Source organism: Petromyzon marinus, chromosome 2 (genome assembly GCF_048934315.1).
Source record: "Petromyzon marinus isolate PM22_M1 ecotype Great Lakes invasive population chromosome 2, UKy_Petmar_22M1.pri1.0, whole genome shotgun sequence".
NCBI classification, from domain to species: Eukaryota; Metazoa; Chordata; class Hyperoartia; order Petromyzontiformes; family Petromyzontidae; genus Petromyzon; species Petromyzon marinus.
The window spans coordinates 17,486,180-18,470,161 of NC_133668.1; the positions used below are offsets into that span (position 1 = coordinate 17,486,180).

Sequence of the window (983,982 nt, forward strand, 5' to 3'; positions counted from 1 at the left end):
CAATCGATTACTGGGCTCTATCGCCATTTCAATAAAATTAATTTAACTGCACTACATTCATGAGGTGGATATATCCAAAAAACAAAATGAGGCACATATATGCATAACAAAAATAAATAAATAGAAATAAACGAAAAAGGAATAAGGTTTGTTAAGTATGCACTAATCAAGATACGTTTTCAGTGAATGTGAGGCATTTATTCAGTCCTGGCAGCTGTAACGGTATTCAGTTTGAATATGAGGTCGCCTTCAGTTAATTTTGTGGTCTCATTCCCACCAGAGATCAAGACCGACATGTCCCCGCGGTTGATATATTGTTATGTTGATCAAATGCCTTAGAAGAGCTAAAATTGTCATCAGCCTCATAGACGAGATGCCTACAGAGGATACACCCACTGGGAGAAAGGGCAAGATATAGTATTAAGGGGCAAAGAGAGGATAAGAGAGGTGAATGGCTTGATGACTAGCGGAGTGCTGGGCTTCAGAGAGATCGAGGCAGGGTGAAGGCCGATGGGGATGGAATGGGAGAGGTCGTATGGAAAATGCGGGACAAAATGGCATTGGTGAGTTTGTGCATTACATTCCGGAATATGTATTGTTCATGGAGATTGCTTTCGTTATTTATTTAGTTTCACGTGTAAATAAAGTCCTTCCTCATTCGGAACCACCTTGCGTTATTAACCTGCCCATTATTACATAACAGCCAAATTATGCAACATAATAGCTAATATATTAGCAAAGTTTTGTGGGATGTGCGATCCAAGTGATAATTATTCTAAAGCTGAGTACAATGCACTCCATGTAGTGCATTGTCAATATTTATGAGTGTTGTTTTACATGATCTCTCCTGAGTGCAAATCTGATTTTCTCATCATCAGGCCTTACACCCTATGGTCATTCTTTTACATCCCATCAGACTTCTCTATGCAAGTAAACATTTCAAGTTGTTGCACATTGCCGACATCCAATTATTCACTAACATGAAAATCTGTGGTCAGTTGCATGTAACTTTATTTTGAAATATATTTAGATATTTAGGGACATTGCCAGAAATGTTACCTTTCTTATTTTAAGGCAGTGTTATTTACAAATGTGTTCGGTTGTTTTTATTGTTTGTGCGCTACTGCTAAAGCAGCATCACTAAATAATTGGTGGCTAAAAAGGTTGAGGACATTTATGAAATGTACTCAGCACCTCTGAAATTCTGGGTGCATGTTCCAGTTTACACTCTAGTTAAAACGTTTCTCATGTGTGAGAGTTCAATTGTCTCAGACCTCCTTCCATAATTTAAAGGAATTAGTAAATTACACGTGATTCAGTCTGGCTAAGGTAAAACAGTGACAGAGTAGCCTGGTGGTCAAATAGAAGAGGCCAACTTACTGAGACACTGGGACGATTGTGATATCTCGTGTGAGGCTGCATGGAGCCAGAGTGCAGACCAGTGATGTGCGGTGGGGTCAATGGTTGGGGAGGCACTGGCTAGTATCAGAGCCAGATTTACACACATAGGAATCCGATAGAGGTAGCTTAAATTCACCATTCAATTGGCAGGTTGCACAATGACTATTGGTTAGGCGACCGTATGTTTCATATTTCATATCAGCATTCTTTACAACACAAGTGTAGGGGTGTTGTGGGAAGGTAACACACAGTGTGGGAAGGTAACACACAGCCACACCTTGGTGGCTACAACCACGTCCGCTATAGCCCCACCCTCAGTGGTGTATGGATATAAAGGGCGGGGAGCCAGAGAGCTCGGGGCAGTGTGTTGGGGCCAAGAATGAAGAACCAGTGAAGAAGGAAGGCCGGCTAGATAGACCCTGGGACTTCCCTGACCGCTGTCCTTTTAAGGGCCGGCAGGGTAAGCCAGTGGTGCGGCCCCAGAGCCTCAGAGCCGGAGCCCTTTTAAGGGTCGGTCTGGTTGGTGAGGTGCCGTGATCTGTGCTTGACCAGGGCCAGATCAGATAGCCTCTTCTAGCGCCTGTAGCTGGAGGAACTGGGAGCACTGGAATTAGGCTAGATAGCCCAGGGGGTGTCCAAGCGTGAATACGGGTGAAGGGGCCATTACCCCTTCCAGTGTAACCCTTGTTGTAGGAATAAACAGTGCTGCCTCTACTCCACCGTCTCCGTGTCCCGTGAACCCACTACACAAGCATACAGGTAAGTTACGTCAGTTTAACACATAGGCTTTCGCGACCAATATTATTCATAATAAAGGTTTTTGGGTTAGATCGCGTTATTTATAAATGTGTCATAACCCTCCACCATCCGACACGGCCAATCATCAAAAAGGTGTCACGTTGACAAAAGACAATTAGTTCACTACTTTAGCCCACCGGTGTGTTGAAGAGTGAATCAACAACATTTACAGTTTGAATATGACGTTTCGCTAGTAATTACATCCATCATCATCGGGCAATTCGCCAGAATGGTAAAGCCCTCACTTGCTCTCGGTCTTAAATAGAGCAGCAGGGTGGGAATGGAGGTGAATAACACACTCCCGTTCCTAGATATTTTGCTTGGACATGACATAAACGGTAAAATAACACGGCGTTTACAGAAAGCAAACGCACACTGATGCCTATCTGAATGCAGATTCGCATCATCATCCAGCTCAGAAATCCTCTCTTATCAAGATGCTCATACATCGGGATAAAACAGTGTCAGATGGTGAAAGTCTAGTGAGAGAGATCAAACACGATAAAGAAGCATTACGACAGAATGGCTACAATAATACTCAAATTAACAGAGCACTGAATGCCAAATCACGATCGCAAATCAACACTGCTGAAAGCGATCAGATTCTTAAAACAATTAAAATTCCATATATCTCAGGAGTAACTGACAAATTAGCCCGTGTTTTGCAAAAGCAAAACATTACAGTAAGATTTGGTACTGTACACAAAATTAAAAAACTAGTATCTTGCACTAAAGACGAATTACCTAAATTATCAACAGAAGGTGTACATCGGATTAATTGTTTATGTGGCAGATGCTATATTGGACAGACGGGACGTAACATCAGCATAAGCCTAAAAGAACACCAAAGAAATATTAAATTATCTCAAACACAACTGTCGGCAGTGGCAGAACATGCTTGTCAACAAGGACACTCAATTGATTTTGATAACGTTGAAGCGTTGTGTAAAACTAATTATTACTGGCAAAGACTAATTAGAGAATTTATTGAAAATGAGAGAAACAGAAATAACTTTAATCGTTCTGATAGTTATAGGCTTAGTGCGGCTCGGAAGCGTATTATTAAATAATACATATTACAATTCCTTATAGGGGAAACATATTCATTAACGGATTACTAATGTAGCATATAATCACAATAACACATTACAACTAATTACTAATCTACAACTCATTACTAATCATAACCATTGACTGATTACCAATCGATTATATAATTACAATACCCCCCCCCCCCCACACCTCAATCACTGCACCTGAAATGAGTTAAATGTTGACGTGACCCTGCTGCTCTATTTAAGACCGAGAGCAAGTGAGGGCTTTACCATTCTGGCGAATTGCCCGATGATGCTGGATGTAATTACCAGCGAAACGTCGTATTCGAACTGTAAATGTTATGGATTCACTCGTCAACACACCGGTGGGCTAAAGTAGTGAACTAATTGTCTTTTGTCAACGTGACACTTTTTTGCTGATTGGCCATGTCGGGTGGTGGAGGGTTACGACACATTTATAAATAATGCGATCTAACCCAAAAACCTTTATTATGAATAGGTAAGTTACATATTATATTCACGTTTTATAGGCGAATGCAGTTCCACTATTCATACTCATTCAACACAAATGAAAATATATATTGCATCGTCTTACCTTTACTTGTAAATGAAGTCCATTCGCCTATCCTTCTGGACAAATATGTCAGTGACTTTGTTGTAGAAGTCCTCTTTATTCTATTTTAGTTTTAAAAGTCTCTCCGTCTCAATAGAGATGATTGCCAGGGATGAAAGTCGTCCTTAGTCAGTCCGATTCCGACTGTATGTTTTGAGTCGTTTCAAAGCAGAGAACGACCTTTCAACGGACGCTGTTGTAGCTGGTATAGTGAGCACCAGCTGGAGTAACTTTGTCGCCTCAGGAACCGTCTGCATCAGATCATTCTGGGCCAAAAAGCTGAGGAGCTGTCCGGGTGATTTACATTCGCTCCTCACCATTTGTGAACTATACAATCCGATAAGGTCAGCCTTTAGTCTAACAAAGTCAAAGTACCTTGTATGTTTTGATAGGCTCTGCAGTTTGGTGTCATCGAAATGTTGTGACATTTAATACGATTTCGTGCAATCAACCAATCCAAGGAAAGTTAGCTCACCGAAATGATCAAACCTCGTCGAGGAGGCCGCTCTCCTATCTTACAGTTACATGCTAATTTTATCACATTAACATCACTAGCCCCAGCCACTTCTTTATGACCCTTAGGCTACACCCATTTCAAACCTTTTTAAACAGTCGGCCTCAGCAGCAGACCATGCTTTCCCACCTGATGACGGACGCTTGTGTTGCACCCGAAACGTCCTGATTTATTTTATTTTATACCTAAGTGACTTTACCGAAAGAACCAATGAGTATGATCTTCCATTGTTTATCAGTCCCTGTTTTGATTGAAAGTCCAATTTTGAGAAATTTTAAGGTTAAATATAACGTTTTCCATTTTTGCAGCTGCTGGAAGTTTTTTGCTAGAGCTGGCTAACGTGGAGGGAGAGCGATTAGAAGAGCTTGCACTCTCGTTACCATGAAATGCCAATTCCTGTTTGGCTAGGAAGCAGATCACATTAATAAGGTCTTTTAAAACCTCACGGGTTTCCTTTACCTTCGCATTGTGGATGCTGATATTTAATATCCACTGTTCATTCAAAGCCAGATCTATCTTTGAAGCTCCAAAAGTTTTTAAGCAATTTGGCTTTGAATGTGAGTTGTCGATTTTTCATGTTTGTTGAGGCTTCTTGGTAGATTTTGCAAGTCACAAAATCCCGTGATTGTCAAAATGTTGTCGGTCATGGAGAACAAAGGGCAGGGAAAGCAGCAAAGGCGATTCTTCGTAGCACAGCCACACAGCCAGTCTTTTCGTTGGTACCACTCCATTTGAAACGACAGTGTTATTTTGTCCCTTCGTTTGAAGTAGGTCCTTAAGCTCAAGCATTGGTTTTCCATTGTTTATCACTCCTTGTTTTGATTGAAAGTCCAATTTTGAGAATTTTTTAAGGTTAGATATAACGTTTTCCATTTTTGCAGCCATTGGAAATGTTTTGCAAGAGCTGGCTAACGTGGAGGGAGAGCGAGCGTCAATTACGTGGGCTCAAGACACGCCCCCCTCAGTGAGGCAGATGTGATAGCTCCACAAATGCCCGGGCGACCACAAGGACCGTCTCATCGGGGATGGCCACTGCCACTGAATAGCATGTGAAATACTGTACTGGTTGCCTCGGTGGAATCGCGGGAATGGCCCCTGTAGGTCGACCCCAACTTATTGGTTCGCCCGGCTGACACGGAATGGTCTCAGGGGCACCTGATACCGCGCCGGTTTCTGCCCACACTGTTGACAAGCGCGGCAGCCCTGTACCCAGGCGGCCATGTCTTGCGTCAGTTTGGGTCAGAGATACTGGCGGCGCAGGGTCTCCCGAGTGCGCCATTCCCCATCATGGCCCCCGAGCGGGTGGTCGTGCACCAGCCGTAGCAGCTGGGGCCGCACCTGGGCGGGAAGACAGATGCACCCCGGTTGCCCGGGTTCGGTTAGTTCCCGTACCACCCCATTCTTTACACACAACCGTGCGTACAAACCACTCCAGGGTCCCTGTACGGCGACCTTCGCCTCTGGCAGGGCCACCTCCACCGGCGCCAGATCCGGGTCCCGCTGCTGGGCCTGTTGCAGCTATTCATTGTCCAGGCCAGGGAATGCACAGCCGACATCCTTTTGGATCCGATCGGGCAGGGCAGAGCATCCCGTCGGGCCCCTGGATGTGGGCTCCATGCCCGCTGGGTGGCCCCCTGGGCCCCCGGCTCCTTCCACAGGGACCTCTGTGGCACACACGGCACTCTCTCTCAATGGAGGGGGGTAAGTCTCAGGGCGTTCCAGGGGGGCCATTGCCTGTCGGCAGCGTCCCCCCATGAAGCACGGGCAGGCCTCCTCAGCCCGTGTCTCGGTGCACACTGCTGGTCGCCTCGACGATGCGTCCGCATTTGCGTGCGTCCGTGCAGCCCTGTACTCGATCTGCAGGTTATACTCCTGCAGCTGCTTCAGCCACTGGGCCATCTGCCCCCGCGGTTCCTTGAATGTGAGGAGGAACTGCAGAGCATAATGGTCAGTGCGCCTCTGTCCAATGGTAAGGGCTTTTAGGGGAAATGAGTTTAGTGAGGGGCGTGCAATCTCGCTGAATACCTTCACAAATCGATGATAATAAGTGACTAGCCCCAAAAAATACCTGATCTCTGTCAGGTTCCTCGGCCGTGGCCATATGAAGACGAGAGACCTAAAATCGTCCTGGGCTCCTCTTTTTATTCACTAAACTTCAAAGGCCCAGGGTGACGTCGTACCGCGCAGCCAATCGTGCGCTTACCTGCGCCGTCATCCCTCTCGACCGTCTCTACCATGACCTAATCCCCTCACTTCAAAGGCCCAGGGTGGCATTGTACTGCGCGGCCAATCGTGCGCCTACCTGTGGTTACCACCACCCATTGTTTCTCGTTGCCCATTGTCTGGAAGGGCGCTTTTCTTGCTTAATATTCTGCCCTCCGTCCTCCCCCCAATGTTGTAACTCATTGCGGTTGGCCCAGGGAACCTTTTCTTTCTGCGCCCATACAATTTTAAACCAATTTTAGGGGCATCGCAATGTGACCTGTCCTGTGAGGGTCGGCCAATCTCCTGTCACCGGGAAACCATGCGACTTTCCCTCTCGGGGCCCTTCGGATTAAAACCCGATGTGCCAGGCAATCCCCCGCCAGGACACTATGTGGGTGCAAGTGCTGCGTGTGTGTGCGTGTGCTCAGGGTGGGGGGTAGTGGACAATCGCGGCGCTTGCGGAGTTGCTCTGCGGTCGTGGCACCACACAGGCTGGACTGAGCTTCGGTGATAATGCTGCTCGAGTAAAATACTGAACCGCGTCCTGACCTGCCACATTAGGTCGGGACTTAATTACATTTCGTGCTGTTCAGTAGTCATCGTTTTTAAGTGTTATCGTAAATACTAGCAAGGTCTTAGGTTGACATGAGACAATCCCTAATTTATACTTAATTGCATGAGCCCGGCAGTAGACTTTAAAATGTATGAATTGGGTAATGTAAGCTGAGTAAAAATAACGGCTGTAAATACAGTCATTATCTGAGCTTAAATATTTAACATTGTCTCATGTAGTATTTAATAATACGCATTTAGGGGAGGCCCAGCACCGGTTCAGATATGCGTCACTTATATGCAGTTTGGAGAGCGGTGGCGCAGCGGTTAGTGCGCTGGGATACAAACCCGATGACCCGAGTTCGATTCCAGCTCATGGCCAACATCAGTGATGCATATCTGAACCGGTGCTGGTCCTCCCCTAGGTCGACTCAGCCTTAAATTAGTACGTACAGTACCTAGTGCAGTGTGTATAAAGTGTGTTGGAGATAAAGGTGGCTGGACGTTATGCTAGCCACTCACCCGTGTATGCCGTATTGGTCTCAATAGGTGCTCGGAAACAGCACTTGCCCCAAAAGTCTGTAAAGGCTATGTATGTTGAACTTGCTGATCGGAGGTGCTATTCGGGGGATTTTTGGCTTCGTGTGTATCAACAGCTCCAGTGCCCTTGATGCTCATTGGCGTTGGGTTCTGGTGGCTTTGTCACCCCTAGACTTGACTTAATTGGAGCTGACCCATTCCATGGCATCGCCCTCACGCTCCCCCGCTAGGATGGCTTCAATCTCCCCTTGTGTTCTATATCTTCCCGTGTGTTTTTTTGTGCCCCTGTAAATCATCTTAATATGTAATTGCATTTACACGTGATATACAGGGTGATCGAAGTTTTCGATACCACACTGATTTATAATGGCCCTCTTCTCCGAGTATGTTCAAGATGTAATGAGAGGCTTTGAGAAAAAGACACACATAGAGAGAGACACACAGACAGAGAGAGACACACACAAAGACACACACACAAACACAACACAGAGAGACAGAGAGAGACACACACACACATAGGGAGACATTTAACCTGGTGATGTACTCAGAGAGTCGGAAATAACAGCTGACATAGGCAGGTAGGATGGAAACATAACAGTTGCCAATGAGAAGATTAGCATGTCAATGTCAGAGAGCCGGGCAACAGGAAACCCGCAAGAGCAAGAGGAGATACACATTGACATGCTAATCTTCTCATTGGCAACTGTGATGTTTCCATCCTACCTGCCGATGTCAGCTGTTATTTCCGACTCTCTGAGTACATCACCAGGTTAAATGTCTCCCTATGAGTGTGTCTCTCTCTCTGTGTCTCTCTGTGTTGTGTCCCTGTGTGTGGTCTCTGTGTGTGTGTCTCTCTCTCTGTGTTTCTATCTCTCTTTGTGTGTCTTTCTCTCTATGTATCTCTCTGGGTGTATGTCTCTCTCTTTCTCTGTGCGTCTCTCTGTGTGTCTCTCTCTATGTGCTTGTGTCTGTCAATGTGTGTCTCTCTCTCTCTGTGGTTGTCTCTCTGTGTGTCTCTTTCTGTGTGTCTCTCTGTTTGTGTGTCTCTCAATGTGCGTGCCTCTCTCTCTGTATGTGTCTCTATGTGTGTTTTTCTCTCTCTCTCTTTGTGTCTCTGTGTGTGTGTCTCTGTCTCGCTCTGTGTCTCTCTGTGTTAGGTGTATCTCTCGCTGTGTGGGGATTGTCTCTGTGTGTGTGTCTCTCTCTGTGTGTGTCTCTCTGTGTTGTGTCTCTGTGTGTGTCTCCGCATGTCTCACTTTCTCTCTCTCTGTGGGTCTCTCTCTCTCTACGTGTTCTCTCTCTCTCTCTGCGTCTCTCTAGGTTGTGTCTCTCTCTCTCTGTGTGTCTGTCTCTCTCTCCATGTGTATCTCTTGCTCTTGCGGGTTTCCTGTTTTGCCCGGCTCTCTGACATTGACACGCTAATCTTCTCATTGGCACAACCCCCGGTTGCTGGAGCCGTCTCACATTGACATGCTAATCTCTTACATTTAAATTTACGTACAAATTCGTTCTCTAGCTCTGCCCACTTACCCTGTGGTTGGACCCACCTAAAGCCTATATAAACTCTTGTTGCAGCAGCTCTTTCTCCTACGTCAGCAGATCTCCTGCTGTGTTTGTTTCACCTGATGACGGTTGCTTGTGTTGCGATCGAAACGTCGTGATCTATTAATTTTCTATCTACGTGACTTTACCGAAAGAACCAAAGAGTATGGATTTCTGAAGCCACGAAAGCTTCAAATCAAGATTATACAAGTGTTTTCTCTGTAGATAATCGGTGTACATTGCAATAGTTGTAGTTGCTGTTGTTTTCACATGTACTGACCACGCCTCCGATTCCCGTCACCTCTCATTATCAACGGTTGGCTCCATACGCCACAGAAGAAGTTCAACATACATGCATACATACTCAAGTATCTGATAGTGAGCAGGTTATCGGTGTTCGTCTCACACTTTTTAAATAGGTGCCTGAGTCATCAAATATATCGTTTTTAATTTAGCACTAATAAAAACATAATAGCAGAGGTTCAAATATTAGACATTTGGTAGTCATACTTTCTAGTTTTAAGCATAGATTCAACGACATGTACACCAACTTTCAGCAACTCTAGCCCTTCTAGAACAAAATAAGAATTCCATTTAGTTACAACTGGCTATGCAGTAACACATCCTTGGAAGCCGGATGTTTATTATTGTTGTAAAAATAGCGGTATTAAAGTGTAAAGGTCAAGTATGTCCATCTACGTCCAAGGACATGCAGATAAATGGAGTGTATTCTTCATTAAATGCAGTCATTCAATCATATAATGTGACTATGTACATTTTAAGGATGCTTACAAGAGCAGAGGCACAGGGCAATGTTGGAATGTGAGAACAGACCTAAAAAATTACGGTGAGTTCCACACAGTGTGTGGGTGGAGTGATGGAACGTATTTAGGCGATATACAATGAAGATATCCTGTCTGAATTTGAAAATAACTTGTGACAAGTGGGCCACACACTTAATGGTAGAGTGCGCAATTCCTATATTGTTTTCATATTGCAGGAAATCTGCAAACGAAATTCCTTTGATAACCGCGTGCACCCTAACCTGCGAGCAGCAGCACCACTGACACCTTTTGTGTAGGATACAGAAGTGGATATGTGCAGCCGGAGCTACATTTGAGTAAAATCACATGACTGACACATGAGAAATACTTCAAATGTTCAATCTGGGTTGAAGTGGTTTGGATCGTAATTGACAAGCAGTGAATGCCAAATGTGCTGTTGTGTTTCAATACAGAAATGTATTAAAATGTATATATTTTTTTATTTTGGCAGTTCCATTTGAATTTACATTATGCAATACAGTTATGTCGTGCAAAATTATGGTCAATATAAAATTGTAATTCGGTATTTGACTGAAATTTCCGTTTAATATTGTGCATTTCTCTATATAATGTAGTGTATCAAATTTTTATATTTTAGTCCAACCTCAACTTGTTATAATCCGATCAATAAATATAAAACTGCTGCATTACAAGGGACAACTTGAAACAAAAAGCAACGTGACTGAACATTTGGCAATCGTGAAGGTAAATTTTTTACTAAATTAATAAGTCAGATAACCAATACGGCTACAAATTGACTTTAATTATTCCAATGTTTTTATATATGGTTCATATTTATATTTTATTCCTTGGAACTATTATTCAATGTATTCTTTTCGATGTGCTTAGTTTTTTTAATTCATGCAGTAAATATTATTCTATATATACTCTCCAAAACGACACGAAGGATTGTTTTGTGTTATTGCTGATGTTTACCTCATCACAGTACAATCGTTCTCATTTTCTTAGGCTGAGTCGAGTTAGAGGAGGCCCAGACTAGATTCAGATAGCAATTGCAATTGCTGTATGTGACTAGAAAGGTTATCTGGATCATTGAGATCATAGCGGAGTGCTCACACCACACTATACCACCACAAGCATACATGGTTATGCAGACATACATACACAGTGCATAAGCATGCACACATGCACAAATGTGTAGTATATAAACAATGGATATGCAGTCATGTATACACCAAATTCTCGTATATTTGTACACAAATTATACCAAATCATTGCCAGAAAAAGCACAGTTGCGAAACAGAAAATGGAAAATGTTTAAGGTACAGGCTTCAAACTCGTACTGTAGCGTAAAACAGAATAATGGTAGGGATATGGCAGTCTGACGAGTGGATACATACCATAAATCAATTATTTGTAATCATCAACTGCTATCTATTTATTGCTGAATGAAGTCTTCCCCACATCTTTGTCATCTCTCATTGGTTCTGTGATCTCACTCCTGTGCATGAGCTGACTTCATCGCTCCATCTCCACTAAAGTCATTAAAATACATATTAACTCCAGCTCACCGCCGCCAGGTGTGGTGACACTGACTCCAACTACCAACTCGGACTCTGCCAGTAAACACCACATATATTATCAGGAATGTCTCCTCCCATGGCTGCCATTCTGTCACCAGTGGCATCTAATTGCCGCTCATCCCTTCGAGCAATTATATATATGTGACCAAAATACCACCATTGCTCACCAACACACTGTCACACGTTTCTCCATGGTGATATTCTTCATGAGAAGATAGGCACAAATATAGGGCATTCATAAAGAAATACATATAATAATCAGGTTTCCTCTTAAAACCCGCACTTTCATTTATATTGTAGCCAAGTACCCTTGAGATGAGATTGGTGGATCACGCACATATTACATATATCACACACACATATGCGGGTGGCCAGTAAGAAGGCAGTAGATTAACTAGGTTATTGCACTTCTGATTTAAGTTTTGAATGTTACTCTCTTGTATGCTGGATTTTTTTCAGGTAGGCTACAATATTCAATCTGGAATTAGCCAAATATAGGGCCATCTTGGGCAAGTGTTCACAATTGGTTTAGGCTTTTATTGAAAAGTAAACAACTATCATTACCACTGGATTATTGCACCGTTTTCATTCAACTCGTTAACATTTGGAGAGGGTACAGATGTGTTTAGATTGAATATGGCAAATAACAAAGCACCACTCTTTTAAAGTATTTTGCCCTTTTCACAACAAACATTTGTAGTTTTTTTTCCCATCTTATAAATGTACATGTCATAAAAAATGTGTAAGAGTAACCCAAGCTGTTTATAAACAGCTTGCCCTCAGAGGCTAACCTCCCTGTTCCTGATGACGACGGCTTGTGTTGCGATCGAAACGTCGTGATATTTTTATTATTTTTATTAACTTTATTTTCATTTTTATTTTTTTATTGTTATTATTTTTTCTATCTACTGACTTTACTGAAATAACCATAGAATATGAATTCCTGCAGTCACGAAAGTTTTAAGTCAAAATTTAACCTAACTGCTGTTTCATATTGCACAGTTACGGATGAAGTTGGACATTTTTTCACTGTTAAATAAAACTCAAAGGACTTGGTTGGCAGTGATGTAAAAGCAAAACAAATGCTTACAACCGTGGGTTATTAACACTGCCTCGCCTTTTGCCCGAGACACTTGTGATTCAGATGTTGATCATCCTGATATTATATTAAGTTGTATAATTTATTTACTGGTAATAAACTCACAACCAATGGGTCAATGTCTGAAGCATTAGCCTTTCGTATGCTTTTGAATTGAAGGGAAGGTTTGTTTTGCTTGCTGTTTTGCCAATGGTAGTTTTCAGTGGCAAAATGAGAACCGATTATGTCCATCGGGATGATCAGTTGTTCATGACAAGCACTGTGGCAAAATATGCTTTCTCATTTCCAATCTAACTGGTCTACATTTCACAACAACCAGAAAAACAAAGGTTAACTCACCATCTCAAACCACGTCTGAGCAAAATATATTCTTCATTTTCAGCTTTTGATTATTGCCTTTCACTTAAAACATGACTTTTGAAATGGTATCTTTATCTCAGCTGGAAATAATGTCAGTATGAATTAGCTTATGTAATGGTCATCAATACTGAAAACAAATTACTTTCGCAAGAATTAAACTTACATATGTGTCAGACCACTGAAAATGGTTAATAAAGATTGGTAGTGTTAGTAGAAACAGTATAGATTGCTAAATGTGTAATAAGAGAGCGCCATCTCCTGGATTATTGTGGAGGTTACATTTACATTGATACAGTTAACGTATTATCTATAGTAGGTATTCTATCTGGGGGAAAGGTGAATAGGCGGATCTAACAGGGAAGCCTCCGGAACGTTCTCGAAGGTTACAGGAGGGGCGTGGCCAGAGGCGGGGCTTAGCCTCCGAGAAGGGAATATAAGCAGGGGATACAGCAACGTGTGGGGTCGGTGTTTGAAGATCGAAGAGTAGCTCCTCGTCGCTGCTGCCCCGCTATTCCACCTGCCACGTGGCAACTCGACCTCCAGCCGCTCAGCCGCTCCATAGCGCGCCACCAGCTAGGCGGTGCGTTAGCGAGCGGGGTGAGCGCCACGTGGCGCAGGGCAGCGCAGCCAAAAGAACGGGTCGACATCCGCGGGAAGAGAGGGTGGCTGTACTGAAGATTTAATAAATACCTTGAAGTTACTTACCGTGTCGGAGCCACTTATTACAGTGGTGTCAGATAGTGGACTTTTTATGGCAGTGTTCTACTTAAGACACAATGTCCAAACACCAGAAAAAGAAGAATTCACCTGCAGTGTCCTCCGACGACAATGAGACGGCGACTCAGCTCCTGCCGACCCCGGGTTCCGGGGTCCCGGTTATGGAGCCCACGACGGGTGCCGATGTCGCACCTGCGGTGGACGGTGCGTTGGAGTCTTCACATCAGCTTCGCCCTGGCGATCCGTGGCGGAGGGTGGAGATGCAACTGGGTGCATTGACAGCAGCGCTCCTCCACCTCGTCGCTCTTGTCACACCGATCGCCGCTGGAGGATGTCCGGTGGCGGACCGTCCGGGTGTGGACGTGCAGAGGACCAGTGACGATGCCGCCCTTGGGAAACACGGCCACCATCTCGGGCGGGGTGGAAACGGCCACCATTTCACAGTCAACGCCAGCCACGCGTGTCATGGCCGCCATTTTGAACACCACAGAGGAGAACGGTGCGTCGGCCACCAGTTCACCGCTGCCGCGCGGGAATTCACCGAGCAACGTGACACCTGCTGTGAAGGAGAGCGCCAATCGTGCCCACTCTGCTGGACAACGATGCGTTGGTTGTTTTCCGTTCCATTCCCCCGGAGAAGAAGAAGACGCTCAAAAAAGCTTTTGAGGAGATGGCGGAAGTCTACGAGCCCCCAGATGAGAGAACAAGAAAATTTCAGCACCGTAGGCGTGGGAGCTCAGAGTCGCCCCTCGCCTACATAAGTGCTTTGATGGCCTTGGCAGTTGATGCCTACCCCGACGTACAACAGGAAATCTTGGATCCGCTGGTGATGGAACGCATGTTGGAGTTGGCTAGGGAGATGGGTGTTGTCCTTCCCACGTGCGGCCACAAATCGAAAACATCCTTGTGGGCCGCGCGTTGCCTTATTGCACGTGAAAATTTGAAGCGGTGGGCGCAGATGGCGGCATGGACAGGGGACCCAGCTCGTGATGGCCAACCGATCGGTTGGTGTCCATCCAAGGTGGTTGTCATCCCCAACGAGGCGCCGTCAGAAGGTGACGTCGCAGCGGCAGTCCCTCCGTGGAATCAGCGACGTAAGGATGGTCGACGTCATCAGAATGCGCTGGGACGACGATTTGCAGCACCAGCGGCCTCCCGTCACATGTTGCAGGTGTGGCCGTGTGAGCCACTACTCCAGGCCGTGCCGTGCTCGTCCTGCATCGCCGTCCACATCGCCGACCGCGTCTCCTGCAGCCGACCGTCCGCCTTCACTTCCCTCCACACGTTGGGCACCCGGGTACGTTCGCCATCTCACTCATCTCATTTCATCGGGATGGGTCCATCACATCAGGTCATTTCGTGGGATGGTTCGTACTCAGGTACCGTTGCTAAGGGTTGGACGGCTTCGCAGACACAATGGAAGAAATTGGCTCAAAGTGTGGTTGCCGCGGCGGCAGGATTTTCGACGGTCGCCGCCACTATTCAGGGTATCGATGTCTGTGTTTTGGTTGATACGGGGGCATCTGCTACGATAATTTCAGATGTTATTTTTCAATTGCTGTCCATCCCTGCGTCGTGTGTTCGCCCTGTGTACAATGTGTGTGTTGCAGCTAACGGGGGTAGTATGGGTATCATTGGCCAGGTTGATGCGTGTATCGCCATTGGTGACCTTCAGGCGTCGGGTCCCGTGTTAATCTCGCGCACGTTGGATGTGCCGTGCTTGTTGGGCACGGGTTTTTTGGCGAGAATGCCGGTTAAGATTCTCGTCGACCAGGGCTGTCTTGAGCTGCCGTCGGGTCGCAGATTGCGCTTCCTGTCATCACCGCTCCTTCGGCCGGCGTCCACCGAAACGGTTCAGGCTTTGGTTGATACCACCGTTACGGTTCCGGCAGGTTCTCAAATGTTGGTTCCGCTCCGTTATCGCAAGAAAATCTGTTGCGATGACACGGCAAATGGTGTCTTGTTGACGCCTTCTAATGCTGCTACGCGGGGGTTGATGCTGGTTTGCTCTCAGACCATCCTCAGAATGGGTCAGACTCCGTTTTTGCAGGTTTTGAATGGGGGACCTGGTAATGTTGCTGTGCCCGCGGGCACTGTCCATGCTCATACCACCACCGCTTTTACCAACCGTGAGGAGTGCACGTCGGGGCAGACTGTATGCGCTGTCGGTAAAATTTGTCCATCGGATGATCGATGGATCGCCAAATTGTGTGACGAGAACGCGTCGCTGTCTCCGGGTCAGCGTGAAAATGTACGTGGGTTGTTGTCGGAATTTTCCGATGTTTTCAGCAAGGACGATTTCGACTTGAGTTGAACGTCCTGTTGTCCCATCACATAGATACGGGTGATGCTAGCCCCATTCGCCGAAACCTAGCTCCATTCGCCGAAACCCACATCGCATGAGCCCGTCCGAGAAAGAGAGGTGCGGCGTGTTGTCAATGATATGTGGGCCGCGGACATTATTTCGCCCTCCACTAGTCCATAGGGTGCTCCTGTTGTTTTGGTAAAGAAAAAAGATGGCAACCTCTGATTTTGTGTTGATTTTCGGAGGTTGAATAAGGTCTCCGTGGCAGACGCGTATCCCCTCCCACGGATGGACGACTCCTTGGATGCTTTGTCCGGAGCGCGCTTTTTTTTGACCCTTGATTTATCTTCGGGTTTTGGCAACTGCCCTCGACGAGTTTTCGAGGCAGAAAACCGCATTCCGGATTCTGCAGAGCCTCTTTCAATTTAATTGTTTACCAATGGGATTGAACCCCGCTCCTGCCACATTCCAACGACTGATGGAGCTTGTCCTGGACGGTCTCCAATGGGACACGTGCTTGATTTATTTGGCCGATGTTATTGTGTTCAGTCGATCGTTCGATGACCACCTCCTTCGGCTGCGTGCTGTTTTCGAGCGGATGCGTTCGGCGAATCTCAAGTTTAAGCCTAAAAAGTGTCACCTTTTGCAGACTTTGGTCCCATATTTGGGCCACATTGTGAGTGCGGATGGCATTTCCACCGATCCAACAAAAACGGCGTGTGTTCGTGACTGGCCGGTTCCCGAGAGTGTGGGGGATGTATGGAGTTTTGTTGGCTTTGCCTCCTGTTATCGCCGTTTCATCCCTCGGGTTCGCTTCCATTGCGAAACTGTTGCATGTGCTCACGGCTAAAAATCAGCATTTTCACTGGGGACTGGAGGAGGAGGCTGTGTTTAATACCCTGCGGGATCGGTTGTCTGACGCGTCTACTCTCGACTACCCCGATTTTTTCGTCCCCCTTCATTCTTGACACCGACGCCAGCGACATGGGTATTGGGGCTGTCCTGTCACAGATGAAGGGGGGCGTCGAACGCGTCATTGCGTATGGTAGTTGGGTGCTCTCGCCGGCGGAAACACGCTATTACTTTACACGTCGGGAGTTGCTGGCAACTTTTTAGACACTACTTATATGGCAGGAGGTTTATTATCCGCACTGAGCATGCGGCTTTCCAATTTTCGTTGAAGATCGAGCAGCCGGGCGGTCAGTTGGCACGCTGGTTGAAGTGCTTGCAGGGATTTACATTTGATGTTGCCTACCAGAAGGGGGCTTGTCACGCTAATGCTGACGCGCTGTGCTTGCCGCTCCGGTACGAACCGCTGTACGTCTCATGACGAGTGTCGCCCGTTGGTCATGTCCGCAGTTGAGATGCTTCCGGACGAATAGGGGATTCCTCCTGCCGATTGTGTGTTGCACCTCCCATGTTCGGTGTGGTTGCGCGAACAATTTTCTGATGATTCCTTGACCTCTTTGCGGCAATGGCCCGAGCCGTCCGCGGGTGATTCGGATTCTGTCAAGGAGGGTCGATTTCTGGTTCATGAGGGCTTGCTGATGTGGCAGGATGACATGTTGTGCAGGCTTCAATTGGTTGTGCCGGATTCTCTCCGTGCGGGGGTTGATCCGCACATTGCATAATGAGCACCTTTTCCATCTTGGCGTTCAGAAAACGTTGCTCACCCTGCAAAGGGATTATTATTGGCCTGGTATGACGTGTGATGTCACTAGTGCACTTCGATTGTGCACTGATTGTGCCCAGCGAAAATTGCCCCGGCAACGTTATATTCTGCCATTACAAACCATTTCGGTCACAAGCATGAATGAAATGGTTGCCCTTGATGTGTTGGGTCCGTTCCCTGTTTAATACTTTTCTCGTTGTCCTGTGGCTTGGCCCCTGCCAGATTAATCGGCTTCATCCATCGTCGACGCTTTTGTGAATGGCTACATGATGGATAAAGGGGCGCCGGAAAAATTGCTCACCGATCAGGGTAGACATTTTTCTTCCAAATTGTTGCGTGACGTTTGCAGTGCCTTGGGGACCAGGAAGATTAGTACGTCTCCCTACGATTCTCAGACGGACGGTATGGTTAAGCGGTTGAATCGTACTTTGTTTGCCATGCTGTGCCAAACGGTCAATGAGAGGCCGGTGGACTGGGATTTGCAGATACCCAGTGTCCTCTCTGCTTACCGGATGGCGCCACATGCTTCCTCGGGATACTCACCGTTCTTCCTCATGTACGGGAGGGAGAACGTGCCGCCCGTTGATGTTCAATTGGGTTCCCCGGTTATACCTCCTAAGACGACTCTTCCTGACCATGTCCAAGAGTCCCTTAGATGGGTTTCTGAGGCTCGGGAGGTTGCCAGGTTGAATACCTCCAGGACCCAGGCATGAAATGAACAATGTGCGCGGAGGTCCAAAGGTGACATGCCATGGTCTGTTGGGGATGAGGCATGGCTTCACTGCCCGCAGGTGCCCGTTGGCACCTCTCCCAAGCTCCACAAACCATGGCAGGGCCCGGTGACAATTATTGAGGTTTTGCGTCCGCAGTGTGTTCGCGTTCGTCACGGCCGCCGGCGTTGGTTTGTTCACCCGTCACGATTAAAACCGTTTCTTGCTCCTGTTGGGCCATCATCTCCAGAAATAGGCTTCCTGCACGGGCGGATGGTTTTCTTGATGGACTTTCACCTCTAACTTGCGTGTTTTTTTCTTATTCAGCATTGTTGTTGTTACGTGTTGATTGTTGGGGCATTCCTTGTTCTTCTTATTCCAACCTTATTGTGTGCTATGCTCATTGCTGATGGCGCTCCGTATTACATGTTCTTTCCTTAGTCGGGACGGCTAAGGAAGGGGGGGGAGGGTGATGTAACAAGAGAGCGCCATCTCCCTGATTATTGTGGGGGTTACATTTATATTGATACAGTCCCCGTATTATCTATAGTAGGGATTCTATCTGGGTGAAAGGTGAATGGGCGAATCTAACAGGGAAGCCTCCGGAACGTTCTCAAAGGTTCCAGGAGGGGCGTGGCCAGAGGCGGGGCTTAGCCTCCGAGAAGGCAATATAAGCAGGGGGTACAGCAACGTGCGGGGTCGGTGTTTGAAGATCGAAGAAGAGCTCCCAGTCGCTGCTGCCCCACCATTCCACCTGCCACGTGGCAGTTCGACCTCCAGCCGCTCAGCCGCTCCATAGTGCGTTGCCAGTTAGGCGGTGCGTTAGCGAGCGGGGTGAGCGCCACGTGGCGCGGGGCAGTGCAGCCACAAGAGCGGGTCAACATCCGCGGGAAGAGATGGTGGCTGTACTGAAGATTTAATAAATACTTTGAAGTTACTTACCGTGTCGGAGCCACTTATTACAAATGTATGGAATGCCTCCATTATAACAATGTATGGCTGACATTTGATAAATCAACAGCGGAATTGTAAAACGAAATGGTGCTAGCAAACATCTGTAATTCAGCACCTTGGAGGCAGTGTTAAATGATTATAAAAAAAAACATCATGTAGAGCAGGTGAGTGCCTATTAGAGGCAGTACAGCAAGTATGTTGCTGATCTGCCTGTGTGGAGTTTATTATCCATAATAATGGGTCTTCTCTGGGCACTATTGTGTCATCCACGTACATGAATGTATAAAGTAAAACATGTAATTGGCTTTACATCCCAAACAGAAACTACTGAAAAGAGATCATATGACACGGTGAGCCTTTCCTGGATGAAAGATAAAAATTTTTGTTAACTTATTAACATCTTTAATGGAAACATATGTCCAATAAACCATATATATGCATTTATAAGAGTGCAAAAATCATTGTGGGATTTGTATGTGTGGTACATCACAACACACGATTTCATACAGCGCAAAAAACATGCAGCCTCTACACAGCTGAAAATTTTACAAAAATGATCGCAGAGAAAATGTTTCTATTTCGATCAGGACCTTCCTGAAAAATAGTCTTGAAGCTCAGGGAGGTATTTTTGCACAACTAAACACATTAAGTATTTCTGGGATTAAACATGCATTACAAGCAGCATTGCTGTGTCTCTGCTCGTCTGCTGAGCATGCAAGATTGCGGTGATGTGTATTGAAGTAGGGCTCGACGGGAGAGGGGCTGCCGCTGCGCATGACTTGTTTGAAAGGTATGAGGCTGTGCGCTGATGCACTGTGACAACTCCCAAAGTAAATAGATGAATGATGGGGATGCTACAGTTACTTGTATAAGTTGCAGTCAACACATTTAGCCCAATTTGTAAAGAAAATTTACTTCTATCTGTGTTGGAATGCAATTGGTGTCATATGTATTTCCAATAAGTATAGTTTTTAGTTCAGTTGATGATGGAACATTGCTAAGAAATCCCTTTACTGGACGATGGAATAAAAGCACCGATATTGTAGCACTCAGCAGCTTTTCTATAAGATACACGACTAAAACAGAAACCTGGCAGAAGAGCAAAGTACAGCACAGTGAACAATTGCATGTAATCTGTCAGTACAACTCATCAAATTGAAACATTTATGTGCTTATGACCAAAATCACCATCACTGTTCCCAATCTCGTTGGATCTCGGAATCTAAGCTTGGTTCATATTTTTGGTTATTTCGGTAAAGTCACGTAGAAGGGAAACAATTAAATAATAAAAATATAAACTATAAAATTCTCACGACGTTTCGACTGCAACACAAGCAATCATCATCAGGTGTGAAAACCACAACAAGAAAATTTGAAAAAAATGGCTATTTTGGTTATTTTTAGCGTTTGCACCACGGAGAGAGATTTGACAGTTTGTTCAGATGGACGAGTCCATCTATGTTCGGAAAAGAGGAGGGGGGAGACGAAAAACAATGGATGCGGTCTGAAAGCCACCTTAAGCTTGATCAATCAATTAAGACCCAAAATGTTTATCAAATCCTTCCTGCCAGATCATTCGCTTTATCCATCGTCGACGCTTTTGTGAATGGCTACATGATGGATAAAGGGGTACCGGAAAAATTGCTCACCGATCAGGGTAGACATTTTTCTTCCAAATTGTTGCGTGACGTTTGCAGTGCCTTGGGGACCAGGAAGATTAGTACGTCTCCCTACCATTCTCAGACGGACGGTATGGTTGAGCGGTTGAATCGTACATTGTTTGCCATGCTGTGCCAAATGGTCAATGAGAGGCCGGTGGACTGGGATTTGCAGATACCCAGTGTCCTCTCTGCTTACCGGATTGCGCCATATGCTTTCTTGGGATACATCTTCTTGGTTGAAATTGTCTCTGTGTTTCTATATGTGGTTAGCCTCATGAACGAATCTCTCATGGTAGCCGGATGGCTTGCAAAGAATCTCAGTCTTGGAGAAGTTAATGTCATGTGAACCTACTGAATTATAACAGTGATCTGCCACGGCCGAGGTGTTGGTCCTACTGTGTTTCAGGTCTGCTTTGTGTTCACGAATGCGGTCCGAGACGTGTCGTTTGGTTTCTCCAATGTAACTGCTACCACAGAAGCAACAGTTTGTAGATGCCAGGGTAATGTATGTCCGGAATCACATCTTTTACAGACGAACCAGATCACGGATTTTATGTACTGTGTTGAATCGGACCTGGATCTTGTGATTATTCAAGATTTTTGAGATCTTTTTTGTGATCCCCGCAATGTAGGGTAAAGTGATTGTTTTGAAAGGCTCCTCAAGAGGGTCTTTCTTCATGGTTAGTGTGATAGCTTTGCGGATTGTGTAGTCGGAATAACCATTAGCCTTAAGAGCTGCGTGTACGTGCTTGAGTTCACTGGCTATATGTTCCTGGTCGGATATGCATTGGGCTCTATGGTGCAGAGTCTTGATGAGGGAATTCTTATGGGATGGATGGTGGTGGGAATCCGGTTTCAGGTAAGCATTCGTGTGGGTAGCTTTCCTGTAGACAGAGTGGCTCGAACCATCAGGTCTCTTTTTTATTAGGACATCCAAAAAATGTAGCTTGCCATCTTTTTCGACTTCCATGGTAAATCTTGATGGCTGGGTGTATGGAATTGATGTGGTCGAAGAATTGGTCTAGAGCAGGCCAGCCATGTGGCCAGATGACAAAAGTGTCATCCACGTACCTCTTCCATAAGGTTGGTGCAGAGTGGCAGTCTGAATGGCGTCAGTCTCAAATTTCTCCATGAAAATGTTGGCTACAACCGGAGATAGGGGGGGCCCATTGGGGTGCCCTCAGTTTGTTTGTAGAAAGTTCCATTCCAAGTGAAGTATGCATTGGTTAAGCAGTGTCTTACCAGGGGGGTACCGCAGTGTTTAGTCCTTGATGAACCAAGTCTTCAATGATTGTGATGGTGTCAGGTACAGGAACTTTGGTGAATAAGGAAACTACATCAAAACTGACAAGCAGGTCATCTGGGGACAGGGAAATGCCCTTGATTGTCGATACCAGGTGAGTAGAATTTTGTACCGCAGAGGTGGTTTTTCCAGTGAAAGAGCCAGTTTGTAGGTGGGCGAGTTGATAGAAGAGACGATGGGACGAAGGGGTGTATCTACTTTATGTATTTTTTGTAAGCCGTATAATCTTGGTGGCCTGGCAGCAGAAGGTTTCAACGATAACTGTTTGGTTTGATCAATTAATGCGGTTGAATCAGAAATGATTTTGTTGGTTTTTATGACGAGGCTGTTGGTGGGATCTATTTTTATTTTTGTATAGCTGCCATCATTGAGTAATTCTTGAATTTTGTTGTTATATTCTATTTATCCATGATGACAGTGGCATTGCCCTTGTCGGCTGAGAGGCTTACAATGTCATCTCTATTTTTAATTTATATAATTCAAAACGGGATAAGAAGGCTCATCTGATCGAGTCTCTCACCTTTATGAAGAGATGCCGCGACTCTGGGGTAATACCAATCGCATTTACACTGACCTCTGCTGCTGTAACTTCTTCTAATGCGACACGAATTATTTCCAGAACTAGCTTAGCTCTTATCTCAGAGAAAATTAGACTTATTCGCACCGAACTAGATCAGGTAGACAAGACACTCTACAAAGCACACTTATCATTGACGGCAACATCGGATTGGGAACATGTAGACAATATGACTGCCTCTTCAGCTGCCACTATGTCGACCAAATGTAAGGATAACCTGATTTCCAAATTTTACCTCCTCTCAAACAAAAGACCGGACCCGCACACCAAAAAGCTAGACGTCAACAAAGTCGTAATTAATCGCAGTAACAGTTCTATTCCCGATGGTCTCAAATCCGTTTTAGCTAAAGGGCTAAACTTTGCAGTCACACCTAAACAAATACCAGTTAATGATATCATTGCCCAAGTAGACGTGGCTCTCAAGGGCCTGGGTCACATCGCTGCAGACGTAGCAAAATCTGAAATCGCTGCAACCCTCAAAAACGCTAAGATGCCAGCTAACAACCTCAACAAAGATGAGTGTTTTGAATTATTTAAATTAAAAAAGAGAGATGACATTGTAATCCTCTCAGCCGACAAGGGCAATGCCACTGTCATCATGGATAAAAAGAATATAACAACAAAATTCAAGAATTACTCAACGATGGCAGCTATACAAAAGTTAAAAGAGATCCCACCTACAGCCTCATCATAAAAACCAACAAAATCATTTCTGATTTAACCGAATTAATTGATCAAACCAAACAGTTCTCGTTGAAACCTTCTGCTACCAGGCCACCAAGATTATACGGCTTACCAAAAATACATAAAGTAGATACACCCCTTCGTCCCATCGTCTCTACTATCAACTCGCCCACCTACAAACTGGCTCTTTCACTGGAAAAAACCACCTCTGCAGTACAAAATTCTACTCACCTGGTATCGACAATCAAGGGTATTTCCCTGTCCCCAGACGACCTGCTTGTCAGTTTTGATATAGTTTCCTTATTCACCAAAGTTCCTGTAGCTGAGACAATCGCAATCATTGAAGATTTCGTTCATCAAGGACTAAACACTGAGGTACCCCCCCTGGTAAGACACTGCTTAACCAATACATACTTCACTTGGAATGGAACTTTCTACAAACAAACTGAGGGCACCCCAATGGGCTTCCCCCTATCTCCGGTTGTAGCCAACATTTTAATGGAGAAATTTGAGACTGGCGCCATCCAGACTGCCACTTTGCACCCAACCTTATGGAAGAGGTACGTGGATGACACTTTTGTCATCTGGCCACATGGCCGGCCTGCTCTAGACCAATTCTTCGACCACATCCATTCCATACACCCAGCCATCAGATTTACCATGGAAGTCGAAAAAGATGGCAAGCTACCTTTTTTGGATGTCCTAATAAAAAAGAGACCTGATGGTTCAATGAGCCACTCTGTCTACAGGAAAGTTAGCCATACGGATGCTTACCTGAAACCGGATTCCCATCACCATCCATCCCAGAAGAATTCCCTCATCAAGACTCTGCACCATAGAGCCCAATGCATATCTGACCAGGAACATATGGCCAGTGAACTCAAGCACGTACACGCAGCTCTTAAGGCAAAGCTATCACTCCAACCATGAAGAAGGACCCTCTTGAGGAGCCTTTCAAAACCATCACTTTACCCTACATTGCGGGGATCACAAAAAAGATCTCCAAAATCTTGAATGAACACAAGATCCAGGTCCGATTCAACACATTACATGAAATCCGTGATCTGGTTCCGTCTGTAAAAGATGTGATTCCGGACATACAGTACCCTGGCATCTACAAACTAAGTTGCCTCTGTGGTAGTAGTTACATTGGAGAAACCAAACGACATGTTTCAGACCGCATTCGTGAACACAAAGCAGACCTGAAACACGGTAGGACCAACATCTCGGCCGTGGCAGATCACTGTTATAATTCAGTAGGTTCACATGACATTGACTTCTCCAAGACAGCGGTTCTTTGCAAGCCATCTGGCTACCATGAGAGATTCGTTCATGAGGCTATCCACATATATAAACACAGAGACAATTTCAACCGAGAAGATGGATTCTGGCTTAGCAATCATTGGAAGGATTTGATAAACCAATTCGGGTCTTAATTGATTGATCACGCTTAAGGTGCCTTTCAGACCGCATCCATTATTTTTCGTCTCCCCCCTCCTCTTTTCCGAACATAGATGGACTCGTCCATCTGAGCAAACTGTCAAATCACTCTCCGTGGCGCTAACGTCAAAAATAACCGCTACTTTTTTCAAATTTTCTTGTTGTGGTTTTCACACCTGATGATGATTGCTTGTGTTGCAGTCGAAACGTCGTTATAATTTTGTTTTATATCTTTTTATTATTATTATTTTATCGTTTCCCTTCTACATGACTTTACTGAAAGAACCAAGTATATGAATCCCTGCAGTCACGAAAGCTTTAAATCAAATCTAAGCTTGGTTATTACTTGGATAGGAGACTGCCTGTGAACACCCGATATTGTAGGCTTGGCCTGTGAGGTGGACAGGCAGTAAAGCAATGGATTGTGGAATCTAATCACTGCAGAGCTCACGTATGTATAAATACAATAAAATTATATTAAAACAAAAAACAATCACGACGTTTCGATCACAACGCAAGCGATCTTCATCAGGTGTCAAGAACAAATCACGGAGGTAAATACAACAAAAAGATGAGAGACGAGAATTCAACAAACCTGAAAAAACATTACGTGAAGCACATCCAGTCAGGCCAACAACACAGTTAGACACTTCCTGGCAGACCACGAATTTCAGAAGAGTGTTAAATTTCGTGTTCAACCTTTGTATTGCACATACCAGCATAGATACAATGAAAAATGGGAGGTACACGGTCGGTAGAAATACATATACAAGTCCACCAAGAGGTAAGGAGGGAGGAAAGACGGACAGGGAGGCAGAGAGAGGGGGCGGGGCGGAGGGATGAACAGAAGCTTAAATAGGAAATACGGTTGGAGGGGGGGAGGGGCCAGAGCGAGAGCGGCAGCTCAAACACGCACATCTTACACATACAAAACGGCAGTCACGAAAGCTTTAATACTCTATCACTTCAGAGCTGTCAGTGCAACCCCTTTTACACGTTTAAATTTTCTCCGGGTGCTCTACATGGCGAACACTTATGAGTCAAATCGGCCAAACATCCCAATGCAGAACCTCCTTTAAAAGAGTGTTGAGACTCTGTAAGGAGTTCCAGCAAAAATGGGTCATTCTTTTTATATTTAAATAAATAAATTTGGCGATGTAACGGGGTGGGCCACCTGTTTCATGGTGCCGGCTGGTCAACATAGTTAGGTTATATTCTTGGAAGAGCAAAAATGTGTCGACTCGTGGAGAGCCCACAACCTTTTGCTGGCTCTTGAAAATCCCACAGGCTTTTGTGGATACATATCTGCATCTGAGATGGCATCAAGAGGCTGCAAGCATCTGGCAGACGCCTTTTGATAGTTCTGTGGCCAATTTATAAAGCCAAGAGCAAAAAAGTACTCTGGAAGCATCTCCTAAGATGTGTGAGGCTTACAAGTCATATTTTGGCATGCCTGTCGGGGATCAAGACAAACCCTGGGCACCTCATGTCACCTGCGTGCAATGCAAAAAAACTCTGGAAGGTAAGATGGACAATTTGTTAAAAAAGGTAAAATTGGAAGTTTTTAATTTTAAAATGTTTTACAATTTTCAATATTATTGAAAATATATATCATATATGAAAAATGTTTGTGAGAATCTCTTACACATCAGTCATGGGTGAAATAAATGTATTTTTGTAGGATGGTACAGAGGGGAAAAGAGAGCCATGACGTTCGCTACCCCAAGAATTCGGCGGGTCCCCACTCACCACTCAAGCAACTACTACTTCTGCATGGTGGACCCTCCCAAACGTCGGACTGGCAAGGTGCCACACTGCCATGAGCTCCCTGTACCCACTCCTCCGGAGAGAGAGCAGCCGTCTTTAGAAGAGAGCAGCAAGTCAGAGAGTAAGGAAGACGTTGTAGATCCAGATGACAATTTTAGAGGTGGAGCTGAGGAGAGAAACCCATACTACTTCAACCAAAAAGACCTCAACGACTTGATCAGAGATCTTGGTCTCACCAAGTCCAATGCCGAGCTTTTGACGTCTAGGCTCAAGCAGTGGAACTTGTTGGATTAAAGTGTGCAAGTCTCAGATCAAAGGAAGCGTCACCAACCTTTTTGAAGCTTCTTCACCCGTCAAGATGGGCTCTGCTTCTGCCACAATGTGACCAGTTTGTTTGAGGCAATTGGAATCGCCTGTAACCAGAATGAGTGGCGCCTCTTCATTGACAGCTCATCCAGGAGCCTCAAAGCCATACTGCTCCATAATGGTAACAAGTACCCATCTCTTCCCCTGGCTCACTCAGTGCACCTCAAAGAGGATTACAACAGCATCAAGACCTTGCTGGATGCCTTGAAGTATGATGAGCACGGCTGGGAGGTCATCGGAGACTTCATAATGGTGGCATTCTTGGTGGGTCTCCAAGGCGGTTTTACCAAGTTTCCCTGCTATCTTTGCCTTTGGGACAGCAGGTACACCAAGGCGCACTACCACAGGCGGGACTGGCCACAGCGGACCGAGTTCTCTGTGGGGAGGAACAACGTCAAGTGGGAGCCACTGGTGGACCCTCGGAAGGTGCTGATGCCACCACTGCACATCAAATTGGGCCTTATGAAACAATTTGTCAGAGCTGTAGATAAGGAGTCGGCAGTGCTCAAGTACCTTCAAGCCTTCTTCCCGAAGCTGTCTGAGGCAAACGTCAAAGCCGGTGTCTTCATCGTACCACAGATAAACAAGATCCTGGAGTGCAATGAATTCCCCAATAAGCTCACTTGTAAGAAGAAAGCGGCTTGGAACAGCTTTGTCGCAGTGGTTCGTGGCTTCCTGGGCAATAACAAGGTCTAAAACTATGTGGAGCTGGTTGAGACTGGTGAAGAACTACAGCACAATGGGCTGTAGGATGTCCCTCAAAGTCCATATCCTTGTTGCTCATCTTGATAATTCATGGGAGCGTACTAGGAGGAGCAAGGCGAGCGCTTCCATCAGGATATACTGGACTTTGAACGCTGCTACCAAGGACAGTATGATGAGAACATGATGGGAGACTACATTTGGGGGCTGATTTGTGAAAGAGATTTACCGTATAATCTTAAATCTCGAAAAACTACTCACTTCGAAATCTTTTGTAGTAATTTTTGTATTACTTTAGTATAAATAGATGTTAATTTTGATTAATATTTTTTTCTGACTTTATGTGAAGGTAAAGGCACAAATTCGCCCATTTTCTCATTGAAAATAGGTACATTTAAAAATATCACTGTCCTGGTCACAAAAGCAAAGTTTGTGGGGAATAATAGCCATTTTCTATACTTTTTAGGCATAAGCAATTACGAAATAACACTTACTACCTAGGAACAAAAATTATGTTACATAGTGTAATCTATATATAAGGGAAATTTGTAAATGTGTGTCTGTTCAAACTGTTCAGCGTACTTCCCGACATGCAACAAACTTAAAATTTGCCATGTGGGTACTTTCTAGACTATACACAATGCAAAAGTTATAAAATAGACTTTTGTATTTTGGGGGGGGTGGGGGGCGCAATAATGCATATATTTTGCACGGCAAGTGAGCTGTGACGTCACATTTGTCATGTGACCCGTGTGCGGAAGCGTAACGCAGCGTGTCTGCTGATGTAACCCCCCGCCCAACCATCCGCGGGTAAAGTGAAATACAAATGTGTTGCATGTCTAAGGAGTTCTTCGCGCAGCATTGCTTTTTACTGCCGTACGCACCCTGAAAGTTGTCTGCAGCAAGCGCGTGTATGTGTACCTATGGACGCACGCGCGTGTGTGGGGGGGGAGCGGTAGTGTAGTGCTTAGTGAGCTGCGCAACGAACCCGGCGACCCGAGTTCGATTCCCGCTCACGGCCACCACCGGTGTGACGATTATTTGAACCGGTCCTGGGCCACCCATAGGTCGACTTAGCCTCAAACGAGTAACTGGTGTGGTGTATGAACATCGCCACTGGGGAGACAAAGGCGGCCGGGCGTGGTGAATCCAAGCCCCGGGCGAAGCCGGGTAGTAAAGCTAGTCTAATATATATTCAACACGCACAATGGCACATCGCAAATGTTCACATTGCCTCATGGATTTAGCCGTCTACGCGTTGAGGACGTTAGACGGACGCCGAGGTGGCAAATCATCAACGCTGCTCAAGAACGGCACCTTCACAATTGTTCACACAGGGTATTGCCGCATGCAACTAGCCTCTGTGAATGTGTATGCTTTGACTTTAACATAGCCATTTCTGTGACCAGTCACAAGCTAATCACTCAGCTATTTCAATGCTAAATTCTATGCTAATTCCTTTGTCAAGGCGCTCTGTTTCTTCTCACACAGCTTAAAGGTCGCGATCTGAGCGTGACTTTGTTCGCTCCAGCGCTGTCCTCCAGACAGTCTCGTCCCTTCACCTGATGAAGGCCGCTTGTGTTGTGGCGAAACGTCGTGATAATTTTATTGTGTTATTTTATTTTTATCAATTTATTATTTTATTCTCATTCTACGTGACTTTACCGAAATAACCAAATACGACTTCTGTGTTAAGCAATTTTAATTTCTAAACAAAACCCTAACACTCTAATATGCGATTCCCATGCTTGAAATTGTCAACACAGTACTCCAGGAGATGTTCTCCTCATTGATCCATACGTTTAACCCTCAATGGTCGTTTGTTAACTGGGTAACAGTACAATCGATTATTCCTCAGAGTACACGAGCATGCATGGTGAGAGGAAAAGTCATTAAAAATCATGCAACGAAGGGCAATAAAGAAACATGTCCCGAAGGCAAGAGTAGTTATCATTTAATTCGTTTGTAAGATTATGCAATTAAAAAGAAAAAAAACGAACAACTAAAATACTTCTAAATGATCGTATCCACGTAACTCGACGGGCAGCAATGTTCTTCACGATCAGTTGATATTTAATGCACCACCTTGGAATGGCAACCCTTCTTGAAACACAAAGATACTTTTTGGAACAATCTTATTTGTCCCGATATGCATGTTGTATGTCTTCTTTGCCACTTGTTCAATTCTTTGCGTAAAGCAGACGCCGGGCGATGCGTCGTGAGGGTGAGGGTGTGGGGGAAGGGTCATACAAACGGCTTCGCTGCTTTTCTTGCTCGGGGCGTCGGCTTAGCAGCCCGTCCGCTGGCAGATACAGGTTCTTTCCACTGCTGGAGGAGCTGCATCGGCACGTTGCTGGTCCTTGAAGACGCTCGATCACGCTTGCCGCTGGTCCGCTGGCAGCAGCATTCTCCTTCCACTGCTGTAGGAGCTGCGCCGCACGCGCTTGTCCGCTGGCAGCCGGCACCCTTGCTTGGTGGAGCTGGTTGTGCTGGTTGTGCTGGTTGCGCGCTCTCTCCTGCTGCGTGCTCTCCCGCGGTGGACGATTGCTTTCGTCGCTCGTCACTCTTTCTCTCGGGCTGCAGCTGCTGCTGGGAGCTGGCACTCGATGTAGAATAAAACTATTTTAGCGATACTTCGTCTTTCAGCTCTGAACTCACACTCGGTGACACATCGCTACTCTGCAGGCCTCGCCATCCTCGATTGATTGCGGGGCCCACCTCGGAGCCTGCCGCTTTCCGCCCACTTCTGTTGCTCGCTGAGCTGTCCCTTGTCGAGATGGATTGTTGAGCTCAGCACCTAACATCACCTCGCCCCTCTTCTCTGCGAGACACGGCACCCATTGCTAATGTCTCGAGGCCATGGCCCAAAGCTGGCTTGCTGTCCTCTTCCGAGCTTAAATGTCGAGATACATTGACGAGCTACATTGACGAGCTGAATTGTGTGTGTCATGCTGCTGATTATAACTGAAAAATCTCCCCTCTGCGCGTCTCTTGCGAGAGGAAAAAAAACAGATGCTTACTCCGTCCGCTCTCTCACCGCGGCCACGTCTGATCGCCCCCCTCCCCTCTTGGTGACCCCGGGCGGCTGCGTTACATCAAATAAATGTTTGTTTGTGAATTGTCCTTTGGCAATCTGGAGATTTTGCAGATAGTCGCTAACCTCCCTTTGCCCCAGAGTTTATTAATTAATGGCCTGTTACGACCTGCAGCTGCTTGTGGGAGCTAGCAGGTTTGAGGGTGTTTTATTTATTTATTTGATCGATTTTTATTTAAAAAATTGGCAGAATTATTTTTTATATAAATTTTTGGAAAAAGGCCTATATATACAACAGTGCCCTGGGGTCAGAGAGCACCAATGTTAAGCACGGAACATGCAGTGCCACAAAACGTCTCGGTGTTAGAATGAAGTGGGCGGGGCACATATGCCCGGGGGCAAGACAACAAGAAAACGGCACAAATCAAGTCATGACTTGACCTGTGCTCCCCCGACAAGAAAACACAAATCAAGTCACGACCCAAAGTGGTTGATAACATCTTTCCAATGATTGCTGAGTTTATAACCATCCTCTTGGTTGAGAGAGATTAAACATGTTAAAGAAGCACTACAACTAAATGGCGACAATAATGCTCAAATTAACAGAGCATTGAATGCCAAACCAAGACCGAACAATACTGCGCAAGTGACGTCACTTGCGCATGATTATGAGTGAGGGGGGGAGTACTCCATATTGAGTGACGTCACCCGCTCATGATTATTACTGAGTGGGGGGCTGTCCATTTGGAGGACGTCACCTGCTCATGAATATTAATGAGTGGGGCTGGTCGATGTGGAGTGACGTCACGAGCGTTAAGGACAGACATTCCTGGGTGATTATCGTAGCTATGCATGATGGTTGCCGAACAAAAATAATACTCAATTATTGACCAGACATCTCAAGCTGGACTCTCCAGTATGAACCTCAAAGTTGAGGTGAGCCTTTTCCAGAGAAGACCCCTTAAGAAATGTTTCAAAAGATCAAACATTTGTATCTCGATGGACAGCCCTTAGGCTGGTGGTGAAAATTACACATTCCTATATCCATAGAAAAAGACCACCGGTGAGACTTGGGTGAGGCTTCTCTGGACAGAGCATAGGGAGGGCGCCACGGTGGCGAGATGTTAACTACCTCACCTGGTATAAAGGTCGTGGGTTCGATTCCCATCCCAACCCTGATGCATGCTCTCCCCGTCACCGCGTAGATTTTTCTCTGAATCCTCCGGTTTTTTCCTTCCACATTTAGAAACATGTGTTTGGAGTACTTGGCTGCTATTAATGTCCACATGATAAGCCACTTTGTTGAGCTATCATTTGTGGGCAAATCACTTCTGAAAAAAAGCTATGTAGCTCAGTGGGCCTTACCTGGTATAATAAAAAAAAGAGTTGAGCTTAGGATAAGTCCCAGTAACTCATTGTGAGCCAGGGGTATGGGGACTTCCTGCCCACCCCTTGTACACGTTACTCAAACGGAGGCACCTTTTGGTGTCTTATGTTGCACACATTACGTTGCACACATTACGTTGCACACATAATTGTGGCTCAGTACTTGGGTGACTCAAGCGGACCGACTGTACCGTACCAAAGCTGTGTAACCCACACACGTGGAAGATCTCCTGCGCGGTTTCCATCGCCATCCGTGTCACGCTGTCAACCAGCGGCGTGGCCGAGTGAGGGGGGGGGGGTCCATTTGGAGGACGTCACCTGCTCATGATTATTAATGAGGGGGGCTGTTCGATGTGGAGTGACATCACTTGCTCATGATTATTAATGAGGGGGGCTGTTCGATGTGGAGTGACGTCACTTGCGCATGATTATGAGTGAGGGGGGGAGTACTCTATTGAGTGAAATCACCCACTCATGATTATTAATGAGGGGTGGGGGGGGTGTCCATTTTGAGGACGTCACCTGCTCATTAATATTAATGAGGGGGGCTGGTCGATGTGGAGTGACGTCACGAGCGTTAAAGACAGACATTCCTGGGTGATTATAGTAGGTATACACAATACATTGCAATTCCTTTTAGAGGAGTCACATGCTAAGTGGCTGATTACTGATCTAATACATCATTGCAATACCCTCCCACCTCCGCCTCTGATCTCGAAACCTGATGGGGTTCAACAATGATGACGTCATCCTGGTCTATTTAAGACCGGAAGCAAGTGGATGGCTTCACTATCACTGGTAGGAAACGTAGTGGACTGGAAGCCCAACCGGGATTAATTCACAGGAGGCAGGGGATTAATTGTGTATGTCTGTCCACGTCGGAGGGTTGGGGCTGGGTGGAGAGGGGAGGGTAGGGAGGGGCTGGGTGGGGAGGGGCTGGGTGGGGTGGGGAGGGGCTGGGTGGGGCTGGGTGGGGTGGGGCTGGGTGGGGAGGGGCTGGTCACCTCGTGGTGCCCTTATATGGACTGGAAGCCCAACCAGGATTAATTCACAGGAGGCAGGGGATTATACACTGCACTTTCTGGTGCGACCTCTTTTACACTGCACTTTCTGGCGTCGTTTTATAATTCTGCTCACTTTTCATTTTGCTTGCTTCTGCGCACGACCCTAACAAGTTTGGCTTAAATATCCGTACATAATTACTTCAAAATTTCCTATCAGCCCCCTCCGCAGGAATATGTTCTGGAACAGCAGTACAGCATTCACACTGCAAGCTAGACGCTCCAGAGAGAGCTCGGCAGCCAGATTCTCTGTCTCTGCCTCTCTTGCTTCTGACCTTTCACTGATCCTCCGCTGGGACTGCAGCAACCTTGTTCGCATTAATACTCTTAACTAAACCTTTATGGTCGCCACTAAGCCAAAACACAAATTTAATGTTAAATCTATTTACAATCCGTTCCTCGTTCTAATAACCCTAACCTAATGTTCTTTGTTGTTATTTTATTCAACTCCAGTATAGCTTATATTGGATCTTGCACATCACCTGCATTGCAAAGGGAGCCTGCAGCACACCGATCTGCCGGACATGTTCCAGCCAGGAGAGGGTTTTAGTGGTGTTACTGTTTCTCCCAAGATACCTTCTTGCCTGCTGGAGTAACACAGTAGGCAGGGCTTAATTCCTCACTGACTATTTTCCCAGTTCACAGCGGGTAGACTTGAGTAGCCACAGCCAATAGATTTATACTGGATGTGGAGTGCCAGGTGGAGAAATATGTTCAGGGTCACTGACCCCCCCCCCCCCCCCCCAGACAACCGCAGCTGAAAGAAGCCCTGTTCATATAATGGGTAATTTAACTATCGGCCTATGTTGTTCCAGTCTGCACACATTTTGATGGGAAATGTGACTGTCTGCAGCGAGCCTTGCTTAGAGGTTTCCGCGTAGGGTTAATGCCCATGACAGAGCGCTGAGCTGAAGCTGCTGAGATGTGGGGTTTGAATCTGGGCAGCCATGCATGATTAAATTATTGTGTTCTCAAGTTTAGTGAGTTTTGTTGACTCGGGCTCGTCACCAATGACTGCACAGAAATCCCATTATTTAAGGTTTTATTTGGGGGTTATATAATTGTTCAGTTTGGCATGCAAGAAAACAAAAACCTCTGCAGTGAATAAAGGCGAGTGTTGTCCCGCTGGGTGTAAGAAGCCTATTGAGATAACCCAAACGAGAGCTCTGTGGCGTAACCTCGAGGGGACTGTTCCTTGATGTGACGCAATGCTTCACTGGCTGTGAGAAATCGGAGGAAGAATTGTCTTTTTGTGGCACGAAATCGATAGCAATAGCACAATTGGGTCTTCACATGAAGATGTTTTTGTATGTCCGGCTGTTTATGTGGCAATGATAGATTAAATAAATTAAAGATAAGGCCTAGGATACTTCCACATAATCGTTCCAATGTATTGGATCAATGCCCTCAATTGGCATTGGTGATTTTTTTGCCGAGTTGCTTCCTCAAAAAAGTGAAAAACGCTGAGGTGGTTTGTGTTTTTCAGATCATAACTACAGACTGTAATAGCGGCCATGCATGAGTTTAAATAACTGCAGCTGCTTCACGTAAAACACTCCTCAGTATGTGTCTCTGTCATTGTCTTTTTTCAACTTGCCGATTAGCATGGTTGGCTCCATAGGGTGCAAAAGAAATTCAACACATGGTATCATTTGTAATGTGTAGAAGACAGATAGATGAAGGCTGCGAATAATATGAACCTGGAACAAATTTGAAATAATTTTTTTTTAATTCTACATGCAGCTCATTAATTTCAAAATGTTTAGTTCCCACCGCATCCGCGTCCTGACGTATATGCCATGGTGCGATAGAAAGAGTATAGGTTCCATAAGACATCGAGATGGATTACTTACTGATGCAAGCATTGCTTGGTGTTCACATCCGTTGTTGGTCCTGAACCCGTAGTAGAAATTCAACACTTATCGGATGGGGACAGCAAAGTGGTACTCATTTTATTTCTACCTTGCCTGGTGACTCAGTGGCAGGGTAAGTGGCCCGCAAACAATAGGTCGTGAGTTCAAATCCTGGTTGAGGGTTGACTCAGCCCATCATCCCTCTTGAGTTGATGACATATGTTCCACTTTATGGGAAAGTAAACAGTGTGTGGAGCCATACGCTGAACCCAGCATGTTGCTTCCCGATGTGGGCGGGGCAGGCGCCCCAGAAAGATGCAGCTATAGAATATTAACATAATCGCATAATCACTTATTGACATAGGCACGTAGGCGCACGCTCACAGTTCCTATCGCAGCCACACAAATGTCAAGAGATGTACGGTACGGCCGGGGACAAAGAAACATTGGGCGACGGAGGGACATGTTGTTTGTGGGTTTCTCTCTCACTCTCTCTGTTTATGCTAGAACCGCCATCCCCCCCACGCCTCGGACAAAGGTGACTCCAAGTTGGAGGCCTGACTATGCGTTTTCCTAATGTACGAGGTTCAATGTGTTCAAATACGTGGCGGCCCCCAGCAGAATTAAGGCAATGGGCCGCGCTCATTCAAACGTTGATTGACAGTTAACGGGCGTGTGAGGGAGGTGGGGGAGGGGTGAAACGGCAGGGGCGGGGTTACGTGATTGGCGCTGGCGAATCCCGTGTGACTGCTCCCCCTACTGGTAGGAAAGGGGAGGCGCAGGGTCAGGGGCGGGGCAGTCTGACGTCGAGCCAACTGAAGGGTGGTCGCGTGTTGGATGAACGTGAAGGCGCCAGGGTTCCGCGGGAACTGCCAGAGCGCGGTAAAGGTGTAGATTAGCAGTGAGCGCGAAGGGACGACCTTAGGTTGGTGTTCACACCACCCCTGTGGAGAGATACACATATATGCATACCCACCCACGGGTTAGGCCACCTGCAGGTACATTACACGCATAGAGGCACACACCTTAAGCGACGGTTGCACGGGTGCCTCCGACTCAACAAAGTTGGGTGTCGGATATTAAGGGGCCGTCCATAAATGACGTCACGCGATTTGGACGATTTTTGACCCCCCCCCCTTCGTCACACGGCGTCACAGAAAGTCAGACCCCCCCTGAAATATGACGTCACAAAGCTCTGCCCCCCCCCCCCCACAAAACCATATTTCCATTTTGGAAAACACATTCCTGCGGAGGGGGCTGGTAGGAAATTTTGAAGTAATTATGTACGGATATTTAAGTCAAACTTGTTAGGGTCGTGCGCAGAAGAAAGCAAAATGAAAAGTGAGCAGAATTATAAAACGACGCCAGAAAGTGCAGTGTAAAAGAGGTCGCACCAGAAAGTGCAGTGTATAATCCCCTGCCTCCTGTGAATTAATCCTGGTTGGGCTTCTAGTCCATATAAGGGCACCACGGGGTGACCAGCCCCTCCCCACCCAGCCCCACCCCTCCCACCCCCCACCCAGCCCCACCCAGCCCCTCCCCTCCCCACCCTCCCCTCCCCACCCAGCCCCTCCCCACCCAGCCGCTCCCCTCCCTACCCTCCCCTCTCCACCCAGCCCCACCCCTCCGACGTGGACAGATATACACAATTAATCCCCTGCCTCCAGTCCATATAAGGGCACCACGGGGTGACCAGCCCCTCCCCACCCAGCCCCACCCCACCCAGCCCCACCCCTCCCACCCCCCACCCAGCCCCACCCAGCCCCTCCCCACCCAGCCCCTCTCTACCCTCCCCTCTCCACCCAGCCCCACCCCTCCGACGTGGACAGACATCCACAGACATACACAATTAATCCCCTGCCTTCTGTGAATTAATCCCGGTTGGGCTTCCAGTCCACTACGTTTCCTACCAGTATAAAACATGCTTCAAATCACTTTCAACTATTGTCATTGTAGTGCGTATTTAATGTGGCGCTGCACTCTGATGTTGTAGGAGAAAACACGTATTAAAAAGGAGGCGTTGGAAAGATGAAATCTATATATAAAAGGGAAATTTGTGAATATGTGTGTCTGTTCGAAATGTTTAGCATACTTCCCGACATGCAACAAACTTGAAATTTGGCATGTGGGTAGTTTCCAGACTGTACACCATGCAAAAAGTATAAAAATAGACTTTTGTATATATTTTTTTTTTGGGGGGGGGGCGCAATAATGGATATATTTTGCACGGCAAGTGAGCTGTGACGTCACATCTGTGATGTCACCCTACACTTTCGACCGAGACCGAAACAGAAAGGTATATAACCGAAGTTACCGAACACAAGATTCAGAGCCTGCAGCAAGAGTCGCTAAATATCAAATCTTTAGGCATTATATTCTAAAAATAGATCTTCGGTCGACGACCGAAAGTCAATATCAGTTTCGGCCGAAACCGAAACCAGACCGAAAGTAAAACATTGACTTTCCGCCGAAACCGAAACTATGCCGAAAGAGGCCATTTGCCAACTTTCGGCGCCTAAACCGAAACCGAATTTTGGTCGGCCTCTAAGTGCCATACAAATGTGTTTCAGGTCTAAGGCATTCTTCGCACAGCATTGGTTTATTATTTGAGTCGTTTACTGTTGTACGCACCCTGAGAGTTGTGTGTCTGCAGCAAGCGCGTGTATGTTTACCTATGGACGCGCGCGCGTGTGTGTGTGTGGGGGGAGCGGTAGTGTAGTGGTTAGCGCGCTGCGCTATGAACCCGGCGACCCGAGTGCGATTCCCGCTCACGGCCACCACCGGTGACAATTATTTGAACCGGTCCTGGGCCTCCCCTAGGTTAACTCAGCCTCAAACGAGTAACCGGTGTGGTGTGTGAACATCGCCACTCGGGAGACAAAGGCAGCCGGGCGTGGTGAATCCAAGTCCCGGGCGAAGCCGGGTAGTAAAGCTAGTTTAGCATAAAATTCACATGAAAATATTCAATGTCTAACTAAAACTGCAGATGCTCAGAATATTATATTGAAATTATCTTATAATTATAAAATATTAAAAGTTATTATAACTATTTAAAAAAATACTTTACACTTTGTAGTAGAACGAAGCAAAATGGAGAGTACAATTATAACAATCACATTCATTTCACAGAATGAAATGCCCTGGTAGAATCATTAGAATCAATGTTTAATAACAATAATTCAAAAAATGTACAAAATGTATGCTTCTCCATTCTCCCATGGAGAAGCAAAATGCTCCTTCATGGAATAAATAAAAAGTGACCTTAGTAAATTTAACTAATCAAAAAGTTAATCATGAAATTTAATCAATTAATGTTGTTATAACAATTCTATTTAATTCATATTTATTTAAAGTTGCGCATTTTGATGTGACGTCACATTTTCTCAAACCCCCCCTCCCCCCTCGTCACACATCGTCACAAATGTCTGAACCCTCCTCCCCCCCCTTAGATGCGTGACGTCATTTATGGACGGCCCCTAACCCCGGGGTGAGGTCGGGGGGTGCTCCTCCAGGCCCCCCCACCCCGCCACACTTCGGAGTCAGCCGAGCCGCCTGGGGCTGAGAACCAGGTGGACGAGAGTCCGAGGGGTGGGCCACTCCGGGCCGGCCCTCACTGCCCCGGCAAGGCCTCAGGTGGCGCCGCCCCCTCGGTTCCCCCACCCTGCTCGCGTCGACCTCGCGTTGCGTGACAAGTGATTGTCCTACGGATAGATCCTTGCCATGGGAATATGGAATCTTCTCCACTGGCTCAGGGCTGTAAACGGTAGATGAGCACCGCCTTAGTGCTCATCAGAGTAGGAAATAAACGTGACTTTTTGACGCATTATTTACCCCAGGGGGATGAAAGGCTGAGTCAACCCACCAATGGGGATTTGATCTCTCACCCTTGCAATTATAAATCAGCCACTCTACCCCAGCACCACGTGGGCAGGCAGTGTGCATCTTACATATTTACAAAGTAATTTTCCGTCATAATATTTACTTGAATAATTATTGTCGTACAGGGACCAATAAAGACTCATAATGACCGAAACAAACCTGGAAACTTACGGTATTAAATATGGGCTATCCCATGACCCGTGACCTAGGGTAAAAAAAAATGTATATACAGGGTTGCCCAAAAGTCAGGATACAGGATCATTTAATTCCTTTTAACAATGGCATTAAAACATTTTAACTGTTAATCTTGTAAAGTTTTTATTTATTGTCATTATTAATATCCATGTTTCTTTTCAGATTCCATTTAAAAACGTTTATTTGACAAGACAAAGAGTTCAATTCGTTAGGTATGCTTAAGAAGGCAGCTGCGATCTAAAAATAAGTCCTAAATTCATTTTCAAAACTAAATTCATGCATGCATTAATGTTAATGGCAGTAAGTTTGAACATTTGTTAAAATCAATTAAGTAAGTGTGTGATATTTTAAAATAAATGTATTAACTCTGGTGTCCTGACGTTTGGGCTGCCCTGCATTTGACTAAATGCCTATATAAATTATAGTGCACCATCTGGTGGACAAAGCACTCTATTACAATGTGTGTTGTGACTGTTGATAAATTATTTATATGCAGTACCATTGTAAGAATGTAGCTGTGGGGTGAGTGTCTCGTGTGTCTGTCGAGTGCGAGTGGTGTCAAGTGAGTGGTTAGGAACAGGAGAATTCAGGTGTGTGGTGTTTGGTGATTTGCGTCTGATGAGTGTCTGGTATGGGTGAGGTGATATATGGTGTGTGATGAGTGAAGAATGGTGTTAGCTGAGTGGTTGTCTGGTGTGTGGTGGGCGGTGAGGGTCTGGTTAGAGTCGAGTGAGTGATGAATGCTGTCAGGTGAGTTATGTTGGGTGAGTTTGAGCTCTTTTAAAATTGACAAAGAAAACCCAACGCATTCGTCAATAACACTGGCTTTAATAAGGAAAAATATATAATAGACAGCACAAATAGGCTACAGAGGTAGAGTGCATAATAAAAATTGGCACTTTATACCATGGGGCCTGGTGAGAAATATATATCTACATATTTTTTATTTTCTGATGACCAGTTTTTAAATTAACATATACATAGTTATATGATAGTAGTTATTGAGTAACAGACAAACCCGTGCTATGAAGGTCCATTGCCCGAAACATCACCCATATATATGTTTAAATCTTGACTTAAAGCTTTCGTGACTGCAGGAATTCATATTCTTTGGGTCTTTCGGTAGAGTCACGTAAATATTTTTTTTGTTATTTTCTTTGAACCTATCTATGTGACGTTACTGAAAGACCCAAATAATATATGTTTACTTATTAAGCCCACAGTGTAATTGACGAATGGGTTGATTTTTGCTAATTGTGATTGTGCACCACTGCCAATGCAGCAGCATCACCTAATACATTAATGTATTTACAAAAATATAATCAAATTAATTCAAAAAGTAAAACTCCTTCGTCCCCTCCCATCCCTCAGTGTCGTGTGGAGTTAGTGGGAGTTAAGCTCATCAGAAGCGGTAATACCATGGACAATAATACCGTATGTGCATGTGACTGGAGGAGGATGGTAGGTCAGAGGGTTGAGAGCTTAAATTAATCGGTTGACCTCCCGGGATTACGAGTACATTTCGCGGGTTTATCTCAGAAGGTACTTGCCCTCAAACATGAGAAGAGTTGGCAGGCAGTCTCGCAATCGGTGCACTCACAAACGGACTGGTTTGCATGGGGCCAGCAGGAAAAGGCGAAAATGGTCATGAGCTGTGGAGTTGCATTGCCGTGGAAAGGCAACACTTCTCTGACGTTGATTCTCTCCAGTCACTCACTGATGATGCCAGTCACCTCCTTATCGCTCTTCCATCGCTACTACCATGACAATTTTTGTCGAATGAACTTCACTCGATTCCTTCAACCCATCTTGACGATTCAGTCAACCAGACCGACTGTTCTCTCATTCACGCCGTGTCCAACCAAATAAGTGTTTTGCAGGTGCTTCCTTCTTCATACTGCTCGGCTTTGGAATTCCCTCCCATTGTCACTTTTGCGAGCCCCGACCTTGTTGCAATTCAAGAAACGTGTTTACTATTATCTATTACACTTTCAGTTGTGTTGTTTGTTGCTGGTCACAATGTTATTCCCGCATCTTTGGGCTTGTGCTCAGCAACTGTGATTTAAATACAATTATCTTGCCCATTCCAATGTTAAACCTCGACGTAATTTATCAAAATTGTGTGATCACATGCCAATCCAAAGCACAAGTTATATATAGCATGTACTTAAAAAATACGATTGCACAGCAAAATGCAACCTTATTTTTGCATCGTTCCAGCCTATATTAAATGACAGACCGCAATTTTAAACGCCGACACCCGTGACATCGTTATCATAGCAGCGTTTGCACCGTTTTGACTTCACCTCAATGAGAGAGAATTATTCACTCTCAGTGGTGGCTCAGAAACCAGCCCATTGCACTGCCATATCCCACCATCCTTGACGCCACAGTGCTCCCATGAAAATGTCCAGAAAAGTCACCCTAACCGTTCACTCAAGGATCTTGCTATGATGTGTAACATTCAAGACTCGTCGGCTCCTTCCTTGGCAGGTAATGTGTTGCAAAGTTTGGCTAAAGCTGGGGGACAAAATACAAAGTTAGACAAGAGCCTTTTCTTCTGTCTGCGGTTTGAACCGTTTTTACAGACACATTCGCTGAAAGTCTGATGGTTTTTGTCCTTGCTGTCAGTTACAGCTATCATTTAGATGGTTTCTACCTTTCTATTTGACATAGAACATACATTTCGGCTTCAGATCTGTACACTGCAATGCATGTTTCCATTCAGCTTTGTGTCAGAACTGATATAGTAATGTTGTTTTGTTTCGATACCTTTCAAAATACAGAGGTTTGCAACCTGACCACTAATTCGTAGCCATTGGTTTATGGTCTGTTAAAGATTATAACCACCCATTTGTTTGTAAGGCTATACTTATCAAGGAAAATGTTCACACTGGAAAATGTAGAAATTGGCAAAAGTGTGGATTTTTGCATCGTGCAATTACATTAATACTGGTGGTTTTACGTAATATTTAATAAATAATAATAACTGAATAATAAAGTATTATGATCATCATTGCAGAAGATATACGCTACAGAACCCTCAATATTAGATATGGGATCTAGTTCGATGCAAAACGAGAGTAACATTATTCTCTCTTATATAGATTTGCGTCAAACTAAGACCCATATCAAACAGATGATTGCCTATAAACGTCTGACAGTTCACCAGACTTGGTTCATAGCAAGTCTAACTGCTGATGAGACACTCTCGAAACGAGCTCAGAGTTTGGCTATGTCGAACGAATGCTGCTGAAATTATGCATTCCAAAAACTCATGTAGCCGATGACATGTGCAACAGGTACTTGTAAATTTTTATGTGGAGCGAAAGATATTGTGAAGGGAGGCGAATTATCTGCTTATTTATTTTATTCACAACAATAAGGGCGAAGTGCCAAGGCAATCTGTGTGATATTTACATGTGGCATGTAAATATCAACAGTGGGGAGGCAGTGGCAGCTGGCTTTGGTGGTGACGCCACCCCATTGTGCACAGGCGCCAACCTTGCTCACAACGGCACTGTCCCCCATAATTCGGTTTCAGATTAATTTATTAGGTATAGCCCTGTGAGCCATTCGGCTCTTGAATCGGGTGCAACCGCAACAAACAAAAAACAAAAACATGACCAAGAAAACATCTTAAAGTGACTATGTGACTGTGCAAACAGAAAATCCAGGAAAAACAGCAAAATATTCCTGAAAAAGCACAGTACATAAACGTTGTGTGCAAAAATCCCAGTGGGATGCAAGTCAAACAACAACAACAACCACAAGACAACTTAGATTAAGGCCATCAGTTTAACTCCGTACTACAACAAACAAACATGGCCAAACCAAAAAACTTTTCGAAATCACCAAAATAAAGCCATACATAAATGCAATGTAACAGTGCTCATAGGGACTGTGACCGAATTTTTAACAATAAACTACATAAATAACATGTAACACCAAACCCTAGAGCCATGGCTGGCTGCATGAGTTACTCCACAACAACAGGAGCATCAGTCGGAGTATCAAAGTTTTCAATGCACCTTTAAGATAATCTACATGCCTAGCGACTGGATCATCATGTCGTTTGTGTATCTGTGAAAGTAGCTTTGTAAAAACACGCAAAAAATGATGACCTCCTTTGTCTGAAATTCTTACATCTCTGTCCAAAATGCCCTCTGACCCCGTCTATTTTACGTACTCTACCCGTTATACAGGGTGTATAAAAATAATAGACCCGATTTGAAATCGCTATATCTCTGCAACCACGAACCGCCCATGAATAAAACTCTTACCGCTTGAAAGGGCGTGTTTCAACGGCGTTTTGGCATTGATCCGCCAATGTCAAAGAGCATTCGTCGTTGGTACCGACAATTTGAGGAAACGGGCTGTTGTTTATGTAAGGGGAAGAGCACAGCGCGACCACGCACCTCAGAGGAAAACGTGAGAAGAGAGGCGTTTGGGATGAATTTAACTATCGCCTCGATGTTGTCCGTACAGCAGGTGGAGGGCACATAGAGGATTTATACAATGGTTAGTAAAACTTGATAACTTATTAAACCGTTTGTAACTTTTTCTGAAGTTGTAACATGTTGCCATCGTGAAATATATTGCTTTAAAATTGGGTCCATCTCTTTCAAACACCCTGTATATGGCTACTTATACCTTCTCTCCAAGAATATACTGTCGTCCAGTTATTACTGTCAAAGACACACGTCTGTTTTAATACAATTTCAGGGAGGAAAATGGAAATTAATATTTTTTTTCACTACAGCTCACAATTGCTTCCTCCGTAACATATGGACCGGACTTGCATCCTAAAAAAACGACCTAACAACATCGCCTTGGAGACTTGGGCCATAGTCGGTAACAGAGCCCATATCAGCATATCTTACGGACAATCATGGGAAAAGTAACATTTACCAAAACGTGAAATGGGCCCTACATACAGCTGCATCATTCACATAATACATAACTATGTTGAATATTTTTCAAATCACAGTAATCTCAAAACCTACAACGTTTAGAGCACACTCTTATGCCTTCGCCATGTTCCCCGACAAATGTTAATATTTTATTATTTTCAGAGCTGCTAAGCGGATGCTCTATGGCCCTTAAAGTAAAGTGGCAGCAATAAAAATATTTTCCTCAGAAATATCTGCACAATGATTCAGAAATGCTGCACATGGATTGAAAACATAATGCTCATTGGGAAAAAAACAAATAAATACACCAACAGATTATATATCTAGAGCACCGACTGGCAAATGCAAGCAGATGCTAGACAGGGCGAGACATTTATGGTATGATGTGGTGGTCATACCCGGGGCGGTATTGAAGCACATACCGAGAGTACAGGGGGCAGCAATTTGTTCACGCTCCAATGGCTCGCCCAACTTTTACCCATATACCCCCTGCATGCCTTCTGCCACTACTCCTGATCCACCCCACCCCACCGCCTGTCACTCATAACAAATTCACTTCCATCACCATCTTCATAAAATAGTTATTTTCCATTTTTGAGCCCATTCTGACAACATCTATCCTGTGTTGCCTCCCTACTCCTGACCTTTTACATCAGTTGCTTTACCACGTAAGTATAGTTCCTTGTGTCAATATGCAACTAGAAAAATGCCACACCAGAATGAATTTAAATTGCTACAACGCAGCGATTAGTGGTCCGAAGCCCAATTTAACTTACAGGCCAGGGATGACAACACATCGTTGTTATTTATTTAGCATTGACAGGGGGGAATTAGAAGCTCTGTGAATGCCCTGTCATCCCTAGCCTACCAATTCACCACCCCCTTCCTCTAACTTTTATCCTCACATTCCAATGTACCCATCATTCTAACAGTCACAGAGACTCATTCATAAACGGTATTCAATTTCGATATGAATATCAATCCACTCCTGGTTGAAAGCTTCCCCACACCATGTGTGGTCATGGTGATTATTTTGACCGTACTTCACCACTATGGTCAATGCGGGGTTGGAGAAGGGGACCAGGAAGGGTTCAGATATCACTCGCCACTGATTTTAACCGAGACCAGGAATCAAACTCAGGCCGCTGGTTAAATACATTTGTTATTTTATATTTATAAACTATTTTTTATTTTACCTGGTAAGGCCCACTGAGGTATATAGCTTTTTGAGAAGTGAAGTGGTTACAAATGATAACCTAACGAAGTGGTTTATCACGTGGAAATGTATAGCAGCCAAGTACTATATTCTATGGTTCTTTCTGTAAAGTCACGTGGATAGAAAAAATAATAACAATAAAATAATAAAAGTGAATGTTATTATTTTTTCGATCTACGTGACTTTACCGAAAGAACCATAGAATATGAATTCCTGCAGTCACGAAAGTTTTATGTCAAAATTCAGCCCAGTACTCTAAACACATGATTCTAAATGTGGAGGAGTCAGGAGAAAAATCGTGGAGAACTTGCAAACTCCAAATATACATGCGTCATAGTCGGGATCAAACCCACTACCTCCTGTATACTAGCCGAGGCAGTTAACATCCCGCCACTACATAGATGTGTAATGGCTCTCGGACGACACAAACTGTCGAGGGTTTCTTTATTATTTATTTAGAGCGCTTCATGCAGATAACTTGGCCAGGGATGACACGCAAGTAGCAACGACGCGAAGACAGGGACGATGCCAAGACAGCGACGGTGCGAAGACAGCGACAGTGCGAAGACAGCGATGACCCTGATCCCACGGCAGCCTCGAACCTCGTCTCTCGCCTCCTTTTATCCCCGGCGTGGCTCTCACCCTGCCCCTGGCCACGCCCCCTTTCTCGAACTCTCTTGATGGTTCCCCCCTGTCACAACTCGCTCTCCATTCATCTCAATCCCCCGTAATTATTACTTGTGACCGCCAGTCTACGCACTGTCCCTGCACCCGCACTGTCTCCACACACGCACTGTCTCTAAAAATGTAAATCAATTCCAACCCCGAGAATGGAAAAATGTGAGCTTGAACGTGATACGATGAACCATGCAGACTGGGAAAATGTGTGCCACCTCGTGGATGGACAAGACAGGTCACTCGAAGGGATGTTCAGCACCTACTTTCCATCGGGATTGCACTGCTCTGCGAGAATGCTGAATTTTACACTTCATCTCATAACGTGGCACCACCAGCACAATTGAAATCAAATTAGGAATTAGAAAAAAATTAAATAGATTTCCTACTCGATTCGGCATATTCCAGCTCTGGCAACTAAAACACTTGGTTTGTTTTGAATACAAACCCTCCCTGTGGTGCATATAGAGTGTGCACCAGTGAATCATATATAAATGTGAAGCTATTTTAAATAGGGTTGGTGCCTAACACAATGCAGTTCAGTGATGGCTGTGAGTTCCCCACTTATTACACGATTGTATATTGAACTTCTTTCGCACTGTACGTAGCCAACCGTGTTAATCGGATATGCAAACCAGCCGTGATAATTGGAGGTACGTGCATGATTGCCAGTAGCACAGCTTGAATAGAATTCAAACATGCATTTGTACAAAGACATCACCCTTTTGTGCAACAAAAAATGCTCACGTTTTATTTACAAAACAGTCCACCCTCCATTTTTACAAGCCCCCCCGGCCCCTCCTCAGCATTTTCCCCATTTATAGAATTTAATCATCATTGCGCAGATATGCCATGTACATACAAATTATAATGAAATATGTTGCATGCAAAGAACATATCAAATGTCATCCTCAATATTTGGTACAGTGTGGCCCATATGTGCTTTGTGTGTTGTGTAAAATGAGCATGATGCAAATGATGGGAAAAGAGAAAAACATTTACATGAACATTTAAAGAAAACCAGCAGTCAGATTATTACAGTGTAATAAAACACCCCCCCGCCCACTGCAGGAGATATATGTGGGCCCAATGCCATCCCAGCCATCCCAAATATAGTCAAGAGTCACAGCAGAAATACAACTGAAATGCAACCCTAATTTACAGTAATTGCTAACATAAAAAAAATCGCCTACTGTAACAGTGCTGACCTCGTTACAAAAGCACTCAATTTTCCCTCCCCATAAATTAATATTCTCACAAAAATGCACCGGCGGTCATCAGGGGTGTAGCATAGCACTGCGTCTCTGCTTTAGCGATGAAGCCTAAGGTTGCTGCAATGAACAAACTTCAATGCAAATAGAACGAGGTCTTCTCCCATCAAGAGGGCCAACAAAGCCTAAACAGGTTGTGAACAATCTAACGTTCTATCAAAAGAAAAGGTGCAAGTCAAGGAGGTACAGTATGTGTCGGCGTAAACGTGCATGGAGAAACAATGCAATTGCTCTAAGTTTTCCCTGTTATTAAGTCGTAGACTCTTAAATCAAATACAATGACCGTATATGGTCTTTCCACTCAATTTTTCCTCGCTCCATTTCCTCTCCTTACAGATAAAAATAAAACGATCCATAGTCGTACGAATGGCTCGAGTCATTGATCACAACAAACATTTTTTTTTCTTTGCAAATGTATTATTGCTTTATTGACTTGAGTGGATACAATGTTATCGTTACTTAAAATAAACTTGCTTCGAGGCGACACGGCAGCTCCTTTCTACACATGGCTGATATGCCAGCCAGGCACGAGACTTAACGAGGCCAGCACCAAGTGTGAAGTAGGCGGATAAAGCGCCAGGAGGGCTGCAGGAAATAATATTATGCTTAACCTGCTGCAGGTGCACGCGGTTTCCATGCAATGCGTGTAAATGTGCATGTGGAAACAAAAGTATAGCACGCGTGTTCTCCTGATATCCTCATCCTATACGTGTATATTAAGCAACGCACATTATATTCACACGTACTGCATATTACCATTGCAAATTTCAGTGACTTTAATACTTCATACATTTTAAATATGAAGTGTACATTTAAATTTATGAAATTACTTAGCGCTGCATGTAAATGGTAGACCAACGACATTTGCTGCCGCAATAGGATTTTACCGAGGTCAATCAAGGCTAGTGTACTGTACATCTTCATTTTGCACGTTTTAAAAACTTACGACTGGGTGGTGCTGTTAATCGACCCTAAATGTTTATTCAAATCTGTTTTACGGGCACCTCAGCCTCTCGTCCCTCAGTTGATCCAAAAAAAATGAGCACCATTTTGTGGGAAGTCAACAATGGACAATATTGAATGATCGACTGGGTCCGACTACAGTCATGATGGATTTCCACCACTGGCCCAGGGTTACCAATGGACATGAGCATAGCCCCTATTGGCAAATTGCACTGGCCACCAACGCTCTGTGATACGGTTCATACAATTGGCAGAGGGCCCAACCGTTTCACCATCTGGGAAAATGCACATTTTGGGCTGTTCCAAGTCTTGGGCCAGAGGATGGATGGGGCCTCCTTGGGCTTTGCCTGAGCCTGGCACGGGGCAGCTTGCAAGGTGGCAGGAAGGCGTCGAGAGGGTTGAGAGAAATAATGACAGAGGTCACCTGCGCTTATGAGGGCTATTAGTATTTGTCGGGGAGGCTGATCCCCGTCTCCCCGCTCATCTGCGACCCACTGCCCTCCGACTCCCCCCCCTTCGCAGCGGCCCCTCAAGGCATGATTTTAAAGGGGCTGTACGAACCGCCCCGCGAGATCGCCGCTGTGCACCTTTCGCACACGCTAACCACGAGCTGCGCGGTGGCGAGCGCACCCACGCGGGTAGAATACCCGCCGGCGCATGAACACAGGGCACTCCAACGAGTAGGCTCATGGGTTTAACGTGCGCGGCGAGCGTGCACACGTGGGTGAAATTACACACCCGTGCGCAAACACAGGAAATCACAGCGAGCAGGTTCACGGGTTAACGTGCGCGGCAAGCATGCACACGTGGGTGAAATTACACACCCGTGCGCAAACACAGGAAACCACAGCGAGCAGGCTCACAACACCGTGCACCCCTCTCCGTACTCGCAGAGACAACACGACAAGGTTTAATGTCTACTGGCGATTTATTCTCCGATTAATTGAAGTTAATCTACCCGTGTCAGTGTGGGCCAGCAGGGCAGGTCTAACCTATCTCCCGGCGGTCTAGGACTCAATTTGCCTGGTCTCTCCCTACTCACTTTCCCTAAGGAATATTCCCATTTGTCTTACCTCACTCCTCAGTACTTACGATCCGATCTCGAGGTGTAGGAAGTCGCGGAAAGGCGAGGCTGCACGTGGCTTTTGCTGGGACCTGGCTGCTCTGCGACCCGTCTCACGGACGTTCGAGTAGCAGGGGACGATGACTCCTCCGTCCCTCACTCCAGAAGACCCCGTACAAAAGAGGCCTTGCTCCCTGATCTCCATCCCTTTTTATCCCCCTACATCAAAGCCAACGCGCCGCTAACCCGCTGGCCTCTCGTCCAATCCGGAGTCTCGGATTTCCCGCTCTTGGCCAATCGGATTAGTCCCATCTCCGACGCCCGTCCTCCATTGTTTAACCAAGTGCATGGCCGAGGGATCCTCCACCACTACCGCCCCAACACACGTGGTGCCAGGGCGAGGTCCCTGCACACGTGGTGCGGAGACGAGGGTCCCCCCTTGCCTTCCTGTCACTGGCTACTCTGCCCGACCCCCCTACCCACCTGCTGACCAGTGTCGAGTGTGGATGCTTTCTACCCGCGGTGGCTTCAGCAGCCCCCATCGTGACCATGTAATTACTACTCAGGTCACGGCGCCGCAGTGCACGCCAGCCTCGGGGGAGGTCGCTCAATTCCCTGGTCGCAGGAAACCGTGAAGTTTTCGTCCCATAAGGGGGCTTCTGGGTGAAAACCTGCTGGCCAGGTGACCTTCCCTCAGGGCTCTATGTGGGGGTGTGTGTGTGTGCATGTGTTCATGTGGGGGGTGGTGGGGGAAGCGCTGTGACGGAAGCTGGGTGGCTTCGTTGCTGCAGCCCCCCCCCCCCGCCGCAGGTACGGCTCCCACGGAGTGGTTTCGCTGCCGTGGCACCACATATTCGCATATGCCTGTGGTTTAGTAAAAAAAAAGGCAATGTAATAACATTTACTTTTTATCTTCTTTGGTTCTTTCGGTAAAGTCACGTAGAATGAGAATAAAATAATAAATTGATAAAATGAAATAACACAATAATATTCTCACGACGTTTCGGCCACAACACAAGCGGCCTTCATCAGGTGAAGGGGGCGAGACTGTCTGGTAGGACAGCGCTGGAGTGAGAGAGCCACGTTCAGATCACGGCTTTTAAGCTGTGTGAGAGGAACAAAAAGAGCCTTGACAAAGGAATTAGCATAAAATTTAGCATTGAAATGGCTGAATGATTAGCTTGTGACTGGTCACAGAAATAGCTATGTTAAAAGTTAAGGCATACACATCCGCAGAGGCACCCCTTGACAATGGGATTAGCATAGAATTTAGCATTGAAATGGCTGAGTGATTCGCTTGTAACTGCTACAGAAATAGCTACGTTGAAGTCAGAGCATACACATTCACCGAGGCACTTAGTACAAATCAAACAGGAGAATTTAGCGTTGAAATAACTAGGCGAATTTAGCATTGAAATAACTGGGTGATTTGCTAGTGACTGGTCACAGAAATGACTACACATCTGAGCTATTCACAGTACTATATAGTGAACCAATAAAAACTAAAATATAAATTACCTTCATGTTATCAATAAACTCTATATTCTCCAATCAGCTAAGCTACCAACCATAAGTCGTTATATATCACAATGCTATATGGCGAAAAAATGGGTGGATTCTTACCCTCAAATTTCCGTAACCACGGATAGCTACGGGCCCCGTTCAGACGGACGAGTTCGTCCATGGTCGTGGCTCTCTCACTCCAGCGCTGTCCTACCAGACAGTCTCGCCCCCTTCACCTGATGAAGGCCGCTTGTGTTGTGGCCGAAACGTCGTGAGAATATTATTGTGTTATTTCATTTTATCAATTTATTATTTTATTCTCATTCTACGTTACTTTACCGAAAGAACCAAAGAAGATGAATCATTGCAGTCACGAAAGCTTTAAATCGAAATTTACTTTTTATTTCCATCGCACTTGATGTTGTTTCAGCACAAATTTCTAGTATTTTAAAAAATCCATTTCACACCTCATATTTGGCAGACACCTATGGAAACAATATTCTACATGCATGTGCTTTTGGGTCACATTTTACTTGTAAGCACGGAAGCTCAGGAAATAGCTGTTATGTAAACTGTAATTTTTTACTTGCCCAATAAAATTGCCAGAATGTGTTTATTTCACCAACTGTATTTATTTGCATTTTACGTCACACACACCGAGTATAAAATGTCAATGAAAAAATACGGTGGTACAATATATGTGTACTGTACTGTAGGATACACCGAGTATAAAATGTCAATGAAAAAATACGGTGGTACAATATATGTGTACTGTACTGTAGGATACAATTATGGAACTTACATAATACCTTCCAAGCCCCACCAATGCAAACAAATAGCAGACCTTACAAGCTTCTAGCTTAAAACAATCAGTGTCCCCATGTTACATTAATGAACCACGAAGAAGCACGGTAACTACATCTCAGTTTCATCCTTAAAAGGGATCATCTTTACGGTATAACACTTCAGCTGGGTTCATACTAAGCAGTATTCAGGATCAACTGCCACTTGTGTAGAACATTAGGGAGGCCGGTGTAGTCTATACAATCGCAGATAGATGTCAGAAGAAGCAGAGGGGGACAGAACGGATGTTCAGGATAAAAGGTGAAGTCTGAGAGGCAAAACTTTGGTGGAGCTTTCTTTAGTTTGCATGATCAATATCAATTTACCTGAAATCAACTGATGGCCTGGTGTAAATGCAGATTACCACTGCAGCCATTATGCCTAGGGCTGTACAGTAATCCAGAATGACCACCCCCAAAAACTGACACCTGTTTACATAAACAACTTGGCAAAGCCTCAAGGAGTGACTAGCTACCGGTCCTTAATCGTTAAATGGAAACCCATTGAAATGTATTAAAATGGGTTTGTTTGAAATAATTAACCTAAAAACTAGCCAGGGCAACATATGTTAATTGAAATGGACCATTCTTTGTCAGTTGGTGATGTGAAGGCGGGTGACTTAAAGCCAGAGACAGCCGATACAGCCCACTTCGTTTTCCGAGTATCCCACCCGATAATTGCTCCAAACAGTTTGAGCAAAATGTCGTTGTATCTTGATGTTAAGTTCGGTCATGAAACATCTTACGTCACCGGTGAGCAGCTTTATTGGTCAGAATTTGATAATTGGTGTGTGTATAAATAGTATCTTTGTCAATAACACATTTTTTGGCATAAAACTATTGTGGTCTATGCCATAACAAATATGGATTATGTTCAAGTTTGTCAGTAAATCAGGACAAACAATAGCAACCTTAAGTAAACGTAATAAATAACGTCAGAATTGCAGCTATAACATTGTTTGGCTTAACAGTTGTAATTAACTGGCAAAGACTGAGTAAAAACTATGAAGTTACCGTATTTTCCCGCATATAGCCCACATACGCATATAACCCGCAGACGCATATACCCCGCAAAAATAGCGTTTTGTGTAAAACAAATTTCAGATAGCCCGCACCTCCATATACCCCGCATGAATTCATATCTTTAACGTCGTTACTGCAGATTAATTCCATCATTTTAATACAAAGTTTACATTTGTAATATATTCCACTATCAATTGTTAACATTAAAATAATAACGTGCACAAAGAAAACAAACTAACTGGAAATGAGTGAACTTAAAACAGTAAATAAGTAACAAAAGTAAATATCCAATAAATAAGAAGAGTAAAACCTTGGATTGTGAGCATAGTTCGTTCTGGAAACGTGTTTGTAATCCAAAGCACTCATATATCAAAGCACTCGTATATCAGTTGTGATCACGTGACGCTCGGCAGACAAAGTGTATATGTACTACTCGTATTGCAAGACCTCGCTCCTTTATAAAATTAATATTTATTTTAAAATTTTGCTCGTCTTGCAAAACACTCGCAGACCAAGTTACTCACAATCCAAGGTTTTACTGTAACACATAACTGGTAGATAAGTAAGCGTACTGTTAGGCTTACCAGCATTCGACCTCATCATATTACAGCTACTGGACCGGTAGTTACCCCTGTACAGTTTAAGCACTGGTAGATTGTGCACTGTGTAGACAATAGCGGCACTACGGTAACGCCATTGCCTCCTGGAAACAAAGCCATTGGAAGTTTGAAACAAAGCTCATGGTTGCGACTGTATAGTACTCAGCCAATAGCAGCGGCCTAAGAGACTCAGCAATTATGATTCCGCGTCTGGTAGACGCTTGTTAAGGCCCTTCCCATTGTGCAATCCATAGCCTCAGCTGAATCTTTCGCACCCCCCTACAGCCACTTAAAGTATTACGGTAAACAAAGTGCATCCACTTCAAACATTGTTTTTTCATTGTACAAACAATTCGCATAATTTTAAACGTGATAACATGTGCAATTTTAGTGTTCGTGGTTTATTCAGCAGTGCTTTAGTCAAAGGTAAGTGTTGCATAGTGGAAAGTCCTACCATGAAAGAATTAAACGAGTTATGACATTTCACACGTGTAAAATATTTTTGGGATAGCCCGCCCCTCCATATACCCCGCAGGGTCTTATTTTGTTTGTAAAAAGAGGTATACCCCGCGGGTTATATGCGGGAAAATACAGTACATGCGTTTTGTCTAAACTGTCTTTACATTCAGAAATGTACAAGTGTTTTTAAGTTACTGTATCAAGACACGAAAGAATGTACATAGAAACAATATTCTGGTGTGTTGATCCTGCCACATTTTCACTCTATAAAATTACATAGTGTCACAAAGGGCATACGAGGACAAGTGCTTTGACTCAGAGAGGGCTTGTGTAGGTCACCATGAGAAGCCCATTGATGGTCGAGTTCAATTTCCACATCTTTCTAATTGATGACTTAGCACCAGGGCAATGTATTTTTAGCCTCTATCGACATAGATTAAAAACGAAAACATCTACAAATGGTCCATAATCGAGGTTTTTTGGGTTAGGCCGCGTAAATATATAAATGTGTCGTTAAAACCCGCCACCAGCCGACAGCCAACTAGTAAGGGTTGTCACGTAAACAAAACAATCCAATTCGTCACTCGTACAGCACACGGGTGTGTTGGAGAGCCAAGCCGCAACATTCACAATCTGAGTACAACGTTTCACCAGTAATTACAACTAGCTTCATCAGGCGACAGCCAGATTTATGGAGAAGTCTAACTGTTTGAGCGTCTTGATAAGAGCAGAAATCTGCACTTATCAAGCTAAGTGTCAGATGGTGACAGTATTAGAAGTTAAATTCAACATGTTGAAGAAGCACTGCAAATGAATGGTTACAATGATGCACAAATCAACAAATAACACGAGGATTGAAACTGCCCAAGTAATTAAAAGGATAAAAATACCATACATTGCGGAAGTACCGTAACTGATAAACTAGCCAGATGTTTGGAAAAACAACATCCGAGTCCGATTTGGGATGGTACATAAAATACATAAATTAATATCTGGTACAAAAGATGTATTACCGAAGCTATCGACAGAAGGTGTGTACAAGATTAACTGCACGTCTGGTAATTGTTATGTTGGGCAAACAGGACGAATGATCAGCACGAGACTAAAAGAACATCAGAGAAATATTAAATTCTCCCAAATACAACTGTCAGCAGGAGCAGAACACACGCGCCAAAAAGGACACTCAATTGATTTGGATAATGTTGAAGTTCTGTGCAAAACTAGCTACGACTGGCCAAGATTAATTAGAGAATCTATCGAAATTGAAAAAAATTCAAATATTGACGTTTCGATCGCAACACAAGCAATCGTCATCAGGTAGAAAGATTTAGCTGTAGAACTGCAGTTCTGCAGCCGTCATCAGGTAGAAAGATACAGCCGTAGAACTGCAGTTCTACGGCTGTATCTTTTTACCTGATGACGATTGCTTGTGTTGCGATCGAAAAGTCGTTATTTTTTTATTTATTTTGTTTACCTACGTTACTTTACCGAAAGAACCAAAGAGTATGGATTCCTGCAGTTATGAAAGATTCAAATCAAGATTGAAATAAAAATAACTTTAACTGGTCGGATAGCTACCGCCTTAGTGCTGCATGGAAGCTAATAATCAATTAATACATTATTTAAATGCATACCTATAAAGGGACGCATACTTCAATACGGATTACCATTGGTACGGCTATTTTAATACACATGTAGTGGTCGACTTGACTTGTTTTCTCCGACACCACTTTTATTACAACTCTTCACATTACGTCCGTGACTCCGTCATTCCGCTTAGCCGCAGCTCGCTCGCTGCGCTCTGCCCGTCTCGCTGACTCCGCTTTCTCCCCTATCTCTCACTGTCCCTCTGCGTCGTCTCTGTCTCTCTCCTTCACTCGATGTCTCTGTCTCTCCCTGTATCTCTGTCTCTCTCCCGCTGTCTCTGTCTCTCTCTGTCTCACGCTGTATCTGTCTCTCTCCCGCTGTCTCTGTCTCCCTGTCTGTCTCACGCTGTATCTGTCTCTCTCTGTCTCACGCTGTATCTCTGTCTCTCTCCCGCTGTCTCTGTCTCTCTCTGTCTCTGTCTCACGCTGTATCTCTGTCTCTCCCCCGCTGTTTCTGTCTCTCTCTGTCTCTGTCTCACGCTGTACCTCTGTCTCTCCCGCTGTCTCTGTCTCTCTGTCTCACGCTGTATCTCTGTCTCTCTCCCGCTGTCTCTGTCTCTCTCTGTCTCTGCTTGTCTCGGCTTGTCTCGGCTTGTCTCCGCTTCTCTCTGCTTCTGTCTCGCTCTGCTTGTCTCTGCTTCTCTCTGCTTGTCTCTGCTTGTCTGTCTCTCTCTGCCTGTCTCTGCTCTACTGCTAGCCTGTTCTGTCTCCTATGTCTTCGCTTCGGTTCTCCCCAACCTGCTTCGTTCCAGTCCCAGCGACAACTCAACTCGTTCTTCCCGTCTCCCGAATATATCCCCGTTCTCATTACCAACCAATGAATTAGGTCGCTTGCCACCGACGCCCCGCGTCCCCCCACACCTGTTACTTGCCCCCTCTATTCTCAGACATTCCGGCGTCACTCCGCCCTTGACAACAACCCCAGCCAATCACAGCCGTACATCGCTGTCCAGCTTAATTGGCCCATCATTACTGCAGTTTCCCGCCGCCACACCTGGCTGGCCCAACGTAATCCCACTCTCCATAACTTGCGCATCTTTACCATTCCCCCCTGTATGCGTGTGGTAATCCACTACACGCATGTAGTGAGTCCAACTGAGTCGCAGACGTTGTTCTTTGGAGGCAACACTTTTATTATAACATCAACACCTAACACAAAGGGGTAACTGCCCCTTCACCAGATACAGTCTAGGGTGGTGACCACCCAACTAACTACGCTATACTGAGGAGTTACAGCTACGAAGGGTCGGGCCCTCTCACTCAGGTCCTCGACCACGTGTTGATGTCTTGCAGGACGTAGAGCTTCAGCTTGTGGACGTGGAGCTTCAGCTTGTAGGATGCAGCGACCCCAGTCCCTCTCAGGGACCCATCTTATATCCCCCCATGAGTTGGGGCTGCTCCGCCCTCGGTCCCGCCCGCCTTCTGGAGCCTTCTAGCTCCCTCTCGATCCCTCTCGAGAGCTCTCCCCGGACAAGTGATTACCCCCTAGTCCCCCCACCTGGGGGCCTCTCTGTGGACACTCCAAATCATGTGTCTGCGGGGTCAACCAGAGTGCCATGGCCCGGGGAAACCCTGCCCCTGGGCTGACACTCTCCTACTCCCCCCTCAGGAAGCCCGCACTACACACTATGCGTGGTGCCCGCGCTATCCCAGCGCATGCCAAGCCCCGCTTGGGCTGGTACTACACCTGCCTACGGGGTGTACGCAATGACAGTGCATTGTGTGCCGTGGCCCTCTCAATCCGGCACCATGCAGTGACATCCCCGATGTCACTACACACACAATAGGCAGGAAGGACAAGTTCAAAGGGCTCGCATAATGCATAATGTATGTTGTCTCAGTGATCCCGCCCACCGTGGGGGGGGGGGGCAGGATCACGCCTCTATATAAGGAAGGAAACAGGTGGACTTCTCCACAAATCTGGCTGTTGCCTGATGAAGCTAGCTGTAATCACTGGCGAAACGTCGTACTCAGATTGTAAATGTTGTGACTTGGCTCTCCAACACACCGGTGTGCTGTACTAGTGACGAATTGGCATGTTCTGTTTCCATGACAACCCTTACTAGTTGGCTGTGTTTGGTGGTGGCAGGTTTTAACGACACATTTATATATTCACGCGATCTAACCCAAAAAACTCTATTATGGATGATATTGGTCGCGAAAGCCTACGTGTTAAATCTACAAATGGCTTTAACACTAAAAGCTCAGTCTGCCAATTTTAAGCACAGCAGTTGACCTTGACCCCTTCAGGAGTGATGAAATCATGTTAACTCTGCATGGGCTAGCTGTTGAGTGTGGCAAAGTGGTCATCATAATCGGAGAGGCTCGTGTTGCTTTTAATAGGGAATGCCCAGTAATGCTTCAAATGAGCATGAAGTCGTGATCATCTCCATTTGCTAGTGGTGGAAATTACAAATCCCCTGCTGAGGCAAGTCTCTCAACAGGGGAAACACTGCGAACACATGACTGGGATTGATCGTTTTTTTCACAACGCAGGTTTTACCCTTGTATGAGTTACGTTTTGTGTCATGTAACACAACTACGTTAACATCGGAAATGTACTTGTGGATAGTTTATAACAGCATAAGCCCTATAGTAATGACATTTGACCTTTAGCATTGCTGAGGCTTAATAGGAGTCTAAAGGCCCCATAAAATTAGGATGCCACCCATCAGCATGTCTACAGTAGTAATACACTACATGTGTTTCCATTTTTCAGCCAATTTTTTTTATTTGTAGAGACGGTCATAGGGTCACTATAGCATATGCGCCATCTAGGGTCACAAGCCGGAATTGGGTGTCTCTCAGCACCGGCGTAGGGAGGGCAGGGAAGTGGGCCCTCGAGGACGTGTTTCGTTGACGGGTAGAGAGAGGACACATGAGGACGTGACCATGGGGTGACGCCGAGAGGGCACGTGACTGGCACAGGATAGCAAAGGTGGCCCAAAAGGGGGCTTGAAGAACATGTGACACTGACCCCAGACCCTTCGGGAAAGATCCCGAGGGGGGCGTGGCTGGAAGCTGAGCGAGGCCACGCTCAGCAGGATAAGAGGGCTGGTCGGAGAACAATCGCGGCTCTATTGTGGCATCAACTTGAAAGCCCCCGCTCTTCGGTCTTTGATCGTCGCTTCGGTCTTCGGTGGTTGTCACGCTTGGCGGTTATCTAGTTACCCCGTTAAATGGATAAAGTGTGCGTTATGTAGTGGCCCTGTTGGGGTCTAGTTATCTATGTTCTATATTAGGGAGTTACCCTGATAGGGTCGTTAAATACACGTTGTGCTTCAGAATTCCCGTGTGTGCCTCCATAGATCACACTACATATTTACAAGGTCCATCCTATATCTTGAAACAAGGTCATCAGGAAGCTGGCTGTTTTGAATGGAATTTAGCCGAGCGTATAAGCGGCATGACTCCCAGTCTTGAAATCGTGAGCTCAAATCACAGCAGGGTCAACTCAGGTAATCAGGCACTGCTCATTTCATTGACCTCCAGGGTCATTAAAACATCTACTACCTGCTGAGCAGCACTGCGTGGGGAGTCAACAGTGGTTGTCCACTAAAGGGTGTTTGGTGCTCACCATAAGAACTTGATATTTCTACCAAAATGTCTTCAGATAAGTGATGGCTGCAGATGTCAAGCCCAGTGATCGCTCCACAAAGCCTCTCCCACAGATGCATGGGCACCATGGTGGTATGTTAACTACCTCACCTGGTATACAGGTCGTGGGTTTGATCCTGACCCCGACACTTGCATGTCCTCCGTTTTTTCCACATTTAGAATCATGCGTTTAGAATATTTGCCCGCTATAAATTTCCACATGATTGGCCACTTCATTGGGCTATCATTTGTGGCCAGGTCGCTTTTGAAAAAGAGCTATAGAGATCAGTCAGCCTTAACTGGTAAAATAAACATTTAAATAGTTTAAATGAAACATGACCCCTCCACAAGACCCCTCCATAACAACTTTCACCAACATCGAGTTCTAACAATTTATATTTATTTCAAAAAAAGTAAAATGCTTTTTATTTCACCAGGTAAAAGCTAATAAAGGTTTACTGTGTATTTTACTGAGTAAACTGTAGTTTAGTTGTAATTACATTTAAGAATTTGGGATACAATAATGGCACATAATGGCTTGTACTTGCACATAATGCGCCTGGGTTCTCAATGTTTACTTCACAGCACAGAGTGGCTCATGCTTCCTCACAAAATTATTGGGCAGCGACAGGAATCCAACTGCCGAGTTTATGCAAATGTTGCCGCTTACCACCAGGGAATGGAAATCACAGATAATATTCCATGTGAAATCAACACGTGTCTCGTATTGAATTGATAAAAAAAAATTCAGTTTACAGCATAAACACATTTATATATTTAAAAAAAATAGTTTTGAGTCCTATCATTTGACAAAATTTGATTTAGAAAATAGCAAAAAAAATGTGTGGCCATTAACTCACACTTACACATTTGTAACTTTTAACCTGTTGTATCTAGACAACCAAAGAGTAAGTTGAAAGCACGTGAAAAGTTTTTTTTATGTTATATATCTGAGTTAATTTTATGTGCAAATGTTGTTGTAATTTTGGTACAAAAAAGTTAGCTATTATATACACCCACATCTTTTCAAAAGATTACTATGCAACCGAAGGTGTTGCCATGGTCTAATGTCCACAATTAAATAATTATGAGCAGTTTTAGCGTGGCTAATACAGTAAAACTATACACACACTTGGTAGTATAAAGATTTGACTGTACAAGTTTCGTCCATCTAGACCTACACAGGTCCATAATGACCGACGAAAGCATTTAATCAAGATTCGAGAGAGTCCCAGATGTTCAATAACAACTTGGGTAAAGACTGTTTAACATATTTCCATTACGTCCTGGTAAACAACACCGGGCGAAAATTATTATCCTGAGTAGAGAAATAACCATGAGTAGGTCATTAATACAATTTAATTAATAGTTTTGAGCATCAGTCATGGAAGACTGAAGTAATGTGGTTCAAGTGTTGAAGTAAAAGTAATATGTACAAAAACCAAAACCAATGGCAGCTTCGTGATTTCAAGATCACCAAGATTTCCATCTGATTTTACTCTTCAGGGATCAACCTCGATGTCTGGGCAATGTCTTCTGGTGATCTGGCGGTATATTAATTGAAAACGTATTAAATACATTGTTCTTAAGTTTCTAACATAATCAAAATATGATAAAGTCTACTTTCTCAAAAGTAGGGATTACCCTGAATCCAGCTTCTTGGAACACCCTCCCTCTGGATATTGTCACTGCTGGCTGTCTCCCCCTATCCAAGTCCAATTCAATGCTTTCCTTATATCCTCCAGCTCAGAATGGTTTCCTTTCTACCGTGACTTTAATCCTATTTTACACCTTTGTACTTTATGGTTCCAACTTTAACTCTGCGAATAATATTCCCAAGTAAAAAAAACCCCTGCCACTGATTTATTACAAAACCTGATCACTATCCCCATCGTGTTGTATAAATACAAAAATGATATTTGAGATGGGTAAGAAATTCGAGTGGATTGGTGATGCAATCCAATGTCTGTATAATCTGATTGTCTTATCTAATTATGAAGAATTATCTGATCAAAGACAAGGCTAAGATATTATCATGGCAAATGCTAAGATTTTGACAGAGGTCACAGAAATCTTGAAATGTAATAACATCAGTGACATCTTGGAAATGGTTATAGGAAGACGAGATTACACACTTAGTTTTTTCATTAAAAATATCCCATAAGGCATGCACTAAAAACTTTAATTTATTTTCAGCACATGACGTGGGGCGGTGCCAGCGCTGTGGCAGCATGGGAAGGGGGAAGAGGCATGGGGCTGCCCCGATGCAAACCGGTTGCCCCATATCTGGATAAAAAAAAAAGTATATTTAATCTGAAATTGATTCAAATTTCATTTTTTTTTACTTTCTTAATAAAAACAATATTTGAATACAAAATTAAAATAAATATATTTATTTATACACTTTGGCTTTCTTGGCCAAAGTGTATAGGGACTGTTATAAGATATGATAACTGTATTACCATCTGTGAGAGACATTGTGTTGAGATTTTGTATGAAAATGTTTGTTTTTAATGTATCCTCTATCAATTTAGTGAGTATCTATAAATGGATCAGGCTACATATCTAACATAGACCACACTATACACAGGTGTGATGTTGAACGTATTGGCTGTCCCTTTGCCCACGTCCGCGTGATCCACCTGCCATGCGGATATGCTCACCTGCGGCGCTGTCTGCGTGGACAGAGCAGCGCCGCTCCCTTCATCGCCAGGGCACCGACAGGGTCCCAGTCGCTGTAGTGGGTGAGGAGAGCAGTCCCAGAAAACGACAGGAAAATCGGCATGGCGCCCAGAAAAAAGAGCCAGGAGAAACTCGCCTGAAATCACATTTAAAGACAGCAGCACATCAGGCTGAGAGCGTGCATGGCCACCAACACGCAACCATAAAGTTTCCCGTTGAACCCATACACACACTGTATGTGTACATGATCTTTATAACCAGGCAATAATCCATCAAGACCTGGGCTTGCAGTTAGCAAGAAAATATAATCACTGATATGACGAGTACCAATGTACATCCATATGCCTTCTTATACCCAGTGCTGATGCACCAAATTTGGCACTCATTTCTGGATAAACTGATCTATGAGAGGGCCAGACTGGGTTTAGATACAACTTGCTGATGGTGTGCATGGTCTGACACTCAATCTAGTTCCCCTGGATCGTTGCTTTGACCAATACTCCCATTATCTGTCTTGCATACACACACAGTACTTAACATTGTGTAAAAACCTTTTATTTTCTGGATGTGATTAAACATAACTTTTACGATTCAAGGTTACAATTCGCAAATAAATTATTGTTAGCCTTTGGATGCAAGGGAAAAAAGTTAAGGAATCAATTCTTACGTGTGATTCACCCAGCCAGATGATTATCAGGTGTCACAGTCGTAAGATGTTAACTCCCTCGCCTAGGATGCAGGAGTTTATGGGTTCGATCCTGACCCCGACGCCTGTATATTTGGAGTTTGCATGTTCTCCCCGTGGTCATGTGGATTTGTCATCGGGTCCTCCGTTTTTACCCTCCACGTTTAAAAACGTGCGTATAAGGTTGCTAAAAAATTCAATAAAAGCCACTTAATTGAGCTATTGTGGCTAGGTCGCTTCTGAAAAAAATGTTATATAGCTCAGTGGTCCTTACCTGGTACAATAAAAAAAAAGTTTATAGTTTATCTGAATGTAAAGATTGACTTTAATCTATTAACCGTACCTTCTGAGTGAAGATGTCTGCGACGATGGAGAGTGGGATGGTGAGGCTCAGGGCAAGGGTGCCCATGAGGGATGTGGTCAGAAAGCAGCCCCTGCCAGAGCAGCCACCACCACGCAGTGTCAGTCAGAGGGTTTCACAGGCTAATACCAACACACATTCTCATGCATTTGCAAGTTAAAGCGTGAAAGTTAAAGGTGCAGCCATGAAACTACTTTCCCATGCCATTGCTCCCCAGAAGGGGGACGGTAATTGGCCTACTTTTTCACGATGGCCAGATGTCTTTGAAGAGGTGGAGGAATTCACACTGCATCTCACCACTTACAACCAGCTGAATGACTGATGTACCAATTTATACTGCTGCGTGGGCAGCGGCAATGGGATTTAAGACAATTGCCCCAGTGTTTCAATAGCTATGTCAGGAGAAATGGCGACCTCTGGATTGCAAGTCCAGAGTGCTATTACATCATGGGAGCATCTTGCAGGCTAAACAGAACCATACATCCAAATATTGAAAATGTAATATTAGATGTTCCTTAAAATAATTTCCTGTTTTGACTTAAACCAGACTGCATGCAACCTGAAAAGCAGCTAACCCACTCGTATGATATTGAATGTATTCATAAAACTAATTTCTTTCAAATAGCTTTTTGTGTTTAGTTTGTTGACCTGTGCCTGCACCTCCCGATTAGCATGGTTGGGTATATATGGTGCAAAAGAAGTTAAACTTCCGTACATACATAATTCATGTATCAATGACATTCCATACGATTGAATTTACAGGAACATCAAGGCTGACCAAAACTTTTAAATTTTCAAAAAATATTCAAGCTAGGTACTAAAAATTCACCAACGTTAAAAAGTAATACCAACATACGGCAACTGAGATTAACTTGTCACCATATTTTTACATTTAATGAAGTTTGCACCAGTGAAAGCTTACTAATTATATTTTTTCCAGTAAAGCATGAGTGTGGGAAGGTGGTAATAAGGCATGAATTGGGAGGCAAGTACAGTGAGGGAAAAAAGTATTTGATCCCCTGCTGATTTTGTACGTTTGCCCACTGACAAAGAAATGATCAGTCTATAATTTTAATGGTAGGTTTATTTGAACAGTGAGAGACAGAATAACAACAACAAAATCCGGAAAAACGCATGTCAAAAATTTTATAAATTGATTTGCATTTTAATGAGCGAAATAAGTATTTGACCCCTCTGCAAAACATGACTTAGTACTTGGTGGCAAAACCCTTGTTGGCAATCACAGAGGTCAGACGTTTCTTGTAGTTGGCCACCAGGTTTGCACACATCTCAGGAGAGATTTTGTCCCACTCGTCTTTGCAGATCTTCTCCAAGTCATTTTGGTTTCGAGGCTGACGTTTAGCAACTCGAACCTTCAGCTCCCTCCACAGATTTTCTATGGGATTAAGGTCTGGAGACTGGCTAGGCCACTCCAGGACCGTAATGTGCTTCTTCTTGAGCTACTCCTTTGTTGCCTTGGCCGTGTGTTTTGGGTCATTGTCATGCTGGAATACCCATCCACGACCCATTTTCAATGCCCTGGCTGAGGGAAGGAGGTTCTCACCCAAGATTTGACGGTACATGGCCCCGTCCATCGATCCTTTGATGCGGTGAAGTTGTCCTATCCCCTTAGCAGAAAAACACCCCCAAAGCATGTTTCCACCTCCATGTTTGACGGTGGGGATGGTGTTCTTGGGGTCATAGGCAGCATTCCTCCTCCTCCAAACACGGCGAGTTGAGTTGATGCCAAAGAGTTCCATTTTGGTCTCATCTGACCACAACACTTTCACCCACTTGTCCTCTGAATCATTCAGATGTTCATTGGCAAACTTAAGACGGGCATGTATATGTGCTTTCTTGAGCAGGAGGACCTTGCGGGCGCTGCAGGATTTCAGTTCTTCACGGCGTAGTGTGTTACCAATTGTTTTCTTGGTGACTATGGTCCCAGCTGCCTTGAGATCATTAACACGATCCTCCCGTGTAGTTCTGAGCTGATTCCTCACCGTTCTCATGATCATTGCAACTCCACGAGGTGAGATCTTGCATGGAGCCCCAGGCCGAGGGAGATTGACAGTTCTTTTGTGTTTCTTCCATTTGCGAATAATCGCACCAACTGTTGTCACCTTCTCACCAAGCTGCTTGGCAATGGTCTTGTAGCCCATTCCAGCCTTGTGTAGGTCTACAATCTTGTCCCTGACATCCTTGGAGAGCTCTTTGGTCTTGGCCATGGTGGAGAGTTTGAAATCTGATTGATGGATTGCTTCTGTGGACAGGTGTCTTTTATACAGGTAACAAGCTGAGATTAGGAGCACTCCCTTTAAGAGTGTGCTCCTAATCTCAGCTCGTTACCTGTATAAAAGACACCTGGGAGCCAGAAATCTTTCTGATTGAGAGGGTGTCAAATATTTATTTCCCTCATTAAAATGCAAATCAATTTATAACATTTTTGACATGCGTTTTTCTGGATGTTTTTGTTGTTATTCTGTCTCTCACTGTTCAAATAAACCTACCATTGAAAATTATAGACTGATCATTTCTTTGTCAGTGGGCAAACGTACAAAATCAGCAGGGGATCAAATACTTTTTTCACTCACTGTATGGCCATTAAATGAAAGGTCTGACTGCAGAAAAATCTAATGATTCTAAAGTAAACGCATAAGAGTGGAAGTCTCTCAGCAAGGAAACCAATGTTGATACCCCTATAAATGATACTCATTTCACAAAATCATAAGGAAAGGTGAACTGAATCAAACTTGGTCCTGACTTTACACAATAACTGATACATTATTGACTGAGCAATCCTGAACATTTTCATAACTTGTGTACCTCACACCAAGGGCATAAGGGTCATGGGCGATTATGGGATTTCAAACGTGTGTAGGGGACTGTACAAGAGGTTCTGGAAGGGTGAGTTGAGATGGTTGAAAACAGGTGGCTGGAAGGCGCTGTAAGCACACGTGTTATAATTAAGTGGGGGGGGCACTGTCTGATAGGGCGTGGCCAAGGGAGTATATATGGGGGAGTGAGGGCCGCGGTCAGGGCGCTTGCTCGGGGAATAATCGACTACCAGAGGTGGATGACATCAGGGCCGACTGTTCGGGATCGACAAGGTGGAAACCATCGGAGTTGACTGTTCCAGACTCAACTTAGTAGAAACCACCGGGGCTGAAGATAGCCATAGCAATTACGAGTGTGGCAGTCGTTACACTGCAGACTGTTCATAATTAAGGTTTTTGGGTTAGATTGTGTAAGTATAAATGTGTCGTAACCCTCCACCACCCGACACAGCCAATTAGTAAGGAATTTGTCACGTAAACAAAATGCCAATTAGTTACTACTTCAGCTCACCGGTGTGTTGAAGAGTAAATCCACAATATTTACAATGTGAGTACAACGCTTTGTTGGTAAATCATCGGGCGATATTCTGGAAAATCATTGGGTGATTTGCCAAAACACTATTCTGGCAAATTGACGGATGATGCTGGATGTAATTACCAGCGAATCAGCATTTGGTTTTGGCATCGTTTCAGTATGATAGCAATTCCAGCTGTTAGAAAGCAGTAGTCTTCTAATAAAAAAAAACATAATACAGATGGACATGGTGGTACATGCCTATCCTACAAAGCTTGGGAGGTGGTTTGGTGTGCAAAACAGCCGTGATGGACTAGCAGTGTGGAGAATAATGATCATTTTGTGGTCCCATAAAAACGATATTTCCTGAATCCACACCTGCTATGTATGCTATCCTCAAGAGGTTGTAACTATAAACATAATTTACTTTAAATGAAATGCATCACAGTATGATAAACGATTGGTTCAATAACTGGAAACGACCACAAAGATAATCTATACGTTTTGCATATTGGCAACTGTGTGAAATGTATTTGAATGGTGTCATCTGCTTCACACTTTATGATGATGCACAGTTTTTAAGTTGGTATTGATTGTGATAATCACATTTTTTCAAATTAGTAAAAAATTTCACGAATCTATATCACTGATTCAATTTTGATGTAAACACCCTGATGTGGTCATTTTGAAACGATCCCACTGTGTGGTGCAGTGGCCAGAGCAAGTGGTTTGCAATAGGAAGGTTACAAGTGTAGTGACATTGGGGATGTCACTCTGTGGTGCCGGCCCGGGAGGGCCGTGGCGTGCGATGTACTTTCGTCGCGGACAGCACCGTGTGTGTTGCTGAGTGAGACCGGCTCTAGCAGAGCACGGCGTGCGATGCACCGTCATCGCGTACACCCCGTAGGTGGGTGTAGTACCAGCCCTAGCGGGGCTTGGTGAGCGCTGGGATAGTGCGGGCACCACGCATGGCGTGCAGTCCGGGCTCCCACAAGGGGGAGCGGGAGAGTGTCAGCCCAGGGACAGGGTTGTTCTGGGCCATGGCACTCTGGTTGACCCTGTAGGCACGTGATCCAGAGTGTCCACAGAGAGACCCCCAGGTGGGGGGGGCTAGGGGGTGATCACGTGTCCGGGGAGAGCTCTCGAGAGGGATCGAGAGGGAGCTAGAACGCTCGCGAAGGTGGGCGGGGCCGAGGGCGGAGCCGGCCCCGACACGGGAGGATATAAGGTGGGTCCCTGAGAGGGACTGGGGTCGCTTCGTTCTACTAGCTGGAAGCTCCACATCCTACATATGAAGAGGCACCAATACGTGGTCGGGACCCGAGTGAGGGTCCGGTTCATCGTAGCTGTAACTCCTGTGTGTATTGCAGTTAGCCGGGTGGTCACCACCCGAGGCTGTATCTGGTAAAGGGGCAGTAACCCCATTGCTATATACGTGTTGTGAATAAATGTGTTGCCTCTGAAGAACAACGTCTGTAGTTCAGTTGGTGTCGGAAGAGGCCAACACGCTTGTTTATATAGCTAGCGGTAGATTATGTCTACACGTCGCAGACCACGTACCAGGACGTCGGACAGCGAGGAAGAGGACCTCATGCCGCCTACACTCCGGAGGATGTGAGGGAGACGCTGCCAGTGGAGCAGAGCGCCGTCCGGGTGCACGACGCCTCGCCATCGGCGGAGGCGATCCTCTGGGAGGCGCACGGTCGCCTCCCGGAGCTCCTCCACGCTGCGGCTTCGATCCTCGCGGAGATCAGTCCCACGGTCTCACCGGTGAAGGGGGGAGAGGCGCTGCGGGTGTTGCCTGCCGCCCTCGACGACGACGCCCTTGCGGCATTCTCGCCATCCCGCTGCTGGAGAGGTCCACCCTCACTCAGGCTTTAGACCAGATGGCGTCAATCTACGAGCCAACGGCGAATACGCGCCACAAGTTCGTCACGCGAAGGAAGGGTGAAACCGAGTCAGTCCTCGCCTTCCGTAGCGCGCTTTTGGCGCTGGCTAAGGCCGCCTTCCCGAAAATAGACCACGATGGTATCGACACGTTGGTCCTCGAGAGACTGCTGGCCTTGGCGACAGTCCTCCACACCATTCTTCCAGCCGAAGATGATGACATTTCATACCTCAAGATTGCTAAGTGCATCCAGGCCCAGCAACTTCTACAACGGGACAGGGTGCAGGTGACGTGTGCTGCGTCCTGCACGGCGCTGGGGGCACCTGACTCGGGATGGAGGTGACCGGCGTGACGGTGTGGCGCGATGGACGGATGAGCAGCGTCGTCGGGTCATCTGCTTCAATTGCGGCCTGCCGGGGCACGTGTCATCGGGCTGCCGCGTACCACGACAGCGCCTCCCTGCACCACCGCCATCGTACTCCTCCCTACATCCTAAGGCAAGTCGCGACGCGCTCCACACTCGACCCCTGGCTTCACCTCACCCATCTAGGTGGCTCGGTTCACATCCTGGTCGCGCGTCGGTACGGGGGGGGCTCCTATAATTGATCGTGATGTTCGTCCGCTCCGACCGGATCAGTGGTCGGAGCTGGCCCATTGTGTGGTGGTGGCGACTGCGGGTTTGTCTGCTGTGCTTGGGTTTAACATGGTGTAGAAATAAGGATGCTAGTCGACATGGGTGCGTCGCTGACCATCATCTCAGAATTAATTTACAATATTTTGCCCACTAAGTGTCGGGCACTAGACCCTGTGGATGCACTGTGTTTCGCCGCTAACGGCGGCATGTTGGGTATGATTGGTCGGATAAGGGCCAAGGTGCGCATCGCTGATGTTAAATTGTCAGGACATATTCTTGTTTCTACGTCCCTGGCTGTTCCATGTTTACTTGGAACCGATTTCCTGGGTAGGATGCCCTTGAAAATCAGTATTGACCGTGGCGGCTTGGAATTGCCATCCGGCCGTCGTATGGCATTTTTGCCTTCCCCCACCCGGTTGTGCACGGCCAACACTACGGTGCAAGCACTTGCGCACCGGACGGTGAGAATCCCTCCCGGCGCCCAGCTGTTAGTTCTCCTCCGCTTGCGGAAGCCATTCGACCTGGAGGCTATGAAGGATGGAACTGTTTTGGGACCTTCTAATAAGGTCAGTCGCGGACTGACTTTGGTAGCGGCTCAGATGTTAGTGTCCAACGACCAGGAACCTTTTATTCAGGTTCTTAACGCTGGGTTGGACACGACGGTCATCAAGGAGGGTACTGTGTTGGCTCATGCATCGCCGGCGCGTCCAGAAGGGGGCGTCCTCGGGAATGTGGGTGCTGTGTCTTGCACACGACAACCCCGGGACATGGATGACGGTTGGATAGACAAACTATGTGCTGAGAGTGGCGCTTTGTCTGCGGACCAGATGGGGAAGCTACGGGAGCTCTTGCGTGAGTTGTAGGATATTCTTAGCAAGGGGAAATTTGATATTGGACACGTCGCTCCTGAGTCACCATATTGATACGGGTGACACGGCCCCTATTCGGCAGAACCCCTACCGGCTGAGCTCGGCAGAAAAGGAACATGTTCAGCTGGCGGTTGGTGAGATGTTGGCCGCAGACATCATCTCACCATCCACCAGTCCCTGGGGAGCTCCGATTGTGCTTGTAAAAAAGCAGGATTGTAGCTTACGATTTTGTGTTGACTTTCGCAAGCTTAATAAGGTTTCTGTTGCGGACGCGTACCCCTTGCCTCGCACGGATTACTCGCTTGACGTGTTGGTGGGGGCGCGGTTCTTTTCCACCCTCGATCTCCTATAGGGGTTCTGGCAGTTGCCGCTTGACGATGCTTCGAAACCTAAGACGGCCTTTCGTACGCCGCACGGATTGCTTCCTATGGGGTTCCATTCCGCGCCAGCCACGTTCCAATGTTTGATGGAACTGGTCCTTGCGGGTCTCCAGTGGGACTCGTGTTTAATATATCTCGACAATGTAATCATCTTCAGCCGCACTTTCGATGACCATTTGGTCCGACTGCGTGCTGTCTTCCTCAAGTTGCGTGTGGCTAACCTGAAATGTAAGCCACAGAAATGTCACCTCCAGAAATCGGTTCGGTATCTTGGCCACATAGTTAACGAATCGGGTATTGCAACCGACCCGGAGAAAACTGCGTGCATCCGAACTTGGCCGACCCCCACCTCGGTGAGTGAGGTACAGAGTTTAATCGGCTTTGCTTCCTACTATCGCCATTTCATCACCGGGTTCGCGTCAATTGCAAAACCTCTCCACGCATTGACAGCTAAGGGTCATACGTTTCATTGGGGGGAGGAGGAGGAGGCTGAATTTCGTGCCATCCGCAATGGATTGGTGAACACCCCCTCCTGTGTTATCCTGATTTTTCATTGCCGTTCATCCTTGATACGGATGCTAGCAATACCGGGATTGGACCCATCTTGTCACAGGTTGTCAACGGGGTGGAGAGTGTTGTTGCGTACAGCAGTAGGGTACTTTCTCCAGATGAACAGCGATATTGTGTTACGCAACGTGAATTGCTGCACATTGTGGTTTTTTTGCAGCAATATCGCCCCTACTTGTAAGGTAGACGATTTGAGGTACGCTCCGATCATGCAGTGCTCCAATATGCGGTGCGTGTAGACCAGCCGTCAGGCCAATTATCACGCTGGCTGGAGATCCTGCAGGACTTCTCGTTCTTTGTTATGTACCGCAAGGGTTCTCGCCATACGAACGCCGATGCCCTGTCGCGATTGCCAACGACTGGAGAGTGTGTATGTTTTTCGGGTTCCGGGTGCTGTAAACCGGCCGATGTGACCTCGCTTCCTCCTCTCGCAGCGTCTGCCGAGGCGGCAAAGGGCGGGGCGGCCGCCGGTGCGGTCGCACGGGATGCGGTCATTGGGTTGGATTACAAAGAATGTGGACGCCTTCAGGCGGAGGATGCATCACCGCTCAAATTGCGGCGTCGCAATATGGGGACGCGGATCGACGCGGCACTGCCTCGGTCGTTCGGCGGGGCGGCTTGCTCATGCATTGGGACGGAGGGCTGCGCCAGTATACCATTGTCGTCCCCACTGCCCTGCGAGGCGAGGTTGTTTGGGCAGTGCATGAGCATCTCTTGCACCTGGGGCGTGCAGAAGACACTGGCCACTGTCAAACTGGAATTCTATTGGCCAGCCATGTCTGCGGATGTCGATAATTTACTCAAGGGTGCTCCTGAACGCCTGTTGACCGATCAGTGCAAGAATTTCTCTTCTAAATTGTTGCGTGACGTCTGCAATTTGTTGGAGACAAAGAAGGTGCGCACGTCACCGTACCACCCGCAGATGGATGGCATGGTCGAACGGCTACATAGGACTCTGACCTCCATGTTAAGCCACCAGGTCATTGAGTCACAACTCGGTCCTCGCCGCTTACAGGATGGCTCCGCACGCATCCACCGGCTACTCACCGTTTTTTTTAATGTATTGAAGGGAATTCGATCCCCCCATCGATGTGCAGTTACAAGCCACGCCCTAAATTTCTAAATCCAAGATTTCGGACTCCGTTTGCTTCACTCTTCAAAAGCTTTCCAAGGCACGGGAAGCTTCCAGAGTTAATTCTGAGGCGCGACAATTGGCAAACGAACGGCTTAAGGGAGTGTATGCTTCTCTTTATGAATGGGCGCCTGGGGACAAGGCCTGGTTCCACTGTCCACAGGTGCCGGTGGATACATCGCCTAAGTTACTCCAGCCCTGGAGAGGGCCGGTCGATGTTGTTCGGGTTGTTCGGCCACAGTGTGTCCAGATCCGCTTGGGTTGGCGGAGTTGGTTCGTGCATCCCTCTCGCCTGAAACCGTTTATCGCGCCGCGCGAATTCTCTTCATCTCCATATCGCAGGGGCCGAGTGTCGAATGTGTCCGATGAGCCGGGGTGTTTGTCCGCTGAGGTTGGTCCTCAGCGGAGCGATTCTGTTCCGCCCCCAGGTGCCGCGCGACTGACGTCTCCCGAACGGCTACTCATGCCAGCTTCGCAGGCTTCGGACACGGAGGACCTGTCGACCCGGCTTACTGCTCTCCATGTGCCAGGTTCGGCGGAACATTTAAACATTCCCCTCGGGACCTCCAGGGTAAGCAAGCCCCCCTCCCCTGGGGGCCCGGCATCACGGACTCGATCAAAGACTCGTTTTTCGTGATCCCCGCACACACACGCTCCGACACTGTCAGTTGCTTGTCGCGCTCGTTGAGTCGTGACGGTTATTGGCTGATCCTGGCCGCTTTTGAGTTCACGAGCGTCGTTACACGGTGAATGTGGGAGGTGTGGTGGTAGAGGGGATCCCGCGGGTTCACGCGTTTTTTTTCTTTTTGGTGTGTTGTTGTTATGAGTTCGTTGGTTTACACCCTTCTCCCTGTGGGTTTTGTACATTTGTGGATAGTGTAATTTTTGTACAGGTGGGTTGGGGTATTTATTTGTTCTTGTTGTTGTTGAGGCATACATTTTTTTCCTCTTGCCTTTCGCTAATTTGTTCGTTTGGAGGAGGAATTGACAGCCGGGACGGCTAATTGCTACGAAGGGGGGGGGGGTAATGTAGTGACATCGGGGATGTCACTGTGTGGTGCCGGCCTGGGAGGGCCGTGGCGTGCGATGTACTTATGTCGCGGACAGTACCGTGTGCGTTGCTGAGTGAGGCCGGCTCTAGCAGAGCACGGCTTGCGATGCATCGTCATCGCGTGGGTGTAGTACCAGCCCTAGCGGGGCTTGGCGAGTGCTGGGATAGCGTGGGCACCACGCATGGCATAGAGTGCGGGCTGCCACAACGGGGAGCGGGAGAGTGTCAGCCCAGGGACAGGGTTGCCCCGGGCCATGGCACTCTGGTTGACCCCGTAGGCACGTGATGCGGAGTGTCCACAGAGAGGCCCCCAGGTGGGAGGGCTAGGGGGTGATCACGTGTCCGGGGAGAGCTCTCGAGAGGGATCGAGAGGGAGCTAGAATGCTCGCGAAGGTGGGCGGGGCCGAGGGTGGAGCCGGCCCCGACACGGGAGGATATAAGGTGGGTCCCTGAGAGCTCCACATCCTACATCTGAAGAGGCACCAACACGTGGCCGGGACCCGAGTGAGGGTCCGGTTCATCGTAGCTGTAACTCCTGTGTGTAGTGTAGTTAGCTGGGTGGTCACCACTCTAGGCTGTATATGGTAAAGGGGCAGTAACCCCTTTTGTATATAGGTGTTGTGAATGTGTTACCTCTGAAGAACAATGTCTGCGACTCAGTTGGACTCACTACACAAATTCTGGTTGTTGGTCAACTCAGCACTTCATTTCTCTGGGGGATGATAAAATTAATATCACTATGTGGAATTTAAAATTTTGATTTAAAGCTTTCGTGACTGCAGGGATTCATATTCTTGGTTCTTTCGGTATTGTTTCCCTTCTACGTGACCTTACCGAAAGAATGAAGAATACTATGTGGGATGTCTACAGAAGTTTTCCTATTGATATACTTACGTTTGTCATAGAAACGTGCACTTTTCAATCCCATCACTGACTCTGTTTTAACAAAATGAGCAACTCCCCAAGTACATTTGAGTGGGAAAATACTTAAAATTTTAAGGAGATTGCAGAAGTTTATAATGCAATTTGCCACAGTTGATAATGCAACTTGCAGTTTCTGTAGAAGTCTGTACCAAATATTCACATGACCACACTGGTAAGCAGGTGTGCAGTAAATGCTTCAAAATGCCCTTTTCATGGACATTGTGAAAACAGCAGGAAAATGGAAACCAAGTCACGATTTATGCAGTTTTGTGATATTGCATCTAGTGAATGTATATAAATATGTGCACCAAAGCCATTCATGGACAATGGGATACATTCACAACATCAATGAATTTGAAACATCATGTACATGCCACATTAAATTATCATGGACTTTTATATAGCACATTAATTACTTGTTGCATGGCACTCAGTGGCAGTGAACTATGTTTGCTAAACAGTGAGCAGACAGTTCCTTGTGGCTGGGTAGCATTCTCACAATCATATCAAGTCGTTATACTTTCGTAGTGACCAGGAGACCACCATACCTACCAGAGCCACAAGAACTCGGAGAGTACAGTGCCCACCAGGCCATTGATGAGGATGTAGGCCCACACAGTGTTGCTGGGAAACACAAATGTCTCAAATCCTGCGTAGTGAAGCAGCGGGAAGCCAGGCCACAGGCAAAGCAGGTTGAAGAGCCCCACAAAGCCTGCGACAGGACAACCCAGCCAATGTCAGCGTATCTCCCACACAAGCACTATCAGAATCAAATATGTATTTATAGTTGAGGAATCCAATGAGCTGTGAAGCTCTTTTTCACAGATGTCCAGCAGGGGTAGGTCAGAACGTTACAACAACAATAAAAAAACCATGATAGCAGTGCAAAGTATAGGAAAGGTAAACAAATCACTTACAAATATACAAATAAAAATAAACTATGACCTAACAATAGCTAAATAAAAATATAACTGAACATTTCATAGTTATTCTTGAGGGCTCAAACAAAAGGATGTCAAATGGAGGCCTTTTGTATTACCTCAATGTACTGAAAATAAAATTTGTGTATGTTATTTAAGATACATTTAACAAAGCTACTGTACTCCATTTGGACCCTGTAAAAAAAAGACTCTACATTAATTAACTTTCAGAATTGTTATCATTCAAATATAAACGTTGGTTAGTGTATACTGAACAAAAATCTATGAATAGGAATCCATGTATATTACATCAAAGGACGATATTTTCTGAATAAGTCTTAAAGAAGTGAATACCAATAATTCAATTAACTAAATGCCAAATTTAGGAGTGTCTGCATAAAACGGTACTGCAAACGTTTCATCCACTACCTATCCTGTTTGCGGCGTACATACTGAGGCAATGGTATAAAGAAGCTTTGCAAAATCTCACTGTACAGCGTGATGTGCCAAGGGCCAATTATGGGGGCAGTGGAGCCTCACAGCGGTAATAGAGCCACTTTATACAGCAGGAATGTAACCATTCATGAATTGCACTGTGTGCACTAATAAATTACCTTTAACTAATGCATTTTAAACCTTTATGCTAATGCCATGAGCAAGTGGTGAATATTCCATTTCACTACCATGGAGGCCAATCGATCAACAGCACAACCACTGTTGACTTCTAGGAGAGTGGTACCAATTGAGCCCAAAGGGATGATAAGCTTCATCACTTTCTAATGCCTGCTATGAGGTGAATATATGCTCTCTTTTATATATATACCACATATAAAATGGTAAATGACAAGCATGTATTGACCCCAAATTGTGATTCGAGAATGAATTAATGTTGCCTTGTTTTGCCCCATTTCATTTCTATTGTCCTAATCTTGTGTTGTCTTGATTATTCCCACAAGTAACATTTGCATGTAACTTGTAGAAAACGCAAATAATCGATTCTTACATGCACGGTTCAATGCATTTATAGTGAGCGCAAGAATTGATTTTCATGATGGAATCGATTATTAATGACTGCGTGTTAGATACAATTTGGCCAGACAAATGCCTGTGCAAAGCACTTAATAAACGGAGCACAAGTATGTACAGTGAGGGAAAAAAGTATTTGATCCCCTGCTGCTTTGTACGTTTGCTCACTGACAAAGAAATGATCAGTATATAATTTTAATGGTAGGTTTATTTGAACAGTGAGAGGCAGAATAACAACAAAAAATCCAGAAAAACGCACGTCGAAAATGTTATAAATTGATTTGCATTTTAATGAGGGAAATAAGTATTTGACCTCCTCGCAATCAGAAAGATTTCTGGCTCCCAGGTGTCTTTTATACAGGTAACGAGCTGAGATTAGGAGCACACTCTTAAAGGGAGTGCTCCTAATCTCAGCTTGTCACCTGATAAAAAGACACCTATCCAAAGAAGCAATCAATCAATCAGATTCCAAACTCTCCACCATGGCCAAGACCAAAGAGCTCTCCTAGGATGTCAGGGACAAGATTGTACCTACACAAGGCTGGAATGTGCTACAAGACCATTGCCAAGCAGCTTGGTGAGAAGGTGACAACAGTTGGTGCGATTATTCGCAAATGAAAGAAACACAAAATAACTGTCAATCTCCCTCGGCCTGGGGCTCCATGCAAGATCTCACCTCGTGGAATTGCAATGATCATGAGAACGGTGAGGAATCAGCCCAGAACTACACGGGAGGATCTTGTCAATGATCTCAAGGCAGCTGGGACCATAGTCACCAAGAAAACAATTGGTAACACACTACGCCGTGAAGGACTGAAATCCTGCAGCGCCCGCAAGGTCCCCCTGCTCAAGAAAGCACATATACATGCCCGTCTGAAGTTTGCGGTCAGATGAGACCAAAATGGAGCTCTTTGGTATCAACTCAACTCGCCGTGTTTGGAGGAGGAGGAATGCTGCCTATGACCCCAAGAACACCATCCCCACCGTCAAACATGGAGGTGGAAACATTATGCTTTGGGGGTGTTTTTCTGCTAAGGGGACAGGACAACTTCACCGCATCAAAGGGACGATGGACGGGGCCATGTGCCGTCAAATCTTGGGTGAGAACCTCCTTCCCTCAGCCAGGGCATTGAAAATGGGTCGTGGATGGGTATTCCAGCATGACAATGACCCAAAACACACGGCCAAGGCAACAAAGGAGTGGCTCAAGAAGAAGCACATTACGGTCCTGGAGTGGCCTAGCCAGTCTCCAGACCTTGATCACATAGAAAATCTGTGGAGGAAGCTGAAGGTTCGAGCTGCCAAACGTCAGCCTCGAAACCTTAACGACTTGGAGAAGATCTGCAAAGAGGAGTGGGACAAAATCCCTCCTGAGATGTGTGCAAACCTGGTGGCCAACTACAAGAAACGTCTGACCTCTGTGATTGCCAACAAGGGTTTTGCCACCAAGTACTAAGTCATGTTTTGCAGAGGGGTCAAATACTTATTTCCCTCATTAAAATGCAAATCAATTTATAACATTTTTGACATGCGTTTTTCTGGATTTTTTTGTTGTTATTCCGTCTCTCAGGGTTCAAATAAACCTACCATTAAAATTATAGACTGATCATTTCTTTGTCAGTGGGCAAACGTACAAAATCAGCAGGGGATCAAATACTTTTTTCCCTCACTGTATGTATACCTTCTTTCGCACCATACATAGCCAACCGTGCTAATCGGAGGTGCGGGGGGAGGACAACAAACTTAACACAAACAGCAGTTCTCAAGAAATGAGCTTTCAAAAGTAAAGGCCCCTCGCTGTGTACCGAAGAACATGGGTATGTCCAGCTGACGGTCGCCTCCTGCACTCCGCTGCAGCAGCACCAGGTATGTGGCGTACAGCAGAGCTCCAAGCAAGGACCAGATGCAGCCTGAAGACAGCAGCAGCAGGGCCAGAGGATAGTATGGGTTAATGGATTGAAAGGAATTACCCTTCTACAGCCTCAGTTACAATGAAGCTTCAATGAGGGGGTCATCCGTAAGGAGTTCCCAGAAACACTTAAGGGATGACTGCAAATGGGGCTGCCACTATTATGGGGATTTTATCGTATTAATAGTGTTATATTGAATACCCTCAGCATTACTTACTTGAAGATGTTCAAAGACCAATAGTGACTTAATGGTTGCAATGAAATTGTAAAAAAAAAATCAATAGGTGTCCCCTTGTATCTGTGATTGCTCAGGTGGCTCTTGCAGGACAATGGATCTTAGATGAGCTCTAATCTGGTTAAATAAAGGCCACTAAGTTGATTTCAATATAATTTAAGGAATTTGTGTAATATTGTAAAGATCACACGGAACTTTTGAATAACATGGAACTGTAATGGTCTTGGACTTATTGATTAGATCTGCTGAGGCACTTACAGAGCTTTGTCAAATTCGTTTTAAAGGGGCTCAAATTGTTTCCAGCTGGCTCCATGTGTACACGAAAGATGGATATTTAAGATTATGAAGTAATATGATACCCGCCCTAAATTAGATCCATATTCCAGTGTCAATGTTATATTTGTGTTATTTTGCAGGGATAACAGACAATAGTTCTTGGAAGCTAATCAAGTTTTTGCCGAGGCAAGTGCTTTAATTGGGTGACTAGCTATTGTATTGTATAAACGCATCCCCCATAATAAATGCATTCAAAGTTAGTGGGTTATTTGTTTGAACATTTTACATTTTTACTTTATGTGGGGGATTAGTCCATTATCAAATCCACTTTACTACTGTCGTAAACTAAAGAAACTTATTTCATTCTTAATCACATTCCGTGCAGATATGCTTCTCGTGTCCATTCCTGGGTATTCCATGTGTGTGTTCAAGAACATGCCGAAGTGTACTGTATATTGTGTTTGAGTGTGGTGGTAAAATCGTTATCGCAATGAGTTATAATCCTAGTGACTCTTCACCTTGTGTAACACCAGTGGCAATCATTGTCTGATCATGACCTGGATCTGCACTTGGTAAACTGAACCTAATATGGATAAAATTACTTGGCATGTTGACAACAAAAGTGGGGAAAATTACGATGTGGTGTGCTGCTGTCGTGCTGTCCTGAATAGGTGCTCACTGCACTTTCCCCATCATTCTACCCCACTAAAGAAGGGATATTTGCCGTCGGTGGGGTAGTGGACAGAGACAAAGGCACACACTTGTGAATTTATGGTCAATGCCATGAGAGAAATTAAATGTTTAAATCATATTGCTGTTAGTGAGCACCTATTAAGGTTAACGTGCCACAGAATGAAATAGTATGGCAAACACCATCCCCAAGCCATCACAATTGCTGACGTCGACACACTACAAAATGGATTGTTAGGCTGAGCTGACCTGATGGATCCCAGAACTAGGTCCAGGTAGCAATATGCACTGGATTAGTGTTTCGTCATAATTTACCCTGCATTGCCAGGAACATAACAGCGTTTTAACCTTCATGATGAACGTGAATTTCGTTCACACCATACGTCGCCAACCATACTAATCGGAGGTGAAAATATGTATCTGTATATTATATCACTTATAAATATGTATCTCTTTACTCTATATAAACACTCACAAGCACACATACTTGTGACGTGCTCCCAATTTTATGATGAAAAAAAATCAAGGCTAGATACAAAATCCAGGATGTACCATCACAGGGTATTACATCCCTTCCATGGCATTACATTTGAGCTTTTCTTACCAAAAGTGCCATCACATGATGATATTTTAACAACCAACACGTGTTGTCACCATTGCTCAAGTTATTAACATCTAAATATATATTTTATGTTGACTCGTGTTTTCATTCTGAATCTTAATACAATTTGTCCTAAAAATCTGATTAACAGAATTTAAAATCCAAAACTCATTCATAATTCACACGCAGAAGTATTATGTACTAGCAGGAAGTACCCGGCTTTGCCCAGGTTAAATATATATTTCAAAACTTGTCTTCTCTTAAAAAACATAACATATACATACACAAATACTAAGCTATTGTGAGAGCCTGTTTGTCTGTCTATTTGTCCATCAACAAAAATGTAACAGCCTTTCAGAAGTCCTGAATCAAAAAGTTAAAGTGGGGGGTAAATAATTGATCAAAAAAGTTTCCCAAAATTATCGACCCCCCCACCATTTTTTTGTAGGCATTAATATATATACCTACACACCCTACATACAATAGAGTTAGTAGGACCTACTGATTATATAGTAGTACCTACTGACTGTAATAGTATCTACTGACTGTAGTAGTATCTACTGACCATAGTAGTATCTACTGACAGTAGTATCTACTGACTCTATAGTAGTATCTACTGACTGTAATAATATCTACTGACTCTATAGTAGTATCTACTGACTATAGTAGTAACTAATGACTCTATACTCTTTGGTTCTTTCGGTAAAGTCACGTAGGTATAAAATAAAATAGATCACGACGTTTCGGGAGCAACACAAGCGTCCATCATCAGGTGGGAAAGCATGGTCTGCTGCTGCATGGTCTGCAGCACCTGATGATGGACGCTTGTGTTGCGCCCGAAACGTCGTGATTTATGTTATTGTATACCTACGTGACTTTACTGAAAGAACCAAAGAGTATGGATTCCTGCAGTCATGAAAGCTTCACATCAATACTGACTCTATAGTAGTATCTACTGACTATAGCAGTAACTACTGACTATAATAGTATCTACTGACTCTACAGTAGTATCTGCTGACTACAGTAGTATCTATTGACTCCAGTAGTATCTACTGACTCTATAGTAGTATCTACTGACTATAGTAGTGACTACTGACTCTATAGTAGTATCTACTGACTCTATAGCAGTGTCTGCTGACTCTATATTAGTATCTAGTGACTCTATAGTATCTGGCTCTACAGTAGCATCTACTCACTGTATAGTAGTATCCACTGACTCTGCAGTAGCATCTACAGACTTTACAGTGACATCTATTGACTATAGTAGTAACTACTGACTCTACGGGAGTATCTACTGCCTCTACAGCAGTATCTACCGACTCAATGGTAGTAACGAGACTATGGTAGTATCTACTGTAGTATCTACTGACTCTATAGTAGTGTCTACTCACTATAGTAGTAACTACTAACTCAATAGCAGGCTCTGCTTACTCTATAGCAATATCTATGGACTATATAGTCGTATCTACTGACTCTACAGAAGTATCTACTCACTCAATAGTAGTATCTACTGACTAAAGTAGTATATACAGCAGTATCTACTAACTCAATAGTAGTATCTACTGACTAAAGTAGTATATACAGGAGTATCTACTAACTCAATGGTAATACAGTGAGGGAAAAAAGTATTTGATCCCCTGCTGATTTTGTACGTTTGCCCACTGACAAAGAAATGATCAGTCTATAATTTTAATGGTAGGTTAATTTGAACAGTGAGAGACGGAATAACAACGAAAAAATCCAGAAAAACGCATGTCAAAAATGTTATAAATTGATTTGCATTTTAATGAGGGAAATAAGTATTTGACCCCTCTGCAAAACATGACTTAGTACTTGGTGGCAAAACCCTTGTTGGCAATCACAGAGGTCAGACGTTTCTTGTAGTTGGCCACCAGGTTTGCACACATCTCAGGAGGGATTTTGTCCCACTCCTCTTTGCAGATCTTCTCCAAGTTGTTAAGGTTTCGAGGCTGACGTTTGGCAACTCGAACCTTCAGCTCCCTCCACAGATTTTCTATGGGATCAAGGTCTGGAGACTGGCTAGGCCACTCCAGGACCTTAATGTGCTTCTTCTTGAGCCACTCCTTTGTTGCCTTGGCCGTGTGTTTTGGGTCATTGTCATGCTGGAATACCCATCCATGACCCATTTTCAATGCCCTGGCTGAGGGAAGGAGGTTCTCACCCAAGATTTGACGGTACATGGCCCCGTCCATCATCCCTTTGATGCGGTGAAGTTGTCCTGTCCCCTTAGCATAAAAACACCCCCAAAGCATAATGTTTCCACCTCCATGTTTGACGGTGGGGATGGTGTTCTTGGGGTCATAGGCAGCATTCCTCCTCCTCCAAACACGGCGAGTTGAGTTGATGCCAAAGAGCTCCATTTTGGTCTCATCTGACCACAACACTTTCACCCAGTTGTCCTCTGAATCATTCAGATGTTCATTGGCAAACTTCAGACGGGCATGTACATGTGCTTTGTTGAGCAGGGGGACCTTGCGAGCGCTGCAGGATTTCAGTCCTGCACGGCGTAGTGTGTTACCAATTGTTTTCTTGGTGACTATGGTCCCAGCTGCCTTGAGATCATTGACAAGATCCTTCCGTGTAGTTCTGGGCTTATTCCTCATCGTTCTCATGATCATTGCAACTCCACGAGGTAAGATCTTGCATGGAGCCCCAGGCCGAGGGAGAATGACAGTTCTTTTGTGTTTCTTCCATTTGCGAATAATCCCACCAACTGTTGTCACCTTCTCACCAAGCTGCTTGGCAATGGTCTTGTAGCCCATTCCAGCCTTGTGTAGGTCTACAATCTTGTCCCTGACATCCTTGGAGAGCTCTTTGGTCTTGGCCATGGTGGAGAGTTTGGAATTTGATTGATGGATTGCTTCTGTGGACAGGTGTCTTTTATACAGGTAACAAGCTGAGATTAGGAGCACTCCCTTTAAGAGTGTGCTCCTAATCTCAGCTCATTACCTCTATAAAAGACACCTGGGAGCCAGAAATCTTTCTGATTGAGAGGGGGTCAAATACTTATTTCCCTCATTAAAATGCAAATCAATTTATAACATTTTTGACATGCGTTTTTCTGGATTTTTTTGTTGCTATTCTGTCTCTCACTGTTCAAATAAACCTACCATTAAAATTATAGACTGATAATTTCTTTGTCAGTGGGCAAACGTACAAAATCAGCAGAGGATCAAATACTTTTTTCCCTCACTGTATCTACTGATTAAATAAATATCTCTTGACTCTACAGTAGTACATACTGACTCTAAAGTTGTATCTACTAATTCTATAGCATTTACTGACTCTACAGTAGTATCCACCGACTCTATCGTAGTATCTAATTACTATAGTAGTATCAACGGAATCTATAGTAGTATCGATTGACTCTATAATAGTATCTACTGAGTTTACAGTAGTATCTACTGACGATAGTCATATCTACTGACTCTATAGTAGTAACTGCGCACGTTAGGGTGGGGGGGGGAAGAGGACATCACACTGTTCAGGATTTACATTTGACTAAGGGCAAAAACAAATAGCGAGTTTTCGTTCTGGGGCTTAGTTTGTTGTAACTGTGTACTTTGTTGAAACACAAACCCAACAGTTTGTCAGTTAAAAGCGTTACACGTCCACACACACAGAAAAAATATACTTTTATAGGAAAGATACTGCTTTTCCAAACATAATTATCGTGGCACTTGTGGCTTATATGCTACAGTGGATGAGTGATGCATATAAAAAAAACCTTCTCAAGAGCCGCCTCACCTGCCATCACAGCCTCAGCAGAAGAGCTCGCCACAGTCGAGAGACTAACAAGCAGCACACCACCAATGCTGTGTGACAAACAAGCGACACTTAGCGGTCCTTCCAATTGAACATTATCAGCATGACAAAGTGCAAGTTAAAGGTCTCCTTGTCCAAATGAGAATCATGCAGTGCTTATATTTATTGGCAGTCTTGCATCAGTGTACAACACCTCTTATAGGAAAGTGTATGTGCTCTCAGCAATGGGTTGTTCCTTGTGTGGAATGCACTATGTATATGTTCATAACAGTATATTTCTACAGGAATTAGCAATTATTGACATATGTGATCCCACTGGAAGTAAACTGACCACTGGAATATTCTAGAACAATGACACCAGTTGAATGGACTTAGACCTCTGAAGAAATGCATTTTATAGAATCCAGAGTTCAAGAGCATCAAAGATAACAACAAAGCCCTTTGTCCTCCTTTGTGGCTTTTTCTCCGGGTTCTTGGATTTTTCCCTCCAAATTTAGAATCAACATGTGTTTACAGTATTTGGCTGATGTAAATTTCAACATGATAAGCCATTTTGTTGACCTATCATTTGTGGTCAGGTCGCTTCTGAAAATGGCCTTTATAGCTCAGTGGGCCTTACCTGGTAAAATTAAAATAGCAGTACCAAATTTTACAATTTTAAGTCCGGCGCTTTCGTCTTTCTTCATTTTAAGTCAATGAAGAAATAGGAACATTATTTAATGAACTAGATAGTTTCCATGAAAGCTGACCGACTATCCCAGGATGAACATCATGCTGGCATTTTTTTAAACAAAAGTTTTTGTGTTGTCTCTCTAAACCAGGCTCATGCACAATCAGATATGGCTCAGATTATGAATATTCGGCCACAGTACAGAACGACTTACGCAATTCTAATAATTGTGTAGTGACATCGCGGACTGTGTAATGCCGGCTCGAGAGAGGCATGACGTGCGATGTATTGCCATCGCGGGCACCACGTATATGTGGGTGCAGTACTGGCCCTAGAGGAGCTCGGTGAGCGCTGTCCGACAGTGCTGAGTGGCACCACCACGCTCTGTGTGCAGTGCCGGCCGCTACAGGATAGGGTGTGAGAGTGCCGGCCATGGGAATAGGGTTACTAAGGGCCATGGCACTCTGGTTGACCCCGAAGGACACGTGACCGGTAAAGTCTACACAGGGCCCCCAAGTGGGGGCTAGGAGTGGTCACGTGTCAGGGTCGAGATCCTGCTAGAGGTTTATAGAAGGTGGTCGTGACTAAGGGCGGAGCCAGCCCCGCCACAGAGGTCCCCGAGATGGACCGACTGCTGTTGTTCATCCTGAAGAATCCTACGTCCTACAAGTCACCAACACATGGACCGGGACCCAGGCCAGGGTCCGGTCCGTCGTAGCTAACCCCAGTGTAATTAGAGTAGTTAGCCTGGTGGTCCACCACCATAGGTTGTTAATGTGTTAAGGGGTAGTAACCCGTGTGTTGGTTATAATAAATGTTGCCTCCAAGAAGTGTGTCCGTGACTCAGTTGAACTCACTACAATTGCATAAACTACTACTTGTCATCTTCTTTGGTTCTTTCGGTAAAGTCACGTAGAATGAGAATAAAATAATAAAATAACACAATAAAATTCTCACGACGTCTCGGCCACAACACAAGCAGCCTTCTTCAGGTGAAAGAACAGAACTGTTGGGACGACAGTTCTGTTCTTGTTGGGACGACAGTCGGGACGAAAGTTCTGTTCTTGTCGAGACGACAGTTCTGTTCTTTCACCTGAAGAAGGCTGCTTGTGTTGTGGCCGAAACGTCGTGAGAATTTATTGTGTTATTTTATTGTATTATTTTATTCTCATTCTACGTGACTTTACCGAAAGAACCAAAGAAGATGAATCCTTGCAGTCACGAAAGCTTTAAATCGAAATCTACTACTTGTCATCAATATGATTCCATATGAAATTAGTACAAATAAATCTCCTAAAGGACATATTTTAGAGGTGGTTGGGACTATTCTTCTGGAAGTCAGTTCAATATATTTGCATAGGTTATTAACCTTGGAAATGACATACCCTGATGTGAGACCTGTTGATGCTACATCTGCATTTCTTGAAGAGAGCACAAAAAACTGTTAATTAACATAACCCATTGCAAGCTACAAAGTAAATAGCTATATGATCAGATAAGGTCAGGTAGCACTTTGGCAGATGATTTAATTAGAGCGTTGTTAATTTAATTCCCCATCAGAGGTCAATACAACACATCCTTTTCCACAGTTGATTAACATTTCAGAAGAACTTCACAGTGGTTGTCCTATGGAGAGCCCAACCTCCACAGTAGGAATGTTGGAAGTTTCAGCATGGCTCAGGGCTGCCTTTCGAGGTGAGCATTGCCCAGTGTTTGTTTGGGCGTGTAGATTTTTTGATATTAAATATTGTAAAATAAACATGTGCACAAAATATATGTGGAAACAAAACCTCTCTTTTTCAGGTCGCTTCTTGCTAATGTCCTTCAATATTGTATGAATATGTAGTGCAGCTGAGATGAGCAGCCATAACAACACTTTACAGTCTACACTAGGAAATTATTTATATTACTCGAGAGAGTTTGGTGTCCGTGACAGATATGGCTGTGGTGAACTCTACCTCATGTCTGGGTTTTCTCTGGGCAGTCCAGTGTCACGCAATGTAAAACATACAAATTATCCAAAACGTTTTTTTTGTAAAAATACCTGAGTCTTGAGACTCAGATAGGATTTCAAGCCTAAGTATGAGGACATAGTATATCAATGCTAATACAATTTTGAATTACTAAAATTCCACTTTCCTATGAAGGGACACGTCTGTCCATTGGACAACTTCTGCAGACTTCCTACAGTATGGTATGAACTTTATTTCATTATTGCCCACAGACAGATGATGGGCTGACCAGGATTTTAACTGAATTTAAATTATCAGACAGTGCTCTGCAATGTTGTCACCCAGCCGTGGGCTCGTGAGGTAGCAAAACTTTAAGAACATATGCACATTAGGGGGTAAATAAAAATTGATGAGTGAGAAAAGCCCATGGGCTACGATACCTCAGTAAGACTGCCAAGAGCTTGGAGAGAGAGAACCGGTCATTGCTGCTGCTGGGAAGCAATGCTGCCAACACCAGTGTGAAGAGACCTGCAACACATTTCAGGTAAAGCTGACTCCTAATTTCAGGCCAACTTAGAACGTAACACAGCGCTAGTTCCCAAACCGGCAACAACACAATTCAGCCCTCTACAGTACGGGGATGTGTAATGGTCATGCAAGGTTGCAAGTGAAGTGATATGATTTCAGACAATGTAAAAAAGGCATCCACACAAGCCAGCTTGAGATATATATTACTATACTCTTACAACAATTTATCAGATTAGTTTGGCCCGTCGAGTCTTGGCCATTTTAAGTGGCTCTCAAAAATGAAAAATAAGTCTTAGTTTGACATATGGCTTGTGGAGATCTTTGCCAATAACGGCACATGGTATGTTTTTATATTCATTCTTAAATAATGACTAACATGATTATATTTTTACTTTCAATCTGGGGTATTAATATCTAAGCATACATGCTAAAATACAAGTGCTGCATATTAATATTTTATATCTGTCTTGGCATCATCTCAGTGTTGGGAAATAATGTTACAATTGTTATGTTACAGAAATTATTATGCTTTTAAATGTATTTTTACTATCCCTATTTTACCCAGGGAAACCTCACTGAGTCTCAAGACTTTTTCAGGACGGTCCAATTTAAAACATTAAATTAAAAATATATTTCCCGCATCAATTATATCTCAATTGTGTTATCAGATTATTTCATCAAATGAGGAAATGTCTTTTTGAAACTCTCATAGCGAGGTGAACATCAATCGATGTCAGAGAACATCAAATGGAAGGCAACGCCACAAAACGATTTGTGGAAGCACTTCAACAGACTTGTCATCTCGTACAACGCTTACTGGTTCTTTCATAATCTGAAAAGACTGTTGCATGTTAATACATTTAAATATTTGTCGCTACAACTGAAATATTCATAATAAAGTTAAATTATTCTGGTCACTGGTCATCAGGCTGAGACCATTGGTTCTCTACATTTTACTACATGTTAGAATGTGGTTACAGCCTGGGTGATTGCACAGATGTTTAAGATCCAAGCAGTCTCGGTTCAATACTCTGACATGGGTATTGGAACCCTAAATCACCTTGCCTCCTCTGAAACGCAATAACTTTTTTTAATGACAAACATAATAATGAAGCACTCTGAGTTAATCGTTATCATCAGCCATTGGTTATTCACTGCTGGATGAAGGCCTCCTCATGCCATCGCCATCCTTCCCAGTCCAGTGCTGATACAATTAATCTCAATGCTGCACATGAACTCAGTTCTTAAGTGCTGCATAATTGTTCATTGGAGGTCATATGCAGCAATACCCGAGGTTGAAGAAATGATGTTCACTATGGCCACGTGTGTGAAGGCCAGGGCTTGCTGATAGGAGAAGTTTGCCAAGAACCACTGGAAGGGTAGTATACATCAGTGCATTAAAACCATGGACAATAGAATAACAACAAAAACCCCGTAAGTTTCCGCACAAAAAAATCACAAATTGCCCCCAACCATGTTGGAAATGTGTTTCACATCTTTGTGATTAAATTGTATATACATTTATGTTACCAACTAGATTTTTGTAATACTGTATATTCTGTCCAAGTGTTGTACATTGTGTATTATGGACCCTGATAGATAACTTAATAGTTGAAATGTCAACCTTCAACCCTACCCTGTGACACTGCAGGCACTCAAAATCTGAACTTTTTAAAAAACTTCAAAATCTAGAATCAATATTCTGTTGTTTCTTGGCGACGTGGAGTCCAATGAGGTGGACGGTAGGGGGAGTGCTATGCATAAATATTCACACTACTAATTTGCTAAGTATAGTAAAGCTATACGGAAGAGTAGCTACACTTCAGGTGCCTGGCATCTGAAAGGGTAGATGTTTATCTACCCTTTGTAGATAAACATACATCCCTACAAATAGCTGAACAGGCCTCATGGATTTTTAAAAACCTTATTTAAAGTATCTGCAGTGTATATGAAATGAGAGGCAATGTGGTGTCCATTAACCCTCCATCTGTATGGAGGGTTAATGTTCTCGATTAGAAGAAGTGGGTTTGTTTATAGCCACTTTGGAGTTCTGCCAAAAACAAAATACAATTTCGGTTCTTAATTAATTGTATTTTACGGTGACCGTCAGACCGCAGCTCTTTCGCTTGCATTGCCTCTTAATACCTCTCACACCACGGTTAATGGTATGGTTTATAACATGGAGTATAACAGCGCATTCGAGTTGTTTCCCTCTCCCCCCTCCTCCGTTCCGAGCATGGATTGACTCGTCTGTCTGAACGTCGCTGTTCGTGGTGCTAGCGGTGAGGGGAAGGAAAAAAACACCATTTTTCGTCATATGGCATTGATATATAATGACTTATTGTTGGTGGCTCAGCTGGTTGGAGAGTATATAGAGTTTATTGATAACATTGAGGGAGCTTATATTTTGTTTTTTTATTGGTTTACTATATGGTATTCATTATATAGTGTAGTGTATACCCAGTTGCTTTGTGATTAATAGCTTAGCTTATTGAAGAATATATTAAGTACATTTATTATATTGATGTAATATAGATTTAGTTTTTTTTCACACCGTTTACTTTATGATAGTTGGTAGTTGGAGGCCTTTAACGTCCATATACTAAATGCCTCTGTTGATATGTAAACTTTGACTTTAACACAGCTATTTCTGTCACAAGCTAATCCCTCAGCTATTTCAATGCTAAATCCTCCTGCTTTGATAGGTGAACTCCTTTGTCAAGGCTCTCCACGCCTCTCACTATCTACGTGACTTTACCGAAAGACCCAAAGAATATAGATCTAAACGCTTTTACGGTTTGTGGAAACAACATTCAAAATGTATGGTCCAAAAAACATCAATGATTGACCAGAGCTTAAGCAGTTCAACATTAATGACACCTTTAAATGCACTAACCCCAAACTTAGATCAATGCATTACTCTGTTTCATAAATGTCTAAATACACGTTTAAAAGCAAGTAACAATTGTAACAATTTAATGATTAAGTCATGAATGAAGCACATCTTCGTTGTCATATCTTTTTTTTGCAATCAATAATTTAAAAAGTTTTACTGACTTCTGCTTGCACATGGCTTGACTTGGTTTCCTTATTCTCTATTTTGCACTCTTATCGTTTTTTGTATTGTTTTCTGTTGTAACTTGCTGACCTGTCCTTACTGGAGATCTGTGAAAAAGAGCTTAATTGCTCATCAGATTCCTTCAGTCTAAATAAAGATGATCATTCTCATCCATTCATTTACAGTAGGATCCTACTGTACAGCAGTATTGATCTTTGCAGATATTGTACTAAATAAAATAATTATACAAGACACCTGTTTAATGGTGAAAAAATATCCAACCATTTGATTTTAAATAGCATTTTATCCATCAGAGGGCCTTCTGGACCAAAGCTTTACGATTGAATTTGTTAATATTGTTTAACCTGGTAAAAAATTAAGAGACAAGTATAGTCTAATTTTCAAGAGTGACCTGGGGTATTGGGTCTGCCATTTGGTGGCTATGATTGCTACGAATAAATCCCAAACTAGTGATGTGGTGTGACATTTTTTAACTTTGCAAATTTGGAAAATACGCAAGGAAAACCATAGTTTGAATTCAACTTCATTGAGTCTCATCGGTCGGGAGTGGTTTGTTATGCAAATCCTTTTGGGCAGCTTGAAACCGATAGCATATACATTTTCTGTTTAAATTATTCACAACCTTGTACTGCATAGCTTGCAATGAGAAAGACATTGGATTGCTGGTAATTTATACGAAGCACAAACTGCATGAATGAAAGAGAAAAACAAAGCTCACCACGAAGCAGAAAGAGAAGCTGAGCTTGGCTACTTGTGCAACCGAGAGCTTCCTGTTGCATGGGGGGGAACCTTCTGCAGACACGGAGTCCTGCAGCAAGGGCGTTCGGCACTCCACAGGGGTGGCCGCGCACTCTGCAGGACCCGCTGCGCACCCCGATGGCCTTTCACCTGCACCACAGCGCACATAAACTACTGAGGCACATATAACAGATATATTCTCAGGGAGGCCTCCATGTGTCTTCAAGGCCATTTATTCAGGAAGCAATTTGGAAGACAAAAAACCCGACCCGCACAGAGGAAAACACTCAAATAATGTATAGATAGGCAGATAAGTCAGCCAACTACTTGCTCTACTGCCTCATACAGGTGCCTGGCCACCCAAATTCAGAAGTGACTACAATCTGCATGGAATCACGTTAACCACAACAATGTCAAGATGTATGTGAATTGCAGGGCAAGGTGATACATAATAAATAAATAATGCTTCTGAAGGCACCTGCAATGCACTTTTCCACATTTTTCAGGCAAAGTATGGGGTGACACACAACAAATAAACTAAACAAATCAAGATATAATTTATCATCACTACGATCACTACAATCGCTATACACACAAAAGACAAAGATCACCCATATAGCCTTCAACAGACTGTTAAGAGCAAGGACTGTTAGCGAGCAACTATTAAGGCTGGCATAGTACACAAGGGGATGGGTGGCCAACACCACGACTGGCCACCTTTGTCTCCCCAGTGCTGATATTGACACACTGCATCAGGTACTCATTTAAGGCTGAGTCGACCTAGGGGAGGCCTAGGGCAGGTACCGATATTCGTCACTAATGTTGAGAGCGGGAATCAAACTCATGTGGCTGGGTTCCCTTCTACATACACACACCAGTCACACACACATATCACTTACACACTGCATATGTATGTGTATCAGCAATTCTCAGCAATATACACGTGCTGTACTCTGTTATATGGAATCCGTGCTGTAGGATGACGTGTTCATCCACGTGTTTTTCTAGGGTGTTGTGGGGAGGCAGGTTTGTGTGTGATTTCACTAGCAACTGGACGTTTCTGAGTGATATTACTTTTAATTAAAGACCTACAGAAAAATCCAGCTGCACTGCCCACCTGTGGTATCGTCTTCTTCATTGTCCTCCACGGGTACATAGAGTGGCTCCCTCTGATAAGGAAGAACATTTGTACAATGTTATACTTTCACAACGCCTGCCTTATAATAGTACCAGTAATGAGACACAAGATGTGTCATTACAAATACATTTTGGTACAAGTGTAGCGAGTGACTTCCGAGACACGACGTGTCGAGGGCTCCTTGTTTATTTCTCACACTTTACAGGCACAATCACTGAGCAACATGTATATTGGGCTACGCATTGCTGACTCACTCATACAGCCCCATCGCCTACAATTAACTCTATAGCTGGCTGACTAATACAGCGACGACGACGATGAGAGTCGTACAGTGGATCGGCGATGCGGCCGGGCAATGGAGAAGAGATGACGGCGAAGACAGTGACAACAGCCAAGACCCGGGCCCCTACGACAGCCCCGAACCTCCGGTTACATCGCTTTTATATACTCCTCGGCGTGACCAAGCCCTGCCTCAGGCCACGCCCCCTTCTAGCAATAATTGGTTTTATACTTTTGATTTAAAGCTTTCGTAACTGCAGGGATTCATATTCTTGGTTCTTTCGGTAAAGTCACGTAGAAGGGAAACAATAAAATAATAAAAATATAAAACAATAATAAAAATATTGTTTTATATTTTTATTATTTTATTGTTTCCCTTCTACGTGACTTTACCTAAAGAACCAAGAATATAGTTTTATACTGTTTTGTTTACCTTTGTAATTTCTTCCTGAGCTACTGACATTTGCAAAATAGTGAAGACACTTTGACAAACCAACAAAATAACTTACAAATCAGACTCGTGCGATGTTTAAATATGACCATTTCCCAAAGTACATCTACAGAGATTGAGGCACTTTAAAAGAATCCTGCCATGCCACCATTTAGAAAGCATATTTTTGTACAACATGCATTGAATATGAATATGCAATTGGGTAATGGGATTTTAAAAATAAAAATTATACTGTGAGATGAATACTTGTAGAAGGATGTTGCATTGAGGTCATGAAGGAATGTGATTTCAGTCTGTTTCTGCTCCACAAAGGGCACATTTTGGTATGCAACTGTGACATATTAGGTACTACTGTGTCAAGAAAATGATCTCATTGCTACATTAGGCAAAGTACAGAATACATCTGTAGTGTCGTAGTTCTGTTCTTCCTTCTTGCTCAAGGCTTGTGTGTGTGTGCGGGTGGCGTGCGTCACACACACTCAGTCGGAGACGAGGTAGTCGCAGGAGGCACCGTCCTCCCCTTTTATTGTTGTTGAGTTCACGTCACCAACTCAGGCTCCCTCTCTCTCAAGACTATGCTGCCGCACGACCTGGCCCAGACACGACCCTGTCCGCATTGCACCGACAGCGTCGACTGAGACAGCCAACTACTGTCCGGCCGTGCAATGATCGGGCGAAGGCGGCAGCGACGAAGGCGGTGACGACAACAGTGACGACAAGACGAGTTCACTCCCAGAACCGGCAGCCTGGAGCTCTTGCTCTCTGCTACTTACATTCCCCTCAGCATGGCTTGGCTCCGCCCTACCCACGCCTCCCTCATCGAACCCACAAGAGGGTTCCAGGGGCTTCCGCACGAGGTCTACCGTGACCCTTGCCCCAGTTCCTCTGCCCTACCAGCACACCCGCGTATATGCTCAACGGCGTGTGCGCTAAGTGCCCACCTACAGTTGCAGCTGCTGTACAACAGTCAGTACTATGTCACTACATCACCCCCCCTCCGTAAAAAAAACAGCCGTCCCGGCTATCAATACAGCAGAAACAACTGGTAGGCAGGCAGGGCAACTCCCTTAACTCGTGGAACATCAACAAGAAAAAAATAAAACTTCCCCACAATCCCGTTACACTCACCCCAACGTGACGCCCCCGATCTCGCGAATGGGAAAACTCCGCTACATGGCACCCCCGCCCATGAATCGGCAACTCTCCCACATACAAAGCAGCAACCCCCATCCGCAAATCGGCGACACCCCACACACAACACGGCGCCCCCCATCCGCGAATCGGCGACACCACACACAACGCGGTGCCTCCCCGCAACCGACACACCACCTCAATTTCCCTTTAACCCAGGCCCTTAGCCCCAACACCCCCTCACTCTCAGATCCCCTCGCAGTGCAAGGGAGAGTCCCCCCATCCCGGGACATAGCTCTCGTGATCCGGTCCATGGCGCCGGTCACCCCCGTCTCAGTGGGGTCCTGTACCTCCAGAACCCAGAGGGCCAAGAGACGATGGAGGCAGAGTCCTCGGCTCAAAGGGCGCTCGGCAGGGCCCACTCGGATCCGGTCCCCGGACCTCGCACTTGGCGGTCTCGGTAGGCCTAAGAGACCCGGTCTGGCGGGGCTTGAGTTGACTATGCTGACGATCCAGCGAGCACGGGTGACCTGTAGGCGGTTACTCGTCACCCCGACACTCTGCAGCAATGTGGCCCGACCGAACACACATGAAACACTTGGGCATGGGTCCCTAGGGCAGACAGAGCTGTCCCCACCGCGGGTCCTCCCACGGGGATATTGTTGCTTGAGCCCCCCGGTAGGCTCCATGTCACGGCCTCCCACCTTGTCTGCTGCTGTTTCTCCTCGAAGACTTGTATCTTCCTGGCCACCGTTGAGGATGACATTTCTGTGCCAATGGCGGAGGGCAGGGCAACCCTCAATTTTCTTGCCAGCTCCCGTAGCCTCTCCGCCACTCGAAGGTTGAGCGCCCGCTGACCCAAAAGTGGATATGCCTCACGTCCCAGCGCCAGCAGCGCTGACCAGAAGGCGTAGGGCGTCTCGTTCTCCATCCACTTTCTCTGCAGGAATCTTGTGCGAGCCTCCCGTGCCAGATCAAGAGCAGCTTCTTGCAGCTACGTCACTCTTCGCACCTCCTCCACGCGTTCCCGCGCTCAGCTCAAAATGGCGCACGCCAGCCACGGGAGGTCCTCCGACGGAAGTTCCCGCTTGGTTTTCCCAACTCTACTCCGCACCGTCCCCTGGGGTACGCGCCTTGTGCTGGCCTGCGCCCCTCTCCACATGGCGGTCCTCTGCCATGCTGCTTGGTCGGCGCTTGACCACGGGAAAAACTCAGCAGCTCTCCCCATCGACGTGCAGGTCCCGCTCTCTCCGTCGACGTGCAGCCCCCGTTCTCTCTCTCAGTCGACGTTTAGTTGCTCTCTCTCCGTCGGCGTGCATCCGCTATCTCTCCGTCGACATACAGCCTCTCTCTCCTTCGACGCTCAGCCGCTTCCGCCACCTGGCGTAGCCACTCTCGCCATCGACGCTCGGCCGCTCTCTCCTTGTCGACGTACAGCCGTTCTCGCCGTTGACGCGCAGCCGCAACTGCCATCTTGCAAGCCACTCACGCCGTCGACGCCCAGCAGCTCTCTCTCCGTCGATGCGTAGCCGCTCCCGCCTCCTTGCATAACCGCTCCCGCCTCCTTGCGTAGCCGCTCCCGCCATCGATGTCCAGCCGCTCTCCCCTCACGGATGCGTAGCCGCTCACCCCGCAAATTTTGCGTAACAACTGTCCCACCAATCCGCAGCGGTTCCAGGGGCTTCCCCACGAGGTCAACGGTGACCCTTGCCCCAGTTCCTCCGCCCTGCTGGCATACCCGCGTATATGCTCAACGGCGTGTGCGCTAAGTGCTCACCTACAGTTGCTGCTGTACAAGTTAGCGCTATGTCACTACACATCTATAAGCTACAACAATACATTTCACACAAGGGAAATATTGGTGGCATGTTTAATTTTCACAGTTGTGAAGCAGCATAACCAGAGTATTTTCATACTCTTGGTTCTTTCGGTAAAGTAACGTAGAATGGAAATAAAATAATAAAAATATAACATAATAAAATAAAATTTTCACGACGTTTCGGCCACAACACAAGTAGCCTTCTTCAGGTGAAGAAACAGGTCTGTCCAGAAGACAGCGCTTGAGTAAACACTGCCAAGCATGGACCGCGTTTTTTAAGCTGTGTGGGCGGAATTAACATATGAATTAGCATGTTACCCAGCCCCACCTCCGGAGCGGAGGAGGGTGGCGACTGGGCACACAGAAAAATACCAAAGCAGAACAGCTAAGGTGCGCCGCTCTGTCCTGTGTTGCATTATAACTATGCTATAAACTGGACTATCATACAATACAATATTATACCTTCTAATCTAAACTACATGGTATATCATATCCATAGACAAATTCCACCTTTGAATTATACAATGTGTTACTTTACACTACCCTATACTTTAGACTATAAAATATTAGACTTGTAACATTACACTATGTCTTATTCTATGAACCCAACTATATACCACACTGCTGTATATTACTATGAAATTACGATACTATATATTGCCTTATGAATTATGTTAAACATTACAATATTCTACTATTTATTATACCACATGCTATAAACCATACCATTAACCGTGGTGTGAGAGGTATTAAGAGGCAGTGCCAGCGAATGGACTGCGGTCTGAAGGTCACCGTAAAATACAATCAATTAAGAACCGAAATGGTTTATAACATCTTTCCAAAGGTTACTAGGCCAGAATCCATCTTCTCGGTTGAAATTGTCTCTGTGTTTGTATATGTGGATGCCCTCATGAACCAATCTCTCAAGGTAGCCGGATGGCTTGCAGAGAACCTCCGTCTTAAAGAAGTCTATGTCATGTGAGCCCACTGAATTATAACATATAGTTGGGTTCATAGAATAAGACAGTGTAATGTTACAAGTCTAAAATTTATCGTCTAAAGTATAGGGTAGTGTAAATTAACACATTGTATAATTCAAAGGTGGAATTTGTCTATAGATATGATATTATACTATGTAGTTTAGATTGAAAGGTATAATATTGTATTGTATAGTAGTCAAGTTTATAGCATAGTTATAATGCAACACAGGACAGAGCAGCGCACCTTAGCTGTTCTGCTTTGGTATTTTTCTGTGTGCCCAGCCGCCACCCTCCTCCGCTCCGGAGGTGGGGCTGGGTAACATGCGAATTCATATGTTAATTCCGCCCACACAGCTTAAAATACGCGGTCCATGCTTGGCAGTATTCACTCAAGCGCTGTCTTCTGGACAGATCTGTTTCTTCACCTGAAGAAGGCTACTTGTGTTGTGGCCGAAACGTCATGAAAATTTTATTTTATTATGTTATATTTTTATTATTTTATTTCCATTCTACGCGACTTTACCGAAAGAACCAAGAAGATGAATTCCTGCAGTCATGAAAGCTTTAAATCGAAATATTTTCATACTCGTCGAGAATAGTTATTACAGAACATCCCTGCTGCCTTAGTGACATCATCAGATAACATTATACAAAACATCCTTACCCACAATGAGGCCACAACATTAAGGAACACTGAGGCAGACTGAAGGCGTCTTAAAAAAGCTTTCTTTGCTTGCTTAAAAATTGTATTTTCATCTTGGCTTTGCAATATTTTTTTCTATATGATTAAGAGATAGATTTTAATATTTAATACTGTACTAATAAAACAAAAAAACACCTAACAATTGGAAAACAACTACAATGTAAATCAACTTAATAAATAAAAAAATGTAATCGCTACATATATTTCAATGCTATGGGGAGCAAAGGGATTTTTAGTAATCTTTGAAATTGGTTAACTTCACACATTCTGAAGCTAACCTTTTTGCAGACAGTACATCTCCTTCATATATCCGTCCTTCCACAAAATATTTTTTTACATTTTACATCAAACACAGGTCTTCTAGGAATGCACACTTACTCGACCACAAGGCCTTCTGGGAGTGCACAATTTCAGCAGCGATGATTCAGTACAAACTCTGGAATGTTTTCGACAGTGTCTCATCAGCACAGTCATGCTTGCTTGAGCCAGTGAGGGTAAATAGCCAGATGCTGTAAATGACGACCCTCTCTTTAACATGTCTCCTTTATATATGTATTCCTCCACTTACTCTATCGACTACACTCTTCCCTGTGAAAGTCACTCTTCCATAGGAGCTTGTCCAATTTACATTTATGATGGAATAGCTATGGCATCCAAGATGTAAAAGCTGGGTGTTGTGCGTGCCCTCACCGACTGGGCAGGGCATCCCTGTGCACAAGCTCGTCTCCATGGTGGCCACAGCACAAAGCCCAGTAGGTAGAGAGAAAACAGAGATGTCTTCACAAAGGTGCTGAAGAACGGTTTGTTGAACTCTGTGTAGATGTACTAGAGAGGTGGCAGATTCAGCAGGAAAACAGAAATTGCATTACATTGAGGCACACAAACCCAGAAAACCATCACCTGTTCTCTCCTGATTATACACCTAGGCTGTATCAGGTTGTATGTCGTGAGTTTGAGACTTTGTTAGTGGGCCACTAAGACTGAAGACATTGCCTAAATTGAAATAAGCTGACTACATTGAATATGACCCAACAATGAACACGACGGCATGACTGCCAGCTAGCATGTTGCTGGCTCACAATGTGTGCTGTACCGAGGTGAGCTCTGAAGATGCCACCCAGATAAAGTCCACCAGAAGCAGCACCCCTATGCCCAGCAGCATGCGCCGCCGGGTCTGCCTTGGGCCCGCCTGCCCACTGTCCATCCTGTGACACCTAGCACTTGCATTCAGATCTTGAACACTGTGGACAGAAAGTATGAATGTTAAAGCAAAGCCCCAGAAGGCTACACGTCGATGGACCCATTTTGAACAGTTTTGTGTTGTCAAATATTGCATAAAAAAGCAAACCTTTCAATACTCTAGTACATATGGTGCTTGAAATAAAAAAAAACATAGACCAATATAATAATGCAAAATGTCACTATGTAAGGTCCTGAGGGACCACTAGTTATATGGATGGTGCAGTTTGGATACCATTGTTTTGCTAAGTAGGTAATCTATTGTTATGCATGCATATTCATGTATTATCACACACAAGGTCCAGTTCTGTAGAGTACATCATAGTGTTATGAGCCTATGAGCCAGATAGTCATGTTTAAGCCATTGTCTTGAGAACATCTTCCCCTACCATATACTGCACTTTTCTTGGCTTGCAATTAAGAGGTCATGTTAAGAAAGCAGACATTTTGGATACACGATTGGAACTAACAATTAATTTGAGAGGGAGCACCCTCTACTGCTTCTGGACACCTGATTACATTTCTCACATTCCTGAACATATGCTGTAGTTTTGCTGAATACATTACCTCTTCCAAAGACTGAACCTTTATTGTTTCTACAGCAAAATGGCCATTCTACTATAGTCAATGTGTTCTGAACTTTGCTATGCTTTTCTCCAATGCGCAACATGTGTGCATGCACTGCTCTGGACATTCCGTTAATAATGCGGTGGATTTTCCACTGGCTCGGAAAGAAGCATTTTAGGTGAGTGATGGTGCAATGGTTATCAGACCACACTATGAAACTGGTGACCTTAGTTTGATTTCCAACCACGGTTTTCATTAGTGGGAAAGAGCATGAACCAGCCCTGGGCCTGGCACCCACCCCTCCACCAACCTGCACTGAACAGGTTGAATAAAAAAGTACTGTATGCAGTCAACCCCTGTAACTTAGACTGCATGGAGTGGCATGCATCAAGCAGTGGATTAAGAGTACCATAATTATTATTAAGGCCTGAAACTTATTCTTGATATAACCATTCTCCAGAAATATGCTTCATTATTCAGGAAAACATTATCTGTAAATATTTCTTGGGGAATATTTATGTCCTGAAGACCAGCGGAAACGTTTAATTTCTTCTTCTCTCGGTACAGTAAACAAACCCTTGAATTTGTTTTTTTACCTTACATATGTTCACTAAAGCAGAAACGTAACACCTTATATACTATTTGAAGCATTTAAATATCAAAATAGTTGGGCAGCTGTACAGTGAGGGAAAAAAGTATTTGATCCCCTGCTGATTTTGTACGTTTTCCCACTGACAAAGAAATGATCAGTCTATAATTTTAATGGTAGGTTTATTTGAACAGTGAGAGGCAGAATAACAACAAAAAATCCAGAAAAACGCATGTCAAAAATGTTATAAATTGATTTGCATTTTAATGACGGAAATAAGTATTTGACCCCCTCTTAATCAGAAAGATTTCTGGCTCCCAGGTGTATTTTATACAGGTAACAAGCTGAGATTAGGAGCACTCCCTGTAAGAGTGTAACAAGCTGAGATTAAGAGCACTCCCTGTAAGAGTGTGCTCCTAATCTCAGCTCTTTACCTGTATAAAAGACACCTGTCCACAGAAGCAATCAATCAATCAGATTCCAAACTCTCCACCATGGCCAAAACCAAAGAGCTCTCCAAGGATGTCAGGAACAAGATTGTAGACCTACACAAGGCTGGAATGGGCTACAAGACCATTGCCAAGCAGCTTGGTGAGAAGGTGACAACAGTTGGTGCGATTATTCGCAAATGGGGGAAACACAAAAGAACTGTCAATCTCCCTCAGCCTGGGGCTCCACGCAAGATCTCACCTCGTGGAGTTGCAATGATCATGAGAACGGTGAGGGATCAGCCAGAACTACACGGGAGGATCTTGTCAATGATCTCAAGGCAGCTGGGACCATAGTCACCAAGAAAACAATTGGTAACACACTACGCCGTGAAGGACTGAAATCCTGCAGCGCCCGCAAGGTCCCCCTGCTCAAGAAAGCACATATACATGCCCGTTTGAAGTTTGCCAATGAACATCTGAATGATTCAGAGGACAACTGGGTGAAAGTGTTGTGGTCAGATGAGACCAAAATGGAGCTCTTTGGCATCAACTCAACTCGCCGTGTTTGGAGGAGGAGGAATGCTGCCTATGACCCCAAGAACACCATCCCCACCGTCAAACATGGAGGTGGAAACATGATGCTTTGGTGGTGTTTTTCTGCTATTGGGGACAGGACAACTTCACCGCATCAAAGGGACGATGGACGGGGCCATGTGCCGTCAAATCTTGGGTGAGAACCTCCTTCCCTCAGCCAGGGCATTGAAAATGGGTCATGGATGGGTATTCCAGCGTGACAATGACCCAAAACACACGGCCAAGGCAACAAAGGTGTGGCTCAAGAAGAAGCACATTAAGGTCCTGGAGTGGCCTAGCCAGTCTCCAGACCTTAATCCCATAGAAAATCTGTGGAGGGAGCTGAAGGTTCGAGTTGCCAAACATCAGCCTCGAAACCTTAATGACTTGGAGAAGATCTGCAAAGAGGAGTGGGACAAAATCCCTCCTGAGATGTGTGCAAACCTGGTGGCCAACTACAAGAAACGTCTGACCTCTGTGATTGCCAACAAGGGTTTTGCCACCAAGTACTAAGTCATGTTTTGCAGAGGGGTCAAATACTTATTTCCCTCATTAAAATGCAAATCAATTTATAACATTTTTGACATGCGTTTTTCTGGATTTTGTTGTTATTCTGTATCTCACTCTTCAAATAAACCTATCATTAAAATTATAGACTGATCATTTCTTTGTCAGTGGGCAAACGTACAAAATCAGCAGGGGATCAAATACTTTTTTCCCTCACTGTATATGTTATTCGAAGATTGTTCAAGTGCCATATGCTACTTTTTCTAAACTGCATTCCACATCTTGGAATCTGGTTTTTAAAGGTGTCTTGGACTATTCAAAACCAGTTATTTGTGACAAGGAAGTAACCTTGTTGAGTGCTTGTTGTTAGCCTATCAGATACACTACAATACTGTACTCATTATCTTGGAAGGGACTACAGTTATATTTGCATACTTTAATGTACTGCTTGCTAATGTGTATACTCTGTCGTCTACGGCCCAATCTATTACAACCACGTGTTTAACTTTTTTTCCCAACAGCACACAACACAACATGCTTCTGTCCAAACATACACCACATACATCTGAAGCCTTGGTCGGGTGGATCGATACCGTACTGTCGTGTAAGCAATATTTTAGGTTTAAAATGTTTGTTGGGTGTAGTAGTGATCTAGGTGGACTTTATTTTACAGTGAGCATGAAAGTATGCACACCCATTTAAATGAACAAGCTTGGAGTCAGGTTGGTTGATCAAGGATGGCGACATCTTGTGTAAGACATGCCCATTAAGGGCAGGAAGATGCCTTTAGAAAGAAGTACAGAAAGTAATATCGTGTGGTTGGCTGCATAAAACATTTCAAGTGATCCCCCCCCCCAACCCCTAAATTTGTACTTCTTTAAATGACAGAAAGTGGGCATTGTTTCGCTGCAGATGTTTGAATTCCTCATCTCTGTTATTCACACATATTGTAATCCAGTTTCCTTCCAAGTATGAAAATACCCCAACAGGAAATTGCTACAAAATCTCAAGCATAACTATCCTGATAATACTGCAATGAAGAAACTCAGAGGCGTTCCTGGGTAAGGAAGTGTTGTAACCAATAAAGGTTGACCATTCCATGATGATGGATCAATGTAATGTGCAGATTTGCACCATTCTCTTAAACTAGCCTTTTGCCCGTCCAAGGACGGGTGTATTGTAGCGAATCTGAAACTTGCGAGCGAAAAGCAGACCACGACGTGATATTATTAATGCGTGTGCAATTTCACTTTAAGGTTATAATCCCTTGTTCATCATGACGTCTCAATAACGTTACGGAGATCACGTAACGTGAGGGTTCTGTCTTTGTAGTGAGGGTTGTAAGTTGACGCCGAGGAGGGGGGAGGAGGCGTCTCGCCCCCCCCATGTGGAGTGACGTCACCCGCTATTATGAATGGGGGGGGGGGTCCATTTGGAGGACGTCACCTTATGATTATTAATAAGGGGGCTGTTCGATGTGGAGTGACGTCACCTGCTCATGATTATTAATGAGGGGGAGAGGGTGCTCCATGTGGAGGGGAGTTCACGTGGAGGGCGTAACCTGCTCATGATTATTAGCGAGGGGGGCTGGTCGACGTGGAGTGACGTCACGAGCGTTGCACACAGACATTCTTGGCTCATTATAGTAGGTAATAATAATGGGGGGGTGTCCATTTGGAGAACGTCACCTTGCTCATGATTATGAATGAGGGGGGCTGTTCGATGTGGAGTGACGTCACTTGCGCATGATTATGAGGGGGGGAGTACTCCATATTGAGTGACGTCACCCGCTCATGATTATTAATGAGTGGGGGGCTGTCTATTTGGAGGACGCCACCTGCTCATGAATATTAATGAGTGGGGCTGGTCGATGTGGAGTGACGTCACGAGCATTAAGGACAGACATTCCTGGGTGATTATCGTAGCCATGCATGATGGTTGCCGAACAAAAATAATACTCAATTATTAACCAAACATCTCAAGCAGGACTCTCCAGTATGAACCTCAAAGTTGACGTGAGCCTTTTCCAGAGAAGACCCCTTAAGAAATGTCTCAAAAGGTCAAACATTTGTATCTCGACGGACAGCCCTTAGGCTGGTGGTGAAGATGACACATTCCTATATCCATAGAAAAAGACCACCGGTGAGATTTGGGTGAGGCTTCTCTGGGCAGAGCATAGGGAGGGCGCCACGGTGGCGAGATGTTAACTACCTCACCTGGTATAAAGGTCGTGGCTTCGATCCCCATCCCAACCCTGATGCATGCTCTCCCCGTCACCGCGTGGATTTTTCTCTGAATCCTCCGGTTTTTTTCCTTCCACATTTAGAAGCATGTGTTTGGAGTACTTGGCTGCTATTAATGTCCACATGATAAGCCATTTTGTTGAGCTATCATTTGCGGGCAAGTCACTTCTGAAAAAAGAGCTATGTAGCTCAGTGGGCCTTACCTGGTATAATAAAAAAAAGAGTTGAGCTTAGGATAAGTCCCAGTAACTCATTGTGAGCCAGGGGTATGGGGACTTCCCGCCCACCCCTTGTACACGTTACTCAAACCGGAGGGACCTTTTGGTGTCTTATGTTGCACACATTACGTTGCACACATAATTGTGGCTCAGTACTTGGGGTGACTCAAGCGGACCGACTGTACCGTACCAAAGCTTTTTCTGTGACCAGTCACAAGCTAATCACTCAGTTATTTCAATGCTAAATTCGCCTAGTTATTTCAATGCTAAATTCTCCTGTTTGATTTGTACTAGGTGCCTCGGTGAATGTATATGCTCTGACTTTAACATAGCCATTTCTGTGACCAGTCACAAGCTAATCACTCAGCCATTTCAATGCTAAATTATATGCTAATTCCTTTGTCAAGGCGCTTTATTTCTTCTCACACAGCTTAAAGGTCGTGATCTGAGCGTGGCTTTTTCACTCCAGCGCTGTCCTCCAGACAGTCTCGTCCCTTCACCTGATGAAGGCCGCTTGTGTTGTGGCCGAAACGTCGTGAGAATATTATTGCGTTATTTTATTTTAGCAATTTATTATTTTATTCTCATTCTACGTGACTTTACCGAAAGAACCAAAGAAGACGTACCAAAGCTGTGTAACCCACACGCGTGGAAGATCTCCTGCGCGGTTTCCATCGCCGTCCGTGTCACGCCGTCAACCAGCGGCGTGGCCGAGTGAGGGCGAGTGATCGGCTACGTGTAGCCAGTAGAGACGTTAACGTCTCAGTGTTGTACTCAAGAGTAAGACAAAAAATAAGGTTGGCCTTCGTTATACCCGTGTGTAGAATACATTAAGTACCCGCTGCACGACGTGTCACGGAAGTCGCTAAGAATTACATAGGCACGTTAAAAGCAATGGTGCAGCGCGGCAATTAGCTTGTTCTCTCACACCACTGCTGGCAGAAAGGGCATTTGGCCGACTTTTTCACGACGGCCAGATGTCTCGGAAGAGGTGGAGAAACCCGCACTCTACCTCACCACTTGCAACCAGACGATTAACTGTGATGTCAATCGGCATTGGGCTACTGCAACTTTTTAACGTTGACCGGACCTGTTCGCAAAGGTGGGAGAGTACCCGAAGCTTTACAGCGCCACACGCGACCTGCCGATCAAAACTGTCTCAAATCAGCTGCCGCGCCAGGAGATCGAATCGAACCGGCGATCTCTGGATTTTAAGTCAGAAGTGTGCTAAACCATGACCACGGCAGTTTTCCCTACGCTTCTGTTTTAAATCTGTTTATCGTCCGCCATGTGTACATAATGTATATATGTGCAGCAAACCGGTAACCGGTTTTTCGTGCGGTTACCGGTAATGGAAATTAATCAAACCTCGTTCACCAATCGATTTTGTAGGATGTGGATGGTTTTGTTTTATCCGTGTTTGTGGCGATTTGTTTACCTTTCTTGTACTTTGCACTACTCTGTTTTTTTGCACGTTGTTGTTACGTTCTCAATCCGCCCCCTGTTGGACGTCTGTGTAAAAGAGCTTTATAGATAATCGGATTCCTTCTGCAGTATAATCATTCTGATTAAGCGGCTACTCACCCGTCACGCTGCTACCCGGTTCGCTTCCGCGTCACGTGCCCACAGGGTGTGATGCCCCCCCCTCCCCCGCGCCCCCCCCCTCCCTACTGCCCCCTGCGCCCCCCTCACTTTGCAAAAGGCCTTGGGGCCATAGACGAGCACAAGCCAAGTCACTGTGCCCTGGTGGTTGTTGCTGTACTCGTTGCAGGCGCCCAGTGGCGGCAGTGTGGGCAGGAAAGTCTATAAATGCTGTGCAGTACCCGCTTACCGCCGTGTATAAAGACAAAGTATAATCCACGCAGAGCCTTTAAGCAGACTGCAGGAGCAAGTGCCTATATAAGCGAGCGCCTATGAAGGCCGTGTAAAATACGGCTACTGCACATGCCTCTGAAGACTGGGACACTGTTCAGGGATGTTCTGCCCACCGCCTCTCCGATCAGCTGAGCGTGTATTAGTAATAGAATACTGTACAGTATATGAACAAATTATGGTAAATTTTTTTATTGTATAATCTTCAATCTTGACTTAAAGCTTTCGTGACTGCAGGAATTCATATTCTTTGGGTCTTTAGGTAAAGTCACGTGGAACAAAAAAAATATAACACGAAACTGCCGATTGCTTGTGTTGCGATCGAAACGTCGTAGTTTCTTGTTATTTTTTGTTGTTCTACGTGACTTTACCGAAAGATCCACATAATGTATAATCTTGATTTAAGATTTTACTTGGTATTTCTAATTAGACCTATTTCTGACATTAAACAGTAAGTGCAAGTTGAAACCAGATGTGGGAAAGGGAATATACAACGTTCCAGGGACACATTTTGTGTACCTATTATCAAACATGAAAGGAAGTTAATGTGGAAGACGCGACGCACGTGTATGGCCGTTCCTGGGGCCAGTGAGTTATCACTGGCTCCAGGAACGGCATGCGTAGCTCCGATTAGCACGGTTGGCTACGTACGGTGTGAAAGAAGTTCAACACAGGACATACCCATGGACAGTATATTGCACGTCGGTGCTCAGCAATGTTGCACGCGCGTCCCCTAACGGGGTCCTCCTCTTCCGGGTCACGTGCGCCACAAGCGCGCGACATTTCAACGCCGACCCGGAAGCGGATGGACCCCCCCCCTGTAACGCCCCCCCCGTATCCCCACCACTCACCCACGAACGCGTCGCGATTCCCGAGCCGCGATTTCATCAAAGAATCGATTTTTTACTTTATTTCGACGTGCACGTAGTAGCGGCCGCTAGCCGCCGGACGGCGAATTTCCCGCGAAAGCCAATACATACAACGCATATGAATCGACGCACATGCACGACTTTTACACAAGCTTGTCAATGCGTGTATCGTGAGAGAGCGGAGTCGACGAACGCGAGGGGTGAATCGTCGATTCGTCATTTCGCCCTGGACCCCCCCTCCCTCCCCACGCACCGGGAGGTGAGGGGGTGGTGAGCCCCCCCGCCCCACCAGCGCGTGCCCATCCTGTCACGTGTCCGCGCGGCGATCGCGTGATGGGCACGCGCGGTTGTGGTGGTGGGGGGGGGGGTCTGGAGCTCTCCAGGGGTCTGAGGGGCGGGGCTGTTTGATGGTGGTGGTGGGGGGGTCAAACTGAGGGGGGCGTGGCGAGCATTAAGAAGGCGGGGCTGACAAGAAGGAGGGCGGGGTCAGACGGAAAGGGGCGGTGTCTCCCGTGAAGGCGTGGCTCCACCGTCGTTCCGGCTCCTCAGCCCCGCCGACATGGCCGGACGCCTGCCAGCCTGCGTGGTGGACTGTGGCACCGGGTAAGACGCCGCTTTGACACGCACCCCGGCGACCGCGAAGTTCGATCCCGCGCCCGGGGCAGTCAGGGTACGGGGAAATCACGGAGCCCCCTCGCCGTCTCCTGCGTTTTGCAGCCGCGGGGGCTGTCTGCCAACCCCGTCCTTGCGTGAGGAAATCCCGCCCGGGCAGCGCGGGAGTGAAGAGTGAGCCGGGGACTCACTCGGGGGTGGGGGTGGGGTTGGGACACCGGGACCAATTGACTTCGCTTCCTCAGACCCAGAACCTGACTCCCGTCCCCTGATCGCTCGGTCCAACTCTGCTTCCAGACCCGGTCGCCAACGCTGACGGGTTTCCACTTCCCTGAGAAAAACCCTCGCCGCCTGCAACGCTGCGCCCATCCCCGATTCCAATCCCTACCTCTAACTCTTGACTGATGACCCCAGGGCGCAAACCCACACCCCATCGCTAACTCGACGCGTGACATGGACCCCAACCTAACCCTGTCTTAACCCGCTACCCAGAACTGTGATCCCACACCCCGATCCCCCTATAATCATTGGACCTGAGCCCCCACCCTGACCTCGGCCTTCACCCTGACTCCGTCTCTGACCTCGGGGTCACCCACAAACCTCTCTCGGGGCCCCCTCGTCCAGAGACAACGCGACGTGGCCGCAACTCGCGTGTTAACAAAAAATCGTCTTTGCATGTTTGTAATGCATTTGCGTTTCTTCCCGTCCGCAACTTTTAACTACGCGGAAGTATTAGTCTCCGGCTCTCCTTCAAGGGTCCGTCTTTCTCACCACAGGCATTCTACCACCGTTGCGTTTTAACCTTTCAAGTGACATTTTTCTGGGATCTCTCGTGTCAAAACCGCTAGGCTGTGTGCGGTTTCTATCTTTCCCTAAACAATGTTAAGGCTCTGTTTCCACAGCCTATATTCTTGCATTCCATACTGGTTATAACCAAGACACCCTTCAGGAGTCTGTCATACGGTAGTCTCCCGTCACTATCCTGTACTGAACTATTTTAGTCTTTTCTAGACATTCTTCGAGGGTCTATTTCCTCACGGTGTCTAGACTGCTCGGATAATGAGTGTGCCTGGAATCCTTAAGGCTTTATCTTATCTTACCAACACATCTTGCTCGTTCTGTGTATCCATTCGCATTACACCCTCAAAATTGTGTCTTTGTAAAGAATCTGTTATATTTGGAATTTTGCCCGATAGCTCTTTCAATGGATCATCTTGACTCAATCTCTAACTTGCCCTCGCTTTATCCCATCCACATACATTGTTTCAGGGTCTATTTTAACATAGCTTATAGGTATCATTGGCTGTGTAGTCTCATTGGCTGTGTAGATGAGAATATTTTATGTTTTATTTTTATTTCCCTTCTACGTGACTTTACCGAAAGAACCAAGAATATGAATCCCTGCAGTCACGAAAGCTTTAAATCGAAATTTAGATGAGAATAGTTTGATGTGAGCCTCTTGCTTCGACCTGGGGAAGCTCAATTTTATTTTACACAAAATATGATTTTATTTTTGTTAGTAATTGTGTTTTGGCTGAACCCCCAGCCAAACTCATCGGCCTTTTGAACGTGTGTGGTGTAATCAGGATTGGCAGCGTCTCAAAACTTTGGCAGTTTTCTCATTGCTCTGATAAGGGCTTTGTGCGCCCCCTTGAGCCACGCCGCTTCCTTGCCTCCTCTCACCCTATGGTATTATTATCACATGAATTGCGAGGGAGCTGTAATGACGGTGCCGTCGCTCAGGATTTGCTTGAGCCCCCAGCACGTGTAAGTGTAACTCATTGGCACAGCCGTAAAATGTATACTGTCCAGTTGTCTGTAAGAATATCGTTTTACAGCAGTATGGTTATCCAACAAACTTGGCCGTGCCATTGGCTTTGTGAGCTCCACAGTTGAGGTCTATTTTTTGCATGTCAGGGAAACCTTAAGCAGATGATTGATTGAGCTTAATGTAGGGAAGGTATGCATTTGGGAACATGGCTCTGTTCCTTGGAATGGTTGCTGTGAAACTTTCTGCAAGATGCATACCACAATTTAAGACGATTTGGTGTTGTGTGTTATCTTATTTTACATTTGTCATGCACCTTTGATCAACATCCAAAGCACCTTGTTATAAAGATTGACATTGTGATGAGGCAGAATAACAGCAATCTGACAGTACTAGGACACTGTTGGACCAAAAGTGGAGCTGTATTTTTTTAGATTTAGTGCACATGATGGTGTCAATTCGGGTGGCTTTCTCACTTTTGAATTGCATATGGCTCAGCTAAAACTTGAAAGGTTATACATTTACATCACATTGGTTGGTTGCTTTTCATGCCTGCACACTTGACAAAAATGAGTTCCAGTTTGGCAGATGTCAATGGTCTCTGGATAAACTGGTTGTCACTGTAGACATTTAATATTTCCATTTCTGGTCCACTGGTTGAGCAATGAACCACTTTGATTTGAGTGTTCCAAAGTTTTTTTCGTGTTGAGCCATTGTTGAAATTATGCACTCCCTGAGGACCCTGTGACTGTTAGGAAAACAGGTGTATTGTCTAATACTTATTTTCTCACTTCAGGCACCACTGGAATCTGCTGCCATTGAATACTTTACTCTTTTCTCAGGTACACGAAGATTGGCTATGCGGGCAACACAGAGCCTCAGTTTATCATTCCATCATGTGAGTTTTTCAAGTGATAATATTTAAATGTGTTCGTAATTTAATTTAGCTGTTCTGAAACTACACAAGTGCAAATTGATGTTATTTAGAAATGCATTTTTGAACTGGCAGTGAATTGTAATTTGTTGATGGATATTGACATACGTCCCTGTAAAAAATTGTATACAATAATTGATTTTGAATTAAGTTAGCTATATTATATGCCAAACAGTAGTTTGTGAATTGTAAAGAAAACATTTTATCTCTGTAAAGTATGCCCTCTAATGGTGACAGCGAAAATTACATGAAATTCAGCATGTCCCACTCTGCTACAAGTTTGCTGCAAATGTATAGTATCCATTACCACTAAGAACTGCACATGCACCTTCTAATGTAGTGCAGTCAACTCGTTATTCATAAGGAAAGAAAGCATGTCTTTTTAGAACGTAAAATTCAAATAGATTTTTTTTTCTGGAACAACAAGGGTGATCTTTATTATGGAGTGATGGTTCAAATGACTGGTGCATGTGAATGTGTTTTTGTGGTATCATTGATTATGGTAATGATAAAACCGTATGACTGAGACTGGTGAATATTTGCCTTTTGTCTCTTGTTATAGGCATTTCCATCAAAGAATCCGCCAAGGTGGGCGACCAGTCCCAGAGGAGGGTCATGAAGGGTGTCGATGACTTGGATTTCTTCATTGGTGATGAAGCCATTGAGAAGCCCAACTACTCCACGAAGGTATGGATATCTACATCCATCCACATTTTGAATTGAAACTGAGGGTTGTGCTGAGAAACCTCAGCCCTTGCATGCCTGCAGTGTTTTTTTCTTCCAAATGAGCTGTGATGTTTATTTCGTATTCTCACCTGCATGGATAAAATAATAATTTTGGTCATGTCTATAATACTCTCACAAACTCCTTTGTAACTGTAAATATCAGATGTTGGGCAGAGGTATCATAGAACAAATTCTAAAGTATCTTCAAGTGATCTCTTATTCACAGGTGTCCAGCCACCTGGCTACAGAGATAAGTGTTTGTCACATAATAGTTAAAATTATATTTGTATTTCTGGAAATTAGCCATATTAACTTTAAAACCAACGTTAATTTGATGGGTTTTTTCATCAGTTGTCGGTGACTGGACCGAGGCCTTTAACTCACTGCACTTGATAACCCAGTTTAATCATGGGGAGCTACCTGGATTCGAACCCAGTATCAGAGGTGCCAACTCAGCTTAATGACGTCTGAGCAAACTGGTCACCTTATTCTATCAAGTATTTTAACATTTTAAAGTGGGATGATGCCTGTTATTGATGGCCCTTGTCCTTGGTATAGAGTTGTGTTGTGGAGAATTATACTATAAGCTTTATTTTTCCTACAAAACCAAGTAATTACATTACTCATTGGTTTTTTCGGTAAAGTCACGTATGTAGAAATACCATAAAATTATATTAAAATAAATCAATCACGACGTTTCGACCCCAACACAAGCGATCTTCATCAGGTGTAAAAAACAAAAATAGCGAGGGAGCATATAGGGTAACATCAACGCAACAAATAGAGAGCGTTAAACGGCACGGAGGTAAATACAACAAGAAGATGAGAGACGAGAATTCAACAAACCTAAGAAAAACTTATGTGATGCAAAACCAGTCAGGCCAACAACACAGTTAGACACTTGCCTGGCGGACCACGAATTTCAGAAGAATGCTAAATTTCGTGTTCATCCTCTGAGTTGAACATACCAGCATAGACAGAGTGAACAAATACGAGGTACAAGTCAGCAGAAATACATATACAGGGACACCAAGAGGCAAGAAGAGGAACGACGGACAGAGAAGCAAGAAAAAGGGTCGGAGGGATGAACAGACCGAGGCTTAAATTAAGCAGTAGAGGTGGGGGGAGGGGCCGAAGAGTAGATGTGGTGGGAGGGGGAGGGGCCGAAGAGAGCAAGGGGGCACGGTAGCAGAGGAGGGGAGAGGGGTAGGAGAAAGCAAGGGCGCAATAAGTTTAGGACAGAACTGCAAAGGTAACTTCCCCGTAGAAGTGTGTTAATAAAGAATTAAAGCTTTCGTGACTGCATAAATTACTCATTGGTTTTTTCGGTAAAGTCACGTATGTAGAAATACCATAAAATTATATTAAAATAAATCAATCACGACGTTTCGACCGCAACACAAGCGATCTTCATCAGGTGTATAAAACAAATAGCGAGGGAGCATATAGGGTGATGAACACGAAATTTAGCACTCTTCTGAAATTCGTGGTCCACCAGGCAAGTGTCTAACTGTGTTGTTGGCCTGACTGGTTTTGCATCACATAATTTTTTCTTAGATTTTTTGAATTCTCGTCTCTCATCTTCTTGTTGTATTTACCTCCATGCAGTTTAACGCTCTCTATGTGTTGCGTTGATGTCACCCTATATGCTCCCTCGCTATTTGTTTTTTACACCTGATGAAGATCGCTTGTGTTGCGGTCGAAACGTCCTGATTGATTTATTTTAATATAATTTTATGGTATTTCAACATACGTGACTTTACCGAAAAAACCAATGAGTAATTTATGCAGTCACGAAAGCTTTAATTCTTTATCAAGTAATTACATCTTTCGGATTCATTTTAAATATCGAAGACAAAGAATACTTATATTTTTTATTGTAAATAAATGGTTCTAATTGCTAAATGTTAGAACATGGAATGAATAGATGGGTAGCAGGCTGAAAAGGCTGTCTTGTTACAACTAATTAATGAGTGCATTTCATTGATGTTAGGCAGCCTAGACTTAAAAATCTGTACAATAAACCAATTGTAATTGTTTATCATCAATGGCATAATGTGCATAGTGTTTTTTTTACCACAATTCTAATGTGTTTTCTCTTTGTCAGAATACACTGATTATAATAAAAAAATAACAAAAAAAACTTTAAAAGACAAAAGTTAAAATCATGAACTCGGTGACACAATGGTTGCTTACTTGTACTGCACTATCTAAAGATATTGTCAAATATGTTTGCCAATAAATTACTATTATATCCTTAGCTCTTTCGGTAAAGTCACGTTGAAGGGAAACAATAAAATAATAATATATATATAAAACAATAAAAATTCTCACGACGTTTCGACCATAACACAAACGGTCGTCATCAGCAAACGTCGTGAGAATTTTTATTGTTTTATATATATTTTATTATTTAATTGTTTCCCTTCAACGTAACTTTACCGAAAGAGCTAAGAATATGAATTACTGCAGTCACGAAAGCTTTAAATCAAAAAATAAATTACTAATTAATGAATCAACATTAGACTTGACAGAATATCCATGGGGGGAAGATGCATTCTAATTAAATGTAGTTAGTTGGGCATTTGAACATGCAGTCTTTATGTCCACAAGTTATACAAAAACCCTGCTATTAAAAGCAAGCATGCACTCTTAAGTACTCTTTCACAGGCCTTGAATAAGCCTGTTTATATGTTTGTAATGTTTTTCTTGTTGCCGTTATAGTGGCCGATCCGTCATGGCATAGTGGAGGACTGGGATCTGATGGAGAGGTTCATGGAGCAAGTGATCTTTAAGTATCTTCGTGCTGAACCCGAGGACCACTACTTCCTCCTGGTAAGTGCTTATCAGTCTTCCGCAGGCATGAGCCTGGCTTTACCGCACCCACACTGCGTTAGTGTTTTACGAGGATGTTACTTACAAGAAAAACACATTTGCATGGAATTTTTTTTTTAAGTCAACGTCTGTGATCAACTTAACGGGACCAGTGCTGATCCCATTGGTAATCCTGAGCCAGGGTTGGAAAACCTCATTCCTCTGGTGGAGGCTAGTCTATTCATAGGACAACCGTTTTTGAATAGACACAAAGTGCTACAAATTTTATAACCTTGGATTGATAATGAGCCCAGTCAACCTTCATTTAGATTTTAATCTCCCAGCTGTCTGATTGTAAGTGGAGTGTTTTCACCACATCGCCACACGGCCGGTGCATATTATGCATGTGTAGTCACTCGATATGTATTTACAGCACTAGATAACACACACAAACCCAACATTACATCATCCAGTCTTCCTATTTTGCCTCTACCCACAGGCCACACATTTTCATTGATTACCACATCCTATGACTCATTTTTCTAACTCGTCAGTAATGAGGAAGATGTGCAGGTTTTGTGTAAAAATGCAGAAGCACAGTGATAACTGACTTTTAGTTGTCCATCAGATAATTATTATTTAAATGAAGGTGCAACCTGAAAACGAAATTTCCCTTATGTTCAAATATTATCTTAATCCACATTTTTTATGATGTCCACAGTTATACTATCTGGTTCAGGAGCTTACATTTTTTTTTCGTATCGTGTGGGGTGTTGTTTACTGTTTTAGCTATGACATCGGGAGCCTCCATTTGTCATAGGTCATTGGTCCATGTTTCTCCCTAAGGCCAGGATCCACTGGGGCAATTTGAGGCCAATTGTTTCTGGCATCCATCACCAGTGGTTGCTGCAGGATTTATTATTGTAAACGTTTTGTTTGGCAATATCTGAATAAATTTGATCACAAATCCCCCTGGTGGTCAACTGGGACAGCAGCATTAAATCGCATCACCGAGGTCACGTGACGTTTCTCAAATGAAACGCGCTTTATTTGAGAAATAGCAGCTTCAAGCCTATGCATGGTTTGCTTGGTCTTGTGATGGTGTGATGTATTGGTGTGATTTGACGATGTGGAGAGGGGGTGGGGCGTGATAGTGTGGTGAGATGGTATGACAATGTTGTGACGGTATAACCTGATGGTTTGGATTACTGGTGTGCCATTAGATTAATTTCAACAACAGATTAATTTCCAATCTGTAAATACACAATTGTGAATCAAACGCATTGCTTTGATTGACTAGAGGAAGGCCTGTCACTCCATACTGGTGCCTGGCAAATTGTCAAAGTTACTGATGGTTCATGTGTTGCTAGCGACGATTATCGGTAATGGGTTGCCCTTAAAAATGTTTTTCATGCTCGCATTGCATCATACGATGTCTTCATTCATTTTTTATCTTGCGCTCAATGAGTTTTTCTCATTTGTTTTTCTGAATATGAGAATTTTCTGTGTCTAGTTACATTATTTTAAGGCATGTCCACAATGATCCGACAATTTCTAGTTTAAACCCAGAATCAGTTGTGGATACAGGAACATAACATAATCTCTTAAGAAGACAAAGCAGTTTTAAGTGACTGTGGTCAGTGGCAGAGCCGGGTTTCCTGGAGTAATAATGTTTTCATGTTGTCTACATTTACAGGATTGGTGGGGTTTCACAGCTTTCTAATAATTTGAAGGACATGATTTCACATTTCAGTTAAGGGTTAACTCATATTTATTACGGTTGTATTGCAGTTGTTGCACTCTTGATGACGATGACTGATTGCTTTGTGCTGATATCGGTTGGCTTGCATTGTGCTATTTCCTGTTTTCTATGAACCTATAATCAACAATTCCTGATGATTTCCTGGTCAATTGTAGATGCACTCTATGATAAACAGCCCACAAGTCAAGCTGTGGTGTGAGTGCGATGTAAGTGTTATATACAATGTAGGACAGAAACATCTCTGGTCAATCTCGTACTGTGGCATTATATATATTCTGCTTAAGAGAGTATTGTAAACAAAATTGTATGACTCAAATGTTAAAAATGCCAAGTTGTACACTAGAAATGCACGTGCTTAATACGTTTGTGAATGGATGTTTTTCTTTGACCGCAGACCGAACCTCCACTCAACACACCTGAGAACAGGGAATATACAGCCGAGATAATGTTCGAGTCCTTCAATATCCCTGGCCTCTACATAGCTGTGCAGGTGAACCTTCAGCTGTGAATGTTAACATGTATTTATATTCTATACTCTTGTACACCCATAATAGAGGTTTTTTTGGGTTAGATCGCGTAAATATATACATGTGTCGTTAAAACCCGCCACCACCCGACACAGCCAACTAGTAAGGGTTGTCACATATACAGAACATGCCAATTCGTCACTAGTACAGCACACCGGTGTGTTGGAGAGCCAAGCCACAACATTTACAATCTGAGTACGAAGTTTTGCCAGTCATTACAACTAGCTTCATCAGGCGACAGCCAGATTTGTGGAGACTTCTTACTGCTTCATTCCTTGTATAGAGGCGTAGATGTGTTTACCACGCAGCTGCGCTCTTGCACAATGTGGGGGTGGGCGGGAGATTACTGAGGCAACGTACATTATGCATGTGCATTATGCAAGCCCTTTGAACTTGTCCTTCCTGTCTCTTGTGTTTATTATTAAAATAGCCCTACCAACGGTAAACCCTATTGAAGTACGCTGCCCTTTGTAGGCATGCATTTAAATAATGTATTATTTGATTAATCGCTTCCACGCAGCACTAAGGCGGTAGCTATCCGAACGGTTCAAGTTATTTTGATTTCTTTCAATTTCGATAGATTATCTAAGTAGTCTTGGCCAGTAGTAGCTAGTTTTGCACAAAACCTCAACATTATCAAAATCAATTGAGTATCCTTGTTGGCACGCGTGATCTGCTACTGCTGACAGGCGTATTTGGGAGAATTTAATATTTCTCTGATGTTCTTTGAGTCTCGTGCTGATCATTTGTCCTGTTTGCCCAACATAGCATTTACCGCACGTGCAGTTAATCCTGTACACATCCTCTGTTGATAGCTTCGGTAATACATATTTTGTACCAGATATTAAATTCCGTATTTTATGTACCATGCCAAATCTTACTCAGATGTTTTGTTTTTCCAAACATCTGGCTAGTTTATCAATTTCTCCTGCAATGTACGGTATTTTGATCGTTTTAATTACTTGGGAAGTTTCAATGCTCTTGTTATTTAATTTGGTTTTGGTATTCAGAACACGCGTGCCAACAAGGACACTCAATTGATTTTGATAATGTTGAAGTTTTGTGCAAAACTAGCTACGACTGGCCAAGACTAATTAGAGAATCTATCGAAATTGAAAGAAATCAAAATAACTTTAACCGTTCGGATAGCTACCGTCTTAGTGCTGCGTGGAAGCAAATCATCAAATAATACATTATTTAAATGCATGCCTACAAAGGGGAACGTACTTCAATAGGGATTACCCTTGGTAGGGCTATTTTAATAAACATGATAGACAGGAAGGACAAATTCAAAGGGCTCGCATAATGCACATGCATAATGTACGTTGCCTCAGTAATCCCGCCCCCCCCCCCCCATCATTGTGCAAGAGCGCAGAAGGGTGGTCAACACATCTACGCCTCTATATAAGGAACGAAACAGTAAGACTTCTCCGCAAATATGGCTGTCGCCTGATGAAGCTAGTTGTAATTACTGGTGAAACATCGTACTCATTTTAGAAATGTTGTGGCTCGGCTCTCCAACACACCTGTGCGTTGTACTCGTGACGAATTGGCATGTTCTTTTTGCGTGACAACCCTTACTAGTTGGCTGTGTCGGGTGGTGGCGGGTTTTAACGACACATTTACGCGATTTAACCCTAAAACCTCTAATATGGATGATATTGGTCGCAAACGACTACGTGTTAAACTGACTCTTGTACACGTGCATTCTTCACAGCAAGCATTTTTTCCCACTGACGGTTGTGAAGCATACTGACTTTTCAGTAACTGTGAAACCAGTTGCCACAGAACTATGCAATATTAATTTGGGTCAATGATCTTTCATAAAACTTATGGTAATATATGACACGATATCAGTTTTGTACAGCAAATGAGCATGGAATGTATGCATGCTCTGAACTTATTTTTTATTCATTACCAAGCATATGCATATGAATTGTGAATACGACTTAAAGTTTACAAAAGCATAACTATATTTTGATTATAATAGAAAGTCCATTGTTTCATTCAGTTTATTGCGTTTGCCTTGGAGTGACTGAGCATACCTCCTTTGCAATTGTTTCATATGACGGTAGTAAAATGCTTCAATTTGTAGTGTAATAGCGCCGTCTGCTGTCCAGCAACGACAACTGTGGTGGACGAGCAGTACACACGCCGGTGAGCCTATACGCGGGTGTGTTGTTAGGGCGGAGAAACTGGGGCAAGGGTCATTGAAGACTCCATCTGGAAGCCCCTGGAACCCGCTAGTGGGTTCAAGAAGGGAGGTGCGGCCAGGACATAGCCAGGCGGCGCCAGGTAGCATAAAAGCAGCTGAGAGCGGGAGCCCAAACGAGTTTTTGTAAAGTGACCAGCTGGGGAGGGAGGTAAGGGTACCACCAATGCTTGACCACTTGGCTTTTAGGGGTGCCGGAACCCATGATATGCATCGTAAATCCAGTTACGTTTTACCCAGCTGATGACCGTGCGTGTGCGCACACCTACAGGCAGTCCTGGCGTTGGCCGCCTCTTGGACGTCACGTCAGGTTGGGGAGAGAACTCTCACAGGCACGGTCATCGACAGCGGCGACGGCGTCACCCACGTCATTCCTGTGGTGAGCTGCGTGTCTCCAGTGGGGCTGAGATTGTGGTGGGGAAGGCTTTCGTTGGCTTTACAGTGTGGTTTAGTGAGGTGTGATGTCAAGGATTCATCACAGCCAGTGCTGTTGGATGGCCACCTAGGTTGCAGGTTGATAATTCACAATGCCTTATGATTTGTGGTCATAATGTTGAATGACAGGAGAAGTATGATTACAATACAATTTGGGAGGGGGGTTGTAATTTATTCTAAGGCCATAGATGATCTGAAAATTGGATCAAGTTTATACAGTTATTTAAATATGTATGAATCGTTCAAAAAGGTATTTGAGAAATAAAAACTAGAATTTAGCAGCGTATTAAATTAAATCAGGAATAAATTCGGTTATAGCAGCACAAAAAATGGGAGGTAGTCAACAAGACATACAGCAGTAGCTGTTCAGGTATGAAGAACAACTAGGCATATGATAAAAAGCTCTTTTGATGTCTCCTTTTTGAATGTGTTTAGTATTGCTAATGGTTACAGGTTGCTAATTGGAGATAACTGACATTCTGAAAGACATTTAAGCCGCAAAAAAGGGCATTATTCTTGATATTCTCTGAGCAGCTTTAGATGCTTCCACTTGTATAACATTATCTTCATAACTTAAATAAATATATAACAGTAATAAGTTTACAACACACTGTAACCTCAACTATTGAGCGGAGACGGTTCAATTAAAATCGGAAAAATCTGTATATTTGTAAGATGGATGTGCAGTTCTGAGGGGTCATGCTGTAACCCCAGGGTTTGTCTAGCACAGTGGTTCTTAACCTGGGTTCGATCGAACCCCAGGGGTTCGGTGAGTCGATCTCAGGGGTTCGGCAGAGCCCCCGCCACGGAGGTCCGGACACACTTGAATTATTGTGTAAATTTGTGATGACACACACGGCCCGCTTGGCCATCACTGGCTGCAGATGATCATGCTACACTGCTTGGCCAATCAGCGCTGCGGGGAATTTAGTGCGTACTCAGTAGTCAACGTGTGACTGTTGTTGTCGTACGTCGTGTGATTTCTTTAATATTTTATCCATACTAACTATGTCGGGCAAAAGAAGAAAGTGGTCGGACGAATATGTACAACATGGATTCTCATGTATCACGGAACGTGATGGGAGTGAGCGTCCTATCTGCATGATTTGCAACGCCAAGTTGAGCAACTCTAGTCTTGCACCGGCAAAACTAAAGGAACACTTCTTGAAGCTGCATGGAGACGGGGAATACAAGAACACAACACTTGCTGAATTCAGGGTGAAGAGAGCCAGATTCGATGAAAGGGCCACTCTGCCTGCTCTTGGATTTGTACCTGTTAACAAACCGATCCTGACAGCATCGTACGAAGTTGCTTACCTGATCGCAAAGCAGGGCAAGCCACACACCATTGGTGAAACACTTGTGAAACCAGCTGCATTAAAGATGGCGAATCTGATACTCGGAACAGCGGCCGAAGGTAAATTATCCCAAATTCCCCTTTCAAATGACACCGTCAGTGACAGAATAGAAGACATGAGTAAAGACATCTTGGCTCAAGTAGTCGCGGATCTGATTTCAAGCCCGGCAAAATTCAGCCTTCAACTCGACGAAACCACAGACGTTTCTTATCTAAGCCAGCTTGCTGTTTTTGTACGCTATGTGAAAGACGACATGATAAAAGAAGAGTTTTTATTTTGTAAGCCTCTTACAACAACAACAAAGGCAGCCGATGTGAAGAAGCTTGTGGATGACTTCTTCAGAGACAACAATCTTTCATGGGATATGGTTTCTGCAGTTTGTACGGACGGAGCTCCAGTCATGCTGGGAAGAAAGTCTGGTTTTGGTGCGCTAGTAAAGGCCGATGCACCACACATCATTGTGACGCATTGTATTCTGCACAGGCATGCGTTGGCAACAAAAACCTTACCTCCAAAAATGGCAGAAGTATTAAAAACTGTGGTGGAATGTGTGAACTATGTGCGAAAAAGTGCTCTGAGGCACCGCATCTTCAGTGAGCTGTGTAAAGAAATGGGCTCTGAATTTGAGGTACTTCTGCTCCATTCTAATATTCGGTGGTTATCCCGGGGACAGGTGCTGAATCGTGTTTTTGCCATGCGTGTGGAATTAGCCCTGTTTTTGCAAGAGCACCAACACTGCCATGCAGATTGCTTCAAAAATCCTGAGTTCATTCTCATTTTAGCGTACATGGCTGATATATTCGCAGCTCTCAATCATCTCAATCAGCAGATGCAGGGTGGTGGAGTCAATATCATGGAAGCGGAAGAACACCTGAAGGCTTTTCAAAAAAAGCTACCGTTATGGAAACGACGAACAGAGAACAATAACTTCGCAAACTTCCCGCTTCTGGACGACTGTGCAAGTAAGATCGAAGATGTGTCTGGAATCGAAGATATTTCTGTATCCACGGAACTGAAGCAAACAATTGCCACGCACTTAGATGAGCTTGCAAAGTCTCTCGACGGATATTTCCCTACAAGAGAGTCATATCCAGCATGGGTGAGACAGCCGTTCACGTTTGCTGTTGAAACAGCAGATGTCAATGATGAATTCCTCGACGAAATCATTGAAATTCAGCAGAGCCAGGTTCAACAGCAACTCTTCAGAACAACAACGCTCTCAACGTTTTGGTGTCGACAAATGAAGAAGTATCCAGTTATTGCTAAGAAAGCCCTGGATTTTTTTATACCATTTGTTACAACATATCTTTGTGAGCAATCCTTTTCGAGGATGCTGGACATAAAAACGAAGAAAAGGAACAGACTTTGCTGTGAAAATGACATGAGAGTGGCACTTGCCAAGGTGAAGCCACGCATATCTGAACTGATCTCTCAAAGGCAACAGGCAACAGCAGAAGTCACATTGATTTTCAGGTATGTAATTTGTTGTGAGTTTATGCATTGTGTTGGTTTTATTCTTTGAACAAGGTAATGTTCATGCACGGCTCATTTTGTGTACCAGTAAAAAACATATCTATGTCTTGAATTTGAAAAAAAATCACATTTTATTTTTCACTAAAGAGGGGTTCGGTGAATGCACATATGAAACTGGTGGGGTTCGGTACCTCCAACAAGGTTAAGAACCACTGGTCTAGCAAAACAGACAATGTTTCATGCCTCGGTGGGTTTATTTCAGCTGCTGGTTACAATAAGGATACAAAAACAACTTGGTATATGCATATCTTTGTACTGAGAGTGAACCTAAGTCTGAATAAAAAAAATGAGTATAGAGATTTTGAAAACGAATCTTCCAAATAAACTTTGTATAAGCCCAGATCTGGGGGCACTTTTTCATGCATTTTTCTATGCAGCTGAAGAGGCAATCAAATGTGTTCCCTTTTGGGATGTCAAGCAAAAAGGCTGTTTCTTTTTTACTGCATGGGTTTTAGAACCTGTTTTGTCTTTTTGTCAATGGCACAATGGGGATATAATTCTCCCAGATAATTGGGTTTCCTTTGTGTGATCATCACCATTGTTTATTTAGTGTGGAATACACAATGATTTATTGCATAACATACAAAATTAAATCTGAATAATGCCTCTGTGGGTAGAGGATAAACTCATCATGTCGGCATTGCCTAGAGCTCAACCATGAATTGGATACATGCCAGCAATGTCGAGCCCTTATAGACAGCACACTGAAGTGAACAGCTAGCTCCACATGATGTAAAAACTGACGAGGATTGACGTAGCTTATTTGTCCTTTTTGTGATAATTTTCTACCATGCTTAACTGCACCATAAACATTGCATGAATGTAAGTCATATGTGTATGCAGTTTACAAAAGTGTGCCTTGTATTTCACAAGGTGATTTCTCACAATAGCATTATTATTGCTCCGTCATAGGGTGTCTCACCAAGACTCGCCGATTAACACCTCGCCACTGTCATTACCACTGCCTTTTGATCGAAAAATATACCCTCGGATAATGTTGCTCTCCATTATCTATGAAGACTAGCTATTGAGCTTAACATTATCCTTGCCATATATTTTATTTTATGATAATAGTGGTGAGGTTTATTAGGTCTGTCCTCCTACAGCACTGATAATGTTCACAACTCCTTGATATGGTGATCCACAATATTCCATCCTCATCCTCCTGTTTTTCTCATCTCCCTATTTGCAACATAATCTCCATTTTTAATGTTAACCATCAGTTTTATGCTGATGACACCTAGCTCTACCGTGAACCCATTCGGGCAGTGATCTTCTCCATGGGTGACCAAGAGTAATTGGTAGGAATTTCACATTCCCATGGTGTGGCTATTTTCTCTCTTAGAAGCCAATGTTGATTTCTAATGGAGTGGGGTATAGTTTATGAACAAGAGCTATAAAGCTCAGTGGGCCTCACCTGGTAAAAAAAATCGTTCAATTTACTTTATTGATCCAGATGGGATGATAGGCTGACGTCCACTCGGGATTTGAACTCACAATCTTTTTTGTGCGTAATACTTTACTCCAGAGGGGAATTTCAATTCGGATTGTGAATTGAGATTTCTGTTACAGCAAGATGTGTTAGGAAGAGGTTGGGTTAAACCTGATAAGTATGCTAACACACGATTAGGCCTTCTGTTACCAAAACCAGTATTGTAATGTTGAGCTGGTTCATCTGTGCATGTCATGTAACAGTCAAACATGTTGAAAGGTGTTCTTAACATTTTAAGTATAATTTTAATTGTATTTAAACTGCTATCCATCTCTATTCAGATCTCTTGTAAATTAAGTGAAGCTGTCTAAAACATACATGAACCTGCCATTGCTATGATGTATTATTGTTATTCTGTGAAAGAGATATTGTTTTCATTCATTAATAGTGTTTTCATACAAAGATCATTTCCAATGCATTTAAATTACGTCAACGGCTGCACAAAAATCGTCTGCTGTGGCCTATGCAGGCAGAAGGATACGTCATTGGAAGCTGCATCAAACACATCCCCATAGCTGGCCGCGACATCACCTACTTCATCCAGCAGCTGTTGAGGGAGCGGGAGGTGGGAATTCCACCAGAGCAGTCACTCGAGACAGCCAAAGTGATCAAGGTAAGAGAGATTTCACACCCGTTGCCTGCTTTAACTCATAGTTAAGCACGCTTTGTGTCGTCGGTCTTGCCACAGCTTTCATGGAGCACAAGTAAAGATATTTGTGTAAACGGCTATACAAAGCGTATTATTAAATAATACACATTACGTATTGTTAAACACAAGCGTATTATTAAATAATACACATTACATTTTGATTAAAGAATTACTAATCTACAACTCATTACTAATCATAACTAATGACTGATTACTAATCGATTATATAATTACAATACCCCCCCCAAAGCCTCTAATCACTGCACCTGATATGAGTTAAGTGATGACGTCACCCTGCTGCTCTATATAAAACCGGGAGAAAGCGAGGGCTTTACCATTCTGGCGAATTGCCCGATGATGCTGGATGTATTTACCAGCGAAACGTCGTACTCAAACTGTAAATGTGGATTCACTCTTCAACACACCGGTGGGCTAAAGTAGTGAATTATTTGTCTTTTGTCAACGTGACACTTTTTTTTGCTGATTGGCCGTGTCGGGTGGTGGAGGGTTACAACACATTTATAAATAAACGCGATCTAACCCAAAAACCTTTATTATGAATAATATTGGTCGCGAAAGCCTACGTGTTAAACTGGCTATACAAAGTTTACACTGACCAATAGCTTGTAGCAGATACTGTACATCGGTAATTATCAAAATATGTTTTTGATGAACACTGAACCACTTACGGACGTGTCAGGTTTCAAACTAAATGGGCACAATAATATTAGGAGTGTTCTTGAAAGCCACAACTATGTAAATATAGGTTGTAGATGTGCACCCAGGACTATCAAATACAACTTCATCATTAGAAGCGACTCTGATGACATCACTGTGCAGTTACTCCTGTACACTTTAATGCCTAACTGGCAAAGGATCGTAGAGGCCTCCACTCTCACAAGAGTCTGTGCCTCCTGAGCCGAGAGGCCTGTGCCCATCTTGATCTACTGCCAGATGTGAAAAGTCCGGTATGCTGGACACTTTATATTTCGATTTGGTCGCATGTCACACTTTTGACTTGACACATGGGTGCCATGGGCCAAGGCGATTGTACGGTACCTTCCATAGGTCACATGGTTGCAGTTTCTGAGGCCGGAAGGTGCTCTGATTGCATTGTTAGTCAAAAAGTGAAAACAGCGTGCTCAAAGAATGCACTGCTGACATTACATGTGAAACGCCGGCAACCTCGACGCGTGGGACCTCCAGTAGTGAACATATCTTGGCCCTGTGCAGCGTGACGACGGGCACGACACAGGTATTGTGTATTCATAGTTTCACTGTGAGACTCTACCACTTTGGCTTCCGTACATTATTAAGCCATCCCATTATAGGCTATACAATACCAATGCGTCGCTGGATTCAGGGGGCTGAGGAACCTGAGGGGAGGAAGGCTATGTCACTGCGGACATACGTGCATGGGGTGAACAGTGCTGCGTTATTTTAAAAGGCTGCGTTCCTTTAAAATGCGACTACCAGTAGAGGGCACTCATCATTCATAGAACCCTCCATAGGCTCCAACTGCACCATTGTTAATTTGGCCCTGCTTGTTTTCCTTCCATCACTTTTAGACACGTGACTGCACTCTTCCACCACTCAGTACTTTCGTACGGCTTATATTTAGTTGACACCCTTTCATACAATAACACTCATTTAACACTTGATACTGGGACCCAACTGCTTTTTTTGATGTTGTGAGCTATAGTGTAAATGTGTTGGCATATGTGGTGACATGTTGTGTTGTCTTTGTTTTTAAGGAGCGGTTCTCATACATATGTCCCGATATCGTCAAGGAATTTAGCAAGTTTGACGCGGACCCTAGCAAATGGATGAAGCAGTACACAGGCATCAATGCCATCACTAAAAAAGAGTTCACCATTGACGTGGGTTATGAGCGCTTCTTGGGACCGGAGATCTTCTTCCATCCTGAGGTATTATATGAGCGCACAACATTCTACACAGCAGCATGAGTTACAGGCGTGGGTGCATGTGCAGAGATTCACACCAAGCTGACACTAATTAAACGTATAAACATGTAAATACATGATATTCTGCACACGGTCTATATTTGGCACATGCTATGGTATTGTTTATTAAGCAATGGTAAAGATGCTGGTTTTCTCATTCAGGAATTGCCCAACCATCCCAATATAGGATAATGGGGCTTCGTGAGGATTTTCTGTATTATTGTAATATCTTAAACAGCCTTGCTGTCAGAAATCAATCGGTTCATACTTGTACACTTTGGTCACATGAGGCCTGGATTAACCTGGATAATCCTATCAATCAAGGAATAGAGGAAAGTTACCGTAGAATGCGATAACCAGTAATGAGATGGATAGATGGTGTGCCGTAGGTCATTTGGAGGTCAAGTGCTGGGTATCAAAAGCTAGCGATGTATTAAGAAGGCTTCCGAAGGCATAATGATGCACTATAGGGTACAGTGAGGGAAAAAAGTAATTGATCCCCTGTTGATTTTGTATGTTTGCCCACTGACAAAGAAATGATCAATCTATAATTTTAATGGTAGGTTTATTTGAACAGTGAGAGACAGAATAACAACAAAAAAATCCAGAAAAACGCATGTCAAAAATGTTATGAATTGATTTGCATTTTAATGAGGGAAATAAGTATTTGACCCTTCTGCAAAACATTGCTTAGTACTTGGTGGCAAAACCCTTGTTGGCAATCACAGAGGTCAGACATTTCTTGTAGTCGGCCACCAGGTTTGCACACATCTCAGGAGGGATTTTGTCCCACTCCTCTTTGCAGATCTTCTCCAAGTCATTAAGGTTTCGAGGCTGACGTTTGGCAACTCGAACCTTCAGCTCCCTCCACAGATTTTCTATGGGATCAAGGTCTGGAGACTGGCTAGGCCACTCCAGGACCTTAATGTGCTTCTTCTTGAGCCACACCTTTGTTGCCTTGGCCGTGTGTTTTGGGTCATTGTCATGCTGGAATACCCATCCACGACCCATTTTCAATGCCCTGGCTGAGGGAAGGAGGTTCTCACCCAAGATTTGACGGTACATGGCCCCGTCCATCGTCCCTTTGATGCGGTGAAGTTGTCCTGTCCCCTTAGCAGAAAAACACCCCCAAAGCTTAATGTTTCCTCCTCCATGTTTGACGGTGGGGATGGTGTTCTTGCAGCATTCCTCCTCCTCCAAACACGGCGAGTTGAGTTGATGCCAAAGAGCTCTATTTTGGTCTCATCTGACCACAACACTTTCACCCAGTTGTCCTCTGAATCATTCAGATGTTCATTGGCAAACTTCAGACGGGCATGTATATGTGCTTTCTTGAGCAGGGGGACCTTGTGGGCGCTGCAGGATTTCAGTTCTTCACGGCGTAGTGTGTTACCAATTGTTTTCTTGGTGACTATGGTCCCAGCTGCCTTGAGATCATTGACAAGATCCTCCCGTGTAGTTCTGGGCTGATTCCTCACCGTTCTCATGATCATTGCAACTCCACGAGGTGAGATTTTGCATGGAGCCCCAGGCAGAGGGAGATTGACAGTTCTTTTGTGTTTCTTCCATTTGCGAATAATCGCACCAACTGTTGTCACCTTCTCACCAAGCTGGTTGGCAATGGTCTTGTAGCCCATTCCAGCCTTTTGTAGGTCTACAATACATCCTTGGAGAACTCTTTGGTCTTGGCCATGGTGGAGAGTTTGGAATCTGATTGATTGATTGCTTGCTTCCGTGGACTGGTGCCTTTTATACAGGTAACACGCTGAGATTAGGAGCGCTCCCTTTAAGAGTGTGCTCCTAATCTCACCTCGTTACCTGTATAAAAGACACCTGGGAGCCAGAAATCTTTCTGATTGAGAGGGGGTCAAATACTTATTTCCCTCATTAAAATGCAAATCAATTTATAACATTTTTGACATGCGTTTTTCTGGATTTTGTTGTTATTCTGTCTCTCACTGTTCAAATAAACCTACTATTAAAATTATAGACTGATCATTTCTTTGTCAGTGGGCAAACGTACAAAATCAGCAGGGGATCAAATACTTTTTTCCCTCACTGTACATCCTTGGTCAGTACCGTAGCTACATATTAGTGTGGTGCGAGGTGCCATCCTTCTCCCTCTCCCCCCACTCCTCCACTGCACTGCCCCACCAAAAGTTGTAGCTACCATTCGTCACTCTAGCTTCGTTTCTAATTGTTCAGCTATACATTCGGGTGGTGCTGTAATACAATAAAGCTGGACACTCCAGAATCACCGATCAGCCCATATATGGAAGAAAGTTGGTGTGGTGTTGCCCGTAGGTGCATGTCTTTTCCCATACATGGTTTTGTGAAACCTGAATCGAGGTATATTGTATCGATTCTGCTCAAAGTCGATCGGACAACCATGTTAAGAGTAACGATTCATTGAGGGTTAATCAATGCTTAAGTTAATTGAGTGATTCCATTGGTTCATATAGGGTCATGTGAAACGCCCTCTTTTTGTTGATTTGCATGATTGGTGATTCACTCGCAGTCCGTTTTTTTCGCATAACAACGCCCCTATTAGGAGGTGCAACCGTGGTGGCTGCCTTGCCCTTGTTACAGCACTGTCATCAATCTTCGTTTCAAGGCAGTGTTAAACCTAAAAACTCAGTGCCTCTTTCACAACCTTAGGTGTGAGATATAACGAAATGCTAAGTAAATTATACGGTCCCAATTCATCTTATAATGAGGGAATATCACTACATCACAACGATGCAGAAAGGCAGTTGCAAGGAGGGGCATGCATATTTTCCTGCACTGCATTCCGAACATTGCTACACAGTTCACTGCTTGTGTATCTATTTTATAACTGCTATACAGTACTGCCCATTCTTATAACATGAACCACTTGTGCCTCCTGATTGTGGAGGCACTATAAATAGTTGTTTTGCTATGATGCAAACAAGTGTTTAGAGTAGATCAGTACAATAAAATAATTGTGTAAAGGGAGTTCCAGCCCAGGTTAGTCTTGAACTTCGACCTTTATTACGTCTTTAGCATAGCACATAACACTTAAGGCAATTAACTCCATTCAAATACCACGAATCCATTCTATCCGCTCCTTTTATAACGCCCTCTGTCCTTTCTGGAACTTTCCCTTATTCCACCAATCACCTTGATTTCTCTCAACGGTCTTCTAACCAACCCCTCATTTGGATTTGGATTTTCGTAGGCTCTTTCTTATTACCCTGGTAACCAATCCGATTTTTAATGGTTCTCCATATTCAAATCAGATTGCGTGCCCTACATTGTCTCCCCCAGTGATACCTCACCAATGAGTCGAACATGGTGTTTGAACTCACAAGCTGTTAGTGTATATTGCTTCATAAATAGGATTCACCTCTCAGTGTCCCTTACAATGATATAATGATGAAGTGCTAACATAATTATTTGATTGGAACAGAAAATAAAATTCAAGCTGAAAATTAGATTTAACAACACACAAAGGTGTGCTTTACATGATCAAAATATCTCAATTCAAACCACCGACTCAAATAACTAAATATGTGGCCTTTTTTTTCATTGAGACTACCAACTCAAAGAGTTGAGAAAATGACCATTCCAACAGGCAGCAGTGAAACAAAGACAATCGTCGCTGCCGCCATATACCTCCCAGAGGCTTATAGCGGCAGCGAGCATTGACTGCTGCACTAATGAGACCTAATGAGTTTTAATGAGGTGTATTGCAGCATCAAACATTGATTACTGTCCTGATGAGTCCTAATTAGAATGACAATGGTGCCTTTGTTCTAATGTTGTCTGTGAGGATGGTCACATTTTTTCAACTCTAGGAGTTGATGGTATAAATTACAAAATGGACACACATTTAGTTCCTTTTTTGAGCTTGTGGTCTGGATAAGCCTGAGAGCTTTTGTTTCAAGATGATTGAATGAAATTACTTCATAAATTTCACATTTTATTTGACAGCAGCAGATATCTATGGTCACACACACGTGTCCTCATGTTATTCTTTCAATTATACATGTGTGTTACACATGTTGTGGAGTCAACGGCTTTGGCCATGTTGACTGATCGTGAAACATCACTGTCTGTTAGCATTATTAACAATTATTTATGCATGAGTATAATGTGTAATGGTTGTCTTCTCCAGCAGAGGGGGTATCATTGGTATTTTTTTTATGGGTATGGTGGCTCACATCGTTTTAATTAAAAACATGCAGTAATTTCAGGGTTGCACCCTTTCCTGCATACAAATTCCATGCAGTTTACAAATATGTCAATCAATGCAATTTAGTGGTTTGAGTTGCAACTATTTTCGCATCACTTGGGTCCATATTTTTATTATTGAATCTGTAACCTCCCCACATATTTAACACTCCTTTCTTCATTGAGGCGTTGGTTGGGTTTAACAGCACTATCATAGATGCTGGCCCCTCATTACTGTCAAACCCAGCCTATGACAGTGATGTGTGTTCATCATGAAACCATTTCTAGCTGGTTGTGTACAGACAATACTGCTTGTTACAAGCGAAAATGCATTTTTCCAGTGTTAGATATAATGTTAATGTGCTTGTGAAGTGTGAAAATTTCACGTACTTATGTTGAAGACCAACTTCGACAGCTTACAAACACATTCAAATTCACACCATAGCTAGCAAAATATTAACTACTTTTTAATGCACTGAATTATTTGCCTAATTTTAACAAGAAAGCCAGCTTGTTGGATTTCATATATCACCGCACCAGGCAGGCTAATTAAAGAAATAAAAATGTAAATGAAATTGAACAAAATGTATATATATAGTAGAAACATTTACCTACTATAGGATTTTGAAGATGTTATTTAATGTGCAATGTATAACAATGCAGTCAAACATGCCTCATTGTTATAATGTATACAATATGTAATTAAAGTATAATACATTTAAATCTTGATTTGAAGCTTTCGTGACTGCAGGAGTCCATACTCTTTGGTTCTTTCGGTAAAGTCACGTAGGTAGAAATAAAACAAAATAAATCACGACGTTTCGAATGCAACACAAGCGCCCGTCTTCAGGTGAAAATCGCAATAGCCGCGATGTCTGCTGGGAGCAGCACGATGTCTGCTGCCTTGTGAAGAGAAGCTTGTGGTCGCGGCATCTCTTCAGAAAGGTGAAAGAGTATGGTCTCCTGCAGTCACGAAAGCTTCAAATCAAGATTGAACTGCCTCTACGGGGAGGGTTTCCACTCGTCTGTTAGAGCTTTTAACAGACATGCGAGACAAGAAGGCTCACATGATCGAGTCTCTCACCTTTCTGAAGAGATGCCGCGACTACAAGCTTCTCTTCACAAAGCAGCAGACATCGTGCTGCTCCCAGCAGACATCGCGGCTATCGCGATTTTCACCTGAAGACGGGCGCTTGTGTTGCGTTCGAAACGTAGTGATTTATTTTGTTTTATATCTACCTACGTGACTTTACTGAAAGAACCAAAGAGTATAATACATTTACTTAAGTCAATATGTAAGTGGCTGTTGATGGTGGGTAGGGGGTGACAGGGGAGAGGGTGGTGGTCTGTACAACAACGCATGCACTGCACACACTCGTACATTTACAGTAATACATTTACTTCATATAGTAACACAGGGTTGTTGTTTTATTTGATTAGTTTTGCAGCAAGTTCGACTTTTTAGTTAGCCGGACAAGAACTGCCTGCTCCTCATCCGTCTTGGATTGTTTGGCAAATTCCAGATTTTGAAAGTGGCAAGAAACCAGAGTAGAAAAATAAATGTATAAATACCAGAGGATGACACATAAAGATCCGTAGATATAGGTCAGTGACCTACTTTGTACCTATAGCTACTGTCTACCTTACAGGCCAGCAGATTTGTATACAATAAAATATGCATGGTATATTTTTACCTTTCCTGTAGAGCGTTTGAATGCAGGTGTGACACCACACCCGAAATGACATCATATGCTTCATGAAGCATGTGAACTGTGTGTCCATTGTAAAATATACCTTATGCTGTGTTTGTTTCAAATATAGTCTTGACAAATGAGTAATCGTATTTCTTGCAGTTCTGCAACCCAGACTTCACCCAGCCCATTTCAGAGGTGGTGGACAATGTCATTCAGAACTGCCCCATTGATGTGCGGCGTCCACTGTACAAGGTGAGTGCTCCTGTCTGTCAGATGGGCTTTGCTCTTATTTGGTCAAAACATTCCACCAAATCTCAGGGCTTAAACTGCCAGAACTTATGCTTCAGACTCTTGCCTAGCAGAAAAAAGGGAAACATGCTTTTATGTGCCCTTTAAAAATATACACACATGTACGTGCATGCCGGTATATGTTGTCAAGTATAATTGTTTTTTTTAGGGCAGGTTGTATTTCCCTTAGGCCTGGTGTTAAATTATTAATTGTGGAATTAAAATGCTTTGGTTAATAAAGACTTCACATCATGTCAACTGCTTATGTTCTGAGAAGGGAGTTGTCTTTGCAGCCTATATTATTCCTCACGCATTATTTGTCTGGTTCGACATACGAAAGCACCACTTATTGACAGCTGATAATTAAATATCTGGCCTGAATATTTGACCAGCATTTTGCAGAGCCAGCTCACAAACGACTGTGCACTCCCACAGGTGGCCTTTTTACATTTACTGTACAAAAATCTGGCCAATTGACCAAATTTTTGCATACATCTCCATTTGCATGCTGCAGCCAGTGGTGGAAATCTCACATTCAAATCCTGATCAAAAGTTGACTGAACCTATAATTACTCAGAATGAGCACCGCTCTGCGAGATGTAAAACAAACCCGTAGTCATTTTTTGTAGAGACTGGCCCTTCCTTGCCTTGGAAATATTAAATGTTCACGTTTTAAGCAGAGCCACCAACAGAGCTGAGCACTACTGAAGGCTAATTTTAGCACTGACATACAACTCGTGACTATACAAACAGTGCAAATCGTGTTTATTATAGTGAAACAGTGATTCCATAACTGTAAGCCTATCAATTACAGTGAAATCACCTGTTGAAAAAAAGCTGAACATTGTAAAGGCTGGTATCCTTGTTATTTTGTTTTATCAAGTTCTTTTAAACATCTGTGCAATATAATTTCTTCCAGTTTAAACATCTGTGCAATATAATTTCTTCCAGTATCTACGTTAGACAACTTAATAACAGCATATCAGCTTTTAACTTTTTTTCTATCAGCTTTTAACTTAAGCTTTTAACTGTCCAACAGTTGCAGCAACTGGCAGAAGAAAACAAGCCATGGTGAAGTGTGGTGGCATTTTATACTGTTGGCCCAGCTTTGACCTCTTTTATTGTTACAATACATTATGAATGTGTGCCAAGCACAAAGGGCAGCTAACTCTGGATTACATAATTAGACAAATAGCAGTCATTTGAGTTGCCACTGGATGACTGCTTCACTCCTCTCAATAGAAGCAAATCTATAAACTTCCCAAGGTGGGGGGGGGGGGTCCATAATAAAATTAACTTTTTTTCCCCCTCCTAAAACACAATATTGGGAAAAATTTAAATACACGTCAACAAAATACCAATTTTAAGGGTCACATTTAGGGAGCGATGCTTCCATCGGATCCGCCACCGACTTCCCCACCCCCCACACCCTTCCAATCTTGCGCTACGTTATTTCTCCACCAATAATTGCATTTGATCATCAGCTTTGACCAAACCAATTAGTTTGAAACAAGTATAATCATTGATGGAATATTCAGCGTATCCCTAATTTGTGCAAACTCAAAATGCACTTATTCTACCATGGTGGTCTTCATTTGGGAAGGGTGAGGCAAAGAATTTTGCAGACTGCATGCATGTTGGAAAGGCACACGGAGTGGATCGCCAATTTCACTTCACATTCACGTCGGTGGCTATGCCCTCCCCGCCCAGGTACAGAGCAGTGCGGTTTCACACTGGAATTGTGCCTTTTGAGTTGTGGCTACATTTCCAACACTTCTGTAGCCCCCACCCAAACTCTCGCTGAACCATTCCACCATGCAGAATGAAGGCACCAAAAAATTTGTAATTCCTAAACTTTCTGCACAGAGCAATTTTTCTATCAAAAAACGTGTGGAATGACCAATAAACACCACAAACCAGGCCTCAGACTTTTTATCAGAAACTTGTTTGGCAATACACTCTGCAATAATCAAGCTCCTATATCAGTATCAGCATTTATTTAAGGTACTTCATTAATTCCAAATAGATCTCATGTGAGACTTAGAATGTGTTAAGTTCCCCCATTTTTGGCATTGTATCGGATATTTTATGAGGACGGGTGGCTCCGTGGTAAGGGCACTCCACTTGCGACTAGAATGTGATCAGTTCAAATCCTGACCAGGGCTGGATGTAGCCTGTTATTTTGCTGCAGTAGTGTTTTGGAAATCAATAGTGGATTAACTGAATTTTCACCACTGACTCAGGACTGCTAACAGAGATGAGCACTACTTCCCATGCAATTAACCGCTTTGATTTTATTTTGGTTTTTGAGATAAAATCAGTCAAACATCAATGTAATAGGCTATTGGTATCATGACAATGCATTCACATTTTTCATTGTTATTCAAAACCAGCAAAGCATGAAACGTTTTCAAAATGCATTTTCCATGATTAATTAGCTTAATATAAAGACCGTTGAAAATAGGATTTTCTCCTTTTTCTGGCAACAAAACAGGTGTTAAGATGTTAAAACACCAAACTGAAACCTTTTACAAGGAATCATGTCTGCATCAACCAAAATGCTTGTGGTTAGAATGCAAACAAGGAGGTCCCATGATTAAGACCGTTATTTAATGGTACAGCAAGACATGTATACACATGTCAAGTCATTTTTTTTCACCATTGGATGTAGCTTTATTTTCCTCAGGAATTTCGAGGTTCTGCATATTTAGCTTTGGATACTATATGATAGAATGCAGCAGAGCTTACTTTTTTTTTACCTCACCACTACTGAGTACTGTGGAATGACATGTGGTGGAATAATTTTCTGAAGGTAAACATCTTCCTGCAGCATTGCAGAAATTATTAGATGTGGTGTTCAATGAAAACTGCCCATGAAATGGAAGTGAGCAACGTAAATGCTTGAGAGGTTACGCATGATACGCACGCGTATTCCTCAAGTGTTTCCATTGCTTGATATGAATGCTTCGGAGGGCTACGCAAGATGCATATGTCCGTCAGCGAGTGGCTGTTGTGGTTCCAACAAGCAACAATTTCCGATTGATATGTTTATGTAATTTTCTGAAATTGCCTAATTTTTGCCAATTGTTTCAATGTACGGGAAATGCAGTTGAAATTCAGGTGGGTGGTGAAGCGTAAACATTGATTCACACTTTGCGAAATTGCGCGCAATCACTTGCGGAAGTAGGTTTTCGGTGCAATAGAAAGAGCTGGCTGTTTCATCCGCTACATATACACACATTCGTACGGTTCATGTAACCTAAATACCTCTGCTTAAGGACCTCATGAAAATTGGTCGTTGAATTTTAACCTGCTTGGTCGTGACTACATTTTAATGTTGGATTTATTTCAACTTCTAAGTATGTTTTAATGCGTTGTAAAGAATATGTAAACTCACAGCCAACACCAGTGACGATTATCCAAACCAGTCCTGGGTCTCCCCCAGGTCGACTCGGCCTCAAATGAGTACCTGTGGCAGTGTGTAAACATTGCCACTGGGGAGACAAAGGCGTCCGGGCATGATGCTGGCCACCCATCCCCTTGTGTGCTGTGCCAGCCTTCATAGGTGCTGGCTTGCAACACTTGCCCCAACAGTCTGTTAAGGCTATACGGGGGACATCTGTGTGTGCATGCGTGCATTCATGTGTATCTGTACCCAGAATGTTGTGCTGTCTGGTGGCTCCACCATGTTCCGCGACTTTGGGCGTCGTCTCCAACGGGACCTCAAGCGCACTGTGGACAGCCGGCTGAAGTTCAGTGAAGAGCTAAGTGGAGGTCGGATAAAGGTGACTATACTGCCTCCAGCGGTACACAATCGTACCTCATTGTTCCAGTTGCAGCTCAGACATTGGGCAGATTAACCATACTGTGGTAGCTGTATGTCATAAATTCACAAAATTCCACAACCATGCACGTATTTTGCAAAACGAGCTGCGAAACCTCCTTTGGAGCATGTGTGTGTGGACCCAGGAGCCAGGCCTTGGACTATGCGTACTATTTTGGCTGCAGGTGCTACTTTGTGCTGAGTATCAGGTTGTGGGGCATGCACAGACCCACGTGCATCAAATGAGGCACACCTCAGAATTACGGAGTAAAGTATGTGGAATCCGGAGGTGGCTAAGAATCCGTGGTCCTGGCTAAGTGCTCTGATTAAGCAAACTCTAACAATGTTTTGTTTTGTTTTTCCAGTGGATACTTTTCACACTTATTTGGCAGGGGTCTGTGTCCCCATTATAATAACCACTGTTGGCTTCTCACGATTGGTAGCTATTATTTTAATCCTGTAGGGAAGATGATATGAACTCAAAACGTGCCAATTGTGGGTTGTGTACTCTACATCGTTGTTACTCAGTTGGGTGTAATGATCACTTATGTTGAATAAGAATGTTGTCTTTTCTCTTGCAGCCTAAACCCATCGATGTGCAAGTGATTACCCATCACATGCAACGCTATGCAGTGTGGTTTGGGGGCTCCATGTTGGCTTCCACAGTAAGTATCCTTTCCAAAATGCCCCAAACTAGATGGCAGCGACATGAATTAATAACCACGTGCACATTTTTGGGTGAGCTTTCAGGAGTGTTTCATGTTACATATTAGTGAATACGATAAACATTACAGTTATAATTGCTGAAGCTGTTGGAGACAATATTGAACTAATACCACATTTTCAGTAGTTTTATTTCATCATTTCCATAAGCCTCAGTGATGAGACAAGAATCATCCAGCCTACATGTCAATGTGGAATTATTGTCAGTGGAAGCTATTCTTAATCCTATAATTGAAATCAGTTTACTTGAAAAGCACAAAGTGAAGCATTATATTGACAAAATATGGATAGACCATGTTGAAATGTTTAATTTAACTGCCATATCACATTGGCTGCAGATCACCAGCAAAAATGTATCCATTTAAGAGATCAAAACTACAAATCCATAGGGGGAGACTGGCCAGTTCCCTGCTTTACTGTCAGCTATTTGCCACCACCTAGTACTGCAGGTTGGTGTGCTTCTTGCACAAAATGTTACAGATCCTACAATTTCACCAGCCCAATGTCTTATCATTGCTGGTTTTAGGTTTTCCTCTTGCTGACTAGAATTAAATAACTGAAGCACATCTGGTGCTTAGTTGAACAATCACGAATAATGACCTATAATTTATAGGTTGGCATTAACATTTAATTCATTCTGTAGATTTTCACTTTTCCTTAGCCAGAAAAGATAAATGTTTTTTTATCTTAATCCTTGGGAACATTACAAAATATCAATGTATTGAACATATCAATTAGCTATGTAGTATACATAATCGTGAATTTTCAAGCATGTTACAGTCAGATAAAATATGCCACATCCATTCGTTTTTATAAAGCATCCCTACCTCTGCTGGTCACGGCAGAAGCAGTAGCCTCCTACAACGGACACAAAAGCTGTCTTTGTGCGTATTTATGGCTGAATTAGCAATTTTATATTTTCTGTGCTCCTGCAAGGCACACTTGATTGCAGAGTGACAGGTATATTGTTGGAGGAAAATTGTGTTGCTTATTTTAGATATTACGAGGCCATGTCAAATGTTATTATAGTATAGTCTTGCTAAAATGCTACTTAAGCAGTATAGTCTTGTACAAAAAGGTCCAGACGCATTGGCAAGTTGTTATCCAGGCTAACTATAATTTTGTTGAATCATGTGTGAAAGAATCTGTTTTTGATATGTATATGCTATATGTAATGGGGTCATGTTACCCATGCAGCAACAAGAGGTGCTGCAATTCAATGCAATGCAATGTTTAAAAAAAAAGTATAAAATCGTGACCTTTAGTCGTAACAATTTATCAATGGGAAGTGGGGGGCAAAAAGATGATTCGTGCAGCTTCCTTAGAACCACTACAGTGCGGACACCATCAAGCAAAGTATTGGTTTTACATTTTAGTTCACACATTGCAGAGATTTGTGAAGCCTTGTATTGTTGTTGATAATGAGGAACAGGCTTTTTAAAATTATAGCATACCTGAATCCGCACAGTTTTACCCCTATTTCATTTGCACATCCGAGTCGTGCCGAGGCCAGGCAATCATGGGTCAGAAGGCGCAGGCTGTTTTTATACTGCAGATATTTATGTTAACTTATATCGCACCGTACGTAGCCAACTGCGCCAATCAGAGGTGTGGGGGAAGGGACAAAAAATCAAACACGAAAAGCATTGATTTGAAGCTTTCGTAACTGCAGGAATCCATACGCTTGGCCTTGCAACAGTGGTTCACTGCACAACCTAGCCCTTAATCTGAAAAAGTCAGTGGCCATCATGTTAGGTACCAAGCAACGTCTCAACTCATCAGCACCTCCAACACACATACACATCTTTGGTCACAGCATCAGGTTCACCGATCACCTCAGCTACCTCGGTGTCATCCTAGATTCAACTTTATCCTTCGACCGTGAAACCAATCACATCATCAGTTCATGTAACTTTCGTCTGAAGGCTCTCAGCCACCTACGTCCTCTCATCTCCACTGAAATTGCCAACAGTGGCATGTTGCATAGTTGGATCTCGCCTTGACTATTGCAACTCCGTCCTAGTCCGGACCTCCACTAGCAACCTAAAAAAAAACTTCAAAGACTACAAAACAACCTAGCACGCGTCGCCATTGGCCACACTCATCCTCGACTCGACTCACTTGCCTGTCTCTGTGCCCTCAACTGGCTACCCATCGCCAGCAGGGTCATATACAAGATTGCCTGCCTCTGCCACCATGCCTTCACATCTGCCTGCCCGCCGTACTTTTCTTCATTACTGACGACTTGCAGCGCAGCACACGGCAGATGCCTGCACAGCGCGACTCACGACCTCCTCTTGATACCAAGATCCAGGATGGTCATGTCTATGCGCCGCTTCTCGGTGGCAGCCCCAACAGTCTGGAACGCTATCCCTCTGCACATTTGCAGCATCACCTCAATCGCCTCCTTCAAAAGACACTTAAAAACTCTCCTCTATAACCATGCTTTCGAGCGACTCTGAGCTTGGCTCTGCGCCTCTGAGTTGCGGCCGTTACTTCCGCAAATTTGTGCGCGTTATAAATTGCATTATTATTAAATTCACGTAGGTAGAAAAAATAATAGATCATGACGTTTCGGTCGCAACACAAGCGATTGTCTTCAGACCGTCTGAGGACCGTCTGAAGACCGTCTGAGGACCGTCTGAGGACGGACGCTGGTGTTGCCACTGAAACGTTGTGATCTATTATTTTTTCTACCTACGTGACTTTACCAAAAGAACCAAAGAGAAGAAAAGCATTTCCTAAGAAATTCGTTTTCAATGTAGACGTAACACAATGTGTGTTATCGAGACGCACATATATGATGCAGTATACAATAACACACACGGCTACAAACACTCTTTCACAATTGTTCAGCACCCCAAGACTGTTTTCTCTCTTCAACTCGCTAAAACCCGTTGAACACCATTTTGTAAATTTTCATGTGTGATGACGTCACATTGAACACGTAATTAGACTTACCCCTGGCCCTGGCTGGCCCCTCGCCAGATTCGGATGCCTTATGAGGCCAGGGTATCAAAGTTTGGTTCTCGCTCGGCACTGCAAATAGCCAGTGGAAAACCACCTGTACCGTGAGGGTTCCATGTTGGCGCACCTTAGATGTACCATTGAAAAGGGGGTATTTGTCATTGAACATGTTACTCAACACATTCGTCAATAACATTGCCTGAAAGAGACAATTATTGGTGTTATTGTACAAATGGGAGTTGTTTTTGTGCTTGTGCAGCACTGCCAATGCATTATCACTAATGAAAAAAACTCAACATGTTACAGGTCTGCCGAATGCTGTATGCACTGCTGTTTCTTTTGAAAAAACTTGCAATGTCAAAATGAATTAAACCAAAATTCGCTCATAATATGAGCTTTGTTTCAGACCCAACTTTGAGTAGGTTGGACAATTTTCTAACACCATGCTTTGTCACCCCATTGACCCCCAGCCTGAGTTCTTCCAGGTTTGCCATACCAAGAAGGATTACGAGGAATATGGCCCCAGCATCTGCCGTCACAACCCAGTGTTCGGCGTGATGTCCTAACACTTGCACATTATTTTTGAGTTCTGCCAAACAGGATGTTTCCAAGCCTTCCCAGCCCTTTCTCCTTCAGTGTGGAGAGCTCAGACACAACACACTGAAAACACATACCACCTACGAAATACCTTTCCGCTCGGTTTGATTTTTCTTTTATTTTGTGACAAATGTTATTTGTATGCAAATGCTTGCCTTGCATTACTCAAGTATTTCAGTGCAGATGTCATGGGCTGCCCCTTGATCATCAGATGGTTCTTTGCTGTCTGGGATATTATGAAAAGCCTTAAGTACCAACATATTTTATCTAAAAGGTGGCTGTCACAAATTGTGACTTTAGTGGTGGGCAATAATCTGCATAGCACATTACCGAAGTGTCAGCTTTGCTCTGAATTTGCCAAAACACTGAATATTTTTTTCCCATTCTGCCTCATTTAAACGGTTCATAAATGTGTTGCCAGTCTTTTTTAAAACGCCAATTTCAAAATAATGTTTTGAGGATTGCTTAAAAACAAAAAGAAGTGCTTCATTGAAATTGCCACAAAGGTTACCACTATTTGTGTGGGCTTTTGAGATGGATTGGGCAACAGGATTTGAATACAAAAAATAGATGTCTGCTATCCTCTGAATCATTGGCTTCCTCAAGAGAATCAGGACCCGCTTCTCAGCTTTGCTTGAAAGAAAACGTGTTATGTACTCTCCGTGATTGATGCTCTGCAAAAATGTTTGTTGGTTATCGGTTGTGATTGATAATGGTAAAGCAAACTTTTTATTACACTGTGTCTTGGCAAATGCACACAGAGTGGTTTATCAGGACAGGCTGGCCAGTGGTTGATTGTGAAACAATCGGCCTGCCATTACTTTTTCTACTTGTACATCATGCATTATATAGGGTTCCAAGGTGGGTAATTTAGTTTTTTCTGAAGATTTTTTTCCAATAAAAATATTAATTGGCGCCATTTTGACACAAATGTAATTGGCGCCATTTTGACACAATTTAATTGCCGCCATTTTGAGACAAATTTGCAGTAATGAATGACTAAACATGTATATAAGTACATTTAAGAAAAATTAAACAATTAACCTTGTCACTGAAAATATACTTTTTAATCAAAATCAAGTTGGCATTGTAATTTGGGACTGCAGAAAACATTTTGTTGTGTTTGTAAGATAAGATTTCCTCCAAAGATCCAAGTTTTGATGTTAAATTGATTGTGGACTGACCAAACAATATACCTTTTTTGTAATGACTTTAAACTGGGTTTTGGCAAAAAAAGTGCAGTATTGAGGTAGTCTGCTTAAATACCTATCATTGGATTGATATTTTTGAAAATGCATTCATCGAATGTGATGTCACATGGGTGTGCGATAATTCAACATCCTCTTCCGAAAATATGATGCATTCCCTTGGTTTAAGCAAAACATGCCAATATCTATCCTTAGCCCTGAGAGTGGCTGTATTTGTGACAATTCTATTTTTAAATGACAGCGTGGACCAAACACTCTTCTATATCAACTGTAATTGGTGACACTTTCAGCTGAATGCCAGCAAAGGTGTTTTAAGTGACTAGAAATATAAACATGTAGAGTTTGTCACTGGATACTCGGAAATGAATACCATACAATGACTTTGCATGTTGTTGGATCTGCAGTATCGCCTTTTGTTATTTTTCACGTGATCTAAATACTGATTGTATGAAAGGTACAGCATTCCAATAAAAGGCACTTCTTTGCAGCTGAATGATTTTTGAATGTTATATACTAAAACATGTGGTAGCAGTTGTAACGATAATTTTCAGCTCAATATCAACCCATTGCTGGACAAATGCCTCCCTATGCCGTGCTGGTCATGTTTTTTTTATATCATACTTCACTGTGCTGGCTGATGTTGGTTGATGTGAATACTCTACTGCAAATAGCCACCCTACTTTTCTGATGTATCCAAAAGGAGGCTTTTCAAAGTACATCACCACGAGACTCAGAACCCTGGCCGCAATAGGAAATTGGAAGACGGTACCAAAAAGTTAACTGCTGTCCAATCTGCAGAGTTTAAATGGTCTCTCAATTGTCACATTTCTCAAGCTATGCCGTTTTCCTCCAACACCCAAAAAGTTATAAAATGTATTTGCCTAGTAGCTTACTGAAAATTGTTACGACGCATTTGAGACAGCTGGAGGACTGTTACATGCGGTACTTAGTCTGAGAACATAGAGGTCATATCATATACTAGATAACCAGCTCATGGTGGTGCACATCATACATTGTTAAGCTGTTTGGAGCGTGACCATATACTGACTTTTGACGTCGGCATTGGCTCTTGGGCCAACAGAAGAATGCGTTGCTATGGTAGAGCCATCATCTCGGCATAATTTCTCATAGTGGACATACAGCTCCATGTTGCACAGCATGTCTGCATGCTGCTGTGGTGAGTCAAGCTGCAGACCATCAACACATTCAGAGCCATCAAATACTCAGGCAAAGGGTATTTAGGATGGCAACATCTCCAGACTATCTTTGTGGTCCCACGAGCATATACATGCACAAAATGTACTTGTGCCGAGTGATTTTTGTTTAATGGACAATTGAACATTATGGCGGGACCCCAGGGTCCCGAATAAACGGAAGTCAAAATCGTAATTATATTTTATTTTTGGCGACTCCGTCCTACCGCACACATAAACGCCGCGACCCACCTGGCGCGGATCATTCTGTTATGTCGTCCAAGCGCAGCGAGGACGAATGCGCAGAAGAGCTGAACAAGAGAATGCACTCAATGCTCGGGTATGGGCAGGATCATAAGTCTTATCCAAAGCTGCTCAAACTGCCTACACGACTTAAGTACTTTATTTGTCATAACAGTATGCATAATACAGTGAAACTGCTCTCTTATCTTCATTATTACTTGTGACCTACCAATGTCTGCAGCCACGATCAATCGATGGCAAAATACTTCTCTTGTCCGTATGCATCTGTGCAAATAGTTTTTTTTTGCGGTTAAGCCATAGTCCCCACATACCGCCCATATCAATGCAGATAGGAGCGGCGACCCACTATGTAGAGTAAAATTGGTATAAACGCTTGTTGCAATATGAACCGTGCATTGAAAACGCGTACTATTTTATCTACAATTTACAAAGTGTATTCACAAATCCATACTGAGAAACAATGATTGACAGAGGGGTGTAAATCATTTTTTCGATAGTGTATTTAAATAGAGGTACTGCAGGTAAGTAGTTTTCAGTTTTAAAGGCATATTTTAACAAGACAACACTTGCCACCATTCTTCAAACTAATTGGTGAAAAAGAGCAAAGTTTTTGTTTACATTATAAAATAATGTTTATGCGAGAGCCGGGGGCTTATGGGACCCCGGGGTACCGCCATAAGGTAAAATTAGAGCCGTACAATAAAGATGATTAAAATATTGGGCCCTGGCATTATGGATGGTTCTTACCCATAACATTAAGCAACCCAGTAACACTCGTTTCATAGGACACCCTGCTGGTCAAATTTAATAAGTGAAAACTGGCCCCACGTTTTTACTTTGGAATAAAGTAATACTCCGATTTACGTATCCCCCTTTAACGTCGTTTCTCAAATATGTCGTTACTTTATTAATAACACGACCTGATTTGCGTCACCTCAACCTATATGTCACTGACAGCATCATCCTTCCTTTCTCGTATCCATCGGCTCAGCCTTCGCCTCTACCTACCCTGTAAATTGATTTGATTTACGTCGTTTTGATATTCGTTGCACTTTTCAGGAACGCATCTCCGATGTATACCGGGGTATTACTGTACATATCCAGAAGGCCAATTGGTCACTTGAATAATCTAATTGGTATGTTGATTAAACAATCTCCCTATATCATTACTGTACAGTAGTTAGTTTCATATAAAGGCTTAACAATTCGATCTGGTTACCAGCTCAGAATATCATAAGGGAAAATTATAATATTCTGAAGATATTTCTGTTATCCAATCGCTTGCAGGGAAAGTGCATCTGAAATCCCATTTTCTGTGCGTCCCAAGTAAATCCCATCTCAATTGTGGCTGCTAGTGAATAATTAGGCCCGTGCTCTTTGGGGTATTCAGGAAATGCTCGATAAGGGAGCTGCTTGGAAATTTGTTGCTGGCCCAAAGTGCACTTTGCCTAATCTGTGCCAAAGCCAGGAACCAAATCTATAATATTATTGGTGGGGTGAAGAGTAGAGGTAGAGGGCACCTGACTGCACCAAACACGTGTCTTTATCCTAAAAGCATCACTTTGTCTAATACATTTTCAAAATGGGTCTTTATGTATGTTGAACTTTTTCGCATCGCATGGAGCCGACCATGCTAATCATAGGTGTGTTTGTGTTGAGGCAACCAGCTTAATAATTTGCACAATGCAATGAGTGTCCTCGGACCGCCCACTAACCTTGGTTAGCGGTCAGTCTTCAACAATGTACGTAATTTTCTCTCCTGCACTACAGCTACAGATTGGGTTGTCGCGTAAGCCCCACCTGTACAGGCTTGCTGCACACAGGCCTTGGTAATTTCTTGAGCACGGTGAGCAGGGCTCATTCATCCCACTGGATCATAGGATCATCCCCGAGGAATTGGTTCCTTGTTGAGTATGAGAGCTACCCGTGCTCCAGTGACTTTGCTGATGCGTCCTGGCATGGCATATAGGCCCGCACTGCGTGCTGTGATGATAGTAGCAGGTGAGCCAATGAGATTGACCGCAGACTTTGGCTTTGTGTGAATAAGAATAAAATAATAAATTGATAAAATAAAATAACAATAAAATTCTCACGACGTTTTGGCCACAACACAAGCGGCCTTCATCACAGTCTCGTCCCTTCACCTGATGAAGGCCGCTTGCGTTGTGGCCGAAACGTCGTGAGAATTTTATTGTGTTATTTTATTTTATCAATTTATTATTTTATTCTCATTCTACGTGACTTTACCGAAAGAACCAAAGAAGATTAATCCTTGCAGTCACGAAAGCTTTAAATCGAAATTTGTGTGAATATTCTGCAAAAGCGTGCCAGCCTTAGCCTCCCGATGGATGTGAGGAGGGGTGATGTCGCTCATAAGTGGCAGCCAAACGGAGGGTATGAGTCGAATACTTCTGCAGATTATGCCAATTTTTGACCTATCGATATAAATAGGTTAGAAACCTACAAGTCACACTGCCATCCAAATGGAGAGAGGATCGCAACGACTTCGAACAACAGCACCGAAGTGTATGTTTAATGTCGATAATGTTTACATGACCCATCAAGCCCGTTTTCACACTGGATTACATAGGGTTACAAATCTCTGTGTAGAGGAATGAAGACTGCATAGTGGCTATGGAGACATGTTGGGCTATGGGGTGCAGACCCGCCTTAACAACGGTGCAGTTGTTTGCCCGTGCTGGAAGCCCATGGCAAAACGGGCCCTCTACAATGTAACCCACACAACCGGTGTTTCATCCGACCGACCTCCCACCTTTGGAACCTCTCTCTGGGTGCTGTTAACTGGCCGCTAACAATTTAGGCTTATTCGTGATTTGATGAACTACTACGATGTCGGAATAACAAAGAACCATTTTGTTTTCATTGTGTTGCATTGAAGCACCTCTAGTGGCTGCAGGAGTCACGAATGAACGAATTACATACGAATCAAAACCATGTTGATTCTCACATGCACAATTATAAGCGCGCATCGTGAGCATTAGAACCAAATAGTAATCGAATCAATTCATCATTACATCCCTACTGATAGTTCTCCTGCTGCTGTCGAGCCTACTTGAGTAACCCCAGTAAATGTAGCATTATTTTTGGAGCCACCTCAGGGGGTGTTATTTGCCGACCACATGCACCGAAAGTACTCTCAGATGAGGACTTTACTTGTGACAGTGCTGTGGTGAGCAATGTCCCAACCCGTGCACGGTCTCAGCTCGAGCACTGTGGTTGGTGGGAGCAGTGTCCTCACTAGCAGTTGCCCAGAGAAACAATTCACATTGTCCCCTTCACATGGAGCTGCATGTTCTGATAGGTTTAATTTTATCAGCTAAAAGGCGCCAATACAAACTAATGAATCTACAGTATTGTGCATCACTACTATCCTCATAAACACTACCACCACCACCACCATATTACAGTACCACCATAATTACTACTCTCCTGACCACCATCACAATTATCCTTACCAGAACTAATATCCTTCACCACCACCATAATCTACGTAAGCCAATGCTATCCTCACCACTAGTCAGCCATTATACGTCATCATCAGCCAATGTGTATTATGATCATTATCATCAGGCAATGCCTTAATTATTATTACCATTACCAAAATACGATCGTCATCATAATTATTTTCTCGATTGAAACCGCGAACAACGAACGCTGAGCAGAGGGACCTCATTTGCATAAGGGCTGTCCTTATGGGAATAAAGCATCCTAATATGTGATTAAGGCCCCCTCCATCTCGATGCTATATATTTTTTTCACGCAGGGGTTAAACCATTATAGTTCATGCGAATTTCCTGTAGGCATTTTCCTGCCTTGCACTGAATAATTTTGGAATGATTCCTGCAATCAGTTATACATAAAAACAAATCTGAATTGCCGTGTAATTTCGGTCATTAGGAATATTGTAGATCATCTAAGTAACGGAATGTCTTTTGCAATTGACAACAATTACATTACCGTATTAGGAGTTTTGAATTATTATTACAATAGCATGAAATTCTGTAAATATCATAAAAAATAAAGTCAAGGAATAATAGTAAATTGCATTTCGAGACAGGACTGCAAGTATAAACGTTCGTGTTAAGTGGTGATTTGTATTTTAATCATTACTGAATAAACTCAGAGCCATGCAATAAAAAAGTAATTTAGATAATTATAGGGAATTCTGCAATAATAAGTTTAAGTTCATACATTTGGCATTGGCGTATTAACAGTGTTGGATAATAAAAAATGTAAATGTGGATAAAAGTATACTCTGATATAGGATGGCAGCATTGGAAACATCCCGAAACTGGGTCACAGTGAAATATATTCTTTTATATATATAAATAAATCATTTTTGGATTTTCCTAGGGAATGTTCGAGGTGCTGATTCAGTATCAGCTCGACATTTAGAACTCTATCGTGTTGGCTAATGTTCTCTCGTGATATTTTCGTGCAAAAAAGTATCAATGTCTCCAAGGTGATGTTTCAGCTTCAGTATATTAATTTGGCCCAATATCTACTGCATGGGTTTGTTATATATGATGCTGTTTTTAAATTGTGCCATTTCGGTGCGTCTACGTTGCCTTATTTGCAGTTGTTTGAGTGACATAGTTATACTCAATCGGTTATACATAGTTTGAAATGGGTCTAGAAATCCTTAATGTCAATGTGTCAAAAGGTTTTTTTGTCATTGTCTTGCCTCTGACAAGACAGATTTCACTTTTGTTGGAAAGTTCTCTCTTTATTTCATGCGCCATTGTGCGTATAGACGTAAGGCCATCTTGGTAAATAATCTTATGATGGCGACTCATATCTAATACATGTTTTGGTTGTGGAATGCAGTGTTACTCTAGAAGCTCTGCAGTGTAAAATGTGGAAATCTTGTTGGTTTGCTGATACCTAGAGTGATGTAGGCTGAGCTGCACGTCAAAAGTAAGTGTCCTCATACTCAAATGAGCATTGGGAATGCTCATTTCCATGTTGATTCAGAGACAGTGGTGAAATTCAACGTTTTGCATAGGACCATTGTTGACTTGCTACCAAGTCATATACTTGTTTTACCATTTTTAAATAACATGTAAGCTTTTTTACTGTTGAAGTCTGCTGGCAATAATGCTGTCATTTTTATTTTCTTAGCCACAGCAAAGCACCAAATGTTGCCCACTATTAATGCCACAGAATTAATCCTAGCTTAAAAAGTAACAATCACAATTCCTTTTTCGCAGTAGGAATGTGTACATCGCATTATTGTTTTGTAAATGCAGAGAAACAAAGCTATGTTTCTCAACAACCTATTATCTGCATGGCTATGAAGAGTCGTTCTGCTCTGGGGACATCTTGCAGATCAAGACAAAATCATAATTTGAGAAAGCTGTGTGTTGTCATGCGGTGTGAGCAATTGCATCCAATTGCCTTTAGAGTGAAAGAGACACAATGAACACTGCAGGGGAGAGCTTCCCGTGTGGTTTTTAAATTGCTGAAAATGGGTCACAAGACTTGAACAAGTCACTGAGTTTATAACACTACATTAGGGGCATGGCAGGTGGTCCAAGAAGTGGTGATTTCCTCCGCAAGCCTAGCAACAGCTGTGAAGACTCTTTATTTTTTTTCCCAGATGGCTGAGTGCACATCAACATGGTCATTGTATATATTATCCCTTTATTGATTGATTTTCTTAATAGCCGTGTGGTCAAGCATCTTACTGCAAGAACTGTTTTATTTATTTCCGGCCTTCATATTGACACGGTGCAACTGAGGCCTTGAACAGGACAGGATCGCACCCCACCAACCTCATTTACACTTTGTGCTGGAACAGTGCACTGTAAACTACAGTGCTGTCAATGACCTTTCTTATGAACATTAGACATGCACCACATTGTAAAATGTGATCTTTTATCTATAAGTACTGTGTCGAGCTGGCACCACCGATATCCTGGGGTTGAATCCAAGTAGCTGCATGTGATTAAACTGAGTTCTCAATTAAGTTCATTTTAAAGTCTCAGTCTAGACATTAATGACTGCACAAAATTATCACATTCAATTTGGTTCTGTTTATAATTGGAATAAATTCCAGCTCCGAGAATAAAAAAGAATTTCGACTGCCCTGCTGCAAACATTACTCTCTATGGTAGGGTGAATGGGAAAGTGCCACCCTCTACTATACGAACCAGGTCACTTGAAGGGATCTTAGCAGTAGCTCTAAATATCTGCATCTATGGAGTGGTCTTTAACATGAAGACTTGCACTGCACTGCAAGAAATCCGAATGGCTATTTCCTTACATGATTTGGCACTGAAGCAACATCGGGAAATATTATGGAAAAAATAAAATACTCTCACGAGAATACTGTTAAAACGTCTTATCTGTATTATAAGGAATATACACATACAAGGAGAATTTTATTGTCTCCACATATAAGTACAATTTTTTTAAAAAAGGTTTTAGTCCATCAGCCGATTAGCCTTATCGACCAATACTATTAAGCAGAATTTATAAAAGTGTAACCCATGCCAACTATGCCAGTTTCAACAATTTTGGACCAGTTTCAACATTTTGGTCCCATCAACATTCAGGCTTGTTAAACAAATGCTGTTGGATTTTTTTTTTTATGAAAAATGGTCAATTGCCTGGAACATTAGCCCAACGCACAGTATATTATTGTCAAATGCAAAAAATACCCCCATATTAAAAAAAAAACATTGGGTGGTGCCATCGCCATTGATGCTGTTGAGAAAGTGAAAATTACACATTCATGTGGCATGGACGAGTTCCTTCACTGGACGAACGCTGTTGACAGCCCACAAAGTGGTATTCAGCTTATGAACTCCAAATCTATTATAAGGCATTACTTACAATGGCATCGCTGAGTAAAAAAGAAGTGCTTATATACCAGTTCCATGAGTTTACATTTATGGCCAACTTTTTAGATCCTTGTGTAAAGAAGAATTTACACACTTTTCTTGGGATGGTTTCTTTATTGAAGACACGTTCACTAGAACAGGCAGAGACCCCACTGCAACAGCCCCGAGTCTCCCTTATGTACGGACCGAGGTCACGCCCCCCTTCCCAAACCTTCCCGCAACTAGACTCTACTGTCATTACATCACCCCTACTCTGGTTCTTTCGGTAAAGTCACACAGGTAGAAAAAATAATAGATCATGACGTTTCGATCGCAAAATGTAGATATCCCGGCTAATACCAAGACTTAAAAAAGACAAAAATTCAACAATTAGGACAGAATGACAAACATCTGCATCGAAGAAGCCGCAACTCGAATATAGAAACCAACAATAACAATACAATATGAGTGAGTGGTGCAAGCCACCTAACATGGACAGCACAACCACACCGGGGTACACACGAAAAAATGTTTTGGCATTGGGAATAGAAAGTTCACTTTGTGGTTTGGAGAACCGCTATCGCAGCCGTAATATTATCGACCAGGTCTTTGATGCCGGTCCATTGCACATGGCGGAGTCTTGTGGGCTTCTGAGACTAAGAGAGTCGCATTCTGTCGGCGGCACAATGCATTCCCAGTGTTTCACAATTACTTTGGATGACTGCCCTGGCACGTCGGACACACCAAACCCCGGCCGCACAGGATATGGAGATGAGATGTCTGGGCGAGGATGGACGTATGGTTTGAGGCGCGATGGGTGGACAAACTAACGGCGATGCCCTGCCTGTACTTGCACGCACTGCAGCCGATTCACTTCCACAATCTCGACCGGTCCCCGCCATAGGCAGTGCAACTTAGGTGATGTACGCAGCGGCACCTGCAGACAATGCAGCCACGCTGTCACCCTGCGCTCTTCCCATTAGTTGCTTGTGCCCTGGCAGTATTTTCCTTCACCGCAGCACGTGCCTCGAACACCCACCTGAGCGTAACCTGCAGCGACATGGGTGCGTCCAATATTTGTTTCTTTAAAGCCATACGCAGTTGAGCCTCTATGGGGGGCTCGTGCTCCCGCCCATACATTAGAAAAAAGGGGAAAGTCCCATAGAGGCATGTGGAGCTATCCTGTATGCTGCCAGAAACTCAGGGACATTCAAGTCCCAGTCCGTTTCCATTTGTGCCTCATTCACTGTCTGACAGAGCATGGATATTATCGTCATATTCAAAAACAACATCAATCCTCTCACTCTGTGCCCCCGCGTGGAGGACCTGGGTCAAGGCTGACTCTGCCACCTGTGCAAAGGTGATGATATTGTCGTCCTCTCAGCCGACAAGGGCAATGCCACTGTCATCATGGACAAAACAGAATATAACAACAAAATTCAAGAACTACTCAACGATGGCAGCTATACAAAAATAAAAAGAGATCCCACCAACAGCCTGGTTACCAAAACGAACAAAATCATCTCTGATTCAACAGCATTAATTTATGAGACCAAACAGTTCTCGTTGAAACCCTCTGCTGCCAGACCATCAAGATTATATGGCCTTCCAAAGATACACAAAGAAGATACACCCCTTCGTCCCATCGTCTCTACTATCAACTCCCCCACCTATAAACTGGCACGTTTTCTTGCTGATATACTGCGACCTTTCACTGGAAAAAACACCTCTGCGGTACTAAATTCTACTCACCTGGTATCGACAATGAAAGGCATTTCCCTGTCCCCAGACGACCTGCTTGTCAGTTTTGATGTGGTGTCCTTGTTCACCAAAGTCCCGGTACCTGACACCATCGCTATCATTGAAGACCTGGTTCATCAAGGACTGCATACTGATGTACCCCCCCTGGTGAGACATTGCTTAACCAACACATACTTCACCTGGAATGGAACTTTCTACAAACAAACTGAGGGCACCCCAATGGGCTCCCCCCTATCTCCGGTTGTAGCCAACGTATTCATGGAAAAAATTGAAACTGACGCCATCCAGACTGCCACTCTACGCCCGACCTTATGGAAGAGGTACGTGGATGACACCTTTGTCATCTGGCCACATGGCCAGCCTGCTCTAGACCAATTCCGCGACCACATCAATTCCATACACCCAGCCATTAGATTTACCATGGAGGTCGAAAAAGATGGCAAACTACCCTTTATGGATGTCTTAATTAAAAGGAGACATGATGGTTCAACGAGCCACTCTGTCTACAGGAAAGCTACCCATACAGATGCTTACTTGAAACCGGATTCCCACCACCATCCATCCCAGAAGAACTCCCTCATCAAGACTCTATACCATAGAGCCCAATGCATTTCCGACCAGGAACACATTACCAGTGAACTCAAGCACGTACACCAGGCTCTCAGGGCTAATGGTTACTCCGACTACACAATCCGCAAAGTCATCACTCCAGTCATGAAGAAGGATCCTCTTGTGGAGCCACTCAAAACCATCACCTTACCCTACATTGCAGGGGTCATTAAAAAGATCTCCAAAATCCTGAATAAACACAAGATCCAGGTCCGATTCAACACAGTACATAAAATCCGTGATCTAGTTCCATCTGTAAAAGATGCTGTTCAAGACATACAGTACCGGGCCGTTTACAAACTAAAGTGCCTCTGTGGTAGTAGCTACATTGGAGAAACCAAACGACATATCTCGGACCGCATCCGCGAACATAAAGCAGACTTGAAACACGGTAGAACGAACTCCTCTGCCGTGGCAGATCACTGTTATAATTCAGTGGGCTCAAATGACATTGACTTCTCCAAGACGGAGGTTCTTTGCAAACCAACCGGCTACCATGAGAGATTCGTTCATGAGGCCATTCACATATACAAGCACAGAGACAATTGCAACCGAGAAGATGGATTCTGGCTTAGTAACCATTGGAAATATGTTTTAAACCATTTCCGTTCTTAATTAATTGTATTTTACGATGACCTTCAGACCGCAGCTCTTTCGCTGGCATTGACTCTTAATACCTCTCACACCACGGTTAATGGTATGGTTTACAACATGGAGTATAACAGCGCCTCGCAGCTGTCTCTCTCCCCCTCCTCTGTTCCGACCATGGATGAACTCGTCCGTCTGAACGGGGCCCGTAGCTATCCGTGTTGCTAAAGTTGAGGGTAAGAATCTACCAATTTTTTCACCATATAGCATTGTGATATATAACGACTTATTGTTGGTAGCTTAGCTGATTGGAGAATATATAGAGTTTATTGATAACATTAAGGTAATTTATATTTTAGTTTTTTATGGGTTCACTATATAGTATTCATTATATATTGTAGTGTATACCCAGTTACTGTGAATAGCTCAGATGTGTAGGCCTTGACTTCAACATAGCCATTTCTGTGATCAGTCACAAGCTAATCACTCAGTTATTTCAATTCTAAATTCTCCTGTTTTATTGTTAACATAGCTATTTCTGTGACCAGTTACAAGCTAATCACTCAGCTATTTCAATGCTAAATTCTATGCTAATTCCTTTGTCAAGGGGTGCCTCTGCGGATGTGTATGCTTTAACTTAGCTATTTCAATGCTAAATTCTATGCTAATTCCTTTTTCAAGGGGTGCCTCTGCGGATGTGTATGTTTTAACTTTAACATATCCATTTCTGTGACCAGTCACAAGCTAATCACTCAGCCATTTCAATGCTAAATTCTATGCTAATTCCTTTGTCAAGGCGCTTTGTTTCTTCTCACACAGCTTAAAGGTCGCGATCTGAGCGTGGCTTTTTCACTCCAGCGCTGTCCTCCAGACAGTCTCGTCCCTTCACCTGATGGAGGCCGCTTGTGTTGTGGCTGAAACGTCGTGAGAATATTTTTGTGTTATTTTATTTTATCAATTTATTATTTTATTCTCATTCTACTTGACTTTACCGAAAGAACCAAAGAAGAAGAGAAAAAGGTTTTGTTGTTGCCAATCATTTTATGGACGAGGCTCATCCCATCAATGATGGAAGTAGATGGGGTTGGGATGTCTTCTGCAGGAGGCACATTCTTTTCAAGCTCTCTGGCAAGTGCAGCCTTGTTTGTTTTTCGTAGGGACTCATCGGCATTTGCCAGTGCCCATGGTAGTTGGCCCAGTGGGTGGGCAAGGACATCCTTCATATTCACCTTCCTGCTTTCAGCCACCAGGATCATGTGGCTGAACAGGGTTCTATCTGCCTTCAGAACCACATCCTGTGCTTTCTTTCCGTGTGCTGTTTTTGTGTTGATATTGGAGAATGTCTTCAGACTTTGCTTGGTCACCTTGTCTTGGAATTTCACAGAAGGTGGGTCCTCAGCTAACCTTGTTTGCTTGAATACCTGGTAGGCCTCTTCTCCTATCTCAAGAGCTCTCAAGAGATCCCTGGTCACATCAGGTGGAGCCATGGTACCAGTGGAGAGGCTAACCAGATATGTTTAATCAGGGAACATATGATTGATCCAGTTATTCTCCATGAGGTCAATTAGAGACTGGACATCTGCTTCATCTCTGTTGATCCTTGGACCCTGTAGATTGGGATGGGACCGTTTGGACCTGCCTTGACCTATCAGGTCTCTCAGCTGTCTGAGGTACATGCTTCTGTACTCAGCTGTTAGGTAATATTTGGTCACGGCTTCTGGCTTCAAGCTGAATCCCTTTGTCCCTCCAGCTGTTTGGGTGTCTTTGTTCACCGTTTCTTCTATAGCTTTGTCAACAGGGATTCGGCCAAAGGGATTGGTGGAGCTCAGTTGAACTGAGAAGCCTCTTTCCATGAATTCTGTGTACACATCTGGGTGTGTGATGGGCAGCTGAGACATATTGGCGTAGTAGTAGGGGAGGTAGCGTGCATAATTAATCCTATCATAAGTGAAGCACCATGGGATCATTGCTCGAATGCTTGCCAAGTTTAGCATCCAGTCTCCTTCTCTGGATGCTCGGATGAGCCCCAACAAGATTTCAACCGTGTCCAAATAGGACATTCAGAAGGTCAAGAGGCTGCCGTTTCCACCTCTGAGGAACTCGCGGTAGACTTCAAACAGTTCCATGATGCATGCACATGAGAATTATGAAACATGAGTTGTCAAACTCGGCATGCAAAACGTCATTTTGAGAAAACCGCAATGCCACTTATGGCATTGTGATGCTAGTAGCAATTATATTTGAGAGTTATACTTGTGTTCACCCTCTTATTGCCATTACATCAAAGCAAAAAGCAATTTATGACTAAGCTAGACATCTGCTCCAGAGAATAAGCTTTTCAATGATATGCAATTCAACTAGGTTATTTCTTGAAATGAGTGGTCTCTGACACGGTAAGAAATCAGTACAGCCACACGTCTCCATCTCTTCTCCTTGCGGCATCGACTCTTCGCGTAGCTACGCTGCCCCGCGCCACGTGGCGCTCACTCGCTCTCCAGCGCACCGCTGGCTGACGGTGTGCTAAGGAGCGGCTGGGCGGCTGGAGGACGAGCTGCCACATGACTGATGGAGATGGCGGGGCAGCAGCGGCGGGGCAGCAGCGGCGGGCTTCTCTTCAGTCTTCAACACCGACCCCTTCGCATTGCTCCGTGTCCCCTTATATCCCCCTACCTGGGTCTAAGCCCCGCCTCTGGCCATGCCCCTTCTGGAACCTTCCCGAACGTTCCTGAAGCCTCCCTGGTGGAACCGCCTCTCCACTTTCACCCAGATATAAACCCAACTATGGATAAGTATGGCTGTAGAATGAAATACATTCCCCATGAATAATCCAGGCGATTGCGCTCTCATTACATTCATAAAATGCGGAGACAAATTGCGATGAAAGATGCTAAAGAACGCTAATTTAAGGCTTTGTTTACTTGGCGAAGTTTGTATAAAATCGTAAAAACTAACTATTTATAAAATATAAATAGTTCCTTTTTTATTATTTTAATAATCAATTATTACCAATAGCAAGAATATCTGCAGTTTTGTAAATACTGTACCGTGTGTATTAAATTAACATTAAAAGTGACCAGTTCATCGTAGTGATTTATTTTTATGTATTTTTCAGTACATTCTCATTATTGAGCACTGTACTTTGTGTATCTATAAATGTCATGCTGCTTCATGATTATTTTTTATATGAAAACCTATTGTATTTGGTTTAAAATAATCATGTTAAATTACAGTCACACATTTTTATTATTTTTGTACAATATAACCATAAAAAACATAATGTAGAAATAGATTAGGTTAATTCTATAGTCATGATTGATATGTAGATACTCAATAAATGACAGATATAAAAATAAGTGATATTACGGCTGTGGTGAAGTTTTTCCTTTCAGATTTCATTTGCTTTCAATGCAGATCAGGTGGAGCAGCAGTTCTTTGAGAGCTGCGCAAGTCAAAGCACATTTGGTTGTTCACGGTGAGTAGGCAGACGTTTCTAAAGGAACGGTCCTTATTGGAACTGCGTTTATATTTTTGGGTCTAAAATACTTATCAGAGCAAGCATTCTCATTTAATCTCTGACTCATACACAACTTCTTGTCCCCTGTTTCACCAACTGAAAATAAACATTAAAAATCAGTTTTTCTGCCTAACGAGGACGGGTTTGAGCAGTGCATAGTTGTTCATCTCATTCTAGTTGTTGTACCCGGCCTGATGGCTCAGCAGTAGAGTGAGTGGCTTGCAATTAGGAGTTTAAATCCTCATTATGGGTTGACTTGATTGAATGAGTGACACTCTTTAGCATGCTCCCATCATAGGGATGTGGCATTTCCACCACTGGCTTGGGGATGTGAACAGCAGATGGGTACCAAGCTCAATGCTCATTGAGCCGGACATAGCTCTGAATTGGCTCGTGTATGGTAAACCTATCTAGCAATATTACCGGGTGTTTTTTAAGTATCATCTATTATATTATTAAATAATTATAGGGGGCAGTTTGAGCTGCGTGGTTAAAGGTTGTGGTTATCCAACAGCTCGTGTTTGCCACAAAACCAAAATATTCCAGTGATTTTTCGACAGCACGTATTGTACTCGAACGATTTGAAACAATCGCACCCAAAATGTTGGTGAACATATGACACTCACTAAAACCTCGAAACGTTGTGTCTCCAATGCCATTGTGGACACGTGGAGGCTTAGAAGGATAAAACTACAACAGTTAAATCTTCACACGTCAAAGGGTGTATGTATAAATTGTGTGCTTTATTGACCCAGCTCAAACTGTTGGCGAATTATGATTCCTTAATGATGGATGATACGTTTATCAACACCCAGTTGTTGTACCCGGCCTGATGGCTCAGCAGTAGAGATCTAGAATACCCAGTAATTTGTCTAAATTGATAATTATAATCTTTAATAATGCGTTAGACCTTTATTGACACCCAGTATTTGTCTCAATTGCCTCATGAAATTTATATCAATGTGAATGATGACAATATGGTAATATTTTAGATTGAAAACCCATGTATTTAATACTTCCCCTTGTGTTTACTTTGTTGTCCTTCCGCCGGACCTCCGATTAGCACGGTTGGCTACATACGCTGCGAAAGAAGAAAATACATACATTGTGATAATGATGAAGGTGATTATGATGCAATCACAATCAAGTGACTTTATTTTCATGCGTATTTATTACCAAATCATTATTAATCTTCAACCATAATATTTAGCTTTTTCTATTATGAGAAAAAATGCAGTATTTGCATTTATATACAACCAGAATGCTTACCTCTTTTCAACAAATTACAAGATTGTGATTTGCTTCTTACCTTCAGAATAATACAGGTGATATTTGTATTCTGTAAACCAACAAGGCCACTCAATAGATTTTGATAATGTTGAAGTTCTGTGCAAAACTAGCTATTACTAAGAAAGACTAATTAGATAATCTATAGAATTTCGAGATAAATAAAACATATTTTAACCGTGCGGATAACTACAGTTTTAGTGCTGCTTGGAAGCGAATAATCAAACAATACATTGTTTAAATGGATGCATATACAGGTCAGTGGGGATTACCTGTCGGCAGACAATAACAGGTACTGCTATTTTAGTGCTCATAACGACAGGAGGTACAAGAACAATGTGCATGCATAATGTCCATGCATACTGTGCGTTGATTACCATGTGAATTAATCCCACCCCCTTCGCACGTGAAGGGCTCACAAGTGACGTGAACACATCTATCCCTCTAAGGAACGAAACAGGAGGAATGTCCTACAAATCTGGCTGTACCACTGATGATGCCAGTTGTAATTACTGGATTTCTCTCTAACACACCGGTGTGCTGTACTTGTAACAAATTGGCATGTCCTGTGTACGTGACAAACCTTACTAATTGGCTGTGTCGGGTGGTGGCGGGTTTAACGACACATTTGTAGTGAGTCCAACTGAGTTGCAGACGTTCTTCAGAGGCAACACATTTATTCACAACACGTATATACAAAAGGGGTTAATGCCTCTTTACCAGATACAGCCTAGGGTGGTGACCACCCAGCTAACAGGAGTTACAGCTACGATGAACCAGACCCTCACCCGGGTCCCGGCCATGTGTTGGTGCCTCTTCAGACATAGGACGTGGAGCTTCCAGCTTGTAGAACGAAGTTATATCCTCCCGGGTCGGAGCCGGCCCCGCCCTCGGCCCCGCCCACCTTCGCGAGCGTTCTAGCTTCCTCTCGATCCCTCTCGAGAGCTCTCCCCGGACACGTGATCACTCCCTAGCCCCCCCCACATGGGGCCCTCTCTGTGGACACTCCGGATCACGTGCCTACGGGGTCAACCAGAGTGCCATGGCCCGGTGCAACCCTGTCCCTGGTCTGACATTCTCCCGCTCCCCCCTGTGGGAGCCCGGACTGCACGCCATGCGTGGTGCCCATGCTATCCCAGCGCTCACCAAGCCCCGCTAGGGCTGGTACTACACCCACCTACGGGGTGTACACGATGACGGTGCATCGCACGCCGTGCTCTGCTAGAACCGGCCTCACTCAGCAACACCCATGGTGCTGTCCGCGATGTAAGTACATCGCACACCACGGCCCTCCTGGGCCGGCACCATACAGTGACATCCCCGATGTCACTACATATGTATACACAAACAAAACTAGGCCAATTCATACAGTCATCAATTGCTTGTCAGTATTTTTCAATCTTTTTAATACCACCAGTTAATTGTATTCAATATTATTAATAACTCTTTCTCTAAATCCATAGTGACAATCGCAATTAAATAGCAAATGTTGTCCTCTCATGTTGCTCAAATTTCTTGGGTCTAAATTTTGGTACTTAACGATACTGGCTGTCCCTACTCTGGTACTTAACGATACCACCAGTCCCTACTCTGGTACTTAACAATACCGCCTGTCCCTACTCTGGTACTAATGATACCGCCTGTCCCTACTCTGCCGTCAAGGCTGAGTAGGGACAGGCAATTTAAGCAAAAAAAAATGCACCGCATTTCCCCATTTGACACTCATTTTTCAAACACCTTGAGACCACAAAATAGACATTGCATAAATTTGGCTGTTTCAGAACATCTTGGGAGGTCTCATGATGCCCCTGGTCATTCTCACCGCTTGCCAATCTCTAACATGTAATAGTTCTAAATGATTTGCACTTTAACACAATGCATGCTTGTGTTGAGATGTAGAACCACTCGGAGACGGAACTTCATGTAAGGGCTTACGCCGTTTATTAAACACTGTTAATAATCACACTTTAAACTCACACCAGAGGTAGATGTACTCTACACGTGGTACTTCTCATAGACCCCCGAGCTCTACTCGTCCTAACCCCAGCTATCTCGATGGCTTCTCTCACTCTGACCGGGACGGGGGCTCATCCAACACCGTCCGGCCGAGGAGAGAAGAACCTCACTCACTATCAGCCGGTTCTTACAGACTTCTTCGAGCTCTACTCTCGGCTATCTCTTCGAGACCTTTTCCAGCTGAACCACACTCCCGGGCTCCCACAACGACTCCGCTCACGTCACGGGGTCCCCCTTAAGTACCCCCTTACAATACCCATGACATGACAACATCCCACTACCCCATGACATTATCACGTTACTGCTCAACACTTGTGTAGTGACTGACTTGGAGACATAACTTCTTGGAGGCAATTCTTTAATTAAACACCGAGCACACTTTGTACACTTTATACAATACACACCCTACACTGTTGCACACTCTCTGTCTCTCGCTTATACGCAACTCTACACTGGTTGCTAGCCTACATACTATGCTAGCCGTCTAACACTGACGGCGCTGAACCGAGACAGCCAACTATGTCGAGCAGCGCAATTATCAAGTGGAGACGACAGCGATGAAGGCACGAGATGACAGCGGCGATCTTCAGCAGCAACGACGATCTTCAGCAGCAACGACGGGATCCCACTTCAAACGACAGCCCCGAAGTTCCCTCCCGGGGCCCTTCTTATACTGTCAGCGTGGCCTCGCTCCGCCCCGGCCACGCCCCCCTTCTGGAACCTACTTGCAGGCTCTCGACGTGTCCCTTCCATAACCTTTCCCCGAGAACCCTCTCGGGTCTATCACATGGCCTGTTGTCAGTCAGGGTTGCTACGAGCCGCAGATCCCCTTCCCTGCCAGCAGCCAGCTGCGACGCTACTAAGTGACCAATTCTATGTCACTACACTTGCAAAGAAACAATTCAGCGTTGTCAAGAGTCACTTATTGCACGTGTGACACATGCAATTATGCCTCAAAGACAAAGATCCCCCAGATAGCCTTAACAGACAGTTGGTGTAAGTGATGTTAGTGAGCACACATGGGGGTGGGTGGCCAGTACCACACCCGATCACCTTTGTTTCCCCAGTGACGATGTTTACACACCACACCTGGTACTCATTTGAGGCTGAGTCGACCTCGAGAAGGCCCAGGACCGGTTCAGATATTCGTCACCAATGTTGGTTTTGAGAGACAATCGAACTCGGGTCGTGTGGTTCGTAGCTCAGCGTGCTCACCGCTACGCCACCGCTCCCCTCACTCAAAAAACAAAGACAAATGCCAGTTTCACCCTTGCACACAACCACATGCCAAGTGTCATGGATCTATGGTCCGAAAAACTCCACCCCCCCACTCCACCACCACTGCAATTTGTGTTCCTCAGCAGCCACCGCCGCAAGGGGGGTAAATGGCTTTCTCTAACCCTGACAGCAGAAGGTCAAATGATTCACCTGGCGATTGAATGGTCACAATTCAACGTCATGATTTTATTCAACGATATTATTTTGTTTACAATTTGGTGTAGAGGCCCTTTAGTAGCTGGGTCAATGGAGCCCATCTCATACAATATATGAAGAGGTTTAAAATGTGTGCAAAGTGTGGAGAGTAAAATTCTGAATTACAAGGATGTTTGCAATTGACCTGAAAGTGTTTGCTGAGTGGTTTACATGTGCATTTTCTAGCTACCATTGAGTTACATTTTCGGATCACTTTCTTCATGGTGTAGTTGTGGCACACATTCAGCTCTTTCAACTCCCTTGCGTCATATTCACTTAAATAACTCAAACTTGAGAGAATTTCACTCTTCTGTGCAGCACGTTTATTTCAATATGACAATAACACAAAGGGGTACGGCCCCTTACACCCGATACCTAGGGAGGTATTCCCTCCAGCTAGCCTGCCATAACACTGGGTTACGCTTTAACCTCTTCGCTGGTTAAGCTTCGACCCGACCCTAGCCAGGGGTTCAGATTCTGCCCTTTGGGCTCTTCGCTTCGGGTCTTCAAGGTAGCAGCTCCAGGGTGGCTCTTGAGTTTTCAGGTAACGACGAATCCCGGTCCCGTTCAAGGGACCGTCTTTTATACTGGCCCCTAGCCATTCCTCCCTTCTGGAACCCTTCCTGGGAGTCTGGGGGTTTGTACCTCTGGTCCCGAGCTACCTTGGGGTTTACATTGGCCCAACGGCCTGACTCATCACCATTAGACTCCCTTCTGCCCCCTGTTGGCTCGAGGCCGTTATTGCAGGCTACAAGTAGTGGCATCAACAATGCAACGAAAGGTAATAAACCCGACATAAATACCCCAGCCCACCTGTAGAAATGTACAATATACATAATAATGTCAATAAGCAATGCGCGAAGCCCACGACCCCGCCCGCCCTTCCTCGCATCATGTACCGTAACGAACAATCAATAAAGGCAACAAGAAAAGTGGCCAACTGTGGTACTCAGTGTGAGCGGTGTGCGGGTAGTGTATGCAATTGAGGGGGCCTCAAGAGAATTGAGGGGCTTTGGACCGAGTCCTAGACGCCGAACCCCCAGTAGAGGTGGCCTCCTCTGTCTCAGAGGAGCTGGGAGCGGCAGGCGAGTGTGGTGGAGCAGCAGGCCCAGCACACGGGGTGTTCAGCAGAGGAGAAGAGCTCCTCGCGGCCGGAGCCAGGGAAGCAGAGGTCGGCGGCGCTGGGAGCGGCGTCACTTGTGCGGCATCTGGGGGAGAAGGCACAGGCTTCTGCTGAGGATTATCATCCGCAGACACATCACCCGGCTTGCCGGACACGTCACACACTCGGCCCTGGGATTGTGGAGGTGAGACAGATTCGCGCGTGGCAATGAATGGCTTGAGGCGCAATGGATGCATGAACCAGCAGCGGCGACCCCAGCAAATTTGTATGCATTGCAGACGTACAACGTGGACCACAACAACCGGCCCTCTCCATGGCCTAAACAACTTTGGCGACGTCCCCACTGGAACCTGCGGGCAGTGGAGCCATGCTTTGTCGTCGGTGCACCACATGTGTTGCAAAATACGCTGTCTCTGCAGACACTCATTGGCCAACTGACGCGAATCAGAGTTTACCCTTGAGGCCTCTCGCGCCTCGATTAGCTTTTGGGTATTGAAGCGGACATAATCGTAAATTTTGGATGTGGCTTTCGGTGGCGTTACGTGCAGCTGAATGTCAATAGGGGGGGGGGGGTCGTGGTCGCTGCAATACATGAGGAAGAAAGGCGAATAATCGGTGGACGCGTGAGGGGCCATACGATACGCAGCTAAGACGCCCGGAATGTGTAAATCCCAATCCTGCTGAGACTCACCTACCTAGTCGCTGAGCATAGCTGTGAGTGTCTGGTTCAGATGCTCAACCATACCATCCGTTTGGGGATTGTATGGTGATGTCTGGACTTTCTGAGTGCCCAGCAGGCTGCACACTTCCCTCAGCAAATTGGATGAAAAATTCCTCCCTTGATCTGTCAGCAATCGCTCAGGGGCTCCCTTATCCATAACGTAACCGTTAAGGAAAGCCTCCGTGATAGCGGCTGCTGATTGGTTGGGGAGAGGCCATGCCACGGGCCATCGAGTAAAATATTCGACCCCAACCAGTAAAAATGTATTACCCCACCAGGTGGCGGAAAGGGACCAATGGAGCCAGACATCCTCGGCCATCATCCCCGTCAGAATGCATGACGCGGCGGCGCATCCTGACCAAGGAAGTATCTTTCATTTGGAGATGTCTCCATTCAGCCAGGTCGAGATTAAGCATGGTGTCACGTGCCACCGGATCTCCAGTCACATCCGGGGGGGCCACCTCAGCCGAAGCTGCAAGGGGCGGGGCCGAATCACATGAAGGCTGCTTGCAGCGGCCAGAGCCTGAAAGGCAAGCGCAATCGGCGCGTGGCGTCAAGCGTGACAGAGCATCAGCATTTGAGTGCTGGGTGCTCTTCCTGTATGAAATAGTGAATGAGAAATCCTGGAGGATCTCTAGCCATCTTGACAGCTGGCCAGATGGCTGGTCGACCCGTAGCACGTATTGCAGCGCAGCATGGTCGGATCGCACTGTGAAGTGTCTTCCGTACAGATATGGGCGGTACAGGTGTACAAAAAACACAATCGGCAGGAGTTCGCGGCGCGTTACGCAATAGCGCTGTTTGGTGGGGAGAGAACCCTGCTACCATACACAATTACACACTCCACTCCATTGACGATTTGCGACAAGACCACACCAATGCCGGTGTTACTTGCGTCAGTGTCGAGAATAAACGGCAAAGAGAAATCGGGGTAACGGAGGAGAGGGGCATTAACCAAAGCATCCTGGAGCACTCAAAACGAAGCTTCCTCCTCGTCCCCCCAATGGAATTTCATACCTTTGGCCGTCAATGCGTGGAGTGGTTTTGCAATGGTGGAAAATCCCGCAAAGAAGCGGCGGTAGTATGATGCGAAGCCGATGAAGCTTCGCACCTCACCTACCGACGTAGGGGTAGGATACGTCCCGACGCACTGATTTTTTTCGGGGTCCTTCGCAATGCCGGACTTGCTAACAATATGGCCGAGATAACGTACCGATTTCTGCAGCAGGTGGCATTTCTGCGGTTTGAACTTTAAATTTGCGGCACGCATTTTTGTATATACAGTACGGAACCATTTGAGATGCTCGTCGAAGGTGCGGCTGAAGATGATGACGTTATCTAGGTAAATTAGGCAGGAATCCCACTGAAGTCCCACCAGGACGAGTTTCATCAGTTGTTGGAACATCCCTGGCGCTGAGTGGAGTCCCATTGGGAGCCTATTAAACTCAAAAGGACCTTGCGACGTGCGGAAAGCCGTTTTGGTTTGGGACGTATCGTCTAAGGGCAATTGCTAGAACCCAGACAGCAGGTCGAGTGTGGAAAAGTACCGAGCGCCGGCCAGGGCGTCTAAGGAGTCGTCCATCCAGGGTAGCGGGTACGCATCAGCAACAGTAATTTTGTTTAACTTACGAAAATCTACGCAGAAGCATAAGCTTCCGTCATGTTTTTGACGAGTATGATAGGCGCACCGCAGGGGCTAGTGGATGGCGAGATAATGTCAGCGGCCAACATGTCATCAACGGCCAACTTAACGTGTTCCTTTTCTGCAGGACTGAGCCTGTAAGGTTTTTGGCGGATGGGAGCAGCGTCCCCCGTATCAATGCGATGGGTCAGCAGGGTGGTGCGGCCAATATCGAATTTGCCCTTGCTGAAGACGTCGAAAAAGTAAATCAAAAGAGCCATCAATTTGTGGTGCTGGGGCTCGGATAGCTCAGCCGATTCTGAGCATAGGGAGTCTATCCAGTGGACATCTGGTTCAGAATGCAGCATCGGATGAGACCCAGCTTGAACGCTACCCACGATGCTCGTATCACAAAGTGCGGACGATGCATGGGCAAGAACTATGCCCTGCGGCACGACAGATGTCGTCAACCCAGCATTAAGAACTTGAATAAATGGTTCCCTCTCGGCGGATACTAGGGTCTGCGCACCCACGAGCTCCAACCCCCGTACGGCTGTGTTGGAAGGGCCCAGCAGAATCCCTCCAGCCGTAGTATCTGGCTCAAGCGGCTTACGCAGGCGCAGGGGAACAAGCATTTGCGCGCCTGGGGGGATTCGAACGGTTTCGGCCGCAAGCACCAGCACTGTGGCATTTGCCGCGCACAAATGGGTGGAAGACGGCGGCGGTTCAACACATCCGTGGTCAATAAGAATTTTTACCGTTATTTTGCTCAGGAAATCCGTGCCCAACAAATACGGAACGGCCAGGGATGACGAGACCAGAATCGGCCCGGACAATTGAATATCGCCAATACAGATTTGCGCGTTAATTTGGCCGATGATCCCCAACGAACCTCCATTAGCGGCAAAACACAGAACCTTGAAAGGGTGCAGAGAGCGACATTTATCAGGAAAGATGTTGAAAATGAGCTCTGAAATAATGGTGGCCGACGCACCCGTGTCAACGAGCATATGGAACTCGACGCTTTCTATGGAGCCCATAACAACGGACGACTCCGCTGTCGCTGCGACCACCCTGTGGGCCAACTCGGACCATTTACCGGGTTGGAGTGACCATTCCCCCCGAACACATTCTGTAGTTCCGCGCACAAACGCACGACCCGACCCGAACCGGCGCAGTGAGCTGTATGAGGTGCAACCAAGGGCCGGGTGTGTGAGGTGTCGCGACTTGCCTCAGGTCAATGTGAAGAGGATGGAGGTCGGTCGGTTGGATGAGGGTGGAGGCCCGGGGAAGTGCCGTCATGGTGCTCGACAGCCCGATGCGACGTGGCCCTGCAGGCCACACAACTCTCTCATTGTCCTCTACCCCAATCCCACCCCCCTCTATCTTTCTGCCCCAACCCCTCCCCCCTTTCTCTATTTAAGGCTCCGACACAGTGGCGCTCCTCCGGCCACTATGGTCTGGAATTCCACACAACTCTCTCATTGTCCTCTACCCAAATCCCCCCCTCTCTCTCTACCCCAACCCCTCCCCCCTCTCTCTATTTAAGGCTCCAACAGTGGCGCTGTCTTGCTGTTTGTCATTCTTTGGAAGAACGTAATCAACCAGGTGGAGTGTTGACTGTTGTGTTAGCCGACTCTCTGTGTGGTGATTGTTGCTTGTGTTGCAATCGAAATGTCGTATTCTATTATTATTTGATTTTATTTTCTACGTGACTTTACCGAAAGAACCAAAGAGTAATTCCCGCAGTCATGAAAGCTTCGAATCTAGTTTGAACCACCTCTACGGGGAGGGTTTCCTCACAACTCACACTTAATCTAGCAATCTTTGGGAAAACGTAATCAACCAGGCTATGCGTTAACTGTGTGTTAGCCGACTCTGTGTTGCATTGCATTACACTCTCTAATTTGACTAAATTTGTTGTCAAACTTCCCATTTCTCTCTACATTTGTCCTTGCTTGTCTGTTTCACACTTAACTTCTAATTTAGCAATCTTTGGAAGAACGTAATCAACCAGGCTATGCGTTAATTGTGTGTTAACCGACTCTCTGTGTTGCACTGGATTACACTTCCTAATTTGACTAAATTTGCTTTCTCAAACTTGTGATTTTCTTGCTCTAAATATTGCCGTGCTGGTTTTTTTATAGTCCATTGTCTCTCCTCTGGCCACTATGGTTCAAAATTCCACACAACTCTCTCATTGTCCTCTAACCCAATCCCCCCCCCCCCCTCTCTCCCCCAACCCCTCCCCCCTCTCTATTTAAGGCTCCGGCATAGTGGCACTCCTCCGGCCACTATGGTCCAGAATTCCACACAACTCTCTCATAGTCCTCTACCCCAATCCCCCACCCTCTCTCTCTGCCCCAACCCCTCCCCCCTCTCTCTATTTAAAGTTACAACACAGTGTGGCTGTCTTTCTGTTTGTTATTCTTTGGAAGAACGTAATCAACAAGCTGGGGTGTTGACTGTTGTGTTAGCCAACTCTCTGTGTTGTATTGCATTATATTTCTAAATTTACTATGTTTGTTTTTCTCATTCATTCTTACCTGATGATGGTTGCTTATGTTGCAATCGAAACGTCGTTTTCTATTATTATTTGATTTTATTTTCTACGTGACTTTACCGAAAGAACCAAAGAGTATCTTGGATATTATAATTGGTCAATTGGTTCTAGAATTTCACACTTTCCACAATGTTGCCTTCAAACGCCAATTGCAGGAGAAGGGCATTTGGGCCAAGTTAGAATGAGCTATCATCTGCTTTTTTTCCTTGTTGATAAGCATGTTATTTCTAATGTACGTTTCACAAACACTCAATAAAAAATCGAATAAAAAGAAGATACTTAAATATAATATATTTTTAATGTTTTAATTTAGAATTAATATTGTATTATTACTGTATCAGTATATAAGGAATGTTTTAATAGTTGAGATGGACTGATGCGATGAGATTGTGTGCATGAGCTACAAGATATAGAAATATAATCTAAGGAGGTGATGTAGATTATGTGTTACCGAGCTCAAATGACAGTGATCGTTTCATTTATTGATTTAATTAGATACGTGTTAACGTTGCAGGTTTGGATGGTCACGTAAACGAACTCAGCAAATAAAATAATTAATACAGTTGTGTATTGGAACTTCGTTTGCAATTAATTGTTCCATTGCAAGAGCATGGGGGTTGGTGATGACTCGGGGGTCCTTCATCCAACAGTTTATAGATCAAGGATGACGATGATATTTAAATAAAGCATTATATGCATTTCATAGACGCAACAGTATTACGTGCTATGTTGTAGTGCTGTACAGTATCAACAAATGCCCTGATGTAATTGTTAAAATTTGAGAAAAAAAAGCCAATGCAGGAGCATATGAAAAATAAATGTTGCTTTAAACGTCCATTAACATCTTGCTAGTGTGAGGACAAATTTATACCAACCTTAAAAAAATGTTGAGCGCATTGCCAAAGATTTGCCTCACAACAAACTGCTCATGCAAATGCAAGGGAATGAGAAGGGAAATAATTTGGCCCTTGGGGTTATCCAAGGAAAATGCTTATCCCAATATAATTGTTTTATTGTCAAAACAAGAATATTAATGTTGAGTGTTCAGATGCGGCATTGTGTTAAGGGTTCAGAAACCGTTATCATGAATGTATTTGCCTAACTCTAACCCATGGGAATATCCGTCCTGTGGTCACATTGCGTGATACTGTATAGTCGTTCTCATGGCACCGTCACTTACGGCAATTTGTCATTAATGGGCCCATAATTACGTCGTGGTATGTGCAGAGGAGGTGATGTAGGTCACGTGTTACAGAGTAAAAATGACCGTGATCGTTGCATTTGTAGTGACTGGAAATGTCACTTTGTGGTGCTGGGCTTGCGAGGCCACGGCGGGATGTATACTATTGTGTGTACACCCCGGACACCGGGTGTAGTACCAGCCCTAGTGGGGGCTTGGGTGAGCACTGGTTAAGTGCGATGGCACCACGCACAGCATGCGGTGCGGGCTCCCGTTGAGAGAGCAAGAGCGTGTCAGCCAGCTAGGGTTAAGTTGGGGGGATGATACTCTGGCTGACCTGGGACACGTGACCGGATGATACTGGAGTGGAGGCACCGGTGGTGGGGGCCAATGGGTGGTCACATGGTCCGGAAATAACTCTCGAGAGCCTTCGGGCAAAGGCGAGAGTTCGAGGTGGGGAAGGGGGCCCCGAGAGGGGCTCGGGGTTCTTACTGTTGGAGAGGCAGGAGATCCACGTTAGGCTTGAAGAAGCCTCCAGCCACGCGGTCCAGGACCCAGCTTGTGGTCCGGACTGGGATAGTGGAACCGTGTCTAGTTCCGCCGTAGCATGGTTAGTTGGGTGGCCACCACCCGAGAGTATGTTGTGTTAATAGCCTGGAGTATGTTGTGCAAATAGTTAATAAACGTGTTGCTCCTAAGATAACGTCTGCGACTCAGTTGGACTCACTACACATTTATTGACTTAATTAGACACGGGTCTTAACTTTTACAGGTTTGTCCGTGAATGTAATGGAGCCAGGAATATAAAACAAATGTATATATAGAAACTGTGCTTAAAATAAAAACCTTGCTGTTTTGGTTGGGAATCAATACCTCTTGTACAGCCTTCTGAATTGGTGCAATGGGTTACTATAGTCATTCCTCGACCAGGAGGGTGACACAAATATGAGTCAAGTTTTCCACTTCATGAAATGGCCCTGTTTTCAAAAAGATGTTGCCATAAGTTTTTAAAATGAATATTTTTAAGGATTCAGTCAATACGTACATTGTCAGCGGAAGCGATTCTTGCCAAACTATGAAATGTGCTTATTCCGATGAATCCTGTGGACGTATGGTAGCTCACATCCTCGTGTCATGTGTATTGATAATGGTTTGAAGAAAATTGCCATTTTCCATTTGTTGGATTTATAAAAGATTTGCCATCTTTGGTACAATATTTCGACTTCAGATGCAAATATGGCAACATTTTTTTTACGACCTGCTAATGAGAGAAAATCTGATATAACCTTGTTACAATGACAATTTACAATCTGCATTTATATGGTGCCTAAATGCAACTGCATCTTAAGACATTGCAGAGAACAATAGCACATAGATGCAAGGGAGGGAGGCATCTGTACTTATTGTATAACGAAATATAAACAACCAGAGTTAGAGGAAAAGAGAATAATGTATTAAGCCTGAATTTAAACAGGGGCAGGGAGTTGATAGCACAGATTGCTGGGGACCAAGATTAATGTGGCTGGCTGCCTGGATTTAAATCCAGAATCTCAGGGATGCCAGCTCATTGCTCTATGGGAATTGCTCCTGACATGGGCAAAAACGAGGCATAGACAAGCTTCTGGCTGTATACACAACACATTTTTTGTACATTTAATCAAATAAGTTAAACATGACATTCTCGAACATGATCTAGGGTAGTTTCACCAGTAAATTCATCAACTAGGTCACGTGGGAAGTGGCCATAATTGTTGGTAAATACAGATATGCTGTGACAGGTTGCTGTGCAAGAGCTGTGGACAATGTCACCTGCATGCAAGTGGCCAACGGTTATAAATCTGAATATGCGGATCATAAACCATGTCTGCCTCCATAATACCAGCTGGACGAGTCTTCAGGCAGTGCGCAATTCTTCTGGTGCACCATTCTTCTGGCGCACCCTGCTAGCAACGCAGCGTAATGCTACAGAGCAGAGCATACAGTAGGAACCGGGGAGCAATTAGACGTACATATGGCATTTGAGCACTGTATTCCGTGTGTAGTGAGCGACTTCCGACACACGTCGAGTAGAAGGCTTCTTATTTATTAAGAGCACACAGGGTGATACACTTCATAATACGGCTACACCTAGGATGTCCAAACACGCAGTCTATCTCTGTCCTGCGCTAAACTGGCTGGTCGACGAGTGTAGCAGCGGTGACGGAGCTGATCTTGCAGAAGAATAGCCACGTGGTCGAAGACGAATAGATGCCAACGAGTAGCGACACAATCAGGACCCAGACCCCACTCTAACAGCCCCGAAGCTCTGGTTCGGTGCTCCTTATATCTGCCTGACATGGCCAAGCTCCACCTCTGGCCACACCCCCTTTCCAGAACCTTCAGGTTGGTTCGCAGAGCTTCTCAACTGACTCCGCCCTTGACCTTTACCCCAGGCATTACGTAATGCAGCTACAACCGTAATTACCCCTACATGCCGGCAGGTGTCACCCTGTCATAACACTTGTATACAATTAGAAGTGAATTTGGATATATGTAGCATGTAAGGACAACTGCATCTTGAGATGCTGCACTAAAAGTGAGACGAGCGCATTTCGATGCCCAAAGGGAGTTATTCAAATTTTCAGCGTAGGGTTTAAGATGAGTCACTTTGTAGATGGGAAAGGATATTGTAGCATGTAAGGGCAACTGCATCTTGAGATGCTGCACTAAAAGTGAGACGAGCGCATCTCGATGCCCAAAGGGAGTTATTCAAATTTTCAGCGTAAGGTGCAAGATGAGTCACTTTGTAGATGGGAAAGGATATTGTCGAGCCTGGCCTTTGAATTATGACAGGGAGTGCACAGTATGGGTGACTGAGTGCAGGGTGGCAACCTTCAGTCAAATAGCTGCCCTCGGCGTGCATAATTTTCATTGCATGTGGCGTGCTGCACATCACAAAGAGAAAGACGAGCACATTCCGTTGACTTCAAAGACGGATATCAGGGCAGTTAAATGGAAACATGCTGCAATGAATGGATGTTTTTATTTATTTAACCAAATAACACACGTTGAGTCCAAAAATAAGTATTAAGCAAATTATACTTTTGACTTAAAACTTTCGTGACTGCAGGAATTCATATTCTTGGTTCTTTCGGTAAAGTCACATAAATAGAAAAAGAATAATACATTTCAAGTAATAAAAGGAAAAAACCCACGACGTTTCGATGAAGACCGCTTGTGTTGTGATCGAAACGTCGTGGGTTTTTTGCTTTGATTACTTTAAATTTATTATTCTTTTTCTATTTTTTCTATTTACGCGACTTTACCGAAAGAACCAAAAATATACTTGAGCTGTTTGTCCGGTGCATTATTAAGTATTTGTGTATGTAGAAGAGAACCAGCACACCAAGGAAAAACACACACAATGAGGGGATGAGTCTCAAAAACTTTACGCGTATACCCGTTGGTTAGTAACCTACATAAAATCCACCCCACCTCCCACCACTGCACGTGGGTGTTTTGACTGCATGATGACATTCGAGTGCTCCAACAAAAAAAAATAGCCCTGACAACCTCTGGATGGGAGATGTGCGCCATTGGCACCTGGAGAATTAAAGCCGCTAGTCACCACCCACACATCTGGCATGAGATATCATCACCGTGTGCAAGACCCAGGTCTGCCCGTCTCACCACGCGCAATCAGGTGTGGATGCACAAATAAGGCTCACACCAAAGCAGATGGAAGCTTCCTCCACGTCTTGTGCACACTCAAATGAAATACATATTTATCAGCATATATACCAATACAGTACACCAACAAAATGCAATGGGGAAAAATGGTGTTTGTTTCTGTGTGTGCACGCACCTGTGGCGATTGCTTTTATATGGTTTATATGTGTGGTGTACCAATTCACAGATACGAGTAGGAGATACTATTTTATTTCCGGCCTTCACAGCCTTTAGGAGATAACTACCCACCGGGTCGGGACAGCCAACATGCTGCCAGACCCACAGCGTGAAGAGGGTGAAGATCACAACGACGACGGCATGACGCGTTCCATTCCCAATTGCAGCCGCCCCAACTATTTACGGGCCTTTACCGCCTTATATCCTAAACAGCGTGGCCAGGCTCCGCCCTCACCCCCCGCGCACCCCTCTGGATCCCCCAGATGGCTCTGTGCTTTGCCCACAGGTGCAACTGGTAGAACGGGCTGTTACTCCTTATTCTATTGTTTACCAATCTCCCAGCGGAACGCGCTCCATTGACTCATTCACGTCACTACACATGTTAATACAAATTTGCAGCCAACCCGCAAATTTGTCCATTAATAACCCGCCAACCCCCGAGTAATTGGGAGGCGGAATCTGCCGCGTGACTCCTCTTAACCATGAAAATGTAGTGTGCAATTGGAAGCTAATCCGCCATGAACTTTGGGAAGATTCACGGATGAAGACGGAAAGTTGAAAGAATAGGGCCGTGGGGTAACTGGAGTTTCCACGGACCCTACTGCTCAAGCAGATAACAAGGGGTCGCGGTAATATCGTCACGCATGAGAGAAGTCCTCCTTTAGTACAATTGCTGCACTGTTTATAGTTAATCGAGAGGCCAGTGGACAGCGCTGGAGGATGCTGATGACAAGTGGTACCTGCACCTCAGCTGGTCATTGGTAGCACACTTAATTTTTTTCTCCCCATTTGTGTCCAACATTGCTGCTCTTTATTTTACCAGTTGATGACACATCCCTCGATCACCAGCTTCACTTTTGAGCCATAAATTACTCACCCATTGCTCACACGTGGCAATGCCTCGGCACTCCGATGCAAGGCTATCATATCGATTTATGAACTTTGATGTAGCTCTATCAAAAAAGGTGCCATACGATAGCTATGATAAAGAATCAATTGTAGAATAACAACTTGCACGTGAACTGATAGGTATTTGCAGCAACGAGTGATGTTCGTCACACCATGAATGCAACGGCTGTACTTACTGCGTGAATGCAGTACCAAACAAGAACGTGTAATGCTGAAAACGTATGGTCATCCCATCGTGAATTATGAATATGTAGTGGCATGATTATTTATTCTGCACGCGTAGTGGCCTGCTTATTTATTCTGCAGGATTTCTGTAGCTCAACGCTATTTCAAACGAAACATGGACACAAGCAGTAGCTCAATAACTCATGTTTTACATATTAAATAACTCCCTCACAATATATACTAACAGTGTGTATTAAACATAATATGTTCAGTGTTAAACTTGGTGGATATTTTTCACATGTTACTCACCTGGGTCATTTTGAGTACAGTGTGTAGTAGACCTGGTGCCATCAGATTTACAGAATAGGCCGTAATGTGCCTTGGTAGACATTGATTATAGCCTAAGGGGAGGATTTATGTAAAGAGTTTATTGATGTAGATATAATAAGTCATAAAATCTATAGGCCGTACGTTATATTGTTGGACAGAACAATTTACATTATTCTGGTGTCGTGTTGGCGAGATGTAAACTACGTCAGCGGACGCTTGGTCGTCTGGATTTTTTACAGGTCGTCCAGTTTTTCTCTCATTTAGAAACATTTGGTTGCTATAAATTTCCACGTGATAAGCCACTTCGTTGAGCTATCATTTGTGGGCAGGTCGCTTCTGAAAAAGAGCTATATAGCTGAGTGGGCCTTACCTGGTAAAATTAAATATTTTTTAGAGTTTATAAGTTGGTTTTGTTTGCATGTTTGTGGATATCGACATTTTTTACAGTCCTGTTCTCAATTCCACTGCTGGATGAGGGCCTGCATACACCAACCATGTAGGTCCTGGGCTTTATTAGACCATATCTCTTCATGCTGATTAATGTATATTGGTGAAGGTGGGGAGTATAGGCATTGGAGCATAGAAAGTAAAACGTAGAGCAAAGTATAAAAAAGTAGAGTACAGTCTGGGATAGCATGATTTGTTATTCTTGCAATTTTATTTCCACTGGGCTCCCTGGTAAAATGTGCACTGAAACAGCAGATTAGATACTCTAATAATGCCCCCTACCCCACCACTGCTTGCTGGGTCTGGCAGTAATGTCTATTTCACTGCAAAGCTGATTTGACAATGCCAACTTTAGAAATAAGACTTAAACTGAAGTAGGATTTCATACAGGCTATAGGAAGACATCGTTCTATGTCTGGAGAACAATAATTGAAGCTAGTGCTCACTGCAGGTGTATTTTTCAGGCTCCATCTCTGTGTGACCTACCAACTTGAACTCAAAGTCATTCCATCGTATCCTGCTCATCGCACCTAACAGGTATTGTGAAGCTTACTCTGTAATTGGGAGCATGTTCTCCGACACTGACATTTCTCTTAATCTGAAAATTCACAGATATTAGAAAAATCCGATCCAAGTGTAGAGGGCTTCTTAATAATTTTCACACTTCAGGCACAATCACTGGGCGACTAATATACATACACGGCTACGCATAGCTGACCCACCTACAAAGCCCCATCATCTGCATCTAACTATATAGTTGGCTTACTAATATAGCGACGACAATGATAGGAGCCATGCAGAGGATCGGCCACGCGGCCGGACGATGAAGAGAGATGACAGCGAAGACAGCGACGGCAGCCAAGACCCGGGACCCCACCACAGCCGCGAACCCTCGGTCACGTCCCTCTTTTATACTTCCTGGCATGGCCAGGCCCCGCCTACAGCCACTCCCTCTTCTAGAACCTTCGAGCAGGTTCCCCGGAGCTTTCTGATTGACCCCGCTTTTTACCTTTAACCCAGTTACGCCCCTCTTTTAATTGAATATCATTTAACGCACCCATACTCGTGATTACCTGGTCAACAGATGGCACCCTGTCTCATACGCACGCCGTTTTCTCAGGGTCCGTGACTATTCCGTTCGAACTAACGATGTGACCCAAGTAATGCACGGAAGTTTGCAGCAAATGATATATAGCGGGCTTCAATTTCAGATTAGCCGATTGCATCCTAATGAACACAGATCGCAACCGCTGGAGGTGTTCTTCAAAAGTGCGGCTGAACACGATAAAACCATCCAAATAGATGAGGCAAGAGTCCCACTTCAGGCCAGCTAAAACGAGTTCCATAAGCCACTGAAAGGTGGCCAAGGCTGAATACAATCCCATCGGGAGACAGTTCAATTGGAAGAGTCCCTGGGCCGTGCGGACACGGTTTTAGGCTTCGACGACTCCTCAAGGGGAAGTGGCCAAAACCCTGATAACAAGTCAAGCATAGAAAAAAAACGCGCACCGGACAATGCATCCAGGGAGTCATCCATGCGTGGAAGTGGGTACATGTCGGTCATCGAGATCTTGTTTAATTTACAAAAAATCCACACAGAACCTAAGACTGCTATCGGTGGCCAACATCTCGTCCACCGCCTGTTGCACATGCTCTTTCTCCAGTGGACTCAACCGATACGAGTTCTGACGAATCAGGCCGGCCTCCCCCATATCAATGCGGTGTTGCAACAGGGAGGTATGGCCGATATCAAACTTACTTTTACTAAACACATCCGACAACTCATGCAGCAGCAACCGTAATTCTTCTTGGTGCACCGGGGACAACGGCGAGTTTTCTTGACACTACCTCTGCCCACGACTCATCCGATCCAACACTCTGTTCCACTGTGCCAACAATCCTGTCGTGCGCAATCCAGGCACCCTCGCAACATGCGGCCATCGCATGGGCCAGCACCGTCCCTGCCTGAACCCCAGCCGTTCCCAGGCCCACATTGAGCACCTGTAAGAACGGCTCCTGGTTCAGGCGAGGATTGTCTGTGCGCCGACCAGTGATAGGCCATGGATCGCTTGTGGTAGCGCAACGGTATCAACATCTGCGAGCCTGGCGGGATTTCTACAGAGTCCCTGCCAAGGGCCTGGGCCGTAACACTTGCCACCGTAGTTTTGTGTGGAGACTGCAATCTACGGCCCGACGGTATCTCCACACAGCCCCGCGGGCCTCTATCTGCCCTATGATACTCATACGCCCTCCATTTGCCGCAACGCATGCATTTACCACCGGCTTAACATGCCGGTTCCTTGACGGCAACAAATTAAAAATCACGTCCGATATAATGGTGGCGGAAGCACCTGTGTCCACCAGGACACGTACCTTGATCCCCTGGATGGAGCCCAATACTGCCGAGGAACCCGATGCGGCCGCGATCACCCGATGTGCCAATTTACTCCACTATGTACCTAAGCTAGGCCATCCTTGATCAGCTAGACCCTGTTGTTCGGCGGTACCAACAGCGTGATGTGGTGTGGAGATGACCCGTGGAACTCTAGATGCCTGAGATGGTGAAATGGGCCGGGTGTCTGGTGTGTCGTGACTCGCCTGTTGGGGTTGAGATGCGGCCGTCGGTGGAGCTGAGTGCGTCGGAGCCGTCGTCAGGTGCCGAGGTTGGTTCTGACACCCCCGCGCTAAATGCCCCAGCTGGCCGCAGCGGAAGCACGTAACCATGGGCCTCTGCTGCAGGTGATCCTCCTCCTCACATGGTCTCCAGCTCCTTGGTCATCACGTGGCCTCTCCGCGACTCCGAGTCCACGCCGGGAACGCGGCCGTGACGTCTCCGTCCAGCGGCAGATCCACGGCCAGCTGTCCCCTGACGCATCACCGCGACCAACCATCCGGCTCACCATCTCGGCCAGGTCCCCCCGTCCACGCCGCCATCTGGGACCACCACTGCAAATTCTTGTGGGCCTGCAGATATCTGGCGGCCCAATGGGACATCTGTTCCTTTTCGTCAATCACCGGCAGGACGACCCCCATCTCCCATGCCAGCTCCAATATCCTCTTCATAACGAGCAAGTCGAGGGCCTTCGGATCCACTGCGGGGTATGCCACCTCTCCCAGCACCAACAACGCACTGCGGTAGGCGAGAGGCGTCTCAGCCTCCCCTCGCCTCCGCTGCAGAAACTTCTTGTGCGTGTCGGAAAGCGGCTCGTACACCTCCGTCATCCCGGCATATGCCCCTTGAAGAGTGGCCTTCTTATCAGCGGGGATGGCCCGGAACGTCACGAGGGCATCATCGTCCAACGCTGTTGGCAGAGCTTTCAATGCCTCCTCCTCGGTCCAATTCACCGACTGGAAAGCCACTTCGAAACGCCAGGTAAATGCACTCCAGTCACCCCCTGCAGCGACGAATTTCCGATCGGACCCTTTTTCACACTTTTCTTCATCGGGTGTCGCTTCCGGGGATTCACGCCCATGTCATAAAATGGCGGCCTCCGGAAGTTTTTCTTCCGCGCGCTGCATAATGGCGGCCATCGGCCGCGTGTCCTCCACGCCACGTTCAATGGCGGCTGCCGCTCCCGTATACGTTCCCGCCAGAATGCCTATTGACGGCGCCTGCTCCCTTCTCTCTGGCAAGGTCCGTGCAGTCCAACCTGCCACAACAGTCACCATCATTAGCGCTACCAGCTGCGAAACCGTCTTCCGCAAAAGCTCAAGCTGCTCCGTGACCATGCGCCATCCGTCTTCGAGCCGCAGCTGCGGTTGCGGGGAGATCGCTCCCATCTCCTCCGCCTCTGGCGCAGCCAATCCTCCCACGGTGGCGTCGGTGACCGGGACCGCAGTTTCCGGGGCTGCCGGGGGGCTCTGCTTGTCGTTTTCCTCCTCGTCGGAAGCCGCCACAGGTGGGTTCCATTTCTTTGGATATTTAGACAAGTGGACTTCTCCACAAATCTGGCTGTCGCCTGATGAAGCTAGTTGTAATTACTGGCGAAACGTCGTACTCAGATTGTAAATGTTCTGGCTTGGCTCTCCAACACACCTGTGTGCTGTACTAGTGATGAATTGGCATGTTCTGTTTACATGACAACCCTTAATATTTGGCTGTGTCGGGTGGTGGCGTGTTTTAATGACACATTTATATATTTATGTAATCTAACCCAAAAGACCTCTATTATGGATATACAACTCAATTGACTTAATTTTGGTTAAATTCAACGTCTGAGAAATGGGATTTTGGATTTGTCATGTGACAATAATTTCCTGTGTAACAGGCTAGGGCATAAAATACAGGATCTCACAGTGAAGAGATTTCAGAAACAAGTATGTGATATTGTCTTATGCAGAGCATTCTTTAATATCGGATTATTGATGCGAGAGAGTTCCAAATGGATTATTTTGCTAGTGGCGTGACACCAATAGCACAATCGAGATAAAATTGTGGATAAACACAAGAAAAATGGCAAGGCAGTGGTTTGGTATCTCTAGTCAATTGTATTTTTGAGTTAATTGTAAAATTTTTACACGAGAAGACTTGTGATGAGGTAGCTTGTCAAATATTTGAATCTTTCCTTGAGTCATTGCCACAAGGGGTAATGAACAGAGTTGAAACTTTTGCTCAAATACCCATATTTTGTATTGAATTTAGCGGTTAAAGATGATTGACAAGGGTGTTTGATATTAAACCAGCAGCGTGCTGTTAATGTAGTTACTTTATGTACTCAAAATCATGTCCGCTCTATCGGATTAGGTTTGTATAGCATATACAGACTGATGGACTATCTATCTGGAAGCACTATTCAGTGCTACATGTGCACCTTATCGGACAGACAAATGTACTGCTGCCTGGGTGGCAATGTGCACATGCAGCACTTATAACGCAATATGGAATAAAATAGGAATCTGCAGGAATTCTGATAATAATGTTTATTCGATGTGCACGCTGCTCCGACAGCCCATGAGTCACGCTGGCTACCTGTGCGCTAATAACTTCTTGCCATTCTGCTGACTCGGCATGCTATGCGCACCCGCTCTGCCTATTGACTGTGCACCCTCACCTCGCGATGGCATTCGTGTGCACACATGGCGCCACACGTGTTCTCTCCGCACTCTAACTATGATGTAGCCGCACTGGGGTCGTCGATAGGGAGAACAAAATGTGGCTTCACTGCCTCAATGGACAAAACGCATCTCAACGCTTCCCTCACCTCGATTTCAGTGACGACATAGCTGAGCGGTAGCGCATTTCCCGTTCGTTCCAAAGGTTTGTGGTTCAAATCTGGCAGGCTGCCCTGGTTATGACTGCGGGTGTATTAACTGTATAAATGTACGCCATCTGCTTCACAGTAGATGATGTCATTCGCAAGAGTAGGCCATTTTGTGCCGGTGTGATGGTCCAATATGGCTTTGCATTGCTGATGTGCAGCACATCACATTAACTATTCATGTTGTTTTGTAGGGACACGTCGAGAGCCCTCTAGTAGGTTCCAGAAGGGGGGCGAGGCCACGCTAACAGGATAAAAGGGGACCCCGAGCGAGAGCTCGGGGCTGTCGAGTGGGATCCCCGTCGTCGCCATCGCCGCTGTCGTCTCGTACCTTCGTCGCTGTCATCTCCATTGGATAATTGCGCTGCTAGACATAGTTGGCTGTCTTAGTTCAGCCCCGTCAGTGTCAGACGGCTTGCATTGTGTGTAGGCTATGTTATATATATATGCCTTTTCCAAAAACGTATATTAAGAATGATTCTGCCTGTTTTTTTTAAAATAAGTTTGATCTGGATGTAGCGCTGGGGCACGGAAAGGGTGAGTCACCCCCCCCCCCCCCGCTGCCTTCTGCCTCGCCACACAAAAGGCTGCTTGGGAGGTCATGAAATGTAATTTTAAAAACCCCGGTGCAAGGGGGGGCTAATGAGATTCTGCAGGAAATCCCAACCAGACTTCATGAGAAGGCCGCCATATGATAAACAACACCTCTCCGGACAGCGAGAACCAGCCAGGGGCGGTTGTTCATTGCGGACGGGCTGGGATTTTAAAATACAACAGTAAAGTTCGAAGCTTAGCTATATCTCAACCTCAGGATATCAAAATATAACTTGAGAATAAGAAGCACAGATCCCTGGCGGTACAGACGGGGAACAAAGGTTAATAAAACCCTCGGAATACCCTTGGTAACAACTATGGTATACCACAAATCTTGGTTAAGCATAAACCAAATAATAATTATGAAAGTATTAGACCTAGGGTCATTCAGAAGAGCTGCGAAATATGTCAATCACACACGACCAAGATAATATATATTCCACGGGATCAGAGCCTCACCGACCACCTTTGTCTTTCAACAGCTGACACAGCACATGGTAGCAGTAAATTATGTATGTAAATTATTAACATATCAAATACCACGCAAGGATTCAAAACTGTGACCTGAGTACTGTGTCAAAACGTACTTTGAGTCGCTTGCAGAGTCAAAACTGCGGAAAGTGGTACAGTACCAGGCTATAAGAGGTGTAAAATAAAACAATTCATCTTGACTTATTTAATGACATGGTGACACCTGCTGGCCGGGAAAGGGAATCTCGGGCAAGGTTAAAGTAACAACCAATCAGAGAAGGAGTGGTATCTGGGGCAAAGGTAATGGGTGGGGTTAGCCGAGATACTCCAGGAACCTGCTCAAAGGTTCCATGAGTGGGCGTGGCCGGAGGCGGGGCCTAGCCACGCCTGGGGGGATATAACGGGGAGCGGACCCGGGGCTCGGGGTTCGTGTGTGGGTTCTTGTGTCCTGGCTGCGTCACTGCTCGCCGACATCTCTCTCCGTCGTCCGGCCACGTGGAAGATCTCCTGCCATCATCGACACGCCGTCAGCCAGCAGTGTAGCCGAGTGAGGGCAGTGGGACCACGCCGAGTGATCGCCTGTGTTTAGCCAGTAGAGACGTTAATATCTAATTGTTGTACTCAGAATGAAGAGAAGAATAAGTGTTGGCCTGTGTTGTGCCCAGTGTGAGAAATAAAAGAAGTACCCTCTACCGGCTATTATGAGAGATTTGTTCATGAAGTCATCCAGATATATAAACACAGACACAACTTCAACCGAGAAGATGGGTATAAACTGAGCAATCATTGGAAGGACGTTATTAACCAAGTAAAGTCTTAACTGGCTGTGATGTTTCCATCCTACCTGCCTATGTCAGCTGTTATTTCCGACTCCCTGTATCTCTCTCTCTGTGCCTCTCAGCAGATCTCTCCCCCAATGACTCAGGTGCTGCTGTGGGGTCTCTCAAGATGGCGGCGGCGGCGTGTGTAGCAGCGTGTGAGTTGTTTTTGTGAATTTTTGCGTGAGTGTAAACTGTGCGTGAGTGTGTGAAAATGTGAGTGAGAATGAGCTGTGTGTGAGCTGCGTGTGAGTGTGTGTGAGCGAGCCGTGTGGGTGAGTGAGCCGTGTGAGAGTGGCCGTGACGAGAGGGACTTCTGCGTTCGTATGTGTGTGTGATGGTGTGGTGATGTGCACTCTGTGTGTGTGTGATGGTGTGATGGTGTACACTCGTGTGTGTGTGTGTGATGGTGTGGTGATGTGCGCTCGTGTGTGTGATGGTGTGGTGATGTGCGCTCGTGTGTGTGTGATAGTGTGGTGATGTGATGGTGTACACTTGTGTGTGTGTGATGGTGTGGTGATGTGCGCTTGTGTGTGTACCTGGCGCAGCCTGAGTGAGGCCTGGTTGGTCGCGCACGCGGCGCAGCCTGAGTGAGGCCTGGTTGGTCGTGCACCTGGTGCGGCCTGGGTGGGGCCTGGTTGGTCGTGCACATGACACTGCCTGAGTGAGGCCTAGCTGATCATGCACCTGGCGCGGCCTGAGTGAGGCCTAGCTAGATTGTGCGCCTGACGCAGCCTGAGTGAGACCTAGCTAATAGTGCACCTGGAGCAGCGTGAGGCCTAGTTAATCATGCACCTGGCGCAGCCTGAGTGAGGCCTAGGTAATACTGCACATGCTACAGCCTGAGTGAGGCCGAGTAAATCGTGCACCTGGCGCAGCCTGAGTGAAGCCTAGCTGATCGTGCACCTGGTGCAGCCTGAGTGAGGCCTAGTTAATAGTGCACGTGGCACAGCCTGAGTAAGGCCTAGCTGATCGTGCACATGGCGCAGCCTGAGTGAGGCCTAGTTAATAGTGCACGTCGCACAGCCTGAGTAAGGCCTAGCTGATCGTGCACATGGCGCAGCCTGAGTGAGGCCTGGTTAATAGTGCACGTGGCACAGCCTGAGTAAGGCCTAGCTGATCGTGCACCTGGCGCAGCCTGAGTGAGGCCTAGTTAATCGCGCACATGGCGTAGCCTGAGTGAGGCTTAGGTAGTACTGCACATGACACAGCCTAAGGCCTAGTAAATTGTGCACATGACACAGCCTGAGTGAGGCCGAGTAAATCGTGCACCTGGCGCAGCCTGAGTGAGGCCTAGTTAATAGTGCACGTGGCACAGCCTGAGTAAGGCCTAGCTGATCGTGCACCTGGCGCAGCCTGAGTGAGGCCTAGTAAATCATGCACAAGGCGCAGCCTGAGTGAGGTTTAGTTGGTCATACACGTGGCGCAGCCTGAGTGAGGCCTGGTTGTGCACATGACACTGCCTGGGTGAGGCTTGGCAGATCGTGCACCTGGCGCAGCCTGAGAGAGGCCTGGTTAATCATGCACAAGGCGCAGCCTGAGTGAGGCCTGGTTGACAGTGCACTTGGCACAGCCTGAGTGAGGCCTAGTAAATCGTGCACCTGGCGTAGCCTGAGTGAGGCCTGGTTGATCGTGCCCATGCCGCAGCCTGAGTGAGGCCTAGTTAATAGTGCGACGGACTACAAGCTGTGTTCCTGCCAAGGCAACATTGCCACGGACTCCAAGCTGTGTTCCTGCTAAGGCAACATTGCTGTGGACCCCAACCTGTGTTCCTGCCAAGGCAACATTGCCACGGACTCCAAGCTGTGTTCCTGCCAAGGAAACATTGCCACGGACCCCAAGCTGTGTTCCTGCCAAGGCAACATTGCCACGGACCTCAAGCTGTGTTCTTGCCAAGGCAACATTGCAACGGACCCCAAGCTGTGTTCCTGGAAAACTTCACTGAGATCGTCAAGACGGCCAAGGGTCGTGAATGAAGAGTCCCCTGTGTGGGCTTCAGTGGGGCCATCTGGTCAGGCAGCAGAGACACGAGTTTCAAGTTTCATTGATTAGGTATAGCCCTGTGAGCCATGAGGCTTTTGAGTCGGGTGCAACCGCAACAAACAATATGAACAGAGACCATCTTAAAGCGACGACGCGCAACAGAAACATCCTGGATAAACCAGCAAATCTTCCAGAAAAAACACCCACCGTATTACAATGCTGTGTGCAAGAAACAACATTCCAGTCTTGGGCTGAGCTCAAGGAGGGCTAGCTCGAGCACCATCCAGCGGCGGGGAAAGGAGGTGGTGCAAGCGGTTCAGCCGAGCCCACAACAGCCAACAAAAATGCTGTCCCTGTCTGGGGGGGGGGGGGGGCAGGCGCTGTTCTACCCTAGCAGATGGGCGAGAAGCCGTGCATGTGTGACGAGTGCCGCAAGACGTTTTCTCGCGCTCGGCCTACAAGTATATATATTTTTTATTTTCCACTTGTGTGTTAATCTGTATTTATCCCGGATACTTTAGAGATGGCAATTCTTCTGCTGTGTATTCTACTGCTGTCCCTCCCAGCCATATCTAGTGCCACAATCAACTCTACAAACAGCTACCCTCGTTACTTTGCGTCCATACTTGTTGCTCGATTTGACACTACACCTGCTAATGAAACAGCTCATAGACACTTCTACACTCCATCATTGTATCCTTTTAAACCCTATCTTTGTCCCATTAATTCACCAGCACTCCTTCCAAACTTCATTCTGCTCTTAAAACTAACACCATCTGCGAGCTACTGCTATTCGTCCAAGGTTCGCCGCTCTTCATCCTTTCACAGAAAATACTTGTGCAAACGATTAATTCTACTTTTCTTATTTCTGGGTGGTATTGAGCTTCATCCTGGCCCAAATGAAAAGAACTCGTATAATTCTGTAGATTTTTCTGGCAGGAAAGGTGTTGGTGTTCTACATGTCAACATCAGAGGGCTTCAACTTAAACTAGAAGTGGCAAATCTTGACCTGGACATTTTTTGCCTAACAGAAACATTTCTCACTCCTGCCGTCAATGACTTGCAGATTGCAATTGACAACTACAACCTTTTTCGGCTTGACCGAGGATCTAAAGGAGGTGGAATTGCCATTTGTTCGTAATACTATTGCATGTTCACTAGCTCACTCCTTGTTTAAAAAATGCTGCTTTGAAGGTCTGGCTCTCAAAATAACTCTCCCAAATAATCAACAGATATTGGTAGTGTGCTGCTATCGACCGCCTAGTGGGAAGGATGTTGAAGCTGTATCTGCACTGAGAGAGCTTTTGGGGGCCTCCCTAAAGGTGAAATAGTTTTAGTGGGTGATCTAAATTGGAATTGGCTAAACCCGCCGGCCGTGGCCACACATTTTGCAGATGAATTTAATCTGTTTCAATTAATAAATGTCCCCACAAGACCAAACCTAAAAAATCTGGGACAGTCATCTCTGCTTGATGTCCTATTGACAAATGCCCCTCACAATTTCACACTGACTGGTGTTCTGGGTAATAACCTTAGTGATCACTCCTTCATTTTTTTGGTGAGATCATCAGCCAGATCCAAAGCCCCCCTAAATTGGTTGAGAAGCACTCTATGAGACACTGCAGCACTCAGGCATATTTACTAATGGTGTGCTTCACTCGGATATTGACAAGGTCGCTGATATCCCCAACCTGACTATGGCTTGGGAGACCTTCAGGTACACGTTTCTCCAAATTCTTAACAAACATGCTCTGTTGGTTAGATTTAAAACTAAAGGCAACCGCCCACCATGGTTTGAGCCTTTGATTGCAAAGCTCATGAAAACTAGGGACAAGGCTTGGGCATGTGCTCAGAAAAGTAATTTTGTCAATGACTGGCTAGAATACAGGATTTTAAGGAATAGATGTGTCAAAAAAATACGGCATGCAAAAAATGCCTACTTTTCCTCCACCCTCCTGGAATCGCATGGAAATTCCAGGATTTTCTGGAAAACAATCAAATGTATCGAAAAGGCATCCAAAACAGACAATCTGCCCGTTGAACTTAACCGAGATGGGGAATATTTTTCAGATCCACAAAAAATAGTTGACAATTTTAACCTTGATTTTTCTGAAGCTGGTAATCTTTTTGATAATGTATTGGGAGTCACCCCTGCTCATGCAAATTCCTGCACCCCTGTCCAAACCTTAAACATATTTTGTTTCCAGCCAATCCACGAAAGTAATGTTCTGAAACAACTGTCCTACCTCAAAGGGTCCTCCTCTACCGGAGCAGATAGTATTCCCGTCTTTGTTCTACTAACTGTTGGTCACCTAATATACAAACCTATAGTCCATATTTTCAACCTGTCCATCAAAGAAGCATTAGTTCCTCTAGAATGGAAACATTCCTATGTCCGTCCACTTCACAAAGAGGGCCCTAAAGATGATCCAAATAACTACCGACCTATCTCAATTTTGTCCCTGTTGATTAAAATTTTTGAAAAATTATTGACCTACCAAATTAGCAGTTTCCTGTCCACCAACAATCTACTACATCTAAAACAATCTGGGTTCCAAAAAAAATACAGCACCACATCTGCTGCATTAGACTCTCTGAATCACATTTACAGTAGCCTTGATAATAAGCAGTACTGTGCCTGTCTTTTTCTTGACCTGTCCAAAGCTTTTGATACAGTAGACCACAACACCCTGCTTAGTAAACTAAGTTGCCTCGGTTTTTCCAAAAACGCAGTAAAATGGTTACAAAATTACCTCTTTTATCGCACCCAAACTGTATTCACAGATGGTTGGAGGTCAAACAGTGTTAAGATAACAAAAGGGGTTCCACAGGGTTCCATCCTCAGCTCCCTTTTGTTCTCTCTTTCTCTCTTTATGTAAATGACTTGGGCACTGACCTGGATCATTCCAGGGTAAATCTTTTTGCAGATGACACGATACTGATTACCGCTGGCCGCTCTCTGGATGACGTGATTGCTAAGCTACAGGGTGATTTCAACAAACTACAATATCAGCTAGTTGCTCTTAAACTAGTCCTGAATACCTCCAAAACCAAGGTGCTATGCTTCTCACCAGAACTAAAGCAGGAAGTTATTTTTCCCCAATTATATTCCTTAATAATGATCAAATAGAGCAAGCTCTTTCGGTAAAGTCACGTTGAAGGGAAACAATAAAATAATAAAATATATAAAACAATAAAAAATTCTCACGACGTTTCGACCATAACACAAACGGTCGTCATCAGGGGTGTCGGTTTGCATACATTTATGTATTTTTAAACAGAGATTATATTTATATATTTATATATTTATTTATTTGAAACCCGTCAGCGCCACGCGCAGCGATTTGGCAGTTTATTTAGAAGGACTAGTCCATCTATGTTCTGAAAAGAGGAGGGGGGAGACGAAAAATTAATGTATGCTGTCTGAAAGCCACTGTAAGCGTGAACAATCAATTAAGACCTGAAATGGTTTATCAAATCTTTCCAATGATTGCTAAGCCAGAATCTATAAGTATCTTGGGGTCATCCTGGATTCAAAACTGATTTTGAAGATCACATTGATAATATTGGTAAAAAGACAAATATAAAAATTGGTTTTCTGTATCGACACAAGCACTGCTTCCCCCCAATGTTCCGTTTGGAATTGATAAAAGCTACCATACTGCCTCTACTTGACTACTGTGACATCGTGTATAAATCAGCCCCAAGTACTGTACTGAAGAAGCTTGATTCCATCTATCACTCGGCCTTAACATTTACATTGAACTGCCCATATAGGACTCACCACTGTGATCTCTACATTGGGTAAAACTTAGCATCTCTTAATGTTCGATGGCTTGTGCACCAGATCTTATTTATTCAAGATGTACTTACAAAAAATCCACAGACTACCTGCTGGATCTCTGTTTCAAAGAACAAATTTGACCTCAGGTCTTCGCTCATTTATCAGCTTCACATTCCCTATTGCCGTACAAAAACTGGAGGAAGGGCCTTTGCTATTGATGCCCCCAGGGTCTGGAATGCTATTGCCAATAAACTGCAACTTGAATCGCTACCAATGAGATCTTCTCTCAAAACTGCTCTAGAGGAGTTGTACACCCCTAGCTGCCACTGCTATTCATTGGCGTAAAATAAAATGAAATGTTTCGCTCCGGATGATGCTGCAAAGTATTATCTGTATTTTGATTTAGCGTGCTGATCTTAAAGGTGCATTGAAAAATTTGATACTCCGACTGATGCTTCTGTTGTTGTGGAGTAACTCATGCAGCCAGCTATGGCTCTAGGAATTGGTGTTACATGTTATTTATTTAGTTTATTGTAAAAATTCGGTCACAGTCCCTGTGATCACTGTAACGTTGCAATTATGGCTTTTTTTTGGTGATTTCGAAAACGTTTTTGGTTTGGACATGTTTGTTTTGTTGTAATACGGAGTTGTTGTTTGACTTGTATCCCACTGGGATTTTTTGCACACAGGGTTGGTGTACGGTGCTTTTTTCAGGAATATTTTGTTATTTTTTTTCATGGATTTTCTGTTTGCACAGTCACATAGTCACTTTAAGTTTTTCTTGTTCGTGTTTTTTTGTTTGTTGTGGTTGCACCCGATTCAAGAGCCAAATGGCTCACAGGGCTATTGTTGTATATGTAGGTTATGAAAATTTGATGAAAATAATAAAAATTAATTGAAAGTTTAAAAAATGCGTAATAATTATGCATATAAATTATGCTAATTCGGGAGATAATTGTATTAATTTATGCAAGTGTGTGATTATGCGAATGCGAGCCGTTATGATAATTAGGTTCCGCCTCGCTGACAAGGGTCGGTTATCAATCGGGATAATGCAATTAATCGTATGCAGTTATGCAGGTACTGTAAGCATGTCAGATTAAACTCGGCTTCGTTGTTTAACTTCGTATTATCAATCGGTATAATACAATTATTATCGCTTTAACATTTACTGAGGTTGTGTTAGTGTGTTCAGCCAGGTCTCCAAGTTCAGATCTCAGCGCAGAATACAGTTTTTATGCATACATTTCAGGAAAGAAGACACAACACTTCTGCGTTAATCAATTTTATTTCTAAATAAACTTTAACTCTAGAAGATGCAACTCTCAATCTTGGAATTTAAACACAGTATCAATACAGAATCATCAACGACTGTGTGGTTTCACTTTGACAATGTCGCATTGATTCATTCCCCCGCGTAACGCGAGCTCAGTTGGTGAGAGAGAGAGAGAGATGTTAAAACATGCATATGCTATTCTAAACAAAAACTTTAACTTCATAATATGCAAATTCGTATATTTGAAAATTGCCCACACAGTACTGCATCCATTCATAGACCTTCAAGGCAATTCTTATCACGTTTCACTTTGGGTCACGGAGCAGTTGGTTATTATGCAGTCTAACACGAGCATAGAAAATATGGAAGTGCCATACATGTACAATATATTGTCACTTGTTTGCAGTGGGGTTACACATGAATATATCATTATTACAGACTATGAAATATATTTCCATTTTAAATATGTTTCAAGGTGGTAGATATTCAATGAGATCCTGAGTTCAAAGTTGTGCAACCACCCGATGTTAAACCACGTTCTTCAAAAAAGCAACCTTGATGGGCTCAGCCTAGTGACAATGTACTAAAATACATATTTGATTTTAAATCAAATTCGAATATTCCAAATAAAACGTTTATGTTTGTAATACAAACAGATGGCACTAATTATGCATTGTCACGTAAACTCATATTAAATCGCAAATTCTGTATAGCACAAACCAAACCTCGTGCAAAAGAAATCCAAATGTGGCTGGCTCTCAGTTTATACAGGACAATGAATGTTGCATCACTTCTTTCTTTAATGGAGCTGTCCTGACAGTTGATGGATGGCTTTCATTAGCACACTCGACTCTTATGACTCAACGAGTCAACATTCACTCAATGTCATAAACTAAATAGCACGATACTGGATTGAAGTGGTATACCAGTGATGGTAGAACAAAACAAAACAGGAGATTAAATATGTCCCATATAGTTTCAAATCGTTATATATACATGACAATTTTAGTCATATTTGAAGTTACCATTATTATATTGGGCCTCTGACAATCATGTCTGGCTGGGTGTTGCTTTTAGAGCACGCTAATTTCAGCTATCATCCCATGGCAGTTGATAAAATTAGAAAAAAATGGGAATTCCTCATTTCGAGAGACTGGACTCTGCCATTGAAATGTGGAATTACATCATTGGCCCAGGGCTTCCAGAGGACATGAGTACCATCCTCTTGCTGGTTTGAGCAGGAAGGCACTTTGGCTCCGATTTAAATTGACAACCAATTTGGTAATTGTGTGATTTAATCTGTATTGAATATTTCAGTTATTGGTAAAAATAATATCTATGCTTACTGGTTTTTAATTATCTGAGAAGTGGTAGAACATCATTGCATTAGTGATGTGGGAATTGTCCCTGAATAGACTACATTGTGATTCGGTTTGTGAATTGCTGATACTAGGTGTTGGAAAAAAAACCAGCACGTGACTACATCCAACATCAGGATTGCATTGAAATAAGTGCGAATATCGCCAGCTTTGTGTATGAGCTCTGCAAGTAAATGGAGAAACTCACCAGGTATCACTTCCTTGCAAAGGCTCTGGGATGTTTTCCTCTTTTCTGGCAAGGTCAGTCTTACAGGTGACACAGCCTTGGTGCTTCTTGGATTTTGCAGACTAGTAAGTCATTCTCCAAGATACAATCCAGTGGCATCACGACCGGAACAACAGCCAGGCAATCACTCATTTGCAATCTAATTTCTCAAGGAGGGCTACGTTCATTGCATAGACATCTCTGTTGTCAGTGACTGCTTGCAGCACGATTCCATCATTGTTCATGTTGTAACAAGTCTTTACCATGTGAGAACCATTATCTCGTTAGGTGTGCTTCAGTTTTGACAACATTTATCTGGAAAAAGTTGGATTCAAGCCAAGATGAACTGTGTTAAGATTGAGAGGTGGCTGTTATCAACATAGAAGTGATGGTCGACTTGAATCTGGAGATAATTTTGCTAAGCGGATGGAGTTATATTGAGAAGAGTAGGTACATTCTGGGTCTCCATGGCCAAAAGCTTTCCAAGAGGAAGATAATCCTTGTTTGGAGCAGTTTGAGATGTAAGAATGGAACCAGGAGAGAGGCATGCTGGAAAGGCGTACATAGTTACAGAGTCACTCCAGGAGGATGGAGACTATTTTATTGAAATCAGCAGAAAGGTGAAGGAGAACTTGGTGCGAGAGGGATTCATAGTCTGAAGAGACTTGCATTTACCACGTTTAGTGAAGTACCTTTGCGTATTCTGAGCTATAGACAGAGAGTGCACGATTCACGACCAGCTGACACCACTGTCTGGCTTGCCAGGGGTGAAAGGAGTGGTGGAAACACCAGAATCCATCATTTGCTCTTCATGAACAGGTCTTACTGCCACTGAATAGCCATGTCCCACCATGTAATTGTTATATTTATTTGTTTTCATAATCAGAACCTTTATCCTGGAGAAATCCGATGAGCTATGAAGCTCTTTTTCACATGTCCAGCAGGGGCATTCCAAGTTTATTAAAAGAGAAATGTGAATATGTTCAGAGCTGAATACAATCGATGAATATACTCCACATCAGCGGTACCCAATACAGCAAGCACTGTGATCTATTTTGGTGGATCTCAACGGACTCCGCCATCCACCAGAAAGCTGACCAACAATTAACACTGCAGGGTATATATGTAAAGTACTCCCGCCATCTATTGGTAGAAGTTATTATGTTTTTAGTGTATTCATTCTTAGTCTGGGATTTTTATTTGCCATTAGCGGCAAAGAATCCTAATCTTATGCTTCTGTTTGTTCTGATTTGTCCTGCGATCCCAACACTCTTTTGGCACGTATTGGCCACCACTGCTCACATACTTATTTGAACCAAATATACCTTCACTTTTATCTGCCAGATCTGTAGCAATGCAACCAGCTGTGTGTGGATAGTAGAACACCCGTCTTTCCTTATGCAGAATTGGCCAAATAATCATGACAGCATCCTCCTAAATGAGTCTAAAATCTCAAGTGAGACAATCCTAGGTAAATAATGCAAATCAAAGCGATCTTTGGGGCAGTGCTCAGTGCTATTGGTGGCCCTTAAGCCAGTCCTGGCTATTCCACATTCCTATGTGAGTCAGCCTCTCCAACAACATCCACTATTGACTGTGACAGGCTGTCAACCCCACAAATGGGTGATTTGATTGCATCAACCCTAACCTTGATCCTGGGTAAATAATGAACAATTTAGTAAATAAAGGAACACTATGACAGTATTATGTGAATAAAGGAAATTTACTAAAGTGTGATATAAACATATTCTTGGTTCTTTCGGTAAAATCACGTAAAGGGAACCAATAATATGAATCCCTGCAGTCACGAAAGCTTAAAATCAAAATGTGATATAAACGTTTAGGCTAAATTGAGTAAATTAATCAGTACCAAGGAAAATAATATTAGAGCCAAGGAGAGCTGTGTGGAGAAGGTGAAATTGTAACGATTGATCAGACACAGACATACAGCAGGCTGCAGTCAGTGGACGTTACAAAGTTTATATGTGGTTATGGAACTAATTATTGGGAAATGTATTCAACAGAAATGATGGTCGTAAAATACCATGGGATTATACGATTTTCCCTAGACATTAATTTTGCAACATTTATTGTCCGTGTGTAATGATATGATGACATCTGCTGGTGGGTAAAAGGAAGCATGGGTACAGGCACCACTATAAACATCATCCAATCCCAAAGGGAGAGGTAGCTGGGCCAAAGGTAAAGGGCGGGGCTGGCCGAGATACTCCGGGAACCAGCGAGAAGGTTCCACCAGAGGGCGTGGCCAGAGGCGGAGCCTAGCCACGCCTGCGGCAATATTAGCGGAGGCGGAGGACTCGTGGTCGGTGTGTGGAGCCTTGGGTCCGGACTGCATAGCTGCTCGCCATCATCTCTCTCCGTCGTTCGGTCACATGGCGGATCTCCTGCGGAGTTCCACCACCCTTACCAGCACGCCGTCAGCCAGCGGCGAGGCCGGGAATGGACGGGTGGAACCCCGCCGGATGATCAACCGTGTGTGTAGTCTGTAAGGACGTTAACATCTAAAGTGTGTACTCGGAAGAGGAAGAAGATAACGTTGGCCTGTGCTGTGCCCGTATGTGAAATAAAGAAGAGTACCCTCTACACGACGTGTCGCAGAAGTCGCTCATTACACGTGAAATAATGTTTGTTTATGTTAGTTATCAAACTACACCACATACAGGCCTCTTGCAATACTAACCGAAAATAAGGAAGAATAATCATGTACATGCATGGATTCTGTAACACTTTCCAAAATGCATTTTGTTCTCAGAAGTGTTTTTTTTTATGAATGTCACACTACTATAGTATACATTCATAAACAAAAATAGTAATTGCTCTATCCATACCGATAAATTTAATTGCATATGCTGGATAGAACTGGAAAACTAAACAGAGTATGTATACCTATGGCTATTATTGCAGTTGGACAAGAAAGAGAAGTAAACTATTGAGTTGGATAAGAGTGGGTTGGTGTGTTTTTGTAAAGCTGAAGTTGATACATAAAAGGAACATACAAATCTGCCTCGAGAAGGAATAGTTTAATCAAAGTTGGAGGCCCACACATTGCGTGGGTTATATGTCGGTCAGCCAAGACAGCTGAGTTTCATAAAAGGGGGCGGGGGGGGGGGGTGTGATGTAGTGACATAAATAGCGTCTCCACGGCGTATAAGCCGATTACAATCACAACTGGTAAATGAGTGTGCACGTACCTCTTTATGGGGCCGACGGAGATGACGAGGTCGCATTTCTGGTGCTGCTCCACAGGCCCGAACCTCTTGCTGTCCATCTCCGGGGGATCACCCCCTTTTCATCCTCTTCCTCAGAAGAAGCCCTGGTAGGTTGTCTTCTTCTCGTGTACATTTTAATCCTACGCTATCACCTAGCTATGAAGTATTTTCACTTCTGGCACCAGATGTAGTGTGTGTCTCACGAGGCATACACAGAAGTCTGGAGGAACCACGATTCATTAACAACTTACAAGGGCTACGGGTTAACAATACTCGGGGTTATTCTAGACCCCCAAAGGAGTCTCTATGTAACTTGAGTCTTTGACGACCGACGCTCCCAGACCCCCGAAGCAACGCCGCACGGTTAGGTCTCTCCGCCAGATAACCACGATTGCTCCGCCTTCATCCCTCTTATTCTCTCGAGCATGGCCTTGCTCCCCTCCCCGGCCACACCCCTCCTTGGTCTCTCGTGACGGAACCGGAGCCAGCGTCACATGTCCTCCGGGCCCACGTTTCCGGGCCGTCTTCACTACTCCGTGTCAGCACGTCTCCTCTCTCTCTCTCTGCGACGGGACCCTGGTCTTTAGGGCCTGCTTCTCCACCACATCTCCGTCGGCCCCATCGAGAGGTACGTGCACACTCATTTTCAGTTGTGGTTGTAGTCGGCTTATACACCGTAGAGACGCTATTTACGTCTCTACAAATGTGTACTCTCCAATATGAAATTTGCCCAAAATGGTCACGAATTACAAAAATATAAAAGCGATTAAATAAACAATATGTTTTAGGGGCTAATGCCATGCTGTAATGGTCAGTAGGCTGGACTTGAAATCCAGAGGTAGCTGGTTCGATTGCATCTCCTGGCACTGCAGTTGATACAATGGAGCAATTTTGTTACAGTGAGGGAAAAAAGTATTTGATCCATTGCTGATTTTGTACGTTTGCCCACTGACAAAGAAATGATCAGTCTATAATTTTAATGGTAGGTTTATTTGAACAGTGAGAGACAGAATAACAACAAAAACATCCAGAAAAAACGCATGTCAAAAATGTTATAAATTGATTTGCATTTTAATGAGGGAAATAAGTATTTGACCCCTCTGCAAAACATGACTTAGTACTTGGTGGCAAAACCCTTGTTGGCAATCACAGAGGTCAGACGTTTCTTGTAGTTGGCCACCAGGTTTGCACACATCTCAGGAGGGATTTTGTCCCACTCCTCTTTGAAGATCTTCTCCAAGCCATTAAGGTTTCGAGGCTGACATTTGTCAACTCGAACCTTCAGCTCCCTCAGATTTTCTATGGGATTAAGGTCTGGAGAATGGCTAGGCCACTCCAGGACCTTAATGTGCTTCTTCTTGAGCCACTCCTTTGTTGCCTTGGCCGTGTGTTTTGGGTCATTGTCATGCTGGAATACACATGCACGACCCATTTTCAATGCCCTGGCTGAGGGAAGGAGGTTCTCACCCAAGATTTGACGGTACATGGCCCCGTCCATCGTCCCTTTGATGCGGTGAAGTTGTCCTGTCCCCTTAGCAGAAAAACACCCCCAAAGCATAATGTGTCCACCTCCATGTTTGACGGTGGGGATGGTGTTCTTGGGGTCATAGGCAGCATTCCTCCTCCAAACACGGCGAGTTGAGTTGATGCCAAAGAGCTCCATTTTGGTCTCATCTGACCACAACACTTTCACCCAGTTGTCCTCTGAATCATTCAGATGTTCATTAGCAAACTTCAGACGGGCATGTATATGTGCTTTCTTGAGCAGGGGGACCTTGCGGGCGCTGCAGGATTTCAGTCCTTCACGGCGTAGTGTGTTACCAATTGTTTTCTTGGTGACTATGGTCCCAGCTGCCTTGAGATCATTGACAAGATCCTCCCGTGTAGTTCTGGGCTGATTCCTCACCGTTCTCATGATCATTGCAACTCCACGAGGTGAGATCTTGCATGGAGCCCCAGGCCAAGGGAGATTGACAGTTCTTTTGTGTTTCTTCCATTTGCAAATAATCGCACCAACTGTTGTTACCTTCTCACCAAGCTGCTTGGCAATGGTCTTGAAGCCCATTCCAGCCTTGTGTACGTCTACAATCCTGTCCCTCACATGCTTGGAGAGCTCTTTGGTCTTGGCCATGGTGGAGAGTTTGGAATCTGATTGATTGATTGCTTCTGTGGACAGTTGTCTTTTATACAGGTAACAAGCTTAGATTAGGAGCACTCCCTTTAAGAGTGTGCTCCTAATCTCAGCTAGTTACCTGTATAAAAGACACCTGGGAGCCAGAAATCTTTCTGATTGAGAGGGGGTCAAATACTTATTTCCCTAAAAAAAATGCAAATCAATTTATAACATTTTTGACATGCGTTTTTCTGGATTTTTTGTTGTTATTCCGTCTCCCACTGTTCAAATAAACCTACAATTAAAATTATAGACTGATCATTTCTTTGTCAGTGGGCAAACGTACAAAATCAGCAGGGGATCAAATACTTTTTTCCCTCACTGTAAATCCTCCCTCCGCCCACCTCTGTCCAACCAGCAGGATAATTGGGTACAGCACGGTTAGTCTGTGTGTGGTAGGATAAAATCTGGGTACCTACATTTTTTTAATATTTTCTCACCAGCGTGGAAGAGTAGGCCAACATATCATCTAAAGGGTCCTGTCTAGAGCTCCCGCGAGTGGATGTTCTTCCACCAGCAATGGCACGAGCGATACGTTGAAGATATGCACCTTTCCCTGGAAAGTAGCACATAAACTCCGCGTATCTTAGTCTCGAACACTGTGCACCTGAGTTTCAAGATGGGGGGGAACCTCTACTCTGTTTAGTTCGTAGCATGACCTGCATGAATGGGTGAGAAATGAAAAGGTACTTTTTATATTACTTACAGGAACGTAGCAAGTGAATACTGGACTGCGCACGTATTGTAATCGATCTTTGGGTTCACATTACAGGTAAAAAGATGCATTGAGAACTTAAGACCGCTTGCTCGACAGCAAACAAAAAGGTTCCTTAAATGGGGTGTCAATTTTCTCATGCATAAGTCAGATTGTATTTTAAAGTAATGGCAAACCATAAATACACCAACACATTGTGACAGATGGTGCATTGCATTATTAACTAGGGTGGTGAAGGCTAAACTATGACGAGGAAAATCAATAGCGTTGCACAGTCAGCACTGGAGTGTATTTATTTTCATGAGAACAGGAATTGGAGGTTGACCTCAGGGTAAATAAAGGTCGATATGTTTAGTCTCCTGTGATGTTAATTGTTGCGTCGCGTTCTTTAAACCACCACTGACCATCCAAAGTTTGTGTATACAGTACAATTAAACATACGAAGACGTAAGTTCTGCATACAGATGCATTCATACGACAGCTGCTGATTTTGAAGTGGATTTTTTTAAAATAAATCGAATACTCTTAGTGGCACTGTGGAAGGTCAGGGATCGATTTGGGCCATTAACCCACTGGGGTGAATAAGTTAAACACCATATTGTAGGAAGGCAACAGTAGCGCACGTGTGGAGAGGCTGGTCCCGACTGCTATAGGAATTGTGGAATTGTCCACCACCATCTCACTACCACAGGCCGAGACGAGCACTTCCCCCACTAGGAATCTGTGAATAAAGAGATTCGTAGCGCATTGGATTCCTCCAGTCTAAAGAAATATATAATTATTGTAGCATATGGGCACACTGTCACTTGGACTGGACACTCGTCGTTCTTTAAATGCTACACATCGCTTTAAGCTTTGCATCGTTAAAGTACTGAAACGATAAAAAAATTGTTGAATTTTACAAAATACATTATTTTAATCATGTATAATACATTTTAAGAACAGCACCAAATCACAGGTGTTGCACTACCACTGCTCTCAACTGCCTCGGCAACAAAAGTAAATTTTATATTTTTACAGCCCTTTCACTGTATTTATTAAAATAGGCATCTTGCATTATAATAAATTTCACCACCACAGTTTTCAGGGTACATTTTTATCTCCAGCAGTGCAGCTAGACCAGGGTCTATCACAAGGTGCTAATGTTGGTCTGTCCCAGCACCACCACCAGCAGCAGCAGTGGCCCCTTTTCCTGCAGTCAGACAGAGGCTGCCCCAAGATCTCAGCTCTTGCCACAAATGAACCACAATACCTTGCTGATCTCGTGAAGGACCATAAATTCCACTGTGTAACATTTTTTTTGGTTCCTGGGTAGTAAGTGTTATGTCCAAATTGCTTATGCCTCAAAAGTACAGAAAATAGCTATTATTCCCCACATACTTTGCTTTTGTGACCAGGACATTGATATTTTGAAAGTTAGCTATTTTCAATGAGAAAACGGGCGAATTTGTGTCTTTTCGTTCACATAAAGTCAGAAAAAAACAACATATGAATCAAAATTAACATGTATTTATACTAAAGTAATAAAAAAATTACTATAAAAGATTTAAACACCAAGGCGCACTACGATAGGCGGGACTGGCCACATGCGGACCGAGTTTTCTGTGGGGGGGAACAATGTCATGTGGGAGCCACTGGTGGACCCCCGGAAGGTGCTGATGCCACCACTGCACATCAAATTGGGCCTTATGAAACAATTTGTCAGAGCTATAGATAAGGAGTCGGCAGCCTTCAAGTACCTTCAAGACTTCTTCCCTAAGCTGTCTGAGGCAAAGGTCAAAGCTGGTGTCTTCATCGGACCAAAGATAAAGAAGATCTTGGAGTGCAAAGAAATTCCTCAAAAATGTCACTAGTAAGGAGAAAGCGGCTTGGAACAGCTTTGTCGCAGTGGTTCGTAGCTTCCTGGGCAATCACAAGGTCGAAAACTATGAGGAGCTGGTTGAGACTCTGGTGAAGAACTATGGCACAATGGGCTGTAGGATGCCCCTCAAAGTCCATATCCTTGATGCTCATCTTGATAAATTCAAGGAGAACATGGGAGCCTACTTGGAGGAGCTAGGCGAGTGCTTCCACCAGGATATACTGGACTTTTAACGCCGCTACCAAGGACAGTATAACAAGAACATGTTCGGAGACTACATTTGGGGGCTGATTCGTGAAAGTGATTTACAGTATAATAATAAATCTCGAAAAACTACTCACTTCTAAATCTTTTGCCTACATTTTTGTATTACTTTCGTATAAATACATGTTAATTTTGATTAATATGTTTTTTTTCCTGACTTATGTGAACGAAAAGACACAAATTCGCCCGTTTTCTCTTTGAAAATAGGTACATTTCAAACTATCACTGTCCTGGTCACAAAAGCAAAGTTTGTGGGGAAAAATAGCTATTTTCTATACTTTTTAGACATAAGCAATTACGAAATAACACTTACTGCCGAGGAACAAAAATTGTGTTACATAGTGTTATGATGCAAACTCTGGTCATCCTCACAGCAATAGCTTTCGGTTGGTCATCGAACAAATACACTCACTGCATCGCGCGCTTTCAGATGCGCTCCTGCGGCCGTTTGGAACGCTCTTCCTTACAATATTAGGAAGCATTGGAGATATGCACTTTTAAATCTAGTTTGAAAACTCATTTCTTTAGAACTGCATTTTGTATTTAGTTTGTTGTCCTTTCCCCGCACCTCCGATTAGCACGGTTGGCTACGTACGGTGCCAAAGAAGTTCAACAACCATACATACAAAGCGAGGTAGGGAAGATGGCTTACAAGACGTGTCGTTGGCTCCAAACCTTCTTCACCTCCTTTCCCACGCTGTGCTATCTCTATCTGGCTGCGCCCCCTGGTCGTCACCTCTTCACTTGGCAAACATACAGAGCCCCCTTACTCTGCTTCACACGCTTCATTCAGTTCGTGTGCATTATACCAACCTAGGCCAATGACTACCATTTGTTTGACACAGCCTTGCACATGGTCAGTAATGGTGCTTAAATCACCAGCTGTGCACGGTTCCTGCGTAGCAGGCGACGCTACAGCAGATGAGCGAGGAGGTCATCGTCCACTCTTCAGCAGGGACGCAGTTCATGCTCTGGCCCTTTTCTAGATAGTTCCACTTGCTGAGGTTTGCTGTGCACGCCTTGCATCACTGATATGTTTATACGGCCCCTTGTTCAGTCTGTTGGGATGCCCCTGTTTCTAGATGCTTTATAAACTGATCATACACTTTCCTGTAGCAAACTACTGACCGCTTTTTGCATCCTCATTGGCTGCCAGAGTTATACAGCGTAGGCACTTCTCTTTATGAGGAGTAAACTGGTCACCACAAAAACACAATTTTACTGAAATACAGCACCCTCAGTGTGCAAATTTGTCTGCAATCTGTACACTTCCTTGCACATAGAGTGACAGCCATAAGTGAGGCTTGCTCTGACCTACACACATCTGCTGTGCCATGACCTGGACATCTCTCAGCTCTACACATTTCGTCTCTCATCACGTATGCATTTGAGGGAAAGATGCCATGGGATATTCCGTTTCATCATACATCAAAGGGTGCCTGCAGAGATTTTGAGCTGGTTAAAGCTGACCTTATAGACTCGGCACAATCATAATATTTTCAGTCTGGTCTCTAGTGGCTTCATGTTTGTTGTTATGCATTTAAAATATGTAAGGCGTATTTTCCCCACGTGGTATTTTGGCACTCGTATTGACCTATACGGATAACAATCTCCAGCATATTTATGAATATACATTACTTAAAATGTCAATGCAACAAATACTATTTTATATATAAAAAATGTAATGCACAGGTATTGAATTTCATTAATATATATGCAGCACGTGTTTGTGCCACACAGTGTTGGTAGGTGGCTCTTGCCCCGAACATAGTTACTTGGTGGTAACATGAAGGAGTGTATCTAGCTCACCGCAGGGTGAGATTATGATATGTTGTACCGAGAAGAAGTGCTGCCAGATGTTGACTGTCGACCTCTGAACCCAAAGCTGACACCGATGAATTTGATGGATGTTAATACAAGATAATGCACGTGTTGCACACTTGCAATGAAGGACGTGGGCAGATGCTCCAAATCTAGGGAAAACACATTTATTGTGATCATCTGTAAAATGCAACAGCACGTGTGTTAACAACAGAAATTATCAACCGAGTCGCCATTAACCACGTGACTGGTGTACCGGTCAGGTTACTCAATAACAGTTTCCCTTAAACCCAAGGCCCTAGCCATGGAGTCAACATTGGGGGGGGGACCAAATCTTCCAGGGGGTCTGGGGTCCCCCCCCTCCAGAAAAACAATCTAAATTTGAATAAAATGTCCTGCCTAAAATATTAAAAAATTCACTAACTCATGGGATGGACTTTTTATTTATGTTTTACAATAATGTCTAATAGTGTATTGTAATACATTGCTCCGTTTATTTCTTTTTTACGTTTTCTTGTTTCATTGTATGTAATGGCAGAGATTAGGGATTAATAAAGTACAACCATAACCACAATCATATAAACAGAAATCTATGCATTGTTATATGAAGACAAGTCCAGATATTGTGGCCAAGGTTTAGCAAATTGTTGTTTTTATTTACATATTTACAAGTAAACTTGGGTGGGCAGCAGGGGTGTTTGCTCTGCTCTCCTCTCCTATCGTCTCCTCTCCAGCCCTCTCTCCTCCTCTGGTCCTATATTCTCCTCTCTTCTCCAGTCATCTTTTTTTCTCTCCCCTGATCTGCAGTCATTTCTGCTCCTTTCCTCTGCTCTCCTCTCCTATCCTCTCATCTCCTCTCCAGGCAATGACAAGTGTTTTGACTTGCCATTCTTCAAGAAAAGGACCAAAGGCCTGTTTGCGCTTATCGTTGACACTGATAAAAGACTGCCATATTCCTTCATGATCCAGTTTTTCCTGGTGCACGTGACACATGGCCACATTATTCAGCCTTGTTTGACTAATTGAAGATCTAAGCCATGTCTTAAGCCTCCTCCAGGCACTAAAACTCCTCCACAGAGGATGCAGGGATGACCAGCAGAAGCCTTACTAAAGCTTCCACCTGACTGAAGAGACCTCTCACCTCTGGCACCATTTCCCTAATAATGCTAGCATCTGAGCTCGTTTTATATGTGTAATTATCCCCAAACATGGCCAGCTGTACCTACAGTAGTCTTGAATTCAATTCAGGATACTCGTCTACCACCTTGTCCATGTCTCCGTGTTTCAGCACATTTTCAAGCTGCTGTAGCTTGTGGAATTCAGCATGATCACACCTCTCTATGAATTGAGTATTCACTGTGACCAAAGCGATGTAGAATTGCGCTCTGTACAAAGACTGGGCATCCGGATGGATATGGGCTGCAGGCTGACCGGTGTAACGCTTTGTAGGTATGCGGATATGAGGCATCTGAATAGGTTGTAGGTCCAACTTTGTTGCCATAGCAGTTGCTTTGTGAACAAGACATCAAAGTCCTCCTCCGTTCGCTTGTCCTGCATGATTGTTTTGACATGGTCCACAGCCTCCAACATGCCTGAAACAGTCTGCTTCCTTAGCTGCAGGGAGGTGTTCAGGCACTCCAAATCCCCCATCAGATCTTCAGCAATTAAAAGGCCGAGCACAGTGTTCCCTTTTAGAAATGTTCCATGAAGACCATTGGCCTTAGTTGAAGTGTCAGATGAGCTGCATGATGCCATTTCTTCAAGGGCTGTCAGCACTCACTCATACTGGCTGAGAACTGAGCAGATAGCAGAGGTGCGAATAGTCTACCTGGTGGGACAGAGGTTTCAACTAGGTGAAACCATGCTCTGATTTCGCGATTTCCTGGAAAATCACCTTGAACTTGCCAGATTGATTAAAGAAGCCCCCAAATTCATGCACCAGACCCATTGATTATCTTACTAGTGGAGAGGCTACACAGGCAGTCTGGGTAACTAAGTTCACGCAGTGTGGACCACATTGACAATACATAGCCAGCGCTTGTTCTTTCCTTAAAATGGATTGCACTCCCTGCAATCGTCCAGCCATATTTGCGGCACCGTCATAGGTTTGTCCTCGAAGTTGGGGCAGAGGAAGGCCTAGAGCATCATCACATCACATGCCATCTTCGCTATATTTTGCCCTGTCGCTGATGACACTTCGTAGAGTCCCAGGAATTCTTCCTTTGGTTGTAGATCTGCATCTACAAGGCGCAAACATATTGACTCCTGCTCAACTCCTGATATATCCTGGGTGCCATCAATGAGAAGTACGAACTGGACCACTGGCATTGATGTTATTTCCGACACAATTTCGTCGATGATTGTATTGCCCATCAGCTTAAAATTTTTGTTTTGCATTTGGGGACTGGTGAAATCAAAGTGACCTTTCAGCCAGGTGGTCAGCTCTGCTTCACCCTGTGCCTTGTACTTTAGAAGCTGGCTGAAATTCCCACTCTCCTTATCAACTCCTCGAAAAGCCAGACCTTGCTGTGCCAAGTACTTGACACCCCCAACTATCTTCATACGATTTCTCTTCGCTTGTTGCTGCTGTCTTTCAAGCTCACGTGAAAATTGCACATTAACAGGTTTTGGCTCCTGAATCCGAGTCATCACAGCTAATTTATGACACTGGCTGTCTTTATGCGCACTATATTTCACCAGTGGCTTCTTCCAATTTTGAAAGCCATTCTTGACAAAAGCTGAATCTGCTTTTGACGCAAGCTTAGACTTTTGTGTTGCAAAGTATTTTGCACAATAGAAACAGAGGACTCCCTTTAAGGAGGGGCTGTAATGGAGCCAACCATTTCTCCTGAAAGTAGAGTGTCCTATTTGATAGGGTTTGACTAGGTATGACATGAATATTTGGCTGATTTGGACGAGGTCCAAGCTCCTCCCCTCCTGCTCCTGCACCTTCATCTACGCTTGCCTGTCTGCTCTCTCTCTGTCATTGTCTCAAACTTACTCTCCCTGCTTGATTGTATTATCTGAAATACACATGAGTAGCCATACTTAGAGGAATATCTCAGCTTAAATTAACATTAGTATTAGACTGTTGTGATGTCATTATTCGGTCTTAACCATCAATATTTGCTGCTTTTCTCACTCACCTCCATATCACCTGCTCTCCCTACCCTGTCGGCAACCTCATGCTCTCTTTCTCCCTCTCTCTCTTTACTCTGAATGCACCAGAGTGAACAATATATAAATATTATCAGTAAACAAGTGGTGTTTCTGGCCATGATGTTCAGGAATGGATTAATAACCATTTCTGATCTGAATGGCAATTATTATATCAAGAAACATTGACTCATCTCTTGTACTACTGTATACCTTTATCATCTGCCTGGTACTCATTTTCTCACTGCTCTCAACTTACTTTTCTTATTTTCTGAGGCTACCCAAAAAAACCTGACGAATGTCAGTTTGACTGACACTCACTGTGAATGAAAGCTGACTGTAATAAAACTGCTTGCACTTTAACCAAAGAAACACTAATAATGCTATTTATCATAAGCAAGTACAGCTATACACTATACTATACGAATATGCAATAAATGAAACCTACTACTGTCTACAAATATTACACATGCAGCGCAACATAAATGATTGACACTTTACTCAGACTTCACGTGGGCTTTCTGACAAATATAACGTAATAAAGACATTAACGTTATTCTTTGGGTCTTTCGGTAAAGTCATGTAGATAGGTTCAAAGGAAATTAACAAAATAACACAAAATTATGACGTTTCGATGGCAACACAAGCGATCGTCATCCATCATCACAACCCACCTTTACCATCCATCGTGGGTGATGATGTGTTGCGATCGAAACGTCGTAGTTTTTTGTTATTTTCTTTGAACCTATCTACGTGACTTTACCGAAAGACCCAAAGAATATGAATTCCTGCAGTCACGAAAGCTTCAAGTCAAGATTTAACCGCCTCTATGGGGAGGGTTTCCACATAAATTTCAGATCTTTTAACAAACTTCGAGACAGGAAGTCCCATCTGATCGAGTCACCCACATTTCTGAAAAGATGCAGCGACAATAAGGTACAGTGAGGGAAAAAAAGTATTTGATCCCCTGCTGATTTTGTACGTTTGCCCACTGACAAAGAAATAATCAGTCAGGTGTATTTGAACAGTGAGAGACAGAATAACAACAACAACATCCAGAAAAACGCATGTCAAAAATGTTATAAATTGATTTGCATTTTAATGAGGAAAATAAGTATTTGACCCCTTTGCAAAACATGACTTAGTACTTGGTGGCAAAACCCTTGTTGGCAATCACAGAGGTCAGACGTTTCTTGTAGTTGGCCACCAGGTTTGCACACATCTCAGGAGGGATTTTGTCCCACTCCTCTTTGCAGATCTTCTCCAAGTTGTTAAGGTTTCGAGGCTGACGTTTGGCAACTCGAACCTTCAGCTCCCTCCACAGATTTTCTATGGGATTAAGGTCTGGAGACTGGCTAGGCCACTCCAGGACCTTAATGTGCTTCTTCTTGAGCCACTCCTTTGTTGCATTGGCCGTGTGTTTTGGGTCATTGTCATGCTGGAATACCCATCCACGACCCATTTTCAATGCCCTGGTCGAGGGAAGGAGGTTCTCACCCAAGATTTGACGGTACATGGCCCCGTCCATCGTCCCTTTGATGCGGTGAAGTTGTCCTGTCCCCTTAGCAGAAAAATACCCCCAAAGCATAATGTTTCCACCTCCATGTTTGACGGTGGGGATGGTGTTCTTGGGGTCATAGGCAGCATTCCTCCTCCAAACACGGCGAGTTGAGTTGATGCCAAAGATCTACATTTGACCACAACACTTTCACCCAGGTGTCCTCTGAATCATTCAGATGTTCATTGGCAAACTTCAGACGGGCATGTATATGTGCTTTCTTGAGCAGGGGGACCTTGCGGGCGCTGCAGGATATCAGTCCTTCACGGCGTAGTGTGTTACCAATTGTTTTCTTGGTGACTATGGTCCCAACTGCCTTGAGATCATTGACAAGATCCTCCCATGTAGTTCTGGGCTGATTCCTCACCGTTCTCATGATCATTGCAACGCCACGAGGTGAGATCTTGCATGGAGCCCCAGGCCGAGGGAGATTGACAGTTCTTTTTTGTTTCTTCCATTTGTGAATAATCGCACCAACTGTTGTCACCTTCTCACCAAGCTGCTTGGCAATGGTCTTGTAGCCCATTCCAGCCTTGTCTAGGTCTACAATCTTGTCCCTGACATCCTTGGAGCGCTCTTTGTTCTTGGCCATGGTGGAGAGTTTGGAATCTGATTGATTGATTGCTTCTGTGGACAGGTGTCTTTTATACAGGTAACGAGCTGAGATTAGGAGCACACTTTTAAAGGGAGTGCTCATAATCTCAGCTCGTTACCTGTATAAAAGACACCTGGGAGCCAGAAATCTTTCTGATTGAGAGGGGGTCAAATACTTATTTCCCTCATTAAAATGCAAATAAATTCATAACATTTTTGACATGCGTTTTTCTGGATTTTGTTGTTGTTATTCTGTCTCTCACTGTTCAAATAAACCTACCATTAAAATTATAGACTGATCATTTCTTTGTCAGTGGGCAAACGTACAAAATCAGCAGGGGATCAAATACTTTTTTCCCTCACTGTAATACCGATCTCATTTAGACTGCAATCTGCTGCTGTCACATCTTCTAATGCTAAACGAATCTTGTTCAGGGCAGGCTTGGCACTGATCTCAGAAAGAATTAGATTGCTCCGAATTGAACTAGATCATGTGGACAAGACAATCTTGAAATCATACTTAACATTGACAGAAAAAATGTCGACATCTTATTAGGAACATGTAGATAACATGATAGCCTCGTCAGCCGCTACAATGTCAGCTAAATGTAAAGATAGCCTGATTTCCAAGTTCAACCTCCTTTCCAAGAAGAAGCCAGATCCACACGTTAAAAAGTTAAACTTTGACAAGGTTGTTATTAATCTGAGTAATAGTCCAATCTCTGACGGCCTAAAATCGGTTCTGGCTAAAGGGTTGAACTTCGCAGTCACCCCTAAACATATCCCAGTGGATGATATCATTGCCCAGGTTGATGTAGCCATTAAGCGGCCAGGCCATAGGCCATCGTGAAAATTCTCAACACCCACTAAGATAAACTTATTCCCCCTCTGTGTGGCCGGAAAGGGCCCAGGTATATCGAGCGCGATCAACTTGTTAATCCGCGAAACCGAAATGGATTGCAATGGAGGCTGGGACTTCCTCAGCAGCGGTTTTCTACACGCACACTCCATGCAACCTTGAACCTAGTGGTACACGTCGCTCGACATCCCCGGCTAATAATAATCGCATTGCAACGTTAGTAACGTCTTCCATGCCCCGAGATGCAACAATTTGTCCTCGTTCACCACCGGAGTCAATTTTCCTCGAAGGGCGGTGGGGACCACAACATGACAACGATGCAACACATCCTCCCTTAACATCAACAGGCCCTCCTGAAGGACCAGTCGCGACCCGTCAGTGAGAGCAGACACTTTGTGGCTCAACTCCGCTCGACCCCGCAAGGCCATAAGGGACACATCTTCCATTTGCAACCGCCCCCACTCAGCTCGTGTAAGGTGCAGAACACTGTCACCCGGCGTTACTACCTCGGCGAGCTCTACCTCCTCGAACACTGCCATGATGGCCGCAGACCCCGCCGCCGGAGGTTTACAATGGCCCGCACCAGACAAACATGCACAGCTCGCCCCTTGAGGCAAGCGGGACAACGTGTCAGCGTTGCAATGCCACACTCCCTTACGGTATATCACGCGGAACGAGTAGTCATGGAGAATTTCAAGCCAACACGAAAGTTGGCCAGAAGGTTGGTCAACTCTCAGGGAGTACTGAAGGGCTGAATGACCTGTGCAGACAACAAATTATCTGCCATCGAGATAAGGCCTATACTGTTGTACGGAGTATACCATGGCCAACAGTTCGCTGTGAGTGACACAGTAATGCCGTTTTGCGGTGGACAAGATACGACTGTCATACGCGACTACCCTGTCTGCTCTGTTTTTAACCTGGGACAGGACAGCTCCTATGCCCGTATCACTAGCGTCTGTGTCAAGAATAAACAGCAGAGAGAAATCAGGGTAATCGAGTGGGGGCGCATTGGACAGACGCTCTCGAAGGGCTATAACTGCAGCCTTTTTTTCCACCCCCCACTTGAATCTCTGGTTTTTAGCTGTCAAAGCGTGTAAGGACTTAGCCACTGTGGCAAAATGCAGCATGAACCTGTGATAGTACGACGCAAACCTAACAAAGCTGCATACTTCCCCCACGGACTTGGGGTTGGCCAATCCCGCACACACGCCGTTTTCTCAGGGTCTGTGGCTATGCCGTTTGCACTCACAATGTGACCCAAATAACGTACAGAATTCTACAGCAAATGACATTTAACTGGTTTCAATTTCAGATTAGCCGATCGCATCTTAACAAAAACAGATCGCAGCCGCTGGAGATGTTCTTCAAAAGTGCGGCTGAACACAATAATATCATTTAAATAGATGAGGCAGGAGTCCCATTGAAGGCCAGCCCAAACGTGTTCCATAAGCCGCTGAAAGGTGGCCGGGGCCGAATTCAATCCCATTGGGAGAAGTTAAACTGGAAGAGTCCCTGGGACATGTGGAATGCGGTTTTAGGCTTCGACGACTCATTGAGGGGAAGTTGCCAAAACCCCAATAATAAGTGGAGAGTGAAAAAAAATGCGCACCGGACAATGCATACAGGGAGTCGTCCATGTGTGGGAGCGGATATGCGTCGGCCACCGAAACCTTATTCAATTTACGGACGTCTACACAAAACCTAAGACTGCCATCCTGTTTCATAAAAGCACAACGGGCGCTCCCCAAATGCTGGTTGACGGATAAAATAATATCGGCGGCTAACATCTCGTCAACCGCTTGTTGCACATGTTCCTTCTCTAGTTGACTCAACCGATACGAGTTCTGACAAATAGGGCCGTACTCCCCTGTATCAATACAATGTTGCAACAAGGAGGTACGGCCAATGTCAAATTTACTTTTACTAAACACATACGAAAATTCACGCAGCAGTGAACGTAACGCTCCTCGCTGCACCGAAGACAACTGCGGATTTTCCTGACACAGCGCTTCTGCCCACATTTCGTTCTCCACAGTAATCTGCTCCACCCCACCAACAATACCGTCGCGTGCATTTCCCACAGCCTCACAAAACGCGGCCGTCACATGAGCCAACACCATACCCGCCTGGACCACAGTCTTCCCCGGCCCCACATTGAGCACTTGCAAGAACGGCTCCTGGTTGAGGTGAAGGACCTTCTGTGCGCCTACAAGCGCTAACCCACGGGTTGCCATGTTTGACAGAATCAAAACATTATCCGGATAAACATTATGCAACTGCTTGCGATAGCGCAATGGTACAAACATCTGCGAGCCTGGTGGAATCTTCACCGAGTCCCTGGGAAGGGCCTGGACTGTAACACTCGCTACAGTACTTTTGTGCGGAGATGCAAAAAGAACAATTTACAGCCCGATGGCATCTCCACACAGCCCTGATCGGCCAGAATCTTAACGGGCATTTTACTCAAAAAGTCAGTACCCAAAAGGCAGGGCACCGCCAGCATGCTTGAGATCAGCATGGGCCGAACAACAGCGATCTCGCCAATTTCAACGCAGGCCTCCACCTGCCCAATGATACCCATATTCCCCCCATTTGCCGCGACGCACGCATTAACAACTGGTTTCACATGCCGGTTATTCATCGGCAACAATTGAAAAATTACATCGGATATAATGGTGGCAGAAGCACTCGTGTCCACTAGGACATGAACCTAAATTCCCTGAATAGAACCCGACACTGCCGTGGAACCCTCAGCAGCCACGATCACTTGACGCGCCAGTTTCCTCCACTGTGTACTTGAGCTAGGCCAACCCTGTCTAACAAAATTCTGCTGCCCGGCATCAATATGTGTGTGATGCTGGGTGGAGATGACCCTCGAACCCCTAGATGTCTGAGATTGCAATATGGGCCGGGTGTCTGATGTGTCGCGATTCGACTGTTGGGGTTGAGATGCAGCCATTGGCGGAGCCGGCGGAGCCGGGGGCGCCGGAGTCATCGTCAGGGCTGGAGGAAGGTTCTAGAAACGTGCATTTAGAGCATTTGGCCAAGGTGCTTCTGAAAAAGAGCTATATAGCTCAGTGGGCCTTACCTGGAAAAATATAAATAAAATTAGTTTTAGTTCAGATCTTGATAGAGTGAGCGTGTTGCCCTGAATGTTATTTTATAATTCCTTAAACGTTCTCTTGTTTCAGCATTTTTGTTCGAAACGAAAACAAATGCAGTGAATCCACAGCAGCCAGCTCACTCGGGCCCGTAGGTTAGTGTCATGACGCAGCTCATGACTGCTGAGAGAAACTGGGCCAGTTCTGTGGAACATGCAGGCACTGCATGAAAGGGTTTCAAATGGAAAGTGCACGAGAGGAGTGAATTTCTGTTCTGAAATTGCCTATTGACTTGAAGTCTGTTCCAATACTGGCTCCAGCCAATACTTCGTGCTTGCGTTGACCTCTTTTGTTTTTGTTTTGCTGTGAATCCTGACTGTGAACATATTTCTATATATTTATGTATACATTTTTTCTAATTCTAATCACAAACTTATTATCAGTGGCCGAAATGGAAATGTAGAAGTCTCGGTATGGAATCTATTTATCCTGCAGCCCAAATTCACTGCCATTCACCCTCTGCAGAAACATTGGAGTACAATACAGTATAGGATTAGAAACCAATCTGAAAGCGTCGGTATACATAGATGGTATTCTGAGCAGGGCCAGTATGGTGTACCGTCATATACCAGCCCATTTTGACCACTGATTATTATACCGGTTAAAAGTTTACCAGCCCAGACCCTTAGTGGTAATCAAGATCTGGTGCCTGAGATGCTTATACATATGTCACAGCATTCAGAGCCTAATAAACTAAAATCATCCTGAAAACGATCGCTTGTGTTGTGATCGAAACGTCGTGGTTTTTATTTTTATTAACTTTATTTTTTTTTCTATCTATGTGACTTTACCGAAATAACCAAAGAATATAAAATCTACCAGACACGGTCTCAGAACCGTCAGAAAAAATGCAATAAAGTGTTGAAATTCACAGTAAAATCTCTAACAGCTGTACTACGGAGTGCATGGAAATATAAAGTTTCACTTAAATTGACTCCACCTTGCTGTAAGAGCTAGAATTAAGGCATTAATGTATTGCACAACTGATATTTGATGAGCCAACTACCCTTCCGGGACAAAGAGAATGCCGATCAGCTCATAGGCATTACATGTGTGTCATTTTGAACTATTGCCTGTGGAAAATATTGTTCTTTATGTGTTGTCAACTAAAGATTAAATATTTTTTGTTCCTCTGTGAATGACCTATTTTTCCTTAATATATATTCTTACAATATGCAGAGTATACAATGTATACAGTGCAGACATAAGTAAAGATCTAATACTTATTTTTTCACTCGATTTTTCCTGGAACATTTCCAGAAGAAAATTCTGTAGTTGTATTAACCCGTGTTCACTTGATATTTTTTTACGATTTTATTTTTTATTTCCTTCCACTTTTCAATAAGTGGCACAAAATGCTGATCATTCATAATGTGGCATTAACTACAGTTGCCTATGACCATGCAGATACACGTTTTCTCAGCGAACATACCATTGCTTTAATTGAAATTGAGTGTTATTTTGGAAACCATCCTCTCTCGAATTATTGCCAATGCACTGTTTTTTTTTGGAAAAAAAAACTGCCTCTCTCGAATTATTGCTGATGCACTGTTGTTTTGGATAGAAGCAAAGTTAACTCCAATTACGAACCGAATCAATGGGACAGCCCTGGCCATACCGAACCACAAAGGGCGAGGCACATTTGCAGGATGAAGGGGGCCAGGTTACGGTGATGAGCTTTGAGGTGGCGTCGAGAGCTCGGCGACTGAGGGGAAACTGAACCAGAAAGTGAGATAGCGCAAGAAAAGAGCTTTGCGATTATTTGCTGACTTCAGCAGCTAAGGAATCTAACAGAAGGAAACAATAGTAAAGTGCAGTTCCATTACTGGCCATGATGACCTTCGGACATTAATTTTGGACACTGAAAAGTACATTCTGTAATTCCAAAAGCTTTGTCTCTTTTGTTGGAGTTTGTAAATCTGCTTGAGAACATTTATTTAGCATTGACTTAGTCATTTGCATTATTAGTCATGCGTGACTGTACAATATCAATGCATTTCCAAAGCACAGGAATTGAATAGGTTACCAAAAAAACATGGCATCAACAATAAGCAATAAGTGATTCCATAGTGCAGTATAAAACTACGTGAATACAAGGCACCACTGAATGCTGAGGTGTTATCTCATGAAGAATTCATTTGTCTAAGGAATAGCATCCCGAATTTGTGCTTTTATCTATATCACGTGAGAAGCATACATAATCAGTGGGGAAAACAATTACCAAATGCGTGTAAAGTTAAGAGAATTAAGTATATTTCCTGCACTAGTACCATTGCTTACTGTTCCTTTCATTATGAGCCAAAAAAGAAGAGGCTAACATTAAAGTAAAAAAATAACGGTGCTCTCCCATCTCATCGTGGAATTTGACATGCAATGCATGCAACTTAGCTGTGTTCAGAATACTGCCGATGGTATGAACGAGGGATATTACAAATATAAATAGGGGTGCTGTGTTTTATGCTTTGGTTCTCCAAAAGAAAATGCTTATTATTTCAATCACTTGTAATGACAATAAATAATTGGTCAAATTACCATCAGGACATGCTTTAATGGGAGTCTTGATAAGCCAAATTACCTCTGCTCATGGAGTATGATAGAGATATTCAAATGAAAATAATTAGGCCCAGATTTGTGTATTGATGGAAAGTTTGATTCTGATTATATTTAATTCCTGCCAATATATAAATCAGACCCTCTAGTCGGAATTTCAATCGTGCCACAAAACTTCTGCCCTGTATTTTGTCTTAAAATTTCACATCTTGGTAAAATGGACGTAATTTTTTACTTTTCTGGCAAGGTATCGTTGCTCTTGGTTGTCACTGGTTTGTTCGTATTCGGGCAGTGCATTGTTATTTGTTTCGGCTTCATGAACGTGCATTTGCTGTCGTCGATTCCAGAAATCAGAAGCACTTGCAGTGCACAGCATCGTTGTATGCACAGCACGGCAGGGATTCTGAACTAAAACCAACATTATGCTGTTCTGTGGCGCGCCACGGTGCTGCAATGCATTATAAAGTGCTGTATTGCGCATGTATTTCTTTATTGACTGCGTATGTGCAAGATATTTACTTGAAGCTTGCTTTTTCTGTAGTTTGTATAAAAGATGTGCTGGGTTGCGCATGTATGTACGAACATGTGACTCCTATGTAGCATAAAAAGAGAGAGAGAGACAATTAATGAATCAAAACCCAAACAGGCAACATAAAGAATCATTTTTATTCTTAGTTTTTTCGGTAAAGTCATGACCGTTTGAGTTATGGTCGAAACGTCGTGAGAATTTTTTCTTGTTTTATATATATATTTTATTATTTTGTTGTTTCCCTTCAACGTGACTTTACCGAAAAAACTAAGAATATGAATTACTGCAGTCACGAAAGCTTTAAATTTCAATATATAAAGAATCATTGTTGACCGTTTTGACGGATAGAAGTCACTACATGGCCATGTTCTTCCTGTTATCCAAAATGTATTGTACAGATTACTAGCCGTGGCTAAGGATTGAATTTTGCAGTAGGCACGGTATTTTAATCAATTCCCAGAAGCACAGGAAATGTTTCCTTGTTGTCTTCTGTTTTCTGCTCTTTTAACGTGTTAACCAAGATGAAAAGCCAAGAATACCCATATTCACGTCTGTAATATCCATGTATGTAACTACAATCTTCTACAATTGGTATTTTATTAAAGGTCATAAATCCTACCAAGTAAGGTATATAAAAAAAAACTGCACTTTCCAGGTTTAAAATTCAAAATGAGTTTCACGATGTTTTGCTCGTACAGTATAGGCAAATAAGTGATGATGGGATACAGTAACTGTTGTGAAATATTGTCTCTGCTGTCAAGCAAGTTGTTTTTATACGTGCTTTTCAACAGTAAACAGATGTTCAGTTCCATGCCATGTGTGTATAAAAAAATCATATTATGTTATAAAGTAATAATAGTTCTACAAATATCAAGAAAATGTATCAACTGCGTTGCAAGTCACATGCTCTGGTGGGCTCGGCTTGAGATCTTTGACAAGTGCTGCAGTAACAGTTTTTTTTTTAAACAACGTGCTTACTATTTTTCCTTCTGCAGAGCGCGTTATAGCCGTGCAAGTAGTTTTCCATAAACGTTCTCTTCAAATCACACCAACCATTCATTCCAAACGTTGGGTCATAACCGTGTCTGCGTGGAAACTTTCTAAATCTTGAGCGAGTGCATTTACAGAACGAGCATGCTATCGGGGAGTACGGATACCGTATCTGTCTTCCGTCCGATTTGCCCCATTGCCTATCGCCACCGCTGCGCTAATACATCTCCCCGTGTTAATGTATAGCCCACAGAGGTCTTCGTTGCGATGCGGGGTCATGACCTGACAGCGAAGTGCCCTGGAGGGAGATGTTGCAGATCCTCGGTGGCTCCAGTACTGCAATCACAGCGCTGGGTCCCGCGGCACCGAGCATCAACTCCCCTCCCTCTGCTACCTACCGCGCGCTGCAGTCACCGGTTGAACACGCCAACAAAGGTTTTTTGCCTATCTTGACATAGGAGAGTACTGCGTGTTCACACAGTGAGGCGGCCTGCCTTGTTCAGACGGGCAGTGCGGTGGAGCTCAGCAAGGTGTATGTGACCCCGAGCCACTGGCGGAAGTTCCACATTCTTATGGCCAGGGGGAAGTCCATAAGATGGCAACTGTTGTCTTTTTCAATGTGGTATATACCTTTGATCGACCCTACAGTTTAACGATTGTGAGCTTCGCACTCTGAAAGAACAACGGTACCAGGTAACATAGACACTTAATAAGATTACTTAATAAGGAAATCAACCGTGCCTGTCCCACGGCAAGACTGCCTCCCACCATATGACTGAAATTTACACCAATGGTTTAGGGCGACACAAAATTCGTCGTGACAGACTCTGGAAATAATCCCAGGCCATGGTCGCCTGTTACTGTTGCAGAGCTCGCTGACACATTGGGCGTCCGTGTGGGATCAGTGAAAATAACCTTGCATCGTCATGGAGGAATTAACACGTTGTGTGCACGTTGGGTTGCCAGAACATGAAGGAAAATTTCCCCTATAATTTTTGACGATAATTTTTATTTGACTTTGGCAGACTGGGAAAAGTCTACGAGGTGATTTATCACGAGCGATGAGACCTTGACTTGGCGTTATGACCTTGAATCTAGACCCCAGTCCATTCGGTGGAAACATCCAACTTCTCCGACACCCCAAGCAATTCAAGTCGAAGCTCTCTCAGGCAAGATCATGTGCACCATTTCCAAATGCTAAAGGTGATCGTGTATATTGACTTCATGTCACACAGGCAGATAGATCTCAGGTCAATATTATGCAGACTTGCTCCATCGACTGAGCCAGAGAAAAGCATTGTGGAAATATATGTACCATACAATTCCTTCTGTTTAACACGTAGGCTTTCGCGGGTTGCGACACATTTTTAAATAACGCGATAAAACCCAAAAACCTTTATTATGAACAATTGCTTCTGTACGACACTACCCTAGAGCATGCTCTGCAACAGCAACACAGACTGATGCTGTTATGGATTGCCACTTGCAGGAACGCCTGTATCCTCCCTATTCTGCAGATCCAGAACCCACTGTCTTTCAGCTGTTTCCCAAACTGAAGGAGCATCTGTGTGGAATGCATTTTGAGGGTGAAAAAGATGAGGATGATGATCAGCTGAAAGAGGCTGCATACGCTACAGGAAAGCATTTTCCCAGAGAGAATAAAAATCGAAAACAGCGATATTAAACACTAATTGTTATGTTGGAAAACAATTCGTGTTTTGGCTTATGTAGAGTATTTTGTGTATGTGTTAGTCTCATATCTTGTTGTGCCATAATTGTACGTTATAGTAACATACCAGGTGTAAAACGGTTTCCATATTACAACGGCTCTATTAAAATAATAAAACTTACAGCCCATTGAAAATCCTCTGCTGAGTGAAGGCCTACCCACACTGTTTCAGTGATGGGGCTGTTCGACCACATACTTCGCCACACTGGTCAGTGCACGTTGGTGAAGGGTAGGGGGATCAGGGATAGTTCAGGTATCAATCGCCACTCATTGTTAGCCATGGCCGGGAATCGAACTAATGTGCCCGGGTTAGTGGCGCAGTGCGCGAGCCACTAATACCGCCTGTTGCTTCCCACACCTATTAGCTTCCGTGTAATTACACGCGCGCATTGACAAAGTACAAGCAGCACACGCGTTTCTTGTACAATGTAGATGTTTTATCGAGATGGGGGTTGGGTGCAGAATAACACAGGACCTCCCTCCACACACGCTCGTAGCAGCATCGCTCGTGTAGCTTCTAGCGCAGCAGTTCTTGGCAACGACGCTGGTGCTGTAGCAGCAGCAAACAGCAGGCGAAAGCTCAGGCAGGGCAAGCAAACACGCCACCATGAACCAAACCGCGTCTGTTTCCAACCAGGTCAAGTGCCAGTCCAGCAAAGGCGTGAAGGTGGGTAGAGTGTGGACGACTGGGCGTCTGCGCCGTGTGTGTTGTTGGTGCTTGTCCACGCGTCGCACCATGTTCGCTTTTACGAATAAACACGCGTGTGCATTGGGACTTTTACGCGGACGCGCGCGTTGTGTATGGGGCTGCTCCCAAAGTGGACGTTGGGGATTGGGATGGTTGCCGTGCAAAGTGGTGGGGTTAACTGGCGCGCGTGTGGAACTTTTTTGAACGGGGCGAAAACCGTAAAAAGCGACAATACACGGGTGCAATGAATCACATTTATATGCAGATATTTTCACGGTGTTTCACTTCGGCGATCGCCGCCTGAAGAGCGAGGCGCGGATGTCTCTCGCCGCGTGTTTACGCGTGGGTGCTCTGCGTACGCTAAAGCGCGATAACCCTTGCGCGTTTGTTCATTAAACCACGTGGCATTGGAGCGAGTTTCCACACACCTCCCCCCCCCATTTGTTACGCGATTGGTTTATTGACTCGTCGAATAAGAATACGTTGAAGTGGTTTATTTCGCCGACCCACAGCCAAGTCTTGGTTTGCATGGCAATGCGATTGCGGCTGAATGTGCACGCGACTCTGTACGCGATTGAACACGAATCCACGAAGCAGGTCGAGGCTCTCAGCGCCATGCGTGGTCCGGGGGAGAAGCCAATGTGGCAACTGTAAACGAGACCCCCACCATCGTGGGACCTCCTTTGCCAGTACAGTGAAACCTTGGATTGCGAGTAACTTGGTCTGCGAGTGTTTTGCAAGACGAGCAAAATTTTTAAATAAATAATAATTTGATAAACGAGCGATGTCTTGCAATACGAGCATGACGTAACAGTATACGCTTTGTCTGCCGAGCGTCACGTGATCACAACTGAGCCAATGGTTATTCTCTCTCTCTCGCTGCGAGATTCTGGGTAATCGTCTCCCATTGCTCGGTCTCAGTCGGCGTACCTCACTCTTATAGTCAACATCCGTGCAAGCATATACTGTTTACTACAGTACTGTAGTGTTGTGACCACGTGTATACTGTTTACTACAGTACTGTAGTGTTGTGACCACGTGTGTACTGTTTACTACAGTACTATAGTGTTGTGACCACGTGTATACTGTTTACTACAGTACTGTAGTGTTGTGACCACGTGTGTACTGTTTACTACAGTACTATAGTGTTGTGACCACGTGTATACTGTTTACGACAGTACTATAGTGTTGTGACCACATGTATACTGTTTACTACAGTACTGCAGTGTTGTGACCACGTGTATACTGTTTACTACAGTACTATAGTGTTGTGACCACGTGTATACTGTTTACTACAGTACTATAGTGTTGTGACCACGTGTATACTGTTTACGACAGTACTATAGTGTTGTGACCACGTGTATACTGTTTACTACAGTACTATAGTGTTGTGACCACGTGTATACTGTTTACTACAGTACTATAGTGTTGTGACCACGTGTATACTGTTTACGACAGTACTATAGTGTTGTGACCACGTGTATATTGTTTACTACAGTACTATAGTGTTGTGACCACGTGTATACTGTTTACTACAGTACTATAGTGTTGTGACCACGTGTATACTGTTTACTACAGTACTACAGTGTTGTGACCACGTGTATACTGTTTACTACAGTACTATAGTGTTGTGACCACGTGTATACTGTTTACTACAGTACTATAGTGTTGTGACCACGTGTATACTGTTTACTACAGTACTATAGTGTTGTGACCACGTGTATACTGTTTACTACAGTACTATAGTGTTGTGACCACGTGTATACTGTTTACTACAGTACTATAGTGTTGTGACCACGTGTATACTGTTTACTACAGTACTATAGTGTTGTGACCACGTGTATACTATTTACTATAGTGCTGTGACCACGTGTGTGTGCGTAAAGCATTTTATTTATTTTGTGTCTAAGTGTAGTGCCTGGTCTTTAGTAACTGTACTGCAAGTGAAAGTCGTCCTACTCAATAATCCTTCTCCTCTCTCTCGTCTCCCTCACACCAGCCACGATTAAATGTAATTAATACATTTGATTACTTTATATAAAATTTAAATAATAAAAATATAAAAGGTATTTTGTATTAATCATTTTTATATGAATACAGTATTTTTGGGTTGTGGAACGAATAATCTGAGTTTCCATTATTTCGCTTTGATATACGAGTGCTTTGGATTACGAGCAGGAATTATGCTCACAATCCAAGGTTTCACTGTACCAAGACATGAGAATAGGTTTTCCCCTTTTTTCTGGCAACAAAACAGGTGTTGAGATGTTAAAACACCAAACTGAATTTTTTTTACAAGGAATCATTAACCACGTATACTTGTGGTCAGAATGCAAAAAAAAACATACTCTGATAATATATGCATTGTCTTTGAAAATGATTTAGTCCGCGCCGGAGACAGCTTCTTTCGAGCCTCGTCTTCCCACCAACTTGTCATGAAAAGGCTTGTGCGTGCCTGTGTAGTTAGCTGCGCCCCGGTGCGTCGTTGGCATACTAAGTGCTGCACTCTGAATATTTGTGGAAGGAAACGTGCGTTTGCATTCGTAATTATGCGGGACTTTCCCGTGCACGATGTCGCCATTGCCAGAGAGAATAGCTCACAATATTTGGAGAAAAGCCCTTCTTCGCGGAGCGCACTGCCGTGTCACGGAAACGACGTGGGTTAACGGGGTGCTGCGAGTGACTTTTCTCCGCGAACCCGGGGGTCACGCAAACGTTAATTGGCATCACCTTGTCAGGCGTAAGCCGAGAGATTGTTCGGCGTGTTCAGGCGGCACAGCGCGCTGTAAGCGCTTTCCTAACTTGGGTAATGTGCTTCATTTAGTAGATTAGTTCTCTGGCACGGTCTCCGGCCAGCAGGCAAGCTGAATTGACTCCCCGTGTAATTAGTGACAAGGATTATACCAAGTTTAACACAATGGGGTGGGGAACTTGTCCGCAATGCGAACCAGCCCCGTCTCGTTTGCCAATTAGACGGCGTGTTCTTTTAGTTAACATTCCGAGTCAGCGAGTGTTACTTAATTAGACGGGTTCGTTTCTGCGGGAGTCCGAAGATTATTCCTACCCGAGGTGGCAGAGTTGATTTGCAGAAGCTTTGCAAATGAGTGGTGAAGATGGAATTTTTTTTATCTTAAGACAAGTGCGCCCAGGTGCTTAATAAACTCGACGATGCGGACTGCAACATTTTGAATCTGGTAACACATCTGATTCAACTAAAACTAAACTTGCCCATGGCACTTTAAGCACTGTACCCGTACTCAATATCTGATATGAATCCCCCGGAGGGATGTGACAAACGAATTGTTTGCTATTTTTATATGTAAAAAAGTTTATACACACCTGCGTACGTAATGTTTCTAACTGTAATGTGTAATAAACTCCACGTCTTTCTGTACTGTGTTTATTTTCAGTAGGGCCTACCAGCTAATAAACCAAATGAGCATATTTTGAATATGATTAATTAAATGTTGATAATTATATTCGATCAGTTATTGAAAATAACGTACACGAGAATATATTCATAGGTTATTTGGAGAAGCTGCTGAGCGTAAAATAATGTTATTCAAATATATATTTAAGATATGACCTGCATTTTCATAGATATTCGTCTGCATACATGAACTGCAATATAATAGAAACGGATAACTAGCCCACTTTAAGTGTAACATTTTTACTTTTATGAAAGTAATCTTAGCTGGAATACGTGCTTGATTAGGGTAAAATTTACAGCTGGCAAAACGTCACGTGTAGAACCACAGGCTGATAGTACATTGTCAATGAGAACACTCCCTACAGTTACGATGTAGTGTTCATGAACAATGGTAGTGGTAAAGTATTTAGTTTGAAATGATAAAATTATCTCAGTTAAATTGAACACTTATTTGTGCACTCTGCATATCCCAAATAAATAGTTGACAATTTTAACCTTCATTTTTCTGGAGCTGGTAATCTTTTTGATAATGTATTGGGAGTCACCCCTGCTGATGCAAATTCCTACACCCCTGTCCAAACATTAAACGAATTTAGTTTCCAGCCAATCCACGAAAGTAATGTTCTGAAACAACTGTCCTACCTCAAAGGGTCCTCCTCTACCGGAGCAGATAGTATTCCCGTCTTTGCTCTACTAACTGTCGGTCACCTAATATACAAACCTATAGCCCATATTTTCAACCTGTCCATCAAAGAAGCATCAGTTCCTCTAGAATGGAAACATTCCTATGTCCGTCCACTTCACAAAGGGGGCCCTAAAGATGATCCAAATAACTATCGACCTATCTCAATTTTGTCCCCGTTGATGAACATTTTAGAAAAATTATTGAACTATCAAATTAGCAGTTTCCTGTCCACCAACAATCTACTACATCTAAAACAATCTGGGTTCCGAAAAAATTACAGCACCACATCTGCTGCATTAGACTCTCTGAATCACATTTACAGTAGCCTTCATAATAAGCAGTACTGTGCCTGTCCTTTTCCTGACCTGTCCAAAGCTGTTGATACAGTAGACCACAACACCCTGCTTAGTAAACTAAGTTGCCTCGGTTTTTCCGAAAACGCAGTAAAATGGTTACAAAATTACCTCTTTTCCCGCACCCAAACTGTAATCATAAATGGTTGGAGGTCAAACAGTGTTAAGATAACAAAAGGGGTTCCACAGGGTTCCATCCTCAGCCCCCTTTTGTTCTCTCTTTATGTCAATGACTTGGGCACTGACCTGGATCATTCCAGGGTAAATCTTTTTGCAGATGACACGATACTGATTACTGCTGGCCGCTCTCCGGATGACGTGATTTCTAAGCTCCAGGGTGATTTAAAAAAAACTACAACATCAGCTAGTTGCTCTTAAACTAGTCCTGAATACCTCCAAAACCAAGGTGCTATGCTTCTCACCAGGACTAAAGCATGAAGTTATTTTTCCCCAATTACATTCCTTAAATAATTATCAAATAGAGCAAGTCAAGATCTATAAGTATCTTGGGGTCATCCTGCATTCAAAACTGAATTTTGAAGATCACATTGATTATATTGGTAAAAAGACAAAAATAAAAATTGGTTTTCTGTATCGACACAAGCACTGCTTCCCCCATATGTTCCGTTTGGAATTGATACAAGCTACCATACTGCCTCTACTTGACTACTGTGACATCGTGTATAAATCAGCCCCAAGTACTGTACTGAAGAAGCTTGATTCCATCTATCACTCGGCCTTAAGATTTACATTGAACTGCCCATATAGGACTCACCACTGTGATCTCTACATTAGGTCAAACTTAACATCTCTTAATGTTCGACGGCTTGTGCACCAGAGAGGAAATACGCAGACTACCTGCTGGATCTCCTCTCTGTTTCAAAGAACAAATTTGACCTCAGGTCTTCGCTCATTTACCAGCTTCACATTCTCTATTGCCGTACAAAAACTGGAGGAAGGGCCTTTGCTATTGATGCCCCCAGGGTCTGGAGTGCTATTGCCAATAAACTGCAACTTGAATCGCTACCAATGAGATCTTCTCTCAAAACTGCTCTAGAGGAGTTGTACATCCCTAGCTGCCACTGCTATTCATTGGCGTAAAATAAAATTAAATGTTTAGCTCCGGATGACGCTGCAAAGTATTGTCTGTATTTTGATTTAGCGTGGTGATCTTAAAGGTGCATTGAAAAATTTGATACTCCGACTGATGCTTCTGTTGTTGTGGAGTAACTCATGCAGCCAGCTATGGCTTTAGGGTTTGGTGTTGCATGTTATTTATGTAGTTTATTGTAAAAAATTCGGTCACAGTCCCTATGGTCACTGTTACATTGCATTTATGGCTTTATTTTTTGGTGATTTCGAAAAGTTTTTGGTTTGGACATGTTTGTTTTGTTGTAGTACGGAGTTAGACTGATGGCCTTAATCTAAGTTTTCTTGTGGTTGTTGTTTGACTTGCATCCCACTGGGATTTTTGCACAGTTTTGGTGTACGGTGCTTTTTCAGGAATATTTAGCTGTTTTTTTCATGGATTTTCTGTTTGCACAGTCACAAAGTCACTTTAAGATGTTTTCTTATTCGTGTTTTTGTTTTTTTGTTTGTTGTGGTTGCACCCGATTCAAGAGCCGAATGGCTCACAGGGCTATACCAAATAAATAAACTGAAAAAACTGAAACTGGTCCGTACTCTTATGCCCCAGTCCAGAGTGGCCTCTGCTGGGCACTTTTTGGAATAGGACAAACTTCGACTGTTGTATGGCTCATGTGTGGGAACATATAAGTGATTAAAAAAGTCTGTATGCCAACACCATATTTACCATATTAAACATAATGCACATTTTGTCCGTAACAATGTCACTGACCATTATGTACCCAATAAAATTATGATGCAGGCGTGTCTGGAATTTGTGAAAACTCTCACTGCCTGAACTGTTGCCAAAAGACCTGTGTCAAAAATCGTACAATAAGAGAAAAATTTCATGGCCTATACGTGCCTACAAGGAGTGATTTTCGGATGAAATTTCCGACGTCGAATTTTCAGTGTTTTTGGCCCATTTTAAGATTATATATCGTATCTTTGGATATAGATAAATTAGATTTGAAAATCTCTAGTTTATGCATTAAATGCACCCATTTTTATATTTGTATTATTATGGTAACCATTGCACTTTGATTTTTAATAAAGTTTAAAAAGTGAAGTGATTATATAAATACATATTTTTATTTTAGTCACATGAACGGTGATTTCACTGACATGACGTCGCTTCCTGAGATGCCACCCACATTCTCTGCTGAATTCACAACATAAATTCGGATTATCCAAAATGTCATAGCTATGACAATTTTTTTCAAACTTTTTTTTGGATGAATGCAAAAACTGGGAACACATCCCTAGCTTGTATAATACACACAGTCATTTTAAATTACGTTCTGGTTGCTGGCTAAGTACTTGAAATATTTTCATGCCGACACCACCGACCTGTTATTTGCAGCTGTGATCCATCATTCTGTCTCTGCTTTGGTAGTCCCTTGGTGCGTGTTTCATCTGGCTGTAACTCCATCTTTGGGTTAATCCACACATCTTTCCTTTCAGCAAAGTGCCCTGATACATTATATTAGGGCACTGAAATTGTAAATACAGTAGCGATTGTGATGTTTCCGATTAGTAATCACGCGTTGTCAAATCGGTGTAATCTTTTTTTGCTGCTCAGCGCTGCGGTTATTCCAGAAATATTTTCAAGATTTTGTGTGCGAGAATAAAAAAATATTACATATTCTAAGCACAGGGAGCCATGCTTTTGATTGTGTTATAGGTGGTAGTATACAGACCATTGTATGGCTTCTTCTGTAAGGAAAGTGGTAACTTGTCTGAAGGAGAGATATTTGGTTATACAAATCGATCCTGCTTTACTTTAATTCGAACTGGGTGGTCATGATCCATCTTAAGCATAGTAGAAGACCTTGACTTACAAAGGCGTATCGAATATTTGGCCCATTGTTTTGATTGATGGCCATGCACATCAGGAGAAAGTCCTGTGTGAACCCAATCTGGACCCTCCCAGTGTGAGAGAATGTAATGCACTGTGTCAGTGGTGATACGAAGACAAAGGTCGCAATTAAAGTCTCCAAATGTCAATACAACTCATAATAAAAAAAATCATGCAGGCCAGAAACAAAACAGACATTTGTACAAAAATCACTTGGCCTTTGTGCATTAGGCAAAAGCTCATCAGCAGTCCCTGAAAAAAATGCATTGTATTCTTTGTGTCTTTCGGTAAAGTCACGTAGATAGGTTCAAAGAAAATATATACGTGACTTTACTGGAAGAGCCAAAGAATTCCTGCAGTCACGAAAGCTTTAAGTCAAGATTTAAATGCATTGTAGTCCACGATTAAATATATTTTAGTGAATGTGACCGACTGACAGCAGCGGCAGTGAGACAGAGATGGACTGGTGGCTATGCTTGGTGCTGCCTTCACAGGTGCTTGGGAATCCGTATTTATCACTGCAGGTGGTGCAGCTGTATGGGGTCTCTTTTTCTTTGTACACAACGTAAATACTCTATTTAACTATAGCCCATTTCATTAATTGTATGCTCACATGATCACTTTAACAAAGTTACAAATATAAATAACATATTCTTTGGGTCTTTCGGTAAAGCCACATAGATAAAAAATAATAATAAATAAACATCACGACGTTTCGATCGCAACACAAGCAATCGTCATAAGGTGAAAAAATATAGCGGGAGAGCTGCTGAGGCAGGAAAAAATATAGCGGGAAAGCTGCTGAGGCAGGATGTTATAGAGGTTTGAGATGGGTGGAGCCCAAGGGTCATAAGCAAAGTGGGCGGGGCTAGAGATGAAATTTGCATGTAAATGTAAGATCGGAGAGCTGGGATATCTCCACGACGACGAAGCTGTGGAGGTTGCCATTGTATTGTGAGAGATTAGCATGTCAATGTAAGAAAAACAAACAACACGAAAACTACCGCCACATCGAGGAAAATGAGCAACGGTGGCTGTGTTTGTGAGACATTTAGCCTGTTAATATAAAGAAATTTAACCTGGTAGAATAGCATGTCAATGTAAGAAAAAACGAGAGCCACCGCCACATCGAGGAAAATGAGTAACGGTGGCTGTTAGTGAGACATTTAGCCTGTTAATGTAAAGCCATTTAACCTGGTAATGTAACTCGGAGAGTCGAAATTAACTGCTAACATCGGCATGTAGAATGGAAACATCACAGCCAGTTATGACTTAAACTGGTTAATAACGTCCTTCCAATGATTGCTCAGTTTGTACCCATAGCATTAAAACAATGATCAGCCACGGCCGAGGTATTGGTCCTACCGTGTTTCAGATCTGCCTTATGTTCACGAACACGGTCCGAGACATGCCACTTAGTTTCCCCAATGCAACCACTGCCACAGACACAGCTTAGTTTGTAAACACCGGGGTATTGCATGTCAGGGATCACATCCTTCACAGATGGGATCAGATCACGAATTTTATGTACTGTGTTAAATCGAACCTGGATCTTGTGTTTGCTCATGATTTTGGAAATCTTTTTGGTAACCCCTGCTATGTACTGTATGGCAAGGTAATGGTTTTGATTGGGTCCTCAGATGTTTTTTCCCCAACAGTTGGTGTGATAGCTTTATGGATTGTGTAATCTGAATATCCATTCATCTTGAGGGCTTGGTGTACGTGCTCCAGTTCACTGGCTAGGTGGTGATGGTCGGAAATACAGCGAGCTCTATGGTGTAGAGTTTTCATGAGGGAATTCTTCTGGGATGGATGGTGGTGGGGGTCAGGTTTTAGGTAGGCATCCATATGGGTGGCTTTCCTGTAGACAGTGTCCCATTGTGTGCTTTTTTCTACGTTTCACTTGAACGAAATTACGCTTTTCAGCAAATTTTAATTATTGCTGTGACATTTGGTAATACCGTTTGTTTACACTCAACTGCGGTACTGTGCTTCGATATGGACATGCATCTTTACAGAAGCAGTAGCTCGAGAAATTAACTTTTAATATTGGCCCAAGTTACACAATACATTCGTACAAACCAATACTGTACTTTTGTTCTTTAGTTGCCAATTGTTGACAGAAGCTGTAATAATTTGTATTACTTATAAAAATGTCTTCTGGCAAAACAGTTCACTTTCGTCACCCAACCATATAAAAATCACCAATTAAAATCATAATAAGAATTTAATTTATCCTTGAGGAATCCAAATTACAACAGTGGCAGCAGAGTAACATCAATAGGTAAATTCATGGTCTTTTCATACGTTCACATACAAAATAGTGTTACATAACTTAAATATTCCTCTCTTACCGAACACCGAATGGTGTTCAGCGAACACTTTGCAGTAGCAAACTTTTCAGTAGCAAAGTGTTCGCCGAATGTTTGTTCTTATAATTATTAGATTCAGCGTGTCATCTGAGCCAGAACAAGCCAAATTTAGTTTAAACCCCCGTATTAGTCATGACTGTAAAGCCATTGATAACCAGACTGACACCATTAACTTTCTATCTTTTAAGACGGTTTAGCCTCAAGTGGCTGTGGAGCTGGCTCAGCGCTGTGAAACATACATCCTCTTGCGCCACACGACCACCCTCTTATATTACTCCCTGCCAAGACGTGTAACCTTTTCCATATCGACTAGCCTGAAATAACTACAATCTCCCTTTGTTCTTGTCAACATTTTGGTGTAATTAAATAATTACAAATGCAGGGATGTTGTTAGCTTTATTTACGAATGCCAAATCACAATTGAGAAAATGTTTAACTTGTAATTTGAATATAATTATAAAATCTTCATTCCGTTCAGTAGTCCAGTCAGCCAGTACATGACGAATACAATGAGCAGCACTTTTGAGGAAATCAACAGGAGTATTGTTGAGTTTCGTTAGATCCATGATGTACTAACAAAAAAATCTCAAGATTTGATAGACTTGTCATTTATTATCCACAATACTTTGTGCCATGAACCTGTGTTCCATTCCCAGACATGGCCAATATCAGTGCTGCGTGATATGTAAAGTGTTCTTGGCTCCCCCCTTTACCAACCACTACTGACCAGTGCAGTGACATATGGTCAAATAACCCCATGACCGACACAGCATATTGGGGACCTTCAACCAGCAGTAGATTGGCAAAGGGTTAAACAATATATTATGAACATTGATGGTTTTATACAGTCTTATGTTTTGCACTGATGGGCCCCACAGTTTAGATGGATGATACCTGTCTATTACACCGGGCAACATGGCCACATTTGTTTTTACAGACTTGACTGTGGATGGAACTCAGAAGGTCAAGACCAATCCAGAGTTTCCCTGCTTCAACTCATGCTGTTCTGAAGCATTTGTCTGGAAGACTCATAAGATGTGAAAGTTAAACATTATATGTAGAGACTAACTTCCTTTCTAACATTGTTCTGATTTAAAAAGAGGTGAAGTTGCTTCTGGATCCTGTTGCAGTGAAAAAAATATATGGACAAATTTTGCCTTAAGCCTCTTGTTTAAAGTTGCCCCTTTTCTATGGCATCCAGACAGAGGCTAGTTGTTTTATGTAAAAGTGTCTCTTGCCATAGACATCACAACTTTGGTTTAGCTGTTTTTTTATTTGTTGCCACTTTCTATCATATTCACGGAGTTAGGGGCCATCCATTTAGTACGTACGCAAAAAAATCTGTCAAAACTTGACCCCTCCCTCCCTCCCTGTACGCACGCATTCTTTCTACATCCCCCCCCCCCCCACCTGCGTACGTACGCTTGATGCACCCCCCCCCCCCGAATCCTATAGAACGGCCGAAATCCACGCAGAAACGATCAAGGATGAATAATATTAACGTGTTTTAAGTAAACAGATAGTCCACCGCCGCACTATCTCATTTGAAGGCCAATGTAGACAAATTATTGAGGCTTCACTCCCCCCCATGCGTACGTACATTGTCAGTAGACCCCCCATACACAAACGTACGCATTTGGGTTAACCCCCCCCCCCCCTCCATGCGTACGTACGAAATGGATGGCCCCTTTCCACGAGTTTAGCTTACAATTTTAACCTCTTATATTACCTCTCTTGTTCTTGAGCCATTCTTCGTTCCATCAAATTCATGAAAATTTCATTGTTCAAACTTCAAATTTTCCCAACAAATTTCCAAAACTGATTGTTCTACAATTTTGTCATTGTAATAGTGCTTGGATTTTTTTATTAGCATTCAAAATTTGTTGAAGTAGAATTGAAATATGAATGTGAAATTGATTGATGCATTTCCAAATTTTCGTAATATGGAATTTAGACGATTACATTGGTATGAGCTATGCTGGCTGTTCACACACAGCTGCTGAGTGCAGAATAGTGGGCAGAATAAATCATTTATCAGTGAAAATTCTGACCTACTTTCCCTTTGGGTTGTATTATACCTTTACTTGCATGATCATTTCTGGATTCCAGGAAAGAAAAGTATAAATGTGTCCACACTCCGACTCTCTGAACAGAAGTTATGACTTTTTTTCCCTGGTTGCATGTGTTGAATCCCATACGGAAACATTCTACCACACTCACAAATCTCAGTGACAGAATAAAACATGGGCAGTGAAGGCAGGTCTACCTATACACAGCTAGCATTCGTCAAAGCCAAAGATAATTTACATCAGCTGGGGGAAATGTGTGCAGCCTAAGACAAAACACAAAATAAATCACGTGAAGGGAAAATAATTTAAAGCCACATCGCATCTTGGGAAAACACAAAAATCTGCAATACCACGAAAACCGACTAGAGTGCACATACGGTGTGCATTATCATTATGCATATATGGCAATTTGATAAATATTCAGGATTTGCCTGTGTTTATGTTGAGTTTAAGGTTTATTGATCTGTCTGCAATGGATAATTGGCTGTGGAATCGATGGTTGGTGGATCACAGAAATGTTGTGTAACTCCCATGGGATTTGAGGTGCCATACCCTGGCTGTTATATCCGTAGGATAGCGCGTTGCCCCTTGCACACGTGGGTATTTTCCAGGTGCCCTGTTTGCATCCCCCACCTCTAAAGACGAATTAATTGGCCGATAACACATTAATATACAGGACTGCAGAGCTTGGGAAATTGTTGGTACTGGCTCACTGCCTAGCTGCTGCTGCCTTCCTGCTTGCTTATGGTTCCTGCTCGCATTTCTGGGTTGTTCTCGCTCTTTAAGAGTGACTGAATACTGTGCAAATTATAAGTTGACATTATAAAAAAAAAATTAAAGTTATCACTGGTGAAGTCTATTCTAAATCACATTATTTTTTTCAAATATTGTTGCTAGTTGAAACATCCTCAATTGTGTGATGTACGATACATGTGTAATGACTCTTGGACAACTTATTTTCTTCGTTATCTCTTTATTAAGGCACGTCGCGCAGATAACGTGGTCTCGTATCCTACAGATACTTGTGCTAGGATTAATATACAGATACTTGGGCTAGGATAACAGATACTTGGGCTAGGAAACACAATCTTGATTTGAAGCTTTCATGAATCCATACTCTTTGGTTCTTTTGGTAAAGTCACGTAGGTAGAAAAATAATAGATCACGACGTTTCGATCGCAACACAAGCAATTGTCATCAGGTGGGACAACCACAGCAAGAAAAAAACTGCTGAAGTAAGCGAGAGATCTGCCATGGCACGAGGTTATATAGGCCTCGGCAGTAGGGGGGGAGACTGAGAAGTGGAGGGGGGGGGAAGGAGGCGGGGCAGAAAGTGGACCCTGCAGTAGCACCCGGGTCACTGGATTAAAGTGGACCACCGTAGCAGCACTGGAGAGATCAGCTGCAGGGGGGGAAAGAGAAGGGGGGGGGGGGCAGACAGTGGACCCCGCCACAGCACCCGGGTCACTGGAGTAAAGTGGACCACTGTGCCAGCACTGGAGAGATCAGCTGCAGGGGGGGAGAGAGGGGGGGGGGGCAGAAAGTAGGATAACACACTCGGCTAGGACAGCACCCAAGTAGCGACGACGCGAAGAGAGCAATGACGTAGAGACAACGACAGCCCGAAGACAACGACGGCGTGGAGATAGTCCATCCCGACCCCATGGCAGCCCCAAGCTCCCTTGCCTACCGCCTTATATACCCCCCCGGTGTGGCCTCGCTCCGCCCCCAGCCACGCCCCCCTTCTCGAACTGCCTCAGCAAATCCCGAACTTCCCCGATGGTTCCCTTCCTTTAATTATCCCTCGTGACCACTTGGTCACGCACTGTCCCTGCACCCGCACTGTCTCCACACATGCACTGTCTCTCCGCACTGTCCCAACACATGCAACAATATTTTTGCTCTGTAACATTGTACATGTTTTTCAGATATATATTTTTGGCATGGCCTATGCTACTGATGTTAGATGGCTGTTGAATGTACCTATAGTGCGGTATTAGTTCAGTCCAAGCTCTCTCTTTGATGTATATTCTATACGTAGTTACGTACACAATCAGCTTTGGGATTCTTTGCACCTACCAGACAGTTCTTCTCGCTTACATTTACAGTACTTTGCGTCATACTAATACGAGCTTTCCATGAGGGTATTCACATTATGCATGCATGGTTTAATGTTTTATTAATGTGTCCACACATACAATATTATAGTCAAGTCAAAGTTTATTCTCAGGACGGAGCAGTGCTTACGTGACCTTAGCAGCCTTCAGCCAGCGGTGAGAAATCCACATTACGATGGCAGGAACAATAAAGTCAATTACTTAAGTTCTACAAAGTTCTACTTTTTACTTTCAATCCTGACTGAATATGGGGCTGAAGATGTTTAACGTGTGCATGAAAGTTGTCAAACGTGCGTGGAAACATCGAATTATTTAATTGCACGAACACATTACTTAACACGTAATGCAAGGATTTTTTGTTTGTTGATTTTCAAACTATTTGCAAGCTTTTTCTTGGTTCTTTCGGTAAAGTCACGTAGAAGGGAAACAAAAAAATAATAAAAATATAAAACAATAAAATTCTCACGACGTTTCGACTGCAACACAAGCAATTATCATCATCAGGTGTAAAAGCCACGAGAAAATTTGCATGCAGGATTTAATACAATTTTCTTGCTGTGGTTTTCACACCTGATGATGATTGCTTGTGTTGCAGTCGAAACGTCGTGAGAATTTTATTGTTTTATATTTTTATTATTTTATTGTTTCCCTTCTACGTGACTTTACCGAAAGAACAAAGAATATGAATCCCTGCAGTCACGAAAGCTTTAAATCAAAATTTATTTGCAAGCTTGTTCACACCCCCCAAACCCCAGAATTGCAAGGTAACGCTCCGTTCTTAAACCGTCGGTCGAGTTTTAACACAAACTCAGACTTCAAACTCGCCTCATCGAACTTAACGAAGATTTCCATTTTTGTGCGTAGACCTCTGAGTGAGATGCAATGTTATTATTAAAGGAAGGAATGTATTTGTTGCGTAATAATGTCTTGATGCGGTTTCAATCGTCTTACAAGGGAGGTTTTTTTATCAACTTGTATCATGCAAACAAATTATTGACTCACCCAGCAGGTATTAAAGTTTTCACGTTGCCTACTCTTGCTTTCATTGGTATGCAGCATGAATAGCAACTTTAACATTTGGATTTCCTCACGGGGTTCCCGGGTATCAAATGCATCTTGCAGGAAGACACAGCACTCACCAGCCGTGTTATTATGTAGATGTAAAGGATGGCTCATATTCCATTTTCAATGAGCTCGGTGCATCGATTTCTCCAGTACATTACCATGCCGGTGCAGTACGCATTAACATGTAATAGGTTGAATTTGACTGGGATTGCTGATGGTGCCTTCATTGCTGGCGTTGTCATCGTGGGCTTGGTGTGATTGCATGACCACCTTCCGCTACAGTGACTAAATTATGGAATTAGTAAATGCTAGAGCACTGAACAGCGCATGTGTTCATGGTGAACGGTAGTTGGGTTGCTCAGACACGCAACATAGTGAACAGGACAGCGCCGAGTGCAAGGCCGCGTGTGTCCATGGTGAACAACATGATAGCGGATGCTGGAGGCTCCCATCTTGAAAATGTATTTACCAATTTTTTTTTACTCCCAAACTTCTTCTTGTTTTCAAACTATAATATCAAGTTATATGTGTATTCTTTTCGAAATTACACGTGACGAAAAGTACAGCTTATTCTGCAGACCCTGTAATTAATACAGTTCAAGTGCAGGTTCAGATAAATATATTTCAGGCAATTGTTGATTTGATTTCTCCTGGGGTTCCACAAGGCTGCCAACTTGATGTCTGTCCTCCGATTGTGTCGTGATTCAGAAGCATAATACAGTACACCATCACCTTTCAGTGGTGTCGATTACATACATGTCCCTCAAAGACCTAAGTGAACAACCATTCCGTTTTTTTATCCCAGATGCCTTCACAACAAGCAACATGAACAGGAAACCCGTCTCATATTCAGCTCATAGTGTCTCCTTGCTTAATTCAGCATTGATTGCTGCTCATATCTGTTAACAGCTGTGATAGTCCTGGAAATAGCACATTCCTGTGGGGAGATGCACAGATTGACCACTTTTGATAAGACATTTATTTACCTGACAGAAATTTTGTGAAATGATAGAGGAATGACTTTAGGTACAACTCACATTTGAACAGAAACTTCTGGTCATGATAATTCACGTGTAGAATGGCCAAGCTGCACGTTCTCTTCTTGCATTGTACCAGACACAGCAAGCAATGCTACATGGCTTAACGAGAGGAAAATTAAGCCATTTTTCAGTATATCGTTTTCAGACTTCAATGCAAGGGGCATGTTTCACATATGTAGAGCTACGTTTGGGAAATAACCCTGCTCAAAAGCAGATTGGTGGTGCTTATTTTTTATGGTAAGGAGTCAGTTTCTCCACAGGACATCTGCTGCAGACTTCCCACCAAAACGATATTTACTTTATTGATGCCAGAATGATGATTGGCTGAGTTGACCTGCAACTGTGATTCAGATTAAATATACTGTATTCCTCTTCTGCTAGTGTCACCAGGTTGAATTATTTGATATTAAATTAGTTGACTTGATTGTATGTTTGAAACTTCTTCAGAGAGTTCATTGACATCTGAAGTCCAAAATGAGTAAACGTGGGCAAATCAAGAATACAAGAAATGTCAGAAAACAGTACAGGACACTATGCAACAGTGTGTACCAATAATTTCATAGAACTGTTGTCAAAACATGTTATTTGCGCTAAATTCTGAGGGTGCTGACTAGCAGTTGCCCAGACAATTTTCTATGCCTGTAAATCAATTCCAGATAAACAATGCATCTGAAAAGTTATTTAAGCTTATATAACATTCTCATAGTCTTCAAGAGAGTAGTTATGAAACAATGTGACCTTAGGTGTAGGTGTTGTGATATCTCTTTTAGGGCCTGCATTTATGTTATGGGTTTTCTCATCATTTATAGATTTTATTTGCCAAACGTCTAAAACAGAATCTATAGTCTACATCTGCCAAACATAAAAGTTTACTGATAACGATTAGGAACAACTGGAAATATGTACTTTACTGAATGAGTCTACATGCAATTATAGTAACGATGGACATACAAATTGTGTTGAGTAGGATCAAGAGGTTAGGCCCCTTTGGATAACTGAGTCGTTATCTTGAAATCATTATCCACATTTCTTAGGTTGTTTTGGATGTCCTGTAATCAACTTAGCAATATTTGTTTTGACTCTCCTTCAATGTAGGTCTGCTTGTGTGAGAGTAAATGTGTTTTTCTAATTACATTGGATTGATTCCCATTACATGTTAATGCCACCTTAATCTAGCTTGCATGCAATTTATTCTGTAGATTTTATCGTGAATAATGGAAGCTAGCTTCATGATTGGTTTAAACATGTCATACACCAAATACTTAATATAAAAGATTATACTCTATATATAATGCAATTATTTCAAAACATTTATTATTGTGATTCATATGCTGTTAAAAAGGCAATCTGTGCTAATATTTGACGAAAAATTCTACATTTTACCGTTTTCAGCAGATGTGGATATTTTACTGCCAAGTATCTGTCAATACAACAATAAACCCATTATATAAAACAGGCCAAATACATTTTGGAATGGTGTATTCATCTCTGACTTTTTCCATGTCATTTAAATATTTTGTGAAAACAATTACGTATTTGTAAGCTGCAGACATCTTATTGTAAGAGCCTTCTAGCCCTGCCCACTTCCCCCCCCCCCAGCCTTACGTCTTCTTCCCCTAGCGCTCACGTAGCCACCCTTCCCCTACCCCCCCCTCTCTCCCCCCCCCCCCCTTTCTTACCTATATAACCTCTTGCCACGGCAGCTCTCTCGCCTACTTCAGTATTTTCTTGCTGTGGTTGTTCCACCTGGTGAAGATTGCTTGTGTTGCGATCGAAACGTCGTGATTTGTTTTATTTTATTTCTACCTACGTGACTTTACCGAAAGACCCAAAGAGTATGGAATCCTGAAGTCACGAAAGCTTCAAATCACGATAGAGCCTCCAATTTTTATTTATTTAGTAGATAAATGTATGTTGCAGTTATAATTGCAATCATTAAACTCAGTCATTGTCTCTCCACTGCTGGATGAAAGCATCCCAATGCCATCACCATCCCTCATTGTTCCACGATGCCACAATCCACCTCACTCCTGCACATTGACTTATCTAATTGCCATCCTCCTTAGGGAGGTCTCTCATTTGGCGAGGTCTCTCATTTGGCGAGGTCTCTCATTTGGCGATGTCTCTAATTTGACTGCAAAGAAGGTCCCATGATGTAGCTGCTCACCACGAGCTCTCATTACTCTGATAGTGGCATTGTCTTTGCGTTGTACGCCTTTTGGCGTCCTCTGGTCTAACACCGTTTTGACACTAGGCTCAAAAGAAAGCTGTCTCTTGTGTGGACCAATCAGTTTCATAGACAATGCATACATTATCAGAGTATGTTTTTTGTTTGCATTCTGACCACAAGTATTTTGGTTAATGCAGACATGATTTCATGTAAAAGGTTCAGTTTGGTGTTTTAACATCTTAACACCTGTTTTGTTGCCAGAAAAAAGGGGAAAACCTATTCTCATATGTTGGTACTGGCAAAGGAGGTCCCATGATGTTGACTGCTATTCATTCAGCAGTTTTGTCCAACATCAAACCTACCTTCGAGCGATGTGTCTTGTGTAAGCCCACTTTTTAACCTTAACAAAACACGAAACTTGAATGTCTCGTATTTGCATACATCTCTTAGGTTTCATTTGGTACTTTTCGGGACTTGGTTCCAGTTTCTTTATCTAAATGTCCAGGTCTTTGATATTACTCATAGCTGTAAATATGCCCTGACCGAAAACTTGCTCCTTCATGCTGCTTTTTTGTGATGAATTTCAGATTAAAAAAATAATTCCATCCTTTTTTGTTTAAAAAAATGTATCCTGATTTTTGCTATGTTCTAGTTGTATTACTCAAACAATTCCTTAAGACATGAGCAAGCTTCTATGTAACTTTTGCTGTGCAGATATTTATTGGTTCTTACAATTATGAATAATGTATATACTGTACTTGTGATGGGAGGCTATTGGGTCTGTAATTTTTCAAATCAGGTTTGTCTGCGTTTTTAACAGAACGACTACATCATTCAGATATTATTTCTACGTTTCTTTTTCATTTGTAGCCAACCTCTAAGTATTCATGATCTATTATACTACTCATAATTAATATCGGTGGTACCCTGTTCATAATTCTATTTCTCAGGCATCCTTGACATTCTGGGTTTTTTTGTATTACGGTGTTAACATTTGCATGGTGGATCACGACACCAGCACATCACAACGTAGAGCTAACAATGTGTCCGGGTGAAAAGATCTTTATAACACTTCAATTTTTAAATGTACAAAACTATCGACAGTACAATCCAACAACAACCGCCATTCACCACGAAGTGGCGGTGACGTCACCACGGCGTTTGTGCCAGGCTATGTGCACTTTAAGTTCACTTGAAGTGTTGATCGCCCGCTAGCAGGTCAAGGGACAGACCCAGGTGTCATGGGTTGACTGAGATAACTGGCTGATGCACTGTGCCCCCTACTGTGCTAACTTGCTGTGTTTTAGTCGCTTGGCACTCCGCTCGTTGTTGTGAGCGTCGCTCCTCCATTCCGTTTCCATAGTAGCTCGTGATTATGATTGTCAGCAACGACTGCCATAAAATTGCGCAAGAGGATAGTGGCCTTTCACAATACTAACCTCGACAATGGGATTCTGAGCTCAATCACACCAAATCACTAATCCCTAAAGCGTGCACACCCCCTGCTGGTTCCCTGATTAATCAATAATGATAACCATTACCCAGGGGTGCCCGTGCCTTTCCAGCGGTCCAATGAAAGGTGTTGCAGTCCTGGCTGGTGATCTACATCAATAAACAGCCTACACACCGCAGATTTTAATGTTGAGTATTTCCCTAGCTGTCCCCTATTAAAAGCTCCCAGACCCCTTTTGAAGCCGAAAATACAAGATGGTGTTTGAAAAGAGTAGAAATAAACACAATTTAAATGTAACCACTGTAAACACTCATACAATAGCATTCCCGAAGCGTCACCTATATCTTTTTCCTTTTAAGGCAGCGCCATTATAGATAAATTGACCTCAACTATGAATCTAATATATTGTTTTTAAAGTGACACTTTAAATGTTCATTTGACGTTTGTAGCGGAACATAAATTCTGTCTAAAACGAATGATTGTTTATGTTGGTTTCCCTTGCCTGTTTGTGTAATACGATTAAGACAAAAATACTCTATGTAGTGTTGCACACACGAAATTAAGGACGTGGGCAGGTGCTCCAAATCGAGGGCAAACACATTTATTGTGGCAAATCTGTAAAATGCAACAGTACGTGTGTCACACACAGCAATCCTCAACCGAGTCGCAATTAACCACATGACTGGTGTACAAGTCCGGTTAATCAATAACAGTTTATCTTAAACCCAATTCTACTACTGATGAACCATCTTTGTCTTTGACAATAACCTTTGCACTTCACTATTCAAATATTACTTAATCCTAAGCTGTATGTATATCTATACCATCCACTTATATCGGTATCTTACACCCATTATCCGTACTGTATGTGTACGCTATACTGTACTTGTCACCATTGTACAACTTACTACTGTACATGTGTTCTATACTCAATAGCATTGCAAGTAGTCATACTCTGCGTGCATGGGCTTGGTTATAGAATAAACATTATCAGGGTTTGAGAATTACAAGTATTAACTACAGTACATCATCCTTTACAGTGCACAGTGCTAAAACCCCTCCTATTGAATATATCACAAACTAACAATTCAAGGCCAAGTTTGAAGTCTAGAGCAAGTCTAGAACATTTCTATAACGATCAAAAACAACCTTTGGGTCCTTTACTTGTAAAATGTAACAGCAAGTGTCACACAGCAATCCTCAACCGTGCCGCCATTAACCACGTGACTAGTGTACAAATCCGGTTAATCAATAACCCTGCCAGCCACCCACAGGCCCAACTCGGTTATCGCATGCTGGTGTACACACGTGCATTGATGTACTGCACAGCACATAAGGACTTTCACAAAACCACACTTACTCCCTTGCTGCACGAGGAAATAATTAAAAGGGTGGTCCATTCCTAATGTGCCACACTAGGAACAGTGGGAGGTGAGAATATTCACAAGCAACGTTCAGTATATTTCGGCATACATGGTATGGGTAAATTTTTTTTATTAAATGATCATATATGGATTCTATACAATGTGTGCTTTGATGTATGTTGGAGGTGGACATTAAAGCAATGTCGTCTTTGAGCTGTCTTTTCAAAGGGATCTTAGTTACTAAAGTGGGTTGTGTGTGGTATGACAGTTGACTTTTGGTTTAATACCTAGGCTTTCGTGACCAATATCCAAAATAAAGGTTTTTTGTTAGATCGTGTAAATGTGTCGTTAAACCCGCCACCACCCGACACAGCCAATTTGTAAGGTTTGGCATGTAAAACAAATGCGCCAATTAGTTACTAAACCCACATGTAGAATTTGAGTATGACGTTTTGCTGATAATTACAACCAGCTTAATCAGCGATAGCCAGAATTGTGAAGAAGTCCTCCTGTTTCAGTCTTAAATAGGGGGGTGAATGTGATGTCACTGAGTATATCAGGTGTGAAGACCAGTGGGGGATTAATATAGTCATATAAGTTACAATGGATCATGTTAATCATGTTTATCTGACAAATAGGTACAGCATAATACTGTAGTAACTAAATTGGATGTTTTGTTTACGTGACAAACCTTACTAATTGGCTGTGTCAGTGGTGGCGGGTTTAACGACACATTTATATTTACACGATCTAAGCTAAATACACCAGTTGACTCTTGGCCTGGGGGTGTATGGAAGTGAAAACTGTAATGGAGGATGTTCACCAGCAGTGTGAAAAAACTGTTTCGTTTGCAGATCCTGGAAGGATTGTTACGTTCCAGAACTATGAGAGATGGCGACAGCTTGGGGAAGCCTTCATCCCGCAGTGGATTGATCATGGCTGATAATGATGGATATGCTGTGTATCCTCTAGCTTCTCTTAAACAATCAACTCATCTATTGTTGAAATCTATTTGATTGGCCTATAATTGATTTCTTGGTACATAACCCTTAAGGCCACCTTATATAATTCAGGATAAAAAATACATCAAAACAACAAGAATCCAGACAGCATGACATTGAAACAAAAAAAAAACTCAATAACGAATTAGACAATACTGTATTTCTAAGCTGCGTATTCGTAAATGTAAAAAATAGAGGTTATTTAAAGAGTATTAATGAACAATTCGAATTAATTCACATAAACACTCATTTCAAGTTTAATTGACACTTTATACAGTTATATCTGCGAGTTCAAATTTCAGCCAACGTCCTTCAAATTTGATAAAAATGGGTACCGCTTTTTGAGAAGTTGACATTCCTATGCCTGTGGACTTTCCACCACTGACTCAGGACTGCGAAGAGATGCAGACGATATACAATAAACCCTCACTTGATTCACGAGCGTTTTCAAGAATGTAACCTCCACGGATAGAGAGGGTTTGCTATACTTTAACATCTCAACTTGGTTTCCAAGATGCTAGTCTGTGTCGTGTAGGTCTATGAGACCTTTGATATTGTACTTGACATAATTTACAAAACAAAAACAAATCTCACAATTTAACGTGAAGATCCTGGATATATATTTGTTTGGTTTAAATCGCAGTACGGTACATGTGTTTGGCAAGAGCTTGACTATGTTGCAATGAAAGGAATTGCACCATTTCTTTTGTTCACTTTCATAAGGCTTTTTAGTCCACCATGACAATAGGAGACAGACGCCATATGCTTGTTTGAAAATGGCAGCCCCCTGCTGGAAGTGGTGAGTGCTGTTGTAAAATGCTCGGTTGACCTTTACCTTTTATCACACCACATTTGGTTTTGTTAAGTTTGACAGTGAGTAAATGGCCAATTTGAGAAGTTCATATGAAAAGGTGAAGGTCAGTCCTGCAGACAGTACTCTCGCTAATGATTTCCATGTGTACAATTGCAAAGGTTAATGTAGAATACAGACAACATTGATGGCTGGTTTCATAAGCTGGACTGCTTTGCATTTTTCTTTGTCAAGACACGGGAATAAAAAAAACAATTGTATGTAGATAAGTAGGGGGTGATATTTTAATAACATTAGTATACAACTCATATGGAAAAAAATGGCACAGTGTGATTAAACGAAAAATGCTCATCTGGAGGGTGAAGGTGATTGAAGCGAAGAGGATAAGGGAAAAAGAGTTTAGGTTTTGGAGGAGATGACTTAGTGCTCTGGTACAGGGTGTGTCGGAAGCCCCTCTACCCCTGCCTTGAACACTGATATAGTCATAACACGGTAGGGTTTCGCAACCAAATATTATGATTCATAATAGGTGTTTGCGTCAAATCGCATAAGTTAAATGTGTGAACAAACATGCTAACTTCTTACTGATTCGTAGTGTTGGTGAGCAATCCACAACATTTTACAATTTGTGTACAGATGTTTAGCTGCTAGTTGTAACCAGCATCATCAGGTAGTTGCCAGAATGGACAAAAATGTTCTCCATTCTTGTGCCTCCATATCATCTTTATTGTCTCGGCCTCGCTGTGTGTTGCGTTGCACCACTGTCCAAGTAGTTAACCTTGCATTCAATAAACCTTCAGAGTCAGGGTGAACATCTGACTCCAACGTATTTAATGAATGAGCATGAATGAATATCAATGAGGTCTCAATGAGTATCAATGAGTTTCAACGAGTTTCAATGATTTTCAACGGGTGTCTCGGCCTCACTGTGCGCTGCATTGCACCACTATCCGAGTAGTCAACCTCGCCTTCAATAAACTTTCAGAGCCAGGGTGAACATCCGACTCCGACGTATTTAATTAATTGAACGAGGTAAAACTGATGGAAAAACACAGCACAAAATACAGCATCTGTTAATACTTGCAATATCGATGCAATGAATGAACACAAGGAGCATCATAACATGGAACTCAACAATAGGTCCTGGATGGACCAGGCACCTACATTAGCACTGAATAGCTATACAAGAGAATAAGCTTTGTTAAATAATGTCACATCGTGTAATCACCATACTGCAGCCTAAATGTACAGCGCTCCACATAACACTGAACTGTGGATGAGATACTTCTTCATCCTTGGTCTCAAGATCGCATTAAAGTTACATGGGTACAAATCTAACTCGATTTTTTCAATTCCAAGTAACATTCACAATAATGCAAGTGGCAGGCTTCGTTGTTAACTAGGCCTCATATTTATCATAACAATTTAACAACATTCTAAAGGCATTTACAGCATTATAACGACAATCCTAACATAACAGCATTCCCAGTATTAGAACATAAACAAACTTACCGACAATGCTTCTTAAAGTCCCACAATGAAGAGATGCACCTGTCTTCACTGAGACGCTATTTGCGCCTCCATTTTGTACTCTGTGTAATGGCTGATACCCTGCCTCATGGCTTAGAGAATCTTAAATCGTCACTTCCTGGTCACGTGACCAAACTCAACATTATATCAGGAAATTCCTGTGTACGCACACCCCCATACTTGCCGCAAGGCAGAATGAGTTTCATGGTTCTCAATGAGGTAAAACTGATGGAAAAACAGAAAACAAAATATAGCAACCATTAATACTTGCAATATCAATACAATGAATGAACACTGCAGCATCATAACATTGTCTTAGATAACATGAATCTCAACAATAGGTCCTGGATGGACCAGGCACCTGTATTAGCACTGAATAGCTATACAACAAGAGAATAAGCTACTGTGTTAAATAAGGTCACTTTATGTAATAACCATACTGCAGCCTAAATGAATAGTGCTGCATAGAACATTGAACTGTGGATAAAATACGTTTTCATCCTTGCTCTCAATAATGCGTTAAAGTTACATGGGCACAAGTCTGGCTCGACTTATCCAACTACAAATAACATTCACAATAATACAAGTGGCAGGCTTCATTGCTAACTAGCCCCCATATTCAAGCTCGGGTGAGCAGCTACATCATGGGACCTCCTTTGCCAGTACCAAAATATGAGAAGAGGTTTTCCCCTTTTTTTGGCAACAAACAGGTGTTAAAATGTTAAAACACCAAACTAAAACCTTATACAAGAAATCATGTCTGCATTAACCACAATACTTGTAGTGAGAATACAAACAAAAAACATACTCTAATAATATATGCATTGTCTCTGAAACTGATTAGTCCATACCAGAGGCATTGTCTTTGTGCTGTACGCATTTTGACGTCCTCTGGTCTAACACCGTTTTGAGACAAGGCTCAAAAGAAAACTGTCTTTGGTGTGGACCAATCAGTTTCAAAGACAATGCATATATCACCAGAGTATATTTTTGTTTGCATTCTGACTACAAGTAGTGTGGTTAATGCAGACATGATTCCTTGTAAAAGGTTTCAGTTTGGTGTTTTAACATCTTAACACCTGTTTGTTGCCAGAAAAAAGGGGAAAACCTATTCTCATATTTTGGTACAGGCAAAGGATGTCCCATGATATATCTTAAACCAAACAAAAGGGAAGTACTAACCTGGAAAAGTTTATAACATGACATGAATAAAATCTGACTTTCGCTATCTGAAAAAACTAAAATTTGAATATAAAATGCTAACTTTGAAATATAAACAGGAGCATAAAAATGGTGCGTACATGCTACAGCCAACTATGTCCAGCGCTGCAAGCGCAAACATTTCCTTGGAATCGACTAGGACCTGACTGTGGTGGTGCCTGCTATCACTGCAGCAGTGCATACCAAATGTGGTGGTACCTGCTAAGATTACAGCAGTGCATACTGTGGTGGTACCTGCTATCACTACAGCAATGCATACCGACTGTGGTGGTACCTGCTATTACAGCAGTGCATACTGACTGTGGTGGTACCTGCTATGATTACAGCAGTGCATACTGTGGTGGTACCTGCTTTCACTACAGCAGTGCATACTGACTGTGGTGGTACCTGCTATGATTACAGCAGTGCATACCGACTTTGGTGGTAACCTGCTATCACTACAGCAGTGCATACTCACTGTGGTGGTACCTGCTAAGATTACAGAAGTGCATACTGTGGTACCTGCTATGACCACAGTAGTACATGCTGACTCTATAACAGTATATATCGACTCTATAGCACAAACTACTAACTTGACAGAGTGCCGTGGTGAGGCCGAGTCCCGTGCAGAGCCCCCGGCCTTGCCTAGATTGCCCAGTCGGCTAAGGCTGTCGGCTGGGTCACTACCCCACCCCTACTATCTAAGCGCTATAATATTAGTATCTACCGACCCTATAGTAGTAAGTGCACACATTGGGGTGGGGGGGAGAGAAGAGGACATGACACTTTGATTAATTTACCTCAGCGTTGTGTGTATTTTTTTTGCATTTCGAACGCGAAGGAGAAACCCCCCCACCCTCCACCGATGACGCGCATGCGTTGCCAGGGGCAACCCCGGGCAGTTGCAGCAGCTCGAGGAAATAATTAAATATTACGGGATAGCTTTTTATTATTAATTTAACTACTTTAAAGTTGACAGATGGGAAAACGGAATAGCGCTGGCTCACAACGGGACTTACGGCGTAGTACCCGGCTACTTTTCAAAAACGTAAACCTCATGGTTCGTGAGCCAAATCCTTCGCAAGCACGCGTCCACAGACAGACGGACAGACAGAGAGACGGACGGATAGACAAAAAATGCCTTTTATAGGTAAGAATATTAACTCAAAGGCCAATATACATGAGGCGAGTTATTTTTTCATAGATAACGATCAATAGATTTAAAATAAAGTGTTGGGTTCTTTGTGCACATATGTTGTTATTATGAAATTATTTTGAAGCATACACGCCAGTTTGCAGAGTTAATGTAATCTAAAGTGGCTACAGCATTGTTTTGGTTCCATTTTAAATCGTGAAGCCACTCTAATTTAGTTTCAAGAAATGTGAAGTGACTTAACAATATTTTGGTGTGCTATAAATGATATGCAATCCTTTGACAGTTTGTTTAATACGTCAAGAGTTCTAACCGCTGCCTTACTGTTACCTGAATGTTCAATGTTTCGACAGTCGATTCACTGTTTTGTTCTCAATAAAACTGCTGCCTTTAATTGAGTTTTGAGACTAATGTTTAAGGTATGAGATTATGCAGCTGATATTTAATTACATATTGCAGTATATTGCAATCATGCTGGTTTGATGAAACATCAGTCATTAAACTAGAAGATGGTTTACACATCACCTGTTGGCTTCATGACACTGCATTTTCTTTGGTTACATATGAAGTTATATATATATTTTTTTAAAGTATTCAACATGTTTTTTGTGCGTTGATCAAAAAACTCTCAGGACAAGGTTCTCATACAGAATGGATGAAATGGTGGAAACGCATTGCACTGGGGATTTGGTCCATTAATTTTGTCGTTCAAAGAAAGACAAGAATCACAAACCCATAAGTATGACCCACATTATTTTTTTTTAAATTACAATATTTGATCCCACTTTCTCTTATTCTTGATTGACGTTGACCTTTGTTGGGATTATTTGCATAGATTTAAGAACCTATTTTATAACTTCAGCAATCAGTCTTTAAGAGAAGTAACCTATGTACAGATCATTATCATTACTTGAGTATTTTTTTGTTAACTATTGCATGGGTTGGCTCCATGTTGTGAGCAAATATTAGAGAACTGGAAAGTTTATAGTCCAACAAGAACACTTAGAGACTATATAATTTTGACTGTGCCAGAGTACTTACAGTCAATAGTAATGAGTGCAGGTACTTTGTAAAGTAAATGATTATATCATGCTCACCATGACAAAAAGAGGTTGAAAGAGGTGGAGGGAAGATATCTGTAAGACTCATAAAAATAGGCTAGCGTGTAGTTGAGAGGTCTGATTGCCTTGAAGACAAAATATAATCTACTCCCTTTAATGGCCGTTGAGAATAAGAGCTGCCATAGAAAAAACAAGGATAACTTATGAATCCAAAGTTAATACAAGACAATTTCAAGGCCTTCGATCTCATTACACAGTTTGCATGACGAGCCAGCGTATTAGAATGACATGATGAGTATTCATGAGTTTTGCAGTTGAAGTCTGAATGCTAAATGCCTGGTCTAATGTTGCACCCACTTTGCTCTCTAACATGTTTTTCACTTGCTACAACATTGTAACGTATGTAGACATATATACTTCAACATAAAACACGGTTAGATGCAATGCGTTGAATATAGGCTACATTAATTTCATAAACTATAGTGTATCAATACAGTAGAATCTTCAGTTTGAAAAAAATGCAGGCAATTAATACTTTTTTTCTGGAAGACAAAAAGACAATGAACGGTATTGGTTAGGCTTACCTTGTAGCAGTGGTACTGGTAGGAACCTCCTGGTTACACCAGCCCACAGGGGATTATTGTGTCCGTCCGTCGGTCGTGCATCCAAAAATAGGAGGGGTGGGGCTGGGTGGAGAGGGGAGGGTGGGATGGGGCTGGGTGGGGCGGGAGGGGCTGGGTGGGGAGGGGATGGTGGGGAGGGGCTGGGTGGGGAGGGTGGGGCTGGGTGGGGGGTGGGAGGGGTAGGGCCAGGTGGGGAGGGGCTGGTCACCCCGTGGTGCCCTTATAAAACTCAACGTTTAACCTACTCACGCCGGCTTGTGCCCGCCCTCACAGTCGGGAATATTTGCGGAATACACCACGCCGCCGTTGACCCTGGCCATTGACCGAGCAACCCAACGTTCCTACCAGCTCCCTCCGCAGGAATGTGTTTTAAGTCACTGATGATGATCCAGGGGTTCGTTATTTATTTACATTTTTTTATTAAACCGTATGACAGGAGGCCATTGAGTGCTATTACTTTATTTACTTTATCTAAACGTGTGAGGACCCATTGCGAGAGATTAACCATTTGATATAACTCAAACGGTTAAGAAAAGTAATTAGGCTTGGGCAGGAGCCTTCGCAAGAAGGGATCGTGGTCGATGGTCAAAGATAGTAATAGAGTGGCAGCCAAGAAATGGAACACTTTCGAGAATGTGCACCAAGCAGATGGAGTTTACGGTAGCCGCTTCGTGGATTATAATCGCAGGACTATGAGAGGTGGGTGCGGCTTGGTGAAGCCTTTATCCAGCAGTGTTTTAAACATAGCTGATGATACAAGTTCGATAACGAAATTTTAAGTGCATTAAATATTAATTATATATTAATAACATAACTGTGTTTTATTGGAATATATACGGATATATTTAGTTCTTAATTTAAGCTGGGTGTGGACGGGTCAGAGGCCCGATAAACATTTCTGCACCCGGCACAGCACCCCCAGTATACCTCTCGCGACGGATGTGGCTAATAGTCACGTATCCTTTTCAGTCTACCAACGGAACATATTCAGTGAAAAATTAAGACCTGATTATATACTGCCCAGGAGTATATTCTTACGAAGGTAATATGAATTGCATATCCTAGTCCATGAACGTAGGGGTGGGTACATTTCGTTATAATCTTGTGTACATGTTCAGGAGCTATATGCCGATGTCGAGATATGCTCGCCACAAGAGGGCTTCAGGAAAGAGAGAGTTCGTGTAGTTTCGCGATTACCGTATTTTCCCGCATATAACTCGCAGACGCATATGCCCCGCAAAAATGGCATTTTGTGTAAAACAAATTTCAGATAGCCCGCACCTCCATATACAGTGAGGGAAAAAAGTATTTGATCCCCTGCTGATTTTGTACGTTTGTCTACTGATAATTTTAATTTTAATGGTAGATTTATTTGAACAGTGAGAGACAGAATAACAACAAAAAAATCCAGAAAAACGCATGTCAAAAATGTTATAAATTGATTTGCATTTTAATGAGGGAAATAAGTATTTGACCCCTCTGCAAAACATGACTTAGTACTTGGTGGCAAAACCCTTGTTGGCAATCACAGAGGTCAGACGTTTCTTTTAGTTGGCCACCAGGTTTGCACACATCTCAGGAGGGATTTTGTCCCACTCTTCTTTGCAGATCTTCTCCAAGCCATTAAGGTTTCGAGGCTGACTTTTGGCAACTCGAACCTTCAGCTCCCTCCACATATTTTCTATAGGATTAAGGTCTGGAGACTGGTTAGGCCACTCCAGGACCTTAATGTGCTTCTTCTTGAGCCACTCCTTTGTTGCCTTGGCCGTGTGTTTTGAGTCATTGTCATGCTGGAATACACATCCACGACCCATTTTCAATGCCCTGGCTGAGGGAAGGAGGTTCTCACCCAAGATTTGACGGTACATGGCCCCGTCCATCGTCCCTTTGATGCAGTCAAGTTGTGCTGTCCCCTTAGCAGAAAAATACCCCCAAAGCATAATGTGTCCACCTCCATGTTTGACGGTGGGGATGGTGTTCTTGGTCTCATCTGACCACAACACTTTCACCCAGTTGTCCTCTGAATCATTCATATGTTCACTGGCAAACTTCAGACGGGCATGTATATGTGCTTTCTTGAGCAGGGGGACCTTGCGGGCGCTGCAGGATTTCAGTCCTTCACGGTGTAGTGTGTTACCAATTGTTTTCTTGGTGACTATGGTCCCAGCTGCCTTGAGATCATTGACAAGATCCTCCCGTGTAGTTCTGGGCTGATTCATCACCGTTCTCATTATCATTGCAACTCCACGAGGTGAGATCTTGCATGGAGCCCCAGGCCGAGGGAGATTGACAGTTATTTTGTGTTTCGTCCATTTGCGAATAATCGCACCAACTGTTGTCACCTTCTCACCAAGCTGCTTGGCAATTGTCTTGTAGCCCATTCCAGCCTTGTGTAGGTCTACAATCATGTGCCTGACATCCTTGGAGAGCTCTTTGGTCTTGGCCATGGTGGAGAGTTTGGAATCTGATTGATTGATTGCTTCTGTGGACAGGTGTCTTTTATACAGGTAACAAGCTGAGATTAGGAGCACTCCCTTTAAGAGTGTGCTCCTAATCTCAGCTCGTTACCTATATAAAAGACACCTGGGAGCCAGAAATCTTTCTGATTGAGAGGGGGTCAAATACTTATTTTCCTCATTAGAATGCAAATCAATTTATAACATTTTTGACATGCGTTTTTCTGGATTTTGTTGTTGTTATTCTGTCTCTCACTGTTAAAATAAACCTACCATTAAAATTATAGACTGATTATTTCTTTGTCAGTGGGCAAACGTACAAAGTCAGCAGGGGATGAAATACTTTTTTCCCTCACTGTACCCCGCATGCATTCATATCTTTAACGTCGTTACCGCAACTTAATTCCATCATATTAATACGAAGTTTACATTTGTAATACATTCCACTATCAATTGTTAACATTAAAATCATAACGTGCACAAAGAAAACAAACTAACCAGAAACGAGTGAACTTAAAAGAGTAAATAAGTAACAAAAGTCAATATCCAATAAATAACACATAACTGGTAGATAAGTAAGTACAGTTTTAGTACTGGTAGATTGCGCACTTCGTAGATAATAGTGGCACTACGGTAAGCGCCGTTGCTTCGCTCCCAACCCCCCACCTCTCTCTCCCCCCAGCTGCCCCAACCCCCACCTCTCTCTCCCCCCCAGCTCTCCCGTCGCCGGTAAACAGTACGCGCACTTCAAACAATTCGAATAATTTAGAACGTGATAACATGTGCAATTTTAGTGTGAGTGGTTTATTCAGCAGTGCTTTAGTCAAAGGTAAGTGTTGCATAGTGGATAGTCCTACCATGAAAAAATTAAACGTGTTAAGACGTCGCGTGTGTAAAATATTTTTGGGATAGCCCGCACCTCCATATACCCCGCAGGGTCTTGTTTTATTTTGTAAAAAGTGGTATACCTCGCGGGTTATATGCGGGAAAATGCGGTACTCAATTGAATTAGCGCAGACTACAGTTTACTGAAGAGTCCATACACGACCGAATAGAACTGTTGTCCAATTCACATTGCAGGTTATGTATGCAGTAGAATACGTAGCGCTCTCCTCGCTCATTTCCAGTTGTTACACACAGCCGCCTCGACGTGGCTGTATAATGTTGTTGTTTGGGAGTGCGTACCCCGTGTGTGCAGCATGCCTCCTCGTGCTGCACATGGACAGCTCGCACTGGCTGATGCGTGTTTTGGTATCCGTCCAGCTATGTATGTTCGAATTTGGTTAATGCTAGAAAGGTCCCGAAAACGAATCTTAAGCTTTCGTAAAATTGGGTGCAATTGCTTTGGGTGGGGGAGAGGGGGCGGGGCGGGGCTGGAAAACCCCTTGTGGACCGACGGCCCCTGTGCATGGGATGGGATGAAAGGACAGGATGGGATGCATCACGTTGATGGCGGCTGAGAGGAGATGTGTTGCGGGAAGCGTGGGTGGCAAGTGTGAGTACAATGATCGGAGGAATGGATAGAGACGTGGAGGAGCACAGCGATTGGATGGCCTGGGTGTGGGGAGAGTGATTTGTAAGAATCAAAATATTGTATTTAACGTAGTCTGTAGGAGTCCGTTGAAATGGCACAGCGTCGTGGAAACTTGTGACTGCCTTTCTACTACATAAAATCTGATCAAAGGTGCTTTGTGCTCTTTAGATAATTGTGCGGCACGCGTTGTGTTACGAGCACTGCACATTTCTAGAAGCGGGACCAGTCTGCTTTTATTACAATCACCAATGGCGCAGTGAGTGGTGTTATCAAGTGACAGCGGAGGGAGTAGACTCAGATACGTAGATTATTTAAAGTGTTGCTGCTTAACTGATCATAGACAGGTTAGGAATAAAACAGACCGAAGGAAAACCTTCCCAATATATATGATGTAATGTGTAAGCTCTCCGATTCAGTAGAAATGTAATACTATCCGTATAAATGTATATACGGGGTGCAACACGTCTGCAACATAGCCCTTTGGGGGTGGAGTTATTGGACCGTGCAGACATCATCCTGGGTGTGAGAATCTTAATCTACAGACACACGATGGTCAATTGATATAAGCACAGGAAATGTGCTTCTGACCGGTCAATGTGGGTTTTGAGTCGTATACTTCCTTCACCATTTGTTTTGGTTTTCGGTTTGGGTTTTGTTGAACAATAAAATGTCCAATAAATATTGGCCAGATATCCCAATCAGGACCCACATATAAAACGTATTCCTTTATTTAACTCTGGGTTCTCATGGCACAGAGACGGTCAATTTATAATAGCCCCGGGATACACATTATGGCGATAACCAGAAGCTCGCCAAATGAAATGCATAAAAAATAAAATTAAACCAAATAATGCACCGTAAATCAAAAGCATTTTAAATAACAGCACTCTCTTGATACTCATTTAGGCTATTATGTGCAAGGGACATTATTACTAAAGTGCAAATATTTGTGAACATTTGCTCTTGTCAGCCAGTTTAAATTGACAACGAAACACATCCAGCTGAGCAATGCTCTACATCAGTTCTTCATTGCAAGGCCCGCGGGCCTCTGGTGGCCCCTGGTGGCATTTAGTACGGCCCCTAACGTGCGGCCCCCGACAATACATAGCGATAACACCCCATCGTGCTGTCAAACCCAATGGTTTCAAATGTGTGGCGGCCCTCAAACTGATGTCTAATCGGCAAAAGTGTCCCGCCCCCTCTGAAAATTAGTGAATAACACTGCTCTATATTCTTGGTTCTTTCGGTAAAGTCACGTAGAAGGGAAACATAAAAATAAAACAATAAAATTATCACGACGTTTCGATTGCAACGCAAGCAATCATCATCAGGTGTGAAAAACCACAAGAAATTTTGAAAAAAGTGGCGGTTTTTTCTTAACGTTAGCACCACGGACAGCAACTAGCGATTGTTCAGAGGGACGAGTCCATCTATGCTCGGAACGGAGGAGGGAGAGAAGGAGAATGGTGTGCGGTCTGAAAGTCACCGTAAGCGTGAACACAAACAATTCAGACCCGAAATGGTTTATCGCATCCTTCCAATGATTGTTAAGCCAGAATCTATGATCTCGGTTGAAATTGTATCTGTGTTTGTATATGTGGATAGCCTCATGAACGAATCTCTCATGGTAGCCAGATGGCTTGCAGAGAACCTCTCACATATACAGAGACAATTTCAACCGAGAAGATGGATTTTGGCTTAGCAATCATTGGAAGGATGTGATGAACAATTTCGAGTCTTAATTATGTTCACGCTTACGGTGACTTTCAGACCGCATTCCATTCTCCTTCTCTCCCCCCTCCTCCATTCCGAGCATAGATGGACTCGTCCGTCTGAACAACCGCGAGTTGCTGTCCGTGGTGCTAACGTAAATAAAAAAGCAGCCACTTTTTTCAAAATTTCTTGCTGTAGTTTTTCACACCTGACGATGATTGCTTGTGTTGCAATCGAAACGTCGTGAGAATTGCATCGTTGTCTTTTTATTATTTAATTATTTCCCTTCTACGTGACTTTACCGAAAGAACCAAGAATATGAATGCCTGCAATCACGAAAGCTTTAAATCGAAACACTGCTCTACATCGAACTCATGACTCGCCATATCATATATACATTGCGGGAAATCAGTAGTGGCCGTCCCGAGGACGGACTGACTTCCACCAAGGCAAACGTGGACTTTCCAGACGCTTCCCTCCACACGGCAGGCATGTGCACGTGTGGAACTCATGAGCGGGCGGCATCTCGGTTGTCGAGAGCTCGCTCCATCGGAGCACGCACTTGCTCGGCGAAACTCGCACGATGCACAGGGCCCCGTGTCCACCTCCTCCCACCCGTGGCTGCACCCCACATGGGCCACGCGTGTGAATGTTGAGAGGGCGGTGCCACCTCGTGGCTGCTGCTCGCATCCCAGTAGCCATCAGTTTATCCCATCTCCCGGAGCAACCCGCGGGGTGGTCCTCGCAGGCTCGGGGCAATGTGGTGGTGGGGGGTTGGTGGGGGGGGGGTCCCGTATTGGCCACGGCAGCAGCAGCAGCAAGAACAGCGACACGTGGTGTAGGAGCGCCGGGGCCCATAGACCGTGGTGGTGGAGGTTGCTATATCTGCGACGCAGCTGCTGCTGCAACGAGGATTGAATCGAGAAGTGGGAATGGGGCGGGGAAATAAAGAAATAAATGCATGCGCGTACTGCACATGACTTAGTGTAATGTAGCCTAGCGCTGTGGTGTTATTGGTGATATCAACATTCTTCAATAGCGCGTTGATAGTCGTGTTCATCAATGCGTCAGCCTATGAAAATAAATGAAACAATGTAAATGGTGTTACAGTTTACGTAGGAATAGCAAGCGATGGAATTACTAACAGTCGAATGCTAATAATACAGAGGTGTATAATAATTGCTTACAATTATAATAAGACAATTCATACAGCAATACAGTACTTTATGGTATATACTCGCAATCATAAACCACCACGCTAATATTATTCGTACAATCAAACATTATTGATGGTACTGTCAAGACGTGCATAGGAAGAGCGAGAAGAAGAGAGCACTTTACGCCGCACTCTCCTCAACACACCAACACGTGAGCGCCGCTCGCTGTGCGCGGCCCTGGAGGGAGGGGATCCTCCGTGGTGGTGATGCTGCTGCTGCTGCCGCCGCCACTGATGCTCCTCATGCCGGTGCTGCTGCTCACGCTGGAGGCTTCGCCACAGAACCCGGCCCGCGGACACGACTGCTGCCACTGCTGCTGAGGCCAACCGTCCGCGTCCCCATCCCGTCCATTCCGCCGGTCCCGTCAGTTCGTCCACACCCAGTGAGCCGCCATGGGGGAAGAGCCCATGATCAAAACGGCCCGAATGGAGGGACACATGATGGTGAGCCGATTTGCCACCCTCCCACACCAAACCCCCCTCGGTTTTTTTTGTGTGGCCGTTGGCCGTTTGCTCTTCGCGACCGCGTGTGCGAACGTCGAGAGCCCCGTCGGCGGGATGCGCTTGTCTGCCGTGTGTTGTGTGTGGTGGTGCGTCTTGTGTGTGGGGACGTGAGACACCTAATGATCACTGCGCGCGGTCCGCGAACGCGACCGCGCGGCGAGTACTGGCCGTGTTGCGTATTTACGCACGAGTTTTGTCGTCGCTTTGAAAGATACTTTGGCAGTAAATATTGACGGCTGGTCGCGTGCGGTGTCGTTGCCCGTGATAAAGACACGAAGTCGTTCTTGAGAATTTGCTGATAGGGTTTCACGCTATGCCTGTATCTCCTATTGATTTGGCTGTCGCTGGAGGCTCCTATAGAGAGCGTCAGGGAAGCGATGCAAACGTGAGCTATCCGATACACGTCCCGGGTGCTATGGCGAAGCTCAAACGATCTTCTCCCCACACGTTCACCCTCGCAACACCTAAACCAAGATTTCATTTGGCGATGCGACGCGTGTGGCCGTACACGGAATACAGGTTATTACTCTTATTTAGTCGTGGAAATATCTCGTCTCCCAAACAGCCGTGGCCACGGTGGCTCTGTAAACATGTATACGATATACATGTCACAGCTATGTGATGTTGATATGTAGTGTTTGGCGCTTGATATGGAATCAGTTATTGCTTGTTGGTGGTATGCTGCATTTTTTCCCCCACGACGATGTGTTATAGCTACTGAATAAAGTACGTATACCACCCGTATGTTAGAAAATGACACGAGATCTGAGTGTCTGTGGCACGATATGATATCGCGTCTCAAAAGCAGCATTTGTACACAGTAATTGATATACGAGACGTGCTCAATAGTGCACGCTTCATTTAACATGACATTTATATACTCCAGCCGTATAGGTAAGGGTTTCCAAGGAAGATAGACGACACTGTTGCGTATGTCCTCTTAAGATATAAGTATGCAGCCTTCATCACGCCTAGACTCGTGGTTGTTGTTCAATAGGCCGATTGTGAATGCTGCAACATTTGCAAACCAACTTTGTTGATTAATCTATACTACAGGTTATTTTGGGTTAGATCGCGTAAATATATAAATGTGTCGTTAAACCCGCCACCACCCGACACAGCCCATTAGTAAGGTTTGTCACGTAAACAGAACATGCCAATTCGTTACTGGTACAGCAACACCGTTGTGCTGTACTAGTGCTGTTGATTAAGTCAATCTCTTGTAGCGTAAATGCTCTGGTAACATCCAGCTGCACGCTTTGCCCTGTGTGTTCAAATCTGTCTTCCTGGGAGTTAAAAGAGGCATGAAACCACTCCAAATTGCACACCTGCCAATTGATTAGAATGATTGGCCACATTAATCAAAAGGACGAATGTTTTACAATCATAAAACATTGTTTTATGTGTATGTGCTACATATAATTGTTGTGCTATTTTACATGTAATACTTTGTCTATACTGTAGATAGTGATTTCCCTATCGTTTACTTACGTAATATATATTATACATTATGTTAGGACATTTAAAATTGCACAACACATTAATACACACATTCATATAATTATTATACTGTATTTCAAACGCAAATAGTTTGTCCTGTTACATTCTTTGCAATGTTATCGGCCTGAAGCAATATAATACATAGCTATTTGGCCTCCTGAAATTGCATCAAGGGACGGTTCAGGCCTGCTTTCTATGTAGATGACTGACCTCCAAGGAAATACCATCCTTTTGAGGGTAGTAGCTCTGATAAGAGCTAAGCAGTTAACGCCACTGTCCCTGGTAAAAGCTTAATGCATGTCAATACGATCCCTGGCCTTGGCAAACCTTTCCCAATTTACTAATCCATACCATAATTTATTCCCCTGTGGTGACCAGACAACCCTGTTAAACAAGTTTATGTCAATAAATCCACCCATCATAAAACAAATAAAAACATTTTCCAATTCTATTTAAACTGTGCAATTATGTGTATGGGAATAATTGGTTGTCTTTGCCTGAAATTCGCCTCTTTATGAAGGAAATATTATTGACAGGTATGTTTAGTTCTGCCCATTGTTATTGAAGTTTTAGATTTTTTTGTAAATCAGCTCAAGCCTTCTGTAATTCAAATGACTCTCTGTGGCCACCCCCACTCTGGATTTCCTGCCCTTTCCCCACCCCTCTGAAAACAGATGTTACTCTGCAGCATCGGGGCCCTTCTTTAGCTTCTTCCTCCCCATCCTCATTTGTTTTGACCCTTTGGCCCCACTTTTCCATTCCTTTTCTATCCCTTTCCTCTAATTTCCCATTATTTCACTTCTCACTTCCCTTTCCGTTCCTCCTCCACACATTATTATATCCTCGACTATTCCCCTTCTCGTGATGTGCCACAGGTACAACGTTGCTTGCTTTATTACGTTTCAAAGTGTATTTTATGTTAAACTTATTTTTAAATGTTGTTTCATATCCTGAAGTTATACTTAATCAACGATAATAATTATACAATCGCACGAAACATTCTTGAATAATCATTTTAAAAATACTAATTGTATCGACGTATAACTCGGCTGTGTGTTCCGAGTTGGTCAACCTGCATGTTCACCTTTTTTACTGATTAAACCAAATATTTAAAAGTTACTTTCATGTGCACTCTAGTGATGTCACTCCAGTGATCTAATACACGAGCTAGCGCTGAATAATATGCTTCATTTACTTTTTAAGTCTCATTTTATTACCGATGCTTAATATTTGTGCAGGATGGCCCAGGCACACAGCCTATGCATGTCTCTGCAATACTTAATTATCAGGTTACTATTCACAGGGTAGGACATTGAGCGATAAAGGAAACTAAGTAGTTAATACATAATAAATGCTAATTCCCTGGATCATGCAGACTGTTGACTCGTAATGGGTTGCTAATGGCTTTGTTGTAATCTGCCGATGGTTACCACAGGCATTCCAAAGTATTACTATTTCTCAAAGGTCTATGATCAACAAAACAACGTCATTGTCATGGAAGCTTTTAATGGTTCTGGACCCATTTAGGCCACTGTCATTACAGCATTGGGTCATTCCTGAGGAGTAAAAGATTACATATGGAGGACACACTTTTTAAACTTCAATATGAGGTGTCGGGAGTGTTTACCGTCGTACAATTTACACGTAACACTTGACCATAACACGGCGGCCAGGTTCTTATTCAGATATTGGCAGAGCATGCTATGGTGTCCATTCAACTTATAAATCTACTTCACTTTGTATCGGTTGTCCAAATGTTCAATTTCAAGTAATGTACTGTAATTCAATTGTTACGTTTTCGTAACTGTGGTTACTGTTCCATTTCAGTTAACATTGCCTTTCTGCCCTTCAGTCAGCAGTGTGTATGCTTTAAATTGTTTAAAGTTACATATCTTACAATGATTAAATGCTCTTCTAAACAAGATATAATTCTCTAAAGAGCACGTGCAAGTGGGGATGGTGTGGAGTTTTTAAACGATGGCTTTGCTCCGAATGCATTGCATCAAAAAAAGTGGTGTAATTAAGAGTTTTAGGGGTCGATTATCACCCTACATTATGTTCATCCAACAGCACTACAGATGTAAATTTTAAATCGTACGACCGTCTGGATATTTATTTATGAAAAATGCGAGTTCTTAGTGAGACAAACCTTATTCTCTTGCAAAGGGCGACCTTCACAAAGTATCAAGCACTGCAGTCGTCTAAATAATACTGGGTTATATTTTTTATTTATAAAATACATTTTAATCATTAGAAATGTATTGCTCAAGTTTAAGATGTTCATTAGTGTAACCATGAATACCTAAGTGCCTGTAATAAAGGATAATTTCAATATGTAAATAAGCTTACAGTAAAATAAAATTTCACTATTAAAACAATCCATGTGCTCAAATATTTGTGTTGCGTTAAGAAATCATCCCAAAAAATAAATGAGGTTAAACGAACATTTTTATAAAATTGGATTTACTGGCCAATAGGATTTTCAGATTACATTAATTGATTTGTATTAGCATGTTTAAAGAAGGCAACCATTTACTGGTTATTATTTCAACTGACCTCATCTATATCTATATATATAAAAGGGAAATTTGTGAATACAGTATGTGTGTCTGTTCAAAATGTTTAGCGTACTTTCCGACATGCAACACACTTGAAATTTGCCATGTGGGTACTTTCCAGACTGTACACCATGCAAAAATTATAAAAATTAGACTTTTGTATTTTTTGGGGGGGGGGGTGGGGGCGCAATAATGTATATTCTTGCACGCCCAGTGAGCTGTGACGTCACATCTGTGATGTCACCCGCATGCGGAAGCGTCATGCAGTGTGCCTGCTGATGTCACGCATCCCCCCCAACCCTCCGTGAGTAAAGTACCATACAAATGTGTTGTAGGTATAAGGCGTTCTTCGCGCAGCATTGCTTTATTATGTGAGTCGTTTATTGCCGTACGCACCCTCAAAGTTGTGTCTGTCTGCTGCAAGCGCCTGTATGTGTACCTATGGGCGCGCGTGTGTGTATGGGGGGAGCGGTAGTGTAGTGGTTAGCGCGCTGCGTTACGAACCCGGCAACCTGAGTTCGATTCCCGCTCAGGGCCACCACCGGTGACGATTTGAACCAGTCCTGGGCCTCCCCTAGGTCGACTCAGCCTCGAACGAGTAACTGGTGTGGTGTGAACATCGCCACTGGGGAGACAAAGGCGGCCGGGCGTGGCAAATCCAACTCCCGGGCGAAGCCGGGTAGTAAAGCTAGTCTATATATAAGGGAAATTTGTGAATGTGTGTCTGTTCAAAATGTTTAGCATACTTCCCGACATGCAACAAACTTGAAATTTGGCATGTGGGTAGTTTCCAGACTGTACACAATGCAAAAATTATGAAAATAGACTTTTGTATATTTTTTGGGGGGGGGGGGGGGGGAGGGGCGCAATAATGGATTTATTTTGCATGGCAAGTGAGCTGTGACGTCACACATGTGTCATGTCACCCGCATGCGGCAGCGTTACGCAGTGTGCCTTCTGACGTCACGCATCCCCCCACCCCAAAACCCTCCGCTTAGGCCCTGTATTCCGCACAAATGCGTGGCTGGGGGGAGGAAAATAATGGATATCATATACTAGGCTACAAACTTTAAATTTGCCATGTGGGTAGCTTCCAGACTGCACACAATGTAAAACGTTTAAAAATATACTTTTGTATTTTGGGGGGGGGGGGAATGACCATGAAGTGTGTGGCGTCAACCCGCATAGAGGACTGGCGAGAATCGATATCTGGTGAATGTTTGTGGTATCCATTAAACGGGAATAGGCCGATTCTAAAGAAATCTACAACCTTCGATTCCTTTGCGCGATTTAAAGAATAGAATCTTGGCGCACGAGCGTAAGTTTATTTTTTACACCGCGCGTTGGGTTTTATTTTCATTTTAATGAGTGAGGTAATGATCAAAGTTTTATTTTCATTTGTATATGTTATGTTTTTAAGTTTTGAGAAGTTTTAAATATATTTTTTTCCCCCGGGCAACGCCGGGTACTTCCCGCTAGTGGATATATATTGCACGGCAAGTGAGCGGTGACGTCACATATGTGATGTCACAGCGTTACGTAGTGTGCCAGCTGATGTCACGCACCCCCACCCTCCGCGTAGGTCGTGTATTAATCCAAGACAATCCAAGTCTCGGGCAAAGCCGGGTAGTTAAAGCTTGTCAGAAATAAGGTTAAGATAGTATTTTGTACTTCTGTTATCCACACAATAAAACTAGCTACCGGGTTGCCGTATATTTGGAAATATGTAGCCATGAATGTAACATATTTAACTCTTTAACATTATTAACTCTATGCTTTTTAAACTGTATTTATGAGAAACGAATGGGGGCTGTCGTGGTGTAATTATTGGCACACTTGCCTTGCAATCCAGAGGTTGCCGGTTAGATGCGATTTCCCAGCGCGGTAAAGTGTGGGTATACCCACTTCTCATAACACATCTGGTCAACAAGAAAGAGACCAAATACGCTTTTAGGCCTCCATCTAGTGGAGGTCGTTTGGTTAGCAGTGAAATGAGCAAGTGTCAATTACAGGGCTGCAACATTGCCCTTTAAAGAAATTAGGGCCTATATACCACGTGGTGACTTAGGCCGCCATGCAGTTTGTACATTGGCTCATGCAAATCAGCGAGCTCAACGATGAAACTTCTCCTGGAAACGATTAGCATTTCATGGCTAGGAATTGTTTTACCGATTCTCGTTTAACAACCGTATCAGCAGCATGTGATTTGTTTTACCTGGCAGGAACCATTTCTAAACAATGTGAAATTAAGAAATGCAGAGGAAATATCCAGTTTTTTGTGCTTTAGTTTATCTTATTTCCTTTCAGCAGTTTACTCTCCTTAATTGAGTAGTTCATTTCAGCAGCAATGATATACTTTTTATATCATTATTTGTTTTAAAATTATCCAGAGATTTGTGGAAAACATTAAATGTTATCCATAGTACATTATTTTAAACAATTTTTTCACGAAGATAAAACAAACTGACCCCTAGGGGTATCTGTTAATGAGCAGCTTTACTTAAAGCATATGAGGCAATGTACAACGTTTTAGAAATTCATTTCAGATGCTACAGCGATTTTAAAATTATTCTACAAGGACCAATCTTTGTTTCATTCATTTTTTCTTTGTATATACATAAGTAATATTGACTTAGGTATAATGTATTTTATTATACATGACAATTGCATGCAGACTATATAATTTAACACTTACCTACAAAACTTGTTAACTGCTGCAAAAACAATAAGAGATTGAGTTTAACATTGCTCAACAGCAACTTATATCTAAACCTGGTACTATTCTACCATAATGTCAAATAGGAAAAAACCCGTCATACATTTAAACCATTTTAAACTCCTGAACTAGCACTCATCTGCATATACAACTTTTAAATGTTCTGCATTAACTTGTACAACATTTGTAATGTTGGTTGTACATTTGTAATGTTGTTAGCTATGTAATATGTCTGTCTGTCATGTGTTACAGATTTTTTAATACCAATTTTATCATTGTACCTACATTTTCTTACATTTTTGCCAAGTCCCCTTTGTACCTGATTTAAATAAGGACGATCAATTAGTCTTGAGTAGATCATAAGGGGAATGGAGAGATGACCTGGCTTTGTGCATTGTGTGCTATTTTACAAGGTAATCCACACAACATCCGGGCTTTGTTGCCAAGTTCATGGGCTCATAACGCATCGTGTAATTATCTTGTTTGGCTTTATGTGAAGCTTCAGTAAGGTCAATGAAAATTACCAAGCTTGCTTATTTGCTATTCAGCGAATTATGCAGGGCAGCAGTAGATGCAACTAGTGGCAAATTAAAATCTCCAATAAATTAGCATTGGAAAATGTCTGCTAGCATTTAATACAGGGTGTTTCAAACAGATGGACCTGATTTGAAATCGCTATATCTCTGCAACCATGAACCGCCCATGAATAAAACTCTTACCAATTTTGATTTAAAGCTTTCGTGACTGCAGTAATTCATATTCTTAGCTCTTTCGGTAAAGTCACGTTGAAAGGAAACAATAAAATAATAAAATATATAAAACAATAAAAATGCTCACGACGTTTCGACCATAATACAAACGGTCGTCATCAGGTGTGTCGGTTTGCATTAATTTATTTATTTGTAAACAGTGAATTTATTTATTTATAAAAAAAACGTCAGCGCCACGCGCAGCAATTTCGCATTTTATTTAGAAGGACTAGTCCATCTATGTTCTGAAAAGAGGAGGGGGGAGACGAAAATTTTATGTATGCTGTCTGAAAGCCACTGTAAGCGTAAGCCATCTGGCTACCATGAGAGATTCGTAGATGAGGCTATCCACATATACAAGCACAGAGACAATTTCAACCGAGAAGATGGATTCTGGCTTAGCAATCATTGGAAAGATTTGATAAACCATTTCAGGTCTTAATTGATTGTTCATGCTTACAGTGGCTTTCAGACAGCATACATTAATTTTTCGTCTCCCCCCTCCTCTTTTCAGAACATAGATAGACTAGTCCTTCTAAATAAACTGCCAAAATGCTGTGCGTGGCGCTGACGTTTTTAATAAATAAATAAAAACACCGTTTAAAAATAAATTAATGTGAACCGACACACCTGATGACGACCGTTTGTGTTATGGTCGAAGCGTCGTGAGAATTTTTATTGTTTTATATATATTTTATTATTTTATTGTTTCCCTTCAACGTGACTTTACCGAAAGAGCTAAGAATATAAAAAAACTCTTACCACTTGAAAGGGCGGGGCATAGAGTTTCAAATTATTACCGCTAGATGCCTCTCCCAGCGCACAAAAAGCCCCTAGCCTCAGTCATTCGCAAGACACACTGCCTCAACGTTGGATAGGTCGCACTCTTGACCCCCAAGATCCCCAGACATCACACCCTGCGACTTTTTATTGTGGGGCTATGTCAAAGACCGTGTTTTTGTGCCACCATTAGCGACTAATCTAGATGACCTCAAAAACAGAATCACGGCAGTGGTGACTTCAGTGGAAGAAGACACTTTCAGAGGCGTTTGGGGCGAATTCAACTATCGTCTCGATATTGTCCGTACAGCAGGCGGAGGGCACATAGAGCATTTATAAAATGGTTAGTAAAACTTGATAACTCATTAAACCGTTTGTAACTTTTCGTGTAATTGTAACATGTTGCCATCGTGAAATATGCTGCTTTGAATTTGGGTCCATCTTTTTCAAACACCCTGTAGACTCAGGCATCTTTTCAGTTGCATAAGTTTATTAACATAAGCAAACTTAGGACCGGTTTTGACATTGTGGCTCATCAGCAGAGTCAGGCTTGCTTAAACCAATGCTGGTGAACCATCTGGTGTTTAAATTGGTCCTATGAATGTTAACTCTTTGCAAACATCGATTCATAACTGAGCTCATAGTCGGGGAATGCTTAGGGACAGGGTCAAAATAAGGCATATCTATTTGAAAATTCCAACAATTCAATATTCAATATCAATCCAGTATTGTATTGATAAGTGGTTGCTAATGTAACCTCTTATTTTGATTATTTTAACGATTATGACTATTGCCCACCTATGCTAATTGCATCAGAATATACCATCGTATATCTTTTCCAGATTTGGCCAATCTGGTTTGATGCGACCGTGTCCTGCATCACTTTTGTATACATCGATATCCATCCATGAAGTATTCACTTAATATAATACCGTGCCACTACACTCTCTCGTGTGTACTGGGGCAATCACTCCATTCCCGCTTTGGTTGACTATATGTTCTCTCGGAAACTATTGTTGACTAGTGATACTTATAATTTCATCTGCAGAGTCCACTAATGTTTCTTAGTCGTGACTGTGAAATCTCATGGTGCTTAATCCCTCAGAGATCTGATTGTCTTGAGTTTTTCCAAGCATTCCCCATTGTGTTTAAAAAAAATACATTTCTTTGTGCATGACACTACCAGAATGGCAAGAATTTGAGGTGCATGTGCCATTTCTGACAGCATGCAATGATTGAAGACTTGATTTATCACAGGGTGGTTTATTGTTTGTGACGGAATTCATCCTTCCAAAAGCAGACCCCACCACACTTGGTTTCTGTGTCACCAGTGTGGTCATGATCCGTCTTGATTATTTTCGCTTACACACACTTGGGTGTGTCACTATAGTTGTGCAGTCCTACTGGACGAATATTGATTTGCTTGAATAATATATTGCACATTATATTTTGTGTTGATTATGTTTTCAGCTAAAGTTGAATTGAGTACATTTTCGTGTATTTTTGGCTCGCGCACATCTTATTGTGCTTGATTTGTAGACTATTCAATCCGTTTAAAAGGCACTTCCGTATGGCAGGAGGGAAATGCAACAGTTGTGACACGTGTCATAGTTGAATGCTAAGGTTTCTTCAACCAATCCGTGGAGGCAGCGGTAGACGCTGTGTGGATTGTAACACCGCCAGGATGTGTATTGATGGCACATTCATTGGTGATGTGGTTGATGGTTTGGACTTCACCACTGGATTATATTTAAGGCCACGACAAAGAGGCCTTGGGTCTCTGTGTGTCTATGTTGTCTGTCTCTCTCTGATTGTTTGTCGGTTTGTGTGTCTCCGTGTCTGTGTTTTGTCTCTCTCTCAAATTTAGTTCTACCTGATGACGACTGCTTGTGTTGCAATCAAAACGTCGTATTTAATTTAATTTCTTTCTACGTGACTTTACCGAAAGAACCAAAGAGTAATTCCTGCAGGCACGAAAGCTTCAAATCAAGTTTTGATTATATATGGTTTATGGGGTGGTGTCATAGTGGTTCCCACACTACCTGGCCACAGCTAACATCAGTGACGAATTTGTATTTTAACTGGTCTTGGCCCCTCAACTTCACCGACCCATATTGAATATTGTGGTGAAGTATGTTCAAGCAACCTCCACAACTGAAAGCATGGTGGGAAGGCCTTAATTCGGCAGTGGATTGACAAAGATCCGAAAATTAATATACTTTTATAACTTTACGATCATATATTACTAATATATCGATACTATTTACATTCCCCAGTGTTTTTAAAGCTTCATACTTTTTAAAGGTTTAGGTCATTGACATTTAAAGATAGGCTAAAAGTTATGTTGTTAAAAAGTACAAATTCAGGGACTAACAAAATGGTTGAGTCATTGATTTCACTATGTAACACGATTTTTGTTCCTGGGTAGTAAGTGTTATTTTCTAATTGCTTATGCCTCAAAAGTATAGAAAATGGCTATTTTTCCTCACAAACTTTGCTTTTGTGACCAGGACTTTACGTGAAGGAATGACACATGCATACATTTTCTCATTGAAAATAGGTAAATTTCAAAATATCAATGTCCTGGTCACAAAAGCAAAGTTTGTGGGGAATAATAGCCATTTTCTGTACTTTTGACGCATACGCAATTAGGAAATAACACTTACTACCCAGGAACAATAAATAAATAAATTTGTTACACAGTGTTATCAATGGAGTGGATTATTAACTTAGCTTTTGTGTCCTGGTCACAAAAGCAAAGTTTGTGGGGAATTATTGCCATTTTCTGTACTTTTTAGGCATAAGCAATTAGAAAATAACACTACCCAGGAACAAAAAACATGTTTTTGTTACACTGTTTTCATATAATGAAAAGGAGCAATATCACTTACATTTGTGTGCATTGACCAGTGGTGACTTGAGGTTCCAGTTCAGGGAAGCGATAAATTTGGTCTCAAGTTTTCCAGTTTTGGGTGACATATACAAATGCTTTAATTGAATCACTAGAATGTGGAGGAAATGTGTAGAATAAGTCACCAGCATTGAGATATTTTACAGAGTTGTTCCTCGGTGAAGATGCGAAGAGTTTTGTGTGCCCACCTGCTGGAAGTGGCTATGGACAAACACTGGCCCAACATTCTTATGATTGAATCACGTACATATTTACCTGAAACATGGGATCTCATGCAAGGGTGTTGTGTCACTTCTCTGAATTGGAGCATGACCCACCATTTGAATAAAAAAAACCCCATACCCAATTGAGGGTTGGGCTGTCATCAGCCAATGGTGGAAATTCTACATTGTTATAGTAGGTATGACGCTCTCTATAATGATTACCACCATTATCTACCTAGTGGAATCCTCATAACTGAGGGTTGATGCCCATGACAGATGCTCTCCATTGTTTGCAATCCTTTGCGTCTGTCATGGAGAGTTCCATCCAACTGCTGAGTTCAAAATGAAAAGTAGAAGATATAGCTCAGCGTCTTAACAGAATTTTTTTTAAACAAGTTGAGTAACTTACTATTTTCCAATATAGATGATAGTACTTCTGTTGAACGACTTCCGCTGGTGCCATGTGATTGTGATTTTATTTACAGTATGGTAATGATTCTAACGGTCTGTCAAAGGATATAATCCACCACATGGATTGATCAGTCTCCTTCCTCTTCCCGTCCCTTTTACCCTTCAGAATTGTCTTCATAATTATTCCAACGGACTCTCTTATGACATGCCCTGCAGATGCCACATTTCTTCTCATCAGACTTGTCAGCAGTTCCTGCTTGTGTTATCTTTCAACACCTTTTCATTCATATTCCTATTTCACGAGTTAATTATTTGCATTCCATGTAAAACATTTTTTTGTCTTTTCATGTCATTTTTTCCGCATTGTCCATGTTTCTCTCGCATGTCCACTGCAATCCGCACCAAAGCTTTGTCCACTGGTAACTTCCCACAACAACGCAGAGTACATACGTATTTGATTGACCCTTGATGGATAATTGGCAATCCTTCCTGGGATTTAAGCTCTTCCAATTCAAGCTCTTCCAGTTGAATGGTCTGGTATATCATCACTGCTGGATTGAGTCTCCATTGACTATACTTTACTATAGTTCTATTCGATCCGTGCTCAATATGAAGAATGGTTATGTTTACAAGATAGTTTTATGGTACAAACATTTTGGGAGTGATCATATTAACCTAATGTACAAGTACTGCAGGTTAAAACATCTTTTAAAAGTTGTCATTTTGAAAATAAAAATTTATGGAAATGTTAAATATACTGCCAAATATTGAGTGCTACAGACATGTTTATCATATAGAATGGGCAGTGTTTGCATTGCAATTATACATTATATCCAGTACATGAATACTTGAGAGACAAACGATTCACTCCCCATTGGTTTGATGAATTGTGATTCAGTGTGAAGATTCGATTCAACAATTGATCATTTGCCTTATTTACCGACATTCTTGTTTTGTTAATCTCTTTTGTGTCTTGTTTTTAATGTATTAGCATCGTCATGTAATTTACATACAGTTTGCATAAACGAAGGAATATGGATGTTTTATTGTATTTTATGCATATCGTTAGCTTTGAGTCTTAATGGGTGAAATGATGCATCGACACATCCTGGTAAGTACACACATTGCACAAATTACACAATATTCTTGGTTCCCTGCAGTCACGAAAGCTTTATGAATCCATGCAGTCACGAAAGCTTTAAATAAAAAATTTAATTACACAATATTGTAGACAATACATATGTTACATGTAATACACAAATGCATGTATAAGATGAATCCAAATGTTCACAAAAAGTACAGAAAAATGGCCTGCATCTTGTATTTTTTTAGCATGACTAATATTAAAATCACGTCTTTATGCTCATACAATATAGTCATTGCTAAGTATGCATAACCTTTGGTTGTATATAGCATCAAGACAATACATAGCAGATGTGTAATTAGGTTGTTAGTGGTGCATCAATAATGGCACTGGGTAACATAGCACGAATAGAGGCACTCTCCAGTCGGATGTCTTCGATTATGGAACTCCTTATTCAATAACTTACCATTACATTGGGCACTTGCTCCCATAATCAACGTAATATAGTGCACAGCTCAAGGGAACCCATGGACGACTGAACACACGAGCAGTGGTAACGGAAGGACGATGTGCTTCTTCCCGAGCTCTTCAGGTGCCGCCTTAGGCGGAGTGAGAAACCTCAGGAATGTAGACGAACTCCCCGGACACGCTAAAAGCAGGGTGCTTCAGCTGAAATATCCCTGCGGCCAATCAGCTCCACCTGGCTTCCCCCCAGACTTACTGGTACCAAGGTACTCCTCCGCATCATCACCCTACTACCAGATTGGCTCGTACCCAATTACATCATCCCTGTTGTTGTTGACGCAAGCCACTTGACCGAGATCATGTCCAATTTGCCAGATATTTGGAACGTTATCAAAGACTCCTCCCCTGTCTGTGCCACCTGACACCCAGTCTTCCACCACCCTTCACCCAGTTATCAGTGCAGCACACTGAACCCCCACCAATACCACTCTCGGCCACGTTTGGTGTAAGGGATTCGTGATCCACTCCAGATGCTAATTTAAAGCATTGGTTTACTAGCTTTAAATTTTTTTAAAATTAATTTTGAGGACGTCTAGTCAAGGAATGGCCAGGTTGCAAAGTTGTTGGAGTGCACAGCTCGCAATCCTGAAGGTTTACTTAAACAGTATTTTCAAATATTTGTTGAATAGTTCCAGACGACTCGGAAACGTAGGTAAGGTTTAATGGCTTGCGCCGGTAATTTATTGAGGCTAATGCCACTTAACACAAGGGTGTCGCAACTTCCCAGGGGTTAGGGGTCCCAGTCTAATTCCCACGGGTTCCCTCCACAGCGGGCTGCCCTGTGCTGCCTCCTCTGCGCCGGCCGTGGGTTTAGCCAACACGGCCGACCGAGGAGCGCAGCCACCTCCAGCCCTTGCGCTGCGCGGTTCCCCGACTCCTATCCCCTTGCCCCTGGCCCTCCGCTCCACCCTGCTCTGACCCTTGACTCCAGCTACGACCCCGCTTACGTCACGAGCTCTCCCTTATGTATCCCTGTGGGACATGATGTCATCCCGCCTCCAGGCGCGTATGACGTCACTTACCGTGATGTCATCGCCCCTGGAGGCGAGCGTGACATGTTCCCGACTACGCCTCTACATTACCCCCCCCCCCCCGTGAAAAGAAACAACCATGACGTAAGTGGGGCCGGGGGGCTGGAGCCCGATGAACGGCCATCAAGGCCATCACCGGAGCCGCATTCCCCTCGAGCGAGTATGCGCTGCCGGCCCGCTCCCTCGTGTGGCATCAGCCGCCAGTGCAGGCAGGTCGTCAGCGGGCGACAGTCCCACCGCCGTGGCCTCCGGTGGCCGAGGGGCCTTTGCAGGTGTCACTTTGGAGGGCCCTGGGGGCACACACACAGGGCGGACGTCGCCTCCGTCAACAAGGCACGACGGACGCATCATCCGCCGGCTGCTCCGGAAGTGGGGGTGGATCCCCCAGGGTAGATGGAACATAATACTTGAGCCGGGACAGGTCCACTATCCACCGCCGGCGACAGAACCGAATCCGGACGCACTGCGCCCGTCGGACCTCCACAACCTCAACGGGGCCCTGCCAAGGGTGATGTAATTTGGGAGATGTGCCAACGGGAACCTGGGGGCAATGCAGCCCCACTTCTGGCCCGCTACCCACGGGAGGCCAGCTGCCTGGTGTTTGGGCAGGCGTTTATTTGCTGCCTGCCGGCTGGCGGAATTCTCGGCATCGGCCTGCCATGCCTCGCGCAACCGTGACCCTCAAAGGGACCGACACCGCCGACCCCTTCCTGGAGGACCCGACGTCCATCTGGACGTGCGTCGGGGGCTCGGTTTCCCTACCGTACATCAAATAAAATGGCTAAAATCCCGTTGAGGCATGAGGAGCCAACCGATACGCTGCCAAGACCCCCAGGACGAACAGATCGCAGTCTGACTGGGACGTGTTCACGTGGTGGCACAGCATTGACGCGAGGGTGCGGTTCAACCGCTCTACCATCCCGTCCGATTGGGGGTGGTAGGGCGAAGTGCGGATTTTCCTGGTGCCGCGGAGATGACACGCCTCCTTGAGCAACCTAGACGAAAAATTCCGCTCCTGGTTAGTTAACAATTGTTCCGGCGCGCCCTTGTCCAACACATACCCCTAGACGAACGCCTCGGTGATAGAAGAGGCCGACTGATCGACCAAAGGCCACACCACAGGCCAATGTGTGAGGTACTCGATGCCCACCAAGAGGTATTTATGGCCCCGTTGGGATGCAGGGAATGGGCCCAAAATGTCGAGCGCCACGAGCTCATTAATGCGAGAAACCTGGATGGACTGCAGCGGGACCCAGTCCTGGACAACTGGGGCCTTTCTCCGTGCACAGTCATGGCAACCCTTTAAAATCAGTGCCACGTCACCCTCTACCCCCGGCCGGTAATAGTCCATGCATAAGCTTCTTGTGAATGGCTCGGGTTAATTTACCATGCAGGCTAGTGGGCACAGCCACGCAATAGTGTTCCAATTGGGCATCCCAACGCATGAGGAGTCCGTCATGCACTGCGATCGCCGCGGCATTCCCTGGAGCCCAGGGCGCAAGCACACCTGCCGCCTGCCGACAATCGGGATAAACCGTCCGCATTTCCATGCTGTGCCCCCTTCCTGTGGATTACGTCAAAGGGGTAATCCTGGAGCACCTTGAGCCAGCGGGACAGCTGATCCGAGGGCTGACTAATCCTCAGTGAATATTGCAGGGCCGCATGGTCGGTTCGGACCGTAAACCGTCTGCCGTATAAGTAGGGCCGATACAATTGAACAAAAAAAACTATGGCCAACAGCTCCCTCTGGGTCACACAATATCGCTGTTCCGTCGGGGACAGAATGCGACTTCCATAGGCCACCACCCTCTCAACCCCGTCAACCACCTGGGCCAGGACTGCCCCAATGCCCATGTCACTGGCATCAGTGACGAGAAGGAAGGGTTTAGAAAAATCCGGGCACCCCAAGGGCGGCGCATCCGCCAAGGTCGTGTGAAGCACCACAAAAGCAGTCTCCTCCTCCGTGCTCCAGTGGAACCTTTGGCCTTTGGCAGAGAGCGCGTGCAGTGGCTTCGCAATTGTCGCAAAATCGCAGACAAACCGACGATAGTACGATGCGAAGCCAACGAAGCTACCCACCTCCGCGACAGATGTGGGAGTCGGCCACGTCCAGACACAAGCCGTTTTCTCCGGGTCCGTGGCGACACCTGATGCACTAACAATGTGTCCTAAATACTTCACCGATGGTTGTAGCAAATGGCATTTCTGGGGTTTAAATTTTAAGCCCGCAGCACGCACTTTGACGAACACAGCCTCAAGGCGTTGCAAGTGCTCGCCAAACGTACGGCTAAAAACTAACGTCGTCCAAGTAGATTAAATAAGACTCCCACTGCAGCCCCGCCAAGACCATGTCCATGAGACGCTGAAAGGTGGCTGGGGCCGAATGAACACCACCCATGGGAAGCCGATTGAAATCGAACGACCCCTGGGGCGTGTGGAACGCTGTCTTGTCCAGTGGCAATTGCCAGAAGCCAGAGAGAAAATCTAGAGTCGAAAAAAACCACGCACCCGAGAGGGCGTCCAGGGAATCATCCATGCGAGGCAATGGATATGCATCAGCCACCGAGAAATCAACGCAGAACCGGAGACTCCCGTCCCATTTCTTGACTAGCACAATGGGGGCACCTCAAGGGCTAGTAGATAGGGAGATGTCCGCCGCGAACATTTCGTTGACAGCCGAGCGGACATGCTCTTTTTCCGCCGGACTAAAGCGGTAGGAATTAAGTCGAATAGGGGCCGAGTCGCCCGTATCTATGTGGTGTACCAAAAGAGTAGTGCGACCCAGGTCAAACTTACTTTGGCTAAACACATCGGTGAACCTCTCGATGAGTTCACGGAGTTGCTGACATTCCTTGGGGGACAACGAGGCATTCTCGTTGCACAACGTGGCCATCCACGATGCCTCGGAGTCCCCCGCGTGCATCACGCTCGCCATGACCCCTCCATCCGGGGCAGCGCTCTCGGGTAGAGGAGCCAGGGTCGCGTGCGCCAGGATGGCGTCGGCCGGGACTGCGACCGGCGCGGACTCCGAATTGAGGACCTGCAAAAAAAGGTCCTGGCCCCCCGACACGGCTGTCAAGGCGCCCACTAATCCCTTCGTTTTTGAAAAGTAACTCGACGGGGACAGGAGAATACCCATCTCCGTGGAGCCCATTTTGAGCGGTCTGCGCAACCTAAGGGGTAGCAGGATTTGTGACGCCGGCGGTATGATCACCGCCGCATTATTCAAGGCCCATGCACTGGCGACCAAGGGAGACAGGATGGTAGGCGATTGCAGGAAATGCAACCGCCTCCCTGATGGCATTTCTACACAGCCCTGGTCAACGAGAATTCGAATGGGCATTCTAGACAAAAAGTCGGTCCCCAAGAGGCATGGAACTGCCAAGCTCTTGGAGACCAAAATAGGCCCTGCCAACTCAATCTCGTCAACATGAACCGAAGCTATAACGTGACCCAACATGCACAAACTGCCGCCGTTCGCGGCGACACAAGCCCCACGAACCGGCCTTAACGGACCAATGCTGCGGGGTAGCAGCTCGAAAATGGCCTCCGAAATAATGGTGGTAGATGCCCCCGTATCCACCAGGAGGCGAACTTGCACCCCTTGCACACATCCCGCCACCGCTGAGGAGCCGGCAGCTGCCAGCATCATCCGATGCGCAAGCGTGTCCCAATGGTGGGTCTGTCTGGGCCACCCAGCGGGTGACAACGATAGTGCACCCAACCCCTCAAGGACAACCCCATGACGATGGGCCCTAGCCCCGCTAGATGCATGAGGTGAGGGGAGCGGTTGTGCGGGTGATGCGTCGTGACTCACCTGGGGCCCGGGGCCCGATGCTGACGAGGGTCCGTGATGAGTTGCAGCCACTTTGCTGAAGGCCTCCGGAGCATTCCGGCAGCCCCGCTCAATGTGGCACTGCTAACCACAGCGGAAACAGGCCACTGTGGCAGCGTCCTGCTGATGGGAAGGTCCCGGCCGCCCCCGCTGCTCCGGACGGCAACCACCCGCCCCCCTTCCGTGACGATCGGGCATTGCCAGGGCCGCAAGGGTGTCCACACCCTGAGAGGCGGCCCCCCTCTCGGCCACCTCCAAGGACATGATTTGTCGATCATTGGTAATCGACAGCGATTCCCAGCTCCCGTGCCAGGTCAAGTAGCCTCTCCAGGGCCAACGAGTCCAGCGCCCTGCCCTGCAGTACGCCGCCGGAAGCGTAGCCTTATCGGCCGGTCGGATGGACTTGAAAGCCTGCAGCGCCCTCTCGTCCAAGCAGGTCGGAAGGGCCCGCAAGGCCTCCTCCATGGGCCAGCTGACCGACATGTACGCCGCATCGAACCGGTCCTGGAAAGCCAACCAATCGCCCCCCTTCGCGACGAATGGCGCGACGTGGGGCAACCAGCGCAGCCCTTGGCCGTGTGGCGTGGCAAGTTGTGGAAGCTCTGCAGCACCTGCGGGCCACCCTGCAGACGCGGCGTGGTGCGGCGGCGTTGCGGCCCCCATGGGCCACACCGAAGACGTGGTGAGGGGCTGCTGTGTTGCGGCACCCGTGGGCCACACCGGGGACGCGGCGAGGGGCGGCTGCGTTGCGGCACTCGTGGGCCACACCGGAGATGCGGCGAGGTGCGGTGGTGTTGCAGCACCCGTAGGCCACACCGAAGACGCGGCGAGGTGCGGCGTTGTTGCGGCACTCATAGGCCACGCCGTAGACGCGGCGAGGGGCGGCTGCATTGCGGCACTCGTGGGCCACGCCATAGACGTGGCGAGATGCGGAGCCATGGCATCGCCAACGGCCAGCCCCGCGGCTACGTCCGTGTGTGGAGCCGCGGCGGCCTCCGTGGCCACCCCTGCAGGCGCGGCGAGGTGCGGAGCCGCGGCAGCAGCAACCTCCGATGACGCGGAGAGGAGCGGCGGCGTTGCGGCCCCCCGTGGGCCACGCCATAGACATGGCGAGGTGCGGAGGTGCAGAAACGCCCCCGACCCACCTTGCAGATGCGGCGGTGTATGGAGCCGCGGTGGCGGCTGTGGCCCACCCCGCAGGCACGGCGAGGTACGAGGCGACGGCATTGCCGGCGGCAAGCCCAGCGCCCGCGGCGATGGGCAGAGCTGCGGCGGCACCAGCAGGTTATCCCGGCGATGAGGCGAGGTGCGGAGCCGCGGCGGCGGTGTATGGAGCCGCGGCGTCGCCCGCGGCCCACCCCGCATGCGCGGCGAGGTACGGAGCTGCGGCGGCATCCGCGGCAAAGCCCGTAGGCACGGCGAAATGTGGAACCGCGGCGGCACTTGCGGCCACACCCGCGAGCGCGGCGAGGTGCGGAGGCGCGGCGGTCCCCGCGGCAGCAGCAGCAGCAGCAGCAACAGCTACCTCCGGCGACGTGGCTCGGTGCAGAGCCACGGCGGCGGTGTACTGAGCCGTGGCAGCGTCCGCGGCCCACCCCGCATGCGCGGCGAGGTGCGGAGCCGCGGTGGCATCCGCGACTAAGCCCGTAGGCACGGCGAGGTGCGAGGCCTCGACGGCACCCGCCGCCAAGCTCGCCGGCACGGCGAGGTGCGGAGCCGCGGCTGCACTTGCGACCACTCCCGCGAGCGCGGCGAGGTGCGGAGGCGTGGCATCGCTGGCGGCCAGCCCCGCGTCCACGGTGACGGACGGAGCCGCGGCGTCACCAGTGGCCCAACCCGGCGGCGCGGCGAGGTGAACATATGTGAACATATGCGGCCATACCTGGGGCTCCCCCGGCGGGCGCAGTGTATTGTGGAGCTGCGGCGTCGCCGGCGGCCCACCCCGCAGGCGCGGTGTGAAGAGGAACCGCGGCTGTGGCCGCGGTGGCGAGCTGTGTCACGGTGTCCATGGCGCTGACTTGCGGCGTCGCAGCAACCATGGTCGCCGCTTGCGGCGTCGCAGTAGAAATGGCGGCTGCTCGCGGCGCCTCGGCCAACATGGCCGCCGCTGGCGGCGTCGCAGCCAAAATGGCGGACGTCTCCTGCGGCGCACCCGTTGGGAAAATTGCACCAATTTCAAAAGTGCCGGGAGGCGAAATGGCGGGAATCCGCCGCTCCCATTCAGAGTGTGGGCTGGGTGGTGGGAACGCGCTCCCACCTCAGTTAGCATGGCGGAGAGCTGTGTCATTGCTTGCAGGAGCAGCTGCAGCTGCTCCTGCAAGGGTGCTCCCCGCCTCTGGCGGCGGCACGCTTGCACCCTCGTCCGCCGTCTCCTCCTGCTCCGTCCCAATCCTCTCCTCGGGGACCGAGCAATCAAGAAGGTGGGAGTAAACACTCCACGCTCTTATTGGTTAGGGCACGGAGGGCAAGAGGATTGGCCAGATCATTCAAAAGGGAAAACAGCTAGAGGGTTTGGTGAGCGTCAGGAGGGATGGTTATGCCAGGTCTGGTTAAGAGAAGTTGATTGATGGAGTGTGACGAGAGGCAGAGCCATGAAGAGGTTAAAAGAGGGAGCGGGAGGCGGAGTTTGAGACGTTGCGGGAGAGAGCGATAATGAAGGTGTGGACCCATGCCATAAAATAAAGACCCTACCTTGGTGACAAAGAAAAGGGCCAGAGTCACTTTCAGTGATGACAGTAGTGGGATCGACTAAGCAATGTCTCGCCTGGTTCGCAAGAAAGTACCCACTGGGACTCTGGATGATGTTGAGGAGGGATCCACATCTCTTCCAAATCCCCTGGGACTGCACAGCCCAGAGATGGCCCGACGAGGGGGAGGCTGGGCTGACCGGCCCGAGCCACGAGGGTGCAGAGCCGGAAGAAAAAGCCTCAACCCTGCAGATCCACATGGGGTCGAGAGATGTAAACAATTGGAGGGTCACGTGGACCAGCTGACCAACAGTTTCCATGCTACTGCAACAAGTTACAACATTGCTCCAATGGGGAGCAGAGGGATTGCCGGCCCTGCAACCCACCCCAGCAGCAAGAGGGACCCAGCATTGCGCGGGAACGGGGGAAGAGGCCACCTGCTGTGAGGCATCCGACGACGGACTATTTTCCCACTACGGGCTCTCAATCAGCAGAGGCCAACCCCTAGCCGCCCGCCGAGCAACAGCGGAGGGAGGTGGAGAGCGGCGGAGGTGGGAGAGAGCAGGCCACCCATGAGCGAGGCAGCGTCAGCCAGAGTGGGTCTCCAGGCTTAAGAGAACCAGGAGACCATAGGGGAGCCAGTCGAATAACAAATTAACTGGGCCCAGTCCGCGAGTTCATAGCGGCTGGTGGGGAATGGAGCCCGTTTGTACGAAGATTTGAGGCATCATATAATTGGTCAGAGGAGGAAGCCCTCCAAGCGCTACCTACCGTGTTCAACAACGATGCATTAAAAGTTTATGATGCCATCCCTGAGGAGAGGAAGAGCACACTTGCAGCTGCACACCGGGAGATGACTGAGATCTACGATCCCCCCTCAATCACAAGTTTCAAAGGCAAAATGTCTCCGGGTGCAAGAGGTCAGACGGCTGCCGTGGGTCACCGCGCACGCCAGAGACCGGAAGGAAGCAGAAGACGACCGGCCCTCGGAGCGATGGAGTCTGCCATCGCTGCGGTCGTACTGGCCATATAGGGTGGAGATGCCGGAGCCAACCACTGCCGTCAGCTGGGACGTTGGGACGACCACCAGCATCGGCACTCGCTGGTCCCCCATAGGCAAGGCGCGACCCCTCGGGCACCCCGGCATTTCACACCTCCATCTCACACTCGATCTATCACTCACTTCTGCCGTCGCCTTCTGAATCACACTCACCCCATAGTCCATCACTGGGAGATACAGGCGGCATCTCAGGAACTGGCCGAATTCAGGGACGCATTGGCGCAAATTGGCTAGGTGGGTGGTGGCTGCAGCAGCGGGAACGTCGGTGCTGCTTGGGAGGAGTTAGCGTGCGTATGCTTGTGGATACTGGGGCATCCGCTTCCATCATGTCCGTGCACATTTTCGATTTGTTGCCCCATCAGTTCCAACGGTTACTACTGGTGTACAACTAGTACATAGCCACTAACGGAGGGAACATGGGTATCATTGGACAGGTGTGCACAGATCTGTGTATTGGGGAGGTGCAGTAGCTGGTCCTGTGTTAGTTTCCACAGCCTTGGCAGTTCCGTGTATGTTGGAGACTGATTTGATAAATTTCCTGCCCCTGAAGATACTCACAGATCAAGGCCGTGTGGAAATGTCTTCGGGGGGTCGGTTACACTTTCTGCGGCCCAGGAACGAGTCCAAGGGATGGTACATGCTGTGGTCTGAGACTGTTATCATTCCACAGGCAGCACAGATATTAGTGCCATTACGGTACAGAACGCCCCTTGTTACAACCCGGCCTGACTCGCCTGTCCTTGTTACACCAATAACGGCGTCCATCGGTCATTTCGAATTAGTGAGAGCTGAAACAGTGCTGCGCAACAACCAAACTTTGTTTCGCCAGTTGTTAAACACCTCGGAGATAGCGACGACGGTACAGGCAGGGACATTGTTGGCACATGTCATGCCTCTGGCCACATTGCAGAAGAGCCACCCACCAGATCCGCTAGGAGCAGTCACAGTGAGGAACAGAACGTCGGATGACTTGTGGATGTGTCCATCTCTATGCAGAATCCGGATCTGTCCGATAAGCAACGGCAGCAGTTGGTGCAGCTACTTAGAAAATATGAGGACACCTTTAGCTAGGGACCCTACGACTTGGGACACACTACAATAATGCAGGATCATATTGAGACAGGTAATTCACCTCCGATTCGCCAATACTTGTATAAGATGGCACCGATGGAAAAGGCTCACGTACAGCGAGCAGTCAAGCAAATGTTACAGGTGCATATCACCACTCCCTCCTTGAGCACGGTTAAAGCTCAAACCCTCTAAATGCCACTTGATACAGTCTTCTGTGTAACGTACCTGGGCCACGTCAGTGCTGCAGGAGTTGCTACCGACCCAGAGAAGACGGCTTTCATCAGAAATTGACCAGTACCTGACTAAAGTGTCTGAGGCTCGTCATTTCATCGGATTTGTCTCCCAAGCTCCTCCCTTGGCATACCCAGACTTCAAGCGACATTTCATCCTGGACACTGACGCGAGTGATGTTGGCATCGAAGCAGTGCTGTGACAAGTGCTTACGGCAGCCGAGTGTTAACGCCCACAGAATAGAGATATTGCGTCACTCGCCGGGAGCTACTAGTGGTTCATTTTGTTAAGTTCTTTCGGCCCTACTTGTACGGTCGACGATTCACGGTACGTACAGACAACACTGCCTTGCAATACTCATTGCGAATGAACCATATATCCGGCCTTGCAGGAGTTCACCTACGATGTAGTGCACCGCAAGGGCACTCGGCAAAGTAACGTGGACCCACTCTCGCACTTTCCACCGGTCACATCATGTCCTTGCACAGATGGCACCGCACGTTGCAAGACATCGTCTCAGCCATCTCCGCAACTGCTGGCACCTGTCACATCATGGGACCATAGCCGACAGGATCCTCTAACAGATCATGACCTGGGACGCTAGCCGACTGGCTCAAGGCCCAGTCCGAGGTTGTATCGCTGCAGCCAATTAAGAATATTGCACGAGACAGATCCGCTGCTACTTCACCACCACAGAAGAGTCAGTTTGTGTTGTGGCAAGGCTTGCTGATGCGCTGGGATGTGGGTCATCAAAAGCGTTGCCTCATAGTTCCTACCTCACTGAGGCACAAGCTTTTCACCACCTTGCATGCCAAGTGACTCCAGAATCTGGCCGAACAGAAAACACTGTTAACACTACAAAACGTGTATTTCTAGCCACACATGGTGGTAGATATTTGTGAGTGGGTAGCCGCCTGCATACAGTGTGCATTCCGCAAGCCTCCAGCGTGGCCAATTCAGCCCCCCTTGCAATCCATTGTAGTCAGCAGGGTGAACGAGCTGGTTGTGCTGGACATCTTGGGGCACTTTCCACGGTCGGCTCAAGGGAACAAGTTCCTATGGGTGGGGGTTGAATATTATACCCACTGGCCCATGGTGTGGCTGTTGGCCAACAAAACAGCTCGGTCCATAGCAGATGCTTTTATTCGGAGATATGTATTATACAAGGGGCCCCGGAGAGACTCCTAACTGATCAAGGGAAAAAAATACATCACGCCCTACTCCACGACGTATGTGACGTTATGGGGACCAAGAAGGTTTGGACTTCTCCCTATCACCCGCAGATGGACGGGATGGTGGAGAGGCTTAACTGTACGTTGATCGCAATGGTCTTGCAGGCGGTAGAGGGTGACCAAACGAATTGGGACGCTCACATCCTGGCAGTACTTGACGCATACTGAAGGGCCCCACACGCATCCACAGGATTTTCACATTTCTGTTGTATGCCCGTGACCCCAAACCGCCTATTGAGCGTCAGCTCGTTGACATGCCACCTAGGTCGGCCGCAGATTGCCGTTGCAGTGTCAGCGGCGGTGCAAAAGGCCAACGAGCGCTTAAGGTTAAGAGCTGCTACACCTGTGCCCTTTACGGTTGGGGATGAGGCCTGGCTACATTGCCCACAGGTCCCAGTGGGAACCTCTACGAAATTACGACCATGGCAGTGTCCGGTGAAAATTGTGGAAACATTGCGCCCCCAGCACGTACGCATGGAACTCGGCCACCGCCGATGGTTTGTCCATCCCAGCAAGCTCAAACCCCATGTCACCTCCCATCACGTGCCTTACTCACCTTCATCACCGTTGCCGGGGTCCGAGGGATTGCTTTGCCTGCTGGGGTCAAGGACTCGCTCTCCCTCACTTGCTTGTACCCCCTCGCAGGAGCACCGCTGACAGAACGGACAGCCGGGCCACCGCCATTCAAAGATGGAACGATTACCCGGTCGCGAGCGCGTGCGAGGTCCTTACGGTCAAATCTATGGGGCCACGCCGTGGATGACTGTTTTTAGCGAACAACTTTGACGTGTCACCAAGAATCGTCCGCCATACACTACCCTGGGGACATTTCACCTCCAGTCACAGCAGACACACACATGCAAGCATTTCAGACCGAAGCGGTTTGTTCGTTTCATTCATTTTATGGTTATACAAGTTCGGTTGCATGTTGTGTCATCCCCTGCGGTTGGGCCAAGTCTTCATCCTTTACAGGGAAGGGTGGACCTAGCCGAGGACGGCTAGTTTTTTTTCCACAAGGGGGGTAATGTAGTGATTGTCCCACATGATCCCTGGGACAGAACAATCAAGAAGGTGGGAGCAAACACTCCGCACTCTGATTGATTAGGGCACGGGGAGAAAGAGGATTGGCCAGATTATTCAAAAGGGAACATAGAGGGTTGGGTGAACGTCAGCTGGGACGGTTACGCCAGGTCAGGTTAAGAGAAGATGATTGGTGGAGATGGCGTGCGACGGAGCCAGGAAGAGGTTAAAAGAGGGAGTGGGAGGCGGAGTTCGAGGCGTTGCGGGAGAGAGCAAGGTTGAAGGTGTGGATCTGTCGTAAAATAAAGACCCTACCTTGGTGACAAAGAAAAGGGCCAGTCTTCTTTCACATATAAAAGTGGTGCTGCCCTGCCATTGCTTCCTCATGCCACTGCTGGTAGAAGGGCATCCACTCGTGAACTTGAGAGTATTTGCAATACTATTCCCCATTGACTAGATGCGATTGAACAGGTGGGTGTACCCAGACTTTACCCCACTGCACACAACCTCCCAATTAACAAAACTGCGATGTACCCGTTTACACTGCTGGATGGTGGTGGGAATTTAAGAAACTTGCCTATTATTTCAACTGCTGCTCTGGTAGATTGAATCAAACCGGCAACCTCAAGATTGTAACTCAATTGTGACAGCCCTTACATCACGGCAGCTTCCTTTTGTACGTATACCATACATTGTGGGTCTGTACGTATACCGTACAGACCCACAATTTTGTATTCTCAAAACACTATCCGAGTGATTATAAATGTATAATCCAGTATATACAAAGATGTCATGATTGTTGATTATTTATATCAGGCCTTTTCACTTATTATTTTGATAATCAACATGCATTCGTATTAATTACATTAAAAGCACAGACATTTCAACAATGTAAGCCATGTAAACCGACAGAGCTGGTAATAACAAAACAATCCTCAAAAACACTACACAATCAGTACGTGATATCTGCACGGTGCATATAGAATATACAATCGGTTGTATGTATATGCCTTTATATATGCCTTTTGAGTTGGGATTTCGACATGGAAGAGTTGTCAATCACCCAAACAGGTTGTTGGAAGGAATTCCACGTTTTTGGAGCTACATATGCAAAGCAGGGCTGCCCAGCACACTGCCTGCACTTGGCAGAATAGTTGATTTGTTGACCTCAAGGTCACGCTTCAGAACATGGTGAGCCAGCAGCTCAATAAGTCAGCCCAGAAAAATATCAAAGGCCATAATCAAATATTTAAATTAAATCAATGCATTAGCTGATTAATGCCGCCTTTTCAATACAATTGTAAAGTTCAGGAAATAATATTTTTGCATCCAAATATAGCATCACAAGAGTAGATTATGAAAATGGCTTAGTTAGACTCTTGGCATTCACACATTTTGTTACTAAGAGTAATTACGAGAGGATTATATTAAAAATAAATGTATTATCAAGGGAAGCATACTCTGCCAGTCTGCATGGTGAGCGTATCATCCAATTGCACTCCAAATACATGAAATTTGGTTTCAGAGAACAGATGGTACTTTACATTTATTCAAACTATAATTGTGGAGTTTAATTACAAACTGCACGTGGACATGTCCAAATTTAACATCAAAACGTTGCAATAAAACTATCCCAGTATCTTAAACATTTGATCACAGTCGTTTCCAAGTGAAATGAAGTGTACCTAAACGGTTTACACACACGTATAACTTATGAAAATAGCCAAGAAAGGTCAAGGATGCTTTTAATGGCTATAGAAAAAGGGTGAAAGTGAAGGTCCTAACCACAAATTCTCAAGTACTCATATTCTTGGTTCTTTCAGTAAAGTCACGTAAATAGAAAATAAAAATGTATAAATTGAAAATAAAACAAAAACCCACGATGTTTCGATCGCAACACAAGTGGTCTTCATCAGGCGGAGAGAAAAGAGGGGGCAAGCCTCCAAATGCAACTGCTTTTAAGGGTTTCCATAATGAGTGGGTGATGGACGATATTTGGGAGGAGGGCTGCGTGGCGTAAGTCAGCCAGTGCCAATGTAGGAGTAGGCAATTTTGGGAGGAAGGGGGTAGAGATAGGGGGAGAGAGGGGGGGGGGTTAGAGATAGAGGGATAGGGGGGGTTAGAGATAGGGGGAAAGAGGGGGGTAGAGATGGGGGGGGGGGGGCATTGCACCTCGCTATACACATCCACACTGCTGACGATAGTGGTTGACAAGAAAACACAAATCAAGTCTGACCCAAAGTGGTTGATGACATCTTTCCAATTATTTCTAAGTTTAAAACTGTCGTCTCGGTTGAAAGTGTGTCTCTGTATATATGGATGGCTTCGTGAACGAATCTTTGTTGATAGCCAGTACTCAAGTACTCTTGAAGCAATGTTTTTCTTGGAAATGGTTGACTCACCAGAAATGTCTTTTACCATTTTCCAGCCAGACCTGAGTGAAACCACCTCAAGGCTAGATTTATATGTCAAAAGAAATGCTGGCATCTGCATGAAAAGGCAACAAAGTATACAACTGAATAAAGATAGAAAGGATTTACAAGTCTGCTGTACATATGAGTATTCTGGAAAGTTCTAATTAAATTGGGAAATGTTATTTTACAATTTAGTTGATAAGTAATCAGTTTTGCTTGTTGTAGTCGCAAACGAAATGAATGCAGCTATTTGAAAAGTGGTTAGTTGATATAACTGGGTGTGATCGCGGAGCACTCACACATATCACACATTTTATAAATATGCAGGAACAAAACAATTGACGAACAATGCTTGTACAGAAGCATAAGTAGCAAAAAAAGAAAAATAATTAAACAGCTAAAATCATTATTCTTACCACAGGAATAACATTCCACGAATTAAAAAAAAAGATAGCCAACAGAGAATATTGTTATTTTCAGTTATTGTTTATCACCCTTTACACATCCCAGTGTATATTTATCCAGTGATAGACTGTCGCCTTACCACCCCATAAGTTCTACACACGTTATACGATACGCTAGAGACTGTATGTTGAACTTCTTTCGCATTATATGTAGACAACCGTGCTAATCGGGGGTGCGGGGGAATGACAACAAACTAAAAACACGAAAAGCAGTTATAAAGACATGAACTGTAAAAACAACCAGATCAGACTTCCCGTGAGTGCCCTTGCTCTTCAGACTGCTCACTCATGCTCCGGTCTCTTAACCCCGGAGGTCTGCTTGGGCTATGCCTTGATAGGTCCTCCTGTCGTTCAATCGACCCAGACCCTTAATGGGGACCTCCTGCCAAATATGAAATATTGATACGTATTCATTATTCTACACGTAGTTATATTGACTCACTGCATCCTCAAATGTGAGTATAACGCGGTTAGATTTACGGTCCATCTAACTTGTGCTTATTCAGCTTGCTTGATATGATGCCCACGAACTGTGGTCCAGTTGTCACATTATCCAGAAAAACCAAAGCCGCCTCTTGCCCTTTCAGGGTGGCTGACTGTTGGGGCACGTGTCGGGCGAGCTCGTGTTAGATAACAGACCCAACTGTTAGGGAAGTCAGCTTTACATTTGCAATTAGAGCTGACGTCAACCGCTTCAGTGCAGAGGAGTAATAGCCAGTCAGATGGCTACTGCAAAGGTTCAAAGGTACTGCAAAGGTGTACAAATAGACCCCTCCCCCCACACACCAAATCACATATACAACTAATGCCCCCCCCCCCCCCTCCGAGACCCACACCAATTTAAGAGGATTGCGTCAACCTCTCCCTTGGTCTCGGTCTCACCCTGTTCTAAATACCCACACGCCGAGTTCAGGCTCGTCTCCCTCCCCACAAAAACACTCCCGAGAGACAATTAAAAATTGTGGCCCCGTCTGTAACGGCTGCAGTTCAGTCAAGCCACACCCCCCCCCCCCCCCCCATCAGGTGAGCAGTTTTCCAGTCAGCCAACCAGCACTTCACAATCCATTGAACAGTAACTACACACGCGCACGCTCAAAGACAGCCATGGGGCCACAAGGGAAGGCTGAAGACCACCAGCCTTTGCCAAACCAAAGCCAAGCGCGATCGCTATCTTGCTCCCCATTGCTGCTGCTCTCGGTTACGCCAGTGCTCGGGATCGCCTGTCCCTGGCTTGCGTCCCAAGTCGGCCACTGAGAACAGATAATAAAAAAAGATAATTTTCACCATTTATTCATCATGAAACCTCTATTCTATCCATGGGAAGAGAGTCCAGAGCCTCAGAGGCTACTTCCCAGTGAAGATTGCCAGGCCTCCACTTGCTTGGTGCTTGACGGTGGTGACTGCATGCCCTGCTGATTCCACGGCGTTTCGGCTGCAATGACAATTCAAAGTTGAGCTCAACCTCTTCCAGTCCAGGAGATCTCCGGATTGGACCACCTAACCAATCAAATAACTAATAATCCCTCTTGGCTATTTGGGTCAACATCCTTTATGGCCCACAATTTATCCACTCTGGGGTTAAAAACAAGTCATGAAACCTATCAAATGTTTCATATTACAGTATGTAGAAAAAAGTGTTGCTGGCTGGTTTCATGGCCTGCTGGCTGGCTACCTGGCGCATTGGGGGGTGTAACTGCATGCATTTGCGTGATGACGTCACCCGCACCTCACAGCGTTGAGCCTGGTTCGTGCGTGCTTACGTCACGCCCCCCCCATCTACCCTCCACCCCGTATGTGTATCCCACGCAAATACGTGGGCAACGCTCGTTTTAGTATGAAACTAGCTTTACTAACCGGCTTCACCCGGCACTTAGATTATTGTTTTGGATTAATACACGGCCTACGCGGAGGGTGGGGGGGGATGCGTGACGTCAGCAGTCACACTGCGTAACGCTGCCGCATGTGGGTGACATCACAGATGTGACGTCACAGCTCACTTGCCGTGCAAAAAATATATGCATTCTTGAGCCCCCCCCCCCAAAAAAAGTACAAAAGTCTATTTTTATACTTTTTGCATGGTGTACAGTCTGCAAACTACCCACATTGCAAATTAAAAAGTTGTTGCATGTCGGGCAGTACGTTAAACATTTTGAACAGACATAATCACAAATTTCCCTTTTATATATAGAGATAATAATTAGCCATGTTCTATCCACTGCTGCATAAAGGCCTGCTCATGTCTCTACCATCCATCTTGGTGCTGCAATGCCACAATTCATCTTTCTCCAGGACATGAGCTACCTCTAGGTGTGCTTTATCATTTGGCTGCCTTTCCAATTTCACCCATGGCTACCATTCCTTTTAGCAATGTGCTCTGCCAAATCCCATGTTATTTTCTTCAAATTAAATACGTCTCTCATGTGCTTTCCTTGCTCGTTTGGGCACTTTCAGGCGTTTGTTAAATTTTCGTTATGGATGGCTTCGGCTTGCAGATTATGCTTTACAAAATCGTTAAACACCTACTTTATTGAAGAGGAGTTTCCCTTGAGCCTACCCACCTCCCTGTTATCCATAACTTGCTTCTGCGTAATTTGTGATTGATGCATGAGCAAAAGTATTTGTGACACTACATTTCGGTGGGTGTCAAAATTGTAGCTTGGCTGCAATTTTTTTATGCAAAGTATATAATTATCGTAATTTTTAAGATTTCATTTATTGTTGCTATAAGGCAAGCAAACAGGGCCCAGTAGTGTAAAGGCATGCCCTCTACATATATGAGGCTCCCAAAGGCCGATGGCAATTGTGAGTATTGAATGTTCATTGCTGATGAGTCATACTAAGGATGAAACCAGTATACATTTATGCCTTTGCTTCACTTCTGCCCTTAATTTGTCTAAAAATTTTCAATGTATTGATGGTAGGCTCAGACAAAATGACCACAATGCCATTATTATGAACTCTTGGTTTCACGTAATGAAAATGTATTTGGCTGACAGCTTTTGTACGTGCGAGTGTAATCACAAAAACATACGTAACTTTTTAAGCATGCACTTTCCCCATTAACTTGGTGCTAAAAGCATTATCTCATAGGACACTGATTAAATGGCCTTGAATGTGCCATGTCAGTTTTCAGTTTGTTAATTGTCCAGTTGCCAATAAGGTAATTTGCATATTGATAGGTTCTAAATATGCATATAATCTAATGTATGTATTCATACATTTTTTTCTGCTATCATAGGGTCCAGTTCTCTTCTCATTATATTTAAACAACATTGGACTACAATTAAATCACTCAGAATTAAATCTCTTTGCTGATGACACTGTCATGCTAGGGTAGTGTCAGCGTGTCCTTTGATGTGATCTGTGAAGGATGTCATTCCTGACTTACAGTACCCCGGGGTTTACAAATTGAGTTGTACCTGCGGTGATTGCTGTATCGGGGAGATGAAGCGACATGTCTCTGACCGAATTCGCGAGCACAAATCAGATTTGAAACACGGCAGAACGAATTCTTCTGCCGTAGCTGATCACTGTTACAACGCTGTGGGTGATCACGATATAATTTTCTCCGATATCAAGGTTCTTTGCAAACCCACGGGTTTTTATCAGAGATTTGTTCACGAGGCAATTCAGATTTACAAACACGGACACAATTTCAACCGAGAAGATGGTTTCAAATTAAGAAACCATTGTAAAGATGTTCTAAATCGAACCAAACATTAAACTAATTTTCAATGGTACAGTATATTTTTTTCAAGTAGTGGTACCCCAAACTTTCGCAGCTTCTTAAAATTCCCTTTTCACACCATCAATATGTAAACTCCCCCTCCCCCCCTCGCCGGCCTGCACATGTTCACCCCCTCTACACCGTTTATCATGCTAAGTCCGCCAATTAAATGCAATTTTTTATGCTAATTCCTTTGTCAAGGCATCTTAATTCCTCTCTGAGCTTAGCTGTGTTCACTCCAGCGCTGTCCTCGAGACAGTCTGGTCCCTTCACCTGATGAAGGCCACTTGTGTTGTGGCCGAAACGTCATGATTTTTGTTGTTTTATTTTTTTACCTATGTGACTTTACCGAATAGAACCAAAGAGTATAGTGTCAGCGATTCGGAGACAATGGTTTCCAGGAGGCACCTTCTTTATTCAACACCTTCACACTTCACAGGTTCGCCCTCGCGCTCTCCCTAGTCATCTAGCCTAGCCTAAACAAACCCTGACCGTGGAACACTGATGGCGCTGACCGAGACAGCCAACACCTATCCGGCCGCGCAATATCTAGTGAAGACGGCAGCGTAGAAGGCGGCGAAGACGAAGACGACGAGACGAGTCCATTCCCAGAACCGGAAGCCCTGAGTTCCCACTCTCAGCTGCTTTTACGCTACCCAGCGCGGCCTGGCTCCACCCTGGCCGTGCATCCCTTCTTGAACTCACTAGCATGTTCCAGGGGCTTCCAGATGGGGTCTTCCATGAACCTTGCCCCAGTTTCTCCGTCCTGCCGACACACCCGTGTATATACTCACCGGCATGTGTACTGTTTGTCCACCGCAGTTGCTGCTGCTGGACAGCAGTCGGCGCTATTACACTACACGAGTATCAGGTAGATCTAACGAAGTCAAACATAATCTCCAACACGATTTTGATTTTCATTCAAAATCCATTGTCATCACTGAAATTGCTCCTAAATCCTAAAAAAACGAAGATCATGGAATTTTCTTCAAACAAAAATTCAGTTTAATTTACTTCACCGATTACTAATATCAGAAACAACATCATTGAACAAACGGAGTGCTTCAAATACTTGGGTTTACTAATGTATTCAAAACTTGCATTCCAACCCCATATTGATTACATCTCGAAGAAAGTCAATTCAAAATAAGGATCTTTATATAGAAACAAACATTGTTTTCCCATTTGATTACGCCTGCAAATTGTAGAAGCAATCATTTTACCACTGTTTTGACTATGGTGAAATGGAATCACTAAACAGACTAAACCAAGTTCATCATTCTGATCTTTGATTTGCACTGGATGTACCATATATGACCCACCATTGTGACCTATACTTAAATTCCAACCTATCATCATTTGATGCAGGAGGAATCTACATTGGGCCCTGTTCATCTGTAACATCCTTATTGGCAAATTTGTGATATACTTAACTAATTCATTAACCCAATTGTCTTAAGACCTAAGGCATCCATCTAATTGCCTCTTAACTATCCCAATATTTGGAATAGGTGACAAAGCCTTTGCCATTCCAGCACCAACGTTTTGGAACAACGTTTCTTCCCTGAACATACATTTTCAAAACATATTTTGAAGCAGAAGATTCGTGGTGGATACAGCCACATTTGCAAATGTGATTTGTAAATGTAATCCATAATGTATTGAGAGTTCAATTTTAATGTACAATGTTTTTTTATTGAAGGACTGAGTTGTCTTGGTGTGGTCTGGGGCTGTTTTTGCTGTTGTTTTACTGCCTTTCCAAAGCTTGGGAATTGATGACGCAATGTGAACATAGTTATTTATTTATTAAAGGGCGCTACGGTGGTGAGATGTTATCTTCCTCGCCTGGTATGCGGGAGGTCGGGGGTTCGATCCCAACCCTGACGCCTGCATAATTGGAGTTTGCATGTCACCTAAACACATACACATTTTTAATTGTATGTGTTTGGGTGATTTGTTTGCACTACTAGCTTGTTTCTGTACTGTTGTTGTAACGTTCTTACCTGCCCCGGATGGACATCTGTGAAAAAGAACTTCATAGCTCATCGAATTCCTCCAGTATAAATAAATATAATGTTTCTGTTTAATTACAAAAAAATTCAACTGTGCCATTGGTATGCATTTATGTCACTTTTTTCATAAAATATTGTATAGTTTTTTTGGGATTGGGCTTTCCTTTAAGTAGCTTACCTGTGAGTAATTCAACTTAATTCACAACAACCTGATCCATACCCTTGTAACAAAACGCATATAACTTGAAGATTCTTCCATTGTTGAACATTTGTCTTTGCAAAAACACAAAAAATGCTCTGAAAATGTGCGAAATAGGGAATATTGCATCACAGACACAAATAATAATTCGAAATTCTAGATTTGAAGCTTTCGTGACTGCAAGGATCCATACTCTTTGGTTCTATTCGGTAAAGTCACATAGGTAAAAAAATAAAACAACAAAAATCACGACGTTTCGGCCACAACACAAGCGGCCTTCATCAGGTGAAGGCCGTCTTCGAGACAGTCTGGTCCCTTCACCTGATGAAGGCCGCTTGTGTTGTGGCCGAAACGTCGTGATTTTTGTTTTATTTTTTTACCTACGTGACTTTACCGAATAGAACCAAAGAGTAATAATTCGAAGCTTTCGTGACTGCAGGAATTCCACGCAACTCCCCCTCTGCCCCCCCCCTCTCTATTTAAGGCCTTGACACAGAGACGTTGTCTTTCTGTGTGCCTATGTGTGTGTCTCTCTGTGTCTGTGTGAGTCTCTCTTTGCTTGTGTGTCTGTGTGTCTCTGTTTTGTATCTCTCAAATTTAGCAATCTTTGGAGGAACGTAATTAACCAGGTAGGGTGTTGACTTGTGTTCGCCGACTCTCTGTGTTGTATTGCATTATATTTCCAAGTTTACTATGTTTGTTTTCTCATTCATTTGTACCTGATGATGGTTGCTTGTGTTGCAATCAAAACGTCGTATTCTATTATTATTTAATTAAATTTCTTTCTACGTGACTTTACCGAAAGTACCAAAGAACAAATAATGTTTTGTGAGTTTAAACGATGATTAATGTATGTTTCATCTGTACGATTCAGTTAGTGTTTCACAAGCAATCGTGCTCAGCAGTCAACAACCACAACAACAACAGCACTTAGTTGCATACATATCAGTGCGAACTGAACCTTGTCATAAATGGCACTGTAGGATTTTTGTTGTGGAAATTCCTACTCTATTTTTTACATCCTTTCAAGTACAGTTTTTACAGCCCATTGTCAATCCACTGCTGCACGTAGGTTTTCTACTCTGGGTTGTTCATTTGGGTTGTTTGGCCATATGTCACCATTCTAAGTCAGTGTGGGTTCGTGAAGGGGGAGGGCCGAACTGGTTCCGATATCGCCCACTGCTGGTATTCATTCACAGGTTTACTCATCCTTGAATCTTCAATCGATGGTGACAATAATGTGATGTCTTATAAGTCACATAATTTCCATAAAAAGTGTATGCGAGTTATTACAAGAGAGCACAAGCATCTTAAATATACAATTAACATTCTTTGGGTCTTTCTGTAAAGCCACGTAGATAGAAAAATAATAAAATATCACAACGTTTCGATCGCAACACAAGCAATCGTCATCAGGTGAAAAAATAGCGGGAAAGCTGCTGAGGCAGGATGTTATAAAGGTTTGAGATGGGTGTAGCCCAAGGGTCATAATCGAGGTGCATCACTAGCCCTGCTCACCTCGCTTATGACCCTTGGGCTACACCCATCTCAAACCTTTATAACATCCTGCCTCAGCAGCTTTCCCGTTAATTTTTCACCTGATGACGATTGCTCGTGTTGTGATCGAAACATCGTGATATTTTATAATTTTTCTATCTACGTGGCTTTACCGAAAGATCCAAAGAATATTAATTCCTGCAGTCAGGAAAGCTTTAAGTCAAGATTTATACAATTCACACTTCTGCAATTGTTAAGCACATAGGCTTATACAAGTATGTATCCTTACCGCATTTTCACTGCCAGTGGTGAATTAGCGTTTTGCGGTGCCCATCTTCATTCTAAACCCAAACTAATTGCAGAAATTCCACATATCTCAGGCAGGGACCAGTATATCCTTAAAACGACTACTCGTGACATGCACACACGCATACATATGTGGTTCTGGATATGTGTATCATTACAAGGTTATCTATATTCAGTGCACCATGCAAAGGCTTCTACTGCTGTGCAAGTCTGCTAAACGCACAGCCCTGCATTACAGTGCCTTGTATTACATATCCTCTATATTGGTTGGTTATGAATGCCAGGGAGGATTGTTAAAGCTGTTGTTATTCTCCCTTTCAGCACATTGACGGTCACATGGAGATGTTTTCTATGGATAAATGTCAGCTGCGATTTAGGGCACTTTTACAGAAGGCTCCCAAAAAAAATATTCCACGAAAAGTTTTTCTTGCTGTCTCAAATTAATTCCACAAAATAGCGGGCACTGATGAAACAATACACAATAGGCTCGTTAGTTTCTGGTCATTGCACTTGTATGTACAGTGAGGGAAAAAAGTATTTGATCCCCTCCTGATTTTGTACGTTTGCCCACTGACAAAGAAATGATCAGTATATAATTTTAATGGTAGGTTTATTTGAACAGTGAGAGACAGAATAACAAGAAAATCCAGAAAAACGCATGTCAAAAATGTTATAAATTGATTTGCATTTTAATGAGGGAAATAAGTATTTGACCCCCTCTCAATCAGAAAGATTTCTGGTTCCCAGGTGTCTTTTATACAGGTAACGAGCTGAGATTAGGAACACACTCTTAAAGGGAGTGCTCCTAATCTCAGCTTGTTACCTGTATAAAAGACACCTGTCCACAGAAGCAATCATTCAATCAGATTCCAAACTCTCCACCATGGCCAAGACCAAAGAGCTCTCCAAGGATGTCAGGGACAAGATTGTAGACCTACACAAGGCTGGAATGGGCTACAAGACCATTGCCAAGCAGCTTGGTGAGAAGTTGACAACAGTTGTTACGATTATTCACAAATGGAAGAAACACAAAAGAACTGTCAATCTCCCTCGGCCTGGGGCTCCATGCAAGATCTCACCTCGTGGAGTTGCAATGATCATGAGAACGGTGAGGAATCAGCTCAGAACTACACGGGAGGATCTTGTCAATGATCTCAAGGCAGCTGGGACCATAGTCACCAAGAAAACAATTGGTAACACACTATGCGGGATTCTGGCTTAGCAATCATTGGAAGGATTTGATAAACCATTTCGGGTCTTAATTGATTGTTCACGCTTACAGTGGCTTTCAGACCGCATCCATTATTTTCGTCTCCCCCCTCCTCTTTTCCGAACATAGATGGACTCGTCCATCTGAATAACTGCCAAATCGCTCTCCGTGGTGCTCACGTTTAAAAAAAAACACCACTTTTTTCAAATTTTCTTGCTGTGGTTTTCACATCTGATGATAATTGCTTGTGTTGCAGTCGAAACGTCGTGAGCATTTTATTGTTTTATATTTTTATTATTTTATTGTTTCCCTTCTACTTGACTTTACCGAAAGAACCAAGAATATGATTACATTTTTGTTAAAAATATTGCAATGGGAAAATTCACTACTGCAGCAACCGTATCGATTTGGTAGCCAACTTCCAGGTTGGAGATGGCACCTACAAGACACTGTTTTACTCCGGATTCTTCATTCCTTCAACCCAGACACCATATGCCATCTGGTCCAATACTGGGCAGCCGGTGACCCTTCTTGTACATCTGCTTATATTCTTAACCCTGTTTACAAGCAAAGTCAGGTGTGGTGAAGCTCATAAACTGGATGCTTGTCGTGTCGTGTGAGAAACAATTACCTGTTTCATTGGTGGCTTCTGCACACATGAATAGGGAATCACCACACATATAGTTGTGCTGAAACTGACTTTTGTTGGGCAATAAAGGCTGGTTGGTACCTTATTCTCCTTTCCTATCTTCTATGTCCCCTTGTACTCACTGTCCACATTGATCAGTTAGGTCTGCTTGGAGTACTACGTTCATGCAGGATCAATATCTTGGATGGCTGTTAGGCACATGGGTTCACTCACATTTATTCCATGGAATGCTGGCTCAGTGTGTGTACTCTTCCATGGGAGTTGCCATGAAATTTAACTCATCGTTGGGTCATCTCCCATTTTTTGGCAATATATTTATCAAGTCCAGCAAACTGCGGGGTCATTTTGTGTATGCATAATTGTCCACTTGTTAAAAAACAAACATGTTCAGTGTGCTATTTGAGGTGGAAACTAAATTTTAAACAATACAATAAAGCATTTAAAGTATGATAATGCTGTAATTATAATTATTATCAGTCCAGTGGGGATTTGTAGTAATACAATGCTTTGGAGGTATAGTTGGTGAACCTTACACGTACATGATGCTCTCAATATACACGGCTATGAGAGCCAGTGGATGGCAGTACAGCAAGTAGTATGTAAACCTATACATATTGGTTTTATTTGGTATCTCCTCATGTGTGGGTTTTCTTTGGGGACTGTTTTCCTTCTCAAATGTCGAAATACACAGCCGAACATTGCTAACAGGACCCTTCTGACAACAAAGGAACACATAAAATAATTATTGGTGTCTACAATAAATCAGGCAAACGAAGGAAATTACTGGGCCTGATTCATGTAGCCACTTTCGACATCATTCTGCTAGTGTTTGACAGATTGAACCCATTTTTAAAAATAAAACAATAACAACAACTTACATATGTAATGCTTCTCCTATCTTTCAGTCAAACGGTTTTGGAGTTTCATGAATCTCCAAGTAATCCACCAACCCACGCATCTAAAGTGATGGATCGCAAGCGCCGTGCATACACCGCACTAGTCACCATTCTCGTTTGAGTCGACCGAGAAGAAGCTGGGAAGAGATTCTGATCCCGCTTGCCACTGATGTGTATTTACTTTTTGCTAAGTAACGGTTTGTTTGCGGACCCAATATTTGATTATACAGTTCTGTATTCTCAACATATATGGAGGGGAGCGGGGGTTACAGTGACTAGCGCACTGCGCTATGTATGTATAGAAATGTTGAACTTCTTTCGCACTTTACGTAGCCAACTGTGCTAATTGTAGGTGTGGGGTAAGGACAAGACCCGGCCACAGTGAGCATTTGTGGCGAGATAGATATGTGAACTCGTAATGGCCCCTCCACTTCACCAACCCAGACTACCAGATTGGGAAAGTATGGTTAAAAAAGCCCCCATGGCCATTATGCTTGGTCTACCGGTGGGACGAGCGCGTTGACTTCAGTGTGCGTTGCACCGACTCCTAAACTGCCTGTGGGGGTATTTTTAGTTGTTGCGTGGAATAGGGCTCCACCCATAATTTCACGAAGGTGTTTTATATAAGATGTCCACTTTATGGCAACTGGATTTTGCATGGGCAATTTCTCCAGGAAAGTACCCGGAAGTTTCTGGAATAAAACTGTCAATTCTGTTTACATAGGCAATGCTGCTGACCAACGGGATGCCTGTTACATTTAGCAAGAAATACGCAACACAGCAAGGCATGGCTGATTGGGGGCAGTACTGTATTTATCGTGAAAATACAGTACACACGTAATAATGTGCATTGCTTGTGCCTGCGCACGCAGTACGTGTAGAGCACTTGGTGTGTATAGCAGCTTATCGCTTGTTTTCATGCTGTTTGTCTCCGACTCAAATGAACACAGCTCGGTGCTCAACTTCATGAGAGGCCCAGAGCCAGTGGTGCAAATTCCTCTTTGGTACGAGTCAATCTCTCCAGATGATCACTGTCCGTAGTCCGCAAATTGGTACCCCTTTTACAGGCTGGTAGGCTGTGCTTAACCCCAACTGGGATTTGAAGTTGCAATCTTCTGATTGTAAGTTAAGAGTTCCAACCGTAATACTGCAATTCACCTGCATTTGTGAGTTGGACTTTTATCTCTGACGTGAATGTCGACCCAACTTACATTTGACAGACGGACATGGCCAAGAGGTATGACCTTGTTAAGAGCACTTCACATCTCCCAAATTAAGGCTGGCAGACCTTTTAATACAAAAAGAGCCTACACCAAAAAACAGACGTTCACTGTGTAGAGAAAAGCACGCAATTCAGTTAAAGTTTTAGTCAGTTAATTAATATGTAGTCAAAATTCGCTTGATGGCCATCTTCTAGCTCTGTAGAGTGATCTGCCAGCTTTGATGGTGGATCAGCAGGATCCTGAGAACCTGGCAGAAATTGTGGCCTAAATAGTATTTAGGCAAACTGCGGCTCTTTAAGGACTGATAATATAAGGACCGTCTCGTATTCACATGCATTGGGGCTCTTGAAATATTGAGGGTTTTTTTACAGAATTCCAAAAAAATACTCTTGTTATTTTGGCTTCAGGCCCCTGTGCTATTAAGAAACCACTGGAACTATGCACTTTTAAATATAGATTGAAAACTAATTGATTTCGAACTGCCTTTTGTGTTTAGTTTGTTGTCCTTTCCCTACACCTCCGATTAGCATGGTTGGCTACGTATGGTGCAAAAGAAGTTCAACATAAATACATTCGATAACAGGGTGGCAGAGTTATCGGCGCGTGATAATTGAGATAAGATGTACCTCCCCCCCACCCTCTCCCAATGGGTCTTATCATTTGTGCGTCTGTGTGCAGCGAATTTCTTGCCTCATGTAACTCAAAATCCCTTCATAAAATGCAACAAAACACGACACGGCTGATGATACTAATGTCCAGGTAATCATTTGTGCACAATAGGGTATAGGTTACATTATGAAAATACATTACATTAAAATGCTCCTGCTGTACCACGGCATGTGTTCAATATATGAATGTTACCACATCTGGAGCAGGAATCCTGGCATGACGCACGAGTTGTCAGATTACTCATTGTTTTTTTCGGTAAAGTCACGTATGTAGAAATACAATAAAATTATATTAAAACAAAAAACAATCACGACGTTTCGATCACAACGCAAGCGATCTTCATGAGGTGTCAAGAACAAATCACGGAGGTAAATGCAACAAAAAGATGAGAGACGAGAATTCAACAAACCTGAAAAAACATTACGTGAAGCACATCCAGTCAGGCCAACAACACAGTTAGACACTTCCTGGCGGACCACCAATTTCAGAAGAGTGTTAAATTTCGTGTTCAACCTTTGGATTGCACATACCAGCATAGATAGAATGAAAAATACGAGGTACACGGTCAGTAGAAATACATATACAAGTCCACCAAGAGGTAAGGAGGGAGGAAAGACGGACAGGGAGGCAGAGAGAGGGGGGGCGAGGGATGAACTGAAGCTTAAATAGGAAATACGGTTGGAGGGGGGGAGGGGCCAGAGCGAGAGTGGCAGCTCAAACACGCACATCTTACACATACAAAACGGCAACTCAAAATTAATGTTAAATTAAGTGAGCTCATTTGATAGCAATGCATGAACATGCGTAAACCCTTAAGGCTTGCAAAAATGTGTATCTGTATATATTATCAAACGTAATTTATTCTGTATCGAAATGTTTGGCCAGTTTGTTTGCATGAGTTTTTGCATCAGAGAGGAAACCAGAGCACAAGGGAAAAAACCCACTTGTATGGGAAGGGAGGTGGGGTAACACTCAAAGGTCTGTACAGACAGGCCAAAAACAGTTTTCAGAATTGCCATCTCCTGACCATCTGGCATCCCAGCAGATTTTTAAAAGTCTCGCAACACATGCAAATCTCTCCATGATCCACCAACCATGCCTCTGAAGTAAATAATTTCAGGTATAGTCCCACCAGACCTAGGCAAAAGCGGTCCCACTGCCTCACACGGCAGCCACTCACACATGGCCGCATTGGACCAACACAGAGTGGGAGCAGCCCATTAACGAGGAAGTGTATTGAATCTCGCTTAATGTAAGTGGTTTCTTCAGGAATTTGTGGTATATCATTAAAACCAATGTGAGTGTTTTACCACAAATAAAGCCCGAGTTCTAGATTGTTAGTTCTGCGACATGTAATTCCCAGATCATCATAAGTCATGATCAATCCACTGCTGGATGAAAGTTTCCCAAAATCATTGCCATCTGTTACAGTGCTGTGATGCAACACTCTGCCTAGCTCCTGCGCACGAGCTGATTTCACCCATCCGCATCATCTCCACGGTGGATGTGCTCTCAGGCGTGATGCAAATGCCAAATGACCAAAAAAGCCATGGTATCCCACATGGAAACAATCTGCTGGCTTCGCATGCAGTCATAAGCTCCAGGGGATTATATCCCCTTATTATATTAAGGGATAATCTTTAAGCTCAATGTTCAGAGGCACTGAATACAATACATTATGAATCAGGTTGGTTTTTATATACTATAATCTAAATATACAATGTGGATCCTGACCTAAGGGCTAGTGTATTGTCTTGTAATTTACGACCCTGTCATTTGCTTGCATGTGTTTAGTGTTATGGTTGGAAACTGGAATTACGTATTGGCCAGCCTGCAGTAAGCAGCATAATTTATTCCTGTAATTAAGTCATGCGGAGGAAGACAGTGCGTTTTGGCAGACGATATACAATGTAAACGCCTCACTTTAGTTATTATTTGTCCACATGTTGCTGTCATCACATTGCGGTAAAGTCATGTTTGACTTGCTAAAGTATACACATTTTATTTGTCATTGGCGAACGCCCAAGAGACAACACCACAGAGATGCGATTTTCGCCAGGAAACAAAACACTCTTTCTCATTGAAATAGCATGGGTATTAGCACTTAAAGTGACAGAAAACCTACCCCACTGATACAGAGCACTCCACCAGAACGGTACACTTGCCACCACGCTCCACATAGCAAATTATTTGTGGTCCATTAGCCATGTGAGCTAACCTACGGGGATTTGTTCCTGTTGGTGCAAAATTTCATTTCATTTCATTTTCATGTATTAGGTATAGCCCTGTGAGCCATACGCTCTTAAGTCGGGTGCAACCGCAACAAACACAATTTGAACACGGAACATCCCAATGCGACGACGCGCAACAGAAACATCCTGGAATTCAACCAGCAAATATTCCACACAAAAAAATTATTAAAACGCTGTGTGCAAAAATCACAATGTGGTGCAAGCCAACAACAACAATCATAAGACAATTTAGATTAACCATGTTTTCGAAAATAATTTGCGTAAGGAAATGTGCAAATGTGAAATACACGAATAAACAAATAGCTTAAAATAAGCACTAGTACTTGGGCCTTGGAGATTCCCAGTGGGAACCGACGATAGAGCCAGAACCCTGTTAACGTTGTACATGCTACATATTCCTGTAGTGGTTACACAATTAACATGCACAGGTAGGCGAGACTATGTATATATGTGTTTTAAGTGCCTTACTATTTTACAATTATATCGACAATGTCACGATGAACAGTTTTTTACTCGGAACTCTCGCGGTGAGCAGTGTATAGTTATGGAGCACAAATCTTGGAAGATTACTTCAATAGGACTCTTACCCACATTAGATGGAGTACTTATATATATGCAAATAGTGTTCATCATATCACAATGAAATCCATATGTTTAATACTCTGGGCCAAATTAGAGGAAAATCCACATACCATAGAGGGTTCTTGTGCAGTCATTGATGAAATAGTTGAAAGCAGGACATCGCAGAGCCATTTAATTGATAGGTGGCCGTTGCAGGGTTTGCTGACATACAGGAGGGTGGTGTGGTCTCCTCTTGTTGACTCATTACTGATTTGATCTTTGACCCTTGTGTAATTGCCACTGTCACTCTTTGTACTTTATTTTTCTTCTGCTTCTCTTTACTTTCCTAGATCATATATATTTCCAACCAATTATTGTGGTTGCATTGAGCCTGCGTACTCTGGTCTTGTTTTTCTCTGTTTGCGTCGTTAAAAATATGAAAAAAATGACAGATCGCTGGATTGGCTTATTCAAGTAAAATGTATTGGTTTAACCAGGTGAGAATTCACGTGCTTTGACACCAGCATTAACATATATCCAATTGCCTTTGACATCATATTTTTGAATTATTTACTCTTATTCTTAAAAAAGAGACAGTGATGGAGATGTCTGACCTTTTCAGTACCTGTGTAATGTACGACTCCGGAGACAATAATCTGTAAAGGCACCTTATTTATTACTCATAACTTGCACTGTTACACCCGCTAGCCCGTAACACAACACTGACCACCTAGCAACGATGGTGTGACCTGACTAGATAGCTAGCAAGCTGACCCTTGCCCCAGATTTTCCCCTTGGGTGGGTACACCTGTAATTGCTACTCCTGGTCGCCAGTCGGCGCTGCAACACTACATCACCCCCCCCCCCCCCCCCCCCCTCTTTAAAAAGATAGCTGTCCCGGCTAATATTGAGCAAAAATAAGATTTAGGGCAGAGCAACATCCCGCAGAGCAACGCATAATCATGAGTAGTGCGGAACAACGACCTGCGGTTTTATGATAACACTAATAACATGACGCAAGGGCGAGGGAAGTAAAAAAACACACAACCCGTCACTCAACGAACATGATTCCGATGCACATTCCCTTTTACAACCGCTCACAACTTGAATAATATCCAACATGGGATGGGACATTCGATTAACAGAACTTTACACATTTGGACCGGGTTCTCGACGCCGGTCCCCCGCCTTGGGCGGGGTCTTGTGTTCCTTGGGGCTCTTGGGATTCGCACAAAGGGCCTGAAGGGCTTGGCCCCTCCCTGGACTCATCAGAAGGACTCGACCGGACTCCCACCTGGGGTCCTTCGCCTGAGGTGGCCTTGGGAGGATTCCCAGACGTCAGTGGCTCGGATCCTGCGGGCAGCACAATGAAACTTTTCTGAGGCACAGTTTCCGGGGCCGACTGCCCTGGCTCGTTGAAAACATCAGACACTGGCCATACAGGATTTGGGGATGAACTGTCTATCTGGTGATGAACATAGGGCTTCAGGCACGACGGGTGAATAAACCTACGGCGATGCCCCACCTGTATCCACACACACTGTGGTCTTCGAACCTCCACCACCTTAATGGGCCCTCGCCATGGCCAGTGTAATTTGGGAGACGTACCCGGCGGTACCTGCGGGCAGTGCAGCCAAGCCCTGTCCCCAATTTTCCATGGAAGCACGTACTCCTGCCGCCCTGCGCTCTTTTTGTTAGCCACCTGCACTTTGGTGGAGTTCCCTCTAGCCGCTTCGTGTGCCTCAGACAACCGCCCGAACGTGACCTGCATAGGCGTGGGCATGGCGGCCTTCTTTGCTTTCAAGGCCATGCGCAATTGAGCTTCCATGGGGGGTTTGTTCTCTCGCCCATACATAAGGTAGAATGGGGAAAATCCCGTTGAGGCGTGTGGGGCCATCCTGTAAGCTGCTAGAACTCCCGGGATGTGCAAATCCTAATCCGTCTGTGCCTCATTAACAGCCTGACAGAGCATCGATGTTAAGGTCCTGTGCAGACGTTCAACCATGCCATATGTTTGAGGATGGTATGGTGAAGTTCTAATATTTTTGGTGCCCAGAGCATCACACACTTCGCGCAGCAGCTTTGACGAAAAATTGCGCCCGTGATCCGTGAGAAGCTGCTCGGGCGCTTCCTTGTCCATCACGTAACCAGGCAAAAAAGCGTCGGAAATGGATGTAGCCGATTGGTCTGGTAGTGGTAAGCCATTGGCCACCGGGAAAAATATTCCACACTGACCAGGAGAAATGTATTCCCCTTTTGGGTAGCCGGAAACGGCCCCAGAATGTCAAGCGCAACCAATAAATTAATTTGGGACATTGTGATGGATTGCAATGGTGTCTGAGCCCTTCTCAACAGTGGTTTCTGACGTGCACATTCAGCGCAGCCCTTCACCAGGTGGTACACATCGTTTGACATACCCGGCCAATAAAAATCTCGCTGCAGCATCAACAATGTCTTCCGAACTCCGAGGTGCAACAATTTATATTCGTGCAACACCCGCGTCACTCTACCCCGCAGGGCAGTGGGAACCACTATGCAATGGCGCTGCAGCCCCTCATCCCACCTCATCAAAAGTCCTTCTCGAAGGACTATTTGGGACACTCCCGATGGAGCGAGATTTTCGCGATCCGACTTAGCGCGGCGCCATAAGCTCAGCAATGACACGTTTTTCACCTGCAGCCGTTCCCACTCGGCGTGCGTGAGGCCCAACGTGCTGTCCCCTAGGGCAACCCCCCTCGGTTGGTACTGCGTCTCTCGATGCCGCCATGACCTGTGGTGACCCAGCCGCCGGTGGTTTACACCGGGGAGCATCCGCTGAGCATGCACATCGCTCACTCGGCGGCAGGCGGGACAGTGCATCTGCATTGCAGTGCTGCAGACCTTTTTGGTAAACCACCCTGAATGAGTACTCCTATAGTATTTCCAGTACTGGAGGGCCACGTGGTCCGTGCGAACTACAAAGTCCCTGCCATAAAGATATGGCCTATACTGCTGTATGAAATATACCATGGTCAAAAGCTCCCTGCGGGTTACACAATAGCGCTGCTTCGTGGTGGACAGGACACGACTACCATACGTGACCACCCTGTCCATGCCATTCTTTATCTGGGACAAGACAGCGCCTATGCCCATATCACTGACATCCATATCTAATACGAATGGCAAGGAGAAATACGGATAGCCAAGTGGAGGGGCGTTAGCAAGGTGATCACGCAGTGCGGCGAATGCAGCCTCTTCCTCCTCCCTCCATTGAAACTTTGGGTTTTCAGCGGTCAAAGCATGAAGCAGTTTGGCAATCATCGCGAATTGAGGAAGGAATCGTCGGTAATAGGACGCAAACCCAACAAAACTTCAGACTTCACCCACCGACTTGGGGGTTGGCCAATCGTGTACGCACGCTGTTTTGTCTGGATCCGTGGCTATTCCGGAAGCACTGACAATGTGACCCAAATACCGCACAAACGTTTGTAACAAATGGCATTTCTCTTGTTTCAACTTGAGATTAGCTGCCCATATTCTGACGAACACAAAGCACCCACTGCAAATGCTCATAAAAAGTGTGCGTCTGCTACTGAGACCTTATTTAGTTTGCCAAAATCGACGCAAAACCGCAGGCTCCCATCCTGTTTTTCAACTAGCACTATGGGGGTGCCCCAAGGGCTGGTAGAGGGATAAATAATGTCAGCGGCCAACATCTCCTCCACCGCCTACTGAACATGTTCTTTCTCCCTTGGGCTCTATATGAGTTTTGCTGACTTGGAGCTGCATCGCCAGTGTCAATATGATATTGCAGCAAAGAGGTGCGGCCGATATCGAATCTTCCTTGGCTGAAAATATCAGTGAATTCCCGCTCCAAGGTACGGAACTTGTCTCATTGCTCTTGAGACAAGTCCGGATTCTCCGCGCACAACTTGTCTGCCCATGTGCTATCCAACTCGCCTCCTTGGTCCAATGCGCCCACGACCCTTTCTGCAGCTGGGTCGACAGCTTCGCAGTCCGCAGCTCTCGCGTGAGCGAAGACCGTGCCGGCCTGTACAATAGCTGTGCCCAACCCTACGTTTAACACCTGCAGGAATGGCTCCTCTCCGTCCTCAGGACTGTCTGAGCACCCACGAGTGTGAGGCCCTGGGTCGCTGTGTTCGAGGGGTTTAAAAGAACTCCCGCTTCAGAATCGGCGAACTGCAACCACTTACGGTAGCGCAGCGGAACCAACATCTGCGCGCCCGGCGGGATCTCAACAGATTCCCTCGGCAGTGCTTGGACTGTGGCGTTGGCCACAGTCAACCTACCTGGAGAACGCAGAAAGGGCAACCACCTGCCCGACGGCATCTCGACACAGCCCTGGTCAGTCAAAATTTTCAGGGGCATCTTGCCCAAAAAGTCGGTACCTAGGAGGCAAGGCACCACCAACATCCTCGAACCAGCACAGGACCGGACATCTCGATCTCACCGATCCTGATGCGCGCCTCTATATTCTCAACAATCCCCATGCTCCCCCCGTCGGCAGCAACACACACGTTCACGACCGGCCTAATACAACAGTTCTTTGGGGGCAGCAAATCATAAATCACATCTGAAATGATGGTAGCCGAGGCACCCGTATCAACCAAGACCCGTAATCCTACCCTTTGGATAAATCCCGCTACCGCTGACGAGCCCGCCATGGCCGCGACCACTCGGCGCGCCAACTTCTTCCATTTCGTACCGGAATCCAGCCGACCATCTACCATCGAACCCGTCGTTCGCACACCACGATATGGATGATATTGGTCAGAAAAGCCTACGTGTTAAATTCTCGTCTATATTGGCCATCTATGGAGACAATGTAAATTACTAATTTGGTCTGAACCAATCCGTGAAATCATTCCTGTCCAGTAGTATTATCATGAGTATTACACCATGGGTGTTAGGCATCTGAAAGTACCGGTGTGATAGATGTTCTATAACACCAGTGTCTTAAATCACCGCCTGGGCAAGTTGGTATAGGTTTTTTAAACACCACCCTGTTTTAATAACTGGGTGTATGTATTCAATGGGCAAAGCGTTCTGCCATGGCGCTCCGAGGTGGAGGTTCACTCATATTGGAACAATGTTAACAACGTGCGCTTCACACACCGGTTCAGCCAATGAGCCGTGTGCATTGTGTCTACGGTGTCTCCGATTGCCTGGATTTTGACAGCTCGCCTCGCGCCCAGCGGGGCTGCTCTTCAGACCATGAGCTCTTCTTACGATGCGCCTCCGGGCTAATGGGTCATTCATTTGAAGAGTACTCTGGAGTTGCTGTATCCGTTGAAGGCATGCCGAGTTGAGATTGCTGATCAGTACTTGATCCAGTATTACCTGCTCTAGCTGTAGTCAGCATGTGTGTTCTTCATGGTAGTCGCTCCAAAATCAACGTGAGGGAAACACACTGTATGTGCCCGAGTGTGGTTTTGGTGACGCCGAGGACATACGTGGGACATTTTTTTAAGGAAAATTAAACACAGTCATACAGTCAGGAGCGCATAAATGAATCCTGCATTGTTACAACTGAATGATATCTGAGGGTATATATTATGATTTTCTCTAGCTGTGCTATTAGTATTATACAAGTCATATCGTATATTTAATCCATGGTAACGTTTATTGTTCAGTGTGCAATTGGGCTTGTCCGCTCTATCTTTTATGCCAGTCTAGTGCATAAATGTGAGACCCATTTCGAAATCATATGACACATAGGCGTGTATGCTAGGGTGGGGTGGCATGATGAGATTCCCGTGAGTGCGAGCTTCTCTAAAAGTAATTCATTACTGTTGGATTTCAACAGGATTCCCGCTAGGTTTTGTAGAGCTCTTTTTTGTTGTTAAAAAATTGTGTTATTGCACTGAACTGGCACAACTGAGATATTCAGTCAAAAAATCTTGGCCACCAGCTGGAATAAAGGCTCAACTGACTTCCAATTACGTTTTCTGTTTTTATATAAGACGCACCATTTTTGATTTAAAGCTTTCGTGACTGCAGTAATTCATATTCTTAGTTTTTTCGGTAAAGTCACGTTGAAGAGAAACAACAAAATAACAAAATATATATAAAACAATAAAAAATAAAAAATTCTCACGACGTTTCGACCATAACTCAAACGGTCATCATCAGGTGTGTCGGTTTGCATAAATTTATTTTGAAAACGGCATATTTATTTATATATATAAAAATAACGTTTGCGTCACGCGCAACGATGGCAGTTTGCCAGGACTAGTCCATCTATTTTTTGAAAAGAGGAGGGGGGAGACGAAATTTGTTTTTATGTATGCTGTCTGAAAGGCACTGTAAGCGTGAACAATCAATCAAGAACTGAAATGATTTATCAAATCTTTCCAATGATTGCTAAGATAGAATCCATCTTCTCGGTTGAAATTGTCTCTGTGTTTGTATATGTGGATAGCCTCATGAACGAATCTCTCATGGAAGCCAGATGGCTTACAAAGAACCTCCGTCTTGGAAAAGTCAATGGCATGTGAGCCTACTGAATTAGAACAATGATCTGCTACGGCCGAGGTGTTGGTCCTACCGTGTTTAAGGTCTGCTTTATGTTCACGAATGCGGTCCGAGATATGGCGTTTGGTTTCTCCAATGTAACTACTACCACAGAGGCAACTTAGTTTGTAGACACCAGGGTATTGTATGTCCGGAATCACATCTTTTACAGACGGAACCAGATCACGGATTTTATGTAATGTGTTGAAACGGACCTGGATCTTGTGTTTATTCAAGATTTTGGAGATCTTTTTTGTGATCCCAGCAATGTAGGGTAAAGTGATGGTTTTGAAAGGCTCCTCAAGAGGGTTCTTCTTCATGGTTTGAGTGATAGCTTTGCGGATTGTATAGTCGGAGTAACCATTAGCCCTAAGAGCTTGGTGTACGTGCTTGAGTTCACTGCTTATGTGTTCCTGGTCGGATATGCATTGGGCTCTATGATACAGAGTCTTGATGAGAGAATTCTTCTGTGATGGATGGTGGTGGGAATCCGGTTTCAGATAAGCATCCGTATGGGTAGCTTTCCTGTAGACAGAGTGGCTCATTGAACCATCAGGTCTCTTTTTAATTAGGACATCCAAAAAAGGTATCTTGCCATCTATTTCGACTTCCATGGTAAATCTGATGGCTGGGTGTATGGAATTGATGTGGTCGAAGAATTTGTCTAGAGCAGGCCGGCCATGTGGCCAGATGACAAAAGTGTCATCCACGTACCTCTTCCATAAGGTTGGGCGCAGAGTGGCAGTCTGGATGGCGTCAGTCTCAAATTTCTCCATGAAAATGTTAGCTATAACTGGAGAAAGGGGGGAGCCCATTGGGGTGCCCTCAGTTTGTTTGTAGAAAGTTCCATTCCAAGTGAAGTATGTATTGGTTAAACAGTGTCTCACCAGGGGGGGTACCTCAGTGTTTAGTCCTTGATGAACCAAGTCTTCAATGATTGCAATGGTGTCAGGTACAGGAACCTTGGTGAATAAGGAAACTACATCAAAACTGACAAGCAGGTCGTCTGGGGACAGGGAAATACCCTTGATTGTTGATACCAGGTGAGTAGAATTTTGTACCGCAGAGGTGGTCTTTCCAGTGAAAGGACGCAGGATTTCAGACAAAAAACGAGCTAGTTTGTAGGTGGGGGAGCTGATAGTAGAGACTATGGGACGAAGAGGTGTATCAACTTTATGTATTTTTGGTAAGCCGTATAATCTTGGTGGCCTGGCAGCAGAAGGTTTCAACGAAAACTGTTTAGATTGATCAATTAATGCGGTTGAATCAGAAATTATTTTGTTGGTTTGTGTGACGAGGCTGTTGGTGGGATCTCTTTTTATTTTTGTATAACTACCATCGTCGAGTAATTCTTTAATTTTGTTGTTGTATTCTATTTTATCCATGATAACAGTAGCATTGCCTTTGTCAGCTGAGAGAACTACAATATCATTCCTCTTTTTTAATTTATATAATTCAAAACGCTCATCTTTGCTGAGGTTGCTAGCTGGCATCTTAGCGTTTTTGAGGGTTATACAAAAATAAAAAGAGATCCCACCAACAGCCTCGTCACACAAACCAACAAAATAATTTCTGATTCAACCGCATTAATTGATCAATCTAAACAGTTTTCGTTGAAACCTTCTGCTGCCAGGCCACCAAGATTATACGGCTTACCAAAAATACATAAAGTTGATACACCTCTTCGTCCCATAGTCTCTACTATCAGCTCCCCCACCTACAAACTAGCTCGTTTTTTGTCTGAAATCCTGCGTCCTTTCACTGGAAAGACCACCTCTGCGGTACAAAATTCTACTCACCTGATATCAACAATCAAGGGTATTTCCCTGTCCCCAGACGACCTGCTTGTCAGTTTTGATGTAGTTTCCTTATTCACCAAGGTTCCTGTACCTGACACCATTGCAATCATTGAAGACTTGGTTCATCAAGGACTAAACACTGAGGTACCCCCCCTGGTGAGACACTGTTTAACCAATACATACTTCACTTGGAATGGAACTTTCTACAAACAAACTGAGGGCACCCCAATGGGCTCCCCCCTTTCTCCAGTTATAGCTAACATTTTCATGGAGAAATTTGAGACTGACGCCATCCAGACTGCCACTCTGCGCCCAACCTTATGGAAGAGGTACGTGGATGACACTTTTGTCATCTGGCCACATGGCCGGCCTGCTCTAGACAAATTCTTCGACCACATCAATTCCATACACCCAGCCATCAGATTTACCATGGAAGTCGAAATAGATGGCAAGATACCTTTTTTGGATGTCCTAATTAAAAAGAGACCTGATGGTTCAATGAGCCACTCTGTCTACAGGAAAGCTACCCATACGGATGCTTATCTGAAACCGGATTCCCACCACCATCCATCACAGAAGAATTCTCTCATCAAGACTCTGTATCATAGAGCCCAATGCATATCCGACCAGGAACACATAAGCAGTGAACTCAAGCACGTACACCAAGCTCTTAGGGCTAATGGTTACTCCGACTATACAATCCGCAAAGCTATCACTCAAACCATGAAGAAGAACCCTCTTGAGGAGCCTTTCAAAACCATCACTTTACCCTACATTGCTGGGATCACAAAAAAGATCTCCAAAATCTTGAATAAACACAAGATCCAGGTCCGTTTCAACACATTACATAAAATCCGTGATCTGGTTCCGTCTGTAAAAGATGTGATTCCGGACATACAATACCCTGGTGTCTACAAACTAAGTTGCCTCTGTGGTAGTAGTTACATTGGAGAAACCAAACGCCATATCTCGGACCGCATTCGTGAACATAAAGCAGACCTTAAACACGGTAGGACCAACACCTCGGCCGTAGCAGATCATTGTTCTAATTCAGTAGGCTCACATGCCATTGACTTTTCCAAGACGGAGGTTCTTTGTAAGCCATCTGGCTTCCATGAGAGATTCGTTCATGAGGCTATCCACATATACAAACACAGAGACAATTTCAACCGAGAAGATGGATTCTATCTTAGCAATCATTGGAAAGATTTGATAAATCATTTCAGTTCTTGATTGATTGTTCACGCTTACAGTGCCTTTCAGACAGCATACATAAAAACAAATTTCGTCTCCCCCCTCCTCTTTTCAAAAAATAGATGGACTAGTCCTGGCAAACTGCCATCGTTGCGCGTGACGCAAACGTTATTTTTATATATATAAATAAATATGCCGTTTTCAAAATAAATTTATGCAAACCGACACACCTGATGATGACCGTTTGAGTTATGGTCGAAACGTCGTGAGAATTTTTTATTTTTTATTGTTTTATATATATTTTGTTATTTTGTTGTTTCTCTTCAACGTGACTTTACCGAAAAAACTAAGAATACGCACCATTTTGTTGAAAGGAAAAAAAAACCCACTACAATTAAACGTTAAGTATTTCCATTTGCAATATCTGTTGGCAAAATTCCAGTTTGGATTTGGGCACTCATACAAGACTCAGCCAGTTTATCAGTGTTTTTTGGTTTTGCCTAATGATGACCGCTTGTGTTGCGATCGAAACGTCGTAGTTTTTGGTTATTTTCTTTGAACCTATCTACGTGACTTTAACGAAAGACCCAAAGAATATTTATTGGGTTTGATGGCATCACTCTGACCACTGATTATAGGATTTGTTTTTGCCCTTTGGTGTTTTCCTCCCTAGCAGTTTATTCAGCAGACAGGCACAGAGCGAACCTTCCATTTCGAGTTCAGTCTCGAAGAAGCAGTAATATTGGTTAAAACCTCTTCATGTCTTTTTAGACTCATTCTCCAACTTTATGTATCCGCTTTTGGAGAATGTCAGAAAGTAAATCTCTTCACACTTTGTCAAGGTGTGAATAACACCATAAATATATATAAACACCCATGTCTGTCATTCTGTCATTCTGTGACTCTGACTCTGTCATTGTGTGATTAATGCGGCACGGATTGGTTGAAGTGCGTCAAGTGACCGCGAGCAAGCAGCCAACCAGGTGATGTTGCGCCGTAATAAGGCGCTGTGGGCTGAGGGGGACCCCCTCCCCTCCATAAGACCCCTTAAGACAAGAGCCTTCTACCCCCCCCCCCCTCCCCGTGACCGGAGGTTGACACCCCAGAGCCCCCAGGGGTGGGGGCTGAGGGGGAGGGGGACCCCCACCCCCCCAACACTTCCTAAGACCGCTTAAGATAAGACCTTGCAAATACAGTAAAACCTTGGATTGCGAGCATAATTCATCCCGGAAACGTGTTTGTAATCCCAAGCACTCGTATATCAAAGCACTCGTATATCAGTTGTGATCACGTGACACTCGGCAGACAAAGCGTATACGTACTACTCGTATTGCAAGACCTCGCTCGTTTATCAAATTAATATTTACTTAAAATCTTTGCTCATCTTGCAAAACACTCGCAGACCAAGTTACTCGCAATCCAAGGTTTTACTGTAATCCTAACAGTTCTTTCAGTGATTAATAAGTCATAGCTCTCAGAAGTGAATGTAAATATCACAACTAAAGTTTAAATACATTTTCATTCATTCACATTAAAGTTACATCGCGGGATCGTCAAAAAAGGTATGTTAAATGAAAGTTTTAAGTGAAAGCCACGTGAGGCCGCTCTTATTCGACTTATTGAAAGTCGTCAAGTACAGCAAAGCCGTTCGCGTAAAACACATGCACTACACACACATCTATTACGTACGGACATATACACACGGTTCTAATTACATTAGTACTGTAGTTTTTTTGGTGCTTAAATCCACTGCTGGATGAAGGCCCACCGCACGCTGTGCGAGTGGATCGTAAGGATTTACTTGACCAGTCTGTTGGGGGCCGCTGCAGGCTGTGGTTGTTGGGGGCGCCATACAGTAGGCGCCCCCGAACAACCACATACTATGTTGTTGGGGGGCGCCATAGGCGTTATAGTTGAAAAAATGCAAAAATAAAATCATGTTTGTACCATGACAATAAAGACAATAACCTATCACTCTGAACAATGTCACAGGATGTTTAATGTTTACGTGGGCGGCATGCTTTGAGCATGCCTTGCAGGATTGCTTGGTGGCTGTGCGAATTGAATCGTTGATCCTGGGCAAACCGCCTCAGCGACAGGCATGCTAACCACTTGGCTATTCAGCTGTTCTTTAACAGAGTTCTTATATGATATCACAGGCAACTCGCCAGTTAACTTTATTAAACACATGTCCATAAGGAGCCAGACAAAAATCACTTGTGCCATTGGATTGGACTTAGTCGTAAAAAGACTCCAAACCAAATAATGTCACCTAATTTAATTGAGCAATGTGGCTGAGATCTTCACCTCTATGAACAGCCCTGACCCATGGGTCGAAATTGTACATTATGAAGAGGGCCACGTCTTCCAAAAGTCAATTATTAACTTCCCACAATGTTACTGATTGTATTCATCCCAGAGAAATTTGACTGCAAATCTTCCTGATAATTAAGCACTAATACCAATGCATCTTACAATTACAGTATCCTGAGAATAACAAAATAAATGTATCAAAGATAAAATGACACAATCACCTGCACGGTTAGTTAATGTATTTCACAAGCTTTATAAATAATTCACTAAACATGCTCTGTGAGCTCTTCCTGGAGCTGTTCTCTGCCAGGATTTGTCACAATGCTGTCAGTACTATGCTTACAGTGACGAAATACACTCAATAGACATCACCCTATAACTGATGTTGCAAGTACAATTGGCGATAGATTGAGAAAAAAAGGCTCACCACCTATTGATAGCTGCTTTAAAGTCAATTTGTTCCTGCTGTCTGAAGCATTTTGTGATTGCTAAGTGTCTAAGAAGGGCTAATGCTTTTGTCGGAGCACTTAGTTGGTACCACGAAGATCCTCAGTTTTGATCTAAAACAATCGCCACAGATAACAGCTATTTGAATGTATATAGCACCAAAAATCTAAGCATATCAAGCCGTACACACTAAGCATATAAATATAAAAAGCACATTCAGAATACAAGTGTACTGCAATGTGTTATGATCAAAGCAACATCAACATCTGTAATTTTACAGCCAGTAATAGAACAGGAGGACCGGTGATTAGGATGGAGATGGAAGGGCAAAGGGGAGAAACAAGGTTTTATAGTCCAGTTAATTGACGGTCTTTACCTGGAAAAACAATTACAGCACTAACACTCTGATTATACCAACGCCCAGACTAATATCTGTATACGTATACATAAAACAAGCATACAGCGAACTACTCTTTGCGCAACATGAAGAAGCCCCTTCTAGGGGTTCTATAAAAACTAGCTTAAGCTCTCCTCTCGCCTACCTTCCCGACCACATCTCCACTCCCCTTGCTTCAGTAACCAGAACCTTTTCTCAATAACACAAAGCAGCGACGCCTTCTGAATGGCAGGTCATTCTCTCTCTACTGCCTATGCTTGTTCAGAATTCCCTTCCCCCTGGCTGTGCACATTATAGACTCCTTTTCATTGTTTATCTCCAGACCTTAGAGTTGTCTCTCTTCCTCTGCATGAGCATCACTCCATTCTTATTAAACTGTATATTTTATCTATTCTCAAATGCCAAACTCATTCCCCAAAAAAACTCTCCACTATACCTTATTGCCCCCAGAATTACCTTGCAATCTGTAAAACATATTGAGAGACAGCCCTTTTTGTACATATTTATACAATGCATAAATACACATTGTATTGCTTTATACTGTTGCATATTACATCTGAATGGGTGTCGCTGTAGTTTGCTTTACTTATAATCAGAAGGCAGTGCATTTAAATATTCTTTACAGTAGATCAACAGTGGCCTCTACCATAGACATATGGCACTTTCATATTTGGCTCATGACTGCTATTGCAGGTGAAGGCGACCCCATTGCTTGTTTAAGACAAGACTATGCTTAAACTTTATTTCGACTTTAGTGAGTGCATTGCTGATTGTAGGGAAAACAGAAAAACACGTGTATTGCATTGTTCTAGAGTGGTAATACCCTGAACACAACAGACATTCAATGCAGACAGAGCGCATGAAGAACTCTCATCGTCCACTATGAAGGACAAACATTTATCCGTCTAGAGTGATGAGCATAATTAGTAGAATAAACATGTGCACAGTAATACGTTCTGGTGGCAGCGTTATATTGCCAAAGTTGTAGAATTCAAACATTGTTTAATCTATTATTATGGTACCTACATTTTATTGCAGGTTCTGCATGGTTTCTATGCATTCTATATTCCTGGATGCATAATAAGGTGTTTTGTTGTACTGGGTGGCTTTCAGAGGAAGCTATGAATAACGAATTACTGTTTGTTCATGCAGCCAACAAAAATCAAACAGCACGTATGAATACTGTAGTCAAGTTAAGAAAAAATCTACCGTATTGTATTGAGACTCCAAGTTTGAAGGACGGTTTGAGGTGTCTCGCAGATGAAAGGACAGTAAATAAGGCTATATCATCTTCTTGGTTCTTTCGGTAAAGTCACGTAGAATAGAAATAAAATAATAAAAAATAAAACATAATAAAATAAAATTCTCACGACGTTTCGGCCACAACACAAGTAGCCTTCTTCAGGTGAAGGAACAGAACTGTTGGGACGACAGCGCTTCAATCAACACTGCTAAGCTTCGCAGCGTCTTTTAAGCTGGGTGGGAGGAGCAGAGCGCCTTGATAAAGGAGTTTACATATCAACAGAAGAATTTAGCATTTAAATAGCTGTGTTAAAGTGTTGGATTAGCAGGGTGTTAATGTCAGAAATTAGCATGTAACTGGGATATTAGCATGATGTTAATATGAGGGATTAGCATGTAATTGGTCACGGAAGTAGCTATGTTAAAGTCAGAGTTTACATATCAACAGAGGCATTTAGTATATTGATGCTAAAGAACTGCAACTACCCAACTATCATACAATAAGCCGATGTGAAAGAACTAAGTGTAAACTACATCAATATAATAAATGTACTCAGTATATTCTTCAATAAGTTGAGCTATTAACATAAAGTAACTGGGTATACACTACACTATATAATGAATACCATATAGTAAACTGATAAAAAACTAAAATATAAACTACATTAATGTTTCGATTTAAAGCTTTCGTGACTGCAAGGATTAATCTTCTTTGGTTCTTTCGGTAAAGTCACGTAGAATGAGAATAAAATTCTAAATTGATAAAATAAAACACAATAATATTCTCACGACGTTTCGGCCACAACACAAGTGGCCTCCAGACAGTCTCGTCCCTTCACCTGATGAAGGCCGCTTGTGTTGTGGCCGGAACGTCGTGAGAATATTATTGTGTTATTTTATTTTATCAATTTATTATTTTATTCTCAGTCTACGTGACTTTACCGAAAGAACCAAAGAAGATACATTAATGTTATCAATAAACTCAATATTCTCTCCAATCAGCTGAGCTGCTAACAATGTCATTATACATTACAATTCTATGTCGAAAAAAAAGGTGGCGGTTTTTTCTTTTCAACGTTGCACCACGGAAAGCGACGAGCTTTGTTCAGACGGACGAGTCCATCTATGCTCGAAATGGAGGAGGGGGGAGAAACAGCCATGATGGGCTGCTCTGTCCTGTGTTGCGTTACAACTATGTTATAAACTAGACTACTATACATCCAATCTAAACACATTGTATAATATCGTATACACAGCCCAATTTTCTACATTACACGACTATACACCTTAATATACACTGCCATCGACAAACCCCACACTTAAATTATACAATGCGTTACTATACACTACCCTATACTTTAGACTATAAAATATTAGACTTGTAATATTACACTGTATTATTCTACCAACCCTACTGTATACCACACTGCTGTATATTCACTATACAATTACGATACTATATATTGCCTTATAAATTATGTTAAACATTACACTGTTATACTGTTTATTATTATACAACATGCTATAAACCATACCATTGGTGTATTTCAGCAGCATGTTTGCGAATGGCTTGTGTCTAAATTATGGCTGCTAGTTATGATGTTGTAAAACAGATTTAAGGAATGAGTACCATCCCATGCACTTTACAGTACAGGTGTTTTGATAAGTACTGTATGTGTAAAATGCGAGTTATGTAGAGACGGCACACACACCAGCGTTAGTTGCATACAGAACGCATCTCGTTCTGAGAGCATCGGATGTGCATACAAAGTACTCTCAATGCAAATTAAATGCTTGGTGGTTTCTGGGGTGAGGCCACGGAGTATCCAGCTAATACGACAACGACTGCACTCTTATTGCACCCTCGTACATTTTACGATTTCAAAATGGCACAATTTAAATTGCCAACACGGGACAGTAATACATTATTGCTTCAGTGCAAGTGCTATTGTGTGTGTGTATAACAGCGTAGCCATTGCAATTTAGTATAGTCCTTATTAAAGCTATGACTTTGTCGTGTGGAAGTCATAATATAGTGCTGTATTGAATTTTTTTTATTGTGCAATTGTTGTTAGTCGAGTATTAAATGTATTACAGTGTGCATTGAGTGGATTGTAATTGTATTCGCTGCAATACGTAGTCTATACCATGTGGTGGCACTATATATGCATGTTTCAACATTGGTACTTGTTAAGTACAATGTAATGATTTAGTCCCATACATAACAGCAATACTGCATTATTGATACGATGGTAAACATATTTGTGCTAAATAAATGCTTATTTATATTTTTGGGTTGAGATAACATTGATTATATTGGATTGAAATTTTCAAAGTGTATGATACAAAAATCCTATCTTCTGTTTATATCGCAACCCAAATCCCAAGAGTACAAAGTTGGCCCAAATCACAAATAATGCATATAAGCATATATTCTATATTAATATCCAACATGTGTAGCGTATAAGTCATTGCAACTATTTAATTCGTAATAATGAGGACACGTTTCCAGGGGTACACGATTCCATTACTGTGCATGATCTGTGACGTCGTGACATGGCATTGTGACTTCATCACAAACAAATCCTATTTGCGCTGGTTTTATACTGCACCGTTTTGGGACACCCTTGGATAATTTTCCCGGGTCTCTATCGGATAAGTCCATCATAGCATCCCAACTTTATACGAAAACTTTTTGTTGTTTATATTACATTATGTTTACGAGAGTTATCATGCCCCCTGCCCGCGTTATAGACAGACAGAGCTGATGCGTTAATGGTTTCTATTCCCTGATTGTCAGTATGGGGAGGCCTTCTTCCAACAATGGACTCACAAAAAGGATAGATTTTGATTGACGTGGCATAGGTTTTCAGAGGAAGAAGGAGATGCGTCTAATGATCGGCGAGAGGACATTATTGAAGAGAGACCACTGAAATAACTGTTTTTTGCGTAATTTTTAAAGGGTCAATCCCAGACATGATGCTCTGGTGACTGAAGAAATTGTGGCAAAACATTTAATGGCAGTAACACAAATGGAACACAATTACTGATGAAATTTTACAAAATGAGAAGGGCTGTAAAGGTATTTGAGGAAATACAAATGTCAAATTTCTGTGTTTTATTGAGTACTGAGGAGTCAATATATGATTCAATTTATTCAATAATTAACATACATTTTAATCCAAATACCATGCATCTCGTATTTGCTGTACAGTCTAGTAAGAATTTCATTTCATTGGGGTCAGAACCTGGGTCCTGAGGTCAATGGGTCAACTTATGCTGGCACAATCTCCTGTGATGTCCCCCGTGCTGGGTCCACTCTTTAATGGCATCCCACCACCACCACATTCATCTTTGTCTTCCCGATGACCTTCTGCATTCCATTTTCCCAAGGTGGTGATGTGGCGGTATGGCCCCCTGCGAGCCTTGTACCACATGTATGCACTCTCTCATCTTTCATTTTTACCACTAATTTGTTCATGAAATTTTTTTGTTCATTCCATTATCAAAATCCTCAGAAATACCACATCCCAAATGCTTGTATCCTTTAGGTATCATCTCCTTTTTCAGTGCCAAAGTTTCTCATCTGTACAGTCCCATCGACTACATAGACCATTCGAGGAATCGAAGGCGAGTGTTAATTTTCAGTTCCCGGTCGGCCAATAGTTTAATGGATGTTGAACGATTCAATATTTTTTCTTGAACTCCTCTTTACACAAGTAAACGATTAACAATTATTGCCGATGTTGTTGTCGTTGTACACAGTAATGCACTACAGCACAATTGGATGAAATAGTGTTGCAATGTTTAGTGCAGTGAGTCTGATTCCTGTTCACAACTAATGTCAGTGGTAATTAATATCTGAACAAGTCTTGGGGCCCTCTAACCTGCGTTGACAACTGTGGTGAAATATAGTCAAACAACCCCATACCTTCAGAAAAGCAATGGATTGACAAAGGGCTTAAAATTATTACTTTTTTAATATAAAATGGTAGTATGGGCAATGGAAATGCAACAGATTCAAATCATAACTCTTTATATTCTTGGTTCTTTTGGTAAAGTCACGTAGAAGGGAAACAATAAAATAAATAAATATATAAACAATTAAATTCTCACGACGTTTCGACTGCAACACAAGCAATCATCATCAGGTGTGAAAACCACAAGAACATTTGAAAAAAGTGGCGGTTTTTTAACGTTAGCACCACGGATAGCGATTTGACAGTTTGTTCAGATGGACGAGTCCATCTATGTTCGGAAAAGAGGAGGGGGAGACGAAAAATAATTTCAACCGAGAATATTGATTCTGGCTTAGCAATCATTAGAAGGATTTTGATAAAACATTTCAGGTCTTAATTGGTTGTTCACGCTTATGGTGGCTTTCAGACCGCATCCATTATTTTCGTCTCCCCCCTCCTCTTTTCCGAACATAGATGGACTCGTCCATCTGAACAAACTGTCAAATCGCTCTCCGTGGTGCTAACGTTAAAAAACTGCCACTTTTTTCAAATTTTATTCTTGTGGTTTTCACACCTGATGATGATTGCTTGTGTTGCAGTCGAAACTTCGTGAGAATTTTATTGTTTGTATTTTTATTATTTTATTATTTCCCTTCTACGTGACTTTAGCGAAAGAACCAAGAATATGAATCCCTGCAGTCACGAAAGCTTTAAATCAAAATCATAACTCTTTGTGTATATATTAAAAAGAATACCAGTTGTTTGGTGGTTATGTCTGCGTGTTTATAATGCATGTTTATATTTTGAGTGGCCACATAGTGAAGTCTGTATTAGGAGCCTTCAAGCGTTATCTGTACATTTCACACCACAATAAACTCAACTTTATCCATAATAGAGTTTTTTTTGGTTAGATCGCGTAAATTTTTAAATGTCGTTAAAACCCGCCACCACCCGACACAGCCAACTAGTAAGGGTTGTCACGTCAACAGAACATGCCAATTCATCACTAGTACAGCACACCGGTGTTTTGGAGAGCCAAGTCACAACATTTACAATCTGGAATGTTCTAATTAGGTGACAACCCTTACTAGTTGGCTGTGTCGGGTAGTGACGGGTTTTAACGACACATTTTTATATTTGTAATAAGTGGCTCCGACACGGTAAGTAATTTCGGTATATTTATTCAAGTCTCGGTAAAGCCACTCTTCCCGTTCCGCGGATGCTGACCCGCTCTCGTGGCTGTGCTGCCCCGCGCCATGTGGCGCTTACCCCGCTCTCTACCGCACCGCCTGCTGGCAGCGCACTGGGGAGCGGCTTGAGCGGCTGGAGGTCGAGCCGCCACGTGGCAGGTGGAGATGGCGGGGCAGCAGCGATGGGGGAGCTCCTCTTCGATCTTCAAACACCGACCCCTAACGTTGCTGTACCCCCTGCTTATATTATCTTCTCTGAGCCTAAGCCCCGCCTCTGGTCACGCCCCTCTAGGAACCTTTGAGAATGTTCCAGAGACTTCCATATTAGATCCGCCAATTCACCTTTCCCCCAGATAGAATCCCTACTACTCATAATGCGTGGACTGCCTGACAGTATGTAAATGTAACTCCACAATAATGCAGGAGATGGCGCTCGCTTATTACATATTTACACGATCTCGCCCAAAACACCTCTTATAGATGATATTGGCCGCAAAAGCCGACGTTTTAAACACAACTTTATGTTTGTTAATGTCACATGCACAAGGTGGCTCACAAGCCCAATCCTGGCCTTGTATATATGTACCATACATAGCAAACTATGCTAATCGCAGGTGTGGGGGAAGGACAACAAACTAAACACAAAAAGCAGTTCTAAACAAATTAGTTTTTAATCTAAATTTAAAAGTGCAATGCTCCAGTGGCTTCCTAATATCAGGAGGAAGAGCGTTTCAGACTGCCGCAGAAGTGCATCTGAAAGTGCGCGATGGCCAGCCAAAAGCCGCTGCCTTGCACACATGCCCACGGGTGTCGCAGTGGTGTTGAGTGTCCTGAGCAGGTGCAGCAAAGACGTTGCTTCAAACATAAATGTGTGTAATACAGTAAGATGACATTTCATCTGACTTGTGCTTATTCAGCCTTTCTTTGACAAGATGCCCATGAAATTTGGTCACCCTGTTTTGGAATGTTCCTTCTCTGCAAGATGGCTCCAGGTTTCTCACCCAGGAATAATGCAAGACAATGATTTCAAACTCTTACCTTAACTTGGAAAGTCACCCTCTCTCTCTCATCCTTGGTTGGATTATTTTTTCTTGCTTTCAAAACCCATAATCATTTTTTGAGTTTATGGAATACTATTATGACCAATTATTAATCCACTTGAGGGTTATTTCCAACTTTGATCCCTCGATAATAAGTATTTGAAGAAAAACTAACCATAGAAGAAGACAGTGTAAGTCCCTGGGTTGCGGAACACCCGACTTACGGAAATCCGACCTTATGGAAATGCTCCTATAGATCATGTTAAGAAAAAACTCAATATACAGAAGTGTTTTCATTAGTTACATAGCCAGAAGTAGTGTATCGCAGTGTGGTTGCTCTTACCACGGAGTGAGACCTTACGCCTCGCTCTACGGTATTGCATAATTGTTTGTTTTCTATGCTTATAACTATATTTCCCGCCATGTTTTTATTGCTAGTTTTCTTAATTTTAAGTTGATTCAATGAGTTATTTACTATATGTACTTTATTTAACACAATTACACTTCGATTTCTTATGGTCTCAGCCAACAGCGATCAGAGAAGTCTAGGCCTAGCCAAATGCACGGTAAACGATTATTCGGAAGCGACCACTTTTGATTAACAATTAATATTAAAATGTTTAGTGGTATTCATGAACAATTGGATATAGTTTATGTTTTATTAGTTTAATAATGGGAGTGTTAGGGTAAATATTTGATGAATTGAAGGGAATCATAGGAAGTGCAGAGCGTATGTACAGCGACGATACAGGTAGCGATAGAAAATGGACGACAGTGCAATATGGTACTGAGAGAAAACTAACTAGTAATCGGGTAAGGGAGGCACAACTATTTCCGGCGATGGGATTTTATCGTGGATTTTGGGGGAAAATTGTTCAGTTTCCGTAACCCGGGGACTGCTTGTAATGCTTAAATATCCAAGTAGACAACTCGGCGACATACTTTATGGACTGGTCTCTACTGGCTACCTGTTATCCCTGAATATTTAATGTCGATTGCATAATCTACCAACTCCATATCAAAAGCAATAATTGTCATATGACAAGTACCTAGAACAGATTATTTTCATATTATAAAATTCAAAATTGTTTTTCAATACAAAATGTTGTATGTAGGAGAACCACCATTTGCTAATTATGTTGAAACTAACCTTAACATACAATAAAATAAATCTACAGTATTTCTGTACTATGCTTGTGAACTATGGTTATGTGTGTTTCATGTCATAGTCAATGTCACATTGAATGTTAAATATTATGACAAGCCAACACGTGGGCTTGAATAACCATTAATTGCGTGGAATGCTTGAATGCTAAGTAAATGATCATTAATCATGGTGTCTGTACAGTGCAGATGATTGGCAACTCTGCCTTTTAAATTTCTATGAGTTTTAATATGCCAATCATAACCTGGCTGGGCTAATGCTATTTGGTAATAAGTAATGGTTGCACTTTTTGGTGGTGGTGTTTTTTGTTGTTGTTGTCCTTGACTTTACATTTTCTAGATCCATGGGCGAAAGCTGTAAACATTGACTTTAAATAACAATGGATAGGACCCAACACATCTGTCAATGTAGGTGTGTGTTTTAAGGGTAATTGCACCCCTGACTTGACAGGTGGAAACCTTGTGTCTGTGCTCAGGAGGCAGTCAGGCCGTAAACTGTGTGTACGTTTTTAATTTAATTAGGAGTACTGCTGCAGCGGTGCAGCATACACTGAACATCCCAGGTGACAGATAGTTGGCAGCACCCGAGAGAGAAAAAGCTGCCCAATGAGGCTTGCAAGGAATGGTAAACTGTTTTAAAAGCAATTGATGTGCTCGACAATCTTAAGCACGGTGGAGCGGTTGCTTTCCATAACACGTGTAATATACTCATTTGTTTGCAGCTCTTCATATCAGGAAAACATGTTTAATAAATAACCTCTGACAAAAATCCAGGTGAATATTACATTTGCCATTTGGAAACTTTTAATGGTGAGGGGATTTCCACATGTCAATGGTGAGTTACAGTATCTCCAGAGGACAACGGCTAGTGAAAAGTTTCAATCTAGATTTGAAGTGATTTAATTTATTTTATTTTATACTTACGTGACTTTTCCGAAAGAACCAAAGAGTAGTAACAAGCTTGTGAATTTGTAATGGTCACTGTGCCGCAGCATCAACTGGTTGGATTTAATATGCAGGTGCATTTAGATGCTTTACAAAATAAAATCCAAATTGATTGTGTTGTCATTATAATGATGATCTGAAAGGTGTGATATAAATATCTAAAATATTTAGAAATGCGTTATATAAGAATCATATGGATTGCCAAAGATGTCACATGGTCCCTTAATATCAAATGTATTAAACGCAGATGTGTATAAAGTGCTTGTATCAGGAGCATGCAGCATTCATTTCCGTGCTTACACTACATTGGATTATTGTATCCTTTGTGGTGTGCTATTTCAGTGGGATTACTCTACAGTAAAACTCCATTAATACATATGTAGTGACGTACTCAGAGACCTCACAAGAGGTAAATACAACTCTTAGTCAGGACAGCTGGCAGACTGCCTGACTGACGACGCCGAGAAGATGAAGACGCAGAAGACGAAGACTCCAGCTTCACGACGGGATCCCACTCCAAGCTACAGCCTTCGATTGGGGTTCCCTTTTATCCTCCCAGCATGGCCTCGCTCCGCCCTGGCCACGCCCTCCTTCTAGAATCTACTCGCAGGTTCCCGGGCTTACCTCATGTGCGTGCTCCTCTATTACCTTTCCCCTGCATCGCTCTCTCTGGATTATCACGTGACTTGCTGACAAACAGGGCTGCTGCAACTGGAGATCCCCTTCTCTGCCAGCAAACCCGCGCTATGCTACGTAGTGACCCATTCCATGTCACTACACATACTTGAATGAACCTCATATTACCTACAGCCCAATATCATTCATTGCATCATGCCACTGAAGGCATGATGCAATGAAATAATTGATGACTAGGTCCAACATGGACTGAACCCTGATGTACCTGTGCTGGTTAGGCACTGCCTCACCAACACTTACTTTACCTGGAATGGTACCTTCTACAAACAAAATGAGGGTACTCCTATGGGTTCCCCCTTGTCACCAGTTATAGCCAATGTTTTCATGGAGAAGTTTGAATCAGACGCCATCCAGACATCCACCCTTCGTCCTTCCCTGTGGAAGAGATATGTGGATGACACTTTCGTCATTTGGCAACATGGCCTCCCAGCATTGAACCATTTCTTATACCACATCAATTCCAGACACCCATCCATCAAATTCACCATGGAAGTGGAGAAAGATGGCAAGCTGCCATTCTTAGATGTTCTGTTTGAGAGGAGGCCTGGTGGCTCTTTGGGACATTCTGTTTACAGGAAGGCCACCCACACATATTCCTACGTGAAGCCTGATTCCCACCACCACCCGGCTAAAAATGATTCTCTCATCAAAACACTATACCATAGGGCTCATTGCATTTCTGACCAACACTACCTGGCCAGTGAATTAAAACATGTACATCTGGCCCTCAAGATGAACGGATACTCTCACCATACTATCCGCTAAGCTGTTTCCCCCACTATACAAAAACAACCACCTGATACTCCGATCAAAATCGTCACGTTGCCATACATAGCAGGCGTTACCACAAAAGATTTCCAAAATTCTAAACAAACACAAGATTCAGGTCCGGTCCAATACAGTACACAAAATCCGTGATCTGATCCCATCCGTAAAGGATGTCATTCCTGACTTACAGTACCCCGGTGTTTACAAATTGAGTTGTACCTGCAGTGACTGCTATATCGGGGAGATGAAACGACATATTTCTGACCGAATTCGCGAGCACAAATCAGATTTGAAACACGGCAGAACGAATACTTCGGCCGTAGCTGATCATTGTTTCAACACAGCAGGTTCTCATGATATTGTTTTCTCTGATACCAAAGTACTCTGCAAACCTCCCGGATACTACCAAAGATTTGTCCATGAAGCCATCCAGATATACAAACATAGACACAACTTCAACTGAGAGGATGGTTTGAAATTAAGCAATCATTGGAAAGATGTCATCAACCAAGTCAAACTTTTGCTGCCTAATAATTGTATAGCCATTTCCGTTTCTTCCAGTTGGTTTCTCTCATTTTCGACAACCGCTCGCCATCCCCTTCTCCGTCCCCCTAACCCCCTGCAGAATAACAAAAGGCGGCTTAACTTAGCCCCCCCCCACGGCCCTTCCTGGCTCCTCCCCTCCCCCCCCCCTTAACCTGTATATAATATTGGGTCTCTAAAAGCTCTCTTCACTTGATACAGCAATTTTGCTGTGACGGTTTCCACCTGAAGACGGAAGCTTGTGTTGCCTCCGAAACGTCGTGATTTCATTTAGTTTTAATAGATTTTATTTATTTATTTTTTAGCTACGTGACTTTACCGAAAAAACCAAAGAGTATGAATCCTTGCAGTCACGAAAGCTTCAAATATACACTTAAAGCATATAAATTCAGTAAACAGAGTGGTCAGTCAGTATGACATTTTTAAACCTTCTTTATTTGGAATACTGTCAGTAATACGCGTTTATATGGTCTTCTTTTTCTCCTCATATGACCTCTTTAAAGACAGAGTTAAGACAGACAAACAGACGAATGGAGATAATGCAGCTTTTGATTATAGTAATAAAGTGTTCAAAAGTCAATCTTGATTTGAAGCTTTCATGACTGCAGGAATCCATACTCTCTGGTTCTTTCAGTAAAGTCACGTAGGTAGAAAAATAAAATAAAAAATAATATTATTACGTTTCGATCGCAACACAAGCGGTCGTCCTCAGGCGGAAAAAATAATCCAGCAGTGGAACTGCTGAACCAGGAAGAACACAGCGAGAGAGCTGTTACAACAAGAGGTTATATATGTGGTGAAAGGCAAGCAGGCGGGGTCTGAGCTGGAAAGGAATTCCATCCCTGCACGCAAGCAAGTCAGTTATGTTAATGGGAGAGATTAGGCAGAGAGATTAGGGGGATTAGCAAGTTAATGTCATGTCTATGTGTAACACAAGCTGCGGCACTGCCAACTGCACTGTGAGAGGCAAGCACGTCAACGCAAGAGAACCACCACAATGGTGGTCGCGCCAGTGAGACACACAGCCCATCACACAGCCAGAACCATCGATACATCGAGGCTAAGGGAGCAAAGGTGGCCATGTTAGTGAGACCCAAGCCCGTTAATGCAGAGGCACCCAATAGGGCAATGCAACTCAGAGAGTCGGAGATAACAGCCAAACGGCAGGGAAGAATTGAAGCACCACAGCAAGTTACGACTTTGCTTGGTTAATAACGTCCTTCCAATGATTGCTCAGCTTATGCCCATCTTCTCGGGTGAAATTGTCTCTGTGTTTATATATCTGGATGGCCTCATGGATACATCTTTGATGGTAGTCCGAAGGTTTGCAGAGTATCTTGGTCTCAGAAAAAACAATATCGTGCGAGCCCACTGCATTATAACAATGATCAGCCATTAACACAACTGACGTGCTTGCGTGCGGGGATGGAATTCTTTTCCAGCTCAGACCCCGCCTGCTTGCCTTTGACCATATATATATAACCTCTTGTTCTAACAGCTCTCTCGCTGTGTTTCCTCCTGGTTCAGCAGTTCCACTGCTGGATTATTTTTTCCGCCTGAAGCCGACCACTTGTGTTGCGATCGAAACGTCGTGATATATAATTTATTTAATTTATTTTTTCTACCTAAGTGACTTTAACGCAAGAACCAAAGAGTGTTCAAAAGTCAACATTGTTTCTTTGTATTCTTGGTTCTTTCGGTAAAGTCAAGAATATGAATTACTGCAGTCACGAAAGCTTTAAATCAAAATAGTTTCTTTGCTCATAAGTTAACACTGGGTCAGTGGGGGGAAATTCAATTTTCTTATGGTTCGACCACTCTGTAGGACAACTGCGACACTACAGTAATACCTCGATATATGTTTATATTTTTACATAAAAACTTCGTAAATTGAATAACTTATAACATTAGTACTATGAGGATGCGTTCCCAGTCTTCGTAACTTTCCATTGCATACTATAAACACTTCATAACTTTCGATTTAAAGCTATCGTGACTGCAAGGATTAATCTTCTTTGGATCTTTTGGTAAAGTCACGTAGAATGAGAATAAAATAATAAAATAAAACAATAAAATTCTCACGTCGTTTCGGCCACAACACAAGTAGCCTTCTTCAGGGGAACTGTCGGGACGACAGAGCTTTAATTAAAGCTCTGTCGGGACGGGACGACAGAGCTCTGTCGTCCCGACAGTTTTTGTTCCTTCACCTGAAGAAGGCTACTTGTGTTGTGGCCGAAACGTCGTGAGAATTTTATTGTTTTATTTTATTATTTTATTCTCATTCTACGTGACTTTACCGAAAGAACCAAAGATTACTTCATAACTTACCGTTCATATTGGAAACATACAATTTATGTTGACAATAATATATTTTATACTGTATAGTATTAAAATGAAAATAAACTGACGTAAATAAAATGACATTGTACTCTTCTATAAAAGATATTCACACTCACCAGTGTAGTCTTTGGTGCAGTCATAAGGTTGCATTGCCCATCAAACACCATAGCTCCATAACATAGTGTGTTGCTGCATGCTGATTAGCCGAGACGAATGTAATTAAACATTCTATACCAGTTAAGGCCCACTGAGCTATGATGCTCTTTTTCAGAAGCGATGTGGCCAAAACTGGTAGCTCAACGAAGTGGCTTATCGTGTGGAAATTTATAGCAGCCAAATACTCTTAACGAATGTTTCGAAATGTGGAGGGAAAAACCGGAGTACCTGGAGAAAAATCCATGATACCTGGAGAAATATCCATGAGACCTTAGGGAGAACATTCAAACTCGAAATATACAGGTGTCAGGTTCGGGAATGAACCTCGGTGCTCCTGCATACAGGCGAGGGAGTTAACATCTCGCCACCCAGGTGCCCCAAAACAACATATTTGCGTAGCTTATGTGAAAACGTATTATATTGTTACCATTATGGCCTATGTCGAAAGCTCAAATTTACCACATGGAGACCAATACAGCTTTTATGAAACCAAAATACTTAAATAAAAAAACATTAAGCACAGCATCAGTGGAAATATATATGCAGGAGTTATAGTCCAAAGATAGATAAAAAATACAATATATAGATGCACTGTGCTTTACATGTATTCTTCAACATTACTATTACGTGACGACGATGTCTTTTACTGAGAGATGAGGCTTGCATTTCTGTAACAATTAAATTCATTCTAAATACGGAATTTTATTTTTTATAGCGTATGAAGAAGTAAATCACGAAGAGCAACACCAACAGAGACCAATGAATATTGTCTGCGGTTGAGAATCTCTGCAAGATACATTTGGTCGTATGGATGAAATGTATTCCAATCACATGTGGGTGTTTTGTCTGGTGACAACTAAGCCAGATGAGTGGCCCCTCGGGATCCCAGCGCTAATGAGTTGTATGGGAGTTTGTGCTGGGAGAGAGAGTTGTAAGCGCTTATGCCAGATGCTTGTGTTGGGCCGAACATTGTCTGTGTATGTGCCTGCATTTATAATTTTCTTCACAAGGACATACTTTTGACAGGCTCGCAGCACCTGCACCATTTTCCCTGTGGTTCATCTGGCATTGTGTAGTGGCAATCATGTCAAGAATGCATACTGCCTGAAAAAGGAATTGACGGGTGGTTTTAGAAAATATAATAGGCCTTGTCCATAGAGAAATAAACTAAAATAAATAGAGTGTTATAAAATGCTGAATATATGATGTCTATTCTGTATTGAGGAATGAGGGAAATGAAAATGACAGGAACTTACCTATAAAAGTAATTTTTGTCTCTCTCTCTCTCTGTCTGTTTGTGGACGCAATTTGCGATGGTTTTAACTCGCAAACTGTGGGGTTGACGTTGAAAAAAGTACCCAGATACCACGAGATAAGCCCCGGGGTGAGCCAGTGCTATTCGTATTTTACATCCGTCAGCTTTAAAGTAGTTAAATTAACAATTTATTACTATTATTATATTACTTCACTGAGCGAGTGCCAAAGCACGCATCTGCGCATGCGCGAGAAAGCTGACCCGTGGTTGCCCTAGCAACGCACACACGCGATCGGTGGGGGTAGGGAAAAATTATCATTCGTGTTAAAAATGCAAAAGAAATACACAACGCTGAGGTAAATTCTTCAAAGTGTGATGTCCTCTTCTCCCCCCCACCCCAATGTGTGCACTTACTACTATAGGGTCGGTAGATACTACTATAGTCCGTAGATACTACTACTGTAGTGTGGGCGGGGGGATGGTGGGGGGGGGTGTAGCGGTCCAGCCCCAGCCGGCCAAGGCGCCACTTCGGCCGGATGTGCAAGCTAGGCGAGGCCAGGGTCTCTGCACGGGACTAGGCATCACCACGGCACTCTATTAAGTGCGTAGTTAACTGCTATAGAGTCGATAGATACTATTATAGAGCCGGTATATACGACTATAGAGTAGGTAGATACTACTGTAGAGTAGGTAGATACTACTGTAGAGTCGGGAGATACTACTGTAGAGTCGGTAGATGCTACTGTAGAGTCAGGAGATACTGCTGTAGAGTAAGCAGATACTGCTATAGTCAGTAGACACTACTATAGAATAAGTTGATACTACTATAGATTCAGTAGATACTACTGAAGAGTCAGTAGTTACTACTATTGTCGGTAGATACTACCATTGAGTCAGTATATCACACTACAGTATGTAGATACCACTTTAGTCAGTATATACTGCTGCAGAGTCAATAGATACGACTATAGAGAGAGTAGATACTGCTATAATCAGCAGATACTGCTAAAAAGTTAATAGTTACGACTATAGTCAGTTGATACTACAAAAGAGTCAGTAGATACCACTACTGCAGTAAGTACTGTTACAGTCAGTATATACTACTATAGTCGGTAGATGCTACCTTTGAGTCGGTATATAATACTACAGTATGTAGATACCACTTTAGTCAGTATATACTGCTGCAGAGTCAATAGATACGACTATAGAGAGAGTAGATACTGCTATAATCAGCAGATACTGCTAAAAAGTTAATAGTTACGACTATAGTCAGTTGATACTACAAAAGAGTCAGTAGATACCACTACTGTCAGTAAGTACTGTTACAGTCAGTATATACTACTATAGTCGGTAGATGCTACCTTTGAGTCGGTATATAATACTACAGTATGTAGATACCACTTTAGTCAGTATATACTGCTGCAGAGTCAGTAGATACGACTATAGAGAGAGTAGATACTGCTTAAATTAGCAGATACTGCTAAAAAGTGAATAGTTACTACTATAGTCAGTTGATACTACAAAAGAGTCAGTAGATACCACTACTTTCAGTAAATATTTTACAGTCAGTATATACTACTATACAGCCCGTAGATACTACTATCGAGTTAGTAGACACTACTGTATATTTAGTAGAAACTACTACTGTCAGTAGATTCTACGATTAGTAAATACTACAGTCAGTAGATACTACTGTAGAGTTAGTAGTTACTACTATAGTCAGTGGATACTACTATAGTGAGTAGTTACTACTATAGAGTCAGTAGATACTGCTATAGTCATCAGATACTGCTATAGAGTCAGCAGATACTGCTATAGTCAGCAGATACTACTATAAAGTTAATAGTTACTACTATAGTCAGTTGATACTACTTTAGGGTCGGTATTTACTACAAAAGAGTTGGTTGATACTACTATAGAGTCGGCAGATACTACTTTTTAGTGAGTAGATACAACTGCAATCAGTGGATACCACTACGGTCAGTAAATACTGCTACAGTCAATAGATACTACTATGGTCAGTAGATACTACTATGGTCAGTAGATACTACTATAGAGTCAGTAGATACTACTGTTGAGTCAGTAGATACTACTGTTGAGTCAGTAGATACTACTGTAGAGTCAGTAGATACTACTGTAGAGTTAGTAGATACTACTACTACGGTCAGTAAATACTTCTACAGTCAGTAGATGCTACTATAGAGTCAGTATATACTACTGTAGAGTTAGTAGTTACTACTATCATTAATGGATACTACTATAGAGTCATTAGTTACTACTATAGAGTTGGTAGATACTGCTATAGTCAGTATATACTGCTGCAGAGTCAGTAGATACGGCTATAGAGTCAGTAGATACTGCTATAGAGTCTGCAGATACTACTATAGAGTTAGTAGTTACTGCTATAGTCTGTGGATACTACTATAGAGTGAATAGATACGATTATAGATTCTGTAGGTGTTACTATAGTCATTAAATACTACTGTAGAGTTAGCAGTTTCTATTATAGTTAGTGGCTACTACTATAGTCAGTAGTTACTCCTTTAGAGTCGGTATTTACTACAAAAGAGTTGGTTGATACTACTATAGAGTCGGCAGATACTACTTTTGAGTCAGTAGATACTACTGCATTCAGTGGATCCCACTACGGTCAGTAAATACTGCTACAGTCAGTAGATACTACTACGGTCAGTAGATACTACTATAGAGTCAGTAGATACTACTGTAGAGTTAGTAGATACTACTATGGTCAGTAAATACTTCTACAGTCAGTAGATGCTACTATAGAGTCAGTATATACTACTGTAGAGTTAGGAGTTACTACTATAGTCAGTGGGTGCTACTTCAGTCAGTAGTTACTACTATAGAGTCGGTAGATACTGCTATATAGCCAGTAGATACTACTGCAGTCAGTAGATACTGCTATGGTCATTAAATACTGCTAGAGTCAGTAGATACTACTATACAGTCAGTAGATACAGCGAGGGAAAAAAAGTATTTGATTCCCTGCTGATTTTGTACGTTTGCCCACTGACAAATAAATGAGCAGTCTATAATATTAATGGTACGTTTATTTGAACATTGAGAGACTGAATAACAACAAAAACATCCAGAAAAACGTATGTAAAATATGTTATGAATTGATTTGCATTTTAATGAGGGAAATAAGTATCTGACCCCTCTGTAAAACATGATTTAGTACTTGGTGGCAAAACCCTTGTTGGCAATCACAGAGGTCAGACGTTCCTTGTAGTTGGCCGCCAGGTTTGCACACATCTCAGGAGGGATTTTGTCCCACTCCTCTTTGCAGATCTTCTCCAAGTCATTAAGGTTTCGAGGCTGACGTTTGGCAACTCGAACCTTCAGCTCCCTCCACAGATTTTCTATGGGATTAAGGTCTGGAGACTGGCTAGGCCACTCCAGGACCTTAATGTGCTTCTTCTTGAGCCACTCCTTTGTTGCCTTGGCCGTGTGTTTTGGGTCATTGTCATGCTGGAATACCCATCCACGACCCATTTTCAATGCCCTGGCTGAGGGAAGGAGGTTCTCACCCAAGATTTGATGGTACATGGCCCCGTCCATCATCCCTTTGATGCGGTGAAGTTGTCCTGTCCCCTTCGCAGAAAAACACCTCCAAAGCATAATGTTTTCACCTCCATGTTTGACGGTGGGGATGGTGTTCTTGGGGTCATAGGCAGCATTCCTCCTCCTCCAAACACGGCGAGTTGAGTTGATGCCAAAGAGCTCCATTTTGGTCTTATCTGACCACAACACTTTCACCCAGTTGTCCTCTGAATCATTCAGATGTTCATTGGGAAACTTCAGACGGGCGCAGTAGGATTTCAGTCCTTCACGGCGTAGTGTGTTACCAATTGTTTTCTTGGTGACTATGGTCCCAGCTGCCTTGAGATCATTGACAAGTTCCTTCCGTGTAGTTCTGGGCTGATTCCTCACCGTTCTCATGATCATTGCAACTCCACGAGGTGAGATCTTGCATGGAGCCCCAGGCCGAGGGAGATTGACAGTTCTTTTGTGTTTCTTCCATTTGTGAATAATCGCACCAACTGTTGTCACCTCACCAAGCTGCTTGGCAATGGTTTTGTAGCCCATTCCAGCCTTGTGTAGGTCTTCAATCTTGTCCCTGAAATCCTTGGATAGCTGTTTCGTCTTGGCCATGGTGGAGAGTTTGGAATCTGATTGATTGATTGCTTCTGTGGACAGTGCTCCTAATCTCAGCTCGTTACCTGTATAAAAGACACATGGGAGCCAGAAATCTTTCAGATTGAGAGGGGGTCAAATACTTATTTCCCTCATTAAAATGCAAATCAATTTATAACATTTTTGACATGCGTTTTTCTGGATTTTCTTGTTATTCTGTCTCTCACTGTTCAAATAAACCTACCATTAAAATTATAGACTGATTATTTATTTGTCAGTGGGCAAACGTACAAAATCAGCAGGGGATCAAATACTTTTTCCCTCGCTGTACTACTACTACGGTTATTAGATACTGCTATAGAGTCAGTAGATACTACTGTAGAGTTAGTAGATACTACTACGGTCAGTAGATACTACTATAGAGTAAGTATATACTATTGTCGCGTTAGTAGTTACTACTATCATCAATGGATACTACTTTAGAGTCATTAGTTACTACTATAGAGTCGGTAGATACTACTGAATTCAGTGGATACCACTACGGTCAGCAAATACTGCTACAATCGGCAGATACTATTATGGTGAGTAGATACTACTATAGAGTCAGCAGATACTACTGTTGAGTCAGTAGATACTACTGTAGAGTTAGTAGATACTACTGTAGAGTCAGTAGATACTACTGTAGAGTTAGTAGATACTACTATGGTCAGTAAATACTTATACAGTCAGTAGATACTACTATAGAGTCAGTATATACTACTGTAGAGTTAGTAGTTACTACTATATTCAGTGGATACTACTATAGTCAGTGGATACTACTATAGTCAGTAGTTACCCCTTTAGAGTTGGTAGATTCAACTATAGATACTACCATAGAGTTGGTATATACTGCTATAGACAGCAGATACTGCTATGGTCAGCAGATACCGCTATAGAGTCTGCAGATACTACTATGGAGTCAGCAGATACTACTATGGAGTTAGTAGGAACTGCTATAGTCAGTAGATACTACTATAAAGTCATTAGATACTACTGAAAGTCAGTAGTTACTGCTATAGAGTTGGTAGATACTACTGTAGAGTCGGTACATACTACTGTAGAGTGGATACATACAACTATAGTCAGATAATACTACAGTCAGTAGATTCCACTACAGTCAGTATATACTGCTGCAGAGTCAGTAGTTTCAGATCTGCCTTGTGTTCACGAATGCGATCTGAAACACGGTAGGCCATGCTGAAGCAGATCATTGTTTTAACGCTGTGGGCTCACATGAAATATATTTTTCCAAGACGGAGGTACTCTGCAAACCTACCGGCTACCTTCAGAGATTTGTTCATGAAGCCATCCAAATATATAAACAGACACAACTTCAACCGAGAAGATGGATACAAGCTGAGCAATCATTGGAATGACGTTATTAACCAGGTAAAGTCTTAACTGACTGTGATGTTTCCATCCTACCTGCCTATGTCAGCTGTTATTTCCTCTCTCTCTGCCACTCTCTTAGATCTCTCATGCTCACATGTCCTTTGCATCACACTCACATGCCTTTGGATTACACTCTCATGCTCACATGTCCTTTGGATTGCACTCTCATGCTCACATGTCCTTTGGATTGCACTCTCTCTTGCCTCGTGGAGGACATTCTTCGATCTTGCATTAACATGCTAATCTCTCACATTAACATAGCCACTTCTGTGCCCTCGTCGAGGAGGCCACTCTCCGATCTTACAGTTACATGCCAATTTCTCACATTAACATCACTAGCCCCACCCACTTCCTTATGACCCTTGGGCTACAACCATTTCAAACCTTTTAAAACAGTCTGGCTCAGCAGCAGATCATGCTTTCACACCTGATGACGGACGCTTGTGTTGCGCCCGAAACGTCGTGATTTATTTTATTTTATACCGACGTGACTTTACCGAAAGAACCAAAGAGTATTGATTCCTGCAGTCATGAAAGCTTCAAATCAAGATTCCCCTATGGCCTTGACAGACTGTTGGGGCAAGTGCTGTTTGCGAGCACCTATGTCGGCCAGCACGGCACAACATACACACATAAGCAGACATACACATATACACGTAAATACATACATACAACCGCCATTCAACACTCAGTGGTTGTGATAGTTGTATGGCGCTTTTTACCAGGCAAGGTCCGTTTTGTGGCACACATAAAGAGTAGAAGGCTCGGACATAAATAATTGGCAGATGCACCACCTGTACTCCCCACTGTGCCACCAGCTGTGTTTTAGCTGCCTGGCACACTGATCATTGTTGTAAGCATCACGTCACCTGCTGTTGCTGTAGAGATACTGTCACTAACTGCCCAGTAAATTATTCACCAACCCCTCCCTCTACAGAGATCCATATTTACACTTCATACCAATCATTGCCAAGTCCACTCAGTTCTATGTCCTTCTGAAACACGTCAGCAGATCTCTTCTCTAGCCAATTTTTCTCAACCAATTCAGACCACTGCAGCAAAACCAGAACAGATATGGGAACTTCTCCATCGTCTTCACAGCCACCTCCTTTCTCATGGAGAGATGGTGAGGGGCAAGGCCGTCCATCTGGGGGTTGCGGGCCCAGGGCAAATCCCACTGTGTGAGCCCCCCGACGCCTTCAAACTAAGCCGGAAGTATTACATTATGATACCATGGCGACGAAGCGCGGGGCTCGGGGCGGTTTCCCCAATTGGTCTTACCTTAGGGACTGCTCTGGTGAGGGATGGAGTGTTTAATTACACATACAGTAGCACTGAGGCAGGTGTTTTGATTGGTGAGGCTGAAGGTAAACTCCAGGTTCAGCAACCGGAGTATTCAACTCATCATCAGAATGGCTGGCTGATGAACACACACGTAAATACATTTGAACATGCACACGTATACACACATTTACATATACACACTGGGACGAGAAAGAAACATCGATACAGATTATATGAGCGAGAGATAACTACGAGGATAAAGGCACAAGAGGAGACACATGGTTGGGGTGAGGGGGGGGGGAGACAATAAGAGAGACTGGGGAAGCGTGACATGTGGAGAGAAATAAAGGAGATAGAAACTTGAGAGATGTGAGTGAAGAAAAAGCAATGTGAGAGAAAGCCAAGGTTTAAATTTACGAGAAGAGAGACATAAAGGGACAGCGAGCTGGGGAAATACGTGCAAGGAGAAAGAGGGAGAGCGACATGAAAGGAGTGAGAGATACACAGAGTGAGAGTCAGACATTCCGCCACCCCTGATTATCTTCCACTGGGACTGCGACCCGTCACTTGAGAACCATTGTCCTACACGAAGTGTAAGCCTGATTATTACACATATATGAATAATAAACTGCTCCTGTTGAGTAGTTGTTTGTATTGTAAAATTCTATAATGAGAATGTAATATTGGAACCCATTGTTATTTTATACATTTTCATGGTACAATTTTAACAGTTGCCACTCCAGAAGGTCTGTTGTTTAAAGTATGTGCATTAATTGTCAGTAAGTAAAATGTACCATTTTTTTGAAGGCCATGCTGAAGCAGAAAGTAACGAATAGAAATCACATGCTAATAATACAACATGTATACCATGGCAGACGGGACAATGGCGGAGTGCACATATCAAAATCAGGTTTAAATTTCAACCCCATTAAAGCGTTGATTGGGTCCATCATCACTCTTGGGAAGACAATTGAGTATACTCAGTATATGGAAAGTCAGCCATTGCTGTTAAGTAGAAAGACTGGCTCCTACAAAAAGAAAATATTTTTTTGGAGGTTAGCACCATTCAATGATTGTTAGAAGTAAGCTCATCCTTTTAAAATTTAGTTTAGTGTCATTACTTTTTCTGGTGTCCTGCAATTTATCATTGAGTATATTCCAGGGAGCCAGAGCAAATGAAAACCTATTGAAATGACACATCAAATATGTGCAGTGGTTAGAAAACTACTTGCTTTGCTGCTTTCTGTATTGTTGCCAGATTGATCAGTGTATGCTCATAACGATCTCTGTATGGTCTACCAATCCTGCCTCCACAGTGCTAGATTACAGGTGTGCATCGCAACACAAAGAATGGACAATATTGTGATCAGATTTACAGTGTTAATTAAAAGTAGTTTCCTGTGCTTGCACAAGAAAAACTATGGATGAGATAACAGTTTATATTCTGTGGGTCTTTCGGTAAAGCCACGTAGATAGAAAAATAATACAAATTATACAAAATAAAAACAGTTCACCAAGCTGTGCAGCTGGTCTTCATCCACATAGTTTTAAGAAAGTAAAATGAGCCGATGGATGTATTTTTTTACAGACAGCATGTAATGCATGGCATATTTTAACCGAATAAGAATTAACTTGTTAATCTTCTTTCAAGCTTCAGGTCATAGGAATATCTTGCAAAGTTGCATTTTGGTTGTGATGAATGATGCCAAATACATTTTGATGCAAAAATATTCAAATGTATTTTTACAAAAGTATATTATGCTCAAAATAGCGTGCTGCATTAATATATCTGTAACCAAAATATAATGCCACACTTTGTGAGGTTCTCCATAAGCTGCGGTGTTCCATGAAAGGCATTGAAGCACCTGCGTTATTTAACAATTTGCAATAATGTTGTAATGCCACAATGTGCCATGGTGTACTGTTGTTTGATAACTTCAATGATTGTATTTTATGTGTGGGCATAGCTTTTTTTCATCAGTGGAAATTTTAATCCTGTTGTCTGATTGCCAACTTCGTCTCATTGCAAGCCACCGATAGTAGAATTGGGATAACATTTGGGGAAACTTACAATTTATATGTACATATATTTTCCAAAGTCTACAATATTTAGCTTACATGGAATGACACGTGTTGCATCTGGACTTATTTTATGATCACACACATGTCTCAGATCAAATCACTCCCAGACTTTTGCTGTTCAGAAAAAAAAAGTTTTAGTTACAGGATCATGGCAGCCCACTTATTCCTCAAACTGGTCTCCATCATGCAGAGCACTTCTCCCAAAGACAAAGATCCTTCGTATAGCCTTAACATACTGTTGAGGCAAGTGCTGTTAGCGAGTACCTGTGAAGGCCAACACGGCACATAACGGGGTGGGTGGCCAGCACCACGCTTTTGTCTCCCCAGCACTAATGTTTACACACCGCACTAGGTGGTCAGTTTGAGCCTGAGTCGACCTACAAAGATTATGCTTTCACCACCTTCAAAGCATACACATCAATGTGCCAACAAAACATCTTGGTAATATGCCAATCAACCAATGCCAATTTTTGTTTAATAATACTGCCACCCGTATGCCAGTGTTATATGCATAATTTGAATATAGTTACAATAATGCAAATACAAGAAAATATTCCAATTAAACAGGATGCACACTTGATCATTTTTAAACTTAACTTTACCTATACTCTAGATATGATACTGCTGCAAGGTAATACAATGTCCAATGTTTTTGTCCATGGGCAATTTTTTTAAAGCCAATTTGTTTTCCCATTTGTGACAACAGAAATTCAGGAAAATGTATAGGAAAATAACAATGTATAGGTTTTACCTATTTTAGTCCATTTCTCTGGGACCTACAATTCACATCAATTATAGAATGCAATTATGTATTTTTCTGCAACGGTAGTTTTTAAGGCATTGCAGCATCTTGTGGTGCTTATCCAAATCTCAAAGTAATTTATATATGTGCCATTGTTTTATTGTGTGTATATAATGTTGCAATTGAGAAATATTTTGACAGCATACAGTCTAGAACGATACATGAAAAACACTTTTTTTCATGAATGGCTCGGTAGCTAAGTGATCTGTGTATTTGCCTCTGATGCAACAGATTGAAATGGCTTACCGGTTAATGTCCTATCTTCGCTTGTTAGGGCTGTGAGACATCAAATCTCACCATCTGCTGTAAAGTGGATGTTAAAGACCTCATGGCATAAATCGAAAGATCAGGGAATTGTATGGCTGAATTATAGCTGAAATAAGGCAGCATTTCACATTCTCTTTCAACTGGCAAATTTAGAAAATACTGTAATTAAACGAATAAATAATTAATATTTAACAGATAATGGCTTTAACCTAACCATCACCTTCATACTGAACTTGTGTATTTTACATTTGGTGACACTGCCAAAAGGCCTTGGTAGATATCATGATTAAATTATTAAAGGGACAATAAACAGGTACCTGCAGGGTGGGCTGGTAGGACAAGTCTCTGCGCTGTCTATTGCTGATTTTACACCCAACAGCACGAGATTTCACTTCGTGAAAGGGGACGGACGGACGGACACATTAATCTATTGCAGGCTGGTACACTCAGTTTACAACTTCGTTCCTACCAGTAAAAGAGCTGTTACTATGAAGTACTGCTATCACTATGACGTTTGTGAAGAAACAACCATCAGATATTCTCACACACAATGAACATTTTTAAATAAAGAATTAGTTTTTGTGCAAATACCTTTTTTCATGCAAATATCTTACTCATTTTAAATATAGATAGTATGTCTAGTGATTATTTTTTTATTAATAAGACTGCACAGACATCTTTCAATGGTGTGTTTGTAAAAAAATATTTGAAGGCAATTTCAAAAGTTGACTTGTAATGTAATATTTTTTTAGCATTTTGCTCTTGCAATACAATTTGTCATGATGCTATTTCCTTTGATGGTGTAGGTATCTTATTTTTGCCAGGAAAAGCACATCCTTTCACCAGTTAATACAGACAGTCCCCGAGATACGAACATCTGGCTTACAAACATCTGCAGTTATGAACATCCGCACTTATGAACGAACTGCCATAAAATATATTTTTTTATTAACGATCCAACTTGCGAACGTTCGCGTGTACTTGCGAACTGAACCGCGGAACTATTTTATTTGGCAGAGCGATCCTCCGCAAGATGTAATGAGTTCCAGCATCCCATGTAATGCACAACGACAGTGAGCTGCTTGGCCACATTTTACATACTTTACATCATGTGCTGATTGTGCTATTATTGCATACCTCTTTAAATCGTTTGTGACCTTCATCATGTCTGAGAGACTGATGCCAGTGATGTTGGTACATCGAATACATTCCGCACCATTGCTATGGAGATGAAACTAGACATAATAAAGCGGTCTGAGAAAGGCGAAACTCCGTCGAACATCATGCGTGCATTAGGTCTTAACTGGTCAATGATAGGAACAATACTAAATACAAAGCTTGAATTATCGAACATGTGAAGGGATCAGCGCCTATGAAGTTGGCCATAATTACAAAGCATAAGAGTGGTTTGATCAGTGAAATGGAAAAACTTTTAATAATATGAATTAAGGACCAAAATCTGCGTTATGTGCTACTTAACCTTGCGCTGGTCCAGGATAAATCTAAAAGTCTACAAAGACTTAAAGGCTAAGCTAGGTGAAAGTGTAGTGAGTCCAACTGAGTCACAGACGTTATCTTATGAGCAACATTATTTATTCCGTAACTTAACACAACATCACACAATCTACACTCGGGTCTCGAATGTCCATCTAACCACGCTATGGCAGAACTAGACACGGTTCACTATTCTGGCCCAGACCACAAGCTGGGTCCCGGACCGCGTGGCTAGAGGCTTCTTCTCCCTGATGTGGATCTGCGTAGCACCAGCACACGAAGAACCTCGAGCTCCTCACGGGGCCCCCGTTATATGCCCCTGGGCTCGGCTGGCACCGCGCTTCGCCCTGCCCACCTTCCAGATCTCTCGAGCTCTTTCTCAAAGGTTCCTGAGAGCTCTTTTAGACCACGTGACCGCCCAGCGGCCCCCGTCCACCGGTGGCCCCCCTCCAATATCATCTGGTCACGTGTCAGCAGGTCAATCAGTAGATCATGCCCCAACGTAACCCTGGCTGGCTGACGCTCCCTCTCGCTCCCTCACCGGGAGCCCGCACCGCACACTGCTCGCGGTGCCTCCGCGCTGACCAGCGCTCACCCAAGCCCGGCTAGGGCTGGTACTACACCCCGTAAGCGGGCTACACATAATGTCAGCACATTATCCGCCGTGGCATTGTAAGCCCGGCACCACACAGTGACAATCACAGTCACTACAAAAGTGTGAGTAAAAGTGGTTGGTTTAATAGATTTAAAGTGAAGGTAAATGCGTGTAACGTTATCTTATTCCAATTAATCATCCATCCTAGACAAAAAAAAACAGCATTAGGACGCAAAGTAAGGGAAATAAAAAAGTTTTTTTTCCATTTTACTTCATCTTGTGTTTTTTTTACTAAATAGTACAGTATCTATTACAGTATTACGTGCAAATGTACAATAATTCTTATTTATAAGTTTAACAATGCTTCCTTTGTTATATAGCCGTAACACATTTTAAAACACTGACCGTGTGTATAATACAACCAAATACGGTTCATTAGTGAGTTCCAGGACATGAACAACTCGACTTATGGACGAGTCTCAGGAACGTAACAAGGTGGGGGCCCGCCGGTATCCCTTTTTTTCCCTTTTTGTGCAAAGCATGCAAATTACGGCTGCAGTTTTGACAGTATTGACTACAAGATAGCATCCAATATTTTCCTGTGTCAATTGCCATTATTATTTCATTGGTCAGATCTATCTGGGCAAGAACCCAGATTTAGAACCTGTTTGGAATGTGGGGAGTTTTATTGGCTATCCATGAGTGGGATAAAATTGGCATTAATATGATGAGAATACGTACAGAAATATGTCCATTACCAGGACATTAATTCCTGCATGGTATATTAACCCATACATGCACAATATTGTAGTTTTAGTGAATGTATAGTGACTATAATTGTAGAGGAGTGAAATACGCAGTGCGCAGAGTTAACCGAGGGCAACTGAGGGCAAACAGGTGCACCTGTGCAACATGAGGTTTGCACGGAAAAACCGCCAGTTGTTAAGAGGTGAAGCAGGTGCAAACAGGGTCGACCGGTTGTGCACGTTGAGACCGGAGGTGTTGCCAGGGAGATGGGAAATAAGGGTTGATTGATGGGCCAACAGGCGCCAGCCTGGTGAGAGCTTAAAAATATGCACGAGATGTCTCATATAATTAGTAGAGGGATATAAGGGTGTCTGCGTGAGCGGAGGGGAGTTATTACCGGGGACGAAGAGTAAAGACATCTCGCCGCTGCCGCCCCAGCCGTCAATGGGACCTCAACCCTCACACCATCACCGGGCAGGTGTTGGCTGATCCCCCCACCCGGGACAGACGGGTGAGCGGCATAGGTGAGGGCAGCGGTGGAGATGTAGAGTTGCTGTGTGCGAAGACGCTGTTTGCGGAGACGCTGTGTGCGGAGACGCTGTTTGCGGAGACACTGTTTTGCCGAGACGCTGTGTGCGGAGACGCTGTGTGCATAGTCGCTGTGTGCGAGGACGCTGTGTGCGGAGTCGCTGAGAGCAGAGCTGCTGAGTGCAGGATAAGTGAGGTGAAAGGTAGATGAGAGTGGGGAGAAGTTAAGCATAAGTGACCGTATAGATAGTTATAGGAGTGCCTACAACTGGTGCAAGAAAAGGTGAATAAAGTGTAAGCAGGTGACTTGTTACGTGTCGGTGTTAGGAATTTTTGAAGACACAACATTTGGTGCTAGAAGTGCCAACGAACCTTCACCGTCATGTCCAAATCGGTGACAAAACATAAGAACCCACCTGTTGCGTCGTCTGACGACGATGCCGAGCAAGACGTCGTCCCTCCAACAGCTCCGGTTGCCGGAGCTCCGAGCGCCCGCTCCGACGACGTGCTTCAGTCGGCTCAGGAGTGTATGGCGAGTCCAGCCCAGCCACCTCCTCCGCAGAGCTGGTTGGACATTGCTGATCACCTGGGGAGATTGCTGTCGGTCACCGCTCATCTTTTTGAGCGGATGACTGCTGTGACTTCCACTGGACGCCAAGACGCGCTTCCCGCCGCTGCCATGGCCATGGCGACTGGAGCGCTGGACCTTCCCGCCATTTTGGGGGCTGCAGCCATGCTCCACTCGTCCGCCATTTTGGGCGATCGGCAGCAGCAGTCGCCGGCTTACAAGGTGGAAGTCATTCCCAAGTTCCGACGGCTGCCGCCAGTGCGTCAGTTCACTGCTGCAGGAGGAGATTGGAAGGCTTTTCGTTGTCGATTCGAGGCCGCCTACATCTCGGTAGGATGGACATCCCAGGAGGTGTTTCAAGCTCTTCTCATGGCATTCAACGACGACTCGTTAGCCGCTTTTTTCGCCATCCCTGAGTCAGATAGAACGACCCTCGTGCGCCTACACCGAGATGGCCACTATTTTTGATCCTCCGTCTAATGTTCGGAGAAGATTCAGGCTGCAGCGACGGGGCAAGAATGAGACGCTGCTGGCATATCACAGTGCTCTCCTTGCTTTGGGGCACGTGGCTTTCCCTCGCATGGACAGAGTCACCTTGGATTCCCTCGCCTTGGAATGGCTTCTTTCCTTGGCTCGGGAGTTGGGGGTCATCCTCACGGTGAGGAAGATGACCTGACTTCTCTGCAGGTAGCCCGCGGCATCCAAGCACGCCTCAACCTTAAAGACTGGCCGGCTGTGACAGTGCAACGGAGCCGGCCATGGAAGAGCAGGCGTGTGCCTCCTTTGCCCGGGGAATGGAGGGAAGGAGCGCTGGTCTGCGTGCATCAGCACGGGAATGGTGCCACAGGCTGTGCCAGCTGCCTGGGCGTCCTTACCATACCTGCTACAGGTGCGGCTGCTCGGGCCGCATTGCCGTCGACTGCCGCCGTGGGACCGGAGGGTTCCCGCCGCATCTATCTTCCGGCTTCAATGCCTCCTCCTCCTCCTGCAATATACAGGCGAGTCCGTACGCATCAGACACACGGCCGTTTTTGTCCCATCATCCATCTAGCATAGGTCACGCGCGGACTCATCCTGTGGAATCTCATCCCATTGCAACTTGGAAACAAGGTGCGGGGTCGTTAGTGTGTTGGCCACGCTGCGTCAAGCAGTAGAACGCACTGGCTCATCGCGTAGTGGGCACCGCGGCGGGTTTCTCAACAGTTGTGGGACTAATTCAGGGGATCCAGGTTCGTCTCTTGATCGATACAGGGGCCGTTGCGACTATAGTCTCCGAGGCTGTGTTTCTCACGTTGCCTTCATCGTCCGATCCTCTTACCCCCGTGGAAAGCGCTTGTGTGGTGGCTAATGGGGGGAGTCAGGGCATTATGGGTCAGATGTTGTGCACATTGGGGAAATCTGTTTGGAAGGACAGATATTGGTTTCACGAACATTGGCCTTGCACTGTTTGCTGGGCACCGATTTTCTAGGCAGGATGCCCTTGAAAATTTTCATCAAGTGATGTATTGAACTACCATCGGGACAGCGGTTGCTGTTTCTGAACTCCCCTGGTCGACAGCCATTGCAGAACGCTGTTATTCATGCGATGGCTAGCCAAACCATTAAACGTGCCTCAGGGTTCTCAAATGCTCATGCCACTGCAATTGCACAAAGAGTTGCCTTCACCGGACCCGGAGGAGGGGATCCTGCTAACCCCTTATAACGCCGTGTCGCGATCTCCTTCCCTAGCGGGGGCTATGACTATTATATCCGCCAAGCAGATGCTGTTCCTACAAGTACTTAATGCGAGGCATGCGCCGGTTGTGATTCAGGCAGGCACTGTCCTAGCGCACGCCTTGGCGGCCCAGTGTTTTTATAATGCGGAGCCAGCCCCTGGGTTCGCAGGGAGCGTTGGTAGGCCTGATGAGCCCGATTCGCATGGTTGGAATCTCTGTGCTCCAAGAACCCTGCACTGACAGAAGTTCAGCGAGCTCAGCTGCGCCGGCTTTTATACGATTTTTCCTATGTCTTTAGCACTAGCAAATTGGATATTGGACGCACGCTTCTCCTCCATTATCATATCAATATGGGCGATTCGCCCCCAATTCGGATTAATTCGCACAGACTTAGCCCTGCGGAGAAGGAACAGGTACGCCAGGCTGTTGATGAGATGCTGGCAGCTGATATTATTTCCCTGTCCAATAGCCTGTGGGGGGCCCCCATAGTCTTAGTGAAAAAACGTGGTGGAAACTTGTGTTGATTTCCCCAAGTTAAATAAGATATCGTTGGCGGATGCATATCCCCTCCCTCGTATGGACGACTCGCTAGATGCGTTATCGGGCGCACAGTTTTTTTCGACACTCGATTTACTGTCCGGGTTTTGGCAATTGCCCCGCGATGACGAATCCAAACCAAAATATGCTTTACGCATGCCACAAGGGCTCTACCACTTCAATTGTCTTCCGATGGGATTGAATTCGACGCCAGCCACCTTCCAGTGATTAATGGAATTGGACCTCGCAGGGTTGCAATGGGATTCTTGCCTACTTTATTTGTACGACGTCAACGTTTATGGCAGCATTAACAGCGAATGCATTAGGTCTTTGAGAAAGTACGTGCGGCTAAGTTGAAATTCAAGCCTCACAAATGTAATTTGCTTCAGACATTGGTTAAATACTTGGGCCATATAGTTAGCGCAGCCAGTCTTGCCACAGATCCGGAGAAGACCGTGTGCGTGCGCACGTGGCAGGCGTAAAAATCGGTGGCGGAAGTCCGCAGTTTCATCGAATTCATTTCTCACTACTGGCGTTTTGTTAGGGATTTTGCCACCATTGTTAAACCACTACACGCCCTCACGGCCAAGGGCCAGAGATTTCGGTGGGAAAAGGCTGAGGATGATTCCTTTCTTGCTCTTTGCGCCACCCTTGCCGATGCCCCCCCGCTCGCATATCCCGATTTTACAAGGCCCTTAGTATCGGACATGGACGCAAGCAATACGGGCATCGGGGTAGTCCTTTCACAGCTTGTCGAGGGCACAGAGAGGGTAGTGGCTTACGGGAGTCAAGTCCTGTCTTCTGCTGAACAATGCTATTGCGTTACGTGTGAGGAGTTACTGGCCATGGTCCATTTTATTCAGCTCTATTGTCCATATTTGTATGGATGGGGCTTTGTTGTCCACACGGACCCTGCGGCCCTCCAGTACTCCCTGCACATCGACCATCCATCCGGGCAGTTGTCCCAATAGTTCGAAATCCTTCAGTGATTTTCATTCACAGTGGTGCACAGAAAAGGCACTCGGCACGTCAACGCTGACGCCTTGTCCTGCTAGCCGCTCCATGTCGCATGCACATGTGCCTCGGGGGCATCGAGATGTAAGCCCTCGCAAGAGGGTGCGCCCGCAGGGCTTGCGGCAGCTGGGACAATGTGGGATGAAGGCGCTCAGTCGCTACGCGATTCTGTCCTGAATCTTGACCATGATGCGTGGGCTAAGCTACAGGTTGATGATGCCTCACTCTTGACGTTGCGCTGTCATGCTTCTCGTGAGCCGGGCCCTGCCGGTCACCCATCCATTGTGCTGCGTAAGGAACTCCTCATGCGGTGGGAAGGGGATTTCCAGTGTTATTCTTTGGTCGTACCTACAGTCCTTAGGGGTAAACTTACTAAAGCCATACACGAGAAATGTATGCATCTGGGTGTTCATAAAACGTTGGCGATGCTGAAAAAGGACTTTTACTGGCCTGGCATGGAAACCGATGTACTCCTCCTGATTTAAGGTTGTGCCGATTGTGCGCATTGGAAATCTCCTGCCCTGCGACCGCAGATCCTGTTACAGTCCATCGTTGTGTCACGGGTGAATGAATTGGTGGCCCTTGACATTTTGGGGCCCTTTCTGGTCTCCCAGAGAGGAACACGTACCTCCTCGTTGGGGTTGATTATCTAACCCGTTGGCCTATTGCCTGGCCTCTGGTTGACCAATTGGCTGCGTCTATAGCCGACGCCTTTTTCTATGGCTATGTTCTTGATAAGGGGCCCCTGAGCAACTCCTCACGGATCAGAGCAGAAATTTCTCCTCCAAGTTGCTCCAGGAGGTGTGTGATTCTCTGGGCACGCGGAAGATACGCACTTAACTGTATCATCCACGAACGGATGGGATGGTCGAGCAGTTGCACAGGACCCTCACTTCCATGCTCTGCCAGCAAGTGACCATGGGCCAGTCGGACTGGGATCTTCACATTCCAGGGGTCCTCGCTGCTTACAGACTAACACCTTATGCCTTGACGGGATTCTTGCTGTTTTATTTGAAGTATGGGAGGGAGCTCGAACCCCCGGTGCTGGTTCAGTTGGGATTGTGCCCTCCTCGGAAGGGGTCGATGGTGCCGAACCCTATGTCACAAACGCTTGAGTAGCTGCGGTTGGCTCGAGGGCTGCTAGGAGCAACTCGGCCCGCAGGCAGGCCGGGAACGAGCGGCTGCGGGGACAGGGAGGGCCGGGGGTGCCTTGGAAAAAGGGGGACATGGCGTGGTTGCATTGCCGTCAAGTGCCCATAGGCACGTCCCCAAAACTGTATCGTCCTTGGCAAGGACCAGTCGAGGTTATTGAGCTCCGGCGGGCGCAGTGTGTGCGCATTCGTTTGGGCCAGCAGCGCTGGTTTGTGCATCCATCGTGGTTAAAAAGATATGTCTTGCCCGGTCCTGTTGATTCATCCCCACGTCCCTTGCGGCCAATGTCTGATGTGTCTGGCGCGCCGATCGCCATGCCTGAGGAAACGGGACGTGAGGAGAATTGTTCTGTACCGCCTACAGGACCGGAGAGCCTAATACCCACGGACGGGGCGATGAAGACTCCTGCAGCAGACCATTCTTCACGCCCATGCAAAACCGTCTCTACCCGCGGAGACGGTCCTGCCGCACACACTCGCTCGCGATGCGTCACTTTTCGTTAATAGGACGGTTTGTTCACGCCGTCACATTTCCTTTGTTACTGTTTATTGTTGTTGTTCGTTGCTCTTCCACGGTCACTGCTTACGATTACGTTAGTTCATGGGTCGGTCACAACACATACGCGCACACTTGCATAGATTTGACAGGCAGGACGGCTGCATTATTATTCGTTGGGGTGGGGGGGGTGATGTAGAGGAGTGAAATACGCGGTGAACACAGTTAACCGAGGGCAACTGAGGGAAAACAGGTGCGCATGTGCAACATGAGGTTTGCACGGACAAACTGCCAGTTGTTAAGGCGTGAAGCAGGTGCAAATGGGGTCGACTGGTTGTGCACGTTGAGACCGGAGCTTAAAGAGACACACGAGAGGTCTTGGATAATTATCAGAGGGATATAAGGGTGGGTGCATGAGCGGAGGGAGAGTTGTTGCAAGGGATGAAGAGTGAAGACATCTCGCCGCTGCCGCTCCAGCCGGCAATGGGACCTCAACCCTCACGCCGTCGCCGGGCGGGTGTTGCCTGATCCCCTACCCGGGACAGATGGGTGAGCAGGTCTGAGGGAGCGTTGGTGAGGGCAGCGTAAGTGAGGGCAGCGGAGACGCTGTGTGCGGAGACGCTATGTGCGGAGACGCTGTGTGCGGAGACGCTGTTTGCGGAGAGGCTGTGTGCGAGGACGCTGTGTGCGGAGTCGCTGAGAGCAGAGCTGCTGAGTGCAGGATAAGTAAGGTGAAGGTAGATAAGAGTGGGGTGAAGTTAAACTTAAGTGACCGGAAAGAAAGTTATAGTGGTGCCTACAACTGGTGCAAGAATAGGTGAATAAAGTGTAAGCAGGTGACTTGTTGCAACGTGTCGGTGTGAATATTTTTTGAAGACACTACATAATGGTTGTATTAAGCGTCAACCATAATTATAGATAGCTCAAGTTCTGAAACAAAAAATGCACTGCAAGACATTCTTAAATTATATTCTGTACATTTTTAATAGATATTTTTTGTGGGAATATGCAGTGTTGAATTTTAATACGTGAATACAATGCAAGAACAATGTTTGCATACAACAGAGTATGTTTGGACTGCAAGCTGTTCATCTCGAGCCATGGTGGTCATTACCACTGCCATTCTGCTAGAGGTATCAATCATGCAGGCCTCAAGAGGTGGTGACTGCTAACTGTTGCCATGCCCTGCAGCTCAGGCCATTTGTTTTCAGTTTGTGGTGACAGATTCCTTAGACCTGCCTCCAGATAACTAACAATGAATCCAGTCTTTGGAATTGCGAGAGAGCCCTGTTTGCAGGTGACACACACACATCAACGTCGAATTCCCACCTTTTTGAAAAGCCACGTACAACAAACAATGCATCTGGCATTATTTTTTAAAATTGAATCTCATTTACCATTCATGGGAATGTGATAGCAAGTGCACTTCACACATAGCTTGGTTTCCATTTGGACACAAGCTCCCTATGCTGTGCCAATAAAGGAATACTGCCTAGTCATGCCATTCAGCTGAAGACCATTTGTTTACTATTTTCTGTGACAGATTCTAGATTCCAGGCTGCACGTTCACACCATCAGCGTTATTGCCTTGGGGACACTAGCTTGAGCCTCATTCTAGTTGCTTATTCCTCGTGGAATTCAAATGATACATGTGGGCCAATTACTATTTTATGGTCCACGCAGTATATTTAACATATATCTGTAGTATTGGATAATTTATTATTTATAATACATAATTAGGTAGAAAATGTTTCCTGTTGTAAAATGAATAAGACACCTGAGATGTATTAATTGGTTTGTTAGGCATGTCTGTTTGAACCTTTAACATTTTGCTGTTTTAGTTATGAACTTTCCAAGCTTGTATGACAGGACTGTACAGTGAATAGTATTTAATGTAAACATGGTATATACTGAAATATAAATTGCATTTGTTCTGAAGAAGAAGGATGAAGTCAAATGCGTATTTAGCGTGTCGCCAGCTCGCCACGAGAGCCCATGTCGCATGGTAGCAGTGGAGGGCTATGCAGGCTGGATTTGGCTCCCACACCTTCCGGCTTGGTGGGAGCAGTGGCGGCGTCGGCAGCCTCTCCGTGCTGGAGGGAGCCGGTAGCAATGAGCAGGTCTCCCTCCCAGCTTGCTGGGGAGAGCCAGTGGCAATGCACAGGTCTCCCTCGCAGCTCGCTGGGGGCCCATTGACACACCTGTCAACCCCTTATCAGTGCCTACCTTTTTACAGACCAATTCACACCTTATTGGTCACCCCGTGGCCTTATACATTTCAACGTTCATCCTAAAAATTCCGATCACAAGGGAGAAATACAAACAAATAGACAAAACATTTCTTTACTCAATTTCCCTGCACAAGTATATGGGTAAACCGTATGGGTTGACAGGTATGCGTTGGCTAAACTCCCCTCAGTGGCGTTATGTGACTCACCGCCCTGCTGTGGCCCATAGGAGCGGGCGCTGCGGGCACTGCAGGGTGTGTGGTGGACTAAGCTGGGTATTGGTTGCTCCCATCAGATTCACAGTCTTTACGTGTTTATTAATCCACAAGAGCCACTGTGTGTTTTGTATCAAGTATTCTTTGTCTTCATTCCTGCACCAGTCGAGGAAATTCCACATTACTATGACTCTCAAATATATATATTCCTCAGGACAGCCCCAAATACATATGAAGAGGGAGGGAGAAGATGGGAGAGAGTGCAGCCAGTTCCCCAACAGTGGCATTTGGCTTAATGCCTTTATATTCTTTGGGTCTTTCGGTAAAGTCACATAGATTGGTTCAAAGAAATGAACAAAAAAATAACAAAAACCACGACGTTTCGATCACAACACAAGCGATTGTCATCAGTAAGATAAAAGAGGGGGAAAGCTGCTGAGGCAAACTGTTTTAAAGGTTTAAATTGGGTGTAGCCCAAGGGTCATAAACGAAGTGGGCGGGGCTAGTGATGTTGAGAAATTAGCATGTTAATGTAAGATCGGAGAGCGGCATCCACGAGGGCGCAGAGGTGGCTATGTTACTGTGAGAGATTAATATGTTAATGGCAGATCGCAGAGCAGCAACGTCGAGCTCGGCGAGCGAGGTGGCTGTGTTCCAAATCACCATTACATGAAATGCACTGGATATCAAAGTACTGTACATACATTTCATGTAGATATCTCTCTATATAATTGTCTAATTGAAACATTCTGTCAGATATAAGTAATCTGTTCATCCTTTGTTGTAAGTGCTGCCAGCGGTATTGTGCAGATACTTGAACGTACATGTGTAGTGAGTTCAACTGAGTCGCAGACATATACTTGGAGTCAACACATTTATTTAACTCCAACACAAAGGGGTAACTTCCCCTAACAGAATAACAACCTATGGTGGTGACCACCAGGCTAACTACACTAGTTACAACGTAACTGCTACTACGGACTGGGACCACAGCTTGGGTCCAGGTCCACGTGTTGGAGACTCGTTGATCTGAGAAAGTAGACAGAAGTCTAATGAAGACGAAGGTTTCTTCAGGATGAACAACAACGCTGGTCCCTCTGCGGGACCCGGCTTATTTTCTCTGCGGTGTGACTGGCTCCGCCCTTGGCCACGACCACCTTCCAGAATCCTCGAGCAGGATCTGGACCCCGACCGTGTGACAACCAGAGTCCCATGGCCTTTAGTAACCTCATTCCTACGGCCGGCACTCCCACACCCTATCCTTTCGGGCTGCCACACCAAGCGTGGTGCCATCCAGCGCTATCAATCAGCATTCACCGAGCCCCTCTAGGGCCGGTACTACACCCACACCACAGTAGTATCTGCGATGTCGTTACACCGCACGCCGTGCCTTTCGAGGGCCGGTACTACACAGTGACATCCCACGATGTCACTACACATGCATAAACACAATTTCTGTACTTAGAGGTTCTTCATCATGAGACTTGACCTATCCACTGTTGGATGAGGTCTCCCCAAACTCATTATCCCTCACCAGTTTGGAATGCAAAAATCCATCGAGCTACTGCACACGAGCTGATCTTATCATTCCCTGTCTCCATTGGACGCCATTTTGGATGTGTTCACTCTCTTCACTGTTGTTCCGACATTAGTCTTGACCACTTGCCGTCATCTCTTCAAGAGACATGTCTTGCCCAAGCTTATTTTTTTTATAGTCCATGAAGATAACTTGAGCACGTGCTCTGTGCAATGTTTTCCTGTTCCTCTTACTTAGTGTAATTCCAAGCATACACTTTTGCATGCTTCTTTACACCTGTTTAAGCTTTTGTTAAATTTTCTTTATCAATGTAGATGTTTATGATCCATATGCCATAGTAGGTAATATGCACTGGTGACAATAGTAAACAGTGTATTATAAGTACATGTACAGTATATGCTCATTAAATGTCGTTAACATCATTCATTGAGTCTCAATTACCTTCCTTCACCTACGTTTCCCATTTATATATTTTGGGGGAAATGTTTTATTTTACAGATGGCCATATTGTCATTGATGATTATTATTTGTATTGTCATCATTCAGTTTTTTTTGTTAAATAGTGTTATATTTAATTACACATAGGGTAATGCAATGCAAGCTAAAATAGCTAAGTGATGATTTTGTCGTAACTATTGGAATGCAATTCAGTCATCAGCTTACAATGCACGCGAGCATGTTTTGACAATTCGTTTTTTAAAGATTTTCATACATCAGAGGAAACTTGGGTATCAGAGAGAAAACACCCATAATTACAAGGGATGGCACTGAAATATACAGAAAAAACTATGCAGACAGCCCACTGGATTTCAGGCATGTGTCACCACACTTCGACAAAGTACTCATTTTGTGCAACTACTGCAGTACCATTCTGTGAAAACTAATTGCTGGTTTTCCCTTGAACAAGATAGTTGTATTACTTGCAAGTGTCAGTAAATTGTAATTACTAAATTTTACACGACGGACCCCAAAACAAATATTTTATGAATCGCTAATTTGTAAATGTAGTTAATTGTTGTTGACTATTAATTATGTTGTTTAGTGTTAATTACGTGTAACTTTAGTAATTATGCAATCATTATTATGTTCAGTATTCTGGACATCCCCATTTACCAGAAAGACTGACCCTGTAATTAATCCAACTTCTAGAAATTTTACTGTTTCATGTGTTATATACATGTATATAGCTGCATGTTATGATGTATTCATTTGACGCCATTTAAGTAAATTAATGTATATTCAGTATTTATGTGAAATCACTGCAGTCAAAAATAAATGCTTAAAATGTACAATTTCACAAATTGTGCTTGGGCCATCTTCCTCATCAGCTTCAAGATTAACCTCAATATGAACTGAATATTGGTTTAAGATTATGTCTTTGAAATACGTTTTTTCAGAATATATAATGCATTGCGTTTTAGATTACAACGTTACGTCGAGTATCTTTGTGAAGTGGCACACGTTGAGCACTTTTATCTGGCCAGTTGGCAGAGCGATTTGCTCGCGATTGGCTTCATAACAAATGAGTACCACTTTGTGGCTTTGGAAGACTGGCCTCCACCATAGAAATGTGGAATGTAAAATTACTGGTTCAGGGCCACACATGTAATATTTGCACAGCTTATGCTTATGTGAGTGGATGTAAGCTTTGACTTTGACGTTCCACTGGAAACAAATGATAAATAATGATGCTATTTGCTGTATGTTTCTTTGCTGCCTTTACAACACTGATTTGTGCATGACAGAATGGCTTTACAGCTCTATCATTACGTTTGTCACTTTGAAGTGAGTGTGTATCTCATTGCCAATGCTTATTAATCTTGTCAATACTTGTGCATTCATAAGTATTAACCGTGGGAAATGGGGTTTGTTTACCAATACTCATCACGTTTTAATAGCTTAGCAATGCGGTGTGGTAAGACAATTGCTAAATGAGAATGATTGGTCTCTGAAGGGTTTTCATTTTGTGGGAAATGAGATACAAACCCGAGAGCTTATTTTGCATTTGGCTTTGCATCAATTATCATGCACAGCAAAAGCTTTCCTCTTAAAGATGAAATGGTGATAATTTCCTTGTATGTGCTCTTTGCTGATACATGGTACTTCAGTTGAAACTGATTTCTGATAATTGCTGCATTTTCTTGACCTTTCCTTTCATACTATTCGTGTTTAATGGACATATGCTGTTTACTCTTCGAAGTTGTGTTTGCAAATCATAATTGGAGCATGCAATTTTAAATCTTTGTTTTATATTCAATGCAAATTAATACACTTTACATTAGTTTGAGGTCAGTATTAAGGAAAGGTATGAGAGGATTGTGAGAGAGGGGTTATGGATAGATGGTTGAGGAGTGGTATTGAGACTTGTTTCATCATGAATGAGGACTTTGCTGAATGCTATCTGTGCACTGTCTTGTTCTATGAAGCAAGGCATTACTTTCTACGTGTTCAAGGCCCCAGTCTGTAAAGGTAAACACGGAGGAGAAGATTCCACAGGGATCTTGAAAGAGAGAAAGAGAGTTGAGTGTTCGTGTTGCTTTGTTGATATATGCTTCGTATTATAAAAAATCCACCGCGAAAAGAGCACTTTACACAATCAGAAGGTCGACATTTCAAATCTGGGTCAGGGATCAACTTGGTCTGTTATTTCTCCAAGATGGAGGTTTGATGAAACTAAGGGTAATCGACATGTTGTCCTGAGTTTCCATTGCTTGAACACATGCCACAAGGAAACATCGCTCTTGAAGATCCATCAGTCAAATTTAGATTTAAAGCTTTCGTGACTGCAGTGATTCATATTCTTGGTTCTTTTGTTAGCACCACGGATAGCGATTTGACAGTTTGTTTAGATGGACGAGTCCATCTATGTTCAGAAAAGAGGAGGGGGGAAACGAAAAATTAATTTATGCTGTCTGAAAGCCACCGTAAGCGTGAACAATCAATTAAGACCCGAAATGGTTAATCAAATCCTTCCAATGCTTGCTAAGCCAGAATCCATGTTCTCGGTTGAAATTGTCTCTGTGTTTGTATATGTGGATAGCCTCATGAACGAATCTATCATGGTAGCCAGATGGTTTGCAAAGAACGTCTGCCTTGGAGAAGTCAATGTCATGTGAGCCTACTGAATTATAACAGTGATCTGTCACGGCCGAGGTGTTAGTCCTACCGTGTTTAAGGTCTGTTTTGTGTTCACGAATGCGGTCCGAGACATGTCGTTTGGTTTCTCCAATGTAACTACTACCACAGAGGCAACTTAGTTTGTAAACACTAGGGTACTGTATGTCCGGAATCACATCTTTTACAGATGGAGTCAGATCACGGATTTTATGTAATGTGTTGAAACGGACCTGGATCTTGTGTTTATTCAAGATTTTGGAGATATTTTTTGTGATCCCCGCAATGTAGGGTAAAGTGATGGTTTTGAAAGGCTCCTCAAGAGGGTCCTTCTTCATGGTCTGAGTGATAGCTTTGCGGATTGTATAGTCGGAGTAACCATTAGCCTTAAGAGCTTGGTGTACGTGCTTGAGTTCACTGCCTATGTGTTCCTGGTCGGATATGCATTGGGCTCTATGGTGCAGAGTCTTGATGAGAGAATTCTTCTGTGATGGATGGTGGTGGGAATCCGGTTTCAGATAAGTATCCGTATGGGTATCTTTCCTGTAGACAGAGTGGCTCATTGAACCATCAGGTCTCTTTTTTATTAGGACATCCAAAAAAGGTAGCTTGCCATCTTTTTCGATTTCCATGGTAAATCTGATGGCTGGGTGTATGGAATTGATGTGGTCGAAGAATTGGTCTAGAGCAGGCCGGCCATGTGGCCAGATGACAAAAGTGGCATCCACGTACCTCTTCCATAAGGTTGGGCGCAAAGTGGCAGTCTGAATGGCGTCAGTCTCAAATTTATCCATCAAAATGTTGGCTATAACCGGAGATAGGGGGGAGCCCATTGGGGTGCCCTAAGTTTGTTTGTAGAAAGTTCCATTCCAAGTGAAGTATGTATTGGTTAAGCAGTGTCTTACCAGGGGGGTACCTCAGTGTTTAGTCATTGATGAACCAAGTCTTCAATGATTGCGATGGTGTCAGGTACAGGAACTTTGGTGAATAAGGAAACTACATCAAAATTGACAAGCAGGTCGTCTGGGGACAGGGAAATACCCTTGATTGTCGATACCAGGTGAGTAGAATTTTGTACCGCAGAGGTGGTTTTTCCAGTGAAAGGCCGCAGGATTTCAGACAGAAAACGAGCCAGTTTCTAGGTGGGGGAGTTGATAGTAGAGACGTTGGGACGAATGTGTGTATCTGCTTTATGTATTTTTGGTAAGCCGTATAATCTTGGTGGCCTGGCAGGAGAAGGTTTCAACGAAAACTGTTTCGTTTGATCAATTAATGCGGTTGAATCAGAAATTATTTTGTTGGTTTGTGTGACGAGGCTGTTGGTGGGATCTCTTTTTATTTTTGTATAGCTGCCATCGTCGAGTAATTATTTAATTTTGTTGTTATATTCTGTTTTATCCCTGATGACAGTAGCATTGCCCTTGTTGGCTAAGAGGATTACAATGTCATACCTCTTTTATTTATATAATTCAAAATGCTCATCTTTGCAACCTCAGCAAAGATGGCATTTATGGCATTTTTCCTTTCATTGCACTCAAAGCGATGTTGCTGAGCACAGCTCTATGCATTGCCTGCACATAATTCTACATTTGTACGGTTATGCCTGCAGGCAGTTGAACGTGAAATCTAAGATCATGCATTTTATTATTATTGTAAGTGACTGCGGAGATGTTCCCTAATTTCTCCGGGTAAAATTGCTGTAATTATGCATTACATTCAAAATTTACCATATATACACACACCTCTTAAAAAATATAATAATTTTCCGATGCAAATTGAAAATACATTACATACTATAATATAACTAAGTTGCATCGTTAATTTCCCTTGAAGACTCGACTTGCCTTTCCCCCCACCCCCATCAGCTCACATTGTTTTTACTGCGCATACATTTCTATAGGAATTGAATTCGTGTATAAGATTGTGGTTGAGTAGAAATAATAGAAAAATTGTGGTTTTATTTTACTCTTGTGGCTACGGTCGTTGAGGGGAATAATAGCGCATTCTTTGAGCCAGATCACAGATATAAATATTATACGTAATTTTTTTCGTATTTTCAGCCAATGTACTATAGCTGAATCAGACAGCATTTAATTTTGTACACGTTAGCATTAACGACTGTTGCACCAATGCTCTTTGCAACCTTACAAAGTACTCATCTCCTTTGATATTTCTGAACCAAAGCTAGAAATGTCACTTTACTGCAGTGGAGTAAGTCTCTCCGTAGGACAACCACAGTCGAATTGATACAAATTGCTTCTCAGCCCGTAATATTATGATTGCTTCTCTGTGGAGAGATAATGGGCTGCATGGACCTTGGCTGGGGTGTGACTTCAGAAACGTTCGAGTGGAAGTCTAATTTTCTACAATCTGGATTATTCAGTATTGGACACATGACCTTGGTATAATCAGGTCAAGTTTGAAAATCTATTTGTTAAGATATAATTTGCATGCTAAATGGAAGCACGTTGAATTTACATTCTAGTGGTAGCTAAATAATATTTTTTTCGTTTTCGTTTTGATTAGTAATGGATAATTGTATGTAAATTAAAATTATAAGTTAGCCCATTATGTATGTGTAAGTGTATGCTATACCAATATTGCGGGGAGTGGTGGTGTAGTGGTTAGCACACCACGCTACGAATCAGGTGATCCGAGTTCAATTCTCAGTCACAGCCAACACGTGGCAATTATCTGAACCGATCCTAAGCCTCCCTGAGGTCGACTCAGCATCAAATGAGTACCTGGTGTGGTGCGTAAACATTGCCACTAGGGAGATAAATTTGGTCAGGCGTTGTGGTTTTGGTTTCATTAAAATTTTAGTAGCTTTTACTTGAAAAAGTCTAAGTGGTTTCCTGCTCAAAATATCATGGTGCAGATCTCCATGCTTGTTTATATTCTTACTTGTGGGAACTCCACGTCGTATGGTGGGGGTGGGTCTGCCCTTGGAAGAACCACTGGTTACTTCCTAGAAAGTTTGAGTCACTTGTTTCGTCCCGGGAGGGAAGAATAGATGAAGCGCTGCGTTTGCACCCAACTAGGAACTTAACTTGCAAGTTCTGATTGCAATAATTGCTGCCTCACCACTGTGCCCCTCACCCCGATTAGTACTTCATAATTATTATTTTGTTTATTTTTCCCAAGATTCGTGATTTAGCATTGCTATTACCACGTATATTCCTAGGGTTTTATTAACCTTCGTTCCCCCCTCTATATCCAGGGAATTGTGCTGTTTATTCTCGAGTTATTATTATTTTGCTATCCCGAGGTTGGAGATGTAACTAAGTTTCCGCTTAAAACATCCCTGACTGCAGAATTCATTTTTTTTTGGTGCTTGGTAAATTCGTGTAGATAGAAGAATAAAAAAAATTAAGGTGGATAACTTTAGTATTAAAATAATATATGAGAAATAATAACCCACTAATGTAGATTGTAGCCTGGTTTTTAATCGGAGTGTGTTGGCAGTCTATAATGTCCACTTCTTCGTGTCGCTAAGTTTTTGGTCTTTTCCGTAATTAAAATAACCTAAAAACTCGTCTGTTTGGTTTTCACCGCCCGGGAAGCTGGTGACGCCTGTTTGCAATTCCCCCCCTTCGCTTTTGTTTTGGGTTTTTATGATCTTTTATGGTTCATCTCCGGCTGCCTGATTCCGAGTATAAAGGGCAGCTGCTTTGAGGGGAGGGTTTCGCATCACCCCTTTTTGCCCCAAGCGACACCGCGATTGATTATACAAAAAAAAATTGGCAGAATTATTCTTAATATTAATTTTTTGAAAAAGGCCTATATATACAACACGACGCACTTCTTTACCACTTCGACACCAAATGTAGTGGTGTTATTCGTACAGAACTCCTAGCGTTCATCACCACACGTCTCCGTCGCAACTCCTCTTGTACTGCACGTCTGCCACGCTCCGCTCGCTCTCTCTCGCTCCGCTAGCCTGCCACGTTGCCCTCTGCCAACTTCTCCACTCCCAGGCTCTCACTATACACTCCGCTAGCTTCTCCACTGCTCGCCTCTCACTATACACTCTGCTAGCCTCTCTCCTGCTAACCTTTGCACACTCACACTTAGGATTCCGCTAGCCTCTCTACTGCTAGCCTGTCTACCCTCACTCCTCCAACCTCGCCCTGGCCTCCAGCGGGGGATCAGCCATCACCGCTGGAGAGGACGAGGTGTGGAGAGCAGGGTCCCGGACTTCTCTTGAATTCACTCATGTCTTCACTCCCACGAACTCAACTCCTCTGCCTCACACGTTCCTCTTTTATCCCCCTCCTCATTAAGTGCCCCCAGATTGCCCTCATTAAGCCGGCGTCCTCCCCACGCCTCACGCACGTGTTCGCCCCCTTATCGCCACTATCTCTCGCCATCGTGGCGCCTACTCCACGTTGGCATTTGCAGCCAGCCAATCACTGCCTCTGTCCCTAATTGCTGGCGTCTCTCTGTCTGCTGTCACCCAGGCTACCTGTCTGCACCTGCTTATTCTTAGCTGACCTCACTGTCTGCAACCCCGCACATAATGCAACCCCCGTTTGCAAACCCTGTGCGCGTTAAGCAACTACATATACAATAATTTATATGATATTTCAACAAATGGTATTTGAGAGTGGCCTTCTATATTTTAAATTCACTGGAAGATCTGCATACGATGTAAACATCTACATGTATTTGTAATACTTGGTTTCCTAGCCAACTGAAGGAGTAGATGTTTCATTAGAATTGTAATATCACTTTTTCTTGACATCTGTGAATGTAGGATATCAACATATATGCGATGCCAGCTCTTTAATAAAATGCAGCAAATTAATTTGGTGTAGCAGGGCACGTTCTTGGCAGGGTGACGAGTTGGCCTTGTCATTTTAATAATTTATCCTGAGAATCCATTCACCATAGGGAAAAGCCAATGTTCTCAATAACTGTGTTCTGCATCACTTAGAAAACAGTAGCAGAGCACTTGGGGGTTACTGGTAACATTTGTAATTTGTAATCTTAGAAAAGTGGATTGTACTATCCATTTAAAGTGATTATGAAAAACAGGATGCAGGAGAAAATGCAAGAAGGTGACTTGTTTGAATAAAGCCCAGATATTAATGTTTGGTCACTCGTTGGTGGCTCTCCCTCTCTTTCATTAACAGTGCCTTTTGCTGAGACCTTATTTTTAAGATGTTGAAATAATTCACAATTTTATAAAATAATATTATTACAATAGCTTGTTTATTAATTAGGGATTCTTAGATTTGTCGGATATTTATCACATTCACAGGAAAACTATTTATTTTTAAATAGATTATTTTCCTGAGTGATGTTATGTTTACATCCTTTACAATAGAGCTTTGCACGTAACAAAATAAAATGTATTTCCATCAATTGTACTCTATGAACTTTTTAACCTATTTACTATTTTTCATTTTACCAGGTAAAGCCCATTGATCTATATAGCTATTTTTTTTAGAAAGTACCTGGCCACGAATGATAGCTCAACGAAGTGGTTTATCATGTGGAAATTTATAGCAGCCAAATACTCTAAACGCATGTTTCTAAATGTGGAGTGAAAAACTGGAGGACCCGGAGAAAAATGCATGTGACCACGGGGAAAGAGAACAAGCAAACTCCAAATATGCAGGCGTCAGGCTTGGGATCGAACCCACGATCTCCTTATACCAGGCGAGGTATTTAACATCTCGCCACCGCGGCACCCTATTAAATCAGCCATGATGTATCCACTGAATGGTAAACACCTTTTCATGCTGGTGCTATTTCTCGCAGTTCCTGCAATGCCGAATGATAGCTCGCTTATGCACGTGATTTAATCGCATGGCTCCACCTCCACAGGGGTTGTCTTCGGCACATTGCCATTTGGCTGCAAATGACATGCCTAGCCTTGTCACTCGAATGTCATCGCTGTGCAACCTGATTAATTTCATTAACAGTTCATATGTTGTATATTATTTGCATTTGCTCTCTGATAAACATGAGCTGCTCTTTGTGTTTTGTTTGTTGTGCTTCCCTCCGCACCTCCCGATTAGCACGGTTGGCTATGTACAGTGCGAAATAAGTTCAACATACACACATACAGCTACCTAAGATATCAAACCGCTGCTACAATGAGAAAATAGTACACCAAGCTTTCAGATAAGTTTTTCATACGGAAATATATTGTCATACAGTATACATTATAATAAAATTATATGCAAAATCTGTGAGACTCTAATGACATTATTAGAAATCAATCAATCTTTATTTTATGTGCCAATATCGCCCTCATCAAAGTAGGCATCAGTGCACATTAAAGCAGAATGGGAACGGCACAGGGGGCACAGAGCAACAGGAATGAGAAAAATAAACTCATCATGCCCTCGGCGGCGAATACCGACAATTTACTCGAGCGTAATTAATCCCTTATTGACAAGGTTCCAAGCTACAGTCGTTGAATGTTGTACTTTTAAACTGAGTATTTATTGTCCCGCTTCTCGTCTTGAGGCGGAAAAAGGACAAGCAAAAAAAGGTTGTCTGCAAATGAACCTTATGACGGTACCCCGGGGTACCATCGTACCCCGGCTCTCGCATAATGTCCGTGATGCAGTCATTTTTAGTCTGTTGATGGTCGGCGATGCGGCAATCGACTCATCTTGACGAGCTGCACACGATGCACTACGGTGCATACGAGCGTTCAGGGTTTCAGCGCAATCGTCCTTGCACTGATTTAGGATTGATTGGTACCCAAGTCGCGGAGTTAAGTCACACCCCTGGAAAAAATAGTGTCCCAGAAATAAAATATTTAATTGCCTCGGCCATTTTGTATTATTTGGTACCCCGGGATACCGCCATAAGGATCAAATGCCCTGTTATCATTGCTGGAAAAGCAGCAGTGTGGTTTGTCAAAATGTGCTGCTTAATTACCTTCGAATAAAATAGCGGTTGCCAACAAGCTACCCCTTCAAATGGCCTTCCTGAGAGGGGTTACACATCCTGTATCAAGTCACTCACTGTAAAATAAAATGTTATAGTTTTTTTTCAGTGCTTACATTCATTAACATTTAAATTATTACAATTCTCACATTACTGCATACGTGATTGTGCAATCATAATGTAATCATTACCAGATATGTAGTACATTGTTTGTAAGCTAAAACACGTTTTCAACCATAATGAGATGCGCACTTTTCAGCTGCAGTTTCAAGAATTACCAAGTGGGGAGGAAGTCCTCACTTGCATGGTGACTTGCACTGAGCCATGTGTAGTGGCAAACACATTAGAACTTGGAGGCAACACGTTTATTACAACACCCTGACAGGGTAACTACATAAACGTACGGGATAACGACATAGGTGGTAGCTAGCTTCCACTATCAACTAAACCACGACGGGCAACTACATAACCAGGTCAGGTCAGGAATATACTGCCTGACCCATGATGCCGGACGTGACGACCGAAGACCGAAGATCGAGGAGACGTAGCACGGCAGGTTGACTCCAGAAGACAGGCTGGATTGGCGCTCGGGACTTCCCTTTTATGCCCCTGAGCATAGCCTGGCTCCGCCCTAGGCCACACCCCCTTCTAGATCCTACTCGAGGGTTCTGGGCCTTATGTCACGTGTCCCTCTCGCCACCCCTTGGACCTCCTCGCTACCCTGTCCTGGTCATGTGCCCTCTCGGGTTCACGCAGACTGTCGTGTCCTGAAGTGCCCTCTCTCTGGCTGTCACAAGAAGCATGCCCCCTAGGGCCCGCTTCTATGCCATACACACTATGGTGCCAGAGAGAGACGCTAACATGCACAGTACCACTCTTCCAATTGCTGGCGCTAGACGCCATGGTGACTCAATATACATCACTACATCACCCCCCCCCCTCCCTTTATAAAACACAGCTGTCCTGGCTGATACGATCCCACAAAGCAATGTGCCTCCCCCAAAAATGTTTTTTCATTAACCAACCACAACAACAACTGACGACTGTGCAATATGTACAACAACCGAGGAAAGCACAGAAAAAAACGCAATGCACAAGGGCTGGCCCTTCCTCCAGACAATATGTACAACCCTGCCCCCGTATGCGTGTCACCATCCACGAGCACAAAAAGAGCCAGGATCAGCCAATGACCCCTCCGGCTCGTGTGTGTGACCACCAACAGATGGAGCAGGAATAAATAGGTGGCTAGACTCATGGAAATCCCAATTTGGCCATAAATCTTTAAAATCCATTTTAAATCACCCAAATCGCCTTGGTCTTTTGAATATAAAATTGTTCAATTTACAAAACCCAAAGGATCTTATAAAGCAGGATATTTTCAGAATTTTCATCATGAGATTTAGACATTAGAGCCTTAAAAGGAATCAAATATATAGCATAGTGGCTTGGGGATCTTTGGACTGGTGCAGCAGTGGAAGTCATTGCAGGTATTATTTTTACATTCTGCTTAACTCTTAAAGAAATGATTATTTATTTTTATCACGTAATTTGTTTTTCTATTTATTGAAAGAGCAAGTTTGGAATGGTTACACTTCTATTGTGAGATTGTCAATGTTTGTCAAAGGTATGCTTTGATATTGGGTATTGGAGCCCACTAATAGGACCCACCAAGTATTCATTCAGAACACCAATTGAGCAATTCTAATATCAGAAAAAGAAAATTTAAATATAGTTTTAGTTCTCCAGTGCTTAAGGTGCAATCCAATTTGATACTTAAAAATACATAAAAATCAGTCACTCCATGCTTGATACAGCATGGGTTTGTGCAATTATATATTCTAGTGGTGGGTACCAGTCTCCCAGGGTGGGTTAATGGCTTGTGTTGACCTCTGAGTGGGATTTCACGACACAGCATTTCAATGTGGAGAGGTTTTCTGTAAAGCACAGTGAGGTCCAGCTGTGCAAAAATAAAATGCAAGTACAGTAAGTCCCTGGGTTGTGGAAGACCCGACTTACAGATATCCGACCTTATGGAAATGCTCCCATAAATCATGTAAAAAATCAATATACGGATTTTTTTTGCGCTAGTTACGTAAGCGCAAGTTGTGCAGCATGGTGAGGTTGCGGATGAATACTGCGGAGCAAGGCGTAAGGCGGGCAGGATCTTCCCCAAAGCGGTGGTGTATAGCCGCTCTGCACTTGCAGTTATGTTACATTGTTACCGTGTGTATGCCCACCACATTGTCTCTTAACTTTCTATTGCTAGTTTTCTTAATTTTAAGTATATTTCATGAGTTATTTACTGTATGTACTTTATTTAGTACATTTACACGTCTATTGCTTATGTTTTCAGCCAACAGTGATCAGAGAAGTCTAGGCCTAGCCTATTGTACGGTAAACGAAAATTCGGAAGCATCTGCTTTCTGTTAACAATTTATATTATAATGTTTCATGGTATTCATAAACAGTGTGTGTTCCATTAGTTTAATGATGGGTAGTGTTATGGTAGATATTTGATTAAATGAAGGGAATCATAGGAAGTGCAGAATTTACATATGTACAGCGATACAATACAATTAGCGATAGAAAACGCACAACAGCTCGATACGGTACTGAGAGAAAACGAACTAGTAATCGGGTAGGAGAGGCACAACTATTTCCGGCTATGGGATTTTATCTTGATTTTGGGGGGAAATTGTTCAGTTTCCGACATACGGATAATTCTCGGGAACCTGACCCTTCCATAACCCGAGGACTGCCTGTATTGATACGTTTTTTTTTAAACATTAAAACATTAACGTTCTTTGTTTAATCAATGCTGTAAGAGGTTTATATACACTGGCAGAGCCAGTGGGGGGGGGGGGGGGGGGTGGCACATGCCCCCCCAATGATCCAATCGAAATCCCCCAATTATCCCTCGGATAATTGCGGTTTAACTATATATTATAAAAGGGAAATTTGTCAATACGTGTGTCTGTTCAAAATGTTTAGCGTACTTCTCGACATGCAACAAACTTTAAATTTGGCATGTGTGTACTTTCCAGACGGTACACCGTGCAAACATTTTCAAAATATACTTTTGCATATATTTTGCATGGCAAGTGAGCTGTGACGTCACATCTGTCATGTGACCCGTATGTGGAAGCGTAACGCAGTGTGCCTGCTCATGTCACCCCCCCAACCCTCTGCGGGTAAAGTGAAATACAAATGTGTTGCAGGTCTAAGGCGTTCTTCGTGCAGCATTGGTTTATTATTTGAGTCGTTTACTGCCGTACGCACCCTGAAAGTTGTGTGTGTCTGCAGCAAGCGCGTGTATGTGTACCTATGGATACGCGCGGGTGTGTGTGTGGGGGGAGCGGTAGTGTAGTGGTTAGCGCGCTGCGCTACGAACCCGGCGACCTAAGTTCGATTCCCACTCACGGCCACCACCGGTGACGATTATTTGAACCGGTCCTGGGCCTCCCCTAGGTCGACTCAGCCTCAAACGAGTAACTGGTGTGGTGTGTGAATCCAAGTCCCGGGCGAAGCCGGGTAGTAAAGCTAGTCTTTTACATATATAAAAGCTAAATTTGTGAATATGTGTGTCTGTTCGAAATGTTTAGCATACTTCCCAACATGCAACAAACTTGAAATTTGGCATGTGGGTAGCTTCCATCTGTGATGTCACCCGTATGCGGCAGCATTACGCAGTGTGCCTGCTGACGTCACGCATCCCCCCCACCCTCCGCTTGGGCTGTGTATTAATCCAAGACAAGAATCCAAGTCTCGGGCGAAGCCGGGTAGTAAAGCTCGTTCGTAATAAATCGGCATTTTGCGACCCCCACTGCCACTCTGTAGCATATTATTACGTGCCAGGGACTCTATGAGATGATGGAACAATAGTCTGAGTCCATAATTGGAAATAAGTGACGGCAAAGCAGTTATAAGTGACTCGTAGAATTGTGCACAGTTGCGTATACAGTACACGATTTCCCTGAATGCATCAACACCTTCAGCGAGCGCGATGCCGATCACACAACGCGGTTCGAATTCGACCCTCGATCGATGGCTGCGCCATCGCCGCACACGCGTCGAATAAAAAGCAAGGGACAAGTCCTTACTTACTAAAAACTCCTATCATTTTTCATTGCTGGAGGGGTTGCCACTCCTACCTAAAAATCCTGGCTCCGCCATTGTTTATAGGTTATCCAGCTGTTATGTAACAAAAATAATAAATGGCACATATAGTGATAGATTTAATGAATTATAATAATAAATAAGGAGACAACCAAAACCAATGTGATTACAATGCTATTTAGACTTCGCAGCGCACATTCACTGCATGGGAATACAGAATTTACAGTTTGATAGAACAAGTTATTATTTTGTCATTACGTTATAATAGTAATACAATGTGTACTGTAACCACAACTCAATAAAGATCATTATAACCATTTTCCTGCGCTTGTTGAATATCTCCAGTGACGTCTACTGTAACCCAATTTTGTAGGAAGTGGCTAATTGGCTCAATGGCATCATGTGCATGTAAAAGCGGTTTAATATTCTGATTTCAAATTTCAGGTTCGTCACTGAGGTTTAATTATGTTTGCATAATTACATTTTGGAATGACTACATAATTAAATTTTGGAATAACTACAAATGTTTTTTAGTTTGTAAACACTTTCCAGCATGACAGCTCTCATTCACAAACCTTTGTATCTCTTGGGATCCGATGATCAAGTGGAGATACATTCTCTTGGCCATGACAATTAAAATACCATTAAGTGTCTACACTTGGGCGTAGAATTCCCAGGCCTACAATAATGTTTGTGAAATGGCACGGGGCTTCCTTGGCATTTAAATGAAATAAACAGACACATTTGTCTGTTCTTGGGCAAAGTTTCCCAGGCTTTTGAAGCTAATTATGTTTCGTTTGCCTTGAACGTGAGTATCTTAATCATGTTGGTGACAACTCGGGAACATTTCTGTGTTTCCAGGTGTTTTGTGGGTCATATCATCTGTGATGTATGTGATGTATGCACCTCAAAATAAGCGATGTTATCCTTGTCCGAAGGGTCTTGCTTTCATTATCTCTCCCACAGAGATACCTGGGAGAGTTATACTCTTTGGTTCTTTCGGTAAAGTCACGTAGGTATAAAATAAAATAAATTAAATCACGACGTTTCGGGCACAACACAAGCGTCCGTCATCAGGTGGGACAACCACAGCAAGAAACAGTTGCTGAATTGGGCAAAAGGGCTGCTGTAACAAGAGGCTATAAAGGTAAGAGAGGGGGAGGAGCCAGGGAGGAGAGATAGAGAGGGGGGTAGGGGGAGTGGAGTGCTGCCAAGTGGAGCGCTACTAGAAGGGATTAAAGGGCGAGCAGAGACAAAATGTCGGGGGGGGGGGGGGGGGGAAGAGAGCGGGAGTGGGGAGCTAGATTGATACCTGGGAGAGATTAAGGCAAGTCTCGGTGTGTTCGAGTTTGAAGCACACGATCATATATGTAGCGAATATGGCGTATCAACATGCCATTTCCCTTAGAGCAATGCACAAATGAAATATGCACTCATGCAGCATAATATATGAGCATGTCTGAATGTGCTTTCGTGTGTAAGCTGCAGTGCTCTGCAGGCCATGCTGCATCACAGAATGTGGATCATGAATAGTATGTGCTGAACTGAAAACCTGTGCGTGTGTGAATATTTAAATGCTTAACTCATAGAACAATTAAACTCCTTTGCTCAGGTATGCCACCACCTGTATGGTATTTGCAATATTAGATGATACACTTGCCATAATCCAGTATTATGACAACTATGCTCTCAAGATATACGTGTGCTACATGTACATAAGAAATCATGATCTTTATTTAGACTGGAGGAATCTGATGAGCTATGATGCTCTTTTTTACAGATGGTATGACCTGGCAGCTAACTTATAGTATCTCCAAATTATCTGTGATAGTTCTAGATTTGAAGCTTTCATGACTGCAAGGATCCATACGCTTTGGTTCTATTCGGTAAAGTCACATAGGTAAAAAATAAAACAAAAATCACGACGTTTCGGCCACAACACAAGCGGCCTTCATTAGGTGAAGGGACCAGACTGTCTCGAGGACAGCGCTGGAGTGAAACACAGCCAAGCTCAGACCGCGACCTTTAAGCTGTGTGAGAGTAATTAAGGTGTCTTGACAAAGGAATTTGTATTAAATAATTGCATTTTAATGGGCGGACTTAGCATGATGAAAGGTAGGGAGGGGGTCGACCTGTGCAGGCTGGCGAGGGGGCACGGCAGCGTCCACATGCTGGTGGTGTGAAAAGGGGATTTTAAGCTGCGAAAGTTGGGGGTACCACTACTTGAAAAATATACTGTACCATTGAAAAATTAGTTTAAAGTTTGGTTCGATTTAGAACATCTTTCCAATGTTTGCTTAATTTGAAACCATCTTCTCGGTTGAAATTGTGTCTGTGTTTGTAGATCTGAATTGCCTCGTGAACAAATCTCTGATAAAAACCCGTGGGTTTGCAAGAACCTTGGTATCGGAGAAAATTATATCGTGATCACCCACAGCGTTGTAACAGTGATCAGCTACGGCAGAAGAATTCGTTCTGCCGTGTTTCAAATCTGATTTGTGCTCGCGAATTCGGTCAGAGATATGTCGCTTCGTCTCCCCGATATAGCAATCACCACAGGTACAACTCAATTTGTAAACCCCGGGGTACTGTAAGTCAGGAATGACATCCTTCACGGATGGGATCAGATCACGAATTTTTGAACTCGATACTTTAGACAGGACTCTCCTACAAGCTCATTTAACGTTAACACAAAAAATGTCACCTTCTGATTGGAACCACGTAGACAACATGACTGCTTCTTCTGCCGATTCACTTTCAATCAAATGCAAAGCTAACCTAATTGCTAAATTCAACCACCTATCAAAGAAAAACCCGGTTCCACAGATCACAAAACTAGATGTTAACAAAATTGTTATCAATCAGAGTAGCACCCCGATTTCGGACAATCTGAAAACATTATTGGCTAAAGGACTAAATTTCGCTGTCACCCCAAAACATATACCGATAAATGATATCATTTCTCAGGTCCATGCAGCCCTCAAAGGTACAGGACACGTCCAAGCAGACATCGCGAGAGCTGAAATAGCTACTATTCTTAAGAATGCTAAGAAACCCATTAGCAACATCAGCAAAGAAGAACACTCTGAACTCGCAAAATTAAAAGAGAGACATGATATAGTCATCCTCTCAGCCGACAAGCGCAATGCCACTGTAATTATGGATAAAAACTCATACAACAATAAAATTCAGGACCTACTCAATGATGGTAGTTACTCAAAAATCAAAAATGACCCTACTAATAGCCTAACTATAAAAACCAACAAGATCATCACAAGTTCGACCTCCTTATTCGAACCAACTAAACGTCCCTCCCTAAAATCTTCTGCTGCAAGACCACCTAGATTCTATGGTCTTCCAAAGATTCATAAGGAAGGCACTCCACTACGACCCATCGTATCCACGATCAACTCCCCTACCTATAAGCTGGCACGTTTTTTTGTCAGATACCTTGCTACCTTTCACTGGCAAAACCTCCTCAGCAGTACTTAACTCGGCCCAATTGGTTTCTATGGTCAAGGACGTTGTACTGTCCCATGACGATATCCTTGTCAGCTTCGATGTGGTCTCCTTGTTCACCAAGGTCCCGGTACCTGATACCATTGATATAATTGAAAATTTGGTACAACATGGACTAAACCCTGAGGTACCTACTCTGGTCAGGCACTGCCTCACCAACACCTACTTTACTTGGAATGGTTCCTTCTACAAGCAAAATGAGGGTACTCCCATGGGTCCCCCCTTGTCACCAGTGATAGCCAATGTTTTCATGGAGAAATTTGAATCGGACGCCATCCAGACTTCCACCCTCAGACCTTCCCTGTGGAAGAGATATGTGGATGACACTTTCGTCATTTGGCCACATGGCCTCCCAGCTCTGAACCTTTTCCTACAACACATCAATTCCAGACATCCCGCCATCAAATTCACCATGGAAGTGGAGAAGGATGGCAGGCTAACATTCTTGGATGTTCTGTTTGAGAGGAGACCTGATGGCTCGTTGGGGCATTCTGTCTAAAGGAAACCCACCCACACGGATTCCTACTTGAAGCCTGATTCCCACCACCACCCAGCTTAGAAGAATTCTCTCATCAAAACTTTATACCATAGGGCTCATTGCATTTCTGACCAACACCACCTGACCAGTGAATTGAAACATGTACACCTGGCCCTCAAAAGGAATGGATACTCTGACCGTACCATCCGCCAAGCTGTTTCTCCCTCCATACAGAAACAACCACTTGATACTCCGGTCAAAACCATCACACTACCATATATAGCAGGCGTTACTAAAAATATTTCCAAAATTCTAAACAAACACAAGATCCAGGTCCGGTTCAATACAGTACACAAAATTCGTGATCTGATCCCATCCGTGAAGGATGCCATTCCTGACTTACAGTACCCCGGGGTTTACAAATTGAGTTGTACCTGCGGTGATTGCTATATCGGGGAGATGAAGCGCCATGTCTCTCACGGAATTCGCGAGCACAAATCAGATTTGAAACACGGCAGAACGAATTCTTCTGCCGTAGCTGATCACTGTTACAACACTGTGGGTGATCACGATATAATTTTCTCCGATACTAAGGTTCTTTGCAAACCCACGGGTTTTTATCAGAGATTTGTTCACGAGGCAATTCAGATCTACAAACACAGACACAATTTCAACCGAAAAGATGGTTTCAAATTAAGCAACCATTGGAAAGATGTTCTAAATCGAACCAAACATTAAACTAATTTTTCAATGGTACAGTATATTTTTCAAGTAGTGGTACCCCAAACTTTCGCAGCTTAAAATCCCCTTTTCACACCACCAGCATGTGGACGCTGCCGTGCCCCCTTGCCAGCCTGCACAGGTCGACCCTCTCCCTATCTTTCATCATGCTAAGTCCACCTATTAAAATGCAATTTTTTAATGCTAATTCCTTTGTCAAGGCACCTTAATTACTCTCACACAGTTTAAAGGTCGCGGTCTGAGCTTGGCTGTGTTTCACTCCAGCGCTGTCCTCGAGACAGTCTGGTCCCTTCACCTGATGAAGGCCGCTTGTGTTGTGGCCGAAACGTCGTGATTTTTGTTTTATTTTTTACCTACGTGACTTTACCGAATAGAACCAAATAGTATCTGTGATAGCCCTCGTTCACATCACAGACGAGTGCAGGTCTCTTGTATAACATATATATAAATGTGTTTGATCCAAAAAAAATGCAATGACTGTCAGTACATTTTAGGAGGGTCCTTCATTTTGACATTTGACCAATTGCTTTTAAAGTAGTGTTTTGCAATATACACTATATAGATATCGTGGATGAAAGACTACTTTGAGTGTCATTTCATTTCGATTAAATGGAACTCTTGATGAAACATCCAAAGTAATCTTGAGGTATCTTCTGGGGTCGTTCTGCGAATGGAGGGAATGATTTGTTACTTGTAGAGTACAGCCAGAAAGGCCACTTTTCTACTCTGTGCCTTCAATGGGATAGCTCAACTGGGATACAATGGAAAATTACATTTACATATAAACAGTATTGTTAATTTAATACGTAGGCTTTCGCGACCAATATCCATAATACAGGTTTTTGGGATAGATCGCGTAAGTATAAATTTCTCGTAACCCTCCACCCCCGACACAGCCAGTAAGGTGGATTGCTTCACTATTCTGGTAAATCGTCCGATTATGCTGGATTATCAGCAAAACGTCATACTCAAATTGTAAATGTTGTGGGTTTACTCTCCAACACACTGGTAGGCTGAAGTAGTAATTTTTTGGCACGTTTTTTTTTTACATGACAAACCTTGCTGACTGTGTAGGGTGGTGGAGGGTTATGACACATTTATACTGACGCGCTCTCACCCAAAAACCTTTATTATAAGTATTGTTAATACATACAAAATATTTCACGATCATATATTTTTTACCCCCCCAATAGGAAATCTACATGCAACATGCATTTGCTATTTCGGTCCATTCAGCCTCAGTGCTCTAGTTTATATGGCTATCACTTCTAGCAAGAGAAAAATATTGACAGTGAGGAACATATTTCACAATTACCTGCTCATAGCATGTACACACACACACCAATATTATCACATAAATTACATGAAAACTAAATGCAAACAGATACGTGAGTAAAAGTAATAAATACAATTATAAAAGGAATCTCATTATTTGTTATATATTAATTCCTCTTGTTTTTGTTTTGTAAATGCCATATTCTTATCGAGAACAAAGTTTCCAGCATTTTCCCTCCAGAATAATCCAGAAAAAACACAAATATGATATATAAATAATCAAGTAAATGAAGAATTGGGCATTAAAACCCCCTTTGTACACCAAGTACATTCATGGCAAAGATTATATAAATTACACAGGTGTGAAGGAAAGTGAAACCATTTAATCTATGAGGTAGAGGGACTTATTCAAATGGGCATCTGCCAGTTACAAACTATATCGCATTTGGGAAATGTGTACTTATATATTGTTATTCTCTGTGGCTTTCCCGGTAAGGCAGGCGAATAATTGACTTTTGAGCAAGTTTTTTCTAAACTTTTCAAGGTCTGGCAATGCAAAGTTAGAATGCAGTAATTTGAACATTTCCTGGTCTCAATGTCAATGTGTTTGTCTTATAGCTTTATATGTTTGTGTTCACATTTTGGGAGGAAGTCAAAAGCTGGATTAATAATGAATTCAAGAAAGCTGCTACTTGATGCTCTCAGCTCACGACACCTTACGAACACAACCGAAGTCACGTTAAATTTGGTTCTGCACTTCATTTGGCTAAGTTTCAGATCTGAGAATGAATGCAAGCACGGATGCGCTGATCTGCAAGAGATCCCAATTGTTGATTCATCTCATAACATGGCACCAATAGCACAACCATGCTGTCCAGGGTTGATCATGAAGTCCAAGGTCCTGGGGGGTGGGGGCGGCATGAGACCACTGGAGGAAGTGGAGGGGGTATTCAGGGTGCTGTTCAAACTTTTTCCTGTGGTAAATGCTCACCGTTTATATCGCAGAACTGTTCGAAGAAAAATAACTATTCTACAGTATGTGACAGGTTATCTGTGTATTTTTCAGCACTAATCAACATGGCACTTCCAGCTTTTTATGGGAAATCTTCATTGTCAAAATATTTTTATAGGGTCTGCATATGCATGCTCTTGAGATCTCTGACAATACAATGAGTCTGGATCATTCAGCAGCCAGTACACTCTGTATAAACTGTAAAATAACGTGTAATTTACACCACTGGCTAAAGACTACCAATGGGTAATTGTAACGCATTTTAAGTGAATGTTTTTTTTTTCTCTGGCTGTGGTAATTGTTTATACTGCATTATAAAAGATGCGTGTTCTGTCTGAGTATTATTTTTTTCTTCGAAAAATGAAAATGGCTACACAATAGTAATCGAAAGGTTACAGGTTCAAATCCTGGTTTGGGGATTGACTCAGCCAATCATTGCTCCGGGGGAAATAAAATATATTTAAGTTTTTTGGGAAAGTAAACAGTTGTATATTTTATGGATAGAGCCACCCCCAATCATAGGGATTTGTAATTCACCCCACTGGATTTCTTTGTTCATTTGAGAAAGAAATCACCTTGACTTTAACCGCTTAAAAATGCATGCTGTTACATGTTATCAGGCACAGCATGCAGCAGTTTACTAGCTCTTTTTACCTTTTCATTCTGTTCATCATGCCAGCTGCTTATCTTCCTGGTGGGCAGTGCGAGTGATGCACCTCAAGTCCTTTCATGTCACCCTAGGATTCTATGAAATGGATGTGGAAATGCTGCAAAATGAACTAAATGTGTACTTGTAGTTTTGCCAATGTCAAAGGAACGTAAAACCTTGTTTATGTAATTTAAAATCTTCCAACGCGATGCTACATTGAATCGCGTGATATTCATTGATATTAGCAGGCGTTTCTAAAAAAACACTTTAACACATGCACACCCCCATTCTTATTAACAGCCTAGGTATGTATGTATGTTGAACTTCCTTTGCACCGTACGTAGCCAACCGTGCTAATCAGTGGTCCGCGGGGAAGGACAACAAACGAAATACAAAAAGCAGTTCGAAAGAAATTAGTTTTCAATCTAGATTTAAAAGTGCATAGCTCCAGTGGCTTTCTAATATCACAAGGAAGAGCGTTCCAGACGGCTGCAGAAGCACATTTGAAAGCGCGCGATGCAGTGACCATCTTTGTTCGATAGCTAGCCAAAAGCTGCTGCGAGGATGACCGGAGTGTGCATGATGGTTTATGCTCCTTGACGAGATCATCAAGGTATGCTCCGTATGTCACTGCCGACTCTGTTGTTTCATATTTATTGTGCAGACATATTTTTGCCTTCTGAGCAACCACACCAAGCATTCAGCCTAATACTGAAAGCTTGCCAGTCACCTTGCATAACCAAGGTTATCTTCTGAACTGCAGCAGTCAAGAATGGTTTCTTGTTTGAATTTAAAATAACTCCCGCTTATTTACAGCTACCCACTGTCACCTTGCACAAGACTGTGACTTCAGACAAAGAGACCTGAGTTTGTTTTAGAGCTTATGCTTGGGACAGAAACCATACATTCTCAACCACATTCTGCTTTTGAAATTCACGGATATAAGGTGCACTTTTATAATTACTTTGAAGGTAAGTTTTCAGATTTAATGTTTGAGCTAAAGTACATCGTTACATCCGCCTCAGCTTTAAAAAAAGTTAAATAGGAAATCCGACCCTCCTGTAAATATATGCAGATTGCTCTTTAACAGGCGATTTCCTTCTGTAACAGTGCTGAAGTTACCCTTTGCATTAGACATCATCTATATTTTCCCACATTAACGTTCAAACTATTTATTTCATAGCATCAGATTTAAACCCCCAAAGTGCAAGTAGTTTGGAAGGAATTACAACTTCTCTGTATGTTTCTGCACCATGCAGCTGGAGGATTCCCGGTGAGCTCTTGGCTCATATACGGGGGAAGGTTGTGCGGTGAAACCCTAGTCACAAGTCAAATGTGGTTGTCTGACAAAATTGGCTTTCTGTGATAGGAATCTCGAATTGGCACTCGTGGCTTATGTTTATGAATAGAGTTGAGTGCCACCCCATGCACATTTTACCAGGAAGCCACTTCTTTGATTATGTATTGCTGCTTTCCATGCAGCCTGTATATTCTCCAAATAAAAAGAGGAATTTGCACAGCTCACAGGATTTTTTTGACAAACCGTTGTCTCTATAAAGTGTGAAATAGAGGAAGGTAGATGGTACAACAATGCAGCTCACAATCAAAATCATGCATTCACTGCTGTGCACCTTCGGAACTAAAATATACTTGCAACTGTGTAGACTGTATGCAATCAACATACAAATGATGTCTGTTAGCCAAATTCGTTAACATATAACCCAGAGATAACATATGCAATGGAATTCCTCTCATCCAAGATGATATAATCTATGAAGGCAAGATGATATGCCATTCTCACCAATATTAACAGGCCTTGAAGAGATTTGTAGATAAAATTATCAAAAGGGCAAAAACCTAAGTTTTAATCTTGGTCTCAATGTCACAGACACGTGGTCGCTGTCCTGAAACATGAGGTCATTGTGCTTCCAGATATAACATGCCCTGCAACACTTATGCATTCCAACGTGGCGCAAGGGTTTACGCTAAACATACTGTAGTTAAATTGGCACGGGCGGCTTCACCAATGCCTAGGCAAGTAAGCTGGGCACAGAAGGCTCATTCATTTTTACGTCACCGAGGTTCGTGAACTTGGACACTGCATCTAAATCAACCATAAATTGCGTTCTGGGTCTTTGAGTTTGGTGATAACATGGTTCAGTACATTCAAGGACCAGAAACTTGAATGTGATTGATTTTTTGTATTAAGTTCAAATTATACCTAAGTGATCCTGCAGATTTGCATACTACTTTATAGAGTGTTGTAATTTTTTCTCCATGGCTACTTGGGCTCAAATAAGTATTGCCATGCTCAAGCAAACATTAATCGTTGCTCCACCTTGCAGAGATTCTTAGCCAGTAGTGAAAATTCTACATTACTATGATGGGAACTAGTCTCGCTATCGGTCAACCACTCTTGACTCCCCATGAACTGGTGTTCACTAAGTAGTTGTCTTCTTGGTTCTTTTGGTAAAGTCACGTAGAATGGAAACAAAGTAATAAAAAAAATTCTCACGACGTTTCGGCCACAACACAAGTAGCCTATTTCAGGTGAAGGAACAGAACTGTCGGGATGACAGCGCTTCAATGAACGCTGCTAAGATTCGTAACGTCTTTTAAGCTAGGTGAGAGAAGTGAAGCGCCTTGACAAAGGAGTTTACATATCAAACAGGAGAATTTAGCATTGAAATAGCTGAAGGATTAGCTTGTGACTGGTCACAGAAATAGCTATGTTAAAGTCAAAGTTTACAAATCAACAAAGGCATTTATTATATGGACGCTAAAGGGCTGCAACTACCCAACTATCATACAGTAAACCGATGTGAAAAAACTAAGTATAAATTACATCAATATAATAAATGTACTCAATATATTCTTCAATAAGCTGAGCTATTAACACAAAGCAACTGGGTATACACTACACTATATAATGAATACCATATAGTAAACCAATAAAAAACTAAAATATAAACTACCTCAATGTTATCAATAAACTCTATATACTCTCCAATCAGCTGAGCCACCAACAATAAGTCGTTATATATCACAATGCCATATGGCGAAAAAATGGGTGGCGGTTTCTTCCCCTTAACGCCAGCACCACGGACAGCGACGATCCCCGTTCAGACGGACGAGCCCATCCATGCTCGGAACGGAGGAGGGGGGAGAGAAACAGCCACGATGCGCTGTTATACTCCATGTTATAAACCATACCATTAACCGTGGTGTGAGAGGTATTAAGAGGCAATGCCGGCGAAAGAGCTGCGGTCTGAAGGTCACCGTAAAATACAATTCATTTATACTTAGTTTTTTTTCACATCTGTTTACTGTATGATAGTTGGGTAGTTGCAGCCCTTTAGCGTCCATATACTAAATGCCTCTGTTGATATGTAAACTTTGACTTTAACATAGCTATTTCTGTGACCAGTCACAAGCTAATCCCTCAGCTATTTCAATGCTAAATTCTCCTGTTTGATATGTAAACTCCTTTGTCAAGGCACTTCACTTCTCTCACCTAGCTTAAAAGACGCTACGAATCTTAGCAGCGTTCATTGAAGCGGTCGTCCCGACAGTTCTGTTCCTTCACCGGAAGAAGGCTACTTGTGTGGTGGCCGAAACGTCGTGAGAATTGTATTTAATTTAATAATGTTTTGTTTTTATTACTTTGTTTCCATTCTACGTGACTTTACCGAAAGAACCAAGAAGATGAATCCCTGCAGTCATGAAAGCTTTAAATCGAAATTTAAGTAGTTGTCATTTTACAAGCCTCAAAGGAATAATAGGGTTGAGTCATCCGTAGTTGGGATTTTAACTAATTACATATTTTACAACTTGCAAGCCTTTGGTTTTAACAAGCTGCACTACAATTTAATGCCTACCTTGGTGGGACACACAGCTGAACATTATAATCATCACCAGTCGTCAATTATAAAATAAATTACTGTTTTTTAAAAACAAAAATCGAATCTAAATATAGCATCATTTTAGATGTTAAATCTGTAAACTGGTATACTTAACTGTTGATATATTAGACATTCAACAATGTAATTTGGGTAAATGACAGTGGGTGGCAGTGGTGATTAAAGCACATTTTAAAAGCAGCTCTAAAAGGGGAATATATTTTGTTTATGATAATACTTTTGGAATGAACTTGAACATTTTACGGAAATCGGATGATGACAGTAGTTAAATGACGTGAAAAAAGGATAACAAGTGAAGGCTGCTTCAGTGGTGATGCGTACTTCCCACAAGACATTTTATGATGATGAATGATTAAGGGAGCTGAATTACTTATAGCGTCAAGCATAAGAGGACAACCTTAAACCTGGACTTGAACACGTGGGTGTAAGTCAGCAATGCAGATTGAGAATCATAATCTTTATTTATCCTGGAGGAATCTGATGAGCTATGAAGTTAATTTTCTCAGATGTCCAATATTACTGGGTGAAAGAAATTCTCGACTGGGTGAAAGTTAACAAGAAGTATTAAGAGAAGGCCTTGGGTGATGGAGGTAGAGGGCAGTGGGGTGAAGGTAGAATCAGATGAGGTGGAATGAATGAGACCTGCCCTACTGATGGTGGGAAAATAACAAAAGAAGTCGCTGATGGAGTGCCAGCCAAGGAATGGAACGAATCTGAGAGGATATCCACCATGGAGATAAAAGCCATGAAGTCAGTTTGTGTGCAGGTGCTCGGTGGCTTATTACATCGCGGAATCATGAGAGCTGGTGGTGGGTTGGGGAGACATTCATCAAGCATTGGATAGACTATAGCTGATTATGACTATGCATCATGTAATTTTAATGTTTGTGCAGTTATCATAGCCACATGTATTTCACCTAGGCACTACCATAATGTGTTGCCATTCATGGGGAAGTGGGAATTAAGAAGTATTTTTTGTGAAAACTTGGCTATCTTGGTTCTTTCGGTAAAGTCACGTAGGTAGAAAAATAATAGATCACAACGTTTCAATCGCAACACAAGCAATCGTCATCAGGTGGAACAACCACAGCAAGAAAAAAACTGCTGAAGTACGCGAGAGATCTGCCTTGGCACGAGATTATATAGGCATCGGCAGTAGGGGGGGAGAGAGGAGGTGGGGCAGAAAGTGGACCCCGCAGCAGCACCCAGGTCACTGGAGTAAAGTGGACCACCGCGACAGCACTTAGAGGAGGTAGGTGCACCGTATTTGTAAGATACAGAAGAAGAGGTGTCCTGTATTCAGGAGAGTTAGGGGCTATACAGAATAATTACGCATTTAGAAGAGATGGACAAAACAGAGATGTAATCAGACAAGCTGGAATAGAGATCATAGGAGTGTCATGTATTCAGACAAAATGGAGATATGAATATTGATACATTATATTTATGATACAAAAAAGGGAGGTAGAAGAGAAATGCGATGAGATAGTACTATATTCAGAAGAAATTGATATAATCTTCATTCAGATTAAATAGAAGACTGGTGGTAGGGGAGAGGTCATTTAGGGGGTGCCATGGTGGCAAGATATTACCTACCTCGTCTGGTATACAGAAGGTCGCAGGTTCAGTCCCGACCCTGACACCTGTATATCCCTCTGGTTGCGTGGGGTTTTCTCTGGGTCCTCTGGGGTTTCCCTCCACGTTAAAAAAATGGGTTTGGAGTATTTGGCTGCAACAAATTTCCACATGATAAGCCACTTCGTTGAGCTATCATTCGTTGGCTATATAGCTCAGTGGGTCTGGCCTGGTAAAATTTTAATAGTTTAGTTAAAAAATTATATAAAATAAAGCATTTAAGTACTTTATTCATCCAATTAAAACTATTCAAAGACTTCACTCACCAGGGCCCTCTTCCCCCACGCACCCCCAAATATCACGCCCACAATCACGTGACTATACAGTCTACTGTACATTCTGAGCATGAAAGTTAATGTAATGATTTTACACAGTCTTGTGAAATAAAAACTTAACATACTGGATAATTTCAAACCAGCTGAGTGGCATTTTCATGGTAATCTTCAAAGATGCATGGGCCGGATTAAGTGAGCGCATGGGCCGTAGCTGGCCTGATGCCATAGTTTGGACAATCCTGGAATGAGCAGAAGAATGCTGCTGATAATAACTTAAGGAAAAATATATGGAAATGTTGTTTGATTTCTCCGTGTGACTGCTAAAATAAAGCAATGGGAAATTAGTCTCCAGGTTGCAGACAGTCTTAGATGGAATGAGGGCAGCATATTGTGGACAAAGTTTTTCATTGAGCATTAGTATGTTGTCAGTGTGGTTTGTGTGTGATTTTTTTTATATATGTGTACTTATGCTATTTCAGAGAACTGACATATGGCATGGTGTATGATAGTCGAAGGCTTATCAAAATCGAATAAAGTCCAGCAGCTAATTCTTTACTTTTGTTATGGAACTTTTTCAGCAGGATCTAAGCTATTAGGCCTGATAGAGGTCAACCTTAATTTTCAGATGCAACTTTCATGGTTATTTGGTTTGAAATAAGTCAAACCACTGCAATTTTCTCCTGATTTGGACATTTTTCACCAATTTTTTTTAAATGTAATACGTGAATCAGACCCATAGGGTACTGCTCTTACCCATTACAATAATGTTGGTCTATATGCTGTATATTGCCTGCATTAAATTCCCTGCACCATAATTTGAAGACAACAATTTACTTTTCACAATCTATTTTACAATCTGCTTACGTTGTGCTATTGGCATACGACTATGGCATTTTTTATTGGCGGTTTGAAAACTTATACACGGGCTTGTTAGGTTTGCTATAACATTTTGGAAAATATATTGCAAGCATTTTTATAACATATTAAGAACATATATGGCGGTTTAACCTTTTGTTAGAAATTATGGATGATTTCCTCTTTGTTATTCTGAGAGCGTGTTGATTAACGTCCTCTGATTTTTTTTCACTGCAGAAGTGCTGGTAGGAATCTCAATTAGACTTATTGATGCAATGTGTTGCAATATATTTTGACGCGGCTTATGTTGCAAATTTAAAATTAAGACATGACGCCTCTGCTTCTTGGCTTCATATTCCAAGATAACCAACCGAGTCTCTATGCCTGACCTCTCTGCTTTCACTTCACGGGATGGGCAGGACTGAGCTAGGTAGTCGGTAAAAATCCTATTGTACTTCAATGGGATGCAGTGTTTGATTCTTCAGGCTGAATTGTGACTTTCTACATGGTGGCACTAATCACTTGCGGGTTGACATTTTCAGTGTACTCCGCTATAAATTAATCAATGTCCAGTGGCATCTGTGACAGGCCATCGACATTTGCATTGGGAGCAAGACGGCAACCTTCATGCGGTGCTCTTGTTAAAGTGTTCTCTCTTGATTTGTGTAATGCAGTATCAGTCAACACAACGAATTTTGTCAAGTGGCTACCAAACATTGACCCACAACTGTGTGTTCAGTATGAATAGCAACGTTTTATGTACAAGCTGTGAATTCTCAGATAGAAACACCACTGAGCTGTACGACTAGTCCGATGTATCCACCTCAATGTAGAAGGACTGTTGCACACGAAGTGCGACTACTTATCCAGGACCTTTATGGACAACAATGTCGATGTTGCCACCCTACAAGGGACTCGCATATAATATGACGAGTGAATACAAATATATAATATCAGGAGCTTCAATATTACTGTCTCTGTGAACCACCCAAAGCATAGCTTCATCATGTACATCAGACATGGCTTAGATGCGATAATGCTGGACGAATCAAACACAGCGATTTCACTGGCCATGGTAACGATCAGGCGTGTCACTGTCACAAGTATGTACAAGCCCCGAAGTACAGATTAGCCAACCCCTTAGCATCATTCCTCCACCCAGCCATCTATGTTGGCAATTTAGTAACCATACACTGAGTGGGACAATGATGGTAATGATACTACAGGCCATCAGCTCACAAACGGGGCCTCACTTGAAGGACTCTACCTCCAATATGACCCATAACAGCAGAACACCTTCCAATTTACGAAATAGGAATGGGGCTACAACCTAGACTTCTGCTTAGTTTAAATGGACAATAAATGGAATACTACTCCCAGCCTCTTGCAACATCATGCCTGTGCCAAAACCACAATGGAATTTCAGGATAGCAGACTGGCCCACTTTAACCAATCAGGTTGAGTCCAGGATACAAACTGGAAACGTTTAACCAGTTCATCGTTGCATTGAATGTTGTTGCCACCAACACATTCCCAGACGATTCTGGCAGACTTATACATCGTACTGGCTTCCAGAATGTGAAATACTGAATCAGTATGAAATTAACCTTAACAGTCATTTGACTTTGCCTGGTTAGAAAGGTGGCAGAAGACTGGAGTCTTTGAACTTCACACACTCCAGCCACCAAGCATGGGCATTACTGTGCAACATTTGGGGACCACTGATCCCTCAAATAGCCAGACAGTAAATGTGTCAGTCAACTCTAAAAGACGGGAGGTCGAGAAATGATATTTAAGAAAATTACAGCAGAGCTAAGCCATATTTGTAATATTTGCCAAATTTACGCTTAAGGAAATGAACTTGGCAATATCAGCTACTAAGAACCAGAAAGCTGCCTGACCGGACTAGATTACCCTGAAATCCTCCAATCTGAGGACAAAAAAAACAATGGTTGTTCAACATTTATTGGATAACCTTGCCACTCATCTACAGCTTGTCTCACTCCCTTCACTCCCCCTCTTTATGATGCAATTATACCAAAACAAATAGTTTACTTTCACATTCATCTAACTTTTTTTTCTGGCAACGTCTTGGTCTCATATTATGTTTGCAATATCCTTAAGGACCTCGTACTTGTTCTCTGCAATATTAATCTGTTTGTTTTTTGTTTTTGTTGCTGCTGTGCTCACGCACCACGAATCTCCCTCGTAAAATAACCCGGAAACAGGCTAAAACGGGACCATTTGTGTACCAAATCAAATAAAATGAAGATGGGTACTCAAACTGGCATCGTGACAGTTTGGCCACATGCATCTTTAGGTACGTAAGTTTGTACATTGCATCAATGCTTAATCTGCATAAACGCATATCTATAATGCATAACTTTGATGTTGATATTTATTTATTATGCTGGAGTGCATCTATGAATTATAGATCGGTATAATGTTGTTCTGCGATAAACCTAATTCTCATTGTCACGTAATTATTCTTCATGCTCAACTTTATAATCTTCCTTTATGATCCTATTTTGCTCATACAAATTACCCCACAAAATAACATTCCAAGATGTCTTACGGCATGACATTTCTTAGAGGGAAGGTAAGTCAGTTAATTCATGACTAGCAATGTCAAGTTATGATCTGATCTATTTTACATTCTTTCCCAACAATGGAGTTTTTTGAGGAAAAATGGGCCCGTACCTTTCACAGTGCACATTCACCTTTGTCATCGAAATGTCTCTGTTCTGCCGCCTTCTTCTTGCGCCACTTAATCTTACGAGCTGGTCCCATCTCTTATTTACGCCCTTTGCTCATTGATGGTGCTGACAGTTTGATTGATGTGTTTCCTGCCTATCTTGGCTTGTCTCTCTGTGACCTTCTTATCCTCTCCGGAAAGCAGGGATCAGTGTGTTCTGTATGACCAACTTGTTTCTATCATTTATCCCTCGCAGAGAAGCGCAGCATTTTCTCATAATCTTTGTTTCACCTTGTATTAAAAATACATACTTTTCAGACCTTTATCAATTCACTGCTAGATAAAGCCCCCCCCCCCCCCTCCACTGCCATGTAAGTCATGGAGATCATTGGATCATGCTCCACCATGCTGGACTGTACAGGTGGGTGACCTGGTGGGGATGGGGGGGGGATCAGAATCGGTTCAGGTATCACATACCAATGATATTAGCCATTGATTCTTATGCTCATGATACATGTGTCGTGAGTCATTTCAGAGACGCTATATAGGAGGTAACAACGTTTATTCTACATTTATGCAACACCGTTACACACGGGACTAAATACTCCTATCTTTCACTCTTGCTACACACGGGACTACAATAGACCTATCTCTCTCGTATGTGGGATATCTATAATCGGGTCAGAGCAGCCAACGTGCTGTCTGACCCACGATATCGAAGCTGGAGACGAAGACGTAGACGTAGCACTTGGGTTCCACTTCACCTGCAGACAGCCCTGATGTTCGATCGGAGCTTCCCTTTTGTCCTTCTCGGCACGGCCTGGCACCACCCTTGGCCGCGCCTACCTCTGGAATATTCCCGAAAGTTCCAGGCTACCTTACACCTGTTCCCTCTCTGGCTTCGCCCTTAACCACGCCCCCTTCGGGAACTCTCTAGACGTTTCCCAGCTACTCTTCCCGTGTCCCCTCGTTCACCTTTGGCCCACATTCCTCACCCCGGCCCATCACGTGCTTAACCCGGTGCCGGGGTGACTCGTCCTCACATGCCCCCTACTGCCAGCCGCCCCCAGCACACTCCCTCAGTGACCGACTCTGGAAATTACCTGCGGCGCTGGAGGAGGCTTCTATCCCCTACTCTGTCGGTAGGACTCATCTGGCTCTCTTCTGTTAGCACCCAGTACCATGCCCCTAGTGACCCACTGTATGGTACTGCACGGTGTGTTTGCCTCTGCGCCCATTTCTACGGCACTTGGCGCTGCGCGCCATAGTGATCCATTTAACATAATTTCACATGCATAGAATTGTGAGTGAATATATTATTCACAGTTTATGTAAAATATATTTGCTAATGTTACGTTTAGACTTATTGGAGTGAACAAAAATGTAAAAATAAGAAAGAACAACTAATATACTGTTTGGTTTTTTCGGTAAAGTCACGTATAAATAAGAAATAATAAAATAACATAATAGCGTACGACGTTTCGGTTGCAACACAAGCAGCCATCATCAGGTACAGAAGAGCTAAATTTACGAGAGAGGGGAAACACTTAACCTCAGATGTATACACAGACACCCAAGTAGGGGGATATAACACAGATACAACAGGGGACACAGAGAGAGAAAAATACCAAACAAACAGGGTTTAGCAAAATTTGGAAACCATATAAAGCAACACAGACGGTCGGTCAAAACACAATTAACGCATAGTCCGGTTGATCACGCTATTTCAAAGATTGCTAAATTGCAAGTTAAGTATGAAACTCAAATACAGACCGCACACACACACACACAGACATCCAAGTAGAGCGAACCAGCACAGAGACAAGCACACAGTGAAGTCGCCTTAAATAGGCAGAGAAGGTAAGGATGAGAGACAATGGGACAAAATTAGCATGAGGTATGCATGGAGCAAAGTGGGGCGCAGCAGCACCCACTCGGAAACAACAAGGCCCACACACAGGCAGAGACAGCACAGAGACACAAATCCAAGCCAAGACACAAAGGCAGATACACAAGCAGAGACAACACAAAGACACAGACCTCATACCTCCCCGTAGAGGTGGTTCAGACTTGATTTGAAGCTTTCGTGACTGCAGGAATTTCTCTTTGTTTTTTTTTAATGCAGGGAGACATTTTAAATTGCTTGTATATAGCAAGATTTTTTTACTTTTAAGTGGGACAATTTTGGTGTTACGTTTCTGAAGATTCTATAAGAGGTTCCAGTTACATTGCACCTGTGATTGTAGGGCTAATTCGGTTGTATTACCCACTTTGTGCGAACCAATTATTTTTGCACCTGTACACATACAATTGGAGGCTAGCTGAACACAAATCTGTGCAAGTTTGAAAATGTCATACATGTCACAGACAATCTCCAGATATTGCCTCTCTCCTACCAACCGCCTGGTTACGAAAACTAACAATATCATCACTGATTCGATATTTTTAATCGAACCAACCAAGCGGCTTTCCTTAAAACCCTCTGCTGCTAGACCACCCAGATTGTATGGCTTACCAAAAACCCATAAAGAAGGTACATCACTCCGTCCTATCGTCTCCACCATTGACTCACCCACCTACAAACTGGCCCGATTTCTCTCTGAGACCTTACAGCCATTCACTGGTAAGACCACCTCAGCTGTACTTAACTCAGCTCACTTGGTGTCTTTAATTAAGGAAATCTCACTATCTCCAGGTGATTTGCTTGTCAGTTTCGATGTAGTATCTTTGTTTACCAAAGTTCCTGTGCCTGACACCATTACAATCATTGAGGATTTGGTCCAACAAGGACTGAATGTTGCTGTACTGGCCCTGGTTAGACATTGCTTCACCAATACTTACCTCACCTGGAATGGAGCATTCTACAAACAAGTTTAATGTACCCCAATGGGTTCTCCCTTATCTCCAGTTGTAGCCAATATTTTCATGGAAAATTTTGAGACAGATGCCATCCAGGCATCCACCCTATGTCCTTCCTTATGGAAGCGATACGTAGATTGCACGTTCGTCATCTGGCCACATGACCTACCAGCTCTGGCCCAATTATTTAACCACATCAATTCCATCTACCCAGCCATCAAATTCGCCATGGAGGTGGAAAAGGATGGCAAGTGACTATTTTTGGATGTTTTAATCGAAAAGAGACCAGATGGCTCAATTGGACGCTTTGTCTACAGGAAAGCCACGCATTCAGATGCCTACCTAAAACCTGGCTCCCACCACCATCCATCCCAGAAGAATTCCCTCATCAAAACTCTACACCACAGAGCTCACTGTATTTCCGACCATCACCACCTAGCCAGTGAACTGGAGCATGTACACCAAGGCCTCAAGATGAATGGATATTCAGACTACACAATCCGTAAAGCTATTACCCCAACCATTGGGAAAGAACCATCTGAGGACCCAATCAAAACCATCACCTTGCCATACATAGCAGGGGTCACTAAAAATATTTCCAAAATCATGAGCAAACACAAGATTCAGGTTTGATTCAATACAGTACATAAAAGTCGTGATCTGATCCCATCTGTGAAGTCTCTGATCCCTGACATGCAATATCCCTGTGTCTACAAACTAAGCTGTGTCTGCAGCAGTAGTTACATTGGGGAAACTAAGCAACATGTCTCGGACAGTATTCGTGAACATAAGGCAGATCTGAAACACGGTATCACCAATACCTCGGCCGTGGCTGATAATTGTTTTAACGCTGTGGGCACACACGAAATAGATTTTTCCAGACGAAGGTACTCTGCAAACCCACTGGCTATCAGCAAAGATTCGTTCATGAAGCCATACAGATATATAAACACAGTCACAATTTCAACCGATAAGATGGGTATAAACTGAGCAATCATTGGAAGGACGTTATTAACCAGTTTAAGTCATAACTGGCTGTGATGTTTCCATCCTACCTGCCGATATTAGCAGTTATTACCAGGTTAAATTGCTTTACATTAGCAGGCTAAATGTCTCACTAACACAGCCACCATTGCTTGTTTTCCTCGATTTGGCGGTGGCTCTACGATCTTACATTGGCATGCTAATCTCTCACAATACAATGGCCACCTCCTCAGCTTCGTCGTCGTGGAGGTAGCTCTCCGATTTACCCGATCTTACATTTGCATGCAAATTTCATCACTAGCCCCGCCCACTTCACTATGACCCTTGGGCTACACCCATCTCAAACCTTTATAACACCCTGCCTCAGCAGCTCTCCCTCTAATTTTTCACCTGATGCCGATTGCTTGTGTTGTGATAGAAACGTGGTGATATTTTTTATTATCTTTTCTATCTATGTGGCTTTACCGAAAGACCCAAAGAATACAAATTTAATGTATTTTTGTGAGACTAATATTCTTAAGATCAGCGTGAAATTGTATATCTTGGAAATTAAGTTACCCTCATTTAGAGTTCTGATTGGAACACATCAGCTATATTTTTATTTTGGGAGTACAGTATTACATTTAAAAAGTATACAAATTCGTGATATGTTGTACCTGCATGCATTGTTTTCAACTTCCACAGACACACAATTCGCAATACACTTACCTGTGTAGTGTCATAGGTCTCTTCTTTCTTCTTGCTCGAGGCTTGTGTGTGTGTGGGTGGCGTGCGTCGCACACACTCAGTCGGAGATGAGGTAGTCGCAGGAGGCACCGTCCTCCCCTTTTATTGTTGTTGAGTTAACGCCACCAACTTGGACCCCCTCTCTCTCATGACCACGCTTTCGCATGATCCGGCCCCGACATGACCCTGTCCGCGTTTCACCGACGGCATCAACCGAGACAGCCAACTACTGTCTGGCCGCGCAATGATGTGGCAAAGGCGGCAGTGACAATGGCCGCGACAACGATAACGACGACGAGATGAGTCCACTCCCAGAAACGGCAGCCTGGAGCTCTCTGCTGCTTATATTCCCCTCTGCGCGGCTTGGCTCCGCCCTAGCCGTGTCTCCCTTCTCGAACCCACTGGAGGGTTTCAGGGGCTTCCCCACGAGGTCTACCGTAACCCTTGCCCCAGTTCCTCTGCCCTGCCAGCACACCCGTGTATATGCTCAACGGCGTGTGCGCTGAGTGTCTACCTGCAGTTGCAGCAGATGTACAACAGTCAGTGCTATGTAACTACACCTGTATGGGTTAATATAGATTATAATTCTGAAAGCACAAATGATATAGAGTATTATCAACAACTTGATCTTGCCTACCATTTCTCAGACTGTAGTCCATTTGGATTGCCTATATCAGTACAAAGTTATGCTCAGTGTTGACTATTACTTTTACAATATTACGGATAATGTCTTTATCAAGGTACTTCATTCCTTCATGAGCAGTACCCAGTATCTGAACCATGCTTATGATATCAATATTTGGAAGCAAATTACTGAGTGTGAATTTGCTTAAGCCTCAAGCCTTGTTTTGGAGTCAGGAGTAAAAAGATGTTAAATGACTAAAGTTATTATAAAATATCTATTGAAAACATTAAATAGTCAAAAACGAAACACATCAGTCATTTTTTTTATTGAAAGCTTTCGTGACTGCAGGGATTAATATTCTTGGTTCTTTCGGTAAAGTCACGTAGAAGGGAAACAAAATAATAAAAATATAAAACTATCTTTTTATTGTTTTATATTTGTATTATTTTATTGTTTCCCTTCTACGTGACTTTACCGAAAGAACCAAGAATATACATCAGTCATTATTGAAAAACTATTTAAGTGTATAAACAAAATAAATAGAACGCAGCGTAGCATACTCAACAGAGGCTGATGTTATCTCGCCTCTCTTGTCTCCTATGTCCCCTCTTGTCTTTTCTGTTCCCAATCGTCTGTCTGCCTCTCCCTGTACCCAATACCGTTTTCGGTCTTTCTCACCCCATCTACTGGAATAAACTTTCCCTGTATATTAAGCAGTCCCCCTTCTTAATATCGTTAAGTTCCCCTCTTAAATAACAGCTCTTCTCTATGGCCCATTCTCTTCCTCTTCCCTCCCCTCAACCCTCCATTCCTTTCTGTCCCTCCCCTACCTTGTCGTGATCTCTAAGTACCCTTCTATCGCTGTCACTCATTTCTAAATCCTTGTATGCCCCTGCCAACTACAGCACATCATTCCACTATGCTATGTCAAGTGCTTTGAGTAAAGGCGCCCTATAATGAAAGATTAGACGAGATAACGGCAGTGGTGCTGAGTGCCAACTGCTCCCTTGTGCCATCGTGAACGCCCGGGTTAGGGTGGAGCCAAGCCCACATCCAGCGAGGGGACTCAAGAGCAGCTGGTTGACTTTCAGGTTTATACCTGTTACCAGATTGCAATGCTGAATCACCTGTATAGCCCAGCATCGATACAGATTTTCCTCCATGAGGATTTGCTACCTCGAGCCGAGCTGAACTTACATATTTACCACTCCGTAACAAGAACATTGACATAACCTGCTTATTGCTTTATTAACGAGTGTTCACTGAAACATTTTCAGCAGCTCCCAGGTGTAATTTGTCAGGAGCCAAGCTGTGCAGATTGAAATTTTAATTGAGGTAAACGTTTAATTAGGTCATTTATACTGAGGGGTTCAGCATCACTTTATATGGTGTTACAATGTAATATTTTTAAACCTTACCAGCTTAGGAAATTTTGATATTCTTCAATGACGCAAAAGTGAAAAGCCAAGTCATACATACCAAGGTATTTCTTAGGAAAATAAATGTCATCATTAACAACCCTTTGGCAATCCACTGCTGGATGATGGCTTCCCCACAGCATCATGAGTGTTCAACCATACGTCAACACGTTGGTCAGAGCAGGTTGGAGAAGAGGGGTGAGGCAACCCTTGGACTGGTTAAGATTTTACTTGTCACTTAGCCATGGCCAGGAATTGAACTCAATATTCCGAGTTAATAGTGCTGTGCACTAATCACTGTACTAATTGGTAAATACAATGAATGCAACATTATTAGATAATAGGGTTTTTCCCCTTTTTTCTGACAACAAAACTGACACCTTTTTACGATGATTTATGTCTGCATTAACCACAATACCTGCAGTCAAAATGCAAACAAAAAACATACTATGATAATATATGCATTGTCCTTGAAACTGATTGGTCCACACCAAGGGACGGCTTTCTTTTTAGCCTCGACCCAATTGGTGCTCGACCAGATGACGCCAAAAGGCATACAGCTCAAAGATGTTCACCCCGAGCCCTCTGTATATATGAACATTATGGCGGTACCCCAGGGTACCATAGTACCGCTGCTCTCGCATAATGCCCGTGATGCAGTCATTTTTAGTCTGTGGATGGTCGGCAATGCAGCAATCTACTCATCTCGATGAGCTGTACACTATGCACTATGGTGCATACGAGCGTTCAGGGTTTCAGCGCAATCGTCCTCGCTGTGTTTCGACATCGCGGAGTAGCACTGATTTCGGATTGATTGGTACCCCAGTCGCGGAGTCAAGTACACCCCTGTAAAAATAGTGTCCCAGAAATAAAATATTTAATTGCCTTGGCCATTTTGTATTATTTGGTACCCGGGGTACCGCCATAAGGATCATATGTATAGTGACTTAACTCGGACACGCTAAGACTTGAAGGCACTTATTTTATCTAACCAAGCACCCTTTGCTCAATATACACCCTGCACTGGTACACACTCTTATGTCGCTCGCTTATACACAACTCTATGTGGGTTGCTAGCCTATACACAACACTAGCCGTCAAACACTGACGGCGCTTATTTATTCTATGCCACTATATATGTATTGCATGTATTTATGTATATTTTGAATGTTCTGGTTTTTTTGGCATGACTGATAACAAGCAGCTGCCAATACCAGGGACTAACGAGCCCTGAGTTATATTCATGTGGGATGTTTGAAAACACTACATATTTTGGTTTACTTACTAAAATCACCCTTCCATAATTGTGTGGTTATCAGTAGCAGTAACCATGGTTTTCCCCATGCTTTGCAGCTTTCAATACAAGCAAGTAAAAACAGCCTGATGGCTTTGTGGGCTTGTGCCAACATTAGGGTATGGCTGAAGTAGATTTCGGGATGATGGGCTTATTGCCTCGGGCTGGCAAATATATCTAACGTTGTCTTCAGGGAAATAAAATAAATTCATCTGACATGGAGTGACGTTGATGATCTCTGACTGGAGGCTTCGCATGTAGTGAAGTACTTGCAGCATTGCTCTGATAGGGGTGCCAAATGGACCCCTCAGGCAAGCATGACGATATATAAATAGTGGTCCCAGAGATGCATGTTGCATAGTCGTTGGATTCTTGGCCCGTGGAAATGGCTTATGTATTACTTTTTAAAAGCATCGCAGTATTAGTCATGGTGTAAAGTGCAGTCTTCAAACCTTTTCCAATCTATCTTTCTGGCCTCTCTATGTACTATGAAGACAGGCTATTGCTCAAAATGTCGCCTATTATACATTTTTCCTTTTAAGGCCACAGTGTTATTTATGAATGTGTTGAGTTTTTTGGAGCTATCAGACCTTTTTTCCAGTACCAAGATATTGAATGATAAAAAGATTTTACCCTTTCCGGCATGAATACAGGTGTTAAGATGTTCAAACACCAAATAGACATCAATTATCAGGCATTATATCTGTGCAACCACACATTCTTCTGGTAAAAAAATGTGCAAACAAGTATGTTAATATTCCTTGTGTTGTTTGAAGTTGTGTTTGTGCACCACTGCCAATGAAATGCCAATGCAGTGTCATCAAAGATATCCCAAGACTAGCTGAACACTGTCTAAAGAAAACCTATTTCTTATGGAAATGTGACTTCTATAAATAAAAGGAAGGAGCAGCAATGGGCTCTTTTTATCTCCTGTGATAGAAAATTTGTACTTGAAATATTTTGATTTAAAAGCAATAGCTTCAAGCACACCAAAACCCTCTGCTTGGTTTAGATATGTGGATGACACATTGGTGGTCTGGCCACATGGCAAAGATACACTTAACGAATTTCGAACTCATCTCAACTCGCAAAACCCATCCACCCAGTTCATCATGGAAGTGGAAGCTGACAGAACTCTACCATTTCTGAATATTCTGCTCGGATGGGGTCAAAATGGTAAAATAACACAGCATTTACCGAAAGAAAACGCATACCGACGCCTATCTGAATGCAGTCACACCATCACCCCGCACAGAAATCTGCTCGTATCAAGACGCTTATTCATCGAGCTAAGAAAGTGTCAGATGGTGACAGTTTGAGAAGTGAAATTAAACATGTTAAAGAAGCGCTGCAAATAAACGGTTACAATGATGCACAAATCAACAGGGCATTGAATGCCAAAACCAAATCAAATAACACGAGCATTGAACCTACCCAAGTAATTTAAACGATAAAAATACCGTACATTAAGGGAGTAACTGATAAACTAGCCAGATGTTTGGAAAAACAAAACATCTGAGTCAGATTTGGCACGGGTTAGATCGCATAAATATATAAATGTGTCGTTCAAACCCACCACCACCCGACACAGCCAACTAGTAAGGGTTGTCACGTAAACAGAACATGCCAATTTGTCACTAGTACAGCACACCGGTGTGTTGGAGAGCCAAGCCACAACATTTACAATCTGAGTACGACGTTTCGCCAGTAATGACAACTAGCTTCATCATGCGACAGCCAGATTTATGGAGAAGTCCACCTGTTTTGTTCCTTATATAGAGGCGTAGATGTGGTGACAACACTTCTGCGCTCTTGCGCAAAGTTAGGGGGGGGGGGATTAATGGGTCAACGTACATTATGCATGTGCATTTTGTGAACCCTTTGATCCTTGTCCTTCCTGTCTATTGTGTGTATTTAATAGCCGTACCAACGGTCATCCCTATTGAAGTATGGCGGCCTGTATAGGCATGCATTTAAACAATGTATTATTTGATGATTAGCTCCCACGCAGCACTAATTCGGTAGCCATCCGAACGGTTACAATTTTTTTATTTCTTTCAATTTCGATAGATTATCTAATTAGTCTTGGCCAGTCGTAGCTAGTTTTGCACATTATCAAAATCACTTGAGTATCCTTGTTGGCACGCGTGTTCTGCTATTGCTGACAGTTGTATTTGGGAGTATTTAATATTTCCCGGACGTTCTTTTAGTCTCGTGCTGATAATTCGTCTTGTTTGTTATTAAGATCGAATGCTTGCCTGATACGTCCTTCTCACTTAAATGCAATAGAGAATTTAAGTGAATGATTCCCATTTCCATGGGCCACATTTTTCTGGTATGGTTAAAAAGGATGTGTGTCTGTGAACAATAGATTAGATCTAGTGTATGTATATTTTCAAATATTTAGTATTTGTAAGGCTATAAATTAGATTTTAACAATATTGTCAGACTACATTTTTTTTGCCCTAAATGACCACAAAACCGTACAGTGGAAACAAAATAACGGATTATGGCCGGGGAGAGTATATGCATTCCAGGTTTAGTCTTTAAATCTTGACAAAGTGAAAACATTTTCTGACCTAGGTTTTTGTCTCATGACTAAGTCCTCTGCCACCTGATATTAAGTCCACTTTTGGGCATTCACATCATACTGAAAACAGGGACCATTTATAAAGTCACAGTATGTTATGTTTTCATGTAGCAGTACAGTATTTCATTAATGATAGGAATATTCTAGGTGAGGATATTGCTCTCACTTACTTTAATGTGTGTTGAGGCAACCATAACTCATATTAAGATATTCTCTCAAAAATCTGGTGTTATTGACGTCATATTTCAGGAATGCAACGTCTCATTTTTCAATGCCTACATTTTATTTATTTACAAGTATTATAAAGGAAAATGACTTTACCACTGGAGCTCTATGCCAAAATACACCACACAATGAAGCTACATTTCTGCAGATTTAATCCACTAGCACATTGAAAGCCTGTTTTAATTTTGTTGTATTATTCTTATTGCAGCTATACAATCCATTGCTCCCCAAAAGCTACAATGTCAGCACACTACTCCGCATGTTTTGCATGCTGATAAACTGGCATGAGGCTGGGTGCAAGCGTGGAGAGGTGTGGTGTGCTGATTATAATTCAGGTTGAGTTTGGAACGATGTTGACTGGACTGGAGGCAGATATTTGCAGGGGAGAGAAAGGAGGAGGAAAGGAGAGGGGGAAATTCTCGGATAAGTAAAACCTTCTGCTTGGTCAATAAATGGGTGCCCTTGGGCGACGTTTTCCATTTCAAATTCAATTCCATATTCACAGCTTCAAATAGAATCGATTTTCCTACCAGCATCATGGCAAGCTGCATGTTGGGACTGGGGCTGAATTCCCTTTAGGACCATTGTCCAAAAATCTGTTTTTGTTGTTGTTGAATTTTTGCAGTATGTTTGTGTTTGCATCATTGTGTGTGGTTGTGTGTCGTTGAGTATGTGTGTTATGGAAGTAGTGGCAATGTGCTGAATATACTCTGCTACAATCTTGGCCACCCAGGTTCATTTCTTGGCCATGAACACCACCAATTGGAAATTGTATCTGACATTACCCTCGGCTGTTTCGAAGTGGAAATTGACCTACATTTACTACCTATTGCAATATGTCAATATTAGCAATGGGAAGTCAAAGGTGACAAGGCATTTTTCTGCCCGCACCACTCCCATGTGTGTTACTCCAGCCTTAACAGGTACAGCACTTGTAGTCTAAAAAGCTAAAGGGGGGGATTTGTGTTTGTACTTTTATACCCGGGTGTGTTTGTGTTTGCATGCGTAAGCACAATCGTGTTTATCTAAATTATATTTGGATTTGATTATGAAATTCTTATGAAATATTCGAGACAAAAATACTATTTGTATGATATTGCTTTCAGATGGCTGTGATAGAAAGATTAATTATAATTCCATCAGCCATTGCATTTTTCATGGCAAACTTTATTAGTGTTATTATTATTCCATACATTCTAGTTTGCAGTATTGGAGTACATAGTGACTTTGAAGCATGGGTGCTTTTCTGCACGCACTTTTTAAAATCCAAATTGAGCAGGTGCGTGCAGGTTTGTCATTTGTAAAAAAGGCCACCTGCTCTGAATGCAAGCAGGCATTTAGTGCTTAGGGACCAGTTTGGGAAATAGCAACTGACACATTTGATTATTTTTGCATGGCTGGCCTTGAGCCTTCCCTTCCCTTGACATATTTGTAAAATTTAAAAAGCAATCCATTTGAAACTATGTTGTGATATATTGCGTATACAAATCTCATTTAAACATACAAATGTAAGAAAATGTATTAAAAAAACATTGTGGTAAAATGAAGATTGCTTTTCGAATGATCCAGTGTTTATATGCTTTCAATATTATTGCAGTATTCAGAAGTTTATTCACATTGTTACTGTAAATATTGGTTTCATATAAAGTAATATTATTTTAATAAACATTGTTCTCTGAATGCATTTAAAAATCTAAATTATTTTGTAAGTTTGAGTATACTGTTTTATTCATGTGACATTTTTTTGTGGTATTGTCTTTATACTTGTCTACATATGGCCATTAAAATTCCTTCTCTAACCATAGCCTACTTGGCTTTAAATGCTGGGTCTGTATGTTTATATTTTGAAATTATTTTGAACCGTACGTAGCAAACCGTGCAAATCGGAGGTGCAGGGCCTATAACCCAATCATGAATATATTACTTGACAATAAACCTGAAACACCAAAATCCAGCATGCCCCAGTTGTAAAATAAATAAAATAAAGTGCCATTCATTAATGAATAACTGTTTTAAGTGTGATTAAATATTTTTTTCACGAAAAACGTGTGATCAGACAAAATGTGGAAAACTAGCTGTCATTGCGCTTCATTACTGAGATTTTTGCTAAAATAAATACATGATTGTTTAGCTAAAAGCCATGCATCCGATGGAGATGAAAAGGACAAGCATTGCAGAACACAGTTCATTGTGGTCATCATCAATGATTAAACAAAAAATAGAGCATTATAATTGAGCCCAGGTAGGCCAGACAATGTTCACAATATTTGTAGAGCTGACAATGAATTATTGTTTATTTACAGCATATTATCATGCAACCGCATTTCAGCACATGTTAATCAGCACTCTTTCAGCCTCCAACATAATGCCAGCCTGTAGATGCATGTATTCTGCAATTATATACCCACACACCGTCCAGATGCCATCCCCCATCTAGACCCCCCACTTCTGTCTGCAGCACTTGATCAACAGATCACAGAGCACACCACTCCATTTCAAGTATCAGCAATTTATAGATGGAGCACATTGATATGCAGAGGCAAAACAAACAAATCAACATACCCAAGAAGTAATACATGCACGGGGGATGGACATTAATGGGCAAAGAAAACTATTTGGACGTCAAAATGTACAACTGGTACAAGAGCACGGCAGTGCAACACGTTGGCAAACTGAGCAGGCAAGAAAGACTGAAGTGACAGAGCCGTCCCAAGGGTATGGCGAATCGGGGCGACTGCCTAGGGCCCCACGCTTTGGGGGGCCCCGCGCTTCGACATTACGATGTCAGACGTAATACTTTCGGTTTAGTTTGAAGGCGTTGGGGGGCCCACTCTGTGTGATTTCACCTGGGCACCGCACCCCGCTATGGACAGCCCTGGGAAGAAGCATCACATTGTCCTTATACAATGGGAAAATAAATATAAACAATCACAGGCAGCATGACAAGGTAGCTGGGAGACTAGTGAGTAAGAAAAGTGATCATCTTGGGTATAAATATACGGTATTATAAAACTATGAAAAAGTGCAGTGTTTTTGGGGGAATACTATAAGCAATTGCACCTATTTCCCTACATACAGGGAAGGGAAATTATACAGTGGAAAATATGGAGAATGTTCTCATTGCCAGAGGTGGGAGCTTTGTATACTGAATGAGCATTGTAATTGAAATTACACAGATAAAATGAAGTCGACAAAGTGGCCAGGTGACTTTGGGGTGGTCAGAGCATTGAGGTGGCACCAGTGAGATCCTGAGTTTGAATCTGAATCTCCACCCATGACAACACTGGTTTTTCAAGTGCATTGAGCTGATAGTATCATGACAATAGCCAATGAATGCACACAAAAAGACTTCCATTACATAAAATTCGGTTTGCTAAATTCCGGGTTTGAGTATTTAAAATGTTGTTTTGACTGCCACGTGATGAACACCTCAATAGCATTGAGAAAGTGCAGCACACCTTGTTTTAGATAAGAGGTCACTTGAAGGGATCTCAGAAGTAGTTTTGTATTTCATCTTCCAATAGGCCCTTCTCAAAGACTACTCTGCAAAAGTTCCAAATAGACATTTCTTCGGCTCATAAGCTATTGTCAACAGCACTGTTTAAAAAAAAACCACCAGACATATCTAAGAAATTACTGCAACAGTATGCTTTGGAGACCGATGAAGAACGCATGTCTTTTGCAAGGGAGATCTTATATAAATACAGGGGTTATACAAGAAAATATAACACGTTGTAGATAAACATTGCAAGTAAAATAGAACGAATATAAATGTTTCAAGATCAAAGTATGTTTCAGTATAAACGGGTGAATGCATTATAATTTGAATTCCTTTAGTGTCTAAATGAAGGTGAGTCTCAACACCCTGCAAAAGATACAGGACCTGTATATCCAGGTACAACCATGACAAACAGAGACTGAGATATAATTTAGACACTTCATACTCTGACATTGAGCAGGGGACACCAGGGGAGACAGACAGCTTTATTCGGAGTTGTTATACATGACCAGATACTTATGCAACACTATATCTGATTTTTAAAGGGGAAAACCGTGGGAATATCATCTTTGTGATGTGCATTATTATTTGTTTTCAGAAGTCCTTCAAATTTGTACCTTGACTGTTTCCCCCCAATCTTTGCTCACTCTGCGTGCCCTGGGTGTTATTTTGTAAAAATAATGACAAGCCCCCACCCGGCTGCCTTCCGCCCCCTCGCCTTAACTCCACAGCAAGCACGTGGCATTTCCTTGCAACAACTGCCACTGCCACCTTCCACCTGTTCCATGATGCATTACCATAGAGTTTCCCAACACTTTTGTTTGATCTCCTTTTAAAAAAACACACACAACTGGAGTACATTTATCACAGTTCAGGTACTTCTTTAGCAATGTTTTAATTTAGGTTATTATCAAATGAATGGCCCTTATATTAGACTGAATTGGCATATACTGCATATTGTTTTAAGCGCAATTGTATACGAAGTGCGGTAAAATTGTTGGAGTGGCTTGTTTTTGTGTTAATTTTTGTAATAGTTTAAAAGATACACTGCTTATGTTCAGCAGTAAAAAAACATTACAAGTATATTTAAAGCAAGTTTCATCATGAATAGCATGCAGTCCCGATTAAAATTAACAAATATTAATTTAATGTATCCTGCGTGCAGCTCAATTATAGTCGAGCCGTGATTTATAAGGATATAGTGCTAGCTGGCTTCTTTGATACAGAAGACAGTTAAAGGAGATTGCATTCTCTGTATCCTTGCTAATAAATCATGTACCGAAGCAGTGCCACGAACTTGATTCGAAACCCACAGAGTATAAATGTGAATTCAGTATAAGCAGATGTATTAATATGCGAAGGTGGGATTAAAGTAGTTTTCTTTCTGTTATATATAAAAATGAAATCCAAACAGATTATTTGAATCAATTTTGAATGTCCATAATAAAGGTTTTTGGGTTAGATCGCGTTATTTATAAATCTGTCGCAACCCTCCACCACCCGACACGGCCAATCCGTTCACAATGTGTCACGTTGACAAAAGACAAATAGTTCACTACTTTAGCCCACCGGTGTGTTGAAGAGTGAATCTACAACATTTACAATTTTTTAGTACGGCAATTTTGCTGGTAATTGCATCCAAATGATGCTGGATGTAATTACATCCAGATGATGCTGGATGTAATTACCAGCGAAACGTCGTACTCAAAAATTGTAAATGTTGTAGATTCTCTCTTCAACACACTGATGGGCTAAAGTAGTGAACTATTTGTCTTTTGTCAACGTGACACATTGTTTACGGATTGGCCGTGTCGGGTGATGGAGGGTTGCAACACATTTATAAATAACGCGATCTAACCCAAAAACCTTTATTATGAATAATATTGGTCGCGAAAGCCTACATGTTAATTGGTGACCCATGTGTCTGAAAAAAAATGTTTTCAATCATTCCACAATTCCATCTATAGGACATTATTGATCATAACCACGGAGAAAGAATATAAAACAAATCTACACATTACACAATAAGTATGCAAAGATGCACTCTTAAACTTACATTTAGGGACAGAAAAAGTCACACATGAATCAGGGAGTAAACACAAATCAGAGACATCATGTTGACAAGAAAAATAAATGGGCTAGAGCAGGACACATCGCTACACAGGATGATGGCCGATGGATGAGATTGGTTAAGAAATTGTAACCAAATCAGAAAACGTGTCCAAGGGTATGATCACTGCGAAGAAAGAGCAATAAGATGAGTTAATGTGCAGGAGATACATGGTAAAGCACTGGACAGTTAGGCATGTTGACGGTGTGCATCGTTTATTTTATCAAGGGATAGACCAGTAGCTGTAATGTGGTTGAGACTGATCACTGCCTTACAAATGAGGTATTTACATCACTGATTCAGGAACCTTTTTGAAGAAAATAATCATAATCATCATCATCAGCCAGAATCTTGTGCTGATCCTTCTATTTCAATGTAAAATAGTTTTCCTTTTTCCAGATCAGTACAAGGTTCTGACAAAACTAAAATAGGAGTGGAAGAGGTGGATGTAATTGGAATGTTAAGGGATAGGAATGGATGGTCTTGCCAAAAGCATTAGGGGGTAGGGGAAATGGAGCACTAAGCGAGAGGACAGGAAAGCAGAGATTGTTGGGCTAGGGAGGAGAGACAAAATCATGGGTAGGTAGAGGATTTGCAATTTCTTTGAGTGGCAGTCAGGATGAGGATGGGACTGGAAAATACGTGGGATATGCCAATATCTTCCTTCCAATTGCCAGACTCTATTGTCTGTATTGCATCTCTTTATGATCTCAGATGCAAATTGTAATTCCGAGACTGACCGTGCATGGTAAAACTGCATAGGTGGGGACCATAATCTACAGATTAGCCGTTCATAATAGTACATTTATCTTACAGAATATTGCCATTTCAAAATAGATCGAGGCAATATATATTTTTGCATAACACTACAGGATTACATGATTTGTCCTGTGAAGGATGGCCGATGACTGATATTAACGACTCATCAAATCCTGCTGTACCCCATCGGGAGTGTCATTAGGTGTTACAGATGAGCTCCCTTATGACATCTATTGCTTTGTGATTCACACTGTTAGGCTATCACCTACAAACCAGGTGTAAATAAATCCTGCATAAATAAGACAGGATGGCATACTGGGATAGGAGCCGATTCATCGTTTCAGAGTGATCTGCGTTGGTGCCATATTGAGATACTTTTCTGCCAGTGGAGAGTTTGAATGGTGGTGTTTAGGATAATTTTGGTAACATGATACATTACAATTATAATGTATCATTACGTATTTTTTTAATCTGATGATGGTGGACATTAACGGCAAATACACTTTTCAAAAATACTAAAACACTAATAATATAATAATAGGGGTTTCCCCCTTTTTTCTGGCGACAAAACTGAAACCATTTTGCAAGGAATCATGTTTACCATTAACCACAATACTTGCAGTCAGAATGCAAAAAAAAACAACACTGATAATTTATGTATTGTCCTTGAAACGGATTGGTCCACACCAAAGACAGCTTTCCTTAGAGCCTAGTCTCATACGGTGTTCGACCAGATGACGCCAAAAGGTGCACAGTTCAAAGACAACGCACTATCAGAGTAATGAGGGCTCGGGGTTAGCATCTACATCATTAGACCTCCTTTTCCAGTACCAAAATATAATAATAGGGTTTTTCCCCTTTTTTCTGGCAACAAAACTGCAACCTTTTTACAAGGATTCATGTCTGCATTAACCACAATACCTGCAGTCAAAATGCAAACAAAAACACACTATGATAATATATGCATTGTCCTTGAAACTGATTGGTCCACACCAAGGGGCGGCTTTCTTTTGAGCCTCGACCCAATTGGTGCTCGACCAGATGACGCCAAAAGGCGTACAGCTCAAAGACAATGCACTATCAAAGTAATGAGGGCTCGGGGTAATCATCTACATCATGAGGCCTCCTTTGCCAGTACCAAAATATAATAATAGGGTTTTGTCCCTTTTTTCTGGCGACAAAACTGAAACCTTTTGCAAGGAATCATGGTTAATGTTAACATGGTTATTTTTTTCTTGCTGTGGTTTTCACACCTGATGATGATTGCTTGTGTTGCAGTCGAAACGTGATAATTTTAATGTTTTATATTTTTATTATTTTGTTTCCCTTCTACGTGGTGACTTTACCGAAAGAACCAAGAATATGGTTAATGTAAACATGATTATTTGCAAAAGGTTTCAGTTTTGTCGCCAGAAAAAAAGGGGAAACCCCTATTATTATATTTTGGTACTTGCAAAGGAGGCCTCATGATGTCGACACCAATAATAATAATAAATAAAAAGAGCATGTATAGATTTGGAGTGAGTTCAAATGTGCTGAAGTTAAATTGACTCTGGATTTAAACAAAGGGGGGTTTTGTGGCATGGACAATTGAGGAAGACTTCCAAATGCAGTTAAGACAGTGGAGGAGATGGAGAAACCTCTCAATGCGTAGAGTTTGACAGACACGGGAGATGAAGTGAAGACAGTGGTAGTTGGAATCAAGTGTAAAGAAGCTCCTTCGCAGGTTCAATTTTCTAGATGTTTTATTTCACGATAACACATTTACAAGGCGAGGGTATGACTAACACGTTTCACAAGGCTATGCCTATCTGCAGCCCCGGTGGTTTCCACTATATTTATTTGAACAGTCCTTCTTAATAGTTCCCACCATGTAGATCTCGGATAGTGTTTCTTGATGGTTTCGACCAGGTAGATCTCGAACAGTTGGCCCGATGGTTTCCAAGATGTCGATCTCCAACAGTAGGCCCTGATGTCGTCCACCTGCAGTCGTCCTTCAGTCCCCTAGCCGGCGCCCCGATTGTGGGCCTCGCTCCCCCGTATATACCCACTCGCCCATGCCCTGGTAACTTTCTTCCAGCCGACTCTACCGTCTTCTACTTTCCATCTCGAACCTTCCCTTGTACAATACCCTGCACCTGTTTCCACCCATCTCCATTGACCCCACTATAACCCTTGCCATGTATATTACCCTAAAAAAATAAACGAGGAGCACATTATAATTATACTGGTAGGAACCTTCTGGTTACACCAGCCCACAGGGGATTAGTGTGTCCGTCCGTCGTGCATCCAAAAATGGGAGGGGTGGGGCTGGGTGGAGAGGGGAGGGTGGGGAGGGGCTGGGTGGGGAGGGGAGGGTGGGGAGGGGCTGGGTGTGGAGGGTGGGGCTGGGTGGGGAGGGGAGGGTGGGGAGGGAGGGGCTGGATGGGGAGGGTGAGGCTGGGTGGGGAGGGGAGGGTGGGGAGGAGCTGGGTGGGGAGGGTTGGGAGGGGCTGGGTGGGGAGGGTGGGGTTGGGTGGGGAGGGTGGGGAGGGAGGGGCTGGGTGGGGAGGGTGGGGAGGGGCTGGGTGTGGAGGGTGGGGCTGGGTGTGGAGGGTGGGGCTGGGTGGGGAGGGGAAGGTGGGGAGGGTGAGGCTGGGTGGGGAGGGTGGGGCTGAGTAGGGTGGGGAGGGTGGGGCTGGGTGGGGAGGGGAGGGTGGGGAGGGGCTGGGTGGGGAGAGGTTGGGTGGGGAGGGTGGGGCTGGGTGGGGAGGGGCTGGTCACCCCGTGGTGCCCTTATAAAACTCAACGTTTAACCTACTCACGCCGGCTTGTGTCCGCCCTCACAGTCAGGCATATTTGCGGAATACACCATGCCGCCGTTGACCCTGGCCATTGACCGAGCAACCCAACGTTCCTACCAGCTCCCTCCGCAGGAATGTGTTATGGGGTCAGACAAATGGAAAAGAGGATCATGAAAAGGAAAAGTGCATTATTGGAGTGGATTTATAAGTGAATGAAAAGGCACCTGGGCTCTTGATAATTGGAGTGAGACATTGTTTCTTTGAGTCTGCTCACTGCAGCATATTGGATAATTTGCAGAAGTCAATCTGTAACAAGGCCAACCTCTCCACCCTCACCCACGTCTTGCTCTCGATCCGTGATTTCATGGAGACGGGATTGGTGAACTAAAACAAAGCAGAGTAACATCGAACTCGGGAGCGTTCGATACTTCTCTGTGTTGTGTTCTGCTCCTCTGAAGTGACACGATTGCAGAGAGCTGCCAAATGCAAGACCCATGTACAACAGCACTTGGAGAGGGTTGTGTAGATGGTGAATTGCTGGAACTCGACCTGTACTCTCTTTAGAGGATACACGACACACCGTGTTCCAGCCGTAAGGCTTCTCATTCATGCACCATCTGCATTCACGGCCATCCATAAAATGTCCCCAAGTCCTCACACGCACAATGTTTTCACCCTTATAGTAATTTTAGCATAAAAAAATGCATAACTCGCATAAGGCTCTGTGTTTCTAATTAACTCTGTGCATTACATTGAACGCCATTTTTGGTACCAGCCAGGCTGGTGGTCATGGGCCCCACTCAACATTTGCTGTACTGGCTAGGGTCCCATGTGAAATCAACCTCCGCACCTGTGGCCAGGGTGACAACAACCCACTCTGTGGAAGTGGTCAGAAACAAACCATGTGGCACATCAGAATCACACAGTTGTCAACGAATGGCCCCTGGTCAGAGTCGACGGTGGACTCAGGGCCCTCCCTCCATGCTCCCGATGAAGTGGCTATCGCCTGGCTCTGAAAGTGGAGCATGCAATACTAAAAATACGCACTAGTTTAAAATTAAATTAAAGGTTCTACGTTCTCCATCATCAGTACTACAAGCACAACCAGAATTTTAAATACAATAATTTAACATTGAACTTATTTAGCATTATTTAACGCTGCAACAATACAATTTAATTCATCAGTTGGGTGGAGTGACAGAGATGTGTATCTCCCTTACAAAAGCCCTGGACAGAGTTCACTGAATGATGTCAACTCCCACTTCTATAATATATTAGAGGTTGAATTCACTTATCCATAATATAGGTGTTTTGTGTTAGATCATGTAAATATAAATGTGTTGTTAAACCCGCCACCATCCAACACAGCCAATTGGTAAGGTTTGTCACGTAAACCGAACATGACATTTCGTTACTAGTAGTGTGTTGGAGAGCAAATCCAACACACCAGTGTGCTGTACTTGTAACGAATTGACATTTTCTGTTTACGTGACAAACCTTACTGGCTGTGTAGGGTGGTGACAAGTTTAACGAAACATTTATATTTATGCGATCTAACCCCAAAAAAACTATATTACAGATGATATTGGTCGCGAAAGCCTACGTATTAAACATAATTCACTGTTTAACAGTATATCTGAATCCTCTTTTCCCAGTTTTACGCAAACATTAATGTAACTACGTTTTTCTGTGGGCAGGGGTTAACTTTCCAAAAGTTCAGCAGAAAACCACATTATTAATTTAATACTGGAGTGTTCGTACATTGGTCATGAACCTGCATAAGGCATCTCGCACCACGGCAACCACTAGGGGATTAAATTCAATGTGCAATTCATCGCAACTTTAACCGCCGTTCACCACTAAGTGGTGATGATGTCACCACGGCGCTTGTGCCATGCTAGGTGCACTTTGAGGTCACATGAAGTGTCAAAAGCCCGTTTGCAGGAGGTCACGGTACAGACCCAGGTGCCATGAGTTGACTGAGACAACTGGCAGATGCACCAACTGTGCTCCCCACTGTACTAACTTCCTGTTTTAGCCGCCCAGCGGTCTGCTCATGGTTGTGAGCATCACTCTTTATTGCTGGATGGTGACTGCCTCAAACTCCCCATTAACGTTCATCGCTGGTACCAGTCATCGGCAAGTCCAATCAACTTTACATCCTTTTGTACCACATCAGTCCATGTGTAGTGCAGTGACTTCAGAAAAGAGGTTTGTGAAGGCAACTTCTTTATTCAACACACGGAATCTCGCCTGCACACACTCTGTAGTCGCTAGCCTATGACAACACTAGCCATCTAACATCGACGGCACTGAAGGAGACAGCTAACAGGCTATCTAGCAGCGCAATATCGAGCAAAGACGGCAGCGACGATGGCGGCGAGACGACAGCAACGGCGAGACGATCCAATCCCAAAACCAGAAGCCTCGAGCTCCCGCTCTCGGCCCCTTTTATCCTTCCAGCGTGGCCTGGCTCTACCCTGGCCACGCTTCCCTTCTGGAACCCACTAGCAGGTTCCAGAGGTTTCCAGATGGGGCCCTCTATGACCCTTGCCCCAGTTCCTCCACCCTGCCGACACACCCGTGTATATGCTCACTGGCGTGTGTACTGTTTGTACACCGCAGTTGCCACTGCTGGTCACTAGGTGGGGCTATTACACTACACATGTTTTCTCTAGCCTGTACCATGCCCGTTTAGCTCCCTATATCCGGCCATTGCTCCAGTTAGTTTCATTGAAGCAATATGATCAAGGTATTCGTAGATTTGGGAGATGTCATGAAGGTGCATTTTAGAGACCTTTCATGGACGTGGCCAGGTGGCTAAGTGTTATAAGAAATTCATCATGCATCGTCAGCGAAGGACCGTTGCGCCAAACGTGTTACCTCTTGCGACAGTATTCGCATGAACTACTATTTCTGCCATTCCGATGTCTCGATTAATTTGTTTAATCCATGTATCATGGGGGCAACCATGGAGGCGGCGCCACTCCGGAATTTCCTAGAGGTTGCGCATCAAGGCGGGCGATGTGTCCAAAAAGTGACAGCTGTCTCCCTCGAACTAAGCTCTCAATCGCTCGGAGACTGGTCGCAGATGCACTGGTGACATTTCTGACGAAGTTAAACCATTGGATGCCAAGTCATCTATGAATATTGTGGAGTCGTTTGTGATGCTCATTTACAATATCATGGTTAATAATAATTTACTCAGCCTCATTATTCCGCGTACTGTATTTAGTGCATTATGCTTGTTAAAAATTATTAATCTGGTTTTGGTGTAAACTTAATCTGTTAGATGGGTGCCAACAAGTTAACAACAAGGGACAAGTGCATTTGCTTTCAAGTTTATATTGATACAATGGCATATCTAGCTGTGACCAATACAAGATTAATGTAAATGCATCTTTGCATTCATCAATCACAAATAGAGTTGAACGTTTTAATTAGAGAAGATTGTATAGTATTGACAAATAAGTTATTTAGATTGCATCCTGTCCTTTCATTAAAAAAAAAACATTTTATTATACAAGCAATTACAAAAGGTTTATCTTTATTTTGTATTTTTTTTTGCCGTCCAATAAATGTTTTAAATTGGTGTGATATAACTTATCAGACCCATGCAGATTCTGTGCTGAATGATAACACTATGTAACACAATTTTTGTTCCTGGGTTGTAAGTGTTATTTCGTAATTGCTTATGCCTAAAAAGTATAGAAAATGGCTATTATTCCCCACAAACTTTACTTTTGTGACCAGGACAGTCATATTTGGAAATGTACCTATATTCAATGAGAAAACGGGTGAATGTCTTTTTTTCACGTAAAGTGAAAAAAAAAACATGAATCAAAACTAACATGTATTTATACTAAAGTAGTACAAAAATTACTACAAAAGATTTAGAAGTGAGTAGTTTTTCCAGATTTACGATTATACTGTAAATCACTTTCACGAATCAGCCCCCAAATGTAGTCTCCCATCACGTTGGTATACTGTCCTTGGTAGCGGCGTTCAAAGTCCAGTATATCCTGGTGGTAGCGCTCGCCTTGCTCCTCTGAGTACGCTCCCATGTTCTCCTTGAATTGATCAAGATGAGCATCAAGGATATGGGCTTTGAGGAATATCCCATTGTGCTGTAGTTCTTCACCAGAGTTTGCGGCATAAGCAATTAGGAAATAACACTTACAACATAGGAACAAAAAAATGGTTACACACTGTAATGTACTGTGACTTGTGTCTGTGTATACACAGAGCAGCTATTTAATTCATTGAGGCACCAGGGAGTTTGGCTGCGCAGTGTATGTTACAGCTTTAATCAACAGAACCGAGAGTCGCTAGGGCCATGTGATCATGAAGAAAAGTGGGTAATAAGAAGAAATTGGGTAAGAAAGCCATGCAATAAATATCCAGAAATAGCCAACATCATAATAATTTGGTTCATGTGAAAATGCAAAGAGCTTGGTACTAGCAAACGGGAAATCATTAGCAACCCTTTTAAGACTGTACAAGACTGCATATAATCTTGGGATCCATAGGAATCCTGCAGAGTGCTAAGAGGTTAACAAAGCAAATACAAAGGAGGGGTGCAAAGTCTTTTAAAACCTCCTTTGTGGCCCTGTTATACATAGAACCTATAATCCATTATTAATGGATCGATTATTCATATTTTCCACATCATCTTCAGGGAAAAGAGGAATTATCTGATAGAGTTTGTAAAAGGCAATACATACATTCATCCTGTTATTTGTGTATTGGGTCCAATACGGGGAGAGATGGTTCTTTAGAGGCAATACATTTATTACAAACTATGGGTACATAACACAAAAGGGTAATGGCCCCTTACACCCGATGCCCTAAGGCGGTAACATCTCCGGACTAATGTGCCCTCACTCTGGTTATAGCGCTAACCCTACACTGGTTGTGTTCTGAACCCAACCCTATCCAGGGGTTCGGGTTCTGCCCGCTGGGCTCTTTTCTTCAGGTCTTCAGGGTGGCTCTTTGGGTCTTCAGGTCTTCAGGTGGACGAGGACTGCCGGACCCGTTTAGGGGTCCGGCTTTTAAACTCGCTCCAAAGTCTCTCCGCCCCTAGCCATACCTTCCTTCTGGAACTCTCTAGGGGGCCCTGGAACATGACGGAATCCCCCCAGCCCACCTCTTGGGGTCTGGGGTCCCTGGTGGTCCAAGGGCCCGACTCATCCCACCTAGCCTGGTTACCACCCCCTGTTGACACATGTCCGCTACTGCAGGTAAGGGTCAATGGTGAATATACATACAGCCTCACAATGGCACTACATTTGTATTAACAGTAGCTAATATGGAGGCAAAGCGAAGCCGTTCCAATGGGAGATTGCAATGTCTTTGCAAGCAGCAGACAACTAGCTGAGGTTTTGGGTACCACAAATATTTGTGAGTGAAATAAGGTTTGGCAGTAAATCTGTCCAATAATCCATGGTTTTACGTGATTAAGAGGATGACTATGCTGCTGAAATGTTGCTGCTGAGATGCTGCTGCATGGTCTCATGATACATGAAAACATATGAAAGGTTATGAACGGGAGGGGGACATTCCGTCCATCTGTCTCGTTCGTTTGTTGGTAGTGGATTGATTCTAGAATCTCATCTTGAAGAATCCCAGTGAATCAGCTTCCAGGCTGCCCACACAGACACTTTTAGCATACAAAACATGTGTTGCACACTCGAAATGAAGGATGTGGACAGGTGCTCCAAATCGAGAGCAAACACATTTATTGTTTAAGTCTGTAAAATGCAACAGAACGTGTGTCACACAGCAATTTCCAACTGAGTCGCCATTAACCACGTGACTGGTGTACAGGTCAAGTTACTCAATAATAGTTTCCCTTAAACCAAATTCCACTACTGATAAACCATCTGTCTTTAATCATAACCTTTACACTTCACTATTCGAATTTACTTTAATCCTAAGCTGGATGTCTATCTATACCCTCCACTTATATTAATATCTTACAACCATTATCTGTACTGTACATGTGTTGTATTCTTAACAGGATTGCAAGTAATCATACTCTGGGTGCATGGTCCTGGTTATAGAATAAACAGTATTAGGGTTCGAGAATTACCAGTATTAACTGCAGTACATAATCCTTTACAGTGTACAGTGCTAAACCCCCTCCTATTGAATATATCACAAACTACCAATGCAAAGCCAAGCTTAAAGACTAGAACATTTCTATAACTATAAATAATAATATTTGGGTCCTTTACCTGTAAAATGCAACAGCTCGTGTGTCACATACATAAATTCTCAACCGAGTCACCATTAACCACGTGACTAGTGTACAAATCCGGTTACTCAATAACCCTGCCAGCCACCTCCAGGCCCGACTCAGTATCGCATGCTGGTGTACACACGTGCATTGATGTACTGCACAGCAAAAAAGGACCTTCACAAAACCACACTTTACTCCATTGCTGCACCAGGAAATAATTTAAAGAGTGGTCCATTCCTAATGTGCCACACATGCATCAAACTGTATGGGTAAGAGTCTTAAAAAAACATCCCTTCAGTCACTAGAGGCTGCTATATTCACTACAGTATTTAAAAAAAAATGGTTCTTTAATTTAATCACAACCCTGAAACACAGCAAATCATGGAATCATAATAGAGGTGAATAATTATACCGAAAATGCACAACACATACTAGAAACGGAGGCATGTCGTGGTCAAGCAGCAGATAGCAGAGGATGTGTCCTTCCCACCGTGGCCCAGGATGCTGATGGGCATAATCATTCACACAATCTGTCTTGGCCTCACTGTGTACTGCGTTGCACCACTATCCAAGTATTTAACCTCGCATTCATTAAACTTTCAGAGCCAAGGTGACATCCGACTCCAACGTATTTAATGAATAGAACGAGGTATAACTGATAAAAAAAACTCAGCACAAAACACAGTATATGTTAATACTTGCAATATCAATACAATGAATGAACACTGCAGCATAGTTAACATTGTTTTAGATAACATGAATCTCAATAATAAGTCCTGGATGGACCAGGCACCTACATTAGCACTGAATAGCTATACAACAAGAGAATAAGCTACTGTGTTAAATAAGTCACTTTGTGTAATCACCATACTGCAGCCCAAATGTACAGCACTGCACATAACATTGAACTGTGGATGAGATACTTCTTCAGTCTTGCTCTCAAGAATGCATTAAAGTTTAATGGGCACAAGTTTGGCTTGACTTATCCAACTATAAATAACATTCACAATAATGCAAGTGGCAGGCTACGTTGTTAACTAGGCCTCATATTCATCATAACAATTTAACAGCATCATAAAGGCATTTACAGCATTATAATGGCAATCCTAACAATATAACAGCATTCGCAGTATTATACTAACATAAACAAACTTAAAGACCATGCTTCTTAAAGTCCCACAATGAACAGATGCACCCATCTTCACTGAGATGCTAATTATGCCTCCATTTTGTACTCTGTGTAATGTTTGACACCCCTGCCTCGTGGCTTAGAGAACCTTAAATCGTTACTTCCTAGTCACGTAACCAAACTGAACACCATATCAGGAAGTTCCTGTGTAAGCACACCCCCATATCTGCCATGGAGCAGAACACTATCTGATGCAGCATTAACATTGCAGCACAGCTTGCCACAGACCATGGGCTAGAGACCCCTATTGTATTGTTCACGCTTTGGCTCAGTCACCCCTTTACTCTCCAGGCACAAGTGAACACTCTCACGTGCTGTGTATGCACACCGTCAGTACTTTAATTGACCCTTGCGCCCACAGTTCTGCGCTATACCTTCTTCTTCACGTGTCTGTCCACCAAAGTCAAATGTCCTTCCAGGGGGCGTGTACATTTCAGCGCTCGCAGGTCATCTGCTGCAATATTCTGCACAGTGCAGGGGCTTTTCTTGTCGCAGTAGTCGCAGCTGCCTGGTTCGATGGAGTATTGACAGTTGGTTGGGTTGGATCTTGACCTGCCGACTTGGGTACGAAGTCGGTTCAGATGTTTCCATATGGTCCACCCTGCAATTGCTCCTGTGCAGCACATCACTAAGAGGCATCCGTGGATATACTCTAAATGCAAAATGCCATACTTACAAAATAATATTGTAATTTGTGGGCAGTAAATGAAACAGGTAACTATCCAGAACTCATATTCTTGGTTCTTTTGGTAAAGTCAGGTAGAAGGGAAACAATAAAATTAAATAAAAATATAAAACAATAAAATTATCACGACGTTTCGACTGCAACACAAGCAATCATCATCAGGTGTGAAAACCACAAAAAGAAAATTTGAAAAATATATATTGTTGTGGTTTTCACACCTGATGATGATTGCTTGTGTTGCAGTCGAAACGTCGTGAGAATTTTATTGTTTTATATTTTTAAATTATTTTATTGTTTCCCTTCTACGTGACTTTACCGAAAGAACCAAGAATATAAATCCCTGCAGTCACGAAAGCTTTAAATCAAACATATACAGAACTCCTCTTATTAATGGCTATATGACCCACTGGAGCTGTAAGGTGCACAAACATTTATATTACCTGCAGCCCGACTCTTCGAATTATCCTAAACTTTTCCCAAAATCAATGGGCATGGCTTTCAATATCACAGCTAATAGAATCTGCATGTCTAATTAGTACAAATACTCATGGGGGTTTGCGCAATGTTTTTTTAAAATATGTTTTAAATGCCCATAGGTAGAGACGGACTTAAATGCTATCATCAGAGCAAGAGTGTCACATGCTCGATCACATGCCATATTGGACAATAAGAAATGTTTCTTGGATTGAATCACGACTTTGAATTGTCACAATTTATTGCACATTAGGGAGTGGTGGGAGGGGTGAATTTGGGAATGCCTGGGATCGCTGCTCTTTCCCAGATGTACGCATAACTCATTTGATAACGTATTTCTTTAGAACCGCTTTTTGTGTTTAGTGTGTTGTCCTTCCCCTGCACCTACGATGATCGCGGTTAGATACGTATTGTGCGAAAGAAGTTCAACATACATACATCACCATTTATGACACTATCTGGGATCATAGCCCAATCCTGAGAACCATTGGTCTGAAGTGGCATATGTCGTCTTCACAGAGAAGGGCCTTGCTTAGTGGAATTGCTTGCCTTCAAGTCTTAGCACTGCGGAATTGAAGACGAGCATCGCACAATTAACTATTGGATACAAATATTTATTGAGACTGTATCTTACTCATATATCCCATTGGTGTTATTGGTTATCTTAAAAAAAATTGTCTGTGAAAACTGTTAGTTTACATTCAGTTCATTCTCTTCAATTACCATCATTGCAGCATGAAAGCTGAATTGCAGCACACTGCTGGGAAGCCATAAAATAAAACAAATATGCTGTGGTTATTTTTGTAAAGTAATTTTAATTAAATTCTAAATTACATGACTGCTGTGATTTTACCAGAGTGAAATAACTGAAATCCACCTCATCCATTATTCTGTAGATGATATTGCACCTTTAATATGATTAAAACTTCAGCCTTACTGAATCATGGTTGGATGGTGATAGCACTTTTTTTATTCTGTCTTTTGAAGTGGTTGAAGGATAATTTTACCACTGCAATTATGTGTCAGTCAATGAGTGACAGGTGTGGTGTGGGAGACCTATTTCCTTCTGAGAGCTTACAGTCACATGCAGCAAGCGCAATTCTTTGCAGTACAGCTTTGCCTTAAATAAATTCACGATTTTTTTGAGGCGTCAATCTACAATCCCCCCCCCCCCCGTATCTCATTTTGTGAGAAACCCATACATCCCTGCCAAGGCCAGTGCTCAATTTCCGTTCCGCTTTTCATCCTTTATTAAACTGCATCTTCAGGCTGTGTGTACATTTGTAAAAACAAACTTTTCAGACTTTTTAATGTATAGCCAGATGTATTTGTGCATGCCTGTAATATGGGGTTAGCAGCTCACACAGATACTTGTGTAAGACTCAAATTGCATCCTCTTAGGTATAAAATAAGATAAATTGTATTTTATACCCACGTGACTTTACCGAAAGAACCAAAGTGTATGGATTCCTGCAGTCACGAAAACTTCAAATCAAGATCAAATGCATCGTTATTAGGTGTGGTCAGTAGACTTTGGGTTTTAGTATAACCAACGAGTATGTGCTTTCTAAGAATACTGAACTTCAGTTTCCTTTTAGATACAAACACTCAGGAATTATATTCTTGGTTCTTTCGGTAAAGTCACGTAGAAGGGAAACAATAAAATAATACAAATATAAATGAGTTACTCTATTATGTAGTTATTTGACTCAGTGGGGCCTTCCTGGGTATATAAAGGTTTATTATTTTGCTATCTATGAGAACGCCTTGATAAATTATCTTCATGCAGTGCTATGGAAGTGTGGTGATATTTTTGTTAGTAAATGGAATTAAATTGCAAAACTGACTGTCTATAAGAAAACATGTTCTTCAAACGAACTACACACTTTTTTTCTCTCCCCTTCAGCCTCAGAGATGGAATGAAGAACGAAGAAACGTGGCCCTGATCCTACATTTGTAATTTTTTGTTGAATTTCGTGGTTAGGCTCACCATTTACCTACAGGAAATGCAAGTTCAAATCCCAGTCAGTTGCCAAATCATCCTACGAGGTCAATACAATTGATACCAATTTGTGAGGAGTCGGTTGTAATTTTCCTCTGATGACACTGGCCCAGGAGTGTGAAAATGTGACGTAAGAATGTGGAATTGGACCACTGACTAAGGACTAACAAGAGCTACGTATCCCCACATGCTTGTCTGCTGTGCAGTTGTAGCCTCATGTGACCACCAAGTAGGGAGTTACAGTCGAGCATGTCAATCTTCATATGCATTACGGCTTCTAATGACACAGAGTGAGCCATCCTCGTCAGGGAGTCCGGATCAGTTGGGATCTTCAAGTTCCACCTAAAAATATTTATCTTTCAGAAGGCATTTCCTATTTTAACTCAACCACTTCTTACCCAACCCCACCCCACCCTCATTGTCATTGATTGTAAAATGCCTTGAGATTTTACAAAAGCTGTAAACCAGGGGTCCCCAACCCCCGGGCCATGGACCGGTACCAGTCCATGGCCTGTTAGGAACCGGGCCGCACAGCAGGAGGTGAGTGGTGGGCGAGCGAGCAAAGCTTCATTTGTATTTACAGCCGCTCCCCATTGCTCGAATTACCGTCAGAGCTCCACCTTTTTTCAGATCAGCGGTGGCATTACATTCTCATAGGAGCGCGAACCCTACTGTAAACTGCGCATGCAAGGGATCTAGGTTGCGTGCTTCTTATGAGAAGTCAGAATCCGACACTTATTTTAGTCCGCACGTGGCCCGCCCATTATTTTATTTACCACTTCCGTCCGCGCCTCTTTCCCACACTGCGCACTTGTCTCAGTCACAGTTTTGGTAAGCCCACAAGCTAACCCTAGCCAAAATGAGTAAGAATTTTGTTGTTATATTATATTTTATCCATGATGACAGTAGCATTGCCCTTGTCAGCTGAGAGGACTACAATGTCATCCCTCTTTTTTAATTTATATAATTCAAAACGCTCATCTTTGCTGAGGTTGCTAGCTGGCATCTTAGCGTTTTTGAGGGTTGCAGCGATTTCAGATCTTGCTCCGTCTGCAGCGATGTGACCGAGGCCCCTGAGAGCAACGTCTACTTTGGCAATGATATCATTAACTGGTATGTGTTTAGGTGTGACTGCAAAGTTTAGACCTTTAGCTAAAACGGATTTAGACCATCGGAAATAGAACTGTTACTGCGATTAATTTCGACTTTGTTAACGTCTAGCTTTTTGGTGTGTGGGTCCGGTTTTTTGTTAAAGAGGAGGTTAAATTTGGAAATCAGGTTGTCATTACATTTGGTCGACATAGTAGCAGCTGAAGAGGCAGTCATATTGTCTACATGTTCCCAATCCGATGTGGACATTGTTGCCGTCAATGATAAGTGTGATTTGTAGAGTGTCTTGTCTAACTGATCTAGTTCGGTGCGTATAAGTCTGATTTTCTCTGAGATAAGAGCTAAGCTAGTTTTGAAAATAATTCGTTTCGCATTAGAAGAAGTTACACCAGCAGAGGTCAGTGTAAATGCGATTGGTATTACCCCAGAGTCGCGGCATCTCTTCAGAAAGGTGAGAGACTCGATCAGCTGAGCCTTCTTATCCCGGAGTTTGTTGAAATATCTTAAAGTTATGTGGAAACCCTCCCCGTAGAGGCGGTAAAATTTTGATTTAAAGCTTTCGTGACTGCAGTAATTCATATTCTTAGCTCTTTCGGTAAAGTCACGTTGAAGGGAAACAATAAAATAATAAAATATATATCAAACAATAAAAATGATCACGACGTTTCGACCATAACACAAACGGTCATCATCAGGTGTGAAAACCAATGGCAAGAAACATTTGAAAGAAGTGGCGTTTTGCATTTATTTATTTTTAAACGTGTGTTTATTTATTTATTTCCTTCGGTGAAGTAGATGCGTTGACCTTTTTGGTGGTTACCTGCTAAATGGATGTCTGTGGAGGAACGCTCATGGATGGTGAAGCTAAGATTTCTCCAAATGGGCGCATTGCTGCTGATGTATCTTCCTTGGACAAAATATTTCACCTCATTTACACTTTGCCCTTCTGTTTTGTAAGGCAAAGACAAGCATGGCAGAGCCTTTGATGATGTATTGGCAAACATATTTGATGGCTTTCACAGAATAGCAGAATTCCACAATGAAGCAGGCCTCGAAGATCTTGCACAGAAGAGGGCAGTAGGGAACGATCCACTGGTTGTCAACCTTCACTTCAGAGTTAGTGCCAGGTCTAAGCGTTGTCTCAAATCCACCATGCTCAGTATTTCTGCGATGATATAGAGGATAGGCATCATGGCCCGACTGAGCGTCTCTCAAGAAGTTTTGTGGATACTTCTTGGTACACCTGCGGTCTTGCATAGATGGCGAAATTGGATCGAACTGCCCACATGGGCCATGGACCATTTGCTTGCAGACCACATAAAAAAGGGTAGGGTCTTGATGGGGATCAGGTAGCTGAGCACTGATAAATGTGTCAACGTCACTTGCATGAATGTTTTCCCTCAGCCATAGCAAAATGTGAACATGAAGAAGACAACGTTTTTGCCACTCAATGGTGTGCAAGTTACTGCTTGTCTTTCCAAAGACGCCACCTTCATTAGTCGTAATAAGCCTAATGAGGTCATCAACTTTGAGTTTGAAGACCCTTGCTAAGATGCCATGTCTGTCTGTTGGCTTTTGGTTTTGATAAAGCTCAACCTGGATCTCCTTCCATTTCGTATTGCAAGTGAAGGTGATAAAGAGTAATCGGGCCTGCCATTTTGGCTGACGTATGTCATGGCATTCTGAGTCTTCTTATGCATGTATCTTGGTCCAGCTGTGAAGGATGAAGGCAAAACAAATAATCTGGCCACATTCTGAGCATTTGCATATCCGTCAGCATTGATAGCTTCCCTGAGATGAGTATACTGGTGCAGACGCAGGCGTTTTTTTATTCAGTTGAATGCAAAGAAGGCGCTCACTCTCAATTTTGGCATACTCATCGACAACATACTGGTGAAAGAGGTTGGCGCACCGTAATATGTGGTTTCCTCCTTCTCTGTCCATGATCATGAAGGAATAAAAGTCTGTAGAGGAGACAGTTTTGTGAGGATGTCTTTATCCTGTAGCTTTGGTAATTTGATTAATCTGGACGTGGTACCCATCTTGGCCTTGCGACAGTAAAATGTGGTATTGTAGGGCATCATATGCTCTGTTTGTCTCAGGAAATCGTTTGATGGTGTTGTCTTGGTATTGAAGCACAATATCTCTCTTACCATGTTCCTCACCCACCGTAAGAGCAGCAACCTCAACAAAAGTTGGGGCATTGAACCTCCCTGCATGCTGCCCACTTAGGTGGAAAGAAAAGGTGCAGTACGCCAAATTTCAAATGGTTGATTTTCGTACCAATGTAAGACAATTATAGACGAAATGGAATCGGCTATAGCTAAGGAAGTCCAACGTATTTAGCAATATTACATTGTAATCAGCATCGCAGTACTACATATCAGTAAATAGCGTGGCATGAGCAATCGAAACAATAGAAATGCATTGAAGAAGCTAGAATAAGTCTACATTATAGAGCAGCAGTATGCGCAGGTAAGTTAAGAAGCAGGCTACAGTCTAGATTATAGACTGCCAGTACGCTGACTCAATTACATGAGCATTGCTACAGTGGACATAATAAGCTGTCAACACGGTCAGCAGCGCAGGATACAGTCTACATGAAAGGCTGGCCCGGCAGTACACTGAGCAAGGTAAAGAAGCAGGCAACAGATTATAGACTGGCATACACTCATCCTGCCCTAAAGCAATATTAACAGTGTAGATAATAGACTGGCAGTGAACTGACGTCAATTAATAATCAGGCAACAGGCCACATTACAGACTGCCAGTACACTGGCGCTGCTTCATAAAAACACACGTAAATAATTTAATAATTTGCTACTTTATTTTGAAATATTAGTTCTCTACACACAAACATTACTGTTGTAAGATTTGCAAACTTATTATTATAATAGTTTTCTACGTACATGAGTTTAGCAAAGGAAGCAAGAAATTAGTACTTAACATTGCCGTGGTGAGGCCTAGTCCTGTGCAAAACCCGCGGCCTCGCCTAGATTTCCCAGCCGGCCGAGATGGCACCTTGGCAGGCTGGGGGCTGGGCCGCTACCCCCAGCCACCCCCGCTATTCCCCCGCCCGCGCTACAATAATAATACGATCTAAGCGCTATAATATTAATTTCTACGGACTCTATCGTAGTAACTGTAGCGAAAGAAGCAAGAAAAAAACTACTTAGCATTGCGTGGTGAGACCTAGTCCCCTGCATAGCCCCTGGCCTCGCCTAGATTGCCAAGCCGGCCGAGGTGGCACCTTGGCAGGCTGTGGGCTGGGCCGCTACCCCCGCCCCCACCATCCCCCCGCCCGCGCTACAATAATACTATGTAAGCGCGATAATATTAATATCATCCTACTGTATAGTAGTAACTGCACACATCGGGGTGGGGGGGGGGACATGAAACTTTGAAGCATTTACCTCAGCGTTTATTTGCATTATCAAGGTGAAAGAGAAATCCCCCCCTCCATCGATGACGCGTGTGCATTGCCAGCGGCAACCCCCGGTCAGCAGAGTGGCGTTTTAAATCCATAAATAAACGAAAACTGCACAAAATCGCCAAATTAAGTACTTTAAAGTTGACGGATGTGAAAAACGAATAGCGCTTGCTCACCGCGGGGCTTACGGCATGGTACCTGGCTATATTTTTTCTATGTTAACCTCACCGTTTGAGAGCCAAATCCCTCGCAAGTGTGCGCACACACACAGACAGACAAAAATGTCATTTATAGGTAAGAAAAGAAAAAATATATTCCTTGTGGACAAAAATGATGTGTGGAAGTGATGAAATCTAACAACCAAAAACTGTCAAAGCTTTACTAGCATTTTAAATGTCCATCGTGTTTATGGTCATGCTTTTTGGATATCGTGTGTGTGTCACTATTATTTATTGATGCAACTGGGCTCATGTGCTGCATGCATTAAAGCCTGTAAAATGTCCACTCGTTGTGTGCCAATATTTAGATGATATATTATACACGAATACCTTCCGTGCTTTCCAGAAATCTACATTTACTAAAGCTATGCTACTTGAAAGCCTGAACTTTGCGAAAAGTGACTGATGTGATTGGACTTGATTATTCATAATGTGGAGTGAGAGCATGAGTTGCAAATTGTGTCCACACTGGGTTGATTTCTGGAATTCTCTGTAGCTTGACTTTTTCACTTAATAAATTACATGGGTTTTTTTCAATTTCATTGCCACAGTGTCAAACTGGTAAATCGAGAAATTAAATGGCCAAAATTACATCATCCACTGGCAAGGTGAAGGCAGTTTGCATTCAAACACAGACGGATAACGGTTTCTCTGCTCAGGTGAGCAAAGGGATAATGCTCATCTCCACTGGGGGCCAAGCTGCTTGTGTACATTCCTCAACATTTTAACCCTGTCGACCAGCCTCAATAGGCCATTGCTTGTCCCAGCATGGAGACACTTTGACCTTTGTAAGTGCATTCATACAAATATAACGCAGTAGTTTGGAGGGGAGCCTCATCACTGCTTTATTGATTCACAGACCTAAATACATCACGATGTTCAGCTAAGAAGCAAACGCTTGCGATTGTTATACTTGCATTAAAACAAGGATAAACTGTAAGCATGGGTTTTGTCAGTGAGCACCTGTTAATGCCAATATTCCACATCAGGGGATATTGTGTCTGGCATCATGCACAGCCTGCTGCCTTTGCCTCCCCAGTGCTGATGTACTCACAAACCTTTGAAGTTTTATGGTGGGTAATGCGTAAGGTAGAGCGAGATTGGCATGTGGTGTCTTGAACATAAGATTTGGATGAGTGGTGGGGGGGGGCAGAGTTGTGCTGTTGGGTGATGTAAAACAGGGTGGGAGGGCATTGCTATGTTTGTTTTTATAACAAAAAGTGTCCATTCCCATGCATTAATGGTGTGGGAATCTATACTGCCACTGTGAGCCTGTGGGACACACACCTAATACATTGATCTAACAGAGTGCAGGATTCTAGATAGGTCTCTGCTCAATTCAGGCCGATTCATAAAGCTAAATTGCCACTGATATGCGTCGCCAGAAATTAAATATGGGTTGCCAAGATTATTTCACGTGCTAACCACATCACCGCTGCTTCCCATATAATTGTCTGTGTAGGTATGAAACTAGATTCGAAGCTTTCGTGACTGCAGGAATTACTCTTTGGTTCTTTCGGTAAAGTCACGTAGAAATTAAATAAAATAATACTATAATACGACGTTTCGATTGCAACACAAGCAACCATAATCAGGTACAAATGAATGAGAAAACAAACATAGTAAACTTGGAAATATAATGCAATACAACACAGAGAGTCGGCCAACACAACAGTCAACACCCCACCTGGTTGATTACATTCTTCCAAAGATTGCTAAATTTGCTAAATATGAGAGAGAGACACACGCACACATATATGTGTGTGTCTCTCTGTCTCTGTTTGTCTCTGCGTGAGTTTCTCTGTGCTTGTGTGTCTGTCTGTGTCTCCGTGTCTGTCTGTGGCCTCAAGGTGCACATGGCCTGGCACAAGCGTCGTGGTGACGTCACCGCCACTTAGTGGCGAATGGCGCTTGTTGGTTGTTGTGTCTCCGTGTCTATGTTTTGTCTCTCTCTCAAAATTAGCAATCTTTGGAAGAATGTAATCAACCAGGTGGGGTGTTGACTGTTGTGTTGGCCGACTCTCTGTGTTGTATTGCATTATATTTCCAAGTTTACTATGTTTGTTTTCTCATTCATTTGTACCTGATTATGGTTGCTTGTGTTGCAATCGAAACGTCGTATTCTATTATTATTTAATGGCTGTGTATACTTGTCTGTTTTAAATTAGGGTTAAGGTCCATCTTGAACATTTTCAATGAGGGTTAGGGCTCATTTTGAACACTGTAATGTAACTTAACATTAGTGTACACACATACATACATATGTACACATATTACCCATATTAATTGTCGAAAAAATTATGTCAATGTTGAATGTTCGCTAGTAGCATACAAACATCAATCTTTTAGCCTAACCCTTTCTCGACAGACCTTTAAAATCAATATTTTCATTTGCCAATTGTTCCACATGACACACTTGTCACATACTGCATGAATAATGCAGGGTTTAGGGGAGCATGCACATGCATTCATACATTTTGTATGTGTGTATTGATATTTCCTTTGTCAAAGTTGTGGTGTGCATCGCACTTGCCAGTTAATGGTTATGTCATAGGCATAACTCTATTTTCCCACATTCCCCAGGAAGTGTTGCTTTAGTTTGGTAGCATAGTAAGTTAGGTTTATAACGACGTTTGGGTGTAATGGAACACTTGTTGTAGTTGAAAATGTGTCTTAACAGCTTTTATTTGAAATAAGGATTAGGGTCCATATTGAACAATTTAACTTAATTTTAAAATACAAATTTATTATTGAACATTTTATTTTACTGGGACAATTTAGTTATATAGTTTATGCGTTTAAATATGTATTTATTATACCAATCAAATCCCAGGTGTGCCATTGCTTTAATACATTTGGCATAGAAAACACAATCTAAGGAATAGGTTTTACCCTTTTAACTGGCACAAAAACTGACACCTTTATTCAAGGCATCATGTTTGCAATAACTACAACACAAGCAGTCAAAATGCAAACAAAAAAGACAACTCTGATACTAATAATATGCACTGTCCTTGAATTTGATTGGTCCACACCCGAGACGGGTGTGGACCAATCAAAAGGCGTCTTCTGGTCCAACACCAATGGAGACTAGGCTCTAAGAAAAGCCGTCTCGGGTGTGGACCAATCAAATTCAAGGACAGTGCATATTATTATCAGAGTTGTCTTTTTTGTTTGCATTTTGACTGCTTGTGTTGTGGTTATTGCAAACATGATGCCTTGAATAAAGGTGTCAGTTTTTTGTGCCAGTTAAAAGGCTAAAACCTATTCCTAAATCTAGTTACTGGCAAAGGAGGTCTCATAATGTAAAAACACAATCTAACTTTAAATAGATATCCGGACAATATTTCAGTGACACCACTGAACCACCTCCCGTTTTCTGAAATAATGGATGACGGTTTTAACTTAACTTCAAATTGGCAGCACATGGCTTAGTTGTTAGATCAATGTTGCCAGTTCTAGAATTTGGGTAGGACTGCCTAAACACGAATCATCTCTCCAAGGTTGATAAAAAAAAGGGGCTGAGCCTAATGAGGCTACAAATGAAGATTATTTTATTTTTTAGTATCACATGCTCCTCTTTCAGAGCTAGGCGATAAGCCGTTTCATCAGCAGCGTGGAGGGAAGGACTTGCAACCACCGTCGAGTCTGGTCAGGGGGCACTCGTCGACAATGTGAAAAAGACATCTGTGAAAAAGAGCTTCATAGCTCATCGGATTTATCCAGGATAAATAAATATTCTAATTCCGATTTGCCACATGGTTTGTTCCTGACCACTTCCACCAAGTGAATTGTTGCCATGTTGGCTCCAGCTGTAGTGGTTGGCTGCACACGGGCCCTGGCCGGTACAGAAACTGTCGAGCAGGGCCCATAACCATCGTGGCAGGTCGAAACCAGGAAGACGAATGGTGGTGTCGGTGTTAAAGAAGTTGTTCTTTGTGGTAAGTCAATACTAGTTGTCCTAGGGGTGATCCCTGCCATAGTAATGTGGAGTGTGCATCTGGCTCCAGCAGTGGCTAACGGAGCAGAACACAGCTCAATGCTCGCATGAGCAAGAACACGCATTGACTTGATTTTCTCCTTGATTTTTTTTAGAGTGGCGCTCTGCTTGTCAAAATAAATATGTATGGTCAAATTGTTTCTTCGAGTAAACAAACAATGCGGTGGTATTTATTTTAATTGGTGGCCCAGAGTTACTTTTGGAAATTCCACATTTTTATGATAGGGGCCAAACATATAGTTAAAGGTATAACACTCAGATTGGTTTGCTCAAATTAAATGAGAAAACATATTTATATGATAGGTATTTTGTGCATTGATTAGTAATCAGGCTAAGACCATCAACTTGTTGCACTTTAAAACTGTTAACCCTCTGGTGAGAAATTGTGTTTTGAAAACTGGATTTCAGCAGTGATACTTACTAAGCTGACATGACTATAGCAAACTAGATTCGAAGCTTTCGTTACTGCAGGAATTGCTCTTTGGTTCTTTCGGTAAAGTCACGTAGACAATAAAATCAAATAATAATAGAATACAACGTTTCAGTTGCAACACAAGCAGCCATCATCAGGTAAGAATGAATGATAAAACACAGACACGGAAACAACAGGCAGACACACATGCAGAGACACACCGAGCGAGACACACACCAAGACAAACTTGAAGGACAACGAATCTGTACCGAGGCCTTAAATAGAGAGGGGGGAGGGGGCGGGGTAGAGAGAGGACTAGGGAGGCAATCAAACGAGAGGAGCAGCAGACAAACGGGGGGACAGGGAGGGAGCAGTGTGGAATTCCGGACCACAGTGGCCGGAGGAGAGACACTTTACTTCTAATTTAGCAATCTTTGGGAGAACGTTAATCAACCAGGCTATGCGTTAACTGTGTGTTAGCCGACTCTCTGCGTTGCATCACATTACATTCTCTAATTTTACTAAATTTGTTGTCAAACTTCCTAAATTTCTCCTTGCTTGTCTGTTCCACACTTAACTTCTAATTTAGAAATATTTGGAAGAACTTTAATTAACCAGGCTATGCGTTAACTGTATGTTAACCGACTTTCTATGTTGCATTGCATTACACTTCTTAATTTTACTGAATTTGTTTTCTCAAACTTTAGATTTTCCTGCTCTAAACCATTGTCTGTGCTCCGGCCACTGTGGTCCGGAATTCCACACTGCTCCCTCCTTGTCCCCTTGGTTGTCTGCTGGTCCCCTCGTGTGTCTGCCTCCCCAGTCCTCTCTTGGTGTGTGTCTCGCTCAGTGTGTCTCTGCATGTGTGTCTGCCTATGTTGTTTCCGTGTCCGTGTTTTATCATTCATTCTTACCTGATGATGGCTGCTTGTGTTGCAACCGAAACGTCGTATTCTATTATTATTTGATTTTATTTTCTACTTGACTTTACCGAAAGAACCAAAGAGTAATGACTATAGCATTAGCCCCTTGAGTTACCTAGACACCTCACTTGAAATATATATAGAGACAGCGACTATATTCTGACAAGCTGTGAACATCATTTTTTGCAAGTTAACTTTAGGCAATGATTCTTGTCACTCGCAGATATTAACAAAAATGCAGTCGATTTATAATTTCGCTTGCAGATGATACTTAACAATCTTTTTGGTTCTTTCGGGCCAATGGTTAAAATTGCATATTCCCATGACAAGGGCCAGTCTTACCGCAACACGGTTCTCATTTCATTGACCTAGGAGGAATGATTGACTTAGTGGACGTGAAATTCCGATTTGAATGGCAATCAAAATTATGAAAGATTAGTAGAAGACGAAGAAAAATATGGATTGAGTGTTCTTGTTGAAGCAGAAATACTGCTGGGATGTATATTTAATTTACATCATTGAGTAACTTGAAATGTATACATTTTTGTTTTTAAAACAAATGTACAATTTAGAAAGGGTAACAACTTTTTTTCATGATCTTGCTTTTATCCCGCATTGGAAAATGGCTTGCAGAGAGAGCATGCCTCAGTGGACACTCACTATGGTGATGGAGCGATGAAATCAGCTCGTGTGCATGAGCCAAATGAATTTTTGCTTCACGACTGTGAGAGATAGAACATTTTTTGGAAGCCTTAATCCAACAGTGGCTAGATCATGACCGATGGTGAATAATTATACGCGTTACAGTTTAACTTGTTCTTCAATATTTGATATATGCGTGTGCATTAATACATTCATGTTTATTGATCTAGAAACACTCAAAGAGTATCTATGATTACTCATCATTGGGTGGTGCTAATTCCTGTAGATGGGCCAGGTTATGGAGGAATTTCCACATTCAGAAGGTAAGGGGCAGTCTGTAGGAAACCCATTGTTGACTTTTCATATTGTGGTGTCCATTCCATGAACCGTGGATAAATGATGAGCAATTCTAATTATTTATCAGAAAGAATTACATGTATTTGCTGCATGAAATGGTACATCGTGTAGTGTCTTCAAAAATTACTCAGACTGACACGTTGTAACAAGTCGCCTGCTTACACTTTATTGACCTACAGTGAGGGAAAAAAGTATTTAATCCCCTGCTGATTTTGTACGTTTGCCCACTGACAAAGAAATGATTTATAATTTTAATGGAAGGTTTATTTGAACAGTGAGAGACAGAATAACAACAAAAAAATCCAGAAAAACGCATGGCAAAAATGTTATGAATTGATTTGCATTTTAATGAGGGAAATAAGTATTTGACCCCTCAGCAAAACATGACTTAGTACTTGGTGGCAAAACCCTTGATGGCAATCACAGAGGTCAGACGTTTCTTGTAGTTGGCCACCAGGTTTTCACACATCTCAGGAGGGATTTTGTCCCACTCCTCTTTGCAGATCTTCTCCAAGTCATTAAGGTGTCGAGGCTGACGTTTGGCAACTCGAACCTTCAGCTCCATCCACAGATTTTCTATGGGATTAAGGTCTGGAGACTGGCTAGGCCACTCCAGGACCTTAATGTGCTTCTTCTTGAGCCACTCCTTTGTTGCCTTGGCTGTGTGTTTTGGGTCATTGTCATGCTGGACTACCCATCCACGACCCAGTTTCAATGCCCTGGCTGAGGGAAGGAGGTTCTCACCCCAGATTTGTCTGTACATGGCCCCGTCCATCGTCCTTTTGATGCGGTGAAGTTGTCCTGTCATCTTAGCAGAAAAACACCCCCAAAGCATAATGTTTCCACCACCATGTTTGACGGTGGGGATGGTGTTCTTGGGGTCATAGGGAGCATTCATCCTCCTCCAAACACGGCGAGTTGAATTTTTATTTAAAGCTTTCGTGACTGCAGTAATTCATATTCTTAGCTCTTTCGGTAAAGTCACGCTTAAGGGAAAAATAAAATAATAAAAAATATATAAAACAATAAAAATTGTCACGACGTTTCGATCATAACACAGACGGTCGTCATCAGGTGTGTCGGTTTGCATTAATTTATTTATTTCAAAACGGCGGATTTATTTATAAAAAAAACGTCAGCGCCACGCGCAGCGATTTGGCAGTTTATTTAGAAGGACTAGTCCATCTATGTTCTGAAAAGAGGAGGGGGGAGACGAAAAATTAATGTATGCTGTCTGAAAGCCACTGTAAGCGTGAACAATCAATTAAGACCTGAAATGGTTTATCAAATCTTTCTAATGATTGCTAAGCCAGAATCCATCTTCTCGGTTGAAATTGTCTCTGTGCTTGTATATGTGGATAGCCTCATGAACGAATCTCTCATGGTAGCCAGATGGCTTACAAAGAACCTCCGTCTTGGAGAAGTCAATGTCATGTGAGCCCACTGAATTATAACAGTGATCTGCCACGGCAGAGGAGTTCGTCCTACCGTGTTTCAAGTCTGCTTTATGTTCGCGGATGCGGTCCGAGATATGTCTTTTGGTTTCTCCAATGTAGCTACTACCACAGAGGCACTTTAGTTTGTAAACGCCCGGGTACTGTATGTCTGGAACAGCATCTTTTACAGATGGAACTAAATCACGGATTTTATGTACTGTGTTGAATCGGACCTGGATCTTGTGTTTATTCAGGATTTTGGAGATCTTTTTAGTGACCCCTGCAATGTAGGGTAAGGTGATGGTTTTGAGTGGCTCCACAAGAGGATCCTTCTTCATGACTGGAGTGATGGCTTTGCGGATTGTGTAGTCGGAGTAGCCATTAGCCCTGAGAGCCTGGTGTACGTGCTTGAGTTCACTGGCAATGTGTTCCTGGTCGGAAATGCATTGGGCTCTATGGTATAGAGTCTTGATGAGGGAGTTCTTCTGGGAACTCTTGAGGAGCCACTCAAAACCATCACCTTACCCTACATTGCAGGGGTCACTAAAAAGATCTCCAAATTTTGAATGAACACAAGATCCAGGTCCGTTTCAACACATTACATAAAATCCGTGATCTGGTTCCGTCTGTAAAAGATGTGATTCCGGACATACAGTACCATGGTGTCTACAAACTAAGTTGCCTCTGTGGTAGTAGTTACATTGGAGAAACCAAACGCCATGTCTCGGACCACATTCGTGAACACAAAGCAGACCTTAAACACGGTAGGACCAACACCTCGGCCGTGGCAGATCATTGTTATAATTCAGTAGGCTCACATGACATTGACTTTTCCAAGACAGAGGTTCTTTGTAAGCCATCTGGCTACCATGAGAGATTCGTTCATGAGGCTATCCACATATACAAGCACAGAGACAATTTCAACCGAGAAGATGGATTCTGGCTTAGCAATCATTGGAAGGATTTGATAAACCATTTCAGGGCTTAATTGATTGTTCACGCTTACAGTGGCTTTCAGACAGCATACATTAATTTTTCGTCTCCCCCCTCCTCTTTTCAGAACATAGATGGACTAGTCCTTCTAAATTAACTGCTAAATCGCTGCGCGTGGCGCTGACGTTTTTATAAATAAAAAAAGGACACCGTTAAAAATAATTAATTAATGTGGACCGACACTTCTTTCAAATGTTTCTTTCACACCTGATGACGACCGTTTGTGTTATGGTCGAAACGTCGTGATGATTTTTTTATTGTTTTTTATATATATTTTATTGTTTCCCTTCAAGGTGGCTTCACCGAAAGAGCTAAGAATATGAATTACTGCAGTCACGAAAGCTTTAAATAAAAAAAAAACCAAGAATATGTTGTCACCTTCTCACCAAGCTGCTTGGCAATAGTCTTGTAACCCATTCCAGCCTTGTGTCGGTCTATAATCTTGTCGCTGACATGCTTGGAGAGCTCTTTGGTTTTGGCCATGGTGGAGAGTTTGGAATCTGGCTGATTAATTGCTTCTGTGGACAGGTGTCTTTTATACAGGTAACAAGCTGAGATTAGGAGCACTCCCTTTAAGAGTGTGCTCCTAATCTCAGCTCGTTACCTGTATAAAAGACACCTGGGAGCCATAAATCTTTCTCATTGAGAGGGGGTCAAATACTTATTTCCCTCATTAAAATGCAAATCAATTTATAACATATTTGACATGCGTTTTTCTGGATTTTCTTGTTATTCTGTCTCTCACTGTTCAAATAAACCTACCATTAAAATTATAGACTGATCATTTCTTTGTCAGTGGGCAAACGTACACAATCATCAGCGGATCAAATACTTTTTTCCCTCACTGTATTCTTGCACCAGTTGTAGGCACTCCTAGAGCTATATGTACAGTCACTTAGATCTAACGTCTTCCCACTCGTATCTACGTTACACCTCACTTATCCTGCCCTCGGCAGCTCTGCTCTCAGCGACTTCGCACACATGCAGCGAACTCTGTGTCCATCACAGCTGGGATGAGACATGGGCATGCAAGCAAGAGTGTGGGGTGACGCGGGGGGGTATTCGAGAAATACATCGCCCTAATAGGGCCTCTTGTGGACCCAACCTGGGAAACCTTTTGTCGCTTGTGCTAAAAATATTATTTTTGTGCACATGCAGCTTATTCTAGAAGATTCTGACCCAACAACAGTGATGCAAGGTTATTGAGGAAAGAGGCCAAACTTACAAATGCATGTATTTGTATTGAAAGATGACTATTCTATTTCATGAATTAAATTAATAAAATGTGTACGTATATTCAAAACATCTTAAAAATTCTTATTTTTTTTAGTACATAAGCTTGGTGTAAATGGAGACTTGGGAATGAAACAACACATTATTCTCGTCTCAGATATATATTCATCAGTTTGTCTTGCTTTTTTTAGTGCCATAAAATGTGCAATTGTTAGAGCATTAGATCTTGACTTAAAGCTTTCGTGACTGCAGGAATTCATATTCTTTGGGACTTTCGGTAAAGTCACGTAGATAGGTTCAAAGAAAATAACAAAAAAATAAAAAACTACGACGTTTCGATTCCAACACAAGCGTTCGTTCCTGATTACGAACGCTTGTGTTGCGATCGAAACGTCGTTTTTTGTAAAAAAATGTTTAACCTATCTACGTGACTTTACCGACAGACCCAAAGAATATGTTATAGCATTGTTTGGCAGCTAGAGATAAGCCAGCAGCAAGACTCAGCATCACTGCTCGGTGGGAAGGCAAATTAATTTAATACGTGTGATATGTCAACGGATGCAGAATCCTAGAAAAATAAATGCGTTCCTACCATAACTGCAGCTATGGTGAAGAGTCTCGCTCTATATCTGTCTCTCCGTTCTGATGCGTATCTTTGTTCAATATGTCCACTGCAGTGTGCCCATTCTCTCCCCCATCTCACTCGTAATTGCTGGGTGATGGGTTATTTAAAAACAATCCGAGTAAACGATACCAGATTACATAAATGATTCGAAATTTTCAGTAATTTAGTCTGGTGTTTGCAGACATTGTGGGAAATGTTTTCACTCACGTGATTGTTGTTGACGCTTGACCTGCTGTAATTGCAAGGGTAGTCGAGGCAGTTACTGTTCTCAACATATTGTGCCGTTCTGTTATTTGGACGTTGCACTATGAACTGCTTCTCAACAACCCCTTGTACCTCCGAGATTAAATAAATGTCAAACCTTGATTTATTTGTAGATGAATTCTGTCAAGCTATATTTATTTCTACCTGCCTTAATAATTACGTATAGCCACCATCAGCATTTATTATTTATTGCATAAATGGTATGTGTTCATGTTGCCACACACTGACATGCAATTATTTTGAATGCATACATATGGCTTCTAAAACTATTTCCTATTTCATACAAATTATGTATATATTTATTAACCTTCAATGTTCTCTTATTTTGATAGTATGAAAGAAGAAAAAACTCTGTCACTATTTGGTTCATCCTTTTATTCAGGAAAATGGGTCTATTTTGCAAGAATAGAGATGCGATGAAAAGTCCAACGGTCATTCATTACAATGTTTTATAATGCTCATCGCATCACTGATCATGGCCATTCATGCCCCATTCTTTGCACTGTGAGGCAGTTGCACAATAAATCTCCAAGATCAACATAAAAGAAGATCAATAACTGTTCCTGCTTTAAGGCTAGCAGCCTCCTTCGGGATTTTGGTTGCATTCTCTGGAGTGCAGTCACTCACATCTATAAAACTCCAACCAGATGGTAGAAATTTTTATTCTCTTACTCAACAGCAGTAAAGTGACACATAGGCATCCAAAACATGACAGATTGCCTTTTCATAATTTTCTCCCATGTGGTACTGGGGTGTCTACCTTCGGGTATCTCTGTCCAGCTCTGTAGCAATAGGAAAAAAATAATTTTGTATTTCATTGCAAGGCAATTGCGCCACAAGCAATGCCAAGTAATAACGCTCGCAGGCTTATATTTTATTTACTGCATTTTAATTTTGCCCCGCGTGTGTAACCCATTCTCTTTCTGCATGTGAAATATGCAAAGCTGAATTATCTTCGCTGCTATGGGCAATGGCTCAGTTCATAGGATATTAGGAAGAAAGGGCCATTTCCAGTGTTCTTGACGAATGTGGTGAACTTTATTGTTATTTGTGCTTGTGCGCCACTGCAAATGCAGCATCACCAAACCATGTGCTGTTATGGTACATGGCAGGAATGGTGCTGAGAGACGAACGGATTACTTCCCAGGTCGAACAACCTGCCAGAGATAAATTACATCAATTAATTTCATAGGTGAAATGTTTGCAATTTAATACGTTTCAACATTTAACGCATAAATGGGCATTACATAGTTTATGAATATGAAGATATTCACGCGTGTGATGAGAAGTCACATAGTGCTTAGTGCGCAGAGATATAATACTATTTACTAGAGTTTGATTACTGATCACACAATCCGGTTGAAAATTAGTATCTGCACTTGACTTGGACCTCCCCTATGCTGACAAAGTATGCAATTAACCAATACAGTATTAAGATTGTAAACATCATCACTTGGGGTTTGGTGTTGGCTACAATGCCATCTTGTTGCCATGCCAGATTTAATAGTTGCTTGTTAATAGTCTACTAAAATACGGATAATTTTCTCAGTATAATATGCAATTATGGAATTACAAATCTTATAAGCTTGTTGCATTCATGTTGAAATGTTTCAAAATATCAGTTACTACAACACATCCAGGAATATTCAAAATGGCTAAATAGATACAATTCTGGATTATATTTAAAATATGTTTAGGTAACACTGTGGTGGGTAATGCAGTTGCAGTTATGTATTATACTTTTAATTGGCTTATCAAATTTGTTAAATTTTAATTATTAATCGGAATTTTATTCAAGCGTTAACATAGCATCGTTTTTGTTGCATATATGTATGCCCACCACTGCCTACAGAGTCCATAAACATTTAATTAGATGTTTTAATATAACGTTATGCTACAGTTTAACCCCCTAACATTAAAATGCACTGTGAACTTGAATAATATTTATTTTATCTAAACACAATTTTTCTCCAAAGCGCAATACAGTACATGATATTTATTAAACCGGTTTAAACCACTAACCACAGCTTTTTGGGATTTTAATTCCGGAGTGTAACATTTATTATTTTGTTTTCTATTTCGATTCAGGAAAATTACCATTTAAAACCGGTTTTCCGTTCAGGTTTTCGGTTCCATTCGACGATCTGGTGGAAATTCTTCATTCCCTGAGCAGGGCCCATTTTCTTCAGAGCTTGACCACTATGAAGGAATGAAAGGGCTTTAAGTCGTAAACTTGTGCTATAGTAATAGTGTGAAGACCAAATGCACTTATTTGAATTTGTAATCTTCCAACGTTGCGTCACACACTCTAACCACAGTGCCACCTACCTCGAGTAATGCTTCATCTGTGAAAAGTAAAACATCTTCATGTTTTTTCGAGAATGAAAGTTTGTCTTGAAGAAAATATATTTTCACATTGCAAAACGCTCACTCACTTCAGGCTCGTAGTATTCAGCTAAATGACATTGTGACTGACAGAGCGCCCATCTTAAAACAGGGATATGAGTGAAAATAGAGATACTTGTCTCCACCTTAAATCTATCTATGCTGCATCTGCTGTCTGGGATGTACCATTCAATTTACACCTTTTATAGGAAATTTCTGGAAGTTTAAATGTTTGAAATGTATACATTTTTGGTAATATTAATTTAGTTAACGGACAAACAGACGGACAAATGGATAAACGGAACGCCGGGCTTTTATAACAGATTAAATGACGTCAACAATAACTTTTCGGAAAAGCATGTATAATATTGAGTGGTAAACACACAATACAGTACTTTACACACCAAACTATAATTTGATATATGTTTACATAACCAAACAAACCATTTTTAAGTATAAGAAAACACATCAGGAGATATCTTTAATACGTCGACCAATCCCTTTGAATAATTCACAAAGATTGCATTCCCTTATAATTGAAGAGTTGGTAGGTTCAAATTGAATGCATAAAATATGAACAGCATCCAGTGAAAACCTGTGACAGGAGGAAAACGAGTATAAATCTTGGAAATCTGACATGCAATATAGTGAATATGTAACGATATATTCCGTATAGGAATAGGTTTTACCCTTTTAACTGGCACAAAAACTGACACCTTTATTCAAGGCATCATGTTTGCAATAACCACAACACAAGCAGTCAAAATGCAAACAAAAAAGACAACTCTGATAATAATAATATGCACTGTCCTTGAATTTGATTGGTCCACACCCGAGACAGCTTTTCTTAGAGCCTAGTCTCCATTGGTGTTGGACCAGAAGACGCCAAAAGGCGTACAACTCAAAAACAGCGCACTATCAGAGTATTGAGGGCTCGGGGTGAGCATTTACATTATGAGACCTCCTTTGCCAGAAACAAGATATAGGAATAGGTTTTACCCTTTTAACTGGCACAAAAACTGACACCTTTATTCAAGGCATCATGTTTGCAATAACCACAACACAAGCAGTCAAATGCAAACAAAAAAGACAACTCTGATAATAATATGCACTGTCCTTGAATTTGATTGGTCCACACCCGAGACAGCTTTTCTTAGAGCCTAGTCTCCATTGGTGTTGGACCAGAAGACGCCAAAAGGCGTACAACTCAAAAACAGCGCACTATCAGAGTATTGATATATTCCGTGTTTCTGTATTTTAATCATTAATGAATAGGTTAAGGGATAATAAAATAGTAAAATGCTTAATTATATTATAGATTAGTTCATAGAATTAGAAGCAACCCAACATGTGTTTGGGTTAGTAAATTGTACACTGCTTTGTGAGATATCAATGACGTCCTGTGGAAAGACTAACCTCTTTCCACGGGAACATTGAATTCCCACCATTTTCTCAGCACTGCCAAAAGTAAATAAGCATGCTGAAAATGATATTCGAGTGTGTATATTTGAAATGAAATGTGATATTGCCATGTGCGATATTGCCAATTTTAGTATCTGATGGTTTCAAGTTCAGATCGTATTTGGCTTAACCCATTTTCCCCCAATGTGTAGTCTATATATTAGGTCTTTTAAAAAATGAATAGAAATAGATAATGTGTAAATATCAGAAAGAATGCAAATTTATGAAATTATGCAAATTAATAATTTATGCTAATTAGTAAGGTGTAGTTTCATGAGGTTATACGTAGAATGAGAATAAAATAATAAATTGATAAAATAAAATAACACAATAGTATTCTCACGACGTTTCGGCCACAACACAAGCGGCCTTCATCAGGTGAAGGGACGAGACTGTCTGGAGGACAGCGCTGGAGTGAAAAAGCCACGCTCAGATCGCGACCTTTAAGCTGTGTGAGAAGAAACAAAGCGCCTTGACAAAGGAATTAGCATAGAATTTAGCATTTAAATGGCTGAGTGATTAGCTTGTGACTGGTCGCAGAAATGGCTATGTTAAAGTTAAAGCATACACATCCGCAGAGGCACCCCTTGACAAATAAATTAGCATAGAATTTAGCATTGAAATAGCTAAGTTTAAGCATACACATCCGCAGAGGCACCCCTTGACAAAGGAATTAGCATAGAATTTAGCATTGAAATAGCTGAGTGATTAGCTTGTAACTGGTCGCAGAAATAGCTATGTTAAAGTCAGAGGATACACATTCACAGAGGCACCTAGTACAAATCAAACAGGAGAATTTAGCATTGAAATAACTAGGCGAATTTAGCATTGAAATAACTGAGTGATTAGCTTGTGACTGGTCACAGAAATGGCTATGTTGAAGTCAAGGCCTACACATCTAAGCTATTCACAGTAACTGGGTATACGCTACAATATATAATGAATACTATATAGTGAACCAATAAAAAACTAAAATATAAATTACTTCAATGTTATCAATAAACTCTATATATTCTCCAATCAGCTAAGCTACCAACAATAAGTCGTTATATATCACAATGCTATATGGCGAAAAAAAATGGGTGGATTCTTACCCTCAACTTTAGCAACACGGATAGCTACGGGCCCCGTTCAGATGGACGAGTTCATCCATGGTCGGAACAGAGGAGGGGGAGAGAGACAGCTGTGAGGCGCTGTTATACTCCATGTTGTAAACCATACCATTAACCGTGGTGTGAGAGGTATTAAGAGTCAATGCCAGCGAAAGAGCTGCGGTCTGAAGGTCATCGCAAAATACAATTAATTAAGAACGGAAATGGTTTTAAACATCTTTCCAATGGTTACTAAGCCAGAATCCATCTTCTCGGTTGAAATTGTCTCTGTGCTTGTATATGTGAATGGCCTCATGAACGAATCTCTCATGGTAGCCGGTTGATTTGCAAATAACCTCCGTCTTGGAGAAGTCAATGTCATGTGAGCCCACTGAATTATAACAGTGATCTGCCACGGCAGAGGAGTTCGTTCTACCGTGTTTCAAGTCTGCTTTATGTTCGCGGATGCAGTCCGAGATATGTAGTTTGGTTTCTCCAATGTAGCCACTACCACAGAGGCACTTTAGTTTGTAAACGCCCGGGTACTGTATGTCTGGAACAGCATCTTTTACAGATGGAACTAGATCACGGATTTTATGTACTGTGTTGAATCGGACCTGGATCTTGTGTTTAGTCAGGATTTTGGAGATCTTTTTAGTGACCCCTGCAATGTAGGGTAAGGTGATGGTTTTGAGTGGCTCCACAAGAGGATCCTTCTTCATGACTGGAGTGATGGCTTTGCAGATTGTGTAGTCAGAGTAACCATTAGCCCTGAGAGCCTGGTGTACGTGCTTGAGTTCACTGGTAATGTGTTCCTGGTCGGAAATGCATTGGGCTCTATGGTATAGAGTCTTGATGAGGGAGTTCTTCTGGGATGGATGGTGGTGGGAATCTGGTTTCAAGTAAGCATCTGTATGAGTAGCTTTCCTGTAGACAGAGTGGCTCATTGAACCATCATGTCTCCTTTTAATTAAGACATCCAAAAAGGGTAGTTTGCCATCTTTTTCGACCTCCATGGTAAATCTGATGGCTGGGTGTATGGAATTGATGTGGTCACGGAATTGGTCTAGAGCAGGCTGGCCATGTGGCCAGATGACAAAGGTGTCATCCACGTACCTCTTCCATAAGGTCGGGCGTAGAGTAGCAGTCTGGATGGCGTCAGTTTCAAATTTTTCCATGAATACGTTGGCTACAACCGGAGATAGGGGGGAGCCCATTGGGGTGCCCTCAGTTTGTTTGTAGAAAGTTCCATTCCAGGTGAAGTATGTGTTGGTTAAGCAATGTCTCACCAGGGGGGGTACATCAGTATGCAGTCCTTGATGAACCAGGTCTTCAATGATAGCGATGGTGTCAGGTACCGGGACTTTGGTGAACAAGGACACCACATCAAAACTGACAAGCAGGTCGTCTTGGGACAGGGAAATGCCTTTGATTGTCGATACCAGGTGAGTAGAATTTAGTACCGCAGAGCTGTTTTTTCCAGTGAAAGGTCGCAGTATATCAGCAAGAAAACGTGCTAGTTTATAGGTGGGGGAGTTGATAGTAGAGGTCTAAAAATTCAGGTCTCTCCTCAGGATACAGTTCTTATAATTAAGATTATTATGCATACACTTAGGAAGGCACCGCTCAGACTCTTCTATGTTAAGCAACTTTAATATAAAAAAAACATAACACTCTAATATGCGAACTCTTATGCTATGAAATTCAACACAGTATTCCTGAAGATGTCCTCCTCATTGATCCGGACATTTTAACCCTTAATGGTTACATTTGTTAAACTGAGAACAAAACGATCGGCTCATGCCTCAGAGTCGAGTGAGTATACATGGCGATAGGAAAAATTCCGTTAAAAAATTTAAATATGACTATTCATACGAACAGTGATAAAGAAACATGTACCCGAGGTAAAAGTAGACCTCAATTAATAAAATGGTAAGATTATGCAATTAACCAAAACGAATGACTAAATTACTTTTAAACGACTGTATTCTTGTAACTCAACGGGAAGCATTGCAACCCTTTTCGAAGCACAAATATAACTTTTTGGAACAATCTTATCTAGTAACACGCATATCGGGATATGCGTGTTACGTGTGTGTGTGTCTTCTTTTCCACTTGTTGAATTAGCGGCTAACGCGGTACAGCGTTCCTTGTACTGAAAATACCTCAGGTTCCCTGCAGGGCCGCTGGGACAGCGTGTGTGTGTGTATTGAACACACGGCGCTCTTGTCTGTGCCGACACTCTTCCTCTTGGCTGCACTGGTTCAGGCTCTTTCCACTGCTCCGTGATCTCTGCCTTAGCTTGCAGCTGCCAGCTTCGCGCAGGCACCCGGTGGTGCCTCTCCCGCCCTTACTTCAGGCTGCGCCAGCTCTCTGTGCGATGCTCGCTTGGTAGATGCTTGGCGCTTTTTGCCCTTTCTCCAGGTTGATTGCTTGTCATTGCTCGTCACTCTTTCTCTCTCTTTCTCCCTTGCTGCAACTGCTGGTGGGAGTTGGCACTCAATGTAGAATTTTTTAGCGACACTTCGTCTATCAGCGCCGAACTCACACTCGGTGACACATCGCTCCTCTGCAAGCCTCGCCATCCATGGTCGATTGTGGGGCCCACCCCCGGTGCTTTTCGCAGCAAGACTCAAAGTTCCGTTGATCCTTGTAGACTGGACCTTTGCTGGTGTGCAGCGCCGTTTTTCAACTTTCGTGCTCTCCGCCCTTCTTCCAAGAGGGCTCATCCTGTGAGCTGCTCGTCGCAGCTCCTCACTTACTCTCAGAACTCATAAATTGCATTCGCACACCTCTTAGCTTCTTAAAACTCTTATAGCTTAGTGCAATACCACTTATCGCAATCCCTGATTCTCCAAGCGACTCAAAACATCAGGATGAATGTAGAATGAAACTTTCAGCGATACTCTGTCGGTCAGCGCCGAACTCAGCACCTAGCAACGCATCGCCCCTCTCCTCTGCAAGACTCGACATCCATGGTTTATTTCGAGGACCATCCCCGGAGCTTGCCATTGCAAGACTGAAGTGCGTTGTGTGTGTTCCTCGTTATATTCGAAAATTATCCCCCGCTCTGCGCGTCTCTCGCGGGAAAAAATAGAATCCCTCTGTCTCGTTCTCCTCCCGTGGCCGCAACCGCCTGGTTGCCCCCCCCCCCCCTTTTGACCTTTGACTGGCTGCTTTCCATCACCATGTTTATGTGTTTTGGTTTGTGCCCCCCCCCCCCCTCTGCCTTCGTGGTGTTTGCTATCTACCGGGGGAGGCACCCTCCCTTCATACGTATTTTATTGCCACCATGCGTTGTGTCAAATTTCTGGAAGACAAAGGCGGTTTGGAGGCTCTAGTCCTATGGAATACATATTATCTTAGTCGTGTGTGATTGACCTATTTCGCCTTGTATCTCATTTGAATTACCCTAGGTATAATACTTCATAATTATTATTTTGTTTGTGTTTAACCAATATTTGTGATGTACCATAGTTGTTACCACAGGTATTCCGAGGGTTTTATTAACGTTGTTCTCCGTCTGTGTCGCCAGGGATCCGTGCTTCATATTCTCGTTATATTTTGATATCCTGAGGTTGGAGATATCACAAAGTTTTGACTTAAGCTTTCGTGACTGCCGGAATTCATATTCTTTGGTTCTTTCGATAAGGTCACGTAGATAGAAAGACACAATAAAAAAACAATATATGAGGTGAATAAGAGTAAAATAAAATAAGTTACAATATAAGCCACTAATGTAGACTGCAGTTTATAATGTCGATTTATTCTTGTCGCTAAGTTTCAAACTTTTACTGTTGTTAAAAAAAAACACCAGTTGTAACGTTCGCCGTCCCTGCTGTTTGTACGTGTTTTATGGCGGCCTTTGCCCCCCCCCCCCTGCACCGGGGTTTTTATTACATTTTACGGCTTATCTCCAGCTGCCTTCTTGTGTGGCTTGTGAGAGGCAGCGGGTTGAGGGGTGGGGGTGACCCCCCTCCACGCCCCCGCACCTACATCCAGATCAAACTTATAAAAGAAATAGGCAGAATCGTTCTTAATTAAAAAAAATTGGAAAAAGGCCTATATCTGCAACATGTCCCATGGAAAGAATGGTCGCTTCCATGTTTATGTATAATTTCCACCACTTGCTTTGGACTGCTGTTGGATATTAGAAGTGCCCAAATTGGGTAAGTATACGGACACTGACTTTATCAAAGCTTCCTCCAGCAGATGGTGGGAGGTAATCCATGCAGCTTCCCAGGAGAATTGCTCTGGTAATAGCCCAGCATTGGCATGTTGTTGTTTGTTGCCTTTGCATTACAAACACTAAATAACCTGCGAGTCAACTGAATTTGGAAAACCCAAGGCGCCTCTGTCCCCCAGCCTTGAGCTGCTACTTTTTATCTGCGATGGGGAAAACGTGTTACAACCTTCAGTTGAACCACACAGTGTTTTCTCCTCTGGAGACACTTTCCACGCGAGTGTGAAATATCCAAGCAGGCTGAGAGCCACCATGTGAGACGAATGCCATCCCATTGCTCATTTAATCAAGAAGACAATTCGAATGGTGATATTCACTTCATGTAGGGAAGTACCACACTCCAAACAATTCACTTTGGGATACTTAGGCATTAATAAATTAACGTTCTACATTTAAATTCAAATTTCTTGTCAATGATAACCCGAGGTAAATACGCAGTTAATTTTGAAAGTAAAAATATTTTCTGGGGTTTTTACACGATCATCTGGGTGACAGTTTTATTGGTGATGTTTCATTCTGCAGTGGTGAATGAAAGTGTAAATCAGAGGACCAATCAAGTTTAATCAAGTACCACTACCATTAAACTTAATTGCAACGTTTTATTTGTGTTGTTGAACATCTGGTTAGTGAAATAAGTAATGTGCGTACATAACCATGTTGTTGAAAGCCTATGATGCATGTCTTGGTATACTCGGGGGTATATGCAGATATGAAACCATCTAAGCAAAGCAATTTGTTTCTTACACAACATATGTTCATTATTTCTGAGTTACAATATATGGGCATATACTATAGCAAATGGCATGCCCCTCTAACAATCTAAATGAAAGAATACGAATTAAACTGTCTTCGCACATATGATTGCTGTCTTTGCAACAAATATATATCCGTGGTCTTTGATGTCAAGAGAAAAATTGGTTTCAGTGAAATATTTAAACATTGGAAATACCAAAGCAAAATGTGAATGTTTAATTTCCATATCACGCTTAAAATTAAACACAGGATAGCAGGTATAATAAACATACAAACAAACAGGTGCTCTGAGTGTGTTTATAAAGTTCCCAGTGCATGTCAGTATGCATTACGCACTGGCGTATGTGTTTGTGTCATGCGTGCATGTCCGTCAGCATTTGCATGTGAATGCGTATACCTTTTCCGTTTTGGATGATAAACATATAATGCAAAAATAACTTGGCTATATGTGTGCGTCTCGGTAGAGGTTGCTGTGTGTGTAAAGTGTACAGCTGTATGTGTGCAGAGCCGCAGTCGATCGTTTGAAGCCCAGGGCAGAGTGCCCATCCTTGACTCTTCCCCCACCGCATGCGCGACTGACACTGCCTCACCAAAGTCTTAAGCCACCAGCCGTCACTTGCTTGCTTCATTTCCAATAACTCTGCTGCTACACATTCGGGTAGCCCACCCTTGCCCTCAACTCCCCGCGTGGGTCAGCTGCCCCACCCCTACCCATCCTTACTGCGTGTCTGTATTATACAAACACATGCATATGTATACCCAGTTGATTACTGCTCATGTGTATGTGGCCCTGAAAAAAAACGCCAAAACTCAGTGATTATTTTTGTATGTTAAACTTTTTTCGCACCTTACGTAGCCGACCGTGCTCATCAGGGTACGGGATGTGACGTAACTTTCAATGATTTTCGTGATTTCGGCAAGAGGTCAAACCTGCCTGCACAAAATAACCCAAACGAAAGTAAATACAGTGGTCAACTGGCCATTTTTATATTCTTTGAGTCTTACGGTAGATATACATGTTTATGAGAATGTATGCCTTCAGAGAGGTCATGTCAAATCGTAAATAAAAACAGAACCAACACCCTTCGTTGCTAGTATTCTGGAGATGAGGTTACCCCACATGATCAAAGGTTTCAGTGTTCATGCTGTTGTAAAAAATGCTTCACGATAAATAATTTTGTGTCGTGTTACAACAGATTCACCAATTATTGCCATGCTCACTGTTACGATCGCGATTGTCAGTACGATCATTTTTACAGCAGATCGTACGTTGAATATTCCACAAAGCCACGAGTGTGAATGTCAGCAGATTAAATTGTAATGGTGGCTTACGAGAGGTAAAGGAAGCGAACATGGAGAACTGGGTTAAAACTTAAAGTTTACAAGCTTATATTGACCATTATAAAGTGTGTTAACATAAGTGAAGTACTGTATGTTAGTTTAATATGTACTTTCAAATGAACGCTTTCATATAATGAGAATGGCCACTGGTATAAAAGCAAATACAGCATTCGGCAGCACGAGCACTCAGATTGGATAACTTAAGAATGCATTACGTTTGCGCATTGTAAAAGCGAATATTAAGCTCGTAAAAACACGGTAAATCACTTTGAAATGCATAGGGGTTGAGCTGTGCCAGATGCACACCGTGCAAACAAAAGCTCTTCTTGCATGATATCCAATGTTTCCTGGAATGGGAACAGAGTGATGACTCGTTTAAAAAGGCTTTTCCATGGTGAGCTTGAACATCATTTCAGCAGCAACAGTCTTCTTATGGGAACATCAGCAACAGCACTCAACTACACTATTGCAATGACTAACACAGTGGACATTCCAAGATAAGCGGTGAGGTAACCTGGTGGCTCAGGGATTAATACTCAAGTCAGAGCACTGAGCTCGTCGAGCTGAGATCCAGGTTTTAATCTGGGCAGTGACCCATGATGAAATCGTGTTCTGTAGCATCGTGCTTTTATGGTCACATCCCTGTAACTAATGGCTGTGCAAAACACCATGTTAATTTTATTGTTTCATTTCATTTGGCATTTCGCAGCCCAGATGACTGAAAATGTATTTATAATACGAGTGTAGAGAGTGCGTGGACGAGGATCACTTTAGCAAGGCACGTATGGTAATTATCAAAATTTCACTGCAGATAAGCGGAGCAAATATAGCAGATGCTGTAACCCCACGGATAATATGATCTGTGATATCGTTCCCCACGTCAACACGGATGAGAGGAATTATTTATATATAAGGGACATTTGTGAATATGTGTGTCTGTTCAAAATGTTTAGCATATTTCCCGACATGCAACAAACTTGAAATTTGACATGTGGGTACTTTCCAGACTGTACGCCATGCAAAAATTATAAAAATAGACTTTTGTATATATTTTTTTTGGGGGGGGGGGGCGCAATAATGGATATATTGTGCACGGCAAGTGGGCTGTGACGTCACATCTCTGTCATGTCACCAGCATGCGGAAGCATTACGCAGTGTGCCTGCTGATGTCACGCACCCCCCCCAACCCTCCGCGCCTAAAGTGCCATACAAATGTGTTGCAGGTCTATGGCGTTCTTTGCGCAGCATTGCTTTATTATTTGAGTCGTTTACTGCCGTACGCACCCTGAAAGTTGCATGTGTCTGCTGCAAGCGCGTGTATGTGTACCTATGGACACGCGTGTGTGTGTGGTAGTGTAGTGGTTAGCGCGCTGCGCTATGAACCCGGCGACCCGAGTTCGATTCCTACTTACGGCCACCACCGGTGACGATTATTTGAACCGGTCCTGGGCCTCCCCTAGGTCGACTCAGCCTCAAACGAGCAACTGGTGTGGTGTGTGAACATTGCTACTGGGGGGACAAAGGCGGCCGGGCGTGGTGAATCCAAGCCCTGGGCGAAGCCGGGTAGTAAAGCTAGTCACATATATAATCTACTGTGCAGGATATGGAAACCGCTGTCAAAAAACTCCACTCTCTCTTACTCCCAGCAACCAAATGCCCCTCACAGGCTCACATTGTTGTGCAGTGTCTTATCACTTTATTATATTAAGGTATTTTATATGATAAACACAAGTCTATGGTATTATTATACAGGACATATAATGATCAAGTTACATTGGTAACAGCAGTATTTTACTGTAATATAAACGCTTAAAGATGTTATACAAAGGACACGAAGGGTAATGACCTGTATATCAAATGCAATTACTGTATAAGATTTGTTGCCTATAATCTATCAAGAATATGGAAATGTATTACTTGTATCTGTTATTTCAAAGGTATTTGCATGAGGAGGTCATTTTAATCTTGAGCTATTTTGATGCTTTTTATGATTCAAAACGATGTCATTTTAAATGTTTTGATTTAAAGCTTTCGTGACTGCAGGGATTTATATTCTTGGTTCTTTCGGTATAGTCACGTAGAAGGGAAACATATTTTTTTATTTTATTGTTTCCCTTCTACGTGACTTTACCGAAAGAACCAATAATATATTTTAAATGTTATTTAAGATTTATTGACTCAGTTTTTTTACATTAAATACATGTCCTTCTGGGACATTGTAGGCATTTAATTTGAAGGATAAGTTGCAAACATATTTATGCAAGTGTTTTTTATATGACAATGTCAAAACAGCACGCATTGCTCATGCAAAAACAAGATAGGTAATGTTAGTGCTAAAATCTTGAAACAAGCATAGACAAGTATTGTTCCATGAATTCAGGAGTCTTAATAGGAAATATATGTGGATCTGTATTTCCGTTCAAACTCACATCAGCACATTACATCTCTACACCACTTTTAATAACCCCAGTGTTTATTTTAACCACTATCATCTTATGTACAATTGTATCATTATTGTAAAGCACCTTGGACTAAGGCACTAGATGAATCAATAGAAGATTTTCTTTGCGTTATTAAAAGTATTTTATTTGATCAGGTAAGGCCCACTGAGCTTTATAGCTGTGTTTCAGAAGCGACCTGGCCACAAATGATAGCTCATCGAAGTGGCTTACCGTGTGGAAAATTAGAGCAGGGAAATACTCTAAATGCACGTTTCTAGAAGTGAAGGGGAAAACCGGGTGACCCGGAGAAAACCCCACGCGACCACGGGGAGAACATGCAAACTCCAAGTATACAGGCGTCAGGGTTGGGATCTAACCCACAACCCCATGTATACGAGACGAGGTAGTCAACATCTCGCCACCGTGTAGATACGATCCTCCAGCTGCACCTCGCTAATGGTATAAAGGCTCTGTGAAGGGGAACTGTGGCGTTGTGTTTGTGTTGTAAATACAAAACCAAAATTCCTTCACGATGTGCTAATGCAGGTGGCCAGCAGAACATTTCATGAGTGACCAGAGACCTCATTAAATTGGACAGTGCCAAGTACCACCCTGAGACGCTGTAAAACATTCTGAAGCCAGGAATTTCCTCAGGCATCTCCTAATGTCGCTGCTGTGGAACAGTGAATGTCACCGATAGCTGTGCTCTGGTAACATAGGACAATGTCTTTTCAGGGATTTTTTTTCAAGGATGGTTTTGAGCTCAAAGACTACTGCACATTGATGCGAACTGTCCAAGAGCTCAAGCTTACCCATGTGTTCCTAACATATGTCTTGAGGTAAAACTCAAACAGTTGTAACTGACAGTTGTAGATGCCCACTGTAATTTAAATGTTCACTACTTCAACCATTCATTGTTGGTCTTTTGAGTCGCAAAGTTAATGCCGGCTTTTGATTATCTTGAATATCAAGTTTCTTCTGGAGTCGAATTTGATTGATGTAGGTGGTTTAGGACCACTTAAATACAAGGTTAAGGGCATCTCAGAGACGTCCTGGTACTATTCTAATATAAAAACATTATAGGGCAATGCAAAAGTACCAATGGATTAAATTGATGCAAGATATTTATCTTTGTGGTGAGTAATTTAGTTGTTGGCATCTCTTATTGGTTTATAACAATAACATAACACAATATAGCACATTACCCATATTCTATGCTATACTTGCGTATGAGGGCAGCAATATGTTCAGGAGCTAAACGACAGTGTCAAAGACTGATATCCACGACGAGAGGGCTTCAGGAGAGTTCGTTCGTGTTGTTTTGCTATTCCTCCTCCCATGCAGTAAGGAATATTTGCTACCCCACTCGAATCATACGTGTTTCTCTTTCTTTCCAGAAAGAGCATTCGCTACATTTAGACAAATTATTATAATTAATTAATGAACCATGGCAAAGTTAATTGTATAAGACTCACAACAAGAAAAAATATGTTTTGAATACTATTCTACTTCTTCCGTATGGATTCATAGCAGCAGATTAAAGATGTAACTTTAGATTTGTTATCCACTCAATTGTCTGCTCAGACGCAGAGTGGATCTCGTCCATCCTCCTTCAAAGGAGCAGCTGTTTACGATGTGGTCGATGGTTTGGGATTGGTGGCCACACTCGCAGGCCGCCGAATCTTCGATGTGCCATTTGTGCATCAGGTGGTCGCATCGGCCATGCTCGGTTCTGATTCGGTTGATGGTCGACCAATGGCGACGTGAAAGGTTGAAACGGGGAGGTTCGATGGTAGGGTCCTGCATGATATGGTTATTTCCGACGTCGGCCGCAGTTCAGACTTGCTTCCATCTCTCGCCTTCATTTTTATTTGTGGCGTGGAGTGAGGACGCTGCTGTAATCCAGAAGCGGTGGCGTGATTTTAGGCGAACAGGCGGCACTGAATTTATGTCCCGATGTATAGGAAGGTGCGGGTTAACTATTGAATAATGGCATTGTTATACCGTGCATTACTGTATTTCTTAATCAATCAATTGCAAGTATGCTATATTTACTTTATATATCTTTTTTTACATTATTCCTCTTTCTAACGTAGGAGTGTGTTACTTCGACACGTACATCACAGTCCATGTAATGTATGCAACTTGCATTGGCTGCATTTAGAATCTTTCACATGCAGCAAATGTTTGTTTGTTTCTTGCGATCGAAGGGCATGCAGCCCACTTGCTGAGCTCTCACCTCAGATGTGCTGCAGCTCGGCTCTGATTTACGACCCATCTCTGATGAATGCTTAACGATAACTAATTAGCTTGTGTGTTACATTTATTTAATAATTTACTCTGCAGAGTAGTTGTAAATGTGTTTTGTTAACAGTGCATATAACTATACTATATTTCTTGCACGTGGAAGGGCATTTTCAGTGGTGATGGAAAATCCACAAACTCAATGTAATAGCATGTTTGATTATATTATTTATCATATATGTATTTAGTGTTATCATTGATTCCATTTCTTGATAGCCTTTGCGCTATGAGAATGGTGAGAATGCAAAATGTACCGCCTATATGATCTTTGGCATCTTTTAAGGAAAGGCCCATTCATCTACTCCGACTGATGCTCCTGTTGTTGTGGAGTGACTCATGCAGCCAGCTATGGCTCTAGGGTTTTGTGTTACATGTTATTTATGTAGTTTATTGTAAAAAAATTCAGTCACAGTCCCTATGATCACTGTTACATTGCAATTCTAGATTTAAAGCTTTCGTGACTGCAAGGATCCATACTCTTTGGTTCTATTCGGTAAAGTCAAGTAAAAAACAACAAAAAATAAAAAATTCACGACGTTTTGGCCACAACACAAGTGGCCTTCATCAGGTTAAGGGACCAGACTGTCTAGAGGACAGCGCTGGAGTGAACACAGCCAAGCTCAGACCGCGACCTTTAAGCTGTGTGAGAGGAAGCAGAGTGCCTTGACAAAGGAATTAGCATAAAAATTAGCATTTAATTGGCGGACTTAGCATGATGAATGATGTACAGGGGGGGAGCATGTGCAGACCGGCGAGGGGGGGAGGAGGGAGTTTACATATTGATGGTGTGAAAAGGGAATTTACGCAGCTGCGAAAGTTTGGGATACCACTACTTGAAAAAAATACTGTAGCATTGAAAATTAGTTTAATGTTTGGTTTGATTCAGAACATCTTTCCAATCGTTGCTTAATTTGAAACCATCCTCTCGGTTGAAATTGTGTCTGTGTTTGTAAATCTGAATTGCCTCGTGAACAAATCTCTGATAAAAACCCGTGGGTTTGCAAAGAACCTTGGTATCGGATAAAATTATATCGTAATCACCCACAGTGTTGTAACAGTGATCAGCTACGGCAGAAGAATTCGTTTTGCCGTGTTTCAAATCTGATTTGTGCTCGCGAATTCGGTCAGAGACATGTCGTTTCGTCTCCCCAATATAGCAGTCACCACAGGTGCAGATCAATTTGTAAACTCCGGGGTACTGTAAGTCAGGAATGACATCCTTCATGGAAGGGATCAGGTCACGGATTTTGTGTACTGTATTGAACCGGACCAGGATCTTGTGTTTGTTTAGAATTTTGGAGATCTTTTTAGTAACGCCTGCTATATATGGTAGTGTGATGGTTTTGATCGGAGTATCAAGTGGTTGTTTCTGTATGGAGGGAGAAACAGCTTGGCGGATGGTACGGTCAGAGTATCCATTCCTTTTTAGGGCCAGATGTACATGTTTTAATTCACTGGTCAGGTGGTGTTGGTCCGAAATGCAATGAGCCCTGTGGTATAACGTTTTGATGAGAGAATTATTTTGCGTCGGGTGGTGGTGGGAATCAGGTTTCAAGTAGGAATCTGTGTGGGTGGGTTTCCTGTAGACAGAATGTCCCAATGAGCCATCAGATCTCCTCTCAAACAGAACATCCAAAAATGGCAGCTTGCCATCTTTTTCCACTTCTATGGTGAATTTGATGGCGGGGTGTCTGGAATTAATGTGGTTTAGGAAAAGGTTCAAAGCCGGGAGGCCATGTTGCCAAATGATGAAAGTGTCGTCTACATATCTTTTCCACAGGGCAGGTCTGAGGGTGGAAGTCTGGATGGCGTCTGATTCAAATTTCTCCATGAAAATATTGGCTATCACTGGTGACAAGGGGTATCCCATTGGGGTACCCTCATTTTGTTTGTAGAAGGAGCCATTCCAAGTAAAGTAGGTATTGTTGAGGCAGTGCCTAACCAGTGCAGGTGTATCGGGGTCTAGTCCATGTTGGACCAAATTTTCAATTATTTCAGTGGTACCAGGTACTGGGACCTTGGTGAACAAAGAGACCACATCGAAGCTGACAAGGATATCGTCAGGGGACAGTACAACGTCTTTGACCATAGAGAGCAATTGGGCTGAGTTAAGTACTGCTGAGGCAGTCTTGCCAGTGAAAGGCAGCAAGGTATCTGACAGAAAACGGGGGGGGGGGGTATTGCAGCAGAAGGTTTTAGGGAGGGACCTTCTGCTGCAAGACCCCCTCGATTCTATGGTCTTCCCAAGATTCATAAAGAAGGCACCCCACTACGACCCATCGTATCCACGATCAACTCCCCTACCTATAGACTAGCCCATTTTCTGTCAGATACCTTGCTGCCTTTCACTGGCAAGACCGCCTCAGCAGTACTTAACTCAGCCCAATTGCTCTCTATGGTCAAAGACGTTGTACTGTCCCCTGACGATATCCTTGACAGCTTCGATGTGGTCTTTTTGTTCACCAAGGTCCCAGTACCTGATATCATTGAAATAATTGAAAATTTGGTCCAACATGGACTAGACCCCGATACACCTGCACTGGTTAGGCACTGCCTGAACAATACCTACTTTACTTGGAAAGGCTCCTTCTACAAACAAAATGAGGGTACTCCCATGGGATCCCCCTTGTCACCAGTGATAGCCAATATTTTCATGGAGAAATTTGAATCAGACGCCATCCAGACTTCCACCCTCAGACCTTCCCTGTGGAAGAGATATGTAGACGACACTTTCGTCATTTGGCCATATGGCCTCCCGGCTTTGAACTTTTCCCTAGACCCCATTCATTCCAGACACCCCGCCTTCAAATTCACCATGGAAGTGGAGAAAGATGGCAAGCTGCCATTCTTGGATGTTCTGTTTGAGAGGAGACCTGATGGCTCATTGAGACATTCTGTCTACAGGAAACCCACCCACACAGATTCCTACTTGAAACCTGATTCCCACCACCATCCGACGCAAAATAATTATCTCATCAAAACGTTATACCATAGGGCACATTGCATTTCGGACCAACACCACCTGGCCAGTGAATTAAAACATGTACATCTGGCCCTAAAAAGGAATGGATACTCTGACCTTACCATCCGCCAAGCTGTTTCTCCCTCCATACAGAAACAACCACTTGATACTCCGATCAAAACCATCACACTACCATATATAGCAGGCGTTACTAAAAAGATCTCCAAAATTCTAAACAAACACAAGATCCTGGTCCGGTTCAATACAGTACACAAAATCCGTGACCTGATCCCTTCCGTGAAGGATGTCATTCCTGACTTACAGTACCCCGGAGTTTACAAATTGATCTGCACCTGTGGTGACTGCTATATCGGGGAGACGAAACGACATGTCTCTGACCGAATTCGCGAGCACAAATCAGATTTGAAACATGGCAGAACCAATTCTTCTGCCGTAGCTGATCACTGTTACAACACTGTGGGTGATCACGATATAATTTTATCCGATTCCAAGGTTCTTTGCAAACCCACGGGTTTTTATCAGAGATTTGTTCACGAGGCAATTCAGATTTACAAACACAGACACAATTTCAACCGAGAGGATGGTTTCAAATTAAGCAACCATTGGAAAGATGTTCTGAATCAAACCAAACATTAAACTAATTTTCAATGCTACAGTATATTTTTTTCAAGTAGTGGTATCCCAAACTTTCGCAGCTGCTTAAATTCCCTTTTCACACCATCAATATGTAAACTCCCCCCTCCCCTCCTCGCCGGACTGCACATGCTCCCCCCCTGTACATCGTTCATCATGCTAAGTCCGCCAATTAAATGCTAATTTTTATGCTAATTCCTTTGTCAAGGCGCTCTGCTTCCTCTCACACAGCTTAAAGGTCGCGGTCTGAGCTTGGCTGTGTTCACTCCAGCGCTGTCCTCTAGACAGTCTGGTCCCTTCACCTGATGAAGGCCACTTGTGTTGTGGCCGAAACGTCGTGAATTTTTTATTTTTTGTTGTTTTTTGCGTGACTTTACCGAATAGAACCAAAGAGTATGTTACATTGCATTCATGGCTTTATTTTGGTGATTTAGAAAAGTTTTTTGGTTTGACCATGTTTATTTGTTGTCGTACGGAGTTAGACTGATGGCCTTAATATAAGTTAGCTTGTGGTTGTTGTTGTTTGACCTGCATCCCACTGGGATTTTTGCACACAGCGTTGGTGTACGGTGCTTTTTCAGGAATATTTTGCTGTTTTTTCCTGGATTTTGCTGTTTGCACAGTCATATAGTCACTTTAAGATGTTTCCTTGGTCATGTTTTTGTTTTTTGTTTGTTGCGGTTGCACCCGATTCAAGAGCCGAATGGCTCACAGGGCTATACCAAATAACTGAAACTCAAATCTACTCACATTGCTCCACCATCGAATCTGTTTTCTTCCCATTTCCACTTCCATCTTCCCTTGTCTGGGTCATATTTGTCATATCTGCAGCTGACCCTCTTAGTACATGTCCTGCACTTCACCTTCCCTCTCGCCAAATTTCTCTTGTCATTTTTCTTGTATCCATTCTCTCTTAGGACCTCTTCTGTTCTTCCTCCTGTCGCACCAGTTTACCCTTAGTCTTCTTAAATTGCCAAATTTACATTCAAGTATGTTTAAAAGGGAAAGTGTATTCTGAACAACACAAGGTTTGCTACAAATTATTAAATAACCTCTCAACAATTGCAGTTATTAATTGTCATACAAGTATCTAACTCACTTTTACAATCACGTGCGATGCACATGCACGTGTGAGCAGTTTAGCAATTTACTTATTCACTTATGCGTATAATTACACTGGAAACAAATGCACACACCGTAACGTGGATGGATGATTGCGTACCCTAGAAAATGCTACTCTATTGACTTCAACGCATATTGCCATGCATAAGGGGATGGTAAAGCTGATGTCAGTTGTATCACGACAGCACTGCACAAAGACCTACAATGGGACTGTTGCAGCTGCTATTTATCATGTCTTATAGTGCATGCCTTTACAATTATAGACGAATAAATCAAATATAATTCGGCTGGGTTTAAAATATAAGAATTACAATGTGTGCTTATGCAAATTAGATTTAAAAATATTATCATATTGAAGTCTTGTCACTCAACTGGCCGGAATCGACAATCGAGTTATTATTACTTTAATTTATGGATGATATCACATCATTTTGTTAACATGATTCAATATTTATTTTATATACTTTGTTTTTACATAAGTAAGTTAACATGAAAATTAGTTGTTCGCCTTATATTGAAAAAAAAAATAAGCTCTACTGTATGAAAAGCTTCATGTTTCAGATCTGATACTGGTATAGCAAGACTCATGATTGACAATATGTATACAATTAATTCACAAGTAAAAACATCTCCTTGCTAGAAGGAGCAATGCGGTGGCATGTATTTCTTTTGGTGACTGAGCCAGGGGTGGAAATTCCACATTACCATGGTGGGGTCATTATTTATTTAAGATGACAATTGTTACCTTTCTGCAAAGTCGATGTATGACAATTGGCATCACCCTCCTCCAATCTTAGAGTTAATTTGCCTACTTCAGAAATGTGCACACAATATTCATTATAACTGCATTACAATGCACAGTTTACATCTGCTACATTGATTGATTAATTATTAATAAAACAGCCTCTTTGAATTTTGAAATTAATAAACTGGGCCTTATCCTCCATTGGAACCTCCTTATGCTGTTTAAACATGTATTTTCCCACAGAAAGTTAAGAGCGAATAGGTGTATTGTATTTTCTGGGTGTTTAGAGGTGAAGCAAAAACCGTGAAATAAAAACACTAATCAGTGAGGTGATATGCTGACTTATTTGCTGAGGTTAGGTGTGGCCGTGATAAGAGTGGGATGGTGAAATGGCCAGACGGGAACGAGAGACTCTGTGAGAAGTCACTCTGTGAAAAGGAGCATTCATGTTGAGTGATGGCACACCTCCTGAGACTATCTCCGTCATGCACGCAGCACAATGGGCTTCAATGACAATAATCAGTTCTGTGCATCTACGTAGAGATAACTATTCCTCGTTTCCAAAACCACTGGAAAGCTTTCTCATGCTCGTCAAACAGTGGACCTTTTCAGATAAACGATATTTGTTGCAGTTGCCATGGTTTCTTTCCTTTCAAAGAAAAGTGGCTACTGAGGCTTGATGGGTTCTGTCCCTCCTATTCCATTCTCCCGTGCCCGTTACAGCCTGGGGTTAGTTAGTGATAAGGGAATACAGTGGACTCTTAGCCATAATATCAACACGGCCGAGAAAGTTGTGCTAAGCGAATGCCGTCACAGCGATTTCGTCTCGTTTCTGCTTTGATCCCGTCGCATCTCGAATGGTTCTAAATGTGTGGTTCCATGTGAGAAGCGGACCTGACGGCTCAGTTCTATGATTAAATGGGAACCATGATGCTTGATCAGCTGTCGTGGTTCTTTGGCCCATCTCGGTGCAAGCACCATGCCAGCATGGTCGTGGAAATGACTGGAGGTGAAGTATTAGGGCCTATATATGGCCTCACTTCATTGTACAATATAGTGGTATTAGGAGGTTACGTGACTAATCCCAGTCGAGGTATAAAATATGGATATCTAATGTAGTGAAGGAGACATCCAGCAAGCAGGCTTAGCTGCAGGGCAAGCTTATGTGAAAATTATGCAAGTTGTAGTTGACCAGAAGGACTGCATTGCTGAGTATGGGTATTATGCATTAAGGCTTCCTTAAGCCTGCCACATAAATAAATAATTTAAATTCAAGATTGGATTGTCTGCGTAACCCCGTGACTAAAGGACATTGTTACTCCTGTGGCGATGAACTAACAGGAGCGTAAGCGGGAAAGCAGGATGACCTGGGGATTAGGGGTGTGATGGGAGTGTGGAGAGAGGGAGAGGAATTGTAGTGAGTTGAGGTGAGGTAAGACTGCTCCCTTGCTTGGGCACCTCCTGTCATTGATATATAATCCGACGGCAAGGCTGCAAGATATAGAGCAGCCGTGAACAGAGTATTTCTTATCCATTATCTAAATTATCTGCCAATCCTCGGAGATCAGCAAATATCAATGAGAATCACAGATTCCCTGCCCCCCCCCCCCCTCCAGCCCCACCCCAACAATACGATTAACCGATTTGAAGATTATTTTGTGAGAGGTGTTTTTCTATATATGGAAACATATATACTATTACACAGGTTAAGTTGCTGCAAGTAAATACAGAGAAAAGGTGGGTTGCAAAAATAATAATATTGTACACCAATATTACCACTGCCCATGCTGACAGTTGTGGATTAAGGTGGGATTAGGGCTAGGGTTACGGTTGAGCCATTGTGCAGATTCGTGTCAATCGTGCTATTGGGGCATGTCCTGTGTGGGGAGCCCTGAGAGGGCGTGGTGACCCAATCCACACACATTCATGTGCACGTTTTGACACTCCATTCCCAATCTCTTTACGATTGTTGTCGTACATGGTTTCTTGTTCTACATTTTGTGGCAAGCGGTGGAATGGAGGCACGCGTGCACATAAATGAGATGACAGTGAGGATGATGAAGAACATGAAAACAAGGATGATGATGATGATAATGATGGTGTTGCTGTTTCCATAGTTGCTGCTGATAATATTACATCTGCTACTGATGATGATGATGAAGGAGATGAGGATGATGGAGAAGAGGTGCTGTTATTCAGACTGCCTCCCCATACTACGTCCTAAGGCTTGTCTTTGAAAGTGCGTGGCATGTGGAAGTGGACTGGAGTACCCAGAGCAAACCGACACATACAAGAGTATACTGTAGATATAAAACTCGCATCACTCAAATGTCTCCACAGACCAATTATGGTAATTGACATTAAGTATTTTTTTTACTTCTCATAAGCGTTTGAAACAATTGACCCGAGTATTTCACGAAAATATATCTTTCATTACAATTATTCAGGATTAATGTTTCTACTGGAACTGATATACAATGTAAATAAACCATTAAGCAAGCCTTAAGCGAATGGTGCATATTCCCAAATCTTACAGTAATGGAGAGTATCAATAAGACACCTGCTTTTGACTTTCCTCAAAGTGCTACTATATTTATAGACCCTGGATGGACTAAGGTTTAAGTCGAGCCCCTGACCAAGATTTAAACCTAAAAACTTCTGGCGCCTGGAATACAGCAGGTCGTGGGTTTGATCCCGGGTTTCCCTCTACATTTAGAAACATGCTTTTACAATATTTAGCTGCTATTAATTTCACGTGATAAGCCACTTTGTTGAGCTATCATTTGTGGCTAGGTCGCTTCTGAAAAAGAGCTATATAGCTCAGTGGGCCTTACCTGGTAAAATAAAAACAGCTTAGTTTAGTTGCACGCTCCAACAGCTTTACAATCAAAGCCCCATCTACCAACTACATAAGAATGGGAAAATAGACAATGTACTGTCATGTATTGTAAGCACTACAAAGTGTATCTCTCACCTTAAAAATAACTGCAGAAGCTTGTAACCAATGCAGATCAAAACGTGAAAGCCATTTTTTCTAATAAGTAGGTACTCTGCAAACCTACTGGCTATTAACAAAGATTCGTTCATGAAGCCATCCAGATATATAAACACAGACACAATTTAAACCGAGAAGATGGGGAAAAACTGAGCAATCATTGGAAAGACGCTATCAACCAGTTTAAGTAATAACTGGCTGCGATGTTTCCATCCTACCTGCCGATGTTAGCTGTTATTTCTGACTTTCTGAGTTGCATTGCCAGGTTGGATGTCGTTGCATTGACATGCTGAATGTCTCACTAGTACATCCACCATACTTGCAGTATGTTGAAAGCAAAGGTCTATATACAAAACACTAAAAATGAAAAAAAATTTAGTGCTGTAAATTAAAAATATTAAACTATTTTTTATTTTAGCAGGTATAGAGCCCACTGAGCTATATAGCTCTTTTTCTGAAGCGACCTGGCCACAAATGATAGGGATTCATCTTCTTTGTTCTTTCGGTAAAGTCACGTAGAATGGAGATAAAATAATACAAATAAAACATAATAGAATAAAATAAAACCTGAAGAAGGCCACTTGTGTTGTGGCCGAAACGTCGTGAGAATTTTTATTTTATGTTTTATTTTTATTATTTTATCTCCATTCTACGTGACTTTACCGAAAGAACCAAGAAGATAGATAACATCTTGCCACCGCGGCACCCCAAGAGGCCGTGGGGCTCTGCATGTCTCCATTTATGGCTCCGAGCTGGTGGTGAAAATTCTCCATTCATCTGACAGGAGCCAGTCACTTCTTAGGACAACCAATGTTTTTGACTTCCCGCCAAGTGGTAACCATTGTATTGACCCTTGAAGGTTGAAGCGCTGGGTTGCCCTCCTAACCGATAATTGAACTTAGTACAATCTTACGACTGCAAGCTGTTTGAGATGCAACGAATCACCCCCATCACGATGTGATGACTTATCATGATTGATTTAAATAATTTTTAAAAATAAAATTTTGGTTGCTACAAGGTTTATGTTAAGCAACAATACGTTACACATATGGATTGTAAACAATGAATGTGCACATGCATAATTTACGATGATGTCTATATCATGAACGAGAGCCTATATTATAATTTGTGAATTGATGCATGATTGATTGCAGGCTTTATTAATTTCAGCCGGATCCGGCCAGAGCTGAGCTCTGGAAATATTTACCCCTTCCACCTGACCATTGATTGGGGGCTTGGCAGGGTAAAGTGGGTTGTATGTATGTTGAACGTATATTGCACCGCACGTTGAGGGATGGGGAGCCCCAGATAATATTCCATGATAAATTAATCCCTGGTTATTTCATGAACGTCGCCCACAGTGCAAGCCGTCAGGCAGACGACTGTATTGCCTTGGTCATACGTATGTGGAGTTGTCATTATAGACACCCAGACGATAATTATCACGGGAAGCCATGCATTGTAATTCTGCATCTCAAGAGTAAATGGTGTGTGCTAATCCTTGTTTGATCACTCCCGTGCACATGCATATGTGATACAATCCAATACATCTACTCTCCTTGCATGTGATGCATATGTTTGGTGCAATGGACATGCGGAATGCTCAGTGAAGTGTTTGCTAATCAGATTAAAGTTTAAGCAGGCAGCAAAACTCATGTATGCTCATGCTTTACAAGATACATTTACGAGTTGTAGTGTTTGGCATATCAACTTTCAAATTACATATTCAAAGTGATGGAAACTGTTCTTGACTACGATTAGAAGTGTGGGTAATGGCATAGCGGATTTGATATTGGCATATAGTTTTAAATGACAATTGCTTATCTGAGTCAACTAATTAATCTTTGAATAGCCCTTTACAGCCTCAACCGTGTCTCATTGGGGTTTTTAAAGGCAGATTCCTGCTGAGGATGTTTGGCCACATTCCTATTCAAAAAATAAATTCGTGAGAGAAATCCAGAATGCCACACTTTAGAGGGAATAACACTTAAAAACCCATACAGATTGGTTAAAACCATATGTTCTCGGCTGGTGCCCTGTGGACATCTCAGAGTCTTGCAGGTTGAGAGTGTCGTGCACGTAATGATCTCTGTGTGATCCACGAGCCCCTGCATCTCACATCTAAGCACGAACATGCCCGAGAAATGTCTTACACGTAAACTATTTATCATCATCAGTATCCTCATTCAGTAGCCACTGCAAGATGAAGCGTTCATTTGCCAACTGGTACCATCGTTCAGATTTGCTGCACTGCTCTGTCATCTATCTCCCCCTGGCCAGCACCCTTATCTCATCGCACCAGTCATCTTCTCTTGAGGATGCCACTCCATCAACCGGTTTTGGCCATCACTTGTTGTGCTTTCTCGCAATCTCTCTTTGACCAAGCTTTTTTCACACACGCATATTTTTACTGTATATACAATGCCCATGTTTGTATATTTCACTACAGTTAGGCTTTTGTTTTGTGTTATTTTTTTATTACTATACAATAAATAATTAAAATCCTTTCAATATGAATTTAATTATATTATAGAGTCATGAAGGGTATTTCGATATACTGTGTTTTGAAATATAGTGTACATATATAAATGTTATTCTATGTTATATACAAACATAAAACACCCCAAATTAAACAGGAGTGTGTGCATTATTGTTAATGATACTTGCAAAGTAATATAAGACCAACTTGACAATGACATTCTCTTTGGTTCTTTCGGTAAAGTCAAGTAGTTATAAAATAAAATAAATCACGACGTTTCGATCGCAACACAAGCGGTCGTCCTCAGGCGGAAACAATATAATCCAGCAGTGGAACTGCTGAACCAGCGAGAGAGCAGTTACAACAAGGTTATATATGTGGTGATGGGCAAGCAAGCGGGGTCTGAGCTGGAAAGGAATTCCATCCACGGACGCAAGCACGTCAGTTGTGTTAATGGAGGAGATTAGGGAGAGACGGATTAGTGAGGGAGATTAGCATGAATGATCTTCCATCACCGCATAAGGGTATCATGCTCGCAAATGCGCACAACAGCAGTGTTAATGAGAGATTAGCACCATGAGAGTGCAATCCAAAGGGCATGTGAGCCTGAGAGGTGCAATCCGAAGGACATGTGAGCATGAGAGTGCAATCCAAAGGACATGTGAGCATGAGAGTGGAATCCAAAGGGCATGTGAGCATGAGAGTGCAATCCAAAAGACATGTGAGCATGATAGTGCAATCCAAAAGACATGTGAGCATGAGAGTGCAATCCAAAGGACATGTGAGAGATCTAAGAGAGAGGCAGAGAGAGAGAGTCAGAAATAACAGCTGACATAGGCAGGTAGGATGGAAACATCACAGTCAGTTAAGACTTTACCTGGTTAATAACGTCCTTCCAATGATTGCTCAGTTTGTAGCCATCTTCTCGGTTGAAGTTGTGTCTGTGTTTATATATCCTACCGTGTTTCAGATCTGCCTTGTGTTCACGAACGCGGTCCGAGACATGTTGTTTCGTTTCCCCAATGTAACAGCTGCTACAACCACAACTCAGTTTGTAGACACCAGGGTAGTGCATGTCAGGAATCACATCTTTTACAGATGGGATTAAATCACGGATTTTGTGTACTGTGTTTAAAGGAACCTGGATCTTGTGTTTGTTTAAAATTTTGGAAATCTTTTTGGTAACCCCTGCTATGTATGGTAAAGTGATGGTTTTGGTGGATCCTCTGAAGGTTGTCTCCCCATGGCTGAGGAGACAGCTTTGCGGATTGTACGGTCCGAGTATCCGTTCATCCTGAGGGCTTAGTGTACGTGCTCCAACTCACTGGCTAGGTGGTGCTGGTCGGAGATGCAATGGGCCCTATAGTGTAGTGTTTTGAAGAGGGAATTCTTCTGGGCTGGATGGTGGTGGGAGTCAGGCTTTAGATAGGCATCCGTGTGGGTGGCTTTCCTGTAGACCGAATGTCCCAACGAGCCATCAGGTCTCTTCTCAATCAAAACATCCAGAAACGGTAGCTTGTCATCCTTTTCCACTTCCATGGTGAATTTGATAGATGGGTGTATGGAATTAATGTGGTTGAGAAATTGGTTCAGTGCTGGCAGGCCATGTGGCCAGATGACGAACGTGTCATCTACGTATCTCTTCCACAAGGAAGGACGTAGGCTGGATGTCTGGATGGCATCTGTCTCAAATTTCTCCATGAAAACATTCGCTACCACTGGCGATAAGGGAGAACCCACTGGGGTACCCTCATTGTGTTTGGGGGAGATTTCTTGCTGGTTCAGCAGTTCCACTGCTGGATTCTATTTTTTCCGCTTGAGGATGACCGCTCTTGTTGCGATCGAAACGTCGTGATTTATTTTATTTTATACCTACGTGACTTTACCGAAAGAACCAAAGAGTATGGATTCCTGCAGTCACGAAATCTTAAAATCAAGATTGACAATGACAGTAGGGTAAAGTGACTGGAAGTGTAGTTATGGATATACTTGCTAATCGAATAATGGATTTTGCGTTCTAATGCAAATACTTGTTTTTATTTCAAGATATTTCATCTTGACACCCTAATATAAGATGAATGTCTCTCAATGTGATGCTAGTCATGAAGGTTATTTCACTATACTTCACCACCCTGGTTAATGCAGGTTGGTCAAGGTGACGGGGAAGCCTTGGGCTTGGCTCAGATATCACTCACTATTGATGTCAACCGCGGTCAGGAATTTAACTCAGGTTCATAGCACAGTGTGTTTGTTCTTTACCTGTGTTGCACACTCCTTCGTACAATGATGTTGAATTGCCTTCTGCTAGCGATTGGAACAGCTGGCGATGGCAATACATTGCAAATGTGCTCAGGTCTCTGCTGACCCAATTAAAGTAAATGTGAAACGCAAGCATCGACTGCAGAATAATGTACAATAATGATCGCGACCACCGCCCGTGGAGAACATAACAGCAGGGTACGGTGCCTCTCCCTGAATAATTCTCACAAAGTGAAATACCCATAGCTTGACAATGGCAGTGTAGTATCATGATTGAAAGTGTGGACACTGACAAAAAAACTGATTTTGGATTCAATCGCAAGTGATGGACGGATTATGGATATCTATATAGTGGTTCTATTGATTTTTTTGATTGACTGCCAATGTTACATCATAACTTACTCTTGATATTTTCTGTTTATTGTGGGTAATGTTACCAAATGGAAATAGGACACAATGTAGTTTGTTATTTTGTGCAAAATGTAAATTAAACATCGACAATTGCTATTGGGGAAATTAGATAATATCAGCAGGCTATTAAAAAAGAAAAATATATCCTCACAGTGGAATGAAATACATAAGTTACATGTTTATAATTACTATATACAGTATATTTTGAGAATGGGAAATTAATGCCCATGCAAAACAGTATTTATTTGTAAGGCAATACGGTAATGGGACATATCAGGTGATTGTGATCTATCCAACAACTCTTTACATCATGGGAGAGAGCACTACCTAAGTTTGGGCAAGAGGCCTCTTGAAGTTAGTTCAGAAGCAGTTCTCTGGTGTTACCTTTCCAAGGCCCTTCTCTGAAGCATTGTGCTCTGTAGAATGAAGGCGTTCCAGAGGAACAGGTTTTTTTGGTTCTTTTGAGAAAGTCAGTTTTTTTATATTTAAATTACTGAAATAACCAAGAATAAGTCTACATTATAGACTGCCAGTACGCTCACTCAGTTTCATAACCATTGCAACAGTCTACATCATAGACTGCCAATATGCTCATCAACTTAAAAACCAGGCTACAGTCTGCATTATAGCCTGCCAGTACGCTTACCGAGGTTAAGAACCAGGCTACAGTCTAAGAACCACGCTAAAGTCTACATTAGTAGTTTTTTATTATTATTTTTATTTTATTATTTTTATTTTATTCACTTTATTTTTTATATTATTTTTCTATCTACATGACTTTACCGAAAAAAACAAAGAATATGACTTCCTGCAGTCACGAAAGTTTTAAGTCAAAATTTAACTGCTTCTACGGGGAGGGTTTCCACTTAACCATTAGATCTTTTAACAACTCCGAGACAAGAATGCTCATCTGATCAAGTCACTCACATTTCTGATGAGATGCCGCAACTTTAAGGTAATACCGATCTCATTTACACTGACTTCTGCTGCCGTCAAATCTTCCAATGCCATTTTTGTTCAGGGCTAGCTTGGCCTTTATCTCAGAGAGAATTAGACTGCTCCGTACTGAACTAGATCATGTAGACAAGACACTCTTGAAATTACACTTAACATTGACAGAAAAAATGTCTACATCTGATTGGGAACATGTAGATAACATGACTGCTTCATCAGTCGCTCCAATGTCAGCTAAATGTAAAGATAACCTGATTTCCAAGTTCAACCTCCTTTCCAAGAAGAAACCAGTTCCACACATGAAAAAGTTAGATGTTGAGAAGGTTGTTAGCCCAATTTCCGAACGTCTAAAGTCGGTTTTGGCTAAAGGGTTGAACTTCGCAGTCACCATGTTCTTTGGTTCTATTCGGTAAAGTCACGTAGGTAAAAAATAAAATAACAAAAATCACGACGTTTCGGCCACAACACAAGTGGCCTTCATCAGGTGAAGGGACCGTGCTGTCATGAGGACAGCGTCGGAGTGAAAACAGCCAAACCCAGGTCGCGTCCTTTAAGCTGTGTGGGAGGAAGCAAAACGCTTTGACAAAGGAATTAGCATAAAAATGAGCATGATGTACGTAGGAGGTGTATGGGCCATGATGGACCAGGAGCGGGTGGGGACCATGATGGACCAGCAGCGGGGGGGGGGGGAGTAGATTGAGTGGAGTGAGTGGAGTGAGTGAGTGGAGTGAGTGGAGTGAGTGAGTGGATTGAGTGAGTGGAGTGAGTGAACGTCGTGATTTTTGTTATATTATTTTTTACCTACGTGACTTTCCCGAATAGAACCAAAGAGTATGGATCCTTGCAGTCACGAAAGCTTCAAATCTAGAATTCGCAGTCACCCTCAAACACATACCAGTGGATGACATGATTGCCCAGGTCGATGTAGCTCTTAAGGGTTTGGAACACATCGCTGCAGACATGACAAGATCTGAAATCGCTGCAACCCTCAACAGCTCTAAGATACCAGTCAGCAACATCAGTAAGGATGAGCGTTTTGAGTTATCTCAAGTGATAAAGAGGGGTGACATATAATAATAGGGTTTTCCCCTTTTTTCTGGCAACAAAACTGAAACCTTTTTACAAGGATTCATGTCAACAGCTGTACGCCTTTTGGCGTCCTCTGGTCGAGCACCAATTGGGTCGAGGCCCAAAAGAAAGCCGTCCCTTGGCGTGGACCAATCAGTTTCAAGGACAATGCATATATTATCATAGTATGTTTTTTTTTGCATTTTGACTACAGGCATTGTGGTTAATGCAGACATGAATCCTCGTAAAAAGGTTTCAGTTTTGTTGCCAGAAAAAAGAGGAAAAACCCTATTATTACATTTTGGTACTGACAGAGGAGGACTGATATCGTCATCCTCTCAGCCGACAAGGGCAATGCCACGGTCATGGACAAAACCGTGTACAATAACAGAATTCAGGACCTACTTAATGAAGGTAGCTACACAAAAATTGAAAGAGATCCCACCAACAGCCTCGTTACAAAACGAATAGTATCATCACTTATTCAGCTTCATTAATTGAACGGACCAAACGGTTTTCCTTAAAACCTTCTTCTGCTAGACCACCCAGATGATATGGCTTACCAAAAATGCGTAAAGAACATACACTCCTTCATCCCATCGTCTCCACCATTGGCTCACCCACCTACAAACTGGCCCAATACAGTGAGGGAAAAAAAGTCTTTGATCCCCTGCTGATTTTGTACGTTGGCCCACTGACAAAGAAATGATCAGTTTATAATTTTAAGGGTAGGTTTATTTGAAAAGTAAGAGACACAACAACAGCAAAAAAATCCAGAAAAACGCATGTCAAAAATGTTATAAAATTATTTGCATTTTAATGAGGGAAATAAGTATTTGACCCCTCTGCAAAACATGATTTAGTACTTGGTGGCAAAACCCTTGTTGGGAATCACAGAGGTCAGATGTTTCTTGTAGTTGGCCACCAGGTTTGCACACATCTCAGGAGGGATTTTGTCCCACTCCTCTTTGCAGATCTTCTCCAAGTCATTAAGGTTTCGAGGCTGACGTTTGGCAACTCGAACCTTCAGCTCCCTCCACTGATTTTTTTATGGGATTAAGGTCTGGAGACTGGCTAGGCCACTCCAGGACCTTAATATGCTTCTTCTTGAGCCACTCCTTTGTTGCCTTGGCCGTGGATTTTGGGTCATTCTCATGCTGGAATAGCCATCCACAGCCCATTTTCAATGCCCTGGCTGAGGGAAGGAGGTTCTCACCCAAGATTTGACGGTACATGGCCCCGCCCATCGTCCCTTTGATGCGGTGAAGTTGTCCTGTCCCCTTAGCAGAAAAACACCCCCAAAGCATAATGTTTCCACCTCCATGTTTGACGATGGGGATGGTGTTCTTGGGGTCATAGGCAGCATTCCTCCTCCTCCAAACACGGCGAGATGAGTTGATGCCAAAGAGCTCCATTTTGGTCTCATCTGACCACAACACTTTCACCCAGTTGTCCTCTGAATCATTCAGATGTTCATTGGCAAACTTCAGACGGGCATGTACATGTGCTTTGAGCAGGGGGACCTTGCGGGCGCTGCAGGATTTCAGTCCTTCACGGCGTAGTGTGTTACCAATTGTTTTCTTGGTGACTATGGTCCCAGCTGCCTTGAGATCATTGACAAGATCCTCCCATGTAGTTCTGGGCTGATTCCTCACCGTTCTCATGATCAGTGCAACTCCACGAGGTGAGATCTTGCATGGAGCCCCAGGCCGAGGGAGATTGACAGTTCTTTTGTGTTTCTTCCATTTGCGAATAATCGCACCAACTGTTGTCACTTTCTCACCAAGCTGCTTGGCAATGGTCTTGTAGCCCATTCCAGCCTTGTGTAGGTCTACAATCTTGTCCCTGACATCCTTGGAGAGCTCTTTGGTCTTAGGCATGGTGGACAGTTTGGAATCTGATTGATTGCTTCTGTGGACAGGTGTCTTTTATCCAGGTAACAAGCTGAGATTAGGAGCACTCCCTTTAATAGTGTGCTCCTAATCTCAGCTCGTTACCTATATAAAAGACACCTGGGAGCCAGAAATCTTTCTGATTGAGAGGGGGTCAAATACTTATTTCCCTCATTAAAATGCAAATCAATTTCTAACATTTTTGACATGCGTTTTTCTGGATTTTTTTTGGCAACAAAGGAGTGGCTCAAGAAGAAGCACATTAAGGTCCTGGAGTGGCCTAGCCAGTCTCCAGACCTTAATCCCATAGAAAATCTGTGGAGGGAGCTGAAGGTTTGAGTTGCCAAACGTCAGCCTCGAAACCTTAGTGACTTGGAGAAGATCTGCAAAGAGGAGTGGGACAAAATCCCTCCTGAGATGTGTGCAAACCTGGTGGCCAACTACAAGAAACGTCTGACCTCTGTGATTGCCACCATGGGTTTTGCCACCAAGTACTAAGTCATGTTTTGCAGAGGGATCAAATACTTATTTCCCTCATTAAAATGCAAATCAATTTATAACATTTTTGACATGCGTTTTTCTGGATATTTTTGTTGTTATTCTGTCTCTCACTGTTCAAATAAACCTACCATTAAAATTATAGACTGATTATTTATTTGTCAGTGGGCAAACGTACAAGATCAGCAGGCGATCAAATACTTTTTTCCCTCACTGTATATGTCTGAGACCTTGCAGCTATTCACTGGAAAGACCACCTCTTCTGTATTTAACTCAGCTCACCTGGTATAATCAATTAAAGACTTTTCACTGTCCCCTGGTGATTTGCTCATTAGTTTCAATGTAATTTCTTTGTTCAGCAAAGTTCCTGTGCCCGATACCATTGCAATCATTGAAGATTTGGTCCAACAAGGATTGAATGCTGATGTACCGGCCCTGGTGAGATGCTGCCTCACCAATATATACTTCACCTGAAATGGAACGTTCTACAATAACATTGAAGGCACTCCAATGGGTTATCCCTTATCTCCGGTTGTCCCCAATATTTTCATGGAAAAATATGAGATGGACGCCATCCAGGCTTCCACTCTATGCCCGGCTTTGTGGAAGAGGTATTTGGATGACACGTTTGTAAAGAAAAGGATGGCATGCTACCTTTCTTGGATTTCCTAATCAAAAAGAGACCAGATGGCTCAATGAGCCATTCTGTCTACAGGAAAGTAACCCATACTGACGCCTACCTAAAACCTGATTCCCTTCACCATCCATCCCAGAATAATTCCCTCATCAAAACGCTACACCATAGAGCGCAATTTATCTACGACCATGAACACCTTTCCAGTGAACTCAAACACATATACCATGCTCTCAAGGCAAATGGATATTCTGACTACACAATCAACAAAGCCATCACCCCATCTGTGAGGAAGGAGGAATCTGAGGATCCAATCAAAACCATCACCTTGCCATACATTGCAGGGGTAACCAAAATATTTCCCAAATCATGAACAAACACAAGATCCAGGTCCGATAACACAGTACTTAAAATTCGTGATCTGATCCCATCTGTGAAGGATGTGATCCCTAATTCGTGATCTAATCCCATCTATGAAGGATGTGATCCCTGACATGCAATACCCCAGCTTTTACAAACTAAGCTGTGTCTGCGGCAGTAGTTACATTGGGGAAACTTAGCGACATGTCTCAGACCGTGTTCATGAACATAAGGCAGACCTGAAACATGGTAAGACCAATACCTTGGCCGTGGCTGATCATTGTTTTAATGCAGTGGGCTTACATGAGATTTATTTATCTAAGACGAAGGTACTTTGCAAACCCACTGGCTATCAACAAAGATTCGTTCAAGAAGCCATCCATATATACAGACACAGACACCATTTCAACCGCGAAGATGGGTACAAACTGAGCAATCATTGGAAGGACGTTATCAACCAGTTTAAGTCATAACTAGCTGTGATGTTCCCATCCTACCACCTTCCGATGTTAGTTGTTATTTTTCGCTCTCTGATTTTACATTAACAGGTTAAATTTCCTACACTTATACAGCCACCTTCGCACGCCAACCTAGAGCTTGTGGCTCTGCGATCTTCCATTAACATGCTAATCTCTCACATTAACATAGCCACCTCATCGCGCTCACCATGGAGGCCGCTCACCGATTTTACATTAACATGCAAATTTTTACCTGGCAGCTCTTCAATTGGTGGAAAACCCACCACCGTCGCGGTTGCCACCCACCACTTACATTAACATTAGCTGCCCTGCCCATGGTGCTGACATTTGGGCTACACCCATTTCAACCCTTTAGAAACAGTTTGCCGTTAGAAGCTAACCCCCTTTTCCTGACGCGACCGCTTTTGTTGCGATTGAAACATCGTAGTTTTTTGTTATTTTCTTGGAACCTATCTACGTGACTTTACTGAAAGACCCAAAGAATATGAATTCCTGCAGTCACGAAGGCTTTAAGTCTCATACATTGTGTTTGGTAGACAGGTGCTAGAGGGATTATTATATCACAGAATGGTGAGGCATGGGAAAATGACACACTTCTACGAGTAAAAAAACAGGAACGTAACATGCATATGTTTCACAAAAATAATATGGTTTAATTTTACATTTAATGCTAATATTTTAGAATATGAAAACTCACTTAATCACTGATTCATTTGTAATTAACAGACTGGGTGGCACTGTTTCTGTAAAGTGGATTTCTCCATCGGGTAACTATTCTTGAATTCCAACAATGTGATACTACTTTTATCTACTACAGAGTGATGATGGAATGAGTTGACTCCTGAGCAGTCAAGATAGCTAATCAGTCTCACCTGGCCTGATTAATGAAGATGCAGGAAACATAACAGAAAATTACATAGTGAAAATATATGCTGCATAAACTGCATACACATACATGCAAAAAGATAGGTTAATGGTGGAATTTCACATTCCCAAAGGAAGAGGCCAGTCTATCTATATGATGAGCACTGCATGTTGCCTTATCACAAAGCGGTATTTATGTTTTTGCCCCTGAGGAGATAATATGCTGATTTGACAATTGAATAATATTTTAACACGCAAACTTTAATAATAAGAAGAAAGACTACTTTTAACACGCTCAGACTCTGTCGAAAGCTCTCGGCCAGAACAGGTGGTGTTTAGATGCCTTTTTTAAGTGAATGAAGACTGAATGCTCCACAGGGATTGTGAATGGGAGTAGAGTTCGAGAATGAATGGAGCAGCCATGGAGAAGGGTCAGTCGGTAGTCACGGTCCGTGATTTAGGGACGACGAGCAGGGTGAGGGACGCACTATGAAGAACACCGGCTTTCAGAGGGGAGAAGGGTAATCGCGATGCAAGAGTGTGGTACTCAGTCCGGGCAGAATACATTTACAACTTTTCGATTAAATATTCCAACCAGTGTCTTTTGACCACATCCATGTATTCCGTTTGTTGTTTTTTTGTGATTGGCTGAAACGAGGTGATATGTTATAGTTATTGATAGCATGTTTTAATGAGCAGCAATGAGGTATTCGTAAGGCTCTAAGAGGTATGCGTTTTGGAAAGTGGGGAACCACTCCTGTAAATGATGGCTTTTGTAGCTGCTCTGGCAAGACTACTGAGAAGGCGATCATTCAAAAGTATTACATTAATTACATTAACATTTAACATAACTGCAGTATTTAAAGGTTACACAAGTTTTAACGAATCCCAAAATTAGAATTGTAATTAAGTGAGTTATGACAAATAAGAATAAAAAAATTGTTGCAAGTGTGTTTAATAATTTTGGGAGATTAAAAATATTATCTTTTGCTTTGCTAAAAATGCAATAATTTGAAGTCATACGATTTATAACCCCAGAATAGAAAGTACAAAAACAAGTGTCAACAGAAATATTCTGGATGACCTAAAACGAGAAGATTATGGATTCAGACAGTCCTCATCATTCCTCGGGGTCAATAAATTGTGGAGAGTCTAGTTCCCGGTATTGAATGTGGAATTTCTAGCATCGGCTCAGAATCCCCATCAGTAAGAAGCATGGCTCATGTTTTTTTATTGTTATTGGGAAAATACAGGACAGCACACAGCTACAGACAAAGGTCCCCCAGATAGCCTGCACAGACAAAGCTCTTTCGTGTCGCCTGCAGCAGGACTGTTGGGGCAAGTGCTGCTAGTAGCGAGTAGCTGGAACAGCAGGACTTTGGCTTTGTAAGTGGGAGATGAAGGTGTGACTCAATGTCTATATTCTTTATCACCTTAATCTACAGGTCCTTGTCAATCGACTGCTGCATGAAGGCCTCCCCACAGCATGTACGTCATAAAGGTTGTTTGGCCATGCTTCATCATGCTGGTCAGTGCATTTTAATGAGGGGATTCAGGACCAGTTCAGATACCACTTTCCAGTCATGGTGAGGAATCGAAAACTCAGGTCGCTGAGTTCACAGTGCAGTGCAATCGCATTAAAAATTATGCCTTTAACTTGTATATGTTCCATACTCCATTAGTCCCTCTGTCTCTCTCATTGTCAGCCTAAGAATGTATCTCTACATGCTGCTTTGTGCATTGCAATTTTTGTTGTTGTTTCATTTTATTTGCTCAGAATAAAAACAAATGTTTACCATAAAAGATGCAAGAAAATGAAACGAAGCATATTTAATTAATTATCTCTCGATCGTTACTCGGATGCACGGATCTTGCCTCGGACTTCCTCGTATGCTCACAGGAGCAACTGTGCCTTCAGCTGCCTCTTGAAAGCAGAGGGAACTCGGATGCTGGAAAGTGCAGCACGATAAGAGTTTCAGAGAACGGGTGCAGCCACGGAGAAACAAACGCCACTTAGCTCGGTCCTTCCTGGCTCTACGGATGGTGAACAAGTTGAGTTCCGAGCTCAGCAGTGCCCGGCGAGTGTTAATGATCACGTTTCGGATCCATGTCATAGGAGGTAATTGACTCCAATCAAAGCATTCTTCTTTTGGCATATTAGTATGTTGCTCTTTCATGATCAAGTTCAGCTTTACATACAACTCCAACCCACTCATGACTTCCACATTATTTCATTCGTTTTTCTTATGGAATGCCTTCCGTCACTGTCCTAGCTGCACATACTCTGCTGTTTTCCATTTACAGTTGTGTCTTTAAAACAATGTCTCCAATTGTTCAGCAAATGTATTTTTCAAGACCTAAGTCTTGCTCATATTTAATCATCCTATGGAAAAGGACTGCTATCCATCAGACAATCACCATCGAGTCCTCAGAAAGTGATGCTCATTATATTGATTCCAGCCAGGTGATGGTCTGCGTTGACCCCAATCAGGATTTTAACTCACAATCGCTTCCTCATGTGAGGCAAGTACTGTCACCGCAGTATCATTATAATTGCTTTTTTAATCAACTGCTTACGTCAATATGTTCAGGAGCTAAATGCGAGTATTGAGGTCTGTCAGCCATGAGAGGACTTCAGGGGAGAGTTTGTGCAGTTTTGCTATTCCTCCATTGAAGGAGCGTGGACTGCAGTGATTTAATAGATGGTGCATAGTTTGATTTGCATGGCTTTAGTCACGCTGTGGCTTGTCTTTGATTTTACATTTATGGAGGAGATGTGCGCATCGGCCTATTGATGTTCTGATGTGGTTTATGATTCCATCAGTGTTTTTAGAGGAATGTCAAAGCCAGGAGGTGCGATTTTTGGGTCTCACATGAGGTGATTATTCTGTAAGTTTTCTACTCTGTTTGCCAGCATTCTTTCAGATCTGGTGGAGATTCTAGGATGGTGACAGCACAATCCCAGAAGGGGGATCGAAACTTGAGTTGGCGTTGAGGTCCATTGTTGAGGTCTTGGTCTTGATGGGTAGGCTGTCAGCAAAAAAATGTGAAGCGATGAAAATGGATAGCTCGTGAAGGAACTGATCATGCTTTCAGCAGTTAAGTGGTCAATATATTGACTAAAATGGAAAATGTTGTGGTGTTGATAAAATGGAGGTTTCTACAGAGATGACGAATCTGAGGAAGCAAAGTTTATTCGAGTTAAGAATAACGCCACAACTGTGAACTTTTCAAAAACGGGTTTAGAAGAAAGAAATGAACAAGATAATATCTAAAGCAATAATAGCGTTTTACAAATTTAAATTGGGGTTTCTGGATATGGTAATGCAATGATAAGTTAGCACTTTTTAATTTTCCATATTATGATATTAAATTTATTATTTTGAAAAAAGTTAAATATTAACTTCTACAAAATATGACTGTGGATCATATTGTAATTTCTAATTACTATTGAATAGCCTCTGATTAAAATGTGATAATCACATGACATTTTTTGTCAATAATGCAAAGTGTGATTTGTAAAAATTGTATTGCTGAAATAATTTGAAATTACAATAATCGGCAAACCCAACCGGTAAGGGATTCTCATTGTTATTTATATGCATTCATGAATTCCCCCCCCCCCCTTTGCACGTGAAAGGCTCACAAATGACGCCAACACATCTATCCCTCTATTTAAGGAACGAAACAGGAAGATTTCTCCACAAATCTGGCTGCTGCCTGATGATGCTAGTTGTAATTACTGGCGAAACGTCGTACTCAGATTGTAAATATTGTGGATTTGTGCTCCAACACACCAGTGTGCTGTACTCGTAACGAATTGGCATGTTCTGTGTCGGGTGGTGGCAGGTTCAACGGTACATTATATTTACACAGTCTAACCAAAAAAACTTGTGTTATGGATACTGTAAACATGTATTAAATTATATGAATGCAACCATTGGAAAGATTGGAAAGATGTTCTAAATCTAACCAAACATTAAACCAATTTTCAATGGTACAGTATATTTTTTTCAAGTAGTGGTACCCCAAACTTTCGCAGCTCTTACATTTCCTTTTCACACCATCAATAGGTAAACTCCCCCTCCCCCCCTCGCCAACCGGCATGTTCACCCGCATGTACACCACCTCTACACTGTTCATCATGCTAAGTCGGCCAATTAAATGCTAACTTTTATGCTAATTCCTTTGTCAAGGCACCTTAATACCTCACACAGCTTAAAGGTCACGGTCTGAGCTTGGCTGTGTACATTAACTTCTGAAATTACTGGCCATTCAATTAACTATCTTTTCAGCAGAGATGCGAAGCAGTACCTTCAGTTTTTTAAAGGAAGATATTGCGATATATAAAAGTGCTCAAAGGATGTCGGCTTAAATTTAACTGATAATTTCCACATTTGTGTAATATGTAGTGGGTACGTTGTGTCAGAGAGCTGCTTAGCAGAGAGGCTCAACGATGTACAGTGATGACAAGTGTAAGGAATATGGGTGAAACCATGCCTGTTTTGTCTTCAAGTTGCTTGCAGGAGTGCTTTTTTCTTTCACATTTAAATTTTGGGCCATATCATGATAAATGAATGATACTGGTATCTAACAAAATTCATGACAATCAGCAGAAGTTGACTTTTTATGTTTTCCAGCAAAGTGGCTACATGCTTAGATGCCATGTTTCATTACCATGCTTCGTTCTCTCATGCCACTTGCTGTTAAGGCATATTGGGCCCGTGAGCCCAGTTACGAGCACAGTTGTGTCCATTCACATTAGATTCAAGAATGTGAAACGAACAACCACGTGGAACATTATGTTTGTCTCGAATCTAATAGCATAAAGTTTCCCATGCATAAATCATGTGTTTTTACTGCATAGCTGATAGTCGCAAGTACTTTTTTGATAACTTTCATGATCATCACACATACATTTGGTTTTGGCAATCAGTGATTTAAGAGATTGGAATGGGCAAATATCTGGGAGTGTAATTACGTTCAAGAATCATTTATTACCTTAGTTTTGGTGGTGCTGGTGGTGCTGTTTATGGTCCCTGACACTCAATCCAAAGGTTGAGTTCAAATCTTGTTGGGGGTCTGAGTACATCATCATTCCTGTCTATAATATGTTGTGGTCACTTTGTGGGTAGACCACATTAGATGTCCGATGAAGTGCATGGCCCCAATGATCAATGCTATCCCAGGGAGACACTTTGACTTGTAAACAAAACAAAAATCACATTTATATGATTAAAAAAAAAACACAGAAGTATTGTATTTTGATCCCTCCATGAATAAATAGTAGTTAGCCATATACACAATACAGTTGAGGTGCAATAATAATCATAATTTAGTACACTTGGTATTCGCGCTATTCTTATAGTGCAAGGCTATCACAAAGGCGCCAGTAGTTTCACAGGAGGGGAGGCAGTACTGTTGTACGTAATCCCGATTGAGTACTTTGCAGGTATATTTTAAGATTTGGCCTACTCTTTTAGAATGAAGTCGCGGTATATTTAACATCCACTGTTATCCAGAGTGGCCTTCCGGTTTCGAAACCGCAGACTTCTGCAGGAAGGGGTGAATGTGCTTCCGCTGGGTGACGTCACCAACCCCACAACCGATGTAGCCAGTGGTTGGACAACAGCTGGCTGGTGGAGCTTCAGCAGGAATTTGCTGGAGCAAAGCTACATTGCTGGAGCAAAGATACTTTATGGAATAAATTAGCATTGCTTTATTCGTACACAATGGAGTCTTCCAGGTACGGCCCTTGAGGCTTTTGGAATTACATTGCTAAAGAGGTTAGGTGATATCGCGCTGAATTAATGTCCCTGCCATACCCCAGAATCAGCATGGAATGAATGCTTCCTGTTATTGTCCACATAGCTTCACACGTGTAGACCCTCAATAAAATTGAGTATCTGCACTTCAAACGCTCCCTACCACCCCCCCCCCCCCCTGCGGGGTATAGAATGTACATACATGATACACACTACGATGTTCTCACACACACACAGGCATCACACGCGCCGAACTCCTGCCAAACCAGACCAAATAGATTTGGGCTCCTTTTGAACTACTGTGCCGAAAGATCTGAATTTATCCACGTGAAGATTCCTGCAGTGACAGGAGCGTGAAGGACATTACGATATTCTTGGTTCTTTCGGTAAAGTCACATAGAAGGGAAACAATAAAATAAAAAAATATAAAACAATAAAATTCTCACGACGTTTCGACTGCAACACAAGCAATCATCATCAGGTGTGAAAACCACAACAAGAAAATTGGAAAAAAGTGGCGTTTTTTTTACGTTAGCACCACGGATAGCGATTAGACAGTTTGTTCAGATGGACGAGTCCATCTATGTTCGGAAAAGAGGAGGGGGGAGACGAAAAATAATGGATGCGGTCTGAAAGCCACCTTAAGCATGATCAATCAATTTAGACCCGAAATGGTTTATCAAATCCTTCCAATTATTGCTAAGCCAGAATCCATCTTCTCGGTTGAAATTGTCTCTGTGTTTGTATATGTGGATAGCCTCATGAACGAATCTCTCATGGTAGCCAGATGGCTTGCAAAGAACCGCTGTCTTGGAGAAGTCAATGTCATGTGAACCTATTGAATTATAACAGTGATCTGCCACGGCCGAGGTGTTGGTCCTACCGTGTTTCAGGGCTGCTTTGTGTTCACGAATGCGGTCCGAGACATGTCGTTTGGTTTCTCCAATGTAACTACTACCACAGAGGCAACTTAGCTTGTAGACGCCAGGGTACTGTATGTCCGGAATCACATCGTTACAGATGGAACCAGATCACGGATTTTATGTAATGTGTTGAATCGGACCTGGATCTTGTGTTTATTCAAGATTTTGGAGATCTTTTTTGTGATCCCCGCAATGTAGGGTAAAGTGATGGTTTTGAAAGGCTCCTCAAGAGGGTCCTTCTTCATGGTTGGAGTGATAGCTTTGCAGATTGTGTAGTCGGAATAACCATTAGCCTTAAGAGCTTGGTGTACGTGCTTGAGTTCACTGGCTATGTGTTCCTGGTCGGATATGCATTGGGCTCTATGATGCAGAGTCTTGATGAGGGAATTCTTCTGGGATAGATGGTGGTGGGAATCCGGTTTCAGGTCAGCATCCATATGGGTAGCTTTCCTGTAGACACAGTGGCTCATTGAACCATCTCTTTTTTATTAGGACATCCAAAAAAAGGTAGCTTGTCATCTTTTTCGACTTCCATGGTCAATTTTATTGTTTCCCTTCTACGTGACTTTACCGAGAGAACCAAGAATATGAATCCCTGGAGTCACGAAAGCTTTAAATCAAAATTGGACATTACCATGTTAATTAACTTATTCAATGTGTACATCCGCCACTTGAGATGCATTTGATTGTATAAGAGTTATAATAACCATTGTATTTACAGTGGCCTTGTTTGTTTGCAAACGAATTAATTGTGTTGCAGTTGTTAGCATTGCGGCTACGAGCTAACTGTGAGCTCAAATCGTATGCTAACACTACACTGCTCTGTAATACATACAATTACCAGTAAGGTTTAAGGAAGGGTTGTGCAACATCCCTTTATGATTTGATGGTCTGAATGTTAAAACCCGAGGCTTAGAGAACCAGTTTCAAGAGCAGCATAGCAACATGTAACAAGTAAAATAGTGAACAATAATGGCTCCAGGATATACGTAAACATGACAATGAAATTCACTGGTTTACCCAAGGCGGCCGGATGATTAAAAATGCCAGTCGGGCTCCTCACTCGCATATGTAAACAAGCCCACATCATACTCTTTGTTTTTTTTCGGTAAAGTCACGTAGATAAAACAAAATCAAAATAAAGGAAAATAACTAATAAAATATTGCTGTGACTGTTCCACCTGAAGACGGAAGCTTGTGTTGCCTCCGAAACGTCGTGATTTGATTTAGTTGTTTTCTTTTATTTTTATTTTGTTTTATCTACGTGACTTTACCGAAAAAAACAAAGAGTATGAATTCTTGCAGTCACGAAAGCTTCAAATCTAAGCCCACATCACACCAGTACTCAGATGCCTTCACTGTCTTACAATTCAGTCCTAGACCGCACTCGCCACCTCTGAGATCATCCACAGACTCGCCCCTCTCTATCTCTCATCTCTTACCTCTATTCTCCTGCACGCATCATCTGCTCCAGCAGCCAATGCCTTCTATCGAAGGTTCCCATGAACACTCTCTCAGGTGGGAGGAGGTTGCCCTTTTTCCTTTGCCCTCCCCTTCGTCTGTAACTTCCACATCCTCCAGCAATCTGTGCTGTGGACTCCCTACCCATGTTCAAATCCAGGCTCAACATATTCCTCTTGTCCTCTGTCTACTTATAAATAAATAAGGATCGTTTCTCACGGATTACCATGTCCCCCACTGTTTGTACAGTGTCTTGACATATGGTGGCATTTAGATACTATGTCAATCTAAATGGTATTGTGAAAAGTATACAATTTGGCCTCGTGAAACTCCTGGCATCCCAGCAGAGGGGCAGAAATATTACTGGAGGAATCCAATGAGCTATAAATCTCGTTTTCACAGATGTCCAGGAGGGGCGGGTCAGATCGTTACAACAACAACAAACAATACAAAAACACGATAGGAGTACAAAGTATAGGAAAGCTAAGCAAATCGGCAACAAAAATACAAATACAACTAAACTATTTTTTTCTTATCAGGTAAAACCCACTGAACTATTAGCTTCTTTTTCAGAAGCAACCTGGCCACAAATGGTAGCTCAACGAAGTTGCTTATAATGTGCAAATGTATAACATTAAAATAATCAAAATAACAAAACACATGCTTCTAAATGTAGAGAAAAAAAACAAGAGGAACCGGAGAAAAAATCCACACGACCACGGGGAGAACATGCATGAACTCACAAGCTTACAATTGTGATTCAGATGATCTAATCACAGCACCACCCACATTAATAGACCGTGCAGGTAATATATGTATAATGTTGCTAAAATTGTATAGTTGTATGTCAAATGCTATTTTAAATAGCAATGCAGTAATTGGTGAATTGACACTGTGTACGCACCTAACCCCATCACTGTTCCACTTAATCCTGTACTGTTCATTAGAATTCACCATTATACTGCTCAATGGATGGTTGCAAAATAACCCAGTTTTTGCTGAAATGAACTGAAGTAGTTTTTTTTCCTGTTCTGAGAAATATGCAATCAGTTATGCTGAGGGTGACCATCTCTCATTTGAATGTCGAAGCCTCATCTGCTTGGCTACACCCAATTAGCTGAAAATTATTACGAACTTAATTTAAATTATCTGCCACCCAGCCCAGCTTGGGCTCCTTGTGTCGACAATATTGTCTGGAATTATGTTTTACCCTCATTCAATTCTACTATGAACAATTTCCTTTTTAGGTAAAGTTATATATAGCTTCTCCGTAGTTGTGCCGCACAACTCTACAATGTATCTTCGGATCGCGCTGTGCACCATTCGGCATGACACCCGACATTTTGCTCCACACACTGGGAGCCTCTTCATGAACTGAATTGTGAAGAAGCTTAAAAAATGTAAGTTCCCAAAAAAAATCCAGGCATGGGGAGTAAAACTTCGGGCATCGTGATGATCTACAACAACTCGATAAAAGACTTCGCAGAGTGAAAGTGACATTACCATAACTGGATATTTATTTAATCAGGAAATGTCTCAAGAGTCCATATCATTGTTTTTTTAAATCAAGAGTGGCCCAAATTTTGACGTTTGGCCATTCCCTTAGAAGCTGTTGTATGCGGGAGAAAACTGAAATACCTCGAAAAATTTGTACATTAGGGTAGTTCACTCTATACTGTAAGTTAAAAAACCTACTTGTTATACTGCCTCATATAAATACCTCATTGCCCTATAAATGAGTTGGCTTATGCACATGATGGCTCCGTCTCTGTTATCCACCAACCTTTCTTCCAAGTAATTGGTATTGTAGGCTTGTGCCACCATACCTGCCTGGCAAGGAGCAAACATTGTTTGTTATCCAAGAATGTCTTTGAACTTTGAATGTGTTTTATACATGCGGCTTTCATAGGCTACTGATCTCTGAATATCGGTCCATATGGAGGATGCTGAGCATTTTATGGTAGGATAGGGTTAGCACTTTGAAAGTTAACAATATCAAGAGACAAGACATTGACTTTGATGTAGGAGTTTGTAATGGGTGGAACGTGTACAGGATAAGAAACAGAAAGTTACCACGAATGAAGTGGTGCCCAGAGATTAATGACCAAGGGGACACCCTGAAGGCAGATGATGGAAGACTGTAGAGCAGACCTTGAGGGTCAGGTGCCAATGGTGCAGCGATGTATCATTTCCTCTTTCGAGCAAAAGGTAGCGATATCGAGGTTGGGTGGTATCATTGACTTTCGCTTTGGTGACTTCTTGACCTTAACTTTTTCAAATATATTCAGGATTCATCTCACACTGGATTGTCAGCAATTAGCACCTGCGATTAGCACGGTTGGCTACGTATGGTGCGAAAGAAGTTCAGCATAAATACATCAGAACTGCATTCTATTCTCTATTCCTGAAACAGCAAATCACTGAATTGCTTAAAATATAAATTTGGTGGAAATGCTTTTTTTTATCCATCATTGAGCTGGATCCATAAAACCCACTGCACGCTAAAACACTTTCTCACTGCAGCAAGAGCGGGATGCAACATTCATTTTTCTCTTGTCCACCCCAGGGCTTTAATCCAAGCTTTCAGAGGTGCTGCCTCAGTGACCTGACATGGATATTAGCTCTGAGAGTCAGTGAGCCACCTCAAATTAGTGAAAGGCTTTTCCATTCACAGAACCAAGCTAGAGCTCCTTTACAAAAAAGCCTTCCTGTAAAAAATCCTAGCCGTATCCTAACATACAGCAGTGCAAGTACGGAAGCATTTATGAGAAAAACAATAAAAATGCCCTTTGGCCCCTTTGACATTTTCTGCATTGTTACACAATTGTATTCATAGGCTGTAACAAAACCTCATACTCTGCCCTATGTTATTACATGTGCGTGGCCTTCAGATTCATTGCTGAGAATGTGCCCAGCTGCTTATTGAAATAGCTAACTGAAGCTGCTCGCACAGGATTTGTAGGAGGGAAATTCCAATAAGCGTATGCTTTTGTGAAAAAGAGCATCCTAAATTCTCTGCTGCACTTTTTCTTGTTTCATTTGTAAAATCTTCTCTGTTTCTATTTCAACAATTTAAATGTAATTGCAGCACTTCGTTTACACAAACATTATTTCAAACAAATATTAGCATTTACTGAAATGGATGTGCAATTTGTTATGCCTCACGCTGTTTGCCGGGTTTTGGAGCTTTAAAAAATCGTGCAACTACATGGGCGTGATTGTGCTATTTAGCTCTACGTTGCCTAATAAATTTGTTAAAGAAGTCTACATGAGATAATAGAAGGGTTTCATAATGCAGGATTATATTCATAAGTGCATATACCACAATTCGCCTCAGCAGAGTTTCAGATTAATCTTTGAAGTTGCGCCAGTATTGAACCACGTGGCTTTGGAATTTTAGTTGGTTCAGTTTAACAACTGAGTAAACCATCAGATCAAAACACTGTGGCAACCAAGAAGGCAGTGCAATGAGATGCATGATAATTTGCATTTTAGTAATATGTTGGCGAACTTAATACTTGGGTTTTTGCAGCCATACTTGTGAAAGTGACACGAACGTTTAATTTGAGCTACAGTACGGTAATGTACTGTTCTCTGAGCTCTTTCAAAATATGCAGAGGTCTAGAGAGCTCAAGGGCCATTGCTTAAAAAAATACTTTATTCAGGAAGGTCTCACTGAAGGTCAAGAATTTTAGGAGGGTATTGCTTGGGATGTTTGACCAATGATTGAGAGAAAAACCTGAATTGGTGGGAGGAAATTGAATATCAGCTATAACCTACCTACTGCACTGCCATCTCGTAATGAAATTAATTATTTGGTGATGTTGCTGCATTGGCAGTGGTGCCAAACGCAATTAACAAAAAAAAACTCAGCACGTTCGTCAATAATACTTTGGCCTTAAAATAAAAAAATATGCAATAGGTGACGTTTTGAGATATAGCTCTTCTTCATAGCATATAGAGAAGGGCCATTGTGGAAAGCATCACCTATGAAATAGTTTAAATTTAAGGCAGTGTTATTGACGAATGTGTTTACTTTTTAGCCATATCATGGTTACCTTGTAGTCCAAATGGTTGCGGTAATAAACTCTCATGAACAGTGATCGTTGCAATTAAATACCAGTTTGTGTCAGTGACGTGCGGTGAGGTCAATGGCTGGGGAGGCAGATTCACACACTGAGGGGGGCGTGGCTTCACAGAGGGGGCGTGGCCTCACTGAGGGGGCGTGTTCTCACTGAGAGGGGCGTGTTAGACACGTCCCCCTCAGTGAGGCAGATGTGACAGCGGCCTCCTCTGGTGCTTTTTAATTGCAGTTTCATGACAAGACCAGCGAGCCTATCTTTATACACATACGTGAAATAAGTTACCTGGAGTATGGAAGGCGAGGACATGAAATGAAGGGGTCTACAAACATTACATTGGTGACATACTGAGATAGTAACAGGCACGCGCTTAATGCCAGCGCTCCATCCAGTTTCTGACGGGAGGCTCAGCTCGTCGTTGCCTCACCTCTCGTCTCTTCCTGTATTTGCAGCGGAGCTCCGCAAATTTGGCGATTTTGATGATAAAAATGATTGGAATCGTACAGAAATGACATTTATAACACAAATCAGTGGACATTTAAAAATATTTATTTTATTTGATTATTCTTTTTTTTACTTTTCGTAAAAGCTATGTTCATTGGAGTATGACAGGTAAGGCTCTGCCTCCCCTGCCTCTCCTGACCGCACGTCCCTGGTTTGTGTGTCTATGATATTTCCAAGGGGATTACTGTGGCTTGCAGTATTGTATTTGTACAGTTTGTAATGCTGAACAAACACTGGCAAAAACAATATAATATGCATGTAATCCAACTGTCAGGTAATAATTGTATTGCCCCATAATTTACGAGGTCTACTTGGGTATTGTGAAAATTATTTACATACAAATGTATTAAGATTGCTTCTATGAGAGACCATGACAAGGCATTGCCGTATATCAATTGTGGATAAGACATGACCTTGTGATTTAATCTGTCGGGTGCACAGAAATAAATACAGCAGCAGTCCATAATCTACAGATGAAGGAAGAACGAATTGTCTTTGAGATTTGTAATGCAGAATTGAGTCCAGTATACATTCATGTGATGCACTGGAGTCACACTAATTATGGATTTATGTTAACATAGCGTTCACCTGTCATGCAAAAATATTGTGTTCACTGATGGCCTGTGAGGTAGTGAGAACGTGAGAATAGAGATAATTGCTTCTAACCGGTCTGTGGAGAAAATTTAGTGTTTTTTTCTGTATGAAAAATCACTCATTAAAGAATTGGTGAAACATATTCTTGGTTCTTTCGGTAAAGTCACGTAAATAGAAAACCAAAAATAAAAATAAAATAAAAAGATAAAAAAAAAATAAAAAAATATATATAAATAAAAAATAATAAAAGCAAAAAACCCACGACGTTTCGATCGCAACACAAGCGGTCTTCATCAGGCGGAGAAAAAAGTGGGGGCAAGCCTCCAAATGTTGCTGTTTATAAGGGTTCCAGAGTGTGTTGGCGGGGGAAGGGGCTGCGCAAGCAACACGAGCTGCGGAAGCAACGCGCTAATGCAGGAGCAACACAAAGGGGGGAGTTGGGCGGAGGTGAGCTTGTGCAGCGCAAACAGCATGGGCGGGGCAGGCAGTCAGACAATGGGGGGGGGGAGGAATGGGGCAGAGACAGGGGGAGAGAGAGGGGGTGGGACAGAGATAGCGGGAAGAGAGAAGGGTAGAGAGGGGTAGAGATGGGAGGGGGGGAATTGCACCTCGCTACACCCATCAGACAATGGGGGGGAGGAATGGGGCAGAGACAGGGGGAGAGAGAGGGGGTGGGGCAGAGATGAGGGGGGGGGGTAGAGATGGGAGGGGGAGGAATTGCACCTCGCTACACCCATCCACACTGCTGATGGTCGAGGTTGACAAGATAACACAAATTCAAGTCATGACCCAAAGTGGTTGATGACATCTTTCCAATGATTGCTGAGTTTAAAACCGTCGTCTCGGCTGAAATTGTCTGTGTCTATATATATGTATGGCTTCGTGAACGAATCTTTGTTGCTAGCCAGTCGGCTTGTAAAGTACCATCGTCATAGAGAAATCAATTTCATGTGAGCCAGCCGCATTAAAGTAATGATCAGCAGAAGTATTGAACTTTGCAGCCATTCATGAACACCTGACCAGTGAACTCAAGCACGTACACCAGCTCTCAAGGCGAATGGATATTCTGACTACACAATCCGCAAAGCCATCACCCCAACCGTGAGGAAGGAGCCATCTGAAGATCCAATCAAAACCATCACCTTTCCTTTACAAGCAGGAATAACCGAAAAGATTTCCAAAATCTTGAACAAACACAAGATCCAGGTCCGATTTAACACAGTGCACAAAATTTGTGACCTGATCCCATCTGTGAAGGACAAGATTCTTGACATGCAAAGATTCCTAATTTTATGGTTCCCAGGTTAAATGCGAAGTAAAAACTTGAATATTTGTTTTTGTTATTTTGTTCAAGTGTGCACTTGTACAGCTCTTTGCTTCTCCCCAGTGACACTAATCCACTCTGTCATTGTTTAGCAGACGTTGCAGCATTATTTATGAGCTGCTGCTAAACTATGACGTTTTTTCTTTGAGCCGGTGGCATACCTACTATTTTTAATAAGCAGAGTTGAGAGCAGTGGTGCCAAAGGGAAAATACACTTCTGTAGATTTTTTCACGTATTAATCGTTCACCATTGCACAGTTACCGTTTTAGCCGCTTTCTTTCCGACCCACTTTCTTTCCGACCCACTTCTACTTCATGAATAAAAACGAGCCGCACTAAATGAAAAAATCTGCCGAAAGTAATTGGTACTTCTAATCCTGCTACATTGTACCGTTACTCGAGTACTAGACCCACATTGGTGTGAGTTAAAATTATAGTCAAGAAGCAATTAAGTCGATTATTTTTTTCACGTGTGATAAAATGCAATGCAATTTTAATTTCCATAGTATCTAAATGCGATGGCTCTCAAGATACTGTATGAATTTGGAGAGTGGAAGAGGTGTACATTTAATCTTTTAGAGAGGTCATCCTAAGCAGAGAGTAAACCCAGCCATAGGAATGTGGAATTGTTTTCCACTAACTCAGAATCATCAGAGGAGATTAGTCCCCTAATTTATAATGAAAAAAAAACACATTAACTCTTTAAATTCACACAGCAAACACACTGGTCCATGTCAAAGGTAGGACCATCAAGGGGAGATGTGGATTGCCAAATGCTAGTTTGTAGATTATGGAATCGTTTGGTTTTGAGCTGATATGCACATTACATGATTCAATGGTTTATAAACTATGTCATAATTATCTTCCATGTTCTTATTATAACATTTAAGAATACACTAAATCGATATAATCCCAAATAGTTGGTATTGCCATGGCAGATATTATTGACCATTCCACAACAATGCAACCAAGGATGGACTATGGACCGGGCCAGTGGGGCCAGTGCCCCGTGGCCTCGGATTGCCAGGGGGCCTCCAAGCCTCAGGCCGCGCGCGGTACCTGGCCCAAGACTTCCGAAGGAAGTTGAACACCAGGGCCTTCAGTGCGCACAGGGCAAGCTGACCACTAGGCTCATTGGTGTTTAAAATGTGAGCTCACCACTCGGGCCCCCCAGACCCCTCAGTGCTTACAATGTGAGGGCCCCCCAGACCCCTTGGTGTTTAAAACGTGAGTTGACCACTAGGGCCCCTGGGCCCCTCAGCGCTTACAGTGTGAGGACCCCCAGGCCCCTTGGCATTTAAAGAGTGAGCTGACCACTAGGGCCCCTAGGCCCCTGAGGCTTAAATCGTGATCTGACCACTAGGGTCCCTGGGCCCCTCCGCGCTTATAATGTGAGGCCCCTCGGTGCTTAAAGCATGAGCTGACCACTAGGGCCCCCCCAGACCCCTCGGTACTTACAATGTGAGTTGACCACTAGGGCTCCCAGGCCCCTCGGCGCATACATCGAGCGTAACACCTGGGCCCCTTGGTACATACAGTGTATGCTTAAAACGAGAGCCTCTCTGAGAGTACAGTGGTGTACAACTGAGCCACTGGTTGGCACGCTACAATATGCCGTGACATGATACAATATTCACCAACAAGTCAGTTCATTCTGCATAACAGGACAGTTTAAAGGGAGTCATATTATGGCAAGCTGTTCGTTATTTGACTTACTGTAAGTCGCTATCAATTTATTTTAGCTAGCTGCCCATTTTCCCTAGCTAGCTGCCCATGTGATTCAGCTTGTTAACAGAAATTAGTTAGCTACCTGCCATTTTTGCCAGCTAGCTGCTCTTACAAATAAATTAACTGCACTAAAAAGCCAGCTAGTGAGACCAAAGGCTCGTCGTTTGTTGAGAGGTTAGTTAGCCGTTGACAAATCAATTATTAAAAATACACGCGGTTTTGTGAAACATAAAAAAATATGCCAAAAGCTATATTTTATCATACACTAAGGCATATATAAGAGACCCAATCCATACTTGACGCATTGCCTACTAATATAAATGCCCAGATTTATATAGTTTTTTGGGGAGAAAAAATTGTCATGCTTTGTAACAGCGCATTCGGCGTAATACTGTACACCTGGGTGTTAGCGTGCATGCCTAATGTGAGCGTAAATATGCACGTTGTGTTACCATTAGTATATTATTAATACTGTTGAATCTTCTAAGTAATATGAATGCTTCTTTTTGAGACAAGTTAAATGATGCTTCTATCATTAAATCAGTTCTATCAAAAACCAGTGTAATGGTCTTATAGTTTCAATTTGGCCAGCGTCTCCTGGTATTTCTTGGTCGACAAAGCAAGCTATATGCTTGCGTTTCCTGGCATTGCTTTTTTTCACTGTCAGACTTAGCACCCTTGCCACACCTCAACCGCAATCGATTTATATTGTAAGCTCACATAATGAAAATGTGTAATAATTACCCATTGTTGAAATTTGTCACGGGCATGTTTATTGTATACAAACAATATCCTATGATTAGTGTATTCTGGTAATCCACTGGAAGTTGTTGCCCACATTGCATTTTGTGTTGCGAGTCGTGGATTTACTGTTCAAACAATTGGTCTCATCAGCTTTCATCTTAAAGAGTGCAGACAAACAGATTGACATAATTGTCATTTCCACTTGAATTGCACTTAAAATATAGATACATTACAATTGTAGTGTATGCAGAGTATCAAGCCCTGAAGGGAAATTTTCAGCTTTAGAAATAATTGGGTGGCAAGTGTCAAGTTAATTAGAAGAGAGCGGGTTATTGTGTGGCTACTACACATTTTCCCTGGAGCGCTTAGGCTGAGGCGCAGGTGACTGTGCTTCCCTCATGAGACTAGTTGTTGTTGTTTGACTTGCATCCCACTGGGATTTTTTGCACACAGCGTTGGTGTACGGTGCTTTTTTTTCAGGAATATTTTGCTGTTTTTTTCATGGATTTTCTGTTTGCACAGCCACATAGTCACTTTAAGATGTTTTCTTGTTCGTGTTTTTGTTTTCTGTTTGTTGTAGGTGCACCCGATTAAAGAGCCGAATGGCTCACAGGGCTATACCAAAATAAATGAACTGAACTTAAAGATTAAGGAAACCCCCATTAATTTTTCCATAGACCGTCTGTTTTTAGATCCACGGAAGTAGATAATGCTAACCTTGACATGCAAATTTTCGACACCTCTTACGAGGTTTTTTTCCCCCTCCCCATCGATGGGGTGTGGTCTATGTGCATAGTCTCCACCAAGTCATTTCACTGACTTATCAGAAACCTTTGTTGGTTGTTCAGCCAATGAAAAAAAAGTCATCTTTTGAATTTCAAGCAACCTAATTCTCTCTGTGTCAGGCGGGAATATATGACATTTCTTAGTAGAAAACGCCACAGACAGATGCCTGTTTTCTTGCTTGGTTCGCCACTGTAATATATTCAGACTTATTTCATCTTTTTCTAAAACAACAGCCTTTTTAAAGGCTATTTCAACAATCCCTCTAAAAGCTATTTTCTAACAGCCTTTTTAAAGGGTTAGGGTTATTTTCTTTTACGTGCTTTCTATTTTTTTATCTACTCAAAGCTGCCTTTAGGTACAAGTAGACTATAAAATATTACCACTTAATAATAGGGGTTTTCCCCTTTTTTCTGGCAACAAAACTGAAACCTTTTTACAAGGATTAATGTCTGCATTAACCACAATACCTGCAGTCAAAATGCAAAAAAAACATACTATGATAATATATGCATTGTCCTTGAAACTGATTGGTCCACACCAAGGGACGGCTTTCTTTTGAGCCTCGACCCAATTGTTGCTCGACGAGATGACGCCAAAAGGCGTACAGCTCAAAGACAATGCACTATCAAAGTGACGAGGGCTCGGGGTGAGCATCTACATCATTAGACCTCCTTTGCCAGTGCCAAAATATAATAATAGGGTTTTCCCCCTTTTTTCTGGCAACAAAACTGAAACCTTTTTACAAGGATTCATGTCTGCATTAACCACAATACTTGCAGTCAAAATGCAAACAAAAAGGTAAAAGTTTAGCAGACTGTGTGACTTTGATGGTGGAGGGCCTTGGGTTGGACCTCTCAAACTGTAGAGGTCAGTCATATGACAATGCAACCAACATGTCAGGAAAATACAGTGGGCTACAGGCCCACCTGAAACAAAATAACCCTCTGATAAAGTATGCGCCTTGCGCAGCGCATTCACTTAACTTGGTGTTAACACCTTAGACGGCAGTAGCCCACAGGCTGACGAGTTTTTTTAACATGTTGCAGTCACTGTACACATTTTGCTTATCTTCCACACACAGATGGAGGAAAGTCTGTCGGATGACAGACAGCTAGATTTTGACGATCTAGTGGATGATTTTGCGAGGAGGACGGCAAGAAAGACACCAATATAGGAAAGCGGGGGAGGGGGGGGGGCTCCAAAAGACATGTGCCCAGGGGCCTCACGGGACCATGATCCGGCCCTGGATGCAACAAACTTCCATGAATTTGTTGTGACATCACCAAATTGAGGAGCACAAGAATTAACTTTTTTAATTACCAACTTGGTGCACACCTAGCTGCCATCATAAAAGTAAGGCTGTTATTGCATTTTCCTCTGCAACAATTATTCCTATGAAGTACACAAATGCATTGGGGATGAAGGAATACAGTTGAAGAGCAGTTGAAAACATATTGATGTCCCAACTGTGGTATATAAAGTGACTGGCATAGCACACAAAATAAAGATGTGCTCCAATGCGATGCTCAGTTTGTTTTTTGGATTGAAATCCACTCCTCTGATACTGGGTTTATAGATTTTTAAAAAGTGCCATGATTTGAAGCCTCAATGCATTCTCTGTAATTCCCAGAAAGAAAAATGAAAATAATCACGTAGTTTTTGTCATGTGAGCGATATCAGTTTCAGAGTAATTTATGTTAATTAGATTTTTTTCCAAAATATATTTAATACAGTATAACATCATTCTGCTAATCTGAATTTTCTACACATAACAAGATAGTAACTCCAGTCAATAACGTTACATTTTCTTAATATTTAATCTGGCTGGATTGCACTGTGGTTATCTTGAATCACAAATTTCAGTCGGGGGTTTTCTCGGAATATAATAGCTCTACAGTTTATGAATTTAGTACTACTTTGTGAGAAGTTAACATTCGATCATCCTAAGGGGAGATTGGTCCCCACGATGAAATGTTGTTGATGATCAGGTTTACAAAATTCCATCGTGGCTCAAGACCCTGATGAGATGCGCATGAATCATTGCTAATTTGAGCAGGGAGCCCTGTGACCTGTCATAATATTGTGCATATAAAATTAGGTTCCAAAAGTATTTTTTTACTGGATACTATCGCGAGCATTGATCAGTATTCTTATAATTAGTGGGCATGAGCCAATGGGGTATATGCATATGTCAGAGGCCAGTTAACCTCATAGGATATTTTAAGGTGCAGCAAGGTCAACGGGTAGTGCTCATTTTACTGACCTCTAAAATATAAAAGGACTGAGTTTAATCTGTCTGGGATTTTATCTCATGCCCTCAGTTTATTGTGAGCCATGTTTTTTTTCTCTAAATGGAGGGGTGACCAGGGATTGCTGGATTAAACATTACATATAAAGTTAATGTCCATACGCATTATAATGTATACCCCACTTTCCAAACGCATCTACCACCACTAACAAAGTTATATGTACTAGATGGTACCAATCATAGATTTTCAATTAATTAGATGATGGGTGACATTAAATAATCTCTGGCTTTCCTTGAATAACCCAATTCCACACAAATGTAACTTGATGATCAGATTTACAGAAAAAAGTCCGTTTATGTACTTAATCGAATGCAATTCCATTCTTTCACATTTAATTTTAATAAGAAGGCAAGAATGCCTTCATGCAATTGGTTGTTTTTTTAAATGTATTACTGTATCAAATATTACCATTATGAGTAATGTATTAATAACATCTAGCACTTTAATGAACCCCCACGCCCCCTAGGATGTCTAAACAATTATTAAATGTAACCTATCATGCTTGGAGACCGTCAGTAGTATAGTGTGGTTGGAATTGGCCCTGGTACAAAGAACAAAATGGGGGCCCCTGTCCAACCCTCCCCCCCCCCCCCCCCTCTTTACAGACCACAACTTGGGTTCTTCTGACCCGTGGGCCCTGGTGCAGTTGCTCTGCCTGCACACTCGATAGCTACTCCACTGGAGACTGTGTTGATGCTCATAACTGCTAATGTTCCTACGATGGACACCATCCTACACATAGGACAGCTATTGTTGAGTTAACCGCAAGTAGTGCTCACCCAAAAAAATACAAATCTGTATCATTTGTTAAAAAAAACCTCCACATTTTCATGGTAGGGGCCAGTTTATCCACAGGACAAATGCTATTAAATTTTCACACAGTTGTGATGGTTTATTGGCCCTGGAGGAATGAAGGGCTGAGTTATCCCCTGACTAGGTATTGAACTTATTTGTTTGAAATTTGAGTTGAGTGCTCTGACCACTGCTACCTGGCTCTATGAGGTGCTCACTGAGTGGCACTCATTTGACCAATTCTGAACGAATGATGGTTGATTGGCTGATTTGGTCATAGTCAAGATCTTAATTTGCAAGTAGGTGGCTCAGTTGCTCTACCAACTGATCCCAGCCAGGTGGTTGGGTTTGATGATAATGATCATGATTGTGGTGATGGAGCAGTTGTGGAGAGAGTGGAGAATTTCCCATACCTGGGCAGTGTGCTTATGACCAGCTCCGGTTTGTCAGCAGAGGTCTCGCTCTGAATCAGTTGGGCGGCATTATCTTTTCATCAGCTGCGTAATGTTGTGTGTAAGTTACTTGGTCTGTCGCTCTGCACGAAGCTCCGGGTCTTCTCAACCACAGTCATGTCCTTCCTTCTCTATGCTTCTTCGGGGGGGGGGGGGGGGACTGCGTACCGATTCGCGCGCTGCGCTATGAACCCGACGACCCGAGTTCGATTCCGGACAACCACCACCAGTGACGATTATTTGAACCGGTCCTGGGCCTCCCTAGCTCGACTCAGCCTCAAACGAGTAACTGCTGTGGTGTGTGAACATCGCCACTGGGGGGACAAAGGCGACCGGGTGTGGTGAATCCAAGTCCCGGGCGAAGCCGGGTAGTTAAGTTCGTTATTAAATGGCAACCAAAACAAATTTAATTAATAATGTTTTACCTTTTAGGCCAAGAGCCATTGGCCCAAAAATGGCCTATTGGTGCCACCAAGTGTGGACATTGCGAATTATGTTATTAAATAATCTCGAAATCACAAATGTGTATGATAGCAAAGTCATTATGGTAGATTGTAAAGGGGAAAATTATGCTAAAGAATGTTATTTTAGTAATAGTAGTATATATTTAACAGACAATGTTTTTGCGGGAAAAAATGTGATGAAACGTCTTCAGAATATAAAATTAAAATGGTGTGATTATAAACAGATGACACTTATGAAAATTATTTCTGTAATGGTGGACATTAGTAAAATTGCCACCCCAGGTAATACTGTCCAACTCCCCTTATGGACTATTGAAACCGATTGAGTTCAGTGGAAAATTAGTTACACCATTAACGTTCCCTCTTCCCAACCCCCTGTATTCCAGTATCCATATCCCATCCATATTGGACCTATTGAAAGGGGCTCTATTTAATGATTTTATTTAGATGTATATATTTGAAACCCATATTTAATTTCGTGAGGCTTTGCACAGCCTCGTGATATGAATAAACTTCCATTTTAAAGTGTCACAGAAAGCAGAATGTCAGGCAATGCCCCTCAGAAGATGCAATTATCATCTCATCATGCCATCATCTTTCTATAACTGGAAGAATGTCTCTCCGAGTTATTTGTTTTTTCTTCAGGTGCTGCGATGGTACGATCCATCTTGCTCCTTCACATATGCTGGTCTTTTCCCTCCATCTCTATGGCAGTTTTCCTCTTGGTCGTGATCTTTGGCTGTCATGATATCACCAGCCTTGATCATCAGTCATCATACTATCAAGTGACATATCCTGCACACGTCCAATTTTGTTTTCCAACGGTTAATATTGTGTCTCTAGTTTGTAATTCCAAGCCTATACCTATCCATGCTTCTTTGTACACTTTTTAGCGTTTCTTCCATGTATTTTTACTGGCTATATTCTGATCAATGTCATAGCAGCTAATATATTCTAATAAATATATCATTTGTTTGGCACATAGTTACGTTGCTTTTCATTATTAATTTTCCAAAAGCACCAATCTGTTCTCACTCACCCTCGTTTTGATCAATTTGTCCTGAATTAACATTTAATAATTTTCCTAGATATATATATACTGTTGTGTTTTCTAATTGTGTACCTCCAGAAAATGTTTTGTTCAGAAAATTTGTTGTACATGACTTGACTTGCTTGTAATTATATTGAGCCCACCTTACAGCTTTCTATTTACGTCCTTTAAAAATGTTAAAATGTTAAAATCATTTCAATTGGTGTATGTAATAACCATATCATTATTTCTCAAACAACATGATGTCTGGCTTTTGTAGACCATGAACAAATATCACACGACGAGTCATAATACTTAAATAGGCCTCTTGCATTCTATATGTATGTCTTGTGAAACATGTTTATTACCACATTAAGTGAAAAACTGTATACAACATGCAGTGGTTTATTTATTGATTCATCTTGTACTCTTGCTGGTGACCATGCTCATAATTTGAATGATTTCAACTTCTAACGTGCACTACATTTCCTCACTCTCAAAGAAAGAAAACGAGGAACCACATACAGAGCTGGTGCTTCCGCTCACCAAGCTCTGCCGTTCTCTATATATATTAAGATGATATCACCCAAATAATGAGTGTTTACATGTGGGAGGAAACCCAAATATGAGAGAGGGAGCAACAATATATCCCATACAGGTGGAGTTCACCTGTTCCTGGTGAGCTACGGCATGGCACCTCCTTGATCCCCATAGAAAGGGAGCATCGCAACTTTTGTGCGGCCCACCTACCCTCACCTCCACAGTGCTGGACAACAGGCATGTGCCACCACGACGCGACTAATGCCATCCGTTCGCTCTGTTATGTTTCAAAACCTGGTTTATTGGCAGATTCAAATCCAGAATCTCAGTATCATCAGCTCAGAGCTCTGATACAGTCTCCAAATTCCCTCCAGCCATCTCACTCAGTTAAAATATGTTTTGGGGCTATGAATTGTATTTCACAGGTGATGTACGTGAGTTGCATGATATTGGTAAATTTTGTGATTCTTCATTGGATAACCCAGTATGCCAGGCAATGGCCGCGCGATCTGAATATTCAAGATCGCAAAAATATGAATAATCCAACAATCGCATTTTGTTTTAAAGCAACGTTTTTATTGGCACATACATAGTATTTGTAAAAATCATTGTATCCAGTGTTAGTACCCTCTTCTTAATAAACATAACAATATTGAAACTACATACGACATGCATTTAGCTTGGTTATAACCATTTACAAAATTGATTAATGACATCGAAGCTTATTTCTTTTGTTCCCTATTAACAAAATAACTTAAAAGCTTTTTCATTGTCTCTAGACCTTCAAATATAAAGTTTTAATTATTGGTGTATACTTGCAAATTAATCTCAAAGGGATTTTCATTGAATAGCTGAGCAGCTTTCGAGACAATTTTCTCTAACAACACCGCATTACTAAATTTGCTGTAAGAGTTTCAAATTTTTTTTATATTTAAAGTATATTTTTTATATCAAGTTATTTTCTGAATAAATCATACTGTAGCTTAGCTTGTTTTTATGAAGTAATATTTATTTGCAGCACCTGGCTGGGATCAGTTGGTAGAGCAACTGAGCCACCTACTTGCAAATTAAATGAGATTTTTAGGTGAAAATTTTCAGAATTTAATATGTAAAATATGTGGATTCAAAATCCCACAAATCAAATGCAGCACAAATATTTCCATATACATTAAAAATAATCAGAGAGATGGGACAATGGTTTGTGCATTGCACTATGACCCCGGTGAATTGAGTTTGATTCCAGACCACAGCTCATGGCAGTGGCGAGTGATATTATTGTATAATGCAAAAATTAGTTAAAGTGTCTACTTAATAGCTTATACACAACGCAGTGAGCCCTTGCTGAGCATCGCTCGTATGCTCCACGCCTTCATTGTAACTGTACACAGAGCATACTGGAAGCAATGTTTGCAGTGCACACAAGCAACAGAACTCCTCTGGACAGTGTATGTGATAACGTTAAGAGAGTGTGGAGGGACTTGTATTTTAACGGGAGTACAAAAAGCATCAAATTTGCTAATTGCAGAGGCTTCCTTGGCTGTTCTTGATTAATGTGGCAGTGTAAGTTGAGGATGTTTATCTCCAACAAACTCTTTGATTACAGCTCATCTATCTACTTAATGTTTTGCCTTAAACATGTAATTCCCTAATTTGGATTCGATACGTATAAAAAAACACAAAGGCAGTGAGAATGTTAATTAAAGCCTACAAATAGTTTTGTCTTGGTTTGGCAGTAGATCGTTTTATTAGATGCTATTTAATCATATTGGATTTAGTGGTCCTGGTCATCATAATAGAGGGAATGAGTGGGTTAGGATTTCCTTTCCTTTACAAGTCACTGCAGTGATTATTAATGCACACTTACAATGCTAACTACAGAGGAAGCCTAGATTTATTAATATTTCAAGCAGGTCCTGGCATAAATGCATCTTGACCTTTTCTTCATTCCATTGTGTGGGGGCTAATGCCCCCCTCCCCACTCCCCATTAGGTGGGGGCTGATCTCCCCCTCCCCACTCCCCGCGAGCGGGTGGGGTGCGACGTCTGCCCCCCCTCCACCCCCACTCGCGCGTCCTAACCGCGCGGATTACGTAATATTGTTTGACTCGCCGCTCATGTGGGGTTTAATTAATAATTTCCACTAAGCCGTTGTGTCAACAAGGCGAACGCTCCCGCGCGGTCCGGATATTAATAAATTAATCGGCGCTCGCGCGCCCCCCCACCCACGCGTTTTCTCCGTGCAACACCGTTAATACTGCGGTGCGCGCACAGACGCGCCGGCATGGGCAACCGTTGGTATTTTAATATGCGCGTGCGTCACACCCACACTGATTTATAGTCACCCACACACCGTCGTACGCCGATCGCTGTCCCACCGCTCTTCACACGCACACATGCACCACGCGTCAAACGTCAGTCTGTGCTAAGATTTATTTCCCGGAGCAAATAGGGACCCCTGTTTATGGCCCCCTCCAGCCAGCACCCTTCGGACAGCGCCTAACCTCCTACCACCTAGCCGTCGCGGAGCGCGTCTATCCTCCAAGCTCGAGCTGACTGCGAGCTGGGCTGACTTGCCCCCCCCCCCCATACTTACTCACCTTTCCAGCTGCACGATGGGGGTTGGGGAAGATACCTGCCTCGGAGACTTTGCCTGGGCAATCGTTTTCAGCTGCATCCTGCAGGCGTCCCACGGACGCTGAGGGTGGCTGGTATTCTCTCCAACTCCAGAAGAACTCTGATCCAATTTGCCCTCCTTCCCCCCTTATGTTCCCAAAGCCCGTTAATCCCCGGGTCATATGAAATCATCCTGCGCGTCCAATCGAATCCTCGTTACGGCCGTTTTGAGCGCTCTGGCCGTGGGGGGGGGGGGGGGGGGGGGGGGTCACGTCATCCCCCCCCCCCCTGTCCATTGTCTCTGTACCTGCGTTCCTCACCGCTGACTCACCGATAATCCCCTCGGGCCCTCTCTCTTAAATCCTCCTATATGCCTAGGGGCTTTTCCCTCCCTCCCCACTGTTTACACTACCGCAGAGTGCTTGCCTTGGGGTACCATCCCCCGTGCTGTGTATGCTTCATCACGGCCGGCCTGTAAAGCTCTATGCCCCCTTTTAGGGGGGGGCGCCATGTAATTTGGTCTGGGGGGCTCAGCCAATTTCCTGGTCCGGGGAAACCGTGGAACGTCCCTGTCATTGGGGTCCTCGGGTGAAAATCCATCGTACCAGGTGATCCCTCCTCAAGACCCTATGGGGGTGCATGTGAGTGTTTAGTGGGGCGTGCGTGCGTTCGTGGAGTGGGGGTGCAAGGAGAGGATAGCGCCGGCAAAGCTGCTCCACTGCGGTGGCACCACAATTGCATACCAAAATTCTAGAATACATCTGAGTGTATAACAAGAATTGTATTCTAGTTGGCATGCCTGACTTAATAACTCAATACAATAATACATTTTCCCCCCTTCCATGGTTTCTGCATTACATCGCCTGTGCCAGGCTATGTGCACGTTGAGGCCACATGAAGTGTCAAATGCCCGTTGGCAGGAGGTAACGGGGCCGACCCAGGTGCTACGGGTCGACTTACTGAGATGACTGGCTGATGCAGCACCTGTGCCCCCTACTGTGCCAACTTGCTGTGCTTTAGCCACCCGGCGCTACGCTCGTTGTTGTGAGCGCCACCTCTTTGCCCTCCGTTGTTGTTGGAGGGCGACTGCCTCCAACTGCCCAGTAGCGTCCTTCACGAGCTTCCTCCACAGAGGCCAATCTTGACACCACTGGTACCAGTCATCGGCAAGTCCACTCAGCTCCACATCCTGTTGTACCACATCACTCCATCTCTTCTCTAGCCCGTGCCACACCTGTCTAGCCCCATCTATCCGGCTGAACAAAAGCTGTTTAGGCATGCGGTGGTTGGGCATGCAGGCTACATGACCTAGCAAACGCAGCCTTGCCTGCCGGAGGAGTTCACCGATGGGGCTTTGTCCAGATCTTTCAAGAATTTGTGAGCTCCTCACACAATCCAGCTTGGTTAAACCCAGGATGGATTGTAGGCAGGCCAGCCTAAATGTTTCTAACCGGCAAAGATGTTCCATTTGAGGGTCCACATTTCTCAAGTGTAGAGATGGGAAGACATGACTGTGGCCAATAATTCCTGAAGCTTCATGTGGAGCGACAGACTAGGTAGCTTCCACGTGGCATTACGCAACCGATGAAAAGATAATGCCCCTCGACTGATTCGGAGTGAGACCTCTGCTGTCAAACCAGAGCCGGTCATGAGCACACTGCCCAGGTATGGGAAACTCTCCACTCTCTCCACAACTGCCCCATCCCCAATTGGGAGTTGTGGGGGTGGAGTGTCTGTTGGTACAAAATACCCAGGCAGGTGGTTAGTTTTGGTGGAGCTGATTTGTGAGCTCCTCACCAGATGGAAATTTCTCTGGTCCAACCATCGAAGGCTTCACGAACTATGTGGTCAAAATAGATGTTAAATAATATGGGAGCCAGATGACATCTCTATCGCACTCCAAGGTGAGCAGGGAATGGCTCTGACTCCCGGCAACGTAGTTTTACCCGGGCCTGCTCACCATCATGAAGGTCCTTAATGATCATGAGCGGAAGGTCAGAGACTCCGAAGGCACGAAGAACAACCCAGAGCCCAGGCCTACTGATGGTAGCATAGGCCTTGACAAGGTCAATAAAGCAGATATGTAGATCTTGTTGGAATTCCCTACACCTATGCTGTAGCAGACAGACAGAAAATATGACATCTGTGCAGGCCGGCCCTTTCCTGAAACCACATTGGGGCTCCGCAAGCCTCTCCTCTGCAGGCCTATCAAGGCAATGTTGAAAAACCCTTTCCAGGACCTTTCCCGGCACACTCAGGAGTGAGATGCCCCTGTAGTTGTTGCAGTCTGTACGGTCCCTCTTCTTAAAGAGGAGAACCACCAGGGCATCCTTACAATCCTGAAGGACCTGTCCAGTGATCCAGACTGTTATTATGATGCTATGTAGGGCAGTCTGTGCACAAATGCCACCCTCCCTCAGAATTTATCTTGGGAGATCATCTCTGCCCGGTGCCTTTCCTGGTCTCAGATGCTGGATCGCCTTCAGTACTTCCTCAATAGATGGCACCTCAGCCAGCCACTCACAGGGGGTGACCACTTCTTACAATAGTTGAGGCACCGCAGCCTCAGCAGGGTCATCCCCAATTTGCCCCATGATGTTTTCCAGGCTGAGGGATTTCCCCTCCCCCAAGACCTCACAGAAATGCTCAGCAAATCTGGGGGTCAGAGATTGGATCACCATTCTTTCCCCTAATGATGGTGATAAGTGTGGCACTACAAGTTACTTTTTTGATGGAATTAAAGAGTGATTTGTGATTGTGGGCCACTGAGGCCCACAATCCCCCGACCACCACCCATCCTTGCAGTGCCTCATGGCTCTCCGTACCTCCAAACAAAGGCTGCGGTAAGCCTCCTCATTCTCTGATGTGGGATGCTGTCGACAATGAGAGTGGACCTGTCACTTTTTCTCAGTCAGCCTGAACACCTCCTCTGTCAGCCAGGGTCTCTGGGGAGGTCTGGACCATGTATCCAAGTCAGCCATTGCAGCTGCATGAGCCACAGTCCTAAACCTCGCCCATTTCCCCTCGACATCAGGAGGAGTGGGGGACGATGCCAACCCCAGCTGCAAGTGATGATGAAATTCTCACTTGCAACTTTCATCATTTCATCAGATAGCTGAAACCAGGCCATTATGGGTTTGAATGCGGTCTTGGGTCTACACCCACCACTGAAGTGGCAGAATGGCAGGCATAACTTAGATGACAAGTCGATGGTCAGTGGGCAGATCAGCTCTACGGTAGGTCCTGGTGTCAAGGACATGGGCCCGCATCCGCTGTTCCGTCACTATATAGTCAAGCAGATGTTCTTGCTTGGACCCAGCATGCATCCATGATGTTGTGTTGATGCGCCGATGCCAGAACAGTGTGTTGGTAATTACAAACACATGGGCTGCACAAAAGTCTAGCAGCCTCCTACTGTTGTTATTGAGCTGATCTGGCCCATGCCTTCCAATCATTCCAGACCAGGTGCCAGCATCGTGACCAACACGGGCATTAAAGTCACACAACAGGATGACTCTATCCCGAGGGGCCACTTTAGCTAGCACCTGTGACAAGAGGTCATAGAAAACATCTGACTCATCGACCTTGCCTGCATCCCTCCACTGATGTTCAGCTTCGGTGGGGGCATAAGTAACCACGACCACCACTCCTCGCCTCTGGTTGATGGGAAGGTGAGCCCAAAGTAGCCTGGGGCTTACAGCTTCCCACACCTCACCGCCATGCTCCCACGCCCCCTTCATTCTTTTGATCAGAAGAAGAGCTACTCCCTGTTATTTGACAGTCTCCTGCCCCGAATAAAGGACTGTCCACCCCTCATAGTGGCAGGAGCCAGAGCCGATCCACAGGACCTCCTGAATACCACAGAGATCCAGGCAGTACTGGTACAGCTCCCGACAGAGGAGTGGCAGGCTTTCCTCCACAGTGACCATTAAAATATTCCACGTGGCCACCCGCAGTTGCTTTTTGCTGCTTCTGGAGGAACCCAGAGGGTAAGGATTTAGTCTTCTGGCTCCACCAAATGGGGTTTGGCCAGGAGACGTCATAGACACCTGTCTCCCCGGGGCCTCCGGCACAAGCTTCGTTTGATATATTTTTTCATAGTATAGTGGGAATTGATTTGAAGGTTACCAGCCCCTCACACCCGTCCAGAGCCCCCATTTGACCGCTGTGGTGGCTACAAACGCCATGAGGGGAATGGCCAATCGAAATTGGACCTCCCTCCATGGCACTGCTCACCACAGTGTTACCGTCCAGCACTATCGAGGAGGTAGGGGGTTGTTTGTATGCGACTACACAGGCATTGATACATACATTGATGATATCACTGCATGTGGGTGTCTCATACACGTGAGACACCATTTATGTTCTTTGGTTCTTTCGGTAAAGTCACGTAGAATGAGAATAATATAATAAATTAATAAAATAACAAAATATAATTCTTACGACGTTTATTGTGTTATTTTATTTTTTTAATTTATTATTTTATTCTCATTCTACGTGACTTTACCGAAAGAACCAAAGAAGATGAATCCTTGCAGTCACGAAAGCTTTAAATCGAAATTTACACCATTTATGGTTCTTGTACGCTTGTGGATTCCAGGTGTGTGCCACCACACGAGAGATTCGTTATATTTATACAAATGAATAAAATACAAATCTTTCAGCGACTGTGTTTTTAATCTGTAAACTACCAATTGGAGTGTGTGTTATAATGGACATTTACTTACTTCTAGACACAAATGTCCACAGGCGAGTCACGTGATGTAATGAGTTAATTTATTTACAATAAATATATTAAATTTGCTAAATGCAAATAAAAATGTGTGTGGCTTTAGTTCTCATTCATAAAATTTGTAAAGTGTCAAATGTAGAATTGGCTTTCACCAAAAAACTCCATTGGTGACTTTTGCAATGACTAATTATTATCAATCAGTGTTGACGAATAATTTGTAACAAACTGTACGAAATACATCCTTCTATACAAACCACAGACACCCACCCTCTTAATTTGTTTAGCAAGTTCCTGGGTTCACAAAGGTTTTTGTGAACACAAAATCAATGCAGTCATGATTGCTTTTGCAAAGTTTAGCAGATTATTTTCTATTATATTGTCCTTCTGCAAATTAACCTCTCTCATTCACATCATCACTATGTGATCGACCCTTTAAGCTATGAGAGCATGAAAACCAACCAAGTTTTATAATGAAAATTTTAAAAAAACCTGGCGTGTTATTATCTTTGGTTAATGTCACAGTGGTGCATGCCTGTACAATGTTGCATTTTGCTGCACTGCATTCTCCTACCTACCATGCAGTACCGCGTAGCCTGTAACGCTTGTTTTACATGGTGGGTGGTAATCCAAACAATATGCAGCTTCGAAGCTCTGCAGAGACAGGGCGAATTCCAGGTCACCCCAGTGCGACAGCACTCACCCACACCATTCCAGGGTAGATCACACGAATATAATAAAAGGTGAGACACCCATCCCGCAAAACGACAACATTGCCAGTTGATGGCATTATTGCATTTTTATGTTGCTGATTATCTTCATATTTTGGAGTGGTGTCCCCTTATTTGGATGGGATTTTCTCTGTACTCTTTCATTTCATCCTAGATTGAAAATAAATAAATAAATACAAATTATTGGCTGATCATCTCAAACAGTACCCTTAAAAAAAGAGTCACTCATCTGACAGAGGCATTACATCTGTAGTGGGTCCAACTGAGTCGCAGACGTTGTTCCTATTAGAGGCAACACTTTGATTTGTAACACCGTAACACAAAGGGCTAACTGCTCCTTTACCAGACTACAGCGAGTTACTGCTACGAAGGGTCGATCCCTCACTCGGGTCTCCGGCCACGTGGTTGCCTCGTAGGATGGAGAGCTTCAGCTTGAGACGTAGAGCTTACCACTTGTAGATATTAAGCTTTCAGCCTGTACAATGCAGTGACTCCGGTCCCTCTCAGGGACCCGGCTTATATCCCTCTCCGGTCAGGGCCACTCCGCCCTCGGCCCCGCCCGCCTTCCTGAACATTCTCGTTCCCTCTCGATCCTTCTCAAGAGCTTTCTCCGGACACGTGATCACCCACTAGTCCTACCACCTGGGGCCCCCTGTGTGGACATTCTAGATCACGTGTCTACGGGGCCAACCAAAGTGCCACAGCCCGGGGCAACCCTGCCCCTGGGCTGACACTCACCCCCTCTCCCTCGGGGGAGCCCTCACCACACACTGTGCATGGTGCTCGCACTATCCCAGTGCTCGCCAAGCCCCGCTAGGGCTGGTATTACACACAACCACCCACACGGTGCTGCATACTGTGGTGGTATCTGCTATGATTACAGCAGTGCATACCAACTGTGGTGGTACCTGCTATCACTACAGTAGTACATGCTGACTCTATAGCAGTATTTATAAACTCTATAGCACAAAGTACTCACCTAACAGAGTGGCGTAGTGAGGCCTAGTCTCGTGCAGAGCCTCCGGCCTCACCTAGATTGTCCAGCCGGCCAAAGTGGCACCTTGGCAGGATGGTGCTGGCATGCTAGCCCTAACCCCCCCCCCCCCCAGCCATGATCTCCCCGGCTGCTCTGCAGTAATATCTATGGCCTATAGTGGTAGCATCTACCGACTGTATCGTAGTAACTGCACGCGTCGGGGTGGGGGGGACATCACACAGCGAAGAATTTACCTGAGCATTTAGTGTATTTTTTAATAGCATTTTTAATATGAAAGAAAATGTCCCCCTCAGTCCCACCGAAGGCGTGCGACTTGGCATGCCCCCCCCACCAAATGTGCGGGAGTTGGTAGGTCGTGCATGGGTAATATATAAATAAAAAAACACAAAAATCTCACAAAATCGCTAGTTAAACTAATTAAAAGTTGACGGATGTGAAAAAGGAATAACGCTTGTTCATGGCCGGGCTTACAGTGTGGTACCTGGCTATTTTTATTTTACGTAAACCAAATCCTTCGTGAGCGAGCGAACACAAACAAAGCCACACAAACCCACACACAAATGCCGCCACAAACCCACAGACAAATGTTTACTTTATATGCAGTCCTACCTCGATATACGACCGCTTTGGAATACGTCGAATTTGGTATACGTCGTGTTTTGATGAGAAAAAAATGTCTTGGGATAAAACGTCTTGCTTGGGATACGATGCGCTTGATAGACCTTGTTTGGGTCGGGATGAGTCGCCGCATACCCGCGTATGCCCCGTTCACGACTGAAACAAAGCGCCGCTCCTCAGTCTGCCTGTACAGTAGATCTCGTTCAGTGTACAACCCTTGCTATAACTCTCCGTGAATTTTCACGTGTTTTTTGTCATTTTAATTTGTGTATGCATTTTAGTAATAAGTAGTGTATAAATTATTTTATACAACCCCATTAATGTATAATATGCCATATAAAATATAATTTATTATACTCTGGAACAGATTATTTCCTTTCCCTTTATTTCTTATGGGAAAAATTATTTGGTATACGTCATTTTCGGTATAAGTCCTACCTTTTGGAATGAATTAACGACGTATACCGAGGTACCACTGGATACAGAAGATAAATCGGCATTTTGCGATCCCCACTGCCACTGTGTAGCATATTATTACGTGCCAGGGACTCTATGAGATGATAGGACAATAGTCTGAGTCCACAATTAGCAATAACTAACGGCAATTATAAGTGACTCAGAATTGTGCGCAGTTGCGTATACAGCACACGACTTCCCTGAAGGCATCAACACCTTCAGCGAGCGTGATGCCGATCACACAACGCGGTTCGAATTCGACCCTCGATCGATGGCTGCGCTATCGCCGCACACGCGTCAAATAAAGAGCAAGGGGCAAGTCCTTACTTACGAACAACTCCTATCATTTTTTATTGCTGGAGGGGTTGCCCCCCCTACATGAAAATATTGGCTCCGCCATTGCATACAGTGACATCGCTGATGTCACAACACATGCACAAGGCTGTATTCTCCAGTATATTGGAATTTACACATACAATTCTAATTTTTATAATCGTGTCATTTGTTCACAGTATTCATACATTTCTCATGCAGTGTAAACATTGAGATGTTATGCTATTTCTTAAATACATATTTGTTTACGTGGGAGAAAATATAAGCAATATAAAGGGATAGTACTAAACACCTGCACAAATAGGTTAAGAACTGTACTTCAATTATTTCCTGCATTACTCACAACCATCCAGGTCATGAATCTAAGGTTGAGGAAAAATTACATATATATCTTTATTCTTTTGTTCGTGATTGATGTTTTGATTTGCATGTCACTAAAGACATTTTATTGGTCAAGTTGTTTATTTAGTAACAGCTATTAATTTCGTTTATGAAGGGGATTGTTGGTAATTAGGCATGGAAGATTGATATCCATTTTTTTCCTATAATTTATTGCAGCTTATTTTCAGATGAGGCAGGTGGGCTGTGATATTGGCAAATAAATGTATATTATTGTGAAAGATATCAGATAATATTACGACACTTGCTGTGATGTAATAATGTACTATACAGTAGAGTCAACGGCCCTTTGTTAGAACAGACATTGTGCAGGCATTGTTTATATTCTTAGCTCTTTCGGTAAAGTCACGTTGAAGGGAAACAATACAATAATAAAATATATATTAAACAATAAAAATTCTCACGACGTTTCGACCATAACACAAACGGTCATCATCAGGTGTGAAAAACCAACGGCAAGAAACATTTGAAAGAAGTGGCGGTTTGTATTTATTTATTATTAAACGGTGCATTTATTTATTTAAAAAAAACGTTAGCACCACGGGCAGCGATTTGGCAGTTTATTTAGAAGGACGAGTCCATCTATGTTCTGAAAAGAGGAGGGGGGAGACGAAAAATTAATGTATGCTGTCTAAAAGCCACCGTAAGCGTGAACAATCAATTAAGACCTGAAATGATGTATCAAATCCTTCCAATGATTGCTAAGCCAGAATCCATCTTCTCGGTTGAAATTGTCTCTGTGCTTGTATATGTGGATAGCCTCATGAACGAATCTCTCATGGTAGCCAGATGGCTTACAAAGAACCTCTGTCTTGGAGAAGTCAATGTCATGTGAGCCTACTGAATTATAACAATGATCTGCCATGGCCGAGGTGTTGGTCTTACCGTGTTAAAGGTCTGCTTTGTGTTCACGAGGCCGTGGCAGATCATTGTTATAATTCAGTAGGCTCACATGACATTGACTTCTCCAAGACAGAGTTTTAACTGAGTTCAGTAACAAACTGAAACCAAATACCAAAGGAGTGTACAGCATTTTCGCTTAGTAAAAGTAATTTCGTGAATTTTCAGGATAAACGTCCATAAATATAAAATGGACATTGGATATCTCAATTACACAGAAGGTACGATCACACCTTCTGGCAGTCGAGCACCTGTTCGAATGAGATTGATATGAGCTGCAAAAAGCTTAAATTAACATTTGATATTAAAGTTACATTTCAGGCAGCTTTAATATTGGACTTGATTCGAAGCTTTCGTGACTGCAGGAATTACTCTTTGTTTTTTTCGGTAAAGTCACGTATATATAAGAAATAATAAAATAACATAATGCCATACAACGTTTCGGTTGCAACACAAGCAGCCATCATCAGGTACAGAAGAGCTAAATTTACGAGAGAGAGGAAACACATAACCCCAGATGCATATACAGACACCCCTGTTGTATCTGTGTTAGTTCCCCCTACTTGGGTGTCTCTATATACATCTGGGGTTATGTGTTTCCGAAAAAAACAAAGAGCTTTAATATTGCTCAAAATGTATTTTACAAAAAAATACATTATTGTACATTTCGAATTTTCTATGATAAAATACAATATTGTGCAAAAAAAAGACGTTTAAAAAAGATTTTCTGGCAGGTTGTCACGAGCTCAGTGAAGCAGTATTGCAATTATCAGTAAATAGATGATCTAAAGTTGTACATACGCTACTTAGTTGACTATTCCTGTACTTTGGGCACGAACAATATCTGTGACGCTGGACAGATGCTGATAACCTTTGTTAGCTATCTGTAATATCTGCCATCCGTTTGGCTGATATTATTTAATGTTCAAGGTATGTCCTTTGCGAACGTCATTAAATGTGCATGTGGAGTTGATATTGTAAATGCATTGTCGTTAAGACAGTTCTGAAGATAAAATGGTTGCTGCATTGCATAACCAGAATAGATGACGGCTCGGGGAGGCCTTCATCCAGCAGGAGATAGATCATGGTTGATGAGAACCTGTTGCATGATTTATCTTACACATATATCCAGGATATATTATAGGATAGGATGACAATTATGCTCTTAGGCCCCGTTGCCCTTTTTGTAATACTCAACAAATGTTTTTTTTTAATCACAGAATGCACATATCATTGTATACAGTAAGTATTAATGTATTCCTGAGCGACTGATGAATATATTAACACAATCAATAATTGCATTCTTCATCAACATGCTGTCAGCCTTGGAAGATAACATGCTCATTTCAGTTGGTTTAATATTGCACTCAATACAGCTGCTCTCCTCTGGCAGATTAGTCGGCCAATGTATCGAATGTTTTTATATGTTTTTAAAAGCCAGCTTTTTTACATTTCATTATTTTGAATGCAGGAACTCTCATCTAATTAGTAACAGTTACGACTCTGAACATATGTTCAAGCACACTCTTTTTATGTCATGAAAAGATAAAATTCCATCTTTTAAACATGAAAAACTGCACATCAGGGCTAATCAAGGGTTAGATAATGGTGTTTATAATGGGTGGTATAAAGCTGTTCTTATTATTATACCTATAACAGATTAAAAGAATCTGAATATACATAGAACCCCTGGAATCCATCAATCAGTGGATTATTTTGGATCTGTTCTTTGATGTATTCAGCTATACAATGTTTGTATGTCACCTTTTGGATACATTTTTGAAAAAAACGTCAATAGCTCCTTCCACTGGTCCATAATGTGGTCATCTTAAGTAAAAAAATAACACAATACCTAATTTTTACCTTCTATGAAGATCCTTTGCAGTGAACATTGGTACATAGTGTGCTTGTCTCTCCCTCTCACTTTGGAATGGCATGCTTGTGTATTTTTGTCATTGCTCACAATAGTTTGGTGTATTGCTTCAGTGAAGACATGCACAGTAGGTGAACATGTAATCAGAACGTTATTTGCTAAATTACTGAAAAAGAATACCATTCACTTTAATTCTAGTGGCCACTGATGTCCAAACATTCATGGATAGTCAGGAAAATCGAAGAATATCTTGAGCCTTCCCATGAATCACAAGCATTTGTAATTCTTAATTAGAAAAAGCAAGAGTTATTTTCAAAATAGATGTTCTGCATTCTGGTTTACCAGAAACTGAAATGTGTTGACAATGATAACTATAGTAAATTGTTAAAAGTGTTTGCTTACCTCAAAATATATGATGATATAAAGAGTGACATCAGGATATATGACAATACAGTAACATTATCGTGATGTCTTGTTTGTAAATAAAAAGTGCATAATAATTTAAAAATCCATTATTAGTCTTAATTTGGCGAACCCACTTTAGGTCTTGCAGATTACATTTCCAGATTCATGGCGAAGCAATGCAATTGGGCAGCCCTTGATGTCATGGAAAATCCCCATCTACGATTCTGCAATAAACATGACACCTAAAACAAAATACACAGATCTGCAACAGTGCATAAGGCTGAATATTTTAGGGTGTTTTCTTGGGTTTTACGTGGTATAATGATGAACTAAAAAAACTAAACAAATCATATTTATTTCAAAATAATGATTCCAACTTAATCATCATGTATCTACTACTGGATGAACAGCTCCCAAAGATGATGCCATCCCTCACAATCCCAAGATTCCAGAATCTATCTCGCTGCTACATGCAATCTGGTCTCATCACTCCATCTCCGTGGTGGTGTTCCTCTTGGATCCTCCATTGGCTGCCATTCTATCACCAGTCTCATCCAATAGCCATGTTTCCTTCTGGAGATTTGTCCAGCCCAAGTTACTTTTCTTAACAATCTATATGATATTTAGAATTAGAATTTCTTCTCCGATCCACTATTTTATATTCAAAGCATGTATCTCTGCATACGCCTTCATGTAGTGTTCATCTTTGTTCCATTTTCTTTGACCGTGTCTATTTTTCCGATTCATGTATCGCAGCAGCTAATGTCTGCTGATTGAAATGTTTCCCCGTTGGGCACATAATACAATTCAATCTTCCAAAAGGATTCCACCTTGCTCTCACTTGCGTATAATTCAATCATTTTGATCCCAGTTTATATGAAATACTTTCCTTATAATTAATGCTGCATTGTTTCCATTTGTGTCTATTGTGTTGGTAATATGTATCATTATTCCAATTTTGCAATGTTTTTTGTTACATTTATCAACCATTTCCTGTGGTTCGTTTCCATTATGTTCATGTCACCAGCAAATCTGTGATAGTTAATACTTTTTTCCTTTAGTTTTATGACAGTGACTATATTTCCTAATGCAGACACCTTCCCTGAATCCCCTTCTGATTTGCACAATAAAGCTCTTACAACTCTATAAATGGTCATAATAATGTCAATACATGTTTTTGTTAAGGCCTTGGTTTGCGAGAGCTTGGGTGACTGCATCTCGTTCCGCTGAATAAAATATTTTTTTCACAATCTATAGATCCGCCTCTGGGCTCATCAGTATTCAGGCAACCAGGACTGGCCTACGGTGTGATGTAATTGTTCAGCCAGTGTTTGGTGGTGCTGCTGTCTAAAGACAAAAATATGTTTTCAAGGTTATTGTGAACCACCTTCTTTGCTCCTTGGGGTACAAAAGTGTATACAGGGAGTTCTCATTGAGATACTAACTAGATTATTTCCATCTGAATCCCAAGTAGAATCCTTGTTGATGATGGCGTCTCATCCAAGTGAAGGATTGGAGCAATTTACCGTTTAGAAATGCCAGCTACCTAATTCAACCTCACAGGGCCAGCAGCCAGTCGGCCTCATCTGTTCTTGCCAGCAGTTCATTTTCCCATGCATGCACTCTTTCCATCTGCTTTGGCTCAGGCTGAGGTCTGGCCACTCGCCACAGCCATTCCCCTTGCCTGATCTCTCATAGTGGCTGGCTGCCAGGCATGTGCTGAGCCCAGTTGTGGCAGTGATGTTTGTCAGCTAGCACTGAAACCTTTGTTATAACTTGACCTAAAAAAAGCTGAATTGATATCTGAGGGTAATTGCACGTTGTCTTTTTTTGTTTTATGGTTAAATGCATCACGTAATATATGCATATTTTAATTAATTTTCATCATGTATGGGGATTATATTTCTTTAAACAATTCATTTTTAGTGTAATGTATTGGTTAGAATTGGCAAGAGGGCTTGTGTTACAGATTAATGGAAAAACACAATGGATTCAACAATACAAAAAATAGATGGCCAAATCCCTTACAGACGAATGCCCATCTTAGAGCTATTAGAGAATACTAATGAGATCCTTGATTGGAATCTTGATTTTGAATAACCCTGATTAAACCAGTATTTTAATTGGAGCAAGTTAATAGTCGCAAATAACTGCACAAACAACGCAATACAGTAATGTACAACATTTACTTTGTTCACTTAACTGAACAAATCTGGCCTCTAAAGACTAACATGTGACAAATATATTGAATGAATGACTCATAATAAAAGCTTTATTCACAAGGAATGAATACGCAGTACCTAGTGTTATACAAGAAAGGCCACATGAAGCGGTAGCAGTGGTTTTGTGGTATTATCCTCCAGTAGCCTTTTGCTGAGATGTGATACTCTGCTGGCTACAAAAATTTTAAAAATTCAATTCGTCATCACTAACATGACTCTGACAACAGAATTGGAATATAATTCGTAAGTTAAAAACTGTACAAAACTAAATGTTAATGAAATAAAATGTTGCCAACAGCATAATCCAGGGGTCGCCACAGTTTGACGATGCTGCTGCTCTCAAATCATGTGGCAAAACTGAGTGTATAAACAGGTAATATTAAAGTGCAGGATCTGCAATATTATATTATACTGCGAATGTCAACTCACTCCTTTGTTAAAGGTTCAACCCACAAAAAAGTATACTCTGATGTATTTTGTTTGAACATCATTTAAAATATTGTTTGTTTGCTAAAATGGCAATAACATCGATTTATCTAATAATTAAAATTACATTTCACTTCTCAAATACTGGCATTGAGGTTAAATGCTGGAGGCCTTGCAGACACATTTCAACTATTCACATACCAATGAGTCATCCAATAAGTCACTGAGTTATCCGAGTTCCTCGGCTTTATTGACTGAAAGTTATATATGGAAAACAAGTATTCTAGATTGTCATGGGTGTGGCTGATTTTGAGAATGAGAAATTACCGTAGAGTGCAGTTTTGTAAAGAGTTTGTAAAATTATGGAATGTATTTCTTCCCCCCTTCCCCCCTATTTTGACCTGCACACCTTCCCGTCCACAAAAAAAAAAACATTAATCCCTGAATGAATTAAAGAATGTGGCATCTTCACATCAAAGGATGTCGGTAAATAAAAACTCAACAGGGATCTCCCTTGTAAAATATCCATGGACCTGGCTAAACGGGATCATCCGTGTAACAAAAAAAAATAAAACCTAAATAACACTGTGGGCTTAAAAGGAAAAAATATAATTGGCGTCGTTTTAGGTAAAGGCCCTTCTTCATAGCTTGTGCAATGCAGCATCACCAAATAAGTTCAATGAAAGAAAGCATAATTTCAACAGTTTTAATACAAGCTTATGTTTGTATGTATAAGTGTGTCCTCTTGGGAGGTTTTCCATTTATTTATCATAATTATTCATGGAAAGGTTCAAGATTTCTTGCTGTACATGTATGGTCATGAGTTCTACAAAATTAAGCTATAATATCAATACTCAGAAAAGTACAGCATAATTTAATCTCCTGAATTACCATGACTACCTTACATTGAGTAGCTTGAGTACTTTGTAGAAAGGCATATTAAAATTGAATTTCTTCTCATTATTATTATCAACTAACAAAGTAAAGCATCATGCTTGACAGCAGGTGAAGAGGTTATCATGACCAATGCCAATGGTGCGATCAAACTTCAAGTATCACTTCTGCTTGCTAACACTCGACTAGCAATGTGCTGCTTTTGAACAACATTGAGAGTCAAAGATTTATACTGCCTGGAAGCAAGAAGAAGGACACGTTATAAAAGGCGCTGCAGACAGGAAGATGTGCCCAAGATTCATGGATAGGCCTAGTGCTTTGGCTCAAGCAGAGCAGTGCTGGCAGTCCTTATTGTGCCCAGAGAAGTTTCTTTTGTTATCTGACAAAACTCTTCAGCCTTTTTACTCCAGAAGTACAGAATGCCGAATATGTTGTGCATCGCATAAAAAAACGTGGAAGATGTCTGTATAATTGGAGGCATATACCTGACATGGTGAATCATATTCTTAGTTCTTTCGGTAAAGTCACGTTGAAGGGAAACAATGAAATCACGTAAGCTTTTCAGCTTGGTGAAAGAAAATGAGGAAAAAATACTCCACAAGTGCTTTTTGTAATTTGTGGATATGAGTATCATCCTCCAGGAGCAGTCCTCGAGAAGTTATAATGCGGAGAGGAGAGTGCTGCATTTTATGTTGCAAATTAAGAACAGGTTTGAGTACAAAGGGGAATAAAGCGTCTTGATTAAATAACACAAGTAATACGCTCAAAAAGTGTACAACTTCAGTTGCTGCTAAGCATGCAAAATTACCAAACCTCGTGTGAAATCTGTAATGCATCTACGAGTGTGTGTTTGTGGACTAAGTGGATATGTTATTGCAGTAGACAGTGTAATTGTACGGATCTGTATTGACCCCGATTCTATTCCTAACCAAGAACAATTCCAACGACAGCAGTTCTGATATATACTGACCCTGAACCTCCCCTAGGTCAGCTCAGAATTAAATGAGTACCTTTCACAGATTTTCAACAAAAATAATGGAAAAAATAGAGGCAGCCAGGTATGGTAGTGCCAGCTCTCCTCCCTCAAAGCTTTAATATGTATTTTAGTCTACTTTAAAATATATTCACAAACAGCATCTCCCAGATGAGCTTTTAGCATTACATAGGGATCTTTGGTCTTTTGGCTGCGATACATTTCCACAAGATAAGCCACTTCGTTGAGCTATCATTTGTGGCCAGGTCACTTCTGAAAGAGAGCTATATAGCTCAGTGGGCCTAATTTTGTAAAATAGAAAATAGCATAGTTTTAGTTTAGTTCGGTGCAGATATCATATTATGAGGTCAGCCACATTATAATCAAAACATTTTGGAGCTCTGGCTTTCTCGGTCCTTGGTCCTCACATCTGGAATTATCTGCCCCTAGAACTCCGAGGGAAATTAAAAACTGTCTTAATTTGCAAGATATCTTAACTCATTTTTGGAGAAGTTGGGTAGGTTTTTTAAAATTAGATGGTGTTATTGACATGTGTGTTGAGCATTTTGAAGAGGATACCATTAATATGCTGCCTTGTCACTGATATATTATACCTTGTTATTTGTTGTCTATGTGTTTGTTTATTATGTGCTACATGCATGTCATATAATTGACACATTAATTTCTGAGAAAAAAATAGACTATAAAGCTGAAGAACATGTAATGTTATTGTTGTGGAATGTTGCCAACTTGTTATTGTGAACAAGCTTCAAGGCAAACTGAACAAGTGTTTGAGTTAGAAGTATTGCTGGGTAATATTTTCAAGGGATTTCCTATTCTCATTTCAATCTCTCATAAAAATGTGTTGTTTCAATGAAGTCATCATAAAAATACTTTCAATAATTAAACAATCATTGTATCCAATTTTTTAGAAATAAATTATTTCCAAATCCCACAACGCAGCATGGAATTACTGTTCTCAGAGGATAAAAGCTGTTTGCGATAATACAGATTTTTATTGTCTTCTACAAAATATGACCAAAAGGCTATTACGGCAAAAGTAATTTACTCCAACACTAATTTTACACCACGGCCAAAAGAAATAGGTTTTTGGGGAATTTTAAAAGCTCACAACCTACTTCATTAGCTAGCAATTAATGTTCTTACCTGTATTCATTGAGTAATCCTCCACACAAACCAGTAAACATTGCCTATGCTAGGGATGTGTTCCCAATTCTAAGATCAATCCGAAACAACTGATAGTCGGGCCTAGCTACAAAATTTTGGATGATCCCAAAAAAATAGTTTTGGATCGATACGAATGTACACCATCAAAGGAAAAGGCGTCGCTTACACGGAATCACTTTTTGTGCTTTCCCCAGTGAAAGTTGCATCACGTGGCAATTGGTGATGTAACTTCTGTTGATACAAAGACACGTTAAATTACTGCATAATATACATGATCTGATAATCTGGTGCTTAAAATCCAGAACACATCCCTAGCCTTCACATAGCATGCAACATTTGCGACATGGGAATAGTGTGCGACCATTTAAAACAAATCACTGACTTTAGATGCTGTTCAATAAAACATATATATTTAAAACTATGAATAACATATTATTCATGTAATATTATAGATCACGAGAGATTACATTTACATTACGCACATCTATTTGAAGGTGACCAAAATGTAGAACATACATAGGTGCAATGGTTACCTGCATATTTCAGCAGAAACATATGTAAAGTCGTAGAAATGTATGTTACAATTTAATATGATTAATCGGTGTAGACTATCATAGAAGTCTTGCTTTATTTTTTGATTCAGTCATTAGTTGGAAAAGATTTCTAAATTATTTAAAATGATGAAGTGTGAAATTGTTTTCAAGTTTATTTGTGTGAAGGTAAAATAATACTGGCTGTATATATTTTTTTATATTTTTATCTTTTTTTAAGAAGAGCATTACGAACTTACTAGGTTATATAAATAGCTATATAAACACTGATTATAATTGTTGCTGTATTGCATCTCATAGGGCTCTTACATGCTTTAAGGAAATGTATTTAACAGTAACATATCATCAACAAAATAATATTCCATATTAAATTTTGATTTAAAGCTTTTGTGACTGCAGGGATTCATATTCTTGGTTCTTTCGGTAAAGTCACGTAGAAGGGAAACAATAAAATAATAAAAATATAAAACAATAATATTCTCATTTTATTGTTTCTTTTCTACGTGACTTTACCGAAAGAACCAAGAATATGAATTCCATATTAAATTAACATCGACGGTTTGTGTTTTGCTTTACTAAAGGCAAGCATTAGTGCATTTAAATGCCAGAATGTATTTATTATTGCACTCATTTTACCCAGGAAAGCCTCACGAAGTCTCAATATTCTTTTTTATGGAGGGTCCTGCAACGTTTTCACGAGTAGGTGGCAATGTTTGCTATGTGTAATCCCAAGTTAATAATTTGTAGGCATTAATTTGCTTTTCACAATAGCACAAAGACCTCCGGAACAGAAACGCCCTTTGCTTGGTCCTCTATACCAAATAATGAAGGAGGAACTACCTCTTCTGCATTGCTCATTCTCTTCCCTCCCCTCGCCTCTGCACTCCTTCCCGTCCCTCCCCTACCCTTCTGTGACCCCCAAGTGCCCTCTAACACGGTTATTTATTCCTCAACCCTTGAACGCCCCTGCCATCAAAATTATATATTTTTGACTATGTTAAATGCCTTGAGTGAAGGCGCTCTATATAAGAGAATAACTAGTTAATTAGGATGTATCTTAGCACAACCCTTCGTTCAATAAAGTAAAGTGGAGAATTCGGGCCTGGCCTCATGGGTTTAGTTTGGCTGCACGGGCATAAGGCAAAGGCTCTGTTCTTTTGCTCAAACCTGAATGCTAAATTGAGGACTAACATCGGTTTATCTCCATATATTTAAAAGGCAAAGTTGTGATTATGTGTGTCTGTTCAAAATGTTTAGCATACTTTCCGACATGCAACATACTTGAAATTTGCCATGTGGGTACTTTCTAGACTGTACACCATGCAAAAAATATTAAAATACACATTTTTTTTTGGGGGGGGGGGGAGCTCAATAATGCATATATTTTTTGCACGGCAAGTGAGCTGTGACATCAAATCTGTCATGTGACCCGCGCATGTGGAAGCGTAACCCATTGCAGTGGAGTGGTTAGCGCGCTGCGCTACAAACCCGGCGACCCGTGTTCGATTCCCGCTCACGGCCACCACCGGTGACGATTATTTGAACCGGTCCTGGGCCTCCCTTAGGTCGACTCAGCCTCAAACGAGTAACTGGTGTGCTTGTGAACATCGCCACTGGGGAGACAAAAGCGGCCGGGCGTGGTGAATCCAAGTCCCGGGCGAAGCCGGGTAGTAAAGCTAGTACTATGTATTTGATAAAAATCAGTCACCCAGTAGAATGTATCATCTCTATGCCACGGTTTTTGAACATGTCGAGAGAACTCGACATATCATATTTAAGGATAAAAAAGAACATTTTTAGTTGAAATGCATACCACAGGGATTTATAATTAAAAAAAATCTTACATACCTGTATGTATACACAGAGTAAACCAGGGCAGTTTATAGCCAAATATAGTAAATATAAAGCCTGAGACTGTAAATGTATTTTTAAGGCTGACACATGTTGATGAATTCTCTTTTTCATATTTTTTTTGGCAAATATATGCCATTGTCCCATCACCAACAACAAGACAGCCCTGACTACATTACCCGACAGCGAATCATCAACTCGTAAGTGCCAATCGACAAAAAACATGAGGGTAAATTTACTCAAATCTCTATTGAACCCTTTACCATTGTAAACAAACCTTCGCATTCTCTGATCCATTTGTCAATGGGGGGAGTGGACGCTGGGGTTGTTCAGATTAAATCTGGGAAAGCCATATGCTTTGATGGGATTTTTCTGGAAGTCAAAATGTCCGACCACTTTCCTCACTTGAACATCCACTCCTCAGGTGTGATACCAAAGGACTGGAAAGTGGCTAAAATTATAACCATTCTTAAACCCGGCAAGGGCACATCGGACACCAAAAACTACTACTCGATTTCCCTCGGCGTCTGCTACAAGTTAATGGAGAGACTGCTGATCCAAAAACTGAAGCCTGTCCTCAAGGATATAGTCCCCGAGGAACAACCTGGGATCAGAACCAGCTCGAAATTGCTGCGATCAGGTGATTGCTTTAACAAATCACACTGAGGCCTGTGCCAAACGTCAGCTCAAAACAGCAACAACTTGGATCGACTTCATCTCAGTATACGATACCATATGGTGGTAGGGTCTCCTGCTGAAGATTGTGACAGCCATGCCTTGCCACCAGACCATAAGAGGAATCACATAATTGCTGAGCGACCAATGGTTCGTCGTGTACCTTGGTGAAGCTGCCAGCTGTCTGCAAACATTGAACAAAGGACTCCTGCAGGGATCTGTTCTTGCCTCAGCGCTGTTGAATCTCTACATCAGCGACATTCTGACGGCATCTTCCCACAATTTTACGTATGCGGATGACATCGCGCTGGCAACCCAAGCCCGGACAATAGAGGACAGTGGAAAAGTCCTCAAAAATATATTAGGACCCAAGAAGCGTATTTCAAGAATTGGGGCCTGAAGCCAAAAACCTCCAAGAGCATTGTCTCCGTCTTCCACCGGAACAACAGCTACAAATAACATTAAATGTCAACTTCTGTGGAATGCCACTAACACACAACCACCACTCGCAGTTCATCGGAGTTACCCGAAACGGGACGCTCACCTACTGCCACCACCTGGAACAAGCCGAAACAAATAGAAAAACACGAGTGAATGACATTTAGATATATGCAGGAACAACATGGGGAATTGAAATTGACACAAGTCCTGGTCCACTCCACCGTGGAGTGCTGCGCTCCTGTGTGGAGTGCTGCGCCCCAGCGTGGAGCGCTGCACTCCAGTGTAGAGCGCTGCGCTGCAGTGTGGGGCGCTGTGCTCCAGTGTGGAGTGCTCCAGTGTGGACTGCTGTAGTCCAGTGTGGAGTGCCAACTCTCACACAAGTCTCGTCGATCATCTCTTGTGACTTTCTGTGCGAGCAAATATCGCGACAGCCAACATCAGATGCGATGCCGCAGTGACATAATACAAGAAGATTATGAAAAATGTCGTTCTGCTGCTCCAACGAGACCTAAAAGAACTCCCACTCCCTAGGCTGGATTCCAGGAAACCTTTCTGGATGCGTGCCTCTGCTTTAGCAGTCGAAAACAAATACATTAGCATTCACTGGAATCGTCGGCGGCTATGGACGTGGAAAACAATACAAACCTCATTGAGAATCAGACTGTGAAATCACCGGGCTTCTCTCTCCCACGACAACTGTGGACCTCGCTAAACCACGCTCGCATGTGAAGTGCGTGTTATACCTTCCACAAATGGACGATAAAATAATCGCCGAACTGCAACTGTGGTGAAGTTCAAATCATCAAACACATCATTGACGAATGTGCCATCTATGCACATCCTGGTGGTGTCACTGCAGTCCATAAAGTATCGACTGCCTCCTTGAATTTGTTGAAAATGATTAGGACTCCATTATAACATGTTTCAAAACTGTTGTTTTTTCCTCCTGCCATACGAAAGGAGAAAACCAACAATAGGACAACATTGCTAGGTGTTTTGACCGTCTTGTCAAGATGTGAATATGGCCCTCGATGTGTTAAAGGACGGCAAGGTGATGGGACATATATGAGTGACAGCAGTGTTAGGTTACAAAGCAAAGGGTTTGGAAGATATGTCGTAAAAGCCCAAATAATTACTTTGAATCTTTGAATGAAGATTGAAGAGTTGTCCCTTTTGTACTATTTTCGTGTTGCACAGACTTTTTTTTTCCTTGCTATCCTTTTCCTGTTATAAAACAGAGTTGTTGTTTGTGAGCTATCATGTGACTGTCTGACAGTTGAATATTAATTCACTTTTTTACTTGTCACTCATATTTGAAGGTTTGAGTCAACAATATATCTCCAGATTTCTGAAGATGAGAAGAGTTAGCATTCATTTATTTTAAAGGCATCATTTAATGTACATACATTTTCTCTACATAGAGTTACAACGAATATAAGGTTCTTGAACCATTCCATAGCGGAGGTGTGTAAATAATCAATACGCTGTACTATTGAAAGCAGAGGTCATATGCACTCATTCAGTTGCCCATAGGGAGCATGTACAAGCCAGCACCGTGCAGCTGAGGTTAGAGTGTTTGACTCACAATTTAATGATTCAGAGTATGGGAAGTCCACAACTGTTGTTGCATAGATACTCTGGCTCCTGCCATGGGAATGTGTATTTTTTTTACTACGGGCCTAGGGCTACCATCAAATGAGCACTGCTAAACACATTGAGCAGGAAACACATTGATGTAACTTGATGGGAATTAAGATGACGTAACAATTCTCAGCTATGGCTCACATCAGTGGCGAGTGATATCTGAACCAGTACTGTCTCCCCCTTCACTAATCCACACTGACCCACACTGGTGAAGTGTGGTCAAACAATCCCCATGATCAACACGCAGAAGCATAGTATATTGCTTAAATGCTTTGAATTAAATATAAAAATGAAAATGTGAAATGTACACATTTTTATTATTTCAATGGTAGTCTCAATGGCAACATGACTGTGCAAGGTTACTGCAAGTTTTCCCAGGTGGACACATTCTGGATCAATAACCATTAAGTGAGCCAATCCTTTAATGCAATTAGCTAGTACAAATCACTTCCAATCTATTACCCAATATTTTTTTCCTCTCATGTGAAAGTGAAAAAAGTAGCCCACTGTCTTTCAATAATGCATCACTCGTGTACTAATTGAATATTATAATGTAACTGGATGTATCGTCTCCATGGTGCTAACCAAAACAAGTTCATCTTTTTCTGGAGGGGATATGCATGAGGAATTTATTGATGTGGTGTAGCAGATCATTACAGGGGAAAAAAAACGGAATATATAGTTACATAGGAAACAAAGATCTAGGGAAGGTCTGATGAATTTGAAATAAATGTATGAGTAGGCAACTTAAAAGGTGCTGTAATCTAGAAGGGAGCTTTACCGAGCACTGTGTAGGTCAGAGGGGATGTCACTTATGATAATAAATCAGGATGCAAGTCAACCGGATTGGCCATGTAGTTCTGTAATGCTCGATAGGAAATTCAAGGTTTGATTTGTCATTGAAGTATAAGGTCAAAAACAGGGTTTCTCAAAATGTAAATTGGGGAAAAATAACTATTTTAAGGTTGCAAACCCAAACCCACCGCAAATGTCTTTAGATTCATGGGAGGTGATAACTGGCAGCTGTTCTGCAGGGCCAGGAGGTAGACTATGATTACATATCAACTGACAATGATGATAACATTGAACTCAATGTATTTCGAGGGAAACTAAATTCATACGAGTCGTGTGAATGCAAATAGTCATTATTTTATATGTTGTTGTCTTTACTGATAAAAACATAGAAAAGAGGCAAATAATGATGCAATACAGTATTTTAATCACCTGTGTTTTGCTTGTCAACAATACACTTATATTTCACTATGTGCTCTTACTTTAAAGTAAATGAAAAACACTGTATAAAAATTACACCTCTTTGGTAAACTTGTTCCCAGTTTATTTGTGAATACCGATACAGGCAAACTTACCCCAATCCCTGCAGTCTAAAATATAAATCGTTGAAACAGTTTAGAAATGCGAGGGCTGCAGTTTGCACAGGTCGTGCGACCATTAAACGCTAATCATACGGGCATCACAACGAAAGTTTCTGAAATTGTTTTCCCCAACGTCAAACTTCTGCACCTTCACGTTTTAACTTAATAGAATTTCGGCGGCCTATGGCCGTCTTAGTCTGGCTCCTGCTGAGGGCTTCTCGTCGCCTGGCGCGTCGCCCTCATTGATGTCCCCCTTCCCCCCGCGCAATGTGTGCAGATACTACTGACTCGATTGTATGTAGGGTGTGTAGGCATATATGCCTACAAAATAAATGTTACAAATTGGGGGGGGAGGGGGGTCGACAATTGTAAACCTGTTGGATCAACTTTTTACCCCCACATCTGGGGGGGGGGGGTCTACTTTCTATAACTTTTTGATTCAGGCCTTCTGAAATGCTCTTATAATTTAGTTGACAGAAGAATGGTCAAATGCAACGTCGGGCTTTTCTAATAAGATACAGTACTGAATACTTAACATTCCCTGTAAAATCAGTAAAGTATTCACGCAAATTAAAAACGAAAGCGTTTTCTACGTGCATATGACCAATGGACAGTGATAAATTCCTTTGGTGGCCCGTAGCCAGCGGTGGAAAGGTCATGCCCCTAACAGGAGGCAACATTTCTATAGATTTAGAGGTAGATTTATATAACCGTATTAACCATAATAAGGGTGTGCATATCATATTGCACGGCATATGACAGCTATTAACAACAAACTAACCAATTCCATAAAATCGAAATCAAACAAGTACACATTGACCGATGCAGACCACAGTGTGCAAATGCAATTCAACCATAGAAAATTCAGTGGGAAGAGCCACACTGATTACAATGCACTTGATGTTTTTAGTGAGGCATGAATTCAGATGACCTATTTAGGTGCTAATGGAAAATTAATAGAGCACGTTATAGGGTTTCCTCTGCCACTAAAATTGTCACAGAAGTTACTGTTAGAACAGTGAGAGTCGAGTGAAACTTCTTATTCATGACCATCCTGTCTCTGACATACACTGTTCTGCTATCTATATGCAAGTGCAATTTGATTGGCAATTATTCTTGTAATAAAAATAAATAACTATCGAATGGCATTTATTTAAATAAATACATTTAATAACACAATCTATCAAGCAATGGTTATTATGAACACGCCCCACTGTGATCATTTGTTTAAACAAGGCAACCCATTGCTGGAGTCCTCCTATACCGAGGGTATGACCCTCCTGAGAAAAGAGCTTTAAGTTATTCCTGGTGAAAGATTCCAAAACAATTACTACCAAACTTTGTAAGTCTGCAAAAGTCCATACTCTTTCGTTCTATTCGGTAAAGTCACGTAGGTCAAAAATAAAACAACAAAAATCACGACGTTTCGGCCACAACACAAGTGGTCTTCATCAGGTGAAGGAACCGTACTGTCACGAGGACAGCATTGAAATGAAGACAGTCAAGCCCAGGTCGCGTCCTTTAAGCTGTGTGGGAGGAAACAAAACGCTTTGACAAAGGAATTAGCATAAAATGCTCATAGAGTACCGGCACGGGGGGAGGGGAGTTTACAAATGTACAAATGTTGGTGTGAAGGGAAATGACCGTAAAGCAACGTAAAGGATCGGCGGGGGGGGGGGGAGTTTACAAACATTAGTGTGAAGTTAAATAAGCTGCTGCGAAAGTTTGGTATATCACTACTTGGATAAATATACTGTACCATTGAAAATTAGTTTAATGTTTGGTATGATTTAGAACATCTTTCCAATGATTGCTTAATTTGAAACCATCTTCTCGGTTGAAATTGTGTCTGTGTTTGTAAATCTGAATTGCCTCGTGGATAAATCTCTGATGATAACCTGTGGGTTTTCAAAGGACCTTGGTATCGGAGAACACTATATCGTGATCACCCACAGCGTTGTAACAGTGGTCAGCTACGGCAGAAACATTTGTTCTGCCGTGTTTCAAATCTGATTTGTGCTCGTGAATTCGGTCAGAGACATGTCGTTTCGTCTCCCCGATATAGCAATCACCACAGGTGCAGCTCAATTTGTAAACCCCGGGGTACTGTAAGTCAGGAATGACATCCTTCACGGATGGGATCAGGTCACGGATTTTGTGTACTGTATTGAACCGGACCAGGATCTTGTGTTTGTTTAGAATTTTGGAGAACTTTTTAGTAACGCCTGCTATATATGGTAGTGTGATGGTTTTGATCGGAGTAGCAAGTGGTTGTTTCTGTATGGAGGGAGAAACAGCTTGGCGGATGGTACGGTCAGAGTATCCGTTTCTCTTGAGGGCCAGGTGTACATGTTTTAATTCACTGTGTAAGAGCCATAAGACAGAAAGTGAGTATTATTTCTGTATATAGATTTGATGTACATCCGTCATACATTTGTTGACGGACTGGTTATGTTTGATTTGGAATATCCCAACTGTGTAGAAACCCCCCTGTGGTTAGATGCTCCGTTGGGTGAAACCATGACGTCACTTCCGGTTATTACAGTATAAACGGGGGGCTACGAGAAGAGCCGATTGGGAGCGAGTGGATACAGTCTTTTGACCGTGCGACGGGGTGACACAGTACGTGCGACGGGGTGACACAGTACGTGCGACGGGGTGACACAGTACGTGCGACGGGGTGACACAGTACGTGCGACGGGGTGACACAGTACGTGCGACGGGGTGACACAGTACGTGCGACGAGGCGATACAGTACGTGCGACGGGGTGACACAGTACGTGCGACGGGGTGACACAGTACGTGCGACGAGGCGATACAGTACGTGCGACGGGGTGACACAGTACGTGCGACGAGGCGATACAGTACGTGAACAGGCGAAGATATAGCTTTAGAAAACGCTCGTTTTTGTGCAACTAAGAAATAAAGAAACAGTTTGATTTAAGACACCTCAAACACGCGTCAGACTTTTTGCTTCCACAAGTTAAGGCATAGCTTATTTTTTGGTACAAGAAAGCTGTGCCTACACACTGGTCAGGTGGTGTTGGTCCGAAATGCAATGAGCCCTGTGGTATAACGTTTTGATGAGATAATTATTTTGAGCTGGGTGGTGGTGGGAATCAGGTTTCAAGTAGGAATCTGTGTGGGTGGGTTTCCTGTAGACAGAATGTCCCAATGAGCCATCAGGTTTCCTCGCAAACAGAACATCCAAGAATGGCAGCTTGCCATCTTTCTCCACTTCCATGGTGAATTTGATGGCGGGATGTCTGGAATTGATGTGGTGTAGGAAAAGGTTCAAAGCTGGGAGGCCATGTGGCCAAATGACGAAAGAGTCGTCTACATATCTCTTCCACAGGGAAGGTCTGAGGGTGGAAGTCTGGATGGCGTCTGATTCAAATTTCTCCATGAAAATATTGGCTATCACTGGTGATAAGGGAGAACCCATGGGGGTACCCTCATTTTGTTTGTAGAAGGTGCCATTCCAAGTAAAGTAGGTATTGGTGAGGCAGTGCTTAACCAGCGCAGGTGTATCCGGGTCTAGTCCATGTTGTACCAAATGTTCAATTATTTCAATGGTATCAGGTACTGGGACCTTGGTGAACAGAGAGACTACATCGAAGCTGAATAGGATATCGTCAGGGGGCAGTACAACGTCTTTGACCATAGAGACCAATTGGGCTGAGTTAAGTACTGCTGAGGAGGTCTTGCCAGTGAAAGGTAGCAAGGTATCTGACAGAAAACGTGCGAGCTTATAGGTAGGGGAGTTGATCGTGGATACGATGGTTCATAGTGGGGTGCCTTCTTTTTGAATCTTGGGGAGACCATAGAATCTAGGGGGTCTTGCAGCAGGTTTTAGGGAGGGACGTTTAGTTGGTTCAATTAGGGAGGTCGAACTTGTGATGATCTTGTTGGTTTTTATAGTTAGGCTATTAGTAGGTCATTTTTAATTTTTGAGTAACTTCCATCGTTGAGCAGGTTCTGGATTTTGTTGTTGTACGAATCTTTATCCATAATTACAGTAGCGTTGCCTTTGTCGGCTGAGAGGATGACTATATCATTTCTGTTTTTTAAATTCGCGATTTCAGAGCGTTCATTTTTGCTGATGTTGCTAATGGGTTTTTTTTTTAGCATTCTTAAGAATAGTGGCTATTTCAGCTCTCGCAACGTCTGCTTGGATGTATCCTACGCCTTTGAGGGCTACATCGACCTGAGAGATGATATCATCTACAGGAATATATTTTGGGGTGACAGCAACATTTAGCCCTCTAGCCAGTACTGTTTTCAGATTGTCCGAAATCTGGGTGCTACTCTGATTAATGACGATTTTGTTAACGTCTAGTTTTGTTATATGTGGGACTGGGTTCTCCTTTGATAGGTGGTTGAATTTAGAAATCAGGTTAGCTTTGCATTTGACTGATAGTGAATCGGCAGAAGAAGCAGTCATGTTGTCTACGTGGTTCCAATCAGAAGGTGACATTTTTTGTGTTAACGTTAAATTAGCTTGTAGGAGAGTCCTGTCTAAAGTATCGAGTTCAAAACGGAGTAGCCTTATCCTCTCTGAGATTAAAGATAGGCTGGCCTTAAACAGAATCTGTTTAGAATTCGGTGAGGATACAGCAGCAGAAGTGAGTGTGAAGGCGATGGGTATTACCTTGTGGTCGCGGCATCTTTTGAGGAAGGTCAGCGTCTCGATGAGCTGTGACTTCTTGTCCCATTGTCTGTTGAAAGCTCGAACAGATAGATGAAAGCCCTCCCCGTAGAGGTTATCAATTCTAGATTTGAAGCTTTCGTGACTGCAAGGATCCATACTCTTTGGTTCTATTCGGTAAAGTCATGTAGGTAAAAAATAAAACAAAAAAAATCACGACGTTTTGGCCACAACACAAGTGGCCTTCATTAGGTGAAGGGACTGTACTGTCACGAGGACAGCGTTGGAATGAAGACAGTCAAGCCCAGGTCGCGTCCTTTAAGCTGTGTGGGAGGAAACAAAACGCTTTGACAGTATATTTATCCAAGTAGTGATATACCAAACTTTATCACCAGTGATAGCCAATGTTTTCATGGAGAAATTTGAATCAGACACCATCCAGACTTCCACCCTCAGACCTTCCCTGTGGAAGAGATATGTAGATGACACTTTCGTCATTTGGCCATATGGCCTCCCAGCTTTGAACCTTTTCCTACACCACATCAATTCCAGACATCCCGCCATCAAATTCACCATGGAAGTGGAGAAAGATGGCAAGCTGCCATGCTTGGATGTTCTGTTTGAGAGGGGACCTGATGGATCATTGGGACATTCTGTCTACAGGAAGCCCACCCACACAGATTCCTACTTGAAACCTGATTCCCACCACCACCCAGCTCAAAATAATTCTCTCATCAAAACGTTATACCACAGGGCTCATTGCATTTCGGACCAACACCACTAGACCAGTGAATTAAAACATGTACACCTGGCCCTCAAGAGAAACGGATACTCTGACCGTACCATCCGCCAAGCTGTTTCTCCCTCCATACAGAAACAACCACTTGATACTCCGATCAAAACCATCACACTACCATATATAGCAGGCGTTACTAAAAAGTTCTCCAAAATTCTAAACAAACACAAGATCCTGGTCCGGTTCAATACAGTACACAAAATCCATGACCTGATCCCATCCGTGAAGGATGTCATTCCTGACTTACAAATTGAGCTGCACCTGTGGTGATTGCTACTTCGGGGAGACGAAACGACATGTCTCTGACCGATTTGCGAGCATAAATCATATTTGAAACACGGCAGAACGAATTCTTCTGCCGTAGCTGACCACTGTTACAACGTTGTGGGTGATCACGATATAGTTTTCTCCGATACCAAGGTCCTTTGCAAACCCACAGGTTATCATCAGAGATTTATCCACGAGGCAATTCAGATTTACAAACACAGACACAATTTCAACCGAGAAGATGGTTTCAAATTAAGGAATAATTGGAAAGATGTTCTAAATCATACCAAACATTAAACTAATTTTCAATGGTACAGTATACTTGTCCAAGTAGTGATATACCAAACTTTCACAGCAGCTTATTTCCCTTCACACCAACGTTTGTAAACTCCCCCCCCCCCCGTGCCAGTCCTTTACGTTGCTTTACGGTCATTTCCCTTCACACCAACATTTGTAAACTCCCCTCCCCCTCCTCCCCCGTGCCGGTACTCTATGAGCATGTTATGCTAATTCCTTTGTCAAAGCGTTTTGTTTCCTCCCACACAGCTTAAAGGACACGACCTGGGCTTGACTGTCTTCATTCCAACGCTGTCCTCGTGATAGCACGGTCCCTTCACCTGAAGAAGGCCACTTGTGTTGTGGCCGAAACGTCGTGATTTTTGTTGTTTTATTTTTTACTTACGTGACTTTACCGAATAGAACCAAAGAGTATGGATCCTTGCAGTTACGAAAGCTTCAAATCTAGAATCTGCAAAAGTCCATTACCTTGGCCTTTTCAATTAGATTCACAAGACTAATGTATCAGTTTTTCAAAAGGTTTAAACATGCACATTATTGAGTTACCTTGATAAATTAGGGATGATATGAAAACAAAAATATTGAGTTAACTCTATATGAGTATACAATACTACTGACAGTACTGTGATTCATAATTGCGAGCTTTCAAATCCAAATCCTGGCTGAGGGTTGACTCAGAACATAATATCTCAGAGGTTGATAAGCAAATTAGTGGTATTTTCTGGAAAGGCAACATTTACCACCCTATGAATGGATTTGCCCCAGCTATAGGGATGTGCTTGTAGCTTCGTTTGAATTTGTCAGAGAGTAAATTATTATAAATCTATATAAAGGTATTGTTTTCCCAGTCCGCAATAGTTGCTTGGTGTAACCCATCTGTGCCCACAGTGATTTCTTGTAATGGGCACGTATGTGGTCCCGAGCATGCTGTTCGTCACCACAATTCTGTTTCAGGGTACCCTTCAGTTGCCATTAGCGCAGTTTCCATTGTCCGGATTTGACTTATGCCTGACAAAGTCAGGGTGATTACATGTTTATTCGGAACGATAGCTGCTCACCAGGTCTTTTGAATACAATCTTCAATTTTAATCCATTAGTAATTGCACCTGATTTCAGAAACGATCCAGCATATTCAGGGAAATGTTTTGTAATGTTGGAAAAATTCTTGTCCATGGACAAATCTGGGTTTTTTTTTAATCGCATCAGGGTTGATTGCGATGTTGTGTCATATGAGCGGCAGTCATCTGTGCCAGAATACGAAGAATATGTTATTTCACGATAAGTCCAGCCCAGTAAACATACAATATTGAGCCAATGTTGGCCCAACGTTCCATGTCTACTGGAAGTGTGGGTAATAAGACCAGTAAAGTACTTGCAATACATTGTTCAAGTTTATTTTCTTTAAGCAGGTGAGGGCTCAAACATGTGCATTAGCAGCAACCACGATTAATTAAATACTGTAAGCAATGTTTACCTTGCATGTCAGTAAGATAAGTGTTTCTCAGCTATTCATAGCCATGAGCACAGCACAGTCTTCAGTAGAGTACCTCTGTTTTTCAGGATCTTTCATGCAAATTAATAACACAATGTAGTCCCAATGAACATAGGTTGCTGTCATGTTGAAAGGTACTAAACAGTAATGTATCATTGGTAACCATCCTTTCAACACATCTGTAGGCAAATGAACCAGTTGAGACTATTCTTACCGAGTCTAATTACATCGGTACCTGACGTTTAAATACAATGAAAATTTATCACATTAGCAGCATGGCAGCAATTTATATATAGATTTGCATGATCTATTCTCCGTACAGAGAGGGTCAATCACACTTGTATGTTGTTGCCTTAATATCATCCACTTTATAATTTGAACTCCAAGTTGCTTACCCAATGCTGCCATTACATTCCCATACACCACTACATTTAAGACCAGAAGTGTCTGTAATACAACAAAAATGGTATTGCAAATAAATTCGTACAAATGTATTGTAGTTGCGGGGATTCAAACTTGAAAAGGTACAGAATTACCCCTATTTAACTCGCGGTAAGTACCCGGCGATGCCCGGGCGAAAAAGACAGACACACACATCGACTTACACACAGACATCGACCCACACACATAGAAACACATCCACTTACACGCACACACACATGGAATCACACAGACAGACATCGACTTTAGACACACACACATGGAGTTACACACAACAACAACAACAACCGCCATTCGCCACTAAGTGGCGGTGACGTCACCACGACGCTTGTGCCAGGCTATGTGCACACATCGACTCACACACATACACACACACGTAGACATACACACACACAGATCGACTCACACATACATAGACTCACACACATGTTGACACACGCACATACATAAACTCACACACACATTGACCTACACACGCACATATGGACTTACAAAGACACACATATCGACTGAGACACACTCCAGCCTGGTTAAACCCAGGATGGATCGTAGGCAGGTCAGCCTAAATGTATCTAACCAGCGAAGATGTTCCATTAGGGGGGTCCACGTTTCGCAAGTGTAGAGAAGGGAGAGAATGACCATGGCCGAGAAGACCTGGAGCTTCGTGCGGAGCGAGAGACCAGGTAGCTTCCACACAGCGTTACGCAGCCGATGAAAAGATAATTCCGCTCGACTGATTCGGAGTGAGACCTCTGCTGTTAAACCGGAGCCGGTCATGAGCACACTGGCCAGGTATGGGAAACTCTCCACTCTCTCCAGAACTGCCCCATCACCAACTGTGACTTGTGGAGGTGGATTGTCCGATGGTACAAAATACCCAGGCAGGTGCTTAGTTTTGGTGGGCCTGATGGTAAGGCCCCACCTCTTAGTGGCAAGCTCCAGGTTCAGCAGCAGCGCCTCCAACTCCTCCTCCGAGTGAGCAGCAATCACCAGATCATCGGCATACATAACATGGTTGAGCAATAGAGAGCCATCCCTTGACCGCACCCGGGCATCGATCAGCCTCCCATTGTATCTGTACCAGATGTAATTTCCTCCGGTACAGCCATTGAATGCTTCACAAACTACGTGGTCAAAATAGATGTTATATAATGTGGGAGTCAGAGGACATCCCTGTCGCACCCCAAGTTGTACAGGGAATGGCTCTGACTCCCGGCCATATAGTTTTACCCGGGCCCGCTCATCATCATGAAGGTCCTTAATGATCGTGAGCAAAGGGTCAGAGACTCCGAAAGCATGAAGAACCCAGAGCCCAGGCCTACTGATGGTATCATAGGCCTTGACCAGGTCAATAATGCACACACATGGACTCACACGCACACATGGACCTACACACACGCAAAGAAATGGACTTACACTCACTCGCAAGGAGCCACGCACACACACGCACATCGACTGACACACACACGTATGGACTTACACACAAATGGACTAACACACACACAGATGGACTCTCACACACATACACATCGATGTACACACACACATCGACTGACACACATAGACACACACACAGTGACTTACACACATGGAGCCATGCACACACATCGACTAACACACACACACATCGACTAACACACACACAGCGACTGACACACACACATGGACTGACATGCACACTTGGACTTACACACACACACATCGACGTACACACACAGACATCTGGCGTTGCCCAGGAAAAAAAGACACAGACACACATCGATTTATACACACACATCGACTTACACAGCAATCCCCGATGATGCCACAGCTATAGCAATTTTCTCTCTCTGGCGAGCCTTAGCGAGGAGCAGTGCATCAAGGAAAAAAAAGACTCGATTTGTAGTCTCAATGTCTTCCAAGATTTTCGTGTAGGCTTCTATTTGTGCATCCATGAGCTTTGGTTAATTGTCCTAAGTAAATTTAATAAGCTGTAAAGCATAATAGCATATTTAATGTAGGATCTCTTGAGCAAGGGCATGCAGGTTGTCCCTGTAGGATGTTGGTAGTCCCATAGACGTGAGGTATTTTCGACCAATGGAGTGCTGTTTGTCCTGAAGGAAGATGAGGGCCTGTTTGAAGATGACATCAGAAAAGATGACGTCGAGGTTTGTATTTTCTCATTGAGCTCCGTGGAGGATGTCCTCACTCATGCCTTCTTTGTATTTTTGCCAGAGTCCCATGGGGTTATATGGGCTGCAAACTTGAAAATGTATGCAGAAGAGCAATGTCAGTTGGAAAGGGGACTGACCAACAGAAGCTTCTGTCATAGCTTTATGAAGATGGTGATCATGCGCAAGAATTGCACGAAGATTGCAAGCTTCCCTCTATGTTTGACAGACAACTCTTTCAACTGTTTAGAGGTCTTGGAAAGATGTGTGCCCTTTGGCAACATGGAGAAGCATTGGGAGAAAGTAGCACTGCTGATTGTTGGGATGAAAGCATCAGATTCACTGTCAGCAGCACGTCGCTTCCATTTTGTGTGAGCAGTCCATGTCTAGTAGGAGGGAACTTAAAGGTAGAGCAGGTTGGCAGCAAATGGGTCACTTGGGCACAAAAAAAAGAATGCCCATAAGGGTGGTTTCTTGTGGAGCCAGGTTCTGATGTTGGTCAGAGACCAGCAGAACGAATTCTTCTGCCGTAGCTGATCACTGTTACAACGCTCTGGGTGATCACAATATAATTTTCTCCGATACCAAGGTTCTTTGCAAACCCACGGGCTTTTATCAGAGATTTGTTCATGAAGCAATTCAGATCTACAAACACAGACACAATTTCAACCGAGAGGATGGTTTCAAATTAAGCAACCATTGGAAAGATGTTCTAAATCGAACTAAACATTAAACTAATTTCAATGGTACAATATATTTTTCAAGTAGTGGTACCCCAAACTTTCGCAGCTGTTATAAATCCCCCCTTTTCACACCATCAATAGGTAAACTCCCCCTCCCCCCTTTCCCCCCACCCGCGCCAAGTCCACTGCAAGTCCACCGGCACGTACACCACCTCTTTCCTAAAATCGCCAATCAAATGCTAATTTTTATGGTAATTTCTTTGTCAGAACACCTTGTTTGCTCGCACACAGGTCCGATGTCTGAGCGTGGTTGTGTTTCGCTAAATTCTCCTGTTTGATGAGTACTAGGTGCCTCAGTGAATGTATATGCTCTAACTTTAACATAGCTATTTCTGTGACCAGTTACAAGCTAATCACTCAGCTATTTCAATGCTAAATTCGATGCTAATTCCTTTGTCAAGGGGTACCTCTGCGGATGTGTATACTTTAACTTAGCTATTTCAATGAGCCAATTCAATGCTAAATGATATGGTAATTCCTTTGTCAAGGTGCTTGGTCTTTTTCTTCTCACACAGCTTAAAGGTCGTGATCTAAGCGTGGCTTCTTCCACTCCAGCGCTAATTCCTTTGTCAAGGGGTACCTCTGCGGATGTGTATACTTTAACTTAGCTATTTCAATGAGCCATTTCAATGCTAAATTATATGCTAATTCCTTTGTCAAGGCGCTTGGTCTTTTTCTTCTCACACAGCTTAAAGGTCGTGATCTAAGCGTGGCTTCTTCCACTCCAGCGCTGTCCTCCAGACAGTCTCGTCCCTTCACCTGATGAAGGCCGCTTGTGTTGTGGCCGAAACGTCGTGTTTTTTTTGTTATTTTTTGTTATTTTATTTTCACCTACGTGACTTTACCCAATAGAACCAAAGAGTATGGATCCTAGCAGTCACGAAAGCTTTAAATCTAGAACTGCGAAAATTGCTTACCGACTGCAATCTAGCCACGTTGGAGGAGACTACTGTAGGGTCCATCCGATTGCAACAGACTATGACTTCATGCGAAGCTGTGAACAAATCAAGTTATCTCACGGAAAAAAAAACTTGAGGGCAAACATTTGTTCATGACTTTCACCATTCCATTTAGAATATAACGGCAAATCTCTAAAGCAAAAAGGTCCAAGGGGTTTCCCTGCTAAAACAAGCCGTGCAGATGGACAACGAAAGGACACATTTAATAAAATCGCACACTTGGCTTTTTTTTTATCAATCAGCTAGTCGAAATCCCGTTGAGAACAATTGACAACAATTTGCGTAACATGAGTGTTTTGCGAAAATATGCTGTGCTAAATAATAAAAGAATAACGTCGCGCGCGCCGCGGGTCTCTTGGCACCGCGGCACGCACCACCGCGCATGCCACATGCCAATCCATTCTATGATTTTCAAATGGGTGCGGGGGGAGGTGGAGATTGTGCACCAGGGCTATTGTAAATTGTACGTTATAAAGGAACAATAAAGTCCAGGGTGGTCCAGGTGTCTTGTGACCCGAAATTAATTGATCCCTAACATTTGTTTTTTCCTTTGTACATTCATTTCTGTTTTAAATAAACCTTACCTGTTTCGATTTAAAGCTTTCGTGACTGCAGGGATTAATCTTCTTTGTTCTTTCGGTAAAGTCACGTAGAAGGGAAATAATAAAATAATAAAAATAAAACATCATATGTGTTGTGGCCGAAACGTCGTGAGAAATTTATTTTATTATGTTTTATTTTTATTATTTTATTATTTCCCTTCTACGTGACTTTACCGAAAGAATCAAGAAGATGACACCTTACCTAATTTTTTTTAAGTATTAGATAATTAAATGGTGATAACAAGACATCTGGACCACCCTTTCGTGTATTTTTACGAAGAAACACTGTAATATTTACGTAAATCAAATGTAAATACATTTTTCCAAGCTGCCAATAATTATGTTCAACTCTTTATCGATCCAGTGCTGGATAAAGGTCTCCCCATGCAATATCAGTCATGAGGGTTGCTTGACCCTACTTCATCAACACTGGTCAATGCGGTTTGTTGGAGGGGTTGTCGGTCAGGACTAGTTCAGACATCTCTTGCCGCTGATGTAAGCCATAGCCAGGAATAAAACTCAGCTTACTTCACCACGACTCCAACCACACAATCTGCTGATATGATAATCATTAACGTACGATTATAAGACACTGCTTCCATAGTGCTGTACATAATGTTCCATTGGTAAACAAAGCCATGGAATTACGTTTAACGTTCACCATGTACACATGTATGTTGAACTTCTTTTGCACCGTACGTAGCCAACTGTGCTGACAATGAAGTCAGCAATGAGTTTACAACACGTGTCATTGGCAAATTACATTGCTTGAGGACCCTTCCAGGCATTTTGCAATTATTCACTTAATTATGGAATTCTCTTTTCACGCTTCCACTGTGCCCTTGTCCAAAAATCCCATTAAAGTTTCAAGACCTTTTTTTTTCAAGAGGGTCCAGTTTTGGAAACATGATACTTTACTGTGTTGTGTGTGTGAGGAAACCAGAGTACTCGGAGAAAATCCACCCATACAAATAGTATAACACAGTTAAAAACCCAACGTACGGATAGGTGATTGTAACCCGATGGGGGATTCTGACGAAATAATATCTATCTGTGTTGTTAAAACGTTGAATATACACTGCTTATTCGAAGAAGAATTATAAGTATTGGCTGTGTTATTGACTTTCAAAAACATATATAAACTATTGTTTAGAGAGACCAGGGTTTCAGAAGACGTAAATATAACTCTGACCATCTGGAGGAGGCTGTGGGTGTTGGGTTATGCAATCCGCTCAATGGGTGTAAAACTGGCACTCTCTGGAGGGAAGGAAGAGATGAACATGAGACAGATTGACATGATGGAGGAGGGCAGTGTATGGACACAGGGCAGCATATATCTACAGAAGTTGAGTGTCTCTCAGGGCCAGTGAGAGCTTCCTGAAGATCTCACTGTGGAAGAACTCACTGTGGAAGAGAACCCCGTGGTCGATATGATGATGAAGCTTTTAGGACATGGGAATGAGGATTGTCCAGTGATGCATCATGTTAGTTGGTTGGCTGGAATGGTTTGCATGACTTTAAAGAGCCGGTTTGGGACCAAACAATGTAAAGCCATTTTGGTTTAAATGTGTCCCTCAGCTTGTGAGTTTACATTGTTTGTAAAGTTGACATTGTTTAATCCACCTTCCCTCAGCGAGTAATCTAATTGCTGTACAACCATGTTACAGCTGCCTCAACCCTGCGAGTTGAATGTCTCATGTATGGTGCATCAAGGAGATTTAATTATGATCCACCTCTGAAATGCTGGATTATAGGTGTGTACCACCACCATGCCAAACACATTAGTATACATTTTATAAATGCTTCTCATTTTATATATTCCTGAAACAGTTTTTTTGTATTACATTGAGTGACTTATCTTGTTAATATTCATCATGAATCCATTTTTGGAATTGTATGAATGTAGTTTCTTTCCAATGATGCGTTGATGGCAATTTCATCACTCACTCAAAAATGCACGCAGTGAGATAAATGATCGTGCCATGTCTCAGTCAATAATAATATCCAATAATGAATCTTGGTGATGTGTTTATCAGTCAATAATTAATTTGTTGTATGTTAATTCAAATGTAATGAGGAAAATTAGATTGTCATGGCTGGGGCACATGCGCAGGATGGTGGAGGGCAGGTTACTGAGACATTGCATTGGGCACCTAGAGGTGAACAACCAACAGCAAGACCTTGAATCCAGTCTGTGGGATAATGTGAGAGTAGACCTCGGAGGTTAGATGTCGACGTTGTAACAGTTATGAAATCTGGTGCAAATACAAAAACAGCATCGATGGGTGTTGGCATTCATTATATTGACTATGATGATCTCTTGGCTTGGAAATGCACATCTCCTCTATGAAATTAACATTATGTGTGTTAGCCGACTCTCTTTGTAGCATTGCATTACATTTCCAAAGAAATTGCTACATTTCGTTTTCTCAAACTGCCTATTTCTCTCTCTAAAATTTACCAGGCTCTCATAGGTCCATTCGCTCTTTCTCTCCCTCGGTCGCTTAGAGGTGGATTTACACACAACTCTCTCTAAAATGTACAAGTCATGTTGGGTCTTTCATTGACATGCTAATTTCTCTGCTCCAGCAGCTGCTCCAGCAGACCCACCTCTCTCTCTGTCCCCCCCCCCTCTCTCTATTTAAGGCCTCGACACAGAGGCATTGGGTCTTTGCGTGTCTATGTTGTGTCTCTCTCTGTGTGTCTCTGTGTTGTCTCTCTCTGCTTGTGTGTCTGTCTGTGTGTCTCCGTGTCTGTGTTTTGTCTCTCTCTCAAATGTAGTTCTACCTGATGACGGTTGCTTGTGTTGCAATGTAAATGTCGTATTTGTATTTTTTATTTATTTTCTTGTATATCTTAATTTATTTTATTTTGAACCAGAGCAGAGGATTTTAAAAAAGAGTCGTGAAGACTCTCGTATGGACCTAAGTGTTTAAATTTGGACTGAGTAAAAAATTGTTGAACGTCTTTAGTTGTGGGTATAGTGGTATGGTGCAATATTCAGAAAGTCAGTTGGATTGACAGATTCATAATAAAGGTTTTTGGGTTAAATCGCGTTATTTATAAATGTGTCGCAAAGACTACGTGTTAAACTGGATTGACAGAAAGAGTAATTAGAAAGGTATTTAACAGAAGAGAAGTTTAATTACTGTAGAACAATCAAGTAAAGACACTAGATGCATATTGGGCACATTCTATATATAAATGTAATACGAATGCAGCTGTCCTCGCTTCATTGTGTTGTGCACTTTTTATCGTTTGTTCCATTTCCTTTGTCACTGTCCACGTGTGTGCTCCACAACGTATACTTAAATACAACGGTGCACTGCTTTTCATGGTCAAGTTACGATTTTCAAAAGCACTTTTCAAAAGCACTCCCACTCACTCTCATTAACCTCCACGTGATTTTGATTCCAGTCTCGTCATCACTAGCTGTGCTATGTGTTTACATTTTTCTGTTGTGTTGCCCATGTGTTGTCTCTGACAGACGTCTCCAACTGGTTCGTGAACTTTTTATTCGTGACTTTTTGTTTTTCTCGTATTCATTTTGCCCAACTTTGCAGCTTTCCTTTTGAGCTCTTGGAACATTTCCTGTCGTTCATCTGCGTTGGATGTTATATAATGGCTAATTTTTTTAGTCATTCATATTCATGCAAGTGTGTCTGTCATCCAATTAATATATCACTGCGAAAAACTTCGATGAAAGTGTCACCGTGACTGACTGTATTTCAGAACTTCATGTACTGCTAGTGTAGTGATTTCATTTTTGTAGATTGTTTTATTATTCGTAAAGAGCTAAAATATATTTTTAGACCTTTGTCACAGTTGTGTGATTGCTTCAATTTATACTGAGTCAAATACGTTTTTATAGTCTACAAAGACGAGGCACAATGATATTAGAAATTAATTACTCTTTTTCAGAATATTGATTATAGCATGCATGTGATCGATGGCAGAGAGTTTTTCTGCTTTATGTGCGACATCTGGATCCTCATCCTCTCTTTCTGCTTAGAAACTGATTCCTGGGGTTTATAAGTTTTTTTTTTACTTTGCAGATGTGTACAAAATGTTTCCATAATTTTAGAATTCTATCTCACGTATTATATTTCCATCGTTCCACCTCAGGAGTATAATTTGTCAATTTCTAATTGTCAACCTTTTTGTTGCGTTCATGCTCACATTGCTTGCGTGTGACATCTTCAGTTATTTTTGAGTGGCATTCTTTTTCCAAATCAATTTAGAGTTCAGTTACTTAATAATTTGTTTATCTTTATGTAACTCTACTAAAAAAAGTTATTTGTGTGGTTTAAAACACATTTCTCATTGTTTTCTAACCTTTCCTCCCACTTTCAATGCACTATCCATTGCTATGATAGTAAATTTATCATTTAAAACGTTGACATTAATTTGATTTTACTCCTCGGCATTGCATTTGTTGCTTAGAGTTATTCTAAAATCAGCTACCTGCTGGCCTAGCTTAATGATGTAACCATTTTGATTTTAACTCTAATTAAAACTGAACACATTCAATAACACTACCTGGATTTAAGCAGCTTTTTGCTACTTGCATCCACAGCAGCCTGAGCACAGAGATGTCTCTGACCATTGGGAGGTTGTTTACCTTTTGGGCCTATCTACGTCTCTTTCCTAGTTTGCTTCTTTTGAAAAAGGCATTCATTTTAGTTAGATATTTTCAAATCTGTAACGCTACAAGTTAAAGATCATTGAAATATGTTATTTCACACGATATTACCCAAATACTGAGGATAAAATACATTCCATTGTAATGGCTGAATTTAATGTAAAAGTAGGTAAATGATACAGAGTTGAGAAGACTATTTGTAGGTTTGGTAGTGGAGTGAGGAATGAAAGGTATGCGTATCTTAAAAGTATGTTGGATTTTAATGTTATTGTTTAATCAAAAGTCATATGCTGTATATAAATTAAATAATTAGCATATGCCTTACAATGTCTTTATTTAAAAAAATATTAGTCATGTTCTTCCATGCAGCACTATTGCTTTGCCGCACAATTAGCCCACATCCCTTCAATCCCAGCTGGCAATTCACCTCTTGACGGCTTTAATATAATCCTGACTAATCCATAACAGTGTACAGCCTCAGTCCAAACAACCGCAGTATATATATAAAAAAAAATCTACTGTATACCCTACTATATTACAAATATATATTTAGTAACGGTATACCAGGAGAAGTGATTATAAAATTAAGTTACTTTGTCATTAAGTATCACACAAAGCATGTATTCATGGGATAATCCACTGGAAGGCGTAGGGCTTGTTGATCGTTGTACACGTATGTCTCAGAATCCTGAGGTTGCTGCTATGCAGTCCCAGGCCCCTCCCTCGTGCCGGTTTAAAGCCATTTCCACCCAGCAATTAATATGACACTGCCGTTGTGCGCCATAGCCACACAACCTTCCAGCACGTGCCGGATCGCGGCGAGCGTTTACCGCAGAGCTCCCCACCTTCAATTGGGATTAACAACAAAAGGAGGAGAGAATGTGATGGGGTTCGACATTGAAAACGCAATCGCTACAAAGCGACTCGTATCACCCGAACTGAGAGAATATGGAAATGTATTTGTCATGTGATTTTTGGTTCTACCCGAACATCCCCCCCCCCTTTCACGGCCCAGCTGGATGGTACATTCCAGTAATGAAGGGGAGAGCGAGTTTGACATTTGCTGTTTGTTTCTGAGCCGCTGAGCGTTGCGCGGCGCTTGCTGCTGAGGGCATCCGCTTCCCAGGCTGATTGAGCTGCCAGTTAGTGCGCTAATGCGAGTGAGCACAAAGGGACGGGATGCCGCTAAACAATGCCCGTGTAGCTTCCATTTAAGCTCCCGAATGCCGGCCTTGCGTTTCCTCGGTGCCTTCTCACTGCCTCTGTCGCCCAGCCCGCTGTGAAGCGACAAGAACAGCATACGAGCAGTGTGTAGACCCTCTCCCTCTCGTCCTCGGCATCGCCTCTCCGGCTTCCGAATATCTGCAGTGGTGTCAAAGTACCGTAGTGTCAACAGTGGTTTTACCATGCGCACTTGACATTGCTCGTACAGCTGCCCCAAACCTGTCCTCCCTGCAGAGCCTATTCCATCGGTGTGTTTATGTTAGGATATAGATCCGCTGCTCCTATAGCTCAGCACTGGAATTGCGCAATTTCTTCGACATTCTTCCTCTCTCTCTCTCTGTTCTGGAGCTCCTGCTTCTCAAGCTTGTAATCATGACGACTGCCAAGGATGGTGCACCGCTACAGGAACAGGTATAGTGCTGTCGGTGTACAAAGCACACCTAGTCCGTGCGCACGTTCACACAAGCACATGCAAGCATACACATGCACTTACCCAGCAACGTTCTGCCAACAGTAACAGCCAACGTCCTGCCAATAGTAACGTTGGCAGAACGTAACGTGCTAGTAGACAAATGAACAAGATCATATCCACCGACTCATTTCCAACATCCAGCTGCAGCGCACCTTATAATGAATACAACTGTTCGAAGGCACTGCACAGCATTATCCAATTCGCACACACAAACACAATCATACAAATTGCCAGACACACTAACATGATCAAACAAACTCTCTCACGCACGCACGTACATACTAAAGCAATCGTGTGTGTGCCCGCGCATGTACATACACACAGGCACATCCAAACGTTAGCACACGCACACACACGCGTGTGCTAACTCGATCGCACTCAATCACACGAGCTTCGCACGCACGGGTTGCACAAACATACACGCCGACTCTTACAGTGTCCATACAAACATTCAGGCGCATAGACACACGCGCATGTCTGCAGAGGATCGGGCAAATACGGTATTCGAATGGCTTGTGCAGATGATATTGCATCCCCACATGTGTTGATTTCAGAACCATGGACAGTGACTGCTGAAAGCTATAAGCAGTGATTTTTACAGGATATTTGTTTGTTTTCTTAAAGATGAATAACGAGGCACAGTGTAATTTAAGTTTTCATTTTCTGGTGGGAATTGCACGCTGATTTAAATTCAATTAATGTCATTTCACATTTTAAGTGTAAAATTTGCATGCTAAATAATGTACTGAACAAAAAATGTGGCTTACAACTCAAATGGGAATGGCATAGTGCTCATCTACAGTTTATTCCTGAGCTCTTGGTGGAAATTCCACATTCCTATTTTCGGGTGGGGGGTGTCCTTCGGACAACCACTGCTTCTCACAAAGCAGTACTCCTTTTATTGACTGAATGAGTCTAGACTGGTGTTCGTTATCGTTTGGTTGCATTATAATTCTCACATTAGGTATGTGGGATATGAGAATGGTATGTGGGATATGAGAATGGCATGCAATGACCTCTTATGAGTGTCACATCATTTTTTGATGTTCATTCTACAGCAGACAAAAAAATGGGGTAATCAAGCTGCATACAAATTTGGACAGATGTGGGATCCGTCGATATAAGCTGCGTGCAGACTGCCCCGAGGTTGAATGTTCTGGCCATTAAGCCACCAGGCACTGTATACGAACTAATGTACTGTATACACTGCTCTGAAACAAGTGTATACAGGATAACTCCTTTTTCATTTTTTTCTTGCTGTGGTTTTCACACCTGGTGATGATTGCTTGTGTTGCAGTCGAAACGTAGTGATAATTTTATTGTTTTATATTTTTTTATTGTTTCCCTTCTACGTGACTTTACCGAAAGAACAAAGAATAGGATAACTCCTCTTATCTGTTTGTTATGAAATTACCTACGACTCATATTATTCTAGGGAGATGTAGAGTACACGAAAGCTCTTCTTGCCACGGGTCTAGTTTTCCTATTATTTCTCATTTTCGGCAGTATTACCCAACTATCATAGCGGAGTGGCTTCCTATTACTTTGCAATTTTTTCACGTGGCAAATTAATCATATTGTCCGCTGGGTTATCCGCAGGTAATGAGTGTTACGTCATCCTATTATCTGTAATTTTGACTCCGCAGATAAAATAAATAACATCATGGATAACCCCGCAGATAGTAGGATCTGTAACATTGGTTTCCCATATCACCGTGCATTAGAGGAGGTCTCCTTTACTCTGTAAAACCATTGTAATTTGATTTTTTTTCCATGTTTATTCCAATTGTGCTATTGGCACCATGTTAGTCAGGAATCTCGCAGAGCAGTCTGCCCTGCGTGTCAGAGAATGACTGCGGAAGAGATTTTTGACAGGGTTTACTCCCAAAATCCTTTAGGGGTCCTTATAATTTACACAGTCGGGTTTGCATTGTCCTATACACCCTGTTATGGGACTGTTTGCCTCATACCAGTGACACCAACATGTTTAATTATCAAGAGTTAAAATGTCGCCAAATCAGAAACGAATTCTATCTTGTACGATGTTTTTTTTGGCAGTAAATACTCTCGTGACTGCGCTGCGATCCTCTATTTGCTACACTTCAGAACCTCGTTTAATCGTGGGCGGGGGCCCACATTTGAAGCCAGGATCTCAGCAGTGGCAGCACCCCCCCCCCCCCCCCCCCCCGTACTTGAACACCGATGCAGCTGTGTACTGTGCTACATTGTTACTCTATGGTACATACCGCCACAGTATTCATTTCACCCTATCCTTTCAATAGCTAAAATAGTCCAAATGTGCTTCGGGGGTTGTTGTTCATCTCTGGGTGGCTCTGAGACATTGGAAAGCATATGCTGTATTCCAATGAATGTGGTGAGACTTTCCCATATGATGACCACGACTGGATTTCCACAGCGTAGTACTGTACAGTACATACGTTATTCATCCTGGAAGGATCACTGTCTCATTTAACCCCTGACCAGGATTTGAACTTTTGACCCGATTGTTACCAAGTCCATTAAAGTGCTCTGCCAGAGAGCAACACTGAGATGATGAAAATAAACACTCAGTTCTCTGTGGAAAGGCAGCAGGTGCTGGTGTCATGGAGATCGTACATCTTTACTTAGACCGGAGGAATCTGATGAGCTATGAAGCTCTTTTTTCACAGATGTCCAAATACTGATCCCCGCCATCACAAAGTGGAATTTGCACCACGAGTTCAGGCCACCAGCAGAGATGAGTAGAGCATCTCCATCACTTGCGCATGGGGACTCTGGCTTTATTTTTGTTAACTCTTACTATGTACGCAATACAGTGCTTAATATAACATCTATTGTATTGTCCATACTTATAAGAGAGCTCACCGTAACCATGACGATGCATCTTTAAAAAAACCCATCCAAGGTAATCGATAGAGTTCTTGCAGCCGTGCTACACAATAAACACCACGGCATTTTTAGATTAGTTTTTGTCTTTTGATTCCTGCTTGGTTTTACCTGTTATCAATTTCTGTGTGTGTTTGAAAGGACATAACTTTTCATCAAATTGATTGACAGTGTAAGGGGGAAATTTAGCGGCCAGTAACTCTAATATCAAAGGCTGTATCATTGTGTTGCTGTGATGGTTTGTTGGGGTGCCTGGCATATGGTATACAGAAGACAACACTGCTATTATTTTAAAGTGAAAAGTAAATATTGTTTTATGCTCGTATAAATATTACAGCATGGTCTTCGACATTGTTGAAAGTACAATGGAAACTGCCCATTATGGCCTGAAGTTATTTATGTTTGCAATGTGACACTAACCTTGCTGCATCAACTCCACTTACAGTATTTTGCAATAATGAGAAACTGATGCGCAGGCAAAAGTGTCCTTTTTAAATTTACAATTACGTAATCAGTTATATTTAGCGCATCGTGTACAAATCAACTTGCAGTTCTCATGCACAAAATGTAAACCCAGGATCAACTTAGATGTCCTGATAACAACTCAATTATGCTGGTGGTGACCACTTCTCATTTTGCCACCACTAGATTTTGTCAACTTTGTCTATTTATGATGGAGCAAAAATATCCCCTCATTGTTTTTGCTTCATCAGTGATTCGATTCCCATGCTATTTTGAGTGTCCCCTTGTTCTACTTAAAAATAAATATTCCAAAGTATACAGTGTTATATCACCAATAAGACAACGTGGAAGTTTATTAAATATGTCAGGGACAAGATTGTAGACCTACACAAGGTTGGAATGGGCTACGAGACCATTGCCAAGCAGCTTGGTGAGAAGGTGACAATAGTTGGTGCGATTATTCGCAATGGAAGAAACACAAAAGAATTGTCAATCTCCCTCGGCCTGGGGCTCCATGCAAAATCTCGCCTCGTGGAGTTGCAATGATCATGAGAAGGGTGAGGAATCAGCCCAGAACTACACGGGAGGATCTTGTCAATGATCTCAAGGCAGCTGGGACCATAGTCACCAAGAAAACAATTGGTAACACACTACGCCGTGAAGGACTGAAATCCTGCAGCGCCCGCAGGGTCTCCCTGCTCAAGAAAGCACATATACATGCCCGTCTGAAGTTTGCCAATGAACATCTGAATGATTCAGAGGACAACTGGGTGAAAGTGTTGTGGTCAGATGAGACCAAAATGGAGCTCTTTGGCATCAACTCAAATTGCCGTGTTTGGAGGAGGAGGAATGCTGCCTATGACCCCAAGAACACCATCCCCACTGTCAAATAAGGAGGTGGAAACATTATGCTTTGTGGGTGTTTTTCTGCTAATGGGACATGACTTCACCGCATCAAAGGGACGATGGACGGGGCCATGTACCGTCAAATCTTTGGTGAGAACCTCCTTTCCTCAGCCAAGGCATTGATAATGGGTCGTGGATGGGTATTCCAGCATGACAATGACCCAAAACACACGGCCAAGGCAACAAAGGAGTGGCTCAAGAAGAAGCACATTAAGGTCCTGGAGTGGCCTAGCCAGTCTCCAGACCTTAATCCCATAGAAAATCTGTGGAGGGAGCTGAAGGTTCGAGTTGCCAAACGTCAGCCTCGAAACCTTAGTGACTTGGAGAAGATCTGCAAAGAGGAGTGGGACAAAATCCCTCCTGAGATGTGTGCAAACCTGGTGGCCAACTACAAGAAACGTCTGACCTCTGTGATTGCCAACATGGGTTTTGCCACCAAGTACCAAGTCATGTTTTGCAGAGGGATCAAATACTTATTTCTCTCATTAAAATGCAATCAATTTATAACATTTTTGACATGCGTTTTTCTGGATATTTTTGTTGTTATTCTGTCTCTCACTGTTCAAATAAACCTACCATTAAAATTATAGACTGATCATTTCTTTGTCAGTGGGCAAACGTCCAAATCAGCAGGGGATCAAATACTTTTTTCCCTTACTGTATGTGGATCTTGACATTTGTTCACGTGGGTTCCAATGTATGAAGCAGTTTCCAATGAAGCATGCTGACTGCTGAAACGTTGAACTATGCTGCTGCTTTGGTGACGTGGTGATGTTTTTATTTTGGTGTACACTACTATGCAATGGTATGTCTTTGTGTTTGCATGCAATATACTCCACTTTTGTACATCGGTTTGTGTTTCTCGTGTTTGCACTGGGTTTTATTTTCATATTGATATACATCGTTGCATTATTCACTTGTTTGGGGATGAGTCTACCTGGTATGTGCTAATGGTGTGTATTCTTAGTGCATGCTAATATTTAGACATTCCAGGTGATTTTATGAAAAAGACGTTTAAGCTGGTGAGGTAGTTGGCGTGCTTGCATATATATTTGGGGTTGTCAGTCTGCAAATGGATTTCAGAAGTGAGTGTCTTAAAAGTGGTGTGGCTGAATAGTAGCAAATAAATGTATTCCATTGCTTTGGGAGTAAGGGTTGGTTGATCATGGACGTTTCATAATGTGCTGTAAAACTCCAAACCTGCTGGCTATATACTGAACAGGAGATGGCAGTACATTAAATGGGTTTGCGACCTGTAATATTTTTTCTGTGTTTCTCTCAGTTTTTTCCCACATGCAAAACGCTAAACAATAGGCCAAGTATCCCCAAAGCAGGACTTTTATGAAAGTTCTCAAGTCTGACAGCTATTACTTGGTGGAAATTACATATTCCCATTCGCATCCATATGATGACCACCATTCACCTACTTAAAAGGGATTTTAATGTTATTGGTTTAAAATTTATAACAGGCTGAGTGCACCTCAACCAGGATTTTATCTTGCAACTTTTTGATGATGAATTGAGCACTCTAGCCACAGCACCACCTGGCTAGATATTAATGGTAAAACAAACAACGATTATTACAACTCTTTAAAAATAGTATATCGATAGTGCAATCTGATAACACTATTTTGTGATGCTGTAGAACAAACTTTGAGCTACAGTTGTTGGGTACTCAAAGTCTGCCCACAATAGTATCATTTAAAAAAAATTATACTTTCATAATTCTGTATTTTTTATTTTATTGGTTATTACTAGACTTGTATGCATAACTCGCCGAAATGATTTGTACCTCTTTAATTCCATTCTTTTCAATGGTTTAAATGTGGGTAAACTGAATTATAGTATTGTTATACCTCCAAGGATGGAGGTTAAGTGTGGCATGTGTAATGGTTGTGTACACCCCATGAAAAATACATGTTGCCAGCATGAAGCCTAAGTCTAGTGAACGCTCACTTTAATCAAAGTGATGCTGGTGGGTATCTCGCCTTGCACTATACACTCGCTGCTTACTGATAACATTTTGCCCAGCCATGAAATATAAGGCATTATTCTTGAGAGATTGCCATAACAAAACTAAAATAACTTCCCTTTTCTGAAAATAATATGAATTAATTTTGACTTAAATTTGGTGAAAGAGTTAATCAGTTTTATAATGGAATCTATTTTCTTAATGCCTTTACTGGCATCAGTCCAGTCATTGGGTGAAAGGCTGGAAGTCCATTGATTTTAATATTGAACTGGCTGTTACTGCACAACATTGTCTTATTCTAATTTGATCACGGCAAAGCCTCTGCACTTGTATGTATGTGACCTTTATTGCGTGTAATGTGTTTGGCACTAAATTCTAGCGGTGGTATTTCATTGGAAAATAACTTTCATTCAAAACAAAAAGTCAGCACATTAACTTGTGAAGATCAACTGTAGTACAGTGCTATGCATACAGCATGGATGCATTTAAAAGACCAGCTTATACAAAATGTCATGCTTATTGTATAATAATTGTGGAATATGTCAGCATCCCCATACTCGACCAAAAAAATGGGTGATTAAAGGTCCTGCGCTGGTCGTGGAAATCCACTATTATTATGACTTAACCTAATTTGTATATCAATTGGCACTCATTTTATGAACCCCTCAGTGTGAATGGGCTGCATTGATCCCGAATCAGGGGTGAACTCGAACATTCGATTTGTGAATTCAGAATCTTAATTTAGACTGGAGGAATCTGATGACTAAGAAGCTCTTTTTCACAGATGTCCAGTAAATTGAGTGCTCTCACCACAGTACAAACTGGCCAGGTAAAATAACCAACTTCCCAACAGCGTCATGCTTACAACTTACTTGTCTTGGGGTTCCACTAGTGTTAAAATTGTGTTGCACAAGACGGTAAATGTGCATCTTCATTTTGCTGAGATGCCTCCACAATAGCGTTAGAGTCTGAGAGCTTCTATCGCGCACCCCTATTTAAATCGGTGCCTGCTTGGGTGCCGTTGTGTTTAATAATTACTGGATATGCGACTGACAAATGCGATGATTGCAAAAAAAGCAATAAGCCATCACGAGGTGTACAGAGAGGGACAGAGGAGGGGGTATTATCGGGCGGTTGCAGCCTGTGTGGGCCAAGGTGTGCGCCTGCACCGATAAGTGCTGTGTAATGAAGTGCTGCATATACTGACACCACCATCCGCATGCTTACGAAGGCGTTTGCTGTTGCCAGGGAAGTGGTGAGTGGGGGATAAAGCAGTGTGAATTTTAACAACTATTTTTTTTTATTTTCAGCCGTGACAAAGCAAGTTCACATACGCATTGACAAAAGCAGTAGCAGGAGCATCCATTTGGTATTTTTCACGGTCATGGTAATATATTTTTTTCATTTCCGAATTTGTAGATAATTTTGTCATAATGATAGATCTATTTTTTTACGTAAATCAAATCTATTTCGCTATTTTCTGCAATTACCCCCCTTCACGGTTTTATTTTATGCATTTCCATTTCGCTAGAACGATTGCTGGAATCAAATACTATCTGTCAACTATTTACTCCGGGTGATAGAAACATTTAATATTGTGCATTTTATTTTCAACCGAGTTGTCAGTCTGGTAGTTAAAGATAATGCACAAATGCATGCTTAAATACCTGTGCCATCCTAATTTCTGAAGGCATTCGTTGTTACGACCAGATCTGCATCTGGTGCACCAATCTGCCTGCGGTGCTATCAGCTGTGCTCAGTTGGCATCGGGGACATTGAAGTCAAAAGCACAAGCACGTTCTGTTAATATATTCTGCGGTGTTAGCAATATACCCCTTTATACCCATAATAAGAATACAGTACAGTACATGGCAGTGCTTTTATCAATCAACTTCTGGATTAAAGTTTCCCCACACCATGTTAGTCAATAGACGTCTATGACCATGCTGGTCAGTGTGCGTTGGTGTGAAGGGTGGGCCAGAGCCGGTTCACGTGTCACTGATATTAGTCATGGCAGGGAATCAAACTCAGGTTTCCCGGTTCATAGCACTTTGTGCGAACCACTGCGCCACCGCTTGACCCATAAATTGTAAAAAAAAATCACAAGAAGCATTGTGAAGTGCCCATGTCCATTTGTGGTCCTGAGACAGAGTGGGATGTTCCACGTTCCTTTAGTAGAGAGCGGTCCCTCTAAACAGCAAGTAACATTGATGTCTTCTTTGGTTCTTTCGGTAAAGTCACGTGACTTTACCGAAAGAACCAAAGAAGATGAATCCTTGCAGTCACGAAAGCTTTCAATCGAAATTTAACATTGATGTCTTGCTAAGTAATGCCTCACCAGGTAGTTCTCATTGTTAATCCCGGGGCAATGATGATGATCGTAGTGCCGATGAGGATAACTGTGATGGTGGTGATGCTGATGGTAGGTAGTAATGCTGGTAATGACAGTGGTGCTGATTGTGAAGATGATGAGTGGACCATGACAGCATTTTAAACATACGGTTTCTTCACAGTATTGGCATCTCTGTAACTCAATCAATTAAGCTACAGTATGTCCCAGCTGAATAGAACAGTGGCATCGTGGTTAGTACACTGTGCTAATAACCCCGCGACCTGAGTTCTATTTTCCAGCCACATCTAACATTAGTGGCGAATGATATCTGAAACAGTCTTGGGTCTACCCCTTTACCAACCCATCTGCAGTAACCAGCATGGGGAAGTATGCTCAAGCACCCCATATATATGACCAACATGGAATGGGAAGCCCTTCATCCAGCAGTGTGTTTAAAAAGAGCATCTAATGACATCCCAGCCACATGACGGGTACAGTACTGCATTGGGCTATAACACACCCTTACAAGCACAGCTATCAGCTGTGTAGTGAATGTCATGCATCTGTGCTGTCACAAAAGAATACACAATAGCACTTTTACATATAATTTCTAGCCACGATGAATAAAGGTCAATTGCCCTGTTACTACACATGCACTGCATTCGATAATGCTAATTTAAATTCCTGAATTTAATTTTAAATGATCCGTGATGGTTTAATTTTGGTAAACGAATGCCTACTGTATTACAACATCTAATATTTTTTTCTGTTTAGAGTTCACTGGAAGGTCGAGCCTAACAATATGTGAAAACTCAACTAAAACTGTGTTTCTGTAGCATTTTAACCTGGTGGTTGTGGCTCCTCGTTACTCATGTACAGTAATTAATTATTTTGCTGAATTTATTCATCTGTGATCTCTATTGTAGAAAGCCTCCATTGAGTTTCCAAGGTTACATTGGTGTACACGTTAAATGTGATCTCTGCATAGCAAAATATGAGATTACATAATACTTGACATGCATACGTAGTTAAGCGTCCAATCTGATGTGAACAAACACTGAGCTGAACGCATGATAAACAGACAAACGTGTGCCAAATGGTGTTCAATACAAACTTAGTATGACGTTCCATTGTGATCATGGGTAAAAATCCAACAATATTGAAGAACACCTCATGCTTTCTCCACGATGGTTTCACCCATAGGAGGCTGTCGCCAATCAATTGCAGCCGCACGTGGAATCACCAACGACACCAACGTTAATTTAAGCAGGAAATGGACGTAAAAAGGCTTGCCCATAACCAGTGTTATGGAAACCATAGCATTCCCATAAGTATAAAGGTATCCAAGTTGTAGCATTGCATCGGCGCCATATACCATTAGAAATAGATTTAGTTCTCACATCTCCTCGCACACATAGCCGCTTTCATAAATGAGCAGTGTGCGTCTTCAGCATGCGCAATTTTTCCATTATTACACGTGGTATAAATCTCTGTTGGCCATGAATATTAAACACATCTGTCTTGGCAATGGGAAGGATTTGCACATACCTCTACATTACATCCCTGCAGGGTATGTACTGTCATTAGCGTGAAGGTCAATTGGAGGTGTGCTGAGCATGGCGAGCATGGTGGAAATGATGATAATACTTAGCTCGACGGACTCTCCATTTGTCTCGCTTTCCTGGTCCAATGTAAGAATCAGAGTGCTGATGTGAACTATATCTACACTGTCTTTGCAAGAGGCGTTATCGCAAAGGTTCATGCCCACATCCCGTGATGAGCCCGGGAACTTGACATTGCGATGAAGCTGACAATATAAGTGCATCCTCCCTCTGCAATTTACCCATACCCAGGCAAAGCCACCACTGAGCTGAGGGTCAATTGGGAATTTTAGCTTCAGGGTGTTAAGTTCGTTATGGAGTGAATGACCTTGAACCTAATCTAGATTTGAAGTTTTCGTGACTGCAGGGATCCATACTCTTTGGTTCTTTCGGTAAAGTCACGTAGGTATAAAATAAATTATCATATCCGCATCTCCCCTTTTGCTTTTGTTCCTCCTTTTTCCCTTTGATCCTTTCTAGCTGCTGTTCATCCGGCAGCACTCCACTTCCCCCCCTCCTCCCTGGCCCCTCCCCCCCTCTCTTACCTGTATAACCTCGTATTACGAGAGTCCTTCTGCCCACTTCAGCAGTTGTTTCTTGCTGTGGTTGTTCCACCTGATGACGGACGCTTGTGTTGCGCCAAAAACGTCGTGATTTAATTTATTTTATACCTACGTGACACTTTACCGAAAGAACCAAAGAGTATGTACGACATTGCTTAAAAGTACAGAGTTTTGGCCTCAGCCTGCGAACCAATGACTGCACAAAAACCCTATTTTATTGAAATAAATTGTTTATCATATTTCATATCTATGGATAACAGGCTTATTGAAGTTATATCAGAATGTTTTTTGACATCGACTTCCTGGAGCTTTTCTACATCGTGTGCTCACTATGAACTTTTCAAATTATGGCTTCATTTCATATTATAATTCGAATAGCTCGATTTAAGTACATTTGTTTAAACAGTTACCTTTCTAATATCAGTAAGAACATCTTTAGACACCAACAATGCCTCGCCACTCTATTCATGAACATGAATGTAATACTTCAGTGTTAATAATAGTGAGGTATTGTAGTTCATTGTTCCCATACCAATGCCTGTGCAGTTTCTTCAATTGAACCACTGAGGACAAAGTATGCAGTCAATCGTTAAAACTGCTGCGTAGCTTCTACACTCCCGCATAGACGTAGACCAGATGGCTTGGCAACGTTGCAGCAAATAATTAAAGGCAAGGTGCCCGCATGTTTTTCTTACCCCTGCAAAATATTACAGTAGTATCTCACTCTATGTGACATCTCCCGGTGTAATAAAACTCTACAATTTCTCTAATAAAACTGTCTCTTTCTGTGCAGTAACTGCATGCAGTTCAGAAACTCTTCCTATGTAACATAATGCTTTGCGTCACTCATGGACTCAATCAATCACTTACACTGTCTTTCCCTTCCAGTGTCAACCCTCAACCAATTCAGCACGTAAGACGACTGGAGATAATGCTATTACTGTACTGTATTGTATGGAGTACTTCGTACAGGCTGTACAGCACAAAACAGTGCCATGGGCTGAACTGTTTCGTCTAAAAATGTCGGGAGTTTTAGATGTGTCTCGCATGAAAACATTCTCCAAGTCGATTGGGAGTCTCATTGGCTGCAGAGCACAGCTTGTTTTATGAAATGTTTGCATACATGTTTTTCTCCAATTCAAAACTGTTTGAGAACTTGACTTCTGCTTATCTCTATGACCTTATATATTTATACTCTTCTTCTCACTGTCCCAAACAAAAAAATACTGCCTTCTCAAACTGCCAACAATTTAAGAACGAATTAGTCCTTATTTCTTTGCAGCTCATATAGTTTGGATTTGCTGTGCCGTTACTGCTTAATAGACTAATGGGAATGAACTTTGTAAAATACATATAGCATTAATGAAAATATATATGAAATTATACGAATTTTATTTTCTGATTCTGACAATCTCTAGGCCAGCAGAGAAGGCCTTGCTGGCCCTGACGGCCCGCCTCTGGGTAGATGTATACTTATTAAATGGGCATTTATTACGTTTTTTATTCATTACATTCACTTATTCACACCCTCCATTGCTTTATCACGTCTCTTATTGTCAGAAATCAACAGCCAATGGGGAAAATGGATGGATTTGCTGCATTGATGTTAGTGGCCTGAAGCAACTGAGATGCCTCGTGCAGTAGTGTATAACATTTCACATTTTACTGTACTCAGGAATGAAAATTAATCATATTTTCACATGAACGCATGTTTTTCTCTTATAAAATAAATATAAGCTCAAAAGCATCAGTTACCACAAGCAAAATGTATTCATGAATATAAAATTCATTTCAGCGACACAGTAATTATGATTTATGCACCATAATCCACACTGATATGAAGGGAATTTTAAAGCAAATGTTTCACAGACCATGCAAAATAATTTTTATGCATATCTTTTTAAATGAAATAAGGCTACATAATAAGCCTAGGCAAATGCAATAATAAATGTATGCAAACCGCAGTTATTTGTGGTGCTGTTCCAAAATGTTCACGGTGATGGAGTCATTGGGCGTGAGATTAGATTGGATATGACTGAGACTTAACTGTGTTCCATGAGTGCGCTGCAAAGCTAAAGCTTAGGTGCACAGATCATTGGGCCATGTGAACTGGTTAGCATATTTGTTAATCACTTATCTGTGGTACCTCCCAAAATGCAGTGCATATGAGACTAATAATGAGTGGTGGTAGACTTAGCAGTAACATAAGGATCTTTGCAAATAATAATTTGCGTGTCCCTTAATCACATAACTGATACGTGGCAATGGGGAAGTGTTTTGCAATTAAAAATTCATATCGTGCTGTGTTGCAGCTGTGCAGGGAGTGTCTCTTTCAGATGTACGAGCATGCAGCAGTAGTGCATAAGTAACGGCACATTGAGCCTGCAGTTCACGTCGATTGGTTGCAAATCAAGACACCTTCCTTGCATACACAGCCCCCATGGCTTTGTGTCCGATGTATGAACACGTGTCAGACGTGCAGCAAAATGAGATAATTGGAAGAAACGCATTGTAACGTTGCCAAGCAGTGTCACTCTTCAGTGCAACATTTGTAAGACATAAAATATACTAAAGAGCTTACTAATTAAGTGTTAAATGAAAATAAAATTTTAGTGAGAAATCGTGCATTTATGTATTGTGTCCTGTACTTTGAATCGCCTTAATTATTTTCATGATGGGAAGCCTCAATAATTTTTTACGCTTTTCCAGGAGCATGCTGCATAACGCATGCCTTCCACATTCCGGTTTTTCCTTTCCATGTATTTGTTCACCTTGCAAGGAAACCAAGGTGTTCATGACAGAAACCCTGTCTATACGGTATAAGTGGATGTTTCTGCATTTAAAAAAAAATATCCACACAGATCAGAAACCCACTTATCGCACTGCCATTTACTGACCGTATACACAACTCCGATTATTATGATTGGTTACGTATGGTGCAAAATAAGTTCAGCATACATACACACCTCATAGTGTATGCTATGGAGTTCGCGTATGGAGATGTGTATAGAGATGGAGATGCACATACAGAGAAACACAGGTACAGAGAGAGATGGAGATATAGACAGTCTGAGACACACTCAGGTGGAGATACATAGAGAGAGATGCAAATTTTAAGGTACAGACACAGAAACACGCAGATGCGTTCACACAGATGTGCTAACACACACAACATGTACACACACAGACGCACAGACGAATTTCTCAAAAATACACACAGAAAACTACATATAACCTTGCACACATAGACACAACAACACGCACACACGACACAAAAATGAACACATGGATGAGCCCACACACAAAACATACGCGCCTACGAACATATACTCACATGCACACATACGCGGGATCACACAAACTCACAAATACAAAAACACACGTGGACATGTATTACAATATCAAACGATTCAAGTTAGGAGGGAATTACAAATCCCATCAATAATAGGAGTTTATATTTTCTATTTTATTTCATCATGTAAATCCCACTGAGCTATATCGGTTTTTTCAGAAGCGACCTGGCCATACAGTAAATGATCACCCAATGAAATGGCTTATGATGTGGAAATGTATAGCAGCCAAATACTCTAAACGTATGTTTTTAAATGTGGAGGGAAAACCCGGAGGACCCAGAGGAAAATCCACGCAACCACAGGGAGAACATGCAAACTCCAAATGTTATCTTGATGATGGCCTCACAACAGAACAATTCGCAACTGGCAGGCACTCTGTGCTTCGCAGACGCTCACACTGGTCGTATAATTAGCTAATCCACCACCAGGTTATCTCAACAACGCAAATCTATAAACTAAGCCCAGGAGTCTACTGAATAACAAGTTGACGTTCATGCTGAGTGACGATCTATAGCCAAAGTGAGGAGGGGGAGGGGGGATTTAATTATATGCCTTTACTTCTTTGCAACTTTGGCTTCTGCTTCCCTGAACGAACAATGTATGTTGGTTAAAGTAACAGAAGTTGGCTAAAGATATAGCATTTTTATTCATTCGGAGTGGATCATGAAGATAATTTTGCACCAAAAAATCACGACGGAAGACAAAACCCATGGGATCTTTCGTAGATAATTTACAGATGGATGTGCAGTAAGAAAATAACTGAATGCAACCACACCTGCTCCCCAGATAAAAGCGAAACTGACTGAATATTGAAGATACTGTATTACTCTTTTTGTTGTAGATTGTAGACATCAATTGCAATAAAACCTGGTTTAAATCCACATTGACAAAAACAGAACAATGATTCCACAGGGGAAAACAGATCGTGAAATTTTAAGATGAAAAATGTTTACTCATTGGCAATGTTCGTAATGGGACTATAATGTGAATATTTTTGTAGCGTGTGTAACAAAAAAATATATTAACAGCAATTTTTTACAGATGCAGTAAACATCAGTGTAGTACTTTGGAATTGTTATAATGTTGAAAACAATACAACCTTTAATTTTACACTCTAGAAATGGTCATATGTTCTGACCTACAGTAGTAGATCAGTGGACATGTTCAATTAATCGATCGCATTTAATATTTCTGGCAATTTAAATGCAAGGGGTGAAGGTGAGGGTACTCAGGGTGTGAGGTTGTGATGTTAGTGGAATAATTTCCTAATTGTTTCCAATTTTGTAGAACTTATAAACATGAAACCAATTATATTCAATACAATATATCACTGACTGACAGAGGGAACGATGAAGTAGTGATATTCTATAAAATTAGTCATTTATTCTAATGCAGAGATATATGTGTGAAGTAATTTTGATGTGGTAAACGACCTGTAAAAGACGTCCCTATATGAAATAGTCTGCAGATTAAACAATGGAAATTATAGTCTCAACATTTCTGTGCATCTGTATCTATGGCCGAAGTGGGGACAAACCCTTTTGTCTTTCATTTATCTCAGTAAGTCTACACCATGTACCAAGGCCCACAAAGGACCGTGGAATCCCAAAGCTTATCGTGATATCATCGTATGCTAATGTAAGGTCAGTAAGGTTTGAACTCTGGGATCGTGACTTATATAGTTATGTAGCAACAAGGTAGCTCTCAGAGCATGTTTCAACTATTTCAGGGCCTTTGGCACATATTCTTGAGGTTTTGTTGCTGTCATATCAGTGCATTTATGGGAATATAATATCCAGGTCAACTGACTCACTGTTATGTGGGCCCTGTTCCTATGAAGTTAGAAACCTTACTGGCAAAACTACTGTCAAAAGGTCCCATTAACGTTGTTTTGTATACGTTTAAAATAGAGAGAGGAGGGTGACTTTAGCAACAGCTGGTGATGATGTCATACACGCAGTAATACCTGAATAAAGTTGAAATACCTTTCTATACATGTGTTGATAATCACTTTAGAGGCATTTTGTGATAACAGATAAGTGCAATGTTTGTATGCTTGGAATTACAGAGCGACAGAAAACAATGATCGGGGAAAAGCACAAATGAAACACATTCTATTGATTGTCCATGAAAGTAAGTGGGCTTGGGCAGGAGAAACCATCCTCTGGAAGGAATGGTGGGCAATGGAGTAGACAAGTAAGGTAATGACAGTGAAGGTCGTGCTCATTACGCACGAAGTGCTTGCCTCAAATGAACCAGAATACCTTGCTGATCTCAAGGAGCATAAACCAACACACAAATTCCAGCCATCCTCACAGCAGCTTTTGGCTTACCATTGAACAAAGACGGTCACTGCATAGCGCACTTTTAAAAACGCTTCTGCGGCCGTCAGGAATGCTCTTCCTTCCGATATTAGGAAACCACTGAAGCTATGCACTTTTAAATCTATATTGTAAACGAATTTCTTTAGAACAATTTTCTGTGTTTAGTTTGTTGTCCTTCCCCCACACCTCCAATTAGTATGGTTGGCTACATACGGTGCAAAATAAGTTTAACATACATACGTACATACGCAACAGTGAAAACGTCCAAGTGCTCGACCTCCGGGGAGATGGAGCAATAAGATGAACTCATGTCAGATGCATTGGGGCATCGATTCTTAGAGATATCAAAGCCATAAGTTAACGAGCATCATAATATATCCATTAGAAGTCTCCCTTATCTGACTGCTCCCATCAAGAGCGCAAACTAAATTAGATAGCATTTAAAGATAATTATCGGAAAATTTACTCTCCAAGCATTATTTAGCCACAAAGAAAGGGAATTGTGCTTAAGCGACTGCCTTTAAATTTTATTTTCAAATGAAAACGTGTTTGCAACACCTTTAAAGATATTTTTAAATAATAAAACCCACTTATATTCCGAAAGAAAATATATATTTCCTTTCCCTTGACAATGTTCGCCAATGATATGTAAACTAGATCATGTGTGGCTCTAGCAGGACTTGTGCTGCCTCCCTTTGATGCATTGCATCAAGTTGAGTCGTGAGTCAGATTAAATAGAAAACTTCTATAAAGGCTTCCCAGCGTCTGTACACGAAACCCAACTGACAAACCTGTCAATCCTGACACAATGTGAGTAACTTTGTTCTTGCATTGACTGATCCATCTATCTTTTTTACATACCCCTAGAGGTGACTAGAGGTGACATTTGAATGTTGGTTGGGCAAATGTGCTGAAAATAAAACTGGAGTAGATAGGGTGCTCTCAATGCCAAGATGATCATACATATTTTCCTTATTGATATCTATATTTTTGCTGTTATCTAAATATAAACTAACTATGGGAATTAGACAAAATCACTAGATACAGTATGAGCATAATATATAAAAAAAATGGTCCACATTAAGGTCATAGGATTACATTTTACTGAACTACACATAATATAGATGTTAGTGTATTGCTATTCCAGCTGGATAGCCAAGCATTTATGACATTGGTCCAAATTGCATGTGGTCGATGGTTTGATTACCTCTATTGCTTAATAATTTTAGAGGTGAATTAGTTTACAATAAATAATGTTCTTTATTTAAACCAGATGGCAATGCATTGAGAAATGTATTTCATTAGGTAGACCTGGAGTAAATACGACCTTGCAACAAGGCAAGACAAAATATAAAGGAGCATCAAATCAACATTTTTGGCGGTGAATAGAATATTAATTTGAAAATGTTAGTGTCTCTCTGCTCAAACAAATGCTGGTTATGTTCATTTCTGTTAGAGACCATAAACCAACAGTGGAAAGCCCACATTCCCATGGCAGAGGTGATTCTCGAAAGAATATCAACCTGTTGTTTTTTACAAAATAAGCTTGTTTTATTGACCCTTTATGGATAATTGTCTGAGTCAAGTTTCAAATGACATTTGAATTCACAAACTTCAAATTGTGATATGAGTGCTCTGCCACAAACACCATAATTTTAATATATATTGTATGAAGTATTGTCAATAATAATAATATATGACACTGGACATTTTAATTGAATGTGTAGTGTCTTCTCCCCACTTTTATCTACCTTTCACCTCGCTTATCCTGCACTCAGCAGTTCTGCTCTGCACACAGCGTCTCCGCACACAGCTTCTCCACACTCAGCAGTTCTGCTCTCAGCGTTTCCACACACAGCGACTCCACACACAGCGTATTCGCACACAGCGACTCCACAAACAGCATCTTCGCACACAGCAACTCCACACACAGCGACTCCGCACACAGCGTCTTCGCACATAGCGACTCCGCACACAGCGTCTTCACACACAGCGTCTCCGCACACAACTTCTCCGCACAGAGCGTCTTCGCACACAGCGTCTTCGCACACAGCGACTCCACACACAGCAACTCCGCACACAGCTTCTCCACACACAGCGACTCCACAAACAGCGACTCCGCACATAGCGACTCCACACACAGCGTCTTCACACACAGCATCTCCGCACACACAGCTTCTCCGCACCCAGCTTCTCCGCACCCAGCTTCTCCGCACACAGCGACCTCCGCACACAGCGTCTCCGCACACAGCGTCTTCGCACATTGCAACTCTACACCTCCACCGCTGCCCTCACCTACGCTCCCTCAGACCCGCTCACCCGTCCCGGGTGGGGGGATCAGCCATCACCCACCCGGCGACGGTGTGAGGGTTGAGGTTGCGTTGACGTCTGGAGCGGCAGCGGCGAGATGTTTTCACAATTGGTCCCCGGCAACAACCCCCTGCTCCGCTCACGCCCTTATATTCCTCTGCTAGTAATCCAAGACCTCTCGTGTGTCTCTTTAAGCTCTCGCCAGGCTGGCGCCTATTGGTCTATCAATCAACCCTTATCTCCCGTCTCCCTGGCAACACCTCCGGTTTCAGCGTGCACGACCGGTCAACCCCGTTTGCACCTGCTTCACCCCTTACAACTGTCAGTTTGTCCGTGCAAACCTCACGCGCACCTGTTTGCCCTCAGTTTCCCTCGGTTATCAGTGCGCACCATGTATTTCACGACTCTACACATGTATGCCTCATAGCCAGTATTTCATATGTAAGCTAACGCAGAACTCACTTTTGTTCCATGCAACTTGGGCATTGCATGCAATATATTTGGAAACAAAGTATTAACATTGCTTACAGAATGTAAAAGATTACCATCTCATTAATTGTTGTATTGTTTCGTGGGTAAAGCAGTACTTTGAACTGTTTTGGTGAAGAGTTATATAATCTCAATATGAATATCAATTACAGTGGATAAAATGCAATACATATTGTTCACAGAAAACAGCAGCAGGATATATCTGATGTGAAATGCAATGCAGTATGGAAAATTAGCTTTAAGCAATGTAGGTTTGTCGTTGGGGTGACTAAATAGAATGAAGTACCACTGTAATCTTGATTAGGCATGAACATTATGGATGTGAACTTCTTGTTGATAAATATCAAATTGTAGGATTCATGTGAATTAAATATAAGTGAAATCTAATTTAGTTTTTTAGATTTGAGCAAATTAACAGTAATGCTTAAATACGTTCCAAACCAGATTCCATGATAGAGCATATCACCTGCTGTAGATTGGTATTAAATACCCAATAACATCATTCACAACAGCCAGCCTTGCTCTGTTATTTAAGACAAATTGACACATTTGAAATTGGCCTTAAAACTTTTGCAGACATTAATCCAACTGTGTCCCAAATTAAGGCAATGCTTGGATATATTTTGAAAAACTAAAATGTGCATCAATAGACTCTCAATGTTTTACATTTATCTGGAATTAATATTTGTACTTCAAATTAGAATAAGAACAAATATATGTGGAAAATCTTAACATTGCTCTTTTTTATTCAAAGTGCATGTGGCTGAATTATGAATGAGAGGCTTTACCCCCAGCCTTAGATTATAATCATTAGCTGGGAGTCGGGTAGAATGGGGAAAATATATATTTTAAAGAAGATTGGAAGTGTTGGGTGTTTGGAATTAAGGTGGAAATTGGAGGTCTAGATAATGTGATTGGAAAGTATGAACCGCATAGATAGTTCTTTTTCAATAAATTTGTACACCTTTGCATAGAAAAAGTATTTGCATGGATGCTGAGAGCAGTCATTGAAACGGCCCATTCGAATATGTACACTACTTAAACAAAACCTAATTTATTTTACAGCAGTGATATGTTTATTTTTATAAATTTAGTATAACATAAATAGGACAGAGTGCTGCTTATTTTGATGAACACATTTTTCACACAATAGTTTTACAACAAAATAACAATTAGGATCAGTAAATGATGGCGAAAAAAATCCTCACTACAGAAAACTTAATGCGGGCCAGAAAAAAAAGATTTTTACTATGTATGCAGTATTGCATACACAACAGCTCTCAAGCCTTATGCACCACCAGCTCCATAGAACTGGATGTGTGGCCTTTATGTTGTTTTAAACCACCACTCAAAAGCTTTAGAAAAAGCAGTAGTATACAAATGAAGCAATTGGCGGGACCCCGGGGTCCCATCACTGCCCCGGGGTGGGAAAAGCCGCGTAGCGACACGAGTCTTGTTAAGGCCTTACCGACAACAAAACTAGTGTCAATCGATTGGCCCCGTCGTGAGCTACTCGGGGCACTAAGTTTCGTAAAAAGTTGAAAAATTACATAAACACGTTAAATTCACTGCCTGGGGGGCGGGCTCGCCTTGGCAAAGAAGCTGAGGATCGACGGCTGACCGGAGGGCGTTGTCGCCGCGCGCGACTGCGGTGGACGCCCCCCAGGCTTGCGTTTGGCCGGTGGGGTGGCGCCCATCGTGTTGATCGCTGCCTGCTGCTGGCGCTCGTTGGCGCGAGTCTGGGCGGGCGGCGCGTTGCTGTCGGGATCACGAGTGGGCGGACTGAAAAATAATAATTATTGACCTGATTTTTGCGGGACCCCGGGGTCCCGCCAAATGATTCAAATACACAATACCTTATTAGGACTCACCAGTATCTGCAAAATGCATTACATCAATGCAGTAATTTTCAGCTTCTGCATGTGCACAGCGGCCAACATAGTCCCTTAAGTTTATTTGCTTGTGTAAATAGATGTTGTGGGGATCTCACTGCATTGTGCTTCAAGCCAAACAAACAGGATTACATTGCTGGCAACGCAAATAAGTGGTAAATTGATTTGAAGCTTTCGTGACTGCAGGAATTATTCTTTGGTTCTTTCGGTAAAGTCACGTAGAAATAAATTAAATTAAATAATAGAATACGACGTTTCGATTGCAACACAAGCAATCATCATCAGGGAGAACTAAATTTGAGAGAGAGACAAAACACAGACACGGAGACACACAGACAGACACACGAGCAGAGAGAAACAACACAGAGACACACACAGAGAGACATAACATAGACACACAGAGACCCAATGCTTCTGTGTCGAGGCCTTAAATATAGAGAGGGGGGGGCAGAGAGAAAGAGTTGGGGGTGCTGGAGCAGCTGCTGGAGCAGAGAAATTAGAATGTCACTGAAAGACTCAACAAGACTGGTACATTGTAGAGAGAGTTGTGTGGAAATCCACCCTTAAGCGACCGAGGGAGAGAAAGAACGAATGGACCTATGAGAGCCTGGTAAATTTTAGAGAGAGAAATAGGCAGTTTGAGAAAACAAAATGTAGCAATTTTTTGGGAAATGTAATGCAATGCAACACAGAGAGTTGGCTAACACACAGTTAACGCACAGCCCGGTTGATTACGATGTCCAAAGATTGCTAAATTTGAAGTTAAGTGTGAAATTTGACAAATAGAGACAGAGAGAGAGAGAAAACAAACTTACATCCTGCCTGTAGAGGTGGTTCAAACTTGATTTGAAGTTTTCGTGACTGCAGGAATTACTCTTTGGTTCTTTTGGTAAAGTCACGTAGAAATAAAATGAATTAAATAATATAATACAACGTTTAGATTGCAACACAAGCAACCGTCATCAAGTAGAACTAAATTTGAGAGAGCGACAAAACACAGACGCGGAGACACACAGATAGACACACGAGCAGAGAGAAACAACACATAGACACACAGAGACACAACATTGACACACAGAGACCCAATGCCTCTGTGTCGAGGCCTTAAATAGAAAGAGGGGGGGCATAGAGAGAGGTGGGTCTGCTGGAGTAGCTGCTGGAGCAGAGAAATTAGCATGTCAATGAAAGACTCAACAAGACTGGTACATTTTAGAGAGAGTTGTGTGGAAATCCACCCCTAAGCGACCGAGGGAGAGAAAGAACGAATGGACCTATGAGAGCCTGGTAAATTTTAGAGAGAGAAATAGGCAGTTTGAGAAAAAAAATGTAGCATTACATTTTCAAAAAATGAGTGGTAAATTGTTAACCTTTCTTTAAACAGCATGGGCCTCTCATAGGGTTACGGGAAGGGTCAGGTTCCCGAGAACGATCCGTGACCCGAATTTTCCGTACGTCGCAAACTTTACAATTTTCCCCCCATAATCAAATTAGAGAAAAGTTGTGCCTCCTCTACTGTTTTCCCTCAGTACTGCATCGTGCTGTCCGTTCTCATCACGACTTGTATCGTATAGATGTATAACACTAGCCATAATGAAACTAGTGGAACATACACTGTATCCAATTGTTTATGAATACCACGAAACATTTAAATATTAATTGTTAATAGAAAGCAGTCGCTTCTGAATGTTCATTTACCGTTCATTAAGCTAAGCCTAGATTTCTCCGATCGTTGTTGGCTGAGACCATGATCAATCAAAGTGTAATTGTGTTAAATGAAGTACATATAGGAAATAACTCATGAAATAAACTTAAAATGAAGAAAGCTAGCTATATAAACATGGGAAAAAAAGATAGTTCTCGGCATAGAAAACAAACAATTACATTATGCTGCAAAAGGAAAATATTTACGTAACGCTACAAAAAAAATTGACCTTAATCCAAGTGAAGCTTGGGATTGGTGAAGGCGGCAGTGGCATCTAGACACTCTGTAAATTTAAAATCGCAGTATAGTTGAATTAGTATTTTATGTATACGTGTATGATTATTAATGTGTTTTTGCCTGTGTGTATGTGCTCATGTTCATGTCAACAGGAGCTGGTGGGCAGTAACCCCCCGCAGAGGAACTGGAAGGGGATTGCCATTGCCCTGCTGGTCATTATGATTGTCTGCTCACTCATCGTCACCTCCGTGATTCTCCTTACTCCGGGTAAGACTAATGCAAACCTTAAACTTTATTCATCCGTATCATTCGTCACTATTTTAATCAGTCGCATCAATGCAATTTTTAGTCCATATGTAGACACAGTAAATATAAATTTTGATTTAAAGCTTTCGTGACTGCAGTAATTCATATTCTTAGTTCTTTCGGTAAAGTCACGTTGAAGGGAAACAACAAAATAATAAAATATATATAACAATAAAAATTCTCACGACGTTTCGACCATAACACAAACGGTCGTCTTATATATATTTTATTATTTTGTTGTTTCCCTTCAACGTGACTTTACCGAAAGAACTAAGAATATACAGTAAATATACTCCATCCAAATAATAGCTAGGAGTTGCTGTTTTTTGGCACAGCCTGATAAAATGAACCCTCTACAAACTGGATGTCGTGACGCCCCAATGTAAAGCACTGCTTTATGATGATGATTATGAAAATGTACTTCTCAAATTAAGTTTAAATCGTTTTTATTTCCTTTTGCAAACTATACTTGTTACGTTTTGACATTTTTATTATTAACGAGAATCTAAATTATTTTAATTCAACGTGCCTCAGTATTAACACTTGCTTTGTAATTAGAGTTCACACCTCCCAGAGTTCAAACTAGTTAGACACCCACTTGCAGGCACAAAAAGGTGTCTTGTAGGAATTAGCAGAGCAAGTCGGTTGTTGAGATATTCGTTCATAGTTTGCATGTGTTCTTAAATGCAGCTTCTACTTCATATGAGATGCTTATGCCCTTTACCAAAACTTTTGTTAAATATAAATACATTCCAAGTAGGGCAAGGTATCCATTACCAGAATGCGTTGACTATATTGTTCAGAATTATGTAGCAGTATATAAACATAAGCTAATTGGGATGAAAATCCATGTAAACTCTCTGATTTATTCATGACATTTTTATTATTGTCTCTAGCCTGAAACGACTGCAGCTATAAATTAGTTGATATTGGGATCATGCCAACTCGTTACAGGAGACAGTGCTTAAACTAAAATTTGTTAAATCTGCTCAGGCAGTATTTGATTAATTGGCTGTTTACTGGTTGTATTTAGAAGCTATGTTTATTGTAGAATAATAATTTCATTTTATATAGTGTCGTACTGTCGTTCATGCCAACAGCATCCCACAACGTTGTACATTAAGTATATATAAAAACCAAATCCCATTTACATGGTTGACTACGTATGGCACGAAAGAAGCCCAACGCACACACACATACATACCAAGTAAATGAAAACCCTACTACCAAGCAAAATCTAAAATTAATAAACAAATGAAGAAATCGCACCAAAACAAAAAGCATTTGCAGTTACCTTACAGCGGCCATGTATTTGCATGATCAATGCTCCACATACATTAACTCTGTTCCATGCCGTTTCACAATAGAAATACAGTAAAACCTTTGATTGCGAGCATAATTCGTTCCGGAAACGTGTTTGTAATCCAAAGCACTCGTATATCAAAGCACTCATATATCAGTTGTGATCACGTGACGCTCAAAGCATATACATACTACTCGTATTGCAAGACCTCGCTCATTTATAAAATTTGTATTTATTTATTTTTTGCTCGTCTTGCAAAACACTCACAGAACAAGTTACTCACAATCAAAGGGTTTACTGTATATTAAAATGACAAGCAAACTGCTCTGTTAGTGCCTCAGCTTTGAACCAGTTGCACATCACGTGACTTCCTTTCCTGCCCACAATTCTCAAGTGTTTTAGATTCTGGGGCCCATTCCCCATAAGTCTGCAGTGCTCCACACTAGGAGAAATGTGAGGGTGTTCTGAGGGTCCGTGGGCCCCTGAATTATATGGGTATGCCGGCCATAGGGCTCACGTGTTTGGTGTTGTGCAAGCAGCTCATTGGTGTTCTGTGGAGAAAGCCGTCAAAAGACATTAGGTTCTTACAATCCCTTGCACTTTGCGATGTCATCACCTACATAGCCGTTCGCGAGTGGCATTGTTGAAAATGTGGTGTCCCTTTAAAACGTACATGTACGTGTGTGTGCATGTTGATATGTGTGTGTACGATGACTGCATCGGCCAGTCATCTCAGTCAGTTAACCCATTGCACCTGGGTCTGTCCGTGACCTCCTGCCAGCGGGCGTTCGACACTTCAAGTGGCCTTAAAGTGCACATAGCCTGGCACAATTGCTGTGGTGACGTCACCACCACTTAGTGGTGAATGGTGGTTGTTGTTGTACATTTATAGTTTCTACTAGAGTAGTGTTGGCCAGACGAGAGTATCCCACTTCTTGTGGCTTAACAAAGTGAATCATTTTTTTCTATAATGTTTTCTTGGTGTTAATGTTTTCTTTGGTATTAGGCGATATTACTGAAATCATCATACCATGACACATCAAGGATTGGTTAGTGAGGGGAGAATGACGTCGGGTAAGTGGTGAGGATGAAAGGTAGTGATGAGAGATAAGGAATTAATTCACTGTGGCAAAGAGAAGTCACAAAGTTCTATGGCAGCATGCCATCTATGAAGTGGAGAATGAAGTGAAAGGAGCTTGGAGTTGAAGGGAAATGTTTTGAAGGGAAATGTTGTGATGATAGGGGGGTTATCTGGAAAGGGTGGCTATTGGGAGGAGGTATGGGATGAAAGATGAATTATTGGAGGGTAAGAGTAAGACAGGTGGATGGTTCGTGGGTGGTGGGAAAGAAATGGGGGTAATGGGGTGAGGTGAATGAGTGAGGGGAAGTAGAAAACATTGTTAGAGTAATGTGAATTAAAAGGAAAAGGCAAGGGTAGAATTATTTTTCACGGTGGGATGGAAGGCAGATAACTGATTGTGTGCTGGGGTAAGGCGATGATTTTTTCTTGTTATGTGCATTTTTAAATCGTTATTTATGTATTCATTTTTTATTTGCTCAGTAGTGGGGTTTTGTTTTTGTATTATCTGTGTACGGAACTGGATAATTGATGTGCAGCGTTGTGGGATGCAATTGCATGAATTACACTATTTAAAATGCAATTATTATGCATACGACGACTGGCACGGTCCTTACAAGTCAGATTTATACAGAGAAAACAATGTTCGTTTGAGCATGCACAATTCTCTCAAATGCCTCACTGAAACTCCTCATGCCAATTAAGTCATATGGCATTCCCAGTGTGTAATACAACATATTGTCATAAAAGCCATTGCTTATAAATAAAATAAAAACTTCAGTCCACAGAGCAAGCACAAATTCTGCAGCCCATCTGTGATTTTACAAAAGGGATTCAACTAAAAATTGTCAACCATGTGGATCCATTAGGTTGCTATTTAAAACTCAAGTGTTAAAAGCGTATGGTAGCATGAATGACACAGCCACTTGAAACCATGGAACGTAGTATTGTATACATGTACATGTGCAGCCCTTTGTCAGTCCACTTCTAGGCTATGGTCTCCCCACATGGTACAGGTAGGGGGTTGTCCATACTTCACGACATTAGTCAGTGCGAGTTGGTGAAGGAGGATAGTATGGATGTGAGCACATATACAGTGAGGGAAAAAAGTATTTGATCCCCTGCTGATTTTGTACGTTTGCCCACTGACAAAGAAATTATCAGTCTATAATTTTAATGGTAGATTTATTTGAACAGTGAGAGACAGAATAACAACAACAAAATCCAGAAAAACGCATGTAAAAAATGTTATAAATTGATTTGCATTTTAATGAGGGAAATAAGTATTTGACCCCCTCTCAATCAGACATTTCTGGCTCCAGGTGTCTTTTATACAGGTAACTAGCTGAGATTAGGAGCACACTCTTAAAGGGAGTGCTCCTAATCTCAGCTTGTTACCTGTATAAAAGACACCTGTCCACAGAAGCAATCAATCAATCAGATTCCAAACTCTCCACCATGGCCAAGACCAAAGAGCTCTCCAAGGATGTCAGGGACAAGATTGTAGACCTACACAAGGCTGGAATTGGCTACAAGACCATTGCCAAGCAGCTTGGTGATAAGGTGACAACAGTTGGTGCGATTATTCGCAAATGGAAGAAACACAAAATAACTGTCACTCTCCCTTGGCCTGGGGCTCCATGCAAGATCTCACCTCGTGGAGTTGCAATGATCATGAGAACGGTGAGGAATCAGCCCAGAACTACACGGGAGGATCTTGTCAATTATCTCAAGGCAGCTGGGGCCATAGTCACCATGAAAACAATTGGTAACACACTACACCGTGAAGGACTGAAATCCTGCAGCGCCCGCAAGGTCCCCCTGCTCAAGAAAGCACATATACAGGCCCGTCTGAAGTTTGCCAATGAACATCTGAATGATTCAGAGGACAACTGGGTGAAAGTGTTGTGGTCAGATGAGACCAAAATCGAGCTCTTTGGCATTAACTCAACTCGCCGTGTTTGGAGGAGGAGGAATGCTGCCTATGACCCCAAGAACACCATCCCCACCGTCAAACATGGAGGTGTAAATATTATGCTTTGGGGGTGTTTTTCTGCTAAGGGGACAGGACAACTTCACCGCATCAAAAGGATGATGGACGGGGCCACGTACCGTCAAATCTTGGGTGAGAACCTCCTTCCCTCAGCCAGGGCATTGAAAATGGGTCGTGGATGGGTATTCCAGCATGACAATGACCCAAAACACACGGCCAAGGCAACAAAGGAGTGGCTCAAGAAGAAGCACATTAAGGTCCTGGAGTGGCCTAGCCAGTCTCCAGACCTTAATCCCATAGAAAATCTGTGGAGGGAGCTGAAGGGTCGAGTTGCCAAACGTCAGCCTCGAAACCTTAGTGACTTGGAGAAGATCTGCAAAGAGGAGTGGGACACAATCCCTCCTGAGATGTGTGCAAACTTGGTGGCCAACTATAAGAAACTTCTGACCTCTGTGATTGCCAACAAGGGTTTTGCCACCAAGTACTAAGTCAAGTTTTGCAGAGTGGTCAAATACTTATTTCCCTCATTAAAATGCAAAACAATTTATAACATTTTTGATATGCGTTTTTCTGGATTTTTTTTGTCGTTATTCTGTCTCTCACTGTTCAAATAAACCTACCATTAAAATTATAGACGGATCATTTCTTTGTCAGTGGGCAAACGTACAAACTCAGCAGGGGATCAAATAATTTTTTCCCTCACTGTAAGTACAGTGCAATAAATGGCATTTTCTATGCTTGCTCTCTGCTGCCCACACCACAGAAAGGCTTTGCTCACCAATCCCAGCACTCTCCATGGTAAGAGCCTGCTGAGTATCCAAGATCCAATGAGGTCAGGCACATTTCTGGCTTTGAGCTGTAATTGTGTGTATAAAGATGGCTGGTTTTGTCTAGGGCAGTACAACAAGCAGTTTGCTGACCTATGTGTGTGGATTTTGAGTAAGATCATATTGCATGTGTAGTGAGTCCAACTAAGTCGCAGACGTTATCTTGGGAGCAACACTATTTATTATACAACAGCACGCAACACGATCTACACTCGGGTCTCGAATGCCCATCTAACCACGCTACGGCAGAACTAGACACGGTTCGCTATCCCGGTCCGGACCACAAGCTGGGTCCCAGACTGCGTAGCTAGAGGCTTCTTCTCCCTGACGTGGATCTTCGTAACACCAGCACACGAAGAACCTCGAGCTCCTCACGGGGCCCCTATTATATGCCCCCAGGCTGGGGCTGGTTCCGCCCTTCGCCCCGCCCACCATCCAGGTCTCTCGAGCTCTTTCTCGAAGGTTTCCGAGAGCTCTTTTGGACCATGTGACCGCCCCACGGCCCCCGTCCACCGGTGACCCCCCTCCAACATCATCCGGTCACGTGTCAACAGGTCAACCAGCGTATCATTCCCCAACGTAACCTTGGCTGGCTGACGCTCCCTCTTGCTCCCTCACCGGGAGCCCGCACCGCACCCTGTTTGCGGTGCCTCCGTGCTAACCAGTGCTTACCCAAGCCCCACTAGGACTGGTACTACACCCTGTAACCCGGGCTGCCTATAATGACAACACATTATCCGCCGTGGCTTCGTAAGCCCCGGCACCATACAGTGACAACCACAGTAACTACACATGGGTCACTTAAAAAAATCAGGAATTTTACAATTATTCCAAACAGGATCTTCGGAAACAAAAGCCACAGATATTCAGTTGAGGAAAACAAGGCACAGTTATTTGTTGTTTAATAATGTATTTAAGTTGGATATATTTTTTTATTTTAAAGTATGCAGTGCACATATTTTAAGCATTGTATTTAAACCTTAATTTGCAATTTGTATCATGGAACACATGCACAATAGGATGACCATGAAGCTCAACAACATCACAAAAGTCAGCAAGATAATGACTCTCATGTTGCACTGTTATTCCGTGAATATAATTAAAATATAAGTAATGATCACCATATATGGATGGATAATAATGGCAGCATTCATTTCACCAAAGGTAAGATGAGCATCATGGTATTATGAAACCGTTTATTGTAATGCCAGCTGTCACTAATAACAATGATCTGGGTGCAAAAACTAATTACAATACGTAGTTTTTATTAAAATTTACAATATCAAAGTCTTTTATTTCTACTAAGGAATGTACGATAATCAGGTTATACAAGGCAACGTTTTAAATTTTCTCTAAACTCTAGAAGATAAATGGATATTCAGCAAAATAGTTGCATACATTTAATAACCAACATTGGTGTGTAGTTACGTGCTTATGTTGCAAAGCATTTTTACAAATCCAAAAAGAAGCACCATGCACTGTGTTCAGTGCTGTGCAATGTAGTTCTGAAGTGATTTAACTATACACCCAATAGAATAGAACACGTTACACTACACCAATGAAATTTCAAGAACATTGTGCAATCTAGTGATGACTAGCGGTCTTGAAGAAATGCATGTGATGTGTGCACTCACTTAAAAATAATGGAATCTTTTCACCACTTATTTTACCAAAAGCGAGCGAGTGGCAACACATTTATTCCTTTGTTGCCAGCTTGATTTTGAGATGTAAATTATCCTCACAGCCCCGACATGTTATGAGATGTTGTCATCACACTAAGGTACAAGGCTGTTACACTATTAGATAGGAACAACCTGTTTTCAACTGTCATGTCGAAATGCTCTTTGCATCGTAGCTGGGACCTTGATGAACTTTCTGCAATACATCAGGAGTCTTTGTTTCTTCAGAGTATGACGTTTGTTATATCGCAAACATGATGCGGATGGCTCGACGGCGGTGCGGGTGACAACACAAATCACAGCTGCTTTACATCTACAATAGTTTAATATTAGAATAAAGTCAATGTCAAAGCGTTTTCAACCTAAGTAAAAGTATGCAGCAGTGCTTATCTCTGTTGACAGCTCTGAGTGGACATCTTTGAAAAAGAGCTTCACAGCTCTTCGGATTTCTCCAGGATAAATAGAGATTCTGAAATAAAGATTCTGGCTATTGGTAGAAATTCCACATTATGTGCAGAAAACGCTAAAAAAATTCGACGGGCTGAGATGATGGTAAGATCTGAAATGCTGTAAAAGGAAAGGTGAAAAAACCTGTAGCTATTTGTGTAACTAAAACATAATTTTCCATGTGTCACCCAGTCAGACCAACTAAGAGATAAGGAGACAATGTGTCACCATATATCTGTCTTTCCTTCATATATATGTCTCCTTTGTATATCTGTTATTTATATTCTCCACAACGAGGCTAATGATTATGTTGTCGTACATTAGCATTGCCCCACGGAATAACATTTGCAGGGTTTTAAACGTTTTCTCAAACCTAGTAGCCTCTGACATCGCTTTATATTACTTTTTCCTGTCAGTTCCCAAACTACAGTCTGTGCTTCTCCCTCTTGGCCATCTTTTTTTATCTTTAATATTATTCTTCATCCACTTGTAAAAAGGTAATGATAGATTGTACACAAATCTTGATTATTAAACATTGAAAGAGAGACCATGTGGAGGTGTGAAGACTACAATTAGAAATTCCTCTACTGCAACTAAAAGAACAATTGCCTGGATTAATGTAATAGTTTTTCCTTCCCTTATAATGACACCAGAGGCCAACCTTGTACACTATATGTATTCTAGGTCAGGCCTACATCCAGCTATCGATTAAATTATTTCATTTTTAAATCCAAAATGTTAATGGCGACTGTCTTATAATAATCTCGAGAATACAGTATATGCCACTCATGGACGCAATTATGTTAATCATATTGCGTATTCTATGGTGCAGTTTAAATCCTAATGGCAATGCAGATATATTTTTTTAAAAAGAGTCAATACAAACATGAATTTAAAGTAGTAAATTAGTATAATCCATCGCTGAAATGCGACAATATATGCCAAAATAAACCCACTGGTGTATTAAAAATCCCTCAACCAGGTTAAGTTTTACAAAATGTATTTGCCAAACAGGGATCATACTCATTAAATTAGCACAGTATATGCGTCTTTCACATTATCCTTTCAGCATGAAGCATTAAAAATAATTTGTAAAACATCCATTTCAGATTCTGAAATATCAAAATCAGAGTACCTTGCCCGGACAAGTTATACCGGGACACTCTCCTGGAGTCAAACCTGGGGTGGTGTTTGCCAGCAAGCGCCTGGTGGCCAGGTGACCCATGTCACCCGGTTGGGCCCAGCTCCAAATGGCTACGTGGTGCCATCCTGTGGGCTCACCATCCACAGAATGATGGGTGAGGCCACCCCTCACCCATCATTCTGTGGATGGTGAGCCCAGTATGGCAGGGAGAGGGATGGTCTTGGATGGACTGGACCTTGGTAATGGACACTGGCTATTTGGATGTAGAATGTCACGTCACTGGGGGGGAAGGACCCGGAGCTGGTGGAGGAGGTGGAAAGGTATCGACTAGATATAGTCGGTTTCACCTCCACACACAGCATTGGCACTGGAACCAAACTTCTCGATCGGGGGTGATCTCCTATTTGGTAGTAACCCCTGGTGAGAGGCCCCGGGCAGGTGTGGGCATACTCAGAAGCCCCCGACTGGGTGCTGTTCAATTAGAGTTTGTCCAAGTAGACAAGAGGGTCCCTTCAATGAGATTTCAGGCAATGAGACATCTGACTGTTGTCTGTGCTTATGCACCAAACAGCAGTTCAGTGTATTCGGCCTTCTGGAGATGGTGGGTGCAGTGCTCGATAGAGTGCCGCCTATTGACTCCATAGTCTTACCGGGGCGACTTCAATGCCCACGTGGGAAAGGATGGAGATACCTGGAGAGATGTGATTGGGAGGAATGCCCCCCCTGATTTGAACCCGAATGGTGAGATGTTATTGGAATTTTGTGCTAGTCACGGAATGTCAATAAAAAACACCATGTTCGAACACGAGGATGCTCATAAGTGTACTTGGTACCAGAGCACCTTGGTGCCGAAGGTCAATGATTGACTTTATAGTTATATCATTGGACCTAAGGCCGTATGTTCTGGACACTCGGGTGAAAACAGGGGCAGAGTTGTCAACTGATCACCACCTGGTGATAAGTTGGATCTGATGCTTGAGGCACCGACCAGATAGACGTGGAATGCCTAAACGAATTGTGCGGTCTGGGAATGCCTGGTGGAAGACCGAGTGCAGAAAGATTTCAACTTCCACCTTCGGGAGAACTTCTCCTACACTCCAGGGGAGGTCATGGACATTGAGTTTGAGTGGACAATGTTCAGGACCTCCATTGTCAATGCAGCTGCGAAAAGATGTGGCCTAAAGGCACTTGGTGCCTTTCATGGCGGCAACCCAAGGACCTGCTAGTGGATACCAGTGGTAAAGGAAGCTGTCAAGTTGAAGGAGGCTTTCCGAGCAATGCTTGGGAAAAGGTCTCCCGACTCAATTGAGAGGTACTGGCTTGCCAAGAGAGCAGTAGCGGTAGCAGTTGCTGAAGCGAAAGCCCAGGCATGGGAGTTGGAGAGGCTATGGAGAGGGACTACCGGGTAGCCTCCAAAGATGTTCTGGCAAACCATCCGACACCTTAGGAGGGGTCGACGGGACATGGCCCAGGCTGTTCTCACTAAGGGTGGCGTAACATTGAGCTCAACTAAGGAGATAGTCGAGAGGTGGAAGGAACACTCTGAGGTGCTCCTCAGCCCAGTGGACGTGCCCTCTGTAAGAGCCATGAGACAGAACGTGAATGTATTATTTCCGTGTATGCATTTGATGTACATTTGTCATACATTTGTTGAGGATTGGGAATACTTGACTTGGAATATTCCAACTGTTTAGAATCACCCTTGGTTAGACGCTCTGTTGGTTGAACCCATGACATCACTTCTGGTCTGGCAGTATATAAGCGAAGCCAGGAGAAGAACCAGAGGGAGCGAGTGGACACAGTCTTTGACCGTGTGATAATGTGATAAAGTAAAAGGCGATATATAACTTTGGAAATCGTTTGTTTTGTGCAACTAAGAAATAAAGAAACACTTTTTTTTATTTAAGACATGTCAAACATGCGTCGGACTTATTGTTCCACCAGGTTAAGGCGTAGCTTATTTCTTGGTACAAGAAAGCTTCGCCTACACCCTCCTCTCAGGAGGCAGCCCTGGAAACAGCTGGGGGGGGGGGGGGGGTCGGATCCATCACGGCTGCTGAAGTCGCTGCGGTGGTCCAGGGCCTTCGTAGCGGCAAAGCTGCTGGGGTGGATGAGATTTTCCCAGAGTTGTTGAAAGCGCTGGACAGTGTAGGAGTGTCGTGGTTAACATACCTTTTCAATGTTGCATGGAAGGCGGGTACAGTACCTCTGGATTGGCAAACTGGGGTCGTGGTCCCCATTTTTAAGAAATGGGACCAGAGGGTGCGCTCCAACTACAGTGGGATCACACTCCTCAGCATCCCAAGTAAAATCTATGCCAGAGCACTAGGGAGAGGAGGCTGTGGCTAGTGGAAGAACTATGCGGATGTTGTCAGGGTCGTGGAACAATGGACCAGCTCTTTTCTCTCTCCCAGATATTTGAGGGGTCATGGGAGTATGCTTCTCCAGTCTACCTCTACTTTGTAGACCTAGAGAAGGCATATAACCATGTTTCCTGGAATGTCTTGTGGGAGGTGTTGTGGGAATATGATGTACCGGTGCCGCTTGCGAGTGCTATCCGGCTCCTCTATTCCCGAAGTGAGAGCTGTGTCCATATTCTTGGTGTTAAATCAAGTCGTTCACTGTGGGTGTTGGACTCCGCCAAGGGTGTGTCTTGTCTCCACTCCTATTTGTGATTTTCATGGACAGGATATTCAGGCACAGCCGAGGTATGCAGATCATCCAGTATGGGGGCATGGAGGTAGCGTCGCTGCTTTTTGCAGATGGTGTTGTCCTATTGGTCTCGTCAATCTGTGATCTCGAGTGTGCACTTGAACCGTTTGATGCTGAGTGTGAAGCAGCTGGGATGAGGATCAGCACCTCCAAATTTCAGGTCATGGTTCATTCCCAGGAGATGGTGGGGTATGCTCTCCAGGTGAGGGGGGAACAGCTGCCCTTAGTGGAAGAGTTTAAGTACCTTGGGGTCTCTTTCGCGAGTGATGGTAAGTGGGAGCGTGAGATCGGCCAGTGGATTAGTTCGGTGTCAGCAGTGATGTGAGCGCTGTATCGTTCCGTGGTAGTTTAGCGGGAGCTGAGTTCTCGAACAAGGCTCTCAGTTTACAGGTTGATCTACGTTCCCACCCTCACCTATGCTCATGAGCTTTGGGTAATAACTGAGAGGATGAGATTGTGGGTACAAAGGGCCGAAATGAGGTTTCTCCGCAGGGTTGCTGGGCTCACACTCCGTGATCGGGTGAGGAGCTCAGTAATCTGGGAGATCCTCAGAGTCGAGCCGCTGTTCCTCCTGTTCGGGAGGAGCCAGTCGAGGTGGTACGGGCACCTGGTAAGGATACCCCCCGTCAGACTCTCCCCGGAACTCTACCTGGCATGTCCCACTGGGCGAAGGCTCCGGGGCCGGCCCAGGACACTCTGGCAGCACTATGTCGCTCGGCTGGCCTGGGAACGCCGCGACCCTCACCAGGACAAGTGGATTGAGAAATGAATGAACGAACATCCATTTCAAATTCAGGATACTTGGCACGTAGGCCCTTTAATCATGCACCGCTTCACAATTCAATTAAATGTCACAATTTGGGGTCCTGATTTAATTGAAAATGTTAAATTTAAGTTTACTTTTTCCAACTCAGGTTATTATTGTTGTATTACGCACTACCAAGGATATGCACATATAGGGAAGCATTACAGAATCACGCATATATCTTCTCTTTGTCCCATTAACATTGTAGCAATACTATTGGCTACAGGGGTCAATGTGAATGTATTACATACATGAATGAATAACATAAATATTCTCTGTGCATGTATCATGTGGGTGTGAGAATAGATCTGAATCGATACATCTGTCCCACCCCTAAATATCACTCATGCAAGTGTCCATCGCACTCGTGAAACAGACAGCAAATCGCTGCTAAACCTTACCCAATACAACATTTTCACTTAACCATAATTACAAGGGTGGGTGTGGAGAAGATTTTGCTGACAAGTCAATTCCTCTTTTAACTGATCTAGTCAGAACTACTTTCAACTCTCTAACTATCTGGGGGAAATAAGGGCGAGGGATAGCCAGAATAAAGAAAATGACAATGGATCTAAAATATCTAAATCAGCTATAAAACATTGTGTACCTTGCATATAATGAGTTGAAGATATAGAATGTGTCATCAGTTTCTATTGTTTGTCAAAGTAAATCATTAACTTCCTAACATGTTTTCAGTCACATGACCATTGAGTCATTGACTCCCAATCAGTGAAGAGCCGCTAATAATTAATTAAACCAGTACACATGAATGGGTACAGCTAATCCACAACCCAATCCTCTACCCAGATAATCTGCCCCTGCATAATCAAGAAGTAATCATTGTACGTTAATCATATTTACAGTTATTACAGGTAAGTAAATTTACAATTGTTGCCTTTTTGGGAAACGTGTTCTATTCGACATCTGTTGCCAGGAAAACCCAATAATGTAACAACCGTGCCCATTTCTCACACTTGGTGTGTGGCCAATCAAGCAAACCTGCATCTGCCTTTTAACTCCCAACAGATCCGGTTAGGAACACGTGCTTAGAGAAATGATAGCTGTTTTTATTTCATAATTCTGCTCGTGAGCTGGGCAGGTGGATATTTGTTTAGAATAAAATAATAAGCTCCCTGGAGAAAATGCATCTATTCTTAAAACAAATTAAACAACGTAAGCACGTTTGATTTTTTTTTATCTGAAGGTTGCAACTGATTTGATGTTTTGCATTGCATTGTGTTGAATTTAAAATGATCTAAAATCACCGTAAAAATACACTCATATACATTTGGAAAAATTCATTAATGAGGACAATTTTACATTTCCAGCCTGCTGTTTTTCATGCAGATTTTTTTTCTAAAGTCTTCTGATTTACGAATCAATTAATAAATATTAATTCATTATAAAAACACATCATTCGTACATACCACTCCCAAGTGATTGTATCACTGAGGTTGAGTAGGCTATGGTTGCTTGCATATGCAACATTTTGCACTTGATTTTCAGTTGTAAAATTTTACAAGATAATCATAAATGCGTACGCAAGTTTAATGACAATGAGGGATGTTAAAATTATTTATTTTGCTTTACTGGAAACGGAAGGAATAAATCCAGTTAACAGTTTGCCACACATATAGAAACGTCTTGCAATAAACAAAACATATTCACCATTTTAACTGAGACATGAACAGAGCTGCCGTGGTGTAATAGCATAAAAAAGGTTGCACAGTGAGGGAAATAAGTATTTGATCCCCTGCTGATTTTGTACGTTTGCCCACTGACAAAGAAATGATCAGTCTATAATTTTAATGGTAGGTTTATTTGAACAGTGAGAGACAGAATAACAACAACAAAATCCAGAAAAACGCATGTCAAAAATGTTATAAATTGATTTGCATTTTAATGAGGGAAATGAGTATTTGACCCCTCTGCAAAACATGACTTAGTACTTGGTGGCAAAACCCTTGTTGGCAATCACAGAGGTCAGACGGTTCTTGTAGTTGGCCACCAGGTTTGCACACATCTCAGGAGGGATTTTGTCCCACTCCTCTTTGCAGATCTTCTCCAAGTCATTAAGGTTTCGAGGCTGACGTTTGGCAACTCGAACCTTCAGCTCCCTCCACAGATTTTCTATGGGATTAAGGTATGGAGACTGGCTAGGCCACTCCAGGACCTTAATGTGCTTCTTCTTGAGCCACTCCTTTGTTGCCTTGGCCGTGTGTTTTGGGTCCGATTTCGGACAATCTGAAAACAGTATTGGCTATAGGACTAAATTTCGCTGTCACCCCAAAACATATACCGATAGATGATATCATTTCTCAGGTCGATGTAGCCCTCAAAGGTATAGGACACATTCAAGCAGACGTCGCGAGAGCTGAAATAGCTAATATTATTAAGAATGCTAAGAAACCCGTTAGCAACATCAGCAAAGATGAACGCGCTGAACTCGCGAAATTAAAAGAGAGACATGATATAGTCATCCTCTCAGCCGACAAGGGCAATGCCACTGTAATGGATAAAAACTCATACAACAATAAAATTCAGGACCTTCTCAATAATGGTAGTTACTCAAAAATTAAAAATGACCCTACTAATAGCCTAACTATAAAAACCAACAAGATCATCACAACTTCGACCTCCCTAATCGACCCAACTAAACGTCCCTCCCTAAAACCTTCTGCTGCAAGACCCCCTAGATTCTATGGCCTTCCAAAGATTCATTAAGAAGGCACTCCACTACGACCCATCATATCCACGATCAACTCCCCTACCTATAAGCTAGCACGTTTTCTGTCGGATACCTTGCTACCTTTCACTGGCAAGACCTCCTCAGCAGTACTTAACTCAGCCCAATTGGTTTCTATGGTCAAAGACGTTGTACTGTCCCCTGACGATATCCTTGTCAGCTTCGATGTGGTCTCCTTGTTCACCAAGGACCTGGTACCTGATACCATTGATATAATTGAAAATTTGGTACAACATGGACTAAACCCCGAAGTACCTACGCTGGTCAGGCACTGCCTCACCAACACTTACTTCGCTTGGAATGGTTCCTTCTACAAGCAAAATGAGGGTACTCCCATGGGTTCCCCCTTGTCACCAGTGATAGCCAATGTTTTCATGGAGAAATTTGAATCGGACGCCATCCATACTTCCACTCTCAGACCTTCCCTGTGGAAGAGATATGTGGATGACACTTTCGTCATTTGGCCACATGGCCTCCCAGCTCTGAACCTTTTCCTACACCACATCAATTCCAGACATCCCGCCATCAAATTCACCATGGAAGTGGAAAAAAAATGGCAAGCTACCATTCTTGGATGTTCTGTTTGAGAGGAGACCTGATGGCTCATTGGGGCATTCTGTCTACAGGAAACCCACCAACACAGATTCCTACTTGAAGCCTGATTCCCACCACCACCCAGCCCAAAATAATTATCTCATCAAAACTTTATACCATAGGGCTCATTGCATTTCGGACCAACACCACCTGACCAGTGAATTAAAACACGTACACCTGGCCCTCAAAAGGAATGGATACTCTGACCGTACCATCCGCCAAGCTGTGTCTCCCTCCACACAGAAACAACCACTTGATACTCCGGTCAAAACCATCACACTACCATATATAGCAGGCGTTACTGAAAAGATTTCCAAAATTCTAAACAAACACAAGATCCAGGTCCGGTTCAATACAGTACATAAAATTTGTGATCTGATCCCATCCGTGTAGGATGTCATTCCTGACTTACAGTACCCCGGGGTTTACAAATTGAGTTGTACCTGCGGTGATTGCTATATCGGGGAGACAAAGCGACATGTCTCTGACCGAATTCGCGAGCACAAATCAGATTTGAAACAAGGCAGAACGAATTCTTCTGCCGTGGCTGATCACTGTTACAACGCTATGGGTGATCACGATATAATTTTCTCTGATACCAAGGTTCTTTGCAAACCCACAGGTTTTTATCAGAGATTTGTTCACGAGGCAATTCAGATCTACAAACACAATTTCAACCGAGAAGATGGTTTCAAATTAAACAACCATTGGAAAGATGTTCTAAATCGAACTAAACATTAAACTAATTTTCATTGGTACAGTATATTTTTTCAAGTAGTGGTACCCCAAACTTTCGCAGCACAGGCTGGTGCACTGCCGGTGCCGATCACTGTGCTACACCTTTCATCATGATAAGTCCGCCAATCAAATGCTAATTTTTACGCTAATTCCTTTGTCAAGGCACCTTAATCCCTCTCACACAGCTTAAAGGTGCACTGCCGTGTGCTACACCTTTCATCATGCTAAGTTCGCCAATCAAATGCTATTTTTTACGCTAATTCCTTTGTCAAGGCACCTTAATCCCTCTCACACAGCTTAAAGGTGCACTGCCGCGTGCTACACCTTTCATCATGCTAAGTTCGCCAATCAAATGCTAATTTTTTATGCAAATTCCTTTGTCGAGGCACCTTAATCCCTCTCACACAGCTTAAAGGTCGCAGTCTGAGCTTGGCTCTGTTTCACTCCAGCGCAGTCTTCGAGACAGGCTGGTCCCTTCACCTGATGAAGGCCGCTTGTGTTGTGGCCGAAACGTCGTGATTTTTGTTGTTTTATTTTTTTTACCTATGTGACTTTACCGAATAGAACCAAAGAGTATGGATCCTTGCAGTCACGAAAGCTTCAAATCTAGAAATAATACTTTGCTGTTTGACATTGTTATTTTTCATTGTTAAAATCTCGGGTTGTGGTACGTGCACTTTTGATTTCTCAAAGAGATATTTTTCAGCAGTGTTTGGTTTTCCTTGGGACTTGTTTCTTTTTTTCCTTTTTCTGCATGACGTCCTGTGGTTTCTCAAGGCTTGAAATCTCCTAGGCTGGTGTCCCAATGGGGTAGCAGCAGAACAACAGTAAACAGGGTGTATACCTTACAGTTTCCTGTCTATGGAAAATGGTATCACCAAATCTTATTTTGTAACCTCTGGGGGGCAGTTGATCTGTGATTGTTTATGTTACCTGTGGACTCTGGTGATTTGCAGATATGGTAGAAGAACAAAACCTTCACCTTGTCAACAATGTCACTAACAATTATTTTTTTGTCCTTTGGAATTGCATCCCCATGGTTCTGTGTTTCACACGCTGTCACATGCACGATGCGTATGATAATTTGTGAGACCTCCTCTCACATAGTCTATTATTTTTAATCAGGCAGGAACCACTGGTGACACTTCTAAACTTGGTGCATATTTCTATTGCCCAGTGGGCACAGCTGGACAAGAGCAGCACAAATAATTTCTGCTAGGAGGCAATAGCTTTAGGCTGAACCCTGTCACCCATTCTGAGAAAAGCTACAATTGTGTGCACCCCTGGAAAACACATTATCAAGAGAACATTTGGCATTTTGAAAGCTCGCTTTTGCTTTCTGCATTCCACTTGGTGATATTTTGCAGGACAGTAGTGTGTGCTGATGTGTGCAGTTGTTGGATGAAAATATGTACAGCATTGCATAACATTGCAAATTTGTGAGGCTGGAGCTACGTGGCTGAAGGGAGAGTGGTGTTGGCCCTGGCTCCAGCACACACATAGCTCCGACCATACGATAGTGCACATTGATTGACCGTTCTTTATCGGGCTGCAATGCACGTACAGGTACCCACAAGCAGTGGTTTTGGAAGGTGAAAGGTATGCTCTTGGCTGGTGTGGAAGCAATACTGATATGAAGATGATATCCACTCCCATGTTACTCAAAGTTACTTAGAAACAAAAAAAAATAGCAGTGGTTAGTCAGGCACAATTCCTTATGTAAGGTAATATTATGTATCTTGATTTGAAGCTTTCGTGACTGCAGGAATCCATACTCCTTGGTTCTTTCGGTAAAGTCACGTAGATAGAAAATTAATAGATCGTCATACTCTTTGGTTCTACGTGACTTTACCCAATAGAACCAAAGAGTATGGATCCTAGCAGTCACGAAAGCTTTAAATCTAGAATTAATAGATCGTCGTTTGGATCGCAACACAAGCAACCGTCATTAGGTGAGACAAACACAGCAGGAGAACTGCTGACGCAGCAGAAAGAGCTGCTGCAACAATTGGTTATATAGGCTTTAGGTGGTCTCAACCCAAGGGGAAGTGGGCGGAGCTAGAGATATAATTTGTACGTAAATGTAAGAGATTAGCATGTCAATGCGGCTTTAGGTGGGCTCAACCCAAGGGTAAGTGGGTGGAGCTAGAGATGTAGTTTGTACGTAAATGTAAGAGATTAGCATGTCAATGTGAGACGGCTCATAGAGAGAGACACACAGAGAGACACAGAGAGAGACCCAACCTAGAGAGACACACAGAGAGAGACGCATAGAGAGAGAGGCCCACACAGAGAGAGAGGCCCACACAGAGAGAGAAACATACGGAGACACACACAGAGACACAACACAGAGAGAGACACAGAGAGAGAGACCCACAAACACACAGAAACAACCCCCACACAGAGAGAGACACACACACACAGAGACACACACAGAGACAGAGAGAGAGAGACACACACACAGAGACACAAAGAGAGAGAGAGAAACACACATAGAGACACATACAGAGAGACACACACACAGAGACACAGAGAGAGACACACAGGTAGACAACCCCCACGCAGAGAGAGACACACACACACTCAGACACAAAGAGAGAGAGATACACACATGGAGACACATACAGAGAGAGATACACACACTGAAAGACAAATCAAAAGAGAGACACACACACAGAGACACATACATATAAACATCACAGCCAGTTCTTGTCTGTTAAAAAACGAGAGTTCCCGCCATATCGAGGGAAAGGGGCAACGGGAGCTGTGTTAGTGAGACATGTCATCCCTCTTTTTTAATTTTGCGAGTTCAGAGCGCTCGTCTTTGCTGATGTTACTAATTCGTATTTTAATTATAATTTTAACAACATAACACGTTTTAGCTAATTATATAAATGGACCATTTTAACTGCACTAGGTGTGGCCGAATACAAATTCAACTTTTAATATGAACATCTTTGGCCTTTAATTGGAGTACATTTGCTATATTACGGCATTTGAAATTCAAATTATATCATCTATATCATTAAACAAAAATAGTTACAGCTCAGTCGCAAATTTCTTAAATGTCAAGACATGTTTACCTACAAAAAATTGGAAAATCAAAAGGAGAATCATGTAAAATTTTGATTTAAAGCTTTCGTGACTGCAGTAATTCATATTCTTAGCTCTTTCGGTAAAGTCACGTAGAAGGGAAACAATAAAATAATAAAATATATATAAAACAATAAAAAATTATCACGACGTTTCGACCATAACACAAACGGTCGTCATCAGGTGTGTCGGTTTGCATAAATTTATTTATTTTTAAACGGTGTATTTATTTATAAAAAAAAACGCCAGCGCCACGCGCAGCGATTTGGCAGTTTATTTAGAAGGACTAGTCCATCTATGTTCTGAAAAGAGGAGGGGGGAGACGAAAAATTAATGTATGCTGTCTGAAAGCCACTGTAAGCGTGAACAATCAATTAAGACCTGAAATGGTTTATCAAATTTTTCCAGTGATTGCTAAGCCAGAATCCATCTTCTCGGTTGAAATTGTCTCTGTGCTTGTATATGTGGATAGCCTCATGAACGACTCTCTCATGGTAGCCAGATGGCTTACAAAGAACCTCTGTCTTGGAAAAGTCAATGTCATGTGAGCCTACTGAATTTTAACAATGATCTGCCACGGCCGAGGTGTTGGTCCTACCGTGTTTAAGGTCTGCTTTGTGTTCAAGAATGCGGTCCGAGACATGGCGTTTGGTTTCTCCAATGTAACTACTACCACAGAGGCAACTTAGTTTGTAGACACCAGGGTACTGTATGTCCGGAATCACATCTTTTACAGACGGAACCAGATCACGGATTTTATGTAATATGTTGAAACGGACCTGGATCTTATGTTTATTCAAGATTTTGGAGATCTTTTTTGTAATCCCCGCAATGTAGGGTAAAGTGATGGTTTTGAAAGGCTCCTCAAGAGGGTCCTTTTTCATGGTTTGAGTGATAGCTTTGCGGATTGTATAGTCGGAGTAACCATTAGCCTTAAGAGCTTGGTGTACGTGCTTGAGTTCACTGCCTATGTGTTCCTGGTCGGATATGCATTGGGCTCTATGATACAGAGTCTTGATGGGAGAATTCTTCTGTGATGGATGGTGGTGGGAATCCGGTTTCAGATAAGCATCCGTATGGGTAGCTTTCCTGTAGACAGAGTGGCTCATTGAACCATCACGTCTCTTTTTAATGAGGACATCCAAAAAAGGTAGCTTGCCATCTTTTTCGACTTCCATGGTAAATCTGATGGCTGGGTGTATGGAATTGATGTGGTCGAAGAATTGGTCTAGAGCAGGCCGGCTATGTGGCCAGATGACAAAAGTGTCATCCACGTACCTCTTCCATAAGGTTGGGCGCAGAGTGGCAGTCTGGATGGCGTCAGTCTCAAATTACTCTATGAAAATGTTAGCTATAACCGGAGAAAGGGGGGAGCCCATTGGGTTGCCCTCAGTTTGTTTGTAGAAAGTTCCATTCCAAGTGAAGTATGTATTGGTTAAACAGTGTCTCACCAGGGGGGGTACATCAGTATTTAGTCCTTGATGAACCAAGTCTTCAATGATTGCGATGGTGTCAGGTACAGGAACGTTGGTGAATAACTACATCAAAACTGACAAGCAGGTCGTCTGGGGACAGGGAAATACCCTTGATTGTCGATACCAGGTGAGTAGAATTTTGTACCGCAGAGGTGGTTTTTCCAGTGAAAGGACGCAGGATTTCAGACAAAAAACGAGCCAGTTTGTAGGTGGGGGAGTTGATAGTAGAGACGATGGGACGAAGGGGTGTATCTACTTTATGTATTTTTTGTAAGCCGTATAATCTTGGTGGCCTGGCAGCAGAAGGTTTCAACGAAAACTGTTTAAATTAATCAATTAATGCGGTTGAATCAGAAATTATTTCGTTGGTTTGTGTGACCAGGCTGTTGGTGGGATCTCTTTTTATTTTTGTATAACTACCATCGTCGAGTAATTCTTTAATTTTGTTGTTGTATTCTATTTTATCCACTGTTTAACTGTTTAACCAATACATAATTCACTTGGAATGGAACTTTCTAGAAACAAACTGAGGGCACCCCAATGGGCTCCCCCCTATCTCCGGTTATAGCTAACATTTTCATGGAAAAATTTGAGACTGACGCCATCCAAACTGCCACTTTGCGCCCAAGCTTATGGAAGAGGTACGTGGATGATACTTTTGTCATCTGGCCACATGGCCGGCCTGCTCTAGACCAATTCTTCGACCACATCAATTCCATACACCCAGCCATCAGATTTAGCATGGAAGTCGAAAAAGATGGCAAGCTACCTTTTTTGGATGTCCTAATTAAAAAGAGACCTGATGGTTCAATGAGCCACTCTGTCTACAGGAAAGCTACCCATACGGATGCTTATCTGCAACCGGATTCCCACCACCATCCATCACAAAAGAATTATCTCATCAAGACTCTGTATCATAGAGCCCAATGCATATCCGACCAGGAAAACATAGGCAGTGAACTCAAGCACGTACACCAAGCTCTTAAGGCTAATGGTACTCCGACTATACAATCCGCAAAGCTATCACTCAAACCATGAAGAAGGACCCTCTTGAGGAGCCTTTCAAAACCATCACTTTACCCTACATTGCGGGGATCACAAAAAAGATCTCGAAAATCTTGAATAAACACAAGATCCAGGTCCGTTTCGACACATTACATAAAATCCGTGATCTGGTTCCGTCTGTAAAAGATGTGATTCCGGACATACAGTACCCTGGTGTCTACAAACTAAGTTGCCTCTGTGGTAGTAGTTACATTGGAGAAACCAAACGCCATGTCTCGGACCGCATTCGTGAACACAAAGCAGACCTTAAACACGGTAGGACCAACACCTCGGCCGTGGCAGATCATTGTTATAATTCAGTAGGCTCACATGACATTGACTTTTCCAAGACAGAGGTTCTTTGTAAGCCATATGGCTACCATGAGAGTTTCGTTCATGAGGCTATCCACATATACAAGCACAGAGACAATTTCAACCGAGAAGATGGATTCTGGCTTAGCAATCACTGGAAAGATTTGATAAACCATTTCAGGTCTTAATTGATTGTTCACGCTTACAGTGGCTTTCAGACAGCATACATTAATTTTTCGTCTTCCCCCTCCTCTTTTCAGAACATAGATGGACTAGTCCTTCTAAATAAACTGCCAAATCGCTGCGCGTGGCGCTGGCGGGTTTTTTAAAATTAATAAATACACCGTTTAAAAATAAATAAATTTATGCAAACCGACACACCTGATGACGACCGTTTGTGTTATGGTCGAAACGTCGTGATAATTTTTTATTGTTTTATATATATTTTATTATTTTATTGCTTCCCTTCTACGTGACTTTACCGAAAGAGCTAAGAATGAGAATCATGGACATCATAAAAATACATTCAATGGCTACTGGTAACATTTTTTCACTGTGCCCTCATGGATGTAAGTGGATGAATTCAGCAAATGGGTTGTGTAGAAAATACATCTTAGCAAGAATGGCTTTCATTTCTGTTGAAGAGTGGTGTGATATGCAGTTCTAACAAAGTGATGACTGCTTTAAGGTATGTGATTGTCATGTTGCCCTTGCATGAAGGCGTCATGGTACTGGTGGTTGTATTTTCTGCCTCAGCAAGTCGGGCGTCACAATTTTAGCCATCAGTAGCCGTGACTGGAGGCACATGCCTGCAATCTAGGAATCTGCCTAGAGGTATGGTTGATAGATCGTACAGACTTCTCCTCAGATCCAAAGAAAGTGTGTTCTGCAAAAGTGGCGTCGAAAAATAACAAATTTTACCATTTGGAAATGTTTCTTCTTGTGGAGAATAAATTTATATTCTTAGCTCTTTCGGTAAAGTCACATTGAAGGGAAACAATAAAATAATAAAATATATAAAACAATAAAAAATATGTTTATCCACCCTTGAACAAAGTGTCTGCTGTTGGGCATAAAGATCATTAGTTAAGGGTGTACAGTACATTTTGGATTAATGATGTGAACATTTTTAAGAGTAACCATTCAAGCTGAGAATGGAAGCCAATGCAATAAAGAGTGAACAAGATCAAGTTTACACATCTGAAAGACATCTAATGGTCATATCTTCGGAGAAAGATGTGTGGCTATGACGAGTGTACACTGACATATGCAGTGACTATGGCCAACTGTCAACATAACCTCTCGTATTCCATCATTGTGATTGGAATGTGCAATGTGTCATCAGCACAAACAGTAAATTACATATGTTCCTGCTATATCCGTGCAATTAAAAGGCGTTGCTCTTTTGTACAAAATAGCCACAGAGTTGTCTTTGTTAGCTTTGAAAGGAGGTAATGTAAATAAGACAATCACGCAATGGGAATACCGGATGGTTCAGGGACTTTTCCAGCACATCTTGGTCCACAAATTCACTTAATAAATGTGGAAAAGCACACGTTGGTGTTGTACAAAGCAAAGGTGATGTGCATTTCATCCCTGTAATGCGTTAAGTCACTGTTACTTCACATGTTTTTACCAATAACCAATAACAGCAACATCTTTATCTGCTGTGGACAAACCGGACGCAAACATTTGCCACTTACATCAATTAAAAATGTTTTACCACGCGCGAACTCAAGAGACCACGGTATCGTGACCTGGGGGCATTAGCCTGCCAGTAGCGGGTGACGATTGTTACGTGCCGCCCCAATTGAGAAATATGAGGATGCAATTTTCGAATTTGGCAAATATGGACCCTGACGCTGGCACACACTGGCCAACTCTTGCTATCACATGCACTGTGAAGTAGACGGCATGTAGTAAGTATTATTATAGTTATTATACACCTGCAGTATAATCAGGGCGGCCGCTTGATTAACACCATAAACCTCTGCAGCGATCGGCGAACGTGCTTCCTGCTGGGCCCTGTCACTGTCCAACTTGACCATCACGTGCGATGGTCATAGTGAATCTTTATTCCCGTGCGTGTAGCCTTTCTATCCTATTTAAAACTGTGTAAAATTGCGGCACTTATAAACTTGGCATAGAGCCATTAGGAGCCGTCCATAAATAATGTCACGCACCTGGGGGAGGGGGGGGGGTCAGACATTTGTGACGATGTGTGGCGATGGGAAGGTTTGAGAAATGTGACGTCACATCAAAATGCGTGACTTTACCGAAAGAACCAAGAATATAGACAACACGTTCTACTTAATTAAATATACTTTTTAATAAATGTGTTCTCATACATCAGAGTGCAGCGCCAAATTAAATACGCACTACGATGGCAATAGTTTAAAGCGATTTGAAGCATGTTTTATTTTCAAAATGGAAATATGGTTGGGGGGGGGGGGGCAGAGCTATGTGACGTCATATTTGAGGAGGGGTCTGACTTTTTGTGACGCCGTGTGACGAGGGGGGGCGGGTCAAAAATCGTCCAAAATCGCGTGACGTCATTTATGGACGGCCCCTTACATTGTTGGCATTTGAATCAGACTTTCGTGGCAAATGCACACTGACCATGTCGTCTTCATCACATCAATTTATGAATAACTAGCGTTACTGGGATTCGCCACGCCCGGCCGCCTTTGTCTCCCCAGTGGCGATGTTCACACACCACAGCAGTTACTCGTTTGAGGCTGAGTCGACCTAGGGGAGGCCCAGGACCGGTTCAAATAAGCGTTACCGGTGTTGGCTGTGAGCGGGAATCGAACTCGGGTCGCCGGGTTCGTAGCGCAGTGCGCTAACCACTACACCACCGCTCCCCCCACACACACACACGCGCATCCATAGGTACACATACACGCGCTTGCTGCAGACACACAACTTTCAGGGTGCGTACGGCAGTAAAAAGCAATGGTGAGCGAAGAACGTCTTAGACCTGCAACACATTTGTATGGCACTTTACTCGCGGAGGGTTGGGGGGGGGAATGCGTGACATGAGCAGGTACACTGCGTTACGCTTCCGCACACGCGGGTGACATGACAGATGTGACGTCACAGCTCACTTGCCGTGCAAAATATATCCATTATTGCGCCCCCCCCCCCCCCCCCAAGAAAAATACAAAAGTCTACTTTTATCATTTTTGCATGGTGTACAGTCTGGAAAGTACCCACATGGCAAATTTCAAGTTTGTGGCATGTCGGGAAGTACGCTAAACATTTTTTACAGACACATTCACACATTTCCCTTTTATATATAGATGATGATATATATGTATAGTTAATTGTATAAGTATTTTCTCAACCCCACCCCCATGTAGAAGGCTCATTGGCTTGAGCCAATCAGCAAAAAATGTAAAATTATTGAGGTTAGTCACACACAATAATTACAATCAGCTGTCCATCCCAGAGTAATATATTAGATGAAAGTGATTAATTAATGTTGTAAATCGTGAGTACAATGTTAAAAATTGTTACTTGTCTGCCAATCGCTGTGCTTTTCTCGCTTGTGACCTGTCCTTGGTTGATTACATGCGTGCTTGCCGCTGTACTCATTTGTATGTTTGTCTGATTGTGTGCCCCCTTTCCTTAGCTACTTTACTATGTTTGACCTATGTCTCACAGGTGGCAGAAAGCACTGGTCATTAATGGGGGTCACATTAATTTGACTTTGCATGTTGCAATAAAACCCATAAGCATCGCAGTATCCATATTTTATGCACTGACCTTTCCAGAGGAAGAATTTGATTATTATATTCCTATACTAGACATTATAGCATTATGAAGTAATCTATAACTCTGCTTACTTAGAGGTTTTCACAACGCTCAAAGCCTATGTTGACTTGGTAGCAGCAGTGGCTTGATCATTTTCATTGCATTATTGTTCCCGTGTGAATGAGTTACTGTTTTTGTCTCATTAATTTTCCTACAGTTTCTGTCACTGCAAGTCATGTTGACATGACTGATTAACAATGGATTTAACCGGTTCTCTCGGCAATTGGCAATTATATCCACTGGGTATCATTGGTCATCCTAGTTTTCACAGTGATTTAATCAATGCTTAAAATATACATTTATTTATTATTCGATCCGCATTCTAATTATGTTGTTTTGAGAAAGAGGAAATCTCATTTGCACGCAACATAAAGCATAATCCATGCACAAAAAATATTTGCTGAAGAGATCTACAGACCTGAATTTGTAAACCATACAATTATCTCTCACTGCGGAAGGTGTGATTTGTTTGCTTCTTTGCCGTTATAATAATATTGAAATGTTGCAGGTCCTGAGAGGCAGGGAGAAAAGCATCTGTCAGGCTGGCACAAACTGCACTGCATTTGGGTCATTGTTGGAAAAATGTTTTATACAATACTTCTTAGAGAAATAACAGGAGTTGGAATGTATAGCTGTTATTAATTTTAAATACAAGTTGAACGCCAGATAACAAAATACTACATGTGTAAGCACATCTTACTATAAGAGCTATTGCACATGGAAGCAGACTGGCATGTTGAATTAGTTTTTGTTATATTTTACTGCTGTTTACTGCCTCCCACATTATTTCAATTACAGTACAATTAAATGTTGTATAGATATAGTCAATTCCATGGAAACAGAATTCCAGTACGTACACTAGGACACATCTCTTGATACAAAATGTAACAAGTGCCATTTGAGGTTGTATCGTCTCTCATGGTTGTTAAATAGAAGGGGTGCATTATACAATATAACCCATTTCAGTGCCATGTCGAACACTTTCAGATTGTTCTTGTAATTCTGTTTGCCGTCGAATGGGCCCCATTGGTACCTTCAACTGCACAGGCAAACCTCACATTTTTGTCCATTAACTAAACATAAATCCACGACTGCATTGTAGGGAATGGAATATTCATTGAGACATCGAAATGATTGCATAAAGTATACAACAAAAAGTTGTATATTCTCCTGTTTTGACAAGTTGTATTTTTTGTATGGAAAAAAACTACTATAAAATAATAATTGTCTTTAAAATTTGTGAGTTAAATCCTTGTGTTATACAATAAGTCTACAAGAATACAAATTATGTTTACAATTTGCACAACAATCCTTCAATTTATTTAGAATAAAAAGGTCTACATTTTATGAAACATCTCCTTGGCACCAGTGTGAATGTATGTGTATCTGCTGTGTTGAATTGACTGGTCATGCATTCTAATTTAGTTTTAGTTTTATTCTGTGCTTTGTATATTGCACTCAGTTTGAATTTGTGAATGTTGTCCCCTTGAATTTTTAGCCTGGTCTCATTTGTAATCGACACTTGTCTCAATAGAGTTTTAGTTTTTTTCAACTTTAAAGAAAAACTGACATTGATTACTTTAATTAGAGCTTGCTTACTTTGGATAATTGACATAACATAGTTCCTTAACTTTTGTTCTCCCAGTTATACTATTTTATATTAAAGCACAGTCAGGCTTGCCCCCTCTTTTCTCTCCGCCTGATGAAGACCGCTTGTGTTGCGATCGAAACATCATGGGTGTTTTGCTTTATTATTTTCAAATTTTTATTTTTTATTTTATTATCTTTTATTTTTATTTTATTTTCTATCTACGTGACTTTACCGAAAGAACCAAGAATACATATATAACCAATTTTTTATTTAATGACTTCAAGTTGTGATCAGGTGTGAAGTTGTGGTCAGATGTGAAGACGTAGATGGGTAATGAGTTCCAGAGTTTATTATTACGGGGGTGTGAAGAATGGTGGAGTGCATCTTGTTGCTGTAGGCTAGCAAGGAAACGCATTTTATCATGGTGTTATGAAAATAGGTGAGTAGCAAAAATACTGTAGCGTGGCAGGAAGCTGGAAAAATGTGCAACACTTCATAGGAGCACTGACCACAGAAGAGGTGAGGGAAAGCAAGTGTGATAGAGATCCCTTTAGTCTCTACTCTCAGCTCTGAATTGCCCATACCCCAAACATCCAATTGTATATGTTTCAGTCGTAAGTAAGTATTTGATAATAATGCATCGTTTTACTTGTGGCACACCACGGACAGGGGAGTAGAGTCAAGGATACAATGTATGGAAAAAATAACAGGCAAGGGAAGAAAGAAGATAAATAATGTGTAATTAGAGGAATAATATTGAATAGAAATGGAAAAATGGAACCAAAGTATCAGTGTCTGTTTTTACAGGGGGTGGGGAGAAGAATTCAGAGTGGGGATGGCCGCACATAAGTCATTTGATTTACAGGAGGCTTGACCTGATTTAGATGTATAGATGAAATCAGCTCAGTTTTGTAATATTTTAGAGTATTATAAAACTGCTTCCACACCACTGACAATACGGTCCTGCCAGTGTATGGTATCTATTAAATATAATACGTATTTTAATTGGGTGCTGTATATCTTAGATTCATATTCTTAGCTCTTTCGGTAAAGTCACGTTGAAGGGAAACAATAAAATAATAAAATATATATATAAAACAATAAAAAATTATCACGTTTCGACCATAACACAAACGGTCGTCATGAGGTGTGTCGGTTTGCATAAATTTATTTTTAAACGGTGTATTTATTTATTTAAAGAAAAACGTCAGCGCCACGCGCAGCGATTTGGCAGTTTATTTAGAAGGACTAGTCCATCTATGTTCTGAAAAGAGGAGGTTACTCCGACTATACAATCCGCAAAGCTATCACTCAAACCATGAAGAAGGACCCTTTTGAGGAGCCTTTCAAAACCATCATTTTACCCTACATTGCGGGGATCACAAAAAAGATCTCCAAAATCTTGAATAAACACAAGATCCAGGTCCGTTTCAACACATTACATAAAATCCGTGATCTGGTTCCGTCTGTAAAAGATGTGATTCCGGACATACAGTACCCTGGTGTCTACAAACTAAGTTGCCTCTGTGGTAGTAGTTACATTGGAGAAACCAAACACCATGTCTCGGATCGCATTCGTGAACACAAAGCAGACCTTAAACACGGTAGGACCAACACCTCGGCCGTGGCAGATCATTGTTATAATTCAGTAGGCTCACATGACATTGACTTCTCCAAGACAGAGGTTCTTTGTAAGCCATCTGGCTACCATGAGAGATTCGTTCATGAGGCTATCCACATATACAAGCACAGAGACAATTTCAACCGAGAAGATGAATTCTGGCTTAGCAATCATTGGAAAGATTTGATAAACCATTTCAGGTCTTAATTGATTGTTCATGCTTACGGTGGCTTTCAGACAGCATACATTGATTTTTCGTCTCCCCCCTCCTCTTTTCAGAACATAGATGGACTCGTCCTTCTATATAAACTGCAGTCACGAAAGCTTACACCGTTTAAAAATAAATAAATGCTAACCGACACTTCTTTCAAATGTTTCTTGCCGTTGGTTTTTCACACCTGATGATGACCGTTTGTGTTATGGTCGAATCTGGGAAAAGGTCCCAGGGTGTCAAGGGCTACGAGTGCATTGACATGGGATACCGTGATGGACTGCAGGGGCGGAGGGGGTTGAGACTTTTTGGCAGGTGGTGGACGCAGTTTGACTATATAAAACTGGGTGACTCTATGTAGCTGCTACACGACGTTCACTATATAGCTGACTGACTATATAGGAGCCGTCCATGTAGTAGCCACGGCGAAGATATATAACTCCCTTCCCAGCCTTCCAAGACGATGAGGGCGATCCACAGCGATGACAGCAACGACTGTCCGGACCCTAGATCCCCACGCCCCTTTTACCGAACTCGCTTCTGTCGGAGATTTTCCTAGCCTCACTAACACCTCGTGGGTTCCACCCTCCCCCCGCGGTGACTCCTCACCCAGTTACCTCACTTGACCCTGCCTGTCCTTATCGCTGAAATCGTTATTTTAGGTCAATAGGCCACGTACTGTCTTTACATCTTCAACAAGTGAGAATGTGGAATTCAATTAATTAACATCTGGGTATATTTCTGGCAAAATTCAGAACTTTTAAAGGGATAAGAAAATTCATATTCACTTAGCAAAATGTAAAATTTACCATTCAGTCGGGGTAAAATGCAGAGCAGTATGCCCTTTCTGATCAATACATGTACACTACTTTTCTTGTAGAAGTACATTTTACAATACCCAGTACTCTAGTGTACTATATATACGGGTATGTTATCATAGGACGAGTTAAGCCTGTTTTGATTTAATACCATAATTAGGTAGCATTACCACCATGGACCTGGTAAACACTCATTAATTGACCGATAATACCTTAATATATAGAGGACCACAGAGCTTGGGAGAGATTTGGTGCCGGCTCACCACCTGGCTGCTGCCTTCCCACGCACCTGTGGTTCCTCGCGCGTCTGAATTGTCTCTCTTTGACAGTGAGTACTGTGCGGCGCGTTATAAGTTGAAATTATTATTATCGTGAACATATCACATTCTTATAACACCTATGTGTGATGAGAATTTAAAATACAACTTTGGTCACAATTAGTGCAGGGGGTTTTAAGTTTTATTGGACCTCATTTTTTTCTCTACATGCACAAACACACGGGATAATTCCCTCAAGTTTCATCTCCTGACAGTCTTAAAAACGAATTACATTACCAGACCACAATTACTTCTCAGTGTAGCATTGACCTTTCTCAATCATTGAGTATATATTTACGCAAGGGAAATGCACAGCCGGGCTTGGATTGTGTATGCTGACAGTCTCAATTTGCTCACAATGTTCTATGCCTGCTCACTTGTATCTGCTATGAGCACTTAGAAGTATTATCCTCAACAGTAATGCTCTGGGTACCAGATGTGTGTGTGGTGCATATGTCATGTCCAGAACAATTGTATATATTCGATACAATAAATTAAGAACAACAATGGTTCAGCCCTCTTTACTACTGAACACTATACTTGCATATGGCAGTATGTTCAGGAGCTTAATGCCAATGTCGAGATCTGCTAGCCACGAGAGGGCTTTGGTAGAGAGTTTGTGTAGATTTTTAATTTCCTCCATTGAAGGGGCGTAGACTACAGTGGTGTGGTATACTATATGGTCCATAGTTTGGGTTGCATGTCCACAGTTGCACTGTGGCTTTTTCATTCGTGAAGGAGATGTGCACATCAGTCGGGTTGATGTTCTGATGCGGTTGATGGTAGGGCAGTATCTTCGAGGATAGTCAAAGACAGGAGGTGCGATGTTTTGGGTCTGTGTTGCTCCACTCTGTTCACCAGTGTTCTTCCAGAGATTCTAGGATGGTGACAACACGATCCCAGAAGGGGTATCGGGACTTGATTCAGCGGCGAAGTACATTGTTGAGGTCTTGTGGATATTTTATGGCATAATGTTCACCATAACAGGAAGCAAGGGGACTGGGATTGGTTTCAGTGTTGCGGTTATGATGCGCATTGTGTTGTTTAATTGTTTTAAGTAATGGAATGTGTGTCGTAATTGGAAAAATAAAACTGATACCAATCCCCTGGCTCCTTGTTGTGGCGGACATTGTACTTCACAATACAAGTCCCAAATAATGTACCGATGAAGTCAAATTCATCCTTTCCGATTGATTTTTTATGGCATCTGCTGTACATTTCTCAAGTTTCTCCAGACAATATTCAAAGCTGCAATCTCACAAAAAAGCCTCTCAACATTTACACTGTGTTAAACTTGACAACTGCTTGACATGCACTGTTGTTAATTAATTGGATACATTTAATCTTGATTTGAAGCTTTCGTGACTGCAGGAATCCATACTCTTTGGTTATTTCGGTAAAGTCACATAGGTATAAAATAAAATAAATCACGACGTTTTGGGCACAACACAAGCGTCCATCATCAGGTGGGAAAGCATGGTCTGCTGCTGAGGTAGTTTTAAAAGGTTTGAAGTGGGTGTAGCTCAAGGGTTATAAAGAAGTGGCCGGGGCTAGTGATGTTAATGTGAGAAATTAGCATGCAGCATGTAATCCCATCTGTAAAATATGTGATTTCTGACATGCAATACCCTGGTGTCTACAAACTGAGCTGTGGTTGTGGCAGCAGTTACATTGGGGAAACGAAACAACATGTGTCGGACCGCGTCCGTGAACACAAGGCGGATCTGAATATACTTCTGCCGTTGCCGATCATTGTTTAAACGCTGTGGGCTCACAAGAAATAGATTTTTCCAAGACGGAGGTACTCTGCAAATGTACCGGCAACCTTCAGAGATTTGTTCATGAAGCCATCCAGATATATAAACACAGACACAACTTAAACCGAGAGGATGGGTACAAACTGAGCAATCATTGGAAGGACGTTATTAACCAGGTAAAGTCTTAACTGACTGTGATGTTTCCATACAACCTGCATATGTCAGCTGTTATATTCGACTCTCTGTATCTATATTTCTATGCCTCTCTCTTAGATCTCTCATGCTCACATGTCCGTTGCATTGCACTCTCATGCCTTTGGATTGGACTCTCATGCTCACATGTTTTTTGGATTGCACTCTCACACTCACAGGCCCTTCGGCTTGCGCTCCCTCGTCGAGGAGGCCGCTCTTCTTCTCCTTCTTTTATACAGTTACATGCTAATTTCTCACATTAACATCATGCTAATCTCTCACATTAACATAGCCACTTCCATCCCCTCGTCTAGGAGGCCGCTCTCCGAGCTTACTTTTACATGCTAATTACTCACATTAACATAGCCACTTCCATGCCCTCGTTTAGGAGGCCGTTCTCCTATCTTACAGTTACATGATAATTTCCCACATTAACATCACTAGCCCCGGCTACTTCTTTATAACCTTTGAGCTACACCCATTTCAAACCTTTTAAAACAGTCTGCCTCAGCAGCAGACCATGCTTTCCCACCTGATGATGAACGCTTGTGTTGTGCCCGAAACGTCGTGATTTATTTTATTGTATACCTACGTGACTTTACCGACAGAACCAAAGAGTATGGATACATTTACTGCAATGTAGAGCTCAAACTAGATTAGAAGCTTTTGTGACTGCAGGAATTACGCTTTGGTTCTTTCAGTAAAGACACATAGAAAGAAAATAAATTAAATAATAATAGAAATCAACGTTTCGATTGCAACACAAGCAACCATCATCAGGTACGAATGAATGAGAAAACAAACATAGAAAACTTAGAAATATAATTAAATACAACCCAGAGAGTCGGCTAACACAACAGTCAACATCTTACCTGGTTGATTAACGTTCTTCCAAAGAATGCTAAATTTGAGAAAGAGACAAAACACAGATACGGAGACACACAAGTAGAGAGAGAACATATTTTCTCAAATTCCCATTCCTTCCCCTTCAGCTTGTAACTGAGGTGTTCTGTTGCGGCGGAGCAACCATTTTTGAACGATGTATCACCCCAGAGGTATGATGAGTTGGGTTGAGCCCTGAATAAATTTGAACTTTTGAACCTCCACGTTGTTGTCACCACCTATCTGGAGAACATCTTGAATGTTCAGTGAAGTGACAACAGTTTATAGAGAATGAGTACATTTTATAGATGAGTAAGTTGGAAAGAGGTCACCAATACTCCTTTTGTTGTAACTTAGAAGTACATAATGTGGCCGTTCATACTTATCATGACTCCTCTCCTCCATGCCATTTCGTAATATCTCTTTTTTTTAAATACGTATTTTTTTATTTGTAATGAATCATAGTTCGATGAATTAATCAGGCAAAAACCGCCTCATGTGGGGAAAAAAGTAAACAATGGGTTTGTTAACGTTCATAATCTTATCTTATATTTATATAGCACTTTTATCCATCAAGTAATCCGTGGTGAGCAGCGAGACTGAATATATTTTACTTGTATCCACGTTGACTATCTGTACTCTTTATGCATTGACTTCAAGCGCTGAAGTTGGTGCCTGTTGATGTTTTGGTCTTAATTTTCTTTGTTCCAGATTTTCACCATGACTGCATCAAGTTAATACAGAACAGTAAAGTTAATACAGAACAGTCGTCAAATGATGTGGTCACATACATGGTAATTAAGGTTTCCATGGTGTGGCTTTTGAAAGTTTTTCTGTTTAAAAACAGCGGCAACAAAAACATTGTGGGATTTTAAGCACTATGTTGAGATTTTTAACGAGGTGTCATAATTTTTTTTATCGTATTCGTGTATATTTAACGTGTTAATTTGGTTTATTCATGGCATACTAGTGCCACCATTGTTAGTAGTAATCAGACTTGGTTTCAACTATGTGCATATACCGTGTTATGCATTTTAATCAGAAAAGTAAATGTAAATAAGTGAAGTGCTATAAAGTGATCCTGTGACAAAGTTTATACTGCAGTTATAAATCAATGAATCTGTAAAGGAATAGAGCACAGACCTCTATTGATCTTTGGCACAGAATTCATGTTTTTGTCCCAATTGCGTCAGTCGCGAGTACTGCATATGTTGAAGCACGTGAAACTGGAGAGGATGGGAATGGATAAAACGATCAGAGGCACAAGAGAGTGAAGGGAATGAGAGTCGGCACGAAATTGGAAGGAGCACTGGCCAGAGACAAAGGAATACATGGCCGACCTGTGTCAAATCGGCTGAGTTATATGGGAAAGAAACGGCAAGATAGTGGACAGTGGTGTGGAGATGGATGGATGGGTATGATATAGGCTGCGGTATTGGAAGGCTGCACTATTACAGGCAGGTGTAATCGAGGTGAGGTGTTGGCATGCAAGACAGGTGTGAGAGTGGTGAGGCTTCTCGCGGGTACGACAGGAGTGAGAGATGTGATGTTCTGAAGGGCTAGACGGGAGTGGGAGGGTGAGGCGCTGAAAGAAGGCAAGATGACAATGATAGAAGCTGAGATATTGTTGTGACAGAGCCTAGGGAGCTTATGGATATGGCTACTGTCAATTATGTATTTCCTCATACAATATCACTATACTGCATAGTCTTTAACGTTTTATGTAAATCTAAAAGTTTTGATAATCTAGTGCATTTGGTATTCGTCCACACCAGAGATAGCTTTCTTTAGATGACCCCGAGCTCTCAATGTCCTGAATGTGCATTGCCTTTGTGCTGTTCACCTATTGGCGACCTCTTGTCTAACACTGTTTTAGACTAGACTCATTTTTATGGCACAGTATTTGGTAAAATGTACATCTTAAAAAATGTGATTTATTAAAAATTACACGTCCTAGCGATTATAATGTTTTTACATTCCACAAATAGAGTGCAGCAGCTTCGATTTGATATCTATATGTAGATAATGTGTGGATGAAGAAGATTAGGTTAAAGTTTATATCCTTTACATGATCATTTACTACATACATACAAAAGTTAAGAATCTGATTTCCTGCTGAAATGAGCATTGGATAGTGCTCATTGCCATTGTTACCTCGATATGTGGTGAATGTTCTGCATTCTTGTGGTTGGGGTCAGTCTACCCATAGGGCAGCTACTGTTGAAATCCCAGACAGTGGGACTATCTTTATTGACTCTAGATAGGAAATGAGTCGGCTCCCAGATGTAATCTTAACACCTGATCTTCCAGTTGTGAGTAAAATGCAATACAAGTGTATAACCAGGCGATGTAATCTGATTATAGTTACCATTGAAGTGATTTTTAGGGGGCTTTCTCAACTTTCAAATATGTTTTTAATTCTGAAGTTTCTCACCCATTTGTCTTTAAATGTGCTGGTGTGGCATGCGAGCACAACAGAATTGATTCTCTGCTCCCTGGAGAGGAGTGAGGCAGCAGTGCGAGAGGAGATATCGCGGTTGATGAAGGATAGTGTTGGGGAAGGGCGGCAAGGTGGCAGGGTGGGGGTGACAGAGCATTCATAGACACGCGCATGCATTCACACACGCAGAGACATAAGGGTACACACATGCTAAAACTACTATCACACTATTCTAATTTTACCAGGTAAGGACCACTGAGCTATGTGTTTTTCAGAACTAACCTGGCCACAAATAATAACTAATCGAAGTGGCTAATCATGCGAAACGCCGGAGGATCCAGAGAACATGAGCATTCGAAATATACAGTTGTCAGGGTCGGGATCGAATCCACAACTTCCTGTATAACAGGCGAGGTAGTTAACATCTCGTCATGCAGATGTACACATACACTGTTAGACAATCATATTCTAATTCAAGACAAACACATTTACATTTAGAACTCTCATTGCATTTCATAAGATTACATCACAACTACATCTGGAGTCTCTTCGATTGGCTTTGTTATTCTCGCTTGGGACACACCTGATATATATAAAAAATGTGAACAGTCTTTATTGCACAACAATACATACGATTTGTTTTAATTTCAGAGCTGGCATAGCCGCATTAAGCAAAAAAAAATCTACTTCATATATTGCAATGTTTCAGTGCTGTTATTTGTGATCGGATTTAATCCGTAAATCTGCTCCACCCGAAAACCCGATTTAATCACAAGCAGCTTCTTAGAATGAAACCCAGGATCTCAGTGGTGCGAGCTGCGTGTTTTGACATAGACCCTGTACCCTGAGCCAGTTGGCCACCTCCTACATGTAAAAGGCGAAAATGTGCCTGAAGATGAACGCTTGCGTTGCGTTCAAAACGTCGTCATTTATTTTATTTTATTTCTACCTACGTGACTTTACCGAAAGAACAAAGAGTATGGAGATATGCACTTTTACATCGGGATTCAAAACTCATTTTTGTGAACTTCCTTTTTGTGTAGTTTGTTGTCGTTCCTCCGCACCTCCAATTAGCATGGTTGGCTACTTACAGTGCAAAAGAATATTAAACATAATACGTACTTCTGACTCATGCAGTTCCTTCGGTTCTGCATCAGGCTCAGAGTTTAGCTTCCCAGGAACCACTGCAACCTGGACTGGGAGGTTATCTGGGGCATGCCGTTGCACACTGTATCCCATTTGCTCAAAAACACACCACTCACATAATACCACCGCTTTTGGAGAAAGTGGTAACCCTAGGCCAGTATCCTCCCCTCGATGTTTCTGCTGTTCAGGTTACGTATGGCACAATTGCTGTAAATATAGTAGTAATGCCCCAGAGGTGCTGTCTGCTAAGCGGCATGCTCAGCATATAACATACCAACGTATTTGTTTACACATATGACAATTGGCGTTGCTTGACCTTGCCACAATGGGATATAGTAATTATTTAATGCTCTAAAATTGTGTGTTTTAGCCTGCCTAATTTAACATTATGAGTGTAGAACAATATGGGTTCAAAACTTAGGATATGGTGGCATATATCTGTAATCCAACACTGGGATTGGTGGATCACATCGATTTTGTCATGTGCATGAGATACCCAACAGCAAGGGTACAAGGTGGCTGGTAGATGGCAGTACATCAAGTGGATTGCTGACATTGTGTATTGTTGAGTCATTACTTTGTATCGCTAGCGTTTCATGCAGGAAAACCAGCTTCCTTTCAAACATCACAACACAGGATCCTCTATAAAACGAGTTGAGACAGAGGTGTTCATGGCCAGATGCTATTGTTACTATGAAGCCCATATGCCAATTTAAACCTTAATGAAAATACAGACGATGTGGCTGATAGCTGCAGCCAGGAACCAGTATCCATGCCGCAATGCTGTTTAATTTGTTTAAAACTGTCCAAACGCTTTTTTATTTAATTCATGACCAACATATAAAATGGAACATCATCCAATTATGAGTCAAGACTGACCAAAGGAATTACATGCATATGCTATTGGTATGTAAAACAAAAAAACATGTTATTATTTATTTCAATGAAATTGTAGGGTAATTTAATCACAAGCACTTAGGCTGATTTGCGTGCGCTTTTGTCGGTAGTGCAAGCTTTGTGATGGATTAGTGAGATTGCCGTCAATGTATGATTAACTTGAGGTTGCTACTATCACCTTGCCTCCCACAAACCAACCCCTCGTCCATGTTGTGAGAGGTGGTAACAGGTAAAGTACAGGATTGCCAGACAGGGCGAAGTATGGTGGGTGGTTCGACTATGTGGGCTGCTTTGGTAACCAAGAAGGTCTGTCTGGACTCACCTGGAAACGTGCTGGCTAACGGGGCTCTGGTTAGCCACTTAGGCTAAGGGAGTAAACCCTGATAAAATCCCGGGTGGATACCAGTGGCCCACGGCCCACCTCCGTGGGGCGGATGAGCTACGGTCCAGATGGCCAACGGCATATGGCGGAGAAGCCACTTGATGTCTGGTGCTTCAGGACAAGCCTTCCAATCGTCTTGGTTTTTTGCCTCGCCATTGGACCCAGGTTTGATTCCTGGTTAAGCCCCGTGTGGTAGCTGGTGTGCAACAGACAGGGAAACTGTGCCTCCAGGGAAACTGTGCCATCGCACCACCACACTACACACCCAAAGCCATTTGGCGATTGGCAAGTGGTGAGCGGGGCAGGCCTATGCAGCTAGAAGCTCCTAGTCACAACCCAGCACCAAGGCGGCAGCTATTAGAAGGTCGCCATGCACTCAGATTAGGAAGGAGTGCAACTCGGCAGCTGTAGCTGTGACTGAGCAGCCCACCAGGATCCACTCTGCTCACCCCAAATGGGGAGGGGGCTAGCAAAGGTGCCCTAAACATAGCCTGCCTAGCAACATCCTGTCTGGCTTACCGCAACCAGAGGGAGCATCAATAATTGCAGTCGAAACAAAAATAAATATAACCTAAACATTGGATTCTGGAATGCCAGGACCCTCAAAGACAACCCACACTCGCAACATCCAGAGCGCCGAACAGCTCTTTTGGCACGTGAGCTGAGACAATTTAATATCCATATTGCTGCCCTCATCGAAACCCGTCTGGCGGATGAAGGCCAACTGACCGAGCTAAGTTGAGGCTACACCTTCTTTTGGAAGGGTAAACCAGCGCATGAACGACGCCTGCATGGTGTAGGGTTTGCAATAGACAACATGCTCATCAACAGCTTAAGTGAGCTCCCAATTGGTATCAATGAGAGATTTATGACCCTACACTTGAAACTCGCAAAATACCAACATGCAACCATCATCAGCACCTACGCACCAACACAGGACTCTAAAGAAGACACTTAGGAGACCTACTCCAGTCAACTCAACCAAATCCTTCAGAAGATACCAAAAACTGACAAGCTGATTCTCCTCGGCGACTTCAATGCTAGATTTGGGAGAGACCATCAAATGTTGAATGGTGTAATTGGTGTAGAGTCGTGCTTTGTAATGCCCTGTGGGATTGTAGACTCAGACGGAGACCAGGGTTGAATATTCAGGGCTGCTTGCTGTTTATTCACGCCAACATCCACACTCTTAGTTCCGTCGCGGGTACTCACTACTTCCTGTCCCTTAGCCCTTTCTTCTGACTCCTTCGACCTTCATCCAGGCTACCTCATTCTCTTCCACCCGTAGCCTCCTTTGTCTCTCCGGCCCGAGTCTTTCTACCTTCTACCTGCTACCTGGATCCTCTCTCCCTGGCTCTCCTTTGTCTCTAACCCCTCCCATTCCATCCAGGTTCCCCTTTTATCCCCTTAGCCTGAGCTCCCTTTTATCTGGCTCTCCTCCTTCTACCTGGCTCCCCCACTAGCAGACGTCTCACTCTTTCTACTTACCCTCGTCTCTCGCCCTTCTGGCACTCCCCTTTTTGCTTGGCCCCCTTCCCGCGGTTGCCCCTTGTTGGGTCTCCACAGGACTCTTCTACATCACCCCCCCCTTCCCCCCCGTGAAGAAATTCCAGCCGTCGTGGCTGTTAACATTATTCCGCGGAACACGTGAACGACCCCGTACAACAAGCAGCCAACCTAACAACAAGGAGAATAACGATGCGGAACACTGGATGATAAGGTAAGTACGTGAAGGGCCCGGATAGCTCATGCAGAGGGCCATGGCACATCGCAGAGCACACCTCTTGTGCCAACAGTGCCACTTTGAGCAGTCGGGTGCAGGAAGGCGCTCAACAGAACAGCCTGCTCCTGGACCTCTTCCTCAAGGCTGGTCCATCTCTTTGAGTCGGAGCCTGGTCGAGCGGTAGCATTGCGGTCCTGCGAGACTACCATCCCATGAGTTTGAGGGTGGTAGGGCGACGTCCTAATTTTCCTCGTGGCCAGGAGGTGGCAGACCTCTTTGAGCAACCTAGAGGAGAAATTTCGGCCCTGGTCAGTCAAGAGTTGCTCGGGGGCCCCCTTGTCCAACACATAGCCATGCCTATGGACGCAGCTGACTGATCTGGAAGGGACCATGCCATAGGCCAACGGGTGAGGTACTCGACCCCGACCAGGAGATATTTATGGCCCCTTTTTGAAAGCGAGAATGGGCCCAAGATGTCGAGGGCCACCAGCTCGTTGACCCGCCCAACCTGTATGGATTGCAGTGGGGGCAGATCCTGCCAGCTCGGCGGTTTCTGGCGAGCACAATCCTGACAACCTTTGACAAACAGTGCCACGTCGTCCTCCATACCCGGCCAATAGTAGTCTCGTTTAATAGTAAGCAACATCTTCCGAAACCCCAAGTGCATCACTTTCTCGTGAACCACCCGGGTAAGCTTCCCTCAGAGGACCGTGGGCACAACGACACAATACCCTTGGGATTCGGTGTCCCACCGAATGAGGCCACCCCGAAGGATGACCACCGGCGCCTTCGCTGGAGAGGCCCTTTGGTTAGCTGGTTTAACGCGGCGTCGCAACTTAAGTAAGAGGCGTCCTCTTATCTGCATGCGGGACCATTCGTCGGGCGTAAAGCCCAGGCCATAGTCCGCCGGCAATGGCGCCACATCAGGGGGCGTAGCTTCGGCCGCTGCCACCAAAGGGGGCGCGCTTACAGCAATGGGCCTGCAGCAACTGGCGCCCGAAGTGCATGCACACCCGCCACCAAATGGCAACCGCGACAAGGCGTCTGCGTTGCTGTGCTGGGCGCCCTTCCTATGGATGACCTCGAAAGAGTATTCCTGCAATACTTCGAGCCAGCGGGAAAGCTGACCCGAAGGTTGATCAATCCGCAAGGTGGCATGGTCCGTGCGGACAACAAACCGCCTCCCATAAAAGTAGGGCCTGTACAGCTGCATGAAATGGACGATAGCCAGCAGCTCCCTACGCGTGACGCAGTAACGTTGCTCTGCGGGGGACAAAACATGGCTGCCATACGCCACAACTCTTTCGAGGCCATCGACCCTCTGGGACAAAACGGCCCTGATGCCCGTGTCGCTGGCATCCGTGTCGAGGACAAAGGGCAAGCTAGAATCGGGGTACCCCAATGGGGGCGCGTTGGTGAGAGAGTCCCAGATCACGACAAACGCTGCTTCCTCTTCAGCGCCCCAAGAAAATGTATGTCCCTTGGCGGTCAGCATGTGTAGCGGCTTGGCGATTGTCATGAAGTTGTGGATGAATCGGCAGTAGTAGGAGGCAAACCCCACAAAACTGCGAACCTCGGCCATGGATTGAGGGGTCGGCCACGCACACACGCAGTTTTGTCGGGATCTTTAGCCACCCCCGATGTGCTCACGACGTGACCCAAATACCTAACTGAGGATTGCAGCAAATAGCACTTTTGGGGCTTAAATTTGAGGTTAGCGGCCTGCACCTTTAGGAAAACCGAGCGCAATCGTAGGTTTTTCTCAAATGTGTGGCTGAAAACGATGACATCGTCCAAGTATATGAGGCACGAGTCCAATTGAAGACCTACTAAGACCATCTCCATAAGGCGCTGAAAAGTGGCCAGGGTGGAATGGAGACCCATAGGGAGGCAGTTAAATTAAGGCCTTGGGGTGTGCGGAAAGCTGTTTTGGGCTTGGAGGCCTCATCCAATGGCAGCTGCCAGAACCCCGACAACAAGTCCAGAGTTGGAAAGAACCGTGCACCGGATAGTGGGTCTAGGTAGTCGTCAATGCGAGGGAGAGGGTAGGCATCTGCAACGGAAATTTTGTTTAATTTACGAAAATCAACGCAAAACCGGAGACTGCCATCGCGTTTCTTGACCAAAACGATGGGAGCTCCCCATGGACTGTTAGACGGTGAGATTATATCAGCCCCAAGCATTTCATCTATGGCAAGGCGGACATGTTCTTTTTCGTTGAGGCTCAGTCTGTGAGCATGCTGCCGAATGGGAGTTGAATTACCCGTGTCAATGTGGTGATGAATCAAGGAAGTGCGGCCTATGTCAAATTTGCCTTTGCTAAAAAATGTCTGAAAATTCGTCTAAAAGCGCACGAAGGCGATCCCTCTCTTGCAGGGAAAAATCCGTGTTTTCCACACACAGCCCATCAATCCATGCGCTGGCCGAATTGTAATCCTCTACTACGCCAGAAACAACTCCCGCAACAGCTGCGGTGTCGTCCTCAATATGAGCCGGGGACACGTGCGCCAGGACAGCACCAGCCTGGATGACCGCGTCCACCGAACCCATGTTCAAAACTTGCAGAAAGGGCTCCCGATCTGCAGCTACAACAGTCATAGCCCTAATGAGGGATGGTTTCCGCACTAGATAATTTGAGGGTGTCAACAGGATCCCCCCCTCCAAAACTGACAAATCGAGGGACTTCCGCAGCCGTAAGGGTACCAGCATCTGCGTGCCTGGCGGTATTCACACGGAGCCTCGTGCTAACGCCTGGATGCTGGCGGCCATAGAAGGCAACCGCGTGGGAGAGTCCAAAAAGTGTAAGCGGTGCCCGGATGGCATCTCTATGCATCCCTGGTCAATCAGGATTTTAAAGGGCATTCTGGGCAAGAAGTGAGTGCCCAGGAGACATGGCACGGCCAACGTTTTAGAGACCAGCAATGGTCCCCATAGTTCCATGTCCCCAACCTTAATAGAGGCCATCATCTGGCCCATGATACTGAGGCTGCACCGATTTGCGGTGACGCAAGCACCTTCTACTGGGCGCAAGCGAGTACATTTAGGTGCAACGAGGTTGAAGATAACCTCTGATTATGGTGGCCGACGCGCCCGTGTCTACCAAAATGCGCACCTCGACCCCCTGAATGTGGCCGATTAACGCGGACGACCCTGCATTTGTTCCCATCCGCTGCGCAGTGTCGACGGCATGATTCGGATGAGTCCCAGATGAGTGAGGTGCGAGGAGCAGGCGAGTGTGTGATGTGTACCGACTCACCTGTGGGCCCTCGGAAGATACCTTGGGACGCCGGGTGATGATGGCCAGGCAGAGTCTCCCACCACATTGCGGCAGCCCCTGGTGATGTGACACCGCTGACTGCATTTGAAGCAAGCGGTGGGCGAGCACCAGCGCATAGGGGGGGCCCCCGCACACCACTGCTCCCCCGCACGCCACTGCTCCCCCGCACGCCACTGCTCCCCCGGTCGGCGTCTTGCGGCCCCTCTCCCGCGCTGGCCGCGCGCAAAGGAGGCGAACACCTGGTTGTCGGTGGGCGGAGTGGGGGCCGTTGGTTTGGCGTGATCCGCCGCATATGCCGTGACCGTAGGCCAAATTTTTAATCAACGCTGTCTCAGGAAAATACTAAACTTCACCTGGAAAGAAATACAAACTAATATCAGTATCCTGGAGTGATCCAACTCATCCAGCATAGAGGCCATCATGATGAAATATCAACTCAGATGGGCAGGTCACCTTGTGAGGATGGATAACTCGAGGCTTCCTAGGCAAATCTTCTATTCCTAGCTCAGCAATGGATCACGTGCCCCCAGAGGTCAAAGGAAGCGTTTCTGTGACAACCTTAAAATGCACGTCAAGCGTAGCCACATAGATGAAAACAACTGGGAAATCTATGCTCTTGTAGACCATTATGGAGGGCCAAAATAAAAAATGGAACTCAGCATTTTGAGGCCGAGCAAAGAGAGTTGATAGCCAGGAAAAGAGCATGCTGCAAAGCACATACACCAGAGACAGAGACAACAACAAGTGGGAGCTCCAGGATGGATCATTCGTGCCCCCACTGTGCCAAGATCTGCAGGTCACGGATTGGCCTATTCAGCCATCTCCAGACCCATGGACAGCCAGGTCCACCTCACAACAAAGACAAGTGGCACCTAGAGGGAAATCATACTCGACAACGAGGGATCCCAGAAGACTAGCACCTTATTACTAAATGTGCTTACTAATCTAGTGTGAGAATTGGCTTATGTGTTGGTGCATGTCATACGTGTCTCTCTTTACATTTCCCGGTTGGATATTGCTGTTTAAAGTATAGCAGATCCACAGTTGAAAGGTTATACTCTTTGGTTATTTTGGTAAAGTGACTTTACCATTTTGGTAAAGTGACTTTACCAAAATAACTAAAGAGTATGGATTCCTGCAGTCACGAAAGCTTCAAATCAAGTTGAAAGGTTGTGAGCTCAAATCCCAGTCAGGGGTAAACAGCAGTTGTCCTATGGAATATAAGCCATTTCCAACTCACTACATTTGAGAATCCAGTTTAACCATGAGCAGCCATCTCACTATCCTGCAAAAACAGTTTACCAATGACGTTTAACGTGACAAAGAGACTATACTCATAACAATTCAATGTTATGGGGTGTATATATGTATGGCGGGTTTTAATGACACATTTATATATTTATGCGATCTAACCTAAAACACCTCTATTATGGATATGTATGTATGTTGAACTTCTTTCGCACCGTATGTAGCCAACCGCGCTAATCGAGGTGTTTGTGTGTGTTTCTTTGTACAGATGAAGACTTGAGTTTGGCTTTGAAGGCAAAGCTGTCATTGGAAGACCTTTTCAATAAGAACTTCCAACCCGTGGAAACAGAAGTACATTGGATAAGTGGTAAGTTGTATGAACCAGTTCATTGCCCTTCATTCATTGAAGACTGTGCATGGCCAAGTGCTTGTGCTATGTATGATTGTAGGCCTCAGTCCTGTTGCTACAGGCCAATGCAAAACTGGTAAAAATAAGTCTGCAGGAAATATCACAAACAACTAAAGGAAGCCTTCTGAAACGTTCCCATTCTTGGCAGTGCAGTCAAACATCACGAAGCTGAAATCATTTTTGGAATAGCCTTTCCTGTTTCGGTCTCTGTCTGACATCCTGAAAATAATTAATTCATACAGCAATGCTACATTTAAATTACAGTCACACCTTAACAGATTTCATTGACATTTAATAACAGTCAACTAAATATTCACAATGTAATATTTAGAATTTAACAACACTTAAATAATCAGCACTGCATTTCCACGGTGAAGTGGATAGAGAAAGCTTGAGGTTTCTCACTGGATGTGGAAGGCTGGATAGATTTTTTAAAATAAGTTTTAAAACTGTATTGTATTTTGTTTACTTATTTGTAATATAAATCTAAAATAAATGTGAAAAATCCAGAAAGCACGAGCAGGGGATGAAAGAGCCATCCAAGGACACAGGTTCACAAATTCCATACAAATAAGTGCAATATATAGTTCTAGAAGTATGTTATATAGCAACAATATAGCTTTAGATTGACGTATATTGCATGTACATAGCTCTAGAGTTGCTAGTGCACAAACATGTAGTTTTTATTACAGTGATCGGGAATATAGTCTTACACCTAGTGCTGACAAGTGCATCTCAATATTCTATACATGATTAGCATGGAGTTCTACCACCAAGTAGTCAGATGCAATTAGATTGGCTGCAAAGTGCCACGTCCTACCATGCATTAGCATATGAACAGTGCTGAACAGTGCTCCTGCTGCATTTTTTTTGTTTATTTTTACGGATAAAAAAAAATTGGGTGACAATCAGAGCGACCGACTCACAATTTGTAGGTTGTGGGTTAAAACCCCCGTCAAGGGTTGACTTAGTCTTTTATAATCCTGGGGTTGATATATTTAGCAACACTTCATGACAATTTAACTTAGGTTCTATGGAGAAACTGCTTGCTCCATCATATGAATGTGGAATATACTTCACTCGCTCAAGGTCACCAACACAGAAGAGTGCCACCCCCATTTGCTCATTGGAGCAAGTGGACTCTTTAGTCTTTCAATGATTATGCTCTGCATTCGTTACCTCTACATTTGGCAGTGTATTTGATGGGTTAATCCATGGTAGGATGAGTGTATTGAGTAACTTCTGTAGAGGGAAGCATATTCAGAGAAAGAACCTTTGAAATAAATGTTATCTTAAAATTTGAGCTGCAATCAGCAAATTAGATCGGGACATAAAAATCCTAGTGTACATGGTTGATAGCTTGAGGTGTCCCATAAGGGAGAAGGCCAGTGGATTGGCTCATTTATCAAGCTTGTTAACATTTGGAACTAGCTTCCCTCAGTCAACAGGGTCTCTCAAACAGCCCAAGGAGACGACTTTCATCTCACTGATAAGAATGCCTGCTTCCTAGGTGGTCTCTCGTTTAAATCCAAGCTTCTGCACACAAAGCCTCCTATCGGATTATGGATTACAACAGATTTCCCTCTGTCAGCTGTCCCCTGAATCTTGGCCAGCAATCTGCATGACGGAAGCACTTGCTGCAACGCCTCCTCCCTTCCACACCACCTATGGATACTGCTTTTGATAATTTGTGACTGCGCCACATTTTATGTTTATATTTTTCTTTCACAAGAGCAGGTCTTTGTTTACTCGTCTGATAGCCCAAACTCAAACTTGGTAAGGTACCGACTGTACATAAAAAATTATTATGAATACTCTTTGGCTCTTTCGGTAAAGTCACGTAGATAGAAAAATAATACAAAATATTGACGTTTCGATCGCAACACAAGCAATTGTCTTCAGGTGCAAAAAATACAGCAGGCTTGCAGCAGGCTTGCTGTATTTTTTCTATCTACATGACTTTACCGAAAGACCCAAAGAGTATGAATTCCTGCAGTCACGAAAGCTTTAAGTCTGATTATGAATATCAATAGTTTTTTGAGGAGTAAGTTAATTTGCGAATCATTGTGAATTAGCCTCAGACATTTAGTGCATGTAACTTATATATTAGTCAGAGACAGTAGTAGTGTAGTGCTAATGCTTACATGAGCCATGGGTAGAAATACCCACGGGATCCCAGGTTACACTTGAGATGACATCATGAAGGAAAGAGAAGGCGGAGCGTGAGAGAGAGGGAACACCCAGGAGGAGAGAGTGGTGACGTCATGGGATGAGCCGGGGTGATTGGGGCGCTTCCTGGTAGGATTCGGAGTGGAGTGGTCGCAAGCGACATGAGCTCGTGTGGAAAATACCTACTATAATCACCCATTAATGTCTGTCCTTAACGCTCGTAACATCACTCCACATCGACCAGCCCCCCTCATTAATATTCATGAGCAGGTGACGTCCTCCAAATGGACCCCCCCCACCCCTCCTCAATAATCATGAGCGGGTGACGTCACTCAATATAGAGTACTCCCCCCCCCCCCCTCACTAATAATCATGCGCAAGTGTCGTCACTCCACATCTAACAGCTCTCCTCATTAATAATCATAAGGTGACGTTCTCCAAATGGACACCCCCCCCCCATTCATAATAATTAGCGGCTGACGTCACCCCACATGGGGCGCTGAGGTGCCTCCTCCCCCCTCCTCGGCGTCAACTTAAACCCTCACTACAAAGGCAGAACCCTCATGTCACGCGATCTCCGTAAAGCTATTGAGACATCAAAGTAAAAAGGACGTTATGATGAACAAGGGATTATAACCTTAAAATGAAATGTCTGTGTCACCGCGCCCTTACAAATTGCACACGAATTAATGTAATTAATAAGACGTCGCGGTCTACTTTTCGCTTGCAAGTTTCAGATTCACTGCAATACACCCGTCCTTGGACGGGAAAAGGCGAGTAAAGAAGAGTTGTGTTGTCGAAATCTTCGTCTGCTGGACTCATTACACTAGCAAGACAAACTGAGTGTCAATGGTATTAGAACACTTTCCTCAAAATTAAAAGGTTGAGAGTTCAAATCGTGATTGGGTTCGTGGGGAAACAATTAAGAGAACAGTTATAACTCTTTAGAAATAGTGGTCTCCACCTTATATGATATATTGAAATTACAACCCTTTGTCACCACATGATGCTGCTCATGAGTTGATTGGCTATACTTGACCATGCTGCTCAGTTCGGTTTATTGAAGCCTTGGGGATGTGGAATTCTCACCACCAGGCGAGGTTCGTCAACAGAAATGAGCAGCATACAATTTCTCAATGAAGCAGGGTGATACTTTCATCTGATATAATTTTAGGTGACCATATGACCCATACCAAAATTGTATGAATATCAATGTTCATCTTACAAGAGAAAAAAAGAACACAGATTGGTTAAATGCTGTGTGGATATATACAGTCAACAAAATCGGATTCGAATATTGAGCACATATTAATGCTCTTAGTAAACGACTCTCGATCACATTTTGGGAATGGAGAAGTGTGCTCTGAAGAAAACTAATATGTTGATTGGCTCAAAATTGCGATGTTAAGGGACACAAAGAGGGCTTTATCTTAATATTTGGAGATAACTACCTCCAGTATAGGCATCCTGATAAAAACATGCATCAAATGTTGAAGGTTAGCTAACCAATTTTATTGAACCTTCCATTTATCATTCTGACTCCAGTGAGACCAAATTTGTCAATATTTGGTCATTTGTGGTGAAGCAGAAGCAGATACATTTCATGAGCCTATTCTTTGGGTCTTTCGGTAAAGTCACGTAGATAGGTTGAAAGAAAATAACAAAAAACTACGACATTTTGATCACAACACAAGCGATCGTCTCCTCCTAATGAGGATCGCTTGTGTTGTGATCGAAACGTCATAATTTTTGTTATTTTCTTTCAACCTATCTACGTGACTTTACCGAAAGACCCAAAGAATATTAAATCCTGCAGTCAAGAAAAGCTTTACGTCAAGATTTCATGAGGCTCTTTATACATGAATATTAAACATGACCGGCCCAAGTTTACATCCAAAGTGCTGATGGTCACATTATAGTTACATGGTCCTTTATATGTGGCTATTTGTGGAACATCAAACCGCTTGATTCTCATTTACCTACGAGTCTCATTTCATGTTTGAGGTGTGCTGGCAGGCATGATTCTCGAGACACGCAAATAAATTGCCAACATTATTGTGTGGGCTCCATCAATTCATCTGCTCTGCCAGCACATTGCCATGTATCACAATCTAATGCAATCGTTTTAATTGTACATTCTCTAATCATGTTTTCCTATGTCCGTCTTTTTAATCTGAATTAACAGCAGGCATATATTATCGTACAGCATATTGCTATTTCATTCACTGAAAAATGGTTCAACGAAATAAAGATGTGTATTGCTTAATACTTAATGGTATTTTAATGAGACAAAAGCAAAGACAGATCTCTTCTTCAGCCCTGGTTTAACTCTTATGGCATTTGATATTAGCAGCGTATATTAATGTTTGTAAACACCGATGTGGTGAAAATATGACATCATCAGAAACTTGCATTTGTCTTTGCACTGGTGCTATTATTAACATACATCAGTTGTAGAGTTGAGCCAACACAGAAAAACATACATCAAATGCAATTGCCAATTACCCGTAATGTAAACATTCACTATAAAGAAATGTGCTAACATCTTAATCTGCAATCAACTACCAACTATCAACCCTTTTAAAAATATGTATTACATATTATGCACAATGAGTATTATTCATTAAGATGTACCTTTCACACATGCAAACTTACAGATGTAAAAAACCCAAGCCATATATTTCCAGCAACAACAACAACCGCCATTCGCCACTAAGTGGTGGTGACGTCACCACGACGCTTGTGCCAGGCCATGTGCACCCCGAGGCCACGTGAAGTGTCGAACGCCCGCTGGCAGGAGGTCACAGGGCAGACCCAGGTGCCATGGGTCGACTGACTGAGATGACTGGCTGATGCACCACCTGTGCCCCCTACTGTGCCAACCCGCTGTGCTTCAGCCACCCGGCGCTCCGCTCGTTGTTGTGAGCGTCGCTCCTCCGCCCTCCGTTGTTGTTGGAGGGCGACTGCCTCCAACTGCCCAGTAGCGTCCTTCACGAGCCTCCTCCTCCACAGAGGCCGATCTTGACACCGCTGGTACTAGTCATCAACAAGTCCACTCAGCTCCACGTCCTCCTGTACCACATCACTCCATCTCTTCTCTAGCCGGTGCCACGCCCGTTTAGCCCCCTCAATCCGGCCGAACAAAAGCTGTTTCGGCATGCGGTGGCTGGGCATGCGGGCTACATGACCCAGCATACCACATCCTACCTGCATTCTCTCGTTTCATTGTGTGCATATAAATACAGAAAACTGTAATATTTTTACCACTGAGAATTCTATTTCTGCGACTTCTGTTTAGGAGAAGACTGTCTATGAAGTGAGTATTCTCCTTTACAGTATCCTATTCTGTAGCGATTCTGCAAATCTCATAACCTGATCTACTCATAGGCATAGTTATGTCATAGCAGCAATATAACTGTCAGGTTCACGTTAATATTCTGTTCCAATCATCATCGGCACTGACAAAGTGTTCAGCAATGGGCTGCATCACACGCTGAACATAATATATCCCACTTGATTATATAAATGTGGCTCGATGTTCTTGATACCGTCCGGAATCCATAACTACATGTCCCATGTCAAATAGGGTATATCTGGGTGTGTGCAGCATTGCTTGCATATCACATAGCTTCCTTCCACAGTGGTGGCTCAGTTGCAAAATGCTCGGCTCACAATCGGGATGCCACAAATTCCAATCCCAGTCGGGGGTCAACTCACCCAGCCACGCCTGCAGGGATTATAAAATACTAGCTGTACTACCCGGCTTCGCCCGGGACTTGAATCCACGATGCCCGGCCGCCTTTGTCTCCCCAGTGGCGATGTTCACACACCGCAGCAGTTAGTCGTTTGAGGCTGAGTCGACTTAGGGGAGGCCCAGGACCGGTTAAAATAATCGTCACCGGTGGTGGCCGTGAGCGGGAATCGAACTCGGGTCGCCGGGTTCGTAGAGCAGCGCGCGAATCGCTACGCAGTCCCCTCCCACACACATACACACATGATAAAGACAAAATCCCCCGTGTAGCCTGTAGGGGGCAAGTGCTGTTAGCGAGAACCTATGAAGTAGGCCTCGGCAAGGTAAGGTAATTTACCTTTTTTACCGGGTAAAAGGGTAAAGGTAAAGGGTAAAGGTGTCGACATGCCAAGGGGTAAGGTAAAGGGTAGGGTAAAGGTAGCACGAAGTATTACCCGGTAAATACGGTGCCTTAAACTCAGCTATTTCAATGCTAAATTCAATGATAATTCCTTTGTTCAGGCGGTGCCTCTGCGGACGTGTATGCTTTAACTTAGCTATTACAATGCTAAATTCTATGCTAATTCCTTTGTCAAGGAGTGCCTCTGCGGATGTGTATGCTTTAACATAGCCATTTCTGTGACCAGTCACAAGCTAATCACTCGGCCATTTCAATGCTAAATTATATGCTAATTCCTTTGTCAAGGCGCTTTGTTTCTTCTGACACAGCTTAAAGGTCGTGATCTGAACGTGGCTTTTTTTCACTCCAGCGCTGTCCTCCAGACAGTCTCGTCCCTTCACCTGATGAAGGCCGCTTGTGTTGTGGCCGAAACGTCGTGAGAATATTATTGTGTTATTTTATTTTATCAATTTATTATTTTATTCTCATTCTACGTGACTTTACCGAAAGAACCAAAGAAGATACGGTGCCTTGTTTACTGCTAAAAGCTCCGTGGCGCAGTCCGTGGCCTCCATTTAACAAGTTATATATTTTTTTACTTTTTTAAAAACACGCTTTTTCTCAAATGTACTCGTAATGGAAGAACTCCACGACTCCAGGAAGTGGCCCCGAAGCTTGCCACGACGTAAGGGGGCCGTGATGATTTACAGCCAACGTCATTTGAGCGTGGACAATTAGACCCAAGCCGAAACATAACATAAAAAATAATGTTTAAAAATATTTTTATTTTGTTTTTAATGATAGAATATAGTGTTGTCATCAGTATGACATAAGTAGACCAAGTTCGCAGTCGAAACCACATTGGGAAGTGGGTTAAAATTGAGTTTCAAGATTTGAAGATGTTATAAACCTTTTTCATGTGTAGTACCCCAGTAATTACCCTGTAATCGGGTAATTTGTATTAGTTGTACGGGTAAAAGGTAGGGTAAAGGTAGGCTCGTTGCTTTTTACCTTTTACCTTACCTGCTGAAGGGTAAAAGGTAGGGTATAGTGATTGTATTGTGGTAAGGTAAAAGTATAGGGTAAAGGGAGGCTCGTTGTTTTTACCTTTTACTTTGCCGAGGCCTCCTATGAAGGCCGGCACAGCACACGAGGGGGTGGGTGACAGCAGCACGCCCGGCCGCCTTTGTCTCCCCAGTGGCAATGTTCACACACCACAGCAGTTACTCGTTTGAGGCTGAGTCGACCTAGGGGAGGCCCAGAAGCGTTTGAAATAATCGTCATCGGTGGTGGCCGTGAGCAGGAATCGAACTCGGGGTGGCCCGGTTCTTTGCGCAGCGCAGCGCGCTAACCACTACACTGCAATGGGTTACGCTTCCACATGCGCGGGTCACGTGACAGATTTGACGTCACAGCTCACTTGGCGTGCAAAAAATAAATGCATTATTGAGCTCCTCACCCCCCAAAAAAACACAAAAGTGTATATTTTTTACTATAATTTTTGCATGGTGTACAGTTTGGAAAGTACCCACATGGCAAATTTGCAGTTTGTTGCATGTCGGGAAGTACGCTAAACATTTTGAACAGACACACATATTCACAACTTTGCCTTTTATATATATGAAGAACCACACTATAGCAAGTCAACTACAGTATAGTGGTATTCTTTCGATAAAAATGTGGCGTTTCTAATACTGGGTCAACGATGCCAATGAGCATTATCACAATCGGATGCTTGTTTCGTGCAGGAGGACACTATAACCCAGTTCATGAAGTTGTTTTGGATGTCATCCCAACACATAGGTAATGGAACACCGTGAAAATGAAGATTATTATGAAGATGATTCTGATTATAATGATGACAGTGATGATATAATTTATGTATCCAGGAAAGCCTCACTGAGTTTCAACGCTCGTTTTTATGAGGGTCTTGCATTTCATGGGTCTTTTGCATGTGAGAGGAAACTAGAGTACTCGAAGAAATTGAAACCGGTCATGTTACGTGTCCTTCATATTACAAATATGCCATCAGTAACCATTTCTCTTCTTTATTTTGTTACATTGCCGTGAAGTAAAATGTATATACGCTGCACTGTGTCTGATTTTTTAGTGCTGTGGAGACGATGAGAGTTTTTCTACACCTTTGCAGCTGTCCATAGGAGTCTTATTATCCACCACATTTAAAAGCACGACGGGTACAGCATGGGCGAGCCACCTTAGCCTACAAATAATAAAATAATACGTTAAGATAGTGCAGGACAAAGAGCAGTAAGTTTTTTACCACATTAATGGGGGGTGGGGGTGCTCCACATGTTCAATATAAAGCAGAGCTCACAACACTGGACTTTGCGCATGGGGCCTTCCCTGTCAGGCAGCAATCATGAAAAAACATTCCAAAGGCTGTCTATAGCTCATTGTATGAAATTACAGCCACGATTGTGTATGTTGGTGTCTCATGCTTATCCGAGCAAGATGAGATGGCAGAGGCATTTGACTTCCACGAAGTCACGCTTTTGCAAGATGAGAAATATGTTCATGGCTAGGCTCGATACGTGCGATCGATCACGCCCGAGCTCCACCAGCAAGTATCGTGTAATCCATACTTGTGGCCTTTTAGAGATGTGTGTGTTGCTTTCTGTTCCCAATTGTGCTGCATCAATTTGAGTTATGACAATTGATATATGAGGACGCTTTTTGGAGTCTCTCGGTGATCAGTTGGAGGTGGAGGATGGATCCCAACATTTTAAGTGTGATGCTTTGTTTCCCCCCACTGAGCAACTGATGAGGCCTTTAAGGAAGTTGCATTAGCTTGCACGAGGGCTTCACCGAAATGGTTTGGGGGAAATGTGCACTTAATAATGTATGCAGTTTAAACGCTGTTAAATATTTGCTTTTATCATTGAATCTCTATTCTGGTTAAATACATTAGTGTGCCAAGCGAGGCTTGTTGTCTGTAATTTGGAGCGGCATGCTTCAATCTTCGTTTAAAATATCATACGTAAGAAGTTTTACCATATTCGAAATACGGTCATTTCTTTTTTTTCATTTGAGGGATATTCAAGTACCCCGAGAAAATAAGCTTTTAGATGTGCAATATTCAAAGCTGTACGAATGGATCAGCAGCATACAGTAATGTACTTGTATTTGTAAGTACTTGCGGTCCCATCACTGCATGCTGAAATTCTCTCATGTACACAATGTAATTTGATAACCCCACTTCCAAAACACGAGATTGCAGGCATGCACTACTTGACCATTGCAATACTTTTGATGATAATATGGCAGTAACATTTTTTTTCTTGATGACTTATCAATAACATTTATAATATTACAGTGGAGGAAAATGAGAATGTTCCATGAAGTTTTGGTCAAACCAAGTCTGTACCAACAGGAAATGTTATGTTGAATGGGGAACTCTTTGGGAGGTTAATATCGTACAGTATGTATGTATTTACATGATAAAATTTTGTTAAATGTTTTATATAAGAGATTGTTTTAGATAAGAGTCAACAGTCCATCGTCGCTTTGGGATTGATAAAATGAGTATCACTGTAATGTTATGTGTCCATCACTGTCTTGGAGTCAGCAACATACTCATTATTCGTTTGATCAGAGAGACACTTTGGCCTGGCAATGGTATAGCTGCATCTGGTATGACGGTTATGCATTTGGCAGTATAGACACAACCATTATATTTTGGTCTTACAAGAACGTCTCATAAAAGAGCTGCTTAGCTCAATTGGCCTTACCAGCTAAAATAGAGTCTCAGTTGTTCACATCTCCAAGGAATACCTTTCATGGGGCAGACAGTGGAGTGGGGTCTCAGGTGCAACCAAGAAATGTTGCAGCTGTTTGAACCGTGTCTGTGTCGACGCTTGCCCCCAATGAAATATATATATAAATTGTATTCTTGTGCTTCAAGTTAAAATACATGAAACGTACTACCGTCACCTCAGTTGCCCGAGGTCACAAGTTCAATATGAATTCTGCTTGTCTGTCTGCTGAACCAGACAGAAGATTAGTGTTTAAAGTTTCACTATGAAGCATTTACCAGAAGGATTTAATGCAACATTGCAATGACTTTTAGAGCAGAGAAACAGGGGAAATTGTCAATTATAATTGGACATAATATTTTACAATGTGTTGTTGCTTGAGACTTGAATCTTGGGAAAAATAGGTGTATCATCTCTTCAAATACAACACAACAGACTGTTGTATCCATAATACAGGTTTTTTGGGTTAGATCACGTAAATATATACATTTGTTGTTAATCCTACCACCACCCGACACGGCCAATTAGTAAGGTTTGTCATGTAAACAGAAAATGCCAATTCGTTACTAGTGTAGTTAGTGATTTCCGAGATACAACGTGTAGAGGGCTCCTTGTTTATTTCTCACACTTTACAGGCAGAATCACTGAGCGACATATACACTGACCCACTCTATGTATAGTTAACCCACTCATACAGACACATTGCCGGCGTCTAACTATATAGCTGGTTGACTCATACAGCGATGACGACGATGGGGACCGTACAGCGGATCGGTCATACGGCCGGACGATGAAGAAGAGATGACGGCGAAGACAGCGACGGCAACCAGGACCTGAACCCCCACGACAGCCCCGAACCTCCGGTTACCTCCCCCTTATGTACTCCTCGGCGTGGCCAAGTCCCGCCTCTGGCCACGCCCCCCTTCTAGAACTCTCACGTAGGTTCCAGGAGCTTCCCGACTGATCCCCTTTAGCCCCCCTTATGGTTGGCAATTATATAGCGCACCCATACCCGTAATTATTCCTCCTGGTCAACAGATGGCACCCTCTCACTACATCACCCCCACCCCCCCCCCCCCCCATGTTTAAAATATAGCTGACCTGGCTTATACTAACAAAAGCAATACAAGTCAGGTAGAATAATTCCACGATTAAGAACAGTCTAGAAAAAAAACGAAGATAACAATGTTTTGTTACGGCAGAATAATCCGTGATCAAAAAGGCAGTCTCAAGAACAACAAGGAAGGAATCACAACTTTGCACAACTCGGGAGAGGAGAGAAGACAGAGAGGAAAAAAAAAATCCCCCACGTATAGCATGTACACTGACCCCAAGCCCTCCTCACACACACACACAATGGAAGATTCCTATTAGAGGAATATAGCACATTTCGACCGGGTCCTCGACGCCGGTCCATCCTTGGAGCGAACTTTGTCTTTTTTCCAGATGATGTGGGCTCACATAAAAGCCCGGAAAGGGTCATCTCCCCCCCCCCCCAACTCCTTCGATGACATGGGCCGGGTTGTAGCCGGCAGTCCCTCGCATTCGGTGGGATCTCGTGACTCCCCAGCCTTCAGGGGCTCGGAAACTGTGGGCAGCACAACACAATCCTTCTGACGCACGCTCTTCATAGCTGATTCCCCCGGCTCGTAGGACACATCAGACACCGGCCGTATAGTGTTTGGAGATGAGGTGTCAGTTTGAGGAGGAACATATGGTTTCAACCGTGACAGATGGACAAACCAACAGCGACGGCCCACCTGTACATGTATGCACTGTGGCCGTTTGACCTCCACTACCGCCACAGGACCCTGCCATGGCCGATGTAATTCAGGGGACATTCCCAGTGGCACCTGCAGGCAATGCAACCATGCCTGGTCCCCCATGGCCCATGACAGCACATGGTCATGCCGCCCCGCATTCTTTTCATTAGCCGCCTGCGCTTTGCATGCTGCCGATATGCGATTTAGTGTAAGTTGCAGGGGCGTGGGCAAGGCTGTCTTTCCCCTGCCCTCTGACAGGCCCAATTGAACCCCCATGAGGGGTTCATTTTCCCTCCCATACATGAGTAAAAATGGAAAAATCCCGTGTAAGTGTGAGGAGCCATTCTGTATGCCGCCAAGACTCCCGGAACATGCAGATTCCAATCGGTTTGAGCCCCACTAACCACCTGACAGAGCATGTATGTCAGGGTTCTGTGCAGGTGTTCCACAAAACCATCCGTTTGGGGGTGGTATGGTGACGTTCTAATTTTCATAGTGCCTAGCGCGTCACATACTTTGCACAGCAGCTTTGATGAGAAATTCCGACCCTGATCCGTGATAAGCTGCTCGGGGACCCCCTTGTCCATTATGTAGCTGTGCAAAAACGCATCGGCAATGGAAGCGGCCGATTAGTTGGGCAACGACCAGGTCATCGGTCACCGAGAGAAATATTCCACCCCTACCAGGAGAAATGTATTCCCTCTCTGCGTAGCCGGGAAAGGACTTAGAATGTCGAGCGCGACCAACTCGTTAATCCAGGACACTGAGATGGACGGCAATGGAGGCTGGGGCTTCCTCAGCGGCGGATTTCTGCGCGCGCAGTCCGTACAACCCTTGACCAAGTGGTACATGTCGGTCGACATTCCCGGCCAATAAAAGTCGTGCTGCAGTGTCAACAACGTTTTTCGCACCCTGAGGAGCCGTCGTTGGGGGGTTGAGCATGGTTCTGGCTCCCCCACACGAAATGTCTCAGCTGGCTGCAACAGAATCAGGTAACAGTGGGCCTCCGCAGCATGCGATCTCCCTCTTCCCTCGGTCTCCAGCCCCTGGGTCATCGTGGGGCCTCCCCGCGACTCCGACTCCATGCTGGAACTGCAGCCACGACATCCCCATCTGGCAACGGGTCCATGGCAGGATATACCCTGACGTCCGGGTTCCCCATCCATGCCGCCATCTGGGACCACCGGTGCAGATTCTCATGGGCCTGAAAGCATCTGGCGGCCCAACGGGACGTCTGCGTATCTTCGTCAACCACCGGCAGGATAACTCCCATCTACTGTGCCAGCCCCAACATCCTCTCCATGACGAGAGAGTCGAGGGCCATCGGGTCCGCTGTGGGGTACGCCGCCTCTCCCAAAGCTAACAGCGAAATGCGGTAGGTGAGACGCGTCTCGGCCTCCCCTTACCTCCGCTGGAGGAATATATTGTGCGTGTTGGAAGGCGGCTCTTACACGGCCACCATATTAGTACACGCACTTTGAAGAGTGACCTTTTTCTCGGCGGGAGTGGCCCGGAACGCCGCTAGGGCATCATCGTCCAGCCCCGTCGGGAGAGCCCCCAGGGCCTCCACCTCGGTCCAGTCCACTGACTGAAACGATGCCTCGAGCTGCCAGGTGAAAGCGCTCCAGTCGCCACCCGCTGCAATGAATTCCCGGACGGGAGATGTTGCTGGAGCCAACGTCACTTCTGGCAAATCTCGCTCGGGTCCCCAGCCGCATTTCTCCCAGGTTTTTTATAATGGCAGCCGCTGGCCGCGTGTCCTCTGTGCCGCGCGTAATGGCGGCCGCTGCGCACATGGTTGTCTCTGCCTGGACATCGGTCGCCGGCGCTTGCTCTGCTCTCTCCGGCGAGGTTCGTGCGGCCAGACCCGTCTTTGCAGTCACGCTCATGAGCGTAACAAGCTGCGTGACCATCGCCCGCAGGAGCTCCAGTTGCGCCACCACCATCCGCCATCCGTCTTCAGGCTGCGGCTGCGGGGAAACGGCTCCCATCTCCTCCGCCTCTGGATCAGTCAGTCCTGCGGCCCCGGGGTTGGTAACCAGGACTTCGGTCCCCGGGGCTGCCGGGGGGCTCTGCGTGTCGTCCTTGTCCTCGTTGGAAGATCACAGGTGGGTTCTGTTTCTTCTGATATTTCGACATTCTTCCTTTCCAACCACTTCTGACTCCAAATGTAGTGAGCGACTTCCGAGACACGATGTGTAGAGGGCTCCTCGTTTATTTCTCACACTTTACAGGCAGAATCACTGAGCGACATATACACTGACCCACTCATACAGCCACATTGCCGACGCCTAACTATATAGCTGGCTGACTAATACATTGACGACGACGATGGGGACCGTACAGTGGATCGGCCATTCGGCCAGATGATGAGGAATAGATGACGGCGAAGACAGCGACGGCAGCCAGGACCCGAACCCCCACGACATCCCCGAACCTCCGGATACCTTATATACTCCTCGGCATGGCCAAGCCCCGCCTCTGGCCACGCCCCCCTTACACCCCCCCTTATGGTTGGCTATTATATAGCGCACCCATACCCGTAATTATCCCTCCTTGTCAACAGATGGCACCCTATCACTACACTTGTACAGCACACCGGTGTGTTGGAGAGCCAAGCCACAACAATTATAATCTGAGTACGACGTTTCGCCAGTAAAATGTTGGTATTTGTGTGGTATAGCGGTTAGCGCACTGTGCGACGAACGCGGCGATTCTTGTTTGATTCCTGCTCATGGCCAACACCAGTGACGATGATCTGAACTAGTCTTGGGCCTCCCCTAGGTCGACTCAGCCTCAAATGAGTCCAGTACCTGGTGTGGGGCGTGCTACCCCCACCCCCTCGTGTACCGTGCTTGCCTTCATAGGTGCTCACTAGCAACACTTTCCCCAACAGTCTATTAAGGCTGAAGGGGGATTTATTTGTACTTATCTTTGTATAATAAACTGAAGGCCCTCACTGATATTATCATAAACATTGCTTCATAACAGAACAGTATACGCTTTAATAGACTACAGTTTCAGACAATAGTCTTTCGTGTCTCTTAGTTTTTCCACTGCCTGAAATGTAAGCTTGAACAATTGTTTTATAAGGCAGCAAAAATTATGAGACCCTCGAGGTCTGAGGTGATATACATACTAGTTTTCATTGCAATATTTGAGCCAACAATAGAAAGCAAATATAAATACTTATATATTTCATATAAAACAAGGCTATTTCACCATGTGATAATATTACACTACATACATATTATTTTATATTAACTTTACATAATATATCCATCCAGATAGTGCTGTTGGTAGAGGGTTCAACTTACAGTCAAATCCTCGTCAGGAGTAGTTTTAGTTTTATTCTATTTATTTATTTAGGTATAGCCCTTTGAGCCATTCGGCTCTTGAATCGGGTGCAACCACAACAAACAAAAAAACACGAACAAGAAAGCATCTTAAAGTGACTATGTGACTGCAAACAGAAAATCCATGAAAAAAACAGCAAAATATTCCTGAAAAAAGCACCATACACCAACGCTGTGTGCAAAAAATCCCAGTGGGATGCAAGTCAAACAACAACAACAACCACAAGAAAACTTAGATTAAGGCCATCAGTCTAACTCCGTACTACAACAAAACAAATATGTCCAAAGCAAAAAACGTTTTCGAAATCACCAAAAATAAAGCCATAATTGCAACGTAACAGTGATCATAGGGACTGTCACCGAATTTTTACAATAAACTACATAAATAACATGTAACACCAAAATCCTAGAGCCATAGCTGGCTGCATGAGTTACTTCACAACAACAGAAGCATCAGTCGGAGTATCAAATTTTTCAATGCACCTTTAAGATCAGCACGCTAAATCAAAATACAGATAATACTCTGCAGCGTCATCCGGAGCGAAACATTTTATTTTATTTTACGCCAATGAATGGCAGTGGCAGCTAGGTGTGTACAACTCCTCTAGAGCAGTTTTGAGAGAAGATCTCATTGGTAGCGATTCAAGTTGCAGTTTATTGGCAGTAGCATTCCAGACCCTGGGGGCATCAATAGCAAATGCCCTTCCTCCAGTTTTTGTACGGCAATAGGAAATGTGAAGCTGGTAAATGAGCGAAGACCTGAGGTCAAATTTGTTCTTTGAAACAGAGAGGAGATCCAGCAGGTAGTCTGCGGATTTTTTTGTAAGAACATCGTGAATAAATAATATCTGGTACACAAGCCGTTGAACATTAAGAGATGTTAAGTTTGACCCAATGTAGAGATCACAGTGGTGAGTCCTATATGGGCAGTTCAATGTAAATCTTAAGGCCGAGTGATAGATGCAATCAAGCTTCTTCAGTACAGTACTTGGGGCTGATTTATACACGATGTCACAGTAGTCAAGTAGAGGCAATATGGTAGCTTTTATCAATTCCAAACGGAACATTGGGGGGAAGCAGTGCTTGTGTCGATACAGAAAACCAATTTTTATTTTTGTCTTTTTACCAATATAATCAATGTGATCTTCAAAATTCAGTTTTGAATCCAAGATGACCCCAAGATACTTATAGATATTGACTTGCATCTATTTGATAATTATTTAAGGAATGTAATTGGGGAAAAAGAACTTCCTGCTATAGTCCTAGTGAGAAGCATAGCGCCTTGGTTTTGGAGGTATTCAGGACTAGTTTAAGAGCAACTAGCTGATGTTGTAGTTTGTTGAAATCACCCTGTAGCTTAGCTATCACGTCACCTGGATAGCGGCCAACAGTAATCAGTATCGTGTCATCTGCAAAAAGATTTACCCTGGAATGATCCAGGTCAGTGCCCAAGTCATTGACATTAAGAGAGAACAAAAGGGGGCCGAGGATGGAACCCTGTGGAACCCCTTTTGTTATCTTAACACTGTTTGACCTCCAACCATCTGTGAATACAGTTTGGGTGCTAGAAAAGAGGTAATTTTGTAACCATTTTACTGCGTTTTCGGAAAACCGAGGCAGCTTAGATTATTAAGCAGGGTGTTGTGGTCTACTGTATCAAAAGCTTTGGACAGGTCTAGAAAAAGACAGGCACAGTACTGCTTATTATCAAGGCTACTGTAAATGTGATTCAGAGAGTGTAATGCAGCAGATGTGGTGCTGTATTTTGTTTGGAACCCAGATTGTTTTAGATGTAGTAGATTGTTGGTGCACAGAAAACTGCTAATTTGGTAGGTCTATAATTTTTTTTAAAAATTCATCAACAGGGACAAAATTGAGATAGGTCGGTAGTTATTTGGATCATCTTTAGGGCCCCCTTTGTGAAGTGGATGGATGTAGGAATGTTTCCATTCTAGAGGAACTGATGCTTCTTTGATGGACAGGTTGAAAATATGGGCTATAGGTTTGTATATTAGGTGACCAACAGTTAGTAGAGCAAAGACGGGAATACTGTCTGCTCCAGTAGAGGAGGACCCTTTGAGGTAGGATAGTTGTTTCAGAACATTACTTTCGTGGATTGGCTGGAAACTAAATTCGTTTAATGTTTGGACACGGATGTAGGAATTTGCATAAGCAGGGGTGACTCCTAATATATTATCAAAAAGATTACCAGCTTCAGAAAAATTAAGGTTAAAATTGTCAACTATTTTTTTGGGATCTGAAAAATATTCCCCATTTCGGTTATACTCAACACGCAGATTATGTTTTGGATGCCTTTTCGATACATTTGATTGTTTTCCAGAAAATCCTGGCATTTCCATGTGATTCCAGGAGAGTGGAGGAAAAGTAGGCATTTTTTGCATGCTGTATTTTTTTGACGCATCTATTCCTTAAAATCCTGTATTCTAGCCAGTCATTGACCAAATTACTTTTCTGAGCACACGCCCAAGCCTTGTCCCTAGTTTTCATGAGCTTTGTAATCAAAGGATCAAACCATAGTGGGCGGTTGCCTTTAGTTTTAAATCTAACCAACGGAGCATGTTTGTTAAGAACTTGGAGAAACGTGTACCTGAAGGTCTCCCAAGCCATAGTAAGGTTGGGGATATCACAGACCTTGTCAATATCCGAGTGAAGCACATCATTAATAAATGCCTGAGTGCTGAAGTGTCTCATAGAGTGCTTCTCGACCAATTTAGGGGGGGCTTTGGGTCTGGCTGATGATCTCACCCCAAAAATGGAGTGATCACTGAGGTTATTACCCAGAACACCAGTCAGTGTGAAATTGTGAGGGGCATTTGTCAATAGAACGTCAAGCAGAGATGACTGTCCCGGATTTTTTAGGTTGGGTCTTGTGGGGACATTTATAAATTGAAACAGATTAAATTCAATTCTAGATTTGAAGCTTTCGTGACTGCAAGGATCCATACTCTTTGGTTATATTCGGTAAAGTCACGTAGGTAAAAAATAAAATTCATCTGCAAAATTTGTGGTCACGGCCGGCGGGTTTAGCCAATTCCAATTTAGATCACCCACTAAAACTATTTCACCTTTAGGGAGGCCCCCAAAAAGCTCTCTCAGTGCAGATGCAGCTTCAACATCCTTCCCACTAGGCGGTCGATAGCAGCACACTACCAATATCTGTTGATTATTTGGGAGAGTTATTCTGAGAGCCAGACCTTCAAAGCAACATTTTTTTAAACAAGGAGTGAGCTAGTGAACATGCAATAGTATTACGAACATAAATGGCAATTCCACCTCCTTTAGAGCCTCGGTCAAGCCGAAAAAGGTTGTAGTTGTCAATCGCAATCTGCAAGTCATTGACGGCAGGAGTGAGAAATGTTTCTGGTAGGCAAAAAATGTCCGGGTCAAGATTTGCCACTTCTAGTTTTAGTTGACTTAATTTAATCACAAGCCCTCTGATCTTGACATGTAGAACACCAACACCTTTCCTGCCAGAAAAATCTACAGAATTATACGAGTTATTTTCATTTGGGCCAGGATGAAGCTCAATACCACCCAGAAATAAGAAAAGTAGAATTAATAGTTTGCACAAGTATTTTCTGTGAAAGGATGAAGAGCGGCGAACCTTGGACGAATAGCAGTAGCTCGCAGATGGTGTTATTTTTAAGAGCAGAATGAAGTTTGGAAGGAGTGCTGGTGAAGTAATGGGACAAAGATAGGGTTTCAAAGGATACAATGATGGAGTGTAGAAGTGTCTATGAGCTGTTTCATTAGCAGGTGTAGTGGCAAATCGAGCAACAATTATGGACGCAAAGTAACGAGGGTAGCTGTTTGTAGAGTTGAGTGTGGCACTAGATATGGCCGGGAGGGACAGCAGTAGGTTATACAGCAGGAAAATTGCCATCTCTAAAATATCCGGGGTAAACACAGATTAACACACATGCGGAAAATAAAAAAATATATACTTGTAGGCCGAGTGCAAGAAAACGTCTTGCCGCACTCATCACACATGCACGGCTTCTCGCCCATGTGCTAGGGTTGAACAGTGCCCCCCCCCCCCAGACAGGGACAGCAGATTTTTGGCTGTTGTGGGCTCGGCTGAACTGCTTGCACCACCTCCTTTCCCCGCCGCAGGATGGTGCTCGAGCTAGCCCTCCTTGAGCTCAGCCCACGACTGGAATGTCGTTTCTTGGCCTCTCATGTATCTGCTGCCTGACCAGACGGCCCCACTGAAGCCCACACAGGGGACTCTTCATTCACAACCCTTGGCCGTCTTGATGATCTCCGTAAAGTTTTCCAGGAACATAGCTAGGGGTCTGTCGCAATATTGTCTTGGTAGAAACACAGCTTGGGGCCCATGGCAATGTTGCCTTGGCAGGAACACAGCTTGGGGTCCGTGGCAATGTTGCCTTGACAGGAACACAGCTTGGGGTCCGTAGCAATGTTGCCTTGGCATTTACACAGCTTGGGGTCCGTGGCAATGCTGCCCTGGCAGGAACACAGCCTGGGGTCCGTGGCAATGTTGCCTTGGCCGGAACACAGCTTGGAGTCCGTGGCAATGTTGCCTTGGGAGGAACACAGGTTGGGGTCCACAGCAATGTTGCCTTAGCAGGAATACAGCTTGGAGTCCGTGGCAATGCCGCCTTGGCAGGAACACAGCTTGTGGTCTGTCGCACTATTAACTAGGCCTCACTCAGGCTGCGCCAGGTGCACAATTTACTAGGCCTCACTCAGGCTGTGCCAGGTGCACTGTCAACCAGGCCTCACTCAGGCTGTGCCTCGTGCATGATTAACCAGGCCTCTCTCCGGCTGCGCCAGGTGCACCATCCGACAGGCCTCACCCAGGCAGTGTCATGTGCACAACCAGGCCTCACTCAGGCCGCGCTACGTGTATGACCAACTAAGCCTCACTCAGGCTGCGCCTTGTGCATGATTTACTAGGCCTCACTCAGGCTGTGTCATGTGTAGTACTACCTAGGCCTCACTCAGGCCGTGCCACGTGCACGATTAACTAGGCCTCATTTAGGCTGTGCTACGTGCACTATTAACTAGGCCTCACTCAGGCTGCTCCAGGTGCACGATTTACTCGGCCTCACTCAGGCTGTGTCATGTGCAGTACTACCTAGGCCTCACTCAGGCCGTGCCACGTGCACGATTAACTAGGCCTCACTCAGGCTGTGCCACGTGCACTATTAACTAGGCCTCATGCAGGCTGCGCCAGGTGCACGATCAGCCAGGCCTCACTCAGGCTGCGCCAGGTGCACAATTTACTCGGCCTCACTCTGGCTGTGTCATGTGCAGTATTACCTAGGCCTCACTCACGCTGCTCCAGGTGCACTATTCGCTAGGCCTCACTCAGGCTGCGCCAGGCGCACGATCTAGTTAGGCCTCACTCAGGCTGCGCCAGGTGCATGATCAGCTAGGCCTCACTCAGGCAGTGTCATGTGCACGACCAACCAGGCCCCACCCAGGCCGCACCAGGTGCACGAGTGTACACCATCACACCATCACACACACACGAGTGCACATCACCACACTATCACACACACAATGCACATCACCACACTATCACACACACACAGAGTGCACATCACCACACCATCACACACACACACGAACGCAGAAGTCCCTCTCGTCACGGCCACTCTCACACGGCTCACACACCTCACACACACACACGGCTCACTCACACACATGGCTCACTCACACACACTCACACGCAGTTCACACACAGGTCATTCTCACATTTTCACACATTCTCACGCACAGCTTACACTCACGCAAAACAACCATGGTCACCTTCCCTTTGAGGTTCATAACAGCTCATGCTATGTTGTTGGAAGTCAACAGTGGTCATCTTATGTAGAGAATGGCCCCTTCAATTCTAGATTTGAAGCTTTCGTGACTGCAAGGATCCATACTCTTTGGTTCTATTCGGTAAAGTCACGTAGGTAAAAAAAGTAAAACAACAAAAATCACGACGTTTCAGCCACAACACAAGCGCCCTTCATCAGGTGAAGGGACCAGACTGTCTCGAGGACAGCGCTGGAGTGAGAGGAATCAAGGTGCCTTGACAAAGGAATTAGCATAAAAATTAGCATTTAATTGGCAGACTTAGCATGATGAAAGGTGAACATGTGCAGGTCGGCGAGGGGGGGAGGTGTGAAATGGGATGCGAGGGGATGCTGCAAAAGTTTGGGGTACCACTACTTGAAAAAATATACTGTACCATTGAAAATTAGTTAAATGTTTGGTTCGATTTAGAACATCTTTCCAATGGTTGCTTAATTTTAAACCATCTCGGTTGAAATTGTGTCTGTGTTTGTAAATCTGAATTGCCTCGTGAACAAATCTCTGATAAAAACCCGTGGGTTTGCAAAGAACCTTGGTATCGGAGAAAATTATATCGTGATCACCCACAGCGTTGTAACAGTGATCAGCTACGGCAGAAGAATTCGTTCTGCCGTGTTCCAAATCTGATTTGTGCTCGCGAATTTGGTCAGAGACATGTCGCTTCATCTCCCCGATATAGCAATCACCGCAGGTACAACTCAATTTGTAAACCCCAGGGTACTGTAAGTCAGGAATGACATCCTTCACGGATGGGATCAGATCACGAATTTTTTGTACTGTATTGAACCGGACCTGTATCTTGTGTTTGTTTAGAATTTTGGAAATCTTTTTAGTGACGCCTGCTATATATGGTAGTGTGATGGTTTTGACTGGAGTATCAAGTGGTTGTTTCTGTATGGAGGGAGAGACAGCTTGGCGGATGGTACGGTCAGAGTATCCATTCCTTTTGAGGGCCAGGTGTACATGTTTTTCTTCACTGGTCAGGTGGTGTTGGTCCGAAATGCAATGAGCCCTATTGTAGAAAGTTTTGATGAGATAATTATTTTGAGCTGGGTGGTGGTGGGAATCAGGTTTCAAGTAGGAATCTGTGTGGGTGGGTTTCCTGTAGACAGAATGCCCCAATGAGCCATCAGGTCTCCTCTCAAACAGAACATCCAAGAATGGTAGCTTGCCATCTTTCTCCACTTCCATGGTGAATTTGATGGTGGGATGTCTGAAATTGATGTGGTGTAGGAAAAGGTTCAGAGCTGGGAGGCCATGTGGCCAAATGACAAAAGTGTCATCCATCCGCCAAGCTGTCTCTCCCTCCATACAGAAACAACCACTTGATACTCCAGTCAAAACCATCACACTACCATATATAGCAGGCGTCACTAAAAAGATTTCCAAAATTCTAAACAAACACAAGATCCAGGTCCGGTTCAATACAGTACACAAAATTCGTGATCTGATCCCATCCGTGAAGGATGTCATTCCTGACTTACAGTTCCCCGCGGTTTACAAATTGAGTTGTACCTGCGGTGATTGCTATATCGAGGAGACGAAGCGACATGTCTCTAACCGAATTCGTGAGCACAAATCAGATTTGAAACACGGCAGAACGAATTCTTCTGCCGTAGCTGATCACTGTTACAACACTGTGGGTGATCACGATATAATTTTCTCTGATACCAAGGTTCTTTGCAAACCCACGGGTTTTTATCAGAGATTTGTTCACGAGGCAATTCAGATTTACAAACACGGACACAATTTCAACCGAGAAGATGGTTTCAAATTAAGCAGCCATTGGAAAGATGTTCTAAATCGAACCAAATTAAACTAATTTTCAATGGTACAGTATATTTTTTCAAGTAGTGGTACCCCAAACTTTCGCAGCATCCCCTCGCGTCCCTTTTCACACCTCCCCCCCTCGCCGACCTGCACATGTTCACCTTTCATCATGCTAAGTCCGCCAATTAAATGCTAATTTTTATGCTAATTCCTTTGTCAAGGCACCATGATTCCTCTCACACAGCTTAAAGGTCGCGGTCTGAGCTTAGCTGTGTTTACTCCAGCGCTGTCCTCGAGACAGTCTGGTCCCTTCACCTGATGAAGTCCGCTTGTGTTGTGGCCGAAACGTCGTGATTTTTGTTGTTTTATTTTTTTACCTACGTGACTTTACCGAATAGAACCAAAGAATGGCCCCTGTCAAGAACTTGGATTGTTTACAGCTCGTTCACGTCTGTCTTTAGAGATTAAGCTACACCGTCATGCAGATTAACTTACAATCGCAGCTGAAATAAGTTATGTGTGACAGGAGGACAAAGAACGTGATAGAATAATACATTCATGGTATGTTTGTTATAGTAGCTGCCTCAGTCTTGTGGCCAAAGGCATGCATTGTACAATAATGTCCTCTCTCAGTCAGTGATATTATCAACCGTAGTTCTATGATAAAAATTTGCAACGTTGATAATGCAGTACCATTCTTGTCCAGAGCTGTGTTGCATTGTATCCAGCGTTTTAGTGTCTCCACTTGGGCTATGATTATCTGTCGAGTGCTGCACTACATCATCTCAAAGGCATAAATATTGCATCTCTGAAACCATTCAAATTGGTACTAGCTTTTAATTCGAGTTCCCCCTGTCAACTTCTTCCCAAAGGCCATATTTTTGATAACTAGATAAGCAAGCAGATGGTACTAGGTATAAAGTACTCGTACAGCTTTATTGTAATTAGCAGATGAATGTCCCTTGTCAATCCTAATTACCATCCAGAGCAAGCCCACACCATCAGTTAACAAAACAGTAAATATATTGAAGCCTTATTAAATTGTGTTGGTTAAATATCTTTAAATACAGCAAGTTATTTTGTATCATCTCTTGTGGCTAGCAAATCAATGCTGGGATTTTTATTGTGCTTCTTCAAATGCTGACATGGCTGCAAAGAGCAGTTTTGCTAAAGGGGATGGACTGGCTCTAAGTATTCATGCCAATACGCGTGTTTCTATCCGATTTGTTAATTGCCCTGGGGAATTACCACACCATGCCGTCTGCTGTCAATTATAATTTAAACATACTGAGACGTTATTCGCAACAGGATGCCTTTGCATGCCAGTGCCATGATACAAATCCCAAATTAAAAAATTACCTGCCAATTGGCCAATAAAACACATTACCTCTTACATTGCATCTTCTTTTCTAAAGAAACATGAATTATGCTTGCATGGCGATATTAATTTTAAGTTGTATAATATCTTTATTTAATCTGTATTTAACTTATTCGTTCATCTGTAAATTAGTTTCGAGAAATTATTGTGATTGTTTAGATTTGAGGTTTCAGCATCCTTGATTAACATTGATTTTCACCATATTTTCATTTGACTTCATGTCAGTTATTACTTAAGTTGCCCAACAAAAAAATTTACACATTCAGAGCTCACTCCACCTGATGTGGACTTTGCTTGGCTAATTACCAAACCACCCACCTTTATGCATTATAAATAACCAGGAATTGTTTGCTTAGCTGTCGAGCCTGCAGGCTGGCTTATAATCTGAGCTGGCAATGAAAATTTAATTAGGGAATTCGACCTGCAGGGGGAAAGTGGGGGATGGTAACTCGCCCGGGGAATGAGAGATGTGATCCTAGGGTGTATTGTCTGATTTATAATTCAAGTTACATTAGAAAGCTAAAGTTAACACCTAAATTCTAACTCGCAGGGATGTATCACTCCATCTGTTATGGGAAAGTGCAAACTTAAATTTTTTTCAAATAATCTTGGTCATATTCCATCACAATATTCATGTAGAAATGCATTTTTAAAATATATTTCCAGGATCCTAAATCACTCACAATATTGTTGAGAGTGGTCTCCCATGTAAAGTATACATACCAGCTTGTTGTATTATACATCCTGACTAAATTCCTTTATGAAAGGCCACTACCAGCACTGAGCAAAATACTGCTGAGATATGGGTTTATATATCAGGTGGTCAGCTGTAATTAAAACAGGTTCTCAGGTGCAGTGAGTTGGCAGACTGACATCTCCTTTAAAAAAGAAACGTGACATGAGATTTGGTTTTAAATTGATATGATCTTCCCCAGCTTTGATGGCATTAATCAGTTGCTGCTCTCTTGAAAATAGCATGAGATGGAATGCAGTCTCGTGTCTGGAGCAGGGGGATCCACTGGGGAGACAATACAAATTTTACTTGGATGTCATCGTTATTCTCTGGATTTTTTGGAGGTTGAGGTTTCATGTTCAGCCAATAGAGAGGCTTGTGATCTCACTCAGATAGCACAATCAGAATGTGATTGGGGATACAATCCGAACATACAGAAAAATAATGCCAATCTTTTTATAAAAAATAAAGTCAGTGCTTTATATCGTCGAGTATCACATTTCTAGCCCTTCTAGAATCTCATTAGAATTCATATCAGTCAAGCCGTCACTCACATATGTGTAGTGACATCGGGGATGTCACTACACATATGTGAGTGACGGGGATGTCACTGCATGGTGCCAGCCTGAGAGGGTCACGGCACGCGATGCACTGTCATCGCATACACCCTGTGGGCGGGTGCAGTACCAGCCCTAGCGGGGCTTGGTGAGCGCTGGATAGTGCGGGCACCACGCATAGCGTGTGGTGAGGGCTCCCACGAGGGCAAGCGCGAGAGTGTCAGCCCAAGGTCAGGGTTGCCCCGGGCCATGGCACTCTGGTTGACCCTGCAGACACATGATCTAGAGTGGCCATAGAGAGGCCCCCAGGTGGGGGGACTAGGGGCTGATCACGTGTCCAGGGAGAGCTCTCGAGAGGGATCGAGAGGGAGCTAGAAGGCTCCAGAAGGCGGGCGGGGCCAAGGGCAGAGCAGCCCCGACCGTAGGGGGATATAAGGCAGGTCCCTCAGAGGGAGCGGGGTCGCTGCATTCTACAAGCTGAAGCTCCACGTCCACCAGCTGAAGCCTACATCTCAAGCTGGAAGTTCTACGTCTTCGAGGCAAACACGTGGTCAGGGACCCGAGTAGCGACCTGACCCTTCGTGGCAGTAAATCCTCTGTATAGAGTAGTTAGCTTGGTGGTCGCCACCCTAGGCTGTATCTGGTGAAGGGGCAGTTACCCCTTGTGCTACGTGTTACAAATAAAAGTGTTGCCTCTAAAAGCAACAACGTCTGTGACTCAGTTGGACTCACTACATATGTATTAGAGCAGTGGTTTCCAACCTTTCTGGAGCCATGGACCACTGTCAAGCCTGAAATATTCTTTATGAACCACCAAGCAATAAAAAGATGGTTTCGTGTCTCCAACGGTTCTGCAGGCCATTTGCCACGGGATTTGCGGACTACTATTTGTCTGCAGACTGCAAGTTGGGAACCACTGCGTTGGATAGTAAAAATAAATAAGAGTATAACAACTGAAAGTAAATTTGTTGGAAACAAAATAATCACGTCAATATCGTTGTATTAATTCTAATCAAATGTATAATTATTAAAATACGCATGTATAATAACAGGCAAAGTTGTAATAAATTTGTATCATTGTGTGGTATATATTTATTCACATCAGAGAAATGTATATATTATGCATAGAAGACGTGTTTACAAAAAATATACAAATTTTATTCATTATGAAATGTAAGACCATGTATATTGGTGCGTGAGACTTTTGTGTGTCATCAGCTAGGCATCCTTGAAAATGTTATGAACTTATGTCGACATGGGATTTTCCAGTTTTAGTCCCAATGTGAAAGTGTCCATGTGGCATGTTATGTTGACGTTAGTATCTTAATTTTTTTTATATCAATGCAGGATGGATATGGCCAGTTGAGTGATGGGAGCCAATGGGAAGAGAGGTGGTCGTGGCGTCACTTCCTTACATGTGAGAAGGATCGGAGTTGCTATTATGCCTCCTCCCCATGATCGTCTTCCACTCAGAAACTTACAGGATACGTTCATGAATTACGTTCCCATGAACACGTCAATCATGTCATATCATGAGTGTGTTTCAAGGTGAACCTTCACTCTCATCTCTACAAATAAGTAAAATACAAAGTAGTGACTGAATCATTTTGTTTTATATATTACAGCCACTGCAGTGTACGCTTCCCATACCTAGCGACACATCTGCCAATAACGTATGCAGTGGCATACTTATATCCGGGTATGTCTTAAGCATGGATGCAATGGTTTCATTTTTTTTATTTCACTTTGGATAGTTCCTTTCCATAAATTATATCTATATATATTACACATCTGAATACTGTATATATATAAAACACTCTTCTGTCTTGTTGAGGTTTACAGCATTACATTTTCTCTACTCTACTGAAATGGATTAATGCACATGCACACAAAACAATGCTTGTTTGTCAAACACAAGCACGTGCACAAACAGATATGTGCAAACATGCACAGATTGCATCTCTTTCTGCACGCGTATACCAAAAAAAACCCGTATAACCTTCACAAGTCTGTCAGGGCAAGTGCTGTTAGCGAGCACTTATGAAGGCAGACACGGCTCATGAGTGGTTGGTGTAGTCAGCACCACGACCGGCCACCTTTGTTTTCCCAGTGGTGATGTTTACACATCGCACCAGGTACTCAATGTTGAGTCGACCTTGGAGAGATCCAGGACCCGTTCAGATATTTGCCACTGATGATGGCTGTGAGCGGAAATTAAACTCGGTTGGCTGAGTTCGAAGCGCATATACACCACACACACATACAACCACATGTGCTTGCTATCTGGGTAGTCGTTTGATTATTGGACTGACCACTGAGTTGGGAATGCATAGAGCAATGTAAAGGAGTTATTTTAACTCTATGTAATGCACATGTTATTTTCAACCTAGCATACTTATGCCTCATACCAACCATACTTATGCAGTTACCTCAAATAAGACTTCCATTGCAACAAATGTATTAAGTTCCCATTCATTTTTTTAGATTAATTTTGGGCTACATTGTGTCCCAGAGAACTGCTAGATGCTTAACATATGACTGACCTCACCCATCAATTAATGTCCAATTGGTACCCCAATCACTAGGTCTCCTTGGGTATTTTAACCCAAGCCTGATTCCCCACAAATTATTTGACAATGTCAACTAAACTACATTAAGATAAAAAAAAAGTTTTATCAAGGCCCACTGAGCTATATAGCTCTTTTTCTGAAGCAACTTCGTCACAAATGATAGCTCAATGAAGTGGCTTATCACGTGGAAATGTATAGTAGCCAAATACTCTAAACGCATGTTTATAAATTTGGAGGGGAAAAAACGGAGCACCCGGAAAAAAACATCCACATCACCACGGGGAGAACATGCAAACTCAAAATATGCAGGCATCACTGTCGGGATCAAACTCACAACCTCCTGTATACCAGGCGAGATAATTAACATCTCACTACACCCTTACCATTCCATGTTGAATAGGCTATTACCCTCTGAATATCGGGTGCATTTGGGCTATTGGCTGTTCATTGGAAATGCCCTACAATTCCTATGCTACTTGCTGGAATAGGGTGTCAATTGAGACATTCTCTGCAATTAATCGTTTCACTTCGCCCTTAAAGACCGGTTTTTGATGTGTCAAACACTGATACCAACATTTTAGTCCATAATCAATCTCGCGTTCGTTTCATTTCCATATGTCCTGCCATAATGGAGTTATGTGCTCATCTCATAACCTAATTCCACAGTTGCTGAGGGTCCACTCGCTCCTTCCCTGATGGAAACTCCGAATTGTGGACCGCTGCACACAGATACCCCATAAACCATTGTGCAAACTTCGAACAAAGACGGTCACTGCATCACACGCTTTCAGATGTGCTTCTGCGGCCGTCTGGAATGCTCTGCCTTCTGATATTAGGAAGCCACTTGAGCTATGCACTTTTAAATCTAAATTGAACGTATTTTAACTGCTTTTTGTGTTTAGATTATTCTTCCCCTGCACCTCCGATTAGCATGGTTGGCTACGTACGGTGTGAAAGAAGTTAAATATGCATACAAAGTATGTCAGGTCTGCTTATGCCCTTAGTCGTGAAAAAAGAGCCATCGCCACACTGTTTCTCTTAAAATTCTCCATCAGTAACTCCCTGTCTCACTTCTTCCTATTTACAACCCTTAAATGGTTACAATCCGTGCCACCAAACTTACAAATTCATTTTAATTTAGTGATGTGCAATTTAATTTCAAATTGATTGTCTACTGCCTGGAACATTCCCATCCACGACAATTATTATTATTATTGCTATGCTACTTTACCCAGGGATTTCCTCACTCTTGTTTCAAGACTCAGGAGGGTTCTGTAGAGTTTTTGCGCAGCGGGGGGAGCAGGGGTGGTGGCGATGTCGCTGTTTGGTATAAGCCAAGATTGAATATTTTGCATGTAATGTTTGAACATTGGGATGTTTGGCCAATGCCAGTTACGTCATATGTTTCAATAGGGATATGTGGTCTATACCGGTGAAATATGATCAATTACACTGGTCTACAATTTTTTAGACGTCATCTGCTTCGGAGATGAAATGTGCTGTTTATTATGGATTTTTACGTACTTAATTCAAATATGACGATTTAGCAACTGATTGGCTACTGTTCCCAAGATATTTAAGTTTTTACATTTTACGTCTATGTATATTGTGTAGATAGAGTTTTACTCATAAATTGTAAACCTAGGTCTTTTCACGTATTTATGGTTGCTTTACATGATAACATGTCACCTGTCATGTTCATGTAACACTTTAAAAATCAGCAAAAGGGTTATATAAATAAATTGTATTCGGAAACTAAAGGCAACAAACTATTATGTACATATGAGTACATAGTTTAGTCCTTATTCAGTGTCTACTCTGTGCTTCTTTGCTTGTCTCTTGTATTCATGAAATGGAGCATCTCTTGTCACTGTCCAGCAAGAGTCTGCAAGCATTGATGGGCTCCATTTGCCCTGATAGCGTTTCTCCATTGTTGCAATGTCCCGGTGAAATCGCTCGCCATGCTCGTCGCTCACTGCGCTGCAGTTCAGTGGGAAAACATCTAGATGAGAGTGCAATTTTTTTCTTTAGTGACATGTTGCAACCAAGGCTTTTGTATGCCTTGAGGTTTTCCACCATCTCCCTGTAGTTGTCTGCCTTTTGGTTTCCGAGAAAGTGTGTTGCCACTCCATCTTTTCCTTGCCACGCAGTGCACTGTCAAATGCACCATCTCGAAGAAGTTCACGATTCTGAGGATCAACAAAGACACCTTCCTTTATCTTAGCTTCACTTAACCTTGGAAATTTTCCACGGAGGTACTTGAACGCTGCTTGTGTTTTGTCCATGGCTTTGATAAAGTTTTTCATCAACCCAGCTTGATGTCTAACGGTGGTAACAAAATCTTCCTTGATTCAACAAGTGGTGGATGCTGAACACTTTTCCTCCCAGAATCCAATGACTGTCGGAGTGGCCAATCTATCTTGATGTAGTGGGAATCTTCTTCTTTGGTTCTTTTGGTAAAGTCACGTAGAACGAGAATAAAATAATAAATTGATAAAATATAATAACACAATATTCTAACGACGTTTCGGCCACAACACAAGCGGCCTTCATCAGGTGAAGGGACGAGACTGTCTGGAGGACAGCGCTGGAGTGAAAAGCCACGCTCAGATCGCGACCTTTAAGCTGTGTGAGAAGAAACAAAGCGCCTTGACAAAGGAGTTAGCATAGAATTTAGCATTGAAATGGCTGAGTGATTAGCTTGTGACTGGTCACGGAAATGGCTATGTTAAAGTTAAAGCATACACACAGCTTAAAGGTCGCGAGCTGAGCGTGGCTTTTTCGCTCCAGCGCTGTCCTCCAGACAGTCTCGTCCCTTCACCTGATGAAGGCCGCTTGTGTTGTGGCCGAAACGTCGTGAGAATATGATTGTGTTATTTTATTTTATCAATTTATTATGTATTCTCATTCTACGTGACTTTACCGAAAGAACCAAAGAAGATGAATCCTTGCAGTCACGAAAGCTTTAAATCGAAATAGTGGGAATCTCTTGCACGACTATCCCATTTGCAGAGAAAACAGCAGTACTTTGTGTATCCAGTCTGCAGACCAAGGAAGAGAGCAACAACCTTCATCTCACCACAATGCTGCCACTGATGTTGGTCATAGTTTATGCACGTCAAAAGTTGTTTCATGTTTTCATAGGTTTCCTTCATATGGACTGCATGAGCAACTGGAATTGATGGAAAAACATTGCCTTTATGCATCAAATCAGCTTTAAGACTCGTCTTCGATTAGTCAATTAACAGTCTCCACTCATCTGGATCATGAACGATGTTGAGGGCTGCCATCACACCATTGAAGAAGAATGGGACAAGATCATTTTGATGGTCATGGAACATGGAAACCCTGACGTCACCTGCCAGCAGATTCCACTGCTGCAGTCTGGGGCCCAACAGCTCTGCCTTACTCTTGGGTAGTTCCAAATCCCTGACAAGGTCTTTCAGTTCACCTTGTGTTATGAGGTGTGGTTCAAAGGAGGAGGATGGGAGAAAATATGGGTCATGTTACCTTCATGGTTCAGGACCAGAAGTTTCATCTGCTTCCTCGTCTGACTCAAGTGAGTGATCCTGGTGCATCAGGAACCGACAGTTTTTCTCTGTGGGGTACTGGGCGTATAGCCGATGGAATGTTTGGATAATTTCACAGTCCACTTTTTCTTCTTTGACACACCTGTCCCAACTGGAGGCGCCATGCAGAAGTAACAATTGCTAATATGATCTGTTGGCTATCTCCAAATCATTGGCACTACAAAGGCATATATTTCCTTTTCCTGTTCAACTACTGGCGAAGATTTGTCGCACAAGTGTTGCAGCATATGTGTGGGGCCCATATCTTGTCCTGATCTCCAATTTTGCAGCTAAAATAAAGATATATTAAATAAAGGTGATAGGCTTTCTTAACCATAGTGGTTAGACTGCGCTCTTGTGATGCAAAAGTCACTTCACCACAAACATAGCAGAAGTTATCTGCTTTGTTCACACAAGTACGAGGCATCTCTGCTCACTTTGGCTCAACAGAAATGTGTCCCTTTGCAAAATCAAACACTGACAAATAATAGAGCACGTCACTGATTTCTAAAGCTGATATAGGGCAATTTGTTCAGCAGAGGGATGTAAGCCTAGTTATTATTGCATCTACCATGACTTCCAGGAACAACATGATGAAATTCATGTAATGTATGATGCAATACCAGGTTCAGATTACATCATTCATTGTTTTGCTCAAAAAGCAAGTACTGTCCAAACCCAGTTATAGATTTATTCATAGATCCAATCAACGATGTATTTTAGTCATTTCTGGTTTAAATTAACATCCCTTCTCTTTTTATAACTCACTTATCCTCCGCCATTCCCACGTCAAGGGTAGTATATATTGACCTAGTAGCATATCTTGAAAACTAGAGCCAATCAGCAATTTTAAGCATCATTTTCATTCTCAGTGACCCAGAATTAGTGAAAGTGGACTACATTTATTTCTGGAGCGTGTTGGCTGTAGACACGTGTTATCAATGACTTTTGCAATCGGCTAATGTTTATCTTTGCAATCAATAAACATACACGAAAGGGTCTATCCATAAACTAATCATCGCCCGTCAGTCCTTTGTGCACAACCACTCCGCTACGCCTCGTGTCACGCAACACATTCAGCTTTTTTGCAGCCTATTTGCTCCCCCCATTACTATAAACATTCTGCCATCCTTCAGTTCTATAAACACCCGTTATTCCCTGAGCAACAAACAGTGAATTTGTAGGAAACCAGCTTGGTCTGTTCGATAGCAATATTCAGCAAAGTGACCGCCTGAAATGCAGTTTACTCAAGGGGACATTGGAGTGTCTGTTTTCTCCTGAAGTCCATTTTACCAAGATAGCAATGCATTTAATCCTGTTTTGTTTGTATTCGTTGTTTCTAAAGTAATGTTTTTTTGGATCAATGAATATTCTGAGTTACTTTTTTAAATAGATAGTTGTTATTTTACATGATTGGAAATTAGCTGGAAAAGGCTGATGTATCAGTCTTTTGTTAGAGAATATAGAGATGGTACAGTTGCTTGTTGAATATGAGCAAATTGTAAATAAATTGTACGTAAAGCACATGCAGGAAGCAGAGCTTCATATGTGTAGAAAATACCATGGAAAAATGTGCATGAAGAGCATTTTATATGCACTTAAAATCATTGCAGTGTGGATAGGATATGACATACTGCAACGCAGCAGACCTTTGTGCTGTGCCGAATGCATGCTAATATTTGCAACTGGAACTGCAAGGGTGTGCATCCTGGTGCAATTATAAGCTTGACAGCATGCACTTGACGAAAGCGCATAAGTGTGAATTTAGTTTTGTACTGCAGAATTCTGTCAACTTTGTCTGATTTTGAGGCAGGATAATGTTTTACTTGAAGGTTTATGATTTTTCAAAAAAATTTGAGTGCTCTAGAAACATCTGAGTTCCCCTTACCCCGGGCATCAAGACCGGGAGAGGGTAGGCCTGACTCTTGGAAGTGATGGGCCTCAGCTGTGTTTGTATTTAAAATTAATACGTAAAAAAACGAGTTGATGCTATCACATGACGACCTTTTGTTACATATGATGTAATCTCTTTCATAATTAACTTACTAACTTGAAATATGTATTTGATATGTTCAGAGGAGGAGCCATGGAGAAAGAGAGTCAGGTACTTTGGATTGAAGATGTACCGGATGGGAATGGGACAAAGAAGTATAGGGAGCACAAGGCAGTTGCTGACTGCTACACACGTGGTGCATGCACACGTAGCTACATTGACTTGCAAGCTTTTTTTTAATAGAATACAATTTCTAACGTGTTCAACCTGAGTGCGAGAATTATTATTATTAGATCACTCAGTGGGCCTTACCAGGTAAGGCCCACTTAGCTATATAGCTCTTTTTCAGAAGCGACCTGGCTACAAATGATAACAAAATTAAATGGCTTATAATGTCGAAATTTATAACAGCCAAATACTCCCAACGCATGTTGATTCTCAATGTTGATGGGAAAACCGGAAGACCTGGAGAAAATTACACACTGCCACACGGGAGCGTCAAACTCCAAATATAGAGGCGTCAGGGTCGGGATCGAATCCACGACCTCCTGTATACCTGGGGAGATAGTTAACATCTCGCCACCGTGGCACCCTGAACTTGGTGCAGCAGTAGATAGAACATAATGAAGATGATAAACGTATGTAAATGTATACACCTCACTGTACATATGTTAATGGTAGATTAACATTATTTTATTAATCTGTTGCAAAAACAAAATGTATGGATGCAGTATTTTGTTATATATTTCAGCCCACGAGTTTGTACCTGTAAACTTATGTTGGAAGAGTATACCCTTGAAAAAAATGATTTTATTAATAAGAGGTTATCTTTGTGTAAAACAATCAATGTTGACAAAGAGAAAAGCAATTGATAGTAGTGCAATGCTTTTAGCTGATATATTTCGAGTGAAACTCTTACCCTTTGCAGTTTGAAAAGCACAATCAATGGCAGGCAGTTGAGGGCTTGTAAACCGAATTTTATTCAGAAACAATACTCTCCTGAATACAGTATATGCAGATCAAATAATACCTGAAAGTCAAAGTGCGTTCCTGCTCTAATGAGTGAGTGATGGTGCCTGTCTCTGCGGTTTGTTCTGAGTCAGTGGTGAGAATTCTACAGTCACATGATGGGGACCAGTCCCTCCAGAGCACAATCATTGTTAACTTCCTGTTGATCATTAGTGAGCACTGGAACGCACGTAAGACCTTCCGATTTAGTGCCATGCTCTGCCTGGTCAGATAGACAATGTCTGGGTTAGAAAAAATTGGCTCATAGCAATGTTAATAACTTTTGAGAAAAAAATATAACTTTGAAAAAAAACAACACTGAGAGATTCATTTGAACAAGTTTTAATTATGCTGTACCTTTCAGCGCAAATAGCATGTAGATGTATGAACGTGTCTGCAACCATTGCAAGGAGCTGTTGTACTTCTTATAATCTTCACCTAACCAAATGCAATTACAACGTGCATCATTGTGCTGCAGTTGTGTGCGTGCTCGCCATTTCTAATTAATACTACAAATGTGTGTGAATGTATAGGAGTGCGTGGCTGAGCGTTGCACATGGTATGTTCAGCACGAGTGACAAGTGTTTACAAATGACAATTGCTCACATCAATTGAGTGTGTTAAAACAATATTCAGCAATGTGGCAATATAGTATCATGAACATTATGTCAAGACGACTTGACACACTTTTCTTGAGATTGTTTCTTTATTTAAGACACGTTCACTTGAACAGGCAGAGACCCCACTGCAACAGCACCGAGTCTCCCGCGCATCTCCCTTACGGACCGAGGCCACGCCCCCCTTCCCGAACCTTCTCGCTGACTCTGCACGGTGGCTCCACCAGCAGACTCTACCGTCCTCTTCCGTCAACTTTCTCGATCATTCCCGTAGCCACCAGTCCCTTCGTATTCACAGCTGACTCCCCTGTCATTACCTCCCGTGGCCACTAGTGCATTCACACTGTAGGCTGACTCCCCTGTCATTACCTCTCGTGGCCACTAGTCCACTCACACCGCAGGTAGATTCTACTGTCATTACAATGATTTGCATGCTTATACTCATTTATCGGAATACTATATTAAATGTGTGACTCGTGATTATTGTACTGCATTTAATAACTTGTAGTAACGCAGTACCTACAGTGAGGGAAAAAAGTATTTGATTCCCTGTTGATTTTGTACGTTAGCCCACTCACAACGAAATTATCAGTCTATAATTTTAATGTTAGGTTTATTTGAACAGTGAGAGACAGAATAACAACAAAATCCAGAAAAAACGTATGTCAAAAATGTTATAAATTGATTTGCATTTTAATGAGGGAAATAAATATTTGACCCCTCTGCAAAATATGTGTTTAATCATGTGCTCCTTTAATGGCGGGTATAAATAAGTACGTTGGTCGGTCATTGTAATTTTTTCCATAGAATACATTTTCATGCAGTGAATAAGAAGGGACTGGTAAACTGAATTTTTTTTACCTGGTATGAATAATTCAGAAGCATGCACACTGTTCATAAGGTGCTGCATTTACTGCGTGCTGGATTTTTTCAAAATAACTTAAAGGATCTGACTGATTTTGAAGTGCACAGCAATATTGTTGCTGTACTATATTGTTGTATTATATATCAATTGGTGTGCTTATTTCTGCTTCTATTTCACTGCCTCTATTTATTTCACTGCCTATGTTGTGCACTGGTCTCATCGTTTCGTAGTGCTCTAAAGTGAAAATATTGTATAGAAAGAATCTTGCTAAGTATTAGTCTCCTGTTACTAAAATGCTTTCCAAGAGATGTTTACCCGTCTTATTAGTAACAAAATAAATGCACAGATATTATGCCTCTTTCACATATCTGTCACTCCATGTGAAAAATAACAGCATGTTTTACACATCCCATCAATTACAAGGCCTTCCTGGAGTGTATAATTTTAGGTGCATTGGTTCAACACAAGCAATCTTTGGAACAGTTTCCACATATACATTGTCTCATCAGCACAGTCAGATTTGCTTAAACCAATGCTAGTGAGCTAATATTAATTTGTTTTTTTTTGTCTCACAAAGGTCACTGAGGTCCACTCAGTTATCATGGTCGCTGGAGAACATCCTGTACAAATTGGCAAAACACCTTCATGGGGAATAGTGAGCAATTTTTATTTATTGAAGCATTGATCATTCTAATGCAAGATGGAGCAATAATCCATATGAGAATCTGGCTACCCAAATTTGGGGAACAATTATAGTTATGTATGCTCTTGTAGTGTCAGGATGCCAACTACTGGCCATGGGGGCTAACTACCCATATGGGTGCTAACTACCCGTATGGGTGCGTTATAGAACAACACATATGCAAGCGACCACAACAGAGGCGTAACTGGGCCAAGGATCAAAGAACTAGAAGCTCCTGAAACCTGCGAGAGGTTCCAGAAGAGGGGCGTGGCCAAGGGTGGGGCTTGGCCACGCTGAGTGAATATAAGGGAGAGGCAAACGGGGGTTCGGGGCTGTCGTGGGGGTTCGGGTCCTGGCTGTCGTCGCTGTCATCTCTTCGTCGTCGTCGCTGCATAGCCAGCCAGCTATACAGTCTTCATCGTCGTCGTCATATATTCAGCCAGCTATATAGTTGTACGTCGCCGATGTCACTGTATGGGTGACGAAGCTATAAGTGAGTCAGCGCTTATGTTAGTCTGTGACCCTGTCCTTAAAGTATTAAGAAATAAATAATAACCCCTCTACAAGTCGTGTCTCGGAAGTCATCTCATTATACTGAAGAAGTGCCATTTGTCCATTATTGCATATTTTATATTTTCCTGTGATGAGGTAGAGTTAATAATGCTGGTCTCTTTATATCACGTACAAAAGTCACTAACAAGCGGTCCACGTCGTGAAATGTAAAAACAATGTATTACTCTTCATTAACACAGCTGTAAACATCTTGTCATGAAAAAAAGAAGCCATATACTATATTGGCTGCTTACATGGCTGTTAATTTTAAAAGTTGATCAAGTGTATTGCTGCACAAGATGAAGGCACTTTTGTTTAATCATCCTTGTCTCATTCATATAATGGTACCCAATGTAATTAATCATATATATTTTACTGTTCCATGCTGAACATTACTGTTAGCGGCAGTGTGGGTGGGAAAGCTTATCCCTCCTATTGTGTGGAGCAAACATGACTTTTAGTCATTCGTGGTCATCCTTCAGATAGTTTAATTCTTGTCCTGGGAATGTAGAATTTCCTCCACTAGCTCAGGGCAGCCAACTGAATGCATGTGCAGGTAGATAACTTGATTTTACTTTGGCTTGTATTCATGCAAAGAATTGAGTATCTGCAAATAATTACGTAACCCCCTTATCTCTATAAATAAAAACCGTAATCTGAAAGTCTAAAAAATCTCTAGGGTACGTCCCGATAAAGTAGAAAGCTGAAATTTGGTACATAGGTAGCTGTTAAGAAACAAACAACAGGAAGAATCTGAAAATCCTAGATTTTTCATTTTAAGGCCCTCAAATCTCGATTTTAATTGCCCCATAAACATGTTTGTGCGTGTCATTCAGAAACCGTTTAAACGATTAGATTGTGCTCCTTGGTTCTTTCGGTAAAGTCACGTAGAAATAAAATAGAATAAATAATAGAATACGACGTTTTGATCGCGACACAAGCAACCGTCACCAGGTGTGAATGCAAGCTCGGAGAGAGACATATGCAGAGAGAGACATACCGTATACAGAGAGAAAGAGACAGAGAGAGAGACAAACACACAGAGAGTGACACAGAGAGAGAGAGACACACATATTGAAGAGACACATAGAGAGACACACACGCAGAGAGAGACACACACATAGACACGCATTATTAGATTGTGTTTTTTTTCGTTTGATAGAGCATTAAACAGCAAATGCAATTTAAGCGAGCACCATTGTTCTATATTTTATTGTTTTTGAGATATTTTGGATTCAAATGCATATTTGAACGAAAAAAAATGAAATTTATTACGTATGATATCGGAATAATTCGAAAAAGCTAAAAGATAGAAGCTTCTCCTCACAGAGTATTGAGGTCATTAATGTTTGTTCTTTCTCATAAACAAGAGCAAAATCTTTAAATTCAGTGGTTTCCCATGGCTACGTCTTTAAATATAAGAAGTTGAATCAAGTCGTCAACAATTTTCGTGGGTTTTTTTTTCCCAAAAAATAAAAAAATTTTGAGGAGTTAGTGTCTGATTGTAGATAATATATTTTGTAAAAAATCATATCAGGTAAATTATATCTATAGAAAACGTTTGTCTGGCGAAGACAGGCTTCATGAACTAGTGTTAAATAATATGGTGAGTTGGAGTGGTGGTGCGCAATGAACTCAGTGCCCACCATTCCACTTCACCAACCCGCACTGACCAGCTTGGTGAAGTATCGTTAAACAAACCCCCACGACAATATGGGGTGCATAGTAATCCATCCAACAGTGGGTAGCCAAATAACTTTTACAAAACATACAGTAAATAATCACTATTTAACACAATTTTTGTTCCTGGGTAGTAAGTGTTATTTCGTTATTGCTTATGCCTAAAAAGTATAGAAAGTGGCTATTATTCCCCACAAACTTTGCTTTTGTGACCAGGACATTGATATTTTGAAATTTACCCATTTTCCTTGAGAAAACGGACAAATGTGTGTATTTTCCTTCACATAAAGTCAGAAAAAAACATTAATCGTAATTAACATGTATTTATACTAAAGTAATACAAAAATTACTACAAAATGTTTGGAAGTGAGTAGTTTTCGAGATTTACGATTATACTCTAAATCACTTAACGAATCAGCCCCCAAATGTAGTCTCCCATCATATTCTCGTTATACTATCCTTGGTAGCGGCATTCAAAGTCTAGTATATCCTGGTGGAAGCGCTCGCCTTGCTCCTCCGAGTACGCTCCCATGTTCTCTTTGAATTTATCAAGATGAGCATCAAGGATATGGACTTTGAGGGAAATCCAACAGCCCATTGTGCCATAGTTCTTCACCAGAGTCTCAACCAGCTCCACGTAGTTTTCGACCTTGTGATTGCCCAGGAAACCACGAACTACTGCAACAAAGCTGTCCCAAGCCGCTTTCTCCTTACTAGTGAGCTTCTTGGGGAATTTATTGCACTCCAGGATCATCTTTATCTATGGTCCGACGAAGACACCGGCTTTGATCTTTGCCTCTGCTTAGGGAAGAAGTCTTGAAGGTACTTGAAGGCTGCCGACTCCTTATGTACAGCTCTGACAAATAATTCTAGATTTGAAGTTATAGTGACTGCAAGTATCCATCCATACTCGTTGGTTCTTTCGGTAAAGTCACGTAGATCAAATGAAAATAACTAAATTTAGTTATTTTCATTTTATTATTTTCATTATTATTATTTTCATTTTTCATCTACGTAACTTTACCGAAAGAACCAAAGAGCTCTAACGAAGAGGCTCATTAGGCCCAATTTGATGTGCAGTGGTAGCATCAGAAACTTCCTAGGGTCCTCAGTGGCTCCCACAGAGATCTTGGTCTGCTGTGGCTAGTCCCGCCTGTGGTAATGCGCATTTGTGTCCCTGCTGTCCCAAACGCAAAGATAACAGGGAAACTTGGTAAAACCGCCTTGGAGACCCATCAGGAATGTCACCATTTGAAGTCTCTGATGATCTCCCAGCCGTACTCATCATACTTCAAGGCGTCCAGCAAGGTCTTGATGCTGTTGCAATCTTCTTTGAGGTGCACCGAGTGAGCCAGGGGAAGAGACGGGTACTTGTTACCATTATGGAGCAGCACAGCTTTGAGGCTCCTGGATGAGCTGTCAATGAAGAGGCACCATTCATTCTGGTTACAGGCGATTCCGATTGCCTCGAACAGACTGGTCACATTGTGGCAGAAGCAGAGCCCATCTTGACGGGTGAAGAAGCTGCATAAAGGTTGGTGACCCTTCCTCTGATCTGCGACTTGCACACTTTCATCCAACAAGTTCCACTGCTTGAGCCGAGACGTTAAAATCTCGGCACTGGACTTGGTGAGACCAAGATCTCTGATCAAGTCGTTGAGGTCTTTTTGGTTGGGGTAGTATGGGTTTCTCTCCTCAGCTCCACCTCTGAAATTGTCATCTGGATCTAGAACTTCTTCCTCACTCTCTGACTTGCTGCTCTCTTCTAAAGACGGCTTCTCTCTCTCCGGAGGAGTGGGTATGGGGAGGTCATGGCAGTGTGGCACCAGGGCGATGGATGAAGGAAGGTCTGGATGCGTGATAGCAGGTGCATTCTTGCCAGTCGACGTTTGGAAGGGTCCACCATGCAGAAGTAGCAGTTGCGTGAGTGGTCAGTGAGTTCCTGCCAAATTCTTGGGATAGCGAACTTCATGGCTCTCTTTTCCCCTCTGTACCATCCTACAAAAATACATTTATTTCACCCATGACTCATGTGTAAGAGATTCTCGCAACATTTTTCATACATTATATATTTTTTCTAAAACATTGAAATTGTTAAACATTTTAAAATTATTGACTCACCCACCTACAAACTATCCCAATTTCTGCGTGAGACCTTGCAGCCATTCACTGGTAAAACCTCTGCATCTGTACTTAACTCAGTCCACTTGGTATCATTAATTAAGGAGATCTCGCTGTCTTCAGGTGATTTTATCGTTAGTTTTGATGTAGTTTATTTGTTCACCAAAGTTCCTGTGCCTGACACCATTGCAATCATTGAAGATTTGATCCAACAAGGATTGAATGCTGATGTAAAGGCCCTGGTGAGACACTGCCTCACTAACACATACTTCACCTGGAATGGAACATTCTATAAACAAGTTGAAGGCACCCCAATGGGTTCTCCCTTATCTCCGGTTGTAGCCAATGTTTTCATGGAAAAATTTGAGACAGATGCCATCCAGGCATCCACTCTACGTCCGTCCTTGTGGAAGAGGTACGTAGATGACACACTCGTCAGCTGGCCACATTGCCGACCAGCTCTAAACCACTTCCTCAACCAAATCAATTCCATACACCTAGCCATAAAATTCAACATGGAAAATTCAACCTGGAAGCTACCAAATGGCCCAATGGGCCATTCTGTCTACAGGAAAGCAACCCATATTGATGCCTACCTAAAACCTGACTCCCACCACCATTCATCCCAGAAGAATTCCCTCGTCAAAGCTCTACACCATAGAGCTCGATGTATCTCCGACCATTATCACCTAGCCAATGAACTGAAACACGTGCAGCAAGCTCTCAAGATGCATGGATATTCGGACTACACAATCCATAAAGCTTTAACCGCAACCGTTGGGAAGGAGCCATCTGAGGACCCAATCAAAACCATCACCTTGCCATACATAGCAGGAGTCACCAAAAATATTTCCAAAATCATGAGCAGACACAAGATCCAAGTTCGATTTAACACAGTGCAAAAAATTGGTGATCTGATACCATGTGTGAAGGATAAGATTGCTGACATGCAATACCCTGGGGTCTACAAACGAAGCTGTGTCTGCGGCAGTAGTTACATTGGGGAAACTAAGCGACATTTCTCGGACCGTGTTCGTGAGCATAAGGCAGATTTGAAACACGGAAGGACCAATACTTCAGCCGTGGCTGATAATTTTAATGCTGTTGGCTCACACGAAATTGATTTCTCTAATTCTAGATTTAAAGCTTTCGTGACTGCAAGGATCCATACTCTTTGGTTCTATTCGGTAAAGTCACGTAGGTAAAAAATAAAACAACAAAAATCACGACGTTTCGGCCACAACACAAGCGGCCTTCATCAGGTGAAGGGACCAGAATGTATAGAGCAGGGGTGGGCAAATTTTTTGACTCGCGGGCCACAATGGGTTCTAAAATTTGACAGAGGGGCCGGGCCAGGAACAGATGGATAGAGTGTTTGTGTGAACTAATATAAATGACGTGTTAAAAATCATTACATGAAAGGATTTGGCCTTTAACAGGTAGCAAAGCATTTATTTGCAGGGCAATTTAACAAATTGCACGAACATGAACAATACAAAAACATGTCGTAACCCCCGGTCAAAGTGCGCCATCTAATGGGAAAATGGGGGCATTACAGGTGAAAGGTAACATTTAATTTAATAATAATATTTGGACAAGTTCGGCGGACCGGATTAAAAAGCCCAACGGGCCGTATACGGCCCGGTGTCCGTACTTTGCCCATGTCTGGTTTAGAGGACAGCGCTGGAGTGAACACAGCCAAGCTCAGACCGCGACCTTTAAGCTGCGTGAGAGGAAACAGAGCGCCTTGACAAAGGAATTAGCATAAAAATTAGCATTTAATTGGCGGACTTAGCATGATGAACGGTGTAGAGGGGATGAACATGTGCAGGTTGGCGCCATCCAGACTTTCACCCTCAGACCTTTCCTATGGAAGAGATATGTAGACGACACTTTCATCATTTGGCCACATGGCCTCCTGGCTTTGAACCTTTTCCTAGACCACGTTCATTCCAGACACCCCGCCATCAAATTCACCATGGAAGTGGAGAAAGATGGCAAGCTGCCATTCTTGGATGTTCTGTTTGAGAGGAGACCTGATGGCTCATTTGGACATTCTGTCAACAGGAAACCCACTTACACAGATTCCTACTTGAAACCTGATTCCCACCACCACCCGACGCAAAATAATTCTCTCATCAAAACGTTATACCACAGGGCTCATTACATTTCGGACCAACACCACCTGACCAGTGAATTAAAACATGTACATCTGGCCCTAAAAAGGAATGGATACTCTGACCGTACCATCCGTCAAGCTGTTTCTCCCTCCATACAGAAAGAACCACTTGATACTCCGATCAAAACCATCACACTACCATATATAGCAGGCGTTACTAAAAAGATCTCCAAAATTCTAAACAAACACAAGATCCTGGTCCGGTTCAATACAGTACACAAAATCCGTGACCTGATCCCTTCCGTGAAGGATGTCATTCCTGACTTACAGTACCCCGGAGTTTACAAATTGATCTGCACCTGTGGTGACTGCTATATCGGGGAAACGAAACGACATGTTTCTGACCGAATTCGCGAGCACAAATCAGATTTGAAACACGGCAGAACGAATTCTTCTGCCGTAGCTGATCACTGTTACAACACTGTGGGTGATCACGATATAATTTTCTCTGATACCAAGGTTCTTTGCAAACCCACGGGTTTTCATCAGAGATTTGTTCACGAGGCAATTCAGATTTACAAACACAGACACAATTTCAACCGAGAGGATGGTTTCAAATTAAGCAACCATTTGAAAGATGTTCTGAATCAAACCAAACATTAAACTAATTTTCAATTGTACAGTATATTTTTTCAAGTAGTGGTATTCCAAACTTTCGCAGCTGCTTAAATTCCCCTTTTCACACCATCAATATGTAAACTCCCCCCTCCCCTCCCCCCCTCGCCAACCTGCACATGTTCATCCCCTCTACACCGTTCATCATGCTAAGTCCGCCAATTAAATGCTAATTTTTATGCTAATTCCTTTGGCAAGGCGTTCTGTTTCCTCTCACGCAGCTTAAAGGTCGTGGTCTGAGCTTGGCTGTGTTCACTCCAGCGCTGTCCTCTAGACAGTCTGGTCCCTTCACCTGATGAAGGCTACTTGTGTTGTGGCCGAAACGTCGTGAATTTTTTATGTTTATTTTTTGTTGTTTTATACATTTACTTGACTTTACCGAATAGAACCAAAGAGTATGGATCCTTGCAGTCACGAAAGCTTCAAATCTAGAATATTCCATTTCTTGTTTTTACATGTATTAATTTCTGGCATGAAACGATTACTTTTGTTCTTCCATAATTCACTACTGTTAAATAATATGCACTTTTTTAACGTGCACAAAATACAATGATATGGAGTTGCATTACATTTATTGCCTTTAAAATACCACCCTGCTGGCTCGCTTTACAGTTCCTCTCCTGAATGCTGTTCTGAAGGCAGTGGAATAGGAGATTTATTAGCCCTCATATCAGCATTCCTCAATGACAGCTCATCTATGACAGTCTATTTGATGCAATGCTCCTCTTGGGCCTCTATTCGTGTCATTTTCTCATTGTGTCAATCACTTTTCATCCACCGATTGCTATGCGCACCGTAGCAAGCAATGCTGATAAAAAAAGAGTGTCACATTTGCGCCATCACCAGTCTCTTGGCGAGGTTAACACATAACACATTATTTGGTGAATTTTTGCAAGGGCCATTGCCCCAATCGTCGCCTATTATATATTTTCATTTTAAGGCAGCGTTATAGACGAATGTGTTCAATTTTTTTTGCAAACACGTAACAGCTGGGCACGGTGATACATAACCCAATGCTATGGAGGTAGGGTTGGTTGAACGTAGATATCATGGACTTTCAACCTACAATGCCATAAAATGGGCCACGTATGGAAGAACAAGTAAACTGTGAACCCATCTGTATGGATGTTTAGTGGTCACCCCTCATACTGTAAGTGTAGGTTTAACATGAAGGCTTTACTTTAACATCCCAAGCAATCCCTTGATGAGGCTTTCCTGGATACAGTGTAAATATACTATTATATTCTTTGCACTCGTAAATTCCAACGTCGAGGTCAAAACATCGACGTGGAAAATGCCATCGATCCCCACATCACGTCAGCATCACCACCTTCTGCCAGATCCAGCAGATGTTGCGCACCCAATACCTGACGCACGAGTAGTTTTTATTACCATATCCTGCCATCTGGGTTTAGGTATTCTACCTTAGTCACACAGACCTCGAGGTTCCAAACCAGTGTCTGTAGTATTAATGAAATGTCATCAGCAGTCAGGCTTGCCAGAAACAATGTTTGTCAACTGCTAGTTGTTTATAGGCAAGGGCCCTGTCTGTTAAAATTGGGTCCTTGTATGATATAAAATTATAGAATGTATTACATGATTATAATGTATCAATAGTTATGTAATGATTAACCTCTCCAATTAATTAATTGTCAAGATTCAGGATAAGGATTTTATTCAAGAATATACTTTTAAGGTTGTATTCCTTTTATTTTTTCTGTTTTGTTTGTACAGTTAAGCCTAAACATAATATGATGCATATAATTTGCATTACTCATGAATAATGTATTATATCATGTGCCCTTGTTGATACATGTGTGTTGAGCATAAGAATCAATGTTAATCAATGCGTTGGATGAGTCTCTACGATGAACCTTATGGCGGGACCCAGGGGTCCCATAAGCCCCCGGCTCTCGCATACACATTATATTACTAGCCTTTTTTCCGTTCAAGGACGGGTATATTGCAGTAAATCTGAAACTTGCAAGCAAAAAGCATGAATGCATGTGCAATTTGTAAGGGCACGGTGACACAGACCTATTTAATTTCAAGATTATAATCCCTTGTTCATTATGACGTCCTTTTTACTTTGATGTTTCAATAGCGTTACGGAGATCGCATGACGTGAGGGTTCTGCCTTTGTAGTGAGGGTTGTAAGTTGACGCCGAGGAGGGGGGAGGAGGCGCCTCGGCCCCCCATGTGGAGTGATGTCAGCCGCTAATTATTATGAATGGGGGGGGGGGTGGGGGGAGTGTCCATTTGGAGGACATCACCTTATAATTATTAATGAGGGGGTCTGTTCGATGTGGAGTGACGTCACCCGCTCATGATTATTAATGATGAGGGGTGGGGGGTGTCCATTTTGTGGACATCACCTGCTCATGAATATTAATGAGGGGGCTGGTCGATGTGGAGTGACGTCACGAGCGTTAAGGACAGACATGCCTGGGTGATTATAGTAGGTGTAATATAAACAAAAACTTTGCTCTTTTTCACCAATGGGTTTTGAAGGATGGTGGGAAGTGTTGTCTTGTTAAACCATGCCTTTAAAACTAAAAACGACTTACCTGCAGTACCTCTATTTAAATACACTATCAAAATTATTTTTACACCCCTCTGTCAATCATCGTGTTTCTCAGTGTGGATTTGTGAACACACTTTGTAAACAGTGCATAAAATAGTACGCGTTGTCAATGCGCTGTTCATATTGTAACAAGCGTTTATACCAATGTTACTCTACAGAGTAGTGGGTCACCATTCCATTTATCCGCATTGATACGAGTGATATGTGGGGACTATGGCTTAACCGCAAAAAAAACCTATCTGCACAGATGCATACGGACAAGAGAAGTATTATCAAACAGTAGGAATTAACGGTGCAATGCATATCATTTGTTAAATATCTGCAGGTAATAGGATTGTCATCGATTGATCCTGGCTGCAGAGATTGGTAGGTCATTAATACTAATGAAGATAAGAGAGCAGTTTCACTGTATGCATACCGTTATGACAAATAAAGGACTTAAGTCATTTAGGCAGTTTGAGCAGCTTTCGATAAGACTTGTTATGATCCTGCCCATACCCGAGCATGGAGTGCATTCGCTTGTTCAGCTCTTCTGCGCATTCGTGCTCGCTGTGCTTGGACGACATAACAGAATGATCCGCGCCAGGTGGGTCGCGGCGCTTATGTGCGCGATGGAACGGAATCGCCAAAAATAAATTAATTCATTACGATTTTGACTTCCGTTTATTCGGGACCCCCGGGGTTCCCGCCATAAGGTTCACTTGCCGGCTCAATAACTTGCCCTGCTCCAACTCACGCACATTCCACATCCACACAACCTCCCTCCACTCTCTGAGTAATTCTACAATGTTTCTTTATTTTAAACCCCTAAATGATTATATAGGTGGAGATTGTGACAATGATTAAGACAGTCCTTTCAGAACCCCACGTAACCTGGTTGACTCATTCACTACACTTGCCCAATTACAATTTCAACAAATCCACATAGCCATTATTAAAAATACCAGCCAATCACTGTAATAATTTTAATAGGTCATGTGACCATCGCTGTCTATTCCAATGTTCTCCTGCAAGTATAACAATGTGCTACAGTACTTTGTTATGCTGAATGTCCCGTACATTTTTTTAATCTAGATTGAAAATAATTTCATTCGAACTGCTCTTTCTGTTTAGTTTCTAATCCTTCCACTGCACCTCTGATTAGCACAATTGGCTACGTACGATATGAAGGAAGTTCAACAGACATACAATTTTTTTCAAACTCTCTGCCATCTATCCTGTTAAGAAGAGGGCCCATTGCTCAAAGTTTCAGCGTTTTGTATAGTGCTCTGTTATCAAGCAAATGCTATGGACAAATGTGGTGAGTTTTTTTGCAGATTTAGAAATACATCGAACAGCATACCACACATTACCACAGATATGAGTCCAACTGTAATTGTCACCAGACAGGGGACGGAATTTCTCTTAAGCAAATGCATTATTATTTGCTATTGTTAACTGGTAGGGCCTTTGTGCATATTAAATCATTCTTAGCATTCCGTTAGAGTTACTATGCATACAGGAGGGCTGAGAGTATCTGTAATGTGTACTATCTGCACCTAAAGTAACACTGCACATGATTACATTTTCTGCAACCAATACCTACTTTTATTCACCAGATTATGGACAGGGAACACCTCATTGAGACAAGGTGTTTTGTTTTTCAAGGGACACTCTGAGTTCAATAAATGCAGAAAAATTGTTAACCAATGCAAAGATGAAAACAAAATAACACTATGTTCATGAGAAGCCAAGTAATATATTAATAATTTTATCATTGCTAATGTGGCTTAAAATGCTTTCACAAAAGGACTTAAAATTACAGATATTGTGCGTACTTTTGATTAATTTACCGACAATCACAATCACTGCAATGCTCCCTCCCGGTATTGACTAATTACAACTCTTATGAAGCATGTATTAATTCAGTCTATCTAAAGCTAAAGTATGTCTCTGCTCAAACTAACGATACAACAGTAATCATCTCCATGAGCAATCCTGAACAAGTTATATAAATTCCATATTCCGATGGCAGCTGCTAGTGTATCCATAGCACAGTCACTGATAACCTTGGAATTTGAACCCACAATCCCTCCATTGTAAGTTGGGCGCACCAATCACTGTGCTTGCTGGTACTGGAATGCAGGATCTATAAACCCAAACGTTGTGTCTTCAACATTTAAACATGTCATGGCCATCAGTAATCAAACTTTCTTTAGGAGTCACAGCCTTATTCTTGGTTCTTTTGGTAAAGTCACATAAGTAGAAAAAAATGAAAATAAAATAAGTATAAATTTAAAATAATAAAAGCAAAATATCCATGACGTTTCAATCGCAACACGAGTGATCTTCATCAGGCAGAGAGAAAAGTGGGGGCAAGCCTCCAAATGTAGCTGCTTATAAAGGTTCCAGAGTGAGTGGGCGGGGGAAGGGGCTGCGCAAGCAATACGAGCTGCGGAAGCAACGCGCTAATGCTAACCCGAGCTGCGGAAGTGTTGCCATTTCACGGCGGGCGGGAAACTCGGTGGTGCAGCCCGCGTGCTCGGCCGCCATTTTACCACCGGCGCGGAGCGCACAGCCCGCCAAAATTGAAGTTGCGCCGTCGGCGCCGAGGGACAGCCCGGCTCTCCGATGTCGGCTTCCCTCTTTGGAAGACTTCACGGCTACCAGTGGCGACTGGGTGGCCTTCAAGCGGCGGTTCCTCACGAACGCTGGCTTCGCTACCTGCCGCCCTTGAAGACAACGCTCTTGCAACGTTTCTCGCCAACCTGCCGCCGGAGAAGTACATCCTTACGCAGGCCTTCGACCAACTGGCATCCATTTACGAGCCTCCGGCGGACGCACTCCACAAAGTCGCCAAGTGCTTCCGAGCCCAGTAACTTTTACATCAGGACAGGGCGCTGGTGACTTGTGCCGTATCCCGCACGGAGCCGGGGCCACCAACTCGGAGTGGTGGCGACCGGGGTGACGGTGGCACGTGGCGGACGGACAAGTGGGGGCGGTCAAGGTCGTCGTCTCGTTCCAGAAGCGGCCGTGTTACCTGCTACCAGTGCGGCCTGCCGGGCCACGTGGCTTTGGGTTGCCGCATTCCACGTTGGCGCCTTCCTGCATCACCACTTCTCCTGCACTTCTCTACACCCTGAGGCGAGTCGCGACACACTCCACACTCGACCCCTGGCCTCACCTCACCCATCTAGGCAATTTGGTTCGCGGCCCAATCGCGCGTCGGTGCGGGGAAGTCCTACGCGTAATCGCGAGGTGCGTCCGACCGGATCAGTGGTCGGAGCTGGCCCATCGAGTGGTGGCTGCGACCGCGGGTTCATCTACGGTGCTTGGGTCTATTGAGGGTGTGGAATTAAGGATGCTGGTCGACACGGGTACGTCGGCAACTATCATTTTGGTCCTGATTTTTTACATTTTGCCCCCTAAGTGGCGGGTTCTCGACATTGTCGATGTGCCTTGTGTCGCTGCTGACGGCGGCTCATTGAGTATCATCGGTCAGATCACGGCCGACGTACGCATCGCTGACGTTAGCTTGTCGGGACACATTTTTGTCTCCACGTCCCTGACTGTTCCATGTTTACTTGGAACCGATTTCCTTGGTAGGATGCCATTGGAAATCTGCATTGACCGTGGCTGTTTGGCATTTTTGCCTTCCTCTACACGGTTGTGTGCGGCTAATGCTGCGGTGCAGTTGTCCGTGCGCCAAATGGGGGAAATCCCACCCAGCGCGCAAATTTCTGTTCCCCTCCATTTGAGGGAGCCGCTCGATTTGGGTACTGCGGGGTACAGAGCTATAGCTCAGACGTTGGTGTCCGACGACCAGAAACCTTGTGTTCAGGTTCTAAATGCTGAGTTGGACACCACAGTCATTCAGGAGGGTACGGAGGTGGCTCATGCGGCTCCAGCATGTCCGGTAGGGGGCGTTACCGGGAATGCGGGTGCTGAGCCTTGCACGCGACGATCCCAGGATGTGGTAAATTACTGTGCTGTCTGTCAATCTCGCCTGGAACCGATTATCGCGCCGCGCAAATTCATCTCATCTCCATATTTCTGGGGCCAAGTGTCAAGTGCGTGCGGTGACCCGGGGTTGGTGCTTGCTGCGGTTGCTCCCGGGCGAAGCAAATCTGTTCCACCTCCGGACGCTGTACACCTGGCATCCCCTGAACGGCCGCACATGCCGGTTTTGCGGGCTTCGAGAGCGGTGGATCTGTCAGCCCGGCCTACTGCTCTTCGTGAGGAGCCAGGTTCGGCGGAACATTAACACATTCCCCCTGGGTCCTCCAAGGTGAGCTCGCCCACCTTCCCTGGGGACCCGGCATCACGGACTCGCTCAAAAACTCGGTTTTTGTGATCTTTTTGCACACACGCTCCCACGCTTGTTGCGCTTGCTGAGTTGTGGTGGTCATTGGCTGAACCTGGCCACCATTGAGCTCGCGAGCGTTATTACATGGTGAAGGTGGGAGGTGTGATGGTTTGGGGGATCCCGTGGTTTTCGCGTTTTTTATTTTATTGTTGCTGTGTTGTTGCTATGAGTTCATTGGTTCACGCTCTTCTCTTTAGTTGGTTTGTACATTTGTGGACAGTGTAATTTTTGTACAGGTGGGTTGGGGTATTTATTTCTGTTCTTGTTCTTGTTGAGGCACACTGTGTTTTGTTTCTCTTTACACTTAACTTAATTGTTCGTTAGAGGGGGAGTTAACAGCTGGGACGGCAGGATTCTACGAAGGGGGGGGGGGGGTAATGTAGTGACATCAGGGATATCACTGTATGGTGCCGGCCCAGAAGGGCCGCGCCGTTCGATGTTCCTACATCGTGGACAGCACCGTGTGGGTGGCTGTGTGTAACACCAGCCCTAGCGGGGCTTGGTGAGCAGGGTTGCCCCGGGCCATGGCACTCTGGTTGACCCCGTAGACACGTGATCCGGAGTTTCCACACAGGGGGCCCCAGGTTGTTTGGGATACTAGTGGGTGATCATGTGTCCGGGGAGAGCTCTTGAGAGGGATCGAGAGGGAACGAGAATGCTCGAGAAGACGGGCGGGGACGAGGGCGGAGTGGCCCCGACCGTAGGGGGATATAAGGCGGGTCCTTGAGAGGGACCGGGGTTGCTGCATTCTACAAGCTGGAAGCTCAACACCTTCAAGCTGGAAGCTCTTCGTCTTATGAGGCAACCACGTGGTTGGAGACCCGAGTGAGGGTCCGACCCTTTGTAGCAGTAACCCCTCTGTATATCTTGGTTAGTTGGGTGGTCACCACACCCTAGGCTGTATCGGGTAAAGGGGCCGTTACCCCTTTTTGTTATGGTGTTACAATAAATGTGTTGCCGCTAAAAGGAACAACGTCTGCGACTCAGTCTTGTTTACCTGTTCTGGGGACATCATGCTTTAGTTATAGTATTAGGTATTGGTTTTGCTGAAACTGGCCATGTTTGAATTCTGCTGCATGAACTATGAACAGCTCAATCAAATGCAAACACCACTTTTATTATGGAGTTTTGTGCAATCAGTCACGACACATGTTAATGTATACAGTCTTCGCCTGGGGAACAGCCTGCCAGGGGATCTGAGGGCTTCAGAATCATTAAGCACTTCTAAAAACTTGCTTTTAATTAGGATGTTGTGAATGTGTTATTTTTATTATGTCTTTGCTAGAAATTTGTAACAACGTGATTTTATTTTGCCCACAATTTCACTTTTATTGTTCATGCCTATAAAGCACTATGTATTGCATTTTTTGTTGCACGAATAGTACTGTAGAAATAAAGTTTAATTGATTGATATTTACACGATCTAACCCAAAAAAAACTGTATTATGGATGATATTGGTCGCGAAAGCCTACGTGTTACAATGAATTGATCTGCTGTCATAGTCCATGATGCACCTGCTCCTATTACATTGTGAATGTTGAACGTGCTTTATGCTAACTTTACAAAAAAGCACACTTTTTTACAAGGTGTACTGTTGTTTATACCAAAAATGTGTATTCATTTACACTCGATTTTATGTATGTATCATACGCATAATAAACAATATTAAACAATGGACAAACCATATCACTCCTACTTATATTTATTCACAATTGAACTTAGCGTTAGTTCACGGTACATTGTTCCAGACGGCATGACATGCAAATAATATATACACATAATGGGACCTCCTTTGCCAGTACCAAAATATAAGAATAGGTTTTCCCCTTTTTTCTGGCAACAAACAAGTGGTGAGATGTTAAAATACCAAACTGAAACCTTTTACAAGGAATCATGTCTGCATTAACCACAATACTTGTGGTCAGAATGCAAAAAAAAAATACTCTGATAATATATGCATTGTCTTTGAAACTGGTTGATGCACACCATAGACAGCTTTCTTTAAAGAAAGCTGTCTATGGTGTCAACATGATTTCTTGTAAAAGGTTTCAGTTTAATGTTTTAACATCTCAACACCCGTTTTGTTGCCATAAAAAAAGGTGAAAACCTATTCTGAATATATGCACACTTTGACAATACCTGTATATTCATTGTACAGAGTGTACAGTACAACCAAGATGGAACTTACATGACACTAACAATAATGCATTGCATGTGCATTGGACCGTGAGAGCAATTTTCTCTAAAATGCATTATTCATGTACAAAGTACACGCAGCAAACGGTGTATTTATACTCTTTGATTCTTTTGGTAAAGTCATATAGGTAGAAAAATAATAGATGACGACGTTTTGATCGCAACACAAGCAATCGTCATCAGGTGGGACAACCACAGCAAGAACAAACTGCTGAAGTATTCGAGAGATCTGCCATGGTACGAGGTTATATAGGCCTTGGCAGTAGGGGGGGAGAGAAGGGGGAGGGGAGGAGACGGGGCAGAAAGTGGACCCCGCAGCAGCACCCGGGTCACTGGAGTAAAGTGGACCACCGCGGCAGCACTGGAGAAATCGCCTGCAGGGGGAGAGAGAGAAGGGGGGTGGGGGGGAGGAGGCAGGGCAGAAAGTGGACCCCGCGGCAGTACCCGGGTCACTGGAGTAGAGATCGGAGAGAGATGCACAGAGAGAGAGGGAAAGACGTACAGATAGACGGAAATAACAGCTGACATTTGCAGGTAAGATGGAAACATCACAGTCAGTTAATACTTTTCCTGGTTAATAACGTCCTTCCATTGATTGCTCCGTTTGTACCCATCTTCTCGGTTGAAGTTGTGTCTGTGTTTATATATCTGGATGGCTTCATGAACAAATCTCTGATAATAGCCGGTGGGTTTGCAGAGTACCTTCGTCTTGGAAAAGTCAATTTCGTGTGAGCCCACTGCGTTAAAACAACGATCAGCAACGGCAGAGGTATTGGTCCTACCGTGTTTCAGATCTGCCTTGTGTTCGCGAACGCGGTCCGAGACATGTCGCTTCGTTTCCCCAATGTAACTGCTGCCGCAGCCACAACTCAGTTTGTAGACACCCGGGTATTGCATATCAGGAATCACATCCTTTATAGATGGGATTCAATTCTGGTGTATTTATAGATCATAGGTGCTACTGTAACGATGACGCAATGGAGGATATATTTAGTCACTGCCATATTAGATTGTCTGGCAGCATGTTAAGAAGTGCTTATCCAGGTGTCGGTGTATTCATATCAAAACGAAAGGGAGAGTTTTCGAGGAAGCTGGCAGACATCATCTCACCACAGTTAATAATATCACGGATGAATAACTTTGTGTTTAATGCACTCACGAATCAAAGGCAAACGTCAAAGTTATCTCCTGCTCAAATGAGCATTGTGAGGCAGTGCTCATCTTCTGTTTACAGCCCTGGGCTAGGGGTGGTAAATCCATATTCCATTGGCAGGGGTGAGTCTTTTCATAGCACAACCACTTCTCCCAGAGGCATGATGGGCTTAGTAGTCAACCCTCAGCGAGGATTTGAACTCACAACCTTCTGTTTGCGAGCCACTTGCTGCTTCGCTGAGCCACATAGCAGGCTTGTAGTTTGAATAGAGTGTAATCTACTGACAACAGTTTTCTCAAAATAGTGAAATAAGAGTAAATTACCTGTCCATATGAAAATTATGTTCTCCCTTGCAAGATCTTTATATGATCTCCCATGTGGTTCGCAGGTTGGATGGTATTGCAGTTGTTGTTTCTAAGGGGCTAAGCCAGTGACAATTAAGATGTTTTAACATTGTCAAATTAACGTGGAATTTGTCTTACTCTGGAACATTGAGCTTTAATCACGGTGATTGCCTTGCCCTATTTCAAACTGAAAAACTCAACACAGTGCATCTGATAGATCATGTGTGAATCACATTTTATAAACAACAGTGTATAAACATTTGGTTATAAACAACTGGCAAGATCACTTAATTTTCTCGAATATGCGGTAGACTAAATGTTTTAAGTCACGTTACGCACAAAAGCCCGGGAACAACCACAGTGCATACAAGTTTGAGTAGTCTAACAGGCACGAATTGGGATAAATAAAACCCCATTAGACACAATGTTTGAACTGCTTGTATAATGCGTTTGCTCCAAGACAGCAAAGCTCGTATGAAACGCTTGCATGCGATCATATTTTCCTAGAGCACCAGGTGTAGAATACACTCCCGCAAAATTTTGACAAGGAGAGACTTATATGTTGATTGGGAGTTTTGTTTGCAATACATGGTCATTTATTAGTGTGAAGAGCAAGGAATTATATGTAACAAATGGTGATTAAATTGTATAATCTCTTTCAGGGAGGCAAGAGTGCTGATGATGACAAACTTGAGTGATAATAGGGTTTTTCCCCTTTTTTTCTGGCAACAAAACTGAAACCTTTTTTCAAGGATTCACGTCTGCATTAACCACAATACCTGCAGCCAAAATGCAAACAAAAAACATACAATGATAATATATGATGCATTGTCCTTGAAACTGATTGGACCAATCAGTTTCAAGGACAATGCATATATTTTCATAGTATGTATTAGGTATATAATATATATATAATAATATATAATAATATATATAATATTATATACCTAATATATTATCATAGTATATGCATTGTATATTATCATAGTATATGCATTGCCCTTGAAACTGATTGGACTAATCAGTTTCAAGGACAATGCATATATTATCATAGCATGTTTTTTGTTTGCATTTTTACAGCAGGTATTGTGGTTAATGCAGACATGAATCCTTGTAAAAGGTTTCAGTTTTGTTGCCAGAAAATAAGGGGAAAACCCTATTATTATATTTTGGTACTGGCAAAAGAGGTCTAATGATGTTGAAACTTGAGTGAATTTTCATTATTTTGCTTCTACAAAGTTTTATGTTCTAATTGTTTTTACCCAGTTCAATAGTAAAACCTGATAGGTAAAAACACATATCAATGTTGTTTTAAGAAAGTTCCCCCGATAAGAGGACTGAATATTTTTTTTCTTATTTTATATGAGTTTGTAAAATGTGTTTTGTGTGCCAGATTCGACTGCTACAGAAGTAAAAGAGTAGAAACAAATGTGGCCTCATTGGAATCAGAATGATCATCCAAAGGTTATAGGAAAATTACATTAGTTGTTTGAGAGACCTCTGAGGAATAAAAGTAATTTGTACGAGAATGCATGTCACTCACCAACTTAAGAGATTAGAATTAAATCCTCATAGACCATTATAATAAAGTAAATCACATTCATTACTAGATTTAAATCCTTATTCATTTCTCATTTTCCATGATAGCTGACTTACTCCTTCTTGGAATTACCATTTTAGCAAATTACACATTTAATAATACTTGCATTATATTGCACCCATAACATAGCACACTGTCTCTGATCACAGTTGATTTTAGCCTAGGGGACTTCCTCATGGCAGCTTGTCCCTATGCGGCACAAAGGTGAAAGCAGCACTGCCCTGCAAATGGGCATAACTATGCCAGTATATATATATCACAGATTGATTTCAGAATGAGAATAAGTGTCACCCTTTTTTCTGGCAACAAAACAAGTGGTGAGATGTTAAAACACCAAACTGAAACCTTTTACAAGGAATCATGTCTGCATTAACCACAATACTTGTGGTCAGAATGCAAAAAAAACGTACTCTGATAATATATGCATTGTCTTTGAAACTGATTGGTCCACACCAGAGACAGCTTTCTTTTGAGCCTAGTCCCAAACGGTGTTAGACCAGAGGACGTCCTCTAGTCCCAAACGGTGTGTGTAAGCTTCAAATCAAGATTGTATGTTTTTTGTTTGCATTCTGACCACAAGTATTGTGGTTAGACCAGAGGATAGACTGTTAAATGTCTCTGTGTGTCTCTGTATTGTCTCTCTGCTTGTGTGTCTGTCTTTGTGTCTCCATGTTCATTCATAACTTAACCTTGAAACCTAATCTAACATCTGGTGAATGTCTATGTGTTTGCTTTGTTGCACACTATATGGGGAGGGGGAGGATGGGATGTGATCGGAAGGTGATGATAAAATGGTTCTTGCACTACACTACAACCCTGGTGGTCTCTACTCAATTCTTGGACATGATACACAACATTCGGTCCAATTGGAATATGAACGTGGTCTAGGCCTCGCTTTGGTTCACTTAGCCTTGAATGAGTCTGTCGTACAATGTTGTTCAATCCATAATACAGGTTTTTTGGGTTAGATCACGTAAATATAAATGTCGTTAAACCCGCCACCACCCAACACAGCCAATTAGTAAGGTTTGTCACGTAAACAGAACATGCCAATTCGTTACAAGTACAACACATCCACAACATTTAAAATCTGAGTACGACGTTTCGTTAGTAATTTCCACTCGCATCATCAGGTGGCAACTAGATTTGTGGAGAAATCCTGTTTCGTTCCTTAAATAGAGGGATAGATGTGATGACAATGCTTGTGAGCAACTTCTTGTGCGAGGTGGGGGGTTAATGAATGCATATTAATTACAATGGGTATCCATTAACCGAGTAGGTTATTCATATTGTAATCAACGTACATTATGCATGCATATTGTTCCTGTACCTTCTGTCGTTTGCGTGCACTAAAATAGTAGTTCCGGTTATTTTCTGGTCACAGGTAATCCTCATAGACGTATGGTGATCTGTATAGGCATGCATTTAAACAATGTATTATTTGATGATTCGTTTCCAAGCAACACTAAGTCTGTAGCTATCGGAAGGGTTCATTTTTTTCTCTCAATTTCGATAGATTCTCTAATATTCCTTTGGTGTTTTTTTTTGTCTCATGCTGATCATTCGTTCTGTCTGCCCAACATAGCATTTTCTCAAGAGCAATTAATCCGGTACACACCTTCTGTTGATGCTTAAATGCATGCCTGTACAGGTCACAATATGAATAACCCAACAGGTAATGGATGCCCATTGTAATTTATTTGCATTCATGAATCCACCCACCCTTCGCACGTGAAGGGCTCACAAGTGACGTATTCACAGCTATCCCTCTATGTTCTTTGGGTCTTTCGGTATCTATCCCTCTATTTAAGAAACGAAACAGGAGGATTTTTCCACAATCTGGCTGCCGCCCGATGATGTCGGTTGTAATTAATGGCGAAACGTCGTACTCAGATTTTAAATTTTGTGGATGTGCTGTACTAGTAACGAATTGGCATGTTCTGTTTGCGTGACAAACCTTACTAATTGGCTGTGTTGGGTGGTGGCGGGTTGAAAGACATTTATATTTACGCGATCTAACCCAAAAAAAACTTGTATTATGGATGATATTGGTCGCGATAGCCTACGTGTTAAACAGTGTTGTCAATATCAGGACTGTGGAGATATATCAGTGCAGTGTTTAAGCGTGATGATGGTGGCACCACCCCATCGGTGCTGGCTAAATGCACTTGCACCATCTGTTCTTGTGTTCTTGTAAAAACACAGATGTCTATAAAGGCAATATGCTATATTTAAATACTGTAGAACCGTGCAAAATTATACCTGCAACATTGGATATGTTCTTATATTCGAAAATTAGGTTAAATTTAGGAATATAAAATTCACGCAGCCAACCTGTATTCATGCGGCGATACCATGGTGCTGTGAACAATCGGACAAGTTGTCTTGGCCGGGCTCTGTTGAAAGATATATTGCTTTCTTCTGCTCAGGTTAGAGCATAATAAACTGATGACATTACAGGTGGCTGGGTGGTTCTGGGAGTACACACTTTGTCAGAGCACTGAACTGGCACCACTGATATCCTGAGATTTAATCTAGGCAACCACCCATTAATGTACCAGGTTCTTAAGTATAGAGAGTTGATGGCCTGGTCAAAACGGCTTTGAAAAAAAACCCATGATGGGTGAAATATCTTAGAGTAAGCAACTAACTATTTTGACACTTTTAAAAGATTTACCTTCAGGGTTATAGCATTGTGTTGTGTGGTTGTCCTTGTAATTATATTTATGTATGAATAGAATATAATGTTGTTCTAATTCCCAAGTATACTTTGTGAATGTAAATACATTTTCTAGTACAAATGACACTAAGATCAATATTGCTTATATAAATAATGTTAGCCAAAGGGTGCTGCTGTTTGGAAAAAATATATAATAGCGGCATACAGAGTGAATGCCAATTTCCTTACCATTACTACCACAATTACCTCTGCCCCTTCCCCATTGTCAATCTGACGTTCAATCCATTTTCTCAGCTAAATGCATAAAGCAAGCAGCCAAGTCTGGCAGAAAAATATCGAGAAGACTGTGCCCTGATAGCAGCACCATCTTCACCAAATTATCTGGCAGACATGGGTCGTTTAGTAATACGTGTCAGCACTGGCTATTAATAAACGTTAACATTTTATTGAATATTTGTATCTTTTTACACGTGAAAATATATGTTTTTCGTGAAAATGGTCTGCTGTACTTTCATAAACAAGCGACTCATGGCTATGTTTGTCTTTGGGATGCTGTTTTTACTGTTACGTTTGTTGCATCATTAAACATAACTTTGGTATCCCTGTACTTGTGCCTGCAGGAAGTGAGCTGATATACCGTAATAACAATGGAGACGTAGTCCGACTCAACGTGGAGACCAATGCGAGCTTTGTTCTGGTGGAAAATTCTATCTTCGTGAGTTATGCACAGTTCTCACTGCTGACGCACTGCAGATGTTTATCGTATTCCACTCATGTGCTCATAATTAAAATCTTTCTTCTATTCAGGCAGAAACATGTCATCGTGGAATTTTAATTATATTCAACAGATATGGCGGATGATGATGCATACTTTTAATATTAGTAGCAAATTTTGATCCCATGATAAATGATCAAAGACCAAAAGCCCTCAAAACCAGATCATAGCCCAGAACTAAATACAAGCAACAAGACACTCAATTGAAAACATTCACTATCTCAAACATTAACTTATCAATAATGCATGTGGTCCACTTCCTATTGTCAAATACAGAATTACATATGTTTTTTTCATAGGATATATCACTGTTGGTCTTCTGCAGAAATATATTTGGATGCCTACCAAGGTGTACCCCCTGAGGAAAAGCAAATTAAAATGTATATACATAGGGGTGAAGAAGCAGTGACACAGTTGTAAGCACACTGCACTATGAACTCAGAGTGTGATTTCCAGCCATGGCTAACACTAGTGGCGAGTGATACCTGAACCAGGCCTGGGTGTCCCCTTCATCAACGAAATGGGGAAGTATAATCAAACAGCCCCCCATGAGCAAATGGCACGGGGAGGCTTTCATGTAGCAATGAATTTGTAAAAGTACATGCATGTATTTTATTTCATACATAATGTCCTGAGGATTCACGACCATGTACCTCGCACTTTGTACCATTCTATTCGGCCTAATGTGAAGGCTTTCTTTGCTACGGCAAAAAGAAAGCCTGACTTTAATACTCCCTTGCTACACGAACGGCTACCAGGGTAAGACACCTACCCTCAAGTACCTGGATTTGCTTATACAATGTTCTACACAGAATAAGAAAAGCCCTCACAGTTAAGCCATATTTTACCACTACGCTGCTGTCCAGTTGTTTGGCGCATGCTCTATTTTTTTTCACTTTATTTTCAGTAGGGAGAAATATGCATTCATAGTTGGTCAAGATAAAATGAGCTTCATATCAATGTGTTTTACTATCGTACAGTAATCTTACTTTATTATTCAGATGCATCCACTTCACTTGCCATTGATTTGATGGTATTACTTTAATTCAAAGAATATACTGCCATGTTGATTCAGAGTGCTTGAAGTGAACAAAGCGTTTGAATAAGTGTGTTTTATTATCATTGTCATTTTTTTATATTACAATACTTTTAAAGTTATTTAGAATGTTTCATCAACAGTTTTCATGTTTCTATCGTAGCCTATTTAAATTTATATAAGCATGACACTGTTTCAAGTTTGTGCACAGTATTTATATTCTTTTATACATCCAAAGAAGTGGTGGCATGCTGGTTACCACATTGTGCTGTGAATTAAGTGACTAGAGTTTGGTCTTGGCCACAGTGGATCGTTATATCCAAACCTGCCCTGGGGGTCCACTTTACTAATGTTGTGAAGCATGGTTAAAAAAAAACATTTGTCATATTCACGTCTTATCATGCCCTGGGCAGACTTGAATGTGTGATAAGATCCCTTTCGGCATAAATGGCTCAGGAATGCAACGAGTACTTTGAATTTCTACATATCAATCATCATCCAATGCTGTTAACAATTCACTACTGGATGAAGGCCTCACACCATCACAATTGTTCACAGTCCTGCTGTGCCACAATCCATCTCCTGGACGTGAACTGATCTCATTATTCCATCTCCATGGCTGTCATCCTTGTGCATGTTCCCTCTTTTGACTTCCATTCCATCACCAATCTCATCCATCAGCTGTCATCCCATCTAATGTGTCCTGCCAAGCCCACTTACCATTCTTAACAGTTAATGCGGTGTGACTGATTTTCATTTGTTTCCTAATCAATGTACAACACTTTTTGTCTCCGAGTGTAATTTCAGACATGCACCTCTCTTTTCTTTTTTATGCACTTTTCAGCTTTTGCTTCATTTTATTTGAGTTTCTATATGCTTGTATGAACCTCGATAATGCCATCGTCACAAGTATTAAACAACAACTGTATTAAACGCCAGCATTTGTGAATGTAATCTTAATACAGTTAAAACATAACACGATTCTGAAGAAATAAAATGAAAGGGAACACCTGAACACGAATCTTATGTTATATCCACCCTCTCACACCCTTTGGAGCCTGAGCTCACTGCCTGAGTAACTCTTGTCTACTCTGTGGACAGCCCGAATGACTCTTAGCTTGGTAGTCTTCTGCACAGAAACCTAAATACAGGCCTGAACACTCACTGCACACCTACATTTCCAATCACCGAATTAATTTGTAATCTCTTCTGATATCGGTGGCTGCAAATTCTAATAATTAGATATACATAACAGGGATATTTTTAGTACAGGGATGCAGGATCCTAAAATTAACATAACTATCCCAGATCCCTGAATTATTAACTAGCCCAGGCCCCTTAACTAGCCCAGGTCCGATAATTGTGATGAGCTCAAGTTTTTTTATGCTGATTGGTTGTGCAGCTCTTTTCTCTGACAAAAGATGATGTGCTGCTCACATGCTGTGAAGGTGCCAGATAGAAATGCATTTGTTTCTTGACATGATGCCAATGGCATAATTTGATTATAATCAGTATGGGGAAGAATATGAACCGTACAATAATGGCATATATTTGACAGATTATTATTGTATTAGTTTTATATACATATATTTCCTTATCCATTCCAAATTCAAATGGTCTTCGTACTTAAATATACATGGGCCAGTGCTCATCCATTTTTTGAGCTCTGATCCTGTGGTGGAAAATCAGTATTTACAATGAGAAGGTCTCCCAACACGACAGCGACTGGTAACTTCTAACAAAGTGGTACTTGTATTATTATCAATCCTAGATGGGTTATGGGCTGATACTCCTCATGAAAGTGACAAAATATCACCTGCAATAAATGCAACGTTGTACTTTCTCCTATTCATATCCATGGATAGTTCTAGATGTATGCCATGCAATCCTGATGAGCTGGTGATTTTGTAAAGTTAACATTGAGAGTAAATCGTCTTGTTTTTCACTATCTTGACAGGTATCCCTAAAGGCAACCAAGTATCAAGTCTCTCCGGACCTCAAATACGTGCTGCTAGCATATGATGTCAAGCAGGTGAGGCAATGCACGCGTAGGCATTGATTTGTCACTCTGTTTTAAATGTCTATATTTTAATATTTCAGCAGGTTCTTGAATATTTTAATCTAAAATTGTTGGTCCAAGTTAAGTGAACAATACAGTACATTGTATTAACCTGTACTAGAGAGGTTTAGATGAGGTTTTTTTGTATAAAAAAATGAATGTAATATCAGTTAATAAATTATTGATGTATTTTTTTAATATTAGGTCAGTATTATGTATTATTTAGTTGCTTGAATATGGTATAGTAACAGTTTTAATTTCACCATCGGCTGTGGCTTGTATTCTCTGCGTTTGATGCTATGAACCCTTGAAGCATTGACTCATTGGTTGCATCACAGGTGACATTCCTACCTCATGTGGTGTCTCTGAGCCAGAGATGACCAGGAATAATATAAAATCACAAGAGCACAAATGAGGTATATAGTATTGTTGCAATACGTGACCAAGATGTTTACTTTTTGCAGAAAATGTAAAGAAATGGTGTAAAAGTGGTTTAAGGCATGCGGATTTCAAAGTTTGAGGAACATTATTTGTCGGACAAATGTTTTTCTGTTCAAATTTAGAGATACAAATTTTAGCTATTTTTTTACTTAATAAAAATGAGTTGTACTGTACAAAAGTGACATTGTATCCTACTTTATATTAAACTATATTTGAACAAATGCTAATTTGCCATTTTCCCCCCTGTAATTTTCAAATATTGTTTACCTAAACAGCTATAACACAATTCAGGGCCTGCTTAATGATGGCAGCTATACCAAAATCAATAGAGATCCTATCAACCGCTTGGTTACGAAAACCAACAATATCATGACTGATTCGACATCTTTAATCGAACCAACCAAGCGGCTTTCCTTAAAACCCTCTGCTGCTAGACCACCCCGATTTTATGGCTTACCAAAAATCCATAAAGAAGGTACACCACTCCGTCCTATCGTCTCCGCCATTGACTCACCCACCTACAAACTGGCCCAATTTCTGTCTGAGACCTTACAACCATTCACTGGTAAGACCACCTCAGCTGTACTCAACTCAGCTCACTTGGTATCTTTAACTAAGGACATCTTACTATCTCCAGGTAATTTACTTGTCAGTTTCGATGTAGTATCTTTGTTTACCAAAGTCCCTGTGCCTAACATCATTGCAATCATTGAAGATTTGGTCCAACAAGGACTGAATGCTGATGTACTGTCCCTGGTTATACACTGCCTCACCAATACATCCTTCACCTGGAATGGAACATTCTACAAACAAGTTGAAGGTACCCCAATGGGTTCTCCCTTATCTCCAGTTGTAACCAATGTTTTCATGGAAAATTTTGAGACAGATGCCATGCAGACATCCACCCTACATCCTTCCTTGTGGAAGAGATACGTAGATGACACGTTCATCATCTGGCCACTTGGCCTACCAGCTCTGGGCCAATTCTTCAACCACATCAATTCCATACACCCAGCCATCAAATTCACTTTGGAGGTGGAAAAGGATGGCAAGTTACCATTCTTTGATATTTTAATCGAAAAGAGACCAGATGGCTCAATGGCACACTCTGTCTACAGGAAAGCCACCCATATAGATGCCTCCTAAAACATGACTCCCACCACCATCCAGCCCAAAATAATTCCCTCATCAAAACTGTACACCATAGAGCTTGTTGTATTTCCGACCATCACCATCTAGCTAGTGAACTGGAGCACATACACCATGCCCTCAAGATGAATGGATAATCAGACTACACAATTCGTAAAGCTATCACCCCAACCTTTGGGAAAGAACCATCTGAAGACCCAATCAAAACCATCACCTTGCCATACAGTACATAGCAGGGGTCACCAAAAAGATTTCCAAAATCATGAGCAAACACAAGATTCAAGTTTGATTCAACACAATACATAAAATTGGTGATCTGATACCATGTGTGAAGGATGTGATCCCTGACATGCAATACCCTGGTGTCTACAGTAGTTACATTGGGGAAACTAAGCGGCATGTCTCGGACCGTGTTCGTGAACATAAGGCAGATCTGAAACACGGTAGGACCAATACCTCAGCTGTGGCTGATCATTGCTTTAACGCTGTGGGCACACACAAAATGTATTTTTCCAAGACGAAGGTACTTTGAAAACCCACTGGCTATCAGCAAAGATTCGTTCATGAAGCCATCCAGATATATAACACAAACACAATTTCAACCAAGAAGATTGGTACAAACTGAGCAATCATTGGAATGACGTTATTAACCAGTTTAAGTCAGAACTGGCTGTGATGTTTCCATCCTGCCTGCCGATGTTAGCAGTTATTTTCGACTCTCTGAGTTACATTAACACGCTAAATGTCTCACTAACACAGCCACCATTGCTCGTTGGCCTCGATGTGGTGTTGGTTTTCGGTTTTCCTACATTGACATGCTAATCTCTCACAATACAATGGCCACCTCCACTTCGTTTTTCTTACATTGACATGCTAATCTCTCGCAATACAATGGCCACCTCCACTTCGTTTTTCTTACATTGACATGCTAATCTCTCGCAATACAATGGCCACCTCCACAGCTTCGTCGTCGTGGAGGAGGTCAGCTCTCCGATCTTAGATTTACATGCAAATTTCATCTTTAGCTCCACCCACTTCGCTTATGACCCTTGGGCTACACCCATCTCAAGCCTTTATAACACCCTGCCTCAGCAGCGCTCCCGCTATAAAAAATGTTCCTGCCTCAGTAGCTCTCCCGCTATTTTTTCACTTGATGACGATATTTCTATCTACGTGGCTTTACCGAAAGACCCAATGAATATGGTTACGTATACTTGCAGTCAATAACTTTTGATTCAAGGGACATTATAATGTTCTTGTGAGCCACCCACATACTGGGTGACCAGTAAAGAAAGTAAGTTAAATACTACCTGTGCTGATTTTGCTAGTTTTATCCCCTTGCATTTGTGGGGCTTCTCTTGTTATTCAGGTTTCCTTCCATACTCAAAAATACCCAGTAAGGAATGAGCCAAACATCCCACGAAGGATCCTCTAAAAAGAATCGTGAGAGTACACTGAGACATTCCTAAGCATAGGTATTCCTGTCTTGAGTAAATGTGTTGAGAGCATCAATATTATTTATATTTGAGAATCTGTTTTAAATGCATGTGACTCTCTATATCTAGCATCTCAATGGTGTATGCATAATGCTATAAATGGGCGTTAGCTACCCATGCCTCCCAAACGCTGCTGCATTACGTCCAATGCCAATGCTTTTTAGGAAGATGTTCACTCCTCCATCATCTTCTGCATCTGGCTTGGTTTGACCACTTAAGGAGATCAGTGTTCTCAAAGGGATTAGGGTAATGCCTGTCAATTTCACTCACTAAGAAGGCCCATCTATGTGAGTGAATCAATTACATACACACACACGACATAAATGTTACAAGTGTATCGAATGTATGATTGCCCAGGCAGGAGTGGGACATTATCCTCAACATGACCAATTGTTCAGTTAAACCTATCCGTGAATGGACTGATTTCTAGCTGTTTGTATGGCCATTTTGGATACGATAGGTCAGAGACTACACTGAACACCTGGTAGCAATATTTCTTTCAACAACAGCACTCAAATCCTTCAGCAACAGGAGGCAGATAATTATCACTTCAGCAGGAGTACTGATCAGCTGGAAGATAAAGTATAAAAATATAGGTCACGGGGGATCATAATTAATTGCAGTTTAACACGTAGGCTTTCGCGACCAATATTATTCATAATAAAGGTTTTTGGGTTAGATTGCGCTATTTATAAATGTGTCGTAACCCTCCACCACCCGACACGGCCAATCAGCAAAAAAAGTGTCACGTTGACAAAAGACAAATAATTCACTACTTTAGCCCACCGGTGTGTTGAAGAGTGAATCCACATTTACAGTTTGAGTACGACGTTTCGCTGGTAAATACATCCAGCATCATCGGGCAATTCGCCAGAATTCGCCAGAATTGCCCGATGATGCGATCTAACCCAAAAACCTTTATTATGAATAATTAATTGCCTCAGTAACAATCAGCTTCTTCAACTGAATTGCTTTTGTTCTCATGTCTTTTCTCTCTCATTTTTGCTTTGTGACAAATTGTATGTGCATTTGGAGTCACGTCAAAAGGTACAAATGAGTCCTTATGGAACTTTCGTACGGTCAGCAGAACTTCACATCATGTCAGAGATGGTACCTGGAATAATACCAGAAAATAAATGCTTTTGCAGTTACTTATGTAGACCGCTGTCACACAACGCCAGACGTCGATCCTTCATGCGGTGTACCAAATGGTCAACCACATGGAAATTATCTGATACGTTTTAGCCCAAAATGCTAGGCTGAAGTGGATTATGTGAATACACTAATTTTTATTCATGTTTTTGTTTTGCGTGCCGTCATTAATGGCTGGGATGAGGTTAACAACTCAGAACCTGATTTAAGGTTTTAATGACGGACAATGCTGCCCTGACATGGGCCTGGGCCTGTTAACCAACTGGCCACTGATTCCCCCACATGTTTGATAATTTCCCAGAAGGCATTTCTCATTCCATATTGCCTCATAGTAAATTCAGTTATGGCACAATTGTCTTGGAGATGCTCTCATGCTTGCATTTCTTTGTGAGCCCTAATCTCCGCATATGTTGATCTCATTTGCATATACATTTATCTGAGTATTCCTGCATTGTATTACTTGATGCATGTTTGTATCCCCTGTCTTCCACTCCTACCTTTCCTGCAGTAAGTTGGTCTGCAACAGCAGCATACATGATAACAATTTTCGTAAATTGTTTGCAATATTTTTCATTCGTATGTAAATTCTATCCCGACTGTACTATAGTCACGAAATGGAGTGTAATTTCTCCTCTATCGCAGAGCAGTACAACTCTGTGTATTGGAGAATGGGCCACTGCAATTAAATTGTCGCTACAATAAAATATATTCTCCTTTTGAACCGTAAAATAACGTTTAAGACACATGCTCTATGAAGTGAAACAGTGATTGCTCTTGTAAAAGTTAAAAATGTTTCCAGAAAATAGTTTTCATAAAAAATGCAATTGTGGAGAGTTTACATTTTTATTTGTAGCATGTTTTTTTTTTAAATCAGAGAACAATGATAGCATTTAAAGCACAAGAACTTTCATTAGGGCAAATTGGAGCATATGACAATTCCATAACTTTTTTATCGCTAGTTTTATCTAAAGTGCAATTGGCTAAAATTCCAAGAACTCTACAAACATATGCAAGTGCACAACAAGTGTAAAGTGCACGCTTAACAAGAACTGGCATTGAAATGATTGTAAAATGAAAACATCTAATCGGTTTCATTTAATCAGCGTAACAACAGTGGGCCTGAATGAAGTGAGCGTATTAAAGATATTGGCCAAGATCAGAGGAATAACACCACTGTGATAACCAACATTAATGTGCCAAGAAGTATGAAACTTGATTAGGTGCTTTTGTGACTGCAGGAATTAGTCTTTGTTTTTTTGGGTAAAGTCACGTAGAAATAATAAAAAATAAAATTATATAATAGCATACGACGTTTCGATTGCAACACAAGCAATCATCATCAGGTACAGAAGAGCTAAATTTAAGAGAGAGGAAACACATAACTGCAGATATATATACAGACCTTAAGTAGAGGAAATTAACACAGACACACCAGGGGACACAGAGAGAGACGGAGCACACTAAATCAAACAGGGTTTAGCAAAATTTTGGAAACTATGTCCCCTGGTGTGTCTGTGTTAATTCCCTCTACTTAAGGTCTGTATATATATCTGCGGTTGTTTCCTCTCTCTCTTAAATGTAGCTCTTCTGTACCTGATGATGATTGCTTGTGTTGCAATCGAAACGTCGTATGCTATTATTTAATTTTATTTTTTATTATTTCTACGTGACTTTACCGAAAAAACCAAAGAGTAAATCCTGCAGTCACGAAAGCACCTAATCAAGTTCGAACCACCTTTACGGGAAGGTATGAAGTCTGTGTCTTTGTGTTTCTCTGCTGGTGTATCTGCCTTTGTGTCTTGACTTGGTGTTTGTATCGCTGTGTTGTCTCTGCCTGTGTTTGTGCCTTGTGTCTCCGAGTGGGCGCTGCGACAGCCTCCACAGCCCCCTGTGTGACAGCTCTTGGCCTCTATCCGCACCGTCCTTTGATATGTGCTCTCTTCATGCTAATTTTTTGTCCCATTGTCTCTGAGTCCCAGCCCCACCGTCTCTGTCTATTTGAGGCGTCGGCGCAGAGATGCGGCTTTGCTTCTTCACTGTGTGCCTGTCTCTCCCCATATGTCTCTTTGCGGTCTGTGTTCTATCACTCTCTTAAATTTCACACTTAACTTACAATTTAGCAATCTTTGAAATAGCGTAATCTACCAGACCATGCGTTAATTGTGTTTTAACCAACCGTCTGTGTTGCTTTATATAGTTTCCAAATTTTGCTAAACCCTGTTTCATTTAGTGTGCTCCGTCTCTCTCTGTGTCCCCTAGTGTGTCTGTGTTAATTCCCTCTACTTAAGGTCTGTGTATATATCTGCGGTTATGTGTTTCCTCTCTCTCTTAAATGTAGCTCTTCTGTACCTGATGATGATTGCTTGTGTTGCAATCGAAACGTCGTATGCTATTATATATATATTTTTTATTATTATTATTTCTACGTGACTTTACCGAAAAAACCAAAGAGTAAGTATGAAACTTGTTTCCAAGAGTTTATATGTATATTAAAAAAACACTTCTGCAGACTGTATATTAAAATATATCTGCCGCGGTGAGACAGCTAATGAAGGTGAACAGATGCTATGGGAAACATGGTTTTAATAATCTCAGTATAAAGAGTGTGCAATATTTATTTGTGTTTTCATTAAGTTAAGCAAATGCATATTGTTGTTGGTAACATAGCAATCATGGGAACCAGTGCCATTTAACTAAATGTTGTTATGACAACACTCACTGTAATTGAATCCAACTTGTCAACCACAATTATGTTTTTACACTGCTAAAGTCAACTTCATTAACCGTATTGGTAAATATATGCATTAATGTAAATATTTTAACTGGATACATGAAATAACATCTTACTCCATTGGATTGCATTGCACTCTTTTTACTTCATCATCAGCCATTGCCTATCCACTGCTGGATGAAGGTATCCCGTTGTCTGCACATCCCTAACAGTCCTGTGATGCTGCAATCCTGCTGCCCATGAACTGGTCTCATCGCTCCATCTCTACAGTGGTCGTGCTCTCCCAGCCCTTCTTATTTGGCTGCACGTAGTAGCGAGATGTTAAATTACCACGCCTGGTATACAGGATGTCGTGAGTTCGAGCCCAACCCTGACGGCTGTACTGTATATATAGAGTTGGCATGTTCTCCCCATGGTCATGTGTAATTTTCTATAGGTCTTCTGGTTTTTCCCTCCACATATACAAACATATGTTTAGAGTATTTGGCTGCTATAGATTCCCACTTGATAAGCGACCTCGTTGAGCTATAATTTGTGGCCAAATCGCTTCTGCAAATGATCTACATTGCTCAGTGGGCCTTACCTGGTGAAAACATAATAATTAAAATTGTTTTAGTTTGTGTCTTTGCTGAGCTTCCAACAAACATAAAATCATATTCGATGCCATTGTTACCAATACAATATACTCATCTCTCTGGGGAGCTATTACATGTGTAGTGGGGTGAAATACGCGGCGCACACTGTTGGCCGAGGGAAATCGAGGACAAACACGTGCGCGTGTGCAACATGAGGTTGCACGGGCGAACCGCCACCTAATTTGGGGGAGAAGCTGGTGCAAACCAGGTCGGCCCGGGGTTGCACGCTGACACCAGAGGTGTTGCCAGGGAGACGTGCGATAAGGAGTGATTGATGGCCTGACAGGCGCCAGCCTGTCTGGCCCTAAAGAGACACAAGGGAGGTCTTGTATAATTGGGAGGTGAATATAAGGAAGGGCGTGAGAGCGGAGGGAAGAGTTCGTGTTGCTGGGGACCAGAGAGAAGACATCTCGCCGCTGCCGCTCAAGCCGGGAACGGATACACGAGTCGCTGGGCAGGTGATGGTTGATCCCCCCGCCCGGGACAGACGAGTGAGTGGGTTTGAGGGAGCGTAGGCGAGGGCAGCGGTGGAGTGGGAGAAGCTGTGAGAGAGCTGCTGAGTGCAAGCCTCTGTGTGAGAGCTGCTGTGTGCAAGCCTCTGGGTGAGCGCTGCTGTGTGCGAAGCCTTGAGTGCGGAGCTGCTGAGAGCGGGAGCTGCTGTGTGCAGGTTAGTGAGGTATAACGTAGATGAGAGTGGGAACTGGTCAACCGTACAGATAGGATAGGAGTGCCACAACAGATGCGGAAATAGGTTAATAAAGTGTAATTAGGTGACTTGTTATAACATGTCAGTCTGAGTGATTTTACAAGACACTACACATGTATTAAATAAAAAAAGTGTGATCGTCAAAGCTGACTGAAGTGTATGCAACTTTTGTATAGACGTTAAACAGCTCAGGACGCTGTGCTGGCGATGCTCAGCACTCAAGAAGTGATGTCACCTCTCAGGAAACACGTGACCAAAATAATTAAGTTAGTCAGCATTCGGTGTGCCCCGTGTTTCATGCTGTGCGCAGTGCTCTTCATTAAATACAAGAGGAGGCAGCGTGGAATGTTAATGATTTCATGAACATTCAAACAAAGGCTTAATCATTAGCATATTGATATCGCCTTTGGAAATCCATAAATGAGAGTCTAGAACCAACCAAGCTTGATATCAAAACATCAAAACCACTTGGACATGCTAATGTTAACACTGATCATAGCAGTGCAATACAACTTCTGTCATATAAAACTATGAAAGCATTCAAATCATCTCTAAAAGTAATGAATGTACATGCACAACGTTTTTTTCAATCCACTACTGGATGAAGACTTCTGCATGTTGTGCTGTCATGACAATACTTTACCATGCTGGTCAGCACGGGTTGGTGAAGATGGGGGAGCAGAGGTGTGGGGGCAGAGGCACAATGTAACAAGATATTACTGCACTCTCTGCTGCTTCCAGAGCAGCCCTGCAGCCTGTAACATCTGTTATGCATGGTGGTCACCCATCCAAGCACTACTCAGTCTCAAATCTGGCTTAGCTTCACAATATCTCATGAGATCGGGTGCATTTAAAGTGATCTTGTCAGAGGCCATATAATAACTTGGTGATAATCGTGATTTGTTGTTTGGGACGGCCTGATAATGAAAAATAGATACATTTGCCAGCTAAAAAACACTTAGTAAAAACAGTATAGGGTTTGAATTTGGAATAAATAATTCACAAAAAGCCACCAATCTTCTTTGGTTCTTTTGGTAATGTCACGTAGAATGAGAATAAAATAATAAATTGATAAAATAACAATAATATTCTCACGACGTTTCGGCCACAACACAAGCGGCCTTCATCAGGTGAAGGGACGAGACTGTCTGGTAGGACAGCGCTGGAGTGAAAGAGCCACGTTCAGATCACGACCTTTAAGCTGTGTGAGAGGAAACACAGCGCCTTGACAAAGGAATTAGCATATAATTTAGCATTTAAATGGCTGAGTGATTAGCTTGTGACTGGTCACAGAAATAGCTATGTTAAAAGTTAAAGCATACACATCTGCAGAGGCACCCCTTGACAAAGGAATTAGCATAGAATTTAGCATTGAAATAGCTAAGTTAAAGCATACACATCCGCAGAGGCACCCCTTGACAAAGGAATTAGCATAGAATTTAGCATTGAAATAGCTGAGTGATTAGCTTGTAACTGGTCACAGAAATAGCTATGTTAAAGTCAGAGCATACACATTCACCGAGGCACTTAGTACAAATCAAACAAGATAATTTAGCATTGAAATAACTGAGTGATTAGCTAGTGACTGGTCACAGAAATGGACGAGATGTTTTAAACCATTTCTGTTCTTAATTAATTGTATTTTACGATGACCTTCAGACCGCAGCTCTTTCGCCAGCATTGACTCTTAATACCTCTCACACCACGGTTAATGGTATGGTTTACAACATGGAGTATAATAGCGCCTCGCAGCTGTCTCTCTCCCCCTCCTCTGTTCCTACCATGGATGAACTCGTCCGTCTGAACGGGGCCCGTAGCTCTCCGTGTTGCTAAAGTTGAGGGTAAGAATCCACCCATTTTTTCGCCATATAGCATTGTGATATATAACGACTTATTGTTGGTAGCTTAGCTGATTGGAGAATATAGAGTTTATTGATAACATTAAGGTAATTTATATTTTAGTTTTTTATTGGTTCACTATATAGTACTGTGAATAGCTCAGATGTGTAGGCCTTGACTTCAACATAGCCATTTCTGTGACCAGTCACTAGCTAATCACTCAGTTATTTCAATGCTAAATTCGCCTAGTTATTTCAATGCTAAATTCTTTTGTTTGATTTGTACTAAGTGCCTCGGTGAATGTGTATGCTCTGACTTTAACATAGCTATTTCTGTGACCAGTTACAAGCTAATCACTCAGCTATTTCAATGCTAAATTCTATGCTAATTCCTTTGTCAAGGGGTGCCTCTGCGGATGTGTATGCTTTAACTTTTAACATAGCTATTTCTGTGACCAGTCACAAGCTAATCACTCAGCCATTTCAATGCCTCTGCGGATGTGTATGCTTTTACTTTTAACATAGCTATTTCTGTGACCAGTCACAAGCTAATCACTCAGCCATTTCAATGCTAAATTATATGCTAATTCCTTTGTCAAGGCGCTTTGTTTCCTCTCACACAGCTTTAAGGTCGTGATCTGAACGTGGCTCTTTCACTCCAGCGCTGTCCTACCAGACAGTCTCGTCCCTTCACCTGATGAAGGCCGCTTGTGTTGTGGCCAAAACGTCGTGAGAATATTATTGTGTTATTTTATTTTATCAATTTATTATTTTATTCTCATTCTACGTGACTTTACCGAAAGAACCAAAGAAGATGAATCATTGCAGTCACGAAAGCTTTAAATCGAAAGCCACCAATGTTTCGTAAATATTTTTTGTTGTTGCAAATCTTGAGATCGTAGGTTTCTTAACATATGAGCTAATATGTGAATGTTATGGTATTGTCATGGGTTTCCAGACAGTCATGTAAGCGTGCGTAAACCTACTCTTACATGGATGTTACCGGTTACTCATCAGTAGTTTGGCTAATGTATGCACGCCTTTGGTGTACTTTTTCATCATCCTGGCTTGTAATTAGACCATGTATTTGAATTATATTTAACTGGTAGTATTTACCCAGTGGTTCTTAACAGCCCAAATTCCTGCCTATCCTGCCACCATCGTGTATTATGAAATCAGAGTTGTAACATGTAAGTGACCAAGAACCATGATTTATATATTCTCTTCTGCAAGTTTATTTAGTGCACACTATTTTAGGAAGAGTTATGTAGTGTATATTTTAAATGCCCTACAATAGCGTGATGTAGTGTATAATGTATATTTATACTCAACTATATATAATGTAGATAATACCATTGAAATACACTGGGATAGGCATTGTAGTCTGATGTTTGTTAGAATGAAGTTTATATAACACGTAGGCTTTCGCGACCAGTATTATTTATAATAAAGGTTTTTGGGTTAGATCGCTCAGCTCTCATTCTTCACTCCAATGCCAAACCTACCAATCTTCCCATCTCTGCATCTTTTGCCCACTTTTGTATGAAAGTCCTCTGGTTTTCCATCCATGTTTAAAAACATGCATTCAGAGAATGTAGCTACTACATATAAGCCCCTTTGATGAGCTATCAGGTGTGGCCTCTGAAAAAGCTAGTATCTCGGTGGGCTTTACCCGGTAAATAAAACAGTTTATTGTTCTTACCCAGTGATTCCTAACACCTACATTTACCTAGCTACTGCCATGGGCAACATGCAATTACATATAATACATAAACTAAATGGTCTTGTTCATTGCATTGCAGTAGTGTTGGAAAATCACAATCAGTTTTGACTGCACTAGGTGTGTCTGGCATGTTGAAATAATATTACTGGGAGCATCCTATTTATACAGGCAACAACCTTCCACAAAGAGCATGGGATACAAAATGTTGTTTTTCGCAGAGTGAAACATTGCAAAATTAATCTGGGTAAGATGATGTAAATTTTTAAAATACAAAATTGGTAACCCAATCACGTTCCATGCACCTAGGCCCCAGTAGTATTTAAATTAGCACATTTATTTAATTAATTGGCATCTTTATGATAGTCACTAACGTGATAAATAGTCACTAACGTGATAAATGGATGCATGCATAATAAATAAGCCACTCTTACTCTGTCTCATGAATGGCATTTTTAAATATAGCACAGAGCTGCAAGCATAAATAACCAATTGTTATAAGCAGCTAATTAATTAGCTTTCAAGGGTTGCTGTAGTGAATGCAATAGGCTATTTGGTTATTGCAATTTGAATTGACCTCCGGATCATCTGAAAAATGTTCAATGCAAAACCGCCTACTCCTCCCTGAACAGTTCCTCATGCTGTTCAATAATTTCAGTTTATTCTGTACTCAATTTTCTTAGAGACTTGTTAATCTTCATCTAGATCCAATTCATAAATAGTTATTTTATACATCAACAAAAGTTGCATGCTACAAGAGCAGCTAAAACAAATACCCAGTTATAACATGTCTGAAGATACCATGATGGCATTTATGAGAAAATGAATAAAACTGGGTTCCACATAATTTATAGAGAATTTGAGTATTCTCCATTTGTGGGCTCTATCTATACCCTCTGTGTTTTCCTGTCATGCTTAAAAATACTAAGGTATAAATACTTAATCAGTCAAAGCAAGAAACTCGGGGAAGTGTAAAAAATAAGTATTAGAGATAGTATTGTGGAGTGTTATTTACAATTGTCACTCATCTTCAAAATTAGTTTTTTAGATAAATGTTTTGAAGTATTTTTTTTATGTTTTTGCCCCAATTCTCATAGCCTTTATAATAACATTCCATCATAATAAACAAGAAAATAAAACCGACATATTCTTGGGTCTTTCGGTAAAGTCACGTAGATAGGATGAAAGAAAATAACCAAAATTATTAGAAAAACTACGACGTTTTGATCGCAACAGAAGCAATCATAAGGAGAAAAAATAGCAGCAAAGGTGCTGAGGCAGGCTGTTTTTAAAGGTTTGAATTGGGTGTAGCCCAAGGGTCATAAACGAAGTGGGCGGGGCTAGTGATGTTAAAGTGAGAAATTTTCATATAAATGTAAGGTCGGAGAGCTACCTTCATGATGACGAAGCTGCGGAGGTGGCCATTGTATTGTGAGAGATTAGCATGTCAATGTAAGATTGCAGAGCCGCCACCACATCGAGGACATGGGCGACGGTGACTGTGTTGGTTTGAGACCTTTAACCTCTTCTTTGGTTCTTTCGGTAAAGTCACGTAGAATGAGAATAAAATAATAAATTTATAAAATAAAATAACACAATAATTTATTATTTTATTCTCATTCTACGTGACTTTACCGAAAGAACCAAAGAAGATGAATCATTGCAGTCACGAAAGCTTTAAATCGAGACCTTTAACCTGTTCATTTAAAGAAAAAAGAGCAGGGAAGCTGCTGAGGCAGCCTGTTTTAAAGGATTGAAATGGGTGTAGTCCAAAGGTCAAAAACGAAGTTGGCAGGGCTAGTGATGTTAAAGTGAGAAATTTGCAAGTAAATGTAAGACGGGAAAGCTACCTCCATGACGACGAAGGCGCGGAGGTCGCCATTGTATTGTGAGAGATAAGCATGTCAATGTAAGATCGTAGGGCCACCGCCACATCGAGGACACGAGCGACGGTGGCTGTGTTAGTGTGAGACATTTAACATGTTAATGTAAAACTAGAGAGTCGAAAATAACTACTAACATCGGAAGGTAGGATGGAAACATCACGGCCAGATAAGGCTTAAACTGGTTAATAACGTCTTTCCAATGATTGTTCAGTTTGTAACCATCTTGTCGGTGGAAATTGTGTCTTTGTCTATATATTTGGATGGCTTCATGAACGAATCTTTGTTGATAGCCAGTGGGCTTGCAAAGTACCTTCGTCTTGGAAAAATTAATTTCCTGTGTGCCCACAGCGTTAAAGCAATGATCAGCCACAGCTCAGGTATTGGTCCTACCATGTTTCAGACCTGCCTTATGTTCACGAACACGGTCCGAGACATGTCGCTTAGTTTCCCCAATGTTACTACTGCCGCAGACTCATCTTAGTTTGTAGACGCCACGGTATTGCTTGTCAGGGATCACATCCTTCACAGATGGGATCAGATCAGGAATTTTATGTACTGTGTTAAATCGAACCTGGATCTTGTGTTTGCTCATGATTTTGGAAATATTTTTAGTGACCCCTGCCATGTATGGCAAGGTGATGGTTTTGAGTGGGTCCTCAGATGGTTCTTTCCCAATGGTTGGGGTGATAGCTTATTGGATTGTGTGGTCTGAATATCCATTCTTCTTGAGAGCTTGGTGTACGTGTTCCAGTTCACTGGCTAGGTGATGGCAGTCAGAAATACATCGAGCTCTATGGTGTAGAGTTTTTATGAGGGAATTCTTCTGGGATCGATTGTGGTGTGAGTCAGGTTTTAGGTAGGCATCCATATGGATGGCTTTCCTGTAGACAGAGTGTCCCATTGAGCCATCTGGTTTCTTTTCAATTAAAACATTCAAGAATGGTAACTTGACATCCTTTTCCACCTCCATGGTGAATTTGATGGCTGGGTGTATGGAATTGAAGTGGTTGAGGAGTTGGTTCAGAGCTGGTCGGCCATGTGGCCAGATGACGAATGTATCATCTACGTACATCTTCCACAAGGACGGACGTAGAGTGGATTCCTGGATGGCATTTGTCTCAAATCTATCCATGAAAGCATTGGCTACAACTGGAGATAAGGGAGAACTCATTGGGGTACCTTCAACTTGTTTGTAGTATGTTCCATTCCGGGTTATTACAGTAAGATTTGCTGAGGCAGTGTTTCACCAGGGCCGGTACATCAGCATTCAGTCCTTGTTGGACCAAATCCTCAATGATTGCAATGGTGTCAAGTACAGGAACTTTGGTAAACAAAGAGACCACATCGAAACTAACGAACAAAGCACCTGGAGATAGTGAGATGTCCTTAATTAATGATACCAAGTGAGCTGAGTTGAGTACAGCTGAGGTGGTCTTACCAGTGAATGGTTGTAAGGTCTCAGACAGACATCGGGCCAGTTTGTGGGTGGGTGAGTCAATGGTGGAGACGATAGGACGGAGTGGTGTACCTTCTTTATGGATTTTTGGTAAGCCATACAATCTGGGTGGTCTAGCAGCAGAGGGTTTTATAGAAAACCGCTTGGTTGGTTCGATCAAAGATATCGAATCAGTGATTATATTTTTGGTTTTCATAACGAGGCAGTTGGTGTGATCTCTTTTACTTTTGGTATAGCTACCATCATTAAGTAGGTCCTGAATTTTGTTATTGTATGTGGTTTTGTTCATGATGACTGTGGCATTGCCCTTGTCTGCTGAGAGGATGACGATGTCATCTCTCTTTTTTAATTGAGAAAGCTCAAAGCGCTCATTTTTACTGATGTTGCTCATTGGTGTCTTAGCGTTTTTGAGGATTGCAGCGATTTCCGATCTTGCCACGTCTGTAATAATGTGTCCCAAACCCTTAAGGGCTACGTCGACCTGGGCAATGATATGATCAGCTGGGATGTGTTTAGGGGTGACTGCGAAATTCAACCTTTTGGCTAGAACCGATTTTAGGCTGTCTCAAATTGGACTGTTACTCTGATTGATAACAATCTTGTCAATGTGTAGTGGGTACAGAGGGAGAGCGAGACTTCTTTGAGGCACACGTTTTATTATAACAACAACTGCTAGCACAAGGGGTGGCTGCCCCTTTCACTCGGTAACTGGGAAGATGGTCCTTCTGGGCTAACTAGCCCTAACGCGACTGGGAGAAGGGAGCCTTCAAGCGGGACTCCGACTCGAGTCCTGATCTTGACCCCGGGGCTTCTTCTTTAGGAGGACGTCTTCATGACTTCAACTGCCGGAACCTTTCAGGGGTCCAGGTTATATTCCCAGTTCCAGGGCTTCTTCCGCCCCTAGGCACGCCTCCCTTGTCGACGCTTCCAGAGGCCCCTGGAACCGGTCCTGGGGTCCCCCAGCCCCCTCTTTTGGGGCTCCATCCCCGGCACATCCGGCCACTAGCCCTGGAGTGCCATGGCCCCCTGTCACCCCTGCGCCGCTCCCGGCGCTCTCGCCCCCTTGCCTCAAAGGGTTAACACTGCACATGGAGTGCATGATGCACAACTGCCGTGCTGCAGGTGGTGTGAGCAGCACGGCCCATGCTTCACACACGGGCCGGCCTAACGTGGCAAACAGTGGCATCACCCGATGCCACTACAAATGTATAACTTTTTGATGTGTGGATCTGGCTTCTTCTTGGAAAGGAGGTTGAACTTGGAAATCAGGTTATCTTTGCACTTAGCTGACATTGAGGGGGCTGAAGAGGCTGTCATGTTATCTACACATTCCCAATTAGATGTAGACATTTTTTCCGTCAATGTTGTGTGATTTCAGGAGAGTCTTGTCTAAATTGTCCAGTTCAAATCGGAACAATCTTATTCTCTTTGAGATCAGGGCTAGGCCAGCCCTGAACAAGATCCGTTTAGCATTGGGAGAAGTGACAGCAGCAGATGTCAGTGTAAAGACGATCGGTGTTACCTTAGTGTCGCGGCATCTCTTCAGAAAAGGGAGCGACTCGATCAGATGAGCCTTCTTGTCTCGAAGTTTGTTAAAAGATCTAATAGTTGTGTGGAAACCCTTCCCGTAGAGGTGGTTAAATCTTGATTTAAAGCTTTCGTGACTGCAGGAATTCATATTCTTTAACACAGTACGTAAAAATTGTGATCTGATCCCATCTGTGAAGGATGTGATCCCTGACATGCAATACCCCGGCGTCTACAAACTAAGCTCTGTCTGCGACAGTAGTTACATTGAGGAAACTAAGCGACTTGTCTCGGACTGTGTTCGTGAACATAAGGCAGATCTGAAACATGGTAGGACCAATACCTCGGCCGTGGCTGATCATTGTTTTAATTTGGTGGGCTCACACGACGTTGATTTTTCTAAGACGAAGGTACTTTGCAAGCCCACTGGCTATCAACAAAGATTCGTTCATGAAGCCATCCATATATATAGACACAGACACAATTTCAACCGAGAAGATGGGTACAATCTGAGCAATCATTGGAAGGATGTTATTAACCAGTTTAAGTCATAACTGGCTGTGATGTTTCCATTATACCTTCCGACGTTAGAAGTTATTTTTGACTTTCACACTAACACAGCCACCGTCGCTTGTGTCCTCGATGTGGCAGTGGCTCTACGTTCTTACATTGACATGCTTATCTCTCACAATACAATGGCCACCTTCCCACCTTCGTCGTCGTGGAGGTAGCTCTCCGATCTGGCATTTACATACAAATTTCTCACTTTATCATTCGTAGCCCCACCAACTTCGTTTATGACCTTTGGGCTACACCCATTTAAAACCTTTCAAACAGCCTGCCTCAGCAGCTTCCCCGTTCTCTTTTCTTTACAGTAACAGGTTAAAGGTCTCACACTAACACAGTCATCCTCGCCCATGTCCTCGATGTGGCGGTGGCTCTGCGATCTTACATTGACATGCTAATCTCTCACAATACAATGGCCACCTCCGCAGCTTCATCGTCGTGGAGGTACCTCTCCCATCTTACATTTGCATGCAAATTTCTCACATTAACATCACTAGCCCTGCCCACTTCGTTTATGACCCTTGGGCTACAACCATTTCACACCTTTAAAATAGCCTGCCTCAGCAGCTTTCCTGCTAGTTTTCAACGGTTTTATATCTCCTGATGTCAATTGCTTGTGTTGCGATCGAAACATCGTAGTTTTTTTGTTATTTTCTTTAATCCTATCTACGTAACTTTACCGAAAGACCCAAGAATATTAATTCCTGCAGTCACGAAAGCTGTAAGTCAAGATTAAACCGACAGTTTAAAGTAAATACATTAAGTGATTACAATGCGTGCCTTGTGACATCTACTATGGGCCCCTGGTTTTATTAACATGCAGAGCCAAAATTACTTTATGATGAACATCACATGCGCCACTATATATTCGCACACACCAAAGATCCCCCATATAGCCTTAACAGACTTTTGGGGCAAGTGCTGTTAGCGAGCACCTATGAAAGCCGTCACGGCACACGAGGGAGTTGGTGGCCAGCACCATGCCCGGCCGTCTTTGTCTCCCGAGTGGCAATATTTATACATCGCACCAGATACTCAAATATTTGAGGCTGAGTCGACGCGGGGGGGGGGGGGGGCAGGACCAGTGTTGACTATGAGCGGGAATCAAACTCGGGTCACCAGGTTCATAGTGCAACACGCTAACCGCTGTGCCGCCGCTCTCCACATACAAAAAAGACAAAGTTCCCCCATATAGCCTTAACAGACTGTAGGGGCAAGTGCTGTTAGCGAGCACCTATGAAGGCCGGAACGGTACACGAGGGGGTGGGTGGCCAGCACCACGCCTGACCGCCTTTGTCTCTCTAGTGGCAATGTTTACACACCGCACCAGGTACCCATTTGAGGCTGAGTCGACCTAGGGGAGGCCCGGGACCGGTTCAGATAATCGTCACTGGTGTTGGCCGTGAGCGGGAATCGAACCCGTATCGCCAGGTTCATAGTGCAGCGCGCTAACCGCTACACTATTGCTCCCCACATACACACGCACACTCACACACACTCTCTGCAGTATTCCCTTTTCTGTGACATTTTAAAGTAACAGGACATTGGTTTTAGTATTATTTTATTGCACCATGCATGACCTATTTGTGATAACTTGTTGTGCTCCACATTGCCAGACTTTTTTTACGAGGTATTGTGGAAAACAATACAACTATAAAATCTTAAAATTCATATTAGATGGGAAAACAAAAATACCGTTGGCAAAAATATAAAAACAATTGATCTCATTTGCACTGTTTACAACATTGTATGACAGTTAGCAGGATTCAAGCTATGACTTGGTTGTAAATTAAACTTTACCTAATTATAATTTTGCATTCGTGACTTGTATGTGCATGCATGTCACTAATTGCATCACTAATAGCGATGCCCTAGGTTATATGGAATCCAATGATACACGACAATGATGGCTTAAGGTAAAAGCTCACAAAGGTGCAGGGCCATTATGTGTTTTGAAGAATTTTATTGAAAGCTAATTAATATATTTTAACCTGCTTAAGCGACTGAAGCCTTGTTATGAATACAAATTTGATCCTCAAGCCAAAGTGCATATTTTAAAACTGAACTGCCCCCATATGAAGGCATTTTTAAAAAGTGTAATTGTGTTAAATTTGATATACTTTTTCAGAGACTAAACGACACTCCTTTGAAACTGGAAACACCCCTTAATTTTTATTTTTGGTATTTTTAATTAAATAATAATTGTTATCTAGCAATTAATAAATTCATGTCTGTTCATTCAAAGCTAATTATTAACGAAACATTATGAATGAATACATGTTTTCTATGCTCTTATGAGCAATGGGATGATGCTATTCATTATTCATGACCCTGATCCAATGGTGGAATTTACAGATGCTTGCGGCAGGTACCAAGTTCATTTTAAGAGAACTACTGTTGACTTATCACAAAGTGGTACTCGCTTTTATCAATCCCAGAGATATTATAGGCTGAGTTGACTCTTATCAGAATATAAACGCACAAGTCAAGCACTTTAACCACAACACTAGGAAACTCTGAATATGGGTAACTTATATGTTTTACATTAAACCCCGAGCATTTTACCGATGTCATCGCGTGTAATATCATACATTGAATTAATAATATAGCTTGCAGATTCCACGTTGTTATATTAATGCCGCTGCGTAGAGCATTGCGAAAACGTTCTTCACTTTGCGATGCGCGAACACATGGGTGCCTGTACATGTACATTCTCACAGCGAGAGGCCTGGACGCGCTCCATCATTCAGAAGTCTCACTGCTGCCGCGGTATTAATGGCAACCAGTGTATGCAGCCGTGAACCGTTTGACAGGCACATTCATCCCACTGCTCCCTATAGCGCACAAAGCCACGGGCAGTGCGCAGCAGGTCACTCAGACCCATGTACTACCTCCCAACTGTCTTTTTTCCCTGCCTGTGATGCTCGATGTTTTGAGGGCCTGGGAGCTCTCCTGCAATAATAATATGCTGCAGCGAATGATATGTGCACGAACCACTCCCGTGCGAACCAGGATGTCTCTGTAATCGGATATTCCTATTGTGATCAGCTCCAGATAGTTTTTTATAAGGTGCGTGCATTAACATTCGTAAACATTTTTATATGTGTTTATATATTACACATCATATATGAACAATGTTAAGAACATCTATTAATATTTGTCGGCATACACCATCTTCATCACCACCATAATTCTGACATGTTATGTTGATCATTGTTACAATGCGTGATATATAACATCTCGTTCATAAATCGGCATACAAGATAGGTGTGAAAGTGTCTTCATGGGAAAATGTGCATTGGGTGCTTCTCATATCCACTTGTGGTCCTAATAAGTTATGGAAATCCACACTCGTATGGCACAGGCGAGTTCCTTAAGAGGATATACACTATTTACTTCTCGTCAAGTCGTAGATATTTTACTGTCCTCAAAGGGATGATGGGCTGACCAGGATTTTCACTGCATGACCTTCCAAATATCAGTCGAACACTTTGACATCGCATCACCAGACCCAGATAAGGTACATTGAGAAATGTTGTTCATGCTGCTTTAAGTAAACCGATAGCAAATCTAACTAAATAAATAAGCACTATGTTACGCACGAACAAATGCTTATTCAATTATTCAGCTGACAGCATTCAAGAAAGGCTAATGCCTTTCATTCAGAAGCATTGCCTGTACATGCAGGGTGTTTATGAGTCATTTTTTGGTATGGGTCACTGGTGAACTTTTAACTCTTTCCCATTCCGAGATGTCTGTAAGTTGCAGGGTGGGTCCCGTTCACAGCTGAATCTCAGAACGTGCAAGCGGTTAGCGTAAATTTTATTTAGATAGACATAGCGCCGCTGTTTTTTAATACATTGTACTTACCGCAGAGAACTGTAGCCACACGAACGCACTCTATGATAGCTAGTGCCAAACTGTCCCACACGCCCTCCTGCATGTTATCTTACTTACGTCATCATAACGTAATCAAAAGAAAAATGATGACATACACATAAGTCATCGAAACGGGAAATGGTTAAAAAGATCCGTATATCTTCAGAATATTTGTGGCAATGCAGAGTCGGTGGCTTGCTGATGAGCACATTTCTCTCATATCCTCTCCAACCATTACTTACATCATCCTTGGTTTTTGAATAAATATGCCCGTTTAATTTGTTAACATTGTACATTTTTGTTCTTTTTTTGGCTGCACCTCTGACACGTTCTGTTCCGATGTTCCCTGTTCCTCCGTATGGATCACTCTGATGTTGTTCTTGTTCTGTGCTGATGCACCACAGATCTCCCCTACAAACTAGCTAGGTAACTGACTAAACAGGACTTTCTGTGTAATGAATTAACATTCAGTTGACTTGACATATAAAGGTGAAAAATATATGTATGTCTGATACTCTAAACAGTCTAATGACACGTTTAAGGGCCTGTCAAATGTAACTGATAAATATTGGATGAATAATCGGAATTATGACAATTAGGAAAGCCTCACAGTGTCCCAAGAGGGCCCTATGTTTTTATGCTTAACCAATTCCATTCATTAATGAGCGGCTTAATGTGGATATAGACTAAAGTACCCAGATAAAACCCATGAATATGAGGGGGTGACACTCGGCACTGCCATCTCCTGACCACACCTCGCAGGCCCATGCCTGGTACACCTGGTAAGCTCTGGTGGTCACTCATCTATTAATGAATCAGATTGAGTGCACTTGTGGTGATTTAGTGGTAAGTCTCGATTTAAAGCTTTCGTGACTGCAGGGATTCATCTTCTTGGTTCTTTTGGTAAAGTCACGTAGAATTGAAATAAAATAATAAAAATAAAACAATAAAATAAAAATTCTCAACGTTTCGGCCACAACACAAGTAGCCTTCCTCAGGTGAAGAGACAGAACTGTCGGGAAGACAGCGCTTCAGTGAACACAGCCAAGCTTTGGCCGCGTCTTTTAAGCTGGATGGAAGGAGCAGAGCGCCTTGACCAAGGAGTTTACATATCAACAGAATAATTTAGCATTGAAGTAGCTATGTTAATGTGTTGGATTAGCATGATGTTAAAGTCAGAAATTAGCATGTAACTGGGGGATTAGCATGATGTTAGTGTGAGGGATTAGCATGTAACTATGTCGGAAAAAAGTGGCGGTTTCTTTTTTCTTTGCAACGTTAGCACCACTGTCGTTAGCACCACGGAAAGCGACGAGCTTTGTTCAGACGGACGAGTCCATCTATGCTCGGAACGGAGGAGGGGGGAGAGAAGAAACAGCAACGATGGGCTGCTCTGTCCTGTGTTGCGTTACTACTATGCTACAAACTAAACTACTATACATTACAATATTATACCTTCCAATCTAAACTACATTGTATAATATCGTATACACAGCCCAATGTAAGCTCTAACATTATGCATTATATTCATATGCCTCCAACTAAACTTTTTCTAAATTACACGACTATGCACCTTAATATACACTGCCATAGACAAACCCCACCCTTGAATTATACAATGCGTTACTATACACTACCCTATACTTTAGACTATAAAATATTAGACTTGTAATATTACACTATGTTATTCTACCATCCCTTCTGTGTACCACACTGCTGTATATTCACTATACAATTACGATACTATATATTGCCTTATGAATTATGTTAAACATTACACTGTTATACTATTTTATTATTATACAACATGCTATAAACCATACCATTGACCGTCGTGTGAAAGGTACTAAGAGGCAGTACCAGCGAATGGACTGCGGTTTGAAAGTCACCGTAAAATAACAATCAAGAACCGAAATGGTTTATAACGATACATAAAGAAGATATACCCCTTCGTCCCATCGTCTCTACTATCAACTCCCCCACCTACAAACTGGTTCGTTTTCTGTCTGAAATCCTGCGGCCTTTCACTGGAAAAACCACCTCTGCGGTACTAAACTCTACTCACCTGGTATCGACAATCAAGGGTATTTCCCTGTCCCCAGACGACCTGCTTGTCAGTTTTGATGTGGTTTCCTTATTCACCAAGTTCCTGTACCTGACACCATCGCAATCATTGAAGACTTGGTTCATCAAGGACTGCATACTGATGTACCCCCCCTGGTGAGACACTGCTTAACCAAGACATACTTCACCTGGAATGGGACTTTCTACAAACAAACTGAGGGCACCCCAATGGGCTCCCCCCTATCTCCAGTTGTAGCCAACGTTTCCATGGAAAAAAAGATTTGAGACTGACGCCATCCAGACTGCTACTCTACGCCCGACCTTATGGAAGAGGTACATGGATCACACTTTTGTCATCTGGCCACATGGCCGGCCTGCTCTAGACCAATTCCTCGACCACATCAATTCCATACACCCAGCCATCAGATTTACCATGGAAGTCGAAAAAGATGGCAAGCTACCCTTTTTGGATGTCCTAATTAAAAGGAGACCTGATGGTTCAATGAGCCACTCTGTCTACAGGAAAGCTACCCATGCGGATGCTTACTTAAAACCGGATTCCCACCACCATCCATCCCAGAAGAATTCCCTCATCAAGACTCTATACCATAGAGCCCAATGCATCTCCGACCAAGAACACATTACCAGTGAACTCAAGCATGTACACCAAGCTCTCACGGCTAATGGTTACTCCGACTACACAATCCGCAAAGCCATCACTCCAACCATGAAGAAGGACCCTCTTGAGGAGCCATTCAAAGCCATCACCTTACCCTACATTGCGGGGGTCACAAAATCCTGAATAAACACAAGATCCAGGTCCGATTCAACACAGTACATAAAATCCGTGATCTGGTTCCGTCGGTAAAAGATGTGGTTCCAGACATAGAGTACCCGGGCGTCTACAAACTAAGTTGCCTCTGTGGTAGCAGCTATATTGGAGAAACCAAACGACATATCTCGGACCACATCCGTGAACATAAAGCAGACTTGAACACGGTAGAACAAACACCTCAGCCATGGCGGATCACTGTTATAATTCAGTAGACTCACATGACATTGACTTCTCTAAAACAGAGGTTCTCTGCAAGCCATCCGGCTACCATGAGAGATTCGTTCATGAGGCCATCCACATATAGAAACACAGAGACAATTTCAACCGAGAAGATGGATTCTGGCTTAGTAACCATTGGAAAGACGTTATAAACCATTTCGGTTCTTGATTGATTGTTATTTTACGGTGACTTTCAGACCACAGTCCATTCGCTGGCACTGCCTCTTAGTACCTTTCACACGACGGTCAATGGTATGGTTTATAGCATGTATAATAATAAAATAGTATAACAGTGTAATGTTTAACATAATTCATAAGGCAATATATAGTATCGTAATTGTATAGTGAATATACAGCAGTGTGGTACACAGTAGGGATGGTAGAATAACATAGTGTAATATTACAAGTCTAATATTTTATAGTCTAAAGTATAGGGTAGTGTATAGTAACGCATTGTATAATTCAAGGGTGGGGTTTGTCTATGGCAGTGTATATTAAAGTGCATAGTCGTGTAATTTAGAAAAAAATTAGTTGGAGGAATATCAATATAATGCATAATGTTAGAGCTTACATTGGGCTGTGTATACGATATTATACAATGTAGTTTAGATTGGAAGGTATAATATTGTAATGTATAGTAGTTTAGTTTGTAGCATAGTAGTAATGCAACACAGGACAGAGCAGCCCATCGTTGCTGTTTCTTCTCTCCTCCCTCCTCCGTTCCGAGCATAGATGGACTCGTCCGTCTGAACAAAGCTCATCGCTTTCCGTGGTGCTAACCACAGTGGTGCTAACGTTGAAAAGAAAAAAGAAACTGCCACTTTTTCCGACATAGTTCCGACATAGTTACATGCTAATCCCTCACACTAACATCATGCTAATCCCCCAGTTACATGCTAATTTCTGACTTTAACATCATGCTAATCCAACACATTAACATAGCTACTTCAATGCTAAATTATTCTGTTGATATGTAAACTCCTTGGTCAAGGCGCTCTGTTCCTCCCACCCAGCTTAAAAGACGCGGCCAAAGCTTGGCTGTGTTCACTGAAGCGCTGTCTTCCCGACAGTTCTGTCTCTTCACCTGAGGAAGGCTACTTGTGTTGTGGCCGAAACGTCGTGAGAATTTTTATTTTATTATGTTTTATTTTTATTATTTTATTTCATTTCTACGTGACTTTACCGAAAGAGCCAAGAAGATAGTGATTAGTCATTTATTCATTTGTCTGCCAATAAAATATGCCAGGTCTGCCACCTGGACACATTTTCCACCTTGTGGCTTTGTACATGCATTTATAAAAAAAAAAACAGTTGGTAGTCAGTTATTTTTCACAGCTGGATGATTTCTTCTCTTCTGTGATTTATCGAAGCTGCGAAAAAACATTTCTGAATTTTATATATAGTTTTGTATGTGATTTTGCAAATCCATTGATAAACCTACGGAAAATGCAATACCAATACTTATTTTCTGTACGTTTTAAATCGTACCTATATGTAAAGGATTTTCTGATTTCTCCTGTGTGAAAACAGCATAGCCTTCACTTTGACCATTGTGAAGCCTTGAGACTGTCTCTGTCATAAATTTTACCTGGTTGTGTTTACTTCATGGAAAACATTACCCTTTTGTTGCATCTGAAGGGTGTGTGTTTGATGTGCATTTTTTTGCTCCATTTACTTCATGACATTTAAATGTACGTGAGATTGTTCACCATGCACATCGTGGACCAGGAGAAATACGAGAGATGGAGGTTCATTCCAACAGCTGACCTTTTTAGAAATTCTCACAATGTCGATATGAAGCACCGATTTTTCTAATGGGGGATGCTGCAACGTTGCCTTAATATATTGGCCTCCAGTTAATGCCACACTGCGGAGGGTTTATGGCCCAGTAAGAAATGTGCTTCAGCATTTCGCTCAGATTAGAGGTTAAGTCAAACACTAAAAATGTGGGGGATTAGTCAATGGGATTGGACAAGGGGATTTTTTCAGTAACAAGATTCAGTATTTTTAATCGCTATGTAAAAACACTGACATCAATGTAAACATGTCAAATGTATGATAATTAAATATCACTTCACATTATTGAACAATAGACTATACAACTAAAATTATTTATTTTTATGGATGTTTCGTGGCATTTTATTCACTAATTACTATCAAATGTGCTATTGATATTTAGGTAAAGAGAACGACCATTTCCCATGACGCCATGCAGCAGCTGAGCACATCTTAGCCTAGAGGATAATCTTGAAGTGACATCTGAGATCCTTTTGGGATGTAATTTACAAAAATAAGGCAAAGTGTGTCTCCATACTGGATTGAGTGTTGAGTGATTCTCATCTTCAGGGGCTATCCAGAGCTATCCTATCCTATGGTGGAAATTCCACATTACTGTGGTGGGAACTAGTCTTATCTATAGGAAACCCACGATTGACTTCTGATCAAGAAGTACTATATTGACTGAAGAGCAATAAATTACTGGTACTCTACCAAATTACAGTCTCTAAACTGTTCCTGAGAAAATGAATATCAACTCCATCCTTAATTCTTTGGATAACTTTTGAGATCGAATTATGTGCAAATCTAAATGTCACCATTGTTTTTTTTATGCATTAATTGATATTTGGGGAAGGAGCTGAGAACATCAGCTCACTGCACTTGATAACTTGATTTGACTGAGGCATACGCAACTATTGAAGTAGACACAACTCGCATGCCGTACAAGTGAGGCTTGGCTTGTAATGATATCGCCGGAGAGTCTAGCAATAAATGTTTACCCATTGCATTGGATAATTATTCATTTGACCAATTTAACATTTGCATTTGCGATTCATTTTCAAAAGAAGAATAAAACCTGCAAATGTGAATGCGTGTTTGCGCATGATTGGAGAAAAAGCTTTTTGCTGGAGGTGGAATATACTCAAGGGTTAATTAAGAATTTTCCAAGAGAGGACATTCCCCCAGCGAGGGCTTCCTGTGTAATGAGAACATATGGACTCCTTCCAGGCAGTATGACCTATCAGCACGAAGCACTGCCACTTTCCGTGTTCCGTGCATCCCCAGCTGAGTCACCGCTGTGTTTATTCGGAGACTTCAGCTCACGGGGAGCAGGAAGCACATTCTCCACCTGGTTTACCCTGAATGGAACTAAAATTGGTGAGTGATTGCTCCTGTAGGTCCCTCTCTTTATGAACTCCTGAGCAAAATAAAGGGGGCACCTGCAGTCCCGTTGTTTGGCAGCGCCGCGTCCAAACTAACTGCTGCACCGAATTCTCCACTTTTTTACCCAACACTGCACTTCCTTTGGGTAGTTATGACACACCAGGAACAATGCCAACAGATCAATACCCAATATATCTAGGAAGCATGTTTCCAATATTTATATTAATCCGAAAAAACAAAAACCAGGTTTATATATAAGATATTTTCAGACGAGCTAAATATTTTTTTTCAGATTCATCTGAAAACCAGTTATATCACTCATATGGTTTCACTTTCATGCTTTTTCCCACTAAAAGTGATGTCAGGTGGCATCAGGTGATGTCACTATTGTTAGCATGAAGACGTTTAAATTAGTATATAATGAAATCTGAAAAAGATCCAAAATTGTCCTTTAAAATCCTACACAATTTTATCTGACACTCATCCCTATTACCTACCATTGATTGAAGGGGTGGATGTATCTATTTTCTAAGCCCTAAAGCACCTCATGCATATTTTTTGTACTGAGGCATTATCTAAACTCTTATTTACCAAGGTATTCATTGAGCAGTAGATGCGGTTTATGAAGGTTGTGAGAGGTTACTTGGGACCAATGAAGAGAGCGCTGGCTGAACTGGCGCTTGCATTACTTTCTCAAATCGGCGTTATGAAAGACAAACGTTTACATTTTCTCTCAGCTCGTTGTGATGACACAGCCGCTGACGCATCGACTTAGGAATAATTGCAAATATCCTGCTTTTTCCAGAAGACAAATCCCAGTCAAACAATCACGTGACTTGGAGCCCTTGTCCCAGAGTGGCAACAGGACAAAAGCCGTTAACTTCGCTCAAAAGTTGTCTCTGGTGCAAAATGTGATTATGGTATGTACCTATGAAGCTTTAGTTGACCAGTTTTAAAGGTTAATCCGAACTGTTGTGTTATTTGGCGAGAACATTTACCATTTATGGACCGAAAAAATATATGATTCTATGGGTCTTTCGGTAAAGCCACGTAGATAGAAAACAAATTAAAATATCACTAGCTGTATTTTTTCACCTGAAGACGATTGCTTGTATTGCGATCGAAACGTCGTGATATTTTTTTATTATTCTTCTATCTACGTGGCTTTACCGAAAGACCCATAGAATATGTATTCCTGCAGTCACGAAAGCTTTAAGTCAAGATTTATTCATATTATTGTTATAAAATGTGTGTATGTCTGTCTTGAACACAGTTAACTATGAAAATCGTTTGTTGACCTTACATTTAGAATAGATTTCTGTTTAAATAAAATGTCTTTAAGAGAATACATGGAGGTAACCAACTGAAATTGTTAGAGTCAAAGCATTATGCACCCCCTGCCAGTGCAATTTCAAGTCAATCAGTAGATTAATTTCTCTTTGTCATTAACTGCATCCTGCAATGGGTTACTTGCTTGTGTGTCCTGAGACTTTTAGCTTGTGTAACATCTGGAATAATGTATATGGAGTATAGATTGCATACATAACACCTGTACATATATAATTAAAAACACGTGAAGGTTTGAAATAAAGTGTGTATTTTTACTCTTATGTGTATTGAATAAATAAACATTGTAAATGCGCACTAGTGTGCATTAGAGTTGCGTTTCGGAAACGTAACGTTCGTTCGTGCTGATAGAGACTCGTCTGTCTTTCTGTTGCGTCAAGTATTCCGAGCAATTAAATTTTGATGGAAACAGAAACAATTAATAAAACAGCAGCCTGTTAATTGTTCACTTATATCTCCAAAGTATGTGTATGTGAGAAACATAAATATAGGAGGAAACTAAACTGCTTGGTTTAGAGGTTTTAGGGAAAAGTAATTGGCATACAAGTTCTTTCAACGTGTGCAAAGTATGGATGAGATGTCCATGTAGAGTGGGTTTAATAAACTTGTGTCTCGTCTTGGGGGAATGAGTTTGCAACTATTCTAAGAGCAGTGATCGTGTAAATTTCCACAGTGTAATGATTGCAATTAGATGCCTGGCTCATCAATATTGCACGAACTTCAATGGAGACAATTAACTTCACGAATAAATGTTGTCTTTAGATTATATACAGTCCAGCCCAAGGGTAATGTTAGTGCCACCACTGTAGAAAATGGCAACAATGATATTGCAAATTCGAACATACTGCAACTTTGTAGAAGGTTAGAAATCGTTGGAACATACAACAAATAGCTTAGCTTCTTCACAGCATCTTTTAAATATGATAAATTAACTACGGACAGAAGATTAATCTGCAATCACTGATCGTGACATGAAGTGAAGGTGGGTTGACGGTTTCTCAGCTGATGTGAGAAGTGCCTGCTTTAAATTAAGTTATTTCGTCAGTTCCTTCAGGTGTAAATTTAATTTGTAGTAATGATCATGTTTCCATGTGTGTTGCAGGTTTATCGACATTCATATGTGGCATCGTACTCCATCTACAACATCCACACCAGGTAGAGCACATCACCCACTGTTATTCTAAAGTAGCTGGAACGTATACTCAAGGCCCAAACTGTGTAAGATCCCATGGGTAGGAAGTATTCCTGCCTCATATAGCAGCACTGAATGTTCATATTGTATTAAGACATACTTTGGTGAGTCAAATTTTTTTAAGTGAAACCCAAAATACTTCTGCAGGGCTGCAAGTCTTACCACTGACTCTGACACTGGTATGAATGATATGTAACGTTGCCCTGGGGCCCAAGATTTCACTGATCAGCCCTCACAGCACATGACATAATGCCGTATCAACAGCAGATTATGCTCTGCAACCAGTGAAATTTGACACAATGAGCACATACTGCGGCCCAAAGTCACATCTATAACATGGTCCATACTCTTTGGTTATTTTTGGTAAAGAAATCAAATAAAACAAATCACGACGTTTCGATTGCAACACAAGCGACCTTCATCAGGTGGCATTGATACAGCAGGACAACCGCTGACATAGGAGAAAGAGCTGCTGACAACAAGAGTTTATGAAGGGTTGTGGTGGGCCCAACCCAAGGGTAAGTGGGTGGAGCAAGAGAAGGAAGAAAAGGGGTGGGCGCAGGTGATCGGTGGAAGGCAGAGAGAAGTTGTACCTGTGGAAGGCAGAGAGAAGCTCCGCCCACTTACCTTTGGGTTGGGCCCACCACAACCCTTTATAAACTCTTGTTGTCAGCAGCTCTTTCTCCTATGTCAGCGGTTGTCCTGCTGTATCGGTGCCACCTGATGAAGGTCGCTTGTGTTGCGATCGAAACGTCGTGATTTGTTTTATTTTATTTCTAACTACGTGACTTTACCGAAAAAACCAAAGAGTATGGATTCCTGCAGTCACGAAAGCTTCAAATCAAGATAAAACATGGTCAGCATGCATGTGATGCACAGATATAAACTAAAAACTATTTAACTGGTTATGAACCAAAGAGAGGTGAATAAATATTCGTATACGGCAGTGTCATGATAGATAATGCTGTACTGGTGAAAGGTTGACTAAATAAAAAAAATAACGCGATGTCTTACTCGTGTTTACATTAGATACTCAAGTATATACATACATAGTAAGGTCGCACTCATTACATATAAAGTGCTTGCCACAAATGAACCACAATACCTTGCTGATCTCGTCAAGGAACATAAACCATCACGCGAATTCCGGTCATCCTCGTAGTGGCTTTTGGCTACCCATCAAACAAAGATGCTCACTGCATCGTGTGCTTTCCGATGCGCTTCTGCAGCCGTCTGGAATGCTTTACTTTCTGATATGAGGAAGCCACTGGAGCTATGCACTTTTAAATCTAGATTGAAATCTAATTTCTTTAAAACTGCTTTCTGTGCTTAGTTTGTTGTCCTTTCTCCGCACCACCGATTAGCACGGTTGGCTACGTATGGTGCTAAAGAAGTTAAACGTACATATGTAGGGGACTGTACATGAGAAGGTTCTGGAAGGGCGAGTTGAGATGGTTGAAAACAGGTGGCTGGAAGGCACTGTATAATTAAGTGGGGCGGGCCCACTGTCCGATAGTGGCGCGGCCGAGCGAGTATATAAGGGGGAGCGAGGCCCGCGGTCGGGGCACTTACTTGGGGACTATTCGACTACCAGAGGTGGACGACATCGGGAACAACTGTTCGAGATCAACAAAGTGGAAACCATCAGAGTTGATCGTTGAAGACTCATATTAGTGGAAACCATCAGGGCTGAAGATAGCCATATCAATTACGAGTGTGGCAGTCGTTACACTTAGACTGTATAGACGTTCGGAGAAGTAAAGCTCAGCTCCCCTGAAAAAGTAGTCTCGAATAGAGCTCGAGGACTGCTTTTATAGAGGCGTATAAGGAGTGACAAAAATATGGTCATTATATATTATGTTTATGTTATGGAAAATGCTCCTCAGAGCTCAGACAGGTATTCAATTGTGATTGACAGCTGGGAATTGCATCGTTCAACATTTTGTGGAATCACGGACATTGCAGAAGTGGATGGTACATTGCGTTTTTGCTCTACGCATTCCATTTGGTATGGAGGCACTGTGAATTTAATTTTGCTATGAAAAATACCATGTTCCAACCCCTACTCACAGCCAGGCATCAAGGTAGTCAGTTATGCATCTCCTGTCAATAAATTGAATGCTGCGATTTTGGGACGTCATCTGTTGACTGGCGTACAGAGAAACGTTTCCTCTGCAATATTAATGTGGAATTTCCCTCCATTGCATCAAGGCCACCAATGGAAATATGAGCACACCCCGTGCTCTTAGAGCACTGTGACAGATTGATCTAAGGCCTAGTATATCTCTTCATGGTATCTGATGATATGAATATACAGAAATTGCACTTTTAATCAACGCTTCAAATTAATTATCTGATGCTGTTCATATGCAACATTTCACACACCATAATTCCAGTATTTTCACTACACTGCCTTGTATATTCTGAATGTGATGCTTTTTTATGCTCTGAAGAGAAATCATTGCATTTAATTTTATATGTGTAGTGTCAACAATTCAGAGACATAGTTTCTAGGAGGCAATTTCTTTATTAACAACTTTCACGGTCTCGTCCACACACTCTCCACAATAGCTTAGCCAAGCCTGTAAACAACACTAGCCGTCTAACACTGATGGCGCTGACTGACATAGCCAACTACTAACCTTCGTAGCGCAATATCTAGCAAAGACGTTTAGCAACGACGACAATGAGATGACAGCAACAACGAGATAAGTCCATTCCCAGAACCGGCAGCCTCAAGCTCCCACTCTCGGCTCCTTTTATGCTCCCAGCGTGGCTTGGCTCTACTCTTACCACGCCTCCATTCTCGAACCTGCTATCAGGTTCCAGGGTCTCCAGACGGGGTCCTTCATGACCCTTACCCTAGTTCCTCCCCTCTGCCCATACACCGTGCACACCCTCGCTGGCGTGTGCACTATCTGTCTACCACAGTTGCCGCTGCTGTCCACCAGCCGGCGCTATTACACTACATCAGCCCCCTTATTTAAAAAAAAACACGCCGACCCGAACAGTGTCAACGAGATCTTTCGTTCGCACCTGATGCAGGGCCTGTTCGTTCCACGCCCCCGTTCGTCGGATGGCAGCATGTACCCGTCAAAGATGATGGGATGAAAAAAGCGCCGCCTGCAGCCATTGTGGTTTGAGACGTACAATTGGCTCGAATACTCATTCCACACCGAATCGATCTACTTCTTCCCGTGCTTCCTCTTCCTGTCCCGCAATCGCTCGGACGCGTTCGTCTCGGACGGGTTCTCGGCCTGGAATAAGGTGGGTGGCTGCAATTGCTGCTTCTCAAACATCAAGGCAGCGTGCAGTCGCTCCACAACCAGGCGGTACAGAAGGCCAGAGACATGATGAACACGGAAATGCACATCATCCTAGGCAAGCACGGCCTGGAGAAGCAGACGGCCCAGGCGATCGCCGACAATCAGACTCGGTTGGAGGGATCAGTCGATGCGATTCGATTCCTGATGAAGCAGGGACTTGCCTGCTGGGGCCACAATGAGTCGGATGAGTTGCTCAACTATGGCAACTTCCTCGAGCTGCTTCAGTTCCTGTGCAAACACGATGTCGAGCTGGCCCGCGTTGCGCTCGACAGTGCCCCGCAGAATGCCATCATGACTAGTCCCGACATCCAGAAGGACATCATCCACGCCCAGATCATCCGAAAGCTCCTCGATGATGAACAAGCCGATGCTTTCTACTGCATCATGGCCGATGAGACGTGCGATGCGAACAAGAAGGAGCAACTGGCCTTCATTAACTGCTTCGTTTAGATCAAGACTGGTGTGCTGCGCGAGCGTCTCGTCGACCTGAAGCACGTCACCGACACATGCGCCCCTACACCCCGCGATCCATTGCCGACATGCAGACCAATCGCGGTAGCCCGATCGCCAACTGCCACGGGAAGGCCTATGATAGTGCGTCCAATATGAGCGGTGAGATCAACAGCCTACAAGCCCTGATCAAGCAGCTGAACGATTTGGCCTATTACGGGCACTGCTGGGCACACAAGCTCCAACTCGCGCTGGTTTTTGCTTGCAAGGATGGCGTCCCAGACATTGGCCTGTTCTTCACATTGGTCAATGACATCATCAATGTGGCGACGATGATTAACGAGCTGCTGGTCGAGACGGGCCGTGGTCTGAACCACGAGACGGCGTTGGTGCGCCCAGGTGACATGCGCTGGTCGTCGTTCTAGCGCGCGCTGCGTTGCTTGATTGACATGTTCGGCGCACAATGCAAGTCATCCAGCATGTGGAGACGGACGGCAGAAAGTCCGAGCAGCGGGTCGAGGTAACGCGCCTGCTCGATGGTATGTGCATGTTCAAGTTTGCATTCATCTTTCACCTAATGGCGAAGATGCTGCTTATCACGCATGACCTGTCGCAGGCGCTGCAAACCAAGGACCAGGACATCGTCAATGCATTGCGGTTGGTCGATTGGCGTCGTCGAAGCGCTGACAGAGATGCGCATTACCGGCTACAACGACCTGCTCCACAAGGTGCAGCAGTTCTGTGAGACCCACAAGATCGAGGTGCCCGATATGACCGCCAACTTCATCCGACCTGGCCGGCCTTGTCGCGATGGACACATGAACACCAATGATCATGTTTTACATGTCGACCTGTTCTACGCAGCGATCGATAAGATACTGACCGAGTTCGCCTACAGATTCAGTGCCGAGTCGATGGAGATGCTCCGCCTAGTAGCATGTATCTCTCCACGCAAGCAGTTCGCCTCGTTCAATGTCGACAAGCTCGTGAAGCTGGCCCACAAGTTCAACATGATCAACTTTCCTGACGTTGACCTAATGCTTCTCGATGAGCAGCTGGTCCACTTCGGCAGGGAGATAGAGAAGGACGAGCTATTGAAGAATGTGGGCATGCTCCCTGAACTATCGGTCATGCTGGTGCAGACCGGCCGGGCCACGGCCGGCTACCACCTTGTATACCGATTGCTCCGGCTGATACTGACGTTGTCGGTGGTGTTAGCCACGGCCGAGCGTGTCTTCAGCGTCCTGAAAATCATAAAGACGCATTTGCACACTGCAATGGGCTCCGACTACCTCAATGACGCCATGCTGCTGTATGTCGGGAAGGAGACTGCTGCGACGGTGACGAACGATCAAATCATGTCATACTGCCAGGCCATGCGCCATCGACGCACACGCGTCGAATAAAAAGCAAGGAACAAGTCCTTACTAACAACTCCTATCATTTTTCATTGCTGGAGGGGTTGCCCCCCCTACCTGAAAATCCTAGGCTCCGCCTCTGGATTAAGGGTGGTTTAGCAGTGTTGTGTGGCGTGACATTTGATGTTTTTTTATGAACGGCTGCTATCACGATATTTCGTAGTGGGTTTGTTTTGTTGTGTTGTTTTCTGTTGATGGGGTGGTTTAATGATTATTAGTAGTTGAGCTGGTTGAGTTTTGTGGCAAGGTCGGTTGTCTTTTGTGGTGGTCTGCTTTGATGATAATTTGTGGTGGGCTAAAATTCCGATTATATTTTGTGGTGGTTCACTTTGATGATGCATTGTGGTGAGCATGGCTGACTGATGCATTGCTGAGTGAGCTGATAGCGTGTCTGGCGGCGTTCATCCTCAGGGAGGTAAGCGAGCTGAATCCTCCGGAGGTGGAAGACTCGGTGCTGCAGCACGCCGCCTGGGGAGTGCATGGCCAGCAGCTGGTGAGCAGCACAGTGTGACTGACGCACTCGTTCTCAGAGCGCTCATCTGCACGTGCGGTATAACTACCTTGCCCAGTATGCAGGAGGTCGTGAGTTCGATCCAGACCCTGAGGCTTTGCTGTATATTTGGAGTTTGCATGTTCTTCCTGTGGTCGTGTGGATTTTTCTCCGGATCCTCCGGTTTTTCCCTCCACATTTAGAAACATGCGTTTAGAGTATTTGACTACTATAAATTTAAAAATGATGAGCCACTTTGTTGAGCTATCATTTGTGGTCAGGTCGCTTCTAAAAAAGAGCTACTGTACATAGCTCAGTGGACCATACCTGGTAAAATTTACATTTGTTTATATATAGGTGTTACACAACAATTATTTCCTCATCATGAACTTGTTACCCTTTTTCACTTAACATTTACTTGATTTCACACTCGCATTAAAGAATCTGGCGTACAGGTCGTGTGTGTGTTTTCCTGCCACCAGAACACATTCATGTACAGACTTGCAAAGTTTTTTTCCAACCACGTATTTTCCAATTATTTAAAATTGGGTACACATCTGTAGTCCAGCGAGCTGAAATCAGGGTTGGTGGCTCATGCAAAGTTGGAGTCACCATACCCATGATATGTCCGCTTACTTTAAAGGTCTTGCCTGTCGAATACCGTATAGCACCAGTTACTGGATGTATGTGTGTATTGTTTTCCCCTTGTATATGTGGGCTTTCTCCTGGTACTGTTGTACGCTCCTGCATACACTAATACTCCACCAGATCAAACATTTCAAGAGGACGCTCCTGTAAACGTGTCAGGAGACTCTATTCTTGTATTCACCAACCCGACCTTTAAGTTTCAGCAAAAAAATCAAGTTAATCTACGTGTCTAAGGTGACCTACTATTGCAAGACATTGACAATCTGTAAAACCAATATGGAAAACATATACTTGTAGATCATACTGTACACCATGCAGCATTGCAGTCATTTATAGAATTCTCACTAGATTTCTGGATGACATGCATGGGCCTCCATACATGGCTACACAATGATACAATCGTTAACATACATCATACAATCACACGTTTAAAATTGGATATGTGGTATTATTAAACTCGGCCTCTTAAGAATTGTAATACAGAACAAATAGCATGTTGTTCCACTCTCTGCACTGTCCTGTTGTGATTTTATTTCTTGTTCGATTTCCACAGCAAACATCAAATTGTCATTATTTCATGCCCTTATTCTTTACTTAGTTATTTCCTGGTTTGTTTTGCTTTGTTCATTTTAATATTATTTCGTTTCAAATTAAAATTATATTCAACCTCCACAATATAATTTATAAGGACTATGTTTTGAGGAATCAGAAATGCAGTTACTTCAATTTTCTTATTCTGATTTACTTTCTATTCTGTCTAGATTTTACTTTCTATTCATAAGGAGACAGTGTTGATGCTGAAAATGTGTATTTGGGGACATGCTAATAAAGTATAATTTAAGAGAAAATCTGTAGCCTAAAGTTTAACCCTGACTGTGATATATATGGGAAGATTCGCAGGGCTTTTAAGTTTGAGACCTAAGTTCTAATCCCAGTCAGGGCTGAGTCAGCATGATCATAGGTCAGATGAAGTTAGTATCATCTGTTGAGAAGGAAACAGCTGCTATATACATATCTCATTAGTAGATATTTGCTCCTTCCATGAGAATGAGGAATTGCACCATAGGTGCAGATCCACCAATAGATATAAGCACTGTTTATTGGATATTTATCACCATTTGCTGTTTAATCTCATCATTTCTACTTGGAACATTTCTAATCTATAGTGGATCTTATAACACGAATGGATAACCAATACAACGAATTAAAATTAATATTATCCTCATTGCTAAAGTTGTATTGGGATGCTTAACAATTGTTTTACTGTTTGTTGAAGGATGACCTTCGTTTGACAGATAAACTTCGGTTATTTTCATCACATTCTTTAAAATATTTCGGTCCCAGCAATTGCTATTTGACCTTGTTTGTGTAAACCATTCAAGCAGTTCTTTGCATTACTCTTTTCAGCCTTTACCTTTGCAACAAATAAATCCTGTTGCCAACCGTTAATAAATACTCACTTCTGACCCAGTATTTTATCACAAACAGTGCGTATTACATAGTCTGTTTTCATCTTCATACATCCTTTTAAGCCAGTGCTTTAAATATAATGGTGTTACTTTCCCATAAATATTCCTACATATTTGAATCATAATATTTCCCAGCTTCCTGTTGCTCTGAACAAATTTGTTCTTGTGTCTGATTCAAATTTTGACCCGCTGTGCTGTCAATGATTGATTTTAATAAACTATCCACATTGCCATTTGTAAACCACGGCGTATGGTACTTACTCCGCAACATTCATTACATCAGGTCTAATAAATGTCATTAACTAGATTCCTGGAACCGGGGGCAGAGTGGCTTTCATTCGCTCTTTACGTGACAAAGCCACTGTGAACCACGGAAAGTGAGGAGTGGCAGTGGTACGGTGGCTCTAAAATGAGTCTCATTCAGTTAATTAGGCCATTTACGTCCAAACGCTTTAAGGTGTTCTATAGTAAAAATAAATATGTAACTCCATAAATTTCGATTTAAAGCTTTCGTGACTGCAATGATTCATCTTCTTTGGTTCTTTCGGTAAAGTCACGTAGAATGAGAATAAAATAATAAATTGATAAAATAAAATAACACAATAATATTCTCACGACGTTTCGGCCACAACACAAGCGGCCTTCATCAGACAGTCTCGTCCCTTCACCTGATGAAGGCCGCTTGTGTTGTGGCCGAAACGTCGTAAGAATATTATTGTGTTATTTTATTTTATCAATTTATTATTTTATTCTCATTCTACGTGACTTTACCGAAAGAACCAAAGAAGATGTAACTCCATATTTATGCTTTTTTGTTGTTACCATTTTGGTGATCCTGTTATTGCTATTGTTATTTCTCTGTTATTGTTGTATGCTTTCTTATTATCACGTGCTAAATAAATCTTATTTTTGTATTATGCTGTTATGTTGTCTGTGTGGAAACTTCTAATGCTACATATATGACAATACAAATACATTTGGTCTTATTGAATGGCCATCAGAATGGTATAAAAAATGGTTATTTTATCTTAGACTTTCGTGGAATAAATATGTAAGTATACAAATGTGTAGAATTTGCCAACTCAAAAATTTCAAAAAAGACGTTCGTGTTCTTTATAATGCAATTTTAAGGCATTTAATTTGAATTATTTATTTCATTCTTGACGGTGCACCGACTGCAAAATGTTAACGCTGTAAGCGGGTTTCAATAAAAAAATGAACTTCATCAACCGCAGGATGACATTTTAGAATTTGGTAAATAACCAATCACAGTTATTGATCAAGTATAATTGCTTGAAAAAAATCCGCAAATGTTGCTAAAGAAACTGGGTTATTTCATAAAGGAAATAGGTTAAGTGTTTGAGATGGAGAACATTTAACTACGCGAAAACATTTATGCTCTCCAGAAATCACTGAAATGGCCATTATAGAATGATCTAATGTGCCGAGAAAAAGCATGTTAACACCTTAGGGTTTTCACATATTTTACATATTTCAAACCTATTGTTATTAGATCTCAATCTAATTCATAATAATAGATAATGATAGCCTGATTAAACAAATGATGCAAAAACATTTATCCTCAAATTATTCTACATTCAATCATCATGTCTGAAAAAGCATGTGAACCTTTAGATCCAGTAACTGGTAACATCTCCTTGAGCAACAATGAGTGCAACTAAGTGCTTCCTGTAACCGTTGGTTAATCTCTCACATCGAATTTGAGGAATTTTTGCCCATTCCTCCTTACAGAACTCGTTCAACTCAGTGACATTTAAAGGTTGCCTTGCATGGACAGCTCGCTCCAGGTCCTGCAACAACATTTCTCTGAGGTTTAGGTCCGGACTTTGACTCGGTCATTGTAACACGTGGAATTTCTTCTTTTGCAGCCATTCTTTTTTAGATCTGCTTGTATGTTTAGGATCATTGTCTTGCTGTAAAACCCACTTTTGGTGCAGCTTCAGGTCACAGATCGATGGCCTGACATTCTCTAGAATATTCTGATACAATGCAGAATTCATGGTTGTGTCGATGGAAAGCCGTCCAGGAACTGAGGCAGCAAAGCAGCCCCAAACCATTACATTCCCACTACCATGCTTGACGGTTGGGATGAGGTTCTTCTGTTCTAAAACAATGTTTGGTTTTCGCCAAACATAACGTTTCTCATTGAGACTCATCTGTCCAGAGAACATTGTTACAGAAGTCTTGTGGATCATCTATGTGCTCTCTGGCGAACTTCAAACGGGCAGCAATGTTCTTTTTGTAGAGCAGTGGTTTTCTCTTTGCTATACTTCGATGAAGACCATTCTTGTTCAATATTTTTCTGATAGTTGAGTCATGGTGAGAGTGGCCTGCAGATCCTTGGATGTTTCTCTGGGGTCTTTGTGACTTCCTTGATTATTTTCTGGTTTGTTTTTAGAGAGATTTTAGTAAGACTACCGCTCCTGGGTAGAGTGACTGTGGTCTTGAACTTTCTCCATTTGTAGACTATCTGTCTAACAGTGGAACTCCAAATCCTTACAAATGGTTGTGTAACCCTTTCCGGACTGATGAGCATCAATAAATATTTTTCTGAGGTCCTCAGAGATGTATTTTTTATCGTGACATGACTTTTTTCCACACATCTGTATGGTGAAGACCACACTCACAAAGTTTATAATATTTGTATGGGGTTGGGCCTCCAAAACTCACCCCTGAAGATCTTTAAACACCTGATTCTAATTATTCCCTTAATTGAGCTAATGAAACCAGGGGTTCACTTACTTTTTCACATACCCTGAACTTTAATTACTAATAGTTTGTTTAAATCAGACATCATTTTATTTCAAAGGACATGGAATTGGTTTATATAAACCCTATTGGATATTTAAGAAAAGACCGGTTTTGATTCAAGAAGGCTCATGGTAAAACTATGGAAATCCATAATTATCATTGGGGTTCACACACTTTTTCTTGGCATTGTACAGTATATATAGGCAATCTGATGCTGTCGTTATAATGTGAATATGTAAGTGACATTTGTGCGATTTTATGACAATTTCCATTAAATATTTCTACGTGGAACTGTCAAAAGTAGCTGAATTAAACACGTTAACATTTGGTGGCCTTTCTCCCAATATGGAAATGACCACAACGTAATAGAAAATAGACGTAAAAATATATAAATTAATCTTATATAGGATGTGTATCTATTGACTACACACAAACCCTCAGGAGTGCAGGAGTTACGCAGATTAAACATTGTTGTGGCTTTCAGCTATATATATGGCAAAGTCGCTGTATTTTTCTATTCTCACGAGAATGGGATTTCACTCATCCTCAATGATAGTCCGTCGACCCGTGATGCAAATTCCACTTTCCAATGGAAGGGGCCATTCTGTTCTGAGGATGACAAAGTTTTGAGTCACCTGTGAACCGTGGGACTCATTGTATTCACTCCAGAGAGGTGATGGGCTTTGTCAAATCACAACTGGAATTTGAAGTCCTCACGACTGTTTAGAAGTGCACAAATTACGCAAAATTGATTTCAACCGAGAAGATGGGTGTAAGCCGAGCAATCATTAGAAGGACGTTATTAACCAAGCAAAGTCGTAACTTGCCGTGGTGCTTCCATTATTCCTGCCGCTTGTCTGTTATTTCCGACTCTCTGAGTTGCATTGCTCTATTAGGTGCCTCTGCATTAACAGGCTAGGATCTCACTAACATGGCCACTTCTGCTCCTTTGCCTCGATGTATCGATAGTTCTGGCTGTGTGATGGGCTTTGTGTCTCACTGGCGCGACCACCGTTGCGGTGGTTCTCTTGCGTGGACGCGCTTGCCTCTCACAGCGCAGTTGGCAGCGCCACAGCTTGTGACATGACATTAACTTACTAATCCCTCTAATCTCCCTGCCTAATCTCTCCCATAAACATAGTGCTAATCTCCCATTAACACTGCTGTTGTGCGCATATACGTGGATGATACTTTTATGCGGTGATGGAAGCTCATTTCATACTAAGCTCTCTCCCTAATCTCTCTGTCCCTAATCATTCCCATTAACACAACTGACGTGCTTGCGGCCGGGGATGGAATTCCTTTCCAGCTCAGACCCCGCTTGCTTGCCCATTGCCACATAAATAACCTTGCTGGTTCAGCAATTCCACTACTGGATTATTTTTTCCGCCTGAGGACGACCGCTTGTGTTGCGATCGAAACGTCGTGATATATAATTTTTTGTTTTATTTTATTTTTCTACCTACGTGACTTTACCAAAAGAACCAAAGTGTATAAAAATAGATTGTCACAAACTTTACACATCTTTTGTAAGTTTGTATTTAATAGTACACAAAGGTATGTAGCATTCATATGTTGTGGTATGTCAAACATTTTCACAAGCACTTAGGGGTTTAAAGAAAAGGTCAGCTAAGAAATTTCTACTCCTATAATCCTCTGTCAGTCATTCTGGTTCCATTGATATCACAATACTCAATACCATTTAGGTAGTTTATTTTTTAATAGATGCTTGTATGTGCAGAGAAACAAATAAATATCATATGCACCGATATAGATGGTGATACGGAAACACATTTAACAATGTCGCAGGCAATATAATTTGATAACAATATTTTTGAAATACTTTGGCTTCCAGAACAAATTTTAGCTTATCTAAGAAATACACGCGTTATTGACTGTGACCATGATGTGGTAAATTGTTTAAAAACATTAGTTTTCATAGCTTTGTTTTTCTTAACACCTTAAGTACTCTCCCATATATGCAAACCCACTCTGGAAGACCAGTCACTCACACTTGCTCATCATCTCTTGCTAATTCCTGTGGTAAATGTGATGCCTTCACAGAATCCAGACATGCAGGGCATCAATTCGGCATAAAAAAACAATGACACAGGTTTTGATGGCCTATAGTTAATTCATTGGATGCGTAATTTATGCAGCAATTTCTCATTTCTCACAGTAAACCCCTTTGTTGTCAATGCTCTATAAAGTGCCAACAACCACAATTCAGCACCCTTCCTATATATTCTTGGTTCTTTCGGTAAAATCACCAACAGCCTCGTCATACAAACCAACAAAATCATTTCTGATTCAACCACATTAATTGATCAAACCAAACAGTTCTCGTTGAAACCTTCTGCTGCCAGGCCACCAACATTATACGGCTTACCAAAAATACATAAAGTAGATACACCCCTTCGTCCCATCGTCTCTACTATCAACTCCCCCACCTACAAACTGGCTCGTTTTCTGTCTGAAATCCTGCAGCCTTTCACTGGAAAAACCACCTCTGCGGTACAAAATTCTACTCACCTGGTATCGACAATCACGGGTATTTCCCTGTCCCCAGACGACCTGCTTGTCAGTTTTGATTTAGTTTCCTTATTCACCAAAGTTCCTGTACCTGACACCATCGCAATCATTAAAGACTTGGTTCTTCAAGGACTAAACACTGAGGTACCCCCCCTGGTGAGACACTGCTTAACCAATACATACTTCACTTGGAATGGAACTTTCTGCAAACAAACTGAGGGCACCCCAATGGGCTCCCCTCTATCTCCGGTTGTAGCCAACATTTTCATGGAGAAATTTGAGACTGACGCCATCCAGACTGCCACTCTGTTCCCAACCTTATGGAAGAGGTACGTGGATGACACTTTTGTCATCTGGCCCCATGGCTGGCCTGCTCTAGACCAATTCCTCGACCACATCAATTCCATACACCCAGCCATCAGATTTACCATGGAAGTCGAAAAAGATGGCAAACTACCTTTTTTGGATGCCCTAATAAAAAAGAGACCTGATGGTTCAATGATCCACTCTGTCTGCAGGAAAGCTACCCATACGGATGCTTACCTGAAACCGGATTCCCACCACCATCCATCCCAGAAGAATTCCCTCATCAAGACTCTGCACCATAGAGCCCAATGCATATCCTACCAGGAACACATAGCCAGTGAACTCAAGCACGTACACCAAGCTCTTAAGGCTAATGGTTACTCCGACTACACAATCCGCAAAGCTATCACTCCAACCATGAAGAAGGACCCTCTTGAGAAGCCTTTCAAAACCATCACTTTACCCTATATTGCGGGGATTACAAAAAAGATCTCCAAAATCTTGAATAAACACAAGATCCAGGTCTGATTCAACTCATTACATAAAATCCGTGATCTGGTTCCATCTGTAAAAGATGTGATTCCGGACATAGAGTAGCCTGGTGTCTACAAACTAAGTTGCCTCTGTGGTAGTAGTTACATTGGAGAAACCAAACGACATGTCTCGGACCGCATTCGTGAACACAAAGCAGACCTAAAAAATGGTAGGACCAACACCTCGGCCGTGGCAGATCACTGTTATAATTTAGTAGGCTCACATGACATTGACTTCTCCAAGACAGAGGTTATTTGCAAGCCATCTGGCTACCATGAGAGATTCGTTCATGAGGCTATCCACATATACAAACACAGAGACAATTTCAACCGAGAAGACGGATTCTGGCTTAGCAATCATTGGAAGGATTTGATAAACCATTTCGGGTCTTAATTGATTGTCCACGCTTACGGTGGCTTTCAGACCGCATCCATTATTTTTACCTCCGTGGTTTTCACACCTGATGATGATTGCTTGTGTTGCAGTCGAAACGTCGTGAGAATTTTATTTTTTATATTTTTATTCTTTTATTGTTTCTCTTCTACGTGACTTTACTGAAAGAACCAAGAATATGAATCCCTGCAGTCACGAAAGCTTTAAATCAAAATTCCCCCTTCCAATAATTAACTAGCCTTTTGCCCATCCAAGGACGGGTGTATTTCAGTAAATCTGAAACTTTCAAGCGAAAAGCAGAATGCGAAGTGATATTCATTGCATCAATTCGTGTGCAATTTGTAAGGGCACGGTGACACAGACCCATTTCATTTAAAGGTTATAATCCCTTGTTCATCATGACGTCCTTTTTACTCTGATGTCTCAATAGCGTTACGGAGATCGCGCGATGTGAGGGTTCTGCCTTTGTAGTGAGGGTTGTAAGTTGACGCTGAGGAGGGGGGAGGAGGCACCTCGCCCCCCCCCCCCCCCCCCCATGTGGAGTGACGTAACCCGCTAATTAATATTAATGGTGGGGTTGTCCATTTGGAAGATGACACTTCATGATTATTCATGTGGGGGGCTGTTCGATGTGGAGTGACGTCATCTGCTCATAATTATTAATGAGGGAGGGGGGTGCTACATGTGGAGTGAGATTCACCCGCTCATTATTAATGAGGGGGGTCCATGTGGAGGACGTTACCTGTTCATGAGTTTAGGGGGGCTGGCCGACGTGGAGTGACGTCACGTGCATGACACACAGACATTCTTGGCTCATTATAGTAGTAAATCCTGCCTGAAAATAATCCGAACTTTTGTGGTCCATGCCACGCATGCATATTGAGTGGATGGATTGGGGAAAAAAAGTTACTTGAAAGGTAATCAGCTTTCTTCAGACATGTCATGATTGAGGGGGCCATTTATAATGAATAACAGCCTAAGTCATCGGTATTTGTAATCACGTACATTTTTGTCCTAAATTAATATCTTTTCAGCTGATGTTATAATAAATATGGTAATATCCAGTGATTTGCATAATACAATATAAAGTTTTGAGAGGCTTCATTATAAATGTATTTAAGGAGGATCTGTGCTGATATTGTGAGACTTGTGCAGTGCAGCACCTGGAATGTAAATGCTAAAATTATAATTTTCGAATTGCTTTGGGGATGTAATGTACAGTGTTCCAGGAAGGACATAGCATATTTAAGTGTTATTACTCAATAGTTATTTAGGTACACGAGTGAGCCTTTTGGCATGACACAAATTCACTGACTCACCATGAAAAAATTGTCAATTTCCGCAATGTCATTTGTCAATGAAGTACGGTGCAATTAATCCAACTTCATTTCTGCCCCCGAGAACTAATTGTTTTGATACTCAAAGTACATATAAAACAATGTGTCTCCATCACATATCCGTCTCTCTGTGTAAAAAATAAAAGTACCTTCACACAACCTATCAACCCGATGGCCTTTTGGGAGTGCATCAATCCAGAAACATTATTGATTCAATAAAAGCAAACCCTGGACCGATTTCAACACATGGTGTCCCATCAGCAGTCAGGCCCCGCTTAGCCCAGTTCTGGCAAACCATCAGGGGATGATGGGTCCTCCCTCGCTTGATGAAAACCGTACGGTACATAACACAACATAAATCGTAAGCTCATATCACTTCGCTATTATTAGAAAACCGCTGTCCTCAAAAGTCAAACATGTGAAAGGCACTGGGAGCCAAGTCTGATGAGTGTGGATGACTCAATATTTATTGTCATTGCTGTTGTAAGCTGCTACATGGAAGTTCAGTCGTTCCTTTTTATTTTGTTATATTCTATCTTCATGGCAAAAGTTGCACGCTAGCTGCTAACTAATGAACAACAGGAGACGAAATTCCAGCAAACAAACAATATTATTTATTGGTATTTTTTAGATGCTACATTGCCACGAAACCTACAGCTCACATGAAGTATATAAAGCAGCAGCAGTGCCTGTGGGGAGGGGGGCTTTTGAGGGCTGCAGGTCTTTGATGACTCCTACAGCTCAGCTGTCCATTGCCAGCATTCAATTTGCTGGGCTTCTCACTTACGTAAATGAGCTAATCATGAAATACTTCCGAGTTCTAAGCTACATTTTTCGACATAAACCACTCTCCTAGTCTGTGTGTGGTCAGCTTCCTGCACAGATGCAAGTCTTCATTTACCCTCCCTCGAAAACTCATTTCTTGATAACTTATTTTTGTGTTTTAGTTTAGCATACTGCCCGGGTCCACGTACTGGAAGACTTGAAGATCGGAGATCGTAGATGAAAGGTTTCTTCCCCGGGGTGGACAGCCAAGCTCCCTCTCAGGACTTGGCTTATTTTTCCCTCCAGCGTGGCCTACTCTGCCCCTGGCCACGCCCTTTTCCAGAATCTTCAGGAAGAACCTCGGTTCCCATCACGTGACCCTCACAGCCCCCTCTCGGGGTGTCCCCCTGTCATTTTAACCAGTCACGTGTCCTCCCGGGTCAACCAGACTGTCATGGCCTTACCCGACCTTCCCTTCAGGTCGACACACACCGTGCCCTCTAGGGCCGGTACTGCACTTAGCACTTACCACATGGTGACATCCAGCGATGTCACTACACACACACCGTGCTCCTCTAGGGCCGGTACTGCACTAACAGCATGGTGACATCCAGCGATGTCACTACATCACCCCCCCCTTCATAAAACACAGTCGTCCCGGCTGTCAACTCCCCCGAAATTAGAACAAAGCCCCCTAGCGCGCCTCCATAATTAAAAGTGTCAATGAGTGGTAAGTACAATTTATACACTATATACAGTGACGAACGTGGGAAGGGAACAGAACATAATATTAAGGGTAATAACAAAAATAAAAGAAAAAATATCCGGCAACATACAGTCCCGGTTACCTCGCCCCCCCAGCACCAGCAATACCCACCCTCAACGTGTAACAACACCTGTGAGCACAATAAGGGCCAGGTTCAGCCAATGACCAATACGACTGATGGGTGTGACAATCAACCGACGGTGTTGGAATATGTGTGTGTGGGGGTTACGAGAACCGGACAGTCTTGGAACGAGTCCTTGTAGCCGGGCCCCCAGGCGAGGTGGGCTTGAGCTCCCTGAGGTCCCGGGGGGAATTCGAAAATGTCCTGACAAGCGTGGCTTCTCTCAAGGAAAACTCAGTGTTGGCGCAGGCGGCAGGGTAGATGGGCATTCTGCCCGCTGTTCGTCTGGAGACGGCGCAAGCTGCGGCATTGGGGGTGTTAAACACTCGGATCCTGTGGGTGGGATCACAGAACTCCCCTGAGGACCAACCTCAGCTCGCCCGACACACCTGACACTCGGCCCTTGTGTACTGGAGATGAGATGAATTCACAAGGTACAATGAAAGGTTTAAGGCATGAGGGGTGAACGAACCAGCTTCACCGACCGAAGCAAATTTTAACACTGTGGCCTGTCGGCCTGAATCACGTCAACCGGCCCTCGCCAAGATTTATACAATTTGGGTGACGTTCCCACCTGCACTTGAGAACAGTGCAGTCAAGCCCTGTCACCTGGAGCCCATTTCTTCCCTGAAAGGCGGAGACGACTCAGCCGCTCATTGGCCAATTGCCATGAGGTAGAATTTTCTCTGGAAGCCTCGCGTGCTTCCGAAAGTCTCGAAGGGTACGGCGCATGGGCTCTGAAATGTGAGCCTTAGACCTGTTTGGCTCAGTTTCCAGTTGAACATCAATCGGGGGGTCATGCTCCCTTCTGTACATAAAACAAAAATGGCGAGTAGCCGGTGGACACGTGAGGAGCCATTCTATAGGCAGCAAGAACCCCATGAACATGCAAGTCCCAGTCACCCTGGGACTCGCTGACCTGCTGGCTTAACTTAGAGGTCAGAGTCCTATGCAATCTCGCCACCATCTCGTCCGTCTGGGGGTGATAGGGCGATGTTCTTGCTTTTTTTGTTCCCAACAAATCACACACTTCTCGTAACAATTTAGAGGAAAAGTTTTACCCTGGTCAATCAGGAGATGCTCCGGGGCCCCCTTGTACAACACATAACTGTTGAGGAATGCCTCCGTGATAGACGCCGCCGATTGGTTGTGAAGCGGCCAGGCCATCGGCCATCGTGAAAAATATTTGACGCCCACTAATAAAATACTTATTCCCGCGGGGCGTGACCGGAAATCGACCGGGGACATTGAGTGTGACCAACTCATTTATACGGGAGACCCGATTAGATTGCAAAGGCGGACAAGAAGTTTTAGATGGTGGTTTCCGCCGAGCGCACTGTACACAGCCCTTCAACAACTTAGCAACATCCTCTGCCATGCCGGGCCAGAAGATGTCAAGTCTGAGGATAGCAAGTGTTTTGTGCACACCAAGGTGCATCAGTCGCTCATGCACCGCCCAAATGATGTTACCCCTCAGGGCAGTGGACACAACAATGTTGTAGTGGTGCAACCCCCCGACCCAACGCATCAGCAGGCCACCTTTAATCCTCCCCACCCTTAGCACCCTTGACACAGCATCGCAATGTCAAAAGGGAAGCGTCCTCCGCCTAGAGGCGTCTCCACTCCGCATGGTCCAGACCAATAGTGGCGTCACGTGCATTAGGACCTTCGGGATTGTCGGGGGATTTAACATCTATCAACCCACAACGGGATGGAGGCAAGGCCTCGGCAGCCGGCCTACAGCGTCCACATTCGTGGGTCGAGTACCCTTGCGATAGGAAACAGTAAATGAGTAGTCCTGCAGGACTTCCAACCAACGTGAAAGCTGACCAGATGGCTGCGCAGCGCGTAGTGTAGGGCTGCATGGTCAGCGAGCGCACCTCAAAGCGCCTGACATAAAGGTAGGGGCGATACTGCTGTACAAAGAAGACTATAGCCATACACGACTTGAGATAGAAGGAGACAATTCCAGTATTACTAGCGTCTGTATCTTGGACGAATGGCGAGGAGAAATCGGAGTATCGGAGGGGAGGGGCGTTCACCAGGCCATCTCGGAGCATAACAAATGTGGCCTCCCCCCAATGAAACTTCTGACTTTTGGCCGTCAGGGCGTGGAGAGGCTTGGCGATAGTGGCGAACCCGGACACAAAACGCAGCCCCAATTAAACTCTGCACGTCACCCACCGACTTGGGGATCGGCCAAGAACACACACACGTGGTCTGACGCTATCCCTGACTTACTATGTGGCCGAGGTACCGAACCGATTTTTGGAACAGATGACAAGATATATCAAACACGAGTCCCACTGGAGACCCACTATAACCAGTTCCATCAGCCACTGAAACGTACCTGGGGCCGAGTGAAGACCCATCAGAAGCCGATTAAATTCAAATCAGCCTTGTGGTGTGTGAAAGGCGGTCTTGGGCTTAGAAGACTCATCCAGAGGCAATTGCCAAAATCCGAATAAGAGGTGAAGAGTTGAAAAATAATGTGCCCCTGCCAGAGCATTCAGGGAATCATCCATTCATGGGAGGGGATATGCGTCAGCCATTGAAAATGTATTAAACTTGCGGAAGTCGACGCGGAAGCAAAAATTACCGTCATGCTTTTTAACAAGAACAATAGGGGCCCCCCATGGACTAGTGGATGGCGAGATAATATCGGCGGCCAACATCTCATCAACCTCAAGTGGTCCTTCTCTTTGGGCCTTGACTGATAGGAATTTTGACGGATGGGGGCGGCATTACCCGTATTGATGTGGTGACTCAACAGGGTAGTGCGGCCATTGTAATATTTGCCTCTACTAAATACGTCGGAGAATTCCCTCAAAAGTGCCCGCAACTCCTTCCTCTGGGTTTCTGACAAATCTGGGTTTTCAGAGTTGAGCGCATCCATACACTTATGGCAATGCCGCTGCGACTCCGTAACAGACGTGGCCACCACTCCACCAATGATGTTCCCCTCGCGAAGCGCGGGCAACGCGTGGGCTAGCACGGTGCCCTGCTATATAATCGATGTGTCCAACCCCACGTTGAGGACCTGAATGAACGGTTCCTGGTTATTGGACACTAGAGTCTTGGCTCCAACTTATGTCAACCCATGAACCGCTTTGTATGAGGAGCCTAGTAGGATTCCTCCCGCAGTTGCCTCCTGGCCATGCGGTTTCCGCAACCACAAGGGAACTAGCATTTGCGCACCGGGAGCAATCTTTACAGTTTTGCTCGCAAGCGCTTGTACAGTAGCGTTGGCCATGTGCGATCAAATGGGAGATGGCAAATAGGCCATGCAATGACCCGATGGCAACTCGAGACATCCCTGGTCTATTAAAATTTTCAGGGGCATCTTCAAGAAATCAGTCCCTAACAAGCAGGGAACGGCAAGGGACATTGAAACAAGAACTGGTCCCATCAATTTTATATCACCAATGCACACTTCTGCTGTTATCTGACCAATAATGCCCAATGAGCCGCCATTCGTGGCAAAGCACGGAATCCCGACGGAGACGCAGGGTACGACGCTTCCGGGGCAAAATATTGTTAATTAATTCAGAAATGATGGTAGCGGACACACCGGTATCGACAAGCATCCTAATTTCTATCCCCTGTATCATACCGATAACAACAGACGATCCCGCCGCAGCAACAACCTGATGAGTCAACTCCAACCACTGACCCGGTCGGAGTGGCCAGCCGACTGTTGCATATATTCGGTTTTGAAAAATTATCAAAGATTCATAACATTCTTGCTCGGCTGCGCTGGTTGCGCACTCTCTCTCCTGCTCCGTGCTCTCTGGCGATACACGATTGCGCTCGCAGCTCGTCCGCTGGTTGCTGGTGCCGACACTCTTGCTCGGTTGCGCTGGTTGCGCGCTCTCTCCTGCTCCGTGCTCTCTGGTGGTGCACGATTGCGCTCGCAGTTCGGCTGCTGCTGCTGGTCCTGTGCGATGCTCGCTTGGTCGGCACTTTTCCACCCTTTCTGCAGGTTGATTGCTTGTTATTGCTCGTCACTCTTTCTCTCTTGCTGCAGCTGCTGGTGGGAGCTGGCACTCAATGTAAAATAAAACTTTTAGCGATACTTCGTCTGTCAGCGCCGAACTCGTACTCGGTGACACATCGCTACTCTGCAAGCCTCGCCATCCTTGGTCGATTGCAGGGCCCACCCCAGGAGCTTGCCGCAATGACTCAATTTCCGTTGACTTCGTAGACTCGTGGCTTCTGCCGATGCAGCTCCCTATCAATGTGCCTGTCACGGGGGCAGATTCCCGGAGCCTGCCACTTGCGGAACAAAGTTGCATGATCTGTGTCCTTGCTTATACGTGAAATTCTCTCCCCTCTGTGCGTCTCTTGCGAAAAAAACGATGCCCTCTGTCTTGTTCTTCTCCCGTGGCCGCAACCGCCTGGTTGCCCCCCTCCCCCCTTTTGACCTTTGCCTGGCTGCTTTCGATCACCATGTTTATGTTTTTGTTTGCATTCCCCTCCTCTCTGCCTTCGTGGTGTTTGCTATCTCAAGGGAAGGCACCCTTCCTTCATACATATTTATTGCTACCATATGTTGTCAAATTGTGGGAAGACAAAAGCGGTTTGGGCTCTGGTCCTATGGAATACATATTATCTTGGTTGTGTGTGATTGACCTGTTTCGGATTGTATTTCTTCTGGATGAACCTCAGTCTAATACTTCATAATTATTTTTTGGTTTATGTTTAACCAATATTTGTGATCTACGATAGTTGTTACCATATGTATTCCGACGGTTTTATTAACCTTTGTTCCCTGTCTGTATCCAGGGATCTGTGCTTTTTATTCTTCAGTTATATTTTGATATCTTGAGGTTGGAGATATAACTACGTTTTCACTTAAGCTTTCTTGACTGCCGGAATTAATAATCCTTGGTTCTTTTGGTAATGTCACGTAGATAGAAAGATACAATAACAAACAATATATTAGGTGAATAAGGGTGAAATAAAATAAGTAACAATAAAAGCCACTAATGTAGACTGCAGTCTATAATGTCGATTTGTTCTTGTTGCTAAGTTTCGAACTTTTACCGAGGTAAAATAAAACGCCAGTTGTAACGTCCGATTGTGCCTGCTCTGTGTCTGTGTCTGGAGATGTTTGTGAAACTGTCCAAAACGTCTGTGGAGGTGTGACCGATGGTCCCCTCCACTATGAAGATTCCCAGATGGTCATTAACATTCCTTTGCCCCGGAGTTTATTATTTAATGGCTCTTTATGACCTCCTCCCTCCAGTTGCTTATGTGGCAAGGCAGCTGGGTGTGAGGGGTGGGGTGTGCCTCACCCTTTCATGCCCCATGCTCACCCCGATTGATTATTATAAAAATAAAATATATTGGCATAATAATTCTTAATTTTCTTTTTTGGAAAAAAAGCCTATATATACAACATTCCGCTCTTTTAAAAATGATCAGTGGTTTAATTGGTCATGGGTTATTTTTAAACAAAATAAATGCCTTTTCCCATTATTAACTAACAATTGTCCTCAAGTCTCGGCTACTATTTTCCTTACAACGCGCGCGTACTTATCACAAACTTAGCATGGTTACATTTCAAATAAGCAACAACATTATTAAGGCAACATGTTACGTAGGTTCTTATCAATTATTGTTACTGTGATTTTTTTTGTTTTGTTTTAGTTCCTGTGAAACGCCAGGCAGTGGTTTCGAACATGGTTGTTCATTGCCTGCCTTATGTTACCTACCTGCCGCATGTTTACCAGATAATGAGTGTTGGCTGCTTTGCAACTTTTGGTTATGAGTGTCGCCTGCTTGGGACCCTTCTCCCCCTCCTCTGTGGTTGTAATTTGACATGCTGATTTCCACGGAATGTCTTTCAGACTCTTTTATGGCATTTGCATGATCATTATCAATATTCTCATGGCCAGGTATTTCACACAACATCATAACATCATCCTCCTGGTTTATCGTTTTTATGGCTTTGATCAATTCCCCACGGTGTACTGGTTCGTTTTTGTATTTTGTCATGTCACTCTCTTTCCATGTGGGACTATGTGCCGTGAAGTTGTGTTGCACATAACCAGAATCAGCACACACCACGATTTTCCGTGCTCGACTGTCGGTGGCAATTGCCATCTCTGGGGCAATATGCGTATTTTTCGATTCGGTGAGTCGATTTGATTCCGTGCCCCGTTGGGTCCCCCTTTTTGTGCTTTTGAGTGTACTGGGTTTCAACACAATTCCCGATCTATTGTGAATCCTCCCTTCTTCCATTTCAGCACTCCGATCTGCATCTATCCTCAATGTGTTAATGCACAATTTTTCATCCATAGGCCGATGCCTGCATTCCTCAGGGTGTGTCCCTGTAGCATGTTCCTCTGCCCCATCCATAATACAATGGGCGACTTTTCTAATTACCTGGCGATCAGGTTTTACTCCCCCTCCCTGCGGTGTGTTATCATCTCCTGTCGGGTCACACCTCAATGCAGTTACGTTCCTATGTTCAATAGGTGTGTCAATTACTGGAGCGATGCTTGCGTTCTCCACCACATTATCAGAATTGATACTCGACGCATTTTGAGTATCCCAATCATTGCTACTCTTCTATAGAGAGTTGAGAAACAACTTGAACATGCAGGAGAATATGAATTACCTTTACTAAGCAATGCAGATACAATGGCTGGCACTGCTGTTGAAAGGGCTACAACCTTCAAATATGATTTTTTTATGGATTATATCGTTGAATATTCAAATGTTCCACGAGTATTAACATTTTTGATTTAAAGCTTTCGTGACTGCAGGGATTCATATTCTTGGTTCTTTCTCTAAAGTCACGTAGAAGGGAAACAATAAAATAATAAAAATATAAAAATAAAATTCTCACGACGTTTCGACTGCAACACAAGCAATCATCATCAGGTGTGAAAACCACGGAGGCGAAAATAATGGATGGGGTCTGAAAGCCACCGTAATCGTGAACAATCAATTAAGACCCGAAATGGTTTTATCAAATCCTTCCAATGATCGCTAAGCCAGAATCCATCTTTTCGGTTGAAATTGTCTCTGTGTTTGGATATGTGGATAGCCTCATGAACGAATCTCTCATGGTAGCCAGATGGCTTGCAAAGAACCTCTGTCTTGGAGAAGTCAATGTCATGTGAGCCTACTGAATTTTAACAGTGATCTGCCACGGCCGAGGTGTTGGTCCTACCGTGTTTTAGGTCTGCTTTGTGTTCACGAATGCGGTCTGAGACATGTCGATTGGTTTCTCCAATGTAACTATTACCACAGAGGCAACTTAGTTTGTAGACGCCAGGGTACTGTATGTCCGGAATCACATCTTTTACAGACGGAACCAGATCACGGATTTTATGTAATGTGTTGAATCGTACCTGGATCTTGTGTTTATTCAAGATTTTGGAGATCTTTTTTGTGATCCCCGCAATGTAGGGTAAAGTGATGATTTTTAAAGGCTCCTCAAGAGGGTCCGTCTTCATGGTTGGAGTGATAGCTTTGCGGATTGTGTAGTCGGAGTAACCATTAGCCTTAAGAGCTTGGTGTACGTGCTTGAGTTCACAGGATATGTGTTCCTGGTCGGATATGCATTGGGCTCTATGGTGCAGAGTCTTGATGAGGGAATTCTTCTGGGATGGATGGTGGTGGGAATCCGGTTTCAGGTAAGCATCCGTATGGGTAGCTTCCCTGTAGACAGTGTGGCTCATTGAACCATCAGGTCTCTTTTTGATGAGGAGATTTAAAAAAGGTAGCTTGCCATCTTTTTCGACTTCCATGGAAAATCTGATGGCTGGGTGTATGGAATTGATGTGGTCCCAGAATTGGTCTAGAGCAGGCCGGCCATGTGGCCAGATGACAAAAGTGTCATCCACGTATCTCTTCCATAAGGTTGGGCGTAGAGTGGCAGTCTGGATGGCATCAGTCTCAAATTTCTCCATGAAAATGTTGGCTACAACTGGAGATAGGGGGGAGCCCATTGAGTACCCTCAATTTGTTTGTAGAAAGTTCCATTCCAAGTGAAGTATGTATTGGTTAAGCAGTGTCTCACCAGGGGGGGGGGGGTACCTCAGTGTTTTGTCCTTGATGAGCCAAGTCTTCAATGATTGCGATGGTGTCAGGTACAGGAACTTTGGTGAATAAGGAAACTACATCAAAACTGACAAGCAGGTCGTCTGGGGACAGGGACATACCCTTGATTGTCGATACCAGGTGAGTAGAACTTTGTACCGTAGAGGTGTTTTTTCCAGTGAAAGGCCGCAGGATTTCAGACAGAAAACGAGCCAGTTTGTAGGTGGGGGAGTTGATAGTAGAGACGATGGGACGAAGGGGTGTATCTACATTATTTATTTTTGGTAAGCCGTATAATCTTGGTGGCCTGGCAGCAGAAGGTTTCAACGAAAACTATTTGGTTTGATCAATTGATGTGGTTGAATCAGAAATGATTTTGTTGGTTTGTATGACGAGGCTGTTAGTGGGATCTCATTTTATTTTTGTATAGCTGCCATCGTTGAATAATTTAATTTTATTGTTAAATTCTATTTTATCCATGATGACAGTTGCATTGCCCTTGTCGGCTGAGAGGATGACAATGTCATCTCTCTTTTTTAATTTATATGATTCAAAGCGCTCATCTTTGCTGAGGTTGCTAGCTGCCATCTTAGCGTTTTTGAGGGTTGCAGCGATTTCAGATCTTTCTACGTCTGCAGCAATGTGATTCAGGCCCTTGAGAGCCACGTCTACTTGGGAAATGATATCATTAACTGGTTGTGTTTAGGTGTGACTGCAAAGTTTAGCGCTTTAGCTAAAACGGATTTTTCACACCTGATGATGATTGCTTGTGTTGGAGTTAAAACGTCGTGATAATTGTATTGTTTTATATTTTTATTATTTTATTGTTTCCCTTTTACGTGACTTTACCGAAAGAAGCAAGAATATGAGTATTAACATATTATATGGTTGTACGAAAAACACATGTTCAATGCATTTATGATGAAAAACATTGATTTGAAGCTTTCGTGACTGCAGGAATTACTGTTTGGTTCTTTCGGTAAAGTCACGTAGAAAGAAAATAAATTTAATAATAAAATACGTCGTTTTGATTGCAACACAAGCAATCGTCATCAGGTAGAAAACAAACCTAGTAAACTTAGAAATACAATGCAATACAACACAGAGAGTCGGCTAACACAACAGTCAACACCTTACCTGGTTGATTACGTTCTTCCAAAGTTTGCTAAATTTGAGAGAGACAAAATACAGACACGGAGACACACAGACAGACACACAAGCAGAGGGAGACAACACAGAGACACACAGAGACACAATGCCTCTGTGTCGAAGCGTTAAATAGAGAGGGAGGGGGGGCAGAGAGAGAGGTAGGGGTGATGGAGCAGAGAAATTAGCATGTCAATGAGAGAGCTGTGTGGAAATCCACCCCGCGGCGGCCGGGGGAGAGAAAGATCCATACAAGCCTGGTAAATTTTAGAGAGAGTTGTGTGGAAATCCACACCGCAGCGGCCGGTGGGGGGGGGGGGCGGGGAGAAAGAGCAAATGGAGCAATGCTAGCCTGGTAAATTTTAGAGAGAGAAATAGGAAGTTTGAGAAGACGAACTTAGCAAAATTTTTGGAAATATAATGCAATGCAACACAGAGAGTCGGTTAACACGCAGTTAACGCATAGCCTGGTTGATTACGTTCTTCCAAAGATTGCATAATGTACGTTGACTCAGTAATACCCCCCCCCCCCCCATTTTGTGCAAGAGCGCAAGAGCGTGGTCACCACATCTACGCCTCTATATAAGGGACGAAACAGTTGTAATTACTGGCGAAACATCGTATTCATATTGTAAATGTTGTGGCTTGTCTCTCCAATACACCGGTGTGCTGTACTAGTGACGAATTGGCATGTTCTGTTGAAGTGACAACCCTCACTAGTTGGCTGTGTCGGGTGGTGGCGGGTTTTAACGACACATTTATATATTTACGCACTCTAACCCAATAAATCTCTCATGGATGATTTTGGTCGCGATAGCCTACGTGTTGAACTAAACAAAACAATTTTTTTCATTTGTTTTTTTTATTTATTCGTAATAGTCCATTTAAATTATTTACATATATGTTTGCTACCTCGTATCTGTGAATAGAATATTGTTCTTATATGGTTTCCAAAGATGCCGATCATTCAATGCACCGACACGTTGCCAATTATATATGAAAATAATAATTTAAACACATTTTAGCATTTGTAAAATGTTATATTTGGCATTTTTTAGCTGATAATTAATTGCACATAATCAAACCGGGCAGTGGTGGTTTCGCATGTAGCCTGTAATGAAGCACTGTGGAGGCAAGTGTTGGTGGATCGCAGAAATTTCCTGAATTTCCCTTCCCATGGGTGTCGAGGTTCCATACCCTGGCTTGCCAGGAGAAAGCGATACAGCAAAGTGCAGAAGAATATTATCTGTCCTTTCCGTATGGGTTAAAGTGCTCCCTCCTTGCACGTGTGGGTTTTTTTGGGTGCTCCGGTTTGCTCAATCATCTATAAACTCTTATACATAGGCTGAAAACACATTTAATCCATAGAAGACTTGCATAGTTTGGGAAATTGTTGGCGCCAGCTCAATGCCTGGCTGCCTGCCAGCTTGTCCTTGATTCCTCAGCAATTCTGAGATGCAATTTGCATGAAAGATGATATAAAAAACACTTTAATATTTATAACTATATGCAAGCTCTAAAATTATAATGAGCATCCAGCAAGGGCAAAACCAGGAGAGCTCATATAACTCTGTGTGCTGGAGACATAAGCAGAACTGAAGCCTATTGTTTCATCATATTAGAAAACAGAACGTTCAAGAAACACTGAAGGTGTGGATATATGCTGCAAACACAAGTAATATACTTTCACAGGTATGAGAGAGGCATTGTAGTATTCCTAGTTCATATATGAAGTAATCCTTTGCTTAATATCCATTTGAGCTTGCTGCATACCTCATTACTTCACTACAAACACCCACAGGAACTGAGTGCTTGAAAAAGTGAAAAAGCAGATCCATTCATGGTAATGGCCTTCAGCATGTCGAGATTGTATTTAAAAAATGTTCAGCAGTTCAGCTCTTCCTGATTTGTGTCACGGTTAACTTGCTTTGCATACATCTCTTTCAGCGCCTCTATATTTACAGTATCGCCGTTAAAAATTGTTTGCGTGCATATTGTATGCTTGTTCTGTCTTGCTCCTTTGCTTGCTTAAAGACAACTATTATTCCTGAATTATGTGTTTTTGCTCTCAAACAATAATAAATGACAAAGTATTACAAGAATGTATAGAACTCAGGGCATCCTGAGTCTAAAGACTACATTTAAGTCGGGTCTCTGTTGAGATATTTAGCGAATTAATTATTTTTTTACATGGGACAAATTTAATTATCTGGATGAAGAAACACCCATTACACAAAATAAATAAATCGATGTGAGCTTCCGTTACATATTTATTTTAACCATCTGACTTGCGAACGTGAACTCGCACTCGTGAACTAAACCGCGGAACTATTAAGTTCAGCATATGTACAATATTCCTTATTATTTATGAGCTTAACAATGCTTCCTTTTTTTGATCCGTAAGACATTTCATAACACTGACCTATGGGCATTTTAACATAGTACATTATTGTGTTCCGTCTTACGATCCATTCGACTTACGAATGGGTCTCAGGAATGGAACCCATTCATAAGTCGGGGACTGCCCTATCAGACTTTGCTAATATACTATAGGTTAGAAAACTCCTTATTGTACTATGTCAGTTGTCATGTATATGGGTGTCATTTGCCCTTCATTTACCCATCTCCACTTCATCCACCAACTCAATTAAAGGTATTCACCAGCTCACCGACCAGCTATGTTCACAATCCCCTCTCCAGCTTGTTTCCTGTAATGTTGGAGGAAGGGTGATATGTGTTTTTGTCGATTGCGTGCATCTCCACACAATGTGCAGCTTCGTCTTCTTAAGCAACCACCATCCTCTTTCCAAGGCCACTCGTGACATTTTGTAATCCAGGGTAAATCCAACGTGTGCAGAAAACGAATGAAGCATTGTGTTTATGACACACAGCGATTTCACCGAAAATGACATGTTAGCTTAGCATTCACGTGTAGCATCAAGCCATCACGTGAGCATTGGTTATCACAAGATGATGCCGTACATCCATCTTTATCCTTTGCTGTCGAATATTGCACGCATTGACCTTTCCCGTGCTGTGCTGTGCACAGTAGGCACGTAACACTTGAGTTGTCGATTTAAAGTGATGCTCACCCTGAATGATACACAGATTAAAACGTGCATTGCAAGGATGAATTCCTTAAATTGAATGCTAGTCCGTTTATGGGAATGGAGCAAAATATGTTAAATGGGACAGAACTTAAAAGGAACCTTAGAAGGGACAGAAAAACCCTCCACAATTCCAGTATCGTATCGCAACTCCGAATCTTGACATTTAGTAAGTCGCTCTAAGGAGCAACCGCTGTTGTGTACTCTATTGATGTCGCTCGCGCCACTCTAAAACTCTTGGACAACACCACTGTAATGTGGTCCCTAATGGCGGCGATCTTAAAAATGGCTTTGAAGTCTTGTTCCTCGCAAATACTGAAGCCTCAAACTCATCATCGACAGCCCAAAATATGACGCGTAGCTCCGTCTGCAAAACCAGAGAGAGAGAGGGGTGTTGTTGTCGGGTCACCTGTTTAAATTTACAGAGCTCTGGGGCAAGTGCTGTTGGTGAGCAACTATAAAGGCCAGTTCATCACATAACAGCATGATAGGGTAAGCATCACCCATACCCAGCCACATCTGTCCCTTTAGTTTTCATGTTGATAAACATTACCAGTGTGCACTGGTTAACAACGATCTTCTTTAGGCACATTGTTATGTTAATTTAATCATAAAATTCAACGCAATAACTTAATAATTTAAATTTATAAAGCGCCCTTAAACAATCGTTCTTAGGGCACTATGCATGAAAAGGTGGAAATAGTTAACATCAACCAAGGAAAGAAGAAGTGAGAAAGACGTTTGACAATAACGAAAGTGAGAAATCCATTTTAAACAGATACGTTTTAAGTCAAGATTTGAAGATCTGTAGTGCCTCGGAAGTCCTGACCACGAAGGGCAAGGAATTCTAGAGTTGTTTTTGTGCTGCAATTGCAAGGGCACCATCACCCCAAATGTGAAACATAGATCGTGAGACAGTGAGCAATGCACAATCGGAGGATCTTAATTATATGATTTGATTATTCTTAATTCATAAATTAGAATGCTTCCTCAGGCATGACAATTGCCTCGCGTTTATGTGTTACATTTATATAATCCTTCGTGGAATGTTCACAAGAGTACCTCTGCTTTTTATCGCAAGCTTAAAAAAAGTTCTCTCGTGTTTATCGAGGATTACTTTTTTTATTCGAAATGACAGGCATATTTATTGATTTAAAAAAATTACATACAGAAGCTATCTAAAGGAAATTGGAACCTGTAAATGTGTTATGCATCAGTTTATAGTACAATATTGAAACTATTTAATTTATTTTTCATTTAAAGAGCATAAAAATCATGATTTAGCTAATATTGTATTTAATGAATACAAATAATTTAATTTGTCAAATACAATGTTAGTAAAAGTTAAGTTTCTTCCAAAATTTGGTCAAAATGTGGCAAAATCTCATCCATGTTATACCAATTTAGCTGTTTTTTGTAGTTTTCCATTTGTTTATGATTCAGCCCCTTGAGTAGCATTAATTTTTATATTGTAATTTATTATCAAAGTAATTGATTTAGTGCACAAGTTTTCATAGGGAAAAACACCTTTTTGAGTTCATTTTCTTGATAAACCTTAAAATCTCCATGTTCACGCAATAATAAATTAGTACAGTTTATGCAATTGGACAAGATTAAACTCAAAGCAATATAACACAACGTAATACATCATCTCGTGATACTATGTGATATCAAATGTGATGCTAGTAGGTTGCGTGTTGGGTAAGCATGCAGGGGAAATATTATAAGGAGTTAGCCAATGGAGGGGTTTTACTAGGTTTATGCGTAATACTTATAGGATGTAGTTAGAATTGATTTCCACTCAAGTGGTAGAAATTAATAATTCTTTAGGAAATGTTCTTTTGCAACAGTTGTAATTCTGGCGACATAAATGTTTTTTGTTTTTTTTTTCCCCAGGCAAGCCTGAAATGAGGAGAAGTTTTAGTTGGCAAATGTTATGCAAACTTTGAACATGCCCAGCAATTACAATCAAGACCGAATCGTGCAAATGGTGTTACTATAAATCAGTGGTTTGTCCTCTTAGATTTTGAGTTAGCGCAAATCGAGGCTACCTTGTGCTCATGTATTTGCTGAATTCTGTACGTATATTTTTATACAACTCCACACGGTTCTAAATAACTCAAAAACCACTCAGGTGACAGCAATAAAAACATAGAATTGTTGACATACATTCCACAAATTGTAGCATTTATAGTGTTTTTGTAATGTGTTTAATGTTCATCAACATAATAGGCTCTAAATAAAAAATAAATAAAATATCCCCAGTGTATATACAACATGCATTGACATTTCTATCAAGTTTTTCTGATTGTCAGTGCCAGATATATTGATTATTTGTGGGAGAAATCGTATTAGAGTACTGCCATTTATTCAAAGTGTGTGTTTTAATGGACATGCCGCCTGTCTGCCGCAAAAACTTCAGCACGTATGTCCCTCTGAGTGCTGTGGGCTGTTATGCCCACCATTAAAAAGATGGAGCATAGTAGTTTAGAATTACATTGTACGAAAACAGAGTGTAGCCTCACTTACATGATTTGGCCTGCCAGCTTGTTAATTGGCCACAACAATCGTTCACTGCCTTAAACATGTGGCCCCTTTCCCACATTTTCTCTTGACACCATAAAGGTAGGGGAGTAGAAAGTGGCATCACTCAATCAATACGTTTGCATTGTCGATACGTTTTCTGTCTAAAGCACACGCCATGAATAACGCCATGTAGAAAACTAATGTTACGTCATTGACTCTATCACGTTATTTTAGCGTTTAACGGTAGAATTTGGTTAGTTGGCCTTAGGCTTCATGGAATACAAATATGTGCATGGAAATGCCTTTAGTTTACTAATTTTAAATTAAGTAATAAATACTTTTCTACCCCCAAGAATGTGAATTTTGAGTCAAATTTGCATATGGCAGTTTATTTTGTTATTTATATGTATTTATGTATGTATGTTGAACGTCTTTCGAACCGTACATAGCCAACGGTGCTAATCGGAGCTGCAAGGGAAGGACAACAAACTAAACACAACAAGCAGTTCTAAAGGGATTCGTTTTTAATTTAGATGTAAAGGTGGCTTCCTCATAAAAATGAATGGCAACACATGGCTTCTTTATGGAAGATGCTATAATTTTTTGGTTGAAGCTCGAAGGTGTGACTCAGTTAATCGCTCCCTTATTGTACACAATAGGTTGTCACAGTGAATGGCAATTGTTCCCTTACAGTGAGGGAAAAAAAGTATTTGATCCCCTGCTGATTTTGTACGTTTGCCCACTGACAAAGAAATGATCAGTCTATAATTTTAATGGTAGGTTTATTTGAACAGTGAGAGACAGAATAACAACAAAAAATCCAGAAAAACGCATGTCAAAAATGTTATAAATTGATTTGCATTTTAATGAGGGAAATAAGTATTTGACCCCCTCTCAATCAGAAAGTTTTCTGGCTCCCAGGTGTCTTTTATACAGGTAACGAGCTGAGATTAGGAGCACACTCTTAAAGGGAGTGCTCCTAATCTCAGCTTGTTACTTGTATAAAAGACACCTGTCCACAGAAGCAATCAATCAATCAGATTCCAAACTCTCCACCATGGCCAAGACCAAAGAGCTCTCCAAGGATGTCAGGGACAAGATTGTAGACCTACACAAGGCTGGAATGGGCTACAAGACTTTTGCCAAGCAGCTTGGTGAGAAGGTGACAACAGTTGGTGCGATTATTCGCAAATGGAAGAAACACAAAATAACTGTCAATCTCCCTCAGCCTGGGGCTCCATGCAAGATCTCACCTCGTGGAGTTGCAATGATCATGAGAACGGTGAGGAATCAGCCCAGAACTACACGGGAGGATCTTGTCAATGATCTCAAGGCAGCTGGGACCATAGTCACCAAGAAAACAATTCGTAACACACTACGCCGTGAAGGACTGAAATCCTGCAGCGCCCGCAAGGTCCTCCTGCTCAAGAAAGCACATATACATGCCCGTCTGAAGTTTGCCAATGAACATCTGAATGATTCAGCGGACAATTGGGTGAAAGTGTTGTGGTCAGATGAGACCAAATGGAGCTCTTTGTTATCAACTCAACTCGCCGTGTTTGGAGGAGGAGGGATGCTGCCTATGACCCCAAGAACATCATCCCCACCGTCAAACATGGAGGTGGAAACATTATGCTTTGGGGGTGTTTTTCTGCTAAGGGGACAGGACAACTTCACCGCATCAAAGGGACGATGGACGGGGCCATGTACCGTCAAATCTTGGGTGAGAACCTCCTTCCCTCAGCCAGGGCATTGAAAATGGGTCGTGGATGGGTATTCCAGCATGACAATGACCCAAAACATACGGTCAAGGCAACAAAAGAGTGGCTCAAGAAGAAGCACATTAAGGTCCTAGAGTGGCCTAGCCAGTCTCCAGACCTTAATCCCATAGAAAATCTGTGGAGGGAGCTGAAGGTTCGAGTTGCCAAACGTTAGCCTCGAAACCTTAATGACTTGGAGAAGATCTGCAAAGAGGAGTGAGACAAAATCCCTCCTGATGTTTGTGCAAACCTGGTGGCCAACTACAAGAAACGTCTGACCTCTGTGATTGCCAACAAGGGTTTTGCCACCAAGTACTAAGTCATGTTTTGCAGAGGGGTCAAATACTTATTTCCCTCATTAAAATGCAAATCAATTTATAACATTTTTGACATGCGTTTTTCTGAATTTTTGTTGTTGTTATTCTGTCTCTCACTGTTCAAATAAACCTACCATTAAAATTGTAGACTGATCATTTCTTTGTCAGTGGGCAAACTTACAAAATCAGCAGGGGATCAAATACTTTTTTTCCCTCACTGTATGATGATTCACGAGTGCAGAATGTGCACTTGCTTTCCCTTAACATTCTTGAGAAGGGCTGCCATGAACAAGACAATATATTTGAGCGTTTATGACACAAAACGTACGAAACCAGCAGAAATGAAAAAAACATAAAGGAGAACAATTGTGTTGTTCACAATGTGGGGGATGGAAAAAAGGCACACACACACACATCGCCTTCGGACTTTTAAATTGTTTTAAAGACAAACAAACAGCATCCCCACCAGACAGTGCGGATCAACTCATCGGCTACAGAGATGGGCAGCCAATAACGGGTGTGCTGATATTGCCCATGACATTAAAGTCAGCAAACACTGTGATTGCAAAGAGAAAAGTGTGATGTATGTCCCATGACCGCACAATTCATGACCATGTATATCTGGTGAATTTATGTTTCATATTTGAGCGTTTTATGTATGGAATGCTGTTTATAGGCCCATGGCTGAACCTATAAAAGGCACCACAATACACTGACCCGCAGGTTCCTTCACTGTATCCCCATTTACCAGTGCACAGAGCAGTAAATCTCAGAGTCTTCAATGTTATTCATGGCCTTATTGTTACCGTTGTAATTCAATTTATTTCAACAATTTGATTGCTTCCGTCATAATATTTATTTTTGACAGATTAATTAATTAATAGGCTTAGTCTGCGATAATGTTTTTCAATAAAAGACAAATATCAATTAGCATTAAGACATGTATTCATACCCCTCCCCCCCCCTTCAAATACGCTACTACCGATCAATCACCCTTACGGTGGCTGTGAGCCAAAATTCTTCCAACAGGTCCCCTTTCTGAGGGGGTTTCGTACACAAGGATATCATCTCCACTATTGAAACGTATATTTTTTATGAGCACAATTTAAATATGTTCTATATCAGACGTGGATTTTGCAAACAATATTGATGCGTTAGTTACAAAAATAATGCTTTGCATTGATTTGTTAAAGTACTGCAATGCAATTAAACTACAGGAAAGGTTTTCTTAGCGTTATTTATTTAATATATTAGAATGCTTTGTCGGAAGGCATTCTGAGGATGGCTGCCATAGTGGGAGTCGAGCAGGTCTTTGATGATTGTCATTGCCTTTTAAGCTTTTCTCAAGCAACTGTGCATTTCACACTAATTGGTAATCACAGTGCTATGCTCTACGTTATGCTCTACGAAGCAGAGCATAACACTTTATGTGATGCTATATACGGCAATAATCTGTAATCAGCATTTGAAATGCAACATTAAGTATGATGGAAATCAGCCAAATTTCAAGTTATCATGGGATGTTGAATAATACTGTTGCAAATACTGGTGTAGTGTAGTCAGTGAGCTATGTTTTCCCAGAGCCAAAAGCAAAATGAAAAACACGAACTCTAAATAATTCCTGCTTATACAGCAATTTTGTAAGAATATAATAAAATTCCATGGAAAAACGGTGTCCGAAAAATATGAAATTCCATAATCTTGAATTTTAAACACAGATGACAAAATGGCTGATTGAGGAGATACATTAAATTTACAAACCGGACAGCCCATAAAACATTTCAGTCGTTACACGGCACCGTCGCTATTTGAAGCATATAGACGTTTAGGTTTTGACAATTAACAATTCATAGACCTGAGGTGGCTGGGTGGCATTAAGGTCAAAGTGTGGAGCTGGCAACTGCTAATATGCTGGGTTCCAATACAGACGGTCGCCTGTGATTAAAATTAGTTCTCAAGTTAGTTGTTTGTCTCAACATGACTGGCAATGACTGCATGAAAAAATAAAACCTCACATTACTCTTGTATCTACACTTCATTTTATAAAATTCCAGCTCTGATAATTATTCAAATATTAGTTTGAATGTCATGCGATGACCATAGCTCTCATATGCAGAGTGGTTTGGAAAGTCTTGTGAAACAGTGGTGATGTGAATGGGTGTCAGAAGTAACTGTGATATATATTTCCATGAACAATTTCTCTGTCATCAAGGGCTGCACTGCCCTGAGAGATCTGGATGAATTGTTCATCTCATGAAATTATGCCATGAGCACAATTGGGATAAAATTGAGGGAGAATTATACAAAACATATCCATAGATGTAGTTTCCAACTGATAATATATAACTGTAAGCATAATATAGTACGTACTTTTATTTGTAAAACAGAAAAATAAAACATACAACAGCATGATTATATTATCTCATGACCAATGACTGTATTTATAACTTGGCTAAATGGCAAAAATGGATCCAAATATGGTTGACATCACAGAAATCTTCCATTTTTTGTTAGAAATGGCACATTTGTGAATTGAGTCCAAAGTTTTGATTTAAAACTTTCGTGACTGCAGTAATTCATATTCTTAGTTTTTTCGGTAAAGTCACGTTGAAGAGAAACAACAAAATAACAAAATATATATAAAACAATAAAAAAAATTCTCACGACGTTTCGACCATAACTCAAACGGTCATCATCAGGTGTGAATAAAAAATTCTCACGACGTTTCGACCATAACTCAAACGGTCATCATCAGGTGATGATGACCGTTTGAGTTATGGTCGAAACGTCGTGAGAATTTTTTATTGTTTTATATATATTTTGTTATTTTGTTGTTTCTCTTCAACGTGACTTTACCGAAAAAACTAAGAATATGAGTCCAAAGTGTTATGGTAAACCACAGTCTTTCTTACAAGTGTCAGAGAGGTACTTACTGGGATATTTATAGAATAACTCCACTTGCTCATGTAGCTAGTGAGAGCCTTTTTGACAATCTTCCACAAATTTAAATGAAGAAAGGTCATGAGTATCTCTCATTGAAAACATGTGTTCCACTGGCATAATCCTAAATAATAAGATAGTGTTCTGTATGCCTTGGCAGGTGTCCTTGGGTGAAATGTCAGATTTAATAATTGGTTTGCTGAGCACAGATTCCAATTTCTTTAAAGACATTTCAATCGAACGTGTCAACATCCCCTCCACATTTCAGTAATCCAGCCATCGCACATGGCATGCTGACATTTCACTTGTTTACCATCTTAAAGTCACATTCTTGAAGCATCACTTGCATCAAATGATTTGTTGACATTTGAAAGTTAAATGTTGGGTTATTTTGTTTGTCTCCAGGTTTACATCTTTGAGAATAACCTTTACTACCAGTCGGAGGTCAGGAGCAGTGCCTTGCGGCTGACCTCTTCCGGAAAGGAAGGCGTCATCTTTAATGGCATTGCTGACTGGTTGTACGAAGGTGAGTGCTCTTCTCTGCGTGCTCCTCTTGTTACAATGTGCTTTGCCCTTGCTGTGTCGGCAATCCTAAATTGACTTTTGCCATTCCTCCTTGGCAGTCTGTATCAGCAACTTTATTGGGGGTCTCGGTTGTATCACGCAATGCTAAATCGCACACATACTCGTGTAATGTAGCTTTCAGAGACACCGTCTTCTCTTCCATATATTTATTATGAATAAAGTCCATTGACAACTCAATGAGTAACCGCGAGTGACTCTATACACTGGGGTAGTTAGACAACTCTATTCAGAGACAACATAGCTTCTAGTCTCAAGACAACTCGCAGACGATGGAGATGACCAGTTCCAAGGCGACGACGACGACGGCGATTCCCCACACCAACAGCTCCAGCTCACGCCAGCTCTGAAGCCTCACCCGGTCCGGCCATGCCCCTATTCTCGAATTCTCCTCGCCACACCTGCTCTGTCACTCACCGCCCTAATTACACTTCCCCCCCCCCCCCCCCATTGGATCCCGTGCTCCCGCTCACGTGACCCTGTCAACGTTTGTCTCATCAATCATCAATAGCACGTCCATTAGTAACCACATACTGTCCCACGATCGCTCCGTACTGTCTTTAAATCACCCCCCCCCCCTCTTAAAAAAAATTGCCATCCTCGGCTAACACAATTTTAAACAATTTCATTCAGGCCGAATCAACCATTTAACACAACGCACAAAAATTGTTTGAGGATTGAGGAACCAACTAACTCCTCAAAAGAACAATGCAGACAACCGCAACCAACTCATAACATAACAATAACAATGCCCAAATTTCGAACAATGCACGCAACGCAACGCAACCCCCGCGATCGTCACAACAAGCAACAGACATTTCGCACATGTGGTCGCCCATCCACACGCAATTCAAAGCCACAACTTCACGGGCGATCCGTCACCGAAATGTGCAGTTCTTTACGTCGGTCCTTCTCCCCGTCAATGGCCAAGAGGGCTTGCACTCAAGCCCGGGGGGGGGGGGGGCGGGGGGGTTTGAGGTCTTCGGGCACTTTGGACGCCAGAGGTTCGTAACTGGGGGGGTGGAACAACACACATCCCTCAACGTCCAATTACTTCGGCCTACCGGCCCGGCCAGTCTGACACCCCAGACCCCGACCACACAACACTGGGGATGAATGATGCAAGGCTGAGACAAACATACGGCCCCAAAGCGCAACTTATGGCAACTCAGCGGAAACGTCTCCCTCGCCCTTGCCCACACTGCGGCCGTTCAACTTCAGCAACCTCCACCGGCTATTTACCTGGCCAGTGCGATTTCGGGGACGATAGCAATGGCACTTCGCAGACAACTCAGCCATGCCCTTTCCCGTACTACACCTCCTCAGACACACATACATTCGAACTATCCTCCAGCCTGACCCACAGGTTATACCGGCAACAAAGGTTTGTCCCTTCCTGAGGCCGGACCCCATCCAACATACATAGGGGTGAACTTCCCTGGCCAACAACCACTCATCAGGAATCGCACTCACAGGAGTCACACTCAACCACATGCGTCCCGAACAACTCAGGTATAACTTCAACAACTCACCCTTCCATGCTTCACAGTATGTGTCCTCAGAGGCGTCATGCAGTGTGAGGTGACGCCAAACCGGTATTATTGTTCCTTACTGCCTCTTCTTATTCTTCGCGTCACACAACTCCTTCGACGTAGGCGGCAGCGTAAAGGCCAAGTACGTAACGTTGCGTGTCACAATTCCCAGGCTGTAACGATACAGTGAATATGCTGTGTAAAGTCACGATATCCGTGTCGAGCACAAAAACGAGGTGAAGCTGTTGAAGCTGTAATGATACGAGCTTTAATGATAAAGTGAACATGCCGTCTTAAAGTCATTATATCTGTGTCAAGCGGAAGAAGAGATGACGCTGTAGAAAGCATATTTTCATGCTTATGATCGTGTCTGTTAAAACCAATTCTGCGTTTTTATAATAGGATCTGTCAATCTCAAAAACATACCATTAAAGAGACTACGTTGCTATTACAGGTCAAACTGCCAATGTCATTGCCTGCTCCCCTTTTGGTAGCCAATTATTGGTAGCAAAGCTTATCTTATCTGTGAAGATTTGCTCTAAGACAAAAGACAGCAAAGCTTAAATTGTGATTTAGAGGCTATTGAAGAAATAACCACTATCTGTGATAAGTCCCACAGCACCGGACTTGTTACATGCAATAAAATGTAGTACTGCTGAAACATGTTTCACATTAACCTTTATTGGCAACGGCTTATATTTCACTTGTCTTAACATTTCGAACAGTATATATGAAGACTGGTAAATATCTCATATGCGTTATTTAGTTATTGTAGTGTGCAGTACCAATAATAAAATATTGGCATGCTATGGATTCAAGTCTCATCAAAGTTTAGTGTCTCAGTGATGAGTCATTGAGGAGCCACCATTCACCTCATTTGGTGGCTCTAAGCCAGATTGAAATTCTACGTTCTCATGGCAGAAATACGTTTCTCGATCAAACGTTATTCGAGATTTGCGTACATTGAAAATGCTGCAGGTTCGCATTGCATTTTAAATTAGTTGAACATTTTTAGAGCTTGTGGATTATGTTTGAATGCTATTTGCAACATTTGTTACTTTAATAATAGCAATGCGGGTTGAGAAAAAAACAATGACAAGATCTTTAAAAATCTATATTGTGTAATGATTCAGTAATTTGTTCCAGAAAGCCTCATTTAGTCTCAAGATCCTTTTTAAGGAAATACTTACTTGGGAAAACCCTTCTAAGACTTGAATATACTTGATGCGTTGCAAAGTAAACATACATATCATTCTTATTATTTGAAGCTTTCGTGACTGCAGGAATCCATACTCTTTGGTTCTTTCGGTAAAGTCACGTAGGTATTTTATTTTATACCTACGTGACTTTACCGAAAGAACCAAAGAGTATTCTTATTATCAGAATGAAAGTGAACTACTGGAGAAATCAATACCTCTCACCGATGCAAGAACAAATATGTCTTAAAACTTGTTCTAATAATCATTCGTAAAGTGTGACATGTCATTTTTGAGTCTGTTTGAATGTCCCATATTAATACAGTACATGACCTTTTCAAATCATGCACTGACAGTTACGCAATAGTAACCCTTAGAAACCTTTCTGCACATCCTCAATAACATGCATTACTTTAAAATGCCTTTAGAGTTAACGCTGTTCTTCTCCTTGTGGCATTTTTTTGCACATCAGCCATTCTAAAAATATTATTTTCACTTTGCACGGCATTTGGCTTCGGGAGTACCAGAGCACAGAGACACGTGCACGGGAGGCAACGTATTTCCACGGACGCACATGAAATGCATCCGTTGGAATTTGTCTGCACAAACCAATGCTGCCATCAGCTGATCAGATCGGCATGACTCACGTAAGTCATTAATGTGTTAAAAGCATTCGAGGCGAGGGGGTCTTCACGGCCATTGCCGTTGATGCCACCAATGTTTCCATTGCTCCCTTCCCTCTGCTAGATTCTGTAGTTGTTTCTCTGGTAGCCTTGTGTTAAATAGTCAGATTCGTGACTGTGAATTAATGGATTAAATTAGCGAAGAGCATTATAATTATATGCACGCATTCAACCATTGATACGGTTGAGTGAAACTGTAGCAGAATAAGTTGGTGGCACTTATAATCTGACGGTGGTGAGTTTAGATTCCAGTCAGATGTCAGCGCAGCCAATCACCATTTAGCGGTCAATAGAATAAGCATCACTTTGTGGGAAATTAACGGTGGTTATTCTATGCACACAATAGAGCTGTCCTAAGCATCTTACATTTCAAGCAATGAATCAGAATCAGAATATTTATTTGTATATAATGAGTGCGACCTTATAATGTATTCGTTTAGCAACCGAAAAAATATGTAAGTATATATTTGAAAAAAATGTTACAGTCTATATATATCTGTAGGGATCAGATGTGGGGTGTAATAACTTGTTTTAGAAATACTGACCTATACATTTTTCTTAATGCTGCCTGGCTGGCACTATAGCAGAGCACTCATCTCACGATCAACGCCACCTCAATAGTCAGCTCAGCCTCTTGTCCTTCTGTGGTTGATCAAATTGGTACTATTTTGTGAGAAGCCAACAGCGGTTGTCTTATGTGCAAAAGATTCCTCACCAAAGCAATGTGCAATATCGACTTGCGGTTGAGGGCTGCCGATGAAAATAAACACTGCCCAATGCTCGTTTGAGCATAGCGACACCTTGGATCTCATGTGGTGTTATATACGTCTTCTGAAAACAACCAGTTTAGCAGATTTGGCCACAGGGCTGCCCAATTGGATTTAAACGTTGTGCTCAATCACAGGTCAAATTGAACGATTGTGCTGTGTATCACTGCTATGCAATGCGCTCTTAACTGTTAACACATTCAATTGTTGAGTATCTGTGGTGTTTGCTTGCTTGGGTGGGCATCGTATTTACATCCATTACAATGCTAATAAAACTGCATATGTGATAAACATTGATCATTTAATTATAATTATGATTCCATGTATCTGTTCTCAGCACTCAATACTACAAGAATAAGTGTTACACGATGTTTTATTAAAATTCAATGGAGTATTGTACTTACATAAATGCCACTAACAAATGCAGGTAATATAACATTACTAAATAATGTTAACCTACTGTGTAATCAATTAATACACTTAATCATCTTACCACACATAATTAAGAAAATCGTTCAATTATATTGAATCTAATTGTTATTTTCAGGCTAATTACCCAGGATTTAAATGCGTCCAGAGGAGCATCCTGATGTTATAATAGAATGGCCTGAAACGTTAAAAGTTCAAAATTTATGTTTTTAGTTTTTTTGCTTTAAAAAATATATTTTATCTGCGTGACAAAAGATCCAATACAAATTCTGAGATTTGTTTACTCAATATTTTTCCTTTTTTGTTGATCCAGTCTCAGATTTAAGATGCAATTCAGGAAATGTTTGACGTAGAGCTGAACAACTTATTTTATTTCTATGTAAAATTTCGTTTGTGTCACGAAGAAATACAAAACACTTGCAATTATCGAATGAACACAAGCTAGCAATTGGATGGATCTGAACAATCGTACTGTACATTGACTTCTACTAGATATTAATAACAAAAAAGTAGGACACGTTCTACACGTAGAACTACTGTATGTATTGTTTGAAAATAATCGTAAATAAAGACTGTGATTCAATTGGCAAAAAATAATGAACATCATTGAATACTTTCAACTCCAAAAAAGACAATAAGGAATGTAAACGTTTAACCATACGTTCCTGGAAAAAAGATTTTAACTTCCCAAATGCTTTATGCCAAAGAACAAGATGAAAGTGCATGAAATAGTCAGTTGTTCCAAATGCCTTGGCACCATTTAGTGCGTGAATCCATCTGTTGAGCAATGTGTGTCATTATTAGATATAAAAGCATCAGTTCATTTTAGAACGTGCGCCGATAATGGTTGAAGCGCGCCAGCCTCAGAATTGAGTGCAATCAAGTGAACACGTGCGCGTGCGCACGCATGGCTACTGACATTTACTCGGAATGTTGGCGTTGGACCGCGTGGCGCCCGTGTATTGGTTGGGACTTGGGAGTGCAGCAGAGCTGCGCGCACACAATTACTACTCATTCAGATGCATAGACTGTCGGGGCACAGGTAAATAGCGATCATCTCTTAATGCCAACACATTATGCTAATGGCCAGTACAAGCAATACAAAAATACAAAGATCCCCCGTATATTCGCAACGTACTTTTAGGGCAAGTGCTATGAAGGCCAGCACGGCACGCTCGGGGGTGGGTGGCCAGCACTACGCCTGGCCGCCTTTGTCTCCCTCGCGGTGATGTTTACACACCGCACCAGGTATTCATATGAGGCTGAATCGAACCCGGCTCACGCGCTAACTACGAGACTACGACTCCCCCAATCGTATCAGCAGGATTACACCCGGATGCATTTTTGCACACAGTTGCACCAGATACTTATATTAGGCTGAGTTGACATAGAGGCCCGGATTACATGTAAATACTGTCTGATTCCTGCTGACGTGTTATACCATGGTCAAGAGTCGAATTGTGGTCGCCCCAGATTGTAGGGCGGCATGGTGATGATGTCGGGGTGTCAGGGGAAGGATTCCCAACAATAGGAGGGGGGTGGGACGGTGACAGGAGAATGGAGAGGAGCAAGCGAGGAGATATAAAGGAGAGAACGGGCGGGAATTGGGGGGATCTTGGTGGGAACTCCTCACTTCCAAGCGCTCACACGCACACGTCCAGTGAAATCAATGTTGGTCTCTGGGTGATGGGTTCAAATGTGTTTTATCGTAACGAGAGACATAAATGAGTTCATTGGTTCGCTTTAAAAGGTTTGCAGCTCACGTCTTTTTTTCAGGTTGTGGACATAAACTATAGAGTTGTGCATCGCTTGATGAGCAAATGGACAACTCAATTACGTGGATACAATTGCTGAGTTTTCTACACAATGGGAAAATGCAAATCAACTTAAGCAGACCCTGGGCTGCATGTAAAAATGGAGGTTGAATTAGTTAGGCTGCTGTTATCTTGAATGTCTTTTGCATCCAAATTGTCATAAAAAAACATCTTTCATGTTGATGCTTGGTTACATTATTATGTAGCCATTAACTGTATTCCAGCGCACACTTGTATTGATTTTGCAAACATGCAATACAACTATCACATAAACAACCTTTATTTGTGAAATAATGTTTTGTTAAATGCCAGTTTTTACACAATTCCAATTAAATGATAAGTCAGACTAAAACATTATTAATCGATACAATATCCTACTTTCGCGCACCATTAATAATGTAAGCTACTTGAGAGCCGCATCAACATTGGTTATAAATAAAGATAGCCTATCTACTAGAGTTGTTCAATTGTATTTTTTGCATAATAATGAATACTAAATTTTAATGCTGGTGTGGATGCTAGCATGCATTCTGGGAGCTAGATTAGCACATTTATTAGCTTGTTGCACGTGATTCTCTGTCATACCCCTTCTTTTACCAAACAAGTGCGTTAGCACAAAGTTAATGACACTTTTTTGCAACTGCTTGTCCTTCGGTGAGAATCACAATATTTATCGCCGATTAGAGGCATCAACAAAATAATTACGTAGTTTAAAGAAGGTTAAACAAGTCTACAGCTGTGGTGAATGCTATTCGCGTTATAACTCGTTCGATAGTAATCCTGTTTACATATTCATTCTCTATAACATACGAGCTATTACAATTAAGTTCTCCTTTACTCAGGATACTCTCCTCTATTAATTGATGGGAGCATACTCTTTGGTTATTTCGGTAAAGTCACGTAGATAGGAAAATAAATAATAGATCACGACGTTTAGATCGCAACAACAAGCAATCGTCTTTAGGTGAGAGAGAGAGAGAAGCATGCCGTTGTGACGAGGGGAGGAAGGGGAGGCGATAACGGGCGAGAGGGTGGGGGTGAAATTCAAAGAGGGCTTAGGTGAGAGAGAGAGAGAGAAAAGGAAGCTTAGATATCAAACTTAACAAAAATTAGAAATGTAATGCAACTCAGAGAGTCGGCTAACACAACTTTACCTGGTTGATCACGTCCTTCCAAAGATTGCTAAATTTTGTATCCATCTTCTCGGTTGAAGTTATGTCTGAGTTGTGTGGAAATCCTCCCCGTAGAGGCGGTTCAATCTTGATTTGAAGCTTTCGTCACTGCATATTGCCAGGCCCAACATTTGAATAGCCTGGATAAAAAAAAAATCGTTTGTTTTAAACTATATTTATACCTTTTCCGACATTACAAATACATTTAATGTTTCCCATGTTAACAAAGTTGAAAATGTGTTGGTACGATCTCAAACTCAAGGACAACAATACAATTGAAACGGTGAGCATTGGCTTCACTAGGCACGCAGGACATACGGTCTTTGATGTCATCACTGGCATCGTAATGCCATCACTGGTATCGTGATGCCATCATTGGTATCGTGAGAACCAGGACAAACATGGCATAGCACAATACTTCAATAATCTGCTGACGATATAATTCATACAATTTTGTGTAAAGTTAAATATGGTACTTTTAAAAATGCGTAATTGAACCAAACAACGACCTCTAAATCAAGATGAGGACTCGCTGATGCAAAAGCATATTTTGCAAGAGACCAAGATAAAGTATGAGTAAATTCCGTGTTACAAAGATTTTATTTTAGATTTGTGCAATTGCATAAAAGCATACAAAGTAATATACTGTATTACAACTTGATTTGAAGCTTTCGTGACTGCAGGAATTACTCTTTGGTTCTTTCGGTAAAGTCACGTAGAAAGAAAATAAATTGAATAATAAAATACGACGTTTTGATTGCAACACAAGCAATCGTCATCAGGTATAACTAAATTTGAGAGAGAGACAAAACAGAGACACGGAGACCCACAGACAGACACTCTCAAATTTAGTTCTACCTGATGACGATTGCTTATGTTGCAATAGAAACTTCGTATTCTATTATTTTATTTATTTTATTTCTACATGGCTTTACCGAAATAACCAAAGAGTAATATATTACAGTATACAACAAAGTAACACAATAAACATGCAGGTATATACAATGGCGGAGCCAGGATTTTCAGGTAGGGGGGGCAACCCCTCCAGCAATGAACAATGATAGAGGAGTTGTTAGTAAGGACTTGTCCCTTGATTTTTATTCGACGCGTGTGCGGCGATAGCGCAGCCATCGATCGAGGGTCGAATTCGAACCGCGTTGTGTGATCGGCATCGCGTTCGCTGAAGGTGTCGATGCCTTCAGGGAAGTCGTGTACTGTATACGCAACTGCACACAATTCTGAGTCACGTATAACTGCTTTGCCGTTACTTATTGCCAATTATGGACTCAGACTATTGTCCTATCATCTCATAGAGTCCCTGACATGTAATAATATGCCACACAGTGGCAGTGGGGGTCGCAAAATGCCGATTTATTACTAATAAATTATCCTATCGATTAGGGATTTTGATCGGATCATTGGGGGGGCACGTGCCACCCCCCCCCCACCCACTGGCTCTGCAAGTGGGTATATATATTTCTATATTAAATAAAACATCTAACCTAAAAAAATATGACAAGATGCAACAGTGACGAATTTTAAATTGAAGAGTTATTTTAATTACACTTTGTAATAATTAACGTGTGTATTTTAGAGTTCTTGCCAATTCAATGCATTATTACGCAGCATTTAAAACATTTATGTTTGTGATTGCCACTCGTGGTATTTTGACATGTCGGTTACTCACAAATCAATATTTCCCGATATGCACTCTTTGTGTATCAGCATTGGAAACAGCAATTGGCCTTTCTACACTGTAAAATTGATGTACAGGGAGTAATCAGTCCCCAGTCTGCACAACCGATAGCCCTTCCACCATTTCACCAATCATGATGAAATTTTCAGTTGTTACCCAGGGCCACAATATCCCACCTGGGATTGATTTTCAGGTCAAGAGGCTACGGTGCTCCTAAATTTTGTCATCCCTGTGTGTGCGCGCGTACCAAACATATCTCTTGAACTCTGACCAATACAAACGGCATTTTCAACGGAAGCGTGGCACCACACAACTTTCACGTCTATTGCTTTCAAAATGGAAAGGTTATCAGTCAGCATAGCAATACCACCAACAACTGTCACAGGAAGAGGGGTTACCAGGGTTATGTTGTATGAGGTGAATGTTACGTGGTTAAATAAGTGTCTGCTGCTGCTGCTCATGTGAGATCCTGAGCCAGCACATCTAAGGTTGTGGATTCATGGGTAAAATAACATTTGTTTTTCTTAGCTTATTTAGGGTTGTATATTCTCTAAACGTGGTGTCTAAGCCCATTCACCAATGACTGCACACACACTCGAAATTAATTAATTAGGCTGAATTATGGATGTTTCTATCATTACTAGCTATTTTTATGGTTTGCGGGGAAATGCTAAATAAATATATGTATATATGTATTTGAGGTGGTTGGAGGCACAATCTAACATTTCACAGAGCTCAATGATTGACCTGAATTTTCAGAAGCACATTTCAGAAAGGCGCAATGATAACATCTCACGTCGCTGTAATGAAAACTTTTATGTGTTCTTTGTCAAGCACAATATCTGAAATAATTTATACTTACATGTTGGTATTTTAAGATGTTATTTGATTTATTACAATTATAGAAACATTTGAGTCATGTAATTTAGAGTATCATTTACCTGAATTTATTGTATTATGCCCTTTATTTCTAATTTTTACATTGTACATCACTTACGTGAATGTTGCTAACATGCATGCTAATTACTTTAAAATCACATCGAACGCACACATACGCATGAAGTGTATGCTGATAATCCATATAAGCTTGCATGTTATGCAATGCAATAACAGACTGAGCACCCACCGACGTATAAACATTGCTTCTGCTTTCCCATTGTTCTCTGTTGCAATTTATTTCTAACTTGATTATGTCACCTGCAATTAATAGGCCATTAGGCGATGGGTGGCTGATTCGTTGGGCATGATTTTAATCTTCTTTGGTTCTTTCGGTAAAGTCACGTAGAATGAGAATAAAATAATAAATTGATAAAATAAAATAACACAATAATATTCTCACGACGTTTCGGCCACAACACAAGCGGCCTTCATCAGGTGAAGGGGCGAGACTGTCTGGTAGGACAGCACTGTCCTGTCTGGTAGGACAGTCCTGTCTGGTAGGACAGCGTTGTCCTACCAGACAGTTTCGCCCCTTCACCTGATGAAGGCCGCTTGTGTTGTGGCCGAAACGTCGTGAGAATATTATTGTGTTATTTTATTTTATCAATTTATTATTTTATTCTCATTCTACGTGACTTTACCGAAAGAACCAAAGAAGATGAATCATTGCAGTCACGAAAGCTTTAAATCGAAAAATGATTTTAATCTCTTTGCGGAATCAGGGGGTACCAGGTTGTGACATTTCATGTAAATATTCTCATCATCATCATGCTCTATCCAGTGCTGGATGAAGGCCTCTTCAAGTCATCTCCATCCATCTCCATCCATTCACCATCTAATGATGTGACAATTCATCTAGCTCCTGCACATGATATCTCATTGCTCTATCTCCATGGTGGCCATTCTCTCTGGAACATTTCCTCCTTTGGCTGCCACTCTGTCATCAGTCTTGGCTATTAACTACCATCCCTTGCAGGAAAATGGTGTCTGGCTCAAGCCTGCTTGCTTTAATCAACAGTCAGGATGATGTCTAGCATTTGTGTTTCTCTGATCTAGGTGTTATTTCTGCCCCTCAGTGTAATGCTAAGCGTCAACCTGTTTATGCTTATTTATGCACTTTCAGCTTTTCTGACATTATTTGTCAGTGTCCATGTTTCTGATCTATATGTCATGTAAGGCAGTATGCGCTGATTGAAAACGTTGTTGTTTAGAATAATTGGTGTATTGCTATTATCAAATGCAGTTTTCCAGAATCACTACATTGTGCTCTCCGCTACCTCTTTATTCCCTTTGATAGGTAACTGCAGAGATAAACAACAACTAATTTATTCTGTTTCAAAAACGTGTTGTTCGTGGATGTTGTTTTGTGTTTATATATCTGGAGTCCAACTTTGCAGCCCTAATTGTTAAATTCCTGAACAAATTGCTGTAAATTTCGATTTAAAGCTTTCGTGACTGCAAGGATTCATCTTCTAGGTGCCTCTGTGAATGTATATGCTCTGACTCTAACATAGCTATTTCTGTGACCAGTTACAAGCTAATCACTCAGCTATTTCAATGCTAAATTCTATGCTAATTCCTTTGTCAAGGGGTGCCTCTGCGGATGTGTATGCATTAACTTAGCTATTTCAATGCTAAATTCTATGCTAATTCCTTTGTCAAGGGGTGCCTCTGCGGATGTGTATGCTTTAACTTTAACATAGCCATTTCTGTGACCAGTCACAAGCTAATCACTCAGCCATTTCAATGCTAAATTCTATGCTAATTCCTTTGTCAGACACTCTCGTCCCTTCACCTGATGAAGGCTGCTTGTGTTGTGGCCGAAACGTCGTGAGAATATTATCGCGTTATTTTATTTTATCAATTTATTATTTTATTCTCATTCTACGTGACTTTACCGAAAGAACCAAAGAAGACAAATTGCTGTAGTTAATTTACATTGGTTGTTATAATTACTGCTCCATCAAAAAATCTGAGATGTGTAATCCTAAATCAGTTTACATCTTAATTTCTCCGTTACAATTCATTGAAACATCTCGATGTTCTGTATAGAGCCTTTGTGAGAGAATATCTCTTTGTCTTCTCCCCCCTAACTTGTTACTTTGTCCGTGAAATCTCAGCATAGTTGTTCCCTATTTTTAAATGCTGTTTGTAATCTATGCTTTTTGCATTTAGGCCTTGAATTTGAAAGTGTAAAAGACATTATGAAGGAAATAATCTATACGAAGGCACTTTGACAATTGAACCTGACTTGAATACATTCCTGGCAACTGTGTGTGTGTCGTGCATTTGCTGTAGTTAGCATAATGCTTCCTAAATGTGAAGCATTTGTATGTGCATCCTAGAAAAAAAGGTGTTATTCAAACAAAAAACAATGCCCTAAAATAGAGCTGCAAGCACAAATGCACACAATGTACTTGTGTATTCCTTTGCTTTAAATATCAACTGTCAGGCAATACTCCGTTGAACAGTAAAGAGAGATTGTTCCTGAGCACTCTCATAGGAGACGATGCATTTTGATGCATTTTGATGAATAGGTCACCGAGACACCTGATCCTGCAACCAGAAGTCAGGCTTATCTGAGAGGCATTCTATTTAAGCCAACACAAGGCATATGGACTTATGGTTAGAGTAAGGCACAAGTCAATTACCTTCCGAATGTCAAATTAAATTAGTGAGTCATTTTAAATAAACCAACTGTTGAAATGTCATTGGATAGTTATACTCTTTTATCAAAATGAGGGTTAGCAATTTTATATATATATTTTTTTTTCATATCCAATGTTTACATGCGTAGCCAAGAATGGCATGCTGTTCTTTAGGCTAAGCAGTGTAAAGCCAGTGATTGAAGTTGCACATTTATTTGGTGGAAATTCCATATTTTGTAAATTTTTATAATAATCATCTTTATTTATAAAGGACCTTATTTCTACATATCTGAACGGGCTGGATATAAAAAAAAACTACAATCCAAGTATTGATCAAATCGAATTGAAACAGTAAAAGCTGACAAATATCATCATAACAATAATGATAATTGCACTCGCAATATAGATACAATGAAGGACAAAGTACGATCAAAGTCAATAACAATAATTCTACTCCCAGTTTCCGTTTATATCCAATCTGACTCCAGGAAAAGGTAAATAACTAAAATATGTTTTCAAGCTGGATTTGATTACGATTCTTGAGCTTACGTAGGGATAACAGTCCACGGTCGTGGTGCATAGCAGTGCCCAGGAGTGTAGCGTGAGAACAGTTTACTTCGGTAGACAAAGGCTTATCGGTTAGTAACACCAATTTTTATTTATTTAACTCTGAATTTCACGAGGCGGGTGGGGGGGGGAGCCACTTTGGTGGTTATAAAGGACCGAGTTTACCCTGGCCAGGATTTGAACTCATGAGCTCGCGATTGCAAGCCATTTCGCCCTTCAAGTTGAGCAAAATGCCAACAGAGTTGCGTGCATTCACCCGGTTGTGGTGGTGCCAGCTTCACCATGCTGGAGCGACACAGCTAGTGAGATGTGTGGCGCTTCGCGTGCTTTGTCCAGCATCAGGCACTCACATAATCGTAGCATTACTGAAAACAAGCGTGCCGTTTTTCTGCTGATAAATGATTGTCCTCAAGGTGAACGGCTAATAACGAGCATGTTCTATACAGCTCGTCTCAGGAAATATTGGTTGCATTAGAATTCACGCCTTGTCCCAGTTGTTTCCGAGGAAATGTTTGCGCTTGCAGCGCTAGAAATAGTTGGCTGTAGCATGGACGCACCATTGTTATGCTCCCATTTGCATTTCAAAGTAAGCATTTTTTTAGTTCTGTTTTTTCAGATAGCGAAAGTCAGATTTTATTCATGTCATGTTATAAACTTTTCCAGGTTGGTACATGCCTTTTTGTTTGGTTTAAGATATGTTTTGTCGCGCATACACACTGACATGCTTCATATTTTGTTTAGCCGAAGGAATTCTTTGTCGTTGTTGCTTTTGCTTCTTCATTACAGTTGTAATAGAACAGCCTTGAAAGAATTATAAAACGTGCCCCCCCCCCCAAAAAAAAAAGCATGTCCCCATTTAAAAAAAAAGTCAACTGTGTTCTCTTGCAATATAAATAATCACATTTAATTGCAGTGATTATTCTCTTGGACCACAAAAGACATCAAATACAATTTTATATTGAAACGTCTTTACTGGTTATTAAGGAAGCAATGATGGGTAAAGGACAATTAATTGTCCTGCCTATTTTACTTTTTGCATCAAATTATAATTAACCCCCGTCACACTGTGGTTATAACATTCAGGCAAAGATGTTATCAACGTCCCACTCGCATGTTGGTATTTACAGCAGGTTGCTTATGAATGAGTCAGTGCTGCATAAAGTGCTGCTTTTATCCAGTTATTTTAGATAAGACTTTAATATCCGTCTGCACAGCTGGTATTCTATTTGCTAGTAAAGTCACGTGGGTAAAAAATAAAATAAAAAATCACGACGTTTCGGCCACAACACAAGTGGCCTTCATCAGGTGAAGGGACCGGACTGTCCAGAGGACAGCGCTGGAGTGAACACAGCCAAGCCCAGACCGCGTCCTTCAAGCTGTGTGGGAGGAAACAAAGCGCCTTGACAAAGGAGTTAGCATAAAAATTAGCATGTAATTGGGGGATTAGCATGATGCACGTAGAGGGAACATGTTCAGACCTGCGAGGGGGGGGGGGGAGTTTACATAATGTTGGTGTGAAGGGAAAATAAGCAGCTGTGAAAGTTTAGGATACCACTACTTGAAAAAATATACTGTACCATTGAAAATTAGTTTAATGTTTGGTTTAATTTAGAACATCTTTCCAGTGATTGCTTAATTTGAAACCATCCTCTCGATTTAAATTGTGTCTATGTTTGTGAATCTGAATTGCCTCGTGGACAAATCTCTGATAAAAACCGGTAGGTTTGCAGAGAACCTTGGTATTGGAGAAAACTATATCGTGATCACCCACAGCGTTGTAACAGTGATTAGCTACGGCAGAAGAATTTGTTCTGCCGTGTTTCAAATCTGATTTGTGCTCGTGAATTCGGTCAGAGATATGTCTTTTCGTCTCCCCGATATAGCAATCACCACAGGTGCAGCTCAATTTGTAAACCCCGGGGTACTATAAGTCAGGAATGACATCCTTTACGGATGGGATCAGGTCACGGATTTTGTGTACTGTATTGAACCGGACCAGGATCTTATGTTTGTTTAGAATTTTGGAGATCTTTTTAGTAACGCCTGCTATATATGGTAGTGTGATGGTTTTGATCGGAGTATCAAGTGGTTGTTTCTGTATGGAGGGAGAAACAGCTTGGCGGATGGTACGGTCAGAGTATCCGTTCCTCTTGAGGGCCAGATTTATATGTTTTAATTCACTGGCCAGGTGGTGTTGGTCCGAAATCCAATGAGCCCTGTGGTATAACGTTTTGATGAGAGAATTATTTTGAGTCGGGTGGTGGTGGGAATCAGTTTTCAAGTGGGAATCTGTGTGGGTGGGTTCCCTGTAGACAGAATGTCCCAATGAGCCATCAGGTCTCCTCTCAAACAGAACATCCAAGAATGGCAGCTTGCCATCTTTCTCCACTTCCATGGTGAATTTGATGGCGGGGTGTCTGGAATTGATGTGGTCTAGGAAAAGGTTCAAAGCTGGGAGGCCATGTGGCCAAATGACAAAAGTGTCGTCTACATATCTCTTCCACAGGGAAGGTCTGAGGGTGGAAGTCTGGATGGCGTCTGATTCAAAATTCTCCATGAAAACATTGGCTTTCACTGGTGACAAGGGGGAACCCATGGGGGTACCCTCATTTTGTTTGTAAAAGGTGCCATTCCAAGTAAAGTAGGTGTTGGTGAGGCAGTGCCTCACCAGCACAGTTGTATCGGGGTCTAGTCCATGTTGGACCAAATTTTCAATTATTTCAATGGTATCAGGTACTGGGACCTTGGTGAACAGAGAGACCACATCGAAGCTGACAAGGATATCGTCAGGGGACAGTACAACGTCTTTGACCATAGAAACCAATTGGGCTGAGTTAAGTACTACTGAGGTGGTCTTGCCAGTGAAAGGCAGCAAGGTATCTGACAGAAAACGGGCTAGCCTGTAGGTAGGGGAGTTGATCGTGGATACGATGGGTCGTAGTGGGGTGCCTTATTTATGAATCTTGGGAAGACCATAGAATCTAGGGGGTCTTGCAGCAGAAGTTTTTATGGAGGGAAGTTTAGTTGGTTCGATTAGGGAGGTCGAACTTGTGATGATCTTGTTGGTTTTTATCGTTAGGCTATTAGTAGGGTCATTTTTTTTTATTTTTGAGTAACTTCCATCGTTGAGCAGGTTCTGGATTTTGTTGTTGTATGACTCTTTATCCATAATTACAGTAGCCTTGCCTTTGTCGGCTGAGAGGATGACTATATCATTTCTGTGTTTTTAAATTCGCGAGTTCAGAGCGTTCATTTTTGCTGATGATGCTAATGGGTTTCTTAGCATTCTTAAGAATAGTGGCTATTTCAGCTCTCGCAACGTCTGCTTGGATGTGTCCTATGCCTTTGAGGGCTACATCGACTTGAGAGATGATATCATCTACTGGTATATGTTTTGGGGTACTGGCTAGCCCTCTAGCCAGTACTGTTTTCAGATTGTCCGAAATCGGGATGCTACTCTGATTAATAACGCTTTTGTAAAACGTCTAGTTTTGTCATTTGGCCACATGGCCTCCCAGCTTTGAACCTTTTCCTAGACCACATCAATTCCAGACACCCCGCCATCAAATTCACCATGGAAGTGGAGAAAGATGGCAAGCTGCCATTCTTGGATGTTCTGTTTGAGAGGAGACCTGATGGCTCATTGGGACATTCTGTCTACAGGGAACCCACCCACACAGATTCCCACTTGAAAACTGATTCCCACCACCACCCGACTCAAAATAATTATCTCATCAAAACGTTATACCACAGGGCTCATTGGATTTCGGACCAACACCACCTGGCCAGTGAATTAAAACATGTAAATCTGGCCCTCAAGAGGAATGGATACTCTGACCGTACCATCCGCCAAGCTGTTTCTCCCTCCATACAGAAACAACCACTTGATACTCTGATCAAAACCATCACACTACCATATCTAGCAGGCGTTACTAAAAAGATCTCCAAAATTCTAAACAAACACAAGATCCTGGTCCGGTTCAATACAGTACACAAAATCCGTGACCTGATCCCATCGGCCTACTCTTCCACTTTAACAACCACATGTGACTTGCCGAATGACAAACTGTGGTTGTACCCTTGTATACGTATACTGCTGGGTGGACAGGCGCCAGGTGATTTAAGACATTTTCGCATTATTTCAACTGCGCACCAGGAGATAGTACTGGCAGTATACTCTTTGGTTCTTTCGGTAAAGTCACTAAATAACCAAAGAGTATGGATCCTTGCAGTCACGAAAATTTCAAATCTAGTACTGGCAGTCTCTGGATTGCAAGTCCAGTGTGCCATCATTTGCACCACGGCAGCATCCTTTCAAAGGTGTGCGCCACCGTTGATAGCCTGCAGCTGTTATATACAGTAGCTTGTCAACTGCTGGTACGTACCATGTAACGTCCAGCTGCATTCTCTGTATTCCCATGTCACTGCTCTTCACCAGTAGCATGGTATTAGTGCCTAGTCCCTGAAGCCCTATGCTAGAGGCCTGTTCTGTCTCCACAACCCTCAGTGCAGATCTTCTCACAGCAGCTGTGCCTTAAGGACCTGACCCCACAGCAGTCAGTAGAAAACCACAAGTTATCAGTAAAACACAATTACCAGCTGCTGCTTTTATACACTGCAGTTGTGTAAGTTATTGCGGGGAATAGTGGAATCATGAGTGGTGCACTATACTGATATCCCATTCATCATGGGCAATTGTAACCTGAACGTGGACTGGATCTCCCCAAGGTCGACTTGTTGACAATTAGTGCCTGGTGCTGTGAGTCTAAATTAGCAGTGGGTAAGACTGTTAATGCAGCCAAGCATGGCGATGTTTCACAGTAATTGTATTTATTTGCTGTTACTTGTATTGTAAACTTGACTATTCAATTTGCTGCTTGTTTCAGATCACAATCACTGTAGATGTATTTTTTTGAAATGGTAAACATTGCAAAGTATATTGTGTTTTTTTATGCAAACCTTATTCTTGGTTCTTTCGGTAAAGTCACGTAGATATAAAACCAAAAATCTAAATAAAATTTTGTTTTTTGTTTTCTATCTACGAAGACCAAAAATCTAAAATAAATTTTGATTTTTGTTTTCTATCTACGTGACTTTACCGAAAGAACCAGAATATGAATTCCTGCAGTCACGAAAGTTTTAAGTCTAAATTTATGCAAACCTTGTTGATGCCTGCTTTAGGTACAATATTCCCTGAATTTAGAAAGCATCTTCCTGCTCAAATGAGCAAAGGGGCAGCAACAATCTCCACTGGAGGCGCTGAGTAAGTGGTAGAAATTATACATTGTCATGGTGGATTCCCGTATCTCCCTACAACAACTATTCTTGACTTCTGACAAATTTGTACTCATTTGCATGATTATGTGATCAGGTCGCACTCATTAAACACAAAGTGCTTGCCACAAATGAACCACAATACCTTGCTGATATCGTCAAGGAACATAAACTATCACGTGAACTCCGGGCATCCTCGCAGCAGATTTTGTCTACACATCGAACAAAGACGGTCACTGCATTGCACACTTTCAGATGCGCTTTTGTGGCCATCTGTAGTGTTCTTCCTTCCGATATTAGGAAGCCATGAAACTATGCACTTTAAAATTTAGATTGAAAACTGATTTCTTTAAAACTGCTTTTTGTGGTTAGTTTGTTGTCCTTCCCCCGCACTTCCGATGAACACAGTTGGCTATGTACGCTGCAGAAGAAGTTCAACATACATACATTTAATTGACTCTTAAAAGCTAATGGTTTGAGCTGAGCCCCATTCCAGAATTGACCTGGCAAAACATCCGATTGTGAGTGGAGCAATTCACTCACTTCAACCACTGCACCGCATGACTGGATCACTCTATTGTGCATGGTTGTACGTGTAAATCGGCACGAGCATGATGTATCCACATATATCGTATATAATGTCACAGAGGTGTGCTCTGCACATGTTTATGAATTTTGTTTATATTGCAAGCTGTAGTGCACATGCTCTCGGGATTTCAGAGGGGGTTAGAGAAGAAGACAATTAGGCATTGAGCTTTGCTGACTTCAATAACGTTTGTGCAGCCAAGCAGAAACACCTTTCACAATTGTACATGGTGCAGAATATTAAAAGATGTACCTTTTGACCAACGACTTATAGCTTTCTGAAAATTACTTTGCCTTTTTTTTATTAACCCTTGGGTGGGTTCTAAAGCCCAAGTGATTCCAATGGCATACTCTGCAGACAACAATTTCTTATCTGTGTAGCGCTGTGAATGGGCTACGTGTACTTACCTGCAGTAGCAGACAGGGCCCACCAGGGGCAGTAACTTGGACCGGGGAGGGGGCTGCGGGGTGTTCTAGGATCCCCCGAGACCCCCCCTAGAACTCTCTGGAAGGGAGGCGTGGCCAGGGGCGGACACACCTGGGGAGGTGTATAAAAGCCGGACCTCTAGACGAGTCCGAGCCAGTCCGAAGACTGAAGCCAGAAGACCAGCTAGCCTAGGGCCCTGGGAACCCCTAGACCCGCTGCCCTTCTAAGGGCCGGGATTGAGTGGGCCAGTGGTGAGACCCTGGGAACCCCTGGGGCCCGACGTCCTTGTAAGGGCCGGGACCGAGTGGGCCAGTGGTCGGGACCCGTACCTTGGCTGGGTCGGGTCAGTATAGCCTCCCCGAGGTCACCCTTCGCCGGAGGAGAGAGAGCCCGTGGTCCCAGTGATAGGGCACGCTAGCCCGGAGGCCATACCTCCCCAGGTAGCAGGCAAAGGGGCCGCTGCCCTTTGTGTTAAAGACTGCTATTTTTACCATTGTTATAAATGAACGCGTTGCCTCTACAAGTCGTCTCCACTCTCCTTGAACCCTCTACATCTGTGTATATATACACACATAAATAATTCTAGACTCATTTGGAGTTGTTTTATCGGTGGTAAATGTGTGCAGGATGAAGGACAGCAGGTTACTCAGTGATACCAAAAAGTTGTTGACCAGGGGAATCAATTACATCTGTCCAGATCACCTTTGCACAATACACTTGTCTCAATGGGCTTTCTCTCATTTGAAATATAATACATTTGTTGTTGCTCTAATCTTAATTAATACCTCAGTTTTACATTTTAGTCATCATGAAAAAATGGATATTGCACGATTTCTCTGGAACCACTTAACGGGTGGGTATGAGGCAGACGTTGATTTTAATCTGGCCGTCGTGGTATTTTTTCTGACCAGATTTCGCCTGAGGAAATCTGTTGTGTGTATTTTTGACCAGTCGAAGGGTTTAGTTCTTGGGCCTCTGTGGATTGTGCGACTTGCGTGCGCGGGGGCAACCGATTGTTGTATTTTTTTGCCTCCTCTAAAGTTTTACAAATTCCATTATTATTTTATGTTCCTTATGTCCTGCAATTTCAGAGGTGCTTGTTTGTTTTAGGCTTTGAGGTACTGTACAGGCTAAGGTGCCGTAGAAACGTAGTAGTTAGTACACTGCACTATGAACATGGTAACCTGAGTTAGATTCTTAGCCGCAGATAAAATCAGCAGCGTGTGTGCGATATTTAAACCGAAACTGCCCCCCCCCCCCCACACACACTTCACCAACTTGCGCTAACCAGCGAAGTGAAGTATGGTCAAACAACCACTATTATTGATGCGGGGGGCTTCAGCATGGAAAAGGGATGAAGACTAAATAAATTATGCCTAGAACAAATCAGTTTTTTCTGACAACCGTGCTTCGGGGAGAACAATGTCCTGAGTCCAGTGTCCTTCCCAATTGGTTGCCACGCAGCAGCTGTACGTGGCGGCAGTCATAGCCGCACTGTCGTCAACCAAAATGGCTAAATTGTGGGCGCATTCGTTGAAGCAGAAAATGCTAACGGAAGGAGGCATTAAGGCTGCATGCTCATCTCCTGTTTACAGCCCTGAGCCAGTGTTGAATTTTCCACATTCCTATGGTGTGAGTGAGTCTATCCACAGAACAACCACTGTTGACTTCCCCAGTGGTACACGTTTTATCAACCGCGAATGCATGATGGGCTGAGCCAACCCCAACCAGGATCGTGGCTTGGCGCGCTCGATTTTTGAGCTACACTTGCCAGATCATGGTTCGATTGGTTGGTGCCTCGTGTATTTATGTATGTATGTGTGTATGTTGAACTTCTTTTGCACCGTATGTAGCCAATCGTGCTCATAAGAGGTGTGGGGGATGGACAACAAACTGAACACAAAAATAAGTTTCTAAAGAAATGAGTGTTTAACCTAGATTTAAAAGTGCATAGCTCCAGTGGCTTCCAAATATCAGAAGGAAGAGTGTTCCAGATGGCTAGCCAAAGGAAAGCATAACCGGAGTTAACTTGATAGATTATGCTCCTAGACGAGATCATTCTTTGACGAGTATATGGAGAGAACATCATTTAAATGCAGATGTAGGCATCTAGTATAAGATGAACACCGTGCTGCCTTAATCTTTTAATGGGTTAGAACTTGTTCCTGTGGGGGACCCTGTTTGTTCAAGGTTAAGCAAACCCAATAACCCCTTGTCCGTTTGTGCGTGTAGTTCAAGTAGAGCGAGTGTGCCCTCATTAGTGCAGAGTGTCACGCACATTTAAATTGGCCACCCGTAGTCGGCGAAGCCTTGCAAGAGCACGCACGTTAGACACTAGCCTGCAGGCAGTGAAGTCCTTTTCGAAGGCAGTACAACAAGTGGGTCGTGGTCAGTCTATGTTTAGTTCGACTTATTCTCTCCGTTTGTGTGGGTTTTCATTTTGGTGGTTTTGAGCAAAAACACTCGCAGGCCCTCACTGAAAATTTTTGAGAATCGGTGGAGCTTTTACAGTGAGGGAAAAAAGTATTTGATTCCCTGCTGATTTTGTACGTTTGCCCACTGACAAATAAATGATCAGTCTATAATTGTAATGGTAGGTTTATTTGAACAGTGAGAGACAGAATAACAACAACAAAATTCAGAAAAACGCATGTCAAAAATGTTATAACTTGATTTGCATTTTAATGAGGGAAATAAGTATTTGACCCCTCTGCAAAACATGACTTAGTACTTGGTGGCAAAACCCTTGTTGGCAATCACAGAGGTCAGACGTTTCTTGTAGTTGGCCACCAGGTTTGCACACATCTCAGGAGGGATTTTGTCCCACTCCTCTTTGCAGATCTTCTCCAAGTCAATAAGGTTTCGAGGCTGACGTTTGGCAACTCGAACCTTCAGCTCCCTCCACAGATTTTCTATGGGATAAAGGTCTGGAGACTGGCTAGGCCACTCCAGGACCTTAATGTGCTTCTTCTTGAGCCACTCTTTTGTTGCCTTGGCCGTATGTTTTGGGTCATTGTCATGCTGGAATACCCATCCACGACCCATTTTCAATGCCCTGGCTGAGGGAAGGAGGTTCTCACCCAAGATTTGACGGTACATGGCCCCGTCCATTGTCCCTTTGATGCGGTGAAGTTGTCCTGTCCCCTTAGCAGAAAAACACCCCCAAAGCATAATGTTTCCACCTCCATGTTTGACAGTGGGGATGGTGTTCTTGGGGTCATAGGCAGCATTCCTCCTCCTCTAAACATGGCGAGTTGAGTTGATGCCAAAGAGCTCCATTTTGGTCTCATCTGACAACAACACTTTCACCCAGTTGTCCTCTGAATCATTCAGATGTTCATTGGCAAACTTCAGACGGGCATGTATATGTGCTTTCTTGAGCAGGGGGACCTTGCGGGCACTGCAGGATTTCAGTCCTTCACGGCGTAGTGTGTTACCAATTGTTTTCTTGGTGACTATGGTCCCAGCTGCCTTGAGATCATTGACAAGATCCTCCCGTGTAGTTCTGGGCTGATTCCTCACCGTTCTCATGATCATTGCAACTCCACGAGGTGAGATCTTGCATGGAGCCCCAGGCCGAGGGAGATTGACAGTTCTTTTGTGTTTCTTACATTTGCGAATAATCGCACCAACTGTTGTCACCTTCTCACCAAGCTGCTTGGCAATGGTCTTTGTAGCCCATTCCAGCCTTGTGTAGGTCTACAATCTTTCCCCTGACATCCTTGGAGAGCTCTTTGGTCTTGGCCATGGTAAAGAGTTTGGAATCTGATTGATTGATTGCGTCTGTGGACAGGTGTCTTTTATACAGGTAACAAGCTGAGATTAGGAGCACTCTCTTTAAGAGTGTGCTCCTAATCTCAGCTCGTTACCTGTATAAAAGACACCTGGGAGCCAGAAATTTTTCTGATTGAGAGGGGGTCAAATTATTATTTCCCTCATTAAAATGCAAATCAATTTATAACATTTTTGACATGCGTTTTTTTGGATTTTTTGTTGTTATTCTGTCTCTCACTGTTCATACAAACCTACCATTTAAATTATAGACTGATCATTTCTTTGTCAGTGGGCAAACGTACAAAATCAGCAGGGGATCAAATACTTTTTTCCCTCACTATGAACAGCCATTTTATTGTGAAGTTTATTCACATTGTCAATGTCATTCCACTCGGGAGCATGCATGTTTGGCCGTTGCGTTTTGAATGCCATTACTTTGTATTTTCGGAGCGGAACAAATTAACGTATATTTTGTGTGATCCCTGCCAGCATTAAGAATTGTGGGTATGCATTTTGAGGGTTTGCTAAAAAAGGCATGGACATATTATGATACATCATCCAGCTAAGAGACTCTGTGGTGGTGGTGTTGTGCTCAATGCAAAATCAACATATCATACCATTCCTCTAGGGATGAAAATGAGTTTCACTTTGTGAGAAATCAAGTGGTTGTTCTGTCCAGAGACTGGTCCTTAAAATAGCCATTTGGAGTTTCTATCACTAGCTCTGTTTTGGTAGACACACACTTAGGCTGTGTATTGATGCTTTGTGAATGAAAAAAATAATCATGTAAAGTTATTCCAGGAACATGCTGGATTCCATTGGCAATATCAAGGCGATGGGACTCAGCAAATACTCACTTTACTAGAGACCTTTAACTTACCTTATTGGCGAGGATACATTTTTTGTTCATGAAATTAAACAACACGGGTGCCTCGACAAAGATTAATTTTGATTGATTCTTCTCTCGTTGTCGGCAGAAGAGATATTGCATTCGCACAAGACACACTGGTGGTCTCCCGATGGCACGAGGTTGGCCTACATCACCATCAATGAAACGACGGTGCCCAGCATGGACATCCCACTGTTCACAGCCGCTCTCTACCCGGGCAGCCGGCGGTACCCGTACCCCAAGGTGAGTACCACCCAAATCCCAACACTTCACTCAAGGACCTCACAATTAGGAAATCCCGTGCACATATATATTTATGCTTCCGAGATGGATTATGGGTAAAGTACATAAGTAAACAAATTCATATAATATTATTCAACTCCTGGGCATGACTAATGTCAGCAGTGAGTGACATCTGAACTGGGCACATTCTGTAAACTCCAAATCATATAGGTAATGTTATGGTGAGTGCAGTTTGGTTTGGATATTTTAGCATAAAAAACTGAAGTGGATACGCAGACGTGCGGCTTGTTTATTGTTATGCTGGAAACGTTCTCTGTAACGAGAAATATAAATGCATTGTTGATGTAAAATCGTGGCATTTTACAGCCTACAAAGGGCCTTGTTGTTATCCTGGGAAGTTGCTAACCTTGTCCATTCCCTTCTGCTTATATTCCTTGAACAGTTAAATCCCCATTGAATGAGCTGCCTCATTCAGCTTCTATTCACTCGTTAGTTTTGTCCATTGATTGCCAACTCTTCTTGTGACAAGGCTTGCCGGGCTCAATTTGCTTCTGTTTTTCTTAATAGTATTTGTACTGGCATGGAGCTCCACAATAAATTAAGTGTGGGGCGGGGGGGGGGAGCACGTGTACAATCAATAAATCAATGAAGTTAATTATTTAAGACCAAGCGAGAGTACTATGAAACTAAACTTCCCTTTTGAGCTGATCACTTTGCTCCATATCCATGGTGGTTGACCTCTTAGCCACGTTCCCCCCTCTGACTGCCAAGCTGTCACCATTGCCCTCCATTAGCCACCATCCATTTGAGCAATGTGTCCTGCCCATTATCGCTCACTCTTATTAAGTAAAAACATGTCTTTAATTTGCTTATTATTTATATTTATGCCTTTATGTCTCCAATCCATAAAAAAAACATTTTCTACTTTACCTATACATTTTAATAGTTTTGGTGGTTTATACTTTCTTACAAAAGGTTCTGTGCAAAGTAGAAAAACAGTACATAAATTAAATGTGATTTAATACGTTTAATGAATCAACTCGAAGAATAAACATTAAAACATAGGAAAAAAATTATCCATTGAAAATTTAAACTCATTAACATTCATGAAAAATATGTAATCACTGCCCAGGTAATAAATAGAGAGCATATTTCAGATTGCCTGAGATGCAATAATTTATAATTCTAACGCAGCTGTGTCATTGTTTCATGTATGTGGCACATCAAACATGGAGGATTTTCCATATTCTATAATGACTATTTGCACAAGGCTTACCATCCATTTTACAGGTTTTTTTAGGTTTGATCGCAAAAATATGTAAATGTGTCATTAAAACCGCCACCACCCGACAGCCAATTAGTAAATTTTCTCACAGAAGCAGAACATGCCAATTCGTTACTAGTACAGCACAATCTTGATTTGAAGATTTCGTGACTGCTGGAATCCATACTCTCTGGTTCTTTCGGTAAAGTCACGTAGATAAAAATAAAAATAAAAGAAACCACGACGTTTCGGTCGCAACACAAGTGGCCGTCTTCAGGTGCGAAAAAATATCTGCTGTTGTGGCTTTATATAGGCACGGGAGGGTGGGGGGGGGAAGAGGATTTTGGCTTTAGGAGTTAGAAACGGGAAGGGAGGGGAGGTGTTTGGCTGTAGGGATAAGGCACGGGAAGGGGGGGAGGAGTTTGGCTGTAGGGGTTAGGCACGGGAGGGGGGGGGGGGAAGGAGAAGTTTGGCTGTAGGGGTTCACAGGAGAGAGGGGGAAGGTTTGTGGCGTGCATGGATGAGTGGAGCTGGAGAAATTAGCAAGTAAATGGACTTGTAGTAATTGGAAAACAAGACACACGGGGGGGGGGGGGGGGGTGAGTGAAAATCATAGCAGTTAAAACTTAACGTGGTTCATCACAACCTTCAAATTATTGCTCAATCTGAATCCATCTTCTCGATTAAAGTTTTGTCTGTGTTTGTATATCTGGATAGCTTCGTGAACAAATCTTTGATGGTGGCCCGAGGGTTTGCAGAGCACCCTGGTCTCGAAGAAAACAATATCATGTGTACCCACAGCGTTGAAATAATGATCCGCCACCGCCGAGGTGTTGGTTCTGCCGTCTTTCAAATCCGGTTTGTGTTCGCGAACCCGGTCTGAGACACGTCGCTTCGTTTCCTCCTCCTTCCCTCCCTCCCCCCCGCCCCCTCCCGTGCCTATATAAAGCCACAACAGCAGATCATTTTTCTCACCTGAAGACGGCCGCTTGTGTTGCGACCGAAATGTCATGTTTTCTTTTATTATTTTTTCTATCTACGTGACTTTACCGAAAAAACCAGAGAGTATAGTACAGCACACCGTTGTGTTGGAGAGCAAAGCCACAACATTTACAACGTTTCAACATTTACAACGACGTTTCACCAGTAATTACAACTAGCTTCATCAAGCAACAGCCAGATTTGTGGAGAAATCCTCCTGAGGCTTACCATGTGTAGTGGCATAGCACTGACTGTTATATAGCAGCTGCAACTGCAGGTGGGCACTTAGCACACACGCCATTGAGCATATACACGGGTGTGCCGGCAGGGCGGAGGAACTAGGGCAAGGGTCACGGTAGACCTCGTGAGGAAGCCTCTGGAACCCTTTGGTGGGTTCGAGAAGGGAGGTGCGGCTAGGGTGGAGCCAAGCCGCGCCGAGGGGAATATAAGCAGCTGAGAGCGAGAGCTCCGGGCTGCCGGTTCTGGGATTGGACTTGTCTCGTCGTTACTGTCGTCGTCGCCGCCCTAGTCGCTGCCACCTTCGCCCGATCATTGCGCGGCCGGACAGTAGTTGGCTGTCCTGGTCGACTCCGTCGGTGCAACGCGGACAGGGTCGTGTCTTGGACGGGTTGTGCGGCAGCATGGTCATGAGAGAGAGGGGGCCCGAGTGGTGGTGTGAACTCAACAATAATAAAAGGGGAGGATGGTGCCTCCTGCGTCTACCTCGTCTCCGACTGAGTGTGTGTGCGATGCACGCCACCCGTACACACACACAAGACTTGAGCAAGAATGAAGAAGAGAAGCACGACACTACATTTGGTGTCAGAAGTGGGATATTATCGGAACGAGGACGGCAAGATGGTTGTCCCTCTGACAGCCCCAAGACCCGGGATCCCAGTTATGAAGCCCGTGGGCAACAGAGGAGCTGCCGCAGATTGGCGGGACAACTGCTGTGCAAAATTTGCAGGGCGAGCAGCTACGCATCTGCCAATGAGAGAGCGGCTGGGCGTCAGTGGCAGGAGTGGCTACGTAAGGAGGTGGGAGCGGCTATGCATCGACAGAGAGAGAGAGAGCTGCTGGGCGTTGATGGAGAGAGAAGATGCACGTCGACGGGGAGAGAGCGGCTGGGTGTCGACGGCGGGAGCGGTTATGCATCGACCGAGAGAGAAGCCGTATGTCAATGAAGAGAGCAGCCAAGCATCGACGGCAAGAGTAGCTACACCAGGTGGTGGGAGTGGGTGAGTGTCGATGGAGAGAGAGGCTGCACGTCGACGGAGAGAAAGCGGTTGCACGTCGATGGAGAGAGAACAGGGGATGCACGTCGACGGAGAGAGAGTGGAAGCTGCACGTCGACGGGGAGAGCAGCTGAGATTTCCCGTGGTCAAGCGCCAACCAAGCAGCATGGCGGAGAACCGCCATGTGGAGAGGGGCGCGGGACGGCACGAGGTCCGGACCCCAGGGGACGGTGTGGAGGAGAGCGGGGAAAACAGAGCTTCCGTCAGAGCTGGAGCAGGGGGCTCTGGACGGGGGACCACGCACATGGTGGGCACTATTTTGTCACCGGTGGACCTCCCGTGGCCGAGTGGCGCCATTTTGAGGCAAGCACGGGAGCGTGCAGAGGAGGCGTGGTGAGTCATGGAGCTGCAGGAGGCCGCTCCTTATCTGGCACGGGAGGCTCGCACAAGATTCCTCCAGAGGGAGCGGATGGAGGACGAAACGCCCTACGCCTTCTGGGCAGCGCTGCTGGTGCTGGGACGTGAGGCATACCCACTCGTGGGTGAGGGGGCGCTCGACCTTCGGGTGGCGAAAAGGCTGCGGGGGCTGGCGAGATGATTGAGGGTTGCCCGCCCTCCGCCATTGGAACAGAGATTTCATCCTCAACGGTGTCCAGAACCATACAGATTTTCGAGGAGCAACAGCAGCAGGCAAGGTGGAAGGCCGCAGCATGGAGCCTGCAAGATATGTTGGCGGCGGTGGAGGGCAGGGGGACTCAAGCAACAATATTCCTGCGGGAGGACCCGCGGCGGGGACAGCTCCCTCTGCCCTAGGGACCCACGCCCAAGTGCTTCATGTGTGGTCGGTCGGGCCACACTGATGCGGAGTGTCGGGGTGATGAGTAGGCATTGGTAGAGTCACCCGTGCTCGTTGGGCCGCCGGCACAGTCAACTCAAGCCCCGTCGAACCGGATCTCTGAGGCCTATCGAGACCGCCAAGTGCGAGGTCTTGGTGACCGGACCCGAGCGGGCACTGCTGAATGGTGAGGGTCCACGCCCTTGAGCCGAGGACTCCATCTCCATCGTCTCTTCGCCCTCCAGGTTCCAGAGGTGCAGGACCCCGCTGGGATGGAGGTGACCGGCGCCATGGACCGGATCACGTGAGCTATGTGTTGCACACTCGATATGAAGGACGTGGACGTGGGCATGTGCTCCAAATCGAGGGCAAACACATTTATTGTGGTAAATCTGTAAAATGCAACAGCACGTGTGTCACACACAGCAATCCTCAACCGAGTCGCCATTAACCACGTGACTGGTGTACAAATCCGGTTAATCAATAACAGTTTCTCTTTAACTCAATTCTACTACTGATGAACCATCTTTGTCTTTGACAATAACCTTTGCACTTCACTATTCAAATATTACTTAATCCTAAGCTGTATGTCTATCTATACCATCCACTTATATCGGTATCTTACACCCATTATCTGTACTGTATGTGTATGGTATACGTACTGTACTTGTCACCATTGTACAACTTACAACTGTTTGTATTCTATTCTCAATAGCATCACAAGTAGTTATACTCTGGGTGCATGGGCATGATTATAGAATAAACAGTATTAGGGTTAGAGAATTACAAGTATTAACTACAGTACATCATCCTTTACAGTGCACAGTGCTGAAACCACTCCTATTGAATTTATCCTAAACTAACAATTCAAAGCCAAGCTTGAAGTCTAGAACATTTCTATAACGTTCAAAAATAACCTTTGGGTCCTTTACCTGTAAAATGCAACAGCACTTGTGTCACACAGCAATTTTCAACTGTGTCGCCATTAACCACTCCTATTGAATGTATCCTAAACTAACAATTCAAAGCCAAGCTTGAAGTCTAGAACATTTCTATAACGTTCAAAAATAACCTTTGGGTCCTTTACCTGTAAAATGCAACAGCACTTGTGTCACACAGCAATTTTCAACTGTGTCGCCATTAACCACGTGACTGGTGTACAAGTCAGGTTAATCAAGAACCCTGCCAGCCACCCACAGCGCCAACTCAGTTATCGCATGCTGGTGTACACACGTGCATTGATGTACTGTACAGCACATAAGGACTTTCACAAAACCACACTTTACTCCCTTGCTGCACAAGGAAATCATTAAGAGAGTAGTCCATTCCTACTGTGCCACATATATCCCCGAATGGGGGGACTCTCTCTTGCACTGAGAGGGGATCCAGGGGTGAAGGGGTGTTGGGGCTCAGGGCCTGGGTTAAAGGGAGATTGAGGTGGTGTGCCGTTTCGCGAGTTCCGAGGTGCCGGGGAACAGTGGAATGTGTTCTTATTTGCGGAGAATGCTGCAGTTGTAGCGGTATTGTGAGGGAGGTTATTTTTCTTTTCTCGTTGATGTTCCTCGAGTTATGGGGGTTGCCCTTACTGCCTGACGGTTGCTGCTGTTGTGTTAAATGCGGGTAGGGCTGTTTTTTTTAAAGATTAGGGGATGATGTAGTGACATAGTGCTGACTGTTGTACAGCAGCTGCAACTGCACGTGGGCACTTAGCGCACACGCCTTTGATCATATACACGGATGTGTTGGTAGGGCGGAGGAACTGGGGCAAGGGTCATGGTAGACCACGTGGGGAAGCCCCGGAAACCCTCTGGTGGGTTCGAGAAGGGGCGCACGGCTAGGGCGGGGCCAAGCCGCGCTGAGGGGAATGTGGAGAGGGGAGCAGGCCGAAGCGGAGAGCTCCAGGCTGCCGGTTCTGGGATTGGACTCGTTTCGTCATCGCTGCTGCCTTCGCTCGATCATTGCACAGTAATTGGCTGTCCAGGTCGACGCCGTCGGTGCAACGCAGACAGGGAGGGTTATGTCTGGAATGGGTCGTGCGGCAGCATGGCCGTGAGAGAGAGGGGCCCGAGTGGTGGCGTGATCTCAACAACAATAAAAGGGGAGGACGGTGCCTCCTGCGACTACCTCGTCTCCGACTGAGTGTGTGTGCGATGCACACCACCCGCACGCACACACAATACTTGAGCAAGAATGAAGAAGAGAAGCACGACACTACATTTGGTGTCAGAAGTGGGATATTATCGGAACGAGGACGGCAAGATGGTTGTCCCTCTGGCAGCCCCGAGACCCGGGATCCCAGTTTCGAAGCCCGTGGGCAACAGAGGAGCTGCCGCAGATTGGGGAGGATGGTGCCTCCTGCGACTACTTCATCTCAGACTGAGTGTGTGTGCTACGCACGCCACCCGCACGCACACACAAGCCTCGAGTGAGAATGAAGAAGAGACGCATGACACTACTCATGTGTAGTGAGCGACGTCCGAGACGGTAGAAGGCTTCTTATTTATTCTCACACTTTAAGCACAACACTGGGCGATTCATCTATGTAACGTTCTACGTAGCTACACATAGCCGACCCTTCTACACAACCCCGTCGTCGGCGTCCAACTACACAGCTGTCTGACTGGAGCGACGGTGACGATGAGAGCCTTGCAGAAGATCGGCCACATGGCCGGACGACGAAGAGAGATGACGGCGAGCAGCGACACAGCCAGGACCCAGGACCCACAACAGCCCCGAACCTCTGGTTCGGTCCCCCTTATATACACCCCGGCGCGGCCAAGCCCTGCCTCCGGCCACGCCCCCTTCTAGGACCTTCGAGCAGGTTCGCGGAGCTTCCCGATTGACTCTGCCTTTCACCTTTATCCCAGACACGCCCCCCTCATAGTTAGACATTATGTAACATGCTCATAACCGCGATTACCCCTTCAGGCCTACAGGTGGCACCCTCTCATTACACATGTATATGCACATCTTGTAAGGATCTACTCTGCTGGGCACCCCTCAGCCTTGCGGTGTGGTGATTTCTGTATGAGCCAGCAACCCACCTCGAATGCGCTGAATTACAGGCGTGCATCACAACGCCCAGAAATGTAGTTTCAATGTCTCCTAAAAAGACTGCAGATGTGAATTGAGAAACGTTTTCCTGACTATAGTTTTTTGTCAGATCCAATAGATTACTGCAGCAATGCACAGTGGTTTAAATTGGCTTCGCTTGAGCATGTGGTATAATGTAAATATCTTAGAACAAAATTGGAGTTATGAGTGAACATTTGTATTGAGGAATGCTGGTATCTTATTTTGCGGTACCTGTACTTCAGCGTTTTTTTACAATACCCCTGCGTCATTCACTGTATGTAGCACGTTGTGTGGAGTTATTAAAGCCAGTGAGCTGTGCCATGTAGGGTACAGTAAAGTATATTGTGAGTTGAATTGCAGTTTAGTGAATAGGACCAGGGTTAAAGACCATGAACATCATTATCAGGTTGTACGACTATTGTGGGAAAAATGGTAAGACTTTTGACTTGAGGTTCAGCTGTTAAATTATGACGACTCCATTCCATGTTTTGCCCAATGCTTTACACTGTATCCTGAAGGACCGTGCTGCACGCGTTATATCTTGAGAGTTGTCAAGGACTCTAGGGATTTGAATATCAGATCAATACGAAGAACATACACATTTCAGGAAACACAAGTCAAAGTGTCTTCGTGGTCAAATGAGCCTTCATCGCTGATTCTGAACCAATGGTGGATATGCCGCATTCCTATTCAGAACAACAACCACGGTTGATTTTCCACAATGTTTGCACTTGCATTTACACCACAAGAACAAACAGAGGGTTGAGGCAATACCTGACCAGGATTGATACTGACAGCCATCAGATCAATACGAAGAACATACACATTTCAGGAAACCCAAGTCAAAGTGTATTCGTGGTCAAATGAGCCTTCATCGCCGATTCTGAACCAATGGTGGATATGCCGCATTCCTATTCAGAACAACAACCGAATTTTGACCTGCAATTATTACAGGATGGACAAAGTCAAGTAAAAGTGTCCACCTGACCTGTGGAAATTCCATACACCTACAATGATGACCAGTCTATTCATAAGTAAAGCCCATTGTTTTGCTGTATTGATGGATAATTCATTAGGTTTGTGATGGAAAACATGTCTACGGTTACCTTTCTGACTGAAGGGCCGTAGTAATAGGCCCCCATGCTATTACAAAGGAAGACTATAAGTGCGCAAACACAGACACAACCACCATAGATTAGAGCCTACTGACATAACATTATTTGACATTTATGTCTCCTAATACTAAATGTGGATGTTTTGTTTCTTTGGAGCATTATGCTCTGCCAAAAGAACACTATTGTACGTGCTTAACATGGAAGAACAGTTGAGTCACAGTCAGGACTTGGTTGGCCACTGGATTCACTACATGATCACCATTAATGCAAATACTTTTAATATACTCCTCCTTTCTATTTACTTTGTACTTTACAGGTATCTTTTAATTTAGCTTCATGCTGTATTTTGTTTGCCTTCATTTTGCATGCCTTTGGTTAGGTTTGGGACCATGTTGAACATGTGTATTTGAATGTAATGGTCTCGTCGAGTGTATGCAACCTCTACATTTCTTTGAATTATGTATTTACCCTGATTCGAGACTCCTTTATAGAAAGCGACACCGGGTCTCAATCGGATCTTACCTGGTTATTTATAAATGTATTTGCCTGTCTGTCTGGGACATCTCCAACTCTATAACCTCTAACCCAGATCACCAAGAGACACTGCACCCTTGCATGCATAGGAAAAGAGGCCGCTACAGAAGCACCATGGGACGATGCACAAAACAAACGCTGGTTGCTTTAATCATCAGTGCAAGTGAATGGAGTGTGCTTCCCTGTGTATTGATTAGAAAAAAGGCCTGCAAGTGGAGCTAGGAGAAGACAGTTACTGAGTAAATGCAATCAGTAAACTGGCACACAATGTTACAGGGTCAGTCCCTGCCCACACTGCAACTTGTAGGTGATGCCCAGTGTGACACAGAGTCAGGGGTAATTAGCTTAGAACGTAACATGCTGACCCAGTCCTTTAAAAAATAACACTGAAAGTTAAATTAAGTAACTGAGACTTGCAAAGGTCACTTGAGCAGAACCCATAAGCAATATGGACCATTTCTAGTATCTATAGGGACTGCAGATAAAAAATGCCGAAGGGAATTGAGTCCACATAAATGTATCCGAGCAAAAGACACTATCATTTGTTTTAATACAACAGTGGATATGTAGCACAGACATAGTAGATCTGGATTTATTAAATAGCACATTAATGGAGAAAAAAAACTGTGCTAAAGGCTCTTGTGTGCTGCTGGCATTATGAAGCATGTGGGTCCCTGGTGACAAGTATTTTTAGTGTGACGTATTTTGTCTGTCACGTTGGTGATAACAAATGTGTTTTCAAGAAATAGCTGTTGTCTCTTTACTTACTGAAATATCCTCGTGCTATATTTTTTGCAAGTTTTCAGCTAATGTGAAGCGTAAGAAGCAGCAGCAGCAGCAGCAGCTAATCCATGGGAACTACCAACGGGCTTAGATTATGGTTGAAGCCTCGACCTCAGCTGACCATTCCAGACTTCCTTGCTTTTGTTAATTTTTTTTTCTCCTGCGACTTTTTACCAACATTAACTTGTGATGGCACAATCCTAGGTCATCAGCTCTATATTAGATTTCCATCGTCTCACACTCTAAATGCATTGATCTCATCGTCCAAACAGATGCGAGGATATGATTGTATCGATGCCTAGCAACTGAGCTATTTGGAGTTTGTGGAAGAAGTAAAATTTTGGGATGCACAGAAAACTGAAAGGAATGTGGAAGGTTGTTGGAATATAGGCATGGCTTATGTAAAACAAAGGAAGGTTAAACGTTGCAAAACATGGGAAATTGTGGGCATGTGTGGTTTAATTTGTATCTCCACATTTGACCATCGCAATTTTACGGACATTTATGAATACAGAAATACCTGACAGCAGCTGTCGCGCATTAGGTGTTGATATCATTTCGCATCAGTACGCCGTTACATCATTCAATAAACACTTAAAATCTACATATACAGTAATCTGTCTAATCTCCAATCAAAGCTTAATCCGCATTTGCATTTCCTTATCTGGCAATTTACCAAAATCTCCACGCTCCTTTTAGATATTGGCGGACGTGAATTATTTTCATTCGTGGGTTTTACGAAACGTACGATGCTACGCGCCGCTTTGAGGTCTTCTGACAAACACTTTCACGAGGCGGCGCTCTGCGTTCAATGAAACCCTTCCCCGTTGCATGCACAACACGCAGCGTGCATTAGCGTGGAATTGAATCATGGAAGTGAAATAACCATCTGTGGCAGAGCACCAGATGCATCCCCAGCGGAGATGTACATCTGCAAGCATCCTGCCTAACTCACTCGGGGAGAGCTTTCTGGAGCTCGTTTTCGCTCACAGGCCCTCGTTAATCATTAAATTCAAATTAGTTCCGTTTATTGTGGCAGATTCGGAGGCAGCTGTGTATGACTTGTGACGGATGGTTGTGTTAGCTGGGCTCGTGCTCGCTGCCTCTCCTATAACAATGTACGTGGGGTTTTTTTTCACCTCGCTAGGACACTTATTGTAAAATCTAAAACATTAACCCTAACACCTGCATTCCCGAGTAGGATATGTGATTGTAGTGTGCGTGTGCAGTTTTCATATGTTTTCTTTGCCACTGTGCAACCCGCAAAAAGGCAGCACCTTGCGAATAGCATCAATAAATGTGAAACACTGGTTTTGCAGGTTGTGTAAACAAAACTGTGGCGTGAAATGAGCTACGATGCTAATACTACTCTACCATAACCTCACAAAAAATATTTGTTCAAAGCAGCTGAACGGTGTAATTAAACTTGTCTGTACGAGGTGAAAAAAACAATCCACCGTGGCAATTTGGCTCATTGTTACCGCACTGCTGTGGGTGTACAGTCTTCTTTCGTATAGGTTGCAGCCCAGCATTTGTACGTGGAATGGATTTGTGTAAGGGGATGTGTTCCCGAACGTGACATCCCAGCAATGTCACTTCTGCGCTCTGTCCGCCAAAAGGTTCTGGCACGTGGAGTCATTTTAACGATGCTCTTTTGATGTCGCTTTCGTTTCGTTTATTAAAATATAAGTATGACGATAAGATTTATTTATCCAGGAGAGAATCTCAAGAATCTTTTTTTCGGGATGGTCCAGGAACTGCGCAATGCTTGGACAATTTTGTTTTCATGAGCATTGTGCATGTGATAGGGAAACTCGAGTACTTGAAGAAAACTGAAACCTACGATGCAAAACCCTCAAAAACACACACAGATGGGTTCACGTAGCCACTCAGTGAACTGCCATCTCCTCGTAAAGTCACCAAACATTCAGCCACCAAACAACATGCAAAGGGAGTTCGAGTCCCTTTTGTCCTGTGTGGTCTGCGTCAATAAACGATCTTCCTGAAGACGCCACTGGTATGTGCTGGATCTCTTTCGTACACCTCTTCACATTCGGTAACATCTTCCTTTGTCACCTTCTCCCATGCAGGCTGGGCAGCCGAACCCTAGGGTGCGACTGTTTGTGGTCACACTTTATGGACTGACTCACACGCAGGAGCTGAACCCACCCGAGGCCTTCCGCTCCAGGTGAGGTTCCGAGGTCTTCTCTGTCACAAGTCCAGAGATGGATCTGATTCAACCCTTGCTCGCGTTGTCCTTGTTGTCCATAATCTACGACTCGACTCAGCCACCACTCTCCGTACTCTTCATTGGCTTCCCTTCGCCAGCAGGACAAATTAAAAAATCGCCTGCCTTTGTCATCGCACCTTCACCACCGGTTCTCCACCATACCTCACCTCACTACTCTCGCCTTGCACTGAAGCTCATGGTAGAACCTCTACGTAGTGTCGCTCAAAATCTGCTTCGGACACCAAGGTCTCGAACTGTTGCAGCCTCACGTCGGTTCTCTGCTGTCTCCCCCTCGGTGTGGAACTTTGAACATTCACAACATTAAATGTACTCTGACTTTCAAGAAACATCTCAAACATATATAAACTTTGGCTGCAGTAGCTCTCTAACCTTTGGCTGCAGTAGCTCTCTCGCTATATTTATTCCTGCCTCAGCAGTCCGCCTGCTGTATTTTTTTACCTGAAGACGATTGCTTGTGTTGCGATTGAAATGTCGTGATTTTATTTCATTTTATTATTTTTCTATCTACGTGACTGTACCGAAAGACCCAAAGAGTATAAACATCTAAAGGCGTATCAGTTTGGTCAAGCCTTCCAGCAGCGCAGAGCCTGGCTCCGCACCTGAGTTTTTGACTTGTTTGCAAAATATGGCGCGTTATAAATGTCATTATTATTATTGATTTTTTGGTAAGGCCACATAATGACACAGCCAAACAGATTACATTGTCATGTCTTCAAGCGATCGACTTCTTATTGTTTCAGCTCACCGGTAAGTTGAATAACGATTCTCACAACCAAATTTAGCATTTAGGAAGTTTCATTTGAAACATCAACCACCACCAGCACAGGGTACAGGAAGTCATAATAAACATCCAGGCAGTCAGAATAATTGTTAAGTTATAATTGGATCTGTTTCAATTTCACAAGGTGAAGCAAGCACCGGGTAGTTTCCATCTCCAATGGTGGTCCTTCACGAGTTGTTGGAATGCCACATTACTTTGCCAGGACCTGTCTATCTATGGACACTAGCAATGTTTAACTCCCCACAAATCATCACTTATTTACTAAAGAGTCATAGTATGTATGTATGTATGTTGAACTTCTTTCGCACCGTACGTACGTAGCCAATCGTGCTAATCGGAGGTGCGATGACATCATGCCATGTTGATGGTGGTAATTATTGGCTATCCTTCACTCTGGTCATTGCAAGTTGGTGAAGGCTGGGCACATAGAAGTTGGTACAGTACAACGATGGATTTTGTTACACTGCCCTCTACTGACATATCCCCACAACAGCCTGAAACCCCTGGTCTATTCATGGTGGTTGCCCATCTAAGCACTACCCAGGCTCGACCGTGCTTAGCATCTGGGATCTGACGAGATGGTCCTCTAGACATTGTCCTTCTTTATCCTTCTGCCTATATTTAAATGATAATGTGTTTCTTTGTGGATATTGAGTGTATGGGTAGCATTTGAGCTATTTTGAATGAATACAGGAGTAGATTTTTCACGTGAAATGTTATCACATTTCAACCCTACCACCACTCCCAAATCCCAGCCCACTGCAAAGAAGGCTAGATTTAAGCCCAAGATCCTTATTACCTTTATCCTTCCCTTGCCTGTTAAATTCGTCTCAAGATTATTTTAGGTGGGTAGTGCTTGGGATGTTAGAACATTTTTTTTGTAAGTATTTTTACGTGAGAGAAGACATTGGCAAAAGTCCATGCACGTAAAGGTTTCATGCTTTAAAATACTGTCCACAGAAAGGTTTGCAACACACTTGGCAGATTGTCATTTACTTAGCAACTTTTACATTTTCATGAGAAGTGTATCATGCACATGATGATCCACCAACTCTGTCTTGTAAAGTACGGCATTACAGACGTGCACGACACCCAGCATGGAAAATGCTACTTTCCAGCTTCAATTGCCACTCTGTTTGCGCGTGGTTGAAATACGGCTGCTATTGTCAATTTATGTAATATCCCTCGTGTCTCAAGCTATTAATTCGATTCAAACATTTTAAACTAAGTACATAGTGCACTCACACACTTAAACTTGTATATACACTTTCTAAAACCGTGAAAATAATGTGTGAGATAGAGTTTCCAGAATCCTGCATTTTGTCGACACCACATGCAGACGTCCCTGGTTTTGCCAATACTGGTGCTTTTGTCGTCTTTATTTTGAAGGGATTACTTTACATTTTGTTCTGGTATTTCACAAGCAATACTATGCCAGAGGAGATTGCTATCTGAGCCTTCGTATGATTTCTTTGCAAACCACAATGAATTTGGCAAACATGACCATTTTTTTAATCATCAACTTGCAATACTGTGCAGTTTAGCTATTAACATATATACTGAGAGGTTCGTGAAATATTGTACAAGGGGTGAAAGAGCACGCCAGAAATGTAATGGCTATCATCAACCTGAATGGACGAATGAATAATAGAACAGCTAATTTACTCTTACGGTAAATAAAATTAAACTTTTAAAGGTAGTTGCACAAATTCCACTCCTAAAAGAGTTTGAAATGTCAAGCATTGTTGAAAATTGTAAAATGTTAAATGTCATCCTTTCCATTGTCACCATCATCGTGAGCTAGGGTCTTACCCACTGTTGGATGAAGGCCTCTCCAAATTGCTCCCTCACTCATTGGCTTTGCTTTGCCACAATCCATCTCACCCCTGCACGTGAGGCAATCTCATTGCTCAAATCTCCACGGTGGTCATCCTCTCAGGCGTGTTCCCTCTTTTGGCTTCAATTCAGTCGCCAATACCATCCCACACACTCACGGTCATTATGATGTCTCTTACTTCAATATTTATTTGATTCATTGGCGGATAACACAAATGTCTTGAAACTCCCTTCTCATGGGCATTGAGGAGCCATACCCTGTCTTGCCTGGAGAAATGCGGTACGGCAAAATGGGGATTCCACCTTTTCCATATGTATGGGATTGAGTGTTACCCCCTTGCACGTGTGGGTTTTCTTGGTTTCTTCCCACATGACACCTTTATACAAAAAAGGACCACAGAGCTTGGAGGGAGAATTTTGTGCCAGTTCACTACCGGGGCTACCTATCCCACTTGTCTGTAGTTTGTCACACCACTAAGTTAGTCTGCCTCTTTGTGAATTAGTAAATACCGTGCGTGTTTTAAGTTGAAATTATTACTTTTGCTGCCCTATAGATGGACTGACTGACACCAAAGAAGATGTGTAGATTTACAATGCTGGCTCAGCATCGCTTATTGAGAAGAGCACCCGCTAAAATGTACTCAAAACAATGTGCCAAATGTTTTGCATACTGAAGACAAAGTATACTTCATTGATAAATGATTTCATATTTTTTACGTATTATATAATTGAGTAATTTCAGGAAATATTCAAAATTAAAATATCCAACAGAATAAAAAAGAAAACCCATCACAGGTTATATGCACTGTGGCTTGATGCAAGTGTTGACCCTATGCCAGGAGTGGTTAATTGAAGCAAATGAAAGCTGAATGTAAACCACTGTTTTCATTTTGGCTCAGCCACGCCTGATAAAGACCTTAACATTAACACCCACTCAGGGGAACGTGGTCTACTGACATGCCGATTTAACCAGAATTTACATAGCTGCTGGATCTTTCCAGTTGATATATTGGAAGTCCTGCATTCTGCACATTTGTTTTTTGTAAGAGAGAAATTAACATGTAATAGGTGCCTCGGTGGCTTAGGGAGCACACGCGGTGCTGGTAGCCCACTGAGTAAACTCTTCTTGAATCCTGAATTTGAATTCAAGCATCCACCACACACAAGGGTTGACAAGGTTAATCTCATGTTTGAGATGTTGGTCTCAGCTAGGTTGCCCATAACTGCGCAAACACATGTCCATGTACACAGTCCTTTATCAATCCACTGCTGGATGAGGGCCTCTGAAAATGGAACGGGTTTTGGGGGTCTTTCATTATACTTATCCATGCCGGTCAGTGCCGGTTGATGAAGGTAGGGATCATAGATGTAGGACCGCAGAAGTACAGTATAGCAATTAATTTTGATACACTGTCCTTTGCTGCTCACTCAATACAGGTATCCCTCAATTTACGAAAGGGATGCGTTGTTCAAAAAACACGCATAAAATCAAATGTTGTACATCGGAATGGCTTTAATTTGGGATTTGTTTCGGACAGCCATTCCAACTCTGCTCATAACCTAAAAATATACACCTCTATCACTTTTCACAATAAAACTAAATAGTAATAATAATAAAGAACATACATATGAGAACTATTGACTTATACTAAATTTTAATCAAAAATACTTAACATTTTCAGGAACTAACCAAAGATGTGCATGCTGGAACACCTGGAAAGGTGATGTGGAGGCGTTACTGTTGGACTGTATGGATACCGTGACTGTCGTGGATGGATGATGCAGCCTCCCGGATAGCTCTTGTTTTATCTCATGATGCGTGCTGTGTGAAATTTCGGGAATACGGAAATTCGACTTCGTCAATAGAAATGTGTCCCTAATTTGTTCATTGCACTAATGGGAATTTTTTTTGGTAAATTAAGGGACACCTGTGATCCCTGCAGCCCATAACATCCTGTTATGCATGGTGGTCAACCCATCCCAGTGCAGTTTAGACTACGCACGCTGCTTAGCTTTCGAGGTCTGATGAGATCAGGTGCATTCTGGCTGATATGTTCATCGGCTCAAAACATTCCTGTTATGAAAATTGAGCTTCTATTTAAATTGGCCCTAACCAAGCTCTGAGAGCTGTCCTGAGACCTACCTTTCCACAACATGAGGGTATGCCATCTTTTGATGGACGGCGAAGCCCTATTGAAGCGACCCAAGGAGTAATTGTGTGGCATCCTCTTCTAAGGCTGCTTGTATGTGCAGTAGTCACTTCAGAGACACTAATAGTAGGAGGCACACAAGTTTATTTTACACTTACACAGTACAGGGGATAACTAAAATCAGGTTAGAACAGCCGGCACACTGCCTGACCCACAACGCTAAGGGGGTGAGACGGGGACGAAGATTTGCGTAGACGATGGGTTCCATTCCAAACGACAGCCCTGACCCAGCGTCGGGGCCTCCCTTTTATCCTCCCCAGCATAGCCTGGCTCCGCCCTCGGTCACGCCCCCTTCTAGAACCTACCAGAAGGTTCTGGGCTCTGCCCCACGTGTCCCCTCTGTCAGCTTTACCCCACATCTCTCACCCTAGCCTATAACGTGCCCTGCTGGCAGACCGGCTGCTGTGTCCTCAGATCCCCCCTTTCTGCCAGCAACCGATGCTACCCGCTCTAGTGGCACATTTCACCTGCCTTGCTGGTAGACCGGGCTACTACACCCACAATCCCGCTCTCTACCAGTAACCAGCGCTACACGCCCTAGTGACCCATTCAATGTCACTACATATGTATGATGGTGAAGTTCTTTCGCACCACACATAGCCAAAGGTGCTAATCAGATGTGCGTTTGTTGTCATGATTTAACCCATTGCAGGATGTTAGAATTGTGAAAACAAATGTTTCTTCCTGCGACATGACATTACTGTGTGAGTGAAACAGGTATATAAATGCTGACATTAAAATAAAACACTGTTTTGTATAAGGCACTATATTTATAATGTGTTTCATTAATAGCATATTTATATGAAACCAATTGTGGATTGAGTAGCTGATACAATAATTGTATGATTATTGACATGTATTGGATATCTATATGGTGATAATAGATATTCAACACCACATACAACTCCCTATCTGGGCTGTTAAAGTAAGTGCTACTGTATAACGTTAATAGATTTTGTCCTATGGACTAATTGGCCTCCGATATAGGAATGTGGCATTTTCAATCCTGACTGGACCATCAACGCAGATGATCACCGATCCACAATTGCTGGACTGTGGATACGCATTGATGTGGAATATGTGTGACTGTGTGCTGCTGCTGCCTAGGGACTACTATGTGAGCATGGTGCACTGGGCCACAGGGACTCGCATCGCTGTCAACTGGGTGAACCGCGCACAGAATTTCTCCATCCTAACCGTGTGCGACGCTGCCACAGGAGCCTGCATCGAGGTCGGTTACAGGCAGTCATCCATCTCTGACTCAGGGGGTTTCACTTCCAGCAGTGTTGGTCACAACCGTAGGATACCGTAGGCACGGTTGAGAGGGAGCATTACTGTTGAAAAGTAATCAGTCTCTGGTCATCCTTGCAGTGGTGTTCGGCTAACCATCGGACAAAGATGTTTACTGCGGCCGTCTGGAACGCTCTTCCTTCCGATATTAGGAAGCCACTGGAGCTATGCACATTTAAATCTAAATTGAAAACGAATTTCTTAAGAAATTATTTTTGTGTTTAGTATATTGTCCTTCCCCGACACCTCCGATTAGCACGGTTGGCTGCGTAGGGTGCGAAAGAAGTTAAACATACATTTGTACAAATACAACAACCGCCATTCGCCACTAATTGGCGGTGACATCATCACGATGCTTGTGGCAGACTATGTGCACATTCAGGCCACGTGAAGTGTCGAACGCCCACTGGTAGGAGGTCACAGAGCAAACCCAGGTGCCACGGGTCGACTGACTGAGATGACTGGCTGATACACCACCTGTGCCCCCTACTGTGCCAACTTGCTGTGCTCTAGCCACCCGGCGCTCCGCTCGTTGTTGTGAGCGTCGCTCCTCTACCCTCCATTGTTGTTGGAGGGCGACTGCCACTAACCGCCCAGTAGCGTCCTTCACGAGCCTCCTCCACAGAGGACGATCTTGACACCGCTGGTACCAGTCATCGGCAAGTCCACTCAGCTCCACATCCTCCTTTACCACATCACTCCATTTCTTCTCTAGCCCGTGCCGCGCCCATTTAGCCCCCTCGATCCGGCCGAACAAAAGCTGTTTAGGCATGCGGTGGCTGGGCATACGGGCTACATGACCCAGCCAACAAAACCTTGCCTGCTGGATGAGCACACCGATGGAACTTTGTTCAAATCTTTGAAAGGTTTGTGAACTCCTCACACAATCCAGCTGGTTAAACCCAAGATGGATCATAGACAGGATAGCCTAAATATTTCTAACCAGTGAAGATGTTCCAATAGGGGGGTACATGTTTTGTAAGCGTAGAGAATGGAGGGAATGACTGACCAAGAAGACCTGAAGCTTCATGCGGAGCGACAGACCAGGTAGCTTCCACACAGCGTTACGCAACTGATGAAAAGATAATGCACTCGACTGATTTGGAGTGAGACCTCTGCTGTCAAACCGGAGCCGGTCATGAGCACACTGCCCAGGTATGGGAAATTCTCCACTCTCTCCACAACTGCCCTATCACCAATTGGGAGTTGTGGGGATAGAGTGTCCGATGGTACAAAATACCCAGGCAGGTGCTTAATTTTGGTTGGGATGATGGTAAGGCCCCACCTCTTAGTGGCAAGCTCCAGGTTCACAGCAGCGCCTCCAACTCCTCCTCTAAGTGAGCAGCAATTATCAGATCATCAGCATACATTACATGGTTGAGCAATAGGGAGCCATCCCTTGACCGCACCCGGGAATCGATCAGCCTCCCATTGTATCTGTACCAGATGGAAATTCCTCCGGTACAGCTATTGAAGTTTTCACGAACTACGTGGTCGAAATAGATGTTAAATAATGTGGGAGCCAGTGGACATTCCTGTCGCAACCCAAGGTGAACAGGTAATGGCTCCGACTCCTGGCCACGTAGTTTTACCCGCGCCTGCTCACCACCGAAAGCACGAAGAACAACCCAGATCCCAGGCCTACTGATGGTATCATAGGCCTTGACCAGGTCAATAAAGCAGAGATGTAGGTCTTGTTGGAATTCCCGACACCTCTGCTGTAGCAGACAGACAGAAAATATGGCATCTGTGCAGGACCGCCCTTTCCTGCAACCGCCCTTTCCTGGAACCGCATTGGGGCTCCATAAGCCTCTCCTCATTGTGCCTGGCAAGGCGATGTTGAATTATCCTTGCCAGCACCTTTCCCGGTACACTGAGGAGTGAGATGCCCCTGTAGTTGTTACAGTCTGTGCGGTCCCCCTTCTTAAAGAGGGGGACCACCAGGGCATCCTTCCAATCCTTGCGGAACCCGTCCATTGGTCTAGACTGTTGTTATGATGTCATGTAGGGCAGTCTATGCACAAACACCTCCCTCCCTCACCATTTCGCTTGTGAGATAATCTCTGCCCGGTGCCTTTCCTGGTCTCAGACTCCGGATCGCCTTCAGTACTTCCTCAACAGATGGCACCTCAGTCAACCACTCACAGGAGGTGACTTCTTCTTCTTCCAATATTTGAGGCACCGCAGCCTCAGCAGAGTCATCTTCACTTTGTCCCACGATGTTTTATAGGCTGAGGGATTTCCCCTCCCCCAGGACCTCATAGAAATGCTCAACAAATCTGCAAACCTGTTCCTGGCGGTCGGAGATTGGATCACCATTCTTTCCCTGAATGATGGTAATAGGTATGGCGCTGCAAGTTACTTTTTTATGGAGTTAAAGAGCGATGATCGCAGGCCATTGAGGCAGACTCCATCTCCTCAGCAACCTGCGACCACCACCCATCCTTGCAGCGCCTCACGGCTCTCCGAACCTCCGAGCACCCACCACCGGAGTGGAAGAATGGCAGGTGCGCGTGTGCAACATGAGGTTGCATGGACAAACCGGCAGTTGTTAAGGGGCGTAGCAGGTGCAAATGGGGTCGACCGGTTGTGCACATTGAGACCGGAGGTGTTGCCAGGGAGACGGGAGATGAGGGTTGATTGATGGGCCAACAAGCGCCGGCCTGGTGAGAGCTTAAAGAGACGCACGAGAGGTCTTGGATAATTAGCAGAGGGATTTAAGGGTGTGTGCGTGAGCGGAGAGGGAGTTGTTGCCGGGGTCGAAGAGTAAAGACATCTCGCCGCTGCAGCTCCAGCCGTCAATGGGACCTCAACCCTCATGCCGTCGCTGGGCGGATGTTGGCTGATCCCCCCGCCCGGGACAGACGGGTGAGCGGGTCTGAGGGAGCGTAGGTGAGGGCAGCAGTGGAGATGTAGAGTTGCTGTGTGTGAAGACGCTATGTGTGGAGACTCTGTGTGCGAAGACGCTGTGTGCGGAGACGCTGTGTGCGGAGACGCTGTGTGAGAAGACGATGTGTGCGAAGATGCTGTGTGTGGAGCAGTGGAGAGCAGAGCTGCTGAGTGCAGGATAAGTGAGGTGGAAGGTAGATAAGAGTTAACATAAGTGACCGTATAGATAGTTTTAGGAGTGCCTACAACTGTACGCTTTGGTTCTTTCGGTAAAGTCACGTATATAAAATAAAATAAATCACGACGTTTCGGGTGCTACACAAGCGTCCATCATCAGGTGGGAAAGCATGGTCTGCTGCTTTCGGCAGAGTGTTTTAAAAGGTTTGAAATGCGTGTAGCCCAAGAGTCATAAAGAAGTGGCTGGGGCTAGTGATGTTAATGTGAGAAATTAGCATAATGTTAATGTGAGAAAGTAGCATGTAACTGTAAGATAGAAGGAGAGTGGCCTCCTCGATGAGGGCACGGAAGTGGCTATGTTAATGTGAGAGATTAGCATGCTAATGTAAAATCGAAGAGTGGTGCAATACAAAGGCATGAGTGCAACCCAACAGGTGCAATCCAAAGGGCATGTGAGTATGAGCTGTGGGCTCACACGAAATAGATTTTTCCAAAACGGAGGTACTCTGCAAACCTACCGGCTACCTTCAGAGATTTGTTCATGCAGCCATTCAGATGTATAAACACAGACACAACTTCAACAGAGAGGATGGGTACAAACTGAGCAATCATTGGAAGGACGTTATTAACCAGGTAAAGTCTTAACTGACTGTGATGTTTCCATCCTATCTGCCTATGTCAGCTGTTATTTCCGACTCTCTGTGTTTCTTTCTCTATGCCTCTCTCTCTCTTAGATCTTGCATGCTCACATGTCCTTTGCATTGCACTCTCATTCTTTTGGATTGCACTCTCATGCTCACATGTCCTTTGGATTGCACTCTCATACTCACATGCCCTTTGGATTGCACCCGTTGAGTTGCACTCATGCCTTTGGATTGCACCACTCTTCGATTTCACATTAACATGCTAATCTCTCACATTAACATAGCCACTTCCGTGCCCTCGTCAAGGAGGCCGCTCTCCGATCTTACAGTTACATGCTACTTTCTCACATTAACATCACTAGCCCTGGCCACTTCTTTATGACCCTTGGGCTACACCCATTTCAAACCTTTTAAAACAGTCTGCCTCAGCAGCAGACCATGCTTTCCCACCTGATGACGGACGCTTGTGTTGTGCCCGAAACGTCGTGATTTATTTTATACCTACATGACTTTACCGAAAGAACCAAAAAGTATAGATTCCTGCAGTCACGAAAGCTTCAAATCAAGATTGCCTACAACTGGTGCAAGAATAGGTGAATAAAGTGTAAGCAGGTGACTTGTTACAACGTGTCGGTGTGAGTGATTTTTTAAGACCCTACACATGTATGGTTTTATGACCTATGCATATGTGTGTAAGTTTAGCTTAATACATACTGCTGGGTTAGGAGAGTGGATGTACACCACGGCACAGGAAGCCAATAGAGCATGGGGATGTGTATGGCTGCTCAGTAGCAGATGTTGCAAGGCTGTAGCAGAAAGCAGGAGTAGTGATTCCAATCCACGAGTGATTTGATCAATACTCAGAATGTGATGAAATAATTTAATCGTTGTTTAGGGTGTTCCTATATCAACAGTAAGCCATTGGTCAATATAGAAGTAAACAAAACGTTTATTAACATTGTACAGCCATGAGATCCTGAAAAACATATATCGTCTGAGTGCATCACATACAGATGTGCTGACGTAAAATAAGTAAGAGTGTCCGAGATACAAAGTGTATTAATAGTATCAAACGATGCATAATATGGCTCTCAAATAACTTTAGAAAACCCACTAGAGTTAGCTGTTCTCCCTCGGGATCTGGTGACGCTAAAGACAACAACAAAAAGGATTACTTAAGAACCATTCCGGTGAAGTAAAGTGCACATCAGAAGTGAAGAACTATTGCAAACCTGATATCAAGATTGCTATGCTTCAAACAATCGTTTCCATTGACCTTTTAAAGCCTACTAGTGAACTGGAGCCATTGAGATTCTGGTTTGGAATCATCACAGCCGCCCACATTTGCAACAAGTTCTCGCTAGTCACGCAAAAACTTTTTATATTAAATTTGTAAAATAAAATAAGCGTTAGTGTTGTTCTGGAGGATACTTATGTTGGAACCGATCTAGAGTTTGCTTGAATTAATGCTGCTGCAATTATGCACTCCCAGAAGGCTGTGCAGCCGATGAGTTATGTAAGAATTTTTTTCATCTTTTATGTGAAGAGGCAGATATATGTGAAGGAGACATTGTCTACTTATGTATTCTATAAAAATATATATCTGAAAATCGATTTTAGTTTTGACAGAAAGATGTATCTTTTTTTTATTTGAATAGTATACGTGGCATGATATGATTTTTTTGTAACATTCAGATACTTTTATATAATCCGTGTACGTTTTTTTTGTATATCACAGAGGCATCGAGAAATGTCGGAGGCATGGCTACCCAGGCAGGTGAGTATCTTTTGATTGCTCTATTTCCCAAGGATTTCCATCCAAATTACAGTTAATTAATCTCTTAAACTTTAAAGTTTTAAAATTATGTGATAAAAAAAGATCCTTCTGCTTAATTCACATTGGGTAAAGACTTGGAACCAGTGTTGGAGTGTTGCTTTTTCCAGCCCTCAACCATCTATCTTTTCCCATTGAAGATCTTTCCATCTCTTGTTGGATGGCCTTAGGCACACAACCTTGGCATGTGCACAAAATATTGGTCACTCCATTGTTGAGATGTCCCTTTATTAAAGTATAAATTATAATTAAACTTGTTTAATGATCATTTATACTTTAATAACACTTGTTTAATTATATGGGGCTCCGTGTAGTGTTGGGTAACTCGTGCCCATTCAGAATATTCCCGAAATAGTTTTCTTGCATCATCTTCTGCAGAACGTCAGTGGACTTTTGTATCGATGGATTGTTGCTTCGATGGTTCCAAAAAATACAATTTACATATTATTTGCATCATAAATAATGGTGACAAACCCAAGGCATGATGTCACCATTATCAATCATCATTCCCACCGCGTCACATGGGGCGTGCGCTGTCGTGAGTTTCTCGTGTTTAGAGACGGGATACCCTGTGTCTTTCATAAAAAAAATTGTTGTATAGGTCAACTCTTAATATTTATAGATGCTTTCTCATGTCAACACTAATTTTCTGTGGAATATTCCCTGCACAATGTGGTACACTTTTTACTTGGAGAGTTCCAGAAGGGCAGTTCTTTATCTTAAAACAAAAAACTAAATTATGATCTTTCAACAAATGCTGTTCAAAACATTCTTAATCTGTTGTTAAAGTTTAATACTGAATAATAATCGCACAGAACCACGGAGTATATATTTACAGGGAATATATATTTACAGATAGTATAAACTCCATATTTCTTGTTTGACAATCGTGCACAAGTTTAGTCGGTAAAATTAAACATATTTTTGGGATAAAATTGTGGTCGGGTTTAGCATTGTGAAGCTAAGCTAATGACAAGCCACATAATATACATATTCGGTATATCTAATACATATGGAAAATCGTGACTGTTGTTATCCTTCCCTCGCACCTCCGATTAGCACGGTTGGCTACATATAGTGAGAAAGAAGTTCATCATACATATGTAGTGGCATAGCGCTGGCTGCTGGCAGAAAAGGGGCTCTGCGGCGTACGGCAGTCCTGATGTCAGTAGGCCAGGATATACACGAGAGGGGGATCTAGGGGAAAGGTCACAGAAGGGGCCCACCAGGAACCCGCTAGTAGGTTCCAGAAAGGGGGCGTGGGGGACCTCGGGGTGGTTGTTGGAGTGGGATCCCCGTCATGCTGCTGAAGTCCATCGTCGCCATTCTTCTCATCGTCTTTACCATTCTTCTCATTGTCTTCACCATTCTTCTCGTCGTCGTCTCCGTCTCTACCATCTCGGGGCGCCACTAGTGAGGCAGCCTACCAACTGTCTCGCTGGCTGAGTATGTTTATTATATTAAGGTGATTCGAAAAGTTAATCCTATTTAGATAAGCTATAGATATGTTGTCAGAATGGGAAAATATGTTCCAGACTTAAGGGCAAGTAGATAATAAAAATCTACTTTCTATTGTTCAGAGATTGATGAGGATTGAGTGAAAAGGAGATGTTGTTGAGTACATATGGAGTGGTGTAAAAGCAGAGGGAAAAGTAGGTTGCTTAGCAACTCGGTGCTGAAAGTCATCAACAAGATGACATATTATGGTTGATATGTATGTATGTTGAACTTCTTTCGTACCATATGTAGCCAACCGTGATAATTGTAGTTGCGGATATCGAGATGATTGGCATGACAGATAGACTACGTAGATTTATCCTGTTGATTTGATGCACTTATCTTGAAAATGCTATGACATTCACTCAATTTAATAATTATACTTAAAAATAATAACTGCAGTAGTGTTGGGTTGTGCATTTGTTTTTGGTAAAAATTTACCAAATACAACTACGTTTCCAACGGCTGTAAATATTTGTTAAGGTTATATTTAAACAGTTCATGTTATTTATGCTGGAGCTAGGCCTAATTTTCGCCCCAAAAAAGTAGTTTATTGGCTATACATTACATTGGAATTCAGGAAACTATCTTTTGTGTCACAGTCAAGAGGTCAAATTTTTAAAGTAACATTTTTGCTTCAGCACCCCCCAAACAAACTAGTATGCGCACTGTTTCATGATAAAATGTTGATATTGAGGGATTAACCCTTTAAATGACCATACATTTGACTGTAAATCTGAGGTCATTTCAAAAGTATTATTTTTTTCGTGACTTAAATTGCCCAGGTAAAATATTTTGAAGCTCTGACCCATTTACAATATATTTATAATGTGCAATGTCGAGTCCATTGCAATAGAAGGCTATGGACCGAGGTCACATTGCAACTCAAACCAGAACTGACACACGAATAAATACGTGACGAGTGGGACGGAATGCTACTTTAATGCCACCTATATCCCTCTCTGTCCATTGGTCTGTGCATCTGTCCACCCTCCCCCAACCGTCTGTCTCTGCTTGTGTAGGATGAAGCGCCAGTGTTCTCCAGAGATGGATCCAAGTTTTTCTTGCCGGTGCCTGCCAAGCAAGGAGCGAGAGGAGACTTCCATCACATTGCCATGTTTGCACTTCAGGTAACCTTCGCTCATAATCTTAATGAGCACATGAAGCCGGTGCCAGAGTGGGAGAAGTTGATTGTGTAGATGAAATGGACGGCTGTGACAAGTAAACAACAATTGAACAAATTTTTATTTAAAGCTTTCGTGACTGCAGTGATTCATATTCTTGGTTCTTTCGGTAAAGTCACGTTGAAGGGAAACAATAAAATAATAAAATATATGTTATTGCTTTATATATTTTATTATTTTATTGTTTCCCTTCAACGTGACTTTACCGAAAGAACCAAGAATATGAATAACAATTGAACACTTTGTACATTTAACGTCATATTCAAATGTATGTAGATGTTCACCACTAACGAACGTTTGTACTTCTTAAATGTGTCATCTATCATTTGAGGCGAATAAACGTCGCAAATTATCGCAAAGACAAAATATTATGCACAACCAATTATTTCACTGTGATACAGTGTAAAAGTGTCGTGTAATGCGTTCAGAATTATATATGTACATTGCATAACTCTCTGGCAGAGGGAATTTGCAGAATATCAAGTGTATTATATTAAGCATCTGCTATAGTTGATAACAAAATATTTCAGTCACCAAGGGAATATCAGTAAATTAACTGGTGAACGCAGTGTTTAAAATTCAGTGCAACTTTGTAATGTGTGAATGCATGAGCACACATGCCAGGCAATATTTCCAACTCTGCTGTGTCTAGTCGCTGGATAATTGGCTACAGTTAGGATCCTCTTGCTTGAGCTTAGTTACCCATCACTCCAACCAGGGACCTGTGCAGTGCTCTTACCCGATGTGATTTCAGACTTAATGGGTGGCAGGGTGGCAGAGCGGAAAGACTTGTGCCTCACAGCAAGAAGTCCCTAGATTCGATTCCCGACTCAGGTGCCTTTCTGTGTAATGTTTATGTGGTGTTTGTATGGTTCTCTCCCTGTTCTGCGTGGGTCCCCTCTGGGTTTTCTGGTCTCCTCCCATAGCTAAATTATACAATGTAACTGGTATTGAAAGAATAGCTACAAATAGTTTAGTTTGTAGTCCTTTCCCCTCACCTCCAAATTAGCACACTTGACTACATATGGTACAAAAGACGTTCAACAATACATACATACATACACATTGCCCAATTAGGATTACACATAGCAACATCGCACTCTAATGCAAAAACTTGGCAGGACCCTCCTGAAAATATCCTTGCCACTCAGTGAGGCTTTCCTGGGTAAGCAAGCGTAAGAATACTAATTAATATTTGGCTTCATGATAACCATTCCTCTGTCATGTTCTCAGTCAACCAGGCAAACTGATGTGGAGACTTGCCCACCGCTTCTTTATGTGTGCACATTTTGGTCGAGTAGATCTGATATTTGGCGTATTGGCATTCACTTTAGCATATCGCTCTTGTGAATTATTCATAATTAAGTGTGATGATGCACACTTTCAATCTAGTGATTTTGCGATGAGATTGGATATTTGGTTCATTCATGTATGCGAGACACCCAAGCTGCAATGAGGTGCCGTTCAAAGGCAGTGAAGAAATTGCGTTGCAGCTCTACTACTACGGGCGTTTGGTAATCTCTTGTGTATGTACATTTCTCAACGCGCTGACGTTTTCTCCAAAAAGTAAAAAAAAAACTCAGAAAATCATTTAACAAACTTCCTGAGTGGGACTTTATTGAAAAAAGCATAATTGACAATCATAAATGTTTCCAACATAAACAAACAGCATTTTTTTGTTGCTAGAAATCAGTTTACAGCCAATGTGTGTTTTTGATTCTCGGAGGTTAGATATTGTCTACCTTTATTATACAGCAAGGGCTACATTTCTACAGCACATCAAGCATCGTGTATTTTCTCTGAACCAGCTACACGAATAACATCCCCACGTCATGGCATTTCCTTCGGTCAAATGCACTTTAGATCCATCATGCTATTTTCGACATTGTGTAATTGAAGACAGTTTCATTGAGTAGCGCTGTCACAACGTTTTCACAAGCAAGAAGCAAAAAAAAGACCAACAGCCACATTAGGGTGAAATATTGTGTTTTACGCAAAGCCTCCCCCCCATTGCAAATCAAACACGACCAAAATAAATCGAAAATTTCTTTCAGAAATATGAATGCGAGTGATATGTTGACAATATTGCGGGATACTTCCTTTCCGATATAAATTATTTCAACGAAACAACCAATAATCTCAAGGCATTGCTGAAGCCGATCCATAAGCACTGAGCATATGATCAATACAAAAAAGGGTTTGCTCTAGTGTTAGGAGCTGCTATTTTAAAATACAAATAAAGGTACCTTAAAATATAATTAACAAGGTATGTTATGGGACCTCCTTTGCCAGTACCAAAATATGAGAATAGGGTTTTCCCCTTTTTTCTGGCAACAAAACAGGTGTTAAGATGTTAAAACACCAAACTGAAACCTTTTACAAGAAATCATGTCTGAATTAACCACAATACTTGTGGTCAGAATGCAAACAAAAAACATACTCTGATAATATATACAACGAGACTAGGCTCGAAAGAAAGCTGTTCCTGTTGTGGCCCAATCAGTTTCAAGGACAATGCATATATTAGCAGAGTATGTTTTTTGTTTGCATTCTGGCCACAAGTATTGTGGTTAATGCAGACATGATTCCTTGTAAAATATTTCAGTTTGATGTTTTAACATCTTAACACCTGTTTTGTTGCCAGAAAAAAGGAGAAAAACCTATTCTCTAACAACGTATGCTTAATTGTTTTTGCATATATTTTACATTTTTATGCAACCATAATATAAGATGTGATAAAGGGGTTCATTTTTATGTTTACTATATATGAGTTTAGGCTTTCGCATGATAGAATATGCCATGAATGGTTAAGTGCATTTGTAGTGTTATTATGCTTGATTACAGTCCTTAATGAATAGCAAGTGCTTTCCAGTCATTAACACTGTAAGGAAAATAGTTTCGCATGGCTCAACTATGGATTTTATTTTGCTGAAAGGTATTTAATCCTGCGTGATTAAACATGGAATCGCCAACCTTGGTTAGGGGTCATCCGGCTTTTTTTTTTATTTGAAATGACAATCATTCAAATCTGAACCACGTACGTGAAACTAATTTGCATGCGCTTTTGCTCTGGGTTGATTTGCATCTCGGGCAGGGTCGTCAACCTGCGCCTCCGGAGCCGCATGCGGCTCTTTAAGGACTGCTTCGTGACGTTATTTAGAAAGGACACCAGTCTCGTATTCACGTGCATTGCAGCTCTTGAAATATTTGTGTTTTTTTTACCGAATTCGGAAGAAAAAAAATGGCAATTCTTGTTACGTTGTTTGCCAACTTCTGATCTAGGGGCATATTGTGCCACCTGGCGGCAACTGTGTATGTGTGCATGCAGTGCACTCATTCACCGCTCCCCTCCCCTGTTACATTCTTGTGCTCCATGTAATAAAACTACTGCTTATTCACGAGGTCAGGGTTTTCAGAATTCTAGTTCTTGCGACCCACCATGTACGCTGCGTCTCTCCGCGCTTAGCAATTTACTCCCCCTTCAAATACTAATTAATTCGTTCCACGCTGCACGCACCCGATGATTGTTAAACACGTCCCTCGTGACGCGCTCAGCAATCAACGCTGTCTGTGTCGCCTGGTACACGTGTACACGCACACATATCTCAATGTAGATGTAAATTGGCTCGATTAACTCAGACATGAACACCTAAACATTTTTTTCGGCATGGACATGCTATCCTCAATTTATTTTGGTACGAAGCAAGCATTTAGTTTTTAGATGTGCAATTTGACCATAATAAGAATTGACGCCGTGTATCTGGAGCGACAGATTATTTGACATTGTGATACCAAAGTTGTTGAACTAAGGCCAATTAAGACGATTGTTTAATTAAACTCTTTGTGTCACGGCAGCGGGGGATCGTTGGAGGAGGAGGGCAGGCCATCGTGAGGTTCATTACTTCGGGAAACTGGGAAGTGACGAAGATTCTGGCTTATGATGAACGCCAACAAAAAGTGTAAGTCGCCACGTGCAACCAGCACTCACTCACAAAAAACTGTCCTTACATAACAAAGATAATGTGCTTATACTGTTGTTTATGTATTACATTGCTGAATGGTTTACCGTACGTAGATAGTATTAAAGCTGTAGCAGCGGTGCCAGCAGTAAAGGCCGGATCATGACTGATTCAGATAGCTCAGCTTGGCCAATGACCTCGACCAAATGCTGTTTTTCCCACTTTTGCCAATGTGTTTCTTCTTGTGCCTCCTTTTATTCCACTCACTTAACAGGTCATTCGCCCCATCTCAGATGAACAGTGAGATATCATTGTTCAAATAAACAGACGCAAGACTCTTGTATCGATACAAAATTAAAGAACTGTTTTGAAAATGGTATCCACGCACAAAACCAAAAAAGACAGGGATGCTTCTTTATAGCAATGGAAAGAGGGGCCACTGCCCAATACCTTAGCCTGATATATCTGAGGGTATTTCAAGTTCTAAAGAGATTTTCAATCATGCTGTAATGTACACTAGTGGGCTTTGCACATTGAATAGGTCGTGACTCTGGTGCTCTTGTAAAATATGTTTCCAGATGTTGCCACGAGGTGCTTAAACAACGTATGTCATCCAAGATGGCGACACCCTAGTACAACTGTAGATTAGAAGTACAACAAACTGTTATTCATTCACCTTTTGTCCTCTTGAGTGTGTAGAGATAAGTGGAATGTACTAAAGCATTAAGCTATGATGAAGTGACAACTGTTAAATCATAGCAATGTGTTAAAACTTAGTGCAACGGCTGTAATAGAATAAGAATGTGTTTGTGACGACAGGAGAAGTGGTAAGCTGGTCGATGCTTCAACTCCAACTAACGTCACTCACGTGGAGAGGTTGATTTGGGATGATGGACAAGTTGTAATACATCACATACTGTTGGGCATAGGGAGAACTGTTGGAACAGTTAATTCAATAATTCATAAAATATATATAAAAATTGATGCCAAATGTTGCAATGCCAAACATGTTAACAGGAGCTTATAAAGCAAATAGGATTCACAATCGTTACGCCTTCTTGGCGTTGTGAAGTCGATACATTGTTTTCTCACATCATCACTGCCATTATAAGCTGTAGAGTGAGTGCCAGAGCACTGCATGGAAACAATCAGGTTCTTCGATAAATTTAACATTTGAGCCACAATCTTCTGTCGGAAAAGTAATGATGGCAGCTCTTTGGACATGCAGGGTTTGTTTGTGAATATTTTTCAGAAATACTTTGCACTGTTGAGAAAGAGAATGGTGATTCAGCACAATAATTCACACCCTACGATCTGCACGTTCATTGATGGGATTATTGGGTAATGTGGAATGCATTGTTCTGGAACATCCAGCGTACAGCCCAGTCCTAGCCACTTCAGGCTTCTGTCTCTTCAGACCCCTGAAATTAGCGCTTCATGAAAGGCGGCTCAAGCAGTGACGAGGCTATGAGATTAGTAAGATCGTCTAGGTTCAAGGACCGACCAAGAGTCGTCTGTGCTGCTGGCATTAGGTAGCCTGACCTGAGGGCCGCTGGGATGAGTGTATATTGGTAGAGTGTGCATTATCATGTGCCCGTTTGGGGTACACAAGTTTCCATAGCATTTGCTAAGCTTGAGTGTGTAACTCTCATACACTTCCAAAAATATCTAGTAGAAGTCAAAAGTGAAGTCAAAATGTCTCCCTGATATAACGAGCAAATGGATCAACACTTATCACTCTTGGTAGCCTGTAGCCAGTGATGTAAATTCCACATTCCCATGGCAGGGGCCAGATTATCCACTGAAAAACTATTGTTTGCCTTCCACAAAGTCATACGTCAACTTGCAACCTTGTGATTGTGAGTTGAGTGCATTTACCAAAACACCACCTTTTGAGATCTATGTTTAATATCTGTCTATCCATCTACTGTGGAGAACTGTGTGTTGACCTGTCTGTATATTTGCAAAACTACGTACCTGCTTGCACATATTGTATATAAAGCTGTAGATATAGATAGATATATACTGGATATATATTTAAATGTACAGTTGGAAATGTAGTGCTCATGATTGGTTTTATTTCAACATTGATTCCCTGAGTATTTAATAGCCCAGCGCTATATTTCATAAGCGTGGGATCAAAGGTCAAACAAGACGCAGTATCTTATTCACATTCACATGGCAGTTCCAGTTGCCACTTGAGGGTCAAACGCAATTACAGGCAGGCGAAAAGGCTTCTGTTTCAAGGCCTCGGGTTAAGAAAACGAAATAATGTCAAAGGTGCAAGGGTTAAGCAAGCCTCTTTTCCTATCCGAATTCCAAACTCTATCCTCTGGCCATTGCATTGCGTTGTGAAGATAAGGGTTCTCGGTGTTGTGTCAGGCACCAGTGATGCGCTGCTGCACTTCTGAACGAAGGCATTATCGAAGTGTGATTGTTACTCTAATCATATGTATAACAGGGTTTAATGTATCATAGATATAACCAAATGAATTGCATTACCATGAAAATAGGACAAAATACATTTGCACTGTAATTGGCAGTTAATATTCTTTATTGTAGATAAAGCCACGAGGTCATTTTTGTTTTAAAAACTGTTGAATAAATTATAACCGTATACATTTTTCCATTTTGATTTAAAATGGTATCAATAATGCATCCATTGTTTTTTTTGTAAAAACATGTATTACGTTCAGCTTTTAAATCATTAGCACAAGTTACCATCTGTCTACCCCTCCCCCCCGCCCCACCGGCTATAACCGATGATGAAATGTTGTGCGTGGAACATTTGTCTATTGTTACCATCCTTTCTGGTACTGTTTTTAGTTTTCCAAGAAAGGATGGATTCTGGTGTATTTATACTGCGTTGCCAACAATTATCTTTAACCCCCAGTAGAAAAACATTTAATGGATAGATTTGTTTTGTTATTATATATTGTTTACATATTAATGAGTTTACGTGACAGATTTTCAACATGAATAAAGATATCTACCATTCCCTGGTGCCTTACCAAATAATTCTTGCATGCCCAGTGGTTCGTGCTGAACAACATTTAATGATGGAGCTTTAGCATTTTTTGTGAAATGTTCTGCTATTATTTCATCGTTTTATCACAATCTTTGCAAGCCACATATTTAGCAAAAACGATTATGCAATCACGTTGTACACTTGCCAATAATATAGTGCAAAGTGATACTAATTTGGAAACAAAAACAAGGGTTATACGTATTACATTCACTGTCCTGGCAGCAGGATGACTGCTGTCCTGCCTATGTTAGCGTAATTTAAGATTTTCTAGTTGAAGGGGGGTGAAATTAAAATCAAATGAACACAGAATAGAAACAAAAACACAACCAGAGAGGGCACCATTTTTAAATGTTAGGCAAACCATGCCTGAGCTGATAAATGTTTTATCTTAATTTAATAGTTTTTCTTCTTCTTATAAAGAATTATGGCTTAACCATTGGTGCTCAATGTTCCATTTTCTCGTCCAGATACTTTCTGAGTACAGAGGATTCACCTAAGCGTCGCCAACTGTACAGGTGAGCAGTGGCCCAATGGGAGAACGTGTGTGGAATGTTGAGGAGTTCTGTAAAAGAATGAACAAGTCAAACACAAGTGTGCAATGCTTCGTTATATGTATTTGTACGAATGCAGCTCGCTAAATTTTGTTTTTTTCCCGTCACGTCCTCCGTGCACATTCTAAATATGCTCCACCTGGACGCTGTTGTGGATGTCATGGTGTTATTTATCTTGCCCAGGACGAGTTTCAAGTTTATTTAGCTTGACTAGGTGACAACTTGAGAGACCAGGATACGTCTATTTGCAAGACTAATCTGAAGAATTATTCTGCTAGTACAGGGTGATGATTGCTATGTATAGTCCCAATTGAATAATGTATGAGTAAATTTTTAATTTGGCATGACGCCGAGGGATCTTCCACGTCCACCTGTGTTAGCAGGTGTTGCATACCATTGTGGTTATTACACTCGCAGTAATAATCAGGGCGGCTGCTGGATTCGAGCCATGAAGCTCTGAAACAAGCGGAAAATGTGCTGCCGCTAGGCCATGTCACCAATATTGACTTGAGACCACATAGCTGAAAATCACCATAAATCTCACCTGACATCACTTGCCACTCACTACACTTACAAGACATTCACTAAACACCATAACACTGACTGCTCACCTTACACCCGACCATTTACTGCTAACACATACTAGACACTCACCAAATACTCAGCACTCACATACACTCACCTACTCAGAGTGTGTAGCAGTGGCTGCCCACTATCACTAATGCAGGTAGCATGCACAAAGTGCAAGAGCATGCTACATCCAGCTTGCAGTGCGCCACTTATTGCAATTCGACGTTGGTCTCAGGATTTATTTTACCGATGTCATAGGCCGTTGATAGATCAAACTCAATTCCACAGGATACTGGATTTCCATGGGTTTTATGATACTGTCGCTAGCTTGTGCCACCTTATGAACATCCCTTTTTGCTATTTTCATACTCCCATAGTTTAATGTGTGTCCTATGATACATGTTCTCTTTTTATCTGAAGAAATGTACGTATTCTATATTTTTGTCGGTATTTATGCTTATCTACACTGTCTGTGGCTACAAATATCTTGTTGTATATTTGCGTTCTATTCCATGCTTTCAATGCACTGTCCATTCCGATGCTAATTAATTCATTCTTTCCCCGTGGATGGGACTCGCAATAGAGTGGCAGCCAAAGGAGAGATCATTCCCACGAGGATGACCACCACAGTGATAGAGCAATGAGATCAATTTATGAGAACAAGTGACGTGAATTGGGGCGTCGCAGGACTTTGAGAAATGGTTGCAATGTGCGGAAGCCTTCATCTAGCAGTGGATAAACAGTGGCTGCTGCTCATGATACAGTATTTACGTCGTTAAATTACGTACGTTTTATGTTAATTTAGTGTATCTTAATGTTGTATAGTTGTTTTTTTTCGAATAAATAAGGGACAATACTTGTACCATTGGCCAATACTGTATACTCTTCAACATGGATTAAAGGAATCGTTACAAGATGTGATATCAATATACAGTAGTTATTTCTCAGTTGGGAATGAGAAAATGAATTATGAATTGTTTATAAACCAATCTTGATTTGAAGCTTCCGTGACTGCAGGAATCCATATTCTTTGGTTCTTTCGGTAAAGTCACGTAGGTAGAAAAATAATAATCACGACGTTTCGATCGCAACACAAGCAATCGTCATCAGGTGGGACGACCACAGAAAGAAAAAACTGCTGAAGTAGGCGAGAGATCTACCGTGGCACGAGGTTATATAGGACTCGGCAGTAGGGGGGGGGGGAGAGAAGGGTGGGGGGGGGGCAGAAAGTGGACCCCGCGGCAGCACCCGGGTCACTGGAGTAGAGATTGGAGAGAGATGCACAGAGAGAGAGAGAAAGGCGCACAGGTAGTCGGAAATAATAGCTGACATAGGCAGTTTGGATGGAAACATTAATAACGTCCTTCCAATGATTGCTCAGTTTGTACCCATCTTCTCGGTTGAAGTTGTGTCTGTGTTTATATATCTGGATGGCTTCATGAACAAATCTCTGATAATAGCCGGTGGGTTTGCAGAGTACTTTCGTCTTGGAAAAATAAATTTAAATGTCACATAACAAAAAAAATGCTGTACCATGTACTTTGCAAGAACCAGCGATTATGGATTAAGGGCAGGGAGCTGAAATGGTGACTTCAAGGAGAATAAAACTTTCTTCTTTGGTGACAGCATTTGCATTTACATTAAAAGAGCCCGACAAAATGGAAATACGTGTGCAAATACATAGTGTTGTAATTCATTTCCTTGTCAGAAAATGTATGCTGTTACGGATTAGTGAATTATAAAAATGCCTGTTTTTATTACAAATATTCGGCATTGTAACTTAGTTTGACCTTTTATGTTCTCCTTGTACCAAACACAATGTGGTGCAGTCATAAGTGCATTGCTGTTCATTTATTTAACCGTGAACTCACGTGATCGCATATGTGCAGCTGCCTCAGACAGTGTCACGCTTTTTCATTGCTTCCACTTGTTTTGCTTTGTGTGAATTGTTATTGGGTAATCATATTTGAATTATCCCTGTTATATAACTCAAGGTTTTTTTTTTTTTACACTGAAGTAGAGCAAAAACACAAAATTCGGGTACAAGGGATCGATGCAACCGGAATGATTGGATGGCACCAAAGGAGCTTATCCTTGTTGTGATGTGACAAAGTATAGAAAGTAGAGATATGTGAATGGGGACTGGGGGAATGGAGAAAAAAGAGAGAGAGAGAGAGAAGAATATAGAAAGTGGAGAGAGTGATGTGTGGCAATTACACAGCTTGGTGAAAACAATCAATGACTCCCTTTTTTTGAAAAGCACCAACGTGTTGACAAATGTCATGCATATTCTTAGTTAAAAATAAATAACTTTATGCAAACCAACACACCTGAAGACGACCGTTTGAGTTATGGTCGAAACGTCGTGAGAATTTTTTATTGTTTTATATATATTTTATTATTTTGTTGTTTCCCTTCAACGTGACTTTACCGAAAAAACTAAGAATATGAATTACTGCAGTCACGAAAGCTTTAAATCAAAATTTAAATGTCATGCACTCAATATGTTTACACTTGCCATTCCCGATAGATAAACAGACCAGTCACAAGTCCGCTCAAACAAATATTGGGCAGTGGTCATTGACAACTGTGAAACATTGCCAATTCTGAAATTTCACATTCCTATGGCTGGGGTCAGTCTTCGCATAGGCAACCACTGTTTAAGTCTCAAAAAGGTAGTACTATAGTCGTTGTGTTGACTCCGGAGAGACGAAACCAAATCCCCACTGGGATTTATCAAATCATTTGGAATTTGGAGCCTTCGCCAGATAACTTTTGGAGGCTTTGTTAGATACTGTGCGAACATGCCACGCCACTTCTTTTTTCCATACCAAAATTTGTTTTCATGTTCCCGTTTTGCGATGTGAATTCTGAAATCGTTTCCCATCATAAATTGTGTCTAAGACAAATATGATTATGAATGTGGAAGACGTACCATGTGGATTCCACCTCGGTGCATATGGGATTACGGCCGAGGAAATGTATGGCCGACAAATTCGATTTTTGTTAAGTGTGTAAGCTGCAGAGGCACCTTGCGTGTGTACTGCATGGTGAGTGGATCTGATGCAACAAAAGAAGCAGGGTTGTAATAGATTCAGACAACTCACAATGTGGACCCATGTAGAGATTTTTTTTTACTGTAGCTTAATGTGAATCGACAGTGCTTCTTCTGTGGCAGACTGGCCCCCACCATGGGACTGTGGAGTCTCCATCACTGGTTGAGGCACACAAATCAACACGAGCACCACGTGCACTTCATTGCTTGAGTTTCTGGATACCTAGACTTGACTGTAACTGTGCATTGGTCTTCAGGCCACATGTTTTTGTCTGAATTGGCTTGTTGCACTACTTTGTACTTTGATTGTAATTGCAGTGCGGAGACCACAGGGACTTTTAATCGGCAATGCCTCTCATGTGACCTCATCCCTGGCTGCATGTACTACCGCACCATCTTCAGTCCGGGCAGCTCGCACTTTGTGCTGCATTGTCTGGGTGAGTTGCATTCACTGTCACTCAGGCCCTGTGTCCATCATGGCGTGAGGCTGTACTGAAGCAGCTCCTTATGCGGCGCGATCGCCACAAATGTGTGTGTGTGTGTGTATTGTGGGGGAGTGGTAGTGTAGTGGTTAGCGTGCTGCATTACGAACTTGCCCACCCGGGTTCGATTCCCGCTCATGGCCAACACCAGCGAGGATTATATTATCTAAACTGGTCCTGGGCCTCCAATAGGTCGACTCAGCCTCAAATGAGTACCTTGTGCGATGTGTAAACATTAGCACTGAGGAGACAAAGGTGGCCAGGCGTGGTGCTGGCCACCCATGCGCTCGTGTACCGGTGGTGGCACATGCCTGTAACCCAGCACTGTAGAGGTGATGGTTTATCGATTATACTAATGTTGCAAAACTCTCTTCGAGGGGCCATACCCCAGCTTGCCAGGAGAATATGTTACAACAACAAGTTAGACTAATCTAGTCACAACATGTATACTAATCTCCATCTGTTTGTGTATGGGATAGTGTATCGGTTTGCACAGGTGAGTCTTCTGCGGGTACTCCTATTCCCTCCCGCATTTTAAACATTAATTAGCTGATGACATCTTAATATATAGAGAACCGCAGAGTTTTGGGGGAGTGAATGAATATTGTGCGCATTACAAGTTGCTTCCCATTTTTATCTGTCAATTGCGACATCAGTGGGTGCAATGTCACGGCCATTTGTGATATCACAATAGGATCGAGGTGCAATTCTATAGCCCTGAAAAATAACATGACAGCCTTTTGCCACCACACGTCATATTATAGGAAGTAAACACTGCATCTTTTAATTATATTAAATGCTTCAGCATCAAGTCTCGATGAAAACAACAATTCAAGCCTTTAAATATTGTAAAGATTAAGTTTAAGAACATTTCCATGGCGCTTTTGATAATTGTCACATTTAAAAAACTTTGCTCAGTATTCCCATGGAACATTGCTAAATAAATGAGCCAGCTCTGCTGAGATCTGGCGTTTAAATCCAGGCAGCCACCCACCTCAAGCTTAACAAGTCGTCGGTCTCAGCCAAAGAGATCTGGCCCTCACCACAGTCATGTACTGTAGGTCTAAGTCCTGGTTCACAATGTATAAAGCTCTGCCGGTCTAACTCCACCACTGATCAATCTCACGTGAGCCGCTGATCAAACTCAACTGTCCTTTTGTGTGGTAATCCATGCTCTTGATAATTTGCAAGTTAATTTCTTCACGGTTCTTTCCTAGCCCTGCGTAGTATTTTTAAGTGTATTTCTTCCCTTTGGAAAATAATGAGGAGCGGCTGCAGACATACAGAAGTGGCTGCACGCGGTACTTCTGCATTGCCATGGCGTGATTTATTCTGGTCGGCATTTGTGCTTTGCTTTAACACAGCCTAGGAGCACACCACGAATATAAATGTGTCTTCCAGAGCCACCCGCCACATTTCCTGAACGTTGTCACCGGCGTTTACCGTCGTTTTGTAGTTGTCATTTTTGCGCTGCATTCATTCGCCACGGATCTGAAATTTGTAATCTCCACGCACAGACAATTTCTATCAATCCACTGCTGGATGAGAGTCTCCCCCTACGCCTTGTATGGCTGTGGAGGTTACTGTGATTGTACTTCACTGCACTGGTCAATGCTGCTTGCCGAAGGTGGAGAGCGTAGAAGTACAGTACACAAACGGATATTTGCGGCACCTCAACCAGTTATAATGCTGTTTTTTAAATGCTTAAGCATTTTTAGAAAGCATGTACTCGCACTATGTTGGGTATGTGTATAAATTATAGCCATAAACTTGCAAAATTCATAGACTAAAATAACAACTAAATGGAAATAAATATAGTAGATTTCCCCCCCCCCCCCCTGTGTATAATGTGCAGTTCTCATAACAAAAGGCAACAGAAGCAGCTGGGCTAATGTGGAGCACCAGGACTACAGATTATAATGTACTTCTATAGCTCCTCTGGGAATTACAGGCTTCCATCCACTCTTGATGCATTAGCTCTTGTCTATTTTCCCTGCTGAGTTTGACCATTAAATTTCAATTGAAAGCTTTCGTGACTGCAAGGATTCATCTTCTTTGGTTCTTTCGGTAAAGTCACGTAGAATGAGAATGAGAATAAAATAATAAAATAAGGCAATAAAATTCTCACGACGTTTCGGCCACAACACAAGTAGCCTTCATCAGGTGAAAGAACAGAACTGTCGGGACGACAGTGCTCCAAAGAGCATTGTTAAGATTCGTAGTGTCTTTTTAAGCTCGGTGAGAGGCGTGAAACCTCTTGACAAAGGAGTTTAAGTATCAAAGCAGGAGAATTTAGCATTGAAATAGCTGAGGGATTGGCTTGTGACAGAAATAGCTATGTTAAAGTCGGAGTTTACCTATCAACAGAGGCATTTAGTATATGGACGCTAAAGGCCTCCAACTACCCAACTTTCATACAGTAAACCGATGTGAAACAACTGGGTCTGTATTACATCAATATAATAAATGTACTTAATATATTCTTCAATAAGCTGAGCTATTAATCACAAAGCAACTGGGTAAGGTAATGCCAGCGAAAGAGCTGCGGTCTGACGGTCACTGTAAAATACAATTAATTAAGAACCGAAATGGTTTAAAACATCTTTCCAATGGTTACGAAGCCAGAATCCATCTTCTCGGTTGAAATTGTCTCTGTGCTTGTATATGTGGCTGGCCTCATGAACGAATCTCTCATGGTAGCCGGTTGATGTAATATAGACTTAGTTTGTTTCACATCGGTTTACTGTATGATCGTTGGGTAGTTGGAGGCCTTTAGCGTCCATATACTAAATGCCTCTGTTGATAGGTAAACTCTTACTTTAACATAGCTATTTCTGTCACAAGCTAATCCCTCAGCTATTTCAATGCTAAATTCTCCTGCTTTGATACTTAAACTCCTTTGTCAAGAGGTTTCACGCCTCTCACCGAGCTTAAAAAGACACTACGAATCTTAACAACGCTCTTTGGAGCACTGTCGTCCCGACAGTTCTGTTCTTTCACCTGATGAAGGCTACTTGTGTTGTGGCCGAAACGTCGTGAGAATTTTATTGTCTTATTTTATTTTATTATTTTATTCTCATTCTACGTGACTTTACCGAAAGAATCAAAGAAGTTTGACCATTATTAACTTGCAATGTCAAACTCTAGGATTTTTTTTCTATTTGATGCAGAAATTTACACTGCAGACCATATATATGGTGAGATCTTACTGTATAAAAACTCCCATGCACAGATATAAACGTATAATGATATAGGCTTTAATTATTTTTTCTCACCGTCTGCTATGACATACGGATCAGAAACACAGACATTGATTAGTAAAATGAGGAAAAAACGTGAAAAGTACGCAGATAAGCATGCGGAGATGTATCCTTGGAATTAAACTGAGAGACAGAACGAGGGATAAGTGGAACAAGGAACCAACACTGCAAATAAGAGACATCTTATTGGTGGATAAAAAAGTATATGAGGTTTGGGTATGACACATAGCAAAAAGGGATGATGGATAATAAGACTCGTGATGGAGTTGCAACCAAAGGAGAGAACACGTCCAAAAGGATGATCACCATGGAGATGAAGCAATGTTCATTCCTTACACAGGTCACACTAATAGCACACAAAGTCCTTGCCACAATGAACTACAATACCTTGTTGATCTCGTCAAGGAGCATACACCATCACGCAAACTCCGGTCATCCTCGCATGGGCTTTTGGAAAGCTATCGAACAAAGATGATCACCGCATCGCGCACTTTAGGATGCATTTCTGCGGCTGCCTGGAACGCTCTTCCTTCCGATATTACGAAGCCACTGAAGTGATGCACTTTGAAATATGGATTTAAAACTCATGTCTTTAGAACTGCTTTTTGTGTTTAGTTTGTTGTCCTTCCCCTGCACCTCCAATTATCGCGATTGGCTACGTATGGTGAGAAAGAAATTAAACTTAAATACATATATATGGTGAGACCATGAGTGGTGGCAACGGCTTGGGGAGGCATTCCTCCATTACTGGGTAGAGCTCATGCTGATGGTGGTGCTGATGATGCCCCACTGAGATTAAACACTCTTGCAGTTGGTGCTCTCTATGATGTGACCCCCTATATCTTTTTGAGTATTTTGGTATGTGGAAGGATTCTTTATCGTTCATTAAACAAAAACGCTGAGAATATTCTACCAAGCCATCCGCCACAACATGATGTTGATTTACATTTTAATGACTCTCACATGATGTTTTTTGTGCCATTGATGCAGAAATTAATTGAATCCACTGAAGCTGCCCCCCCCCCTTAATTGTTTCCCTTGTATGTTTATGCGTGGGTTTTGAGCCAGAGTGCCACGGGACCTCCCTCTGCTTTCGAGTTAAAATGTGAAATTTATTAAATTCTAAGGAACTTGTAGGCACAAGGAGATGACGACCATAGTGGTGGGACATGAAATACGGCACGTTTCAGACGCACGACTGGCATGATTTGCAAGGGCACAGTGTTCATCAGTGATTTAAATTACCTCTATGCAGTTATACATTTAAAGAAGATGATTGTATCTATGCTTCAATCAATCGCACGAGCACATTTGTAAATGTTTCCAAACAGTAATGGCTTTGTCTGTCTTGGACAGATAGCTTTCAGCACATGTGACAGAGAAAGTTGATTTACATCCCAAAAATAAAGCTGATAACCTGGTTTTGTTTCGTAAATTTGAGCATTTGTGAAAAGTGGCGAAAGCAGACAATGTTGGGGAAAAACGAGCCACCGAAAAAATGCAATGCCCAGCTGAGCTATAGAAGTTGGACGTGACATTAATCCCAATGGCCCTTCTGATTTTTATGACTTGAGCCGAGCGGTACAGTGTGCAAAAATGAAGTGCACACGTGGCAGCAGTGAGTCAAAGTGGCTTCCCTGAATTGAAATGACAAACGGCTGAGTTACGATTTCAGGCATTTCTAGCAAAGTAACTTAAACGTTCACACACACACGCATTCGACTCACTTGTCAGTAGAAGTAAGATGCAATTATCCCAGCTCTCGCAAAGCTTGGCCTAAACAAAAAAAAACATATTTACAAAGAAATAAAAGCTTCTACAAAATTTGGATAGCTTCATTAAGATCGAATAAAGAAAGTTCCCAAATACATATTAGAAAGGAAGTCGGGTAACATGATGTGCTATCGCAAAAGTTATTCATAGCCACATTATGAGTTATTTTTCCAAAAAAATTATTGGAAAAACTAATACATTAATATTCATTAAGAAAACATTCACGGCCATCTCAGACGGTTGTCGGAACGTCCAATAGGAATTAACTACAGGGAATGTTATAATAACTTTTAAAATGGATAAATAAAATCCAGCAAATAGGGCTCAGGATAAATATGAACAAAACAAAGGTCATGTAGAAAAAAGTTTGAATAATAATTGGACATATACACGACTGGAAGAAACAACATGGTTGGCTACTTATTGTGCTAAATAAGTTCAACTTGCATACATACAGCAGAGTATATGTGTGCCTGGGACAGCTATTAAAGGCAGACCAGAAGAAATTATGAAATAACGAGGTGGCCGAGAGCAGGTTGGAGTGTTTTTGGAATTGAATAATGAAAATTAACGTGTCGTTGTGCCTGAACAATAGCAATACTAATCGATGCAAATTGCCTGCTGTGGCTTATGAGTTAACGAAACAGGAACAAAACAGGGGCGAAAAGAGATTCGTGCTTGAAATTACTTTGATAGACAGAGAGAGGACCACGTGGAGTGGAGAGCACATGTAAGCGAATGACACAATTAACATTGTTGAGAAAAGTGAGTGGGCTTGGATAATACGCTTCCTTAAAAATGGTGATAGTGGAAGATCAGCGATAACGATTACATGGTAGCTAGTGACTGAAATGTGTCCCGGAGGTTAAGCGTCCACCTAGGAGATGGATCAATGAAATCGGGTTGTGTGCAGGTGCTATGTGGATCGTTAAATCGAAAGATTGTGAAAGATGGCATTGGCTTGAGGAGGCTCGTGTTGATCAATCCAGCAGTGGATTGATCATGGCTGGTGTCGATGATCGCGGTGATCATTTGTAATTTCACTAACATGTGACATTCCTTAAATAAGTACATACAGTGAGGGAAAAAAGTATTTGATCCCCTGCTGATTTTATACGTTTGCCCACTGACAAAGAAATGATCAGTCTATAATTTTAATGGTAGGTTTATTTGAACAGTGAGAGACAGAATAACAACAACAAAATCCAGAAAAACGAATGTCAAAAATGTTATAAATTGATTTGCATTTTAATGAGGGAAATAAGTATTTGACCCCTCTGCAAAACATGACTTAGTACTTGGTGGCAAACCCCTTGTTCACAATCACAGAGGTCAGACGTTTCTTGTAGTTGGCCACCAGGTTTGCACACATCTCAGGAGGGATTTTGTCCCACTCCTCTTTGCAGATCTTCTCCAAGTCATTAAGGTTTCGAGGCTGACGTTTGGCAACTCGAACCTTCAGCTCCCTTCACAGATTTTCTATGGGATTAAAGTCTGGAGACTGGCTAGGCCACTCCAGGACCTTAATGTGCTTCTTCTTGAGCCACTCCTTTGTTGCCTTGGCCGTGTGTTTTTGGTCATTTTCATGCTGGAATACCCATCCACGACCCATTTTCAATGCCCTGGCTGAGGGAAGGAGGTTCTCACCCAAGATTTGACGGTACATGGCCCCGTCCATCGTCCCTTTGATGTGGTGAAGTTGTCCTGTCCCCTTAGCAGAAAAAACACCCCAAAGCATGTTTCCACCTCCATGTTTGACGGTGGGGATGGTGTTCTTGGGGTCATAGGCAGCATTCCTCCTCCTCCAAACACGGCGAGTTGAGTTGATGCCAAAGAGCTCCATTTTGGTCTCATCTGACCACAACACTGTCACCCAGTTGTCCTCTGAATCATTCAGATGTTCATTGGCAAACTTCAGACGGGCATGTATATGTGCTTTCTTGAGCAGGGGGACCTTGTGGGCGCTGCAGAATTTCAGTCCTTCACGGCGTAGTATGTTACCAATTGTTTTCTTGGTGACTATGGTCCCAGCTGCCTTGAGATCATTGACAAGATCCTCCCGTGTAGTTCTGGGCTGATTCCTCACTGTTCTCATGATCATTGCAACTCCACGGGGTGAGATCTTGCATGGAGCCCCAGGCTGAGGGAGATTTGACAGTTCTTTTGTGTTTCTTCCATTTGCGAATAATCGCACCAACTGTTGTCACCTTCTCACCAACTGCTTGGCAATGGTCTTGTAGCCCATTCCAGCCTTGTGTAGGTCTACAATCTTGTCCCTGACATCCTTGGAGCGCTCTTTGGTCTTGGCCATGGTGGAGAGTTTTGAATCTGATTGATTGATTGCTTCTGTGGACAGATGCTTTTTATAAAGGTAATAAGCTGAGATTAGGAGCACTCCCTTTAAGAGTGTGCTCCTAATCTCAGCTCGTTACCTGTATAAAAGACACTTGGGAGCCAGAAATCTTTCTGATTGAGAGGGGGTGAAATACTTATTTCCCTCATTAAAATGCAAATCAATTTATAACATTTTTGAAATGCGTTTTTCTGGATTTTTGTTGTTGTTATTCTGTCTCTCACTGTTCAAATAAACCTACCATTAAAATTATAGACTGATCATTTCTTTGTCAGTGGGCAAACGTACAAAATCAGCAGGAGATCAAATACTTTTTCTCTCACTGTACGTTATAGAAACGCAAATGAGATTCATGGTGACACCTGTTCTATGCCACCTTGTATTTTGCTCATTATGTAGCCTTGCCCTACCCTGTGTTTGTGTGACGAGCCGTTATCTCCCCCTCTCTTCTCGTGGTGTTTTAAACTCGCCGTAAATCATGGCTTTCCTAAGTGGCCGTGAAAGTCACAAAATGCTCGTGTGTGACACATGTACGGCACATACACAATTATGTTAAAATATGGGCAGTTTAACTAAATGTGCCTCAGTTATGATGTTATTCCAATAGTTATACGTGAAATTAGAATGAACTAATATAATAACCCGATATGGAATATTATGGCCAACAGTGGGATGCTGATCCTTGTTGTTTTTAATGACGGTACTAACGTTGGTTGTTTTTTTATTTATAGGGCCATCTGTCCCCAAGATTACCGTCCACACCATGAGCGACATAAACAGTGAGTATAACTCTTTTTAACAATGACACAATGAACACAAATTTATTTGACAGCTTGGGTATACGCAGCGTGTATAAACAATGTAAATAAATTTTCCTTGGAGTATATGTTGAGAATATTTTCACTATAATTTTGCCAGCAGCCTGTGCTGAAATTCTCTGTAGGAGGTCTAATAGAGATATGAGATGTAAAGATAGGGTGGCAGCTCAGTATCGAGTGCTGCTTCATCTGCTGATGGAGTGGTAGGTGCTATTTATTTGAAAATTGAGGGTCTGAGTACGGTTTCAGCATGCGACAAATTCAGCCAATTTCACATTGGTCAAGACAAAATTGGTTTGTGAAACTCCTACTTCTCTCCACTAATCTCGCTCTACTCCCCTCGACACGCTCTCCTATCTCTCCCCTCTCTCCTACCATCTCACTCTACTCCCCTCAACACACTCGCTACACCGGCAACCAAGGCCTTCTGCCAAAGACCCCGATAAACGTTTATGAGCAGGAGGTAACTCTTTTACATATGGAACTGCCTTCCCTTAGCCACACAAGCTGTCAAAACCCTCGAATAGCAATTGTGCAAATCCAGGCTCAAGATTTTCCTCTTCTCATTTGCCCGTGACTGTCGTTTTATTAAAATATGCCTAATTTCCCCAGGATGCCCATGTACCATTATTTTTCTTGTAGAAGCTTGGGATGCAGTTGCGTTTAGACGCGACGTAAAAAAAAAAACTCATTTGTCTTGCATCGTGGAGCCAAAACTATTTTGATATTTCAAAGAAATGGAGAACCTATTGTAGTGTTTTAAATAACTTTACAAACTCTGTGGGTTTACGATGTGTGTTGATGTGACTGGAGCGGCTGCCGAGGCGACACGCTGGTAACCCCCGGGCCGCTGCTCACTGTGACAGATTACATGACTCTGGAGAACAATACGTTACTTCGAGAGGCAGTGGCTACAAAGCTGATGCCCAGGACCGAGTACCACGATGTCCGTATCGATGACTACGGTAAGTGAGTTTGAAAAAATATATTGATGGGACTTTTTGTCTCAGGTGCTTATTTACTTACTCCTGCTTTTGGTCTTAGATACTGGAACTTAGTATATTTTTTATCACTAAAAATGTGTAGCCTGTTAATTTCACTATTGAAATAATTGGTTTTTAGAGAACCACACTTAATATTTTCACTATACTATGTTTATAAATAATAATTTGTACATCTTGGAAACACTAATATGGTATGATTGCCATGTAAAACATAACATTGTGTCTGCTCTGTGGGAAGTCAACATTGGCCATCAAATGGAGATGATTCTCCATGTCTCGTTTGTGTCCCCAACTTCCTTCATAATGAACGGCATCTAATCATTATCTTTACATTATTAACGCGCCTTAATGCCTGCCAAGCGACTGTGCACCCTCCGGAAGTCAGGCACGAGGCCGCTGGCATAGAGAGAGAATGTGGCTATGAGTTTCAAGGCTTGAGTCAGGGCATTGAGCTGGTGGGAGAAATGCCACGCTGTTCGTAGGGACGTGGGCCAGCTTGGTCCCCACCTGGCTATAGCCTAGTTTGACCTCGTCCAGTCTCAAGAATAAGCAATGTGGGTTAAGGGGTCATCGATACCTTCTGGTGAGGGGGTTAAACTGTTAGCCCTAAAGAGGTTTGAGGGTGAACAACACTTGTGCTTGAATAATGTGTGTGCATATTGAATCAAGGCCAAGTTAAATTGTTTCTTCGCTCAGATGAATGCTGGGAGGCTTCTCATCTGCGTTTAATGGCCTGGAGCTAGTGGTGAAAAATCCACATTCCAATTGCGGTGGCCAGTCCATCCAAAGAAGATGTGTCTCTCTATACCATGCATTACTGACTTCACAACAAATAGTACTTAAGTTTATCTACCTCAAATGGATAAAGGTCTGAGTTAATCACCCAATCAAGATGAACCTATAAGCTTGCAATTTTGAGTCAAAAGCTTTAACCACACTGTTATACCGGGCTGGTATTTGTGATTGGTAGTCGTTGCAAATTAAGTGCAATAAATGACAGAATATTAAGAGTAATAAACAATCAAGGTTGTCTTACATGCACGATAGTTCTACTGGAAAAGTTTTCTTTTCATGGTTTACTTTGTGCTTATCCGGATGTTACTAGTGAATGTCAAAGTGCCCTCATGGCTTTGCACAGAATCCTATGTAACGCCTCGGTGGTCAGTGCTCTATACACTCCAAGGAATATAAATATTTCCATCACAGTAGCAGTAACACAGTATTCAATACGTTTGTGTGTAGAATTGTGCGCAAGGAAGCTACTCCAAGCCTCCCGCTGAAGATTGGCTAGCAGTGACAAGTGAGAGTTTTCAGGCTGATAGTGACTGCTCACCCACTGCCAGAACAATCACATGTTAGGAGGAAACAACCTCAAATCAATAGTCCAGTCATAGAGTGTTCTGTTAGATAACACTGTATGGATGTGACCATAAAATCATGAAGATGTATTGCACAAGCACCTGGCTAAGCTCGCACCAGAAGGCAAGTTGTTCGTATTTTTTTAAACGTTTGCTGCCTGAGTGGCCGTCGCCGCTGGAGCCACAATGGCTACGGTCGTATAGTTTCACTGCAGTGAAACTGTCATCCCATGGCCCCGGCGTGGCTTCTCTGTCTTCACGGAAATATATAAAAAGGTAATGCGCCGCAGTCCACTGTCGTATATTGGCTCCTATAGCGTTGTACACAGAGGGCTGGGTTGTACACAGAGACAAGGGAACATGGCCTGTGAACGTGATCACGGGCTATGCGAGTTGTGACAAGGGCCTGCCAAACCTGGTGTGTGTGTTACTGTCACGCGCGGAGTCACCCGCTAGAAAACGTGGCAGCTGCATCTGTGAGGGGAAGTGCCCGAGGACACGAACACAAGCGCAGTCATGATCCCCGGCTTAGTCTTGTAGACGCAAATATTACAACTTAATTTGTTGGGAAACGTAGTTAATGAGACATGGTGCTTGAACCAAAATTAATTCTCGAGAGAAGCTTTGAAGTTAACCCATATTGAGCTCTCAGCGACTCCTTTTATTGATTTAAGATAGATCATAAGCCCACCTATCAAGCACCTACTGCTGTTGCCTTCGCAGCTGTGCCATGTGCTGCCGGTATCATGGACAAAGTTCCTCTTAGCAGGTCGCCACACGTCGCTAGGCAAGACTCGGGGAGGTGTAAAGTGATGCCAATCCAGTGCCAGAGCACTCCTCCCTACTGAGTTGTGCTATGAAAGTTATGAAATCCACACAAAGAAACATTTAGCCCAAACTATAAACTGTTTATATTTTACCAGGTAAGGCCGACTGAGCTATACAGCCCTTTTTCAGAAGTGACCTGGCCAAAAACGATAGCTCAATGACGTGGCTTAGCATGTGATATTTATAGCAGCAGCTAAATACTCTAAACGCATGATTCCTTTATGCAATAAAGGAATGCGCCAAACATCCCAAGCAAGGCGCTCTTCAAAAAGAGGCTTGTGGCTCGGTGACACTGTCCTTAGAATATGAGTAAACTGTGGGTTGCTGAAACATTTCAACCGAGCATCTTCGGGGCAGTAGCCCCCACGCCCACATTGTGTAACATTGGATTGCTGTACTTGGCACAGGTGTCAAACCCTTGTTATTCAAACCACACACATAACCTCATTGTGTCTCTCCCCTTAAGAAGATATGCTGGATGCTGTGGTGTATACTTGGCACGGTACTTTGCATTTCAGATAATTGTTGGGCAGTTTCCTTGTTCTGTGGGTAGATGGGCCCCAGCAAAGGAAATCATCTTTATTGCCCCCAAGCAAAAAGCCCCAGACTGCAACTGAGAACAATGTTTGCAACCAGCTAAAGGTAGGAACGGAGGGAGATGAAGAGAAAGTGCCAATTGAGAGAATGTACAAGTGAGCGCAAGCCTTGTTCAATTGCCTCAGAATGCAAATGAGTAAAGCAATTCAAGTATATGTCAAAGAACTGGAATTGCTTAACTATTACTGAAAAAGACTTTATCATGGCCAAATCATTGGAACTTATTCCAGTAGTTTGAAAATTCGTCCCTATAATGCTGCAATGCATTGCATGTGCCTTATAAGTCTATGTTCTGAACTTTTGATTGAACGAGCCAGGACCCTGCCCCATTATAGGAAAAGTAATCCAAAAGCAAGTACATGAAGAAAGTACGTTGATCTGTTCACAATTGTGACACTCAGGAGGGTAATAGGCAGTGTTGGTTAACTCCACATGTTCTCTCATGAACATTGTATTATTTGAAAGTCGGCAGTCAATCAACCAACTTCAACAGCCGGCACCTTGGAAAAGACTGTCCTCGTTAATTTCTCCGCAGGCATAATAGATGGTACACCTTATAGATGCACGCATGCTATGAGCTGCTGATAATAATAACGATGATGAATTCAGTCTCTTTCCCCCGAATGTTCTCCCAACACACACGAGCTGCCAGGCAGCTCATTTACTTTGGCACTGAAATACAAATCGATGAGAATTTAATTATTTCCGTGGCCCTAAACGGCGATTGTGCTGGTGATTATGTTCGTGATCGGTTTCGCGTGTTTCTCCCTTTGCAGTGCTGCCTTTACAGCTGAGCTTCCCCATCACTTTCACAGACAAGGCACACTACCCCGTGCTGCTCATGGTGTAAGTGTTGCCTTGTGCTGTATATGACATTTCAGGCATCCACACTTGTCCTTTCATTGTTATTGTTCTTAAAAGCATAATGATAGCACAATTTAATTGCTTTTGTAATTCTAAATTAAGATCTCAAAACAGTTTAATTGCAGCGATGACAGCAGCACTATCCATGCTGAGATTTAAGGCATTGTAGCATGAATCGTCTTCACCTGTTAATTGTTTGGAATATTTTTCATTTGTTTTATGAATCCAATTTTAAAACGTAATCAACCAGTCCATGCGTAGTAACAGTAATTGAATGGAACATATCAAAGACGTATACTCGTATAGTATTACTAGCACCTGCCTTGAGTAATCAGATGACAGTTATCTGTTACTGGCAGCATGTACCTCGCTGGCTCTGCATAGTTGTTCTCAAGCACCCAATTCCTCCGCTGATAATAAAAACAATAAGTTAGACTCTCAATATTCTTTGGTTCTTTCGGTAAAGTCACGTAGATAGAAAAATAATAAATTAAGTGAATACAAATTATAAAAGTTAAAAATTAAAATAAACCATTAATGTAGACTGTAGCCTGGTTCTTCATCGGAATGAGTGTACTGGCAGTCTATAATGTAGACTGTAGCCTGGTTATTAAGTTTGGTGAGTGTACTGGCAGTCTAAAGTGTAGACTGTAGCCTGGTTCTTAACCTCAGTGAGCGTAGTGGTAGTCTATAATGTAGACTGTAGCCTGGTTCTTAATCTCGGTGAGTGTACTGGCAGTCTATAATGTGTTGTGATCGAAACGTCGTGGATGTTTTTTCATTATTATTTTTTACTGAAAGAACCTAGCATATAGACTGCCAGTACACTCACCGAGGTTTAGAACCAAGCTACAGTCTCCATTATAGACTGCCAGTACACTCACCAAACTTAATAACCAGGCTGCAGTCTACATTATTGACTGCCAGTACACTCACTCCAATTAAGAACCAGGCTACAGTCTACATTGGTTTTATTTTTATTTTTCTATCTACGTGACTTTACCGAAATAACCAAATAATATGAATTCCTGCAGTCACGAAAGTTTTAAGTCAAAATTTAGACTGTCAAGTTGAAAGTAAGCACAATGAAGGCAGTCTGATGCCTACTATCAGGCCGTTGCTGACTTACCTTGTGCTTAGCCACAAATTAACCGCAAAACCTTCCTGATCTCGTCAAGGAGCATGAACGTAACGCAAACTCCAGCCATTGAACAAAGACGGTCACCACATTGCACGCTTTCAGATGCACTTCTGCGGCCGTCTGGAATGCTCTTCCTTCCGATATTAGGAAGGCTCTGGAGCTATGCACTTTTCATTCTTGATTCAACACTCATTTCTTTAGAACTGTGTTTTGTGTTTAGTTTGTTGCCCTTCCCTACACCTCCGATTAGCATGGTTGGCTACGTACAGTGCGAAAGAAGTTAATATACATATATACATACATGCTGCACAGTGACAACTAGCACTGGGGGTGTCCTTTGAAATGCTCCCATCTGCTCAATGCACTTTCTCCTCTCCACGTCCCCCCTGTCCCGGGGCACAGCGACAGTTCTCCCGGCAGCCAGGTGGTCACGGAGGAGTTCCGAGTGGACTGGGAAACGCACCTGGTGAGCTCGCTCGGTGTCATCACCGCGCGTTTCGACGGGCGGGGCTCCGGCTTCCGCGGAAACAAACTCCTGCATGAGCTGCACCACCGCCTGGGAGCACTGGAAGACCGCGACCAGATCGCAGCTCTGAGGTGCCCGCCGTCGCGCCCCTGCATGCCCAGTGGTCACTCCATCTTTTGCCCACGGCGACGCACTGTGTTTACACATGGACAAAGTAATCAGAATGCCTTGTGGCTGATGAGATGTAAAAAATATACTTTTTTTATTTAACACAAAATAGAGGGTACTTGCCTATAAATATTTGGAAGTCACCGGGATTGGTTCAGGCATGCCTTGCTCGAATGTTATCACCTCATGTGCACGGCAAAATTTCTCCATGAAGAGTTGTAAAAATGCAATGCAGGAATTGCAACACTACACCTGCATGCATTAATAACATCTGCCCTGATTTGGGCAAATTTGGACAACAACTAAGCCAAAACTAAACTAATTGTTATTTTAACAGGTAAGGTCCACTGAGCTATGTAGATTTTTTTCAGAAGCGACCTGGCCACAAATGATAGTGCAACAAAGTGACTCATTACGTGGAAAATTAGAGCAGCCAAATACTCTAAACGCATGTTCGTAAATGTGGAGGGAAAAACCAGAGGACCCGGAAAAAAATCCATTTGACCTCGGGGAAAGAGAGAAACGCAAACTCCCAATGTACAACAGACATCAGGGACGGGATCGAACCCACGATCTCCTGTATACCGGGAGAGGTACTTAACATCTTGCCATAGCGCCAGAAAAAACTAACAGCTGCGTGTGAAAGTGGCTCTGGTTGAGAGTCCAAGTGCAGTGGCTCACGCGGGATGCGGTCGCATGGAGGGTAGTGTTTAGTTCTCGAGGTCGTCAATTTTACCGCAGTTGGCCATGTCATGAGCTCTCTCGGTGACGCAGACATAGTGGCCATTACAGCAGCGCTAAATGCTGATATTTGTTTTCACAGGACACTCTTGGACCTTCCTTATGTTGACAAGTTGCGAGTTGGGGTGTATGGAAAGGTAATTACACCGTCATTTCATTTCATGCAATGTTTACACACACAATTTAGTGCCTTGAATGCTGTTTATGTTCGTACTGCAATAAATATTCGTCCACGATGTTTTACACCGATATCCAAGGTTAACCTAGCTATACAAATTGCGACATAAGGACAAATAAAAATATATACAGTGAGGGAAAAAAGTATTTGATCCCCTGCTGATTTTATACGTTTGCCCACTGACAAAGAAATGATCAGTCTTTAATTTTAATGGTAGGTTTATTTGAACAGTGAGAGACAGAATAACAACAACAAAAATCCAGAAAAACGCATGTCAAAAATGTTATAAATTGATTTGCATTTTAATGAGGGAAATAAGTATTTGACCCCTCTGCAAATCATGACTTAGTACTTGGTGGCAAAACCCTTGTTGGCAATCACAGAGGTCAGACGTTTCTTGTAGTTGGCCACCAGGTTTGCACACATAGGAGGGATTTTGTCCCACTCCTCTTTGCAGATCTTCTCCAAGTCATTAAGGTTTCGAGGCTGACGTTTGGCAACTCGAACCTTCAGCTCCCTCCACAGATTTTCTATGGGATTAAGGTCTGGGGACTGGCTAGGCCACTCCAGGACCTTAATGTGCTTCTTATTGAGCCACTCCTTTGTTGCCTTGGCCGTGTGTTTTGGGTCATTGTCATGCTGGAATACCCATCCACGACCCATTTTCAATGCCCTGGCTGAGGGAAGGAGGTTCTCACCCAAGATTTGACGGTACATGGCCCCGTCCATCGTCCCTTTGATGCGGTGAAGTTGTCCTGTCCCCTTAGCGGAAAAACACCCCCAAAGCATGTTTCCACCTCCATGTTTGACGGTGGGGATGGTGTTCTTGGGGTCATAGGCAGCATTCCTCCTCCTCCAAACACGGTGAGTTGATTTGATGCCAAAGAGCTCCATTTTGGTCTCATCTGACCACAACACTTTCACCCAGTTGTCCTCTGAATCATTCAGATGTTCATTGGCAAAATTCAGACGGGCATGTATATGTGCTTTCTTGAGCAGGGGGACCTTGCGGGCGCTGCAGAATTTCAGTCCTTCACGGCGTAGTGTGTTACCAATTGTTTTCTTGGTGACTATGGTCCCAGCTGCCTTGAGATCATTGACAAGATCCTCCCGTGTAGTTTTGGGCTGATTCCTCACCGTTCTCATGATCATTGCAACTCCACGAGGTGAGATCTTGCATGGAGCCCCAGGCCGAGGGGGAGGATATCTAAACAGTGGACCAGTGAGGCTGTGGAGGATTTGCGGGCGTGCTTTGACTGTACTGACTGGGATATGTTCACGACTGCTACCAATAGTCTGGATGAAATCACAGAGGCTGTGACGTCGTACACCAGCTTCTGTGAGGACTGCTGTATTCCAACACGTACCAGGGTGAACTTCAACAACAACAAGCCCTGGTTCTCAGCAAAGCTCAGAAGGTTGAGGTTGGAGAAGGATGAAGCATTTAGGAGTGGGGATAGAGACAGATTCAAGGAGTCGAAGAACAGGTTTAGCAAGGCGGTGAAAGAGGCTAAACGACTGTACTCAGAGAGACTAAAACACCGGTTCTCTGCTAACGACTCTGCTTCTGTTTGGAGAGGGCTCAGGCAGATCACCAACTACAAACCCAGAGCCCCCCACACCACTAACAACTCCCGCCTAGCCAACGACCTGAACGAGTTCTACTGCAGATTTGAAAGACAATTGGACTGTCCTGAACTACCCCTTGCCACCCAAGAGGCCCCATCCCCCGCCTATACTACAGAGATGACTCTCTCCATTAAGGAGGGAGAAGTTAATAGACTTTTCAAGAGGCAGAACCCATGCAAAGCAGCTGGGCCTGACTCTGTCTCTCCAGCCACCCTCAGGCACTGCGCTGACCAGCTGTCTCCGGTGTTCACCAACATCTTTAACACCTCCCTGGAGACATGCCATGTACCAGCCTGTCTCAAGTCCTCCACCATCATCCCTGTACCCAAAAAGCTAAGGCCAACAGGACTAAATGATTATAGACCGGTCGCCCTTACCTCTGTGGTAATGAAGTATTTTGAGCGCCTGGTTCTGGCACACCTCAAAGCCATCACAGACCCTCTCCTGGACCCCCTTCAGTTTGCCTACAGAGCCAACAGGTCTGTGGATGACCCAGTTAACATGGCCCTCCACTTCACCCTACAGCATCTGGACTTCCCAGCATCCTACGCCAGGATGCTGTTTGTGGACTTCAACACCATCATCCCTGCCCTGCTTCAGGACAAGCTCTTCCAGCTGAACGTGCCCGACTCCACCTGCAGGTGGATCACAGACTTCCTGTCTAACAGGAAGCAGTGCAATTTCGATTTAAAGCTTTCGTGACTGTAAGGATTCATCTTCTTTGGTTCTTTCGGTAAAGTCACGTAGAATGAGAATATTTTATCAATGTATTATTTTATTCTCATTCTACGTGACTTTACCGAAAGAACCAAAGAAGAGGAAGCAGTGCGTTAAGCTGGGAACACAAGTCTCTGACTCCAGGTCCATCAGCACCGGAACTCCTCAGGGCTGCGTCCTTTCCCTACTGCTCTTCTCCCTGTACACCAACAGCTGCACCTCCAATCATCTATCCGTCAAACTCTTGAAGTTTGCGGATGACACCACCCTCATTGGGCTGATCTCTGGTGGGGATGAGTCTGACTATAGGTGGGAAGCTGACAACCTGGTGACCTGGTGTAGCCAGAACAACTTAGAGCTAAATGCTCTAAAGAGAGTTGAGATGGTTGTGGACTTCAGGAAGAATACAGCCCCACTCACCCCCATCACCCTGTGCGACTCCCCAGTCAAAACTGTAGAGTCCTTCCGCTTCCTGGGCACTATTCTCTCCCGGGACCTCAAGTGGGAACTGAACATCAACTCCCTCATCAAGAGAGCTCAACAGAGGATGTACTTCCTATGGCAGCTGAAGAAATTCAACCTGCCAAAGACAATGATGGTGCACTTCTATACAGCAATCATTGCATCCATCCTCACCTCCTCCATAACCATCTGGTACGCTGCTGCCACTGCCAAGGACAAGAGCAGACTGCAGCGTATCATCCACACTGCTGAGAAGGTGATTGCCTGCAATCTACCAACCCTCGAGGACCTGCACACCTCGAGGACCATGAGGCGAGCAAGGAAGATTGTGGCCGATTCCTCCCACCCTGGACACTCTCTGTTCCAACTACTCCCCTCCAGCAGAAGGCTGCGGTCCATCAGGACCAAAACCTCACGCCACAAAAACAGTTTCTTCCCATCCGCTGCTGGCCTCTTCAACAAGGCCAAGGGCTTACACTTACTTTAACATTTTATCTACAAAATGACACCTTGCCATATTTACACTATGTTACCCTATTTGTATTTTTTGTATTTTTAGATTGTATGTTATAGCTACTTTATATTCGATATTTATTCAAAATTGTACATACTTTACCCCTTAGTGTTAGTTAGACTTTGAACCTTTAGTATAGTTTAGACTTGTATACCACTTATTTTAGATGTAAGTTTACTATATGTTGAATGTATGCAACCTTCCTGCCAAAGTAAATTCCTTGTCTGTGCGAACTTTCATGGTGAATAAAACCCCTTTCTGATTCTGATTGACAGTTCTTTTGTGTTTCTTCCATTTGCGAATAATCGCACCAACTGTTGTCACCTTCTCACCAAGCTGCTTGGCAATGGTCTTGTAGCCCATTCCAGCCTTGTGTAGGTCTACAATCTTGTCCCTGACATCCTTGGAGAGCTCTTTGGTCTTGGCCATGGTGGAGAGTTTGGAATCTGATTGATTGATTGCTTCTGTGGACAGGTGTCTTTTATACAGGTAACAAGCTGGGATTAGGAGCACTCCCTTTAAGAGTGTGCTCCTAATCTCAGCTAGTTACCTGTATAAAAGACACCTGGGAGCCAGAAATCTTTCTGATTGAGAGGGGGTCAAATACTTATTTCCCTCATTAAAATGCAAATCAATTTATAACATTTTTGAAATGCGTTTTTCTGGATTTTTGTTGTTGTTATTCTGTCTCTCACTGTTCAAATAAACCTACCATTAAAATTATAGACTAATCATTTTTTTGTCAGTGGGCAAACGTACAAAATCAGCAGGGGATCAAATACGTACAGTAGCCTAGCCTAGATATCAAAAGGTATCTTTTCCTTGTTTTTTTACCATCTCGTATTGTAATCAGTTATGTTAACAATTGGTAATGACACTTGTCCCTAAAGAATCAAGTCAAGTTAAAGTCAAAGGGCCTTTCTGCTCAAACAATTGATGGGGCTATGCCCATCTCTGTTGGTGGCCCAGAGCCGGTGGCAGAATTTCCGCATGCTCGTGGCGTGGGCCCCTTACTCCACTTACAAGCAGCCCTGTTGGCTTCCTACAAAGAAAGTTCACACCTTATTGACCCGAGAGAGTAGATAAGCTGAGCCAGCACGAAATTAGGATTTGAATGTTTGACATTCCTGTTGTGATCGAAGTGTGCGTTGTAGCCTCAGCCATACCTGGTTGCATGCTTGCAGAGTGTTCTATAGTCGGCAAAGGCATCTTGATGAAATGAAACCATAACTGAAGAGAATAATTATTCTGTCACTTGGCCATCAGCAGCTTGATGTCACTAATTATGGGACTTTGGACAGAGTGAGCAATTACTCCACTTTGTCCTTTGCCATCAGCCTGCTGATTTACGCTAGCCACTGCAGCACCATCAGCAATTTAGAGCAGGTGGAATTCAGTTTGACAGCCCTTTAACAATGAGGTTCCCATCTTGCCACTCATTTTTTTTCTTTATCAGCCACTTAGCTAATGGAAACTGCTCTTTATAAACGACAGTTATGGATGGAAAAAAGGAAAACAGCATAATTGAACGTTGGATGCTTTATGCTGATGAATGATTATAATGTGGGGAAATGAAATTAAGTTTGTGTTCACAAAAAAGTGTGGGCAGCATTCGCTGCAGATTAATGCAGCTGTCTGTGGGCTGCGTGCTAAATTTTACATTTAACTCATTTTGACGGTTTTTTAATCAACAGGGCAGCACTATTTGTAGCACAGTCCAACACGATTAAAGTTTGCAGCCTCACCAGAGCGCAATGACTTACAATTGTCATTTTAGTGCACATGGTAAATCTGGAGACCCCTTTTACCCGACCAGTTACCTAATTTCATACAATTAAAAGGAGCAGCTGTTCATTCCCTGACCTCAAAGGAGCGTAGACATTCGGGCGTTGATTTATGCAGCACTCAGCGTAAGGCATCTGCAACGTTAGCCTGTACGGACTGCCATGGTGCCAAGTTTAATGCATTTATGTGGACCCATTTTACAAGAGTTATAATTTACTGTCGGACCGGCATACTCACTCATTTTGTGATTGCGCCATGTTAGAGGCCTAGATTAATTATATTATTTGGCTGCTGTAATTTCCACGTGATGAGCCACTTCGTTTGAGCTATCATTTGTGGCCAGGTCGCTACTGAAACAGAAGCTAAAAGCTCAGTGGGCTTTACTTGGTAAAAGAAAAATAGTTTTTTTTAATGAAATAAAATAGTTTATTTAAATAGCTTATTTTTATTTCAAAAAATGTCATGATTTGCATACCTGTCCCTACTTTACACTCCTATTGTTTGTTGTTGTAACTTTATGACTTGCCCCTGCTGGACATTTGTACAAAAAAAGAGCTTCATAGCTTATCGTATTCCTCCGGCATAAATAAAGATTTTGATGCTGATAGTTATGCAATTTGTATTCCCAATGTGACTGTGAATACCAACAAAAGCCAAAAGGCAAACTCAGTGTCTTCCTGCTCGATTGAGCAATTGACTGGTGCTTTATTATCTCGGCTGCCCTTAATTACTGGTGGAAATTCCACAATCCAATGGTGGGGTGGACACTCTCTCCATAAGATGTTCATTGGGAATGTTATTGATAGATTTATAGTCGCGGCAGCCATACATGAGCATTGGGAGGATTTACTTTGCACAGCCCAGACGTTTAGACCTCACAATGTGGTTGTCTCTTTTCATTATCATCATGGTGACCAGGGCAATTGTTTTATGTGGCCACACTCTTTTCATCGGACTTGGTAAAGTTGAAGCCAGCCCAAGGTTGCCTTTCCAAAACAAATGATCGTGGGAAACATTATTAATTTAGATACGTATATGCACGTCTGCTTTTGTCTGTCCACTGCTGGATGAGGGCCTCTCCGTGCTGCGTGGGCCACGGCAGTCAAAATTAATTCTTGACCATAGATGTGGCAGCATAGAAAGTAGAGTACTATAGATGTTTCTGCACTGCCTTCTGCTGCTCAGCAAATGGCCCCACAGTCACCTATAACTGTCGAGTGTGTGTGGTGGTTGCCCTTCCAAGCACTAGCATATTTAGCTTCTATGATCGAATGGGATAGGTATATTTAGATGATTTGGTCATAACCTATTTTTTTAACAGAAACCTGTAATTAACATGAGCCCTGCTGAGACACACTTATCTTTTCCAAAGGGAGATATGGGTTTGGAAAATGCATAAAAGTACAATTGTAAAATAAATTCACGATATTGAAAACTAAAACAAACACACAAAACCTTTAACTACATGCAAAAATAAATATAGAACTACATGTATGATTCAACAGCTTAGTAGAAACATTGATTTCCTTTACGCCAAGCAAGCTCACGATGTTTCCCACTCAGGATCTCAGCTGGTGATATCAGCAATGTTCCTGAAAAAATATCTGCAATTGACCACGGGCCAACAGATAAAAATGTATTTCTATTCGGCAATGTATTAACTTCCTTGCCTGTTTATTTCATCTTCTTTCATTTTATGTGTCTGTGGAAATTGGATTGACACTGCTGTGTTTCTCCGCAGGCTTATGGAGGATATGTCACCACGCTGCTGCTCGGCTCTGGAGAAGCCCTATTTAAGTGTGGCGTTGCTGTGGCTCCCATCACTGACTGGCGACTCTATGGTAGGTGATGCTCCCCTTGATAATGAGCAATAATTTTTTACATTTGGTATTTGCGCCATTCTCACCATGTGGCGAGATGTTAACTACCTCGCCTGGTATAGAGGTATTTGGAGTGTGCAAGTTCTCCCTGTGGTCACGTGGATTTTTCTCTAGGTCCTCGGGTTTTTCCCTCCACATTTAGAAACATGTGTTTCGAGTATTTGGCTGCTATAGATCTCCACGTGATAAGCCACTTCGTTGAGCTATTTTTTGTGGCCAGATCGCTCCTAAAAAAAAAGCCAAATAGCTCAGTGGGCCTTACCTTGTAAATTATGAACATGTTTTTGGTCATTATTCTTATAGCCCAGGGATATCGCGAAGAAGCTATGTTTCACAGATGGCTATTCTCTGCCAGTAGGGGTGATGTAGCGATGTGTAGTCCTAATTGAGTAGTTTGGGTAATCTTTAAAATTTGGACCATGATGCAAGCACACATTACATCAGGGGATATTTAATGTGCACTGTATGCACTACCACTGGGCCATGTCATAATGAAATGGTCTCTAATTTTCATTAAGTATTTTTGGATGTAACCCAGCAGATCAGTGGAGTGAATTCGCAGCTAACCCCACGGATAATAAGATCCCCGATATCGATTCCCCATATCATCGCAGATAAGATGAGTTCTCCTGTATAGCCATTTCCTGACAGATCGGATGAGATTGTTGTGTTCAGTATGGCTAAGAATGTCATGGTTAACTATGATGGAAGGAACTGTGGAATTGCCAGCCTTTACGTGATATTATATTTTACCGTGGGGTTAGTTGAGTAAACACTAGTTTTTCTCACTTGGACGGTACTGGAGTATGTAAACATATATATACAGTATTAGCTTTACTACCCGGCTTCGCCTGAGACTTGGATTCTTATCTTGGATTAATACACGACCTACGCGGAGGGTGGGGGGGGGGATGCGTGACGTCAGCAGGCACACTACGTAACGCTGTGACGTCACTGCTCACTTGCCGTGCAAAATATATCCATTATTGCGCCCCCCCCCCCCCCCCCCCAAATACAAAAGTCTATTTTTATACTTTTTGCATTGTGTACAGTCTAGAAACTACCCACATGCCAAATTTCAAGTTTTGTTGCATGTCGGGAAGTATGCTAAACATCTCAAAAAGACAGACACACACCGACTTACAGACACTTACAGACATCGACCCACACACACAAATACAATGACTTACACACACACATACACACATATGGACTCACACACAGACATCGACTTTAGCTGCACACACATGGAGTTACACATATCGACGTACACGCATACAGCGACTCACACACTCACATAAATAGACAACCACACACATCGACCATAACACACATATGGACTTACACACACACATATCGACTAAGACACACACACACATCGACTTACACACAACAACAACCGCCATTTGCCACTAAGTGGCGGTGGCATCACCACGACGCTTGTACCAGGCTGTGTTCACCTTGAGGCCACGTTAAGTGTCGAACGCCCGCTGGCAGGAGGTCACGGGGCAGACCCAGGTGCCACGGGTCGACACACACACAGACACACATACACAGACGGACACAGACAATGCCCTACACACAAAGACACATCGACTCGCACACACACATCGACTTACAAATACGTAAACATCGACTTATACGCACACATGGACTCACACGCAAACACATTGACTCTGACACTCACACACATGAACTCACACACACACACATCGACTGACACACACATTGACTCGCACACACATTGACTCGCACACACACGTGGACTTACGCACACACTTGGACTTACACATACACATCGACGCACACACAAACGCATCGACTCGCACGCACACACACAAAGCAACCATCGCTGACATGCAGATGGACTCACACGGACACAAGGACATAGGCACACACGTAAAAAAAAGCGAGTAAATTGTAAAAAAATGGTTGTCTGCACACAAACATAATTATTCGTATAAATGCAAGGTGATTATAAAAAAAAATAGGTTTCAATGTAAGTTTAGCGAAAGAAAAAAATGAAATAATATTTTCATGCACACAAACAATATTATGTTAATATTTCAAAGGTTATGTAAATGATGTACGTGCGTTTAGCAAAAGAAGCAAGAAAGTTTTATAATATTTGTCTGCACGCAAAAGAAGTAATTTATTATTTACAAGGTGATTAAATAAATAATCGGTTTCTATCTACGTGAGGTTATCGAAAGAAGCAATAAAAAAGTTGTCTGCACACAAACAATGATTATTATATTTCGAAACCAATTTTTTAATATCATTTTTCTATGTACGTGAGTTTAGCGAAAGAAGCAATAAAATTGTACTTAACATTACCGTGGTGAGGCCTAGTCCCGTGCAGAACCCGCGGCCTCGTCTAGATTGTGCAGCCGGCCAAGGTGGCCGGCTGGGCCACTCCCCCCGGCCGCGCTACAATAATGACTATCGAAGCGCTATATGATATTAATGTAGGGACTCTATAGTAGTAACTGCACGCATTTGGTTGGGGGGGCGGGGTGTACTTACGTGACTTTACCGAAAGAACCAAAGAGTAGGGGTACATGACATTTAGAAGAATTAACGTCAGCGTTTCGTGTGAAATGTCCCCCTCACCCCGACCGACTTGGTAAAAGCCATTCCGACCACCGAACGCGTGTGACTTAGTACGGTCGATCGCGCGCCATTTAATTAATAAATAAACGCAAACTGCACAAAATCGCTAATTAAACTAATTTAATGTTGACGGATGTGAAAAAGGAATAGCGCTCGCTCACCGCGGGACTTGCGGCGTGGTACCTGGCTATTTGTTTTTTACGTAAACCCCACCGTTGGAGAGCCAAGCGCGCGACCACACACAAACGCCCACACAATTTTTGACATATATCGATATATTTAAAAAGACTTTCTTTTTTTTTTCGTAATATTTTGAAATGTTATTTAGTTTTATTGAAAATGTTGTATGTAAGCACAATACATTTTGTATGTATGACTAAATGTAACGGGTATTTTTGTCATCTTTCCAGCGTCTGCTTTTTCTGAGCGCTACCTTGGCCACCCAATTCATGATGAAAAAATATACGAGGTACGTAAGCTACAGCTTGCTTATTTTTCCTCTTATTGAATGCTGCCGATGCCTCATACGGTTTTAAAGCTTTTACAATTACGTCTGACATGTTGTCGCTTATCTCATTGCAAGGTGGCACTGTGGGGGCTTTATTTCAAAATGCCATGTGTAGTTCGCTTTTACACATGTGAAATGCCCCACAGTTGTTGCGTCGAATCGCTGGCCTTCTGAAATAAAAGGGCACTGGACAACAATTTTGGCAGCTATGATGGGGATGTGTTTGAAAGTAGGCCCTAAATATACACCTGCCACTGCAGTACTGACAATTAATATTCTACCCTCAAGCTTGAAAACCTTAGTTTCCTACAAAGTGATAGGTGGGAAAATAATCAGCCAGCAGTTGGTGAAAGCTGATGTAAAATGATGGCCATACACAAGGACAGAAATGTTCACCCTTGCTGCAACCACTATCTCTGTGCCCTTCCTAGATGGCAATACTAATTCCCCCAAGATTTGCACCTGCTTTTAAAAGGCATTCATCTTTAACCAGGTCTGCTGTGAGCGTAAAGATCATGCATGCTGCTATTTTCCTCATACATCCAAACTGTGAAATTCACCCTCCGTGTGCACTTTGCCAGCAGCCTGAAATATGCATCTGTAATTGTATTGCATATTCTGTCCTATCGTCGGGATGCAATTTGTGAGTATTTAGTAGACAAGGGTGCGACAGACCAGATGTGCATGAGCGAGCAACTTTACGTTAATGTAATGCGAATGTGACATGAAATGCATGTCCAATACTGCTGCAAAGAGGATTGATCAAAATACAGTTTTAATCATGGGGTGACACACCTTACTTTAATTGAAGAAAACGTTTTCAAAAATATATTTGAAAAAGACCTCGCCGTACATTTCAGGATAAAGTTAAAAATATTTATAATTAAATTACTAATATTGGTGTCATGACTACAGTTGCCACGATATAATTTTTCACGATATGATACGATATTGAACTTCACAATATGAAGATGATTGAGTTATCGGTTTTCCATAATATAATTTTATGTCACATTTTTCATCGTATTGTTTTTAACTTTTTTATACCTCTGATCTGAATAAAGATGACTTTGAAAAGTTATTCAACAGCAGTTGACTCAACACACTGATTGCAATCTATAACGCGTTTCATGCACATACCATCAGTTACACAAAATAGTTGAAAAAAACTACAAGAATGATGATTCCATCGTATAGTTGCCATGCAAATCACTAATTTTATGGGTAATGTAATGATTTTTTTGTTTAATAGATATTTGTCACAAAATAAAATATTGCTGAAAATAAAATGAGCTGTGATAATCACAATATAATGATATTTTTCAAAACAGACAATACGATTATGGATTGTATAGTGTATGATATATCTTGGTATATCATGAAAGCCATATTCATGGGCAGTGTTGTGTAGCAACAATTGGAGCAACAGAATTACAATGGAGAGAGCACATGCCACAGGCAGTTTGTTATCAGTCGATGTATTCAAAAGCTGTTGAGATGATTAAAAAAATGTATGTCTGAGAACAATTTGTCACCTAATTTTAAATAAACTGAAACTTGTTCTTGCTCCCTTAGGTATGAGTATCTTGCACTAAATTAATGAGAGCAATAAAATATAAGTGAATTGTTTTGTTGTATGTTCCTATATTGTTTGGTTTGAATAATTGTTTGGACATTACATGTAATAGTAATAATAAATGATTGTGTTCATACCGCACCCATAAAATAACAAAACGTATCAGAACTCAGTTTAAAACAATAATGTTTTTAGCCTAATGTAACCCCTGATGGCAGCTGTGCGGCACAAGGTGAACAAAGCACCGGCCTGCAAGCAGGAATTAGTCTGCCAGCAGGGGGACGATGAATGCTAAGTGTCATTCCAATTGAGTAATTTGTGGGTAATGTTTGCAATTTTATACATTTGGAAGATGATGCCAGCGCATAATGACCTACCAAATTCCAGCACTTTTACTTCTCCTCTTTGACAACATGATTTAATCAGTACTTGAATTGAATACCAATATGGAATGACACTAGGGACAGTGATAATGGCCCACGCTCATTCGTACTCTCATGTGCCATGTAAATGTTGCTGCTTCAGAGCAGTCAGCAGTATTTCAGTTTAACAATAATAAAAAATTTAGATTTAAAGCTTTCGTGACTGCAGGGATTCATCTTCTGGGTTCTTTCGGTAAAGTCACGTAGAATGGAGATCTCACGACGTTTCGGCCACAACACAAGTAGCCTTCCTCAGGTGCTCAAGGTTACGTGGAATCCCTCCCCGTAGATGCGGTTAACACCTTGAGCACCTGAGGAAGGCTACTTGTGTTGTGGCCGAAACGTCGTGAGATCTCCAATCTACGTGACTTTACCAAAAGAACACAGAAGATGAATCCCTGCAGTCACGGAAGCTTTCAATCAAAATTTAACCGCTTCTACGGGGAGGGATTCCACATAACATTGAGCACCTGAGGAAGGCTACTTGTGTTGTGGGTGAAACGTTGTGAGATCTCCATTCTATGTGACTTTACTGAAAGAACCCAGAAGAATGATAAAAATCATTGGAAATACAGCCAGTGTTGACTGTAAGTTACCTCGTGGATCACATTTTACATGAGTGGCGGTAGCGATGAGTCCACCATATATATCAAATTTCAATCACCTGGAGTCATATTTAGCAGTGGACCAGTAAGGGCAAAATGTGGTTGTATTTATGTTTTCTATCGGTGATCCATGGTTTGCATTCAGACGCGGTGGCATACACACACACACACACGTATGTTTATCCAAACTTTTCCAAACTTCATTCCTCACACCCCTAACACGTCCTTGGGTTCACATTTCCATGTGCACCAATCTTTTCCTTTTCAATGTTCATCGTCGTTACACGTTGCACACTGCCATTGATTGATAAAAAAATAAATTATATCCTTCCCACTCCTGAAGCCCTGCTGCACACTGTGGACAAAATGAATAATTATTTAATGCAGGTAGAGATGACACCAACCACAAACTGAATCTGATGCTCTCAGCTTGACGAATTTAAGAGCGCCAGGTGTATTTTTTTGTTGAAAATAATGTTGCTGCTGCCTTCAGATTGTTTATTAGTTTACATTTCACGATAACGAAAATCAATAGACCTTGGTCATGGGCAAAAATAATTCCACTCCATAAAAAAACTCCTTAATTTTAGTAAAGTTCTGCTCATAGGCGGAGTTTGCGGGAGGGGGGGCACGGGGGGGGCAATGCCCCACCCATTTCAACATGGCCTAAGTAGGCGACAATAAGTATCGTTGTTCCCTTACCTGATTTGGGTGAGCTCTTTGAACTGGGATATATATACAGTTAAATATGTCGCCTCTGCAGTATCAATTATGAAAGGGATACACTGTGATTGCCTAGAATATCTCAATAATATTTAGCTCTTTTTTTCAAAATGTTGCAACACATTTTATGCAGATTTTTTACACGGGTTGCTGCGCAAAAGTTGGAGACTGCTGAACTTTTTTTGACACACACCTCCAGGCTTCTTGTTTGCAAAATCTAGAGCTCCATAACGTTTTAACATCGGCAATGTCACGGCCGGATATTTGCATGCTGCTAAGTGTGCCTCCGATGTCCTTGTTTGCATGCAGGTGTCACGAGCTGTCCACAGGGTGGCCAAGCTTACGGACGAGAAAGTGCTGCTGATCCACGGCACGGCTGACGGTAAACGCAATCATCCACGATACACCGTACGAAAAGGAAAAATTATTACACAGCCAATTAATCCACAATATTATTGCCAATTTGCTGCAAGGTTAGTTATGGCAGCGCTCGCTTTGATGGCTCTTCGCCAGGTGGATACGGATTCGCAAGTTGTGGCTTTTTGTTGCTTTTCATGGTTCCATTTTTAGAAGGAGAAAGCAGAAAATAAAATAGCGAAGGATGGCGTTGAAAGGCGTTCATTAATATGACGATGACCCATAATAATTAAAACTGGTTTGTGTTTTTATGTTTAAAATAATTCCATTAACTTCACAGTTAATTCATTTAAAGTGTTATAATTACGCGGCCTGTTCTTTGCAAATTATAATAGGTATTCCGACACTTCGGGCTCATTTACATGTCTATGTTGCCTTATTTGTAAATTTGAAAAATACTCTAAAAGTGAGTAAGGATGAAATACAGTTGCGGGTTTGTCAGATAGCATGCTGAATCTCTAACACTACAACAAAATACCATTCTGCCCTCTGAAGGATATGTAATATAAATATCGTATTGTGTTTAACAACGTAAAAACACGAGCTACAAACTTCATTTCGTTTACAATTATTTAAAATTCATCCGGTGATTAATGATTGAATCATTAATGTTCATGTACATAGGTTATACAAAGTGTGCATGATTTGTACAACATTCACTTGTGAAGTATTTAAAATTAGTTTCCTTAATAAATGAATGGATTTCCTTTAGAATGAAGGGAGAGCACTCGTCAATGTTATGCGTTTGTAAAAGGGGCAAAGTGGGTACGATCTTGCAGATTTAAGTGTTCCCAATTCACATCTTAGTGTGATTCGTCTTATAATATTAAACTTATTTAATATTGCAAAAAATATATTCATTCGCTTTTAGTATTTAAAATTCATCCGGTTATTAATGTATTCACATATGTCCAGCATTTTACGTCCCATTACTCCTTGGTAAATTACATATATACTGTCGTCCTATATTGACCCAGGAAAGCCCCACAGTCTCCAGACTACAGCAATATTTTTCCAGGGGGCCTGCTTTACAGTTTGGCTAATTCATTGCAGAGCGTTTCTGCGCGTGGGGAAAAATTGGAGGACGCAGAAGGCAAAAAATCCCACACTTGTACGAGGAGATAACGATCCAAATCTTAACTACATATAATTCATATTCTTAGTTCTTTCGGTAAAGTCGCGTTGAAGGGAAACAACAAAATAATAAAATATATATAAAACAATAAAAATTCTCACGACGTTTCGACCATAACACAAACGGTCGAAACGTCGTGATAATTTTTATTGTTTTATATACATTTTATTATTTTGTTGTTTCCCTTCAACGTGACTTTACCGAAAGAACTAAGAATATGAATTACTGCAGTTACGAAAGCTTTAAATCAAAATTTTACATATAATTCGTTGAAGAGTGTGTTGAGTTTTGTTATTTGTGCTTGTGCACCACTGGCATTACAGTACCACCGTATATATGTTTTTTTTTACAATTTTAGACCAGTTATGGACAGCCACAGAGGCGACTGCCACTGGTTAACATTTGTTTTTAATAAATTTGTATTAATCTGCAAAATAATATATAGCAATGGGGCTGCACACTGTTACAAATGTACCATCTAGCAGGATACTCTATGAAAAGGCAATCATTTATGCCTAACATCACTCATCCAACCTTTCACATGTCAATTGCAATACTTACATTTTCCCACAACCTAAAAAAACTGAAAGACATAATTAGCATTGCCTTAAGAAGAAAGAAAAATATAAAAGGTGACGTTTCATATAGTGGACTTCATTTATAAAACATGAATAAGGAAGCAAAACAGATCTAGTTAATAAGGGTTGGATAAGGCACTTAACGTCATGTGGCCTGATGAGAATTAAATGTATTTATTTTTTCCTGATGAACAGTATTTAATATGGCATATAAATATTTACCTATTAGTTAGTAGTGTGTAATCGACAACCCCTTCAATAATCACAACGAACTGAACTCAATTGTATTAAAAGTAAAATTAATCAAGTGTTGCTGGCACATTGCATTATGGGTAGAACTGTTGTATTGAGGTCATTGAAAACTTAATGACAATAATCCATTCAACGATGCATTGCTGGGTGAAATTATCAACAATTTCAAAAAGGCTCATAGATGCTCTCGAGAAATATAAGGATGAAAGGTATCAAATGGATTTGCACATGCTTTAAAATCATGAACCATGTAAGCAGCGTAGAGGAAGCAAGTTTTATTTGATTGTCGTTTTAGCCCTTGTTGCTCAATTCTAGTGAGATCCTGTCACATCCAACCATAGATTAAAAGTAATCCCTGCTGTATTTTTGTTGGTGGTGGTTTCTATTGGATGTCGGTAACATTTGCGATGATCTCTCCTCTTTGTAGCAATGGTCCATTTTCAGCATACGACCGAGCTCATCAAGCAATTTATTGCCGCCGAAGCCAATTACTCCCTCCAGGTGGGCTGCTGATTGTCTGTAGTAAATGTGCATGCAACGTTACGGTGTGTTTAATGAAATCACCGCTAACAACAAGGCATTTCGGTTGTAACTTTTATTGGTGTCGTCCTTGTGGCAATATACCCAATTATCCGTGTGCAGCTCAATTTAAAATTGCCAGGCTTGTGCATTCTGTAATTCAACAACAGAGGAACGAGGTTCCGTTTTGTTCTGACATTGACTTGGATTTGTAATGGAAAACTTGACATTTAATTACGTTTTGACTTAAACCTTTCGTGACTGCAGGAATTCATATTCTTTGGTTCTTTTGGTAAGTCACGTAGAATAATACAAAAATAAAAAATTCGATCGCAACACAAGCGGTCGTCATCAGCGGAGAGACGACCGCTTGTGTGGCGATCAAAACGTCGTGAGTTTTGGGTTTTTATGAATGTATTTTAAAAAATATATATATTTTTTTCATCTACGTGACTTTACAGAAAGAACCAAAGAATATTTTCTGCAATCGCACCCGCAGAGTCTACTCTTAAATCTAGCATTTTACTTTAAAATTGCTGTCACCCCTGAAAATTACTATTTTGCTTTGCCAATATGAACATCTATTTATTTTGTTTAGACATTTGTGTACGTAACAATTAGCTGTCAACGTACGATAATTTGCTGAAGCAAACTCTGTGCAATTGTTGTATTTTAGCTGCAACCTTTTGTACCTCCACAGTTAAGTAAAAAAAATCGTTACCTCAATAATGACGGTTACCGCATCGCACGCTTTCAGATGCACTTCTGCGGCCATCTGAAATACTCTTCCGACATTGGGAATCCAATGCAGCTTTGCACTTTAAAATTGCTATTGAAATCTAAATTTCTTTACAACTGATTTTTGTGTTTACTTTGGCCTTCCCTGCACCTCCGATTAGCACAGCTGGCTACAGACGGTGCGAAAGAAGTTCAACCTACATACATACATAACTTAATTCATATCCCACTTTTACCCAGCGTAGATATATGACAACACAGTAGCAATTTACAGCAAATTGTCAGTCCACTTGTTTTACACTGGTCAGTGCAGGTCACATAAAGGGGAGACCCAGGATCGGTTCAGATATCACGCACCACTGGTGTTAGCCACGGCCCGGACTGAACTCAGTTTCTTAAACAAATATTTAAATCTTACCTTCATGCATATTTTTTTGTAGTGCAGGTAAATAGACAATATATTTTAAAAAAAACTTGGCTCTGGTAGGTTTGTCACATTTATTTAGCACGTGTTAATATGTTTAAAGAAATTGAAGGGTTATTTTAATTAGAGCTCTGGTTATAATATTATACAAGCAGGAACGCATTAGTCATTAGTTGCTTAACAGTGGGCGTGCTTCTCTTAATTTACATCCCTGAGATATTGGTAACATTTACACATTCTTATGGTGGGCAGAGTAACTCCAAAGTACAATATCTGCAGAGGTCAACTCAGCCCTTCATTGCTACAGGGCTGATTTAAATCAATGCCACTTTGTGGGGAATTCACAGTCGATTAAATCAATGCCACTGGCTACAGCCATATGAATGTGAAATTAACTCCACTGCCCAACAGATATGAGCAATACCCCTTGATTGTTTCATCATGAAAGACAATGACTTTTGGCTTGGAAGTAGTAAATATACAGACCAGACTCAACTAGATGCGAGTGTACACATAACACAATCACCCTCTATGCTTTGTATATTTTCACCAGCATTGATTCATGCAAGCCTGACTTTGCTGATAAAACACTGCACTGTATGCCTAAATCGGTTCAGAGTTTGCTTGTCTTGAATCAATGCTGCTGTACTTGTGTGCTCCCAAATGGCAGTGCGACTGATGGGTTGTGTACGAAATAATTTATTTTTTTTGGAGAGACGGACGTGTGAAGGACACATTGCTTAATTATTTTACGTTACGTATATACGTTTTATTCTTGGTTCTTTCGGTAAAGTCACGGATATATATTTTTTAAATAATAAATTAAAGAACAGAAAAGGTGGTCTTACCAGTGAATGGCTGCAAGGTGTCAGACAGATATCGGGCCAGTTTGTAGGTGGGTGAGCCAATGGTGGAGACGATGGGACGAAGGGGTGTACCTTCTTCTTGGATTTTTGGTACGCCATATAGTCTAGGTGGTCTAGCAGCAGAAGGTTTTAAGGAAAACAGTTTGGTCTGTTCAATGAATGAAGCTGAATCAGTGATGATACTGTTCGTTTTTGTAACGAGGCAGTTGGTGGGATGTCTTTAAATGTTTGTTTAGCTACCATCATTAAGTCGGTCCTGAATTTTGTTATTATACACGTTTTTGTTCATGATGACCGTGGCATTGCCCTTATCGGCTGAGAGGATGACGATATCTTCCCTCTTTTTTAATTGAGATAACTCTTGACTTGATTGGTGTTTTCTTGTCAACCTCTACCGTCAGCAGTGTGGATGTGTGTAGCGAGGTGCAAAGCCCCCACCCCCATTTCTACCTCCCCCTCTCTCTCCTCCTATCTCTACCCCCTTCCCCCCCCCCCCCCCCCCCGCATTGTCGACTTCGAAATTAGCACTGGCTGACTGGCTGCCCCGCCAATGCTGTTTGCGCTGTGCAGCCCTCCTCCTCCCAGCTCTCGTCCCCCGCCCACTCACTTTGGAAACTCTTAGAAGCAGTTGCATTTGGAGGCTTGCCCCCTCTTTTCTCTCCGCCTGATGAAGACCGCTTGTGTTGCGATCGAAACGTCGTGGGTTTTTTGCTTTTATTATTTTCAATTTATTATTTTTAATTTTAGTTTATTATTTTTTATTTTATTTTATTATTTTATTTTCTATCTCCGTGACTTTACCGAAAGAACCAAGAATATGAATTCCTGCAGGCATGAAAGTTAAGTCAAAGTATATAGGTTATTTCTATCGGTTAACTTGAAGGGGGAAAAAAATTACATGCTGACACCAGCACGCTATGCTCTTTTGCGTCAGTAATTGGTTGCTTGAACACCTTCAGGGAATTCTCCTAGATTTTCTCATTTAAAACAGTTGTGAGTTAATGGAGGGGGAAATCACTGAAGGCACGCGGCCACAGAGCCCCATCGTGTGGTTGGTCCCTATCGGTCCTGGGCTGCGACGATCCATTGTGGTGTGCGCGCCACCCCGTGGATAATCTCTTTAACGCTTCAATTCAACCACAACATATGCAGTATACATCTTGATTGCTGTGCTGCTGTATTTCTTGGGCTGTTGAACGTGCATTTTTACACAACATTAATGAAATTTTTTTTTTAATGAGTAGGATCCCACTTTTTGTGGGATCTGCCTTGAGGTTGGTGTAAAATGTTTCGCATACAAGTTATCCTGTGTATAGTATATCTGTATGAATAAGTGAAAACATGAATTATTCTGACAAGGCCGCTTGCTGTTATATTATATCACCCCATAGCTGGAAAGTAAGGCAATCTTATAATGCCACTCTATAACATCATTAGACCTAGCCAACACAGGGTTTCCCCCGTTTGGTCAATAATTCGACATTTCCATTCAAGTTAAATGGAGCGCCATCATTCACTTGTATAATGTCTGCTCACTTTCTCATGTGCAGCAAGTGAACCTTATGGCAGGACCCCGGGGTCCCGAATAAACAGAAGTCAAAATCGTAATTAATTTATTTAATTTTGGCGACTGTCCCGCCGCGCACATAAACGCCGCAGAAGAAACAAAACTTTGAAACTTTGATTAGCGCATCGTGTAGAGCTCGTCGAAAGGAATCGATTGCAATATTGTTCGCCTTCAACAGACACAAAATGACGTCGCAACGCAGTTTATGCGAGAGCCGGGGGCTTATGGCACCCCGGGGTCCTGCCATAAGGTTCAGTTGTTAGAAAGATAGATTGTTAAACGTAGAATTCAAATAACATGTATCATTGCATTATTTTCACTGTAGTCTACTTGCCAACAGGGTTGCCAAAATGGCAATACACAGTGTATTGTGTATAGTCTTTTAGTCAAAAATATTGTTTTGCAACATTCAAACCCAATATACACCCCCTCTTTAAATACACTGAGATAAAGCCATGTGAGAATGGGAGGTTTAAATGCAAATTTTTGGTTAACAAAAATGCATTAACGTTGATTTATTCCGGGCAGATATTCCCAGACATGGGTCATTTCCTGATGGAGGATCGGGCCAGAAGGCACCTCTACAAGTCCATCACCAACTTCTTCATCGAGTGTTTTCAGGAAGAGGAGGAGAAGAGGTTTGAAGAGGTGGATGACGAAGAGGAAGAGTAAGAAGATTTTCCCGGTTGATTAATTATTATTCTCTTCTCCAACCATTCAAAGCACCAGCTGGGTCCACATCCAGCAGTGATAGGGTGCACCCAGACACTTGTGCCACCCACATCTGTAGCCACCCTAAATCTTTGTTTAAAGAAAATAAACAAATGTGTTAATTTAATAAAGCACTGTGAAATTAAAATATTGCCGAAGACAATTGCATATTAGATGAAATGCTTGCTCAACCTTTGTCAATACTGCAACTAAACACGCCTAAGATTATTCTGGATACCCAGAAGAGTAATTCTATGCCTGGCACTTCTGTACCGTTTGGGGAAATTATGTTTTATTTGTGTGCCAATGCAGCTTTCTGATGTGGAAATGGTTAAGCTGTATCTCATAGACCAAGGGAATGCTCATGTAAAAATATACAAATGTTTCTCTTTTTTTAAACAAGTGGGAATAAGAGCTCAGGCAAAGCATATCCTGCTTGTGATTGAGAAACATAAAGAGTTATATACAACATATAAACATTCTAATAATTTAACTGATGGCCATGCAAGCCAACAAGGACTGTACAGTAGTATTACTTGGACTTTAAGAGGAGAAATAGAGCTGACCGAAGCTACTGAGTAAGTAAATGGAGGCTACAGGTGAAGCCTCTGTCATGGGATGTTTTGTGTTCATATTGTTGTCTGTAATATTTTTTCTAACATCAGCTAATTTTTGTATCGTCCTGTTCTCATATTTAAACAAAACAGTTTTGTAGCTTTATAAATAGTGCAATTTAAGCTTATATTTTGAATGAATTACATGGCTGCCTTTTTGGAAGTTTGCTTGTTTTCTTGTACACTTTATTTTTCCTCCCCCTTCCATGATGTTTTCCTTTCATGTGCAGTGGGGACTTTTTTTACGTATTTTCCACAGCTTGCAACCGTCACCATTTTCTAGTGCGTGTAGTACTGTCACCGCATGGGTTTACCACGAATGATCATGGCAAAAGGTGCAGCTCCTGTTGAAGTTGGTCAGTGAAGTTGCCTCCACACTCCAGCCAATTAGCTGATGCTTTGTGAAGAAGCGCATGCATCCAGAACGTGAACAATGGCCTTGCAAAGGCTTGATCCGATAGTGATACGTGCTCAACCAGTAGTTTTGTAACGACTGACAAAATACACTAGTTCGAATAAGTATGAAAAAAATAAGATGCAAGAGTGATTTTATTGGAACTCCCATCTGTTGCCACGTGACGTGCAGAGAATGGCTCGTTGAACACAATCCCGAGCAAGCGACTTTCGTGGGAAAAACGTGGACTGCAACAAGATTTCACTAAACAGCGGCGGAGATACTTAAATTAATACGAGTGTGCATCCCCTTCTTCAACACACAACCAAAGGGCAATTCGTATGAAATACAAGCAGCGCCTCTACAGCGAAGGACTGCTGGGAATTCAATTGTAATATGTGTAAGCTGCTGTATAAAGTTCACTGGAAATGTATCTGGAGAAACTATATTAGTAGTTTTGCTTGCCATGAGGTTCCTCGAAGTCCTTAAGGGGTCATTCATTATTTTAAACATCAAACACGGGTGTATAAACCGCATGCTATGAGGAGGGGGAAAGTCTGGTTATGCAATTTTTTTAAGCATACCTTTTGAGAGACCTCTGGGGATTAATAATGTACTCTTTGTGGCGTGGGAGATGAGAAGGTATAATCTGTAGACTTATTTTAAATGTTGATATTGATTAATCCTTCACTCAACCACACTGCCAGACTTAAATATATAGACCGATTTTATAAATATTGTGCATAATGTACAACAACAATGCTGGCATTTAGAGTTAAGAAACCCACACAGAGAACATATTGTTCTGTGGACACAGAACATTCACTGACTTAGAAATTGAAATAAAAAATACAATTTAAGCTATAGGGAATATACCAACAAGCTCACATGTTGAGCTTAATGCACTAATTTGACTTGGTTTAGAAGGAAAAAAATGGACCATGTGTATAACAGTATAATTGTGGCAATCACTTAAATAGTTTTGAGTTTAGAAAAAATAAATAAAATGCATGACATTTGCACCGCCCAGAGCAGTATCCATATGAACAAAAAAAGAATGTGCATGTTAATTTAATTTTAATATCTTTCCTGTGATGTACCGTGTAGTTCTGTGTGATTTAAATGTTAATCTTTCCATATTCGCATTTAACAGTTGAAAATGCGTTTATTTGCAGGTTGCTTTTGTGTTATGGGTTAGGGAGACACTTCATCAGTTGTGGAAAACATGTAATTTTAAAATGAGATGCATACAATTTTACTAATTTATTTGGGATGTTACAGGGGGCGGTGGGGGGGGCACAATGTTAGCTATAATCGTCACCCTAACATAAAGCTAGTGTATTCAGTCCTCTCTTTAAGTTAGCATATTAGGGCCAATGCAGGTTTTACACTTCTATCGTGTGTCCATCAAACTTTAGCAATATACAAAGGTAATGGCTGTCTCCACACTCAATTGGTAAATCACGTGCCCATCAATACATTTTTATTGCTGTGACAATAATTCCTCATTTCCACGACGTGTGAAAACGTGCCATATCCTGGCTGAGTTGGTGATATGTCTGATGTATTTTTCCCATGACTTTAAAAGTGGGACCTGTGCTATCATAAACGTGTTCTTACAAGTGGAAGCACCCTTGCATTACACTTTCTTTAGAACAAATACTTTGTTAAGAACAGCGTTTTTTTTTACTTTTTGTTATCCACTTAATAACATGGTTGCCCTGATCGCTATGAAGTCACGTTCCCTTGAGCCACATTCATCGATTTTCAATTTGAGTTGCCAACCTGGCAGGGCATTTCCCATATTTTGTTTTTGTCAAACTCGACTTGGCCACGAATTTTTGGTGCAGCCTGAATTCTCTGATCAAATGTAGCCAGAATTCCCCAAATTACAACAATAAATGTCGGTAGCAGGAAGACTTAATTTTATTCTAATATTTAACATTTTCATCAGCAATGCAGTCTTGACCTTTTACTCGAAGTATTTCTGAGTGAGTCTTACTGTGAAGTATTTCTGCAAAAGACCTGTCCATCTCATTTTGAAAAAATATGGCAACTACGTTTTTTTTTTACCAACTAAAGATGTCCTTCCACTCGAATTTGGGAGACATTAGGTTATATCAGGCCAGCTCGAGTTGACACAAGTTGTATGTCCCATGGAAACTAATTAAGTTTCGTTCTCAGTGAAGTTGCGACTATCCAAGCACGGGTCAGTCATTTGGTACACAAGAGGTAGGAAAATAGAGGGTGTGTGAATGTGAAGAATTCATAAGGTGGGAAGGCACGAGCACATGCAGAGGGCATGGATATGAGGTTGAGCACGGCTTGGGCCTGAGACTGGCCCTATCCTGCTGCGGGTCGTGGAATTGTAGGCTCACATGCTAAAGAAGTCTGACTGCATTCTGTTAGCCGAGTAGCCACGGTGACGTGTGTTGTAGTTGCGGCATGTACGTCGTTTGCTTTTGTGGAAAATGCTTCCCCTTGGTCGTAAAAAAAAACAATTGTTCTGTGCCGCTTTTAGTTAATGTGCATTCAGATTATCAAAGGGTGTATAAGACGTGAGGGACCTACATTTATCGGCCTGTTTTAATTTCCTGTGGAGTTGCATTCTGAATAAAAGTAATCCTGGATTCGAGGCTTTCGTGACTGAAGGAATTACTCTTTAGCAATCTTTGGAAGAACGTAATCAACCAGGTGGGGTGTTGACTTGTGTTGGCCGACTCTCTGGTTGTATTGCATTGTATTTCTGAGGTTTGTTCTCATTCATTCGTACCTGATGATGGTTGCTTGTGTTGCAATCAAAACGTCGTATTCTATTATTTAATTTATTTTCTTTCTACGTGACTTTACTGAAAGTACCAAAGAGTAAAAGTAATCCTGTTTTCCACAGAAAATGTGATCTTTCCACATTTCATTCCTCATTTGTGGAGTTAACATGAGGCATTGAAGCCCGATGAATCCTAATTCTTCATTACCTATTACAACCCCGCTTGCTGTACTGGTGTCCATTGCTATCTCATTGTTGCATGGGTGGGTGTTACACCTAACTATACACGGTCCGTCAACCTCTCCCTACTTCATTAGATTATAGCACATACGTACACAGGAATAAAGAAGCAAGTGTTAGGTAAGTATATGCTGTTATTGTCGATACTTTTAATATTCAGGTTTAAAGTGGCTTTGTATTTTCATTAACCAAACAGTGTAATAATGTGGTCTACATATGTAGTGACGCCTTTACACACTTCTCTTGAGATGGCACTTCATTGAAGACACGTTCACTTGACATCAAGCGGAGATCCCACTGCAACAGCCCCGAGTCTCCCGCACATCTCCCTTATATATCAACACGAGGCCACGCCCCCCTTCTCGATCATTCTCGCTGACTCTGGACGCTCGCTCTACCGGCAGACTGTACTGTCCTCTTCCATCACCTGACCACACTCCCTTCTCGAACATTCCCGTACCACCAGTCCCTTCGCACTCACAACTGATACCCATGTCATTACCTCCTGTGGCCACTAGTGCACTCGTACTGTAGGCTGACTTCCCTGTCATTACCTCCCGTGGCCACTAGTCCCCTTACACCGCATGCAGGATCGATTGTCATTACATATACAGTAAAGTACTGTTGCCCATTAAATTGGCTCGTGACGGGGCCCGTTCACACATTAATAACAGAAATATTATCTCTGCGATGATGGGGTATTTTTTTCTCTCAAAGCATTGGTCACAATATTGGTTGTAGGCTGTAAGATATTGGTCTCAAAATGCTGATTAAGATTGCCACTATTTGCAAAGGAAAATGGCTGTGGAGGTTCTATACCATGCATGTGTAACATCGTCACTAATGCCCTGAATATAAGCACGTTTACAAAAATCATCATGTAGCAAACAATAAAAAAAATCTCCATAATACAGGTTTTTGGGTAAGATCGTGGAAATAAATAAATGTGTCGTTAAATCCGCCACCACCCGACACAGCCAATTAATAAGGTTAAATATAACATGCCAATTCGTTAGTAGTACAGCACACCGGTGTGTTGGAGAGCCAAGCCACAACATTTACACTCTGAGTACGACGTTTCGCCAGTAATTACAACTAGCCTTATCAGGCGACATCTAGATTTGTGGAGAAGTCCACCTGTTTCGTTTCTTAAATAGAGGCGTAGATATGATGACAACACTTGTACACTCTTCTTGCGCGCAGTGGGGGTGTGTGGGGGGGGGGTTAATAAACGAACGTACATTATGCACGCGCATTATGCGAGCCCCATTCATCTTGTACTTCCTGTCCATTGTACTAAAATAGCCTTCACCGTAGTAATTCCTATTGAAGTATGGTGGCCTGTATAGACATGCATTTAAAAAAAAATGATTTTAAGCATTTTTTCTGAATAGCCAAATCTTGCTATAAAATATAATTACAGGCAAGATGCACACATGTACAGTGATTGCACAGCTTATGTTTGGTAACCAATGTTAGGGCGAATCTGTGTGTATATAGCACAAGTGCGCTGTGCAACGTGCATTCCTCGTGTTCAACCAGGACCGTAGCAAAGAAGGCGAAAGGGCTATATAATGGATCTAGTTGGCCTGTGGCCATATCTGCGCATAACCATTTTGCTACTTGCTGCACTTGTTTGATTATATGCTCAATATTCGCCATAGTGGCCAGATGTTAACCACCTCGCATGGCATACAGGAGTGCGTGGGTTTGATCCCGACCCTGATAGCTGTATGAGGTTTGCATGTTTCTCTCCCCATTGCGGCGTGGATTTTTCTCGGGTTTTCCCCTCCACATTTAGAAACAAGCGTGGAGGGTATTTGGCTGCGATAAATGTCCACATGATAACCCACTTCTACGAGCTGCCATTTGTGGCCAGGTCGCTTCTGCAAAATAGCCATATAGCTGAGTGGGCCTTATTTGGTCAAATAAAAACAGTTTAGTTGATAGTTTTTAAATGCAGATTTTGGGTTTTCCCTCCTCACAAACTACCTTTAGGTCCCACCCCTTTACTCTTGAGGCCCGCAGCCCTTCTATGAATGCCCGCCCACTTTTTTTAGACCCCACCCCTTAGTGAAAATGTTTGGGACATCGTCACGCGCACACTCGTCGCCTGGTGGCGCTGCTTTTGCTCTTCTGCCAGATGCGTCCGTTCGAGCATATAGCCTGACAAGTCTGCAGCTGCGCCGAGAGCGAACGAAAGCCAGCGTCTCTTTCACAGCGCTCTTCGCCTCTTTGTAAGTGTTCTTCAAATTTTTAAACATTTTCGCCTTTCGCTACGTCTGAGAAGAGGAAATGTGCCGCACGTGCATAAAATTACTTTAGCATTTTCAAATGTAAGCGTTTGTTTATGCTTAATACATTTCTCTTAAAGTTATGGTAACTTAGGGTTATTTTCATTTATTTTCGTGGTCAATTTTGGTATTTTTATATGGTATGTAATGGGTTTCCAGGAACGGAATCCCAATGTATAACATTGCGCCTATGGGAATTGAGGGTTCGACTTACGACGCCTCGACTTACGACCGTCGTCCAGGAACCAATTAGGTCGTAAATGCGGAGAGTCGCCTGTAAGAACATTTTTATAAAAAGGCAAGTAGAGCAGAGGTGGATCGCACTGAAAGTCAACCACAACCTCGTCTGCAACGTTTTATATCCAGCAATTTTAAAGTTGCAGGCACTGCCACCGCGTCCAAGACGTATGGCCAGTTTAGAATATTAGGCCAAAATAGCGCAAAATAATGACCATGGCACGAATTGTTTGTGCATTGTTGTGGATCATTATGGATACAAAATAGAACACTTCTGAGCTTCGCCATATAAAATGTATATTTTACTCCACCGGCCTATTGGCATTCCAGTTTCAACGTTCTACATCTCATCGGCAGCCAGGCGTGTTAAACAAATGTTGTTAGGTTTGTCAGCAGTTATTGGCAAGAGCACTCCATCTACGCTACGCGCCCCTGGTCAAGGCTAACCGCAATATAGGATACAAACTATGCGTTGTTGTGGAGTATTTGGATACAATACGTCAGCAGAAACTGCTTCTGTGTTTCTCTTACGGTTTGTCTCATCATTTACATATTCGATTGAAATACATACTTCCACAAGTTTAGTCTAACCCCCCCGCCATCGTGGCTGAATATCAGAATGGACTACGTCATCCATACATGAGGTAAGCGCAGTGGACTGTTTTATCGTCTCCACCGGCCTGTGGTAGGGGGGGGGGGTAACGTAATGGATTGCGCCATCATCGACTGTGGGGTGTCGTATGAGAGTATACGCCACAGCACCCGCCCCCACATCAGGGGACGCAGTTGGACTGCGCCATCTCCCGCCTTTCTCTCCCGCCTTTCTCTCCCGCGCTTGGCTTTGGAGGAAACCCGGAGCTTGACCGCTTTCTCTTCGCCGGCTGAGTTTCTTCGACATCCACTCATGGCCTTCGAAGGCCAGGGGGCACAGCCGTCAACCCCCGATGATCTCTTCAAGGACGTCAAATTCTATGTGGTGGGCGACGTCGACAAGAAGGTGCGAGCCCCGCGCGAGGCCTGCGCGGCCAGAGAGCCGCCGCTCTCGGATAGAAGCCCATGCCGCCAAGTGGGTCTCAGCCGCGCGCCGTAGCGCGGGAAAGGCTGCACGGGGTCGCGGAGTCCCGGGGTGATTGACGTCGGCGTTGAGGGACGCGGAGAGGGACCGAAGCGACTTATGGAGGGTTATGGAGAGAGAGAGATGAAGAGACAGAGACCCGGAGAGAACAGAGACACGTAGAGAAGCAAAGCGACGATGAGACATTGAAAGGGAAGGAGACGGGGTACACGGAGAGAGACAGGCAAAAACTAGATGTGAAGAAAGACGACAGATACACAGTGCTGCCACGGAGACACGGGTAAAGCCGTAGAGGAGGGCACAGAAATAGATACGTGCACGGAGAGGCACAGGCCGACCAACACGGAACACATCCCTCTTAGCCATCTCCGTCTTCTCTCCCTTCTCCCCACTCTTGTCTCGGCCGCATTTAATTTGCGTGCCACTTGGAATTGAGCTGATTGTTGAGACTGGAGTAAAGTGTGAACCAACCGCATCGCCGCCACTCGCGCGAACACGTACATGCACATCGGCACGTAAAAGTACGTCAGGGGACTCTACCTGGCTCTAAAGTTTGTTTATGTGTAGTGAATAACGGTGGGTCGCCTTAGCATGGCCATACCCACAGGGCCCATAATGAAAATGTTTCGTAAGAGGTTAACAGTGGGCGTATATTGTATAAAGAGAATAACCCCCCTGAAATGAGAATGTGTAATTTCCACCACTGGCACAGTTGGCCGTCAGTATAGAAAAGTGCCATCCCAATGCTCAAATTGAGCAGGGAAACAGACTTTTGTCTTCAATATACAACCTTCGCGACAACATGATGCAATAGCTGGTCATTTGAAAGATTAGCACGGTTGGCTACATACGGTACGAAGGAAGTTCAACATACATTTGATGGCGTTAATCGTAAATGATCTGATTCGCATTCAGGAATTGATTAAGCCCATAATTTATCTTGCATTGATAAAGTTTGTACTGCTTTGTGGGAAGTGAACAGTTCCCAGCCTTCTGATAGACTGACTCCCGATTTGGAAATGTCCAGTACCCACAACTGGTTCAGGGCTACCAATGTTGGAGAGCACCGCTACATTGCTGGTTTGGATGTGACTGATGATACCTCAATGTGCACTGCTTGTGCTGCAGGTGGTGGAGCTTCTAAAGAACAACAAGGGGAAGGAGGCGTCCTGTTTCTCGCTAGCATCGCACGTCATATCGGAGGATGGCGAGCATGCGGAAGTGAGCGAGGCCCGTGAGGTGTTTGATCTACCCGTGGTGAAGGTAGGTTAATGATATTCATGCTCTACAACAGGGGTGGGGAACTTTTTTTCTGCCAAGGGCCATTTGGATATTTATAACATCATTTGCGGGCCATACAACATTATCAACTTAAAAATTAGCCTGTTATATTTGGTCAAACATTTAACTAACTCGCCCATAATGTGATGGCTGGAACTGCTTCTCTTTGGTGAGGCGTGTGATGTTAGCTGGTATTGATGATGTTGCTACTCGCAACTGCTTTTCCAGGTTTGCTCCTAGATTTATTGAATTTCAAGTCCACCTGTGGTTGCCTTGGCAGGGCCAGACTAAATGATTTTGCGGGCCTTATACGGCCCGCGGGCTGGACGTTCCCCACCCCTGCTCTACAAGGTCACGGTCCAATACATGCTTATAATTTGACTTTACATTCTTTGTGTATGTCAAAGGAAGGGACAACCAGACAGATAAGTAACACAAACTATTTCAGAGAGATAAAAACGTGTACCTCATAAAAGGTAAACCCCCTCCAGGCCAGTAGAATAAACCTCAATAATTTGAATCGATGTTAAGGAGATCGTAGATGAATTGGTAAGACATAAACTAACAGTTCTGCCCACCATGTTTACCGTATTTGGATATTTTCGTATATTTTTACAAAGCACAACATTAAATAAAAACGCCTATAGAAATTGCATAAATGGACTTATTGTTTTTACTTATTGGAGACGAATTGGCAATATCCCTTTGATAATACAGCGGGTTGAAATTACATCTGTAAAAAAAAGTTTTTTTTACACAACCATCACAACATGATAGTATGTTCAAAGCATTTGTGGTTGTTCATTGGCTAATAAATTACTGGGATATTGTGGGAAGTCGCAAGTGGTTAGTCTGTTGAGAGATTGACCACTGTCATATGAGTGGATAATTCCTTCAGCTGCCTCAGCACCATGGATGAAAATTAGCAGTGCCTCACACGTGTTGGGAGTTTGGAGACCCGTAGAGTAAAAAATTAGGGTTTAGGTGGACCGAGGCGTCTTATAATTAATCCATTTTAGCAAACATTTCAGCCAATCGATACATCATGGAAAACACTTAAAATTATGTCATAAAGAAATGAAAGGTAGTGGAGACAATTTAATAAGAGCAAAAAAAAACAGGTGGGGCTAAAGGTTATATTATTTGAAGCACTTAAATTGAACCACATCTCAAAATTCTGTACTGAAAGAGCCACCTAATTGTCACTATATTTTTAAGAGGGATATTTGAAGGGAAGTGAGGGGTGAAATGCTACAGGGAGAGAAAGCAAAGAGATGACCATCATGTTTAAGAGTTTATATATATTTTTCAGTTTCCACTCAGACAATTCTGCTCTTTCTCATTAAAATATTGCGCACAAGTGTAATTCATATTCATGTTGCGATTTCACTCGTTAAATTGTACATGTATTAGTAATGGTACATTGGACATATTTCAGATAGACTAGGCATGTGTGCAAAATAATATGCACTTATTACTTGTGTATTGGGTAGACCCTTGTTAGAAATGGTATATCTGGTGTTTGGTGTATCGTATGTTTAATATCTCACTTGGTATACAGGAGGGTGTGGGTTCAATCCCAACCAAGACACCTGTATATTCGAAGTTGCATGTTCTCCCCGTGGTCGTGTGGATTTTTCTCCGGGTCTTCCGGTTTTTCCCTCCACATTTAGAATCGACATGCGTTTAGAGTATTTGGTTGCTAGAAATTTCCAGATGATAAGCCGACACTTCAAGCAATAATTTTTGGCCAGGTACATTATAAAAAAAGAGCTCTATATCTCAGTGGGCCTTACCTGGTAAATAAAAAAATAGTTTAATCGTTTTTTTTTACTTACCATTGTTTCATTGTACAACATATTTGATGTGAATATGCTTGAAAACATTGCACTGTCCATATCTAAACATGATTATAAAGTTAGAATGATTTTTTTTTCATCATTTAAATCTGTTTTAATGCACTGTGGCTTTTTTTCTCCATTCAGCCATCATGGGTGATGCTGTCTCTGAGATGTGGAGTCCTGCTGCCGTATCCTTTAACAAAAGAACATTGAGTTGCGTGCATCACAAGCCATCAGATATTGTACATGCAGAATTAACATGTCAGCACAAAAGTCACATTTGAAAATCAAAAGAAGTATTTTGGTAATTGGTTTTCGAAAATTTCAAATTTGTTCGCATTTTATATGACCACTTCCTACGGATGATGGTCTGACCGGGAAATGCTGTGCCAGGATGTGTCCACACATCAGGAAGCTTGAAAGCTCATATCCTGTTCGGGATCAACTTAGCCCATAATATGGAAACGATACAATGAGTGCCATTTTGCCAGCCATCCAACAGTGGTCTTACAGACTTGTTCTATCTCCCTGCAGAGGAATGTCATATTTCCACCACAGGCTCAGGACCACTAACGCACGTTAACTGCACAATACTCGGTTGAGTTTCGGGACACTTTAAATTATCTGCATATTGCGGTATGAACGCATATTGATATCATACTGCATGTATACTGAAATATATTTTGAAAATATTATTTCCTTTAATGTTATAATATAGTTTTTATTATTATTTGGCCAAACTTCCTTAAAGTAGTAACTTGTGTCAGTTAATATGAAAGGCTAATTGATAGGTCTTCTTATGTACATGTTTTGAGGTTTTTTGACACATGTACATATAAATCAACTATATAAAATACAGCGTCATAAAATTGTTAGTTTTTTGCTATATTTGCTATATTTTAGAAAATACCTTTTCCCCAAATATTATTTTTACGAGCAGTTTGAACATAAAAATGTATCCAGGCCTTTTAGTACCAACAGGGTAATGTAATCCAACATGTTGAACACGAGATTGGAGTTTTCATTTTTAAAACTTTTACCTGCAGGCCTATGAGGTGGTCAGTAGAGGGCAGTACATCAGCTTTGTTATTCATGTATATGTGTTGAACTTTCGCACTGTAAATAACGAACTCCGCTCATAAGAGGTGTGGGGGAGGGATATATCCTCATGAGTGCATTGGTTTATTTACATTGATTAAACATCGCAATGAGCCGTGAGACGCAGAAAATCCTTAGTCTTCAGACTCTGAGAATCCTTTTTGGATATATTGAGGACCACATCAAATATGAATAATTCCTCGTGTTATGTAAAAAATCAACATTCATCCTTGTAGATACGTTTGTTTTAACCAAAAATATTTGGTTGCTTTATAATAATTAGTAGTTTATGCCGAAGCAGTGTTTTTTTATCAGGTGGGTGGTTTTCTCCGAGACTAGTGCCTTGCAAAAAGCACACAGCCATTTAAATTTAGACAGCCGACAGAGATTAAATTAGGTTCACAAGTGTATCACATTGAACATTGATATATGTGTATGTTGAACTTCTTACGTAGCCAGCCGTGCTAAAATCCAAATTGCACTGTATTGACACTGGTTCATTGTAAGAGATTTTTATTTTTCATTTCAAGACAAATGTCACAATTGGAATATAATTGGTCGAACGTTAAAACAAAATAATTTCATCCATACTCTTCGCTTAGTTTCCCATACCTCCAAGTAGCATGGTTGGCTACATACGGTGCGAAATAAGTTCAACATACCTACATACATTCTTCCTCTGGAGATTAGTGAATGTGGAATGCTTTTAAGTTGTTGAAAATCAGCACTGTACACATTGCATGGTGGTGGTGTTCCTGTGTGTTTCTGTTATTTTCTGTGACGGACCTTCATCGCCAGTGTAACGGGATTCTCTCCAGACACGGGTCAACCATTCTTGGGAGTCACAGCATGTTTATCACAGGTAAGATCACTTGGTGTGAATTGTACTGCAGTTCTGTTGCACTAAAGCCACGATTTCTGCGATTGTGTCTGCAGAGTATGTGATGTTTTTGTTGTATCTGCTTTATCACTGGCAAATCTTCCAAAATGTTTTTTTGGGGGAATTCCTTTATTTTGTTATGGATCAGAATTCGGGCTAGTATATTTGGTGTTGCATCTAAATCAGTGACTGTGGTGTTATGCTTGGAGCACTTGACTCGTAATCTTGAGTTCAAATTCCAGTCTGGAGTTGGCTCAGCCTATTATCTACCTGGGGCCAAGAGAACAATTCCTGCTTTGAGGGTTGTCAACAGTGGCCATCCTATGGGAACGTGGAATTTCCACCACTGGTTCAGGGCCAACAATGGAGATGAGTGCAACTCCATTGTAGATATGATCAGGGAGATGGAGTAGACGTTATGTTGGAAAACAGTGAATGCATTGGCAGTCTTGTAGAAGCACAGGCTGAACATATTGAACTAACATCATTAATAAACATTAGCTTACGTGAAAATGTTTTATGAGCCAACTATCACGAAGTACCCGGCGTTGCCCGGGGGAAAAATATATTTCAAAACTTCTCTTAAAAACATAACATATACATACACAAATACTAAGCTATTGTGAAAGCCCGGCATGCCGTTTGTCTGTCAACAAAATTATAAGAGACAAATAGTTCACTACTTCAGCCCACCGGTGTGTTTGAAGAGTGAATCCACGACATTTAAAATTTTTGAGTACGACGTTTTGCTGGTAATTATATCCAGCATCATCGGGCGATTTGCCAGAATAGTGAAGCCCTCCATCTGCTCCCGGTCTTAAATGGAGCAGCAGGGTGACGTCCTCATTTTACCCAATCAGGTGCAGAGAACAGAGGCGGAGGGGGGGGGGGTATTGTAATTATATAATAGATTAGTAATCAGTTGCTTGTTATGATTAGTAATCGGTTGTAATGTTTCGATTTAAAGCTTTCGTGACTGCAAGGATTCATCTTCTTTGGTTCTTTCGGTAAAGTCACGTAGAATGAGAATAAAATAATAAATTGATCAAATAAATAACACAATAATATTCTCACGACGTTTCGGCCACAACACAAGCGGCCTTCATCAGGTGAAGGGACGAGACTGTCTGGTAGGACAGCGCTGGAGTGAAAAAGCCACGCTCAGATCACGACCTTTAAGCTGTGTGAGAAGAAACAAAGCGCCTTGACAAAGGAATTAGCATATAATTTAGCATTGAAATGGCTGAGTGATTAGCTTGTGACTGGTCACAGAAATGGCTATGTTAAAAGTTAAAGCATACACATCCGCAGAGGCACCCCTTGACAAAGGAATTAGCATAGAATTTAGCATTGAAATAGCTAAGTTAAAGCATACACATCCGCAGAGGCACCCCTTGACAAAGGAATTAGCATAGAATTTAGCATTGAAATAGCTGAGTGATTAGCTTGTAACTGGTCACAGAAATAGCTATGTTAAAGTCAGAGCATACACATTCACCGAGGCACCTAGTACAAATCAAACAGGAGAATTTAGCATTGAAATAACTAGGCGAATTTAGCATTGAAATAACTGAGTGATTAGCTAGTGACTGGTCATAGAAATGGCTATGTTGAAGTCAAGGCCTACACATCTGAGCTATTCACAGTAACTGGGTATACAATACAATACATAATGAATACTATATAGTGAACCAATAAAAAACAAATATAAATTACCTTATTGTTATCAATAAACTCTATATTCTCCAATCAGCTAAGCTACCAACAATAAGTCGTTATATATCACAATGCTATATGGCGAAAAAATGGGTGGATTCTTACCCTCAACTTTAGCAACACGGATAGCTACGGGCCCCGTTCAGACGGACGAGTTCATCCATGGTCGGAACAGAGGAGGGGGAGAGAGACAGCTGCGATGCGCTATTATACTCCATGTTGTAAACCACGGTAGAACGAACTCCTCTGTCGTGGCAGATCACTGTTATAATTCAGTGGGCTCACATGACATTGACTTCTCCAAGACGGAGGTTCTTTGCAAACCAACCGGCTACCATGAGAGATTCGTTCATGAGGCCATTCACATATACAAGCACAGAGACAATTTCAACCGAAAAGATGGATTCTGGCTTAGTAACCATTGGAAAGATGTTTTAAACCATTTCTGTTCTTAATTAATTATATTTTACGATGACCTTCAGACCGCAGCTCTTTCGCCAGCATTGACTCTTAATACCTCTCACACCACGGTTAATGGTATGGTTTACAACATGGAGTATAATAGCGCCTCGCAGCTGTCTCTCTCCCCCTTCTCTGTTCCGACCATGGATGAACTCGTCCGTCTGAACGGGGCCCGTAGCTATCCGTGTTGCTAAAGTTGAGGGTAAGAATCACCCATTTTTTTGCCATATAGCATTGTGATATATAACGACTTATTGTTGGTAGCTTAGCTGTTTGGAGAATATAGAGTTTATTGATAACATTAAGGTCATTTATATTTTAGTTTTTTATTGATTCACTATATAGTATTCATTATATATTGTATTGTATACCCAGTTACTGTGAATAGCTCAGATGTGTAGGCCTTGACTTCAACATAGCCATTTCTGTGACCAGTCACTAGCTAATCACTCAGTTATTTCAATGCTAAATTCGCCTAGTTATTTCAATGCTAAAATCTCCTGTTTGATTTGTACTAGGTGCCTCGGTGAATGTGTATGCTCTGACTTTAACATAGCTATTTCTGTGACCAGTTACAAGCTAATCACTCAGCTATTTCAATGCTAAATTCTATGCTAATTCCTTTGTTGAGGGGTGCCTCTGCGGATGTGTATGCTTTAACTTAGCTATTTCAATGCTAAATTCTGTGCTAATTCCTTTGTCAAGGGGTGCCTCTGCGGATGTGTATGCTTTATCTTTAACATAGCCATTTCTGTGACCAGTCACAAGCTAATCACTCAGCCATTTCAATGCCAAATTATATGCTAATTCCTTTGTCAAGGCGCTTTGTTTCTTCTCACACAGCTTAAAGGTCGTGATCTGAGCATGGCTTTTTCACTCCAGCGCTGTCCTACCAGACAGTCTCGTCCCTTCACCTGATGAAGGCCGCTTGTGTTGTGGCCGAAACGTCGTGAGAATATTATTGTGTGATTTTATTTTATCAATTTATTATTTTATTCTCATTCTACGTGACTTTACCGAAAGAACCAAAAACAGTTGTAATGTGTATTATTTAATAAATGAACCACCCAAATACTATACCCAATCAGGTGCAGAAATCAGAGGTGGCGGAGGGGGGGTTATTGTAATTATATACTACATTAGTAATCAGTTAATTAGTATGTGTTTCCCCTATAAGGAATTGTAATATGTATTATTTAATAATATGCTTCCAGGCCGCACGAAGCCTGTAGCTGTCAGAGCGATTAAAGTTATTTGTATTTCTCTCAATTTCAATGGATTCTCTAATGAGTCTTGGCCAGTAATAATTCGTTTTACACAACACTTCAACGTTATCAAAATCAATTGAGTGGCCTTGTTGGCAAGCATGTTCTGCCACTGCCAACAGTTGTGTTTGAGATAATTGAATATTTCTTTGGTGTTCTTTTAGTCTTACGCTGAAGTTACGTCCCGTCTGTCCAATATAGCATCTGCCACATTAGCAATTAATCTGATATACACCTTCTGTTGATAATTTAGGTAATTCGTCTTTAGTACAAGATACTAGTTTTTGAATTTTGTGTACTTTACCATATCTTAGTTTAATTTTTTGCTTTTGCAAAACACGGGCTAATTTGTCAATTACTCCTGTGATATATGGTATTTTAATTGTTTTAATAATCTGATCACTTGCAGCAGTGTTGCTTTGTGATCTTGATTTGGCATTCAGTGCTCTGTGAATTTCAGCATTAGTGTAGCCATTATGTCGTAGTGCTTCTTTAACATGTTTAATCTCTCTCCCTCGACTTTCACCATCTGACACTCTTTTAGCCCGATGCATGAGCGTCTTGATAAGAGAGAATTTCTGAGCTGGGTGATGATGTGAATCTGCATTCAGATAGGCATCCATGTGCATTCACTTTCGGTAAACGCTGTGTTTTTTGTTGCCATTTAGGCCATGTCCAAGCAAAATATCTAGGAAAGGGAGTGTGTTTTTCACTTCCGTTTCCATGGTGAACTGGATGGCTGGGTTTTGTGCATTGAGATGATTTATAAATTCATTAAGTGTATCTTAACCATGTGGCCAGACAACCAAAGTGTCATCAACATATCTAAACCAAAAATATGGTTTTAATGTACTTGAGGCAAGTGCTCTTGTTTCAAAGTTTTCCATGTACAGATTTGCTATAGCTGGAGATAATGGAGAGCCCATTGCTGCGCCTTCCTTTTGTTTAATGAAATCATCTGTCCATAAGAAGTAAGTGTTATTTAAACAATGGTCAGCTAGTTTTGGAATATCTTTTGGTAAACCTGCATTCTTTACTAGTGTATCAAGTAATTTAAGCAACTCGTTAACTGGAACCTTAGTGAAATCACATCATTGAGTTAAATGATGATGTCACCCTGCTGCTCTATTTAAGACCGGGAGCAGGTGGAGGGCTTCAATATTCTGGCAAATTGCCCGATGATGCTGGATGTAATTAGCAGCAAAACGTCGTACTCAAAAATTTTAAATGTTGTGGATTCACTCTTCAACACACCGGTGGGCTGAAGTAGTGAACTATTTGTCTCTTATAATTTTGTTGACAGACAAACGGCATGCCGGGCTTTCACAATAGCTTAGTATTTGTGTATGTATATGTTATGTTTTTAAGAGAAGTTTTGAAATATATTTTTCCCCCGGGCAACGCCGGGTACTTCGTGATAGTTGGCTCATAAAACATTTTCACGTAAGCTAATGTTTATTAATGATGTTAGTTCAATATGTTCAGCCTGTGCTTCTACAAGACTGCCAGTGCATTCCCCCTGGGGCCCCCGGCCCCCACCGTGATCCGGTCACGTGTCCGGCCAGGTTCATACAGAGTGCCACGGCCTCACACAACCCCCGTGGCACTGACCGACAGGCTCCCTGACCCGGCCGTGACGTCATTCCCATATCCACACATAGTGACGTCATGTGTGTGTTCAGACCCACATGGTAGTGACGTTACAAGTCACTACAGTAGTATCCACTGACTATAGTAGTAACTAACTCTATAGTAGTAACTTCTGACTTTATAGCGGTATTTGCAGACTATAGTAGTATCTACTGATTCAATAGTAGTATCTGCCGATTATAGCAGTATTAACCAACTCTATAGTAGTAAATACTGACTTTGCAGTAGTATCTAATGACTAGTAGTATCTACTGAATCTATAGTCGTATCTATTGACTCTAAAATAGTATCAACTGACTATACTAGTAACTATTAACTTTATAGTGGTTTCTGCTGACTCTATAGCAGTATTCACTGACTATAGTAGTAACTAACTCGATAATAGTAACTTTTGACTATAGCCGTATCTGCAGACTCTATAGCAGTATCTGCTTACTCTATAGCAGTATCTGCTTACTCTATAGCAGTATCTGCTTATTCTACAGCAGTGTCTAATGACTCTACAGCAGTATCTAATGACGCTACAGTAGCATCTACCGACTCTGCAGTAGTATCTCCCGAATTTACAGGAGTATCTACCGACTCTACAATAGTATATACTGACTCTTTCATAGTATCTATCGACTCTATAGCAGTTAATTACTTACTTTACAGAGTGCCGTGGTGAGGCCTAGTCCCGTGCAGAGCCTCCGGTCTCGCCTAGATTGCCCAGCCAGCCGAGGTGGCACCTTGGCAGGCTGTGGCTGGGCTGCTACACCCCCCACCATCGCCCGCTCTACAATAGCAGTAACTACAAACTCTACAGTAGCATTTACCGCCCCTATAGTAGTAACTGCACACATTGGGGTGGGGGGGAGAAGAGGACATCACACTGTGAAGAATTTATCTCAGTCTTGTGTATTTATTTAGCATTTTTAACGCGAATTAGATTTTTTCTCCGTCCCCACCAATCGCGTGTGAGCGTTGCTAGGGCAACCACAGGTCAGCTTTTACTCGCATGCGCAAATGTGTGCTTTGGCGCGTGCTCAGCGTAGTAATATAATAATTAATAGTAATTAATTGTTAACTTAACTACTTTCAAGTTGACGGATGTGAAATACGAATAGCCCTGGCTCACCCCGGGGCTTATCGCTTGGTATCTGGGCACTTTTTTTTTAAACCTAAACCCCACAGTTTGCGAGTTAAAACCGTCGCAAGTTGCGTCCACAGACACACAGACCGACAAAAAAATTACTTTTTTAGGTAAGATAGAAATTTGTTAGAACAGGACCATTAGACGCATTTATGCTATTGGAGCTCAAAGTATTTGCAGCCCGCTTCTGGACCACAGTCAACAGTCCCTTAATTTCATTTTAATGGAATCATGAATTGTGGTCAACATCATCTCCATATATATATAAAAAAGGGAAAGTTGTGATTATGTGTGTCTGTTAAAAATGTTTAGCATACTTCCCGACATGCAACAAACTTGAAATTTGCCGTGTGGGTACTTTCCAGACTACACTATGCAAAAATTATAAAAATACACTTATTTCCTTTTTTTGGGGGGGGGGCTCAATAATGCATATGTTTTTTGCACGGCAAGTGAGCTGTGACGTCAGATTTGTCATGTGACCCGCACATGTGGAAGCGTAACGCATTGTAGTGTCGTGGTTAGCGCGCTGCGCTACGAACCCGGCGACCCGAGTTCGATTCCCACTCACGGTCACCACCGTTGACGATTATTTGAACCGGTCCTGGGCCTCCCCTAGGTCGACTCAGCCTCAAACGAGTAACTGGTGCGGTGTGTGAACATTGCCACTGGGGGGACAAAGGCGGCCGGGTGTGGTGAATCCAAGTCCCGGGCGAAGCCGGGTAGTAAAGCTAGTCTATATATATAAAAAAGGGAAATTTGTGAATGTGTGTCTGTTCAAAATGTTTAGCATACTTCCCGACATGCAACAAACTTGAAATTTGCCATGTGGGTACTTTCCAGACTGTACACCATGAAAAAATTATACAAATAGACTCTTGTATATATTTTTTTGGGGTGGGGCGCAATAATGCATATATTTTGCACGGCAAGTGAGCTGTGACGTCACATCCGTGATGTCACCCGCATGCGGTAGCGTTACGCAGTGTGCCTGCTGACGTCATGCATCCCCCCCCCCCAAACCCTCCGCATAGGCCGTGTATTAATCCAAGACAAGAATCCAAGTCCCGGGCGAAGCCGGGTAGTAAAGCTAGTTAAAAAATGTCGCAGCACCCAGTGTTGGATGGCCAATACAGATGAACAAGCCTTGTGAGTGTCCTGCCAAGCCTTGACGATACCAGTGTTCTTGCTACCTTTTGATAAAACATCTTCATAGCTCGCCTTCAAAGCACTGTGTGGGTGCACCGAGGGTGAAACTGTTCCATCAATGGAATTTGGGGCTTTTAATCTCAGCGATGCATTTTTGACCTGCTGTTTTGGTGACGTGGCTATTTCCGGTGTTATTAAAAATGCATCTGTTTTGTCACCCACTTGGTATCCGTGAGTGTTTTGGTCTCGTATTGTGCATCGGCGTATGATGTATACCCCTGACTCATTTACCTACTACCGAAGCCGCACTCGGCGTACGCGTGCCAATGCGCGTGGTTGCCTCAATGTGCCTGTGCGTGTGCACGTGCCTGTGCGTGTGTATGTGCTACTGCCTGCGTGCCTGTGTACCCTCGGGACAACGCCGCCACCGTCACCCGCTGCTGTCTGCAGATCCCACAGGAGGACCGAGCTCCGCTTTGGGCACTGCTCACCTTCTATGGTGGAGCCTGCCAGCTGTTGCTCGACAAGCGCTGCACCCACCTGGTTATCCCCGAGCCCAAGGGGGTAAGTCTTGCCTGCATCGCCGCATACCCACCTCACGATCGCCTTGCACGTTGGAGTGGCCAGGTAACTTGGGGTAGTTAGTTCTGTCGGAGCACTGAACCCAGCACTCCTGCCAGATTGGGTTCCAGTTCAGGATAATTAACTAACTGTGATTTCACACATTGATGATCTCAACCCGTTTACCGATATAACACAAATGTCCACCGTATTAAATTTAATTTATCACTTATATTGGTTGATTCCAACTCTTGAGGATTAAAACGTTGTTTTTGATTGTGATATGTGATAAATGCAGTATGGGTAACTCGATAGACATGATTGATATAATCTAAAATAAATGGTAATGAATTGTACTTACTAATTACCTTGACACTTTGTGAATTGTATTACACTGAAACTTGTGCAATATAAGTAATAAATGATGATTGTGATTAATTTGATTTTCTGCAATGGGAAGTATCTGGCAGTTGTTGCATCACTCACTGTGAGAGTTCTGAATGGAAATGTATTCATACCATTGCATTAATTTATAGTTTTCGTGAAATAAAATCATGCGAAAGAAATAAAATAAGTCTTATGTAGGGCTGTCATGCTAGTCCTTGATTTTGTCAGCTTAGGTCATCTTAGTGCAGATGAGATAACAAGTGGCAGCCACTGCTTCTTGTGCTTGTAAACACTCGGTCGACTAGAGGCTTATCTGCTTTTGGTAATATTTTGATTAGTTACAATTCTACTACTGCTATGATAATAGGTTTTTCCCCCTGTTTCTGGCAACAAAACAGGTGTTAAGATGTTAAAACACCAAACTGAAACCTTTTTGCAAGGAATAATGTCTGCAGTAACCACAATGCTTGTGGTCAGAGTATGTTATTTTGGTACTGGCAAAGGAGGTCCCAATCCGACTACTGTTGTAAATGCTGTTCAGCCTACTCACCTATGACTGCAACAAAAACAATGAAATGTAATTTTTATTTCATTTGGCCTGTGCCATCTCTGAAGCTTAATACATTTTGATTTAAATTGAGTATGCGACTTACAACATTTAAATGGCTTTAACAGGTGCATCCCTCGTATTTACACACAGGGTCTTTTGAAGTAATTTAAGAATTCGTTTTTCGATATATTATTGGCTTGTTCTCTTACACAGTGATGCAGTGCTTCTTGCAGAGTTCCACTGGAAGTTCGTTTTATGGCATGAATGTCAAAAACACAAGTAAAATCTAAATTAGATTTTTTCATGTTTTGTTTAATTGGTTTATGTGAACCTTGTAGTTATTGGAACGGCTGTGTTCACCACAGAAGCAGAATTTTTTAAATCAAGACCCTAAGTCATGAAATTCATCATGGGGGGGGGGGGGATCATTACACAAACCTAATGTATGATCACATTGTGTACAGTCCGATAGATAAGGATATCATTTGTTTGCATCGCTTAAAAGCTTTTGCTTGTTTACATATTTTAGCTGAAAGGGTTGACTTAATGATCCTTTTCTGAGTCTACGAGTTCCTCCATGTTTTCTCCCCCCCCCCCCCTTTCTGAGTAACTTATTCGAACCATACAAATCCGCTCGCCCTCTTCGCTCACCTTCCTAGCCCTGGCCTCCACCGCACCCCATGCTTGCTCCGTGCCACTTTTGGTGACCACTGTCAGTGACTGTGCTCCCGTCCTCTACAACTCGGTCCCCACGCATCCTCTGCTCGCCTCTTCTCTTCTCTTCTCGCCTTCAAATCACTCACTGCTGAAAACATTTCTCTTTGCTCAAACGTTCCACCCTCTTTCGTTTTCGCTCATTGTGCAATTCATTATCCCCCAATTGTGCGGCGCTGCTTTGACGTTTGGTTATGCGATTCGCACCTTATAAATGAAAGTATTTGTGTCATGATGCACGCTTTAACTTTATTCAGGTTTGAGTAATTACAGTGACTGAGTGCCTGATTTAATATGTTGGCAGAAAACACATTTTCATTTATTTTGCCAGACAAATGGAAAAAGTGATTGGAAGTAGCTTAATATTTGTTAGTAGGTGGTGTTATTTAGTAGGCAGCATTATTTAATGCTTACAGTCGTGTGTTATTAGCCGATGCCACAGTGACGCTTTGTTCTGCATTGTCTGACGAGTGGGTTTTCTGCCTGCGCTTGTGCCCTATGCGCTCGTCTACCACACTGTGTGCAGGAGAAGTACACATGTGCACTGAAGCACAGCCGCATCCGCGTCGTGACTCCAGACTGGGTGGTGGACTGCGTATCGAGCAAGAGCAGGAAGGAGGAGACCGAGTACCACCCTCGCCTGGTGCTCCTCCCGAGGGAGGAGGAGCTCCCGCTGGAGCAGCCGGAGACTGCGAATGACAGCGACCATGAAGGTGACGATCCCAACGTCGATGATGAAGAGAAAGATGATGAGCACGAAGAGGAAGAAGAAGAAGAAAAGGGGCGCAGCGTTAACTTTGAAGATTCTGGTTCCGCACAGTCAAAGGACGATTCCCCAATGAGCACCACTGACTCGCCATCCAGGAAGTTTGTGGAGGAAAGGCGGACTGAACAACAGGCAGTCGGGGATTTGCATCGTGTCCATATACCTCAGAGGCCGACAAACGAGAGGCCTGTTGTTCGGGCTTTATCATCAAAGTGCACACCAATGATTGAGAGGCCGCCATTTATGCCACCGGCAATGTTAAAGTCTTCACCTGTGCTGTCTGGCCCCTCCAAGAGTCTGATGATTCCTCAACCCCCACCAGGCATTTGCATCCCCCTTCCGGGTCCGAGGGCTGCCCCCAGTTTAGGCACCTTGCACACCATTCGGCCGAGTATGGATGCTCGCATGCGCCAGAGCCTCAGTGCACTTCCGTCTCCGTCCAATGGGCGGCTCCAGCTGGATGTTATGACCCTGCCATCTGGAGAAGTGTGGGTCCAGACTGTTCAAGGCAGACCTGCCCGCCCTCTTGCAGCAAACTCTGCCATGCCCACATCCCAGGATGGCCGGCTGCAGCAAGGATTTGCCATGTCCAGACAGATGCATGTCTCTGAGCTCACGGCTCAGGGACTCGGAGGCATGGTCACCCGGCCATTAGGGTTCCAGGGGGCGGTTGGGGGTTCAGGGCCCCGGCCAGAACATACACCAATGAGCATGGGGGGGAACAGGCCGGGACCTGGGCTGGAGTTCACGGGGATAAGTCCGATGGTGAGGACCCTAAGAAACATCACCAACAGCGCCGAGGCACTGCAGGTCTCCAGGGCATCCAATGTGGCTCACGTGAGTACACAGAACACTTTCCCAACAGAAAGGATTTGGCGTGGCTTTTTTTGTACATGCATTGTTAAAAACAAAAGCATTATTTTTTAATTGCACAAGAGAGCATATAGGAAAAGTATGCTTTGTGAAGCTGAAATTAACAGTTGACAGTGCAGGTACCTAAGAACTATTTAACAGATGCAGGCAATGTTTACGAACAAACCCTACAAATAGTAATATAGGACATGGGTTATTCTTTGGCTAGAAGATTTAACTTTTTTCTCCAGAGTAGAAGCATACTACTGACATGAGTGATTATTTGTTGTTGCTTCTCAGCTGCTCGGTGCAGTAATAGCATATGAGAGTAGTTTATCTGCTGCCTTGTTAGAGGTCATTGAGCCCAGGAGTGCATTGCTGGGTGGAATTCCACCTTGTGTCCTCACAAGAACAAATCTTCCTACGATGCAATGGGCCAACAACATTTTATGATTTTACTTTGAATGAGTTTAGTAATACCTTTTGGTTATTGAAGGGGTTGTCTATTACTCAGTAGCTACAACGAGATAACTATTCATATGCTAAATAAAGAAAAAAATATCAGAAAACATTTGTAATATTTAGTTGTCATCAGGCCCCTATGGTATTAAGTGCAGTCTCCACCCCTTGTTAACGGTATCTCTCTGGCCTCTTTATTTATGTGCTATGAAGAAGGGCAATTCACTGTCTAAAATGTTTTTTTAAGGCAGTGTTATTGACAAGTGTGAGCTCTTTGGGTGGTGGGAAGTTCAAAGTAATTGACAGCTGAAAGGTTGGAGGAGTGAGGTTGTTAATTGTGCTTGTGCGCAACTGCCAAGCACAATTAACAGAAAGCATCACCAAATAATTAGTCTAATTTACGAGAGGGCAAGATGGTGGTTCACCTGAAAATCATGTGGCTGTGACTTTCAGTTCCCTTTTCTCTCCAACAAAGCTTCAGACTTGTCAGACATCCGTAATACACAGGTTACGAATGTATTTACAGCACAGATGTGTGTTTATTGGTTGTAGTGTTGTTTAAAATTGAGCATAACATTCCAAATGTTGTACTCATGGGCATTAATTTGCTTGTCACATATTGCCCTTTTAATTGCAGCCACTGACAAGGAATCCCACTTGTGTTGCAAATTATAAATGTAATCATCCCACACGTTCTTGACACGTTTAGAACGTTGCATTCAATGTAGGCATAGGGAAATGACAAACTTTTGCAACATTTCATGACTTTATCTTTTCTTTTTCCAACCATCAATCTCTTATTTCCTCTAAGTAGTTACTGTATCTGAGTGTGTCACTACACGACTGATTGGCATGTCCATGTGAATGGTGTTCCTCCGAGCATGGTCACCCGGCCATTGGGCTTCCAGGGGGTTCATTTGTAAAATAATTCAGAATGGGATACTTTAATTTTGGCATGACTAAATCGACTAATTTGTATCTTTTTTTAACATTGGCCGTATGTAGAAAATATCAAGACCCACATTCTTTAATTCTTTGATAGAATGTCAGAGGTTATTTTAAGAAAAGACAAAGGGATCAATTGGCAGTCTAATACATCCCAGTGTTCATTTATAATTCCATATGTGTGTTTTCAGCCTTTGTAGGTGTTAGTTGTACAATATACATCTTATTAATATCCCGGCTTGTGTGTGCATGTGCCCTTTGAGTCCATTCTCTGTTTGACTGTGTTGGGTATGTGCGTGCAAGCGACAGGTGCTGCAGAGCATGTCAGTTCCCACACGCACACTGGAGACTCACCGGCCAGGAGAACCCAGGCCTCCACATGAGGGGGCCTACATTCAGGTCAAGCCAGCAACGAGTCAACCCAGCAGTGCTGTGGAGTACTGCACAGAGGGTGCGTTAAGGGGTAACACACGGTCACTGAGGTTGAACCACTGATATCCATTGTTCTCATTTTGACATGTGTTTGCATTGAGTTTATTGTTTTTACTGTTGTCCTTCTATAAGAATAGGTTTTCCCCTTTTTTCTGGCAACTAAACAAGTGTCAAGATGTTAAGACACCAAACTGAAACCTTTACAAGGAATCATGTCTGCATTAACCACAATAATTGTGGTCAGAATGCAGACAAAAAACATACTCTGATAATATATGCATTGTCTTTGAAACTGATTGGTCCACACCAGAGACAGCTTTCTTTGGCGTCCTCTGGTCTAACACCATATATTTTGGTACTGGCAAAGGAGGTCCCATGATATTGTCCTTCTAATTGATTTTATTGACATTCCTACCAGCCTGGCTTGCAAAGCAGATGTTAATCTCAGAAGGTTATTGCCTGGTTAATTTACATTGTCCAAAATTTGCCAGACCGCTGCCATATCTATACCAATTTTCCAATAAATTTAGGCAGAACCGCTGTTCATCCCAAATATGAACTATAAACAACGAATTGTTCCTGCTCAAATTTCTGAAACATAGTGCTGATGTCCTTGTTGCCCCAGGGCTAACGTTAGGAATTTTACATTCCAATGACAATGCCAGTGATTCCATATGATGACCACTGTTGACTTCCCACAAAATGGTACTTAAGGGATGGTGGGTTGAGTCGATCTCAAACTTGGATTTTAACTCGTAAATTTCCAATTGGAAGTACAGCTCTCTACCAACACTTCTACCTGGCTGGATCTCATACGAATCAGGCCCAGTAAATGTGCAATCGCTGTCGCCTGGTAAAACAAGATGACAGACCATATTAATTTGGAAAGTGCAATTAGTTTAATCTGATTTTACTTACAGCGCCAAGCGACTGCTGCCTGCTCGGTTGTGTGTTCGCCATCGCCGAGTACCAGGAGCAGATGCTGGACAAGCAACTGCTCAACTCGTGGAAAAAGGTTGGAAGTCACACTCGCCTCGAGAGCCAGACCTTTTTGTTGGGAATGTGCTGGTCCAGTTCAGGCCTGACCGCAAATTGGAGGTCAAGAGCCAACCTTCAAACCATATGACTTTAGGTCCGGTCGGTCTCTTAAATATCGTAATCGTGCCCCCCCTCCCATTGCATGTAAAACTAAAATTCAAAAGAGCACAATATTGTTATTTGCCACTCTGCCACTGGGCAAATGACTGTCTCACCATAATTAGCCACAATTACTGTTGCTGGTCTGTAAATAAGCCATTCAAGAAGGCAAATACATTGTCATCAAATACTGAATTGAGATTATTTGGTGAATTGGTGAACAACTCTACATATTTGGGATGATGTAAAATGAACTGAAACACAAAATGGGATTCAGTTGCAGGTTTGGGGGGTTATTTAACCGTACTTCACCACTCTGGGCCAATGCGGTTTGGTTAAGGTGGGGAACATAAATGTAGGAGCATAGGTGTTACAGTACATTTTATTTTTGTGCACTGCCCTCTGCTGACCACAACTTGGTACAGCCCCACAGTATGTACGTAGCCGTCATGCTAATCGAAGGTGCGGGGGAAGAACAACAACAAAATCAACTCCTTAAAAAAAGGTTTTTTTTTAAAACAACGGTTTTATTCACAACTTCGTTAAATCACGGTCGAGAAGTACGTCAATAATGCGGCGCCTGCTCCCACATCAACGCTTACTTGAATAAATTGGTTATTTTATAAATGAATCTTCAATGTACAACTTTTGTTTCTGCGGAGTGAGGGTGCCCGTAACTCGTTCACACAGAGCGGGCGCACCTGAGACACGTGGCGCCTGCTTCTTGGGCGAGGCGATTCGAGTGTTTTGGGACCGGCGCGTTTTTGACCTAAGGCGTTCGTATGAAATGTTAATTGCTTTAACGGAGCCAATTAATGCATTAATTAATGCCGATTTTGATACAGGCATGCATTGTCACCGTAGCTGAGTACGTGTGCAAAATTTGGAATTGATTGGACAACAGGAAGTAGACTAAATTTTTATTACAAGATTTGACCACGACAAACAGGAGTCAAGTTAAGTTAAACCATTGAAAAACCTGTGTAAAATGCAGATTATTTAAGTATGCATAACATTCCATGCAAAACCCATCACTTGAATAAAAAAAATATAACATTTAGCAATTTTATTCACCGTTTTTACACACTGATGCATAACATATTTCTATGCACGAAGCACACATTAAGAGAACAGGCAGTCTCTGGTTAACATGACGTTTGGAAAACAAAAGCCGATGTTATTTTTATATTAACATACATTAATTTTTATGAAGAATTTGCATAATCTATATATTAAAAAGGGGGGATTGGTAGTGTAGTGGTTAGCGCGCTGCGCTACGAACCCGGCGACCCGAGTTTGATTCCCGCTCACGGCCACCACTGTTGACGATTATTTGAACCGGTCCTGGGCCTCCCCTAGGTCGACTCAGCCTCAAACGAGTAACTGGTGTGGTGTGTGAACATCGCCACTGGGGAGACAAAGGCGGCCGGGCGTGGTGAATCCAAGTCCCGGGTGAAGCCTGGTAGTAAAGCTAGTTGGAAATATAATATATTGACCTAAATTGGACTTTCAAAATGTAATTTCTTTCCACTCATTATTGTGTGCAGGAAATGTTATCTCCCTCAACGTTTAATTTATGTTTACGCGAGTGCATATCTTTGCATGAATGTGATGTGTGTGCAATGCATATGGCTATTTTTTTATTCAGATTTTAGTTTACAATACAGTGTTAATTTTACAACAGAAGATTTTTGATTCCAGGTATTGCAAATTATTCAGCTCTTCCCAGCTATGACGACAGCACTCGGCTCACAGTTTTAGCATCAGGAGTTAAAATTCTGGTCAGAGGTCGAGTTTATAAAATGAGCACTGCCTGTGCAGGAAGTTGGCAATATTGGGCCTTTGGAGAGACAGGCTCTACAATGAGAATGTGGAATTCCCACTTTTGGCTCAGGATCACTGTCCAATATGAGCATTGCCATATTTCTTGTTTTGAGGGGAGAGATACTTTGATTTGACTGTGATGTGTTGTGATGAATGTTCCTTAGGCAATCATTCAGAATGGAGGGCTGGTGGAAGCTGCTCACTCACCTCGCTGCACACACCTGCTATGTGAAAGTCAGACTGGGCCGGTGTTTGCACAGGTAAAGAATAATTCTCACCTAGAATGCATCGGTGATTGGTCTGGCAACAATCACAGAGCCACCATCTTATGTATGAAAGTCATTTTTTGTCTGTCTGTGTGTCTGTCTGTGCACACACCTTATGACGCTTTTAACTGACAAACTGTTGGGTGGGGGGGCAGCCCAGCCCAGCCCCACCCGACTAAGGTGCCACCTCGGCCGGCTGGGTAATCTAGCCGAGGCCAGCGACACTCCGCCGGACTAGGCCTCACCACGGCGCACTTTAGTGTTAGTAGATACTGCTGTAGAGTCGATAAATACTATTCTCGAGTCGGTTGATACTACTACAGTCAGGTACTACTGTAGAGTCACTCGATACTACTATAGAGTCAGTGGTTATGACTATAGAGTCGGTACATACTACTGTGGAGTCGATAGATACGACTAGAGTCAGTAGATGCTATAAAGTTGGGAGATACTACTGTAGTGTCAGTAGATACTGATATAGAGTCAGCAGATATAACTATAGAGTCCGCAGATACTACTATAGAGTTAGTAGTTACTACAATAGTCAGTGGATACTACTGTAGTGGATTCAACTGAGTTGCAGACGTACTTCTTGGAGGCAACACATTTATTAACACCAACACATTAACACGAAGGGGTTACTGTCCCTTTACCAGATAACCTATGGTGGTGGACCACCAGGCTAACTAAGCTAGTTACTGGGAGTAGCTTCAACGGACAGGACCCTGGTTTGGGTCCTCGTCCATGTGTTGGTGACTTCTTCTTGGACGTAGAACGTAGATCGTAGATCTTCAGAATGACGACAGCAACGCTGAACCCCGTTCCCTGTGCGGACCCGGTTTATATCCTCCCGGGTCTTGGCTGGCCCCGCCCTTGGCCACGACCACCTTCGAGAAACCTCTTGTCGTTTCTAAACCCTTCCCGTAGGATCTCACCCTGACACATGACCACCCCCTAGCCCCCATCTGGGGCCCCTGTGTAGATCTTACTTGTCACGTGCCTTCCAGGGTCAACCCGAGTGCCATGGCCTAGGGTAACCTCATCCCATGGCTGACACTCTCACACTCCCTCTTGTAGGAGTCAGCACTGCACGCCATGCGTGGTGCCACTGCGCTATCCCATCACTCACCGAGCTCCCTCTAGGGCTGGTACTACACCCACCTACGGGGTGTCCGTGATGACAATGTATCGCACGCCGTGCCACGCTAGAGCCGGCATTACTCAGTGACATTCACGATGTCGCTAGATACGTGATGTCCGCGATGCGAGTACGTCGCACGCCGTGCCCCTCTTGGACCGGCAACACACAATGACATCCGCGATGTCACTACACTACTATAGAGTCAATAGATACTACTATTGAGTCGGTAAATACTTCTATAGAATCGGTAGACACTCCTGTACTCAGTAGATACTACTGTACAGTCAGTAGATACAACTATATAGTCAGCAGATACTGCGATAGTCAGAAGATACTACTATAGAGTTAGTAGTTACTACTATAGTCAGTGGATACTACTATAGAGTCAATAGATACTACTATTGAGTCAGTAAATACTACTATAGAATCAGTAGACACTACTGTACTCAGTAGATACTACTGTACAGTCAGTAGATACAACTATATAGTCAGCAGATACTACTATAGAGTCAGTAGATACTACTACTGTAGAGCCAGATACTACTATAGTGTCAGTAGATACTACTCACTCTATTGTATGTAGGGTGTGTAGGTATATATGCCTACGGGGGGGGGGGGTGGTAAATATTTTTTGAGCGGGGGAAGGTCGACAATTTTTGGAAACCTTTTAGATCAACTATTTATCCCCCACTTTCTATTACTTTTTGATTCAGGACTTCTGCAAGCCTCTTATCATTTTGTTGACAGACAAATGGACAGGAAACCGGAACGCTGGGCTTTCACAATAGCTTAGTATTTTTGTATGTATATGTTATGTTTTTAAGAGAAAACAAGTTTTGAAATATATTTTCCCCCCGGGCAATGCTGGTTACTTCCTGCCAGTATGTTATAAATTGATGGAGGTGTTTTTACTTTGAGAGTGAACGCTCACTGTCTTGATGATTTTGACGGTTAAAAAATTAATCAAGCGAGGCTGTGAATCAGACATTTACGGTCGTACGAAAGTTTTGCTTTAATGTACAAACTTAACTTAGAACCTTAGGCGCCTTGATTATATTTTGGATCAGGTGCTGATGCCAGAACTTTCACTGTCTTTACCTCACCATTTTATTGTCTCATCAAATATGAAAGAAAATTGAAATTTGCTTTTTTGAGATGTAAATCGGAGCATGCTGCTTTTTATTCGTCAATGCTGCTGGTATATACACGATTGAACACAAACTTACAACCAAAATGTATGGGAGTGAGATGAAATTGTGCGCATTGAATACTGACTTGGTGGTGTAATGAATGACAACTTGAGTAAGGTTTATTTTTATGGTTGTTGCTCTAACATGTTTTTAAACACTAGGGGACAGCAAAACGTGACTCTTTGTGAATAAAGGGGATTGAAGTTATTTTAAATCACAGTTGCTGAACCCAGATATAAAAACACCAAGCGGCCAGCAATAAATAGCACTTGAAGTTGTAACAGATAATGGTTCTCGAATTGAACAGATTTATAAGAACTTTGAAAAAGAGACAATGGGATCGAATTCCAAAGGCAAGTCCCATGAGGGAAGAAGCAGAATCAGAAGTATTTTAAACTGGGCAGTATTGTGGTTGAACACAGTATAGATGGGACGAAGGGTCTGGAAGATCAAGTCCTTAAAATGAGTGAAACAATCAATGAGTAAAATTCACGGGAGCAGCAACCATGGTAGTAGTGATAGAGAGTGATGGCATGTTTGCATGTAACATCAACTGAGTGTGGGGTTGTGTCAGAAATTAGAAACCGATGAAAGGTACTGGGGCCGATTTGAGAATCTAGAATGCGAGCAGCATAGTCAACCAAATGTTCATGGTTCTCATTTGCAAAAAATGTGCTTCATGGTCAGCTTCATTTCTAGTTAGGTTTTTTTTGCCACAAACTGTTGTGAACTTCACCTAGGACATTTATCGAAATACAAGGATGTTGCTGATATACAAATTCAATGTATATCAGTGGTGAGTAATAAAGGGATCACATTTAGTGGAGGGAGAGACATGCATACCCACAAAAGATCAAAACTAGCGCTAGATATCTTAAAATCAGGGCAGCCTAATACAAACTCTATCGCTGGTGAATGCACGAACTTCACCTTTAAATCAGAAATAGTGAAAAGGCAACAGTCGGGGGAGCTACATTACAATTTGGAGGTCAAATGATGGTGAAATCATTTCTGTTCGAAACAGGAAGTGGGGTTTAGTTGTTTCCAGGTGATGATGAATGGATGTGATGTTACTCTTGATACCCTGGATTTTACAGAAATTAATGTTAATCAAACTTATTATTGAAAGTGGGAGCCTCCCTGTTAGCCACTGCAGAGCAATTAACATGATTCTTCGATAGCATAAGATAACAAGACAGGAGAAGTACTTTTCACCAGGGTTAACTGTTCTAGTACAGTCAGAGCACCTATGCCTATTCTTCGGTTAGGATAGGTCTTTCTCATTATTTAGAGATTCGATTAGTAAGAGTATCTACAGCCAAAGGCTACTCTATCCCCGAATGTGGTCTCCCAATTCCTGTCTTGGTGACCTACCCTCCTCCATTCAAGCACACGTCCCACACTCATCACGACTATCTCGTCCTGGCTCTTGACAAGAATAATATAATATTATGACAGGATCGTTTGCCAATTATATTAAGTATCGCTGTATCAGCCTTACGCTGTGTGTTTCCGCCAAATCTTGTGCATGCACGTTCTCCCCCCACCCCCAAAGCAAATGTGTGATACAATTGGGAAGGACAAGATTGGGAAGGACAAGATCAAAAGGCTCACATAATGCGCATGCATAATGGGCGTTGACTCATTAATCTCCCTCCCCCCCCCACTTTGCGCAAGAGCGCAGCAGTGTTGTCACCACATCTACGCCTCAATATAAGGAACGAAACAGGTGGACTTCTCCACAAATGTGGCTGTCGGCTGATGAAGCTGGTTGTAATTACTGGCAAAACGTCATACTCAGATTGTAAATGTTGTGGCTTGGCTCTCCAACACACTGGTGTGCTGTACTAGTGACGAATTGGCATGTTCTGTTTACGTGACAACCCTTACTAGATGGCTGTGTCAGGTGGTGGCGGGTTTAACGACACATTTATATATTTACGAAATCTAACCCAAGAAAAACCTCTTATGGATGATATTTGTCGCGGAAGCCTACGTGTTCAACCAAAAATATACATAACAAAATAAGCATGCAGTCTCCATCATTTTGCTCTTATAGTACATGGGCTTCTTTGTTGACAGAAATTTTAGAAAAAGGACTGGGTCTATTCTTGTTCGTGAATTGATCAAAGTTCATTGGCACAGAAATTTTGGCAGGCAGAAACAATTTCATGGCTTTGATGCCATAATAGCAATGGCAGGATCTGCAGTTCTTGTGTTTGTGAGGTAATTGAAGAATTGGCACCCTATTACTGGAGTTAAAAGTGGTTAGGTAATGCCTAAATGATGGGACATTAATTGGGGAGGGTATAGCTGCTCAGTTAATAGCCAGATACTTTCACCTCTGACAGTTGACAGTGGCTGCTGTGTCAGATGTACTCTTAGGCAGATAATTTGAAAGAATGCCGGATGCGTCTGCTTAATTAGACTAGCCACATCATCCAATTTACGACCTGGCAAAATAATTCAGGATTGCTAGATGAAAACTAAAAGAAAATGTCCACGAGCTGCTTACAGAAGCAGTTTGGTGACAGCAGTTTTAGGACATTTTCTTCCAATTGGCCAGTTTTTATTGAATGAGCATAGCCAATGGGCATTTATTTTATGCGAGTAATTCAAAGAAATGCACAACACCCTTTTTATATTTGTGTAGTGGCATAGCGCTCGCTTGCTGGCGATGATATACACGAGAGGGGGACATCGAGGGGAAAGGTCACAGAAGGTGTTCATCGGGTAGCCTCGGGAACCCGTTAGTAGGTTCCAGAAAGGGGGCGTGGCCGGGGCGGAGCGAGGCCACGCGGAGAGTATAAGAGGGGCCCCTGTGAGGGACGTGGTGGCTGTTGCTGGAAGTGGGATCCCTTTCGGGCAGCTCAAGTCCATCGTCGTCACCATCTCGTTGTCGTCTCCGTCTTCACCATCCCGGGGCGCTGCTAGTCAGCCTACCAACTGTTCTAACTAAGTAGTGCCGCCAACAATAGACGGTCCTAATAAGAATAGTGTGCACCCATGTAAGGTGTGTTTTATCCCGATGGTGCTCGCTAAATAAAGATGTGCCTCCAAGTCTTACTGTCTCCAAGTTAGTCACTGCATATGTATGCTTATACATTGTTTTCCTGATTCCGTACCGCCTCAAATATCACTAAATATTTGTAAAGCAGAAGGTTATAGGGAAGATATTTGTCTGGTTTACCTTGCAACTTCAAGGAATATATATTATAATGTAAATATTGCAAAATAGTCATTTTAATGGCTATTAATAATTTCTTAAATTAATTCTACTTATCACCTGCTTGCCTACAAAGTGGGCAGAATAGGGCAGTGCAGGAAAATATAATGTTTGTACTTCTATGCCACCACATCTGTGGTTCCTTACCTTCACCAAGCCGCATTGGTCAGTGTGGGGAAATATGGTCAAATAACCCCCTGAAATGTCATCAACTTAAAATAAAAAACCTTACAATATGACACCTAGCTAGAGTCAACATTTATCAGAACTGAATGATCCTCTTTGAGTCTGAACTCTAATACACAATCTGCTGCCATTCACCCCCATCTTTCACAGACACTGTATCTGCCTACTGTACTGTAGTGTGACCTGTTGTGATGGCGCAGGCACTAAAGGAGGGCAAGCGCTGTGTGACCGCGCACTGGCTCAATGACACGCTCAAGAGCAGACGGGTGATCCCTCCCAATCGCGCCCTGCACCTCCCCATGGCCTTGCAACATTCTGCCAAGCCCTGCGCGAGCCATGCAAGTCTCACCCCCATTCCACAACAGGCTGTTTCGCTGTGCACACGTGTGTTAACATTGTGAATCTTCCAATGCGACCCTGAAAATATGTAGCAATATCATCTGCTCATTGGTAGACATTTCCATTTGTGTAAATTCAGCATTTCCGTGGCAGTTTTCAGTATCCCCGTATGATAATCACTGTTACCTATAAGCTGGTAGTTATTTTATGATCCCCAGATGGATGATGAGCTGAGCCAACCTCTGGAATTTGAACCCATGCTATTTTGATTGAGTTGGATACCATCACTGCCACCTGGCAGAATGGCCGGATAATTGGTTCTTTAATTCCCGTTGATATACTTCATTTTACAATGGGAGAACCCATTGAGGCTCTTTTTCTAAAGTATTATTAAATTAATTGTCACGGTTCCAGGTTGCCATTTGATTTAAATTATATTTCTTTACTTTTCAGTCAATAATAGCACCTCTAGTGGTTGAAGAGGTGACATGAACCCATTACATATCACATAGAAATCAAACAAACTTTGAATTACATGTGGTTCGATTAATGTATAATTAAGATAAGACTGTATATCATTCACAATTTTCAATCCATACGCTCCAAAACACATTTGCAGATGTCGAGTGTTATTATATCCTTGATGTAATTGAACAAATCCAATGCATTTATAATAACTTAAAATAAGATAGGATAAAAAACGCAATTCTTACGAATGGTAATAACATTTTAAAACGTACAGTTTCAACAGACAAGTCAGAAATGCTTTTTGCATAAGCACACTGGTCAATAACACTGCTCACAACACATTGACGAACGCTTGCCTGTGCACCACTACCGACACAGCATCACCAACTAATCTGTTTTGTTTTATGAAAATAATACATTTTTAGATTTATTTATGTTTAAATGGATAACACAAGTACATCCTAACGCACTCATCAAAACGTCAGTTACGTCTTAAGGCCATTTTATCAGGAGGGTCTCGCTTAGGATGTTTTGATACATTTTATTTGAGTAATAATGCATGTGGGAATCAACTGGAGTGCCTGGAGAAATTACACTCAAAACACTGCATAGCTAGGTCAGTAATCTATTTGCTGTTCTGCCTTCTATTGGTACCTTGCTACCGCTTTAGTTTGAGAGTTGCGCTTGCCTGATATTGATAGCACCGCCTCCAAAGTGCTTGATTTTAAATATGCATGCGCCACCTCGACTGAAATTTTCTCCACCAAACTTTCTACAAATGCTAAGTGACCTTTGTGCTTTATTCTTGTGCTGTACAGATCATCTCGGTAACTGGGTTTGTGGACCAAGACAGGGAGGAGCTGAAGCTGATGATTGCACTAACAGGAGGCAGATACACTGGCTATCTCAGCCGGAGCAACACGCTGCTTGTTTGCAAAGAGTAAGATCTTTGTTATTCTTTTGTGTGTGCGACAAACTGTTTCTGCATGCATCACTCACATCCTGGAAAGAGTACATTACAATCTGTACATCTCTGAATCGATGCAAAATTGACAACCATCATGGTACGCCTACTCTGATTTATTGTGTGCAGGGATTTATTTTATACTTCATTGCATATGAGTCTTTAGTGAAGAGAATGTGCCTTCTGGTATTGTTTAATCATCTTTGATTGCCACCCATCACTGTCTGTGCTGGTCATAGGTAAATTAATCAAGACATTGTCACAATATGAAATATCACCTGACATGACCACAGAAATAACTGAATGTAGAGATGCGGAGGAGAATTAAGTAACATTGATAAAAGTGCAAATCACATTTTTAACGACCATCATCTCCTGTTATTTTGAAGTACTGTACACCAGTCTGATTGTAAGTTCAGATTTGAACCCCATCTAGACTCAACCTACATTTTCACATAAGTTACAAGTAGGCCGGATCCATGCTATACATAAACCAGGTCACAATTGTGCTCTGTTGTGTCTGCAGTAGTGTGTATCATAAAATGCCAAATGTGTAGTGCTTAGTTCTGAACCTTTCCAAATGCAGTAAAAACTAAATTTAATATGGTAAGATGGTGTGCGGTAATTGGTGACCAATTTATACTGTCATCTCGCTACATTCGAGCCACCCTGTTGGGTAAATGGATGACTGCCTAATTTCAACAGTAGACTTTCGGCAGTATCAACCAAGTGTTATGGCCAATAGAAGTTGACATTCAAAATAGTGCAATATTCGATCAATCATTCAATTCGGCTGACTTTTTGGAGCACTCTTAATCATTTGCGTGTTTTACTATTACCGTGTTTCTGCGTAAAAGCAAATTAATCCTAGGGTTTAATCTTTGTGCAAGCTCTGATGATTTTTTGTATCTGTAACCTATGCTTAACATCACATTTCAAGCTCGGGAGCCATTTGTTGAAATGCATTACAATTCAATTTATACCGTTGCCACTTGTACATGTGTACTGTGAAAGCCCTGGTCTCTTGTGATGTGGGGAAAATTCCATTCAATGTATGCTGTGCCTTAGCAGAACTGAAGCTGTCTAACCCTAAAGCTATATGGATTTGGCTCTGGGCTATGGGCAGCCCAGGTGCGGGTTTGTGTGATTGATTCATCACGCTAGGGGCTGCTGTATTATTGCAAATGGAACATTTTCCAGCGAAAAAATTGCTTATAAGAAACATAGTTAGAAATGCATTGTGCTGGTAGTCTTCCTTACCTGGGTAGACGTATGCATTCCATATTAAACCCGTGATGGAAAAGGTTTTTGTGTCATTGATTTTCTGGCAGATGTGATTACAGCCATGTAGGTACTCAGTCAGACTCCAATGAATGAGAAGCTCCTAATAATTAAATCTAGTGTGTTAAGATATTTTTTTTGCAAATTTTGCAAATAATATAGGTCCACCATTTGGATAATCTATCCCTGGATGACTGAGTTAGCTGTGCTGTAATTTTTTTTTAAATAATCAAATTAATTTAAGTAATTTCATTGGGTGCAATGGCAGAGCCAGGATTTTCAGGTAGGGGGGGGGCAACCCCTCCAGCAATGAAAAATGTTGTTAGTAACTAAGGACTTGTCCCTTGCTTTTTATTTGACGCGTGTGCGGCGATGGCGCAGCCATCGATCGAGGGTCGAATTCGAACCGTGTGTGATCGGCATCGCGCTCGCTGAAGATATGCCTTCAGGGAAGTCGTGTACTGTATACGCAACTGTGCACAATTCTGTGAGTCACTTATAACTGCTTTGCCGTTACTTATTGCCAATTATGGACTCACTATTGTTCTATCATCTCATAGAGTCCCTGGCACATAATAATATGCTACACAGTGGTAGTGGGAGTCGCAAAATGCCGATTTATTACTAATAAACCCCAATGATCCGATCGAAATTAGGGATTTCGATCGGATAATTAGGGGGGCATGTTCCACCCCCCCCCCCCCCCACTGGCTCAGCCATCCAGGGATATGACCCAATCACTGGCAGAGTGTTAACTGTGCTGTAACATTATTGGTCAGATTAAAGCTACCAAACTGCTGAACTGTTCATACCTTATTTTGTATTGGTTATACAATATTACTTAAATTGTGTATGAACAAGGAACCTCTGCAGATTTAAAGATAGCACTAACTTATCTTAACACTGAATCGAACTCCAGGCAACTTTTTTTTCATTGTACGGTAAATTCAACAAAGTGCTGATTTAACAAAATAAACATAGACTTATACATTGCAGGCTAGGTGTTTTGCTATTTTTGCTATTTCATTCCTTAGAATACACCGAACATTTTCTTAGGATGCCACATGTTTTAGTTTTCCTCGGGGCAGAAACCACTCAAGTTGGTGAATTTTATGAATATCTGCATCTTGACAGGGCCATTAACTACAGGGCCCATTACCATATATGTGACACCAAGTGGCAGTTAATGCCATTTATTTATGTTGCTGCTCTAAAATGGAATGTCTAGGAGCTTTTAAGAAAAGTAATAAATAGTACTTTACAAAAAATGGGAAATAATGTACTGCCTAAGGACACGTTTCCAAAGTCACGCACCGAGCGTGTGACGCCATACAGAGACGTAAGGATAATAGAAGCGGAGAGAAACACGGAGACAAGAAGTAGTGAGAGACAAGGTACAGAGACGTAAGCACAGAGAGACAAGGCACAAATATATTGAGAGAAGCAACTATGCGAGAGGTATGGATGTTAGCATCGGATATACATGGAGATGGAGAAACAAACAGCATTAAATGCCTGCTTTTTTATAGCAGGATAAATGTTCCTTGATGTAACGTTCCCAGATGAAATGGACAGACTTTCCCATACCCTGATAAACATTTGCTCGAGGTTCTGCTGTGTTTATAGTTGATTAAAAACGTCAGAAACTGGTTTACTCATATGAACCTTATGGCGGGACCCCGAATAAACGGAAGTCAAAATCGCAATTAATTTATTTATTTTTGGCGACTCCGTCTCACCGTGCACATAAACTTCGCGACCCACCTGGCGTGGATCATTCTGTTGTCATGTCGTCCAAGCGCAGCCGTAGTCATAAAAACTTCGAAACTTTGATTAGCGCATCGTGTAGAGCTCGTCCAGAGGAATAGATTGCCGTATTATTCGCCTTCAACTGACATAAAATGACGTCGCAACGCAGTTTATGCGAGAGTTGGGGGCTTATGGGACCCCGGGGTCCCGCTATAAGGTCCATATAACAACAACTTCAAATTGTAAGGTGCTAAACCACGGGCCTAACCTTCTTAAAGTGCCACATTTGGAAGAGGAGTATGAATTGCATACCGAATTGGGGAAAGAAAATGCTCAGGAGAGTGGATCGTTTAACCTTATCAACATTTCCAAAAGCATGATCAAATTATCCTCGAGTACATTAAAATGTTGATTCACCAAGAAAGAGCTTCATCAAAATTTTAGTACTTTAAAAATCATGTTAAGACTTCAGTCCACCTTCCCCCATGATCATTCCACTGTTGGATGAAGGCCTCTCCCAATCTATTGCAGCTTGTGAATGATGAAATTAACTAGAGGGAGAAATGCCAAAAACTAGCCTGTACAGTTGTATTGTTGGTTTATATTAATTAGGAAACAATTGGAAATTTACCAAAAATCTAAAGATCCCAGTTAATAGTAGTGCATAGGAAGATGATGATTGTTACCACAAGATATTATGAGAGGTTCTCATTAATATTCCAAAACAATGTCTTGTCATACAATCAGTGAAGAATTCTTGAAAGTAATATATTTTGTGCAGTGACAAATATGGCAGGAACTCAACAGTTCACAGTATTAAAATAAGTGTTAATTTGTAAAGTGATCATTTGTGCTATATGTAATAACAGCTGTCATGTCATGCTTTTTCATAACCAGGATTTGTTGGCCCATATACATATGTTTTAGTGTAACAGCTTAAAGCTATACGAGAGTTGAGTATATATAGCAACATCATGGAAACAATATATGAAGTTGTTTTTAAATATTCCTGTTTCAATTGAATCTCCTACAAACCTGTGCCTGTAAAAAAATTTCTTGAAGAAAATTGGCAAAATCCTAACAATCTAAATGTGAAGTTTAATGTTTACAAGTGTTCACCCGAATTATGCTGCACATTTTAAAATGTTATCACCTTCAAGCAAGTAATCTTATTGCTAGGCATAATTATTCTATCCTATTTTGGTTTTATAAAGCACCTTTCACCAAGGTGCTTGACAATGCTTACTGACTACGGTACAAAATAGCAAGATAAGGGATGGGGATTGGGTAGTGACTAGGGTGGAGGGAGCGAGATGGAGGCTGAGGCTCTGGCTGGAAAGGTGGTAGGTGTTGCTGGTAGGGGTGGCGAAAGAGGAAGGGTAAAGGCAAGAGAAAACAGATAGGACCTGAGGGCAGTGCAAAAAGTGGAAAGCGGATGTGGAGAGGGAGTTTGTTCCAGTGTAAGGGGGCAAGCCAGCAGAGAGGAGTGAAAGCGAGATTGGGCACAGGGTGGAGGGACAGCAAGAAGATAGGCAGCTTGTGACCGGAGCGGGTATGATGGGACATATGTAGTGACATCGAGGATGTCCACTGTATGGTGCCGGCCCGTGAGGGCCGTGGCGTGCAATGCACCATCATCGTGTGCACCCTGTAGGCGGGTGTAGTACCAGCCCTAGCGGGGCTTGGTGAGTACTGGGATAGCGCGGCCACCACGCATAGCGTGTAGTGCGGGCTCCCACCAGGGGGAGTGGGAGAGTGTCAGCCCAGAAGCAGGGTTGCCCCAGGCCATGGCACTCTGGTTGACCCCGTAGACACGTGATCCGGAGTATCCATAGAGAGGGCCCCAGGTGGGAGGGGCTAGGGGGTGATCACGTGTCCGGGGAGAGCTCCCGAGAGGGATCGAGAGGGAGCTAGAACGCTCGAGAAGGAGGGCGGGGCCAAGGGCGGAGCGGCCCCGATTTGTGGGGTGGGGGTTATAAGGCGGGTCCCTGAGAGGGACCGGGGTTCTTCGTTCGACAGCTGAAACCCCTACGTCTAATAGCTGGAAGCTCTACATCCTATGAGGCATCAACACGTTGTCGGGGACCCGAGTGAGGGCCCGACCCTTCGTAGCTGTAACTCCTCCATATATGGTAGTTAGCTGGGTGGCCACCACCCTAGGCTGTATCTGGTGAAGGGGCAGTTACCCCTTTGTGTTACGTGTTGATGTTACAAATAAATGTGTTGCCTCTAAAGAACAACATCTGCGACTCATTTGAACTCACTGCACTTATAAGGAAATGAGAGAAGAGGGGTAAGGGGGGACCAGTCCATGGAAAGCTTTGAAAACTAAGGTGAGCAATTAAAAGAGACAGCGGTGATAGATAGGAAGCCAGTGAAGTTGCTAAGGAGAGGGGAGCAATGAGAGGTGAAGACGGAGGTTAAATACGTTGTGTGCAGCTGAGTTTTGAATTTGTTGTAGAGGGGCAAGGGCGTAGGCAGGAGCAAGTTGAAATAATCCGGACGAGTGAAGACTAGGGAGTGCACAAGAAGTTTGGCAGCGGTGATGGTGATGAGGGGGCGAATTTTCCTGATATTGCAAATATGTGAGCGGCATGTGTGAGTGATGTTGGCGATGTGGGACGTGAAGGAAAATGAGAAATCAAAGGTTGTGCCAAGATTTTGGATGGAAGCAATCAAAGTTAGTCTGAGCTGGGGGAAAGATATGAGGGAGGAGGAGAAGGAGAGCGGGAGGCGGGAAAGTAGATCACGGTGGTTTTCGAAGGGTTAAGGGAAAGGAAATGTTGTGTCATCCATTCTTGGATGGCCATTAGGCAGGATGAGATAAGGTCGGAAAGGTCAGGGGTAAGAGCCTTAAAGGAAAATACGATTTGTGTTGTCGGCAAATAGGTGATACGAGAAATTGAAATTCTTTGAACCTATCTACGCGACTTTACCGAAAGACCCAAAGAATAATAAAGGATGGGCTCGATGGGGGATGTGTAGAAGGAGAATAGGAGAGTACAGAGTACAGAACCCTGGGGGGTGCCAACCATGATGGGGGAGGGGGAGGAAGAACCATGATTAAAAGAGACATTGGATGAATGAAGTGAGGTAAGAGCATAGCCAATGAAGTGGGATGCCAGAGATACAGAGGTTAGACAGAGTGGATAAGAGGATGGAGTGATCAAGGGTGTTGAAAGACGCAGACAGGTCAAGCGAAATTAGGACAGATGAAAGGTCCGAGTGACGTGAGTTAGACAATTGGTTGTCCACGTGGAGGAGAGCGGTTTCGGTGGAATGGAGCAGACGGAAACCAGATTGGTGGACGGGATAGAGAGAGTGAGAAGAGATGTAGGAAGTGAGTTGGGTGTGAACTAGGCGTTCGAGGAGTTTAGAGAAGTAGGAAAGCAAGGAAATATGGCGATAGTGTGCAGGGATGGAAGGATCTAGTGAAGGTTTTTTTCAGAAGGGGTAGAATGATGGTTGTTTTGAAGGAGTGGAGGAAGATGTAAGATGAAAAGGGAGAGTTGAAAAGAGCTAGGAGGAATGGGAGGATAGTAGGGATGACAGATGGAAGCAAGGAAGGCGGTAGGGGATAAAGGGAGGAAAAGGTTGGGTGAGTTCTGAAGATGATGTTTGACAGCTCCAGGAGTGACACAGGGGAGAATGTATTTAAAGTAGATGATGAATTGGAGGAGGAGAGGGGCAGGTAGGTATGATGCTGGCAGGAAGGGAGGTAGTGAGGAGGGTAGAACGAATTTGAGAGATCTCCATGACATATTTGGAGAGGAATAAAGGGTAGGGGACAGAAGAAATAGCAGTTGAGGATGACAAAGGATGTCGTGGAGTGTTTAAGGTAGAAAATAGCAGAGCAGCGTGTGCAGAAATTGAAGAAATGAGGGATATAAAATAGGATTGGTGAGCGGCCTCCTGTGCAGAATTTAAAATGGAAAGCACAGAAATGTAAGCCGAGTGGGAATCAGTAGTGGGTAGGGTCTTATGGGTTAGCTTGGCTTTGCGTGCGAGGCGACGTTAAATCTTTAGCCCAGGTGTTCGCCAAGGCCTAGGAGGATGATTAGGAGGGTAAGAATGTCTAATGAGTAGGATAGTGCAGAATGTAGGATGGATGATACTTTTTCTGGGTGGAGGAAGGAGAAATCAGATAGGGGCGCTAGGTTAGTGGAAACCAGGGAATTAAGTGCAGAGTGATCAATGGAGCGTAGATTTTGGCGGAGGCGTGTGAGGGCAGATGAAGGGCTGGATGGTGAGGGGCATGGAATTGAGCGTGTCATGGTCAGTAATAGGTGATCGAACGGAGGACATGGGTCAAATAGGGAATGGGAAGCTGAGCAAGCGGAAGTAAAGATAAGGTCAAGCGTGCTACAAGAGGAGTGGGTCGGAGGAGAGGAGACCAGGTGTAGGTTGAAAGAGCTAGTCAGAGATATTTAAGTCGAGGACATAGTCACCCAGAAGAATCAACAGAGATGAGATGGGAAGGATAGTGGAGAGAAGTCAATCCAAGTTATCGAAGAAGGAGAAGGGCTGACTAGGGCGGCAGTAAAGAATTCGAAATTAGATTGCAAAGGGGAAAAAGAAAGACGATAGTTAAAATTCGAAATAGGGAAATGAAGGAAGAGCAACAGTTGGAGGCGATGGGATCCAGGTTGAGAATAGAAACACAACGCCGCCACCAGGCTTGCCAGATGGTCGTGGGGAATGGATGAAGTTGGTGCAGGATGTGGAAGGTGCAGCTGGGGCAGCAGTGTGGATATCCAGTTTTCTGTAATTACTAGAACTTGAAGGTTTTATAAGAATAAGGCGTCTCGGGTGGAAGTGGGCTTGTTACAGACTGAACGGGAATTCCAGGGCTTTTTAGAGTGTGGATGGGTGAGGATGAGGTTAGAAAGAATCACACGTCGGGAAGACGGGGGGACGTTTAGAGGGTGGCAGATGGTGGGGACGGATGGTAAGAATTAGAGAATATAATGGGGCAATCGATTTAGGTGGTGTGGCTGTAGCTGGTGGGGATCTGGGCGCGGAGCAGGCTATCTGCCGCACGAGCAGCGCTGTTCGACCCCTTCATACATTACACAGTGCAACAGAGATTGGTGTGGACCAATCAGTTTCAAAGACAATGCATATATTATCAGTGTTTTTGGTTTGCATTTTGACCACAAGTATTGTGGTTAATGCAGACATGATTCCTTGTAAAAGGTTTTAGTTTGGTGTTTTAACAACCTAACACCTAATATTCTTGGTTCTTTCGGTAAAGTCACGTAGAAGGGAAACAATAAAATAATAAAAATATAAAACATTTAAATTCTCACGACGTTTCGACTGCAACACAAGCAATCGTCATCAGGTGTGAAAACCACAGCAAGAAAAATTTGAAAAAAGTGGCGTTTTTTTTAACGTTAGCACCACGGAGAGCGATTTGGCAGTTATTCAGATGGACGAGTCCATCTATGTTCGGAAAAGAGAAGGGGGGAGACGAAAAATAATGGATGCGGTCTGAAAGCCACCGTAATCGTGAACAATCAATTAATACCCGAAATGGTTTATCAAATCCTTCCAATGATTGCTAAGCCAGAATCCATCTTCTTGGTTGAAATTGTCTGTGTTTGTATATGTGGATAGCCTCATGAACGAATCTCTCATGGTAGCCAAATGGCTGGCAGAGAACCTCTGCAACCATGAAGAAGGACCCTCTTGAGGAGCCATTCAAACCATCACTTTACCCTACATTGCGGGGATCACAAAAAAGATCTCCAAAATCTTGAATAAACACAAGATCCAGGTCCGATTCAACACATTACATAAAATCTGTGATCTGGTTCCGTCTGTAAAAGATGTGGTTCCAGACATACAGTACCCTGGCGTCTACAAACTAAGTTGCCTCTGTGGTAGTAGTTACATGGGAGAAACCAAACGACATGTCTCGGACCGCATCCGTGAACACAAAGCAGACCTAAATCACGGTAGGACCAACACCACGGCCATGGCAGATCACTGTTATAATTAAGTAGGCTCACATGACATTGACTTCTCCAAGACAGGTTCTCTGCAAGCCATCTGGCTACCATGAGAGATTCGTTCATGAGGCTATCCACATATACAAAACTTAACACCTGTTTTCTTGCCAGATAAAAGGGGAAAAACGTATTCTCACATTTCTCTAGTTTAACACGTAGACTTTCGCGACCAATACCATACATAATATAGGTTTTTTTGTGTTTGATTGCGAAAATATAAATGTCGTTAAACCCGCCACCACCCGATACAGCCAATTAGTAAGGTTTGTCACGTAAACAAACATGCCAATTCATTACACATTCAGCACACCGGTGTGTTGGAGAGTAAACCCACAATATCTACAATTCGCCCTTTACTATCCCTTTGGCGTCTTTATAATGAGCGCTTCTTAATGGAAAGTCAAGTGTGGATATGCTGGTGCCAGCAATGGTAAGGTGGAATTTATTCTGGTACTGGTAGGAAACGTAGTGGACTGGAAGCCCAACCGGGATTAATTCTCACAGGAGGCAGGGGATTAATTGTGTATGTCTGTGGATGTCTGTCCACGTGTATCCGGACATTCGGATATAAAAAATGGGAGGGGTGGGACTGGGTGGAGAGGGGAGGGTAGGGAGGGGCTGGGTGGGGAGGGGGAGTGGTTGGGTGGGGAGGGTGGGGCTGGGTGGGGGGTGGGAGGGGTGGGGCTGGGTGGGGCTGGGTGGGGTGGGGCTGGGTGGGGAGGGGCTGGTCACCCCGTCGTGCCCTTATAAAACTCAACGTTTAACCTACTCACGCCGGCTTGTGCCCGCCCTCACAGTCGGGCATATTTGCTTAATACACCACGCCGCCGTTGACCCTGGCCACTGACCGAGCAACCAACGTTCCTACCAGCCCCCTCCGCAGGAATGTGTTTTAAGACTGCAAAAGCAGACAACCACTGTCCCGTGTCCATTTAAACATTGAGGCCTTAGCTTTTAACTGATTACATTTTTGCCACATTCCCCTTCCATATTTTTATTCATGCGGGGTTGTTGTGGTTCACAGAATGGACACTGAACTAGAAGACCCTTTGTAACTCACATTGTGCCTCAGTTTTTCTTTAGGTTGTATTCAATGGAAATCACTTATCTTGGTCCCTTGAGCATTTGTGCATGATTTAATGTTTATACTTTTTATGTACAATTATCCCGTTTTGACATCGGTCATTAATATTCTGCAGATGCTTTGCTACTTGTGCTGCTTGCTTGGTATAAGCGATGCGCTCGATCTACTGTATTTAAAACGATTCCTGCGTGGGACAAGAGGCCAATAAATCCAAACTCTAGAAACCAATATTTAAAAAAATATTCTGTAATAATTATTGGTATTAAGATGTGTTATGCTGGTTTGTTGTGTTGCCCATGGGTAACTTGAACATTACAATTGATATAGCAAATGTAATTTTGAAGAAAATTTCAATAAGGAATTGTCAGTGTTACCTTGTTCAATTGAGCTCCCATATCCTGTACATAGCCCTGAGCCAGTGCTGGAACTTCCGTGTATCTATGGTGGTGGCGAGATAATTCATAGGACAACCACTGTTTGACTTCTCCAGAAATTGGTTCTACTTTTATCGACCCCAGAAGGATGATAGGCTGAGTCAGCCCCTGACCAGGATTTGAACTTGCAATCTTCCAAATTGGAGCTCTTCACTCTATCTCTGATCCTCCTAATATAAATACAAAGGAATACTTACATTTGGCAGGCTTATATATTTGTTTGAATAATATAAAATATCTTCATATTTCAGTAAAAAACTGGAATAGAAGATGTGTTTTTTTTTATTTAATTCTGAACTAAATGTATGGTGGGGGATTTTACATCATTATTAAGCTTGTGTAAAGGCACTTCCATTCATAATTGTAGAATAATTTAAGCTTAAAGGCCTTCCCCAAGGTCTTATGTTTGAGTTTTCAGCCTACATCATTTGATGCTTGGACTTTAAACTCAATAATTCACAGTGCTCTGTGCAGCAGCATGTGCAAATACTTTGCTATATAGGGATATTCACATAAATTTGGCAATATATATTCTGTAAGTATATTACTGACCTCTAATTTAAATCCCAGTATATTTCAAATCTGATTTGTTGAAAGATAGTTGGGTTTTAGCAGCTTACTCTGAGGAGATGCGTTATTTATGTATAAAATTAGTGGTATTCAGCGGTGATAGAAAAAAAACCCTTCACGTTGTACCATTCAAAAAGTTACTTTTGGAATTGCACCCTTGTCTGTTATTGTGACTAACTTTTGTTCGTAAGCTATCCATAGACCTCTTATTTGCAGTGATTGGTTTGCGCTAAACAGAATTTGAGGAGGAATGGTGCTGTTTTTTTTTCAGCCACCCTGCAAGTCAAGTTTACCCGATTCACTGCAGAGTTTTTCTCTACCAATGTGAACCAACCTGACTTAGTCGCACACCTAACGATCAATTTTAGTTGACCTATATTTAAGGAGCCGTACTCCGACCGGTAGGCTCAATAGCACAGTGCGTGAACCACTGCATCACTGCTCTGCGCAATGAACCTAGAAAGCTTATTTTAAGCCGCACTGACAACAGTGTGGTCGAGATTGTGGTCAAAGAACCCCCATGCCCAATATGGCATGGGCAGGCCTTAGTCCCCACCATAGTTTTTGTGTGCAAAATAAAACCTTTAATGTGTGAAATCGTTACGACTTGATGTAAAAATAGATGACGTTTGCCTGTATCTGCCTATGAAGGTGCTGATCATAATAATATGAACGTCTCTGTCTGTCACCAACGCATGCAGCCCGAGCGGCATGAAGTTTGAGAAGGCACGCGAGTGGCGTGTGCCATGCGTGAACATCACTTGGCTCTGTGACGTGCTCGCGGGAAACCTAGAAGCCCTGAGGCAGCCTCAGCATGTGCGCTACACCACCTTCAGCCTCGCAGACCCCTTCGCTCCAGATCGCCAGCTGGTGGCCAATCTGCTTGGTAAGCATAAAGCGTATGTTGATTCCACCCCTCGTGACAGACCGGTCCCACCATAGGAATGTGGAATTTCTACACTTGGCTGAGGGCTGCCAAAGGAGTTGTGTGACTTGGAATTTTGTTCTTATCTCTCAAATGCCCCAGACCAGATTATTTTCACTTTTAATTAGCTTTATTCGTGCAGTCTGTTGAAGCTGAAACGTGCAAATTGCAGAATTGTAGCTGTTGATGATGGGGGGTGGGGAGAAATTTCAAAAACAATTATTTTAAAGTAGATTTGTATCGATGCATTGGAAAAAAAAAACACCATGTAAGTTAACCTTCCATGGCTACTCTTTTTATACCCTGAAGAGCGAATGTATGCTCCTATATGATCACAGTATATCTGTAATGTGCATAATAGCACGATAATGTTCATTACACGATTCAGGGATTTGCCAGGCTTGATGCCACTTGTGCACATTCTGATGCTGTGGATGCGAGGTTGGTGGATTACAATGTGGGTAAGAATGCCTAACTTCCTTTGACTAAGATGTGAATTGAGGAGGCAGTGCATAAAATGCAGTGTTTAGCTGGCCTTGCAGTGGATGAGTGAGTGGTGTCATGTTGTGTTCTGCCTAGCTTGCTGCCGCATACAAAAATGCAAAAATACGTGATTGAACGCCTGTCTCAAGCAAAACGTCCTGCAAATATAACCTGCTCATAAACTTGATTATTACATAAATATCATTCGTTGTATTCATGAAATAAATTATATGAGACCATTACAATAAGGTACTGGAAGTTGTGTAAAGGCACGCCTCTCATCACGCTCAGGATGCCTTCTTGGTCAACGGAGCACAAAACAAAACAGCGCTATAAGGACGTCATAGCATGGTTCCGATGGAGATGCGTTACCGACAGCGCTATGTTTTACCTATGGGCAATATATGAGGTCTTCATGGGAGTATCGGTAAATACCTTAATAATGTTATGGTAACAAATGCTAAATATATAAGGATTTTATGAATTAAAAATACATAACTTTGAATACCATTGATATTAAAGAATGCAATAAGTTATGTCCTCACAAGTGCATTCGGTCAGAATTTGAGTAAGATTAACCACCATCGGCCGTAAACACACATTCCATGGGAAACTACACTAATCAATGGGATAACTCTTTCCATGGATCGCCAATGAATCGATGCAGTGATTAACCCATGATTAATCAATTCTGTAATGTGGTTGTCGGATCAACTATGAGCAGAATCGATACATTAGACACCTCGATTCAGGTTTCACAAGACCATATATGGGCAAAGACGCCTACGAGCAAAGCCACGCCAACTTTCTTCCATATATAGGTTTATCTGCTTAGGAATTTTCCTCCAGGACTAAAAGCGTTATAACGAAACAGCATTATGAGAGGCAGTGCTAGAAGAGGTATGCCTGTACAGTAATTTAGCTACACATTTAAAAGGTGGCTCCCACCCCTCCCCCACTCTATTGCCAATGCTTTACTCTTGCCATATAAACATACTTGACATATCCCAGAGGACATGTTGAGAGCTTGTGTAAATTATATAGAAATACTTTTAATGTGTTTATGGACCATTTCAAACTTTTTTCATTGTATTGTATGTCAACTCCCAAACAATTATTCTTTCTCTGAATTACTGTTTGTATTTATAATTTAAATCAATTGCCACACACCCACTATACACTATCCAGGTACTTCTGTTGTCTTTTTGGCTTTATTTGAATAGAAACACATTTCCAGCCAGATTGTATCATTGCAATTAATGATATTTGATACTTAAGAAATCTAATATGTTGGCATTGGTTAAATGCATTTTACTCCAACGAAAATGGACATTGGACATATATTTTGTATTCTTTGGTTCTTATATATATATTTTGTGTTTTATTGTGGTCGTTGTACATTTATAAAATGTGTTCACTTTGAAAACGCTGCTTTCAATATAAACTTGAGATTTTAATGTTTAACTTTATATGATGGATGTTCTTTTTCTCCAATGAAATCAACCATAGTTTCTTGGAAGGTTCCAATAAGAATCTCAAAAGAAGCGCTGCTGGTAAGTTTATGCTTCTGTCCTGTGAACGTTTGCAATTATTAGTAATAAGCATGCAGGTGAACAGCTGAAGATCTTGTCCTCATGCACATTTCATATAATTTTTTACCAGAAACATGACAGTTCCACTTTGTGAATAATCAATATTCATTAATAGTTTTGTTCATTTGGATTACAATGTTTAATTAATGTGTTGTATTTTTTGTTTTATTTTGACAATACAATATTGTGCTTATGATTAAATATTAATATTTGTTCCACATGCAGTAAATATAACTATTTTATTCCAGCGTGTCTTTGCATTTCGATGTATTTATACACAACCATTGCACATGTTTAGGTAGTTGTCCCCATAGAATTCCACAAATAGAGTTCACCATATCCTGAAAATCTCATTATTGTCACCAAAAATCCCATTCTTTGATGCACTGCATTGTCTATGGGTTTGATTCGACTTCTTATCTGTGATATTGTGGATGAAATAACGACGAAACAATGAATGAAGGGTTGCATAATGCTACACAATTTGAATTTAAATAGCTTTAAAATGCATTTGAGTCTGAAGCCGCTGCACAGCTCGTGCATAGGAAATTTACAAAAGGTAATTTGGCAAGTGGGGAGAGAAGTGGTAACAAAAGCATCATAAAAAAAATTCTCACACCTGTGTAAATTAAGCATGAAAAAGCTGCATGCTTAATTATATGAAAATGCTGCATTAAACATCAACATTGATAAGCAGTAGGCTTGATGGTCAGAATTGGCGACAGGGTTAATTCTCCCATGTCAAAGGAATGAGGCTTTCAGGTTTGATTTTACCGTTGGATAAGTCAACAACATTTCCGCCCTCCCTTTCATCTCCTATCATCTCCTATCACGCTCATCCCCCACCAATAACGTACTCAGTGCATTAATCAAACGTTACATCTGTATCTAAATTACTTACCAATGTGCGTGCCTTCATTCAGGCTCGTTAATTGTCTCTTGCAGTAGGCTCGGTCATCATCTCGCTTGGACATTTTCATCCCCTCGTCGCCATTGACTTGAGTAAAAATAAATACAAAGTGATATCTTGATTTGAAGCTTTCGTGACTGCAGGAATCCATACTCTTTGGTTCTTTCGGTAAAGTCACGTAGGTAGAAAAATAAAACAAAAGAATAATAATAACACGGTGATAATTTCGTTTGTAAATTCAACACTAGCGTGGGCTCAACCTTCCAGAAAAAAATATTTATTTGAAGCTTATAGTGATTTGCCATTAGAAATAATGGATTTGTTTAAATGTTGCAGTTTCAAAACTACATACTCAGTCCTATATTTTGCTATAAAAACTTCATAGTGTACCAAATTTCATTCTAATTTTATGCACAATTTAATGCATAACATTGGAGGAACTCTAAACTTGGAGTAATTAAAATGATCATCCACATTTGTTTGAGCAGTAGAGTGATTTAATGACATAGGAAAGCTTCAAAGCTCATGCATGCAAGGTTTTAACACTCAGACTTATGCACAGATGAGTTAGCAATCTGTTTAAAATATTCCCATTTTCTTTGATAACTTGCAGCCTCACTATTTGGGCTTCAAGGTGATATTGGCCAGTCCAACAACCTCACTTTTAGTGTGCTCCTTGACTGACGTGTACCGAGAATTTGGGAATCACATTTTCTGAGATGGCAAGTTATGATTTTATGACCTACACCTTTATAGTTTCAGTGAATAGGCAGATGGTAAAAAAGCCATTCAAGGTATTCAGTGACTGGCTTTGGAAGGATGAGCTAAACGCAAGCAGGCTTGAAGCTGCCTTGCAGTCAAATATTCAGAGGCATGGAAAATCAGTGTTCATTGCAGGTTTCAGCTGTTTTTAGCTCCATCATCCTTTTCTCCCTCTGTCTTTACATATATTTTGAGATTGTGATGCTTTTTATCCGGCCCTGTGGTCGGAATGTGTGACGTACAATTAGAAGTTGCGAGTTAAAATCCCAGTCAGAGATCGATCTTCCACTCAGGATTGATAAAATTAGTTGCACTTTTTCAGGATGTAAATTGTTGCTGGCTAGTCAAGGGATTCGCATCTGTTATGAGAATGTGGAATTTCAACCACTGGCGTAGGGTGGGTAGCAGGAAAGAACACTACTCTTACTCATTTGATTAAAAGTAGACAGTTTGGTTTAGCAATGAATATTATATGGTACAGTTTTAATGTCGGTGATTTATTGCTAGCTAATCATTGTGGGTTCAAGAAGTCAAGTCGTGGATGACAGGAATACTCTCAGCATGGGCTTGAGGTCGTCTAAGTGAACGTTAGTTTCATTTTTTATTCGTAGAGAAAAACACCTATCAATTTAAAGTGTTTGCTATGCAGCGATAGCTAGTCATATGTTGTTTGCTTAAATGAGCATTCCAAAGCACCCCTGAGCCAGTGGTGGAATTTCCACATTCTCATTCCATGGGTAGACTTTCAATAGGCAAATTACTCTAATTATATTCTTACACATTTTTTTTGCCAATATTTCAAACCATAAGGAAATTATTTGTATAACTTTCTATATTAAAAATAATAATGGATGATACTTCCAATGGATACCCTGTCGCTATAGACCAAAAAGTTAGTGTCTCCATGCTCCAAGTGCACATGGTGCAGTGCGCGTCTAAACCCGTGACGCTGAATCAATGGTGGAAATTCCTCATTCTCAAAGCAGACACAAATCTCTCCATCAGAGGACCACTGTTGACCTTTCAAAGTGCTGACTCATTTCATCCACCCCTAAGGGAGATGATAAGCTGAGTTACTCTCAAGTTGGAAGTCACATGCTTTAACCACTCTTAATTTATTCCCACATAGAACTTAATTTAGATTATACATCACTAGTATCTGCCCCCCCTCTATTGCAGACCACAGAGCTTGGGCGATTGTGCTTTTTCCTGGCTCCCTTCCTTCCAGCTTGTCTGCAGTTTCCTGGTCTGGCCTAACGAGCGAGGTGGGCCAAATTGGCCCCTGTCGTTCGTAATCTTTCTGATGTTCAAAATGTATTTTCTAATCACAGCAGTACAGGGATGCTGATGCCATCAATAATTTGTGCGGTCTAATAAAACTGCCAACACGCAACCGTTTAACATTTGACTGCTTTACATTTCAGGCATCCAGAAATATTCCCAAAAGAAAACTCTCGGATGGTATTCAGTCATCTGTAAAGAAACCCAGGTACCATCATGACATTATTTTTAAATTCTACACTGTCCCCCTTTCACACACGCTTTTAGCTCCCGTGTACATTTATTGCTGCTTTGATTTTTATCATGGAATGTTATTGATGCATCCTCCTGAATCTTTTGCAACCATAAGAGCAACACTTTGCCGGAATACTGCACTGTTTACACTGCACTGGGTTCCCACACTCTCCATGCCGCCCAGCCTCGTCTTGTTTTTGTTCACTCCTTTGTGTTGATCATCCTTTCATAACGTTTCAGTAAAATTGTCAACGTGTCTGGGAAGAGGCCATTAAGTGCAAGTCATAGCAGAAGTGCTATATAATTATGTACTATACAGTATGTTTTATTTTGTGACTTATTTTCGGTATTAATATTCTATCATAACATGTATTGAATTGCCATTAAGGTGTTTTCTTATAAAAAAATACTCTGCATTGTTAAGTGCGATTTTGTTACGTCTTGGGGCCTAATTTTTTTTGTAGGAACGCATCTCCAATTATACAATGGAAGCCAATGGGAAAATAGGTTTGATATATACGGAATATGACTTTTTGGACAACTTTTCAGGAACAGGTCTGTTCCGTTCATCGAGGAATGCCCATATATTAATGGGCACTCCCTTGGTAACATGATAACTTGGTGTTCATGCAAATCGCTGCCAATATGTAGTGCTGTAGGTTATTGCAACACATGTACTCTACTTGATTTACATGACAGATGAAAATATCTTGGACCCTGTTTACCACTGTACTTGAATTGCCATCCCGAAAGGACCCTCGCAGGTCCCAATAACCACTCTTAAATAACAGCAGAGCCTCTAACCCTTTCAAGTGTGATAAAAAAATGATAGGGTCGTAAAACTTTATAAGAAGTTATGCTTCAGATTGACATGTTGTTTTTACAAACATGCCAGATAATTCATCTTATGATGGTGTCTGTTTATATGGAAGCTATATAGTTATTAACCCACTCCCTATACCTACGCCTAATGTTTATTTTAGATAAGATATTAAAATCCAAACTATTGGCTCCAGCCATGGGAAAGTGGAATTTCCACGACTCACTCATCGCTGTCACACAGTGTCTGCATGCTCTAGTGAGCACATTGCTTATTGAAAGAGCACATTGCTCACAAACACATTGCTCATTAGAACAGGAACACACACTTTGAGTCACTTAAATGTTCATTGGTGTTATTCGTTTACAACAAAAATTCTGACTGGAGGAAATTTGATATCCCTATGACAGGGACCCGTTTTTCCAAAAGACAACTTCTCACTAAGTAGTAATAATTTTATCAGGCCCATTGGAATAATGGGCTCAGCCAACTCATGGCCTTCTAATCTTTTATTGGGTGCTCTTTGCATACCAATGCCCAACTGGTTACTATAGCCACATATGATTCCCTTACCTTAACACTACACAGTGTGTTGGATTATCTTTCACAATTAGAAAGTATGCAGTTGACCATTAATATTTTATTTGCTCATACACTTTTGATTTTAATTTCTAGCTTAATTTTAACTAATAATTTTAGTATTTTTATGCCCTTTCTCTTTAAAACATTTTTTTAAATGGAATAATTATGCACCGGCTTGGTGGATTGTGAGTGATGAAAGTAATACACAATATTTAATTAAACTGACAAATCATATTCAGGTCCCTCAGCTAAAGGACCTTCTAGACCAGTATCTGTTATTAACATTGAAACTGAAACCTCTGGACTAATTTGGCTTTCGGTTTCTCATCAGCACACACTGGCTGATTTTAGGCAAGAGTCCTTCATGACCGCTGTGGGAACCATTCAAGCAGTCGAAGAACATTGTATGAAATTTATCTCGAAGTGGTGAAATAGCCCTTATTCTTTTGTATATTCATCGCATCTTTCATGCCTGACACCTCATGAATTGCTTGATTGACACCACTAATTCTTCATCATGTCTCCGTACATCCCTGTGCTCCCATGTGCAGGCTGGAGGAGGGTTCGCTTTCCCAACGCCGTGGTCCGGGCGATGCCACTCACCGGGTGATCTTCACTGGCTTTGAGCTCTTCCAAGTGCACGAGTACATGAAGGTTGTGAGAGAGGCAGCAGGCACACTTCATCCACACAGTGCTATTGGCAACCTTGACAGCATTGCCAATGTCAACACCTTCGTCCATCATTCACTGCCACAGGCATGCTGTGTAGCAGATATGGATGTGTAAGGTCACAGACAAAGTGCCTGCCTTCTCATACTGTTGTGGGTGCTCCTCTCAATCGGCATTGCTGAAGTATTGCCGAAAATAGCTATATCAGAATAGTTTTTTAGATTGGAGGAATCCGATGAGCTATGAAGCTCTTTTTCACAGATATCCAGTAGACATGTGAAATAAGTTAAACATACCTACATACATGCAAAAGGTACTATTATAATTTATAATTTACCACAGAAATTATGGGCAAAATTAACCCCTGTCTCAGATTTTAACTTACAAACATGTGGCTGTGAGTTGCATGCTCTACCAACTGTGCCATGTGGCCCTATCATTTGAGATTTAGCCCTTAAATATTCGTTGATTTTCTATTGAAAGGTTTCACATTGAAAAAGTCACCTTTTTATATTCTACCATTTTACTGATATACTAAATTCAAAGATGGCAGCAGTGGGAAAATTTTACAAAATGTCAGCTTGTAGTATCAACAACAACCGCCATTCGCCACTAAGTGGTGGTGATGTCACCACGACGCTTGTGCCAGGCTATGTGCACTTTAAAGCCACGTGAAGTGTCGAACGCCCGCTGGCAGGAGGTCACAGGGCAGACCCAGATGCCACAGCTCGACTGACTGAGACGACTGGCTGATACACCACCTGTGCCCCCTACTGTGCCAACTTGCTGTGCTTTAGCCACCCGGCGCTCCGCTCGTTGTTGTGAGCGTCGCTCCTCCGCACTCCGTTGTTGTTGGAGGGCTACTGCCTCCAACTGCCCACTAGCGTCCTTCACAAGCCTCCACAGAGGCCGATCTTGACACCGCTGGTACCAGTCATTGGCAAGTCCACTCAGCTCCACATCCTCCTGTACCACATCACTCCATCTCTTCTCTAGCCCGTGCCGCGCCCGTTTAGCCCCCTTGAGCCGGCCGAACAACATCTGTTTAGGCATGCGAGCTACATGACCCAGCCAACGCAGCCTTGCCTGCCGGAGGAGCTCACCGATGGGACTTTGTCCAGATGTTTCATGGATTTGTGAGCTCACACAATCCAGCCTGGTTAAACCCAGGATGGATCGTAGGCAGGCCAGCCTAAATCTTTCAAACCGGGGAAGATTTTCCATTAGGGGGGTCCACGTTTCGCAAGCATAGAGAAGGGAAGGAATGACTGTGGCCGAGAAGACCTGAAGCTTCGTGCGGAGCGACAGACGAGGTAGCTTCCACACAGCGTTACGTAACCGATGAAACGATAATGCCGCTCAACTGATTCGGAGTGAGACCTCTGCTGTTAAACCAGAGCCGGTCCTGATCACACTTCCCAGGTATGGGAAACTCTCCACTCTCTCCACACCTGCCTATCACCAATTGGGAGTTGTGGGGATGGAGTGTCCGATGGTACAAAATACCCAGGCAGGTGCTTAGTTTTGGTGGGGCTGATGGTAAGGCCCCACCTCTTAGTGGCAAGCTCCAGGTTCAGCATCAACGCCTCCAACTCCTCCTCTGAGTGAGCAGCAATTACCAGATCATCGGCATTCATAACATGGTTGAGCAATAGGGAACCATCCCTTGACCGCACCCAGGCATCGATCAGCCTCCCATTGTATCTGTAACAAATGGAAATTCCTCCGGTACAGCTATTGAAGGTTTCACGAACTACGTGGTCAAAATAGATGTTAAATAATGTAGGAGCCAGAGGACATCCCTGTCACACCCTGTCACACCCCAAGGTGTACAGGGAATGGCTCCGACTCCCGGCCACGTAGTTTTACCCGGGCCCGGTCACCATCATGAAGGTCCTTAATGATCGTGAGCAGAAAGTCATAGACTCCGAAAGCACAAAGAACAACCCAGAGCCCAGGCCTACTGATCGTATCATAGGCCTTGACCAGGTCAATAAAGCAGAGATGTAGGTCTTGTTGGAATTCCCTACACCTCTGCTGTGCTGTAGCAGACGGACAGAAAATATGGCATCTGTGCAGGACTGCCCTTTCCTGAAACCGCATTGTAGTATGAATGCATATGCACAAACACAAATCAGTGATACCATCATTTGTAGAAAAATTATATCCTCGTTAAATGTTTTACGTTCTTTATGTGGCTTACACTGTCTAGTAATCCTCCATTAGCTTTAAATAAAGTACTCCTACTCACAGGTTACCATAGCAACTGCAATGAAAAAGGTGAATTTATGCAGAAGTGAATAGGGGTTTGGCAATACACCTTTATCTGTAAGTAATTTGACCCTTAAGATGCAACATCCCAATGTGTCCAGTTGGTGCTGTGGTAAATAGCACTTGACTCACAATTGGAAGGTTGCGAGTTTAAATCACGGTCTGGGGTTAACGCATCGTCTTGCCATAATTGACCAAACAAGTGCCACTTTTTCGTTCCGTTGGTAGTATTCATAATAAACTGCTCGCACAACGGTAATGTGGAATTGTCACCACCGACCTGGTTCAACCAACAGATATGAATATCGCCCCAATGTCTATTTGAGCAGGGAATTTCTTTGGCTTAATAATAATACTTTCATTTTATATAGCGTAATTCATGCCAACAGAATCTCACAACGTTGTACATTAATTATATATAAGGACCAAATCCCATATACGAGGTTGACTATGCACAGTGCAAAAGAAGTCCAACATATTAAGCAAACGAAAACCCTACTCCCAAGAAAAATCTAAAATTAATAAACAAATTAACAAATGGCAGCAAAACATGACAAAGTCATCTGTAGTTCACAACTCAGCATCCTCATGTTCAAAAGAACACTTTTTTGTTTGCCCAATGTACATCGCCTTCTCTTGCTTCTCCGCCAGAAACTTTATTTCCTTGGTGGAGAGGTCGCCGAAAGCGTGCACAAGTGCACCCACCTGGTCGCCAACAAGGTGACTCGTACCGTCAAGTTTTTAACGGCCATCTCCGTCGTCAAGAACATCGTGATGCCCAACTGGCTTGAAGACAGCGCTAAGCAGCAGCGGTTCCTAGGTGAGTCGTGTGGTCAAGTTAAACATTCCAGGTCAAAGTGTCTCCCCGCTCAACAGCAGGCCTGAGACTTTGATGGGTGAGCTCCATTGAATCCCCTACACAGGCATACCTATTTTATTGACGACACAGGGATGGTGCGCTGAGTTTACCCCCACCCGGGATTTATATTCATGACCTCCTTATTGTGGTTTCAGTGGTCGGGATGGTTTCGGGAAATACTAGTGTAGGGGACTGTACAGAGAAAGTGCTAGAAGACACTGTTCTTATTATTCAATAAAGAATACACTGTTATAGTAGAGTGGTGATGGGGTCACTGTCCGATCGGGGTGTGGCCGAGCAAGTATATAAGGGGGAGCGAGGCCGGCGGTCGGGGCGCTTGCTCGGGGACTAATCGATGACCAAGGTGAATGACATCTTGGTCGATGGTTCGAGAACAACTGAGTGGAAACCATCGGGGCTGACTGGTCGAGAAACAACTTGGTGGACACCATCGGGGCTGAAGATAGCCGCAGTAATTACAAGTGTGGCGGTTGTTGCGCTCATAACTGTAAATACGTTACGATAAAAATAAATTTCGATTTAAAGCTTTCGTCACTGCAAGGATTCATTTTCTTTGGTTCTTTTGGTAAAGTCACGTAGAATGAGAATAAAATAATAAAATAAAATAAGACAATAAAATTATCACGACGTTTCGGCCACAACACAAGCAGCCTTCATCAGGTGAAAGAACAGAGCTGTTGGGACGACAGTGCTCCAATGAGCGTTGTTAAATCTTTTTGTTCATTGGAGCACTGTCGTCCCGACAGCTCTGTTTTTTCACCTGATGAAGGCTGCTTGTGTTGTGGCTGAAACGTCGTGAGAATTTTATTGTCTTATTTTGTTATTTTATTCTCATTCTACGTGACTTTACCGAAAGAACCAAAGAAAAAGATAAAAATAAAGTTTCTACTTCTACAAAATGAACGTCTCCAAGGAGCTTCTTTGCACTGGTGGCAGTTGTGGGATTCAGTCTACAGTATCCCGAAAGAAGACCCAGAGAGGAGCTCCATTGGAGGTAGAGGCGTCGTCCCGAAGTGCCCCGGTTCCCCGAGACCCGGAACCAAGTGACAGCCCGGACCCTGCCTGCAGCTACGTTCCCAAAGGAGGTGGAGGCCCTGCCACAGACCGGTGAACCAGAATCGCTGAGACAGAAGAGTTGGAAATCGATAGCTGAGACTGGGACCGCCTTACCTCCGTAATTGATCGGTTGCTGACGGCGATCGTCGTGGAGAGAGGGGGAAAGAGCTGATACCGGGCAACCTGAGCATCCGCCTATCCCCGCAGTCCAAGGAGCCGATGTCATCGAGCCGGAGCAGCTGCAAATTCCCGCTTAGCGCTGAGTCAACATTGTCGGCCTGGAGACGGAGCCGCTGCTTCCCCTTGCCACACGGCGAGCTGGGATTCCAGAGACGGAGCCGCCACCACCCGCCACGTAGCGAGCTAAAGCTTCGTGGATGCAGCCACCATCTCCCCTTGCAGCGCAGTGGACTTGGACAAAAGAGCCGGAGCCGCAACTCCCCCTCACAGTGCAGCAAGCGGGAGCCGATCAACCTGTTCGGCCACTGTCACAAGCTGCATCGCGGACCTCAACCACTTCACCAACGCAGGAGCTACGTCTAGTGGTGATCCCAGCCGAAAATGTTTCACGCGAGCTTCCACCAAGGACCTCCACTGAGCCAACCCGAGGTCCGGCGGAGCGCATAGGAAGGGTGGGACCCTTGAAATAATTTACGGCGCACGGAAGCGACTGGGCGGCGTTTATTAAAAGATTCGAGGCTACCGTCAAAGTCAGCAGATGGAGCGAGGAGGAGGCCCTTCAAGCGCTGCCCACGGTGCTTGACGATGGAGCGCTGACTGCCTTTTACACGATTCTGGAGAGTCAACGTGCCACGCTACGACAGGCCTACGAAGAGATGGCACACCGTCTAGCGCCAGGCAGCGATTTTCATCCCGATGACGAGGGGATAGCAAGCCGCCGATGGCATACCGTAGCGCCTTATTGGCGCTCACAAATGTGTTCCCGTGGATGGATGAGGCGGCCTGGGAAGCACTGGTGGCGGAGCGGATGCGAGGCCTCATCTAAGGGAGCGACCTTGTCCTACCATAGAGCAACCAGACTTCGATGTGGTTCATGAAGTGCCTCCAAGCACACAAAAATGCTAGAACGCCATTTCAGGTGGTGGCACAGGTGTCAGAAATGACGGAGAGCGGAGGAGCCAGAGGACAAACGGAGCCGACAGGAGCAGCGACAACAGCGGCGACCGCCGGGCCCAGAATGGGTCACGTTCTTCAGGCGACCTTAGAGGAGATGACAGCGGCCATCCAGAATTTAAATAACCCAAGGCATGATCGACAACAGCAGTGACCATGGCAGACTCGGGACCCGGGATCATGTGGCGATCTACTGCTACCGCTGCGGGAGGCCGGGCCAAATTGCAAGAGGATGCTGGGGTGAAGTCGACTCGACAACCAAGCCATCTCCGAGCAACATTGTAGGACTTAACAAGAAAGAATCAGGAACGATCCCAATTAAGATCAGCAGGATGGGGGAGGGCAACGGAGTCATCCAAGAAAGCGCTGGGGAGGAGCGTCGCTGGCACGGATGTGTCATTCAGCGACACTTACATTGACGGATTTGCAGTGGATGTTATAGTACCTTTTGGTTGTGTATTGCCTTGTGTTGAAATATTCCCCCTTAAAAGGGTAGTTAACATTGAGGTTAGCTTAGTTTACCATACCTGCGGTACTCAGTGGTCCGGGCGCTTGCTCGGGGACTAATCGACAACCAAGGTGGACGACATCGCGGCCAACTGTATCGAGCACAACTAATTGGAAACCATCAGGGCTGACTGATCGAGAAGAACTTGCTGGAAACCATCGGGGCTGAAGATAGCCGTAGTAATTACGAGTGCGGCGGTTATTACGTTCGGAACTGTAAATATGTTGACGATAGAAATGCAGTTTCTACTTCTACAAAATGGACGTCTCCAAGGAGCTTATTTATACTAGGAATGGGTCAAATCCATTATTGCCGAATCAAACCTGAATTTCCCCTGAGCATGTGAAACCAAATTTGACCTATATTGCAATCTTTATTGCTTGAGTTTAAAAAGCACAGCATTAAAACAACATACAATGTGTAATCATATTTAAGTGCTGAGAATTCTGGCAATATTGAGGAACAATAAAAATCTGCTTACATCTAGGGGTGGCCCTTGTATGGCCTAGACACAATGTGCCACTTATGTCCTATAGTGGGGGATGCAACCCAAAGTGTCTCACTCACCACTTTCACACAATGGTAAGTCATGCTACCCATTACACCTTAGTAACTTTCAAAAAAATACAGTATACACTACTGCTATTCCAGTGCTTTTAAAATACAGTACATATTTCTGTTCTAGTGTGTGTGAAATACAGAATTAAGGATATAACAATATTCTAGTGTATCAGAGCACAGAGTTCATAGATTCAAATCCAATTAGCCACCTGTCATTAAACACAGCATCTGAAGTGTAATGAGTTGATGGTCTCAGCCTGGTCATCGACTGCACAAAAAAATATATAAATCAATTTAACTGCAAAATTCCAGCTCTGAGTGTTCAGTGTTTTGGTTTGACTTCAATCCGTAGCCGGGCTTGGGGAAAAGTGCATGGACCCCTATAATGGACTAAAGAGGTAAATTCTCAGAGCCATAAAGAGATCACAATGTCTCCTCCGATGAGCCATTGCATCTCCGGTGGTAATAGACTGCTTTGTGAGAGTCCTAAATAGATCGTCTAAGTCATCGACTTGGAATAAAATTTAGCAATTTCTTTTTTTTAGATTCCTTGTATGTTTTAGAATAATTAAACTTTGAAATGTATTGGTTTTCTCTGCTTTATTTATTACATATTGAAATCAAAAGCATTGTTTTATCGGCAACAGCAATTGTTTCAAATGACAATGAACAAAAATATAAAATATAATATTTCATGTAAACAATCGGTGATACTTGACAGTGTTTTAAAATAGATTCGTTCTTCAAACCATTCTTGTGCACCTTAGCAACAGCTGTTGTTCATCGCTATCGACGTCTGTCGCACACAGGCACATTGTTGCAAAAACAGCAGCAGCTTTGAAAATGTATCTGTCAATTCATGTAAATTCTCCAGGGGTTTCCTTCGTTGGGTAGTGTGTCATCGTAAATTTGAATAAAAACTAACAATAATACAGGTTTTTTTGGGTTAGATCACGTGAATATATAAATCTGTCGTTAAACCCGCCACCACCCAACACAGCCAATTAGTAAAGGTTGTCACGTAAACAGAACATGCCAATTTATCACTCGTACAGCACATCGGTGTGTTGGAGAGCCAAGCCACAACATTTACAATCTGAGTACGATGTTTCGCCAGTAATCACAACTAGCTTTATCAGGCGACAGCCAAGTTTGTAGAAAAATCCTCCTTTATCATTCTTGAATCGAGGGATAAATGTGATGTCGTCTCTTGTGAGCCAATCAGGTGCGAAGGCCGGGGGGGGGGGGGGGGTAATGTATGCTTATAAATTACGATGGATATCCATTACCAGTTGAATTATTCATAGGGTAATGAACATACATTTTACATGCACGTATATCCTGCCATTTTTATGTGCACGAAAATCGCAGTATCTGTCTGTTGTCTGCTCACATGTAATCACCATCGACGTACGGTGACCAGTATAGGCATGCAGTTAAACAGTATATTACTTACTCTTGGGTCTTTCGGTCAAGTCACGTAAATAAAAAATAATAGATCACTACGTTTTGATCGCAACACAAGCAATCACCGAAAGACGATTGCTTGTGGGATCCCCGTCGTGCTGCTGAAGTCTTGTCACCATTCTTCTCATCGTCTTCACCATCCTTCTTGTCGTCGTCTCCGTCTTCGCCATCTTAGGGCGCCACCAGTCAGGCAGCCTGCCAACTGTCCTGGCTGAGTAGCGTCGCCGACAATAGACGGACTAATTATTAAGAGTGTTAACCCCGATTATGCTTGTTAATAAAGAAGTGCCTCCAGTCTTATCGTCTCCGAGTTAGTCACTACACATGAGTAGTGATATTAAATGGATCACTACGGCATGTCGCGCCAAGTGGCGTGAAACAGGTGCAGAGGCTAACACACCATGCAGTACCATGTAGTGGGCCACTAGGGGCATGGTACTGGGTGCTAGCAGGAGGAAGCCTGACGAGTCCTACCGACAGAGTAGGGGATTGCAACCTCCACCAGCGCCGCAGGGAATCACAGAGTACGCCACTTTAAGAGTGTGGTGGTGGGGCGGCTGGTGGTAGGGGCTATGTGAGGACGTGTAATGTGGGCCAAAGGTGAACGAGGGGGCACGGGGGGGGGAGTACCTGAGTACGTCTAGAGAGTTCTCGATAGAGGCATGGGTGAAGGGCGAGCCAGAGAGGGAACAGGTGCGGTGTAGCCTGAAACCGTCAGGAAGATTTGAGACATGGGGCGCGGCCGAGGGTGGAGCCGGGCCACGCCGAGAGGAATAAAAAGGAAGCCCCGATCACAGATCCAGGCTGTCTAGTGTGAAGAGGAACCCAAGAGCTACTTCTTCATCCCTGTCTTCGAGATCGTGGGCAGGCAGCACGTGGCTGCGCTGACCCAATTAAAGATTGTCCCATAACAAGAGTGAGAATGTGTGGTGTAGTCCTATGCACAACAAGAGTGAGAATAGGTGTATTTAGACCCTTGTGTAACGGTGTTACGTAAGTATGAAATAAATTTTGTTACCTCCAAAATAGTGTCTCAGAATGACTCACTAAATCTGGTGCCAGAAGTGTTAACGTTAAATATCTAAATTTTGATTTAAAGCATTCGTGACTGCAGGGATTCATATTCTGGGTTCTTTCGGTAAAGTCACGTAGAAGGGAAACATTAAAATAATACAAATATAAAACAATTATCACAACGTTTCGACTGCAACACAAGCAATCAGCATCAGGTGTGAAAACCACGGCAAGAAAATTTGAAAAAAGTGGCGTTTTTTTATTGTTAGCACTACGGAGAGCGATTTGGCAGTTATTCAGATGGACGAGTCTATCTATGTTCGGAAAAGAGGAGGGGGGAGACGAAAATAATGGATGCGGTCTGAAAGCCACCGTAAGCGTGAACAATCAATTAATACCCGAAATGGTTTATCAAATCCTTCCAATGATTGCTAAGCCAGAATCCATCTTCTCGGTTGAAATTGTCTCTGTGTTTGTATATGTGGATAGCCTCATGAACGAATCTCTCATGGTAGCCAGATGGCTTGCAAAGAACCTCTGTCTTGGAGAAGTCAATGTCATGTGAGCCTACTGAATTATAACAGTGATCTTCCACGGCCGAGGTGTTGGTCCTACCGTGTTTTAGGTCTACTTTATGTTCACGAATGCGGTCCGAGACATGTCGTTTGGTTTCTCCAATGTAACTACTACCACAGAGGCAACTTAGTTTGTAGACGCCAGGGTACTGTTTGTCCGGAATCACATCTTTTACAGACGGAACCAGATCACGGATTTTATGTAATGTGTTGAATCGGACCTGGATCTTGTGTTTATTCAAGATTTTGGAGATCTTTTTTGTGATCCCCGCAATGTAGGGTAAAGTGATGGTTTTGAAAGGCTCCTCAAGAGGGTCCTTCTTCATGGTTGGAGTGATCGCTTTGCGGATTGTGTAGTCAGAGTAACCATTAGCCTTAAGAGCTTGGTGTACGTGCTTGAGTTCACTGGCTATGTGTTCCTGGTCGGATATGCATTGGACTCTATGGTGCAGAGTCTTGATGAGGGAATTCTTCTGGGATGGATGGTGGTGGGAATCCGGTTTCAGGTAAGCATCCGTATGGGTAGCTTTCCTGTAGACAGCGTGGCTCATTGAACCATCAGGTCTCTTTTTTATTAGGACATCCAAAAAAGGTAGCTTGCCATCTTTTTAGACTTCCATGGTAAATCTGATGGCTGGGTGTATGGAATTGATGTGGTCGAGGAATTGGTCTAGAGCAGGCCGGCCATGTGGCCAGATGATAAAAGTGTCATCCACGTACCTCTTCCATAAGGTTGGGCGCAGAGTGGCAGTCTGGATGGCGTCAGTCTCAAATGTCCCCATGAAAATGTTGGCTACAACCAGAGATAGGGGGGAGCCCATTGGGGTGCCCTCAGTTTGTTTGTAGAAAGTTTCATTCCAAGTGAAGTATGTATTGGTTAAGCAGTGTCTCACCATGGGGGGTACCTCAGTGTTTAGTCCTTGATGAACCAAGTCTTCAATGATTGCGATGGTGTCAGGTACAGGAACTTTGGTGAATAAGGAAACTACATCAAAACTGACAAGCAGGTCGTCTGGGGACAGGGAAATACCCGTGATTGTCGATACCAGGTGAGTAGAATTTTGTACCACAGAGGTGGTTTTTCCAGTGAAAGGCCGCAGGATTTCAGACAGAAAATGAGCCAGTTTGTAGGTGGGGGAGTTGATAGTAGAGACGATGGGACGAAGGGGTGTATCTACTTTATGTATTTTTGGTAAGCCGTATAATCTTGGTGGCCTGGCAGCAGAAGCTTTCAACGAGAAATGTTTGGTTTGATCAAATAATGCGGTTGAATCAGAAAAGATTTTGTTGGTTTGTATGACGAGGCTGTTGGTGGGATCTCTTTTTATTTTTGTGTAGCTGCCGTCGTTGAGTAGTTCTTGAATTTTGTTGTTATATTCTATTTTATCCATGATGATAGTGGCCTTGCCCTTGTCGACTGAGAGGATGTCAATGTCATCCCTCTTTTTTATGTATATAATTCAAAACGCTCATCTTTGCTGAGGTTGCTAGCTGGCATCTTAGCATTTTTGAGGGTTGCAGCGATTTCAGATCTTGCTATGTCTGCAGCGATGTGACCCAGGCCCTTGAGAGCCACGTCTACTTGGGCAATGATATCATAAACTGGTATGTGTTTAGGTGTGACTGCAAAGTTTAGCCCTTTAGCTAAACGGATTTCAGACCATCGGAAATAGAACTGTTACTGCGATTAATTGGAAGGATGTTATTTACCAGGATAAGTCATAACCGGCTGTGATGCTTCCATCCTACCTGCCGATGTTAACAGTTATTTCCGACTCTCTGAGTTGCATTACCTTGTTAAATGTCTTTACATTAATAGGCTAAATGTCCCACTAACATAGCCGCTGCTTCCCTTTTCCTCGATGTGGCGGTGGCTTTCGTTGTTTAATAGGCTGAAAGTGTCTCATTAACATAGCCGCTGCTGCGGGAGCCATCTCACATTGACATGCTAATCTCTAATCTCTAGCAATACAATGGCTTCTTCAGCACCGTAGTCGTAGGGTTACATTAACAGATTGACAAGCTCATCTCTAGCAATACACTGGCCGAGATATATTACTTGTAAATTCCATATTTAGCCCCACCCACTTACCCTTGGGTTGTACCCATGTCAAACCTATATAACCTCTTGCTGCAGTAGTTCTCTCGCTTTATTTATTCTGCGTCAGCAGTTCACCTGCTATATTTTTTCACCTGAAGACGATTGCTTGTGTTGCCATCAAAACGTCGTGATTTTTTATTATTTTTCTTTCTACGTGACTTCATTGAAAGACCCAAAGAGTATGTACAAATTAGCAATCACATTTTATAGCAGTAGGCCTTATGTTTACAGAGCCGAGTGGGATCAATTCAGAATTCAAGTGAGTTCCCTGTTAACACAAGCCATGTGATGGTGCTCAGTGCTGTTGATGGCTCTGAATTAGTCGTGGAAATTCTGTGTTCCCATGCCCGGGGGCCTTCTTTCCATCAGAAAACTGCTGTTTGCTATTCGCATCATAATACTTATTTTATTGACCATAGTAGGATGATAGGCTGGGTCTTCCCCTGAATGAGGTTTGTACTTACAACCTTCAAATTGTGTATCAACTGTGCTCTAACCATAGCACCACCTAGCCAGATATAATTTGATTCAATGCAGAACATGTTTTTACATAACATACGCAAATGTACACACAAACACAACTGACTATTGCAATATCTTGCTGCAGGAGATGCAAAAGAAATATAATAGATTTTTGGTACAGATTGCCGAAAAGGTAGGAGATAGGCTCGTATGATGCAAACATGTGAAAGTTATATTTAGTGCTTTTGGTATTTGCGCCGTTCTTATCGTGCAGGGCTATAATAAAGGTGCTATGTTTCAGGGACGTATAGTCTGCGTATAGGGATTAATTATGCTATGCACTGAGTAATTTGTTGGCAATTTTTCAAATTGTGGCACACTCTTTCAAATCACGTCAGGGCATCTCTAACATATGTTCTGAGTAGACAGCACTTATTTCTACGGATAATACACCCTCAGTTCTAACCAGAGTGACCTGCTGGATTCTACCCACGAATCCCTGAAACAAGTGGCAAAAGCATGACCGCTGGGCCGTTTGACCGCCTACGTGTTGACATTCTGACGTTCTTTGTTGTTGACATTGTTCTCTCAGATGAAGGAGCCTACCTGCTACGGGATGCAGAGGCTGAAGTTCTCTTCAGCTTTAGCCTGGAGGAGTCTATGAACCGTGCGCGTGTGAAGCCCCTTTTCCAGGTAATGCTGCCCACACGCAGATACATAGTTTGCCAGTTGTATTAGTCGTGCTCACAACACTGCCAGTTACAAGTACCCCGCTACTTCCTCCAGTCGTTTGAATTCTTGCTTGACGTCCGAAATGCATCCACATGTTTAGTATTCTAGCATCCCTCCTACTTGGCTGTCCTCTTTTTATACGTTTTCCATACATAATCACATTTTCCCCGAGTCCTTCTGTTGCTGTTGCTTACCAAAAATGTATAATTCACAGCTAAACTAGTTTTTAACGATCGTCAATGTGGATAAGATAAATATGAAAAAGCTAAATTATATTCTCTAACAAATGACGCTTATACTTTAAGCCACAATCCTAAAAGAAAATAATAGTCAGGAGATGTGAGTTAATTTTGTCATCAAATGGCTTATTATTGAGCCATTCCTAGCTACAGACTCACATTGGATATCCATTATGGGTCTATGAGTCACTTATGGTGACTGGGTTACTGTGTTATATGGACCATTTATATATACCACTTTAGACTGAGCACAGTGCAGCAAAATACAGAATGGGTATATTATATGAAAATGCATCTTCTGAAAGATTTCTCAGTTTTAAAACCTCTTTGATGCTATATTACCATAAAATGGCATCAACAATCATGGAATGAAATATGTAGTGGGTGAATTATAATTAATAAATTTTGATTCTATCATGAACTACCTTTGTGAAATATGATAACTGAATGTAATGCCCTCCATGATAAAAAAAATCCGTGATAAATTAAAGCCATGTGGTGCTATGGTTAGAATACTTGAGTTAAAATCCCAGATGGAGGTTGACTGCACACCATCCCTTTAGGTTTGACAAAACAAGAACCGCTTAGTGCGAAGTCAGCAGTAGTTGTCTTTTGGATATACTAGCCCCTGTCAAAGGAATGTGGAATTCCCACCATTGGAAAGTTAGCACTGTCCCATATGTTTAAGCAGGGAGACACATTGACATTGCCTAATGTAATGGACAATATATTTTCAAAGCATGCATATGTAGTGTTGTTCACCAACACAGAGGCACACACTCTCTGGACTGGGAGGCAACACTTATTTTACAACTTCCCTAGCAGGTAACAATGAACATAACTCTGGTTCTATAATAGGTGATGTGGCTAACTATGTGAATAGCGAATTAACTCTAGACGAAGACGCGGAGACGGTGAGACGTGGGACCCAGGCTTGATTCCACAGACGAGCGAAGCTCTCTCTCGGGACTACCCCTTTATACTCCTGAGCGTGGCCTCGCTCCGTCTTCGGCCACGCCCCCTTCCAGACCTTCCCCATTGGATCTTTGCCGAGCATCACGTGCCCTCCCCGGGTTCACTCAGGCCACCACCAGGACCACGCACCCTAGGGCTGGCTGACATGCTGTACCCACTCTGGTGCTAGAGAGAGGTTACAGGCGCACAGCTGCACTCCTGTAACAGCAGCTGGTGCGAACACCCTAGTGACACCTTTTACGTCACTACACATATGTATAAAAACTATATTATGGTCTAGTTATTGTGTCCTGTTCAGCCATTCTCTGTGAATTTAGTTTGACATTTTCTTTGGCCTATCATTGCTTACAGTGTGTATTCACCATGATAATTTCCTATTTTTTTTAATACCCAGTTCTTCTCATTCCATACTCTCATGTCATCAATGTGGATATGAATTATTGTGTGCTTTGCTTGTTTTACTTCTATTTAGGTGATAATTAAGAAACGTCTACATTTTGTTCACGTTACATTCTATTTTGTTTGGGTTGATAACAACATGTATAAGTCGGTTTATTAGGGCTGTCAATAGCTTATGCCTACACCCTGCGACCATACTTAATGAGACTTTTGAATATTGCTTATTTAGGCACTCCAAAATTAATTACCGCTGTTCCTGGGAAATATATAAGTGGGATCTCTTTAAGTATTTAAGCTAACATTGTTGTTAGTGCTTCTACTTTTTAAACTGTAAAGTTATACTTCATGGTGCCTGTAGCATTCAATGTCAGCATATTCAGTTATCACAGCTAATGCCATGGTGTGGTGGATTGGTCGCTTATAGGACGAGGACAGGTAGCCAGGCCTTTTCCAGTGTTTGTGAATAACACTGGAGACTTCTCTGCCTCTTGGCAAATTACAATCGCCCAACATTTACTACCCCCAATGTGTGCATACATTTTTAGTGACTGACTCAGAGGCACTAAGAGTAGGAGGCACTCTGTTTATTAACAGCCTTAACAGTTCACACTTAGTACCTACAGCTCCCAGTCAGGACAGCTGGCAGACTGCCTGACTGACGACGCCAAGATGGTGAAGACGGAGACGGTGATGAAGACTCCAGCAGCACGGCAGGATCCCACTGCAAACAATAGTCCCGAGCTCTCGCTTAGGGCCCAATTTTATGCTCCCAGCATGGCCTCGCTCCGCCCCGGGCCACATCCCCTCTCTAGAATCTACTAACGGGTTCCCGGGCTTCCCCCACGTGCCCCTTCTGGAACCTTTCCCCTACATCCCTCTCTATCACGTGACCTGTCAGTCAGGGCTGCTGTAACTGCAGATCCCCTTCCCGCCAGCAACAAGCGCTATGCTGCTAAGTGACCGATTCTATGTCACCCCACCCCCCTCGTAAAAAAAAAAATCAGCCGTCCCAGTTGACCTCCATCCTCCGCGTAGCGGAAACAACAAGAACAATACAAACCCAACTGGGATCATTCACAATTATCGACGAGAACCCACAGTAATAAACCCGGACCCAAGGTATTGAACAATATCTGACGACCGTCAGCGTGCCGCAGCCCGCGAGCGTCGGGAAGGACCCCAGGTCAACCAGTAGTCGCAGCCCAGCTCGCGTCTGTGGCCACCCGCCGGACTGCATCGGAACTAATTTGGTCAACGAACGAAGCGCAGGCTTGCGCCGGCTCCTGACGCTCCGGCTCGTCCTTAGAGAACCCTGCACAGGCGGCCACCCCGGGCCACCGCTGTAAATATAAATGGGCTTGGATGCATCGGGCTACCTTCAATGATGACAAGTCGTCCTCCGTGGCAGGCAGAGAGACGCCCATCTCCATCCGCAGATATGCGGCGTGACCCAGTGACAGCAGCATGCTCCGAAAAGCAAGGGGCGTCTCGGTCTCCCATTTTCGCAGCACAATTTTCCGACGTACGTTGGAAGGCGGGTCGAAAATGGAAGCCAACTGGGCACAAGCTTGAGGCAGCGTCGCTCTTTCCGCTGCGGGGATGACATCAAATCCCGCCAAGGAGTCGTCGTCCAAGGTGGTGGGGAGAGCCTGCAGTGCTTCCTCGTCGGACCATCCCGCGAGGGCTCAAGCAGTGGCGAAACGGCTCTGAAAAGCCGTCCAGTCGCCCCCCGCAGCCACAAATTTCTTGATGAACGGCAGTCGCTTTTGAAGAGAAGTCACCTCCGGACTAGACACCGACGGCAAGTCGAATTTGCTGGGAAGAGTTTCCCGCCCAGTTGACAAAATGGCTGCCGAATTTTGATTCCTGCGCTTGGCCGATGGGGATGGTCGAGCTCCCCACCCGGTGCCCCTGTGCTGCAACATCCTCAGCAGGCACAGCAACCCCGAGCTGGGCAACCAGCTCCGCCGCAGCAGAGACCAAGACCGCGAGACGTGCGTTGTGCTGGCGCCATCCTTCTCCAGTCTGCCGAAGCGAGGAGTCGACGTCCCTCTCACATTGCACCGTAGGGATCGGCACCTCAGGACCAATCTCCAGGGTCCTCGATTCCGGGGCTGTCGGGGGGATAACATCCCCATCATCCTCTTCACCCGAGGACACAATAGTTGGAGTCTTCTTCTTGGCTGACTTGGACATCCTGAATAATTCTTTAAAACTTCTGATACCAAATGTAGTGACTGACTCAGAGACACTAAGAGTAGGAGGCACTCTGTTTATTATCAACCTTAACAGTTTACACTTAGTAACTACCGCTCCCTGTCAGGACAGCTGGCAGTCTGCCTGACTGATGACGCCAAGATGGTGAAGATGGAGAAGGCGACGAAGACTCCAGCAGCACGACGGGATCCCACTCCAAATGACAGCCCCGAGCTCTCGCTCAAGGCCCCCTTTTATGCTCCCAGCGTGGCCTTGCTCGGCCCCGGCCACACCCCCTCTCTAGAACCTACTAGCGGGTTCCCGGGCCTCCCCCATGTGCCCCATCTGTAACTTTTCCCCTATATCCCTCTCTCTGGTCTATCACGTCACCTGCTGTCAGTCAGAGCTGCTGTAACTGCAGATACCCTTCCCTGCCAGCAAGAAGCGCTATGCTGCTAAGTGTCCGATTCTATGGCACTACACATTGATGACTGGAATGAAACTATCAACCCCTGCACTCGTGGACCTGGTTTATACACAGGGAAACTCCCTGGATTTGGACCCAGGAGCTCAGCAGTGCCAGCTCACTACTCTGACCCCTTTATCCACGGCCCTATTAAACGCTATTCCTATCCATCACAGCTGTGGGGTCGGCGGCCCTATTCATCCTATTATCCACGGTTATCTGCGTTTTTACCCCATGGATTATATTAAAATAGTATCCGCGATATGGGTCCTTCCCATTACCGTGGTTGAAAAAAAATAGCCAAGTGAAATCTGCAGAATTGCATTGACACTGGAGTGGGGAATAAATGTCTATTTAGTACAATATACTGCAATTCATACTGATTCCGGAGTAGCATACATTGCAGTATCGTCTTTAAAAATATATATAACATGCACCTCTTTCCCATATCTGTTCCTCCACATCAAAAACATAAGTATTTTACACATTCCATTAGCCACACGACCTCCTGGGAGCCATTTTTTTCAGCGGTGCTAGTCTATATATATAAAAGGGAAATTTGTGAATATGTGTCTTTTCGAAATGTTTAGCATACTTCCCGACATGCAACAAACTTGAAATTTGGCATGTGGGTACTTTCCAGACTGTACACCATGCAAAAAGTATAAAAAATAGACTTTTATGGGGGGGGGCGCAATAATTGATATATTTTGCACGCAAGTGAGCGGTGACGTCACGTTACGCAGTGTGCCTGCTGACGTCACGCTCCCCCCCCCCAAAACAGTCTGCGTAGGCCCTGTATCCCGCACAAATGCATGGCTGGGGGAGGGGGCAATAATGGATATATACTAGGCTACAAACTTTTAATTTGCCATGTGGCTAGCTCCTCCCATACGGTACACAATGTAAAACGTATAAAAATAGACTTTTGTATTTCGGGGGGGGGGCGGGGGGAATGACCATGAAGTGTGTGGCGTTAACCCTCATCCAGGACTGGCGAAAATCGATATCTGGTAAGCGTTTGTGGTAGCGATTAAAGGGGAATAGGCCGATTCTAAAGAAATATACAACCTTCGATTCCTTTGCTCGATTTAAAGAATCGAATCTTGGTGCGCGAGCGTAAGTTTTTATTGCCACCGCGCGTTGGGTTTTATTTTAAATAATGAGGTAATGATCAAAGTTTTATTTTCATTTGTATATGTTATGTTTTTAAGGTTTTGAGAAGTTTCTTAATATTTTTTTCCCCCGGCCAACGCCGGATACTTCCCGCTAGTACTACATATTGAAATGTTTATGTACATCTTAAATTTTAGCTTATAGAATTGAGAAATGAGAGATGCAATTACAAGTAATTTACACTTATTCAAATGGCTACTGTGGATTGTCTGCATTATCAACCTCCAAACAAATTTTCTACAAACAGTTCTTATCCCTGCCTTTTAAGTTAATTGGTCACTCTTCCACTCCTTTATATTGTAGTTTCTTCATTTCACACACTTATCGAGGCTGGTTTGTGTTTACTGAAGAAAATACGCATTGCATCCCATTTGGTATACTTTGTTATGTTATTGAAGTAAGAGTCAGCGATCTTGGTCTCAAGTTAGGCAGCAAGCCATTGAAACTATGAGTATTTTTTTTTCTAATATTGGCCTCGGCTTAACTAAGCATGGCAAAATGTTATTCTGGTTTGGAAACAATGCTGAAAAATACCACTTGAATTTTGGGAAGCTGTGTTGAAAAACTGGTCCCCACAATAGGATGTTGAATTCCCACCATTCGCTCAAGGTGCCCAACAAATTAGTACCGTCCCACACTCGGTTGAACAGGAAGTCACTTTTGGCCTTGACTTTATGTTCACATTTTGCACGTGGTAAGGCATACCATGAAGATTAATTATTCGTTAGTCCTTCATCCAAAAATGTACCCTCGGTATTGACAATAATGCAACACTGTCACACTAGCATGTGCATTCGATGGGTGTTGAATGCAAAAGTGAAAAGTCTGAAAATTGGCTTTTCTGGCAACATATATAGGCAACGTTTGTAATACGCACAAAGTATGCACTTATAATTACAAAATGAGTAATAAAGCCATTAAAGGAATTTGGTTATTTGCTAAAATGAAATAATATTCAGTCCACCCAGCTAGTAGGCCGTGCAAATCATTGTTTCCTGGTCGTGTTTCAACAAGGCAAATGAAGAACTGACTTTGATTTCACTGGTTCTCCTCAGCAGGTTATGGCCTGTTCGAGAATTGCCACTGGACAGCCCTATGATTATTGGCAAGAAGCACCTGTGATGGATTCTGATAAGGAAACAAACCCCTTCAAACTAGATTCGAAGCTTTCGTGACTGCAGGAATTACTCTTTGGTTCTTTCGGTAAGTCACGTAGAAAATAAAATAATAGAATACGATGTTTCGGTTGCAACACAAGCAACCATCATCAGCTAAGACTGAATGATAAAACACACAGGAACAGCATAGGCAGACACACATGCAGAGATAGACACACAAAGACACACCGAGCGTGACACACACAAAGACAGTGCGTCTTGTGTGTCTCTCTCTGCATGTGTGTCTGCCTATGCTGTTCCCGTGTCTGTGTTTTATCATTCATTCTTACCTGATGATGGTTGCTTGTGTTGCAACCGAAACGTCGTATTCTAGTATTATTTAATTTTATTTTCTACATGACTTTACCGAAAGAACCAAAGAGTAAACCCCTTAATGTTTTTTTTTTATTTTGCCCATCAATGCTGAAGCAGCACAATCTCTGACTGGTAATTACTGTTTGAGACGTATAATAAAAAATCAATGTGCAGGCAATGCACACAATCAGCTTTACCTGTTGAGTAATGACAATGAAAAGATGATTGATTTCCTTGACGCCGTAATTGGACGTAAAGTTTTTGACAATACGAATATTTGCATTTCTTTGATAGCACAGGTAGGTAAGTGATCCTGTCAATTTTTTTTAAGTGTGTTCATGCTTTCAGTACATTCTGCTCTCAATTTCTCATCGTTTCTTTAATCACAACCACATGAAAACATTTGTCCAAACATTTTATCTTCACGTTTGGTTTTGCTTCTGAACTCTCTCTTCTGTGTGACATTCACTTCCACACTGCTAGGTTTGGTGGTGCACACTCGGGTACACCAGCATGTTGGAGTAAGGGTCGATTGATCACACACATTTAAACCCAAGTATGCAACTCCCATCCAGTTGCGGTGTTTGGTGACCATTGAAGAAGCATTGCAGCCATAAATAACCGTCATTATTTCCCTGCTGTACAACTTGACATTTTCAACAAAAATAAGACTTTAAAAAAATCTTAGTCCACAAACCCCTGTAATTTGAGACAACATTTTTGCCTTATCTTCCAATAATTTATATAGCACCTTATCCAAGGCACTTTACACATAATTAATAATAGTACATATCAATGTCATGGTGGAGATGAGGTGAAGGCAATAGATGAGAGGAAGCAATGGGCAAATCTGTGGTGCGTGAATTCGGTGAAAGCGAAATCGATGACTGTAAATGATGATGAATGGATTGAATGAATGGGGAATGAGTGAAAGCCATGAGAATATAAAGAGGGAAATGTCACGGTGGTGGTTATGAGGGGGAGATTAAGGGGTCGTGGGGTGAGCTTGGGGAGATAAGTGAGTTTTGAGTGTGGAGCGGAAACTAGTGAGTGAAGGTGACTGTTTAATGTGGAGGGGAAGTTTGTTCCATATTCTATGGCTCTTTCGGTAAAGTCACGCAGATAGAAAACAAAAAAAAGTTTTAAAAAAGTTTGTTCAGTGCAGAGGGGCAAGAAGAGAAAAAGCGAAAGCGTGATTGAGCGCAAATCGGAGGAGGAACAGAGAGAGACAGCAAAGATTGAGAAAGTAGAGGCCGAGAAGGCACATAGAAAGATACAAGCATGGCAAGATATGATGGGGCACGACCATGAAGGGATTTCTAGACCAGGATGAGGAATTTGAACAGGCAACGGTAGTACAGGGAGCCAGTGCAGTTGCACGAGGAGGGTTTTGAGGTATGGTAATTATAGGGAAGGTTGAATATGATCCGAGCATAGTTGTTTGGATTTGTTGAAGGGAGTCAAAATAATAAATGGGCAGACTGAGCATAAAGAGTTGCAGTAGTCCAGACAAGTATGGATAAGGGAATGGATGAGGAGTTTTTCAGCAGAGGTAGAAATAAGCTGTCGGATTTTTGCAAATGTTGAACAAATTAAACCGGCAATAGATTTTACAAATCTCAGATTTTATTTGAATAGAAATGAAGTTTGTATTTGCTGGAAACTCATAGGCAAGGGTCATCCCATATTTTTACCCCGTGTTAGTATATCACGAGATCACCATTACCTAGCATGTAGTGCTTTATCTCTGTGCTTTATATTGCTATTTTATCAACATTTTAAAGGTTTTAGTTTTTAAATACGTAATACAGGAAAATGACATTGTTCGTGACTTGGGTTAATGTGAGGTCACTATAAATAATACTATCGAACCTACAGATTACTGTATACTGTAATTAAGTCTGAGGTTAAATTGTCACGATATTTTTTATACGAGGACATCAATTATCAACCGGGTCAAGTAATCATGCCCTACTTTCAAAATGCCCAACAGTGAAAGACATGACGGTGTCTTTTAAAACTTAAATCAATAAATGTCACGATTACTCTTTTTTTTGTTTTAGGTAAGAGTGCCAACTTATTGTCATGAACTTCAAACTGTTAAATGGACCACTTTTGCTGCTATGTGTCCTTGTGACGCAGGGTCTCTTCTTCTACCTGACGCCCGGAATGTGCCCAAGCCTGGCCACCATGCGCTCCATCATTGAGTGTGCGGGGGGGCGAGTGCTAACGAAGCAGCCAGGCTTGCAGCGCCTCGCTGAGCACCGCAATAACAAGGTGAGGGGTGGGGATGGGGGCGGCACTCCCGGTCACAGCACTGAGCCAGCATCTCCGGGATTCTGGGTTCCAGTCCATGGGGAGAGAGTGGTTGGTCTCATGCCTGGTCATCAATGACTGCATAATAATGACGATAGTTTACTTATTTATGCAGGAAAGTCACACTGAGTCCGTAGGATTCTGTTTTTTAGGAGGGTCCTAAACAAATAAAAGATGTTACCAGCCAATTGATGGGTGTTTATTCAAGTGAGAGGAAGCCAGAGCACCTGAAGAAAACCTGCAAGTGCGAGAGGGTAATATATCCCCATACAGATGGAAACGGATGGCGATTAGTCCACCTGCTGTATTGCCATACTGGCAAGCCAGGGTATGGCACCTCGACGCCAATGGCAAGGAAGTTTCCCAACATTTGTGCGATCCACCAACCCTCACCTCCACCCTCCTGGATTAAGGCATGCCACCACCACTGTAAATAGTACATTGCCTTCTCGCAATGTAATTTGAACGCTTGAAAGGACTTCGTCTTCAAGCAATTTTTATTGGCCTATAATATATCCACAGTCAGTCTGGTTGCATTGAGTCCACACTTATTAAGGTTTATTGATATATGTAGAAGCAGAAGCATGCACGTGGTTTTGCAAGTACACTTTATATACAGTGAAATGAATGTCATTATTTTTCCCATTTCTTGCATTTACCAGCAGCTATCATTGACAATTTTTATAGCCCCAAATAAATTCCCATTGAGAGAATGTTAAAATATCCTGGTATAAGCATCGTGCTCACGTTTTTACACAACCTTAAAACATTCTGTCACGGGTGCCTTACATATTCCATGCATTTCTACATTTTTCTTACGCTGGGAAGTTTGGCGACATCAGCCAATACCTTAGTCCTTAATGAGCTGTGGATATGCAACATTGTACTGTACGAGAGAATAATGGGTTGAAATATAACACGTTCCTTCGGAGTGGGCAGGTAGGAACTTGGTTGGACAGCGCATTTGTGCGATCCGTGTTGGATACCGTAGTCGTGTTGGAGGTTGTAGCTGTTACTATTGCATCTGATGATGATTCTTTATTTATTGCTGATGTTGGTCTTTAAGTTCATGCAGCTGCTGCAGCAGCAGGTCGCTACACCTGTGCTGTGACGCCGCCTCCTGCGTGTACCACGCGCGCCAATCCACCTGACCTGGTCCTTGAACGGCCACAATGCCGTCGTGATCGCGCACCGGGTGCACGATGTTGAACAGGGCGTAGACACCGCAGTCGAAGCCGTTCGGTTGCTGCGGCCCACAAGCACCGTGGCGATCGCCACCGTCGTGCTCGCCAGTTTGGCGCGCACGACCCGGGCCACCACCGCGCTGGCGAAGGCCGCGATGCTCTTGGCGTTGCGCGACTGCCCCGCGCGGCCATTGAGTCTTAACAGCATGGCAGTCGACCTTGGTGGGGACGTGGCGTTGACGATGACCAAGATCTGCCAGTGCGGCTGCTCGAGGACACGCCATCGAAGACGCGATTCAAGTCGTCAAAATGGCCCGCCAAGAACTCCGTGCACAGGAACGCGTTGAACAGGTGGACGTCTGCCGCTCGCGGCAGGCAGTAAAACTGCCCGAACAGGTTGATGATGGTGTCGTTCAACCACTGGCCAGGTAGTAAGCAGCGGAAGTCGTTCGGGAACAGCCTTCCGTACCCCGGAACGAAGACGACGTGTTCGACCGAGACAGGGGGTGGATGCGGATGGAATTCCGGATATGCACGACAGACAGACAGACAAATAATCCCTGGTGTGCAGTGTGGAACCTGTTGTTCCTACCTGTATGATTACAGTGGGTATTAGTGTATTTCTCTACTTATGTAATGACAGGGTGACACCTGTCCGCCTGAAGGGGTATTTGTGGTTATGGGGGTATTACGTAATGCCTTATTATAAGGGGGGCGTATCTGGAGTAAAGGTGAAAGGCGGAGTTAGTCCAGAGGCTCCGGGAACCTGCTCGAAGGTTCTGGAAGGGGGCGTGGCCAGAGGCGGAGCTTGGCCGCGCCGGAGGGCATATAAGGGGGGCCGAACCAGAGGTTCGGGTGCTGTTGCGGGCCCTGGCTGCGTCGCTGCACGTCGTCATCTCTTCGTCTCCAACCACATGGCTGATCTTCTGCAAGACCCTCTCCGTCGCCATCGCTGCGCTAGTCGGACAGCTAGCGTAGCGTATGCCGGAGATGGGCTGTGTGTTAGGATCGCCTATGTGTAGCTGCATTACGTAATGTATCACCCCGTGTGCTCTTAATAAACAAAAAGCCTTCTACTCGACGTGTCTCGGAAGTCGATAACTACACTATGTCACAAGCGCAAATCCTGGCTGAGGGTCGACTCAGTTTTTTTATTCCTCACAGTTTCAATAAAATATGTACAGTTTGTGGGGCGTCAACCATGGTCATGTTTTGGAGACATTTCCCCCAGCTGAGATGTATGCCTTCCCCATTCTAGTTGCATAGATCTACTTTGACCTTGCTTTGAATGACAAACTATGTAAGTGAATTGTGTATTTGTCTTAAAATGTAACTCTTATTTTGTCTTTGTTTCTCTGCCAGAACTTGCCAGATATCATCATCATATCCTGTGAAAATGACCTACACCTGTGTCGTGAATATTTGGTCCGTGGCATTGGTAAGTGCGCATTAAGAGCAGAAATATATATTTACTAGCTGGGGGGGCCCGTTTCACAGACCCATATATGTTCAAATATATATTCAAAACAAAACGTTAGACAGAAGAACGTCTAAGTATGCAGTAACACCACACTATAAAAGAATACACAAATTCTAACATAAACAACAGAGCTAATTTATACGGGCTGGAGGTGAGCTGGATAGGTCGAGTGCAATCTTCATTTGAATGAGAACCCTGTCTGCACACGGTCCCAGACAGAGGCGATGGCCCTTAGTATTAATACGGCATATCAGATATCCTGGATTCCTAAGAGATGTTTCTCTGCGGTGTAACTGTTATATGACAGTCAGGAATCACGGGCGAGTATATCCTTCTTCCAGGCCTGATATGTTGTAGTCTTGTCCTCCGTAGGACTGGTTCATAGACGAGGTGACTGAGGTTTATAGAGGCAGGAGGCTGAACCCCCCCCCACTACTCTCTACCTTTCCCGAATGGGGTTTCCGCAAGGCCCAAACCGGGTTTTGTGGTCTGACACGCAAGCTCGCACACATCCCCGGTCTGCACACAACATTCCACATATATATAACAAAACCTACAATAAAACAAACCAATAAAACATAACAATAATTTAAAAACATAATAACCAAGCATATACAGCACACAGAAAACGTGGCGGGGGCCTTGGAAAAGTGAAATACTCCAGGCCATACTGAGCACACCTTGGGGGTTGCCATCGCCCAGCACAGCAGGGTACGGGAACTATAAAACCCATACCCTGAGCACCATTGGTGGTTGAAGAACGAGGCCTGATCCCCCATTCAACACGGAATATGCATATATACAGACATCAAAAACTGTCACGGACGGTTGCATATTATATTTATAAACAGTTCATATTTAATATTAATATATATGAACAATGAATTCGCAATCCCAATAGAAATTGAGTGTACTCATGTACTTGCTTCGCTGTGATATGGAAAATTAAGTAAAATTATTTGGTCAAATTTCAGGCCAATCTGCAATGTCCAATATTTTCAGTTTGTGTCATACGCACCGTTCTACTATCGCACGTACCATGTCGCCGCAGCTGTACACTAACCCTGTGTGATCTATTTTGCTGAGTCAACAACATAACACCTAACACTATGTACTGTAGTTACGCTTTAAAGTTTGATTTTTCCCGAGTCTTAAACACTTAGCCGGCGTCTTCGTGGACAATGGCCACTACGTGCAGTTAAGTGGATGAAGTCCAGAATTCTAAGAGCATAATTGCCCCACATAACATTACACATCACACTATCTACTGTACAGCTCAGAAATAGTACACGTGTGTAATGTGGTTACTTACCCTTACCATGTGCTATATCTGAGCTGTATACAGTAAATGGTGAGGATATTTTGAGAAAATAGAAAGTGTCTGTCGTCAAAGAAAAGTCACATTAATGTTCTGCAACAAAGCATACTCATACACCCTTTCCTACAACACGGTACAGATTCAGTACATGATAAAATGGAGACATGTCGAATAAAATTGTACATGGACTAATCGCTGGGCTCCAAAAAACCACGGTGTAGAAAACAGGCACTTTCTGCCAATCCCCGACTTAAAATTGAGTTTGTCCAACCAAAAAGCCGGAAAGAAACAGCGTTACATTTTGGAGGCGAGTACCGTGTGACACACGCACACACTCACGCACAAATGCACAAAACGACTAATTTGTATTTATATAGATGTAACGATAAGGTGATATATGTTGTCTCAAAAAAAGTTTTTTTGTTATGAACTCTTTTAAATCAAAGGTTGTTCGGAATCTCTTTGAAAATAATGGACTCGTTTCATGAGTGTTCCAATTCATATGCCAACACATTTGTTTGCAAGGACTATTTTTATCCCTTGGAATTGGGTCCACTGAATGTGGTTTGTCAGTCAACGGGAGGTGGTGGTTACATTTTTGTAATTGAGCATATGAGAGATTGTGAAAAAAGCTTATGGAAATCTCTCAGGATTAATGTCCTGTTTGCTGACATTAATGACCAGTACAGAGGCAGATATATATTGTGCTTTACCTACTGTGATTAATTGCCCCATTATTGATCTCCTAACTGATCTATGTAATAATGTAGTACAAAATGGATTGGGGAGCAAGATTATCTTCCTCCAGTTCGTTAATAAAAAAATATATTTATTTGAAATTGAATGGAAATATGCTATCTGTGGATGGCATGTATATAGTCAGACTTGTTCCATGAAAAGGAAATTGTTTTCAATTAAATGTGCATTGCCTGCATGATAGGAAAATCTGTCTTAGAGTTAATTTACACTCGCTAAAGTTGCGCTATCTACAGGGAAATCCAAATAATGCGTGCATCTCATTTACAAAGGGAAACTCTTTGTATATGGGTTTAATCATTCAATATTGACAGTAAATATTAACAGTCAATATTGAATGCAACTTTCATTGCAGAAACCTTACACTCTCATACAACATGTAACTCTTGTATACAGTGGTGAATGTCACATTTCACTGCATGTTTTTATAGAACGTTAAAGTAGAATTAAGTTAACTTAAACATAGGTTTTCATACCAAATACTGTGATCCATATTTGTTTTGGGTGAGGCCAAAATTCTTGTCACAACCATTGTCATTAAGTAAACCGGGGGAAAATATTAGCTCAGTGATTGATGAAGCGTTAGCTTATTGAGCATTGCCCAAAACTATGGCTTGTATATGTTGCTTTTTTAATCTGATGTCATTAAAGCTGTTTCAACCCATTCTTTTTTATTGCGTGTAAAATAATCATGCCATTTATGCAGTAAAGCCGCATTGAGTCCTCAGTATGCTGTTGCTACTTTGAATGTTAATTTTGTGGATTCTCAAGGAGGAATTGTGTAGGTCCTTAATATAAAATTTTCCCCACTTTGGATGGACAAGGTATCCCATTCACAGGGATGACTCGAACCTCCCACCCCCCCCCCTCCCTGAGGCAGCCACCTGATTCTTTTGGAATGAAGTGACCTTGAGTAAAATGGATATTATTGAGCAATATCTAACAAAATGGGACAACAATAATTCATTTTGCCACTGCACCTATTTTTCAAAATAAAAACAGTGCCCTTCATGATTTGACAAAGAAAGAGGCCCTAAGTTTAAGCATACTCCTGTGTGATAAAAATAAAAATCAGATCTATTCATGAATTGTCAATTCCACTACCCTGGCAACACATTTGTTGAAATGTTGATAGTACAAATCGTGATGTTCCTTGGCATTGAAATAACAGTGCCAGCGTTTGTTCCATCAGAAGCAGCACATTGTAACCATCCAATGTTTTATTAGTAAGCTTTTTCTCATGTTTTTGTCAAAATCCATACATGCCTTCCAGCAAGCCTGCAAATAATGTGATACTTGGGGTGGTGACGTGGCCTAACGGTAGCGCGTTCGTTGCTTTTTGCAGTAGTTCACGATTCAAGTCCAGCGGCAGCCCTGGTTAATCCTGCGGTGGGCATTAACCGTAACGTTATCCGCACCAGCAGGCTGTTGGATGCGGGCAAAATACTAATTTAGGATTATACATAGCAATCGTCGCCCCCTTCTGCAAACACTTGGCAAGACCTTCCTGATGGTCATGGTACTCAGTGATGCTGTCCTGGGTAAACTAGCATAGGAATAACAATAATTTATATCATGTTCACACTTGCTGCTGCACCCCTGTCTATTACTTTTCTTGTCTCGTATGGTAATTATTTCTAACTTTCGGCCCTGCATTTTTGAAGGATATATATGCATTTATAGTGCTGTATTTTATATTATTTATTTGCTACCTTTTTGTTACTGACATGTATGACTAATATTAAATACTTTTCTGTAATATAACTGTTTCAACAGTGAAAAGCCTCTTACTCCCACACTGAAGTACGTTGAGAATGTAGGCTGCCATCAACAAGGGGCCATTAAAATATACATTGACACAGTACCAAGTACACATTAAAAATATACATGCAACACACTTGTAAATAAACGAAAACATACTCACTGAGTGAGGTATGTGACGAGACAAATTATCCCCAAATTGTTTACAGCACAGCGTTGGTAAAATATTAAGCGAAGAAATATAAATGGAATAAAATTGTTTAATGATAACAGCATATCAACGACGAGCTAAAAGGAAATGCTACTCAAGCTTGAAGGCATCTAAAGATGTAGTAAACATTTGGACAAAATTACAACCCAAATGAAACATTTACAATAACACTTGAAGAAATAGCAGTATTGTACAATTCGTGGGGGGGTGGAATTTAAAAACCCTCAATCCGCTCAATTGCCACTGCCTTAGAACAGAAACAAATTATTTGTAGAACAATATTTTAGGCAGTTCTCCATCTTTCAGTGGTTGTACACCACTACTAATGCATTTATCTAGCTCAACCACCTCAATGTAGAATTATAGTTGTTGCTCGACATCAGCATCAGCCAAATGAAGAAAAAACTGTAAATGTAGACCCTTAAACTTAAATGGTCTACACAATCTGCATATGTGGCTTAAGGCCAAACTGATGGAGTGAATATCGACAACAGGGTGGAGATCGTAATTATTGTCCATGTAGAGAATACTTCAGCAGTGCATTCAACATTGGAGTAGAAACATTACTTTCACAATTGCTCTAAACTATGCAAAGTTGTGTGGAAAGTGAAACCTGGTACCTCCATGAAAGACATGAAACTATATGGAATGAAGCATATGTGGTAATTCACAACAGGAAAATCACTCTGGTGTTATAAAACACAATTGGACTCTGGCATGATGTATTTGATGACAGATGCGAAGCAGAGGCCATAATGCGTAGAATGCAATCCGTCAGACAAAATAAGAGCTATAAGCTAAGGAAAGTAGTTGTGAGCATAGATTATTGCTTATATAGGGAGAATAGCATTTGGGAGCTGGAGCATGCGTGAATACCAAATCAGGGCGATGAAAACAAGGAATTAGCTTTGCAACTGCAAGGGATTGGAAAGAATGACAGCTTGTGTAGAGAGCTTTTTGTCCAATTTAATGTTCCTGCTCTTAACAAAAAGAGGGGACCTCACTCTTTGCACGCGGTAACCCCGAGCGAGTTTTGTAAGTTCATCGTTCCCGTGGTGGGGGGCAGTTTATTCATCGGGTGACCGTTGTGGACTTCCAATAAAGTCATTTTTTTTTACCGAACATCACTTGGATAATAGACAATAAATCACGATCCTGGATTTGAGCTCAGCAAAATATTCTAAGTAGCTAATTCGGATATATTTTTTATTGAGATCAGAATCGGACTCAGAATATTTATTTATACTCGAGGAATCCGATGAGCAATAAAGGTCTTTTTCACAGATGTCCAGTCGGGGTAGGTCAGAATTTTACAACAACAAACAATACAAAAACACGATAGAAGTACAGAGTATAGGACATGTAAATAAATCACTTTAAAATGTATACAAATAAAACTAAACAATTTTTGTCTTACCAGGTAAAGCCCACTGAGCTGTTAGCTTCGTTGGCAGAAGCGACCTGGCCAAAAATTATAGCTCAACGAAGTGGCTTATCATGTGGAAATTTATTAAAGGAAATAATCTAAATAATCTAAACCCATGTCTCTAAATGTGGAGGGAAAAACTGGAGGACACGGAGAAAAAAATCCAATCGACCACGGGGAGAACATGCAAACTCCGAATATACAGGCGCCTGGGTCGGGATCCTATGAGTCATAACAGGAGGACTTCTCCACAAATTTGGCTGTCGCATGAAGCTAGTTGTAATTACTGCCGAAATGTATTCAGATTATAAATGTTGTGGCTTTGCTGCTATACTAGTAACGAATTGGCTTGTTCTGTTTACGTGACAAACCTTACTGGCTGTAAATTTCGATTTAAAGCTTTCGTGACTGCAATGATTCATCTTCTTTGGTTCTTTCGGTAAAGTCACGTAGAATGAGAATAAAATAATAAATTAATAAAATAAAATAACACAAAAATATTCTCACGACGTTTCGGCCACAACACAAGCGGCCTTCATCAGGTGAAGGGACGAGACTCTCTGGTAGGACAGCGCTGGAGTGAAAAAGCCACGTTCAGATCACGACCTTTAAGCTGTGTGAGAGGAAACAAAGCTAGATTTAAAGCTTTCGTAAGGAAACAAAGTGCCTTGACAAGGGAATTAGCATATAGTTTAGCATTGAAATGGCTGAGTGATTAGCTTGTGACTGGTTATTTCAATGCTAAATTCGCCTAGTTATTTCAATGCTAAATTCTCCTGTTTGATTTGTACTACGTGCCTCGGTGAACGTGTATGCTCTGACTTTAACATAGCTATTTCTGTGACCAGTTACAAGCTAATCACTCAGCTATTTCAATGCTAAATTCTATGCTAATTCCTTTGTCAAGGGGTGCCTCTGCGGATGTGTATGCTTTAACTTAGCTATTTCAATGCTAAATTCTATGCTAATTCCTTTGTCAAGGGGTGCCTCTGAGGATGTATATGCTTTAACTTTTAACATAGCCATTTCTGTGACCAGTCACAAGCTAATCACTCAGCCATTTCAATGCTAAACTATATGCTAATTCATTTGTCAAGGTGCTTTGTTTCCTCTTACACAGCTTAAAGGTCGTGATCTGAACGTGGCTTTTTCACTCCAGCGCTGTCCTACCAGACAGTCTCGTCCCTTCACCTGATGAAGGCCGCTTGTGTTGTGGCTGAAACGTCGTGAGAATATTATTGTGTTATTTTATTTTATCAATTTATTATTTTATTCTCATTCTGCGTGACTTTACCGAAAGAACCAAAGAAGACTTACTGGCTGTGTTGGTGGTGATGGGTTTAACGACACATTTATATATTTACACGATCGAACCCAAAAAACCTGTATTATGAAGTCATATGTTGCAATCTTGATTTGAAGCTTTCGTGACTGCAGGAATCCATAATCTTTGGTTCTTTCGATAAAGTCACGTAGTTAGAAATAAAATAAAACAATCAGCAATCAATCGTATGTTGCAATTGTTACTTTGTTTACATTTGACAAAAACACGAACTTCGAATTTTGGTTTACCAGATATAAACCTGTCTAATGTAAATACATCAGGTAATTTACCCAGCCAATGACATATAGGTCTATTCTATGATGATCTGTCTCCCATGTGTAAATCTGACATTTTGTAAATTTTTCTGGGGTAAAAAAATAATCCTGCTATGTGTTTGGGGCTTGCAATGAGCTCGTGCATTGTTTAATATATTTCACTTTGATCGTCAAAATTAAATGTCATAGAGCAATGTTCAAATACACCTCGTGGATTATGTAAGCTGAAATGAATTAATTGCTCTTGTATTTGCACGTCAGGGCAGTTGTAATTAATATGCTATTTCTGCTCGTCTATTCCCTGCCTCTGTACCCCCCCCACCTCCCTCTTTCGACAGAAGTGCACAATGCGGAATTTGTCCTGACCGGGGCATTGACACAGACCCTCGACTATGAGTCATATCCTTTGCAATGAAAACGGTGCTTGTGTAGAAAATGTTTTGTTGTCGCAAAGGAGCCTTGATTATTGTATACTAAATGTGCGGTATAAACAGAGTTAAATATCAAAATATTTACGACTCGACTGTCATATTTGCTTGATTCTAACAAATGGCAACGGTGGGTTAACCGTATGAATAGAGAAGCTTAAAATATTAATTAAATTTCGTGCAATCTTTATGCAGTTTTCCCCATCTTCTGTCAGTGCTTGCACAAACACTCAGTGCTTTGAGACAACTGTCATACACACGTGAATGTTACTGAGAGACGACAACACTATCAGCTGCAAGGAATTATTGAATCACTGCCGATTTATGCGCATGTTACTGCAAGTCGCCATTTGCCCCTGTATAGCAGATTTCTTAATAACAACAAACATTATTTCCATGTAGGACAAATTTATCCCATTGGCAACTTATTTGTTTAGCTTTTTATCTTACCTATAAAAGTATTTTTTGTCTGTGTGTGTGTGGACGTGTGTATCGCTTTTAACTGACAAACTGTTGGGTTTACGTTTCAACAAAGTACACAGTTACAACAAACTAAGCCCCAAACGAAAACTCGCTATTTGTTTTTGCCCTCGTCAAATGTAAACGAATAAAATCACACTTTATAATAATTTACGCTGATCGCGGCACCAAAGCACGCATCTTGGCAAACGGGGAAATGCTGACTCGCGTTTGCCCCTAGCAACGCACACGATCGTTAAGGAGGTTCTTCTTCGCGCTAAAAAGGCAAAAAGAAAGCACAGCACCGAAGTAAATCCTGAACAACGTGATGTCCTCATCCCCCCCCACTGCAATGTGTGCAGTTACTACTATAGAGTCAGTAGATGCTACTGTAGAGTCAGTAGATACTACTGTAGAGTCAGTAGATACTACTGTAGAGTCAGTAGATACTACTGTAGAGTCAGTAGATGCTACTGTAGAGTCAGTAGATACTACTGTAGAGTCAGTAGATACTACTGTAGAGTCAGTAGATACTACTGTAGAGTCGGTAGATGCCACTGTAGAGTCAGATACTACTGTAGAGTCAGTAGATACTACTGTAGAGTCAGTAGATGCTACTGTAGAGTCGGTAGATGCCACTGTAGAGTCAGTAGATACTACTGTAGAGTCAGTAGATGCCACTGTAGAGTGAGTAGATACTACTGTAGAGTCAGTAGATGCCACTGTAGAGTCAGTAGATACTACTGTAGAGTCAGTAGATGCTACTGTAGAGTCAGTAGATGCTACTGTAGAGTCGGTAGATGCTACTGTGGAGTCAGTAGATGCTACTGTAGAGTCAGTAGATGCTACTGTAGAGTCAGTAGATACTGTAGAGTCAGTAGATGCTACTGTAGAGTCAGTAGATGCTACTGTAGAGTCGGTAGATACTACTGTAGAGTCGGTAGATACTACTGTAGAGTCGGTAGATACTACTGTAGAGTCAGTAGATGCCACTGTAGAGTCAGTAGATACTACTGTAGAGTCGGTAGATGCTACTGTAGAGTCAGTAGATGTTACTGTAGAGTCGGTAGATACTACTGTAGAGTCGGTAGATGCTACTGTAGAGTCAGTAGATGCCACTGTAGAGTCAGTAGATGCTACTGTAGAGTCAGTAGATGCTACTGTAGAGTCAGTAGATGCTACTGTAGAGTCAGTAGATACTACTGTAGAGTCAGTAGATGCTACTGTAGAGTCAGTAGATACTACTGTAGAGTCAGTAGATACTACTGTAGAGTCAGTAGATACTACTGTAGAGTCAGTAGATTCCACTGTAGAGTCAGTAGATGCTACTGTAGAGTCGGTAGATGCTACTGTAGAGTCAGTAGATGCTACTGTAGAGTCGGTAGATACTACTGTAGAGTCGGTAGATACTACTGTAGAGTCGGTAGATACTACTGTAGAGTCGGTAGATACTACTGTAGAGTCGGTAGATACTACTGTAGAGTCGGTAGATGCCACTGTAGGGTCAGTAGATACTACTGTAAAGTCGGTAGATACTACTATAGAGTCGGCAAATGCTACTGTAGAGTCGGTAGATACTACTATAGAGTCGGCAGATGCTACTGTAGAGTCGGTAGATACTACTATAGAGTCAGTAGATGCCACTGTAGGGTCAGTAGATACTACTGTAGAGTCGGTAGATACTACTATAGAGTCGGCAGATGCTACTGTAGAGTCGGTAGATACTACTATAGAGTCGGCAGATGCTACTGTAGAGTCGGTAGATACTACTATAGAGTCGGCAGATGCTACTGTAGAGTCGGTAGATACTAGTATGTTATAAATATTAAAAGCAACATGAGAGGTAACAAAAATGCACCACTGGAAATAAGAAGCCAATTCTGAAATACGCATTTGAATGCTTCAGTGGTTATTGTACAACTCGGTGATAAACTGAGACCACGTGAAGTTTCTGCGCAGCGTTGTTGTGCGCGCCCTTCAAATGTTTAGCTTCTGGGGAACGATTTTCAGTGTATTAATTTTTAGGATTCTCCAAAAAAGACCCGTTGTATGTGAGATGCAGTTTATTCCCCGCCCCACCTCGTGTTATGCCTCCCTGTTGCCTTTTGTCTGGTGATAACAGAGTAGCCAGTGATTTTTTTCCCCAAGTATGCTTATATTTAAATATTTGGAGAGCTGTATTGTAGTGAATACTACATATCCAGGTTATTAAAATTGCTGCCAGGAAAAGCTGTTTGTCGTATTTTAATTAACAGACCAGAAAATGTTACCTGCAGTCAAAGTGATTAAGCTGAGTCTTGGCTAAATTTCCCCATCTTTAGCTAAACTAAATTAAACTGGAAATATCGTTTTAATTTGCCAATGAACAACATAAGGATTATACTGATAATTTATTTTAGTTAGTCTTTCACTCATGGATTACTTGCAGAACTTGAACTATAAGATAAAATTATTGCTTATTATAAAAGTTAAAAATATGATGTGACTAGATAGGTATATATTAATCTTGTGGATAAATCCATCTTGGTGTAAGTACTCTCATGAACATTGTTATACTTGCTACATTTTGTGTAGGTCCAGAGTGTTAATGTTTCATTTGGAACTTAAAGGTTTCATTTATTTAATTCTATGAATCGGATGTCATATTTACTTGGTAATGCATTTCATTTTATTTAAATTATTTAATGCAGCCATTATAATTTTATATTCTAAATTGCAAGTCAATCTATGAATATAACCAATTTTGAACATAAAATTCAATTCTGTTGAACATGGGAAAAACTCGGGCAAGGGATTTACTGCCCTTGAATGTTTTTTTTAAGGTGCGACGCAAACATTGTGCTAATTACCTTTGCTCCTATGTAAGTGCCTTGACAGTTCGCACGTATAGATTCACCTAGGCCGTGGGATAACGAGCTCAACAGGCGGTGTCTTCCATCTCCCTTGCGTCTGGTGGCCCATTGGCTGGGGGCGGCTCAGGAGGTCGTGCGGTGCCGCTTCCCTGCCATCTTTTGCATTGTAGCACTCTCCTAGGCCTCATCCTACTACCCCTTTGAGACAATCACCTGCTCCTTAATTTTTCTAAACTTGTAAAACACACTTATTAGGTCAATTTGTGCAGCTGTGTGCAATTGCTTGCTCACTCCACTGCTGGCGGAAGGACTTCCCACTAGAGTGTACAGTCTCGCTGTATATTGCATACTGTCCCATGCTGACAAGATATCTTGAAAGGGGTGGGACTACTTTACCTGACCACACGTAGCCTGCCGATTGACTAACTGTGGTGTATCCATTTACACTGCTGGGCGTACAAAGGCGGGGGGGGGGATTTAAAACAATATTAAATAAAACTTGTATTTACCAGGTAAAGCCCACTGAGAAATTAGCTCTTTTTCAGAAGTGACCTGGCCACAAATCATAGCTCAACTAAGTGGCTTATATTTTGATTTAAAGCTTTCGTGACTGCAGTAATTCATATTCTTAGTTCTTTCGGTAAAGTCACGTTGTTTGTGTTATGGTCGAAACGTCGTGAGAATTTTTGTTGTTTTATATATATTTTATTATTTTGTTGTTTCCCTTCAACGTGACTTTACCGAAAGAACTAAGAATATAAGTGGCTTATGTTGAAATTTATAGCTGCCAAATATAATCCAAACACATGTTTCTAAATGTAGAGGGAAAAACCAGAGGACCCGGAGAAAAAAATCCAATCGACCACGGGGAGAACGTAAACTCCGAATATACAGGCATCAGGGTCCGGATCAAACCCACAACCTCCTGCATCCCAGGCGAGGGAGATAACATCTCACCACCACAGCGCCTATTAATACAATTCATAAACGTCCACCATTGTTTTTGAAGTCCAGGTGAGCAGGTGGCTGTTGGAGTTAATGCTATGTGAGAGCAATGAGCCAACAACCCTGACATTTTGCAACATTGGGTTTCATCCACCGGTGAGTAATCCGAGTTTTTGTGGGTAGCAAGTTGGTCGTCTCAGTCCTATCACCGATGACTGCTCAAGAAAACAGCATATTGAAACTAAGGACTAACATTTTCATTAAAATTGTATTGCGACGACCACTGTTTGCAAGGCATGTATAAAAAACATGCCACCTTGTATTACAAGAGGCTATTGAGGTTCTCACTTTGAGTTTAGAATGAAAATATTTGTCTTACCGCTTGACGGCGCAATTGGAGAGTAATTCTATGGGCGAAGGGCAAACATGGGATGTACAAGCTTTCTAGGTCTTGTACGCTACAATGTGCCCCATTGTAAATACAACAATGCCACTCTCGTGCAATGATGCAGCTTCCAGTAGTGCTTTTCGCTGTTGTACAGATTATCTTGAGCTATAATATTGTTTGGTGGGTCTGAAACAACATTGTTCAAAATACGATTTGAAACATCTCGTTTGCCCATGTGCTAGTGCTGGGATTGGCTGGTCAAGATTACACATGGGTCATGGTGGGATTTTCTTTTGTAAATGCAATAATAAAAGTGGAATAATATGTCTATGAAGGCTTGAGTTAATTTGCACATTTCCAAATTATTTCCCAAGCATTTTTGACTACAAATTGTAGGCTGCAGAGGCATTGCTTGTGTATTTTGCCACCTGTGTGCGGGTAATGGCTGCAGTAACTCACTAATGTTTGTAATTAACTGGGTTGCATTTTTGAACGTCGGAATATTACAAATCATGTTAACCACAAGGTTACATGCAGGAAAGCTGCAGCGTTTACAATCGGCTTTACGAAGTATCCTGAGTGACGTTGACTCCTGAGTGAAGTAAACTGTTGGAGAGAGAATCCTGAAAGCAACAGATTGAAGGAAATTATTGAATGCGGATTGGGATCGGTGTGACGAAATGGAGGCGAACGGAGGAGAGATGGAGTGCCCCTTTTAAAACTAAATTCAATAACAAGAAGCAGCGATCCGTTTTTCGTAAATCAGAAACTTTACAATTGGGATAAAATGCCCACTATGACATGGATCAGAAACATGAACATTGATCGATGAAATGGAACCAAAACAGAAAAAATCACTCGCGTGCATGCTTGGAATTATCCTGAGACAGAAAGAGAAACTCGATCCGAGAACAAACAAATATATGTCTTACCTAAATAAGTGGGCCGGGGCAGAACATGTCACCAAAAGGGTTGATGGCTCATGTACGAGGCTGATAGTGGCAGCTGAAGAGGATGACAACCATGGAGATGGGAGTCGTGATATCTATCTGTGTACGGGAGTGAGATTGATTGTGACCACAAGAACATGAGGAATGGCATCAGGGAGGGTGGAGAGGCTTTCACCCACCAGTGAATTGGGGCATATTGCTATGGGTTGTAACTTGTTAACTCGGGTCACCCTTGCGAGAGAGAGTTTGCGTCTTAATCGGTTATCATTTAGTACTTAAAAAATTGATCACACAAGCCTTGTAATTCAGATACAGGTTCTTTACGATCGTGTTCACATTATTTTTAGATGTAAATTTTGTACCATTGTAAACTGCTTCAGGTTATCACAAAAGCAATTGTGTTGCAAAGATAAAGCAACTATTTTGTACCGGTTCACTTTAAATGTTTGATTTTAAAAGAAAACCTGTAACCCTTCAGAGACAACATTGTCCTGATCTTGTATTGGCGATTCAATTCCAAAGAATTGTATGGAATGCTTAGAGTTTAACACCTGGTATTTATGTATGTGATTCTCCTGTCTGTAGAGTATACGAGTCTTTGCAGTGTGTAAGAATTGTTTTTCCCTCGTAATGCACCAGCAAATTTAATTCTGATTGGCATCGACTATGCTTGTTGATAAATGCATGTATTTTTGCACTTTTGAATTTAATCAGAAGTCACAGTGTGAAGATCCCATCAACTGTGAATTAAATTGTCTGAACTCGTATATTTCCTGAAACCCTATCAATTTCCACAACTCATTTCATCTTGCCTCTCTCCAATGTTGTGGATAAATGAACAAAGCGCGTATTGTGATTATCATTGATCTTCCAATTATATGCGGTGAAATTAAGCATAATTAGGACTCTGTTCTGAATTCTTCTGGTGGATATCAAACAGATTAGCTAGCAACAAAAATCATTAAACGACTTTAAAGGTGCAATTGTTTGTACTTCTGTAATTGTATTTTGAAAAAATGCTGGTATTTTTAAGTACACGTGCTATGTTGATGACTGACAATCACGAATATAGCAATGCTGATTTAAACATAGCCCATATGCAATTCGGCTTGGAAGTTCGAGTGACAAAAAGTACAGAACGTTACTGTTATAAAATAAAGTATTTAAAAAGTCACAGATAATGTCCCACATGCTCATTCACAGTTGTCATCTCTCTGCATTGATTTAATGTATAGGAAAAAGGTGTGATATTAATCGTTCGGAATTTCAGACCTCCACATTGTCATATCAAAAGTTGCTGTAATTTTTTACGAAAACGTGTTCAATTAGCAAATTGTGGCTTGGTTAAGCAAAGCTGCTGGATACTGATTCATAATTGATTTTTTTTCTTTGGGTCGGATTGTATAAATATTACTGCTGAGTATTTTAATTGTTACAGTGAGGGAAAAAAGTATTTGATCCCCTGCTAATTTTGTACGTTTGCCCACTGACAATGAAATGATCAGTCTATAATTTTAATGGTAGGTTTATTTGAACAGTGAGAGACAGAATAACAACAAAAATCCAGAAAAACGCATGTCAAAAATGTTATAAATTGATTTGCATTTTAATGAGGGAAATAAGTATTTGACCCCCTCTCAATCAGAAAGATTTCTGGCTCCCAGGTGTCTTTTATACAGGTAACGAGCTGAGATTAGGAGCACACTCTTAAAGGGAGTGCTCCTAATCTCAGCTTGTTACCTGTATAAAAGACACCTGTCCACAGAAGCAATCAATCAATCAGATTCCAAACTCTCCACCATGGCCAAGACCAAAGAGCTCTCCAAGGATGTCAGGGACAAGATTGTAGACCTACACAAGGCTGGAATGGGCTACAAGACCATTGTCAATCAGCTTGGTGAGAAGGTGACAACAGTTGGTGCGATTATTCGCAAATATAAGAAACAGAAGAACTGTCAATCTCCCTCGGCCTGGGGCTCCATGCAAGATCTCACCTCATGGAGTTGCAATGATCATGAGAACGGTGAGGAATCATCCCAGAACTACACGGGAGGATCTTGTCAATGATCTCAAGGCAGCTGGGACCATAGTCACCAATAAAACAATTGTTAACACACTATGCCGTGAAGGAATGAAATCCTGTAGCACCCGCAAGGTCCCCCTGCTCAAGAAAGCACGTATACATGCCCGTCTGAAGTTTGCCAATGACCATCTGAATGATTCAGAGGACAACTGGGTGAAAGTGTTGTAGTCAGATGAGACCAAAATGGAGCTCTTTGGCATCAACTTAACTCGCCGTGTTTGGAGGAGGAGGAATGCTGCCTATGACCCCAAGAACACCATCCCCACCGTCAAACATAGAGGTGGAAACATGCTTTGGGGGTGTTTTTCTGCTAAGGGGACAGGACAACTTCACCGCATTAAAGGGACGATGGACGGGGCCATGTACCGTCAAATCTTGGGTGAGAACCTCCTTCCCTCAGCCAGGGCATTGAAAATGGGTCGTGGATGGGTATTCCAGCATGACAATGACCCAAAACATACGGCCAAGGCAACAAAAGAGTGGCTCAAGAAGAAGCACATTAAGGTCCTGGAGTGGCCTAGCCAGTCTCCAGACCTTAATCCCATAGAAAATCTGTGGAGGGAGCTGAAGGTTCGAGTTGCCAAACGTCAGCCTCGAAACCTTAATGACTTGGAGAAGATCTGCGGAGTGGGACAAAATCCCTCCTGAGATGTGTGCAAATCTGGTGGCCAACTACAAGAAACGTCTGACCTCTGTGATTGCCAACAAGGGTTTTGCCACCAAGTACTAAGTCATGTTTTGCAATGGGGTCAAATACTTATTTCCCTCATTAAAATGCAAATCAATTTATAACATTTTTGACATGCGTTTTTCTGGATTTTTGTTGTTATTCTGTCTCTCACTGTTCAAATAAACCTACCATTAAAATTATGGACTGATCATTTCTTTGTCAGTGGGCAAACATACAAAATCAGCAGAGGATCAAATACTTTTTTCCCTCACTGTAACTGTTGGGCCCAAAAATTTTTGCAAAAGAATCAGCAAATGTGCAATGTTTAGCTATTTCAGAAAAAAAACATGGTGTCGTAGATTTGAAAAGAACGGGATGGATTTTTTTACTTGCTGTCAGGAAATAACTTTGGTCCATTGGTGACTCAGCCGTTCTGAATTGTTCGTCACGTAGAGCCCTTAGCGTACAATGTGGCTATTTGGAAAACCAAAATTAAGGATTTTGCTGAAGCGCAAACAGCCTTTCAAACACCCAATCATGCCACAGATATTATTTCATAAACGATGTGAGAGCCTTGTTAAGCACTGGCAGTTTCTCAAGTAGAACATAGGAACAAATGTGCGATGAGAATGTCTTCTTAGCTGGAATATGGCCATTTACTTCCACATCCAATATTACAACATGGAGTTTTAACAGTTATATGAACACATACCGTTTTATTATTGTTGATATAATCCTTTATACATTTTAAACGTCAAGTCAAAGCATCTTCCTGCTCTGTCATGTTTGGCAGTGCTTATCCTCACTGACAGACCTCAGCTAGTGGTGAAAATGCAATTCCTATGATGGGGACTAAGTTGGTCCATAGGACAGTCACAGTAGAAAAATATAATCACACCCTTGGGCTCTTAAAGTCTCTGTTGATAAGTTATCCTGTCGGTAAATAGTATGGGGTAAAATAAAAGACTGTTATGATCTATTGCAAACCCCAAAACAATAGGGTTTTAATACACTTTACTGTTTGATTAATTCAGTTACCACCAATGACTTGCCATTAAGGGATATCCCACCACGATACCAATTCGAGCTAGGTGACTCCTGCATATTTAGCAAGTGGCCCATGATACAGGGTTGTTGACACCTGTATCGTAAGACCAATGTCATGATCCTGGAGCACTATGAATGTTTATAATGCTTGGGGAAATCCATTGCTTTACATAGGAGTGATGCCCCAACAAAGTGTGAATGGTGAGTTAATTGATCATCGGTAAGCATAGCCAAAGTACAGAGTATGGCGATTATAAAGTTGACTGAAACCCTCTTCATCATTAGACCTCCTTTGTCAGTACCAAAATTTAATAATAGGGTTTTTCCCCTTTTTTTTCTGGCAACAAAACTGAAACCTTTTTACAAGGATTCATGTCTGCATTAACCACAATACCTGCAGTCAAAATGCAAACAAAAAACATACTATGATAATATATGCATTGTCCTTGGTGTGGACCAATCAGTTTCAAGGACAATGCATATATTATCATAGTATGTTTTTTTGTTTGCATTTTGACTGCAGGTATTGTGGTTGATACAGACATGAATCCTTGTTAAAAGGTTTCAGTTTTGTTGCCAGAAAAAAGGGGAAAATCCCTATTATATGAAACCCTCTTGTTAGTAAATAAATACAGAAAAAAAGAAATTTACAGAAACTTAGCAAAACCCCACTCACCAAAACTGATTCACAGTGCACATCTGTTCAAAGTAAAATTTGTATTATTTTTAGCGATGTGGTATCAGACTGTCAGCAGCAGTGTTAAAGGGATGTATCTAAATTGAAAACTAATTTATTTTGTGTTTAGTTGTCCTTCCCCTGCACCTCTGACTAGCACGGTTGGCTATGTACGGTACGAAATAAGTTCAACATACAAACAGTACATACGTATCACATTGCTACATTGTGGTGAGTATCCCGATTGTCTTGACCAGCGCTAATATAAACCGGCTGCATTAACCTTGTAGCCGAGCAAAATTCAAGTTGATAAAGTGATATCCTTATAAGCTTATTTAAAACAAGTTGTAAAGTGTCCGTGACCAAATCTTGAAAAATTAAGGGCATTACACACCAGTAGTTTTAGACATTTCTAACAATGTTCAGCCACTGCCACCTTCATTCGTGTTCCCAACTACGAAAGTTTAACTACTCAAGATGTTAAAGCATTCCTCAATTTCACTTTTGTTTCTCTGAAATTAACTTGGCACAGATCCAGTTTGTGTAAGCGTTCCTCTAAAATAATTACGGAATGACCACAATATGAAATCTAAGGTTTTCCTTAAAGTGCATAGATCAAGATGAATTTGTACACTTTATAAATATACTGTAAGCAGTACTGTATGGTTATTCAATTCATATACTATAGAACTTACGTATAAAGATAAAGCAATATCAACGTTGAACTCATGCACTTGCTATAGATTAGCTCTATTGTGCAGAAGCATCGGCATACTTTAGTATTTTACATAAAAGTTGGCATTAATTTTTGTTTCAACATACAAGTTGGCATTGCTGAATATTTTTTTTTAAATAAAACATTAAAATATCAGCAAATAGAATCCTAGGATTTTTAATTAGAGACCATCTGGAATTTTAGAATTATGTCTGCTGATCCCTGAAAATTAAAATTCATAAATTGTATACTGTAATATACATTAGAGTGTGTACTTGAACCATATAGTAAACCACTATATTCTGCGTTCCTTCATCTGAGGAATAGCAAAACTACGTGACCTCTTCTGAAGCCATACACAATAATAATGTGTTACCATTAAGTACTGAATATTTACAAGAGCTGAAGGAGGCCAGATGCATCAACAGATATTTTTGGTTAGCGTGGGCAGAACCTGCATTATGAGCAAATTGAGAAACTGCATTTGCATTTACAAACATTAACAAATACGTAGACTTTCCCGCATACATATTTTCACATGAATGACTTAATAGGCAGGCATGCACGCTTGTAAATGCATAAGTTGTGATTCAAACAATCATTACTCACTGTTGAATGCTTAGGAACTGCATCATCACCACTTAAAATATTGTAGTTTTTTATAGTTGCGTTATGAATTTACAATAATTGATCGTGGAGTTCTCTGTGCATGTGCAAACTACTATGGAAACAGCTACTGATTAATATTGTCTCATCGGACATTTATTTCCTGTCGAGGATATATCGAAATAGCATTTCTTGTTTGGATGTATTCTTTGAACAATTAAAGTGTGCTCATGTACAGAGTTAAATTTTAAAGATTACAGCAACGCCCTTTGCATGCACCAATCATTATTGCTTTGTTAAACTATATTTAACGTCAACGTGCCATTTTGTGTTCGTACATTTCTTGAAAGAGACTTCTGATTGAATGAGTTGTAATAACATTCGTCATTTATTTTAGAAAAACTCATTGGACACGGAAACGAATGTGTTTAAAACTAGAAAATTTAATTAGGAGTATGAGTCCATTCATTTTGACCGCTTAATCAGAATTTCATTGTAATTAGAACCTAAAAACACGTGCCTTTGCTTATAATGTTATTTCCGTTACAATATAACACACTTTTTTTTAAAGATGATTAGTGATGAATGTCTTATTGCGGCAGTTCATGCATAATTGGAAGACCTTGCAATCATACTACGGTATCATTTATTTTCCCTTGTATAATGGAGACATTATCCTGGCCTAACAGATATCGGGATGTGTTTGATCTTCCTCCACGGATATTGACGTTGGTATTATACTGCTTGAAATCAGCTGCTCATGTCTGTAACATTCATTATTTGTACGACAGTCAAGTCCTGTATCTCTTCTGACCTTTTCTGTGCTTTTGCATTCTGTAATGAAGTATTTCTGGCCAAAGAAAAGAAACTGTTGTAAACCTCCCAAGTGTTCTTTAAAGACGCATCGTTAAAATGTGATAGGGCATATGGTTTATTACAATTGAGTGAACTATTCATGTCATGCATTGCAAATGAAAATATGTTTGGCTTTCTCCAGTCTTAGCAAGCTTAAAGGCTTTTATTTAAGTCAGGAGCTGTGAAACCTTGTAAACTACATAACCCTAATAAAAGGGCTACATTGGAAACATTTCCTTAACATTTGGTAGATTTTGAATAATGGGTTTTTTTATTGGTAGCAGTGTTAGAAACTGATATTGAACTTTAAAAATAAAGAAATGTTATCATTTTCTTCGCGTAAGAAAAGTAAATTTCAAATGTGTACAGTATGTTGGTGAAAATGTATAATACTTTATTTGGCCTCTTGGCGCTGTATAAACATGTACATTTAAATCCCAACTCAACCTATTTTACATTTGGGGTTAATAAAATGAGAACCACTGTGGAAAGTTTTTTTTCTCTGGAGAGAGACTGGTTCCTGCAATTGAAATGTGAAATTTCGACCAATGACTGCTGCTACCACCAAAATATATTAACGTCACTCCACTGCTCATATGCGGAGGGAAACACTGAAGCTTTTGGTTTGACTCGATGCAGTAGTGTGGTGTTTAAAACTGCAAGGTCATAATATTTTAGAGAAACACTTCCGAATTGAGTGTTGCCACTTTTACACCCGAATGAAACATCTTCATGAAGAAAATAGAAACGAGAAGTGATGCTGGCCAAGATGAAATAAATGCAAATATGGTGGTAATGGGAAACCCATACAAATTTCATGGCGTGCTTGAAGTCTGATGCAGGTGACGTCTACGCACGCCAGGCAGCCAGCACAACTTTTTTCTTTAAAATACGGTATGAAAATAGCCATGGTATACAACACTTGTTTCACTTTTATAAGGGGTGATCAGTGCTTTCTATGCTTGACATACCATGCTACAACTCTCCCTTGAGCTGAGCTGTCAGCGGGGAACGGCCTTACCAACATGTATTTCGGTCTTCTTAATAAGAGGAAATGGATCAGTTTAAAGGTTTAGTGAAATAAATATAATTCGCTAAGATTTTTTTCATGCCTGCGCTACCGTTTATACTATGGTCACTATTGATACACTTGAGAAGTGTTGGGTTTCCTCTCGACTTCTTGTATGGGCTACTGAAGCAAGTAAAACGTTTCAGAAAATGATCAGACTGGGAAAAAATATATCTCACTCAAGAACAGGACATACATTACATGTCTTTAGTTTGAAATTGATATGCATGCATATAGAATGCATTGAATGAAGGTGAGATTTGGTTTAATCAGATTCTATTTCTATTTTTTATTGAACCCCCATTATATTGCTTATTAACGCCTCAATGTGTCAATATTAGAGGGCAGTAGGTTTAACATGTAGGCTTTTGCGACCAATATCCATAATACAGGTTGTTTGGGTTAGATCGCGTAAATATATAAATGTGTCGTTAAACCCGCCACCACCCAACACAGCCAATTAGTAAGGTTTATCACGTAAACAGAACATGCTAATTCGTTCCTAGTACAGCACACCGGTGTGTTGGAGAGCCAAGCCACAACATTTACAATCTGAGTACGACGTTTCGCCAGTAATTACAACTAGCTTCATCAGGTGGCAGCCAGATTTGTGGAGAAGTCTTAATGTTTCGTTCCTTATGTAGTGACTGTACTTGTCACTGTGTGGTGCCAGGACTTGCGAAGTCACGGCCGGTAATGTCATTGCGGGCAGCCCGGGTTACGGGGTGTAGTACCAACCCTAGCGGTGGTTGGGTGAGCGCTGGTTAGCACAGAGGCACCGCGAGCAGTGTGCGGTGCCGGCTCCCAGTGAGGGAGCGAGAGCGAGCGTCAGCCAGCCAGGGTTACTCTGGGGCATGATACTCTGGCTGACCTGTTGTCACGTGACCGGACGATACTGGAGGAGGGCCACCGGTGGACGGGGGCTGAGGGGTGGTCACGTGGTCCCAGAGAGCTCTCGGGAACATTCGAGAAGGGGCCCGAGGAGCCTGGAAGGTGGGCGGGGCTATGGGCGGAGCCAGCCCCAGCACGGGAGCATATAATGGGAGCTCCGTGAGGAGCTCGGGGTTCTTCAAGTGTTAGTGTTCGAAGATCCACGTCGGGGAGAAGAAGCCTCTAGCCACGCGGTCCGGGACCCAGCTTGTGGTCCGGACCGGGATAGCGAATCGTGTCTAGTTCTGCCGTAGTGTGGCTAGATGGCCATTCGAGACCTGAGCGTAGGTTATGTTATGTTGGTGCTGTTGTGTTGAATAAATAGTGTTGCTCCCGAGTTAACGTCTGCGACTCAGTTGGACTCACTACACTTATATAAAGGCGTAGATGTGTTGACCACGCAGCTGCGCTCTTGCACAATGTGGGGGTGGGATTACTGAGGCAACGTTCATTATGCATGTGCATTATGTGAGCCCGTTGTCCTTCCTGTCTGGTGTGTTTATTATTAGAATAGCCCTACCAACGGTAATCTCTATTGAAGTACGCTGCCCTTTGTAGATATACTGAACGCATTTCTTAAATCAACTCAACTCGCAAAACCCATCCATCCAGTTCACTATGGAAGTGGAAGCTGACAAAAGTCTACCATTTCTGGATATTCTGCTCAGACGAGGTAGAAATGGTAAAATAACACTGTGTTTACCGAAATAAAACACATACTGACGCCTATCTGAATGCAGTCACATCATCATTCTGCGCAGAAATCTGCTCTTATCAAGAAGCTCATTCATCGAGCTAAGAAAGTTTCAGATGGTGACAGTCTGAGAACTGAAATTAAACATGTTAAAGAAGCGCTGCAAATGAACAGTTACAATGATGCACAAATCAACAGGGCATTGAATACCAAAACCAAATCAAATAACAAGAGCATTGAAACTGCCCAAGTAATTAAAATGATCAAACTACCATGCATTGCGGGAGTAACTGATAAACTAGCCAGATATTCTTGGTTCTTTCGGTAAAGTCACGTAGAAGGGAAACAATAAAATAATAACATATTTATAAAACAATAAAATTCTCACGACGTTTCGACTGCAACACAAGCAATTATCATCAGGTGTGAAAACCACGGCAAGAACATTTGAAAAAAGTGGCATTTTTTTGACGTTAGCACCACGGAGAGCGATTTGGCAGTTATTCAGATGGACGAGTCTATCTATATTCTTAGTTTTCGGTAAAGTCACGTTGAAGGGAAACAACAAAATAATAAAATATATATAAAACAATAAAAAAATTCTCACGACGTTTCGACCATAACTCAAACGGTCATCTTCAGGTGTGTTGGTTTGCATAAATTTATTTTTAAATGGCGCATTTATTTATTTATAAAAAAACGTTAGCGCAACGATTTGGCAGTTTATTTAGGACTAGTCCATCTATATTCTGAAAAGAGGAGGGGGGAGACGAATTTTTTTATAATGTATGCTGTCTGAAAGCCACTGTAAGCTTGAACAATCAATTAAGACCTGAAATGGTTTATCAAATCTTTCCAATGATTGCTAAGATAGAATCCATCTTCTCGGTTGAAATTGTCTCTGTGCTTGTATATGTGGATAGTCTCATGAACGAATCTCTCATGGAAGCCAGATGGCTGTCAGTTTTGATGTAGTTTCCTTATTCACCAAGGTTCCTGTACCTGACACCATTGCAATCATTGAAGACTTGGTTCATCAAGGACTAAACACTGAGGTACCCCCCCTGGTGAGACACTGTTTAACCAATACATACTTCACTTGGAATGGAACTTTCTACAAACAAACTGAGGGCACCCCAATGGGCTCCCCCCTTTCTCCAGTTATAGCTAACATTTTCATGGAGAAATTTGAGTCTGACGCCATCCAGACTGCCACTCTGCGCCCAACCTTATGGAAGAGGTACGTGGATGACACTTTTGTCATCTGGCCACATGGCCGGCCTGCTCTAGACCAATTCTTCGACCACATCAATTCCATACACCCAGCCATCAGATTTACCATGGAAGTCGAAATAGATGGCAAGATACCTTTTTTGGATGTCCTAATTAAAAAGAGACCTGATGGTTCAATGAGCCACTCTGTCTACAGGAAAGCTACCCATACGGATGCTTATCTGAAACCGGATTCCCACCACCATCCATCACAGAAGAATTCTCTCATCAAGACTCTGTATCATAGAGCCCAATGCATATCCGACCAGGAACACATAAGCAGTGAACTCAAGCACGTACACCAAGCTCTTAGGGCTAATGGTTACTCCGACTATACAATCCGCAAAGCTATCACTCAAACCATGAAGAAGAACCCTCTTGAGGAGCCTTTCAAAACCATCACTTTACCCTACATTGCGGGGATCACAAAAAAGATCTCCAAAATCTTGAATAAACACAAGATTCAGGTCCGTTTCAACACATTACATAAAATCCGTGATCTGGTTCTGTCTGTAAAAGATGTGATTCCGGACATACAATACCCTGGTGTCTACAAACTAAGTTGCCTCTGTGGTAGTAGTTACATTGGAGAAACCAAACGCCATGTCTCGGACCGCATTCGTGAACACAAAGCAGACCTTAAACACAGTAGGACCAACACCTCGGCCGTGGCAGATCATTGTTATAATTCAGTAGGCTCACATGCCATTAACTTTTCCAAGACAGAGGTTCTTTGTAAGCCATCTGGCTTCCATGGGAAATTCGTTCATGAGGCTATCCATATATACAAGCACAGAGACAATTTCAACCGAGAAGATGGATTCTATCTTAGCAATCATTGGAAAGATTTGATAAACCATTTCAGGTCTTAATTGATTGGTCACGCTTACAGTGGCTTTCAGACAGCATACATTATAAAAAATTTCGTCTCCCCCCTCCTCTTTTCAGAATATAGATGGACTAGTCCTAAATAAATTGCCAAATCGTTGCGCGTGGCGCTAACGTTTTTTTTTATAAAGAAATAAATGCGCCATTTAAAAAAAAAATTATGCAAACCAACACACCTGAAGATGACCGTTTGAGTTATGGTCGAAACGTCGTGAGAATTTTTTTTATTGTTTTATATATATTATATTATTTAGTTGTTTCCCTTCAACGTGACTTTACCGAAAAAACTAATAATATGAATTACTGCAGTCACGAAAGCTTTAAATCAGAGTCTATCTATGTTCGGAAAAGAGGAGGGGGGAGACAAAATAATGGATGCGGTCTGAAAGCCACCGTAAGCATGAACAATCAATTAAGACCCGAAATGGTTTATCAAATCCTTCCAATGATTGCTAAGCCAGAATCCATCTTCTCGGTTGAAATTGTCTCTGTGTTTGTATATGTGGATAGCCTCATGAACGAATCTCTCATGGTAGCCAGATGGCTTGCAGAGAACCTCTGTCTTGGAGAAGTCAATGTCATGTGAGCCTACTGAATTATAACAGTGATCTGCCACGGTCGAGGTGTTGGTCCTACCGTGTTTTAGGTCTGCTTTGTGTTCACGGATGCGGTCCGAGACATGTCGTTTGGTTTCTCCAATGTAACTACTACCACAGAGGCAACTTAGTTTGTAGACGCCAGGGTACTGTATGTCCGGAATCACATATTTTACAGATGGAACCAGATCACGGATTTTATGTAATGTGTTGAATCGGACCTGGATCTTGTGTTTATTCAAGATTTTGGAGATCTTTTTTTGTGATCCCCGCAATGTAGGGTAAAGTGATGGTTTTGAATGGCTCCTCAAGAGGGTCCTTCTTCATGGTTGGAGTGATAGCTTTGCGGATTGTGTAGTTGGAATAACCATTAGCCTTAAGAGTTTGTTGTACGTCCTTGAGTTCACTGGCTATGTGTTCCTGGTCGGATATGCATTGGGCTCTATGGTGCAGAGTCTTGATGAGGAAATCAAAAAAATACTGTGTGTATATAAAAAGCTAAATGCCGATGTTGTATACGGCCCTTTTTCCACAATTAATATCCATAAGAATATTTACCGATAGATACATATATATTTTTTTTGTGACAAAAAAATAATTAATAAAAACACGTAAGCCAGTCACACAGGAAAACCAGATGTCGATCATAAACAAAGCCATAAATAAATAAAGGAATAATAAACTCTCGAGGCAAGGATCTTAACAGTTATCTGGGAGATCTCCAGATGAACAAAGCTGTTTGATGTGACCCTAATGAAGGGTCACCCAGAGGGGATCCCCTCAGGAGGGTAGACACATTGGCGCCACTCGCTTGAACCGATTTTTTCTTCCATTGCTATTGGGGTAACGTTAAAGTTCAAATCCCAACAACCGGAATAAGCTAAAATTAGCGATCCTCACCCTCACTCCAATTAAGACCAGGCCACTAGATACATCAGTGAATCATTACCCAATTATTAATTCGATATCAAATGATTTTCACATTTAATACTTTTACTGTTAAATCACAAGCTTGGGGACAGAAATACCGAGTCACATCAAGGGTTTTCGAGGAGAAATGAGGCGAACGGGCAAACTTACGAAACGAGTTAAACAATATTCCAAGAGACTCCCGACCGTCTTTGTCTCTCTCGCAGCACGGGGAAGCAGGAATTACACCCTGGCAAGGGGCCATCTGCACAGCGGATACGATATTCCATTATAGAACCTTACAGAACCAAGGGATATGTCACAGACAATCAAGAAACGGACCTCTTAAACTCAGGATAAAAAATATTTTTTCTTTATAATAACTCCATCATAATGCGAATCTCGGTAACCCGAGAGGTGCGTCGGGCGGACAGAGTTACAAATCACGAGCCTTGGTGAACATAAGACCAAATGGTATTTGAGAAACATTAAACTGAGGGCAACGGAGAGAGAGATCCTGGCCGCCTTTGTCTCTCCCTGCAGCACGTGATAAGAATATGCATACGCTCAAGAGAAAGCATCTTCACTTGAAAATAAAATCAAATACCCTGAATCACAAACAGAATCATAGATGCGAATGGTACGATACCAACTGTGATGGGATAAATGTTAAACTTTAAAAACTTAACCATTTCTTTGTGCGTCGGAAACTTGTACAAGGGGGGGGAAACCCGCCCCTCCCTCCGGATGGATAGCATAGACAGACAGACGCCTTCGAGATGAATTGAAGCGTCTGTTTCCTTTGATGGTTTATGGCTTGAGGAAGACCCGAACAGAACCATGTCATAAATGACACACACACAAACATACACACTGACACACGAACCCCCACCACCGACACACAACCAGATCAAAGGTAGCTCCGCCTCGTAAGGAGGAGCTAAGGGGAGAGATTTTGGCATAAAGAGAGAGCGTTCCAGCATTGAATTCAGCTACGACCAGCGGGTCAGCTCAGCATCTGCCAGCAGAAGAAGACGACGATCATCAGAAGACCAACCACCGACGCAGGAGAAGTCTCTACAAACCCGCCAGAATGGCGAGGGTCGCTGTTTGGCGACAGGCTACCCGCTGTTAGCCGACAGCGCCATCCAGAGAGAGAAAGCGCCGACGGAGCATCAGCGTGTCAGCTAGCCGCAGACGTACTGCGAGCATCATCTACCGATGGGTCATCGCAACTACAACATCGCGCCGACGGCGCACGACCACGACAACTGCGGCGAGCTGTGATCGCGTCAGCCGCGTCACGCCGGCGCACGGCCGCGACAGCTGCGGCGAGCTGTGACCGCCATCTACCGACCGAGTGCAGCAACTACAGCATCGTGCCACTCCGCCAGCCAGCGAGGGTCGAATCGACCATACGCATGATGCATTGCCCCCCACCACACAACAACCAGGCGTCTGCTTGACGCAAAGAATTCATTCCGAATCCATATCACTCAACACACATGCAAGTCATTAACAAAAGCCTAACCCTCAAGTCAGTAAACCATCCGTGACCGTGAGAGAATCGCAATGACCGAGTGAACAATTCGTCGTTTATAAGTGTTCATAATTTTCCCAGTTAATATTTTGTTTTGGGGCTGTACTTCTAATCGCATAAGTTACCAACTGATCCATCAATACGGATTAATCCTTGGCACCTTCGCCACGGAGCGCTGCTCACGGGAGAGAATAGCGTGTTCAACCGGTTTCCCTGTCAGGGATCTGGCCACAATTAATTAAAAGATTGGCCCAAGATACGACTCTAAAGGGAAAACTCACCCCCTCGCACCCCCTCACTCTAAGCCATTGCTCTCATCATATAACCTTGCAGATGGATCTGTTGAGAATTGTGCCTTTGGAAATAATAATGGTTTGAGTGCCGTTTCATACGAATATCGTTGCATAATAATCAATCGTCCTACTGTGTTAACAACTTGACAAGAATTTGCATTGGGACTCGCATATGATCAATGACCGAGTACTGTGTTGTGTAACAATTCAAGTATACGAATTTGCATATGATAGAGTTAAGGTTTTGGTAGAATAGTTTATGCTTGTTTTAATCTCTCTCTCAACAACCGAGGTCGCATTATGCGTCGGGAATTAACCACAGGTGCCGTTATCGAAGTGAAACAACGCAATCGTGATGGTTACCGTGTTAATGCTGTGTTGAAATTCCGAGATTGAGAGTTCTCATATTATCCAAAAATTTAAGTTTGTGTGTGATTCTTTCCGTGATTCCGCATAACTGAATTCTGCGATTGAGATATGAACTTGGGGGACCTATCATAAGCACACTAACACACATAATCAATAAATGTTAAAGCGAGAATAATCGTATCCTTATTGATAATACGGAGTTAAACAACAAAGCCGAGTTGACTCTCTCATTCACGCTCACAACACCTGCATAACTGCATACGATTAATTGTCTCATCCCGATTGATAACCCAACCCTCGTCAGTGAGGCGGGGCCTAATTATCATAACGACCTGCATTATCATAACCACACCCACTCGCATACATTAATACGATTATTGCTCAAATTAGCATAATTTATACACATAATTACACAAATTTACATTTCGGATGAATTATGCAAATTTCAAATTTCATTTAATTTTCATTATTTTCATCAAATTTTCATAACCCACATATACAACACCGAGGTACAAGAAAAGATATTTGAATGATGCACAACGTGATTGCTTTAATGCTGGCTTATTTGTGTTCAACAAGGATTGTGCAATTAAATTTGGCACCTTTAAGCCACATTTGAAATGTTTAATAGAGTGTCTGTCTGCCTGTTCATATGAATAATGCATTAGCAACAATGTTCTGTTGACAGACCCAAGTTTCTGGTTAGTTTTAATTAACCAGGTGAGAACCCAAGAGACTATGATAGTCTCATTTGCAAGAGTGACCTGGGGCATTCATCCGCCGCAAGAGGGTAGGGTGTGGGGCAGGGATGCTTTGCTACATAGCCAATACAATTGGTAAGTTGCAGGTAATTCTAGAATTTGGCAAACTTGGATCATGACGCCGGCCGACGGTGGCCTACTCTTACGAATTACGTCAGAGGATCTTCAAACTCCACTGTGAGGCAAACAGTGCATACTATCGTGGTAATTCCACTCACAGTGATAATTTGGGCAGCCACTGAATTCGAACAGTGAACCCCTACAACACGTGGCAAACACGCTACTGCTGGGTCATAAACTGGCCGCGTGAAACGCTCTTCCTTCCGATATTAGGAAGTAACTGGAGATATGCACTTTCAAATCGAGATTGAAAATTCATTTCTTAAGTGTAGTGGAGTAAACGATACGCATAGGAATTAGCCACATACAGTACATACAGACATACAAGGAGAGTGGGTCACATGAGGTCGAACAGGTGGTCGAGTCACGGGTGGCGTAAACAACCCAAAGTAATTAAGGGAGTCGTGGCACGAGGGCTGTGATTGGTCGAGAGGCTGTAAGCGTTAAGTGGCGGCGTCTCGAAGTCTGACGGAGGGGACAGGTGCGAGCTGGCGGGAAAATGCCAGCGAGCCACGTGACAATTAATTAAGGCTAATTGGAAAGGGAATAAAACGCTAAGTGATTTGAACGGAGAGGGAGTTGTTGCTGGGCAGTTGCTGGCGAGAGGTGGAGAGATACTAAGAGGACAGCTGGCAATGTTAGGGAAGAATAGATAGAGAGCCGAACCCAAAAGACAGTAAATAGCGATAGGGAGAGTTAGCGTTGGCGGAGATAGATAGAGTCACTGTGTGTGAATAGACAGGCAAGTCACTGTGTGTGCGGAGATAGATAAGAGTCACTGTGTGTGAATAGATAGTCACTGTGTGTGAATAGACAGACAGGTCACTGTGTGTGAGGAGATAGAGGAAGAACCACTGTGTGTGGAAGGGAAGTCACTGCGTGTGAAGAGATAGCGGCGACACTGTGTGTGAGGAGATAGAGGAAGAACCACTGTGTGTGGAAGAGGATGCGCGGACGATGCTGAGGTGAATCGGAGTGTCCAAGTTGGCGGAGAGCGAAGAGGAGAATTACCGTGTGTACGGAACGATGGAATAAAAGTGACGGTGGAAGAGAGACGGTTGTCGTCCGAGTGAATTCACGGCACTACATAAGAACTGCTTTTGTGTTTAGTTTGTTGTCCTTCCCTGGCACCCTCGATTAGCACGGTTGGCTACGTACAGTGCGAAAGAAGTTCAACATACATCAATACGTAAACCAAGAGTGGAAAATGTAATACATCCCATGGCAGAAGCAAAGATCATTATACAATGATCACTGTTGGCTTACCATTGAATAGCACTGATTTAATCAATATTGGAGGTGTCTCGGCATCGCTGTGTGCTGCATTGCACCACTTTCCGAGTATTTAACCTCACATTCAATAAACCTTCAGAGCCAGGGTGAACATCTGACTCCAACGTATTTAATCAATGAAACGAGGTAAAACTGATGCAAAAACACAACACAAAATACAGCATCTGTTAATAATTGCAATATCAATACAATAAATGAACACTGCAGCATCATAACATTGTCTTAGATAACATGAATCTCAACAATAGGTCGTGGATGGACCAGGCACCTACATTAGTACTGAATAGCTATACAACAAGAGAATAAGCTACTGTGTTAAATAACGTCACTTTATGTAATCACCATAATGCAGCCTAAATGTACAGTGCTGCATATAACACTGAACTGTGGATGAGATACTTCTTCATTGTTGCTCTCAAGAACGCATTAAAGTTACATGGGCACAAGTCTGGCTTGACTTATCCAACTACAAATAACATTTACAATAATGCAAGTGACAGGCTTCGTTGTTAACTAGGCCCCATATTCATCATAACAATTTAACAGCATTAGAAAGGTATTTATAGCATTATAACGCCGATTCCAAAATTATAACAGCATTCCCAGTATTATAAGAACATAAACGAACTAACAGACAAGACTTCTTAAATTCCGCAATGAATAGATGCATCCATCTTCACTGAGATGCTAATTGTGCCTCCATTTTGTACTCTGTGTAATGGCTGATACCCCCTCCTGGCCTCGTGGCTTAGAGACCCTTAACCCGAAACTTCCTGGTCATGTGACCAAACTCAGCACTATCATATCAGCAAGTTCCTGTATAAACACACCACCATATCTGTCGTGAGACAGAACAGGAGGAGCGATGGGCTGAATTCACTCCACCTGGGATTTGAAATTGAAACCTTTCTATTGGGAGTTCAGTGCTCTAACCACAGCACAGTGATAACATCTATGTAAGTGTTGATTAGAAGAGGTTTCTGGGCCTCTGAAGTAACAGGTTGAAGAATACAACATTGCCTAATTTGCATAAAAGTGATTTAGAAGTGTGTGGTTCCAGCTAACATTGTGCCTCTTTAGAGATGGGCCATGACCACAGAGGGAGCCCTGGGAAATATGGGGCCGGCTAAAAAGGGCAGCTCGGATTATGCGAGTAAGATTTTGAATTGGTTACCGGTAAAGTATTGATTTAGTTTTTTTTAAAAGACGACAGTGAATTACTGAAACAACTCGTCTTGTTTTGACACTTGCTCCCACAAGCTCTGACGACAATCCAAACGTCACAGATGTCATCAAATGCAAGCTAGCATCCTCTGTACACAAAAAAAATGAGATTTGTAATCGGTAGGAAAATTGAGTTCAAACCAAGGAATTAAATAATCATTTCACTCAACACATTTGTCAATAACACTGCCTTATAAGGAGACAGCGCATCTCTGCTCATCAATTCTCGTGATAAATTGATAACGAATCTTCCATGGGCACCGCGTTGTATGTACGTGCCGTATGTTGAACTTCTGTCGTACCGTACTTACCCAACCGGGATAATCGCAGGTCTGGGGTTGTTTGACAAAGGGCAAATTGACTGTGCCCCACCAACACTTGTCCTGTGTCTCGTCTGTACAACACACACACATTAAATTAGTGTTTAACACGGTTTTGGGCGTTTTTTTGTGCACGTGCCATTTTATGTCAAGGGCAGATATTGGCACTCGAATAGATGCCCTTGTTAGGCTTCCTCTAGATTGAGCCAGATTCTCCTCCAAAGAGTCCAATCCAATGATAGATTGTATTTTGTTTAATTGCACAGTGTACGAGGGATGAAGATGCAGCGCCATTTCTGACAGCAGGAAAGGGTCTCGTGGCTATTTTGATGATCAACCATCAAATGAAGCAATTGGCGGGATCTCGGGGTCCCATCACTGCCCCGGGGTGGGAATAACCGCGTAGCGACACGAGTCTTGCCTTACCGACAACAAAACTAGTGGTCAATCGATTGGCCTCGTCGAGAGCTACTCGGGGCACTAAGTTTCGTAAAAGTTGAAAAATTACATAAACACGTTAAATTCACTGCGGGGGCGGGCTCGCCTTGGCAAACAACCTGAGGATCGACGGCTGACCGGAGGGTGTTGTCGCCGCGCGCGACTGCGGCGGACGCCCTGGCTTGCGTTTGGCCGGTGGGGTGGCGCCCATCGTGTTGATCGCCGCCTGCTGGCGCTCGTTGGCACGAGTCTGGGCGGGCGGCGCGTTGCTGTCGGGATCACGAGTGGGCGGACTGAAAAATTATAATTATTGACCTGATTTTTGCGGGACCCCGGGGTCCCGTCAAATGATTCAAATGTCTACATTGCTTATCATACGGAGGTCACAGTTTGAACCTGAAAAGCCTCCTATAGTCGCCCTCGATTATCCGTAGTGGTCTAAACCGTGTCATTATTTCAGTTTGTTGTCTTTCCCCACATCACTTCCGATTAGCACGGTTGGCTACGTACAGTGCGAAAAAAGTTCAACATACATACATAGCGGTGCTCGACTCGAACCTGTGAAGGACGAGGGAACTCGTCTCAACCAAAATATCGGCGCAAGTCGGAGAAAAACAAAAAGTGTCAACGATTACACGAATACGCGCATGGTGCTTAAGTGTGAGTTGCAAACTTCTCAAAAATGTAAGTATGATATAAAGCCACCATATTCCTGAACAACTGGATTCTGGTCATTGATCGTGTCTCAAGGCACCATCAATAACTGTACCGATGAGTCATAATGACAAAACCAATGTAATTGCCTCTGTCTCACCACTGCCTTTAGCTGAGTCAGACGGTGACTTAAGGCAAGATGTCTACAGTTGAAATTATTCGGGAACTGGTGTTTGTTTCCATTGTGTTTAGGTCTGATAGGGATTTTGTACACACGGTGCAGCGTTCTTGTGCGGTGTTGTTGTTGCAATCAGGAGGATTGCGAGCACAATTCCCGACCAGGGTAAGGAAAATAAATCTACGTTTTGGAAGTTTGGCAATGGTAGCCCTGTGGAGAGATTGTCTTTTGCCCTAAGATTGTGAAAAGTCCACCACTGGCTCTAACAGAGACGAGCGCTGCTAACCCCAGTGCTCGATTGGGGCACTTTGATGTGAGTAAATTCTACATTAAATTAAATTGTAATACCGGAGCTTTCCAGGTGGCCAGTTAGTGTACATTCTTAGGTGGTTGTGGTGGTGAGAGATGATGACAGTGGGCTCGAGGCGACCCAGTAGGCTGCGATTTTGAATGGAGTTTGTACATCGCGATGGAAAACCCTGCTGCTCAAACTAAATACTCGGTCATAACATCGAATGATGAGATCATCAGCCCCAGTCCCAATGCACCGTTACATTGGTAAACCGCGACTAATCATTGCGCACATGAATCACTCATAATAGTCACCCCTGCGCTTTATAAGTTTGTCTCGAAAGCATGGGTATATTAGCATGGGTTAAGAGGCCCCATTTAAGGAATACATTCCATATTAATTCCATATTAAGCAATTACAGTTCATGTTATTAAACCCCATATGAAAATTCTTACTTAATCGATTCGTGTTCGAGTGTGTCTAAAGCGTCCCCCGCCCCACCCCCCGTGATGTACTCATAATAATTGTACATGTCCGTGTACAGCCCTTTGTCGATACACTGCTGGATGAGGGCCTCTGCCACGCTGTATGACTCGTGGGGGCTATTTAACCACGCTTCACCACGCTGAGCAGTGTGGATTTATGAAGGTCCGGAGTGGGGGCTGGGGGGGGAGATGTTTTTTTTCTCCACTGCCCTCTACTGATCAAAGCGCCTACCTCACCCCGTAATGTTTGCCACGGTGGTCGCAATTCCAGGCTCAAACCTGCTTAGCTTCCGATATCTGCCGTATGAATGTATGTTGAACTTCTTTGTGAACTTCTTTTCGCACCATACGTAGCCAACCATGTTTTTTGTCCTCGGCGGTAATTGACTTTGGCCTAGGCGATAACAATTCTATCAATATTATTCTATCGTTCCCAGAAAAAAGCTTCACTGAGGCCCAAGACGACTCGTCTGTAGAGCATCGGGATTGTTTGCTCGTGGGTTTTTTTTTCGTGTGGGAAGAACGCACCACACTTTGCAACGAGACATTGCTAACCGAATTACTGTGCTACCTGCTATTAGCAGCAACGCCCTTAGACCCACAGATGAGCCACCCACCCCACAACACATTGCAAACCAGTAAACTTGAGTATAAACGTAATGGCAGTAAACAATAACAGTACAATGAGTGCAATGTACTCCTGTTTACAAAGCGACCACTTACAAACACAATCCATGCGTTTATACGGGATGTAAACCTCACCTGCTGTCCGGCTAAGACCGACAGCAAGTATAAAAGCATTGTCGACCCGTGTAGCTCAAGTGGGCATTACTTGCTTTGCTTCGCTCTCTTTCCAAACGTTTCCCTCTCTGCCTCTGTTTTCCCCCTCTGCCTCTGTTTTCCCCAAATGTAACTCACGATGAAGACGCACATTTCGGGGCCCGTAAGCTAGACTCGGAAGCCATGAACCATCCTCCCTGGTCCTTTATATGTGGCAATATATATTACAGTTCAAACAGACCCAACGAAAGACGGACGTATAAGATGTATGACAGTCATAATAATAACAACAACGATCATTGCACTCCCAATTAGCGCGCAACTGGCAGCTGTTCAAATACCATAATTAAGCAGCGACTGGGTGCACTTCTTTTTTTACCAACACCTTGCTGTGCAGAGCACCAACCCCCCTCTCAAGCGCGATTCCATCCCGGCAGCAATGGGCGGGCTATTTTAAGGCGCTGGCTCCGCTGCAAGCTCGGCACAAACCCCGCACGCGCGCGCGTTATCGCGTCCCGTATTTTGTCCATTTACCCCTGACGAGGGCCAAGAGGAGCAGGGGGAGGAGTGCGGAACGCGTGAGCTGTGATTTGGGAACGAGACTTGCGTGGCAGTGGTTGGGGAGTAGGAGGAGGTGGGTTCATTGGGTTCAGCTGGGAAGATTTTGATTCGAGATTGCAGTCGAGCTGTCCGGCGGTCGCAGCGAGCGACGCGCGCAACTTCACCGGTAAGTTAGCGCGCGTGTGCGCGTGCGTGTGTGTTCGTACGGAGAGCGGTAGCTCCGAACCCGGCCACCCCAGTTCGATTCCCGCTCACGACCATCACCAGTGATGATTATCTGTACCGGTTATGGGCCTCCCCTAGGTCGATTCGGCCTCTAATGAGTGCCTGATGTGGTGTGTAAACATCGCCACTGAGGAGACAAAGGCGGCCAGGCGTGGCGCTGACCACCCACCACCTTGTGTACCGTACCGACCTTCATGGGTACTCGATAAAAGCAGTTGCCCCAAAAGTATGTTGAGGCTACACGGTGGGGGTGGGTCTTTATCTTGTGTGTTCGTGTTAATTCAGACGGGCTCGAGTTGTCGTGGTGCACGCTGCGCACGTGCACACACAACTAATGTACCTAAGCCGTCATTAATAATGATTGGTACTGAAACAACGGTGATGATTACGGAAGGTGATTATGGGATGCGCGACAGTGGCACGATTTGTGTTCGTGCAATCGCGTTTTTCTTTTGAGCGAGAGTGATTGAAGATGTGATTCACGCATTGGGCAGTGATCACTTCTGCAAACGTCTTGGTCAAGGGTAATGCGTTGAACATCATCATCACGGTGCCAATTTTGAGAAGATTGCACCGATAGGTCAACGGTGGCATTCGCAATCAAGTGGCCAGGCGATCTTTTGCATCATCACCACGGCTTGTTTACAACCGCTTGAATTAGTCGGCCAAACGGCGATGTCATTAAGGGGAAGCAGTGTGCCGGCTGCGTGCGCGCGCTTTACGCAGGCATCACGTGCGCCATACCCCATCAAGATCCCTCGCAGCGCTCGCATTACATTAGCCCGGTAATGCTCCGAATCGTTAGAGAAAACACCTCGCATCCATTGCTTGCGAGCAGTGTTCTAACGGCGCGGGATATTCAGATGCCAAACAAATTGCGACTTGATCACGCTGGGGGGGGGCATTTCTCGCTAGGGTATAATACGCGCGTTAACGAGATGATTAATTGTTTTTTAAAACACACGCACGCATGCCCGCATGTCTGCCCTTAATTGATATGCGTTTATTTTCGTGGACCTGTTTAGCGCAACCGGTTGTTGTCGTCGTCGTTGTAGTTCGCTGTGCCAGGAGGTTATCGTAAATCGCGACAGTCGCAGTCTTTCTGTTTGTTGTGTTCAGTTTCGCTGCGGTCAGTGATGTGATGGGATTTTAGAGGCTTAAGGAGCCACGCGTCCGTACATGGGTGAGTGTGGAGGCACCTTTAGCGCTCCAACTCGCTATCGTTAGGGGCCAACGCAGTGGGGAGCGGTAGTGTAGTGACGAATATCTGAACCGGTCCTGGGACTCCCGTAGGTCGACTCAGCTTCAAATGAGTACCTGGTACGGTGTGTAAACATTGCCACAGGGGGAGACTAAATCGGCCCGGCGTGGTGCTGGCCACCCACCGCTTATCGTATGCCGTACGGACGTTCATCGGTGCTACTCGCGAATAGCACTTGCCCCAACAGTCTGTTAAGCCTATACGGGGGATCTTTGTCTCTGGAGGTGCCTTTAGAGCCCAAGTCGCTATCGTTAGGAGTCGGCGCAGGGCACTGACACGAACGCGGCATGTAATGCGATGCGGAGGTCGCCTGGACTCCGTGCACTTTGACGATCGTTTCGTGGATGTCTATGAAACCCACGAATGGATATACATCTCCATTACACCGCATTAAACAGATGAACGTGGACGTTGTCGGTTAGCGTTAAAAAACAAAAACCTCAAATAAAGCAGACGTAACTGTTAACGTTATGAGATGGGAGGTGGTCAGTGGCGCAGCGGCTAGCACACTGCATGCGCTTGAAAAAACCCGGGTATACTGAAAATTACGAACTATTTTTTTTATTTTAACAGGTAAGGCCCACTGAGCTGTATAGCTCGTTTTTTTTTTCAGAAGCGACCTGGCCATCACAGCTCAACGAAGCGGCGGCTTATCACGTGGAAATTTTACAGCAGCCAAATTCTCTAAACGAATGTCGATTCTAAACGTGGAGGGACAACCCGGAGGACCCGGGGAATGAAATCCATGCGACCACGAAGAGAACACGAAGAGAACATGTCAACAACAAATATACAGCAGGCATCAGAGTCGGGATCGAACCCACGACCATGCTGTATACCAGGCGAGGTAGTTAACATCTCACCACCGTGGTACCCAGACTGAGTTCTCTTCGCGGCCACGGCGAGCATCATTGGCAAGCGACATCTTGAAGCGGTGGTGTGGCGTTTGACTACTTGACAATCATATTCTTGGTTCTTTCGGTAAAATCACGTAGAAGGGAAACAATAAAAAAATATATAAACTTTTCTTATTGTGGTTTTCACACCTGATGATGATTGCTTGTGTTGCAGTCGAAACGTCGTGAGCATTTTATTGTTTTATATTTTATTATTTTATTGTTTCCCTTCTACGTGACTTTACCGAAAGAACCAAGAATATGAATCCCTGCAGTCACTTAAGCTTTAAATCAAGACTTGACAATCATCACGATGTCAGTTTCCCCTGACGCTGGGATCTTATTGCACGCCGTTATCGTCTGATTGTCATGTCTCTGCTTACTTCAATTGGAAGTAAGGATTGCTTAATGGCTGTGGAGTTGCAGTTCATTCAAACGTAAGCCTGTCAAAGATCTATTATTGCAGCTACAATCAATACGGCTTATAACGCGTGTGCTGTCGGAGAAAGACGTCACGCGATCGCCATGGCATCAATTTACTCCAGAAAATGTTTACGAAGCACACTAATGTTATGGGTGATAGCTATTTTAGCACTTTAATTCTTAGTACGAACTATTCATTGCCTCTTTCATATCTTGTCTGGAGAGGATATATTAAACTTGCTGCGATGATGGCATACAATCTCGGTGACTTAGACGCCTGTTTATTAAAGAAAGCTTCTACTACGTCTCAGCCGTAACATTTTCGCAGCTGCTGTGATCCCACTTCAGTGTTTTGCTGATCATGCTTCACCGTGTGGATGTTTGGCCAATGTCAGTCACACTGTATGTTGTGGGTGGCTTTTTTATGGTATTTTTTACCACAGGAGGAAACCGGAGAACCTGCAGGAAACGCACGGAGAATAGCGATAGAAGCGTACAAATGAATGCAGAAATGCGGCCGAATTTGGAGGAGAATCGAACAGAGGTTCTTGTCGCTGTATTTACGACTGCGGATCCCATCCGCCCAATCACGATATGACCTACGATATTTATCGCCGTATTGAGATGATCCCTAAATCATTGCCATGTGTGTTGGTTATGGCTGTGTCACCAGCGAGTCTGAGGTGGTGATTCGACGTACCAATTCTTTAAGCCTTCAACGATCCACACTGACCAGCGTGGGTAGCAATCATCACCCCCTAAATCGAAAACTTGGTAGGACCCCTCCTGACGAAGATTCATGAGACTCAGTGTGGCTTTCCTGGGTATAAAAGTGTAACAATGATAACGTTTAAGTGGTGCAGTATGGTCCACAGACACCCTCAATGTCAGAATCAGAATATGTATTTATATTGGAGAATTCCAATAAGCTACAAAGCTCTTTTTTTACAGATGTCCAATAGGCTTATGTATATGTAAAATGCTCGCCACAAAAGAACCACAAAACCTTGCTGATCTCGTCAAGGAGCAAAAACCATCAAGCGAACTCCAGTCATCCTCGCAGCAGCGGCTTTTGGCTAATAATTGAACAAATACGGTCGCCGCTTCTGTGGCCGTCTGGAACGCTCTTCCTTCCAATATTAGGAAGCCACTGGAGCTATATGCACTTTTAAATCTAAATTGAAAACTCATTCTTTAGAACTGATTTTTTTATGTTTAGTTTTTTTGTCCTTCCCCCGCACCTCCAATCAGCACGGTTGGCTACGTACGGTGCTAAAGAAGTGTAACATACATACGTAGGTAGTTATAATTAAAACGTGAATCGTGCCGGCTTACTTTGAGCTTGTTAAACATTCGCGTGATCTCTTCAAGAGGCGCATACTACTGAGAGATGGGCCGATTTGCAGGAACTCTCCTTGCAGTCCAATAAATTTGGGATTTAATGTTTTCTACGGAAATAGAAATAAGCCCTTTAGGTGTGCAGTGGGAGTAAATGTTAAGATGAGTCGGCGATGCTCCGCACGCGCCGGGTAATGGCTGCGCCGGTTTTGCCCCCACGTCAATCAGCTGCCGCTTCCACGGTTGCCTGCTGGAGAGTCCTGCTGGGCGCTTGACGAATTCATCAGAAATCGTGAACCCCAATTTGGGATAGATAGATAGGCTCAATCCGTGATTCATTGGCAAGGGTGTGGGTGGGGGGGGGGTTAGTCCGAGTGGTATATTAAATGAGGACAACTTTATATTACAAGTCCACTCTGGGTTTCCCCCCCCCGGACGGACATGACCCACTCCCCTCCATAGGAATGTGTAAATTCCACCTCTGGCTCAGGGGTTGCGGCGCCGAGTGAGATGAGGAGCGGGAAGACGCAGCTGCGGATGCGCGGGTGGCTGGGCCCGCCCGCTCTCGCTGCGCGTCGCTGTGCGCGCCAAAGGGACGCGCCCGTGAGCTGTGCTGTACGAGGCGGCGCGGTGAGATCGACTCCCGTGTGATGGATGCGCGCGTGCAGCAGCGACTCGTGAACAGCGACACAACAAAGATGCAAAGATCCCCCGTATTAGGCTTGACCAGGGGTCGGCAAAAACCAAGACAACGACAGGAATCATTTTCTTCGAATTCGGTTGAAATTCTTTTTTTTTTGTTTGTTTGTAGGAACCGCAATGCACGTGAACACAAGGCGGTCCTTGACACGTAACGTCGCGAAGCAGTCCTCAGTGAGACGCATGCGGCTCCGGATCCGCAGGTTGGCGACTCCCGGCCTTGACACACTGTAGGAGAAAGTGCTGTAGGCGAGCACGGCACACGAAGGGGTTCGGGGGAGGGCAGCACCACGCCCGGACGCCTTCGTCTCCCCAGTGCTGATGTTTACACACCGCACCAGGTACTCGTTTGAGTCTGAGTTGACCTCAGGGGAGGCCCAGGACCGGTTCGGATAATTGTCACTGGTGTTGGCAGCACTCCCCGACTCACTTTCTGTGCAGGAGGCCGATAGCGGAGCGCCTTATTAAGGCCGTGGGCAGAGAGAAAACACGCACCCCTAACAACCCGATGGCCTTTGTCTCCACACTGCTGACGTTTGTTTAACACACAGACTCCTTTCAGGCTGAGTCGACCGAGGGGAGGGCCGTTCAAGCTTCGGTACCAACTGCCACGAGCGTCGTGCACCGTGGCCAGGAATCGAACCCAAGAGAATCTAAAGCAGCGCGCCAAGCCGCTGAAAGCGGGCATTGTTTTTTTTTAACAACGGTACAAAGACTAAGGGGCCGTCCATAAATGACGTCACGCGATTTTGGACGATTTTTGACCCCGCCCCCCCTCATCACACGGCGTCACAAAAAGTCATACCCCCCTCAAATATGACGTCACAAAGCTCTGCCCCCCCCCCCCAAAAAAAATGAAACATGCTTCAAATCGCTTTAAACTATTTTCATTGTAGTGCGTATTTAATGTGGCGCTGCACTCTGATGTAGGAAAAAACATTTATTTAAAAGTCTATTTAATTAAGTAGAACGTGTTGTCTATATTTATTTAAATATGCGCATTTTGATGTGACGTCACATTTCTCAACCCCCCCCCCCATTGTCACATCGTCACAAATGTCTGACCCCCGCCCCTAGGTGCGTGACGTCATTTATGGACGGCCCCAAATATTACCTGTGTCTTTTAAAGATGGTTAGGGAGAGTCATGTTATCGAGCACCTCTTGAAGCTGGCCAACACCACACCCGTACGCCTTTGTCTCAATAGTACCAATGTTTACACACCGCATCAGGTAATCATGTAAGGCTGAGTCGACTTGGAGAAGGATCATTATCGATTTAGATATCACTCGCCACTGATGGTAGCTGTGGCCTGCCATCGACCTCAGATAGTCGGGTACATATAGCGCAGTGCGCTAATTACTGCACCACCGCTCCCCCAAACATATCAGAATATGTATTTATACTGGAGGAATCTGATGAGCTGTAAAACTCTGTTTCACAGACGTCCAGTAAATATACGACGAGCTGCTCGTTTTATGCTACGAGCCGCGTCGCGTTTGCCTTTCAGGACTTAAAGCGAGCCTCCTCCGCTGACCATGGATGGGAACGGTCACGACGACGACCTCAGTCTCAACGTGTCCACGTGGGCGACGAACAGGAGCGACCCGTGGCCGGACCACAACGCGGGCGACCGGCGCCAGCCCTTCTCCTTCTTCAGCATCCTGACGCTCACGCTGCTCGCCATCCTCATCCTCGCCACGTTCGCCTGGAACGTCCTGGTCATCGTCACCATCCTGCGGGTGAAGACCTTCCACCGCGTGCCGCACAACCTGGTGGCCTCCATGGCCGTGTCTGACGTCCTGGTCGCGGCACTCGTCATGCCGCTGAGCCTGGTGAGCGAGGTGCACGAGCGCCGCTGGAGGCTGGGGCCCGTCATGTGCGACGTGTGGATCTCATGCGATGTCCTCTGCTGCACGGCCAGCATCTGGAACGTGACCGCCATCGCGCTCGACCGCTTCTGGTCCATCACCAGGCACCTGGAGTACACGACGAGGGCCCGCAAGTGTATCTCCAATCTCATGATCGCCCTCACGTGGCTGCTGTCTGCCACCATCTCGCTGTCGCCCCTCTTCGGCTGGGGCGAGGGATACTATTCGGCCGAGTCGCAGCGCTGCCACCTCAGCCAGGGGCCGTCGTACACCGTCTTCTCCACGGTGGGCGCCTTCTACCTGCCCCTGTGCGTGGTGCTCTTTGTCTACTGGAAGATCTACAAGGCGACCAAGTTCTGCTTCGGCAGCCGCAAGGCGAACTCAGTGATGCCCATGTCCGACGCGATTGAGGTACGACGTTTACTGCCCCGTGCTGGCGCTGTGCTTAGCCCTTCACGACGGTCCGTCAGTGTTACAAACCACACGCGATCGCACAGTCCCATGCCCTGCGCATAGCAGTCCTATGCCTTCACTTAATCCCTTTCCCTTCACGTAGTTCAATGCCCTCATGTAGTCACGTGTCTTACAAGGTAATCATTTTACATCAACGATAAACACTTGATGGAACATTTTTCCAGTATCAAAAAGATGAATTGGTTTTACCATTTATGGAAATAATACAGGTGTTAAGATGTTTAAACGCCAAATAGATAACTTTTGCAAGGCATTGAGACTGTATTAACCACACCTACCTGTGGAAAAAAAACATGCCAATAAAAGGTATCGAGTTGGTGTTTGAACATCTTAACACCTATAATCTTAGCTCTTTTGGTAAAGTCACGTTTGTGTTATGGTCGAAACGTTGTGTTATGGTCGAAACGTGAGAATTTGTATTGTTTTAGATATATTTTATTATTTTATTGTTTCCCTTCAACGTGACTTTACCGAAAGAGCTAAGGATATGAATTACTGCAGTCACGAAAGCTTTGAATCAAAATCTTAACACCTGTTTTATTTCCAGAAAGCGTAAAACCTATTCTTATTTTTTCATACTTATAAACACTTTGCTTGCAGTATAATTATCGTATGAAAAAATGACTCCTGGGAAGAATGAAAAAACACAGTGATGACGAGTAATTGTTGTGGGACACTAATTACTCCACCGTTACTTCATTCGAGGTATATGCAGTTGTCAACACAGTTGAAGGAAAGCCTCACAGTCCCAAGACTCGTATTCCAGGCAGAAGTCCTGTTGAGTTTTCTAATTGGTGGTGGGGGGGGGTTACGGCTGTGTGTGATCCGAATTGAGCAATTTTCATGTATTGGGGTGTTTGGCAAATACCAGTTGCATTGTATGGTTGATATATTTTTAGCTATGGGAGAAAACCGGAGAATCCAGAGGGAGCCAATGCAGAACAGCAGGAGAACACACACACACAGAATGGCGCCCGAGTCGAGAATGGAACCCAATCCTTTCTTGCTGCGAGGCACACGTGTTACGACTGTGCTATTATTTGACAGCTTCGTAGCATGGGCTGGTTCGCCCAGCACCATCGTTCTCGTGATTTGTTACCTTGTGCTTTCTGTTTGTATGAACCACTCAAAAGGCCAGCCTTGCGTGGCAATTAAACTTTAAAAGAGTAATGGTGCAGCGATAAAAAGTGTCCAGAATAAATTGAACACCTGCTCTTCATAAGCAGGCTTTGCTGCTGGCATATGGAATTTTTTCCACCAGCGATTTTTGGTTGAGCTGCAGCACTGGTTCAGTTCAGGTGCCTCGCTGCTTTTCACGATTGCTTACACTGGTCTACAATTTTTTAGACGTCGTCTGCTTCAGAGATGAAATGTGCTATTTATTATGGATTTTTACGTGCGCAATTTAAATATGACAATTAAAACAACTGATTGGCTACTGTTCCCAAGATATTTAACAAAAATATTACATCTATGTATATTGTGTAGATAGTAGAGTTTTACTCATTAATTGTAAACATAGGTCTTTTCGTGTGTTTATGGTTGCTTTACATGACAACATGTCACCTGTCCTTTTCATCTAACACTTAAAACATCATATTCTTAGTTTTTTCGGTAAAGTCACGTTGAAGAGAAACAACGACACCTGAAGACGACCGTTTGAGTTATGGTCGAAACGTCGTGAGAATTTTTTTATTGTTTTATATATATTTTATTATTTTGTTGTTTCTCTTCAACGTGACTTTACCGAAAAAACTAAGAATATGAATTACTGCAGTCACGAAAGCTTTAAATCAAAACTTAAAACATCAGTTAAAGGGTTATATAGATAACATTCATTATGAAACAAAAGGCTAAAAACTATGATGTATATATAAGTACGTAATTTAGTCCTTATTCAGTGTCTACTCTGTGCTTCCTTGCTTGTCTCTTGTGTTCATTAAATGGAGCATCTCTTGTCACTGTCCAGCAATAGTCTGCAAGCATTGATGGGCTCCATTTGTCCTGATTGTGTTTCTCCATTGTTACAATGTCCCGGTGAAATCGCTCGCCATGCTCGTCGCTCGCCGTTCCGCAGTTCGGTGGGAAGAAATCGAGATGAGAGTGCACAAAATGTATCTTTCGTGACATGTTGCAACCAAGGCTTTTCTATGCCTTGAGGAGGGTTTCCACCAACTCCCTGTAGTTGTCTGCCTTCTTGTTTCCGAGAAAAATTGTTGCCACTAACTGGAAGGCTTTTCATGCCATCTTTTCCTTGCCACGCAGTTCACTGTCAAATGCATCATCTCGAAGAAGTTCACGAATCTGAGGACGAACAAAGACACCATCCTTTATATTAGCTTCACTTAACCTTGGAAATTTTCCACGGAGGTACTTGAAAGCTGCTTGTGTTTTGTCCATGGCTTTGACAAAGTTCTTCATCAGGCCCAGCTTGATGTGTAAGGGTGGTAACAAAATCTTCCTTGATTCAACAAGTGGTAGATGCTGAACAGTTTTCCTCCCATGCTCAAATGACTGTCGGAGTAGCCAATCTATCTTGATGTAGTGGGAATCTCTCGCACGAATATTCCATTCACAGAGAAAACAGCAGTACTTCGCGTATCCAGTCTGTAGACCAAGCAAGAGAGCAGCAACCTTTAAATCGCCACAAAGGTGCCACTGATGTTGATCACAGTTTATGTACCTCAAACTTGTTTAATTTTGTCATAGGTTTCCTTCATGTGTGTAGTGACATAGAATGGGTCACGAGGGCACGTAGCGCTCGTTACTGGCAGCGAGGGGGATCTGTGGGTGTAGCAGCCCGGTCTGCCAGCAGGGCATGTGAGATGTAGTGACATAGAATTGGTCACGAATGCGCGTAGCGCTGGTTGCTGGCAGAGAGGGGGATCTGAGGGTGTAGCAGCCAGGTCTGCCGGCAGGGCATGTGATAGGCCAGGGAAAGGGATGTAGGGCAAATGTGATGGAGGAGACACGTGAGGTGAAGCCGGGAACCTTCTGGTAGGATCCAGAAGGGGGCGTGGCTGAGGGCGGAGCCAGGCCACGCTGGGGGGGTAAAAGGGAGGCCCCGACTCAGGGTCGGGGCTGTCGTCTGGAATGGAACCCGTCGTGCTACCAAGTCTTCGTCCCCGTCTTTGTCCTTGTCTTCACCTCCTTGGCGTTGTTGGTCAGGCAGCGTGCTAGCTGTCCTGACAATAGTATAGTTAGCCCCTGTACCTGTGATGGCTAGAATAAACGAGAGTGCCTCCTACTATTAGTGTCTCTGAAGTGATTCACTACATATGGACTGCATGACCAACTGGAATTGATGGAAAAACATTGCCATTATGCAGCAGAACAGCTTTAAGACTCATCTTCGATGAATCAATGAACAGTCTCCACTCGTCTGGATCATAAGCGATGTTGAGGGCTGCCATCACACCATCGATGTTGTTGCAGGCTACAAGATCACCTTCCATAAAGAAGAATGGGACAAGATCCTTTTGACGGTCACGGAACATAGAAAACCTAACATCACCTACCAGAAGATTCCACTGCTGCAGTCTGGAGCCCAACAGCTCTTCCTTACTCTTGAGTAGTTCCAAATCCCTGACAAGGTCTTTCAGTTCACCTTGTGTTATGAGGTGTTGTTCAGAGGAGGAGGATGGGAAAAAGTCTGGGTCATGTGACCTTGATGGTTCAGGACCAGAAGTTTCATCTGCTTCCTCGTTTGACTCAAGTGAGTGATCCTGGTGCATCAGGAACCGACAGTTTTTCTCTGTGGGGTACTGGGCGTAAAGCTGATGGAATGTTTGGATAATTCACAGTCCACTTTTTCTTCTTTGACACACCTTTCCCAACTGGAGGCGCCATGAAGAAGTAACAATTGCTGATGTGATCTGTTGGCTCTCTGTCCTGATCTACAATGTTGCAGCCAAAATAAAGGTGATAGGCTTTCTTAACCATAGTGGTTATACTGGCGCTTTTGTGATGCAAAAGTCACTTCACCATATGACACTGTATGATTTATAGAGCTGATATAGGACAATTTGTTCAGCAGAGGGATGTAAGCCTAGTTATGATTACATCATCCATGACTTCTAGGAATCACATGATGCAATTCATATCATGTATGATGCAATACCAGGTTCAGATTGCATGATACATTGTTTTGCTCAAAAAGCAAGTACTGTCCAAACCCAGTCATATATGTATTCATAGATTCAGTCAAAGATGTATTTTAGTCATTTCTGGTTTAAATTGAGATCCCTCCCCTTTAGAACTCACTTATCCTCCGCCATTCCCAAGTCAAGGGTCGTATATACTGACCCAGTAGCATATCTTGAAAACTAGAGCCAATCAACAATTTTAAGCATAATTTTCATTCTCAGTGACCCAGAATTAGTCAAGTTGGACTACATTTATTTCAGAAGCATTTTGGCTGTAGATAAGTGTTATAGGCGTACTTCGTGTACCTTTCATTGAACCTGAAACATGCAGACAGACCGCAACACATAAGTAGACATACATACACGCGCACAAACGAGGCATAGTAGAAGGATATGAGAGTGTTGTTGGCGCCATGGTGGCGAAATGTTAACTACCTCGCCTGGTATACAGGAGGTGGTGGGTTCGATGCCTGTATATTTCAGTTTGTATGTTCTCCCCGTGGTCACACGTGTAGTGTTCGATTTCACTCAGACAACTTCTGTCTTTCTTCGAACACCGCTTTATTTACAACTCTCAGCATGTTCTCAATATTTTACAGTATCCATGTCGCCACGGCTCGCTCGCCGTACTTCACTCGACTCGTTCGCCACCTTTGTCTCTCCACTCCACCGCGATTACTTCGCTTACTCCGCCGCTAACTTCTTCGTCTCTGCTCTCTGCTATCACCGTCGCTATGCTCTCTCCACTGCTAACTACTTCGTCTCTGCTCTCCGCTATCACGTCACTACGCTCTCTCCACCGCTAACTGCTTCGTCTCTATTCAGCTGCGCTATTGCTATGCTCTCTCCACTGCTGGCTGCTTCCCTTCAGCTCCGCTATCGCTACGCTCTCTTCACTGCTAGCTGCTTCTCTTCTTCAGCTCCGCTATCGCTACGCTCTCTCCACTGCTGGCTACTTCTCTTCTTCAGCTCCGCTATCGCTACGCTGTTTCCAAGCTCCGTCTCCAACTCCGTCTCCAAAACTCTCCAACTTCAACAACCTTCTCCCAGCTCTCTCCACTCTTCAACCCCAAACTCCAACTCCTCCCGTTTCTCCTCACGTCCACCAATTTATCCCCGCTCTCATTACGCCTCAATTAATCAACACGCGTCCCAACGGCACTCCGCGTGACCGTACACCTGTTACCTCGCCAGACTTCAAGACGCCCCTCCAGCCTTGGCAACAGCACCAAACAATCACAGCCGTCCTTGGCTCTCCCAGCTTAATTGCCCTAACATAACCTGCACTGTATTCGCCTTCGCTACAGGCTGACCCAACATAACCCGTACTGTCTGTGTTATGTAATCACGCTGTTTGCACTACGCACCTTCCTACTCCACTACACATGGATAATTCTCCTGGTTCTCCGGTTTTTCCCTCCATATTTAGAAACATGTGTTTAAAGTATTTGGCTGCTATATATTTCCACGTGATAAGCCACTTCGTTGAGCTATGATTTGTGGCCAGGTCGCTTCTGAAAAAGAGCAATATAGCTCAGTGGACCTTGTCTGATAAAATAAAAATAGTTTAGTTTTTAGAATCCACGCCACCACGAAAATAATATGCTAACTCTGAATATTGAACGCACGACTTTCCTGCATACCAGGCGAGGGAGTTAGCATCTCATCACCGCAAACTAAATTTGCTTGATTGCTTGACATTGAAGACCTTTCCATTTTTACAATTTTTGAAACTGATTTGATCGCACTTTTTGTTGATGAAACGCTGCATTTGTGGCGAGGGTGGGAGCTGGGGTGATGCGTTTGCTGTTCTTTTCTCGATGTTTCAGACAAATGAGCTCATCTCCAAAGTGATGTGCTTCAGACGTTTTTTTGTGTGAATCTGGCTCCAGAAGTGAACAGAATATAATGTACTTGGCAAACAGATAGGAGGGCCTCACATTTGGAGCCAAGCATTTGCCTTTCCCTTAAACCTATCCCTAACCATACCCCCCCCCACCACCACACTGCTTATTTCACGCTCACTGTTTTCAGCACCCACTTTGCATTCAATTCCCGGCCACGCACCAACATAATTTCCAATTGGTCCTCCAACTCGGTGCGTGGCTGCCCTCGATTAATGCAGCCCATGATGAATTCTTGGTGCGGGCGCAATAAATACCATCGCCGGGAAGGCGGGTGTGTGCTCTCGCTAAACGAGGACGACATGGGCTGGAGAAGAGATGGACTGATGTGGTACTGGAAGATGTGGCGCTGAGTGGACTTGCCGATGACTGGTACCAGCGGTGTCAAGATCGGCCTTTGTCGAGGAGGCTTGTAAAGGACGCTACTGGGCAGTTAGAGGCAGTCGCCCTCCAACAACAGTTGAGGGCAGAGGAGCGATTCGTACAACAACGAGCGGAGCGCCGAGTGGCTAAAATCCAGCAAGTTGGAACAGTAGGGGGTACAGCTGGTGCATATACCAGCCATCTCAGTCAGCCAGCCCATGGCACCTGGGTCTGTCCCGTGACCTCCTGTCAGCGAGTACTTCAACACTTCGCGTGGCCTCCGAGTGCACCTGGCCTGGCACAGGCGCCGTAGTGACGTGACCGTCACTTAGTGGCGACTGGCGGGTATTGGTGTGCCCGCTAACTGCACGTGTGCCAACAGTATTTTAAAGGCTATACGGGGGATCTTTGTCTTTGTGCTTGCCCTTTCCGTGCCTGCAAGGCCAATGACCCATCGCGCAAGCCGCAGACGGTGTTCACGGTGCGCCACGCCACCGTCACGTTCCAGATAGGCGAGGGGGACATGTGGCGCGAGCAGAAGGAGAGGCGTGCGGCGCTCATGGTGGGCATCCTCATCGCCGTGTTTGTGCTCTGCTGGATCCCCTTCTTCATCAAGGAGCTCATCAGCCCGCTGTGCTCCTGCGACGTGCCGCCCGTGTGGAAGAGCATCTTCCTCTGGCTCGGCTACTCAAACTCGTTCTTCAACCCGCTTATCTACACTGCCTTCAATAAAAACTACAATAACGCTTTCCGGAATATATTTTTCACGAAGCAGTAGTGATTTCTGCAGTGTTTGCTTTTCTGCTTTTGTTTGGTTCTGTGTCTGGCTGTCGTGGCTGTAGATAAAAGTCTGAGACCCGGTACGCGTACTGAACAGTGATAGTAATGATAATATCACAAGATTAAAAAAATAGCACGGCGTTTATCAGTAGCGATGATTATTCATGTATTGAGTGCCCTGAGCGTGACGTCACAGGCTCCGCGTAATTCCCCCCAAGTCGGCACGGAGCTCCCACCACGCCACGCCGTGTTCGCCGTCGTGCAGTCGTCTCTCCACGCCACGTGTTCAGCAATCATCAGGCGCATGCGGCGTGTATCAAGAAATTAGTTGTATTTGCATGGAGAGAAGGTCGGTGGACGTCCAGAGGCGGAACGTGGCGAGGACTGGAGATTTGACAACCGCTGAGCTACGAATCGGTGCTAGGCGGTACAGAGATCGACGCGTTAGTCCAGCAGCTCAGTAAAATGACGGAATGCGGCGGAGATGATGTCCACCGTGGAGACTTGTGCGATAAAATCAGCTCGTGTGGAGGAGCAGTTTCTGTTTGGCCGGATAGAGGGGTATGAGCTAAACCGGCGCGGCACAGGCTACAGAAGAGATGGACTAATGCGGTTCAGTGATGTGGAGCTGCGAGTGGACTTGGAGGACGTTCGTGAAAGACGCTGCTAATGGGCAGTCGGATGCAGTCGCCCTCCAGCAACAACAGTGGGCGGAGGAGTCATGCTCACAACAACGAGTGGAGCGCCAGGCGTATAAAACGCTGCAAGTTTGCACAGTGGGGAGGACAGTTGATGCATCTCCCAGTCACCTCAGTCAGTCTATGAGTTCTATGAGATCTTCACTCAAAACTGCTCTAGAGGAGTTGTACAACCCTAGCTGCCACTGCTATTCAGTGGCCTAAAATTAAATGTTTCGCTCCGGATGACCGCTGCAAAGTATGATCTTGCGTTTTGATTTAGTGTGCTGATCTTTAAAGGTCCATTGAAAATTTTTGATACTCCTACTGATGCTCCTACTGTTGTAGAGTGACTCATGCAGCCAGCTATGGCTACAGGGTTTGGTGGTACATGTTGTTTATGTCGTTTATTGTGAAATTTCGGTCACAGTTCCTATGATCACTGTTACATTGCCTTTATGGCTTTATTTTGATGATTTCGAAAAGTTTTTTGGTTTGGCCATGTTTGTTGTAGTACGGAGTTAGACTGATGGCTTTAATCTAAGTTGTCTTGTGGTTGTTGTTGTTGTTTGATTTGCATCCCACTGGGATTTTTGCACACAGCGTTGGTGTACGGTGCTTTTTCTGGAAGATTTTGCTGTTTTTTCCTGGATTTTTCTGTTTGCGCATAGTCACTTTAAGATGTTTTCTTGTTCATGTTTTTGTTTTTTGTTTGTTGCGGTTGCACCCGATTCAAGAGCCGAATGGCTCACAGGGCTATAGCAAATAAATGAAACTGAAATTAAACTGAAAACTGAAACCTCAGTCAGTAAACCCATGGCACCTTGGTTTGGTCCGTGACTCCTTCCAGCAGCGAGCAATCGACACTTCACGTGGCCTCAAGGTGCACCTAGCTTGGCACAAGCGTCGTTTTGACGTCTTCGCCACTTAGTGGCAAACGTCAGTTGTTATTGTGGTCTTAGGGCCGTTTTATTCTATCGTATGGCTGATGTTGCGAGAGATTTGGATAGCTTAGAGGGGCAGGACTTTAGAATAAGAATATTTATACTTGTGGAATCCGCTGAGCTATGAAGCTCTTTTTCATCCGGTAGTGGTGTGGGTGGATCACGGTTACTGATGATCGTGATCACGATAATGTGGATGTAGCATTGCTGTGTGGATGTCTGACAAGAACCCTGTAGGAAGCCGTGCTGGAGCACGCATGGGGGGAGGGGTGGGTGTAGTTGTGATAACAAGCTGCGCCTGGTTCCATCTCACGCGGTGTAGGAGCGAGCGGTGTCTTAAGCAGCCGGCAGACTCCACCGTGAGCTCCTCTCTGTGTCAGCCTCCTCTCTGGTGTCAGTCTCCTCTCTGTGTCAGCCTCCTCTCTGTGTCAGCCTCCTCTCTGTGTCAGCCTCCTCTCTGTGTCAGCCTCCTCTCTGTGTCAGCCTCCTCTCTGTGTCAGCCTACTCTCTGTGTCAGCCTCCTCTCTGTGTCAGCCTCCTCTCTGTGTCAGCCTACTCTCTGTGTCACCCTCCTCTCTGTGTCAGCCTCCTCTCTGTGTCAGCCTACTCTCTGTGTCACCCTCCTCTCTGTGTCAGCCTCCTCTCTGTGTCAGCCTACTCTCTGTGTCACCCTCCTCTCTGTGTCACCCTCCTCTCTGTGTCAGCCTACTCTCTGTGTCACCCTCCTCTCTGGTGTCAGTCTCCTCTCTGTGTCACCCTCCTCTCTGTGTCACCCTCCTCTCTGTGTCACCCTCCTCTCTGTGTCACCCTCCTCTCTCTGTCAGCCACCTCTTTGTGTCACCCTCTTCTATCTTACCAATGAATGGCTGCAAGGTCTCAGACAGAGATTGGGCCAGTTTGTAGGTGGGTGAGCCAATGGTGGAGACGATGGGACGAAGGGGTGTACCTTCTTCATGAATTTTTGGTAAGCCATATAATCTGGGTGGTCTAGCAGCAGAAAGTTTTAAGGAAAACCGTTTGGTCTGTTCAATGAATAAAGCTGAATCAGTGATGATACTGTTCGTTTTGTAACGAGGATGTTGGTGGGATCTCTTTTAATTTTCACTCGGCTCACCTGGTATCGTCAATTAAATACATCTCACTGTCCCTAGGTGATTTGCTCGTTAGTTTCGATGTAGTTTCTTTGTTCACCAAAGTTCATGTGCCCGATACCATTGCCATCATTGAACATTTTGTCCAACAAGACTTGAATGTTGATGTACCGGCCCTGGTGAGACACTGCCTCACCAATACATGCTTCACCTGGAATGGAACATTCTACAAACAAATTGAATGCACCCCAATGGGTTTTTCCTTATCTCTGGTTGTCGCCAATATTTTAATGGAAAAATTTGAGACGGACGCCATCCAGGCATCCACTCTACGCCTGTCCTTGTGGAAGAGATACGTGGATGACACGTTTGTCATCTGGCCACATGGCCGACCGGCTCTGAACCAATTCCTCAACCACATCAATTCCATACACCCAGCCATTAAATTCACCATGGAGGTAGAAAAGGACGGCATGCTACCTTTCTTGGATGTCCTAATCAAAAAGAGACCAGATGACTCAATGAGCCATTCTGTCTACAGGAAAGTAACCCATACTGATGCCTACCTAAAACATGATTCCCACCACCATCCATCCCAGAAGAATTCCCTCATCAAAACGCTACACCGTAGAGCTCAATATATCTCCGACCATGAACAGTGAACTCAAACACATACACCAAGCTCTCAAGGTGAATGGATATTCTGACTATACAATCCGCAAAGCCATCATCCCAACCGTGAGGAAGGAGCCATCTGAGGATCCAATCAAACACATCACCCTGCCATACATAGCAGGGGTAACCAAAAAGACTTCCAAAATCATGAACAAACGCAAGATCCAGGTCCGATTTAACACAGTACATAACATTTGTGATCTAATCCCATCTGTGAAGGACAATATTCCTGACATGCAATATCCCGGCGTCTACAAACTAAGCTGTATCTGCGGCAGCAGTTACATTGGGGATAATAAGCGACATGTCTCGGACCATGTTCGTGAACATGAGGCAGATTTGAAACACGGTAGGACCAATACTTCTGCCGTGGCCAATCATTTTAATGCAGCTGGCTCACACGAAATGGATTTATCTAAGACGATGGTACTTTGCAAGCCTACTGGCTATCAACAAAGATTCGTTCATGAAGCCATCCATATATACAGACACAGACACAATTTCAACCGAGAGGATGGTTATCAACTCAGAAATCATTGCAAAGATGTCATCAACCACTTTGGGTCATGACTTGATTTATGTTTTCTTGTCAACCTCCACCATCAGCAGTGTGGGTGTGTGGAGCAAGGTGCAATGATTGCCTGGAAGCCCTTTTGGTGGAGACCCACTAACTGCTTAGTTGTTGCCATTAGCTGCCCCGCCCATGCTGCTGACACACTTGCGCTATGCCCATCTCTAAACCTTTATAAACAGTTTGCCTTTAGAGGCTAACCCCCCTTTTTCCTGGTGACGACCACTTGTGTTGCGATTGAAACGTCGTGGTGTTTTTTTAATATTTTATTTTTATTCAGGTTCGAACCAGGCTACAGTCTTCATTATAGACTGCCAGTACAATCACTCAGTTTAATAACCATTGCTACATTCTACAACATAGACTTCCAATACGCTCACCAGCTTAAAAACCAGGCTACAGTCTACATTATAGACTGCCAGTACACTCACCGAGGTTAAAAACCAGGCTACAAGTCTACATTATAGACTGCCAGTACACTCACCCAGCTTAATATCCATTGCTACAGTCTACATTATAGACTACCAGTACACTCACCAAACTTAATAACCAGGCTTCATTCTACATTATTGACTGCCAGTACACTCACTCCGATTTAGAACCAGGCTACAGTCTACATTAGTGTTTTTTGTTTTTTTATTATTTTAATTTTATTTGCATTACTTTTATTCAATTTTTTTTTCATTTTTCTATTTACATCACTTTACCTAAAGAACCAAAGAATATGAATTCCTGCAGTCACGAAAGTTTTAAGTCAAAATTTTCATTTCAAATTGTTATAACACAATTCACCGTTATTGGCCACATCCATACAGTGTAACCGCTCAGGTTATGCCACCTCAGGTGGTACTGACAAGTGAAATATCTCATCTGGCTGGGCTCGTCATGGACTGTATAGAAATGTTCTGCTTGGCAGCACGACGTCCACCTGATTGTTTAATTACGATGCTGCATTGACCAGTCACGGTCCAATTTATTCTATGGCTGAGACCACGGTTCCCGCAGATACTGGACAATGCGAGTGGTGTGAACAACTACCGACCCTCACCGTGAACCACCTCCGATTACCAGGGTTGGCTACGTACGGTGCGAAAGAAGTCAAACACACATACATAACAGTAAACACCTAATCCTCACCATAACATTAACCCTTCATCAACTGAAAGCTAAAGAATCAGGAATTGATACTCTTTGGTTATTTCGGTAAAGTCACGTAGGTAGAAAAAACACAGCAGTTCTGCGGCAGTCTTTCTGCCTGATGACGATTGCTTGTGTTGTGATCGAACGTCATGATTTATTATTATTTTTCTACCTACGTGACTTTACCGAAAGAACCAAAGTTTATGGATTCCTGCAGTCACAAAAAAACTTCAAATCAAGATTAATCAGGAATTGATTATCTGTATCTATTCCACTTAAGTTCTCATTATTTTCTGTAACCCTGATCTCAAATGTTTAATATTTTCCAAAGTGCAATTTAATAGTCCATATTTCCTTTTACAATGGTACATCATCAGCTATCTGTTGCTCTTCTCTTGTTTTATGTTTTGATATCACTGATAACTCAGACTACTATTTTTCGAGTAAAATTCACTCAAAGCTCACGGAAAGGTCATAGAAAAAAAGTGGGGGCAGTACTCCCATCTGAAATGTCCCAAAAATTGTGTTTATTTTAATTATTTTAAAGATCATACTATGTATTAAAACTACTATATTTTAATACATTAAAGTGACCAATTTAGTTTTTTCGGCATTTGGTATAGAAGTGAATAGACTGATTTAACCATAATACGAATATTGGAGAGTACCCGAGTTGCATAGCAACAGCGGCGATGCCCCTGCAACCCTTCACATGACTGTTAAACCGACAACGTACCGTGCTTGTAAAATACAAACATTATTACAGCCCTTTTCAAGATTTCACTTTAGACTCTCCAAGATATCACTCGTAGACTCGATTCTTATTCACGATCGCAGTGACCACCGCGCCCATACGCGCGCAAGTTATGGCTGACCGATAATTCGTTTGCTGTACATGGGGTTTTTTTTAGTTATACTCTCTTTGAATTATACCTTCTTGGCCATAACTCTTGAAGCACCACTGTAATAACTATCCTGTAGTTTTTGTGTAATGTATAAGAACAATGGTGGTCTTGGGTTTTTTGACTGTTGTAAAATAACACAAACTTAAATGGTAATAGATGTCACATTTTAAATACTGTGTGAATTACTGTATGCTTTACTTAACCTGCTGATAATGTTGTAATGCCATCACACTCATTGTATTGTCGAGCAATTAAGTCATCAGAATGAATCTTAATAAAGGTTTCGTTTCAGCCGTAGAGTTTCAGCGTTATTATTGGTGTAGCAAGTGGCTGCCTGCTTAGAGTGCGGGTGCCGGCGTTTATCTGTGCAGCCCTGAGTCTGTGGTGACAATTCCACATTCCTGTAGTGAGAGCCAGCTACTTCACAGGACACCCACTGCGGTCCAGTAATAAATGGAGGCTGTTGAATCTGAGCGACTACTTTTAACCGGGGGGGAGGGGGGGGGGGTCTGAACGTTTTGTAACACAGCGTTGATATTAGCTGATCAAGCAGGTAAGATCACCCTCACCCCCAGAGTGAAAGATGTGAGGGAGGCATTCATTAAACACGAGACTGTTCATCTGTCTGAGTTACGAGGAGAGTCACTGCTTCATGGTTGCTGTGTAGGAGCCTCCTGGTTACTACACCAGCAGCAGCCCACAGAGGATTATTGTGTCTGTCCGTCCGTCGTGCATCCAGAAATGGGAGGGGTGGGGCTGGGTGGAGAGGGGAGGGTGGGGAGGGGCTGGGTGGGGAGGGGTGGGGCTGGGTGGAGAGGGGAGGGGCTGGGTGGGAAGGGGCTGGATGGGGAGGGTGGGGCTGGGTGGGGGATTGGAGGGGTGGGGCTGGGTAGGGAGGGGCTGGTCACCCCGTGGTGCCCTTATAAAACTCAAGGTTTAACCTACTCACGCCGGCTTGTGCCCGCCCTCACAGTCGGGCATATTTGCGGAATACACCACGTGGTGCCGTTGACCCTGGCCATTGACCGAGCAACCCAACGTTCCTACCAGCTCCCTCCGCGGGAATGTGTTTATACTGGCCAAAAATTCAATTCAAGCTTATGTCGTTTAGCCAGGTGAGAACTCAGGAGACAAGGATTTGTCTCAATATACGAGCGTGACCTGGGTCACTGACATTAGAAAAGCAATGCTATCAAAATGTAGGGGTTTTCTGAGCCATCCTCACACACTCTCACCACACAGACACAATCTCCGCATTCAACATAGCACACACCAATCACACGCACGGGAATGCACTATACCGGGGTCAAGGGATAAAGGGCCACTAACGTCACCAGCACTCGGCGCGCGAGACAGAGATGTGGATTGGGAACGAGGGCGGAGATGGAGGCTTTAAAAGGGGTCTGTGAAACGCGTGTTCGAAGTTGGTTTTGAGGAACGAGGCTGGCAGTGGTTTGAAGAATAAAGAAGTGGTTAACCAGTCTCCGACTCTTCAAAAACATAGTGTATCAATGAAGTGAATAGCAATCAAAACTTAGACAACCAAAGAGAAATTCGAGCCAATGTAAAGACATTCTAAATACAATTTGACTTAATTTATTTTTATATCCAACATCGATTGGATGGCTTTGTACATGTCGGTATGCAGCTGCATCTGAAGATGCCATACACTGAAGGAAGCTGCGTGCATAATATGTATGCATACACTCACTTACCCGTACACTCACTCACCCTGGCTTCTCACAGGAATAAGGTGACTCAAAGGCTACACGGTGGGGATCTTTGTTCCTTTTGTGTGTTCCAGGTAGTGTTGTCGATAGAGTTCGTATGTAGCACAAGGACACGGAGCGACCCCGAGTTTCCGTGAATATTGAACTTCTTTCGCACCGCATGTAGCCAATGGCGCTAATCGGAGGTAGCTATGGGAGGATTTTGTTTGAGGAAATAATTGGGAAAGAGGGAGGTTAGGGATATGAGGATACAGGAGTTATGGTGGGGAATAAAACAAATAGGACTGTACACAATTGGGAATGTGATGAGATTGACCAAGAGAGATAGGTGTATAGGAGAAGTCTTCAGTCTGGACTTGGAAGTCTTCAGCCCAGGAGATGGAGGATGGAGTCAGCAGCGTCAATGACCGAGGCAAATTGCAGGCCGTGGAGGCAACAGAGGAGAAGGAGCAACCTCCCACTTAGTGGAGACATCGGTGGCATAATTGGCTGATTGAGGGTGGCAATCAGTAGTTTATTCTCCCCACGACCACGACACTCCAGTGTGGGCAACAACGAGGTTTCGTGGACAAGGAGGTATGAGCCAATTTATTTTATTTTAACAATACAAAGTACTATTTTGTTCACATACGATGCAACACGTATACATTAAAATGCACGTAAAGGATATTGAATGTATGTTGAACTTCTTTCGCACCGTATTTAGCCAACCGTGCCAATCGGAGGTGCAGGGGAAGAACAAACTAAACACAAGAAGCAGTGAATATGAAATTAGTTTTCAATTTTGATGATTTTAAAGTACATATAGTTCCAGTGGCTTCCTAATATCGTAAGGAAGAGCGTTCCATATTGGTTATACTGTACATGGTTTGGTAACAATTTAGGTCTTTATTTAATTCGCATGTGTGCATTTACATGTAATGACTTGTGTAATAATGTATGACTTCCAAATTATGAAAATGGCATGCAAATGAACGCTATCGTTACATATAGGCCAATGTCGCGAACAATTGAATGTATTTAATTTCTGAGGGGAGCGGGTGGGGGAGGAAGAGGGCCGGGTGGGTTAGTCGGGTAGTGGGCCACGATGGCGAGATGTTAACTACCTCGCCTAGTAGACAGGATGGGTTCGATCCCTGATGCCTGTAGAATTTGTTTTTTACATGTTCAATCCGTGGTCGCATGGATTTTAATCTCCCCGACACATTTAGAATCGACGTGCGTTTCGAGTATTTCACTGATATGGATTTCCACGTGATAAGCTGCCTCTTCGTTGAGATATCATGTGCGCTTCTGAAAAAAAATAGCTGTATATGTCAGTCGGCTTTACCTGGTAAAATAAATAAAAAGTTACACATATTTTACTATTATCTTTTAATCAGCCATATCTTCCACAAGGGCGCCCTAACCTTATACTTTTTTTGAGGAAAAAGAAAACAAGTAAATCCTCCCAGCACTACCGATGGGCATCAACATCCACGTTCCGCAGCGTCAATGGCTCGTACTCTGTTAGTGGGCGCATTGCAACCAGGCCACAATGATCCCTTTGTACGACGTCGACAGCAACCGCCATCGAGCAATCGCAACGCGTGATTGTGTAACGCGCAATTTCCTAGGCGGCTCAATTACCCTTCAATGACAGGCATATCGGCGGCTGTTTATGAGAGTCTCTGATTGCCTTTTGTCACTCGGGGGCACAGTTTGTAATCCTAATTGTGGATTGAAGTCTCGCTGTCGTCCATCGTTGGAGAACGGCGGCACATAATTACCTCCTTGATTGAGACGTGAGGGACGACCGATATGAAAGCCGCCTGTTGTGTGGCGATGCGAACGTCACGTAAATCTCTGTCTATCCAGTGTTATTATGCATCCAATAATACACATCAAGATATATAAGATGCTTTGAAATGAATAGGGCCCCCTCTCTCCCCACCCACGCCTGCCTACATAGTGCTTGCGGGAAGATTAAATTAAGTTATGGCTGTCGCCTGATGAAGCTATTTGTAATTACTGGCGAAACGTCGTACTCAGATAATAAATGTTATGGCTTTGCTCTCCACCACACCGGTGTGCTATACAAGTGTAGTGGCCTTATTGACGTCGGAGACTGTTCACATGAAGCAACACGTATTTATTACAGACGCTTCAATTACAGTGGCGAATCTGATACTTGAAGAGGTAACGGCCTCTTCACCCGTACTCTATACAGGGAACGTTTCCTGAGCCTTAGCCCACGCTAGCTCCCTGGTTCCCTCTATCCTAGTCCTCTCTCAGGAGGCTATCTGATCTGGCCCAGCTTCGGCGCAGGTCCCGATCACCAGCCACACGTGTCCGGCCCTCAGAAGGACATCGGGCCTCGTGGCTCTGGTGTCGCACCCTGGCTTGCTTTGCCCGGCCCTCAGAAGGACAGCGGGCCAAAGGAGTTCCAGGGTCTGGCTAGTCGATCTTCTTTCTTCACTGGCTCTTCATCTTGCTTGAGTAGAACTGCCTCTCAGCTCTTCGGGTCCCCCCTTTTATACTGTCCCTCACTGAGGGTTGGGGCTGGGAGGGATCACAGCATCCCCCACAGCCCCCCAGGGTGGTGGCCGTAGCGGACGTGTTTGTGGCCACCGCCCTACAACCGCGTGTCACCCTCCCATAACACCTCTACACTAGTAACGAATTGGCATGTTCTCTTTACGTAACAAACCTTACTAATTGGCTGTGTCGGATGGTGGCGGGTTAAACGACACATTTATATATTTACGCGATCTAACCCAAAAGAAAACCGGTAGTTATCAGAAAGCAATTTAAAAACATTTCGATTCACTTCCACGTTAAAGCCAAGCACAGTATATTTGTACCTCTGTGGCAGAATCAGAAGATCAGATATCGTCCTTTGCACTCCCCTTCCCTTCGCCAACGAGCAACGACCAGCCTCCTGAAGTAAAGTTACACAGCCCTCATTACAGAGATGGCGTGTGGGGGGGAAGTCTTCATCCAGTAGTGGATTGAAAAATACTCGCTATAGGAGGTGACTTTCCTGCTCTTGTGCTACATTTGACCGGCCCAGTTACATTTTGGCCCAGGATTGGTCCAGTCTCCATGTTCCAGGTCTGCACGTATGTACTGTATGTTGCAATTCTTTCGCACCGTACCTGGCCAACCGTGCTGATGGGAGGTGCGGGAAAGGACAACAAACTAAACACGAAAAGCAGCTATTAATACATTCGATTTCAATCTAGATTTTAAAGTGCATATAGCTCCAGTAGCTCCGTCATATCCAAAGGAGAGCGTTCCAGACGGCCGCAGAAGTGCATTTGAAAGTGTGCGATGCGGTGACCGTTTCTGTTCGATGGCCAGCGAAAAGCTGCTGCGGCGAGGATGACCAGGAGTTCGCGTGATGGTTTATGCTCCTTGACGAGATCAGCATGGTATTGTGGTTCATATGTGGCAAGCACTTTGTGTGTAATGAGTGCGACCTCATAACGTATTCGTTCGGCAACCGGAAGCCAACCTAGCTCGGCGAGCACTGGACGGACACGGTCGGATCTTGGAGTACCCGTCACGACACGTGCCAGAGAAGTGTGCTAACCTGGAGGTCGCTCTGCTGCTGAGAAAGCACAACACGCGTGCTGATATAATTGGCAAGGGCGCGCGTGCCACGCCAGTGGGGGAATGTTTCGACCCGGGTGAAATTCGAGGCTCGTGCACGTGTTCCCTCGGCACGCGCAGGCTCCAGCCCTCCTCGTCGATCGGCTGCCGGAGAAGGGTTTCCCCCACGCGGTGCGGGTCGTGGTGGGGGTGGTTAATTCGACTATACCTGATCGGGGAAGGCCAACACAGACGTGGCGACATACAAGTACAGTATAATAATATGCTGCCACATTGCCCTCTGCTAGCTACATTTGGCTCTGGAAATGTCTCCAACCAACGACCTCATTTGGTGTTAAAGGTTGCTTAGATGTACTTGTGATGGGGCGATCTGGGATCTGATAACATTTGCTGGTGATTAAATTATGCGTCTCAGATGTGGCAATTGGAGAACCACACCCACGGCCTTGAGGATGTCTGTATGTATGTTGAACTTATTTCGCACCGTACGTAGCCAACGGTGCTAACGGGAGGTAAGCTTTAATGTTCGTGTAGGGCTAACATTAAAGCGCAACACGGGTTGTAAAGACAGCAGGATCTGGAGCCCCTATCACTTTGGCGGCACCCAGGGCCCCTAACCTATCGAGGAGAACCCCAACAACCCCCCCCCCCCACAACGCGAGGGAATTCTACCTCTGCTAATCTCGCACGGGTCAGATGGCCCAGGCCAGCACTCCTGACTGGGCGAGAGCAGGACTGGGCCAGGGGGTTGCATGATGGCCCTTGGTGTATCGGCAAGGAGTGTTCGGTGAGTATCGGTGAGGGAAGCTCTCGGGGGACCCTGCGAGGCTGGCGCTGGTTGGGATTTACAAGCGACTGCGCGAGAAGAAGAGTGAGTGTAAAAGAGTGAGCAACTCCACGCACTCATTCCCCCACTACAGACTCCTCCGCAGGTCACCATTCCCCTGTGCTCTTACCATTTGTCCAGACACTTGTGTTAATGGCACCGCGTAGCGCTAACATTAAAACGGCATGCGAGTCGTGAAAGCAGCAATGGCAAAAAATATTCGCCTTTCGACAAATCCATTTGAGAACATTCCCGTAATTTACAATAATGACTTTCACATTTCAGCCTCACCACTTCAGGCTGCCAAGGTATTCTCTATTAGGGAGGAACAAATGCATTTTCTTTCCAGATCCATCTGTACTAATGAAGCATGATGCTAGTTTTACATATCCACGTAATCTTACTGCAGACATGAAAAATAGCTTTCGTAAATGTTTTGTCCATACAGTTCTTGATCTCCGGGATAATTACCCTGACGATGCAGACCTGAGCTGCAAACCCCAGCAGAATTCCTTAATCCGAGAGCCCATAAATCCTTCACATAATACATTCCAAATATGGTTATAAAATAAAATAAGGTTCATGTGCTAGACCGACTTAGAGCGTTTGAAATTCCAAATGGAATAAACAAGATAAATTTAACAAATATATTAAAACCCTTTCTCATCCATATTAATGGAAGGGAAAGTCTAAAATGCCCTTAATGTGAAATATGAAAACATGATAAAAAAAGGCTTATCACTAAATTGTTCTTTAGTGTGTGTGTTTATACTGTTTACATACTCCATACTCAAACTACCAATTGGTGGCACTCATCACCATTAGTATTCCTGACCCAGCAGTGGATATTCCTCATTCCCATGACAGGAGCGATTTTGTCCATAGAATTACCACTTTTGACTTTCGTAAACCACATACAGATGACGAAATAATCTCGCCACATACGTTAAGACACATTTTTACACATCCCATTAGTCACACGACCTTCTGTAAGTGATTTTTTTTCAGCAGCATTGGTTTCATACAAGCAAACTCTGGACTGGTTTTGACATTCAGCGTCTCATCAGCAGTGGTTGGGTGACCAGATTGAGACCATCAATTCAACTCACTTGGGAACCCGGTTAATCGAGGTGGCTGAGACCTGACATTGAACGCAGGAACATGGTGGTGTTGGCACGGCATTGCCTATTGTGTTTGGTACAATCGTGATCCAACTTAGCTGAGTGAATAGCTTATCATCAGACCAACAAGGGCTGGAGGTTGTAAAATCAATGCCTTTCACAATTATATAATTAAGCCCAAAATGGAGAAACATCTTTAATTCAATGCCCATAAATACTGGAAAATATGATCATGCCACTGAAGTCTCTCTGATAACACATCCTTTAAAAAACAATCTCAAACTGCATTTACTGAATTACTTATCTCGTGACTTGACTGGTTTCTTTAGATGAATGCTCAGGTTTTATTGCCATGCAGTACGAGCTATATTTGCATTCTCTTTCTCATTCCTCCTTTGTTAACAGATGGCTTGGGGTTTTTTTACCTCTAGGTAACCGTGATCCGTCATTCTGAATGTTACATTTCAATACTAGTATATTCTTTGCATGACCTCAGTCAGCGTGTGCCATGATCACAATGTACCGAGCAGCATTCTCTGAAAGGCACACCATGTTTAGTATAAATATGAATTCATGCAACACGTTGGCTTACCCGAGTCAATATTATGATTAATAATACATTTCCACGCTATACTTAATTTGGTTGTGAGAATTATTCATCTTACCGGTGAGCTGACACAATAACAAACGCCATGTGAAATGGTCGTACACGTGACAGTTTCATTCATTTGGTTATGTCGGATGTTGGAGGGTTTTTAATGACACACTTGGCCAGATCATGATGTGGCCCGAACCCAAATAAGAATGTGACTTGATGTGTTGAAACACACAGGTTGGATTAATGTCTAGGATCACGGCTATATAATTTTATGGACATCTGTGAAAAAGGGCTTCATAGCTCATCGGATTCCTCCAGTCTAAATTGTCTTATTCTGACAATGAAATAATTCATTAAAAAAATGACTTACGAAATCATTTTCCTGCAAAAAGTAGTATTGATCAAAAAAGCATCAAGACATATTACCTAAAAATGTACTAACATTTTGTACGAGAAAAAAAAGCTGAAGTCATTACATCGTCATATCAATTCCGCAAGTCACATTGGTTTCAGCTGCAAAGCAGACGGCAGGTTCAAAGGACTGTTACCAGAAATAATCCAGTTGCCAATTGCGTGAAAACATCTAAAGACGCGGAGTAACAATGCATTGATTCATTTTTTTTTTAAATCTTGAACCAAAATAATACACGCGTGCAATAAATTGTTTGTTTGCGTGGAACAATAGTGTTTTTTTTTCAAATCGTTTCTCTTGTGACAAATTCTTGTGACCCTGCAAAGCACCAGAAGCGGCTACATTTATTGTATTGTAAACATAATAATAGATCAGAATTAAAGCTTTCGTGACTGCATAAAATTACTCATTGTTTTTTTCGGTAAAGTCACGTATGTAGAAATACGGGGAAGTTACCTTTGCAATTCTGTCCTAAATGTGCACCCCAAGCCTGCTCCTACCCCCCCCCCCCCCGCTTTTGTTGATGTGCAGGATGTGCTTATTTCAGCTGCCGCACCCTCTCTCTCCGGCCCCTCCCCCTCCCCCCAACTTTATTTCCTATTTAAGGCTTCTGTTCATCCCTCCGGCCCCCTCTCTCTCTCTCCTTGCTTCTCTGTCCGTCTTTCCTCCCTCCTTGCCTCTTGGTGGGCCTGTATATGTATTTCTGCTGACTTTGTACCTCGTATTTGTTCACTCTGTCTATGCTGGTATGTGCAATCCAGAGGTTGAACACGAAATATAACACTTCTGAAATTCGTGGTCCGCCAGGAAGTGTCTAACATTGTTGTTGGCCTGACTGGTTGTGCTTCACATAATTTTGCTTAGGTTTGTTGAATTCTCGTCTCTCATATTCTTGTTGTATTTACCTCTATGATTTGTTCTTGACACCTGATGAAGATCGCTTGTGTTGTGATCGAAACGTCGTGATTGTTTTGTTTTAATATACGTGACTTTACCGAAAAAACCAATGAGTAATAATAATGGATCCTTGAATAAAAAATCAACCATGAATTGCAGCAATTTAATGTATCGCGAGAGAGGGTGAATAATTATACACCTACTTTTATGTTTTAACCCTTTGCCATGCAAACAAAGACAAGAAGTCACAAGATGGAAGGGCTTTTAACTGAGGCTTCTAACACCCTGAAGAGGCCGCAGGGAAAGGGGTTTTAATAGGGTCCAGATACTCACTTTAATGGGGGTCTATGGAAGAGTGTCCATCTTCAAATTCGCAAGATGGCAAGTTCAAATCCTGGTCGGAGGTAAATTTAGTCCATCTGTTTATGTTTAATAAATTGAGGAATCCTTTGTGGCAAGCAAACAGTGGTAGTCTCAAAGTGATAGTGGCCCTGTCATTAGAATGTGGAATTCCGTTCACCACTACTTCAAGGCTGCTTGGGGATATGTAGAAACCAAACCTCATTTTAGCAGAGGGTCAGTTGGCTTTCGTTCATTTCCAACAGATGGCATTACTATTATAATCCCAAAAAGGTTGAGAATGGTTGGCTGAATATATTTGGTGCAGCCACACACGCAAATCACTGCTGCAACCAGAGGCTGGCTTAGGCTGGCCTGAATATCAATTGTTTTGTCCGACATTACCATAATTGCCCATCCATGGTAGAGGTTTTTGGGTTAGATCGCGTAAATATATAAATGTGTCGTTAAAACCCGCCACCACCCGACACAGACCAACTTAACTTAAACTTAAACCAACTTAAACAGAACATGCAAATTCGTCACTAGTACAGCAACACCGGTGTGTTGGAGAGCCAAGCCACAACATTTACAAACTGAGTACGACGTTTCGCCAGGAATTACAACTAGCTTCATTAGGCGACAGCCAGATTTGTGGAGAAGTCTTACTGTTTCGTTCCTTACGTATGTAATTACTGGCGACACGTCGTTTTCAGTTTGTAAATGTTGTGGCTTGTCTCTCCAACACACCGGTGTGCTGGACTAATGACGAATTGGCCACGTTCTGTTTACGTGACAACCTCACTAGTTGGCTGTGTCGGGTGGTGGCAGGTTTTAACGACACATTTATATATTTACGCGATCTAACCCAAAAACCTCTATTATGGATGATATTAGTCGCGAAAGCCTACGTGTTAATAATTGCCAATATGTATTAAAGTAAAAGTAAAAAAATGTGCAGCCCTGCAATTGCTTGCTCATGCCACTGCTGGCAGAAGGGACTCCACACGAGGAAGCTCTGGGGAGCCATTTTCTAGAATATGGCCAACTCTTTCATGCCAGCCAGGCGTCTTCGAAGAGGTATTAATACCCGTATTTTACACCACCTGCCAATCAACTAACTGCCGATCAACTAACTTGTGGTGCAACCATTTATACTGCTGGGCAAACAGAGACAGTGGGGGCAGGATTTAAGAAGATTGCCAATTGTTTCAACTGCCACGCCAGGAGATGAAATTTATCTTGCGACCTCTGGATTGTGGAAAATAGTCGAGGAATGCCTGTTAATTTATTATTATTTGTAGTAGTTAATCTATGATGAATAATGTACGATCAATCCGCTAGCATCTTCTTGGTCAAATATAGCATTGCAAGGTGCTGCTTGTTTGCCGTCTCGAGCCGTGGTGGACATTTTACATTCATATGGAGGGGGCGTTCTTCCCAGAGTACAAAAAAAGTGGAGAATCAAATACGTGGAGCAGCAGGCCGCAGCAGGGCTTTAGTGCAGCAGACATGGCCACAGGCCATCTCGTTGGCAAATGTGATTTGTAACTATCATCATCACCTGTGTATCGATAGTTCAATCTTAATGTGCCATTCTATTGAGGGACTACTACTGTGTGTTATCGTGGTGTAGTCTGGGACTATTATGTTGTGGTTTTTGTTGCCTTGCCAAAACTTGATAAACCAACAATATCATCACTAAATCGACTTCTCTAATCAATCAGACCAAGCAGAGCTCCATAAAGCCTTCAGCTGCGAAACCACCCAGATTTGATGGCCTTTCAAAAATCCACAAAGTAGGTACCCCACTCCGTCCTATAGTCTCCACCATTAACTCACCCATCTACAAACTGACCCGATTTCTGTCTGACACCCTGCTTCCTTTCACTGGCAAGTCCACCTCAGCTGTACTTAACTCAGCTCACTTGGTTTCTCTAATCAAGGACATCTCACTGTCTCCAGATGATTTGCTTGTCAGTTTCGATGTAGTCTCTCTGTTCACCAATGTACCTGTACCTGACACCATTGCAATCATTGAAAACTTGGACCAACAAGGACTGAATCTAGATGTACCAACTTTGGTAAGGCACTACCTTACCAGCACATGCTTCACATGGAATGGTACATTCTACAAACAAAATGAGGGTACCCCAATTAGGTTCTCCCTTATCGCCAGTGGTAGCGAATGTTTTCATGGAGAAATTTGAGCCATGCCATCCAGATAACCACCATACGTCCTTTCTTGTGGAAGAGGTACGTAAATGACATGTTCGTCGTCTGGCCACATGGCCTGCCAGCACTGAACCAATTTCTCAACCACATCAATTCCATACACCCATCTATCAAATTCACCATGAAAGTGGAAAAGGATGGCAAGCTACCATTCCTGGATGTTTTGATCGAGAAGAAACCTGATGGCACGTTGGGACATTCGGTCTACAGGAAAGCCACCCACACGGATGCCTATCTAAAGCCTGACTCCCACCACCATCCAGCCCAGAAGAATTCCCTCATCAAAACACTACACCATAGGGCCCATTGCATCTCCGACCAGCACCACCTAGCCAGTGAGTTGGATCACGAACACCAAGCCCTCAGGATGAACGGATACTCGGACCGTACAATCCGCAAAGCTGTCTTCCCAGCCATGGGGAGACAACCTTCTGATGATCCAACCAAAACCATCACTTTACCATACATAGCAGGGGTCGCCAAAAAGATTTCCAAAATCTTAAACAAACACAAGATCCAGGTTCGTTTCAACACAGTAGACAAAATCCATGATTTAATCCCTTCTGTAAAGGATGTGATTCCTGACATACAATATCCTGGTGTCTACAAACTGAGTTGTGGTTGCGGCAGCAGTTACATTGGGGAAATGAAACATGTCTCGGACCGCGTTCGTGAACACAAGGCAGATCTGAAACACGATAGGACCAATACCTCTGTCGTTGCTGATCATTGTTTTAACGCTGTGGGCTCACACAAAATTAATTTTTCCAAAACGGAAAAGTAAACCTACTGCCTAACTTCAGAGATTTGTTCATGAAGCCATCCAGATATATAAAAACAGACACAACTTCAACCGAGAAGATGGGTACAAACTGAGCAATTATTGGAAGGACGTTATTAACCAGGTTAAGTCTTAACTGACTGTGATGTTTCCATCCAACCTCCCTATGTCAGCTGTTATTTCCGACTCTTTGTCTTTCTCTCTCTCGATGCCTCTCTCTTAGATTTCCCATGCTCACATGTTTTTTGCATTGCACTTTCATGCCTTTGGATTGCACTCTAATGCTCACATGTCCTTTGGAGTGCACTCTCATGCTCACATATCCTTTGGATTGCACCACTCTTCGATCTTACATTAGCATGCTAATCTCTCACATTAATATAGCCACTTCTGTGCCCTCATCGAGGAGGCCGCTCTCCTTCTATCTTACAGTTACATGCTACTTTCTCACATTAACATTATGCTAATTTCTCACATTAACATCACTAGCCCCGCCCACTTCTTTATGACCCTAGGGCTACACCCATTTCAAACCTTTTAAAACGGTTTGCCTCAGCAGCAGGCCATGCTTTCCCACCTGATGACGGACGCTTGTGTTGCGCCCGAAACGTCGTGATTTATTTTATTTTCTACCCACATGACTTTATCGAAAGAACCAAAGAGTATGGATTCCTGCAGTCACGATTGCATAAATTGGACTTATATATTCTTAGCTCTTTCGGTAAAGTCACGTTGAAGGGAAACAATAAAATAATAAAATATAAAACAATAAAAATAATATTTTTTAAAACAATAAAATAATAAAATATATAAAACAATAAAAAAATAAAAAAATAATTTTTATTGTTTTATATATATTATTATTTTATTGTTTCCCTTCAACGTGACTTTACCGAAAGAGCTAAGAATATGAATTACTGCAGTCACGAAAGCTTTAAATCAAAATTTGGACTTATATAATTTATTTGTTATTTAAATTTAGACTTCCTTACCCTTTTCTCTATTTTGCACTCCTATCGTTTTTGTATTGCTTGCTGTTGTAACTTGCTGACCCGCCCATACTGGACATCTGTGAAAAAACGCTTCATAGCTCATCGGATTCCTCCAGTCTAAATACAGATTCTGATGTGACCCTCTATCCCATTGTTTGTATTATATACTTTGGCCACTATGTGGCGCTAAAGCGCTATGTGAGGTATCCCAGCATCCAGCGATGACGTAACACCCTCCTGGTGTCCATAACGGGTTTGTAAGGTTAGATCGCGGAAATATAAATGTGTCGTTAACACACCACCACCCGACACAACATTCACAATTAACAATTTGAGTGGCGGGAGTTTACTCTCCAACACACCGGTGTGCTGAAGTGGTCACTAATTAGCACGGTTTTGTTTACGGGACATACCTTACTAATTGGCTGTGTCGGGTGGTGGCCGGTTAAGGACATTCATATCTTGATTTGAAGCTTTCGTGACTGCAGGAAGCCATACTCTTTGGTTCTTTCGGTAAAGTCACGTAGGTATAAAATAAAATAACCCAAAAAAACCCCGTTATTTTGAATAATATTGGTCGCGAAAGCCTACGTGTTAAATCGACCCCCTGGTGGCTGGACAAAGAGACATTGATCCACGGCTCCTATCAACGCGCCTCCTTTCCCCATGTTTGTCCCTCCAGATTTATAAAAAAAAAACTGCGTTTTTTCACATCCCATCAGCCACACGGCCTGCTGGGAGAGCATAATATAAGCAGCACCAATGTGTCTGAAATAAAACACTCCCAGAATGTCAGGAACACCTATTTCAGCAATATATACCAAATATGAGTGTTGTACAATGTCTTTGCAACAGTATTGGAGAGACAAAGGTGGCCGTGTGTTATTGGACACACCGCTCTCATGTGCGTATATGGTCACTACCATTATAGACTAAAGGAGACATTTCTACCTCTGTGTACAATGCAGAGTTTTGTTGCCAGGTATTATTAATATCTGCAGAAAGGTTGCAGAAGGTTGTCATGGGAAAACTGTAATTTGACAAACTAAGAGTATATTTCGATTTAAAGCTTTCGTGACTGCAATGATTCATCTTATTTGGTTCTTTCGGTAAAGTCACGTAGAATGAGAATAAAATAATAAATTGATAAAATAAAATAACACAATAATATTCTCACGACGTTTCGGCCACAACACAAGCGGCCTTCATCAGGTGAAGGGACGAGACTGTCTAAATTCGCCTAGTTATTTCAATGATAAATTCTCCTGTTTGATTTGTACTAAGTGCCTCGGTGAATGTGTATGCTCTGACTTTAACATAGCTATTTCTGTGACCAGTTACAAGCTAATCACTCAGCTATTTCAATGCTAAATTCTATGCTAATTCCTTTGTCAAGGGGTGCCTCCGCGGATGTGTATGCTTTAACTTTTAACATAGCCATTTCTGTGACCAGTCACAAGCTAATCACTCGGCCATTTCAATGCTACATTATATGCTAATTCCTTTGTCAAGGCACTTTGTTTCCTCTCACACAGCTTAAAGGTCGTGATCTGAACGTGGCTTTTTCACTCCAGCGCTGTCCTACCAGACAGTCTCGTCCCTTCACCTGATGAAGGCCGCTTGTGTTGTGGCCGAAACGTCGTGAGAATATTATTGTGTTATTTTATTTTATCAATTTATTATTTTATTCTCATTCTACGTGACTTTACCGAAAGAACCAAAGAAGATAAGAGTATATTATTTATTATTGCTGTATTAAATTGGACGGAATATTTTACCTATATGCTACCGTATAATAAAAAAACCCTCGTGATGCATCGATTAAAATGCATGCTCAATCTCACGTAACATTATTTATATTGTACGATTATTTACAATGTATGCAAACGATATAGAAAGGTTACAGTTTGGCGAACAAAGTTGCACGAAAGGAGACGGACATACATTATAGACACAACGAAAGAGTTGGCAACAAAATAATAGTTTCTTTAATGTAAACATTACCCACAAATCGTGGCAACTAAAAGAAAACCTGCTGGAGGGGGAGGGGTCGGAGGTCGCATGTTCAAATATCACGCACCTTATAAATAACCAGGACAGTAAAACAACTCCAAAACACAAGCTACATCGTGTCGCAGGACCGCGAGATATTTGTCGATGGCTTGAGGAAGCCTTCATCCAGCAGTGTATTGTTCATGGACAGGCGTCTGCAACCAACGTAGCAATAAGATTAAAAAAAATCGAATTCGGTAAAAAAAAACCCCTCAACAAGGTCACGAAGCAGTCCTTGAAGAATTGTATGCAGCTTTGGGACCGCAGGTTGCCAACCCTGGTTATGGCTAATGAATACGATGCTACTGCTGATGATGAAGAAACCCACCTCGTTTGAATAACATTTCTTCGCTACTAATAGGGTTTTTCCTCTTTTTTCTGGCAACAAAACTGAAACCAAAATGCAAGTATTGTGGTTAATGCACACATGATTACTTGTAAAAAGGTTTCAGTTTTGTTGTCAGAAAAAAGGGGAAAACCCTATTATTACATTTTGGTACTGGCAAAGGAGGTCTAATGATGTACTATATTATATGCATTGTCCTTGAAACTGATTGGTCCACACCAAGGGACGGCTTTCTTTCGAGTCTCGACCCAATTGGTGCTCGACCAGATGACGTACGCCTTTTGGCGTACGCCTTTTGGCGTCATCTGGTCGAGCACCAATTGGGTCGAGGCTCAAAAGAAAGCCGTCCCTTGGTGTGGACCAGTTTCAAGGACAATGCATCATATATTATCATAGTATGTTTTTTTGTTTGCATTTTGACTGCAGGTATTGTGGTTAATGCAGACATGAATCCTTGTAAAAAGGTTTCAGTTTTGTTGCCAGAAAAAAGGGGAAAACCCCTATTATTACATTTTGGTACTGGCAAAGGAGGTCTAATGATGTAGGTTTCTTCGCTACGTTTGGGTGAGAAGAGTTAAGTGCTCACTTACAGGCCACGGTGTAGCTCTATTTTATTTTCATCATTAACCCCCGCAACGCATAACACACGACCCCACAGGCCTCCGCAACCCCAAAGGTGTGCGTAATTGCTTGCTCTGCTTGTTATCTTGCATTCCCCTCACCTTGCTCCCCCACGCCCCGCAACCCCCCTTCCCTCTCCGTTTCTCCCTATCGCCATCGTCGCTTGTCACAGCACGCACGGGGACAGATGGCTTGCCTCATCCCAGGAGGAGCTCTATCGCCGGGAGAGAAATGGCACCGATCATGTGTACACACTGACGGGCCATCACTGTAAACATCTGCTCTGGGACCTCTCAACTTTATTGCCTTCTGCGCAATATGCCAAAAGTCATGAAAAAAACCGCCAAGCCGCTTTGTTACGATGCCATTTTCGCACAAAAAAAAACAAATATTCGAGTATCTTATGGCAACCTCATATTATTTAATTGTCATCCATCTACTTCTGAGAAGTGCTGATTAATCATCTGTCGGGATAAACAAAAACACATTGGCAGCACAGCGTTAAGCACATGCTGCTTGTTACACCATTGCTGTGTAGCATTGAGTTTCACTTTAATTTTAGTCAACATGCAATTTCGGAAAGTGTGACATTTAAAGAGGGGAACATGTTTGTCACATAAATTATTCACGAGAAATGTTCACGTAAATCGTCAAGCTGCTCAAAGGACTTTGGGCAGCAGTTTTAATCTCTGAGCCTGGAGTAGGAATGCCACATTGGCATGGCAGGGGCCAGCCTTATAATAGCGTGGCCACTCTAGACTTGGTCCAACAAGGACTGAATCCAGATGTACCAACTTTGGTCCAACAAGGACTGAATCCAGATGTACCAACTTTGGTAAGGCACTGCCTTACCAACACTTACTTCACCTGGAATGGTACATTCGACAAACAAAATGAGGGTACCCAATGGGTTCTCCCTTATCGCCAGTGGTAGCGAATGTTTCCATGGAAAAATTTAAGACAGATGCCATCCAGACATCCACCCTACGTCCTTCCTTGTGGAAGAGATACAAGTAGATGACACGTTCGTCATCTGGCCACATGGCCTGCCAGCACTGAACCAATTTCTCAACCACATCAATTCCATACACCCGTCTATCAAATTCACCATGGAAGTGGAAAAGGATGGCAAGCTACCATTCCTGGATATTTTGATCGAGAAGAGACATGATGGCTCGTTGGGACATTCAGGCTACAGGAATTCAATCCATACGCAAGGGACGATAAGCTGAGGTGACCACCAAACATGATTCAATCGCACAACCTGATTGTGAGTCATCCTTACCACTAAAATAAAGATAATGATAACTATGACAATGATAGTTCATAGTCCTTTGCCAATAAATTGCGACGTAAAAGCCTTCCCGTGCAATGTTGGCCATGTGTTATTTTACCATACTTCACCACACTGGTCAATGTGGATTGGTGAAGAGGTGGAGGGTGGGGGGAAACTCTCAGTTCAGACATGACGCGCCACTGATGATAGCCGTGATCATGAATCAAAGCCTGGTCGTCGGGTTCATAGCACAGTGCGCTACCCACGGCGCAACCACTCTCTCCCCATTTAACTGAATAGCGTTTTTTTGTTTAAAAACACGTGTGCATGTGCACGCAGCACACCCCAGTGGCAGAGCGCAGCATGCGAAGATGCCAGATTGCCTCTGCACTTGTTTACTGGTTCATTCAGATATCTCCCCCGTGGTTCCTAATTTGAGGCGAGTAGTGTTGGAACATCAAGACGTCAGTGCGTAGAATATGCGTTGAATTGAACGTCGCGCTGACGTTAAACCAGCGTGACACGCGGCGCTACTGATTGCAGATGGCAAGGCTCTCTGAATTATCATCAGGCAATGGACAAACACACACGCGCGTACACCAAGACACAAAGACAAAATACATTCCCCTATAGCCACATACACTGTTGGGGCAAGTGCTGTTTGCAAACACCTATTACTGCATGGCACACGAGAGGGTGGTGTGGCTAACACCACGCATAGTCGCCTTTGTATCTCCAGTGCTGCTTACACACCACACCAGGTGCTCGTTTAAGCCTGCGTCATCCGAGGGGAGGCCCAAAGCCAGTTCAGGTAATCGCCACTAATGTTAGCCACAGGCACACGCACACACAGACGACAATCAGCATTCATCAGAATCACTACTGTGCCAGGCTAGGTGTACCTTTACGAATGTGGTGGGGCACGGGCACATGTAGATATACACGAGCACATAGACGAGATGCGGGATGGAGAGCCATACCCTGTCTCGGTCAACTACGCCCACATTGCAGAGGTGAGTAAAAGACAAGCAGCTTGGTGATACAACGCACCCCCAACACACCACGTCAATCAACACATTATTCTGGCGAGCCTGAGTGCTGGGTTTGTGGGCGCTTACGGAAGAGCAAGTGAGGTGAGTTGTGCTCCAGGGGGAGTTGTTGCGACCATGCTGTGCTCCAGCAGCCAAGACCTTCTGTCGAAGACCTCACCCAGTCAACCATCGCTGAGCACGAGGTATTCGCTCTTTCTCCTTCGCTGCCCCGAGGGTCTTCAACTCTCTTCCCTCATACGTCCGTGCTGCATGCTTCCTGCTCTGTTCATTGCACTGTCCACGTCCTCTCTCCATCACGCACAATCTCCCTATCAGTGCTAAACCCTCTGGAATTGATTTGCAATTACTGTTGTTTAGAGTACACGTTTCGTAGAATTATTTGAGTTGTTTTCTATCCCTCCCCATAGATTCTCAGGCATCCTATCGCACTTCCCTCCCCCCCCCCTAGGGATCAGTGGTGTCGACTCCCTACTATTCAAATCCAGGCTCAAGATCTCTTTCCTCTTGTCTTCTGCCTATGACTGACTGTCTCTTTCTCATAAATAAATGCATCTGCCTCAGGCCCTCAGCAGCAGACCACGCTTTCCCACCTGATGACGGACGCTTGTGTTACGCCCGAAACGTGATTTATTTGTATTTTATTTTATACCTACGTGACTTTACCGAAAGAACCAAAGAGTATGTATATGCCTATTTTCTCCGCGATGCCCATGCACTATTGTTTTTTGTACAGCGTCTCGAGATGCGATGGCATTGAACGCCATATAAATCCAAATTGGATTTCTTTGGAACTGTCTTTCCAATTTTTTGGCTTTCAGGCCCTGCCTGCTTGGACGCTCCCCTGACAGGCTAATCATGCCACGGTGCAGTGTTCCACATGCTCCATCTGCCACGTCGCTTCGCAGAGACGCTCTCAGCTCAAAGCACCCCGGGATGAAGTTTGTTGAATGGAGAGCAGATGCGTGCAATTAGAGCTGTCCCCGCCTTGAATACCTGTCTCGCCTGCCGTAATTTTAGTTTCATGCCTTTCAAGTGCAATATTTGCACGTCTTTTGATTTGAGTCAGGTGAGGGCCCATTGAGATGTGTCTCCTTAATTGCGAAAATGCACCGCTGCACCATCATGGTTACTAGCTTGCAAATTATTGTTTACCAAAGACAGCATTGCCGAATCCTAGAATTCCATGTCATCCAAGGCCTGCTCAGGGCGAATTACCAGATTAATAATGTACTATTTAATACCTGTGGAGAGAAACAGGAGTAAACGGAGACAGTCTATTGCACGTTGGGATATACGATTACTGAAGTAATCAATGACTCTACAGAGCCTCGTTCCGATAAAAAAATACTCATTTAAAAGAACGAAAATAATTGGGGAAAAAGTATTACCTCTGTCCCCACGTGGTGCCGCTGGACCGGAGGTGATGGTAACCATCATGAGCTGCGTCACGCGGCGGTGTGGGCTATCGGGGTTTTCTGCCTTCACAAGGCAAGGGTGGCCGGCATTTTCAAAAGATCAATAAACATAAAATCAGTTGATTCCAATTTTCGTAGCTTACGAGGCTATTAACTCCAGCTCTATATCTCATAAACATAATAACATTGATCCCAGAGTGAACTCGTGACCTTTTCATTGTAACTTAGAATTCTGCCAAAAAGCACCACATGGTCAGTCAATGCTGTATAAAGCAATACAACGTTTATTATTAAAAATCTCAATCACACCTTGATTTATCCTATAAACCTTCAAAAGAGTTGCAAGGCTTTTTCATGAGGGTGCTGTTTGCTACATTTTGCCAAATTATTTTAGAAAAGTTTTGCATGTTGGAAGAAATGCCACATGTAATACACTCCAAACAGATATGTCAAGGACCTACTCGCTTTACCCCTTCTTGTAAGTTTCTCGTAGCCCTGAAGGTGACACGCACACACGAATGCCCCATCTCTGAGTGATCCACCAACTTCCAGCGCCAAGTCCCTGCGCTACAAATCCGGCCGGCATCGGGAGAAATTGCGTTGTGTTCTCCTCTGCGTTGTTAGTCGTGTAGTCAATTAAAGGGTGCTTTGATCGCGGTGGTAGCGAAGCAGAATGTGTCCTCCGAGGCTTCTCTCTTGGACATAGCACTGTCATCGTGAAGTGCAGCCATATGTTGTGTTTGTCAGTGTCCCATTTCGCTCGAAATGTTTCAGTGTTTTCCTAATTTTACTCGCGCCCCAACCGCTCCTCAACCCCCTCCACCGCCGATCTCAACACTGTCACCCGTGACAGCTCTGTCTCGTTAGCGACACCCTCCCCTGATTTGTTTAATGAGTGCCTGTCCCCCCCCACCAACCTCACACACCACCTATCCCTTGAGCCAATGAAAGTAATTAACGCCGCGACAGATTGCACCCGTCACGTGCACTTACACCTGTCTGCCAGGGCAGGGCCTCAGTTCGCATGGAGCTGTTGCGTCTACCTTGAGTGCGTAAGCCACTCATAACGACGGCATTGCCAGTGTACGGTGGTGCGCCTCAGATGGCCTGATTAGCAAGTCCTAGTTAATTACGCTACGGAGGTAAAGCTGTGTCAGGTAATTTAGCATATTGATATGTATATGCTACTTATTATACGTTTCGTTGTAACGTCGCCGGGGTTTGCATGACGACGTGGTTCGAGTGCTCGGCTCACTATTGGAATCTCACGAGTCCAAATTCATTGCTAATAAAATGCACTGTTGGTTTAGAAAGAGTTGTAGGATCAAAAATGGAATAAATGCTTAAGAGTGTGCAAATATGTGTGGAGAGATGCATTTAGTCCGCGGCAAGGTAAGGTAAAAGTTGAAAAGCAACGAGCCTACCTTTACCCTACCCTTACCCCATACAAATTACCCCATTACAAGGTAATTACTGGGGTACTACACATGAAAAAGTTTTCTAACAGGTAAATGCGAAGTAGAGCACTTTATTCGTCAGAATACTCTCGAATCGGGCTTTGAGGCTGTCGATGACACCGTCCTCCATAACCTCCTCGTCCCAGTCGTCTTGGTCGATGACGATCTCATCAACAACCTGATCAAGTTCGTCATTGCTGTCATCCTCGGACGAACGACGGGCAATAAGATCCTGCGCCGCTCCGGCCCAGTTAGATGGGACCTTCAGGCAGCAGGCCACGATCCACGAGCGCAAGCACATGGACTGGATGAAGAGCGTCGACAACAGCGACTGGCGAACGCATGTGAACTCCCGCCCGGCTCCACTATTCGCGCGTTCGCAGGGAGTTGATGTCACTTGCGCTCCCAAGTAGTCACAGGCCATCTTGTAGTGGGCAGGGAGCAGCTCTTTGCGGGGAGAACACCACTGCATTACGTCAATGAAGGCACTGGCGGTCATGACGCCCATGCTCAGAAAATGATCGACTTCATCGTCATCGTCGATGGAGCTGCTGATGTTGCTGAAGAGGGTGCTGAACAGCAACCCCTCTGCCATATGGGCAGCGACTGCCATCGGCGGGATCGCGAGCATGTCCGTGTAACGATGCTGCAGGACAGAGCGGATCGTGGCCTTCAGTGTAGCCAGGTCATTTTGGTCTGTCGTTTTCGGCAGCTGTGGATTCAAGTAGGATGCCACAATGGCGGGTTCCTGAAAAAGGAAGTCGTGGTATCGCACCAGCTCGGCCTTCATCCCCATCATGGTCAAGGACTCATCGATCGCTCTAAGAGCGGCTTCACCACGATCGCAATGACCGATCAGGTGCTCCATCGTTACCGGCACGAGATCCTATGTCGACTTGTGGTCCGCCGACAACGAGGTCATGACCTGGCGCGGCATTTGCAGGAATGCTGTCACGCCCTCGATGTTTGCCCACTGCAGTTCAGAGAAAGCACCGACGCCGATCACATCCTGGAAGCACGCCATGATAATGTCCAATGGGACACACTTCTTGATGGCGTCGTCACCCATGTCAAATGTCGAATTCCACCTGGTCAGTGAGTCCTGGTGCGTCGGCTCCTTGCTGGCGAGCTTGGCGATCTCGGCCTCGCGGCGGTACGACTGCCGGACGACCTTGCTGCGCCTGATATTGATGAGCGCCTCAAGCAGTTTGGCATTGGTCGACTTGATCAGTTTGAGAACTTGGACAACGCTGATCTGGACCGAATGATCAGCGCAGTGAATATGGTGGAAAGCCCGCAACTGCTCATATCCAACATCCGTGTTGACCAGGGCGAACAACGTATTGACAGCACTGATCGCATCGGAGCCATTGTCGCTGGTGACAGCGAGCAGCTTAGTCGAGACATTGTCCCCGAGGCTTTGAAAGTGTTCCAATGCACTTGCCGACACCCCTCACGGACTGCACATCAAGGATCGTCAGCAGCATGGATTTCGACGCACCATATTTGGTGTCGATCCAGTGCACCGTGGCCATCCAAAATCCCGTCAGGTTGCGGTTCGACCACCCGTCGATGGTGAGCGAGATGGCGACATCCAGGTTGGAGAAGAATTCCCCCAACGATGGGCAGCATGATGGCGTGAAGCCCGACAATCCTGCGAATGATGGTGTGGGTCGATGGGGCCTCGTAACCCTGCGTCAATGTGTGGACCAAGGTCTTGAACTTGTCGCTGCCGGAGGTTCGCAGAGAGATTGCACCTTGGATGACAATCAACCACCGCGTTCTCAAACTTTACCAGGAGGCGATCCAGGATTGCTGGCCCG

General features: G+C 42.9%; 5 protein-coding genes and 3 long non-coding RNA genes across 15 annotated transcripts; 4 read left to right on the forward strand and 4 right to left on the reverse strand.

Moving 5' to 3' along the window:
* Positions 1-49,260: 49,260 nt before the first annotated feature.
* On the reverse strand, positions 49,261-105,548 carry LOC116945675 (solute carrier family 35 member F5-like). 4 transcript variants are annotated; one of them, XM_076071064.1, is made up of 13 exons: positions 105,440-105,548; positions 97,613-97,760; positions 97,210-97,344; positions 91,136-91,187; positions 89,999-90,168; positions 87,491-87,572; positions 86,114-86,201; positions 83,034-83,101; positions 77,359-77,463; positions 74,160-74,319; positions 62,794-62,884; positions 61,747-61,901; positions 49,261-50,278 (listed from the first exon to the last, which is right to left on the reverse strand). In XM_076071064.1, exons 2-13 carry the CDS (start codon positions 97,721-97,723, stop codon positions 50,146-50,148), a joined length of 1,350 nt encoding a protein of 449 aa, XP_075927179.1. In that variant the 5' UTR covers positions 97,724-97,760; positions 105,440-105,548; the 3' UTR covers positions 49,261-50,145. The 4 variants fall into 4 exon arrangements, with proteins under 4 accessions (XP_075927179.1, XP_032816107.2, XP_032816115.2 ...); XM_032960216.2 differs by lacking the exon at positions 105,440-105,548 and adding an exon at positions 104,471-104,532; XM_032960224.2 differs by lacking the exon at positions 105,440-105,548 and adding an exon at positions 103,513-104,318.
* A 532-nt stretch (positions 105,549-106,080) lies between these two features.
* On the forward strand, positions 106,081-140,394 carry LOC116945702 (actin-related protein 3-like). Its single transcript, XM_032960226.1, has 12 exons — positions 106,081-106,230; positions 108,850-108,905; positions 109,504-109,628; positions 112,392-112,502; positions 114,638-114,733; positions 117,254-117,361; positions 122,270-122,413; positions 124,204-124,377; positions 130,461-130,553; positions 134,249-134,374; positions 134,994-135,077; positions 138,573-140,394. Exons 1-12 carry the CDS (start codon positions 106,187-106,189, stop codon positions 138,666-138,668), a joined length of 1,257 nt encoding a protein of 418 aa, XP_032816117.1. The 5' UTR covers positions 106,081-106,186; the 3' UTR covers positions 138,669-140,394.
* A 73,449-nt stretch (positions 140,395-213,843) lies between these two features.
* On the forward strand, positions 213,844-827,710 carry LOC116950755 (inactive dipeptidyl peptidase 10). 3 transcript variants are annotated; one of them, XM_032968787.2, is made up of 26 exons: positions 213,844-214,029; positions 549,844-549,958; positions 594,574-594,672; positions 654,171-654,265; positions 657,319-657,393; positions 687,333-687,385; positions 693,028-693,109; positions 725,006-725,126; positions 749,663-749,817; positions 761,730-761,827; positions 767,825-767,948; positions 773,456-773,494; positions 776,071-776,178; positions 780,088-780,191; positions 783,687-783,734; positions 787,714-787,832; positions 795,995-796,042; positions 796,948-797,046; positions 800,645-800,714; positions 802,276-802,470; positions 803,331-803,385; positions 810,275-810,374; positions 813,437-813,495; positions 817,170-817,242; positions 819,670-819,743; positions 823,885-827,710. In XM_032968787.2, exons 1-26 carry the CDS (start codon positions 213,970-213,972, stop codon positions 824,026-824,028), a joined length of 2,412 nt encoding a protein of 803 aa, XP_032824678.1. In that variant the 5' UTR covers positions 213,844-213,969; the 3' UTR covers positions 824,029-827,710. The 3 variants fall into 3 exon arrangements, with proteins under 3 accessions (XP_032824678.1, XP_032824687.1, XP_032824695.1); XM_032968796.2 differs by lacking the exon at positions 213,844-214,029 and adding an exon at positions 249,119-249,893; XM_032968804.2 differs by lacking the exon at positions 213,844-214,029 and adding an exon at positions 525,814-526,601.
* On the reverse strand, positions 245,772-249,705 carry LOC142925568 (uncharacterized). Its single transcript, XR_012942532.1, has 2 exons — positions 249,596-249,705; positions 245,772-249,135 (listed from the first exon to the last, which is right to left on the reverse strand). It is a non-coding gene; the product is annotated as an uncharacterized LOC142925568 (long non-coding RNA).
* LOC142925570 (uncharacterized) lies at positions 782,728-792,915 on the reverse strand. The gene is made up of 2 exons (XR_012942534.1): positions 792,865-792,915; positions 782,728-783,781 (listed from the first exon to the last, which is right to left on the reverse strand). It is a non-coding gene; the product is annotated as an uncharacterized LOC142925570 (long non-coding RNA).
* A 501-nt stretch (positions 827,711-828,211) lies between the features above and the next one.
* LOC142925569 (uncharacterized) lies at positions 828,212-828,925 on the reverse strand. The gene is made up of 2 exons (XR_012942533.1): positions 828,637-828,925; positions 828,212-828,584 (listed from the first exon to the last, which is right to left on the reverse strand). It is a non-coding gene; the product is annotated as an uncharacterized LOC142925569 (long non-coding RNA).
* A 1,395-nt stretch (positions 828,926-830,320) lies between these two features.
* On the forward strand, positions 830,321-917,094 carry PAXIP1 (PAX interacting protein 1). 3 transcript variants are annotated; one of them, XM_076068533.1, is made up of 21 exons: positions 830,321-831,610; positions 832,817-832,951; positions 834,955-834,998; positions 836,707-836,770; positions 844,613-844,726; positions 846,901-847,977; positions 849,700-849,847; positions 850,749-850,843; positions 852,954-853,049; positions 858,999-859,136; positions 860,424-860,545; positions 872,403-872,587; positions 874,619-874,662; positions 877,798-877,862; positions 879,842-879,944; positions 882,882-883,050; positions 892,581-892,681; positions 901,786-901,920; positions 904,506-904,581; positions 912,033-912,092; positions 915,465-917,094. In XM_076068533.1, exons 1-21 carry the CDS (start codon positions 831,320-831,322, stop codon positions 915,479-915,481), a joined length of 3,279 nt encoding a protein of 1,092 aa, XP_075924648.1. In that variant the 5' UTR covers positions 830,321-831,319; the 3' UTR covers positions 915,482-917,094. The 3 variants fall into 3 exon arrangements, with proteins under 3 accessions (XP_075924648.1, XP_075924649.1, XP_075924655.1); XM_076068534.1 differs by having other exon boundaries at positions 830,325-831,610; positions 849,706-849,847; XM_076068540.1 differs by lacking the exon at positions 830,321-831,610 and adding an exon at positions 831,621-831,968.
* A 22,913-nt stretch (positions 917,095-940,007) lies between these two features.
* Positions 940,008-956,607, forward strand: HTR5A (5-hydroxytryptamine receptor 5A). The gene is made up of 3 exons (XM_032960174.2): positions 940,008-940,200; positions 946,386-947,157; positions 954,075-956,607. Exons 2-3 carry the CDS (start codon positions 946,414-946,416, stop codon positions 954,408-954,410), a joined length of 1,080 nt encoding a protein of 359 aa, XP_032816065.1. The 5' UTR covers positions 940,008-940,200; positions 946,386-946,413; the 3' UTR covers positions 954,411-956,607.
* Positions 956,608-983,982: the final 27,375 nt, after the last annotated feature.

Excerpts from the sequence above, each read along its gene's own strand:
- HTR5A (XM_032960174.2), top strand. The coding sequence starts at position 946,414 with ATGGATGGGAACGGTCACGACGACGACCTCAGTCTCAACGTGTCCACG. Across the intron at positions 947,158-954,074 it reads CCATGTCCGACGCGATTGAG|GCCAATGACCCATCGCGCAA; the intron begins GTACGACGTTTA and ends CGTGCCTGCAAG.
- PAXIP1 (XM_076068533.1), top strand. The coding sequence starts at position 831,320 with ATGGATTGCGCCATCATCGACTGTGGGGTGTCGTATGAGAGTATACGC. Across the intron at positions 872,588-874,618 it reads GCTGGTGGCCAATCTGCTTG|TTTCTTGGAAGGTTCCAATA; the intron begins GTAAGCATAAAG and ends AATCAACCATAG. Across the intron at positions 874,663-877,797 it reads TCTCAAAAGAAGCGCTGCTG|GCATCCAGAAATATTCCCAA; the intron begins GTAAGTTTATGC and ends TTTACATTTCAG.
- LOC116945702 (XM_032960226.1), top strand. The coding sequence starts at position 106,187 with ATGGCCGGACGCCTGCCAGCCTGCGTGGTGGACTGTGGCACCGG. Across the intron at positions 108,906-109,503 it reads TCAGTTTATCATTCCATCAT|GCATTTCCATCAAAGAATCC; the intron begins GTGAGTTTTTCA and ends CTCTTGTTATAG. Across the intron at positions 109,629-112,391 it reads AGCCCAACTACTCCACGAAG|TGGCCGATCCGTCATGGCAT; the intron begins GTATGGATATCT and ends TTGCCGTTATAG.
- LOC116950755 (XM_032968787.2), top strand. The coding sequence starts at position 213,970 with ATGAACCAAACCGCGTCTGTTTCCAACCAGGTCAAGTGCCAGTCCAGC. Across the intron at positions 787,833-795,994 it reads CTTTGTGCTGCATTGTCTGG|GGCCATCTGTCCCCAAGATT; the intron begins GTGAGTTGCATT and ends TTTTATTTATAG. Across the intron at positions 819,744-823,884 it reads AAGCCAATTACTCCCTCCAG|ATATTCCCAGACATGGGTCA; the intron begins GTGGGCTGCTGA and ends TATTCCGGGCAG.
- LOC116945675 (XM_076071064.1), bottom strand. The coding sequence starts at position 97,723 with ATGGACAGTGGGCAGGCGGGCCCAAGGCAGACCCGGCGGCGCATGCTG. Across the intron at positions 91,188-97,209 it reads AGGGATGCCCTGCCCAGTCG|AGGGAGCCACTCTATGTACC; the intron begins GTGAGGGCACGC and ends CTTCCTTATCAG. Across the intron at positions 50,279-61,746 it reads CCACGCAGACAGCGCCGCAG|GCATATGCGAATATGTGGTG; the intron begins GTGAGCATATCC and ends ACTAAACCACAG.